The sequence below is a fragment of the Cydia splendana genome, chromosome Z (genome assembly GCF_910591565.1).
Source record: "Cydia splendana chromosome Z, ilCydSple1.2, whole genome shotgun sequence".
Taxonomy (NCBI): Eukaryota; Metazoa; Arthropoda; class Insecta; order Lepidoptera; family Tortricidae; genus Cydia; species Cydia splendana.
In genome coordinates this window covers 27,532,978-28,674,218 of record NC_085987.1, presented here as the reverse complement: position 1 = coordinate 28,674,218, position 1,141,241 = coordinate 27,532,978, and the positions used below count along the sequence as shown (strand labels likewise).

At 37.1% G+C, this 1,141,241-nt stretch overlaps 24 protein-coding genes, 2 long non-coding RNA genes and 1 other non-coding gene across 37 annotated transcripts; 13 read left to right on the top strand and 14 right to left on the bottom strand.

The window, feature by feature from the left end:
- Nucleotides 1-4,592: 4,592 nt before the first annotated feature.
- LOC134804910 (otoferlin-like) lies at nucleotides 4,593-86,992 on the bottom strand. Its single transcript, XM_063778230.1, has 26 exons — nucleotides 86,439-86,992; nucleotides 75,453-75,511; nucleotides 58,428-58,616; nucleotides 42,073-42,377; nucleotides 41,532-41,798; nucleotides 41,032-41,218; nucleotides 37,433-37,495; nucleotides 31,709-31,793; nucleotides 23,569-23,725; nucleotides 21,907-22,093; nucleotides 19,636-19,822; nucleotides 19,194-19,317; nucleotides 18,750-19,027; nucleotides 14,497-14,690; nucleotides 14,150-14,347; nucleotides 13,792-13,908; nucleotides 11,510-11,662; nucleotides 11,216-11,416; nucleotides 9,595-10,977; nucleotides 8,466-8,600; nucleotides 7,870-8,312; nucleotides 7,500-7,789; nucleotides 7,166-7,364; nucleotides 6,200-6,438; nucleotides 5,221-5,500; nucleotides 4,593-5,072 (listed from the first exon to the last, which is right to left on the bottom strand). Exons 1-26 carry the CDS (start codon nucleotides 86,515-86,517, stop codon nucleotides 4,892-4,894), a joined length of 6,180 nt encoding a protein of 2,059 aa, XP_063634300.1. The 5' UTR covers nucleotides 86,518-86,992; the 3' UTR covers nucleotides 4,593-4,891.
- A 3,315-nt stretch (nucleotides 86,993-90,307) lies between these two features.
- Nucleotides 90,308-121,451, top strand: LOC134804923 (phytanoyl-CoA dioxygenase domain-containing protein 1-like). The gene is made up of 6 exons (XM_063778244.1): nucleotides 90,308-90,443; nucleotides 114,339-114,476; nucleotides 114,829-114,945; nucleotides 115,498-115,648; nucleotides 117,190-117,429; nucleotides 118,512-121,451. Exons 1-6 carry the CDS (start codon nucleotides 90,420-90,422, stop codon nucleotides 118,697-118,699), a joined length of 858 nt encoding a protein of 285 aa, XP_063634314.1. The 5' UTR covers nucleotides 90,308-90,419; the 3' UTR covers nucleotides 118,700-121,451.
- Nucleotides 121,452-123,568: 2,117 nt separating this feature from the next.
- Nucleotides 123,569-130,282, top strand: LOC134804904 (protocadherin-like wing polarity protein stan). The gene is made up of 4 exons (XM_063778221.1): nucleotides 123,569-123,712; nucleotides 127,827-127,970; nucleotides 128,387-128,512; nucleotides 130,148-130,282. Exons 1-4 carry the CDS (start codon nucleotides 123,661-123,663, stop codon nucleotides 130,207-130,209), a joined length of 384 nt encoding a protein of 127 aa, XP_063634291.1. The 5' UTR covers nucleotides 123,569-123,660; the 3' UTR covers nucleotides 130,210-130,282.
- Nucleotides 130,283-137,451: 7,169 nt separating this feature from the next.
- LOC134805221 (solute carrier family 35 member F6) lies at nucleotides 137,452-148,938 on the top strand. The gene is made up of 8 exons (XM_063778530.1): nucleotides 137,452-137,610; nucleotides 137,964-138,111; nucleotides 138,566-138,715; nucleotides 139,538-139,685; nucleotides 144,244-144,408; nucleotides 145,435-145,599; nucleotides 146,213-146,339; nucleotides 146,940-148,938. The coding sequence occupies exons 2-8, from the start codon at nucleotides 137,965-137,967 to the stop codon at nucleotides 147,139-147,141; spliced, it is 1,104 nt and encodes a 367-aa protein (XP_063634600.1). The 5' UTR covers nucleotides 137,452-137,610; nucleotide 137,964; the 3' UTR covers nucleotides 147,142-148,938.
- A 17,227-nt stretch (nucleotides 148,939-166,165) lies between these two features.
- LOC134804844 (L-lactate dehydrogenase) lies at nucleotides 166,166-197,991 on the top strand. 2 transcript variants are annotated; one of them, XM_063778124.1, is made up of 7 exons: nucleotides 166,166-166,442; nucleotides 181,657-181,784; nucleotides 190,963-191,080; nucleotides 191,466-191,590; nucleotides 191,695-191,917; nucleotides 192,182-192,423; nucleotides 196,281-197,991. In XM_063778124.1, the coding sequence occupies exons 2-7, from the start codon at nucleotides 181,662-181,664 to the stop codon at nucleotides 196,443-196,445; spliced, it is 996 nt and encodes a 331-aa protein (XP_063634194.1). In that variant the 5' UTR covers nucleotides 166,166-166,442; nucleotides 181,657-181,661; the 3' UTR covers nucleotides 196,446-197,991. The 2 variants fall into 2 exon arrangements, with proteins under 2 accessions (XP_063634194.1, XP_063634193.1); XM_063778123.1 differs by lacking the exon at nucleotides 166,166-166,442 and adding an exon at nucleotides 175,280-175,436.
- Nucleotides 197,992-207,917: 9,926 nt separating this feature from the next.
- On the bottom strand, nucleotides 207,918-378,031 carry LOC134804909 (triple functional domain protein). Its single transcript, XM_063778229.1, has 45 exons — nucleotides 377,836-378,031; nucleotides 374,030-374,231; nucleotides 371,020-371,212; nucleotides 370,821-370,934; nucleotides 370,249-370,429; nucleotides 368,917-369,247; nucleotides 368,649-368,800; nucleotides 367,898-368,121; nucleotides 367,421-367,501; nucleotides 366,991-367,311; nucleotides 366,386-366,577; nucleotides 364,995-365,164; nucleotides 335,244-335,403; nucleotides 334,450-334,581; nucleotides 331,669-331,876; nucleotides 330,808-331,036; nucleotides 330,294-330,525; nucleotides 329,267-329,467; nucleotides 327,302-327,567; nucleotides 326,744-326,911; nucleotides 325,388-325,514; nucleotides 323,468-323,679; nucleotides 321,314-321,446; nucleotides 315,798-316,058; nucleotides 315,452-315,613; nucleotides 314,225-314,307; nucleotides 312,085-312,172; nucleotides 292,109-292,370; nucleotides 261,296-261,368; nucleotides 241,724-241,847; nucleotides 240,897-241,025; nucleotides 240,310-240,372; nucleotides 240,086-240,169; nucleotides 238,559-238,762; nucleotides 237,090-237,187; nucleotides 236,274-236,466; nucleotides 235,155-235,352; nucleotides 234,448-234,627; nucleotides 233,700-233,941; nucleotides 224,460-224,643; nucleotides 212,909-213,682; nucleotides 212,448-212,726; nucleotides 211,963-212,199; nucleotides 211,596-211,787; nucleotides 207,918-209,504 (listed from the first exon to the last, which is right to left on the bottom strand). The coding sequence occupies exons 2-45, from the start codon at nucleotides 374,209-374,211 to the stop codon at nucleotides 209,397-209,399; spliced, it is 8,427 nt and encodes a 2,808-aa protein (XP_063634299.1). The 5' UTR covers nucleotides 374,212-374,231; nucleotides 377,836-378,031; the 3' UTR covers nucleotides 207,918-209,396.
- A 7,323-nt stretch (nucleotides 378,032-385,354) lies between these two features.
- LOC134804967 (E3 ubiquitin-protein ligase MYCBP2) lies at nucleotides 385,355-514,062 on the top strand. The gene is made up of 74 exons (XM_063778259.1): nucleotides 385,355-385,475; nucleotides 386,238-386,390; nucleotides 386,706-386,958; nucleotides 387,459-387,605; nucleotides 387,690-387,896; nucleotides 388,105-388,431; nucleotides 388,508-388,684; nucleotides 388,763-389,041; nucleotides 389,332-389,466; nucleotides 393,730-393,879; nucleotides 394,500-394,652; nucleotides 397,127-397,238; nucleotides 397,324-397,480; nucleotides 398,539-398,678; nucleotides 399,320-399,496; nucleotides 405,606-405,781; nucleotides 406,054-406,279; nucleotides 406,568-407,066; nucleotides 407,270-407,436; nucleotides 407,553-407,737; nucleotides 407,861-408,616; nucleotides 408,792-408,944; nucleotides 409,131-409,235; nucleotides 411,385-411,618; nucleotides 412,111-412,320; nucleotides 412,667-412,804; nucleotides 413,410-413,588; nucleotides 414,181-414,424; nucleotides 414,666-414,832; nucleotides 427,980-428,145; nucleotides 428,538-428,659; nucleotides 429,083-429,187; nucleotides 429,403-429,575; nucleotides 429,938-430,103; nucleotides 467,107-467,335; nucleotides 472,218-472,370; nucleotides 472,522-472,755; nucleotides 473,148-473,351; nucleotides 474,328-474,480; nucleotides 475,489-475,582; nucleotides 475,693-475,754; nucleotides 476,054-476,148; nucleotides 476,277-476,376; nucleotides 477,354-477,482; nucleotides 477,621-477,816; nucleotides 478,013-478,162; nucleotides 478,516-478,653; nucleotides 479,402-479,513; nucleotides 479,705-479,820; nucleotides 480,250-480,432; nucleotides 480,683-480,880; nucleotides 481,288-481,481; nucleotides 482,340-482,490; nucleotides 483,015-483,253; nucleotides 485,612-485,743; nucleotides 486,779-487,008; nucleotides 487,835-487,946; nucleotides 492,512-492,748; nucleotides 493,118-493,232; nucleotides 493,928-494,115; nucleotides 495,356-495,511; nucleotides 496,195-496,350; nucleotides 496,821-496,934; nucleotides 497,032-497,120; nucleotides 497,455-497,677; nucleotides 504,601-504,773; nucleotides 505,301-505,481; nucleotides 505,615-505,872; nucleotides 506,040-506,249; nucleotides 508,110-508,217; nucleotides 509,503-509,721; nucleotides 510,460-510,618; nucleotides 511,029-511,137; nucleotides 511,786-514,062. Exons 2-74 carry the CDS (start codon nucleotides 386,299-386,301, stop codon nucleotides 511,905-511,907), a joined length of 13,098 nt encoding a protein of 4,365 aa, XP_063634329.1. The 5' UTR covers nucleotides 385,355-385,475; nucleotides 386,238-386,298; the 3' UTR covers nucleotides 511,908-514,062.
- On the bottom strand, nucleotides 430,504-437,984 carry LOC134804969 (uncharacterized). 2 transcript variants are annotated; one of them, XM_063778262.1, is made up of 3 exons: nucleotides 437,642-437,984; nucleotides 432,003-432,190; nucleotides 430,504-431,925 (listed from the first exon to the last, which is right to left on the bottom strand). In XM_063778262.1, exons 2-3 carry the CDS (start codon nucleotides 432,147-432,149, stop codon nucleotides 430,750-430,752), a joined length of 1,323 nt encoding a protein of 440 aa, XP_063634332.1. In that variant the 5' UTR covers nucleotides 432,150-432,190; nucleotides 437,642-437,984; the 3' UTR covers nucleotides 430,504-430,749. The 2 variants fall into 2 exon arrangements, with proteins under 2 accessions (XP_063634332.1, XP_063634333.1); XM_063778263.1 differs by lacking the exon at nucleotides 437,642-437,984 and adding an exon at nucleotides 432,546-432,642.
- On the bottom strand, nucleotides 447,083-465,475 carry LOC134804968 (uncharacterized). The gene is made up of 5 exons (XM_063778260.1): nucleotides 465,241-465,475; nucleotides 456,079-456,331; nucleotides 451,313-451,485; nucleotides 450,573-450,865; nucleotides 447,083-449,906 (listed from the first exon to the last, which is right to left on the bottom strand). Exons 1-5 carry the CDS (start codon nucleotides 465,400-465,402, stop codon nucleotides 448,316-448,318), a joined length of 2,472 nt encoding a protein of 823 aa, XP_063634330.1. The 5' UTR covers nucleotides 465,403-465,475; the 3' UTR covers nucleotides 447,083-448,315.
- Nucleotides 514,063-515,833: 1,771 nt separating the features above from the next.
- Nucleotides 515,834-522,039, top strand: LOC134805295 (sodium-dependent nutrient amino acid transporter 1-like). The gene is made up of 8 exons (XM_063778612.1): nucleotides 515,834-516,089; nucleotides 516,855-517,014; nucleotides 517,245-517,337; nucleotides 517,725-517,985; nucleotides 518,428-518,638; nucleotides 518,954-519,170; nucleotides 520,910-521,175; nucleotides 521,810-522,039. Exons 1-8 carry the CDS (start codon nucleotides 515,855-515,857, stop codon nucleotides 522,020-522,022), a joined length of 1,656 nt encoding a protein of 551 aa, XP_063634682.1. The 5' UTR covers nucleotides 515,834-515,854; the 3' UTR covers nucleotides 522,023-522,039.
- Nucleotides 522,040-532,902: 10,863 nt separating this feature from the next.
- LOC134804800 (tyrosine-protein phosphatase non-receptor type 11-like) lies at nucleotides 532,903-570,886 on the top strand. 2 transcript variants are annotated; one of them, XM_063778050.1, is made up of 12 exons: nucleotides 532,907-533,208; nucleotides 549,849-550,011; nucleotides 565,631-565,807; nucleotides 566,030-566,183; nucleotides 566,527-566,661; nucleotides 567,283-567,411; nucleotides 567,827-567,954; nucleotides 568,750-568,914; nucleotides 569,265-569,375; nucleotides 569,960-570,050; nucleotides 570,185-570,330; nucleotides 570,759-570,886. In XM_063778050.1, exons 1-12 carry the CDS (start codon nucleotides 533,054-533,056, stop codon nucleotides 570,777-570,779), a joined length of 1,575 nt encoding a protein of 524 aa, XP_063634120.1. In that variant the 5' UTR covers nucleotides 532,907-533,053; the 3' UTR covers nucleotides 570,780-570,886. The 2 variants fall into 2 exon arrangements, with proteins under 2 accessions (XP_063634121.1, XP_063634120.1); XM_063778051.1 differs by lacking the exon at nucleotides 568,750-568,914 and having other exon boundaries at nucleotides 532,903-533,208.
- A 320-nt stretch (nucleotides 570,887-571,206) lies between these two features.
- On the top strand, nucleotides 571,207-942,986 carry LOC134804946 (uncharacterized). The gene is made up of 2 exons (XR_010146206.1): nucleotides 571,207-577,855; nucleotides 942,888-942,986. It is a non-coding gene; the product is annotated as an uncharacterized LOC134804946 (long non-coding RNA).
- LOC134804707 (coiled-coil domain-containing protein AGAP005037) lies at nucleotides 577,859-703,298 on the bottom strand. Of its 6 annotated transcripts, none has more exons than XM_063777859.1 (23): nucleotides 703,095-703,109; nucleotides 698,272-699,978; nucleotides 685,083-685,118; nucleotides 682,926-683,071; nucleotides 682,083-682,190; nucleotides 680,855-681,026; nucleotides 677,006-677,204; nucleotides 666,963-667,116; nucleotides 665,091-665,159; nucleotides 610,276-610,408; nucleotides 606,680-606,818; nucleotides 606,467-606,562; nucleotides 605,874-606,067; nucleotides 605,623-605,679; nucleotides 600,748-600,837; nucleotides 599,835-599,897; nucleotides 598,956-599,116; nucleotides 598,703-598,822; nucleotides 598,463-598,572; nucleotides 598,116-598,257; nucleotides 597,918-598,018; nucleotides 596,544-596,685; nucleotides 577,859-579,637 (listed from the first exon to the last, which is right to left on the bottom strand). In XM_063777859.1, exons 2-23 carry the CDS (start codon nucleotides 699,947-699,949, stop codon nucleotides 578,882-578,884), a joined length of 4,866 nt encoding a protein of 1,621 aa, XP_063633929.1. In that variant the 5' UTR covers nucleotides 699,950-699,978; nucleotides 703,095-703,109; the 3' UTR covers nucleotides 577,859-578,881. The 6 variants fall into 6 exon arrangements, with proteins under 6 accessions (XP_063633929.1, XP_063633934.1, XP_063633930.1 ...); XM_063777866.1 differs by lacking the exon at nucleotides 577,859-579,637 and adding an exon at nucleotides 582,184-583,005 and having other exon boundaries at nucleotides 703,095-703,298; XM_063777864.1 differs by lacking the exon at nucleotides 599,835-599,897.
- On the top strand, nucleotides 610,690-622,249 carry LOC134804757 (uncharacterized). The gene is made up of 6 exons (XM_063777972.1): nucleotides 610,690-610,921; nucleotides 612,371-612,491; nucleotides 615,529-615,634; nucleotides 616,234-616,445; nucleotides 619,612-619,675; nucleotides 620,337-622,249. Coding segments are annotated over exons 1-6 (2,415 nt in total). The 5' UTR covers nucleotides 610,690-610,919; the 3' UTR covers nucleotides 622,247-622,249.
- Nucleotides 635,554-664,023, top strand: LOC134804791 (uncharacterized). The gene is made up of 9 exons (XM_063778031.1): nucleotides 635,554-635,740; nucleotides 655,622-655,758; nucleotides 656,356-656,606; nucleotides 658,231-658,351; nucleotides 659,246-659,339; nucleotides 659,790-659,883; nucleotides 662,223-662,867; nucleotides 662,966-663,138; nucleotides 663,818-664,023. Exons 2-9 carry the CDS (start codon nucleotides 655,622-655,624, stop codon nucleotides 663,989-663,991), a joined length of 1,689 nt encoding a protein of 562 aa, XP_063634101.1. The 5' UTR covers nucleotides 635,554-635,740; the 3' UTR covers nucleotides 663,992-664,023.
- On the top strand, nucleotides 706,998-721,521 carry LOC134805136 (solute carrier family 35 member B1 homolog). Its single transcript, XM_063778436.1, has 7 exons — nucleotides 706,998-707,399; nucleotides 707,719-707,841; nucleotides 709,431-709,664; nucleotides 712,689-712,750; nucleotides 713,284-713,431; nucleotides 718,265-718,400; nucleotides 721,130-721,521. Exons 1-7 carry the CDS (start codon nucleotides 707,208-707,210, stop codon nucleotides 721,195-721,197), a joined length of 963 nt encoding a protein of 320 aa, XP_063634506.1. The 5' UTR covers nucleotides 706,998-707,207; the 3' UTR covers nucleotides 721,198-721,521.
- On the bottom strand, nucleotides 727,286-727,357 carry Trnaa-ggc (transfer RNA alanine (anticodon GGC)). The gene has a single exon. It is a non-coding gene; the product is annotated as a tRNA-Ala (tRNA).
- Nucleotides 732,581-751,821, bottom strand: LOC134804845 (PDF receptor-like). Its single transcript, XM_063778125.1, has 10 exons — nucleotides 751,699-751,821; nucleotides 750,750-750,853; nucleotides 749,963-750,119; nucleotides 744,168-744,397; nucleotides 743,905-743,974; nucleotides 740,156-740,241; nucleotides 737,205-737,388; nucleotides 734,607-734,731; nucleotides 732,996-733,091; nucleotides 732,581-732,867 (listed from the first exon to the last, which is right to left on the bottom strand). Exons 2-10 carry the CDS (start codon nucleotides 750,818-750,820, stop codon nucleotides 732,855-732,857), a joined length of 1,032 nt encoding a protein of 343 aa, XP_063634195.1. The 5' UTR covers nucleotides 750,821-750,853; nucleotides 751,699-751,821; the 3' UTR covers nucleotides 732,581-732,854.
- On the bottom strand, nucleotides 763,859-764,584 carry LOC134804906 (tubulin polymerization-promoting protein homolog). Its single transcript, XM_063778223.1, has 2 exons — nucleotides 764,400-764,584; nucleotides 763,859-764,054 (listed from the first exon to the last, which is right to left on the bottom strand). The coding sequence occupies exons 1-2, from the start codon at nucleotides 764,582-764,584 to the stop codon at nucleotides 763,865-763,867; spliced, it is 375 nt and encodes a 124-aa protein (XP_063634293.1). The 3' UTR covers nucleotides 763,859-763,864.
- Nucleotides 791,717-977,481, bottom strand: LOC134804691 (basement membrane-specific heparan sulfate proteoglycan core protein-like). Its single transcript, XM_063777814.1, has 77 exons — nucleotides 977,317-977,481; nucleotides 920,043-920,178; nucleotides 918,219-918,297; nucleotides 916,981-917,048; nucleotides 916,036-916,216; nucleotides 914,375-914,547; nucleotides 913,683-913,808; nucleotides 913,488-913,592; nucleotides 910,270-910,386; nucleotides 848,020-848,130; nucleotides 847,821-847,937; nucleotides 846,307-846,432; nucleotides 845,251-845,364; nucleotides 844,037-844,261; nucleotides 843,510-843,635; nucleotides 842,827-842,953; nucleotides 842,033-842,139; nucleotides 836,547-836,657; nucleotides 832,718-833,074; nucleotides 832,235-832,354; nucleotides 829,274-829,327; nucleotides 827,924-827,938; nucleotides 824,844-824,977; nucleotides 824,201-824,294; nucleotides 823,982-824,116; nucleotides 823,419-823,664; nucleotides 823,080-823,276; nucleotides 822,644-822,765; nucleotides 822,043-822,259; nucleotides 821,248-821,433; nucleotides 820,258-820,400; nucleotides 820,007-820,175; nucleotides 819,418-819,635; nucleotides 818,993-819,208; nucleotides 818,477-818,749; nucleotides 818,126-818,234; nucleotides 817,436-817,533; nucleotides 816,770-817,006; nucleotides 816,571-816,658; nucleotides 816,351-816,475; nucleotides 816,073-816,256; nucleotides 815,759-815,954; nucleotides 815,349-815,515; nucleotides 814,953-815,177; nucleotides 814,387-814,570; nucleotides 813,813-814,136; nucleotides 812,819-813,035; nucleotides 812,397-812,588; nucleotides 812,026-812,311; nucleotides 811,789-811,939; nucleotides 811,421-811,601; nucleotides 810,748-810,959; nucleotides 810,205-810,390; nucleotides 809,887-809,992; nucleotides 809,571-809,679; nucleotides 809,024-809,253; nucleotides 808,565-808,692; nucleotides 806,953-807,231; nucleotides 805,884-806,051; nucleotides 804,084-804,238; nucleotides 803,474-803,603; nucleotides 802,469-802,626; nucleotides 801,817-802,024; nucleotides 801,073-801,255; nucleotides 800,827-800,968; nucleotides 800,276-800,408; nucleotides 799,771-799,940; nucleotides 798,488-798,720; nucleotides 797,828-797,976; nucleotides 797,318-797,425; nucleotides 796,979-797,095; nucleotides 796,546-796,777; nucleotides 796,087-796,275; nucleotides 795,803-795,900; nucleotides 795,558-795,675; nucleotides 795,136-795,286; nucleotides 791,717-793,530 (listed from the first exon to the last, which is right to left on the bottom strand). Exons 1-77 carry the CDS (start codon nucleotides 977,377-977,379, stop codon nucleotides 793,518-793,520), a joined length of 12,177 nt encoding a protein of 4,058 aa, XP_063633884.1. The 5' UTR covers nucleotides 977,380-977,481; the 3' UTR covers nucleotides 791,717-793,517.
- A 3,041-nt stretch (nucleotides 977,482-980,522) lies between these two features.
- LOC134805330 (galactose mutarotase-like) lies at nucleotides 980,523-993,081 on the bottom strand. Of its 2 annotated transcripts, XM_063778658.1 has the most exons (10): nucleotides 992,671-993,081; nucleotides 992,384-992,477; nucleotides 991,900-992,063; nucleotides 990,396-990,605; nucleotides 989,856-989,943; nucleotides 989,156-989,303; nucleotides 985,932-986,037; nucleotides 983,477-983,578; nucleotides 982,834-982,944; nucleotides 980,523-980,671 (listed from the first exon to the last, which is right to left on the bottom strand). In XM_063778658.1, exons 1-10 carry the CDS (start codon nucleotides 992,944-992,946, stop codon nucleotides 980,579-980,581), a joined length of 1,392 nt encoding a protein of 463 aa, XP_063634728.1. In that variant the 5' UTR covers nucleotides 992,947-993,081; the 3' UTR covers nucleotides 980,523-980,578. The 2 variants fall into 2 exon arrangements, with proteins under 2 accessions (XP_063634728.1, XP_063634729.1); XM_063778659.1 differs by lacking the exon at nucleotides 983,477-983,578.
- A 2,493-nt stretch (nucleotides 993,082-995,574) lies between these two features.
- On the bottom strand, nucleotides 995,575-1,014,824 carry LOC134804813 (uncharacterized). Its single transcript, XM_063778070.1, has 4 exons — nucleotides 1,014,439-1,014,824; nucleotides 996,935-997,114; nucleotides 996,368-996,675; nucleotides 995,575-996,278 (listed from the first exon to the last, which is right to left on the bottom strand). The coding sequence occupies exons 1-4, from the start codon at nucleotides 1,014,655-1,014,657 to the stop codon at nucleotides 995,582-995,584; spliced, it is 1,404 nt and encodes a 467-aa protein (XP_063634140.1). The 5' UTR covers nucleotides 1,014,658-1,014,824; the 3' UTR covers nucleotides 995,575-995,581.
- Nucleotides 1,014,825-1,034,824: 20,000 nt separating this feature from the next.
- LOC134804847 (retinaldehyde-binding protein 1-like) lies at nucleotides 1,034,825-1,050,137 on the top strand. Its single transcript, XM_063778128.1, has 7 exons — nucleotides 1,034,825-1,034,956; nucleotides 1,044,482-1,044,677; nucleotides 1,046,105-1,046,264; nucleotides 1,046,794-1,046,855; nucleotides 1,048,666-1,048,859; nucleotides 1,049,269-1,049,473; nucleotides 1,049,575-1,050,137. The coding sequence occupies exons 2-7, from the start codon at nucleotides 1,044,494-1,044,496 to the stop codon at nucleotides 1,049,781-1,049,783; spliced, it is 1,014 nt and encodes a 337-aa protein (XP_063634198.1). The 5' UTR covers nucleotides 1,034,825-1,034,956; nucleotides 1,044,482-1,044,493; the 3' UTR covers nucleotides 1,049,784-1,050,137.
- A 357-nt stretch (nucleotides 1,050,138-1,050,494) lies between these two features.
- On the bottom strand, nucleotides 1,050,495-1,082,020 carry LOC134804698 (chondroitin sulfate proteoglycan 4). The gene is made up of 24 exons (XM_063777839.1): nucleotides 1,081,670-1,082,020; nucleotides 1,081,349-1,081,485; nucleotides 1,080,996-1,081,142; nucleotides 1,080,724-1,080,867; nucleotides 1,080,295-1,080,476; nucleotides 1,079,936-1,080,149; nucleotides 1,078,493-1,078,648; nucleotides 1,078,111-1,078,338; nucleotides 1,076,850-1,077,140; nucleotides 1,076,068-1,076,265; nucleotides 1,073,950-1,074,056; nucleotides 1,073,263-1,073,398; nucleotides 1,072,896-1,073,071; nucleotides 1,072,542-1,072,701; nucleotides 1,071,053-1,072,440; nucleotides 1,070,646-1,070,799; nucleotides 1,070,080-1,070,574; nucleotides 1,069,283-1,069,478; nucleotides 1,067,720-1,067,875; nucleotides 1,065,704-1,067,562; nucleotides 1,062,848-1,063,086; nucleotides 1,057,701-1,057,851; nucleotides 1,057,253-1,057,400; nucleotides 1,050,495-1,056,746 (listed from the first exon to the last, which is right to left on the bottom strand). Exons 1-23 carry the CDS (start codon nucleotides 1,081,734-1,081,736, stop codon nucleotides 1,057,293-1,057,295), a joined length of 7,089 nt encoding a protein of 2,362 aa, XP_063633909.1. The 5' UTR covers nucleotides 1,081,737-1,082,020; the 3' UTR covers nucleotides 1,050,495-1,056,746; nucleotides 1,057,253-1,057,292.
- Nucleotides 1,082,021-1,083,609: 1,589 nt separating this feature from the next.
- Nucleotides 1,083,610-1,084,590, bottom strand: LOC134805047 (uncharacterized). Its single transcript, XR_010146240.1, has 2 exons — nucleotides 1,084,217-1,084,590; nucleotides 1,083,610-1,083,983 (listed from the first exon to the last, which is right to left on the bottom strand). It is a non-coding gene; the product is annotated as an uncharacterized LOC134805047 (long non-coding RNA).
- A 4,783-nt stretch (nucleotides 1,084,591-1,089,373) lies between these two features.
- On the top strand, nucleotides 1,089,374-1,096,468 carry LOC134805317 (chromatin complexes subunit BAP18-like). Of its 2 annotated transcripts, none has more exons than XM_063778636.1 (5): nucleotides 1,089,374-1,089,500; nucleotides 1,089,582-1,089,673; nucleotides 1,090,876-1,090,977; nucleotides 1,091,590-1,091,701; nucleotides 1,096,242-1,096,463. In XM_063778636.1, exons 1-5 carry the CDS (start codon nucleotides 1,089,480-1,089,482, stop codon nucleotides 1,096,347-1,096,349), a joined length of 435 nt encoding a protein of 144 aa, XP_063634706.1. In that variant the 5' UTR covers nucleotides 1,089,374-1,089,479; the 3' UTR covers nucleotides 1,096,350-1,096,463. The 2 variants fall into 2 exon arrangements, with proteins under 2 accessions (XP_063634706.1, XP_063634707.1); XM_063778637.1 differs by having other exon boundaries at nucleotides 1,089,466-1,089,500; nucleotides 1,091,590-1,091,764; nucleotides 1,096,242-1,096,468.
- A 17,829-nt stretch (nucleotides 1,096,469-1,114,297) lies between these two features.
- On the bottom strand, nucleotides 1,114,298-1,126,328 carry LOC134804484 (LIM homeobox transcription factor 1-beta). The gene is made up of 4 exons (XM_063777532.1): nucleotides 1,125,942-1,126,328; nucleotides 1,116,880-1,117,081; nucleotides 1,115,901-1,116,517; nucleotides 1,114,298-1,114,801 (listed from the first exon to the last, which is right to left on the bottom strand). The coding sequence occupies exons 1-4, from the start codon at nucleotides 1,126,030-1,126,032 to the stop codon at nucleotides 1,114,554-1,114,556; spliced, it is 1,158 nt and encodes a 385-aa protein (XP_063633602.1). The 5' UTR covers nucleotides 1,126,033-1,126,328; the 3' UTR covers nucleotides 1,114,298-1,114,553.
- Between the last annotated feature and the right edge of the window lie 14,913 nt (nucleotides 1,126,329-1,141,241).

Here is a 1,141,241-nt window from a genome sequence, read left to right as displayed (position 1 = left end):
TTTTATTTCCCCAATATCTCAAAAAGTATTAATATTTAAGAAACCAAAATTAATATTATAAAAGAGGAGGATATTTCCAATAAAACATTCCATACTTGCAGAACTGTATCTCCATTATTTATACTTTTTATTCAACGCTGAACACAGCCCTCCGCGCCTCATTTTCGGGAAACGCGCGTGGCGTGAATAAGCGATTACGTAGGTAACATTAAATATAATTTTAAAGGTATTAAATATTCATTGAAAAAATTTAAAAAACTATGGTGTATTTAAAACATGTCAACAAATGTACTACTTGTAGAAATTTATCTTAAAGTTATTTTTTCTACAAGTTAGGCAATTGTTAAGTAACAAAATTTTCTCAAACTTCCTTCTTTATTGAAAACGAAAAAAATTTATAAATAACTATTGTAAATTTTTGTCACATTCTAGACCTCTTCTCATATACATGCTACAATAAGATCACGATATAAAAGTTCTGAAAAAAAATAATAGTTTGGTTATAATATTGTTTTATATTTTACAATTTTACCTTGATTTTTCGGTTTTTGTCAATTTTCTATGTTATTCTAAAACTTATTTTAAGTAAAGTATTAACTTTATTAAAGCTTTTATAATACGATCTTATTAAGCATGTACATGGTGTGTCTGACCATGGGGCTTTAAATCCAGGGCTTGATTTTACTCGCTAAACTGAGCTACTTTTACTATGGGACCAACCCTAAAATCGGGGAAATGTTTTTGGCTTTTCCATAGAAAACGTCGACATCTGATCAGCCAAAATGTATGAAAAAGTAAAAAATAAAATTCGGGTTTTCGGGGTTGGTGCCATAGTAAAAGTAGCTCAGTTTAGCGAGTAGAATCGAGCCCTGGATTTAAAGCCCCATGGTCAGACACACACTGTATATGAGAAGGGCTCTAAAGAGCGACATAATTTTACGATAGTCATTTATAATTTTTTTTTTCGTTTTCAATAAAGAAGGAACTTCGAGATAATTTAGTTAATTAATAATTGCCTAACTTGTTGAAAAAATAACTTTAAGATAAATTTCTACAAGTAGTACATTTGTTGACATGTTTTAAATACACCATTATTTTTTTTTAATTTTTCAATGAATATTTAATACCTTTAAAATTATATTTAATGTTACGTAATCGCTTTTTCACGCCACGCGCGTTTCCCGAAAATGAGGCGCGGAGGGCTGTGTTCAGGGGGCCGATTTTTGAAATTCGATCGCTCGATTTCGTGTATTTCATAACATAATATCTCCACTACTATGCATTTAAATTATACTAACAGAATTGAAAACGAGTGGTCAATACCACTCGATTCCAAATTTCTATCGCTCTTATTTCTAAAATTAGCATTTCGCCGTTTTCCACCGATTTTCGAGTGACGAAATCGATCGATCCAATTTCAAAAATCGGCTCCCAGCGTTGAATAAAATGTATAAATAATGGAGATACAGTTCTGCAAGTATGGAATGTTTAATTGGAAATATCCTGCTCTTTTATAACATTAATTTTGGTTTCTTAAATATTAATACTTTTTGAGATATTGGGAAAAAAAAAACTACTTTTCCCCCCTTTTTTTGTTTATACCTTTTGCTATTTTTTGTGTGCGAATACACGCTTCGAATACATTTTTCTAGGCATCATGACGAATCTAATGAGGTAATAACACGTATTTTTAGGAGTAGTATCTCTATTTTTCACCGTTTTCAGGATCTCGAACAGACTATTTAGTACCCATTTCTATTTTTTTAAACTGCACAAATTCGAGTAATTAGACTAATTAGTTGACCGGCTAAATACGTGCCTTTCATTTTTGGCATTAACTGTTAAAGTCACGTGACCTGATAAATAGGAATCCAAGGAGGATAGGCAATTAGGTGTTTTTCACACCGGGCTAGAAACTTGAGTCCCCCTAAGCTAATTCTGCACCCACAAACCCTTTTCACCACGCCCCAATAGAACTTTAGCATTCCGATTTAAGATTCAGATTAGGTAGATTACAGGATTGCACTTTCGGGAAAAATTTAATCCTAATTGGAATATATTTGGATTTTTTGGGAAAACCTTGTAGATTCAACTTCGTTCCAATAAATTCTTTTGGTGAATCGATTTTAAGACGAGTCAAAATTTACAAAAGATGTAGAAATCTTAGTGTAAAAGTAACTTAAATCACGCACCTAATGTGGCTAAAAGCCTAAACAACTTCAACAAATAAATTAAGTTATAGTAAACCTTAAATCAGAGTGTAGAAAAATTGCAACAAATTCTATTTACATGTATGAGCTCGTTAAATACCTGAAAAGGGTTTAATTGTTCACTCATTAATGATAATATGTAATGTAGGTAGGTCGACTTTTTAATATTTACAGTCAACTAGATACTAGCAACATCGACACGTACAAAGTGCCAAATATACAGGGTGTCCCATAAGTGACACGTCACAGTGACACTGGAGGTAGACCAGGCCAAAAGGAACCAAACCAACTTAACATGACCCCAGTAAAAGTGGCACGGTTTTTGAGTTATTGCCAAATTAAGGTTTTTCATGAATTTTGACCGTTTTTCACATTGTTATTGCCAGTGTGCACTCGGAAAGGTCTCGAAGTTAGTTTTTTTATGTGTACGGCATCATGAATAGTTAATTAAGATAACAGAATAGGTATTTTATCGATAAACAATGTAAAATGCAAAAAAGTAGTGGTTTAATCTTGAATTAAATTCACAGCGAAACATTAATTTCCACTTTGACCACCTGTCGTGAAAAAAAAATACTAGAAAAGTAATGAGCAAATAACGTCAAAATATTGAGCATTATATGCAGATTCAAAAATTGTATAACTCATGTCCCTTCCTGCAATAAAATAGGAATTATTATCATCTTTCGAAAGCCTCATAAAAAATAAGTGAAAACTAGGAACTCTGCAATCCGTTGCTACTTTTAGTAAAAATTTATGTTGAGATATCTAATTCTGTATTCAGAAATAAAACGAAACGCCTATTCAGTATTTGCCAAATGCTTAAAAAAAGAGATGGAAAATGGTTATGTCCCTTTTTAAGGATATCATTGAGTTGATAAAGGTTCAAAGAAAATAAAATACTGCAGGTTGAAGTTTAATCGATTTTTTAAAGTAATTTTATTTTAGAATAGGTGCTCGAATTGTTTTTCCCCGGCTCGCACGCACGCTTGGCTCCGTCTTGTAAAACTTCAAGTTAATTTCCTTAAATTAATTTCGGATATGTTTCGTGCTGCCTCGAACATGCGCCGCCGTAGTTCCTCTTGGGACCTTATTGGCACGGAGTAAACTTTATTTTTTAAGCATTTTAAGCATCCCCAATGAAAAAAATCTAATGGGTTTAGGTCCGGGGAACGCGGCGGCCATGCCACTGGTCCCAAACGGCTGATCCATCTGGGAATTTCTGTGTGAGGTGATCGCGGACATCGCGAGCGTCATGTTCTGGGCAGCCATCTTGCTGTGGTTCCAGCTCAAGAAGATGGATCGGCCGACTGGTACCAGTGGCATGGCCTACGTTCCCCGGACCTAAATCCATTAGATTTTTTATAGGGGATACTTAAAAGTTAAATTTTACTCCACCCCAATAAGGTCCCAAGAGGAACTACGACGGCATGTTCGAGGCAGCACGAAACATATCCGAAATTAATTTAAGAAAATTAACTTGAAGTTTTACAAGACGGTGCCAAGCGTGCATGCGAGCCGGAGAAAAGCAATTCGAGCACCTATTGTAAAATTATTTCAACCTACCAGTATTTTTTTCTTTGAACATTTATCAACTCAATGATATCCTTAAAAAGGGACATAACCATTTTCCATCTCTTTCTTTTAGGCATTCGGCAAATACTGAATAGGCGTTTTTTTATTTCTGTATCCAGAATTAGATATCTTAACATAAATCGTTATTTTTACTAAGTAGCAACGGATTGCAGATTTCCTAGTTTTAACTTATTTTTTATGAGGCTTTCGAAAGATGATAATAATTCCTATTTTATTGCAGGAAGGTACATGTGTTATACCATTTTTGAATCTGTATAACATGCTAAATATTTTGACGTTATTTGCTCATTACTTTTCTAGTAATTTTATTTCACGACAGGTGGTCAAAGTCGAAATTAATGTTTCGCTGTGAATTTAATTCAAGATTAAACCAGTATTTTTTTGCATTTTACATTGTTTATCGATAAAATACCTATTGTGTTATCTTAATTAACTATTCATGATGCCGTACACATAAAAAAACTAACTTCGAGACCTTTCCGAGTGCACACTGGCACTAACAATGTTAAAAACGGTCAATATTCATGAAAAACCTTAAATTGGCAATAACTCGAAAACCGTGCCACTTTTACTGGGGTCATGTTAAGTTGGTTTGGGTCCTCTTGGCTTGGTCTACCTCCAGTGTCACTGTGACGTGTCACTTATGGGACACCCTGTATGTACCTACTGTACTGTACTTACTGCTATATCTTATCTCAAGGAGTGTTTCTGACGGAAATAAAACAACGATTTTAAGTAGTAATTCATAAATCTAATTATAATTTATATACATTACTTGAATGTAGGTATTAATTATTGTTTATAAGTATAGATATGCGAAATGTAATTAATGATAATAATTTCAAGACAAAAAATTACGATATACTTATATTTACTAATAATTATTAGGTCCCTATCCCTATAACTCTGAGAGCTAGTTGGAACAGCCACGCCAACGGCGTGATAAAAATAATACTTTTAAAACATAGGAAACTGTCAGTTACATTTAAAATGCACCTTTTCCAACTTGTTGAGTTTTGCAGTTAGTAATTAAGTTTGTTATTTAATTATTTATACATAGTGTATTCTGTATTACAAAAGACTGACTAGGCACCGAGTAATTTCTTGACTGAATAGCCTGGTACTGCGTAGATTAAGAGTAGGAACATCATGGCCACCAGAAGTATCACGGTCGCTTTCAAAATCGTCCATTTGTAGTTGTGCCATACGATGTATCTGATCGATTTCAGTGGATTTAAAAACCACATGAATGAAGCGTCAGGTCGGCTAAAAACATAGTAAGTAGGTCTAAGCATATAATTATTAAAAAAAAAACTTAAATCACGCACCTAATGTGGCGTTTAAACTTGAAAAAATAAATGAAGTTATAATATATTATAAGGTTGTTTCCTACATAAATCGTGTAGGTACTCACTTTGGTTTGTCCAAAGGGTCAGGCTCATTGCGCCCGACGCCAGCTGGAACTTTGTCGGCTTCTTCACGAGTAAGGAGATGTATTTCAGCCTCTACTTTTCCGGTAAGTTCCATTTCTTCTGTATCACGTTTGATATAGAAGGGCCACCAACCCTTCACTCGTTTTTGTTTGAAAATATTGACCATCGGTACCGTGCCATCGTTACTTAGCATGCCAAGTGTACATAACTTCGATGACTTGGCTCCACGAGGAAATCTGTTCAAGTCCAACGTTATCGCTCCTGCGAATAAAATTAGGAATTAAACGAACTTACCTGTAAGTGAAGTTCGGCTCTAATTATATTAGCCGCACAAATTTCTTCAATGATGTATAACAGGGGTCTCCAAACCCCGGCCCGCGACGCGTTCCAATCCGGCCCGCCGACACCCAAAGCGAGTGCCCACTGCTCCAGGGGGTCAGCATTCATTGAGAGTGGAAAACTGTTCCTAATAGCAAAAACCGACGGTGGCCCGCGCGAAGGTTTCTGAGGCGCAATTTGGCCCTCAGGTAAAAAAGTTTGGAGACCCCTGATGTATAATAATAACTACAATATGTAGTAGGCCTTACCATGACACCTTCGACCATGAACACTCAGGGTAAAAGTTAAAATTTATCGATGAGAATTTTAAAATTTTGTTTAGGTAGGTACCTACTTATCATTTTTGTTACACATTATTATAATTTTAATTATTAATACACAGTACATAACTTAAATCTAGACAGATCCCTGCAAAACTGTCTTTACAGTTTGCCTTAATATTATAAATAGGTACTAAATTTTAATAATTGGAAGATATTCAATCATATTTCTGTAAACTAGAAAGTACCTACTCATACTGTGAATTTGAAGGAGGAGGAAGTTTATTCAACATGAACACAATTGAGTTGAGTTAACCTAATTAGAAGACTTATCATCATTATTAAAATCAACGGGACCTACCCAAGAAATCGTCAGCCGAAAAATGGTCAGCGTCCCAAACTTGTAATTCTAATCTCGCTGGAATCTTGCATTCTGTTTCATCCCAAGAGAAGACTGACTCTTTCCGTGAGATAACGATACGCTCTTCGGCCTCCAAATAGTCGAAGGGATATATGAAACGCCAATTGAAATTTCCTTCGCCGGTAAGAGATCGGTAGTGGATATCCGTGGCTTGACAGTCGTCGGGGCCTTTCACCCACCTGGTAGCATACAGAACAATTTTGTTAAGTAAGTACATTAATATCCATTATTATAGAGCTTCGTAACGTGAACTGCATAACCTTGGTATAGTTGTCGGTAAGGTGTATTCGGGTAATTCCGAATGTCGGATAATTCCGAAATTCAGACGAAAATCACCCAAAATTCCATCATAATAAAAGTCTCTTTTCGGAATTATCCGACAGTTTTCGACATTCGGAATTACCCGAATACACCTTACAATAATATTTTTTCGACTATACTAGTAAATATTTATATATAGTCTGTCAAGCCATTTCCGTGCGTAGAAAAAAGCGGCAAATTTAAAAAATATAGGCGCGAAGGGTTATCGTCCCATAGAAAATATGAATTTCGCGCCTTTTTCTACTGACAAAGTTGTTTGACAGACTATATTAGGTACGTCGATGGAACTGTCAAGTATCTACAAACATTGGTATACTATGCCGTATAATATACATACCGCCATCGAACAAGTTCAGTCAAATCCCGAACGAGAATTTTGTTTATTGGATTGGACATCACGCTCCCTTGTTGTTGTCTGACTTAGATATCGCAAACAGAAATGTACCTACCTACACCTACATAAATCTCTTTATAATCTGCATAGAAATACCAAGAGCTACATGTTGTTGTTGTTATGTGTTGTGTACATGAGAGCTCATAGTCCTAATTGTCCTAAACGGTCAGTTTAAAAATGTTCAACTATACCCTTTGACATAAATATCCGACATTTTTTCCCCGGTAAAGAAAGCGTCATCTTCCAGCACCACATCATCCGTGTTCCATATGATGACGCGCATCTCGTAAGACTTCGGTTTTCGGGCGGAGATGTCCATCGGCGGCCCCGGTAGGGGCATGTCCATGGGAAACATATCCACCCACATTTCTAGTCGGCCTTGCTCTATGCCTGCAAATATTACAGAACGGATTCATAGACTCGAATATTTTTTGATATCCATTCGTCACAGCGGGGTTGTTAAGGCGGATAAGAAGTTAACAAATAGCAGAATACTTTGCAACCTTGTATCGTGGTTATAGGTACCAGGTTTATTTGGATTGTAGAGTGGCCTTGTCTCGACGTGCTCGAGCACGAGGCGCGCGCCGACGCGCGGCACCTCGTGCCAGCGGCGCAGCACTAGCAGCGCCATCTGCTCCTCCACGGTGTCGGGGTTGGAGAACAGCTCGACGTCGTGCATGGGCATGTTGAACACAGTGCGCCCGACCTTCACCCGCCCGTACTCGTACACAGGCGGCTCAAGCTTTCCGTCCTTGCAAAGCTTCGCTAATATCTGAGAAGGTTTCATTGCGTCGCGCCAGCGGTTGTAACCTTGCCTGATAATAATGTTAGTTTTGGGGATTAGTTATAGTTAGGACTAGAAAATCTTGAAGGTGTTCCGGCCATTAGTACTTACTCTTCATATTTCATTGGTAATCCACAAGTAGCTCGGTGACGACTATAAAATCGATTTTCAAGATCAATCTTCGTCTCTCCTATTAGGTCGTCAGATCCAAGTAGATCCCAGTCTAGCACCTGAATGGTTAGCATAGAGTCCTGAGGAAAGGTCGCTTCGATCTCGAAACATTTGCCAAACACGGGGTTTAACTGCTTTGACACATAGTTTTCTTTGTCACTTATTCTTTTTGATCCTAGATGTAGAACTATGTACGGATCGGCTTTCCCATTTAAATCCATTGGATGAAGATCTGTAGCCTTTACAATGTAAACTCTTACTAGAACATGTATAGGGTCATTACTGGGCACGCCTTGGAAGAATCCGTAGTTTGGATCGAACCCCATTACGGTGTGATCATCTATTCCTTTCGGCAGTGGCCATTTGTATACCTTGATAGCACCCTGAGAAGTTAGAAGAAATAAGTATTGTAAAGAGAGAGACCGAGAGAGAGATGACAATAATTATGGTAGAGGTAAGTAGTAAAGCTTAAAAACTAAATTAAACTGATACATACTGATACGAACTGATATTTATTATTCATTAAATTTGATTACCTTAAAGACACCCACTACTCTGTTTTCGTCTTCTGTATCGTCACCCGTCTTCTTTCCTCTATATAACTCAAACGAATGAAGCCATTCCTTAAATTCATCGAATTCGGGGACTGCTTCAAGTTCATGCGGATATATCTAGAAATAAATATGCAACATCTATGTTAATAACGGATACCTTATTTGCCATAATAATTTCAAGTTACCTATAGGTTACACGGTGTGTTTATTGAATTCCGTTAACTTCGGCGGCGTGGCTAAGTTCATTTAATGAAACTAAAAGGCATAGTTAATTTTCGTAAACTTGGATTGTTTTGCATACCTATTAAGTAGGAGATAATTATGTTATAAGGAATAACTACCCTCATCTGTTATCTATTTGTGATAAGAAATAAATGATAGATAATATATATTCACATTGACTCATTGCAAATAGGTTGCCTAGTTATAAGTGCGTACGGACAGATTTTTCTTTAAATATTTTTTGTTATTTAATCGTAGGTATATTATAATCAAATGAAAGCTTATTTTATGTATCTAACTGTAATAAAGTTGGTGGTAACAAAAAAGTAAACAAAATGTTTTTTCTGTCCGTCACTTCTGTGCAAAATGTATTTGCAACGTGTCAATGCGAATAATTATGTATCATTTATTTCTTATCACAAATAAGTAATAGATGACGCTAGATATTCCTTATAATGTATCTTAGACCAAAATAGCGCTGATGTAACGAAAACTATAACATAACATTGACATTTCGAACATCGATAGTCCGAGATAGTAGAGTTAAACCGAGAAAAGTCTGCAGCGATTTTGATAACACTTCCACTGCGTGCTATTAAAATCGCTGCAGACTTTTCTTGGTCTGACCATAGGTACTTGCGTAGGTATAGCAGCAAATGTATGAACTTGTATGTACTAAACACTAAGCAATAATGTAAACAGGCCCTAAGGCAAGTGGACATGCTCGTAAGTGCATTATCACATACTTACAAATAAATTATTGTTTATCTTCAAAATGGAGTTGTGTAAGAGAATACCGGTGTGTACGAGAAACTAATTTAAGCTCAGGAATGCACCCTTGAATATTAACGGAGTTAAAAAAAATATGGTGTGCTGATTCGTGAATTACCTTTGACAATGCAGAATTTGGTATTTCATTTTTCTTTAAGATTGTGGGACTGAGTTTAGGACGTGGTGAGACCGGCCGAGGGCGCTTGTTACGCTCTCGCTCCGAGCGCGGCGAGGGCACCTCTTCCCGGGGCGACCGAGTCTCGTCCACGAACATTACCTGTGGAGTTTGCAAATACCCTTGTCTTTCCTTCTTAGCTTCTTTTTCTTCTTCAATCATGGATTCCACAGATGCGAAATATTTAGTCCACCAATCTTTGCTCCCTTCGTCATCATCTAATACTGAATCGGTACTTGCTTTTCTTTTTTTCATAGTCTCGCGCTTAGTATCTCTCTTGCGTGTAGATTGCCTCACCCCTGAACCATAGGATACTGTGGACCTGCCTTCACGAGTGAGCAGAGGACAATTTTCTTTTTCATTTTCTATGTAGAACATATCATCTTGAACAATACAATTTGCCCTCAAATCTACATTTTGTAATTGTATTAGAGATTTTTTTCGTTCTTCAATTTCTCTTTCCCTTTTACTCATCGGGGTGTAAATATATTTGTGTATTGAATTAATTGTATGTGTACCAACGAGAGTTATTCTGCCAAAACTTCGGCAGTCGACGACACGAATAGTTAAAGGTGGTCTATACAGATCTTGGTCGGGAAGTTCTACGTCAACAAACTTGACCGGATTGGTAAAGTTAGGATTTCGTTTTGCGTTTTGTATCACAGATGAGTACAAAATATTTCCAGCGCATTCAATGTCTACTCGTGGTTTGTCTACTGCCAGTAAATGAACTCTCTTCAAGTCACGCAGACCCCAAAATAGTACTTCAATACGATATTTAGAGAGAGTGGGTCGAATGCCTCTTGGTACTGGGAGAATAGGGCCCTTATTGGCATCAAGAGGCGCTTTTCCGTTGGCTTCTCTGGGTGTCGGCAGCTCAGGAAGCACGGAGGAATCTAACTTAGCCGGAACCTCTAAAAGTTCAAAGGTTGCCAATAGTTCCCCTGCCTTATCGTCCCCGCGACTAATTTCATGCCATTCTAAAGAGGGCGGAAACTGTGGTCTCTCATATGGATCTTCAAAAGCCTTCACATGGGGTTTGGCAAGAGTTCGGCCGATGAATTCAGATTTCCCTACTTTGTCTTGATCAAATATTTCAATTACAATAGTCGGCGGGTCAGCTTTGATTTGTTCTAAAGTGCTATAAAGAAGTATATCTTCAAAAAGTAACAACTCGTCCCATGTTGGGCTCAACGTCTCGTCGATCACCTGGGTCGTCGCAGTGCTTTCACCTATTATTACCTTTGCAAAAGGGTCCGACAATCCGGAAGAGTCGGAACCAATAAGAGATCTTGCTTGATAAACATATGCTCGCATCTGGAAAGTCTAAAATATAGGTACAATTTTACAAAATATTTTTTTTCCTAGTATGAAGAACACAATTCATAAAAATGAGGTGTTCAATTCACTCTGGGGCAGCGCGGGGACTTATAACCTCAATCGCTGTCGTGCATGAAAGGGAGCCTGTACAGTGTGCCTATCAGTGGGACATGTATATTGAAAAAATTCGCGTTAGACCCGTCAATAAATGTTAGTTATTAATTTATGTTTAAGGATATCTTACGTGTTTTTCAGCGTAGAATATTGCTGATGGAGCATTTGATCGCAGTTTATCTGCGTTTTTTATTTCCGAACTCAGCTCATAGCCTTGCGGCAGGCCATTTATGTAATGTTTTTTATCATGAAGAATACCGAGCCAAAGATATACACTGATCTTTGCAGGTATGGTCCAACCGCTTGGAGACGAAGCTTTTTTGCCGGGCCACTATAATAATTAATAAAATGTACATAATTATAAAATTGTTTTCATTCGTTTTATAACACAGTTTACTACGACTAGGTACTTGAAACCACTAACCTTCAAGAATAAAGTCTGTTTTTTCCCACAGTGCTTGCCACACTCGTTCTCATAATCAGAGTATATTATGTCTCGTGCTGGGATTCGTTGATACGCCAGGCGCTTCCCATTACTGATCATCCAGATAAATATGTCAGGCATCGCTTGTTGAGGCTATTACAATAAAATACTTATTTTAATAACTACCCAAAAGGCGCGCACAGAAGGTAACTTTCAAATTTACTTACTTTGATTGAATTAACTTTCATATACAGATGGGCAAGTTGAGGAAAGTTTCCATAAACTTCCTTTATATCTTGTGAAATTTTCCAAAAGTCCGAGTACTTTTCCAAGATTATGGAAACTTTCTGCAACTTGCACATTTGTACTTATAAATATATATAGGTACATATGTACTCGATAAATGCCTAAAATAAATCTAAATGTTTCATGCATGAATGAATAGTTAGTGCTATTTGTAAACCTTAGGTATTGCAAACATAGGCGGACCTTACAGTTAAGGGTCAAACAGAAAACTGTGTTCGCGTCTTTCCTGTAGACATACACAAAAGTTAAGGGCTATAAAGGCTAATTTTCTTAGAAAAATGTACAGTTCGCGCGAACACACTAGTTTTCTCTCATGTGGACAATAGTTAACAGCTTGTGGGCATGTAGGTAATGATTTTATCATACTTCTCTAAATAAAAGGAGTATATTTTCACGTGGATGAGGGATACATAAGAAAATTAACCTTAATAGCCCTTAACTTTTGTGTATGTCTACAGGAAAGACGCGAACACAGTTTTGTGTTTGACCCTTAAGTATTACCGTTTTCACGTTAGTAATTATAGGGAGCGTGCATGAACTGTAGACGGCAGTAGCACTGAAGTCCCCTATTCATTGGCGCGATGCATTATGTCATGTTTCTATTTTTAATAAGCCCTAGATGGCAGACCCTACTATAATCACAGAATAAATAATAGTACTGCCGTACAGAAAGGAAACTTCCTACAAAACCGAAGTATGACAGCTGTTCAGGGTCGAATCATGCTGTCCCTTTCTAATATATGGCACTATCCCTTTCGGCTATTTAGGGTTGTCAAAATTCAAGCCATTATCTTATCTGTGGTCGTGCACGCAAAGGGACATCAAGTTGTGTCAACCCTAATAATTGCTCGGAGCAATGCTGAGCCGAGCGGAGCCGAGTTTGGCCGAAGTCAGGAGTTTTGCACCCCTGCTATTATGCGAAACCGAGCCAGCGTTTAGTGTAGGGGGCAGCACCTGTTAGAAGCGTGAATTTTATTGTTTTCGCTTTCGATTCACTTCACCAGGTGGCAGACCCTCCAACATGCGCTCTCTATTAGAGACCGCGGCCGCGCGTGTTGGAGCGTATAGAGACTCTCTTTAGACTCTGATGTAGCGGTTATTTATAGGTACTTAATTATTTATATAGATTATCATTACGTGTCAAAATTTGAGCGATAAACGGTATAATAGTAGTGGTTACTGAAAGTTCCTGCGACATTCAGAGTAGAGTAGAGTATACTTAGTTACGCAGGTACGCGAAATATTAATTTTACAATTAGTGATGCCGCATTGCCGCATAATATCAGCTTTTTTAGGATTATTTGTATTCGCCGAATATTAACATTTTTAAGCAAAATTAAAATAAAATGTAAACATTACACACATAATTTTGGACTTTTGGAGAGTTTATTTTCAAAAGAATATTCATTTAAACACAAAACTTTTTAACTAGGAATCGGATGACGAGTCCCTGAGAGTCTCCCCTATTATTTTTGTTTAAATTTGTTTTACGTAGCAGCTCACAACTAAACTAGGTACAACTATTTTATAAATTTAAGTGCACCTTATCCATTACGTAGTTTTCGAGTAAAATGGCTTTGGCATACGGAGACGGACGGATAAACCTTATAGGGTTGTTCCTTGGTCCTTCCCGGTGACTTAAACACGAAAATAGATAAGAAGGCATTCCTTCTTATCTATTTTCGTACAACACAAGCACTTATTTTATTTTCGTAGCACAAGTGTAAAAAAAACCTATAACTGTAATAACGTGTATACTTCTTTTATGGCAAACTTACATTAGCCATGAAGGAGTAACTATAGGGATAATTGCAAAGTTAAGTGTGCAGCTTAATCATAGCCACTATTCATACTCGTATTTGTATACGTGAAAATCTAAAAGTGCTATTCGCATTCAAAAAGTGGGTAGGTAATACCTACTAATCGCTGCGTCACTGTTGACAACAGAACATTAAAAGGGAAAATGTGGGACTTACGTCTTCGCATAAGCGTTTTATCTTATTCAGATAAGTGTGTGCAGTACGTAATCGGTCTTTGATGGAATGTTTGGTTATCAAAGCTTTCAAACTTCTCGTCATGGTGCTCATCTGCTCCTAAAATTTTAAATCACACGAGAAATAAAGTATACCAGACAAAACGAAATAATAACCTTATTTAAATTTTAAGTATAGTAAAATACCGATCTAATTCAAAAGAAAATGCCTAGGAGCAGTAGCTAATTTAGTAGGTAGATACAGCTGCTGCACATGAATGAACCGTTGGCACGTAAGCAGCAAGCAACAGGACGTAAAAAGAAAAATTGTTTAACCACAGACCAAAATAGATTAAGCTTACAATTTCAAAAAGACACATTTTTTGTCTCTCGCGGTCCAGTTTGGTGTTACCGATGGGCGGGCCGTTGGACATGTGGCGCGCGTACTGCGCGCACGCCGCGCTCGCCGCTTCCAGCGCCGCTTTCAGCGCCGTCACGCCTCTGTTGTCAGCGCCGGCGTCGTTCTCTATAGCGGTCTGGGCTTCTAGTAGCCCTTCTTCCTGCAACAACAACTCGCTGATCCATCTTATCGGTATATACAGCAAACGACGCAATTGCAATCAATTACTTGGCCGGGCCGTGAAACAGACTGGTATGTATATTTAATTATTATTATAGGTTTTAAAATTGTAACGCAAAGTATACTTACAAACTTTTCAACGATATTACATATCATGTTGGAATTATACATGCGTCGGCGATGATCAGGCCATATGGTGCGTACATGCATGCACTGTTTGTGGTCCCAATACGGGAGGTAGTAGTAATTCTTATCGTTCGACGCTGAGGCCTTGGTCGGTGGTGTTGTACTTTGCCAGTAGCCTGTATCAGCACTCATTTCATCTACAAAATTAATACGAAGTTAGTATGTCAAATCATGTGACACTTTCTTAAGCGTCTCTTTTATAAAGTAGCAAGTCTTTTAAATCAGTGGTTCCCAAAGTTGACTAGCCTCCGACCCACTTAAAAAAATTGCCAAATTCGGGATCCTCCCTCTTGGCCGTCTTAAAAAGGGGGCATAAAATATTTTGATAGCGCTCAGATTCCCTAGTAGTTTCAGGGCCCAGGCAGTTAATATTCGCTCGCGAGTCGCGACCCGCCACGACCCACAGTATTAACAAAGTCGTTGTTTAGCCCCTCGTGCTAATACAGCGCCGAAAGCAAGCGAATGGTTCCGAAAAGTAGAATTTTGAGCAAGGCACGAGAATTACACAAACTTGCTAGGTACCGAACGAAACGCAATTTTTTTTACCACACCAACGCTAGAAACTTGATAATTTTAAAACATTACAAATAAAATCAAAATGAACTAACTCTATTAAATATTTATCGTTCAAAATCATCACTTGAATTCTACCAGCCAACTGAGCCAACATGCATGAACCTCATCAGTATTTGAAAAATAAAGAGATTAAATAAGAGAGCCTTCATAAGTTGGTTTGGTGAAAATTATATTTCGTCAGCTTGTGTAAGAAAATCAAGGTTTTGAAAAAGTTTTTAATCAATATATATAATAAAAGAAAGTGTACAATGTGCGTGCCGCTAAAACTCAGAAATGAGTTCCGATACGATCAAGGAAGCTATATGGATGGGGTGGTAGCCCTCTATCTCCCGTCCATGAAGAAGTTTTCCGTTTTTACCTGAAGGGTGTGCCTTTGAAGATATGTATAAGGGCTGAAAGTTTCGCCCTCTGAGACCCAGAAGCAGTTGTTTATGTTTTTAAATTTTGAACCTTAACTTAATGAAGGAAAGTTCAGAATAGATCGTGAAATATATACCTACAAAAATTTGTAGGTACCTGGTGAGGTGTCTCGGGTCTCGGAGGCTAGATATTTCTAGAACATTCGAGAGTATTCGAGAGCATTCCACAGCATATCAGAACATTCTGGAATGTTGGCGAATATTCGAGAACATTCTAGATCATTGTGAACATTCCAGAACACTTTCGAATATTCTGGAACATTCGATACCGTCTCGGAGGCTAGACATTTCTGGAACAGTCCAAACCATTTGAGAGTATTCGAGAGCATTCCACAGCATATCAGAACATTCTGGAATGTTGGCGAATATTCGAGAACATTCTAGAGAGAACATTCCAGAACACTTTCGAATGTTGTGGAATATTCTGAAACATTCGATGCCGTCTCGGAGGCTAGACATTTCTGGAACAGTCCAGACCATTCGAGAGTATTCGAGAGCATTCCACAGCATATCAGAACATTCTGGAATGTTGGCGAATATTCGAGAACATTCTAGATCAATGTGAACATTCCAGAACACTTTCGAATGTTGTGGCATATTCTGAAACATTCGAAGCCGTCTCGGAGGCTAGGCTAGACATTTCTGGAACATTCCAGACCATTCGAGAGTATAAAAGATAAAGATAAGATAAAGATAAAGATCATTTATTTGCATTAAACATTACCAGTTACAAAGATGTTCATAATACTTATGGTAGGTTTACATGTTTAACCTCATTTGGTATGCAAAATGATACCTAAAAACTAAAATTTTACAAATTAATTTAACCTGTGTCATAAAATTCACTCATATTATAAAAGTTTTTGTTGTTAAGCCATTCATGTAATTTCTTTTTAAATAAAATAATATTCATAGTGCGGAACTCGACAGGTATTTTGTTATAAACTTTTACACTATTAACCAGACAACTTTTTTCATGTTTTGCCAATCGAGAATGGGCATCAGGTAGTAGTCTGTCTGGGTCTCGACAAGAACGAGGATGACTGTCACATGATTTTTTAAACATGGACTTGTACTTATGGACAAATATGCACATTTCATAGACGTAGAGCGCTGGAAGAGGCAAAAGACCGAGTTTCTTAAATAGTGGTCGGCAGGATTCGTCAGGCCGCATTCCATGTATTGCTCTTAAACATCTTTTTTGTGCGACGAAAGCTCGGCTTATGTCAGTGCTATAGCCCCATAATATTAACCCATAGCGTAAGGTTGATTCGACATAGGCATGGTAACAAGAAATTGCAGTTTTAATATTTGTGATTTTACTGATCTGCTTAAGAACATATACATATTTATTTAATCTATTGGTTACACTATCGATTTGTGATTTCCAATTGAGTTTTTCATCAATGAGTACTCCTAAAAATTTGGTTTGTGGTACATTTTCGATGCTTGTGATATTGAGATTATAATTGTTAAATTGGATATATTTTGATTTGTCTAGGTTAATTTTTAGATTATTAGAATCAAGCCAATGCTTTATTACTTCTATTGTGTTAATTATATCAAGTTCGTGATCTTTAACAGAACTAATTTCTTTATTTGATGTCACTATGATGGAAATATCATCGGCGTATAAGATGCAACGGTGTCTTGTTATCTCAGTTATGTCGTTTATGTACAACAAAAATAAAATCGGTCCCAGAACACTTCCTTGGGGAACTCCATAATTGTTGTGCCTAAAATCAGATGAGTAATTAACTAATTCATTATTTTCCTTTAATTTACTCATTTGTACACATTGTAGTCTATTGCTTAAGTATGACGATATCCACTGAAGTGCCGGCCCTCTGATGCCAAGTCTGTCAAGCTTGGATAATAGTAGGTGATGAGAAACGAAGTCTTCGAGAGCATACCACAGCATTCTGGAATGTTGTCGAATATTCGAGAACATGCTACATCATGTGGAATATTCCAGAACACTTTCGAATGTTGTGGAATATTCTGGAACATTCGAAGCCGTCTCGGGTCTCGGAGGCTAGACATTTCTAAAACAGTCCAGAACATTCGAAAATATTCTAGAATGTAGTCGAATATTCGAGAACATTCTATATCATTGTGAAATATTCCAGAATACTTTCGAATGTTATGGAATATTCTGGACCATTCGAAGGTTTTTTGTAGGGTCATAGCTACCTATTGTGGTAACGTCGTGAGGTTTGAATGTTCAAGAACATTCCGGAATGATGTCGAATATTCGGAAATAGTCTAGCATCCATTGTGGAACGTTCCAGAACACAATCAAATTTTGTGGAATGTTCTAGAACATTGTGGCCTATTTGAAGCCTTTTTTGTCTTTCCACGCAGAAGATTCCCGTTTTTACCTGAAAGGCGTGCTTTTGAAGATAATTTTACCCTCTAGACATTTCTAAAACAGTCAAGAGCACAGCATTCGAGAGTAATCGAGATCATTCTACAACATTTCAGAACTTTCTGGAATGTTGTCGAATGCTTGAGAGCATGTCAGATCATTGTGGAATATTCCAGAACACTCTCGAATGTTGTGGAATATTCGGGAACATTGTGGCCCATTCGAAGCCTTTTTTGTATGGGTGGAGCTACAGAACATTCTGGAATGTTGTCGAGTATTCAAGAACATTCTAGATCATTGTGGAACATTCCGGAACACTTTCAAATGTGGAATATTCTGGACCATTCGTAGCCTTTTTTATAGGGTTGGAGCTACCTATTGGTAGGGGTATATATTTAAAGCAAGACAGTTGTGAGGTTCGAATGTTCGAGAACATTCCGGAATATTCAGAATGTTATCAAATATTCGTAAATATAGCCTAGAATCCAGTATCCCAGATCATTGTGGAGTGTTCCAGAACACACTCAAATGTTGTGGAATATTCTAGAACATTGTGGACTATTCGAAGCCTTCATACTCTCAGGAGATTTTCGACAAAAACACTTCCAGTTATTATATATTCCCTATGCTTTTCTCACGGTCAACTATGCGTAGGTTGCTCTCGAGTTGGAAATAAAAAAAATGTTCATAGGAGTAGGTATAGGTATTGTAGTTAGAAAAAAAAACCTAAGTATATTTTAAAGTTTATCCTTTTATTACAACCACCACACAATTCTCATGTCAGCTCCCTGAGCGAAGCCGGGTACCTCAGCTAGTAATACAAATGAACTTACCTAGTTCATCGGATTCCAAATCTTGAGGACGTCTGACTGATTCGCTGTGGCCATCCAGGGAATTGCCAGAATTGCCTATACTTAATTCAAACTGGATAGGTTTGTCAGTTAGTCGCTTGTCGATCATGTTTGCGTCGAAAACACTGGCGAAGAGAAAGAATTCTTCGTTCTTGCCAAACGTGGCATCATTGATCGGGGGCATAATCTCAACCTCCACGTCGGAGGCCGGGGGACATTCGATACTGTCTGTTATTTCAGTTCGAATCGATACAAGAATCCTGAGAAATATATACAATACTTTAGTTTAGGGGAAGTAAATTTGTCATGACTAAGGTAAATATTTACCTAAGCTGTACGATTATGGATTTTATAATTTGTTATGTTGTGGTTGGTTAATGACCGGGAGTTATTCGCAATGATACATAGTTAGTGTTAAATCCTTACCTGGCTCTGTAGGACACCCCTTCTCCCATGCCCATGTTGAGGCTGGCGTGCTGGTCCAGCAGGCTGTAGTCGCGCGTCGAGCCGTACAGGTGGATGTATGCGGGCCCAAAAGTTGGTAAGAATCCTAGTAATTAATTACAATGACATACAATATAAATTATATACGTAAATAGGGTAACTAGGGTTTCTGGTTTCTCGACCTTTTTAATTTCTCGAGGCACGGGAATTCTCGAGCAGAAACCCTAAGGGAAACAGATATTTGTAGGAATGAGATGATTAAAAGCTATCTAATTTAAACAATTGGGTGTCTACCTACGGTACATAAAGATTTTATATATACACTTGTCTACGTCTGGCCTGTTAATTTAATTGTTTATTTAGTACATATTTTGTATATTATTAATAAACCAAATTAAAAAGAAAATATGGAAAGGCCACTGACCTTTCTCTCCGTCATTAGATATCGACTTGAGGTCAATAAAGTGCGTGCCAATAATGTTAGGATGCACCGGGTCGTTGTCTCGCAGCTGGATCTTGATGCGCTGGCACAGCGGCGGGAACATCTCTGTGAAAACGATCTGCTCGTTCCACACGGGAGTGTAACAGTTTTTTTTCACTGAGGTGCAACCCTATATTAAGAAAACAAACAATTAATCATAACCACCTATCCTTGTTTGTACCAAAACGAATCAGTTTTCCGTACAAAGCGATAAAAATTCTCATCAGCGATCATGACAGAAAAAAGTTATATAAAAATGATGAATGATGTTATAAATACAGGGTGATCAATCCAAATGGGTCAGTATGGAGAACTCAGAAACTATGAGAGATAGCGAAATCTGTTCTTAGGAACCATGGCTTCGATTTTAGATTTAATAATAATGGCATTCAATTTTTTTTTTAATCTATCATACATAACAGGATTTCGAACCTGGTCAATTATTTGTTTGTATGGCAACTTTTAAACGATGCGTGATAGGTGGGGGGTGCTCGACCAAATATCATAGAGCGTCCCGAGACAAAACAAACTACATTAAAAAAAAATTCAAAATGGCCGATTTTTTTTTTAATTTTTTAAGTTGGTCCGAGCGCGCTGAGATTGGCATGCGGCGAGCCTGGGGGCCCAAGATTACCATGTCAAAAATTTTTTTTGAAAAAATCCAAAATGGCGGCGGACACGGGCAAAGTCAAATTTCCAAGTAGGTTAAGCGAGCCCAAAGGGCGAGCTTCAGGCCGGGAGGCCGAAGGCCGACCCCGGCGGCGGGCCGAAGGCCCGGAGCCTTCACCCCGACTCCCAAAACGCGACTCCCAATAGGAAAAGTGTTGGGTCGTCTTTAAGATCCAACTTCCCCCTCTAGTGTGACGCTTCAGGCCTTCAGCCCTACGCGGAGCTCGGCCTTCGGCCTTCGCAAGCCTCGACGCTTCGCTGTCGGGCATTCGGCCCGCCGGCTTCGCTCATCAAGACAGTTGACTTGGTAGAAAGCACCGCATTCACACATTCCGTGTCCGCCGTCATTTAAGATTTCCCAAAAAAATTTTTGACATGGTAATCTTGGGCCTCCAGGCTCGCCGCATGCCAAATCTCAGCGCGCTCGGACCAACTTAAAAAATAAAAAAAAGTCGGCAATTTTGAATTTTTTTTAATGTAGTTTGTTTTGTCTCGGGACCCTCTATGATATTTGGTCGAGCACCCCCCACCTATAACGCATCGTTTAAAAGTTCCCATACCAACAAATAATTGACCAGGTTCGAATCCCGGTTAGGTATGATAGATTAAAAAAAAATTGAATGCCATTACTATTAAATCTAAAATCGACGCCATGGTTCCTAAGAACAGATTCCGCTATCTCTTATAGTTTCTGACTTCTCCATACTGACCCATTTGGATTGATAACCCTGTATAGTGGTATATATCAGACATATTTAATGTACCTATATGCTAATATTGGGTCCTTACCTATGAAATTGGCGTTTTTGTTCATAGATATAAGTCTGATCCTAGTTTTTTTTTTTTTTACAAAAGTACATACACAATTACAATAAAACTACAATATGATTTTGCCAAACTGCTTGACAGCAATTAATTGTTATTTTTTATTGTTAAGTGTTCAGAATTAAGCCTTGAAAATAGGTCTTTTCATGTGCTGTCGGTTCGAGTATTAAAATTACTTATATTTTTCTAATGGTACCAATTTTCAAGAAATGGAGATATTGAAAACATACCTTAAAGGTGTCAAAAATTACTGGAAAAATTTTGTTTGGTTTGAATTAGCCATCAAAAAAATATCCGCAAAATTAATTGTATGGAAATTCGTGTTTCGTTGAAATTCTCCGAACAAAACGCCAATTTCATAGGTAATGACCTAATAAAATATCAATATGGATAACTACGAGTCTTCCTCGTCACTTTAAACCTAGAGAAACGTTCAGGAGGCCGATTTTTGAATTTCAATCGCTCGATTTCGTCACTTGAAAATCGGTGGAAAACGGCGAAATGCTAATTTTTGAAATACGAGTAATCGAAATTGGGAATCTAGTGGTATTGACCACTCGATTTCAATTCTATTAGTAGAATTTAAACGCCTAGTAGTGGAGATATCATTTAACGAAATACACGAAATCGAGTGGTCGAATTTCAAAAATCGGCCCCCAGAACGACAAAAATACACATACAGTTAGGGCAAGGCATGGGTAGGAATTGGTATGTACTCACCGTCATTCCCGCAAAACACACTTGCACGTAGGGATCGACCAAATCCTGCGTCTCGCCGGTGAAGGCCCGCTTCACGTTGGCAAGGATGGAGTAGTTCATCTTTGGCAACCCGTCCGCTTTGTAAATCTTCACGATGAATTTCGCTCTTTGGCGCTCTATGGGGACTCCGTCGGGTAGGAGTAAGTTTCTATAGGGCATAAATGCAGTGTTTTCTACTAATCATAATGAGGGATTATTACAGACGGACTGCAACCCGACAGACCTTTTTTTTTTACAAAAAATATGTATGAGTATGTCGGTACTTTGAAGTGATCGTGACCAGAATATAGAATGAATGGGTTAAATTGCCGAATTTTTTATTTAGTGCAAATCGTCACATTGATTGTGAAGGGCAAAATAGCGACAACATTATGGAATATGAAGGTTTTCCAAAATACGTTAACAAAAAAAATATGTAGGTATAGGAATATTTTCTTTCTTACACGTATCTTACAAAATGTCATTAAAATTAAAACTATACTTAATCATTTAACTGACACAACACAACTCATATTAAATGCATATCTTCGAAATAATCTCATTTGGCTTTGATACACAAAAGCAAACGTTTACTAAAATTATTCAACTATATGCACAAGTAGGTAATTAAGTAAAATATCTTTTCACCTCAGCAGCTCGAACAAGGGTAATTTGCTTCTTAAAAACAGTGAGCAAAATGCGATTTTGCTCACTGAGACATTTTGTCTCACTCAGTGAGCAAAATCGCATTTTGCTCACTGAGTGTGACTCACTCAGTGAGCAAAATGCGATTTTGTTCACTGAGTGAGACAAAATTACATTCAAGTGACCTTTATAGTCAAATGTAATTTCAACATGCGGGGTCTAATACAAGTTCGATATACTTGGGTTATATTATCTCTGTCCCTCTAGGTATGTTCTCACTGCTTAGGGTGAAAAATTTTGTGTACTACACGAGATCAAAGTTATTTACATCTCGTGCGCTTTTGAATCCCTTACTACGCTCAAGATTCTAAATTAGATTCACTCGCTACGCTCGTGAATCTATTATAGAATCTTTCGCTTGCACGGGACTCAAAATAAGCACTCGAAGAAATATCAAACTTTGATCTCTTGTTGTACAAATAACTATTGTCATCACGTATTTTTGGGTCCCGCAGTAATTTTCATTTTTCTTGCATTAACCCATTTTTTGTATGAAACAGAAAATTAAGTCTTTCATAAATGGATACTTCGTCTCTAATTTAAACGAAAATGATACCAAACTTGACGTGATAGCTACCTATAAGTACATACCTCTCCCTTTTTAGGGGGTAATTAATCTCGTGGCTAGGGCATCTTGCTTGCCAGGAAGCATCAATGAAAAATCGTGCAAAGCAGTATCGCCTGACATAAAAGTGCTTACCTACTCACTGCACTTACTTCCCACACTATGGTACCTATGGTATATTGGTAGTAGGGTAGAATGTTTACAAACTTAGTATTATCAATACTACCTATCCATGTTGACTGTTCAAGGATTAAGTACCAGTAGATATGATGACAGGGCTATGACAACTTTTGGGCTCTATTTTTGGACCTGCTGAATAACACCACAGTTGCCGAGTCTTTGTACATAGGTATATCTACGAGTAGGTAACTCACGCTTCAATATCATCTTCATCCTTTTCACTTTTCGGTGGTATTTTAATGGTATCTCCTTTGCCGATGACGCTGATGTCGCACTTTAGGTAGCCCTTGGCGCCCGCGGCGATGTCGTCCGGGTCGGTGAGCAGAGCCCACTTGTGGTAAAATTGCCGATCTGCGAACAACAAAATAACCCAACTTCTTGATTCTTCAATTATAATATAATAATGAAATGTAACTATGTTTATAACAAACAAAACGTGCATCGGTTTCGTATGAAATGATTTGATTACTGTTTAGGAATACTTCTTCATCTTCATGTATTGTGTCTAAATCGGGGACAATCAGGAACGATGTGAGTACCCACGTATTAATTTAAATCAGAGTACGAGTATTATTGAGATAATATTGCAGGATTTAGTACTAAATTTCTCAATCGTAATTTTTTCTATCTTCTTTAATAAAATTAAAAGATCCCACTCGAACCAAACAAATCACACCATCAATGTGTATAAAAAACCGGGCAAGTGCGAGTCGGACTCGCGCACGAAGGGTTACGTACCATAATGCAAAAAAAAAAAAAACAAAAAAAAAGCAAAAAAGAAAACGGTCACCCATCCAAATACTGACCACTCCCGACGTTGCTTAACTTTGGTCAAAAATCACGTTTGTTGTATGGGAGCCCCATTTAAATCTTTATTTTATTCTGTTTTTAGTATTTGTTGTTATAGCGGCAACAGAAATACATCATCTGTGAATATTTCAACTGTCTAGCTATCACGGTTCGTGAGATACAGCCTGGTGACAGACGGACGGACGGACGGACGGACGGACGGACGGACGGACGGACGGACGGACAGCGAAGTCTTAGTAATAGGGTCCCGTTTTACCCTTTGGGTACGGAACCCTAAAAATGAGTAGGTAAGTATGACGCGTATCGCATGCCCTGAGGCAGGCATGCACCGACTTTTATTCTCATTTATTTTATTGTGTATAGTGTAGCGTTGATTAGTATGTACTTACCTATAGTTAGAATTATTAAGATGTCAGAAATTCTGACTCTTCGCCATCCGAATGTTATGTTATGAACGACTATTAAGTTAGTTTCGCTATAATAATGTTAAAAACTATGACGGTTTAAATTATATGTATAATGCAATTGGCGATAGTACCTATGTTTGATAAACGGAGTAGGGTAGACCGAGGCGAATCGGGTCATTTTTTGTTTGACGGTCAATTAATACAATTTTTAAGGTGATACTGTTTTCATTAATATTCAGTTGGATAAATTATTTATTAATGAACAGAATCCAAGGTTCAGACATAAAATCAAACTTAAATATGATTTATGAAAAATAAAATACAAAACCTCATAAAAAATCCGATTCGCCCCATTTTAAGGGGTAAAACGGATCAAAAAAACTCTGTCATAAAATCTTAATTAATAATGGTTAACAATGTTAATCATATGATTAAGAATCACAAAGGTCAAATAATTGAGATCAACTATCATTGGTATCTTTAATATTGCATTTGAGCATTATTTTTATTCCTCCATTCTAGTTCAATTCTTTATCACGCCACCTACAGAAAGCGCAAAATAATATCACTCCTATATATATTTTAACAGTAAATCCAAAATGTGCTAATCGCCATTTAGCAACAAAATCGAATAACTTAAATGAAAATAAACAAAAACTGTAAACTTTTGCAAACTAAAACATGAAAAATCACACATATCCGATTACCCCATATGAGAAAATTAGTTGTTGGTAACAAAAGACTCTACGTAGGGACAGCGGTTTCGTTAAAACCTTATTAGCAGCTGCATGTAGTCATATTTTCTCCCGACCATTCCCCCTGATACCTCTTCTTTTTATACGTACGCACCATCTAAAATATGCGAACATAAAATAAGCCAAAAAAAACGTCCAAAAACCTTGCTTTATAATGTGATCCTCATCGCCCCCAATCAGATGATCCGAATAACCCCACATATGTTTGAATTATTTTCGCGTAACGGAAATATACCTTTAAATACAATAAAAACAAAATCAAATCAGGAAACACTATGCGCCATTAACAATAAGTAACAACAATAACAAACCTTTAGCCTTTTGCGTTTACTTTTATCACGGACTGTATTTGCACATTTTTTACATCGGCGGTTAAATCACAATACACCTGTACGAGCGACTCATCGGGAAGTGTCACCGTGACCGACGCGTGAGTCTTTTCCAATGGCAGTAACTGTGGCGACATGCGTTAGGAACAGAGCGAACGCGGGACGCTGATTGACTGGCTGTAACTAACAGCGATCTTTCAAATTTTACAGAAATGCTTATTTTGATTCGATTTCCCCAGTGATCCGAATCGCCTCGGTCTACCCTACTAAGACTACTAAGAGTGATTTGGTCCAAAACGTTAAGCACCTAATGTGATTAATTTCAGAATGTTTAATGTCATCCATCTATGATTAACGACTTTGTGTCAGGCCCGCTGTAGCGGTAGCAAAGGGTAAAGTAAGTAAGTATCTATAATATTTGTATGTAGGTACAACGTAGGAACAACTAGCCATTTATTTTCGAGATTTCGGCTCATTGGCATTCGCTGAGTACCGTATAGCTGTATACAGGGTACCTATATTCCTATCTATAAGCAATAAGCATAGGAAATAATTAGGAACAATTATTTTACTAATTTGGGTCACGGATCCAAACAAAAGGTTTATGTGATGACTAAATTCGTTTTAAAATAAGCTGTAGGTATGCACGGCTCAAACTATAATAAATACTATGAACAACCATGAGACAAAACATTGATAGGTAGGTACCTAATTTTGTTGTGACAAGCGCTATAATAGTAGTTTATGTGACTGCTACATAAAGAAAGGCATCCAAATAGAAGTGTGGGTTTTGGACAACACGAGTGTTTTAATGCCTAATTATGTCCTACACTGTTTTATCTACACACATATTAGGACCTCTCTATGTTACGTTCACGAACCGCGTGTTACAACCTGGGGCATCGTTTCACTAACGCGGAACTCGTGCATATGAGGTGGAGGTGGCGTCTCCGAAATATCTTTATCGCTCATATTACACGAAAGTTTTGCTATAGTTAGTTTATAAATCTCGTGACCTGAATCGAAACCGAACTCAATTTGCGCTTCTAAGAAGGTGCTGCCCACTACCACTAGCTGTGCCCCTACACTTCCAAAATATAACCTTCAACAATTTACGACTTTTTCTAACTCCTTAATAGCCGGAGCGAGAACGTTCTGAGGGCTTCGTGGAATGACTTATTTTAATTTATTGCTTAACAGCGTTATGTAGGAATGAGCGTAAATCATAAAATTACGCATGATTAAAAAAATGGGACCATTATAAAATTATAACTAAATGAAATAATAGTAAGGTTTAGTCAAAAAGCGCTGAATCAAGTTACAAGCAAATCTACCTAAAATAGGTTATGTACCTCATCACCTAAAAAACAAACGACGGTAGAAAGGCGCGACACTCATTCCGCTGCCAGGACATTCTGAAAAAGCGTGAAGAAATTCAAAGTAGGTGCGTCAAAACAAGTAGGGTAAGACCTCCAGTGAATGAACACTTAAGCAAATATCCAAGTTTGAAAAATCATTTCTCAGCATTCATTAATAATTGGAATAATTAACTGCAATTTTATCAATCCTCATTTAATAAACAAGAAAGTAATTTCTGCAATTTTTTATTATTTTCATAGTTTTTGAGTTATAGCAGAATTTATCAAAAAGTACCCAAAAACCTAATGAATGAACATAAAAACTAGTGAATGAACACCGCAAAACCCAGTGAATGAACATTATTTACATCTTTTTAATCTGAATTAAAAAACATTTTTAACATAAAAACCGTTTGTAGCTCTATTTTAGTAGGTATAGCTAAAGCGTTCATATCTTTTTATCCCTTCATATTGATTTAAATTCAATAAAATGATGGTTATTCACCAATAACACAGCAACCTGTTACATATTAATAAGAAAAAGAGAATCAATTTTTTAAAACAAGAAATAACGTGCAAATTTTGATGAAAATAGGTCAGGCTCAGCAAGTAATGCTTAAAATAATAAACTTGTCATTGCATTATTCGTGGTTATATTGTTCATACATAGAATTAGTAGAAATCTAGTAAATGAACAAGCCAAATTTTGTATTGTTCATACATAGGCATGAAAAATCTAGTAAATGGACTATAGAAATTTGGTTTGTTCCAATACTGGCTGAATGAATCAGAATCGTTTTCTATGCAGAATCACAAAAAACAAGCTTAATACCATTTCGTTTACATATAAATTTTGAAAAAAAATGTAAATCTAGACTACACCAGTAAATGAACACACCGTTCATTTACTGGTTTCAGAACATTTGATAAGCCAGTAATGGAACTATAAAAAATAAAGACTTAATAGCATAATACGCCGACAAAGTGTACATTTATAGAAGGTTTAATTCTTAATCAAACCAAATAACTCAACTTTGTACAGGTAAACATTAAATAAGCACTTCATATGTTGCTCCAAACGTACACTGTACTTACCTGGGATCTAATTTTTCCTTACAAAACTTCAAAACCAGAAACCTGTAAACTTCAAATGCCAGTCACATTCAAACTGGTCGAAAATAAATTTATCACGGGTTGCCATTGCATAGAAAATAGAGTTGTTAATAAGAAAAAAAATACGAAAAGTGGTGGAAGTTGCTGTATTTCTTATTTTAGACAAAAAACGTGATTTTGTTCATTCACTGGGGGGTGTTCATTCACTGGAGGGTTTACCCTAGCCGAAGGAAATAAAAAAGCATGCACAATGAGTCAATGACATTTAACAAGTTGGATGCGGATGTACTTAGTTGTACCTCATTTACATTACATAACGAATAAAGATTTTAAATAGTAGGTAGCACTATGTACACAACGATTGTAATGAATAGGTGTAGAAACGGCCTCCTAGCCTAGTCGGTAGTGACCCTGCCTACGAAGCAGAGAGCCTACCGCGAACCACGTTCGACGTGTTACCTCTCTGTCGGACTTGTTAATTCGTACGTAAGTGTGACAGGAAGGCAACACGTCGAACGTGGTTCGCGGTAGGCTCTCTGGAGGTCCCGGGTTCGAATCCTGGTAAGGACATTTATTTGTGTGTTTATCACAAATATTTGTTCCTGAGTTATGGATGTTTTCTATGTATATAAGTATTTATATAGATACCTATATGTTTATAAGTATATATTTATATATAACGTCGTCTAGTATCCACAACACAAGCCTTATTGAGCTTACTGTGGGACTAGGTCGATCTGTGTAAAATTGTCCTATAATATTTACTTATTTATATAAATAAATAAGTAAATATTATAGGACAATTTACTAGCTGTGCCCGCGGCTCCGCCCGCGTGGAATTCGGTGTGTGGGGTCTGTGTCAGTAAGCGGCTAAATATATAAAAAAATTGAAAATTATATTACACTGTATTTTTTTATCAAACAAAATAATAATTATAACATTAATATTTCCTGCATGATAATTTCAGATAAGAATTCTATCTTGTTTCATACTTTTTAGAGCGCGATTTGTAGTAGTCGGGTTTTAGTTTTTGAACTTATTTTATATTTAATTAATTTTGGGTTGATGATTTCGTTACTAATTATTTTAAGTCACATTATATTACTTTTGCAAGGGCGTCGTCAGTACAGAATCCACACAGATAGACGCATATGTATATCGGGCTACGCCCAACTCCTTTGGAACACGTATAGCGCGCCACGAACGTCGCGCTACGCCCGACGCTTTGAGTATGAGGGCACTGAAGGCGTCTTGGTAAGCGTACAGCGTGTCATGTACGACACTTTTAGTATGAGAGAGTCGAAGGCGCCTGGCTTTGGACCGCGGGCAGCGCGCCACGTACGTCGGGATACGCCCGACTCATTAAATATGAGGCGCCGCAGGCGCCCTGCTTTGGAACGCGTACAGCGCGCCACGTACGCCGGGTTACGCCCAACGCTTTGAGTATGAGGGCGCCCGGCTTTGGTAAGCGTACAGCGTGTCACGTACGTCGGGCTACGCCCGACATTTTAGTATGAGAAAGTCGAAGTCGCCTGGCTTTGGACCGCGTGTAGCGCGCCACATACGTCGAGCTATGCCTGACTCTTTTAGTATGAGGGCGCCGAAGGCGCTCGGCTTTGGAACGCGTACAGCGCGCCACATACGTCGGGCTACGCCCGACGCTTTGAGTATGGGGGGGCCGAAGGCGCCCGGCTTTGGCAAGCGTACAGCGCGCCACGTACGTCGGGCTACGCCCGACGCTTTGAGTATCAGGGCGCCGAAGGCGCCCGGCTTTGGTAAGCTTACAGCGTGTCACATACGTTGAGTATGAGGGCGCCGAAGGCGCCCGGCTTTGTTAAGCGTACAGCCCGACGCTTTGAGTTTTGGTAAGCGTACAGCGTGTCATGTACGTCGGGCTACGCCTGACATTTTTAGTATGAGGGCACCGAGGGCGCCCGTCTTTGGAACGCGTACAGCGTGTCACGTATGTCGGGCTCGCTTTGAGTATGAAGGCGACGAAGGCTTCTCTTAACATTTTTGTCAATTCCTACTTTCTCAAACTCAAACTCAAACGCACATGTTGCATATATATTATTAATCGGCTTTCACAGCCCTTCATTTTGATACCCTACTCGATAGGTTTGAACGATATTTTTTTCTAAAAGTTGCGTATGGCGTATTAAGTCCGCCATATTGTTTTTATAATAACGTCACCTTATTCACCCGGGATGACGTAAGGATTCTAATGATCTATCATACGTCTAAATCGGTTGAGGCATTCTATGTTTTTGGGCAGTCGTGTAAAAAGTTTGCCCCTGCTTCTTAAGTAGCGCCATAAGATTCAGGGGCAAACTTAACTCAATCGACTGTTCTGGCTACCCCCCCTTTTAGGGGTTGAATTTTTATAGCCTATAACCTGGCCGAGGATTTTCTCTTCAGATTAGTAAAGTTTGCATCAAAATCCGTTCAGCCGTTTTCACGTGATGCGCGTTCAAATAAACAGACAAACAGATAAACAGATAAACAGACAAACAGACAAAAATTCTAAAAACTGTTGGAACGTGTTCTGTTATCGATTTTAAGTATCCCCGGCCAACTTTTTTTCGAATATCTTCCATGTACAGACTTTCGCTTTCGACCTTCTTCAGCTTTATTATACCTACTAGTATAGATATCTTCCATGTACAGACTTTCGACCCTCTTCAGCTTGGTTCAACGTAATTACTTACTATAATTTATAGTTGTCGTTATATCTATAATATTATTTTATTTTTCAAGACGCGCTTATGAGTAAGGTAATTGTTTATTTTAACTGGAATGCAGAGCACAGGCAAGAAGACGGCGTGTCCACTTGCTAGATAAGTCTTCAGTTTCACACTTAAATCTAAAATCAAATAAAATGTATAATTGAAGAGAAGGCGATGACATAACAAAATTTCAGGGGGGCGATTTTTGAATTTCGGTCGCTCGATTTTGTCACTCGAAAATCGGTGGAAAACGGCGAAATACTTATTTTTCAAATACGAGCGATAGACCTTGGGAATCTAAGTGGTATTGACTACTCGTTTTCAATTCTATTAGTAGAATTTAAATGACTAGTAGAGGAGATATTATTGAACGAAATACGAGAAATCGAGCGGTCGAAATTCAAAAATCGGCCCCCTGTCTGAGAACCAAAATCAGTATTAAATTTTTTTTAGTGTACTTTGAGTAGGTGCTCGTAATTGTGATATAAAAAAATTACTGGTGGATACATAGCGACTCTTTGTCTTGTCTTGATTAATTCTGAATCAAATAACCAACATCGCGTTTTAAGGATGACTCACGTTAGACCGGGCCGTGTCCGGGCCGGAGCTTCCGGCGCTTACTTTTCTATGATATGACAGGTGATCACTTGATGTTTTCCATAGAAAACGATGCGCCCGAAGCTCCGGCCCGGACACGGTCCGGTCTAACGTGAGTCATCCTTTAGTCGTGTGTTGTGTTCCTGAAACCTACGATTATATCTCTACAAAAAGTCGTCATGCAGAACCGGCTTAAGTAGCAAGTGAGTAAAAAATAAGTGTGTGAGTGAATGGTTACCGGGCTGGCTCCAGACGGTCGCCACGTCGAGCTTGAAGCTGCCCAGCAGCTTGTTGGCGCGCAAAATGTTGCGCGACTGCAGCACCTGCCACATCCAACCAAACTTCACTTAAGTAAACTGTAAACGCCTAACTCACAAATGACTTTAATTGTCTTATCCAGATGCACTAAAAGTTTGGTAAATAAGTACATTATATTTAGTAAAGTAGGTATGGTGATGACTCCTGACTGATTTCGATCGTAGCACAAGCACTGCGATTGTATTCAATAAGCTTGACTTCAAACATTAGAAATACTAACAAGTTTCAAGCTCCTAGTAAAGTATACAGCTACGTAAATTAAACACGAGTACCAGCAATTAGATGAGTAAGTACCTAGCTTGTAGATTTGCATTCTAATTATTTTATTTGGCTAGTAGGTACATAGAGTCTGTGCGGAAAGAGAAGAGTCGTGGAATGTATTGGTTCCCATACATTTGACGACTCTTCTCTTTCCGAACAGACTATATATCTATGATAATGAAAGTAGGTAGGTATGTATGTATTCTACCAAACAAAACTTGGTTGAATTTTCTTACTAGATATTCTAGAGATCTGTTATAGCTAGATTAAATAATTAACAGCACTTTAGTTATAACTCCATGTTTTAAAGAGTTTTAATAAAAATGCATATTAATTACATGGGTGTTATGTACAAAATGTGATCATTTGGCTCATACAATGATTATATAACTATTGGCGGTATATAGGTACCTACCATATAAAAAGATTAGTTGATAAGAAATACCCTTACATTTATATACTCATTATAATCAATACATAAAGCTCTGTTAATATCATTATTCACTCTTTTTGCTTTGCCGAAGACCGGAAAAACTAGGTTACGTACGTGTCGCGTAAATGTATAGTTAAAAAAAGCAGCGGTGAATGTGTCGTGATTACATGAAGTGTGATCGCACGTGTGTATTCAGTAGGTACACAATACACAGCACACCGGCCACTCGCGCCGGTGCCTGGCAGCTCGCATGTGAGCTGACACGCCAACATGCCACTTCACCAGTTTGTGTTGCCTATAGTGTCCCATCCATACAAGAATCCATTTTCATTATCGGGGGGAAAGCCTACTTGTGTTATTTGTTTTTAGGTAGGTAACTATGTTGAAAACTAAAAACTATACGTACAATATTTTTACTCTATCATTTTAACGTTTGTACAGTAATGATAATATTCAGTGCGTATTTGGTATGTTTTTTGATTCTGAGGTGTCACCGAAAAAATGTCTGCATTATATACGTACTTGAATAATTATGATATGAAGGAATTAGTATGACCATAGTATCAAATAGTAAAGTGCTTCAATGTAAATTTTAAATATAAACTTAGGAGTAATAGCGGTTTATAAAGAACAAGTGTAACATTACAATTTACGATATTTAATATTATGTTAATGTTATTATATCGAGCATGTTGTGTTCATATTTTTAGTTTATAGTTATTTTTAGTTATAACATTAACCGCTAGGCTCAACTGGGCCGGTCACGTCTACCGCCATGCATCCGGAGAGATGGGCTAGCTTAATAGCCACCAAGTGGATGCCGATGCCGGTAGAGGGATGTGGACGCGGCGCGGTAGGCGCAAACGGAGATGGCGGGATGACCTGGGGGCTATGATCTTTTATACAAAGATGTGTTATACACGTTCCAAAATTGAAGCACTCACCTCGTGTCATGTGTACGAGTTTGTCTCAGTCTGCCTGACGCAAGCGCGAAGGTGTACACCGGTTAATACTTTTCCACAAATAACGTGTATTAAGCAACAAAATGCCGACCTGCGTTATGTTGAAATGCTCAAATTATCCGCGGAAGTGCAAAAAAATTGACGGCATCACATATCATTGGTAAGTAAAAGCTGAAATAATCCGTTTTTCTTCGGTTTAATCTTGAATTAAATAAACCCAGCCGCCATTTTCGCCGGCTGACAGAAAGAGATAAGTTTATGTTCTTATCAGCGAGAATGACAAAGACGCACTAACTGCGTACATAGATTATCATAGCAGACGCGTCATGGTAAGTTGCATTCATTGTTTGGTGCTTGTCGTACAAATAAGAGAAATATAAATTTCAACTTTAATATTAAGTTTTTTACTTGAACGCATTTTTTCTTGTAATTAAGTACAACAATTGGCAAAATAACATTATTATTCGCCATATTATTGTCCGGGTCGCGTCAATTAAATAAATAGGTATATTGCTGTTTATACAAAGATTACTACAAAATTAGTATTTATTGTCAGGCATTTCATTTACTCACACAATAACAATTATTATAACATAAAATTGTTAGTAAAATAAAGGATTTTGTTGTTATTGAGTTTGCTTTTTGTCATAATGTTTCTTACTTTACTATTGAAGAAATTGATTTGACTAGTAGTAAACTTTAATTTAAAAATTCATTCTATATAATTTTATGTAAATTTGGGAAAAAAGGTGTTTGAGAACGTTTCATTACCATTAACCAATTAAACTTAATTGGGTATTTCATACCCCACCTAAGTAACCCACAGTGTCTCGGGTAAAGAAAAAAGTCTCAATGTGTACAATTATTATTCTATTAAAAAAATATACCTAACAAAAGTAACAATGATAAGTATAATATAATATCTTTTATTTACATAACTAAATGTGAAAATATTTTATTTCGGTAGCGAGTACATTACCACATAGAACAGTTCACTGAAATGATTTGCACCTTCTGTCAAACATCTTATTCTTTGATATTTCTTTTTCTTAAAAGTTTTACGCTTCGCGCCATATTCACCGTTTGCCGTCGTGTTATGGTGGTATCACTGATTTACCAAATTCACGCGCAAGTGACAAACACTACCCGTCTCTTTTTTACTTAGGTATTCTTTTAATTGTGCCGTCTCTTTTACGCATTTGCGTATGAAGTTGTAAACAAATTGTAACTAATGCTGCCGTGACGTTGGTAGCATTGGTTGGCATCATTTTTTTCGCTTGATATGTTAGTGTATGGCATATCTAGTATAAAAGATCATAGCCTGGGGGCCGATTTTTGAAATTCGACCGCTCGATTTCGTGTATTTCTTTCAATAATATCTCCACTACTAGGCATTTAAATTCTACTAATAGAATTAAAAACGAGTGGTCAATACCACTAGATTACAAATTTCTATCGCTCGTATTTCAAAAATTAGTATATCGCTATTTTCCACCGATTTCCGAGTGACGAAATCGAGCGATCGAATTTCAAAAATCGCCCCGCCCTGGACCGCTTCCTGAATAACTAACCGGAGGAAACACCAAATCGGGAGTCATGGAAATTAAGGGGAGAGACCTTTGCCCGGCAGTGGGACACTCAAATAGGCTAGAAAAAAAAATGTTAAGCTTGTTTGTGTAGATAACGTCGAGGGGGCCGATTTTTTAATTTCGATCGTTCGATTTCGTCACTCGAAAATCGGTGGAAAACGGCCAAATGTTAATTTTAGAAATACGAGCGATAGAAATTGGGAATTTGGTGGTATTGACCACTCGTTTTCAATTCTATTAGTAGAATTTAAATGCCTAGCAGTCGAGATATTATTGAACGAAATACACGAAATCGAGCGGTCGAATTTCAAAAATCGGCCCCCAGCAGTTTTATAAACCCAATAATAAAAACAAATAGGTACGTTCTAGGACCAAGGACGAAACGGTATTCGTGAATCATCAGATAAATATATATGTATACTATTATGAACACTTGTTACACTTTTCACAATTTATAATTGGCATTTATGGCAAACAAAAAAAAAAAATGTTTAATTATTTTATGTGAAATTTATTATTACATGACTGTGTTTTGATATGAGTACGTTTACAATAAACCTCTCTCCCTGAGTAGTGAATGTAACGTGAGCTGTGAATAATACATGCGTAATAACCTGTATTAAAAAACTTTAGATTTAGTTCGGATTGAAACAGGTCTTCCTTAGCAACTACGAAGAACAAAATATAGTAAAACGAACTAACAGAACTTCGTATCTTGGAACAGAAGAGAGCTTTCTGACAATATCTGCACTTGACGGCTTCAGCTTATTGCGTGTTGTGCTAGCAGTGGTTTATCATATTGTACCTAAACGCTATAAATAATGTACCTACACCTACTCTACTGGGTTGGCTCATAGTAATAAGAATTTTTATGTTCGATAACATTAAAATAAAGACAATAGCTGTCGGTTTATGGATTTTATAATAATTACAATGACAAACGGTATATCCAACAAAAAGAGCAAATGACAAGACCCCTAATCTCGTGCAGTCACTATCACTATACTGCAAAACGTAACTCAAGACCAAAAAAAGTAAGACAATGTTGCCACTTTTTACTAGCGCGTCTTGTACTCGTATTTATGTAAAAATAAGTAAATAAAGGTACTTTTTTAAATCGTAGGAGTAAATTTACTAATAAATAAATTATCTTAGCGTGATTATTTATCAAAAGGAATTTACTATTTTACTAACAAATTATTGCAGTAACAACTTTGTCATATTTTTTTTGGTCTTGAATTACGTTTTGCAGTTACACCTTATAAAACAAAGTCCCCCGCCGCGTCTGTCTGTTTTTGTGTTTGTTCGTAATAAACTCAAAAACTACTGAACGGATTTTCATGCGGTTTTCACCTATCAATAGAGGGATTCTTGAGCAAGTTGGGTGCATAATTTGTTAACCCGTGCGAAGGCGGGCCGGGTTGCTAGTATATATATACTAGCGATAATAATATTATTATAAGGGGTCATCCATTAATTACGTCACACGAATTTCAAGGTTTTTTTACCCCTCCCCTCCTCCTTGTCACACTTGGTCACATTTGGCAAACCCCTCCCCCCCTGGTGTGACGTCACATTTTTTCAACGAAATCGGCAAATCGAATTCAGTATTATTAATTTTTTGTCAAAATATTAGTAAATTTATTACCCAAAACTGATTATGAAAAAAATTAAACTAATAAAAACGATTATCGTTCCAAAAACTTGTTTTTGAACTGTACAGTAAATAAAATGATTAAAATAAAATTTTGGTTACTGATGAAGTTAAAGTGACGTCACAAAGTTTGTGACTCCCCTCTCCCCCTTGTCACAACATGTCACATTTTCTTGACCTCCTCCCCCCCCTAGGGTTGTCAACTTTTTTTTGGTGGAATATAGTATTTTCCAGAATAAGGCATCAAAAATATAGTACATTTCAAGACTGTATAGTACATGTCAGACTAGTCAATTTTTCGCCAATCTGATTAAATTGCCCGATCGAATCAGGACGTGCGGACGCAAACGCCAATTTGGCTCGCCGAATTCAACCGCCGATAATGACCGATATTACCGATAAAATGAGGTGCGGACGCAAGAATTTGTGACGCCAGTATTTTCGTTCTGGGGCATTTTTTCACGTTAGAGGGCTCTAATATCACCATAAATCTAAAATTGGTGATTAGATTGAAGATTGACGCGAGTTTCATTTCTGATCAAATCATTTCTGGTCGATTTGATCATCCAGTTTCATTAAGGATCAAATCGGTCGATTTACAATGCGAGTATTGTAATATAGTAAAGTTAGGTGAAACTAAAGAATGTTTTTGCGTCAAAATAATTTCTCTTCTACTTTTTCTAATCAGAACACGATACCGAATATGCCCGTATTAGTATTGAAAATTAAATTCAATAAAACTTACCGACAGAGTAATGATCTTGTCGAACAGCATTATTGGAGGCATGTGGAAATCGAACACGAAATACTGAAATAAAAGTAAAATGTTAGTGTTGGATAGATTAATTAAACTTAGATATGACTCCGTACAGTCAAGGTAGGTATTCATGCATTGTCCGTTTCAATTACACTTGTTATTGTTGTGAGAACTGCAATTCACATACGTTATGACTAGACGAAAACTATTAAACAAGCATGCAAACGAACTAACTTGCCGGGAGTTAACTATGTAGGTACGTGTACTGACACGCCAAGTAACTAAGTTTATCCCGTTTAGGTACATCAGGTTTTACAGCATATAACATAGGTATAGGGTTACCAGATGACAGGAATTTTCCTGACATGTCAGGAATCTTGGCCTTTTGCCAGGAATGGGGACGGAACAGGAAAATGTGTGGAAGTTTTTGATTCGATAGACTTTTTTATAATTTTTATTTAATTAAATTAATACAAATCATAAATTTAATAAAACGCGGCTATCGGCTCAATCGGGTGGCCATCGCTAATGGCTTCGTCGTTTCGTCGTCGTCGTCAAAAATATGAATGTTAGGAAAAATATTCGAAAATCAGGAATTTTAACCCTACATAGGTACACGTGTAGCAGCATACAATAAAAAAACCGGACAAGTGCGAGTCGGACTCGCCCACCGAGGGTTCCGTACTTTTTAGTATTTGTTGTTGTAGCGGCATCAGAAATACATCAACTGTGAAAATTTCAACTGCCTAGCTATCACGGTTCATGAGATAAAGCCTGGTGACAGACGGACGGACGGACGGACGGACAGCGGAGTCTTAGTAATACGGTCCCGTTTTTACCCTTTGGGTACGGAACCCTAAAAAACCGGGCAAGTGCGAGTCGGACTCGCGCACGAAGGGTTCCGTACCATAATGCAAAAAACGGCAAAAAAAAAAAACGGTCATCCATCCAAGTACTGACCCCGCCCGACGTTGCTTAACGTCGGTCAAAAATCACGTTTGTTGTATGGGAGCCCCACTTTTTATTCTGTTTTTAGCATTTGTTGTTATAGCGGCAACAGAAATACATCATCTGTGAAAATTTCAACTATCTAGCTATCACGGTTCGTGAGATACAGCCTGGTGACAGACGGACGGACGGACGGACGGACAGCGGAGTCTTAGTAATAGGGTCCCGTTTTACCCTTTGGGTGCGGAACCCTAAAAAGTAATTACTTACAGGTTTAAATAATGACATATACGTTTAAATACGAGGGCTGTCTTTTAAGTTCTGTCGTTTGCAAACCTCCCGAGATTTTATAAAAAAAAACTAGTATCATCGTAAAATATTTGAATTTAGAACTCGAAAACAAAAGAATGACTCGAGATCGGCCGAATCGTTTCAGAACAGCGTCGGTTCAAAGTTGACAAGTCAGTTGTGAAAATGGAAATTACGAAGGAAAATTTACGTGCGATAATTTTTTACAACTTCAAAAGAGGTTTAACGCGTCTTCAGCGCTTTGAAGAGTTGACTACTGTTTTTAATAATGAAGCACCATGCCTCCGCACTGTGGAACATTGGTATTTAGAATTTCAACGTGGTTGCTCTAGTTTTAGTGATAGGCATCGTGAAGGTCGACCAAAAACAGCCGTGACTCAGACTCAGGAGAACATTGATGCTGTACGGCAACTGATCGTCGAAGATCGCCATGCGACTTACCGTGAGATAGAAGCTTCATTGGGTATTTCAGGGACCAGTGTTCAAAATATTTTGCATGACCACTTAGGCGTAAAAAAAATTGATCTCACGCTGGATACCACATCTGCTTAGTGAAGACCAAAAAACGGCTTGCGTTAGATGGTGTCGCAAAACTCTACGAAAATTCAACCGAGGAAACTCTAAACACGTTTACGACATTATCAGTGGTGACGAGTCTTGGATATATGCTTACGATCCGGATTCTAAACAGCAGTCGACTGTTTGGGTGTTCCAAGATGAGCCAAACCCGACCAAAGTAATACGCTCACGGAGCACTTCGAAAAAAATGGTCGCCACGTTTGTAGCGAAAAGTGGCCACGTTGCCACCACCGTGCCAGAGGATAGTAAAACGGTCAATGCTGACTGGTATACCAATGTATGTTTACCAGAAGTTATCAGCGAGTTCCGAAAAAACAACCCCCGACGTCGTATAGTACTGCACCACGATAATGCGAGCTCGCACACCGCTAGGCAGACAATTGAGTTTTTAAAAGAGCAAAACGTCGAAGATCTGGAACACCCGCCGTACAGTCCAGACTTAAGCCCCAATGACTTCTTCACTTTTCCAAAAATTAAGTAACGACTTCGTGGTCAACGGTACCGAACGCCTGAAGAAGCGGTTGAGGCATACAAAACGGCCATTTTGGAGACCCCGACTTCGGACTTTAATAAGTGTTTCGAAAACTGGTTCGATCGAATGGAAAAGTGTATTACGTATCACGGTGACTACTTTGAAAAACAATAAATACCAATTAACACTTATATTGTCTTTAGTTTTACCAAACGACAGAACTTAAAAGGCCGTACAGGCTTTCGTGGCGGCAGGTATCATAAATACCTAAATTCACCTGGGCAAATATTAACTTAGGATTAAGCATTATGTCAGAGCGAGTATCATAAATTACGCGGAGTTGAGAGTGAATTTAAAACGAGCCTCGGGTTGTTACTGCGTGCGAGCTGTTTTCACACAAGGTAACTAAATGGCTTCACAAAAGGGCTTTTCACAAAGGGTGCGCAATTCCGTTTCCGCAGTGCTGAAATAGGTTTGGTTGTTCGACATTATCGATGCCAATCTATTTTTAGGAACGTGGAAAAAGGAGCCAGAACGTAGGCATGAACAACACTGACTGTCGGTTCGTACCAGAACGACGTCATCATACTCATCATGTAAGGACGTCGTTGTCTTTTTTTTACCCCTGTAGCTCCAGGTTCGGACTTCTGAGATTTCTGAGTCTCTTATCTTATTTTTATGTTACATAGATGCTACAAAGTCATGACGGAATGCTGAAAAAATAATTAGTTATAGGTACCTACTTTTTTTATAAAGGAAATGAATAGGTAATCAACACTCATCATACATACATAAATAAGTAAGTTTATGAGTGCTCACTCTATGCATTATCAATCACATCATTATCTTACTTATTAATATTAAGTTGTATGGGAGGTATGGTGGAACTTACTATTAATAACTTGCTTAAAACTTAACACTTATTAATAAGCTTAAATCTTACTAAAAATAAGTTTTTTTGCAAAGCTCGCTTAAGACTTATTATACATAAATGGGTTTTTATCATATATTGAGTGAACATTCTAAGCTTACAAATTTATTTATGCTTTCATATATTATTGGATCTCGTCGTTATCGCATTCTGACGTGCCAAATAATACATAAGACAGACAGGTAGGTATACCTTCCCTGCGCCTAGGACATATAGGTGTTTTTGAAACCCTCTTTCCTCTCGGGAGCTCGGGACCCTTATAAAGGCAATAAAGTAGGTAATATAACCTCTGCGGTAGCGGTGCGGTGCTAATGTCCTACGTGAATCCTGAATTTTAGGCAACCTCACCTCGTTGTAATAAGGGCAGTTGGTGCTCTCCTTGACGCTGGTGTACTTGCGGCTGTCGCCGACCTGCACGCACACGACCGGGTCCATGTTGAGGCCGGCCAGCTGCCGCGCCTCGATCACCGTCACGCACACCTGGAAGTCGGCCGCCTTCAGCGCCGAGGCTCCCGCCGTGTCCAGAGCGCTGCGACTACATTCAAACCAAACAAACTTACAAGTTGATGATAATTTCATCTCATTCGCCCGGGTACATTTTGGAGCAGAGGAGGTACGCGGCGTGTAAAATAGGTCTAACTTTTTAAGGTTTGATGTGATTATTTGTCAAAATGTATTGAATACATTTTGGTAGAATTAAGTTACAATATGTACTGAACATAAAAATAAATTATCCAGTTACGTATCTTTTTTCATAGTGAGGTAGGTAGATTACTTTTCAGCCACCCCTCCTCGTAGCTTATTCAAACGTAGTGCAAGGTCCTCAAGCATGATTAATGAGTACGTACATTTTCTTGAGCTTTGGGGTGTCGGTGGGCGAGCGCGTGTCAACTAGGAGCTCATCGGAGGACACGGAGGTCTGGCTGGGCGGGCGCTCGGGCTCGGGCGCGGGTTCGAGCAGTCCGCGCTCCTCATCGGCGCAGGCGCCAGCGCCGCGAGACCGGCCGCGCGCGCCCAGCCGCATCAGGCTGCGTACGCTCTTGAACGTCGACGTCCTTTTACGATCGCACTCCGCTATACTCACTACCTTCTCTGAACCCATGGAGAACCCCCGCCTGTAAAAGACCTAGACATAAGTGGAATTGTAAAACCGAAATGGGTACTAAATACTTAGATAGTTGGTACTTACTACAAAAGAACTTACTTAGAAAAGTAGTGTTGGACATGACATGGACCATGGACTTGGAAAATTAAAATTGAATTTCTTTTTATGGTTCTGGAAGACAACCTACTTATCACGTCTTAGTTTTTCATTCATGGACGGCCGACTACTCTTTAGGTAAACAATATTTTTGTTACAATATTAGCTATGTATATGGATGGACTCACCTGAGTATACGTTTGCCAACAGTCTTCAATTTACGGGCTCGAGATTCGTCGCCCGAGTCTATATCGAGAATGGTTTCCTTCTTCTGTAAAGAGCGTTCCAACATGTCTATGTGACGCTGGATATCTCCCAAGGCGTTTTCCTCGTCTAGGTCGGAATTGGCAGAGCTGTGCGCGGAGCCGGCTAGCGAATCGTGCGTGGACGCGCGCATGGAGCCGACGTCGCTGGTGCGGCTGACGGCGTCATCACTGAGCCCCGCCGTCGGCTCCACAGGCGCCGAATAGAATACGTCCATATCCACGAACACCTATTCATAGATATTAAATTATTTTAATGTTTGAAAACAAGTAGGTAAGATTACCTATCATACTGTTTGTAGCTGAATATAAAATCTTTTGTATCTGTTTGAATGTATAAACATTATAAGTTTAAATTAATAAACCCTAATAATTTGTTTACCTATTGCATATCAAACGGCTGATCTTCATAGTTATTTGTCATCTAACGCAAACAGAAATGGAAGAGGAGATAGGTACCAAGTTAAAAGTCTAGCGTAAAACAACAGAAAATGTTAAAGAGATAGACAAATACCTAAAGTACCTTGTGCCTACCCAAATCTTTGTCGCTGCGTCAGGTGAAATACGACTCTGAATTAGCGATATTTTTTGATAAAGGCGAGTATCCTCTTGCATCCAATTTACCCGTGATGTTATTCAATCCCCAGCCAGAAAAAAATCTTAAATAACAACTTTATAGGTAAAGCCTGTATTTGTAACCATAAACATAAGAAAAAAAAACAACGGGTTGCACTCCGGGAGTGCCGACAGAAGTGAAAACTCAATGACTAGTCCAAAATGTCTGCAGCACTATGTATAATTGACCCATCCTCCTTTCTATTGAAAAACTTTAGTTCCGAAATAGCTGGTCAGTGAGCTTGTTTAAAATTCGAAATTCAAATTTGTAGCGTTAATTGTTAAAAATTCGATTAGATATTGTAAAGTTACCTTGCAGACCTGGCATCTAAATATATTTGGTCATGATATTTTGAGTTTTATTCACCAGTACTAGAGTTCACTTTTATTAGCGATTTCATCAAGATGTAGCTTTATTTAATTATATTTGAGTGATATAAAGTTAGAATGTAACTGTGAGATCCTCGTATTTCAACCCGTACAAGATTATAACCTTTTTCATGTAATGTCATTGAGTTTTTCTTTATTGATTTAAATGCCATCTAAATGAGTGGCCCTCTAAACCTTACGGTCACGTGATCGCCTTACGCTGTCTCGAGTTTATAATTTTTCCCCCACCTCAAAAAGTGCCTAGCGCCGCTAAAGAAGTTTTCACTTCAAAAACCAGTTGTATATTGACCTGGGTTTAAGTATATTTAGAGCAGTTAGTTCTGATCCCTGTTGTCCCTGTTAAAACTCGTCTGGCTCGCTGGAAGTAAGGGAACATACATCGCTCACTTTTTGTTTTTGTTGTTTAGAGCGCGATATTGCGAGCTAGAACCAGTGCTAAGGCCCATTTACACGGAGGGTAAGTAGTCCATAGCAGCAAGAATAAAACAGCATACTTTTCCTGAGAGACATGCACATTTTGTAGTCAAACTGAAAAACTAGCGAAACTTCTTCAATTACATATTAGAAGAAAAGAAGAGAAGATAATTAATCTGAAGAAATAATAATCTACAAAAAATGGTGTAATTACCAAAGACTGATGAGTTAATCCGAAACTTGACAGTCGTAAGGAGTCTATAGTAGAGATGCACCGGATATTCGGTTACTATCCGGTATCCGGCCTATCCGGCCAATATTTTAATATCCGGCCGTATACCGGATAGTAACATTGCTTGATTTCGGAGTAAACAAATTGGATTTAAGAAACAGTCACGGTCATAATCGTACTTGTTTATTATTTTAAAACAATTTATACATTCCACTGACTTGCACGCGCACTCATTTCTAACCTAGAAATGTGTCCGCGCGAACGTTCACTAGGAAACGTCTGACGTGCGAAATGCACACCTGAAAACCGAAATGTAGGTATAGTTCCGCTGGCCGAATATTCGGCGGCCGGTATCCGGTCAAACAACTATCCGTTGCATCTCTAGTTTATAGGTAGGTACATATTACCCGTTTAATACGATTGTCGTATGCGATTTTATTAGCGCGCAGATATTTCACTATCTATTTGTTTTGTTTGAGGTGAAAATCTCGTACCTACGAGTACCTACCGCGTACATATTAGTCAAATTACCCTTAGAGAGACTTAGGCCTTCGATTACAACTAGACAGACCATGCAGACCATACCCGAGCTATCCCCAAGCCAAATATCGGATATAATTTTGACGAAATATGATTTGCACCGATACTCCATACAAAATATTCCAGATATCGGTTTAAGTTATTTAGAGTTAGACCAAGCTAACTTGGCAGTGATTTTGATAGCACAACTGTGCAAGTGTCATTTTAAACGTCATAATTTCATAGAACTTTGGCTATTGAAGTAACACTTGCACAGTATGTGCTGTCAAAATCGCTGCCAACTTAGTTCTTGGTCTAATTCTAGTCAACTTTAAATTGACAAACGGTTAATAAAGATGCATTAAAATAGTAAGTACTTATGTATGTACTTTATTTTACGACTTAGTTATATATTATACTATAATAAGTGAGCGGGGGTCGATATTGCACCACGTCCGTAGGAAGTTACCCACCGCTACCCTACACGTGACCCCTGGGTGGTGCTAAAAGTGCAATAAACTTGGCAGCTGTACTGTTCTCTCTGAATCTCACAGCTGATCGTCACTGCGAATAAAATGCTCAGAAAACAATCTCAAATAGGCGCTCCCCAGCGCCCTCAGACTAAAGACATCGGACCTTCTGTCCGTGTCTGTTCATTTAATATAGAAGGTATAAGCCAAGCAAAATCCGAATGCTTAAGCAGAATAGTTAACGACAACAAAGTAGATATAATCCTTTTGCAAGAGACCCACGCCGCGGACCCCACACAGCTCTCACGACGGGGGGCTATCCCGGGATATCAATTAATTGGAGCTACTTACCACGGAAAATATGGAACTGCCACTTATGTCAGAACACCGCTATTGCCAACATCTGAATTGATAAGCTCTTATAGCAACCCCGACAACATAGAGATCACAATCATACAACTTGGCGAAACGAAAGTGTGCAACGTGTACAAACCTCCGAATAGCCCCTGGCCAGACCCGGCCCTCCCAAACCTTGGCCACCCGGCACTCTACACAGGCGACTACAACAGCCACCACACTTCCTGGGGTTACAGGACATCCCATGACAATGGTGAAAAACTTTGCCACTGGGCTGATTCCATCAACGCCTTGCTAGTACTTGACCTAAAGAGCAAAGGCACGTTCAAGTCTGCTCGTTGGGGAAAAGAATATAACCCCGATCTGGTATTTAGCTCCCTGGACGAAGAAGGCGAGCCTTTGCCCGTAAAACGTACTGTGCTCGGAGACTTCCCAAACAGCCAACACAGACCAGTGCTCGTCGAGATTGGACTGAAAATCCCAGTCATCGAATCATACCCAGTCCCCCGTTGGAACTTTAAAAAGGCAGACTGGAAAGCATTTGCTAACAAACTCGATGATAGCATCCGCTGGATCCCACCGCTGCCAGAAAACTGTGAGCGCTTTCAGAAACTCATCTTAGCAACAGCCAAGAAATGTATCCCCCGTGGCTTTAGAAAGCAATACATACCGGGCTGGAACAACGAATGTGAATCCGCTTGGCACGAATATAATAAAACTGGAGACCGGACCTGCGGACACAACCTCATTAAATCACTGAACGAAGCCCGACTCCGGAAATGGGAAGATACGGTTGGAGGCTTGAATTTTACGCACTCCAGTAGGAAAGCATGGCACGTCCTGAGACTGCTAACCACCGGGATCAACAACCAACCCAGCCTACCGAAGGTTAGCGCCAACGCTATAGCTACAAGAATTGTCAGCCTGTCTAAAGCACCGAGCAACAAATTACATACGAAGAAAATCCGCAAGGAGCTTCAAGATCTTAAGTCAACGATAACACCAAACAATGCCTACAGTGGCCCAGTCACAGTAAACGAGATCATAGCTGGTATTAAACAAGTTAACACAAACAAGGCCTGTGGTGCTGACGGCATTTTTCCGGAATTCCTCAAATACTGCGGGAGCAAAACCCAGAAATGGCTTGCCAACTTCTACAGCCATATCATCAACACCGGTCAAATACCATGCATCCTGAAACGAGCCAAAATTATAGCGATACTCAAACCGGGAAAGCTGGAAGACAGTGCGGACAGCTACAGGCCTATAGCTTTGCTAAGTGTCATCTACAAGCTACTGGAAAGGGTTATCTATAACCGCATAGCTGATACTATTAATAGGGCTATACCAAAAGAACAAGCTGGCTTCCGACCGAATCGTAATTGTTGTGATCAGGTTCTGGCACTCACCTCGTTCATAGAAAGAGGCTACGAAGAGAACCAGAAAACATCGGTAGCGTTCATCGATCTATCAGCCGCGTATGACACTGTATGGCGACAAGGACTCCTATATAAGCTCATCAAGCTGGTTCCGTGCCTTAAAATATGTAAACTTGTGGAAAACTCACTCACGAACAGAGTCTTTCAAGTCCACCTCGGTAATAGTGTCAGTAACATCAAAACTTTAAATAACGGTCTCCCCCAAGGATCGGTGCTTGCCCCGCTGCTATTTAATGTGTACACCCACGACCTCCCTGCAACCGACTCAAGGAAATTCGCATACGCTGACGACATTGCAGTAGGTGCACAAAACCGGGACATTAAGACAACCGAAGTAGCGTTAGAACAAGATCTACTGACCATGAATGATTATTTCTCCCGATGGCGACTATGCCCTAACGCAAATAAAACCGAGGTATGCTGTTTCCATCTAAACAACAAGCTAGCGAGCACCGAGCTGAACGTGGAGTTTATGGGAAAGGCTCTGAAACACAACCCAAACCCAAAATACCTTGGTGTCACTCTAGACCGAAGTTTAACCTACAAGAGCCACCTGAACAAAACTGCTGGGAAACTGAGGACCCGTAATAACATAGTGCAGAAGCTTACCGGAACAACCTGGGGAGCCAATGCTGCGTGCCTCCGAACAACCGCTCTCGCACTGGTCTACTCTTCGGCAGAGTATTGCTCGCCTGTGTGGATTAACAGCACCCACGTTTCAGCTGTTGACACGCAGCTCAATCAAACCATGCGCCTCATCACAGGCTGTATACGCCCTACACCTACCTACTGGCTACCTGCCCTCAGTAACATCGCCCCACCCCACCTACGCCGGGAACAGTGTCTCTACCGCGAGCTCGATAAGATACGGAGAGACCCAACTCTACCCATTCACGACGATGTGCTCGCCAGGACTGATCGCAGGCTTAAGTCCCGTAATCCACCATTAGCTAGGTTAAACGCCATGGACCCCCTGTGGAAGGTAGAGAATGCCTGGCTTAACGAGTGGCAATCCAATAAGGCGCCAACTGACTTATTTGAACTAAGCCCCCGTACAAGACCTCCAGGTTTCACTACCCAACGACGTGTCTGGTGTCTGCTGAACCGCTTCAGAACTGACGTGGGCAACTCCGCATACCACAGAAATAAATGGGGATGGAGTGAATCGGCGGCATGCGGATGTGGAAAACCCGAACAAACAATCCGCCACATGGTGCTAGAATGCCCCAACACCAAATTCGGTGGCAACATTGAAGAGCTCAAGACCTTGACTGGGAAAGCCGTGGATTATTTTAAGAATTCTAGTTTTAAATTTTAATTTTATACTGCAGTGACGTGTAAAGTATGCCATACGATAAATAAATAAGTGAAAGTTTCAGACGTTATTAGGTGAGTTGAGATGATGTTGGATTTTTTTTTCTCAGCTTGTGGATAGGGTACCGGACATAATTCAAGTACAAAATTGATAATAATGAAATGCTCTAAATAATTAAATTTTATTATCTTTCTAGACGTCATAGTGAGCGTGTAATGACTGTTTAAATATAGGAAACAAAATAAATTGACAGCATTATTTTTTTAAGAACGGACGGGCCTATAAGTTCGGCCCTATTGCCGGTACCAAAGAGTTTACTATTGCAACATAACCGGTTTTACCCACTGATTATTATATAGAAGAATTTGCCTAGCAGCAGCAGTAATTCGGGCTATCATATCCGACCCTTGTATACCAACAGTGAGTGAGTGAGTCAGTGATTTTTTAGATATGAATAAAATCTAAAGTATAAGAGCTATGCAACTGAAAATTTTTATGCTTAATAAATCCACTATTGACATCATATCCCGAAATTTTTGTTTATCTGGTATAATCCAAACCCAAGTTATGAGGGTTCAAAAAAACGACGAAGCGCTTCGAGAAAAGGTAGGTTCGCTTTGCTCGTCTTGGCACTACCGTGCCCCCAGATATGAAAGTGGAGGAATGAATGCGACCTTTTTTAATCAGTCTGCGTTTTTATTTCGTTGCGTTTTTATATTTTATATACTATTAATCACATTTACCTAATACCTAATTTAATCAGAAATAGTGGTGACACGAATAAAGTTTGAGCATCCCTGAGAATTTAAGATCGGATGATTAGCATCCGATCTTTTACCATTTCGGGTAAGACCGGATCTCGGCCTACAGGCATCGTATCAAAATTCCAAATATACAGATTTGTAACAAATTTAATAAAAATAACATGCAATCTGACAAAGAAACAAATAACGTTTCAACTTACCATTTATTAAAACAGCACAAAAAATTAAATTAAATTTTTTGGACGTTTGCACTTAACCGCATATATCTCGCGACTTGTTAGTCGGAGCGACAAGTGCGGCCTGAAGGAGGGTGCGGGACAAAATAGCGCATTCCATCACCTTGCTAGCATTAACAAAGAGCCCAGTAAAAGGCGGAAATTTGAATCATACGATCTTATCCGGTGTCCGATCTTAGTCGAACTCACCTTAATTGTCAGTCTTAAAAAATTTTTTACAGTTTGTCGTTGCGTTATCCAACTTTGTACCTTCAATTATTTTAAAAATAATATAGAAGTCAGTAAAACCAAGAGTCTAATAATGCCATTTGTTTTTGTTTTCCTCCAGGTTCACATTCTCATTTAATTAAACAGGAAGTCGTTATTTTGTTATACATATAAAATGTTGATAGCCTCGGTTGAAACTGGGCGATGTAACACAAGTGGGTCAGCGGGCCCCAGGCGCCATCCCAGAACACAGGGGGTTATCATCATTAAAATTCAGAGCAACTCGAGCGGCCGAACGCGCGGCCTGTATCTCGGGTAATATTCGGAGATAACAATCACTGCTCTCATTCCAAGGATAACAGAACTAACCCTCTCTCTACCGCTTGTACCAGGAGCTCGCAATACCTAGGTACTTTTGGGAATGTCAAGCTTAACTTACTATTGTGGGTTCACTTTAGTAATATAATGAATCTTTCTTACTTCATAACATTAACATTTAGGCTATTAAATGAAACGAAGTAAAAAGTTCGCAGTGTAAATATTATTATGTATTACGACCTACCTACGTACTGTGCGCAGCGGAAGCACGATCCCGAAAGCCGCCCCTGCTTCGAGTTGGCAGCTGCCGGTTAACACGACATCTTTTATAACTCATTTTAAAAAACCGGCCAAGAGCATGTCGAGCCACGCTCAGTGTAAGCTTTATACCCGTCCGCCAAAATAGGCTGCCTTGAACGGGGGCTATTAGTGGATATCGCGGGTGGACATCCAGGCCTGTACATAACAAACAAGCAAAAGCGAGCACCTTTTGTAGCACTTTTACTAAGAAGGGAAGACTTTTTGCAAACAGTCAAAAACGGCTTAACCGATCATGTTCGCTATAGTTCTCCTTGAAAGTCTTTATTCAGATTTACTTTTACGTTTTTTTATAATTATGAATTATAATTCTTCGTGTTGGCTGTTAAAATTACTTTTGGATTAGATTTTTAATGTTATACAGTTAGTATTTTCCTCGCGTTGTTGGGGTGAAAACTTGTGTGCTGTTTCACTCGGTAGCAAAGTTTGTTTAACCCTTGTGCCTTGAAACCCTCGCAACGCTCAAAATTCCACTTTAGATACCACTCACTACGCTCGTGATTCAATTTTTCAATCTTTCTCTTGCTCGGGTATGAATTAAACAACAACTTTTCTACCTTGTTATATAATTATAAATAACTATTTATTTATTTAATCTTTATTGCACATAAGAAAACAGACTGTACAGAAGGCGAACTTAATACCATAAGGCATTCTCTACCAGTCGACCTTTAGGCAAAGCAGATAAGTTGTAGGCGGTGCAAAAACATGTGGTACGTATATAACTACTATTGTTTAATAGCTGCTTCATATTTAGAAATCCATCCCTACGCGAGGAACAACAAAAACTGCCACGCGGAAAGAACCGCCGGCATAGCTAGCTAGGCTATAGGCTATAGGTAATTTATCCTCACTTTAAATAAGACTTAGGTTAAGGTACATAAGCTTAGTTTAGAAAAATAATCATTCAAAATACCCGTTGATAGTAGCAATCGAATGACGTAGAATATGAATATACTAAGTAAGTATAGGTAGTGTGTGGAAAGGTTCTGGAATGTCTTTATCGAACGTAGGAATGACAATATTAGTAATATAATTCTGTTTCGCATAATCCAAACGAAAGAGATTCTGACATACAACAGACTTCAACTGCGTAACCAATATTGCCGGGTATTGAATAAAATATAGAACAATAGTTATTTTACACTGTCTTATATGAAGAAGGAACTGGCGTTATATGCATTTTACTGAAACGCTATTTCATAGAATACCGGATTATACATATTGCCGCTATATCCCCGATCAAGCGTATGAGGAGCTATTCTTTTAAATCGTTTCCGATGTTTGTAAATATATTGGTACAGAGGATTTCCAATTTTGTAGAAGGAATTTATCGTGCATGTGATTCGCTTTGAGGTAATATATTCCACGTGTGCGCATTATCCGCTCCGCTGCGAGCTAAGATAAATATCACAGGTACGCAGTTAGGTTTTTCGCACTATCCTTATTGTTTAGGGAAAAATAAATACATCATACAACCTATATAGAACCTACCACGACGTAAACTTAAACGACTACAAACTTAAACCGTAAAGGGCGTAAAGTGTGTAGGCATAATAGTACTATAGAGGCTAACTAGATTAATGAAAATATTTATATTTTTTGTAAAATACATACTTACCTACATATGATACCTACACCCACTGAACTTTTCAAAATTGTTACAATTTTCATTGTAACATATAATACGATTTGGATATGTGATATATGATTGTGTGTCACTCGGTAGCAAAGTTTGTTTAACCCTCGTGCCTTGAAACCCTCGCAACGCTCAAGATTCCATTTTACAAACTGGAAGAAACGAATCGAAACTACGATAAAAGTGACATAACGGAATGATGTAAGTACCTGTTTAAATTTTAACACCTTAGAATAGTTTCTACGGTGTTCAAATTGATACGTGCACATCAGTACCTGAGTACTCACAAGTTTATCTTAAATAGCGGGCTCAGCACGGTTCCATTTTTATCGACTATCACTATGCGCGTCCCTTTCGCACTTACATACTTGTTAGAACGTGACAGGCATGGTGACAAGGGATAAAAACGCGACCGTGCTAAGCCGCTAGAACTCGGAAATAAATAGGAACAAAAGCGATTTTCCCATTCCATGAAAACAGATAATGGCTACAGAATGCCCCACGCCTGTTTGAAGCTGCCGCACTCAAAAGTGCTCGTAAGCAAACCGCTCCGGGCGACGCTTTTAAGTATTAGGGGTCTTTATCTACCTTTACGGAAAAACACGCACGAGCCTTAGCCTCAAGTGCAGAATATTTGAAGATTTTGATTAACGGTAAAATAAGTTTGTTTATTTAAAGATTCAAAATCTAGATCAAGTCATATTACGAATACAGCACAGTTTGTGGCAGTTTTCGAGGCTGTATCTGAGTGATGTAGTTAATAACGGGCGCGACATAAAAGTGTGCACAGTGTTCGGGACGTGGCTTGCGGACGCGCAACAACGCTTAGTCCACAAAGAACTGTTAGAACTGGAAGCATTTTTGTAATCCTTTAATTTGAGATTATACAGTAATTCCTTGTTGCGAACACACTCGATAATTCTTTCCTCCATTTTTACCGTACGCACGTCCAAGCTCTCGCGTAGTCCGCGTCCTTCTGGCGCAGTGACGCGTCCCGCACCCCGTGCATACTACTGTATACCGTCCGCGGACGTTTTCGGCTGACAGCCACATCCAGCGCGCCAGATTTCTGTCGGATGTCCGAAGGCTCAAGGTCAGCACAAGCTTACGTCCACGGCTTACCTCCGATAGTTTGCACAGTTCAGTGTATATTCATTATCTACATACCTATAAGTCGCGGCTGTGAGCCGCGTCCGTCAGCCGCGTCCGATAATTTGTTTCCAGCTACGAGTTGCGACACCGAGTAAGGCGCTCTACGTGTCTCGCCTGCATTACTCCGCCGGGGCCGACGAGGTGGTGGAGTACGTCCGCCGGAAGACTGGCTTCACGCTGAGGGTGCACCAGCTACAGTCGCGTCACTATGAGCACTTCAGTTCATTTGTAGTGCGCGTGCCGCGGCCTCTGCAGGACACCATCGCAAGCGCGGACTTCTGGCCGAAGGGTGTGGTGTTTCGGCGGGCAACCTGCCGAATCCTACGCCGAGTCAGACGACGCTACGGAGCCACGCGGTTAGTTACGTCGTCGCCCAAATCCAATGTTTAATTTGTATGTAATTTTTGTGTCTATTGTTTTCTTTGTCTCCTTGTTTTTTTAATTTGTACTTTCTCAGTGCCTTGTTTTTACTGTAATGCTGTGTTACTTGTTTGATCAATAAAATAAAATAAATAAATAAATCAATATATAAATAAATAAATATTATTATATCAATTCCTTGCTAACTTAAAAAAATGGTCGCGTTCTAACTATTTTGCAGTGCTCTATATTTTATAGAGCTGTATTTATATCGGCTACCTTTCCTTATATAAGCTCATCTCTAACCGCCTTAACCCAATTATTTTTAAGCTTTTACTTGGTATGACTCCGAATTTTTTGAATAAATACCGTAAATATGGATAATTTCCTTAACTTAGTATGGATTATGTAACTGGACAAAAAAGTCTTCAACTGTCTGAATATATATTAGACAGACCGGAGCGGAGTTCTATGGGCGCTCCTTCACTGATACTTAACCTACCTACTTCATATGCTAACATGAAAGAGTTCTGATGGTGCACAGTCTGGGTGCCGGTTTTTGAATTTCGAGCGTTCGATTTTGTCACTCGAAAATCGGTGGAAAAAAGCGAAATGCTAATTTTTGAAGTACGAGCGATAGAAATTGGGAATCGAGTGGTATTGACCACTCGTTTTCAATTCTATTAGTAGAATTTAAATGCCGGGTACTGGAGACATTATTGAACGAAATACACGAAATCGAGCGGTCGAAATTCAAAAATCGGCCCCCTGGTGGCATAACAAACTCCTCGTCAAAAAACCGTAACGACATATTGAGTTTTGGCTAATTAAGAGGATAGTGGACGATCGCTCTGCATACTATCTGGTTATTGACACTATGGAAAAAATTCACAATTTGATGAATATATAGTATTAAGTATAGCTATGTTTGAATATTTTCGTTTTTTTTTATAAGATCAAAGAATAAATTCCATAAGTATCTACATACTTATTTTTAAAAGATTTTAACTCTTATAGTAATGAAATAGATCGAAAAAATGTTTTGTTCTTTATGAAGAATGGAGAAACGTTTTTAAGCGGTCGTTCTGCGTTAACTTTCATCTTAAGTACCTATATCAAGTGTTAAAGTTGAATCGATAGACGAGAAAAGGACAACACGTACAGTGTTAGATAAAGAAGTTATAATTAAGTAGGTATGACTAATCGTCTCTTCTGTGGCTGAGGTAGACCGGGTACAAAAATGAAAATAAGTAGGTATTTATAATCTAATAGATACCTAAGTAACCTACCTACGTGTGGAATTATCTTACCTGATAGAAAGCTTATTTATTTACAATAAATATTGTTGGTTATAGGTAGCTAACCTCACCTATCCAGGGGCGTATTTACCCTAGGGCCATCCGGGCCATGGCCCGGGGCGCCAACCTCCAGGGGCGGCATATGCCAACCCCCAGGGGCGGCATGCCGGATTGCATTTTGTTTTTCTTCCTTGACTTCTGGGGCGGCAAAACGTATTGGCCCGGGGCGCCAAATTTCAAAATACGCCCCTGCACCTATCGTCTACAAGCAAAAATAAAAGCTTAGCAGGAAATCTCACATTCGTTTGAAGTCGGGTAATGAAATGGAAGAGCAGAAACTCGAAGACAAACTATGAAGCGCTACGTGAATTATTCATCCAAATGTCTGGTTATTACTGTTAAGGATTACTCACGCAGTCACTCACGCTAGATCAGGCCGGGACGTCCCACCTGTCATTTTCTATGACGCTTGATCGGTGACCACGTGGTGCACGTTGGTGAAGCTCCGGCCTGAGGGTCTACCGCTAACCACGTTCGACGTGTTGCCTCTCTGACGCACTTGTAAATTCGTACGTAAGTGTGACAGGAAGGCAACACATCGAACGTGGTTCGCGGTAGACCCTCTGGCCCCGGACTGGTCTAACGTGAGTCATCCTTTATTAGGTATTAACACCTACCTAACGAGTCTTGCTTATATTGTACCTGTATATGTATTTGATATTGATTTAGTAGCTGTAAAAGTATCCACATAGTTAAGTGATCTCTACTCTACAGCCCTCGCGTATAATAGGAGAAGGCCTCTGTGTCCGGCAGCTGGACGGGTCTCAGTATAATTATATACATGTATGTAAATACTTACATAATACATTGGACATGATGTAATATTATAAATAAACCGAACAACTAATTATATGATTTTTACGTGACATTTGGGTATTCTTAATTTGTATTACATAATATATTATTAAAACTTAACTCTAAGAAATAAACAATAGAATAAATGTCATATTATATTTATAATCATAATCATTATATTTATTTATTATTTATAGCATAGCAGAATTACTTAAGTACTTAGGGGCTATTCATAAATTACGTCATTTCAAATTAGGGGGGGGGGGGGTCTGGACATCGGATGATGGTAGCATGACGTAGGAGGAAACGGGGTCATTCGAAGCATGATTTTTGGATGATTTTAGAGAGGGGGGGTCAAAAATCGTCAAAAATCGATGACGTAATTTATGGACAGCCCCTTAATAAAATGTCACTCTTAACTACCTACTTATATAGGTAGGTACATGTTGGCACTAAAATACGTTGAAAATTGTTTTTAGGTGAATATTGTTGATAATTTTAACAAAGGTTTGTGTCTGTGTACCAAAGCCAAAGGAGAATATTTGAAAGATAATACGTTTGTTTCCGCTAAGTTATTGCAGTTTTAATTTTTAATGACATTTTGAAAAACATTTGTAAGTAAGAAAATAATGCTAATAACTTTAATATCAACGTATTTTTAGGCCATCCTGCATATTACTTGATTAAAATGTAATTCTGAAAAGTATATTAAAAAAGCTATAAAGCATATGATTCTATGCCGTCAGAAATAGATATCACCATCAGAGGCTTGCTCAATCACGCGTTATGTTTACCTTTGAGAGAGCGATACACAGAAAAATAAATCGAGCACATCTGATATTCAGGCGGAACGCCACGTGGACCTAAACCAGTCGCGTTTTTATCCCTTGTCACTATGCCTGTCACGTTCTAACAAGTATGTAAGTGCGAAAGGGACGCGCATAGTGATAGTCGATAAAAATGGAACCGTGCTGAGCCCGGTCCTAAACCTAATCAAAAGACTGACGATTCAAATGAGACGCGGTAAAATGGTATAAATTAGACATTTTCATAAGTTTCATATACTTTACTTAGGTTTCATATACCTCATTGATGGAAGGATATCCCTAATTTGTTGTTCTGGCTTGCTGACAATAAATTCAAACTTGGGCTCCAGTATAGAAAAGTACTATATTTCACTTTACTAAGGTACCTTACCTTTGTCTTTTTGTATGTACTGCTCTAGTCTGTTCGCCCTTCCCCAGAGGGTAAATACAGTATGCCTTTACACCGAGCGCGAGTTAATTTACTCGCTACCATCCCGCGTGACAATCGCATGAATTAAGTAAAATTCCTATTTACTCGCGTAATAACCTTCATTATAACCCTCCTACTCTCCCTACTACATTCGGGTAAAAAGAGACAATGACTTGAAAATGTGTTTTAATATAAAATAATTGGTTAACTAATGTCAAATGTAATTACTTAGTACCTATAAGTGCTATGCCAGGCCCTTGCTGCTGCCATGTTGTAACCTTCGAATAATTAGAGGAGACGGCCTTGTTGGGATATGTCCTTCACCGAGAAGCGGTTAGTAAATATCAATAGTTATTTGTTTTACAAGGGGGCAAAGTTGTTGTTTAACCGCTCGTGCTAATATTGATACCCGAGCAAGCGAAAGATTCCAAAATTGAACCACGAGCGTAGCGAGTGGTCCGAAAAATGGAATCTTGAGCGTTGCGAGGGATTCAAAGCACGAGGGTTAAACAAAATTTGGTCCCGAGTAAAACACAAAATTTTTCACCACACCAACCCGAAGCAATTACTAAATGTAAAATATCAAACAAAATCAAACCAAATCAAATTCAAATGAATGTTCTTAAATATTTATCATCCAAAATCATCATTTGCAACTGCAACTGAAAAGTGCAACTTTGCTATCCGTTTTTGAAGTGCAAAGTAAGATTTTCCGAGCTTGTGTGGTGAAAATTATATGTTGTGCATAAGCATAGATAAATAAGTAGGTAAGCTTACAGTGCTCGCTCCATACATCGTTTTCCTTAGGTACTTGATAAATAATAAGTTGTATGAAAGGTATTGTATGGGAGACTTGGTCCCCGGGTCCTCTAACTTGTCCCGGAGTTATTCTGTCATGTCAAGATTCACAGCGTCGCCGTAGTCGAGTAAAGGCAGTAACAGAGAGCAGTATGAAGTTAAAAGCAACCAAGACTAAGTAGGTAAGGTCATGTGGCTAATTCCGTCATTTTCAATCGTAGGAAAAAAAAACATTTGCTTTTGATTGCTGAAACTTAAAACAATCGCTGCTTTGTCGACGAAATTATCAATGTTGTTCGTTATTCGAGAAAAACGCTAGTGGACGGAATAGTCCCCATGACGGAATTAGCCACATTGACCTTACTTACCTTTTTAATAAATCTGTGTAGCAGAAAAGAAGTAGGTATGTATAGCAAGCGCTGAAAGTCGTATTGTACGAGTAATCTAATTCCCTTTTAATTACCGCGCAGCACGCTCGGACAGCTTTCACGCAAAACAACACTCAAGGTTAAAGTATTTCAATTCTTTGAAAAATGTGCACATTTACACACATAGGTGAGGTACCTACGTATGTACGAGCATAATTCGCCTCGCCATAGTTAAAGTGGATGCATGGATATGTAAATATGTATAACAATAATATTAAGGTGATTGAATTAGTAAAATTAGAAAGAAATATAATTATGTTGTTTACACAGATTAAAACTAAATATTTCAAATATAGGTAGGTATCGCGAGCAACGAAGCTGAATCATTTCACATGTTTGGGTTCTCTCCTAAATATATTTTCCAATTTTCATGCAATCTTGAAGAAATTAGCATCAAATCAAAGCTAATAATATTATAACCTACTGAAATTCAGGTGCCAAATTGACAAAATTGGTAGTTTCTAAGAATAGACAAAAACGCTTGGAAAAAAATTACATCAATTTTTATTCTTATATATCATTTCCACTACCACCAACGTCAGACCTTTATGATTGGACAGAGATAACCCCCCCCCCCCCCCCCCCCCCATCCAGGCACCAAAAGGACCTCGTTCCCGCGGTCTAAGGAAATGCTTGTTACCCATATAATTAAGGAAACTTCATCATACCACAGAATTATCTTAGGAAACTAATAAAATCGATGAAAATCCTATTAATAAGTTTAAAAACACCGGTAGTAGGCAACTACTGATTATGCAAAATTAATTTATTTTTTGTCAAAGATTTTTCAAACTGTAATTTTCCAAAGCGTTTCTTGTATATTCTTAGAAAACAGCGTAGGTATTTAAAGCAGAGCATTGATTGTCACAGAGGAGTCTAATAAGCGGTGACGGTAGTGTGAGGATATTTTAAGTAGTTACCGGCACGGGCTTGTTGCGCTCGTCGACCAGCGTGTCGGTGATGGCGAGTTGGCCGTCAGCGACGAGGATCTGCAGGCCCAGGCGGTACACGCCGAGCAGGCGCGGCGCACCCCATCGCGCGCGCCCCAGCAGCTGCAGCGTCAGCACCTCGCCCGGGCCCACCGCTCCACTCACGCTCCACTCGAACCGCTGGATACAAAACACTTTTTAATATATTTGATCAAAAGTCATACTTTACGTACCTACGCTAAAATGTGCCTACTTTGCTCGCCACCGGGTAATTGTGTTCCGGCTCCAGCAGTTTTTATTTATTTAACACAACCTCATTTAAGTGTTACAACATTATAGTAGTGACGGTCTACTTTGAATCGGCATATAAGTATATCAACATATATACCTACAAGTATAATAATTTAATAGTTATTTGTACAACAAGAGATCAAAGTTTGATATTTCTTCGAGTGCTTATTTTGAGTCCCGTGCAAGCGAAAGATTCTATAATAGATTCACGAGCGTAGCGAGTGAATCTAATTTAGAATCTTGAGCGTAGGAAGGGATTCAAAAGCGCACGAGATGTAAATAACTTTGATCTCGTGTAGTACACAAAATTTTTCACCCTAAGCAGTGAGAACATACCTAGAGGGACAGAGATAATAGAACCCAAGTATATCGAACTTGTATTAGACCCCTCATGTTGAAATGACATTTGACTATAAAGGTCACTTGAATGTCATTTTGTCTCACTCAGTGAGCAAAATGCGATTTTGCTCACTGAGTGAAACACGCTCAGTGAGCAAAATGCGATTTTGCTCACTGAGTGAGACAAAATGACTCGGTGAGCAAAATCGCATTTTGCTCACTGTTTTTAAGAAGCAAAGTACCCTTGTTCGAGCTGCTGAGGTGAAAATTAAATTTCTAGTTTTTGAGCAAATTTTGAAGCAACGTAGGCAGATTTTACGGTAGTTTGTTTCGCGTGAGCGACGTTAGTTTGTGATATCTTTCTACGTTGCGATTTAAGGTGACAGTCCATTTCCAACGACAGCAGCACTACCATTCATTTTACTATGGAAATTGTCAATAACACCGACGCGTTCGTACTAGCAGTGCAGCTGCGGTCAGAAGTTACCCTTAGGGTTATTCTTTAGGGTTATGATTTAGGGTTACCACCAAGTCATTATGATTTAGGGTTACCACCATGTTAACTACCAACCCAAATACAATACTAAGTGGGAATAACACGATTTTTTTAACCTTATTCCATATGTCAAAAGTTAATTACCAAAGATTTTAGTATGTTGAATAACTTTATTTAATTTTTTATTTGTAATTTCTAAAGTAAGCACAGAAAACAAATCTGTAGGTACCTATCTATATATATAAAATTGAAAAACCAGAACGGGTTAAAAAACGAGGGAAGAAGCGAGATGGCACCTTACAAATTTCTAAGAAAGTTTTAGACACGTTTCTCGAATACGACGCACGTATGATAAGAAAAAACTGTTTAAATCTATTATCTAAATATGAGAATAGAACTAGAGCATAAAAACTATCGCTTTCGCTGCGTATTTAATTTACAATAAGCAAAAGAAATTTTCATAACAATCTTCATTTTACGACGATCGGCCATTTCTCAGCAACTCTCGGTTGGTTTCGTTTCGGTGGTGCTACAGACTAGACCAAATTATTCGTAAGTTAAAGTAACCTAAATTATGTTTGTCATGTTGGTATACAGTTATTTCGGCGTTTTTTTACACGAAGTAAAATAAAAAGTACTGTCAACTTTAACCTTAGTGTATGCCCATACGAGTGAGTTATGCCATATATGACTTAGCAATGAAATTAATATTATCATATTATTAAATTTTTATTAATTTTTATTTTGTTGTTTTAAATTTGTTTTTGAGTTATATTATTCAGATTGACTTTCACGGCTACGGCAAAAATTGCTATTCGTCCGGGGAACGGGCTGCCGAGATTGGCCAAAAATACAAAGTTAATAGGTACGAAGCCCAATCAGTTCAAGGGATTATACTTTTCTCGCGTAATACGATACGACTCGACCAGGTAGGATTTTTCATTCTTGCTGAACAGTCACCATCAGATATATATCGGAGCGGCCGAGGTATTCACAAATATCTGAACAATAAGAATCATGCATAATGTAGGTAGATAAAGTGCATGTTCAGATATTTTTGAGCGACCTAATGAAAATAAGCAAATGTTCAGTCAGCAGTCAGCCAAATATCGTAATATAACTTTGTTGCCATATAAATAAGGATGTGTTCCGATATAGTGGCGAAATATTGAGAGACCAAAGCGGCTAAGCTTCAGTGGCTCGGACACTTAGAGAGAATGGGAGAGGATCGTGCCGTGAAGAGAGCGTACTTGGGACAACGAAATGGGAGACGCCCGAATGGACGTATTAGGTACCGCTGAAACGACGTAGTGCTCAAAACCTGCTCAACCTCGGCCATGGCAGCTGGCGAGAGCTATCGTAAGACCAGGAAACAGGGCGTGATCTGGTGTCGAGGGCCAGGACTCACTTTGGGTCGTTGCGTCACCGTAATAAGTAATGTTAATATCCAGAAAGGGAAATGGGGACTACCTACGTTTGTATGAAAAGGCGATTTATGGGCGGTGGTCGTCCATATTCGTCTTAAGGCGGAAATTAATCTAATGAACGTTTTTGCAACTAGGCTTATAAGAGTAATTCTCAAAAAAGTGGCATCTTAACCTGTCATCGAGTTTTTGAATTGAATGTATGTTTATTTGCTCTTTTTCATATGAAACAAAAATGTATGTAGATAAACTAAAACAATGTTTATCGAGGCCAAGTCATTATTTTTATTTAAATTTAATACTTAAATTTATAAAAAATAAAGAGTAGCACTTTTCACTGTAACCTGTCTTGTCGAGAAGCATCGCTCTTCCAGTTTTAGTTCTTTAGATTTTATAAGCACTAATTAATGTAAATAATATATCATGCTATATAATAACATAAACAATACCTTTTAAAATGTACCTTGCACGGGCGTTATATATATATTTTTTTACAACAATATTTACGCACGAAGTTTGTCCAAGGATATTTTCACTGTAACCTGTACATCCGCGGTATTGCATCTGACTCATACACAGAAATTTTTATTTAGATCATAACTATGGCAAAATATTAGGTAAGTATCAAGCTAACCACCGTAGGGTACCATCATGACCCAAGTGTCGTAGTTTCGTAGAGACAAGTGGTTAAAGGCAGGAATTTGGGGTTTGTAACGGAATGTTAACTTTAACTTGTCTCGATTATTTTACGAATTTGGTATGGGGCCTAATGTAATAATATCATTTTAATATTGTATGAAGGTTTATTCATCTATGCTAAAAGTGAGATATTCGTATTATTATCCGTTCAAGAATGAATAGTAAAAAAGAATGTATTTTTCACTGTAACCTGCTTAACTTTAACCTGTGTTCAATGTATAGGTTATTGTAAGTCTTGAAAATAACTTCTTCATTTTCCGTTCCCTTTTGAAAATTTGGGGTACTTGAAGTAGGTAGTAAAACATATGTTTCATCAATCTTAAAAGTAAAAACAAACAAAAATAAAATTTTCATTAACCTGTCGATGCCACTTTCTTGAGAATCACTCATAAAAATAAATAATAATTTTATGTTGAAACAAGTTTTAAATAAATACCTGCGTAGATGACAAAATACAATCTTGTCTTTTATCAAATCACATCGTTTTTTGAGAAATTTGCGAATTAAGTTATCCAAATAACGGTTACAATTTTAAGAAATCCCTATCACAGTTATAAACCCTGGCAGGGTTGAATACATAATAATGTCGGTATTTAACTGAACATAAGACAAACTCTTTATTTCATTTACGCGAGCGGAGCTGCGGGCCCGTCTAATATATTATGAAACCGTAAAGATTGTGCATTAGTTTATAATCTAACGTAGGTTAGGTATTAGGTTAGTTTCAAATCTTCCTACCGTCAGTTTATAATTTAACTATCGAGACCAGTTGATGTGTTTTTTTTTCGTAGGTACCAATCTAATCTTAGTTAAACATACATTTTATATGTATGTTCAGGGAGATCCCTGAAACAGTTTTTGATTATAGGCTGAATGGGATTATAATTGCCAGGTTGAATGTAGTAGGGCGAAAAAATCGGCCAAGAGCATGTCGAGCTTTACCCTTGTCACAATAGGCTTCCTTGAACCCTTATTAGTAAGTAGGTAATGAGTACTAAAAAACAATCATATTCGCTAAAAGTTTTCATTGAAAGTTAAGTTAAGTTTGTATTAAGTTTTATTTTCACTATTTTTTTCATATTTTTTGGACCTATGATTCAAAAGTTAATAGGGGGCAGGGGCAGAGGGGGCGCATATTTTTTTTCTTTCTGAGAGATTTTTTCCGAAAATATTCACTATTATCAAAAAATGTTTAGTGAACCCCTACGTATTTGTTTTAAAAAAACTATCCAACGAACCTCACTTTACATGTAGGAGTGCTGCTTTAACGTACAAAATGTAACTTTTATCTGATCAAGTTGTTAATTTTAAAGTGTTAATTAAATACTTATGGATCTAATAATGCCCGTGTAAACAAAAATGTAAATAAATCGACATGGTTATTGAGAAATCAGTTTTTCTTTGCTAGGGAGTCTTGGCACACGAAACCAGTGTTCTAAAAGTTGATTCACCCTTTAAAGATTTGAGAGTTATTGACATAAAAGGCAAAAAAAAAACCCACCGGACAGCCATATTTTCCGTCGTAAGTTTCGCGCGGCACGTCATATATTTAGTTTTTTTTTCTACTTTCCGCCCCTATGAAGCAAGTTCTCAAGCGCTCGAGGCTCGAGCGGAACGCGTATCTTCGGCATTTTGACGTAGGTAGACAAATGTAGTTTCCCGTTTGTGACTAAAAGATTGGAGAAATGGCTTATTAATATCGCGTTGAGCCGTTCATGTTTCATGTTAGCTTACTTTTTATAGGGTTCCGTAGTCAACTAGTACATTTATGTTTGTCTGTTCTTCCGTCCGCTCGTCCGCAATTATTAGGTACCAATTAGACCACTGCAATTCGGCATAGGTATTACCATCGTCTGCGTGATTAACATGGTATGCCATGTTAATCACGCAGACGATGGTAATAAATTCTCAACGCATTAAAATGTAAGTAATTATCTTTTTTACAGATAGTGTCATGAGTCTTGTCATGACGCACCACAGATTTCACCCATAATGTTTTGTGTACTGTTTTGAACTCCACTTAACACCGCCGTAAAGCCATCTACGTGTAGGTACTGTGTAAGTATATCTACCTGCAAGCTATTTGTATGCCAAGGATGGCAAGGAGCTAATGTAGTAAAGTGGCCTGTCACTGCTTTTCCCCTAGACACTTCAAAAGTTTCTGTAATGTAAGTACTTTCTGGCATATGTCTATCTTATTCCAGTAAGTTTTTGGGAAAATAACATTGTCACGCTTATAGGGTTAGGTTAGTTATATCCATAAAACAGTGCAATCCGACAACTCGTAAATATTCAGGAGACTCTGTATTTTTATACTAGCACAAATCCTATTTGTTAACGTTCAGTACGGCTACCACCAGTTTGATACTGAAATATTCGCTAACGTGTGCTTTTACTGTCTATGCATCACGCTCGTAGCATATTAGGGTGATCCATTAATTACATCACACAAAATTTTGATTTTTTAGAACCCCTCTCCCTCTTTGTCACACTTTTTCATAGGTAAGAGATAGGTATTTAATACGTACCTACTGTCACACTTGGCATGACCCCCCCCCCCCCCCTGTTGCTGTGACGAAATATGTGGATGAATCCTTAGTGCGAGCGAGATGTATAAAAAATAAGTTACGCAGACGTTAGCGAATATGTCCGTTTGACACTGCTAAGGCAGTTGTGGTAAGGCTAATAGGTAGGTACAGGTAAACAAACTTAGACTCGATGAATAAAAATAAACAATCACGTACAATATTTTTCATTCCTTTTGCGTGCGTTTTGCGATCCTAGTCACACCTCCTAGTCCTCGTTAAGTTACACAAGATTCCTCGTGGAAACCCTTGTAACGCATTAGTATTATATTCAGGAAACTTTTAAAAAGCATAACAAAAAATATGAAAATATCGTGAAACAAAAGCTTAATAAATACTTTCAATGAAAACTATAGCGATCCAGTAGTTTTTCTTAGTAAAATGACGTACACGTTACTAATAGCCCCCGTTTGGCCTATTTCAACAGAATGGTAACTACGAAACCCTACACTGAGCATGGCCCGACATGCTCTTGGCCGATTATTTTAGCTTAGTTCAGCTGATGCGGTCATTGCGGTCTTAGCGGGACCGCTAAGCTTAAGTGGGACTGGGCTGGACATGTCTGCCGCATGCACCCAGAAAGGTGGGCCAAAATGGTTACCCACGCAACACAATAGACGGTGCAGGTCGGGGTTTAGGCAGACCGAAAAGGAGATGGCGGGACGACTTGGACGCATTCTACCCCAAATGGTGGGAAAATGCCGATGACAGGGTCGAGTGGATAAAACGAGGGGAGGCCTTTGCCCAGCAGTGAGACACCAAAGTAGGCTAAAAAAAAAAAGCTCAGCTGATGACTGTTGAAACTACTAGGACTAGTGGCTCTGTGAACTGTAGGTACCTCGCGAGCATAGCTTAAAGCTGAATAAATGTATGGCTTCGCCGCTTAGAATAATTTAGAAAATCAAATTGACACAAAATCATATTTTTTTAGGACTAGTTACCTACTTACCTAAATAAAACCTTGTAAAAATGAAACGATTACGCTTAGCCCGCGCTTGATCAATCAACAATACAACATTTTTTCAATAAAATAAAAATAAAATAAACAATACGCAATTTAAGTGTAATAATGTTTAATAGAAAAAAACCGACTTCTAAATACCGTTTGTAATGCCAAAGACATATGTAACTTCGTATAAGACGGATAAAGTCTAAGGAAAAAACGTGCCTCAAAATTCAAGTAAAAGTCATTCTCGAATAGATACCGCACACACCTTTAGCCTATCCTCGGCTAGATGGCGTGACGACACCGTTTCATATTTAACAATTTTAACACATAGATATCAGTGAATGAACATGGATCAAAATAATATAAAATTAATAAAATCATTTATCCATATATATACATTTTTTGATAACTATATACGTTTTCATTTTGAGTTTTAGTCGTGTGTCGATAGATGTCAGTAAATTTACAGTGACTACAAAATTTACAATGACAGGACTATACTATCTATTCTTTTTGGTAATGCCATATAAATTATTGGCTGGTATTTAACTGATCACAAGATATAGTATATGTATAATGAATCCACTTCGTCACCTTTTTCTGGTAGTACAGTACTTCGTTTCTGTAAGGGTCACGGTTCTAACCTAACCTAACTTTTCTGATAGCAGTTCAATAAAGTTCTAAGGATGATGTTCCGCTCCCATACAAGTTTGGCCCAACACTCGCTAAACATGGGTGGTATATTGTTAGGCTCCAAACATGAAATGAAAGTCCCGATAGTTATTAGAAATTCACGGACACTTCACAGAACATTATAAAAGCGGAATTTCTCTACGATTTTGAGGTTATAATAGGAATTCTGCCTTGTATCTGGCCATTTTTAATATTATTATGCCTTATTATAAGGAAATAAGGTGCCGTAAATAGTGTAAACATATCGATGATATTGGGCGTTTAAAGGCTGTCAAGGAACAAAAATCGAATGAGTTGGTATTAGTTTAATACATTTTTTTTTAAATATGATAACATATTTAATACGACTTCCATAAATTAATAAGACACAGCATGCGAACCGGAATAGACTATAACAGCTAGAGCTGTTTTATAGTAAAAATTGTTATAGCGTCAAATAGAAAGACACACCCAACTAACATTAGGCGCTAAATTTAAGGGTTACAAGAGATTTATATAAGCGCCTATTTACTCTTTAGGTGTTGTTAGTACTCTAAAAATAGGAGTTATAGCCGGCTATAACCCCGTTTTAACCCCGGATTGGGCACAAATTTTATCACCGTAAGATTTATAACAGTGCTACAGTAGGGTTAGGGGATAAAAAAAGAGACATAAGAGCGGTATAGTGGAGCTACAATAGTGTTAATTAATTCTTTAGGAGCTATATGGGTTGCATATAGGTGACTACAAACTGTTGTAGTAGAAGAGCGCTAAAGTAGTGCTGTAATAGCGTTGATTAACAACTTAGGATTTAAAAGGGTGCCAAATAAGCGACTACTAACTGTTTGAGTAGTAGTGTAGAGCTATATAGTTGATACTTTCAGCTTTAGATGGTATATTAGCATTTAAAGTCAATATTTGTAACACTCAAGAAGGTAATTGCACATTTTTTCCTTAGCCCTGACTGCTTTGGTTGCAGATGTTTCCATTTTGTATTATTATTTGTAAGCTTGCACTGTGACAGCTTGAAGTGAAATGTAATGGCGGATAAATAAAAGCAAATAATTATTTTAGTTCACCGATGCCGGTGTTATCTGCGGATTTATGATGGCGAAATTAATTACACTGTCAATAACTATATGTATTACTAACAAAATTTTAAAGGGCCTCTGATCCTTTGCATATTTATCTGAATATATTATTTTTTAAATTGTGGTCCACCGTATTTAATTTTCGCAAAATTACACAATATACGTGAAGTCCGGTTTTAAATACAACAATACTAACATTATGTCTATAGTGAGTAAAATTATCGATTTTTATTAAGTATTTACGTTCTAATTAACAATTTTTGTTTTGCTTATTGATTCATCGGTCATATTAACATGGCGCTATAGGCTTAGGTTGTAAGTAAGACTCTAATAACACTATAAGATGTACTAAGGTATTGAATAACGCCCGTCTGCGACTACATGATATATAAAAGTGACTCATAACTTCTCTTTTCGACTGTAAGTGAGACAAGAGAGTTAAGAAGCGATTGCGAGTAACGGAGCTATAAAAGAGTTTTTATCGCCTGTTTAGAACCTTAAGTGAAAATTGCAGCTGCTTATTACTCATATAGATGTTAAGGTGGTAGAATTCACTTTGAGCTATAACACTAGCTGCTTAAGATCCATTATAGCGGCCAAAACGGCTATTGTGGATCTTAGCTATACATGGACTTCTTAAAGACCTTGATGTTACCAGAGCCTGTAAGCTTAGAGTATATAGCTATTCTCCAGCCGTTATATGTCTTTAGGTGATAAAATAAGTGCTAAGTGTCGCCTAATTGTTTGTTGGGCAATCACTTAAGTAAACATATTATTTACTTCAATTCCAGAGAGAGAAGGAATACAGTAACAATCACAGGTTTGTTAGGTATAATAAATTCGATAACTCATTCCAAAAAATAATATTTCACAAACAAATGTTTGCCTAAAAGGCAGTTAATAATAAACTTCAAATAATAAACTTAATTTATTTCAAAGAAGTTAGGATTCCTAGGTTGTAGGTTTATCACATAGGTAATAAAAAAAAAAGTTAGATAAGTATATATTTATACCTTTACTTAAGATTTAGTTCATATTTAATTTTAACGTATTTTTAAGTGTACATAGTTTAAATATTTGTGTTTTAGTTTAGTTACTTTAAACCCTATTTTTGTGTTATTCATACCCTGATATCAAAAAAGTTAATCAATTTTAAAGAAGAAAAAAACGACTTCTGTGGGGAAAGCTGGTGAAAGCTAATTGTAAATTGGTGCTCTTCTAGATTTCATACAATACTATCAAATAAATATGTAATAATTAATATGAAAACACAATCCATAGTGACTCTATTCGTTCCATATTCGTTCGCTATTCACTTTTGACGTAAGTTATTTGCGTATGTTACAATTAAAGTCATTCGAATAAAAAGTTTTTACTGTATCGCAGTTCTTTTTGCAATTTTGATACTTAGTGCTTAAAACAGTATGTCGTTTGTGGTATGAATGTTTTTCTTTGAAGTGAGCGTTATCTAGCATCAACAGAAACATCGTAGAAACTTATTTTGCTGCCATACTTTTTTGTTTGGCTCTAGATGTCCATTTATAAAATGTCATTGATTCTATGTAATGGCGTGGGATGTGTTGATTTGGTTTAATTACTCTTTAACTTATTTTCGTTCCTAAGAAGTGTCCGTTGGCATCTAATATATGTATGAGATTGTAACAAATATGATTAAATTTATCGTATATATAGCATGCTTATCGAATCGTAGGCCAAATTCGGCATGATCCTTTCTACTCGAACATAACAAACACCAAATACTATCTAAAATTAAAACTAAAATTAAAAACTAAACTAATCTAAATTAAAATAATTCTAAAAAAGGCCCCCGCGGCATTGTACCCAAGATGCTGGCAGCATTCCCACGCTGAATGGCTATACTAATAGCAGTTCGGTTCTGTGAGGATCGCCGTTTAAACCTAATCTAACCCACTTTTCTGATAGCAGTTCGATTCTGTGAGGATCGCAGTTTAAACCTAACCTAACACATGCACTTTTCTAGTAGCTAATCATAGTGGTTTCTTTAGTTCAGGTATCTGTCCCAGCCCCAGTCTTAGTCGAAATCTAAATCGCCAAACGTGTACTATGTATCGTTGAAGAGTTCTGTTCTGATCACCGTCAGCAGTTCCACTTCATCATATGCGTCAGTTTTTAATGTAAATGCTTGATTTCCTAATGAAAATACAAAAATCTCTATATGCATGCCTTTAAGATTTGAGGAGTTCCCTCGATTCCTCATGGATCCCATCATCAGAACTAGAGCTTGACAAAAATGTGGCTTAAAAACTTAACTTGCTTAACAAACATAACGAAGAGGACAAATCGCCAAACGTGAACTATGCATCGTTGAAGAGTTCCCTTCTGATCATCATCAGCAGTTCCACTTCATCAAATGTCACTTTTTTTAAAGTATATGCTTGATTTGTTGATAAAAACACAAAAATCACTATATGTATGCCTTTAAGATTTGAGGAGTTGTCTCGATTCCTCATGGATCCCATCATCTGAACTGGGTTTTGACAAAAACGGGACTAATCTGTATTTTTTTAAATCGGTCCAGTAATGACGGAGATATGGAGTAACAAACATTTAAAAAAACATACAACCGAATTGAGAACCTCCTCCTTTTGAGATTTGGAAGTCGGTTAAAAAACTATAGAAAATGTGGCCCAACATACAATTACTGGGGATCAAACCAGGGACCTCCCTACTTCAAAACGAATGTTTGTAAACTGCGCCATGATAGCTCTTAGCCAAGTTGACGAAATTTGGCTACTTATTCTCGAGTAAAAAGTTAGAAACTAAATATCTAAATGCCTAAACCAGCAATACAAATTTTCTGCATCTTTTGCCATTTACTCTGAAAACATGTCTCAAAAAGAAAAAAATCTTATGATGTCGATACGACTATTTGTTTAGGCGCGCTATCACGACACCGCCATTTGGAAAAAAATCCAAAAACCGGATCGACAAAAAATTCTATTTGATCATAGAATCTGCACGGACATGATGGTCGTTTTTGTCTACGTGACAGCGTGATAAAACGGTATCCGTCACTTTCTATCCCGCGGTGTTAAAAAGTGACAGCTATTTTATCACGTGGATAAACGTGGATAAAGCCATCCATAATACGCCTGCTGGTCACAATATTTCACAAGAATCTGTTAGAATTGCGAACTGTAGAGAGCGCCAGTGTGAGGGGGCAGCTGGAGGAGCCTCACGGGATTATGGGAATGAAAAGGCAGGATCCAGGACGACGATGGTATTTAATTATTTAAATAAAAAGGCACCTGTACAGGTTACGTGTTAACTATGTATAAAAACACTCTCGTAATTTACATAGAAGGTTAAAAGTTACTATAACTTACAATATGTGCCTTGATGATGATGTAGATATCTGGAAGGTGTGCAGGGCCACTAGACGAGCACTATAGTACCGCACAGCACTTATGTATTTCACTTAATAAAATAGCACAATTTAGAAACTTAAAAAGTACAGTCGGTTAGAATACAATTATGATGATTATTGATCGACGTATTGGAACGAACTGAAAATAAAAATGATAGAATGGAATTTGAAGAAGGATTTGAATTTAAAAGGGAATTTAGAATTTGGATGTGCCAGTAGCAATAGGAAAGGTGGTAGTGTAACGTTCCGTTACACGCACCGGTACACTACCGGGGTCGCCCTGGAAGGGAAAATCCTGGGGCTCATGGCCATAGGATTTTTCCGTAATGTAAAATAATGTAATGAATATGGGTATGAGTGATAAATTTAGAAGGTGGGGATGTTATACCGGGTGTGGCCTGTAACATGAGCAAAGAATTAAAACATAGATTGTACTCCTCAAACCGTGACACTTTTGTTCAACAACTTTTAAAAATTATGAAGTATTTAGACTCCCTATTTTTCATACAAAATAAATATTATCTTCAATGGACGCCATCGCCACGCCATATCATTGTGATTGACGTTGCTTGTCACGCCTTAAACATAACAAAATTCGCAATACATTGCGTCTTAGAATAAACTTTAAAGTGTATTAAAAATCAAACCACAAGTTATTTTTAAAAGTCGCTGAACAAATGTTGGTCAGTATGAGGAGTACAGCCTACAGTTTAATTTTTTGCTCTTGTTATAGGCCACACCCGGTATACAATGTTTATCATACAAGAGAGACGATTTAAACATGCATACCAAATCATTCATGCATATCATGCATATCATTCATACATCATCTTATAAAATTTTGGTTAATAATGTTTAACCAAAATAAGTTTCAATAGAGTACTCCTTTAAGTAGAGGACGTACTCATTAAAGCGCTCTCTATTGGTATTAAGGCTTATTAATCAGTAACCACCCGCTGAATATTCATGACTGTAAATATATTTACAATAATGTGTACAAATAAAGTAATTCATACATCATCTTATAAAATTTTGGTTAATAATGTTTAACCGAATACGTTTCAATAGAGTACTCCTTTAAGTAGAGGACGTACTCATTAAATCGCTCTCTATTGGTATTAAGGCTTATTAATCAGTAACCACCCGCTGAATATTCATGACTGTAAATATATTTACAATAATGTGTACAAATAAGGTCATTCATACACCATCTTATAAAATTTTGGTTAATAATGTTTAACCAAAATACGTTTCAATAGAGTACTCCTTTAAGTAGAGGACGTACTCATTAAATCGCTCTCTATTGGTATTAAGGCTTATTAATCAGTAACCACCCGCTGAATATTCATGACTGTAAATATATTTACAATAATGTGTACAAATAACGTCATTCATACATCATCTTATAAAAATTTTGGTTAATAATGTTTAACCAAAATACGTTTCAATAGAGTACTCCTTTAAGTAGAGGACGTACTCATTAAATCGCTCTCTATTGGTATTAAGGCTTATTAATCAGTAACCACCCGCTGAATATTCATGACTGTAAATATATTTACAATAATGTATACAAATAAGTGCATACTCAAGAGTACGTTTGTTGAAATTTATTCAACAAAATAATGTCATTTGAAATGTAGGATTACTACAAAATGTTATTAATTCCTTAATGAAATTAATATGTACTGTACGGTACGTGTGTACCTAAGTACTTAAATATGCACGTAGTGGAAAAAGGAATATAAATATATAATTAAGTATTGTTCTAACTCTGGCAGAGTTAGCTTTGAATAACTATAAATGAACGTATGGTCATGCCCGAGTCAAAACGTAGACCTTCATTACGCTTCGGTCAATTAGGCAATTAAATTAGCAGTTCGATTAGAGTCAGTCCATGAAAAGTCTGCAGCGGATTTGATAGCCCACGCAGTGCACGTGTTATTTTAAACGTCAAACTTCTATGAAATTATGACGTATAAATGACACTTGCACTGCGTGGGCTATCAAATCCGCTGCAGACGTTTCTTGGTCTAACTCTACAACGCCATGACGTTTCCGTTGAGGTTTACGGTAAATGAGATTTGTACAGTTTTACAGTAAACATTTATTTAAATCTTGGTTTTTTCGTAAAAATAAAATAGGTATTATGAATAATAAAAGAAAAAAACTGTATTGGAAGTAAAACCAACCCTTTCTGTTCCCGTGTGCGTAGAACAACACATTTTATGTGCGCAGAACAACACCTTTTATGAGCCAATGTGATAAAAAATTAACTTATTAAAAATTAGTTATACTGTATTGCGTAACCAAATTAATTAGGCTGTAGACATTGCGTAGGGTCGAAGTCATTACGATAATTTTCATCAATAGGTAGTTTGTAGAACCTAAATTACGATTGTACCTATACATAGGCGTTCATTGTCTCATCCCGCCAGCTTGATTAAATCCTTAAATAGCGGAGCTGAATTCCAAAAACCACAGAATTTCATCATGGAATCCGTTAATGACAACGAAATACATACAACGCAATTACATAATATTTCAGGTAGGTAGATTGAATATCATGTCGCCTGTCGACCGTCTGGCTCGGAACCCACACTGCTTTAGGGTAAATATGAATACGCATTGCTTACAATGTGTAGGTACCTATGTATTTATTGTACACCTACATAAGACAGGTTAAGACACAATAAAACAAAAAATGTACAATGTACAAAGGCGAACTTATTCCTATAGGGGATCTCTTCCAGTCAACCTTTGAGCAATTGAGAGTGAAAAAAATAAAAAATGATAGACAAACTTCGTTTGTACATAGAGTTGTACAAAAAAGTAAACTATGGTCCAATTATAAGCTTTAATGTGCTTATTCAAATGGCTAGTATCCACAGTACAGGTGCTTGGAAATCTATGTAAGTATAGAAAATGTAAATCAATGATCTGACGAGTATCGTGCTCTCAACTTTAATAGCACCTAGATTTGCTAGTTGGGTATGTTATTTCTACAACATCCGTGGCAAACAAGCAAACGTGGCCTAACTCCTTTTTTTTAACCGCCTATACTGTAGACCCTAGAGGGAGAACCTTGGTAGGGAGTTAATTCTACCATTCGGAGCATTCGCAAAGAAAGCAAATTTCTCTAGAACCACCACATTGTGCGACAATTAAGGTTACAGGAAAGGTAAGGAATAAGGATAAGCGGCTAGCGTTAGTAGAAAGCAGTTAGTGGGCGCACATCAAGCAGTTATTTTGAGCATTACCTACCATTATGATTACGTATAAGCGGTAGAAATTGGTCTGATTTCATTATACACTTTGCGAATATTTTAGGTCACCTAAGCTAAGTAGGTAAATTTGTGTACTTAAGCCTTATTTTGCGAAAGTACCGTGGGACATGTAAGTATACTTACCTATGTCTACATAAGCTCAACGGGGTCCCTTTGTTTGACATAATTATTTAAAGTAATAATGTAATGATTGTCTGATTATCATAGTCATAATTCTGAAACCGTTAACTTTTCAGGATCTTCGTAGGGTTATCCTATAGATAGGTTGGGTTAGGTTAGGTTTGTTTTATGGCAATCCTGAAAAGTTACGCGTTTCTGAGAAAACCCCAAAGTATGACTAACAAAAATGTGAACAAACAATACTGTATTATGACTTAAAACTTTATGGGAAACAATAGAGACCCAAGCTCAACTTTTTCCAACTCTCTCAAACTTTTAAGGCTGTAAAATTAACATAACTGTTTTTTTTTGGAATTTATACTTAGGTAAGTACCTATGTACCTAGGCACACAAAATACGACTTGTATAAGTAAGTACCGTAAAATGAGGTAACTAGGGTTCGCGGAGAGAGTTGGGTTATGAATGGGGAGAGAAGGGATGAAAGGGGGGTGAGATGGGATCTTAAGGCTACTGCTGCAAAAATAATGTATTCCAATTTAAAATGAAGCTATAGTAATACTCATAAAAAAAATCGATCCAACAATCTTCCAAAATCATCTTTGTATGAAAACCCATTTCACCCCAATTACGAGGGACTACGGGGTGAGGTGGGATTTCCTGTTTATCGTCAAAGTTATGAAATGGAACTACCCAAAATAAAATAAAAACTAAAATACTAACGTCCGGAACACTTATTATATACACCATTCAGTTTGCATATGTAAAATAAGTTTTTGGCAAAAATTTCATTTTTGGTACAAGCTTTTATCGCTGACTGTACTTTTCTTACGACAGACAACTAATACTCATCGAGACAATTCTAAAAACCCCAAACACAATTAGGTTGCGTTGTTTCATCACAGAGTTCCTTTGGCCACCTCCTGTCTCCATCATCAGATCAGCTCGATGGTACCATAATATTGCATTGTCATCCAATTTATCCACGCATGCAAAATTTCAGCTCAATCGGACACCGGGAAGTGGATCAAATTTAACTTGCAAGATTTGATTACAGACAGACAGACAGTTATCGGTCAGGTGAAAGTAAATAAAAGCTTGTAAAAAAAAATTTTATCGAGGTTTGAATGTCAGTTTTGCGCCTACTCACCCCATTTTACGGTAACTAGAGAAGGTAAAATAAGACTAGTTAACGTTGTAAGAAATATGGGAGAATGAGAGTTATAAACAACCTTGACCTCCGCTCATGGAAGTAGGCCGCGGGCACAGCCGTCGCGTCCCTCGGGAGCTCGGGACTCCGGCGAGCTAATCACACGGCATTAATACCAGCACCCTCCAACAAATATAAATTGCATAATTGACCCATGCAGCATCCCGGACTTAAACTTAGGGTAACATTCCATTTCTGACCGCACCTGCACTACTATAAGATAGTCAAGCAAATCTTGTCAGTAAAAAAAGGCACGAAATTCATATTTTCTATGAGACGATATCACTTCGCGCCTACATTTTTCAAATTTGCCGCCTTTTTTGCTGACAAGATCTGCTTGACCAACGAACGCTTCGGTGTAATTGACAATTTCCATAGTAAAATGTATGGTAATGCTGCTGTCGTTGGAAATTACTGTCACCTTTAGGATGAGAGAGCGCACTGCCTTACCTCATTTACAAAGATGATTTCCTCATTGTCCACCAGAACCGAGGAGTGTTTGGTGGAGCCTGGAACAAGAATATTTGTTTTTATTTCGATTAAGTATACTGGCAATATAGGTACCTAGTATCCTAAAGAAGGTATACCTTGAGTGTACAGTCTACATCAAAAGTAGCGGATCAGACTAGGCGCCAAAAGTATCTGTAGCATAGCATTCTCCAACTGCTTAAGAGCCCATCAACGTGCTCACTATCGCCACTGGTAAATAATTGTGATTATTCATTTTTTAACGATAGATATTTTAAAAAGGGTTGGGCTATGTATTGTATTTTGTATTGAAGTACCTTTTGAATAGGTACATCAAACTAGTTTTTATGTTGCTGAATTCGACAATCTATATAGATTGTCCAAAGTTAAAACGGCCGTTTTTGTTCTGATCGACGAATGCCACAACATAAAAACTACTTTGATGTATTCAAAAGGTACTTAAATACAGTACGTAGCGGCCGCCTTTTTAAAATACATATCATAGTTAAATTTAAATAATTACAATTATTTAGCAGTGGCGCTAGTGAGCACGTTGATGGGCTCTTAACAAAAAGGGACATGGGTGTGTACCTCTACATATTTATGTAAACAATTAAATCGTAGCAAATACTTTTGAACGCGAACTGTACAAATGTACCTTCTATTTGGAAAATGATTAAACGGTGGCAGATACTTTTAGCACGTTGTTTCATCCTCTACTGTTGCTCACTGTACTAATCTAACTTATTTTAGAGTTAGACCAAGAGTCTGCAACGATTTTGACAGCACACGCAGTGCAAGTATTATTTTAAACGTCAAACTTGTATGAAACTATGACGTATAAATAAAACTTGCACTGCATGTGTTATCAAAATCGTTGCAGACTTGTCTTGGTCTAACTAGTCCTATCCAAGTCCTATCCTTTCAGCGTTTAGATTTAAACGATTTAGGACCTACCTAAGTGAATTTTCACATTGTTCTATATCGGATGACGGATACCTACAACCACAAAGAAATAAATATCAAAAGTGCTTTTTAAATATGTATTTATTCATTTACTTAATAATTATTTGTTTTTTAACAGAAAGGACACTTTAGCAGCTTTATTTCTACAAGGTTTCGGATAATGTGAAAGTGTTCTAAAGTAGTGTTAGTCATACCTACAAACCTTTAAAGTGGGGTAGGTGTAGGTAAGTAGTATTTAACGTAACCCGACAAACTCATACTTATTGCGACTTTGCGAGTAAACTCACTCACTAGCTACTTTAATTTATCGAATTTTCTAAAACTATCAGCTTTTATTTTTTTTCTCTATTTCGAAAGCTTTTATCATTTGTTCCTATGTGCCATATAGTTTACACTTTCAGCTAAAATTGTGGTAGCTGCTAAGGACGATTCTCCGAGACAAATTATTACATTATAAATAGGTATAGCGTGACTTTGGTGTCCAAATTAATTTTTAACTTTTTTGATATGGAACCGTATTCCACTAATGCTGTAACATGTTCACATATTTAATCAGCAAAAACCATAATACTTACATATTTATAGCGGTGAGGACATTACATTTAAAATGGTAGTCGGTTCGTACTACTGCTGAGTAATCGGGCATGGCCGCGGCCAGGGCTGATCTTTACTAAGTCTTTATTCAATGGGTATGATTTACCTACCAATTTATAAGTGGTAACTTAAAACAGTTTCATTTTTGCGAAAACTACTAACTTGTTCTTTACAGAAGGATTATTTTTTCGCGCATGGTAAGATAAGGATTGTTTGATTCGATCAGGAGTAAGGACAATACAAGAAAATTACAAACACACACACACACACACACACACACACACACATCACATTCACACATTCCGCCTTTATTATGTCTAGTAGCCAGCGAGACATCGATTGAATTTGGGCACCGCGAATTGTCTCTACCGAAATATCAATTGCCTGATTCGTACTTGTATTACGCTCGACTGGTTATATCAAACGCAGTTAGCTGATTGATCCCTTATTTACGGACCGTGCAGTGTGTGACGGGAATGCATTTTACAAATGAAAATATGTAAAAACTTGTAAAAAGAATCTATCATATGAAAACTCACTTAGTTTTGGATTGACGCGGTGAAGTGCGGATTTTTAACTAAGTATTACCAACAACCTGTCGCTAAACTTTGTGCTATATTATTTTTTACATTTATTTATTCATTCAATCATGGAATTATAATTAGTAATTCTCGTTCAAAGTCGACGTAAACAAGAAACTATATATGTAGTGTGCACTTTGTGGGGTAACCAAACAATTAGGTACAGTCACCTGCAATAATATGTTACTCTTCGAAGGCCGCAAAAATATGTGACACGCTCTTATGGCTCTACAAATAAGATCGTGTCACATATTTTTGCGGCCTTCGTATTGTACCATATTAATGCAGGTGACTGTACCTACCTATGTACTAAAATGTTACGCGTGTTGACACAAAGAGTATACCTACACTGTTACGGACGGTTTTCTTTTATAATGGTTGGCTGGGAAAGTTTTTAGAAATTAGGTAGGTACTGCGTATTGCGACTTGGCGTTGTCGCGTGGGTTGTTCTTTCTTTAAAACTTCTTTCGTAACTCCAAATACAAACAATTAATTACGTAAAACAAAATTTAACAAGCTTTTAGGTATAAATTAGCAATACGAATATAAAGAATACGAAAACTGAATCCGGTCCATTACCTAATACATAAACCCGTGTCGGTATTATGGTTGACTACGGTCATGCAGATAAATACAAACATTAGGATGATCCATTTAGGTAGATCATTATTTTACAATGCATACTGCGCTAAGTAACTGTATTGCATTAAAAATAAACAATATCACGTTGGTAATTTGCATGTCGGTACCATTAATCAACTACACTAAATAATACTATAGGTACAAAAAAAGATGACGTTATAACTCCATTCCGTTTTTTTGTTTTTGGTGCTATGGGTCAATTTGATTCAAATAGCCTAAAGATTAATCGTGCCGATTTTCATACCTTTAACACCATTTGCAGCTGATTTTGGTCAACCGCTAGCACTATAAATATATTTATATACACTCGGTTTGACATCCTCGGTTTTTAAAGTCAGTTATTATAACGAATCCCTACTCTACTCTACAGCAGTGGATCTATATGTATAATTACCTATAGTGGAGCCGGCTCTATGTTATACATATATGTACGAATAGGTAGGTAGGTAGTTCATCCGACTTGGTAATTTTCCAGGTAGGTAAGTACACGAAAAATGCATTTCGTCTCTCTGCGATACCGTGCGAGTTGGCGATAGCTAATACTGCTAATAGGTATTAAAGCAAGCTCAAACCCTACCTATTTGTTAGGGTTCGGTAGCCTAAGCGTCAGAATCGGAACCTTTATACTTAGTTTCGTCAGTTTTAATAAACATATCTACGCTTGTAGTCAGGTAGTCACTATGTTTGATACTTAGTAGGTAGGTAGTAGGTAGTTGAGTAGTTCTCTGTTTTCTTCTAAGATATTCTTTATATATTATGTAGTAGGAGATACGTTATATATGGTCGACCTTCACCGATACGTCTGACGGATGAAACTTATATTTTATGAAAGAAAATAATTATGTTCCTGAACATAAATAAATAGGGGTGCCTAAAGAAATATGGTCAAAGCTATTTTTAATTTATTTTTGAAAAACATTTTTTTTGTTTCAACTTTCACCGACTTGTCTGACGAACGAAATAAGTTCCAATAGAAAGTATACAACTTGTACAACATGAATCAATTAGGTTGTCAACATCTAAAATACGACAGAGCAACAGAGAACCTAAGAGCCTATTTTACACCAAGTCATTTCATGCGACGGAGCCCTGGGGACTGAATACAATAGTTTCTTAAAGAAAACAGCATCAAAATTGAATGATAAATGGGGAAAGGCATATTCTCAAATAATTTTCTGGCTGTACACAAATGAACAAATAAGTTATCTCCATAAGAGTCAGAGGTACGAGACGACGTATCAAAGCTTTTGAATGCGAAGACGGAGCAGGAATCCTCTACTGAACCACAGAAGAAATAATAGAACTAGGTACAGAGGACTCACTCTCTAACAAAACGCGTCTGTTACGATCAGCACAGATATGGCCACTAGGTGGCGACAGCGCCACGCGCGGCTTATGGCTTTCCCCAAAATTGGGGCAGAACGGATGTACTTTTAGCTACCTGTAGCAAAGCGACGAAATCGCGGAGTGAGCCACGCCTGACTGAACATTATACTGAAGAGTGAAGATCCCTCAAGAAATATATCGATATACTTGGTGAAGCAGATCTTGTCAGTAGAAAATGGCGGCAAATTTGAAAAATGTAGGCGCGAAGAGATATCGTCTCATAGAAAATTTGAATTTCGCGCATTTTTCTACTGACAAGATTTGCTTGACCGTCTATATACAGGGTGTCCCTAGCCATTGGACAAAGCCGAAATGTATATGTGCATTAGGGTATTTAGAACCATCAGTATACACAGTATCATAACAATCGGTGTAGCGGTTACGAAGAAATTAACAAATTACGAGTTTTTTACTTTGGAGCAACCTGTATGTGTAAGTAGCTCCTGAGGTAATAAATAGTATGAAACCTTCGACCGTTTTGATTATCTTTTTTATTTATGACATTAATAAGATTCTGACTTTTGACAAATGGGATCATTGCCGCACATTTTCAAACAAATTGTCAAAAGCACTGCCAATGATTAATACAGTATGTTTCTTTTTGTTGTCGATTATTGGAAATAACTTTTGTTTGAAAATTTATTTTTTTATCTTTTGTTCTAATTAAAAAAATATTACCGTTAGAGCATTTCTGAGAAGTAACCCTACGTGGGATTTCAGAGTTTGTCCAATGGCTAAGGTCACCTGTATATATATATTTTTTTATGTAATTCCCTACTGTCTCCTCCGTAAATTTTATATTGTTTACGTCGAAATAAATCTTGTTCTTTATTAGGTTGCCTACCCTAGAGCCGTTTATGAGATACCTATTGCTAGTATTCTCTTCTTATTTTATTTAAAAGCCTGGCAACCCTTATTTGTGACCGGATTTTCGCAGGCAATCCTATACCATTGTATTTGCAATAAAATTACCATCATTTTGATGTATAATTCAAGCGTCAGACAGATGAGTGCAATTATCGATATAATATAATATACCTAACCGTCGGCAACCACATAATAGTGACCGGAAAAAGATAGGCAACCTAATTGATTCATGTTGGACAAGTTGTATACTTTCCATTGGAACTTATTTCGTTTGCCAGACAAGTCGGTGAAATTTTAAGAAAAAAAGTTTTTTCAAAATTTATTAAAATTAGCTTTGACCATATATTATTTCTTTAGCCAACCCTATATATTTATGTTCAGGAACATATTTTCTTTCATAAAATATAAGTTTCATCCGTCAGACGTATCGGTGAAGGTCGACCAAATACAGGGTGGCCAAAAAATAAGTGCATTCCCGTTGCCAGGGACGTTTTGGGATTATACTAAGCAACTTTTACTATGGGACCAACCCCCAATTTGCGATAAAAAAAAATTACCTTCCCATAGAAAATGGACCAGTCAAAATGTATGAAATAGCCAAATTTTTATTTCGCGATTTCGGGGATGGTCCCATAGTAAAAGTTGCTCAATATAATCCCAAAACCTCCCTGGCAACGGAATGCACTTATTTTTTGGCCCTGTATAACGTATCTTAGACCATTAAATTTGATAAAATTCTAGCTAGTACTCGTATATTCGCTCAGCGTAACTACACATAGTCTTTTATGAACCTTCCAAAGGAAGAAGATCAGTCAAAAGCACGTGTGGCCACGTTCATTGTAGGGTTCCGAATTTTTCCGCCCGTCACAAGCGATATGGGCGTAAACGTAACATGCAAAAGCGAATATATTCGCAGCACTTGCGTTTTGGGACGACTCAAAAACGGCTAAAGCGATCATATTAAAAATAGTATTCTTTGAAAGTCTTCTTTAAGCTTTATTATAATGTATTCTTATTGTTTTTGTCCCGCCATTCAAAAGTTAGAACGGGGAGAGTAAATTATCGATTATATCCGATGTTTTTATATCGCTTTTATAGACCCCTATACTGCCCTGCTAAGCCAAAGAGCGCTATCTCAAAAGAAAATTCATTGCTAACTTATACTTTAGTTTCTATTACTGAGAATTCCATTTTCAAAATCATTTGTTTTTGAGATATCGCTATTCGGCTTAGGAGGGCAGTATATTATATTAAAAAAAATATTTTATTTATTTAATCACCATCCCTTATTTAATCCTTATTTTTTAAAAGATGCTACCCCACTTCACGCTAACCTACACTACCACTGCCTTAACAATACTGCTTTTTATTTTACTTTCTCGGCGTGATTGAGATTATGTATACCATGTATACCTTTCCACCACCATTAGGTATGTATACCAAATTAGGTACAGCTTTCTAATACTAACGAGCACTAAAGCTAAGCCGCGCTAAGTAAGAAACTAGACAACTACGGAGCCTTAACGTCCGTCGAACTAAATGTAACTATTTACATACTTACTATGTAAAACTAAAAAAGTTGTTGATGTGATTTTACTCATTGAGTAACGAACTATCGAAGTCAGTCTCAGATTTCTGTATTAGGGAATATTATGTCAATTTATGTCTACGGCTTATGTTGTGTTAATTATTATGTCAAGTAAAGAGTTTATTAAAAGTCAGTTTACTGCCGTCACAAAACAAAACATGATCGGGCCGTCGCCGATTCAGGCAATTAACGAGCAGCATCTATGCCGTGCCTCTAGCAGGATGCTTGAGATAGTTTAGATAGACTCCAAAACGTTTTTAGGGTTCCGTACCCAAAAGGTATAACGGGACCCTATTACTAAAACTTCGCTGTCCGTCCGTCCGTCCGTCCGTCCGACCGTCTGTCTGTCACCAGGCTGTATCTCACGAACCGTGATAGCTAGACAGTTGAAATTTTCACAGATTATGTATTTTCACAGATGATGGAGACTCAAACAGCATCTTTTAAAAAAATCATATTATTCTATAGCAGATTTTGTATCAGACGAGCAATATTAGTGTTTACTCTTAGAAACTTGTCTCCAATGTTGAAATTAAATTTTTAATGTCTAGGGATTTATTTAGTTATTTTTAAGTTGCATGACATTTGACTGTGGAGACTGGCATTTGTAATTATTTTCTAGTAAGTGACTAATTTTTAATTTGGATGTGTGCTATGAATTTTCATTCTAATAATATTGTAATAACTGTTGACATTTGTAATTGTAATTCTGTAATTTTATATACTCCAGTATTTATTTTATTTATTGATAACAATGTACATAATTTTAATTAGGAATTAAGCAATTCAATGTTCGACACAATAATTATTGTTCAGAATAAAGAAGAAGAAGAAAAAAAAAATTTTCTGTTGCCGCTATAACAAACAAATACTAAAAACAGAATAAAATAAAGATTTAAATGGGGCTCCCATACAACAAACGTGATTTTTGAACAAAGTTAAGCAACGTCGGGCGTGGTCAGTACTTGGATGGGTGACCGTTTTTTTTGCATTTTTTTCCGTTTTTGTTTTTCATTATGGTACGGAACCCTTCGTGCGCGAGTCCGACTCGCACTTGCCCGGTTTTTTTAACATGTTGTGCCGGCCCCGGAACAGGCTACCGTCAGCCATCCTTAATCAAGCAAAATACATGACTATTTGCAAACAACGGAACAACAATTAACCTACACTGAACGACTTCACCTTGTACCTTTTGAATTTGTTTTTTATCTTTTGAAACTGCGCAGACCGCGCAGTCGACGATTTCAGTATGTACTTAGGTATGCTGAGAGCAAATGGCTTGTTTACTTATCGGTCTACTCAATTCATAAAGGTGGCTGAAGTTGGGCACGAGTAGGTATTGTGAAAGTGTTTCTGTATCCTCTTTCACCTACCTACTCGTACTTATAGTGTAATAAATAAAGGTAGTGGACCCCGCAGTGATTCCTCAGCCAGAAAAAACTTTACAATATGATAAAGTATCAATAAATAAAAAGTATTGTATAAATATCCAAAGAATAATAATAATAGAATTTAAGTAAATACCTAAAGTCTTAAATCGTTAATATCTTTTTACGGAAAAATGCTCCGTTCCTACTTTCGTCTTCACCGGACATATTCATGTAACGTACTGCAACAATATATGAAATATCAAAAAAAAATATCCCAACAGAAATACCAATTTGGTAAAAAAAATTTGGACGGAGGAATTACTCGGTTAAATATATAGACAGATTTGTATTTTTACGTATACATACCTAACTTAGGAGTGTTTTTAGGGTTCCGTAACTCAAAAAGAAAAAACGGCACCCTTATAGGATCACTCGTGCGTCTGTCTGTCTGTCTGTTTGTCACAGCCTATTTTCTCGGAAACTACTAGACCAATTGGTTAAAATTTGGTACACATATGTAAATTAGTAACCCAAAGATAGACATTTTTTTTTTAATAATTTTACAGCACATAGGTACAAAGTTATTTAAGAAAATACAAATAGCCAAAAAATTACCATTCCCCCCTGTATCTCCGAAACTACGGGGTCTACAATTTTGAAAAAAATACACAAAATAGTTCTTTACCTATAGATGACAGGAAAACCTATTAGAAATGTGCAGTCAAGCGTGAGTCGGAATTATGTACGGAACCCTAGAAACGCGAGTCAGACTCGCACTTGGCCGGTTTTTTTTTTGATATATATATGTTTCGGCTCATACTATACAATAACCAAGCAAAATTTCATCGACTGAGAAATTAATGCATGGATCTCCATACAACAACTTGCTTCGTTTCCTACACTATTAGGTCCGTACCGCACCTATGCGCGCATTTGCACTTCCTATAGTCAGGTGTAAAAATATGGGTGTATACTACTTACTCAAAAATATGTCCCATACTTCTTAATTCGCTGACATAAGAGCTATGGGACATATTTTTGAGTATGATGAGTGCACCGATATTTTTGCACGACTGTATGTATGTACCTACCTACATCATATAAAAATGCCGCATTAGTTGGGCGGCAGACACAATCGCTCACTCTTTTCAAGCAATTCTATAAGTTACCTCCTATTTAAGATATTTTTTGAACATATTTCCATAAACAATTTGTTTATGGAAATATTTGAAAACAAAAGTTACCTGTGTTGTGTACAATAAAGTGATTACTACTACTACTACTACTACAAATTGTTTTAACGGAAATGAACCACTGTGTGTCTTCTAAGGAATGCTTCACTTATAAATACTTACTTAAATAGTGGATTAGAAGTACAAACTAAGTATTGGTTTTTTTAACTGTACCTAACTATAATTTTCTTTTGAAACAAGAATAACGCAACAAAAATCTATATCCACTTGGCGTGGTAAGTATTTACACTATTTACTGGCAAGAAGTATATTTTGGAGGTAGTATGCGGGTAGGTAGGTACCAAAAGGTACCTACTTAGTTCAACAACAAAGAGTCGCGCTCCCGCCGCGGCAACGGCATTGACGTCACGCCGCGCCGCAACAAGTAGGTACTTACGCTGCCGACCGCTACGAGTGCTGTCGACCACCGCGGCCCTCTACTCACCTACTTGTTGCTACACGACAATGGACAACACGCCACCTCACCCCATCACCCATACTTTAAATGCTTTAATAATTATTTCAATCGTTAAGTAAAATTGAGCGGTAAGATTGCAATAAATCCCACATTCATATTTGACTCTCGGCGTGGCAATAAAGAGACAATGCTAAATAATGGAATTCGCTCCCATCGTCTGTATTCTTAGTTCTGTATTTATAGTCTGTCAAGCCATTTTGGTCAGTAGAAAATAGCGGAACATTTAAAAAAAAGTAGCGAAGGGTTATTATGGTCCCATAGAAAAAGCTTTCAGAAATCTGTTATAAAAAGTCACACAACTATAACTTTATGTGATAATAGTTATTTGTTGCAAAGTTGTTGTTTAACCTCTCGTGCTAATATTGATACCCGAGCAAGCGAAACATTCCAAAATTAAACCACGAGAGTACTAGCGAGTGGTTCGAAAAATGGAATCTTGAGCGTTGCAAGGGTTTCATGGCACGAGGGTAGGGTTTGCAATCCGGATCCGAAATGTATGAAATTATCCGGATCTAGATCCGGATCCACGGATCTTCCCATACATTTCGGATCCGTCGTACAAACCCTACACGAGGGTTAAACAAATTTAACTACTGAGTGTAACACAAAATTTTTCACCACACCACAACACAAGGAAAATACTAAATGTGAAATATCAAACAAAATCAAAGAAAATAGATTCAAAATGAATGTTATTAAATATTTATCATTTAAAAGTCAATTCTACCAGCAAACATAAGAAAACAACTCAAAATTTGCATTTGATTACTTTGTTTCACATGTGAATAAAATGCAACTCTCTTAGCAGTTTTTGAACAATCAAGAGAGCCTTTACCAGCTGGTGTGGTGAAAAACATTTTAAACAACATTCGCGCAGATAAGTAGGTAGGTACATTGTGATTTATTGTGTTTAATTTCTAAAGCATTGTCCTTCCGAAATAACATTCGCAAAGTTTGCTGTGAGCAAGTAGGTTAAACAGATTCAAAAAAAAATTATGTCGAAAGGGACTTAAACTAGAGTTTAAAGAAATCCAGCCTTTCAGTTGACGCGAAACACGGTTCCTTTGAAAACTTTAATCAAAATTACATAATTATTTAATAGAGCAAGATTGCCTACTAAAGCTTACGCAGCATTTATTAAATTTAATTACACTTACCTACCTTAAAAGACCACATTATAGTTATATTTAAATTAATTTTGATTAAGTATTTGATTTTGAATCACAACAAAACATTTCAAGTTGATATTAGTATGAAAACTTACCTCTGAACTGCAACCTCGCATATTTCTCAGATTTGCATTTCAGGACCTTGAACCGGTTTAGTTTTACAACGAGTGACATTTTTGTTATAAGTAGCGTTGATTTTTATTATTATTATACGGTCAACCGTTCAGAGTTGCACATTTCATCTATAACGAACGACTGAGAATCAAATTTGGTCCCTGACTACTTTTGTCTTATGTCACCGAAAAAAAGTAGTGAGGTTTTGTTTTCTTCATTGTTGTAGTCATAGAAGTTTTTCGCTCGAGCACAACGGGTAGGGCTGGCGGCGGACAGCGAGCGAGCGTCGAACCACGCGCGCGGGTTCGGCGGAGTGAGGGCGGACGGCCCCGGACGCGGCAGGGCGGGCGCCGCCCGCGCCCGCGCCCTCCGCACGCGCCCTGCACATCAACCCCGGCGCCCGCAGCATCCCCAGTTCCTACTCAGTTCCACATTAAAGATTCCACAGGCCGCGACCAGCGACCGGCCTTTACACATTTACAAATAACACAGTACATATTTGGCAAAACTCATTAATCTTGCGGCCCAAGACAAAACAAAGAGGCTCACGCGTAACAAATAGGTATATTCGGGTTATTCTAATGGGTATTTCAGCGATGCTCTTTTAATATTTAGTAGGTTGGACCTGTCAATGACAAGCCACTAAATTATTCATCGACAATACGGCCAATGTTTTTTTTTCCGTCATTACGTAGAAATGAGTGGGAATATTCACTTACCCCGATCGTTGTACAATGTACTATGTAATCACTGAGTGTACGTATATGTAGCGCTAATTATTTTCCTTCGTATTTTCACGGAAACGTAAGAAAGTGTCTTGCTATTTCAGTCAGTCACGGTACCAAAAGGACCTACTGAGATTGACTGAAGTAGCATGACATTTACGAACGCTTCCGAGAAACAACGATGGAAAACTGTAACTCGTTGTCTGGGCCACAATTTGGCCACAATATTCATTGAGAAATTGCCATAAAAAAAAACAAATATCAAAAAACCTGAATCCATAATAACCAAGCGTAATATGTACAACAATAGACTACTTACGCCTTCTTCCGCCTAAGGGCGTGCGACTTTCTATCCGGAGGTCGCAGGTTCCAACTCTAGCTAACTAGCTTGTATCAATGAGTTTGTCGGAACTTAATGTACGATATATCATTTCATATTTACCAATCGCTATTCGGACGATTCGGTAAATGAGAACATCGTGAGGAAACCGGACTCATCCCGATAACGCCTAGTTTGCCAGATGGCAAACTCCAACCTAGATGGGTTGGAATGTCAGATGGCAGTTGCTTTCGTATAAAGTATGAAAATTAAATATATAATTATATAGGCGCTGCACATGTCCCTTAGTTCTAATAATCTTAAAAATGTAAGATTAGTTCTAAGTTGACGGTATATTTATTCTTTTTTATTTAAAATAAACAGTTTAAATTTAAAAAATTTTTTTTTTTTTTTTTTTTTTGACATCAAAACTATAAATGTTGCCTCGCGAAACAACATCCTGCACAAACTCTGCGGAACTACTTGGGGCGCATCCGCTGACTGCCTAAGTACGTCGGCTACGGCTTTGGTCTTCTCAGCTGCCGAATATTGTGCTCCAGTCTGGCTAGAGAGCGCACATGTTCAAAAAGTGGACACCAAAGTGAATTAAGCAATGCGATGTGTATCAGGCACAATTAAATCAACGCCACTTCATTGGCTCCCGGTGCTCAGCCATATTGCTCCGCCGAATCTGCGTAGACTGCAAGCGCTAAAGAGAGAAGCGGCAAAAATACAAGCGCAACAGTCTCTACCTTGCCACCAGCCTTTCTGCCACCCCCCACCCCAACGTCTTAAGTCTCGCCACCCTGCATGCGTTACAGCCCAAAAACTGAAGGATTTTGACGTCAAACAAAGCTGGAAGAACGAGTGGAGCGAAGTTACCGCTAGAACTACTCTACAAGCCATAGATCCCACAGCGAAACCAGACGGCTTTGGCCTCCCACGAAAACTCTGGTGTCGTGTAAACAGGTTGAGGACAGGTCACGGACGCTGTAACTATTTCCGCCATAAATGGGGCTGGCGGGACTCTGCGCTCTGCGACTGCGGTGAAGAGGCTCAAACTGTTGAGCATATTATACAGCGCTGCCCTCTGCACTCTTTTCCAGGCCCCCCGGAAGATCTGTATAGATTATTAACACCTGACGTAATCTCGTTGCTCGAGACCCTGAATGTGGATTTATAATTAATTTATTTAGCTAGGTACTTACATATTGTTTGAGAATGTTTATGTATACTACGCCATACGATTAAATAAATCAAAACTATGAAAAACGCTGGGGTGTCCATCAAATCTGGCGTTCTTGGATGGTCCCATCGCACTGTTTCTTTTAAAAAAACATTTCCTTCACAACTTAACTAGACTATTTCTGGTGCTCTTCGGGACCTATTGATTTAGTGCGACGTACGTGAAAACAATACACTTTGGAGAAAAAAGCGTTGGTAGGTAGGTAATTAGATTAGGTTCGTTAGGTAGCTTCAGATGCCCGAAGGGCAAACCGCCCAGAATTAGGAGGCCCGCGAACAACTTAACTAGATGGAGCCCCGGCTCCGTCTAGTTAAGTTGTACAGTAAAGGAAATGTTTTTGGAAAAGAAACACTTAGTGCGGTGGGACCATGGTAAAAATAAATTATAAAACAGCAGACCATGGTTACCCTCAGACAACTATCACGTTTACGTTGACACTATTGAGCGCACTAACAATTTACCTTCGGCAATTAGCAATTTGCCTTCGGCAATTTACAAACGTGAAGCCGTTTGTACATAACTTGACGACGCTGTTTGTAAACGGCGGATTCGTACAATTTGCCTGCGACATAGTTGAAATTTGCTACAGAGATAGTTTGAGTCCCGGGGAAGGACAAAGGGTAGTTTTCATTCAAGAAATTACCCTTTAAGGGGGTCTAAAGTTTGTATGGGGAATCAACAAAACACAGATTGAATAAAATAATAGCTACCTACCTAAATTAATAATTCCACGCAGCGTAGTAAATTACCCTTAAAGGGTAATTTCTTGAATGAAAACTACCCTTTGTCCTTCCCCGGGACTCAAACTATCTCTATACCAAATTTCAACTAAATCGTGCACCAGCGCCGGACCTACACCGCGCGGGCGGGACAGTACCTATTGACAAAGTTTGTTGTGCAGTTGTTGTTAAGTCCCCATACAAAATTCCACCCCTTTAAGGGATGATTTCTGGAATAAAAACTATCCTATGTCCTTCCTCGAGACTCAAACAATCTCTATACCAAATTTCATCTAAATCGGTTCAGCGGTTTAAGCGTGAAGAGGTAACAGACAGACAGACTTCCTTTTATAATATTAGTATGGATGTGCAACTTTTTATTTAGAGTATGTTTAACAGATATACAAAATGAGCTTTGCCAAGTAAAGTAAGTAAAACTGAAGAATTAAAGTAGACGTTATCGTACAGAAAGTTTCTTACAAATCTTACAATGCACGGATCCTATAAGTAAGAAGCTTTTATCCCTATATGAAGTTGTAGCTTTTAGTCAAAATAAATGATATTTTAATGGGTACAAATATACGATTGTAACTACATAATAATAAATAAGAATATTTTTAAAAACATGAGTGGTGTGCAGATGGCGCAGCAAATCCCCCGCCCGCGGTGCGTCACCTGCAGTCGCGGGCGCACGCCTCTCCATAACCCAACTTTTCAAATCGTGCTATCTTACATCACTCGCCCAAAACACGACACATGCATGTATCAAGAAGCTACAAGTCAATGTAGATGATTTTCCCGCTGATCGCGCCGCCATCGGACGGAGAAACGGGCTTTGGTGTCGAGCCCCATTCCAAGAGAAACAACTCATCTCGAGCCAGTTGTGCGTTGTTTGTTAACACGGCGAGTCGTCCATATTATAGTTCATTATTGTTAGTACATGCAGCGGCACCATGCACGATACTATATCTAATCAGGTACGAACTAATTTAAGAAGCGATAACAATATGCGAATGTGTCTATACCGTACTTAATAAATAAATATACATAAATAAACCTACATATTTATAAGTCAAATTATGGGAATAGGTAAATTATTAATAATCGAAGATAAGTTTGTTTATTTTTTAGGTAGGTACTACAGTGATATTTATATATTCATATTGTTCTAATCATGGTTTATGCGGTTATTTTAGAAAATACTATTGTACGTTTTACCACACAAATATTACGTGGGGCTCAGTATTTAAAGTTATAAATGAATAAAACGGCACACATTTGACTTTGTCCTTAAGAATTAATTAATTATAACGACGTAATCAAATCGTTGCCATCATTAAGTATTACCTAATTAGTGAACAGTAAACGCTTAGTAAGGCAAAGCCGACTGCAAGGTTTTTAATAACATTTAGACCCCGCCGCAAAATTGCATGGCCACTTTATGATTAATTCGTTCATTATGTGGCATGCACACAGCAGCTCGCTGTAGGTACAGTTAACATAAAATGCCTAGATAGTGACTGCCATATATCGGAACACATCCTTATTACTATGGTAACAAAAGTGTGTTAGGATTATTGGAGTGAGTGCTGATTTTATGAGAATATGAGAGCGAAATTACTCTTATAATAGTGTTCCACATAATAATAATGTTCACCTCACTGGCGAGAAAATTAATTAGAATTATAAAACAATGAAAGAGAACGAATTAAATCCAAGTAGGTACTTAGATAAATCTAAGTTGTGTGTGAGCCAAAGTGAGATGTGTATTGTGTAAGTCGCTGCGAGCATTATTCAGCTGCAAACATTAAGAGTCAATGCGAGTGTACGTAATAACTAAATCAAATTAATATGTTTATAATTGTCTACTTTAACTACATATTATAAAGTCATGTAATGTACCTACTCTTCCAATTCACTAACCAGTTGTTGTTATTAAGGCCCATCCTTATCTTAATCACCTTGACAAAGGCACACAATAATTTATACCTATTTATAAGTGAATATTTTAGGAAATAATCGCTTCGAAAGAAACAAGATGTATGTGAGGATTTTTTTTTCCGTTGCAACCCTATGGTGTGGGATGTCGTTGGATAGGTCTTTCAAAATGAATAGGGGTTTTAAAAGAACATTTTTTAATAAAGTGAATATTTTCGGCAATAATCGCTTTGAAAGAAACAAAATGTGTGTGACAATTTTTTTATCGTTTCAGCCTTATAGTGTGGGGTGTCGTTGGATAGGCCTTTCAAAATAAATAGGAGTCTACAAACAACATTTTTTGATAAAGTGACTCATTTCGGAAATAATAGTTTAGAAAAAAAACAGGGTTTTCCTTCTAACTTTTGAACCATCGGTCCAAAAAATATGAAAATATCATGAAAATAGTGCTTAAAAAACTCATTCAAATAAAATTAAAACAAACTTGATCAGTTTAGCCGTTTATGAGTTATTGCTAAAAGTATTCCCTTCTTATTTTATTTAAAAGCCTGGCAACCCTTATTTTTGACCGGATTTTCGCAGGCAACCCTATACCATGCATTTGCAATAAAATACCATCATTTTGATGTATAATTCAAGCGTCCGACAGATGAGTGCAATTATCGATATAAAATCACCTCTTTAAACACGGCAACCACATAATAGTGACCGGAAAAAGATTGTTGATTTATGTTGTACAAGTTGTATACTTTCCATTGAAACTTTTTTCGTTCGTCAGACAAATCGGTGAAATTTGACGAAAAAAAATTTTTTTTTAATTAGTATAAATAGCCTTGACCATATTTCTTTAGGCAACCCTATTTATTTATGTTCTGGAAAATATTTTCTTTCATAAAATATAAGCTTCATCCGTCAGAGGTATTGGTGAAGGTCGACCACATATCCGGGATCTTAGACTATCTCTAGTAGGTATCGAGTAATTAGCAAGCCATAAGTACGATAAATAAATACCAACCACACTGTGATGGGATTTAGGTAATAATAATGAAGCATCGACGACATAATAAACACTAAAATCAATTTGATTGAAATATTATTCAGAGCTTAGCAGTAGTTAAATCTAGATGCACACTTCTGCTTACTGATAGTGTTTATTAGTTATTACTCGTAAATTAAATACCACTTAACGTAAGTTACGACGGCGACGGAGAAGCCGCGATAAGTCCGTCGACGTCTCCCACAGTAACTTCATCCACGCTATCGATGTTAGATAACTAACTACTGATCGTTTATTTAAACGTGGTTGAAACAGTTACTCATTATGTTTGCGTTGCCTATTTTCTGAATTGTAGTAACTAGTTATGATTATAAACATACCTAATTAGTTAACTTGAATATCATCGGTGGAATTTTCAACAAGATTTATCGAAATATTACTGGACATAATATTATTTTTAAGGAATAGCCGTGAATGTGCCGTATGGACTAATAATTTAAATAGGTATTTACCAATAGTTAGATACCTACCAATAGGTACTAACTAGAACATAAACAGAGACATGCTTATTGTTGCAAAATCTGGTATCCCTACTCAAACTTTGACAAATAATACGTAGGTACTTACATCGTTTGATTATATATTGGCCGCTTGAATTGGCCAAAAATAAGTAGGTAAATCCTGTAGTAGAGTAAGTTCTTTTTGTAAGTAGGTATATAAATTGTATAAGTAAGTAAATATACTTATTTTAGTAAGTAGAACTTTTATTTTGGGTCATATATATAGCAGCTTAGTTTTTAGGGTTCCGTACCCAAAGGGTAAAAACGGGACCCATTACTAAGACTCCGCTGTCCGTCTGTCTGTCACCAGGCTGTATCTCATGAACCGTGATAGCTAGGCAGTTAAAATTTTCATAGATGATGTAGGTATTTCAGTTGCCGCTATAACAACAAATACTAATATATATAAAAACAGAATATATGTAATAATTTATATTTAAGTGAGGCTCCCATACAACAAACGACTCCGACTCTCACTTGGCCGGTTTGTTTAATGATGTTATATTTTCTAAAAATTACCTTCTTTAACTGCATCTGAATAATTATTAAAGATTTTGAATGCTTCATTGAAACAAAAAAAAAACTGGTTGATATTTTACTAGGTGATCTCTGAAATATTGACAGGATAAATACCTACACGTTACACCAGATTTTTATACGCATCGCCTATGTTGTGAGTTGTTTTAAAATTGGCTGTGACATATTTTTCTACTCTAAATGACACAACAAGTGTGACGCCGACGCCAAAAGTGTTAATTATTACCTATATTTAAACGTCGGCATATTGATGATTTTTCGTTGAGTATCCAGATTAATCTCGCTTTTGATTTTCCAGCAGTGATTAAATTCCTAAACCTCGTCTAGAAGGATGGAAGATGCCTATCTACTTAGTATAAAGCACTTCCGTGTTATATATGCGGGGATACTTATTTAAATCTACATATATATTGGCTAACGCAAAGTTATGGTAATACTGTAATTTGCGCGTAACACCCCGTCGGTGGACCAAACAGCTTGTCATGAGAAAAATATAGGTATTCTATAACATAACACGTTCTAGGAGCCAACTATGCAAGTAAACATAGAAAATATGATTATTTTTATTACGAATTACGAACGCCGAAACTTTTTCATTACTTAGCATTTAAAACCGGTAATCAAATACATACCTAGTACAATTGACGTATCGTGTTATGTTGTACGTACCTACCTACTTATATTGTTGTCACCTTTGTTAGACATTCCACAATAAAACGACTTCAGTTTTTTAAGAGTAGGTAGGTTAAAATTTTACCCGGACCCGGGTATGTCCTTAAACTACATCCAAGACCACCGGTGGACGGGCAGCAGTGTCCCTCAAATTCGGTGTACTCGACTGCGATCGCCAACCCGCCTGCCAAGCGTGGCGATTATGGCATTCACCCCCATCATGCGGAGCACAATAAAACCACAGCCCCGAGGTTCCGGCGACCCCCGGTGCTCTGGCTATGGTAGCGGTCAGGGCATTAGCGGGGTCAGGGGTGCTAAGAATGACGACGACTGGCCCTGATAACACACAACATACGCACTATGAGGACTGACGAAAAGATCTGCGAGCTGGAAGAGGAACTGAGCAGGTTACACTTGGACATTGTAGGGTTATGCGAAGTCCGTAGAGAGGGGGAGGACACGACAACCCTGAAGTCTGGTAACTTGCTCTACCACCGGGAGGGCGACCAACAGTCCCAAGGTGGTGTCGGGTTTCTCGTTCACAAGTCCTTCGTAAACAACATAATAACCATCGACAGTGTGTCGAGCAGGGTTGTATACCTAATACTCAGAATATACAAAAGATATTCGCTGAAGGTCATTCAGGTATACGCACCGACCTCGTCACACTCCGATGATGAAGTAGAGGCTATGTATGAGGACGTAAGTAGGGCCATACATACTTCTAAAACCTACTTTACTGTTGTTATGGGGGACTTCAACGCAAAGTTGGGCAAGAGAAGCGGTGATGAGTTGAGAGTGGGGCAATTTGGGTATGGGCAACGGAACCCTAGGGGTCAGAGGCGGGCCGACTTTCTGGAGAGAGAGGAACTCTTCATGATGAACTCTTTCTTCCAGAAGCCGCCTCACAGGAAATGGACCTGGATGAGTTCTGACGGTTCCACGAGAAACGAGATAGACTTCATCATGACCGACAAGAAACGGATATTCAGTGATGTCTCTGTGATCAACAGGGTAAAGACCGGTAGTCATCACCGAATCGTAAGAGGCTCACTAAATATCAATATTAAACTTGAAAGATCCAGCCTGATGAAGTCTACGCTCCGACCTACTCGAGCCCATGTTCAAAACCCCGAAAGCTTTCAACTCGAGCTCTCTAACCGCTTTGCTTGCCTAGAGAACTTGGCTTCAGTGGACGAAATCAACGACGGGCTAGTGGAAACTGTCCACACAGTAGGGTCTAAGTTTTTTAGACCCCGCCGTGAAGATAGACCTCAGAAATTGACCGAGCAAACCTTAAACTTCATGGCTGAACGACGCTCGCTACAGTTGCAGTCTCCCGATGACGCGAAGTCATATAGGCAGCTCAATAGACGTATATCTAAGTCCTTGCGACATGATCTGCGTCTCTTTAATACTAACCGTATTAAAGAGACTATTGAGCGAAACCAAGGCTCCAAAGTGTTCGCAAAGGACAAGACTATTGGACAAAGCCAGCTGACGAAGCTGAAACGGAAAGATGGCAGCATAGCGTCGATCAAAGCGGAGGTTTTAGGCGAGATCGAGAGGTTCTATGGACAGGTATACACTTCGATCGCAAAGCCCGTTGACAGCTTGGTAGAAGATCCAAGAGCCAAGCTGTCCCGACATTATACCGAAGATATCCCGGACATCAGTCTGTACGAGATTAGGATGGCCATGAAGCAGCTTAAGAACAACAAGGCGCCGGGCAAAGACGGAATCACTTCAGAGCTTCTGAGAGCGGGTGGAACACCGGTACTTAAAGTCCTCCAGAAGCTCTTTAATTCCGTCTTGTCCGAGGGCAAAACGCCTGAAACATGGAATAGAGGCGAGGTGGTGCTGTTTTTCAAAAAAGGTGATAACAGCCTATTGAAGAACTACAGACGCATCAGGCTTCTGAGCCATGTCTATAAGCTGTTTTCAAGGGTCATCACGAACCGTCTCGAACACAGACTTGATGACTTCCAGCCTCCCGAACAAGCCGGTTTCCGAAAAGGCTATAGTACCATAGACCACATCCATACGCTGCGGCAAGTTATACAGAAGACCGAAGAGTATAACTTGCCATTATGCTTAGCGTTTGTGGACTATGAGAAAGCCTTCGATTCGGTGGAAACATGGGCGGTGCTTGAGTCTTCAGCGATGCCATATTGACTATAGGTACATCGAAGTGTTGAAGTGTTTGTATAGTAACGCCACCATGTCGGTCCGAGTACAGGAGCAGAGCACGAAGGCGATTCCATTGCAAAGAGGCGTAAGGCAGGGAGATGTTATCTCTCCCAAACTGTTTACTGCCGTAATGGAAGACCCCTTCATCCCTTCAAGCTCCTGGAATGGCAAGGACTTGGCGAATACATCACTCACCTTCGGTTTGCCGACGATATCGTAGTCATGGCAAAGTCGATGGAGGAACTCAGCATGATGCTCGATGACCTCAACCGAGTTTCACAACGGGTGGGCTTGAAAATGAACATGGACAAGACGAAACTTATGTCAAATGCCAATGTTGTGCCCATCCCAGTCTCTGCTAGGGAACTCGGTACTCGAAGTTGTTGACTCGTACATCTACCTAGGACAAGTAGTCCAATTAGGTAGGTCCAACTTCGAGAAGGAGGTCAACCGCCGAATCCAACTCGGTTGGGCAGCGTTCGGGAAACTACGTAATGTCTTTTCGTCCGACATACCTGAGTGGCTCAGGACGAAAGTATTTAATCAATGTGTGTTACCAGTGATGACTTACGGCTGGCCTCATCTCAAAATTCAAAGTCGCTCAACAAGCTATGGAGAGGGCTATGCTCGGAGTTTCTCTGCGTGATCGAATCAGAAATGAGGAGATCCGTAGACGAACTAAAGTCACCGACATAGCCCACCGGATTAGCAAGCTGAAGTGGCAATGGGCAGTCCACATTGCGCGCAGAGAAGATGGTCGAAAAGTGCTCGAGTGGAGACCACGGACTAGCAAGCGCAGCGTAGGACGTCCACAAGATGGACAGACGACCTTGTTAAGGTCGCCGGAGGACGATGGATGCGGGTCGCTTCCAACCGGTACGAATGGAGGTCCAAGGGGGAGGCCTATGTTCAGCAGTGGACGTCTTATGGCTGAGATGATGATGATGATGAGGTTAAAATATTATAAAATCTTTGAATGCAGTTTTCCTTTCCTAAAATCGCCCCATTTGTTTAAAACCGCCGGTATGTTTGAAGTCCAGTGAAACCTCTGTGCTACCCCCCAGCCTCTGCACCGGTATCGCCCTCGAGCCATCTTTGATGTCGATTTTAATACGAGCCCTCTTGCGGAGGGCGAGTCTGTAGCTAGAGATAAAAGTTAATAACGTTTCATAGGCAGGCGCACGGTAGTCCAAACTTTGCCATCAATTACACAGAAATGAAACTTATTTTTTTGTATATTGAATACTTACTATTTGGCACTAGTGAAAATACATTAATAATATTAGTATCCATTTCACTCCGAATGAGCCCGAAATTCTAAATGCACGAATTCACCCCTCATTGACCACACCTCACAAAATCAAATAAAATAATTATTTGTCTATTTTGAAATCATACCTACGGCGTTATTGGCGTTCAGAATCCTCAAATTACGTCACATGCAGCAACAGGGGAAGGGGTTTCATGCCAAGTGTGACAGTAAAGACCTATATTTTTCCTATGAAAAGTGTGACAAGGGGTGACGGGGGGGTCTAAAAACATCGAAATTTAGGTTAATAATGGACGATCCTTTGGTTCTAAAGGCGCGCGCCACTGATATCTGCAATATCCAATAAGCAATAAAGTACTGCACTTTAATAGAAATAGGTTAACAGATATTTCCTTTGGCGCAGATTGTCGCTTCATTTCTTTTCTATCCTATTTGTGACACATAAACATACAAGTTTATCAAAAATGTAACCTCTATAATCTATTAACATTATTAGGTTCCCTTCGATCAATGACCATTAAACGATGAACTTATTATTATTATTATTATGTTTATGTGGGCCTTTGACTGTCGCTTCGACCAAGCTGTGATCTATTGTGACGGCCCTTTAAAGTTCATTACTAATGCCCGTTGAATCCAGGAAATTCCAGATTCTTTGGGCCGTAATGCTCTGTACCTCATAGGGTTCCAGTATATGTCGCCCTAGGTAGGTACTTCTTTTGGACATTAGTGGTCCGCAGGAGCAGAGGATGTGCATAGCAGTCTCCTCTGACTCTTGGCAGAACCTGCATGTCGCATCTTGTTTTTTCCCTATTTGAAACATGTGTTTGTTCAACTTGCAGTGTCCAGTCAAAATTCTAGTCACCGCACAAGTTTTGTGTCTTTTGAGCCCTAGAAGCTCCTTAGCAGTTTTGCTGTTGAACCCTTTGATTAGAGCTTTCGAGTGTTCTTGTCCTTTTACGAACTTCCACCAATCGATTGCTCTCGTTTTTTCTATGTTGTTGAGCAGAGAATATGCATCCCGTTTTGTGGTTCCACAAAACGGTTCTGGGCCGACCAGGGGTGTGTCCGCGCCCTTTCTAGCAAGTTCATCCGCTTCTTCGTTTCCGTTAATGTCGGAGTGCCCTGGTACCCATCTAAGTATGACTTTGTTGGAATAAGCCAGTGCATTTAGGTTTGATTTACAGTTCTGGACTAGTTTTGAGTTTGACTCAAGAGATTCTAGTGCCAGCAGAGCAGCCTGGCTGTCTGAGTTGATGTAGATATGCTGGTGTCTTAGGTTTCTATCCAGGTTGATCTCCGCACATTTGTTGATGGCGAAGACTTCTGCCTGGAAGATTGAGGCCTGTGTGCCCATGCTGACGCTAGCTCTGAGCTTAGGTCTCTCACCATAGATCCCACATCCTACATCATTGCCTTTCTTGGAACCATCCGTATACCAAATAAGGCTTCCCTCTTCGACGAACATTTGGTCGTTAGTCCATTTGTCTCTAGGAGGTATTTCTACTGTGTACAGTTTAGTAAAGTGACATTGAGTGTGCGTGTCATCTGTGGGCATGCTAAGGGTTCTATTTGCAAAAACCCAGGCCTTTAGTTTGGTTAATGCTTGAGAGCGCCATTTTGGCCTGTTTAGCGTGCAGATTCTGTAGACGCACTGCTTGGCCTCCTTTTGCACCTGCAAGTGGAGTGGTATAATATCCAGCAGTGCATCTAGGGCCGCTCCCGGTGTCGAGGAGAAGGCGCCTGTTGCTGTTAAACAAGCCGTGCGTTGCAGGCTGTTTAATGTGTCTATTGCCGTCTTTTGGTTGGTTTTGTTACACCAGACTGCGGAGGCGTAGGTGATAATTGGCCTCACTACAGCTGTGTATAACCACATAGCAATTTTGGGTCTTATGCCCCATCTCGCTCCTGCCATGCGACAGCATGACCACATGGCCATTTTTGCTTTTTGTATGATGTTCCTCAGGTGAGGGTTCCAAGTTAACTTTTGGTCGAAGGTGACCCCCAGGTACTTGACCTCGTCTGAGAATGATATTATTTGTCCATTAAGTCTTGGTTCTGTGAGCTTTTCGAGCTTGCGTTTTCGTGTGAATGGTACTATCACGGTCTTGCTCGGATTAATGGACAAGTCATTTTCTCGACACCATTTGAATATGGTGTTTAGAGCTCCTTGCATTAGGTTGGATATCGTGTGGAGGCATGGGCCTTTGATGATGACTACAAGGTCGTCGGCATATCCTTGTGTGTCATAGTCTTGGCCTGACATAATTGCAAGAAGTTGGTCCACTGCTAGGGTCCATAAGAGTGGGGATAGAACGCCTCCTTGTGGGCACCCTTTTGTGGTATAAAATTCATGCTCTACAGTGTTGAGGGTTAGAGTGGCTACTCTATTCGAGAGCATGCTATGTACCCATCTGGTGGTGGTTTCGTCTACTCCCTTTGATTTCATACCATTGAGTATGGTCTCTGTGGGCGTATTGTCGAAAGCACCCTCGACATCAAGGAACGCACATAGAGCGGTTTGCTTATCCTCTAGGGTTTTCTGCACCTTGTCAATCAGGTCAAGTAGGGCAGTCTCCGTAGATTTTCCCTTTTGGTAAGCATGTTGGTTTACACTTAGTGGTCTTTCCACAAGGTAATTGGCTCTAATGTGCTGATCAATGATTCTTTCCATCGTTTTAAGTAAGAACGATGTTAGACTAATTGGTCTGAAGGATTTAGGCTGTGAGTAGTCCTTTTTCCCTGCCTTTGGTATAAAGCGTACCTTGACCCGAGTCCATTTATCTGGTATAATTCCCCACGCGAAGCTTGCTCGGAATATTCTGGCCAGATGCGGGAGGAGGAGGTCTTGTCCCTGCTGTAAGAGCGCCGGAAACACTCCATCTTCTCCCGCTGATTTAAATGGTTTGAATTTTCCTAATGCCCATTTAATTTTGTTTGGTCTAAAGATGTTAGTTGCCAAATTCCAGTCGGTATTGCGTACCCTATGGATTCGAGGGTTCCTTTGGGCGCATAGTTGTGTATTACTGGTTGAGTACGAACCGGGGAAGTGGGTGCCTCTGAGCAAGTCCAGAGTTTCCTCTTCTGTGTTCGTAAATGAGCCATCTGGTCTTTTGAGAAGACCAAGATAGTTGGTTGGTGTCTTGGAGAGTATTTTGTGAATTCTCGCACCTTTATGAGTTTGGGCAATCTCTTCACAGAACCTTCTCCATGACCTTCTTTTTGCTTTCCTGATTTGTTTATTATATTCAGTCAACGCTTTACCATACCTTTCCCACCCATTCGGAGTGGTCGAGTGATTGAATATGCGACGTGTGGACCTGCGAAGGTTTTCTAGCTTTTTATTCCACCACGTCGTTGTGTTAGTAGTTTTTGCCTCTTTCAGCGGGCAGGCTTGTTCGTAGGCCCTACGTATGCCTTCTGATATTAAGTTAACTGCCATGTTGAGAGAGTCTTGTGTTTTTACATATTTTGGGACATCCTTTAGACGGTTTTCGAGGTCTGCCTTATAGGCTTCCCATGACGTTTCTTTTGGATTTCTGCGTGTAAGTGGTTCCCTACCTAGAGAGCCTTTAACACTGAACAAAATATGTCTGTGGTCCGACATTGAGTTTTCGCTACTGACCCGCCAGTCGGCTAGGCAGTTTGCCGCCTTTTCAGTCGCGAAGGTTATATCTAATACTTCTTGCCTAGCCCTAGTTACGAAGGTGGGCGTGTTGCCCTTATTCAACAAGTGCAGACAATTAGTAAAGATGAATTGGGATAGTAACTCACCCCTTTTGTTAATTCCAGTGCTCCCCCAGATGGTGTGGTGGGCGTTGGCGTCACATCCCACAATAAGTTCTGCCTTTTGTGCCTGAGCGTACTCTAGCACTTTAGTCAGTTCTTCTGTGGGATCTTGCTTCTCTCCGGGCAGGTAGGCGGAGCAGACTATTACCTTGAGTGCTCCTCTCCCTTTGAGATCGACGTAGGCAGCTACTTGATCTTCACTGCATAGTTCTGTAACAGGCAAGAAGTTAATATTTTTGTTAAATACGATGCAGGCTCTCGGTTTTGTTCCTTTTTCGTAGATTAGTACCTTTCCTGCTCTGTTCAGTCCTGATGCCATGGACTTGGTGTTGATCCATGGTTCTTGTATGAGGGCGATGTCCAGGCCATTTTCGCCAAAAAGTTTTTCTATGACCGCTGTGGCCGCTATGGCGTGGTGGAGATTGGCCTGGAGGAACATCACCCCCCTGCCCCCGAATGCGTCGTTGTTATTTGCCACCGCGGTGGGCACTGGTGCGCCCTTGGTGGCCCCCTCTGTCCCCTTTACCCCTTGGGCGGTTGTTGCCCCTGGATCCTCCCCGGTTGGCGAGAAACCGCTGCAAGCCCGATGGTCCTGGTTTGGGATTGGATGTTTGGGAAGCCGCCCGTTTTGGACCTGAAGGCACCTTTCGGGCGGGCTTTTGGGATAAGGTGGTAGGAGTGGTAGGGATTGCATCCTGCGGTGGTGGGTCTTGGGAAGGTTGAGTTTCTGGCTGATGGGTCTTTGGTTGGCCCTTTAGCCGAAACTGGACCTCCCGGAAACCTAAGTTTGCCTTTAGGCCCTTTTTTTGTAGATTCTCCACCGACACGTCGTCTAGAGATAGGGTTACCATAACCCCACTCTTCTCGACTTTGGTGTGGAGAATCTTCCAATACTCTGTGTACAGCCCCTGGTTCTGTGCATAGAGTAGAGATAGCGACTGTCTTACCTTGGAGTCGTCTATCTCTGGGATAAACACCATCCCTATATTAGGCTTGGGAAGCTCATTTTCAGGGATGACCCCGAGGTTGGCTTCCGGCCATGGTTTTAGGGACGGTGTTATTTGTTCAAGCCAGGCTTTTGATCTTTGGTCACTACAGGTGATGAGTAACCAGCCTGGCTTGTATGCGTAACCCTTGAACTTTGGTCCCTCGTCCATCTCCAGAGTCGCAATCTTTTGCAAGATGGTGTTGCAGAGGGTCTCCAATTGCGCGACACTCATCGGCTTGGAGTCCTTGATTCCGACTCGGACTTGGCTGAGGACCTCGTTGTAGGGTTGTGAGGGTTGGGGTTGGGTTGGGGGGGTCACCGTCACCCTTGGGTTCTTGCAGATGTTACCCTGCGGTGACTTCTCCTCCGAGCGCGGCCGTTTGGCCGATTTTGGCTCGGGTCTGGAGTGTGTGGACCCGAACTTGTGCCCCATTTTTTTGAGTTCCGCGAAGCTCTTTGCGGACAGTTGTAGCGCCTCCTCATGCGCAACTCCCAGTCCTCTAAGAGCTTTGTAGCGGCCCTTCGCAGAGCCCGTCAATTTCTTGACGGACTTACGTGTTTCAGGGTTGGGAGCCTCCGTTGGGTTGTTTGGGCAATGAGTATCGCTCCTTTCAACCGTGTCGGCGCTCTCCACTCCCTCCATGGCTTGCTCCGATGTATGGGCAGAATCTTCCGCACCTACCATCAGGGGCATTAGTTCCTGGCATAGGTCTTCCAGGGTACCTTCAGTTTTTTTGTTTTTTTGCGTTCTCCATACAAATCCCACGAGAAGCTAGGGAAAAATGTTGTCAGTTTCCAGCAGAGCCCCGCTTGCCGGAACAAGGCAAAATACACCTCGAGGTTGCCCGGTATCGAGGGTCATCGTTAGCGACTGAGCTCCCCCTCAGCCACGCATCTCTCGGCACGATTGGTCCACCTTAGATTGGGGTTTTTTAATAGAGGTTGTCTCCTCTTGGAGTGGAGTAGGATTGTTGGTGTGGAAGGGAAGTCTGGGGTTTGCATTCCGGAGCCCAAATGTGCGGAAAAGTTATTCCGCACATTCAAGCTCCGGACTGCAAACCCCAGGAGAAGGAAGGTTGAGACGGGAATAAAGACAGGAAGTGATGTTTTGGATCATAGGATTAAAGACGGGATTTTAGGGTGAGGAAAGGAACACCTGGCGGGTGGGGATGCCACATCACTTGGCGTGGCCCACGTCAGGCGGTGCCCCCATACTTTGCTACTAGTGGTCCGGGGTAAGTTGGTAAATATAGCGACGCCCGATCCGACCACTAGCATTGCCCAGGAGGGACGACCCACCCACCAATGAGACCCTGGGTGGGTTCGGCCCTGATCCGCGGCGGCAGATACAGGGACGACGGGGACGTGTATGGTGGACTTGAGGTGTCGGCCAATAGCCCAGCGTCGCATACCTGAGCGTACCTACTCCCTCCAACCCCCCCTAACGATGAACTTACTAAAATTCAATATTTCATGTAGACCAAATTTATAGTAGGTAACTTTTGATTTCTTTAGTATAGTGAGCGAGATGTCACGTAGGTATCGTTAAATACAAACATAAAATGAGTTCAGTATAACTCGATTATTCCAATTAAAGTAGGTACAGTCAGCGTCGTATAGTAGGTAGCATCCAAAGTATTCAAATAGTTCGGTACGCCATACAAATAATATGCTGGTGTACCGAACTATTTGAATACTGTGGATGCTATCTACTATACGACGCTGACTGTACTAGAGGTACCTACCTATATGTATAAAACAAGCACCGCCACGTTAAATAATATCGTGTACCTACTTGTATATATATATATATATATATATATATATATATATATATATATACTTAACGAAAATATTTCAGGCGCACATAAATAATTGGCAAAATCTTATTTGTAGAGCCATAACGTGCCATATATTTGCGCAAGTTTTTTTGCGCAAGTCAAACATTTTCATTTTTTTTTTATTATCAATTCAGGACACTACATACAGATTACAAAATAAGACTTTGCGAAGAGTTCAGAATAGGTACCGATACCGATGTGATGTGACTGTTCTAGATTTGTTCGTGACGCACAAACTTGACTCACATCTACAACTCATAGGAGTTATTCGCTGCACACCAACCATCACGTATGTTTTAAATTTAGCGTAATCCTTTTTCAAAATACTGCTAATATTATTAATTTCAAATAAATATTTGGACCTGCAGTTTTACATCTTATCTATTGGTGACTGTATACAATATGTATACACGAACTTATTGCCCATAGTATAGGTACCTACTACATATTTTTGGCACTGACTGTATCGATATTTTTAGACGTGACTGTACGATTGTACCAAAAACATTTCCCGCTATTTTTTTTCTAAGCCGTGTACATATGTATAATTATCTACTATAATTAGCTGCGGGCTAGCGTTGCTCATTGACATTTATCCAAAAAACAAGTGCTCTCCTAAATAAACGTTAAACCATAAACATATATAAACATAAAATAGGAACAACCATAAACATGACATACTTACCTACTTTATACCAATGAACTGAATAATGTATTGAGACGAATGTGCACTAAAACCTTACAGCATCATCACCTCATAGCAGGCGTGGCTCACTCCGCGATTTCATCGCTTTGCAACAGGTAGCTAAAAGTACATCCGTTCCACACCAATTTTGGTGACTAGCCATAAGCCGCGCGTGGCGCTGTCGCCACCTAGCGGCCATATCTGTCCTATTCGTAACAGACGCGTTTTGTTAGAGAGTGAGTCTTCTGTACCTAGTACTATTATTTATTCTGTGCTCATAGTGACTGAGTGGTAAATATCAGGTATGAATTATTTAAGACCGCGTCGACCGTCCAGTGGCGCCCTCATTAGGGGAACCGTGTTTTCTAATAAATCAATTAATTTCATTATAAAACTTTATTAATATTGTTGTCCTACTTATTCCCCGCTTTTTTGGGTTCCGTAGTCAACTAGGAACCCTTATAGTTTCGCCACGTCCTTCTGTCTGTCTGTCCGTCCGCATAATTGAATATTAGCATTAGTATTCAAAAAGCTATTACATAAAGTGGAACTGCTGATAAAGATTCCCCAATGACACGTAGGTATTTCACGTTTGGGGATTGGTGTTTTTATTAAGTTTGTTATTTGAGGTTTCTAGGTACACATATGTACGTACTTATATGCATGTTTATAGAGATTTTTGTATTTTCACTTTCAAATCAAGCATTTGCATATTATAAATTATAATATACATAACTCTTAACTACTAATTTCTCGACAACAAGTAGGTATTTCATCAAATTGATCTAGGGGTTGCGTTTCCAAAAAATAATTTCCAAGTGGAACAACATTTGAAGAATACCTATCTATGTACATATATAATTTCTACCAAAAGGTACATACACATACATAAGACTTATGATATAGGTATCCCTATACTTTAACTGTATGATTATCCAATGCCATTCTGTATGATTATGTATTATATATCCGGCTGCTATTACGAGCTTTAGCCTCGGACACTCAGTGGATTTAGAATGACGCACTTTTCTTAGATTTCTCTTGATATTTACAGTGTGTTTACATTTATTGCATTTTAAGAAAATTCAATATAACGGCCGTTGAAAAATCTGAAATTGAAACTTTTCTTCCGGATCACAATAGTTTAATATTGAGATTATTGAGCGGAAAAGCTGTGGGGAAAAGTAGGTACTGTCAGCGATAAAAGCTTGTATCAAAAATGAAATTTTTGACAAAAAGCTTATTACTTATGAATATTTGTGATCCTATGCTAACTCACAAATAGTACAGTTACTGTAGTTGCAATTTATGTAGTCTCTGCCTTTATATTATACCTAATAATAATAAGTTAAATTTGCCCCTCAGTTTTAAACATAGAGCCAAATGATAAGCTGATCCATAATCGCCTGTTAATCTAACTAAGCGATACATTCTAATCGAATATTTAAGCTAAATAGTGTGGTATCTCGATAACGACCCTCTTAATCGACCTGCTGACCTACGGCCTGCCGAGGCACCTGTCCTTGGTGTTATGGTTGACACTGGATATGGCGCTACAGACACTTTAAATACAACGAACGGTAAACCTAAATATTGGGATGGGCTGATTTAAAGCTACGTATTACGGAACTAGGTAGCTAAGTATGTACCTAATATAATATACATATATACTAAGTATAATTATAATTGAATATAAAGATAACACGAAACCATGATACATCAATAATTTGTAGATCAAGAGTTGATTTGGACGGACGGATTATAAAATCAGAATCCGGTCATAGGCACCCGATACAATACCTACATTTAAAGAATATTAATTAGGATGAGTGCGTACGTAATAAAATCCAATGACAATTTTTATTACTATGTATATCAACGTGTACCCACACATTTGTAAACTCTGCTCTGCGAATTTATTTAGCTATAAACATATTTTATGTTAAGGGTCAGACGTTTATCTTTTTACGTAATAATATTGATATATATTATATATCGGCCCATTCGGTCCCACTTACCTAAAATGTGTACTATCTATAGGTATTACATTATAAAGAATATTTAAATAAGAATTAATGCGATCAAAAATGTATTGAGATAAAGTTGGTACCTATAGATTGTGAGTGTATTAGTAGTAGTGTAGGCATATCAAACGATAGTTTAATTGTTTACATGAAAATTCATTTGGCCACAGGCGACGATAAAATGAATATAATAACCAGATTTAAAAATATGCTGACTGTGTAAAGCCCTCCGCATCGCGTAACATTGAAATAAGCTCCAGAAATAGCTAACGAATGCCAAAATAGACTCGCCACGTGGGGGCGGGAGAGACGCCGAGAGACGCGCTCGCGCACCCGCCGCGCCGCGCCGGAGCGCTGTTTACACCGTCTCTATGCAACATTACCGACTGTGCAATGGAGCTTTTATAAATCAACAATAGATAAATCAAAATTGGCAGGCGTCTAATCTTTTCCAAGTAGTCCGACGAGTGCCGTGCCTTGGGTGGCCCTTTATATTATTTGACTGAAAATTTATTGTTCATAGAGGTAGAGTCGATAATCCGTTAGACCTTCAAGAGAGTTTTAACAACTTTTTACTACCGTGTTGCGATCAACCTTTTTTCCTTAAGTCAGTCGATCAGATCAAACTAATAACGGGACATTATAATAACTGGATAATCAAGGATTACCCGTTCCCTAGAAGGCATCAAGGAGCCTTTTCAAGAAAGCTTTTAAATCTTTCTCTATTCCAAATACGTATTAGCAGTTAAAAAGAAGCTTCCATTTTTAATTTGTGAAATAAGCGGAAGTCCCCTTCCAACACCAAAGGTCACATTGCTACATAAGTAGAATTTAAAGTGTTAAAGTTTTTTTATGGATTTGTAATAATTATTCAAATATCATTACATTACTATTTTTTTCCAATAACTCTCGAATAAGACTATTATAATTGAAGATTATACTGCCCAGAAGTTATTTACTTACCTACGTAAAAACACATTTTTCCCCAAATCAACAAAATGAAATCCAAATCTTAATGACAATAGACTGGAATAATAATAAATGTAATATGCTTAATGTTTATTAATAACTCTGCGCCCATGCTTTCATATTTAAAATACTTGCAGCTCAGCCGGTGGTTGCCACAACACAGTCATGCCTGAGTTAAAATTCTATAGCGAAAATGTGTCACACATCGCTTACGCTTTGTGCTGGAATTTCTTGCAACACAAACAAGAGATAAAAATACATGTAGTAAACATAACATAACCCCACATAGGTACAGAGATATTTGCTTCTGTGTCAAAGGGTACAACAATCCGGTAGGCTTTCAATACGCATACCTATTATATTCGCCTTATATATAAGTATGTACCTACTTAGCGAAAAATAAGGAGAATAGAACACAAAACGGTTATTAAAAAAATAATTAAAGGAATTAAACAAACCGAGGGCAAAGACGATCAGTTAAGCCGTTTATGAGTTATCGCTACCCTTCTTATTTTATTTAAAAGCCTGGCAACCCTTATTTGTGGCCGGATTTTAGCAGGCAACCCTATACCACTGTATTCGCAATAAAATTACCATTTATTTTTTTATGACTCAAATAAGTAACACAGCATTACAATAAAACCAACCCAAGTAACATTTTAGTCCTATAATTTTAGTTTTTATCGCTAAAAGCTTGTATAGACGTCGTATTAAGGTTTCAGAGGTGACCACCTGTCGTATAAAAGTGCTTGGCAACACCTTTTTGCTCTATAGGCTTATACAGCTAATATATTCTATAAGCAATTGATGTAAAGGTTTATTTCATCACTTTATAGAGCCGTTATAGGCGTGTACTATTACAGGTTCAAATATAACCACTATAGAGCAATATTACTGTATAATAGTATTTGGAATCACTTTCATGCAACTAATTTGCGCTATTAAGGTTCCCTGCCAAGCCGCTATAGTTTTGTGTTCTAACAGTGACAAAAACCCAGCTATACAACGATTTCAGGATATAGTGGCTTTAGAGATCACTGCTATATAGTACATAATACTTTAGTAGTCATATGAACACTATTATAGAACTGTTTTGCTCTATAGTAGCGTTTTTGGGACATATTTATAGCGTTAAAAAGCGCTTTAGTAGTTTTTAAATCCCTATTATATCTCATCGCTGTAAACGTCACAATGACTCTTTTATATCACAAAACTGTTGTATAGTGGTTTTGTTTTTTCTTTTAAAAGACAACAGCGTTATAGTTGAGTTTTTATGTCTTATATAAACCGAGTTAGATACATAAAGGTAGAAAACGACTACTTGTAAATGATAAATTTGATCTGTAATGGCTACTTATATCTTGCTTATATAAGTTCAGGCCTAAGCCACATAATGTGGTTCCGTACAAAATATTTTTATATTTTAATGAATTGATAAAAAAGACCCCAGTGATATTAGTGACTGTAGGTGAGATTTATCATCAATGATTTAATACAAGCATAAAATCGTAACGTTTAGATATTTATCGACATCCATTATTAGCACATTTTTTTACCAATCACACTGAAAAAGGAAACAACAGTAATGACTACATCTAAATAAAAAAAAATCCTATATCTTTCTAAAGAGTTTGTAGGTGTAACTGGGTCACAGCAAAATTCTTTTGGAACCCTAATTTTAATCATGATGGCGGTGAATATTTCGTCGTAAGTTCTATAGTTAGCCTATAGAAGCGTCGGATTTACTTCTTGGCTGTATAGTAGTAACGATGGTGAATATCATAATATTTTATTAAATTATTTTATTAGAAACATAAATAAATCGAGGGGGCATTTAAAATTCCTCATTAAACTAATACTATTCTAACGGTAAAACTTCCGTCCCATATACTTTTTGCACTAAGGACCGAATTATTCGACATCTAAATGGCGCATATTAATATAAAGTCTTTACTTATCACCATTTTACTTAGTACCGTTTTTGTGAAGTAAACACACAACAAAACCACTCACAACAGTTGATGGAAAACTTGATAGCAAATTTCGTAGTAAAGGAACTATGAATTCTACAATAGTATAAAAAAGCACTATAATACAATTTCAAATACTACTATAGTATAAAACAAGCACTATAATGGAATCTCAAATGCCACTATAGTATAAATCAACACTATAATGGCGTTACTGACAACAAATTAGCACAAAAGTGATCATCACATCACTGTTATGGACCTAAAACGTCACGACTGACACTGCTACAGGTCTACTATATCACTGAATGGCACATAAGATGCGCCATTTCGGCTTTATACAATCTTCTTTGGTCTTTTATAGGACCTTAGGTGGTATTTGGGAAACGTTCTATCGACTACTATAGAACCACAAATTGTTACTTGGGAAGGCACCATCATTTTGATGTATAATTTTATTCAAGAGTCAGACAGAGGAGTGTAATTATCGATATAAACTCACCTGTTTAAACACGGCAACCACATAAAATAATAGTGACCGGAAAAACATAGGCAACCTAGTTGATTTATGTTGTTCAAGTTGTATAATTTCCATTGAAACTTATTTCGTTCGTCAGAAGTAAGTCGGTGAAATTTGAAGAAAAAAATTTTTTTTTCCTAAAATTAATTAGAGTTAGACCAAAGAATATAATACTCACTAGAGTCAGACCGTGAAAAGTCTGCAGCCATTTTGATTGCCCACGCAGTGCAAGTGTCATTTTAAACGTCAAACTTCTATGAAATTATGACGTATAAATAACACTTACACTGCGTGGGCTATCAAATCCGCTGCAGACTTTTCTTGGTGCGACTCTAGGAGAAGAACGGTAACTCCATACAAAAAATGTCCCCTTCCGTTTATACGTTTATACTAGTGGCGCCGTCGTTGTGTACCAATAGAATTAAAGTTGACAATCGGTTTAGGCCCCGTTCGCACGGCAGCTTTTTCAACGCGCGTTAAAAAAGCGTTTGAATGACACAAATGGATAACCATGTATGTATTCACACGAAGGCGGTTTTTAAGCGCAGCGCTTTTTTATCGAGCACTGTTCGATTTTCGGCGTTGAGCGTTGGCGTCAAATTGAATAGAGCATACGGAACTCCGTGTATCTGTTCTCACAAGCGTTAAAAAAGCGCCGGCGCTGCTGTCAGTTGGCTGTCAAGTGTCCATTTTTGGTGTCAATCGTCAAGATTATTATTGGACTTCCGGTTCGAGCGCCATCTTGATGGCACGCGGCGAGATTAATTGATTCTTTTTTTGCTCATTAATATTGTTTAAAGTGTAATATCGATTGCCTATTATACAGTAAACTAATGTGGTAGTGTGCAGTGAATGGAGAATTTATCTTGAAGCACGTTTAACCATCATTTTGGAGTCGACGGCCGGTTGTCCACGTGTTTCTTGTAAAGCCCGCTATCGCTTTACAAGAGCTAAATCACCGTACACTGTCTTGTACTAACCGTACAATTTCAATCGTTTTACCCTGCTACTACGACCTTGACACTGGCGAAATAGCCCCAATGGGCTGAAGCCATAATTTTAAAAGAATGAAGATTATTATTAGTTTCACCTTAAAAATGTCAACTTATGCTTACAAATTCCTGAAATATTCAAGCTATATTCAAATAATACGTCGTAATAGCAAATAAAGTATGGCTTTGCTGAGATGCGTACGTAGCAGTACGACTCACAAGTGATTTTTAAGCGTTCATATGAACACAAATATTGGAAACGGTAAAAAAGCGCCAAACCGGGTTTTAACGCAACGCTTTTTAAGCTGTCGTGCGAATGGGGCCTTAGCCTGGCGGGTATTGGTAGGTAGTAATTCTGTTGATAAACAATGGATAAAACATATTTGTTATCTTCATATCACGAAATATATGAAAGATGCAAATATTACGCCTTGTTTGTGGTATTATCAATTGATTTAAATAAAAGGCATATTTATGTTTATAACATTGTATTATTTATTAAAAAATGTTTTACATATAGAAATATACACTGAAAATTAAACTCTGACAACTTAATAAAAAAATAGACAGTAATAAAGCGCATTCACAAAGTTTTCAGTATAATACAAATAAAATAAGTTTAGGCATGCCTACCTATTACACTTTACACACACAGATACACTAAACTTTACACACGGCATTTTACACATATTTCCAACTTGTATTCATACATTTCTTCACGGTTAATTAATACGCTTTCCAGATGCGTTATGACTCGGTTCCTTCTGAACCCACTAAAGCTGTGAATTTCACTCAAATATGTATCTTCAACAGCCGTTGCTCCGCATTTAGCACATTTTCTATGTGCATTGCTGTAATCCATGTAGGTACAGACTACTACAGACTTACAGAGTCTTCAGAGTGAGTACCGCTACGTTGTATTTATTATTTAAAGATTTAATAAATAAAATTTTCGTTATGAACTTTAACCACAGCAGTTGGACAGAGTCATTGACAAATATATTTTATTATTATGGTGGGTAGACGTACTTCTACCCTCCATATATTTCATGAACATTGATAAAGACAGTTGGAAGCATGGTCTAATAAAACATGGTCTTCTCTTCCCAGAGTGACACAGGCCTACGTCACAATAACATTGCCACTTTATTTCAACATAACATGTTACATGGGTACATTATATATATGGTTAATAAGTTAAAATATTTCTTTATAATTTTATAATATTCTTTTATATGTATTTTATCTTAAATTTTACAATAACACGTCATTTTTAATTATTCGTTAGTAATTTCTTCCGATTCACGAAAGAAATTTCAGACGTTCGGGTAATTCTGTTTACACAACTGGCAACACAGGATAGCGCTGTCACATTTGACAATCCGCCAATTTGTCCCTGACCGTCATCCTTGTCGAACGCGTGTTAATTGTTATTTCCTTCTCGCTCAGTGTCAGCAGTCGCAGTGTTTTCCAAACTTTTCACGTCGTAAGCTTGGTAATTAATGTTTTGTTACGAAAATGGTTGGCTGTTCTATTCGGAACTGTAAGAGTAAGAGTGAAAAGGGCAGTATAATTTTACTATGTTTCTACATGAATAACTTAAAATTAATGCCGTTAAAATAATTTTCACCGTTGGTTAAAATTCTCCCACATTTTAAAGTTTGAGAACCTGTAAACAGCATGATGACGTAGGCCTGTGTCAGTTAAGGCCCCAGTACACAATGGGCCATTGCCGGCCACTCCAAGGGACGCAGCCATGCGGTAGAATGAGATAGCTCTAACGCATAAATGCGTCCCTTGGAATGGCCGGCGATGGCCCATTGTGTACTGGGGCCTTTAGGTCATTCGCGAATCTCGGAAGCAAAGAGTATTAAATCACTACGTTCGGAAGAGAGTACCAGGCGGAGTATAAATTATTATTATTATACCATGGTTGGAAGCAAATATTCATTATAAAACTTAATCACGTGTAATTAAGTTTTAAGTGTTTTAAGTCCTGTTTTATGATTAATAATGTATAATTTCGTGAAAATTTAAATCAGAGTTGGGAGCAATGTTGCTGTAGAAAAATGTTTTTATTTTTATTACTGGCAACATTTTCTAGGAGACATAGAAGCTTCAGGCGCTCACATGCGCAATTATAAGAGGACATAACTTTCTTAGGAAGTGAACAGGCCTTGAGGTAGACCAAAAAAAGTCTGCAACGATTTTGATAGCATACGCAGTGCAAGTGTTATTTATACGTCATAACTTCATAAAAGTTTGACATTTAAAATAACACTTTCACCATATTGACAATACATTAAAATTAAAATCGATAAAAAATTCAATAATAAATTAAAATTAATAACATAAAACTTACAAATAACAATCTAAACTATATATTATTTTATTATTACAACTAAAATTAAATACAATATCAAAACTATCAAAATCGTTGCAGACTTTTCTTGGTCTAACTCTAAAAATAGCCTTGACCATATTTCCTTAGGCAACCCTCTTTATTTATGTTCAGGAATATATTTTATTTCATAAAATATAAGTTTCATCCGTCAGACGTATCGGTGAAGATCAGGTGAAGATCGACCATATATGTATACCGGATCTTAAACCATTCAGAGATTATGGTATAGTGTACATACATGAAAACTGTTGACATTACAAAACTACAAGAATTTGGAATTTTGCCTTTTTAGCTACGGCACCCTAAACATAGGTAACTCAATTTTGGGTTTAAATCATCAAAATTTTAAACATCCGGGCGCCTAGCCATACAATTTTTACTTTGTAATAGGCATTTTTGTCGATACACGGATATCATCTTGGCTAGGGCCCCACGTGTCGGTTTCGGCAGTTGAGCCGTAGCTGTTTGAAACAGCTTTTGATCAAAAGTGAGCCACCGCGACGATACTGAGGTTGAACGTTTGCAGCTGGAGCGCGACGGGTTCGCGGTGGTGGAGGGGTTCCTGCGGGACGCCGAGTGCGCGGAGCTGGTCGCCGCCGGCCTGGAGCTCACGCGCCACCTGCCTGATGCGCCGCCCACGGTCTTCACCACCACTGAACACCAGGTACTCAACCAACTATACTTGATTACTTTATTTAATGTAAAGAAATGGGTCAAACACACAGAGAAAAATACTTAAATTACCGTTCAGATTCTTACAATAAAAGACGAATTAAAACTTAACTCTATCAATGTATAAACCTATGCTAAAAAAACTTTCTACTTAAATACTACCCTACTACCTTATCATAGAAATATGTTAAGTTTTAAATAGGTCTGGTAGGCTGATAGGTGTGAACAGCGGTATGAACGAGTATATACAAATTCTTCCTCAGGAACACATTCTAAATTGTAACGCGATACACGATGGTGTTAGGTAATGAGAATTACCCTTTTGTGTTTATTTATGTTTACAGCAATTAAAGGACAAGTACTTTATGGAAAGCAACGATAAAATCAGCTATTTCTACGAGAAAGATGCGCTCGATGCCGATGGAAAGCTTCAAGTTGACCCAAGCATTTCATTAAATAAGGTAGGTGAAGGTGTGAAATAACAAGGATAATTAATATACTTAGTGAAGCAGTTCTTGTCAGTAGAAAAAGGCGGCAAATTTGAAAATTGTAGGCGCGAAGCTGCGCGAAGGGATATCGTCCCATAGAAAATTTGAATTTCGCGCCTTTTTTTTTACTGACAAGATTTGCTTGACCAGCTATAGTATGCATGCCTTTAATTTTTTTATTCTTTAAATTAGTTTATCCTAGGACGAGCGAGTAAGTGAGTGGAGTGAGTTCGCCCTTGTACTGCCTATATCCTGTGCCATAAATTTGTGTTTTGTGTTGTGTACTATAAAGACTTTATACATACATACGATTGTACCCTGCAAGCTAACCTATGGTTTTTATCTAACAGGGTACGTAACTTGTTGAATAGGGGCAACACTTAGGTAACTGTAAAGATCCTTGGACTTGGACCTATGCCCGGCAACACAACAACAATCTAGAGCAACACAGAATCACTTGTTTCGGTGGGATCTAGCAGTAGTAGTAGCCCTTTGAGTAATTTGATGACATATGGCTGATTGCAGGTGGGGCACGCTCTGCACCTGCTGCACCCCATCTTCAGGTGCTACACGTACAGCGAGCGCGTGAAGGCGCTGTGCCGCGCGCTACGCCTGGCCGAGCCGGCCGTCGTGCAAAGCATGTACATCTACAAGAACCCGGGAGTCGGAGGCGAGGGTAGCTTGTTTATTTTACTATGTTTATACCACGTTAGTGGCAAACAACCATTATAACCTGACCACCTACTACTCCTAGGTCAGATAGTAAGCAGTTAGCGTTTAAGGTGGAAATCTACTGCTAAAATTTGTCTGCATACTGGGGTATGTCCATTACCCACTTGCCCTGGTCAATTTGTATTTTTTTCATTGTATAATTTCGAACTAGCGACAGAACCAGGCAACGGCAAACGAAATATTACTCTCCCATTTAAAAAAACTACGATATATTCTGCCAGTTTATTAACATAACTATACATCAGTTACACATAAATTTGTTATAGTCACATTATCTTACAGTACTAACTATAGTATGTAGGCGTGTAACTATGTATGTACATAATTTATCTAAAAGAAAAATAAATATTATACTGAGTAAAGAAACTGATAACAAATTATCTATATTGTCGATGGTAGTATGTCACTAACTGTTGAATTGAACCCAACCAAATGTGCTAACATAATTTCAATTAAACAATTTATCTCCTGCCAACAAAACACTACAAATGGGTCATTCTCTGAATATGTCTGCGTTTGCGTCTAATTGCCACGACTCTTTTTAACTATACGTTTTGTATGAGTCGCGGCATATCAATAATCTGTGCCGATATCCTCTAGTCTGGTTCACGTATCTAATATTCACGTTCAATGGCCTCAATATCTACCTATATAGAAACCTGAGTATAGATCGAAACACATAATAGTGCAATAGTAGGTACCTACTCTGAAATTGTTGCAGCGTTATCACATATAGATACATGTTTCATTTCATTCATTGTTTAATTTGTGGGTTATTAGTATCTAGTTAAATCAAATTAAGTAGCATTTATGTACGGCATTTTTTGCACTCCTTACTTGATTAATACCTACTATAATATTTTTTTTAGTTTAGCCTATTAGTGTGTCCCACTGCTGGGCAAAGGCCTCCCCTCTTTCCCGCCACTTGTCTCTGTCTAATGCACACTCCCGCCTCTCCACACAGAATGTATCGAGGTTGTCCCGCCATCTCCGTTTGGGTCTTCCTTTGCCCCGAGATCCATCCTGTGGGATCCAGTCCGTGGCTACTTTGGCCCAGCGTTCTGGGTGCATTCGGCAGATATGCCCTGCCCAGTCCCATTTCAGCTTAGCGGCCTTCATGCCCACATCCACAATGCCAGTTTTGGAACGCAGTTTGGTGTTTCTAATATGGTCGGTTCTATGAACACCCAGAATGCTGCGTTCCATTGCTCTTTGGCAAACCTTGAGTCTGGACTTTTCAGTTTCAGTTTGAGACCACGTTTGGGCGCCGCAGGTGAGGATAGGCAGGATACACATGTCGAAGAGTTTGCGCTTTAAAGAGAGTGGAAGGTTGCCCTTCATTAGCGCCTTCATGGACTAGCGCAGAAGCTACTGTAATAGAATTGACAAATTAATTATCGTGATATGTTTTCTATTTCAATGCTCCATGCTCAACATTTTTTTTATATAATATATATATAGGTGTGTACTTTCTCTGAATTTCAGTGGTTCCGCATCAAGATATATCATATTTACACACAGAGCCAATTCCACCAATAGGGTTTTGGATAGCTCTAGAAGACGCAACGATTCAAAACGGTTGCCTTTGGATGGCTCGCGGGTCCCACAAGTCGGGTGTCCACAGACGGATGATCCGCAGTCCTGAAGATAGAAACAAGTGTATCTACGACAAGCCCGCGCCCGTGTACCCGGACTCGAGCTTCACTCCCGTCCCAGTCAGTAAAGGTAAATCCAACCAGTTATTTTTACCTATACAGTCAGGTTTGTCAGATTTGTTAAAATTGTTTGCGATTGATATTTCATATTAGATTCGAATAAAACGTCATCTCGACTAATATTAGATTCGAGGTATAGGTAATAACATTTCTAACAAAGCAGTTCATCTTATAGGCCAGTCAAATTAGATCCAAAAAAAGCGTTTTGAGGAATTAATTCCCAGCAAGCTGGAAACCATTTTAATACCTTCATTTAGGACCAATGCGTATAATCCGAGTTTGCTCCATCCCAGGAGGTGTGGTTATTTTTGGGAGCCTGGGAAATTCAAAGTGGCGGCCATTTTTTACAATCTTTGACTACGAATTCATATTAAGGTACCTTTCGGATTCTCAGGTGTCAATTTTTATCATGATTAGAGCAAATTTTCCGTCGGACGTACCGTTTTAGAACTACAAGCAAAAAACTGAAAAAGAGCAAAATTTTTTCCACAACTCCAGGATTAGAGCAAACCCGGATTACACTAATTTAGTACCAAATGAAGGTATTGAATTGAGATGATTTCCAGCTTGCTGGGAATTAATTCCTGGAAACAATCTAATTAGACTGGCCCATTAATAATGCTGATGCTGGCCTGTTAATATGACTGTGTGTGGATAAATAATTTTATAAAATTATTAATGGCACAGATGCCATGTTTAATGGATAGAATATTTACAATGTAAAATGAGATTTAAGCGGTCCATTTCGTGATTGACATCGAAATAGTATAGTATAGTATAATAATATCCGAAGGTAACGTCACAATGTCACGCGGGCTTGTGGGAACGTTTGATTTTCATACAAATCGCGGTTCTGAAAAGTAAAACACATTCTGACCAAATGTGCAATAGGTAGGGTACGAATTATAGGTCTATTCATAGACCAGGTAGTAAAAAGTTACTTCGGGCAAAGATGCCCGTGGTGCTAATGGTGATAATGATTAGTAGAGTCTGTGCGGAAAGAGAAGAGTAGTGGAATGTATGGGGCCCAATACATTCCACGACCCTTCTCTTTCCGAACAGACTCTATACTCTAAATTGGATATTTTACAGGGACGTGCATATTGATCCATGGGAACGTGGTACACCGCAGCGCGCCGAATCGCAGCGCGGCGAGCCGGCCCGCGTACACCTTCCATGTGGTCGAGAGGAAGGGCAACAACTACTCCGAGGACAACTGGCTACAAGAAGGAGAGAATGCCCCCTTTTTAAATATTTACACGACATCTCAGATGCTATAATGTTATATATATGCAGGTATTGCTATGACCGTTAAAGCGAAAGGGAACGACGTCACGTGATAGCTTGCCATACCAATTTAGTACCCAGTTTCATCTCTGGACAATTGGACATTCACATTAGGTACAGAGAATATGTTAAAAAAAATTGATGCATTCGAGTATTAACCCTTTCATTTGAATTTATCGTAAATAAAAGATAATTCGACACTCAGAAAAAAACGGAGGTATATTTCGACACTCTCAAGGGAATCAAAATTGATAGATACTCGTAGGGTACTTCCCGTTGACCTAGAACCTAGAACTACGAAATTTGGCAAGTAATATCGTCTTACACTACAAATACAGGGAAAACCAGAAAACTGAAATTTATAAACAAAAATGGATTATTTTTCTACGGAACCCTCGGTGGGCGAGTCCGCGACCTGGTTTAATCAGATAATTAAAAAAAAGTCAAACGATAAATTGTGTAGGTATATTATCCATAATCTCAATATCCGACGAGGAAAATGGGGACTACGTTTGTATGGAGAAGCGGTGGCCCACTATCCTGTTAAGGCGGGATTTCACCAGGGTGCGGCACTGTGCGGCACAAGCATATTCAGTACAAAAATGCTTGTGCCGCTCAGTGCCGCACACTGGTGGAATCCCGCCTAAGACACATATTTACTTACTTATTTAGGTGAATCAACTTTTGTCACTCGTTGCCAAGGGTACGTTTCCCTGGGCCGCTCTTACTAGTAAAAACCTGAATTTTTTGATATAAAAAATACCAAATTGAGCATTTTGGTGGTCGTCAGGTATAAGCCATTTCAATACTAACATCATAAGATAAACTTGTGCCCTAGTAAAACGGGACAGAAAAACAAAAAGAAAGAGTTGATCCACCCGTAGGAAATTTAGTTATTACCTATATACCTATTAAGTCTATGTCTTGCGTAGGTAAGTAGACCAGGTATTAAGATTAAGTGAAGTTCAGGATATTGTAAGACCGATTTCCCATAAAACTAAATACGAGTTTGTACTGTAGATATACTTACATATATTTTTTTCTTTTTTCTGTAACCTTACTCTAGATTAGGTCTGAATTCATTAATTAAATTGCATATCTACCTGCCGGACTATTATATAGTAAGAGATTCTAATATTTCATACCTGCTTTCATTTTAAACAATATTAAAACCGAACCAAGACATCGGACGTATACTATGTCCGTGACAGAGCGTGCGTTTTTAAAGGGTCTGCCATCTCGTGACGTTAATCGAAAGCTAAAACGATTCACGCTTCTAAGCAGGGACCCAATACCGGTATATTTTTCATACAAATAAACCGGTATTCAATTTCGGTATCTCGGTTGTTTATGTATATTTATGCACTTAATTTAGCTAATTAATGTGATCAATCATTTTGTTCCTGCTTCTTAGCCGGTTCTGCCCCCTACACTTCACGCTGGCTTTTGCATAGCAGGAATTTGCCATCTAGTGGCTTAAATCTAAAAATAGAAACTTGACATCATATCCTTCGCGCCAATGAATAGTAGCGGATGGTGCTGGGCCTAACGTACTGTGTTGCATGAACAAGAGATTTCCTTTGGCAGGATTAGTCCTTAGGACCCAAGGATGGATTCTAGAAGTGGAGCCACCCAGATTTTTGATGTAAATTTTTAGGGTGGGGGCTCTCAATTTGGTCTTGATATCTATATCATTTAAGCTACTAGGCCAAGTTTGGTATCGTTTTCGTATAAATCGGGGGTGCCGAATATATTTCTGATATCATAATGACACCATTCCGAAGTAAAAACACATAAAATATGAAAAAAATACTTTTTTTTTAATTCCTCTTCTCGCTTAAACTGCTGAACCACAATTTAGTTAAAATTTGAAACAGAGATAGCTTGAGTCCCAGGAAATAACATAGCATACTTTTAATCTCAAAAATCACCCCTTAAGGGTGTGAAAAGGGAGGAGGAAATTTGTATGGGGATTCAATAACCGCTGAACCGATTTAGATAAAATTTGGTATAGAGATAGTTTGAGTCCCGGGGAAGAACATAGGATAGTTTTTATTTCAAAAAAAATACCTTAAAAATGAAAGGTAAGGTGTAGGATTGTATGGGAATTTCCATGAAATCTATGTCTACATCTTTGATTTAGTTGAAAATGATACTAAACTTGACTTAGAACCTAAACTTAAAGAATTATTAACCTCAGACGCTTAAAAACCCCCCACCCCCACCTGCATCAAAAATCTGGGTGGCTCCACTTCTTAAATCCATCCTTGGGTCCTAAGGACCAATCCTGCCAAAGGAAATCTCTTGTTCATGCAACGCCGTGGTTGACCTTTTTATGCTCTGAGCACACTCAACTATAGGGGGCTTCTGTGCTGCCGTCTACAGTTCATGCACGGACTGCACGGTGCACGGTCCCTCAATATCAATATCAATTGACCTAATTCGTGCTGAAATAGTACGAACACTTGGATAATAGATGGGGCTGACTGAATGTCTAGCGAATGCATGTATAACGCATTGCTTTTTTTTTATCCCTGAAGATATGGCTCATTTCATCAAACACCAAAATTATCAATGGTGCAAAATTTTATTCATCTATACTCTATCAATGATACCTATACTTATTACACTAACTAATTATTAGTTCCATGGTGAATGTACCAAAACTTTATAATTATTACGTCGAGTAATAATACATGGTGATGTCATTGTGATAATATCGATAATAAACATCTAATAACGAAACTATGTTTTTAATTACATATCCTTTTATGAACGAGATACGAACTGACATAACAGTTCGAAGTGTAAGTAATGTTGGAACAGTAGGTATCTTTTGCTGCATAATGTTCTATGCTCATGTAAAATATTATAACCACCAACATACAAATCCACGCGTACGAAGTCGCGGTCAACAGCTAGTAACTGTAAAGGGGCCAAGAGGTCAATTAGAACACAATTTTGACAGTTCCGAACAACTGACAGGCCGATACCGTCCGACGGACTGTTAATCAGTGGGCCCCTTAAGGATGTTTCGTTTGGTTATAATAACAGTTGACACTGACAACCTGAACTCTAATTCGCAACCAATTCGATTCAATTGGGAAATTTGAATCTGAAGTTGTTATTAGGTCTGACCTCAGCGAGAGAATAAAACTTAGGTATAGATGAATTATGTTAATAAATGACGCCTTTAGGGCTAACAACCCGAACCGAAAGCAACCGCTAGTGCCGGCGGATTCATAAATAACTTTAATTTAACTTTTATTTGTCAACTTCGCAACATCAATTTGGAGTTGGTATTAATTAGTAGGTTGGAAGGATTTTTTTTGAAGTGTAAATTTCTTTACCGGCGCTGAGCACTTTTTGTGATGGGGAAAAATGTTAAACTCGCGAGAGCGTAAGACGTAAGACGTGACGTCACGTGTGACGGACACTGTTACAATGTCATTATGTACTCACAGTGATGTGCTTAGGGGTTTCAAGTAATGCGACAAAATAACGCTAGATGGCGTTAACCTCAATTATCTATAATAAATAAATTATATAATCCTCGATGACATTGGCGATATTATCGCTACTCTGCACCATATCATTACTTAACTCAAACTAGATAACATACACTACTTACATATATTACGTATACGTAAGTACGTAATAAAAATAGAAATAAAATATTGGTGAAACAGCGGCAAGGCGTCCGACTTTCAAACCAAAGGTCTCGGGTTCGAACCCCGACTTCCTGAAACTTATCTAATTCGGTAGGTACATAAATAATTAGCATTCATTAGGTAGATATTTACCAATCGCTTTTTGATGTACGAAAACATTGTCAGAAACCGAACTATCTAGTCCGAAAATTACCTAGTTTCCGCTGGCCTTAGTTTAAAAGAGAAATAGTAAGAGGGTCGTTAGAGAAATACTTGTGTAGGTACGTACAGCAGTACAGCTGTACTAAATTAATTAGGCTCAAGTGAAAAAAAAAAAACATCGGCGCTCATTTGTGCATAAAATGTCCTATGAAGTGCCTTTCGGACAAAATATTGGTAGAATTCTTGCATCTTCTTCTTCTTCGCGTTATCTCTGCATTTTGCCTCGGCTCACGGGAGCCTGGGGTCCGGTTGACAACTAATCCCAAGAATTGACGTAGGCACTAGTTTTTACGAAAGCGACTGCCACCTGATCTTCCAACCCAGAGGGTAAACTAGGCCTTATTGGGATTAGTCCGGTTTCCTCACGATGTTTTCCTTCACCGAAAAGCGGCTAGCAAATATCAAATGATATTTCGTAGGTACATAAGTTCTGAAAAGCTCATTGGTACGAGCCGGGGTTCGAACCCGCGACCTTCAAACCGCAAAACCAATCAAGATTAAATTTGGTATGGAGATAGTTTGAGGCCCGAGGAAGGACATAGGATTGTTTTCACGGATTGTTTATGATAATCATCATCATGCCACGCAGACGAAGTAGGGAGAAGAAGCTAGTTTTCTAATAAATACAAATTGATTTTATAATGGATACTTCAAAATAATCAAATAAATAGTGGGACTGCCAGACTGTTGTCGTGGAAAACAATTTTGATATGTTTTACCTAGATAACATAGTAGTAGATACATAAGACAATCTAATACTGAAAGTCACATTTTCGTAACCACCATTGCTTTGGTACTTGAATACATTTTATATTAGGACTCTTACTGGTGCATAATTACCAAAAACTCACATGATCGTCGCATCGCCGCAACCATTCGTTAATTTGAACAACATATGTACATTATAAACAAAATAAAGATTGAATAAATAGAGTAAAGCAAAAGAAGAGTGGCATTCACATAAAGAGGTCGTAGTTTACGCGGGCCCCTAGATATGCTGATAGGGGGCCGTTCACATTGGGGAGGAAGTTGCGTATCGCCGCGCCGCCGGCGGCAGTCGCGGCCCGTATACTCCAGCGAACATGCGCCTGACTACCACTGCCCTATTCGGGCTCCTCCTGGCCTGCTTTTGCCGTAAGTACTTAGTAGACTATACTTACTGGCCATGCTAACTAATTATTAAGAATATACGTAACAAAACTGGTATTCGCCTTTAAAATATTAGTTGTTAAAGTAATTTAGTTTACCTACACATTTATCGATAATTTGTAAACACATAATATATGTTTTACTAAGCAGAGGGCCTACCGCTAACCACGTTCGACGTGTTGCCTTCCTATCACACTTACGTACGAATTTACAAGTGCGAGACAGGCAACACGTCGAACGTGGTTAGCGGTAGGCCCTCAGTTTTGTTCCCTAAGCATAGAAGTAACGTAAATGTAATAATTTTCCTTCCTATTTTTGTGCGTTTCTTATTATTTATGGATCATAAACATATTAAGGTTCTCATTCGTATTTCTTATTCACGATGAAAACAAACCCCCCCCCCCCCCCCACACACAAAACCAGGCCAAAACTACATCGAGAATGGTTGTAAGTAGTTGGCAAGGTAATAAGAGAAATCCGGAGGAACTAAGTAATACTGATTGACAAATACCAGCGTCCTAATAACGCTCTGTTAATGCGACTGTCCTTAAAGTTTATTTATGCAACGCGATTTTACTAAATTCTAATAATAACTATAAAAATTATTCTTATCTGGGTTTTTTATCCGAATATGTTCACACATTAAGTTCTTCTTCTTCTTCTTCTTGTGATCGCCACCTACTACAACTCTCGATCCAAACCTGCAACTTCAAACAGCTGCAGGATCTTTTTGGTCTCGAGAAACTTTACCTCCTCCGGGCGCAATATGTGTCCGCCCAGGATTAGGTCCCGAGTACGCATTAGGCAAGGGCACTCTGTGAGGATGTGCAAGGGCGTCTCCTCTGCCTCCATACAGAGTCTGCACCGCCCCATGTCACGTTTCCCCATAGTGTGCATGTGCTTATTTAGGCCGCAATGCCCAGTAAGCACCCTTACCAAGTTGCGCAGTTGGTTCCTAGACAGCGCTAAGGCGTTCGAGGACGCCTTTTTGCTGAAGGCCTTGATAAGCGCTTTGGAATGGTTCAAGCCTGTTGTTTCTCTCCAGAGTTGAATGGTTTTGTAGTGCCAGTAGGTCTTTAGGGTGTTAGGCTTTTGGGAATACCACAAAAAGGCTCAGGACTGTAGTTCTTCCCCTTAGCCCCTGCTCGCGCGAGTTCGTCGGCCTTCTCGTTTCCTACGATACTCGCATGCCCCGGGACCCAACGTAGAACAACCTTGTTCCTGGCTCCAAGGTTGTTCAATAGTTGCCTGCAGTTCTCAACCAGCCTCGATATGGTTACATCAGAGGTTAGGGCTAAGAGTGCCGCCTGTCTATCCGAATGGATATAGATAGTGTGGTTGCCGTAGTTGCTTTGCAGATTGATTGACGCACATTCTGCCTGGAATAAAGAGCAAAAACGTCCTAGGTTTAAGCTGATGCTTTTCCTAGGCGCTTCACCATATACTCCGCAGCCTACTTCAGATCCGGATTTGGAGCCATCAGTGTACCACCTCAGGCTTCCTTCTTTCCACTTAATTTGACTGTTTGGCCAGTCCTCCCTTTTGGGGAGTTCCACTGAGTAAAGTTTGAGTGGACAAAATTTGGGTGACATAGTGTCGGATGGCATCCCAAGAACAGGAATATCGTACACTGATTCCTTAAACAGTCTCAGAGTTTGCGAATACCAATTACCTCTCCTCGCGCCCGCTATTCTAAGCATACTAGATCTCGCCTCCAATTCCAGATGCAAGTGAAGGGGCGGTAGATTTAGTATGGCCTCTATTAGGGCTGCCGTCGGGGAGGATGACATGGCCCTAGTAACAGATAAACACATTAATATACCTGATACCTGAGGGTTTAGAGGTAACTATTCTAAAGCGGGATAATTTTGAAAATCTCTAATATCTACAAAACTTGAAGTATTTTCTTCTGTAGCAACCGTTAGCAACATGCCTTGGTACGAGTAAGCGTTGCCGTAGCGTAAGTGTTACCAAAGTATATAAAGTGCTTCAGTTTGGTAAATATTAGCGACTTGCTAAATTATCCCGCTGTCGAAATTACCCGAATCACCCAATGTACCTTACAGTTTTTCACATTACTAACTAGCAATATTAGTTGAATTTCAAAATGTGGTTGATTTTTAACCTATTTACATAAACATACCTACACATTCTTAATAACAAACCAATACCATAATATAAATAATTACAGCTTTTAAATACAAAGATCGAAGTGAATGATATTATCTTGACCTAATAAGATTGGATCTGATTGCCTGTCCCGAGCGAGATTGCTTTTTTAATTAATAAACTTTTTATCCAATTACGCCAAGTATATAGGTAGGTGCCATCCCTCGATTTAAGTTGAAAACAGAACTGTTGTTGAAAATGTATTGTTTGTATTTGAAATTACTAAATTAGAGGGAGGCCATATTAATAGACTAACCCCCTTATTCATAAACGTTTACCGAAGTTGACAAGCCGATAATAATCGTTTGTCCCTTTCCGACGTATTGAAATTATGGAAAGGGACGATTATTATCAGCTTGTCAACTTTAGTAAACGTTTATGAATAAGGGGGTTAGTATCCACCCCGGATTTAGCAATCGCTCGGAAGCTATTTTATAAATGTAGGTGTATCTACGTACTAACTCTTGACTAAATACCATTGGTGGACCTTGTGTCATTATAACAAGGTTTACGATTTTTCAGTTAACAGTGAGGACGATTGTATTGGTATTATGCTGGTATTATGATTATCGAGATCAGAATTAAACAGCAGATGAGGATAACAATTCCTTGTAACGGATCGTAGACCACGGGTCATTGTTTATTAACCTCTCTTCACAAACAAGGTGATCTTGTTCAATCTGATCCCGACGATCACCTATTCCGATAAGGAAAGATACTTACTGTTCAATAAGAAGGATTATAGTTCTGTCAGTAACTTTATAATTATGTATAACGCTCATTAAATTTCCGATAGTTAACTTAACATTAGGTTTATAATATTGGACTTATTCAACTGTTTCATGAAAACGGTGTCATCTATTGTACCAACGCTATTTAATTTGTGATTTTGGAATGATATAGATTGCCCTAAAAGGAACTCAGATTACTCAGATAAAACTCATAGTTTCCTTCGATATGTACGTTTTATATTTTATGAATTTTAGGATGGTTGATTTTATATTCTTATAGGTAGGTTATTGTATAGGAAGATGAACTTCAGTATGATGTAGGTAGGTGTGGCGTGCTTGTTACGAAGCCCGGCCTGTATTAGACACTTTTGATTCACAAAACATGCATTATGTGCAGACAATAGATTTCCAAACCAATTCCGCGCAACTGGTGCCCTGTAGCCTTACCACGACTGCCTTATATAGTATATCGAAATTCAACGAATTGATAGTCCAGTAGAGTTCATTTACCTACGACAGAAAAAACACTGGTCAATTGATCTCTTTATAAGTTCTTATCATCCGCCCTTGGCATTTCAGATAATATTACGTCCCACTTTTATTCTAATGTAAATGAACTCCATATCCCTTCTTACCTACTTCTCGAAAAACTTTACTGTATTTTCTATGTTATTAGACTAATTCGTGTTAGGTACCTATCTTCGGCCTTTTATAAACCTGAAATAAATTGGGTCAATCAGATTGAAGCGTTTATGTGATTATGAAAATGGAAACCTATTACATACTTACATATTTTATTTTTTACCTAATTCAATTTTAACAATATTTTTGGCGTAGGTATGTATATTGTATATTGTATTGTACGCCATCAGATATATCAGAGCGGCCAAGGTGCTCACAAATATCTGAACACACCTCTATTGTCAAGGCGTTAGAGTGCGTGTTCAGATATTTTTGAGCACCTCGGCTGCTCTGATGGCGATTGTACTTACGTTATTGCATCGAATTTGCTTGTTTGCAGTAACAAAACAAATCCATTTTGATTTCCATTTCTTTTTAGATAATACATTTACTTATGTAGGTAGGTATAGTCAGCCAAAAACGTGGTCTACCACTTTTCGACTCTTGATAGAGTCGAAAAGTGGTAAATCACTTTCTTGGCTGACCGTACAGTACGGTGATCATTTTTGTTCGACTAGTTTCAGCGTATGCAATGACATGTGATCCGAGTCAGAGAAAATATGGATGCACAATCAGCGTGGAGAATAAGTGCCGGTGCTACTACGGCTGCAAGAGGGAGCTCCCGTACGACTCACTGACCGATTGTAATAAAGACCTCAATGGTAAGAAACCATAATACATATATAGCAAAATGCAAATCTAATTCAACAGTAGCAGATCCGACAAATAGTAGGTAATTATCCGAGCCAAAAGTGTGACTACAAATATGCCGACGGATAGCATAGGTATATTTTCAACATTTAATAAGATCGCAAAAAAATCTTACAATTTCCTATGGAGAATAAAATTTGCTAGGTACCTCTGAATTTACGATTTTTTGGAAACTTTGTTGAATTCTCAGTCTTGTCAACTTGTCATGCCCATCTGTCCACGGCATATTTATTTTGGCATGAATATAAGTAAATCATGTTATTTCAAACCTCCATTCAATGAGCATAACTCTAGAGAGCTTAGGTCTGATCACCGTTTGAAGAATCAATCTCTTCTCCCTGCCCACTTATGGTGTTTGTGTAAACAGAGCGGGGCTCGAACGCGTGCAACCGCCGGCCTTGCCGCCGCGGCATCTGCACGCAGACTGTGCTGGCGCCGGGCTTCGCCTGCAAGTGCGAAGGCACCGGCTTCTACGGAAACTACTGCGAAAAACGTATGTTGACTTCGGATGCATTACTGAAACCGTCCAACAGCAAATTCACCATCGTCTTCACTGTTTTGCTGGCGGCAGGAGTTCCAGGATTGTTAATTACATTTCGTTATGTTAGTTAGTTAGTACCACTGATGTATTACGGACGGTCTGAGGTCTGAGTACAAAACCTAACCCCTGACAAAACTGCAGGAGTGTGTCACCGAGCAGTAATCGGGCTCGGGCTACTTTAACGTTGCGTCACACAGGCGCGTTTTCCGGGCGGGGCGTGAGCGCGGCGTGAGCGTTGTATATGTAAAAGCGGCGCGCCCCGCTCACGCGCCGCCCGCAAAACGCGCCTGTGTGACGGAGCCTTAAGTCTTCTTCTTCTTCCTCGCGTTATCCCGGCATTTTGCCACGGCTCATGGAAGCCTGGGGTCCGCTTGACAACTATATAATCCCGAGAATTGGCGTAGGCACTAGTTTTTACTAAAGCGACTGCAATCTGACCTTCCAACCCAGAAGGGAAATTAAGCCTTGTTGGGATTAGTCCGGTTTCCTCACGATGGTTTCCTTCACCGAAAAGCGACTGGTAATATCAAATGATATTTCGTACCTACATATTAAGTTTCGAAAAACTCGTTGGTACGAGCCGGGGTTTGAACCCGCAACCTCCGGATTGGCTCGGGCTCATCTCGGGCTATATAGTTTAATTAGTATTACATTATTATATAATAACCTGGTTTTAAAAACTTGAGAAGATATTTTAAAAATAATAAGTTCGAGAATATTTAATCATAAGGTTACAGAGCAGGTAAAGATCAGAAAACCAATGGTCGCTTTATAAAGCTTGTAAAATATTGTAATCGATATTTGCCTCTTTTTTTCTAACAAATACCTACTTAGGTATTTTATAAAAAGATACAGGTTTCAAGCCTTTTATGCAGAATGTACCTACCACATTTTAAAAATATATATTTTGTATGGGGACAGTGAACGTGTTAAAAATTGAGGGGGGTTTCCCCATGCAATGAAGGTGAAACGAGTCAATTACGCGGGTATCACACGCCTGCGTATCGATCGTGTATCCGCATCCAATTTGAAGACCGCCTTACCCGTTTCGTACCTATGATGCCTACTTCATTCAGAAGCCCCCTCCAGACTATACGCGTGAATCGCGGGCGAAGCCGCGAACGCGAGTGTGGCGTCGATTTCGCAGATTGTTCACGCCTTCGCGCCTTGTTCTCCGTTTTTTGTCGGTATTTCGGCCCGCGTCAAAGGAGACGCGAAGCGCGAACTTGCAAGACTCCACATTACACACTATTTTGGCTCTTCTGTGGCAAGATAAATATTAATTATATTATGATTATATTAATTTAAGCAGCTATATTTTACGGTTTCACAAGAAAACAAAATGGAAAAACAGCTAAATCACGTACGATGCCATAGATAACTAACAGTTAAACTCGATCAGCTGGTGCTTTTCCGCCATCTTGCCGCAAACCAAACTGCGAAATCGCCGTGAAGTGTGCGAGTGTGGAGTCATACGTCAACTTCGCGATATGTTCGCTCCGCGACGTCGCGTCGCGATTCACGCACGTAGTCTGGAGGGGGCTAGAGAAATCATGCACTAATTCATCTAATTGCGTTTTGTTCCAGCATGCCCCACTGCGCGCTTGCATTACGGGCAAGTCTTCCCCCACGAGTGTGTCGTCATATAAAATAAACTCACAATTAAATTCTTTATATTTATAGTGTAGTACTTAAAATAAATAAAAAATTTGTAACTGTAGGTACACTGTGTTTTTATTATTATTATGCTCATAACAAATATTACAGTGACCATACCTCAATTATGGATGTTGTAATACAAATACCTAGGTATCTAAATTAACTAGTAGTTCGCCCCGAACTGAGAACTCGCGGTTCGCCAAAAAGGTCAATTGAATGCAGTGCTACTTAGTCTTAGAGATGGGCATTTCGTAATTGATTCCTAATTCCACAATTACTTGAAACTACTTTGCATTCTGATACCGATTCCCAGATTACTTTGTAATCTAACAATACCGAATTACTAAGTACAATTCCATTTGAGGAATCAGGAATAAATTATTCAAATATTACAATTACTAGTAATTGGAATCAATGTCGATTCCTCATTACAGGAATGCATTACTTGATTCCTTTCAGATTACATTTCGTACTACTACTATCAAAAGTACACTTCGATAGTAGATATACCGGGTGTAGCCTGTAACATGAGCAAAAAATTAAACTGTAGGCTGTACTCATCATACTGACCAACATTTGTTCAGCGACTTTTAAAAATAACGTGTGGTTTGATTTTTAATACACTTTAAAGTTTATTCTAAGACGCAATGTATTGCGAATTTTGTTATGTTTAAGGCGTGACAAGCAACGTCAATCACAATGATATGGCGTGGCGATGGCGTCCATTGAAGATAATATTTATTTTGTATGAAAAATAGGGAGTCTAAATACTTCATAATTTTTAAAAGTTGTTGAACAAAAGTGTAACGGTTTGAGGAGTACAATCTATGTTTTAATTCTTTGCTCGTGTTACAGGCCACACCTGGTAGATGTTGTTGACTTACTAGGATGCATCTATACCTTATTTGAAACAGGTGTGCAGATTTCGAAAACGATGACGATGACCTATAAAACGATATTTGAACGATATGCATGACGAATTTTATGACATACAGCATGGCCGCCATTTTGGATTCCAAAATTTTCATCATTTAAAAAAACTCTTCAAAAAAAAAATAGTATTTCATACAATCGCGATACAATAGAGAGCTCTTCAGTCGAGCACCGTGTTCAGGCAACGACGCTTGCTGAGTTGCCCAAGTAGTAACGAGACTGGAAAGCTTATCACTATTGGATACAATACTTTTTCTACAAGTCAACAAAAATAATACTTTAAAGTCTTTAAACTAGTAGAATCATACAAACAAACCAAACCAAAAGTATACAGCTAAGATACGCGAGTATATAGCCGCGATACCTTCATACTTGTACGCGCCCCGGCCGCCGCGCCCCGCGCCCCACGGCGGACTGGTCAACGACACCTTCTCGTAACTCATGAGGCCCTGGTACTTGCTCCTTGCTAAATTCAATTTTTAAACAGTATTTTTCTCGATTTTAGCCACCGTAGCCTATGGAGACTAACAAGTAACGCTAAGCGGTTTTCATAGTCTATGGATGTTTATATATTAAGGGTGTCACATGCGCGTTTCTGACTTATGACGCAATTGTTCCTACAATACAACCTAAAATAATAAATGTGTAAACCGAGCACTTTCATTTGATACCAAACTCGATCATACTTTCTTGCAATAAAAATGACCAGAATAGCAAGACCCCTCACAAATAGCTTTTTAGCACTTTCAGCTCTTCTAGCTCAATAACCTCTTGTTCGAGCCAGCTCATAATTTAATGACTAAAATATAACGCCCTCAACTATACGTTCACCTAATTTCATTTAAATTAGAACATTTTTACTTAAGTTATCGAGTATCAAACTATCCTCTGATAGTTCAGCTTAAAAACATCGAAATGCCGGGACGTGCCCCTAGCCAGCCGTGTGTTCAAAGTCGAATGTAAGAACTTCACTTCGCTTCGCTCGCTCGTTCGAAGAACTTCACTTCGCTTCGCTCGCTCGTTCGATAATGATTAGATTACACAACGCTTTACTCGTACTCGTATGTGTATTGCTCTGTATATCATTAGGACAAGCGCTATGTTCAATTAGGATTATTTTAAACTAGCTTTTGCCCGCGACTTCGTCTGCGTGGAATCAGTAACAGCAGCTAGTGTAAACATAGCGCCTGAATAAAGTGTAATAGCAATCATTCAATTTGAGCATAAGTTTCAATCAGTGATAAGGCAATTCATTAACTCTCTCAATTCCAACCCCCCCTCCCCCTTTTTCACTCTCTTTAGGGATGATTCCCGACATAAAAACTATCCTATGTCCTTCCCCGCGACTCAAAATATCTCTATGCCAAATTTCAACTAAATCGGTTCAGCGGTTTAAACGTGAAGAGGTAACAGACAGACAGACACACTTTCGCATTTATAATATTAATATAGTATGGATGTAGGTACCCATGCGATGGCCAATAAGCCATTATAAATACCTACCTATGTATTTTTTGCTCATACCTATACCATACATCCATACCATTACCATACTATACTCGTACTCATACCTACCTATATTATACTCGCACTCGTACCTAACTACATACCTATACTAATTATACCGTACTCGTATTATAACCTAACGGTTCTTTAGGATATGTCTATGTTGTCGAGTATTAGAATGGGTAAGGTCACTGTGGGGAAGACCGGCATACTTTTTTTTTTCACTTTGGAGTGATCTAGTTCCGTTAATTATTCACCTACGTTACCGCTTGTAATCGCATACAATGAAGAATTTAATAATTAATAGTTTAGCTTTAGTGACAGATCATTTCAAACACAAATTAAGGAAAAACAATAGCATTTTTTTAAATTCGGCGTGTAGACGGACTTCCCGTGCAGTTTAAGGGATGTCCGTCTAGTTATGATATCAGCCAATCTATGGGTGCGTATTATGTTCGTAGTCAAATTCCTAAAAAGAACGAATCCAGACAATCAAAAGTGTACTTTAAATTTGTTAATATAGGGTTTAGATTCGAAATATTTAGATTTAGCTTAGTATAAGTAAAATACATTGCTTTCTGTACCAATTCGCGCCTATGTATTTGTAACTCGGATGTAAGCTGGTTTCCTACAGGACAGGCATCGCCTAGTGTAGGAATCAGGCCAACTACAGGAAAGGCACTCCTTATTCTTTCAAATTCTATACCTGTACAGTGCATTAACATAAGTTTTGTGTATAACTAACCTGAATTTGTAAAGATGAATAAATATGTTTTATGTTTTTATGTTTTTATGTTTTTATGTTTTAAATAAACACCATTTTTCTAATACAAAGGCAAGTCAAAAGTGTGTGTGTGTAAGAATTTGTCGCTTTTTTTCAAATTTAATTTCCAAAATATCAATCCTGAAGAAAAATTGTGAGGACCAAACTTGTAGAGAATCAAATTTCCTACAATTTTTGTCCTCACGGTTTTACTGTAAAATCAAAAATGGCCGAGTTATTCAAGAAAAACCGTATTTAGAATATACACAGGAGCCTGATTCAGTCTACTTTTTGAATTTACACTCCCAGTGACCCCCCCGAGGGACCTACGAAAAAAAATCCAAGAACTGGTTATTCACAGGACAAAATCTATAATGACTGAACTACTTGTTTAGGTGGATTGCTCTGAAGTTGGTTGTCACAGCGCCATCTGTTTTACAGTGATGGAACTATGGCGAACAACTGGTTAATCGACTGTACTCCAAAGCGGCATACGCCTTCAAATTCAAAAGTTATAACGTGTTGACGGACTTGCCTTGTAAATGGACTTGCCCACAGTGACCTTACTTAGGGTATAGGTTAGGGCCTAAGACCTAACCTTAATAATACTAAGACACATACGCATATACATACCCATAATCATAATATACACATCATCGTACTCACCTAGTACATCGTCAATCGTGAGGTTATAATTATAAACCGACGTGTTGCCTCCCTGTCACACTTACGTACGAATTTACAAGTGCGACAGAGAGGCAACACGTCGGACGTGGTTCGCGGTAGGCCCTCTGTTCACTTCCTAAGAAAGTTATGTCCCCTTATAATTGCGCATGTGTGCGCCTGAAGCTTCTATGTGTGCTTTGGCCTCCTAGAAAAAGTTGCCAGTAATCAAAATAAAAACATTTTTCTACAGCAACATTGCTCCCAACTAAGATTTAAATTATCACGAATATTTTACATTATTAATCATAAAACGGGACTTATTACCTTTGAGCAACACGGAAGGGAGGCGGCATTCGCACTATTTCCCCTCTGCCGAGGTACAAGATTAGCGCGTCAATCTAATCTAGCGCGGGTAATAAAACTAGTTGCACTTGGATTTTTCACTAGACCGAGTCCAGACGCGCGCGTGAACACTGCTGCACAAAAATGCCTGTTTGCTCGGTTTTTTGTTATAAAAAGAGGTCGGGACATCAAATTTACAAAAAGAAAGTGTTACATTTCACATGTAATATTTTTTTTTAATATCATACACAATACATAATTACATTCAAACACAATTATTATATTTTAGTCTCATGTAATTGTTGGATTTATCGATTTAGCTCGCTCAGTACAAATTGCGGATCGGTCGAGCGACAAATCCGACTTCTCATCTCTCAGAATACAATAACATACTTCAACGAAAATGTGTTAGTGTGCGTGTTGTGACACTTGTCACTCGTCCGTTCACAAAAAGAGATCGAGGTTTGCAAGATTTGTCTTTGACGTGTGTCATTTTCTATGTATTTGTGTCGTCATTACAGATTGGATTTTGTATGTAAGTGTGTAAGAAGTGCGACTGTGTGCACCTTTCCCCCCGCGAAAAATGGCAGAAAGATTTGTACGGTGAGATATCGCTTGGGCCCCTCCCTTCCGATGTGTCGGAAGCCGGTGTTGCTCGAAGCTTATTACACTTAAAACTTAATTACACGCGATTGAGTTTTATAATGAATATTTGCTTCCGTCTTTATCAATGTTCATAAAAAATATGGAGGGTAGGTACGTCTACCCACCATAATAAAAAAATATATTTGTCAATGACTCTGTCCAACTGCTGTGGTTAAAGTTCATAACGATAATTTTATTTATTAGATCTTTAAATAATAAATACAACGTAGCGGTACTACCACTTAAGAATCTGTAAGTCTGTACCTACATGGATTACAGGGGGGCGATTTTTGAATTTCGAGCGCTCGATTTCGTGTATTTCGTTCAATAATATCTCCACTACTAGGCATTTAAATTCTACTAATAGAATTGATAACGAGTGGTCAATACCAATTGATTCCAAATTTATATCGCTCGTATTTCAAAAATTAACATTTCACCGTTTTCCACCGATTTTCGAGTGACGAAATCGAGCAATCGAAATTCAAAAATCGCCCCCCTGCAATGCACATAGAAAATGTGCTAAATGCGGAGCAACGGCTGTTGATGATACAAATTTGAGTGAAATTCACAGCTTTAGTGGGTTCAGAAGGAACCGCGTCATAACGCATCTGGAAAGCGTATTAATTAACCGTGAAGAAATGTATGAATACAAGTTGGAAATCTGTGTAAAATGCCGTGTGTAAAGTTTAGTGTATCTGTGTGTGTAAAGTGTAATAGGTAGGCATGCCTAAAGTTATTTGTATTATACGGAAAACTTAGAAGCACACCATTTATACCTTTTTAGGCAATAATACCAGTACAGCGAAAAGACAGTATGATTTCTATTACTAATATAACTATACTGCAAAACGTAATTCAAGACCAAATAAAGTAAGACAATGTTGCCACTGCAATAATTTGTTTGTAAAATAGTAAATTCATTTTGATAAATAATCACGCTAAGATAATTTATTTATTAGTAATTTTACTCCTGTAGTTTAAAAAAGTACTTCTATTTATTTATTTTTACATAAATACAAGATGCGCTAGTAAAAAAGTGGCAACAAATCTTACTTTTTTTGGTCTTGAATTACGTTTTGCAGTTTAGAATATGCACGAATAAGTAAATATCTAGTCCAAACCAGAGGGGCTACCGCGAAAACCGAAATTCGCAAATTGCGGGGATCTTTCTCTTTTACTCCAATGAAGGCGTAATAAGAGTGACAGAGAAAAATGCCCGCAATTGACGATTTTCGGTATTGGCGGTAGCCCTACAGGCCTCCGTCACACGCTCAAGGCCACGCGCTGTATGCCTACCGCTCGGCGTATCGTCGACGATACAACCGACAGAGGGCCGCCGGACGCCCGCCTCAGCGGCCGCATCGCATTGCACCGCGCGTTTCCCGCGCTTATTATTCAGTACCACCACGAAAATTCAGAAACCACGTAATTATTGTGCAGTAGATGGGTGAATAAGTCAAAAAAACAAAGGAAAAAGCCTATAATAAAAATTCATCTTTTTATGGCGGGCTAAAGGTCCCACCTGAAAGTTTAATAATTATATTGAAGGGTTAGAAAAAGTATTTTTAAATAATTTTGACGACGTAATAATTAATCGGCCTGGTAGCACCGTATTACAACTTTTAAAAACCGTTGATTGTCCGTTGCTTTGCTCCTGAATATTTATTAAAATTATTTACGCGATTTAGGATATTTTCAACTACTTATAAAATTTTAATAACAGAGAATTCCGAGAAGTGAAAAAATTATAAATCATTATATTAAAACTAAAACATATTTGATTCGCAACATTCGTTTTATTACAATAATCATCATAGGTAAGGTAGCTACAACCCTAGGGCATTCTTACGATGACGCGTTGGCACGTGACTCGAACGGCGGGCAACACAGTCTCGACTCTTTGTGCGCGTAATTATGGTACATTTCTTCTTGTCCTGAGCAGCAGGTATTATTAAGGTTCTGTAGGCTATTATAGCGTAGGTATTTTTGGTTTTGTTTGGGAATGAGGTATCTGTTACATAGTAACTATTTATTAATCTGTGTCCAAACTATTATATTCAACGTTATCCTAATATCCTACATACATATGACGTATGGTCACCCTAATTAGAAAGAGATACAACGGCCCACCTTGACTTCTCATGTGGACACACTTTTTGGCCAATGTACTCCATCCAGTTTACTCTCTACGTCCGTGCGCGAAACACGTTTGAAGTGTTGCCTCTCTGTCGCACTTACGTACGAATTTACAAGTGCGACAGAGAGGCAACACGACGAACGTGGTTCGCGGTAGGCCCTCTGTCACTGTCAAATGCGTCAACGTCATCGAAGACGAAATCTTGGGGCATATTTTGCGACTTGCGTTGCATTTCATTATTTTTATGTCGCAAAGAACGGTGCGATCGCGAGTTAACCTTATCGTGTATAGAAACACACATGATACCTTTCCTTTGTATAGAAATGCTGAGTAAAGTTATCTAATTTTTTTAGTGTTTACGGTTACCTACAGCACAGCGTGTTTATTAATTTAAAAGTAAGTATATTGTTCGTTCAAATTTTGTCTATACGTACCTAAAACAAAATTCTGCAATCTGCAGACACAAACAAAACAGAAGTTAATTTACTCTCATTCCTTTGTTTTTTTTACCAATACTTAGTTTGTCTTACTGGATAGTATTTTATTAACTGAAGGCTTATTATATTTGTGAATGTGATATGTAAGTATGTAATAATAAGGACTATCTGTGTTATTTGTACCTATTGAGGCGTTGTCTGAATAAATGCTTTATATTTTATTCAATTTAATTAGTGGACAGATGCCTTGAATATATTTAATATAACAATGGACTGTCAGGGTATGCACATAATGTGACAGTTGGTTTACAGCATGGCCTGGACGGGATACCAGAAGTTCCTTGCCCTGATGATGGTAGTCACAGGGTCCATCAACACTTTGAGCACTAAGTGGGCTGACAAAGTTGAATCAAAGGGATCAGATGGTGTAGTTAGAGTTTTTGAGCATCCTTTCTTGCAGGTAAGAAATAATTCTTGAATAGAAAAAAAAAATGTTTCTTTTTTACAAGCTTTTATTTTTTAGTTGCACCTGTCCCGTTGTCTGTTGGTCTGTAATCAAATCTTGCAAGTTAAATTTGATCCACTTCCCGGTTTCCGATTGGCCTGAAATTTTGCATGCATGTATAAATCGGATGACAATGCAATATTATGGTACCATTGCGCTGATCTGATGATGGAGACAGGAGGTGGCCATAGGAACTCTGTGATGAAACAATGCAATGCTGTGATGAAACAGTGTTAGGGGTTTTTAGAATTGTCTCAATGAGTATTAGTTGTCTGTCGTAAGAAAAGTACAGTCAGCGATAAAAGCTTGTACCGAAAATGAAATTTTTGCCAAAAACTTATTTAAATAACAATGACTAATGTTTAATATTTTAATCAATCATACAAAAGTATCTGTTTTCTGTTTTTAGGCAGCAGCTATGTTTCTAGGTGAAATGCTGTGCTTACTTGTATTCAAACTGATATATTTTAAGACCCGGAATACAGGAGGCCACCAACTGACACAGGGCAACCAGAGTTTTAATCCTTTCATCTTGATGCCAGCTGCTATGTTTGATTTAGTGAGTTTTACTTTTAGATTTATGTAATTTTATTAATGAGTGTTACTTGAAGTGGCTTTCTACATATTTACAAAGTGGGTACTGTTCTTAGATTGTATTTATGCATGTTTCCAGATTTATCAATACTTTAGTAGGTATGTTTGTATAAAGTATTGAATAGTGGATAAATATGTATTACTTTTTAACAACTTTTTGAATGTGGGGTGAATTAAGTTTCTAGTGTAAGTCTAAGGGAAAAATAACTCTAAAATCCTGATTTCATAGGTTATTTAAATGGTAGTTAATAAGCCAATTTTATAAGGGACCATCTACTAAGCATGTTTGTAGAATGTGATACAGTATCTCTTCAAATAAACTAATATGGACAATATTGGACAGTGGGACCAAATAACAATACAAAAAAGTTAATATGCCCATTTATCAATCAATCTTCTACTATACTTACTCTATTTTATACTTCTGTTGTCGTATATTGTGCCTCCTGCCCTGTTATTTAAGAATGTAAACAAGAGATCAGTTATATATTTTGCAATTTGAATTGAAATTGATATTATAGAAACTTATCAGTTACATTACAAAATAACCTTTACAGTAAAGTCCATTTTAATTAAAGGTCAATGTGTTGGGATTGAAAGTATTCAAGCATTTAGTAATAAAAGAAATAATGCAACATAACATCAACATTTGTATCTCATTACAGGTAAAAAAAAAGAAAAAAGCTTTGAGTGTAACTGTAAAAGAACCTAGTAAATATGGCATAAAATTTCACAATTACCATAATAACATATAATTTTTAAACCTGAAAATCTTTAAATTTTCCAGGTGGGGACCTCGATCATGTATGTGGGCTTGACACTTACATATGCTAGCAGTTTTCAAATGTTTCGAGGGTCGGTTATAATATTTGTGGCAGCATTCTCCACTATCTTCCTTGACAAACAAATCATCAAGAGAGAGTGGGCGGGCATAGGTATGTTTAAAAATGTATTCTGCCAACCTCCAACTAAAAGACTGCTTAGTCTTTTTGACTTTACAGTTTTTGATTTTGATGACTGAAGTACATATACTAAAAATATGGTTTTACCAGAGATGTGACTTATTTGAAATACTTGTATTTAAAATGCAAAATACCTATTTTGTATTTTGTATTTAAATACCTTTTGAAGAAAACTATTTTGTATTTAAATACCTTTTGAAGAAAACTATTTTGTATTTTATTTGAAATAGTTTTTGGAACCTATTTTCTATTTTCAAAATACAAAATGATTTTTAGTAGGTACGTAAACCATCGACACGAGAAGAAGAAGAGTAGGTAATTAAATGTAGGTAGGAGTAACAATCTCTTCTCATGTTACAATCCTGGCAACTCTCTCATTCTTTTTACATGGAACTGTTGAATCTGTTCAGTAACGTCGCACATGTTCACAAGAGTAGCGAGTGGTTCAAAAAGTGGAATCTTAAGTGGTGCGTGGATTTTAAGGCATGAGAGGAGGAAAAACTTTTCTGCCCTGGTGAAACACAAACGAGACGTTTTCATCACACTAACGAGAGGCATTATACTAGCTGTAAAACATTATAAATCTAAATTAATGCTTTTAAAAATTGGCTGTTAAAAACCATCATCCATTCATCCTACCGGTTAATATGAGCAAACAACTAGAAATTTGCACTTTAGATAGAGGACTGATTGACACACTGTTTTCAAAAAATAAAGAGAGTCTTTTCAACTCGGATATTCCGAGTAATACTTTTTAATTCAGACTAGGTATTCACTATTCACAGTACGTTTTATCGCAAAGTATTTGTATTTTTAAAAAGTATTTTGAAAATACTTATTTCGTATTTTGTATTTTAAATACAAATCCAAAAACTATTTTGTATTTGAAATAGTATATCAAGGAAGTATTTGTATTTTGTATTTAAATACTTTTATAAAGTATTTTTTACATCTCTGGATTTTACCTATTCTGGTAAGTGTAGTAAATGGGATTTATCTATCTATCAGTATTTAATTTAATTACATAGGTACATAGGTACATAGTTCAATTAGAATCATAATTCATAATTTAAAGCTCTGGTATGTACTAATTTAAATTCTTAAGTTCTCTAACTTAAAATTTTTGCTATATTTTAATTACCTACTTTATACTTGGTTTAATTACAAAATAGTAACTTCATTTGATAGAGTGTCTAGAGTGGAACACAAAACACTTCCCAGAAACGTAATTTGGTGTTTTAATGTTAAAGCTTTTGCGAAAAGTACATATGGTGCTACTTTACCGCACTAGTGCGATAATTAGCACAGTAACTATGTCGAAAATTGAAGGATACACATGTACTGTAAAACGTTGTACCATACATGTGCGAATAGGTAATTTGCAACTCGTGTCGATTCAAAACACTCCCTTCCGTCGTATTTTATTTGTATTTTGGTCATATATTATTCGTTTGAGTTTTATATTTTTCGCACTTGTATCGTAATGTACTATTACAGTATACACACAGGTCACTAGATAAGTTTTGCAATAGACAAATATGAAATACAGAGGAGGCCTATCACATATACCTACTTTTACTTTTTAAAACTATATTTCCATAGAAAATTTTTGGCAGGAAAACATGAACATTCTTTTTAAATCTACTTATTAAGTTAAATAGATTTAAACTTGGTATGGAATGAAAAATAATCGGAAATGAAATATTCGTAAGTCGTTTCCATCCCATGCCGACATTTTCAAAGTTTAAATATGCCTATGTATGCCTACTTTCCCGCACTAGTGCGGGAATGAGCACTTTCCGTACCTATGTCGAAAAATTAAAGGGCCATATGTACTGTAAAACGTTGTACGATACACGTGCGAATAGGCAATCGTTCCGCACTTTTATGGTAAATGGGCGTTTTCAGAAATAAATATTGTAAACCCGATTCTCACAGATCCCGGTGTTTTTGGGTTCTTTCAACTCAGAATCACTAGCATATTCAATTCTGATGATAAAATAAAATGTCCCAAAAATTTGTATAAAAATTGTACATTCCACTACGTCACGCACATACAAGTGAAACATTTTTTCATACTAAAACGTGACGTAATGGAATGGACATTTTGGGACATCTTTTTTTAATGGTAGGATGGAGAATGCTGTCGATTCTGAGTAGAATGAGCCCAAGAACGTCCAGATGTGAAAGAATCAGGTTTACAATATTTATTTCTGAAAACGCCCAAATAACTATTGTCGCTGTCGTACATCGATATTGGTTTTAATTTGTCTATTCTGCTTAAGAAAAAATAGACACAGAAGAAATACATTCCTACAATTTTTGTACAAATGAGCGTTTTCCAAAAAAAGTGTATATTTCATTCGTGTCTTCAAAATATTGACTTCTTGGGCTCATTTTACTCAGAATCATTTGTACATTCACGCCTCATACTTGAAAAAATGTGTGGATTGGAAAACAGAAAATACAACTTTCCTCCTTCAAAATAATCCTTCTAATTCAAAATAAAACGCCTGTGTATCAGACATAACCACCCTGTGTAAAGTTATTAATATAGGTAGTCAGTGTAACTACCTACATACAATAAGCATTATTATTTTTTCTACGTTTGAATTGTAGTTATATGAATCATTTCTAGAAACCCGAGTTGCTTTTTTAATAGTAATCATAAAGGCATACAGATGGTAATGTTTCTCTCAGACTCGTCACACATGGCACAGATAATATACTTACGTAATATAGTGATTAATATATTTGTATAATATTATATTATAATTATGTCAGTGTGCGTGATATCATACGTCCTCTCTTAATGTCTATGACCTAACTCATAATGATGAAAAATCATACCAGTTTAGTCTAAGATTTATATAAGGTATTTCTACCCTCACCTGTCTTTAAATTCATATGTAACATACGTCTCACTATAGACGCCCAGTTGAAAAACAAAATTACAAAAAGAAACGATTTCTCCTAAATTAAACCAAATGCAGAATTTTATGAAGCCAATAGCAAGTCATTGAATGCATAGCCCAGGTGTTTGTTTATGTTATCCACACGTATTGAAAACTACGTTGATGGTCCAAATGTAAAATGCTTTATAAATGTGAGCACTCTGGGAATGTTTAGACTTGACAAGGCAACGCTGCCGGCAACATTCAAAACAAGCATCGATACTTTGAACAGCACGACAACGGTCCGTTTTCAAAACAAATATGATGGAAGTCTTGTTCCTACTTAGGCTCTCACGCAATATTAATAAGATATATTTTTTATACATGTATTGAAAAAATATCTTACATTCCCGAAAAATGCACTGTGGCTATGACGGGCTAGTTGTATAAACACGTACTTATGATTTATGCAGTGATAAATATACCTACTCCATTTAAATACATACATGTAAGAAATGTAACCGGAAACATATTCGTGTCAAAATGTAGTCGCACGTAAACATTGCAGAAGTATTGAATGAGTCAATAAACAATATTATGAATATCTACTGTCCTTATTAATAAATTGTTAATCACCTACGTCAATAATTCAATACCTAGGTATTAAATACTTTGGCAACACCGTACTCCTTTTATCAGTAGGTGTTTTAGCAAATTAACAAATTAAATGTAATTTATTTATTTAAGATACTTTCTTAATCGGCTTCCTCTAGTTTAATACTTATTGTTGAGTATTGTGAGTACCTAGCTAGGTAATACTATCCGCTGTGTAGCAGATTAAAATCACTTATTAACCTCACATGTTCTCGTGATAGGCATCTATTGTGTTCAGACAATGTGTATTTCGTTCCACAAGTAAACACATAAATTGCAAATACGCAGCTTCAGATATTCAGTTATCAATAAATATTAGTAGAATGTAAAACCATGAAATAGTACATACCTATTACCTATTACAGTCTCATTTTAGACAGCAAGTAATAAAAGGAGACTGAAGTACTAATTAAGTGCAAAAATAAGTAACAAATCATGCTAGTGTAGATGAAATGATCTGAAAATCCTTAGGTAGTACTTAAGGACAGTATCGTTTATTATAAATAGGTGCAGATAAAACCTGGTCTAACTGTTTGTATTACTTTGTTCTAAGGGTTTGAACTGAAGGTATTTATAATAAACGATACAGTCCTTACTTAGGCGGACCCCGGGTCCTCGCGCCCCGCGCGGGGGCACAGCCGGGATTGACGCCAGGATGATGATGATGATGATACAGTCCTTACTTATGGTGGATATTTTATTCATGGTCTATCCCTACATAATAATTTAAACGGCCGGTTAGCTTTAAAAATAAGCAATACTTTCGTGTTATCTTTCTAATCAGTGAATATTTATCAGAAATGCGCAAGGTAGCTGAGCCGTGCGGGAATGCATTCACATTGATGTGCGCGTCTTCTACTGGTCGTTATGTCTATCGTACAACGCTCGGTTATCTTTTTTATCTCTGGTGGATGCTCATCCTTATTCGAGCTTTAAAGCAAGTACTAGTTTACCATCAAATGTGATATTAACGTACTTGTTAGGTGGCGTGATCCTGGGGCTGGTGATCGTGGGGTCGACGGACGCCATCTTCCGCGAGCCCGGCGAGACCAAGGGGCCCAACAGCCTCATCACCGGCGACCTGCTCATCATCGTGGCGCAGGTCATCACCTCCTGCCAGATGGTCTACGAAGAGAAATACGTTAGAGGTATGCTGATGATAATGTGCCGACACTTTTCTTAAATGTTATGTTCAAACACGGCCCTTCACGAGCAGACACTTTACTAACCGTCTCACTTCAGTTGAAAGTGATTGTGAATAGGATCACATCTTAGGAAAAACTGATAGTGTTCAGTGTAAAGTGACCTTCCATAATCCCAAAAATACGTTAACATTTTTTTACTGGCATATTACATATTGATAATTGACAAACGTTTGCGTATCAAAGCTAAAAGTGAATATTTTAAAGATAATAAGTTTTGTTTTAGTTTAGTTAATGATTGTAGCTCTAATTTTAAGGACATTTTGTTTATACGTGGAAGTAAGAAAAATATTCCAAAAAATCTTTGGCAATGTATCGTTGCTAAAGAAAACATGGCCGATCTATGGTATTATGACGTTAGTTACTTACGTCATAGATCGGCCATGTTTTCTTTGATAACTACTTATCTTTAACATAGTTTCTGCACATACACTTAGCTCGACGTATTCATTATTATATGTTATTTAGCCGTAACCATATCCACATATCGTTATGTTGCTGCGTGTCAAACAATGTACAACACTAACTTTAGAACTCGATAAAACTACCTTACCCAATAACTCCCTCCAGGGGGTCGCGACCCACAGTTTGAAAAACACTGGCCTAGTTAGACAGAATGTAATAAAAATGCAACTTGTATGGTTAATGTACAACAACCGGGCACTTGGTATGTATTCAGTTCCATCAGCAGCATGACTGCAGTCAGTCTGCTGCGCCTCTTAGCGAACTTACAGTCAATGTCTAAAACTGTAACGTGGTAAAATTCTGCTACCTGTCTATACGATGAATGCTTAAGTTTTCTGTATGGCTTTCGTACATATTCATTACATAGTCTGGCAAAGTATCATTAGGTTAGTAACAGTCTAATAAAGTAGGTATCATTGCAAAACTACCTATATTAGTAACACATATACTGTCATGTAGTGAAAAGTGTTTGATGGAAGATTAGTAATAAAATGATATTGTGAACAGGGTTGAACATCCCGCCGCTGCAGGCGGTGGGGTGGGAGGGGGTGTTCGGGTTCTCGGTGCTGTCGGCGCTGCTGGTGGTGTTCTACTGGACGCCGGCGCCGCCGCACTTCGGCCACAACGCGCGCGGCACCGTCGAGGACGCCATCGACGGCCTGGTGCAGATAGGTGGCCACCTTTACACTATATACCGACTAGTGATCTATCGGTAGTGACGCAGATCTTTAACGATGGCATTTCCCGAATAAATCTTAAGTGGTTATACTTATACAACCTCATCGAATCTGCTGAATTAAGATTTGTAGTATAGTTATTAAAATATAATTTTTTAAGTAAAGTTAAAATCGAAGTAATAAGTTCAAAATATTTTTCATCACACCATCAGCTTGTTCTCGATGAGAAAGTTGTCATGTTGAGTGATTTTGAAAGTTAAACATTGAATAACGTTCACTTGGATTACCTACAGTTAGTATTTTATTCGTGTTGGCATGGTGAAAATTTTTGTGCTTCACTCGGGAGAAAAGTTTTAACCCTCGTGCTTTGAAATCCTCAAAACGCTTAAACTTCCATTTTTCAAACCACTAGCTACGCTCGTGGTTTAATTTTGGAATCTTCCGATTGCTCGGGTTTCAATATTAGCACGAGGGGTTAAACAACAACTTTGCCCCCTAATAAAACAAAAAGTAACTATTATTCTCGTATATTTTTTACAGAAAATTTTACACTAAATTTGTCAAATTTTAAAAGAAAATATTTTAATATCTGTAACTGCATATTTCAGGAAATAATCCAGTACTACTAGTGGCGATTCTCGGCACGATAGTTTCGATTGCTTTCTTCAACTTCGCCGGCATCAGCGTGACGAAAGAAATGTCTGCCACCACGAGGATGGTGCTTGATTCCGTTAGGTATGTACGTGGCTAAGTACATTACAGTAATATTAACACTATTAATTATTGTAATATAATATAATACGCTATATTTATGGTGTGTTCAGGACCCGCATACTTATTACGAGTAATTAGGAGTCGTTATTAGGAGGGGAGCCGGCGATGCTAAATATGTCTCGAGCGCCGTAGAGACCTATGGGATTCGAAAGAGATAGGAAGAAAAATACGTGATTAAGTTATTATACTTAATGTTTTTTTTTTCGAGCGGAAAGCTGCTACTATCTATTTGATTTGTCTCGTCTATTTGATTGTCATTATAAAATCGAATTCGAAATTAGATGTTATTATTACCCAATAATAATATTATCCCAGATAAGAAATCTGTTCTAACAAAACAGTTTATCTTTATGCTGGCGTAATTTATGTGTGTAAGATAGAAGAAATAAACTGTTTTTGTATGAACAAAAAATACTAAATTGTGAGTATAAAAGCAGCATTAACGCATAGTGATCGCGAGTCATCTTATACTTATATCATATCATATTATTTATGATTATTTTATTTATCTTAAAAAGGCATGTCTCTTCGAAGTGTTAGTGCAGTTGTGTCGTCTTGCAGGACACTGGTGATCTGGATGGTGTCGCTGGCGGTGCGCTGGCAGGTGTTCCACTGGCCGCACCTGCTCGGGTTCGCCGTGCTCATCTACGGCATGGCGGAGTACAACGCGCTGGTGCCGCGGTGCCGACGCGCGCCCGCCGCCGCGCCGCCCGCGCCCGCCAGCGCCGCCGCCGACCACGAGGACGACCAAGAGGAGGCCTAGCCCCGCCCCACCGAACATAACACACTAACGCATACATATTAAGTATATCTATATTTTTCATAGCCCTAAGTTCACAAAAGCGTTGTAATGTTAGTAGGTTGACTTATTTTAGTGTTCCCAATCAGTCACATCTTCGGGAACAAACGAACACGGAACTAAACATTTAAATGAAAAATTAAATATTATTATATTTTTTCAGCAAATACCTTACCTATACCCATTTTTAAGTTAACTGTGCGCGTGAAAGAGTCTTATTCAACGCGTATTCCTCGAACCAATACGAATATTCTGGTGTCAGTCTGGAGTCTGGTGGTGGTGCTGCCTAGTATCGGAACAGTAGTCAGAGAAATAAGATAGTCTTAGACTCTGACATTTTAATTTTAAATTATGGGACCAAAGACGCGTGTTCTAAAGCAAAAGAGTTCTCGGTGACGGAACGAGAAGTCGTATACGTTGTATAATAGTGTGTTAAAAAATTACAATGCAATCACTAGTAACAGGAATGATTAAGAAATTATTATTTTAGGCTACAAAATCAGTTCTCAGTGCCATGTGTGAGAGCGAAATCGCAGACCTCCATTATAGTTCAGTTGGAGTTGTGTTATAATAACAACGTGTTCGCATATTCCAGTTTCTAATCTTTCTAGTGTAAATGTCTTGTTAATATGATTGCAAACATCACTTATTTATATACAGGATGTTCGGGAGAAGTACTATTGATATTACCAAACATTAAGTCACAATGAAATAATACTATAGAAAAAAATCTCTGAAGGTAATCATGAGTCAGTGAACACTATACCTCATGACTCTCAACATGACGCGCAAACACCGTTACAATCCGTGGAGCTCTTTCCGAGCACCTATGTAGTATAATAAGATTAAGTGGATGTACGTTACCTATCATTCGCATCATTCGCCCTCTCGATATTCTACATACATACCTCCTCGCTTAATCGCAATATATACAGGCTGATTTTTAAAACCCGAATCACAATGTCAATTGTCAAAAAAAAATATTTTTTTTTCATCCACAATTTAATTTTCACCTGTATATTTACACATTGTATTATATTTTCACGTATATTGGATATTATTTACTTTGTAGTATTATCGTCATATGAATTGGTTGGTTGAGCATATCTTGACCCACTATTTTGCATTCAATCAAGTTTATAATATGGATTATATTGTTTTTAAGTTGTCACTTGAAGCTATAAATATAACTTGAGGGTGGTATTTCACCTGTCCAATTTCTTTGTCCAATGTGTATTTTGTCTCATAAATATTTTGCTTAATGAACTCTTACTCGAGGCGCAATTATATTGGACGGATGGTATAGTTATGTACCACCCTAAAGTATGTTGTAATAATATAATCACGTCTGATCTGTCAGTTCGGTGACGAAATGAATAGTCGTTAACCGGGGTTTTTAAACTTATATTATCTCATATGTCTATTTTGTAAAATAAGTAACGAATACGGTGTGGATTCTCCTTAGAAAGTTAAAATACTATGTATTTAGTTATGTATACAAAGACTGAGATTCTCAAGAGAATTCACATAATTATATGGTACCTACCTAATAATATATTGTTGTTAGGTAAATCTCATAAAACAACATGATATTGCAACTATTGTCACGCAATGAAAATCGACAAGGTTTTTGTTGCTATTTTGGCTACCCGCGAACCCTAAAATCTACGAATTGTATAAATCGATATAAATATTGTAAGTTATAATTATTACGAATAAAATGTTATTGGCTGGCGATAGCAAAGTATTGGATTGTAAACACTTTTTCCTTAATTTCGCACACCCCCCCTGCTTGCTAAGGATGCATTACAAGACCCAGCCAAACAAGACATCCGCACGTGGCCTATCCCACAAAACTTACAATTACAATTTTACAAGTGTCAAGTTACAAGTTTGTAATAATACAAATGTGCGTACCACAAAATATACAAGTAACAAATTTGTAGTGGAAAATTCTTACAAATATGTAAATTGTATCGACAAGTCTACAATTTATTGTATCACAAAACTTTACATACGCTACATATCTTTTCCGGAAAATGTACAAATATGTAGCTGACAATTGTTTTGTGCTACATTAAATTGTAGTAATAATTATACATATATGTAGAATTGTACCTACAATTTAACAATTCTCTAAACGTGTGTCGCATCCTCTTGCTACAATTGCTACTGTACGAATACTAGTGATTGCAGTATATTGTATCATATTTAGCGATTCCAACCCTTTGTATATATACCTACCTGCCACGTAATATTTAGTTCAAGTAGCAGTGATAGTGATCCTAGGTGTCATGAATTTCAAATACAATACATATATATATATATTTAATTACACAAACGGGTCTACCGCGATATAATTTCACAGACATGATATATGTCTTTCCGTGACCACAGCTGGTGCAACTGAGCTGAAACGTCGGAATTAAAGGTAAAAACAATGAAATTAGGTATATCGCGGTAGACCCGTTTGTGTAATTAAATATGTGTACAAAACGTGAGAGTTTAAAGTGTTATACATATATAACCCCAATTTTACTTAGCTTTAATTTAATTTACGAAATACTCATAGGTACCTACTGGATAAAAAAATGCATATACTCCAATTGAGCTTACCATCGTACGCCTTTTCCAATTTTGCCACATAGTGTCCCTTAAGGGGCCGGTATATGATGTTTTCGATTTAGACCTCACTTTGTAACCATAATTTGTTCAATAAATGTTTAATAATTGCATTAAATTACACGTAATTTTTTTCACGAAGAAACCGTGTACCGACTCTTCATGCCATTATATTTTTAATTTGCTGTTATTCTCTACAAATCGACACTAAAAGTATCAAAAAATCAAAATATGGAGTTCCGTTTGAGACAGAAGCAAAACAATTTTGTCTTTGACAGTAATTGAATTATTGTATGATTTTGAAAGCTAGATAATTCAGCTACCAATTTATTATCGATTTATATTTTTACTCACAAAGACAACACAGAAATACAATCTCAAATGTAAACTTTCGAACAATTTCCATACATTGACGACATCACTCAAAATCCTTCGTCAAATCAGATGCCCGTTGGGGCTACACCGGAGCCCACGTGTACGTCTTTAAATGAAAATGACAGCTTGATTTTCTTGCTTTTGACAATTATATTGACATTAAATCATATACGCACACGAGAAAGCATACCAGTAGATAAATTGTATTTCAAAAAATAGGGTACATAAATATCAGCTCGCGTCTCATTTAAATTTGATTTGCTGTTATTTACGGGTCATAATGGTTGAAAACCGCAGTAAACTATCTTAAAACAATACGATTACAGTCGAATTTAAGTATTATGTTCCTTCAAAACTCGCTTAAAATGAAAAAAGTTTAAAGACTCATCTTTACTGATTGGGATCAATTTTTATTATGCTGGTATCATTTTGCGTCATTTTAAAAACGTATTTGACTTCTGTACGTCAATGAGTTTTGATGACAACTGTAATCTTGTATTATATTATAGAACTTTTATCTTAAAATATTGCCTATTAACAGGAAGAGTTATGTAATTCGTATAAGTAATACCTGAAAGTCTTGTACCTAGATCTGTAATACCATGGATTGCGACGAATAAATTATTATGATTATGCCGTTCGTTCCGTCTATATGTATAATGCGTGTACGTGCTGTTCTCTGAAAATCTTCAAGAAAAAATAACGGCTAGACCAGCACTAAGTACTAGCAAGTTTTCGGGGCTTTGGAGACCGAGATGAAGCTTACAGGCCAATTAGCGCTGTGGCCTGGTTATTGTTATGTATACCTATGTATCAAATGTTTTATAAATTTACTATAAAAAGCAATGTTTTATTTCGATTAGGTCTACATTTTGTGCATATTGCATATCTGAAGTATTTTCGTACTAAACTTGAAACTTTCGTTGAAACTAAATAAAATAATTATTCCAAATGTACAGTCACCTGCAATTTATGTTACACAACGAAAACCGCAAAAATATCTGACACGATCTTATTTGTAGAACCATAAGAGCATGTCACATATTTTTGCGGCCTTCGAAGAGTAGGTACCGTCATTACTCATTATCACCAACTTTGGCCGCTTTTTTTTTAAACACGAATTTCTCAAAAAAAAACACATCATATGACTTTTTTTTGCTCAGCACGTCCATTGTGATCAAACGCATCAGTTTAAGTGAAGAAAAAAATTTTTTATCGTGTTTTTACCCATTTTTTTGCGTTTTAGAGGGCGGGCAAAGATATCCGGGGTTTTCGCCAACGTTGCCTACGTCAATTTGGTATTCAAATACAGCTCGTATGATGATGATGTCTAAGGATCACTTAAAGGTTTTGGGCAATCCTACCATTCCCTGTTAATAACTTAGCGATAAGTGTAAAAACTTTTAAATAAATTTGCTGGGCAATGTTGCCTACCCGTTTTTGCCCATTTCCAAATAAGGCTCGCCTAAGCACTTTACAAAGGCTAGGGTTGTCACTTTTGAGAAAATCTGTTACAATAGTTTAATGGCCAACAATATGATTTTTGTTGTGTTTTTCATTCGTTAACGGGATAAAACATCTAAATAAAGGATAATAAGACAAATTAAATACAGTATATATTTATAAACTTATTTTAGTGTACAAACATAACCTTCTTTTACTTGCGAAGTTGGGTAAATTAGATGAAAGTGACAACCCTAATCTGTTTTTGGTGGTGGGCAATGTTGGTATGGATGCCAAATTACCGGATTACTTTGCCCACCGCTATAACTTTTGTGTATTTAGGCCTTTTTAGTTTAAATCTCAATAGACATAATCTATGCTTCATGTGTCATAACTCAAACCCGGAAATATTTGTCAAAGGGTTCTCAATTTTTTTTACTTGCATTCATTATTTATCAATTTTTTGCCCGCCGAAATTTACCCTATATTAGACAACTCGCTTAAAATTCCTAAATCAAGTTAGGGGCTGTCCATAAATTACGTCATCGTATTTTGACACCCCCCCCCCCCCCCTATAATCATCCAAAAATCATGCTTCAAATGACCCCATTTCCTCCTACTTCATGCTACCGTCATCCGATGTCCAGACCTGCCCAAAGTTGGCGCTAATGACGTAACATATTATTGCAGGTGACTGTACATAAATGTTTCGGTGATTTTGAGATTATTTTCCAGGTTAGTTTACTAACAATCAAGTTATGCAGATACCGAGTTCGTGAACGTATAAGTAGTAAGGTACCGCTATTGTTTAGCGATACCGATTATTTTTGAAGGTAAAGCTATAAATAAATAATAAATATTATAGGGACATTCTTACACAAATTGACTAAGCCCCACGGTAAGCTCAAGAAGGCTTGTGTTGTGGGTACTCAGACAACGATATATATAATATATAAATACTTAAATACATAGAAAACAACCATGACTCAGGAACAAATAACTGTATCATCATACAAATAAATGCCCTTACCAGGATTCGAACCCGGGACCATCGGGGCTATACCGGTTGAAATATAAAGATATTAAAATTACAGCAGGGCAACCATTTTTTATAGGTGTACCTAAACCATCATTGGCCGAGCGTTAGCAAAGGTTTCCGTTTCAGCTTGGGCAAAAATGTTTTTGTATGTTCTCCTTTGCAGATCACATTTCTCAACTGAGTCTCGTGAAAATTTGTAAGCAGGTTCAATAGAACTACTCTGTTTCGCTTTATCCGCCAAAATGGAATTGCCACCCTGCTGAAACTTTATTTAATTTAATTCCTATTGAATGGATTTTCACCTTATGAAAAACCGTATAGAGTAGTAAATAACATTTTGCATCCGGCTTAATGACATCTTGTTTTATTCGCTTTAATTGTACAAAACGCGTATCTCGACAAAGCAATATTAGGTAGTAAAACAGTCAACAATCAAATGAATTAAATAGGTACGTCACGTGTGACATGAACAGACAAGGAAAGCAAGATTAAATGCATTGTTTCTATTTCATCTTTAAATGGAACGCTTTTACCCTCAAAGGAGGCTAGTGGTCAATACTAAACTAAAAGTCCAATCTTAAAAAAACATGATGGGTCACTGACCTGTCCCAGTAAAGTGAGGTAGTGTGCGTGAAGTGCGCTTGTGTGTGAAATGGGGTAAATTGACAGAATCTGAAATTTTACCCACCGCTACCGTCGCCTTAAGTATTTCCAATATATCTTTCTCCATTATTCCTAAATCATTTAAATTTTGCGTTATCTCCTTCCATTTGTATAAATATAATTAATGTAATACTTGCGTATTGCGTATAAAGTGAAACTACCTTCAACATTAAAGAAGCAAAATAAATTGTTACATATTTGTAGTTGTAATGTAACATTACAATTTTTCGCTTGTATATTTACAAATCAACAATTCTACAATTATGTAGCTGTCGTGACATACCTTTATTCTTTGTGATACGCTTTCACAAAAATGACATATTTGTATGCTGCAGACTTGTAACGAATACATATTTGTAATTATTGTGGTACATTTTTTTGTTTACAATTTAACAATTTTGTCGAATTGTACACTTGTAAAGTTTTGTGGGATAGGGCACAGGCCACAACAATTTCGTCATATAAAGCAGTAGTAGCACGATCCCGACTATCGGGTCGCCGGCGTGGGAACGAAATCATAAAATACCTCGGGTTTTCGGTACTGAATGTGTTAATTTGATTTGCCTCAATTGTAACTTTTCCACTAATAAAGTGGATTTTTATGATTGAGATAATGTTGGACAGAGAAATATGGAAAATCTATTGATTTGGTTACAACCATACCTAGGTAAACATTCTGCATCACGTTATAACAAAAACACGAAGTAAGTTGTAAATCAATGTGTATTATCCATATTCCATAATCTATTTATTAACATTACTACGGCTCCTCAAATATTATATTATTTTAATGTCATACAGAAAGACTAGCACAAAGTTGCCCACGGCTTCACTTCTGAGTAGGTAGGTACTTGCCGCTCCCAGTCCCACAGACCACTTGTGAGTGTTGTTTCGCACTGGGTAAAAAAGGAACGCTGCTGTTCATTGAAATCAATACAGTATTTACACGACGCGACACGACGTCATAGAGAAAACTTGTCAAAAAACTGTTTAAGGCGTAGTATGTATAAGTTACTCTATGGTTTACTAAACAAATTAGTGCTGCACTCTGGCGGCAGAACATAACAGTAATACTACTCCCTATTACCGAGGAAATTCACTAAAGCCAATCTATATGTCCATTTAAATATAAAACTGTTACAATTTTATCTAGGTATATTTTCCTGTGTAAAAAGGACATTATGATGGGCCGATGGAGACTACGAGCAAAAGTCGAAAAATCGCGACTTGAGAAGATGGGCTTATTGATGTCAACCTCTCCAAGTCTGCCTGGGCACGCTTTAGTATTTAGTAGAACCGCTACCTGTTGCGAGGGCTTACCATCTGGGAGCAGCCAAGGATCGTCGGGCAGTTGTGATAGTCCTTGTGAAGCCTTAGGTTTTTGGTTTTTCTGCGGCAGCCTTCGGTTTCTCTCCTTCGGCTATAACAAAAAAAAATCTGTCATGTTATCTATCGACTGGATTCTAGGCGACTTTATAATTTACAAAATAAAAATAACCCCATATTGATGAATTCTACTAATCTGTCCCAGTGGCCAAAGGAGTCATGAGATACAACCCGCTGACACACAAATGGACGGGCGGAAAAGGTCAAGTTGGCAACATCGTAATAAGATTTGAAGTAAAAAAGATAGGTATAGGCCGGTCAAACAAGTTTGTCAGTAGAAAATGGCGCGATTTTCCAATTTTCTATGGGAAGGTGACCATTCGCGCCTACATATTTTAAAGGAGGATGGGCAGATTTGTATGGACTCTGGCCTAGGAACCTATAATGACAAGCCATATATCATTGGAAAGGTTTTTTTATATTCTACAACCTTTTGTATGGCGGGAAATCTCGAATCGCTAGGTGAAGAAGTTATGGCAAGATAAAAAAAAACATTCCATCACTAAGATTATGTTTATTGTTATAGGGTTTTAGTTCTGTACAACGGTTTTAAACGTTTTATAACAAAATACACATAAGATAATAACTAAATATCGATATACCAATTACACAATCATTGCTATTTTTCAAACATAAGGTGTGTCAATTATGAGTTGTGTTAAGTGCCCAGCTGGAGGATAAAACCTACATAGTAACGTTTCAGCTCAAACTACTTTTATGCCTCGATAACTTTTTTCACACAAAGATTTGGTACTACCTGTCATAGTAAAAGTTTTAGAACTTAGAATAAGCTATCCAGTGATATATCGCTTGGCCTTATTGGTCATATAGGCCAATTAGCCCACCCTCCTTTGCCACTTTTTCCTACTGACGGAAATGGCTTGACAGACTATACATAATATTTATTATTTTCTTCACTATTTTGACACGCAATACATCGTGAGGTGACAACCAAAACTCACTAATTTATAATAATAAAACCGAATAACTTTTTGTATTTTACTTTTACGAGTAGGATATCCATATTATGAAAACCTAGCCTAAGATGAAAGATAAATAAAGATAATAATAAAACCGTTCTACATGACATTAAAGCTCTCCAAGGGGCCTCTACGTGTTGGATCTATATCCCCACGCAAGCCTATCAAAAGACCGGGATTTATAGGCCCGTGAATTCCAAAATGGAGAAACAAACCGTAATAAACCAAAACAAGGTTGATCTTTGTTTTTTAGGGTTCCGTATTTTTAATTTGGTTGTCACCTGAGGAAATGTTATTAGGCGGTTACATATCAGAATACCGAAAACTGATTTACCTAATGTTGAATCACCTATGCTTGATTCACCTATTTTTAAATTACCTATCGATCACTAAACATTGACTGACCTAAGTTTATAGTACCGAAGCTCAAATAACCTAATGGACGAAACACCTAATGCACGATATACCTAATGCACGTTTTACCTACTGCACGTTTCAAAAGCTAAAGCTATTATACCTAATGCACGAATCACCTATAGCTGATATACCTAATGGACGATACACCTAAAGCTGATATACCTAATGAACGATGTACCTAAACTTGATTTACCTAATGGACGAAATACCTAAAACTGTTAAACCTATCGCACGAAATACCTAAAGTTGATATACTTCCTGAACGAATTACCTAATGTCGATATGCCTAATGCACGGAATACCTAAAGTCTATATTATCTATATACCTACTACAAAATTCATATCATTTTGCCGAATGATCAAGTGGCAACTCCACCCAATAAATCGTATGAGATCCCAACCTTACAGTAGAAACTGTTTGTTTGGATAACAACTTAAAAATACACTTTTTGAAACGCTACTTTTTCGTAAGTCTAATACAAAATTAGTTATCTAGTTATCTTATCAAAAACTTAATTTTTGTAAGTTAAAATCATGACGATGAAATAAAAGTCGGTTTTGGCACTGGTTGGTCGCAGTTAGCCTAACACGCTCCTCCTCGCTTTGCTCGTCGTCGCACCTATCTCTCGACTCTGGCAATTTACTAGACCTGATATTATAATAAAAAATAGTAAGCCAATTGAATGATTTGGCTAAAAAAATTATACCAAATATTGTATGTCCTAATAATATACTACTAAACAATAATTATATTTTTGATTTTAGGTATTTCGTTCATTAAGTGCATCGACTTCTGGTATTTCGTGCATTAGGTGTATCGAATTTAGGTATTTCGTTCATTAGGTATGTTACGTAAATGTTAACTTTAGGTAATTCGATCATTAGGTATACCGACTTTAGGTAATTCGTGCAGTAGGTATGTTAAATTAACTTTAGGCAATTCGATCATTAGGTATACCGAGTTTAGGTATTTCGTGCATTAGGTATATCAACATTAGGTGTTTCGTGTATTAGCTATTTCAACTTTAGGTAAATCGAGCATAGGTATTCTGAGCTTATATAGGTAAACCAATTGTAGGTGAAACGTGCAATAGGTAATTCGTTCATTAGGTGTTATGAGCTTAGGTTAATTGATCATTAGGTATTTAAAAAAATAGGTGAAACGAGCATAGGTGATTCAACATTAGGTAAATCGATTTTCGGTATTCTGATATGTAACCTATTAGGCAGGTACGAAGGACCTGCACACATCGAACTTACTTAACATATTCCCTTCCTCCCAGAAGTAGATTTTAATTGTGGACGCATCGCGCTTGGCTGCATCTTCCTTTAGGTTGGACTTAAGGGACTTCCTTAAGGTTCTCGCAGCTATGTTGGAGTAGTTTACGTAGCTGTAACGTTTCAAACTCTAGTTACCACGAGGTTTCTTAACCCTAATATCTCTTGACGCATCGGTAGGTAGGTACTTGCTTCCCACATAAAAAAAATCATATTTTATTCGTAATTAAAACCAAACATTGTTTTAGCAGGAAAAGTTGAAGGTTTAATTTTTAGTGTTCCGTAGTCAACTAGGAACCCTTATAGTTTCGCCATGGCCGGCTGATGTCTGTCGAGCCTTGGCTCCGTGATCGTTAGTGCTAGAGAAAGCTGTAGGTAATTTGGCACATGGATATATAAATCAATCAATCTGACAAAGTCGTAAAATAAAAACGAAATAATTTTTTTTTAGAGTATTAGGTACCTCCTCTACACGTAAAGTGAGGATGTAATTTTTTTTTTCGCTTCAACCCTATGTGTATCTTGAGATAGGTCTTTCAAAAGGAACATTTTACAACAAATTTTTGATAACGTGATTAATCGCTCCGAAAAAAATAAATGTGTAACCTTCCTGATCTTTTGAAATAGTTCACCCATATTTTATGGGTATAAAAAAATATGTAAAAAATCGTGGAAATAGAGCTTAAGAAAGACATTAAATGAAAACTAAAGCGAACATGATATGTTAAGCCGTTTTTGAGTTATCGCAAGCAGGGGAGACCCCCTTCATAGTAAAAAGACGTACAGTCAGCGTCATATCATATACATAGTAGATATAGCTGGTCAAGCAAATCTTGTCAGTAGAAAAAGGCGCGAAATTCGAATTTTCTATGGGACGATAACCCTTAGCGCCTACATTTTTTAAATTTGCCACCTTTTTCTACTGACAAGATTTGCTTGACCAACTATAGCATCCAAAGTATTCAAATAGTTCGGTACACCATTTATTAATGTATGGTACAATACGACGCTGACTGTACAGCCACATTTAAACATTATTACGACATTGAATAAGCTATTTGGCATTATTAATGTATAAATAAAGTATGAGATAAAAATTGCTTTATATATTACCTACTCATTTCTTGGTCGAGCAGATCTTGTCAGTAGAAAAAGGAGGCAATTTGAAAAATGTAGGCGCGAAGGGATATTCGTCTTATAGAAAATTTGAATTTCGCGCCTTTTTCTACTGACAAGATTTGCTTGACCATCTATATTATTTAAATTCTCTACAACAGTTATGTTGGCTGTATGAATATAAAATAATATAAGAACCTATTAAGATCCCCCTGATTTTACATTAATGAACAAATCAGTTTAAAATTACTACAGTTTATTAAAATACGTGATTTTTCATCAATATTGGCAATCCACGTAAATATTTTTCGCTATATTTACTACTATAGGGTTATATTTATCTCTAGAAATGTACGAGGGGCGTTCAATACATAATGAGAATGAGATGCAAACTCTTTAAATATTAGGAAAGTAAATACTGGCCAGTAAAGCTAATCTACCTATATAGCTGATTGCCATGAAAAAAAAAACTGTTTTTTGTTTAAAAAAAAATACGGCGATTTGCGATGCTATCAAATACTTAGCACGTTAGCGTTTATACGTTAGCAAAAATGGAGAAAATTGAACTGCGCGCCGTTATCAAATATAATCCAGTAACTTTGTCGAATTTTGTAACCTGGCTCTTTTGCGTCAAATCCGGTAGTTCTGATTTTTTGCAGACTTGTTTATGATGTTGGCCCAATGAATAATCCAAGTTGGATTATCCAAGTTTGTGACTTCGAGCGCCGAACGCAACTTTGTCAAAAATCGATTAAACCGCATTTTTTTAGATTTGGGCGATTATAACCCTAAAGTACTAGTTTTTGGTAGTAACTTCCTAGGGCGTTTTTAAAGTAGACTAAATTTGCTACAATAAGACACTAGAATTGTCTCTGTACATCTAATATTTTCCGAGATAAAGCCTTTCAAAATTTTATAATTTTACGCCAGTTCTTAGCTATAATATAGTAATTTATATGGAATTCATCATCGGCACGTTCTACAAAATATTTATTTTCCATAAAAAAATGTATGAGTGCTTATTTTGAAAAAATATTTATTTAGGTATCAGCGCGTTGGGTACCCAGAATGCTTACTGACACGCAAAAACAAACTAGAGTCGAGATCTGTCAAGAAGCTTTGGACCTGATAAAGCAAGACCGGGAACTTTTTTTGGCGCGATTTATAACAATGGACGAAACATGGTTCCATCATTACGACCCTGAAACGAGACTGCAGTCTATGACATGGAAAAGGCCATCATCTCCAACTCCGAAGAAATTCAAGGTGGGCCCATCTGCCGGTAAGGTTCTGCCGGCTCTGTTTTTGGGATGGTAAAGGGGTCGTAATGATTGAGTATCTCGAGCATGGAGCCACTATTACGGGCACTTTATATGCCAAACAAATAGCAACATTGCGCAATGAGATCCGTGAAAAACGGCGAGGTAAACTCTCGAAAATTGTGTTGTTCCATCAGGACAATGCACCGGCACACAAGTCCGCCGTTGCAATGGCTGCAATACGTGATGCTGGGTTCGATATCCTTAAGCATCCTCCGTATTCACCAGACCTCACCCCTATTGATTTCTACCTATTTCCGAGATTGAAGGAATACCTAAGAGGCAAGAAATTTGAAGACGACGACGCGGCAGTCGCTGCAGTACAAGATTTTTTAAGTACACAAGATAAAACCTTTTTTAGAAATGGAATTTTAAGTTTAGAAAAAAGATATACTAAGTGTATTATGCTTAAAGGTGACTATGTCGAAAAATAAAATAACATTTAATATAAAACTTGTATATAACATACTCATTCTCACTTTTTATTGAACGCCCCTCGTATAATCTCCGATAGCAAGTAGGTAATTCCTGTCCTAAGGAATACCTAATTATTTGTTTTACAAGGGGTAAAGTTGTGTTTAACCTCTCGTTCTAATATTGATACCCGAGCACTCGAAAGATTCCAAAATTGTATTAACATTATATTTTATTATTAAAATACATCAAATCAAACGCAAAGTGTTGCACCTGCGCGCGCTGCACCAAGTAGGAAGCTTGCCGTCTAGCTCGGCTAACTGCTGCACCGCAGGCAGCGCTGCATGAGCATTGGGTAAAGTGTGAACCCTCGCTGCTCTGAATAATGCACGGAAGGATTTACGGCAACATTGCCTAACTGCTGCTGCAGCAGTCAGGGTTAAACGCCCGGTTAAGCCCTGTTACTCTCTGCGGCCCTGACCACCGGCATCTTAGGCTCTACACCCTTGCCGTCGACTACCTACCTAGGTTTGGATTTATCTAGGTTTGGATATGATATCTTTGTATTTTATTAATTATTAATTATTTAAATTGACCTCTAACATAAGGAGAAAAGTAAATAAAGAAGATAATGATTACTTTAGGCCCGCCATCCTCCATGTGCTCATTTTCCGAGTCCTCGCCCCTTCAAATGAAAAAATACGTGTAATTTCAATTTGTTGCTGCTTTCAAACATCAGGTGTCATTATTGACAATTGTCAAATGTATATGTGGTCTATGTAACGCAAAGGCAACTTTAGAAATAAAAGACTAAATCCTTTAGATAACTAAAATGTTTGAACGTTTTCTAATAATTTGTTAGACCCAGTATTGAAATTGTTACAGTATGTTATATATTTGTTTATCTACTCACAAAGCCCTTTAATTTGGTACCCCACATGGTATGTTTAAACGAAAATAAAAAAAAGTTTGCACTGCCGACTTTATGACCTCACAGCAACTACCCCCACCACTTTCGCGCTTGTCATCTCATATATTTGTGTTCAGGGCATTACACTTGCATAACACTGAATGCATCGATACCATATTCACCCATATCCGAGACGACATGAGCGAAAATCGATTTCTAGAAGACTTTTATTTCGCTGGCCGGGCCACTAGAGTGCTTATTAAGAAATCTGAGCGAGCAAGAAATTCTAAAAGATAACCACAAACCATAAGGGCGAGCGTATCCAGTATTACCTATTATTATTTAAAACTCCTCTGTCCGTCTGCCTGTCTGTCCGTCTGTCTGTCACCAGACTATATCTCATGAACCGTGATAGCAAGACAGTTGAAATTTTCACAGATGATGTATTTATTAATGTTGCCGCTATAACAACAAATACTAAAAACAAAATAAAATAAATATTTAAGTGGGGCTCCCATACAACAAACGTGATTTTTTTTTGCCGATTTTTGACTTGGCCGGTTTTTAATTCGACCACGGTAATAAATTATACTGATCCACGCTACTGTGTAGAGTGCATGAGATGACATGACGCAAGGTGGCATCACCCTGTTGACTCACCGCTGAACCGGTTTCCATGTGTAGGTAGACGTACGAGAAATATGTAGATACGTGATGTCTAGGGCGTCTGCACTTTGGATTAGGTACCTACCATAATTATGTAAGTAGCTATCAAACAATGAACAATACATCTGGTTTTCCTATACTATATAGAGAGTTAGGTACTTATGTTTGACCTCACGCGCTGCCACCTACTCGTTGGTATAGGACTTATGCTTCAGGTCGTAGGACTATGTCAAATCTATACTAATGTCTGTCTATTACCTCTTCACGCTTAAACTGCTAAAAGGATTTAGTTTAAATTTGACATAGAGATAGTTTGAGTCCCGGGGAAGGACATAGGATAGTTTTTATGCCGGAAGTCATCCCTAAAGAGGGTGAAAATGGGAATGGAAATGAGAAAATTAATGCACGTATTTAACCGGTCAACTAATTAATCGAATTTGGGTAGTTTAAAATAATAGAAATGGGTACCAAAATTAATAGTTTGGCAACTAAAACGGAGCCTTAAAATATATCAATTTGAATTGTATTTTAATAGTACCAAATATTTATTTGGCAACTGAATTCATAAATAGTCTCCAATATAATAATATTGGAGACTATTTATGAAGCACATATTAAAAAGAAAACGGCTATCTAATAATTTAAAAAAGAAGTTCTTTTAAAATATTTTGTTTGGTCACTACACGGTCAACCTAACACGCACCTCCTCGCTTCGCTCGTCGTCGCACCTATCTTTTGACTCTGGCAGAACAAAGTGGTAACTATTGAAATTAGTAATTAAACATTTAAAGACCTAATGGTATAATGGCCATTAGGTGTTTCATGATTAGGAATTTCGACTATAAGTATAGTAAGTAGTTACTTATAGTAGGGTACATTATATGTAAATAAAGTGTTTTTATGTGAATTAAGAAATTTGTCAATTTAAAGTACTAGGTATGCATATGTTTAAATTTAAATCATTTAAAGCTTATGTACTTAGGTATGTATGTAATATATAAACAACCAAATTTTATGATCGCTTTACAATCTTAGTTGCCAACTTATTATTTTAGACGCCAACCTATCAATTCAAGCTCCCTTTAATTTTTTTGGGTGGCTTGATTTAGCTGCCAGTTTTTTAATAGAGTCTGTTCGGAAAGAGAAGAGTCGTGGAATGTATTGGGCCCCATACATTCCACGACTCTTCTCTTTCCGCACAGACTCTAATATGATGATGAAGTGCTTTGGTGTCATACTGTTAATTTATGTGTAAAGTTTAATAAATAAATAAATAAAATAAATGATGTTTAAATTTGAGGCTAATATAAATTTATTGGTGCTAAAATATGAATGCACAGCCAAATTATATTATTATATGCCCAGTGAAAGTTCCTGTTTAATATTTTAGTTGCCCGGTTAATAATAAGCCGAAAATTAATGATATGCCTGGCCCTTCGATTTTATCCAGGCGCTGTACTTACTCTAACTGCTGGAACTAATTCCACGCAGACGAAATCGCGGGCAAAAGCTAGTATAATATAAAAGTAAACCCCTAGTTTAATCCTTTTTTTATTTTTAGGTCTGGGCCCATATCCTCTTGGTTTGGAGTGCAATTCTACCAGGATTGAATAGAGTAAAACATTATTTGTGCAAACAGAAAAATGACGATAATATACAATTACATAATTATTTTTTTCACATCAGCTATTCGGAAAAGGGCTTTTTCACACCACCTATTCGGAAAAGAGCTTTTTCTTCCCGGTTAGGAGGGATCAAAGTGGCACTTTTCTTCCCTGCTAGGAGGGATCAAAGTAACACTTTTCTGTTCTAGCACACTATTTTTACATTTTTTTGCACATTATTTGTTAGCTTAAATAATCTGTGTATGCATTCGATTATGTCAACACTAAGATTTTCTTATTTTCGTCATAGTTGATGTGAAAAGCAGTATGTGTCACAAAATTTTCAAATTAGAATTATTTCGGCTTGGGGGTTAACGGGTCAATTTTCAAATAGGCATTTTTTGCTGTCCCGCGGCTGTAACTCGAATTCCATAGGACTAAAAGAATGGGTATGTATATATTTTCATCCAATGTATTGTGAACTTTAAATATAATGTACAACTGTACCTTAAATATTATTTGTTTCTAACAAAATCGCATTTGAAGTTCCAAAATCGGCGAAATTTGCCTTTTTTTGCGTGTCGCAGTGGCGGAACACACCCAATAAAAAAATCATAACTTTGGATGTAGGCAACGTATTATGAATAACTTTATATTTTTATAAAGAGCATTTTCTAGAGAATACATATAATATTTTTTTATTTAATGCGTTATTTAATAAAACAAGAGAAGCCTTTTTATCGTTGTCCCGCGCGGCACTTGTTTTGTTATGGCTTAAAGATACCCCCCGAAATTTTCTTTTTCTATTGAATAACGGTTAAATTAAATTTACGACGCAATAGTGCGGTTAGTTGGGCGTCGATTAACGTCGAATGTGGACGTGGAAGCAGTTTTATTTATATAAAAACAGGCAAGAATCTCTTTCGATATATTTTGGTACAACTACAACGACATTTGTATGGACGCTTAATATGTTGGTATACAGTCGAAATAAAAATGTGTATTTTACAATAATAGTTACAAATACAGTGTTAAAATATATAGTAAAATAAATAAGTGAATCGGTTATATTGTGTACGAAATTTCGCAAAAAAATATTATTGGCAACATTTGTATGGCGACATTTGTACGGCTATTTTGACCATAAAAAAGGACGATTGTGGTATACAAATGTCGATATACTGCCATACAAATGTCGAAAAGGTGTCATACAAATGTTGTCAGGGTCTTAAAAATGCCACTAAAACAATAAATAGTGCCATAAAAATGTTGATACTGCCACACAATGTCGAAAAAATGCCATATACATGTCAAAAGCGCCTTATAAATGGCTAAATAGTGCCATACAAATGTCGATATTTAAACGTCCATAGCTAACTATAAAAAGTAGAGTGGTGCCTCGTACAGTATATTTTTTGTTGTTAAAACCCCTTTCAAAAACTATGATTATAAATCAGATTTTCCAAAAATAAAAAATTGCCATACAAATGTCGAAAAAACACCCTCTTCAAAAATTGACCCAACACTTGAATCCCTCATTACGCTTAGGATTCAATGTACGCCCTTGACGGAAATATATCATTTTGATCCCTTGTAACACAAACTACTATTTCTTCCCTGCTAGGAGGGATAAAAGTAACACTTATCTGTTCTAGCACATTATTTTTACATTTTTTTGCACATTATTTTTTTAGCTTAAATAATCTGTTTAAGAATCATATTCCCTCATAGGAGATGTGAAAAACAGTATGTGTCACACGGTATCAAAATTATTTCGTCTTTGGCGTTAACACTTGAATCCCTCACTACGTTCGGGATTCTACTGTAGAATCCATCGCTTCATTCAGGATTCAATGTACGCCCTTGACGGAAATATATCATTTTAATCCCTTGTAACACAAACTACTATTTCAAGTACCTAGGTAGGTAGGTACTAGGTAGGTACTTACACTGACAAAATAGAAAACCACAGACAAAACAAAATATTAGTCGCCATCAGCATCAGCTCATGGCATAAGGTTTACAACCTATTTGGTGTATAATTATATGTTCTAACAATGATTATGAGTGCATTATAGGGTCATTGCGCTAGTTCTCGTCTAGCTCTAGTTTTCGACCACTGACGAAATTGAATAATTACATATAAACCTTCATTGCTGCACAAATTTGGACTTATTGCAATCCTTAATGTCTAAACAATATATCTATCTACATAAAAATGATATATCGCAACTAGCAAATTCAAAATGAATAATGAATTGATTTACTATTTGATAATCCGTCAAGTGGACGAAAACCAGAGCATGGACGGAAACAAGCGCAACGATCCTATGCCTTATCGAGGATCATACATTTTATCAAATCTGATTGATAGCATTACTATCACATGCATCATTTTACGATAATACCGGCAATGTACTGTAAGAATACTTATCTGTGAAATAGTATACATAGCTTCGTAGGTATGTAGGTAGGTACCTACAACACTCATGTTGACTTAATAGTCTTGTCCGTCTGTTTGTACGCTATTTCATAGGTATTGCACCGATTATTTTGTAGGTACTATAAACACATTATTTAGGCACCTAGTCGTCACAGTAGTCATCTGTTTAATGAGTTTACTCCATGTTACATCCTGATAAAGCAATAATGTATCTAGCGTCATTAGCGCCCTACAGGCTACAGGCCGATAGGTATGTTGAGTCCTCGTGACAAAATAAGTATTGGCACAATGACCCTCCGTACCTAAAGGCGCGACGAGTGCGTAGTGAAGCCGCTAGTAAATTGAATGACTCCTGTTTCAGATTAACCATACATTCTATTATGTACTGCATGCATCGGAGATACGGGTTATTTTCGAAAATTGCCAGGTTTTAATTTGGTCATGCGCAATGGCGGGGCTTCCAAACTGAATGTTGAAGGTCACCTTGAGTTTCGAGACGCGAGCCGGCTGCCACGGACGGGGCTCCCAGACCGCCGCCAACACACACGCTACGTGACTTTTTCCACGAGCCACAACAAATCTGCCGACCGGTAAGTTTACCTTAACACATATTTTATGCACTTCCCTACATTGTGTTGCAACTTCGACAACTTTCAAACTTCTTTCAAAAGTACAAGTCTACCATCGGACACAAAGTTGACTTGTTCTAAAGAATATATTCCATATACTGATTTAGGTTCTGATTTATTAAAACGTCGGCGAAACAGTTTTAATATATGCCAAAATTACATTCAGACAATTTTGACGGAAATAATAAGTCTCAATAAATAATTAGGCACCCAACCCACCACCATCCTTAACTTTCAGAAACAAAAGCGACAACTTTTGTTTTTCAGTGTGTTTAAAGGCCAAATGAGTGAAAGTGTACGTAGAGTCTGTCTAAGCAAGCGAACTCTACACCGACTTTGGTAGAACAGAGTGTGGAAGTGTCTTTAAAAATATCATATTTTGATAAATAATAGTCATTTAGTTATGACTTTCCATTCTTCGTTATTGCAAAGTCCGTGCAGAGTTAGCTTTATCCGACTCTAGCAGTTTCATGATTATCAATGGATAATCGCGATTAATCGCCTCGGGGATGGCCCGGCATCGGCCCGGTCTAGTGTGACTCATCCTTAAAAGATTATGTAGTTGTATCTTGTGCAGGGGCTTGAGGAACGAGAATGCAGGACTTACAAATGCAAGCTAACCGGAACAATTTGACTGGAAATCTGAAACTATAATAAACTATAACTATAAGAGATTAAGTACCTAGAGAAACTTCTAAGAAACCACGGGACTTAGAATAGATACACTATGTTTTATCTACCCTTAGCCATGCCTAATACTCTACGTGGATGAGTAGTAAGTAGAGATTAAAGTTTTGCCACAAACTATGAATTTATTCAGAAATTCTTTTTGATTTTGTGTCCAGTAAAATAAGAAATTATCAACAGAGGAGTACTAAATGATGAACGTATGATTAAATAATAACAAGGAATTAAGTAAGTATATGTTTAAGTATTGGTTCCGTACCTCAAAAGAAACAAAACGGAAACTTTTATAGGATCACTCGTATGTCTGTCTGTCTAGTAGACAGTGTCTACCCGTCTGTCACACACAGCCATATCCTAGTTGAAAACTCTTCAACTAAAAGATCATGAAAGTAAGTCTGGGAAATGACAACATGTTGCCATGTTGTAATCTCAATTACGTTTTGCACCCTCTGGCGCCGCACTCGTTTTTTTGCTAAATAATTAGTTTTTCGTCACATACGAGTATGTCGACAATTTGTATGACGACATATAATTCCTCAATGTACTTATTGCTGAGTTATTATCATTAAATAAACACAGCACCCAATGGGAAATTTGTACTGATGGCGTCATTGGTAGCGCAAATACAGCGTCACCCATGGAGCATAGCAGTTTCTTTGTTCTTCACAACCTTATCAAAATAATTCAGCCGGGCTAGCACAGGAGCGGTGCGAGTGGTGCGAAAGTATCTCGCCCACGAGATAGACTACCCGTCCCTCTTTAAACGATTAGAAAAAGGCGGGTAGGCACCTAGTCTATCTCGCGGGCGAGAACTGTCGCGTCCAGCGCGCCCCCTCCTTTGCCTTCTAAAAAGTGTGTAATTATTAAGCGATCGCGGCACTACATTTCAGTACTAAGTTTTGCAAGTGACTAGATTTAATTTAGGTGTTGATTATCCGTTGATATCGTACGATGCTTACCTACAGCCCCTACAGGGTCATAATATAGGTATGTACCTTTAGGAAGATAACAGTGTTTCAATAGAGCGTGACGTGACGTGACGAATAGAACATGGCATAAAATTGCCGTTTTTGGAAATATTTCATGTCAAAATAATAATATAAATGGAATAAATATCTTATTTAATTCTGACAAGGACATTAGAGAATACACCACTTTACGCGTACCTATCGTTTTCAATCCTACCATACATACATACCGTTAAAATAAGAGTACCGCAAAATGGGGTGAGTACTGAGTAGGGTTCGCGGGGAGAGTTGGGTTATGAATGGGGAGAGAAGGGATGAAAGGGGGGTGAGATGGGATTTTAAGGCTACTGCTACAAAAATAATGTATTCCAATTTAAAATGGAGCTATAGTAATACTCATAATAAAAAATATCCGATCCAACAATCTTCCAAAATCACCTTTGTATGAAAACCCAACTCACCTCAAATACGAGGGACTACGGGGTGAGGTGGGATTTCCTGTTTATCGTCAAATTTATGAAATGGAACTACCCAAAATAAAATAAAAACTAAAATACAAACGTCCGGAACACTTATTATATACCTACACCATTCAGTTTGCATAAGTAAAAATGAAATGTTATCGAGGTTTGAATGTCAGTTTTGCACCTACTCAACCCATTTTACGGTACCAATGAAAATCAAACGGTAGATTGCTGAAAAGCAAAATGCAATATTTCATCGGAGCCAAGTAGGTCTTGCAATATCGGACGGTTTCCAATTCCGGAGCTGATTTTCGATATTCGGTCCCAATTCCGGAATTCCGGGACTGGTTCCGGAATTAGGGTTAATCATATTTCTATTCGATTTTTTAATAAAAAACAACAAAAAATGTGAAATTCTGATACTTTACGTTTATTAAAGATAGTATTGTTTTAGTGGAATATAATTTGCACTATTTGCAGTATTATTAATTGAAAAAATGTTAATAAATTGAGTAGTGCCTTTGCACCTCTTATTTTAGCACCGTATTACTATGGTCCCTTTTATTCACTTCAATGATACGGCGTATTTATTTGGGGAAACTACGAAAGCTGGCAAACCATTTGATGCCTAATTTTATATAATGTCTAAATATAACGGCTTCGCAGACACTACCTAGTGGGTCTGTTTACGAAGATGAAGGTCCCGATGGGGTTCCGATCTCGGTATGGGCATTTATTGTGTTAAGGTATAACGATTATTTGTTCCTGGATTAAGGTTGTTTTTTATGTCCATATTAAAGTACGTATTCGGCTATACCTATTACCTTTATACATTGCCGACTAGTGTCCAAAACGGAAGCCTTATTGAGATTAAACCAAATGGGCTAAATGATTTCACTAGCGCTTCATTACAGCCTGGTGAGAAAACAAGTAAATTTCCGGATTGCTTTTTGTGAATTGAGAATAAAATATCCAAATATTTATAAATTTTTATTCAAAGGTTTCGCGTAGGTAGGATTCTGGGCAAGTAAATGTATGGCTTTACTAAAGTAAAAAATTCGATGGTTAAGTTAATGAGGCATGTTAATGCATGCTGCTAGACATCAGACTTTTGTCAGCCACGGCTAATACCACCAGTATAGTGTAGTTTCTTGGCAATTTTCAATAGTAAACGTACTAAAATCTAATAAAAGTACTTAATTCCAATATTCGATATTCAGTGGTCTGAATTCCGGAATTGTAATATCGGAAAATTAGTCCGAGATTCCGGTATTTCGAAATTCCGGAATTCCGGAATGCAAGTCCTAGAGCCAAGCGAATCAAGTGCCTCAGCGATAGGTCCAATGACCGCGATGGTCCGATGCGGACCAAACATATCTGTTAATTATTTTATATTATACTGCTCTAAAAATATCTTCTACTTATAAATTTATCTTTAATTGAATTTCGACATGTCAGGGTGTGTCAACTGTCACTACGAAAAATATTTTGAGAATTATTGTTTTCGATACGTTTTGAATCATTCTTTTACGTTAAATAATACAAATTTATATACCAAAACAAATTAACTGTGAATAAAAAGCCAGAAGCAGTGATATTAACAAAATTACCAGAAACAATGAACAACATTTCCCCAGGCACCATTGAAAATAGCCAAGATGATACACTGCTGCCCTGCCCTATATGCTCCAAGCTATTCAAAAGACGTGGCCTAAACATACATATAGGTAAGTCACACGCACAGACCTACATGAGCAACCAAGAGAATGAAAACCCTATTAGCAGTAGGTACTAGTACTTCATCAAACCAAAACAACAACAATCCAATAGATAACCTATTCAAAGAAGGTTTTGGTGCAAAAATGGTAAACAATGAAGGCGGCCAAGACTCTACATGGAGTCTCCGCTGGAAGAAAAGCATAAAACTGACGGGAAAACAATACAACCTTCCACAAGGTAACGTCGGTCGTCATTTCATTGACCTCCTAGCTAACGAAATCAATAATCTAGTTAATGAATTACCGACGAATGGATTCTCTGAACGAGTATTCTTCTACTGCAGCACAATCCTCCAAAGGGGTAGTTTAATAACTAAAGGTTCAGACATCAGACGCCTAATAAACAGAAGACTAGAAATGTGGCGAAAAAATCAATTTGACGAATTAATACAGGAAGCAGAGAGATATAACAAAAAGAATAGCCGCTATAAAAAACAACAAGATTGCGATCATATGTCACGCGTGTTTAACAGACTGATGCTACAACGAAAAATAAGACAAGCTAAGAGATTTATCACAGAACGTAATGGTGGTGGAATATTAAAGCCTGACGACAAAATTGGAGACAAAAATGTATTTCAGATCCTGAAAGAAAAACATCCAAACCAAGCAACACCGATTATATCAGATTTCGACCAAACAACACAACTTCCAAACCTTGTCGATGTTGACGTAACATCCAGCCATATTGAAAAAGTAGCAAGAAGCATCTCGGGAGGTGCAGGCCCAAGCGGGACCGATGCTGATCAGTGGAAAACGATGCTTTTAAGATTTGGCCCACACAGCTTCAAATTAAGAGAATCAATAGCAGCTTTAACAAGAAAACTAGCAAACGAAATAGTAGAATGGTATGCAATAAGGGAGTGCCCTTATTTAGCAGTGGCTAGCCAGAAGAGGCATCGCCCTTGACAAATCACCTGGTGTCCGCCCAATTGGTATAGGGGAGGTACTTCAACGTGTCATAGCAAAAGCTATGGCTCTGACGACTGGCACTGACGTACAAGAAGCTTGCGGAGCAAACCAACTATGTAATGGAATAAAAGCCGGTATAGAAGGTGCAGCACACGCAATGTCAGAAAGCTTCCACGAAGAAAACACCGAAGGTATACTACTCGTTGACGCTACCAATGCATTTAATGCCCTCAATCGTCCATTAGCACTATGGAATGCAAGACTTCTATGGCCCAGATGCTCGAGATTCCTCTTTAATACCTATAGAGGTCATATCGTTTAGAAATACCAATAAATACATATTAAGTAAAGAGGGAACGACCCAAGGAGATCCACTGGCAATGCAAATGTACGCGATTGGAATATTACCACTAATAAAAACATGCAAAAACAAGAATAAATACATTCAGAACTGGTATGCGGATGTCTCTGCATGCTTAGGCAAATTTGATGAAATACTAAAATGGTTTAACCTGCTAATGAAAGAAGGACCCAGATATGGCTACTACCCTGAGCCAACAAAGAGCTGGGTCAAACAGATCACTGTGTTATGTCTTTCCTGTAGACATACACAAGAGTTAAGGGCTATAAAGGTTAATTTTCTTATTTAACCCTTATCCACGCGAAAAGGTCCTCCTTTTATTTAGAGAACTATGATAAAATCATTACTTACATGCCCACAAGCTGTTAACTATTGCCCACAGGAGAGAAAACTAGTGTGTTTGCGCGAACTGTACATTTTTCTCTCCTGTGGGCAATAGTTAACAGCTTGTGGGCATGTAAGTAATTATTTTATCATAGTTCTGTAAATAAAAGGAGGACATTTTCACGTGGATAAGGGTTAAATAAGAAAATTAACCTTTATAGCCCTTAACTCTTGTGTATGTCTACAGGAAAGACATAACACAGAGATCTGTTTGACCCAGCTATCTAATAGTCAAAGAAGGCCTTACAGATATTGCTAAACAAAAATTCGATAAATTAGGAATCAAAATTGTAAAAGCAGAACGATTTTTAGGAAGTTTTATTGGAGACATAAGCGATAAAACCGACTATATACGACAAAAAACAAAAAATTGGATTGATGCATCCTTAGAATAACAAAAGCTTGTGAAAAATATCCTCAAGCTGTACATACCGCATTTACTAAATCACTACAATGCGAGTGGCAATACCTACAAAGAGTGACTACTGGAACAGACGAAGACTACAATGACCTAAAGAACGCAATCATGACTCATTTAACACCCTCCATACTAGACAGAGAAATAACATCTATAGAACATGAACTCTTTGCTCTTCCAGCGAGGCTCGGAGGCCTTGCAATTAATGATCCCACAAAGCAAGCTAAAACCTCACATGCAATATCATTAAATGCCAACAAAATACTAATAGATGCAATTCGAACCGGCGAAGAAATTAACATAGAAGACCATCAAAAACATATATATGAAACTTTAAAAGAAGAAAGAAAAAAAGCGAGAAAATAATGAACAACATGAATTAGAATCAATCATGGATAAGCTAACAATAAAAACAAAGAATTGCATCCAAAGGATAATTAACAAAAAATCATCACAGTGGCTAACAGTACTACCGACCAAAGCTGATGATACCGACCTAACAGCAACGCAGTTTCGTGACGGCTTTGCGATCAGATACGGGCATGAACCTTCTAGCCTGCGATAGCTGTGGCGAAAATAACTTAAACCTAAACCATGCACTTAATTGCAAGAAGGGAGGGCTCATAAAAAGAGGCCACGACCAACACAGACACGATATCAAGAGTTGGGCTGAACCAGCATGGGGTTCGGCTACTACTGAGCCAATAATGCGTGCCGCTACCTTAGATCAACCAGGGCTAATAAGCGACTTACTACTGGAAAGTGTATGGGAGCCAGCGAGGAAGGCGTTCTTTGACGTTCGCATTGTAAATGCCGACGCCGCCTCGTATGGTCTACTCACATGGCCCACGATTGCCCAAATACACGCTCGCGAAAAACATCGCAAATACGACCTGGCTGCAGAAGATCTCAGAGCCTCATTCACTCCTCTTGTGGTCTCCTGTGATGGCGCTGTCGGAACGGAATATGAATCCTTCATAAAAAAAACATCCCTTAAGCTCCATGAAAAATGGTCCAAACCATACTCACAAATAATCAACTGGATCAAAGTCAAAATACAAATATCAATCATCAGAGCTGTCTCTCTAAGAATTAGAGGAACGAGAAGAAGGATAGAAAGATTTGGATCTGAAGACGGCCGTGGAATACCCATCCTTGAAGATTAGATTTCTCTTCTTTCTACCGCATCACAACTGTATTGAAATAATAACTGAAATAAGCTTAAAATTGTATTATTTAACGTAATAAATGTGTTATCATACATCTTTAACTGGATGCTACTTTTAACTTACATATAAGGTCATATCATAATTATGGAGTAAAGAGAAAAATAGTATTATTGCTCGGTGCAAGAACAACAGTATCAGGATTCCTTATAAGTGTTTCTCTCGCCCCAGTGTTTCACTTACCTTAGCATTATTAAAAAAAACCTATAACTTAAAATAACGTACACTATTAAAAATACCCGAGTGCGAGTTGAAATCGCAGACACCCAGCTCTGCACAACTAACTATACATAAAATACAAATATAATAGGTACTCCGCATACTCATATAAATAAATGACGACCGGTCTGGCCTAGTGGGTAGTGACCCTGCCTATGAAGCCGATGGTCCCGGGTTCGAATCCTGGTAAGGGCATTTATTTGTATGATGATACAGATATTTGGATGGTTGTTTTCTATGTATTTAAGTAATTATATATTATATATATCGTTGTCTGAGTACCCACAACACAAGCCTTCTTGAGCTTACCGTGGGGCTTAGTCAATTTGTGTAAGAAATGTCCTATAATATTTATTTATTTTATTTATTTTAAATAGGTATACCTGTATCAGCCCACAAAAACAATTATGGTATTACTGTTTACAGTCAAAAATTATCTGATACGTTCTAATTGATCTAACATAACGTGTAGGGTCCTCTATTGCTGTTGATGCTGAGTGTACCTAAAAATACGTTGTACAGTTTAATTTATAAAGACATCAAGTATTTTCTAAATTCAGTCACTTCTATTTGTTTCTACTAGCTTCCGCCCGCGAATTCGTATGCGTGGAATTATGATGATGATGATTAATAATTAAAAACTACTCTTTCCCAGGCCTCAAATTATCTCCATACCAAATTTAACTACTTAAATAGGTTCTGCGTGAAGAGGTTATAGACAGACAGACAGACAGAGTTACTTTCAGATTTATAGTATTACTAGCTTTTGCCCGCGACTACGTTTGGTTAGTAATTTAGGTACCTAGCTTATTTTTATCCAATCTGCTATTAGAATAGTTATCCATACACTTCCTTATTTGATAGACAAGTATAGCGCCTACATAAAGTGTAAAGGCAATCATTTAATTTGAGCATAATAATTATCAGGGGAAGTAGCATTTATCTCAGTTCCACCCTGCATTTCACCCTCTTAAGGGATGATTTCCGAGATAAAAAAAATCTCTATACAACTAAATCAGTTCAGCGGTTTAAACATGAAGAAGTAACAGACAGACACACTTTCGCATTTATAATATTAGTAGGGATGTCTTCTAGAATTTGGTTATAATTTTTTAATTTTTATAGCTAATTCTTCTTACTTATATTTAAAAAAAGGATGACGGCGTCCTCGGGTTTTGCAACGTTTCACGGAAAATGTGAAATGTTAGATTACACCATGTATGAGAGGTGGCACGTCATCCTGTCAGAGTCGTCAGCGTCACCGTTAACCGCGCAGACACAGGCACGCCTCCGTGTATATGCACGAGCACCGCTAGCCGTGTCGCGGTTCAGAGAGGTATCCGTTCATTCTCAGACATTCGGTCGGTTCGTGTACACGTCGCCGGGGTACTCGTAACGTGAATATATCGCGATCGCGACGCTTTCGGGGTGATCGAATCGAAACATCGTTTCTGCTAGAGCTAATTCAAATAAAAATATTTTCATTCGAGGATAAAAAATGTCACACAACAATCACACCACCAACGGCACAGGAAGATGTAAGTACCTAGAGTCTTCACTACACCTTATAAAACAAAGTCCCCCGTCGCGTCTATCCGTTTGTGTGTTTGTTTGTATGTTCGCGATAAACTCAAAAACTACTGAACGGATTTTCATGCGGTTTTCACCTATCGATAGAGTGATTCCCGAGGAAGGTTTAGGTGTATAATTTGTTAACCCGTACGAAGCCAGGGCGGGTCGCTAGTGTTTAATATTGTTGACTTTACAATTTTGCATAATTTATTATTTGATATATACTCTACTATTGACAGGCACAGCTAGTTTTAAATAGTACCTACATATAAACACAAATATTTTAAGTCTTCATAATTTGCGATCTGTATCATGATTTCCTACTTGAAATACGAGTAGGTATTGCAAGTACATAATTACAATTACCAAATAGTCGTCCAATTTGTTTAGCGCATACCATAAAATAATTAATTTAAGAAATGGTTATATTTACGGAATGCTAAATTTAAGTTATGATATGCAATTATGCATCTTAATATTTAAAAACACAGTGTATACTTAATGCCATACGATAAATAAATAATGTAATTACTAAATATAGGTCAGTACAATAGAGACTTTAAACATTTGCAAATCGTAGGTAATGTAGGTATAACTGCCATTGGAATAAATCAGCTATTACTTAAATGTAAATATATTTTTATTGTGGGACATACCACATTATTACAAATTTACAATCTATAAATTGTAAATACAGATGTCAATCACAATGAATAAATCAACGATGATCAACTCTGGCCAACGTGGGACTCGAACCCACATCCTTGGATTGCCGGTCCAATGCCTTGTTTGATTCAGGTTTTTTTTTTGTGAGTACCTCTTATGGTGAAGGATATTTTTGCTGAGTATCAACATCCTACTAGTGACAGTTTTTGACTTATGATTTTATTATTTTTTTTCTTTAATGTATTGTTTTTCGGGATGTATTCAAGCGATATGCTTAATTTTTTTAAATAGTGTTCTTTATTTAGGTATGCACCGATACTCAAAAAACGAATACCAGTTGTCATATAAAAAAAAAAGAAAAATGAAGTAAAAAAAATAAAACATTTTTTTAATGTCGTTGTGAAGTAGCGACACCACTAATTTTTTTTCTAGTTGTAGGCCAGACATTGGCCTACTACTTGCCTAAATATCAATATTTTCCAAACGGTACTTCCTGTCAAAAATTTGCAATATGTGTGGTCAAGTCCCTGTACTTAATCGGTGTTTTTCAATGTAGTATACAAACTCTTCGATTATGTTTGCGTTTTCTTATCAGGTTGTCGTATTTAAGAGTAAAATGCCAATGACAACTTAATGTTTGTATACTACATTGAAAAACACCGATTGATTACAGGACTTGGCCACACATATTGCAAATTTTTGACAGGAAGTACCGTTTGGAAAATTTTGATATTTAGGCAAGTAGTAGGTCAATGTCTGGCCTACAACTAGAAAAAAAATTAGAGGTGTCGCTACTTCACAACGACATTAAAAAAATGTTTTATTTATTTTTTTACTTCATTTTTTTTTTATATGACAACTGGTATTCGTTTTTTGAGTTTAAAGAACACTATTTAAAAAAAAATAAGCAAATCGCTTGAATACATCCCGAAAAACAATACAATAAAGAAAAAAAATAATAAAATCATAAGTCAAAAACTGTCACTAGTAGGATGTTGATACTCAGCAAAAATATCCTTCACCATAAGAGGTACTCATAAAAAAATCCCGAATCGAATTGATTTAAGGACCAACTTACTATGGAAAACCGACTATGGCCTTTTTCATTAAAATCAAGCGGCATTAAAATAATGTTAAAAGTCACACTCTTTATTTCCAATTTCATGCTGTGCGAAAACTATTTTTATAGTAGCCCTATATATAATAGCGATGGGTTAAGGTCCGGCGAATAGGAAAATCGTTAAGACTATTGTTAATATTATTTGATATGAAGGTGGTTTATAGAAACTGGCATTACAAGTAAACTCTCATTCCTAATCAGTAAGGTCGCTATTTGACCGAATTACTTACTTTGTCAATTGGCTTAAGACGAAACAGGAGCTGAGTTTTAAATATTTTAGGTAAATATACCCGTCTCGCTAACGGAAGCGGCACCTAAAAGTAGTGCGATAAGGACAAGCCGAAAACTCCAAAACTTAACCAATCGTAACCAAATTTGGAAATCTAAATGATTATGAAATTATCTGTGTCGGACCGTTTTGCTTTTTTGGCTAATAGATATCAGTTTTGAATGCCACGTCTCTCATTGCGGCATAGTCAATTAGGCCATTTTGGCCATTTTTGAAGGGCTCTAGCGCCTTAAAAAACAAAAATATCAGAAAAAGCAAAACGGTCCGACACAGATATTGACAATATTAATCTGTGTTGAAAAAATCATTGCTCTAGCTTCAAAAACCACGGAGGAAAACGAGGAGTACGTTTGTATGGAGAAATGACCACTCCTGTTGGCTCTTAATTAAGGCGACGGTAGCGGTGGGTAAAATTTCAGATTCTGTCAATTTACCCCATTTCACACACAAGCGCACTTCACGCACACTACCTCACTTTACTGGGACAGGTCAGTGGCCCATCATGTTTTTTTTAAAGATTGGACTTTTAGTTTAGTATTGACCACTAGCCTCCTTTGAGGGTAAAAGCGTTCCATTGAAAGATGAAAGAGAAACAATGCATTTAATCTTGCTTTCCTTGTCTGTTCATGTCACACGTGACGTACTTACATATTTAATTAATTTGATTGTTGACTGTTTTACTACCTAATATTGCTTTGTCGAGATACGCGTTTTGTACAATTAAAGCGAATAAAACAAGATGTCATTAAGTCAGATGTAAAATGTTATTTACTACTCTATACGGTTTTTCATAAGGTGCAAAATCCATTCAATAGGAATTTAAATAAATAAAGTTTCAGCAGGGTGGCAATTCCATTTTGGCGGATAAAGCGAAACAGAATAGTTCTATCGAACCTGCTTACAAATTTTCACGAGAATCAGTTGAGAAATGTGATCTGCAAAGGAGAACATACAAAAGCATTTTTGCCCAAGCTGAAACGGAGACCTTTGCTAACGCTCGGCCAATGATGGTTTAGGTACACCTATAAAAAATGGTTGTCCCTGCTGTAATTTTAATATCTTTATATTTCAACGGTATAGTTTTGCCTTCAAAAATAATCGGTATCGCTAAACAATAGCGGTACCTTACTACTTATACGTTCACGAAATCGGTATCTGCATAACTTGATTGTTAGTAAACTAACCTGAAAAATAATCTCAAAACGACCGAAACATTTATTTACAGTCACCTGCAATAATAATTATGTTACGTCATTAGCGCCAACTTTGCCTCCAGGGAAACTTTGCCCAAAACGACAATTTTAAACAAATTCGTTAATGTAGAAAAAATTATAATAGTTATGGCCACCCTGCTATTTTTAGTAGAAAATAGGTTATATTTCTGACAAAACTATATACCAAACTTGTGCATAACTTGACTTGGGAATTTAGAGTTTGAGCGAGTTGTCTAATATAGGGTATATTTCGGCGGGCAAAAAATTGATAAATAATGAATGCAAGTAGAAAAAATTGAGAACCCTTTGACAAATATTTCCGGGTTTGAGTTATAACACATGAAGCATAGATTATGTCTATTGAGATTTAAACTAAAAAGGCCTAAATACACAAAAGTTTTAGCGGTGGGCAAAGTAATCCGGTAATTTGGCATCTATACCAACATTGCCCACCACCAAAAACGGATTAGGGTTGTCACTTTCATCTAATTTACCCAACTTCGCAAGTAAAAGAAGGTTATGTTTGTACACTAAAATAAATTTATAAATATATACTGTATTTAATTTGTCTTATTATCCTTTATTTAGATGTTTTATCCCGTTAACGAATGAAAAACACAACAAAAATCATATTTTTGGCCATTAAACTATTGTAACAGATTTTCTCAAAAGTGACAATCCTAGCCTTTGTAAAATGCTTAGGCGAGCCTTATTTGGAAATGGGCAAAAACGGGTAGGCAACATTGCCCAGCAAATTTATTTTAAAGTTTTTACACTTATCGCTAAGTTATTAACATGGAATGGTAGGATTGCCCAAAACCTTTAAGTGATCCTTAGACATCATCATCATACGAGCTGTATTTGAATACCAAATTGACGTGGGCAATGTTGGCGAAAACCCCGGATATCTTTGCCCGCCCTCTAAAACGCAAAAAAATGAGTAAAAACACGATAAAAAATATTTTTATTTCAAATAAACTGATGCGTTTGATCACAATGGACGTGCTGAGCAAAAAAAGTCATATGATGTGATGTTTTTTGAGAAATTCGTTTTAAAAAATAAGCGGGCAAAGTTGGTGATAATGACGGTACCTACTTTTCGAAGGCCGCAAAAATATGTGACATGGTCTTATGGTTCTACAAATAAGATCGTGTCAGATATTTTTGCGGCCTTCATTGTGTAACATAAATTGCAGGCGACTGTACATTTGGAATAATTATTTTATTTAGTTTCAACGAAAGTTTCAAGTTTAGTACGAAAATACTTCAGATATGCAATATGCACAAAATGTAGACCTAATAGAAATAAAACATTGCTTTTTATAGGTAATTTATAAAACATTCGATACATAGGTATACATAACAATAACTAGAGCGCTATTGGCCTGTAAGCTTCATCTCGGTCTCCAAAGCCGCAAAAACTCGCTAGTACTTAGTGCTGGTCTAGCCGTTATTTTTTCTTGAAGATTTTCAGAGAACAGCACGTACACAGCAACGAACCGCATAATCATTATCATTTATTCGTCGCAATCCATGGTATTACAGATCTAGGTACAAGACTTTCAGGTATTACTTATACGAATTACATAACTCTTCCTGTTAATAGGCATTATTTTAAGATAAAAGTTCTATAATATAATACAAGATTACAATTGTCATCAACAGAAGTCAAATACGTTTTTAAACTGACGCAAAATGATACCAGCATAATAAAAATTGATCCCAATCAGTAAAGATGAGTCTTTAAACTTTTTTCATTTTAAGCGAGTTTTGAAGGAACATAATACTTAAATTCGACTGTAATCGTATTGTTTTAAGATAGTTTACTGCGGTTTTCAACCATTATAACAGCAAATCAAATTTAAATGAGACGCGAGCTGATATTTATGTACCCTATTTTTTGAAATACAATTTATCTACTGGTATACTTTCTCGTGTGCGTATATGATTTAATGTCAATATAATTGTCAAAAGCAAGAAAATCAAGCTGTCATTTTCATTTGAAGAAGTACACGTGTGCTCCGGTGTAGCCCCAACGGGCATCTGACTTGAAGAAGAATTTTGAGTGATGTCGTCAATGTATGGAAATTGTTCGAAAGTTTACATTTGAGATTGAATTTCTGTGTTGTCTTTGTGAGTAAAAATATAAATCGATAATAAATTGGTAGCTGGATTATCTAGCTTTCAGAATCATACAATAATTCAATTACTGTCAAAGACAAAATTGTTTTGCTTCCGTCTCAAACGGAACTCCATATTTTGATTTTTTGATACTTTTAGTGTCGATTTGTAGAGAATAACAGCAAATTAAAAATACAATGGCATGAAGAGTCGGTACACGGTTTCTTCGTGAACAAATTTACGTGTAATTTAATGCAATTATTAAACATTTATTGAACAAATTATGGTTACAAAGTGAGGTCTAAATCGAAAACGTCATATACCGGCCCCTTAAGTCTCGTCAAGGGGCACTACCCTAAAATGAAGAGTGCGATAACTGGTTTTAATATTATGATTTGTCCAAGAATGTTCAACCATGCAATTGTTCTTACCTACTTATATAGTAAGGGCCGGTTGCCCCGATCAGTTTGTCACCGTTAAATCGTTTGTTTTTAAATTATTTTGGTATGTAAAGTTTCATAGTAATTGTTGAGTGACGTTGATCCGTCTTTCAAGTCACAAGTGTGGTTGGTGTTGGTGCAACATAGTTCCACCAGTTCCAGTTTAGTGCCGAAGTTCAATTACGGACATTTTTATCTTTTACTCCAATTAAAGCGTAATCAGAGTGAAAGAGAAAGATGCCCGCAATTTGCGGTAGGCCCTCAGGCACTAAAACACGCAGTCTATAAGAGCCGTATATATCTAGGTACTGAAGGAGTTATATGTTGTTTGTCCAGGTAAGATGGCCACGATCGACAAGCTGTTCACGACGGTGCAGCCGAAGAGCGACGACACCGGCAACAAGGTGACGGTGGTGGGCGTGGGCCAGGTCGGCATGGCTGCCGTCTTCTCCATGCTCACGCAGGTATGTGTCTCACGCATCACGTGGTGCCGATACACTAGTACTGCCACACGTATACTGATGTGACCTTCTACCTACCAACAGAGACCACACAACATAAAATAACAAGTATTACGGATGTATTCAGTTAATATTTCCTCTGTAGACTACGTACTCTGTAGAAAAAATATACATTTTAACAATAATTGATCAATTGGCAAATGTGCCTGTACGAACTTTGTAAACATCAAAAAGTTCACGTTGAGGCACGGGTAGGGTTACCAGATACAAATTTAGAATTTCCTGTCAAAATTCCTGATTTCCGAATATTTTTCCTGACATTCATATATTTTTCTTAACAATGTTTTTGGATTAATTTAAGTAAATAAAAAGGTACTTTATAAAAAAGTCTATCAATTCAAAAAAAATCTGACATTTTCGTGTTCCGTCCCCATTCCTGACAAAAGGCCAAAATTCCTGACATGTCAGGAAAATTCCTGTCATCTGGTAACCCTAGGCACGGGAACGTTTTAACCCTTTATAAGGCATATGGGTTCAGAAATTATGCAAAATTGAACCCTATCGCTTTAAAATAAAGTTCAAAATCAGGTGGGAAATATATCCCCTCTGCCTTACAAAGGGCCTGCCTTATCGAATAATACTAATAAAGAAAATAAGTTTTTGGCAAAAAAATCATTTTTGGTACAAGCTTTTATCGCTGACTGTACTTTTCTTACGACAGACAACTAATACTCATCGAGACAATTCTAAAAACCCCTAACACAATCAGGTTGCGTTGTTTCATCACAGAGTTCCTATGGCCACCTCCTGTCTCCATCATCAGATCAGTTCGACAGTACCATATTATTGTATTGTCATCGGAACTACATACAGCTGCCAATTTTCATGACGCTACGATCCTTGGAAGATGGTTAAATTAGTTACCTTAGATTCCATTACATAGTTAGTTAACTACATACAGGGGGCCGATTTTTGAATGTCGATCGCTCGATTTCGTCACTCGAAAATCGGTGGAAAACGGCGAAATGCTAATTTTTGAAATACGAGCAATCGAAATTTGAAATCTAGTGGTATTTACCACTCGACTTCAATTCTATTAGTAGAATATTAATGCCTAGTAGTGGAGATATTATTGATTGAAATACTCGAAATCGAGCGGTCGAAATTCAAAAATCGGCCCCCAGGTCGAGAGTTCGTATGGCCACCTCCTGTCTCCATCATCAGATCAGTTCGACAATACCATATTATTGTATTGTCATCAGAACTACATACAGCTGCCAATTTTCATGACGCTACGATCCTTGGCAGATGGTTAAATTAGTTACCTTAGATTCCATTACATAGTTAGTTACATACAGGTCGACCTAATAAAAGCTTGTTAAAAACGCTGGGTCACATCTTTAACATACCTATACATTTTAATCGAATAATACCAATAGAAAAAACGCTGTACCTACATCTGTATATGTAAGTACCTGTAGTTAATCACAACATTTAGTACTTAATAGATTTTGTTTATTAAGTACCTACTAAGTTTACAGCATTTAATCAAACTTCTTAAGTGCTTAATGTCACAGTCCACCAGGCGTAAATGCTTCCTTACTTTTTTAACTAGAATGGTCGGTATCGAGACTATCTCTATCGAGTAAAAAATGTTTCCTATTCAGTCTCTGAGCTAACCTCCCACCAAATGCAAATCTCTGACCTCAGAGGTCAGAGATTTGCATTGCAAAATAACAGAGTTGAATTTTTTGAAGCAATGATATGACCCCTAAAACATTCAGAGGTCAAGTTGTGCTGCTACCCTAACGTGGCGTTCTGTACACTCCCCAGTGAAATCAATGTTTGCGTGCATGACCTTCAAGCTTCACGGTCAAAGGTGAATAACTTACTTACTTAAAATATGAGTAGATAGGTAATCCAGCAGGTAACTTTGAAATTATAAAATTGATATTTATGAACGTTACTAATATAAACCTTTCATTTAAATACCTATTTTCTTATTATTTTCTACAATCTATTATCCTTGTCGGGAAACAATACTATAGGTACACGGTACTTACACATAACTATGTATACCTATGCACTTTTAAATGCTCTCGTCCACGTGGGCGGTGACTGGTGTATTAACCTCCGGTTTGTGGTTTTAAAAACAATATAGGTACCTACTGAATAGATTCTTCGGAGCAGTTCAGTTTAAAAAACTACTAGCGACCCGCCCTGGCTTCGCACGGGTTAACAAATTAAATACACCTAAACCTTCCTCAAGAACCACACCTATAGGTAGGTAGGTGATAGGTGAAAACCGCATGAAAATCCGTTCAGTAGTTTTTGAGTTTATCGCGAACAAACAGGCAATACAAACAGGCAAACATACAGACGCGGCGGGGGGCGGGGGACTTTGTTTTATTAGGTGTGATAAATAGACTATACCTATACCAATGGACTAAATATGAGAATATGAAGACCTCTTGAAGTCTTGAGACATGAGAACTATGAGAAGGCTTTCAAGTAGTCCCTGGTGTTCATTTAATTATACGGCAAATGATGATGATGGAATTTCCTTTTGCAGAGTTGCTCCTTTTGACTCACAGATTGATTTGAGAGGGGGCCCATCGATTTTTTGATGTAAAATTTTGACTTAAGGGGGGGTGCCCCCCGAAATTTATAAAAAATAAAGTTTTGCTATGTGGTCAAGTTTGGTATCATTTTCGTCTAACTCAAGGATGCTAAATTCGTTTTTGATATTTAATTTATACGGTTTCATATAAATAATTTGAAAATTATGAAAAATAAAAAAAATCTATTTTATTTTTTTCCGAATAAAAGCCTGAAATTATTTTAATATGCACATAAAAAATAAAAATTCATGAAAAAGCCCTACTATATCTCGTTATAAAAAGTATACATATGGCATATTTATTTTACATTAATGTGAACAAAAAAAATGAATGTAGACCTACTTTCGACTACTACTCATAGAACAAGATACAACGATGTGAGCTACAGCTAAGCAATTTACGGCGCTTGATGATGATGAGATCCCTTTTTATTATATAGTGAGTCCTTAGAGCCCTTAGATCATTTTAGGAAGGAGATCCACCTTGATTTTTGATACAGTCGGGATGAAAAGTGGGGTGATTTGTCCTATACAATCATAAATTTATGCAAGCACCTGTTTAGGTTTCTGCAATAAGTTTGGTGACATTTTCGAGTAAAGGGTATCTCATCATCATCAAACGCCGTAATTTTCATAGCTGTAACTCATATCTTTGTATGCTAATGGTCGAAAGTAGGTCTACATTTCATTTTTTTTCTCTATATTTTTAGACATAAATATGCAATGTGTATACTTTTTATAACGAGGAGTAGTAGGGCTTGTTCATGAAATTTTTTTTTTTTATATATAAAAATAAGAAAAATTTTGGCATTTATTCGGAAAAAATACGATAGAAAAATTAAATTTTTATTTTTTTTTCAAATTATTTATATGAAACCGTATAAATAAGATATTAGAAATGAATTTAATTTAGCATCCTTGATTTACCCGAAAATGATACCAATCTTGCGCACATAGCCAAACAATTTTTTTTACAAATTTCGGGGGGCACCCCTTCCTAAATCAATATGTGAGTCAAAAGGAGCAACTCTGCAAAAGGAAATTCCATCATCATCATTTGCCGTATATCACACTTTTTTGTCATGAGCGCCACGGACTAAAGGTGCTAAGATAGTTATAGGGGAAGCCCGGATAAAACGCATATGTTAAGGAAAAGTGACAAAATAAAATAAAAGTATGTAATAATTTTAACTCTTTTTACTTTTAATTTGTACGTTGTTTCATAAACTTTGGAAACAGCTGTTAAAAAAATAAAAACTTACACAATTTCTTCTATTAACACCACTAAAATCAAAAAGTGTCTATTATCCTTTTTGCCCGCAGGGGTCGGGCAAAACGGATATGCCACTAGGGCAAAAAGGTTAATTTAAAAATATCAGTCAGTCTTGGTATTCGTCACAAAGTAGCTGCCTACAACTGCTTATGATGTGCAATTTTCATACACCCAATTTTGGCATTCGAGAGACTTCCTGATTTTAAGTGTCGTTGCAAGGTAATAAGTGGAATCCGAAACATTTTTGGGGCAGAATTTATAGACTTTCCTCCTTTTTTTACTGATCTTACAGCTCGCTCTAACGATTTTTCTGATCACGATGCCCTATCATGCTTTCTTTTGTAATTTAAAACCACCAGAAAAACATCGGTAATAAAACGGTCTGTAATAATTATCCGTCTTGCCCATATTCGTTTTGCCCATAATGCCAATATTAGATCGATGAACAAAATTTTAATATTATTTTTAGATAATGAAAAAACTACTATCACAAATTATACTTAAATAAATATGCCATTGAACAAATAAAACTTATAATTATACACTACATGTATAGTAAAAAAGTTGTTGCACAAACCTTTGCGAAAATCGTAACGAAACCGCACAAATTCTTTTTTTTTTCTCTTCACAACAAACCAGCGCTTACATTGTTTTGGTCAAACTGCCATGGCGTCACCGACCGCATGCCAAATCATGGTGGCGAGTGTCAAAGCGCCATCAATTACCCATTTTTAGAAAAATCTATTATTCTTCTTACCCGCATTATGCGTATTTTCCGGGCTTCCCCTACGCATGGGGGGTTCCATCCGTCCGTCTGTCACCAGGCTGTATCTCATGAACCGTGATAGCTAGGCAGTTGAAATTTTCACAGATGGTGTATTTCTGTTGCCGCTATAACAACAAATACTAAAAACAGAAGAAAATAAAGATTTAAGTGGGGCTCCCATACAACAAACGTGATTTTTGACCGAAGTTAAGCAACGTCGGGCGGGGTCCGTACTTGGATGGGTGACCGTTTTTATAGATAATGGTACGGAACCCTTCGTGTGTGTGCGAGTCCGACTCGCACTTGGCCGGTTTTTTTAAACGATGTGGTAATGCTGTTACGCATACTTACCCCCTGTAACGTAGGAGGCGGTTATGTGGGACTCCAAGACTATGTGGCGTCGGGGGTTACTCTTACTAGTATATTCCAACTTTTCAATTTGGATAATATTGGTTAAAAAATAAAAGCTATAAGTAAAGAAACATTAATTTCTAAGTAGGTAATGACTATTTGTGTCGAAAAAAAGTTTAATTGACCTAACGTGTCGATATTATCCCAGAAACTCAAAGTAGGTACCTATCATAACTAGTTATTCCCGCTATATGGACGATACGAGACGTGCGGCAAACCACTTCACACCTCTTTTCTTCTCTTTGTATTCCTTCGTAAAGATAAAGGTTTATGACCAACCGGCTCGCTTTAGTTTTCGCCTACTATACCTATACCGAACCGACCAGCTACCTGCTTGGGTATACACTCAAGATCAAAAAAATCGACTCAAGCAACATTTTTTTACTTTTGGTCGTTTTTCCGGAAAGCCGGAAATATTTTAGTAAAACTTTGAATGCAATGTTATTACGAATTTATTCAGCTACAAAAAACAGTAGAAGACAACGATCTCGCTTGCGTAGTTTTTAGGTTATTGCAGTTTTTGTACAAAATGGCATTTTGCATGGTTATGATATGCACGAGTTGTGCTTCCTTGAGACGAATAAAAACCGGTGTAACCGGTTATTTCTTATCAGTCGCTTATCAGAAGTTGACCAGTGCACATCTCCTCGCAATCTTTCACCGGAATCACCTTGGAAAAATGGATACCACCGAAGCTGAAGCCGCCGAAGTCGTCGCCTTGGTGAATCGAGGATTCTCGCAGCGTTCTGTTGCTGAGCAGCTGAATTTAAGCCAGTCTGCTGTCTCCAGTGTTTACCGTCGGTTTCGTCGATTTGGAACCTTGAAACGGAAACAAGGATGTGGCCGTCAGCGGTGCACAACGGAGAGGGAAGACCGCTTCATCGTCACCTCCAGTCTTCGTAATCGCCACCGTACCGCTGTTGTCATCCAGCGATACCTGATGCGGAACCGGGTTGTGCCTGTTAGCACTCCAACAGTTCGGCGAAGACTCAAGGACGCCAACATTACCCCAAGAAGACCTGCTACTGGGCCCAAACTGACTCAGACACATCGGGACGCTCGGAACCGTCGCCTCCATGGAAATCCCCGCCCACATCATGACGGAACCTCCACCGTAGGCGACTGTTTAAGCGAAGCAGCACTGGGCGAACCTCTCTCCAGGTCTTCAGTACACCCGTCCTCTTCTGTCGCTGCCATGGAGACACACTCTGCACTCATCGCTGAAGAGTACGCGGCTCCATTGGTCGTAGGTCCAATTTTCGTAGGTCGCCACGAATTCCTTCCGAGCGTCCCGATGTCTCTGAGTCAGTTTGGGCCCAGTAGCAGGTCTTCTTGGGGTAAGGTTGACTTCCTTGAGTCTTCGCCGAACTGTTGGAGTACTAACAGGCACAACCCGGTTCCGCATCAGGTCTCGCTGGATGGCAACAGCGGTACGGTGGCGATTGCGAAGACTGGAGGTGACGATGAAGCGGTCTTCCCTCTCCGTTGTGCACCGCTGACGACCAGATCCTTGTTTCCGTTTTAAGGTTCCACGAATCGACGAAACCGACGGTAAACTCTGGAGACAGCAGACTGCCTTAAATTCAGCTGCTCAGCAACAGAACGCTGCGAGAATCCTCGATTCACCAAGGCGACGACTTCGGCGGCTTCAGCTTCGGTGGTATCCATTTTTCCAAGGTGATTCCGGTGAAAGATTGCTAGGAGATGTGCACTGGTCAACTTCTGATAAGCGACTGATAAGAAATAACCGGTTACACCGGTTTTTATTGGTCTCAAGGGGGCACAACTCGTGCATATCATAACCATGCAAAATGCCATTTTGTACAAAAACTGCAATAACCTAAAAACTACGCAAGCGAGATCGTTGTCTTCTACTGTTTTTTGTAGCTGAATAAATTCGTAATAAAATTGCATTCACTTAAATATTTCCCGCTTTCCGGAAAAACGACCAAAAGTAAAAAATGTTGCTAGAGTCGATTTTTTTGATCGCGAGTGTAGTATGGATTATCTCAGGTGATTTTCTCGGGCTCGGACCCTAATCTGTTGAGCCGGTCATTAGGCGTAAACAATACGAGTAGTGACAACAAAAGAGATACCCGGCATACTTTTTTTGTCATCACATGCTGAGTTGCTGGCTTTGATTAGCAGAGCTCGTAAAACAATTGTTAAACAATAAGTAGGTCAACATTATGGTTCTCTTTGTGCAGTTTCAAGTGGAATCCCGCCATGGTAAATGAAATGGGGTATACAGTCGAGTCCGTTTATTATGACTACGCTTATACTGACCAACCGCTTACTATGACGAAATTACAGTGCGAAGTTTGGCTTTCATGTAAAACTCTTTGTGACAAATTCGGATAAGATGACTTCCCTTCTAGTGACAAACCGCTTATAGTGTGTAGCTTTGTAATAGAGCCCGACGGCTAATCCTATTGTATATTGTTAAGTAAACCCGCTCGTGCCACGTGCCACAACCACCTGCATAAACTGGTTACTGAGTGCCGGCGAGTCGAACGCTACAGAACCAGTCTAAAATGTGTCATCGAGATGCGTAACAAAGGCGCGTTATCGGAGAGCGCACCTACACTGTTTTTTTGAGCGTTGGACTAGCCCGCGCTCAGGTGCCAAATAGAATAATTAAGACCCTTTTTTGAGGGAGTAGCACGTGCGGTTTTACTTAATAATAGACAATAGGATTAGCCGTCAGGCTCTATTAGAAACCTACAAACTATACCTACTATGACCTATAAAACCTATATTTATGAAATTATGTCCGGTTATACTGACACATTAGCTGGTTTTCGTGGCCGTCCCCACGTCTTTCCCTGCGAGGACGTTGGTGCGTGCGTGACGTGTAAATTGTTTTAGTTTTGATTCTCGGTAACAAGTTAATAATTGGTACAGGGTTAATAAAACTCATCTCTCACAAAGGAATTTAAGATTAATTTGGAAAAATTAACAAAAAGAAGAAGTTAATAAACTATGCTTTATATGTAATTATATGACATCCACTTAGTATGACGTATTTGTCACTTCCCTTCGATGTCATTATAAGCGGATTCTACTGTACAATACATTACATTGTATTTTATTTGCGTAGGTATATAACCTCTATTATACCTACCTAATTAACTTATACTCAATAGGTACCTATTTATATTACTCAATGAGGAATTACCTAGGTATACATTTTATACTAGCTGTTTCCTTAAACTGAGATCTCGCGCAAAAATATGTGCAATACTTAGTTACACCTAGTTTTTCATGAAAAAAAAAATGGTTGGTACTTAATATGGAGAGTACAAAAAACTAGTTGTATTACTTAACATGTACTTACCTATTGTTTTATCCATTTCATTCTACCGCAAAGGATGGCATAGGTGTATTAATTATAATATACCTACCGTGTGCGTCATGTGTTCAGTTATTTGTAATGGCTTGCCTGTAACTTTACACGACGCAATCTGAGTCAGTGTCAGTTCTGCTCCGACAAAAACATTACCGTTCATATTTTTATTTACTCACACTTTACCTGTTTTAGTATAGGTAAACCTACTTACTAGTTGTATTATACAATATAATAATACGAAAGTCCGTCTGTTACGTCTTCACGTTCAACGACACATAAACGGAGCTCTCCGAAGTATCGCAAGCTGGCGCGCCCGCTCGCTCCCTGCAGGCTGTCTATTTTATTGTGACGTCTGGGAATCTCGGGCAAACGCTTCTTTTATTTCTTCACTTTCTTTTTGCGATGAATGTGTATTTAGAAAACAATAAAACATGTAAAACTGTATATTTAAGATGAAATAATAACAGTTTTTCTCTCAATCCTACCTACTGTAAGAAACACCATTTAATTCTATCTACACATGCAGTTGCAGTTTTCAAGCTTAAGCTAATTTATTGTCACAATGTTTGAAATAAAGGAAAACACTACCTACCGAACTAGTGGCTCTGTGAGCTGTAGACCTCGCGAGTACCTATAGTTTAAAAGTCTTAAAACTCAATAAATGTATGGCTCCGCCATTATGTAAAAAAATGAATCGACAAAAAAAAACTTGTTAATCATCGAATTTCCTCACAAAATTGATGACTAAGTTTAATTGTACAGGGCGTGACCAACAATGTGGCGCTCGTGGACGTCATGGAAGACAAGCTGAAGGGGGAGATGATGGACTTGCAGCACGGCTCCGCCTTCATGAGGAACGCCAAGATACAGGCCAGCAAGGGTGAGATACACACACACTTGCTCATGTTCCATATTAACTGCGTGCTTCTGACTTGGTCCGATTTGGGTTGGTTCAAATTAGATCAATTTAAACAATTGCCTGATCCACAAAAGTGTATTAAGGCTTGTGATTGTGATGATACCTAAATATGTTGGCAACTAGGTTCTAGTCGGTAACTCAGTTTATTGCTGACGTGGGCGAACATCATATCATCTTTATTATAGACACTTACAAAGTACTAACTTCATTCCGTAACTACATATGTACTTATTTACTTGTAACAATATTTATACATATAGGTATATATAACATAACATCGTTTGGAACTTAACTGTAGGTAGTTATTCATGTGTGTATAAGGACATTATTATGATTTATGATACAGATTATTCGATATCGGCGGGTTCGAAGATCTGCATCGTGACGGCGGGCGTGCGGCAGCGCGAGGGCGAGACCCGCCTCGACCTGGTGCAGCGCAACACCGACGTACTCAAGCACATCATTCCTCCGGTTCGATACACATTTATCTACAATATATTTAGTGTTAATGAACCAGTTATTTTAAATTACGTTTAGGTAGTTCCTATCCAATGACCTGTTTACTTGTGATGCAGCTAGTGAAGTACAGCCCGGACGCGATCTTCCTGATCGCCAGTAACCCGGTGGACATCCTGACGTACGTGACCTGGAAGCTGAGCGGGCTGCCCAAGCACCGCGTCATCGGCTCCGGCACCAATCTGGACTCGGCGCGCTTCCGCTACCTGCTCTCCGAGAAACTTGGCGTCGCCACCACCTCCTGCCACGGGTACATCATCGGCGAACACGGGGATTCCAGCGGTTACAATTTTTAAATATATGTTCTATTTAAAAAAAACATGTGGAATTATTGAGAAGATGTTCTGAAATTACACTCACGTTTTTATTGACTACTACATGTTAAAAAAAAGTTATAACCATAAGTAGGTACTTACATTGTAATTTTTTTTTATCATTTTAAAACGATAGCACGCAGCACTAAAAAGTTTTCCTGAATGTTGTATATAACATACAAGTCATACAACCCAAGCAATAAAGTTGTGAACCGTACCTACTTATTTACAGTTCCGGTATGGTCCGGCGTGAACATCGCCGGCGTCCGGCTCAGCGACCTGAACCCGAAGATCGGTACCGACGCCGACCCCGAGAACTGGAAGGACACACACGGCGCGGTGGTGAAGAGCGCCTACGAGGTCATCAAGCTGAAGGGCTACACGTCGTGGGCTATCGGCCTCTCGCTCTCGCAGCTGGCTCGCGCTATCCTCACCAACGCCATGAGCATCCATGCCGTTTCTACTTACATCAAGGTAAATTAATAACAGTCAAAGAATTTAATTTCCATACCGTTTCGTACCTTGTTTCAGTGACAATCAATATGTAAGTCGCTATGGACCTCTTATAGTTGAGTGTGCTCAGAGCATAAAAAGGTCAACCACGGCGTTGCATGAACAAGAGAATTCCTTTGGCAGGATTGGTCCTTAGGCCCCAAGGATGGATTTAAGAAGTGGAGCCACCCAAATTTTTGATGCAGGTGGGGGGTGGGGGGGGGTTTTAAGCGTCTGCGACGTCTGAGGTTAATAATTCTTTAAGTTTAGGTTCTAAGTCAAGTTTAGTATAATTTTCAACTAAATCAAAGATGTAGACATAGATTTCATCGAAATCGGTTCAGCGTTTATTGATTTCCCATTCAATCCTACACCCTTACCTTTCATTTTTAAGGTATTTTTTTAGGAATAAAAACTATCCTATGTTCTTCCCCGGCACTCAAACTATCTCTATACCAAATTTTATCTGAATCGGTTCAGCGGTTATTGATTCCCCATACAAATTTCCTCCTCCCTTTTCACACCCTTAAAGGATGATTTTTGAGATTAAAAGTTCGCTATGTTATTCTTTGGGACTCAAACTATCTATGTACCAAATTTTAACTAAATTGGTTCAGCAGTTTAAGCGTGAAGAGGAATTAAAAAAAAGTATTTTTTTCATATTTTATGTGTTTTTACTTCGGGATGGTGTCATTATGATATCAGAAATGAATTCGGCACCCCCGATTTATAAGAAAACGTTACTAAACTTGGCCTAGTAGCTTAAATGATACAGATATCAAGATCAAGTTGAGAGCCTCCCCCCTAAAAATTTACATCAAAAATCTCGGTGGCTCCACTTCTTGAATCCATCCTTGGGTCCTAAGGACCAATCCTGCCAAAGGAAATCTCTTGTTCATGCAACACCGTATGTTAGGCCCAGCACCACCCCCTATTACTATTGTCACTGTGACAAGTTACAAAATGGTACCTACTGAAATTAAATTCCTTGACCGTACGAGTATCTGATCCACTAGCAGCGCCTATTTCAAAGCACGAGTAAGGTAAACGTACTAGTGCTCGACATGCTAATGCCCAATAGATGACACCCTGCTGTCACCTCTATTGAGAATGAGTTAAGTTTCAAGATGACATGTACTGGGACCGCGTCGAGCGGGTCTATATTAATTCGCATAACGTAATACTCCTAGTTCAAATTGGCATAACTTCTACATCGCATAAAATTATTCCGCATAACTGAGTACGCATAATGTCAATGCGCATAACGTAAATTGCCATAACGATGACTTGGGATAAATATATAAAGTGACTTTGCATAATTATTAAATGGTATAAATATAAAAGGCAAATTAATAAAAATGTAGACAGCGAGCGGCTCGAATTAAGGTTCAGTAGGTTCAGAGAAAAAAGTAGCGCTTTTTCAGATCACAAATATCACAATACGGTTGCCAAAAATTTAATTAACAATCTTGCAGCCTTTCTCTAGGGACTTCAGCGAATCGAATCCTGAGTTTTTAACTTTTTATCTATAAAAAAAAATCACTAAAATAGGTCTAAAATGCACTTTAAAAAATTTGCACAAAAAAATCAAAATATGAAAATTATTTCTAAAACCTAATTAAATTATGCTAATTCATATTGTGCCAAATAAAGTTATAGTGTATAATGTTATGCATATTTAAATTATGCGTATTCATTACTATGCGCAATAAGAGTTATGCTTTTTTAATATTATGCCTGTTCAATGTTATGCACAATTATGTTATGCCAAATCTGTTATGCGAATTCATATTATGACAATTAATGTTAGGCGTATTAAGGGGCACCCCGTCGAGCACCAGTACGTTTACCTTAGGTACAATAACCTCTAATTCTATTAATATTATCTTGGCAAAGTTTTTCGTGAAAAGAGCAATAAAATTGTTGACATTGACGCAGCTAATCTTATTTTGTGATCAAAGTTTAATATAAGTACCTACGCACACTACGCGTACGCGCTTCGACTAGCACACACTGCGATTCGCGCTTCAACTACCTAAAACAACGACATAAATGCCAAGTTTACAATGTTTATTCCGGGAACACTATAGGTACCTACTTAGGTAGTTGCTTCTTCATTGTCTCTACATTGTTTGTGATCCAGTTGCGTTAAATATGTTAGCAGCAGTCGCGTTAAGTGTTCACATTGTTAAATTTTATGGACAGAAAAAATGGAAACTCTCACAATAAATAAATAAATAAATACTAGAAAATGTTGGTGGGTCTACATACCATATTATATTCAGTTCAATGGTTCCTACAATTCAATGAATGTTTTAGGTACTTAGGTATTTATTTCAAGGTCCATAAAGCATTTTTTTTGTACCTAAATATTTCCTTACATAGATATATACTTAAGGGGGCCGATTTTTGAAATTCGACCGCTCGATTTAGTGCATTTCGTTCAATAATATCTCCACTACTAGGCATTAAAATTCTACTAATAGAATTGAAAACGAGTGGTCAATACTACTCGATTCTAAATTTAGAATAGAATAGAATAGAAATCATTTATACAGACAACACATCAATACAAATAACACATCTATATACAAGCACAGGGCAAAGATAAACAAAACAGTGGAAATAGAGATGTGAAGCCGAAATGGTCTCCACTCAGCAATGCAGCTGGCACGACTAGCGTGGTCAATGGCGCTGGTTTTCTGTGGAGCCAGCGGAGTGTGCGGGACAGCATAGTGCGGGACACGTGGACGACGTGAATAAATAATATTTAATACTATTATAAATATATACATCAAATATATATTATATATAAATATACATAACTTACTTAACTGGTGAATAACTAAGGTGCAAAATAGGTAATAATGACGGGATCGAGTTTTTAAATATATTTAGCTTCAGGCAGCAAAACTTTGTAGGTCCATTAGGTACGCTTTTAGTTTTGATTTAAAGGAACCAATAGTACTGCTCTGTCGGATTGGTGGCGGAATATTATTTCAGCACTTCGTGGCGGCGTAACGAAAGCTGCCACGGAATGCAGCGGTTCTGTGCCTTGGGCATAGTAGTCTGGGGCCACGTCTGATGTGATGATAAATGGTCAATTTCTCAAATAAGTACACCGGCTTTTTACTGTTACAAATACCAAACAGGAGCGTCGCAAAATGTAGAATGCGTCTACTATTCATGTTTAAGAGTTTATTAGTACTCAGGTATGGACTTATGTGTGACCGAGGTGGTATCGGGAAGCAAAAACGTGCGCAGGCATTTTGCAGTCGTTGAATAACTCTTTTGGTGCGAGCTAGTAAACTAAAATTTCTATTTCTAAATTTCTATCGCTCGTATTTCAAAAATTAGCATTTCGCCGTTTTCCACCGATTTTCGAGTGACGAAATCGAGCGATCGAATTTCAAAAATCGCCCCCCAGGTCTTTCGAGCTTCGAGCACGAATATCAGGTTTTGACTCTTGTACTCTTGTCTGTTAACTGTACATCACTGGACCTTATGCCATTTGGAATAAGGACCACCGATGTACAGTTAGAAGTGTTGCTGTTTGTACCTTCCTACTCTTACTTAACTTTCTAATTCTATAGTCGCTGTAGGTAAGTTAAGAAGTCAATTTTGACAGTTATGAATTGACCCTTATATGTACGAAGCTATTAAGACCTACCGTTTAACTAAAGCTTAGATGCGTTGCCTGCGTTAGACTACGAGTAGGTACTCGTATAACTTTTATATTGTTTGAATGTATTTTGTCCCGTATAGGCTTTGATCCTCGCAAAAAAAAGATAGATCAATTGTCACATTTTTTTTAACAAGCCCAATTTTGTTGAGTTTAGGGCGAGCATGGTGTGGAGGAGGAGGTGTTCCTGTCACTGCCGTGCGTGCTGGGCAGCGGCGGCGTGTGCGACGTGGTCCGCCAGCCGCTCACCGACGAGGAGGCGGCCGAGCTGCGCAATTCCGCCGCGCTCATGGCCAAGGTCCAGGCCGGCATCAACTTCTAAACTTACTGCCAACAATCCTCAGTGCGGAGTAACGCACTTTATAAACTAGACTAGAGCAATGCAAAATACCTACTAATTATTTTACGTATTCTTACTTGTCTTACTAATGCATTATATAAGTGTCCTACCTTGCCTAGTTCAAATGAATTGCACTGCTAGCTGAGACGCTTAGGTTCTAGATAGATTAGTAGGCGCTAAGACACCTAATGCTAACGTATTGCCTTACTTAACAAACTGCTGTACGCGAAATAAATGTCTAGTTAGATAGAATATAGTAAAAATATACAGCATTACATTTAGGTATTCTACCGATATATTTTTGGACTGCTCTTATAAGTGGACAGGGAATTTAAAAATCGATACCAAAGATATTTTCAAACTTACTAGGGGTTGTAATACATACCTATTGGACGCATTTTGTTTATTTTGGTAAGTACAGTCAAAACTTAACACCAGGCGCAGGTAGTTGAGGCGGATGCATCCTTTAGCCGCTAAAGTTTAGCGCCTATTGGGAGACAAAGTCCCACCTGGGAAAAGGGGACAACTGGGAAGGAAACATTCCCAGCCAGTTGTTATCACGGGGACAACTAACTGTAGGTAGTAATGTGTAACTGAGAGTTAAAGGGCGATGAGAGTGATATCACTAAATTACTATAGGTACATATATCTATTTTACCATGCGTATAGGTTTGTATTTATTTAATCTAAAGTGATCGTATTGTGCTTTATTACGCATATTTTGAAATCATTATTTTTATTTAGTGGTGTAGGTACCTTTTAATTTGATCAGTATTATAAAGTGGTGGCATAATAAATTATCTTAGTAGGTATGCTATTCAACCTGTAAATTACTAAGATTACTACTACAGGAAAATTGAGCTCCTATTGCCGCGTCATTGTTTGACAAAATTGTAAGTACATATTTTACTTTTTGATCGCCACAGTCTGTCATGTCATGGCACACATAGGTTACAGTATACAATGAACCGTAATACGCTATAATAAAGTGTACTAGTGTGTTATATAAAATGTCGTGGGGATCAAAGGATTAAATATTTTTTACATCCTTACATACCTACACATAAGGTTTTTTCAGGGGCAGGGCTTGTTAAGTATCAACCGATTTATAATTTGGTAATGGCTCTCTAAATTCCTAAATGTATTTATATTAAATTTGTTTTAAGATCAGATGTATGAACAAGTAAAGATATTTGTTTTTAATATAATATTATTACACCTAAATATTCAATTGTTACCAATATATCCTATAATAAACAGATCGTTAACACACAACAAGTCGTAAGTATACAAAAATCGCTATATATTTGTATGAAATTATTACAATTAATCCTTTGAATTATAAAACTATCCTACCTATATACATAAATAAGTACTTACCTATATATTTTTAACAAGCTTTTATTTCACAATTTAAATATGTAGGTACATGAAGTCGGTTGACTGATTTTTTTATCTTAGATAGGTACTTGTATTTGCTTGTATTGTGTAACCATGTATTTATAGTAAATCATTTTTGCCACAAGTTGATGTCCAGTTAATTAAAACTAACTACTAATGCTATGCTAACTGATACTATAAGCATGATCTATTATTTTATCAGTATTTTTGTACATTTTTCAAATCTAGTACTAGTACGTTTGGTAAAACCTAAGTAGTCAAGGTGACAAGTGTGAAAAACGTGTATTGATTGCAGTATTTATATCATTAAGTTTGTATTATAATTTTAAGTTCCAAATCTGTCCAAGGCATTTTAATAAATGTAGGTAAATCTTAAACAACTTTTTATTTTACATGTGCACGTGCATGCTAAATTTACATCGATCAACCGCTAACGTAATTTTGGACTAAACTATGCCTATCCTCCTAAAATTATGATCGAACGAGTGAGCGAAGCGAACGAAGTTCTTACATTCAACTTTGAACACGCGGCTGGCTAGCGGCACGTCCCGGCACTTCGATGTTTTTAAGCTGAACTGTCAGAAGATAGTTTGATACTCAATAACTAAAGTAAATTTGTTCTAATTTTAATGAAATTGGGTAAACATGTAGTCGAGGGCATTATATTTATAGTCATTAAATTATGAGCAGGCTCGATCAAGAGGTTATTGAGCTAGAAGAGCTTAGAAGGCCAAAAACTGTTTGTGAGGGGGCTTGCTATTCTGGTCATTTTATTTGCAAGAAAGTATGGTCGAGTTTGGTATCAAATGAAAGTGCTCAGCTTACACTTTTATAATATCGTTTATAATTTACCATTTTGAAATAATTAGCAAGATAAAAATAAACATAATATAGGTATTTGACATTTGACAGGAAATATTTCGGCTTACCACAGATTTTAATCTATATGGTGACTTAAATCCACTTAAATCTATCAGTTAAGGGCTCCACAGACCTTGCAATAAATCCACGCGATTTTGGATCCAATGCCGCCTATGGTGCGATATAAAATAGTAGAAATTAAATAAAATGGAATTCAAAAATGTCCATACAAAATTGTTGCCATGTGTAAGCATTTTACGACAGTTACGTAGAAAGTAGCGCGCTTATTAACCGACATCCAAATCTCAAAAGGAGGAGGTTATCAATTCGATTGTGTGTTTTTAGGGTTCCGTGCCTCAAAAGGAAAAAAAACGGAACCCTTATAGGATCACTCGTGCGTTTGTCTCTCTGTCTGTCTGTCCGTCTGTCACAGCCCATTTTCTCCAAAACGACTGAACCAATTAAGTTAAAATTTAGTACACATATGTAAATTCGTGACCCAAAGACTTAAAGAATATGAATTTTAATCATGGCGGCCACTTTTGGGGGGTAAATGAGTAAATTAAAAAATGTTTTTTAAACTATCTTATCGTGTTACATATCAAATGAAATAGCTCATTTTAAGAAAGTCAAATATATATTTTTTTGTAATTTTAAAATAAATAGTTTAGAAGTTATTTAAGAAAATAGCCAAAAAATTACCATCCCCCCCCCTTAATCTCCGAAACTACTGGGTCCAAAATTTTGAAAAAATATGCAAAATAGTTCTCAGGAAAACCTATTAGAAATGTGCAGTCAAGGCGTGAGTACTAATTACTTAGTTTTTGATCTGACCAGGGATATTGCGGATATTCGCATCCGCATCCGCATCCGCGGAACATCCGCATCCGCATCTGCATCCGCATCCGCTACAAAAACGTTTCGTTTTTTTAAATCAAAATGATAAAAATGTAATACCTATTTGACGTTTTTTAAGTACCAAATCTTGACATCCGCATCCGCGGATGTGAGGCTTTAAATATCCGCATCCGCGGATGTCAAAAAATCTGCATCCGCAACATCCCTGGATCTGGATCCTACGGGTTTTTTTAAAAGCAATTCACTTGCGTTTTTTTCATAAAAAAATACATTGTTAAAAATTGGGTAATGTACGGAACCCTTGGAACGCGAGTCCGACTCGCACTTGACCGGTTTTTTTTTAATGTTAGTTACTCCGTATCTCCGTCATTTGATTGTATGTATATACATACAGATTGGTCCCGTTTTTGTCATAACCCAGTTCTGATGATGGGATCCATGAGGAATCGAGGGTACTCCTCAAATCTTAAAGGCATGCGTATAGATATTTTTGTATTTTCATCAGATAATCAAGCATTTTCATTAAAAACTGTCGCATTTGATGAAGTGGAGCTGCTAATGATGATCAGAACGGAATTCTTCAACGACGTATAGTACACGTTTGGCGATTTCGAATTTCGATTTTGACGGAGCTGGCCCTGGACCCAGACCTGGACCTGGATCCGGGCTCTTATCTGGACCTGAACCCGGACCTAGACCTGGACTTGGACCTGGACCAAGACCTAGACCTGGATCTCGACCTGGACCTGGTCCTGGACCCGGAACTGGACCCGGACTCGGACCTTGACCCGGAAAACCACTGATACCTAAATTAAATAAACCACTATGATTACCTACCATAAAATGTAGGTACTTATAAAGCATAATGATGCCAAACTTACTAGCCCCTCCCGCTCAAACCCCCGTACACCGCCCCGTTAAGTGGGTTAGGTTAGGTTTGAACTGCGATCCTCACAGAACCGACTGCTATCACAGAAGTGGGTTCGTTAGGCTAAAACTACGACCCTTACAGAAACGAAATGCTACCTACTAGAAAAGTGGGTGGTTTTACCACCTTAGAAGCCGGTTTATTTTTCTTAAAAATTATTTTCTACTATTTTATGTCGCACTATACGAGTAAGTAGGTGCAACAAAATCGCTCTATATAATTTTTGCCAAACCGCGAGTTCTCAGTTCGGGGCGAACTACTAGTATTTGTCCAATTATAGTCCCAAGGGAAATTATGGATCTAGGAAGCACATGCGGTTTACCCAACATTTGAACGTATCTTCAGTCGCCAGCCTAAATAATAGGTAAGTACACCAACCATGCAAAAAGAGAAATCAAAGTAAGAGAGAGACCGGCTTTTAGTTGTTATACATTTTCAGATTTTATGTTGTTACTTCTCGAGTTAGGGATATTGACAATTTATCCCTTAAATCCGTTTGTAGGCGGCAGAATGTAGGGTAGGTACTAGGTATCTTATGTGAGCTAGAGACAATAGGTACCAGTATGCGTAAGAATAAATGATTTAGATTTAGATTTATTTATTTCATAATATGAAATTACAATATAAATTATTTTACACTAATCTATACGAATTTATATTATGATCGTCAAGTAGGAAAATAACAATTGATTATAATTATACAAATGTCAAGCAATACACAATTTAAAAACCATTATAAGCAATCAATTAATAAACTATTTTTTTTAACAATGTCAAACAATACAGTATGCATGGATATCCCATAATGATCGTCAAATAAAAATAAAAATGAATTACAGGTCAATAGAAAAATTAATTACATTCAATTTATTGTATTACATGTCATTTCCATATATTCATTTACAGAATATAATGGATTGTCCAATAAAAAGAGTCTCAATTGGCGTTCAAATGTTTCGTCAGATGGTTCGGTTCGCAATTTTGCAGGTAGACGTTCATAGTAGGTACGTTGGTCCAATCACCCTCGGATTTTTGACTGAAAGTGCCATGCGACGCGGCACTGTGCGTAGTCTACCCGTGGATCGGAGCTGTTTGCCCGCAACCTCGACACGTTTGAACATTGGCAAATTATTTCTTACAAACGTTAATACTTGAAATATGTAAAGTGAGTAGTATGTCATTATGCCAATTTGCTTGAATAGCTCCTTACACGAATGTCTGGCTTGGACTACGGCTAGCAATCGAACCGCCCGTTTTTGAAGTATCAAGACTCGCTTTGAATCTGTGAAATTTCCCCATATTAACGTCCCGTAAGATATTAATGTATGAAAATGGGAAAAATACACACTACACAGCCTTCAGTGCTTTTCGTGATATAAGTGGCTGTAGTTTCTTGATGGCGAAGACCAACTTATTGCATAATTGGTCAACATGACATTTCCAGCCAAGGTTCGAGTAAAAAAAAAACCAGGAATTTGCTCTCAGAACACAATGGCATTGGGCCGTTTGCAATACACGAAGGTACTGCAGTGCCACGAGCTGAAAAAATCATCACGTTTGACTTCGCGACATTCAAGAGCAACCCATTCGACGAAAACCACAACTGGGGGCCGATTTTTGAATTTCGACCGGTCGATTTCGTGTATTTCGTTCAATAATATCTCCAGTACCCGGCATTAAAATTCTACTAATAGAATTGAAAACGAGTGGTCAATACCACTCGATTCCCAATTTCTATCGCTCGTATTTCAAAAATTTGCATTTCTCTGTTTTCCACCGATTTTCGAGTGACGAAATCGTGCGCTCGAAATTCAAAAATCGGCCCCCTGTAGCTGATCACATGCCTCACGGATTTTCTCAGCAAGCAGTTCATGGGTTTGGGCCCTCACGACTACCGTTGTGTCATCCGCGAAGAGTACTGGTATGCCGCTCGTTATTGCTGACGGAAGATCGTTTATAAATAACAGAAATAAGGTATTGCCGATCGCTGACCCTTGAGGGATGCCCAAGTTGACGTGGCCTGTGTCTGAGATTTGTGATTTTCCATTCGTGGACATTTTCACCACCTGCCTACGGTCCGACAGGAATGACGTGAACAATTTGTGTGCATAACCCTCAATACCGTAAAGACTTAGCTTGGCTAATTGCAATTTGTGGTTTTTAACGTCAAACGCCTTTGATAAGTCGCACAGAATGCCTGCCATCTTGTGCTTCTCATCAAGGCCCGTAATAATAGAGTCAATTATTTTGTGTGCTGCCATTTTAGTTGACCGTTTTTGCCTATACGCATACTGGTTATCAGTGAGCAGGTCGTGTTTTTCCAAGTATGCCATCAGGCTAGAAGATAAAATGGACTCCACTATCTTTGAGATCGTGGGTACTATGGTTATTGGTCGGTAGTTGTTCACGTCATCCAATGTTGACGTGTACGTAACTCTAATTTAGCGAAGCGAGCCCTATCACTATTCGACAAACTATGCATTCTTGTGGTACACTTTACGGAAAAACTATCGCACTGTGAGGTTTGAAATTTAACATAGCAATATAAATTCATGTCTAGATGTGTTATCAAACATAAAAATATCATTTTATAAACCTAAAAAAATAATAATAGAGGAATAACACTTTGTATTACTACTAGCGCCAACTGTTAGAAAAAATATGAATTAAAATTCGTGCTAATGTACTACAGTGCGTGAGATCTTAGAAGAACCTTCGTAATTTAGAAAAAGACTGCGGTTATCGGCGGTAACGTACGAAGGTGATACTGCTGTTCTGCTTTCTTAATAACTGATAAAACTTTTTGAAGTTATCGTAATAAGTTAAGTGGACAATTAGCCTCAACATAAAATAAACCCTAATTTAAAGGCACTTAAATTAAATTTCGCTAGATAACTATATTGCGATTAGACTTATTGTCATAATTTAAATAAAATGGAATCAGAATTTGAATTTCGACCGGAGGTAAATTTGAAAACAGAATGTCATCTCACCATGTATGGCTTCTGGAAGAAATTATATAGGTAGAGCTGAGAATACCTATCGCATATTGGATTTTCTTCGATCATACAATCAGACGTGGCACGCACACGCATTAAAAGACGTATTATTACTGGGAGTGTCGATGGACGAATGAGTAGAGGGCGTGCACCCAGAAGATGGACAGATGTGGTCCAAGACGTTACCAGGACTTCACTCCAGGCAACTATACAAATGGCTGAAGATCGAACGGCCTGGAGAGCAGTGACAGAAACAATAGCCCAATAAAGTCATGTCCCTCAGTCATGAGGTCACGACCAAGAAGAAGGAGAAGTAGATTTGAATTTATAATATAAAAGTAAAACTTCAAGATTAGAAAATTGCGTTAATATTACCATTTTTAATGCTATGGTGTGAGCCTATCATCATCACTATCGGAGTCATGTGTATCAATTATAAATTGGTCACTGTAGTTATCAATTCTATTTTCGTATTTACGGAAATTTTCTTCACATTTAACTGCGTGCTGACAAACTTTTCGCCAGTCTTCCGGACCGATCATATTAAACTTTTTTTTTGGAGAAGATTCCTGATGCTTGTCATGTTCATATCAACATTACGCTGGGCTACATATTGTTTTATTTGAGCCCATATATTTTCGATAGGGTTAAAATCTGGGTGATACGGAGGTAACCGCAGAACAGAATGACCATGTTCAGCCATTATTTTATCTATTGAATATTGAATATGTTCTGATTTGTGTTTTGAGATAATTTCGTAAATATCGGGTTTGTTTAGTCGGGTGTTTACTGGAATGTTGCGAGTTTTCAACCAATCTATCACATCTTGTTTCCGGGTATTCGAATTTGGCATCTTTTCGGTATGTTTGTTGTGATATGGGGCATTATCAACTACTAGCACGGAGTTTTGCGGCAAATTTGGAATGAGCTGATTTTTAAGCCATTTCTCGTAGTTTTCGCTGTTCATCTCCTTATGATAATCTCCCGTTGTGTCCGTAGATTTGTACATAAGCAACGCACCAGGTATAAAACCATTTTCACTGCCGGCATGAGCTATAATAAGACGTTACCCTTTGGAAATTGGTTTTTTAATCCCTGCGTTGCTAGAGTCTGACCAGCCTTTGCCATTAACGTGCGAGGTGTGTATGTACGATTCATCCATATACACTATTTCTTTTCCTTCTTCTCTACATTTTTTTATTTTAGATAAAAATTGTGTCCTTTTAAGTCGCACATCATGTTTTTCCATTAAAGTTTTTCGGTTATCTTTGGTTTTGCAATACCGAAATCCCAATTTTCGTAAAATTTTTCGTAAACTTATCGCTTCTAATAATTTCAATCGCAAATTTTGTCAAATTAGGGAGTTCTTTGAATCTATAATGAAAGTCATATACCATTTCTGCTGATTACGTCGTAATCAAAACTATCTAAATTTAATAAATAATCTTTTTTCGGTCTCTTTCTCTGTGGCGTTTCAAAAGGCATAGATGGAGATTGTTGGTTGGCTTCGTTTAAAATTCTTTTTAAAGTACTTTTTGAAATGCCTGTTGCTTGTATCACCCGGTCTTGAAGTTTATTAAAATATTTACAATTATCGCTCTTTTTAAAAGTTGCTGCTTCCTTCGCAAAATATTTATATACATTATATACAATTTCCCGCGATTGACTATTTACAGATATACCCTTTTTGAAACGTGTCTCCATTAAAATCATTTTTTTTAAATATCTAATGAAATAATAACGAATATATTATGGTGGTATTAACTGCTCTATATAGTTCAAGACGAGAAAAACGACTGCACTCTTTGGGTGTTGGACTGCCACTAATTCGTCAACCAAAGTAATTGAAACTGTCATTTTCTATTACACGATTACGTCCGATTATAGCCGAGACCCGAAGGTTCTTCTAAGATCTCACGGACGTAGACAGAAGTTATTTTTAGACACGATTTTCACAGATTTCGTGCCTCACACGACTATCGAGCACATTGGAAATGAATCTACGGAATTCGAAAAAATATTGTCGCTGAGCGACGAGAAAGACTGGATAAGGAAAAAGTTACAAAATAAAACTACAACGTTGAATGATAATTATTTTATTCTTAGATTAACACAAGTATCCTGGACATAACGCATGTGAACAAACAAATTGCAAAATTTCCACACGCGTATCGAAGTTTGAATAATTGTCGCCGTGGCGCATAAGTATATTTCATTTTTCGATTAATAAGCAGGATATATTAATGTTCAAAGTACAAGAAAATTATTACACGGCAAATCCGTAGTCAACTCGAGAAGTGGTAGCCACATCGCCGTTATCGTCACTCGAGTCTTGATCGGCAGCGGCCCATTTGCTGCAAGATATGAAATTTTCTTGACAGCAGTTTGACGCAACGAGAGGTGACCATAACAGCGTTCCAATAGGTACTACCAGGGTTCAGCATCAGCTATCTTGGGTAATGCTCTACCATGTGATCATCATGACGAATCGTATGTCCAAAACAGCGCGTGCCTATGTTGCACCAAACCTGAGTTCCGCTAGGTACAACCAGGGTTCAGCATCAGCTCTATCTTGGGTACTACTCTCCTAAGTGCTCATTGAGACGAGTCCGATGACCAAAACAGCGTGTGCTTATGTTGTATTAAACCCGAGCTCCACTAGGTACTACCAGGGTTCAGCATCAGCTATCTGCTAGCAGCCGCCAGCAACATGCTGAGGTGAGACCATTTCGTGGCACTTTTTCTATTTTATGTTTATCTGTATAACTTTTTATTTTGTGTTTGTGCTCACGAATAAAATTATTTCTACCTCTACCTCTACCTCTACCTCTACCTCTACCTCTACCTCTATCTCTATCTCTATCTCTATTTCTATTTCCACCACCACAAGAATGCATAGATTGTCGAATAGTGCGTTCTGACTTTTTGACTATTTTAAGGTTAGGCTACAGGGCAAACCCTTAACCCGATCGTCTTTGTTTTAGACTCAAATTGGAGCTGACTAAATTGTCCAGAGCCGTTTTTCTCAAATTTTTGATATCATTCTTCGTTTCCAAATTATCGAGCACCAAATTCAAAAATTCGGAAAAAAGAATAATTTTATTTTCACTATTTCCACCATAACTTTTTTCGTTTTTGACTTTCTCGAATAATTATTTTTGCACCTTACAGCTCTCGTGAGTATGCGTTTTTGAGCCTATTTTTTAATATCATATCTTCACAACTTTCCGAGATATAAGGGGATCGCACTTTTTCGTGAAATCGGACCCTATACTGGAGCGAACGAAAAGACATTTCCAATGTCAAAAACATACCACATGAGTAGCTACTTTTTCTCGGTTTCGTTAAACATAAATCTTCACTCTGCAATTCAAAATAGCGAGTCTTTTTAACAAAAATAGAAAAAGAAACATGATTTTCTATATACAATACTATTTGTCTTAAAATTAGGTCGAAAGAAAAAATTTCAAAAAAATACACGTGAGGTAGTGTGGGGGGAGGGGGGGAGCCAGAAACCAGAAAGGGGGGGTCAAAAAGTAGCCGAAAAAACCTCGCGTGATTTGTGCACAACCCCTTACATACATAGGGGGTCACTTAGGGGTGGGTCTATATGGCCAATAAAACACTTTTCCATTGTCATATTACTGTATTATGAGTTACGAGCTTTATAAAATTTACAATAGGTACAAATACAACTCGATACCTAGAGGTGATCTTGGATTTTGATGAAGTTTTAAAACATACGTATTTAATGGTATCTTTGTAGATACCTACCTACCTAAGCATTTTCAGTAAAAAGAATATTATCTTGGTTACCTACTCATACTTTGACAAAGTTATCCTATTAGCGCGGTAAAAAAATAACCGATTGCGGCACTGCTATGCAGGAAATCAGCCGTTAACAACGCAGAATCGCCGAGTACCTGCCCTCCGGCGATCAAAAATAACTACTCGCGTAATATAACTTAAGCCTACACAAATGGAGGATTTCCACAAATGTTTTTTCGTGTCCTGACCAAAATACATTCCAGAACTTTACGGAACATTTCTTTGCGCAAAAGTGTGTCAATACTTTTAGATGACTAGGAATCTGAGAACACAGTTAGTCTCAGTCCGAGAACGGGTGAATACTATTGCTTCGGTATGCTATTGCATTGCCACACTATTAAACATGCTAAGGCGGAGTTTTCAGTCCTAGAACAGTAATAGTACATTGTGCAACGAGGGGGGTTAGTGAATTATTGGAAACGAGGTCTGTAGATTCACAACAGCCGCAGGCTGGAGTGAATTAAAAACTCGAGTTTGCAATATTCTTACCCCTGGAGTTATACACAATGTTTTTCATCACACTTGCGAGGAAAAAATGAAATACGGTGACATTTTAAACATTTGTCCGCCATATTGTCATTTTTAGACAGGTTAGGCATTATAGGCACAGACCCTTCCGGCATGCAGCCACGATTGAAAATTGTGTAAAAATATTTTAAACGGCTATTAAATTAATCAAATTAAATATTTTTTAACATAATAAACAAAACATAATAATTATAAACGTCAGTATTTTAAAAGTAAACTCATTTATATGTACCTACTTGGTTCGTATGAATTAGTGACATAATTTAGGGGAGTTACTTATAGCTTTTTTCACAATCCTTTAACTGCCGCGGGAACAATTTAATATAGGCCTTTGTTCTTCATTACACCTGCATGAAATAAGATCTTTTTCGAGCAAGTGTGATGAAAATATTATAACATTTATAATATAATTACATAATGTCTTTGACTAAATTTGAGTATTTGATTTTGTTACATTAGTTGTATGCTTATTATGTTACTTTCAATATTATAAGTTCCAAAACAAATATTTAATATTAAACACCTCACATCCTCACAAGCATAGTGGCCGTAACTGGTACATTAACATCAAAGATGTACTCTTGGAATCAGGATAATTGTGGTTTTGTTTTATTTGTATGAACTCTGGTTGACAGTATACAAGTATGAATCTATCTATTAATTAAATGAGTGGGGTATCTATCTTGCGTATCTTACAGTATCCTAGTGAAAAAAATTAGGCTTAGTTCTAGGACAGTTATGTGTATTCACTATGCACTCACCAATCATATCCATTCAGTTTTTAAATGGCTTTGCGCTACATTTTTTATTTAAGTGATAAATACACCACTTTAATAATATACATTATACATAATATAAATTGCATTTGGTCACATCAACAGGACAATTTTAATATTATAAATCTAAATCTTAATGTCTATATACAATTGGAAAAAAGTTTAAAAGTACATGTTAGAAATAAGCATCATTTATATTAAGCATAAATCACAGTCACTTCCTTACAATCGGCCACTTACGTAAACCACACAAACTAAATAGATACGAAATTAATACTATAAACAAGACATTATATATTGTTGTATACTACGAGTTACACGAGGAATTTCAAACCATAATCTCGTTATAGATGAACTTGTAACTCGTTAACTTAATTATTGACAATGAGAGAAATCTCGTTGCAAATAAGCCAAGTAATTAAAATAGCAAAGACGACAGGTGGGCACATTGACTACAGAACGATTACAGTCTTCTCGAGCATGCAGCCTGCGCCGAGCGCAGGACTTTTGGTTACAGCCTGGTGCACACTACTCTCAAGCCGACATTTTATCTTTTAAAACTCACAAACATTTACTTCCGAAATACAAGACGCACGCATTTTTCAAATGAATAATAACATTGGCGCGTTTATGTAACGATCATTTTTCGGATAAAATCTATGGTGTTCTTCCGCGAATATAATGATAGTGTCGAAACCTAACAAATAATGTTTGTTTCGTTGTCGTTTCCGTCGGGCGAGTGTCGGCGAGCGTGTCAGGTGTCGGGCGAGCGCAGCGCGTGCAGCGCGGACGCTAGCCCCGCCGGCCGCCGCCGCTCCAGGAACGTCTTCAGCTGGCTGGCCGACAGCGCCAGACCAGGCGCCTGGTACACAATTACTCTTTATTATACTCCGCTTGCACATTTTACTACTCCACAAACTATCCATGCAGTTACGTGCTTCATATACTATTAACATTCTAATCCATGCCATTCCAAAAAAAAACCCCAAAATTTGAGACTCAAATACAAATTTGATCAAATATTGGACAGGTGGAATACCACCCTAAGTAACTGCATACTTAATTTTTAAAGGTAAGGAAATGGACTATTCATAAAGATTGAAATCTTGTGTTTTTGTCTTCATATTTAACCTTATCTTGGCAAGGCTAAAATATCTTAAATATAAACATTTTTTTAGTTTTTCGCCACCTATTGAGCATACTAGACTATTAAAAAATAAGGAAAAAATCCAGAATTTTCCAGATTCGGAAAATCATATGTATCATATTTGATACAATGCCAATCCCTCGACAAAATAGTTACCTACTTTTTAGAAGAAAAATGTGCAATTGAATAAAAATAAAACATGTAATGCAAAAAATATCATTTATTGTTAATTAAACGCAATCTAAAGCAACAGATGACTATTACACTTAAATTGTATCTACGAATACCTGATCACATGGGCGGAAAATTTGATCCCGTATAGTTTAAAAAAAGTCGTCAGCAAAAAGTTGAGTAAAATATGAAATGTAAACAAATAATTAAAAGTCAAAAAAAAAATATTTTTTTTTTGACTTTTAACCACCGACCGACCGACCGGTCTGGCCTAGTGGGTAGTGACCCTGCCTATGAAGCCGATGTTCCCGGGTTCGAATCCTGGTAAGGGCATTTATTTGTATGATGATACAGATATTTGTTCCTGAGTCATGGTTGTTTTCTATGTATTTAAGTATTTATATATTATATATATCGTTGTCTGAGTACCCACAAGACAAGCTTTCTTGAGCTTACCGTGGGGCTTAGTCAATTTGTGTAAAAAATGTCCTTAATATTTATTTATTTATTTTCTTTGGGGGCAGTTTTTGCCATACACGTATTTTTTCGTGCTACGGGCTACGGCGTAGCAATAATGCTACAGCGTACGAATATACAGTTAAATAACATCTAGTGCTTAAAAAAAATCAGTAACAAGTTCAGTAACTAAATAATATGACAACTAATATTTAATACTTGAAACATGTTTTGTAACCCCACAAATATAAAAAAAAATTAAAAACCCGTAAAACTATTTTGACGACAACTTGGCAATGTATTAAATGTAATACAATCCTTTCGATATGTACATTTCTGAGTTCTTGGCAATGTATCAAACATAACAGTTTCATGTAAGGTTCTGTGTATTAAATGTTTTTAAATTCGAACGCATTGTAAATATGTATGCACTAACAGATAGTAAATGCATCAAAATGTAGATTATGGAAAAAATATACTAATTTAAGAAATAAATGCAAACCTTCCAGTGCGAACCGAAATCTGTTGTTTCCGTGGCACCAAGTGGATTATTACTAATTAATTTACAATGACACTTGTGTCCATTATTTTTTTCTATAACAAAGGAGGGTAGCTCGACATATTGATGGCAGAATTATTTTGTTAGGTAATAAAGTGAACCTGCTACATTTTTTAAAGTTCCATGTATCACGGGTGTTACAATGCCAAGATAAGGGTTAAACACAGTAAACTTTTCCCTTAACCAAATTAAACATTTTGGAGGGCAAAGGCATTACTGTAAAAACGCAAATCCTAAAAATGTGAGATGTACCTTCAATTGCTCCTACATCCTGTCACCAGATCATGAACAAATCTTGATGTGATCTTTATGGAGTTATTCGTTCAAATCAAAAATAATTATTCGAATAGCACAAGGCACAGAATAATGGTGACAAGACCGTAGTGAATTTAAATGTTAGTATATTTTTCCTTTTTTATTGTGGGACGTACCACATTATTACAATTTATAAATTGTAAATACAATGGAAATAGGACCGGCAATCCAAGGATGCGGGTTCGAGTCCCACGTTGGCCAGAGTTGATCATCGTTGATTTTTTCATTGTGATTGACATCTGTATTTACAATTTATAGACCGTAGTGAATTGTTGAAAAGTCGGAAATGAATGAATAGGTTATACCTCATCAAACCAGGGATCGGCGAGAGCGGTGCGAGGCTGCAGGCGGCGCGCGGGCGCGGCGTCGAGCAGGCCCCGGATGAGCCGCTGCGCGCCCTCCGCAATGCTGGCCCAGTGCTCCGGCGGGAAACAGTAGTCACATTTGATTATGTTCGCCGTCGTCTCCTCTATCGATTCATCCAGGAAAGGCGACAACTGAAATAAACGCAATCACAACGTTACCAAATATTCCGGCGGTAGGCTTGTTGGATTTTCAAAAGTCTTTTGATTAATTGCATACTTTGAAAATAATCGGTTTTACTGTTATTTATTTTACCGGAAGCAATCACATGAAAGCATCACTATAAAATGTTGTATAAAAGCCACGTACCCCAGTCAAGAAAACGTATAGGAATACTCCGGCCGCCCAGGCGTCCCAGGCTGGCGCGGGCGGGCGGCCCAGCACGCATTCGGGCGGCGCGAACTCCAGCTGCGCGGGCGCGGGCGGCAGAACCTCGCGGCCCGCCGGCGCGCTGGCCTCGCCGTCCGTCAGCTCCACCGCCGAGCCCAGGTCCACTAGCTTCAGCTGCGGGTGTGCGCCCGACAACTCAACCAGAATGTTCTCCGGCTACATATAACATACATATTAATTCATTAGTCTGTTCGGAAACAGAGTCGCGGAATGTAATGGGCCCCATTCAATCCACGACTCTTCTCTTTCCGGGACAAGCTGCGCCGACCCCAATACATAGGTATAGATGGTATATATACATAATATACGGGCAGTCTAACTACTAAAGGGATTTACACTTTCCGTATTTTATTTCAAAATTTAAGTTATTTCCCTTGACAATAGAATGAACTGAGAGAACTAACCCTGATGTCGAGATGCGCGACGTTGTTGGTGTGCAGCCAGTCGAGCGCGGAGAGCAGCTGGCGCGTGTGATCGGCGACGAGGCGCTGCGTGTAGAGCGCGGGCGTGGCCGCCGCCCACTCCAGCAGCGCGCCGCCGCCCACCAGCTCCAGCACCAGCGTGTGCGCGCCCGGCGCCGGTACGTCGCCAAACAGCGCCAGCGCGCGCACCACCGCGCCGTGCGCGCCGCGGGACAACAGCCGGTACTCGCGCCGTGCGTCGCATCCGCGCCCTACCACCACCTACAACCGTACCGTTCATAACATCATTATCAATGTATATATTTCGGTAAAAATGTACGACATAATTTTCATGCTGAGATCTTTGAGGTTGTATAGCGAAAAAAGCTAAGGAGAAGTCAGGAATGATGATCCGCCAGTAGGAATAAAATCAAATATGGTGTTAAGATAACATGAGAAATTACCTGTTTAAGGGCAACTCGTTGCCCCGTCCCAGTGTCTCTCGCCGCCAGAACGCGCGCCGTGCGACCGCGGCCGATTTCTTCTTCGACTGCGAACCGACGCGCAAACTGTTCGCGCTGCCACGTGCTGCCGCCACCGCAGGCCGCCGGCGGCGATACACCGCCCGGCGCGCCGCTTCGCGCGCACACCAGCCGGAAACTATATTGCCCCGCCGGTAGCTCTTCTAGTGCCAGTGTATGTACCGCCGCGGGCGTTTCGGTTGCGCGTCGCCATTCCCCTTCGCCAACTCTGCAGTATTCGAGATGTGCGGGCGCAGACTCGTCCCACTGAACGACTAGGCCGCCACCGGGATGCGCTCGCACGGCGGGTACGCCGGGCGCGCCACCTGATCCCACGGTCAGCCTCGCCGAACTCTGAACGCCGCCCAATTCGTTACTGACCAAACAGCAGTAAACACCCGCATCGGACGCCCGGCACGCATGAATAGTCAGAGTGGCCAAGCCATCGGGAGCGAAAGTAATGGCAAACCGGCCGCCGTGTCGCAGCGCGCGAGTTTCCGGCGCGGTCTTGCGCCAGGAGGCCTGGGCGCGCGTGGCCGAGGCGCGGCAAGAGATGGTGGCGGAGGCGCCGGGCGGCACGGTCACATCGGCGGCGGGCTCAGCGAGCTCGGGCGCGCGCAGTTCTGTGACGACGCCCTCAGCGCCTGGCTCGGCACTTGCGCTACCGCCGGCGCCGCCGCGCCGCAGCTTCAGGCCCCACGCCCTTTTCGACAGGCCCTGTTATGACGCACACGGTCATTTTATTTCTCCGAGCATGCGAAAATCTACATCACAAGCGACACATGCATGCTCACCCTGTTTTCCAACACCGGTTTAAGCGTCGATTCTTAATCACTGTACATTTATGATTTCTATGCTATTTATTTACAATCAATACATAACTTATAAATAGTCTTTGGCGGGTAGATAATTTTAAATCACTTTTAATGCAGTCTTTCATGTTGATCAATTGGCCCGCTATCACAGTCTATATATAAAATGCATTCCCTGGTATATCATACCTATAACAAAAAAATACATAAAAGCGTTAAAAAGAAGTCATGCATAAAGAAGAAAAGTGCAAAATATATGTTGAAATGAAGGTGGCATTTAGTTCGTAATGTTTGTATTTCTCGGCAAAAGCCAACGGCTATCGGAGAGCAACTGTAATGCCCTCATTACAGCAGTCAAGTGCTGGAAACCAAGGCCCATATTTCTCGTAACTTGTAAGGTTGATCATACCTTAAGGTGCCGTAGATTCATGGGCGGAGTTTTTGAAAAATCCTACCCCTTTTAGATCACAATACGGTTGCCAAAAATTTAACTAGCAATTTTGAGGATTTTCTCTAGTGACCTCATCAATTCTAATCCTGATTTTACGACTTTCGCTCTATTGAAAAAAATCACGAACATACGTCTAAAACGCACTTTAAAAACTTGTAAGTAAAAATGTATGCACTATACAAAAAGTACAAAATAGTTTATTCGGTTTAACTTACAATACACAAAACATAAAAGGCTGGAATCTTCCATTAAGTAAAACAATACTTGTGTCGGGAGACCCCGCTCTTCCATTTGGAAATAGGGAAACCAACAAACTGTACCTAACTTTATTAATATAGGTACAATTTACAATTAGCACTAAAACTAAAAACATGAAAATTGCATTAAAAACAATATTTTTTGAGGGAATCGATTAGGTGCTTTTTAGGGTTCCGTACATCAAAAGGAAAAAACGGAACCCTTATAGGATCACTCGTGCGTCTGTCAGTCCGTCTGTCACAGACTATTTTCTCTGAAACTACTGGACCAATTAAGTTGAAATTTGGTACACATATGTAAGTTTGTGACCCAAAGACGGACATGTAACGTAAACGGAGGCCACTTTTGGGGGGTTAATAAGAAAATTAAAAAAAGAAATTTTTCAAACTATATCGTGTTACATATCAAATGAAAGAGCTCATTATGAACATCTCAAATATTTTTTTTTTTATAATTTTAGGGTAAACAGTTTAGGAGTAATTCAAGAAAGTAGACAAAAAATGACCATTCCCCCCCATTTATCTCCGAAACCACTGGGTCTAAAATTAAAAAAAAATAAGCAAAATAGTTATTTGCCTATAGATGACAGGAAAATCTATTAGAAATGTGCAGTCAAGCGTGAGTCGGACTAATTACTTAGTTTTTGATCTGACCCCTACGGGTTTTTTAAAGGCAATTCACTCGCGTTTCACATATAAAAAATACATTGTTAAAAATTGGGTAATGTACGGAACCCTTGAAACGCGAGTCCGACTCGCACTTGGCCGGTTTTTTAGTTATAACTTCCAAAGATATCCGCGGTCCAGAGCACGCGTACGCTCAATGAGAGTGAGAGAAGAACACGAACCTACGGGGTCTTAAGATTAACCTCAATGTCACAATTTTATTTAAACGCAGGTAGTTAACACGGACTCCTGTTATGCTTTTATACGAGAACGTATATACATAATTATTATAACTAAGCGTAGTGTATGAATATTCATATGGTAGTTGTATAACTACCATATATTTTTGTATCCGACGTGAGGGGTCAAAACGACTTTTGGGCTTCGGAAATGGCATGTCTGTCAGTGCAAAAAGCAACTATGGACTACTAAAGTAACATCTTTTTATTTTAAGTTGAGCTTGGCCTAGGAATTATAAGAAATTTAAAAAACACTCGCAATATAGAATAAGCGTCAATGAAACTAACACATTAAATTAGTTTTTATGAAAAAGCTTAGCATTTCAGCACTAAAATGTTTGTTAAAAAATCCAATATCAACTTTATGAATGACTTAATGTTACCTACTTTACTTTAGTCATCTACTACTCATGAAGACGATCTTAAGAGGCCAAACTCGATGGGGTTGCAAGTTTATTAGTTTAAGTTGCCCTACACCCCAGCAGGGCGTAACAGGATGAAGAAGAGTATTACATTGTCAAAGAAGTAACATAGTCATATTCAGCTCAATCAGAAGACGTGAAGAAGATCAAATATAACATGCAAGATTGGGGCACAGATAGACAGACCTCAGACAGGTGAAAGAAAAGATTGACAATAAGATTGACCTGTAGCTAATGACGTAGTTAGGCTCGGCGCCCACTATCGGCATGGCAAGGCAAGGGATCAGCCGTCCTCAGGCATACCAAGGTGTCTTAGACATTCCGACGAGTTCTTAGCATTTCTGGAAGCCGAAGTAGCTCAAGGACTGCAGAAGTTTTCCGAAGACTGCCTCGGCGTCTTTACGTACGCCTTAGGCTGCCAAAGAGCCGTGCCGTGCCTTGCCCATAGTGGGAGCCAAGCCTTGTAAAACGTCATACATATCATATTGCCGAATCTTAGGCCCGGCGTCCACTATCGGCATGGCACGGCAAGGGATTCTTCGGCAGTACCGATAATATTCCTAGAACTAGCTTTCATCGCAACAATTTTGTCAAATTTCGCATGTTACTTGATATCTTTGAGCTTCCTCGGCAGAGTAAGCCATACCTAAAGACACCGAGGCAAAACTGGGAATGGTCGGCACCCCGCAGGCGCATTTGCTTGAAAACTCTATCACAGATCGCAAAGGTCTTTTGTTCTTCTTCGGCAAGAATGGCAATGAGCACTAGGTCCCAATCTAACATCATGAATACACACGACTATTCGCTTGCTACGTTTTACGCCAGGCTGAATAAAAACATACTAATTTTAAAAGTATGATCCCAATCAGCACAAATCATGAAACTTGACATGCATTTAGTTTTTCCCAAAAATCCTAACAACAGTCACTACATCACCTTAGGGGCAACATATTCCTATGAATTTAACGTGACCCTACCTACGACATACATTATGAATAAACCGTATTAAACCTTTCTAGGGCGCAGTAAATTAGAAGATTTTCCTAAAGAATCTGAAATATATCCCAATTAGGTAGTTAAGTTTTGGTGATTAATTTGACGATGAGTCACATTTTGCGAAAATTCAATTTAATTTGAACCTTAAATTGGAACTCTGAGGTTGGAATTCTATTAACACATATGTACTTAGTCAGTCCATAAGTTCTGTTTGGCAACTTAACAAAGGTTTGGCTAATAAAATGTAGGACGAAGCTTTTAATAAAAAAAACAACGGGTTGCACTCCGGGAGTGCCGGCAGAAGTGAAAACTCAACGACATTGTAACTCAAAATATTAATAACAGGGCCATATAGTGCAAAATGTCTGCAGCACTATGTATAATTGAGGTTAACGCCATCTAGCGTTGTATCGTCGCATTACTTGAAACCCACACTGAAACACATCACTGTGAGTACTACTGGTACTACAGTTATATTAATACCAGTTTGAGGGAAACTCACTAGATGGCATTTAAATAAAAAAACAATGACATTGTCCGTCACACATAACATAACGTCACGCAAACGCCCTCCGCCGCCTACATGAAACAGCAGGCTCAGGCATACATTTTCGCCGTGCGGTAGAAAGAGAGGAGAGACGCCTTACGCTGTCTCGAGTTTATCATTTTTTCCCCACCTCAAAAAGTGCACAGCGCCGCTAAAGAAGTTTTCACTTCAAAAACGTAGTCATGTTTTGAAAGATTGTTTAATAGTCATCAAAACGTGATATAATTAATTTTCTCAAACATGCAATGAAATATTGATGTTATGTTCCTTATAATAGGCTGCGAAGTATGACGTTTCAGGTGCGGCTAGGACAAAAGGTCGTTAATGGAATATTAATTCATACACATCTTGCAGGCCTAGGCCGGCAAAGTCCTCTTTTTTAATTTTCATTTCACAGATATTTGTGACACAGCATCGTGGCATTCATCCATTAAAAAAAACTAGAGGCAGTATTTGCTTTATGGTTCGTAATGACACTCTGCCACTACGCTTATAAAAAAAAAAACAAAAAACAATGTTTGCTATAATTTGCAGTTTTATTTGTATAAAATCAACATGAACTTAATAAATAATACATTCTATAATTATATAATTTTAAATTATAAATTTAACTACATAAATAAAAACATTTAAAATATTTCATCTAAACGTTAGCGGTAAAAAGGTCTACTCAAACACGCATAGTTATATTTTTTAAATTGTTATGGAGGTCAAGTTGAAAAATATTCATTCTGTTTTATTGGATTTATGGTGTGTTGTTGATTTTTTGACTTTAATATGAGTTCCGACGAAATAATGAAATTAATATTAATTGTAATCGTAGGTGTTGGAATTGGCAGTGTAAGCAGAATTGATTTTAATAACTTGCTGCCTTTGCCGCCAAGTCAAAGACGAAGTATGTATATGGTTGCTTATGGCAATTTTATTATTTGAGAAACTAAGAAAAATGGCTTACAGTTTATTAGAAACAGTTTTGAGGCATATTTTAAATGAATGTAACTACAAATTCGTCAACACTGTGTAAATTATACTTATTTACTCCATGCATAACGATGTATGTGAAACATGATATCAACATGAAAGACTATGTAAACTTATGTGACGAAAACGACAGTCTAGACCGATACAAGGCGAAAAAATCAAAGATACATGAAAATATACGGGTAGTAAAAATACACGACTCGTGTAAAACATACGCGTGATAATGATATAGGTACATGTTGGTTATATTTTGGGTGTAGTTTACTTTTAGTTTTTTCTATAAATAAAACTTGGGTTTCGTGGATTTTTTATTTTATTTATTTCATTGCATGTTTGAGAAAAGCACTATACATACCTCGGCGGGAAATGGGGTTGCCCGCGCTCAGACCTATCCGACCTCGCTACTACATATTTAATATATCATTAATTCTGAGACAAATTTGTTTGTGGTGGCTGAAAAAACTTTCAACAACATATGTAAATGTGGAATTCGGAATATTACTAAAAACATTATCAATCAAAGTTCTGTCTCTAGTCGTATACATGTTACAGTCGAGTCCGTTTATTATGACTCCGCTTATACTGACCAACCGCTTACTATGACGAAATTACTGTGCGATGTTTGGCTTTCATATAAAACTCTTTGTGACAAATTCGGATAAGATGACTTCGCTTCTAGTGACAAACCGCTTATAGTGTGTAGCTTTCTAATAGAGCCCGACGGCTATTCCTATTGTCTATTGTTAAGTAAAACCGCTCGTGCCACAACCACCTGCATAAACTGGTTACTGAGTGCCGGCGAGTCGACCGCTACAGAACCAGTCTAAAATGTGTCATCGAGATGCGTAACAAAGGCGCGTTATCGGAGAGCGCACCTACACTGTTTTTTTGAGCGTTGGACTAGCCCGCGCTCAGGTGCCAAATAGAATAATTAAGACCCTTTTTTGCAGGTAAGTAGCACGTGCGGTTTTACTTAACAATAGACAATAGGATTAGCCGTCAGGCTGTATTAGAAACCTACAAGCTATACCTACTATGACCTATAAATCCTATATTTATGAAATTATGTCCGGTTATACTGACACATTAGCTGGTTTTCGTGGCCGTCCCCACGTCTTTCCCTGCGAGGACGTTGGTGCGTGCGTGACGTGTAAATTGTTTTAGTTTTGATTCTCGGTAACAAGTTGATAATTGGTACAAGGTTAATAAAACTCATCTCTCACAAAGGAATTTGAGATTAATTTGGAAAAATTAACAAAAAGAAGAAGTTAATAAACTATGCTCTATATGACATCCGCTTAGTATGACGTATTTGTCACTTCCCTTCGGTGTCATTATAAGCGGATTCTACTGTATTTATCATTTGAGTAAAACCAATCTTATTAAAATAATTTGTTAGGTTACTATTCTTGTTTTAGTTTATATTCAAGTCACCTACAACAATTATTCGTGATCCAGTCTCTACGTCATTATTAGTTCTATCTACAATAGTTCTATCAATGCACTGAATAAATAGTTCCATTGGGCACAGTGGAGATTTATATACTAATATAATATATGAAACTCAGTGACACATTCATCCTCGATGTAATCATTCGCAAGTGTATACGAAAAGCAAGCCATTGTATTCGACAACAACCTAAGAGATAATTTATAGGAATTATAGGAGTCGTGCAGTCAAAATAGCAAGGGCAACGTGACATCCAAGCGCTCAGACTCGATAGGTCCTTAACCCCTTAGTATTTTACGGTTCACCATTATAGCTCGGTATTCTATACTCCTTCAATTTGAATTTAGAACTCATAATTTTTTTTTGATTTGATTTTGTTTCTAGTTCCATGCCATATATATAGACAGTGAGTATTATATTCTTTGATATAGACTTTGATAATATTTAGAACTGCTAAAAAATGTAGAGTTCGTCTAAGGCGTCTAAGCTAACAAAATGAGAGAGTGTAAGAGTGAGATAAACGTCATATTTTCATAGAAATTTGACATTAATGATGACACAGTCACACTTTGTCATTGCAAATTCCATGCAGAGTTAGCTTGGTCCGACTCTATCAATAATTGGACGTAGTTTAGGGAAAAGGATATAATCCACGATAATCTGTTAAAAAAAATTCAAAAACAAAAGCCATTAATTTAAATAGCATAGTTTATGGATGCATCCTTTTCGCTAAACTACGTTCAATTGATACTGAACTCAGTCCGAGTTTATATAATTAGAGTTAGACCAAGAAAAGTCTGCAGCGATTTTGATAGCACACGCAGTGCAAGCGTTATTTTAAACATCACACTTCTATGAAATTATGACGTATAAATAACACTTGCACTGCGTGGGCTATCAAAATCGAATCGCTGCAGACTTTTCTTGGTCTTACTCTAAGTTTTTATAATGTAAGTACTTCTAATGCAATATAAACCGCATTAATAGGTTATTAGTGTTATTACTCTACTTAAGCTGACAAAAAAATATAAGTTATGAGTCAGTTATTAATATTTTCTGCACGTCTTGAATTTGGGCCGAGGAAACGTGTTTTTCAAAGAATTTAAAAAAGAAAATCTTTTCCATTACTGCATTTAAAAGAAAAAATATTTTAGTAGAACTGGGATTCATGAGTACCAAATCTTAACTGACATTTTTGTCTCTGCGCTGGCTGTAAGGTTGACGAAATATAAAGTTAGCTGATCTCTCAAACAAGTTTGAACAAGATCGGCTTACTTTATATTTCGTCAACTTTACCTTTGTTTCCAAAAACTGTGAATTTTAACTGTCATATACTATAAACGTCTTCCAAAATTATTTTCTCGTAACAGGACGGGATCTGGTTGCTCACCGATATACGAAAATATACATAAGTACTGTATACAAATAATACATATTATATACAATTAATGTAATGGTACTTAATGAAAAGGAATATTGTGTATATTGTTTCGACGAATCAGATACTCTCAATAAAGTCTATAGACGAGGCCATAGCTGTTAATAAATATTAAATGACTTTTAGTTGAGTGTGCTCAGAGCATAAAAAGGTCAACCACGGCGTTGCATGAACAAGAGATTTCCTTTGGCAGGATTGGTCCTTAGGACCCAAGGATGGATTGAAGAAGTGGAGCCACCCAGATTTTTGATGCAGGTGGGGGGGGGGTTTTAAGCGTCGGCGACGTCTGATGTTAATAATTGTTTAAGTTTAGGTTCTATGTCAAGTTTAGTATCATTTTCAAGTAAATCAAAGATGTAGACATAGATTTCATCTAAATAGGTTCAGCGTTTATTGATTTCCCATACAATCCTACACCTTACCTTTCATTTTTAAGGTATTTTTTTTTGGAATAAAAACTATCCGATGTTCTTCCCCGGGACTCAAAATATCTCTATACCAAATTGTATCTAAATCGGTTCAGCGGTTATTGAAACCCCATACAAATTTCCACCTCCCTTTTCACACCCTTAAAGGATGATTTTTGAGATTTAAAGTACCTGGAACTCAAACTATCTCTGTACCAAATTTTAACTAAATTGGTTTAGCGGTTTAAGCGTGAAGAGGAATTAAAAAAAAGTATTTTGTTCATATTTTATGTGTTTTTACTTCTGAATGGAGTCATTATGATATCAGAAATGAATTCGGCATCCCCGATTTATACGAAACCGATACCAAACTTGGCCTAGTAGCTTAAATGATATAGATATCAAGATCAAGTTGAGAGCCCCCCCTTAAAAATTTACATCAAAAATCTCGGTGGCTCCACTTCTTAAATCCATCCTTGGGTCCTAAGGACCAATCCTGCCAAAGGAAATCTCTTGTTCACGCAACGCCGTATTTTAGGCCCACCACCATCCGCTATTTTAAATGAAATGAAATGAAAATTCTTTATTTGCATAAAATATAGTATAACAAGGTGTTATTTGAAAAATATTCCCGTACAGAAACATATTTTGCTGGTTAAAAATTCGCCGGTTATCTCTATTCGCCTTACTAACTCTATGTGCTCTATTGTGAATAAAAAATACAACGACAGTGAAGAACGGAATTCTTAATTTGATTTTTTTTTTCAGATAAACTGCAATAATAGACTAGACATAAAAATTCAAAATCGCTCTCCTTCTTGATTCGACTGGCAAATCATATTACTTTTTGGCAACCTGAATCCGATTTTTTCGGTTGCTTGATCGAATTCTTGACCGGAAGTGAGATATTTGATATTAAAGGTCCCTTTTTTTAGTTTTTCGTAAATAACTCCTAAACGGTGGCGCATAGCAAAAAATGTTCTTACACATAAGTAATCTGCATAAAATTGTCTACAAGAAAGATTCCGTACAATTATTTGCTAGGATCAATATTCAAAGAGATATTAACGCGGGAAATTTAATTATAATCACTTTTAAGGCCCCTTTTTTTAGTTTTTCGTAAATAACTCGTAAACGGTGGCTAATATCAAAAAATCTTGTTAAACGTTAATAATCTACATAAAATTTTCAAAAAAAAAGATTGTGTACACTTTTCGCAGGGATCAATATTTAAAAAGATAATAAAGTGGGAAAGTTAATTATAATAAATTCTAAGATTCCTTGTTTTTACTTTTTCGTTAATAATTTTAAAACTATGACTCAAATAAAAAAAAAATCTTGCACATAAATAATAAACATAAAATTTCCTACAAGAAACATATTATTATAGAACACTAGCTAACCCTAAGCAACCAAAGATCAGGGGCCGATTGCATAACAAACTACAACTAATATTACAAGCGGAACTCCTTTTCTAATTTCACTTATTAAATAAGGAGTTCCGCTTGTAATATTAGTTGTAGTTTGTTATGCAATCGGCCCCAGGCTGCAGTTGAAAAACTAATAAAGATAAAGTTAAGCTGATAATTTTCCCGCCGTCTCCATACTTGTTTAAGTTGGGTATTGACTGGTCAGCTGCCTGTTAGCTATAGTTTTCGCGAAAATCGCCAGGACAGAGGTGAAAATTTTTGTATGAAAACTTGCAACTTTAAATGCATTTTTTATCGAAACTATTGCACTCTAAAATTAAGTCAAAATCAGTCCATCGACTCAATTTTTTGCAAGCTTTCTAATGGTACCCCACACGATTCTTGCAAATAAAAAAAAATTCAGCCTACCCCTCTCAACCCCCTAAATTTCCCCCTTAAATAAGAAATAAGTAGTATTGACTTATTTACAATATGAGTAGTGGTAATTGCTATAACTGTTCCAAATTTTAGGTATCTACGTCAAACGGTCTCTGAGAAAAACGCATTTAACTGATTTGCAAGACCGAAGTGATCCCATAAGTGTTCCGTGAACAAAGTTTTGTACGGAACACTAAAAAGACAAAAGACCCAGCTCTTGCATTATGCAAGATTCAAGCATTTTAAATAAGCAAATAAATCAATAGGGTCAAAATCACCATAAACAAGCAGCATGATTTTTGACGTTTTTTATATTCATTCCCAATATTACACAGAATTCTGTAGAAGTGCGACAGCCAATTGCGTCGAGTACGACGTGGTGTACTATTACACCATAAGCATGAATAATAGAGGATCTGTACCTATAACTTTTTTTATCAGAAAAAACGTTTGTGACAGAGTTTATGGACAGACTAAGTATGTGGTCGATAAACCGTACTATGTATGGAAAAGGGTTAATTTAGTTAATTAATTAAGTAAGACTTGATGTTATTTCATTTAAAGTTTAATAGGGTATAGAGGTATTTTTTTACAAAAAACAGTGTTTTGCTTGATTGCTGTACTCTCAATTTCTTTCTGCCATAAAGGGGTTCCAGAAAGCGAGACAGACTAGTCTTAGAAGTCCTCGTATTTAGAACTCGAGTTAAGTTTTTGACTGTTACAACCCTGAGTCCTCTTTACTGATACTTTTACCTAAATAAGAAGACTCAATTGGTTTTTAACAAGTTTTAACATGCGCTGTCTTCATATACAATTAAAAAAAACGCACGCCTTTAAAAGGCTCAGATATTTTGAGCGCAGTCTCGTAGAATGAAGTCTAGTTCTTATGAAATCTACAAGTGTTAGTATAGGTTTGTGGGTCCCTTTGTAACGGTGTCCAGCACAGGTTTGGTGGTAACCGAGCGGCAGTACGGTACTCACGTTGGGCTGCGTGGGCGAGGTGGGGCTGGCGGGCGAGGAGCGCGCGGAGGCAGCGCTGGGCGGCAGGTTGATGGTGTTCGCCTTGGCGTGCGCACGCTGCGTGCGCCCGCGCACCTCAAACCGCGACCCCATTGACGGCGGCACGCTCTCCGTTTTACGCAGGCCGCACCGACCCTCACCCGCGCTATCGGGACGGGAATAGGTACAATTAAACTAAAAGTAACAAATAAATCAATCGGGCGTACCAGCTTTGTCTCTACAACTATAATCGGGTAAACCATAAACAACAAAAGGTGTCTATGAACGGCGTATGTGTAATTAGTAGTCTGAAAATATTTGTTAGGATTTTGGATAAAGTGCTAAAGTTAAAAATTCGTGCTGTAGTTGTGGCAATTCATTAGAAGGCTTTCAATTTCTGAGCAATAAATGGACAGTCCGATGTCAATCGTTTAGATACTTTTTTTGACTTTAGCTCTCTATTTCAACTCAACTAGTTAGTAAAGATGAAATATAAATCAAGGGCCAATATTAAGTACAAGACTTATTAATGTACAGTCAGCTGCAGAGAAAAGGTACCCCCCCTGCATAGAAGTTTGTATGCAAAGGTGCTAAGCGAATAGTGTTGCTGACTGTACCTATTTATTCATGATAGGCGTAAACGCGGAGATAATGTTTTGAACAACAAGACCATATTAAACAATTAAAGCAATTTTGTAGTATTTTCAATTCCATTTCCTATCAAACGTTCTTTAGCAAAAGGCTTAACACCTTAGTAATGTCACTATTGAAGCTCTGAACTGTTCAAATAATTAAATAACTATATGATATTGGAAACTTATTAAAATCGGAAATACTGCAAATCTGCCTGGTATAAATATCTACCCTTAAACAAAATATTTTGTTCTCTCTGATGGCCAAGTAATAATATACGGTGACCAATGAGTTCCTTTTAAAGCAGTTAGCAGTAAGCTGGCCCCCAAACTAAAAATAAAACCAAAATTAAAGAAGCATGCAGGACTAAAAGCAGTAAACCACAAGCACTTTTTATTCACATTTATTGGTTACTCCAGTAACATTTAAACTTCAGTAGGTAATACAATGACAGTTGTTAGTGATATATACATACACTAGGATGTAATAGGCAAATATATACATACGACTGTTACAAAACTATATTATGAGACAAGTGTCACATGACGATTTTATGAATAACCATATATTTTGGTCGTGATGTATGTCTTTAAATAACTAAACTATACACTTCCATCGATCGATAGGTAATCAAAATATATGTATAATAATACTAGCACAATTTCACGTAAATCTCAGCGTATTTCAATGAAATTGTTATTAAATAGGTATCGTACTGACTCTTCCTTAAACATTATGTAGAAGATAAAGGAATTGTATACCGCCAGGAGTGCGGACTCAAAGCTGCAGCGTCCGCCGGAGAGCGGTGGCGGCGGCGGCCGTCTCCGGCGCCCGCGCGCTCTCTCTACAGCCACTATATTCACTCGCTAGTGTGAAGCATTTTTTTTTTTTCAAACAAAACGATTAAATTGTAACAAATTGAAAGCCATTGCAAAGCACAACAGCACGATATCTTTGACGTTAAAAACATATCACACTGTTACTTAAGTTGCTACTAAATATGGTTTAGTTTACAAGTTCTTTGGTTACATATTGTTATTGAATAACTATTAACATCAAAAGCTGAGATCCATTAGCATTTCATGATTTGATTAAGTACTTAAACGATAACAATATACATTATACCTACTTAATATTAACTGCAGCTCATTCGACAAGAGTAGCCCTCTTGCAGAAGTAATTAATTTAGATTAATCGTATGAAACCTATCTATTGTAGGAGGTAACGCAAACTAATTTGGCCCCTAAACCTGACAAAAGTGTAATTTATCCAGCAAATACAATCAATGATTCATTTTTAACTATGTTCATATCTAAATAATAAATTAAAAGAGCATAACGGTCAAAGAGCCTTTAGCAACATGGGGCCTACTGGTCTTAGCCTCGTAAGGTCCACCATACAAAGTTTCCCTATTTTTTATTTGAACCTTGTTGTATATGAGATTAGGGTGATTTTCGTTTGTTTTAGAAAACAATGAATCAAAAGAAATGCTACCTTATGTGCTGTTGAAAGGTTCAAATTAGATTGAAACAGAGTGTACATTATAATGCACATTGGGCCTTACGAGGTTAGTAATAAAAGCAAGCAATCAAGAATATACAACAATATTTTCATATAATCTATGGATATGTTTATAGTAATATGTAAGATGTGGAGTATTAATAGTATAAGGTCCCGCTAGTTTGTTATAAACTGTTAACTGCAGCTTATTTAGACCCCATTGTTGGTTAGAAAAGGTAAAAAAAATATTAATTGTCGCCCAAACTGTACTCACGAATATCGCGGCGCAAGCGACTCGTACTCGTCGTCGTCACCGTAAATTCGTCGCTAATTCGCGAAACTCATTCTACGCCAGCCATACTCAACCTTTTTCTACGAGGGCCACAAATCGCCGTTGAGAATACCAAATCCGATTGCGATATGGCGATTTTATCAATTATCAAGGTATTAATTAGTATTCTCAACGACAAAATACAGTTTTGCATTTAGTCCCGGGCCGCAAGATGAATTTGCGGATGGCAAGGATCTATACCGAGATCACCTTGCGTGTCACCTAAAAATCTAAATTGAGTATCACTGTTCTACGAACATTTGGTAGAAAATGGACATACAATTAATATTAATATCCCCCATAGTCTATTGCATATGGATCTTAAAACAATTTTATCAAATAACCACTTAACTCAGCCGTTTTGCCAATGACATGGTTCCATAAATACAAAATGATATGAACTCATTGGCCGAATGACCAAGTCACGCAGTTTTATGTTAGTTTAAATCAGTATAAATAAATATAAAATTTCATCAATCATGCAGTTATGCGATTGCAACCCCCAGTGTAGTGATGAACTCTTATTAATGAATAATTAGCACTACTAGTTAGACCTAATTCGCACTATGGAAGTAAAGTAGGATATTAATTAAGTAAGGGGTTGTGCACAAATCACGCGAGGTGTTTTCGGCTACTTTTTGACCCCCTCCTCCCCCTTGGTGATATTTGGTGAGGTTTTTGGCTAGCCCCCCTCCCCCCACACAACCTCACGTGTATTTTTTGAATTTTTTTCATTCGACCTAATTTTAAGATAAATAGTATTGTATATAGAAAATCTTGTTTATTTTCGTTAAATAGACTCGCTATTTTGAAGTGCAGAGTGAAGATTTATGTTTAACGAAACCGAGAAAAAGTATCTACTCATGTGGTAGGTTCTTTTTTCTTAGTTTCGTTCAATGTAGAAAAATACACGTGAGGTTTCCTTATACCCCGCTCCCCCAACGTGATCTATCGTGATTTTTTCGTGACCCCCCCTCCCCCTATCGAACCTCGCGTGATTTGTGCACAACCCCTAAAATGTTATTCTAGACTACCGTTAGTCCCATTCCCTCATATATTTATTAAATATGTATCATTCCGTACGTCCACGCCCTTATTTCCAGTCTTCTTCAATTCCTACTTAAGCTAAAAATCAAGTATGTTACATGCTGCATTTTCGATACTTGAACATAATTTATTATTGCATTAAGTACACGCGATACCGCATAGTATCTTTACAAGATCACAACTCTATTTACTTTTAAACTGCCTAAAACTCACCGTATTTGTTGTAACTAATTACACACTACTATATATTTTGTACCTACAGCTTGATTTTTGTGAAGTATACAGTGTGGAAAAAATTTATGGGCCCTGAAGCGAAAGTACCTTAAAGCCTTAAGTTAGCTCATCTTATACCTTTAAACGAGCATAATATATCTTCTTCTTTCTATCTGTTACCCCCTGCTGGAGTGGAGGGCACGAGCAATACTTGTATATAATATAATTCTTGTAATATTTATATATTTCGGGGATCTCGGAAACGGCTCTAAAGATTTCGATGAAATTTGCTATGGGGGTTTTCGGGGGCGAAAAATCGTACTAGGTCTTATCTCTGGGAAAACGTGCATTACTGGGTGTTTTTATATGTTTTCCGAGCAAAGCTACTAGATATAAGCTAAGGTCCCAGATATTTTTACTTAGAGGAAACATTCTTTTATTGTTAAAAAGAAACAAAACTGCATTGCAAGATTTTTTTAAATTCCCTTGTCTGATTTTAAAATTAAAAAAATACTAAAAATTCTTTTTTATGCATATTTTGTACCATAGACGAGTGTAAGACCTAATGTTTCTTGGAGAAATTTCAACATTAACATGAACTGTATCGACTAGTGGAATAAAATATCGAATGTTTATTTTTTATTTTTAGTCGGTTCGTATCCCGGGCGAGACTAAACTTTACAAAATAAAAAAAAGAATGTTTCCTTTAAGTAAAATAAGCTAACTTAAGGTTTTAAGGCACTATCCCTCCAGGGCCCATTGATTTTGTCGACACTGTATATCAATCTATTACCATGTTATCACTTTTTGTGATAAATTGATAATACACTTTTAGTGATAAAGTATTTTAGGTACAGAAATAAATTGCATAACAGATTTTGACATTGTGTTTTGGATTGAACAATGGGATTGAAAGGAACAATGATTAGCTACAAAATAAGACTATTTCAAAAGAACTCATTGAACACGTGATAGAAGATCGAGCTTGACTGTTAAACTAAAACTAATCCGATGAGAAGGAAGAAAATTAATTACTAGCTCTAAAATAAGGCAAATAAAAACCTAATCGACAGCGTAAAAAAACTTACGAGGCAAGTCAAATTATTTGTGGGATTGCAGAGTGAACTACGTAAATATTTGATTATTATTTGCTCCCATTAAGTGCAGGCAGCCGTGTGTTTGTTCTTTTTGATTCCGTTTGAATATAGCGTTTGACGCAACATATTCACCGCCAGCTCGAGCTACGCGCTACGCCACGTCATGGAGAGCCCGCCTAGCGGATCACTGGCAGTGTAAACATGCGAAACGGTGTGTTGAAATGCAACTAGCTGACAAAGCAATGGGAACACCCGCGTGACATTGAGTTCTCGTACCCTGCTTCTCTGAACGCTTTATATTCCAATCGGATCGAAAGAATGGAAGTCGATTGCCTTTTTTTATTTTATATTTAGTTATTCTGGCAAAATTGGCAAAAGTGCTTAATGATAATTAAATTATTGCTTTTGTTATCAATTAAAAGTATTCATCATCACTTGAATATCCATTTCGAATCTAAGACAATGTCAAAATCAGTTACGTTGGTTATTTTGTCAGTGACTAGTGTATGTAGTATGTTAGTAGATTACAGACGAACTAACGGATGGTGTGCTCGATTTACAGGTACCGCTTATAAAAATACACGCTATTAAGTAAAAACCTAATTTCGTAAAACTAACCTACCTGCGACGTTGTCATTAGTAATTATAAAGGCGATAGGAAATACCATTTAAACGTCTGTGTTGCTTTCCATTCACGTGGACTAAGATTTGATTTAATTAATTAATCTGGTTATCAAAACGTCTCGGTTGTACAGTGATTCGAAAGTCGTTTGTACTAACGCTTAGAGAATGTTGCATAGCTCTTGCAAGGTTCTTATACCTTAATTGAAGTAAAATACTGTATTTACGTATACAAGTACATATATAAATCAGAAAATGAAACCCATTTTACAATCAACTAAACATCGACCCACGCCTGTGGCTCAAATAGATAAAATTTCTGCGTAAAATGATCAATTAGTTAGTTATAGTACCAATCTTCGAAAAGTTCTAAATCAGGTGTGCGGGGCTAGAACTTTACAATCGAGGCGTGTTGCCCATCAGATATATCTATATCTAGGCTTTTCATTTTGCAATTATCTTTATGTTATGTTATGATCATCAACTCAAATACTTTTTTTCCTAATGCACCTGATCTGAAATAAAAAAAGATTAAATGTCTGAATGGCACGGCTTTATTTTATTTATATAAACACGCATCTCGATGACGTGTCAAGTATTTAAATATCATCTAGCCCGTCGCTACTACCTAATTAATATTATATAGTTCAACTAAGCAAACGCCGAATTAAGGTTTAATTATCGACGTAGCACTATAATATTTAACTAAAGCTGTCTGTATTATTACTTATTTTCAAATTCAATTCCAAATGCGCCATCATCTGGCGCCGTGATATTTAATATTAGGTACCTATAACTCCTAAGTTAACGAATATTTCAAATTAAATACATTGGCAACAATGCCTGGTGTTTGTTGTTCGTCAATGGCAGTACTTTGGGGCTATTCATAAATTACGTCATTTCAAATTAGGGGGGGGGGGGTCTGGACATCTGATGACGGTAGCATGAAGTAGGAGGAAATGGGGTCATTTGAAGCATGATTTTTGGATGATTATAGGGGGGGGGGGGGGGGGGGGTCAAAAATCGATGACGTAATTTATGGACAGCCCTTTTCGAAATATGTTCAAATACCTATTTATCATTACGACACGAAAACAAGCCAAAATTGTATTGCAAATTATATATGAACTTACGTGTAAAGATGTACAATAATGTCGGTTGCAATGACTTAAAGATTTTGAATCTGAATGGTGACACAAATGTTCGTTTTATAGACATGAGCTATAGGAATGTATTTACAGTAAGCATTTATTCGGTACTGCAGTTACCTGTTCTTGGCAGTGTACACTACAGTTGCGCCCACACAACAACTATGTAGTAGTATCATAAATCATAGCATGATTTCCTTGGTAGACAATGTTTTATAACTGATTTGTAAGTATTTCTAAGTGTTCGTCTTTGGTTAATCAACTTTTTCTTGTCACTAATACGATACACGATAAACCGTGTTACTGTTGTTTCCTGGCTGACAGGTAGGTACAGAATAAAGACATGAAATAGTCGATCGACCCTTTGACTAAATGACTCTATTTAGTAATAGTTACTCTATGTAGCAGTTATCTGTAATCAATGTCTAATAAAATTAAATGCAGCATGATAAAAGCCACGTTTGCAAGTTCACAAACCGAATTGCTCAACATTTTCAATGTAATTATGAACTGTAGTGTATAAAGCAATATATCACCTACTTCACCAACCTGGCAAATGTCAACTAACAATGACACCATAGTATAAGTATTCAAAAAAAAAATAGGACACAGCGGGGGTATGATGGAGGCGGTATCGACGTGTTAACAGTATAGAGTAAAAGTCACTTTACCGACACTGGTCGATACAAGTAGGCGGACACGTTTTCCCGTCGTCGATACCGCGTCTATCAAACGCCTTTAAATCTTTGGTATTATCTGATCAAACACTTTTATAACGTTTGGAAGTAATATTATACTGTTATTTTTTTATAAGAAATAACATACGGTATATTATATGACATAGTAGAGATTCTATGCAAACCTTAAAATTACAAATAATACACATCTAAATATCAATTCCAATGTGGTAATTAACCTAATGTGGACAGTTATTTATTATTAATTAATATTATTCTAACGATGTGTAGATGTATTAAACCAACCATGTCGATATTTCAGTTAACAATCATTAGTTAATTGCGTACTTGGAAGATATTGTGCTAAGCCTATGTAACACGCTTTGCCAAAATCATGAACATTTTATGCTTGCTATTAAACTACTGTTATCATATTGACCAAAACTTCCCATATTTTAAATATTGTAATTCAGATGTAGTGTATAATTATTTTCTATCGTATTTTCACGGAAACGTACGAACGTGTCTTGCTATTTCAGTCAGTCTCGGTACAAATAGTACTGAGATTGACTGAAAGTAGCATGACAAACACGAACGTTTCCGAGAAAATACGATGGAAAACAATTATGTACTACATCTGTACAATATATTTGCTTAATTTCGTTTTATCTGTGTAAACGGAATTATAAAAAATATTAAAACCTGCCAGCTAACATGATTATATTTACATTAAATGTTTCTGCTGGCAGGGTACAACCATTGTCTGTCATAGATATAATTGATATAAATATATAAGCGACAGTAGCGTACTCTTAAACATGTCAGTGAACTTTTTTGGGCATTATAAGGCATTTCAAATTCATATAATGCTCGAATCAACGCCAAAGCAACGGTTATTTATTGAAACGCATATTCAGTTCGATAACGTTTATATGTATAAGTATATACACAAATGTTTATGCATGTAGGTACTTCATGCGGGCATATTTTAGTTACCGTCACCACCAAGAACAAACAGACAAGTGTAAAGGCCTGTTAACACTTTACATAATAATTAGCGCGTGTGATTAATGCCGAGGTATTTAGTTATACACAAGTACTAAAACCTTAGGACCGCAACTGATTAGTAATTATAGTAATTAGCGAAGTGAGAAGATATACAGGGTGGCCAAAACATAAGTGCTTTCCCGTTGCCAGGGAGGTTTTGGGATTATACTGAGCAACTTTTACTATGGGACCAACCTCGAAATCGCGAAAAAAACGAAACCTCGAAATCGCGATTTCGGGGTTGGTCCCATAGGAAAAGTTGCTCAGTATAATCACAAAACCTCCCTGGCAACGGGAATGCACTTATTTTTTGGCCACCGTGTATGTGCGTCCTATTTTCTTACGAGTCAAGTAGCCTCGACTCGCAGTCCATCTGCCATTAATCAGTATAAGTGTCGCAATAAGAGATGAAATTTATGATCATATTCGATCCGATAGCAACAAAGTTATGTTTCTTTGTGCAATATTATTTATATGCCGAAAATACTTCTGTGGATCAATTATTACTTTAAATTATCGTGTTTTCTTCTGCTAGTAGTAGGTACATAGCCGTTTACCACATCTCTCTTATTGCGATGCCTATAATAACATTAAGCGTAACATTTAGGTGTTAGCAACTACTTGTACTATGGTCTATACTAAATGTATGCACAAAATACTCTTAGTAATCACCTGCATAAATCTCAATCAAAGTGTAAGCAGACTCTAACTTTGAAAGTTAACATGAATGCAATCAACGACCGACGACACCTGCCATGGCAGCATCGCCCACAATAGTAAGTTTGCATGCCGGTCACACTATATCGTCCATTATCACGTTAAACTCTGCACGTGAAGTGGTTGTTGGCGACATATGGCAAAAAGAGGAAGTGATGCGGCGGTAGGTCGGTCTGTCGAACGGTACTTACGCGGCGGGGTCGCGCGCGTCGTCGCGGTGCAGGTCGCGCGTGCGCAGGTACGCGCCGGGGTTCTCCAGCGCCTCGCCGAACTCGCGCTGCGAGTGCAGGATGCGCGACAGCGTCGCCATCCACTGCTGCCGGCGAGCTTCTGGCGCACGGCACACGAATGATTGTCGAGGTTTGTTCGGGTCCACAGAGAGGATCACGAAGCCGTTGTTTCCTTCAGATTCCTCCAGTTCCATTTTATTCACCTGTCAACAAAAAACGCGAGTCAACTCTATACCTACGTGTAATGGTGTTTTATATTTCATTAACAGTTTCTTAAAAAGATAGGCATGTCAATAAGGGCTTATTTAGACGATGCGAGAACTCACATGCGAGTTTCATTACATTGAAGGTTTTGATCGGTCGGTTGAATTGAACGTCACCCACAGGCCGCAATGTAACTAAAATAGCATGAGAGTTCGCACGCCGTCTTAATCAGACCTAATAGCCTTTAGCCTTCGGGTGGAATGTCTTATGGAATTTATAGAACTTGAATAGCAAGACAATCCACTTCGACCAGGAGCTCAAGAAAAAGCAGGCTACATTATAAATCGTTGGGTGACAAGCAAAAGTCACTAAGTACTATCAAAAAATTAAAGTAACTATGCACTTTATTACACTTGTAACACGGTTTATTGTCCAATAATTTCAATGGTGTTAGTTCGTGACTTTTGCTTGTCACCCGACGAAATGTGAGTGAACGGTGTGGTACCTGGACATGAGCCTTGTAGTTGTAGGTGGGGCTGGTGAAGTGCGTCTTCTTGCCGACGGGCTCGCTGAAGATGACGCATTGCTCGAACAGGAACACGTGCAGCTCCTTGGCCTTGTCGCCGCCCTCCGCCACCAGCAACTCCTCCTGCAGCAGCAGCTTGCCCTGCGCGGTGATGTTGCCCTGCACCGAACACGCACGCACTACGTCAGCTACTCACTTGTCTCACCTATTTTATTCCATCTACTTGCACATTGTTTACTAGAGTATACCTTATCTAATATAGATCATTCGTTACCATTATTAATATTAAGAAGAAGAAGATGTCAGTCGATTATCTTCAATTGCTATCAATCTTCCCAATTATTGTAAATAATACAAATCATAAATTAAATTTATGCATAAGCAAATGACTATATTTTAATTTCAATTCAGTCTCAGCTAGCGATGCGGTGATTTAAGAGATACTCGCCTTGCATTTTAGAAAAAAACAAATAAACAAATTTCGGCTAAAATAACAAAAGATATTACATTACATTAGAAGATTTTACAGCATTTAAATGGAAGAATAAAGTTGATTTAGAAATCGTTCTATTCTGTGAACATTCATGGGCATCCGCTTAGCTTTTTAAAAATGCATGAAAATTGCCGAGGGATTAGCCTTATTCGCTAAGCGGTAGGTATATCAGAGAGAGGTAAGTGGTGATTACCGTGAAACCCTGCAGGCGGCCGACATCCATCATGTCGTTGGCGTTCTTGGGAATGATGGAGGTGCAGAGCACGGCGTCCCGCAGCGACTTGATGGCGGCGGGCGAGGCGCCCGCGGCCTCCGAGTACGCCAGCACCTTCTTCACCAGTAGGTGGTACTTCTGGATGCGCTGGATTGGCTTAATCAACAGGTCTCCAAGCTGAAATGTTTACCACTCTAATTTTTATTCTGTTACAAGTTATCCAAGCATAATAATGGGTTAATCCCATATTTTGAAGTGTCCTAAAAGCTATAAACTAATTCTATCTGTTGGAAATGTGTATCTTATAGTAGATAGAAAAGTGGTTGTCTGTGGCCATATTCGGCAGTTTAATTGGGTTTTAAACGAAGGTCATAATAGTACTAATCTCTCTAATTTACAAATGGACACTAGTTTAAATGCTAATGCTCTAAAAATCACGGGTAACTAATTAATTAAAGGAACTTATCCCTGCTAGCAAAATACCCAATGATATTATTTTACATTAATTCAGGACGACTGAGTTCGCGTTACCAGTAATAAGCGTTACCAGCGTTAGACCCGTCTATAAATGTGAGTTAATATGTGTTCCAAACGCGAAAGTTTAAAATATTATATGAGAAAAAGTGTTTGATAGCAAGCCAAATATTATGCAGAACAACTTTACTTGTTCAAGATCAACGTTTACTTGTGCAAACAAATTGAACCAGTTTAACGAGTCTGTATAACTTTCCAAATCGGAGTTCCGTATAGGAAAGATTTCATTTTAGACAAGGTTTGTCTTACCTACTATGAACTGATACCTAATGTTTTACGTTAGGACCGTTTACCCCCTCCTTATTCATAAACGCGATCCAAGCCTCAATTAGCTAATAGTCTTTATCTGTCATTTTGACTTATAAGAAAGGGATAAAACATAATTTAACTAAATCAAAGTTTAATGAATAAGCACCACTTGCACCATCCCACTAACCCGGGGTTAACCGGTTAAAACGTTAACCCAGTGTAAAAATGTACTGGTATACATGGTAACTCCAGGTTTAACCAGTTAACCCCGGGTTAGAGAACGGTGCAAGTGGCCCTAAGGGGGTTAATATTCACCTGTAATTTGTGTCCTAGTTTTTGCCTCAATTCTTGAAAGTAGTGGTCATGTTCGGAGACGATGTACTCGGAGACGGGTTTGTTGCGGCAGTAGGTCTCGTAGAGGAACATGCGCTTCTCGAGGAAGCGGCGGAACAGCGGGCCCAGCAGCTCGGGCTCCTCCAGGCACTCGCGCAGCTCCCCCACGAACTTACTGTACACAAATCGTTCACATGTCTTATACATGGCGCTCTCACTCTTAACTAACTGAAGCTCGCTGACGCGGTCAATATTTACATCAAATAAATGCAATGCAATCAACATAAAACAAACAATTATATAACAAAATGTAACAGTGCAAAACAAATCGAACCAAAAAACCATTTGCATATCACAAGTACAGTAGCAGATATCCTTATATGACAATCGCCGAGCACGCAGTATAAATCTGCTAAATTCGCACAGGCATACGAAAACGTCAACGTAATGAGCTGAGCCGCTTTTTTATTAACTACTTTTCATTATCGAATATAGACTCGATTACTAAAATATCCGTTGTATGGAGTCAGGCAACATGTACAGCAAGCTGCAAAAGCGCATACCCACTCTATGAACGAATTCCATAATGCACAGTGTGTACATTTCGTTGGTCACTTCTTCAAACACCATTTCACTCTACTGATCTGCAATATTCTGAACAATGGCTCCTTTTCTTTTACTAAATAGGTATAATTTGATACTAATTAAATAAAAAAGCATACCAGATTACGAAAAAAATAACGTAACAGTATTATACCATCTTAGTATTACTGGTACATAACAAGTAATGTTACTTACTCTCTATGCCAGTCGTAGATAGCCCCAATGTTGCCAAATATCATTCGGAGTCTGCTGTCTCTGAGGCCTTCGGGTAGCGGCGGATCAGCGTTGGGGTCCTGTTCGAAACATGTGTATACTCTTTATAGGTACAGTGGCTACACATCATGATGACCACTCAGTGGTCTGGTCGCGAAAACACAAAGTGCTCATGATGAATCCGGAAAATGTGTACAGCGTCCTGATCATATTTACTAAACTAAAATGTCCTATAAACTTTTTCTACAATTCGCCTAGTTTCAGGGTTAATACCAATTTTTAAAAAAATCACCTTGTTATTGCTACTTAGTGCAAAACGCCTTTTTGATGGCGATGTTGCCACTATGGGACCTAGTCTAAATATCCTTATTGACAGATGTCATAAAGTGACAAGTAGCACTTTGCAAAAACAGGGTTTTACTAAATTAAAGTACCAAATCATTTAAACTGATTACAGTTACAGAAAAAAAGATTACAATTGCATTTTAAGCGACATTGACGTCATCTCATGTTACATTATTTCTTTGTTTTGGCGTCAGAAATGCATGGTTAAAATCTTTCGGGTTCGTCGTGAGCACCTCATAGGTACTTGTGAGCAAACTGGACTTTTCATCATTTAACGTAAATTGTTCGATTGACTAACCAATATGTAAATTCGGTTTTGCAAATAAATGTATTAAGGAAGGTTTATTTAATCTGTAAGTTTAGTAATCAATACTGGGTACCTACTGAGATGGTATTAGACACACACATCTGTCTGTAAGTAGGTTAAACCGCAAACGCGAGCGAGGTTCACAGTTTTATTATACTTATGCATGGGCCTTATTCATAAAAAAGCTGGTTGGCAAACCTTTCAATAATGTTTCTTTTCTATATAAGTGGACTTAACTTATTTACAACACTACAGTAGGTATTACAATTAATTATTTATCAGATAAACACCTACGGACTATGGAAATGTACGGCCCTAATCCTAAGGCACTTCTAATGTTGAAATGAATTCTGTCAATGAATATAGACATACAAACATACAAACATTCCTACATACAAACAAACCTTTTATAAACGATAACCTTCCAAAGACATTCCAGTAAAAAAAAAATGGTATACAGCGCGGAATTTTTAAATGGAGCACCTAATCCAGGGTGACACGCAGAAATAGTCTTAGGAGACTGTCTAATTTTTTTAATTAATTACGATACACATTTACACATTTCGAAATCAAATGCACAGTCAGCGACAAATTTTGACATTTTTTTACGACTAGCTATTTTATTTTTATTCGAATCAAATGTTTCCAAAATCTGTAATTGTCAATATTTTTTTCTTTTCAAACGTTAGGGTATGTCTACTAAGACCTTTTTAGTCTAGGTAGCTGATGTGCCATTTAAAAAATCCGGAGTGTATAATAATAAATCGTATCAGTAGAGTGGTAATGTGTAGTGTGTGACCTGCATGTGTCGGATGTAGCCCTCGCAGACGAGGCGCAGGTCCTGCACGTAGATCTCCTCGGTGTCGACGAGCTCGCGCAGCACGTACTCGCGCTTCTTGAGCACGGCCACGCTGGAGTCGGGCCCCGGCGTGCGCGGCTCCTCGTCATCCGCCGAGCCCTCGTCGGCGCGCGCGCCGCCACATGCCGCGCCGCCGTGCTGCTCCTGCACCATAACCGCACACTTTACTTGCAACCTCTCACTTTTCCTGGATCACAAATAGCGGAGAACCTTACCTTTCAGGTGTTTTTTTATTAGACTTAGAACTTCCCAAAATTAGGAGAGAACACTCTACCTACCAAACAACATGCTAGAAAAATAAACATAACACGACTTGATCAACAATGTTAATGTTATTTGTATGAAGAGTTCGTCATCGGAATCGAAATCGAGTAGTGGAAATGTAAAAAAAAAAAAGAAATCCAAAGGTAAAATGGCAAATGAAAGTGCAGCGTGCATACTGGAATATTAAAACGTCACTGACAACAAATAAACACCAAATTTAAAGACAATACTTATTACAAAAAATATGTAAATAGGAAATATACAAATTTGCGAGCACCCTTATAAAGCGAATATCGGCTATTTATACTAAGTTAATAAACGCCACAAAGCAAATGTAAGACAAAACAGACTATTTAATACACCAAAAGTAAACACATAAAATACCTCATGGTATATTCGGGGATGTTCTGCCAACAAACTCTAGAGGATGGTGTGGAAAACCACTATTGATCAATCAGTAGCAATAAAGTTAATCTTTTGGGCGTGACGACTTGAATAATTCGCAATGCTCATTAACAGTTTTAGTAGCAATAGTGGCATAGTTGTGATTCAATTAAGGGCTTTCCTTCAACATGAGGATGTTAATTTTTATTTTTATTTATTTTATGGGAAATATAAATAGGAATAACGAGTTTCATAATCATAAATTAATAAAGCTGGCATTGACGCAGCCTTTGTTGTTGTAACAAATGCTGACTACTTGTAAAAAAATGTCTTCCATATACGAAAGAAACCGTTATCTTTCTTAATCAATCATTACACTGTTTTATGTATTTAATATAATATGCGAAATCAATCAATCATATTATGTAAACGTCTATTTCCATCATTTTCAGAATCCGTTTTCGGAACAACCCAACAATTGGGTGATTCAGAATTTCCCGATCACTTTAAACTAATAGGTAACTAATTAGTGAAGCCCCATTAACTGCATATAATTAGTCAACGCAATTTATTGGTGGATATATCGTTGGAAATCCCGAAGTAAAAGATAAGCATGCGATTGAAACTCTGTGACGGCTCATTAATCTATGGTGTACCCTTCGCTTACCATTCAAACTTTTATACCGCCCCAGCCTTAAAAACCTAAATAATTTTGCTTCCTAGTGACACCAACTACTATTTAGTTAAGCACACTCGCTAACAATCAAACTAAACAAATACCAACAAAACCATCATGCAACATATATCAAGTAACCTAACCATTTTTTCCTTGACTATTTGTTCAATTTCTGCAATGTCTGCCGGACCACCGTTAGTTTCCAAAGCTTCCATGGTCAACGAATTCTGAAAATATTACCAACATGATACCTCTTAAAAACCTACACGGACCCTTAAGAGTTAGTTACGTTGTTAGATTTGGAAATGAAGGTTACTTAATGGTTAAAAGAACATATATTATTGGTTGAAGTCAAATAGTAACTTACGCGAGCTGGTGCATCTGTGGACACTGTGGGGGTGGGCGACTGCTGCAGAACCGCCTGAGGGTCCTGTACACATCAAACTTTTAATGAAACTTCCATCTAACGGTGTGTGTGTGGGCCGCGACGGTGCATATTTATTTATAACAATTCATTAGCTTATGCTTATACATTTCCCGCGCAATTAAACTGGAGTAACATAGTCAAAAGTGTCTTTAAAATGTAAAGCAACAACAAAAGCACCTGCCCTTTAATGTTTCGACTGCGCTCTCCATCGAACTGATATCCATTTTATTCCTAAAACAGCTAAAACGCCGTCTTTTAGGAAAACGGTTCTCTCTTTGTATTTAATATATGTGTTATCTTTATCACACAACCTCAACTCTTTACAGCAACACAAATTTAATATACTCCATTTTCAGCATTCTCAGGCCTTTCATTCCTTCATTCAGGAAAGCAATAGCGAGTAAAACGAGCATATTTTACCTCTATGTTACAGAATTATATTTCCGAAAACGGTTATGGTACAACGGAGTGGATGTTGTGTTTGTATGTATGGTGAGTACTGGTATGTGTGTGTGTGTGTTGGTCACCTGTATGGGTTTCATGGGCGGCGGCAGCTCCACGTCGGGCGCGTCGTCCTCGGCCTCGTCGAGCGCGCTGGACGCGCCGTGCGCGCCCTCGGCGTCCTCCAGGCGGCCGTTGTCGCCCGTGTATGGCAACTGATACAACATTCACAATTAATCACGTGCAGTTTCCTAGTGCAGCTACAGGTACCGACAACTAAGACTATGGTATTTTTAGGGGTTCCGCACCCAAAGGGTAAAAACGGGACCCTATTACTAAGACTCCACTGTCCGTCTGTCGGTCACCAGGCTGTATCTCATGACCCGTGATAGCTAGACAGTTCAAATTTTCACAGATGATGTATTTCTGTTGCCGCTATAACAACAAATACTAAAAAGTACGGAACCCTCGGTGGGCGTATCCGACTCGCACTTGGCCGGTATTGTTTTTTGTATTACGGGTATTATTTTAGTTGCTGTTAAAATAAAACCTTTTTAGAGTCGGTTGTCCTAAACCACTTGTATTTATTTAACCTTTATTGCATAAAAGGAAACCTTACAGTACAAAAGGCGGACATAATGCCATGAGGCATTCTCTACCACTCAACCTTTATTCTAATCTTGTAATCATAATCCTAGTCAGATAAAATTTGCATCTAAGAAAGGTCTAACATGCAGTTAGCTCTATGAAGGCTGTTGAACTCGCCCTTCGTCAGCTCGTTTTAGCCATTTCTCAATTTGATCAAACAGAACTTCATCAGTTTTCACATGTATAAGTTCTACGAGTACGTAAACATGAAGGCGCGAAGCCGGTTAAACTCAAAAGTTGAAAATACTAAACATTTATCACGCACCTTCAGTTTCTTCTCGGAAGGAACCTTCTTCAGCGGAGCTGGCTTATCCGCTGGGGACTGCGCCCCGCTCGAGGCCTTCTCGGTCTTGCCCTGTGACGGTTTGCGCAGCCCTCCCAGCCATCGCCTTCTTTAACATATCAAAAAAAATCCTATAGATCATGTTCATAGCTTCATTGTACCTATATTTATCTAAATTCTAAATTGTATTAAGTATTTCTTCGAATTTGCATCTTTACTCAGTCGGATTCACATCAACTATTTATTGTTGTTATTCTGTCCCGTCAGCCTGACGACTACAGTAATACAGTTTTTTAGAAGAACTGTTGAATCACGTTCTAGTAACGTGCTCAGTAAATGACCCATTATGAAAAGCTTTGTCCACCACACCACCACCCCAAAAAATCATGAAACTAGGATTTTAAGAGTGACCCAGGAGACCGTAAACGTGGCAACGAGTGACAAGAAAAAGTTGATTCACCCAGGTACAACATGAAATATCTTATTCAAAGCACATGTGCAGCGGTACGTACTCGTAGTCGGGGCCACGCCAATCGCCTAGCCGCCGCCGCCCGACCACGAGCCATAGTGGACTTCAGTTACACTCGTATGTAACTGGATACTCCTAACCACGCAAGTCACATTCATACATACATATATATTTGGCACAGAGCGATGTCTAAACGGACGTATTGAAATACTATTTGTATAGAAATAAAGGTATTAACGACAAAGTAATCACAAAATATATTTTTCACTTCTCATGCTCAAAAAGTGCACCTTTATGTCGTGCGTAGACGACATAAAATCGCATTTTATGCTCTAGAGCATAAAAGTAAAATTTTCTTCTAGACTAAGGTCTCAACAGCCAAACAGTTAAAACATATTGCACAAATTTACTGAGCAATAAAATTGTGTAAATGACAAAACTTGTTATATTATTTTATTCTACAATTTATTAGAAATCCGTATTTTCTGTCATTAAATTTAGTAAATCACATAAAATAGGAGTCGATTATCGTTCAAAAATGCTCCGAAATGTTTGACGTGGCAGAAAACCAAGAGTCTGAAACTCTGATCACATGTTGAAAATTAAAAAAAAAAAAAGTTAGTTGGCGGGAATTGGTTATGTATTATGTTCTTTCGCTTTATGACAATTTCGTGGTGTAAATTGCCGTGAAAAATATAATTTTATTTTCCTCGCAATCGAAGTGAAAAGCAGAGTGTACAACAAGGGCATAAATGTCCATTTTTACCCTCGTCTACTATTTTGGTCTTCGCTTCGCTCAGACCAAAAAATTGCCTCGGGTAAAAATGGGTCACTTTATGCCCTTGTTGTAAAATCTACTATTACAGTACATATGGTCCTATTTTCCCGCACTAGTGCGTAAAATAGCACTTTTCGTGCGATGTCAAAAGTTTAAAGGGCCATATGTAAAACGTTGTACGATACACGTGCGAATAGGTAAAATTTCCTCTTTTCCGCACTTGTATCGTAAAGAACTATTTTATTATTATTCGTTGAAATCAGCGGTTTGAAAAGACTATCTTTATTCTTTGATATCAGCGCAAATAAAGTCCAAATTGTACCTACTATACGCGGGCTAAGACTAATTCAATGCACATATTGAGTTGTTTTTCTACGCGCGTTGTATATTGAATGATAAATATTTGAAAACCTAGTTTTACATCAACATAGCAATTTTCCTCGCGGTGGAATAGTCTTTTCAGCTAACTTGTGCAAAACACGGAGACACAAATGTTTTGTGAGAGAAGAGAGACAGACAATAAGTATTTTAACCAGAAGGATGTACATATATGTCAATTATTATCTCTTTAAACAAGACACGCGGTAGCGTGTCCATCAAGTTCAAAGAAAAAGGAACTGGCGACGCAGCAACCGTGTGTAATAGTTACACGAACCATTAGGGTATTATACTGTATTTAAAATAAATTATTTTACACTATGTATGAAATAAAGCGCCAGATAATTATTAGAAAAACACAGATAGGAGTTATTTTTTAACACAAGTTCTATTTAATAAATCGGATAGAAATATAAAAAGTAGGTGAGTTGACCGTGACGTCACGATGTAATGTTTCATATTAATTCCATATTAGCAAATCGTTTTGACAGTTCTAAAAAAGTAACTGATTTGACTAGTAGGAAAATACCCTATATTTCGAGCTACTCTTGACCCCTTCACAACATGAAACCTATTTAGCCTGCCTGCACATATGATGACACATTTATTCAAGCCTTTTAGCTTGTTTAGAATACAAAATTTCGTAAACGTAGCTCAAACAGTTATTGATAAATTAACTTATCATATTTACAATGCATTTATTTTACTTGGAATGTAATTCAAATTCAAGATTTGACTTGGCTGGTTTTTGCGTACAGGTTTTATTATATTGGCTCATGTTATTTTTCATAATTTTGGTTTGTTGGTAAAAAATAGCAAAGTCACATCTTGAACACGGTTTACATCCCAAGTGAAATAAATGCATTGTAAAAATGACTTTCTACACAGAACATGGCACCCATGATAAAATATCTTTTTTTGTATGCGAATTCGACAACGCATACGTGAATACTCGTACTTCATATTGAACTTGGCTCTCATTTCACATTTATGTTTTCGATGGGATAAATATATTTCAATCTAAGAACATACCCCCAAACCTGAAAAATTAATTTTGAGATTTAAGGAATTAAATTGTTTGAAGTCCTTGCGTGTCATATATCAATTTAACGCAATTACGTGTAAGTAGGCCGATTTGCTGTAGTTGTTGGCCACCCTATAGTAATTGGCCACTTTTAACGAGACTGGGCTATAATGGGATATGGTATGGCAGCAATGACATGAATGAAAAATAAAAATCATGCAATTTTCATACCTACTTTGGTTTCGTCCACAAAATTTTATTTAAATTTTGTCATTGAATTGTAATTTTAAGCGAAGGTACACAAGATTTCAAGAAATCTTACTTTTATATCTACGCTACTCTTCTGATGCTAGTACTTGCTATTATGTTGTTAATACTGTGTAATTTAGGAGTTCTCCTTTATATCTACGCTACTCTTCTGATGCTAGTACTTGCTATTATGTTGTTAATACTGTGTAATTTAGGAGTTCTCCAACTAATAGAAACCTTACAAGTTACACATTTTGTTCACCAACTAATACATATAAGCCTTTGGTAAGATTGGAAATAACAATATAAAAATTAATCAGAAAGCTTGAAAACTTTTCAATGAAAAGTCTATCGTTTAATTTTATTTCTAGTTCAATATTATTATTCATCGATAGTTGATAATTTTCACTACGGCTTTCCGTTATTTTATTACCTCTAAAGGCACTTCATTCTCTAAGACGGCTTAGGCTATGATTGGCGCTCAAAAATGTAAGGTACAGTCAGCATAAAAGTAACGTATCAGACTATGCGCCAAAACTCTATAAAACGTAACAAAGAGAGATCTACATGTGGAACGATTGGACTGTGGCAGATGCTTTTGGCGGGTTGTTTTATCGTCTACTATTGATGCTGACTATATCTACATTATGTTAATAGGTACTTACTTAGCATAAACAACCTGAGTCCACATAATAACACACAGAACATCAAATCACAAAATCTTATTTTCAGGGTTGAATAGTCACTTATTCACATTTTTTTCCGTATCAACAGAATACACCGTATATGGAAGAACGGCATACTGATTATGAACTACACAAATAACACTATCGTACAATATATGGATATCCAAAGGAGCAATCAAGTGGGGGACCGAGCGACAAGAATCATCCATATCAAAGGTAGATTACGTGATAAGTTTGTAGTGTATCGCGGCGGACGCGACAGGAAGCGCAAATCTAAATACTAGCGGAACATGGACGAACTGCGTACAAACAGACTATTGGCCGCATCAAACAACCGCTCTCAATGTTATACTCTAAACCAACTGACATCTACTTAATCGTTTCAAGTTTACCTGATACCTGCAAGTATTTAGCGTTTAATCACATCCCGTTTAACAATTACCTTATTTAGTTAATGTACTTGAATTTGACTATTTAAATAATTATAATAATCTGATGCCAAGGCGAGGATGCCGGCGATAAGATAAAGGTATAACGTAGTGATAAATTTACATGGATAGAATACTTAATATATTTTGAATCGTATTCTATTTAAATACATATATAACTGAAGTGTAAATATAAAGTGAACATAATCATATTATTTTTTATAATTTCTTTTCATATATTATAGTTTGATATATCTTCATTTTGAATAACGTAATACAAAGCATATACTACTATATTACCTAATCAACGACATAAATAATGTTATTATTGATATAATGGTTATAGGGTATATTAATTGTTATAAGTACACTGCCATAATTATTACATACTCTAATAGTACATTACTACAGAGGCCGGGACTAAAGGGGTTGCCGGCCGAAGAAATATAGACGGACGAGCGAAGCTAGGCCGGATAGGTCTGAGCGCGGGCAACCCCATTTCCCGCCGAGGTATGTATAGTGCTTTTCTCAAACATGCAATGAAATAAATAAAATAAAAAATCCACGAAACCCAAGTTTTATTTATCTTAGAAAAAACTAAAAGTAAACTACACCCAAAATATAACCAATACCTATATCATTATCACGCGTATGTTTTACACGAGTCGTGTATTTTTACTACCCGTATATTTTCATGTATCTTTGATTTTTTCGCCTTGTATCCGTCTGACTGTCGTTTTCGTCACATAAGTTTACATAGTCTTTCATGTTGATATCATGTTTCACATACATCGTTGATTTATGCATGGAGTAAATAAGTATAATTTCCACAGTGTTGACGAATTTGTAGTTACATTCATTTAAAATATGCCACAAAACTGTTTCTAATAAACTGTAAGCCATTTTTCTTAGTTTCTCAAATAATAAAATTGCCATAAGCATACAACCATATACATACTTCGTCTTTGACTTGGCGGCAGAGGCAGCAAGTTATTAAAATCAATTCTGCTTACGCTGCCAATTCCAACACCTACGATTACAATTCATATTAATTTCATTATTTCGTCGGAACTCATATTAAAGTAAAAAAATCAACAACGCACCATAAATCCAATAAAACAGAATGAATATTTTTCAACTTTACCTCCATAACAATTTAAAAAATATAACTACGCGTGTTTGAGTAGACCTTTTTACCGCTAACGTTTAGATGAAATATTTTAAATGTTTTTATTTGTGTAGTTAAATTTATAATTTAAAATTATAAAATTATAGAATGTATTATTTATTAAGTTCATGTTGATTTTATACAAATAAAACTGCAAATTATAGCAAACATTGTTTTTTGTATTTTTTTATAGGCGTAGTGGCAGAGTGTCATTACGAACCATAAAGCAAATACTGCCTCTAGTTTTTTTTTATGGATGAATGCCACGATGCTGTGTCACAAATATCTGTAAAATGAAAATTAAAAAAGAGGACTTTGCCGGCCTAGGCCTGCAAGTTGTGTATGAAATTCCTTTAACGACCTTTTGTCCTAGCCGCACCTGAAACGTCATACTTCGCAGCCTATTATAAGGAACATAACATCAATATTTCATTGCATGTTAAAGAAAAACATATTTGTTCTAACTAGTGACATTATATAATTATTATATGTAGGTCTCAACAGAAACAAAAGGCTCACAGAAAAATGGGTTAGGTTAGGTTAAAACTGGGATCCCACAAAAAGAATATCTAGCAAATAGTGGGTTAGGTTAGAACCCCGTAACCGTAACCGTAACCCCGTATAAAAATAATAGTTTTGTATTGTATAAAGTATTACGTTATAATAAAATTGTATAACATAACAAAAGCCATTATACAATACCTATTACGTTCTTATACTAGGTAGTTAAAAATTATATACAAATAGGCATTATATCAACTACAATTTAGATATATCATAATATAACAAAATCGACGTATGTTAATAATTACATTATAACAATTATGAATATATGAAATGGAATTATAGCAAGTGTGCACGCTGCTCGCACGTTTTTAAGTGGTCCGGATTTCGAATTTTTTGTAAAAATAGATGTAAAAAACGCTTTTAATTCGGTCGATCGCGGTGCTCTGCTAGCAGCGGTGAAAAAGAACTGCCAGACCTCTACAAATACATTTGGCAATGTTACGGAGCACCGTCAAGTGGAGAAAACATCATTTCATCGAGCATGGGCTGCCAACAAGGGGACCCGCTTGGGCCAGCCATCTTTAGTCTAGTCATCCACCCAATCATATCAGATTTAAAGTCCAAATTCAACATATGGTATTTAGACGACGGATCCCTTGGAGGAGACGCTGTAACTGTTTTAGAAGATTTAATATGTATCGAAGAAAAGATCTCATAAATAGGACTCTCACTAAATTATACCAAATGTGATTTTTTTTTCCCTGAACGCCTTCCTTCGGGGGTACCTAATGATTCTCCGATAAACTTTTAGCAGATCATCGATTCGCCGACAACGATTCGCCGAACATCGTTTCGCAGAGTCATTTATTTGTCAATGTAACTTCTGGTCAACTAACGTTACGTAGACTCTTGGTTCACATACCGTTCAGTTTGCTTCTGTGTAAATTCGCAGAACTATTATTGGACGATTTCCATTTGGCAGAGTAATCGTTTCGTTTAAGCAATGTTTAGTCGAATAACGTTTCACATTTTACATATAAGTCGTTATTTTCGAAACAAAAGAATGAAATAAAATATTATCATTTTTTAAGTAAATGCGTTAAGTATAATTACTTATGTATATAAAGTTACGAAGAAGTTAGCGAATATGTGTGTCAAACTCGTGGTAAGGCTACAGTTGCACTTCATGAAATTGGTGGATTTCAGGAGGAAATGCTTGAGTTACTTTAGAAAATACCGAAATCATAATACACATGCCTTTAAAAATTGAGGGGTTCCGTCAATTCCTCATGGATTACAACATCAGATCAGAACTAAAATTATTATGGGAATACCTCGCAGGTAACTTTTTTCAAACAAAAAAAGAATAACTCAAATCGGACCATGGGTGCTGGAATAATCGCTAAACATACTACTTAAAAAAAATCATCATCATTATCATCAATTCATCAACAATCATCATCATCGGGTGCACTTCATCAATAATTGAAATCTCACCTTATTTTATAATTTTTTTTAGCATTAGAAAGAAGGTAACCGACGTTGACATGTCTTTTAATTGAAAAACGCTTTTTAAAAATCAGTAACTAAGTATTACTTATGAAAGCAGAAGAATATAAATGATCGTATTAGATTCGTGAATGTTACATATTTGCCATGACTTATTTTTAAAAAGAGTTTTTCATTTAAAAGACACGTCAAGATTGTTTACCGTTTTTCTAATGCTAAAAAAACGAACATTCAATATTAATGCCAAATGAACATTCGACCTATTGTGTTTCGACCAATGGTTTCTCGGGTAATTATGACAGTTACTAAATGCTAATTCTACGAATAGTAAATATGCGTATCAATGTTCTGCTTATTGACTACTCTCGCAAATGACTATTATGCGTAACGAGATTCGGCGAATCGTTACTCTGCCAAACAACCCGTCTGCGAATCGTTGTCGGCGAAACAAAAATCGGCGTATTTTTTTTCGGAATATCAATAGGGCAACTTCCTGGGTACCTAATGATTCTCCGATAAACTTTTAGCAGATCATCGATTCGCCGACAACGATTCGCCGAACATCGTTTCGCAGAGTCATTTATTTGTCAATGTAACTTCTGGTCAACTAACGTTACGTAGACTCTTGGTTCACATACCGTTCAGTTTGCTTCTGTGTAAATTCGCAGAACTATTATTGGACGATTTCCATTTGGCAGAGTAATCGTTTCGTTTAAGCAATGTTTAGTCGAATAACGTTTCACATTTTACATATAAGTCGTTATTTTCGAAACAAAAGAATGAAATAAAATATTATCATTTTTTAAGTAAATGCGTTAAGTATAATTACTTATGTATATAAAGTTACGAAGAAGTTAGCGAATATGTAGTGTCAAACTCGTGGTAAGGCTACAGTTGCACTTCATGAAATTGGTGGATTTCAGGAGGAAATGCTTGAGTTACTTTAGAAAATACCGAAATCATAATACACATGCCTTTAAAAATTGACGGGTTCCGTCAATTCCTCATGGATTACAACATCAGATCAGAACTAAAATTATTATGGGAATACCTCGCAGGTAACTTTTTTCAAACAAAAAAAGAATAACTCAAATCGGACCATGGGTGCTGGAATAATCGCTAAACATACTACTTAAAAAAAATCATCATCATTATCATCAATTCATCAACAATCATCATCATCGGGTGCACTTCATCAATAATTGAAATCTCACCTTATTTTATAATTTTTTTTAGCATTAGAAAGAAGGTAACCGACGTTGACATGTCTTTTAATTGAAAAACGCTTTTTAAAAATCAGTAACTAAGTATTACTTATGAAAGCAGAAGAATATAAATGATCGTATTAGATTCGTGAATGTTACATATTTGCCATGACTTATTTTTAAAAAGAGTTTTTCATTTAAAAGACACGTCAAGATTGTTTACCGTTTTTCTAATGCTAAAAAAACGAACATTCAATATTAATGCCAAATGAACATTCGACCTATTGTGTTTCGACCAATGGTTTCTCGGGTAATTATGACAGTTACTAAATGCTAATTCTACGAATAGTAAATATGCGTATCAATGTTCTGCTTATTGACTACTCTCGCAAATGACTATTATGCGTAACGAGATTCGGCGAATCGTTACTCTGCCAAACAACCCGTCTGCGAATCGTTGTCGGCGAAACAAAAATCGGCGTATTTTTTTTTCGGAATATCAATAGGGCACCTTCCTTCGGACATAAAAAATGACTTTTTGACAAATTTTAACGAAGTTTTACCAAATATTTCAGTTCACTCAAAATCATCCCTCACTCTTTTGGGCTGACCAATCTTTGGCGAAGCTATCGCACCTGTTATCAACTGTAAACTAAATCTATTTAACAGTACATCAGAGTTACTTTTCAAATGAAACCCGCATATAGCTCTCTTCATCATCCGTTTCTGTCTATTCACCCCAAGATTCATGTATCTGCTACGCACCTGCCCAATTTGGAAGTTTCCCTCTATTTTTTCTTCCATAGATACCTCCCTTCAGGCCACGCTATCCAAAATTTTAAATATACAGTTTGATACTACGTCATGGACCCAGGCGGTTCTCCCAATTAGGTTTGGGGGGCTCGGAATTTGCACTTCGGCCAGCTCGGCTTTACCTGCTTTTCTGTCTTCCGTGTACGGCTCGCTGTCTCTCATCCTCCACAAACCTTCCACAGATACTCGATGACGAGGTAGCGAGCCTCAGAGAGGCCAGAGAAGCATGGTGTCAGTCATGCCCGAGTGCGGACATCCCAGACGCCAGGCACATTGAACGGGCTTGGGACTCCCCACGCCTAGAGGTAGTCCATGCCACACTTATAGAAAACAGCCCGGACGACTTTGATCACGCTCGAATTCTGGCAGTTTCGGCCCTCGAGTCGGGCCACTGGTTACGGGCTCTCCCTTCTACAATACGCACGTTTCTGGACCCAAGTAGCCTAAGAATAGCAATAGGCTTAAAGCTTGGGTCCAGAATATGTGTTTCCCACACATGTGCCTGCGGCAAAAGCGTGGACCAGCTGGGCCGGCTTGGCCTCTCTTGCGCAAAAAGCGGCGGCCGCATATATCGCCACGGCACTGTAAACGATTTGGTCCGTCGCGCGCATGCCACCTTCTCTGTGCCTGCAGTTTTAGAACCAGTGGACATGGCTAGAGACGACGGCAGGCGTCCCGACGGAGCCACGTTGGTGCCGTGGAAATTAGGAAGAGCCCTGGTGTGGGACGTGACGTGCGTTGACACCCTTGCACAGTCGCACATCGAGCCGACCCGCATCCAGGCTGGCGCTGCGGCTGACCATGCCCAGATTCTCAAGCGCCGCAAATACTCGACCTTAGTTAACGACTATGAGTTTGCGGCGCTTGCAGTTGAGACTCTGGGACCTTGGTCTGGTCATCCGACATGAAGGCATTTATGAAAGCTTTGTCGGCGCGGCTGGTCGATTCCACAGGGGACCGTAGGGCTGGCGCGTACCTCTCTCAGCGTATCGCCCTAGCGGTACAGAGAGGTAACGCCGCCAGTGTAATGGGGTCCATGCCGCAGGCCGAACTGTTTGACGGGGCATTTCTTTTATGACTGGGCCCTTTATAGGTTTTTTTTTTATATTTTATTTATAGGTAGGTACTAATTTATTTACAATTAGTTTAATTTTTAAGTAGTTATACTTATTTAATGCTAGTTTAGTTTTTATTTAGTTTTTCTTGTTTCATTTTATTTCTCCTATTGTATCGTGTCAAGTGTATGATAGTTTTTCTATAATTATATTAAGGTGGTTCTACTTGCTCGAATTTCATACAAACTTTCTTGTTAACTCACTACTATTCTGTAGGGTGTCTTCACTTGAATACGTAATGTTTGGGTAGTATATATATTTCTTACTGCGCCAAAGTACCAAAATACTAGACATTGATTAATATTTTTAAGAAAAAAGCCTTTGAAAATTAGTAAAATTTTGCCCCATTGCTTGTTTGTGTGAGTGATGCTTATAGTATAGGTGTAATTCTAACATGGCGACTTCTTTGACAAGCAATCATTTTTAATTTATCAAAGGTGTAAGAGATGGCATTCTAAAACCTGAACACAGGTTACCTGTGTATTTTGTTTTATCTTCACTCAATAGAGGCAGATAAATTTAATGCACAAAGCATGTTATGAGTATACTCATTTAAGTCTCCTTTTTCTGATATAATTTCATTCCCAGATGTAATATAACTTATATTATATATTAAAATACATTTATATAACTATACATTTAATAGAATTAAAGGTCAGTCCAAACAATCATTCGCGTAACGGTCGTCCACCGAAAAGCCTTGTGAATTCTGTTTTCGTTTCGGCAGAAATATAAATAAATGTTCTCTGGAAGCCTATATTTATTCTTACAATGATTTTTAAACTAAAGTAGCTATATTTTACTCGAAAATATTTATTGGGAGCAAAATGTCATCTTCTTGTAAATAAACAAGATTCTATATGTTCTGCTTGCGCATAACAATAGTACATTAAACCAAGGGATCATTTCTGCCGAAATCATCAATGATCACCTCGGCAGAAATGATGCCTTTCACCCGAGTTAAACACTTCGCATACAAGGAAAGTAAAATGCATGTGCTTTTTTTTTTTAAAACATGACTAAGTATAAATAGTTTTTATAGTATTTTTGTAGGATACTTTCAATTAACAATTTAGCCAAAAGTATCGTTATTTATGGAATGGGGAGTCAAATATCAGAATGGAAATTATATGAAAAATCCATTTATACCCAAATTTCAATTGCTTATCGTAAAAAAATCGTACTTGGAATTGGAACCAAAAATGCTCTAGTGCAGAAACGTATCATTTTCTGCACAACTTTAAGAATAACAATGACCCTCTTTCAAATCATGAGAAATGAAAACGGATATTTCTTGTTTTCTTTGCAAGCATTTTTCTCTCAATAATTTAATCAATTTGCAGCATAGAAAATCGTCATAAATTTATAATCATAAATATCAAAATATAAAAGGACATACATTTTTAGAAGAATTCTAGTTATTCCCCGGGCGACGTTGCCAAATGGTTTGAAAAGGCAACATGCTCGCAACGTTCGGATGTCGGTAAGTCGACAATGAAAAATTCTATTTCAAACTTGATATTTTTGACAGTAATGGGTTACTTAAATATAATAAGAAGGCATGTTTCGCCCGGATCTACTATGGTCAAATGGTCTAGTGGCTTCTAGCTATTGAGTATAAGTCTATGTCTAAGTTGAACAGCGTTGCCGAGTTCAAATCACGAACAAAGACTGAATTATTTTTGTTTTTATTTATTTATTTTATTTCTTTTTTTTTTGCTTTTTATTACCTTATGCGACTGGCAAATATCAATGGATATTTCAAAAAAAAAAAATTTTTTAATTGAAGAACAGATGATAATGATACGAAAAGTTTAGTAGGAAATACAATATGTAATATAAACAAAAAAAAATATAAACTAAAATTAAAAACTACATAAAGCTAAAACTAACTACAACATAAACTAAAATTCAAAAAATTCTAAATATGTATATTTATTTGACAACTTAAATTACAGAGGGGCAGTACCTACAGTGATCCCCACACTAGGTTTAGCCTGTAATGTGGGGATCTAAGCGAAATACAAATTATTATTTCGTACATAAGTTCCGAAAAACTCATTGGTACGAGCCGGGGATTGAACCCGCGACCTCCGGATTGAAAGTCGCACGCTCTTACCGCTAGGCCACCAGCGCTTATATGTGCAACCATATATAGGCAAATAAACGAGTTCGCATCCCATCATAATCACAATATTATATTATGTTTAAAGAACACTATTCTGTTTTTTCTGTTTCTCATTACTTCCTCAGAAATGTGACTCACACGCCAGCTTACTTAGTAGTGTTAGTACAGTCGCCATCAGATATATCGGAGCGTCCGAGGTGCTCACAAATATCTGAACACGCACTCTAACGCCTTGACAATAGAGGCGTGTTCAGACATTTGTGAGCGCCTTATCCGCCCCGATATATCTGATGGCGACTGTACTAAGCTAACATTAAAAGCGTTTTTGTAATTTTAGATAAAATAATTTGCGTCATTTTCAATTGATAATAAGAATAAAAACATATAATCTATAAAACTTTTTATAAAATAATAAAAAAAAAATTAAGCACTGTCGGGATTTGAACCCAGATTCATTGATACTCTAGCTAAAATTTATTCAAAACAGATAGACCGGGAGATAGTGACACATTTTACTGGGTCATTTGTACCAGTATGGCGGTTCGTCAGGGGTCTAAGCATGTAATGAAGGAAAGAAAATGCTATGACCATAGCGCTGGTACCGGCGGCCCAATCGCGTGGGCGTTAGTCGAACGTGTCGGATAAAATACGAGTGTCGAACGATTTGTACCACAAAAATCCTCGTATTATTCGATAGTCCATAAAAAAGAAGTAGGCGGTAGCGTAATGCCATACTTCTCCGGTGTGACTTACAGCCCGCCATACTGAGGCGAACACGTTAATTAAAAAAAAACAATTCAACCATTTGTACCAAGCTAATTTTTGCACAGGTGATCATCGTCGAGCAGCCATTCATGGACATCACCATGCCATACTTTTCGGATGGTTCCAAATGCCCGCCATACCGCCGCAAGGGAGTTAATTTTTTTTTTTATTGCTAAACTATTTGTATCATCTTGAATTTTTTTTTTCAACACTTTCTGTGTGATCATAAATAGAAATCTCATAATGCCATACCTGTAGGAGGTGGCAAATGTGCACAATATTTTTTTTTTATTGTAAGATTTTATTCGTATTTTTGACGATTTGTACCAGTATGGCACTAATTTTTCCTGAAAGTTTAAGTTTTACCGAATATAAATCCAAAATTTCAAAGACGTAGGTGGCGGCAATCTTGTCTTATAACTATATATTATGTTGAATAATATTGTACGGCTACCACCGCTCGAACGATTTCTCGAATCATAGAGATCTCGGCTCATCGTGCTGTAAACCTCCATTCACCATTAAATTACATCAAATCTACCACTGTGTTGCCAGTAAAATGAAACGTTTTATTAATAGTAAATATATTTATCGGCGGAAGAATGCACATAAGTAAATAAATTACTAGTAATTAAAAATACAATATTTAAATGCTTATTTTAAATAATCAGTCTTCTAAAAAGCTGTCCCATGAATTAATATTGAATTATAACTATTTTGAGGTAGAAAAGTTCGTATTGAATTGGTAATACTTCAGGTCCTTAGAGAATATAACCAACGGAGTGGTCATTAACAGGCGTTCCCCTCTGTCGAAAAAAGGCGGCCAATGGTCGACATAGAGCGAATGTGGAAGCTCCAGCCCCCTGGTTACGGTATAGGCTAATTTTTCAACACTAAAAAAACCCTGTAGAAAATAATTTTTTCGAGGGTGGCACCACCTTGGCACTTCACCATAAGTACGGTGTAATTTTCCCAAACGTTTTTTTTCCAACGTTCGTAAATTTAAAATGCCATACTGTAACAATTCGTTCCATTTTTTTAAATTCATATCTTGCTTGAGTGTGACAATCTTCCGCCCCATGGTAACAGTAGATATGGGATATTTTTTTTAGGTAGAATTTTACCCAAACGATCCGGATACAAAGATGCCATACTGTAACAAATGATTTTATGTCTTGTACTTTGAAAACCCGTCGAAATATCAACTTTTTCAAGTATGGTGCCCCTTTTTCCCCCTATTAGAAGTATGGCAAATACAATAATGGTCACATTGCATCATCTAATTTCCAAAAATCCAAATGCCATACTGGTACAAATCGTCAAATTTTTTTTTATTTTTTAAGTCTTGGCTTAAGTCTCACAGTCGTCCGCCCCGTAGTTATAATCCGGAATAATTTATTTTTAGGTATAATTGTATCCAATCAAACAGAATATGATGATGCCATGCTGTAAAAAAATATTTTACGTATTGTATAGTCGTATTTTTGAAACGTGTCGATTAAATAAGTTTTTCAAGTATGGCAGCACTTTTTCCCCCTACTATAAGTATGGCAATTATAATAACGGTCACATTTTATCAAATACTCTCCAAAAATTTAAATGCAATACTGGTACAAATCGTTTAGCAAAAAAAAAAAAATTAACTTCCTTGCGGCGGTATGGCGGGCATTTGGAACCATCCGAAAAGTATGGCATGGTGATGTCCATGAATGGCTGCTCGACGATGATCACCTGTGCAAAAATTAGCTTGGTACAAATGGTTGAATTGTTTTTTTTTAATTAACGTGTTCGCCTCAGTATGGCGGGCTGTAAGTCACACCGGAGAAGTATGGCATTACGCTACCGCCTACTTCTTTTTTATGGACTATCGAATAATACGAGGATTTTTGTGGTACAAATCGTTCGACACTCGTATTTTATCCGACACGTTCGACTAACGCCCACGCGATTGGGCCGCCGGTACCAGCGCTATGGTCATAGCATTTTCTTTCCTTCATTACATGCTTAGACCCCTGACGAACCGCCATACTGGTACAAATGACCCAGTAAAATGTGTCACTATCTCCCGGTCTAAGATGTTGTGGGTGCCACAAGCACATGACAATCAACGTCTGAAAATACGTATCAGTTGGTTCTAAGTTACTTGTCAATGTCTCAAATAAGAATTTAAATTCTAAATTGTTCTTCCTAAAAATATTCATGCGCTGCACTGCGCCCTCTAGGTTACTTTACTGTAACATTACAAATCTACTGACACTAGACACTGACTTTAGGTATGTGAGTGTGCGTGAATGCAAGATATTGCAATATTTTGCAGTTTTATTCTCTGATTATTTAGATTAGACACTGTTGAGTATAACATGTTTCGATTTGGACGTAATATTTTTTATTGTTTTCGCCAATATCAACACATCTTATGAAACTGTTTATATTTTGGGAGAAACGGTGAAAATCCACAATTCGTGCACACTGACGCCATCTTTTGGCTGATAATCGGCATCCCATCCCTAGACATCCACCTTAAACACTACACACCCATTTTGAGAATCAATTATGACAGATGAATGAAAACTAAAAGAAGAGAAATTATGATAAATGATAGTAAAAATGATAATAAATTACCTGTGGAAGAATGTATAACCCTGTACTTTTAAACATGTTAATTCATTGCAATTAATATTTTTTTTTGATATTTAATATTTTAAATATCTGGGAGCTTTGCTAGGAAAACATATGAAAACTCAAAATGCGCGTTTTCCCAGAGATAAGACCTAGCTAGATCCATTTTTCGCCCCCGAACACCCCCATATAGCAAATTTCATCGAAATCTTAGAGCCGTTTCCGAGATCCCCGAAATATTATATATAAATAAATATACAAGAATTGCTCGTTTAAAGGTATAAGATTTACAATTTGCAGGTCCAAGTTAACAAGCAAGAATGGAATTTAAGGAGATAATGGTTTGAATTTGGTATGACGCCGGTTTCTAGGTAATTGCAATGAACAGAGAACCGGAAGCTACGGGAAGCGCCACAAAGAGGGAGGGAAACAGATGATGTGGGCATCACCATTGTTGTCAATTCGGGTCGCGCGGCAAACAATTACGATAATTGACACTTAACAACAATAAGTATCTAATACACCTTAAATATGTAACGTTATATAAGTAACTCTATACGCCAAAGCTTCCAACCCATGAGTATTGATTGTAGAAAAGATGGAAGAAAAGAAAAATGTGCTCTCGAATTTGACAACTGAGGTAGGTGGCGTTGTATGTTTCGTGGTAACTGGATTAACAAAACGTAAACTTATTGGCGTCATATACGTAACCTGTCAAATTTGAAGCAATATTTTCTCTTCAATTTTGTTTGTATATGGCCGACTAAGTTAAGTAGGAACATGTATTCGGCTATATATATATAGACTAGTATTTGCCCTGTGCGCGGGGCCCGAGGGCCCCGCGGTGCGCGTGTTGTTGTTTGTGCTGTTGTTAGTGTTGTTGTTTATGTGTTGTTGTTATTGGTGCTGTTGTTTGTGCTGTTGTAATTGTGTAGTAGTTTGTTTTCCAAAGGGAAAAAGAAATAAAGTTGTACTTTTGCTAGGACGAAACGATCCGCATGCGAGCACTTCATTCCCGCAGCTCGGCCTTCGGCCTCGCGTGCTTGGGAGCTCGTAAGGGACGCTCCGGGCCTTCGGCCCTACGCGGAGCTCGGCTTTCGGCCTTCGCGAGCCTCGACGCTTCGCCGTCGGGCCTTCGGCCCGCCGGCTTCGCTTATCAAGACAGTTGACTTTGTAGACCGCTTGGAGGAACTGCATTTACGCAGCTCGGCCTTCGGCCTCGCGTTTTGGGAGTCGGGGTGGCGGCTCCGGGCCTTCGGCCCTCCGCCGGGGTCAGCCTTCGGCCTCCCGGCCTGAAGCTCGCCCTTCGGGCTCGCTTAACACACTTTTTGTATAGGATTTTGCTTTGTTCGTCATTCCCGCAGCTCGGCCTTCGGCCTCGCCCAAAATTACTGGAGGTGGGGCACGCTTGGACATTCGGGGTGAAGCTCCGGGCCTGACGGCCCTCCGCGGGGTCGGCCTTCGGCCTCCCGGCCTGAAGCTCGCCCTTCGGGCTCGCTTAACCTACTTGGAAATTTGACTATTGCCCGTGCCCGCGCCGTTTTGGACTTTTCCAAAATTTTTTTTTCACATGGTAATCTTGGGCCCCCAGGCTCGCCGCATGCCAAATCTCAGCACGCTCGGACCAACTTGAAAAAAAAAAAAAAAAAATAATCGGCCATTTTGAAAATTTTTAAATGCAGTTTTATTTCTCTCGGGGCCCTCTATGACATTTGGTCGAGCACCCCCCACCTATCACGCACCGTTTAAGAGTTGCCATACAAAATTAAAATGACCATTATTTCCGCCATCCTGCATTTTTTCCAAAAATTTTTTTTTTTCATATGAATCTAGAGGCCTCTATCTCTCGCCGTGCCAAATCTCAGCGCGCTCGGACCAACTTGAAAAAATTAAAAAAAAAAAATCGGCCCGTTTGAAAAATTTTAAATGCAGTTTGTTTTGTCTCGGGGCCCTCTATGACATTCGGTCGAGCACCCCCCACCTATCTCGCACCGTTTAAAAGTTGCCATACAAAATAAAAGTGGCCATTTTTCCGCCATCTTGGATTTTTTCGAAATTTTTTTTTCCCATACGAATCTAGAGGACCCCGAGATTCCGTGACCAAAATTTCAGCGCGCTAGGACAAACTTGAAAAAATTAAAAAAAAAAAGTCGGCCATTTTGAAAAAAAAATGGTGGCTTCAAAAACTGCCAGGGTCCCTCTATGACATTTGGTCGAGCACCCCCCACCTAGGTTTCACCGTTACGCCGGGCCGTTGAACATTTTTCTGACCGGAAGCGGTAGACCAAAAGTCGGAATTTTCTGGAGGTCGTGAGACCACCCTCTATACGACCGTACCATAGTCAAATACCCCACGAACCTCCTTCTGGGAGAACAATCGTGTCAATCAATCAGTCGTGTTGCGGCTTTAAATAAGATTAAAACAGACTTGGACTTTTCGTTTAGAAAACTTAGACTTTTCGTGAAACAAAGTATGATGTTTATTTTTGACGCTTTACAACTAAAAGCAATGACTACACGAAATTCTTAGTGTGCTTACGAACAGAGTAACAACTTGACAATACCGACTTACATTGACAATATACTTATATGTTAATGTACATAAAAAAACATAAACGTGTATAGTTTATTACCGCACACGCTTCTACATTATAAGCACCTGAAAACGTCTCGACAGCAACTTGAGCAACAATATCTTTTGTCCATTCCTCGACGAGCATGTGCAAACACCTCCACGCCACCAAACGACTGATCGCACTATCGTATCCAAGGAATTAGATAACGAATGTCAAAGATAAAAGATGACTAACGATAACAGACGACCAGTAACAACTAGTACTCTACAACACAATTCATAATAAGATAATTACTTCTCCAGATAATATTACACAAAAAACTCACCTTCGTTAAGCTAATGTTTTCTACCGTTTTAATATAGGTATTACATAGGAAAAACTGTACTCCTCCTGGCATAAATTTGACTCGGACAGACAATATCTAAATACTCACAAACTTATTTATTTTGGAATCTATGCCACTTGAAACGTTATTAGATCGAAGTGAATTAGTGATAAAAGTTAAGAGCGAAATATAAAATCTGTTACAAAACCAATGCTTAGTTTTGAACTTTGTGATTAAACTGCATATAGGTATACATTGGGTTAAAGTTAGGTTAAATAGTTACCGAATATTGGAATTGAATAGTTTTAACATAACCTAAAATTCAAGGTTTGTCCGCTACCGACGCTATACTTAATCCTCATGGTATATTAATTACATAACAGAAAAAGAGATGAGCTTAAGGCTCGGCCGCCAACCTCAATTCCCTACAACTTATAGGTGGTGCGCTAACGTGCCCAACATGCGCTCGAGTATTTAGCAAGAAAATAGGAGCCACCGGAGCGTGAGCCACCTAAGGGCGCACCAGAGAGTGGATCAGCTACACTCTAATAACACGAGTTAAAAATTGCCTACTCCAGAGCACACAGTCGCTGTGGCCGAAATCGGTCAGGAGAGCATCATATTAGATACTGTTACAACACACGTCGGAAACCTGGGGTTCCTAAGATAAGCAGTGGTCAAAGATCAGCCCAAATTGTTCACTTGCATTGAGAGTTTATCAGTCACAGTACTCTCTAAGAAGTCTAAGAGGAGGACGTATTATGAAATTTTACATTCGCATGCAATATGGAGAGAATAGACGATAGTCTCACCCGCTAAAACCTCTTCTCTGCTTTCCAGGACTAGCAGCGGTTACACTACCACCTGGGTCCGAGTTGGATGCCTCTGTGAACAAAATATATAAATTTTAAGAAAGGTATGTTAACACACAAAGGTATAATCGGTTGCATATAAGTAAATTTGTGACGATCACAGATATAGATTCTTAATTTTAATTTATGTTTGTAGCATTATCAGTGTTTGAGTTCGTATTCGCCCGATATGGATGTAAAAGTGACGTTCTCTTCGTCACTAAAGAGAGTACGGACAACCGTACTGTAGAATGGGAATAAAGGAAAGGCACGATAAAAGCAACAATAAAGCTGGAAATTCATTGAGCGAATTGCTTGGAGATGAAAGAAGATTACGTCGAAAGCTTAATAAATTGGTTGTTTTATGCATACACGTTCTTCAATTCCAAAGAAAGCCAGGGTATTTAAATAGAAATAAACATAACTCAGAAATCTAACCTAACAAATCAAGATATAGGAGTATTACTCGTAAGTATGAAATTTAGTTAGGAATCTCGCAATTGCACCTGAATAATTTACAGTTCAGCGTACCTAATGGTTAATCAGACGCACATTCCATACATGCCTATGTGAATTAATTACATTGCCGAAATGCTTTGAGTGCCTAACCGGAAACTATGGCTACATGCCTATATTACACACTACAGTACCCTGCACATTTCAGTGGATTGTTAAGTACCTAATTACGTACAGACCAAAGACGGCAAAAGATGCGTGTAAGTGAGCAATAAGATTTGATTACTGAAGGCATTTTTTACCAATGATAAGGAACTATCCTTGGGCTACAGCACTGACAGCACTCCATTGTTATAGTTGACCATATAGAAAGTTTCACCTAGCATCCATAAGTCATCTAGTCTGGCCAAAATAATAAAGAAAGATATAAAAAAAACCTTGTATTTCAAGCGCGAATGTTATTAATTTTAAATAATTGATACCTGACAGCAACAGCAAAGCGCGGAAGCACCACGTACAAAGGAACATCTGGAGCTGGAAGTAAACTAGACCTGCTCGTGAGAAGCGCGGGGACGCTCGACCAACCCGCTGGCAGTAGTGTTGCCCACCGTTTTATTCCAACACATTATTTTCGTTACTATAAAAACATATTCAAGTGGCTACACTAAAACCATTGTGTACAACTCGAAGGGCTACAATAGTACCGCCTACTTTATTATTTATAATTAAAATATGCCTATAACGCAGGGGTCTCCAAACTTTTTTACCTGAGGGCCATATTGCGCCTTAGAATTTTCGCGCGGGCCACGGCACACGGCATTTCGGCGCCGGGGGGGGGGGATCTGGTTACTGCTTGTGAGGGCTGAACACCTGGAGCCTGGCTCCCGCGGGCCGGATTGGACCGCTGTCGGCGGGCCGGATTGGAACGCTTCGCGGGCCGGATTTGGCCCGCGGGCCGGGGTTTGGAGAGCCCTGCTATAACGCATAGTTTTTGTTTTGTCAATGACTTCTATATTGGTGTAATAAATACTTTAAAAATATTAACATGAGCCGTATGTTTAGTTTTACACTATATCAATAATCGGTTCCCTTTCAACTGTAGGTACCTATGTTAAAGTGAGCACTTTTAGGCTCGGTTTAATGTGAAGAATTGACATAATAAAGACTGACAGTCGTAATGGAATAATCTGGGTCTCTGTGCGGCTTGATGGTCGCCTGTCACAGGTGGTGTCAAACAAAACGTGTCGAATCATGGGTCAGTGCGCTTATATAAATATAAAAAAATATATATCAGACGTATAATAATTTAAGTTTGTATTAAGGGGAAACGTCTGCAAACATAATAGTTTTCTGTAATACGTAGATTATCAGCGTATAGTCGTATACTATACGATCACCGGGCCAGAATATCTAACACAATGCAATAAATAATATTATTAAAATGACTTTGAATGGGTTTGGTCATGTGTGCAAGTATAAAGTGGATGATGGTGGCAGCGCTGAGGTAAAGTGTTTACCAAAATCAGTGTTCCGTAAGATCGGCTCGGCTATCGGGCGGCGGCGGCCTCAGACGCGGCCGGGTATTGATTGATGCCCGCCCGGTTGAACTTAGTTAACAACTTAATTAAATAGATTTTTTACAAAAGCTAAAAATAACAAAACATTTTAGTATTCAATCGAAGTCAACAAAGGATAGGTTATACAATGTATTTAAAACGGCTGCTATTTAACTGATCACCAGATTTAGTAAAATTTAATACCAAAAAAATCTATTTTACCACCCTAAAATCATGAATGATCACCAAAATTATAACACCATTTTAATGTGAAATGATTACCAATTTTATTACATTTTACTATCCTTTTAAAGGAAATGACACCAAACTAATCATTATTAACCCAAAAATAGTCAATGATTACCAAATTTCAAACCCCATTTTAATGTGAAATGATAACCAATTTTTACATCTTGCTATCCTATTAAAGAAAATGACACCAAAATAATCATTGTAAACCCAAAAATAGTAAATGACCACCAAAATTAGAACTCCATTTTAATGTAAAATGATAACCAAATTTTTAAATCTTGCTATCCTATTAAAGCAAATGGCTCCAAAATAATCATTGTAAACGCAAAAATAGTAAATGATCACAAAAATTGTAACCACATTTTAATTAAAAATGTGCAAACATTTAATATATCGTTATCCTATTAAATTAATTAATCCACTTCGTCATCTTTTTCTAGTAGCATTTTATTTCTGTAACAGTCGCAGTTCTAACCTAACCTAACCCACTTTTCTAGTAGCATTTTGTTTCTGTAAGGGTCGCAGTTCAAACCTAACCTAACCCACTTTTCTAGTAGCATTTCTTTTCTGCAAGGGTCGCAGTTCAAACCTAACCTAACCCACTTTTCTAGTAGCATTTCGTTTCTGTATGGGTCGCAGTTCAAACCTAACCTAACCCACTTTTCTAGTAGTATTTCTTTTCTGTAAGGGTCGCAGTTCAAACCTAACCTAACCCACTTTTCTAGTAGCATTTCGTATCTGTATGGGTAGCAGTTGAAACTTAACCTAACCTACTTTTCTAGTACCATTTCGTTTCTGTAAGGGTCGCAGTGCTAACCTAAGCTAACCCACTTAACTGATAGCAGTTTAACTTACTTTTCTAGTAGCATAACGAAATGCTACTAGAAAAGTAGATTAGGTTAGGTAGGTATGCGGTGCGGGCTACGAGGGGTTGAGCGGGAGGGGCTAGTAATTTTGGCATCAGTTTACTTTATTTGGTAATATGTATACATTTTTTGGTAATCATAGTGGTTTATTTAGGTGAAAATATCGCATTAATTTGGTCTTCAAGATTTGGTGATCATTAATGATTTTTGGTGATCATTCAATATATTTGGTATTTGAATACAATTTGAAGTGCAGTCGTAATTAAAGTGGTGGTACTTTTGTATTTTTAGGCCTTATTTTTTTGGTGTTCAGTAATTTTTTTTGGTAAGCATGATTTTTTTATTTAGGGTACCAAAGTATTTTTTGGTGGTCATTATATTTGTAGCCATTTAAAACTACGACTTTTTTTAAATATTGCTAAGTAATACAATGAGTATTTAAGAGCGCGGAGCTAATGGTTTACTCGTGTGCTCTTATCACGTGAGTTACATTTTAAATTTCTATGGTTACATTTATATTTTGCTGATACTATGTAGAATTGAACTTTTTCACCACACCAGGCCCCTATTTCACCACGATGACAGGTGCGACAATTCGACAAATCTCACTGTTGCTGACGTCACAGGCATCTATGGCCTACGGTTACTGCTTACCATCGGGTGGACCGTATTCCTGTTTGTCACCATCATTGTATTATTAAAAAAAAACTTTTTTATATCGGCAAAAAACAGGTATTTCTCTTGCGATGTTTATGATGATAATTATGACAATTGTCACAAGATTTAATAGAACTTTCGGTAATTCTTGACAGCAAATGAGTTCTGTGTCGGAATTTCGTGACAATTGTCACGTATCTTGTGACAATTGTCATTAGCTTATCAAAATAAGTACTTATTAACTGGCGATATAGTGGAGTATTTTTTTAATTAACATGTTGGTGGCAAACAACCACACCGCCCGTCTGATGGTAAGCGGTTACCGTAGCCTACGGAGGCCTGTGACGTCAGTAACAGTGATGTCGTCAATTGTCGCACCTGTCACGGTGGTGAAATAGGGGCCTGGTAAGTTGCATTTTATTCACATGTAAGGCAAAGTAATGAAATGCAAATTTTGAGTTGTTTTCTTATGTTTGCTGGTAGAGTTGACTTTTAAATGATTATTTTGAATGATATATATTTAATAACGAACAAATATACTTTGAATGCAGTTTTGTTTCTTTTTAAAAATAAAGGAATGTTTCCTTTGAGTAAAATGGGCCAGCTTAAGGATTTAAGGTAGTTTCCCTCCAGGGCCGGACTTATCTTTCCACACTGTATACATGTAGTATACTAGCAACCGTCTGCGATTGGTCTTCGTAGAAAACGTCAATTTTCTTTGTGGTTGTATTTCCAAAAATCCTTTCTAGATGGAACAACATTTTAAGGCAATCGCAGTCCGTTGCGTCGCTTAAGGGGCATTCAAGAAAGCTGCGGCTATCGGACCGGAATAAACTTGTTCGTGACTATAGATATTATATATTTATTATATATAACTTAGGTATTCTATATATTTGTTATATTTTTACTTCTATTTTTTATCTTATTTTATTTATTTTCGCCCTCTTTTATAATTTTATTGACTTTCCTCTAGTCTTGTATTCGGTGCTATATTTGTCTATAGTTCCTCATCAATTCTCATCTACTCAAAGGTTAAATGGAAGAAATCCCTTAATGGGATAAGTTCGCCTTTGTACTGCCTATCCTGTGCCATAAATTTGTGTTATGTACAATAAAGAGTTTATACATACATACATTTGCAGATTATGTAAAATTGTGTATATAATTTCAACCAATATTAAGCATGATTTAGTTCGTCCTAGAGTCAAAACCTCCATTTAAAAAAAAAGTACATATATAAATGCAATAGATATATTTAATAATCTCCCCGATGAACTAAAATGTCTAAAGGGCAATCAGTTTAGATATAAATTAAAACATTGGCTAATACAGAGAGCATTTTACAACATTAAAGAATATTTTGAATATGATAGAGATAATATTGTATAACACCTAGCTTTTAAGTCACGAAATCTAACTATTCGTTCTAGGTAGTACCTAACTAATTAGTTTAAGACATAATTTGCATGTAAAAATAGGTATTAAGTAGATGTAAGTAAACATTGCACGCCCATGTCGGGTAACTGTTGGGACAATGTTCTTGTATAAATGTCATCTTCTGTACACAGTTTGTCAATAAAATGTATTGATATAGGTAAATAAATGAGTTCGCATCCCATCGTAATCACAATATTTGATTGTGCTTAAAGAACACCATTTAGATATTTTCTGTTTCCCATTACTTCCCCGTGAAAAAAAAATGTGACTCACACACCAGTACGGTTACCATCAGTTTGTCACTGACATAAACGCCGTCGAGAACGTAATTTACTTTCTATACATCCCGTTTGCACTAATATGCGAGTGCGAGCGAGATGTATAGAAAGTAAATTACGTTCTCGACGGCGTTTATGTCAGTGACAAACTGATGGTAACCGTACTGCATAGTAAAATTAGTACTAAGCTCACATTAAAAGCGTTTTTGTAATTTTAGGTAATAGTTATTTGTACAACAAGAGATCAAAGTTTGATATTTCTTCGAGTGGTTATTTTGAGTCCCGTGCAAGCGAAAGATTCTATAATACGAGCATAGATCTAATTTAGAATCTTGAGCGTAGTTTTGTTTAGTTAAATTTGTTTATTTGATGCATGGAAGACCATTCACATGCTTTCTCGATTGCAAGGAGCTTCGCCTGAAAGACAGAGCGGGTAGGGTGTAATTTGTATTTATTTGTGGTTGAAATACCATCTGGGCTAAGTGCCACAAAAGCTGCACCCACGGCATCGTCATGTGTACTGCCAGCGGTGTAGATCATCCATGCACCTTCCCTTTCTAGTGCGTCCAAACCATCCAGAGAGGAGACGGATTTGTAAGATATTCCAGTTGTGAGTGAAGGATGCAACAGTTCAGCCAGGGAGGCACGTGTTTCCATTGGAATATCACTTGGGAGGAATCTGGTGCATCGTTTTAACTTAGATGTTTCTACGTCGAAATTTTGTCCGGAAGGGGGGTTAGTTGTACAATTGAGATATGAAGCTATGGTAGGTACTGATGGTGCGGAAGCCCTGAATAATTTAGCTTAGGATAGGTATTTATTGGGGATATATTTGTATTTTAGAGCTCTAGACCAAATGCTGGCAGCGTAACATATAATCACCTGAATGACTTGTAAATGGTTAGAATTACAAACACAAAATGCAAAAACACTTGGCTTAAATTAGCCGGATATTTGCACTAGGGTAGACCGAGGCGAATCGGGTCATTTTTTGTTTGACGGTCAATAAATACAATTTTTAAGGTGATACTGTTTTTATTAATATTCAGTAGGATAAATTATTTATTAATGAACACAATCTAAGGTTCAGACATAAAATCAAACTTAAATATGATTTATGAAAAATAAAATACAAAACCTCTTAAAAAATCGCCCCATTTTAAGGGGTAAAATGGATCAAAAAAACTCTGTCATAAAATCTTAATTAATAATGGTTAACAATGTTAATCATATGATTAAGAATCACAAAGATCAAATAATTGAGATCAACTATCATTGGTATCTTTAATGTTGCATTTGAGCATTATTTTTATTCCTCCTTTCTAGTTCAATTTTTTATCACGCCACCTACAGAAAGCGCAACATAATATCACTCCTGTATGCTACTATATATTTTAACAATAAATCCAAAACATGCTAATGGCCATTTAGCAACAAAATCGAATAACTTAAATGAAAATAAACAAAAACTGTAAACTTTTGCAAACCAAAACATGAAAAATCACACATATCCGATTTCTGCCCATATGAGAAAATTAGTTGTTGGTAACAAAAGACTCTACGTAGGGACAGCGGTTTCGTTAAAACCTTATTAGCAGCTGTAGTCATATTTTCTCCCGACCATTCCCCCTGATACCTCTTCCTTTTATACGTACGCACCATCTAAAACATGCGAACATAAAATAAGCCAAAAAAACGTCCAAAAACCTTGTTTTATAATGTGATCCTAATCGCCCCCAATCAGATGATCCGAATAACCCCATATCATATGTTTGAATTATTTTCGCGTACCGGAAATATACCTTTAAATACAATAAAAACAAAATCAAATCAAGAAACACTATGCGCCATTAACAATATGTAACAACAATTACAAACCTTTAGCCTTTTGCGTTTACTTTTATCACTGACTGTATTTGCACATTTTTTACATCGGCGGTAAAATCACAATACACCTGTACGAGCGACTCATCGGGAAGTGTCACCGTGACCGACGCGTGAGTCTTTTCCAATGGCAGTAACTGTGGTGACATGCGTTAGGAACAGAGCGAACGCGGGACGCTGATTGACTGGCTGTAACTAACCGCGATCTTTCAAATTTTACAGAAATGCTTATTTTGATCCGATTTCCCCAGTGATCCGAATCGCCTCGGTCTACCCTATTTAGATAACATTATTGGTTGAATCTATGTATATTAAAAAAATTATATCAATGTTGTAGTTTGTAACCTCTTTTGTGCAGACAATGTCTAAGTTTTCTATTACTATTATTGATAATTTTTGATTTGCCTAGTTGAAGTTTCGAGAGCTCTCAAGGACCCTGGCTGAATCCCTCTACAGCCTACCCTTTTTTACCTGACTACGGTAACAGTAACAGTACGGGTACAGTATTTTACTCACATGAAAGTAACAGGTTTAAAATACAAATTCTGCAAAATGTTTATATTTATTTGTTAATTGCCAGTTCCTCTCATCCCACGGCTGCCCGAGGCCCTGTTTCTATAGCGCTCGCCGCATTTCCTCTCCGTATTGCACTCTTAACCTTTGAGGATGTTAAATATAAACACATACTACATATTAAATTTCATTTAATAACTTTTGTGTGATAAAAATATTGTTGATACAATTTTTTTTCTCCGACTGTACCTACTTTTTTTTTCAATTGTCTACTACTCGAAACATTTCAAAAAAATTTCAACTCAATTATGTCCTTTTATGATTTATGTATTAAGTTTGTATACTAAGGATCACAGTTCGATGACCACATTTAGCCTCCACCTTCAGAGATCAGCTCGATGCCACCGATCCTTCATAAGTATTCCAAATTTCAGCATTGATTGATACCAAAAAATGTTTGATTGATTGGTTGATACCAAGTGGTTAAAAATGGTTTAGAAATTGTGAATTCAACTTATTTAAGTACTTAGTTACCTACATACGAACATGGCAAGTTTATGTGATTTCAGGAGAACGAGCACAAATGGGTCGAATGAGTGAATGATAATATCCATGTTTGCATAACAATATTAACAAAATGGTTACATACAGGTTGATTCAGTAAGTAATCATCGTGTATTTAGACAGTTGTGTCTTATAATATAACCGCCCTAATGCAATGTAAAAAACGTTATTAAAATTGAGAAAATCGAAACCTTGTAAATGTTTATTAACAGAATATTAGGAGGCCCTGTATAAGAACGTCACTCACACAGTGACAAGTGACTTTACTTACGTTCAATCTATTTGTGCCAGCTGTCCTGCAATTACCATTAAATAAAAGCATATAAAAGCATACAGAATCCGGACTGTACCTACTCATCGAAAATATCAAATAGGATGTTCCAAACGTGCTATGTGGTTCCCCCAGAAAGCTACATACTCGTACATGATCAGTCGACAAGTAAACCAAACCAACATGTGGTAGCATCCTGTTTTGCAAATTACAATACTAGCTTTATCCCGCAAGTCTGTCCACGTTGGACACGCTAATTAGGTACACCCAGATGTAAAGGACATAGCCACTTTATGAATGAATTCCATTGATGTTTCCAAGCAATTTTGCAGCTCGCTGTACATAGAACAAGCTAATTAGGTTAGGTAGCATTCAGTGTAGGTTGAGCCTGGGAGCCGCCGTGAGAGACAAAGTGTATCAGAAACCATCCAACATTTTTAGGGTTCCGTACCCAAAGGGTAAAAGCGGGACCCTATTACTAAGACTCAACTGTCCGTCTAGAGAACTAGAACAAATTAAAATTACCAACTAGAGAACTAGAGTTAAACACCACCTGTTTACAAACAGGTTCTACACGAAAACGGAATAAATTCAATCCAAATAAAATACTTAATTAATAAAACAGAAAAATTGTACCTATGTTTATGTAACATTTATTACTTGTAATAACTGCAGGAATATGTGTTTAATGTCCTTGGGGTTATTCGCGCCCACCCTGTATACCCATCAGCTAGCATGCATATTATGATCGACAATACGAGTATATTGTATGAAACGAGCAAGACCGGTTGGCGGTCGGCCCAATTGTCATTTCACATGGCGATTAAAAAGTGATAGTCTGATAGTTAACGACCATCTGTCAGTCTTACCTTATAATATAAGTAAGTAGGTACAGATGTGTCCATGCAAAAGAGGTGATTGTGAAAAATTCTGAATTGTACCAAAGGTAAATTGTAGGTATTGTACCAAAACCAAACCCACCAACGCCGCACCAAATAGCATATTCCTTTTTAACGGTGGTTGTCGCCGTGGGAAGTATAACAGACATGCCTTATGGAACATAATACATATAATCGAAGATGGCGACGGCGGTCGGCAGATCGCTCTCCGCACGTGCCATCGTCACTGGTCGATCTACTCATAAGCAAAGTTATATTTAAATCAGTGCGTCCACTACGTTTATCTGCAGCAATGTTAAGGTTGAATTCCGATTCGTTTACGTCACGCTTCAAGCGAATAGAATAGATCCGTGACCCTACTTGATCTATCATGTACTACAGACTTATTCATTTTTTATCATTTTTTAGTTTCTGTACCTACCTCATAACGAAATGCAGAACTGTTGCAAGATGTCATATCCACTACTCATCAATCAAATGAAAAGTGTTTTGCGTTAAGTATAATGATTAAGTAAATAAATTAAATAAATTTATATTATTTCATAGGATAACTAATCCCAAGAATTGGCGTAGGCGCTAGTTTTTACGAAAGCGACTGCTATCTGACCTTCTAACCCAGAGGGGAAACTAGGCCTTGTTGGGATTAGTCGTAACGACTGGTAAATATTAAATGATACTTCGTACATAAATTCCGAAAAGCTCATTGGTACGAGCCGGGGTTTGAATCCGCGACCTCCGGAATGATAGTCGCAAATAAATACCTCACATTGAGACTAATTAAACAGCTAAAAATAACTGTTGCATCCAATAAACCATACTATAATTTTATAACCACATAGTTTCCGTCATATAAATGTGTTCGCGGGACACTTGACTCCTGCGTTTTCTCATTTTCTCAAGAGATCTTGTAGGGCGGATATTTAAATGATTTTGAAGGATTAATATATACAGAATTGATTTAATATTTTCGTCGGGTTGGTGTGGTGAAAAAATGTTGTGCTTCAATCGGCTAAAGGTTCCGTCACACAGGCGCGTTTTCCGGCCGAGGCGTGAGCGTTTTATGTAAAAGCGGCGCACCCCGCTCACGCGCAACCCGCAACACGCGCCTGTGTGACGGAGTGAGGCTCTTAAGGCGCTCTTATACTCGAGTTTTACGTTTTCAAGGGGGTGAAGCAGACGCGTGGTAGAACGGGCAGGCGGGCACCCCGCGCGGCGCACCACACCATTCCCGCGCAGCACGTCTACGTCCTTATTCTGACGACATCGGTATTCTGAATTGTCAGTTCCGGGATTTTTTGTTTCGGCAATTAATATTGAATAAGATTTATTAGTAAATACGAATTTTGATGAGTACTTAATGAAATTAAAAACCGGACAAGCGCGAGTCGGACTCGCCCACCGAGCCCACCGAGGGTTCCGTACTTTTTAGTATTTGTTGTTATAGCGGCAACAGAAATACATCATCTGTGAAAATTTCAACTGTCTAGCTATCACGGTTCGTGAGATACAGCCTGGTGACAGACGGACGGACGAACGGACGGACAGCGGAGTCTTACTAATAGGGTTCCGTTTTACCCTTTGGGTAGGGAACCCTAAAAATGGGGGTGTCATTCTGAATCCCTAACAACGTTTGTCCTAAAGTCACTTGCCCTAACTGGTTTGTCCTAATGGGCACATGCCCTAACGATCAATTGTCATAACGATTATTTTCCATAATGTAATGGTTAGCCTAAGACTCATTTGCCCTAAGCATTTGTACCATAACTATCAAGATCCCTAATGTTTTTTACCATATTCTTCGAAATCCCTAACAATGTTTGGCATAAAATAACATGTTCTAACTGTTTTGACCTAATGGCTATTACCCTAATGATCAATCGTCATAACAGTTACTTTTCCTATTAATCAATTATCATAACAATTACTTTCCATAATGAATGGTAACGAACTGTTGCCACAAAAGTGGGTTAGGTTAGGTTAGAACCGTGACCCTCGCAAAATCGAACTGCTGCCACAAAAGTGGGTTAGGTTAGGTTAGAACTGCGACCATTGTAAAAAACGAAATGTTGCCACAAAAGTGGGTTAGGTTAGGTTAGAACTGTGATCCTCGCAAAAACGAACTGCTGTCACAAAAGTGGGTTAGGTTAGGTTAGAACTGCGACCATTGTAAAAACGAAACGCAATAGGGAAATCAAAATTAGGGCATACGAGTGTTAGGTCAAGCAACGATAGGCTAAGTGAAATTAGGTAACATGATGGTTAGGATATATAATTTTTAGCCATTATGCAGCCATTGATTCTGGCTGCATGTTTGAGCCGTTTGGGGTGGAAACCCTTGGGCCGTGGGGACCTGGCGCCCACGGCATATTCTCCGAGCTGGCGAAGCGCCTCGTGGAGGCGACGGGTGACAAGAGGGCTGGCTCCTACCTTGCGCAACGCATTGGTATTGCCGTCCAGCGCGGCAATGCCGCCAGCCTTCTTGGCACCCTGCCCACAGGCACAGAGCTGGAGCCAGTTTTTTATTTATAATTTTAGTTTATGTTTGTAGTTAGTTGTAGCTTTATGTAGTTTTTAATTTTATTTTATATTGATTGATTTATTAAATTTAATTGTACATTAGGATAAATACTCAATATAGAAAGTGTCATTAGGGAAAAAGATATTAGGACAAAAAAAAATCGCCCATTCGATAATAGGGAAACCAAAGTTAGGGAATACGCGCGTTAGGACATCTGATCATTATGACAAACAATATTAGGGAATGCAAAGATAGGAGAAAAGATTTTAGGGATTCAGATATAGATCCTAAAAATGGTAGGTAAGACGGTGAGTGTACCTAAATAATTATTAATTATATACAATATGAGTGTATACTTGACTGATCATGTTTTTGTAAAAATCGATTTCTACTGGCAAAACATATTACTTTTTGGCAACCGGGTTTTTTAACCTAATTAGACCCCGCTGAATCCGAATTTGCCGGTTGCTTGATCGAATTTTTGACTGGAAGTGAGATATTTGATATTAAAGGTCCCTTTTTTTAGTTTTTCGTAAATAACTCGTAAACGGTGTCCCATAGCAAAATAGGTTTTTATGAATAAATAATGTACACAAAATTTTCAATAAAAAAAGATTCAGTACATTTTTAGCAGGGATCAATATTTAAAAAGATAATAAAGAGGGAAAGTTAATTATAATAAATTCTACGGTTCCTTGTTTTTATTTTTTCGTTAATAATTTGAAAAGTATGACTCATAGCAAAAACAAATTTTACACAAATAATAAACATAAAATTTCCTACAAGAAACATGTAGAACACTTTTCGCTAGGATCAATATTTAAAAAGACAAAGCATCCGGTAAGTCAATTATAATCAATTTTAAAGTCCCTTTTTAGTTTTTTGTAAATAACTCGTAAACGGTGTCCCATAGCAAAATAGGTTTTTATAAATAAATAACTCCATAAAATTTTCTGCGAAAAACATCTGAACACTTTTCTCTAGGATCAATATTTAAAACGATATTAAAGGAAGAAAGTTCATTACAATCAATTCACATCTCAATTTTTTTTAAAAACCTATTTTGCTATGGGACACCGTTTACGAGTTATTTACGAAAAACTAAAAAAAGGGACCTTTAATATCAAATATCTCACTTCCAGTCAAGAATTCGATCAAGCAACCGGCAAATTCGGATTCAGCGGGGTCTAATTAGGTTAACAAACCCGGTTGCCAAAAAGTAATATGGTTTGCCAGTAGAAATCGATTTTTACAAAAATGTGACCAGTCTAAATTATACAATTTGATTAATTTTATAGCCTTTTAAAATAGATATGTTTACACAATTTATTCATCGTGACTGAATTCCGGATTGGTTAGATGGGTGTGTGCCTTTGCTGCCCAACTTGTTATAAAATGACAATATGACGGACGAATGTCGGAAATGTCACCGTATTTAAGAATTATTTTGCTTTTCTTCGTAAGTATGTTGAAAAACATTGTGTGTATAACATATTTGCATATTTATACTGTGATTACCCATTTTATGAAACGTCCGCTAAACTAACACAGGTCCGACGCTGACAGTGGTCACGGGCGTACTGGCGTGAGGAATAGGCGCAAGGTATTGCCGCGTAGGGTGTAATTTAGTAGGCAAAATGTTGAATTCATCAAATGATGAATGAAAAAATTAACGTATCGATAAAAGGACAAGCAATAATGAAGATTTACTTAAAAGCTATCGACTGAAGTAAGTTTCATATACATTTTCGTCCTAGTACTTCTAACATAAGGAAATAAAGACAGTGTTAGGCATGTTTTCAACTTAAGATTCTATCGAGAAAATAATGAGCCGTCGTGTTTCTGACAAGCAATAACGTAGTTCAAGGACTGAAGTTATACATACTAGAAAATAATGCATGAAATCCTTGTAAAAGTCTGTAAATATGGTGACAAAAAAGTGCATTTTACTACACACCGCGCCTTAAGAAGACTTAGTTCACCCTTCGTGTCCGGAAAGCCTCGCACCGCTCAAAATTACACTATTTGAATTATCTCTTTAACGGGTCTCAGTATTAGCACGACGTGTAAACAACAACTTTGATTCCTTGTTAATAAATACCTATTTCATCTAGTGAAGTTTTATTAGCATAATAATGGCTACGTTATTATGTGATATTTTATCGTCGGGTAAGCCGGGTTATGATATGACAATGGGGGACGTAGGAGCATATCAACTTGCACAAAGTTTCTAAAATTGATAGGTTTAATATTATAGATAGCTTTATCAGTAGGCAAGTAAACTTGAAATACGTAAGTGTTAAACATGAACTCGAAACTTTCTCGTTTTCCCAAATATTGTTTGTTTTACAAACAACATCACAATAAACTGTCAGTGATATATTAGTATTTTATACAATCGTGATATAATAGAAAGTTTTTCGGTCGAGTATCGTGTTTAGGCAACGAAGCTTGCTGAGTTGCCTAAGTAAGGTACAAGATTGAAAAGCTTGATTATATCACTATTGTATACAATACTTTTTCTACGAATCAACAAAAATAATACTTTAAACTAGTAGAATCATACAAACAAACCAAACCAAAAGTATACAGTATACGCGAGCAGCCGCGATACCTTCATACTGGTACGCGCCCCGGCCGCCGCGTTGGTCAACGACACCTTCTCGTAACTAATGAGGCCCTGGTACTTGCTCCGCGCTAAATTCAATTTTTAGACAGTTGTTTTCTCGCTTTTGGCCACCGTAGCCTATGGAGACTAACAAGAAACACTAAGTGGTTTTCGTAGCCTATGGATGTTGCTATATTAAGGGGTATAATGTGCTATATTAATATCACATGCGCGATTCCGACTTATGAACCAATTGTTTAATACTACAACCTAAAATAAATAATTAATTTGAGCTATGGTTTTGTTTCGTCCTCTTGATCGCGGCGAGCTGTGATTGGTCAATTTCATTATAGTTGACTAAACTGTATCGAAATGAATATTATAGTTGAGCTGGGAGCCCATACATTAAAAATACCCAATTGCAATTTGGTATAAGAAATCTTAATTCAAGAATTACAGTCAACGAGTAGAAAAACAAATAAATGACACACTTCGGGTTGGATTAAAATAATACAAGTCTAAAATAAACCTCCGTGGCAACAAATCGCGACGCAACGCTCTGGCGGCGCGGCGATAGCGGTACATCACGGCAGTGCTGCGCACTGTTAAATGAACAATCCGCCTGTTTTACACTTTTTCACGCCACTGTTCGGAAATGTGGCAAAAGACGGTCTAAAACCAAGCTGGAAAATAAGCAATAGCTGTAGCACCTGAACCACCACTACTACAATGTTTCATTGTTATCATCATCTGTCATTGGTGACGGTTCGCTACAGCAATAAGTATAATTTAAAACATAAAAATCAATAAAAGGTCTTTTATGGCGCAACTTTTTCCTTCAAAAATAAAATTAGGTTAATTATAGGACCAATTTCTTGTTTAAAAAAAAAGAAATGTCAAAACCATTCATTCATTCAGTCAGTTCATTCGATTCACAAGGCGTTTTTTACGTTTGTAACTGTTTGTGGTTTTTTAGCAAAAACGCTTCTAAGTTTAGAGTCGGTTTGAAGCAAACAACAGAAAAACGCCTCTTAATTAAAAGTGATAACAAAAAGTAAAAAAGGCGGGATCGGAAAATACTCACTGAATTGGATAGTGTAAATTGTGTTTGACTAAAAAATACAAGAAACACGTATCTACGCTCGCTATAAAAATGAGTTCTTCTAATGAAGAAAATGATACTCGTATTATCGTATGGACTCGTATTATTTGAGGGCCTCCACTAACGTGTCGGCCCTCAAACTCACTCGCCCATCTTTTAGCGGTTTTCCGTCCTCTCCTACAATGTACTATTGTACATTATTTCAATTAACCAATAAATAAGGAGGACGAAAAATTAAAAAGTTGTTGAAAATTCAGGCAACTGGTAATTACGCATTACGCCTGTTGCTCCCATGGTTGGGTCATAATTATGTAGGTGTTAATTTGTCTTTTTTTTGGACCCGGGTGGTACCAATATTGATTAAGGGGCCAAGTCCACGTTGAACTGAATAGAGGAGTCCGTATACCTATGTATCATAAAAATATCTGCAATTTAGTCTATATTAATATATTGTTGTTTACAACCCGAGGTTAAATTAAGTAATCAAGTAAAATCTTCATGTACATATAACACACAAGCGGGGTGAAACATGAGATATGTATAATGTTATGCGTATTAGTATTAAGCTAAAAGCTATGTAACCGTAAAATCAAGTGATCCTGGAGGCACGTATATTAGCATGTACTATAACACAGTCCGTTGATACATTCCCGATACATTCCGATACAAGCACGCGACTTAATTAAACTTAACTACCTACACTTGATGTTCATTCAATTTGAGAAACATGGATTGTGAGCCAACCGTACCTTTCTAATTGTGTACATTGTCGTGCTACGTGATGCAACAATGAACAGAGGAAGTCATTCATAACGTCTACACAATTTTATTTAGAGCGCCGTCTTAGATCACATAATTGAGAAGATACCATCGAATTAGTACTAAAAGATCTGAAAAATTATAACATATAGTTTACAAAATTAGATTATGAAGTGGTGATATAGGTTAAAAAATTAAGAAATAAAATATAGAGAAATATTAGAAATATGCATTCAAGATCAATGAAAACGGGTCTCTGTTTATGCACATTATAGGGGTGCACATGCAACTAAGAGCTAAAATTTCGCAATCGATCAGGTGGATCATGAGGTTCTTCCAAAAATGCGCGTGCGTATCTAATGATAAATATACCGGTATTCCCCTATGGCGCTTCGAATTATTTATAAAAAAAAATTGTCAAAATTTTTAGTTTTGGTACAGTCTTTTATCGCTCACTGTACTTTTCTGATGGTAAAGTACAGTCAGCGATATGCAAATGTTCAGCTTCATCGGAATCCGGGAATTTAACTTGCAATATTTGACCTGTACACACATAGTTACCTACATATTTACTTACTTACATATGTAGGTGCATTACAAGATTTACAAGTTAATAAAAACCTTGTAATAAAAAGTAAATACAAATGCTACGAATTACTCACAACATCTAGTAATTGCAATACGATTTGGAGCCTATGTAAATTAACTGTAGGTACAAATATAACTATGTAGTAACTAGTTTTGTCTTATGGTGCTTTTATTATTAAACCAACGAGAATTGTCTACTCACGCGTGATTCGTAAGATTGACTTGGTTAAAATGAACTAAAATTCAGTGTATCAATGCATTTTCGTCTGTTTGATTAAAAACCAAAAACATATGACAGATACCTACCGACCATTGAACTACTTCTTAGACCACTTGCACCGCATGACATTTGGCTAATTATCACATATATTCTTTAGAAATAGGGAAACTTATGTCATAACCATAAGACACACTCTTCTAAATTAATTTATTTGTAACGTTTATAATATATTCGGGATCGCCACCGTGTTATATTGACAACTAGTACCAGCACACTTTTTATTTAGCAGGTTAAGCTTCATTTACACAACGCATCAAATCTTACCCGTGTTCTTAGTCATTTATAATGGACAAAAACTAATATAAATCACAGATACACCAAAAAGAGCGGACACAAGTGTGGTGGCAGCAGCAACACTAGGCTGCCCCCGCGCGGTCAGCGAGTCCACTGGTCGACATTATTGTGCAAGACCCGTGCCAGCACCATTCAATTTCATATATGGAAGCAGTCGCGCACGCACGCTACTTTGGACAGTTACAACAAGAGAATAAACTACTCGCAAATCTAATTGTGAATACGGAATGATAAGACGTAGCCACTGCCGAACTACTTCATAATTATGGTCTCAACAACAGAGTTACCTAAACGGGCGACGTGTTCAAGTCTATCTAAACACAACTTTGTTGTTGAGATAATAAGGGCGTATCTACACTATCTACATCATTTAATTGAAAAAAAAATTAGCCCGCCTCATCAATGGCCATCTGGCGTTATGTGAATTTAGGCGTCAACTTCAGCCTGGCGGTTTTCTCCCCTACGTCAGCTATGATGCGTGTTTTGGAGCGCAATTTAGTGTTTCGGATGCGAGCGGCATTGCTCGCTGGCAAACCTTCAATTTCTTTTTTTAATATTTTTTTTTATATTTAGTGTAAAGTAGATGTATATTGTATTTTGTTTATATATAATATGGGTAGGTATGCCAACTAAACGCACTGCTCCAATGAGACAGTTTTCAGTTTTTCAGGTTACGGAGTAAACGAAAATATCATCGATAAATCCAATTTTTAGATTTGTGTTGATTTTTCAAAAACCGCTCGACCGATTTCGATAAAATTTAAATGGGACCACCTGGTATAGGCGTCTGCGAGTAATCGGTGAACATACATAAAAAAGTTTCCGACGAATTGAGAACTTCTAATTTTTATGAAGTCGGTTATATACATAGAAACCGTGTGGTGGAAAACAAGTGCAAAGTAAAAATTCACTAAAACCACGATGTATTAGTGAAACCTTATTCTGGTTGTAAATTATACTGGCCAAATACACCTTAGGTGTAGTACATATTTAAATTGCTACAGCTTCAGCCTCGGGAACAAAAAAGCCAAATTAGAACCTCAAACAGCATATTCAAAGGACTACACAAGATAGAACAGTTAAAATTGAGGAAAATAAACATACAACACCAACTTTTTAGTGGTTTTAGTTATATAGTGGATTTAGTTAATACGTGTTTACACACATGAACAGAGCCGGAGTAACAGACAGACTATGTTGACTACGTATATCTGTTTTGTGTTACTCCTGATTTTTAAATAGAACTACCGCATGATGATCCAGTTCTCTTAATACTCATAAGTTATAGTTATAGTATTATATTGAGTCATAACGAATTGATTGTTGATGTTTTCAGGTCAGGTACAGGAAGAGTTAATAAAATGGATGCTTATAAATTAAATAAGTGTTTGATAAATAGAGAAAGGAATAGGATACTATTAATGTACCTTAGGGTGACTGATATAGTTATTGGCCCCTCCATAGTAATTGGCGAATCTTAAAAATCAGAAAGAAACAAGGCAATTGAAGTCTTACTGTTAAGAGTTGCCAATTATTATGGAGTGGTCAATAATTATAGCAGTCACCCTACTTAATCATACATTTTTCTAAAATATCATAATAATCACATTAATCACATAGACATAAAAAAGTGCGAGCAGTAAGCAATGGGAGAGCAGTACCCAAGATAGAGCAGATGCAGAACCCTGGCTGTACCTAGTAGAACTCAGGTTTGGTGCAAGATAGGCACCTACTGTTTTGGTTAACCGACTTGTCGTCGTGTGCCTATGTTGCAGGTTTCCTCTAGGTGGATCAATTCACTTTTTTCTAATCGCCTTCAAAAACAAAGGAGGTTCTCAGTTTGACCCGTATGTTTGTATGTATGTATGTTTGTTCGCGATTATCTCGCGTTTGGCTAAACTGATTTTGAAGCGGTTTTCAGAAAAGTATTTGTTAAATTCTGGAGAAGGTTTTAGTATACATGGATGGTACCGCTTGGACCCGATAGGTGGCGCTGCTATCGGTATATCGTCAAATTTGATTTGCTGAGACCGATTTAGATGAAATTTCGTGTTTAGATTAGATAGATGAAATGGTGGGAGTGGGAGTGCGAGACAACAGTGCGAGTGCGGGTAGAAGTGATAGTGGGCGTGGGAGTGGGAGTGGGAGTGCGAGTAGGAGTGGGATTGGGAGTAAGGTCTATCATTTAGATGCCTATACTCGTATCTTGTCGAGTCTTTAGGGGCTCACTGATTAACAGTCCGCCGGACGGTATCGGCCTGTCAGAACAAAATTTTGACAGTTCCGAACAACTGACAGGCCGATACCTTCCGGCGGACTGTTAATCAGTGGGCCCCTTAAAGTTAACTTTTTCTTAATAAATCTTAATCTATTTGGGCAGATATACAGGGTGTGGCCTGTAATAAGAGCAAAAAATTAAAGTACATACCCTTTAACTAACCAGGAATTAAGTCCAAATAGTTTCAATTAATTAAAATGAAAAAATATTTTTTTATTATTATCTAACAAAATTAATCGACCCAGCAATGTACTGCAGACATTATGTGTCCAGTCGGATTACTTGACATTGACATTTACGATCGTTATCAATAATATTGAAAAACCTATTAAATACATCAACATTGCTTTTTAAACATATGCAATTCTAATTAAATAGTCACATCTTTCAACATTACTTAACAGTTTTCTTATCAAATAGACCTGATGGGCAAAAGGACGAAATGAGTAAAATGCTATAAAGTAACTTAAGCTATTTATTAAGCAGTTCCAACTAAAATTGTGCACTTTAATAAAAGCACTGATAATAATTATGCCAATCTTACTGCATAACCACCTCACGATTCACGAGAAAACTTGCACTTTTATAATTTTGTAAGAATGTTTCCTTTTCACGACAACGACTACGAACGACAGTATAACCTGTTCTCCGTTTGACTCCGGTCCGACACGACATCGACATGTGCAATACTAGGTGTAGGGCCTTCTCAAAAGTCTCAAAACTAACGAAGAATTTCACAGCTAATTCATCTGGCTGTACACGGCGTACGATCACAATCAGAATCACATTTGGTGCACCCACATTCGTAGCTCTGAGTTGACAATAACGCTCGGTTAACATTTACTCTTGTTTCGTTAATACTATGTTACATAATTTCACATGCATAATTGATTAGTTCATAATTAATTGTATTATTTCTATTTTGCTTTATTTTGATTTAGCAACTTGACGTACAATGTCATGTATGTAGTAATAGAGTAAACAATCCCTGAAAAATTTGCAATGCGTGGTTTATGTCTTGTGACTGTGAAGGTTTCATACAATAATTATGAACTTTTTGAAAGGTGACGCACTCCGGTAGAAAACAGTGTTCTAAACAATCTGTTGTTTACATATGCTGTTTTTATTATTTTGCATGCAGTCTTTGCAAAAGTACTAAATATGTACAGGGTGCTTAGCCAAGATGCCAATCGTTTGCGCCGTAGTGAACGATACGTTAATCTCTCTCTCTCTCTCTCTGTCGCACTAATATCGACGCGTGATAGAGAGAGATAACCGTTTCGTTCGCGACGGCGCAAACTATTGGCATCTTAGCTCAGCCCTCTGTTCTCTTCAGTTATAAAGTACCTTCAATAACACTAAAGAACGCTGTTTTAACGCTTCAGAGCCATGTACAGTACAGATGAGGAAGTTGCGGAAAGTGAAAGTTTCTAAGAAGTTTTTGGAATGGAAAGTTTTATTTCTCATGCAAGGATCACTTTGACCACGTCGTAGCTACGTCTATCTCTCTCTCTCTTCCTAGCTATTTATCCCACATGGTGGTAGGGTCAGCTTTCCTGCTTAACCTTATCCACTTCGCCCTGCCCACGACATCGTGCTCGGATAACTTGCAGTCACTCAATTCCTTTAGCACTACACCCTTCCATCTTGTTCTGGGTCTGCCCTAGATGTTAGACCTGGGATGGAAAGTTGTAGTTCCAAATTTCTTACGTAGTCAGAAAGCCTTCTTTTTACGTGACGTGGCAATGTCGCGCACGCCCAGGCTTCCTCGTACGTACTCGTTACGGATTCTATCAAGCCTGGTAACGCCGCACATCCACCTCAGCATCTTCATCTCGGCGACTTAGATGGTATGCACGTGTCTTTGAGTCGTTGCCGACGTCTCGCTGCCATACATAAAAACCGGCCTTATTATACTTTTGTATACCACTTGAGTTTGACCCCCATTTTCCTGTTACACGTAACACCAGTCACCACTCGCCATTTTAGCCAAGCAGCGGCTATTCGGTGTTGAATGTCGCATTCCACATTCCCAGAATGGTGCATCATACTACCCAGATACTTGTACTGATCACACATAATGACTTAGTTGCCCATCGATGGAAATTGGGCTTAGCTACGTCTAACGCTTCATGTAAATAATTGCATGAAGCGATAGACGTAGCATCAAGAAAAAAAAATAAACAAAAACGTACTGCGTTTATTAATCTTAAACAACTACATAACACAAGTACTTACATAAACACAACTAACAAATAAGAATAACACTTTTCAGTTTCCGTTCATAATCTTGCCCGATAGATTGCTTTTTTGTAATAAGATATCCTTATTTTATCAAATGACTTTATTATGTATGAGGTACTTTTTCTCCTTAAACGACTTCTGGGTCAGATCAATAGAATACACATAGTTCTGATTTTTTTATACTGGTGGTAGTGGTGGTTGTCGAAAATTGCGGAGTATTCTCTGGTATACCGCCAACAATTGACTCGAATATCACCGCCCTCACGCTGGCTGACAGGCTGCACCGCCGTCCCGGGCCCCGGGTACAGGCTCGTTGTCCCTCAAACGTGGCACTACGTTCAACGTTGACGATGACACTGTCAGTCTGCCTCCGATCGGGAAATCGTTTGCGGTGCAACAGCTTGCTTTGAACTTCTTCTAGCTCCACCGTTCAATCATGTAATTCAGTCATCTTGTTTAGATTGAATTACATAAATAATTGTTATGCATTCGCTTGACAGTTGTCAGTATTGACAAAGTTCAAAGCATTTTTCAAATAGGTAGGTAATGAAGTTAAGTGTTTTATGGAGGTTTTTATTACGAGAATAAATTATTTTATAAACTTTTTCCATCACATAGCAAAAAAAGTATTTTCGAGTTTGTCAACAAAACATAACGTGTCATTGCATATTGAATGAGTTCTGATTTCCTAATAATAAGAGCTACTTTTCTCTGTATTAATTTTTAAAATAAATTGTACTAAAAGGCGCGTACCAAGACGTCCCGGTACCATGACATCTTACGACAGATAAGCGACCGTAACGCGATGTGAAAATCCATTGCTTGCTAAACTTGACTTTAAATTAAAATTTCTCCTAAATTAAGAATTCTGAACCATCGGGACCACTTGGTGGTAACTTTGGGTACTCCAAGGAATCTCCAGTTTGATTTTTTGCTCTTATTACGGGCCACACCCTGTATAATATACGCCCCGGACCCGCATGGGTAGTTCAACTAATTTACAAATTATACACGTAAACCTTTCTCAAGAATCACTCTATTGAAAAGTGAAAGCCGCGTAAAAATCCTTTCAGTCGTTTTTGAGTTTATCGCGAAAATACAGACAGACGGGGACTTTGTTTTACTTTATAATATGTATAGAGATGGCGGTGCCAAACCAACAAAAACATTATTTGCTGCCAAACAGAAAAAATAGCAGTGCGAGAACTAAATTAATTAGTAAACTATGTATGTCTTTTTTATGCAAGTACTTAAGTGGAGCGTCCTTCGTTGTCTAAAATTTTGGTTCTCTAACATTTTCGTTTGGCACAGCCTTCAAAAACTAAGTAATTAGCCGGATGGTTATTAATTTGCTTATTATTAGGTATTAATTACTTTTTGGCAGAATTTTGCTTTAGGACGGGATAAGGAATGGATAAGGATAGGGGCGGGGTATATAAAAATTATTTAATGCTTTTCAGTGGGTTGGTTTTTGAAGGCAGTTCCCTTTATTTTAAAAAGAAATATAATTAATTTATTTTGGTTTAGTTTTTGTTTTTTATTTTATACTTTTTTATTTTTTTACGATTTGTTTTATTTTCCAAATAACAGTTATTATTTATACCTAAGCACCTGTCGAATTTGTAATTTTTAGTTTCGAAATCTACTATGATGAATACTAACAATTTCTGTACAAAAAGTAATTATATCAAAAACATAAATGTGAAACGAGAGCCAATTTCAATATTAAGACTAGTTTTTCGTAAATAACTCGTAAACGGTGGCTGTAGCAAAAAATGTTCTTTTACATTCATAATCTACTAAAATTGTCTATAAAAAAGATATTGTACACTTTCTGCTAGGACCCATATTTATAAAGATTTTAAAACGGGAACGTTACTTATAATCAATCATAAGATCGTTCTTTTTAGTTTTTCGTAAATAACTCGTAAACGGTAGCCCATAGCAAAAAATTGTCTTGTACGTAATTTACGTAAATAATCTGTAAACAGTTTCCTACAAAATAGATATACGGGGTGGCTCAAAAATAGCACGTCAAACTGACACTGGAGGTAGGACACCCTTACCTTACCTTCCTGATGTGTCTTCTTACATCTTGGGACACTTTTTTCTTCTATAAGGATAGAAAGAGCTCGTGATTTTTAGTAGAAATAAAATTTAAAATAAAAAAATAACAGACAAAAAAAGTTTAGGGGACAACTTTAAATAAAATGACAAATTTAATCGCTGCAGCCCATTGGAGATATACCTGTACGGTTTAAAAATACACCATATTTGTTCATAAAGCCCTGTAAGTTCGTGTTCTTCTCTCACTCTCTTTGAGCGTAAGCGTGAGCGGATGGGTGTGCGTGCACGGGATCGCGGATGTCATGTTCATGTTTTTGAATTTTAATTTATTGTACGCATAAATAAAACAAAAAAGTAATCTATAAGTTCCCTCAAAAATGACATTTCCAATTTTAGAAGCAATTTTCATAGTTTTAGCTTTTGTGCACAAATTGTTACAAATTTTTAAAGTGCATTTTAGACCTATTTCGTGTTTTTTTTTTCTATAGAGCGAAAGTCAAAAAATCAGGATTCGAATCGATCAAGTCCCACGAGAAAGGGCTCAAGATTGCTAATTAAATTTATGGCAGCATTTTTTAAACTCCGTTTTCTGAACCTACTGCACCTTAAACTGTTCGTGATTGAGGTGGTGACGGTGATAAACCCAACCTGTTCTGATTAGTGGCCAAATTAACTAACCAATATGGTTAAATATAATGACGTTCGCCGGTCGCACCGCTGCTCGAATTTGTAGAGCTGTATAAATTGTGTTCACTTTAGGCATATATTTGTTTAAAAGAGATTCAGGTTTCATAGCAGCTCAAAAATCATAGGCCATGCATATACAAATACAAATATAGATATTTGTCACTCACTATATACAAAAACACAATTAAACTCAATTTGACCGTAGTGGTGGAGTATAATACAATGGCACAGTAAAAGCTACATGCATGAAGTATGGAAGATGTCCATCGATTCTATTTCCCGTCAGTTTCAAATGTTTCTAATAAACCGGATATCTATTGTATAGTCAAATAATTTAATGTCCAACTCGTTTCGTACCTTGTTATAGTGATAATCAATATGAAAGTCGCTAGAGACCTCATACTATTGTCACTGTGACAAAGTACAAAATGGGTAGGAAATTAACTTCTTTGAATGTACCTACTCCAAATTTACAAATTGCGAAATAATAGTGGCGCGCGCACTACGAGTAAAAATGTCCCATACAAAAAGCCCGCGCCTTTTGGCGTCACAACACAACACAGACGCCTGCGGCAGAATGTATGCAATAGAATCATAAAAATATGTTTTTCGTTATTTATGACGTAAAAATGCTGTGAAGTTGCTATATTTTACTTTCTCGGTATAACATAAGAAATCAAATAAAAAAGCGTTTTATATTAGGACAATACCTTCATTTAATTTTACGTTTTTAAACTCTAATATCTTTACAAAAATGTTTTTGGATTATGATTGTGTTGTTGAACGTTTTTATTGAACGAACATTATAAAAGAATTTTCATTTTTCATGCATGTAGCCTTCGATTGTTAATTAAGCCGCACCATTATTTAACACTGACATTGACGGTAACACACAGTAAATGCACAACCGCACAAAACGTGGGAAAAAGTGGGCTATTTCAGTCGCAATTATTTAATTAGGTAGGTACAGTGGTTTATAGTTGTTCAACAATCAATACAAAATAAATATCAATAAATTTAATTAACTTTGGTTGGATTTTATACCTCGTTTTGTGTATTGGTTTATTGTTTTGTTTAATTTCACAAATCAAAGATAATAGTAAACAGTTTAAGATTATGATCTCATACATACATAATCATTAAAACTCATGCTCTTTAAAATTACGAGTATTAAAACTCAGAAAACCAGGCGTACTTGAAGCAAATAAGTGACTTATCTTCAGTATTCCTTTTTTTTAATAATCTACATACCGCGGATTTATGTACACATTTTAAATTATACTCACCAGAGGTACCATTTCCAGTGGAGTGGGACAAATATTTTGACATCTTGTGATAAGCACTTCGAAGGGACATGGTCTTTATACTATTGCAATTACTAGAGGAGAGAGTAGAGGAATCACCACCATCAGTGTCACTGCCATGACCGGAATCCGAGCATGTGGCCATTATTTTATAATTCACTGAGTAGTCCTAATTAATTTGTATTTATTAATAATTATTTTACATCAACTTTTTCTGCTTAGTCTTTAAACATATTGTCATTAACGTCCAAACGGTAATCGCATGAAACAGCGAGCGTGCAAACCGATTGCAGGCGTCCGCACCGGAAGTTAGGTCGCAATGAACGCATCCGCGAGGTCTCAGCAGCTTCCGGGCGGTCCGGGAGGCGTGCCTGCGATGCAGACTGTTGTACGGGGGGGTGCGTGCAGCGTGCAGCGTGCGGCGTCAGGCCGAGAGGCGGGCAACGCGACAGCGGGATGAGCGGGAGCGGGAGCGAGCCGCGGGCGGGCGCGCGCGTCTCGACCGCCCGCCCGACTAAACCGCACGCGGCCAGCGCGAGGCCCGGTCACACCAATAGCACGCCCATTATCGTCGTGATAGAGGCCTAGCGCGTAACGCGCACCTCACTAAGGCTACATGCACATACTCAACAAATTTTCAACGACTACGTAACATTCGCTTATGTTATACTAGACTTGTAGTAAATCAAGACTTTTTCTAACAATATTTAGTTAAAAAAAAAAGAATCTATTCTTTTTGATTTGTGTTTTATCAAATATTTTGCTTTGTGTTTTTAAAGTAATCACACTACTATACATATGTTATAAACTGAAAGAGATGTCATACGCATAGTGGTGAAAGCCGGCTTCGAACCGGCGTCTTTATCCATCGCGGCTAACGCCATGAACTCCTTAGTCCACCCCGCCACGGCGTAACTGTCCTAATTTCTCGGATTTAAGGGCGAGCAGTACGTGCACCTCCTACACGAATCCCTTACAGGATTACGATATAGCATAGCAAGCCTAATCCTTAGTTCAGTAGTTCAGACGAATCAAGGGAATAAAGAGATATCACATAGACAAATACGCTTCAAAACGGGCCGCAGCCTGCTGGTCAAAATCTGAGTTAGAGTAGCAACTACGATCGTATTAATATGAACACGTCTTTAGAACTGTTTATAATGGGAACGGAGCGGGACACGTAATTCACGAGACGCCGACCTAGCCACGCTACGTCGCGACATACGTAATGCATAATCTGATGTTTACTGGGCGAATTCTAAATTAAATAGTGAAAACCTGTTTTTACAGATCCTGGTGTTTTTGGGTTCTTTTTAACAAAATGTCCCATAAATTTGTATGAAAATTGTACTTTCCATTCCACTACGTCACGCACATACTCAAGTGAAAAAGATTGCACACTGAAACGAGTCTTAAGAGCCAACAGGAGTGGTCATTTCTCCATACAAACGTACTCCTCGTTTTCCTCCGTGGTTTTCGAAGCTAGAGCAATAATTTTTTCAACACAGATTAATATTATCAATATCTGTGTCGGACCGTTTTGCTTTTTTTGATATATTTGTTTTTTAAGGCGCTAGAGCCCTTCAAAAATGGCCAAAATGGCCTAATTGACTATGCCGCAATGAGAGGCGTGGCATTCAAAACTGATATCGATTAGCCAAAAAAGCAAAACGGTCCGACACAGATAATTTCATAATCATTTAGATTTCCAAATTTGGTTACGATTGGTTAAGTTTTGGAGGAGGAAACAGAGGAGTACGAAACCTCGATTTTAGAGATTTTTACGCAGGATTTTTCGCCTTGTCCTTATCGCACTACTTTTAGGTGCCGCTTCCGTTAGCGAGACGGGTATATTTACCTAAAATATTTAAAACTCAGCTCCTGTTTCGTCTTAACTAAAACTTTTTTTAATGGTAGGATGGAGAATGCTGTCGATTCTGAGAAGAATGAGCCCAAAAATGTCCAGATTTGAAAGAATCAGATTTTCAATATTTATTTTAGAAAACGCCCTACTATGTCTCCTCTTTGACATCCTGGGGTCGATGAGGCGGCCGTCCATGTGGCACTGTCTATAATATTTACGTTATAGGCTGATTTTCATTTTTATTTTATACTAGCTTAGTCCGAATTGCAAACATTTTACTTTCCATAAATCTAATCTAAACATTTATGTATATTGAACCCTACAAAAAGCCACAACATAAGACGTTAAAAAATTATGCATAAGAAAAAAATAAAAAAAATATATTTAAAAATTGTCAGGTTACATTTTAACAAAAGCATGTATATCTCACTTCTTACCTATTAATTTCACTGCCGCCAGACATTGTCACAAAATTAATACGAGGTCCTCAATAAAGATAGCTTCTTCTAAAGATAGCTCCGAAGAGCAATAAAGTTAGCTTCATTTAAAGTAACAATACCGTTATTAAACGTTTCTCTTATACCGAGTTAATAGGACTCGGCGTGCGTACACAAAGATGAACGAATTAATTTGTGAACAGTAGAGCATTCCGTTATAAATTTTTCACGCCACTGTTCGGAAATGTGGCAATAGATGGTCTAAAACCAAGCTGGAAAGTAGGCAATAGCTGTAGCACCTGAACCACCACTACTACAATGTTTCATTGTTATCATCATCTGTCATTGGTGACGGTTCGCTACAGCAATGAGTGTCATTTAAAACATAAAAATCAATAAAAGGTCTTTTTTGGCGCAACTTTTTCCTTCAAAAATAAAATTAGGTTATTTATAGGACCAATTTCTTGTTTGAAAAAAAAAACGAAATGTCAAAACCATTCAGTTCATTTTTTTTTTTACAATTATCCATTCAGTTCACGCTTAGGGCGTTTTTTACTTCTGTGGTTATTTGTGGTTTTTTTAGCAAAACCGCTTCTAAGTTTAGAGTCGGTTTGAAGCAAATAACAGAAAAACGCCTCTTAAAAGTGATAAAAAAAGTAAAAGAGGCGGGATTTGAAAATACTTATTGAATTGGATAGTGTAAATTGTGTTTGACTAAAAAATACAAGAAACACGTATCTACGCTCGCTATAAAAATGAGTTCTTCTAGTGAAGAAAATGATATTCTTACACTGACGCCTACCGAAATTCAAGAGACAGCACAGGCAGTGGCTAGTAATTTGCTACCTGAGAAATCGCGGGCAAGTACTTATAGTTATGCAAATGTTTTCTTATTTCCTCGCAGTAGTCGTGAAAAGCACTATGTAATGCCTCGGCCGGAAACGCTAAAGATGAACTCGTATTATTTGAGGGCCTCCACTAACGTGTCGGCCCTCAAACGACTCGTCCATCTTTTAGCGGTTTTCCATCCTCTCCTACAATGTACTATTGTTAAACGTTTTTGTTAAATGGGACAAACACGGTCACATAGCAAGAAAAATAAAGGAAGTAAATAAAATAAAATCAAAAAGCTTGCTTGGCTGACTTGCTTGGCTGGCTGAGCATTCAATACCGTCACATAATAAGAAATCAAAAGCTACTTTAGTAGTAACTGAAGTTTTCAACGGTCTACCTGTTACTACAAGTTTTGAAAAGCAACCCCAGCTGAGAGATTTTCCACAATTCAAGGACCTCCATAAACCACAACCCTTATAATTTGAAAATCAAAAAACATTTGGCCAAAATCATAAATGCACACCAAATCTCAAGTACCATTGTAATACTAGTTATTCTTTGTTACGAGGAAGTCTCGTGTAGCAGTGTTAACTAGTGACCATTATCAACGTGCTGTATTGGTAGCCAAGTATGGTTGACAAAAAAACAAATACGCAAGTATTTTAAACATTATATATTTCACAAATTATGAGATTTATATTCATATTTATAATCACTTATCCAAATTATACTGAATAAACGACTAAAATTTGTTCAACAGATTTGGCTGTCAGTCGTTCACGTCGATTGGAAAAAATCCATTTTAAATAGGTAAATGACCTTTCTATGTTAAAACAGAAGTCACAGGAAGGTTAATTTAAGTCTCTAAAATATTGCACGCAACTATTGTTTAGAGGTGTAATCCTAAGATAAGTATTTATGTAATAGTTAAGAACAAAAGTGAATATTCAAATGTATTTTACGAAAACTGCACGTTGATAACGATCACTAGTGTTAACATCGCAAGATATCTACCTCACCTAACCTACCCTAACTTCCTCACTTGTCTCATCGTCGTACGGCAACTCTAGGACAGCTCAACTTATTGTATACCTATAAATTAATAGCATGTCACCAGTAATTGTGGCCGAAATATACCTAATTAACACTCGGTGTTATAAATACTATGCGTAGACAGCAGATAAAGCATTATGTAATATGTATACAAGTTTAATTATATTCGTAAAGGAGTTACTCTTTATGGAATTGTTAGGACACTCGGTTCAGAAATAACTTACCTAATACTTCTTCACAGGGCTGGCTAAGTGGACGCCTTGATGGCGAGGTTTTCTGCTGTGGATGGTGTTGAGGCTGTGGTTTGAGCACGTGTGCCGGCACGGCGCCCTCCTGCGGCGGCTCGCCAGGCACGCGCACCACCCACCACTCGGCGCGGGCAGGCCAGCTTTCCACCACTTCTACTTGCTGGCCTTTCGTCACCGATATCTCGCCAGCGCCGCCTGCGACATGCTCCGCGACGACCCATGTCATCTCTGGCCCAGCCTATAGACAATTACAAACATGTTAACGATGTTATATATGTCAAATTTCCCTACCGTTTTACTAATTTAGAGAAAAGCGAGTGGAACGAATAATTAATGACATGCATACAGGTAAACATTTAAAAAGGCGCTGAATGTTCTATGACTTCTATGTACACACATTATTAATATTGTAATATTTGTAATGTTATAACTACCATTGAAACCAGTCAAGTGCGAGTCTGGCTCTCCATTTCCGTACAAACTATGAACCGATTTCATTTATTTATTTGATAGAACTTGTTCCCCAACAAATCAAATTATTTTTATTAAAACATTTTGATTGTAAGCTATTCAATATCATTTTAAGCTAGCTAGAGACTGTTTCTGAGTAAAAATAAATTTCATCGAGTTCGCCTTCATTTAAAAAATCATCTCGGAATCCATAAGCGACAATGTGGTACCTTTGGGCTGATTTTTTCAATATTTCCATTCTAATAACTATCGCTCCTCGACAGCTACTGAATGAAATAACATTAATTACATAGCTACAGAAATTCTAACGAAAAGTTGTTGTGCAAACATAGAACAACTATGAACAACGGAGAATTGTCGCCAAAAGATTGAAAGCGTGGGTTATTTGCAGCAGTTTTCCCACTAAAATAAGCACAACTTGAAATAATTCCAATACTCAAAAATGGCTTGATGTTGTACGTAACGTGAATTTCAGCATTCGTGACAGAGCGGTAGTGAATTGGTTTGCTTGCCATACTACTCGTACTTTATCTAAAATGGGACCGGAGAAATAAGTGAAAAGGGGTTATAATACGAGTAGATAGTCGGCCGCCTGTGCTTAGATACCGCATATCAGAGATTGGCATTCTTTGAATAAAATTTTATCTGAATAATTATATTCGTTGACGCCTCATCTGTATAACTATGTACCTAGTCATGTTTATGGCGAGCCATATGAAACAGTTATACAGAGGAGGCGTCAACTTCATATAATTTTGTTGAAGGTCACTTACAGGTAAGTTCCTTTGATCAATCAATTATTCGAATAAACAATAATTCACGATTTTTTTATACACGAATGATTTATTCGCGAGTAATTTATACGTTAATGAATTATTCGCGAATAATTTATCAGCGCTTAAATCAACGACCGCTTTTCAAATGACGAATAATATTTACGTCATTTTATTCGGATATATCAACGAATAATATTTAAGTTTTATTTGGTTATTCCATTCAATTACTTACCTATTCAATTAAAATTGAGGAAGTTACTGCTGAGTACCGTGAAACATTCGTCTTAGTCAGACCAATAAAGAAAATAGAGAAGGATATTTTATTTTATGTAAGGCAATATTAATCTTGGTTGTTTCCGTTAGACAATCAAAACAGTCTTTCACTTACGTTTTATTTGTTTTTTTTTTTTTTTCGAAAAAAGTTCATAAGATATTTCAATAAATAATTATTCATGACTATTTATTCAACGTATAAATTATTAGCAAATGGTTTCATGAATAATTTATTCAAATAAGAATAATCATTCGATCATTTTAATCGTCATTCTCGAATAAGTTTGTTATTCTTATTCGTTATTCGTCATTCGAATAAATTTTGCCCATCTCTGCCGCAGATGAATGTTGCATAAGAATGATGAGACTCGCAAAACGCATTGCGCGTTATTTTAAGCAATCACATCAATCATGTTCTAAAATGAATTACGCTGACTTAACATTATTGATACTGCTACCTTTTTACACGACTTGATAGTTATACGATAGTGTTAGATATTTTTGCAAACCTCATTTTGCAATATAACTATTTTGGTATAGTACCATACAGATTTAACCTATAAGTGATCGAAGACGACATATTCTAAAGGGTACCACAGATTACCAGTTCGCCGGACGATATCAGCCTGTCAGTTGTTCGGAGCTGTAAAGGGGCCCACTACTTAACAGTCCGCCGGATGGTATCTGCCTGTTATAGTTCGTTTTTTTTAGCATTAGAAAGAACTTGAAAGACGGTAAGCGATCTTGACATGTCTTTTAATTGAAAAACGCTTTTTAAAAATCAATAACTATTACTTATGAAAGCAGAAGAATATATAAATGATCGTATTAGATTCATAATTGTTAGATATTTGAAGTAACTTATTTTTAAAATGTGTTTTTCAATTAAAAGACATATCAAGATTGTTTACCTTATTTCTAATGCTAAAAAAAACGAACTAGTTGTTCGGAACTGTCAACTTTTTGTTCTAACTAACAGGCCGATTCCGTCCGGCGGACTGTTAATCAGTAGGCCCCTTAAAATTATGCGTTTAACTGACAGGCGAATATCGTCCGGCGAACTGGTAATCAGTGGGCTCCTTAACTTTAAGACATTTCAAATTATTTAATGTGTCCGTATTTTTATACGGTAATATTGTGTCGAGTTCTCTCAACTACAATAACTAAGAAAACTTATATAACTTTTTATGCGTACTATGGAACCCGTGTATAAAGAAGTACCATTTGATTGTGACAATCTGACAATTCATTTCCGATAAAGACGGTTTATAATCCAACGGTTTTGATTTTTACTTGGAGAAGTGAAGAAAGATGAAAGCCTATTAATAAAGCTAATTATGTATTATATTGACTTAATATCTGTTTACTTGACAATGTATAGGGTAGCTCGATAGTAGTAGATGCATAGGGGCAATACATTTATAGATAAACAGATATGTCAATATTAAAGATAAGATTTGCAGCCAATAGATAGTCGTAGATAATGGATACTCGTATAAAATTTCCATAGTAGAGTTAGACCAAGACAAGTCTGCAACGATTTTATAGCACACGCAGTACAAGTGTTATTTTAAACGTGAAACTTCTATGAAATTATGACGTACGAGTATAAATAACACTTGCACTGCGTGTTCTATCAAAATCAGACTTGTCTTGGTCCTACTCTATTACGCTGGATGATAACTGCGCATTTAACAATAATTTTACCTCTTTACTTTACTCATCGCTGATCGCTGAGCTAATCCACGGACGGACATGATAAAACTATAAGGGTTCCTAGTTGTCCACGGAACCTTACAAGTTTACAACAGACAGGAAATAAAAAATTCCGATCGCTCGCACAAAGGACTACTACTAGAGTAGGGAGGTAGAAATCACTTACAGGTAAAAACATGGATGTGATATATTATTGGCCGGTACTGTACATGTTGTTTATTAAATTTCTTATAAGAAATTTACAATAAAACGGTTCGTTTTTAACTGTTGTACTCGTATAAGTTTATGTGAAAATTAACATGCGTTTCTGGATCAAGCTTTATAACGTAAATACAACTCTTTTATTCGTTCAGGATTCAATGTAATTTTGAAATGTAGTTGAATGATTGTGAAGGTGTGACACAATCTACAGGTATATGTACAGCAACTCGGCAGCGATTCCAGAATGGATCAAACAACACAAGGGTGAACTTTCATGACAGCAATAAAGCAATATTTTAATAAAAAGTGATCGATCGTTGGAGGCGCGCCTTCCATTTGCATTTGCGTATCAGATAATAGGTATCGTATCTATACACACAACACACACAACTGACACAACGTTAAGCCAAGGTTATTCTGATCAACTTTAAACTGTGACACTATTTTTTGCTATGTTCATACCGAAACAGATATTTGTACAACAAGAGATCAAATGTTGATATTTCTTTGAGTGCTTATTTTGAGTCCCGTGTAAGTGAAAGATTGTATAACTCGCTACGCTCGTGAATCTAATTTCGAATCCTGAGCGTAGGAAGGGACTCAAAAGCGCACGAGTCCAAATAACTTTGATCTCGTGTTGTACATACAACTTTTTACCTCAGAAGTGAGAACATTTAGACAATTTAGGTAATTCCATCTTCATCAATTATTCACTCATGTTTTCTTAAGATATTCTATCCTAATCAAACCGAAAACGAAATGAAATAAATTTCAGTAAAATAATATGGAAATAACGAACATCAATTGAAACTTCAATCGACAAATTTTTTTGGAAAAAAACTTTGCAAGATAAGCTCCGAATAGGGTAAGGTAAGGAGTGGTCCATTAAAAAAGTAGCAGTGAATTATATGGTTTTTTTTTGCTAATTATGAAGCAGTTTATTTTTTTTGTAATTTAGTTAATTATAAGTAAAGTAAAAATATAAAATAAAATAATATCGATAAATATGAAATTGTTTGAGTTTTCTCATTTTTATTGCAATGTACTTTGTAACTTTATGAACAGTACAATTTGATAATATTTGTTGACCGTTTTCTACAACGTCACAAATGAAGTTCCAGTTTCATAACTTTTTTTATGCTTTTAAGAACATCATCTAACGAATAAGCTATTCCAATAAACTGGAATTTATCTTGGGTAGTTAGGAAGTCTCTCCAATCTAACCTCTGACAGAGGTTCTATGAAAGTCAAATCTCTGTAAAAATGGCAAATATACAAAAGTAGAAATTCCATGAAACTACCACAAAGTGAAGTCAAATAAAAAAAGTTTTATATAGAACGAAAAATAATTTGATAATGCATTAATTCGATTATCAAACTTTTAGAAAAAACGATGTGTATGAGAAATACCTTATAATTTCCTTCAAAAGACACTGTTCAAAAAGTGTCATGAGGGATGTAATATAAAACGCGAAAACTCTAATTCACCCTTTTGTATTAAATACGAGTGTATTTAATTGTAAAGAATAGTATCTACAGATCACTATAGAAATAAAATAAAAAATCCACATAATGTGCTGCAACTTTTTTTCCGGACCACTTCTTATTATAATGTATTTAAAATAAATTATTTTACACCATGCATGAAATAAAGCACCGGATGATTATTAGAAAAACACAGAAATGAGTATTTTTAAACACAAGTTCTATTTAATAAATCGGATAGATATATAAAAAGTAGGTGAGTTGACCGTGACGTCACGATGTAATGTTTCATATAAATTCCATTATTAGCAAATCGTTTTGACAGTTCTAAAAAAGTAACTGATTTGACTAGTAGGAAAATACCCTATTGCGGATACTACTATTTGTCAACCAGAGTCGAGATTGTTAAAAGTAAAATTATTTTTTTGCGTGATAATCTGTCCATTTTTTTGAGTTCATCATTTTAATAGGGTATTATACTTTATTTAAAATAAATTATTTTACACTATGCATGAAATAAAGCACCAGATAATTATTAGAAAAACACAGATAGGAATTATTTTTAAACACAAGTTCTATTTAACAAATCGGATAGTAATATAAAGTGTAGGTGAGTTGACCGTGACGTCACGATGTAATGTTTCATATAAATTCCATATTAGCAAATCGTTTTGACAGTTCTAAAAAGTAACTGATTTGACTAGTAGTAAAATACCCTATCGTACAATAAAATACGTAAAATATAGTCTTTTTATCAAATTTTAAAGTTGATTTTCATTAATTAATTATTAAGAATTCATATTCATACGTGATTTGGAACAATACGTTCTGACATTTTCGGAAGTCTATTATAAACCGGCAATATACCGTTGAATATCGTTTGAACTTTTTTTGTCTCTTTCTTTTTGTTAACGACGTGAACGCGACAGAGAGAATCCAAGTATTTCGAACTTGTATTAGGCCCCGCATGTTGAAATGACATATGAATATGAAGGTCACTTCAATGTTATTTTGTCTCACTAAGTGAGCAAAATCGCATTTTGCTCGCTGTCCTTAAGTAGCAAAGTACCTTTGTTCGAGCTGCTGAGGTAAAAACATATTATATTTTTAAAAACCGGTGGAGAGTAGTTCGGGCCATGCCCAATGTAGCAGGGTTCCGTAGTTACCCGACCGTCACAATAGACCGACTTTTAAGGATAGGTTCTATGGATATAATTACCTACTCCAGTACACGCGACTTTTACATGAGAAATGAGTTCATATACGTTTGTGCAAAAACATTGTTTTGTACTTATTTATATTAAATGCTTTTTGTTGGCAAAACGGAGAAACAAAAATTACTTAACCTTGTTTTTTGCGGTACGGAGATTGCATATGTTTCTTATATCTAGATTCTACGAGCTATACATTTTTAGGGTTCCGTACCAAAAAGGTACAAAAGAAACCCTTATGGTGCGACTCTGTCCGTCCGTCTGTCTATCTGTCTGTCACATCGCTTAATATCTAGAGAACTACTTAAGCTCTCTATTTGAAATTTGGAATAGTCATGAACAACGCTAACCCAAACACATTGAAAGTGTAATTTTTTATTTTATTTTATTATATATGAATAACTAACATATATGACTGTATACCATTGGTTGCGCAAATTAGTTAGCCGATTTGACGATAGATGGCACAGTACATAATTATACATACTTCTAGTCAAAAGTCTTTTGTGTTTATAGTTACACTAGCGTCCCGCCCCGGCTTCGCACGGGTTAACAACTTATACACCTAAACCTTCCTCAAGAATCACTTTATTGATTGGTAAAAACCGCATGAAAATCCGTTCAGTAGTTTATGACTTTATCGCGAACATACAAACAGACAGACGCGGCGGGGAAATTTGTTTTATAAGGTGTAGTGATGAGATAATAGAAAGTTTGTACGGAACCCTCTGTGCGCGAGTTAAACGAACTCGCACTTGACCGGTTTTTATTAATATTTAGAACGGCATAACATTTCTTGCGATATGGCATTGACAACTTTAACCCAAATTGTATATTTACAAAATGTTCGCTAAAAAATCAAATAAAAATTGGCCAAGTGCGAATCGGACTCGCGCACTAGCATTAGTAGGATTAATAGTCACCCTAAAATTTTTACAATACCGATTAAAGTCGGTAGTTTGTGAGAGAGAACTGATAGAAAAATATATATTAATACGAATAATTGTGCCAATTACATAGGAAAAAGTCTTCGTATTACAAAAGATATACTAATTTTGGTCACTAAAGCGAAGTCAGAACCTACACTTAGGTACAATGAAATACATTAATCGCATCGTACGTTAATAAAATAAAGACACAATTTTTCGTAGTCACGTATTTATTAAGCAGATGATGTGCATTATGTTTAATGAGAATGAACAGTGATCTTATACAAATAAACAGATAAATACAAAAATAATGATGAATACAAAAAGTCGGTACGCTTTAATTAATCATTACAATGATAGCGTTACAACAAAATGTAATCGGACAAACAGCGGTTTAACAAATTGTAATGTATAGTAAAATATTAAGACAACAAATGATGGTTAATGCAACAGCTGCCAAGAGATTAGGCTTACTAAGAAGCTACCGTTCTACATGAAATGTTCAGTGAACGTGTGATTTCAATGCACCGAAAGTAAATAAGTGCAGACGCAGACGCAGGCGTTTGACTGCAGGCGGCAATGTGCACGCATCGCGTTGCTTTCACCTGTCGATGGCGGTTGCCTTTGAGTAGGCGCGCATGAAAGGACCCCGGCGTGTCGATAGTATGCTGTCGCGATAGAGCTGCATGGGGAACGCTGACCGAGCTTTGCCGAAACCATGGTAAAGATATCTTTCGTCGACTTTTATGTTGTTTAGAATGTGCCAGCCCCGCCGGTGGCGGGGTGGTTCCCATCGCGGGTCACGTGCGCGGCGCGCGGCGGCGCGAACGGCCGGCCGCGGGCGCGCGGGCTAAAAGCGGATGGGACGCCGCCTCCGTCCGATGCGGTGCGCGGCGCTTTCGCCACTGGCGCCGCGCGCCGCCCGCTCCCGCCTTACTCGCTGAACACCGCGGGCTCGCTCACTACGCAGCCTCCGTATCGAGCTACACTTCCCGAATTTGTTTCACGCTCGCGATGAAGTCTCTGTGGTGTGAAGGACGCGCGCAATCAACTTGCAGGAATACGCTAACGCCGCATTTGCTAACGCCTCTGTTGCGGCGGGCGGCCACGGACCGTTACGAGATAAATTACTTTCAAGGACACGAGGTCATGAAAGTGCGATGCTGTTATATTATGCGTTTCATTTAAACTAGTTACATCCAATGCAGTAACGGTATTAGACGAAAAGTCACGTTAACACGATAACGATAAAAAATCCAAATCGGTTAAAAATGACGGAGATCTGAATATTACAAAAATTAAAAAAAAAACAGCCGAATTGAGAACCTCCTTTTAGAATTGTAAAGTCTGTTAACATTCTAAAATTGTAATTGTAAAAATGTTCTTAATAGTTAATATGTTGCCCTGTCGGATTTTCCATTATTTAATTACATACCTACTTCTCTTCTTAACCCTTTACCAGGCTGACATTTCAAAAATGACAATCCAATGTCAGTCTTAGTCATCGAAAATAAAACACATGTTTGAAGTCCCGTATGTGGGAAATATATATCCCTTAGCCTGGTAAAGGGTTAAAAGAAAATAAAGAGAAGCTGGCATATTCTTTACAGTACATATGGTCCTATTTTCTCGGACTAGTGCGTAAAATAGCACTTTTCGTGCGTATGTCAAAAGTTTAAAGGGCCATATGTACTGTAAAACGTTGTACGATACACGTGCGAATAGGTAATTCGCAACTCGTGTCGATTTAAAACACTCCCTTCGGTCGTGTTTTAATTTATCGCCACTCGTTTCGAATTTCCTCTGTTCCGCACTTGTATCGTAAATAACTATTATCTTATACCTTTAAACGAGCAATTCTTGTATATTTATTCTTGATCTCGGAAACGGCTCTAACGATTTCGATGAAATTTGCTATATGGGGGTTTTCGGCGGCGAAAAATCGATCTAGCTAGATCTTATCTCTGGGAAAACGCGCATTTTTGAGTTTTTATACGTTTTCCGAGCAAAGCTCGGTCTCCCAGATGTTTTGTATTGAATCATACATTGTCATAAACGCTAATACATTATCACTACACCTTATAAAACAAAGTTCCCCGCCGCGTCTGTCTGTATGTGTGTTTGTTTGTTTGTTTGTTCGCGATAAACTCAAAAACTAGGTACTATACGGATTTGGGGTTGTGCACAAATCACGCGACGTGTTTTCGGCTACTTTTTGACCCCCCCCTTGGTGATATTTGGTGAGGTTTTTGGCTACCTCCCCTCCCCCCACACAACCTCACGTGTATTTTATTGATTTTTTTTAATTTGACCTAATTTTAAGATAAATAGTATTGTATATAGAAAATCTTGTTTATTTTTCTATTTTCGTCAAATAGTTGTCAAGCGGACCCCAGGCTCCCATGAGCCGTGGCAAAAATGCCGGGATAACGCGAGGAAGAAGAAGAAGAAGAAGAGACTCGCTATTTTGAAGTGCAGAGTGAAGATTTATGTTTAACGAAACCGAGAAATAGTACATTATTGTCGAGGCTCGGAAGTAGCTACTTGCAGGCTGAGGATTCGTTTTAAACGGACGACCTTGGGAGTCCGTTTAATTGATCCGAAGCCAGCAAGTAGCCTTCCAGCCGAGTCATATATAGTGCTTTTCTCAAAAATGGTGCAAGAAATATAAATATCATATAAATATTTTACAAAAGCAACGTTCTTAGGTATATATTTTCACAGAAAAAAGTAGAAACAATTGAAAAAATTAGCTTTGCCGCCTTTTATTTTTTTAATAAAAAAGTAGAAGTGTATTTTTCTGCCGAAAATACGCCAACCTATTTGAGACAGGTAAATAGTCGCGGTACTAATCATCTGTTTGGCTGTTTAATGGGCCTGTGCCTTCATTTGATATGGCCATTTCAACTTTTAAAAAGTTTGGAACTCGACAAATAATGGAATTTGTATGCAACATTGCAGTCCCAAAATCGAGACTGCATGTTTTTAACTTTTTAATTTTTGACTGACCATAAACTACGCGCTTCGCGACCTATTTTTTAAACGGCAAAGTCGACTTTGCCGTCAATTTTTGAGAAAAAGTATCTATTCATGTGGTAGGTTTTTTTTTTAGTTTTGTTCACTGTAGAAAAATACACGTGAGGTTTCCTTATACCCCCCTCCCCCAACTTGATTTATTGTGATTTTTTCGTGACCCCCCCTCCCCGTATCGAACCTCGCGTGATTTGTGCACAAGCCCTTTTCATGCGGTTTTCCCTATGTATCAATATAGTGATTCTTGAGGAAGGTTTAGGTTAGGCTCAGAATGCCTAATAGGCAAATAGTTCTGAATAGTTTTTCTAATTTAATAAAGTATAGACTCAAACAAACATAAAAAGACTAGGAAACAACTCTCTGTGTAGCAAGGGAACGAACTCTGCACGGGAGCGCAGTTTTCTGCAAACGCGGAGCGGACTACACTCGGGTGCAAAGAAATCGGACCACCCCAGCATTTTTATCATTTTTTCAATTTCTGTAAAAACTGTATGTGCTACTGTGACATATTATATACCTAATGAAAGGTTGGCTTTTCCTCTATAAATTGATGTGCTTTTCACAGGTTTACTTCCAATATTTTCAGGCTTTCAGGGCTAAGAACTTTGTCACCCTAAAAATGCATACTGGAGTGAAACTTATGCATAATGGGAAAACTGCGATTCTAAAGATATCAAGTAAAAATTAAAACAATTTTCAGCATTTTAATACCGTATATTGAAAGAATGAATGAAAATCTTTATTTCAGGCAACTAATGGCCCATACATAAATACCTTAAAACTAGCATACATATTATATAAAAATATATTTTATAACTAAACTTTAAAAAAAACTAAACACTACATATCACATTATGGCTGCGATGCATTACGCAACCCCGCAGTGTCAGGGAGCCGGCCGCGGAACCGCCGAAACTTGACACCCTTCGGCCAAAACTCCTCTTTGGTGAAGGTCGCTAGATGGTCAGTCGGAACGCTCACCACAAACGAATTAAAATTCGCATTGTGTCGAGATTCCAACTTCGCGACCCTCAGGATGAATCCGGTCTTCGTTTTCACATACTTTACGATGTCATCGACCTTCGTAAGGTAATGTAGACGGGACACATACAGCAGCGTCGACGGTGTTGCAGGACGCAGCAAATGGTTCGGTCCAGTCGGTGCGGTACCACACTGATTCTGACGAGCCGGTTTTCTTCTCTTCTCCACCTTCTTGAAACCGTCCTCGTCACATCGCGACTCCCTTAGAGTCGGCTGTGATTGGTCCTTGTGAACAGGATCACGAAGGCTCTGCACCCCTTTCTTCGGCCGCTGCTTAGGCTTGGACACAGCAGGCGGCTTAGCGGCAGTACTAGCGTAGGAACGTTTCGGGGTTAACGTACTCTCGCGTGACGTGCGCGTCTCCGGTGACGTAGACGGGCGGGCGGCGGGGCGCGGGTCGGCGGTCGCCTGCTCAGCAATTGCCGACGCATCCAAATTCGCGGGTTCAAAACCGCCGATGGACACATTCTGCGCAACGTGACACACGGCTATGTTAGAGGTATCTGACCTACATTCCGAATGTGCGCTACGTAATAACGCCAATTCGGAACGTAGCTCACTGATGGTATTATTAGATACCTCTAACTTAGCCTGTACTTCTGCCAGACTCGTCTTCAGGAATGTTATGTCCTTCAGCAGCCTGGTGACGTCGACATGATCAAAGGTAACCGGCGGTAACCGGTCTAGCCGCTTCGCAACGAAGGTAGGCACGTCGTCTGGATCGGTCTCCTTGAACAGTTTTATTATATCCTGGAGACTCTTCACGCCGCCATCCCTCCTACGGGATGGCATCTGGTCACTTTTGCCGAGCGTCTGGAAGAGCAGCGCCTTGCCACTGCAAATGTCGTCTTCACTGAAACTTGATTTGCAGATCTGCCTGATGCTGACTTCATCCATGGTGTCTACGGCGTTCTGTACAAACGCCAGTAATTCATTCACTATGAGTTGTTGCGAACTCATCGCGAAAAGTACGGGGCAGCGACCTAAGTCACGCCGATCGCGAATAAATATTTTATTCGATATTATGCAGTGAAGCGCGTCCGATTCCAAGCGCGCATCACATTGCATCGCATCATATTGCCTCCTCTAGCCCTACGACATGCAGTCATTCGGTTTTTCATTGATTTTATGAATTTTTTTACAGTGTCTTGAGGGATGCCCGCCCATTCTTCTTCGATCGCAGTCTTTAGCTCCAGTAAGGATTCAGGGGCGGGATTTCTGGCCCGGATTCTTCTTTTCAGCTCGTCCCAAATGTGCTCGATCGGGTTTAGGTCAGGACTGCGGGCTGGCCACTCCATGACTCTGATGCCGACCTCCTCCAAGTACTCCTTAGTGATCCGGGCTGTATGCGGCCGAGCGTTATCTTGCATGAGGATGAACTCATCGCCGATATAACCCGCAAATGGGACCACATGATCAGCCAGGATTTCCTCCACGTACCGACGTGCAGTCAAACCGCCTGAATTCGGTCTGGTACCTGGCCCTGTGATGAACACAATGTCCGTCTTCGCTTCCAAAGAAATACCAGCCCAGACCATGATTGACCCCCCACCATAAGCAACACGTTCCTCGATGCAGCATTGAGAGAACCGCTCCCCAGGTCTTCGGTAGACTCGTACCCGTCCGTCATTGCCAGACAAAGTTATCCTGCACTCGTCGGAAAAAAGTACGGAACTCCATTGCTGAAGGGTCCATTCTTCATGTTCGCGAGCGAAGACGCGTCGTTGTCCACGATGTATTGGGGTGAGTTTTGGGCCATTTACAGCTCTGTGAGCTGTCAATTCCTTCTCCTTCAGTCGTCTTCTAACTGTCCATCGGCTGATAGACACATTCCTGGTCTCTAGGAGCTTCTGCTGAAGCTGAACGGCATTCAGTCGACGATTTCGTAGCGAGGTAAGAACGATGAAACGGTCATCTCTCTCAGAAGTGATGCGAGTTCTGCCAGTTCCGGGTCTTCTGGATAACGTCTGATCTACGCGGAATCTCTGGAAGACACGTTGAACCGATGACTTCGATAGGTTGAGTTGTCGAGCCACTGCACGTTGACTAAGCCCTCCCTGCAATAGGGCAACTGCTTGGCCGGCTTCAGTCGAGGTAGTATCCATTTTTCTCCAGTTTTTCCAGGTTCAGACGATGAGAGTAGTGTTCAGGAAGACGTACCAATCACGAATGATGCATAAACAATGATAATGACTGTTTTTATACCTAATGATAAGTGGTCAATTAGTGCATGCGCTAATGAGGCAGTTGGAGGGGGGTGATTTCCAGGCCCATATTTTGCACAATATCCATCCCCACCCCTGAATATTGATGTCATTTGATAGGGCAGAAAATTATCTACCACGTGGTATTTAAATTATCATGATCGAGGTTACAGTTTTTACACAAATTGAAAAAATGTTGAAAATGCTGGGGTGGTCCGATTTCTTTGCACCCGAGTGTAGATTGCGGGCGCTCGTTAATTAACACTTGAGTCTGCAGTGTATAATCAGCCGGCGACCAACTATCCTTTGATCGATCTAGTTAGCAAGAAGGAATTATGCTGATATATTCCTAAGCTTTAAATTATAATGAAGATCTATTTAGAAATGTTTTGCTCGGGTTTTGCGTACTTACTTAATGTATGGAAAATTGGAAATTAAAAAAAAAACACTAAGCCCTTACAGGATGAGTCGCGAGTCTGTTCATTAGTTTATGTCAGCTATTTACTTCGAAACTACTACTTATACCAATCGAGTTGAATCGTGATATACCTATCTATATAATTTATGTTAGTGTCCTAAGGACAGCTGCATAAGATGATACGAAAAAATTTAAACATTGTAAAAAATCTGGCATAGTGCGTGTCAGACCACGCGTAATGGAGGGTTCCTTCGTCACGCATAATCGAGGGGTCGTACCTTCATACGCCAACCAAAAACCAAAGTACAAAAAGCCAAATAAGCAAAAGGGCGTACCTTCGTCGCACTTACGTCGTTATAATAAGAGTACCTGGGAGACCGAGCTTTGCTCGGAAAACATATCAAACTCAAAAATGCGCGTTTTTCAGAGATAAGGCCTATTTAGATCGATTTTTCGCCTCCGAAAATCCCCATACCTAAACCCCAAATACACATGATTCGTAAAGCGAAACATCTTGTCATAGTCTAATCATTTGTTTTAAATATGTAGTTTAAAAAGCAGTCTTGTATCTGTGCACAGTGGCCTTTTATAAAATATGGCTTGTAACTTACAAGAACTCCGACTTTGGTATCCAAAACATCTACATATTATGGAGAGTTTCCATCTATAGTTCAACGCCATGAATGTCCGTTAGGCTTTGGTTTGATTCTTTTAGCTGTTTCCCTCATTCCGCTTGCGTCAGATACTGATGGGAATCCAAAATGTTGCGATAAAGGTCGTTTTTATGTCAAAATAAAAATATATACTACATTTATTCAAAGTCAAAGTCAAAATATACTTTATTCATGTAGGCCTAGGAACAAGCACTTACGAATAGTTATTAGGTACATATTATCTTAATGTAATTATCAGACCAATTTATTGATGTTAATATTATTCAAATATTAATATTATTCTACGGGTGCTATTCTATTGAGCAATCGAGATTAAGAATTGAGAAGACACTTAGATAACATGTTTTGGCAGCATATTGACCTTTTGTTTCTTTAAATCTTACCAAGGAGTCGGTGAAATAGTAGATAGGATTGTCCAAATTATATTTGCTAGACGATATTGAAAGTATCATAATTCGTTTCGTACTTTTTAGTATTTGCTATTATAGCGGCAACAAAAATACATCATCTGTGAAGATTTCAACTGCCTAGCTTTCACGGTTCATGAGATACAACCTGGTGACAGACAGACGGACGAACGGACAGACGGACAGTGGAGTCTTAGTAATAAATAGGGTCCCGTTTTTACCCTTTGGTTACGGAACCCTAATGATGTACAACCTTCTTATATTATCAGATATGGCTTAAAAATACCCTCAGATCATACCGTAAGAACATAGCAATACAAAATAATACACATGTCAACAGTTAGACCAGGTTTTATCTGGATCCCCTGTATCCATCCTTAATTAACGATACAGTCCTTATCTGTAGGCAAAGATAGAGGATATTCGCGGAACAGTATAAAAGGGTACAGTATAAAGGGGTAGGTAAACTGTATTGTCAGGGGGCAAGGATTTCGATGCGACCACATACCAAAAAATGTATACTTATTTAAAGCAAGGCTAGGTGGGGTAAGAGGAACTATAGGGGAAGGTGGACACTTGTAGGGACAATAAAAAGTTACTTAAAGATTAAAAACTAAATTAAATGATAATACTAAAAATAAAGCTAATTCATAAATAAAATTAATTTAAAAATATGTATTTACGTAGAAGAACTTTTCTTATACGGTTTCTCTTAACCCGAGAAAAATAAAGAATTTTTCCCTTACCCCACCTGACCTTACACGACGTTATTGTCGTAAAATAATATTAGGGTTGTGTATTTATTTAAGAACTCCGGCCCTATCTATTTATAATCTTCGCCCCAACCTGTACCGTACCGCAAATATTGCGGCGATCTGATAAATAAATGTTGCTACTTGTAGAAAATATATTAACATGTTCGCTATCCCCAAACAATGAAAAATCCACCCTAAGTAAAAAATAATATGAGATCAATGTCCGTTAGTAAACATATGTTAGTTACGCTCGTGCGTGGAACATACACTCCATTTGAGCGGCTTCCAGAGAGGAGAAAGGTTTTAATAGGGTATTTGACTGTATTTAAAATAAATTATTTTACACCATGCATTAAATAAAATATCAGAAGATTAATAGACAAACGTAAACAGCAGTTATTTTTAAACACAGTTTCTATTTTAAAACCCGTATAAAACTATAAAGAGTTGGTAATGAGGAGGAGGCAAACTGACATTTTATCACGCCAGGTGGCGCCTTCATAATGGAGTTGCTGTCACTGTCAAATCACATACATTTTTTCAAATAAATTGTAAACATTCTCCTTTTTCTCCAAAATACTCCAATATGGTGCGACAAATTGTGGAAATATAGGATCTCCCTTTTTTCCAGGACCCGATATGCATAAATCGGTGAGAAAAAGCTTTGAGTATCAAAAGAGTAAATACACAGGTAAGCTAAGTTTTAATGAAGTAGTACATAATTTAGTTTAGGGCATAGTGGCTTGGCCACACATGCTGTACTCCATACGCATCACGACTTTGTGTACCTATCTGATGTGTCGTAGGGCGGGCGTATATGAAACGCCTTCTTGTACATCCAGGTGATCCAGGTATACACCAAAGCTTTCTTTTCGATCGAACACTTGTAATAAAAGGGGAAAAACTGCACGTGAGCCTTCGAAAATTTTAATAAACGGTAAAATACACAAGACAACCTCAAATATATTAAGTGATTATCTTTGTATCAAGTCAGCCTTTTTTTCACCAACTGTAGCATTTCTCCTTCGAAGCTCGGTTTGCAGTTCCCGTACAGTCATAAATGAATACATTTTACTTTAATAATCGCAAGTATTACTGAAAAATTCGCACTTGTCACTTGTGCTAACCTTTCAGTGTGCCTCCTCATTTGATCGTGACGTCACATGCTAGTGTTTCATATAAATTCCATAGGTAGTAGCAAAATCGTTTTGACAGTTAGAAAAAAGAAACTGATTTGACTAGTAGCCAAATACCCTATTTCATCACTTTCACTGTCTCATTATTTAACATGTTTTACATTTTTTTAAACAATATTTATATTTTTATCCTTTTCTGAGACTATCTTTTATTGAAATGTGCAATAAAGAGTATTTTATCTATCTATTACATATTAATATTCAGTGATATGATATGTGCAAGCCTATATTAGGCAGAGGTCATAAAAATAATTCGGGATCACAAGAGACAACTATTGTTTTTCTGTGTCACGAGACCCCTGAACACCCTAATGATTGCAAATTGTTAATGTTGTTAACTTGTTAATTCTAATGTGTGTGCCGCACGGTGTCCTATATTGTTTAGCAGATATTAATTACGTCGATGGTCGATACTCAGAAAACGGTTCGCAGGTAATTTTCCTTTCAATTTGATTAGTTAAAGTACTAATTTACTAAAACAGGTGGTCAGTAGGCAGTGAATTAAGCGTATACGTACATTGGGTATTCGAAGAATGATCGGTATGTAGTATCACTATGAACCGAATAACAACACAAAATGAACAAGGTATAATAATTGGATTATCTCGCTGAACCAGGGTCACACTAGATTCGGTTAGGTCAGTGGTTCCCAAAGTTAACTGAGCTCCGAACTACCTAACAAAAACTGCCAAATCTGGGGCCCATCAACTCTTGGCCGCTTAAAAAGGGGGCATAAAACATTATTGGTAACCCTCAGATTTCCTAGTAAGTAGTTTCAGGGCCCACTCAATAATCGCTCGCGACCCATAGTTTGGGAAATGCTGGGTTAGGTAATAACTGCTACCGCATTCAGGTTCTTGGCAACCTGACTGGATTGATACGGGTTATGCTCAGTGTTAACATGAAGGGGGTTATCCATTAATTACGTCAGACATTTAGGGTGAGGGAGGTCAAGTAAATGTGATATGGTGTGACAAGGGTAAGGGGGAGACACAAATTAAGTGACATCACTTTAACTTCATCTGTACTGTAACTGAATAGTTGTGATTTTTTTTAATTCGCTGCAAGGTTATATAACTAATTTTTGCAATGAACGAGGTACTTATACATATTCGATTAACAGTTCACAAACATTTTTTAATATGGAGTCGGTAACCACTTTCCATTGAGGTGTTGCATAGCGACATCTTAAGCTCTGTTAAGCAAACGGTAGGGGAGCCCACGATCCTAAATCGGGATTTACTCGAGCGTCATAGAGACCTATTGGGTTGCAAAGCTTAGATGATAAAAAGAAAAAAATGTCATATAATGTATATCTTTTCATCGGTGGGGGGAGCGCCTATAGATTTTCAAAAATGTAAAAAAAACTGTTGCATGGAATTTTCTATTGATAAGATTTGCTTACTGGACTTTTCCCTTTCTTAAAACTGCACACATACACGTTTATGGAATGGGGAGTCAAATATCAGAATGGAAATTGTCAAGTCCATTTATACCTAAATTCCAATTGCTTCTCGTAAAAAAAATCGTACTTGGAACCTAAAATACTCTAGTGCAGAAACGTATCATTTTCTGCACACCTTTTAGAACAACAATGACCCTCTAGTGTCATTGTTGTTCTAAAAGGTGTGTAAAATGTGCTAATATTGATACCCGAGCAAGCGAAAGATTCCAAAATTGAACCACGAGCGTAGCGAGTGGTTCGAAAAATGGAATCTCGAGCGTTGCGAGGGTTTCAAAGCACGAGGATTAAACAAAATTTGCCCCCGAGTGAAACACAAAATTTTTCCCCACACCAACCCGAAGCAAATATTAAATGTAAAATATCAAACAAAATCAAACCAAATCAAATCCAAATGAATGTTATTAAATATTTATCATCCAAAATCATCATTTAAAAGTCAATTCTAGCAGCAAACATAAAAAAACAACTCAAAATTTGCATTTGATTACTTTGCCTCACATGTGAATAAAATGCAACTTTGCTATCCGTTCTTGAAGTGCAAAGTAAGCCTTTCCGAGCTGGTGTAGTAAAAATATTTATTATTTTCAAGTGGAGTAACAGGCTGTCAGATGATAAAATATAAAAATAGTACGCAAATCGCCGGATGAGTACGCGAGTACGCAAGACCATAAAATAGTACGCAACGCGTACTATTGCGTACCCATCTGGCAACTCTGGTCCAGAGTACATTATATATGTACATATTTTTCGGATTCCTTAAATTATTCCCTTCAAAATAAAAAAAAATGTAGCTACGCTCGAGAATGTCGAGATGACTTTTTTTTACAACTTTGTAGCGCCCCCCCCCCCCCCCCCTTCTTTACGTCACTCTCAAATTGTCAGATTAGTGGAATATACACGTTTTAGCATGTAACTAACTCACCCTACCTTAATCTGACGCGCTCGAGAATTTCAGATGATCAATTTTTTTGTACTAATCTGATCCTAATCCTTGATGGGCGGCCATATACAGGGTGATTTCGGGGTCGTGATCCAGAACCACTTTTACTGACTCTGTAAATGATCCACATTATCATATGGTAGTATTTGATTAAAAGATAATTACTTGAATTATTCTTATTTTTCAAGTAAAATTAATGTTATACTAAGTAATTATGGTCACCCTATGACTTTTGACATACGCTGTATGGAAAGCGACAAGACGTCACATTGAGTAGGGTCACCAAATTGTATGCAAAAATGTTTTTTCCTACTTGTCATCTGGAAAATAATCATCATTATTGGTGATAAACAATAATTAACAACATCATTAGGCTCATCTTTGGATTCTGTATGATGTCTGGCTCTCTTGCTCCACGACCCCGAAATCAGCCTGTATATGGGGCTCATATTTGGTGGACCCGGTTAAGTAACCGGGTACAAGGTATCCCCCTGTATATTAATCTGCCGCGCTCGAGTAAATCCCGAAATCCCCTCTTGGGCTCCCCTACTCGGTTGAATGTAGGGAGGCTGCTCGTCTTCTCTATTTACTTCTCTCAGGTTTCAATAGGATTGCTCCATTCGATAACGAGGATCCATATATTAAGGTAGAACTATGTATAAGAAAAAGCATTGCAAATTTCCTAGAGTGAAGGTACCAAACAATCAAATACATAACATCAAGATTTAGAGCCGTGAGCAATACTTGAACAGCTTACCTTGTCCGAGTCCGTGGTGTTACCACTGCCAAATGATGCCAGAGAATTACGGTCTAAGGTCTCATCCAGTAATGTGTCTTCCAGGTCTCTGAAAAAATACCACTCATTTAAAAAAGTTAGAAACTAGTTACAAAAAATGCAACTAAAGTGAAATGTAGTAGTGTGTGTATTTTAAGGTTTCAATAACTGGCCAGCTTTCAATAACTGGCCACCTTATACTAAAATGAATTATATTTATAGGTGAATGGAATTCATTTTTAGTTCAGGGCGGCCAGTTACTAAAAGTGGCCTGTTACTGGCGAATTACCCTATATCGTTATCACGTATAAAAATATATGTACATATAATCTCGGGGCGGGCGGGTTCTAGGAAATTGATATGTTGTAAGAGAAGCGTTATAACCTGTCTAATTAATGGAGTTAAAATGGGACTTCCGTTCTGATTTTCCCTCACTGTTCCATTTGGATTCAATACCCTGCTAGGTATGTCATAATTAATATATAATGAATACAGCACCGAAGGAAAAAAACATGGAAGACTAACTTCAAACAAAATATCAGCCCACAAGAAGCTACTAAATTAATATACTCATACTCACCAGCGGACTAATTGCAAAGTCAAAATTTAGGTATGGGTTTTCTTTGACAAAAATTATGATTGGTCAATTTCACCGACCCGAAATATTATTGGTCTATTATAAAATTAGTCGCTCTGATTGGCCGTAATCATGCCGTAACGCTGTCACTTGAAAATACATGACAATGAAAACTGTCTATTATTAGACGGTTTCATGCAATATAGAACATGTTTTATATGTAATATTTTTGTATCATAATTTATTATTATATTGTACCGTGGTATAAATACATTATTGTTGACTATGTTCGTTTGTCGCACGTATTTAAGGGCAATTAAGCCTCCGACCTAATTAATAGGTAGGTACATTGTATCGTTCATCATATAAAGCAGTATGCACCTGCGATTTTAAGTTAGGTGTCTTAAAAATTATGCCAGATAGAAATAAATGTAAATTCGAGATTTCGACCTCAGTGTTCATAAATAAAGGTCGGGACTCTCAGATCCTCACATATCGATTTTCACCTTGATCAAAGTAAATATGCAGAAATTCATATTTGTCACGTCGTAGGAACAGTTTGTGTGGGAAAATAACATTATAGTTTTTACTATTTTCCTCGCAATTTTTCCATATATGTTCTCTCCATTCTAACCGTCCTTGATGGTCTTCCTCAAATATTCCTATATCAAAATTAGCCAAATAAGTCTAGCCGTTTTCAAAGTTATAAATATAAATAGCAGCTAGATGTCAGGGACATAGTTAAAATACGGGCATTTTCATTTAACTTGAACTTTAAAGCGCGACTTAAGTCGTGTTTCAGTAACGTCTAACCGTTACATTCCTGACAAAATGTATGGAATTTGACATTGACCGTCAGTTTTGTAACGATTGCTAACCGGCCGTTAAAGGTGCACAGTTAAGTGAAAATGCCCATACACACATAAAAAAAAGCGCCAACTACAACGGTGATTAGTATTTTTCACTACCACTAATTTAAATTAAACGGACTATATTAAAACAACTACTTTAACAAATTTAAAATAATAGGATCTTAATATCAATGGCTGTTTAAAAAATTACATAACATCATCCCCATATAAAATCTGTTATGATCAAAATAATATTATCCTGGCTAAATTATACGTGAAAGGTAATCCCATAATATTTTCAATGTTTGTTGGAACGGCTAGCACATCATTTAACCTTACATTAAGGTATATTTTTTCCTTAAAGAAATAACCTAAATACTTCTTACTACGACTGTCACAACGGGCCGCCATTTGCGAACTAAATAGCTCCGTGGCACAATATTTACGCCCCACCCACCGTGGCACAATATGTGTGGGGTCATTTTACAGGGCTAGTTCGTCATCTATGTTTATTATCAATCGCTGGAATACGGACTGCGAAACATAATTTCAAGCGGTTTATTACAATGCGTCGGAAGTGGATTACGTCTAATAATACTAGTATTATGTACTACTACACGAACTAATAATTAAGATGAAGCATGTTATAAAGTAATGTATTGTAATTAAGATAACAAATAGTGAGTGAACTAACCTGCTAGATCGCTGCGAGCTGGTGGGGCGCACTCGCGCGGGACTGCGGGGCGGCTGCTGCAGCACTCCACTGAAGTAAGTTTCCTGCAACAAACTCACAATGTCTTCATACTAACCAAACATTCAATCATTCTTATAATTCAACCACGACTTTTAACCAGATACCGCATAATCTACCGAGTCGTACAGGCCGCGTAGCCAAGATGCCAATCGCTTACGCTCCGTAGCGATCGAAACGCAACTGTCACTGTCGCACTAATAAGGAAGAGTGATAGAGAGACATAAAGCTTTTCGTTGTCGAAGCGATAGCGATTAGAGATGCACCGGATATTCGGTTACCATCCGGTATCCGGGTTATCCGGCCCATATTTTAATATCCGGCCGGATACCGGATAGTGCCCTACTATCCGGCCAGATACCGGATAGTAACTTTGCTTGATTTCGGAGTAAACAAATTGGATTTAAGAAACAGTTACGGTCATAATCGTACTCGTTTATTTTAAAACAATTTAAAAATTCCACTCACTTGTACGCGCACTCATTTCGAACAAGTCGAACCTAGAAATGAGTCCGCGCGAAAGATCAAAACAGACAGGTCAAAACCTGCACAATGCGCACCTGAAAAACCGAATTGTAGGTATAATTCCGCCGGCCGAATATTCGGCGGCCGGATACCGAATTTTCGGCCGATGTACAGGCCGAATATCCGGTATCCGGCCAAACAACTATCCGTTTCATCTCTAATAGCGATTGTAACCTTGGCTAGGCCGGCAGCTTCGACTAGATTAGCTATCAATCAAACTCGAATTCGTCTTTAGTCTTTACACACAGTCAATGAATTTTCGATTTTATAAATATCTAATGAAATGTAACATCTCCCAACTACCTACATCGTTTGTTTATTTTAATTAAGGACAAAATATACAACATTGAAACAATACTTGAAACAAGTGCTTTAGATAAGTTATACAAACCTGTTAATTGGCATGCTCATAAGCGTCACTCGATAATTTTGTACGTACATATTTGTTAAACCATTAGTACAATATCGGAGTAAAGAGCATAATTATGCAATCTTTTATACATAAATAGTTACAGACTTATGGAACAATTTATTTTGTACTATGCCTGCTAAGATTAGCTTTCGTTTTTGGAATTTCTTATTTTACACAATTTTGTATATATATTTTGGCAAACTTATAAATAAATTATTCATCATTAGCATTACCTGTATAACCTCCCTAAGACGGCGCACCCACGTCTGCTTTACTTCTAGTGAAGTAGCTTTGAGAACAATGCGACAGTCGCTGGCCATGGGCTCCCGCCCGGTCCATACGGAGAACTTGCACTCGTCGCCTTCAATGTGTTCCGTCACTCCCAGTTCAGACGTCTACAATGAGAAAACGCATTGCAATATTGAACATATTCCCATATCTAAATTGAACCCATTTCCAGGCCGCATCAAACTGTAAGGTTTTACACAATTAGGTTGATATTCCCCTGATACAATATGTGGCCAGTACATAGCACTATGCCTGGAAAGGGATTAATGTTTCTCAACAAATATAACTTACCATAAATTTAGTTTTATAAATATATTTGGCTTTGCCATGAGAGTCCTTGACTTCCTTAGCCAGTAGGAGATGAAGATCGAAGAGAAATACCCTCCTCTCGCGACCTTTTTTGATGATTTGGCGTAGATCCCACACATGGAAGGAGTCCTGGAGTACAACTTCGCCTAGGCTATCTGTCGGCACGTCGCATCCTTCTAATAATGAAAGGTGCATCGCGTCATTAGCCTTTTTAGGCACGGACAGCATTACTTCCAAACCGTCCTGTGAACAACAACATCACGTAAATCACCAATTAATCACTTTTAACTTTCTACAAAATATATAGACAAAACTTAAGTGGCTACTGCTAAATAATTTATTTATTTAAACTTTATTGCACACAAATAATTCAGGTTTTTACAATAAAATGACTCTATTATAATTTATTTATTTACGTGGAACGACTGTGCGTTTTATGTTTTGTGGTATTTTAGATACATATATCAAATGCCTTTGGCCTACTTTCAGAATAGCTGCATTTTAGTCGTGGATTGAATTGCGAATATTGGATAAACATATTGAAAAGTTGGCAAATCAGTTTGAAGTGCCATTTCACCATGACATTCTTTTTTTCGTGAGAATTAGATTAAAAGGCACAAATAGAATTAAGAAAAAAAAACAAAACTAGGCTGCAATTAACTTTACAAGCAGTTTTAATATACCTTAAGATGACACTCCTTATAAATATGCTCGAAAAAGATTACCCGCAGGCAGTCGGGTAAAAACTTTACAACTAACAGTTTACATTCATGTCATGATTACTTGATTAGCATGCATACTACGTCAGTACTGTCAGTAGGTATAATGTCATTTGACCCGGAATATTTTGAAATAATAAATATTGTGCATTTAGGCGGGCTACACACTGGCCGCATCCAGTAGCAGCGCCAGTGTGATAACCGCATTAAGCATCTTGGAATTCTTCAACAACCTTGCACATCCCATTTTAAACGGTAAGAATAAGAAATACGTAAAAACCCCATTCAATCTTATGAAATTCTTAATTTTAGAAGACTAAGGGCCGACGAGTTAGTAAATCTCGGTGTTGGTCCCATTAAAAATATCGTTTGAGATGACATACATATTCATTACATTAAACTCGCAAAATACTGCCAGATCTTGAAGAAAAACACTGTAGGTTTAAAATAAGGAAGAAGTTCTGTAACACCAAAAGTGGTTTTCTACCGACTAAGGACTAAGTCATTGTCATCTCTTAAAGTACCTATTTGCTAGTAAATCCCTCGCCTACTCCCTATAACCCATATATACGAGTATACGGCAGCGAAATGCTATACATGGAAGTATTCTGTCCGCTCAATTATGACCCAACGCAAACTACCCCGCGATAGGCGGTACTTACAAACTGCTCGATTGGCAATCTCAGTACCACCGAGATGACAGTCAGTGACAAATGGCTACATTGATTTATAAAAACAACGTTTTTTTTGTAATTAAAAATATATTCATGTGTCGTGAAGTGGTGCAGAAGTTATTTTAGTTCCTACCAAGGACAGTGGAATCACTTTTCACTTGTAGTAAACAGATAACTTCAGTAGAATTTGGAAAAAACACGACGATTTGTTTTCAATACTACCGTGCTAAGCTAAAACGTAACAACTGCATACGACTTTCATAACAACATACGACTTTTCAAATTGCGAGGATAATAGGGATGGTGTTATGCTAAATGAAGTAGACTATTTTATTAACTTGGGTTTGGTTTACGTATTTTCTATATAATTATAAATGTAGTAATAAATTCCTTCTTACAGATTTGTATTTTCCTTTTTTATTTCATGAGATGGAGCTATAAAAAAAGTACCTAGTTATTTCAAATTAATAATCAAATTTGGAAATTTGGTATTGTCATTTTACATTACTTTCCATTCAGATTCCCACAAGATGCTATTCGCAGAGAACTATGGAAAAAAGCTGTCCGATTTGAGAGACATGAAATTGAGTGGATGCCTGGCAAGATATCTAGAATATGTTCTATTCATGAGAATCATGAGATATAACCCGTGAGATAATCATACCCGGTCTCCTATATGTAGATACTTTATTTTATTTTTCCTATCATGCTTTCACTGAATTAATTTAACAAATACACACATTATCTGAAAATGTTGATCATTTGAATCCACCCTCTACTGTCACATATATGTAGGTTCTCTCTCAAGCCATTTCCGTCAGTAGAAAAGAGCGGCAAACATATTAACTCACATTATAGACGGGTCTAACGCGAATTATATTCAATTACCTTGATTTACCGACGTAAATCAGTTTCGTTTCGTATAATGTGAGTTAATATGTGTTCAAAACGCGAAAGTTTAAAATATTATAAGAGCGGCAAATTTAGAAAATGTAAGCGCGCGAACGGCTTTGGTCCTATACAAAATTTTAATTTTGCACCTTTCTCTACTGACAAACTTGCTTGACCGGCTATATACATATAAAATATTCTGGACTGAAAGTGGGGATTTATTGTGACTCCGCCTGTTCAAATATTTTTGACCCGATTCGTGTACCCATGTAAATTTTGCAGACTGTATAGCCAGTCCGATTTCTAAGATCAATTTCGCCATACATTTACTATGGCGTACTTGATCTTAGAAAAACGGACAGACTATACCTGAACGTGACTTCGCACTGCCATGCAGATTGATAATAAAATATACAAAATACTTATTATAGCGGAATACATTTATACAACAATGATATATTTACTTACTTATGTTGAGTTAGTCTGTCATGTCATAACAACATTTTAACTAGTTATCTTTTAATCTGCATTAAATTATTATACGTGAATTATTTGACTGGTTCTTCACTGTATGGCATAAACCTATCCCTGTCCAAGTCATATTCTAATCAAATATGAACCGCGAACTCTCAGCGGCCAGTACGCACAGCAAGAAGGTTATTAGCGGATTAATGTCGCTGATTGGTAGTTATTGACATTATATGCATTTCATCTACACTTAGCTATGTACCATTAGTGTAATAAAGATGACTCTTATTTTGTTTACCAGCTTTGATTACACGCTCTGTAAACGCGTCGTCTTATTTGAATGTAGGCGTAATTGTGTATGTGTGCTAATTTGGCCCGAGAATTTGAACGGTAATGTTCCTAAAGGCGGTATCCATGGTTATATATGATCGCAGGTATACGGTAACAGGAAAATACTTGGTTGGATCGGTTAAATAGATTAATGTTCTTATGTTATGACTAATTCAAATTTTCACAATGATTTTGTCCTAGAGTTCTTTCTTTTTGTATCGAACGTACTATAGTTATTTAAGCAAAGTTACAAAATTTAGATATGTAAAAACAACTCAATTGATTGCTGAACACAGCTATGCATATATGCACCCATGTCAGTATTAAATTTTCAATAGGCAATACGTACATTTTCCTTGTTATTCAACGGCATAGGCCCGATACGCACACCGCGGACTATGTGTTTTAACATCATTAGATATATATGTTCCACACTTATGAACAGCATTACATTGTAATTGAAATTAAACCAATATTATTTATAGAGACCGTCCGGACGGAACACACCATTACTCATCCCGAGTCCTGAGCAACTGTACAGCAAATGTTCATACCACGTATGTGTGAGTCAGGAGGAAAAATGTTACACAAATTTGTCTACGCCGTTAATGACTTCGGACCAGCTATTTAATCTGCCACGGATTCAACTACTTACTTGCTATGGCATCTATTTAAGTAGAAACTTAAAACAAGTACCTCAGACTGATAATGTATAATGACATTATGATACTCAAGAGCTCATTAGAAGTAGCACATCAGTAAATACTAGTAAGAATAATAATAGTTTTAAGATTGACAACAGCATTGATCATAATTAAATCTCGTCTTGATGTAATCTGTGTAATATAATATCAGTTTTCTGTAAATTAAATTTGTTAACACAAGCCTTTGTTGAAATTCAATCGTTGTGCCTAGTTTGAGATTTATTCATTTATATATATAATTTGTAAATTACAAGGGAAAGGCTTTAAGGACTAGAAAAACACGAGATAACTCAGAAATTAACAAACCTTTTATAACGTAACCTCAACTCAAAACAACACAGGCTAATGTAGTTGTAGTAACACAACTTTATTAGAACATCGCTGTCAAGTCAGATGCTAACTAAAGTAATCTTAATCTTATCGCAGAATGAGCGTCTTGTACTGATAATGATAAGGAAATACCTAGCAGCGTATGAAATAGCGATACGAGTACGTCCAGGTAAAACATACTTCATATATTTTAAACGGATACGACGGGGTTTTTTTGAAGTCGCGATAAGCGAGGTATTACGTGACGATAATGAATTAGGGAATAAGGAATAGTTTAGCGTACTCTAAATTTTATTGTACGGATAGTTTCATAGTTCACTAGTATTTGCTTCATGCGTTTTATCCTATGCCCTTAGGATCCGAGAGTAGTAAATTAATACAGTGTTAACCTCCGTACAATATTGTCCTCAGCGACCTGCATGTTAATGAATATTGAGTCCCACTGTTGATTAGTGTGATTTGTAACATTCGAAGGTACATTTCGGCTGTTTGACTTACAATGTAATCCTAATTAGGTATTTTGATAAATCACGTGTTATAAAATTTAAGAAACAATGCCATTTGGATACGTGTAGATTACGGGAAACGCTTGTATTTTTTTTTTTTGCTCAATAGATACAATAGTTCATAATAATTTTAGAATAATTTGTTAACTTCCCTTGTTATTTTAAAAGTAATACCGTTTTGTTTACCGATACGGCATTTCTGCTCCTTTTAACAAGCTTTTATTAGGTCGACCTGTATGTAACTAACTATGAAATGGACTCTAAGGTAACTAATTTAACCATCTGCCAAGGATCATAGCGTCATGAAAATTGGCAGCTGTATGTAGTTCTAATGACAATACAATAATATGGTACTGTCGAACTGATCTGATGATGGAGACAGGAGGTGGCCATATGAACTCTCGACCTGTATGTAACTAACTGTAATGGAATCTAAGGTAACTAATTTAACCATCTTCCAAGGATCGTAGCGTCATGAAAATTGGCAGCTGTATGTAGTTCTGATGACAATACAATAATATGGTACTGTCGTACTGATCTGATGATGGAGAGAGGAGGTGGCCATAGGAACTCTGTGATGAAACAACGCAACCTAATTGTGTTAGGGGTTTTTAGAATTGTCTCGATGAGTATTAGTTGTCTGTCGTAAGAAAAGTACAGTCAGCGAAAAAAGCTTGTACTAAAAATGAAATTTTTGGCAAAAACTTATTCTCGATCAACCTCGCCTTATTCAACATATATCACATATATGTAATTAAATCATAAATGCATTCCAAACATTGGTCAGTGACGTTGTGTAACGTGCATGAAAATAAAACTACAGTGACAAACGGATTCAGAGAGACCTTGGTTGCAAATAAGTAAAACAATATTTACCTTAATTTCTCCTTGTCCTTCTGCGCAGCAAGCTTGAAGATCCTTGAGTAGCAGTTGGTATTTTGTTATTCTTTGCACTGGTTTTATTAGGTACGCAGCTAAAGGATGTTCCAATTTCTTCTTGCGCTGCACCCTGAAGAACAAAAAAATAGTTTTCACGCCCTTGTTCGGAAATGTGGCAATAGATGGTCTAAAACCAAGCTGGAAAGTAGGCAATAGCTGTAGCACCTGAACCACCACTACTAAAATGTTTCATTGTTATCATCATCTCTCATTGGTGACGGTTCGCTACAGCAATGAGTATCATCACAGACAAGACATCCTACAGACTGAGCATAGTAGCTCTACTCCTTCTGCCACAAATACGGTAGTTTTACTCCATTTTCGAGTCGAAAGTGTCTTTGTGTGACGTCCGTGTCTTTGAACGGATCAATCACGGCACGGGACCTCGCTCACCTCGTCCCCCACACCCCCGTATTTTTGGCAGCATCGGTTTCATGAAATAATTGGTCTAAACTCCGTCTAGAGGATTCCTAGTCTATGAGTATCATTTAAAACATAAAAATCAATAAAAGGTCTTTTTTGGCGCAACTTTTTACTTCAAAAATAAAATTAGGTTATTTATAGGACCAGTTTCTTGTTAAAAAAAAAAATAACAAAACCATTCAGTTAATTTTTTTTAACAATAATCCATTCAGTTCACGCTTGAGGCGTTTTTTACTTTTGTAGCTGTTTGTGTTTTTTTTTAGCAAAAACGCTTCTAAGTTTAGAGTCGGTTTGAAGCAAATAACAGAAAAACGTCTCTTAAAAGTGATAAAAAAGTAAAAAAGGCGGGATCTGAAAATACTTGCTGAAATGGATAGTGTAAATTGTGTTTGACTAAAAAATACAAGAAACAAGTATCTACGCTCGCTATAAAAATTAATTCTTCTAGTGAAGAAAATGATATTCTTACGCTGACGCCTACCGAAATTCAAGAGACAGAACAGGCAGTGGCTAGTAATTTGCTACCAGGGAAATCGCGGGCTAAGTACTTATAGTTATGCAAATGTTTTCTTATTTCCTCGCAGTAGTCGTGAAAAGCACTATGTAATGCCTCGGCCGGAAACGCTGAAGATGGACTCGTATTATTTGAGGGCCTCCACTAACGTGTCGGCCCTCAAACACACTCGTCCATCTTTTAGCGGTTTTCCGTCCTCTCCTACAATGTACTATACTTTCCAAATAATCTTCCTACATTGAAACCATATAGTAGAATCAGTGTATCCACAAATGTCTGTCTCAGGTATTCCACTTGTTCAATTTCTTTGCCCAATGTGCATTGCGTCTCTCTCTCTTATTAAACAAAAGGTGAGACGCAAATACAATTTGAACCAATATATTGGACAGATGGAATACCATCCTAAGACAAATTGGTGCCTCAAATTTAATAGGCAATGTAGATGCCGCTCATCATGGCGCAATACAGTATTCGTACATTATGCGATAACTGGTTCTCAATAGTTGACGTTTGACAATTTAGTGACCACAAAATATATGACCTAGTACAGTGCGATTTCGAGTAGCAAAAGAATTTTGTCAGTAGAAAAAGGCGGCGAATTTGAATCGATCGATCTCCTTCCTTACTAATATATTGTGTTATTGAGACTGTTTATACATAAAAGGAGTGTACTAGTAGATTGTTAACCAAGGGTGCAAAGTGAACCATATCACCCGAGATATTTTATAATATAATATAATATTAATAGTTCGAGGGTGAGATGGCTACTTTACACACGGAAATATTTTGACAGTTAAGAGAATTAAGGACTGGAATTGGCGCCATTTACATTTTGTGCGGAAAAACATCTATAACCATAGACAAACCAATCTTAAATTGGGATGAGTCCAAAATGGCTTTAATGTATAAGCGCCTTAAAAAAAAGAATCTAAATGAATGAATGTAATGTAAGGATTGTATATTAAACATTCATCATCATTTAAATCAATATTTATTTGAATAATATGGTCGTTACTCGTTAGTCGTTACTCGAAGTTCCTATAAATTTAAAAAAAAAAATACTTTCCACCCTAGGGTGGGAAATGCAATTTTCCACCCGGCTATCAGCCTATGAAAGGTGAACTTTCCGAACAGGAGATATGAAAAGTAAGTACCTCTCAAAGTAGTCCCCGGCGTGCTGCACGACGGCGGCGTTGCTGTCGGGCTTGTTGCGGCAGTAGGACACGTACATGTCGAACTCGCGCGCCCACGTCACGAAGCAGTGCCCGACGTCCTCCGGCATCGTCTCGTACTTGTCCAGTTCGCGCAGGAACACTCGCTCATGGAAACGATGGATCTCCTCGATGTTACCAAATATTATTTCCTCCTACAAAATTATAACTTAATTACTATCCATACACAATAGGCAACACATTAAATTCTAGCGGGTTCATCGAAAACCGGTCTGGAAGGTATTGATTAAATAGTATTTTATACAATCGTGATGTAATAGAGAGTTTTTCAGTCGAGTACCGTGTTTAGGCAACGAAGCTTGCTGAGTTGCCTAAGTAAGGTACGAGATTGAAAAGCTTGATTATATCACTATTGTATACAATACTATTTAATCAATACCTTCCAGACCGGTTTTCGATGAACCCGCTAGAATTTAATGTGTTGCCTATTGTGTATGGATAGAAATCGAATACCTCTACGAATCAACAATAAAAACAAAAACAAACAAACGAAAATGTATTCGCAGAAAAAGATTACATGTGTTAGTGTAAATATAAATATGTTTCACCTTTTCCAACTGTTTTAAACAGGATGCAAATGTTACAGAGGATATTAATTAGCATTTAAATTCTACATACAAAATAGATTAATGCGACAATTGATAACATTAAACATCAGTAAAATTGAAGAATATTTTTTTTTAGAAATATTATACATCACTCCGTATGATTCATAAAATCATTTACACTATAAAAACAGCGATCATTGAGCCAATATCTCAGTTTTTGTGTAAATTTCTTGCCCTCGAGTGTTTTTATTAGGACAGGTAATTTATTGTATATCACAATACTCGCATTGTAAGCGTTCCTTCTGTAAATGTCCGTCATGCAGCGCGGTTGATTTAGAATATTTTTGTATTGAGGTCTAGGGTTACTTGAGCAATATATATCAGAACGTTTAACATAGTATTTAGGAAATTGTTTAACAAAATTAAAAAATTTTTAGAATGTACATACATGGTAAAGGTAAGAGGTTAAGCTTCTTAAATAATGGTCTACAGGTACTGCCAATTTGAGCGTTAGATATTGCACGAACACATTTTTTTTGTAATTTGAACGCTCTTTCCACATCAACAGAGTTACCCCATATGATGAGACCATAGTTGAGAATAGATGAGACGTGACCGTGGTAAGCTGTTAGGGCCGCTTCGTAGGACACCGACTGACGTAGTTTTCTTAGGGCGTAAATGAAACGGTCTAGTTTTTTACATACTGAATTAATATGTTCTCTCCAGTTTAGTAATAATACTTTTAATAATAATACTTTAAACTAGTAGAATCATACAAACAAACCAAGCAAACAAAGTATACAGCTAAGATACGCGAGCAGCCGGGATACCTTCATTCTGGTACGCGCCCCGGCCGCCGCGTTGGTCAACGACACCTCGTAACTCATGAGGCCCCGGTACTTGCTCCGCACTAAATTCAATTTTTAGACAGTTGTTTTCTCGATTTTGGCCACCGTAGCCTATGGAGACTAACAAGCAACACTAAGTGGTTTTCGTAGTCTATGGATGTTGCTATATTAAGAGTGTCACATGCGCGTTTCTGACTTAGGAACCAATTGTTTCTACTATACAACCTAAAATAAATAATTAATTAGAGCAATGGTTTTGTTTCGTCCTCTTGATCACGGCGAGCTGTGATTGGTCAATTTCATTATAGTTGACTAAACTGTATCGAAATGAATATTATAGTTGAGTTGGGAGCCAATGCATTAAAAATACGCAATTGCAGTTTGGTGTAAGAAATCTTAATTCAAGAATTACAGTCGACGAGTAGAAAAATTATGTTTATATTTACCTTTCCTTGCAAAGCCTGAGGCACGGAATTTGGGTCGGTGCGCATTTCTCGCAGGTAGCAAGTAATACATGTTTCCAAATCTTTGACATAAGCACGTTCAGTCTGGAGTAACTCGGCCATGATAAACCTGTAAGCAAAAGTATGAGAGTTACGCCCATTGTCAAGTTATATCATGTACTGAAGTTTTTACACCACAATGGTATTGCCAATTGATAAGATTATTGCCATATTTAAAACGTGCAGTCGCATCATTGCCACAGACCCATACAATACCGTTAAGGAATGTCAAGTATTAATAAAATCCAACAATCGTAATAATACTATCAATTGAATGAAATCATCGTTTGACATTTGTGGATGTTACAGACGACAATTGCGTAAACGATAAACTATTCCTAATAGGCCTGTCGACAGTAATAAATAATCATGCAAATAATGATTTCAAAGAAACATATATGTTGATATGATTCTAAAAATGGCTCATTCTCAGTATAAACTGAAGGATTATTAATATATTCAATAAAATAAAAGTGCAAAATTCTCCAATCGGCCATTATTACTGAAACGCCAATCAGAAGCGTTCTAAGCAGTGACGTCATCAATCCATAACATATTTCTTAGAGCAACATAGACAACCTCATTGACCGAAATCCATACGTCCTCACCAAAGAGTTCGAAGGTGCAAAAAAAATATTATTTCGCCACTAAACATTTATTACGTCCAAAAAATATTATTACACGATATAAAGTAGATATCTATTTGTTATTGCCATGTTTATCTAAATAAAATGCAAAATAATACGATAGTTCACCAACAAACTTTTTTAATTATTTGGCTGAATGGATTCCTATCATTGAACATGGCAATGGCTGTCGTAACTAGAAAAAATGAAAAATTAAAAAGTAAAACCGGCGCTCGGTGATTTTCACTCAAAATTTACATGTATCTAAATAATTCATCTTAAATTGCAACCGTGTGAGAGTTTTTGTGTAAAATGGGTTATTGTGATAAATTCGTAACTGTAAGTATGTAAACAATGTTTACCACCCTACCACCAACTAATTGATGACGTCACAAATGGCGTGCGAGGCGTTTTCGCGCGAGGTTTAAACTAGCTATAATAAAATTCAATTATTTATATTAAATCTTAAGAGTATAGCTGAATTATTGTGTTTTTCGGAACCAATACAAGTGTACCGACAATAATAAAAGGGATTTCAAAATTTGTCATCAGGCCTATTGATATGTACAGTTCGCAGTAGAAGTAGCTAATAATACACAATAAATTATCCTCGAACATCCCGTCAGCATATGTTGCATGTTGTGTGTCATGAGTAATATAGAGGTGCACTTACTCTTTCCGGCGGGCGCTGCGGCGCTTGTCGTCGGCGGCGCTGGCGGGCGGCGGCGCGGCGCGCGCCTCGCTCTCCGCCGACTGAGAGGACGCCAACGACGCCGCCACGCCGGAGTCGCTCTCCGCTTCGCTTTCGCCGCCTTCCATACTTCCACTAAATTCTGCATATCTGTAATGAGTTATTTCATTTTAATTTTTTGTCAACTAAACAAGTTAATGGGCATAGTCTGCTACGCAATCTTTAAACTTTATAGGATTTCACTTCATATTATTTACGTTAAGAACAAATATAATAATTTTGTTAGTATTAGTTCCGTACTAGGTATATTTCTGAGCATGGCACATAGTAACTACTTGGAATTGGTATTTTAGTTAGAATCTAGAGTAGCATGAAAGTCGTATTACTTTTCGACTATAACGATATACATTTTTAAATTTTATAGAAGAATGCTAAGCTGTGCGATCATTTTATGTACATACTAAGAGCAATGGCAATACCGTTAATGTTCGTAAATATGCTGAATTCACGAATTTGAGGGATATGACGAAAATAGGATACCTGGCATCGACTGCGGCCACCCACTCCTTGATCTGCACGGCATGCGGGTGGCCCTTCTCGACGAGGCCGTCGGCGAGCTGCGCCAGCAGGCGCACCCGCTCGCGCGACTCCCGCGCCACGCCGGCCGCCGCCGCAGCCGCCGCCGCGCCGCAGCGTTCCTGCGTCTCCCGGATCCATTCCACGGCAGCGCGCGCTGACCGCTCGAACAGCGCAAATTGCTGGCACTGCTCGAGCCTCTTCTTCCGGACCGTCCAGTGTTCTAATACCTGCATCAACGCCACATTTCAATACAAATGCATTAGCAAAATGAAACATAAATTGATCTCTGTTTATTACCGGTTGAACGAGCAACATCAGATAAGTCCTGAGCATCACATCGCACGGAGCTCCAGAATAAACATGAAGTTTGTTCCGACGATACACACGACATGTGCGAGCACTGTAACGGCCTGATACCATCACAAACTCCGAACAAAAGCTTTATTGTCTTTGTGCGGACTCGCCGATGACACTGACAATGACAATAGCTAACATCGACTGCCAGTAGCCAGCCAGACCTTGTACAACGGTCACATTTAGATATAAATATTTTCATACTTGGAATGATATTTTCATTTTCTGAACAACAACGTAACTGACAATTTCAGTAACAATTTTTATATTTTTATTTGGTTTCTGTAAACAATCCGTCCAAAGCATCGTTCAGGGTTTCGATAATCCAATAGGATTGCGGACATATGACATATCATCTCTTATAGTAGTCTATCTACACACATCATAAACCCTGTGTGGTGTGTGACCGAGCCGCCTTGTTAAGTAGCAGCAACATCTGTTGGTATTTGAACGTTTTCCAAACAAAGTGTACATTTCATTCATGTCTTCAAAATATTGACTTCTTGGGCTCATTTTACTCAGAATCATTTCTACATTCACGCCTCATACATGAAAAAATGTGTCCCAAAATTTTTTTTCCAGTGCGTCACGCTCGACAAATAAAAAAAAATTCATACAAGAATGTGACGATCTGGAAAGGAAATCTTTGGACACATTTTTTCATGTATGAGGCGTAAATGTACAAATAATTCTGAGTAAAATGAGCCCTAGAAGTCAATATTTTGAAGACATGAATGAAATGTACACTTTTTTTGGAAAACGCTCATTTATAATTGATATTTAACTACTTAGCTTACAAGGTTATAAAACTGATATAGAATAAAAACGGCCTCCTAGCCTAGTCGGTAGTGACCCTGCCTACGAAGCAGGAGGTCCCGGGTTCGAATCCTGGGCATTTATTTGTGTGTTTATCACAAATATTTGTTCCTGAGTCATGGATGTTTTCTATGTATATAAGTATTTATATATAATTATATATTATGTTTATCGTCGTCTAGTACCCACAACACGCGCCTTATTGAGTTTACCGTGGGACTAGATTGGTCTGTGTAAAATTGTCCTAAAAAAAGTCTATAACTTTGCTATTAACCTATTATTGTAAATGTCACCTAGATATTAAAGGTTACATCACTCGTGTCCACTAGTATAAAAACCCAGAAGTTTTTCCAATAAACAGTAATTACCCCAGCTTCGTGTTATTATTACGCCCTCCAACTCCGCACGTCCGCACACTTCATATGATGCGTTCAAAAACCGCAATTTACGACCAGCATAATTTTGTTAGAACAAATTTCTTATTTGTGAAAATGTTATTATTGCATAATTATAACATTAATAACGATTTTATAATGTAAGTAAGAACGCATCTCTTTGCTGTCTGTGTTTCACTATTAGAGCTGCAACTTACAATTATAAACCACTTACAAGCCTTGAGGAACGTCTCGGTGGTGCGCCGCGCCAGTGTGCACGCCTTCAGGAACGCCTCCTTCTGTTCGCCGTGCTACACTATAAGAGCTGCCACCTACAAGTATAGTACCGTAACGCTAACAATCTGTGGTACAGACGCCGCACCTTGTTCTCCTGCGAGAGTAACGTGTCGAGAATAGCCCTGGTCTGCTCGTGGTGCGCCTTGCTGGCGGCGGCGGTCTGGCCGTGCACCTGCGCGGAGCGCGCCGCGTATTTGAGAAACGTCTCGGCGGTACGCCGCGCCAGCGTGCACGCCTTTAAGAACGCCTCCTTCTGCTCGCCGTGCTTCACTATTAGGGCTGCCACCTACAAGCAAAATTACACAGTTGTAATTAAAGCTAGTACTCCAAAACACTAGTGGAGCTAAGTTGTAATCACAGTACAGGCAATAAATATTAGTATCATGATCACAGTTTTTCTAAACTCTGAATATATATTTCGACCATTACTAACATACGTAACTTCTATGCGTTACAACTTGAAATAAAAAGTTCACTATAACACTATCCTGCAAATACTTGGAGCAAAGACATATGTAACTCCGTATAAGATGAATAAAGTCTAAGAAAAAAACGTGCCTCGGAAATCAAGAAAAAGTCATTCTCGGATAGATGGCGCACACACCTTTGGCCTATGGTCGGCTAGATGGCGTTGACGACACCGTTTCATATTTAACAATTTTATCACATAGGTATCAGTGAATGAACATGGGTCAAAATGATATAAAAATAATAAAATCATTTATCCATATATATAATTTTTTTCGATAGTTTTATACGTTTTCATTTTGAGTTTTAGTCGTATGTCGATAGATGGCAGTAAATTTACTGTGACTACAAAATTTACTATGACAGGACCCCTCTATACTATCTATTCTCTTTGCTTGGAGTATCGTAAATACTTAGACATATCTAAGTATTAAATATTGCTAGATTAGTGTCTACAGAGTGCTTAAATTGTATTAGGATAAAAGTTTTCACGTATAAGTTTGTTGAAGTAGGTACCTACGTAAACACTTTATTATACGAATAAGAAATATTTTACAGTAGATAGAACGTAGTATTTTGGGTACTACAAAGCTTTTTAAGTTACTTAAAATTGACAACCCCGGATTTCTGACGTTAGTTCTAACCTGTGCCGCCTTGTCAACAGCCTGCGACTGGGTGAGCTCGTCAGTGGAAGGAGCGGCGGCGGACCCGCACCAGTCTTCATCCCTGCGGTACTCTCGTTCCAGCGAGTCCAATACCGAGCACACTTGTTCAGCGGTTTTGTAGAAATTGAGCGACGCCGTGACAAGCTTGTGTCTTTCCTCCGCACACGTGACCAGGCGCTGCCAGCGCTCAGTTACTTCTTCGGAAATCTCTCTATAACAAGGATATAATTATTATTATAATATTAATCACATTGCGATGTTTTTGCGTAGCGTTGTAATGTTTCAATTGTTATGACAAAGAATACAGACAGCACGATTTCCGCCCAGTTCTCAATGCCAACGAATTTATAGAAATTCCAGAAACGATAAAGCCGCTTAACCGCGTTCAACCGCTTCCAGTGAGTATGTAACTTTAAATTAAACAAAAGCATATTTTAACCGCTCCCGTTTCTAATATAATAAGATGGATAGTAAGCAAGTGAGATGAAATTACCTGATAGTATGTGGGTCATAATGGTTGGCAGCGCGCAAAGCATCAGCCCTGTATTTAACTTGCACCGCGCTCGCGTGCGTCTTCTCCACGGCCACTTGGAACTGGTCGTGCTCCCGCTTGAGCTGCTCCGCCTCCGCCAGCGTCCCAGGGATCGAGAACGAAGCCGCCAGCATCGCCTCCCCGTTGCGGATCCAACTCACCACCTGCGTGGCATCTTTTTGGAACTGACCTGTGTGACAGGATGTTGTGATTACTAATTGATATAAACTGTATATAAACAATGACTACCGCTATTATGCAACGACAACGTTTAAATGAAACAAAACATTACCAATAAAATGTAGCTAGTAAGAATTTTCCTTGTATGTTCTATTCTAGTAAATTGTAGACATATAATGTTACATTTATAGTACCTATTGATGAACTATCGATTGTCCTTCACTGAGACTAATATGTTGCTTTTAATTTTTCTGATGATTCGTATTTTATAATACCTACACCATACAGGTATGAGTGTGTACAGTCAGCATTAATATTAACGTATAGAACAACGCCCCAAAAGCATCTGCCACCCTCTAAAAATTTCACAAAGAGAAAATATACCTCTTCCATTTACATTCATATCCTTATTACTTTTCAATAATTCCCTAATCATTTTCTAATTAGAGAACGGTAGAAACTTTTAACGCGTAGTGTCTTACTATTGATACTGGCTGTCAGTATCAAATAGATGGTCACGGCCAAAGTGGCCAAATATATCGGAACACATCCATATCTCTTTGGTAAAAAAAGTGTGTTACAATACATTTGGCCAATTTAGGCCATTTGTGGTAGTATGAGAAAAGGGTACGGAAGAGTGACCTAGCTGGACGCACTGCTCGAAGCGCGCGCGGCGCTCCTCGGCGAGCTCCTCCAGGTCAAGCTGGCGGTCGTGCAGGAATTCAAGCAGCAGCTGCACGCGCGCCTGCGCATCTAGTGGAGCAGGCTCCGAGCCCTCCGCGCCGCTCGCGGCCATCGCGTCCGCCGCCTCCGCGATGCCGCCCGCCAACTCCTGCCCTTGCTGCACCACCTAATGAACAACACGCACATGTATAGTTGGATTTATAAGAAGTTCGAATATTACTTAAAACTCTAACTATATTTTAACCGAGCGCGTGGTTACAGAGGGATAAGTTAGTGGCATAGTTTCATGCCTGCAATTAAAGTTTAGGTCGAATAACATAGAAGACCGTACATATGAGTGAATGATAAAATACACAATTATTAATTCACTTCAGTCAAGAGCCAGATCTCAATCCATGTTTAAAATATTTAAAGAAAATGTAAGTACCCAGGAATAAACGTTTACTAATCGTAAGACACTTTAAATGTCATCGACATCGTTAGAGCCGTTTTTACAGAACCGATTTACGATTTTAAGTACTTTTAATTTATATATAACAGGAATATTGTTATTTCCAAGCAGCATTGTCAAATACTTAATCCATACATAATTATGTATTATGCAAGTATAAGAATTAAACAGTGATGTCATAATAACTAGGTACGACTGCATTTATGCTTATTCACGCTCATCTATCACTGTACCCAACGTATAGAAAGAGACCAATACATAAAGCCGCGTTTAAAGAAATTATACAGGTAATGGAAACTTTTAATAAGGCCAATGACTCAAGAAAGATACTTTAATGAAACCTTGATCCAAGTCGTTGCATTAATGAAAAACACGTCGGTATCCGTCAATGGACAGGAAACAGTTTAAAGTTATGGAAAGTCAAGATAGTTCCGCGAAAATTACAGGAATCGCTGTAATTACGCGAATGTAAGTATCGATTTAAATAAGGAAACACCTGATTATGGATTAGAACACCAGGAGCAATTAAGTTGCAAAATGCAATGTATCTGAGAAAATATGAGAAGATTATTTGCCGCTACTGTAAGTTTCTTTACCTCTCCGAGCATAACAACAAATAGCCATTAAGGTAGATTGTTCAGAAAAGTATGTAAATTCTAAAACAGTAACAATTATCCTCAGTATAGTAGAAAGTGGCGCTGGCCTCAACTGGAAGAAACTCGAAGAGACAGCGCAGGATCGACAACAGTGGAGAACCCTTCTGAGAGCCTGATGATGAGGGATAACAGGATACCACCACCATCATCATCATCATCATAGTAGAAAGTATCATTAATTCGGCGCAATATCGAATGGACTCTTAAATACATAGAATACAGTAGCGATCAAAAGTATTTTGACAAACGAACTTCTTTCAATATGTTTATGAATAGGGTATATATTTAAACATTACGTTACGATTATATCTTATTCACCCTTCATTTGTTACGTTTCTTAGATTACTAAAACTAAACAACAGACTTAGAATTTAAACTGATAATTTGCGCTACAGGTAGATCAAAAGTATTTTGACACTTTAATGAAATGACTGGCAACTGATCTGAACTGAACTGGCTGAACTGGCAAGACGGTTAAAAAAAAAACATTTCATTAATATTTAATGGCATATCCTCTGGCCTTCCTCACAACAGTAAATCGAGACAGCTAGAGTCCCCTAACTTCTGTATATGATCAAATAGTATGTTATGAACAATCGGAACTTGTCCACAATTTGTCACGAATCGCGAATGCTAATTGGGATACCTTATTCTTTGCTGAAATATGTATATTTTTTTAATGGGCGTCGACCATGTAATCCATGCTCTATTAAGAGTAGTTTAATAGTAAAAACAACAACCTTTACGTTATAGTTTTTTTTTAGTTAATTTTTAATTGTTACGGTACGCTTCCATGGGTGTTCAACTGAAATCTTTTTTATTAGACGATCAGTTGTAGAAGTGGTTTTTCGAGGACAACCGCTTCTAGGCTTATTTGTGATGCAGTTTCGAGCCTTGAACTGCTTATTCCATAGCAACCGAATACAGAAAACAGATGCAGTGATACACCAAAAGTCCGCGAAACCTCAGCTTGCTACTTATCTTTCTAAAGTGCAGCCGAGCTTGCTTGAAATCGTTCGAATATGCTTTATGTTTGGCATATTAAGAGAAGTATTCAGATGTAATTACTTCCAAAATATCTAATTCTGCAGCTCTGTTCTCAAAAAAATTGTATAAAAGAACCGTGTCAAAATACTTTTGAACCAGTAAATTGTCATTTTTTGTTGCCAAGTTTATATTTTCATTCGATGAAACTAAGCTTTTTACGTGTTTCAAGGAGCTTTTAAGCCATTGATTAAACTATCATAAATTCATTTGAAAAAACTAATATGTTTCATACAATACCAAAGTTATTATCATTGTCAAAATACTTTTGGTCGCTACTGTATGCATTAAGTCATGACTGAATAAGAAAAACTATTTGAAGATTAGAACATATCTCTTATAATAAAATGGAGCTTGTAAGCAAGCAATAAAGGTCTGCCCTAAAAAGTTGTGTCAAATTACATCTTAGCTAATCACCAATTTCTGAAATTTTATTATTTTATAACTAGAAAAATTAAACGAGTAGAGTGAGTATCGAGTGAATTTGGACGGAAATTATACCTACATTCAAGTGCAATAATGTGTACTTTCGTATTGATATTATGAAGGAGCTTTACCCGATATGATTGAGGTTGATATATAGATTACCTGGAAGGTGGCGTGTTGCATCCTGGCGACGCTCTCGTTGTGCGCCGCCAGCGCCTGCTCGGCCTGCTGCGGGTCCCGCGGGGGCTCCGTGCGCTGCAACTCGTCGCCCCACAGTTCCAGCCGGGAAGACACCTGGAAAACGCCATCGATTAACACTATACCAATGTTCTGCAAATTTTGGATGAAGGGAAAGAAGATGGAATTTATTCTTAGTGGCCATGTACTTTTGCAACTAGGTGTGTGTACACATCGTCATTTGTTTAGACGGAAGCTACAGCAATATAGGAAAGGAAATCATACCTTTAACCAATTTATGAAAATATTTGATTAATATAAGCGCCGGCCGCACATTGCAAAAGTTGTCGTACAACTTTAACTCTCCGTGTGAACATTTACCATCTCACATATATACCTATATATGATGCATAGCTACATCATGAGCTCAATGCCGCCGCTTGCGGTCGGACCAGACTGACAGCGCGCCCTGTTGCCCCGCCGCTGCTGGCCGGCGTTGGCGTTGGTAGCGCCCTAGTCGCCTGTCAACCTCATCAACCTCGATCCTCTAGTTCAGCGGACGGCAACCTTTTTTTGCGTAGTTTTAGTAGCGTAGTTAACGATGAGTAAGTTGACGCGGGCCGCACTTTGTTAATATTTATGACTTTATCAGACATTATCGTTTCTCAATATTACATAGCCAGAGAGGCTCGCAGGCCGCAAGTGACAGTTTCACGAGCCGCATGCGGCCCGCGGGCCGCAGGTTGCCGACCGCCGCTCTAGTTAATACAGGTACAAACCTCTAGCGCGTCCCGCTCGAAGTGCCGGAGCTGCAGCGTGAGTTCAAGCCGCCGTTCGCGGTCTGACCAGAGCTCCTCGAGCGCGCCCCGCGTACCCCGCAGTCGCTCTAGCGTCGTCTCCACGGCGGTGGTACTCGCCGCGTCCGAGTCGCCCGAAGACCTGACATCAAATCTTTATTAATTCATTTGGATAAACTAGTCATAAAATTGAGAGTCTAGGAGTGGATATACATTTTTATTTTAACAAACTTATCCAGGCCTACAGGTCAGAATTTAGTCACAGCCGAAAAAGCCTAATTTTATTTCTGATATACTTAATTATGATTTTAATAGTTATTTATTTGTCCACCTGATCAGTCTAGTAAGAATATTGAAATGACCAAGCGCCGCCATTGCCACAAACAAGAAATGTATGAAAGACGAGTATAGCCTACCTGTAATTTCCAGTTGAATAGGTTGAAGAATCCTATTTTTTTAGTAAACTCAATAAATCATTGCTGTTGACGGAATTGTGCTGGACCATGCTAGAGCAGTAAGGCCGCCGGTGGCTAGATCGAAATCTTCTAGCGGTACGTTATAGTAATATCGTGCACATTTAGTAGTACTTTAGTAGTACTGTCTAATTTTCGTCATATACATAATTAAGAATCGTATGATGGTAAACACAAATTCTCTATAAACTCACCTCCATCGTAAACACCGTACCGGTGACTTGTGTCTATGAGACCGCCGGTGATATTTGAGCATTTTACACAAAAATGTCCATTTCACCGGTAATTTAAACTACTGAAGTTCGTCACTTATGCACCAAAACCTAATTTATTGCATATAATAAGTAAGGTAATGCAGTATTCCCGATACTGACTTCACAAGTGACCTACAATTGCACGGCGCGCACTGTTATGTTACGGTTGGATAGTAAATCTCTTACGCCAATTTCCTCTCTTTATTGTATACGACGCCGACGTTCTGTCAATACCGTGCCTTGTTTAATTGTATACATTGCTGGACTTTCGTAAGTTATAAAATAAACACCACATTCCGATTGATTTACTTTTCAGTAATGTTACATGGTATGTCGACTCGTATTCCATAACGTCGGATGTGGACATCCGTCCAAATTGACATTTTAACATATCGGTAATAAACAACGCATTGCCGTCCTAATAATCTAACACTGGTATTTCTATAATTTTAGTTTCCGAACAACAGAAACATAAGGTCAGCTTAGACGATGTTATATTTTTCCGTGGAGCATAAAACATTGTGGCATCCGTCTTTATCCATAATGTTAGTGGGAAAAAAAATCCCACTAGTTACCACCAACTCGGCTTGGTGGTAACTACTGGGAATTTTTATTCCCAGTAGTTACCAGTGGTAAAAGGTGGGAAAAAAAATCCCAGTAGTTACCACTGGTAAGAACTTGGTGGTAACTAGTGGGAATAACCAGATCCCTTTAATATAATGGAATGAATGGAGCTCGAGCGCAGATGGTAACCAGGGTTCCACTAGGTCGTAGTATGAGCCCGGTTTTCTTTGGCGGACAAAACGATTGAGCTAGTTCCTATACTTTTTGATTTTCCCTCACTGCTCATTTGGATTTACATCAAGTAGATTTTATTCTTTAATAATAGTGATTATTCATTAATAAGAAACTATAAAATGATCAATTGATCATCACTTGATTATTATAATGATACCAATTTATCACTGTCATTAGTCATTTCCACGCTTGCTGAATTGAACTCTTAGACCGGGAGATAGTGACACATTTTACTGGGTCATTTGTACCAGTATGGCGGTTCGTCAGGGGTCTAAGTACGTAATGAAGGAAAGAAAAATGATGGTCATAGCGCTGGTACCGGCGGCCCAATCGCGTGGGCGTTAGTCGAACGTGTCGGATAAAATACGAGTGTCGAACGATTTGTTCCACAAAAATCCTCGTATTTTCCGATAGTCCATAAAAAAGAAGTAGGCGGTAGCGTAATGCCATACTTCTCCGGTGTGACTTACAGCCCGCCATACTGAGGCGAACACATTAATTTAAAAGAAAACAATTCAATCATTTGTGCCAAGCTAATTTTTGCACAGGTGATCATCGTCGAGCAGCCATTCATGGACATCACCATGCCATACTCTTCGGACGGTTCCAAATGGCCGCCATACCGCCGCAAGGGAGTAAATTTTTTTTTTTTGATAAACGATTTGTACCAGTATTGCATTTAAATTTTTGGAGAGTATTTGATAAAATGTGACCGTTATTATAATTGCCATACTTATAGTAGGAGGAAAAAGTGCTGCCATACTTGAAAAACTTATTTAATCGCTACGTTTCAAAAATACGACTATACAATACGTAAAATAATGTTTTACAGCATGGCATCATCATATTCTGTTTGTTTGGATACAATTATACCTAAATAAAAATATTCCAGATTATAACTACGGGGCGGACGACTGTGAGACTTAAGCCAAGACCTAAAATAAAAAATAAAAATTTGATGATTTGTACCAGTATGGCATTTGGATTTTTGGAAATTATATGATGCAATGTGACCATTATTATATTTGCCATACTTCTAATAGGGGGAAAAAGGGGCACCATACTTGAAATAAAAAATAAAAATTGTACATATTTGCCACCTCCTACAGGTATGGCATTATGAGATTTCCATTTATGATCACACAGAAAGTGTTGAAAAAAAATTTCAAGATGGTACAAATCGTTTAGCAATATAAAAAAAATTAACTCCCTTGCGGCGGTATGGCGGCCATTTGGAACCATCCGAAAAGTATGGCATGGTGATGTCCACGAATGGCTGCTCGACGATGATCACCTGTGCAAAAATTAGCTTGGCACAAATGATTGAATTGTTTTTTTTTAATTAATGTGATCGCCTCAGTATGGTGGGCTGTAAGTCACACCGGAGAAGTATGGCATTACGCTACCGCCTACTTCTTTTAATGGACTATCGGAAAATACGAGGATTTTTGTGGAACAAATCGTTCGACACTCGTATTTTATCCGACACGTTCGACTAACGCCCACGCGATTGGGCCGCCGGTACCAGCGCTATGACCATAATTTTTATTTCCTTCATTACGCACTTAGACCCCTGACGAACCGCCATACTGGTACAAATGACCCAGTAAAATGTGTCACTATCTCCCGGTCTATCTCGTGTCTCGGAAGTTTGGGTGGCTGCTGATTGTCTTACCTAGTTAGGTCATATCTAGCCAGGATCGCAAGTACCGGTGCCACCGTTCGAAGCTTCAAAGGCATAGACAAGGTCTCAAAGATTGTTTTAGTAATATTTGGTTTAAAGATTACTTCAAGGATTCAAGGATTTTGGGGATAAAGTATTTCGATCGCTGGGTAATTTCTATCCAATTGGCGGATAGCCTGCTTCAAGTTATCTACTTTATTAGGTTTTTGATACTAATAGACAGCTTTTAATACTAGCTATTTGAATTAAAACTCAACAAACTCGTTGCAAATCCAACCTAATATTAAGGTAAGATTATGAGTTTCCATTTTAAAGTAGGTAAAAAAAATGAGTTTTTGGAATAAAAATAGTTTTTGGTACAAGCTTTTATCGCTGAGTGCACTTTTCTTCCACAGGTAAGTAATAGTACATCGAGACAATTATAACAACCTAAAACACAATTCGTTTCCATTGTTTTATCACAGAGTTGAAAGTTCCCATAGCCACCACCTGTCTCCATCATCAGATCAACACCATGTCATCATAATATTGCATTGTCAACCGATTACAAATGTATGCAAACTCGATCAAATTTAGCTTCCAAGATCAAAGACCCACACGAACAAAATAACATACATACATATTAACAGGGCAAGTTAAATAAAAGCTTGTAAAAAGATCAACTTTCTCGCTAGGCTATCAGAACAGTAAAACTTGTAAATATGTAGATTGAATATGATTGCGGCGCATCGTGATCGGCTAATTAATGTAACGTGTACATGAAGCGCCGATGGAAATGCGAACATTCCATAATACGCGTCGTTTTCTACTGTCGCCGGAGCGAGGCGCATTCCTTGCGCGTCAGCGCCCAGTCGGAACAGAACGGTTTTCAACCATCCACTCTCGCACAATAATCTATAATACATAATACCTTCGATCACTTTATTGTCGTCGACGACGCTCACCAAAAATTTCAATCAAGTCAAAATGATTATCTCAATTTCAATGTTATTTTTTATAATTTTCTTTTAAATAATGAATACTTAAACTCTTTATCGTAAATTTTTTGTAACTTATTATATAGTGGAAAAGCTTTCAAATTATATTTAGAAACTTATATCCTCCTACGGCCTACAGTCCTACTAATTATTTGATGTAACTAAATCATTTTTAATCGGGATAGAGTCACAATTTTTGTGATATAATTTTTTGTTTTAACAGTTTTCGGAGGATATACTACATATTGTTACGAAACATGACAGAACACAACTTGAGAAGTTTTAAACTTTACAAGTGTTACTATTACAAAATTCAAATATTATAGTTAGTAATTTCATAGTTATTTCTCCCAAATAAAGTTACGACCATTATTAGCTGGCAATAATTATAAGAAAACAACGCATGCGATAGAGAGTAAGTGCGGTTTAAACTAAACAGTTAACTTTATTACCGACACATAAAATTCTGCTCACGGCTCCAACAGAAACCCTTAAACGCTACGAGTATAGTCTAGCTGTCCAACAATTAGGGCTCAGTGGTAGTTTTATTGGTAGTTAAAGCTCATCCATCACCGGCAATTTTATATCCGATTTTATGGATATGGGCAGCCCAGAAGCTTTAAAATATATCACCAGTGGCGCCTTGTATAGATGTTATTGGCTTCTTTCTTTTTCTTTTATGTATTAACAGCGCAGTGAACATAGCAAATCACTTTGAAAATCGTGTTTAAATAACACACCACTAGTAACTATTACTGTGTGAATAATTAACAGTAAGATAAGATGAGAAATTCCCATCCTCATGCTAGTATTGCAGTTCACTATGGCAATATTTATTATGCAGACTAAATTGTTCACATAACAGGAGTAAATTTACAAAGGGCAATTGTTAAATGGAACGATTATATTATAAATATTATCTAGACGCACACCATACGCGTCCCCATTGTATTCAGCCTGAACTACCATCCCTGTCATTTTTATAAACACATTCGGTATGAAGGTAGTTTAGCATTCCAGATGCACTGTCCGTTACGTCAATGCCGCGCAAGGGCATCAGTATTTAATTAAAAATGGCACGGTGCCAAATTCATTACAAATAATAAAGACACTTGTGACTTGAAATAAAATAGCCTAAGGATCTAAGGAACAAGGAATAAACAATACGACTACTATTAAACTAAGTGCAAATTTTGTTTAACTGGATAACATTTTTCAATAGTTTTTATATAGTTTTAGACACCAGGAATATAACAAAAGTTTTTACATTTATGCTCACAAAATTCTTCGTTCCAGTTGCATAGCTACTAAAAATGAATTCCTGTTTAAAAAAAAGAGATTGATGCTCTGGATCTGCGGTCGGCAACCTGCGGCCCGCGGGCCGCATGCGGCTCGCGAAACTGTCACTTGCGGCCCGAGAGGCGCCTTGGCTATTTTGTATGTAATAGTGACAAACGACAATGTCTCATAAAGTCATAAATATTAACAAAGTACGGCCCGCGTCTCCTCCGTTAACTACTATTGGCCCTTGGCTGCTAAAAGGTTGCCGACCGCTGCTCTAACTGATTAAGTAGAGGACCAAAGCAATTTTAAAAGCAATGACGGCGCGCATCACACTTGCGGTTTGCGAATGAGTTGTATATGCTAATAAACACTCAGAAAACAGAAATTATAAAAAAATCTTATTATTTTATTTATTTATATTTAATTGTATGTGCTTACAAGTTACAGCTGTGTGCAATACTTTCAATCAATGCTCTACATCTATTTATACCCATCTCATTTGGAAAATATGAAACTTTTCTATAAGACGATATTCCTCGCAGAGTGTAGCCCACGAGAAACCACGACTATCTATAATTTATTTTTAGAAATTATTTACTCAAGTTACTTTAGTATAATAAACTGCTATTATACTTATTGCACACTGGTGCTGTATACCACAATTAACATGTGCCCTTTGCTGGTCGGTGAGCTAGGATTAAATCGGACATGCACAGAATAGAAGTCATAACTTTAACTAGAAATCTGGCATCTCACACGGTCACGAACAAGTCCCGGTTAACATTTCCAAAAGCAAGTTAGCAGGACTTTATGCCTTTCGGACAAGGTAGTTTAATTAGTGTTGGAGACGAGACTGATAGTTATCGTTATACTATACAATACACATGAGTGTGCGAATAGAACGGTATTCGTTGACATTAGGCACGACGCTCGCCGCTCACGTACAACGCGTGGAAGCGTTGCGAGCTCAGATGGAACTGTCCACTTTCTACGAAACAACGAATGCATTATTTACATGACACCCTATCTTCTTTAATGAAAACCTTAATAGACATGTTGTACAGGACACAAAGCTCCCGACGCTCAGAAAAAAAATTCTGGCGGATTAGTTTGGAACTTTCAGTCAAGTTTGGTGTCGTTATCAGGTAACTAGATGATGCCCAATTCATTCTCCATACCAGTTTTTTAGGGTTCCGTAGCAAAATGTAGCTTAAATAAAATAGCTTTCATAATATCTATAAATTAAAGTGCTTACAATAATATCATAACTATTCTCTTATTATTATTTATTATTCTCTTTATTTATTCTTCTTCTTAAGTTAGGCATTTTATAATATGAATATAAAAGTAAAATATGAAACACTTAGGTAGAGCAATAAACAATGCATATAATTACTCGTAATCACATTATAAAAAACCTAACCTAGGGTGCCGCGGGCAGGGCCCAAGTTCAGGTTCAGGTCAGGTCTAGTGTTCAGGGCCGCAGAGTGAGGAACCGACGTACAATACGCGCCGTATCCAAAATTACCACCTTCTGCATCTGATCTACCGTGAAATGCGATATACCCAGCGAGAGTCTTGCTAGGTGTTGGTCGAGACTCTTCGCTTCGCTATAAGACCGTTCGCTGACATGACTATCGGAACAATGATTCGACACAATTATTGCCCAGTCTACATCCCACATGGCGGTTATCTCGTGAGCCAAGTCTAGGTACTTGCTGGATTTGTCCTTCTCGGCTTTCACGAGATTCTCATCATGGGGGATGGTGACGAGCGCGGTCTGGCGCTGCGATCGGTCTATCAGATGATGTCAGGCTTATTGGCAACATTAGCCCTGTCAGGGATGATAGACCGATCCCAATAGAGCATGGCACGACCATTTTCGAGAACTGGCGCAGATGAGTACTTGTAGTAGGTACGGCACTTCGCGGTCCACAAGGCCGTATAGGAGAGCAAGATGCTGGTGAATAATTCTGGCTACGAGATTATGTCTGTGCAAGTAAGTACTCGCCACACTTAGCAAGATGAGAGCAACCGGAGATAATATGCCTGAGTGACTCTCCGGGACGGCGGCATGCCCGACAAATGTCGGCCGTACCATCCTTCAAGATATATCTCCGGTAGTTATTCGTCATGATAACTTCATCCGCAATTGCACAGGCAAAACCTCGGTTTCTCCGAAGTGGTCGTATCGTCTAGGGTCGTCCCATTCGTTTTTCGTCATGTTCTTAAATTAGTCCGATTCTGCTTTCGTCACTCATTCTACATTCGTCACAATCGTCGGTGGCTTTCAATGTAGAATGAGTGACGAAAGCAGAAAAGGACTAATTTAAGAGCTTGACGAAAAACGACGAATGGGACGACCCAAGACGATACCCCCGAATCGTAGCCACTTCACCGACGCGGGCAGTTATACATTGGGTCCCATGAGGGTCTTATAGAACCGCCCTTGTAGCTGCTTATCCTTCCATACCGCCTTGTGGTCCTCGGTGCTTAGTACTACAGGTTTGTGCCAGTTCTCGTTTGCCAAAGAGAGCGGCGTGAGGCCCCTGTCTGCTGCCACCACATCACGATGCAGCCCAGAATCGTTCTTGAGGAAATCATGCCTGAGATTGTACACCTCACGGTTGTGGAGATTTTTGGCGTTTAGAAAGCCGCGACCTCCACATTTCCGTGGGATGTACAATCTCATAACCAGAGATCGGACAAATTTGCGTCATTACTCGCAATAATGTGGACATGACTCCAAAATTGATTAAATAATTAATCATTTAATTAATTTCTTATCTGAGGCTTAATTTTGATTCCTAATCAATAAATAACACAAAGATTTCTTATAATGTAAATTTATTAAAGAAAATAATCAGTACGTTTTCCAAACTTTCTGTAGGTACTTTTTTTATATCAAAAATATATTTAAGTCCTATTTATTGAGTATAGGGAACAAAATTAAATCTCAGGAAAAAAATAATAAAATAATTAAATGGTTAATTATTTAATCAAATTTGGAGTCATGTCCACATTATTGCGAGCAATGACGCCAATCTGTCCGATCTCTGCTCATAACAGAAGAGCGTGGGTGTAGCATACGGTGTGTGATGAGCAGCTGTCGGACCCTACGATCCAGTGCATCCAGCTCGGTCTGAGTCCACCTTAGTATGCCAAAGGAGTTTGTGAGTAGGGGCATTACCCAGGCGCAGAAGCCGCGCACTTTGTTGCCTTCTGATAAAGACTGTTAAGGACTTTTGTGAGCCAACTGAAAAAGCGCTCATTCACCGACCGTCTAATACCCTCGTCCTCATCAATACCCAACGACTGTGACATGCCAAGGTATAAATATAGGTTTCTGATTCAGACATAGATCTGAAAGACATTGTCTCAGAAAGTTGTAAATTTGTTGAATTTATCACCTTTACCCGCTGTACATGTATAACCGCACGTTTATCGACACCAAACTCCATGTTGATGGCACTACTGTAGACTTCGATGGTTTTCAGCAGCTCCAACAAGTCTTGGCTATTTGGTGCAAATAATTTGAGGTCATCCATGTACAGAAGTTGAGAAATGACTTCACCCTCTCTCCGAAGCAGCACCGCAGGGTCTTGAGGGGATTTAGAGCTAGGCATAACCACAGGGGAGACAGACTGTCGCCCTGAGAGATTCCACAACAAAGTCTTGCGGGCCTGAGCGGTCATCGTTCTTTTATTTATTATTAAGTAAAACAAATGTATTTTTCTCTCCTTACCTATGTCTTTCTTCTTTTCAATATTATACTAGCTGCGCCCCGCGGAGTTACCCGTGGTTCAGAATAAGCCTATATGTTAATCCAGGCTGAATTGGTCCAGCCACTTGAGCGTGAAGAAGTAACAAACACACACAGTCACAAACTTTCGCCTTTATAATATTAGTGTGATTTTTAATCATCTTCAATTTATAAACGAAGGCCGGTAACATTGTTAAAAATAATGATAAATACTAATAAAAGATAAGATAATATAATATAAGATAAGATGAGATTTATTGTATAAGTTGTGTACAAAGGTGTTGACAATATACATTTAAGAACCAACAGTTAATCCATCACGGACGTACAATATACGTTTGTGAATTAATTTTATTCAAAACCACCTCCACAAACTCAGTACATTTTGAGCTGGTGTTTGAAATGCAATTGTTTCAACCTGGTACTGCAAAATTTCACGCATCGACATCTTATTAATTGCTAGGTATGCTTGAGCAGCCTTAGGACTTTGGGTCCACAGTAGACACTCGCACCCAAGCTTCTTGACGCCCGCGCGCCGCCCGCAAAAATCAAGTAGCTACGTTCAATAATTATTTTATTTTACATTGAAAATAGTTAAATATATATGAACTATTAATGTTTTTATAATCTACATTAAATGGGCTATCGAACAGTATTTTTATAACCCAAGTTTAATACAAAAATATCAAACTATACAGCTTTTTTTGCATTGTGTCACTACTAAAAGTTCATTATTTTAAGGATTGCGTCATATTTTGCTACAGAACCCTAAAAAAACTTGCATGGAGAACGAATTGAGCATCATCTAGTTATTTGATAACGACACCAAACTTGACTGAAAGGTCCAAACTTATCCGCCAGAATTTTTTTCTGAGCGCCGGGAGCTCTGAACTTTGACCCGGCAAACTGGCTACCGGGCGTTTTGGGCTCAGATGGACGTGTACCCGTACCAAATGGCATTGCTGTAGCCCAAAATGTATACCTCTCCATACAAGCATGCCTAATAGAAAACGGACTTTAAGCAACATCTTGCCGGACAGTTTTAGTAAGACCTTTTGCCCTGAAAATATATCAGTACTTATACAAAGTACTCAAAAATATATAATTAAGCACCCATAGCCAAGGCAACAAGGAGAGTATCAAGACATTAAAGTCGCGTCAATATATTTGTGTCATTATTTTAAAAGCTGAACGTGAATAAATCGTATTATACTGATAATAACAAAATTAGGAAGAGTAAACTGACATAACGACCGGTCTGGCCTAGTGGGTAGGGAAGGGACCCTGCCTATGAAGCCGATGGTCCTGGGTTCGAATCCCGGTAAGGGCATTCATTTGTGTGATGATCACAGATATTTATTCCTGAGTCATGGATGTTTTCTATGTATTTAAGAATTTGTACAGGGTGGGCCAAAAGGGTGTTGGTAGTTTTAATCTTGAATTTTTCGAAACCGCTTGGCGGGGTGCAGCGGGGGGGTATGTTGCTATACGCCTCGTTTCGTGGAAATTTACTCGGCATAGAGCAGTACACAGGAGCGGAGCCTGCATTTTGTGTATGAGCTTTTTACCAAAACCCTAAATCGGTGATAACTGCACGACGGGTGTATCGACAGGAATACCATTTACGAGATTAACGTGAGGTTCCAAGTTTTAATGTTATACGCAAATTGATCATAATGGTTTAAACAACCGGCTCGACCATAGCAATAATGCCTGGCGGACGCCCAGCCTCTGAGAGAACGGCCGACATTCTGGAGCAAGTTCGACGTTCAGTTCGGCAACATCCGCAACAATCAATGCGTAAGAGAGTTTGGGCTATGGACAATAAAAAATCCAACATTGCGACAAGTTTTGAAGCATAATTTGCATCTTAAGGTTTAAAAGATTCAGATTGTTTATGAATTAAAACCAAATGATGCGAATAACCGACTTCATTTTGCCAATCAGATGCTCTAATCCAATTTCCGAAAGGAATGATAACAAATGGCCACCCCCCAACCCCGATATCGGTCCGTATGATTTTTTTTCTGTAGGATTACCTCGAATCTGTAGTCTTTGAGAAAAATTCGAAAGATTTTGAGCAGCTCAAAAGGAAAAATTTTAGGAAAATCGCCAATATCCCCGAGGGGAATATTTCGAAAAAAAAATCCAGAATTTGTGACTTTGCCTTCAAGAGTGCCTAGAAACTCACGTGGACCACTAATCTACACATTATTTTGTGTCATAAAATTTCCATAGCTTGTGTTTTCAAAAGTAGTATTAAAAATGTTTTACGATTTGAAGTTTATATTTAATTCAATTTTCAAACTGTCAACACCCTTTTGGCCCACCCTGTATATTATATATATCGCCACAACACAAGCCTTCTTGAGCTTACCGTGGAACTTCGTCAATTTGTGTAAGAATGTCCTTATAATATTTATTTATTTATAAGTTTGGTTTTTTTATATCCTGGGGATATTTTTGACAGTTTTTCATACATATTAACCTTCGCAATTGCAAGCGCACAACATACAAAACATGCATGAAAATATAATAATTAGATGGGTCGTAATAATACATCATCAGTTTATATATTCCGATAAAATGAAAATATTGCATCTCCGATTTCCCCAGCAATGACAATAGACATTATCAAGCTTGCTTTCTCCACGCTAAGAACCGGTAAATACGATAATTACGAACGAGACAGTAGTTCCGCATTGGTAATCATCAATTAAATAAAGCATGCTCTGCATTTACATGTTGCCTTACGCGGTGTACAAGATAAATTCCAATAAAATCCACATTATTTTTCACTAGGGTAATATCATACACCTAAGCGTTTATGATATGGCAATTAATGTGTGTTCAGTACGCTGGGGTATAAAGTCCACGTCCAGGATAATATGGTAGGGACGGGACAAAGGGCACATACTTATTTGTACAATGTGCGCGAAAATTGGTTAGTTAATTCGTAAATATTAGCCTAAACATCAATAATATAATTAAGAAAAGGTTAATTAATAGAAGACACTGTCTCCTTAAATTTATCCCATTAATATTTATAAATAAATAAAAAAATCATAACGGACAAACTAACCTTAATAAATGTAGAAAATATATTTATTTGCAAAATAAGAAAAATCTTTGAAAAAGCGCTGGTGGCCTAGCGGTAAGAGCGTGCGACTTGCAATCCGGAGGTCGCGGGTTCAAACCCCGGCTCGTACCAATGAGTTTTTCGGAACTTATGTACGAAATATCATCTAAATTTACTAGTCGTTTTTCGGTGAAGGAAAACACCGTGAGGAAACCGGATTAATCCCAATAAGGCCTAGTTTCCCCTCTGGGTTGGAAGGTCAGATGGCAGTCGCTTTCGTAAAAACTAGTGCCTACGTCAATTCTTGGGATTAATTGTCAAGCGGACCCCAGGCTCCCATGAGCCGTGGCAAAATGCCGGGAGAACGCGAGGAAGAACAACATATTTATTTGCAAAATAAGGTTATTCTCTCCCTTTTTAGTCTATGCTATATGTATGTAGAATGTAACGAACAAGAGAATAAACTGTCTCAAGTACATATCAATCGAGTTGGCCAAGAGGATACTTATGATTGTAACAACCCGAGTGGGGGCGAGAACGGAACCCGGGCTCTTTTCGCGTCCTCCGTCGCCGGGGCACGACGGAAGCGGCGATTGTGAGACAATTTAAATCGTTCGCCGGACCCATCAGCCATTGTTGGCAGCTTCCCGACATCAATTCACGAGCTATCGTCTAATATTTATTTAGATATAAAAACCAAAGCTGTCAAGACCGCTGACATTTCTGTCTGTGGAATCATATTTCCGAAGAAGATTACTATGATTTATATATTTTTTTGGTGCAAAGAAGAGTATTCTTAATGTTCTCATTTAATTTCTACTCAAGCTATGAACATTTATTATTAATTTATTTATTTCATTGTTTCTGCTTTTTCCATTTAGGTATTCTTTTCATTTCTACATATTTGGTTACATAATACCAAGGAACTTACTAAGCAATTAATTTATATTTTTACTTCCTTTCTTCAAAACTGCTCAGTTCTCCACGCAAAACAATTGAGCATTAATCTATGATCGGCGTCGCGGCACTTTCGCGTATAAAAACAACTTTAGAGCAGAAAAACAGCGTCTCGGCTTTAGATTCACATGAAAATACAATACCGTTTACTGTATGTATTTATTTTGAATTGAACCAAGCAGAAAAAATATAGCACCGGAATCCTTTCTGGGCACAGTACAGCAACATACCAGGAAAGTATTGACGTCACGTTGCAAGTGGTTTCGTGCGGACAGGATGATGTAAGAACAAAACCTAATTATCCTTTAGCAACACCAGCCTTTTAATTTCACGATAACACCGTTAATGCTGACAAATGACAAGAGTTAAAGATAAAGATTATCAATAATATTAAAACACTTGAAATTTATTTTAACAGACACCTAAAAGAGTATTGTTACTACCTCGAAAGTTACCAGCACAAACATTTATACATATTCAAGTTGTTCTCAATAAAATAAAGCGAAAAAATGACTATTCACTGACTGACTGTTATGCCACATCTCGATTGATTGATTAAAAAAATACCTATTATAAGTAAACATGGTAATCATGTGCGTTATAATATATTTGTTATGCGTTAAAATCAAATTATTAAATTAAATGGACAATAATAATATTAAAAAAAAATAGATTATAATTCGCATTAAAAGTATTAAAGTATAATGTAAGTTGAAATAATTTGACCTAAAATAATAATGAAATTCTGTGTAAGTAATTTTTTCATGTATAAAATAATAATAATGTGTGCTGTAATAGAAATAATGTGTTAACATGTAACATACTTCTATTTTATCAATAAAAGTTTGATTGATTGATTGATAAATAATGTCCGTTAAAAATATAAATGTTGTTGCAAAAATTGATAGCATTTCTAATAATCGCAATATTAAAAATATAAATATAGTTTCCGAAGACGTAAAACTTTTATGACATTGATGTAAAATGTAACGGAACATAGGATCGTAAAAAAATATTAATCCACCTTATTCTACGAGTAACAGTACACAAGTTATATCATATCCTGCTAATAAAAAATATACCGTGCAATGTTATTATTAATCATTATATCGCTGAAATATAAAGCACATTCGTGTATAAAATGGTAGCGACAGCAATGTACTTCTACTAGATGTGAAAACCCACGAAAAAAAACTAAGGTAGGTATTATATTGTGAATCTTAACTTGATCGAATTAGGTTTGGCGCCAAATCACGAATGATAAGTTGGCCACTTGGACCGGTTTGCGTTCGCGGAATGCGCGTCTCACCGCTGTGTTCGCCGCGCGCGGACTGGGAACGAGTCGGGAGGCAAGCACGCTACGCTCGGACCTACTCAACCAAAACACTATCTTACGCGTGCAAGGAAAACTATATAAAAATGTGAAAAAAGAATAATTTAAGAGCGTTTTAACGTTTGTAAAGTCACATTTGCAGTAGATAATAATAAATAGTAGGCAATATATACATATGTAATTGTAGGTATAATATGTTTAATTAATGGAAACAAGTCATTGGATGAATTAAATAAAACACCTGCATCAGAGATAGACAGAAGTTGTAGCATTTTCGTGGCAGTGTATTTGCGAGTCAGGAATAGTAAATTGCAGTTGAAATGATTCACTAAAGTTAATAACACCACGATTAATACGGATCTTAATACCATATCTATACCTGAACATCCACCCAAGACACTATTACGCTCCTTTCTTTGACAGTCGGGTAACGGTTTATAATAGAACGGACTAGCTTCTGCCCGTGACTTCGTCTGCTTGGGATGATGATGATGATAGATAAAAACCTAAATCCTATGTCCTTTCTCGGGCCTCAAACTATCTCCATACCAAATTTCATCTAAATCCGGTTCAGCGGATTAAGCGGGAAGAGGTAACAGACAAAGTTATATTCGCATTTAGAATGTTTTTTCACGCCACTGTTCGGAAATGTGGCAATAGATGGTCTAAAACCAAGCTGGAAAGTAGGCAATAGCTGTAAAGCACCACGACCCTGGTGCGGTGTGGTAGTATGTAACGGCTTTTAAAAAAACATAACCATAGACATTACTAGTTTGTTTTTACGTTTCCCGCCTTTCCCGATAATTTCTTGTTCTTTGAGTACTTCATAAAAAGTGTTGAAAATGGACGAAGAGGACAACATTGTTTCTACACCTGAAGAAATATCCGCTGCAGCACAAGCAGCGACCAAAAATGTGTTGCCTAAGAAGTACTAAATCGCAGCACCTATATGACAAACCTTATGAGAAGTTCATGGCGTGGAGATTGGAGCACAAAACTTCGTCATTCTCTGAAAACGTCTTATTGGCGTATTTTCAAAGACTAATTGGAAGCACCGGATCAAATTTATCTTTTAAGCAATGTTGGTATATGTTATTAAAATTTTTGATTTTAGAGTATACAGTACAACGAGCTATATTTATGTAGGTACATTTTATATTTTTGCATTGAAACTGAATATTATTTAATTCTCCTTTTTCTTGTTACAGGTTGCAGTAATATTTGGTATTATGGGTGCTTGTAAATGACACTGTTAAACTTCGCGTAGACTCGAAATCGTCGCCAATATGGTATACGGGGGTTGTTTAGGGGATGAAGTAACGGAACACGGTGTTGTTCATACGGCGTTTATTACAGAACTGATTTTTGGATTACCTACCCACATAACATTTACATACCTAGTTGCGTCTACCCCCAAGTACATATATCCCAATATAGTAATACCTACTATCCAAAATTTACATTTACATTTTCATAAATAAAATTTTGTTTAAAATTTTTGTATTTTATTTAATATTGCCTACTCTTAAAAAAAAGCATTGTATGCAACGTTGTATAAGTAGTCAAAAAATGCTCATGGCGTATTTATGGTGTACCCTTATTTTATCGCCAAATTTTTTGCAGAATTTTGTTATACAGAAAATTATTCATAGAATAATCGAATCGCACATTTTTGTTACAATTAATTCTGTTTCTTCGATTATTCATTTCAAAGAAACATATTTTGTAACTTGATTAAAATTCAGAATATTTATTCAAAGATTTTTAAATAAAATAAAAGACTGACTGTAGAATTATTATTCATTGAATATTATTTGTGCGACACTACAGTTCACAGAATATTAATTTCAACAATTATTATTTTACAAAATTACCTTTCACATGTATAGTATTCATTGAAATTGCTAAAAAAGGAGTTTAGGTTACTTTAGAGCTGCAACCTCTAAGAAAACGAACCCTTGCTGGAAAAGTGGGTTAGATTAGGTTAGAACTGCGACCCCCAAGAAAACGAACGGTTGTCAGAAAAGTGGGTTAGGTTAGGTTAGAACTGCGACCCCCAAGAAAACGAACTTTTGCCAGAAAAGTGGGGTAGGTTAGGTTAGAACTGCGACCCCCATAAAAACCAACTTTATCCATAAAAGTGGGTTAGGTTAGGTTAGAACTGCGACCCCTAAGAAAACGAAATGTTGCCAGAAAAGTGGGTTAGGTTAGAACGGCAACCCCTAAAAACGAATTCCTTCCAGAGAAGCAGATTGCGTTAAATTAACGACTAAATAAATAAAATTCGACTAAATGACTATTCTGTATATTAAATTTTGGTGAACCGTATTTATAAGAAGTGACTTTTCTACAGATCGATGATTCTGGGAAATGAAATTACTTGAACAAATTGTTCTTGAAACAAAACTAATGTTTTAAATTGTTGGTGAAACAAAACTAATATGAACTAAAATTATTTGAAGTAATATTCTATGTAAAGATTATTTTGCGATTTGAAATTACTTGAAAAATTTTCTGTGAAACGAAAATCTGCAGAAAAATTGACGGCAAAATAAAGGTAAACCCGTATTTATTAACAATGTTCGTCTTCGGCTCACATTGTTACCCTCGCCACTCATATTTTTTGACCCCTCTTATAAAACTAAATAAATAAATAAATATTATAGGACAATTTTACACAGATCGACCTTCTCCCACAGTAAGCTCAATAAGGCTTGTGTTGTGGGTACTAGACGACGATATAATGAATATACACACATATACAAATACTTATATACATAGAAAACATCCATAACTTAGGAACAAATATTTGTGATGAACACACAAATGAATGCCCTTACCGGGATTCGAACCCGGGACCTCCTGCTTCGTAGGCAGGGTCACTACCGAATATGCTAGGAGGCCGTCAAAACTGTTGCATAAAATACTATAGTAGGGAGGGATTGAAGTAGAACTTACGAAAATTGTACTTAAATACTAGCTAGTACATAAAATATATAACTACAAGTAATATGTGCAAGCCACAGCCGAACATTCTGACCATACACAAACAAGACGATGCTCCCGCAGGAGCTCACTTGTCGACTTCTTTTCCTGTTACGGAGAACAAGTTCAAACGGGTTAATTACAGGACGCTTATAGATCGGCGTCGTTTCATAAAATTGGAACTAGTACAAAAATAATCTGGCCCATAGAGACTGTTAATAATAACAAGAAGGGCTAAGTAGTCTAAGTCCAGTTTAAAGGTGAATCGAATTCGCGTGACAAAGCCTGCTCCGCTAAAGATAATCTTTTAGGATAATTTAGAAGCCCCGTGGTGGAGGTAGAGTAAAGGACTACAGTGTGAATAGTTGCAGGAATAAAAAACAATTTTGAGCAAGCTGACTGTCAATGTCAAAATTGCTTTATCAAGGTTTTTGCGTATTTAATATTAATAGTTGTAATTGTTCAACTATTCCATCCTAATAGGACCCAGTTAGATTTACACTTACACGTTAATGTACACATAAATATCGCTAATTTTGCTTGGCCGCCCGGCTCGCGGTCCGAGCCGAGTTAGACCAGCGCCAGGGCAAGTTTTTCTCGCATTGAGCAAGAGACTGCGACAGCGAGTACGCGGCGGAAACCTGACGAGTTCTCCGACCTTTTAAGGAATCTTTTTTACGTTAATTGAGGCTTAGACGAAACTGCAATACTCAAGGAAAAATGCACTCTCATGAGTCACAAGGACCATGAAGATTTATCGAACGAGCGAGCGAAGCGAAGCGAAGCGAAGCGAAGCGAAGCGAAGCGAAGCGAAGTTCTTCGAACGAGCGAGCGAAGCGAAGCGAAGTTCTTACATTCGACTTGGATCACGCGGCTGGCTAGCGGCACGTCCCGGCATTTCGATGTTTTTAAGCTGAACTGTCAGAAGATAGTTTGATACTCAAGAACTAAAGTAAATTTGTTCTAATTTAAATGAAATTGGATAAACGTGTAGTCGAGGGCATTATATTTTAGTCATTAAATTATGAGCACGCTCGATCAAGGGATTATTGAGGTAGAAGAGCTTAGAAGGCCAAAAAGCTGTTTGTGAGAGGTCTTGCTATTCTGGTCATTTTATTTGCTAAAAACATGGTCGAATTTGGTATCAAATGAAAGTGCTCGGTTTGCACTTTTATAATATCGTTTTTAAATTTACCATTTTGAAATAATTAGTAAGATAAAAATAAAATAATGTAAACATAATATAAGTATGTGACATTTGACAGGAAATATTTCAGCTTAGCACAGATACAGTTTATTTTAATCTCTATGATTTCTATACGCTATACTTAAATCCAGGGGAGGGACAGTCGTATATAAAACACTTTATTCGAAAAAATAGCGACATCTATATTACTTAACGCTAAACTTTTTTTTTAAATATGGCTCCACTTTATTTCGTCAGAACGTCTTAAAACTCTTGTATCCAGGGCATGGATCAAACAAAAAACATCTGTTAGAACAGATTATTTATGGCCATCGTTGCCATCGAGGCGATTGTCACAAAAAAACAACTTTGTCAAATAAAACTCAAAATATTATAACACCCCATTTATTGTCTGTAGGTACTATGACATAATTCAGATAAATAAAAATACTTTCAGTTTTACAATGTTAAAAGAAACAAAGTTTTCATACGCCACAGTTGCTGAGAACTATATTACCAAAAAAATTTGAAAAATTATGGCGGGTAGATTCACAACCTGCTGCGTGTAATTGTGTTTCGTGGTCAGTTGTGTGTTATTCCAGCCGTGTATGATAGGTAATTTATTTACACCAACAGTCAAGTTAAATGTACCTGAATCTGTTTTCGTGTATTAATAAATATCCTGAAGCCTTTTTTCAGTCAAAGTTTTTTACGTTCGCAACATACTTAGACGCTATTTATGCCCCTCCCCCCTGATATTGACGTTGATATTTCTGGTTAAGAATTACAGATGGCACTTCAAAATGGATGCAATAAAGTTCCACGAGAGGGATCTCTTTGTCCTAACTCTTTGCTTAAATCTTTCAGTCAAGGGCTCCACAGACCTTGCAATAAATCCAGGCGATTTTTGATCCATTTGCCGCCTATAGGTAGTTAGTGCGACATAAAATAGTAGAAATTAACTGAAATGGAACTCAAAAATGTCCATACTAAATTGTTGCCACGTGTAAGCATTTTACGTCAAAAATGTGACAGTTACGTAGAAATTGGTGCCCACATTTACTTTCTACTATTTTATGTCGCACTATACGAGTACCTAAGTAGGTGCAACAAAGTCAATCGCTCTATAATATTTTTTGGTTAACTGCGAGTTCTCAGTTCGGGGCGAACTACTAGTTTTATTTTAATAAGTCACTACTACGCAGTGTTGGCCGAACGTTAATGCAATTGACCATTAAAAATTAACCATTGATAAAGTTAATTGCCATTAACCATTGAAGGAAAATTAATTATCAATTGCATTGAACATCAATTTGCATTAATATTAATTTATTTCGAACCACTAACAATTAAAAAGAATTAATGGTTATTGCTTTACAAACCATTAAAAATTAAATAAATGTTTAATGATAATTAAAAATGTGATTGATAATTAACAATTAACAAGAATAAATATCGTAATTTTATAAAGGCGTCCTAGGGATCCAAGGTCTAGTGGAACTCAGGTTTGGTGCGACATAGGCAAATGCTGTTTTGGTCACCCGACTCGTCTTGATGAGCACTTGGAAGAGCAGTAACCAAAATAGAGCTCATGTTGAACCCTGGCAATACCTAATGGAACTCAGGTTGGGTGCAACATAGGCACACGCTGTTTTGGTCATCTGACTCGTCTTGATGAGCACTTGGAACAGCAGTACCCAAGATAGAGCTGATGTTGAACAATTGACAAATCCACTTCCACGAATAATCTTTCCCATTGGTCCTCACTTCATTGGAGCGGGGACAAATGGGACATCAATAACGGGTGTATTCTTATTCTTCCCCGCCGGGAATAGATGGGAATAGGCGCTGCATATAAAACATTTATATAAATGTTTATATGCAGCAATTTATAATATATTTATATATATATAACCTATATATGAACCATAGAGACTCACTTAGAGAAAAATTCAAGGAAATTGACATAATGACAGTGCACTATCAATATATTTATGAGAATGTTCTGTATGTACAAAAAAAATATTGTTAATTTTAGGAAAAATTGTGACATTCATAATATTAATACTACAAATAAATATAAGCTCGCAGTGCCCTTCACACGGCTCCATAAAATTAAAAAATCATTCATGGGTAATTGTGTAAGATTTTATAATAAACCTTCAAACCATATTACTGAATTATCAATTAATAAATTTAAGAATTACGTAAAGCGTAAACTTATTTCTAAAGCTTATTATACCACACAAGACTACATGAGTGATAAAACAACGTGGGATTAATTGTAAATAGATAATTCAATGTATGTACTTCTTTGTTATGTTTTATTGACATTTAGATTTTATTCTAGAAACATTCTAGACTAGTATTTTTTATACATTTTTTTATGTTTGACGATCTTTTTGTGAAATACTTAGTATTAAATTTGATCTGTATAATAATCCAATATTACTATGGAATAATATTAACTTCAATAAATTGCTCTGATAATTAGCTTAAGATAATATATTATTATGTAAAACGTTTATAAGTGCTTGTTAGTTACTAGGCCTACATGAATAAAGTATTTTTGACTTTGACTTTTTCATTTGTCCCTCTCATGTATGGCGTAGGACACGTGGATAGGGGACAAATGGGAATACACCAATAATGCACCCATTATAACCAATAATGGGTGTATTCCCATTTGCCCCCGCGGGGAGCATATAGGAAAAGACTGCATATACATATTCCCCACCTTATTGGTGGGGAGACAAATGGGAACACATCATTTTCCTATGTTTTCCCATTTGTTTCCGCCTGGAACAGATGGAATAGGCGCTGCATATAAATTCCATTTGTCACCGTTTCCCATTTGTCTCCAACTCACATTTGGCAGGTACAAATAGGAATACACCAATATTGAGTGTATTCCCATTTGTCCCCGCGAGGAACATATGGGAAAAGACGCTGCATAGAAATATTTTCCATTTTTCCCACCTCATTGGAGCGGGGACAAATGAGAACACTAATATCGGGTGTGTCCCTATTGTTCTCCGCCGTTAATATTGTCTGCGCCGCTGCTTACAACGTCATCAGACGACCGTGGGGGGAGGAACCCCCGCCACCAGCCGCCGGCGCGCCCGCTACTCATTCTATTTGCCTCAGGTCGCCGGACCGAGCACACGCGGCCGCGACCCATATTTTCCATACATTTTTTTAGATTTGTAATACCTAGCTATTAAAGGCTAAGTCCTATATTAATCTTCGTTCTTCATTTATTAACCTTATGTGCTCTCGCACAATATTCTTCATACAAAAATTCGTATTATCGCATGGCGTAGGTCACGCGAATCGGGGACAATGGGAATACACTAATAATGCACCCATTATTACCAATAATTACCAATAATGGGTGGATTCCCATTTGTCTCCGCATGGAACATATGGGAAGACCCTGCATAAAAATATTGTCCATTTGTACCCACCTTATTGGGGTGGGTAAAAATGGGAACATCAATATAGGGCGTATTCCCACTTGTCTTCACCGGGAACAGATGGGAATAGGCGCTGCATAATTATAAATAATTCCCATTTGTCCCCACCTCATGAATGGCGACGGTCAGTTGGGGCCTTTCCCTAAATTTTCCTTGGCCCTAAAATACGCGGGAGTTGCTTACCTATTCCGATTTGCCATCTGAGTGTGTATTAAAAAATCATTCGTGTGATTTATTCGAATAAAATAACGAATAATTCATTTAATATTCGAAATTCTAAACGAATGGTTTATTCGCGAAAATATTATTCGCGAACAATCTCACCACGAATAATTGTTTATTCGAATAATTATTTAGATGAAAAATGATTCGAATAATGCCCAACTCTACTGTGTACTGCCAGGGTTCAGCATAAGCCCTATCTTGGGTATTGCTCTCCCAAGTGCTCATCAAGATGAGTCAGATAACCAAAACAGCATTTGCCTATGTTGCACCAAACCTGAGTTCCACTAGGTACTGCTAGGGTTCAGCATCAGCTCTATCGTGGATACTGCTCTCCCAAGTGTTCATCAAGACGAGTCGGATGACCAAAACGGCGTGTGTCTATGTTGCACCAAACTGGAGTTCCACTAGGAACCTACTGCCAGGGTTCAGGGTCATTTTGTTGAGTCTCATTTTAAAATATCACGATCTGAGTGAATTATCAGAATGAAGCTTGTATTAATATGGTTATTTTTATTTATAATTTTAATAGTTCCAAGCAAAAGTAACATTAATTATTAGTTTATGAAAAAAAAATATTTAATTCCATTAAACGTTAATGCAATTGAGAGTTATTCTAATTACTTTCTGAAACTTTAATGCCATTAAATAGGCAATTAGATTGACCATCAATGTAATTAAACGTCTCAAAATTCAATTCTAACTAACTTTAATTAAATTGATGCGTAATGCAATTGATTAATTGCGGAATTAATGATTAATGCAATTGATTAATTTTTAATTAGAATTAACCATTACGGCCAACACTGCTACTACGTTTCCAATCATTTATTGAATACAGCAAAACGTGATGCATTTCTGTATTCTTTGTCTCTTTTACTAATTGCAAGGGAGGTCTCGAACTTTAACAAATATGTTTTATTTGCTCTCTCTCTCTCTCTCATTTTTTTATGAGCTAAGGGTCGTAACAGATACATATTAAGTAAAACACATACAATACATTAAAAAAATCATATTATAAAAATAGAATTTAAGAAAATGCTGTATTAATATTAATATGGCTCCGGCAACGCTAAAATCCAACTAAACAGATACGCGACGTGAGCATTTGTTGAATGGGTTCAAGGCTTAGTCAAAGCGACGGGCGCTACTTTATCTCCCACAACATTATATTCTCAATAAAAATTAAAAGTTGTATGCCAGCCACCCGATCTGCAATAAATACCCTTTTCGCATAGGTACACGTAACGAATATAGAATAGAATTCCGTTACCGGCAACAAACTTCTTTTGTAACATTACTACAGGTAGTAGGTATACAGTATACATAAAAGCTGACAACAGAACTAAATAGGACACTCGAATGTAAGACAACTTATCAGCAGTCCCCGCTTTCCTACGCGAGACTGTTAGCACAATACGCGCAACGTTGCGGAGAAGTGATCTATTGTGATAGTTTTCTGCGGAAAATCGCACTGTCCATGCACTACCCCGTCTCTACAGTATCTCCGAGAAAGTAGGACACGCGGCAATAGCCCGTCGGCACTAACTCTGTTGTATCTCACTCGAAACTGCTGCATTAAATACTTTGCAGACATGGAAATAAAGTTTTATAACAGAGGAATGTATTTAAAGCGACTAATCGTGCACACTAAACGCATTGAAAACAAGCTCATCTAAATTACAAATTATGACACGGAATGCATGTTTATTACCAACGAATTACTAAGCTTTTTACCAGAGGTAATTCACGATAAGTCTGTATGGGCATCTTAAATAGGTTTCGAATAATAGGCCTGTTGCAAGTAACAAAGAATCATGGAAATAATGGTTTCAACGAAACATATATGTTAATATGATTCTAAAAAATGGCCCAATCTCAGTATAAACTAAAGGATTATTAATATATTCAATAAAATAAAAGTGCAAAATTCTCCAATCGGCCATTTTTACTGAAACGCCAATCAGAAACGTTCCAAACAGTGACGTCATCAATCCATAACATATTTCTTAGAGCAACATAGACAACCTCATTGACCGAAATCTATACGTGGGCACCAAAGAGTTCGAAAGGTGCAAAAAAAATGTTATTTCGCCACTAAACATTTATTACGTCCAAAAAATATTATTACACGATATAAAGTAGATATCTATTTGTTATTATTTAAATAAAATGCTAAATAATACGATATTTCAACAACAAACTTTTTTAATTATTTGGCTGAATGGAACTATCATTGCCATGTTGGCTGTCGTAACTAGAAAAAATGAAAAATTAAAAAGTAAAAGCGGCGTTCGGTGATTTTCACTCAAAATTTACATGTATCTAAATAATTCATCTTAAACTGTAACCGTGTGAGAGTTTTTGTGTAAAATGAGTTATTGTGATAAATTTTTGTGGTTACATATCAGAATACCGAAAATTTATTTACCTAATGTCGAATCACCTATGCTCGATTCACCTATTTTTAAATTACCTAACGATCATTTTACCTAAACATTGAATGACCTAAGTTTATAATACCTAAACTCAATTAACCTAATGGATGAAACACCTAATGAACGTTTTACCTAAAGCTATTATACCTAATGCATGAAACACCTAAAGCTGACATACGTAATGGACGATATACCTAAAGTTGATTTACCTAATGGATAAAATACCTAAAACTGTTATACCTAACGCACGAAATACCTAATGTCGATATACCTAAAGGACGGAATACCTAAAATCGATATACCTAATGCATGTTATACCGAAAGTCGATATACCTAATGGACGATATGCCTAAAGTTGATTTACCTATTGAACGAAATACCTAGAGCTAATATACCTAACGCACGTAACACCTAAAGTCGATATACTTAATGCACGAAATACCTAAGGCTGGTATATGTTTTAACGAACGAAGTACCTATAGCTAATTTTATCTAAGATTATGACTAACTACCTTCAAACAGGAAGGGTACCTACATTATTGTAGGTACCATAAATCTAGGTACCTACATTCCAAAATAAACTCGGATATCTTCAATCAGGTGTGACTATTATTGAATGCTGGAGTTTTAAGGAAAATGTTTTCATAAAGTGATGAAAAAACTCTGACAACATCAGCAAAAAGAAAATAGGTATTAATATGTAGTTTATTTCTTTATTAAGGGTTTGAACTTGTGACCATAAATGTTGTAGTTAGAGTAATTTTAGGATAGTAGGCCATAATTTTTTTAGAACGCGATAAAAAAAATAAGTTTACATGTAATTAAATAAATCTTTTTAATACAGTTGTAGCACTTGTAGCCAACTTATTCAAAAATATGTCCCATAGTTCTTAATTCGCTGACATAAGAGCTATGGGACATATGTTTGAGACGATTTGTGCACCCACATTTTTACAGATTACTGTACCTAATAGGTATATCAACTTTATGTGTTACGTGCATTAGGTATATTAACTTTCGGTATTTCGTTCAATAGGTAAATCAACTTTAGGGATATCGTACATTAGGTATATCGACTTTCGGTATTACGTGGATTAGGTATATCGACTTTAGGTATTCCGTCCTTTAGGTATATCGACTTTAGGTATTTCGTTCGTTAGGTATAACAGTTTTTGGTATTTTATCCATTAGGTAAATCAACTTTAGGTATATCGTTCATTAGGTATATCAGTTTTAGGTGGATCGTCCATTAGGTATGTCAACTTTAGGTGTTTCATGTATTATGTAAATCGGTTTTAGATATTTCAAGCATTAGGTGTATCAAGTTTAGGTAGATCGACCATAGGTATTCTGAGCTTAGGTAAAACAATTATAGGTGAAACGTGCATTAGGTAATTCGTTCATTAGGTGATATGAGTTTAGGTTAATAAACCATTAGGTGTTTAAAAAAATAGGTGAATCGAGCATAGGTGATTCGACATTAGGTAACTCAACTTTCGGTATTCTGATATGTAACCATTTTTGTAATGTATTTATCATCCCTAATCGTAATATATGGTGCTGAATTAACAATATCATTTGGATTCAAGGGAAATTCGTAACTGTAAGTATGTAAACAATATCTACCACCCTACCACCAACTAAATGATGACGTCACAAATGGCATGCGAGGCGTTTTCGCGCGAAGTTTAAACTAGCTATAATAAAATGCAATTATCTATGTTAAATCTTATGAGTATAACTGAAATATAGTGTTTTTCGGAACTAATACAAGTGTACCGACGATATTAAAAGGGTTTTCAAAATTTGTCATCAGGCCTATTGCGAAGTGGGGTCCGCCCGTTACGGCGAGAACAGAATGAGATCGGGAAACATAGTTATTTTCCCACTGCCGCTGCGAAACAAAAGGTTCACGAATACGCGCGGGTGGGTGGCGTTGGCTGCAGACAATAACTCTGCGGTTCATTAAAAGCATATAATTTCAACGGACTGAATCTCTTTTTCCGTACCGTTTCTATAATATAGAAAAATGAGAAATGAAGCCTGAAGTTCATTAAAACTACGAAAGACAGGGCGCATTCAACGTTCCCTGTTCTAGCATACAGACAAATGAATCACGCTTATAAAAAGGGTGAATAAAAATGTTTAAGTATTGAGAATACGAGTATGTATTTAGTTCCATAGTTCGTCATTTTACGAGGCGGCTGCGTCGATCTGATAATGATGAGGCCCCAATTACGATGAGATTCTTTCTATAGATATGTATGCACTTGACTATGCTTTGCTTGTCCTGCGTCCTTTACTCCAAATCAAGGAGTTATTAATACTCGTAGTAGAAAATATATAAATTCTAATGGCGTTTTAGAGTCCGTCTAAGCTCCGACATTGCTCCGACTTGAACAGAACAAATTGTGGTGTGTCATTATAAACGTCATATTTTCATACAAATTTGACATTAATGACGACATTGCCTCACTTTGTCATTATAAATGCCGCGCAGAGTTAGTTTGGTGTGACTGTAACTATTCATAAACGCGCTACAAGTCTCAATTAGATTTTAATTTTTTGTCTTAATCTATTAGTAAGAAAGTGATAAAACTTTAATCAACTAATTGAGGCTTAACGTTTTATGAATAAGGGGGAAACAAAATACTGTAAACTTGGGTAATTATAAAAAGTAACAGTACTTTACTAGTATAATAGGTCTTTTCATCTGTGTCACATGTTTTTTAGCAGCATCCCAGTAACGACACTTGCGTTCGTGGCTGTACATCCCTATGCGGGAGAGGATCCCTCGTCCACACACGCGGCAGGTGTATGCTCCCTTAGGTGAGCGGGGGTTGGAGGCCTGCTCGTGGCGCCTCAAGCGTTTCTTTTGAGCCAGGTAAACCAGGCATCGTCGTGCTTGGATTGGCCATCATGAACAACACGTTGCCACATGGGTCGAGCTTCGGCCAGTTTCTGTCATTGGTTGCATTGCATGGGATATTAAAGGCAACCATATCACGCTTGACACAATGTTTAAAGTTACTTCACTATTATTGTATTACATAACAGATCCCGACATTCAAGTCCAATATCTTTGTCCAATGTGCATTTGATATACGAAATTGGGTGACTTCATCAAATTTACTAGAAACATCGACTCCCCAGGTCCGCTCAGAACCACCAGAAATAACTCAGAACCACCACAAGAAAAGTCGCTTTTACCACAGAATAAATAATAGTACTAGGTACAGAAGACTCACTCTCTAACAAAACGCGTCTGTTACGATCAGCACAGATATGGCCGCCAGGCGGCGACAGCGCCACGCGCAGCTTATGGCTTTCCCCAAAATTGGGGCGGTACGGATGTACTTTTAGCTACCTGTAGCAAAGCGACGAAATCGCGGAGTGAGCCACGCCTGCTTTTACGTAAATAAAACCGCATCGAAATCAACCCTTCCGTTGAAGAGCTACGATGCCACAGACAGACAGACTTTTGCCCGGAAAATGTCAAGTGAAAAATCAATTTGGCATCCTGCTGCGGTATCGTCTTGAATCGTCCCATTCGTTTTTCGTCAAGTTCTTAAATTAGTCCTATTCTGCTTTCGTCACTCATTCTACATTCATCACAATCGTCGGTGGCTTTCATTGTAGAATGAGTGACGAAAGCAGAATAGGACTAATTTAAGAACTTGACGAAAAACGAATGGGACGACCCAAGACGATACCCCTGCTGCGAATATTACGTTTTTGCTAAACTGACATTCTGCGTTTCTGGCGTAACGCGTCAAAATCAAATAAATGTTTTTTGCCTGAACCCTAGTGGCGCAAATCCGGTTCACAATTTGGATTTATATTTTCATTTTTTATTTCTTTTTTAAATGGTTTTTATAAAGCAGTGGTGGGCAAAGTACGGCCCGCGGGCCAACTCCGGCCCGTGAAACCATTTTATCCGGCCCGCCGCGGATACATTGAAATAATTTGTATATTGCGATGATTATATTTTGAGGATTCACCCTTTATGAAGTAAAATATTTGAATACATATAGATAGATAGATAAATAAGTATAAGAATCATTTATATTTATATTTTTGTTTATTTTGCTGTAAAAAAAAAGCTGAGAAGTTTCAAGAGGAAGGCCGGAATTGCAGCATAATTATTGCACTTTTATATAAAACCGTAAAATTTTTAAATTTCCAGTTTTGCTGCAATTCTGGCCCTCCTCCGAAATTTCTCAAGCTTTCTGGCCCCCCATGAAAAAAGTTTGCCCACCACTGTTATAAAGGAAGGTATAATCCTAGAAATTTCTCCTGTACACTATTTTTAACACAGCATGAAAGCTGATATATAAGTTCTTGAAATTCCTCCCCCGCTAGGGTTTAAGAAGTATTGAAAGTGAGTATGGAAAATAAACATTTTTTTCAATGAGAGATTTAAAACTTTGTAAACTATTTAAATAACAACGCGCCTATAGAAGTTGAACAGCAGATATAAAATGCCACACATACTAAGTCGTAGGAAGCAGCTATTCACATTAATATAATATTAACCCCCTGAGTCCCACGGAGGCGATATCGCGTCCGAAATGTCAAACATAATTGAAATCCTCAAGGTCCATTTTTGGCTGGCAAAATTACATTCTTGGGACTCCAGAGGTTAATTGATTGTTACCTGAAAACCTGTAGCAACGCCTCGCCCTGTGCGATGGTGGCGGCGCGGTACTGCGTGCATGGCACTTCGCGCGCCGCGCCGCCTCAGGGCTGGCATCCGGTGCGCACATGCTGCAGCTATTGCAAATCGTCTCCAGACATTGTACGAGCTGCATTAACAAATGTTACCTGAGATCCTGCAGCAATGCCTCGCCCTGCGCGATGGTGGCGGCGCAGGCGTCGAGGCTGGCGGCGCGGTGCTGCGCGCACTGCTCGAGCGCGCGCCGCGCCGCCTCAGGGCTATCGTCCGCCGCGCACATGCCGCCTCCGCTTCGGACCGTCTCCAGCCATTGGACGAGCTGCATTAAAATCAGCGTTTAACATAAATACAAAACAACGTACCATCAGTGCCGGATTAAGTCAGTTCAATGCCCTAAGCTTTTTTACACCATAGTACCCTCTCTCTCCGGGACCATCGGCGGGCTCTCAGTGCCGGTGTCATTTCGGTGGTCATTTATTTATTCATTGGTTATCCGGTTCCATTTACATTTTGAACACTTAGGGCCAGTTGCACCAACCACATTTACTGATCAACGTCACTCAGCAGTGAACTATGGAACTTCCCATACAATAAAATTTTGCAAACAATGACTCGATGACAGACGGTTTAGTGCAACCGACCCTTAGCCCGCTGAGCAATTTATGCTGCTGTACCATAATTCACGACATATCGTAAAACATATTGTCGAGTGTCTAAGTAAGGTACGAGATTGAAAAGCTTGATTATATCACTATTGTATACAATACATTTTCTACGCGTCAACAAAAGTTATTTTTAGACAGTTTTTCTCGATTTTGGCCACCGTAGCCTATGGAGACTAACAAGCAACGCTAAGTGGTTTTCGTAGTCTATGGATGTTGCTATATTAAGGGAGTCACATGCGCGTTTCTGACTTATGAAGCAATTGTTTCTACTATACAACCTAAAATAAATAATTAATTTGAGCTATGGTTTTGTTTCGTCCTCTTGATCGCGGCGAGCTGTGATTGGTCAATTTCATTATAGTTGACTAAACTGTATCCAAATGAATATTATAGTTGAGTTGGGATCCCATACATTAAAAATACGCAATTGCAGTTTGGTATAAGAAATCTTAATTCAAGAATTACATTCGACGAGTAGAAAAAATAAGTAAGGTAATTTTTACAACTATTGCGATGCAGTATCAGACCCACGAATACCAAATAGCCACATGGCATGACAGGTGGTATGACAGGTGCGCAGCTTACGTCACGGCGTCAGCCGGAGACTACAGGCCTTTTTCGTCGGACCTCCAGCCCCCAGCTCGCGCGCTACACACACAGCGTGATGTTTGTATGTACAATTGTAGTCGCCATCGATGTATCGGACCGACCAAGGCGCTCTCAAATATCTGAACACGTCTCTATTGTCAAAGTATTAGAGTACGTGTTCAGATATTTTTGAGCACCTCGGCCGCTCCAGACTCAAAATTGTATAGCCAATTTATGAATCAATTTGTTCCCAGTGGGTCCATGCATTTGCAGCTCAGTGTACATGCCTCCTTCTCGTGTGTGTAGAGCAGCACGGCGAGGTCGAGCCGGCGGCGGCGGCGGTCGACGCGCGCCGCGAACGCGGCCACGTGCGCCTCCAGCTCGCGCGCCACGCCCAACACCTCCTCGGGGTCGCACTCGCCGGACCGCGCCAGCTCCTCCGCCGCTGCCAGAAGCTTGTCCGCGTTCGTGTACGTGTTCTGCACGTACAGATTACATGTTAATACAACTTTAGTTGATCTCTTTTATTACAGCACATAATGTTAAGTAACTTTTGAACTTCTAATATAAGTGACCACTCGAAGATTGATCACTACACCTTATAAAACAAAGTCCCCCGCCGCGTCTGTCTGTTTGTGTGTTAGTATTTTCGCGATAACTCAAAAACTACTAACGGATTTTCATGTGGTTTTCACCTATCAATAGACTGATTCTTGAGGAAGGTTTAGGTGTATAATTTGTCAACCCGTGCGAAGCCGGGGCGGGTCGCTAGTATATGATTAAGTTCGTTATCCACAGATTGAAAGTCAAATGAGTTTATTTATGTCTTATTTTTAATGGTAAGACTACACAACTTTAGTTATTAATAAAATAAAAACCAATGATTACTTACTTGTGCAACATTTTCAAAATGTTCGTGAGATTTTTGATATACTCTAGCTTTGTGGAGATTCCTTCCTATACCCGTGTTCTTCTGTAAGAATACTTCGCCATGATTCGCTAGCCAATCTAATACTTGTCGGCAGTCTTCCTTGTATAGCAAGAGAGCTAATCTCTGGTGGAGCTTGAGCCTGGCCTGGTGGTATCTCGCTTCGAGGGCTCTGTGGTGGCCCAGGATTTGGTGTATGACTGCTAGGACGTGGTTGGCGCCGGAACTGTAGTCGGCCGCCGGGTCGCCGCTACTACTTCCCGCAGTGCTCACGGTACCGTCGCTCTGTGTTAAACACAACTTAATTTAATAACTAAAATACATTTTTAATTAATTAAAGGAAAAAGTATCCTGGTTTAATATATCTATAGCATAACAAAAAGCCTATGTTTACCATATCAGCGGGATCTGTTTGATGGCACACTTGAACTAAGTGATCCAACTGATAAAGCAGTTTCTTGCTTGTTGAATGAACCTGTAGGAAATAAAAATCATATTAATTTGGAATTATTACTATCATTAATTTGCTGGCATTGCCATATATTAGAATTAGATAAGATAACATCATATTTAAATATAAAATATTTTTTGAGCTAGTCGCTGTAGTAATCAATGTATGGTCAAACACAACAATATAGTCTAATAGCCTCCCTAATATGTGCTACCGCCACTACCGGCCTTTATGCTGTTATCGCACTAATGCGATTTGCTCGCCGCCCCGATGTGAGCGAGAGAACGCTATGCTTGCACAATATGAAGACCACCTTGACACTTTCAGTGCCAAGCGCCCCATTTCCAATTCAAAACGGGCCCACGTATATAGCGGGTTCTTAGCAGTGAATGTGTTAAGCGGCAGTATGTACTTGAATACCTCAGTATAAGCCTGGCACATGTGCTCATACAGCTGCCTATGCCGCTGGGCGTGCTGCTCGAGCGCGCGCGGGTCGGCGCAGGGCGCGCCGCCCGCCTGCCCCGTGGCCAGCTGCAGCGCCACCGCGCACTGCGCGCCCCACCCCCCAACCGCCGACGCGTAGGCCTCCGCCTTGTGGTGGAACACCACCGACAGTGACAGCACTGCTGATCGCTCTTCCAGACCTGTACAAATATAAACTTGCTTGACTATATAAAGAAACGTGACGGCTGACGGCCACTAAAAAAGACGTATAATTGTTACAAAATCCGTATTATTCTTAGTTATTTGTGAAGAGTATGAAAAGTTAAAAAGAAATGCAATTTTTGTGATGTTAAATAAAATAGTAGTTTGTGTTACAAGGGATCAAAATGATATATTTCCGTCAAGGGCGTACATTCCTGAATGAAGCGATGGATTCTACAATAGAATCCCGAACGTAATGAGGTCAGTTAGCTTAGCAGAGAGTCAGTTAGCTTAGCTTTACGTATATTAGATCTGTGCTAAGTGAATTCATCTGATACCAAAATTTGCACCTTATGACACTACTTCCCGTACTAAAACTAGTGTGTTATGTACATATATGGGTAGGTAGTTGGTACACTATTAGTAAAATTCACGTCAGTGAATTCCTGATCGTCTTATTTCATTGACGCTGATACCTCGATGGGATGGTGTTCTTTGTATATTAAGTAATGAATCTAGATATTACCAGCTGAAAGTTGTTTGTAGGCGCGCTCCAAGCGGTGCGCCAGCCCCGTGATCTGAGCCTCGGCGTAATGGCGCTTGTCCGCGAGCCGCCGCGCCGCCGTCGTGACGCGCGCCACGCTCGGCCGCCCGCCGCCCGTGCAAGCCGCAGCGAATCTAAACAAATCACGATCAATATCAATCACACGCTTTTTCCACTGGCTCCATTTATCTAAGACACTTTTTTTACAATTTAATGTATGAGTAATGCTGATGCGCTACTTTTTAAATACCTTGCATGTTCTTCTTGAAGTCTCTTCGCGGCCGCGCATGACCGACCGATTTCAACATACGTAGCGAGAAAAGCGGTTCTGTGGTTGACTATCCATTCGAGCATCTTTTCGCAATCTTGTTCAAATAATCTCAATTGGAAGCATTGATCGAGCTGCATTTTCTTGTGCTGCCACAGCTTGTGCGCGTGCGCGTGTGCGGAGCGCACGGCGGTGAGCTGCGCGCGCACGGCGCCGGGGGAGCCGCAGTGGAAGGCAGCCGCCTCACCGCCGCTGCCGCTTGCCTCGGAGCACGCCGCGTCGGCTGCCTCCAGGCGTTGCAGAACTCGTTCGCCTGTTCAATTATAAAACCAACTTACAGTAACATACAAAATTACAAGTATGTTGATAAAATGGATTTCCATGCGTTAGACATAACTCCAAATCTCTTTCCCCTTTTCATCCCAAAGTACTCCGAAATTCACTCAAAATAACGCGAGAATTAGCACATTTCTTTTAGGCACAACTGGCACAAGTTTTTGTATAATTATGTGAATGCCTTTTGTCCATCTTGAAATCCACAATTAATTGTCTTGCACTTTCACATAAAAACCTAGTAAATTATTGTTTTACCGTCATTGCTACCGTCATCCTCGAAAAACCACAGACAGTCAAAACACATGTTTTCGGTGCCATCACGCGACACTACACTGATAAATACGATGTCTTACTGAAGTTATGAAATGAAATACAAATGACCGACGATGGTACGCGAACTGAAACCCAAGTTATATAAACAACCACGATTTATTCGCCTACTTAATCAACTCGTTTTTGAAGCAATCGACCGTTACAGACAATTGATTACGCAGGTAGACCCTTGTTTGTAGTTCTGCCGTAGTGTTTCCAGATACACCAGATAAAAAATCGACTATTTAAAACCAACCTATGAACAAGCAACAACATTAAATTGTAATCAATGTAATGTTTAACGTTTAGACAATCCAGTACCTATCTCGTGTTATGAATGATTAACACATTCAATACCACTAAGTGCTACGGGTTACGCTCGTAGCGCGTAGCCACGGTTTCGTCGTATGTAGCGCGTAGTCGCTACGAACAGTGTACCCGACAGTCGGGTTCTTGGTGTTGAATGTGTTAATAAGTATTCAAAACTAAATCATACGTAATACCTATGTCTATCGCAACCAAACATTATGATTCAGTATTCTTATATTCTACTTTTGGAATCAGGCATGGCATGGCATATTCATCATGTAGTCGCGCGTGATCTTCATAAATAAATCCTGTAAAAATATATCAATTGTCCGTCTAGTCTGTCACTGAATAACTGACCTTGTGCTTCGAGTTCGTCCACAGGAACCTTGGCCAACCGTTTATTAATGTCTGCATGTGCGTCTATGGCTCGGCGAGCGCCCGTGACGTCATCCGCAAAGTCTGCCCTAGCGACATCCTCCTGCAAGTCGTCAAGTCGGTCGAGGAGCTCGCCAGCCTGCCACATCAGCTCTTCTAATGCCTACAAATAGAGTTTAGCAAACTTAAGAATGTTACAACTAAAATACATATACTACTTAGCTAGCCAAGAAAACTACCGAGTGGACACCAAACATAGTGCGGCGGCACGGCAGACCTAGAAGGAGGTGGCGGCACGATCTCGACGTCTTTCGGAAAGATTGGCCTAATATTGCCATAGAACGAGACGCGTGGAAGAAAGAGAGGGAGGCCTTTGCCCAGCAGTGGGACACAACAGGCTAACAAATAAAATAAAAATAAAAATACTTAGCTAAGCCTTATATGATGTTGAAAATTGGATTTTCACATAAAGAATTTACAGTATATGTTTGCATATTATGCATTCAATTTTCTTTTGAGATATACATGAAACATATGACTAAATTTATACTTACTAATCTCAGATCTATCCACTGCGCGTGGTCGTATTGAAGCGTACCATCTAAATCAGTTGTTAATTGTGAGCTATCTACGACTTTAGGAAGTGCTTCTAAACTAATAACAGCTGCCTGTAAACAGAAAAACATATATTAAATACACACTAAATATCACAGTTAAAAATTTTATAAACACTAACAAATTCTGACACTTTACCTCAAATTTATACTTGTGAGCTCCTATGGTAGTACGTTGTTTTTGCCAAAAATTATCAGGTTTAACTACTAGTGCTTGATGGACGGATGATGAGAAGTGCTCTTGGAGAACTTTTAGAATGGGTTTGATTGCAGCCCACGCAGAACCTCTCATATCAATAAGGATTGTGAAGCCATGTGACCGCACTGCATCACTAAAAATAAAATAGACATACAATAACTTTTTTCATATATTTTTTTTTCATACCAATGTTTATGTTATGATGATTTTTATATGACAAGAATAAGTTGTAAGTTCCCAACTATTTACATATATTAATCTACTAGAGTAAGGGCCACTTGCACCATTCACTAGCCCGGGGTTAACTGGTTAAACCTGGAGTTACCATGTTTACCAGTACAATTTGTCATTGGGTTAACGATTTAACCAGTTAACCCCGGGTTAGTGGGATGGTGCAAGTGGCGCTAACACTGCTACATTAATAGGGTATTCTTCTACTATAATACAGTAAAATTATACATTTTGCGTTTGCGTCAAATCCGGTAGTTCTGATTTTTTGCAGACTTGTTTATGATGTTGGCCCAATGAATAATCCAAGTTTGTGACCTCTGGCGCCGAACGCAACTTTGTCAAAAATCGAATAAACCTTTTTTTTTAGATTTGGGCGATTATAACCCTAAAGTACTAGTTTTTTATAGTAACTTCCTAGGGCGTTTTTAAAGTAGACTAAATTTGCTACAATAAGATACTAGAATTGTCTCTGACATCTAATATTTTCCGAGATAAAGCCTTTCAAAGTGTATAATTTTTTCGAACTTGTATTCGTAGGCTAAGTAAGTGCAGTGAGTATACACCTTTGTCTCAGGCGATGCCGGTTGGCACAATTGTTTCTAAGGTCAATCAAAGCTGATTTGGCCCGGTAGCCACAAGTTGCGTTCGGCGCTCGCAGTCACAAACTTGGATTATTAATTGGGCCAACATCATAAACAAGTCTGCAAAAAATCAGAACTACCGGATTTGACGCAAAAGAGCCAGGTTACAAAATTCGACAAAGTTCCTGGATTACTAGTCAAATCAGTTTCCTTTTTAGAACTGTCAAAACAATTTGTTAATATGGAATTTTTATGAAACATTACACAATGACGTCACAGTCAACTCACTTACTTTTTATATCTCTATCCGATTTATTAAAAAGAACTTGTGTTTAAAAATAACTGCTATCTAAGTTTTTCTAATAATTATCTGGTGCTTTATTTCATGCATGGTGTGAAATAATTTATTTTAAACAGAGTCACATACCCTATTACTACGAGCCCTGATGCACATGTTTTCGCCTAGTGAGACCATTTTTTGAGGTTCTCGCGTTTGTTCAAAAATAATGTTTTTGTTTAAAAATTACTAATTAATATTTAATGCTTATACTAATGTAATTTAATTTTATATGGTAATACTCTGCAATAACTAAATCCAAATACAAGAAATACCGTTTGTACTGAAAGAAAAAAAATAATGATTTTTCATTTTTTTATTGACGGGTAGGATTACAACATATGTGAAAAGGGCTATTACTAGGGAAAGCAATAGGGCTCTGCCAATATACTGAGAATTTTGTTTCGAGCCCATGCGTGCAGCAGTGCTGTAGGAGAGGACAATATGATTTGGACAACGTTTTTGAAAAGTCCTTTTTTTCAGCAATAAAAGTCTCATGCAATTTTATTATACGATCAAAATAAACTACATTAAACATTGCTATTATGGTTCCCATTACTAGGTCATTTTATGTTCATGTGTAAAATTTATTAAAATAAACAAAATTGTTGCGTGGAACTAGACGAAATAATTTGCATCGGGGCTCGTAATTACACAATGAAGGAGTTCTTGTTTCACAATAATGTAACAATTATTTTATAATTTTTAAAAGGCAGTCTTAATTGTGACAGGAGCTTTATTACTTTTCCTACTAATTAATTTCTCAAAGAATTTCACTTACTTATTACAAATACGTTAGTCTCGTAATACGTTTCGACGGGTCCTTGTATAAAGAGAAGTCAGTTATTAAAGCTGTACTACATGATGCAACAAACATTTTCTACAGGAAAGCCTTTAACAATGAAGTATCGAATTACGACCAAAGCAGTCTCAGAATGCAACAAGCCATTGTTCAACGCCAGTAGCTGAGGATATGACCAATTAGACATCAGCTTGTTATTGAAAGTACCTACTTCGTTTATAGGGGCTATGGATTCATCTGTGAGCATTAAAACAATTAAGTCTATTGACAGTATGAAAAAGCTGATGCATATGGTTTTGCTGAACAATAACTCAATGTAACCATTTAAAGCGTTTAAAGCTCAGTTAAAACAGGTTTTGAATACTAAATACAAAGTTAAACTTTAATATGAATCCCTCTGTGCCTGTCTGAAGCATTGGTTGTATCTGTATCATGATTGCAGGTTTTTTAAAAGGATGTGTGATACACTGAAAACGATGTTTAGATGAGTTTTAACTATGTAGTGCTGTTATAGTTTTGTTATAATCACAAACCATAGCGATATTCCGTGACGAGAAGAGGTTGCCGAAAGTTCCTAAAAATTTCATAAAGTTCCGAAGATTTACTATTTTAAAAGTGGAAACTTTCTTGCGGCACATTAGAACTCATATGGAACCAAAATTGACTATGTCGTCATCGCGGAAATCGAGAAAAAAAGTTCGTCCCATAGAAAACATCAACATCTGGTCTGGCGAACCTGTGTGTCATATTGTAATCTGATGATAAAGCATTTTTTGGCTATGGGTTGGATAACAACCTGTATTTAACGTCATATTTATTATCACGGTTCATAAGATTACAAAGGTCGTATCGAAATTACGCGATATCTTGGACATTGCAGACCAATTATTAGCATTTGTTTTGAAATATACCCACGAGGGAAGGGAAATAACACAGACTGCATACTGCGGGGGTCGTCGCGTGACTAAGCTAGTTATAAATAAATAAAATAAAACATACCTAGGTATGCTGATCAAGTAATGCAAAAGTCGGCGGTAGTCATCAGGCGCGATACGGTCGCGGCGCGGATTGGCCGGCAACCATATGATGGGCCCCCCGCGGCGATCGCGCCCGCCGGACAGCGCCGCCACGCGCTCGTGCAGGAGCGGAAGCACGTCGAGTGCACGAGCACCTGCCTCCATTTCTGCCCCTCACTGATTGCCTTGCAGAATCAGAACAATATTATTTTTTATACTTAGTTACTCTGGTATCTGAATTAGTCAATTTGTGAAAGAATGTCCTATATTATTTATTAATCAAATTAATTTATAGTTAAGACAATAAATCATATTTAACATAGAAATAATAGACTTCAAAAAATTGTTGAGTCATAAGTTTGTGATCTACATCTGCAGTTTCATTTCACCAAGCTTTCAATAAGCCTTTTAATATATGTCTTCTTCTTCCTCGCGTTACCCAGGCATTTTGCCACGGCTCATGGGAGCCTAGGGTCCGCTGGACAACTAATCCCAGGAATTGACGTAGGCACTAGTTTTTACGAAAGCGACTGCCATTTGACCTTCCAACCCAGAGGGTAAACTAAGCCTTATTGGTATTAGTCCGGTTTCCTCACAATGTTATCCTTCACCGAAAAGCAACTGGTAAATATCAAATGATATTTCGTACATAACTTCCGAAAAACTTATTGGTACGAACCGGGGTTTGAACCCGCAACCTCCAAATTGAAAGTTGCATGCTCTTACCACTAGGCCCCCAGCGCTTGATACAGCGAGACAAATATATTATATATTATAAATGTATATGTATAAAGGCTGGCTACAGAGCAACCTAGTCCCAAATAAAAGGTTCCATTATAAACCTCAGTATAATGTAAAACAAAGTCTTCTAATGGGATCTTTTGTTGATGACTTCCAGATTGACAAACAGAATGGCTACATAACAGCATCCGCTTTGAAGTAATTAAATATTCAAATTTTAATAAAAACGTAATTATTAATATATAATTTCATACTTCTTGCTGTATTTCTTAATCACCTAGTTTAACATACTATGTTGATATACATATATTGTTACAATATAAACAATTGAAGGTGTGAAGATACATTTCATAAGAGATAATTATGAACTAATTAAAATTACAATTTACCACAATTTCTGTAAGACAAGGTGACGAAGATGACATTACACAAAATCATTGCAGGGGAAAATATGTTTGTTACTTAACCCGTGGAGCGCCCCAGAATTACCGTAGTATGGAACTCCTATACTAATTACCATCACATGTGTGACAGTAGGGCGCTCCATGGGTTAATGAGTATGAGGATGAGTGTGACTTTAATTTTAATTTTGACATTCTGAGGATTGTTTTTTTTGTTAGCCCGGTTTAGTGTCCCACTGCGGGGCAAAGGCCTTATTTATAGTGTTTGTTAAATAAAGTTTGTTTTTTATATTATAAAATATCATAATATTAGTCACATGTGAAATCGGGGTAAATAAGGACTAAAATCAAAAATAATAGACAACATTAGGAAATAGGATGATGTCACAGAATGTAGACTGTTTAGCAAGTATTAGTTTTAGAGAATTAAGTTTTTTTTTAAATATTTAGTAGTTAATAAATATCTGATTATGATATTAAGGCATTCTCTTTCCTATAAATCTCAAGTGATCTAATTTAATGAGCTAATGCTACCAAAATAAATTATGTTATAGTGTGACGTTTAGACTCTACTTTAGGTTTCCGCTTGCAATTTTCACTACATTGGGGTATCTGATCAAACTTGTAAATGCAGTTTACCTTAGTAGTTAGAAATGCAACATAAATCACTTGTAAATACTTGCTAGTCAAAGCCTTGCTTAAGAAGCTGTTAGCATGTGTCCTTCACATACTTATATCTCCACTTTTATTCTGTATTGTTTTTAAAGAGAATGGTTTATAATATAATACCACATATATAATATAATACCCTATTTATAAATTTTATAAGTTTCCATGATATCATGAAATTACAAGTAAATGAAAAGATGTGAAATCTAGGTAAACAAGTCTGATTAAAATATATGGTTTATTTTTTTTGGAATAAGTATTTTATATTATATTTGTAGGTACTTTTGGCTAAAGTGTCATAACATCGGGTGACAAGCAAAATTCACTTACTAACACCATTGAAATTATTGGACAATAAACTGTGTTACAAGTGTAATAAAGTGCATTGTTACTTTAATTTTTTGATAGTACTTAGTGACTGTTGCTTGTCACCCGACGATAATTACTACCATAAACAATATTTAAGATTTATACTTATCAATTAGCAGAGCAAATCAACTACGATAAACTATCCATTATTATTGAGTTTCGATTTGAACTAATTACAGAGTTTGTTATAAGCAGGCATCGGAGTTTTTGTCGCATGGTAAGACTAATAGCAAGCTATGGAGTCGACATTTGCCATAAATGTAAACTCTTATTCATACTCATACTCATTTATTTAATTTTTCTTAAAATGCCTTTAGAGCGGCCGGTCGTGTATATTATCTTAGTCGAATTATATAAAAAAATATTTTTCTATTACACTATGAATTCATAACTTCAACTATTTTAACATACAACTATACAAACTACATCGCTACGAAAGACCTAATGTCATGTACCAATGAATTGATTAGTATTTGTCAGGTGTCAATCACTGGTAATTGCAAACGTAGTAGTTATTTATATCTGTAAGTGGTAAATACGTTGTGGAATATTCCATAAGTAATTATTATGCCTAACCCAGAAATAGCTGCAATTTTGGCATGGATAGAGCCATACAACGATTTACAATATGACTATGAAAAATCTGCTATAGTGTGCTTGAGTTGTGAAGTACAACTCACCCAATTGAAACATACATTTATTTTAAAATATATCAACAGTATTCTTCATCAAACGAAATCCACTGGAACTTCAAGCTTTATACAGAACTGGATAGAAAACCATGAGGAACTAAAATATGATCCCGACCGGTCCGTTATACAATGTACTGTTTGTGATTTTTCTATCACTCAGCTCAAAAAAGACAATGTCACAAATTATTGCAACAAATGAGGTTTAATAAATTAAACTGATATATGTAGTAACTATTTAGTAATCTGTTCTCATATTAAATAAAATTAATCATGAGTATGAGTATGAATAAGAGTTTACATTTATGGCAAATGTTGACACCATAGCTTGCTATTAGTCTTACCATGTGACAAAAACTCCGATGCCTGGTTATAAGTAGTATACCTGTCTTAATGTTACAGGTTCACATAAATCTAGACTGTTATAATTTTAAGAAAATATAAGTTTGTAACCATTACTTCTCTTATTATTATTTTTATGATTAGATGATTTTATAATTAGACTGTTTTATTTAGAATGCACTACTGGGTTGATATTAAAGGTCCTGAAGTATATAGGTAGACTATAATTATTACCATGGTTGTAAGCTAAATATATGTATGTAAAGAAGATAATTCAAGTATTTTAGGCACAAGTTATAATATTCAAAAATCCCAAGTTTCTTTGTCATACACGATCAACGCTAAAAAACGACATTGCTATGGCTATTTTGTATAAGCAATAAACGATGTTTATGGCAGATCGGTATACAATTAATATAATTGAATTTGAAGCCTATTGAAAATACTACTCGCAGTACACATAATCTTTAGAATTTAAGTTAATTTTATCGTCGTTGATGACAAATTATTACACATATTATACGTTATAACTACCTCTATGTCACAACAAATAACCTCAGCCATTAATTTCAACTTACCGTGGTGACTCAAAGATGTATATTAGTCTGGTATAAAAGGATCGGCACGCATTATTGTCACTGTTATTATTTTCCACTAAAACATTTGAAGTAAAAATATTCATGAATACCCTTAAAATTAATAAAATACACACAAGCAGGGCATAATGACAAACCGAATGAACACCAACCACCACCACAATGGCGCGGCGATAGGGATGTAAAACCGGTGAATTTACCGCAAAAAACCGATTTCAAGTTCAGAGGGGCTACCGCAAAAATCGAAGTTCGCAAATTGCGGGCATTTTTCTCTGTCACTCTAATTACGCCTTCAATGAAGTAAAAGAGACAGATCCCCGCAATTTGCGAATTTCGGTTTTCACGGTAGCGCCTCAGGTTTACAGTCTATTACTACTAGAGGACGCTGCTCTCTTAGGCCTAATTTACACATTGATTAGTTTTAAGTGCGGTTGATCAATCCATTTCCGTCAGTAGAAAAAAGCAGCAAATTTAAAAAATGTAAGCGCGAAAGCAGTGGGGAGACACTCCTCACTTCGGTCGAACTCGGCTCCGTGCTCCGTTCGGCTTGCAGCATTGCCACATTGACACTTCCTACAAACCCGAAGTTTGACAGCGATTCAGGGTCGAATCATACTATCTCGTTCTAATTAGGGCGAGCGAAGCGAGCCCTATCACTATTCGACAAACTATGCATTCTTGTGGTACACTTTACGGAAAAACTACTGCACTGTTAGGTTTGAGATTTAACATAGTAATTTAAGTTCATGTCTAGATGTGTTATCAAACATAAAAATATCATTTCATAACTTAAAAAAATAAAATTATGTAATATCACTTTGTATTACTACTAGCGCCATCTGTTGGCAAAATAATGAATTTCGAATTCGTGCTAATGTTAATTATTTATTGCTCTAATTGCTCTAACAGATGGCGTTAGTAGTAAATAAATAAATAAATAAATATTGGACATTGTTATACAAATTGACTAAGCCCCAGAAAAGCTCAAGAAGGCTTATGTTGTGGGTAATACCCAGACAACGATACCCATGTGGTGTTTTCAATTTCAATAATGTCGATGGCGCTTACGCCATTAGCAACGATGAATACAAAAGTGGGTTAAATTTTTGGATTCAGATCCACCTCGCTTCGCTTGGTTTTGATTCCCAATTTAGCAATTAAGTTTCTGTGAATATCTACTAGAACAATCAATCTTGCTGTATATTCACTGCGGATGTCAATTTACTCGTATGTTTTGTGACGCTGATGAACTGATCAGTCATGTTGTGTTAGCAAACTTAAGGCCGGAGTCCCACTGCTGCGCACGCTACATCCACGGCCCACGTTTTAATACAAACCGTCGGCAAGCCCACGAAATTTTGTATAGGAACGTGGGTCGTGTACATAGCGTGCGCAGCAGTGGGGCTCCGGTCTAAATCGGGTATTTTCAGTTCGAGAAACAGTTTTGGCGCCATTCATTTATTACGTATGACGATTTTAGGGTAGAGGGGGATCGAACATATCTTATTTTTTCCATTTTTTTCTTACCAGGGGGAGGGAGGGGGTTTTCATAGTTCTTACGTAAGTAAGATCACAAATATGCGATTTTTTTTTTATTTCTATGAAATTATGATTTTTAAAATAATAATAATACTTCCACACTCTATGCTATCAAACACGGTGTAGAGTTAGCTTAAACGAGCTCATTGAGTACCTTTTTCCTGTACAAACGTACGTACAAATAAACATTCATAAAATATTTTTTTTAAATAAACACTAAAACAAACCAAACGTGTACCTACTCATTTTTTCCTTTAGATTCTTACGTAATATATGGTAATATAGGGGGCGGGAGGGGTGGGAGTCAGTATATTCTTATTATTACTTACATAGGGGAGGGAGGGGGTCATAAACTGGCAAAAATTGTCTTACGTAATTAATGAATGGCGCCTTTAGTGTTACTATTGCTTGGACCTGCTAAAATTATAAATAAAGATCATATTAATACAAACTTCAGTTCAGTGACTTAGGGCCGATACACGACTGCAACTTGTATGGGAACTGCACGCCGACTGCACGCCAATTGCAACGTCGGCGTGCAGTTCAACAAAATAACCCAGAACCCTGGCAGTTCCTAGTGGAACTCAGGTTTGGTGCAACACAGGCACACGCTGTCTTAGTCAATCGACACGTCTTTATGAGCACTTGGAAGAGCAGTACCCAAGATAGAGCTGATGCTGAACCTTGGCTGTACCTAGTGGAACTCAGGTTTGATGCAACATAGACACACGCTGTGTTGGACATCCGACTCGTCATGATGAGCACTTGGGAGAGCAGTACCCAAGATAGAGCTGATACTGAACCCTGGTAGTACCTAGTGGAACTCAGGTTTGTTGCAACATAGGCACACGCTGTTTTGGTCATTCGACTCGTCTCGATGAGCACTTAGGAGAGTAGTATCCAAGATAAAGCTGATGCTGAACCCTGGCTGTGCTTATTGGAACTCAGGTTTGGTGCAACATAGGCACACGCTGTTTTGGTCATCTGATTCGTCTTGATGAGCACTTAGGAGATTAGTACCCAAGATAGAGCTGATGCTGAACCCTGGCTGTACCTAGTGGAACTCAGGTTTGGTGCAACATAGGCACACGCTGTTTTGGTCATCTGACACGTCTTAATGAGCACTTAGAAGAGCAGTACCCAAGATAGAGCTGATGCTGAACCCTGGCTGTACCTAGTGGAACTGTGTGTGTGTATGTATGTGTGTTTATGTGCCAGTAGGTATCCAGACGGGATAGTTTTTCGCTCATTTGTGTGGAGTGGACGCCAAAATTAAATTCAAGAACATTGGCTCGCTGACCCAACATTATGTAGGAAAGCCAGTTCTTCCTCACAAAAAGTACTGGGCGACCGTGTAGGATGTAATAAAAGCGGTTATGAAATTGTATATTACGTGTGTATGATATTGGCAATTTGATTTTGTCGTCTGGACACGTTTTTAATGGACAAAGTAAAAGCTGTAACAGACAGGCGTACCGGACAGCAACCGCGGTCCGGTTACTATATTTCTTTCTTGCTCTCACTTATAGTTGCGTTCTTAACGGACTTATTACGTACCCACTCGATCGAACATGAAACACGCCTTGGATTGGATCAAAGTCGCGGTCCGGTACGTTTAGGTAGAAAAACTCCGCGAGCCCTTACAAAGCTCTGCTTTTTGCTAGTATATAGCACTATCCCTTTCGGCTATTTAGGGTTGTCAAAATTCAAGTGATTATCTTATCTGTGGTCGTGCACGCACAAGCAAGTTAAGTGGTGCCAACCCTAATAATTGCTCGGAGCAATGCTGAGCCGAGCGGAGCCGAGTTCGACCGAAGTCAGGAGTGTCTCCCCACCAAGGGCCCAACGTTTTCTGTTCTCTTTCACGGCGCAGCAACTAGTATCATTTCTCTCTCCTCGCTCTTTTAAAAATGCCGTTTGTCAAAAAAGGACAACCATACTGTTGACAAGATAGACTTCAAATCAAGTGTTGCCTTTTTTGATGCGCCCAGGCTGTATATGTGTGCGTAAAAGCGTATATGTGTGCTCTTTTAGGGAGGTGAAAAGTCGATTTTAATCATGTTATATATCGATAAACGCTACACAGCGGAACGAAATAGCGATTAATTGAAGCTTCAATATCTTCGTTAAACATGAACATAATTGAAATGCTAATGGATAATGAATATATTATAATATAATTCAATTATTACGGAACACCTATTTTAGGAGGTATTTATGTATTTTAATTAAATATCTGAACTTTCCCTTGGTTCCCTGCTGGGGCGTGACTATAAAATTGTGATCTGATAACCACAATAAAGAATAAAAGCGTTTTTGTTCATTTTAGGTACCGTTAAACCTTTGAAGTAAAATTAAAATTGCAAGAAATGTCGATAGTTTATCGATATGACTTTATCGACATGGCTACAGCAAGGTGGGCCTCATTGTTAATCGTACACTAAACAAAAGTGGCAACAGTGACAGCTCGCTGAGACACCGTCTCTATATATTATCAGTCTATGCTCCCCACTGTCAGAGATGACATTTAAAATAAGGTTGTCAACACTGTATTTCATTCAATATTTTTTAAGTTGTCATACACGAAGTATCGTAAAATCGTCAAAAAGATACTGTGCAAAGAATATAATACTCACTAGGAGAAGAACGATAACTCCATACAAAAAAATGTCCCTTTCAAAAGTTCGTTTATACTACTAGCGCTCTGGTAGGATACCATTGTAATTAGAATTGACAACCCGTTTAGCCTAGCGGGTATTGGCAGTAATCCAGTTCAGGAAGCTAATGGTCCTGGGTTCGAATCCCAGAGAGGGAATTTCTTTTTGTATTTTTTTCTTTTTTGTTGGGGTCAGGTTTTTAAGAGCCCATCAACGTGCACACTAGCGCCACTGCTGAATACATTAAACTAGTTTTTATGTTATTGGATTCGTCAATCTACCCGTCCAAAGTTAAAACGGCCGTTTTTGTTTTGAGCTCATAGATCGACGAATCCAGCAACATAAAATCTAGTTTGATGTATTCAAAAGGTACCTAAATACACAATACAGTCCGTAGCGGCCCCTTTTTTTAAATACATGTCGTTAAATTTAAATAATCACGATTATTTAGCAGTGGCGCTAGTGTGCACGTTGTTGGGCTCTTAAATTAGCATTTCACAAATAAGTAAAAAAATACGTTAAAAGATAATGATTAGGTACTATATTCAGAAATTCGTGAAATATAAAAGGTAACAAAAAGTTACGTATTATTAAGATATAAATATTTTCATAATACATATGAATACATACACTGATATGGCAAATGGTTACAAGTTGTTATTACATCTATCCGGTTATCGGACATTTTCTGCTTCACAGCTCCGCGCAGCGTTCTTGGTCACCGGGAAACTAGTTTGGATATGCGGCAGATACGTGCCCTTCTGAGCTTTTTCCAAGAAATCATATGACGGCCCAGGATTATATTATTATCTCACGCTCAAGCCATCTGCTGATTCACTTTCTAAAACAAAATAGTCAAAAAATTAAACAATATAATCTATCTTCCTAATTACTAACGTCGCTAATTCCTAGGGTTACCAGCTTAAACAATGTGGGGTTTTACATGTATGTTGAATTTTGATTATAATTTCGGACGCGATATAGCGTCCGCGAGACTTACGGGGATAGTAAGATGAAATAAATAAATTTAGACCCGTAGCAATTAGCGACGTTAGTAATTAGGAAATAGGAAGTTAGATTATATTGTTTAATTTGTGACTGTTTTGTTTTAGAGAGTGAATCAGCAGATGGCTTGAGCGTGAGATAATAATATAATCCTGGGCCGTCATATGATTTAAGCTCAAAGGGCACGTATCTGCCGCATATCCAGACTAGTTTCCCGGTGACCAAGAACACTGCGCTGAGCTGTGAAGCAGAAAATGTCCGATAACCGGATAGATGTAATTTAACAACTTGTAACCATTTGCCATATCAATGTATGTATTCATATGTATTGCTCCTAACATATGTACAGTAATATTAATAGGAATGAAAATATTTATATCTTAATAATACGTAACTTTTTTGTTACCTTTTATATTTGGCGAATTTTTAAATATAGTACCTAATCATTGTCATTTAACGTATTTATTTATTTATTTGTGATATGCTAATTTAAGAGCCCATCAACGTGCACACTAGCGCCACTGCTAAATAATCGTGATTATTTAAATTTAATGACAGATATTTAAAAAAGGGGGCCGCTACGGACTGTATTGTGTATTTAAGTACCTTTTGAATACATCAAACTAGATTTTATGTTGCTGGATTCGTCGATCTATGAGCTCAAAACAAAAACGGCCGTTTTAACTTTGGACGCGTAGATTGACGAATCCAGTAACATAAAAACTAGTTTAATGTATTCAAAAGGTACTTAAATACACAATACAGTCCGTAGCAGCCCCCTTTTTTAAATATCTGTCATTAAATTTAAATAATCACGATTATTTAGCAGTGGCACTAGTATGCTCGTTGATGGGCTCTTAAAAACCTGACCCCAACAAAAAAGAAAAAAATACAAAAAGAAATTCCCTCTCCGGGGTTCGAACCCAGGACCATTAGCTTCCTAAACTGGATTACTGCCAATACCCGCTAGGCTAAACGGGTTGTCAATTCTAATTACAATGGTATCCTACCAGGGCCCAGTTTTATAAAGTTACAAGTTACAAGTTTACAGGCGTTTACTGGCAACACTTGCTCCGTTTTTTACAATTTGCGTTTTATAAAAGTACTGTGTTACAATTTTACAGGTTACTGGTACAAGTGCCTGTAGCTCAACCATAGACAAAAATATGGGAGTTTAATAGTTTTAAACTCATAATCGAACAAGCGTTTTATAAAAATATTGTAAATTACAAGTGTAGATTGGTACACTTGTAACAAAAACTTACATACGTCTTGAGTCCTGTAACAGCTACTTGTAGTGTCTCAGTGATTCGCTTTTTCGCTCGTAATTCTTAATTTTAACTACAATTATTCGTTTTCTGAGAGATTTTAAACTTTACTTTTCACCAACGCCAACGATTGTGCCAGGGCATGCATACTTTTCCATGCACTGACCTTATCAGTTTTTGTTAATGTATCTGCAATATATACCTAGTAAATAGGAAATAAAGTGACAATATGTTTGATATTGATTTTATTGATTCGTTTTATTTTATCTACTAGGAAACGGAAAGGTATTGGTGCCGATATTTGTCGTTGATTTATTAGCATTCGTCTCTTTATTTAAGTATAGTGCATTCACATTATGGTAAAGTGTACTATTCATAATTTCCGATACACAGCGTACTTATCTTTGAGCCGCTACCGAAACGATACATTTTAATGTAATGTGAAACAGTATTTATTTACTTATTAGGTAAATATTTCATTAAATCTAACTTAATCTGAATCTGAAAACGGCCCAAAAAGTATATCCTTGGCATCGAACACCGCTCTCAACCACTCGATTTTTCCTTCATTTCTGGCCATTTTTTCAGTAATTAATATTTTACAGCAAACAATAACACAGCATTTAGTAGAGCACCGAGTATCTATGACAGACGTTTTTTTTTTAATAGTGATGTCCTTCACACCTGTAGATTTCAAATGTAATCGAGATTGACCGTGGTTCTTTACAACTGTAATTATCTATGTGTATTTATAAAACACCTGTAGCCGTTCACAGTGCTTTACAGGTGCCTGTAGCCTGTACTCTTGTAACCTGTAACTTGTAACTTTATAAAACTGGGCCCAGAGCGCTAGTAGTATAAACGAACTTTTGAAAGGGACATTTTTTTGTATGGAGTTATCGTTCTTCTCCTAGTGAGTATTATATTCTTTGCTAGCCAGACTCTATACTCTTTGGGTAGTACTATTATTTATTCTATGACAGCAGTGTCAGTTGCCAAATTTACCGGTTTTTTTAAGTGTCTCGCTACACTAGCGCCGTGTGTTTATTGATTTTTTGACATTATTACAAACTTTACTAAGCTAAGCTCACAGAGTTTGAAATACTAAGTAAACTATAATGAAACAAAAATAATGCGGCAAAAGCAATACCAGGTACCAATTATTCTTTTATATTTAAATTGGGTATATTAGAGACTGATACCGAGTTTATTTATATTCACATTTTATATTATATCTGCAGGTTAAATTGCCGTGTTGAAATACCAATACAATACTTTATAAAATATGTTTCTTTAAGCGATTTAGCGTAGGTTTACACTCTTTACTATATAGGCTTTGCGTTTGCGATTGCGACTGCTGTATTTTCAATCATATAAAATAAAATTGATATGTTTAATTTTATTCATAATGCTGCGGCGATTTATTAAAACGTAGTCGGTGCCTCATTGTGTTTCTTATTTGATTAATTAACATCACTTTATTTATTTAACGGAACTAGTTCTACCAAGCGTTTGTTATTTAAAGGCTTCCTTTTTCTGTTTATAGCAAAGTGGTATGCTAAATATTAATTAATTGAGACAAATTGGATAAAAAAGATTATATTCCCACAGTATCTTTAACGCCTTTAACATTCAGAGCCTGTAATAGTGGAAACTAGTGTAAACAAGTAATATAGTGAATAAAATTCTGGGATAAAGAGAAAAACGTCCCCAACCCGCATTGGGCCAGTGTGGGGACTATAGCCTAAACCCTCTTGTGCTTGTGCTTAAGAGGCTGCAGTGGCTGCCCAGCAGTGGGATATAGATTAAATTAATTATTTTAAGAGAAAAATTAAGCTAAAAGAAAACAATATAACCAAATTTGAGCAATGCCTATTTAATACCTGTTTTGTTTAATATAATGGTGTATTTTCAGTTCCTGCCATCAATACTTTAGCAGAAGCATGTAGTAGCCAAAATAAGCAACATAAGTCACAATGGCTGCTCGGATCCAAGTGCCAGAGCTCTCATGTATGATACCGGAAAACTATAAAAAATACTTCCGGACACTATGCTGGAGTGGCACTAGGTTAGTAAAGATATATTTAAGACTAGTGGTTTTATGATCTGTAGACCTTGCAAACCCCCATTTGACAAAAAACCTAAATGAGAACCAACAACACAATTCATATAATTATCCCACCTACTTACAAAACTTTACATACAAGAATCATTTGAGAAATGTGACCTATAAAGAAAAAGCTAGACAGCCAAACAGATACCTATATGAAAGCTAGTATTTTTGCTCAAGCTGAAATAGACACTTCACTTCCACTTTGCGCTCACCTGGTCAATATTATGTATATTAATGGCTGTATAAACTATGTTGTTCTATAATTTGCAGGAAACCAGAAAAGAAAGGCCAAAAAAAGTTTGGAAAAAAAGAAAAGTTAAAAAGACTGAAGGCTGCTAATGCACTTGCTGTCTGTTTTGCACCTGCACTGTTGGGAAACCCTTCTCAGTTTGCAGTGTATGCAACTGTCCGTAGGTCGGTGCTTACTCGCTGGAAGAGTCTTCATGGTTTGGTATCAGATTTTTCTGATGACAGTGACAATGATGACCTTTCATCCCAACTTCCAATGGCCAAGTTACCAAAGGTTGGTATTTAAATGGCGTCTTTCTAAAGAATAACATGAGATAACTTGCTCATTTCTTTCCCAGATAGCTAGAAAAAAAAAGGATACTTTATCTTGTGTGAAAATTTTTGGTAGGGGTGCTGATATTGCTTTTATAGGCATTGCATGAAATATCTTTCCATGAAAACTATTTCAAGTTGAGTGGTCTTCATATTTTGCAAAAAAAAACTCACCTGTTCTTAGTAAAAGGATGTAGTTAAGTGTTGCAATGATACTCCCTTTAGTTTCTTATGACCATATTGTCAAAAAGCATCCTTTTAAGTCCTACTGCAACTTTGTAACTGAGCATTGCCTGACATGTTCTTGGCCGGTTTTATTTTGTTAAATTTTCTAACATTACATCTTCTGTAAAGGTTTATTAATTAACGTAAAAGCAAATCAAATGAAGTTATATTAAAAACGAATATTCATTTTCCCGTCGTTTACTTGATGCCAAATGCAGTTTACAAATATTGTTACAGATCACAGGTATTGGCTTGCGCACAGTGTTTTCATTGATATCACAAGCTCGATTTACAGATGCGCACTTTTGTGAGCATGCCTTGCGAGCATTACTTGATGTTCTGCAAGGCCATGCGCCTGAAGAGCTGGCGCAAGAACCTACCGAGGTACTACTTTCAATTTAATTTAATTTGATAATATTGGATATGTGGACTGTTCGAATATTTTATTTGTCATTTATTTTGTTACAGATAATATCAAATTTACACGCTATGCTAGTTGATGTCGCCAGTGATACTGGTCCACTAGGACGCACAGATACCCCAACAACTCTGACAGCCCTAAGTAGTTCCTGTCTCATAGCCTTGTCAGTAGCTAGAGGTGAAGCCGAATTAATATTGAATGCAGTAGCTTCTCTTATAATGTCCTCTCCTTTACTTTCGGAACAATATCTACAGGTAACTCAAAGCATTATTAAAGTTAGTTATAAGTTAGGTCCCCGTCGAAAGTAATCGCTGCCGCTTGCAGGGGCATTACGTTGAGTGGGGGTCCTTTCTTTTGTCTGTCACTTTTATACCCATGTGTAATTAACTGGTGTGACGTAAAAAATGTATTTTCTATCTTTATTTCTTCCGTGAACACTACAGCATCAATTTATACTTGCAGGTGCCAGCAAATTTGATAACACTTCAGCGCAGCGTCCATTCTATAATCTTAGGTCCTCCGTCCCGTAACCAGTGGTTAAACTATGGTGTTCCTCACCAATCTCTAGTCACCAGTTTCCCAGTAGACATCCCTCCTCAGTTGACAGCGGGCTCAGGAGAGCTAGTAGTTCGCGCTCTCGTTTCCGACGGATGTTTTCTTTACGTCTTTACTTCCAAAGGACTCCTAAAGATTGGCTCGGGCTATGGCAGTTCCATAAGGCAACATGTGTATTTGTACAAATCAGATTTCTTCGCTAGTGATAGACACGGCTGGCTAGGTTATTGTAAAGTAAGTACACTTCAATGTTCATGATATTGACCTTGCGCTCTGCGTACAGGATTAACATGAATATTTATTATTACAGAATAAGCTCTATGTAAGAATTGGAAGGAAAAAGACTGAAGTTTTTGAAATTGATAAAGATACCTTTGAAGTTAATAATGTGATAAGATTAGAGCCCGGCCAACCCGCTCCCGTCGAACCTAAATCGGCTGTCTTTACTGACGGCAATCAACTAGGATTGATTATACTAACAAATTTCGTAAGTGGTTTTTACCTTTGGATCCATATTTAAGTTTATTGCAAAGATTAGTTTTCTAATTATATTTTTTACCTACAGGATAATCTAACAATTAGAATGTACGACGTAAACACCCCGACGGACCGAGAAGAAGGCGCAGCGCCCGTCGTGCTGACGTCACGCAAGGAGCTTAACGTGCCCCTGCTGCGGCGTCGCACGCTGGCCCTGGGCCGGGCTCCGTTCGAAGATGGTCTGTCGCGTAGGCCGCTGGAGTTGGACGCGCCCGTCGCAATGCAACTAGATGACGATGATGATGATCCTCTTGTAGGAATATGCTCGGGACAGGACTTTGGGCTGCTGATTACTAATTCGGGAAAGGTGAGTTTCTACGGCTGCGTTTCGACCAGAGATGTACGAGGATGTTTGTGTTAGTAAGAACCAATAGAATCACTGCACGTTGAGCGAGGAAAACAAATGAAGCGATTCTATTGGTTCTTAACACATCTCACGCTACGCATCCTCGCACATCTCTGGTCGAAACGCAGCCTAAGGACCTGGACTCACAGGATATTGGGCTTTGAGGAGTCACTGCGTACGTAACAATTTAAATTAGTAAAAACTAAACATTGCAAGTTAAATTAAAGATTATAATCAATTATTAATTTCAGGTATATTACACCGGCAAAAGCACTAGTTTGGGATACAAAGCCGCATCTCCACACATAGGACGGTGGACGTTAATGAAAGAGACCCTGTTCTCAAGGAACGACGCTCCTAACGTGAAGAAATGTAAAGTGGTTCAGGTTTGTTTAATACTTCAATAAAGATGATTTAATAAAACAAGGCAATTACACTTGATGGCCGGAAATTTATTTTGGAAATTTCAAACCGGCAGCGCTGACCAACAATGGGCGATTATTTCCCTTTTTCTAAGGGAGTCAGTACGAACAGCTAGCGATCAACGATTAATGTACGCTCTTTTATTTACTTGGCATCTGTATCTACACGTGTAAGTTATTTGCACGAGAGAAGAGTCGATCGCTACTCGCTGCATTGTCAGTGAGCGGACCGCTAAAACTCTTATTTGCCCCTTTGACCGCCAGAGATGTCAACTGTCGCGCACGGCTACAGCCCAATATCAACCTTGCTGCATTCTGGCAAGGTTCACGATAACGCGCCGCGCACGATAGGCGTGCTGTTCAAAGGGTTAAGATGAACCCATTTTACGTAGTTCCCATTTTCCTCTATGGGTATTAACATTATACAAAATATTTTTTAGCAATTTGAAGTTTACTAATAACAGCTCCTTCGTTTGATTTGTTTCGATTTTTTTTTATTAAATTATACATGGAGGTATAAGACAGGAGCTTTTAAAAATGTGCATGGAATTTGTTATTAGCTCCTAATTATAATAATCAAAAAACCGAAAAAAGTCATAGCTATGGCAAAAAGAATAGATAGTATAGAGGGGTCCTGTCATTGTAAATTTTGTAGTCACTGTAAATTTACTGCCATCTATCGACACACGACTAAAATTCAAAATGAAAACGTATAAAGTTATCAAAAATGTATATATATGGATAAATGATTTTATTATTTTTATATCATTTTGATCCATGTTCATTCACTGATATCTATGTGTTAAAATTGTTAAATATGAAACGGTGTCGTCACGTCATCTAGCCGAGGATAGGCTAAAGGTGTGTGCGGCATCTATTCGAGAATGACTTTTACTTGAATTCCGAGGCACGTTTTTTCCTTAGACTTTATTCGTCTTATACGAAGTTACATATGTTTTTGGCTATGGTTAATACCTAAATATAAAATAACTTGTGTAATAATAATAATATTTTGCATAACGTCAATATCCAGGGAGGAAAACGGGACTACATTTGTATGGAGAAGAGGTCGTGCACGCCAGGAAATTAGAAAGGAACCAAAGATACGGCGTGCCACGCGAATCTTGCGACGGAAGATTTGACCATAGCGCGCGGGTTTTGACGTCTTACCTCAATAACTCTAAAAGTATACTTCTGATTAAAATTTCGCTGGTCAAATCCTTCGTCTATATCAGTATATCACTAGCTATTTTATACTAAAATCATACTACTATGGAATGCAGGGTAACGGGTAACGATATACAATTGAAAATAAATGAACATTAGACATGTTTTCGTGATTTTTTTCTATCTAGCCAACTTTAACCTTCTCAGGTTTTTCTTGGAGCCTGCCCTCGGAAATATATTTAGTCTAGATTCCGTAAGAATTTTTGCATTGCATTTGCTCTTAAATCTGTACAAATTCAAAATAAAAACTAAATTTTCGTGGGATCCCCCTCTTAAGTTAATGAAAGAAATCGTATCTTTTAGCAGGGGTGCGAAACGCCTCCCTTCGGGCAAACTCGGCTCCGTTCGGCTCAGCATTGCTCCGAGCAATTATTAGGGTTGACACAACTTGACGTCCCTTTGCGTGCACGACCACAGATAAGATAATGACTTGAAATAGCAGAAAGGGATTGCCATACAGGGTGGTCCAAACCTTGATGTCCAAAGTTTTTTTTAAATAATAATAAGTAATTCCGAAGTGAAGCAATGAATATATTATATTAATTGCTTCACCTCGGAATTACTTAACAACAGCGAAATGCTATACATGGAAGTATTCTGTCCGCTCAATTATGACCCAACGCAAACTACCCCGCGATAGGCGGTACTTACAAACTGCTCGATTGGCAATCTCAGTACCACCGAGATGACAGTCAGTGACAAATGGCTAAATTGATTTATAAAAACAACGTTTTTTTGTAATTAAAAATATATTCATGTGTCGTGAAGTGGTGCAGAAGTTATTTTAGTTCATACCAAGGACAGTGGAATCACTTTTCACTTGTAGTAAACAGATAACTTCAGTAGAATTTGGAAAAAACATGACGATTTGTTTTCAATACTACCGTGCTAAGCTAAAACGTAACAACTGCATACGACTTTCATAACAACATACGACTTTTTAAATTGCGAGGATAATAGGGATGGTGTTATGCTAAATGAAGTAGACTATTTTATTAAAGTGTGTTTGGTTTAGGTATTTTCTATATAATTATAAATGTAGTAATAAATTCCTTCTTACAGATTTGTATTTTCCTTTTTTATTTCATGAGATGGAGCTATAAAAAAACTACCTAGTTATTTCAAATTAATAATCAAATTTGGTATTGCCATTTTACATTACTTTCCATTCAGATTCCCACAAGATGCTATTCGCAGAGAACTATGGAAAAAAGCTGTCCAATTAGAGAGACATGAAATTGAGTGGATGCCTGGCAAAGATATCTAGAATATGTTCTATTCATGAGATATAACCCGTGAGATAATCATACCCGGTCTCCTATATGTTGTAGTGTGTGCTACGCCTTACCCTCAAACGTAACATAGCCTAGACTATATAAGCTCGTACCCATGTTATTCTAGACATTATAGACCTATACTCCAACCAAATAGTTTCATTTAACGTCCAACACTACAATGTAGATACATTTTTCCTATCATGCTTTCACTGAATTAATTTAAAAAATACACACATTATCTGAAAATGTTGATCATTTGAATCCACCCTCTACTGTCACATATATGTAGGTTCTCTCTCAAGCCATTTCCGTCATTAGAAAAGAGCGGCAAACATTTAACTCACATTATAGACGGGTCTAACGCGAATTATATTAAATTACCTTGATTTACCGACGTAAATCAGTTTCGTTTCGTATAATGTGAGTTAATATGTGTTCAAAACGCGAAATTTTAAATTATTATAAGAGCGGCAAATTTAGAAAATGTAAGCGCGCGAACGGCTGTGGTCCTATACAAAATTTTAATTTACCTTTTTCTACTGACAAACTTGCTTGCCCGGCTATATACGTATAAAATATTCTGAACTGAAAGTATTTCAAATATTTTTGACCCGATTCGTGTACCCATGTAAATTTTGCAGACTGTATAGCCACTTAGCCAGTCCGATTTCTAAGATCAAGTTGGCCATACATTTACTATGGCGTACTTGATCTTAGAAAAACGGACAGACTATACCTGAACGTGACTTCGCACTGCCATGCAGATTGATAATAAAATATACAATATATTTATTATAGCGGAATACATTTATACAACAATGATATATTTACTTATGTTGAGTTAGTATGTCATGTCATAACAACATTTTAACTAGTTATCTTTTAATCTGCATTAAATTATTATACGTGAATTATTTGACTGGTTCTTCACTGTATGGCATAAACCTATCCCTGTCCAAGTCATATTCTAATCAAATAATTGAACCGCGAACTCTCAGCGGCCAGTACGTACAGCAAGAAGGTTATTAGCGGATTAATGTCGCTGATTGGTACACTGTTAAAAATTATGTAATTTTACATGCAAAAAAATTACATAATCCTTTAAAATTCCCGAAAAATCTGGGAAATTTACTTTAGTAAATTTTTACGAGAATTACGTAAAATGTCATATTTTTCCGTAAATTTCCCAGATTTTTCGGGAATTTTAAAGGATTATGTAATTTTTTTGCATGTAAAATTACATAATTTTTAACAGTGTAGTTATTGACATTATATGCATTTCATCTACACTTAGCTATGTACCATTAGTGTAATAAAGATGACTCTTATTTTACCAGCTTTGATTACAGGCTCTGTAAACGCGTCGTCTTATTTGAATGTAGGCGTAATTGTGTATGTGTGCTAATTTGGCCCGAGAATTTGAACGGTAATGTTCCTAAAGGCGGTATCCATGGTTATATATGATCGCAGCTTAACAAAAGTTAAAAGTGAATAAATTTATAACTCGAAAGCTACGACAAATCGGCTTACATACATGGGGTATATTTTGTGAGCACACTATGTGAGCTTAGGAACCTAAAAAAATTTTTGGACGTCTAGGTTTGGACCACTCTGTATATTAGAAAGGGACAGCATGATTCGACCCTGAACCGCAGTCAAACTTCGATTTTGTAGGAAGTTTCCTTTCTGTACGGTAGTACTATTATTTATTCTGTGCTTTTAGGTTGCAGTCGGTCACGAAGGTGTGCACGCGATTCTCGTTCTGGACAACGGCACTGCTCTTTTCACGGGCGTGGCGCGGCGCGGCGAGGACGGCGATGCTAGCAAACACCGCCGAACGCCTAAACCCACGAGGCCTAAGAAAATTATCAAGGTTTGGCCACTGGATCTTCTTTGGAACTTCACTCGGTCTTCAAGGACCTTTGTCGTCAAGTCTCTTCTTTTAATCTAACCATTTTCGAATCTTGACATCATTTAAACTTTCAATTATTACAGCCTTTTTAAATCCACGAAGAACTCTCTCTAATATAGTCACAAACTTGTATTATTCATTGGGCCAACATTATAAACACGTCTGCAAAAAATCAGAACTACCGGATTTAACGCAAACGCGAAATGTATAAAATTACTGTATTAGTAGTAACGTTCTGAAATATTAGTGCAAAGTATCTCCAAACTGAGTCGACGGTTTTGCAGTTTCGAATCACAATAGTAATTATATAACAATTGAATAAATATTAACCTTTTGAACGCCACAGACGGCAATTGACGTCAGCGCAAAATCGTGACAACGACGCCAAAGACGGCATTTGACGTCGATCGTTTTTTGATGAAAATTTACTGAAAAACACCCCACTTTTAGGTTGGCATTATTTATTCACAAAACTAAAGTTTACCCCCGTGGCGTCAGTGGCACGGCAAATGGATGCGCCGTTTGGCGTTCAAAAGGTTAACAAATGTTTCAATATGTTCCTTTTTCTGGTTTCTCGTCAGGCCGAAGGTCATTTCATAGTGTACGCGGCGTGTAACTATGGATCGACGGCACTCGTCACTCGGCAAGGATTGCTACTCATGTTCGGCAAAGACACGCAACAGTGCGACTCTACAGGGCTCGTCACCGGAATGAAAAACGAGAGGGTCGTTCAGGTAACTGGTAAATCGTTACAAAACATGTGCGAATATATAACTACTAGGATATAAGCATACTTCACTATTTATGATTGCTTGCTTTTTCAATGGGGTTGGCCGGTCGAAGTATTTGATAGATCATCATCATCATCCTGGCGTCAATCCCGGCTGTGCCCCCGCGCGGGGCGCGAGGACCCGGGGTCCGCCTTCCGACTCCTTCGTGACCACTTTGCCCGATCTTCGGCATCCCTGGAAGTGAGTCCGTTGGCACGCATGTCCTCCTTGACGACATCAAGCCATCGCTTCTTGGGCCGGCCTCTTCTTCCCGTACCGGGAGGAGGCGGCATGGCCAGGCATTTGTTACCCACGTAACTTGCCGGTCTGCGCGAGACGTGGCCATACCAACGAAGGCGACACTCTTGCAGTTTGTCTGCAATGTCACGGACGCCAAGACTACCCCGAATGTGGGCGTTTCGGACGCGATCCTTGCGTGAAACTCCGCACATCCACCGTAGCATCTTCATTTCCGTGACACGCAGTTCCTGCTTGTGCCGCTCTAGTAAAGGCCAAGTCTCGCTGCCGTACAGAAGGGCAGGTCTAATGATGGTCTTATAGACCTGTCCCTTCAACTTAATCGGCATTTTGGGCTCACAAATAACCCCAGTCATCTCCCGCCATTTGATTATTTATTGATTATGATTGCTTGCTTTTTCAATGGGGTTGGTATTTGATAGATGGCGCCAGAATAGGTTTTTCCTGTCAGTCCTGACTGTCCAATTTTTTTAATGGTATATGGGTTAAGCGTTCGTTTCTGACACATATGTCGGTCGGTAGAGCGACATCAGGTTTACGTATCTTTGCCCTTATAAGTATAGGTACAATAACTTCACAGGTTTCAATTAATATGTATAATCCTTTTTGACGTCTAGTGTTACTTGAATGACTGAATTTGCCCATTTATTGTACTCTGGCAATTTGCTCTAGTAATAAATTATGGTTGATTTCTTTTTTTTTTGCAATTAGTGAGCTCTGATTGTTAACATTCGTCAATAACTGGCCACAGTTTAATAACTGGTCACCTTTTATTAAAACAGAATTCATTTTAGTTTAAGGTGGCTAGTTATTGAATGGTGGCCAGTTATTGAAACATAATACTTACCTACTAAAATGAATTCTGTTTCTAGGGGAATAGAATTCATTTTTAGTATAAGGTGGCGTTTAGGGAATGCAATCACGATCTCGCAATTTCAAGATCTCGCGAGATCTCGCACGAATTTTCGAGATTCAATCTCGATGACAGGAAATCTCGATTTTAGCAATCTCGGTCGAGATCTTGATTAATATTTTCGAGATCTTGAACGAGATTAAAAGATTGATCCGTGTTAATTGCTTTGTTTTGAGTAATCTTTTTGACCTTATATTCATGTTGTTCGAGCAGTGCTATTGTATGCGGCCGGCTTGAGCTGACGTTAAAAGCGCTGTGGCGCGCTCTGTGCGAAAAAAATCAGACGAATTAACGTACCCTGTCACAATTATTTATTTACAAGTTTTGCTCGCTTACCCTAAATTTTTTTGTAAGTTGCTGACTGCTTGTCAAAAATATCAACTGAGCATGTTACTGCCTCTGCTTACAATTTTGAAAGATTAAAAATAATTAATACCACTTTTTAGGGTTCCGTACCCAAAGGGTAAAACGGGACCCTATTACTAAGACTTCGCTGTCCGTCCGTCCGTCCGTCCGTCCGTCCGTCCGTCCGTCCGTCCGTCCGTCCGTCCGTCTGTCACCAGGCTGTATCTCACGAACCGTGATAGCTAGACAGTTGAAATTTTCACAGATGATGTATTTCTGTTGCCGCTATAACAACAAATACTAAAAACAGAATAAAATAAAGATTTAAATGGGGCTCCCATACAACAAACGTGATTTTTGACCAAAGTTAAGCAACGTCGGGAGTGGTCAGTACTTGGATGGGTGACCGATTTTTTTTTTGCATTTTTTTTTTGTTTTTTTTTTTTTATATGGTACGGAACCCTTCGTGCGCGAGTCCGACTCGCACTTGCCCGATTTTTCATAATTACATGCAAATTAGAGCAACATATATATTATTTGTTTTTTTTTAATAAAAGTAGTTTTTTTATTAAATGTTGATTAATTTGTTGATCTTGAAAATAAAACATGACGTACTCTAAATAAGTAGTAAGTATACACGGAATTCTTAGAGATATTTGCTCAAAATAACTTATTTTTAATTACTTTGTCAAATCTCGATCTCGTCGAGATTAATCTCGATCTCGAAAGTGTAACGGTCGAGATCTCGAAAGACCATATCTCGATTCAGATTTTTCGTGCGAGATCTCGAATCGCCAATCTTGGTGCGAGATTGCATTCCCTAGTGGCGTTATTAACCAGTGGCCAGCAGTTATTGACGATTTACCCTATGTTGTGTTAGTTTATTAGTGAAATATAAAAAAAATACGATTTTCTTTTGCAGGTCGCCCTAGGAAAAGCTCATGCTGTAGCGTTGACTACCTTCGGCCAAGTTTACACGTTTGGTATCAACAACAAAGGACAGTGCGGACGAGAATTTGGTTTCACAAAGGAAAGTGAGTACAATGGATCATTACTATTACGTAATTACGTTAGTTGTCTTGTGTACTATGTTTTTTTTTATTTTTTTTTATTCACCAGAGACGTTCACGATGCGCCGGCAGAGTAAAGAGCCGCCGTTGTGCGTGACGCACACGTTTGCGACGGACTACTGCAGAGTGTGTCCCCTCTGCAGAGAATGTACGGGCTTCTCGAGCGCATGCCATTGCGCTCGGCTTCCAAACAGAGTGCCTGGCGAGTGAGTCATTGACTGAATACTTGTACTATAGCTACGGTAGGCAGATTAACCCTGTAGGTTCAAACTTAGCGAAATAAAAATACATAGAATAGGCCTGATGACAAATTTTGAAATCCCTTTTATTATTGTCGGTACACTTGTATTGGTTCCGAAAAACACAATATTTCAGCTATACTCATAAGATTTAACATAGATAATTGCATTTTATTATAGCTAGTTTAAACTTCGCGCGAAAACGCCTCGCATGCCATTTGTGACGTCATTATTTAGTTGGTGGTAGGGTGGTAGACATTGTTTACATACTTACAGTTACGAATTTCCCTTGAATCCGAATGATATTGTTAATTCAGCACCATATATTACGATTAGGGATGATAAATACATTACAACAATTTATCACAATAACTCATTTTACACAAAAACTCTCACACGGTTGCAGTTTAAGATGAATTATTTAGATACATGTAAATTTTGAGTGAAAATCACCGAGCGCCGGTTTTGGCGAAATAATATTTTTTTTGCACCTTTCGAACTCTTTGGTGAGGACGTATAGATTTCGGTCAATGAGGTTGTCTATGTTGCTCTAAGAAATATGTTATGGATTGATGACGTCACTGTTTGGAACGCTTCTGATTGGCGTTTCAGTAATAATGGCCGATTGGAGAATTTTGCACTTTTATTTTATTGAATATCTTAATAATCCTTCAGTTTATACTGAGATTAGGCCATTTTTTAGAATCATATTAACATATATGTTTCTTTGAAACCATTATTTCCATGATTCTTTGTTACTTGCAACAGGCCTATTGGAGCTTGTCTTTGCTGACCCGATAAAGCATCCGTGGGACTTGGAATTAATTTGCATTGCGTAGATTTTTCACACATGTCGAAAAACACAAAGCCACAATTTTGCTTATGGATCAGCTGCTACAGGATATAATTGATGATACAATTGATGAGTTAGAATTAGTAACACCATCATAATCATAAGCTTTGAAATATTTTTTCTGACTGTAAAAATGATATGAATGTATTGTGTAAGTACTCGATGTTCGAAGGAAATGTGGGTGCGGTGAAGGTGACAGCGGTTGTAGTTCCTGCGGCGTGTGTCGGCGCTGCGCGGACGCGTACAAGAGCGTGTGCGCCGAGCGGCCGCCGGACGACGACGAGGACGCCTCCCGCTCCGACACTAGAAGCGGTCAGTGTTCCATCTTGTGCATTCACTTCACTTATGTTAATAAGTGAACTGAACTTACGTTAATAAGTGAACTGAACTTATGTTAATAAGTGAACTGAACTTATGTTAATAAGTGAACTGAACTTATGTTAATAAGTGAACTGAATGCACAAGAAATACGCCAAACCATACTAGTATCCTGCCCAGGAGTTAGCATAATTTTAAGAAGAGCAGCCGCAGTAGAAATCAACAGTTTTGCAACACTTAAAGAACCGCAAATGATGTTTTCAGTGGTCATCGAAATCAAATTTTATGGCGTTATTCATAAACGCGCTACACGCCTCAATTAGCTGTTGATCGTTAGTCTTAATCTGTCATTTGGACTTATGTATTTGTAAAAAAGAGATAAAGCATAAATTAACTATGTAAATGAGGCTTGTAAAAATTGTTTGGTGTTTTGGTTGACTTGAAGAGCCGAATACAGCTCGCGAGCCGCGGTTTACCACCTGCGAGAAGTCCGAGAAAACGACAGTAAAGCAGGAATATACAAAAGATGGGGTTGGGCATAAGTTCCATTTATTACTTGTTTTACTGTCGTTTTCTAAATTTCTATCGATCAACGTAATAAGTTTACAGAATTGATTTTGAGTATATGATTGTAGAGAAAGACAATGGCCGGTACGGGCAGTACGAGGGGCACAGCACGGCGTCGGAGGCGGAGCGCGACGGCAGCCTGAAGGTGAGCTGCCTGCCGCCGGCGCGCGTCACCGTGCCGGGCGGCCACCGCGTCGTCGCCGTCGCCACGGGGCTGCACCACTCCGTGCTGCTCACCGAGCATGGTAAAATCATTTTGAAGAGCGACTAAAGAACTCTTCATTCACATTGCCATTCATTTTTGGTACTGACCAAAACTAGGTTGCAAGCGGTTCACAAGAAAATTTTTGGTTTCAAAATTACTTTAAGCTTATGAGGACAGAAAATAATAACTACTGTCCCGTGACTCTACGTCTACGTCTCATCTTATTGCTTATTATGTGTTCCGTACTCTACGTCAGAGATGTTCATTGAGAGAGTAACGCGATCGGTGACCGATAGATGCCGCTAGCGTCTATGTAGTCGCTCCGCCCCACGCCGTGACGTTGTTCCGCTTCCCCTCACTGCAATCCGTTGCTCGCTTCCCGCGACTCGCCGCCACCATGTCATTGTTTCGTCGACCGTCTGACCGATGGTCCGCAAATATTTTTTTGCGTATATTTTTGCAGCATGGTGTTTTAACATTTCCGATCCAAAGCTCGGTCGATTAAATAGTGAGATATAGCAGAGATCGCTACTACATATTAGTCTTTTGGCGGTCTCGCGACCGAAGTCATCGAACGGTGCTTTTCGATTCTACCCACTTTTTTCTTGCTAAATTAATTTTCACATTCCATGCTGCTAAAATCGTTACCGTTAACTCGCATTTTCGAGATCGAAGTAGGAAGTGCGTCAGTAGTTTTCGTTAACAAGTGGTAACGCAAGTCGCTCCGCATCGGAGAGGGAACGTGCGGTCATCGTGCCGGCGGCGGCGGGGGCGGCGCCCGGGCGGCGCGGAGGCGGGCAGCCTGCGCGCGCCGCTGCCGGGTGCCGCGCTTCGCCGATAAGGAGGTTTGGATTGTCACGAACCATCCGGTGAGCCAGTTTAATGATATTCTAGTTTTATTGGCGTTCAGAAGTTACTTCGACACTAACGGACGGTTCTCGGGCAGGTCGTATTAACCTGGGAGTACCTCGTGTCGTTAGCTGCGACGCGACCGGGGCTCCCCTGTCACGCCCGGGCCCCGGCCCCCGCGCGCCGTCGACTTTCTTCTGCTGTCGTCCAAGGTGACCCCGAGACGCCGCGACGCTGCGGGCCGGAGCCCGAGGTGTCGCGGTGCGGGGTCCGCGGGACGCCCACTACTGTTGCTGCAGTCGCGATGCGGACGCTTCCAGTCCGCGAGAGCAGTCGCGGTGCGAGCGCTTTCAGTCTTCCAGCCCGCGAGGGCCGCGCCCGCTCCTGTTGCTGCAATCGCGGTGCAGACGCTTCCAGCCCGCGAGAGCAGTCGCGGTGCGGACGCTTCCAGGCCGCGCCCGCTCCTGTTGCTGCAATCGCGGTGCAGACGCTTCCAGCCCGCGAGAGCAGTCGCGGTGCGGACGCTTCCAGGCCGCGCCCGCTCCTGTTGCTGCAGTCGCGGTGCGGACGCTTCCAGTCCGCGGGAATCCGAGAGACGTCACACGCCCGCTCCTGTGGCTGCGGGCGCTTCCAGTCCGCGGGACTCCGAGAGACGTCTCACGCCCGCTCCTGTGGCTGCGGGCGCTTCCAGTCCGCGGGACTCCGAGAGACGTCACACGCCCGCTCCTGTGGCTGCGGGCGCTTCCAGTCCGCGGGACTCCGAGAGACGTCACACGCCCGCTTCTGTGGCTGCGGGCGCTTCCAGTCCGCGGGACTCTGAGAGGCACACGCCCGCTCCTATTGCTGCGGTCGCGGCGCGGGTGGATCGCGGACCTCTCGATCCCGTCCTGGCGCCAAGGTGAAGGCGGATCGCTTCTGCTTCCCGACTGCTCGAATGGAAGGAAGGTAAGTTACGTGGAAGCAGTGGAAACGCTACGAGTACAGCGACGATCGCCGCGTTGGTTGCCGTCCGTCATGACGTCGCTGGTTACCTACGCGCCGGTGGTGGCCACCACGATGGCGCCGCCGAGGGCAGCAGTGTCACCGTGATGATGCGTGCAATTACGAGCCAGCCATCGGCGCCTCCCGTGCGGGTAACGTCCGTCACGTGCACCGGCGCCTGTCGAGCTGGCCGCCACGACGGCGCCTCTCGCCTCACGCACCTGAGCCTGGCGACGGTGGCCGCCACGATGGCGCCGCCCGCTCGATGACTCTGCCCGCCACGATGGCACCGGCCGCCTCACGACGCACCAGTGCCTAACGAGCTGGCCGCCACGATGACGCCTCTCGCATCACGCACCGATGCCTCCCAAGCCGGCGGCAGCGGCCGCCACAACGGCGCCGCCCGCCACGATGGCACCACCGCCTCGCGCACTGGCGCTTCTCGAGCTGGCCGCCACGATGGCGCCTCTCGCCTCACACCAGTGCCTCCCAAGCCAGGCGGCGGCCGCCTCACGCACCGGTGCCTCCCGAGCTGGCCGCCACGATGGCGCGTCTCGCCTCACGCACCGGCACCTCCCGAGCCGGCGGCGGCGGCCGCCACGATGGAGCCGCCCACCTTACGCGACAGCGCCTCTAGAGCGGGCCGCCACGATGGGTCCTCGCCTCACGCACCAGCGCCTCCCGAACCAGTGGCGGCCGCCATGATAGCGCCGCCTGGCCTCACGCACCGGTGCCTCCCGAGCCGGCCGCCACGATGACGCCTCTAGCTTCACGCACCGGCGCCTCCTGAGCGGCGGCGGTTGCCATGATGGCACCGACAATCACGTCGAACCTGTCCACCGATGCTGCAACCACGACGATGTCGTCCCTTGCAATGGCGCCCATGTTCTGTTCGCAAGAATACCACCGCGAACTTACCTGCCGCCGATGCTGCCTACCAAGCTGCGCTGGGCGCCACAGTATCAGTTTTGTCCTGTCCACATGGTCCCATTGAGGTACACAGGCGCCTATAGCTATGGTGCCATAGCACGAACAGACCGCTAAGCTTTTGGTTTCGGTTAAGGAGTCCTCCGGCGACGGCAGACAAGGTCGTAAGGAGCCTCGTCCTAGCGTGGCTCGACTGCCCGGAGTTGAAAGCGGTAAGATATGTCGATACTCAGAGGAAAATACGTCGTGTTCCCGGGTTTCATAAAGGTGCTGATCGACGTAGGGCCGTGCCGCTTCGAGGTTCCTGTGACTTCTCGAGGCCATGGAGTGATCCAACCGAAGAACAGCTAGCGACAAGGCCCTGTGCGACCGCTCAAAACCGAGGTGAAAGGCATCGAAAAGGTCTGCAGACTTCACATAATTATCTCTGCTTGCCCGCGCTCTCCAGCTTAAGTTCCGTCTTACAAAGACGAACTCGTGCGCCAAGCCCATAATAAACAAAATGGGACAAATAAACCCGCTGCGCCTGAACAAGCTTGAGTTTCCGGTGCTAAGAGAAAGGGGCCAGGAGGACTCCAGCAGTTTCCATCTGTCTGTCTTTGACTTTATCGAAACAGTTTTGTTACGCAAGCGCTAAAATCGATTTTAGACTTGATTTCATTAGTTCGATTTCCTTAAAAGCATGCTACCATACCCCTATACTAGCTATAGGGTATATAGGGTGTTTCTTCGGGTAAAGCGAATTAAACTATCACGCTCCTAGACATCACGTGGGACACGCGGCACAACACCCCGATTGAAAGTTTTCTTTTTCGCGACATACAGGCCTGCCTTGCTGCCGAGTTTCTCGCAGAAATGAGACTCAATGCCTCCTGTTCAGTCTCAAACTCGCAAACTTTAGTTCATGGAGGAAGGTGACACCTTCGCAGTCCCCAGCAACACGAAGCTGCCGAATGCCTCGCGCCACTTTCTTCCTCATCTTATGCAAGCAGTCCGTTACAACCTCCAATATTGGTAGACAATGTACGAGGTAAGGCCCTTACAGTGAAGAGTAACCGTTAACGGGCCACATCTGCAGCGCTGACGACAGAAGTGTAAACATATATACAACCGCACCACTACAGTATACATAAAACGACGGCGACACTACATCCCCTCCGTTACCACGGCTGTCGCAAAAACTGCTGATGCCAGCAGATCGCCTACAGGTCGCGCTGGTTCCTTGCTACTTACCAGGTCGGTACAACCCCCGAGGGCGACGGTTTATCAAGAATTCACTGCGCGCCCGAGTGGCAGCTACGCCCAGAAGCCGCCGAGACTATCTGCGCCTGATAGGCGCCTTGTTGGCCAGCCTCCGATTTCGAGAGCCTTCGCACTGTGTCACGGTATTTCTTAACAGACTCTTTGAACTGCTACCACGTCTCTTCTGGCAGCTGCCGGTGATACGACTTGGTATAGATGTCTCCACCTCCCAGCCTAGTCTGCTACCTGTGACGGCGTGATAAGGAGAGCCTTCACGCAGCTGTGGTAAGCTTGCAATTTACTGGCGGTCCTAGTGAACACAGCGTCAGACCGCCCTCCCGCCCGCCCGACCGCCCTCCTGTCAGATAGGACGCTCCAACACCGAGCTGGCGTGACTGGCGCATGCATGCAACATGCCAAGGGCTAACGCTACATAGCGAACGAGACGCAACTCTCTAGGCCGCCTGTACGCCCACAATGTAGAAATGGTCTTCATGGTGCATCAAAAATAAGATCGACTGCCAGGTACCTCTAATATCCAGTGAAGTAGCGAGCTATCTCAGACATATATTTCTATTGCCCATGTTAGCTTTCAGAACGAGACTTGTTCATAAGCCTGTAACAAGCGCTGTATGTGAACCACTATCGGACACTATGCCTTCTTCCAACGCCATTAATAGCGAGACCAGCGCCTCCCAAACCACCAGCTTGGGACGCGAGAAATCTACTTGCCCTAATTTGAATAGCCCTACAACGTACCTATATAGAAGAGCTGCCGCATTTTTACTGTTAGCATCAGGCCGCAGGGTCAATGACCTTACTCTACTATACTGTAGCCCGGGCAATTACATAGATAACGTTCACGCTATTATTTTGTGTCCGAAATTCGGCTCTAAACCAGATAACGTGTCTTACCGATTGGACTCTTAGAAGCTCCGGAATAAAGTATAGACCCAGTAAGTAGGTAGTCTGGGTACGTCAACTTGTGAGAATTACACAAAATGTTAGGGGACACTGCGCTTTCAGCCACAGTCTCATCCAAGCCGGCCTCGCTTAAGATTGCTTTCGATCCACGATGTACTTAATCACTAAATTGGCTGGAAATCTATCCAATTAGCGATATTTTGGCTTAAGTTAATTGGGAACATGACTCTTCTTTAGACGATTCTATCGCCGAGATTCTGCGGATTGGATGCGATTTCGAATGAGAAATCTCTCAAACCAGTTTAACGTCAGATTCGAACCTGGGATTACAATTTAAATTCACAATTTCCTGTAATGCATCATTATAACGAGTCACTGTGATTTCATGGGTTGCAATAAGGCGTATATATTTATTCTTTCTCTGAGTTCTATGACAGTAGGTGTAGCCCTAACGCTTGCACGCCCGCTGACTCGCCACCAGGAGATAATAAACAGGTCTCAATGAACATCTCTGACGTAGAGTACGGAACACATAATATAAAAATTTTACCTTCCAATAAAATTGATATTATGTTTCCTTCTACGTCAGAGATGTGAGTAATGCCTTCCTGGCAGGCTACTAGGCTACTTTTATGCCGACGGTACTTCTCCTCAACAATGACATGGTGGCGGCGAGTCGCGGGAAGCGAGCAACGGATTGCAGTGAGGGGAAGCGGAACAACGTCACGGCGTGGGGCGGAGCGACTACATAGACGCTAGCGGCATCTATCGGTCACCGATCGCGTTACTCTCTCAATGAACATCTCTGACGTAGAAGGAAACATAATATCAATTTTATTGGAAGGTAAAATTTTTATATTTTTCTTTTTACATGTCGATAGTATTATAAAGGTTTCTTCTTGATCTTGCTTGCTTTCTGTACTTGTTTACACTAGTCATTAGTGTGACATTAGTAAGTTACAATGCCTTTTTGCTACAGTACAATCCAACTATAGTTTCCCGACTATGACTCGATTGTCTTTGTTTAGGTGTGACTTAGTTGAATGACAGCTCTGAGGGGAAATATTTCATAAATGGGAAAAAAGTCTGACAGATCTAAAAAGGACATTTGGTTGGTTTGGTTGGTTGGTATTGATATGAAAGTACGTAAGAGGCTTGTGGACCACACTATTGGATTATAGTTGAGTACGGTAATGAAAAATGAGAATCCGCCATCTGTTGAACAGGCGAAGTGCTAACGTTCGGCTCGAACCAGTACGGGCAGCTGGGCGCGGGCGACGTGTCGGCACACCACCGTGTGGTGCGCGTGCGAGCGCCGCGTGCCAGCGCCATCGCCGCCGGCAGCAACCACACCGCCGTGCTCACCCGGGACGGCGAGCTGTACACCTTCGGGAGCTACCAGGTATCACAACACACTTTGTTATGGTGCTAAGTTTCCGTTCGTGTATTGTGCGAGCGTCCTCAGAGCCTCAGAGCCGTTTAAAGTTGTACGTTATTTGGATTCAAGAACTTCCCCTTAAACGCCACGAACCCGTATACTACGTGTGCTGTCATGCTCGCAGTTTTGCCGTATGATGTCGAGATAACCTTCATAGACGAGACAAACTAAAGATTTTACGGGGTGGAGGTATTTATTATTATTCAACAATGCTGATTTTGTATATGTTCCAACAGAAAGGCGCACTAGGACGACCACGCATCGACGAGCCAGCGCGCACGGACCGGTGTCCAGTGTGGTATGCCACTCCAGGGCGTGTCCCTCGCTTGGGACCGAGGCACTCTTGCAAGGCCGTGTGGCTCAGCGCTTCGGGTGATCAGACATTCGTGCAAGTGTCGCAGGCTCTTATCAAAACTGATACGCTCTTCAGCTCGACAATAACAGCAAATAGTAATACCATAGGTGAGAAATTAGTTACCTAGCTAATATGTTACCTACGTCGTTTGTACGGAATCACTCTTATCAACGTGAAATCGCTAATCTTGTCGTTGAAATCGAATGTGTAATTGGGCCAAAGGCCAGCCATAACGCAGTATATACTGCTGGCCTGGTTATTTCTATTACATGTTGCCCGAGTTCATACACTTAGTCATAATAGAATGCTCATTTTTCGTGTATTTCCTAAATTCCGCGTCAATAAGTGATGTGACGCACTTGAAAGTTATCACTACATGATATTGTACTTTTTAGTTATTCTGCCGAATAGACCCGAACACACATTCAAATGTATAACCATAAACAAGAATGACGGCTCATGCAACGCGTGGACGGGCTCGGAGCAAGTCGACTTTGTGAACACCCTGGCCTGTCTGGATCCGCTGTACGACGTTCTCTGGTGCTACCAACCGCAAATGAGGGTTATGAAGTGCTACAACATATTGGCATTCGATTCCCACAAACTCCAGAGGTGCTGTAACAATGACTCTGAACTTTATCCTAATGATGGGGATATCGAATACCCCAACCATGGCAGCATGAAAAGATTGGAAGACTTTAAGAATTTGGAAAACTTTGAAGTGATTTGCAATAACGACGACCGGCCGGTGGACAATGTGGCGTTGTCGAACATGTCGGTGCTGAACCAGGAGTTGGCGATCCCTTCCGCGCTCTCCTGCTCCGTTACGAGAATACATGCGGCTTTGCATCTGTTGGGCTGTTTGGATTCTTTAACATATGCACATGATTCTAAGTAAGTATTATATCAATTTACTCTTCTTGTTTTTCATCAATTCTTTTTCGCTATTGTCGCTGTGTCCATAGCCTCAAAAGAGAGTAGTGGCGAACAACACCTTCGCGTCAGATGATTTATATAACTACCCGAGTTACCATGTGTTTAAATAATTTGTAATACTTGAAAATGTAATAGGTAACAACACAATTATTTGTTTTTAGACCGTGCATAGTGGAATGTAAAAGAGATAGCGAGTCTTCTCCCGTGGCCCCTGCGAAGGATGACTTTCTAACGGTTAATCGTTTCGAAAGCCACGGCGGCGGCTGGGGCTACTCGGGCCATTCAGTCGAAGCGATACGGTTCATGTGTGATACTGACGTTCTTTTAGGTACGTATATCAATATTAATGAGTATGATTATTTAGGGAATGAGCTGGCCTCGCTCTTGTCTGCTCTATATGTACAACATAGACGCACTTCTATTTCTGTTGTTATTTACTTGCAGGCGGTTTCGGCCTGTTCGGTGGTCGGGGCGACTACACGGCGCGGATCAAGCTGTTCGACATCGGGCCCGAGGGCGGCGACCAGGAGGGCGACGGCGAGCTGGCGGCCGAGAGCGAAGAGGTCGTGTACGAGTGCGCGCCGAGGGACCGATTCCCTGTGCTCTTCGATGCGCCCGTGCCGATCGTGGTACCTAACCTAGTTATTGTTATACTTGCACAACCCTTTTTAGGTGTTTCCGGGTAGTTCCTTCTTTTGCATACTTTGTGTGACTAAATTACGAACGCTTAAACTTTTTCTGTTGCTTCACAGGCTAATAGGTGGTACGTTGCGTGGGCGTGTATTAACGGTCCTTCCTCCGACTGCGGCTCGTCCGGCCAAGCCATGGTCATCAACGACGAGATCGGATTCCATTTTAAAACCTCTAAGAAGTCTAACAACGGGACTGACGTGAACGCAGGCCAGATCCCCTGCCTGCTGTACAACACCGTGAGCCTCGACCACTCCATGCCCGTCAGGCACGTCGACTCCGGAGACCCGGTCATAGTTCTAACCAAAAACATATCAAGAAAAGTTACTGTGTCGTGCTTCCGTTCGCTTATAACTCTTTTACAGTGGAGCTGGAATACTTTTAAAGAAATTGTTCTAGAAACAAATGGTCAAATACCCATCAATTATCAAAAACTAACGGTTATGAAACATCAAAAGAGACTAGTCTACATAATTCGCGCATGTTTAAGATTAGTTAGGTCTTACGTAAATGAAATTTATCCACAAAACAATAAGAAGAGAAATTCACACGAGTACATGTCATATTTTGACGCGATCGCTGACGTGAGAAATTTAATACAAGCAATAATGACCGATCAAACCCCGACCTGTGCCATGCTGCCGCGCAAGCCTGGCAAGAACAAGACGCATAGAATATGCTTTGTACAATTTGCCCTAGAGATGACTCATTCTATACTACAAGAGTGCCACGAGACAATCACTGCGTGCTTCCATGCTTTCTTCCCGACGCCCAGTTTGAAATGGAATCATCTTTGCTCACTTTTATTTTATGTGAAGGTAAGCCTATTATTATATTTAAGATTATTTGATTTAATTTCGAAAATATCCAATATCGATTATCGGAATTAATAAAATAATCAATCGTAAATATCCCAAGGCACCTTTCTTCAATTATATGAGAAGTAAATTGAGCATTTACTAGTTTTTTTTTAAATTAAATGTATCATTGTAGGAAGGCGTGGTCCCCCCTGCCCAAATTCGAGAATTGACGGCGACTTGCGCGGCGTTATGTGGCTCTCGGAGTTTGCGTGACGTGCTGCAATACATAGTGCCCGTGACGCAGAGCTGCGTCAGCCTGAATGAACCGCGCCGGCCAGAGACCAAGGTTAGTTACTATGATTGAATGCTGGGTCTGATCCCATATCTCCCAAATGTTTTAAACTAATTTAAATGTTTATTATTGATTATATCTGGGACTGTATTAGGTACACTTGTGTAGTAAAGAGTGCCATATAATAATTATGCGGAAATAGCTATCATTCATTTATGATAAATTATCTTTGGTGCACAGGTGGTAAAAGAAGTCCCGTCCAAGTCAGCGACGGTCCCTCGATCGTCTCATGCGCAGAAACCGCCTCCCGTCCCACCTAGGACAAATAACAGCCACGCAAACAAAGTAAGTATTTAATTTAGTTTTTTTTCCTAAACTTTATTTGGAAAATAGTAAGTAATAAAAAGTTCTCAGTCCCCTCACGCTTATTCTGTCACACCAATGTTTCATATGCCTTTCGTTAATATAGGTACCTAATTACAGAAAAAAATCCTTTCTTCTATAATTGTTTTTTTTTTAGTGATGTACCGACTATTGATTTGGCCGACTAGCCGACTAATCGGCGCTCGAATGGCCGATTAGTCGGCCGCCTAGTCGGCTAGTCGGCCAGATCAATAGTTTCGTATAAGTTCAGGTGAAAAACAATAGTTTTACTCCTTTGGTCGCGCTATTCATCATATTAGCTTGGCTAAAAGGTATTCTCTACAGCTTCAAAGACCTATCACAAGAATCCTCGTTCAATTTCTGTCTTTCTTTTATTTTGCGATCCTGAACAGACCGTCCGTACAGCTTGTAGGAGGTATTTCCAAGGCTCTATTTCCCGTACGTAGTCGCCAGTTAAGGATCTATCCCCTGTGGTCAGCGTCTTTACAATCAACGTGCCCCGTCTTTAGACAGACTTTTCTCTAAATTTTGCAATAACATTAATAGTTCGCCATGGCTCCACCATTAAAAAAAACAACAAATCCATACTATATAATATAAAGGCGAAAGTGTGTCGGTCTGTCTGTTACTTCTTCACGCTTAAGCCGCTGAACCGATTTAGTTGAAATTTGCTATAGAGATAGTTTGAGTCCCGGGGAAGGACATAGGATAGTTTTTATGTCGGAAATCATCCCTGTAGAGAGTGCAAAGGGAGATGGAATTGAAAGAGTTAATGAATTGCCTAATAATTGAAGTAAGCAATGCGCGAATTGAATGATTACTATTAGCATTATCCAGGCGCTATACCTACTTTAGCTGCTGTCACTAATTCCACGCAGATAAAGTCGCGGGCAAAAGCTAGTACTGAATAATAATAAAATTATTTAACTATCGAACTTGCCCATGAAATTACACGAGAATCAGTTGAGGTCGACCTGTAGAGGAAAACACCATCCCACCAACATACGATAACGATCAAACGGTCAATTATATGAACAAAAGTTTTCGTATGCACTCTGAATAGGTATTTTAGTAAAATAGACATAAAACATATGGTAAATATTGACTGTTGATTTAATTTTTTTTTGTTTTTATTGCACTAATAAAGTGCCGACTAATCGGCCATTTTTGCCGACTAGTCGCCGACTAATCGCCGACTACAAATGTGGCCGGATAGTCGGCTTTCCCGACTAGTCGGCGACTAGTCGGTACATCCCTAGTTTTTTTAGCAATAGAAAAAGACTGCGACTTGACGTGTCTTTTAATTGAAAAACGCTTTTTAAAAATCAGTAACTATTATTTATGAATCAAAAGAATGTAAATAATCGTATATGATTCCTAATTGTTACATAGTTTTCAAAAGTGATTTTCATTATCAATAAAAAGACACGTCAAGATTGTTTACCTTATTTTAATGCAAAAAAAAAATAAGTATTAGAGTTGCTCGGTCTTTTAATCTGTTTAGCAAATATCACGATCTCATCGATCTGTTCTGTGATAGCTTTAGTTCAATCTGTTCAATACGCAAACTAATGAGCCAAGACTTATCTCCGGTGACACTGTTGTTATTCTACCTGGTTTCTTTCTTTTGTTCTTCTCGTTCCCTGAGGTATTAAAGTATTAATTTATGTAGTTTTCGTACTTTCGCACGCTAATGTATTTTATGAGTTTCTACCTGTGGATACTTTTAATTGGCTCACTGTTTCTATGTTCCTGTTAACCTACCTGTATGTTTCCATATGAAATACAATAAAATAAAATAGGTTCAAAACCATAGCTTTTTTATATATAATCAATGAATTTTGGTATCGAATAAATTGACATTCTACACAGTGTAGACAGCGTATGTGACATTGTAACATTTTCGGCTTCGTCTCTTATTTTCAATTCATGGACTATGGACCTTTATTTAAACTTGGTTTGAACCTAAACTACTGTATATCAATTACGCTGATTGTAGAGTCTGTTCGGAAAGAGAAGAGTCGTGGAATGTATTCGACCACATACATTCCACGACTCTTCTCTTTCCGAACAGACTATTGCTTTTGCATTGTGTTCTTGATTTCTGTAGCAAGCAGACGCCACCGACGCCAAGGCCAACCACACCGAATGGCACCTCCTCGACGTAGTCCCCCGCCTGCTGGACATAGTGACGATCCCCATCAAGCAGCAGATGATGACGCGCCAGTGCGGCCAGCCGCACGACCATGGCGAGATCAAGCAGAACGAGCGATTGGCTGATTTCTGCTGCAAGTTCGCCGCCAGAATCATCGCGGAGCTGTCTCATAGTGCCACTAATATTAGGGTAAGTTACCAGTGAAAAATAGTTATTCAGGCGGCGCTACACCGAGTCCTGGTCATATTGTGCCCCGCCTGCCGTATATAGGGGCGAATCCCATCAAGCAGCAGAAGAAACACGCCAATGCGGCTAGCCCCACGACGACGACGAGATCAAACAGAACGAGCGAGTACACATTACATTGTGTAATCTTGCTAGCAAAAAAAATGTGCTCTTTAAAGTTAAACAGTTTGCAGATAATGTATTCGATTTTATAACCAGCAGATTTTTATGATTAATTAAGCACTATCCTCGACTCAGTTATCTGACCATTCGTAAACCTTTTAACGACATAAAGTCCTGCCTCTGATAGTTGATAAGTTTGACCTTAAATGTAACCTTACTCATTTGTCATGACATGATACACTGTTTAGATAAGTTCAGTCACAACCGGCGCGTTACAAATAACTGTGACCCTAAAATAAGAACAAAAATGAAATATGCCCTTTTGTGGCTCAGGAGGACCTAGACACAAATGCAGTAAAGCACCTGACCACCCCGTCGCGCTTCATGCGCGTGAACCAGTCGCGCGCGTGGAACACGGGCAACGGCAGCCCCGACGCCATCTGCTTCACCGTGGACCGGCCCGGCGTTATCCTCGTCGGCGTCGGAGTCTTCGGCGGCGTCGGCAACTACGAGTACTCCATTGAGCTGTTGCACGATGTTCGGGTAACTATGGTCCAGCGTTATTCTAGTCTTTACTTGATACGTCAGTCATGTATCTTCCCATTGTTTTACATAAGTTCGATTCTAAAAAAAAATGTAAGTATGGAGTTTTTTGAACATCCGAAATTTAATCAGATAAAGAACCGACTAGTGACGTGAAGGACACTTTGTATTGCAACACAAATGTTGCGTTTTAATTTATAAATCTGGTTGCGTAAGCGATGCTTCAATATCTGTTGAGCAGCGGTGTGGCTTATACTTAATTAAATTCATTAAATTTTTTTCTTCATTAAGAATCTAAAATCCAAAAAAGAAATCCCCGACACATTTATTAGCGGCGTATTTACAGCAGTTGCGGGCGTCAGGCGAAGACTCGAACCCGGCGCACTGCTGGGTTAGCGTCGAGGTGGCGCACGGGGCCTTCTCCGCCTCCGACTGCCAGCACGACATGGTGCAGCTCAAGTTCGACCGGCCCGTGCCTCTGAAGGTTGGTGCCAGTTTACAACGGGTGTCCGCCGGGCGAGGCGCCGCCGAGCATTTGTGTCCAAGTGGACGCACGCTAAGGTGCAGCTTTCGTTTGAAGAGGTTTCGGGCGAGGCTACAGCAGCCGCGCATATCGTGCAAGCCCAGATCCATAAATTAAAGTCTCAGTAATTCCTAATTAATACCTAACAAATAATCTCAATAGGGTATTTGACAACTAGTCAAATCAGTTTCTTTTTTCAAACTGTCAAAACGATTTTGCTACTATGGAATTTATATGAAACACTAGCATGTGACGTCACAGTCAAATTACCTACTCTTTATAGTATTGTACGGGTTTTCAAATAGAAATTGTGTCTAAAAATAACTTGTGTCTACGTTTCTCTATTACACGAAATTGTGTCTACGTTTCTCTATTAATATTTGGTGCTTTATTTCATGCACGGTGTAGATATATTTATTTTAAATGCAGGCAAATACCCTATTAAGAGTACTGTTATAATTATAAAATAGTAACGGCAGATTAGCTAGTCAGTTTTGGTTGTATACTATTCATAAACCAATTTCAACAAGAAATAAATCCCATGTTAACAAGTACAATAATTGCAGGAGGACCTACGCTACGCCGTCAGACTATGTAATCACGGCGGGCGAACAGCCAACGGTGACTGCGGTTTGCCCTCGGTCAAGGGTCCCGACGGCACCACGTTCCGGTTCGCCTCCTGCTCATTAAGCTTCAATGGGACGACGTTAGCTAGGGGACAAATTCCTTGCCTTATCTATTACAGGTAATTGTCTATCCACCCATTCTAATATAAGGCTTAATTGCTGCATAAGAATACGTTAATCATCAAAGTATGGGCGTATGCTGTAACCCGTGCGCATAGAGGCGTGTCATAATCGTGACATAAGCTAGAGTTAGACGTTTTACGCCACGTAAGAAGCTTATAAGCATACTAGCGACCCGCCGTGGCTTCGCACGGGTTACACAAAACCTTAACAAATTATACATCTAAACCTTCCTCAAGAATCACTCTATCGATGGGTGAAAACTGCATGAAAATTCGTTCAGTAGTTTTCGAGTTTATCGCGAACATACATACACACAAACAGACAGACGCGGCGGGGACTTTGTTTTATAAGGTGTAGTGATATTATGTATGCTTTCTTACTGCCAAGTTTGTGCAAAGTTAGCTTGGTCAGAGTCTACATTTCTCACATTAGCTATTGCTAATTGGTTTTATGATTCAGAAAGAAAAGGTGACGTTGAAGATGAATCCATGGTAGCGTAAAAAAATGTGTGTGCGCTTTCTCTCCTTGGACAGTAAAATTAAATATGACGTGTTCAAAAATGAACTGTCTGTAATGGTTTATTTTCAGTACGTCAAAGTCGGTAGCAAACAGTTCGGAAAGCGCGGACACGCTGATATCGGCGCTACGCGCTATCACTCTACGCGTGGCGGCGGTGGTGATGGACCGCGGCGCGGAGCTGTTCAGCACGCTGCGCAACGAGCTCACGGCCGAGGACCTCCGCCGGAACGCGGCCGTGCTGCAGCACTCGCCCGCCGTTAACACGCTCATTCCCTACACGTTGGCGCACCTCGAGGGGCTGGACGACTCCAAGGTGGGTAATACTACGAACATGGCGTTATTCATAAACGAGTTACAATCTTCCATTACCTCGTAAGCGTTTGTCTTAATCTGTTATTTTGACTTATGTATTTGTAAGAAAGGGATATAACATAAATTAACTAATTGAGGCTTTTAAAGTCTTACGAACAAGGGGTTTAGTGTGTATAATTTCCTTCGTTTTTTTAGCTTTGCCATGATATGTTTTTTGAATAATATGTTTGTTTTTGTTACAGAGCGTCATTCAATTGTTAGAAATGATTCACAAGCTGCTGCCCCACGTGGCAGCCATGAATCTACTGGTACCGTCTTCGGAGGAGGGTCCCACTACGACCACCACGCATTATTACACGTGGTTAGAAAGCGACCACCCATACAAGCAGGCCACTGTCACTAATATGAGGTAAATCTGTTTGTCTGGTGGCTCTTTGATTTGTAGGCGTCACGAATCCCCATGGATCCTCCATATTGAAAAATTTCCAAAAACCAATCGGCCAAAAAATCTATATACAGAGTGTCCCATAAGTGACACGTCACATTGACACTGGAGGTAGACCAGGCCAAGAGGACACAAACCAACTTAACATGACCCCATTTGACCCCAGTAAAAGTGGCACGGTTTTCGAGTTATTGCCAAATTAAGGTTTTTCATGAATTTTGACCGTTTTAGACATTGTTAGTGCTAGTGTGCACTCGGAAAGGTCTTGAAGTTTTTTTTTATGTGTACGGTATCATGAATAGTTATTTAAGATAACACAATAGGTATTTTATCGATAAACAATGTAAAATGCAAAAAAGTACGGGTTTAATCTTGAATTAAATTCACGGCGAAACATTTATTTCGACTTTGACCACCGGTCGTGAAAAAAAAATTACTAGAAAAGTAATGAGCAAATAACGTCAAGCTATTGAGCATGTCATGCAGATTCAAAAATGGTACCTTCCTGTAATAAAATAGGAATTATTATCATCTTTTGAAAACCTCATAAAAAATAAGTTAAAACTAGGAAATCAGCAATCCGTTGCTACTTAGTTAAAAATAACGATTTATGTTAAGATATCTAATTCTGGATACAGAAATAAAAAAACGCCTATTCAGTATTTGCCGAATGCCTAAAAGAAAGAGATGGAAAATTGTTATCTCCCTTTTTAGGGTTCCGTACCCAAAGGGTAAAACGGGACCCTATTACTAAGACTTCGCTGTCCGTCCGTCCGTCCGTCCGTCTGTCTGTCACCAGGCTGTATCTCACGAACCGTGATAGCTAGACAGTTGAAATTTTCACAGATGATGTATTTCTATTGCCGCTATAACAACAAATACTAAAAACAATAAAATAAAGATTTAAATGGGGCTCCCATACAACAAAGGTGATTTTTGACCAAAGTTAAGCAACGTCGGGCGTGATCAGTACTTGGATGGGTGACCGTTTTTTTTTGCTTTTTTTCCGTTTTTTTTTTTGCATTATGGTACGGAACCCTTCGTGCGCGAGTCCGACTCGCACTTGCCCGGTTTTATTAAGGATATACGTATATATATACTCTCCCGGCCGATTTCGACCACGGCGACTGTTTCAGCTCCGCTGCTGAAGACGTTCGTGTGCCCGCCTGTGGCTTGCGTAGCCGATCTTATTAACAAAGACCCGTGCACTTTTTAAGGATATCATTGAGTTGATAAAGGTTCAAAGAAAATAAAACACTGCAGGTTGAAGTTTGATCAATTTATTAAAGTAATTTTATTTTACAATAGGTGCTCGAATTGTTTTTCCCGGCTCGTATGCACCAAAGAGAATATAATCACTACGTTTTAAGAGACGGGACTTCCATACTTGCGACTTGATCAGTCTGTGTATGTTTGGTTCTCCAATCATTACCAACATGTCACGCAACACGACAAAGAACTGTCAAAGAACAATAGTACCAACATAACAGACTTAAATAGTGTAGTATGCTACACGCTTGCGTATTTTATCGATATCGATGAATTGGAGAGGGTTGAAACATGGGCCCCTGTCAACAAATTTCGTACTCGAAATCAGGTTAGAATCGAGTCCATATTTAAATCGTATGTTATATATAGTGTTCTTTGAGTGATATTTATTTGTTAAAATAAAAATATGTAAAATGATTTTTTTTTAATTCGGGCGATCGAAGCGAGCCCTATCACTATTCGACAAACTATGCATTCTTGTGGTACACTTTACGGAAAAACTATCGCACTGTGAGGTTTGAAATTTAACATAGTAATATAAATTCATGTCTAGATGTGTTATCAAATACAAAAATAACATTTTATAAACTGAAAAAACATTAATAATGGAATAACACTTTGTATTACTACTAGCGCCATCTGTTAGAAAACTTTTGAATTTAAATTCGTGCTAATGTACTATGTGCTAACAACGATGAATACAAAAGTGGGCTAAAATTTTGGATTCCGACCCATCTCGCTTCGCTCGGTTTGATTTAGCAATAGGGAATATTAGGCAAAGCTCTGCGTAGGTGGCACCTTTGTGGCACATACAGTAAACAAACCACATTGACACATCACACGTCACGTCAATCACATGGCCTACCGCGAAACAAGAAAATCGAAATTTCGTTATCTAATCTCTCTATCACTCTTGCATATTCGAGCGATAAAGAGGCAGATAGCTAAATTTCGATTTTCGCGTTTACCGGTAGGCCCTCGTTTACAAACCGCCTTGATGCATCAATGTCATATTTTATTGTCTGTGAAAACTTGTCAAAAAACAGTTTAAGGCACAGTATGTATAAGTTAGTCTATGAATTTACTGAGTCGGTAGTGCTGCACTCTGGCGGCAGAACGTTGCAGTAATATCCCCTATTAATAAGGGCGTATTATTAACCGGGCAACTAAAATATTAAACAGGAACTTTCACTGGGCATATAATAATATAATTTGGCTGTGCATTAATATTTTAGCACCTATAAATTTATATTAGCCTTAAATTTAAGCATCATATTATTAAAAAACTGGCAGCAAAATCAAGCCACCCAAAAAAATTATAGGGAACTTGAATTGATAGGTTGGCGTCTAAAATAATAAGTTGGCAACTAATATTGTAAAGCGATCATAACATTTGGATGTTTATATATTTTGTACATATACAGAATACCTAAGATACCTATATACATAAGCTTTAAATACTCCATTTTTTTAAGCTTTAAATTTAAACATATGCATACCTAGTACTTTAAATTGACAAATTTCCTAATCCACAAAACACCACAAATTTATTTACCAATAATACCCTATTATACTTGCTATACTTATAGTCGAAATTCCTAATCATTCCCTAATCATGGCCATTATACCATTAAGTCTTTATATTTTTAATTACTAATTTCAATAGTTACCACTGTGTTCTGCTAGAGTCAAAAGATAGGTGCGACGACGAGCGAAGCGAGGAGGAGCGTGTTAGGTTGACCGTGTAGTGACCAAACAAAATATTTTAAAAGAACTTCATCTTTAAATTAATAGATAGCCGTTTTCTTTTTAAAATGTGCTTCATAAATAGTCGCCAATATAATAATTCAGTTGCCAAATAAATATTTGGTACCTGCCTAAAAATAAACAAAAGCTGTAACGGCATTAAAATACAACTCATATTGATATATTTTAAGGCTCCGTTTTTGTTGCCAAACTATTAATTTTAGTACCCATTTCTATTATTTTAAACTACCCAAATTCAATTAATTAGTTGACCGGTTAAATACGTGCCATTAATAAGTTTCTGTGAATTGAATACTGGAACATTAAATCTTGCTGTATATTCTCTGCCGAGATCAATTTACTCGTATGTTCTGTTCTGTGACGCCGATGAACTGATCAGTCATGTTGTTTTAGCAAACTTAAATTTTCAGTTCGAGAAACAGTTTTAGTGTTACTATTGCTTGGAACCGCCAAAATTATAAATAAACAAAAGCCTATAAGGTAATACAAACTTCAGTGACTTAGGGCCGATAAAGACGGACTACAACCCGACTGCAACTTGTATGGAAACTGCACGCCGACTGCACGCCAATTGCAACGTCGGCGTGCAGTTCAACAAAATGACCTAGAACCCTGGCAGTACCTAGTGGAACTCTGGTTTGGTGCAACATAGGCACACGCTGTTTTAGTAATTCAACACGTCTTAATGAGCACTTGGGAGAGCAGTACCCAAGATAGAGCTGTAGCTGAACCCTGGCAGTATTTAATGGAACTCAGGTTTGTTGCAATATAGGCACACGATTTTTTGGTCATCTCACTCGTCTTGATGAGCACTTAGGAGAGTAGTATTCAAGATAGAGCTGATGCTGAACCTCGGGTTTGGTGCAACATAGACACACGCTGTTTTGGACATCCGACTCGTCATGACCCAAGTAGCATGGAAGTGTCGGCAACATCAATATAGCAGCCAATTAAGAACTTAGAGTGATTTAAGGGACGTATAAGAGTGTCAGAAAAGATTTAAGCTGTATAAAAGGTACTTTACAGACATTATACAGCTCAAGCTGTATAAAATCATTATAAAGGATTCTGCGGAAGCATGGGGTGCTTTATCAGAATATAAAAAATCTACTATAAAACTAAAAGTGTTGTGAGAGACTACAAGCTAATTCTATCGTAAAAGCTGTATACAGGCTGTATTGTAGTAACACTTGGCACTTTTAGCTGTACAAAAGTATCTGTCAACTCCGTTTTAAAACATTAAGTGTTGTGAAACACTACAAGCTCATTTTATCGTAAAAGCTGTATACAGGCTGTATTGTAGTATCACTTGGCACTTGTAGCTGTACATATGTATCTGTCAAGCCCGTTTTAAAGCTATTTCTTATGGCGTAATCTTACTCTCCTATAAGAATAGTAGTTGTATAACTTCTGTCTGTAAGGGTATTATAAAACCAAATGAATAAATGGCAGCTATAGTACAGCTTTTTTCTGTATTACTGATAGAGTCGCTTATAACAATCTTTTGGCGTAATTTTACACTCGTATAAGTATAGTAGTGTAATGATTTCTGAAAATAAGTGTATTATAAAACTAAAGGAATATATGACAGTTACACTACAGGTTTTTTATTTGTTATACGGATTTATTATAACTTATTATGGAGAACCGAAATACAGCCAAACGAATACAAATATTCTATTATAAAGCTGTTTTAATCACAAAAGCTGTAAAAGACACTCCATTTATTATACAGCACAGCTACTAAGATTATAATGCTCTCCAACTATCCTGTAGGCTGTTTAAAAATTGTCGCCATTTTACAATAAAAAAAAACGTATTTGTAAATATAATTAAAGAAATACTTGCAAATATTTAGCAGACTAACGCCGTGTTATGATTACCAGCTAAAATAAATTGTTTAGCCTTAGAATTAATATTTATAAATATTTTTGATACTCTAACCTTAAAAACAAACAGTAACTTTACCGATTTTTGATATTTTCCTTATGGTTTCTCTTTGTTATTTTGCAGGCGCGTAAATATTTTGCCAGAAAAGATACACAGGTTCACAATAAATAATAATCCGCACTTACCAATAATGTAATATTCCATTCAAGTCCTGTATAATATTTACTTTTACCATCCACTATAACACTTTATTGTCGCCATTACTATATTACGAATGAACAAGATTAAGACATTTTAGTTTCTTAAATGATTATTATTCTCTTGTAATTCTTTCTTATAACTCATTTAAAACTTATATTCTTATATCGTACTTTATAAGAGATTATATGTAGTGTTAAGGTTTCCTGTTACACCGAAATATAGCTGTAATGCAGCTATTATGCAGCTTATGTATTGCTTATACAGCTACTCTACAGCTCTAATAACGCCAAAGGCTGTATAATTTGGGCCCTTTTTTTACTTATAAGGGCTGTATAAGCGCTTATATAGCCTTTGTACAGCCTAACTGTACAGCTTATAGTATACAAATAAACTTTAATACAGCTTATATACAGCTTGCAATGCTACTTGGGGATGATCACTTGGTAGAGTAGTACCCAAGATAGTTGATGCTGAACCTTGGCAATACCTAGTGGAGCTCGGGCTTTATACAACATAGGCACACGCTGTTTTGGTCATCCGACTCGTCTTTTTGAGCATTTGGGAGATACTCAAGATAGAGCTGTAGCTGAACCCTGGCATTATTTAGTGGAACTCACGTTTGTTGCAACATAGGCACACGCTGTTTTGGTCATCTCACTCGTCTTGATGAGCACTTAAGAGAGCAAATTATAGCGGCATGATTACCGCCAGTAGGTGTCCAGACGCGATAGTTTTACGCTCAATGGTGTGGTGTGGACGCATAAATAAATTCAAGGAAATTGGCTTGCTGACCCAACATTATGTAGGAAAGCCAGATGGCTTCCTTACAAAAAGTACTGGGCGACCGTGTAGGATGTAATGAGCGCTTATGAAATTGTATATTACGTGTGGATGATATTAAATGATATTAATGATGACAAAGTAAAAGCTGTAACAGACAGGCGTACCGGACAGCGACCGGGGTCCGGTTGGTATATTTCTTTCTTGCTCTCACTTATAGCTGCGTCCTTAACGGACTTATTACGTACCCACTCGATCGAACATGGAACAAGCCTCGGACTGGATCAAAGTCGCGGTCCGGTACGTTTAGGTAGAAAAACTCCGCGAGCCCTTACAAAGCTCTGCTTTTTGCTAGTAATGTAATATAATTAATTTAAAATACATCTCGAAGGTTCGACGGTCCACAGGTAACAGAGGAAAATGTGTGTTCACCTGATTAAACGTTTTTTTTCTATGTATTATATTGTTGAATAATAAAATTAAGTCTTCATTTACAACTTAAGTATTTGACCCACTGCCTTCATCTGAAAACATTTAATAATTAAAACAGACACACATACATTTTCTTATATTTTAGGTTAATATCTTAAATAATAGGGAATATTACGCAAAAACTCTGCGTAGCGCCACTACCACTATCTGAGGAGCTACCGCGAAAACCGAAATTCGCAAATTGCGGGGATCTTTCTCTTTTACTCCAATGAAGGCGTAATTAGAGTGACAGAGAAAAATGCCCGCAATTTGTGAACTTCGATTTTCGCGGTTATAGCACTGTCACAATCTGGGGGTATACCGCGAAACAAGAAAATCGAAATTTCGTTATCTAACCTCTCTATCACTCTTGCATATTCGAGCGATAAAGAGGTAGATAACTAAATTTCGATTTTCGCGTTTACCGGTAGGCCCTGGTTAACAAACCGCCTTGATGCATCAATGTCATAATTTATTGTCTGTGAAAACTTGTCAAAAAACAGTTTAAGGCAGAGTATGTATAAGTTAGTCTATGAATTTACTAGAGTCGGTAGTGCTGCACTCTGGCGGCAGAACATTGCAGTAATATCCCCTATTACTAGATTCTAAAAATATATAATATAATGTCCATTCCATTAATGCACGGATGATAGATAATTTACCACTAAAAATATTTGGAGAAATAATTATAGTCATGTTGTATGCAAGTTACCAGGAAATTCACTCATTTTATTTACTTTTTACATTGATAAAAAATTAGGCTGCAGTCGATATCGTACATCCCTCGTTCACAATGAAAGTGGACATGAAATATCTAATTTTCGATGTGTTTATACTTAGCCTGCTACACCAAAATAAGGCTCAAAGTATCTAAAGCAATACTTACCGGTCTTCATCTAATGGAAATTTCGCCATAAACTTCCTTTTTTTCGATTTTCGCGAGCGTATCAATTGCCACATATTTCGCACTGAAACAACTTAGTTTTCGGTGGCATTTAAACAAAATCTATTGACTCACTGTATGTTCTTATCACGTTTGACTGTTTTGGAAGATAACGAAAGTTTTTAAAAAAGTAATTGCAAGAAATACGTAAGTAAAACCTACGAACCGCCATGACAAGCAACAAAGCAATGTGGCTGACAGTTGACTTGACAGATAAACAGCACTGACGTTTTATTATGTTTTTTTGGCTATGGCTAGGTCACTAAAGTCCATACAAAACCTTTTTTGTTCCTAGTTGCGTTAGCCTGGTATGCACGCTTGGCATCGTCTTCTAAAACTTCAAGTTAATTTTCTTAAGAGCGCTATTACATTTCGGCGTTGAGCGAGTTTAGGTATTTTACGCGCTGCGGCAGGCCGTGCGAGCTCAGTATGCCGATCCCTTCTACCACACTCGCACTACAATGATGGATTAAACATTCTTGATCCTTCGCGAAGCATATTGAAATCAACCATAACAACACTAACTGTGCTTAACTTTTAAAGTCCTAAAACTGTTATTTGGTAAGTACGAAAATACTAAATGCAGTGCAAATGTAAGTGTGTGCAGTGTTCATAAATTAATTTTTCATCTATTTTTGACGATTTTTGACCCCCCCACCCCTCAAATCATCCAAAAATCATGCTTCGGATGACTCTGTTTCCTCCTACGTCATACTACCATCATCCGATGTCCAGACCCCCCCCCCCCCTCCTTCCATTTGAAACGACGTAATTTATGAATAGCCCCATACTCGTACTTATGAAGGTATAAGTATTACTCGAAATAAATTATAGGTACTCGCTTATTTACATGTTTCGTCATAGCATTTGGTACCTATAGGTTGTAAAGTTTGTATCAACGAGGGTTTAAAAACGAACTAGTATTGAGGATCTGATGATAATGATGATGATTAAGGTGGTCACGGATACCAATCAACCATGTAGTAACATGATTAGGCTCGTTTGATTCGTCTCCACAAGATCTTTGACACTGAAGATACACAGGGTCTGATGATGGAGCTGGAAGGTGGCCACGGGTACCAGTCTATCATGTAACTAAACCACTTCGTGTTTGGGCTCGTTTGATTCGTCTCAACAAGATCTTTGACACTGAAGATACACAGGGTCTGATGATGGAGCTGGAAGGTGGCCACGGGTACCAGTCTATCGTGTAACTAAACAACTTCGTGTTTGGGCTCGTTTGATTCGTCTCAACAAGATCTTTGACACAAGACAGTACTCAGGGTCTGATGATGGAGCTGGAAGGTGGTCACCATTACCAATCAACCATGCAACTAAACCACATCGTGTTTAGGCTCGTTTGATTCGTCTCAACAAGATCTTTGACACTAGGTGATACACCAAACACGAAGCCCAAACACGTAGCCCAAACACGAAGTGGTTCAGTTACGTGATAGACTGGTACCCGTCGCCACCTTCGAGCTCCATCATCAGACCCTGAGTAGTATCTTGTGTCAAAGATCTTGTTGCGACGAATCAAACGAGCCCAAACACGAAGTGGTTCAGTTACATGGTAGACTGGTACCCGTGGCCACAGTCCAGCTCCATCATCAGACCCTGAGTACTATCTTGTGTCAAAGATCTTGTTGAGACGAATCAAACGAGCCCAAACACGAAGTGGTTTAGTTGCATGGTTGATTGGTACCGGTGACCACATTCCGGCTCCATCATTAGACCTTGAGTACTATCTTGTGTCAAAGATCTTGTTGAGACGAATCAAACGAGCCCAAACACGAAGTGGTTTAGTTGCATGGTTGATTGGTACCGGTGACCACCTTCCGGCTCCATCATCAGACCCTGAGTACTATCTTGTGTCAAAGATCTTGTTGAGATGAATAAAACAAGCCTAAACACGAAGTGGTTTAGTTGCATGGTTGATTGGTACCGGTGACCACCTTCCGGCTCCATCATCAGACCCTGAGTACTATCTTGTGTCAAAGATCTTGTTGAGACGAATCAAACGAGCCCAAACACGAAGTGGTTTAGTTGCATGGTTGATTGGTACCGGTGACCACCTTCCGGCTCCATCATCAGACCATGAGTACTATCTTGTGTCAAAGATCTTGTTGAGATGAATAAAACGAGCCTAAACACGAAGTGGTTTAGTTGCATGGTTGATTGGTACCGGTGACCACCTTCCGGCTCCATCATCAGACCCTGAGTACTATCTTCAGTCAAATAAATACATATAGAATGTCAGGTCGTTTCAAATATTTTTAATCCTGTCCGGTAGTTTATTAAACTGTACCATTATAAATTATAATACAATAAAAACAGTGCTAGGATCAAAGTCTCTCGTTGCGGTTTACACGCACACAGTATAGCGTTTTACACGGCGCCCGCCGCACACAATGATAAAAAATCTCGTTGTCGCCGTTGAAAATGTGCGGAGCCGACCGACACACGTCCTGCCTCTACAAGCTCTGCCGCGGCACTGAGCTGGCGCAGCGCGCGTCATCGGTAATATAGAGTAGTTTTCAAAAAATTGCCAAAAAATTATAGTAGAATTTCATAAACACTAATGTATACCAACAGTATAAGCAAACGTTGCAGATTGCTTGAGTATGAAAATGACTTCGATATTAAGTAGATTTTCGTAGGAATTGACACTTGTTTCGGAGAGAAAATTGAGTTCGTTTTACTTTGATTTTCTCTTTCTCAAAGGTGTGTAGGAAAAATATCGTTTGATATGCCTAAAGTACAGGGTATTAGTAATAGAAAATAGCCAGGTTTAGCAGAGTAAACTTCTCAACATTTCCAAATAAGAGCTTGCCATTCAGTGCTTCACGGGGTTTTTCGGAAACGACCATCAGAAAAAAAATCATTACTAATTTAATAAGTCCTTTTTCTAATATTTACAACGATATTTAAAAAGATAAGAAGACGCTTTTACTGGGACAAGTACTCATTGTTTCTAATAATGAGCACAAAGTCCTGAATTTCGTCGACTAGTATCATCAATTTTGCGTTATTTCGACTTTTCTTGTAAGAGCGCTCTTAAATAAAATTTGGATATGCTTCGTGAAGCCAATAATGTCCCAAGAGGAACTACGGCGGCATGTTCGAAGCAGCAAGAAACAAATCCGAAATTTATTTAAGAAAATTAACTTGAAGTTTAGAAGACGGTGCCAAGAGTGCATACGAGCCAGGGAAAAACAATTTGAGCACCTATTGTAAAATAAAATTACTTTAATAAATTGATTAATTTTCATTTATTTGATAATATAAATACGTAGGTACATACAAAACTTAAGAACTAAAACCCGTTCTGAGCCATGCCGGGTCCAAAGGTCCCCATCACACTTGCAGCGTTACCCCGCTGTATGGCGATGGAGACCTGTTGGACAAGCCATGATTCTCAGAACGGGGGTCATTCCCCTTTTCCCTTAGGCGCTTGCCGAGCTCTCTAAATAGCTCACGTGCCTCCCGTCCCCAGGGCCCGGCTGTCTCGAAGGCAGCGGGCACGAAGTCGTAGTTGGCTCCCAAGGCAAAGTATTTTTGGTGCTTGTTTTTGGCGGCAGTTTCTGCCGCTGAGCCTGCCGACTTAGCGGTGTGTCCTACATGGGACGCAGCAAATGTACTCACACAAGTTGCGTCCCATATAAGACACCGCCCTCTCTGCCAGGGAACCAACGTCAGCCCGTCGGGTCGTTTGCCGTCTGTTCGAGACAGCCCTGGTGGTTCAAGGAGGCACGGGACACCCACCGACAGCATGGCTCGACGTACGATTTCATTTAAAGAATGGTGCCTGGGGAAACGACCGGCGCATCTCTGGCAGCTGAGCCCATGGTGGCCGTTCTCTTCCACCATCACTCCGCAGATACAGCGGTGCGGGTTGCACACCTTGCACCCCAACCTTAAGGCCACTGCGATCCTATCTGCGATTGTCCAGCAGTGTGCCTAATTGAGGGGATGGCAAGGCGTGCAGCCACGCACCCGACTCAGGCTTGGAGGCGGCCTTGAGACGCGCCAGATCAGTTCCCGAGGCACCAGCCTGTAAATTTGCGTGGCGTAGCCTACAGAGGATGTCATCCCAGCCCCTCTGAACGGCCGGGCTATCCGGATGTTCGTTGGATGGACATAATGTGGCCCATTTTGCTAAGGCATCGGATGCGAAAGGTATGCAGATATTTGTGCTCTCTATTGCAAGTATGCGACCAACTAGATCAGCTGAACCGTGCATCGAGGCCAAAAACGCCACTAAGCCGATATCCTGGACTCGACGGATACCGAGGCCGCCATAGCGAACAGGTAAGGACGCCTGACGCCACTGATCTAGGCTCAAACTTACGTTCAGTACTGTTTCTAGGATGAGTTTTAATGTGTCGTCAAGGGTTTGTAGGTCCTGTTCGAAAAGCCAAGTCGGAGATGTTCGTAGGGTGTACACGGTACGAGGTAGTGCGAAACAGTTCCGCAGAAGAATGAGGGAGACGTGCCCAGGCAGATTTACCAGGTTTAAATTGATTAAACTTCAACCTGCAGTATTTTATTTTCTTTGAACCTTTATCAACTCAATGATATCCTCAAAACGGGAGATAACAATTTTCCATCTCTTTCTTTTAGGCATTCGGCAAATAGTGAATAGGCGTTTTTTTATTTCTGTATCCAGAATTAGATATCTTAACATAAATCGTTATTTTTATTAAGTAGCAACGGATTGCTGATTTCCTAGTTTTAACTTATTTTTTTATGAGGCTTTCGAAAGATGATAATAATTCCTATTTTATTACAGGAAGGTACATGTGTCATACCATTTTTGAATCTGCATAACATGCTCAATAGCTTATAGTTATTTGCTCATTACTTTTCTAGTAATTTTTTTTCACGACAGGTGGTCAAAGTCGAAATTAATGTTTCGCCGTGAATTTAATTCAAGATTAAACCCGTACTGTTTTTGCATTTTACATCGTTTATCGATAAAATACCTATTCTGTTATCTTAAATAACTATTCATGATGCCGTACACATAAAAAAATTGCAAGTGCACACTGGCACTAAAAATGTTAAAAACGATCAAAATTCATGAAAAACCTTAATTTAGGAATAACTCGAAAACCGTGCCACTTTTACTGGGGTCATGTTAAGTTGGTTTGGGTCCTCTTGGCCTGGTCTACCTCCAGTGTCACTGTGACGTGTCACTTATGGGACATCCTGTATTTATCGAGCATGCTCACCAAATTTCACGAGAATTGCAATCTGTAGAGGAGAACAACCGGACGCAAGCATTTTGCACTAGCTGAAATGGAAAACTTCGCCCTTGCTCGGATAATAACATATCAAAAAACTATCATGAATGTAACTAATGAACTACAAGCTAGATATATTACCGTCAGATAAGTATAGCGTCAAAACTCACATAATGAAAAATATCATATTGGCGCAAAGTGCATATATCATGTTTAAGTTTCCGATCTAGACCACAAGATGGCAGAACCTACAACGCGCAAGAGAGCGTGCGTGCATTGTAAGGGGCAGCACCTGCTATGGCGTGAACTGTCAATGTCAAGTTTAAGTTTCCCATTTAGGCCACATGATGGCAGACCCTCCAACGTGCTCAGTCTCTATTCGCGCTAGTGAAAGTTTACGCTGAATCGCCTTTCGACTCTGTATAAACATTTCTTCTTTTTTTAAACGGTCAAAATCATGACCCAGTCGACCACCAAAGGCTACAGAACACAAAGTAAGCAGATTGAATGTTGTATTCCTAATATGTATGTTTTACTTATATAGGGTGCTATTTCCCCCAAACGTATCCTGGGTGGTGCTGGAGATGGACCCGCGCAGCGTGACGGCGCAGCCCGAGGACACGCTCACCATCTACGCCGTGGCGGGCGCGCCCAAGAACCGCTGCCACTGCTCGCACGACACGCGCGCCCAAGACCCGCCGTTCCGTAAGGTATATAAGGTAGCGCATCGTTCATTCATTAATTCACTCCATTTTGATAACACTAGAATTACACGAAACTGCTTTGTTCACTGCACTTTTTTCTCACTACCTTAGTTTTAAATCGCTTCTGCATTGGAAAACGCACGCAGCATATTGACATTGCTTTGTAAGGCACTTGCAAGTGGGTGTGAGGCGGTTGACCTTATATGCAAGCCATAATTGATATACTTAATTGTCATCAATTCAACTGATGCGTCGATATAGTAAGATATTTCACTATTTACCTATTTGTTTAGAAAACTAAGAAGAGTATTGTAAGTACACTTTATTCTGACATTAGTGCACAGGGTTTTTTTTTAAATTTCAGTCCATATAGATTAATAGTGTATCTGATTTAGCAGCGCCTGGTGCAGCTGACTTCGGAGTCCGGCGAGGCGGAGGAGCTGGGCGACGACGCGGACGACGCGCCCTGCATGCACTACAACTGCACCTACGTCAGCGTCACGCCCAAGCTTGCCAACGTGTAAGTGTCCACTTTTATCATCACACCAAGTAAAAGCTGGCATAAAGTCCTATTACCCGGATATTGTTTGTAAATTCATTTTGCAGCGTTCACACCCTCGCATCACTTTACTACTCCGCTCGCTTCTGTTATGCCGGCTACACACGTAACTATATATCGTAGCGATTAATCAGTGCGAACCGATTTGCGCAGATGTATCGATCGTGAGTATGACAAATCGTTGTAGATTAACGTTCATCGGTGGCAGTTTCAATTTATATCAAACCTTCGATTCATCTGCACATTCTAACATCATCACGATAGTTCCGTGTGTAGCCGGCATTAGTGCTCACTTCTACAGTGGGTGACCAACTATCATGCAACTTGCTCCCTTCTTCTTACCTAACTGTGACAATACTTTAACACATTTTTTGTTTGTTGCAGTGTTTCTGAATGGCCGCAAAAAGCTTTACTAGTACCCGGAAACGAAGTAATATTCTCTTTGGAGACAGCGTCGGATTACCTCACCGAATATAACAAGACCAACCAGTAAGTAACTAGAATTGTTTTTTTTGTTCTACTTACCCAGAATTGTTAATTTTAGATAAACTATAGGACGATTATTCATTATTTATGAGAGCCGTAAATCGTAAAGAAGCTCCAGAATACTACAAATTATGTACTATAAAATGTGTAGGTCACTCTTTACAATTTTCGAGATTCACTTTCCTTACGTAGGTATTCATCCGACTTGTTTAATCTAGTAGCGAGGATAACCGCTTCGGGTTCCGCTGCCTGTGCGTGGGCTACGAGGACGCCCCGTTCACGACGCAGCGGCAAGGGCTGGTCGCGCTGGAGATGGAGCTGGTGTACTCGGGCGCGTCTTGCGCCTCGCGGCTGCTGGCGCCCGATCTGGACATACCGCCGCTGACCTTCTGTGAGTACCGGCCTACAATACAGTAGCGAGGACCGCTGCCCGTGTGTGGGCTACGAGTACGAGGCTGAGGAAATGCCCTCCCATAAAATATTTCCAACATACTCTCTAATTTCAAAGTCGTGTCGGTGTATAAAATACCCTATGTTTAACACATTCACTGCCAACACTACGCTCGTAGCCGATCCCAGCGTTTGCCCGCTGTGTTAAGAAAGCCACTACGAACAGAGAGCCCACTCGAGTCATAAAATTAAATATACGCAATATGTATCTAATCATAGCAAGTACTGCAAGTAGCCTTTATTCTTGATCCTGAATCGTAAGCACGTCCTTACATGAATGTTAATGAGGGTAATGTTCTACAGCAACAATAGTGGAAGTCCAAGTACTGGCCATGATGGGAGCGAGTCCCACGGGGGCGGAGTCGGAGTCGGCGCAAGACGGAAGCGAAGCGCTGCTCTTGGCACGCGGGCTGGAGCTCTCTTCGCCCCCCACTATTCACCACGTACTGGACGGCCAGCCGCTGTTAAGGTAAGGATTTACCTTATCATTTACATACTTCAATACTGCCTTACCCCTCATATCATCAGCTCATATTAGCTTTAACCACCACGGCACTCACTACAGTTTGTATCACTACCTATGATAAGCTAAATGCGCACCTGGTAAAACTGCATGTAACATCTAGAATTAGGTAGGTATGAGAAAATGAAAGAAAATTAATAAAAGTTCTATACAAAATACAAAGTGTTATTAGTGACATTTTTAAATAAAACAAAAGACAAAAAACAAGGTTTTTCGCAATGCGTGAAAAAGTTTATAGCTTGGCACTTATATTGCTACTTCGCATATTTGTTTTGTAAAAAAAAAGAAGAATACACATGGTCTGGTAGCTTTTTATTGCATTCCACTTATCAAATTCTTAACACAAAAAAATATATAATGTAATTCGTTGGATAATACTTATAACTATTGGTATATATCCTAAATTGGCACAATGTTTACCTTACGCTTTGAGGTAGAGCGTTAACATGCTAAATTAGTAAATAAATAAATGTCGTCAGAATATGTTATCTATGCAAATTATTTGTTGAAATGTCCATTTATCATTAATCACTAGACTCACTAGAGTAGAGGAGCTAGCGGCAGATCAATTGACCTCAATACATGCTCCGGTTCACAAGTCGGTGGTGAGGAGTTCGGCTCGTTCCACTACTATATGGAACTCAGTTTCTCGATAAGTTTTTCCGTCTGGCATTACCATTTGCATTTTCTTCTTTTTATCATTTTCCTTTTTAACTATACAAAACGTAATAATCGCCGCGAGAAGTACAACTAAAATGACTCCCACCAGTATAAATATCCAGTATATTTGCTTATACGTTCCACATCGACTGTTTACGTAAGTCGGTATCGAGGTAAAATGTTCTTCCAGGGAATACCAGCAGGATAGCGTACCTCCTTGTTCTCGCAGCACGGCACCCCATTCTTTTTGTAATTCACAGCTACAAGTTGTATTCAAGTTGAGGCCATCGATACGCAAGGTCAGAGATGTCTGATTGTATGTCAGCGAAGACGGCGTCAACTCAGTAAACGTATTGTTGTCAATAAGCAATTCTTGTAGACCCATAACTGAAACGATGTCTATGTCAGCGGTGAACCCAAAAAAAGCGCCCTTACGGAGGGTCCTTACGCTATTATTTCTAAAAGTAATGGGTCCCCTGGTATTCATATGAAAACTATCCCCTTCTAAAGTATCAATAATGTTATTTTCTATAATGACTTTCTTTGGTGAATTTACAATAAATGTTAAACTATAAACATATCTTATGCTTACGCCGTCTATTCTAAAAAGATCGATCACTTCTACGTCCGACATAAATCTGCTCGGTAAGGTGCCAATAGAGCCTCCACGAAGTAGAAAATTGACTGTACTGAATTTTTTGAAAGCTTGAGTTTCAATATTTTCGTATAAGTTATCTATTAATTGAATACTTTTTACACCGGTGAGACTAGAAAACGCGTACGGCTTGATCACATTTATTTTACTCTTACTAATTATTATATCATTCACTCTTCCTTGTATGGCATGCGAAGATATTTCGTTAATGGTACTGTTATGTATAAAAATCCGGATTCCGGGGTTCATATCACTTTCACTTGAAAATGGCGACCACGCTAACGCTCTGTCGTGAATGTACACATGACGCACGTTTCGAAGCTCAATGTTTCGAAGCTGGATGAGATTACGTGCCATGTCCGGCAGGAAGTAAACGCGGGCACATCCCTCGATGATGATTCCAGTCGTTGTAGACGGGACCCTGTAGGCTCCGTCCGGTCGCAATGTTACCTCCTGGTATACAAAAAAGCCTTTAAAAGGTGTAACGTTTTTAAGAAAGCCAAGCGATTAGGTACTAATATGAAACTTACATCGTAGTCCCTGGTACAGTTGCATATAACTCTAGTGAAGGCATCACATCGGCAAGACTCGTCTTCGCAGGCGGTGGGCGTGGCGACCTGAGCGAGGCTGCGCGCCGCCAGAACCGCCAGGATTAACCACAACGTCGCCCAACGCATGCTCCTTGTTTCACGTCACCATCTCACACCTCATCCATCCCCTGAAAACCACAATACGCCTGTTGTTATTTTATCATCATAAAGGGGAAATATCTAACCCGGCTACAGTTCAAACAAAGTTCAACCTTTTATTTCTTATCCCAGTATGTTAAAATCGAGCCCAAGATAGAGTATGTGCGGAAAAAGAAGAGTCGTAGAATGTATGTGCTCCCTTACATTGCACGACTCTTCTCTTTCCGCACAGACTAGGTAGGACCATTGTAAAGGCGTCAAATGCGACAATAAAAGTAGACCTATCAAAGGACTTGTGAATTGGATGATACATCACCACGAAATATGTATATTACAATTATGAGTATCTGGCATAATCAATAGCTAGGTATAATAAAGACTTACACTATTATTGCAATATTTGCAATACTAGTAGATTGTAGGTAGGTATCACGTTGTTTAAAGTAATGTGTTCGTTTTTGTTATTAAAGAGATGACTTCATGAGCGATTCAAGTCGAACTGAGTCACGTATAGCATCGTTATCGCAGTGGCGTTATCAGATATGCACACTCACCTACACGCTGGTCTGATTTTTATACATATAGGTATCGAGCCACAAAGGCTAGTCAAGGTGTACAGTTAGCAATTTGAGATAAGCACTAAGATAGTATGCAGTATGCTGCCATACCGATACTTCAGACAGATTTTTGTTTACTTCATATGCACGTTCAGTTCATTCTTAATACTCTTAGATAGTTAAGCTGCTTAAACATTGTTAATTTGTTCCCGAAATAATACACTATTTATTCGTCTGGAATTAGGTTAATTAAGTAGGTTGGTATTCCACCTGTCCAATTTCTTGGTGTAACGTGTTTTGCGTTTCACATTTTGTTTAATGAGAGAGTGCGACGCAATGCACATTGGACAAAGAAATTGGACAGGTGCGATACACCCTTAGGTAGGTAAATGATTTTCCAGGTTTGAAAATGAAATAAACAATTACAAAACTGAAGTTGAAAATGCCGGAAATCATTCTAGTGAAATACAAAGCAATTCAACCACTGCCATTCGCAATACAATTAGAAATGAATGTTAGAAAAGGCAATAAAAATAAAGCTATTGTTCTGAGGCAGGCTTTGTAAACTTTGTAAAATCTTGCGGATTGCCATGAACTGGAACGAATCTTATTCATTTTCATCACACTCGCTCAGTAAATGTGGAATTGCACGCAGGTTTAGCGGGAGTTATAGAAAAAGCGTTTTCCCTAGGGAGTTATGAAGTTTCTAGTGCCATAATTAACAGTTTTTTGTCTTTATACTTATTTTTTTAATCGCTAGTGTGATGAAAAACATTGTGTGTAACTCGGGGCGTAATAATATTGCAAACTCGAGTCTATAAATCGCTCCGGCAAGCCGTCGCGATTTAATTTACTCTCGTTTGCAATATTTAACTTACGCCCCATGTTGCCCAATGTACTATTTTGCTCTCTGAATAACAAGTCCCTTAGGATTTATATGGTTTCAATTACGGCTTCGACTACCATGATTGGTTTCAACTGGTATTCTTGTGTTTTGGTCTTGACAAAATACTTTTATTACCAACATTGCTTTCATTACATTGATACGTCCGATACTACACCTTTTACAACTTATTTATGCATACATAAATAAAGTAACATAGATTTGTATTATGATCTATTCCTAGAGATAAAAGTTATATACCTACATGACTGTAATTTCAATAAAATAGAGTTTGAGTTACTCGCACGTCATCCTATCAATCATATGTTTTTATTTTAAGGTAAACAAATGTAGTTTGACGCGACCGGTTCCAGGTAAGTCCAGAAATTCTTTAAGATTCCAGTTCCAGTTGTCTCTATTTCTCGGAAAAATCTTTCTGCAATTACTTACTACTTTTTTTATCCAACACTAATAATTAGAGAAAGGTCTGTTTTTCTTGTACCTTCTAATAAATTCTTCATTATTAAAACGCTTATGCAAGTAATGATTCTTCAGTAAGTTTTAAACGCTTACTGTGAACACGGGTCTTCGAAATCGCAGAGATGCGATTCGGAGAATAATTGAATCCTCTGGCATAGATCAAAAACTGAAATGTCGCGAGCGTGGCGTTCACATCAATTTAACACACCAATCGATCGATGCGAATGACGCTGGATAATTTTGTACTGACCGAGCAATGAACACGAGGTGTACCAAAGGCCATAGTCGGTTTTCCATAGTAAGTTGGCCCTTTAGTCAATTTGATTCGGGTTTTTTTTGTGAGTACCTCTTATGGTGAAGGATATTTTTGCTGAGTATCAACATCCTACTGGTGACAGTTTTTGACTTATGATTTTACTAATTTTTTTTCTTTAATGTATTGTTTTTCGGGATGTATTCAAGCGATTGGCTTCAATTTTTTAAATAGTGTCTTTATTTAGGTATGCATCGATACTCAAAAAACGAATACCAGTTGTCATATAAAAAAAAAGGAAAAAAAAGTAAAACAAAAATAAAACATTTTTTTTATGTCGTGGTGAAGTAGTGACACCTCTAATTTTTTTTTCTAGTTGTAGGCCTGACATTGGCCTACTACTTGCCTAAATATCAAAATTTTCCAAACGGTACTTCCTGTCAAAAATTAGCAATGTGTGTGGTCAAGTTCTGTTCTCAATCGGTGTTTTTCAATGTAGTATACAAACTCTTCGATTCTGTTTGCGATTTCTTATCAGGTTGTGAGTAAAATGCCAATGACAACTTAATGTTTGTTAAGAGGTACTCACAAAAAAAAAAACCCGAATCAAATTGACTTAAGGGCCAACTTACTATGGAAAACCGACTATGGCCTTTGGCTATGGACGTTAGAACACTGGAAAGTTGCCATGGAAACTGTTAACATCCGTGGGGGAGGATGATTCTTTATCGATGTGGGCTGTGTTAGTGTGCTTTATATGTCATTATCATTATATTTTTATGAGTTTAGTCTCTTGTCGGTGGAGCGATTTCTATGTATGCGGTACTCTGCCTTCTCCTTGACAGCCTGATACGACACGACCTTGAGTTTTTCCTGTACTTGATCTATCTCTCCGTCTCCGCTTCTTTGCTTTAACTCTCCTTTCAATGATGTACTTTATGTATTGTACCATTTGTACCTATTTACCGTCTAATTACCTACTATGTCTTATTACAATAACGGCGAAAAAAATAATGGTATCTGAAACTTACAGTTGTCATATAGGGTTTACTCGGGTAATTCCGAATGTCGAAAACTGTCGGATAATTCCGAAAAGAGAATTTTATTATGATGGAATTAAGGGTGATTTTCATCTGAATTTCGGAATTATCCGACATTCGGTATTACCCGAATACACCTTACCTACCCGTCCTTAAGATACGTACAATTATAAGTATTATAACAGAGTACACGCATGACGTGATGAATGTACTGTTCAGTTCATAAATATGTACACATTTCTTTTCCTTAATCCATTGCAATAAGGTGAAAAATTGTATACATATTTATGAACTCGACTGAAATGTCCATGTGAAATGTGTAATTCAAGAGGTTAAATGTTGAACTTTGTTTCTGCATTAAAGCAGGTGTCCAGTGGCAGGTTGACCTCTTGTGACCCATTTAATCTATGGTGTAGGTTGCAAATTACCGGATCCTATTGTCGTAAGCAGAGTATTACGCGTTACTTCAATTTAGATAGAGGGTCATCACTGAGCGAGTGATAATAAAGTTAAGAACGCTTACTCTAATTATATTTAATTATATTTAATAGACAATTTCACCTTCTTACTTGTGATTAACCTTTTTACCACAGTTTGATTGAGTGGATCCTAAAGTTTCATCACTGAACGGTCGAATCATCGATATAAATAAATTATTTTAACATTGAACGTAATTTTATTGGTTGACGTCTATAGTTTAGTAATGCTGGAGTCGGTGATTATAATAGGTAACTTTCAATTTAGCAGCGTTTACAGTAGGCATTAGTGAGACAGTGGGTATAATGCTAATAGCATGGTCATATTCCTATGCTCGCTGAAATTTAAGAGAGCACATATTACTTTATTAGAGTTGGTTCAATCTTAAAGTGCACATAACGCTTATCCGACGTTTTTACGTTTACCTGACTCAGACAATATAAATGTACTAAGCACATACGTAACGTAACGAATGACAAAACCAATGAGTAATATAGGAAGAGCTTTAACTCACCACGAAATAAATCAATCTTGCTACTTTATTTTCAACATAGTTCCTTACAGTCAGTTAATTTTTGGCACCATTTGACTCAGTTCATCAGCTATACCTACAATAAAAAGCCTTGAAAAGTGTAAAAACTAGTAGCAGTATAATTAATTAATTCGGCTAAATGGCGTGTTGCTCCTTCCAGAAATCTTTGTACGATATGCATGAATCTCCGTTATCTGGAACATTAGCAGCACTTTGGTGCTTGATCGTATGACGTATGCGTACTACTAACATCAACAACATAAAGAACCACTAGTAGACCTAATCTCGTTGCAATAAGATCTACGAATGGTCATTTAGTTGTGTGGACGGTGGTACCGGACCGTGTTATTGAATTAACTCATAACTGTCGGCTTCCCGATTCAGTCTTCATTGTAAGTATATACTTAAACGCTCATATATTTTCTCTTCTTTATTCTGGTATATGTTCATTTGCATATTTACCCATGTATGTATATTATGGTATTGTGTACTAACATACTTATAATGTCTTGTGTTATGATCTTATTTGTTAAACTAGTAAAATACCCTGCACCAATTCTATTTAGCCCATAAATGCCAATTGTACTCAAAATAGTTAAATTAGTAAAAAAACGAGAGCACCTCATTACATGTACATGCATTTGGTCATTATTATTTTATTTATAATGCTGAAAGGCGGTTAAGTGACGGTTCTTAAAAGTGGACTCAACGAATTCTTTGTTTATATACTTGGGTACTATTAGTTAGAGTACCTACTTTGCTTTGTCAAAGGTGCTTACTATGCTGACTGCTATATTTATTTAGTTAATTATGAAATAGCTGTGACAAACAATTGTATTATTTTATTAGCTGAGTTTGCGGCTCCGCCCGCGTGTGATTCTGTCTGTGCCATTTCGCCTCCCTCACCTTTGGGGGTGAATAAAAAAACCTTTGTGGGCTTAAACTTCAAGTATTAGGTATGCAATATTTCATCACAATCCGTTCAGTAATTTTGCCGTGAAATGGTACCTAATAGACACAGATACTTTCGCGTTTATTGCTCTTAATGCTTTCTAGGTACGTAATCACAACAGGTAATGTCTAAATGTACCAAATATAATTCCTATAATACCTGAACCCTATATTCCCTGAACTAATACATTGTTGCAGATATTGTTTACTTTCAACTTTATTGATACTAGCCTAAACAAAAGCTTTCGGACATTCATAAATAATTATTGTTTTATGTTTCAGACTAAAGGTATTTTATGGTACTTACCATATCAAATGTAATTCCTCAGTTAACTCAATATTACACCTGGAACATAAACTTCAAATATGTCAATAAAAGTTCCGCGCAAGTCACGATGCACTATTAGATTTGCCAAGTCGTTTAAGTTGTGTCCTTACGGCGTCTTTGATGCACTATTAGATTGTTCAAGAGTATTGTTTTGCCGGTAAATAGCGTAGTAAATGTGGATGATGACGGAGGAAGGACGGTAACAATTCATACGTCGAGTGGTTTCGATTCCCGCGCATGCGACTGGCGCGGCCGGCAGCGCCTCGCGCCGCGCTCGGTGCGCGCGACCTTCAAACGCGCCGACTCTACCTCTACCGCTTCACTATGCTAACACAAGGAGCCGTTCGCGGCGTAAAGGTTTCGTGACATTAGCCTATCCAATATAGAAATTATAGTTGCAGAAACTATAAACTAGTTATGGTGTAACATATACATAGTTATACTTAATATACCAGTGAATTCGCGCTTAGTGAATTCTCACAGCTTTTATTATAGCGTGACCATCTATCAAGATGTTAAAGGCCTCATGTTTAACTCTCTTATTTATAAACGACATGAGCTCATGCACATAAACTAAAATACGTTAAAATGTTGTTAATATTGCATAGTTACTTAATGAGAGACTAAGGGTTAGAGACTAATTACGTATTATATATTGGCCACAGAAGAACTGAGCGTTACCTGCCTGATCAGGGGTAGCCGATGGTGATGATTTGTATTGTACGCTACCCTTTGATACTGTCTTTTGTCCTGCCGATGTTTACAAGGTGCAATCGCTGTTGCAGATGGTTTACCTTTATTTTACCGTCAATTTTTCTGCAGATTTTCGTTTCACAGAAAATTCTTCAAGTAATTTCAAATCGCAAAATAATCTCTACATAGAATATTTACTTCAAATAATTTTAGTTCGGATTAGTTATGTTTCACCAAAAAATTAAAATATTAGTTTTGTTTCAAGAACAATTTGTTCATGTTATTTCATTTCACAGAATCATCGTTCTGTAGGAAGTCACTTCCTCACTTCTTATAAATACGGTTCACCAAAATTTAATATACAGAATAGTCATTTAGTCGAATTTTATTTATTTAGTCGTTGATTTAAAGCAATCTGCTTCTCTGGAAGGAATTCGTTTTTAGGGGTTGCCGTTCTAACCTAACCCACTTTTCTGGCAACAGTTCGTTTTCTTGGGGGTCGCAGTTCTAACCTAACCTAACCCACTTTTCTGGCAACATTTCGTTTTTTTAGGGGTCGCAGTTCTAACCTAACCTAACCCAATTTTGATGGATAAAGTTCGTTTTTATGGGGGTCGCAGTTCTAACCTAACCTAACCCTCCTAACCTTACCTCAATTTTATTGTACACTAAGCTCTTAGTTATTAAGCATTTAATAAACTTTATGTATGCGTCAGTGTAACAGTTACTGGTAAACCAATAAAATAAAATAAAATAAAATAAATAAAATAACCCACTTTTCTGGCAACAGTTCTTTTTCTTGGGGGTCGCAGTTCTAACCTAACCTAACCCACTTTTCTGGCAACCATTCGTTTTCTTGGAGGTCGCAGTTCTAACCTAACCTAACCCACTTTTCCAGCAAGGGTTCGTTTTCTTAGAAGTTGCAGCTCTAAAGTAACCTAAACTCCTTTTTTAGCAATTTCAATGAATACTCCGAGTATGTGAAAGGTAATTTTGTAAAATAATAATTGTTAAAATTAATATTCTGTGAACTGTAGTGTCGCACAAATAATATTCAATGAATAATAATTCTACAGTCAGTCTTTTACTTTATTTAAAAATCTTTGAATAAATATTCTGAATTTTAATCATGTTACAAAATATGTTTCTTTGAAATGAATAATCGAAGAAACAGAATTAATTGTAACAAAAATGTGCGATTCGATTATTCTATGAATAATTTTCTGTATAACAAAATTCTGCAAAAAATTTGGCGATAAAATAAGGGTACACCGTTGCAGATTTTACCGGATTCGATAACCAAATGTTATGATATGAGTCGTGTAAAAACAACTTAGGATGCAGTTATTCTTATCTCTGACCTCTGTTTTTTACCTTTGTTATTGTCATGACATAATAATAAGTTATGCCATAATAATAAAAAAAAACAACGGGTTGCACTACGGGAGTGCCGGCAGAAGTGAAAACTCAACGACATTGTAACTCAAAATATTAATAACAGCGCCATCTAGTGCAAAATGTCTGCAGCACTATGTATAATTGAGGTTAACGCCATCTAGTCCTATCTACTTGAAACCCCTAAGCACATCACTGTGAGTACTACAGTTATATCAAATACATATGTAACTTCGTACAAGACGAATAAAGTCTAAGGAAAAAACGTGCCTCGGAATTCAAGTAAAAGTCATTCTCGAATAGATGCCGTACACACCTTTAGCCTATTCTCGGCTAGATGGCGTGATGACACCGTTTCATATTTAACAATTTTAACACATAGATATCAGTGAATGAACATGGATCAAAATGATATAAAAAAAAAATCATTTATCCATATATATACATTTTTTGATAACTTTATACGTTTTAATTTTGAGTTTTAGTCGTGTGTCGATAGATGGCAGTAAATTTACAGTGACTACAAAATTTACAATGACAGGACCCCTCTATACTATCTATTCTTTTTGGTTATATTAATACCAGTTTGAGGGAAACTCACTAGATGGCATTTAAATAAAAAAACAATGACATTGTCCGTCACACATGACGTCACGCAAGCGCCCTGCGCCGCCTAAACGAAACAGCAGGCTCAGGCATACATTTTCGCCGCGCGGTAGAAAGGGAGGGTTACGCCTTATGCTGTCTCGAGTTCGAGTTTAACATTTTTTCCCCACCACAAAGAGTGCACAGCGCCGCTAAAGAAGTTTTCACTTCAAAAAAGTTATGCCAAAGGTTATCATTATCAGTGTTATCTGAGGAGTAGATAACTTTTAGTGACTTCATTGTTCATTTAAATAACGATATTTTTTCATGAAAACGATTTATATGGTTTATCGTTTTAGCTCTATAAATTATTTACGATTTAAGATAACAAAATATTATCGAATATCGGCATACTTTTAGGGTTCCGTAACCTAAGTGTGACAATCGGACGTTTAACTTCTTCTTAGAGCTCCGTATAAATCTTTGTTGACGTAGCTCTTATGGGATCATTTCGGTCTTGCAAGCCGGCGTTTTTCCCAGAGACTGTATGAGGTAGTTACATAGAGAATTTGGAACACTTACAGCAATTACCACCACTAACACTGAATATCTAAATCATAACCGCTTATTTTATTATTATAAGAGATGGAGCAAAAAAAAGAATTCCTTACAATTTTTTAATAGGTCCTGACATTGATAATATTAATTATAGCTGCAACAGAAATACATCATCTGTAAAATGTCAAATGTCTAGCTCTATCAGCCTAGTAACAGTAACAGACAGACAGACGGACAGACAGACGGACGGACAGCGGAGTCTTAGTAATAGGGTACCGTTTTTACCCTTTGGGCACGGAACCCTAAAAACGAAGAAAATAAAATCAAAATAATGGGCATAGCAGTGGTTAATATATACACGGATACCTACATCGAATTATATAAACATATTTTCTATAAAGTAAATATCCAGAGAAAAAAAATTGCGGTCTGCGGTCGTCCCCTTTCCTCTTAATTATATGCAGTAATGCAGCATTAATCGTATATCCATGTTTGAATCGATACATCATTGAGGCTATCCTTTATTATTGTGGCTCTGCCCTCGATGGTGAAGCTGCCTGGCAAGACAGTCTAGTTAAACCAACTATCTTCAAGCTTCAGTCATAGTTGTTATAGGTAAACTAAGTACCTACTACGTTTTAAGTTAAAATCTCAAACTGTTTCAAACATCCCAGGTAAGTATCAGTCACGGTGAGTCTGCGTAGTCACAGATCTTAAAATACATAAATATTTATTATTTGTATCCTCAGACGGTCCTAGTTTAATCTCAATCGACGCCGAGTGCATAGTTGTGTTGCGTTTATGAGTGCACCGGACGTTGTATTTTTGACTTCGCTCTATCCGAGGTGCGGTTAGCCACTTCAGTGACCGAATCCAAAATCTGTAGCTATATTTGATCCTACGTAAATGTGTAAACGTATTTAGCCTTCACCGAGTTTGTATCATGATGTGCTCTGTCATAATCATAATAACTACAAGGTTTGCGCAATTGTTTACTTAATCATACAATATTGACATTTAATCCAATGACGTTTTTATTCGCGAACATATAAAGTAATACTTATTTCACTGATCATTAACAATTTCCATGATTTTACATCTATTAGGTCACTAAAATAAATATTCCTTTTTCATTATTTTGAAGGTCGCCGGTCCGAAATCTGGCTCGTACCAGTGAGTTTATTTGGGTTATTCCCACTAGTTACCTCCAAGTTCTTACCTGTGGTAACTACTGGGAATTTTTTTCCCACCTTTTACCACTGGTAACTACTGGAAAAAAAAAATCCCACTAGTTACCACCAACTCGGCAAAATATTGTTAGAATTCAATACTAATAAAATGGTAAGTCATGTAAGTCATTTAATAAGAACAACTCAAAGGATATTCAGGAACTAAACAATTGTTTAGCAATTACAAGGCATAGTACCGATATTATTCATACTTATATTGCGATAAACCATTCAAGGTTGTAACCTATCAAATATGCATAAGGTATTACCATAACTCTTATTTCATAAATTTTGATGGTCCTGCATTGTTTCTTACTTTACCGTGATAAATATTAAGAAAACTTAAAAACATCTATACCAAATTTAATTGCAAGATCACATTCACATTCCCAACTCTACCAGGTTTTATAGCAGTTCGCATTCGCACGCCATCGCCATCAGAATCAGATAAAGTACATAATTATTATTTTTCTTTTTTTCTGATTTTTGCTCTTAGCCTGACGCCCTCTTGCTCCTTCGTCGTACTCAATTTAAGGTTGTTTTATGTGATTTTAATTACACGTTCTTCCAATAAACATATTTTCCAAAAGAACCAAAAGAATAAAAGTTAAATACAAAAAAAGAAGTGTACGAATAGTACCTGATGCCCCTCTGGTAGAGTGTTATTTATTACCATCCCGCTAGCGTGGGTGTTTAAGCAATCGAGCCAACCTGCTTAACATGACCGAGCGATGTACTACCCGAGCGTAATTGGAATGCGAGCCTATGCTGGTTAGTCCGAGCAGTCAGCCCATCAGAAGCGCGCCCTAAGCGGTTTTAATAACCATGCCCTTATGTAGCCTGACTACAAAGTATGAATACCTACATATTCCAGCTCTGCGTCGTGTTATAATAGAATAGAACGAAATTAAGTACCTGTAAATAATAAAACGAAATCAGTTCTGTCGGTTTATGACTGATTTGTTTGTTCGTTTGTATAAATATGTAATTCAATTTACAGTTAATAATAATACGATAAATTTAATCCGGATAATAAATTAATTTCGACTTAACTAGAATGAGACTATTCTATTTTAGTTTTTACACTTAAACCGGTAAAACTGTTTTAATATTTTTGATCACTTTTAAAGCAGTTTACTGAATCACTAACTGACACATAATTATTTATTACAGCACGCTATATTTATACTATACTATTTATACTGTTTTTATTAGTATTGAATTCTAACAATATTTTGGTGGGAAAAAAAATTCCCACCTTTTACCAGTGGTAACTACTGGGAATAAAATTCCCAGTAGTTACCACCAAGCCGAGTTGGTGGTAACTAGTGGGAATTTTTTTTCCCAGTAGTTACCAGTGGTAAAAGGTGGGAAAAAAATTCCCAGTAGTTACCACTGGTAAGAACTTGGTGGTAACTAGTGGGAATAACCCGTTTATTTTCACGTATGTTCGAAATATAATTGGATATTTTACGGTGAAGTGAAACGTTAGGAAATCGGAGTACAAATTAGGTCTAGTACGAGTATTCTCTCTGGTTTGAAACTGTTGGAGGAATACATGCATGGATTCGCTTGTTGTTTATCTCTTTCCGAGTTGTTGTATTAATTGTATTTTCTGTAAGTAAGTGTGCAATAAAGAGTATTCGTATTGTATTGTATTCGCTTTCGTTAAAACTAGTGTTTATTCTTGGGATTAGGTTGCCGAGTTGACCCAGGCTCTCACTGACATGTCATGCGATAAATAATATATACGAGGGGTGATCCAAAAGTAATGATAACTGAATACTTATTGAATCGGATTAAAATAAATAGGTATGCCGTTACTGGCCATAAAGACTCCTTAGTAAAAAAAAAAATAAAAAAAAAAAAAATATGTATCTGTCAGAGAGTTGCAGCTGTTTTTTCACGAGCAGTCGGAACAATGACGCAAAAATGGAGAAAACTGAGGTGAGAGCGGTTATTAAATACTTCTGTTTGAAAAAAATGTGTACTAAAGATATATACGCTGAATTAGTGGGAACACTGGGCGAGTCCGCTCCGCCGTATTCCACAGTGGCACGGTGGTCAAAGGAGTTTAACTTGGGAAGAACATCCACTCAAGATGAACGTCGCGAAGGCCGTCCATCTGTCGCCATTACTGGAGAAAACGTCAAAAAAATTCATGATCTCGTTTTAACAGATAGAAGGATGACTATTAGGCATCTAGTTGAGCTCACAGGCATCTCGTATGGCAGCATTCAAAGAATCTTAACTGATGAACTACACATGAAAAAAGTCTCCGCTCGTTGGGTGCCTAGAATGTTAACGGCTGAACAAAAGAAGATACGATGTGAGATTTCGAAGTCTAATCTTGACAAATATCAAACTGATCCCGAAACATTTTTGCGTCGGTTTGTAACCATGGACGAGTCTTGGATCCACCATTTCGATCCTGAGACCAAACAGCAATCCATGACCTGGAAGCGAGCTTCTTCACCTACAGCGAAGAAATTCAAGGTAGCAAGCTCCGCTGGTAAGGTCATGGCTTCAGTGTTTTGGGATGCTGAGGGAGTCATAATGATCGAATACCTGGAAAAGGGAACCACTATTACGGGCTCCTACTACGCTGACCAAATACGCAGATTGAGAGAGGCAATCAAAGAAAAGCGGCGGGGTAAACTTCGAGCTGGCATCCTGTTCCACCAGGACAACGCACCACCCCACAAGGCCGGCGTTGCGATGGCTGCCATCCGTGATTCAGGGTTCGAATTACTGGAACACCCCCCATATTCGCCAGACCTAGCCCCCAGCGACTTTTATCTTTTTCCACGGCTGAAGGAAGATCTTAGAGGCAACAAATTTTTGAATGATGGCGAGGTAATGGCCGCTGTGGAGGCATTTTTGGAGGGTCAAGAAAAAGATTATTTTTTTTAATGGAATTCGTGGTCTGGAGAAACGATGGTCTAAGTGTGTAGACTTGGAAGGAGATTACGTAGAAAAATAAATTATTTTATTTAACATTTTATGTGTCTTTCATACTGATTATCATTACTTTTGGATCACCCCTCGTATATGCATTTGTGATTTTCTAAAAGTTATGATTGTTATGAATTATGAAGGAACAAAAAAAATATACCGGTTTGAAAAGTCCTCTAAAGCTAAAAGGATTCTCGATGCAATCGACGCACGTCGTTTGAATTCCGACATTACTGCCGATAGCGCATGTTTGTCCCCTTTACGTCCCGAGTTATCAATAAACAATAGTGGAGTGCTGGTATTATTACTTAGTAGAGTATATACAGCTAGGTTTGAGCCGATAGCTATAATACTTACATTGCCGTGCAATAACAGAATCAATAGGCGACCTTTTTTTCTCCAAATGTTTGTCGTAGATACCAGTAAGAGTTATAACAGCAGTATTTATTTAATTACGTGATAAAAATATTATATAAAGTAACAACACTTATCATAACAGACGGAATTTTCATCCTTTTTAATCATTAATCACTACATCTTAATAATGTCCCCCGCCGCGTCTGTGTGTCCGTATGTTCGTGATGAACTCCAAAACTACTAAACGGATTTTCATGTGGTTTTTGCCTATCAATAGAGTGATTCTTGAGGAAGGTTTAGGTGTATAATTTGTTAAGGTTTTGTGTAACCCGTGCCAAGCCGAGGCGGAGGCTAGCTACTTGATGAAAGCGGCTATGATATGTCCTAAGTCCAAATATCATAGATGAAAATATTTATGTATATTCAAATTCCTAAAACTTTTTTTTAGTTTTATTAAAGTTTTATAAAATAATAATCACACCTGCACATTCAACATTTATTTCATAATAACATCCATAATATTATTTAAGCTCCATATATTTCACAAAATTCACAGTAATTATTCTAATGATTATTATAATGTGGAAGTAGGCGTGTTTGGCGTTTTCTAAATTACATCGAATATACATGACGTGTGTCGTAATAAGTAATAGGTAATATTTGTATTTTACATATATATTTTGGTCTAATTATTATATTATATAAATTTTATCGAGAGTATATACTCGTTGTATAATAGTAATATTATTTAACTTAAGTGAATCCGCACAGGTCAATTCTCATTCAATGTTTTTGCAGATCGGTGGCGCATATGCAAAATATAGTAGTTTGTGTTACAAGGGATCAAAATGATATATTTCCGTTAAGGGCGTACATTGAATCCTGAGGGATTCAAGTGTTAACGCCCAAGACGAAATAATTTTGATACCGAGTGACACATACTGCTTTTCACATCAACTATGGGGCTGTCCATAAATTACGTCATCGATTTTTGACGATTTTCGACCCCCCCCCCCCCCCCCTAACATCATCCAAAAATCATGCTTCGAATGACCCCGTTTCCTCCTACGTCATGCTACCATCATCCGATGTCCAGACCCCCCCCCCTAATTTGAAATGACGTAATTTATGAATAGCCCCTATGAGGAAAATAAAAAAAAATTAGTGTTGACACTACGGTGTTGACACTACAGTGTTGCCACTTTTTAATTTCTACTCTTTTTTCCCAGGCTGTACATACGATGTTCATAGTTAATTATATTAATATTTTATACTGGCAATGAAATGTCGTTGAACAGAAAAGTGCCACTTTGATCCCTCCTAGCAGGGAAGAAAAACCCATTTTCTGATTAGGTGATGTGAAAAATTATTTTGTAAACTAAGTTCATTTTGTAAATATAAAAAAAAACTGGTACTAGTACATTTATATTGAAGATTTTTGTGTTAATAGAAATTTGTGCTAAATCAGTTATACAAAATGTATAATACGAATTTAAATAACGTCATTAACAAAACAAAATAATTATAAAATATAAGATAAATATTTTAAACTATTTTATGGAAAACAGACCGTCAGGATCCACTTTAATTCTAAGGGATTCTTCAACATGATAATATGATTGTAGGTATACTATTCTGAAACTATTGATAAACTGAATGTACGGTCTTTATTTACGTATGTACACAATCCGACTAACGATATGATATTAATCGACTTTTCAGTATATCTTTTCACATAATTAATTACTTGTTACATTTACTTAAGTTACAATCATGGAAATGCAATTTAGCCTACATAGGGTATTGTAGGTGCTTCATGTATAATGGACCACTTATGGAATCACCTCGGTGTATGTCTACATACATCAAAGCAAGTCACTAACCTTAGGGACGAAACAAGTAGGCCTCTTAAACGTAATTCAATAATTTATAAAATATTTTGTTTATGGCAACAGTGTATATGTATCACGTCTACAATTAAAAATAGTAAGCATTATTTAGTTACTGTGAGTGATAAATAGACATATTATTAAAATAAAATTTACAAGCAATTTTATCACTTCGTTTTGGACCAGAATAGGTGTCCAGAATAAGACATTTTAGAATACGTATCTACACGTATCAATGTACATATTTTCACAGCTTTTTTAAGGGTTAATACTGCTGACCTAGTGCTTCCTTGTTACTCGGCAATGGCTGACATTATCTACCCACTATTTAGTACGCAGTGAAAGTATTTTATTGGTTTTCTTTAAAAAGGTAACCCATTTTCGATTATTGACAAGGGGCATATATAATTTATTACTTATGGCAGTAATGTCTTATTAGTAACTGACAATGGGTTACCTCTTGTATGATAACGTCACATATGGTATGGTGGTTAGTTGTAGTAGCCCACTGAGCCGGTATTATGGCCGCTACATTGAACACTTATTTCATTGGCTTATAAACATTAGCATAGTCATTATATAGCTAGGGTAGCATCCACACTATACAGTGATGGTAGCTATAATAAATCCTTATAACATAACCAACTTCAGAACATAGATTCGTGACAGCCTTATCTAAATAATTGATTAGTCTTAATATAATTATATACAAATAAACATACGACCATGTCTGGCACGACTTATTTGCATGGCCTTGAAATAATTACAATTAAACAAAATTAATATCACAGGCAAAGAATCGCATAAGCTTTGGCGCGCACGTACTTTTAGTCGTAAGTGTTCCACGCTTAACTCGTCACGCACGGATCCAGACTCCAGTAGAAGTCTATATGTTCGGGAGCAAATTGGAGCTGCTGCTGCAGCGCAACAGAGCGGCGCTCTGTGCGGGCCGCGTCCGTGTTCACCAGCATCGACAGCTCCTCGCCCTACCCTCACCCATGTTTGAAAGAGGTACCCTCGCCGGAGTCTAAACTTATTGGCTTTTCGGGCAATGGTCGATTGATCATCTTCCCGGATGAGTTGGATGCTGTCGACTTGTTTGATTTTATAGTGGAAGAGTGTTGTGGACTACTTGCCGAGTTGCTTAAGGATTTACTCGGAGACGCAGCCGTTGAATGTATTTTTTCGCGAACAGCTCGTAGATACGGTCCGCGAGGTACTGCTTGCTCACCGACAACATCAGGCATGACACCCAATAATGACTTTTTATCCTTGTCGCAATTGGCTATTTCGGCATATAAATGAACCGCAAAATCTTTAGGTTCGAAGTATTCGTGAGCTAGGGCTGTCTGCCTGTTATATGGAGAAAGAGGTGTTAATTTATCTAGTGAAGGTGTCCTTGTACCGACACTGATCATCTGTTTCTTGTTTTTGCCAATCCTTGGTGTAGTATTTTGGAACGGCAGTTCGTATATGTTTTCATCAACAGGCATCGAGGTTGGCGTGTTAGTATTGCAACTCTCTTCCACTTTGATTAATTCATATAAATGCTCTATCATTTCACGAGCTTCAACATAGTTTTCAGGATCTTCTAATTTCTCTTTTAAAGTTTCTAAAAGCTCCTTCGTCAGTTCTTCTGGTAATGTTTGCGTGGTCTTGTCTTCTACAGGTACCACTTGTTCTGTGTACATGTCGGGAAGAGTTGTCTCCTGAATTAAGTCTTGCGCTCGAGGTTCGTTGAGTCGATGGCGTTCGGAATATTCGTTTACTGATAATTGAGAAATAGAACCCGCGTTGTCAAGTCCAGAGTTCATACCGCAGGCACAGAATCTATCGCAAAACGTTCCACATGACGAGTTTGAAGATATCAAAAAATTTTTCACTGTAACACAGTACCCTTTTCGTCTCATCCACCTTATAAAGCTTACAAACATTGCAATTATTGCACATCCCAAAGCGGTAACTATAACTATGCCGATCACTTTTTTATCTCTATCACTCAAACCACTTTGACTGTTACTTTTGTGAGGGAATCTGGGATTTTTAATTTCAACAGCATTTCCTTCTTTTTTACTCCTATATTGCTCACATTTAATGCTAGGGTCTTTATTACAAACACTATCCAAAAATTTCTTGAATAACATATTTTGTTCCGGCTCGTTGAAACATCGAGCAAAAAATTCATCAACGGTACAGTAACTCTGCGAAATAAACGCATCTTCCGTGCTCACATCCAACACTTTCACAAGCCATGGAGTTATGTTACAATGGCATGGTGTACCGAAGTAATTGTTTTTATAGACTACATTTTGGGCAGAATTAGCGTAAGCATGGCCGATAAACATCAGACTCTCGGCGTTTGCTGTCTCTATTTCATTTTCAGAAAACACCAGTTCTTTAACAGATGCGCTTGTAGCCACTACAGCATGTGTGGGTAGTTCGTCGAAACTGTTGCGTTCCATTTGAATTTTGTTCCAGGAAGAAATAACGAAGCCTTTTTCCATGAATTTGTAAAACTTGCTGTCCTGAATGACGACCGCAACAATAGTAGCGTTTATGGCCCCCGTGTCGATAATGTCAAATCTGAAATATAAGCAGACTATGGTAAGAAATGAGACACATTTAAGACAAATTTCAGTAAGATCGATAAATATTGTAAGATCTAATACTTGGTAATGAAATTTACTAACATATCGTAAGAATCATAAGTTAAAATTCAAGCTACATAACTATACAACGTGTCCCAAAATTCAACGATAACCTGGCACTAGAAGATGGACCTGCTCATGACTACTCGAGGAAAAAAAATATATCTCACTTTATTATGGAGTTACAAAAAAAAAAAAAAAGAAAATCGTAATTACATGTATTCTGGTATTTTTAAGGGTTGTGGTGGATAGCAGTGCTAATTAGGTTGCCGATACAAAAATAAAAAAACAGAAATATTTGAAAAATTGTAGACATGGTCGTTAAAAATACCATTAGGGGTGTCGATTTTAATTTTTTTGTAATTCCATCATAAATTGAGATACATATATTTTATTTCCTCGAGTAGTCATGAGCAGGTCCATCTTCTGGTGCCAGCTTATCGTTGAATTTTGGGACACGTGGTATACAAACGTGTTTGTTTTTCCTCTTCTCAATCTTTTGAATATTTATAAAATCGAGGATGTTTTGGCGAATAGGTCAACTATGTATATGAACAACCGTTATCGCATCTATATTAGAACAATGATCCCAAAGCCTTACCTAGTATGAGAAATATTCAGGCTAGCGACAGCTGATAGGAGAGCTTTTGTTGATATTTGATGTACTTTGCACCCGTAGAAGTGAAGGTTGTTGATAAGGGAGTTTTGGGCAAAGGCATCCCTTTCTATAAGAGCAAATGAGCAATTGACCGCCATAACAGTGTTATAAGTGTTTGCTGAAAATGATCTGGTCTTCAACGCACGAACTTCAATGCCCTCCATAGTAATCCCAGCAGCAGAGGACCCGAATGCCTCTTCAGGAAATTCTGGTATCGTCAGGTTTTTTAACTCGATCTGGAAAACAAAAAATTGGTTTTCTTATTCAGGCTGGTCCAAACCTTAACGTCCAAATTTTTTTTTTTAGATTTCTCACGTCGTGGTCTAGCAGAATATACTCCACGTATGTTAGCCGATTTTTCGTAGTTTTCGATTCATGATTTTTTTTAACTTTTAACTTAAGTCTAATAATAAAAGCCGGCGGTTACAATTACATAGATCGGTACATACAAATGCTAGCGTTTTACATATTTTAAGAGACTTTATAGAGTAGTGTATTTACCAAGAGTTTTAGTAATAGAAGTTTATATGATGTTTGACTCAGTAACATTCTGAATATCAAGAGTAGATAAACACTAGAGATACTTGTAAACATTACCTACCGACTCGCTAAACTCGCTTTGCGTGTCATAACATTCGCAGTAAGACGCTTAGGTACTGATTACATTTAATAAGCATACTAACCGTCATTCCTGGCCCGTGCTCTCCGACGTTGGCCGCTGAGCGGTCGAGCTTAAATGCTCTAGAGTCCAGTTGTAGTTGTCGAACGTTAGAAATACTCATGGTCAGTAGCCAGGAAAATGCTGTTCCTTCCACTTTAACGTAGTCGCAATCTCTGATGGATACCGAAAGAGGCCCTGCAATGAAAAATTACATATTATATTAAATATCATTAAGTCCTAATTATCTGTGACCAATGTTTCTTTAAATGGGGTATACTTTAATAAGTATAAGTGGGGTATAAGTGGACGACAGAAATAATCTCGATAGTCTCGACGAAGCACGATAGAAAGTTATTCCATTCCTACCATCATGATTTATAGGTACGGTCAGCCAAGAAAGTGGTCTACCACTTTTCGACTCTATCAATTAGATGATAGAGTCGAAAATTGGTACACCACTTTCTTGGCTGACTGTACCTCTTCGTATTAAATTTTATCTCTTTATTTATTGCTCTTAAAGCATATTATAAATATATTCGAGTACCTATATACCTATATGTAGTTGTTAAAAAAATACTACATAATATAGATTTACATATATGTACGTCACATGTTAGTTTAAATGCCTAGAAATGTCAATGCATTGTTTCTATTGTCTTTGACACATTCTCACTTTTGTATTTGGTTCCGTTCGCCCTATGAGTCATTATCCTGTAAAACACGAATGCCGAGTCGGGGAAACGTATATTTTTAGACAGCAATCCGCGGACGGACGCGGCTGCTGGCTACCTAGCCGCTCAAACATGTCCCCGATTTGGAATTAAAGTCAATTCAGATCACGGCTGCACATCACTTCTTGAAACGTGATATATTACTTTTCTGCGTTGAAGATTTGGCAAGTGATATATGTACTTGCAATACTTCTATGTTTGCGCTAGATGCTAAATCACTATTTTTGATACTTATGCCGCTAATGTAATACAAGGGTTCTAATTAACTATAAGTACTAAAACAATCACTAACTTGCATTGCACAGTCCTTTAAACAAGAATAGTTGAATTAGTCAATGATAATATTGATGCCCAGAATAGATTTTTTTCTAAATAAACGCGACGCGCCAGGATTGCTTGGCCTCAATTATCGCCATTTCTTTAGTTTTTTTGTGAGGTCAGCTTTTGTTGTATGTAGCATACAGTTTCATGCTTCAAAAACAAATGATAGCTCTATCTGTATATTGACATTATAAGAGCCAACAACGGCGCCAAAGGTAAGAAACAAAAGGTACTTTCATGTCTACATGAAATATAGAAATACTGTACATATGTAAGTATTATTAACGCAAAAGACGCATTTTACCAACAGCAGGTAAAGGGTAGGGTCGTGTTTTCCGCCGCGGCCTTAAAGCTGTAGAGGCGATTTTAATAAATGAGGTGTCAAACGATACGTTATTGCAGTCCTTTGAGTTGCATAAAAGAAGCTGCTCAATACGGAAATAGTACATTATGATACAAGTGTGAAAAGTAGGAAATTCGCAACGAGTGGCGATAAATTGAAACACGACCAAAGGGAGTCTTTTAAATCGACACGAGATGAGAATTACCTTTTCGCATGTGTATTGTTAAAGTAGCACCATATGTACCGTAAATAACAATGTAGGGTCGTTCGTTACCTAACCCTAATGTAAATTTCATTCGATGGCGTGAGGCGACGTACGCGATTTTTGGCTTTTACCTATTTAATTTAACGCATTAAATACAATACAAGTTTTGTTCTTAAAATAAGTTTATTTAATTTTTATATTATTGACCATCAATTGCATTGTTTGTAACTCTTTCGGACCGGAGCAGACTATCGTATCGGCATTGGCTGAGAGCTTCGATTGACCGAGGTCATTGGCTATTGACTGCGTCCTAATTTTCTACACCAATGATAGCAGAGAAAGATATCAGAAAGTAAAATAAAACTGGAATCCATTCATGAATTTAACTTGACATGGAATATAATTTAGATGACATGTCAGCGCAATCGATAGACAGCTTACCGTATTTAGATAAAATTCTTGAACTAGAAAATTAACTCATGCCGATTATTTTTATTTGTTTGAGTATGCTATAGAAGGGTTTGTATTAGTAAACGAATAGCTACACCCAGCTGCAAAAGTGCTCCAGCTACGAATGAATTACTTATAATATGTTCATGCAATAATGTACCTATTTACTATTTCCAACAGAGCTTCATGTCAGACATGTTATGATAGTATGTAAGGGTCATAGACATTTTAGAAAAAGGTCACTTCTGTGGACTATATCATAAAAGTTAACGACTGTGGTACATATTCATACCGTTTTTCTTATTTGAGTCTGAAGTGGTGGAATGGTGTAGCGTAAAAATCAGCTATAGATTCACTTAACTTTGCTATGTCTACAGGAAAGACGCGAACGTGTTAGTTACCCTGATGGTCACTGTTTTCGAGAGAATAAAAATTTCGCACATATTTTATTAATGAATAAGTACTCTATACCCAAAAACCTAATTGAAGACCAAAAAAACTACGACAGATACGTCACTGTCAAAACTGTCAATGTCACTTATGTCACTGTCAAGTAAACATTCCAGGTTTCGCCAACCTTTTTCTAATATCCTTATTTATATTGGCATTGATAAAAAAGGTTTTTGTCAAAACTATACAACTTTTGTCACCGACTGCACTTTATTTCCAACAATCAACTAACATTGATGAATACAATTCTAACGAGCTAAGTATAAATACTATAAGTAAGTTTCTTCAATCACAGAGTAGTACCTACTCGACTATATAGAGGACGAGTCATTTTTATAGTGACAAAAGATATAAAAAGTAAAACGCTTATCGTCTCTAACACTTAAATTTGTATCGTTACGATGTCTCACGTTACTTCTTACTGTGGAATTAACCAGTCTCCTCGTGAGAGTCGTGAGCCTTTTAACATGGTTTTTACTAGTACCAAAAAGGCACTTTTCCATCATAATCTAAATAAAAGAGTTTGTGCGGAAAGAGAAGAGTCGTGAAATCTATGGAATCCAATACATTCTACGACTCTTCTCTTTCCGCACAGACTATTGTTCGAGTAGCATTTGTTGTCCCTCTAGCACAATGTTTTTCAACTATTTTCATGATTATTCTGCGATCTCGTTGATTTTGCTAAAATATGTATGTAAGAAAAAACACATCAGAGTTTGTTCGTAATTATTTGTAAATGAATGCACCAAATGTTATGAATACCTGAAGTGATACAAGCACAATACCAGCTTTGCAACCAAAAATCACGGATATTTAAGTTTTTATTCGGTCGTCTTGTATTTATGTAAAAATAAGTAAATAAAAGTACTTTTTTAAATCGTAGGAGTAAAATTACCAATAAATAATTTATTTTAGCGTGTTTATTTATAAAAAAAGAATTTACTATTTTACAAATAATTTATTGCAGTGGCAACATTGTCGTAGTTTTTTTGGTCTTCAATTAGGTTTTAGGGTTTAGCTAAGGCTTTTCTTAAAATTAAATCAACAGAACAGCTTTTAATGTACCCACTGATGTTAGATAATAATTTTAAAAACTTTATTATCGACTATTGTAATGGTTATATTATTGTTTTAATTTGTAAGGAAAGTACGTGTTGTGCTTTTATTGTTTGTCGGGATGTGGAGTGCGTCACAACGTAGCATCTGCCATCACAACGCACATGTCGACTCCGAATCGGCGACAATATTCACTTTATCGAATATGTCACGTCGGTGAAACGTAATGCATTCTACGTATTGTCAGAGATAGACCAGAGGCATACCTACGCAGACTAAGCTCGTTATGAGGAATAATGGAATTCACGCGTTATCAACCTGTCAGCTGCTCTCATGTTAAATCTAACTAAGGTTTAGTGTGTTTCCTTCTGGGGGTGAAAACACATTATTGTGATCACGATTACTAGTCGTAGATTATAAATAGATAAATACATAGTTCAAATAACTCATTATTAGCACATAGTTCAAATAACTCATTATTAGGTACTTTTCCATCCTGAGAAATAATAGGAGTATTAAACAAATTTTATTTTGTTATTTATTCACGGATATTTTATCCTTGCCACATTAGTGTATCTTAAATTATATAGTAAATGCGATATATTAATAAAGGCGGTTAATTAGGAATCAGAAACGGAAACACGTAATCTAATAGTGCAATCCTGTCACGCATACGCTTGTTACACAGCTGCAGAGCCAACGTCCTGGTAGCGGCTACCTTTCAATTGGAACCTTTTGGATACCATATCACACACCCAAATCACAATAGCGTAGCTAGCATACTAAACAGCCGTACCCCTAGAACTCTGTGTATCATTTGAACTTAGCTATAGCACATGTGAAGATATCCTCGCTGGGCAATTATTCAGATAAGGGGTCGCGAGAGCAAAACTCGCTTTAGCAAATGTATCGCTATACTAAATTTTGTTATAATTAGGTACAGTAAGCATCAAATAGATAGTGACCGCCACAGTGGCCAAATATATCGTAACACACTTTTTTACCATATAAATAAGGATGTGTGCCGATATATTTGGCCACTTTTACCGACACTAATTCTTTTTTATTATTATAAGTACTTTGTGTGTTATAACTACCTACTTTTATATAGGTAGGTACTTAGGTTAAGTTTAATCTTACATTGTTAAATTTTTGATGCTGACTATATAGTGAAATTACTATCACAGAAATTTCGCTTTGCATAGTTTAGTTACGTGAACCATGTTAGTTACCTTTGATGTTACTGAAGGTGCTTTCCTCTATACGCAGGATGTCGCTCTTCTCAATTTCAAGGTACACGCTGATGACGTTGAGATTAATGGCTGCGAACTTCCTCATCAGCACGACTCTATTACCAGATAGGTAAATATGCCTCGCATCTTGTAGTTTTGCCAAGGAGTTCGCGCCAAAAAGGACACTTTCTGCTCCCGTCACTATGAGGTCAGTCGTGGATTCGGGCAAATCTCCTTCCAAAATATCTATTGTCTGAAAAAAAAAGAGATGCTGTTATTCATTACGTACTTCAGAATTTTTCGCGTCATACATAAATATATAGAATTTGATAAAGTGCATTTGAGATCTTCTAAAGTGATTTAATCAATTTGTCAACAATATGACACTATGATTATATCCTTCTCTCGACTACATCCCGACTAGCGCTATCTTCTAGTTGGGAGTTAAGAGGATGTTGAATATTTCCGTCAAATATTTATAATCTTATGAACATAATATGGTATCCATCGAGTGTATTCCCATTTGTCCCCGCTCCACGAGATCGCCGCCGTACATGAGGCGGGGACAAATGATAATACACCGTCCATCGTCGGAAGTGCAATCCATTTTACTGAACATGAAATCTTAAAATGTATAATAGATTTTGTTTATAAAACACTTTAGTCACGTTATGGTATGAGTAACTTTATGTATAATAACGCCTGTTCTACTACATACGCCTAGCCCTTCTAACCATAGCCATGTTTATGTTTAGCATGAACCTGTGAATGTAGGGGGTGTTAGCCAACGCTGTCTGCTTCACAAAAGGTCCTTTGTGTGATGTTGATAATAAAAATATGGTAGGTACATGTAGAGGTTTATAAAGTCCATTAGCTTTCTGTATAACACTGAAATTATTGCGATTCTTCATCTTATACCTTATTAAATAAAATCAAATAATTTTAAAGCATGGGTATTCTTATTTGGTCGAATCTACACTTAATAGCAGAGCAGCGTGAGCTAGTCGTAAATAAGGGCTACAAACGGATACGGGCAAGTGATTGAATTAATGGTACTCCTATAAGCACGCTTAGAGGGGATACGACCAAACCAAAGACACGGAAACTCTTCAATTCAACTTGTTATTACCTATAGGTTATAACAAATTTTTAGTTGTATTATTTTTTAGAATTGATGAGGATGTGGTGTTATACCCCTAGGAGGCATACTGTCTCTCTTAGCATGTACCGTCAGTGTGTTTGATATTTTAAAACACTTTTTGTATTAAGTATTTAATCGTATTAGTATACCAAGTGAAATTCTGTGTCGTACCTCTTTAGGGAGCAAAACATGACTTTATCATGACTCTTGCTTTACGGTTTTCGCCACCAAATCCGATTTCTGTTCCCGTACGACGTATGTTTTAGTTCATTCTTGTGGATTTTAATACAGAATTGAGACCCACAGGCGAATAATAGACATACTCACACTACAGATGCCGGGAAAATAGGCCTTATGACTTTTAACTGCGACACTGCGACCTAATTTTATAGGTAATCATATAAACTACCAGAAAATACGTATTAATTTTCAGTTAAGAAAAATAAAACTGGCCAAGAGAATGTCCAGCTTCGCTCTGTGTAAGGTTCTATAGCCTATTACAAAGCATTTCACTATTCAATAGTTATTTGTGCAACAAGAGAGCAAATTTAGTATCTAATGCGACTGCTTATTATGAGTCCCGAGGAAGTGAAAGATTCTATAATATAGCGTAGCGTAGCGAGGGACACAAAGACACGAAGTGCTAAAAACTTTCGTCTCGTGTGGCACATACAATTAACTTTTCACCTCAGTCGCAAGAACATATACTTAGGTAAGAAAAACAATAACCCATTCACCCATCACCCAATTTTTAAGCATCAAAGCACCCTTGTTCGAGCTGCTGAGGTGAAAACAAAATTATCTACCTAATATTATAAAAATTACACAGATTAGTCTATTATTAAAAATACGTAAAACATCCTTTACTTCGACGGCGCATCGACTTGCCTCGCCCGAAACGTGATGTTTCACAGCCTGTTATCGTTATCGGATAATAATAAGGTCAATAGTTCCTTGCACATTACAGACAAGCTCATTTTGTTACGTCAATTGCTAGAAAGGACATTGCCAATGATGAATTATACAGTATTGTATTGTACTTACATCGCTGTTATGTTGTCGTCTGAGTTCACTTTTGTGTAAATGATATCAAAACCAGAGCGGATACGTTTAGCTTCTTAAAAAGTATTGTATTTTGTAGAAATTAACGTAACATTCAAAATGTAAAATGTTAATAAAAATACTACGAGTGTAAGAGCGTTATTACCTATATAATTAAGATAGCATTAATTAGCGCAAAAATGGATAAGTATAAGTGAATGCCTAACTACAAATTAATCATTTCACTTTCTGGATGCAAGTTCATGTATCTTCGTTCATGTATCAGTAATATCGGTATCATTGATATCCGAATAACCGTGTAACTATTCAAAAACATGGTGTAATGTAAGATATAACTTACTTTTAAGGTACATGCCGATACATAACAACTTAGTGAGTATGATGCAACAGTTTCATTCACAGAATGCCGACTAACTTCAGATTGCCAACTTTTTGGTAACTACTCGGCGAATACTGACTCAGAATCTGGTTTGAGCACTTACGCTTTGCAAATATAGGCCAGCCGAGTTGTGTTACCCTTTTACGGTATCGGAAGGACATGATGTTGATGAAGGCAACACACGCCGTAACGTTTATTGCTGAATTTGGAACATAACTGTAGGTACCTACTTATTAAAAAAAAACAACTGTTTGATCGCATTTGGAACTAGCAAATAAGTGTGGCACCATCAGTTTGGCACTGACATAAACGCTATCGAGAACGTAACTTTACTATCTATGCATGTACCTATAGAAAGTAAATTATGTAGACGTTAGCGTATGTCTGTTTCGACAAGTGAGTCATGGTACGGGTACTGAACATTAACCAATTTTATCATCGAATAAACAGATTATGGCGAAATATCAGATCAGATCAGATTTTAAAACAGCTATCAACAAAATCACGGGTTTTGAATATTTTAGATGCGGCTGGCGAATCGAAGGCTTTTAGGCGAATCAGTTTTAAAATAAGTATCACCTGAACACGAAAAACAACTTATATTTCACGTCATCTAACTTAATTTAATTTAATTCGGCTAATTAAAACGAAAACCACTAACTAATAATATTGTTAATACTTTAACGTGTTATGCACAAATTAGTATACTTAGCGCCACTTGCACCACTAACCCGGGGTTAACCGGTTAAACGGTTACTCTAGTGTCAAATTGTACTGGTAACTATGATAACTCTAGGTTTAACCGGTTAACCCCGGGTTAGTGAATGGTGCAAGTGGCCCCTATAAGTTAAGTCGTTCAAATAGTTTTGCAAATTATACGGAAATATTTAACGAGACATTTCTTTAACCGAAACTAATGACAGCTGCCAGCAAACAATGGGTCGTGATCTACTTTGTACGTACCTAGTAGTTGAACATTTTGAAAACTAGGTGTACCAGGCGGATGTACAGCACAATACCCACTGATTTCGATTGCCTGTGATAGGGCATAAGTCAATTGAAACAATGGCTGGGTGCGTTCGAGACATTGCTAACTGCAAAATATTTAAAAGATACCTATTCGTACATACAGTATAGGCACTTTGTTTAATATACATTTAATCCATACCTGAATCTAATCTATAGGCATATGTTTATTATTATCCTTTACATAAGTAAATTAAGTGTGTAAGTTACAGTTAGTAGAATATAGGTACACGGTCAAATCAGATAGTAAACTACTTAAACATCATCTAGTCCATACTTAATTAACTTAATAAAATAAATTGTGAAAAATTATTAATTAAGTACCAGAGATAAAACAATACGATGCAGCAGTAGGCACCACATAGTAAAATGAAATACTTCGCATTTTGTATGTTTTACTTAGCTGAAATGATGATGACGATATGATTTAAACAGTTTTGCGTGAACCAAAATAACAAATTTACAAAACTTAATTCTCTTATAGGCGGAACTATTCTTTTCGATCTATTATGTCTGTTAAGACAAACTATAAGTTAAAACAATATCAGGATTTGTCGATAATATACATAATTAAGTATAATATACCTATGTATACCACTGTAATCTATATTACAGCGGTATAATGTTACCTACAGTCTTTTTTGCTTCTTCAGGGTTGTTAGTCCCCAACGTCCCCATAGTCAAAATTTACCTTGAATAAAAATCTGTATAAATTATTAAGGCTCAGTATATCCGAATTTATTATTAGAAAACAACTTTACATTCCACCGCGATTCGTCATTGTCATTATACCGACAGTACGATATCAGCAACAAGTTTGTATAATAAGACACAAGAACGAGGCCTGTCCACGGCCGGTGTATGTTAAACACGTGACATCTATTCAACATCTGACCGTAGTAGGCTGTATTACGCTGTCATAAAGGCTGCAAACGAAACAAGACGGTTTCAACAACATATTCCTATAACTACCGAGAGCCGGTGTGCTACTTCCATTATGTCCGCAGTAATGTTCGTCTCGACTAGTCTGATGTGAACGAGATAATTGCTGTCGTATTACTTATAGGAAATAACTGTAATAGAACATTATATCGACCTAGCCTTACTAAATTATTGTGACGTGCGTTCTGTAAACCAAAATCCAGACCAACAATAACCCGCCTAGTGGGTTGTTTGACATCTGCGCAAAAGTTACGAGCGCCCACTAGGAGGGTCCCTGGCAGTGACAGTGTTATTATAAAATAAACCATATACCTACAGTTTTAATAACAAAACTTCCGTGAGACACATATATACGTGTTACCCTCCTCCTCCTCGGTAAGGAGTGAAACATGTCGAGCGTTTTTAGACTTAAAATACGTGAGTGACCCGTTCTTAACATATACCTACACTACCTACAGACCTATAAACCAGCAATAGGCTTAATAGGAATTTATGCAATGCCTACTTGACCACAAACTAATTAGCGTTTTGGACTTGAACGTGACGTAACACATTTATGACGTGCAGTTGCAGACACCTAGTCACCATAGAATGCACAAACTATATAACTAAGTCGTTATTACCGTAGTAATTGTTCTCAGTATATGCTTTTCCTATAATAGGTAATAGGGTTTCCTTCAAGTAATAGTTACATGATATTAGCTTCCCATATATCGAAGTAAACAAGGTGCTTACTTCAATCTGACTCAACTATATAGGCAAAGTCGTTAATAGTACATTATTGTCGAGGCTCGGAAGTAGCTACTTGCAGGCTGAGGATTCGTTTTAAACGGACGACCTTGGGAGTCCGTTTAATTGAATCCGAAGCCAGCAAGTAGCCTTCCAGCCGAGTCATATATAGTGCTTTTCTCAAAAATGGTGCAAAAAAATATAAATATCATAGAAATATTTTACAAAAGCAACGTTCTTACGTATATATTTTCACAGAAAAAAGTAGAAACAATTGAAAAAATTAGCTTTGCCGCCTTTTTATTTTTTTAATAAAAAAATAGAAGTGTATTTTTCTGCCGAAAATACGCCAACCTATTTGAGACAGCTAAATAGTCGCGGTACTAATCATCTGTTTGGCTGTTTAATGGGCCTGTGCCTTCATTTGATATGGCCATTTCAACTTTTAAAAAGTTTGGAACTCGACAAATAATGGAATTTGTATGCAACATTGCAGTCCCAAAATCGAGACTGCAATGTTTTTAATTTTTGACTGACCATAAACTACGCGCTTCGCGACCTATTTTTTAAACGGCAAAGTCGACTTTGCCGTCCATTTTTGAGAAAAGTATGTTTAATGTACAAGTAGCTGCGAAAACTATAGAAATATATCAAATTGTTAAAATTTGTATTACTTATACTGTAAGTAAACTAGTGTAAACTAACAATACATTGTTATCCTTAGGGCCTAGTTCTAGCCTCGTACCCTGATACCATTAAACTACAAAACGAATACGAGTATGTTACTCAGTTGGTTTTAGTATGAAAACAGTAAAACTATAAAAAATGTGTAAGTAAATACCTAACAAATGGGTACAAAGTCAACCAATATCGTAGATAGATACATACAAGTAGTACTTGTTTACCTAAACAATATAAACTCTAAGCACAAATTCGTGATGTGTGTTTATCGGTTCTAGTGAGATAGAATTTTAGGAGTATCGTGGTAGAGGGTGCGCTCGTCGCAGGAAGCGATCTCTCATTACGTTTTTTTATGGAGTGTTCGTTGATCTCGCGCAGCTCGGCTCCTACATGTTGTTCTTTCTCGAAACGGGCCGAGACTGATCATTTCTTATGATTGGGATTTTATTCAAGCTATATACTGTTACTTTTTCAACGCATTACGTCATTTGAGCGTCTGATTTCGTAATTATGGCGATTCTAAGAACAATAAAATGTGATTTGTTTTAGCCCCTACAAATGAATCATCAAATTTAGCATTTGTTTTGTTTAATTTGATACTAACGTACATAAAGACGCGGTCTCATTATTATTATGTCTATAATGTGAGTCAGTTGCCTCGTTCTTTGAACATCTCAGATCTCGGTATAAACAACAAGTAACCTTACTCCGTCCCACCTACCCGATGTTTTGTCCGAGCGACAGGTGCATCTAAATGCTGCGTCTTGACTCGCAGCGATATCTAACTTAATTATAACTATATATTTACATATTATTGTAGAAATTTGGACGAGACTGAATTACCCTTCAATATGTCGCACACGTAGGCCGTGTGGTCCATGGCATATCTAGCACACAGTAACTCGACCAGGACAATAATAACGATAGTAATTAACTTCCGGCTTTGTGATCGGGGGACTTATCTGCAGTGAGTGCCCAACAAACGTGCTTAACTTTACTGTGACCGAATGATTACCAACCTAATACCTATACCAAAATTGCACAAAAAATGTAAGATTGGATAATTTAAGGTAGTCGCTAGGGTCTTAAAATCTTAAAATGTTTTTCATGATGTCGAGCCTAGAAGTTAGTAACACTTAGGTTCTTTACTTTACCAAAACTTTGAGTCGTACTGTTTAAACTATTGTCTTTAGGAGTATCATTTAAATTTAATGTTGTTTATTTAATTATCCTTTATTTGTGGTATTTACTATATTTCGTGGCTAACACGTATATTGTTTTAGTTCTTTAGATTTTATAAGCATCAATTTATGTAAATAAAATATCATGCTATATAATAACATAAACGATACCTTTTAAAATGTACTTTGCACAGGGCTTATATATATATTTTTACAACAATATTCACGCACGAAGTTTGTCCAAGGATATTTTCTCTGTTAACCTGTACCAACCTGTGCATGCGCGGTATTGCATCTGACTCATACACAGAAAAAAATATTTAGATCATAACTATGGCATAATATTAGGTAAGTATCAAGCTAACCGCCGTAGGGTACCATCATGACATTCATGACCCAAGTGTCGTAGTTTCGTAGAGACAAGTGGTTAAAGGCAGACAGCTGGGGTTTTGTAACGGAATGTTAACTTTAACTTGTCTCGATTATTTTACGAATTTGGTACTGGGCCTAATGTAATAATATCATTTTAATATTGTATGAAGGTTTATTCATCTATGCTAAAAGTGAGACATTCGTATTATTATCCGTTCAAGGGAAAAAATAAAAATGAATGTATTTTTCACTGTAACCTGCTTAACTTTAACCTGTGTTCAATGTATAGGTTATTGTAAGTCTTGAAATTTTCCGTTCCCTTTTGATAATTTGGGGTACTTAAAGTAGTAAAACATATTTTTCATTCTTAAAAGTAAAAAAAATACAAAAAAATTTTTTTCATTAACTTTAACCTGTCGATGCCACTTTCTTGAGAATCACTCACGTATATTTCTGTTTTCCACTTTACAACTGGAATCAACACCAGTGAATAATTAATTAATTAGGTATTATTATATTTATTGTACGTATAGGCCCGATTAATGAATGGTCAGATTATGAGTCAGCATAAAATAAATGCCATAGTTTTTGTTTCATTGCCGGTGATGGCTTAACGTTAACACGGTGACTGATACCACTATCGGTGCCCTATATCTACTCCAGTAAAATGTGCCAAGTGCAACGGTATTTGGAACGGCACGCGTATATATTTATCTCTAATGCCAACTAAATTTACTCATTTGAACCTCATTAGCTAATGTCAATCGATAATAATTGACCACAATAATTACTAAAATGTATTTTCAACGATGTTTCTAAATTGACGAAACAGACAGTATAGTCTCCGTGGCTCACCACAAATAGCACGTTTGCGATTCTAAATCGGACGCTGTGTATGTTGAGTAGATGCTTGTAGTGCGATTCATTCTGCTTTTTCTTATCTGCACATGCCATGAGTATAGTCTATTTTAAATTTGTCAAAACGTGACCGCTGTGACGTAGGGAAGACAAAACACGACTTAAATTAATACTAATCGTTACGAGATTTACTATGTATTTAGGTAAATCTTATTATCATGTCAGTCTACACAGTGGAAGTATGCATTCGTTGATATTCTCGTAGAAACGGTTGCAGTCATGTCGGGGCAGGTAGTCACCATTGTTTACGACGGTTTTTTGTTTAGTTTTGTGGCCTTCACTGGAATGGATTGGTGTTTATGTCCTTGTTTGGTACATATTTGTACAATGCAATTCATCAAATTATAAATTGATTTCATGTAAATAGTACCACCTTTTATTCAGCCATACCTCTGCCTTTTAAAAACAGTTTTCCTTTCAAAATATATCATATATGATATATCACCAACCGCTTTACGTGCTAAGTTATTTTTACATGTTGGGGTTTTAACACAGTACAGTGAAGAGAAAACAAGTACATAATATATATCCTCCCAATACCTGATAGAAGCGGATGATAAGAATTAAATTGAAGCTTTGGCAAGTAATTGACGAAAGCTTCCTATTCCTAAGTATACCCATACTGTGCTCAACAGTAAATGTATTAAGAGCTCTTTAATAAGTATTAAACTCACTGATAGGTACATTTGTCACTAGTTTTATAACTAGATCATAAGAGATATAGTATGTACCTGATCACGGGGCACCGTGCAGTTGACAATAGTCCATGACGGGTGAGCAGCTGGGACACACTCGCAGAAAGTTTTGTACCGGTTACACAGTCCGAGTGAAGTGTCCGCACACACGAGTGAGTCAAACGCCACGAGCACCAACAACGCGTACAGTCGCGACATGGTGCCGCGGCGAGCGCGACCGACCGCGCTTGACGACCGACATGCACAGACTGTGATCCGCACCGCCGACCGGCTGGCTGTCTCTCCGCTCTAGTGATGCCACTTGTTAACAACACCCCACATTTATCGACATCGATCATGTGTTTTACCTATTACTAATTATACACTAACTCACGTTAAATGAAAGCTAACTATGCCGAATCGACGTGATCGCGAACAAGTGTTAATTGGTTAATTTGGTTGACGCCAATTCAAACTAATGATAAAGGTTTACTGACTTGTCTGAATAGGAAACATTTTTTGTTAGTATGATAAAAAAATGAAGCAATGTTAATATTTTATTGCGTGCAAAGCATTAACAGTACATTACTACAGAGGCTGGGAAGTAAGGGGTTGCCGGCCGAATACATATAGACGGCCGAACGTAGTTAGGCCGGATAGTTATGAGGCCGACAACCCCCTTTCACGCCGATGTTGCTTTTCTCAAACATGCAACGAAATAAAATATTAAAACTCTATTTTATATCTAGGGAAGTTTAAAGTAAACTAGACACAAAATATCATTATCACGTACCTTAATGTCAACATTAATTTGTGCAATGTGCAAAAATAAGCTACCCCAATCAAGCACTATAGTTCGATTTTTTTAGCATTAGAAATAAGGTAAACAATCTTGATGTGTCTTTGAATTGAAAAACACATTTTAAAAATAAGTTACGGCAAATATGTAACAATTATGAATCTCATACGATCATTTATATTCTTCTGCTTTCATAAGTAATAGTTACTGATTTTTAAAAAGCGTTTTTCAATTAAAAGACATGTCAAGATCGCTTACCTTCTTTCAAGTTCTTTCTAATGCTAAAAAAACCGAACTATACATACATATATTATACGTTTTTTAAGTTTGTTACTCTTAACTTTGGAATTGGACTAAAAGTTTTCCCTAATAACTGGGTCCGCTGAGCCACTATATATGTGGGTGGAGATACGAGTATGTAGTAGTTATTGTAAAACATAAAACAGTGACGAAGTTGTGATGGGAACCTTGTTAAAGGTACCTATTAATTGTTATGAACGTTTGTTCCGCTCAGGCTAATTGGATTCATTATTAATAGTACTGAACTGACCCTAAAGCATAATAACAAAGAAATCGTAAGGGCCTATCGTAATGAGTACCTGACTCATCATAGTGTAACAGAAAATTATAGAAGGTTATACAAAAGGTTAGAGCCAATGGCTTATCGATAAAAAGCTAGCCGTTACGTTCACAGCACATTAGTTGAAGTTGAAACACAAAGTAGAGGTCGACGTGTGTTGCGTTCACACTGGCAGCCCTGATGCACTTTAAAACTTTGCTCCTGCTGCCTGCTGCGTAATTAGCACTTAACAGAAGACGGGGTCACTGTCTATACTGCTATCTATTCCATCAACTCGATTATTGTCTTCATTTCAAGGACGTTTTTAAGATTGATGTTCAAAAGCGAGCTTTTATTTAAGTTTTTGTTATTTAAGTTAAGCTTATGTTTGTAGGCAAAGCCTTATTATGTACGATGTAACTAAGTTCAATTTATCACGGTTAGAAGTTAAAAGGTAACCTTAAGATTTTTGTGCATTTATCTACTAGCCAAGTGAGAACTATTAATTATGTTACGTATAAAGGAACGCCCAATAAAGTCTTTGTTTACTATTTGTTACCGCCAGATGCATCTCTACTGAACGTCAATTCCTTTCTGACTTCGTGGCGGGAGCCGAGAGCACGGCCGGCGGGCGCCTGGCGCGCTGGCTGGCGCCCACCCCGCGGGTGGAGCCCGCCAAGTGCGAGCTGCGGGCACCCGCGACCCCGGTGCGCCCCGCCGCTCGGATCACGCTGCCCATACTTGTGCGAGACCAGTACGGAGAAAGTGTGGCGTCGCCAGCTTTAAAAGTCGAGGTGTGTAATTGGTAACATTACATTCTTACATTTATGTGTAGGTACCTTTTTAACCGCCTTCAAAAAAAAAGGAGGTTCTCAGTTTGACCCGTATGTTTGTATGTATGTTTGTCCGCGATTATCTCGCGTTTGGCTGAACCGATTTTTATGCGGTTTTCAGCAAAGTGTTTGTTATATTCTGGAGAAGGTTTTAGTATACATAGAGCTGACCTGATGCTGAACCCTGACTGCACATAGTGGAACTCTGGTTTGGTGCAACATAGGAACACGCTGTTTTGGTCATCCAAGGTGTCATGATGAGCACTTGGGAGAGCAGTGCCTAAGATAGAGCTGATACTGAACCCTGGCTGTACCTAGTGGAACGCAGGTTTGGTGCAACATAGACACACGCTGTTTTGCTCATCCAACACGTCTTGATGAGCACTTGGGACAGCAGTACCGAAGATAGAGCTGATGCTGAACCCTGGCTGTACCTAGTGGAACTCAGGTTTGGTGCAACATAGACACACGCTGTTTTGGTCATCCGACACGCCTTGATGAGCACTTAGGAGAGCAGCACCAAAGAGAAAGCTGATGCTGAACCCTGGCTGTACCTAGTGGAACTCAGGTTTGGTGCAACATAGGCCCACGCTATTTTGGTCATCCGTCACATCTTGACGAGCGTTTGGGAGAGCAGTACCAAAAAGAATAAATAGTATAGAGGGGTCCTGTGTGTATAATATAATATGTATTCTTATTTCTTTTATTGACTTGTTATTTAATACTAATATTGTTATTTAATACCCATATGTACAACATGAACGCAAATAAAGAACTTGAACTTAAACTTGACTTTATTTTCTTTTACTTTTGTAAGAATTTGATATGATTTCTGAAAGAGCTACGTATTTGTATGATTTCATGTACATATATGTTTTTTTTTATCATATTTATATAAAGTTATATACTTACTGAGTATAATTGCATGAATTCTATAGTACATTAAATTGTATTTTTCTTATTTACTCGTAATGCATGTTAATTATAAGATGTAATAATGTTTTGAAAAGATATGTCCCGCCGAGTTTGTTGCCGGTCCCGTATTGGGATACCCTCCTCCAATTGAGGGAGGATTTAAATCTTCTCGAGGCAGAGGTGTACGGTTGGAGCCGGTATAGTTTTATTTGACGTTCATAAGCGCATTGTAATATGCCTATTTGAATAAACTATTCTTTATTTTATCTTATCTTATCTGTCATTGTAAATTTTGTAGTCACTGTAAATTTACTGCCATCTATCGACACACGTCTAAAACTCAAAATGAAAACGTATAAAGTTATCAAAAAATGTATATATATGGATAAATGATTTTATATTTTTATATCATTTTGATCCATGTTCATTCACTGATATCTATGTGTTAAAATTGTTAAATATGAAACGGTGTCGTCACGCCATCTAGCCGAGGATAGGCTAAAGCGGTGTGCGGCATCTATTCGAGAATGACGATTAACTTGAATTCCGAGGCACGTTTTTTCCTTAGATTTTATTCGTCTTATACGAAGTTACATATGTGTTTGGCAGTACCCATGATAGAGCTGATGCTGAACCCTGGCCGTACCTAGTGGAACTCAGGTTTGGTGCAACATAGGCCCACGCTATTTTGGTCATCCGTCACATCTTGACGAGCGCTTGGGAGAGCAGTACCCATGATAGAGCTGATGCTGAACCCTGGCTGTACCTAGTGGAACTTAGGTTTGGTGCAACATAGGCCCACGCTATTTTGGTCATCAGTCACATCTTGAAGAGCGCTTGGGAGAGCAGTACCCAAGATAGAGCTGATGCTGAACCCTGGCTGTACCTAGTGGAACTCAGGTTTGATGCAAGCTACTGTTTTGGTTAACCGACTCGTCGTCGTGTGGCTATGTAGCAGGGTTCCTCTAGGTGGATCAATTCACTTTTTTCTAATCGCCTTCAAAAACAAAGGGGGTTCTCAGTTTGACCCGTATGTTTGTATGTATGTCTGTATGTTTGTTCGCGATTATGTCGCGTTTGGCTAAACTGATTTTGAAGCGGTTTCAGAAAAGTTTTTGTTAAATTCTGGAGAAGGTTTTAGTATACATGGATGGTACCACTTGGACCCGATAGGTGGCGCTGCTATCGGTATATCGTCAAATTTGATTTGCTGAGACCGATTTAGATGGAATTTCGTGATTAGATTAGATAGATGAAATAGTGGGAGTGGGAGTGCGAGACAACAGTGCGAGTGCGGGTGGGAGTAGTACTGGGCGTGAGAGTGGGAGTGGGAGTGCGAGTAGGAGTGGGAGTGGGAGTAAGTTATATTATTTACATGCCTATACTCGTATCTTGTCGAGTCTTTTGAGAGTTAACTTTTTCTTATAAATCTTAATCTATTTGGGCAGATATATAATATACGCCCCGGACCCGCATGGGTAGTTCAACTAATTTACAAATTATACACGTAAACCTTTCTCAAGAATCACTCTATGTAAAAGTGAAAGCCGCGTAAAAATTCTTTCAGTCGTTTTTGAGTTTATCGCGAACATACAGACGACGAGGTGGGGGACTTTGTTTTATTTTATAATATGTATTGAGATGTATTGATTTTAACCCTAGGCAAACTAAGTTACAGGCAAACATATTACCTATACCTAACTATTTACATATCGTTTAACACCGAAACGTCAAAGTTTCGTCTCGATTATCCGATAGGATAACCATCGCCAACACTAGTACACTAGGTCAAAACTAAATGGAGAGCCCATCTATGTATAAACAAACTAATATTTTAGCTCAAAACCTAAAATAAATAAAGTACCTGTCACTAAAAAGTAAAAAATAAAAATAAATAAAAAACAAGACCAAAATAACTTAATTTTATTTCTTTTTTAAAAAAAGGGAACCGCCTTCAAAAACCAACCCACTGAAAAGCATTAAATAATTTTTATATACCCCACCCCTAAATTCCTTATCCCGTCCTAAAGCAAAATTCTGCCAAAAAGTAATTAATACCTAATAATAAGCAAATTAATAACCATCGGGGTAATTATTTTGTTTTTGAAGGCGGTGCCAAACCAACAAAAACATTCTTTGCTGCCAAACAGAAAAAATTGGAGTAGTTAGTAGTGCAAGAACTAAATTAATGAGTAAACTATGTATGTATGTCTTTTTTATGCAAGTACTTAAGTCGAGCGTTCTTCGTTGTCTATAATTTTGGTTCTCTAACATTTTGGTTTGGCACCGCCTTCAAAAACTAAATAATTACCCGGATGGTTATTAATTTGCTTATTATTAGGTATTAATTACTTTTTGGCAGAATTTTGCTTTAGGACGGGATAAGGAATGGATAAGGATAGGGGTGGGGTATATAAAAATAATTTAATGCTTTTCAGTGGGTTGGTTTTTGAAGGCGGTTCCCTCTTTTTAAAAAAGAAATAAAATTAAGTTATTTTGGTTTTGTTTTTGTTTTTTATTTTATTTTTTACTTTTTGTTTTATTTTTTTATATCACGTTATGTTATTATTTTCCTCGTTCTATGTAGGCATTTTAGTAAGACGGTTTCAGAATCCTCAGTATTTTTTGTTTTAAACCAGTTTGGAAAATATCATTCCTCGTTTAGAAGTTGGGATTACTTAAAATATTCTTGAAACTTGTACTTAGAGCTCCACAAAGAAAAGGGTTTTGAAGTTCAACCCCAAGGTAATGGGTTTGAAACTTTTACGCGGGGAAAGTCCTGGGTACTTAGCCAACATGACAATCGTTAACGCTCCGTAGCGTTAGTGCGACAGTGACAGTTGCATTTCGTTCGCTACGGAGCGTAAACGATTGGCATGTTGGCTACGGACCCTGGGCGGGAGCTAGTTTTAGGTATATGTACTTATATGATATATCGAATAGTTAACAAAACCCGTTTAAGTATTTTGTTAATGATCGTAATGTTTCGCTAAATGATTGTACACGGACCAATAATAATTGGACTTTAGTGCGAAATTAGTAATTGTTGGCAATATCGAGATCACACATTTATTACCTTCACCAGTGCGAATCAATTTAACGTGCTTGTTACTTACGGATTCTTAATCAATCCATCACGAAATTCACAAGTGTCTGGTTTGTTTCCTACACTACAAGTTCCGCAGTCTAATAAAAGCATAAGTATCAACCTATATCTATATATACAGGGTGTAATAAGATAAGTATGTAAGTAATAATCCGTTTAAGATCATAATCGGCACCATATTCTGATTAGAAAAAAGTAAAAAAAAACATTAGGAACAGGTCGCCCAAACTTTTTCTGTTTCACATCAAAAATATTTACCACTTTTTATGTTTTAGGTACTTTTATGTACCTATTTTTATTTGACTACTTACTCGTTTCTGTAGTCAAGATTTTTTTATTTGACTAAGTAATAAATGAGAAACTTGTAAAACACAAGCAGAATAGAATATAATAAAATACTACAAAAATGTACTGAATACCTATTTTAGTGAAATTCATTTGCTGCTGTTGGTTTCGCTATAGGAATTTATTTAGCAGCAGACCTTCAGTCAGTTAAAGTTTAAGTCTTATTATTCAATTGAGTGACAAATGTTCAATGTAGGTTCAAACCAGAATCGTCGTCGTTGTTTGTTAAATCACCCAAGTCACATGCGATTGTTATGATTTAGTGTTAATACGAAGATTACGAAGTTTACTAGCAAACTATCCTTGAATCGTGGTGCGGCGAAGGAACTAACTACATATACTTATAATGTAAAAATTGGGTATTTGATAATGATAAGTTATCTGTTTTGGCAAATTTATTTTCTATGATACAAAACAAAAATTTATCAATCAAATGAACAAGTAGATTTAGAATTATCTGTTTAATTGATTAATCAGGTTGTGGTGCAACGCCTAGAGGATTTGGGGGGTCGTCAAAGTCGAGCGGTCGCATCGGCAGTCGGCGGCGAGGGGCGGCGGGGAGTGCCTGACGTACCCTATCTGCCCACCGTGCGTGACACCATGTGCTTCCACGCCATCACCATGATGAAGGTTAATTCTCCCTTGCCATCTATATTATGAAAAACTAATGCATGCATTCGCATTTCAAGTGGAAACTAAATAATAGTATGACGGCATAACGTTTATGCTTATGTCCATATAGCTTGAGATACAATTTATATCTTTTGATGTCAACACCCAGGCATACCAGAACTACTCTTTTGAGGAGCTACGCGTAGCCAGTGGAGCGTGGGGTGGCGGCGGCGACGGCAGCGGCGGCTGGAGCGCGTGGGGCTCGGCGGGCGGTGCGCGCGTGCCGGCCGAGCGGCTGCCGGTGCGCGCGCAGCCCGACGGCTCGTACGCCGCCGCCTGGACGCCGCGTGCTCCCGGGGCCTACCAGCTACGGTGCACCCTCGACGAACTACCCGCACCGCAGGTTACTTTCATGCACTAACTGTGAACCTTATACATAAGGTGCTGGTCTAAATATTATTGGATTGTGTACCTTATCTTACTAGGCCTAACTATAAGAAAAAGGAATTCGAATGGATGGGAGTATGACATTAACCCTGGGTCTTTTCTTTTTATATAACATTACACCTTTCTTTTCGTTAGTTTTGGCTCCTTTTGTACTTATTGCTTTTTTCTCCGTTATTATTAACTCTTCGCATGTCTAAGCATTGATCAGAGCGAACAAATTTAAACCTATTGTATTAAACAATGGATTTTTAAATTCATGCGCACTGCGCACTGATCAATGCTTAGAAATACGAAGGGTTGAATTGAAACTATATCACAGGCCCAAATTTGTATAAGAGTGTTTAACAGGAGTTGACCATAGAAGTGGTGGAGAGCATCATGGAAGGGCGGGGCGAGCGCGGGCCGGGCGACGAGGCTGCGTCTCCGCCGGCGCGGCTGCGGCGCTTCGCGGCGCGGTTTAGCGCGGGCCTGCGCGTGCGCGCCAGCCCCAGCCTGCAGGCCGAGGAGCTGGGCCGCGTACCGCCTGGAACCACCGTCGCCTGCGTCGAAGAGGTCCATACTTAGTGCTAAATATTGCCTTCCAAATATATCTTTAGGCTGTGTTCTCAACGTTCAATTTAAACCATATTACAAAAAAGAACTACTTATTAGCGGTCAAGCGTTCACTTTTATCAAAAGCTACACGAATTCTGAATCCTACTCGTAGAATGGAAATACTTCCTGCCTCCTTTTACAAGCGCAGTCGTTTTGAGGCGTTAAATGTACTGTAATTTCCTTATTAAAATCTTATGCTAATTAAAAATATATAATTCAGATAGATTGCTCCCATTTTCATCAAAATTAGTTCTGATGATGGGATCCATGTGATCCATTCCATGATCCATTTATCAACAAATCAAGCATTTACCTACATGCAAAAACGCGACATGTGATGAAATGGAACTGTTGATGAAGTCCAGAACGGAACTCCTCAACGACACGTGTTTCACGTGTGGCGATATTGTCTTCTTCGTTAAATTTGTTCAGCAAGTTATGTTTTTAAAAAACATTTTTATCAAGGTCGAGTTCTGATGATGGATTCCATGAGGAATTGCATCTTTATAGCGATTTTTATTTTCATCTAAAAACCAAGAATTTACTTTTAAATAGTACTCTTTGGTGAAATGGAAATGGAATTGCCATGACGACCAGAATGGAACTCCTGCACCACAAGTATTCTAGGTCTCGGGGCAAATTGTAATTGTTAAGACATGAAATATGGTAGGAAATAATTTAAATGGCACTTCCAACTGTTTTGTAAAGTCGTTTTTTTCCTTCTAAATATTATGTTTCAGACGTTGCATGTGTCCCGAGAAGACTTCTTGAATCGTAGTACGTACCTAGTAAATAGAAAAGAGTTCGATTAGAGGTAAAATACGATAACACATGGATTATCTAGGCGTACGATAAGATTGGGTATATGTACTATCTAGTCGTACGTTACGATTGTATCTGTGTAAGGAGATGTGAATGAACAATGTCGGTGCAGGTGGTGAACAAGGACGGCACTTGGGTGCGGCTGGGGGTCGAGTCGGTGCGCGCCCACGCGGACGGCGGCGCCGGCGTGGCGTGGTGTCTGCAGCACCACCGCCACCTCGACCGCGCGCTGCTGCTGCCCGTCGACGCCACCTCGCCGCCGCAGGTAACGATCCCTCTACTAAAGCCTGCTATTCTACACAGCAAAATGACTGCGAGCCGTATGATTCCGTAGACGCATTAAATTAAATGCACACATACAAGCGTATTAACAATTATTGAGGCTCTAAAAATAATTACGAGTATTTTTCGGAACTCTGGTGTCACTCGGATCCGTCACCTTTAGTGTGTTAATTAATAGACGGAAAATGCGTTTTAAGTCTTATTGTCTAATTTGTATGATTCATTATCTACCACTTATAATGTAGTACAAGTAATCATTTTACTGCCGGGAATTTCGTGGAATTTTAGCTATAATAATAACTTAGACCTAAAGTTATTATTATAGCTAAACTTCCACGAATATATTGATATATTTGTTGCGAATGCACGCAGCCCGACGGCTCGGCTAGTATTCGGAGGCTTTTTTAAAGCATCAATTTCTATTGGTAGCGCTTCTGCGCTCCACATATGTTTTATCGCGGCCAATCAGAGGCACCTAAATTTACCACCTTTTTTACTGTTCAATTTTGCTAAATCACTCTTTCATCATGCTTCATACAATCAACAAGCACTTTCTACATTTAACCGTATTGTCAAAGAACCCTTGTAAACCAGTACCTGTTGGATGAATATACTAGTTCACTACATAGGTATCGAAGCTTTTTATTTGAGTCGTCGTGATTCTGACCTGCACGGCGGCTACCATATTTTAGATTATAATTTTGGCATTACGCAATGAGCAACTGCATTACTGATAGCCTGATATAGGAACAGTTCTTAGTTACATAGGTACATATTTTGTGAAGCACTTCCATTACAGCGAGATTAAGCCTCAGAATGCCGATCCCGATATAACCAAGTAAATCAGCTGTTTACTCAACGTACATTTAAACAAAGAAACCATTTGTCTCGATTTTAATGAAAGTGAATCATAGTTTACATACCTTGGCGTTGGGATAATAATAAACAAAATCGGGGTACTTGTAAGTGTACGTGAACTGTTTGTTTTTAGTCGGAGTACACGGGCATATGGAGCGGCTACGGCGACGCGCAGGGCGACATGCAATCGTGGACGCACGAGGACGACATTGACATTGGACTTAACGGTAATACCCGTTGCTCACTCGCATGCCCCTTTTATGACTCTACTCGGCAGCTAACTTTTAAATGTCATCGAATATTTACTTACTAATACTCATTATGTTAATATTTACAGATATTAATAGCATTGATGAGCGGAGGTTTCCGTTTTCCGTTCAATGTGATATGGCCAATGATGTAAGTGGATTTGAGTTTTATATACCCCATACACTTTTCTAATACCTATTATAATACAATAATATCTAGGCACACATAAATACATTACTTCATTTTATTACCTATCACATAATATTTATTAATTGCGAGGCTCGTTACAATCATTACCATTCGTAAATAAATTGTCCATTATAAAATTCATCTGCGACTACTGTACGACTTCCCTTGAAAAGTTTAATTCATACTTACTTGTAATATTAGTTCTATGATCAATTATCATATTGATCATAGTAATCAAATGTTAATGTTATTATTCGCAGAGTGATAGCAGTACTAGTCATTTTGTATTTGGGCTGGAACCCAGCAAACGCGGGAGAATTTATCGCAACGAATCCATCGCTATCCCAACGCCAAGGTAAGTAAACTATGCCATAGAGCTAAAAATGACACTAAGTGTTGCATACGATCACGATCAATAAACATTTTTCTATATAATCAACTATTCATAATGAATATTGAAATAAGTGTGATGTTTGTTGGTAGAAGAACGCAGCGGCGCAGTAATGGCAACAGCGACGAGTGGTGGTCGCCCGTGAGACAGCGCTCCAGCGACAATATTCGGGACGTCAACCCAATTCAGGAGGTTGGTTGGCATATGCCATACCATAATTTCTGCCTGCACTTCGGTTTTTCTACTGTTGGGGTACCCTTTTGTTAGCACTCCGCCAAGAAGTTCCTTTGGTCGCTTTTCGACGCCTTCCTCTGATCAGCTTTATGTTAGTATACACGAATACTAATAAGTGGATAAATTTAAGTTACAACTACAAGCATATACGGAGCGAAGCTAAGTAAAAGCGTGTACAAACAAAATCGATAAGATTACTCTCAATCTAAACTTCTTTGTTAGGTAAAATGAGTTTTAAAAATCCAATTACATAGGCTTTTATACCTACACTTATAATTGGCGACTCTCCGAAAACCACAATTAGCATATTATACTTTAACGTGGATTGTTTTCCCTGTGGGTTCTAATATTTAGGAAATACAGTTATGTTGCAACATTATCTGTGGTCTATTCGGCGAAGATTGCCACCATGTGGCGGCCTATGTGAGTCAGCGATAGCGCCGTAAATAGGTCTCCAATGATTCACCATGAATGCACTTAAATAGAGTTCTTCGTTTGTTGTTACATGTTCTTTAACTGTATCACTGAATGGTCATTCCTCGGATTATGAAATACTTGGCAAGATAAAACTGCTTAATAATATCGATAGATCAATTTTATGTAATTGGCGGAAATGGCGACGAAGAGTATGTATGCAGAACTGTTTCAAATCTGAATATTTATTTAAAATAGACATTCAAGATTACAGGGAGGGCCTTTTTGCCATTTAAGTACAATATATTTTTATACTTTTTTCCCATTGTATGACTTTGTCCTCAAGTCAATCACCACTTGCGGCAACCGTAGGTATACCTATGGCAATCTATTCTTGCGCAATGAAGTACAAGTTGGAACTAGTTTTCTTATGTAATGGAGTATACCTATGGTTGTTATACGTGGTGGGGTGGAATGGATACCGAATCTCGTTTTTCATAGACGGTATTTTATTATTGTAGACGGAGATAGGAATGGAGCCAGACACGCGCGCCGGCGGCGGCCGGCTGGCGCAGACGGGCACGCAGACGTCGCCCGAGAGCGTCGGCGACACCGTCGCCACGCTGCACCTCTACATCGGGCCCAAGCCGGTATGATTATTGCAGCTTATTGACGTCCTTGCAGACGAAGCCCAGAGATATAAATGATAATTACCCGTATTTTTTCCTATTCATAATTACACTATGTGCGTATAATTTGACTTTATAATGAAGTATATTTTATCTTAGGACGAGAACATAAGTCCTAAAAGTGTAGCCCGTGAACGCATAGCGTCGCGGTCGCGGGCCTACAAGCGGAGTTCGTCGCCGCCGCCGCTCCCCGCGCGCGCCGCTCCCGCGCCACCGCCGCCGCGCAAGCATGCCCTCAGCCCTGCGCAGGCCGAGTGTCTACGAGCGATATTCGCTGCACTGCTGTGGCATGAAGGTACGTGGGCTATCCTTGCCCTCTATGAAACAATAGCATCTGTGGAAGTGACTAAAATATTAGTTATATGGTACTCGTTCCATATGACTATTTACTTGGTGCAAAAAAGATAATGGAAACAATAGTGACCTATCCTAGCATGTCTATGTATTTATACACTAGTAATGATGTTGACGTATCATAATGTGTTCACCAGGCATAGTCCACGACGCGATCGCGTGCGCGGCGTTCCTGAAGTTCCACCCGCAGCTGCCGAAGCAGGGCGCGCGCGTCGTCACTCGCGCGCCGCATGACCTCTCCGTGTCGCGCCCTCAACGGCATTCCGTCGAAGTCTCCACTAACGCTGGTACATTTTAGAAAACCTCACAGTTAGTGCTAAGGGTACGGTGAGCAAGCACGGAGAATTTACCTTTACGGCCGGCTTCAGACCAACAATCCTCCCAAAGATGCTGCTGGCTGAACCGCGGCTTTGCTTGCTGCTTACCGACTTAAAACGGTTGAGCAGATTTTGATTTTTTATTGGCTTCTAAAGGAGCAGGTAATAAATAAATATCGATATATAAATCGTGGTCAAAAATCAAATCAAAAATTAGTACTTGTAAACTAAAGGGGCTTTGAACTTCCGCGCGGGCGAAAATAGATAGCGATCTAGAATTATTTTCTGTTTAGTTTGTATTTAAAATGTATCGCTTATTACAGGCCAGTATTTGCGAATGAACCCCGCAACGTTGGAAACCCTAACGCGGTCCGGCGTGGAGGCGAGCGCTAGCCGAGCTCGGCGGAGCGATGTCGACTTCACGATACGCGAGGAGGACTCGCAGGCTCAAGGCGATACAAGTTAGTATAATATATACGTATCATTATTATGTTAATGTTTCGTAAGTTGTTGTAGATTTGAAATAAATGACAAACCAAACGTCTTTAGTATTGATGTATAGTTCATAATTTTTTTTTAGTCGAAACAGTTTATTAGACGTACTCCACACTCATATTCCTTTATTAGGTAATTCAAGATAACAAGGATTTCATTTTTGTTAGTACATACAATAAAATATACTTATGAACTATGTATATTAGAACTTAAATGTATTATTAGATTTTAAAGTGTTAATTAAATTCATCGTTATGGGACATGCGGGATTGCTCTTTGGGCTCTGCAGTGAACCAGACAATCGTTTAGTGGTTAGCCACTCATGTCACTCACTCACTCATGTTGTGTGTCACTGTTAGGCAATCAGGGCAGAAGCGCTGCAAACCCTAGGTAACCCAACCGGCATCCTAAAAGCGTTATATTATAAGTACTACAAAGAGCGTTGTATGAATGTTTAGTGTCGCGGACCCACAAACTACGTGTAAAATTATGAAAAAGCTGTAAGAGGGGGCTAAACAAATTGTAGTTTTAATATTACATTTTTATACGTTTAAATCAGGGGGAAGTGCCATAAAAAAATTGTCTCATTACAAACGTCATGTTTTTCTAGAAAGTTGACATTTCTTCCGCCGCAAGTTCAAGGCGGCGCGCCATATCTTTTGTCCCCTTGTAATTTCCTAGCTTTACGCTCTTATAACAGTGAATGCATTACAGACAGCAGCAACTCGCCGTCCGTAGTGAACGTGCTGCCGCCGGCGCTGCGGGCGCTGGTCGCCCTGTGGGACGCTCTCTACGACGCCGACCAACTCTCTGCTGCCACTGACAAGTAACTTGAACGCATTTCCATTCAAACATTTACTTTTGGTTTCGATATTGATACATACAGATACGGTATCGATTTTTATTACGTATATTCATTGCATGTTGTAATGTAGGAGGTATTTTATTGTGTCATTTGCACTATGAGACAGGACTGCACGCTTAACTAAATAATTAACTATGTTTTATTTGTTTTAGACATCAGAAAGAAACTGCTGAAAATAATGAGAACGAGCTGATTTCAAGAACGGTCACTTCACTTCGCAAAAAAAGGGATTGGAAGTCGGCGCCTGCTTATAAAACTCCTTATTCAGGTATGTGTGTTCATATTGCAAATTCCAAATAGCTATCACATATTAAGGTTAATAGCTGGCGCCTCTATTGTCATAGACCTAAATCTACAGACGACTTGTAATAATTTGACAGTATCGAGCATTTGGACGTCTAGGTAGACGTCCAAATGCTACACTAAGGTTAGTGTAGAGTAAGTTAGAAATTAAGCATGCTCGACCTTTAAATGTTACTACATACAGTTGGTTTGATTAAGTAGGTATTTAAAGAAAAGGCTCTCGTGCTTAGCCTACACTTAGCACGAGAGCGTCGCGCCAGTATCTGGCCCACATGATAGACTAATCCATCCCTTTTTAATTAATACAGTTAGAAAAATACCAGACATTGTCGCGGCGCTCTCACGCTGAGGCCACTGTACCCTTATTAGACGAATCACGAAAGTGTTGTTGCAGTGAAGTGCGAGTTGTGCGGCGGGGTGAGCGTGCCGCCGCCGCTGGCCGCGCACATGCGGCACGCGCACCCCGGCTGCCGCGCCGCCAGCGCGCGCGGCTACGACAGCGCAGGCGTCTACCGCCGCGCTGACCCGCCCGCGCCCAACGACGCGCCGCCCGCGCTCTGCGGGCAGCTCGCGCAAGGTACGTACTCTACGGTTGCAGTATTATACAGTACTCAATATTGACACAACTTGAATTCGTAATGATACCGTATTAAGGGATGGTAGCTCCTTTTCATTAAATAATTGATTTCTCTCTTTAGTCTATCCGTTCAGAGTGTGTCGAAAGCGCCTCTGTGCATTAGCTACGGCTTCTGGCACAACGTTAAAATATCGCGAACTTCACTGTTCCGCGTATAGAAAAAAGGTAATTATTTCATTTGTTATTACAGCTTACCAACTTTGGTACATATATTGCGAGAAATGTCGCGACAAAGCGCTAAAAGCAGTCTCGTCGGTGAAGCAATCGAAGAGCAAGTCGGTGTCGGACGTGTGCTACGAGCGCGGCAGCGACGCCCCGGAGGTCGACCACCAGATCATGAAGGACAACGCCATGTTCCTGCTGGATTTAGCACCCTTGACTAACTCGGGTATGTATTTATAAAAGAAAAAATAATCTGGTAAATATTTGAGCCACTTGAACGATATTTGAACAAGATTTTTAGTATGTAGTTAGTTTCATTGTAAAACTCCTCGTAAGTGTTCGCGTAGTTGTAAACGTTTAATTTCTTGTCTTTGTATGATAATGATCTTGACCGAATTCTTAGCCGTTTTTTTTTGCATTTTTAGCGAGAAATTTTTTTTAGCACTATACGGATACAGCACAACAAAGGTTTTATTTAACCCACGATTGTTGACCAACACACATATATCATAGCATGTTTGTGAACATGAAACCGAGTTTTGCCTTGCACGTAGTCTGATGTTTGTTTATTACCGGTTAAAATCGATTATTGTATTGTGTAATGTGTGTATGAGACAATCAGATTGTTTTTAGAGTCCCTGTCGGCGTCGCCCTGGCACGAGTCGGCGGGGCGCAGCCCCCCGACGCCGCCCAGCAGCATGTGGCAGCCGGCGCCCCCGTTCCAGTGCCTGGCCGCGCTGGGCGTCGCGCCCAAGACCAACGCCACCGTAGACACCGCCAAGTATCACTCGCTGGGACGCCCTCCACCGCCCACGATCGCCCCAACGGTCAGCTGATTTATACTATTTGTATAAGTCTTAAATTAATTACTTACTGCATCGAGTCTCACGATCTTGGCACGAGTAGACGGGGGCTGTACTGCGCATAATCTTACCCTTATTCGCAAAACATTATCTTAACTCCGTTTTAGACTTCACATTCGTGAATTACCTAGAGAATCATTCAAACTGCGTCATTTCAGAAACTATAATAGATAGCTAAATTTGATTTTAAGAAGTATAAGGCCTATTAGATATGAATGAAATTGCATTCAAAGTTTATTTTATTCGTTTTATACTCGTATACGATTGATTTGATTAATTCCGGAATAAGTTTTTGGCAAAATTTGGTACAAGCTTTTATCGCCGCCTATACTTTTCTTTCCATAGGCAACTAATACTCATCGAGACAATTCTAACAACCCAAACACAATTAGGTTGCGGTATTTTATCACAGTGTTCCTATGGCCACCTCCTGTCTCCATCATCAGATCAGCTCGATGGTACCATAATATTGCATTGTCGACTTACATATCTGTACGCACATTTTCAGCTCATCAGAAACTGGGAAGTAGAGCAAATTTAACTTGCAAGATTGGATAACAGTCCCACAGACAGATAACGGGACAGGGGAAACTAAATAAAAGCTTGTAAAAAACTGTACAAATTATTTCCCTTTATGTATTATTATTTACCTTAAAAAAAATTATATGCTGAATTCGCTATACTAATATATTTACTAAGTGTATGTCTCTTCAGATTAACTATACGTAGCTACTTCTCAATCATTATACCTATATAGATTTCTAGAAACTTCACGCACATAACTATGGAGTTAATTTGGTAATGTAATCTTTCGAATTGCAGAATGGTCCATACGGCGGCGAGGGTCTGGCGGGCGGGCAGTGGCCGCGCGTGCACCGCTCCGTCTCGATGGGGCAGGCCAGCGGGCGCGACCTGGCGCACGCCGCGCCGCTGGCCCGCCACGAGCGCTCCACGCACCATGACAGCCTCTCTGGTAACCTAAAACATATGATGTGCTTTCTCAGTACACATTGACACAGAATAGATAGTAATACTACGCACAGAATTTTCACTGTCCAATAAAACCGATGTTTAACCTTTTGAACGCCAAACGGCGCATCCATTTGCCGTGCCACTGACGCTACGGGGGTAAAATTTAGTTTTGTGAATAAACAATGCCAATCTAAAAGTGGGATGTTTTTCAGTAGATTTTCATCAAAAAACGATCGACGTCAAATGCCGTCTTTGGCGTCGTCACAATTTTGCGTTGACGTCAATTGCCGTCTGTGGCGTTCAAAACGTTAAGAGCGAAAGGTCACGAATAACGTTGTTTCTCTGTAGGTTGTACCTACCTAGTACCTACTTACTTAGTTCTACTTAGTTGAATGAGAGATTTTTTTTATTTGACGCATTTAATGACTTCTCGAAGCGCTCCCGAGCCGAGCTTTATACTGCAATAATGGTATTCATATGCCTATTCACTAATGATCTTGACCATCATTATTACCACACTTCCAGGCGCGGGCTCATCTCTCCTGGCCCAACCAAGCGCTGCCCTACAAAAGTTAGTTGGTTGCGGCGAATGGACTGGCGAAGGCTGCGGCGTGTCGGCTTTTGAACCGCCTCGGATAGACCCCGAGGCGCTCATGCGGAGCCCGGTGCTGTCGTTTGTGCTCGCCAACCGCAACCTGCACTCCTACAGGCAGAAAATGGATGCTGCCGTTAGAATAAACACTGTTAGACAATATGCGTTTGAGGTAAACATCAATCATCAATTGATGTGTGTGTTTTTTTTATTTCAGCAAGGTCAACGGGGGTAATTAATTGTAATTACTTAGTCAGGTCATAAGTTGTGTTACAATAGTACATTGTAGGAGAGGACGGAAAACCGCTAAAAGATGGGACGAGTGAGTTTGAGGGCCGACACGTCAGTGGAGGCCCTCAAATAATACGAGTCCATCTTTAGCGTTTCCGGCCGAGGCATTACATAGTGCTTTTCACGACTACTGCGAGGAAATAAGAAAACATTTGCATAACTATAAGTACTAGCCCGCGTTTTCTCTGGTAGCAAATTACTAGCCACTGCCTGTGCTATCTCTTGAATTTCGGTAGGCGTCAGCGTAAGAATATCATTTTCTTCACTAGAAGAACTCATTTTTATAGCGAGCGTAGATACGTGTTTCTTGTATTTTTTAGTCAAACACAATTTACATTATCCAATTCGGTACGTATTTTCCGATCCCGCCTTTTTTACTTTTTTTATCACTTTTAAGAGGCGTTTTTCTGCTGTTTGCTTCATACCGACTCTAAACTTAGAAGCGTTTTTGCTAAAAAACCACTAACAGCTACAATAGTAAAAAACGCCTTAAGCGTGAACTGAATGAACTGACAAAATGAATGAATGAATGGTTTTGACATTTCATTTTTTTTTTAAACAAGAAATTGGTCCTATTAATAACCTAATGTTATTTTTGAATGAAAAAGTTGCGCCAAAAAAGATCTTTTATTGATTTTTATGTTTTAAATGATACTCATTGCTGTAGCGAACCGTCACCAATGACAGATGATGATAACAATGAAACATTGTAGTAGTGGTGCTTCAGGTGCTACAGCTATTTCCTACTTTCCAGCTTGGTTTTAGACCATCTATTGCCACATTTCCGAACAGTGGCGTGAAAAGATTTTTACTGATAAAAAAGTTATAGGGACAGATCCCTTATTACCTATTCATATACTTATATGGGTGGAAAGCTTATGTAATGCTGAGTTACTTACAATATAATTAAACGAAATTTACTTGCTCAGTTTTGCATAATTCTATGTAATATTCAGAAAAAAGTCAAACATGCAAAAATACGCGGCATGTTCGAGGTGATTTTGAACCCTAATTATTTATATTTCTTTTTTACATGGTTGTATCTTCCATAAAATAAAAGCTTTTCTTCAGATATATAATTCATGTGTATTGAACTTTGAAAATTGCAACGGTACATCATGTTTTACCAAATCTACTCGTTGGATGGTAGTGAAAAATAAGCGTGTTGCTGAAAAGTATCCTAAGTTTGAAGGGTACTTCATTATGAAGTATATACTTGTCGGAAAACTAAAATAAGCAGATGATAAAATAACGTTCTAATAAAGTAGGTTCATATAAATAAATAAACAATTGTACCTATTTTATTAATGTGACACTGAGTTTTACTCCCTTTTGTGAAGTTCATATAAATTTTTTCTCAAAAATGGAAGGCAAAGTCGACTTTGCCGTTTAAAAAATAGGTCGCGAAGCGCGTAGTTTATGGTCAGTCAAAAATTAAAAAGTTAAAAACATTGCAGTCTCGATTTTGGGACTGCAATGTCGCATACAAATTCCATTATTTGTCGAGTTCCAAACTTTTTAAAAGTTGAAATGGCCATATCAAATGAAGGCACAGGCCCATTAAACAGCCAAACAGATGATTAGTACCGCGACTATTTAGCTGTCTCAAATAGGTTGGCGTATTTTCGGCAGAAAAATACACTTCTATTTTTGTATTAAAAAAATAAAAAGGCGGCAAAGCTAATTTTTTCAATTGTTTCTACTTTTTTCTGTGAAAATATATACGTAAGAACGTTGCTTTTGTAAAATATTTCTATGATATTTATATTTCTTGCACCATTTTTGAGAAAAGCACTATATATGACTCGGCTGGAAGGCTACTTGCTGGCTTCGGATTCAATTAAACGGACTCCCAAGGTCGTCCGTTTAAAACGAATCCTCAGCCTGCAAGTAGCTACTTCCGAGCCTCGACAATAATGTACTATTACTATATATCCAGTCGTGTATTTTCTTCTAACGTCACGTCAATCCCAAAGTAAACCAGTAGTAAAGAATCGCGATCTTACGCGACTCCTAAGGCTGTCCGTTTAAAACGAGTAATTCTCAGCCAGCAAGTAGCTACTTCCGAGCCTCGACAATTATGTACTATTGACTGCCAGTCTATCATGAACGTATTATTCCTACCTGTCTGTCAAACGCCCTTTGCGCAAATGGCGGTACACTTACCAGCTGATGCAATTGCCTGGTTGACCTTAATTAAACATATTTAAAGTAAAATGTAACCTATTAAATTTTACAGGCGTTAAATTGGCTACTGAGGTCTTCGACGCAGCCTACCTGCGTACACGACGTCATGTGGTGGTTTTGTACAGCTCTCGATAAATACGCTAGAATCGTTCCCCCGCCACTGGCGTTAGAAGATAATAAAGAGGTTAGTACTTTCGTTTCATGCGAGTAATCAGTTTTAATGTATACATACTTACATTCAATCTATTATATATTGTCGTAGTTATCATATTAAATTTGAAACTGTGAGTACCACGCTGAAATAAATTAGGTTTATAAATACTTATTATGTATATAGCTTAAACTATTCATGGTTGGTTGATTTGGCTTTATGATACACACATATTTGTTTTCACCACACCAACTGGTAAAGGCTCTCTTGATTGTTAAAAAACCGATAGCAAAGTTGCATTTTATTCACATGTGAGGCAAAGTAATATGAATTGACTGTTATTATTGTAATTAAATATTTATCGTTCGAATTCATCATTTAAAAGTCAATTCTACCAGCAAATATAAGAAAACAACTCAAAATTTGCATTTGTTTACTTTGCCTCACATGTGAATAAAATGCAACTTTGCTATCAGTTTTTGAAGTGTAAAGTAAACCTTTCCGAGCTGGCTCCAATTTCACCACGGTGACAGGTGCGACAATTGTAAAATTATTGTTGCTGACGTCACAGGCATCCATGGGCTACGGTTACCACTTACCATCGGGCGGGTCGTATTCCTGTTTGCCACCATCATTGTATTATTAAAAAAAACTTTATTATATCGGGAAAAAACAGATATTTCTTTTGCGCAGTTTCTGACAATTCTCAAGATTTAGAAGAATTGTAGGTAATTCTTGACAGGTAATGAGTTATATGTCGGAATTTCGTGACAATTGTAGTGTTTCTTGTGACAATTGTCATAAACTTAGCAAGAGAAATATCTGTTTTTTTTTCGATATAATACGTTTTTTTAAATAAAACAATGATGGTGGCAAACAGGAATACGGCCCGCCCGATGGTAAGCGGTAACCGTACCCATGGATGCCTGTGACGTCAGCAACAGTGATGTTTTACAATTGTCGCACCTGTCACCGTGGTGAAATTGGTACCTGGTGTGGTGAAAATAACTATTATTTACTGAGTATGAGGCTGAATGGAATTATCAGTTATAATATTCGTTGCATCAGGCCGGTGGCGCCGAGGTAACACGCACGGCGGCGGCGGCGGCGACGGCGTCGGCGTGCGCGCTGTGCCCGGGCGGGAGGGCGGCGCGCGGCGCGCGCGCTGCGCTCCACGGATTCCTGGGCTCGGTGAGCGCGCTCGCACCCGCGCTGCCGCCGGCCAGCGCCGCCTCTCTGCAGGCTGTGCGATGCTGGGCGCTGCACTACTCGCCGCATGACAGAGCGTTCCTACACAGGTGAAATTACTATTATACTTACTCTGATGTTTAACTGACCTGTTGTAACTTAACATAATCCGTTAACTAGTAATAAAAAAGTCGAATAAAAATTTAAAATTTAAAGAAAAGAAATTGTAGGATAATAACTAGCTTTATGTCCGTTTATTTTTATATGTAGTGTGCAGAAAATTCAATAATAGTACATTATTGTCGAGGCTCGGAAGTAGCTACTTGCAGGCTGAGGATTCGTTTTAAACGGACGACCTTGGGAGTCCGTTTAATTGAATCCGAAGCCAGCAAGTAGCCTTCCAGCCGAGTCATATATAGTGCTTTTCTCAAAAATGGTGCAAAAAATATAAATATCATAGAAATATTTTACAAAAGCAACTTTCTTACGTATATATTTTCACAGAAAAAAGTAGAAACAATTGAAAAAATTAGCTTTGCCGCCCATTTATTTTTTTAATAAAAAAATAGAAGTGTATTTTTCTGCCGAAAATACGCCAACCTATTTGAGACAGCTAAATAGTCGCGGTACTAATTATCTGTTTGGCTGTTTAATGGGCCTGTGCCTTCATTTGATATGGCCATTTCAACTTTTAAAAAGTTTGGAACTCGACAAATAATGGAATTTGTATGCAACATTGCAGTCCCAAAATCGAGACTGCAATGTTTTTAACTTTTTAATTTTTGACTGACCATAAACTACGCGCTTCGCAACCTATTTTTTAAACGGCAAAGTCGACTTTGCCGTCCATTTTTGAGAAAAAGTATCATATGCCCTGTTTATGCGCACATCTGTTAAATGTTTGTCTTGTGATCTCTTAATGCTGCTCGGAATCAGATCGCAAGTTTTTAGTGTGATCAGCAAGATATTGTCGCACTCTGAAGACGGAGTTTACGAAGAAGGCGTCCTCGGCGCTTTACACGAGAGCTTTCATAGCTATCTTCAGAAGGTATGCATCATCCTCAATCGCTCAAGCGATTAATTTTTCTTAACTACTCACGCTAATTGGATAGGTATACAATATTTTTTGAAAACTTCCATTTACTCTATCCGATGTTATATGTAATAACAATAACTATACTAATAAGTGTAATAATTTTGGCGTCAAATGTTTGTCTAATATTAGATGTATTAGAACCTTAAATTTTTACAGAGAAAGTGGGTTGAATATATGACAGCTAAGAGAAGCAGGCTGATATTGGTGTAACTAATGGTTGTTTTCCATCTTAAAAGGTACCTTATGGCAACTACATAGGGTATAGTTTGGTATGAAATACAAGCATAACAGTATAGTGCACCCCTTAAGAGCGCTCTTACAAGAAAAGTCGAAATAATGCAAAATTGATGATACTAGTCGACGAAATTCAGGACTTTGCGCTCATTATTAGAAACAATGAGTGCTTGTTCCAGTAAAAGCGTCTTCTTATCTTTATAAATATCGTTGTAAATATTAGAAAAAGGACTTATTAAATTAGTAATGATTTTTTTTCTGATGGTCGTTTCCGAAAAACCCCGTGAAGCACTGAATGGCGAGCTCTTATTTGGAAATGTTGAGAATTTTACTCTGCTAAACCTGGCTATTTTGTATTACTAATACCCTGTACTTTAGGCATATCAAACTATATTTTTCCTACATACCTTTGAGAAAGAGAAAATCAAAGTAAAACGAACTCGATTTTCTCTCCGAAACAAGTGTCAATTCCTACGAAAATCTACTTAATATCGAAGTCATTTTCATACTCAAGCAATCTGCAACGTTTGCTTATACTGTTGGTATACATTAGTGTTTATGAAATTCTACTATAATTTTTTGGCAATTTTTTGAAAACTACTCTATATTACCGATGACGCGCGCTGCGCCAGCTCAGTGCCGCGGCAGAGCTTGTAGAGGCAGGACGTGTGTCGGTCGGCTCCGCACATTTTCAACGGCGACGACGAGGTTTTTTATCATTGTGTGCGGCGGGCGCCGTGTAAAACGCTATACTGTGTGCGTGTAAACCGCAACGAGAGACTTTGATCCTAGCACTGTTTTTATAGTATTATAATTTATAATGGTACAGTTTAATAAACTACCGGACAGGATTAATAGTACATTATTGTCGAGGCTCGGAAGTAGCTACTTGCAGGCTGAGGATTCGTTTTAAACGGACGACCTTGGGAGTCCGTTTAATTGAATCCGAAGCCAGCAAGTAGCCTTCCAGCCGAGTCATATATAGTGCTTTTCTCAAAAATGGTGGAAGAAATATAAATATCATAGAAATATTTTACAAAAGCAACGTTGTTACGTATATATTTTCACAGAAGAAAGCCCTTGCCGCCTTTTTATTTTTTTAATAAAAAAATAGAAGTGTATTTTTCTGCCGAAAATACGCCAACCTATTTGAGACAACTAAATAGTCGCGGCACTAATCATCTGTTTGGCTGTTCAAAGGGCCTGTGCCTTCAATTGATATGGCCATTTCAACTTTTAAAAAGTTTGGATCTCGACAAATAATGGAATTTGTATGCGACATTGCAGTCCCAAAATCGAGACTGCAATGTTTTTAACTTTTTAATTTTTGACTGACCATAAACTAAGCGCTTCGCAACCTATTTTTTAGACGGCAAAGTCGACTTTGCCGTCCATTTTTGAGAAAAAATATTTGAAACGACCTGACATTCTATATGTATTTATTTGACTCAAGATAGTACTCAGGGTCTGATGATGGAGCCGGAAGGTGGTCACCGGTACCAATCAACCATGCAACTAAACCACTTCGTGTTTAGGCTCGTTTTATTCATCTCAACAAGATCTTTGACACAAGATAGTACTCAGGGTCTGATGATGGAGCCGGAAGGTGGTCACCGGTACCAATCAACCATGCAACTAAACCACTTCGTGTTTGGGCTCGTTTGATTCGGCTCAACAAGATCTTTGACTTAAGATAGTACTCAGGGTCTGATGATGGAGCCGGAAGGTGGTCACCAGTACCAATCAACAATGCAACTAAACCACTTCGTGTTTAGGCTCGTTTTATTCGTCTCAACAAGATCTTTGACTTAAGATAGTACTCAGGGTCTGATGATGGAGCCGGAAGGTGGTCACCGGTACCAATCAACCATGCAACTAAACCACTTCGTGTTTGGGCTCGTTTGATTCGTCTCAACAAGATCTTTGGCACAAGATAATACTCAGGGTCTGATGATGGAGCCGGAAGGTGGTCACCGGTACCAATCAACCATGCAACTAAACCACTTCGTGTTTAGGCTCGTTTGATTCATCTCAACAAGATCTTTGACACAAGATAGTACTCAGGGTCTGATGATGGAGCCGGAAGGTGGTCACCGGTACCAATCAACCATGCAACTAAACCACTTCGTGTTTGGGCTCGTTTGATTCGGCTCAACAAGATCTTTGACTTAAGATAGTACTCAGGGTCTGATGATGGAGCCGGAAGGTGGTCACCGGTACCAATCAACCATGCAACTAAACCACTTCGTGTTTGGGCTCGTTTGATTCGTCTCAACAAGATCTTTGGCACAAGATAATACTCAGGGTCTGATGATGGAGCCGGAAGGTGGTCACCGGTACCAATCAACCATGCAACTAAACCACTTCGTGTTTAGGCTCGTTTGATTCGTCTCAACAAGATCTTTGACACAAGATAGTGCTCAGGGTCTGATGATGGAGCCGGCAGGTGGTCACCGGTACCAATCAACCATGCCACTAAACCACTTCGTGTTTAGGCTCGTTTTATTCGTTTCTATAAGATCTTTGACACAAGATAGTACTCAGGGTCTGATGTTGGAGCCGGAAGGTGGTCACCGGTACCAATCAACCATGCAACTAAACCACTTCGTGTTTAGGCTCGTTTGATTCGTCTCAACAAGACCTTGGACACAAGATAGTACTCAGGATCTGATGATGGAGCTGGAAGGTGGCCACGGGTACCAGTCTACCATGTAACTGAACCACTTCGTGTTTGGGCTCGTTTGATTTGTCGCAACAAGATCTTTGACCCAAGGTAGTACTGAGGGTCTGATGATGGATCCGGAAGGTGGTGACCGGTACCAATCAACCATGCAACTAAACCACTTCGTGTTTGGCTTCGTTCGATTTGTCGCAACAAGATCTTTGACACAAGTTAGTACTCAGGGTCTGATGATGGAGCTGGACTGTGGCCACGGGTACCAGTCTACCATGTAACTGAACCACTTCGTGTTTGGGCTCGTTTGATTCGTCGCAATAAGATGTTTGACATAAGATACTACTCAGGGTCTGATGATGGAGCTGATGATGATAGACAGGTACCCGTCGCCACCTTCGCGCTCCATCGTCAGACCCTGAGTACTACCTTGTGTCAAAGATCTTGTTGAGATGAATAAAACGTGCCTAAACACGAAGTGGTTTAGTTGAATGGTTGATTGGTACCGGTGACCACCTTCCGGCTCCAACATCAGACCCTGAGTACTATCTTGTGTCAAAGATCTTGTTGAAACGAATAAAACGAGCCTAAACACGAAGTGGTTTAGTTGCATGGTTGATTGGTACCGGTGACCACCTTCCAGCTCCATCATCAGACTCTGAGTATCACCTAGTGTCAAAGATCTTGTTGAGACGAATCAAACGATCCTAAACACGATGTGGTTTAGTTGCATGGTTGATTGGTAATGGTACCTTCCAGCTCCATTATCAGACCCTGAGTACTGTCTTGTGTCAAAGATCTTGTTGAGACGAATCAAACGAGCCCAAACACGAAGTTGTTTAGTTACATGATAGACTGGTACCCGCGGCCACCTTCCAGCTCCATCATCAGACCCTGTGTATCTTCAGTGTCAAAGATCTTGTTGAGACGAATCAAACGAGCCTAATCATGTTACTACATGGTTGATTGGTATCCGTGACCACCTTAATCATCATCAGATCCTCAGTACCAGTTCGTTTTTAAACCCTCGTTGATACAAACTTTACAACCTATAGGTACCAAATGCAATGACGAAACATGTAAATAAGCGAGTAGGTACCTATAATTTCTTTCGAATATTACTCGATGGCGATTACCTTCATAAGTACGAGTATGGGGCTATTCATAAATTACGTCGTTTCAAATGGGAGGAGTGGGGGGGGGGGGGGGTCTGGACATCGGATGATGGTAACATGACGTAGGAGGAAACAGATTCATCCGAAGCTTGATTTTTGGATGATTTGAGGGGTGGGGGGGGGGGGGGGGGTCAAAAATCGTCAAAAATAGATGACGTAATTTATGAACAGCCCCTATGTACATTTGCACTGCATTTAGTATTTTCGTACTTACCAAATAACAGTTTTAGAACTTTAAAAGTTAAGTACAGTTAGTGTTGTTATGGTTGATTTCAATATGCTTCGCGAAGGATCAAGAATGTTTAATCCATCATTGTAGTGCGAGTGTGGTAGAAGGGATCGGCATACTGAGCTCGCACGGCCTGCCGCAGCGCGTAAAATACCTAAACTCGCTCAACGCCGAAATGTAATAGCGCTCTTAATAATCCTTGCAGGATAACTTTGTATGGAGTTGCGGCGACGTGACAGGCTGGTGTGACGTGAGCGTGTCGTCGCGGCAGGGCATGGCGGGCGCGCTCACCGACGGCAGCACCGAGACCTTCTGGGAGTCGGGCGACGAGGACCGCAACAAGGCCAAGTGGGTGCAGGTGGCGCTGCCCGCGCCCGCGCCCGCGCCGCCCGACCGCCCCTACATCGTCTGCCTGCATGTTGACAATACCAGGGACACCGTGGTATGATCACGACACATTATACATATTTATTTATTTATATGAGCCTAGAGTGTCCCACTGCTGGGCAAAGGCCTCCCTCCTCCCTTTCCACGTATCCGGGTTTTACCCGTCTCCCACCAGTTCCTATCAAAGGCGTCAAGGTTTTTGGTTTTTAGAAGTTTACATTTTTGGAAGTAATTGAGTCTATGGAAGTTATAATATTTTCTTTGGCGTTCGTCGATATACGATTGATTGATTGATTGTCATCTTGGTTTGGCCCCCAGAACGTAAGCGCTAGTGTTTAACTGCGATTATGTATAATTACAATTGGATAAAATGAAAATGTACGAAACTGTCATTTGGTTAATAGTTATGCATTTTTGTTCGCAGAATAAAACCTTGTTAGTATCGTTCCTGTATAGCGGTGGATCTAGCGAACTGTTTCACATGCAAGATATGGAAATGGATTCCAAGTCGGCTGCATGGCTTTGTTATACGTTGCCGCGTAAGTAAAGAGCAACTCCTTTACATAATCCTAACACTATCTTGTGTAATATCGATATGTATGTATCTTCTTCTTCTTCCTCGCGTTATCCCGGCATTTTGCCACGGCTCATGGGAGCCTGGGGTCCGCTTGACAACTAATCCCATGATTTGACGTAGGCACTAGTTTTTACGAAAGCGACTGCCAGCTGACCTTCCAACCTAGAGGGGAAACTAGGCCTTATTGGGATTAGTCCGGTTTCCTCACGATGTTTGCCTTCACCGAAAAGCAACTGGTAAATATCAAATCATAATTCGTACATAAATTCCGAAAAATTCATTGGTACGAGCCGGGGTTTGAACTCGCGACCTCCGGATTGAAAGTCGCACGCTCTAACCGCTAGGCCAAGGCCACCAGCGCTTTTTAGGGTTCCGTACCCAAAGGGTAAAACGGGACCCTATTACTAAGACTCCGCTGTCCGTCCGTCCGTCTGTCACCAGGCTGTATCTCGTGATCTGTGATAGCTAGACAGCTGAAATTTTCACAGATGATGTATTTCTGTTGCCGCGATAACAACAAATACTAAAAAGTACGGAACCCTCGGTGGGCGAGTCCAACTCGCACTTGTCCGGTTTTTTTTATTTACAGTGTTTAACATTATAACTTTGCCGTGCTTTTTAAATTACAAGTTTTAATGCAGTCATGCATGTTGTCAGGCGCGTCCAGCGGCGGCGTGCGTGTGCGCTGCGAGCTGCGCGGGCCGGAGGCGGCGGTACGCGTGCGGCAGCTGCGCGTGCTGGGTGCGCCTGCCCCCGCGCCCGCGCCGCCTGCATCGCCCGCCGCGGTCCTGCACGCGCTCGCAGAGGCCGACACGCTGCGCGTCTTCAGACTTCTTACCTCACAGGTTCACTATACCTATCGCAATGCAACTGTATAACATTAGTACATTATTGTCGAGGCTCGGAAGTAGCTACTTGCAGGCTGAGGATTCGTTTTAAACGGACGACCTTGGGAGTCCGTTTAATTGAATCCGAAGCCAGCAAGTAGCCTTCCAGCCGAGTCATATATAGTGCTTTTCTCAAAAATGGTGCAAGAAATATAAATATCATAGAAATATTTTACAAAAGCAACGTTCTTACGTATATATTTTCACAGAAAAAAGTAGAAACAATTGAAAAAATTAGCTTTGCCGCCTTTTTATTTTTTTTATAAAAAAATAGAAGCGTATTTTTCTGCCGAAAATACGCCAACCTATTTGAGACAGCTAAATAGTCGCGGTACTAATTATCTGTTTGGCTGTTTAATGGGCCTGTGCCTTCATTTGATATGGCCATTTCAACTTTTAAAAAGTTTGGAACTCGACAAATAATGGAATTTGTATGCAACATTGCAGTCCCAAAATCGAGACTGCAATGTTTTTAACTTTTTAATTTTTGGCTGACCATAAACTACGCGCTTCGCGACCTATTTTTTAAACGGCAAAGTCGACTTTGCCGTCCATTTTTGAGAAAAGTAAATTACTGTCTCAAGGCAGCTAATGTTGATGGCGCTGAACGGCTCTGTACATATGCGATAACTATGGTTGTCAAAAAATTACGTTTGGCACAGATAGACGATAGACGATAGACCAGTTTCTTTGACTAGTTGACTGTCATAATTGGGATCACGATATTTTATTAGCAGTTATTTAAGCTGGATTCCAGTAACATTAGCGATCCCTTACTATGCGCCAGTTGGACCAACCCCAATTGTCGGACTGATCAACGTCACTCAGCAGTGAACTGTGAACCTTGCATTTGAGAATCTCACCTGATGATAAGTGTCGATGCAGTCTAAGATAGAACATGCTTACCTTAAAGATTATACACGCTCGTTTTAAAAAGATCAAGTTATAGTGGATTGGTAATCGATTTGCAGCAAGTGAGTTCCGCTTCTTAGGCGTTCGCATAATAAAGCTGGATGCGTAGCGTTTAGTGCGAATCAGTGGCAGAGTAACGTAAGTCCGCGTCTAGTCCCACCGTGGCAGAACGGAGATGGGGGGATTAGAACATGGGGAACTTCCCATGCAATAAAATTTTGGAAAAGTTTTAACGGTGACAGATGGTTTGGAGCAATCTACCTTTACTGAGCGCCGTTTTGTACAGGTGTTCGGTAAACTACTGGAGTGGGAGCAGAGCAGCAGCGAGGCGGGCGGCGAGGCGCCGGCGGCCGAGGAGGCGCTCGCCGACGACAGCGACCTGCGCGAGCACGTCGTCGGCATCCTCTTCGCCGGACACAAGCTCACCTCACTACAGCGTCAGGTGAACCATGCCCACCTACCATCCTCGACACTCTTCCTCTATAACACTTATTATTCTGTATACCTACATTTCAGTAGGAAGATATGAGTTTATGATATTATTTACGAATGGGTTGTCTACAGGTTGTCCCCTGATATTATTAATTTGGATATAAATAGGCAATAATAAGAGGTTTTACTTCTCATGCTTGTTAAGTTCTTCTTTGTGTCGTATGAAGGCAGTATAAAGTAGCTAGTGCATTTAGTAAAATTATAGTATTATCAATAGAGTCCAAAACCTGCCATATAACAATTGGACACGGTGGTGCGACTCGAAATTAAATATAAGTCATATGCTTAAATGTGTAATATTTCAGTATACTTACCTCACAATAGAAATGAAAATGCTCGACCAAATTCATGAAACTTTTGTCAGTTTTGTTATCTCCAATAGAATTTACCTGCATGCGGCCGGGTGATCGAATGCGCTGTTACATAAATTTTAACCTTAATATTATCACGATAGTTGCTTTTTAAACGACATTGTTGCTTCAGAGTCTTCAGACACGTGCCGAAGATGGGAGCTCACCACTCTGCATTAAAGAAACAAAGGCTTTGTTTAACAGATTAAGGTTTAAGTCCAAAAAATCACCTCAGAAAATGTCAACCAGGTATACATTACTATGATTGTTTGTGTGTACGCAGGTGATGGCGCACATAGTGTGCGCCATCGGGTGCGAGGCAGCCCGCGCGCGCGACGACTGGGAGACGGCTCTGCTGTGCGCCGAGGCGGAGAGCGCGGGGGACGCGCCCCAGCCGCACCACCACCAGGACAACTACTGCTTCGAGATGCTCTCTCTGGTCTGCCTCCATACCATATAGTCGGCTATTCTTGCATGAACGATATTCCGTGTGTTATAACATCAGAAAGAGAAATCATAAGTGAACACGTTGCGCATACACGTTTAGCGCTTGAGAAGTATCGATGTCTGCGTCTGTCTATTTGCACTAGGCAGTCATAAGCGCAGGACTTTTAGGTGCACTATATTCGCCTACTCGAAATAGTTACTTCAACACTGAGCCGAACGCTTATCACAACACGTTATCAAAGTGAGCCGCGGCAAAATGCCGGGACAACGCTAGGAGGATGTTGATTACAGTTACTTCAAGAGCGTACTGGCCTAAGTACGTGCGTGACTTTATTTGTTGGGAACTATATGTGTTTATGACGTGTGTGTAGGGTTCGAGGATCTAGCATTGAATCACGGACTCAATCAATAACAACAATAATGATATCAGTGAAGAATATTAACAGTGTTATTTGATTGCAGCTTCTTGCTTTGAGCGGAAGTGCCGTTGGGCGTGCTCATCTCGCTCAACGAACGGAGCTGCTTTCGGACTTGCTTTCGCTTCTACACACCGGCAGTGAAAGAGTTCAAAGACAAGTAAGCACTTACATTAATTATACAAATATTTACTATTTTTAGCATATAACGTCAATATATGACGAGTCGTATAATAAACTGTACATCTCTGTTTCAGGTTATATCTTTATTAAGGAGAATTATTATAGAAATACCGCCACAGAAAATGTTAGCAGCTGTAAACTACGGCAACGATTTAACAGCAAGGTATTTAATATTCTCAGTTTCTGTATCTACTAGACTTAATCTGTGTAGTTTATTACATTGTATTTATATCACTCGTATCTAATATATTTCGTACTCTAGCGGCCCACCATGCAATATAAAATATCAGTGTAGTATGAATCAGAATTGAAATAGGACTAAATTGGTTTTGTTTTAAAATCAAATGAAACAAAACAAATACAAGTCTGTTCCAGTGAAGAATGCTTTCATTGAGTTAAGTAGTACTGTAAGATAAAAACAGTTTTTCAAATTTTGCATGAGCGACCGTAGTGTATAGATGTAGACATTTTATTTATAGGTCATGATTTTATTGTAGGGTGACACTGGTAGAGCACCTGGTGTGCTACCTGGGCAAGGCGATCACGCTGCAGGTGAAGGTGAAGGGTGCGGCGGGTGCGGCGGGCGCGGCGGGCGCGGCGGGCGCGGCCACGCTGGGCGGCAGCGTGGCGCCCGCGCCGCAGGTGCCGTGGTTCATGCGCGGCGACACCACCAAGAAGCACGCGCACCTAGTCGCTAAGCTGCTAACTGACATGGCTGAGGTTTATACTTTTACTAATTGGACCTTTCCTTTGCAATGTTTAGTACAACCACCAATAATTAATGAGGCATAGTATATTTAGCCATTAATAAATCAGAAACTCAAACGTACTAATCATATTTTAGGTTTAGGTCTTTCATGGCGTGCCCCGTACGTTAGAGCCACGTTTATCTGCGTAATTACACTAATTACTATTGGACAGAGCGAGGTGATTTTACATGTTGGGTTTTTATTTAAATTTCCTTTGAATTGAAGAGCAACTGTCCAAGCAGTTAAATCAGTCTTAGAGTCTCGACTAAGCCCGCCGTCAAACACACCTAAATTAAGTTAATAAACGGTCTCTTGCTTCGTTTGAGGGCATCATAGATCGGTCAAATCTTACAATAAAAAAACAATGCGTGATGTAGTTCTGTATTTTTTGCATATTGTTTGGAGTCCTTGGAGGAATGTGGGACTATGTTTTGCAAGCAAAAACAAGTTGTGCTGTCTGCGTAATTTTCGAAAACCTGCAAAAAATTCGGACTTCTTTCTATAGTTTTATTATAAAACTATGGATTTTTGGTCCAAACTTGCGATACAATGTTGAAAGTATATTCAATTTGGAACAATTTAAGTCCATAAACAGCGCCGTATGTCAAATAGTTCTTGAGATATGGGGCTTAAAAAAAGGGTATTTTTTTCCTTGAATGAATTTTTTCGTTTTTCCTATATTTTAAGACAAATATCGGCACAAACGCTCATGCTATGAGGTAAATTGCAATAAACAAAGTTGTAGCTAATTTAATTACCTTTCATTTAAGTGTAAGAAAGGGTCAGTAAGTCTTACAGTTCTCTAGGTATCGTAAAAAAAAAGAAATTGTTATAATGAGGAAGGCAACTAATGTATTGTTTAAGGCTGCGGTCGGCAACCTTCGGCCCGCGGGCCGCATGCGGCTCGCGAAACTGTCACTTGCGGCCCGAGAGGCGCCTTGGCTATTTTGTATGTAATAGTGACAAACGACAATGTCTCATAAAGTCATAAATATTAACAAAGTACGGCCCGCGTCACCTCCGTTAACTAAACTAAACTAAACTAACGTTGGCTGCTAAAAGGTTGCCGACCGCTGGTTTAAGGCATAGTCGAAATCCCTACAAAAGGCAGTACCATCGACGAGAACGCAATCTACGATTAGCTTTTACCGGTTTTCCCTGATAGCAGCAGCGCGATGGCGGAGATCAACCATTTTTAAAATGCAGCCCCCCCTTAAGGACTTCATTCATTCAGTAATGAAATCAAGATACCATCTGTAGTTTTGCTTGTTTCTCGGCCCCACTTTTTGGTTGTAGCCATAGATCCCACGATGCCCATTCTGATTTAAGAATTTGTTATGGTTACCACGCCAATTACCGTGAACTATCGTCAAAGTCGTATCAAAACAATTTCAAAACAATAACAAATTGTTAAATCGGAATCGGCATCGTGGGATCTATGGCTACAACCAATTATATTTCCTAGCTTCATTCTTAGCGATTTGTTTACATATTGTAGCTGAGCTCCACATCACAGCCTTGCACGGATATTTAAAGTAGGGAGATTTTAAAATCCCCTACTGGCAACACTCAACAACACCCTGCACCGTACCCCTGGTCCGATCTTCACATTCTGTGCTTCCGTGCTCATAGCCTTCGCACGTCGCAAGATTTTAAATAAATTATTTCAAGAACTGTTATTAACCATGTCGAAACGAAAAAGTTGTGAAAGCAATGACAGTATCAAAAGGAAGATTGCATTACTGGAATTACAATTACTGCGAAATTCCAAGCGAAAAAGAATAGTTTATTCTGATCATGAAAATGAAGGTGAGTTTATTTCTTTTATTGTTCCTTATTTGATAAAACGCCAGACATTTCAAGCATTAACAAAAATAAATCGGTTTAAAATACAACGCAATCTTGTGTCAACCTACCCTCAAAAAATATTTTTTTCTTTTTATATTCTAGAAGTATTAGGTGACGCACCAAAATCAGAAATCAAAATGGGAAAACCGACACATAAAGATTTAGCATCGAGATGGCAAGAAATCCTAGATAAAGGATTAGTCAAAGAGACGAAAGATAAATTAACCGAAGCCTATCTTATTCCTGAAAATTGTGATTTACTAGTTGCGCCATTGTTGAATCCTGAGGTAAAGGCAGCATTAGCGGATAATTTGGTGAAACGAGACAACGCTATTATGGCAAAACCAAATCAGGTTGCATAGCAATTGCGGCTCTGAATCAAGCAGCCGAGTTGATAATTGCTAAAGAACAACACACCAAGATTTTGAAGCCAATTAGCGACGCGTGCAGGCTTTTATGTGACAGCCATTGTTCGGATACGAAAACAAGGCGTGGATTCGTCATTTCAGCGATTAATCCTGATATGAAGGATGTGCTTAGCGAAACCAAGCGCAACAAGTTTTTGTTTGGAGACAATGTATCAGAAAAATTAAAATCTGCAAAAACAATAAAACTGTCTGGAGCCGACCTTAAACAAGCAAAAAATTATCCTTCTAACAAATTTCATATAAACAACTTCGTAAAAGCGAATCGCAACAACGGAAATAATCGTTTAAACTGGAAGACGATGCCTCGGAAGATAATACCGAAAGCAGGCTACTACTACGGGAGGAGTCGCCAGTCACAACGCAGCGAACCGCGTCACGGCTCTCAACGAAGGGGGACAGCGGAGCGACCAGCGGCCTGGAGGAGCAGGAGACGATAGATGTAGAGGTAGCCTATGCCGGTCGTCTTAAATATTTTTTGCCACAGTGGGAACAAATTACTGACGATGAGACCGTTTTGTCGTGGTTGCAAGGATATAAGATTCCTTTTACTTGTACACCTTCTCGTCCTGATGCTCCAAGCGTGTACCCGAAGTCAGAGATTGAGCATACTGAATTTTCAAATGCAATAACTTCGTTGTTAAATATGCAAGCTATCTCAGAATGTAATCACGTAGATAACGAATTTTTATCAAACATATTTCTCGTGCCTAAACCAAATGGCGACAAAAGGTTTATATTAAATTTAAAACGTTTGAATAAATTTATAAAACCTCAACATTTTAAAATGGGGGATTATAGGACAGCCTCAAAACTAATAACCAAAAATTGTTTCATGGCATCAATTGATTTGAAAGACGCTTATTTTTTAATCCCAGTCCATGAAGATCATAACGGTTTCTTCGGTTTAAATATAATAACACATTATATAAATTTAATGTATTGCCTTTTGGTTTATGCACAGCACCATATGTTTTCACAAAACTGCTTAAACCTGTAATTGAAAACTTGAGATCAAATGGTTATATGTTGGTAATTTACCTGGACGATATACTTTGTTTTGGTAGAACTTATTTAGAATGTCAGCAAAATATCACATTTACTAAAAATTTGCTTCAAAAACTTGGGTTCATAATTAATGTAGATAAAAGTTGTTTAATACCGAAACAGCAATGCAAATTCTTAGGTTTTATATTTGATTCGGTCAATATGACACTTAGTCTCCCTGAGAATAAAAAATCTAAAATATTTGATCAATTAATTAAATTTAAATCACTTACGAAATGCAAATTACGCGACTTTGCCGCATTTATCGGACTTTTAACATCTGCCTGTCCAGCCGTCCAATATGGATGGCTGTACACTAAACAATTTGAAAGGCATAAATATCTTTGTCTTTTAGAAAACCCTAATTATGATCAAATAATTTCATTGCCTAGTAAATTTAAGAATTATTTTAATTGGTGGATTGACAACATAGGCTCCAACAATCCTTTTAAATTTAATAAATTTAGATTAGAGATATTTTCAGATGCTTCTTCAAGCGGGTTTGGGGCATTTTGTAATGGTCAGGAAGTTCACGGTTTTTGGAAAGAAAATGAAAAAGATATGCATATAAATAGCTTAGAATGAATAGCAGCATTTTTAGGTTTGAAAACCTTTGCAAAACATGTGTTAAATTGTGAATTGTTACTAAGGATTGATAATGTTACTGCTATTTCTTGTATCAATCGTATGGGGAGCATCAATACCCACACTTAAATCGCATATCTCGTGACATATGGCAATGGTGCGAAGACAGAAAAATAATACTGTTTGCGTCATACATAAATACTCATGATAATATAGAGGCAGACCATCTTTCGCGTAAACAGTTTACTGATACCGAATGGGAGTTGTGTGATGAGGCTTTTCAAGTGATTGTAAATACTTATGGCAATCCTACAATAGATTTGTTTGCAAGTCGTAGTAACGCTAAGTGCTCCAGGTACGTGTCATGGAAGAATGACCCGGAAGCCTGGGCAGTAGATGCATTTACAATCACATGGAAAAATACGTTCTTTTACGCATTTCCACCTTTTTCCATCATATTAAAAACCTTACAAAAATTATATTAGATAAAGCCGTAGGAATTTTAGTTGTGCCATATTGGCCTACTCAGCCGTGGTTCCCAGTGTTGCGAAAAATTGCCATTTCCAATTTTATACAATTTGAACCAAATTCTAACTTTTTAAAATCTCCTTTCAGATTGTCCCACAACTTGAACAAGACCCTTACATTGGTTGCCGTGAAATTGTCCGGAAATCGTTATCACAAAAATCATTAAATGATAAATCTATAGAGATTATAATGTCATCACTTTCAGAAAAAACTTACAAGCAATATGATAGTTGCTTAAGAAATTGGTTAAATTACTGTAAAAATCATGGTATTGATTATCTTAAACCAACTATTCCCGATATAATACATTTTTTAGCATTTATTTATGAAAATGGTGCTCAATATGGCACAATAAATTCGCATAAGTCCGCAGTCTCTTTATTGATAGGTACGTCAGATCTTAGAAACGAGCGAATTAAAAGATTCATGAAAGGAGTATTTCGTCTTAGACCAACGGCCCCAAAATATGATTTATCGTGGTATTGTTTTACGTTATTTGTCTAATAAATGGCCCAATGATTCACTTGATTTAGAAAGCTTATCAAAAAAGTTGTCAACATTATTGGCACTCGTAACAGCACATAGAGTGCAAACTTTAACTTTGATTAAATTAAATAATATTAATATTGTAGAGAATGCAGAGGTCTTAATTAAGATACCAGATCCAATAAAAACATCTCGGTTAAATTCAACACAACCTTTATTAAAATTGCCATTTTTTGATCAAAATCCGAGTATATGTCCAGCGAGATGTTTGATTTCTTATATTAATAAAACAGGTCTTTGCGATCAGGCGATCATAATAACTTATTCATAAGTTATAGGAAACCTTACTCAAAATTATCGTCCCAGCGTTTAAGCCATTGGATTAAAGATACACTAAAACAAAGTGGTTTAGATACTGCCATATTTGGTACACATAGTACCAGGCATGCGGCTACATCCAAAGCCAATTCTCTCGGCGTACGTTTAGATGGGTTACGTTAAACCGCGGGTTGGAGTGCGTCATCCTCCGTGTTTGCCAGATTCTATAATCGGGAAATTGTAATCGATCACAAAAATCAATTTGCTCAAGCAATTCTTTCCTGCACCAACATACCACTTTACATTGATTAATAAATTTAATAATGTTAAATGTGAATAAGTTAGACCCTTTTCGTTTCGTAATAAAATTTTAAAATAATTTTCTTGTTTTTTAGTCTTAATATTTTTCTCTCAACATCCTACAATATGTAAACAAATCGCTAACAATGAAGCTAGGAAATATAATTAATGATCAAACGAACTTACCTGTACGTGAAGTTCGATCATAATTATATGAGTAGCTTCATTCGACGCGATTAATAATAACCCTCCCAAATATCCCTTCCCTACAAAAAAAAAAAATGAAGATCGGACCAGGGGTACGGTGCAGGGTGTTGTTGAGTGTTGCCAGTAGGGGATTTTAAAATCTCCCTACTTTAAATATCCGTGCAAGGCTGTGATGTGGAGCTCAGCTACAATATGTAAACAAATCGCGTCGAATGAAGCTACTCATATAATTATGATCGAACTTCACGTACAGGTAAATTCGTTTGATCATTAAAAAGTGGGGCCGAGAAACAAGCCAAACTACAGATGGTATCTTGATTGCATTACTGAATGAATGAAGTGCTTCAGAGGTGAGTGCATTTTAAAAATGGTTGATCTCTGACATTGCTCTGCTGCTATCGGGGAATACCGGTAAAAATAATCGTAGATTGCATTCTCGACGATGATACTCCCTTTTGAAGGGATTTTGACAATGCCTTATACAATACATTAGTTGCCTTCCCCATTATAGCAATTTCATTTTTTACGATAACTAGAGATCTGTAAGACTTACTGACCCTTTCTTACACTTAAATGAAAGGTAATTAAATTTGCTACAACTTTGTTCATTGCAATATACCTCATAGCATGAGCGTTTGTGCCGATATTTGTCTTAAAATATAGCAAATCCGAAAAAAATCATTCAAGGAAAAACATACCCTTTTTTTAAGGCCCATATCTCAAGAACTATTTGACATACGGCGCTGTTTATGGACTTAAATTGTTCCAAATTGAATATACTTTCAACATTGTATCGCAAGTTTGGACCAAAAGCCCATAGTTTTATAATAAAACTGTAAAATCTGAAAAAAGTCCAACACTTTTGCAGTTTTTCACAAATTACGCAGAGAGCACAACTTTTTTTGCTTGCAAAACATAGTTTCACATTCCTCCAAGGACTCCAAACACCATACAAAAAATGCAGAACTACATCACGCATTGTTTTTTTAGGAGATTTTTTTTGTAAGATTTGACTGATGTATCAAACATATTTTAAGAAGTGTACCGACACCGACGTCCCGCCACGGTCCAAAATACTAGATTATAAAACGTTCGGCGAGTGAAACCTGGTCACTTGTAGTGTTATAATAATGTACATTGCTTGGTACAGGGCAAGCTGTCGGCAGCGTGGGGCACGGAGACGCGCAGCGCACTGGCGGCGCTGGCGGGCGCCGTGGCGCAAGTGACAGAGCCCGAGCGCCACCCGTCACGCTGCGTGCTGGCGCCCACGCTCTGGATGGCGCTCGCGGCGCTCTGTGTCTGTGACCAGTCGCATCTCGACATGTATGTGCTATATCTATTCCTCAAATTACAATGCTTTTATCAAAATTACCACACGCCGTCAATTATATCGGGTACCAGTGTTTCTAGTTCCAAGAAACCAGTGGCACTTTTACTTTAATAATGGTTAGTTAAGCAGAGACGCTTTCCATTTAGATTTTCGTACATTGACCCCTTGATTGATTGCGTTTTGCTATCTCCATTGCACGCGCAAAATTATATGTATTGCTGTCCCGTCCATGATGCCGGTTGTTAATGTCACTGTGCGAACTTGGCAGCAATATAATTATGCACGTGCAATAGAGATAGCAACAGGCGGGTCAATGTACGAATGAAAAACGTCTCCTCTTTACTTAAAACATCTGACGCCGATAAAAAGGCCTATTATTTAGTGTACATTTTGTTAATTGAAAATAAGATCCTCTTAGTTGGCTTCAACTTCGCTGTCGCTGTTAGATAAATATCTATTCAAATATTAGTATTTGGTTAGTGAGATATAACACGGGGTAATATTATTTTTAATCGTTCAGCAGTGGGGAGTCGCGTGAGTCCCGCGGGCGTGACTCGGCAGGGGAGACGCGGCCGTACTGCGCGAACCACGACGACGGCGCCACCGTCGCAGTGGTGGAGTGCCGCGTCTGCGGCCCGCTGTGCGCCGAGTGCGACCGATTCTTGCACCTCAACCGCGCCGCTCGCACGCATCACAGACAGGTATACAACGTGCATTCTAATAACTCTTGAAATATTTGTCTGCTGACAATAGAATTTGTAAGATTCACTTGTATTTCTACCATTTTAGTTTATGAAAAGAGGTACCATTTATCCCTTATGTTTTGTTATCAAGATTTGTAAAGAGGAAGAGAGTGCAATCCGTATTGACATCCACGAGGGGTGCGGGCGCGCGAAGCTGTTCTGGCTGTTGTTGCTGGTGGACCGACGCACGCTGAAGGCATTGGCCGAGTTCCGCGGCGTGGAGACTTGCGCGCGCGCTGAGCCTGCGGGCGGCGCGCCTCCGCTGGCCGGGACGTGCCGCTTCTGCGGCGCGCAAGGCAACTCCGGCCTGCTCGCTATCGGGAACGTGTGTGCAGATCATCAGTGCCAGGTAACTAGCGCTTTTCGGTTGACGTTCTTCGTAAATTCGTCAATCAAACTTCATAACTCACGAAATATCGTTCGATTCCTACAGTTCTATTATAATAAGCAATGATCTATTCATATTTGCACTCATTTTAAAACGAGTAAAGTTAAAAGTGTAAATTTGCATATTAGGAGCACGGGCGGGAGGCGTGCGTGCGCGTGCTGGCGTGCGGGCACGCGTGCGGCGGCGTGCGCGGCGAGCGTGCGTGCCTGCCGTGCCTGTTTAACTGCGGCGCGGGCGCGGGTGCCGCGGCCGGCGCGCCGGCGCCGCTGCGCCAGGACGCCGACGACATGTGCATGATCTGCTTCACCGACCCGCTGCAAGCTGCGCCCGCTATACAGGTACATACATCATCACTAAGGCCCCATTTAGGCGGTTCAAGAACTTGCATGCAATTTTCGTTACATTGCAGTATTTGGTCGACTGAATTCATTGTAGTTGGCAATGTATCGAATATTGCATGCAAGTTCTTGAACTGTCTACCTATAGTGAATTGGAAATGGACTCCATAGACTTACGGCTGCCGAGCAAAAGTATATTTTTATGCTTCAAAAGAGTCTCTTCTTGTTATTTTTGTTATAAAAAAGTATTTATGTATATATTGAAAAGTCTTGAAATTATAATTAAGTATATTGCAATCTTGAAAATATATTATGGACAAAAAATGTTTAGTACTTAATGTAATATTCTATTATTAGGGTGGAGCGAAATCCAAAATTCTTGAATATAGCAATGGAACCCCTCTAAAAGGATGTCTAATTTTTTATTATTTAAGGGAAAAATAATTAAAAAAATATTGGTATATACTTTTAGCCCTCTACTATTCGATTATATATAGCAATATATGTATATTTGTAATAAATTTAATTTATGCTTATTTTTTTTAAAACAAGTTTTATTCATTAAATAACATCATTTTCATACAAATATACTCGATTCCTATACTTATTTTTGTTTATAACGTATATTTTTATGACACGGTAAAACCACGTAAATAGGGGTTTTATGGAAAATGCCCTTTAACCCGGATATTGTGCACAAATTGGAGTTTACAACCCATAACAGAATCGTGAAAACTATTTTGAATATGATAAGATAATAAAAAGAATACTGATATAAGTATATATATGCCTAACATACGTGTGAACATGACCCAAAAAGGGCGTAAGCGACGCCGAAGGGCGAAATTTAACGCTTATTTAAACACATAAGTAACCCTTTTTTTGCAGTAAAATTATACTTTTCGTAATCAATAACAGCGTTACTTGGACAAAAGAATGTCTAAAAAAAATAACTCATATATTTTTTTGACACTGTAGCATTTTCCTTGTTTTGCATGAAACTGCTGTTTAATATGAAATTTTGAAATTATATTATTGCATAAATATTGAATAATGCACAAAAATTTTGGTAATAACTTATTATACGCTTATTATGTATTATATAATTTCAATAAAATGTACACATATTAGTGAAATAGTATATTTTAATAATTGATGAAAATTTATCCTTATTAATTTCTTTAGCGGCCGAGTAGAGGGCTAAAAGTAGTGTTTATTTTGAATCATGATATAATCACTATAATCTACATGACAAACTGCAACTTTTGGTACCGGTTCCACATTGATAATTATTTTTTTATTTTTTTCCATACAATGACGCTGCACCCTAACATACATACACCACCTACATACGTACACCACCTACATACATACACCACCTACATACATACACCACCTACATACATACACCACCTACATACATACACCACCTACATACATACACCACCTACATACATACACCACCCACATACATACACCACCTACATACATACACCACCTACATACATACACCACCCACATACATACACCACCTACATAATTATATGATATATTTTTGATTATTTATTCCTTTTTTAGGGTTCCGTACCCAAAGGGTAAAAACGGGACCCTATTACTAAGACTCCGCTGTCCGTCCGTCCGTCCGTCTGTCTGTCACCAGGCTGTATCTCATGAACCGTGATAGCTAGGCAGTTAAAATTTTCACAGATGATGTATTTCTGTTGCCGCTATAACAACAAATACTAAAAAGTACGGAACCCTCGGTGGGCGAGTCCGACTCGCACTTGTCCGGTTTTTCACCTGTTCGTCTCCTATTTTATTTGTATAAATCACAATATGAACTATATCCATTGTCAACAGTTGAAATGTGGACACGTGTTCCACCTGCACTGCTGTAAGAAAGTGTTAGCCAATAAATGGATAGGGCCCAGGATCACATTCTCGTTCTCCATGTGCCCCATATGTAAGGTAAGTCATGTTATCTTTAGTATAGTTGAATTATCGAGAAGATGGAATTGCATTTGTAGTGGTTGTATGCTGATAGTACAAGAAAATAGAAAATTCAAATATAAAATGCCTGTAAATAAACAATACTACTACATATGCAATTCCACGCTCTCGATGATTCAACTATATCATTTTGTAGTTCTATGTATAGTGTGAGCTATATAAGAGTTATTGTTTTTAATTACGTTTCCCGGGTTTCCTCCTCATATTGTCCTGATATTCGAATAATAAGAAGGTTCCACGAGTACCGTAAAACGGGGTCTATAGAAATCGCGGGGTGAATAGAGACATTTTGAACTTATTCTTTCAAGTTGTTATATTTAAAAACGTACATCTCTAAAATTGGATGTTTTGGAATCCCTATATAGTAGACTATTTATTCTCGACATTGATACCAAAAGAACTTAATCAAACTGCCTAAAAGTTAGATTTTTTTGACTCTAAAGTAAGGTCTCGCCGAGTTAAGAAATGAAGCCTGTCTGAACTTTGTTCTAGCTGTAAATGTTTTAACATTAACTAAGTAAAAGTTAGCTAACCTGGTAATTTAGTATCTGTAGTACCTAAATAATAAATAATATCACTAAATTTATTTGTAATAAAGCACTTTTTTGCAAAAAACCAATAACAAGCAAATTTACGTGATAAAGGGGTTAGTGGACACGCATATGGGGTGAACAGTTACGCCATAGGGGGTGATTAGATACAACAAAGGGGTGTAAAGACACGCCTTGGAGGTTAAAAGACACGAAAAAATAATTTTGAGTCAAATAGCTATTTAACAGATATACCATTTGCCAATAGAGTATCCACATAATAATGACCAAATTCGATGCCTATGATAACTGAAACTTAAGAAACTTAATATTTCTATTCACCCCTTTCTTGTGTCTATCGACCCCGTTTTAAAGATATGGAGAAAACAAGTAGTTTTCTTTGATTTTCTCTGAATTGGGTTGGTAAAAATTTATTTCACAGATGCAAAATTGAAGAACTAACCAAGACTCAAAAAATGATATCAAAATTATTACTTTTATCATTTGGAATATTGGCGAAAATCGTCCTTGAAGTTGAAAATCGTGTCTTTTTACCCCGTTTTACGGTACGCACTTCTCTCATCTGATTGGAGGAAATTCAGGTTCATTTGGTTCAGTGATTAACTTGTTTTAGTTTTGCTCGTTTTAGTATGTGTTTTGATTATTAACAATATTTATATTAAACAGTAAAAATAAGTTTTAAAATATACTAGGAGGATATGTGCCACTGGACACTGGAGGAGTTGCTAGCGCCGATCAGAAGGCTGCGCGAGGAGGTGCGGCGCAAGGCGCTGATGCGGCTGGAGTACGAGGGGCTGGCGACGGCGACGGCGGCCGGCAGCGCGGGCGCCGGCCGCGCGCGCACCCCCCTAGACCCCGCCCTATACGCCATGGAACGATACGCCTACTACGTCTGCCATAAATGTGGCAAGGTATAGTGTCTTGAACAAATACCAGGCATTGACAATACAATAAAAGATAACGACCCGGAAACATATATATCACGAATTTCTTACTTGAATCTCTACTCAAAAAATGTATTTCGCCTGTAAAGGTGCAGCGTAAAAATTTGCGTTTTATTCTATTAAACTTTATGTCTATTATTAACAGAGTATTTAGATTTTTTTAAATGAAAAATTGCCTTCATATAGTTATGTCTAGTAATCTTTATTAAAGAGTAATTGATTGTATAAGATGGGTTCAGTCTAATACAAATTGGTTTTTACTTCGAATGACAGCTGACTCTGTACAGCTCCGTACATTATGCGGTAACTATCAAAAGATGACGCTTGATAATCCAGTGACCACAAAACATGGCGCTGTACAACGCCATCTCTTTCAGCTATTCTAATTCTAACAGGGCATTTCTATTTGAAGTTGTACACCGCAACTTTGTGTTATAATTGGGAATTTTCAGAATCACGAGCACTTTCCAATTTTCCATCCTTACCGAGAATAAAAATGCCCCCAATTAGATATTTTGGTCCATTTGGTTACATTACGTGGTTAAGTAACAAAACTGACGAACAAAATACAGTATGAAATTATGAAGACTCTCGTATTATGATCGAAAGAGCTCGTGATTTATAGAGAAAATAATGTAAAATTCCAAAACCTAACTCGGGGGTACCATTTTGAATAGAAATACTCAATAACGAATCGTCGTACAGGCGTACTTTGGAGGGCTGGCGCGGTGCGAGGCGGAGACGAGCGGCTGGTGGGAGCCGGCCGAGCTGGTGTGCGGCGCCTGCAGCGACGTGGCCGGTGCGCGCACCTGCCCCAAGCACGGCGCCGACTTCCTCGAGTACAAGTGCCGCTACTGCTGCTCGGTATACACTCTCATTCATATTGATCAACACTTTCTTTTTATATATGTTGATATTGACGACTTAAGCACGAGTGGGTTACAAGTTAGGGAAACCCATATCAAGGCTAGTTCAGTACACCACTAAACTTTTCGAATGGACACCTTTCGTGTGAACGAACAAGCATACTATATGCGGTCGGATATCTTGCTTTATAGTACCTGTGCCTTGCCCTACCCTGCCTGCGGTTAGGTATCTGGTAGGGTAAGTAGTCGCTTCCTTGGACCTCGTGTTCAAACTGGTTGTCGACCTTTAAATTTTACCAAAATGATTACCTAAAAAATTGCATAGCTGTCATCCTTCCGATTCTCCAAAGATAGAAAAAATCTTTACTGCTTCTATAGCCTACCTGCCGCAATGTTGTGTATTTGCAGGTGGCCGTTTTCTTCTGTTTCGGCACATCGCACTTCTGCAACGCCTGCCATGATGATTTCCAACGAGTCACCAACATACCAAAGCATCAATTACCCCAGTGCCCAGCAGGTACGGAAAAGATTAAAGCATCAACTACCCCAGTGCACGGCAGGCATTGAACATACCAAACCATTTGTTGATAAATTGAATATTTTCGGAAATAATCGCTCCGAAAGAACAACAATTGTGACCACCCTCCAACTTTTGAACCATGGGCCCAAAAATATGAAAAATCGTGCAAATAGAGTTAAGCTAGACATTATTAAATGAAAACTGTAGCGAACATTATCAGTTTAGCCGTTTTTGAGTTATCGCAATAAGTCTTCCCTTCATTCTTAGTATAAAGATGTGCAGTCACAGTTATACGTTATTACGACATTAAATGGGTTTTTAAAGTTATTTGGCATTATTCATGTAAATAAAGTAAAATGTAAGACAAAAATTGCTTATTTTGCTCAATAGTTCTTTAATATTTCATCTCTTTTTTAACAATCTTCTATAACGGAACCCGCCTACACTGCGCTTGACCGTTTTTTTCTTGTGTATGTTCAACATTCGATGACAGTCGACGTCTGTTGTCAATGAGTACTCCCCGCCAGTAAAATAAATTAATACCACTGAAAATCCGCAAAATGGCGAAGGCCAAATACGAATGTAGAATGATGTCAGGCTGTAAAGTATAAACGTGTGTTCTATATGTATATTGTATATACGTAGGTCCGAAAGGCGAGCAGCTGCCGGGCTCGCCGGAGGAGTGCCCGCTGCACGTGCAGCACCCGCCCACCGGCGAGGAATTCGCGCTCGGCTGCGGCGTCTGCCGCCACGCGCACGCCTTCTAGTACTTACCCATCGCCATCACACACACCCTACACTGTATTACACTTCCCGACCACCTCTGTACTTACTATTTTGAGTTTCGTTTACAAAACGTAATGTATAAGTTTCCGATGTAGGCCACGAGGTCTACCCTCCAAAGTGTTAAATGCAAGTTTTGTATTAATAAGTAACCACTGACAGATACAAAAACATCGTGGGGCCACACAAAGTCGTTAATTTGTAACACCAATAGAAAAGTAAGAAAATATGTAGAAATTACAGGTTCAAACGAATACTTGCGGTATTTTACTTACATTTGCATTTATTATTCCGTTTTCTACTGTCATTGACGTTAAATGCATAGAGGCTACTAGGAATTGAATATTAAAATGAATATCATTATATTAGAAAGTGGTCAGTTATGAAAGGTCTTTTTTTCTTGAATAGCTTTTAAATTTCATATTATAAGTATACTAGTTCCGCCTCAACGGTACCCAGTAATCGTAATGTTTTCTTCATTACGTGTTTAGTTGCATAACTTGCTCGTAGCTTATGCCATAATCATTAATCACAACACCCAGATATGCTGAGGCTACAACAATCACTGATAAATAAGTACAAGTAGAGTCAGCACACCTACACCTGGCTGTAAATTAATTTAAATTTTAAACATTTTTTAACGTTTACATTGCTGCATGTTTGAAACATCACATTTTCATTAGGTATGGTTTTTTATTATTATTATTTGTAGGTGTTTCCATATCTCGGGACCCGGACCGGTCCCGGACCTTTAGGAGGCGTGTGTGGGGCCAAAGCCAACATCGCAGAGGCCCTTTAAGACAAGTTTGATGTTATGTAGAACGCCTGCTGGAATCTATTCACGTGTGCAGCAGCCGTGAACTGGTCTCGGCGGGCATTGGGGCTATTGTAACAAACATTATAGTTAAATGTTTCCTTTTTTTTGCATTTAGACTCTAAAATAAACTATCAAACTATCAAAAATGAAAATGGCAAATGGTTACAATTTTCGTTTTATCGTAAATACATACATCAATAGTTATCTGCTGACATTGACATTTTGGCGTTTGTCGTTGTTTCTTACAAAAACAACTATAGGTATATAGGTACAGTAGAGTCTGTGCGGAAAGAGGAGAAGTGAAATGTAGGGGGCCCATACAATCTACGACTCTTCTATTTCCGCACAGATTAGCAATGAAATAACGCTGCTGGTAGAAACTTTACTTGCATATTTAGGTACATTTATTTCTTTATCTGATATTTTTTAATTTTTCTATTAAATCCGTTAAGGATATTGTAATCCCTACAATATTAATTTTAATATTTACATTATATGTGTATAAATGATTAAATATTATTGAAGATTGGAGTTGTAAAATACGAGCATATTTCTATTAAATGTTACTTTTACTTTACATCATGTAAATCAATGTTGTTAAAATATAACCCACTAGGCAAGTCTGTTGAGAGGTAACATTTATGTTACATATAACTTGTTTGAAACTAGTGTAGGAGCCGGCATGCACTTATATGATTCAGGCGCCTTTTGCAGAGGTACCGTTTAATTAAACAAGTACTTATGTATACTATACATATAATGGCCGGCAGACGGGAATCGTATAAATTCATAAAGTCTTAATCAATTACCAGATATTTTCCGGTGAAGAAGATCTAAACGTGCATGTAACTGTTTATAATGGCGACATTTTGACTGAATTAAAGTGGTATGTAGTTGTATCTAGTTAAATATTGTTACACCTTTAGTCTATTTTATTTAATATGGTAATCTCCTAATGTAGTGGTAGAGTAAATTAACTTTTTATAAAGGGGATGCGCAATGTTTTAAGGATATTACTTCTAGCTGTACTAATTGCACCGTTACGATATATGTATAACTGAAACACCAAAATGGTGATTTATTTTGTGTAAAACGATATAGATAAATATACTTATCGTCGTTTATAAGCCTTTTACACTAAAAACATGAACACTTAATCCTGACGAAGGAGTGTAAACATTATAAATAACACTGTGTCTTATTTTACTTATTAACGCAACGCAATGCACCTAGGCTCTATATCTGTAATTAAATTGTGAAATATAAATTAGTTGTAAACCTATTTTATCTACAATATAAATTAAAGCTTACGGTGAAACTCATCATATTTATTTTATTTCAATCCAACTCAACTTTTCAACTGGAAATACGCATCAATTTTTATTTAATTTGCATTAAAGTTTCACCAGTCAGTGTCAAAAAGTCTAGTTAATCTTCATTATAGCCGAGACTAGTAAATATACAAGATAGACAACCTTCAGACAGCACCGCGTTACTCGCTATTTTGTCACCTTTGCTATTTATGGCTTTCAAACGTAAAATCCGACTTTCCTGGCCGCTGTCATATGCACTAAAGCACAATTAAAGCATCATAAAAGCATTGTAGATAAATTCTTATTAGATGGCACATTTTAAAACCTATTAGGCTTTAAATGTTTTATTGATGCTTGATACTTTTGTGACTATAACTGCGGTCAGTCAAGCCCAATTTTTAGCAGTATTAGTTTTAGCCTATATTCGTCTCACTCCTGGGCAAAGGCCTCTCGTGCACGAGATACGAGTAGATACCCGACCTTATTATTATGTAGATAAGATCGTGTACACATATTCATGTTAAATATGCCGCATCTATATCTCAGAACTGGATGGTCGGCCGATATTTCTAGAGCAAATAGAGCTCCACTTGAACGTCCCCAGTGCGTCGATTCAACGATCGATATATTTTAGAAACGTAACTGATTATTATCTGTTTATCTCTAGTTTATCTGCAAAATGTTGCCCAATACGATCTCGAACGGCTTTGTGGTGCACTTACAATTTTACCTGCTTCAGTATACTATGAGTATGAGTTTTAAAGAGTGTAGAGTAAAATAGAAATCAATGAATTTTTTAAATTTAAAGGTAAATATATAATTTGAAGTGTATATTATGCTAGTGCTCCCATTTTGGATTACAGTGTACTATGATAGATATACCTACTCGTATTAAAACGACCAAGTAATTGTTTGTCAATAAAGATGTTTACTATCACGCAAGTATTTAGTAAAATCAGAAATCGTTTATTGCGAACCATGGCAAACAGTTGTTACAATTAATTTATAGAAACACATGGCAACCTGAAAAGGGTATTGATTGAATTGTTTCACCCAAAAGTACCTTAGCCCCCCCCCCCCCCCCCTCTTACAACTAGAGATGCCCCGAATAGTGAATTTGGCCGAATACCGAATATTCGGCTCCTCGCTCGGCCGAATACGGAATATTCGGCGACCGAATATTCGGCATGACATGCGAATATTTTGAGTCACAATTATTATGAAAACTGTTCGCCAACTAAGCATAACGTTTGCTAAGATATATTTTTATGTTGAACAGAATTTATTACATAATGTAGTTTAGGGTCAAACAAATCAGATCTATGTTAATAATAAAATATTTTGTAATCAACAAATGCCCAAAAACGTGTCTTCGTATTTAACTACTTTCCAAGAATACATTTTAAATATTATACCTAAAGTCTATTTTTTTATTCGGTGGACTAAAATGACATTTCATACTATGAAATGTTATTTTATGTTTGTGCTAGGAAATGTCATTTTAGTCTACCGAATAAAAAAATAGACTTAGTCATTGGTTATTTTTTGTGTAACTATTCTTTTTATGTAGGTGCAATAGATATTCGGCCGAATAGTAGGCAACTTTCGGCCGAATACCGAATATTCGGCAAACTGGCCGAATAGGCCGAATACCGAATAGTTGCCGAATATTCGTGGCATATATCTCTACTCACAACTCTCCTGTCACCAACGAATAATTTCCAGTTAGCTTTGTTTTAGTGGTGCCGAGATGTAGATTTTGAATAACTAGTTTGTCTGATGTTATCTTTCGTAGGGCCGGATGAATTGGGAGGCCGTACGAGCGCACTTGTGCACGTTGGCAGTGGCAGTCAGCTTTAACAGTACGTGGAGGGTTCCCCGCGAGGCGTACCGATACGGTGGGGTGTCTTACTTATTGGTGTTGAGCATTGCCATGGTCATTTTTGCTCTCCCGGCTACGCTACTGCAGCTGACTATAGGACAACTTAGTCAACAAGACGCAGTTGGCGTTTGGAGAGCTGTGCCTTTCTTTAAAGGTATGTCACCCTTTTATCCATATACTTTTTGTAACTTAGCTTAACTTAGTAAAAACAAAACATTTATTTACTTTGAACTTCGTTCGAGCTGTTTATATCATAGACATAGACGAAACAAAATCCTTACACAGATTCGTAAAGAAGTGCAAAATGTATGCCCTCTAATTTGGCAGCTTAAGTAAATGGCGCTCGATGGCACTACACCTGCTATTACATTCTGCGGTAACTGTCTATAGGTAGGTAGGTACCCAGAGTTAGACCAAGAAAAGTCTGCAGAAATTTTGACACACACATATACGCAGTGCCAGTGTTGTTTACAGGTACGTGATAATTTCATAGAAGTTTTGACGTTCAAGATTTAAGATAACACCTGCACTGCGTGTGCTATCAAAATCTCTGCAGACTTTTCCTGGTGTAACTCTACTTGTTGTCTACTATTTATGTTTTCACAAAACGTATGGCGGCGGTTACATCGATGAGGGCCGTAAGGGTTAAAAAAGCGTTAAATTAAAAAGATCCCTATCGATATTAAAATGTATTCTGTAGCACTTGTTGGCTTCTAAAAGGTTCTCACTGCACCCACCTTGACATTTTTCTGTTTCGCCCTATGGTTGACTGGTAGAGAATGCCATGAGGCATAAAGTCCGACATTTGTACCTTTGTTTGATGTGCAATCAAGTTTAAGTAAAATAAATAAATAAAATGTTACTATTTATCTAAGTTCATGTTACTATTTATTTGATTTCTTTGAGGTTTTTGTTTCAGGTGTTGGCTACATAAGATTACTCATTTCATACATTGCAAGCTTATACTCAATAATATATGTTGCTCTTTCGGTACTGTTCTATCTTCTCTTTACCGTAAATAGATCTATTCCCATATGGGAATGCACGGAGCCTATTGTGATATCAGTAAGTTCCAATCCAATAAAAATAATCAAATAAGTACCTACCTACTTTGCGTGAATAATTTTAACAGTCTTTTTTTCATCGACAGGAAGAAGACAAATATGAATCCACTGAAATAACATGCTTGAAGTAAGCTCATTGTTTTTATCACGCATACTCGTAAATGTATCGAAACTTTATCTAATGTAGGCATGTATTATTTGAATAGGTAGTTAATATAGTATCCTTACTAACTATTCTGTTACAGTTCCACTTTTTTAGCGCCGCTAGCGGAGCAGCCTGAATATTACTTGGCTTTGTCTATGTTGACCATAGTTTTATGGATTATTTTTCCTTTTATGTAAGTAAGTAAAATTTAACACATTCTTGCGCGGTGTACCTACCTTACCTACTATACCAATCGTCCCCTCGTCTTGTTGGAATGTTTACTAAATTAAGTTGAATCTCGGGGCCTAGCCAAGATGACATAGTTGATATAATGTATGGAAATAGTCACGTGACTTTTCGTAGCATCTGTCATATCCCGATACATTTTCACTTTTCGTTTGGCGTTTTGTGTCGATTGTCATCTTGGCTAGACCCCCAGGTCAGAAAGCGTTCTAACATAGTATGAGTGTCTTAGTTTTATTCAGTAACGGTTTTTCAGTTTCTGAATTAATAAGTGTTACCTGATGCGATCACCGACAAACCGAAAAAATCTATTTAAAATACTTGTTTCGATTTCCAGATTTTACAACCCCATAAAATTGATGAAACGGATATTATATGCTTTGGGACCATTAGTATTGATACTAATGGTTGTAATTGCTAGTTGTATTGGGAGCAGGAGCAATTTGGCAATGTTTCAAAGGCAACATGACTGGCTTCATTATTTGGAGTCGAAAATATGGCATAGCGCCGTTATTCAAGCTGTTTTGTCATCGCAAACGGCTGGCGGCTTCCTAATATCGTCCGGCACCGCGATATATTCAAATGCCGACGTTCAGCGGTGAGGAAAAACGTACTCAATGTGTATTTTAAGTTAATGACAAAATGCACTATAATGCCTGCCTATGAAGCCGATGGTCCTGGGTTCGAATCCCGGTAAGGGCATTTATTTGTGTGATGAGCACAGATATTTGTTACGGTATCATGGGTGTTTTCTATGTATTTGTATATTATATATATTATATCGTTGTCTGAGTACCCGCAACACAAGCCTTCTTCAGCTTACTGTGAGACTTATTAGTCAATATATTATGTGTAAGACTAATATTTACTACATATATATATTAGATCGATATATATTTAGAAAATCTATTTCAATTATTATAATAATATATTATAAATGTATACAAATTCGTCCTCTACGAATGTATCTACCCTGCAAAGCCCTGTATAATGATTGACGTTAAGTAAACATTGAGTCGCACTGATTTTTGGTTTCGTAGAACGTCGTGGTTACTGGTCACAGCGAATGTGGTATGTAGCTGGCTCGGCGCAGTGTTCTGGTTGAGCGTAGCGGGCGGCGGCGAGGACCGCGACGAGACCGCCCTGGCCGTGCTCGTGCAGATGTACAGAGCAGCGGAGTATCACAGCTTTCACAACATTTGGCCAATACTTGTATACGCCTTGTTATTCTTTTCGGGAATAATTTCAATGGTAAGTAAATAATACTGTCTTTTACTTTTTTATTACCGCCCCTTGCCTACTTAGAAATAGGTAACTGTGTGTGTTTCTTAACCTCCCACGACCTAACAGTTTATCGTATTTTGACCTTAACGTACCTATACGTATTTACTCTCATGAATATAATATGTTGTTAAATTTATAAGTATCATTAGAGATAAAATTACATATGTGAACAGCCGGTTTTTGCATGGTGAAATGCGAATGTGTATTGCATGAATTGTGGTCAATAAACAGTGCGACATTATATAAATGTGGTTGATCCGTTGCTTGTTTATTATGTTTTAGCTAGTACAATTATTTCCACTGTACGACAACTGCCGGCGAGTGGGCGGGCAAGGGTGGCGGTTGATATCGTTCACGGGGTCGTTTTTCGGCGCGGCGGCAGCGCTGGGAGTGTTGGTCGGAGGGCTACCCGCTTTATCTGTGCTAGAAGACACTGCGGTCCCTCTTCTCATCTGCATAGCAACTGTTTTAGAGTTTCTAGCTTTCATATTCATTTACGGTAAGTTTCATCTGCCGTATTTCGCTTTTATACTTTGTTGTGAACATTTACGGCGACGACACGTTTTACAGCCACTTGTATAAAATTGTATGCTGTTGCTTTTTACTTTTGATGGACGGTAACGGCATGCAATGGATGTTAACGTCCACGGTAAATAATAAAAAGCGACCAATAGGATTCACTTTGGCTCAAAAAAGTGACTGTAGGAGAGGGGCGTATTTACCCTAGGGCCATCCGGGCCATGGCCCGGGGCGCCAACCCACCAGGGGCGGCAGGGGCGGCGATCGCCGCCCCTGGCCGATTGCATTTTGTATTGGTTTTGGCGCCATTCAACCAATTTTTACTTCTTACATTTTTTTTTCTCGTTAATATCAAATTAAAATTAACATAAATAATAGGGATAGGCTGTATCAGGGACACAGCCGCAGTGGTTTACGTGGAAAAGTTATTGCACAATGTAAACTTGTAAGGTGTCCTGTATCATGGTATAATAATATACTCCGCCTGGTACTCTCTTCCCGTCTTTTCGTGGTCACGTGACTGACACAAGGCTACGTCATCATGCGACAGCGCTACATATAGCCCTGGTATTATCATAATGCGATAGCGTTATATAAAGTGGCAATGTTAGTGTGACGTAGGCTTGTGTCACTCTGGTAAGAGAAGACCATGTTTTATTAGACTATGCCCTGTATGAAAGAGCGCGCTTCGCGCGACCTTACAATGTCGAGTTTGCCGCAGGCGCCCTGTAAATCAGAGTGAGCAAACCTTATAGTGTAAAAGGGGGCCTATGAATGTAAGAAGCCTGACTCTACAGTTCAAAAGACCCCGCAGACGCCCTGTAGGTAAGAGCTTTGCCCGACCTTACAGTGTAAAGGGCGCCGCATGCGCCCCGTATGCAAGAGCATTCTAAGATTACAGTCTCAGGCGCCCTGTACCCGCTATAGCGCCGCCGCGGCCATAAATTATGATGCATTATTGTAGGAGATGAACATGTTCTACTAGGGTTAAAAGGGATCGTAAAGAACTGTTTTTGCTTCATACGAGGTATTTTGCGTCAGTTTTGTGCATCAACTTTCGCACACGGCAGTCGTACAATTTCTGTAAAATAGGCCACTTTTTTAGTTTTTTACAGCTTATTAAGGTATTAAAATAACATAGTTACAGAGATACATGCCACCACGCCATAACACTTCATTACGTCTGGTTTTTTGTCCGACCCCCCTTCTATGGTTTTTTAAAGACGTTTACCTAACGTTTCACGTCAAAAATAATTAAACTTTCTGTATTTTTTTTGTTTAAATTGTTTTTTTCTTTAACTTCTGGGGCGGCAAAACTTATTGGCCCGGGCGCCAAATTTCAAAATATGCCCCTGGGTGACATGGGTGGGTGGGTTTAGGTGATAATTTCAAATTGGTTGAACTAACAAATATATTAAAAGACCTAAACCGACTTAAAATTTGACATCACCGAAGCCACTTTCTCAAGTCAAATAAGACTTCTGATTTTTCTACTATATGTGGATTCGACTTGTTTTAATAATAACAACTCGTGTCATATAGTTACATAGGCCCGATTTAGTAAAGCGAGAACTGTGTTTAATATTAAACAATAACGGCGCACCAGTTGCACACGAGCACGAACCCTAATTGTAAATTCTACCCTAGACGTTTTAAATATCAGAATGTAAAATAAATAAATAAACTAAAATTAAGATAATTATCTCATTTCAACTACAGGCTGGAAGTTATTGGTGGAGGACGTGGAGTTTTTAACAGGGCGGGCATTAGCGAAACCGTGGGTGTTTGGCTGGTTCGCCACGCCTGTTGCCATGTTGGCGGTCACTGTGTGGTGGCTGGTGGCCATATTCCTCGGTGACGAACAATGGACGGAAGCCCCGTGGGATGCTATCACTATTCTGGCTACAGCATCAGTGGCTGCTACAGTTTTCTTTGCATTAGCTGCGGCGTCTGTCGCTAAACAAGTTCAATTCGATTTATTTGGGGTAAGTCATTAAAGTGTAATGAGCAAACATCGGAATCTAGGGGGCAAATTGTATGACGGGATCCCTATCCGTCATACAATTTGCCCCCTAGAATCCGATGTTTGGTAATGAGGATTACGAATCTTATAAAATCTATCAAATTAGTTTTAATGTTTTGATTTCCTGTTATTTGCAAGCTGCTTTGCAATGCTTATCACGAAATGCTCGTACTTTTCCTGAAGTAAGTTCCGTCTTGTTGAGGATAAAACCTTGTCTATCTTGTGACATAGGCCTGAGGACCACGGAAATATTAGGTATATAAGTACCTACTTATGACTCTTATGACCCATCTCAGCTTGGTTGTCCTAAACTGAATCCAAACAATTATGTACCTACATATATTTCATTTCTCGTTTAGGCACATTTTTTTATTCAGAAAATTAAAAGCGATAAATCCTAATTAAAGCCTTTTATGATTCAATTGTCTTTTAATACCGCCTAATTATAGGTAAACCTACGCTAAAATATATAAAAAAAAAAATTATGTGTCTGCTCCACTCTCTCCTAAATATCTTTAGTAGATATAAGTATAAGATTATTATTTATAAATTAAAATGTAAAAAGGAGACACTCAAGTGGAAATGTATATTTTCAGAAAATTAAGTCCTCCTTCAATCCCACAAGACACTGGGGTCCTCGTGATCCAATAACATATTATTATTGGATGGCTCGACGCCAACAGAGCCAAACTGGAGCAAGAGACACCTTCACGCCCACATATACTAGGCGACAATTGGGACAGTTCACGGGAGGAGCCAGTATTTTCGACATTTCTCCGCCAAAGAAGAACCTCGAGGAAAATAATTAGCTGAAACTGAAAAGTGGTACTTAATGAACGACGATGAAAAAGGAACGTAACTAGTCAGGTATCTACATAGTTCCTAGTCCTATGCTTGCATCCTGCGGTTCGTCGGAACTAGGTATGATACGAAGTCAGTCAATCGCATTATCGCAGTAATACGATAATAATTCGTGTAAATAGTTTGTTCTTATAGCAACGTATCATAGTCAAGGACCGGAAAACCCCTCTTTACGCTTAATCCTATCAATTCGGTAACCCAATCGATTCGGTTACCTTATCATTCGGTAACCCTATCATACTGTTACCTGATTGTAATGGTAACCTTATTGAAACGGTAACCCTAACCTTTAACCGAGTTAATCTCAAAACCCCATCGCGATAGGGTTTTTGTTAAGGGTTTTTAACAGGTTTTCATTCAGTTATGGTAACCTTTATTATCGGTTGCTTACTGGTTTGCTACATTAAAGTAGTTTTAGAAAGTGCCGTCAGAACTAAAAAAAATACTAAAAAAATTGTTTATTTTATTTACTTTATTCATATTTTGTTGATTTTATTGACTTTATTTATTAAAATTATTAAATTTATTTAATTCATTAAATTTATTTAATTTATTTAATTTATTTAATTTATTTAATTTATTTAATTTATTTAATTTATTTAATTTATTTAATTTATTTAATTTATTTAATTTTTTAATTTATTTAATTTATTTAATTTATTTAATTTATTTAATTTATTTAATTTATTTAATTTATTTAATTTATTTAATTTATTTAATTTATTTAATTTATTTAATTTATTTAATTTATTTAATTTATTTAATTTATTTAATTTATTTAATTTATTTAATTTATTTAATTTATTTAATTTATTTAATTTATTTAATTTATTTAATTTATTTAATTTATTTAATTTATTTAATTTATTTAATTTATTTAATTTATTTAATTTATTTAATTTATTTAATTTATTTAATTTATTTAATTTATTTAATTTATTTAATTTATTTAATTTATTTAATTTATTTAATTTATTTAATTTATTTAATTTATTTAATTTATTTAATTTATTTAATTTATTTAATTTATTTAATTTATTTAATTTATTTAATTTATTTAATTTATTTAATTTATTTAATTTATTTAATTTATTTAATTTATTTAATTTATTTAATTTATTTAATTTATTTAATTTATTTAATTTATTTAATTTATTTAATTTATTTAATTTATTTAATTTATTTAATTTATTTAATTTATTTAATTTATTTAATTTATTTAATTTATTTAATTTATTTAATTTATTTAATTTATTTAATTTATTTAATTTATTTAATTTATTTAATTTATTTAATTTATTTAATTTATTAAACTTATTTAATTTATTTATTTTAATTATTTTAGTTATAATATAATAATTAATAATATTTATAATAAGAACACACCACACAGGTAGGTATAAAGATAAACAAAGGAAAGGCAAAAAAACTTGTTTGTGCTGGAGGCTTCATAGACCGCCCATGCCAACCTCGGTTATTCAATAATAAGTTGAATTTAAGTGTGCGTAAAGATTACAATCGTTTGAACTGGTCAAAAACCTCATAATGAGGTAACTGAATAGACTGGGTTTTTATTTCGGTTACCGGTAACAGAGGTTAACTCGATCTGATACGGTTACCGAATCAAAGTGTTACCTTATTAAGCGGTTACCGTTATGGTAGGGGTTTTTATAAACACCTCTAAAATAACCCTATGAAAAACCCTGGTTAAGGTAACCGGTTCCTGTCCCTGATCATAGTCGGTTGGAGTATGAAATTTAGTCATATAAATGTAAACAATGTCATGTAAAACGTTCTTAATATCTAAACATTATATTTTAATTTGAAAAATATTTGATGTATAAAATTTTCAGGAAGTGTATGAACGTTAAGTCGTGTCTTAAGTTACTTAATGTAGTAAGGTAAAGTTAGGGTTAGGTATAATGAGTGACTACGTGACTTAAGCTTGTTCAGTGACCTTCCTTTGGACAAGTAGATGAGTCCGAGCCGTTTGCGATGACTGTCCTTTCTGGGCGTGTGATGAGTCCATTACTTATTCCCGTCACGCTGGCATGGCGTCACATTATAAGAGTTCATAAGGAAAAATATATCTTGGTTTACGTGTAGATAAGTATGTAGGTACATATTGTTATTTTCCACATACGTACATACCTATCTTTAAAGAATGTACCTAATTATTTTGTCGCTGCCGATTCTTTAAACAAGTAATATTATAAAAGCATATAATAAAGAAAGGTTTTAAACTTCGTGTTTGTGTTAAAGTGTTTGATTCATAATCATAAGTGAATAGCATACTTAGCTAAAAATGTACGGAGAATACGCTTTTGCATCCTCATATTCCGAGAGAATTCCCGGTTCTATTACTGTTTTTTTTTTATCGAAAATCCGAACCATATCCGTGAGCAATTTGATGAAGCTCTGTGTACGTCTTGCCACCCGCCTAAAACCTTACGTTAAAACTTAATTTTGTCAGGTGATAACCTATACTACCACTAGTTATGAGCCCTAGTGAACTAGTACCAACTAGTACCAAATTACGGTACATTTTTATTTAATTATTTTTTTGCAATACGGTAGTTTTGGATGTCAACAGACAATTTTGTTCAATTAAATGCTATGGACCTTATGAAAAACAAATGGTTTGACTATAATAATATTAACTAATTATTTTTCTAGGCTAGTTTTAAAACTAAATAAATACCTACTTACAAGTGGGTCTGTAAGCTGTGTAGATGTCGGCGGCCGATCGTAAGATCAGGCATATTGTGAAATTCCTACCAAGTAACAATTTGTGGTACTATAGTAGTCGATAGAACGTTTCCTAAATACCACCTAAGGTCCTATAAAAGACCTAAGAAGGTTGTATAAAGCCGAAATGGCGCATCTTATGTGCCATTCAGTGATATAGTAGACCTGTAGCAGTGTCAGTCGTGACGTTTTAGGTCTATAAAAGTGATGTAATGCATGACTCTTGTGCTAATTTGTTGTCAGTAACGCCATTATAGTGTTAATTTATACTATAGTAGCATTTGAGATTCCATTATAGTGCTTGTTTTATACTATAGTAGTATTTAAAATTCTATTATAGTGCATTTTTATACTATAGTAGAATTCATAGTTCTTTTACTACGCAATTTGCTATCAAGTTTTCCATCAACTGTTGTGAGTGGTTTTGTTGTGTGTTTACTTCACAAAAACGGTACTAAGTAATATGGTGATAAATAAAGACTTTATATTAATATGCGTCATTTAGATGTCGAATAATTCGGTCCTTAGTGCAAAAAGTATATTTGACGGAAGTTTTACCGTTAGAATAGTATTAGGTTAATGAGGAATATTAAATGCCCCCTCTATTTATTTATGTTTTTAATAAAATATTTTAATAAAATATTATGATATTCACCATAGTTACTACTATAAAGCCAAGAAGTAAATCCGACGCTTTTATAGGCTAACTATAGAACTTACGACGAAATATTCACCGCCATCATGATTAAAATTAGGGTTTCAAAAGAATTTTGCTGTGACCCAGTTGCACATACAAACTCTTTAGAAAAACATAGGATTTTTTTAAATTTGGATGTAGTCATTACTGTTGTTTTCTTTTTCAGTGTGATTGGTAAAAAAATGTGCTAATAATGGATGTCGATAAATATCTAAACCATCTAGATTTTATGCTTGTATTAAATCATTGATGATAAACTGAACTACAATCACTAATATCACTGGGGTCTTTTTTATCAATTCATTAATATAAAAATATTTTGTACGGAACCACATTATGTGGCTTAGACCTGAACTTATATAAGCAAGATATAAGTAGCCATTACAGATCAAATTTATCATTTACAAGTAGTCGTTTTCTACCTTTATGTATCTAACTCGGTTTATAAAAGACATAAAAACTCAACTATAACGCTGTTGTCTTTTAAAAGAAAAAACAAAACCACTATACAACAGTTTTGTAATATAAAAGAGTCATTGTGACGTTTACAGCTATGAGATATAATAGGGATTTAAAAACTACTAAAGCGCTTATTAAATCTATAAATATATGTCCCAAAAACGCTACTATAGAGCAAAACAGTTCTATAATAGTGTTCATATGACTACTAAAGTATTATGTACTGTAGCTGTGATCTCTAAAGCCACTATATCCTGAAATCGTTGTATAGTTGGGTTTTTGTCACTGTAAAAACACAAAACTATAGCGGCTTGCAGAGAACCTTAATAGCGCACACTACTAAAGTATTATATACTATAGCAGTGATCTCTAAAGCCACTATATCCTAAAATCGTTGTATAGTTGGGTTTATGTCACTATTAAAACACAAAACTATAGCGGCTTGCAGGGAACCTTAATAGTGCAAACTACTAAAGTATATGTACTATAGCAGTGATCTTTAAAGCCACTATATCCTAAAATCGTTGTATAGTTGGGTTTTTGTCACTGTTAAAACACAAAACTATAGTGGCTTGCAGGGAACCTTAATAGCGCAAACTACTAAAGTATTATGTACTATAGCAGTGTTCTCTAAAGCCACTATATCCTAAAATCGTTGTATAGTTAGGTTTTTGTCACTGTTAAAACACAAAACTATAGCGGCTTGCAGGGAACCTTAATAGCGCAAACTACTAAAGTATTATGTACTATAGCAGTGATCTTTAAAGCCACTATATCCTAAAATCGTTGTATAGTTGGGTTTTTTGTCACTGTTAAAACACAAAACTATAGTGGCTTGCAGGGAATCTTAATAGCGCAAATTAGTTGCATAAAAGTGATTCCAAATACTATTATACAGTAATATTGCTCTATAGTGGTTATATTTGAACCTGTTATAGTACACGCCTATAACGGCCCTATAAAATGATTATGTAAACCTTTACATCAATTGCTTATAGAATATATTAGCTGTTTAAGCCTATAGAGCAAAAATGTGTTGCCAAACGCTTTTATACGACAGGTGGTCACCTCTGAAACCTTAATACAACGTCTATACAAGCTTTTAGCGATAAAAACTAAAATTATAGGACTAAAATATTACTTGGGTAGGCATATCGTGAAACGTGAAAATCTTTGACTCGTTCCCTGAGTCGACGGAGCCCCGCTACGCGGGGCTCCTATTTCTGGGCAGTTTGCCCTTCGGGCATCTGAAGCAACCTAACGAACCTATCCTACCTAATATGTATTGGTTTAATGTGACTATCGTCAAAAACATTACAGAGGAACATTACGATCTGCCTGATCTTACGATCGGCCAACGACATAGACATCACGTACTCCTCATTGCGTCCGCCAATTTCACAAAGTTGAGAAATACGACTTGTGGCAAAAACCAAAAAGCATTTTTGTTCAAGCTGAAACAGACGCTTCGCTTCGCTTGGTTAATAAAGTACGTCTTAACATGCGCGGAAATATTGTCTTTATGTTCGTGATAATAGGCTGCGAAACATCATGTTGTAGAGGTCTTTATAAAACGCGCCGGCTAGGGATTTTCATACCTTAATTGGCGGCCTGGGAACGCAAAGTAGATCCTTACCGCATGTCATGCAGGTGTGCCGTAGTCGCAGAGCAGCTTCTTCTTTATTTCGGCTGAATTGTTCAAATTTACTGGTTAATACATATAAGTCACCTAAGTTATTTATGACATCAGCCGTGAATAATATCTTGAATACATTTCCAAGACTTTTTATGTGCACGCGCGTCGCTATTGGTTAAGGTTTCGTAATTTTGATATTTATTCCGTGTGCAATGAAATTTATTTTGGTATAATAAAAATACCCTTCAATTATTTTGTCGTTAATTTGTACCATCTACAATTCTACGTACGCGGCCGATTAAAAGACTATTGATTTCCTGTCAGTTTAGGTACCTGGGTCGTTCTCTCATTTCGTGCAAATCGGTGATGTTCTCTCGATTTGTAAATTTTCTTTTAAATGGTAAATTTTTGGGTTTTCATGCATTGTGGATTCATTTATTGACACTTTTACGCTAAAGGCACCTTCGTAACCTTATTCCTTTTCATTTAATAAGACTGGTGGTAATGAACTGCGCGCTGGTAATGAAATGGGCATGGATGGTAATTTTATCAGTGGAGGGTAATGAAACAAACTTATGAAATCGCAATAAAAAAACTTTAGTTAACGAAAATTAACACCATTAATATAATGAACAACATTAAAATCACGTGTCTTAAGCGCTGTGCAGACGATCAAGCCGACTTAACAAATACTCCGGCTTGACAATCTCGACTTATGATTTACCACCTAGCTTGAAGCGATTGTCAAGCACAATTTACGTGATTGAAGACGTATTTCGTATTGTTGATTTATTTAATGATCACACAGCACTACATCAGTCTTGTCACCAACACACTGAGAAACTACATACTTTAATTTAAAATTAACATCCAAATACACTCGACTGCCAATCCATCCACCGTAGCTCCATAAACTCGCTAAATCTCAAGCACTCATGAGTCAACAGGAGATGCACCAGGAGAAGCCTAAGGGTTATATTTCTAATGTCCGGTACAAAAAGTCTTACAAGCCTCTACTAGTTCAAGGCAGCCAGAGTCTCCACGAAAAGCCCAACAAGCTAAAAGTAGTAGGCTTAAGTTGTGCCTCACCTCCAAAGAAATGAAGCCCAGGGTTCCTAAAATAAATATTTTTTGGTAATACACCCTAAGGAAATTCCTTTGGACCTTTTCCAATAGTAGAATGTACGTTGACTCGTAAGGGATCCAGGCTAATGCTGACGCCTCCGACTTGCTTCTGACCAGAACATTGTAAAAAACTTTTATGGGGCAAGGGTCACGGAATTCTCTGACGTTGCGAGTGACAAAGCCTAATCTACTGAAGCTACAGTACCAAGTGCTTTGATATGGTCGTGAAATGTTAGCCGCGTATCGAATATGATCGCAAGATCCTTTACTGAGACGACTCTTGTTATTACAAGAGTCTATTGATCTAAGAGTCTATTGGCTCAGGTCCAAGAAAAAATTGAGCATGTGTAGGAAATAGGGCTTGATTAAAACTACACACTTGACACTTAGCCGCATTGAAAGTCAGTTTGTTATCCCGACTCCATTGGAACAGAGATGAAACATCCTCCTGCAGCAACTTACAATCCTCCTCCTTCTCAACTCAATATACCAATTTAAGATCGTTGGCGTAGAGTAGACAACGAGTGTTATGGATAACCGAGGGCAGGTCATTGACCATTATTCCAAATAGGAAAGGCCCCAAGATTGAACCTTGGAATTAGCGTATCGCCGGTCAGTTTCCTAATTCGTCAATTTTGCTGATTCAACAGTTTACCTTCTGGTAATTTTCACTAGGTTGACAATTTCGCTAGTGGGTCATTTTCCTAAACCTTCAGTTTACTCTTTCGCCAGTTTTGCTAGGCTTTAGTTTCGTAAATTTGCTAGTTTCCTTATGTGCTAATTTAATTATTCGTCAGTTTGGTCAAATGGTCATTTCCCCTAGATAATCGGTTTCTATATTCGCCAGTTTCACTAGTTGCCAGGGTCTTATAGTCGTGTTTCGGTGTATCAAATACACCTTGGGATTATTGTGTCCCGCGTACCGTAGTGCATTGTATCACCAGATAATCTCAACACAAGCCTTATTGAGCTTACCGTGGGACTAGGTTGATTTGTGTAAAGATTGTCCTATAATATTTAATATTTATTTATTATTCCATCAGTTTTAGTGTAAAATAAGACATGACTATGTTTTTTTAAAAAGAATACGGCAATGTGGTTTAAAAATATTAAACTTACATTTCGTGACTTCTAGCTGAGTACAAAAATATGTCTTGTATCGCCTTAAGATCGCCTTAAAAACAGCTGGGTTCCTAGTTTACTACGGAACCCCAAAAAAGTAGCAAATCATAAACATGACGAGATGGGAAAACTGACAAACTAAACTATCAGATGAACAAGGAAAGTAACGGATTAGGAAAATGACGAAATAGCAAAACTGACAACTTAAGATAATTGAGGAATAAGGAAGTTTGCGACTCAAGAAACTGGCTTAATAGGGGCTCTGACAATTTAGTGAAACTGGCAAAAAAGGAAATTGGCGAATTAAGAAACAGTCTAATCATTAAACTGTTGAATCAGCAAAATTGACGAATTAGGAAACTGACCGGCGATACGCTAATTCAACCTTGGCTGTCACCAGAACGAGTATGGTACGGATCTGGTACGAAGTGGCCATGCTGGTCGTTGCGTACTGCGGTTGATCACGCAGATAACTGGCAAAAATGTTAAGCAAATGTGGATTGAACCCAATAGCGTCTAGTTTGTGTAGGAATACATCGTTACCCACACGATTGAAGGCTTTTCGGAAATCATAATACAGGACGTCTATCAGGATACCCATATCCAGATGCTCTGAGATGGTGTCAACCAAGGTCAGGTTAGTTTTCACAGACCGTTTCGCTCTGAAACCATGCTGAGTGTTGCACAGGAATACTGGTTTCACTTGTTTCGACAACGTGCCATGGAGTATGGACTCAAACAGCTTTGCTGAAACTGAAAGAAAAGAATACCTTGACTTTGGGATCGGTCTTATCCGTGAAATCTTCCAATGGTGAGGATATGTACTTGTGGAGAGTAGGTACCAGATTAAGCATGGAGTGTATTGGACCATTCAAATGCTCTAAATACCCCTTTAAGATATATGCAGGTACCTAAGTAGTCTGGACCAACAGCATAGAAGCACGAAAAACTTACTTTGGTGTTAAGACCCCTTACATTTTGGTAAATTAGATCCAGTGAAGGTTTCAAATCAGGATTCCGAACTAAGTATTACTGGTTGGTTTTTGTCTGACTCCCATTGACGTTGGATTTACGAAATGACCACGATTATCGGGCTACATAGTTGGAAATAAACAGGATTCATACATTGTCGAGGGTACTCCTATTTTGAAAGTCTTGGAGTCCCCTTTGAGCTTAAGTTCATCGACAGTGCACCATGAATAGACAGTCCTCCGATCCTCAAGCTATATTCCACAGATGGATGAACTTGCGATGGTCCACCGCCCTGAGAAGGATTTTACACCGCTTTTTACTGCTGGTATCAGTTTTCTGAGATTTATCACGCACGGATTGGGAATTGTCGCTTTTGACGGCGGAGGCACTATTATTGCTTATCGGCCTGTGTTTATATTTCTGTAGTTTCTGCCCTTTATTCCAAACATGTGCCCCGTTCTCTACCTTATCGTCGACAGGTATCAGATGATTCCAACTCACTTAGTCTCTTAGTAACGTGTCAAATTTCTCAGCACAGTCCTTGAGTGCGGTCTGGTATTATATGTAGAGCGCCAGATTATGTTAATCTACTGCGCTCTAGTTAAATCCAAAAAATCACCAGTTGGGCTCCCCTATATATTATTACAGTTTACAGTTTTAAATGCTTATACCAACATTCTATTTATAATAACTTAACCCTCTTTCCATTAAATGCACTGCCTCAAATACATTATCATTACCTTCTAAATTCGTTCATTACCTTCCCTGGCAAAATTGGAAGGAAAAGAAATGAATGAAACAGATATGAATGAAGTTTTGGAAGTTTTCGTCGCCTAGGTCGGTTGATATCAGACCTTGATTTCGCAGAATAAGCCACACGAAAGGCAACCCTAAAACACATCAATTAGGTATAATTTTAATAATGTACAATTGGTACTTACTGTATATATCACTAGATGGCGATGACGATTTATCTGAACCACACTCCTTCCCGACACGAGAGAACGTAGGTATTTTCGTCAAAAGCAACATACGGACGACCGCTGTGGTAGCACGCGGCCAACTGACTGACGAACAATGTGTTGTATCCGCGGGAATTGCTATATACCCTTGCTATATAGCAAAATATAGCTAATCCATTTCTCGCGGCGGTAATGAAGAAATTGCTTGGACCATCACTTATAAAGCTGTATAGTTTTATTGTTAATTTCTTAGCGTATAATATTATAGGATATAAAACATAACTAAATTACTTGTTTACTGAACCAACAACAAGTTTTCTATTTTTAGTATCTTAAGGTTCAAATGGAGGTCAAAGTTTAACTTCACGCGTTACATGCAGAGAGGAATGAAAATAGTGGGGGTTAATTGTAAATATAAAGAAAATAACCACCTTTTTAGAATTGTTCATGGCGGGCCAATATACTTTAGGTCCTATGTTACAACCTTGCATTAACAGATATTCGAAAACACCATCACATTTTTGGTTAATTGCAAATAATACCGATTTGCACGAAATGCGAGAATGACCCACCTACAACAACAATAGTTATTTACGGTACAAGTGCGGAAAAGAGGAAATTCGAAACGAGTGGCGATAAATTAAAACACGACCGAAGGGAGTGTTTTAAATCGACCCGAGTTGCGAATTACCTATTCGCACGTGTATCGTACAACGTTTTACAGTACATATGGCCCTTTAAACTTTTGACATCCGCACGAAAAGTGCTATTTTACGCACTAGTGCGGGAAAATAGGACCATATGTACTGTAAATTTAATTTCAGTACCATCTCGTACCTTGTCACAGTGACAACCAATATGAAAGTCGCTAGGGACCTCATACTATTGTCACTGTGACAAGGTACGAAGTGGTACTGAAATTAAAATCCTTGACCGTACACTACATCCCTTTGTACCTTCTTACTTAAAAGGGTAAACATATCTCCGAACCCACAAGAAACTTGTGCGCTGAACTTTACTAGTATACTACCTACATTGAACTCAGGCAACCAGCGGGATCCTCATGAACTGCTTGTAAACATGAAAACAAATTAATGTCACGTCAACAATGTCGTTAAAACGCCCCGCTCGAGTCATGCTTGCGCACAGAGGTCACTTGAGTTCCAAACAGCGTGCGAAGCGGATCGCTCCGCGGTTACGGTCGCCCGCACGAATCTCGGAATCGCTGTATTAAACTAGTAGATATCAATCTAGAGTAATGTCAAAGGATCCGCCCAGATTGAGCAGGCTCGGAGTGCTGGCGCCAGCGGCGCTGGCGGTGTGTATGGACGCCTCGGTGTTGGCCGTGCCGGCGGCTGGAGCCATCGTCTCCACAGTGCTCAAGGAGCTTAGCAAAGCTTTCATGCTTAAAAAGTAAGTCGGATTTGCAATTTTTATTGCGAACTATTTTATTGTACATGCTTGTTATACATATACGTATACGTATTATAGCAATATCAATCAGAAGAAGCACCTACACGAATTTTGTCCAACTCGTATTTTTAAACATTAGACAAATTTTAGGTAAGTACTGTTACTGTTAGATATACCTATGATCTATGGGTATATTTAATAGTAATCTACTACTAAATGGTTGTACGTTCTACACATAAATATATAGTTGTTTACATTATAACGGAATTTCTTACGTGGGTAAACACGTACTTACCTATTTAATGGTAGTATAGTATATATATCATTAGGTATCTGTGTTTAACTGCTAACTATTATCACGCTGCTGTGCGAATACACTTGTTAGATTTAAGTGTCTGTCCTCTATAGTCTGTGCGGAAAGAGAAGAGTCGTGAAATGTATGGGACTCAATACATTCTACGACTCTTCTGTTTCCGCACACTCTATACAGGTTGGAACATTTCTACTATACTCTGTATTTTTAGGTATTTAAATAAAAGTAAACAAATAATTTGTACATTTTCGGGTACTTAGTTATTACATTTATACAAAACCGGCCTGGATCTGTCACTGAACGACCTGACTTTAACCTACATTATTTGATCGTATATAATGTTATCTACCCTCAACAGGCTTAAGGAGCCATTTGATGGTAGATTTTGTTTACTTTTATTTAAATACCTAAAGATACAGACTATAGAGACTGAGATAAAAGGATAGTGTTATCTAAGGCCCACTTGCACCATTCACTAACCCGGCGGGGTTAACCGGTGAAACCTGGAGTTACCATGGTTACCTGTAAAATTTGGCGCTGGGTTAACGGTTTAACCGCTTAACCCCGGGTTAGTGGGATGGTGAAAGTGGGCCTAAGTGATCTACAATCGAGTTAATATAATCGTAAAGCTGGATTTAAAAGTAAAGCAAAATCATTAAAATGAAATATTTTTATATCAGTGACAACCTTATAGTACTATGCCTTATGGGAAACGGTCGAAGAGATAGTTCAGATCCGGAAACCGCTACCAACTTTTAGTATGTTGTTGGGCATGGCATTGGGTCTCCAAAACAGCGGCGCCGGCCATCTACTTCAGCGGAATGACGTCATCAAAATGACTCCCGCCTCGTTGCGAATATTGCATATTGCACCCAAACTATGCATGGCACATAATCGTGTGGAGTATTGAATGAAAGCCAATTAAATATGCTATATTTCATTTATACAGTGTGTACCAAAATATACAGCAGTTTAAGAACCATTTACAAAAAATCAAAATGGTGTAAAAAATATTCGATTATTTGGGTTATACAACCAAACCAAAAGTCGGACGTTAAAGCAATGTACTACAAAATTAAAGATGACGTCTGAAGCCATACACTTATTACAACAAAATCAAAATTGGACCAAATATGTGGAAATTATGCATCAAAATGTAGGTATTTGCCAGTACAAATGCATTCAAGTTAAAAAAATCCAAATTGGTCATTTTCAGGATAATCCGCGTAAGGTCTAGTATGTTATTAGCTATATGACCTGGGTTCTAAAACTGCTGGGTTCATCTCTATTGTCCCCCAGTGAGGAATAATGATGTCATACAAATAATCACTGCCGAATTTCGTAAAATGTAAATTATAGCTATACTATGAGTCACACATACATGTTTATTACAATTATTGGTTATTAAATTTATTATAATTCACCTATCCATTGTTTGTAAAAAAACCGGGCAAGTGCGAGTCGGACTCGCGCACGAAGGGTTCCGTACCATAATGCAAAAAAAAACGAAAAAAAAAATGCAAAAAGAAAACGGTCACCCATCCAAGTACTGACCACGCCCGACGTTGCTTAACTTTGGTCAAAAATCACGTTTGCTGTATGGGAGCCCCCCTTAAATCTTTATTTCATTCTATTTTTAGTATTTGTTGTTATAGCGGCAACAGAAATACATCATCTGTGAAAATTTCAACTGTCTAGCTATCACGGTTCGTGAGATACAGCCTGGTGACAGACAGACGGACGGACGGACGGACAGCGAAGTCTTAGTAATAGGGTCCCGTTTTACCCTTTGGGTACGGAACCCTAAAAAATGTATGGTTTAAGGGCTAGAAACAAAGAAATATGTACCACTTTTTATGGAAAAAGTAGATGTATATTAATTTTATAGCTAAACTAAAATCGTCAATAAAATGTTGCGTATAATATTTAAAAAACCAGTTATTCAACTATATATCACAATTTACATTTTAAATTTCCGCTGAATACTGTGGAAGTTGTGAAAAAAAAAAATAAAGCGCGCCAACAATTCTACCTTAATGCGCTCATATTATGCAAAGAATAGTTCTAATTATCGAGTATTAAATGAATGAACATTACATAAAATACATGAAACGGCATTTTCGAATGGAACCTTAATTAAAAAAAAATAATAATTTGCTTGATAAGTAAGCAAAATACTGTTTCTTTAAGTACCTAATCTCCTCCTTTGAAAGTCGGTTAAAATGTGGCTTTTGTGACCTGGGCTACAAAGACAAATAAATTGACACCTCATTTATCAAAATCAGTTCAGTAGTTTCATGCAAACAGTACCTACACATGCACGCATAGATAGCAAATTCTGCCGTAGTCGGGCAAAAAATTAAAATTCAATAATTAGACCTTTACTATTATGGCCTGGCGTGGCTTGGCATCTAACGTTGAAACCCTCAGGCCGTATATGTTAGCAGGCCTAGCGGGCGTCGCCTCGATGAGTTAGCAAGATGCCTTATGGAGGCTTCGAATGACCAGAGGGCTGACCTGTATTTCGGAGGATCAGAGGGAAAATTCTTCTAGCCTTCTCAGCTCAGCCTTGAAACCCTTGCACCACTCAAGATTCCACTTTTCGAATTACTCGCTACGCTCGTTATTAAATTTTGCTTCTATATAAGGCTAAGCCCTCGGAATACCCAACTGGCGCGAAGTGGCGCAGAATAGGACGAGTGGCGCTCTCTTGTGTCAGAGGCCAAGATCCTCTTTGGGTCACTGAGCCAGTGATGTATGTATGTATACGGCTAATCGAGGCTTAAATATATAATTATGTATCGCATAAGTAAACTGCATAAGCCTCGATAAGGCATTTTGTATTAGGAATGTACCTACTTACTGGCATCTAACTTAATATTTCTCTAATAATATAGCGTTAGGCCATGATAATAAGTCTTTTTCATATTAATATTTACCTCGACTACGGCAGGAACTGCTATCTACGTATGTAATTACGTATTGTTTACATGAAACTACTAAACTGATTTTGATAAATGAGGTGTCAATTTATTTGTCTTTGTAGCCGAGGTCACAAAAGCCACATTTTAACCGACTTTCAGTTGAGGAGATTAGGTACTTAAAGAAACAGTATTTTGCTTACTTATCAAGCATATTTTTTTTAAATTAAGGTTTCTTTCGAAAATGTCGTTTTCATGTATTTTATGTAATGTTCATTCATTTAATACTCGATAATTAAGACTATTCTTTGCATAATATGAGCGCATTAAGGTAGAATTGTTGGCGCGCTTTAGTTTTTTTCCACAGCTTCAACAGTTTTTATCGGATATTTAAAATTTTAATTGTGATGTAAGTTGAATAACTGGTTTTTTTAAACATTATACGCAACATTTTATTGACGATTTTAGTTTAGCTATAAAATTGATATACATCTACTTTTTCCATAAAAAGTGGTATTTCTTTGTTTCTAGTTCTTAAACCATAATTTTTTTTACAAACAATGTTTAAGTGAATTATAATAAATTTAATAACCTTTCATTACATGTAACACACATGTATGTGTGACTCATAGTATAGCTATAATTTACATTTTACGAAATTCGGCAGTGATTATTTGTATGACGTCATTATTCGTCACTGGGGGACAATAGACATGGTCTCCCGGCAGTTTTAGAACCCAGGTCATATTGCTAATAACATACTAGAAGCTTACGCGGATTATCCTGAAAATGACTAATTTGGATTTTTTTTAACTTTAATGCATTTGTACTGGCAAATACCTACATTTTGATGCATAATTTCCACATATTTGGTCCAATTTTGATTTTATTGATATCAGTGTATGGCTTCAGACGTCGTCTTTAATTTTGTAGTACATTGCTTTAACGTCTGACTTTTGGTTTGGTTGTAAAACCCAAATAATCGAATATTTTTTTACATCATTTTGATTTTTTTGTAAATGGCTCTTAAACTGCTGTATGTTTTGGTACACACTGTATAAATGAAATATATCATATTTAATTGGCTTTCATTCAATACCCCACACGATTATGTGCCATGCATAGTTTGGGTACAATATGCAATATTCGCAACAAGGCGGGAGTCATTTTAATGACGTCATTTCGCTGAAGTAGATGGCCGGCGCCGCTGTCTCCCGGCAGTTTTGGAGACCCAATGCCATGCCCAACAACATACTAAAAGTTGGTTGCGGTTTCCGAATCTGAACTATATTCCCATAAGGCAGTGCACTACAAGTTATTTAAGTACATTTACAGTACATATGGTGCTACTTTACCGCCCTAGGGCGGGATTAAGGACAATACATGCCTATGTCAAACATTTAATTAAAGGGCCATATGTACTGTAAAACGTTGTACAATACACGTGCGAAAAGGTAATTCGCAACTCGTGTCGCACTTGTATTGTAATGTACTAATTTAAATTGACATATGTCATTAACTTGAGTTTACATTCGATGCTCGGATCTACTTGCTAGGGTTGAAACATGCAGATTTTTGCACTAATGTTTAACAAACTGTATCTCACAAACGGTTAGAAATGCTGACGTGCTTATCAAAGTGAAAAATAAAGTAGGTACGCAGCCTACACAATCCCCGTTTGCATAAAAGTCCCTCATTCTGTTCCACCCGATATATACTTATAAAGAGTTATAAAATACTAGTATAAGCTTTATAATATACTCTGGCAAAACAAATTTGTCAGTAGTAAAAACGCGATTTTAATTTTCTATGGGTAAACAATCCTTCTCATAGGTATACAATATTTATCAAATTTTCCGCCTTTTTGTTATTAACATACTAACAAACTAATAATGCAAGCAATATAATTTTGTAAGTAGAGTTTCAAATCGCTAAGTAAAAATAGCCTTACCGATTTGAAACTTTGCAAGTACATAGGTTGGGTACCTACTTGCAAAGTTTATATAAATACATAACTAACATAACAATTATAATGCAGACGACAATAAAATAAGCTGGACACATCGCGCTGATCTGATGACGGAGCCAGAAGATGGATAGAGGAACTCTGGTGATTTTGATTAATTCATCAGAATAACCTATGGCACATGGAACTTATTCTTCTGACGGAAATGGCTTGCCAGACTATACGATGTATACAATGTTCTGGAGTTCCTGATAACTATTGAACTACGTTTGTTTTATTGCTTTTAGTGCTCCTAAATTAAGCTCCTTTTACACTGGTTTGTAATTATGATGCGTATTCTAGTAGGTATACCTACTTATTATATAATAGGATCATTATTTTGGAAAAAAGAGCCTATTGTATAAATAGAATAGAGCCTAGAATAGTCATATAAAAAATAGTAAAAAAACGGAAGTATACAATGATCAGTTCCTAATAGGGCAGAGGTGGGCAGCGCCGAAAACATCTCGAGCATTGAGACCGAGGCCGCTGCAGTCACGGTCACGGAGTCTCCCACTTCCATTGCCATCACTCGATATTGAAAACAAATCGTTTTTATGGCGTAAAAAAACGATTTCTAGTCTATTTTGTTCATCGAGTATATTTAATCGTCTCCAATAGAGTCTGTGCGGAAAGAGAAGAGTCGTAGAATGTATTGGTCCCCATACATTTCACGACTCTTCACGTTCCGCACAGACTCTACCAACTTAGTCATCCTAATTTCTCCGAATAAGGATAACAAACAATTCGTTCAGTCATTAACAGAAATAATTCAAATGAAAATTACAATACGAGTAGGTACTGACATCTTAACAATACAATGGGTATTTCCGCGAGTCTACATGGGTACAAATGTATGAAATTTCACTTGGTGACTGTAGTTCAGTTAACACCTAGGTACCTACATAGGGGCTGTTCAAGTATTACGTAAGCACTATGGGGGGGCGGGGGGGTCTTTGTTTTGCTTATTTTGGATGACATGGGGGGTAGGGGAGTCTAGATGATGATTACGTCATCGGTAGTTATTTACTTTTTTACACGAATGGCAACCCTCATATTGTCTATGCTTGAAAACGAAACGCATTTTCGGGGATTCCCGCAAATAATGCATACGTTCAGGCACTCGCTTTAGAACCGAGTAGGAGAATTACCGCGCGCTATTCACCTGTCTACATTTCCTCTGTCAGTGTATTGTTTCGTTTGGATACTATAGCGAGTAGACGTATTGTAAGCATAGCAAAGCAGGTTAACATTTGTGTTACCGTTGATTCCATTAGCCAAAGTTTAATGTTTAAATAAGATGTCGTTTCAAATAGACAAATCCAAGTTATACTAGACAACAGGTTTCTTCCACCACCTGTAAAAGTGAAACAAACAGTTGATGACTTGGTTTTGGATGAAGGAGGGCAATTTCTTGATCTTCCAGTCAATTTAGTTTAGCTCTGCGCTTAAGTGCTTCACTCAAAGATTTCCTGCAAATGCCCTACGATTATTTTTGTCCGACGGTAAAATTGAGGCTACCAAGTCGAACATGCAAAACGTGTGGTCTTTATCATGCTTCCGTCAAGTCACTAAATCGTCACATCGAGAAGATCCATAAAAAAGTAAACACGCACACTGATAAGAAAGTTAGACCTGTAAGAGTCGCTGCTCGTCGTGCTAATGAACTGATGTGCATTATTCAAAATTTAGAGCACCATGATGTTGAATGGCTCGATGAGAACGACGTAGACATTCCAAAATCAGATGAAAGTGAGCAGACTCACAACACTGAGCAGCAATCCAAGCAATCCAATGTCATCGAAAACTTAGAATCTTGGATTCGGGTTTCCTGGACTGAAGACTGTTAATTTGAATTTAATATGTGTACTAAAAATTTAAAATAAGTTTGTTATGTTCGTAAGATTATAATATTTTTGTCCCTTACTCTATGTTGAATACTGTATCAGTAAAATCTAATCTCTATCCTAAATCTATTTTATTATTTTTAAAATTAAAATTATAACATTATAATTATAATATAAAAAAAATACATTTATAATTGAAAAACGTTTACGTAAGCATGGGGGGAGGGGGTAAGAGCTTTGCTTACTTTTGCTGACAAGGGGGCTGGGGGGTAAATAATTGTAATAAATCTGCTTACGTAATATTTGAACGGCCCCATAACGGACAGACCTACACGGAACCCTATTGAAGTGACATAATGCGTAAGCCTAAACGACCGGTCTCCGCAAACAGCACCCGTTCACGAGTATGACGCGTATCTCACCCATCGCCTCCCTCAACCTTCATTCGAGAAAGTGGCGACCCGATCAACGACGCTACCGAGCAAAGACCTTTAAAGCGAGCATGACATATTCAAGCTGCCGGGCTGTATTATATAATTCAGTGAGATACAACATTTTGTGCTTGTATGTTACATAAAAGACGACGATATATCTCCACATAAAACGACAACAATGGTACTGTTTGCAAGGTACGGAACCCTCCATTATGCTTGGCCCGACATTTTCCGAGTCTAGTTCTAAGCAAAGATTTCAGTGAAAATAAGTACCTACTTACCTACTTTTTATAATTGCACAGTGTTCTGTTCTTATTACAAATCAAATCCATAACTTGGCACCCATATAGATCTCAATTCTTTTGCTGGCTATCTGCCTCCCCTGCCCTGCCCTTGCATACTTAGAGCGATACAGAGGCAAATGTTGACTTTCGTTTTCGCGGTAGGGCCAGAGGTGGTCCCGAAGATCTAAATATGTAGAGGCAGGTACATCTCTCAAACATCTGCTATGTTCTCTATAACTGTATGTATGTAGTCTGGTTGCAACCCGTGATAAATCGCTCAACAGCCGTTTCGCAGTTTTTGACAGTGCTTAATAGCATAAATTAGCCCAAAAGTTTATTTTAGATATTTTAAGTAAGTGGTTGTATCTCGAAACATGGAAAATTGTGGACCTACGTTGAACATTTAATGAGCTTTATTATATAACCGTAAATACAATACAACCTTCATTGCTAGAACATAACTAATTTATAGTTTAACAACATTAGACAAATAATTTATACAGTACCATAATATACTTGTTTAAACATAATTGATTTTCTAACAGTCTAACTCATGTCCGTCAACATGTGTATTTAATAGGCCTGTTGCAAGTAACAAAGAATCATGGAAATAATGGTTTCAAAGAAACTTATTGGTTAATATGTTTCTAAAAAATGGCCCAATCTCAGTATAAACTGAAGGATTATTAAGATATTCAATAAAATAAAAGTGCAAAATTCTCCAATCGGCCATTATTACTGAAACGCCAATCAGAAGCGTTCCAAACAGTGACGTCATCAATCCATAACATATTTCTTAGAGCAACATAGACAACCTCATTGACCGAAATCTATACGTCCTCACCAAAGAGTTCGAAAGGTGCAAAACATATATTATTTCGCCACTAAACATTTATTACGTCCAATAAATATTATTACACGATATAAAATAAATATCTATTTGTTATTATTTAAATATAATACTAAATAATACGATATTTCAACAACAAACTTTTTTAATTATTTGGCTGAATGGAACTATCATTGCCATGTTGGCTGTCGTAACTAGAAAAACTTAAAAATTAAAAAGTAAAACCGGCGCTCGGTGATTTTCACTCAAAATTTACATGTATCTAAATAATTCATGTTAAACTGCAACCGTGTGAGAGTTTTTGTGTAAAATGAGTTATTGTGATAAATTTTTGTAATGTATTTATCATCCCTAATCGTAATATATGGTGCTAAATTAACAATATCATTCGGATTCAAGGGAAATTCGTAACTGTAAGTATGTAAACAATGTTTACCACCCTACTACCAACTAAATGGTGACGTCACAAATGGCAAGCGAGGCGTTTTCGCGCGAAGTTTAAACTAGCTATAATAAAATGCAATTATCTATGTTAAATCTTATGAGTATAGCTGAAATATTGTGTTTTTCGGAACCAATACAAGTGTACCGACAATAATAAAAGGGATTTCAAAATTTGTCATCAGGCCAGGCCTATTGTAAAGAAATTAGTAATACAATATGTTGCATGCAGCCCTAGTCGCAAATACAAATAAATAAATCAGAACTATTGATATGGTTTTTGCATTTTAGAACCATAATTATTTGGTTTAAAAAAGTTCTAAAATGCAAAACAATATCTCCAGAAACACCGTTTAATTATTTCTTAAATAATTCATAAAATTCATAAATGGCCAAGCGGACCACGGATAGGTAAGTGCTTGTGCTCTTTTTAGTTGTTATAAAATTGTAATGTTGTCCTTATGTATTATTAATATGTATGTATATGCAATCCTACGTAGAAGGTGACCCTAATTATTCGTATTTTATTGCAGCATTGTTAGGACGCAAGGCATTCAATAACGATTTTGTTCGACGCTTTTAATATGTTGCTACAGTCACCTGCAATAATATGTTACACAACGAAGGCCGCAAAAATATCTGACACGATCTTATTTTTGACAGCATATCGCACCATGCCATCTTCACAGCTTTACATCATCAAGAAATAGCCCCTAATTACATCCAACTTCTAAGCACTGTATATAAACATAGTACAGCCGCCATAAAATTACAGTCTTCTGGCCCGTCCTTCGAAGTACAAAGGGGAGTTAAACAAGGAGATCCGCTATCGCCGAAACTTTTCACCAGCACATTGGAACATGTCTTCCGGAAGCTTGCGCCGCGTTGGGGAGACAAGGGCCTGGTTGTCGGCGAAAAAAGGTTAACTAACCTTCGCTTCGCCGATGATATAGTCCTTTTTTCCTCAACGGCATCCGAGCTACATCTTATGCTAGAAGACCTTAGCAACGCAAGCCTCGAGGTCGGACTGAAGATGAATATGTCAAAGACCAAAGTCATGTCCAACAGCACAAAACGTAAGATTGAGGTAAACGGAGAACACATTGCATATGTCCATGAATACCTTTATTTGGGCCAAATAGTCTCTTTCCAGGCGCGACAAGACAAAGAGGTCAATAGACGGACCGAGAACGCCTGGAAGAGCTATTGGTCCATGAAACACCTCATGAAGGGAGACCTACCTCTGTCTCTCAAACGTAGGCTCATGGACATGTGCATACTTCCAGTCCTCACTTACGGTGCTCAGACTTGGTCTTTGACGGAAGCTCAGAAGTCCAAACTCCGGGTTTGCCAGAGAGCTATGGAGCGCAGCATATTAGGTGTGAAACTAAGGGATCGCATCCGGAACACCACGCTGCGCTCAAAAACTCAGATAATAGATGTAGCTCAAAAAGCGGCCAAGCTAAAGTGGGACTGGGCTGGTCATGTCTGCCGCATGCCGAACGACTTGTGGGCCAAGTTAACCACAGAGTGGGTGCCCCACGAGTCACACCGGGGATCCGGCAGACCTCGTCGGCGATGGCGGGATAACTTGGACTCCTTTTTGAGAGACTGGCCAGATGTAGCTCAAAACCGGGACGAGTGGAAGAAGAGGGGGGAGGCCTTTGCCCAGCACTGGGACACAACAGGCTCATAATAATAATAAGTGTTTTTATATTTTACTTTTATATTCATATTATAAAAACCCTAACTTAAGACGAAAAATAAATAAATAGAATATAATAATAATAATCTTATTTGTAGAGCCATAAGAGCGTGCCACATATTTTTGCGGCCTTCGAAGAGTAAAATATTCTTGCAGGTGACTGTACCTACTTCCATGGCGCTTTGTATTTCATGCGAGTCAGATTCATTTGGAAGTAGCTCATCAGTTTTCAAGTCATAAAGCCAAGGTCTAAAGTATTATGAGCTGATATTTTATGGAGTTTTTCTTAGAGTCTGTGTGGAAAGAGAAGAGTCGTGCAATGTATGGGGTCCAATACATTCCACGACTCTTCTCTTTTCGAACAGACTCTACTTGCACGTTTGTCAAATCTAACAAACCGTTGAATATCGTTTGTCCGTATCCGTACCGAATATGACGTTATATTCACATTCCTGTTTGTTAGAAAGAGTCAAAATGTAATAGAGGTTTGTAAGAAGTTGCTAAGATATATGAAAAAGGTTAAGATAACGTAAGGTTAATCAGATAACGTCTATTTCTTCTTATATTATACCTACCTAAGAACAGCTGTAAAAAAGTAATGAAATAAATGCATTTGTATTTAGAATAGATCATTCTCATCAAAGTCAAACGGTGGGCTGTAGGCCGTGTATGCATACACTGTATGCCTTGCATAAGGTAAAGGCGCCAATTACCGTAGTTTATTGAATTATTTGGAATTCAAGCTTCTTAACGACCGATTTTTTTTATTGCAGACTGTTTATTAAACTATCACCTTCGTAACTTTTATACCCCTTTAAGTTTATTATATAAAATAAATTAATTATTTAAACCAAAATGCGCGAGACTTCTATTCCCGTGGTAACGACAAGCTGTGATTATATTACCGCGAATTGATATTCTATTACCGCAGGTATAAAAAGCAGCCATTTCTACCATCGGTAATAGGAATCCGACTCAAGATTTGGCTTTTAATGCCGAAGGTTAAAAAATATTCTAAATAGGTCGTTGACCCTATCAGCTGATGAATTATTATAGGTCTTTCGTAATTAGGTAGGTACCCTGTATGTGTAGGTTCCAAATGTTATAAGTAAATCTGAATTTAAATAACAGATTTTGCTGTACACCTTGATAAATGCGCTGAAGACTTCCAACCGATGAGTAAGACTCGATGATGTAAAATATCTGTATTTACGGTACCTTAAATGTGATTTATACGAGTATTAAAGGAATATTAAAATATCACTCGGTAATAGATACTTGTTTAAGAACCTATCACCGACCCAAACAAATATTGAACGGGTCGATAATAGATTCCCATGCGTCCTATTACCGAGGGTTATGTGATCGATCGTACCATCGGTAATAGGCTTAACATGGAGTATTGTTTAATACACTTAACATAAATAACATTAGGTACCTACCTTAGCAAAAACATTGCAGTAATTTACTTTGTGCAATGGGCTGCAAAATTATTTGTACAAAGTAAGTTTACAGTAGACTAACTACAATTCTAAGACAGCAGTATTTTTTAGATAACTACCTACGAGTAGGTAAGTACATACATACATTTCAGTGCGTTCGTTATTGTGTGTACAATTGTACATAAAACGAACTCACTTTGAAATAATGTAAAGATCCTAACAGGCCAATTCGAATTTCGAACGTACACTGACATCAGAATGATATATGAATTATGTTATTTAGTTATCGTGCGTCTCGCCCGCGCCAATACATGTACGGACAAGTACGAGCGAAATGCACGATAAGTAGATAACTATAACATGATTCAAATATCAATCTGATGCCCAAACTAACGCGAAGTTCATGCAAAAGTCCAGTAAGGTAAACGTACTGGTGCTCGACGCGGTCCCAGTACGGTGTCATCTATTGGGCATTAGCATCTCGAGCACTAGTACGTTTACCTTACAGTATGAAAAAAAAAACAAAATATACTTTATTCATATAGGCCTAGCAACAAGCTCTTATGAATCGTAATTAATCTTAATCTAATTATCAGAGCCATTTATTGATGTTAATATTATTCCATAATAAAATTGGATTATTATACATATCAAATTTAACACTAAGAATTTTACAATCGTCAAACATTAAAAAGATTGTATAAAAAAATACTAGTCTAGAATTTCTAGAATAAAATCTAAATGTCAAAAAAAAGCATAAGTAACAAAAGAAGTAGATAGTATTACATCGGAATATCCATTTCCTCATCAATAATGAAATATACCTAATAAATAAATAATCATTTCGAATAACAATTAATCCCACGTTGTAATATCATTCATGTAGTCTTGTTTGGTATAATAAGCTTTAGAAATAAGTTTACGCTTTACATAATTCTTAAATTTATTAATAGATAATTCAGTAATATGGTTTGGAAGTTTATTATAAAATCTTACACAATTACCCATGAATGATTTTTTAATTTTATGGAGCCGAGTGAAGGGCACTGCGAGCTTATGCTAGTATTAATATTATGAATTTCACATTTTTTCCTAAAATTTACAATATTTTTATGTACATACAGAATATTCTCATAAATGTATTGACAGTGCACTGTCATTATGTCAATTTCCTTAAATTTATCTCTAAGTGAGTCTCTATGGTTCATTTTGTATATTGCTCGAATAGCCCTCTTCTGCAGAACAAAAATGGTATTTATCTCTGAAGCACCGCCCCGCAGTAAAATACCATATGCCATAATGCTATGGAAGTAACTAAAATATACTAATCGAGCTGTTTTCACATCAGTTAACTGACGGATTTTGCTCACTGCAAAAGCTGCAGAGCTCAGTCTATTCGAAAGAGTAGCAATATGGGGACCCCACTGGAGTTTAGAATCTAAAGTTATACCAAGAAAAACTGTACTATCAACTAATTCCAATTCCTCATCCTTCACAATGACACTTGTTTGCACATGCCTTACGTTACTACTAGTGACAAACTTAATACATTTAGTCTTTTTCTCATTTAACAATAAATTATTAACATTGAACCAATTTACTACTTTTGAAATGGCATTGTTTACATCATTGTAAGCTTGTTGCTGTCGTTTGACTTTGAAAATAAGTGAGGTGTCGTCTGCAAACAATACTATATCATGATGGGTCTTAACAAGGAATGGCAAGTCATTTATGTAGATAAGGAACAGGAAAGGCACCAATATTGATCCCTGTGGTACACCCATAGAGACCAATGACCCAGGTGATCGCTGTCCATTCACATCGACCCTTTGTATTGTACCATTTAAGTAGGACTTAAGTAAATTCAGTGCGGATCCTCTAACTCCGTAATAATGAAGTTTCCTGATTAATGTTTCATGGCAAACACAGTCGAAGGCCTTTGATAAATCACAGAAGACACCTAAAGCATCTCGTGATTCCTCCCAGGCATCGAAAATATGCTTAATTAGCTCAACACCTGCATCGGTTGTTGAGCGACCCCGTGTAAAACCAAACTGCTTATTATGCATCAAATTATTAACGTTAAAATGTCGTACTAATTGAGAAAGAACTAATTTTTCAAAAATCTTGCTAAATGTTGGTAGCACAGATATCGGTCTAAAGTTAGTGGGGTCAGAGCTGCTACCAGATTTAAATAAAGGAATTACTTTACTATGTTTCATTAGATCAGGAAACTCGCCGCAATCAACACTGTTGTTAAATATAACTACCAAGTCAGGCGCTACAATTCCTACTAAGGATTTGACAGCATGGACAGAGACTCCCCAGAGGTCATTAGTTTTTTTGAGATTAATTGATTTAAACGCCTTTATTACATCTGAGGTACAAACATGTTCAAAATGAAGGTCTCCACAACACTCTGGAGCGTTATGTTTTAATAATGTAACAGCAGATGAGGGTGATGAATTTAAATCCTTAGTTGTGGATACTGGTACCTCGGTGAAAAATTTTCAAATTCTGTAGCTACTTCTAAATTGGAATCTATAATTTTGTTATCAATGTTTAGTTAAAGTTCTTTAATTGGGTGTTTCGAGCGACCAGTCTCCACATTTATAACTTTCCAGGTTGCTTTAACAATGTCGGAACTACTTTTTATTTTCTGACTAAGATAATTTCGCTTAGCTATATGACAATCTACTTTAAACTTCTTCGAATACTCCTTCACATGTTCTTTAAATTCATCACTCTGATTAAACCGCCGTTCCTCATATAAGGCATACAGTTCACGTCTTCTTTGATGTAAGTCCGCAGTAGCCCACTCACTAAAAACTGATGCACCACTAACTACGACCGATTTTGAGGTGAATATCGCATTATAATGATCCATAAAAGTGTGAAAGAATGAATTATACATACTATTAGGACTCATATCGGAAGACAAAAAGGGTAGCGCCTGAACTAAACTTAGCTTCATTCTTTCCACGCGGTCCGAGGTTACTGGTACAAAAGTTATTTGTTTTCTAATGGTATTTTTCCTTAATGCCTCAAATACCATTAATTGACCTAAGTGGTCTGATTCTAAATTGCTGATAACTTTTTTAGCAATAGGAAAAATATCTGTGAAAATATTATCTATACAGGTTGCACTAGTAGCAGTCACTCTAGTGGGCTCCATAAACATGTGGTTGAGATTACAAGATTTAAAAAGATTCAATAATCTACAAGACATTGTTGAATTTTCCATAATATTTACATTAAAGTCGCCGCACATAAGCAATTTATTACTAGAAGATGATATTTTAAGTAGGGCAGATTCCATTATGTTTTCAAATAATTCAAAATTACTTAATGGCGGCCTATACACACAGACAACAATAAATTGCTCTAATTCTACTGCACTTAGTTCTATAGTCCGTTCAACAGACATGGATACAATGTCCTTACGTTCCTTAAATTTTAACTGACTATTTAATATAATTAATGACCCACCATGTATGGAACTAAGTCTGGTGAACGAACTTCCCGCCTGGTGATTATTAATTTGGGGCATTAATTCATTATTATTTAACCAATGTTCAGTAAGACATAAAATATCAATATTAAAATCATTCAAAAAAAGTTCTATCTGTAATTTTTTTCCTCTAATACATTGAATATTTTGATGCACCAGGTGGATATACTTTCCATGTTTGCAGTATTTTTCATTATATTTATTTAAAACTAAATTGCCAGAGACAGAATCTTTTGTCTTAACAGCTAGTTTAAATCTATTAAATCATTGGTTATGACTGGAACCAATTCCATGTTCATACTGGGCTGCTCAATAGGAGCAGAATTGTCTGCCAAATTCTTGGCAGAAATGTCATGTAAATATGATAGCGATAAAGCTATTTGTCTTTTGTAATAATTTGAAAGGCAACACTTGCCTTTAGTCAAAAACACCATAGGCATATGGTATTTACTAACAAAATTGTTAGTGTCAATTATGCTAAACTTACTACTATATGTACAAAGATTATATAGAGATATATTTAACTTATGTCTAGTGGTATTTTCTGCCTCTGACATTTGCTCACAATAGGGGAATGTGAAAAAAATAATTTCATGCACTGCAAGCGAGTTTAACTGTTCAAAGTATTTAATTAAATTATTTTTGTTCACATTACCCCTATTCCCCATAAGAATAAGCAGTGTTGTCTTAGAATTAATATTACTGTCATTTAAAATTTGTTTTAAGATATTTTCAAAGCTACTGTGAGGCAGACAATTGCTGATTGTACTAAGTCCCTTTAGGTAAAAGCTTAAAAATGAGCTCAAATTGCTTCCAATTTCATCAGAATACATAATAACATTAGGTTTAGGTGTTCTTGCTAATATGTTACATGAATGTAATTACAGGTGGTTTCACGGAGTGATGTCGGCAAAGGAAGCGGAGCAATTGATAATGGAAAAAGGCAAGAACGGGTCATATCTGGTGCGCGAGTCGCAGGCGCACCCCGGCGAGTTCGTGCTGTCGGTGCGCGCGCGCGGCCGCGTCTCGCACGTCATGATCCGCCGGCAGGTGAGCTTCGATCAACAATGGCTGATGTACTTACAGTATTAGGTTCAGCTCGCAGCTAAGTCAGGGTCTGTTTTCGGCGATACACTTACCTTAGTCCGTGGCGGTCACGACAAAAAAGTGTGATATACGGGAAATGATGATGATGGAATTTCCTTTTGCAGAGTTGCTCCTTTTGACTCACAGATTGATTTAGGAAGGGGAGCCAACCGGATTTATGATGCAAAATTTTGACTTCAGGAGGGGTGCCCCCCGAAATTTGTAAAAAAAAATATTTCGCTATGTGCGCAAGTTTGGTATCATTTTCGGCTATATCAAGGATGCTAAATTCATTTCTGATATTTAATTTATACGGTTTCATATAAATAAGTTAAAAAAAATGAAAAATAAATAATTTCTATTTTATTATTTTTCGAATAAATGCCAAAATTTTTCTTATTTAAATATATACAGAAAAAATAAAAATTTCATGAAAAAGCCCTACTATTCCTCGTCATAAAAAGTATACACATGGCATATTTATGTCTAAAATTATAGAGAAAAAAAAATTAAATGGGTCTACATTCGACCACCAGCTCACTGAATATATAGTATACAAAGATATGAGTTACAGCTATGAGAATTACGGCGTTTGATGATGATGAGATACCCTTTAGCATAGTGAGTCCTTAGAACCCTTAGATCATTTTAGGAACGGGAGCCACCTTGATTTTTGGTGCGGTGTGCTTGAAAGGGTGGGGATGATTTGTCCTATACAATCATAAATTTATGAAAGCATCTGTTTAGGTTTCTGCATTAAGTTTGGTGTCATTATCGAGTAAATTAAAAGAAAAAAAAAGAGAAATAGACTAATAGTTACATTATTTCGTATTTAAAAGATTTTACTGCCTAATATATTTGTAAACACTCTTTAACATTGCTTATGCTCGGTGCACAACGTAATCCGATTTAAGGGACGTAGCTATACGGAGGAAAATAACTTAAATATTAGTCAATATTTACATTATTAATTTGTATTTTGAATATTTAATTACCTAAATGATTTCTGTTTTTTGATTTACTCACCAAACTTATAGCAGAAACCGAAACAGGTGCTTGCGTAAATTTATGATTGTATGGGACAAATCACCCCACCTTTCATCTCGACTGTATCAAAAATCAAGGTGGATCTCCTTTCTAAAATAATCTAAGGGTTCAAAGGACTCACTATGTATAACAAAAAGGGATCTCATCATCATCATCAAACGCCATAAATTGCTTAGCTGTAGCTCACATCGTTGTATCTTGTTCAATGAGTAGTCGAAAGTCGGTCTACATTATTTTTTTTTTGTTCACATTAATGTAAAATAAATATGCCATATGTATACTTTTTATAACGAGAAATAGTAGGGATTCATGTAATTTTTATATTTTGTGTGCATATTAAAATAAGAAAAATATAGGCTTTTGTTCGGAAAAAAATAAAACAGATTTTTTTTATTTTTCATTATTTCCATATTATTTATATGAAACCGTATAAGTTAAATATCAGAAACGAATTTAGCATCCTTGAGTTACACGAAAATGATACCAAACTTGACCACATAGCAAAACTTTATTTTTTATAAATTTCGGGGGGCACCCCCCTTAAGTCAAAATTTTACATCTAAAAATCGATTGGCTCCCCTTCTTAAATCAATCTGTGAGTCAAAAGGAGCAACTCTGCAAAAGGAAATTCCATCATCATCATTTGCCGTATAATTAAGTGAACACCAGGGACGAAGATACAACTTACTTATATGTTTTCATCGTTGTTACAGCGATAGGTATTAGAAATAGTTACATAGTAAGTAAACGTTGAACATTAGAGTTTATATCATCGGAGGCTTTTGTAGATAGTCTTTATATGCATGTTGCAATATTTGGGTAGTATTTGTAGGAAATTTGTAAGTTAGAAGAGGGACAATTGAAACACGATATGATTGAAACAAATCTTACACTAGGGTTGAATAGCTATACTATGTACGTGTATGATGCCCCCAAACTCACGACAGGCGGTAGGTAGGCCATGTTTGAGTTCTGGGCCACCGGCGCCCGAGCCATCGAGTGACGAGAAATTATCAATGTTTTTCGTGTATAGGTAATAATACAATAATAGCTATATTATAAAATAACTATGGACGATAGACCTGCCAGGGTGCCACCACGTGCTATCTATTATTTTTGGAACTAATCAATCAACCTTAAAATAATATGCTTGTTATTTAAGGCGCTCTTATACTCGAGTTTTACGTTTTCAAGGGGGTGAAGCAGACGCGTGGTAGAACGGGCAGGCGGGCGCCCCGCGCGGCGCACCGCACCATGCCCGCACAGCACGTCTACGTCCTTATTCTGACGACATCGGTATTCTGAATTGTCAGTTCCGGGATTTTTTCCGGCAATTAATATTGAATAAGATTTATTAGCAAATTCGAATTTTGATGAGTACTTAATGAAATTAAAAATGGTAGGTAAGACGGTGAGTGTAAATAATTATTAATTATATACAATATAAGTGTATACCGCGACAAACTGAGAATCTAATCAAATGATACCAAATTATTATGAGACAAATAGTACTTATACTAATAGACATTAAAAATGTAATAGAGCTAGACCAAGAAAAATCTGCAACGATTTTGATTGCACACGCAGTGCAAGTGTTATTTTAAACGTCAATCTTCTATAAAATTATGAATAACACTTGCACTGCCTATGCTATCAAAATCGTTGCAGACTTGGTCTAACTCTAGCAGTCAATTTCGGGCAAGTAGGTAGTGAAAATAAGGAAGAATACTAGCAAAGCTAAGATAATTTGTGGGACTATTGAGTTATGCATAGCTCCAATAAGTACATAAAATTAGCTGTCTTCACAAGAAACAATTATAACAATTTATAACTCTAACTGTAATACTTTAATATTTTTCTAATTTTGAATTGACGAGTAAAAGTCAAGCATTTAAAGATTGTAATGACAAAAAACACTTCTACTTCGACATTCGAGTTAGTTAATAGCTCAAGAAAATAAAAAAAATCTGCGGAAATAATTCGTATAATTTTGAAAATTGGCACAGTTATACCTTGTGGTGTCCAGATAACCATACTTAATGTCCTCGAGCTTAGCGAGTGTGCTGAGGGTGTAGGGGTCCCTTTTTTAGTTTTTCGTAAATAACTCGTAAATGGTGGCCAATATAAAAAAATCTTGTTAAACGTTAATAATCTACACAAAATTTTGTACAAAAAAGATTCAGTACACTTTTAGCAGGGATCAATATTTAAAAAGATAATAAAGAGAGAAAGTTAATTATATTGAATTCTAAGGTTCCTTGTTTTTATTTTTTCGTTAATAATTTGAAAAGTATGACTCATAGCAAAAAAAATCTTATACATAAATAATGAACATAAAATTTCCTACAAGAAACATGTAGGACACTTTTCGTTAGGATCAATATTAAAAAAAAAACCGGGCAAGTGCGAGTCGGACTCGCGCACGAAGGGTTCCGTACCATAATGCAAAAAAAAACGAAAAAAAAAATGCAAAAAGAAAACGGTCACCCATCCAAGTACTGACCACGCCCGACGTTGCTTAACTTTGGTCAAAAATCACGTTTGCGGTATGGGAGCCCCACTTAAATCTTTATTTTATTCTGTTTTTAGTATTTGTTGTTATAGCGGCAACAGAAATACATCATCTGTGAAAATTTCAACTGTCTAGCTATCACGGTTCGTGAGATACAGCCTGGTGACAGACGGACGGACGGACGGACGGACGGACGGACGGACAGCGAAGTCTTAGTAATAGGGTCCCGTTTTACCCTTTGGGTACGGAACCCTAAAAAGACAAAGCAGCGGGTAAGTTGTTATTTATGTATAAGATTTTTTTTGCAATGAGTCATACTTTTCAAATTATTAACGAAAAAATACAAACAAGGAACCTTAGAATTTATTATAATTAACTTTCCTTCTTTATTATCTTTTTAAATATTGATCCCTGCGAAAAGTGTACTAAATCTTTTTTGTACAAAATTTTGTGTAGATTATTAACGTTTTACAACATTTTTTGATATTGGCCACCGTTTACGAGTTATTTACGAAAAACTAAAAAAACGGGCAAGTGCGAGTCGGACTCGCGCACGAAGGGTTCCGTACCATATAAAAAAAAAAAAACAAAAAAAAAAAAAACGGTCACCCATCCAAGAACTGACCACTCCCGACGTTGCTTAACTTTGGTCAAAAATCACGTTTGTTGTATGGGAGCCCCATTTAAATCTTTATTTTATTCTGTTTTTAGTATTTGTTGTTATAGCGGCAACAGAAATACATCATCTGTGAAAATTTCAACTGTCTAGCTATCAGGGTTCGTGAGATACAGCCTGGTGACAGACGGACGGACGGACGGACGGACGGACGGACGGACGGACGGACGGACGGACGGACGGACGGACAGCGAAGTCTTAGTAATAGGGTCCCGTTTTACCCTTTGGGTACGGAACCCTAAAAAAGGGACCTTAGAAGTGATTATAATTGAATTTCCCGCGTTAATATCTCTTTGAATATTGATCCTAGCAAAAAATTGTACTAAATCTTTCTTGTAGGCAATTTTATGCAGATTACTTATGTAATAGAATATGTTTTGCTATGCGCCACCGTTTAAGAGTTATTTACGAAAAACTAAAAAAAGGGTCCTTTAATATCAAATATCTCACTTCCGGTCAAGAATTCGATCAAGCAACCGGCAAATTCGGATTCAGCGGGGTCTAATTAGGTTAAAAAACCCGGTTGCCAAAAAGTAATACGATTTGCCAGTCGAAATTGATATTATGAAAAATATGACCAGTCTAAAATATTTGAATCCTGTATATCTATGTTTAAAAATTATTCAATTTGATTAATTTTATAGCCTTTTAAAATATGTTTACACAATTTATCAATCGTGACTGAATTCCGGATTGGTTAGATGGGTGTGTGCCTTTGCTGCCCAACTTGTTATAAAATGGCAATATGACGGACGAATGTCTGAAATGTCACCGTATTTAAGAATTATTTTGCTTTTCTTCGTAAGCATGTTGATAAACATTGTGTGTATAACATATTTGCATATTTATACTGTGATTACCCATTTTATGAAACGTCCGCTAAACTAGCATAGGTCCGACGCCGACAGTGGTCACGGGCGTACTGGCGTGAGGAATGGGCGCAAGTTATTGCCGCGTAGGGTGTAATTTAGTAAGCAAAATGTTGAATTCATCAAATGATGAATGAAAACATTAACGTTTCGATAAAAGGACAAGCAATAATGAAGATTTACTTAAAAGCTATCGACTGAAGTAAGTTTCATATACATTTTCGTCGTAGTACTTCTAACATAAGGAAATAAAGACAGTGTTAGGCATGATTTCAACTTAAGATTATATCGAGAAAATTATGAGCCGTCGTGTTTCTGACAAGCAATAACGTAGTTCAAGGACTGAAGTTATACATACTAGAAAATAATGCATGAAATCCTTGTAAAAGTCTGTAAATATGGTGACAAAAAAGCGCATTTTACTACACACCGCGCCTTAAACATAATAATATGGATATCCAAGCCGGACTAGTTATTTTCTTAATTTTCACCCTCAATTTGAAAGCGATTACAATTCTGACGGTTGGGATTCCCGCGCTCTCGGGCTTCCCGTTGCAGCTAAGATGTAATTTTGATCAAGTTTCGTAACTGTAGATTGCAAAACACTTCGTCTCCGAAACCCCCATGACTCAGAAAAGCCAACGCATATAAAATGCACGTTGAATTTTAATTCACTTGCATTTTTTTCACTAATTCGCGATTTTGTTACCTAACATAAACATATTATTTCAATAAAAATCTAATTATTAACTTAAATGAAACAATTGAATTGAAATGGTATTGCTTACTTGTTTTCTTTGTTATAACTTAACATAATTCTTTTCACCACACCCGCTCGGAAAGGCTTACTTTGCACTTCAAAAACGGATAGCAAAGTTGCACTTTGCTATCAGTAATTCACATGTGAGGCAAAGTAATCAAATGCAAATTTTGAGTTGTTTCCTTATGTTTGCTGGTAGAATTGACTTTTAAATGATGATTTAGGATGATAAATATTTAATAACATTCATTTGAATTTGATTTGGTTTGATTTTGTTTGATATTTTACATTTAATATTTGCTTCGGGTTGGTGTGTTTCACTAGGGGGCAAATTTTGTTCAACCCTCGTGCTTCAAAACCCTCGCAACGCTCAAGATTCCATTTTTCGAACCACTCGCTACGCTCGTGGTTCAATTTTGGAATCTTTCGCTTGCTCGGGTATCAATATTAGCACGAGCGGTTAAACAACAACTTTGCCCCTTTGTAAAACAAATAACTATTGTGTAGTTTGACAGCCTTACACACATATAACTTACCTATCGTTTGTTCACTATTGTTTTTGCTTCATAATCCTCAATGCCCCTGGCTTTGACTTGATGACACATTGTTCTGAGAGGAACTATTGGGAGATGAAGCCTTATGTGGGATCAGTTATTTATTACGTTTTGTGTATTACACATTTTATTGTTGCTTATGAACAAAAACTCAATAGTTATTATAATTAGTAACAATGAATTTGCCGTTGTTTACCGATGACAAGAATTTTTTGCTCGTCATTTGATTAATGAGATGAGTGCTCGAGAAACCCTCCCACACTTGAGCGGAGTAAAACGTAATAAATATCTGCCTCCGCGGTCGCTGTCATTTTTTAGGTCGGGTCATTGAATGCCTTTGGTTGATATCATATTAAGAACGTAGGTAGGAATTAATAATCTTAAATCTTTATTCTTCCTCCTCCTCCCCCTTCCTTACCTCCTCCTTCAGGTTCCTTTGAACCTGGCGATAAATCTGCGTTCTAAACCAGGACTAGGTAATAATGTATATTTTCTGTAATAATCTTTAATTTGTTACAGTGTTCTCAAACTACTTATACATTAAGAATAATCAAATGCAGGTACCTACTTTTTAACGCTGCACACGTACCTAAGATGAATCTCAATATTTTTTGTATTCTTGTCACGAAGAAATTGACGCAAGTTGGAAACTTGAATTCATTAGGGGCAGTTCTACCATCATTGCAATATAGGCGGGCTTATTAGACAATGTACTGTTAAGTAAGTAAAATTTGCTGCAAATCAAATCAAGGCGTATACAATAAAATTTTGACAAAAATTCCGATTTTAATAAAAATTTACTGACTGTACGTTTATTGAGGCGGTCATCTCATTACATCAATAAATAGGTATAAACTGAGTCCAACAAAGGTTGTGTCGACTTATAACAGTTGTCATAGCCTTGTTCGGGCTCCAGCAACAGTGCCACCCACGACAGTGGTTACACTTAATTTTGAGGCGTTTGGGGTGGTCATAACGCTGGAGCCGTGGGGGTCAAGCGCGCGGGAGTTTAGCGACGCGCCTTTTAGATATCACAGGTGACTGGTCAGTATTTCGCCCACCGTACCTATGATAAACATCGCCATTCAACGTGACAATTCGTTTTTATGATTATTTATAATTTATTTTTACGAATTTTTATCGTTGTCGTATGTTATTATTGTAACTACCTACGTGAAATAAATATGAAATTTGATTTTTAAATTACTAATCTTATATTGCAGTCGTCTGAAAACGTTGTGAAATGCAGCATTCAAATCAAGTCGGTCGGTAGTCATAACTTGGCTTATCGGATTTATCAGCGGTAACTAGTTGGACCACTTTCTTGTGATGGTCATAAGTTGAACATAAAGGAATCAAGTGGATAGTGATAGTGCAGCGCCATACTTATCGATATAATATCATTCGCATACTATTATACCCGTGACTGCTATTTTTGCTATCGTTTTGGAACGAAGTTCCTTATCGCACGGTACGAACATGGCGGATGGGCTAGGCGGAAAAAGTGTAAGAATTTTACGTCACGAGTTTCCGTCACGACCCTTTCTTAACTTAGTTCCAACCGAGAGTGTTCCACGACACTCACGCATTTTTGTTATCTGTCAATCTAGTCCAAGGACTATCACAGATTTATGTCATACATTTAGTATACAATAATAGGTGACATAAATTAGGTCACCTGCAATAATATGTTACTCTTCGAAGGGCGCAAAAATATGTGCCACGCTCTTATAGCTCTACAAAAAAACCGTGTCAGATATTTTTGCGGCCTTCGTTGTGTAACATATTATTGCAGGTGACTGTAATTTAATAACACGTCTTGAACGTCTTTAGAATTGTCTTTATGGTTTTTTTTACATAAATAAAAATTCAGCTTTTATAAAAGCGACTAATAATGAGATTTCGACGCTTATAGTTCGTTTTTTTTAGCATTAGGAATAAGGTAAACAATCTTGATGTGTCTTTTAATTGAAAAACACATTTTAAAAATAAGTTACGGCTAATATGTAACAATTATGAATCTCATACGATCATTTATATTCTTCTGCTTTCATAAGTAATAGTTACTGATTTTTAAAAAACGTTTTTCAATTAAAAGACATGTCAAGATCGCTTACCTTCTTTCAAGTTCTTTCTAATACTAAAAAAACCGAACTATAGATACAGGATAGTTGTCTACTTCTACCGAACTCGTAACAAATAGAGCAACAATCTTTGTATTAGTATTTACTTATACGTTATCTGGCAATCCTAAATAATCGGTCGTGTATACGTGGGTGGGTTTGAGGCGTGTTCATGTTTACTACCTACTGCTTACATATGCTAATGTTATTTATACTGCGCAAAATCATAATTATTTTTACCATTTACCTAATGATCTGAGTCCGATTTGTTTTTATATCTCTATAACTTACCTTCTCTTTTAACGAAACTGGATTTGGACGACATAATAAACTAAGTCGTCGTCAGACTAGTAACTCACAGCAATCGGTAGCTAGCCGATTCATAATTGATTCATACACGAATGAATGATAGTTAGGTACGAGTGTAACGAACGTGTAACTGCCCGTGAAACCTGTTGCCGAACATTTAGCATTCGGCGTCTTGTATCTCGCAGAAGGCCACAAACTGCCGCAGGTAAGGTCAGAATCATTTAAGAACCTTGTGCATGCTGCTCCAATTCATACCATCGTTCGAAAAATCGGACACTGACAGAAAATTAAAATATCACGTTTTTTATATCAACTATATATAGCAGTAGGTAAGCGAACACCATATAAATATTTAAATACCTACTTGAAACACAATATGGATACAAGTACTTATGTAAAGTATACATTAATTAGGTATAATAAAAATCCCGTACGCTTGACCAATCGTATGAATATCATTTTCATCACTTTGCATGTAGCTGTAGATTGGCCGAGGCCGGGTCAGAGCTTCCGGCGCTTCGTTTTACGCTTTAATATTAAACGTCAAACTTCTAAGAAATTATGACGTATTAAATAACACTTGCACTTTACCCGAGCAAGAGAAAGATTCCAAAATTGAAACACGAGTGTAGCGAGTGGTTCGAAAAGGGGTATCTTGAGCTTTGCAAGGGTTGCAAGGCACGAGGGTTAAACTAATTTTGCTACCGAGTGAAATACAACATTTTTAATCACACCAACGCAAGGAAAATTAACATCAATATGTGGATTAAATTAACAACCAAGAGAGCCTTTACGATTTTTGAGGGTGTATGAGATGACATTCCACTCACTACTCGTGGTATGAATAGTGCGATGAATGCAGGCGAGTGCATTCGTCTGTTTCACTCGCACCATCGATCTGTAGATTAATTCCCGCAGACTGCACCTGACATGCTCGGCCCGGACTCTACAAACATCGAGTTAACATCGCAATGACATGAAAGAAGTTACAATAAATATAGATCAGTTCTAAAAGTGAAGTTAAGTGATAAATTGTTTTTTGCACGACTACACATAAAATGAGTGTTAGTTTTTATATGTTTGTAGGTATGTCACTATATTTGTTTCACCTGCACTTAGCCCGTAAGTATTTAACTTGGTTGCTTCCCATCCTCGTGCAGTTAGTCTTTATGAAGAGAAAAGCTGTATAAAATATTTTTTTCATATCCATGATCGGAAAATTTACTTACGTAAGGTAAGCGAGGCATATTTTAAAATAAACCACCTTTATTTAAAATAATCAGGATGTTATGTAAAACTCACTCATTATAGGTATATAACTTGTTTAATTTTCTTAATATTATTCCAGAATAGTCATTAAAATATTACGGCACACTTGAATATTCATTTTAGCAGAGTAAGCTAGTAGCTCTGCTAGAGTTCAATAAGGCCCAAAACAGTACTTTTATAAAACTTGTATTTTTCAAGAGGGCCTAAATAGGAACTATTTTAACAGTAATAACAGGTTTTAATCGTTTTTATTAACTTTAATCTTCTACGAAAAACAATATTTAGGAGTGATTCTCAAAATAGTGGCATATTAACCTGTCATCGAATTTTTGAATTGAATGTATGCTCATTTGCTTTTTTTCATATGAAACAAAAATGTATATAGATAAACAAAAACAATGTTTATCGAGGCCAAGTCATTATTTTAATTTTTATTTAATACTTACGTTGAAAAAAATAAAGAGTACCACTTTTAACTGTAACCTGTCTTGTCCAAATGCATCGCTCTTCCAGTTTTAGTTCTTTAGATTTTATAAGCACCAATTAATGTTAATAAAATAACATGTTATATAATAACATAGACAATATCTTTTAAAATGTACGTTGCACGGGTCTTATATATAATTTTTGTACAACAATATGCACGCACGAAGTTTGTCCAAGGATATTTTCACTGTAATCTGTACATCCGCGGTATCGCATCACACTCACGCACACAAAATTATATTTAGATCATAACTGTGACAAAATTAATATCATACTAACCACCGTAGGGAACCATTATGATCCAAGTTGTTTCGGAGAGACAAGTGATTAAAGGCAGGAATCTGGAGTTTGTAACAAAATGTTAACTTTAACTTGTCTCGATTATTTTACGAAATTGGTATAGGGCAAAATGTAATAATATTATTTTAATTTTGTATGAAGGTATATTCATCTATGCTAAAAGTGAGACATTCGTATTATTATCCGTTTAAGAGATAAAATATAAAAGAATGTATTTTTCACTGTAACCTGCTTAACTTTAACCTGTGATCAATGTACAGGTTAATGTAAATCTTGACAGGTGATTGTGACTTCTGACTCGATACATATATGTACAAGAATATATGTCCGCTTTCACTAGCTTAATAAAGTCAGCTCGTGCTGGCCGTATGGATGTTCACACAGGAAATGCAGGACGTGATTTTAGACTCTTTCAATTTGATTATATATTATTTTATATTAAAACTCACTTTAACCAGACATTTCCCTCCTAACCTGTGTAGTGTAACTTTAAGGATGACTCTCGTTAGACCGGGCCGGACCTTCCGGGGCTTACTTTTCTATGACATGACAGGCGATCAAGTGATGCTTTCCATAGAAAACGATGCGCTGGCAGCTCCGGCCCGGACACGGCCCGGTCTAACGTGAGTCAGCCTTTAACCTGTATCTCAAAACTTCAACTTGCCATAACTTCGTTCCCTTTTGAAATTTGGGTTACTTGAAGTTTTAAAATATTTATCATTCTTAAAACTGAAAAAAAAAACACAAAATTTTTTTTTCGTTAACTTTAAGCTGTAGATGCCACTATTTTGAGAATCACTCTTAGTATCTTCACAACAGGAAGATATTTTAAATTATTGGAAATACTTCGCTTTGGGCCTTATTATGCTAAAGACAGTGCCGGATTTACCACTAGGCTGAGTAGGCTGAAGCCTAGGGCGGCAGATTTTAGGGGGCGGCAAATTTGGGTCAAAAAAATATTTTGCTTGCTGTTCAGACAGGGTCGACCAGAATTATGCCGCTGCCCTATTTATTTGTAAAATTTAAATAACAAGCATTACTTGTCGATTTTGCCGCTCATTCATAGTGTTTTTGACCAATTTAAAAGGACATTAACTTCTTTCGTATTTAATTTATAGATATGATCGCTGATTTACGTTAAAGATACTAACATTTTGAGTACTTTTCTAATACACATCAAAAATATAGCTCGATAAACAAAAAAAATATATCTACATTAAACAAAAAATCGCAGTTTTTCGCGTCTCCTGAAAAGTGGCATTTTGTCCTTTACGCCAATTGAACCCAAAGGTATCGATACGAATATCACTGAAAAAACCACGCTAAAAGTTCTAATTACAATACTTATCGATATAGCATGTAACCTTTTATAATTTTATTAATCTTAAGTGGCAAATGATACACTTTCCTGACACTACAAACAACGTAGTGCAGGGATCCGGTCACTTACGGCCACATTCATTCTAAGGCCAAGTATTATGAACGGCCACTTCCCCGATGGGCTGCTTCCTTTAAGGGCCACTTACAAACAACATTCCCCGAAAGGCCACAATCCTCTAACGGCCTCTTCCCCTGATGGTCACTTCCCCAAACGGCCATTTCCCCTTATGGCTACTTCTCCAAACGGTATTTTCCTCTTATGGCCACTTCCCCAAACGGCTTTTTACTCTTATGGCCACTTCCTCAAACGGGAACTTCTCTATATGACAACCTTCCTCGTAAAGGCATCCTTTTCACCACAATATCAATGATGATGGTCATTCACATTCTTCTAGGGGTTGTCCCGGCTTCTGTAAGGGTCGCAGTTCAAACCTAACATAACCCACTTATCTGATAGCAGTTCGATTCTGTGATGATCGCAGTTCTAACCTAACCTAACCCACTTTTATAGTAGCATTTCGTTTCTGTAAAGGTCGCAGTTCAAACCTAACCTAACCTACTTATCTAGTAGCATTTTGTTTCTGTAAGGGTCGCAATGCTAACCTAACCTAACCCACTTAACTGATAGCAGTTCAAACCTATCCTAACCTACTTTTCTAGTAGCATTTCGTTATGCTACTAGAAAAGTAGGTTAGGTTAGGGGTTCCGTCTATTTGGCATAACTTCCGTGACCCGAAACGCATCTGGCATAACTAAACCTATTTGGCAGGAATGTTTTTCGACGAATGTTAAATTTGCAGAAAGCTTCAGTTTGTATAATATGCAATAGCCCGAATGTTTGCGAGTCCGAATCTTAAATATATCACTATTATCATGGCCGACTTTTGATACGAATAATTTTATTTTGCGTTTGTTCAATTGTCCGAAACGTGATTGACATAATCTGTTTAGCATAATAGGTTTTAGGCGAATGTTTACATTGCAGAAAATGTATTTCGATTCCCTCTATTTGGCATAAATTCTATGACCTAAAACGCATCTGTCGTAAGCTACATTTGGTAGAATTGTTTTTCGACGAATGTTAAAATTAAAGAAAGTGTCGGTTTGTATAGTCGAATTATATACTTACTTGAAAACTCGAAATGGGGTGTGCTGCGTGTTGTTAGATTTTGATGAAAAAAATGATGGATGATTATATAGATGATTTTGCAAAATTATATTCAACTGTCCGAAACGCACAAGTGAATTTAGTTGTGGCTGCTTAGTTAACTATTTAAGGGTAATAAAACAACAAAAAACTTTTTCTTAACTAACTAGTAGGTACTTAAATTAGTACCAAAATCTAAAACTGTTGCCAGAAAAGTGGGTTAGGTTAGGTTAGAACTGCGACCCCACGAAAACAAAACTATGGCCAGAAAAGTGGCCTAGGTTAGAACTGCGACCCACACGAAAACAAACTGTTGCCTGAAAAGTAGGTTAGGTTAGAACTGCGACCCCCACAAAAACAAACTGTTGCCACAAAAGTGGATTAGGTTAGGTTAGAACTGCGACCCCACGAAATAAACTGTTGCCAGAAAAGTGGGTCAGGTTAGGTTAGAACTGAGAACCCACGAAAACAAACTGTTGCCAGAAAAGTGGGTTAGGTTAGGTTAGAACTGTGACCCCCACGAAAACAAACTGTTGCCAGAAATGGGGGTAAGGTTAGGTTAGAACTATGACCCCACGAAAATAAACAGTAATTTTCGCCAAAAAATTTCGGCCTACTTATACATATTATATGTATGATTCTTGCAAGTATGCAAAACTTCTCTATGCCACAAGATTTTATGCTTGTAGTATTTTATTTATTTAAAAATGTATTTTTGCATAATTCGCTATTAAGCATAAAGTGCTTAATAGCGAATTATGCAAAAATAAATTATTATAAATAAAATTATGCGAAATGTAACAGATACACCAGGTCTCGATTCGGACATTAATTTTATGCCAAAAGATACTTCGATTAATAAAAATTAGGCGTAGAGTACGTATGCGCAACAATCCAGTACCAACCAAGTGAGTTTATGCTAACAGTATAATTATGCATAAAGTTATTATGCACAATAGAATTATTAAAAAAAAATATGCCAAAGATAGGGGAACCATTTGGTAATATGTATACATTTTAAGGTAATCATAGTGGTTTATTTAGGTGAAAATATCGCATTAATTTTCTCTTCAAGATGATGATCATTCATGATATTTAGTGATCATTCATTAAATTTGGTATTTGAATACAATTTGAAGTGCAGTCGTAATTAAAACGGTGGTACTTTTGTAATTTTAGATCTTATTTTTTTGGTGTTCAGTATTTTTTTTTAGTAAAAGAGATTTCTTTATTTAGGGCCTCTACTAACGTATTTTTTGGTGGTCATTATATTTGTAGCCAATTTGATTTTCGAAATTATGCTACCGGACCCAACTATGGTGTAATGTAGCCCAGGCAATCACTCTGTAAATATAACAGATATCAGAAAACCTTAAATTGATATCGAAAGATTCGAAAGTACTAGGATTTAGTAGTGTAGTAGTAGTGGCCAATCGGGGAATAGGACAAACTAGTAAATTTTGTAGTGGCCGTTCGGGGAATTGGACAAACTAGTTATTTTAACAATGGCCGTTCAGGGAATCGGACAAACAAGGAATTTTACAGCGGCCGTTCGGGGAACTGGACATGGAAGGAATTTCAACAGTGGTCAATCGGGGAAATGGCCGGATAAGGAAACGGACGAACTAGGAAATGGACCATAAAGGAATTTGGAAGGTGGATGTTCAGGGAAGTGGCTGTAGGTGACCGGATCCTAGTGCAGTTATTGCAATCCACGACGGAGAGTGGATTTATCAAAATTAGACCTTGTCATCATACCAATAAGACTCTCGCCACTCGCCATCGTGAATTGCAAGAGCTATAATTCAAATTATTAGATACAGCGACGTGTATATTTTTAATAGTATAATGGAAACAATGACGATAGTTTGCTTCCCTTGACAGGCATAGTGCATAAATTGACCACATAATATAGATTAATTAATTACACTAAAATTAAATACTGACCGAAAAAGTATGAATGAGGAAAGAAAGCCTGATATATTCGCTATATAATACCATTATAGTTAAATAAAAAAGAGGATGTTCTTCTCCGTAAATGGTTATTAACTAAGTGGTTTCCAAATCGTCTCTGCCTTTTAAGGGTTAAGTTTCAGAATCATTAAAATTGTACACTTATTGATTGATTTTTATTTATTATGATGTGTGCAGCACAAGAAGTACGACGTGGGAAGCGGCGAGCAGTTCTCGGAGCTGGCGGGCCTGATCGAGCACCTGCGTGCGTTCCCCATGGTGACGGGCGCGGGCGAGGAGCTGCGCCTGCTGCAGCCCGTCTCCGGCACGAGGCTGCGCGCGCACCGCATTCAGAGGAAGCTCTCTCAGATGCAGGTACACATGGACACTCTAGCGCGCTCGACTGCTCTAAGCAAATACTCGTGTCGTGTGGCAGATGCTAAATTGCCGGCATCTTTCTTTTTTACTCCAATTAAGGTTTCGATTATTTCATTATATAGCAGACATAAACTACTATCAAGGTGTAACAATTATTCGTAAAACGATAGGTAGTGATCCTAAGGCTTTATTTCTGATAATTACTTTTCTTTGTTTAAGGACATTGAAGATTCGCAAAAACTCGATAAGAAAAATGGATTTGACGGAGAATTCCAGTCGATAAAGATGTTAGAAGACAGGCACGTGTTTACTACAATCGAGGGAAATAAACCAGAAAATATTTCGAAAAACAGATACAGGAACATACTTCCATGTAAGTTGATAACATGATAACTATGACAATGTGGGATACCTACATTGTCATAGTTAATAATCCCTACAATATGTATATTATTTTAGTATGGGTATAGTTTGAGGCCCGAGAAAGGACGCTGGATAAAGTCGCAGACAGAAGCTAGTATATTATATACATATTTATTAAGTCATCCTATACTATTAAATTTTACGACAATCCGTATTTAGTTTCATTTTTCGTCACAGTGACGCAATAAAATATCCCTATAGTTTAGATAATATACTGTACGAAACAAGGATAGGCAACAGCAAATATAGTTTCTTTTTGGTTATGCAAAATAATGGTATTTACTCGTATTTAGATGACCAAACACGGGTAGCGTTGCGGCGAAGCGGCGAGCGTACTACGGATTACATCAACGCGAGCTACGTGCGCGCCGGCGCAGGCCTGTTTGCATCCCTGCACTCCTCCACAGAGAGCCTGGACAGTTTGCAATGTAAACTCTCACTATTTCTCTTCTAAATAGCAACTCTAGGATTCTGGTCAACACAAAAAAAGTTATCTTTATCTGCCGTTACATTGCAATTTCTGGTTATACATACAGTTATACATACCATTAAATATATGTCTTTACAAATACCTGGGGGCCTATTTTTAAATTTCGATCGCTGGATTTCGTGTGGCTCCCTTCATCTACTAGGCATTTAAAGTCTCCTAATAGAATTGAAATCGAGTGGTCAATACCAATAGATTCCCAATTTCTATCGCTCATATTTCATAAAATAGTCGATTTTCGAAATCGAGCGTTCGAAATTCTAAAATCGCCCCCTGAACCACCTCCTGTTCGGATCTTAGAAAAAATGCGAAATATACATAAATGCGAAAGTAACTCTATCTGACTGTCTGTCTGTTACCTCTTCACGCTTAAACTGCTGAATCTATCCGAAATTTAGTTCGGAGATAGTTTTTGAGGACTGGGATGGACATACTAAGGATAGTTTTTATCAATCATCATCGTTCTTCACCATTCCACGTTGACGAAGTTCGGGCAGGAGCTAGACTCTCTATAATACATACATATTATGAAACAACATTAAATTTATTTTTCTTACTTTAGCTATAATTGCTGCCGAGGATCTTACAAAGACCACCTCGGTTTCAAAATCCCTGTCAGACGATGCGCTTATGGTGGTCCAGCGTAATATGAACATGGATAAGATCAATGGAAATCTATATCCAGATGCAGGTATTGCACTAAAATATTTATAACCTTATTCAACATCATTAATATCATTATACTTATTATGTAGCGTGCGCGCTACGCGTCACTTACACTGTTACACCTAGCGCTAAAGGGGACTGTTAATCAGTATTAACAGTCCGCCGGACGGTATCGGCCTGTCAGTTGTTCGGAACTGTTAAAATTTTGTTCTAACTGACAGGCCGATACCGTCCGGCGGACTGTTAATCAGTGGGCCCCTTAAGGAAGTACAGACTACAGTAGTAGGTACATAATGTAATAAGTAAGAAGCATACTTTGTTGCTTTAAGCAGAATACATCCGTATTTATATGATATCGTCGGTCTCAATTAACGTCTCACCTTCAATGGCAATCCTGCCATGTATTTTTTCTCTTTTCCTAATGTCTACATATGTTTCAGTCAAAGAAAAGTTATATATCGTCACGCAAGGTTGTCTGCCAACTACAAAGGATGATTTCTGGCGAATGGTGTGGCAAGAAGATGTTAGAGTTATAGCTATGATTACAAATGAAATTGAACGAGGCAAGGTAAGGCCGATGATACTATTCTTCAAGTATTGTTTATCTAGAGCCTGACCAGTAATATATTATGATCATTGTCAAGAGGGCGCTGTTATTCTCATGTATGGGCTTTTTTACTTAATTGAACACCTTTAACGGCCGGTTAGCAATCGTTACAAAACTGACGGTCAATGTCAAATCCCATACATTTTGTCAGGAATGTAACGGTTAACGTTACTGAAACACGACTTAAGTCGCGCTTTAAAGTACAAGTTAAATGAAAATGCCCGTATGTATAGGGTGACAGTTCAGTATAGTACCTATGAAAAAATTAGTTACAGTGAAATTCCGCAACATGGCGCGTGATCACTGTGATTAGGTCAGGCTTTAAATGAATCGGTTTCTATTAGTGTTATCAAAATTATTTAGACTTATATTAATTGAAACAGCATATCGTCGTTGAGAATGCCAAAACCCTTATGTGCTCGATTTTTGATTGAGAAATAGTTACCTAGGCAACAAAATACATAAGGTATTAATTAATTTGATTAAAATCGCGCACATACCGGATTTGGCGTTTTCAACGACGATATTCGGTTCGGAATTGACAAATGGATACTGGGCGAAATAGTCCCATTGGACTGAAGCCATAATTTTAAAAGAATGAATGAATGAAAAAATGAAAATTTCATCTATGCACTACATCTATAAGGCTTTATGACAAATTAAATTTATATTAATTCCTAATTGAAATACCACAGTGAGAGGAAATAAAAAGTGTTACTGACATTTTCATTAATATTTTCACTTTTATTATTACAGAAAAAATGTGAACGATATTGGCCACTGTCAGGTCTTCAGGAATACCACGGGGATCTACTCGTGAAATCGATCTCGGAAACGTGTTATGAAAACTACATTCTAAGAGAATTTGACGTTTCCGACGGTAAAGATCAGTGTAAAATTATCTACCAGTACCAGTTTACGGTATGTATTTTACCCCTACGCGTTGTAACACCTGTTAACTGTTTTACAAGGGGGCAAAGTTGTTGTATAAACCCATCGTGCTAATATTAATAACCAAGTACGTAAGCGAAGAATTCCGAACTGACGAGCGGAGCTAGTGGTTCAAAAAGTGGAATCTCAGTGTTGCGAAGGTTTCAATTCAAGAGGTCTAAACAAACTTTGCTTCCGACTGAAACACAATTTATTACCACACCACGCGAAGAAAAAAGTTGCCGTAACACATTACAAATAAGTAGAATCCAAATGAATGCTATTTGCCAGTCTACAGTTTATGATACATTTACCTAACTTATTTGTTGTTTCAATTGAAGACGTGGCCCGACCACGGGACTCCCGAGGAGCCGGACGGCGTGCTGGCGTTCGTCGCAGAGGTCAACAGGCGGGTGGCGCAGCTCATGCACGAGGCTAATCCGCCAGAACAGGTCATTTACTCACCCACTATCTAAATAACTGAAATAATCTAATTATAACGTAGAAATGGATATTTATAAGATATTTTTTTATCAGTAGTATGATGGACAAATAATAATAATGCGTTGCTTTATCTGAAACGAAAGTTTTATTTACTATGTGGTTTTATCTTTATTACATTCGTAAGAGAATAACTAAAAGTAAACCTACATACCTAATAAAGTAAATAAAAAAAAACCGGACAAGTGCGAGTCGGCACGCCCACCGAGGGTTCCGTACTTTTTAGTACCTATTTGTTGTTATAGCGGCAACAGAAATACATCATCTGTGAACATTTCAACTGCCTAGCTATCACGGTTCATGAGATACAGCCTGGTGACAGACGGACGGACGGACGGACAGCGGAGTCTTAGTAATAGGGTCCCGTTTTTACCTTTTGGGTACGGAACCCTAAAAAGGTCACGCGCGTGTTTTAAAAACGTAATGTAAAATACGCGAGTGACCTGTTTTAATATAGGTATAAGTATGATGAATTTAGTTACGAGTACAATACGGGAACTGATAATACCTAATGTAAGTATTGACTACATTTCAGAATGTCCTCTGCGTACACTGCTCAGCGGGAGTGGGGCGGTCCGGCACCATGGTGGTCCTTGACATACTTATTGATAAAATTAACACGTCTGGTGAGCATAACTCTATCATCATTTCCGTACCTCCGTCGGTGTCATAGCCACCTAGGTACTAATTGTTATTGAGCAACTTATTTTTACTTATTACTCATTAGTTATTTGTGGGATGACCAAAAACCGTGTTACAGGATTAAATTGCACGATCGACGTGTACAACACGGTGAGGTTGGTGCGCGCACAGCGCGGCGGCATGGTGCAGAACAGCTTGCAGTACCGCTTCATATACCTTGCATTGCAGGCGTACATGGACACTAACATTAAGTTAAAACGAAAGGCAGGTACCATCCTTTTAAAACTTAAATAAGTAACTGTTTTCGTGCTTCCGTAGTGGACTAGGAAGTCTTATAGCCATGTATGTCTGTCCGTCCGGGGGTTATTACTACAAAGCTAGCAAAGCAATTTGCACTGAAACCAAAAAAATCTACTCGCCCCCCTCGAGCTTTTGAACTGTGGGTCCAAAATTACGAAAAATACATTAAATTCAATCATGATCATCGGTTAAGCCGTTTCTGAATTATCGTAAATAGTTAAATTGCTGCAAAGATTGTTTTGTTAATGTTATGTCCATAGTATCTACATTAAGCTACGGAACCCTAATACACTAAGCATGTCCGACATGCGTTGGCCGATTTATTATTTTCATTTTGTTACTCCATTTTATGTTTTTGGACTTGTTTATTACCCATGCATTTAATTTTTCAGGTATACACCGCAGAAGCTTAAGTAAAATAGGCTCCATGACTACTCCACAAACCAAAGTTTAAGAACAAAAGATCACTGATACTGATACAAAATAAAACAAAGCTGTATTATAAGTGTAATGAATGAACTGATGAAAATTTTGTTTGTTTCATTATAATTTTACCTCGCAGTCAGCTTTAGAGTATTATTTGTTACAGAATTTCCCCGAGGGCCACGGAACGCACGCTCAGTGGCGGAGGCATTACCGGATTTTGTTTTCTCGGCGGTTCTGGTTTTTCACGGCGCTCGGCGCGGGCGCGGCGGCAGCGTCAAGCGTGTGTTCCTCGCTTCTGTGGCCCTCGGGTTCAAAATCGAACAAGGCGCACTTTTCTTAGTTCGCCTTTTAATAAGATTTAATAAGAAACTGTCGATGAAATGAAAGTCTTTATTCTTAACTTGACATGTATATTTATTTTATACCACAATAAAAAAAACATACTATGCTCCTATTTCTTAACATATATAAAAAGAATTGTAGTTACAAGATAAAATTAATCAATTATTATAAACAAAACGTAATACTTAGCAAGCTTTAAGCTACAAAATTATTACAAGCAAAGTTCGTATGTCAGACAAAATTATCATTTTATAATAATTTCATCATAATATACTTAAAAAGTCTTATTTAAGTACATAAAGCTTACAAAATCAACACAGAAATATAGCTATTTGGCACAACTTTACTTTCACATAGTTATGTTTTAGTGAGCTGCTGAAAGTGAAAAGCGATTAATGATTTCTGTGAAATTAAAATGTTTAATAACATTAGTTGAACAGATGTCCTTAAACAATTCAAATAAATAAATAAAAAGTTGTACCTACACATACCTATACTGCAAAAGAAGAGTGCAACATTGAATCATAATAGGTAGTTACTAATTGTACGCTACAGTCTGTACCTTTAGGTATTTAAATAAAAGTAAACAAACAATGTTTATATTTTCGGGTAGTTATAAAATTTATTGGTTAACCAACCAAATACAAACCTACATTACCTGACTTTAACCTACATTATTTGATCATGTAATGTTTTTTTTATCTACCCTCAACTGGCTTAAGGAGCCATTTAAGGGTAGATTTTGTTTACTTTTATTTAAATACTTGAAGATACAGAGTATAGCAAACCAATCGCAGCGGTTTGTAACCTAACTCAACCTACCGTTCGAAGCTGCACTATCTTATTAAGGGAACGTTGCAGATTTTAAAGTTTCTTACAATTGAGAATGGCGTTGTTTTTGTCGAGATACTCCGGCAAATTTTAAACATGTGTTAGAAATAATAATAGTAATGTATTTCGTAAACATACAAAAACCCTATCATTATAGGTATTTAAGACTATCACAAGAGCTAGTTTTCAGTATTCAAATGTGCGATTTCTCAAGGAAAACGGTCACGCAACGTTTCACGATCATCCTTTCCATTATTCTTTTTTAGGTTCTGTAACTAAAATAGAATAGAGGATTTCCCTACAGTGTCGTCATGTTGTTCTGTCCATATTTACCTCAGTCTGCCCCTGGGTCTTTGTACGAGTACGTCGCAGAATTTTTATTAAAAAACTGTAAACGATGCGTCTTACGTTGGTAGCAACCACTTTGTGTAGTTCAACTAATAGGAAGTTCAAATATAGGTCATTAAAATTAACTACTAAATGGTAATTATTTTCGGTAACGATCACTCTCAAATCGATAATATGGTTGTTGTACAAAGAGCAATGTTGGTTTTTGGTGCAAGCGTTGATTTTGAATCCCAGCCAGTGATTCTACAATAGAATAACTAGCGTAAGCGAGAAAATTTTCGGAAGATTTTGCTTTCAATATTTTAACCGACTTCCAAAAAGGAGGAGGTTATCCATTAGACCGTTTTTTTGTATGTTTAATGTTTTGTGTTCACTCAGTTCAAATTTGTGTCGTGTTCCCTGACAGCTGTCGAATGATTAAGACGTCGCTCATCATCCCATCGATGTCCACATTTTTAACTTCAACGTTTGGCTACATGCGAGTGTCGCATGTAGCCAAACGTTTGACGGAATTTGTGCATGATCTGATGTGCGATTTTTTATTTATTTATCCATGATACATTAATTTAATTTCTCTTTAGTTAAAATTCTAGGAATTACAATCATAGTCTTGATGGGGCGTGACTAGAGCAGGCGTTATCATTTACAGCTGTGTTGTAGGTGGCTAACTGAAAAGGATACTATGTTCATATAATGTCAATCGAATATCTGAGCGTACTCAGTATTAGTACAGCCTACCGATCCAATATTTCATTATTAATCGTTACAAATAGGTGATATAGAAATAAATAACTGTTCTGTGTTACTTTAAGTGAACCCTTTACTTTAGGTTTCGCTAATTCACACGATTTAAAAAAACCTAGATCAATACGTTAATTAAAATTAAGCGTTAAATCATAGTGTTAAATGTTGTCGATAAAGAGTTCCTTCTATACAAAAAAGGGTTAAGTTATTTGCTTATAAAAAGTATCAAGTTAAAGTTGTATCTACTGTGCGTACTAGTATGCACTATCCGTTAGGAAGAGCTGATAAAGAAGGAACACTCTCTTTGAAACTTGTAACTTTCACCAGTGTCCAAGTCAAAATAGGCAAGGCGGTGCGAATCGAGTTTTGACACGCCATTCCATTCATTAAAAGAATTAGTGATAAAAAAAATAGCTGATGTTGTAATTAGAAGAAAACGAAAACATACAACATGGTAGAACCTTTGTATACTCGGCGCTGAATACATTTTCACTCTAAGAAAAAGTTACGAATGGGTGAAGTACGTATTTAAGTAAGTAAGTATTTAGAATGATGTAACTGTAAATGTATTCGTAATAAAAACAGAAAATTATTATATATATTTATACGTACAATTCCTTTGAATACTTAGTTATTATATTTAGACAAAAGAGTTTGTGTTTTCGTGTAATATTAGGTAAATCACCAAATATAGGTAGTGGTTGTTAATGTCAGCCAGCCATGCATGACTTCAAAACGCAACTATGGAGAAAGTATGTTAATTTTGCATGATGAAGATTTTATTATACTTACATGAAATAATAGGGTAATTTCTTGTCGAAATATATACATTTATCATGTAGCAATTTCGCTGACTGTTATGCACGGCTCTGAACCTATGATTGAAATAGGCTCTATTGAGCCATACCTGACTTAAAAGTAGGTGTCATCAGTATCAATTACCAAGCAAGTCATAAACGCGTGCATGTGTAAATTAAGTTATGTGTGCTCAAACATTTTGTGCAGAGGTAGAATATAATAATAACATTTATTATTTTATTTTATTACGTAGCAACACAATAATGACAAGCATTTTTATTTCTAGTTACATAGTATAAGTATTATTTCTAAAAATCTAGACCAGGGTTCCCCAACGTGTTCTCATTAACAACCTCTATCCGTTATCCCAACGCCGCCGCGGCCCTAATGAGCCCTGCTCGGTGCTCGTCTGCATGGTTGAGAAGATCTGATCTAAGCTATATTTTACTAATGCAGATATATTTAGAGTCTAAAAATAAGGATATATGAATTCATACTTTTTATTTTATAACTATATCACGTATATTTTTTCATAATGAATTTGACATCATTTCATAATATGCTGTTATTGAAAAATGTGGCACATAATCTATACTAATATTTATGACGGTTATAGTATGTTATAGTAGTGACTGTGACAAAATTTAGTGGAAGACTTCCTCCAGGACTTAACACTTATCGCGCGGTAGGCACACAATGATTACCAATGTAATGGAATTGCGAATGCAATAGCATAATTACAAGATTCACGTAAACATAATAAATAACGAATAAACGTACACCGATAAGCAGAAATATAAAACTGGATTATTAACCTTCTTATCACAGTCTAATTGTATAAAATATGCGTAAGTATACCTCTACAGCCATCAAAAATATTAATTAGTTACGTCTGGCGTTACAATCCTTTTGGAAGTAGGTATTCAAAACAAAATCAGTCACATTCATAAAATTTTACATCAATATAAAAATGTATGCGACAATTATTTCGTTGTCCTAGAAAACAATTTAAATTAAAATAATATTTTCGAATAAACTTGGGCGTGGAACTAGTCTTCTGATTGCAATTAAATTATATATTTCATCACGTATATTATAATACTTAAAACGATGCACGGATATTCAATGATATATTTTTATCCTAGGAGGCACGATATTCTAGTACATAATAAAAAATTTGGTGTTTATCATAGCTATATGTAAATACTTACTGGTAGGTACGGTAGGTAGATATTAAAGGTATGATTTCAAAGTGTATTGAAATTGTGGTTCCAAGGGCAAAAAAAGAGGTTGGGAACGTAGTTAAATTGCAGAATATATGTTTGACCTATATAAGATTAGGTATCCGTTTGTCTGTCTTAGTCAATAGTAAAAAAAATTAAGACACATAACATATTATATTACGTGTTGGTAGCTACACTTAAGGATCTATATGACTTATTCTAAAGTAGGTAGGTCTGTACAATAATATTAGCCAATCAGAGAAGATCTTACATCATTCATTAAAAAACTAACTACACCCCGCAAAACATTAAAATTATATGCCGAGGTTAAGTATTATTAATAAATAACCTTGATTTTGTAAATAAACAATAGGTATTGATTATACTATAGCTGAATATAACCTTTCATTAAAAATAAATAAGGTTTATCTTTATTTTAATTAAAACAGTGTATATGTATATTAATTAAAGTAAAGGTAATTTTGTCACCCCAAAAATCGCGACGCATTATGTACCTAATGCAGGTAATGGAATGTGAAAATTCGGCAAAACATGAAACATTAGCATCATGGTCGTAACTCTATTATCGGTTCTAGCTAAAGATAGGTAGGTACCTGTCTAAAATCGTGAAAACATATCAGTAATAATACTAATAATGTCTTTAAGTATGTGACAGATAACATTAGGATACACACATTAACATTTTTCATAGAATTTAATTTTCGACCCATTTCGTGCCTTTTGTCACAGCAAAGAGAATAGATAGTATAAAGGGGTCCTGTCATAGTAAATTTCGTAGTCACAGTAAATTTACTGCCATCTATCGACACACGACTAAAACTCAAAATGAAAACGTATAAAACTATCGAAAAAAAATATATATATGGATAAATGATTTTATTATTTTTATATCATTTTGACCCATGTTCATTCACTGATACCTATGTGTTAAAATTGTTAAATATGAAACGGTGTCGTCAACGCCATCTAGCCGACCATAGGCCAAAGGTATGTGCGCCATCTATCCGAGAATGACTTTTGCTTGATTTCCGAGGCACGTTTTTTTCCTAGAATTTATTCATCTTATACGGAGTTACATATGTCTTTGGTCACAGTGACAATCAATATGAAAATCTTATTTTTAAATTTTCTTAGTGGCTAGGGACTGACGTTTATTATACACATGAATATGACAATATTAGGGTACAAATTTATCAATATGTTTTTTTATAGCCTTACGAGGTGTTACGTTATGTGTGATTTTAACCCAAACAAATTAGCGATTTCAGCAAAAATAACGAACAATAATAAAATTTAGGTACTCAAAAATTTGGTAATGAGACTAATGAGACAAGGGACTAGGGACTGACATTTGAGACATGGGATAATTATTTTCTACAATTAATAACGTAGTGATCAATACCAAAACCAGTGATCTGATTAAACGGCTTTTATATTTAATCCCTATTAAAAAAATGTGTACCTAATAATTTAATATGAAACTGTTAAAATTTCTGAAACACGAAGTTAACCGATTGTCACGTAATCACCCAACAACAAGACAAACATAATTTGTGCAAATGGAGACGTGTAAATTTCACCGTTACTATTGTTTATTAAATTATTCAATACCCAAAGTTTAAAAACGTTGATCGAATTAATTTAGAGTTAGTAGCACTTTTGAAACTTACAATGTCGTAGATTGCCTACAGTAAAAAAAATGTCAAGCGGGGTCCACAATAGATTATAAGTTAGGAGTGCTCATTTTATATTTACATGACTGTGTCATACAAAATGATGGCGACGGTTATCAATATGGTCACAAAATTATCTATACTTACATTATATTTTCACTATGCGGCTGAACACAATGTTAAAAAACTTAAACATTTAGCCACAGTGTCCGAATCGATCTGAGTTTAAAAAGCTTAAAATGTTTAGTTTAGTTGGAATGTTTAATTGGTCTCTCTAATTTAATAAAATCTAGCATAGAGCATTATGCTTCCTGTTATGCTTTTATTTATTTTTATTACTCATATTATTGTTTCGGACACTGTGTCAAATTGCTTGTAATACATTAATTCGCAACACTTTTTTTATATACAGTGCGACATCTTGACAATTTTTTATAATTATACCACGTGCTCACGAGGAACACGTGCTTACTTATTCCTGATCATATTTAAAGACTAAAATGTCCTATTAACTTTTTTTCTACTCGTCGACTGTAATTCTTGAATTAAGATTTCGTATACCAAACGGCTTTGGGCACTTTTAATGTATGGGCTCCTAACTCAACTGTAATATTCATTTCGATACAGTTTAGTCAACTATAATGAAATTGACCAATCACAGCTCGCCGCGGTCAAGAGGACGAAACAAAACCATAGCTCAATTTAATTATTTATTTTAGGGTGTATTGTAGGAACAATTGCTTCATAAGTCAGAAACGCGCATGTGACGCCCTTAATATAGGAACATCCATAGACTATGAAAACCGCTTAGCGTTACGTGTTAGTCTCCATAGGCTACGGTGGCTAAAGTCGAGAAAAAAACTGTTTAAAAATTGAATTTAGCAAGGAGCAAGTACCAGGGCCTCATGAGTTACGAGAAGGTGTCGTTGACCAACCCGCCGGGCCGCGGCGGCCGGGGCGGGGGACCGTACGAGTATGAAATGGTATCGCGGCTGCTCGCGTATCTTAGCTGTATACTTTTGGTTTGTTTACCTATATGATTCTACTAGTTCAAAGTATTATTTTTGTTCACTCGTAGAAAAAGTATTGTACACAATAGTGATATAATCAAGCTTTTCAATCTCGTACCTTACTTAGGCAACTCAGCAAGCTTCGTTGCCTAAACACGGTACTCGACTGAAAAGCTCTCTATTATATCACGATTGTATAAAATACTATTGGAATTCGCCTATGTAACTATGAAAAACTAGGTTTAAAAAAAAAAAGCTTTTTTTTCGAGTGACGGTTACATACAAAAAAAGAAGAGAAAACCAAATAAAAAAATATTTTTGGTGTAAATGACCTAAACAAATAACTATTTTTCCTTCTCTTGGCCTCAGAAATGCGTGGTTGAAATCTCTCGGGTTCCTCGTAGGCACCATGTATGTGACAGTTCGTCTATAAATCAAATACATAATTATTCTGATTTACGTGACTTTAGATATTAATTTGTAAAGGTGCTTTAGTTATTTAGCGCCGTTCATTTTTGAATCCATGACCTGTTAACATAAGAAGGCATGTGGAACACCTTATACCTATGTAAGACGCACTAGAATTTCGTTTAAAGTAACAATTAATAAATAGTTATAGTATAGCTAAACTCAGACGATTTTTCGGTCTTTGACTCTAGTCTGTTAAACAAAGGCATGATTATCCTCTTAAGCATTGCAATGGGCTATCCAAAGGACCTGAGGTTAGCTGTACTATAATGTCAAATTATTTAATTCTGTATTTTAATATAAAATAACAGTGCTTTATTAATTCACCTATAAAGCTCTCATAATATTTTATATTTCTTTAAATACAAACGTAAATGTATATATGTAACTGATGATTATATACAGGCGTGCTTACCGCCAGCGCGCCATAAACCGAGCCGGTCGCTGTTCTGTCCCTTGCTATCAAATAAATTTGTGTAAATGTATGTGTGAACGCAAGCTCGCAGATCACGCTGGCGGTAAGTGTGACTGTGAGGCCACACTAAATAAAAGTAGGTATCTTCTTCGTATATTCCGGAAGTACTATCCTGAAGTAGATACACTATACAGATATAAAATAACTGCTGCAAGGTCACAGAATGTCAGTCTCATAAACTTTATTGGTTGTTGCTATAGAGTCAGACGCAGGTGGCCTCTCCAAGTCCGATGGCGCGGGCGTGTTCTGCGTCGGCTTTTGATGCTCAGCGTCACACGCCAAGTGTGTCATGCTACCGGAAATGTTTGTTGCAGTAAGATTCAGATTCATTTTAGTAAGTAGGTTCGATTCACTACCGGTTTTTTTTAAGTCAGGCTGCGCTGTTGGTGGAAGCGACGGTCCGCTACGTTGAATCATCTGTAGTCGCGCATACTGTTCTTGGAGCGCTTTTTGTTTCTTTAGTAGCTCCTGGTGCCGTTGTTCGAGGAGAGACTGCCGTAAAGCTGTCTTATCCTCGCTAAGGTTGGAATCAGGAGGTGAGGAATCTGCATTCGGTGGTGATGAAGGAGAGGTAGGTGAAGCTAAAGGCGAGCGAGATGTGGTGCGCGGTGGAGGAGGGGGTGGAGCCCGGCGCGCGGCAAGCGCGAGCAGCTCGGGGTGGCGCTCGGGCACGGGCGGCTTGGGCGGGTGCTGGCCTCGTGCGCGCACCGGCGGCGACGCGTCTGTGTCGCTGCCGCTGGGGTATGAGTGCAGCCGGCGCAAGGGGCCCTCGCCGCCGGGCGCAGTTCCCCTACTGCTGCGCTCCGCGGGCTTGGCGAACGTCTGCAGCTCGTCTAGTAGCGCGTCGAGGGCGTTCTCTGGCCGCAGCTCCGCTGCTCCCCGGGACGCAGTACCTCGCCCGCTGCCGGTGCCCTGCGCACCATTCCACGCACTTCTAGCTGTGTCCCGCAATCTCCAACAGACATTATAAAAGCGAGGTTGCAAATAACGTAGTGTTAAAAATCTATGTATGTTTGATCTGCAGGCTTCAATCCACAGACACGCATCGGCAGTTAAATACACGTAAAACACGTACTACTTAATGCTTTTACGCCTCCACATGGATTGAAGCCCAAAATATATCTTTACTGCAACCACACTTTTAAAATAATATTTCAAACATCGATTCCATCAAGACATTCACAATAAAGAAATATAAAAATTATCTCAGAAAAACACTTATTAGCTAAATAAAATTGTTTTATATAATCATACCCGGGTAGAACAATTAGAAAGAAAATTAGCTTTTTGTTGCTCAATAATATTAGTCTACAAAGAAGATTGTAAGTTATTAAGGTGTATGTCAATGGTGGTCAAGCCGATTAGCGACCAATACATGGCGTAATTTTATAAAACTTGCGGGTTTTCACCATTTTTCCCAATAATAAGATGTAAAAATATTACGTCTGCATATATCTGGATATCCGGTTACTATCCAGTATTCGTCCTATTCGGCTTTTCCGGCTGAATACCGAATAGTTGCGTCGAATCCCACCGGATACCTTATAGGAATGAAGTACAATATTAATGAATAAAATATGCACTAAACATTTTATAATTTTTTACCATAACATTCATAACAAAGTTAGCTAAGAACTCGCAATGAAAACATTTAAACATCTACAAATATTCTTTTTTGTAGATATGTAGATGTTTGGTTTTAAATTTTGTATCTCTTCTGATATTTTAGATGATTAGAAAGTGACATCTTTTAAAATGTTGAATAAACTAACAATCAGTGACTGCCATTTGCTGTAGCCATTTATTTTCACACTGCTACTGTTATTTTATTTAAACTATTAAGCATCCATACATCGGTGACTTGTGCCAATTAGGTAGCACTAGACTAGTGCTCACTAAGCGAGTAGCACATTTTTCAAGTGTCTTCTTAGGTACGAATAAATAACAAATTAATACCTCTAACTTACGTACATCGTTTTAACATACCTGTAGGTATGATCGCTATTTAAACAACATCAATGTCAATAGTACGACATCGTCATTGATTCAGTAATTATTACGAGACGTGTCGCGATTGTCGCGAACTTCTCGCGAATTCCGAAGTGGAAATCAAAGAGAACACCAATAAATAACGCTGCAAAATTATAAAAGAATGCTTGTTTTACTTATCAGCTCACCACATCAGTCGAAGTCGAAATATTATTTTCTTACACCAAGTGGATTTTCTTATAAAGAAGACGCAGGATAACTTCTAAACATTTAGAAAAAAATATTGATTATCTATCACGAATTGTTATATAGGTACATACCTATTAAATTATTCCTTTGCACGATTCGTACAGCACTGGTCACATCACTAGTCTGTCAGAAACGTTAAATCGTTAAATGCTGCCTAAATGCCACGAGCCACTGATGTTTGAGCACCACTAACATCATCAAGCGCTCAAGCTAAAGTTTATCACATTTCAAATGACAAATTTTGTAATATTAGTGTTTGTTTGTTGCCTTTTTTTACATTTGCGAAGACAGAAAGGAACATTTACCCAAATATTAAGGATTTTAAGGCATATAATTGATATAAAATATGCCGAGAAAGTTGTATGAAATTTGTACGAGCACATCCTCCTTAATAAGTTAATAACATCCTCGACAATAAGAAAACAATAGGTACGAGTAATGTAACTGTCCTTTTACCATCATCAACATCCCTTCTAGCAAAAAGCTATTTACGACAGAGGGATGTTACGCATTTACTGTGTGCTTTCAACACTTTGCACTTTGTATCTACATACCTATTTGTTGTGTCTGTATCTGTGCGTAATCGGACGATCACGATATACACAACCATCATCCGTTTTTAAATTGATTTCCTATATTAGTATCCGAGTAGCACCGTGCAGATTTAAAGACAGGCTTACGTTAAAATATACAAAGGCAACCCTGATCATTTTTAGTACTAAAACGTAGTATGTATTAGGCTGTTAATCTTTTTTAATGCTTGTCTAGGCTCTTTCTGATCACACATCTAAACTTTTGTTTAGAAAGGTATCATTAAGCACACGGTTTATTCTACACAATCCATTTTGTATGGCGAACGTCCTCGGGTCTTTTATAAAACTCGTTGCCAACGAGATTAAATGGTTTTCATTTAAACAGTTCGAACAACTCACCACTTTAAAACAGTGAGCACTTAAAGCAATACGAACTTTGCTCTCTTGTGGCACAAATCAATTTTTACTGCGGTAAGATGGATATCTGGAGACGTCAGAAGCTGCTGATATACAGGTTTTTTGTCAATCTTTTATATTTACCGTAAAACTTCGATGCTAATTGTTCTTGGAACATCGATGTTGAACGAGACCGTACGTATAGACAGATATGTTATCTTCAAATTCATGTCATAAGTTACATTACCGACTTCAATTATTACATTCTTTTTATTTGTATTTTAAAGATGTTAGGTTACTTTGTTAATGTACTTGAATGTATTATTCAGCAACAAAAAGACTAAAGGTTGAATAGTCCAAAGGGTAGAACGTGATAATAAGAACCAAAACGTGGTGGTTAGCATCGGACAGGGCTGGTAGGCAAACACGGTTTAATTCATAACTTCCAATACTTATATAATGTGACATGAAAGATATAAAATTAATATACATACGTTAAATTTTGTGAATTATAAGATGCATAAAAAGTGATATTTCAATGTAAAAGGAAATGTTGTCACTCTTAACAATTGTGATGATTTTGCCATTAGTCAAAAAAGTGTTCTTAAGTACTTTTTTTCTAAATACTCAACAAAGCTAATGTCTAATGACATTGCTACAAAACAAAACTAATCTAAGGCTAAGCTCAAAAGACTGCTTTAACTAGTTGCTCTAAAATACAATTAATATTGAGAGAAGTGCATGTACGTGGTAAGGTTTAGAGTTAGGTATAATAAAAAGTGTTAAGCGAATAAAACTGTGTAAAAGAATTACCTGTGCTCCTGTATCCTGTGATTGTACAATATCACTTTTTGAGATAGCATTCAACATAATAGCCAATCGGAAATCATTTATAGGATTATGTAAAAGAGATTATATCTTTCTAGTTCAAACAAAGGAGGGCAAAGGTTGTGAAGGAATGCAAAATATTGGTGGGATTGACAAATTACGCAGTTAGAACGTAAGTTGTTAATGAAAACTTAGTATGTTACGAAAAAGACAGTGGTCGAAAAGCTTTCATTCTACTCCTGAAGAACTAGGTTGCGAGCTGCAGCCCCTGGTATCGAGAGCACGCTGCAACAAACAAACGGCGGTGCACTAAGGTCGCCAAGCGGCTAACGTCGCATGCGGTTACTCTACAAGTCAACATTCAAAACAAATTATATCGTGTAAATGCCACGTCCACGATGTCGTTTCTCATTACAAATTAAGCATGAATTAAAAAAAAATTAGTATTTAGGTAAAAACTTTTCGATTACCATTTAATTATTTTCATTGCGTAACGTAAGTAATCCCTTACTTATAAATTTACAGTTATATTGCGTTACACAATGAAATCAATTATATTAATAAAATTAAAGCGTAACTAACGCTCGTAAACCGTGTACATATGTATTGAAATTTATATTTGACTCAATTGAGGGCAGAAAACGTAAAAGTGGCATAATGTTGACTTAACTGGTAATTTATAAAAAATCAAAGCCGACTTAAAGATAAAATAGGCAACATACATTTGAGAGAGTTAATAAATGTGACTTAAAAAAAAAATACTTTTTATGAACAGAACAACATTATTTCTAATGCCTTGGATGCATAACTAAACTTTTTTAATACAACTGTCACGGCATTTGAAGGACTGCATTTGATTTACATGTACATACTTAACATACATATATCTCTATTGACTTTAGCATTAAATATGCAAATAAATTTCCGATGTAGTTCTTGTCATATAAATAATTGTATGTTTAAATCGGCCTTAGAAGTCCGAATTAGTAATAACAGGTAAATAACGTATATCACAATACCGTATAATAAAACACGAGTTTATTAATTTTACATGCATGATGTAAACGTGGAGAAAACAACTAAACTCATTTCAATTTATAAACAATGTTGTCATGGTTTACATCTCACTTTCATACACAATAGGTAGTGACGTAAAATATGCATGATGACAGAGACACACTATGTCTGCCAAGAAATAAATATATTTACCCAATTAAGTTATAAACTCATATACAGCGGATCTTCCACTAAGTAGTTATGTATACTGAACGCGAAAGTCACGAATATGTTTTTAATTCATGTTTGGCCATTATGTTATTATTTAGTGTTTTATGACATTATAGGTGTAAATCTCACCCCGAGATACCGAACGGGCCTGTAACAGAAGCAAATATTTAAACGGATGATTACTGAGTTTTATCATTTAACCTCTGCTGCCAGCGTATTATGGCTGGCTTTATCCATATTTATCCACGTGATAAAATAACTGCTACTTTTTAACACCGAATTAAAACATACTTTTTTGATGTAAAGTATAATAGTACTGTAGACCAAGTATGATGTTAAGATATTGAATTTGATATTGCCTAAACTCTTTTTAACATGTAACTGAATAATACCCTCCCTAATCAGCTTATATCTCCCGTTAAAATGTTTGCTTAGCTCCTGAGGCCTACATACGCCGTATATGAATATACGGCGTATATATATGTATATATATACAATTGAAATGAAATGATATTTCGATGAAAGTGAAAAGTGCCCATGATTATCATTGCCCAGTCGAAATGAGCTTCTTGATTTCTTTTCAGCTGGCTGGTGGGTACTGACAGAAGCTTGGAATTAAAAACTATTTGATAAGTTAAACATTTTTAATTAGTAACTACTATGTATTCTTCTGTCAATACAGGTTAGTCGTTAAAAATGCTTTCATGAAAACGAGCATGTCGAGCTAACGGAAAAGGATTGCGCCGTGTCACGCGCATCTCATGTAACTTTAAAAGTTGAGTTTCGAGATAATTACGTTTAAAGTTTTAAAGATTCAAATGCTGTTATCGTTGACGGTTTGTCGTATTTTTTTTATTTTTTCTAATCTACATGTAGGAAATATGGTCACAGATTCGGCCCTTTAATTTTTTTTTCGCATTATTGAATAGTTTTCATTTTATTCGAATTAAATGATTTCGCATGATCAACTCTTCCATACTATAGTGGTCACACGAAGTCATGTAAGTCAAGTTACATGACATACGCGTGATCAAACGTGACACGTTTTACTATACCAATATTGTTGTCGTATAAATCAAGCGCTCGGCCAGTCATGCCTAACTCCGGTAACTTAAGAAACAATGTTGATATTTTGGTTGTGTCAGTCATACAACTCAAGTTAACTGAGTTGTGCCTGACGCCATCGGCAAAAAAATGAAGTTACATGAGTTAGCCATATGCTTTTCTCAGTAAATAATGAAGATTTTCAAAATTTTCTTTTAGAAGATATATATTTAATAGTTTTTAAGACGATTTAGACTGGTTATCCGTAACTCATGTAACTCGAGTTAACGGATTTTGGCGTGACACGGCAGTGCAAGCATTTCGTAATAGAAACATCTTATGACAACTACGTTTTCAAAAAAACATTGTGAATATATTATGCTAAAATTTAAGAGAGTAGTGTTTCACAAATAAAAAGCAAAGTATTAAATCTCCATGCATACCGCTTCATGTAATACTGTCTGAACTGTAAAAAGATGCGAATCATTATGTTAAAGGGAACTCGTATTGCTATCTTGAAGCGATTTTAGGACAGAGGTAGCTAAAGCGCTGTGCTATCTTCGAGTGCACCAACATGCCTACATAACAATAGCAAAATGGGTATTACGTTACATAACCAAGGTAGATGAAAGATTAAAACAATAATGTGGAATAAAAAATTAAAAAGATAAATATAGAAAATGAATAATAGTATGGATATAATTATTACGAAGATTTTCATTACTCGTTAATAACTATCGCTTCTCTGAAGTATCGGCTGTCTTTCCACGCGAACTGAAGAGTACCATCACAGAAAAAACCACGAAATCCTTTGTTAAAATAACTTGTTCAATTTGTGTGACGTAAAATATTATCGGGCATATTATTGAGGTATTTCGAAATAGGGGTTGGTCATACTTATACAATTGGTGCCATTTGGTAAATTATGGAACTGATAGTCATAAAAATACTAATTACACATAATTTACACTAGACATTCATTTTCCCTCAAATACTTGTAGTGAGATTTTAGATGAAATACTAAAGGGGTTTAGACTTCGCTGCTCAATACCTTTTAAAAATGTCATGCTATCCTAAATAATTTTTTGTGAAGTATTAGTATATCAACCATCCAATCATTTGTAGTGAAATGTATACCGGGTGTGGCCTGTAACACGAGCAAATAAATAAAACATAGATTGTACTCCTCAAACGGTGACACTTTTGTTCAACAACTTTTAAAAATTATGAAGTATTTAGACTCCCTATTTTTCATACAAAATAAATATTATCTTCAATGGACGCCATCACCACGCCATATCATCGTGATTGACGTTGCTTGTCACGCCTTAAACATAACAAAATTCGCAATACATTGCGTCTTAGAATAAACTTTAAAGTGTATTAAAAATCAAACCCCAAGTTATTTTTAAAAGTCGCTGAACAAATGTTGGTCAGTATGAAGTGTGCAGCCTACAGTTTAATTTTTTGCTCATGTTACAGGCCACACCCGGTATAAGTAGGTACTAAATTGCGTGTAAGATCTATTTTTTCTAACATTACAATGTACACATATTCATAATAAAAGATTATTTAAATTGTTCAGTGTCCTCATTCTACTTCTTCGACTCGGGAAGACACGACATTTCAGTTTCCGCAGTTCCGCTTGTGCCTGTCTACTTGAGAAATAATCTGCTTTCTATCGACTTCCCGGCTTATTGACACGGCTCATGGGAGCCTGGGGTGCGCTTGGCAACTAATCTTGAGGATTGGCATAGCCACTAGTTTTTACTTTCAACTCAGAGGGGAAACTAGGACTTATTGGGATTTCAACTTTCACGGTTTTTGCACATTATTGTAACGAAATGGGACTTTAATTTTGTTAGGATCGCATAATATTTTTAATAGGTATTGGGTAAGGAAGCCAATAAACTAGTTCAGGCGCGCATGCTGTGTGGGTGTCACTATAAGTATTTAATGGAACGCAGGATTGTAATGTCATTAAATTCGGTTATAGTTAAATAAATTTCATCAAATTTGACTCATACCTGCTTGGAATGACGTAATATTTTAAGTCGGCATGACTACAACTTGTGGTATTGGTAATGCATTTTTAATGCCGGAAAACTGGGACAGTTGGAAATACTTATTACTAGATTATTACTCGTATTAAACGGTTTCTGTCAAAAGTTAGCCAGCTGCTAATCCCGCGGGCTTAAAAATATGGTGCCGATGGTACAACACAAGAAGCAGGATTATCTAAAACTTTACTTTAAGGGAAGAAAATACATCACTTGGAGGGAGAAGACAAGTATCTCACCCTAGATAGAGTTAATCTTGCCAGATGTTCACGCTATACAAGCGAGTAAGTAATCTTCATCTTGGGTTTGAGTTTGAGTCCGAGTATTTAATAGACGAAACCAAAGTAAAACAGGCTAATTGATATACAGTTGTAATTGTGCTGAGTAGACATGTAGAATTTATTGGTCGTATAGATGAGAAAAAAAGAAAGAAACCGAGCGTTCTACAATCATTTGCTCAGAATTTGACAGTTAATATTGGTGGCGTTACTTATAGTACAAACATATCGTCAACCATCAATAACTCTTGATTTAATTATTTGGGACTCGCGCGACAATGACCATGGTGGACCATGGTCCCGAAGGGGAGCAAAAAGTGTGTGTGGAAGTCATTAATTGACAAAGTTTAATCAACCTGTTTAATCATTTCAGACATGTACGAGCCCGATGCCTATGTTTTCGTCTAGTCAGACCATTTTTTGAGGTTCTGGCGTTTTTACAAAAATGTTTTAGTTTTAAAATCACTAATATTTAATGTTTATACTAATGTAGTTTAATCTTATATGGTAATATTCTACAATAACTAAATCCAAATACAAGAAATACCGTTCGTACTGAAAGTAAAAATATATCGATTTTTTATTGTTTAGCCCATGCATGCAACAGTGCTGTAGAAGGGGACAATATAATTTAGACAACGTTTTTGAAAAGTACATTTTTTCAGTAATAAAATAAAAGTCTCATGCAATTCGTGCATTGATGTGCACGTATCAGCTTTAAGCTGCCTGTGCATTTACATATAATAATATAATAATAATAATAATAATTTTGGCGTAGGGATGTGACGACCCCATCGCCCGCTGGTTTTACCAGTGCAATCAGTCAACGCAGGGCAGCTTGTGGCGAGCTGTTGGGGATTAGCGACCTCACGTACCCGAGTGCTCCTGGAGAGTTCTGTTACCCGCAAGGAGGGTGGGTGGGACAGGATTCTCTGCCTCTGGCTTGCCTTAGCCGGCCGGCCAGAGTGGAGTCGTTAGAGCTATAAGCTCCAGGGGTGGAAGTGAAATATGCATAAGACGCGAGTTGGCACAGTGGCTGTTAACAGCCACTGGGTAGAAAGCGGCGCACACCTCTCGACACCCCTGAGCCGCTCACACCGGTGTTGCCCTTGAGCCATCCTAGATGTCGCTTTTTGTGGGGGCCCATCTTGTGAGGGCGAGTCACCGTCTGCCGGAAATAAAATTGCATACCGTTTTATTAGGCAGGCGTCCGGTTTTTTACCCCATAGCTCAATTCTTAGTCCATCGCTTTCACCCAATAACCTAGTTCATTTTAGATTCCATCAACTCTCAATAGTCCTTACACCCTGGCGGGTGCTGCCTCTGCGTGCGTCCCATGACACGGGCAAGGGCAGCCTCCGCTCGGTGTACCCCTTACATTTCATTAAAGTGTCAAAAGGGCCTCTACGTGTTGGCTTCGGCTCCGCGCACGCCTCCCAAAGGTCCGGAACACCATTGTTCCGTGATGGGAAAGACATACAAATAATAATTTTATTATACGATCAAAATAAACTACTTAGATTAAACATTACTATTATGGTTCCCATTACTGGGTCATTTTAGGTTCATGTGTAAAAAATATTAGAATAAACAAAATTGTTGTGAGGAACTAGACGAACTAATTTGCATCGGGGCTCGTAGAACACCTGCGTGGTAACAAAAAAAGGGAAACAGCTTAATGAGCTATGGAAACACTTACACAATTGACCGTATTTGTGATGTAACACGTTAGGCGAATAAATGCAGAGCTATTTGATTTACTTGCCAGGAATGATGTTGAGAGAACTGACAACATTAGATACCTACTGCCAACAAGAAGCTAACCTAATGTTCTCTAAGCCCACATCGATAGACGATGGTCCTCTTCCTGTGCTAGAGTCGGTAATCGATCTGTATTGTTTACACATAACTTCTTATGAAATCGGAATGTTTTACCTCTCAATATTGACTCTATAGACTGACTGTAACTATATTATAGTTGTTTCATAACAATCTGAAAAACTAAAGTAACTTTAGATGAAAGAGAGTTACCTCTTTCTGTTTTAGTAAGAAAACCGTTGAAAATGATTCGATAATATTTATTTAATAGTATCATTCTATTTATCCCTCCATACTTCAATGTTGGCCCTAATCTATTTGTCTATGTGGTTGGTAGGCAGATATATTATATTGATTATGTTGTGCTCATATTTTTGCTCTCGTGCCTATAAGTAAATTCATGCCACATATATTTATTTAGTCAACTGCGCGTAACGTTGGGCTCAGTTAAGTTACTTCACTTTAAATTGACTTTAAATATATAATAATAATAAAAAGTAATCATTATCTTCAAAACCCTTACTGTGGGTATATAAATATAGCCATAATTCCATTGATTTATTTCCCAAGGAAATTAAAATTCAAGTTATTAACTAAATACCCCTCAGACCGCTAATTTTCCTCGGTTAAAGGGAATGTGATAATCTGGTTATGTTCGTGTATTTTGCGCTGGATTGGTGTAGTCAGCAATGTGATTATAACCAATAAATACAAGATAACCGAAACCGCATTTGAAATCTAGGTTCAACGCACTAAAGGTTTGCCATGTCTGTCGTGGTTTAAATATTCTCTTGTATTTTTAAATATTCCACTAACGATTGTAATTGTTTGGGAACTGTGTCATCGGCATGCCACAGTACCCGAACACGTAAGATAAACGTACTGGTGCTCGACGCGGTCCCAGTACATGTCATCTTGAAACTTAAGTCATTGTTGTCATCTATTGGGCATTAGCATGTCGAACACTAGTACGTTTACCTCAAATATTGAAGTGTAAAAGTTTCGAGATATATTATTTTTGAAATGTGCTATGCTAACACTGAGATGATTTATTTGTTATAATAACACAATATAAGTGTTTGGCATTCATTCAACTGGTCATCTTAAAACTTTTACCGATGATCAACGCTTAAAACAAATGGGATAGCAAACTGATCGGATGCGGCAGTGATTTAATGGCAGGTCAACTAGAAGTACTTTTTATTAACTATCAAATGATCGAAATTGTATTAAAATTGGCATTATTTTCCTGAAGCAAGAATTAAAGAATGCAACGATTACGGAATGTGCATTGGTTGCAGGACAAGTGCAAAACCTTATACAGTGCGAGTAATTCAAACGAAGCGGTGAGGGAAATTTAAAACAATAAGAGATACAGAAACGCAATCTTAGGAGTCATAAGGTCGATTTTAGTATTAAGAAAAATTTAACATTAAAAAAATATATAGGTACCTACGGCAGGGAATACAATCTTTCTCGAGAATCACAGATATCCTAAACCTTTTCTGTGAAGTTGTAGGGGCAGCACACAACTCCATGTGGATGCAACATGACATTAAACGAATGCTAAATCAAAGTGCTAAACACAGTGCCTGTATGACACCTAGCACTGATCGTGGTTGACCTCTTCCTATTTAGGTATCTTATATGGATTATTTTCTGTTTATTGTAAACAATTGAAATATTTCAGAATACATGCATATAAATATATATCGTATTTTTTTACAGATTAGGATGTGAAACTCGCTAATTAATATGATTAGGGGATAAATTAGGAGGAAATATTTTGTTCTTCGATATTTTATTTGGTTTGAATCGTAAAAGTGAGGAATGTTACTTACTGAATGACATCCTACAAATTTCACTATAAAGAACCATTTTTTCTTCTGTCTAATCCTATCTGGAGTGGAGTATAAGGGTTTCACATTTCCGTTATTCACTGATCTTTGAATTGCTCACCCTGTATTGTATTCTGTCATATCAGGCTCGTCGCACTCTGTCATTGATACAAGAGAAAATAACTAACAATAATATGTATTTTTCACTAAATAAGTAAATATTAAACTTCGATATATGTACTTAACGTCAGTACCTAGCGAATACTCATATTTGTAATCTTCATGGGTAAATCCTCTGTAATTTATGTTACATTGGAAGCTACATCGTATAGGTATACAACGTGCTCACGACGAACCCGAAATATTTTAACAGTGTATTCCTGATAATATTTAAACCCTAAAATGTTCTATAAACTTTTCTGGAATTCGCCTAGTTTCAGAGTTATTACAAAGACTACGGGTGATCCTAGGGCTGGCACATTCCTAGGCCAAAGAAAAGGCATAGGCTATTCAGCGTGGGAATGTAGCCACCCTTCCGCAGGGGACAGATCTAGGGGACTTAAAATAGGTGGGTATAAGTTTTATTTATTTATTTTATTAGTTTTAATTTATTTAGTTTATACTGAATCTTAATAATAGTTTATAAGTTTTGTTATTGTTCCTATCATTTTTGATCCTAAATAAATTACTTTTAAAGTAAGTTACTCTTGCCTTTGCCCAGCAGTGGGACACTCAAATAGGCTAGTAAAAAAAAAATACTCTAGTGAGGGCCTAGTTTAAAAAGTGACAAGTTACACTCGACGAAAAAAATGTACCAATTCAATTTAAGTGATAGTTTTACCAATATTTATATGTTCAAATACATTAAAAAATCTAAAAAATACAAAACATAAATACCTTAGTGTAGTAAATAAAGGTAGTGGACCCCGCAGTAATTCCTCAGCCAGAAAAAACTTTACAGTATGATAAAGTATCAATAAATAAAAAGTATTGTATAAATTTCCAAAGAATAATAATAATAGAATTAAAGTAAATACCTAAAGTCTTAAATCGTTAATATCTTTTTACGGAAAAATGCTCCGTTCAAACTTTCTTCGCCAGACATATTCATGTAACTTATTGCAACAATATATGAAATATCAAAAAAATATCCCAGCAGAAATACCAGTATTAATAAAATAAAATTTTTTGGCGTGTTTTGGACCGGAAAATTGCTCAGTCTAATTTTTTCACTGGAATGCCATTTTATTGCCGTTTTATACCTACAAAATGAAAATCTAAAAATTTTCCACTCTCAGTTTTTAATAGTTCTATACATACATACATTTCGATACGCATTTTTTTTGGATTTTTTTACCCACTACGCCAAATTATATTCTAAGATCATATAAGAAGAAAAAAATGACAGAGCAATTTTCCCATGAAAATGAGCGTCAAAAAAAGGAAGTATCATAAAAAAATATTCTCATGTTTGACAAAACTTTTAGATTTTTTTCTAGTATCACATACTGATACAAATAACTTATTTTGTAAAATAATTTTGGACTGAGGAATTACTCGGTTCAATATATAATCAGATTTGTGTTTTTACCTAACTTAGGAGTTTTTTTTTTTGGATATTTATAATGTTAGTCTCGGCTCATACTATACAATAACCAAGCTAAATTTCATCGACTGAGAAATTAATGCATGGGTCTCCATACAACAACTTGCTTCATTTACTACCCTACCTGGCGATATTGATCTAAACTCATATTATCATATTACGTTTTTTTCTTGTTTTGGCCTCAGAAATGCTTGATTAAAATCTTTCAGGTTCATTGTGAGCACCTTGTTCACAAATATATTACCATTTAGGATATAATGTATATAATAAACTGTACGCAACATGACGTATTAAAATAACACTTTTATCCGAACACCCAGAATTGCATGTTGTGTTAATTATTGATCCTTTCTGATTGTATAAAGCCTTTTGAAAGTGATTTTTTTCTCTAATTATATTTATGCTAAAAGAAAATCTATGATACTTACCTACATAAAATAAAAAATATAAAAATATATTTACTTTTTGTTTTTGCCACAATAATAACACAAGAGAAAACTTTTATACTCGTATATTATTGCTTTAAAGATATTGTAAGCCAGTTATGCTTGGAAATAAAGCTTACTACAAGATTTGAGTAGGTCGTGATTCCTGATACCTTCCATAAGTACGTATTTCGGATATTCGGATACCGCCATACGTTGCGTAGGTACGCGAAGACCAAACTTTTGAGAAATTTTCTCTTTTATTATGACAGAGAATGACGTTAAATTTTCGTTTTCAGGGAAAAGTTAGGTACAATAATTTAGTCATGCCAATTTCATACATCACTAGTGATGTATAAGTGTAAACAACTTTATTTACGGTATTTGACACATTATGACTGACGTATATAGAGATGTAACTAACGCAAATCGATTGTCACAGCAAGCGATTACGATTGGATGGCACATAGACTGAGGTATCGAATTGTGACGTATAATGATTTTTTATTTGAGATTTAAATAAAGCTAAAATTATATGTTTTTCCCGCAAGGTAAATGCATTTAATACATCGACCTAGTACCGCACCTATCGTCAAAATTGAAACTATCGGAATATCCATTTCCTCATCAATAATCAAATATACCTAATAAATAAATAATCATTTCGAATAACAATTAATCCCACGTTGTATTATTATGTAATCTTGTGTGGTATAATAAGCTTTAGTCGGGCCTGTCAGTTAGAACAAAATTTTGACAGTTCCTAACAACTGACAGGCGGGCCGATACCGTCCTGCGGACTGTTAATCAGTGGGCCCCTGAAATAAGTTTGCGCTTTACATAATTCTTAAATTTATTAATAGATAATTCGGATAAGGGAGAGAGGAGGCTTTTGCCCAGTAGTGGGACAGACACATATGAAATGAAATGAAATGAAATATTTTTATTTCGAACAAAACAAACAAACAGAACAAAACATTTATAGCTTTCTATAATATAACTATCAACTAATTTAGTCTGTATCACTGTCTTCCGATGCAGAAGAGTCATCCGATGCAGAGCTTTCCGAATCGAACACATGGATGACAAATTCCTTATCAATAATTGTGTCGACTACAAAGAGAAATTAGAAAAGCGCACAGTAAGACGGAGAAACTACGACGAACTGCACCAATACAAAAACTTTACTTTCAAACGTCAATACCTGATCGTTCAGAAATCGATACACTATCTATTCGAAAGTAAATATAATAAATTTAATAATGCTTTGTTGCGACCTAAAATGAAATATTCATATCGATTTACTTAGACGACTACCGATTCATAACGGTGGTGTCCGGACAACACTAAAATTAAAAAAAAAAAGACGTAGAACGTAAACGTTCGCAGTGCAGTTGTTTTCCTTTGTGATTTCAATGTGCAAGACATTTTACGTAGTGTTGCTGTAGTGAGTGACAGACGTCAAATACCGTAAATAACGTTGTTTACACTAGTGTGATTCCATTGATACAGTCGAGTACATAAATATCTATACATTTCTTCACCTTAATCCGTTGCAATAAGGGAAAAAATTAAATACATATTTGTGAACTAGACTGTATCTTATGTCTGCAATGTTAAAATTTGGAAACCAATTATTATGATGGTATTCAGAATACACAAGAGCGTATACCGGTCTACAAATCAGACATTTTACACATGCGCAACTATCATCTTTGCGACACCAAATTCGAGTCCTCGAGATATAAGCAGTTAATAATTGGTATTGAAAAGTAACAAAAGCTCAGAATAGCAACCGCTCTGCCAGGCTAGCACAGACGGGCGCGCGACAGTATCTCACCCTCGTATATACTACCCGGCCCTCTCTAATCAATACAATGAGAATAAGACGGGTAGTCTATTTCGCGGGCGAGATACTATAGTGCCCCCTGTGCTAGGCCTACTGAGGGCGCCTACTACAAAAAAGCATTGCGTTTTGAGCAGAGACAAGAGTTGTTTTTTACCACAGATACATGCATAATTATATGCATGAGGAATAAACTGTACTAAAGTAGGGTAATCCAATTACAAGCAAAGGTTAACACAATACTCTAAATAAAATACAGAAGACTCTAACAACCTTCTGTTATATTTGGCGCTATTTACTAATAATTGCAATTTAGTTTTGTACTAAATAAACCTCACCGGAATGCTATTCATAAAATTACTTAGACTTGTCTGATTAGTATCACAGGCCTAAAAGTAACGTAAAAGCATTTTAACCTTGAAAAGTAACTTACTTATTAAAAGTAACTTACTTATTAGCGTTCTAAAACTTAAAAGCAGGTGTCGCTATTGAACTTTCTAGGGTTCCGTAGTCAACTAGGAACCCTATTATAGTTTCGCCATATCCGTCTGTCTGTCCGTCCGTGGCTTTGCTCCGTGATCGGTAGCACAGCTAGAAAGCTACAATTTGGCATGGATGCATAAATTAAACATGGCGACAGAACGGTAAAATAAAAACTACTAAATCATTTGTTTAGGATACCCCTCATACGAAATGTTTTTTTTTTTATAAAAATGTATGCTTTAACCCAGCGGTCGGCAACCTTTTAGCAGCCAAGGGTCACATTGTACTTAATGAAGTTGACGCGGGCCGCACTTTGATAGTATTTAATGACTTTATCAGACATTGTCGTTTGTCAATATTTCATACAAAAAAGCCAGGGAGGCTCGCGGGCCGCAAGTGAGAGGTACGCGGGCTGCCTGTTGCCGACTACTGCTTTAACCCAATGGTGTGGTGTATCATTGGATTGGTCTTTCAAAACGAATAAGGGTCTCCAACAACAATTATTTGAAAATTTTTAAGAGTTATTGCTAAAAGTCTTCTCTTCTTAGTAAAAACACGTACAAAGTGCTACGAAGGTACCTTAAGCTTGTAATGCACAGGAAATACACGATAGTATCATGAAGGGAGGGGGGGTTCAGAATAGGTTGACAGAATGGTATCTACGGAACCCTACACTGAGCATGGCCCGATATTCATGGATAGATGAGGGGGCATGCAAGAGGGGCTTATTAGAGGTAAATTTAGAGGCTGAACATCTACTCGTATGACCCAAAAAGCTCATGCACGTGACATGGGGAGCAAATAAAAATAAAACACTCAACATAAGATTAAGTGTTGGAAAAAAATGCAAATTTTAACTTTTGGCAAACCTGCAATTGTTAAGCGAACTTTTAATAAAGATATCATCTGTAAATATGAATATTCCTATACAACTAAGTAGTCCGCTTAATCAGCCTGTAAACAAGATTGTAAGTATATGATTTTTGAGTAATATATAATCGCTTTATTTATTATTATTTATATATTCATATTGATTCGGAACACCGTGGCAAGAAATAAGTTTCCAAATAACATATTTAATACCCATTTACTACAAATTTGTCTTTGTAATTGTAATATTAAATAGGGCGAAACTTGTTTTTGCCAAATAAATGATGAAGTTTATAGTGGGCAGTGCTGAATACAGGATATTAGTTACCTTATTGGTGGGCTGTATAATGTGCTGGGTGGTGTCGAACTCCTCGGAGGAGGGTCCGGCGGTGAAGCTGGAGCCCTGCGAGGAGCCCGGCGACACGCGGCCGTCCGCCGCGGGCAGACGCTGCTCCTGCACGCACGCCAGCCTGCGGACATTCATTCTACCGCTATACTAGGTACCTACACTACATATAAACCTTCACCACACCAAATATATAGGCAGGTACTATCAACATCGTGTGTGAGAACTAGTGTTGTCCTTTATAAAGCTACAAGCTACAAGTCTAAAGCGGCAACACTAAATTAAACTCAAAGTCGTCGTTCTGGGGGCCGATTTTTGAATTTCGACCGGTCGATTTCGTGTATTTCGTTCAATAATTTCTCCAGTACCCGGCATTAAAATTCTACTAATAGAATTGAAAACGAGTGGTCAATACCACTCAATTCCCAATTTATATCGCTCGTATTTCAAAAATTAGCATTTCTCTGTTTTCCACCGATTTTCGAGTGACGAAATCGTGCGCTCGAAATTCAAAAATCGGCCCCCTGAGAGATTTAAGTCCTTCACCATTTTTTGAGATTCGCTTAACCTCATTATAAATATACCTATTTATTCAAATTATAATGTTTTACATAGTATAGCTAATAAAAATGTTACGTGTAAATAAATTTTGCCAAATTACGGACTATTTTAAATTTATTGTAATTTGTGTTGTGGATTCGTAGAAAGTTACATAGAGTCAGACCAAGAATAGTCTGCAGCGGATTTGATAGCCCACGCAGTGAAAGTGTTATTTTAAACGTCAAACTTCTATGAAATTATGACGTATAAATGACACTTGCACTGCGTGGGCTATCAAATCCGCTGCAGACTTTTTTTGGTCCGACTCTATAAATATACTCTCGAGTGCCGCGATAGTTTTTTCAAAGTTTCCTACGCATTCCGCATACGAGCGCGTATAGCCCGAACGTCGCCCCAACCAAAAAATAAAAAAAATGATTATCCAACATACCTACCCACTAACTTTAAATATCACTCATTTGATCACAAGGAGTTCGTAACAAGATTAATAAGAAATACCTATATTTTACTTAATATCGTCAGGCGCCCAGCGACCGTCAAGTTCACGCTTGTCGTACCTACACGAAATGAATTAATGACGCCAAGGGAATGATTAATCAACCGAAATACTCACAATCAGTTAAAAAAGTATGCAAATTAAGCATTAATTTATTAAAACGGCGCTGTCTCCGCTATATACGTGTTTATTATACATTACGCGGTGTCAGAAAGTGATGTATACTCGGTTATGCACTCCCAAAATTATTATTGCTCGATAAACTCTGCTATGTATTATTGACCTGTAATACAATTTACCTTTTTAGAGTCACTAATGTCCCAGTAAGTTTTTTACATCGACGTAAAGCTAGTTCGAGACGTTCCGGTTCCTCTTCTAGCATTTTTTCTTTGCGCACCACCTGCAATTAACGTGGTGTATCGTGAGTAATAACATAATTTATATCAAGTTTTGAGTACTTTATTACTCTACTCCTACTTCTGCTATTTCACTCCTACCTTTTCCATCTCCGAAGCCAATTTAACTTTCATCGTATCCTGTAGAATCGGAAACTTGAGTTTCCAGTCGGCAACGGTTTTGCTGCTCTTCGAGAGCACCATGGCGATACGTTCGATGTCTGCCATATTGACACGGGTCTCCCTGTAACACCAACATTATTATATTATTAATGTTATCTATTTATTATATTTTGGCTCAGATGGATAGTTTATGCACATTATTTTTTTCATTTCACAACGTAATTTTGAAATAAAATAAGGGATATATATACATGTTTGCTTTATATCTATTGTAAATCACATAAACCGTGTTGGTTTTTGTGAAAATACTTGTATTATATTTGTACCTGTTAGCAGCTTGGCCGCGAAGACGTTCAACAGTAGCCTCCAGTTCATATAAGTCGTTCTCCAATAGTAGCATATCTTGCCGGTAGATTTCCTCTTCACGCGTGAGTTGCTAAATAATATTAAGATTAATTTGAGTACGATTGTCAGGTAGGTATGATGCCTACCTGACGTAATTCATTAGAGAAAAATAATAAATGATCGGAGTAGTAGTAGGAAAGTATCTAAAAGCGTTGGTGTACCGATTCCGGGTCCCGTTCATAGAAGCTCGCGGCGAGGGCGCCTATTTTCACGATGGTGTCGGCCATGAGCTGCCTCATCTGTATGGCGTGCGACAGTGTCGAACGTCGTAAATTTCGAGTCTGCAAAGTAAATAAGAGGGCATACTGTTGACACTATACATGAATTTGAAATTCGCATATGCAATATACAACTACAAAGGCAATAGTATTACATACACTTTAAAAATATAAATAACATGATTTTTTAAGAGACCTCAATCCGCAAATCACGGCTCTGCTTCTGCAAGACGCGCATGTCATTGAAAAAGTCTGGCGTGACGTTGATGGTGTATATCTTCTGCGACACCAGCGCCAGCTGCTGGCCGACCAGACCGGCGGGCTTGGGCGGCGGCGCCGGCTTGAGGCGGTCGCGCTCTGCAATATTTTCTTAGCTAAATATAACAACCTTAATACTGATTAATATAATTGAAAGCCTGTTCGAGTACTGGTGTAAGTAAAGCGAAGAATCATATTCTGCATCAGGCAATTCAGTTATTTATATTGTAAGTTCATTAGATAAATATCTTTAAGTTTTGCTCTCTAAGTATATATATATAGTACCTACAGTCGCCATCAGGTATATCAGAGCGGTCAAGGCGCTCACAAATATCTGAACACGCCTCTATTGTCAAGGCGTTAGAGTGCATGTTCAGATTTTGTTAACACCTTGGCCGCTTCGATATATCCGATGGCGACTGTACCTTTACCATGAGTTTACCGCGGCAGTATTTGCCAGCGACTGCGTAAACTCACTCGCAATTCACATTGCTCCCACGAGTATAGTCAGCTGCAGAGAAAAGGAACCCCCTTGCATAGAATTTTTTATGCAAAAGTGCTAAGCTGACTGTTGCTGACTGTACATATCAGTACGAGGGAGATACACTGCGGGGTTCTAATTTTTACTGTATATATGGAGTGAGCTTACAAAGTTGTTGACTATGGGCGCGATAAAATCATGCTGGTACTGAACCTAAGTTTTTCTACTTCCTTATCTCTGATTTTATGTAATATTGACTAGTACACTTTTAGTATATCGTGAATCTAGAAACCTACATGGAAGGCCTCTTAAGTAAAATTAATTTTATAAAATTACCTTGTGACGAGGTCCTTGGCAATGTCGACGACTTGATTGCCGGTTTTGTTGGCTTTGTATCAGCTTGTTATGGCAAAGAAGTAAGCGGAAAGAAATCAAATACAAGAATTATGAACATGGTTATGATCTTATCTATGAGTGACTAGAGAGATAGATTAACAGCAAAGGAGATCGGACCTGCAAGAACTCAATAATGTGGACAACGTTCCTTAACGTGAATACAAATATGTACATATTCACAAACGTTAGGATATGTAACTTAGGTATTTAAATAAAAAAATCATGACAGCGAACTACTGAAATAAATGCACAATGACAATGACAAAGTTGTTTATCAAATTGTTATCAGTCGGACTTTAAATACGTAATGAATGTACAATGAAACTTATTTTTTGTTGTTTTTTTTTTTACACTGTGTACATAATTTGTACAACAGTTGATAGCTTTTCATGAAAAGGGCTGACTGGAGCATTCAAACTAGTTTGTTAAAATTGAAGTAATTATTTTGTTATTAAGTGTATTAGTTACTATAGGGCAGAGTAACTGCAATACAAGAAATGGATGTTGGCGGAAAATTTAGAGGCACCAGTTCACCAAGCTTCAAGTCGCAGCGGCGGTGCGAGCCGCGACCGCGAGCGTGGGCGTGCGTGTGCGCCGCTACCACTACTTACTCTCAACTGAACTGTTCTATAGCTACTAACTAAGTAATTATGCTTATTACCATCGTCGAGGATTTAAGGTGACACACAATCCTATTGGGTTTAGTGAAGTTAGAAGACCATTATTAAATGTACCGAGCTGCATGATTTACATACAATCAGTATCATTCTTTAAAGCTACAGACAACCCGAATCTATGAATATATTATTATATAACTTGGGTAATACGTTAATATTACGATTTGTATGCATACCTGAATGTTGGGGCGAATGTTGAATGGGTGAGTTCATATCTGGCGGGTCATCGCTAAAGGATACCGATTTCTCAAATGACACTGATTTTTCTGAAATCACAAATGAGGAAGTACTCAGTATACTCAGTCAGCACACAGGTGAGACGAGAACAATGTACCTACGGGCGCGCTCATCGACCATCTCTCTAGTGTGGAGCCAACTCAACCAATAGCAATAAACTACGGAGACATCGCTTTATCTTTGCAACAAATATGGAATATTACAATGTTGATCAATTAACGTTCGCGTTTATTTTTAGCGTGTGTACTAACTAATGCAAACGTGTTATTAGTACTAGCGGTTGACCAAAATCAGCTGCAAATGGTGTTAAAGGTATGAAAATCGGCACGATTAATCTTTAGGCCATTTGAATCAATTTGACCCGTAGCACCAAAAAAAAACAACAAACGGAAAGGAGTTATGACATCATCATTTTTTGTATGGAAAATAAAAAAAAATATTCAGAAACCTATTGTGTGTGGTATTAAATGAAAGGGCAGTTTGAGCCGGTTCTAAAAATATATCACATTATTATATTTCCGTCACTGGCATATGTGTTGTGGGTACTAGACGACGATATATATAATATACACATATATACAAGCCCTGGTAAGGGCATTTATTTGTGTGATGATGATGATGAACACACAAATAAATGCCCTTACCAGGATTCGAACCTGGGACCTCCTGCTTCGTAGGCAGGATCACTATCGACTAGGCTAGGAGGCCGTTTCATTGATAGATCACAATTTGTAATAATAAAAAAATTACAAAAAATACTAAAACTAAATATTTTCGAAATTAATTTCTTGGGGTTAGATATGAGGATATTGGATATTACTTGAGGTATATTTTAGAAAAAATAATTCAACGGTTTCGTATCTGGAGGAGCCCAAACTTGGTATGTTTTGAAAATTATTTTTATTTTAATTGAATGCAAGTGACGAAAACATAATAATGTGATATATTTTTAGAACCAGCTCAAAATGCCTTTTCATTTAATACCACACACGATAGGTTTCTGAACAATTTTTTACTTATTTTCCATACAAAAAAAAGATGACGTCATAACTCCTTTCCGTTTGTTGTTTTTTTTTGGTGCTACGTGTCAAATTGATTCAAATGGCCTAAAGATTAATCGTGCCGATTTTCATACCTTTAACACCATTTGCAGCTGATTTTCGAATTTCAGGGTGTACCGCTATCACTATAGTATGTTGCTCAAACTACTAAATAAAACTATACCGGATGAAATATGCCAAGGAATCTCATCGAGAATTTGAGGTTCAGTAGATCATAAAGCACATTAATCACATAAAATTAAATGTATTTTATTATTTTCAATTTATACGACGGCTTGTTAAACCTTACTGGAAACTACAAGTAGTTCCTAATAGACAAAAAGTTACTGACCCTGATGATGCCCACTTTAATTATAATCGTAAAAAGTTGATGATGTACCTAACTAGCTAGTATCCACGGCTTTAGTACCTACATGTTTGTACATAATTATGTTATGTACATATTGTCATTGTCAAATTTGTCTCGGCGTATTATTTTTTATTTAAGTTATATATAAAAATTTATTGTAAGTTATAAACGAGCCGACAAAATGTAGAAAATTTTCACACTAAATTTTGGGGACGAGAACACATTAATTGTACCTAAGAAGCTCCTACCTATTTACTTTGCGATGTTTTATGCAAGATTCCTCTTTCAATTTCACCCGGTAGGTATAAAGTGCCTTCAGAATGTTGTTTATTGACAAGAAAGAGAAAGACAATGCGTTGCATTTACGATAAAGTGATAAATAAAAAGAATGCACTTACAAATAAAATAATTAGGTGATCATAAGGTATCCCTATAAAAAGTAACCAACATTAGGTATAATAGTAGAAGTATTTGTAAGTATGTACCATTCGCCGTGACATATTAATTATTAACCTGCCTAACCAATCTTGGTTTCATACTACATTTTTATTTTTACCCAAATGTGCTAAAGCTGAAATAGGAGGGTTATGAATTTTACCTAAATATATATCCGTCCCTATGTCTCTCCTTACCAAAACTTTTAATGAATGATAATTCGTGAGATTGCTCTTCGTTGCACGAGTGTCACCGCCGTCACCAATATTAAAAATAAATTACAAATTTTCGGGGAAAATAAATTAAGTTTCTTAGTCATCTGTTGAGGCGACGTCACTTATTGTAAGTGAATTGTCTCTGTTTCAAAAGTAAGTAGAGTCAGACCGTCAAAAGTCAGCAGCGATTTTGATAGCCCACGCAGTGCAAGTGTCATTTTAAACGTCAAACTTCTATGAAATTATGACGTATAAATAACACTTACACTGTGTGGGCTATCAAATCCGCTGCAGACTTTTCTTGGTGCGACTCTAAATATAATTACGGCGGGTGTTGTAGGTAAGGTAATACAAGGGCATCAAGGTGTCTAAGTAGGTTACAGACTTGTTGTGCCATCATTGTCATCCTTGCATTATTCAACAACTCCCTCTAACCTAATACAAGCAGCATTCGAGATAAATGCAGCGACTGGTACACTAGCTTATAAAGCTCTTTACACTTTATAAGACTGCACTTACGTATATTGGAACTTTATTAAGTAGGAATGGTTTTATTACAAACTTGGGTGAGAAGACTCGAAGTTTACGAAATTACTTAGCGTTTTATTAAATTAGAGCCGAAAAGGCATGCAAAGGCATCATGGCCCGTTAGAGTTCCATAATTTTTAGGGCGGTTTGGTACGAGCGTTGCCGCGCTAATTAACTTAGTATAAGCTCGTGCCGTGCGAGCTGACACGCAACGGTTCGAGCTCACACGCCGGTGTAATCTCGTATACTACGAGTGTCCGGATTTTTGAAGCGCGAAATTCAGAGGGCGTAGACGGTCATTTCCGTAAAAATACACTGAGAGAAAAATCATTAGTAAACTAAACCAGGAATTAAAAAACAGTTCTGTACTCGGGGAAAAAATGAAGTTTAGTAATAATTATAGACGTTTCACTATTTCTGTAAAGTTTATTTATTTCTACAAACAGCTCAGTAATCCTAAATCTAATTTCAACAAACAGATAATAGAAATTGCAAGAACTAATAGAAATTGCAAAAGTCAATTTGTTCCTATTAGTTGACTCTCCTTGTCCCCGGATTAAGTTTATTTTTGTAATTCTAAGTGTGTTTTTGTTATCCTATTCTCTCAGTGTACGCTTGTTTGAAACCACCCTACGGTTCGGCCAAACTGACGCGGATCCGCGCACCTCGCCGGTGTGCAAAAAGGACATCGCTATAAAATGTGCATAGAGCTGTCTCGCTCACACAGCATACCCGCGTGCGGATTCACGTCAGTGTGACCGAAGCCTTAGGATCCGCAATAAATTTATTATAATGTAAAGTGTCTATGAATCTAGGTACTATTTATAGGTAGCATTTTCTTTTTATTCAGTGATAATAATAGCACGTAGGTAAATGTTCACTTTTGTATTAAAAAGGTTAGTTTAGAATTAAAAGACTGTGTGACTTGTGTACCTATAGTTAGTATGCACTTTAGGCTTTCATTTCGTCTTTATCACCTATGCTACAGTCCTGAGAGGCAACACCAAGGTCGATTCCTATTTATGATTTACTGGAAGTTTTCATGAAACGATTGTATTAGACGATAAATGAAGGGGTACGAGTATATTTGAATTGAGTGCAAGTGAAAATTGTTGAGAGGGATGATGAATTACAAACCTAATACAATTGTTTATCAAAAGTAAGCTGAAAATAAGAAAACCACACGACTGAGCAAGCAAGCGTTCGGCGTGATAATGAATGATAAATGCGAAATGCATTGCTAATGTTCTTGTTATTGTATTCTCATTCAAGTAGCTTCCAAATATTACCCGAGGTAAATGAGGTTACCGAGAAAGTGTCCCTTCCCGGGCCGTTGAACTGCTGCGCGCGGAATTCATCACAACACTCGTCTCATTAATTTTCTCACCAGGAAATGCGCGGGTGCACAATTTTGCGGTTACGTTTATTCTCGTCAGATAAGTAGGAATAAGGTTATATTACAAACCCAGGTGGGAAGCCTCGTACAGTCATCATGTCATCAGTCATCACCGAATGGATAGTGCATACTAAGGTTAACAAATATGTAGTAATCGTAATACGAAAGTGCCCCTGTAGTAGGTGTACGAACCGACCCCAAAGGTAAATAATACATTAAGATTAGTAGTACCTGCCCATAAATCATATAGAAAACCTACAAAATATGTACATTATTATCCTCGTGATCGTAGTTCTTACCATTGAGCAATAGTTCCATAGAATTTAACACTATTTCAGCATGAAACATCTGAGAATATGGTACAGATATTTACTTTGAGAGTTCAAAAACACATTAGGTAAGTACTTTCATCTCATGTCGCTAGCGACTGCTGCCTTGGCAGCTAATTTCGTGGCCATCAGACTTTCGCCAACGGCCACTTACATTACACACGCAATGGTGTAATAATACGCCGTAAGGGTGACTGTATCAAACTACCCCGTGTACGAATGGTGCCAAGCTACCCCTACATGCTGTAAGTAAGATGCTGAATTTTAAAATAGGAAAAAAATCATAGGTACTATTTCGCCTATAAAAACTTGTCGGATTATTTATATGTATCATTTCCTCGGTATACCTACTTAGGTTTAGGATTAAAGAAAAGTTTCAAGTGTTTTTAGTTGAACGAAATGGCGTTAATCCTGTAAAAAGCTATTGGGTATTGAGAGAAAACATTGGCAATACATTAGCATTTAAAGTTTGTTGATTGGGGCCGCGGAGGTTACACTTACGAAATTTGTCCCTCCCTAATTTAGGAGGTCGGTCGTTGCCGGGAAATCGTGCGGCATCTGAGTGCAGGAAAACGCAAGCCACATTAACCAACGAAGCCCTGAACGGCAACAACATTGTTGATCGCTTAACTGAATTAAACACATGGGATGTTTAATTGTTATGTAAATATCTCGGAGATTTTACAAAACTTAGTTACAAATAATACATGACAGACTTAACATGTCGTCAGTTAGCCACGGGGGCGATTTACCTTGAGCGTTAGACCGGGACTGGTAGGACTGGCACTGCTGGCGCGGCGCGGCGGCGGGCGCGGCGGCCGCGACAGTGGCGGGCGCGGCGCCTGGCACCTGGAGCGCTTTCTGAACGAGGCCAGTCAAATTAGCTAGCTGCCTCTCCATTTTCTCAACTCGAAGGCGTTGTATATCTTCGACTTGGGGATTAAGCCTGGAAAGCCACGGTACACGCATAGTCATCTTCTATCAATAACGTTTTCTAATAACATAGCTACTCGTATTATTTTTTATTTTTACATCAATTCGCTGGAGCTTTTGAACATCGCCATGCTTTACTTATTAACTTAGAAACTTGAATGTATTATTTTTTAGCTATTGTGGCCACAATATCGCATAGCACTTTTTGCGAACTATGTTCTGAATATTTAAGAATGTATCTAGGGAATGGAAGAATTGATAATGTACAAAAAAATAAGCTTGATGACAACGAGACTAACAATTTGTATTCAGATCATAGTTCGAAATTTGGAAGGTATGTATCTGTTTAGATTGTATAAATATGGTTATTAGACTTAAGTATTAGAAAGGTCGGTATCGTAGAGGTAGTTACCTGGCGTCGTAAGGCGGACGCGGCATGGGCCGCGGCGCGCCGCCGACGGCGTTCACGCCATACATCTGGTACGCGTCATCGATCACCACGCCCTCGCTACACAAGTGCGACCAAGTTTAGGTAAACACAAGTTGAATACAGCTGGATATCAGCGAAATAATGGAAAGAGCAAAAAATTGCTAGTGGCATTAGAAAAATCCGATGGAGGTGTACCTGGTTTCTTCATCGATGACCGGGGTAATGTTGGGGCGGCCAGCCGCCGGGCCCAGAAACTGCGTGTAGTAGGGGTCCTCATAGGGCGCCCGCGCTGAGCCCCGTTCTGGCGACGACATGTACCCCTCGCTGCCGTGTCCTGTCGTCACAACTTCTTTGCTATAGACTATTAAACATTCAGCATTCGGTACTTGTGATTATTTGGGCAAATGCCAGTACGGCTACCACCAGTTAGATACTGACGTATTCGCTAACGTCTGCGTAACTTGCTTTCTATGCATCTCGTTCGTACTGGTATATTAGTGCGAGCGATATGTAGGTATAATATATAATAATAATATATAAATGTTACAGTAAATAAGAATCGTTTTGAATTCACCAACGATAACCATTATATATAATATATATTTCTTTTCATAATATTGTATGGCATTATTAATTATAAACAAGAAAAATAATATTTGGCAGCTAAAGCTACTTATGGCACAACCAGCTATCGAATATCTATTGTTCATGCATCTTATACTTAGTAAGTTTATCTATAACCTTGGTTGTTCTGCCTGTTGGTACATGGAGATCTCGTTACAGTAGCGATACCTTCCGCAGGTAAATATACCTGCGGTCATCAATTACAATTTTATCGGAGGGAGCACCCCTCAGCACGACCTGCAGTGAATGTGGCCGTACATTTACTGCTAAAATCGGTTACGTCAGCCACCGGAGAGCTTACGAACGTCGCTCTCAATAATCAGTGCTATACAGTCGCCGTGGTCGAAACCGGCCAGGCCCCAATTTCACCACGGTGACAGGTGCGACAATTGTAATACATCACTGTTGCTGACGTCACAGGCATCCATGGGCTACGGTTACCGCTTACCATCGGGTGGGCCGTATTCCTGTTTGCCACCATCATTGTATTATTAAAAAAAACTTTATTATATCCAAAAAAAACAGATATTTCTCTTGCTAAGTTTATGACAATTGTCACAAGAAACACTACAATTGTCACGAAATTCCGACATATAACTCATTTCCTGTCAAGATTCACCAACAATTCTACAAATATGTCGACTAGAAAAAATAATTCTTGTTTCACAACATAATTGTAATATTAGGTCATTACCTATGAAATTGGCGTTTTGTTCGGAGAATTTCAACGAAACACGAATTTCCATACAATTAATTTTGCGGATATTTTTTTGATGGCTAATTCAAACCAAACAATTTTTTTTCAGTAATTTTTGACACCTTTAAGGTATGTTTTCAATATCTCCATTTCTTGAAAATTGGTACCATTAGAAAAATATAAGTAATTTTAATACTCGAACCGACAGCACATGAAAAGACCTATTTTCAAGGCTTAATTCTGAACACTTAACAATAAAAAATAACAATTAATTGCTGTCAAGCAGTTTGGCGAAATCATATTGTAGTTTTATTGTAATTGTGTATGTACTTTTGTAAAAAAAAAAAAAACTAGGATCAGACTTATATCTATGAACAAAAACGCCAATTTCATAGGTAAGGACCTAATATATACAATTGTAGCAAAATGCCTGTCATGTTTGTAAGTATTTCTATAGAAAATATTATATAAAATTGTAATATGTCACCTGTCGCTTGACAATTGTCGCTCGACATAAGTCATTGACAATTGTAGCCGTGGTGAAATTGGGGCCAGATGATGAAACAAGTATTTATTGTAGTGTAGGTATTTATTTCAATTTGGAAATAATAATGTAAATTCTCGTCGGTACTTTACAATTTGGTAGGTAAGTAAGCTAAAATAACCTAAATACGTTTTATTGGTGATTTAAGATCGCGCAGTGCAAGAAAATCTAAGTACCTACTATCTCGCTCCTATCACCCTATCAATGAAGTTTAAGCAAGGCTTGTCTCGTCTACTCTACGCTGATTGTAAGTTAGGGTTGTCACACAGCACAGCCTCTAAGATCCTAAATTAATCGTGACGAATACACCGGCTATTGCTGCCCGGTGATAAAATGTGTGGTGCGTGTCCTCCCTCAGTGAAAGGCCAGTCTAATACCTATTACGCTTTGTTATGTTATAGCCAGCGGGCCTACAGCGAACACCGAAGTTCGCAAATTGCGGGCATATTTCTCTTTTTCTCCAATTGAGCCGTAATTAGAGTGACCGAGAAAGATGCCCGCAACCGCGAACTTCGGTGTTCGCGGTAGGCCCTCTGCTGTCATACGGACAGAGGTACAGCGAAGGCTTTCTAGGGTAAAAATATGGTAAAAATCGTATATTTATCAGTTTTTTTACATTTAGAAAATTTTATGGAAATTCTACTCAGAATCACGAGAATATTTGTCATAATAAGAGATAATTAATGCCTGAAATATTTTTTCACCACACCAACTGATAAAGGCTCTCTTGATTGTTCAAAAATCGATAGCAAAGTTGCATTTTATTCACATGTGAGGCAAAGTAATAAAATGCAAATTTTGAGTTGTTTTCTTAAGCTTGCTGGTTGAATTGACTTTTAAATGATGATTTATAGTGATACATATTTAATAACATTCTTAAGGATTTGATTGGGTTTGTTTTTGTTTGATATCTTACAGTTAAAATTTTCTTCGCGTTGGTGTGGTGAAAAATTTTGTGTTTCAATCGGGGGCAAATTTAGTTTATCCCTCGTGCTTTGAAACCCTCGCAACGCTCAAGATACCATTTTGGAATCTTTCGCTTGCTCGGGTATCAACATTAGCACGAGCGGTTAAACAACAACTTTGCCCCCTTGCAAAACAAATAACAATTTTTCCATGTCGCAATTGTTTTGTCTTTAAGTAGCTTATAAGACGGTAACGGAAATGTGAATTTGCTACATGTTTCACTGTTATTGGAAACTAAAAGGTTCATGGTATTTCGCAAGTGTTTTGTAAGGTAGGATATGGAGAAAATCAATATTTTGTACCACCTTTGTGATTCCCACTCATAACCATACAATAAATACATATTTTTATATTATTTAAAAAAAGTGTTTAAAACCGGCAAGTGACTAACAATAATAGGTATATTTTGTAAAATCAGCCGTTATAATTTAACTATAATAATCAAATATTTTTAGGATAAGAATGCGGGCACCTAAAATTGAGCTAAGTATTATTATTATTAAATTGAATATACACAGTATAGCGTCCGACTTCGTACAAACAGCAAGCGGCAAGCAAATGAAGTTACGAAAGCGAACATAAGTTACGAATACGGCTGGCACGAGTTACCCGGGATGTAGAGCTGTTCCCCTCCCCGCGGGCAGAGCGGGGCCAACGGGAAGCTGCGCTCGGACCCGCTGCCCATCGTGTATGTGCGCAAGGGCTTGGCGGCCGTTGGACCTACACACACACCACTCTGTACCTACTTTGACGCACTCCTTGGCATACAATTAGCTTGTTATTACACTTGTAAGCTATCACTTTCCTAATTTCACAACCCTGCCAGTAGTAAGTCATTTCAAAACTCCTTTTTATGTTACAAAAAAGGTGTTTCGCTGAGTCTTAATATAAAAATACGTAATACATAACGGCCGAATAATAAACCTGGTACGGATTAAAATATTTGTGTTGATAGCGTACCGGTGCCTGGAAGTGTATTGGCACGGTCGGCGGGCACGGGGGGCGCGGCGGGCGAAAAGGCGCGTAGCAGCGAGCCTCCACGAGGCAGCGTACTCGGCGCCGCCGTCCCCATGTAGTACGCTGGAGCCTTCACCTGGAAACAAATTTTCATATTGTTAACCGACTTCCAAAAAAGGAGGAGGTTCCTAATTGGATACTTAATTAACAACTTAATTATTTATTAATTTCAAGATGTACACTTTAGTACCTGAACCTGTGGGTTGGCCGATCGCGTTCAATCATGTAACAATACTCGACAATTGTTTCAATCGGGGTCGTAAATGGTCAATTGCGATTGTCGATCTTACGTGCTTGATATGTGCGCTTGGTCGCTTGGTATCCACAAAATATGTAGATTCTGTCTGTATGGTTATCTTCGACTTGCCGGAGAGAGCGGTAAATTATGTTTTATAATGGTTATGTAGAAAAAGACAGGGCAACTACCTAAGTATCAAAGAAGATTGTTTCGTGGTTTACAAACACTCAAAGTAATAATAACATTGTTGTGACAGTCGTCAGTTCATGTTTTATTTTTCTACGGTGAGGACATCAGTCACATTTTTCCCTGCGACATTGGAAAGTTTATTAAACATCATATCCTGTTGATGTAAGTATCTCTTACTTTCAACTATTAAAATGGTGGAACTCGATTATATAATCAATCATTCACTAAGGCTCGGTATTATAAAGGTCCGTTAGATCTTGTATCAGATCAAAAATAAAATTAGTGATATGTCATAATTACGGTTATTATTCGACTTTCATTAATCTCCATTCCGTAGCTGCAGTGTTTCTGAATTCATCACTGCACCTTATAAAACAAAGTCCCCCGCCGCGTCTGTCGGTTTGTGTGTTTATATGTTCGCGATAAACTCAAAATCTACTAGACGAATTTTCATGCGGTTTTCACCTATTAATAGAGTGATTCTTGAGGAAGGTTTAGGTGTATAATTCGTTAACGCGTGCGAAGCCGGGGCGGGTCGCTAGTAATAAAATTAAATACTTTGCTTTATAGATACAACATGTATAAAGAAGCCGTTGCGAATTTCTATAAAATACCCAAAAATGCTTGTTGAGTCCATAAAATAAATGTCTACCTTAAGGTCACGTTCGTTCGTAAAATGTCCGTTAAAAGAAATAGGTATTTTTAATTTTTAGTTTTACCTAGTTATTTTAATGTACTTAGTTAGTTTAAATTGTATATTCCTGCTTTTTTTATGTATTTTTATATATTAATGCGTTAAAAGAAATAAGAATTACGAGTACCTATAAACAGAATAAATGGTAACTACATATTTCCTATTTATTTTGGTCGTTATTCCTCTCCCCTGTCAAGCAGCATACCTACGAGTATGTAGTACATATTTATGTAATATACGATATAAATAGCTCTATTTGTTTCTTAGGCTAGTTTCAAGATTTTACGGATAAGCATTACATACCAGTGGGTAGTTAGTTTTGCAGTTTGTTACTTAGAGGTAAGTAGTAGATAAGATGTAACTTTTAAAGGCATCTCTTTAAGTAATATACAACGTGTCCCAAAATTCAACGATAAGCTGGCACTAGAAGATAGACCTGCTCATGACTACTCGAGGAAAAACAAAAAAAAATTGAAAAAAAAAAATTGTAGACATGGTCGTTAAAAATACCACTCACTAAAAAGGGGTGTCGATTTTAATTTTTTTTGTAATTCCATAATAAATTGAGATATATTTTATTTATTATTTTTCCTCGAGTAGTCATGAGCAGGTCCATCTTCTGGTGCCAGCTTATCGTTGAATTTTGGGACACGTGGTATAGTAAACAGGTAAAAAGGCGCATCAATTAATATGCTATAACTAGGCGCCCGCATCAACGCTACAACGCTAATGCTGCAACGGCAACGCTGCTGCACTTGCCATTCCAATGTATTGTTATTTTTTCTTGCCATTCCAGTCCCCTGTTGTGCCATTGACTGATAAGTGGTCGACGAGTGATTGGGTGATATATATATCCCTAACCTAGACAACCTAATGATTAAGGTCTTATTATTAATAATCCCACATTTATATTGCAGGTCAATGATGTTCGGGTTTTGGTGGCGTAATTTGTTAACGTTATTCAGCATATCGGTCATTAGCCTTGCAATCAACAGACCAGTTTACAAGATTGTCCTAAACTCAAAAGGATATGCACAGGTATATACTTCAGTGACTATATATAATATGCAGGTACATAGACATACATAGTATTGTGCCCAATTATTTTCCTCAAAATCAAAAGCTTATAGAAGCTTATAGACATAAAGTATAATGTACTACGAAACATGTAATCTAAACAAACGGCAGCGTGTTAAGCCTAGTTCAAAAGAAGAGAACTGGCGACGCACGGCCGTATGTTATTATATTACACGAACTATTTAGGGGTCTAAATAGTAAAAGTGTAATTAATAAAAGTGGCTACTTTTGACCCCTACGTTACTCAAAATTTATTAATATATGTATACATATTAAATTTGGTTAATTTGCTCAAGCCTTACTAGAACCTCAAATTTCTTGCATATAGCTCAACCAGTTATTAAGATACAAACATATAAAAATCGGGAGTTTTTTTTTCACTGGCTGACTGACTGACCTAAAAAATGACATTAAAAACCTAACACACTTCCAGATGACCTAGCAAATTGAAATTTGGCATCCAGCTGGGCAATTATGTGGTTACGAATCTAGGATAAAGATACAATGTGTTTTTTACGAATTGTAATATTTAACAATTAATAGGTGTAATATTTAAATAATAATTGTTACACCCTAAGCGCCTGTCGATTTTGTAATAGCAAAAATGAACTTTAGTTTCAAAGTCAACTTTGATAAATACTAATAACTTCTGTACAAAAAGTAATGATTACCCATCAAAAACATAAACGTGAAATGAGAGCCAAGTTCAATATTAGGAATATGCGCCGTTGTTGACTTTGCCGGCAAAAGAATTGAGATCTATATGGGTGCCAAGTTCTAGTTCACTTGGGAATCTTGGGATCTAATTAAAGTTCAGGATTTATCTTAGCTAGTTTTATACCAACAAACTGAAATTAAGAAAATTTATATAGACAAATATAATAAAAAAAGTGAAATTATGATTTTTACTAACGTGTTAAAAAAAACTGACGAAAATAACTTTGTAGCATGTAAAGCTTAATATAATAAGTAACAATCAAAATAAACCTATATATATTAATTTTACAGTACGTAATAAGGTACTTTACCGCCCTAGGGCGGGATTAAGGACAATACGTGCCTATGTCAAAAATTTAAAGGGCCATATGTACTGTAAAACGTTGTACAATACACGTGCGAAAAGGTAATTTGCAACTCGTGTCGATTTAAAACACTCCCTTCGGTCGTGTTTCAATTTTCGTTGCGAATTTCTTACTTTTCGCACTTGAATCGTAATGTACTATTTCCGTTTCAAAATGAAAGCTAAAATTTAGTAGTTAAATTACCAAACTGGTGGCTTTTCGCCACACCAAAGTTATAGTTAGGTAGTTTATAACTTTAGATATTATTTATTTGTATTGCCAGGAAAGTGGACATAATATTTATTACACATCTCACCTTTTCTGTCGAGTTTAAAACGCCCTTTAAAACTTTGTCCGTCATGAGTGTTCTGGGTTGAGTGGGTTGGATTTATTAACTATCAGCTTTAAGCTTATCCGTTATTAATACAAACAACATGTCGGGTATGCAGAGCATTGAGTTAATGTCGCTTGCAAGTGTTCATCAATAAGATATTCCTATCTAAATTAATGAGGTCAGTTGCACAGGTGCCTTCTCACATTTCCCCACCCAGTTCTGATAACCTACAAAAGCTTAAGCTTAGGCCAGGGTGGTTAGGGCTCCGCCATATTTGTCGCCCATTTAATCTAACATTAATATTTAAATAAACAGTTGGTAAACAAAGTAGTATGCTATTAAATTATAGCAGGTGATTCGAGGGCCACAACCAGGCATGTGCCCTTTCGCGAGCTGGATTCTATGAAATTAGGCACTTTTTGTTGGCCGAATTTGCAGGATCCGGATGCTACTAACTATTTCTAAAGCTTTATGCCACATAATGAGATATATTAACTATTAATTGTAAAACAGGTTTATTACTTCGACATCCATATCTTTTGCGGAACTCTAAGTGCGAAAGTAGTTGTCGGTTTCTCTGTCCAGTTTTTTTTTTGCATTGAAAGAGGTAAGACTTGGAATGGCATTCAGATTGAAACAAAAAAAAAACGTTAACGACTTGATATTGGTATGATATTATTCTCAGTGCTTCTCGCACACGCTTAATGCGATAAAGGAGCTGCAGTGATGTCCAAAATTAGAAATCGCCGAAAAAAAAATTGCAATCCAAGTAATTTTAATTTAAAGAAGGGTTGGTCCAAAGTCTTTAGCTGCTTCGGCTATACTCATGCTATTTCAATATTATTTATACAATTGTGAGGGATATTTCAATGCTAAGTATGGCCATGAAAAATATTTATGTGAGCTAATGCGAATATTTAATTTGTTATATATTTTTTACTGAAAACTGTTTTGCATGGAGTTAAAATATACCTACTTTGAACAATCAGTAATTTATACTTATAACTAAACGAATTTCGTATGTAAATATTTGAACACTTAACTGAAATTTATTTACCCGGGATTAATTTATTCAGTTTTTTTTGCTTTTCACACTTATAAGAAGCCTTATTCTGAATTATCTGATTAGGCCTCCTTATTCCAGCAAACGCGGATCAATCCTGTTCATGTTAGAGCTTAAAAAAATCTATCTATCCAAATTTCATAAACATTAGAGTAAGTAATAAACTTCGAACGATATATACACGGTAGTGCCCCTAGCTGACAAACGCGTCCCATAAGTTGAATGTAACAGTTTTGCGCGCTTCGTTCTATCGCTCGATTACTATGTAATTAGTATAAAACTTATATATTAGCTAAAAATATAAACATCGTCATGAAATGGAATATGTAGACTATATGAAAGATTTATTACAACACTATTAAATAAATATAAAACATTAAATTAGCTTAAAAATAATAATACAAACTATCTCTAAACTAAATAAACTTAAAATAAAGAGCCTATAAATAAAAAGCGTCCCCCAAGTCACTGCCGATGGGCAGTGTGCCCAGAAGGCTGTAGAGATATATTGATCAATACACAAGATTTATTTGATTTCAGTTCATTCAATATGATATCGACGTTCCGCCGTTGAGCGAGTTCACGCTGTGCGTGTGGGTGCGCGTGACCAGCGTCGAGAACGACCAAAGCATTTTCACCTACGTTGGTGAGAGCATCTGCGCAACTTGAATCCTTAAGCGATAAAAACTTTTAAGTATTTGTTTATTTGTACAGCGTCGCTAAGTTACTTAGAGATTAAAATTTAAAAAATAAAAGTGCACCGAGAAAACTGAAGCCGCACGTGAAGTGTTAAGCAAGCGAAATTGCGCCATAAGCGCTAATTTGACCCCCTTTCTCTGTTCTTGTTTCGAGTAAGTTCAATGTTGTCCAGTGGGTAATCAGAGGGTCAGAACCTATAGCAAATCATTCAATCAAATTAGGATGGAATTTCTAATGAAATTAAAACTGTGAACGTAAATTATTCATCATTCGCACATTACATCATCTTGTATCATGAATGTACCTATTCTATTCATGCGTCTCTTTAGATGTACATATTATAAAATGCATTTTTGTGGTACAAGTAATTATCACAGTAGCGTTTAACGCTTGATACACGCGATTACTGTCTACCTGTTTATGATAAACGAGGTTGTATTAATAATTAATGAATTACTTAAGCAACTTCGCGGTCCAATTATAATTTTTTCCCTGAATTAATCATTTGTTGCACGCATTGCACTGCTTATACTCGTACATTTTCAGGTACCAACGATAAACGTATTATGCGCTTATGGCTGGACTCGGGAGGTCGGCAGTTGAGGATCTCATTAGAACATGGCCGAGTGACGTCGAGTGCGGGCGTCGAGTTCACGGCTGGCGCGTGGCGGGACGTGTGCGTGACCTATCAGTCAGACCTTGGTGCATGGGCTTTGTATGTCGACGCCAAACTCTTATTGTGCGAAGGTTCACGAAATGTAAGTATCAGTATTTATAAACGGAGTAAGTAAGCGTTGCGAAGACGTGCGTCACATCAACACTTACTTCAAGTGTAGGTGGTATATCTGTGATAAGAATTCGTATGTGGACAGATAGGTACCTACCTACGCTTTGGGTAAGTATGCCGTTTATCGGACCGATTTTGTAAATTACAAAAAAGTTTTAACTCAGATCTTTGAAACCATTCCGACCTATCTTCAATAGTAATGAATACCTAAGTAGACCTATGAGAGTGCATGCTTTGCAACCTTGTTGAAACTGTTTTTGTTCTTGGGAAAAAGGGTAGAGAACACGTTGACTGTACCTGTTGAAATTTAAATTGAAATCTTTATTGTCATATTGTGAATTACAATGATTTTAAAATTATGTTAAGGTAGAATCATCACAATCAACCGCGATGCGGAGTACAATGTTAATACTAAAACTAATCTTACAGCTAAATACTTATACAAATATCATGCCATTACATGTAAAATGATTGGTACTATGTCAATGAGTAAATTAATAAATATTAGTATTCGTACTAATTATTGTTCGATGGTCACTTATCTTATAGTAAGATTTTTCTAGGCACTATTTATAAAGTTTACGTCCGAAGTCAGGTTGTTCAAGTATTTTAATTTCATTAGGCAAGTGGCTAAATGTGTGAACAGACCCTTTCTAAAGTACACACACACTCTTTCTAAAGTAAGCTGTTATGTAATCAATGGGATAGCATAAGTTAAAGCCATGAAGTTTGGACGTTATTCTCGGATTGCTCTTTTGTATATTAAACTTGTGTAGATTTTTTTTCACATAAAGACATGTACATAAATTCTGCGAATTAAACTTGCAATTGTCTGCAGACGCAGTGCGGTTGATGAAACGTTCTTTCCTTAATTGAAATAGCCACAGACATTGTTACTTAGAAATATCTCCCCTTACTTTATTAATAAATTATTAGCTAATGCGACTTAATGAAAGAAGGTGAATCTATATCTTAACGAAGCAAAGTATGTATTTATACAGCTTTTCAAATAAAATTGGAAGATGAAATAAAATCGTATATGCATATACTTATGTACGTGATGCTTCGATGTCAACATTTTCGACTTGTATAGGGTGTATAGGTACATCTACTCATTTCTTCATTTTAAAAACAGCTAAATGCGAGTCGAAATCACGTCCCGAGGGTGTTCCGTAATCACACATTTTTTTTCCTTAAGTTGACTTGTATGACCTTGTGATTATAGATTTTTCTGTAATCTATTGGCAAGGAAATTTCTGTATTATTTGTTTAAATCTAAGGCTACGATAAATATTCGCTTATTTTCATAAATTAATTCAATATTTACTACCTATAAATTAGTAAAAATCTATATTTGAAATCCTTTCCCTAATGTTAAACCTCAAACCTGTTCATAGTGTTCATGTTGCAAGATATAGTATTTTTAATTAAAACTTAATTTAAATGAATACTTTATTTAAACTTTTTTATTTAATTATCTAATTTATCTCCCAAAAATGGCCGCGAAGTTAATACACTTATTTACGTTACGCGTCCGTCTTTGCGTCACCGGTTTACATAATTATGTGTGAGTACCAAATTTCAATTCAATCGGTCCAGTAGTTTCGGAGCAAATCGGCTGTGACAGATGCCCGGCGGACAGATGGACAGACAGACCGAAACCCGAGTGATCCTATAAAGGGTGCCGTAATTCAAAAGAAAAAAAAAAACGAAATCCTAAAAAGTACAAAGGTGTCACAAGATGTGATTAGGTACTCTTATAATATAGAATTTTTAATTTCAGAGAGAGTACGTGTACCTATATGTGAATCCATATTTAATTTAGTTACACACAAGTCATACAACAGTACTCCGGAGTCATGCAGTCTAATGAGATCGTCACGATCATGATCCATGAAAATTACTGGATGATTAATAGTTTATGATTATTAATACAAAACAAAGCAAGGTTAAGACATAGTTTACTACAAGGAGAGTCCAGGCAATAATTTTATTCATAGGTTACTGTATTAAGACAGCGTCGATCGTCCAGTGGCGCGCTCATTGAGGGAATTGTGCTTTCTAATAAACCAATTAATTTGACTGTATCACCTAAACGGGAAAATGTGGCCACCTTTTGCCGTTTAGTTGATAAAGCAAAAAATAAGCAAAATAAAACTATGTGACAAAGACCAAAAGTTGGGGTAGGTACTCGTATCAGTAGGACAACAATAGTAGGTATGTAATATACTGATTTATACAGAAATTTATTGGGGTATTAGGTTAGCTGGAAGAGATCCCTCTGAGGGATACGTTTGCCTTTGTACTACACATTTATGTTTTATCTGATGTAACCAATATTCCTTTCTATTCGTACAATAAAGTGTTTACTTACTTACACAATTCCCCAATGAGGGCGCCACTGGATGGTTGATGCAGTCTTAAAATGTAGGTACGAGTATGTGCGAGTTCTGCTACCGTACCTACCTACCCCGCGGCGCAGACATTAACTTTGAATGTCTGACCTGAGGTCACGGATGACCTCTATGGCACCTAAAATAGGCTACGGTCGTATTTTTAACTCGTTAGGGGCGCCGTCTCTCTTACTGTTATTCAGTGTGTTTGGCGTTTTATGCGACAAAAGTTGCTGGACATTACGACTATAGTCTATCTAAACTTGTCTAAATCTAAAGTACATAGTTTCTGTAAAACTGTAATGTAATGTTATTTATTTCACTAACAAAACTAATGTAAGTACTTTAATTCATCATGTTCTCCTCTATTATTCCAACTGTCACTCATGACATACAAATGCATACTTTGGTGTCCCGTGGTACAGGCCTAGCCTAGTGCCCCTGGATATTTCTGTATTATTTAACCCATGCTATGCACCCACCCGATGTTACATCAATTTCTGTATTGTACTGTTTGTTTTGTGCGCAATAAACTTATTTTTATCTTTTATCAATAGATAAAACGTTTTAAAAAACCTACCTAAATAATTATTTAATATAAACTGTCAACTCCTCTTTAATAAAACAATATAAAATAATAATATGCTTGATACTCGTATCTGTTAAATACTCATCGCTTCACTCACTTCATCACTTTACAATCAATTTGTAGAAGTATTTAATTTTGAACAATTTTTTTCACAGCTTCGAGGTTTTGAATTTCCAGGAAAGGGAAGTTTGATAATTGGATATGGGACGTCCGAAAGAGGTAATTAATTTTATAGTAAATTTTATAAGTCATCAATAGTCATCATCACGCTCATAGGCGTATACTTATTGAATACAAAAACACGGCAATGCATAATTTGCTGCTTTCGGAACAAATACAATAGGTATTTGTTCCGAAAGCAGGCATAACACATTAAAGGAGTTTCGCATTATGTCAAAGAACTATCGAATGATGTGCCCTTTAGCTATTTTTAATTAAGTAGATACTTACATGTAGGTAGATGGATAGATATATTATGGCGGACACCATTATGGCGGAACGATTATTGTAAGTTGACAGTCTTAATAATTTTAGATTGATTGGATATAACGGTTATTAATCTAGAAAATCATTGAAGACCAAATTGGTCAATGTACCTTTTTACTGCCTTACTGATATTCTTATATGATCTTAGTGGATAAGATGAAAACTATCTATCTGCTGTAATACACCAATATGGTCATTCTGCGACCATTTTCGCTTTTCTTTCCAAAACTATAAAAATAGTTTGATAAGTTTTAAATATTCTTAACTTAATTTAACTAAATTTTTGAATACGCTTGTTGAGTCTATTTACTTACAGGAAATTAGTCTTAGACACGGTAACTGTAATCTGGTGGCCAAGATTTTTTGTATAATGATCATCGCCTGCTTTCTTCAGGTTTTCCTACTGGGCTGTCTGGAGAAATATACGGTGCGTCTATGATATTATTATCAACAATTGAACGGAACATCACCATGGGCATACATAATTGGAATAGACCAAAAACCACGAGGAAAAACAAGTTTCCAGCTATAAGTGAGCAAGGAGATCAATATATTGTTCTGGGTGATTTACAAAAGGATGACATACAGACTGCGATTCCGCATACCATAAGCAAGGAATATGAATTTTCCTCTTCCGATGTACTTAGTCAACAGCTCGAAGATAACATGAAGGTATTTTCTAAACATTCTTCACATATTAGTGCACCGAAAAATGAACCAAAACATGAAATATCAGTTGATGAAAACATTACATCTAAGAAAAAAAGTAGCGCAAAAGATTTTAACAGAATATTCAAAAATAATGAATTCAAAGCACACCGCGGCATAAAAGAGTTAACCGGTAGCGGTACACAAGATTTACCAATAGTGCTTGAATATGAAACACCGCCGACCATCAGTGCGTTAACTTCCGATTATTCTATCAAAAACTCAGACAGAGGAAAGACTGTGAGTGAGAACAAGCATGACGACATAATTATATCGGATGTCGAGAAACCTCCACCACCTGAACGTGACACTAAGGTTTATGGACAGTGGGCGAGTTCGAAATTTGCGAGCAATGTTTTAAGTTATTTGAAAAATATGAACTTTAACACAAACAAAAAACAGAAGAAAGTAATGTCAACTTTTTTTGATGGAAAATTTAGTGATTTGTACCCATATCCATCTGAATTGTCACACACTATAATACGGCCACCAATAAATTACAAAAGAAGAATACATAGTACAAATAAGCGTCATTATATCGTAAGAAGAGATATTAAGGAGCATCAAATTAATGTGAAAATTATTAACCCAGATGAAAGTGACATTATTTTTCCTTTGAAAAATGTTGACCCTAAGCTTATAGAAGTAACGAATAGGGGAGAAGCAAAAATAAATTTAAAAACAACATTACAGAAAAGCGAGGAGAATAACACACCCTTTGTTTCAGAGGAAGCGAGTAATTCACAGAACTTGTTACACAAACGTCAGTTTGATGGCATATTAAACACATCTGAAAGGCATAGAGGCAGTAACTTGATGAAGATTCTACCGTTTCTACAATCAAAAGAATATTTTGAGAACAACCGTAATACTCAGTCAAAAAATACTAAAACTAAACAACCTTTTACCATTGGCCTATCAAACGATGACCAATGGAGAGAGTTTTATCAAAAAATACCAGATAAAGCCACGCACAAACATATGCAAGGTAGTAACGGTGATAGCCTAACAGCTGGCCGCGCTCTGGCCAAGGAAGTGTCCAATCAGGCTAAACAAAATATTTACAACGTTCCCCTTTTAAAATATAAACAGGATCCAATTACGCCAACAAGTAATAACATTGCGGTTACAGTGGTAAATGACTATGATGCCAAACAGGCAAGTAATCAAATAAATTTTAACAAACAAGTTAAGCTAGGAAATGCATTAAACGAACGATTCATTGGTTTGGATGTGCACCAAATTAAAAATACTTTCTTAGGTGGAGACGATTCCATTCCAGATATTAATAGATACCGATCTAAATCGAATTCGAGGATAGAAAATATTCCGGCATCGCTTGAGACGAGGGTCTGCAAAAACGTTGAATTGTACGTACACGAAGATGAAAGCATAGCCAAAAGCAAATATGAATCGCCAGTTCAGAGGAGAAACATTGGCTTTGAGTTTGTTGTGCAAAGTTACAAAAGATGTTCAACTAACGAATCACCTCTAAAAGATAGTTCCTTTATACTCATTGACTGGATAAGAACTCCAGTCAAACTGTTTGGGGGTGCGTATGCCAAGAAAACCAAAGATTTATGTGGATTTTTTTGATTACTGTTTTATTAGTTTGCGTAGTCTAATACTTTATTTATAAAACTGTACCTTGCGCGTCCAGTAAAACAGCTAATGTGCTAAAAATATTGTTTAACAAACATTTGAGTGTTTCATTTGTGCACACCTAAATTGGCTACAAACTCACGAAACAATCAACAATCCATCTTTCGAAAAAATCTAACTAGGTATTTTTTTGTATGGCTTTCCCGTCTCGGAAAAATGTTGTTCCGGACCTTTAGAAGGCGTACGCGGAGCCGAAACCAACACGTAGAGGCCCTTTTGACACTTTAATGAAATGTAAGGCCGAGCGGACGCTGCCCTTGTCCGTGTGGGACGCACGCAAAGGCAGCACCTGCCAGGGTGTAAGGACAAGGAGCTTATAAGAACACTCACTAAAACTCCGAATTAGTGTTTACAATAGTTATTTATTTTTGAGTTTTCTATAATTAAAACAATACAAATCTTTTTTTCCACAGCCTTAGTTTATCCTCTGAGTCGTAATCTAATAAGTAGGTATCAATGTCACATTTTTTCAAAACCGCGGCATAAATATCTGTCACACAACTAAACACACTTAACAAGACTTAACATCTAGATTTTCTTTTAATCTACAGTAGCGGAAAAAAATCTATCATATCTGTGTTTTTATTAAATATTTCTATATGTGATCGACTAAACTTACCTTAACTATTATCATATGAAAGCTCTTAAAATGGAGAGTATAATCATATATTACATTCATATGATATTATAAAAGACACTCGTTTTGCACAAATTTATTTAAAAGTACCTAAAATAACTAAAACGCAAAGTATAGGTAAAAGTGGTTTATTAACAAAAAAAAACAACAAAAATAACAGATTCTTGACTGAAAATCAAAATATATGATTAGTACTTGGTACTGAAACCCTTTGCATCAAGAACAACTTGGCATCTTCGGGGCAGTGATGCAATCAGCTTTGCGAGGAAAGAATTTGGAATGCGTTCCCATTCTTCCTTTAATTGCTCAAATGTTTCATTGATATTTCTTGCTTTTCTTGCACTCACACGACGTCCTAGCTCCTTCCATAGATTTTCTATCGGATTCAAGTCCGGACTTTGACTGGGCCATTCCAAATTCCTCACTCTACTTTTTTGAACCACTGCTTAACAAGATTCGATGAATGTTTCGGGTCATTATCTTGTTGAAATATAAACGCCCTGCCGAAATTTTGGCGTGCCCAGGGAAGAAAAACATCTTGTAATATTTCTTCATATACTTCCTTAGTCATAATCCCGTTTATTCGATGTAACGGACCAACGCCACTTACACTGAAACATCCCCATACCATAAGGGAGCCGCCGCCGTGCTTGACTGTAGGGAGCTGGTACTTGGGGTCATAGCGAGCATTGTCGGGGCATCGTACGTACGTAATTCCATCTGTTACAAACAGTAAAAACTTGGATTCGTCGCTCCAAGTTACCTTTTCCCACATTTCGGCAGTCCAAGAAAGATGTTCTTTCGCATATTTTTTTCTAGCTGTCCGATTCTTCTTGGAAATAAGTGGTTTCTTAGCAGGGCGACGAGCACGAAGTCCACCATCAATCAGACGATTTCTTATAGTACGTACGGTCACAGAAACTGAATCTCCAGCCGATATTTCTCGCATAATGTCGCTCGCCGTGAATCGTGGATTGTCTCTGGCTAATCTCAAAATGTTGCGGTCAACCAAATGTGATGTGCAGCGTGGGCGACCAGGTTTGTTGGGCTTTTTTACACATCCGTGAAGCTTTTCGCGTTTTAAAACCTTCGATATAGTCGACTGATGAAGTTGAAATTGCTTAACCAGCGTCGATTGCGTTAAGCCATTTTTGTACCCCATTACAATTGCTTCTTTTATAGCTACTGATAAGTATTTATTTCCACGAGGTCTCCCCATGACGGAACTGATAATTCTTACAAATATTGTTACGAATTAATACGATATTCTGTTTTTTATCGACTTATATAGTACAAGTGACGGACGTCATGTTCCAGAAATACGAATTCAAATAGATTTTTGAAATATGTACCGGCCTGTTAGCATATATTGGGCCTAGAATAAATCAATGCAACCTTTTTTGATTAGTTATCAACAAATTCAGTCCCTGGTTTCATATATTTTGATATATTTTACAGAAAAATCACGATATGATAGATTTTTTTTCCGCTACTGTATGTGGTGCTTGTATGTAGATGGTTTTTGCAATAAATGTTTTTCTATTCTAGTCTTCTATCTAATAAGATGATTTTTAATTATTATTATTTTATTTTATTAAATACAGCAACTATTTAAAGGTATAACCTAATACAATAGTTCCTTAAATTAACTAGGCGTAATGTAACAATACTTTCCACAACACATATTCAAAAAGAAATATAATTTATCTTTATTTTAATAGAATATTAAAGTGAAAATAAGTACGTAATCATGTCACAGTTTATAGTATAAAAAATATGACCTACCTCAACTGGTTTCGTACCCAAAGGGTAAAAACGGGACTGTCAGACGGACAGTGGAGTCTTACCCCCTTATTCATAAACGTCTACTAAAGTTGACAAGCCGATAATAATCGTTTGTCCCTTTCCGACGTATTGGTATGATGGGTTAGTAAATACTTAAATAGTAGGTACTAAGACTCCACTGTCCGTCTGACAGTTGAAATTTTCACAGATGATGTATTTCTGTTGCCGCTATAAATAACAACAAATACTAAAAACAGAATATAATAAATATTTAAGTGGGGCTCCCATACAACAAACGTGATTTTATTGCCGTCTTTTGCGTAATGGTACGGAACCTTTCGTGGCCGAGTCCGACTCGCACTTGGCGGTTTTTTTTTTACAAAATATTAATAATTATTATATATTTAAACTATTTAATAATGGATTTATACAACGTGTCCCAAAATTCAACGATAAGCTGGCACCAGAAGATGGACCTGCTCATGACTACTCGAGAAAAAAAAAAATATATCTCAATCTATTATGGAGTCTCAAAAAAAAAAGAAAATTGTACTTACATGTATTCTGGTATTTTTAAGGGTTGTGGTGGATAGCAGGGGTGCCCCTTAATACGCCTAACATTAACTGTCATAATTGGCATAAAATAATTGTTCATAACATTGAACAGGCATAATAATAAAAAAGCATAACACTTATTGCGCATAATAATGACTCCGCATAATTTAAATATGCATAACATTATTAACTATAACTTTAACCACCATAAAATGATTTAGCATAATTTTCTAAAGCGCGCGTATTAGATGGATCAGGGCAAAACCAACTTAACCAACTCGGTTAGGTTAGGTTCAGAAGGCCTTAGCCTTCGATGTTAGGTTTGTTTTTATAACAGCCCGATAATAGATATATTCACATCCTGATTAACTTCTCAGATCTATTAAATAAATAAAATAATATATACAATCAAAATTACATTTGTCAGTACCTCTAACTGCTAAATAGAACCTATACCTATAAATCGGTAGGATGGAAAAAAACATCCAAATTAATTTATATTTAATTTGGCTGCAATTTCTTCCAAATACCGTTATTTGGTGACGTAACAATCTGTTTTCTTCCTTTTATATTTATACCATTTAATAATTATGCAAAGTAACGTTATGCTTATTACATTTATCCTAAGTCATCGTTATGACAATATACGTTATGCGCATTAACATTATGCGTACTCAGTTATGCGATTTAAAAGTTATGCGTAATCTATGTTATGCCAATTTGAATTAGGAGTATTAAGTTATATAGACCCGGATAGCAGTGCTAATTAGGTTGCCGATACAAAAAAAAACAGAAATATTTGAAAAATTGTAGACATGGTCGTTAAAAATACCATTAGGGATGTCGAGTTTCATTTTTTTGTAATTCCATAATAAATTGAGATATATTTTTTTTATTTTTTTTCCTCGAGTAGTCATGAGCAGGTCCATCTTCTGGTGCCAGCTTATCGTTGAATTTTGGGACACGTGGTATATACTTAGAGGTATTTATTTGAGTATATAAAATGTTACAGTAAATATAATAATTGTCATTAAAAGAAGCGAGTACACCCACTATTTTCCACTGATTAACTTTTGATTTAACGCATTCACTGCCAGGGGGCGTGGCCTAGGAACAAACTTGCATGACGGTGGACGCACATGTGCGTCGGGGGCAGTGAATGTGTTAACATTTTAGTCTGTATTTTTACATAAAGAAAAACTAAATACTTATGTAGATGCAGAGCCCCTACCTGTGCAAATAAGGTGAAATTAATCTCCATTATTCCGTCTAAGTATAAGATGATTATAATTAAATTGATTTAGATAAAGCCCTTGTAGGTATAACCGGAATGTATAAAACCCGTTGAAGTCTAAAAGTTTACAACGGTAACGCGAAAGAATCGCATAGGTACACGTACGGAATACGATCGTTTTAGATTAAAATAATAACCGGTAAAGTGATTAATACAAAAAACGGAATACGGAAATGATTCAAAAAATAGTCATATAAGATGGTACTAAAAGCCGTAATTTGCTATGTACCTATACACATATGAAATATATAAAATAAATGCCATTCTAAATTGATCTAGATCTGATGATAAGGCTGAGACGAAACGGTTCACGGCCAACCACCTATTAACATGCGGTATTGGGCATTACTAAACAACCGCTTCTACTCGAGAGAAAGAGCGCCGAAGTCATTGAGTAACATGAAGGCATAGGTACAACACTATCAGAAATTCAGGAATAAGTACCGTAAACCGGGGATACTTTGATCAATTTTAGAGTTTGGCACCATTTTTTGACGATCCTAATATACGTAAAAATATGAAATAAAAATATAATAATCGGTTTTTTCTCTTCCTTCCGTCTGCCAAATAAAAAAAAATTAGGACTTATAATTTTTTCAGAAATAAATAAAAACAACGCGATCAAAGTTATATTCAGAATGGGGTTACTTTGAAACCACTAATTTTTTTGCTGACAATTTAAAGTAGACCCGCTAAAAAGGCTGTAAAAAATAAAAATAATAAAATCGGTTAAGTACTTTTTAAGTTATTTATATCTTTAACGTGTGGGGTTACTTTGATACCATACCAACAGATACAAATTAAAAAATTTAAGCGCTTATTAGATTATTTACTATAAATAACGTAGGGATTTAACTTATCATTGCACTTAGCAACAGATTTTTGAATTGCAAGCCTTTCCGTTTCAGTAAATTTGGTCTGTACACCCGGGTTTTTGATATGTTGCCTATATAGGTAGGTACTTATTGTATGAAGTTCTATAAAAATATTGTATGCTTTCGATGCGGCATGAATAGATTTTGTGCCCATGTTTGCGAGTGTTGTTCTTCTTGGTATTTTTTGTAGTCTCGTTACCCGATATTATTTGTAATCTCTGGCATTATTTCTATAAAAAAAAAAACAATGCATATTTATTTATTGTAGAATTAATACCCTGGGCTGGTGGCCTTACGCACGTATAATAAAATACCTAAAGCAAAGCCGCAGGATACAATATAGCCAATTTCCACCCAGAAAGTTAATTCCATACAATAGAAACTGGTAAAAGAATGTTTAAAATCAGATGAGCAGTTCCGGAGATCAACTCCTACAATACCTACAAACTTATAATTCTACAACCTCTACCTCTTTCACTGACTCAAACGATACCTATTTGTTATATAACTACTGAAAAAAAATACATAAAAAAATCGTAAGCTGCCAAAATAATTCATGGTGTTACTTTAATCTTTTGATCAATTTCACCACGTATAAGTGATCAAAGACACCCCGACCCATGGATTCCCCGGTTACGTGCGCATGTGGAGGTTGTCGAATTCAGGTATTTTTTTATAAACTCGCGAATAAACACTGATTGACCTAAGACACTATAAAATTTACATGTATTAATTATTGACACGAATACAGTCAAAGTTTTTCAACCAATTAAACCAGGACGAAAAGCGTACTCGCCATTAATATTTTTTTTCTAGACGAAATAATAATATTACACTCGCATCCGCTTACTGCGCGGTGAAACAACTATCAGTGTTGCCAATAAAGAAAAACAACTGCGAAATTATTTTTCAACTCGTTAAAACAAGGACTTTAGTAGCGGAGAGAAGTTGCTATCAAAGTCGACCCGCAAATCAAAGTAACCCCGGTTTACGGTAGTTAAATAAATAATACCCAACTCGAATGTAGCATATTTACTCGTAAGCAGGCATTTGTAACATACATACATACGTACTTTACCTTTACATAAATATGAAATTGAATGCTTTAAAATACTATAAGTCCGCTATTCATTGTACTATGCAATAGAGTTTAAATAAATATTCAGAAGTAAGAAATTATAAATTATACGGTAGGTATATTTAGATGATGTAGGAACTAATTAGGCTCGCAAGATAAGCTAGTATTTTCGCAATTCACTCTTCAGTCTGATTGGCGTCTGTGGCAACATTAAACCATACAAAATCTAGTTACGCAGCCTACTAAGCCGAGGACCGCAAGCACGAAGTTCTGTTATTTTGCAGCGTAAACGCCAGTAGTTTACTGTAATTTAGTAGAGTTCGAGGTATTTAGGACGCAATTAAGTATGTTAAACTTCTTGAGGACTTCTTTCCGATCTACGACAGCTACACGGCCCATATCGTTACATAAAACTAAGTACCTATGTGCTGTCCTTCTCGGAAAGTATTTTTGAGATACTTACATTAAATGTGCGTGCGGATGACAAATTGAATAAAAAACTGGCCAGGTGTGTATTATTATATATTGTGTATTGTAAAGCATTATTTTCTGTAGGTACCTTGTTCAAAATTTGCATACGAATCCACGGTTAGTGAGTTCTATCTACCGGTTTCGGGTAGGATCGGATGTCGTGCGACAATGTCTTTGATTTAGTTGGAGTCCAACATGCATATACATATAGGTAAGTCGTATGATGTTTAGTTTGGATAATTACCTTTATCGAGCAATTAAAACATTTTATTACTTTGATTATTTTGTGCAATTGATTTTCATGGGAATGACGTTTCAAAAATGTTTTGTAAATTACATATAATTTTACAGTGATTACAAATAACTCTGACGTGGAATAAGAACTAACTAGAGCCTCTACCATCAGTTTTAACATTGACATAACGCTCACGTCTACGTAATTTACTTTCTGTACATCTCGCTTCCACTATTGCTCGCATATGCGAGTACGAGCGAGATGCATAGAAAGTAAGTTACGTAAACGTGAGCGTTATGTCAATGTCAAAACTGGTGGTAGCCGTATAGGTATCAAAGAATATATAAGGTATATAGTATTAAGGGCAACGTGTTACAGCTCTCTGAATTTCTGACAGAGGTAGTAGATGAAGGTGTGATTCTCTATATTTATCGCCGGAGAAATTACAATATCCACATATCTACCTAGTCAAGTTTAAAAAAAACTGTCAATCAAATATTGAGCATAATAAAATTATTTTTTTTACATATTTTTTACGATATGTTAAGTTTTGTGCGTCATTACGAAAGCAAACCCGACGTATCGTTTTACAACCCGAATGTCACGGGCTGCAGTGAATAACTCTGAAAGTACTTTAAATGTCACATAGCTCATTTTTGTACTTATTATCTTTTACTGATTCGCAATGTATGATGATGAAATTGAACCAGTTTGTTTTCTCTTGAAGAAGGTCATACTTACATACATATACCTACTGCCCATGTTATATAATTAAGGGAAATGTTCGATGTGTCCAACTCCAAAGTTGTAGATTACATAATTAATTGACTTTTTAACTGCCTACTTTGAAGGTACTTACGGTGATTATTAATAGCGAGGTTGGTTGGTTTAGCATCAACAGTCAATCTACTGGACTTAAGAATGGCGCTTATAAAGATGTTGCCCGTTTCTTGGAATGCTACATGTCATAAACCATATCTACATTAAGTGTGTATTAGTGAGATTATCGGTAGTTGTTTTTAGTGTTGAAAACAAATAGTTTTAACTTATATTCGACTATGGAACCTTAATAACTAATAAAAATACTGTAGTATAATATGTATGTATTAATTTAATTATTTCTCAACGTGTAAGTAGCCAAAGATTACATTCTTCACCACGAGAGCGAAAGTGAAAGTTGCACCATTATTCGGTCAACTATACTGTTAAAATTATTAAAAAATTTTATATTAATTTAACCATAGTTGTAGTTTATATACAACAAATTGTGTCAAAATATTTTCTATACCTAATGTTAATATCCAGAGAGGAAAATAAGGACTACGTTTGTATAAGAGGCGATATTGCACGGGTCCTCCACTTTCGTCTTAACATTTACTGAGTGTGTAGGGTTGGTCCTGCTCACGTCCCGTAAATCACCATGTATTATGAATATCGATTCTTGAGAACGAACTCCAAAAATGGACTTTAAATTAACCACAATTATTCGACCAACTAATATTAGATTAATTGTAATCTATATGAGTTGACGAGGGATACCTATTGAGATATCCTCGTATAATAAGGAGAGCGGATCATACAAGAACGTTAATCTTTTTGATTAGTTTTCTTTTAATACTGTGTGTGTTCTATGAGGGCTAGCACACATACCCACGATACGACGTCGTATCGTGGGACGACGCGACGCCGTGTCGTGGGCACTATACGATGTTGTGACGTTGCGACGTCGTGTCGTAGAAACCTACGACGTCGTATCGTGAGCACTATACGATGCCGTATAACGTTGCGACGTCGTCTCGTAAAAACCTACGACGCAAACTGTAAGTAAATTTTCTGCGACTTCTTAGAGGTAATAGCAGTAAAACAAGAAATTGTCTGTTGCAATCCTTATATCTTGATTAACTGCGATAGTTTTTTACATTTTCAACGTCATGGTAGTAACATGCCATAAATGTTACCATGGTTACCAGTATAATTTGATACTGGGTTAACGGATTAACCGCCTAAACCCGGGTTAGTGGGATGGTTCAAGTGGCCCTTAATGGTAGAGTGTGCAGATAAATGAAAATAGGTAGGTACTTACTTCTGTATGAAGAAGATTTAAAGCTTTGAAAACAAAAAAATACTGTTGTCTATTAAACAAATATTGAATTACTTGTATTAAACGGTTTTATACAAATAATTCAATATATGTGAAAAATTCTTAATCAATAATTTTCCACGATTCATATTTTATTGACAGATATGGCAATTCATAAGTTATGAAAGACGTGACAGATAGACGGACGGACAGTCATAAGGGTTTTTTGTACGGAACCACCTTTTTGGTACGAAAGCCTAAAAAGCATAATATGTATTAAGAATAGCACTAAAATAAATGCATGTAGTGACTGTTAACCGTCATCGCCATTATCTACTAGAGCCGTTGCGAGCTGTCTTGCGAGGCCAATGGTCACGCCATTATGAAAAAAAGTGCCTGGACTTGTAGTATGAAGGCATATGACATATGAGTATAATTATTAATTTGTTGTGCTAACGGTACTTTCGAATCGTAGTCTGATTGTGGTTGACTAATACTACGATACGATATCGTGTCGTGAATCAATCAATTTACATCGTGGATTTCCACGTTGCGGCCCCGTAACGTGGAAATCTAGATAATGGCAATGACGGTAAACAGTCACTACATGCATATATTTAGCGCTATTCTTAATACATATTATGCTTTTTAGGGTTTCGTACCAAAAAGGTGGTTCCGTACTAAAAACCCTTATGTCTCTGTCCGTCCGTCTATCTGTCACGTCTTTCATAACATATGAATCGCCATATCTGTCAATAAAATATGAATCGTGGAAAGTTATTAATTAAGAATTTTCCACAAATATTGAATTATTTGTATAAAACCGTTTAATACAAGTAATTCAATATTTGTGTAATAGACAACTGTATTTTTTGTTTTCAAATCTTTAAATCTTCTTCATACAGAAGTGCCTACCTATTTTCATTTATCTGCACACTCTACCATTAAGGGCCTCTTGCACCATCCCACTAACGCGAGGTTAAGCGGTTAAACCGTTAATCTAGTGTCTAATTATACTGGTAACCATGGTAACATTTACGGCATATTACTACCATGACGTTGAAAATGTAAAAAATCATCGCAGTTAATCAAGATATAAGGATTGCAACAGACCTGTTCTTGTTTTGCTGCTATTACCTCTAAGAAGTCGCAGAAAGTTTACTTACTGTTTACGCCGTAGGTTTTTACGACACGACGTCGTGTAACGTTACGACGTCGTATCGTGGCGCGATACGACGTCGTGTCGTGGCACAATACGACGTCGTGTCTGGACATTTTACGACGTCGTGTCACGTTGCGGCGCAGTAACGTGGAAATCTACGATGTGCATTGATTGATTAACGACACGATATCGTATCGTAGTTGTAGTCGACCACAATCAGACGACGATTCGAAAGTACCGTTAGCACAAAAAAATAATAATTATATTCATATGTCATATGCCTTCATACTACAAGTCCATGCACTTTTTTTTCATAATGGCGTAACCATGGTAACATTCACGGCATGTTACTACCATGACGTTGAAAATGTAAAAAATCATCGCAGTTAATCAAGATATAAGGATTGCAACAGACGTGTTCTTGTTTTGCTGCCATTACCTCTAAGAAATCGCAGAAAGTTTACTTACTGTTTACGTCGTAGGTTTTTACGACACGACGCCGCATCGTTATACGGCGTCGTATAGTGCCCACGATACGATGTCGTAGATTTCTACGACACGACGTCGCAACGTTACACGATGTCGCAACGTGAGACGACGCCGCGTCGTCCCACGATACGACGTCGCATCGTGGGTATGTGTGCCGGCCCTTAGGCATTAATAAGCCTGAAGTACCATATCGCTGGCCCAATATTACAGAGTTCTAGGTTACATTTTCAAGATAGTTGAAATTCGACTTAATGTCACTGTGACAATGTTCAAATTTCAGTTCGATAAAAGTTAAACATAGAACCCTGTAATATTGGGCTAGCGATATGTGCTGTTGCGTTACAAAACTCGCGTTCGAGGTCCGTAAAATGACTAGGCGCTATTTGCAGTCTATAATAATTATCATCGTGGCAAAAGTAGAGTACTGCGAGAAACGCAACAGTTGACACTGATATAGTAGGTATGTATTCACTTTCACGTTAAAACATTTTAGTCAAGTGCGGGTAGGACTTAATTGCTTAAGGTCTCGTACCAGGCGATATTTAAAATATTTTTAGGTCGCATGGGACTATTTGGATATTATGGAACTACGAGTAAGAGTATGTAGTAATTCGAAAAGCTTTTGGAGTGCATTAAACTATTACTATTGTATGTAGACGTTACATAATTTCTGGTTCCTACGATTCATTCGATTACTTCGTTTTGTAATTATTCTATGTTCTTATAGACCTATACCTATGTGTTTAGTCTTCGTAGCTGCGCGTTTAGGCTTACCATGCTTGATGTTAATAGGAATTAGTTTAAGTAACTACACATACTATCTTTAAAAAAAATCTTACATGCAGTTTTTATTCTTTTTAATAATAGATAAAAGAATGTCCCCTTTAAAAAATAAACTAACTTAAGGTTTTGACGTACTTTCCCTCCAGAGCCCATTATTTTTTTCCGCACTGTATATAACAATTACATGCATTTTTTGTTTGATACTGTGGTAACTGTATTGCTGTACATACATATTGCACTTACTTATTGCAAACTCAGAAATGTATTGGATGTTACATTTCGTCAGGTGACAAGCAAAACTCACTAATTACCACCACAAGTTCATAGCCATAGTGAACCATAATTATTATATTAGTTCTAAAAGAAGGTCGATTTTTGTTTAATTTTTTTTAGTAATTAGTGACTTTTGCTTGTTACCTGACGATTTATTATCTGCTCCGACAAAAAATATTTACTTGTAATTTTTTTTCTTGTGTCTCGAGTTACAATGTTAAAATATATCAACTTAGTCTAGTTTTTTACGAGTTTAAGGTGGTTTATGTAAAACCGAACTACCTAATATGTTCAATATGTACAGAATCCTAATAGTTCTTTGAACTATTTTATTGCACTAGTACGCAATGAATGGGTATCACAACATTTCACTTGTATCATGATTAGAATATTGCTTGTTACTTATTTCTCACACGTTCTATCGCAGTACTTTCTAAAATCTTTTTATTCGTAAAATTTACTTAACTGAGACTGTAGCCTTGAGAAAGTTCAACGGATATGGCGTACACGACATTTGACATGACAATTACTGTGTCACGGCACGCACTAAACAAGTTTTCAGTAAGAACCTAATCGACATCGTATTAGTTGGACAGTAATGAATATCAGAATCTCGATCGATCCACCCTCATGACCACGATGGTTATGTGACGTAGAGTCAAATGTGCCCTGCTTATGTGTATGCAATGCCGGATGTGTGATTTTAAGTTATCTTATGAGGACTAGGTATTGTAAAAGTAATCAAATTTTTAGACACCGTCCAATTGATAGTAACATATTTTTATACACTTACTTAGTTGCCTACAAGTGTTAGGATATTTGATTCTAAAATTACTTAATAATTCTTTAAATACAAGTTCAAATTGAATGTTCTTGGGAATATATCTATGCCCTATATGTCACTGAAAATTCAGGGTTCCAGCTTTAGCCAGCACGTAAATTAACAAAACTTTGAAAATGGCGTAAATGGCTTCGAGAAAAGGATGGTACGGCCGTGCCTCTTTGTTTCGCTCGACTTGGCGTTGGCGACCAGGGGGCCGATTTTTGAATTTCGACCGCTCGTGTATTTCGTTCAGTAATATCTCCACTACTAGCATTTAAATTCTACGAATAGAATTGAAAACGAGTGGTCAATACCAGTCGATTCCGAATTTCTATCGCTCGTATTTCAAAAATTAGCATTTTCCGTTTTCCACGGATTTTCGAGTGCCGAAATCGAGCGATCGGAATTCAAAAATCGGCCCCCAGATCACGTTTCTTGCCTCAACTGTATAATCTGTAGCGGTGTAATTTAGATCCACCAAAGTACTGAAGTGACTGCCTACATATTAGCACCTAACGCCCGCAAGCCAGAGCGGAGTAGAGCTGCAAGTTGCGTTGACATTATATCCATAGGGACTTATTGTTTTATAAATGTTACATGCCATAGAAAATCGAATATCCAAATAAAGCAGAAAACAATTGCTCGTTTTTAATTGAAAGGAGATTTGTCTAATGCATGTTAATACTGAATAATTAAATATGTAGGAGGTGGGGAATATTGTCGCTGTCGAGTGTTGTGTCACGAGATCGCGAATGTCAATTGGGTTTGGAAGAAAGCTTGCAAGGAGGGGCGCGACGTAGTCTCCAGTGAGACTCTTTTGACCAGTATGTGAATAACTCGTGCTAGTGAACACGCGCGCCTTTGGATATTCCTTTTTGGGATTACGGCGTAAGTGATTTAATTGGCTTAACATATTTTAACTTAAACACTGATGTGCAATCTTAAGTGATATTGGTTTTACTTACTATTGTGCCTGGCGATATTTTTCCTTTCTTTGAGCTTTGCGAATCGGCCATTGTTTTAGTATTGAAAGGTACGTTTAAATCGTAAACACTGTGCACAAGTGTTTTATTAATAAACATACTTATTTAAGCGGTTTTCTGGCATCCTTGGTTAACCAGGCACTGTTTGTAAAGATGTGGCAATAACTTGTAATGATCTTGAACTGGGTAATAAAACCAAATGATAATATGTATTATGTAACTAATAATTGGGCAGATTTTATTGCGAAACCTGTTTATTAGGTGTCGTTACACAATTCGCGTTGCATAGTGATGTAGCGCAGTCGGTGGTTCATAATTATAGCCATATAGAGAAAACAATACAAAGCACATATACCTAAGTAAGTGGAACTCGGAGATGAAAAGCGCAGGTCTGGAGCGCTGCGGAGCGCCGGCGCCGCCGCGCTAGTAGGAAACGGGCCTGCTCGCGCCTGCCGGGCCGGAAGCATTACATAAGTGCCGCGGACACAGCCGGAGACATTTCACTGGAATTGATTCTCCTGAGCTGCTCACGACTGCGCTTCACAATATATCGGTAAAGGATTCCGTACCTACTTACTACAAGCTTTTTTACTTTTTGTTATCACTTGTTTACTGAGGATAATATATAAGTAATTATTTTTTGGTTTTTATCAGCAGTTTCACTTTATCGAATGATACTTTTAGAAAATGCACGAGTTAACATTAGAACATACCGAAATCTTTTATCTGGGTTAGCCGATAATACTTGAAGATGTCTCGATTTCTCCAGTATCCATTTTTAGATCCTGAGTTGAAGACGATGGAACCACTGATGTGAAGACTCATGTTTCATAAACAAAAATAATTTTGCAAATCGGTCCAGCCGTTTTAGGGAACATAGTAGGTTTCTACTTAAGTATTATTTTAGAGAACCGTCATTTCTTAACCGTCTTCAAATAGTATGAAGTCGGTTAATATGTCTATAATAACAGGTCACGTCATGTTTAATCTGACCATAAATTAAAACGGTGTACCTATACGTACACAGATACTAGAATATAATAGAATAGCATTTATTCGTAAGCACAAACAAACGAGACAATACATAATATAAAAGAAAACACAAAATAAGATTAAAGTGCCACGAAATGGCCCCATCTCAGCATGTTGATGGTGGCTTCCAGCGCTGATCTACCATTAGGTACTTATCCATACTAAACGCAAGAGCGTCGTCCTCTCCGGTCTATGCAATTATAAGTTAGGCTTCAACAGTTTATTCATATCCCGGACGTTTTTTATAGGACTGGTCAAATGAAACATTATCATCCACATATGGCGTTAAATTAGTAATTACCTAATATGTACGAATAAGAACCACTAGGCTACACCGCATGAAACGGACGTTGCATGGTTAGCTAATAGTTCATTGTTATTCTGGATGGAAGCACGAGTCTTGCAATAGACGGTACCTAAAATAATTAATGGTTGAATTTAGTTTTATTATTCACAACCAGTTATCTAGAGTAGGTATTCATAGCTGTCGATCTCCTTGACAACTAGTCGTCATTAATCTTGCACTGTTACTAAAGCATTCGTTGTCATTCTTTCTTGGCATTAGTACGGCATGTATTAGGTATATAGTACACATTTTTACCATATGTGGCTGTCGGAGTGTTGATCTACCACCAGATTCGAAGTTTAACAAATGCCAACTTTTAAAAATGGTGCACAGCTTACAGGTGCGCACAAATTTACTTGTTTTGTTTAATGAGGCCATACCCTATTTTTTATGAATGCCCAATAAAGTAATAACTTAGCATTATAATTTCACTTCTCAAATAACCAGCAATTAAAAGTTTTTGCAGGAATTTACAAAAAAGTGTACCTAATCTTTTTATATCGATCTTGACAAAAAAAATAATATTTAATATATGCTTCATACATAGTTAATTATTGTGTAACAACATACATACAGTGTAGTAAACAATTATGTTTGCGATAAAGTAGCACAGGTCATATTCAATGGAGCGGGCGATCTAACAGTAGGTCGTGATAAGCATAACTAATCTGACACACTACCTGCCCGATTCGAACTTTAAGATACGTCAATTAATAGATCTAGAAACGATATGGATTATGAAATGAATGATGATGAAAGATGTGTCAGTGTCGAAAGTTACGTTTTTGTTTGAAGAAATGTCACATTTGACAGTGACATATCTAATCCATATCGTTTCTGATCTATTAACTGACGTATCTTAAAGATCGAATCGGGCCGTAACGCTATGTCGGTAAAATCAATGCAGCGGTCGGGGCGGCAGTGGCCAAACAATTCATTCTTAAACTTATAATTTCCTAACCTTTTGATTGAGACCATCACATACATATGTCTAGGACAAAATTTAGGTACGAAAATAAAATAGGTAACAAGATAGACTTAATGCCTCCGCGGATAATATGTTTAGAACTTGTAACCGTCATATATTAAGAAAATGCTTACAAATAATTGTCATATTGAGTATTAGCACAATAAGAGCATTAATGTGGACCAAACTAAACAAATCCAAAATATCACTTAATCTGACAAGCTAGAGTAACTACAAAAATCCGGGTCTTTGGGCCTACCCTACCCTACAAATCCTACCATAATGATATACGGTATTTTTAACACAATAAAACGATTACTTTCTTGTTATAATTTTAAATCTGCAAAACGTGCAAAACATCTTCTATGTTAACTGGTAAAAAGATGGAATTCTATAATATAACATCTGAGGAATATAATATTTTTCAAAATACAAGGCGTGGGGGTTTCATTGATTTCTTAGGCTGTGTGTTGTCACTATTGTAAGTCTCGAACGATCAAGTTCATCATAAATAACGTATTAAACACCCATCAACCCACTTTTATTGCTCTTGAGCTTATTCATCCATCCAATTTTTCATAAAATAATATCGAGTGAGTAGATAACCGGTATAATAGAATTCAGCGCACATATCAGTAAAGTTGCATTCTTGATAGATTATGCGGAGGCCTATAAGGCAGTTTCTCTTGTTCCGCATTCATAGGAATATTGAATCAGTTTGGTATGCATTAATAGCGTATTATGAACTAACGTTTATTAGGTAATATCAATATACTAAAGTTTGTCATTAAATAAATAGAAGTGAAGAAAATCTATACTAGCTAACAGGTAGGTATTCGGGGTAGTCTGTGAGAGCAAAGTCTTTTAATGTATTAGGTACTGGTAATTCACCTTGGCGTCTACTTTCCGAAGTGTGTCCCTATCTACCACCGACGATCTAATAGTTTTTGTGCTGAGTCTAAAATCAAAATCATTGTCTGCTTTTTCTTCTGATTGTGAAAGATGATAAGTACTGGACTTTATTTAGGTTTTGAATTACATTTATTAGTTGACGTGGTTTCAAAACAAACGTTTTTTTTTCAGTATAAGTACTCCAACTTTCGGGAACTGATAAGACCATTCACAACCAAATAAAAATAATAATATCTGTATGATCCATGTACAAAAAACCGGACATGTGCGAGTGGGACTCGCCCACCGAGGGTTCCGTACTTTTTAGTATTTGTTGTTATAGCGGCACGGTACATGAGATGCAGCCTGGTGACAGACGGACGGACGGACGGACGGACAGCGGAGTCTTAGTAATAGTGTCCCGTTTTTACCCTTTGGGTACGGAACCCTAAAAAAACAACACATTCTTACAAATTTCAATTAAAGGCACAAAGCGGTTCATTTATATACATAGTTAATTAGGTACACGGGAAAATTTTTTATATCGATCTTGACAAAGAAAATAATATTTAATATATAAGGGCTTCATACATAGTTAATTATTATGTAACAACATACATACACTGTAGTAAACAATTATGTTTGCGATAAAGTAGCACTGGTCATATTCAATGGAGGGGGCGATCTAACAGTAGGTCGTGATAAGCATAACTATCTGAGACACTAACTGCTCGATTCGAACTTTAAGATACGTCCGTAATAGATCTAGAAACGATATGGATTAGATGTGTCAGTGTCAAAAGTGACGTTAGTGTTTGAAGAAGTTTCACATTTGATACTGACATATCTAATCCACATCGTGTCTAGATCTATTAAATGACGTATCTTAAAGTTCGAATCAATGCAGCGGTCGGGGCGGCAGTGGCCAAACAATTCATTCTTAACCTTATAATTTCCTATCGTTACATCAACTATTTGTTAGAGCTAACCAGTTTACCACTACTAACTACCTACTTTACTGCTACTTTCCAATTAGCTTCAAATTACGGACAAGTTGGTGTTAGAGCACGCTAGTACGAGTATATAATTCAATATGAATGCTCGAGAAACTATCGTTAGATCAGTCTGTAAGTCAGTACAGGGTAATTTTTGTTACGTAAGATAAGAAAGTATACTGGAGTTAATCTAATAGGTACCTTCCACTTAGTTATGGAACAGATAACATAAATACTTACCTACACGTGGGTTACATCAGAGGATTTTTTTATTTAACTAATAAAACGTAACGAAGCCAGCCACGGAATAAATCATTTAAACAATATGTTAGTATTTTGATATGCATAGACGGTCGATGTCACATCAGTTTGCTTGCACTGAAAAAGACACTCCTGTAGGTATTTACTATTAGAAGTATTAGAACAAATTAAATTATTTTCAGAAAACAAAACAAAACAAAATCAACACAACACTAACACAACAACAAAATCATTGTTTGTTTCATTAACAAAATGTGTGTTGTCAATGCTAGGCACGATTGATCCTGATTATAACACTAATTCATAGTTCCATAGGTGAAAAAGCTGCAGTGTCTAACTATAAATAGAGTAATATAAAGTTTTTATACTTTTGAAGTTGAAAAAACTGTCAACAAGTTTCGTTTACATTTCGGGTTCTCTGAGCCGGCACCATTTTTTTAAATTATGCCGTCTCGTAACTAGTTAATGTTTCAGAATGTTGCATTTTAAAATTTATAAATGAAGACGTCTGAAAGATGTAGTTAAGAGATTTTCAGTAATTATAGTAATTAATAAAATTATCATGTGGAAAAGCTTTTGGGAAGTATATTCTCAATTACAAATTCCACTAACCGGCACAGCGAAAGTGATTGTTCGTATACCAAATTAGTCAAATGCGGTTCAGACACTGTCAGTACTAATATTGATCACACCTAAGTACATAATATTGGCGGTGTAGTGATTCTTATTGATAATGTCGGGACCATACAAAACGCAACTGAATTTCACCACACTTAATGTAAATTGTTCGATAGTATTTAACTCAAATTAGCAAAATATTCAAAATAAAAATTAGTCAAATGCATTGACATATATCTAAAGCCGGGTCTTAAAGGCACTAAGAACAACGCGATTGATTGATGACTTCGCATCGCGCGATTAGACGATTTGGACGCAACTAGTTGCATTAGACTGCACGAATGGCTCGAATTCGTGTGCGTGACACCACTGCACTGGCCCCATTCCTGTTGTTCGTAAGGCCCTCGTCTTTAGATACATATCTATGGCCAAATTTAGGTACAAACATAAAATAACAAGATAGACTTAATGCCTCCGCGGATAATGTGTTTAAAACTTGTAACCGTCAGATTAAGAAAATGCTTACAAATAAATGTCATATTGAGTATTAGCACAATTATAGCATCAAATCAACGTAATCCAAACTAACCAAATCCACAATATTTAAACTTTTAAAATATGTGTGTGTGTTTATGTGTGAGTATAAAATACACGTTCTAACGATTTGATATGTCACAGTGAAATGAAGCTTAAAAAACAAAACACGTCGCTCGCTATCAAAGATTGCATCGCATAATCTATCAAGAATGCATATTTATTAATGTGTGCGCTGAATTGGCCTGATGACAGTAACAAAGAATCATGGAAATAATGGTTTCAAAGATACATATATGTTAATACGATTAAAAAAAATGGCCCAATCTCAGTTTAAACATTAGGATTATTAATATATTCAATAAAATTAAAGTGCAAAATTCTCCAATCAGCCATTTTGACTGAAACGCCAATCAGAAGCGAGCTAAGGATTGACGTCATCAATCCACGACGTATTTCTTAGAGCAGCATAGACAACCTCATTGACCGTAATCCATACGTCCTCACCAAAGAGTTTGGAGGTTCAAACATAATATTATTTCGCCACTAAACATTTATTACGTCCAAATAATAATATTACACGATGTAAAGTAAATATTTATTTGATATTACATAAATAAAATGCAAAATAATACGATATTTCACCAAAAAACTTTTTTAATTATTTGGCTGAATGGAACTATCATTGCCATGTTGGCTATCGTACCAGAAAAAATTAAAAATTAAAAAGTAAAACCAGCGCTCAGTGATTTTCACTCAGAATTTACATGTATCTAAATATTCATCTTAAATTGCAACCGTGTGAGAGTTTTTGTATAAAATGAGTTATTGTGATTAATGTTTGTAATGTATTTATCATCTCTAATCGTAATATATTGTGCTGAATTAACAATCCCAACAAAAACATAAATGTGAAATGAGAGCCAAGTTCAATATTAAGAATATGTGTCGTTGTTGACTCGCCGACAAAAGAATTGAGATCTATATGGGTGCCAAGTTCTGTGCTGTCACGTTGTCACGTTACTCTAGCATGTCATTCATTTACACTACTTCAAAGTCATAATAACAAAAATGTAGTCTTTTAAAGGTGGAGTACAGGATATGTGTAATAATACAAAATTACCATTTTTAGCAGTCCAAACCTTACGAAATTTACAAATAAGATCGACAAAATCAGTGCTTTACGCGCGTTTACCTAAACGTCCATCATAAAAAAAAAAACAATCCTAATTTAGTGAGTCTGTTTTAAAAAAAAATCTATTAAACGGCAAGATGAGAAGACGTGCTAATAGAAACCAGTAATTGTTATTACGTAACAAAAGGTGTACAATTTCATCAACTAAATCTATCAATTTTACGTTTTTGCGACTAAAATCGATACCGGCCTCTTAAACTTAAGTTTACCCGGGTAGGTATAACTAGTATTACCCAAGCTTTTTGGGTAAGGTACGAAAATTTAAAGAACATGAATTTGTATTTGGGGTTTACCCGTACACACCTAGGTCTACCCAATACTGGCTGGGTAATGGTGTAAAAGTTGATTTAATTTTCGGGCTTTACCCAAAAGGCTTGGGTAAAACTAGGTGTACCCAGGTAAACTTAAGTTTACTTAAATTAAGTATACCCATGTACGGGTAATGCCAGAATATTAAGTAAACATAGGTTTACACGGGGTTCCTTAGTATTACTTACCTAAGCTTTTTGGGTAAAGTTCGAATATGAAATAAAAAATTATATGTGTTCGGCCTTTACCCGTACACACCTAGGTCTACCCAACCCTGGTTGGGTAATGTTAGAATAATTAGTGAAATTAAAGACCAAATGCATTATACATTTCATTTAAATTTAAAAATAACAAAAAACAACAGAACATCTTTCCTAAGCATTCCACAAGAAACATAATTGAGTACTTTAACCAGATATGATTATTATAATAATATGTAGTAATATAAGAAATGAAGTAAATATTGAAATTGTTTACAACAATAGTTCACAAAAAGCAGCTCAATCATAAAACTTTCCAAATTAATTAAAATATAACAAAGAATAACAGAACAGCTTTTTTAAGCATTCCACAATGAACATAATTGAGTATTTTTACCAACACTTAACATTAGCCAGCCAGCGTTGGGTAGACCTAGGTATGTACGGGTAAACGCCGAACACATATCATATTTAATTTCATATTCGGACTTTACCCAAAAAGCTTGGATAATACTAAGTAACCCCGGGTAAACCTAAGTTTACTCAATATTCTAGCATTACCCGTAACATGGGTATACTTAATTTAAGTAAACTTAACTTTACCTGGGTATACCTATTACCTAGAATTACCCAAACCTTTTGGGTAAAGCCCGATAATTAAATCAAGTTTTACACCATTACACAGCCAGTGTTGGGTAGACCTAGGTGTGTACGGGTAAACCCCGTACAGATTAATGTTGATTAAATTTTCGGACTTTACCCACAAGGCTTGGGTACTAGTTATACCCGGGTAAACTTAAGTTTAATCAACCTTCTAACTTTACCCGTAACATATCTATTAATTAAAATATTGTAGGAAAAACTTATGTACAGTACCGGCTAATAATATACTTAATTATGTATCACTGCATGTTTTTACGTTAGAATTTTTTTTTATATTGGTTGTTAAGTGATTTCCACCTCACTACTTTTAGGTAGTCTAGTAGTAGTCCTTTCTGCGAGCGATGAGAAAAAGTGGTTTCATGTAATGGTTTTTTCATTGAGTTTTTTTTAATAAATAGTCTGCTTCGTTTTTTAATTATTGCTTTTTTAGTAATATGCCGAGTCTCCTATTGTAATTGTGCTATTGTATTTGTATTTCAATGCATTCATCATAATATTTGTATAAAATTATAGTAAAATATGTAATCTACAAACTAACCTATATTGTTTACTTACTCTATAGATGCTCAAGAAAAAAACACAAAGGTGATATATTATTGGCCCGTACTGTATGGTCCATATAGACTGCTCATATTTTTCATAAATCGATTTCGACTGGCAAATCATATTACTTTTTGGCAAGCAGATTTTTTAACCTAATTAGACCCCGCTGAATCCGAATTTGCCAGTCGCTTGATCGAATTCTTGACCGGAAGTGAGATATTTGATATTAATGGTCCCTTTTTTTTAGTTTCTCGTAAATAACTCTTCAACGGTGGCGCATAGCAAAAAAATTTCTATTACATAAGTAATCTGCATAAATTTGCCTACAAGAAAGATTCAGTACAATTTTTCGCTAGGATCAATATTCAAAGAGATATTAAGGTGGTTCTACTTGCTCGAATTTTATACAAACTTTCTTGTTAACTCACTACTATTCTGTAGGGTGTCTTCACTTGAATACGTAATGTTTGGGTAGTATATAATTATATTTCTTACTGCGCCAAAGTAATAAAATACTAGAAATTGATTAATATTTTTAAGAAAAAAGCCTTAGAAAATTAGTAAAATTTTGCCCCATTGCTTGTTTGTGTGAGTGATGCTTATAGTACCGTAAACCGGGGTTACTTTGATTTGCGGGTCGACTTTGATAGCAACTTCTCTCCGCTACTAAAGTCCTTGTTTTAACGAGTTGAAAAATAATTTCGCAGTTGTTTTTCTTTATTGGCAACACTGATAGTTGTTTCACCGCGCAGTAAGCGGATGCGAGTGTAATATTATTATTTCGTCTAGAAAAAAAATATTAATGGCGAGTACGCTTTTCGTCCTGGTTTAATTGGTTGAAAAACTTTGACTGTATTCGTGTCAATAATTAATACATGTAAATTTTATAGTGTCTTAGGTCAATCAGTGTTTATTCGCGAGTTTATAAAAAAATACCTGAATTCGACAACCTCCACATGCGCACGTAACCGGGGAATCCATGGGTCGGGGTGTCTTTGATCACTTATACGTGGTGAAATTGATCAAAAGATTAAAGTAACACCATGAATTATTTTGGCAGCTTACGATTTTTTTATGTATTTTTTTTCAGTAGTTATATAACAAATAGGTATCGTTTGAGTCAGTGAAAGAGGTAGAGGTTGTAGAATTATAAGTTTGTAGGTATTGTAGGAGTTGATCTCCGGAACTGCTCATCTGATTTTAAACATTCTTTTACCAGTTTCTATTGTATGGAATTAACTTTCTGGGTGGAAATTGGCTATATTGTATCCTGCGGCTTTGCTTTAGGTATTTTATTATACGTGCGTAAGGCCACCAGCCCAGGGTATTAATTCTACAATAAATAAATATGCATTGTTTTTTTTTTTATAGAAATAATGCCAGAGATTACAAATAATATCGGGTAACGAGACTACAAAAAATACCAAGAAGAACAACACTCGCAAACATGGGCACAAAATCTATTCATGCCGCATCGAAAGCATACAATATTTTTATAGAACTTCATACAATAAGTACCTACCTATATAGGCAACATATCAAAAACCCGGGTGTACAGACCAAATTTACTGAAACGGAAAGGCTTGCAATTCAAAAATCTGTTGCTAAGTGCAATGATAAGTTAAATCCCTACGTTATTTATAGTAAATAATCTAATAAGCGCTTAAATTTTTTAATTTGTATCTGTTGGTATGGTATCAAAGTAACCCCACACGTTAAAGATATAAATAACTTAAAAAGTACTTAACCGATTTTATTATTTTTATTTTTTACAGCCTTTTTAGCGGGTCTACTTTAAATTGTCAGCAAAAAAATTAGTGGTTTCAAAGTAACCCCATTCTGAATATAACTTTGATCGCGTTGTTTTTATTTATTTCTGAAAAAATTATAAGTCCTAATTTTTTTTTATTTGGCAGACGGAAGGAAGAGAAAAAACCGATTATTATATTTTTATTTCATATTTTTACGTATATTAGGATCGTCAAAAAATGGTGCCAAACTCTAAAATTGATCAAAGTATCCCCGGTTTACGGTATAGGTGTAATTCTAACATGGCGACTTCTTTGACAAGCAATCATCTTTAATTTATCAAAGGTGCAACAGATGGCATTTTAGAACCTGAACACAGGTTACCCGTGTATTTTGTTTTAACTTCACTCAATAGAGGGAGATAAATTTAATGCACAAAGCATGTTATGAGTATACTTATTTAAGAGTCTCCTTTTTCTGATATAATTTCATTCCCAGATGTAATATAACTTATATTATATATTAAAATACATTTATATAACTATACATTTAATAGAATTAAAGGTCAGTCCAAACAATCATTCGCGTAACGGTCGTCCACCGAATAGCCTTGTGAATTCTGTTTTCGTCTCGGCAGAAATATAAATAAATGTTCTCTGGAAGCCTATATTTATTCTTACAATGATTTTTAAACTAAAGTAGCTATATTTTTCTCGAAAATATATATTGGGAGCAAAATGTCATCTTCTTGTAAATAAACAAGATTCTATATGTTCTGCTTGCGCATAACAATAGTACAAGGGATCATTTCTGCCGAAATCATCAATGATCACCTCGGCAGAAATGATGCCTTTCACCCGAGTTAAACACTTCGCATACAAGGAAAGTAAAATGCATGTGCTTTTTTTAAAACATGACTAAGTATAAATAGTTTTTATAGTATTTTTTTTAGGATACTTTCAATTAACAATTTAGCCAAAAGTATCGTTATTTATGGAATGGGGAGTCAAATATCAGAATGTAAATTATATGAAAAATCCATTTATACCCAAATTTCAATTGCTTATCGTAAAAAAAAAATCGTACTTGGAATTGGAACCAAAAATGCTCTAGTGCAGAAACGTATCATTTTCTGCACAACTTTTAGAATAACAATGACCCTCTTTCAAAGCATGAGAAATGAAAACGGATATTTCTTGTTTTCTTTGCAAGCATTTTTCTCTCAATAATTTAATCAATAAAATTTGCAGCATAGAAAAGCGTCATAAATTTATAATCATAAATATCAAAATATAAAAGGACATACATTTTTAGAAGATTTCTAGTTATTCCCCGGGCGACGTTGCCAAATGGTTTGAAAAGGCAACATGCTCGCAACGTTCGGATGTCGGTAAGTCGACAATGAAAAATTCTATTTCAAACTTGATATTTTTGACAGTAATGGTTACTTAAATATAATAAGAAGGCATGTTTCGCCCGGATCTACTATGGTCAAATGGTCTAGTGGCTTCTAGCTATTGAGTATAAGTCTAAGTTGAACAGCGTTGCCGAGTTCAAATCACGAACAAAGACTGAATTATTTTTGTTTTTATTTATTTATTTTATTTCTTTTTTTTTGCTTTTTATTTATTACCTTATGCGACTGGCAAATATCAATGGATATTTAAAAAAAAAATTTTTTTCATTGAAGAACAGGTGATAATGATGAGTGTATATCATAGTTTCGGACATGTACTCTCGGAGTATCCTGCTGTCGAATGTTCGTTGATTCGACTGTCGCTGGATCGAATGTTCGCTGGGTCGAAAAGCGTAGATATAATCAATTGTAGAATCGAATTTGAGGTTTCGATTGTCATCCCATAGAAGATCTCGGGTACGAATGTTCGTTGATTCGACTGTCGCTGGGTCGAAAAGCGTAGAAATAATAAATTGTAGAATCGAAATTAAATGTAATGTTTAGATATGGGACATTATGGCGGTATGACTTATCTGACAAAAAATAAGCTGTCAAACACATGTTGGGCCATGCCAGACGAGACGATGAGCTTTACAACAATACATACATACAATTCTAGATTACGATTTTTCGATTATGCATAATTCGGCCACAAGTATTTCGACCCAGCGAACATTCGATCCAGCAACATTCGAATCAACGAACATTCGACAGCAGGATACCCCGAGAGTACGTGTCCGAAACTATGATATACACTCGATAATGATACGAAAAGTTTAGTAGGAAATACAATATGTAATATAAACAAAAAAATATATAAACTAAAATTAAAAACTACATAAAGCTAAAACTAACTACAACATAAACTAAAATTCAAAAAATTCTAAATATGTATATTTATTTGACAACTTGAATTACAGAGGGGCAGTACCTACAGTGATCCCCACGCTAGGTTTAGCCTGTAACATGGGGATCTAAGCGAAATACAAATTATTATTTCGTATATAAGTTCCGAAAAACTCATTGGTACGAGCCGGGGATTGAACCCGCGACCTCCGGATTGAAAGTCGCACGCTCTTACCGCTAGGCCATCAGCGCTTCTATGTGCAACCATATATAGGCAAATAAATGAGTTCGCATCCCATCATAATCACAATATTATATTGTGTTTAAAGAACACTATTCTGTTTTTTTCTGTTTCTCATTACTTCCCCAGAAATGTGACTCACACGCCAGCTTACTTAGTAGTGTTAGTACAGTCGCCATCAGATATATCGGAGCGTCCGAGGTGCTCACAAATATCTGAACACGCACTCTAACGCCTTGACAATAGAGGCGTGTTCAGACATTTGTGAGCGCCTTATCCGCCCCGATATATCTGATGGCGACTGTACTAAGCTAACATTAAAAGCGTTTTTGAAATTTTAGGTAAAATAATTTGCGTCATTTTCAATTGATAATAAGAATAAAAACATATAATCTATAAAACTTTTTATACAATAAAAAAAAATTAAGCACTGTCGGGATTTGAACCCAGATTCATTGATACTCTAGCTAAAATGTATTCAAAACAGATGTTGTGTGTGCCACAAGCACATGACAATCGACGTCTGAAAATACGTATCAGTTGGTTCTAAGTTACTTGTCAATGTCTCAAATAAGAATTTAAATTCTAAATTGTTCTTCCTAAAAATATTCATGCGCTGCACTGCGCCCTCTAGGTTACTTTACTGTAACATTACAAATCTACTGACATTAGACACTGACTTTAGGTATGTGAGTGTGCGTGAATGCAAGATATTGCAATATTTTGCAGTTTTATTCTCTGATTATTTAGATTAGACACTGTAGAGTATAACATGTTTCGATTTGGACGTAATATTTTTTATTGTTTTCGCCAATATCAACACATCTTATGAAACTGTTTATATTTTGGGAGAAACGGTGAAAATCCACAATTAGTGCACACTGACGCCATCTTTTGGCTCATAATCGGCATCCCATCCCTAGACATCCACCTTAACGCGGGAAATTTAATTATAATCACTTCTAAGGTACCTTTTTTTAGTTTTACGTAAATAACTCGTAAACGGTGGTCAATATAAAAAAAAATTGTTAAACGTTAATAATCTACACAAAATTTTGTATAAAAAAGATAATTTATTCTTAAAAACCTATTTTGCTATGGGACACCGTTTACGAGTTATTTACGTAAAACTAAAAAGGGACTTTAAAATTGATTATAATTAACTTACCCGCTGCTTTGTCTTTTGAAATGTTGATCCTAGCGAAAAGTGTTCTACGTGTTTTTTGTAGGAAATTTTATGTTTATTATTTATTTATAAGATTTTTTTGCCGTGAGTCATACTTTTCAAATTATTAACGAAAAAATAAAAACAAGGAACCTTAGAATTTATTATAATTAACATTCCCTCTTTATTATCTTTTTAAATATTGATCCCTACGAAAAGTGTATTGAATCTTTTTCGTATAAAATTTTGTGTAAATTATTAAGGTTTAACATCACATTTTGATATTGGCCACCGTTTACGAGTTATTTATAAAAAACTAACTAACTAAATATTTATAAAAGAAGTGGTTATAATTAAATTTCCCGCGTTAATATCTCTTTGAATATTGATCCTAGCGAAAAATTGTACGGAATCTTTCTTCTAGGCAATTTTATGCAGATTACTTATGTCATAGAACATCTTTTGCTATGCGCCGTCGTTTAAGAGTTATTTACGAAAAACTAAAAAAAGGGACCTTTAATATCAAATATCTCACTTCCGGTCAAGATTTCGATCAAGCAACCGACAAATTCGGATTCAGCGGGGTTTAATTAGGTTAAAAAACCCGGTTGCCAAAAAGTAATATGATTTTCCAGTCGCATCAAGAAGGAGAGCGATATTGAATTTTTTTGTCTAGTCTAATATTGCACATAAACAAGTTGACACAAAACATAGGGGACATAGGATACATAGGGGAGTATCCCTAAAGTCCATCCCACACTTGCGTCTTTTGAGCGTCGGCGCGTCTAGTCAGCGCTATGGAAAATGGCGTTGCTGCGCAGCTGCGCCAGTGGGGCGACACTCCACCTTTCGGGCATTCTCGGCTCCGTTCGGCTCAGCATTGCTCTGAACACTTATTAGGGTTGGCACAATTTGACGTCCCTTTGCGTGTACGACCACAGATAAGATAATGACTTGAATTGTGACAACCCTAAATAACCGAAAGGGTTAGTACTATACATAAAAAAGGGACAGCATGATTCGTCTTTGAATCGCTTGTTTTGTAGGAAGTTTCTTATCTGCACGGTGTTACGGTTGGTTTTCCTACTTATTCCGTGACTATATGCACGCAGGGCGTTAGTTCGTCTCTTGTACCATCGCCCACACTGTTTACTGTGTCGGTAAACCTTATTAGAAAAGGCACGAGGTCCACCGATGGACAAATTAAGAGAGAGTGTTGCTGTTTGTACGTATGAAGAGGTTAGGGTTCGTCTATAGTACATTGTAGGAGAGGATGGAAAACCGCTAAAAGATGGACGAGTCGTTTGAGGGCCGACACGTTAGTGGAGGCCCTCAAATAATACGAGTCCATCTTTAGCGTTTCCGGCCGAGGCATTACATAGTGCTTTTCACGACTACTGCGAGGAAATAAGAAAACATTTGCATAACTGTAAGTACTTGCCCGCGATTTCTCAGGTAGCAAATTACTAGCCACTGCCTGTGCTGTCTCTTGAATTTCGATAGGCGTCAGTGTAAGAATATCATTTTCTTCACTAGAAGAACTCATTTTTATAGCGAGCGTAGATATACGCGTTTCTTGTATTTTTTAGTCAAACACAATTTACACTATCCAATTCAGTAAGTATTTTCAAATCCCGCCTTTTTTACTTTTTTTATCACTTTTAAGAGGCGTTTTTGCTAAAAAAACCCAGAAGCAGCTACAAAAGTAAAAAACGCCTTAAGCGTGAACTGAATGGATAATTGTTAAAAAAAAATGAACTGAATGGTTTTGACATTTCTTTTTTTTTTTCAAACAAGAAATTGGTCCTATAAATAACCTTATCTTATTTTTGAAGGAAAAAGTTGCGCCAAAAAAGACCTTTTATTGATTTTTATGTTTTAAATGATACTCATTGCTGTAGCGAACCGTCACCAATGACAGATGATGATAACAATGAAACATTGTAGTAGTGGTGGTTCAGGTGCTACAGCTATTGCCTACTTTCCAGCTTGGTTTTAGACCATCTATTGCCACATTTCCGAACAGTGGCGTGAAAAAATAATATCAAGTTATACCTAGAGGCAAAACCAATGGAAATTTCGTGTTTGCGTTACAGACGTGCCTATAACAGTTTGATTGTTTTCTTCGAGTTACATTAAGTTTAAATAATTTCACGTAGCGTAGGTATTTCGATAATGTTGTGTAACGTGATGTTGTGCACCAGTTCACACAATACCTGACGTAAAGGCTTTGTGCTTGTTATTGTTCTTCCAGTTGTCTGTCTGTAATCTTGATAATCTGCTCGGTTATGTATATCTCCTGCCCCTCCGTGGTAATCATCTTTATGATCTGGTGGGTTATGTTTATCTTCTGCCCCTCCGTGGTAATCATCTTTATAATCTGGCGAATCGCCTCCGCCTCCGCCGACTCCGTCTCCGTCACCTCCTCCTCCGTCGCCACTGCCTCCGTCGCCTCCGTTTACGTCGCCTCCGCCTCCACCTCCGTCGCCTCCGCCTCCGCCTCCATCGCCTCCGCCTCCCTCGCCTCCGCTTCCGTCGCCTCCGCCTCCCTCGCCTCCGCCTCCCTCGCCTCCGCTTCTGTCGCCTCCGCCTCCGTCACCTCCGCCTCCATCGCCTCCGTCGTCATCAATGTCATAAACTTGTGTTCTTGCTGATTCTATTTTAACATCAGCTACCACATCACTTTGTTGTTCGTCTTGATTCCTGCTTTCGTCGTATTGCTCCTTATCTCCTGGTTTTGATGGCTGTGTTGTAAACATAATCTTATTTTTAATGTAATTTGGAGTAACTGTATTTTTTTTTAAATATGAGTAATGCTTACGTTTTTTTTTAGGTTGCTGTGGTTTGGTTACTTGTACATGTTGAGTAGCGTTGTTTTTTTTGCGATTTTTTAATAATGTTCTCGTTCTCAGTGTTGCAAGTGTTCTCGAAAGTGCTCCTCTCGTCCCATTATGTTTAGATGAGCTCGCTGAAGAGAGAACTCTTACTCTTGTTCCATTAATGATTGTAGTGACAGAACTGGATCGATGCCTCGGTCCCTTACGCTCTCGTGTTACAGGCACCTGTCTAGCATTTGAAACTATTTTAGTTGCATTCCGTTTTTTACTCGTTACCTTTAACTCTACACTTAAAATAAAAAGTACCAACAATAATGTAAATACGAGTAATATGTTAATTACTTTACTTTTAAATAATCGTTCCATACTGCTTAGCATGGCGAATACAAATGAACAATATCTCGAATATCCGTTTATTTATATCAATGTGTTACTTGTGTAAACGTATACAGGATGCGATTTTTTGTTTAATTGTTGTAACGTAATCATAATCACTGTTTCTCGGTTATGATTATGCAAACATATTGTTAATAAAAAAATGAAGATGAGAATTCTAAATACGAGTAAATGTCCTAGTCCTATAGACAATAGTCAATAGATACTGCGCATACGAGTGATACGAGTACCTACTTATCACTCAGATTAATAAAATAGGGTGCGTAGCCAACGTGCCAATCGTTAACGCTTCGCAGCGAACGAAACGCAACCGTCCCTGCCGCACTAATATAGAGTGATAGAGAGAGAAGACTACGCTACGGAGCGTAAACGATTGGCACGTTGGCTACGCACACTGGAATGCAACTTAATCACATACCGCATGTAATAAAAAGTATTTGTTTTGGAACATTATTAGTTGTCAATAGAGTTGAATACCATATCCGCCATATATGGCTCTGTATGCGGTAAGGGATTAAAGCGGGTAAGGCTCTATATAGGTATTCCACGAGAGAAATCGGAAAATTTAAGACTTATGAGCATACCCTGGCCTGACGGGAACAATTTCGGTTTCCTCGTTTACATAGTACGAGGGTAATTTTTTCTATCTAATATGCCGATATCGATAAAATTATGACGTATCAGACTCTGTTAGAGTTAGACTAAGGTAAGTCTGCACTGATTTTGATAGCACACGCAGTGCATGTATTATTTATATGTACATTTCATAGAAGTTTGATATTATATAACTCTATAGGTATATCCAATTTCCGATGTTTGACATTTGGCATTGCAAGAAGGATACCTAAATAAAACATGATCAGTTAATATGTAATGAAATGAGTTAAGGACAAAGCTAACGCTCTTAATGTACCTATATTGTTTATCCACATATTCGTTTATTATAATTTAGAAATTGCTTGATATCGATACCTAACCTTTGAATCAATATTTAATTAATTACTAGTACTGGTGCATTTTTGCCCCAATCAAACCGGGGTAGGTATATTTATGAGTTTGACCGGCGTCGAACTCGATTTAAGGATGACTCACGCTAGACTGGACCGGGGCCGGTCCGGAGCTTCCGGCGCTTAGTTCTCTAGGGAAAGCACCACTTGATCACCGATCAGCCGTCATAGAAAATGCCGTGTCGGACGCACGGGCCCGGGCCGTTCTACCGAGAGTCATCCTATAATCGGCGCACGAATCGGGATAATTGGTATCGCCAATAAACAATCACGTTTTTGTGCAAATGAGGCTATTAATTAAAAACATTTTTCTGAATTGCGTAAATAACATATTTTACATTTAGGTAGGTACTAACAAGATATATACAGTGGTATTACTAAAATAAATTAATAACTAGATTGCCGCCAGCATCCTTGGTACAATGCTTCAAGGGCCTATTTTAGATTTAAGCTAGTTATTAATTTCTTTTAGGTACTTATAATTCCAAAATATTCCGTTCTGACCTCAGAGTGTTCTGACCGTTGGAAGAACACCTTGTATACGGCGAGTACCTACACAATATCTTGTTAATTGTGTTGTATGTTTTGAGACTGAGATTATAATGAAAGAATTGTTATAGGTACAATTTATTATGAGATACATTCTGCGACATTTAGTTATGTGAGAGTATGTTATTTTTAGCCTCCATGGGATTTAGGTATTGTCATTAGGGGTCCATTTAGATTTAAGATTTACTAAAAATACAGGGTGGCTAAAAATAACTGCATTCCCGTTGCCAGGGAGGTTTTGGGATTATACTGAACAACTTTTACTATGGGATCAACCCCGAAATCAAGAAAAGAATTTACCCTCCCATAGAAAATGGACCAGACAAAATGTATGAAACAGCCAAATTATTTTCGCGATTCCAGGGTTGATCCCATAGTAAAAGTTGCTCAATATAGTCCCAAAACCTCCCTGGCAATGGGAATGTAGTTATTTTTAGCCACCGTGTATCTTCTTTCTCGCGTTGTCCCGGCATTTTGCTACAGCTCATGGAGCCTGGGGATCCGCTTGGCAACTAATCCCAAGAATTGGCGTAGGCACTAGTTTTTACGTTGAATGCATTCTTAACGAACTGTCTATATAAAACTTCTGTGAGACCTGAACATGTTGAAATTTGTTCACGTATTAGGGCCACTTGCACCATCCCACTAACCCGGGGTTAAGCGGTTAAACCTGGAGTTACCATGGTTCCCAGTACAATTTGACACTGGGTTGACGGTTTAACCGGTTAGCCCCAAATTAGTGGGATGGTGCAAGTGGCGCTTATTATCGAATAAACGCTTGAAATATTTCGATCAGTTTTTGAGGATCTTCGACTGGAGCACCAACGTCACCGTCTCTATCTATAGAGCGCGCGACGTGTACAAATTTTTATTCGACAGTGAAGAACCTGTATAAAATGATTTTTAAATATTGTCATTATTAACTATGAATTGTTAAGTATAATTTACGATTGCTACATGGTACGGTTTTTTGAATTGATGGGCAGATGATGCGGCTTCTATTGGTGTGCGTCCTGGCGGGCGCCGTGTGCGCGCGGGATGAGGGTTGGCAGCCCATCGTACCGGAGTCCTCCCTTACCTACACCACCTACGTCAAGTCGCCGGAACGATCTCTGGATACCAGGTAATTCGAGTTTTGTTTTCATAGTTTCATCTTCCCTAGATGTCAATTTCTACACCCGAAGCAACAATAGGTACGAGAAATTAATTATGTATATTAATATTTTATATCTATTAATACCTCCTTAGATAGGCAATTATATATTTAAGGTTTTAGTTATAAAACTCTATAAACGCTGTTTAATGTTTTGTAGTTTCTGAATAAAAAAAAAAATAACAATTTTAATAACAAAAAATCAATGGTTCCTTAAATAAATTATTTTGTATATAAGCAGAAACGTCTACAAACTATCCCACAAATATGCTTAGAAATAAAGGAATATGGAAAACCTCATTGTCACGAGCGACACTCGTACCCGCGACTCCGGGCTTTACCGACTAAGCTACGAGACTAAACCCATTGATAATATTTCCATCGTATTATTATCTTTCATATGCGCCTAGGTAACAGTGAGTTTTTTTACTTTTCTTTTATTTCTAAGGAAACATTTTTGTTTTGTTTACCTACTTATATTCACAATATAAATATTTGAATCGTAAAATTGCCAAAAGGTGCTCTGGTTATTATTACTAATAAATCGTAATCGTAAACTTTTTACAGTTCGGCGTTAAAAATAATCAATCGTAGGCCGCCAAGCCTTGCGTACCCAAGCAAACTGTCCGGCGCCTACAGCGCTGGGCCTCAGGGAGATTCCGACGCCTGCAGCGTCTACAAAGTATCCATGAACCAAGAACTGTTCTACCAGTACGTTGAGTATGAGAAGGATCTGCCAGATCTAAAGGAGTTTACTCTGTGCATGTGGGCGAAGTTCCATAATCATTCTGAAGACCATCCCTTGTTCTCTTATTCAGGTAAGATACTTAAATGTTCACATAGTGTATCTTGAAAGTTAAATAATCTAATTACTAATAGCGTAATTATACAAATATAAGTAAAATAAGAAAAAAAAACAACCTACTATAATTTCTTGTAGGTAAGTATTAGATGAGATCGCATCATATACTAAGGTTGTTTTTACTGAAATAACTACGAGTATGAGTTATTTAATAGTAAGTTTAACTAAACATTACTGTACCTAAACACATTACCCTTTAGAGATTTTGAACACAAACTAACTAACCAGTTTTCATTGGTTGTGAGGGTATAGTCTCTGATTCATGTCCTAGTCCTGTGTTATTTTGTCAGTTATTTATACGCGTAGGTAATAATAGGTATTTATCTCACGTTTATATTTCATAATATCCAAGAAGTAAGTTTACCTTAAACTTTTAGCATTAGGTAGGTATTTATTTACTTGTCACGATACTCGGTCATCATACTCTTAAATATTATGCAATAACATCCTACATCCCACAAATTACATTCAAGTGATTGAAATTTCGATGTGTTTGACGAGACGTATCGATAATGGGCATTGGCTGCCCGCGGAGAGCGTCGGCTGCTGGTGCGATTAGCTGCAAATACGGGACACGCACGCTTGCGAAACCTCAGCATTCCACGCACGCAACGCAACTGTATTATGACCAGACAGAATATCAGACTAGCAAGTCAACACGTATTATAATACAGCCTTTCTTTTTTATTTCAATTAATATCTTAATACCTATATAATTTCCTCGCTAAATCTCAAAAACATAAATCACACAGGTTAATAGAAAACGAGTACCCTCTTAATGCTAAACCGGGTTCAACCAAAAATAAGGCTTTATAGCCCTTATCTTTAATTAGTAATGTACAAGTTGCAGAAGATTCGCAAAATTTCCAATATGTCTGGAAAGTTTCATGAGAAAAATCTTATGCAAGTTTCCACTTAAAAAGTTCTCGTTCAGATTGGGGATTATTATTACCTACTCAAAGTTCTTAACTGTTAGGTAACGACTGTTTCATTTAACACTTTCGTCACTCATTGGCTTCCATTTCAAGTGTAATTGAATCAAAACAGTATAAAGTTTTGACAATAAACGTGCAGAAAAAATACCGAGAACATTTCATGGGAACTTTGCAGTTTAAGAAAATTCTCTTTAGTACATTGCTAGGTGTATGTCCATAGAAGAGACGTGAATCTAGTTATCTTATATGACTCAGATGACTTGGCTTGGGTAATTAATTAAGTGTGATGTGGATTTGATGTGTGATGTGATGAAGCGGTGGTGACCGAGTGGATATGACGTCCGACTTTCAATCCGGAGGTTGCGGGTTCAAATCCTGGCTCGTACCAATGAATTTTTCGGAACTTATGTACGAAATATCATTTGATATTTACTACTTGCTTTTCGGTGAAGGAAAACATCGTGAGGAAACCTGCATACATCCGCGAAGAAATGCAAAGGTGTGTGTGAAGTCCCCAATCCGCATTGGGCCAGCGTGGGGACTATAGCCCAAGCCCTCTTGCGAGTGAGAGGAGGCCTGTGCCCAGCAGAGGTACGTATATAGGCTGAATGATGATGATGATGATGATGTTGATTTATTTTATAGTTGGAGATAGCCCTAAAGAGATTTCGGCTTGGATATCGAACACCGTCGAAGCTAGCTACTTCAGTATGGCCGTCCACGGACAGACGTTCTTCCGACTCAATTATCCTCTGAAACTTAACACGTGAGTTTAATTATATCCACACTTTACTAAACGGGATGTGAGTAGTTATGATGACTCGTAAGATTAATGCAACAACACTTCACGCTGCTTGATTTGATTAGTATTAACAAATGCAAAGTGAAGCAATTTACTAATGTAATTCAACAATTAAATGTTACACATAGGACGTTTTACATTTTCTTATCAGGATGGAATTTAAAGCTGTCACGTCTTACACGCGAATAGCAACTTTAATGTAGGTTCAAAGGAACAGTCGGATTAAATTATTATGCTAGATTAGAAATGTGTAATATGTTACATTGGCCAACTTTGTGATCAATTTTATCATTTGAATTATCATAATGATATCATTTCAACGACCAGCCACATCAAACAGTTGATAACGGTTTAGGGTCCGCAAGTTCCGCCCTTTCACGTTGTCGAGTTATATGCGCAACGGTGAATCATCATGTAATATTTTCTTTCTCGTCTTGTTAGGTAAGTTTGCGAAATTACGTAATATGTACGTCGAAATTTGTCACAGCTGGCAAGGTAATGCGCTTTTGCAAGTTTGCCTATATATACATGACTGTACTTGTACTACTTGCACAAGGTACAGTGTTTTAGTTCTATTTAACACTTTACTACTTTTTCGTCGGTGCATTTGACCTTCGGTGCATTAGACTCTTTTTAACATTAGTATACCAACATCGAATACTTTCCTTTTATAACCAAATATTTGATCCTAAAAAATATCTTTAAATACGGTCAATCATGATATGAACATCTCTCTCTCTCTCACACACACACAATTGATCGTACTAGACCGCATAAATGATATTGTCTTTTCTGTCAAGCTGTTTATTTTAAAACTTGTTAGAATAAAAGACAATTATGTGTTTGTCGTTTTTATAGGTGGTATCATTCTTGTCAATCTTGGAATGGAAAAACTGGTGAATGGCAAATTTGGGTGAACGCGGAGCGAGTGGGCAGAGGATTCCACAACAGGGTATGTTATATGATATCATTCAACGTCATTGTAATTGTATAACTACGGGTACATTATGTTTGCTTCAACCTCATAGTGCGTGGTGTCGTTAAATAGATCAGTCAAACCGAATATGGGGTTTAATGAAATGAAATGAAAATATTTATTTAAAATACACGGGGCCAATTTAATTTGATTAACTTTTAGGTAAAATATATTATTGTAGAAAATTAATAACTCTACATAAAAATAATAATTTACAAAAAAATATTTAGAATCTAGAGTAGTTATAATGTCACCTGTAATGGAGCACCTATAGTGGAACTTCGGTCTTGTTGGGTCTTGTATAGTGGAAATAGTGTTAAAGATAATAGATAATATTCCGCTAGCGCAATAAATAATCGAAAAAGTGAAGATAGCCCGGTGTACGAAATAAGCTTACATTGTCTAACTAAAAGTGATAAATTTCAGTTGGTGGGTCATATAATAAAAGGAGGCGGCATAGCTGTAACTGGGCAAGAACAGAGTCTTTTATACAGCAAAGATGGTCTCGAGCCCACTATAAGTAAGTATTTTGAGCACCAGTTTACCGTTTATCTAACTCTCACGGTTTGGTTTTTATTAATGATCAGTCGATCCAAAAACAAACCTGGTTTTGAGGATCAAATGTCTATATGAGACCCATTGCATTAAAGCAATAAAAAAGTCACAAATGACAATCGCACTTTAATGACGAAACGCTCCTAAGAAAATGGCAAGTAATCGTGACGTCATTATTGCTTAGAAGCCGTTTTGATGTACCTATGGCAAACAAGGAAATTGCGATTTTGTCGGTGAAATATTGCGTAGGTATATGTATACACCGTGTTTTTATTGAATTCCGTTAACTTCGGGCTATGGTTAAGAACGTTTAAGAGAACTAAATGGCATAGTTAATTAAAAAAAATTTTTTGCGTTTTATCATAAAAAAAAAATTAAGTTAAAAAAGTAATTAAATGTAGCATATAGCGTTGTTGTAACACGGGCATTACATTTAACTCAACCAAACAATTGAAATCTGTGACATATCAATGTCAATTCGACCATCGATCGACCGAGATTGTACTCAAGTTTACTAGCAAATGTATGAACTCATTCTAAACACTAATCAATATGGCAACCGGCCTTAAGGCAAGTGTACACGCTTGTATACTCTATCCACATTAACGAGCTAGTACAAGAAAACTCAGACTGCACGGGATTGGTCAGCGATAAGGGTGATGCATGTGCAACGGGTGAGTTTACATGACAGTCAACTCTGTCTATTGTACGGTGCGGACGCGTTTAATTGCTCTCCTTTGTATTGTTTCCCGTAATCTGTTACTCGGCTCGTTTACTGGATTATCTTCTGCCTACTTTGCGACTCGGCTTGTTTACTGGACTTCCCTGCTTACTGTGTGACTCGGCTTGTGTTTTATTGGACAGTCTACTGTGTGACTCGGCTAGTGTTTTGTACTATTTATATTAACAAACACCTTGTTTTTTAATTGTTATTATATAGGTACCCAAACACCTATATAGTTACCTAAATCAATCTTTTGACTATCCCTTAACTATTTTTGAACTGCATATCTATAATCAATAAACAGTTGTTTAAAGCATTTAGTCCACCGATTTGTCATTTCAGTATTGATCATAAACATACAGTTGGTTATTAAAACTTAACTAAATAGAGTATAAAATAAATATTAAACCATAAGAAATGTATAAAAATAAATAATCGAAGCAACGGCATGTAAGCCGTGCCGGACATCGAGGTGCCATTGTTTTCGCTCACTGCCCTTTTTTTGTCCCTCTCATCTGCATACAAAAGTGCAAAAGAGAGAACGCTATACTAGCTCGTTAACATGGATAGAGTATAGAGGCCTTATAGGAAAAAATAAATTATTGATTATCTCCGAAATGGAGTTTATTAGAATACCGATAGTCTTTGAGAAAGTTACTTGATTGTAGCTCAGGAATGCACCCTTGAAATTAACGGAAATCAAAAAAGACACGGTGTATAGTTGCGATACAATTTTTTTTAATGTAAGGAACCGAATAGTACCATGTATTGTTTCCTTTTCGGATGTTAAAAAAAACTTAAAATTTTAATCTTTGAGGACTTGTATTTCTTTATTATTTCCATATGTTATTTAAGTTTCTAGTTTATTGTAATAAATTGCTCATTTTCTATCTATTTAACTAGATTTAGTTATAAAATTCAACTTGAGTGTGTCAACATCTCTATTGTTCCACTTTTAAGCTTTAATTTGCATAGCACACTCAGCGGCAAAAGTAAACGGGCGAGGTTTTCCGAATAATATAAAAAACAAATTAATTTTTAAGAGAATAAGGGAGTATGCAAATAACTTTTGGGTGGATTAATTGTTTTTTGCTGTTAATCTGTCTCATCATGCAGAGGACAATAGTATCACAGTTTGTTACACGAATGTTTATACTTTTGACAGGTATATAATATTTATACACGAATTTAGCCTTTAGGCGTTTAGCCTTGAAACCAAGCTTTTAACATCAGATCCACTACTTCCTCCACCGTTCTACTGCTGACTGTATACGTGAAACACAAATACTAACTAAAAGCATATCACGCAAATATCTTATTAATCGGCTCCATTAAGGGCTCACTCAACAGAACTATGAAATTCTCCATAAGTACAATAAATTTAGCCAACACTTTAACCGTTACAATCGGTTTGGTGCATCGTGCATCCGACCCTTAGTGGTAGAGCTGTAATAAAAATATGTACCTACGAGATTTATGGCAGATAATGGAAAAAATAATATTATTTCTAGCTGTACTGCAATGGCTGACATTTAAGCATTTCATGATATGTGTCAAAATAACATTTTAAATAATTTTAGAGCAATCTGGACTTATGGGAGAAGTAACTATGCTCCAACTGTATCATGTTGCCTTGACGGCGGGTAAAGCTCACAAAGACCACAAGCACCACCATGCTCATCACTTCAAGCACGACGGTACCCCGCTGGAGGCCTCCACGGAAGCGGCCACGGAGCCGCCGCCGCCAGAAGCTACTCCGCTGGGCAACGGGAACTTCCTCATCGGTGGGCAGCTGCAACGCGCTCCCGACCTCAACCTTGCCGGCCCCCAGCCGCAGCAGCAGATGATTCCCGTTCAGCTGCCCAACGGTTTGCAACTTCAGCAGGGATATATCAATGGACAACTGAGCAACAGAATTGTCTCTGAACAGCTTCTCAACAGTGCTCATCAAATTCCATCAGGACAGCCTTCATCCAACTCCATACATCAAATTTCTTTAGTAGATGTACCAGTGTCCTCCTCTATTGGCCACAGCCAGAGATTTTCACTAAGGCAGCCTTTGGGACCATCGAAGTCATCAACAGTCATGTTATCTGGCTCGTTACTTAACCCAGCAAATGTGCAATACATTGATGATACATCGTCGCATAGTTTGTACAAACGAGATTCTAAGAAACGAGATAAAAGGGATAATCCAGAGAAAGAATTGGAGCAACCCGCTACAGGTACAAAATTTTATTCTCTTAATGTCGTGTGTCCCATGCAAGTATCCGTTTAGTAATATCCGTTTGGAAACTGCGTAACTACATTGGAAATATTACAGGGAAAAAAGAAAAACGTGGGCTGGTCGCATTGTCGGACGGGTCTATCGTAGACGATGCGCTGCTTAGTCCGAACATAGCCGACGACGATGATGCCACGTTTCAGCAGTCGTTGCTGAGCGGACTAGCTGGCGTCGTCGGGAACCTCCCAGTTCAAAATGTTCAAAAGGAGACGGTTAGTGTTCGAAATGTTTTGTAAGTAAAATAACTCAAAAGCTAGAAAGATCCTCTCAGAATATATTTACGGCCGTAGTAATAAATAAATCGTGACGATCGCGAGCTCTCAGGTGGCTGACGTAGTCTAGTTTGCAGTTACGGTCACACTCATTGCAGGTCAGCACCCCTCCGATAGAATTGTACTTTAACTACCCTCTGCTCTTCGAAGGCTAGCACTTTTGTACTCACTATATGCTTCTACTTGGTCGATCTTATGTCGATGTACAACATATCTTTGGAACAAATATTTTATATATTTTTGATAACCATACAACTAATTGTCCTTACCATGCAGAATTACCAGTATTACCACTCACTACCGACAAGGCGCGGAGGCATTTTGTAATGCAAGAGTACCTACATTATCGAATGCCTTTATTATTTTGTAAATCACCCATTATAGAATAATGATTCTAACTTTTGTACGTAATTTATCCCAAAGCATTCCTGGAATTCTCAAGGTTTCATCTAGAAGGTGGCAAAAATATACCGAGCGATACAGTATTCGACTAAAGGTCTGTTGGTACTGGATAAGAAAAAATACTGAACATACATATTTAGGTAAAATGGTGTATGAACACCACATTGTGATCCTGATCACATTGGAAATCATTTAATATCATGAGTATTGTTTGTAGGTTGACGAGCGAGAACCCGCGGAGGCCGAGGTGAAGGCGGTGATGCAGGTGTGCAGCGGCTGCGCGGCCGAGCCCTTCAAGAAAGCGCTGGTACTCTCCTGGAGGTCCACGCCCAAGAAACTACACAGCGGTGCGCACTATTACAAAGGTCTGCCTATATGCAGAGCCTTTTAAACAAAGTTCACAAGTACATGATCCTGACGAAGTAACAAGTAACAACAATCAGTACCCATCTACCTAGTACTGTACTGACAGCCTGACTGTACGAACCGCCATAAAATATGAATATTACTTATATAGATACCTAAATACAATTATAAAATAAAAATGGGGCAACCGATAATGATCAGTTAAGCCGTTTTTGACTTATCGCAAAAAGTCTTCCCTTCAAAGCAAAAAGACGTACCTACCTACAAAGCGCTGTGAAGGTACCTACTTCCATTTGCTTGTTATGTAATGATACTAGGAGTAGTAGCACCCGTTGTGACGGACGGGTAACTACGGAACCCGACACTGAGCATGGCTCGACATGCTCTTGGCCGGTTTTTTAAAGCTTTCTCTGCTGACGACTGCTAAAATAGCTACACATTAGTATCAATTTAATTTGAAACAGACACTATCGCGATAATCTACCCAATATTTATAGGATTTCTACTAAAAATGTACCTATTGTTACGTGTCCACACAAAAGCACGTAGCATTTAACTTCTTTTTATTTTATTAATGACCCCGACACCCCAACACGAAACAACCTACAATATTACATTCAGATGTTACTTCAGTCAACCAAAACTTGCCATTAGCAAGTCATTTAATTTAATTTATTTTAGTAATAAGCGTTTAGAGATAAGACAAGTACCTACTTTTATGTAATTAGTCTAAAACGTGTACTTACCTTGTTACTTATTATTTTACAGTAAATAATAACATTAAAACGTAGTTTTTATTATACCCCGTTATTTCCTGTAAATAGGTGGAGCCTAAACAGGAGTGGGGCTCCGGATTTTATATCAGTTTAGTTTTTGGTAGGTATACCTAATCTCATAATTTACCTCGGTACCTACCAACTTAGTTTTAGGGTAAGAGTAGGTAAGTTTACTTACGATGAAAGTAAAAGAAAATCTGTTTTTTAGTAGGTACCTACAAATATCAAAATCTTCTAAATATGTATATTAAAATTTTGTTTGATTGTGGTTAAAATTGATTACCAAATATACAGAAAACAATGATTGACTGGCTGACAGAATAGACAAGAGAAAACAGGTCCACTTACCTTAGTCTTGTGCACGTGTTGGTGGTGGTACTCCGAGTCTATCTCGGGCTCGCTGAAGTAACTTTGGTCCTAAAGACAAAAATAACATTAGTATTATGTAAACTAATTAATAACAAGATTAAGGTGGATCTGCTTGTGTGAATCTCATACAACTTTGTGTCAAACATTTTCTCCTATCCTCGTAAGGTTGGCGAGACGACTTTGACACCTTCCTATACACTGGCCAGAGGAAGCACGAAATCGGGAGCTTTGGAGAGCCAGGGGAGAAGCCTTTGCCCAGCAGTGGGACACTCAAATACGCTATTAATATACAGGGTGGAACGTCACGAGGGACCTTCCCGGAAATATAGCGTCGTTTTAGTGATATAGAATAGATTAGTAAGGGCCAGAATCATGAATTAAATAAAAATTAAAAATAACAAATTCACTTCTTTTTAACTGTGGTGATAACCCTATACCATAGTGTGGTTAGATTAAAGCATGATTAAAGGAATCGCTGTCGGGAAAACTCGGCGATTATCAACGTTTATTTCCGAGCGTTGACGTAATCACACTAATGCATGGATGACGCATAAATATGTCAAATACTTAAATTCATGAAATAAGTGCGAAAATATTAATATCAATTAAGATCTTTATTAGTTTTAACCATATTAACAGTATGTTCACATTCACATACGGCGTTCAAATGTTCTTCCGCCTCTTACAATGCATGATGCAGCCCGCGTGACCGTGTATGAGACAGTGTACGCATTAACGTTTGGATTCCGTTCAAAATAGGTACCTACCGCATTCGTTCTTCTAGTCTAGCCGCCAGTTGATCAACACATCATCCACGTTTGTTGGTCATTCCGAGCTGGTTCGTGCTACATTGGGCTGATTGTCAGCAATCGAAATGTCGACCAAAAGCACGTAAAATCGTTCTACGCCCAGTCTGATGCGTCCTACGCCTAGATATGTTTCTCTATGTATAAGAATCAGCCGCATTATAGTTGCATGTCGCGTATGATAAAAGCAAATTTAAACAATCAACAAAGGCATTTTTATCGAATACGACATGAGGTAAGGTTAATGACAATTACATTCTAACCATAGTGTTGATTTTCAACAACGCAAAGAGGTTCGTTAATTATAGGAAATGCAATTAATTAAGTATTTCATATTTCTCATGCACGTTTTAAACCAAAATAATAATCAAACACAATTATTACATGAAAAAACATCCTGTTCAACCTGGGCACGCTTAGAGGATATAACCAATTGTTGTTGTTAATTACTCCGAGTGGGCACGGTTTCAATTTTATGAAACATGTCAAACCTTTTTATTACTCCAGGTAAACATAGGGGTTCATGGTAAAAGAGGTTACGATATAATTTTTTATTGTTTATGACGATTGAGTACTTTTGAGTGATTGTCAATGTCACCATTTGCACTGTTGATTGTCGTTAGTAGTCTTTAATATTGAGAAATTACATACATACTACACCCAAAAACTAAACAAGGGGAGCCACACGCTTAGAATCGCTTACATAAATCCTGCGACGATTCTTACCGAGTAGCCAGAAGACCTATGAAAACCTACCTAAGGCGCAAAACTTAACATACCTGTCGTCTAATGATTGTTTACAAGTAAGTTCATTGACCCTGTCACCTGTTAGGGTTAGAACAAAGTAGTTTTTTACATGGATGTTTAAAAGGCCATAATTTAGAAACGGTTGCCCATATTAATATAGTTTCTATGGAGAAAATATAGAGCTAAGACTAAACTATCTCCCATTTCCGGAAAGGTCCGTCGTCAAATTCCACGCTGTATATATAATACCTATCATATAAGTTAAAGATTTTCGTGTAGGAAGAAGGAAAGTGGTTACCTGCTCCCAACTAGGAGGGCCGGAGCAGGTGGCGGCGCCTGGCGGCATGGCTAGCGACCCGACGCCGACGGCGCCCGGGAACACGCCGCCGCCCATGTCGGTCGCCTCGAACAACCGCAGCACCGAGCGGTCACGAATGTCCCGTAGGTGAGCTCTATAATATTATGACAAAGATCACTTTCAGGCCATATTTTATATCACTAGCACCGATCAGAAACGTATTGAAAATTCACAAAGGTGCTCCCCATTCCGAACGTAAAAACAGCTGGAATCGTCTAATAATAACCTACACTTCTTTAGAACGAGGTATATTTCACCACATATAACATATTTTGAAGTACGAAAGTAGAGTCAGAACAAGCTAACTCGGCAGCGACTTTGATAACACAGACTCTGCAAGTGTTATTTTGAACGTCATAATTTAATAGAAGTTTGAAATTTAAATGTTACGGGTAGTATTAGAAGGTTAATGAATTGTAATAAGTTTACCCTGGTATAACTAGTATTTACCCGAACCTTTAGGGTAAAATCCGAAAATTTAAACAATAATAATCTGTATTCGGCGTTTACCCGTACAAATCTAGGTCTACCCTACACTGGCTGGGTAATGTTAGGTGTTGCATCATCACTTCTGACATTACCCTCTCCGTGTTGGATAGACCTAGATTAGCTAAGTATAATGCCTGATAATGCTAATATAGCTATTTATGTTAAAACCTATGAGTATAGCTGAAATATTGTGTTTTCCGGAATCAATACAAGTGTACTGACAATATGAAAAGGCATTTTTGTCATCATGCCTATTGACTTTTGAGACCAAACAAAAGTGCAGCTACCTTATTATTTTGCATTAATAAAACTGCAAGCGTTCCATCAATCTCTGGGCCTATATTGTAGTTGCGTTGATTGCTGCGACCGGCATGTACAATGAATGTGTCGGTACCTACAGCTTGGCAAAAAAGAGTAGAAGTTAAAAAGTGGCAACACTGTAGTGTCGTCCCGTTTTCTTATATAAATTGGTTTGAAAGGGACGACACTAAAGTGTTCCCACGTTTTAATTTCTACTCTTTTTTGCCAAGCTGTACATGTACAAAGGGTGAGACAACAAACAACCTGACGATAATAGGCCTGATGACAAATTTTGAAAACCCTTTTAATATCGTCGGTACACTTGTATTAGTTCCGAAAAACACTATATTTCAGTTATACTCATAAGATTTAACATAGATAATTGCATTTTATTATAGCTAGTTTAAACTTCGCGCGAAAACGCCTCGCATGCCATTTGTGACGTCATCATTTAGTTGGTGGTAGGGTGGTAGATATTGTTTACATACTTACAGTTACGAATTTCCCTTGAATCCGAATGATATTGTTAATTCAGCACCATATATTACGATTAGGGATGATAAATACATTACAAAAATGTATCACAATAACTCATTTTACACAAAAACTCTCACACGGTTGCAGTTTAAGGTGAATTATTTAGATACATGTAAATTTTGAGTGAAAATCACCGAACGCCGCTTTTACTTTTTAATTTTTCATTTTTTCTAGTTACGACAGCCAACATGGCAATGATAGTTCCATTCAGCCAAATAATTAAAAAAGTTTGTTGTTGAAATATCGTATTATTTAGCATTTTATTTAAATAATAACAAATAGATATCTACTTTATATCGTGTAATAATATTTTTTGGACGTAATAAATGTTTAGTGGCGAAATAACATTTTTTTTGCACCTTTCGAACTCTTTGGTGCCCACGTATAGATTTCGGTCAATGAGGTTGTCTATGTTGCTCTAAGAAATATGTTATGGATTGATGACGTCACTGTTTGGAACGTTTCTGATTGGCGTTTCAGTAAAAATGGCCGATTGGAGAATTTTGCACTTTTATTTTATTGAATATATTAATAATCCTTCAGTTTATACTGAGATTGGGCCATTTTTTAGAATCATATTAACATATATGTTTCGTTGAAACCATTATTTCCATGATTCTTTGTTACTTGCAACAGGCCTATTATGGTACCTATATGACGTATTATACTAAACAATCGTTGTACATTACAAATTGTTAAGCTTCATTGGTCTGAGAGTTTTAATTGAACCTATTGAAGACAAAAAGCGCGTGCAAAGAATTTTCGCTTTTAAAGAGCTTCTCTCTAATTAGCAGTTGTCCACTTGTTCGTTTAGCTTTCATTTTATTATATTGTGTTAAGAAATTGTTAAACATTTGTCATCGTTATGAGCTACAAAATTCTTACAAACCTACAATCTAGTTAACTCATCCATAGCACTTACCGGCAGCGATAGTCCGACGCTCATGAATTGTTCTGAATCTCGGTTTCATTGTAAAGCAATAATTTAAAATAAACAACACAACAGGAGAGGGGTCGTTTGGATACGAGAGCCGCGAGAGCGTCAGGGAAAATACTGATGTTTGCCGGTGTCGGGTCACTCGACTATCCTCCTATAAGGCCCAAGGTCCTACCTATAGTACTTATTCAGTTCGATGAAATTTAAATCATATTCAATTGGAATAGAGTCGTATTTGTTTTGTTACGTTCAATTTTCAAACAAAACCAAAATCAATTATATACCCACCACTATAGGTTCAAATTTCAGTGACAAATTCTGGATTTTTCATTTGTATGGCTGGGCCTTAGGAGGCTATCTATCTGTCGTAGGCCGATCGTACGTTCAGGCAGATCGTAATGTTCCTGTGTAATGTTTTGACGATAGTCACATCAAACCAATATATAGGTAGGATAGGTTCGTTAGGTTGCTTCAGATGCCCGAAGGGCAAACTGCCCAGAAATAGGAGTCAAAGATTTTCACGTTTCACGATATGCCTAGGAATTTCACGATATGCCTGATCTTACGATCGGCCGCCGACATATCTACTGAAATCCTCGACTCGGGCGTTCGGGCGCAGACCATCCTTGTATGTTTCTATGGAAAAAGAGCCAAATTAACAGTAAACTTTATCAAGTTGCCTATAAAAGAAACGAAACGAGATCGAATATGAAAGCCCTCAGAAAGTTTTACTTTCAAAACAAAGGATTAATTATCTTAATTACTTTATGTAATTAGTCTTAAAACGTCGTTATTTTGTTTTTATGTATGCTATATTTCTGTTGCGATTTTTTTTATTTTAATGTGTTTTACTTTGACAGTTTTCTTCAAATCAATCAATTAAATAAAAATAAAAAGCTAATATTTTATGTCAACATCCAATATTTGTTATTCTATTTATAAAATTTTTTTTAGGTAAGTAATACATATTTACATAAGTAAATGTATCAGTATCATTTATTAAATATGATGCTACAGCAACGGTCTTATTATGTATGTTTATAGTAGATACGTGAAAGATTATCATTATCAATTATTATTCCGTCTCGTTTTTATCTTTTTTATTCAGCTGTAATCTTTTTCTGTTTGAAGTTAAGAGTTATACAGTTAGGTACACGTGGGAAAAAATAGCATTCATATTAAAAAAAATATATACGAACATTCACCAACAAGTATAATAGTATATATTTAGATCAAATTATGGCTTAGGTCGTTCTAAGGCAAATGTGTTGAAACATAGAAAGTGCATATATGATTGAAGCCATTCAAATGCTTGTGTAGATTAATCAGTAGATAAGTTAAAAACTGGACAAGTGCGAGTCGGACTCGCCCACCGAGGGTTCCGTACTTTTAGTATTTGTTGTTATAGCGGCAACAGAAATACATCATCTGTGAAAATTTCAACTGTCTAACTATCACGGTTCGTGAGATACAGCCTGGTGACAGACGGACGGACGGACGAACAGCGGAGTCTTAGTAATAGGGTCCCGTTTTACCCTTTGGGTACGGAACCCTAAAAATAGACCTTTATGGGGTTTCCCTTACTCGTATAATTGGAACCATAAAACCTCACAAATATTGTCCAAAAGCTCCAAACTATGGTTAAAAATTCACTCAGACAAAACTAAAAATAACATTGTTATTTAGACTTAATTACTATTGAAGTTGTGGAGCATTTATTTAGTTGCAGTACTTGACTAGGTAAGTATAATATGTAGTTGGGTGGTTTTAGGAAACATTAAAATGTTACCCAACTTTTAACTTGTAGTTACCTATGCGTTCAAACAAAACAATAAGGGACACAATCAAATTAAATGTGGCTTTCCGGAGAAGGGTACTTATGCTTCATCTGCAATAAGGACGTTTCTATCAGAATTTCTGTTGGAAAAACCCACAAATTGTCAAATTTGGTGGATACTCGTTCCCAGTGCTTTATGAAAGTTACGCTGGATTAACTAATTGTAATCAAAATCACATAGGCAACCTTGATGACCCTTTTATTAGACATAACAACTAGTTTAAATATGAGCCGTGGTACTTACATTATGTAGGTACTAGGTATAAAATAGTAGTTTATGTGATTGCTACATAATGAAAGGCATTAAAATGTGTGTGGTTTTATGAAACGAATGAAATATATATATATAGGTATGTGTAGATATATGATGTGAAGTCACCCGTAGCAAAACGTGGGTGGCTATTTGAATAGGTACACTGTAATCTTATTCGATGCGAGTCGACATAAATTAATCATGCATTCAGAGCAATAATATCTTCATAAATGTTATAATCAATTATGTTTTGCCTTCAGGAGGCACCAGTTTAAAGAAATAACATTCACACAAGCATAAGAATACCGTAAAACCAACCATCTAACTTAGCCGTAGATGCCAAAATATTTTTTAGACTTTAAGGTTTTTATTAACTATTGTATGTAAATATGTTAGTTTGTTCTATGGGCCTTATTAGTTGCCCGATAATAAATTAGGTATATTTAATTATTTTAATTTAATTTAATGTCGCCGCACATCAAACATATTATATCAAGGTAGGTATAACAACGGTCCGCGTGGACCTTTCGTAAATAGAAATAAATCCACGAATTAAGTATCCTTAAACTCATTTCTTTAAATCCGTTTCATATTTTACCATGATTACGCAGAGGGAAAATTTACTTTGCACATCATAAATGGACGGCTGTCTGATAGGCAAAAAGCGGGATTTCCATTACGAAATTGGTGGCGAGAAATTGATTTCATGACATTAGTTTTATTTTATCAATATTTTCGTAATGCATGTATTAATTTCATGAAAGCAAATCAATTTCGTTCCCTGCGCGATTTTTTGGTGAATTTAGTGTCATGCAACTAATTTCGTAGTGTAATGCGACGTGAAAACTTACGGCGCGATTCGGGAAATCGTCGGTGCGAATAAAAAAATCGCTGTGTTTTTTTTACGTTTTTTGATTTTGGCATAATTTAATTCCTTTTTCAATTTCCCGTCGACCCACATAAATATTTTTGTTATATCTTTATTAGTTTTGAAAGTAACAATTCCGTAATGTGAACACAGAACAACATTTTTACAAAAAAAAACAGAACAGAAACAAAAAAAATTGCTATGTGATTTTTTAGCACATAACGAAATTAAATGCCTTGTTTTCCGTCGAGGGTGATGGCGATAATCGTCGGTGCGAATAAATAAATCGCTATGTGTTTTTTTTTTTTACGTTATTTGATTTTGACATATTTGAATTCCTTTTTCAATTTCCCGTCGACCCACATACATATTTTTGTTATATCTTTATTAGTTTTGAAAATAACAATTCCGCTATGTGAACACAGAACAACATTTGTACAAAAAAAACAGAACAGACACAAAAAAAAAATTGCTTTGTGATTTTTTAGCACATAACGAAATTAAATGCCTTGTTTTCCATCGAGGGTGATGGCGATAATGTTGCACATGGCGATTTATTGTACAATGGATTATCCGACATAGACCCTAAAATCCGCTATGTATCATCTCTGGTACTATGTTACTTTGGCAACAAATCGCTATGTGTACAAACTTCACACATGACGATTTTAAGTGAACCAAATTTAAGTCGCTATGTAGCAAAATTTTGATAAAAATAATAATATTGTAAAAAATTACGAAAATAACTGTTTATTTTCTTCATGAGTATCATGTAAAAACCATTGATCTATTAGAAAAAAAATACAGGTGCAACAAATATACCTATTACAAACAGGAAAATAAACAGTTATTTTTGTCTCCTGAAAAGTAGCTTAAAAATACATGGCGATTTTTTTATTCGCACCGACGTAATGTTGCACATGGCGATTTATTGTAGAATGGATTACCCGACATAGACCCTAAAATCCGCTATGTATCATCTCTGGTACTATGTTATTTTGGCAACAAATCGCTATGTGTACAAACTTCACACATGACGATTTTAAGTGAACCAAATTTAAGTCGCTATGTAGCAAAATTTTGGTTAAAATAATAATATTGTAAAAAATGACGAAAATAACTGTTTATTTTCTTCATTACTATCATGTAAAAACCATTGCTCTATTAGAAAAAAAATACAGGTGCAACAAATATATTACAAACAGGAAAATAAAAAGTTATTTTTGTCTCCTGTAAAGTAGCTTAAAAATACATGGCGATTTTTTTATTCGCACCAACGAAATGAATTAGATATGAAATAGTAACGATATGTGACGTTCCGCGGCAAAAGGTACCCTATGGCGGTTGGCGCTTACGCTATTATTAACGCCGCTCCAATATTATTGCGGCCATAAGGTACCTTTTGCCGTGGAACGTCACATATCGTTACTATTTCATACCTAGTGAATGTCTAATTCATTTCCCGAATCGCGCCGTTAGTGTCGTGAAAGTGTCTGCGGTGTGCGGACATGTAGCTTCGATGCTAATAGGGCTGACGTGACTTTGTTAGAAATACCTGGGCCATTTTATACAAAGTTGTACACCCCGAAAAAAGGTGTCTTGAAAATAAATCACATAGGAAATGGATGAAAGCTATTTTTATGGATACTTTTATGAGTAAATTTATGTAAAATGTAAATAATTTACTTGATTATTAAGTAATTAATAAAGAAAATAGGTTATCTTGAGTAGGGTCGAAGCGAGCGTTCCATTCCGAAACCAACGTGTATGAACGTATATAATAAAAAAAAAGGATTGAATGTTTGCAATGTGTTTAATATTATTTCTAAAAGAGTAAATTATGATATTGCACTTTCATTTTAACATAAATGTAGCCAACTTTTGTTAGAGACACTCGCATAATTCCACTCCATGACTCGCAGGATAAAACGAATCAAACTTTGTCCCATAACTACATATATGGTTTTACGGGTTTATTCGATTGAATCACATGTAATTAAAATGATAAATGTTTATTATTTTATATAAAATAATGAACACGTAACTTAATAAACAAAGTATACAATATTTTAGCAAATGAAAATATTTCTAGCACGGGACAGTAACGAAACAATTTCTAAAGACGCGTCCAGAAGTAATAGCACAAGTCTAATTTTTAGGGTTCCGTACCCAAAGGGTAAAACGGGACCCTATTACTAAGACTCCGCTGTCCGTCCGTCCGTCCGTCCGTCTGTCACCAGACAGACAGACAGACACATGAAATTTTCACAGATGATGTATTTCTGTTGCCGCTATAACATCAAATACTAAAAAAAGAATAAAATAAAGATTTAAGTGGGGCTCCCATACAACAAACGTGATTTTTGACCGAAGTTAAGCAAAGTCGGGCGGTGTCAGTACTTGTATGGGTGACCGTTTTTATAGATAATGTACGGAACCCTTCGTGTGCGAGTCCGACTCGCACTTGACCGGTTTTTAACACAATGTACCACCTCTGGAGTTGCAGGCGTCCATAAGTTACGGTGACTACTTACCATCAGTCGCATATTTTTCACCGATATAAAAAAAAATTAAAGCCTTTGTTTTAAAAATCACAACGTAATTAAACCTTCGTCTAAAAACCGGACAAGCGCGAGTCGGATTCGCTCACCGAGGGTTCCGTACAAATTTAACTTATATATTTTTTTCATTTTTGGGATTTTTCCCTGTACCTACTTGTAGTGTAAGACGACATAACTTGAGAATTTCGAAGTTCTAGGTCAACAGGAAGTTATAAATTTTGATTCCCTTGAGAGTATCGATATATACGTTTTTTGCGGCATAATTGGCCGGATATTTTTTTACGTTAACTTAGAAGTTTGATTTTTTCACAGTCACAGCTTCAAGTCTTTAGATGTAGTGAGATTTGGCTTAATACCCTTTATTTTTCGTATATAACCGAAAGTTAAACCAGGTCTGGTTTAACTTACTCCTCATATAAGTACCTAAACTAAAACAGCAGCACATTAAAACAATATGTATGCCGCTTTATACTTCCATACCGTAGACTTTCTTCGTTCCGCTTATACGAAACCGACGATCGGGTTTCGGAATGGAAGTTTCGGAATACTACCTACCTCCGGCGACATTTAACTAAATATTTCATTAAATAATCTTAAATATCGCTTTAAATAAGATATTTTGGATTCTGTATACGTTATTCGTATAAGTAATCAATGTAAAAAATATATACATTACGTAATTACCAGCAAATTTGGTTTCGGATGGTGGAACGAAAAAATGTTACTTTCGATGAGTGTTTTTCGGGCAACTATTCCATGAAAAATTGCGGATATAATTATGAAGTTTTAGATTAATTTTACCAGGCAGAGTAAAATGATACCAAATAGTAGCAATAATATCTTAAATTACACAATCAAATAGCGGTTTCGGAACGGAAAATTCCGCAATGTTCAGATTCCGTCTCAACAAATTTTAATAATTTTCTAATAGTGTGTTAGTTTTTAACATAATTTGTTTTAATAACATAATAGCGCATATATCAGTCTATATATATTTTGGCGTCGTTAAGTTTTTATACGAATAGTTTTTGAAAAAAAATCCTTTAGAAGTTTAACAATCGAGTTGGCACAGCAAAAAACATGCCGTTTTTTACCACACAATATTTTTTATTTAATGTATTATTATACTACATGACTAAATGAATACGCTAAATAACTAAAAACTAGAGACGCAACGGATAGTTGTTTGGCCGGATACCGGATACCGGATATTCGGCCTGATCATCGGCCGGATATCCGGTATCCGGCCGCCGAATATTCGGCCGGCGAAATTATACCTACATTTCGGTATTTTAGTTGCGCATTGTGCAGGCTTTGATCTGTTTCGTAGTGAAAGTTCGCGTGGACTCATTTCTAGGTTCGAAAATGAGTGCGCGTGCAATAGTGGAATGTTTAAAATGTTTTAAAATAATAAACGAGTACGATTATGACCTTCACTGTTTCTTAAATCCAATTTGTTGACTCCAAAATCAAGCAAAATTATCATCCGGTATCCGGCCGGATAGGCCGAATACTGGATAGTAACCGGATATCCGGTGCATCACTACTAAAAACTAAATGTGGATTTGATTTAAAAAAAAATCTTCATTAAATTAAGCCCTATAAATATGCAAAACATTATATCAAAAGTATGGGACAACCCGAAAACACTGTGTACAACTTTGAATAAAATTGCCCACCTATACATATAATGACATAAAGTATATTTAATAAATACATAAGAATATGTGTTTATTAAAGATACTATATATATAAAAACACGTATTGTTATGTATTTACAGTGTGTAAATTAAATACGGGTAAGCATAGCACCTAAGAAGTATATTGAGATAAATTTTGCTTAGAAATACAATGAAAATGTTAACCATACAAAGTAACACACAAGTTACGAGATACGAGCTTTTTATATTAACTGTCAAAATTAATTACGGGGTCATAATTAAGTGTAATTGTAATTGTAATTTAGAAAAACTTTTTAATTAATGATTACACGGAGAAATCCTATGTCTGTATTGGATTGACTCACCGTAGGTATATTATATTTACCTGTCGTTACAACTTACATTGACACATAGTTGGACTACCTACTACAGGTAGGTGATCTACGCCTTGACAGAATTTTGAAAATCTTTATTACTGCAAAGTAGTAAATAACCTGCAAGAGAGGGTAAAACATACATACACATGGATTTCTTACTTACCTCACATCTTCCAGTTCATAAAACATGTCCTTCGAAGAGTCATGAATGTAGATCTTCACCATGGGACTGTCCATGTACTGCATCGTGAGCTGTTTGGGGAAGCTCCTCACGAAGAGCGCTTTTACAGTGTCGATAGAAGTAATCTCGTTAGGAAGCAGCGCCCGCTTAGTCTCACTTCGATATTGCAGAAACACCAACCCTAAAATAAAATGTTAATTACTCCTCTTTAATAAATACGAGTAGTAGACGGAACCTAGAAATAACGGCATGGCAGACTGATAATTGCCAAAAATTACTACTGACATTTTGAACGCTCTCTAAAACGCGGGTATTGGGTAGGCATAAGAGTAGGTAGGTACTTTTTATACATTAGCAGGAAACACTTTAATATCTAAGAAAATAAATTTATGTAAGTATATAATATGAAATCGATTTGTTTTATATTTATTTACCTATTATTCACATTTATATTATTTTTATAAATGTGATGCCAATTATCCTCACTGCGTAATCTCGTAGGCACTCGAGCAATGCTAACTCGATCATTTCATTAGTGCAATAAGCGTGAAAATAGGAAACAAACTCGAAGCTTTTTGCACCGTATAACCTGCGTACTACAAATACAAATGCAGTTGTAGAGTTTCATTTATTATGTTGTCCAATAAATATCAAACAATATAATCCTTTTAGATAATAAAAGTAAGAAGTAGGTATTTTTGTAATGAATTCCAGTTAAGCCCAGAGTTGCACTGGTACTGTTGTCATCGGTTTGTCGAGGGACACGGAACTACTGGTATACCTACTAGATGAAATTAAATTGGAGATGAAATAATAACGTATTTAATTGTTGTCATGCTTATATTTCTTGTTGTATTTTTTGAAACCTACTACATGTATTTTAACGATAAAAATATGTAATAGGTACATTAGTTCACAGCGCCATTACACGATAAGCCTGTAAGGTTTTCCATCTGCAGAGATCAGAGATGAATTTGCATTTCATTAATCTCCTCGAGTATTGCATCACTTGCATCACAACGTTGATATGAAACGTTCCTCGTGCGTTTGTGATTCGACAATGATAACCGGAGTGCATCAAACTACCTATCTATGCAAAGAGCATGACAAATGAGAAAATGATGACACCGGGCCGGGGCCGGGCTGAGGCGTGGGACATGTCATTTTCTATGACGGCTGATCGGTGATCACGTGGTGCTTTCCATAGAATACGAAGCGCCGGAAGCTCCGGCCCGGCCCCGGCCCGGTCTAGCGTGAGTTATCCTAAAGGCGGATTTACGTTCTACGTGTTATTTCTAACGAGAATCTATCTCTGCAAATTTAACTTTTAAATTTACAGGTTTACATAGGTAGGTATATCAATTCACTAACTACTATATCCCTAATAATCTATACTACCTATTAGATAAATACGAAAGTAATTCTGTCTGTTACCTCTTTACGCTTAGACCGTTAAACAGATTTAAATGAAATTTGACAATCTCCATATCCTTATATATATTACGCGAAGCCGATTTTTGTACATCCCATCAGATCTACAGTTATGATCCGATTTTGATAAATGATATGTCATTAGATTCGTCTCATGCTGGAGAGTTGCATAAAACTTGTACTTTTTTAATTTTTGCACGAAAAAGTGCTAAAAATGAATTTTAAACAACTACTGTGCACTAACCGACCAAACCAAATCAACGTGACCTGTGAATCGTGTTTTGACTCAAGGTGTCAAAAAAAAAAAAAAAAACCTAAAGATCATGAATAGAACTCAAACCTGTAGAAAGCTGTTAAGCATGATTAAATATTACGTTTTGAGTCGGCAACATATAATTCGCAACACTTTAACATGAACGAAAATACAAAAATAATTCTGCTTTTTGTTTATAATGATTGACAATCATAATATTATTGTGTCAACGTGACAACTTCTAATTTCTTTTTTATTCGTGACTATTATGTCAGTAGTATTTTGTTAGGTTATATTCTATTATCTTATAAAAATTGATATGAAAACTTTTTCGTGCATATTAAATTTTGCGGAAAAAAGGCGATGAGGTGCGATTTGGATTTGTACAAGGAAGGTTCCGTGCCACTACAACGTCATATGCATATTAACTAAATTGCATAAAAATAACACAATCACAATGTCTTTTTAAGGTTCCGTAACCAAAATGGCAAAAACGGAGCGGAACTGTAGTTTCGTTATGTCCGTCCGTCCGTCCGTATGTCACAGTCGATTTACTCGGAAACTATAAGCACTACAATAATACAATTTGGTAGAGAGGTGTAATCTATACTGAGCATGGTCTGACATGCTCTTGGCCGGTTTTTATTAGACTAGAAGATGTCGAAGGTCTTGCGGGCAAAATAGTCATAACCATAATAGTAAAAAGTATTTGTGGGTTCCCATGCTAATACCCGTGTATTGGAATCTGTCCAGCCGTTTTGGCATCGCAGACACGCATATACTTATGTATAAATACCTACAGTGACCTCTAAATCACCCATTTCAGGTTGGATTTGGATTTCTTATTTTATTTTAAGACTTTGTTGCTTCTTTGCATAACTTTATGATTCCAAGTCAACCTTCCGTGTAGGTTTTTTAAGTAAGTAAGTATTAAAATATAAGTGTGTCACTTTTTTCGTGACCTAACAAGAATTTGACAGTGTAGAATTCCAAGATTTTTTGTACAACTGGAATTACCTGGAAGTTTAATATTTTAATACCTTATCCGCATTGTAATGAACACTCAGTATATAAACTTCAAGTCGATCCCCCAATCCATTCCTGAGAAAAAGCGCGCTTTGTGCTCTATCTCTGGCGATAAATTGATCTTATATTAGCTTCCGTTATTACCGTCTGAGATAAGGAACCCCAAAATTAGGTTCAAATAGCAAACTGGATACACGGATTGTTTCTCTCTCATTCTGTTGTCCAACTCCATTTGAATGAAAGGGAAGCCACAAAAGTTTGTATTTTGAGTTCGGGTATAGACTTTCGGTTCCAAATTCAAATTATGATTCTTCAATTATTTTACGCTTCTTTAATTATTTTATTTTTGACATTTTTAGAACGATAGTGATTATATGGTCTTTGATTTTATTTTACATTTATTTGTAGTTATTTATTATATAGTATTAAATAAGAAGAAGTATTAAACAATGCAACGCAAGTGATATCTTCAACAAATATCCCAAAATTAAAAAATGAAGCTCAATTTGGAAGACATTTTGCCATCATTGCAATGCTTGGATGCCTCGGCGAGCTCTACGAAAGGAATGTAAGTAATTTTGGTTCCTATGATTGTAATGTAAATGTGTTTGGTCGCGCAGAACCCCGTTGTTTATGAATCGATTTCAAAAATTCCAAATCGGTTCAGTAATTTTTAAGAAAATTAACAAACAAGTGGTTTTTACCGAGGCTTGCGTTTTAATCTGTATTGAAGTCGGTTTTTATTTCAAAAGTCAAAAGGTTTCAAAAGTTTTCTAAGTACTTATTTCACTATTGGAATTCCTGTATTCTAGCGGCGTTACGACGCCGCAACGGGTCTCTAGTATATTATATTCGGGGAAGGAATATTTGACAGTTTTATCAAAGAAGTCATCATTAATTTCAGACGAAATAACAATAAAATATAGGTATTTAAAAAAATATTGGCTGCCGTGCGTGGCGTGAAGATTAAAAGTATTTATTTTCGTTTCGTTCGTCTAAAGATTTGAGTATTAAATTATTACAATAAGCGACTCTCGCTCGCGCTCATTAAAGAAAAATGGAACTTCTTAAATAATGAGTCCTTCTAATTAATACTTTGCGTAGCTACTGTACAAACTTACCCAGCGGGCGCTCCAATGTTTTGCTGGGTGTTCGCACAACAGGTAGCGAGGAGCGCTGCTTGCCGCCGCGCCTGAACCCGGTGGAGGCCGTCTCCACTTCCGACATGATGCCTGGGTCGTCGTCGAACAGCATAGCGTTGTTTGGCGGCGGGTAACCCCTAGGCAGCGGTGGCTGGACATAAATAGTAGTCATTCAGTTCGCCTAATGTTAATAACAACGAAAGTCACAGATAAAAAAAAACATGCAGTCAAATTTTTAAGGCATAGGTATACATATGTTTACGTTGATTACTAGAACACTCTTTTAGAATGGAACAACTCCTTCGGTCGTGATTTAATTAGTCGCCACTCGTTGCGAATTCCCTTTTTTTCGCACGTGTATCGTAATGTATTATTTTATGAAATGTAGTTAATTAATGCTACAATTAAACTTGAAAAATAGCATGGTTGTCAAGCAACACGCGTGAAAAGAATGGTTGATATTCCTAAATACTAAGGCACACAGATTTTGATGAATATAAATAATAACAGGTAGTTACATGTAACAGTATCAAAAATATTATTATACGGCATCAGTCTAAGTCCTTAATTGATCGCAGTGACTGAATGACAGTTTCTTAAGAGGCCTATTTACCTTTCATTTTGTTTAAAGTACCTACTATGAATGAATTGCGTGCTGAGTGATGAGTTGATGAAACACTGTTAGGATAAGGCATGATTCGTAGTAAAAGATAAATACACAGAATATCGAAAGTTTTTAGAAACTGTTTTAGAACATCATGAACTGTTTTAGAACATTATCAACATAAATTAATTAAAAAAAAAATGTGTGTTACCATTATGTAGGCTTATTCGCGGGTTACGAGCTTGTTAATTAATATTCGTGTTTAAGTATCTACGTGTAAATAGAATCAGATAAAAGAGCCATAATGATTTATAAAACGTTAGTTATAGAAATACTTAATAAAATAAAATGAACAGTAAGTGATTGTATTAGCTTTTAGCAAATTACTTCATTCTTGCCCGTCAGTGTAAAAGCAACACATGGCGCTGGCGCGGTAAAAATATCTAAATGTGTTGTAATAATGAGAGCAAAAAATTATCGAAAGCTAGGCATGTTATAATTGTTATGTTTATAAAATAGTGTTAATAAAACGTTCGGAATGTTAATTTAAATTAGTCAAAAATTCCAAAGCCAAGAGAAGTATTTTCGAGTAATACGGTCTACCTTCAGAGCCCTTGCGTCAACAATTCGATTCTGCCTGTTATCGCGACATTTGTTGACCGTCGCGTATTCAGGCGTGTAAAGAGGGACCTGCCCAGCAGACGTCCAGTGCTAAACATAATAATACTTATTTCAAAAACTGCCTTATCTACCAACTATGCGTCATGTTAATGTTAAATCATTACATCATCATCAGTAATGAAATTAGTTGCAAAGAACGTATCTAAAGCTTTTTCTGATGTAAGTACTTACTTCTTAAACTTCAAAGATAGGTCTAATCAATAACATCTTTCATCAAACTGTGTGGGTCGACAAAATATTCACTTAATTTATAACGTTGCTATAGCGACTAAATAGGTATTAGCCCTTCGTACTTTGTTAGCACATATTTTACAAACGTTGTTTCTCGAAGATTTTTATCATACCTACTTATTTAATATTGTGTTTAGGTCAAAGCACTACCTAGGTACCTACTACTTTTTAACTGTAGCAAGTTAACACGTGTATCACAAGCGTGCAGCGCCATACCTTTGGAGATTTAGTGACTTTGTATGTAAGTAGGTACATACATATATTTTTTTATTTAAATTTTTACTGTTTCTAGACAAATTATATCAGTAGGTAGGTATGCTTTCAAATAAAAACAATAGTATTTTTTCTTGTAAGTAAAAAAGTGTATAAAAAAGGTAGGTCACCTTCCGGGTGGAATGTCTGTAGGATTCCTGCATATTCTTGTAAGTAATTTAAATATATTGCGCTATCAGCCTATCATATAATTATATTTCTTGCGCAACCGTATCTTTCCTAGGTATGTTTAAGTATGATAGTTTGAATGAATATACGTACATCCATTTCGTGAGAGTTAAGCTGCGAAGGGTGGTGCGGATGCACATAGAGGTGGTTCCCGGCGAGCGTGTGACGGCGTGGGTCGTCACGGCGCGAGGAGCGCCCGCGCGTCGGCCCGCGGCTCGCCTCGCCGTCCGACAGACCGCCTGAAACACGCAATGTATCTTGCAGGACAGCCAATCACTAAATGACCCAGAAATCTAATGCATGCAAAAACGTATAAAATCTATATCAAATACATATACAGACTGTAACAAAAATTGTGATAATTCGTTTAAAGGCATTTTCGGTATTGTATTCTGATAAGGAAAAGGTAGAAGAAATAAATTAAGTCAATTCTACACGCCAACATAAGGTAATCAAATACTCAAAATTTGTATTTGATTACTTTGCCACACATGTGGATAAAATACAATTTTCTCATCAGTTTTTGAACAATCAAGAGGGCCTTTACCAGCTGGTGTGGTGCATACCTAATTTTTAACGATTTCTACTGGGTCGAAGTTGCGGGCGGAGGCTAGTAATAAATAGATTATGGATAAATATCACGATGTACACGAAAATTAATAAATAGCGACTACTCATAGTAAATGCTGTATTTAAGCAAAGTGGTGGAGGGAGATGTCCTGGCAAAAACAAAGCGCCAATAGAACTTTAGATAAGTAAGTAATGGATGGATCTACATAACTATTGCATTCTACTTTCGTGTTTTACTTCATGATAATCACGGGTTATGCATTTCAATTTAACAGTTTGTCATATTATTCCAAGTAGCATTTTTTGAGTTTGTTTTTGTGTGCACTTACTGTGTAGCTGATAAGAGTGTAAAGGCCAGGGTAAGTGCGATAGTGTGCGCGTGGTACGACCTGGAGCAGAGTGAAGAGGGCAGAAGCGGCTGCCGGGGCCCGGCCCTGCCTCGCCCACCTCTAATCTAGTTATGCCACTTCTTTGACGTACACTATTTCGAGTAACACCTTCACAACATATCAACCGTACATTTTTTGTCCAACAAGGACTGTCAAAAGAACACGCACATTTCCACATGTAGCACTAAACTAAATTTACGCCTCTAATATTTTAATTTCTTCAGATGTTGATTAGAAAAAAGTATAGCTACGAGCGAATAAGAAATGAGTTCACTTCAATTTATTTCAATGTATGTATTGGTTGATTTAGAATCCACGAAATATATGGCCATGGCATACTACACAGTCGTCGCTCCGAGAGAAGTACGAATAAGTACCTAAACATGAGACGCGACCGGGCGCGAACAGGTGCCGGGAGTGTATTGGAGAACAACTCCAATCGGTGCTGTAAACTTTATTTATAGTTTCTAACGCTACCCGTCTCATTCTCAAACTCCTGAAACTGGCACGCAAAAACGAAACAGTAGATTTCTATTCGTGTGTAATTAATTTGACTGGAGCATCAACGGGTGATTCGGCGTAGGTACTCTGCACAAACATCACACTGTTTTTCTATTGAGATTTAGGCAACTTGGCGGAAAAAGCATTGTAAGTATCTGAAAGGCGTTAAACTAAAACTAAATCAAATAATGAGGGTTTTTAGTTTGCCTTTCTTTGTTCTCGTAACACGCCTATGTGAAGTACCTATGTAAAATATTATCTGTTTGTTAATTAGGGTTAACACATCTATTCTGTTAGGTGAAGGTATTGTAATTAAATCACGTAGGATGTGAGTAGTAGGGTAGGATGACAACTACCTATCAAAGTAACATCAGCATCACAAACCATGGATCCTAAACTATCCTCAAACAAGCTATATTATTATTGACGGGAAGTGGTTTCAATTATTTTGACGAAAATGACTCAATGTTTCCACCCGGCTTGCTCTGAGGTGGTAATCCATAATTTTACTAAAAACGTCAAATAGCCAAAAATTTAATTACTTTGTTATGGAAACATAATCCATATTTTTATCTATTTCTTATCGTCTAGAATCTAGAAGAGCACGTGCTAAATAAGAATTGCTAATTTTGTATTACGTTTTCTAAATGTCACCTAGTAAATATTGTACACTTTTGACGCAGACAGATCTTATCCAGATTGAATTCATAACCTGTTACTGAAATCAGAATACGTCTGTAAGTATTAGGCGTTAAAGCGAACTAAAATCTTGCAGCATTCAGACACTCACCATCCATCCGTGATCCGTCTCCACGCCAATCATTTTCTGAAACAAATTACGGCCTCTCAATATCTTATTTATTTAGAGCGACCAAATATTAGTCTTTATTATTTATGAGAGGTATATACCTATGTGAGTGAGAGGTCACAAGCTCTGTTGTAGTGTAGAGTTAAATTATATCTACGGGTGATCTCACTATTCTGCTCGGCTAGCCCATTTATATTATACAATAAATGCTTTTGAGATTTACTAAAGACTTCACAGAGATACATGGATGACAGGATAGGTACAAAATAGGCAAAGGTAAAATGTATAGTTTCATTAAAAATATGTTAAGGTTTCGGGAGTTCTCGAGAGTTGTGAATAATTATAAAGAACTCATAAGAGTCATGACTTCATGAGTAATAGAGTTAGACCAAGATAAGTCTGCAATGATTATGATAGCACGTTATTTTAAACGTCAAACTTTTATGGAATTACGACGTGTAAATAACACTTGCACTGTGTATGCTATCAAAATCGTTGCAGACTTTTCTTGGTTAAAACTGAGATGGTCGATGATTAAAGATTGTGATAAACTGATGATAATGGACACTTTATGTAGTGTAAACAAATCTACATAAGTGCTTGTACTTTTAGTTTTGCAATTATTGACATGGTGACCTAACAATAAAAAGGAAAATATCAAACCTAAGTAGGTATATTTTTATGATAGGAAAAAAAAAACCGCTCCGAGCGAGAATCCAACTCTATGGCAGTTGAAATTCTCACAGATGATGTTTTTCTGTTGCCGCTATAACAACAAATACTAAAAATATTATATAATAAATATTTAAGTAGGGCTCCCGTAAGGTAAACGTACTGGTGCTCGACACATGTACCCAGTACATGTCATCTTGAAACTTAAGTAATTGTCAATAGAGGTGACAGCAAGGTGTCATCTATTATTGAGCATTAGCATGTCGAGCACTAGTACGTTTACCTTACAACAAACGTGATTTTTTGCTGTTTTTTTGCGTGATGGTACGGAACCCTTTGTGCGCGAGTCCGACTCGCACTTGGCCGGTCTTTTTTCCCTGAAGGCGTAAACATAAGTCTTCTACGCGCATAAAATTGCGATCGAAGGCATGTCCAACATAAGTACTTAGGGCATACTGAAAATACCTGGACTGGCTACCTAGAAAAAATAAATCGTCTAATATATCAGAATCCAGAAACTTTCAGTATGGCCCACGTACATAAATTATTCGAATTATTAAATATGGCCCAGTAGACTCTGTCAAATAAATAAATAAAGATTACGTCCAGAGCAGTGAAACGCTACATCCAGTCCTCGTGCATTTTTTGTTATAAAAAAAATGCACGAGGCCTGGCCTGGTGGCCCAAAAGTATATACATATGTAGTACGTACCAATATGTTCCTACTTTTAAAATTATGTTGATGAATGTCGTATCTAAATATCTACTTTAAATACGCGACACCACGAATTAATTTGAAAAGTACACGTTATACAAGGTATGTGGGCATGCATGCCTCAAAGGAGAACATCACCGTACCTACCGTAAACTTCTCGAAACCTTCCGAACATTGCCGGACATAAAGCAATTATCTGCTAATGTTCCGTCCATTGGTGTCCACTAGGTACTATGAATTAGACATATGTACCTAGACAGCTGTGTACCTAGTACTAGAGAATCAATGTTTTTTAAGCCAGGCAGTGTTTGGCATGGTAGGTTATGTTGAGGAAGTTTAGCATACGCGACTATCTACTTATAGAATGCATGTGTCTGCAGTGCAGACACATGCATCCGCACTCTGCAGCTCTACTCACCATTGTCTCTTCCTTTCCGTTTCTTCTTTCCGCTAGAGCTTGAGGATTTGCTCTTCTCAGACTTGTCTTTACTCTTCCACCGACTTAACATTTTCAATCCCACTTCAAGGCGCTAAGTTCATTTGGAAGTCTGTCAAGTCAACTAGATTTTACTTTCCTTCATAGCTAAGTAAGTATATGGAAACGGGACGAATTCATATTGCAATGACCGTTCACTGCGCAGGAACATTGATTCATTGTACTGGTTATTGAAGTGAGGATTGTTGCAAGTACGTATTATAATAGTATCTAATGGATATGTTGTTCACTGTTTTAATCAATTCCGGAAAATATTTTTATTGCTGGTTTAGTGCTACTGTAAATATTTTGCTTATTACCAATAGCGTGGATCGCTGGTAGCTAGTAGTATGGGACGTCCAGAGCCAGAGCTCACTATCCAAATTTACTTAAAGCTCTTAGCCATAGCTCCGATATAATTAATATACTAAGTACTCTTGGCTCAGGTTGATAAAGATATTTTAATAGGTATTGCAACAAAAAAGCATACGGATAATGTATTAGTTTATTTTGTTTGACATTATTCCGAAATCCTTAATTTACATTTTTACTAGTATTTTTAAGATTTTTAACATAATTTCAGAAAGCATAAGTAGACATGTAATATCACAATGTGAGGGGTGTGTAATGTTTTTAATAACAACTATTTTCGAATTTTCATTTTGCATAATTCGAATTGCATAATTTTGAAATGCAGAAATGATTATTTAGTATAAAAACAAAATTAAGAAGAACAAGTTGCATAATTTCAGTAATAATAATAATTCGGTTGCATAGTAATGTATTTGCAGAACAGGCAATCAGTATAATGATAACTTTGTATACTATTTAATGATCATAACGTTATTCCACATAAAAACCAAGTTCATAGCGTTCAAAGAATGAAGCGTTATTTCTTTCCACATATTAAAATTAAAGGTTACTCTTTATTTATTCTTAAAAAGTATAGCATCGTCATCATCAGCCTAATACATATCCCACTGCTGGGCAGTGGGCACAGGCCTCTCATGATCGAGAGGGAAATAAAATGTGTACTATTATAAAATAAGTCGGTTCTGGCGCTTCGCCGGCCGCTCCCGCGGCACGCTGTAGGGTCGCAGTTCTACCTAACACTCCTCCTCGCTTCGCTCGTCATCGTACCTAACGGCGACCTGCCTTAAGGTAGAATATGTAAGTTGTTTTATAATTTATGTCATATTATATTATGTCACCCGATCATTCGTTAAAATATAGTTCTACATTTTAATCATAATACTAACTGTATGTTATTACAAGTAAAATTATTCCTAATGATCGTTATAAACAACGTTTTTATGATTATAGAACATTCTGTAATTTAATTATTATAACGAATAATATTAAGGATTATGTTTCTATACATTATGTTTATTATGAGTTTTAAAAGTAGTTAAATGTAATTATGCAAAATGTTTGTATTAAAATTGAACGTCAACCCAATGTGAGGGATCAATTGGCGATCCTGAATTTACCTTGCAGCTTAGAACTCAATCTTTTTGTAGGTAGGTAGGTAATTAACTTTATTTTTTTTAGAAGTGGATGAGCATTATATGCGTTAGCTTTTTTTGTCTGTTCGTTTTCGTGTATTTTAACCTTTATCAGACTACGATTTTCTAATACATATTACCTAAATATTGAATTTCAAGCTCTGGCGATTGCAATCTTAGTTCTAAGCTACTTATTCAACTTTAGGGCCGGTACAGACGGACTGCAACTTGTATGGGATCAGCACGCCGACGTTGCAGTTGGCGTGCTGTTCGCGTGCAGTTCCCAATGTTCTCATACAAATTGCAGGGTCGCAGTCCGTCTGTATCGGCCCTTATACTCTTCTAATATCTTTTCAGCACAATTTTTCATAATATAGCAGGCTTCTGTTATGAAGACTCGGTTCCTTTTTAATATATTACCTAATTTCAGGTTGATTTCATTTTTATTAATTTTAGTGAGATTGAGATAGCAAGTGCAGATCTATATGTTGCCGAGCGAGAGCGGCGTTACCTAGGCCGCTCGTTTCCGTGACTACTTAGCGCTTAAAGGGGCCCACTGATTAACAGTCCGCCGGACGGTATCGACCTGTCAGATGTTCGGAACTGTCAAAATTTTGTTCTAACTGACAGGCTGATACCGACCGGCGGACTGTTAATCAGTGGGCCCCTTGGAATCACACTAACTGGTAACTTTAAATAATATTTATAAAATACCTATATTACTAACATTTAATTTATAATGCAGGTTTCCATTAATGAATTTATTGATTACTTTTAAAGAGGCACTCGAGAGTCAATGTAATCCGTGCAAAGTGCCCTTAGACTGTTATTACGAAATTATTAGAATAAGTGTGGGTGGATAATCTTTTTATAATAGGTACCTACAATTGAATTTTGTATTTCTAGGACACTTGAATAATATATTAAGGATCTAAATGTGTTGCGATATAGGTACATACTCGTATTTGACTACTTTAGCTATCAATGTATATTTGATGCTGACTGGACAACTTGCTTCAACAATGTCATTATTTTGTAAAAAAAAAAAACGCTCAAGTACTTAACTGTCTCTATATTATAACTAAAGATTTAGAGCCCATCAACGTGCACACTAGCGCCACTGCTAATTAATCGTGATAATTTAAATTTAACGACAGGTATTTAAAAAAGGGGGCCGCTACGTACTGTATTGTGTATTTAAGTTACTTTTGAATACATCAAACTAGTTTTTATGTTGCTGGATTTTTCGAACTAGGACCTCAAAACAAAAACGCCCGTTTTAACTTTGGACGCAAAGATTGACGAATCCAGCAACATATAATATAGTTTTATGTATTCAAAAGGTACTGAAATACACAATACAGTACGTAGCGGCCCCCTTTTTTAAATACCTGTCGTAAAATTTAAATAATCACGATTAATTAGCAGTGGCGCTAGTGTGCACGTTGATGGGCTGTTAAAGAATCAAGAGCGGTTCGAGAATTGACTGTAAAGAAAATGTATATAAATAGTGTCTTTATGAGCATGCTAATATACATTCCAACGCTAAACACATATGCCTGAGAGGTACCTATAATTAATACGCTATACCACGGTCAGTATGAGTTAAGTAGTGCCCGGACGCAGTTTCACTATACGTATGTAGGTACTTGTATTCAATATGTATAAGTAATATAATAATTAAGTATAATGACATAAGTATAAGCACTAGTGGCACTATCCCAGTCGAATATATGTATGTTAGTTTAACTTAAATAGTTACTGTTATTGCAAAACATAAAGCATTAAATAAATTGTGCTCATAATTAAAAAAATATCCATTTTTGTCTAAAATATTTAACGTTGTTTTGAGTTACACTGTACATACGTAAGTACTGTACGCAAAATATTATTGGAAGTACACTGAACGGGAGAAAAGGTCCAGCGATATCACTTAGGTAGTAAGCAATACCTACATATTGAGTTATTTATAGTTTTGTAGTCACTTGGGGTGGAGTGTAAACAGGACCGTATATTTGCTCAGCATTGCCTACCACGCCAAACATTGCCTTTGAAAAGCAGTAACGTAAAGAATACCGAACCAGTAACTATACGAGTAGGTATATAGGTAACTATTAATTCCTAATAATGGGCGAAAATCCGACCATTTTTAGAAATTGTGCATAGCTACTTGGTAGAAAATTACCATTTTTTCAAGTCAGTCAATGTTTGGCGTGGTAGAGCAACTTTACGGCACTCGTGCTCGTGAGTATCCTTTCCTATAAATGTTTTGTAAGTGGAGTATATTTAACACAAATTTATAGATACCCGAACGGCACTGCACAAAATTATATTGCACTAAAATTATAGTATAACTACTGTGCTTCCGGAATAATAAAATTTATAGATAGGGTAATTCGCCAGTAACTGGCCGCCCTAAACTAAAAATTAATTCTATTCACCTATAAATATAATTCATTTTGGCATAAGGTGGCCAGTTATTATTAAACCTTATACTAAAATGAATTCTGTTTATAGGTGAATAGAATTAAATTTTTTGTTTAGGGCGGCCAGTTACTAAAAGTGGCCAGTTACTGGCGAATTACCCTACAATACTTAGATATCATCACAACATACGTGTTGCAGTGAATGAATAAATAATGAAATACAAGATATGGACACGCATTTAATTTTCCATACTATGTAGTAAATCGAGTAAGGTCAAGTTTTAGCCAAACGTTTTATAAATCATGAATCACCCCGCTACCCCCGGAATACAGAGTAAGTATATGTTTGATGCAACGCGCAGAAGCGGGCCGATGCACCGCTGTATCCAGGGGAGCGGGCGGTTGACTTGCTACATACATAATCACGTGGGCACCCACCCATCCTAACGTCCGGCGCGAGGGATAGTGCCACTGACCACCCCCATGGCCATCGACCGCAAACAAAACAATCCGAAACTTCACCCTGGACCCTGGACACCTATACTTTATCACACGCTACCACCGAGCCAACCTACTGAGAGTTATTTGGTGTTTATTATCACAGTTAGAGGTGTTTGGAGAGCCGGCGAAACGCGTGGCGTTGTTTGGTATGGCACTTGCTACACGTGGCGACTGCCCCGGCGCAGTCTGCGCCGTCCGACGCCCACTTTAATACTAAAGCCGGCTTGTATTTTTACTATAGACAGAGAAGTTAGGTATGGCCTGTTGCGCGGTAGATGCGGTGCCGCACAGGCGCGAGGGTAGTCCGCGATCGATGCGGCCGTCGACCTTGCGCGACGGATATACCGCGAAGCCGACGCCTCCCGGCACTAGGGTTGACTCTTCGACGCGCTACTACACACTAATACTAATAAAAACTTCTTTTATTGTCAAACTGATTTTTATTCATTACCAATATAGTAATTATTATTTCGATAGATAATGAAACCTACCTAATTAGAGTTGTACCTACTGTTTTAAAGATATATATTTATCAAAATTTTATTTTGATAAGGCTTTAACAAGACTTTCAAGTTTTTAGCAAGAGAAAAGGCAATCTTGAATTCTATAAAACTCTTCAGAGTAAGTAGGTAGATACCACAAGTCCAACCCCAGTTCAAACATTAATTTAACAGAGAGGCTGCAAAGTTGCAAACAGCAAGAAATAATACACCCACCTCATTTTGCCGCATAAGTTGCGTCCTGACCTGAAGGTATGTTGGGTGCTTGGTGCCTACTATGTACCTAATCAATATTTGTTTGTATGGACACACATTTGAAAATAAATTTGGTGTAGCGTATTTCAGTTCCTGTTTATTTAGATAAGTAATTTCTACTCTTTATTCTCGGACAGTGTAGAGGAACGAATTAGGCACTTGGTTAGTGGCAACCCTACACGTTGAGCCTCGGTCGCTGTTGCCAAAATGTTCGCAAGAGATGTAGAAAACCTACTCAAGCCCTTTTTCACTCCTGTGAGGCTGAAGATTTACAAATGACCCATTAAATTAAAAAAAAGGTCATTCAAGCAAGCGATAGGACTATTTAGAGGTATATCAGCATTTAGGTAGGTGTAAGTAGTCAATTAAACGCGAAGTCCTTAAATATCTACTCATGCGTAGGTACGCATATACACCTATAACTACATGTATACGTATCTATATGTATGTTGGAAGCTTGGCTTGCGCACAGCGCAATGCACGTACGATGAGCTAATATAACAGGATCTAGGCCCTTTTCGAGTAAGCATTTTATTTAAGTCGTAGTTAAACTTTTGTGTGGTTTTTACTCAATTGTCCGCGGCCCCCTCATTAAGACTAAAGTATAAGTTTAACTTACGGACAACGAGTACTTAAACAGTTTTACATACTTACTCGACTACAGGTTTTTTTCCAAATAGAACCTTTTTCTTTTTTTTATCGAGGTTTAAAATATTACAAATAGAGAAATATAAGTATTATAACTAGCTGTTGCCCACGACTTCGCTCGTGTGGATTTTTATATAGGTTGCTGTAATCCTAAACTTTGTGCAGCTAAAAAAACGAAGACACATGTCATTTTATTGTAACAATGTCTTCTTCCAATGTTTCAACTCCCTTAATCGAAAAAAAATATTTGTTCTGAACACAAACTGTCAATATCTTGTCAACCCCCGTACAGGAAGAATTTTCCTAAACTCAATCAAAAATTAATAAATTAAGTCCAAACCAAACTTACCAAACCTACCGAAATCGTTCCCGTTACAAACTTTCAACACCCCTTTTAACCCCCTTAAGGAAACTTTTTTTTTTTCAAAACACTGAAATTGCTTTTCGTGTAGGTATTGTAGAGTTAGACTAAGAAAAGTCTGCAGCGATTTTGATAGCCCTCGCAGGGCAAGTGTTTTTATACGTCATAATTTCATAGAGGTTTGACGTTTAAAATGAGACTTGCACTGCGTGGGCTATCAAAATCGCTGCAGACTTTTCTTGGTCTAACTCTAACATTGTGTCATCCTACGAAGTGTCAAGTCCCTCACTCACAAAAACATAAGCGTTCCCGTTACAAGCTATCAACCCTTTTTTTACTACATTAGGGGATAAATTTTCAAAAACGCTGAAAGCTTTTTTTTTGTATTTTATTAAAACGTCTTGCCGAAGTTTCAGTTCCTACATCCCCTTCTTAATCCCCTTATAGGGTAGTAAATGAAGCAAGTATGGAGACCCATGCATTAATTTCTCAGTCGATGAAATTTAGCTTGGTTATTGTATAGTATGAGCCGAGACTAACATTATAAATATCCAAAAAAAAAAAAACTCCTAAGTTAGGTAAAAACACAAATCTGATTATATATTGAACCGAGTAATTCCTCAGTCCAAAATTATTTTACAAAATAAGTTATTTGTATCAGTATGTGATACTAGAAAAAAATCTAAAAGTTTTGTCAAACATGAGAATATTTTTTTATGATACTTCCTTTTTTTGACGCTCATCTTCATGGGAAAATTGCTCTGTCATTTTTTTCTTCTTATATGATCTTAGAATATAATTTGGCGTAGTGGGTAAAAAAATCCAAAAAAAATGCGTATCGAAATGTATGTATTATAGAACTATTAAAAACTGAGAGTGGAAAATTTTTAGATTTTCATTTTGTAGGTACGGCACGGCAATAAAATGGCATTCCAGTGAAAAAATTAGACTGAGGAATTTTCCGGTCCAAGACACGCCAAAAAAATTTATTTTATTAATACTGGTATTTCTGCTGGGATATTTTTTTGATATTTCATATATTGTTGCAATAAGTTACATGAATATGTCTGGCGAAGAAAGTTTGAACGGAGCATTTTTCCGTAAAAAGATATTAACGATTTAAGACTTTAGGTATTTACTTTAATTCTATTATTATTATTCTTTGGAAATTTATACAATACTTTTTATTTATTGATACTTTATCATACTGTAAAGTTTTTTCAAACTGAGGAATTACTGCGGGGTCCACTACCTTTATTTACTACACTATTATAGCAAAGAGAACCATACCCACATATACCATAATATACCTACTATACCTAGATGGACTATGTGCTTACTCGTATAGATAACTACTTAGTGCAGTGACTAAAGAGTGCAGTTTCGATATCATTAGAGTTTTCTTTACTAATATTTAAAAAAAAAATCACCTAATTAGCTACCTATTAGTGAGGCCCTGGGTTCGATCGCGTGATATACTTACTGTCTGTTCAAACTTAGTTAAGTTTTATTTTAATACACGTGTAAGTAACTTTACATAATTAGGTACCTTAATAAATTATTATTTTTCGTAATGAAATTAAGAGTGTTTAAAATTCGGGTGATAGACCAGGGGGCCGATTTTTGAATTTCGACCGGTCGATTTCGTGTATTTCGTTCAATAATATCTCCAGTACCCGGCATTAAAATTCTACTAATAGAATTGAAAACGAGTGGTCAATACCACTCGATTCCCAATTTCTATCGCTCGTATTTCAAAAATTAGCATCTCTTTGTTTTCCACCGATTTTCGAGTGACGAATTCGTGCGCTCGAAATTCAGAAATCGGCCCCTTGACTCGAACTATTGACTCCATTGGCTCCGATCGAGCGCCAAAAAATCTTGTCAGAATTGGGTCCCTTTTATCCCTTGTTTCACAAACTCGATAACATTTTATTTTTACATATGTAAACTGAATGGTATGTATAATAAATGTTCCGGACGTTTGTATTTTAGTTTGTTCATGATTTTGGGTAGTTCCATTGGGTGTCCTTCTGAATCCCTAACAACGTTTGTCCTAAAGTCACTTGCCCTAACTGGTTTGTCCTAATGGGCACATGCCCTAACGATCAATTGTCATAACGATTATTTTCCATAATGTAATGGTTAGCCTAAGACTCATTTGTCCTAAGCATTTGTACCATGACTATCAAGATCCCTAATGTTTTTTACCGCATTCTTCGAAATCCGTAACAATGTTTGGCATAAAATAATATGCTCTAACTGTTTTGACCTAATGGCTATTGCCATAATTATCAATTGTCATAACAGTTACTTTTCCTATTGATCAATTATCATAACAATTACTTTCCATAATGAATGGTAACGAACTGTTGCCACAAAAGTGGGTTAGGTTAGGTTGGAACTGTGACCCTCGTAAAAACGAACTGCTGGCACAAAAGTGGGTTAGGTTAGGTTAGAACTGCGACCATTGTAAAAACGAACTGCTGTTAAAACTAGGTTAGGTTAGAAATACGATCGTTGCAAAAACGAACTGCTGCCACAAAAGTGGGTTAGGTTAGCTTAGAACTGCGATCCTTGCAAAACCGAACTGTTGCCACAAAAGTGGGTTAGGTTAGGTTAGAACTGTGATCAAGGTTGCCCAGTGGGAACCGACACCGGAGTGTCACTAATGCGGAGCCGGCGTAGACTCGGCCCAACACACATTGGCTGAGTGCCCAGTTTTTGGCGAGGAACGGGAGGAGTTGGTCGCCCAAGTAGGGCAAGACCTTTCGCTGCCAGCCGTAGTTCAGGCCATGCTGGGCAGTGAAAGTGCGTGGGAGACTGTGCTCACGTTCTGCGAGCACGTCATGGGAGACAAGGAGGCGGCTGAGCGCGAACGGGAAGCCCGGGCCGAGGCTGACCCAATGCGCCGCCGCCGCAAAGGCCGCAGACGTGCCGCTCATGAGCGGAACCTGCCGCCCTGATGAGAGCCAGCGGGCGGCGGACATGGGGGCGTCCCCGTCCATGACGCTGGCTCCCGAAATGGTAAGCGCGACCTCGTGTTCCGGAAGCGCTTCCACTGGGACGATCAATAAAAAAATAGCGGTATGGATCCTAGTCAGGATAGCCGCTGCGGGGTCGCGGACGCATTGCGCAAGCTTCCCCGTAACCCCGCAACCATAGCGGCGAGAGGACACCATGGGGTTTAGTGGGTAGTGGGGCCTCTTTACAGCCCTGAGTCCCACATAACCGTCCGGGTTTCTCCCCGGCCCGGCGGTATGCGTAGAAGCATTCCCCATGTAAAAAAAAAAGGTTAGAACTGTGATCCTCGCAAAAACGAACTGCTGCCACAAAAGTGGGTTAGGTTAGGTTAGAACTGTGATCCTCGCAAAAATGAACTGATGCCACAAAAGTGGGTTAGGTTAGGTTAGAACTGCGACCATTGTAAAAACGAAACGAAGTAGGGAAATCAAAATTAGGGCATACGAGTGTTAGGTCAAGCAACGATAGGCTAAGTAAAATTAGGTAACATGATGGTTAGGATATATAATTTTTAGGCCTAACAATAATTAGGCAAAAAAAGAATTATGCTACATAACATTAGGATAAATACTCAATATGGAAAGTGCCATTAGGGAAAAACATATTAGGACAAAAAAAATCGGCCATTCGATAATAGGGAAACCAAAATTAGGGTATACGAGTGTTAGGACAACTGATCATTATAACAAACAATATTAGGGAATGCAAAAATAGGAGAAAAGACTTTAGGGATTCAGATATAGATCCGTTCCATTTCATAACTTTACCGATAAACACAAAATCCCTCCTCACCCCGTAGTAGTTGGGGTGAGATGGGATTTCATAAAAAGGTGATTTTGGAAGATTGTTGGATCGATTTTTTTTCTTATGAATATCACTATAGCTCCATTTGTAGCATACATTATTTAGGTAGCAGTAGCCTTTAAAAACCATCTCACCCCCTGGCATTCCTACTCTCCCCATTCATAACCCAACTCTCCACGCAATCCCTACTCACCCCATTTTACGGTATGTACTGTTAAAGATATGTAAGGAGCAAAAGTGTAAATACATATTTGACGTCCACTATACCTACCTACATACTCGTATTGGGTATTTTTCCGGTTCGCATTTAATAAACTATGTACCTATCCATCAGGTGGTGTCAGAACTCTAGCAGCTAGGTTCTGCAGCTCGGCCGTCGGCCTCGCACTGAGATCAGAGTCAGTCGTCCAGGGCCAGAATCTGAATCTTCAAATCTAATTGAGGAAGACCTTGTACTGTCCGAACTATGTCACCCCAGTTATGTAATACCTACCTATTGTTATTAACTAGATCCGATAACCATCACCAACCTTTAGAATTATAGAACTTATGGTTCTACTGACCTGTATACAAATTTTCTCAAAAGAAACAATATGGCCGCTAAAGGATGACTCACATTAGACCGGGCCGTGGCCGGTCCGGAGCTTCCGGAGCTTCGTTTTCTATGGAAAGCACCACGTGATCACCGATCAGCCGTCATAGAAAATGACATGTCCGACGCCTCGGTCCAGGCACGGTCCGGTCTAGCGTGAGTCAACCTTAACCCTGACGGGTCAGCCCCCAAACCAACTCGTTTTTCTATTGCTAATTCCAGTCATTTCCTCCATAATTTCAACAATACAATGGATGCTTTTACTCGTAGTGTCAAATTCTCACAAAGTTTAGATGTTTAGACCAATTCAACCACAATTAGATGAAATGATTTAAGGTCAATTTGGCGACGACCGTCTATCAGGTAAGACCGTCTCCGAGCTTTTTCGTCGCTACTAACTCTTGCGTTTGTTCACATACTCCACTTACAGACGATCGGTAGAGCAGAGCGAGCGAATCTCTTTCTTCCTGTCTGTGTCTGAGCGATGTGCCTACGTATTAAAATAAGTTTTCTTGCCCTATACCTAACGGTCTTCCCAATCAAAAATTTAATATTCCAGCGTCTCCACATTTACCTTAACTGAGAATTCTCAGTTAAATAGGTTTTTAATGTCTAATAAACTGTATTGTTTTCTATTATGTAGGTAGTAATAAAATTATTTAAGTTAAACTAGCTCACGTAAGATTTACTTACCTTTTTGGGTGTCGCTTTGTAAAATCCTTTGTATTTCACTAGCTTCTGACCCGCTTTCAGATTCGGAGTGCAATGAATAATGTGCACTGGCTGGATGATTTATTCTGTGATTATTCACAATCTTGTTAGTGCCAACACTCGTCGTCCGAATGGGAGGGCGTGGCGGTCTGGTCAACATTTCTTTCGATCTGGCTTCGACTCCTGGAGCCTCATTTTGGGAGCAAATATATTTTGGATAAGTGTCGTAAATCTTTTCTTCAAAGCTTACTCGCTTTGGTTGCAAACTGAAGGAACGAAAGTCATTGTTTAAAGACTTTCGTGGATATCCATGTGCATCAACCGTGTCTTGTGGGCATAACAAATTCCTATTTTGAGTAGTATGAATTTTTTCAGGGTATCTATACACAATATCGACGTCTTTAGGAGTGGACTGATAGCGTAAAAATGTATCGGTTCGCCTTTCCGGAACTCCTCTTATGAATGGGTTACATGTATAGGTTTTGGCCGTAGTGTCGACTCTAAGATCACCATCACGTGGTAAGCTGTTAGTTTTGTAGGCCCGCGGCAAACTACCATTACTTGAATTTGGTGCATATTTGAGAGAAGCCCTCTTTAAGGTAGAGTTCAAAGACTGTTCGAGTAAAAACTCATCTTCCTTTTGCTTTAATTCCTTCAATTTCTGCCAGTAAAAAGCTTCAAGTTTTTGTCGTGCTTTTGCTTTCTGCTCTATATTTTCAGATTTACTGTCCACTGGCAGCTTGTAAACTGGATACAATGGGTTTCGTAAACTAGAACGATTAAGAGAATTTCGTCTTTCTTCTGCTTCATTCATAGATTTTTTCACGTGTCCATATGGCGAAACAGTTTTTGGCATATTAGGGATTTTGTGACTTGTGGGTATAGGTGAAGTTGGAGCAGAGTAATTATAAGATTTTGTGATATTTTCTTCGCACATACTTGAATTATTATGAATATTTTGGGCCAGTGTATATGTCTTTTTATTATTGTTATCAAAAGAAAAACTTCTAGCTCTCTTTGGCTGTATTGTTCGAACTTCCGCTTCTTTTTTCGGAGATATTAAAAATTTTGTGCTAACTCTTTTAATTTCTGCGCCCACTGAGGCTGGTTTAGCAAACGATTGGGCCTGGAACACTTCAATTTCTTGTAATGGTGTTACAGTTTCTGTTAATTTTTCCACAGAATGATAGTATACATCTGGGAATCTGATGTTATCTTGATGAGAAGATGTAACTAAAACATTATTTAGTTCGTTATAGGGTTTCGGTGGGACTTGAGGTCTAGCTTTATAGTATTCTTTGGACAAATCAGATTTGTCTCCATTATGGGACAACTGGGTTTTCACGCTTTCTGATACTAACGTGCTGCTGGATGAATTATCGCTTGAGGCAATGTTACATGACGAATCCATATCTTTATAGTATTTTTCAATGGCTAGATTCTCGTAAATTCGCCCAATATCGTTATTTGTATTCAGAACGTTTTGTTTTACTATTCTAGGATTCTCATATTGGTTACTGTTAGAAGAATTATCAAGATTAGACTTTTTACATCCCATTTGGGTTACCTTTTTTGGCTTTTCCTTAGGCTTATTGGAAAAAAATAAGCTAGGAAATATCTTACGAAAACTGTTAATACGCTTTTTACCACTATCGGACATTTTCGGCTACTGCATGCACAGCTATATATCTGAAATGAAATACAATTAAAATTAATTGAGTTATTTTCTAAAGGGTCGAGGCATGTTGATTCTCGGTTTTTTCCAAGCTTTATTCAGTGGACTGAATTATATTGCAATTATAAGCACGAGGATTAGGTAAACAAACTTTTCCCCCGAGCGAAACACAAAATTTTTCAAGAGAGGCTTTACCAGCTGGTGTTGTGAAAATTAATTTGGCGCTGTGTTGTATGTAGGTACATTATGTAAGTATATAAGATTGTGGGAGTGGCCTTTTGTTAACTTTCATCGGATTTTACTGTAAATACCCTACTACATATTTAGGTATAGCAAATTCGTAGGTACCTTTGTGATTTTTGACCTGCTGGTGGCAAAAATTCCTAACTAATTCCAGCTCTATAGGCAGCGTCAAGCTTGCATGCCTTTTAAGGATCCTTTACGGGGATCTCTCCATTCAAGACGACAAAACATATTTTATTTATTACATCTTACTTGAGGGTCCCCAGAGGGTGTCTTTTCAACCCATATCCGTATCATGCCTCGGCGCCTCGGCCCTTGACATGTACAGCGAGTTGCAAAGGACACATTAAAATTCATACTCAAAGTGGAGCGAGCAGCAAATTATGAATGAATTTATAAAGTGGCCATGCAATTTTGCGTCTGTGTGTACCTCAATAACATAAATCTAGATAACTACAAGTATGTATAGTAGGGTGTTTCATTCTTCCGAATTTTCGATTTTCATCTGACTTTGCTCGAATTCTTGTTCTAACTGATAAAAAAATATTATACGTTAAAAAAAAAAAAAATCGGTCAAGATTTAGAGGTTGCACAACATCAACAAAGATTTTTCAAATAACCAACGACTCTACATCGGAGGGTAGAAAATGGTTTAAGCGGCTACCATCAAAGCGGAGAGTAGTGTGATACTGAACCTTCTACATATAAATAAATTTTAAAATTAGTAGTAAACTTGGATTTTGGTTACTCGATAAATGTTCTAATTAAGATTTTTCAGTTTTTCCACCTGTTTCCAAAGGAAAAGTGCTTTTATCGTGTTTTAGTCGCAAAATTCAGTTTTCTCATTCGATTTTAGTATCAGTTCATTATATTTTGTCATTTTAGAACATACTTCATTTTCACGCAATGTATGGGGTTCTCACTCTACCTTTTCAACTTGTGCAACCTCTAAACCTTATTCGATTCTTTTGAAAATTGAAATAGATAGTTTTTAGTGTGGGGAGACTCCATTGGTGAGAAAAGTCAGGAAAAATATTACAACTTTTTTTTCTTCATACAAAAGTGAATCACCCTAATGTATAGGTATTTGTTAAGTTAAACAGATATGAAACAAAAAGGTTTAACATATCTATATATGTACATTTTAAACTAAAATATTTGTTTTTTTTATAACTAGAAAAATAATTAACTAAAATAGGCATCTTCATTCAGCGGGGGACGCTAGCCAGCCTTTTAAGGGCTACCTTCTGCAGCGTGCAGGGGCTGGGGGGCCCTTGGGGACATGTAGGACAAAGTTTTTATTTATTTTGAACACAAGAGTACCATCAAAATGATCAAGATTTCAGTAGCGTGTATTACGAGAAGATTATCATAATCTAGAGATTCTAAGCCTTTTTAAGGCGGCCTCTATGAACGCGTCCTAACCGAATAGATAATTTAGTAGCTCCAAACCGAGCAGCGATAAGAACTGAGTAGGACGGTACAAGCTATCGTTATTATCATGACCGAGGTGCGGCTGATAAAGTTCCTTTCTTCACTGAATTTGAGGTCAAAAACTATATTAGGTACCTACATATCGCATCGCACTATCTTTACATAACTTTATAACAGTCACACTCAGAATTATCTATGCACTCAGTATCCAACTACAAAATCGGTCCAATTTGTAAGGTTCAATACAGTTTAAGTACCTAACGGTTCCTATTAAATAGGTAAATTATTACGGTTGTGATCTATAAAGTATAGATCCTAATAGACGTTATTCGTCAAAAATAAACCCATATTCCATAATTATGTGTTAAGTGGTCCGCTAATTCCCGTAAATTACCCAAAAGTAAATCTCGTCTATTACAATTACCGCAAGCATTACAATTATTCCTCCAATGTTATACCATTGACCCTGAGAGTTTCTAAAGTAAACTAAGTTGCGCATGGTAGCTATTAGAAGGTAGGGTACGTATACGAGTACCTACGTAAGTAGATACTTGGTAATGAAACTGAAACGACGTAATCATTGTCCTTTTCGATTGCCATGATAAGAGTTGTGAATTATAGATAGAGCCTATGCTAATTAGTTCAGTTAATGTCATGATATGAACGCGCGAGCGTGTGCGTACGGGTGTGACCAGCGTGAGTCACCGACACTAATACTTAATAGCTGGCCGCTAGCTAAAGCCGCACTCAATATTTTACCAGGACGGTCAGCTCAATCGAATTATTTCTGGCGTACATATCCTTAGCTTTTCCATCGTACGATCGTGCTCAACGCTCATATACAGAAATCACAGAAAGGATTTTGTTCCTGCAAGTGTACCTACCTACATTGTATAAAATTTTACTTAACTAATACTTACCTACTATAATTAAAATAAAACTATTCAAGGTATTTTATTTTGTTCAGGTTCAGGACCTAATCTTCGTAATTCTACATAGGTAGGTACCTACCTACTACAATTTTCGTTAAAGCTTTAATTTTTTTTTTCTTAATACACCCATACGAACTTACCAAGGAAATGTAGATAGGTCCTACCTACATATTTTACTAAGCGAATAAATATTCCTTCTCTATAAATTCATAATAAAATAATATACAGTACAAAGAAAACAACCCGAAAGGCTTACCAATTAGGTACCTACTGATGTAAACATTCACGAAAATATTGTACTGTTCACATCCTTATTCTTAATTGAAACTTAAGTGGTCACTCTGCACTCGTTAACAATGTCATTTATTCACTCCTAATGAAACTGAACGCAATGTTTTCTAAGCTTTAATACTTAATAATAAAATGTATACTCTAACACTTTACAATGAGTTTAAGTTAAGAGGTTAACATTTGAATCTTATTAGAATTTTAGTTAAGTAACAAACAGAGTAAAGCCTTACCTTATTCTGATTTAACTTAAAACGGAAATGTCCCGTCAGACGCTGTGAAGTAACAACAACAACATAAAAATAACCTTTTACGTGCATATCTGCATCACTGCTCTAGCATTTTTTATAAATTCGAAGGCCATACACGGCCTGCCTTTTCAACCGTTATTAAAATTAACTTTGTGAGGCAAGCGATAGAGTCGAATTCAGTTATACTGACAAGCAGGTAGAGCGGCTTTGAACGTTCCGTTACACGTTAAAGTTCCATTCAGTACAACGCGGTAGAGTCTTGGTAGAGTATATAGGTTTAATAGAGAGTACTTACCTTTTAGAATTAATCATGAAATCTAGTATATTTTCATACAAAGTAAAATAGTTATGCTTGATGGTGACAGTGACAGCTGTCATCTTTTATACAATTTATGCGTTTTAAAGTTATAAACTGTTGTTGTTAAATATAACTACCAAGTCAGGCGCTACAATTTCTACTAAGGATTTGACAGCATGGACAGAGGCTCCCCAGAGGTCATTAGTTTTTTTGACATTAATTGATTTAAACGCCTTTATTACATCTGAGGTACAAACATGTTCAAAATGAAGGTCTCCACAACACTCTGGAGCGTTATGTTTTAATAATGTAACAGCAGATGAGGGTGATGAATTTAAATCCTTAGTTGTGGATACTGGTACCTCGGTGAAAATTTTTCAAATTCTGTAGCTACTTCTAAATTGGAATCTATAATTTTGTTATCAATGTTTAGTTTAAGCTCTTTAATTGTGTGTTTAGAGCGACCAGTCTCCACATTTATAACTTTCCAGGTTGCTTTAACAATGTCGGAACTACTTTTTATTTTCTGACTTAGATAATTTCGCTTAGCTATATGACAATCTACTTTAAACTTCTTCGAATACTCCTTCACATGTTCTTTAAATTCATCACTCTGATTAAACCGCCGTTCCTCATATAAGGCATACAGTTCACGTCTTCTTTGATGTAAGTCCGCAGTAGCCCACTCACTAAAAACTGATGCACCACTAACTACGACCGATTTTGAGGTGAATATCGCATTATAATGATCCACAAAAGTGTGAAAGAATGAATTATACATACTATTAGGACTCATATCGGAAGACAAAAAGGGTAGCGCCTGAACTAAACTTAGCTTCATTCTTTCCACGCGGTCCGAGGTTACTGGTACAAAAGTTATTTGTTTTCTCATGGTATTTTTCCTTAATGCCTCAAATACCATTAATTGACCTAAGTGGTCTGATTCTAAATTGCTGATAACTTTTTTAGCAATAGGAAAAATATCTGTGAAAATATTATCTATACAGGTTGCACTAGTAGCAGTCACTCTAGTGGGCTCCATAAACATGTGGTTGAGATTACAAGATTTAAAAAGATTCAATAATCTACAAGACATTGTTGAATTTTCCATAATATTTACATTAAAGTCGCCGCATATAAGCAATTTCTTACTAGAAGATGATAATTTAAGTAGGGCAGATTCCATTATGTTTTCAAATAATTCAAAATTACTTAATGGCGGCCTATACACACAGACAACAATAAATTGCTCTAATTCTACTGCACTTAGTTCTATAGTCCGTTCAACAGACATGGATACAATGTCCTTACGTTCCTTAAATTTTAACTGACTATTTAATATAATTAATGACCCACCATGTATGGAACTAAGTCTGGTGAACGAACTTCCCGCCTGGTGACTGGTGATTATTAAATTGGGGCATTAATTCATTATTATTTAACCAATGTTCAGTAAGACATAAAATATCAATATTAAAATCATTCAAAAAAAGTTCTATCTGTAAATTTTTTCCTCTAATACATTGAATATTTTGATGCACCAGGTGGATATACTTTCCATGTTTGCAGTATTTTTCATTATATTTATTTAAAACTAAATTGCCAGAGACAGAATCTTTTGTCTTAACACCTAGTTTAAATCTATTAAATCATTGGTTATGACTGGAACCAATTCCATGTTCATACTGGGCTGCTCAATAGGAGCAGAATTGTCTGCCAAATTCTTGGCAGAAATGTCAAGTAAATATGATAGCGATAAAGCTATTTGTCTTTTGTAAATTAAATTGTCTTTTAGCAAATAAAGATTTTGTTGGCCATTTAGGGGCTACTGCGTGACTTCGCCTACGATTTAATAGGGATGGATTAAAATTTAATGTCTTATGCAGTTTTAGTACAGTGAGAAGCACATATAATTTCCTCATGCTCAGGATATCACTCTTTTTATATAAATCACTAGTTGGATATTTTCTAGGGAGTTTATGCATGACCTTAAGCAACGACCTCTGTCCTCTCTCAACCTGCAAGAATTTTGTTTTTGTAGCTCCACCATAGATAAATAAAGTTTAACTTAATACATTAGATTTGTTTTATTTTACTTTGTTTCTACATGAATAACTTAAAATTAATGCCATTAAAACAATTTTCACCGTTGGTTAAAATTCTCCCACATTTTAAAGTTTGAGAACCTGTAAACAGCATGATGACGTAGGCCCGTGTCAGTTAGGTCATACGCGAATCTCGGAAGAGAGTACCAGGCGGAGTATATTATTATACCATGATCCCAAGTGTATAAAACGTTCAAGTTGGTAAACAACACCAAGTGGGGGTAGTTCGTAAAATGTTGATGTCAACTTTAGCCAGTCTCCTCCGACACCACGGGGTCAACGCCGTCCTCAAAACCTCGGGGGTAAAATGTATACGCCATTAAATCCCGTTTTAGTAAACAATAATGAGACAGTCAGAATAAACCTTGAAAGTTTAAATTTGTTGGGTCGTACTTTCGTGCCATGATTTCCTAAAGAAAAGAAAAGAATTATGATAGCTCTATGAATCATATTGTAAATTGATTACAACGTAGATAATTATCCCTTTGGGGGTGACATGAATCCCGGAATCATATCTCCCCCAAAGAAAAATACTAAATCTCCCCATACATAGTAAGATTATCAAACGTGCCGAACTTTAAACTTGTGATCGCGTATTTCAATGTAATCAAAGTTAATCATCACTCCAATAAACAACAAATCAAATAGGCCTACTAACTAACTGCATTTCCATCTCATTCTATTAAATAAATCCAGTTAAAACTTACCGAAAATGAAATATAATACGAATCATAACTTTCACCGTCCGCCATTTTCAAACCACTGACTTTTTCGAAACAGCGCTTTGACAGGACGTGAAGTTAGGAACGAATGAATGAATGTTGCTAGCGTAAAAAAATGTATCCCGTTTGGTTAAAAAGAAAAACCCTTCTATGTATATTGCACATACTAGTAGTAGGTATTCTAGGTAGGTTGGTAGGTAGTAGTAGTAGGTACATACTTATATTATTAATTATTGTGTGTCACCGAATATGAAGTGACCCGGTAAAGGGTTAAGTTTTCGATCTCACGGCCCTAGGCCCTAAACCTATATACCTACTCAATAACACTGTAAAATATAAGTCTATTTACTTGAATCGAAAAAGTTCCGACTTCATCGACATCTGTGACAAGATTGGTGTATTATTATGCTTTATGTTGAATTGGCTGAGTCGTATAACGAACCGTAAATGTCGACAAATGGCGGAACCGAAATTCATGAAGTTCTTAAACTTGTCAACAGATGGCTCTTAACCAGTATAAGTCTAAACACAGTACATAATTTTTATAATTCTTAAAAATATTAGACCTCTGAAGCCACACTACTCGTTATTTAGGATTTGGTGCATTGTCAATATAAATGTATTATAATTGTTATGTTAATTGAATGCACTTCGATTCGGACCAGTCACGGGTACAAACTGTCAACTGTCATTGCCAAGAAATCCAATGTGACAGTGACATGTTAAGACGTCATGATGTACTCGCGTCATACAGTGACAGTGTTGTTAGTACGTGTAGTTTTCGTATTTGGTGCCGCATTTCAAAACTTTTACTTGATAACTAACTTAATTTGACATAACGTGGCTCATTCAGTAGTTTCTTTTCAAGTACACTAGTCAAGGATACCGAGCAAGATTGTTTTTACTTGCCCTCCTGACAGAAATAGTTTAGTTTTAGAGTTGATAAATAGCAGTGCTAACGTAAACAATAATGGCTAAACCCAGAAGTGAATTTAGGTTTATTTTCTTCGCTGGCGGTATATTTATTTGCTATTTCATATTTGGAATGCTTCAAGAGAAAATTACTCGTGGGTTATACGGAGACAATGAACAGTTCACTTGCACATTGTCACTGGTTTTGGTACAGTGCGTGGTAAACTATACTTTTGCCCAGATTTTGATGGTAAGTGACTCCTTGAATTCGCAACAAATGTTAATAGATTGCAATCTAAGGAGCAGGGGGGCAATTTAGACTGCTATGTATAGTTGATAATGTAAAACATGGAAGATATTTCGATTAGTTTAAATTATCCCGCAGTCTAAATTGCCCCCCTGCACCTTACCCTTGTTTATTTTATGGAGAGTCGATCCTTATTATGCAAGTAGTTTTAATGATACCTGCAGACAAACTGTTCAAACACTTTTGCAGGGTTTCTGTCTGCAATATAATTTTGTTGTTTATTTAATAAAAAAACAAACTATTAAATGGCATTAATTTTTAGCTTTCTTGGATACACGAGAAGGACACAACTAGAAAGATTTACTATTTTTCGTCTGCATTAACTTATCTGCTGGGTATGGTGAGCTCTAACATGGCCTTGCAATGGATCAACTATCCAACTCAGGTGAGTGATAATGAAAGGATTCTTACATTTATTATTGATGATTGATAAAAATGATCTTATGTCCTATCTCGAGCCTCAAACTGTCTCCATACCAAATTTCATCTAAATTGGTTCAGTGCTTTATACTGTACTGAGGGAAGTAGTGTCATAAGGTGCAAATTTTGGTATCGGATGAATTCACTTAGCACAGATGTAATTTACGTAAAGCTAAGCTATTTGAGCCCGGTAGACATCCGCCACCCCCTGGCAGGTAGGCAGGGGGGGCAGTCAATGTAATTTGTAATGGATTCAAGCTTTCAACTCCTTTTTAACCACGTTAGAGGGTGAATTTTTAAAAACGCTGAAATTACTTTTCTTGTATTCTAATAATATGCACATATAAAAAGTTTCAAGCCCCACACTAGAAAAAAAATTTTGATCTGCATACAAATTTTCAACCCCTATTTCGCCACCTTAGGGGATGAATTTTCAAAAAATGCTGAAATTAGTTTTCTTGTATTTTAATAGTATATCTTTTAACAACGTTTGAAATTCCTAGCTTAAAATAAAACATGAACCCCATACAAACTTTCAACCCCATTTTAACCCCCTTAGGGGTTGAATTTTTCAAAATCGCTTCTTATCTCGTGTACACATTATAAATGTAACCTGGTGTGCAAATTTCAACTTTATAGCATTTCTAGTTTCGGCTGATAATAGTAATAGTTGAATAAAAGAATAGCACACCGATTTCGATTTATTCGTCAATATTTTTATTTTTTTCTATTAAACTGTACATCAAAGGTCTCAAAAATGAATTCCTCATGCCCGATTTATCTGGAAATGATACCAAACTCGAGGTGGTAGGTAAATAGAAGCCGATATGCGGCGTGTAACTTTGGATGCCCCCCTGCCTACCCACCAGGGGGTGGCGGATGGCTACCGGGCTGGATTGGTTTAGCTTTACGTATACTACATCTGTGCCAAGTGAATTCATCCGATACCAAAATTTGCACGTCCCATACATTTGGTGACACTACTTCCGTCACTATTAAGCGTGAAGAGGTAACAGACTGAGTTACTGACTGTGGATTTATTAAATATATTACTAGCTTTTGATTGCAACTTCATAATTATGGATATTAGGCCAATTAGATTTAAAAAAACGTTTTGAGAAATTAATACCCAGCAAGCTGGAAATCGTTTTAATACCTTCATCTGGTTCTAAATACACACCTCCTGTGATTGCACAAACTCTGACCTAGGACTCAAATTTAGGACCAATAAATGAAGGTATAAAATGATTTCCAGCTTGCTGGGATTTAATTCTTCAAAAAAACCTAAATCAATTAGCACATATATATATGTATGTAGATTTGTAGGGATTATTATAGTAGGAATGTGGCAATCTACTTCTGTAGCTGAACTAGAACGCACAAGGGCTGATATAAATGTTCTTAGTACTTACTGATTTTGTATTCTATTTGTTGGTTATTGAACTCCTAGTTATGGTATAATTTTTATATAGAAATCCAGTACTGGGTATACACCTTAGCCCACAGTTAAAATCTGGCAAATTTTTTTATGCATCAATTTTTTTATATTTATAGGTTGTCGGGAAAGCAGCGAAGCCCATACCTGTAATGATCCTAGGGGTACTAATTGGTCGCAAAGTGTACCCTCTTAGAAAGTACCTTTTTGTATTTCTCATAGTTTTGGGTGTAGTTCTCTTCATGTTAAAGGATCAGAGTAAAAAGGTAGCTCATGAGAGCCAGGGCCTTGGCATTGGTGAGCTGATGCTGTTCCTGTCATTGACCATGGATGGACTCACTGGAGCTGTGCAGGTAAGATTGTTGGAGCTTCCATCAAGTAAATAATCATACAAATTATCTCAAAAGTCATTCCATGTTTCTAAACCTACTTACTTGAACACTGATTGTACCTCCAATTTAAAACAATTTCATACAAGCAAATAAATATTAAATACGTACCTACCTACCTACGTACATATAGAAATTCAGAAGAAAGAAATGTTTTTAAGAAAGACTTATTTAACTTATGATGAACAAACGCTAGCAAACTAAAACTTAAAAAAATTAACATCAAAGGGTCATAAAGATGTTTTTCAGGAGTCCATGTTTCCACTATGGATTCACAACTTTAACGTGAAAGCACACTAGGATGTGTGACTTTGTCATATCTTTTTTTATGGGGACAGTTGAATGTGTTAAAAATCACTTGGGATCTGCATTATGCATATAACAAGTTCCTTGACAGGAAAAACGCTTGCTCAAATAATGTGTTAACAAGGAAATATTGTATGGTGCAAAAATATTTAATATATTACCCACTATAAAATTATCTACTCTAGCAAGAGGTGACAAAAAAATGCCAGGCATCACAGTACAATCTAATCATCATGTCTGGATCGAAAACTGGATAAAATGTAATCAGGTCTGCGGGCACAGCATGGTTCCATTTTTATCACCTGTTCCTATGCCCGTCACTTTCGCACTTACATACTTGTTAGAACGTGAGAGGCATGGTGACAAGCGCCAAAAATGCGACCGTGCTACCGCCCCTGGTTGAATTCATAGTCTAATAAAACATGGTCTTCCATTCCCAGAGTGACACGGGCCTACGTCACAACAACATGGCCGCTATATATAGCGCTATCGCATATTATCATATAGCGCTGTCGCATGATGACGTAGGCCCGTGTCAGTTAGGTGACCTAGAAAAGACGGGAATGGAGTACCAGGCGGAGTATATTATTATACCATGGTTGAATTAAGATATTTATGGAGATATATATGGATTTATTCATGGACTCTTATCTGTTTATGCACAGCTTATAAAATGCCAGTTAAAGCCTATGACAAGTTGGTTTGACTAGAAAGCATTTAGTTTTATTAAGCACTCAAAAGCAGTTATTAATATTCTTGTTTGAGTGACATTTTTGTTATAATTTCTGTACAAATTCTATATACAGTAGAATCTGTTTATTATGACTCCGCTTGTACTGACCAACCGCTTACTATGACGTAATTACATACTGTGCGAAGTTTGGTTTTCATATAAAATTCTTTGTGACAAATTCGGATAAGATGACTTCGCTTATAGTGACAAATCGCTTACTATGACCTAAAAATCCTATTTCCATGAAATGATGTCCGGTTATATTGACACATTCGCTGGTTTCCGTGGCCGTCACCACATCTTTCCTTCCCTGCGAGGACGTTTGGTGTGTTCGTGGCGTGTAAGGTATTTTAGTTTTGATTCTCAGTGACAAGTTGATATTTGTTACAAGTATAATAAAACTCATTTCTCACTAAAGAATTTGAGATTAATTTGGAAAACAACAAAAATAAGAAGTTGTACAACTATGTTTTATATGACATCCGCTTAGTATGACGTGTTTGTCACTTCCCTTCGATGTCATTATAAGCGGATTCTACTGTAGTTTTTCATTGCCTATAACAATAATAATATGATAATAGTCGCTGTCATTGCCATTGCGCTGCATTCGTTCAGGGAAAAATTGAACATGCAATGTTATGTTACTTTAAAAGAAGTGGTTTGTACCCCTCCGTCCACTAAAATCTATTTGGTAGGATCCATTATGGATCCGAGTGGACCCTTTGTGCGTTCAGATCTATCGGATACGGATCTAACGGATTTATTGGACACTAGAATCCACAACGTGCTGAAGTGGCCTTTTTGTACATTTGAATCCATCAATGGATTTTGAGAAACTCCAATATTGACGCTGATTCATCAATGGATTTTATTGAACACTTGTTATACCCAGATCCACATCAATGTAGTATAATAGACTTCAAAACCTACCTGTACCTAACCTACGAAGATCAATTAACGGTTCCTAACTATTTTTAACCCCCGACGGAAAAAATGGGTGTTATAAGTTTGACCGCTAAGTGTGTCTGTCTGTGAGTCTATCTGTGTGTCTGTCCGTGGTACCGTAGCTCCTAAATGGGTGAACCGATTTGGATGCGGTTTTTTTTTTATTGAAAGCTAGTTTCAAGCGGTGGTTCTTAGACATGTTTCATCAAAATCGGTTCAGCCGTTTTGAAGTTATCAGCTATTTTGTCATGTGCGTATGGGGGTTTAATAGCTTACAGCCTGTTTATTAAAAGTTCACATGACTCAATTGATGGATTATATTCGACATCAAAGTTAACTAAAATCCCCTTAGGGATCGCTGGCTATAAATAGATTACATGAATCCATTGATGGATTCTAGGAGACTTGTTAGTTCAACATAATCTATTTGGATCCTAGTGCTCAATAAAGTCTGCTCAAATCCATTGATAGATCTGAACGCACAAAAGGTCCACTCGGATAAATAATGGATTCTACCAAATAGATTTTAGTGGAAGGAGGGGTTTGTACTTTATAGGTTTATGATGTTGTCATGGAATTCTATGATAAAAGCTCAAATCCAACACTTAAGCTTCAAACTTGTAAGAAACATGTGACGTACGGTCGAATGTATTAATTTATGACCCATTTCGTACCTTGTCACAGTGACAATCAATATGAAAGTCGCTAGAGACGTCATACTAAGATTGAAGAAACTAATCCCATTTTTATAAGATTTTAATTTATTTATCAGGGAGTTGGGAAATAATAATTATTACTTTGTGCAATTTTCTTGTATGTATATGCAATTGACGATGATGCCCGCCATGCAATATCTTATTGAGGTACTAATTCTTTTTAAATGTTTTCATTTTTCTTATAATAACTTACTTAGTCTAATTATTTAATGCATTGTATGTAGGGTTAAATTGTCTAAACAGAGGATGGTATAGTGATCTATTTAATTGAATATGTGTATATTTCAGGAACGGATTAAAAGTGAGTCCTCGCCATCTGCCTATTCAATGATGGTCAATACAAATGGATGGTAATTGATTTTCTTTACTTCACGAGCGGGCAAAGCGAAGTTCTTACATTCTACCGGTAGCACATCCAGGCATTTCAAACTTTTTACATTTTACTGCTCATAATACGCCAGTTTTAGCAAAATCGCGAGTTCACAGTTCGAGGCGAACTACATATGTAGTGTATGATTGTTTTCCTTCGTATTTTCTCGGAAACGTTCGTATTTGTCATGCTAATTCAGTCAACCTCGGTACTTTTTGTACCGAGACTGACTGAAATAGCAAGACGCGTTCGTGCGTTTCCGAGAAAATACGAATATAAATAATTATGCACTACATCTGTAATAACAAACTTGGAAACTGCTGGAGCCATTTATACAGTTTTTGTTGATGTTGAAGCAGAGCTAACTATCAGTTATCCTCCGAATCACGTGCGAAGGTTATGCTTTTAATATTAGTACGACTTCCATGTAGGTACTAGGTACCTATGTGTACTGTAAAAAATGGAGGGTTTGGCAGTAAGTTATAAATGTTTTTTTCCTTCATATGCTTCCAGGTCATCACTAATCTTATCAATTGGCGTCTTATTGACCGGTGAGATCTTCCGATTCATCGCTTTTGTGTCCAAGTATCCTGAAGTACTGGTGCACCTTGCGGGCCTGGCTTTCATGGGAGCCTTAGGGCAACTGTTCATATTTTTCATGGTAAGGGCCACTCAATTTGTTCTAATAAGCCTCTAAATTTCAAAATGTACAATTATGGTAAATTGTATAAAAATTACTAGGAATGTTGGGACTGTATTATGAAGCGATATATTATGCTTATTGATCTTATTATATTAGTTAATAGTCACTCACGACACCTTTTCAGATTTTTGACGCTCAAAAAGTTAAAGGATCAGAGTTAAGAGCCCATCAACGTGCACGCTACTAAACGCGCCACTGCTAAATAATCGTGATTATTTAAATTTACTATGAACTCAAAACAAAAACGGCCGTTTTAACTTTGGACGCATAGATTGACGAATCCAGCAACATAAAAACTAGTTTGATGTATTAAAAAGGTACTTAAATACAAAATACAGTACGTAGCGACCCCTTGTTTAAATATCTTTCGTTAAATTTAAATAATCACGATTATTTAGCAGTGGCGCGTTTAGTAGTGTGCACGTTGATGGACTCTTAAGAGGAAAGGGGACGACCCTTTTTCCATACAAACGTAGTCTCCATTTTCCTCTTTGGATATTGACATCAGATCGCGGTAGACCCGTTTGTGTAATTAAATATGTGTACAAAACGCGAGAGTTTAAAGTGTTATTATGGAAAATATTTGTAGTACCTATATTTAACCATAGCTATGCCCCTACATTTGACTTTTTAGGGTTCCGTACCCAAAGAGTAAAACGGGACCCTATTACTAAGACTCCGCTGTCCGTCCGTCCGTCCGTCCGTCCGTCTGTCACCAGGCTGTATCTCGTGATCTGTGATACCTAGCTGGACAGCTGAAATGTTCACTGATGATGTATTTCTGTTGCCGCTATAACAACAAATACTAAAAACAGAATAAAATAAAGATTTAAGTGGGGCTCCCATACAATAAATGTGATTTTTGACCGAAGTTCAGCAACGTCGGGCGGGGTCAGTACTTGGATGGGTGACTGTTTTTATAGATAATGGTACGGAACCCTTCGTTTGCGAGTCCGACTCGCACTTGGCCGGTTTTTCGATCTTTTGATTATTGTAAAAATTAGGAGCGAAAACCAAATTTCATACTTACAGATTTTTAAATGCTCCTAGAACTCTTATAATAATTAAAAAAAAAAATCTAACGGGGCATAGCATTGCTATACAACAAATTGTGTCAAAGTTATTTTCAATAATGTTAAGAGCGCTCTTACAAGAAAAGTCGAAATAATGCAAAATTGATGATACTAGTCGACGAAATTCAGGACTTTGCGCTCATTATTAGAAACAATGAGTACTTGTTCCAGTAAAAGCGTCTTCTTATCTTTATAAATATCGTTGTAAATATTAGAAAAAGGACTTATTAAATTAGTAATGATTTTTTTTCTGATGGTCGTTTCCGAAAAACCCCGTGAAGCACTGAATGGCGAGCTCTTATTTGGAAATGTTGAGAATTTTACTCTGCTAAACCTGGCTATTTTGTATTACTAATACCCTGTACTTTAGGCATATCAAACTATATTTTTCCTACATACCTTTGAGAAAGAGAAAATCAAAGTAAAACGAACTCGATTTTCTCTCCGAAACAAGTGTCAATTCCTACGAAAATCTACTTAATATCGAAGTCATTTTCATACTCAAGCAATCTGCAACGTTTGCTTATACTGTTGGTATACATTAGTGTTTATGAAATTCTACTATAATTTTTTGGCAATTTTTTGAAAACTACTCTATATTACCGATGACGCGCGCTGCGCCAGCTCAGTGCCGCGGCAGAGCTTGTAGAGGCAGGACGTGTGTCGGTCGGCTCCGCACATTTTCAACGGCGACGACGAGGTTTTTTATCATTGTGTGCGGCGGGCGCCGTGTAAAACGCTATACTGTGTGCGTGTAAACCGCAACGAGAGACTTTGATCCTAGCACTGTTTTTATAGTATTATAATTTATAATGGTACAGTTTAATAAACTACCGGACAGGATTAAAAATATTTGAAACGACCTGACATTCTATATGTATTTATTTGACTCAAGATATTACTCAGGGTCTGATGATGGAGCCGGAAGGTGGTCACCGGTACCAATCAACCATGCAACTAAACCACTTCGTGTTTAGGCTCGTTTTATTCATCTCAACAAGATCTTTGACACAAGATAGTACTCAGGGTCTGATGATGGAGCCGGAAGGTGGTCACCGGTACCAATCAACCATGCAACTAAACCACTTCGTGTTTGGACTCGTTTGATTCGGCTCAACAAGATCTTTGACTTAAGATAGTACTCAGGGTCTGATGATGGAGCCGGGAGGTGGTCACCAGTACCAATCAACAATGCAACTAAACCACTTCGTGTTTAGGCTCGTTTTATTCGTCTCAACAAGATCTTTGACTTAAGATAGTACTCAGGGTCTGATGATGGAGCCGGAAGGTGGTCACCGGTACCAATCAACCATGCAACTAAACCACTTCGTGTTTGGGCTCGTTTGATTCGTCTCAACAAGATCTTTGGCACAAGATAATACTCAGGGTCTGATGATGGAGCCGGAAGGTGGTCACCGGTACCAATCAACCATGCAACTAAACCACTTCGTGTTTAGGCTCGTTTGATTCGTCTCAACAAGATCTTTGACACAAGATAGTACTCAGGGTCTGATGATGGAGCCGGCAGGTGGTCACCGGTACCAATCAACCATGCCACTAAACCACTTCGTGTTTAGGCTCGTTTTATTCGTTTCTATAAGATCTTTGACACAAGATAGTACTCAGGGTCTGATGTTGGAGCCGGAAGGTGGTCACCGGTACCAATCAACCATGCAACTAAACCACTTCGTGTTTAGGCTCGTTTGATTCGTCTCAACAAGACCTTAGACACAAGATATTACTCAGGATCTGATGATGGAGCTGGAAGGTGGCCACGGGTACCAGTCTACCATGTAACTGAACCACTTCGTGTTTGGGCTCGTTTGATTTGTCGCAACAAGATCTTTGACACAAGGTAGTACTGAGGGTCTGATGATGGATCCGGAAGGTGGTGACCGGTACCAATCAACCATGCAACTAAACCACTTCGTGTTTGGCTTCGTTCGATTCGTCGCAACAAAATCTTTGACACAAGTTAGTACTCAGGGTCTGATGATGGAGCTGGACTGTGGCCACGGGTACCAGTCTACCATGTAACTGAACCACTTCGTGTTTGGGCTCGTTTGATTTGTCGCAACAAGATCTTTGACACAAGGTAGTACTGAGGGTCTGATGATGGATCCGGAAGGTGGTCACCGGTACCAATCAACCATGCAACTAAACCACTTCGTGTTTGGCTTCGTTCGATTCGTCGCAACAAGATCTTTGACACAAGTTAGTACTCAGGGTCTGATGATGGAGCTGGACTGTGGCCACGGGTACCAGTCTACCATGTAACTGAACCACTTCGTGTTTGGGCTCGTTTGATTCCTCGCAATAAGATGTTTGAGACAAGATACTACTCAGGGTCTGATGATGGAGCTGATGATGATTGACAGGTACCCGTCGCCACCTTCGCGCTCCATCATCAGACCCTGAGTACTACCTTGTGTCAAAGATCTTGTTGAGATGAATAAAACGTGCCTAAACACGAAATGGTTTAGTTGCATGGTTGATTGGTACCGGTGACCACCTTCCGGCTTCAACATCAGACCCTGAGTACTATCTTGTGTCAAAGATCTTGTTGAAACGAATAAAACGAGCCTAAACACGAAGTGGTTTAGTTGCATGGTTGATTGGTACCGGTGACCACCTTCCAGCTCCATCATCAGACTCTGAGTATCACCTAGTGTCAAAGATCTTGTTGAGACGAATCAAACGATCCTAAACACGATGTGGTTTAGTTGCATGGTTGATTGGTAATGGTACCTTCCAGCTCCATCATCAGACCCTGAGTACTGTCTTGTCTCAAAGATCTTGTTGAGACGAATCAAACGAGCCCAAACACGAAGTTGTTTAGTTACATGATAGACTGGTACCCGTGGCCACCTTCCAGCTCCATCATCAGACCCTGTCTATCTTCAGTGTCAAAGATCTTGTTGAGACGAATCAAACGAGCCTAATCATGTTACTACATGGTTGATTGGTATCCGTGACCACCTTAATCATCATCAGATCCTCAGTACCAGTTCGTTTTTAAACCCTTGTTGATACAAACTTTACAACCTATAGGTACCAAATGCAATGACGAAACATGTAAATAAGCGAGTAGGTACCTATAATTTCTTTCGAGTAATATACCTTCATAAGTACGAGTATGGGGCTATTCATAAATTACGTCGTTTCAAATGGGAGGAGTGGGGGGGGGGGGGGTCTGGACATCGGATGATGGTAACATGACGTAGGAGGAAACAGATTCATCCGAAGCTTGATTTTTGGATGATTTGAGGAGGGGGGGGGGGGGGGGGGGGTCAAAAATCGTCAAAAATAGATGGCGTAATTTATGAACAGCCCCTATGTACATTTGCACTGCATTTAGTATTTTCGTACTTACCAAATAACAGTTTTAGAACTTTAAAAGTTAAGTACAGTTAGTGTTGTTATGGTTGATTTCAATATGCTTCGCGAAGGATCAAGAATGTTTAATCCATCATTGTAGTGCGAGTGTGGTAGAAGGGATCGGCGTACTGAGCTCGCACGGCCTGCCGCAGCGCGTAAAATACCTAAACTCGCTCAACGCCGAAATGTAATAGCGCTCTTAATATCCAGAGAGGAAAATGAGGACTACGTTTGTATGAAAAGGCGAATTCACGCGGGTCCTCACTTTCGTCAAAGAGAATATGTCTTTGCTTTCGTCTTAATCAATTCAGTCACTAAGTAGCAGTTTTTGTGTTTGTAGGTATCAGAATTTGGGCCGCTCCCGTGCTCGGTGGTCACCACGACGAGGAAGTTCTTCACAGTGCTGGCGTCGGTGCTCATATTCGGCAACGTGCTGCTCGGACGGCAGTGGATAGGCGCCACTATAGTATTCACTGGTATGTTTCGATTACATAAATATCAAAATATTGGATTTCTGAATTAGTCTGTGTTGTTGGCGTAATCTATTACAAAATTCACTCCGCTGTCTCGAACTCGTAACTTTTATGGTCAATGCGATACTGTTACGGTAAACGCCGCTAGGACACTAAGAAGTGTATAAAAATTAAGGTTCTAGTGGAAATATTCGCTCCTGTCGGGTGAGGGGTCCCTTTGTTTTACATAAAGTTTTAAGTCATAATGTATTGTTTGTCATATTATCATTAGTCATCAGTCACTGAAACCGTTAACTTTTCAGGATTATCGTTAGGTTATTCTATAGATAGGTTAGGTTAGGATTGTTTTATGGCAATCCTGAAAAGTTACGCATTTCATCATCATCATCATCATCTCAGCCATAAGACGTCCACTGCTGAACATAGGCCTCCCCCTTGGACCTCCATACGTGCCGGTTGGAAGCGACCCGCATCCAGCGTCTTCCGGCGACCTTAACAAGATCGTCTGTCCATCTTGTGGGTGGACGTCCTACGCTGCGCTTGCTAGTCCGTGGTCTCCACTCGAGCACTTTTCGACCCCATCGGCCATCTTCTCTGCGTGCAATGTGGCCTGCCCATTGCCACTTCAGCTTGCTAATCCGGTGGGCTATGTCGGTGACTTTAGTTCGTCTACGGATCTCCTCATTTCTGATTCGATCACGTAGAGAAACTCCGAGCATAGCCCTCTCCATAGCTCGTTGAGCGACTTTGAGTTTTGAGATGAGGCCGATAGTGAAAGACCACGTTTCGGATCCGTAAGTCATCACTGGTAACACACATTGATTAAAGACTTTCGTCTTGAGGCACTGAGGTATGTCGGACGAAAAGACATTACGTAGTTTCCCGAACGCTGCCCAACCGAGTTGGATTCGGCGGTTGACCTCTTTCTCGAAGTTGGACCTACCTAATTGGACTACTTGTCCTAGGTAGATGTACGAGTCAACAACTTCGAGTACCGAGTTCCCAACAGAGACTGGGATGGGCACAACATTGGCATTTGACATAAGTTTCGTCTTGTCCATGTTCATTTTCAAGCCCACCCGTTGTGAAACTCGGTTGAGGTCACGCATTTCTGAACGAAACAAATAACGAGTAACGAAAATTCGGACAAACAATACATTATGACTTAAATCTTTTTGGGAAACAATAGAGACCCGTCGGGTGAGCCTCCCGTAGCTCTGTTGATAGAGCGGCACGTTGGCGCGAGTGTGAGTCTCGTCTGAGGCAATGGTTTAAGGGTCGGTTGCACCAAACCGTCTCTCACCGTTAAAGCGTTCGCTAAATTCATTTGTATGGCAAATTTCATGGGTCTATATTAATTCGCATAACGTAATACTCCTAATTCAAATTGGCATAACATAGATTACGCATAACTTTTAAATCGCATAACATTATTTCGCATAACTGTGTACGCATAATATTCATGCGCATAACGTATATTATCATAACGATGACTTGGGATAAATGTAATAAGCATAACGTTACTTTGCATAATTATTAAATGGTATAAATATAAAAGGAAGAAAACAGATTGTTAGGTACGTCACCAAAAAGCGGTATTTGGAAGCAATTACAGCCAATTTCGATTTAAATTTAGTTTGGATGGTTTTTTCCATCCTACCGATTTATAGGTATAGGTTCTATTTACCAGTTAGAGGTACTGAGAAAAGTAATTTTGATTGTATATATTATTTTATTTATTTAATAGATCTGAGGAGTTGATCAGGATGTGAATATATCTATTATCGAGCTGTGATAAAAAAAAACTAACATCGAAGGCTAAGGCCTTCTGAACCTAACCTAACTGAGTTGGTTAAGTTGGTTTATACGCTCGCTTTATAAAATTATGCTAATTCATTTTATGACAGTTAAAGTTATAGTTAATAATGTTATACCTATTTAAATTATGCGGAGTCATTATTATGCGCAATAAGTGTTATGCTTTTTTATTATTATGCCTGTTCAATGTTATAAACAATTATTTTATGCCAAATCTGTTATGCGAATTCATATTATGCCAATTCATGTTAGGCGTATTAAGGGGCACCCAAATTTCATACTTCACTGCTGTTTGATGTTAATCAGTCTGTTAAATGTGGTTGGTGCAACTGGGCCTAAGTATTTCATTTTTCCTTTAGCAAGGCTGGCTGCCTATTCTCAGCTCTGTAAGCCTTCCTAAAGTAAATATGATCTTTAAAATATGTACTGAATTATGTTCTATGGACACCAAGTAAAATATGATAGGTATTCATAAAAACCGGGCAAGTGCGAGTCGGACTTGCGCACGAAGGGTTCCGTACCATAATGCAAAAAAAAAAAAACAAAAAAAAAGCAAAAAAAAAACGGTCACCCATCCAAGTACTGACCACTCCCGACGTTGCTTAACTTTGGTCAAAAATCACGTTTGTTGTATGGGAGCCCCATTTAAATCTTTATTTTATTCTGTTTTTAGTATTTGTTGTTATAGCGGCAACAGAAATACATCATCTGTGAAAATTTCAACTGTCTAGCTATCACGGTTCGTGAGATACAGCCTGGTGACAGACGGACGGACGGACGGACGGACAGCGAAGTCTTAGTAATAGGGTCCCGTTTTACCCTTTGGGTACGGAACCCTAAAAATGTATAATTCGTATTTTATTATGAGTTTGATAACCACTAATTTAAAAATATATATGATGTAAATATTTCAGGTTTGTTCCTGGACATTTTCTACAGCAAAGGAAAAGGTCAGGCGCCGAAAAAGGTAACAGAAAAATAACTTTTGTAATGAATTTAGAACAATTTATTAAGTAAACTTAGTTTAAATTTGCTGTTTAAACCCACAGAAAAAAAAGGAAACAGATTTACATCACTGAATTAAAAGGTAACAAGAATAAAATAATGTAACCAAAATAGCTCGAACGAATTTGTGAAGTGTAATAGAAAACCGTGATACTAAGTGCAATGGATAATTTATGCATATAGAGAAACGATATTGTATTTTTATATATTAGGATAAAAATAAACTGTACTTACTCTTACCTATATAAAATAAATATTAGGAGTCAAATGTACTGTTATTTTAAGTATATTAAATTAAAATATACACAATCATTCCAAAGCTGTAAACGATTTTGTGTTTTAATTTAATATGATAAAAAAAAACTGTATATATTAACAATACCCAGGAGTCAACTGCACTGTTATTTTATATGAAATTAATAAAAAAAACCCTCGATCGAAAGCTGTAAAAGTGTTTTGTTTAATGTTCATAGTTCATCTTTGTTTACATTTTTTCTTTGAGAATCAGAATAAGATCTTAACCCAATATAATGCTAAATTGCACCCTATCACTTTGAAACAAAGTTCAAAATCACGTGAGAAATATATTCCCTATGCCCTATAAAGGCTTAATGCTGTTTTCAATGTGCCTACTTGAGACTTGAACAGATGTATTTTTATAAATATTATAGGACATTCTTACACAGATTGACTAAGCCCCACGGTAAACCCAAGGAGGCTTGTGTTATGGGTACTCAGACAACGATATACAGTGTCCCTAGCCATTGGACAAAGCCGAAATGTACATATGCATTAGGGTATTTAGAACCAGTATACAAAGTATCATAACAATCGGTGTAGCTGTTGCGAAGAAATTAACAAATTACGATTTTTTTACTTTGGAGCAACCTGTATGTGTTATTAGTAGCTCCTGAGGTAATAAATAGTATGAAACCTTCTTCGACCGTTTTGATTATCTGACTTTTGACAAATGTCATCATTGCCGCACATTTTCAAACAAATTGTCAAAAGCACTGCCAATGATTAATACAGAATGTTTCTTTTTGTTGTCGATTATTGGAAATAACTTGTTTGATTTTTTTTTTATCTTTTGTTCTAATTAAAAAAATATTACCGTTAGAGCATTTCTGAGAAGTAACCTTACGTGGGATATCAGGGTTTGTCTAATCGCTATACTTAAATACATAGAAAACACTCAGGAACAAATATCTGTGTCATCACACAAATAAATGCCCTTACCGGGATTCGAACCCGGGACCATCGGCTGCATAGGCAGGACCACTACCCACTAGGCCAGACCGGTCGTCAATTTCAAGTATAAATTATTAATTCTAACCTTTCTACATTTAAATTACTACTAATTTATAGTGGACATAATGTGTTTACGCATTTGAATGTATATTTTGCCGTAATACAAATATTAAAGTCAATATTTAAAACATGTCGCCCAATCAATGATATTAGCAGTAATACATTGTACTAGATATTAATTATAAAGATAAAATGAATGTATAAAAACTATCTGGCATCTGGAAGATACATATCTATTTCATTTAATTCTAGCAAATAGTTTTATATCTACTTGCACACCATACACAATCTTGATGCCACAATATGCTACATTTATGTTATAATTACAGCTCCAGTAGTTTTACGGATCGCTACTATTAGTGATAAATACCCACTAATTACCTGTTTGTAGATAAATATATATTATTACTTTATTGGGTAATGAGACCATTCCATAATATGGTATATAGTACCTAAATCCAGTACCTCTTTAAATAAGGATGTAGGTAAATTAAAATATTCTAGCTACTGGGTAATTCTTATTCTTATGCATTTAGTGTAACACGTAAGAATAGCATGTATTTTTGTGAAAATAAGTAAACTCTATATCAATATACTTAGCAATTTACCTCTAGTTTTAGGTCAACCTAAATGTATTGTCCTAAGAGTATTAGAAACATATAACAAAAATTACAAGTGTGAAATGTCACGGACCGTGTAGTGTGATTTCCCCAGATTTTGTGAAATTTGATTTTTTTTTGAAAAAATATGAAGTGATTTTGCAATAATTTATATCAAATATAAAACACTAATCCTTGTTCTACAACACTGTTTAAAAAATGTATGTATGTATGTATGGATTTATAACGATTTTATATAATTTTAAACAACATACATTTTGTGAATAGGTATCGCGTCACCACCGCGCGTGGTAATATAAACATGCGGTACTCGGTAGGAAATTATCTTTACTACTGGCAGCCCTATTAAAGTTTTTTTAGTACAGCAACACTGTGTTGTTGTCAGGTTTACAAATGGCTGGAGGGAGAAGTTTTGTCGAAAATTATTTATTTGTGTTCATTTGAAAAAACGGTCAACCTTAACGCATCACCGCCGTGTTAGAGTTTTAAAAGTAAGTTGCAGTTTCAAGTTATTGTTGGTAACATAAGATATACCTCATACATTGCAGATTAAGCTAATTATTTAACATTTGCACAATCAAAGGAAATTATTATGTAATATCGAACATGTTCCAAATTATCACAACCGTGGCCTCATAAATCTGTCACCACCACGGACTTGTGAGTCCACGTTCGTGACATATAGACACGTGGTCGTGTCATTCTTAATTCGTTTGATTAATTTAGAGGCACATGCACTTTTCAGTAATGCATTTTTATTAGCTACAGATCATTTGCTATTATTGCCCGACTGCCAAAGCAAAAAAAAATTTTTTCACTTGTATGTATGTATGATGTGTATCCAATTCTTTGTCACGCTCTGCAGCCTTTATAATGTGACGGATTTTAACGTCTGAGCTGTCATTAGGTTTGTCGTAGTCATAGGAGTGACTTAGGCTATGTTAAAATAACTATATAAATCAAAATAGCCGCGTTGGCCACCAAAATGCCGAAATGTCACGACTGAGGGACACTTAGTCACAACCGTGTTTATGTACTCATTTTATTTACCTTTCCAGAGGGTATTAAGCTTGACCATATTAATCAAAAAATTGCTTTTTGGTATATGTATGTATATTGACTTTTGATATATGTAATAATATGTTAAAAATAAAAACGTTTATAAAAAAAAAATTTTTTGGACACTATTTAAGAATCACCCTACTACCAAAAGCGTTTGACAGTGCTATGGGGGGTTATGTTCGATGTGCTGGCTAAGATGGGTGTGCCAGATCACCTCACTTACCTAATACAGAATCCGTACCTTGATGGCTCGAGCTTCGTAAAAGTAGTGAATATTTACATACATAAACATACATAAGTCAAGGGAATTCCATACAGAACGGGGCGTCCGTTAGGGCTGTATTCTGTGACCAATATTGTTTCACCTGTTCGGCGAATACACCATGAAAAAGGCACTTGACGGCATAGATTAGTATATGTTATTAACTGTAACTTGACGGTTGAGAAGGTGTTAAAAAATAATTTCCAGTACTATGCCTCGTTTGCCGGGTTTGACCAGGTTTATTTAGAAGTCCCCAGCAAGCTCGGTTCTCCGTACAAGTGTAGTTACGCTCTCATTTTAAAAGGACAAGCTAGATTGTTCTGAAAATTTGTACTTACAATAGGCTATATCTAGTCCTGTAAACAGCGAATTTAAATTGTTCATACCAAACTTGTTTTTGCTATATTTCGTTTGTTTTATAAACTGGAGCTATATAAACCAATTAACTACAGGACTACATACAATGAGGACATGAGGTATATGTCATTGTATGTATAAAGTTTCATTACAATCCAACACGTAGTTTTAAAATGAGAACGAAACTCCGTTTGTATGGGACGGTGAAATTCGACCGACGTTGCTCCATTCTTAAATGTATTTCAGCCAAGACATGGGACTATGAACATATCTAAGTACCTATTTTAGGTACCATTAATTATAATAATTTAATATGCCAAAAAAATGCTACTCAGCCAGCTTTAAAATCCTTTTCTCAAAATTTGCACAATGGTTAAAAGTGTTAAAACACAACTTTCTTACCCCTAAAGAAACGAAGTAGGTTTATGTAACAAGAAGGTATAATGAAAGTTACCGGGCAGATTTCCTTCTCAAATAGGTATATTAATTTATAAATAGTGTGGATAAGTTCATTTAGGGAGATGTTTGTAAGAACGTTTATATAAGTCAAACAATAGTTATTTGTTTAACAAGGGGGCAAAGTTGTTGTGTAACAGCTCGTGCTAATATTGATACCCGAGGGTTAAACAAACTTTGACTCCGAGTGAAACACAAATTTTCACCATCACATCAACACAAGGAAAATAGTGAAAATACTAACTGTAAAATATCAAACAAAATCAAAGCAAATCAATTCAAAATAAATGTTTTTAAATATTTGTCATTCCAAATCATCATTTAAAAGTCAATTCTACCAGCAAACATAAGGAAACAACTCAAAATTTGCACCTGATTACTTTGCCCCACATGTGGATAAAATGCAACTTTCTCATTAGTTTTTGAACAATCAAGAGGGCTTTTACCAGTTGGTGTGGTGAAAATGTTTTTTCACCACACCAGCTCGGAAAGGCTTACTTTGCACTTCAAAAACTGATAGCAAAGTTGTATTTTATTCACATGTGAGGCAAAGTAATCAAATGCTAATTTTGAGTTGTTTTCTTGTGTTTGCTGGTAGAATTGACTTTTAAATGATGATTTTGGATGATAAATATTTAATAACATTCATTTGGGTTTGATTTTATTTGATATTTTACATTTAATATTTGCTTCGGGTTGGTGTGGTGAAAAATGTTGTGTTTCACTCGGGGGCAAATTTTGTTTAACCCTCGTGCTTTGAAACCCTCGCAACGCTCAAGATTCCATTTTTCGAACCACTCGCTACGCTCGTGGTTCAATTTTGGAATCTTTCGCTTGCTCGGGTATCAATATTAGCACGAGCGGTTAAACAACAACTTTACCCCCGTGTAAAACAAATAACTATTATTGAAGCTGCAACATTTTTATGTATGACGTTTGTGGCAATGAGATATATTTTATTAAGATTATCAGCGGAATAACTCGTAAAATCTTTACTTTATTTTATTTTAGTATTATGTAAGATTGTTCCATAAATTAATACTAAATAAACTCCTGCATTTGAAGTAGGGCTCCCGATATCCGTGCTACACGCCAACCCGCGCATCCGTGTTCTTAGCCCCGGCGGTGCTAAGCCTCCGAATTACACGAACCCGTCAAAATCCGTGCCCGTGTAGTGCGTTCGGATCTGGATTTGAGTTCGGCTCCGGATCTAGTTGTTGTTGATGTTCTGTTTTTTTTCTGTTTTGCTTGTTATTGGTAATGTATTATTGTTCGTTATAAACTTTTCATTCTTCGCTCTTATAAAGAACGCGTCCGATCGTCACTATACATCAAGAACGGACCGGACCCTTGTATCCGTGGATCCGGACACACGGGTAACACGGGTACACGGATCTTAACTACACGGATCCTAATTACCCGTTCCGAACGGGCCACAAATCCGGTTTCGTGTAGCACGAGAACGGGGCCCCGGCAACGGGTACCCGAAACCCGGACCCGACCGCGAGCCCTAATTTGAAGGTAATATTTACTATTTTTGGTATCAATCGATTGACAAAGGTATTATATTGATTCAATCGCGTTTGACCATCAACCGTGATTGATTCAGTTAATTACTTCGGTTGGTCGGTGTAACAAATTACAGCAAATAATGATTAGGTACATAAGTTAGTGAAATTTGGCATTCTTTGGAATTCACAATGGATGCTATGCACATCCGAAAGAAGGTGCATTCTAGTATTTCTAGTCGAAATGTTGGATACTTGTCACCCTAGACTGGAAGAAATCGTCACTACGTAAAAAAAACTCGTATCTTTTTCTGTAAATCAAAAGAAAAATGTGGCAACTATGTATGGATTGCATACAGAGTTACTGCGATTCAACATTGAGTAGCAATGTGAAATACGAGATTTTTTCAAAGTAGTGACGAAATATATAATCTATAAATTGTAAATACAGATGTCAATCACAATGAAAAAATCAACGATGATCAACTCTGGCCAAAGTGGGACTCGAACCCACATCCTTGGATTGCCGGTCCAATGCGTTACCAATTCCGCCAGCTGACCATCCGTCAATCAACGCGAAATTGAAATTGGCGGAATTGGTAACGCATTGGACCGGCAATCCAAGGATGTGGGTTCGAGTTAGTGATCCAAAGGACTCGAGCCTTTTAGCTCTTTTTTTAGGGCTCGCCTCATCTCTTGACGCCTAAAAGGCTAAAAGGCTATTTAGCTCTTTAGCCCCCGAGCCTAATTCTATTTAAGAGCCTAGACTCTTGGGGCTTAATAAGGTTATTAGCCCCAAGAGTTTAGGATCTTAAATAGAACTAGGCTCGGGGGCTAAAGAGCTAAATAGGCTTTTTTTTAGAGGCTTAATAAGGTTATTAGCCCCAAGAGTCTAGGCTCTTAAATAGAACTAGGCTCGGGGGCTAAAGAGCTAAATAGGCTTTTAGCCTTTTAGGCTTCAAGAGATGAGGCGAGCCCTAAAAAAAAATCTCCAAAGGCTCGAGTCTTTTGGATCACTAGTTCGAGTGCCACGTTGGCCAGAGTTGACCATCGTTGATTTTTTCATTGTGATTTACATCTGTATTTACAATTTATAGATTGTAATAATGTGACGTCCCACAATAAGAAAGGAAATATATATATATATCAACATTGAAATATATAATGTTTAAAAATAAAGTGCGCTTTGCAATTTTACAGTACTTTATTATAAAATCTGTTTGTTTTGTTACATTATATTGCTATATTTATAATAGTCCGATGTATATGGTGTGACCTGCAACAGGGGCATATAATGTAACGGTGAATTTTCCACCAATATATTGCAGCAGGTATACCTATTTATTCAATAGTGCCCGTCTTATTTGTCGATCTCCGATTTTTTTTACCCGAATGTGGGCGATCGATCGACGAATGAGCTGTTATTTACATGAATTTGAACCATATAAGTAGAACTGTAAAATTGTTATTTTAACGGGATCGTTCGTTTCACTCGTAGGGGAGTCGGTAAGTAGCTATTAACCTTTTGGACGCCAATGACCGATATATCAGCACCGCAGGTCCAACGCCAAAGACGGATTAATCGGTCACAGACCACAGAGCAACATAGACCTACGTGCATATGCATAAAGTTCAATTTCAGTTTTGACACTTCGGTGACGTGGCGTCCGAGTGACAGTTTTTGTGTTTGACGCGGCGTCGAAAAGGTTAAATAGCAGCACTGCATAAAGGCGGCAATGCCCTTTGTTTAACAGATTAATGGTTGAGCCGAAAATCACCTCAGAAAATTTCTACTAACTATACATCCACCAAATTATATTTTACAATTTATTATTACATAGTCGAGCAAGTTCCAAAAATACCATTTGTTCAAAAAATTATATATGTATGTACCTATATACAAATACATACCTACTAATTAACAATTACTAACACATACAGAATTTGGAAAAAAAATGTACAGTTACTGACAAATTCGACAATTTTGACATAAAAACAATTTGATGCCAATAAAAGCTTATAATATACAAATACATGTATATATGTAGTCTCTTACGACGGCTGCGTTTGATGGAATGTCAAGTATTGAAATAATCTATGCTTGAGTGTGTTTGGCTGATGTCTACCTACTTTCCATCTACATAAATCACCTTCCATCTCGGATGAGGACGAATGGAGGCTTTTTGCAATCGTCATTGCCATCCGAGGAAGTATCTGTGAGAGAGTCAGAAATAACAAATGTGAAAGGAAGAACGAGTGGTATTACTAATCTCCGCATAGGATTTTTGCTACTTCGGCTTGTGCAAATCAACAGAATAATTTTTTTCGTTAATATTACATTATTCCCTTCAAAATAATAACAAAAATAGACCGCGCTCTAGAGTGTTAAGGTAGGTAACAATTTTTGCAACTCCCTTACGTTTAGTTGCAATTTTCATGTTGTTGATATGGACTCTTTCAACAAGTAATGAATCCACTTTACCTATATCTGATACGCTCGAATATTTCTGACGATCAATTTATTTACTACTTATTCTGGGCTGTCCTAGACGCACGATGCTGTATAAAGGACTCATAAATGGTACTCAACAGAATGCAAATATGTTAATCTGCCGGGTTTGAGTAAATCCTAAAATCCGCACTTGGGCTCACCTACTATACAGCTTAAAACATACCACATTGTAATTTGTATACTTCGATTTACGCCAACGATGTTCCACAAAGATAGCTCCTAAAGGTATACTCCGGTCCCGTTAAAATCACACCCGTTAAAATAATGTGTAAAATGTATCAAATTAGAAATTAAATAATAAATGTAGATACTTATAAAAAAAATGTTGTGATTTTTATATGGCAAACATTGATTATTTTTTTAATTAGAACTTAGATAAGTAAACGTTATCTTTTAATACCTACTTACTCAAATAGATAATACTGACAAAAATATAGTATTTTCAAAAATCTATTTGGAACATTAGGTTGATTCAATCACACATAGAGTCATTATACTAAACTTATGATAATGTAGGTACCTTCGTGCAATTTGTTGCTTAGCGTTGATGACAATATTACTCCATTGACATGACGGCGAAATAGTACATTACGATACAAGTGCGATAAGTAGGAAAATCGCAACTAGTGGCGATAAATTGAAACACGACCGAAGGGATTGTTTTAAATCGACACGAGTTGCGAATTACCTTTTCGCACGTGTATTGTACGTTTTACAGTACATATGGCCCATTAATTTTTCGGCACGTATTGTGCCAATTACCGCACTAGGGCGGTAAAGTAGCACCATATGTACTGAAAATACTAATTACACCACAACTATCTTGTGTTTGATAACATGCCGCTCTAAATGCAACGCCAGTTATCGTAGTACCCCTGTAGGTGCCCCTGGCGCTATGAGTACGAATACTGGCTCCAGTGGCGACAACTTTTGACGTTCTTGGCTTCCAAAGGCTTAATTATGTACCGGTGGTTATGAATATCACCAGACCATAGATAATATACCTATGGTTTGGTACTTATGGTACTTAAGTACATATGTACTTAAGAAGAATCTCAGTAGGATACTCACATAGGCAATTATAATTGTTATGGTTATTTACATAGGTATCAAATATTACCTACACGATAGACATAAATACTACACATTTTGACACGGTAAAACGATTTAATTTAAGTAATGCTAGGATAAATCATAGTACAAAGTAAATTCCAATCCAATAATTAAATTTGAATTCCAAATAACTCAAGAAACTATACTATACTATATTTATTACCTGTACCTACCTGTACCTACCTACCTGTACCTACCTACTTCCCTCATTTGGAATGAAAGTAAAGTTATGGAACTGAGTCGGTACTCGTCTTTTCTAAAAATGATGTTATTTTTTCTTAATATAGGACAACTTAAGTCTGGCAGTCAAAATTCAGGTTCTATGGCAGCAAGAGAGCCGTTGACGTGATTAAGGTTTTCAAATGTTTTACATACATATATCATTACATTAATTACGACTAACATCTTAATAATGTATTAGTTACCTACACAATTTTTAGCTATCTAAATTTAGACCTTCTTAAAGCACCGTACATATATTACTATAATAAGGTACTGCCCCTTTCCAAATAGGTAGAATATAACTTATCCTATTTACGCTTCTCAATCAATTAGCATTTCTAATTTAATTTAATGTATATTGAATGTTTTAATTCTTAATTCATTTTGTATACTTAGTTTAATGTAGTTAAGTATTAGGTCTACTAATTACAATGTATTTTTAGCCGTAAGTACCTAGGGTGACTGCTATAGTTATTGGCCACTACATAGTAATTGGCCGCTGTTAACAATAAGGTTTCAATTGGCTTGTTTTATTTCTGATCTGTTAGGAAAGGCCAATTACTATGTAGTGGCCAATAACTGTAGCAGTCACCCTACCTATATTATGCTGAATGTCTGTAGTAGGTATCCAAAAGTAGCGGAGCAGACAGAAGTAGGTATCTACTATTCTCTAATAACTTAAAAAATAATTATACTTACTGTGAAATATTCTTTTGAACGCGATTTGTAGAGATAATATCCCAATTTATTTAGAAAAGTATGCCAAGGTGGCAGATTCTTTGGCGTGTTGTTTCATACGCTACGCTACTGTACTCAAATGCAAAAAAAAACTATCTGACAGTTTCCTTTTGGGGCTTAGATTTAGTCTAAAATTATTTCCCTTTGGCCTAGTGTGTGCGTGTGCACCCCAAAAATTTCGTACAATGCTACACTAATTATTTATATACGAACATAGTATTTAATTTTTAATCTTTCAGTGATAAGAGTCCACTCGGCCAAAACTTTTTTTTGTGAAAGACCACCAACTTTTAATTAGTAAATTTTCCTATAACTATGACGAACAAAGTCAATAATTATAATGGTTGATCTATTTATAAAGTCTCGGGCCATTTAGGTGTATCGAGTGTTGACATAGTTCAGGTATTCAGTAGGTAGGTAGTGTTTTAATTATACACAGACCGCCTCAACTAATAGACGGAGTACATAAGACACCACACATAAGCGCTCACGTAAGTATGGGAGCGCGACCGCTCATCTCAGTTGCGCCTATTTGCGACCGGTAGGTAGACCGGTAGGTACACCTACTCGTATAATTTAAAAATATTTACAAAAATTAACCTGGGCTGTTGGGCTGCTTGAGTCGTAGCATTTTACAAGTAAATATTGCACCTATAATGTGGTGACCTCGTGCTCTTGTAAACGCTTCATAATGCGGTGTCTGTGTAGTCCGTGTAAGTTGAATTACATGTCATAATTAAGATATTCTTAAATATAAAATGTAGTAAATTCAGGTCATAGATTCCTTAATGTGCGAAGAAATATTAATACATTTCTGGATTTAGTATATTAAGTATATACCTAGGCACATTAAAGCTGACGACTGTTAGATAATAACTGTAGACGTGACTCTTATTTTAACATCATTAAAATACTCCTAAGTAGGTACATACCAAACTCGACAACCTATAAGTTACAGGATGTTTAGTTCAATCGACAAAGGAAACTTATCTATTGAAGACTTATTAATAATATGACTAGATAAGTTTTGTATATAAATCTGGTCGTGTTTATATATTGTATTTGTAACTAAAATATATTAAAATTAAATGTATAAAAGTAACGCGTATATTTTATAGGTACAAACTCACTTACGAAATGATTATTTTTAGAAAACATTACTAACAATAATAAACGAAACTACATACCTACTTAAACAACAAACAAATACGTACCCTTACACTTGCAATACCTACCTAATCGGTTTCTTTTAGAAGTAAAATATCGGCTAAATTGAATCGATATACTTAGACACTTTTAACTTTACCACAAGTATAAGTGTTCACTTTTACACTTTCTCTTTGACTTTTACTTAAGTGTGTTTGAACTGCCGCCTAAACGTTCTTGTATGTCGTAGATAAAGTAGATTATTTCTTCAAATCAATTAATTTCAGTTTCAACGGTAACGACAACCGCTACCATTTCCGCTTCAGATCATACTGTCTCCCTGCAATGAAATAATAAATCATGTTAGGCAAGCCCTTCTTCTTTGTTTATCCTATGTCTCGTAAGTAAGAACATATTGTCTTGTTTGGATCCAGATAGCTTTGTGTTTATGAAATGACTTAAACTCACGTTGCATATTCCGCGTTTGCGTTGGTTTCCATAATGTTTATTTCACCGTGGGGCTGCAATGCCTCCGCGAATTCCATCTCATCGCTCTTTTTGTTTCTGAAACACAAGTATATCCAACATCAAAAGTGTAATATATATTCTTTTGCAGCTCGTTGTATGTTTAGCCCCTACAGACGAGCAAGAAGGTTTGCCGAGAATTTTAGTGAACTTAGTAAATACGAGGGCTGATCCGAAAGTTGTTAGCTGCTCTGGCTCTACTCATGCGATTGCAATATGATTTATACCATCGTGAGGGATATTTCAGTACGTAAAGAGGTGACGTCGATTCATTTTTAGAAAACGCATAGTTTTTATTTTTTTACTTCGACGTGCCGAAGACTAACCATCAGTGTCAGTAATTACTGAAGTTCGAATGAAATGAGTAATTACTCATTTCATCAAAAGTAGTAATTTCAGATACTAATTCAAAAATGTGCTTTATCATGTAAAATTATTTATCAATTATACCGGGTGTGGCCTGTAACATGAGCAAATAATTAAAACATAGATTTTACTCTTCAAACGGTGACACTTTTGTTCAACAACTTTTAAAAATTATGAAATTTAGACTCCCTATTTTTCATACAATATAAATATTATCTTCAATGGACGCCATCGCCACGCCATATCATTGTGATTAACGTTGCTTGTCACGCCTTAAACATAACAAAATTCGCAATACATTGCGTCTTAGAATAAACTTTAAAGTGTATTAAAAATCAAACCCCAAGTTATTTTTAAAAGTCGCTGAACAAATGTTGGTCAGTATGAGGAAATACAGCATACTGTTTAATGTTTTGCTCATATTACAGGCCACACCCGGTATATCGAAAATGGCAGAAGGAACCGAATAATTAGACCCGGGTAAATATAAGTCCGATTTTTAAAGATTTCAATACCTACGAAAATCATTTAATTGTGAAAAAAAATACGTCATTTTTTTTCTTAGTAATTTATAACTCCCTACAAAACAGCTTTCAGTAAAAAATATATTAAATAAAAAAAAATGCATCAGTTTAAAAAAAAACATGGACATAAGTAGCATTGAAATATCCCTCACAATGGGATAAATCATATTGCAATCGCATGAGTAGAGCCGGAGCAACTAATAACTTTCGGATCAGTCCTCGTATGTACCTTAGTGCTTAATTGTTTTTCATCGTATTTTCTCGGAAATGTTCGTATTTGTCATGCTACTTCAGTCAATCTCAGTACTTTTTGTACCGACACTGACTGAAATAGCAATACACGTTCGTAAAGGAAGGTAAAGTTGTTTTGCATTATTCAATGATTGCTGAATCATGCTTTATTTCCTTTACTAAGTCATTTTAAATCAGGAATCGGAACCGGTTTCTTGCAAAAACTTCGAAATAACCATATATTTCGAATAATTTTATACTTCAAATGTAGGACTTAGTTGTGTTTTTAGGTAACGAATTCGTATTATTAGATTGCATAATTAGAAATGAAATAATTAACAAAGAACGAAAAAATACCGGTTTCGTTCCCATACAAAAAATACCGGTATCCGATCCCTGTTTTAAATATTAAAACATAATTATTTGAACTCACTTGTCCCTGCTGGGTTTCTGTTCACCACTGCTGGACATAAAGTTGAAGAAAGAATCCCGGTGACGTCGTACGTTGCCGCGCATAGCCATGTAGTTGCTGTAGTGCTTTTGTAACACCTGCTTTACCTGCGGAATAGGTGCAATATACCTTTCACCACACCATCAGCTCGTAAAGATTCTCTTTGTTACTTATTCAAAAACTAATGAGAATGTTGCATTTCATCCACAAGGGTGGTATGAGTTGGTACCTCATGTTGCCTGGGGGCCGATTTTTGAATTTCCGATTGCTCGATTTCGGCACTCGAAAATTGGTGGAAAACGGAGAAATGCTCATTTTTCAAAACCGATCGATAGAAATTGGGAATCGAGTGGTATTGACCACTCGTTTTCAATTCTATTAGTAGAATTTAAATGCCTAGTAGTGGAGATATTATTGTAATACGAAATACACGAAATCGAACGGTCGAAATTAAAAAATCGGGCCCCTGGCACACTTTTAAGTGATGATTTTGAATGATAAATATTTAAAAACGTTCATTTGGATTTAATTTGTAATGTTTTACAGTTAGTACTTTCCTCACGTTGGTGTGTAAAAAATTAAACCATGGGTCCAAGAAATATAAAATTAAAATCATGAATACGTTCCTCAGAAAAAAGACCCCCGAGTGCAAATGTATTTAAATTTAATTCGTATGTAAGTGTGTCATAATAAAATATACTTATTTACCTAATTTTGAGCTTCAGTTTTACTTTTTTAGCGCTAACATCTGTCATTTTGAATTGTTATACCTAAATTTAATATAGGTACCCGATATCACTTCCATAACTAAGACTAAGATACAAAACAGGCTGAAGAGCTTGTCAAAGAAGTAAGGTACCTTCACCAAAGGTGGCCCATCGTGATTTATATTTTTCTTATGTCAAAATAAAAATTGCAGTTTTGTCTATGCAGGTACCTACTAGCGAACTTATAAAAGTATAAAATTCTGGAAGTATAGATGGTCAAGCAAATATTGTCAGTAGAAAAAGGCACGAAATTCAAATTTTCTATGAGACGATATCCTTTCGCGCCTACATTTTTCAAATTTGGCGCCTTTTTCTACTGACAAGATCTGCTTGACCAACTATAGTTATGAAACGCCTTCTTTGTCGCAGGTAGGTTAGACACGCACAGCCAAAAACAAGCCTTCTTAGGCAATCTGGTAAAAAAGACAACAACATGATAAACAGAGAGAGATACCGCCTCACATTTTCTATAGGTACCTACAGGTATTAAAATTGCTGCAGATAAATGTAGATAACAAACATTTGTTACAGAAAACCTGTAAATAAGGTACGCCCACTACGCCCATATACGTTGCACGCGCTGTCACCCAATTGATACGTGTCGCATACACGCCTGGACTACATAAATCGAAGTATGCTAGCCTTTCTAGGTACCTAGTTAATGTAGAATAGTTATTTGTTTTACAAATTACAAATAGTTATTGATACCCGAACAAGCGAAAAATTTTGCAAACGACGTCTATAGATTCACGACATCCGCAGGCTGGAGTGAATTAAAGACTCGAGTTTGTAATATTTTTACCCTCGGAGTTACACACAATGTTTTTCAACACACTTGCAAAAAAAAACCGCGCAATAATTCTTAAATACAGTGACATTTCAGTCATTCGTCCGCTATATTGTCATTTTTTGACTGGTAAAATTTAAACGATTGAAAAATTGTGTAAAATATTTTAAACGGGCTATTAAATAAATCAAATTAAGAAAATATTTTTAAACATAAACCAAACAATTAAATTATGTATAAACATTAGTATTTTACCTAATTAAAAAAAAAAGCGCTAACGCCCGTGGGAGTAAAATGGACAGCACTTGCGTGAAATTGCACGCTTACTGCGCAATTGTGATGAAATATGTAGTTATTTGGAAGGGGTCGGTAAAGCAGAAACGATGCACAGCTCTACAGATACAATACAGACTAGTTGGTGTTTCAAGTTGGAAAAGTTGACACACGACGTTAAATTTCAGCTTTACAAAAGAATGCTATGCACGCATTCTTGAATAGATTAGTGACGGCGACACCGAGTATTCGACAATGACCCTCACAGGTACCTGCTGGCACTCGTTAGGACGCTCAAGTGCCTTGGTTCCAGCCTTATTTCAAACATAATGGAGGGAGGCCGCGACTGAGGGTGCACAGAAAAGGCGTGCGAAGGTCAATGTTTACAATGGCAAAAATACTCAATTGGATGTAATTACTGCTATGAATAGGTATCCGACTTTTGTTACATTTTCTATATTTTCTTCGTGGAAGTAAATTTAAGATGTGTGCAATACCGCTCGTTACAGAGTTTTTAAATTTACTTAAAATATACAAGTTGTACTATAAGCAATATGAGCATATAATACAATACTCGCCTCTGTACAAGGTACAATTTTCATAGCCTCGTAAGGTCCACCATACAAAATTTCCCTATTTTAAACGTAAAGCAATTAAACAAAAGAAATTGTACTTTATTTGGGTTATGTAAGGTTCTAATAGATTAAAATAAAATGTACATTATAATGCACATTGATTGGACGTTTTGTTTACCTCTCCATTTAGGAAACAATAGATGAGTGCGATGAAGAATCCTTGGAAGGACCTGAGGAAGTGGGTAGTGTAGCTCCACAGGGCGAACTTCCACACGCTGCCGCCTAGCGGCGCCTCCGTCATGTTGATAATGTTGGTGATGCCCAGCAGCGGCAGCAGCACTAGCGCGGCTCGGACCGCTTTCCTAAACACATTAAGAATATTTTAATTTCTATTTAAAGTTGTACCCCAATTTTAGACTATGGAATTTTTATATCATTTCCACTCAGAAAAATGCGGGTGGCCTAGCGGTAAGAGCGTGCGCCTTGCAATCCGGACGTAGCGGGTTCAAATCCGGCTCATACCACGAAAGAGTTAGGTTTTCAAAAAATATAAGTACATCACTACTCTTGTTTACACACGAAATTAACGAACATTTAGAAAAAAAAAACACCATGTAGGTACCTACTTGTCGTAATGATTGATTTTAGCAAAGCTTTTGATACTTTGGACCACATTACACTTTATAAAAAAATAGAACAAAATGGTATACAGGGACCTATGCTTGAACTTATAAAAAATTACCATGTTAATAGATACAGCGCCGTTAACATAGCGGGCGAACAGAGTGACCTAATTCCGACCTTATGCGGCAGAGCACAAGGCTCAAGTTTAGCTCCCACGGAATACTTGCTATACGTAAATGATATGTGTATTTTTTTCCGGCATGGTTCTGTATACGAGTGTGCAGGCGATACATGTATAATCACAGCCCATGAGAATCTAGAAACTGCCCAGACCATGATGCAGTATGACTTCGATATATTGTGCAAATGGGCTCACGACCTTAGGTCTGTCACTAAACTCTAAATCATAATTAGATTCCAAAAAAGTAAGTCAATGATGCCACTGCAATAATTTGTTTGTAAAATAGTAAATTCCTTTTTATAAATAAATACGCTAAGATAAAACTTCTACAATTAAAAAAAGTACTTTTAATTACTTATTTTTACATAAATACAAGACGCGCTACTAAAAAGTGGCAACATAGTCTTACTTTTTTTTGGAATCTAATTATGATTTAAAGTATAAACTACGCTAAAACTAAAATGATGCACATTCACGCGCCGTATAAAATAATCAACTTCACACCAAAGATCGTGGCCCACGAGCACAAATGTCTACACGTGCCTATCACAACTTGTAAATGTAAATGTAATTCATTCATAAGACTCCTTTACATGTCTATTGTGGATTCTGTTATAAACCATGGCCTAGAAAGCTATGGAAGATCATACAAAACCTACTTAAATGATATCTATAACCTCCAATTACGTAGGTATACTTAAGACTATTGTCCCTACGAAAATTAAATATAAATATATAAGTAATTATGAAAATCTATTCAATTACTGCAGAGTGCAATTACTTTACTGTATTTGAAAAATAGACTTATCCATTGTACCCAATACTACAATAACACAAAGTACTTACACAAAAAATGCGACCCTCACGGTTACGTAACTTAGATAACATTCCAACGTTTGAGATCGTAAAAACAGACAATGAATACGGTCGAAGAGTATGGAAATGAATTGTACCGCGTATATTGAATAGATTTCCAAATGAATTAATAAGCTCATTAGAAGATCGAACACGTGGGCAAGCTAGCTTGTGTATCTATACATTATAAAGTAACACATGCTTAAAATGAGAGAATAATCGAATCCCTATCTTGAAACAATATAATAAAACTGTAATAGTACTGTATAATTAATTCTATATGACTATCTAGACTCCTTAACTCAAATCTTTTTAATTTAAGATTAGTAGTTAAGTTTGTAAATATGCATGCTTTTTTATGATATAAACAGATTAAATTTAAAAAATAAAAAAAATACCAATGAGTATTTCGATACTTATGTACGATGCCCACCGCACAAATGTGTCCATCCTACAAGAAGTGGGTGTTACTGTCAGGCTGTCAACCATCTGAGGGGCTAACGCGAAAACCGAAATTCGCAAATTGCGGGGATCTTACTCTTTTACTCCAATGAAGGCGTAATTAGAGTGACAGAGAAAAATGCCCGCAATTGACGATTTTCGGTATTGGCGGTAGCCCTACTGTTCTCGCAGAATTTTGGAATTCTTTGGAAACATAGCCAGAAAGAAAAATGACAACCTGGAAATGCTTCTGGTAACTGGGAAAGTCCAAGGAAGGCGACCACGTGGTAGAAGCCCAATGCGATGGACAGATCAGATCCGCGAAGGCACTAAATCTAAAATCCACGATGCACTGCACACTGCTGAAGATCGCAACAAGTGGAAGGAGTTAGTCCACAAAATAATTCGTGGAGGCCACGACCCTCAGCAATGAGGAAGGATAAGGATAAATACGACACAAGGACGAGTGAGGAAACCGGACTAATCCCAATAAGGCCTAATTTACCCTCTTGGTTGGTTGGAAGGTCAGATGGCAGTCGCTTTCGTAAAAACTAGTGCCCACGCCAATCTCGAGGAAGATTGCAAGAGATGCATTGCTATTGTAATTTTAACTCTATTCTTCAATCGGTAAAGTTGTTATCTGTGTGGAATCTTTTGTTGTTCTTGATTTCATTTTGCACAGGTAATTAGCGGTTTGGTTTAACAAAAGGTAACAATGCCATTCATCGGCAGTTCTGTTAGTCTCTCAAGTGGATCCCGACATTTTAAAACCATACGACCTTACACGTGACCCTCTATGACCCACTCTCCCCTAGGTACAAACTTTTTATGTGAGTATACATCATGGCAAATTGGCTGTGACAGATGGACAGGTGGACAAATTAACACACGAGTGAATCTATAAGGTTATTTTTTTTTTTTTTGAGGCAGAATTATAAATTAATATGCTAAAAATCCTTTTATCATATCTACAAAACTTTAAATTAAACTAAGTACTTACCTAAACCATAAAATCTATAAATGCTTACCTGATTTTTTCTAATTCAGAACTCTCGCTGCTTCTTAATTTAACAATGAGCACCTTCATTATATTCAATAAAAATACCAGATTTATCTGAAAAGAAATACGAATATGTAGTAATATAAAGTACCTATAACAATGCCATGGCATATCCGTAATCTATTTTATCTACAACTTATACGTACCTACATATACGAGTATGATATACATATAGAGATGGGTAGCGGTGAGTAAATACTGAGTATTTACTCGGTATTTACTCAAAGCACCCGATAAATACCCGTATTTACTCATTTAGGTGGGTAAAAACGATTGCTTATAAAATATTCAAAAAGTGAGATTTAAGAACAAAATTGTCTTTTATTGAAGAGTGCTAACGTGTATTAACAATATCTATAAAATAAAAAGCACATAGGACGCTTAATTTAGGAAAAAAAGGTAATTATTAGTGAGAGGCAAATTGTGATAATGCATAGTTAACAATTTACAATTGTTAAATTTAAAGTAAATACTATTTACTTTAAAAATATGGTACTTAAATTCTATCGATGTTCTAGATAACTGCATGTCGCGCAAAAGTGCGTGTTTACGCGGCACTTACAACCTTTTATTAAGGGTTTTTTTAAAGAAAACTCAAGAATGGCACAACCGATGATGTTCAAAATATTGTTTTTTGTACTCTATTATACGGCTAATCTCCAGATATATTTTCATATTTTTTCTGAACTTTGGTTCTAAAGTTATAGAGAGATAAACATTATTTTGGCCTTTCGAAACGGTTTTTTTCCAAAAATATTCAATTTATCCAAAAAATGTTCTTAGAAACATTCCAGTTATTTTTAAAGACCCATTTAATGATGTGCAACACGTTGGTGGTTTCTGATTTTTTTTGTGACAATTAGTTACATGTATGGAGTGCCCCTCTTAAAAATACATTTCTTACAATTTTGAGTACTTAATCCAGTAGCGGCTTACAAAATACACCTATATTTCAAATTTATATGCCCCATTCAGCACTCTAAATAGTTTATACCCACCAATTTGGGTATAAACGAGTAAATACGGGTATATTGAGTAAATACTGAATATTTACTCGGTATTTATCCGTGAGTATTTACTCACTACCCATCTCTATATACATATATGTATAAGTCAAATTAGTTGCACCGTTTATACAATTCAAGAACGGCATGATCAATCAAATATCGGATAAATCACAAATTAGTGGTAAATAAAAATTACGGCTGACATGTCGGTATGTACTTTTTCGTAAAAGTCATTATGATATACCGTTTTGGGAGGTGCGAATTTCGAAACTTATGACATTCATTGGATGGAGTTACGAAGATCGCCGGGACCGCTAGTATTAAATATTTGTTATGAATTTTGTTTTTACGTAAATATCAATCATTGTAATATCTTCGCTGGTCTCAGGTGTTGTTAAGGTGGTGAAATAATAAGTGGACTGTAGTTTAACGCTGGTTTACTTCCAAAAATACGAGAAATACAAAAAGTGGCAAAGTGGATTGTCGTTGGGATTCAAGATGACAAAGTAAGTTTTTTTGAAAGCTCTATAACTGTCAAAGCTTTGAATACAAAATTGCCATAGTTAAATTTGAAACATAGAGATTTGAATGATGATTGAATTTATACATTTAATTGAATATTTTAATTAAAAAATATGCAATTTGAATTAAGTTAATTATAAGAACATATTATACATATTATACTGATACATAAAATTAGATTATCTTAAAAGTTGTGAAGTTGATTTTTATTGCCGACATTAAAATTGAGCTTAAGAAAAAGGATCAAAATTTTATCCATTTTGAACGTTTCTGAACAATAATCAATAGATATTTCATCTTCCAGATACGATGTTGTACCAGTTTGCGACCTTTTAACAGTGTAGTATTTAATAGTTAGTTCTGTCTATACACAAATTACCACACATAGCTAATTAATGTGTAGGTATACAAAGAACTACTACACTGCTAAAAGGTTGCCCACTTGTAGGTTCCTACTATGAAAATACAACAAGGATTGCTCGTAAAATAATTATGTAGACACGAGGATGTAGGTATAGGTACCTACCGACTAAAATTATAAGCGGATGTTTATAGTAGGTGCTTAAGCTCTGAAATTGTTGAATCTTGTATCATACAAAGCTGCAGGTTACCTTTACTAATACTAGGCACGAACCATGTTATACTTTTTTATCGATGCGAATTATGGCGGCTAAAGTTGACAATATCTTAGAAATGCGGACTAATCATATAAAATTAGCTCATTTAACTACCAACGACGTGACTGATTTTTAATACTGTACGTATATAATTTTTATGCGATGAGAACATCGGTCCGGAAATTATATGTAGTTGCATTTAAAATTTGCATAGCAATACAAGCGTGTAACATTTTAACACAATATTTCTCGTAGTTAAGGTAGGTACTTATATGACGTTGCATTAATATGTTTCCGACCCGAATAATGTCCAGTTGACCTACTTAAATAAGTTTCACTCGATCGAGCCAGGAAATCCAGGAAGGAAGGCACTTTAGAGAATTCAGTAATTATAAGTAGGTATTATGAGTATATAGATGGGAATGAAAGCACTTGTGCGGTTAGTGAAGGTCTATGCGGTAAACGTAAAGTCGTGAAACGCGTGGCAGGCGTGTCAGGCACAGAAACCCCCGTTGTGCTCCGTTCTGCGGGAACCGTAATGTAGGTACCGTTGTATGTTTACCCCTCGTGCCACAACTGTATGTTTTGTGTTATATAAATGCAAGGCAGTAAAAATGATCTATGATAATAAATGAATGAACTCGGCGATATTAATAATATTTATTTAGCTTACTAAGCATCAAACAGCATATAAATAGTCTGCAGTGTAGTGTTGCGGACAGAGTTCAGTATTCAGTATTCATTTATTTCTTGCTTCCATGGTACATTTTTAGGTTTTACATATTTCTCATGGTAGGTATCACATGGACCCTGAATAGGGTGTAGCAAATACAAATAATTTAATTAAGTTACAGTTACATAACATAATATATCTAATAGTGGCTTTCACAAACTTATAACTAACATATATAACCTGTGTATATAACACAAATTTATCACTAATAACAATAATCATTGTATAGGTATTGTATAGTTACGGTGAACGAGTTACACGGAAAGGGTGTCGTAGTACGTAACCATATTTTATCGCATTTAAAATACCCAACCTACGTTGCCCGCGCTGCTTGGAAACACCTTTTCTTTCAATTATGTATTTATGGCTTTCTGACACAAAATTATATGAAGCGCTAAAAGGTTAGTTGGCCATAATAGAGATGTTGGCAAATTATAGGGAAAACGTAAAAATTCACGGCTATTTTAGGACTATAAAAAGTAGGTACGTGACTTCAGCGTGACGTCACATGTCTTGATGTCTGTGTCTCATTACATGTAACTCTATAGTGGCTAACCGTTTTGAGAGTTAAAATAAAGAAGCTTATTTTACTTTCTAGTCAAATACTACCCTATTACCAATATACACCTTATAAAACAAAGTCCCCTGCCGCGTCTGTCTGTCTGTATGTTCGCGATAAATTTAAAAACTACCGAATGAACTTTCATGCGGTTAATTTTCACCTAGCAATAGAGATCACTCAAGAATCATCTTGAGGAAGGTTTAAGTGTATAATTTGTTAACTTGTCTCGTGTTCGTTCTCGGGGGTTACTTGTTTAGAAATAAACAGTAAACATACCAGTATAACTCCCAACCGCGGTCCTTGCATAATCCAATAGAGGGGAGAGAAATTATATCCATACCAACAACTGGAACAAAACAAAGGATTTTGTAAGTAATAGCGGAAGATATTTGATTTAGATATTTTCCACTATTTATTCTAGTACAATTTTGTAATTTTTGTAATTCCAATACGTGAACATAGGAGTTGAAATTGCAATGCAAACAAAAAGTTAACAATATTAACTTTAGATACCTACTTGATAGATACTAGGTACTCACGTATTGACTCTTTCGCCCCTATAGTGCAGTGAAGTCATCGCAGCCCAAACTGCCGTCAGAATAACGGGCAAGCCCCATCCGGTGGCGTAGTACACTACGTGAGAAATGCCTTCCCGTAAAGCATTCGCCGTAACAACATTGTGCAAGTACAGACCCTCGATGAACATCCACATGAACATCACTGTGATGGCATATTCCAGGAGAATGTACGAGCTTTCACATAGGTAGGGCTGAAACCAAGAGAGTTCAATTAAATTGTTGTATGTACATTTAATATCGGCTTTAAAATGCGTAAATAGACTGGTTTTATTTTTCATAAAATCGATTTCTACTGGCAAATCATATTACTTTTAGGCAACCGGGTTTTTTAACCTAACTAGACCCCGCTGAATCCGAATTTGCCGGTTGCTTGATCGAAATCTTGACCGGAAGTGAGATATTTGACATTAAAGGTCCCTTTTTTTAGTTTTTCATAAATAACTCTTAAAAGGTGGCGCATAGCAAAAAATGTTCTACTAGATAAGTAATCTGCATAAAATTGTCTACAAGAAAGATTTAGTACAATTTTTCGCTAGGATCAATATTCAAAGAGATATTAATGCGGGAAATTTAATTATAATTACTTCTAAGGTTCCTTTTTTTAGTTTTTCGTAAATAACTCATAAACGGTGGCTAATATCAAAAAATGTTGTTAAACGATAATAATCTACACAAAATTTTGAACAAAAAAGATTCAGTACCCTTTTCGCAGGGATCAATACTTAAAAAGATAATAAAGAGGGAAAGTTCTAGTACAATAAATTCTAAGTTTCCTTGTTTTTATTTATTCGTTAATAATTTGAGAAGTATGACTCATAGCAAAAAAAAATCTTATACATAAATAATAAACATAAAATTTCCTACAAGAAACATGTAGAACACTTTTCGCTAGGATCAATATTTAAAAAGACAAAGCAGCGGGTAAGTTATAAATAATCAATTTTAAAGTCCCTGTGTAGTTTTTTGTAAATAACTCGTAAACGGTGTCCCATAGCAAAATAGGTTTTTAAGAATAAATGATCTACATAAAATTTTCTCCAAAAAATATCTGGAACACTTTTCTCTAGGATCAATATTTAAAGCGATATTAAAGGAAGAAAGTTAATTACAATCAGTTCACAGGTCACTTTTTTTTAGTTTTTCGTAAATAACTCGTAAACGGTGGCCCGTTGCAAAACAATATTATACTTAAACATTAAACATAAAATTGTCCACAAAAAAGGTTCTGTACACTTTTTCGCTACGATCAATATTTAAAGAGGTATTAAAGGGGGTAAGTTAATTGTAATCAATTTCCAGGTCCCTATTTTTAGGTTTTCGTAAATGACTCGTAAAATAAGGCTCATAGCAAAATAAGTTCTTAATGTTCTTGTAAATAAATAATCAGCATTAAATTTTCTACGAAAAACATATTGAACACTTTTCTTTGGGATCAATATTTGAAACGATATTAAAGAAACAAAGTTCATTACAATCAATTCACATGTCACTTCTTTTTAGTTTTTAGGGTTCCGTACGTCAAAAGGAAAAAAACAGCCAAGCGCGAGTCGGACTCGCGTTGCAAGGGTTCCGTACACTACCCAATTTTTAACAATGTATTTTTTATATGTGAAACGCGAGTGGATTGCCTTTATGGCAATGTAGGGGTCGGATCATAAACTAAGTAATGTCCGACTCGCGCTTGACTGCATATTTCTAATAGGTTTTCCTGTTATCTATAGGTAAAGAACTATTTTGTATGTTTTTTTCAAAATTGTAGACCCAGTAGCTTCAGAGATAAAGCCCCCCCCCCCCCCCCCCAATAGCCAAAAAATTACCATTCCCTCCCTCCCCCTTTATCTCCGAAACTACTGGGTCTACAATTTTGAAAAAAGAAACATACAAAATAGTTCTTTACCTATAGATGACAGGAAAACCTATTAGAAATATGCAGTCAAACGTGAGTCGGACCAATTACTTAGTTTATGATCCGACCCCTACGGGTTTTTTAAAGGCAATTCACTCGCGTTTCACATATAAAAAGTACAATGTTAAAAATTGCAACGCGAGTCCGACTCGCGCTTGGCCGGTTTTTTTCCTTTTGAGGTACGGAACCCTAAAAACTAAAAAGAAGTGACATGTGAATTGATTGTAATGAACTTTATTTCTTTAATATCGTTTCAAATATTGATCCCAGAGAAAAGTGTTCAATACGTTTTTCGTAGAAAATTTTATGGCGATTATTTATTTACAAGAACATTAAGAACTTATTTTGCTATGAGCCTTATTTTACGAGTCATTTACGAAAACCTAAAAATAGGGACCTGGAAATTGATTACAATTAATTTACCCCCTTTAATACCTCTTTAAATATTGATCGTAGCGAAAAAGTGTACAGAACCTTTTTTGTGGGGGTGCCGTTCAATTTTAATACAAACATTCTGCATAACATTTAACTACTTTTAAAACTCATAATAAACATAATGTATAGAAACAAAATCCATAACATTATTCGATATAATAATTAAATTACAGAATGTTCTATAATCATAAAAACGTTCTTTATAACGATCATTAGGAATAATTTTACTTGTTATAACATACAGTTAGTATTATGATTAAAATGTAGAACTATATTTTAACGAATGATCGGGTGGCATAATATAATATGACATAAACTATAAAACAACTTACATATTCTACCTTAAGGCAGGTCGCCGTTAGGTACGACGACGAGCGAAGCGAGGAGGAGTGTTAGGTAGAACTGCGACCCTACAGCGCGCGAGCCGAGCGAGCGAAACGAGCGTACCGCGGCAGCGGCCGGCGAAGCGCCAGAACCGACTTATTTTATAATAGTACACATTTTATTACCCTCTCGATCGTGAGAGGAGGCCTGTGCCCAGCAGTGGGGCGTGTATAGGCTGAATTATTATTATTATTTTGTCTGTCCCTTACAAATTCTCGGGACCATGAGGTCCTGGACATTTGGAAAGCGTGCGTGGTTTTTATAGAAAAAGAACGTTATGAGCATTAAATAGTATACAAAGTGATCATTATACTGATTGCCTGTTATGCAGATACATTACTATGCAACTGAGTTATGATTATTTCTGAAATTATGCAATTTGTTCTTATTCATTTTGTTTTTATACTAAATAATCATTTCTGCATTTCAAAATTATGCAATTCGAACAATGCAAAATGAAAATTCGAAAATAGTTGTTATTAAAAACCTTACACACCCTTTTTGTGGACAATTTTATGTTTAATGTTTATGTATAATATTGTTTTGCAACGGGCCACCGTTTACGAGTTATTTACGAAAAACTAAAAACAAGTGACCTGTGAACTGATTGTAATTAACTTTCTTCCTTTAATATCGCTTTAAATATTGATCCTAGAGAAAAGAGTTCCAGATATTTTTTGGAGAAAATTTTATGTCGATAATTTATTCTTAAAAACCTATTTTGCTATGGGACACCGTTTACGAGTTATTTACAAAAAACTAAACAGAGACTTTAAAATTGATTGTTTATAACTTACTCGCTGCTTTGTCTTTTTAAATATTGATCCTAGCGATAAGTGTTCTACATGTTTCTTGTAGGAAATTTTATGTTTATTATTTATGTATAATATTTTTTTTTGCTTTGAGTCATACTTTTCAAATATTAACGAATAAATAAAAACAAGGAAACTTAGAATTTATTATACTAGAACTTTCCCTCTTTATTATCTTTTTAAATATTGATCCCTGCAAAAAGGGTACTGAATCTTTTTTGTTCAAAATTTTGTGTAGATTATTATCGTTTAACAACATTTTTTGATATTGGCCATCGTTTATGAGTTATTTACGAAAAACTAAAAAAGGGACCTTAGAAGTGATTATAATTAAATTTCCCGCGTTAATATCTCTTTGAATATTGATCCTAGCGAAAAATTGTACCGAATCTTTCTTGTAGGCAATTTTATGCAGATTACTTATGTAATAGAACATTTTTTGCTATGCGCCACCGTTTAAGGGTTATTTACGAAAAACTAAAAAAAGGGACCTTTAATGTCAAATATCTCACTTCCGGTCAAGATTTCGATCGACCAACCGGCAAATTCGGATTCAGCGGGGTCTAATTAGGTTAAAAAACCCGGTTGCCAAAAAGTAATATGATTTGCCAGTCGAATCAAGAAGGAGAGCGATTTTGAATTTTTATGTCTAGTCTAAAAGACAACATATATAAAAGGTATCTAAATACAGTATAGCTTATTTAGATAAATTCGCCACACTAAAATTTTATAAACCTCAAAAGCGCTCGCAAAGCAAATTGTTTGAAATTTGGCACAGATACGAAAATTCAGCACCTATTGTTATCGAAAAAGCAGTCGAATCTATCTAGTCCCACGTAATCGTGCGGTACTTTTGATATTGGTACTGCAGAACACTCAAGTGTCCACTCTGAGTTGTGTGCTAGCCTCGAAACTTGCCCAAGCTCTTGTGGATGGAAACGAGTAAATTGAACTTAGTAACATCTCAAGCATACTTGAAACTTTTTCAATAGCAGGTATATTAAATTAATGTGTGTTTGATGAGCAGTCATCCTGCTTCAATTTCAAATTATACTTCACAACCGCTTCACAACATATTGTAGAAATCTAACGATTTGATTCTATTACGAGTAGATACTCTCGATACAGCTACATGGGTACTACGAAAATAAGAAACTTTTCTGAAACAAGACGCTAAAGCAATACTTGAACGCTTTCTGTTGTTATTATCTATGTTCAATAGGCAGTTTAGTATCTACCTACCGCCCTCCAGTTAGATTTATAAAGAGATTATGATTTACTACCCATTCGCTTCAAGTTGGCCGGCGACCGTTAGGTGTACATGATAACGTCACAGGTACAATTATTATTAGTACTGTCGACAAAAAATAATTTAATATTTTATTTTTAAATGGTCTTTTTATTTAATACAATATTTGTGATCGTATTAAATGTACATACTAACATTTAATAATAGGTATTATACAATCACAAAAATTGTATTAAATAAATAGAACGTAAAATAAAAGTATGTAATACATAGGGTACCTACATCAGCCTACATGGTTGTAAAGCTGTGCCAGCTGAGTGGATAGTTAAGGCGAAGGCGTCATATGCGGGGAAGCAGACCGGGAGGTAACGGCCAACCTGTAGCGGACGGGTAGTACCTACTATATCCAGTTGTTGTTTTATCTGAAGTGGATCTGTGTCCATCGGTCATCGTATATCTGATGACTATCCCTAAATTTTTATTAATTTAATTGATACCGTTCTTTTGTTGTAACTATTTACTTACAATAATACCTTACCTACCCTCAAGTTACACAAATCTTGAGAACCCGGCCAATACACCTACCTAAACAGTCAATTATGTAGGTACCTGCATAACGAGTCACGTTTTAACAAGTGTCTTTTTAAGTGTGAGAGTGTGGTACATATATTTTTTAAACTATATAAATGTTAAGTTACATATTAGACCCATCAGGTTTCACTTACTTATTATGTATAATTAATTTGTAGGTAAGCGTTTCGTACTTTCTGTTGAGCAAAATGAAAAAGAAGACCTTTTGATTGTTTATTTTGTTTTTACGATATCAAGCAATAATGTGAGATATTATTTTAATAAAAGCATAGACAATGCTGACTATTCCCAAGTTTAAGGAACATAAAATGGTGAGTACCTAACTGGTTTTCTGTACCTATATTTTAAAAACTTCCGCCTAGAGCGGGGATTCTTTTACCATATTGTCGATGCCCTTGAGAGCGGCGGTGTCGTTGGCGGCGCGCCAGCTCCGCACTAGCGCCTGGTCGATGTACACGGTCAGCCTGATCAACACCTGCAGCACCATGGCAATGAACAGGCTCTTGTGGATCCGGGTGCGGTTGTTGCGCAAACATCTGTGCAGCAAGGGGAATGGAAATACTGGTGGATTCATTAAAAAATAACTAAGTAGCTAATAAATATTAGCAAGGTAGGTAATTTTATTAGGTAATCCAGGGTCATCAAAGAATTTTCATATCAAGACGTATGTATGGATATCACCGCAACCGTACCTAATTATTTAGGTTAAATACGTTCAGGTAAATCGTCGTTATTTTATATCGATTTAGATACATTTTTCTAAGACTTTGTTCATACCAATTTAAAAAAGTAGAAGTTTTTAACATGCAGATAAGAATAACTTACGAAAATTAGGCTTATACCTACTTGAATCCATTTATTTTATAATTTTCATAGGAAAGTCGTATATAGGTACTCAACAAGTTTTTGACCCATGTAGGTACGTGTCCCGGGCCGGGAGCTGGCACTTTTGTAAAAATTATAAGTACTTATTTGTACGTGTATTTACCTACATCAAGTTACATTATGGTTCGGCTTATAGGTTACAAATTACAAATGCCTTAGTTGCAATGTCACGCTGTCACGATCCGGCCCTCAGGCAGCTTTAGTATTAAAATGTTTTACTGATATCACTTTATCCGACCATGACAGTGAAATGAGTAGGTACTAGTGACTACGCTACTAACCTGTAGTATGAAAAAATAAAAAGAGACACCGCCAACGCGACGAGAGATATACTGAAGCCAGCGATTTCCATGTATCTAGTGCGCAGCGCTATTTCGAATTTAAGCTGGAAAAAGATAATTTCATTAGCGCTTTGTGTATCGTAGACGTGTTCTTGAAATGTTTGATTAAAATTTCCTAGTTTTGCTCTAGTAGAGGAGATAAAATATGTTTAAAATGATCCTCTTAAGGAATATTTACCTTAAACCATGGTATATATTCCCATGAATAGAGAAATAAGTAGGTAGGTAAGCTTATAGGAACAAACTAAATTTTAGAAAAGTAACATAGACAAATATAATGTAGCGTGTACGTAAAAACTAGATAAGTCAAATCCTGAACTTCACATAATTACATCCCAAGCAAACTAGGCACCCATATAAATCTCAATTCTTTTTCCGGCGAAGTCAACAACGACGAATATTCTTAATATTGAACTTGACTCTCATTTCACATTTATGTTTTTGATGGGATTTATCATTACGGCTCCTGAAAACTCTCTACCAAGTTAACGACTTTTTAAACACATACCTACATAAAAAGAAAGTTATCGTTCTTGCTCAAATACTTAAGGTATGTACCTACTTAAGTATTTTATGATTGGTGAATATTATTTTATAACTTACAAAAATAGCTATAACATTTGTCAATAAAACCAATAATAATCTCATGGAACTGAAAACATAGTATATGTTAGAACTACGTATTTAAATTTAATTTGCACATAATCCATACTACTACTACTGGTTACTAATAATATAATGATACTTTCACAAGAAACGGTCGGATCCACGAGAAGGACGATATGGTTAGAATGTATGTGTATACAACGAGGGGTCATTTTACCTCAAGAGATATAGTTTCAGATACATCTTCACTACCTTAGTGAATCTATGAAATAAGATAAGTAACCTGTGCAACGTGTTCATTGTCGTAGACTTTGACGAAGAGATTCTGAACTTCTGGCGGGAAGCAGGGCGTGTAGTTAGTCCACCCCACCGCGCTCGACTCGTTAGGCCGGCGGCCCTGCCACAGTCCGCTCGGTTCGCACTGGCGGTACGCGAAACCTACCGATATAAGCAAAAATAAATAAATATACTTACATATTTTTACTACTTACAATTTACCTACTTTTTTTTTATTCGTAGTTACCCTATCTTACTTTAAATAGTTAACTACTAAGTTATCATTGAAAACAACTACAGTAGGACCTCACTAATCTGGACGGGCGATAAATCCTTTACTAATAACAAATAAATAAAAAATTGAATGTATGTATGTAATTTATTTATATAGAGATAGGAATGCGCAATTATATCCCGAATCCCGGCCATCAATTTAATCTTTATTTAAAATTTCAGTGCATCTCATTTGCGCGAATGTAAGTAATGTCAGATCAAGATCAGGTTCTTATAGTATATGCATATTGTACATTGAAAACAGTAAACGTACGTGAGGTGTCACTTAGGCGAGCCGGCGGGCAGTGCTGGCTGGCCACCTCGCCCGCCGGCGTGGGCGGCCAGCACAAATATGAATCGAAAGTCGCGTTGCAATACACTGTCTCTGAAAATATAACAAACCCGACGATGATATTAAAAACCGGACAAGTACGAGCCAACCCACGCCCTAGCGCTTTCGCATACCATCACAATTTCAGTTTGAGGTTTGTACCTACATACGAGTATGTACCAAGTATGTACCCACAGTTGCAGCCTGAATCAGCCATTCGTTTTTCGGAGTTTCATCCAGTTAGGTACTGGTACTTTAGGTTTAACCATATGTATACAGAGATAAAAAAAACAATATACCTACTTAATAAGTTTATTGTATGGAGCCACCACTTATTTTTATATTTTCTTATCATAGAGGCAATAGCAATCACAGTCACACTCTGAGATTTAAGACGAAACAGGAGCTGAGTTTTAAATATTTTAGGTAAATATACCCGTCTCGCTAACGGAAGCGGCACCTAAAAGTAGTGCGATAAGGACAAGGCGAAAAATCCTGCGTAAAAATCTCAAAAATCGAGGTTTTGTACTCCTCTGTTTCCTCCTCCAAAACTTAACCAATCGTAACCAAATTTGGAAATCTAAATGATTATGAAATTATCTGTGTCGGATCGTTTTGCTTTTTTGGCTAATTGATATCAGTTTTGAATGCCACGCCTCTCATTGCGGCATAGTCAATTAGGCCATTTTGGCCATTTTTGAAGGGCTCTAGCGCCTTAAAAAACAAAAATATCAAAAAAAGCAAAACGGCCCAACACAGATATTGACAATATTAATCTGTGTTGAAAAAATCATTGCTCTAGCTTCAAAAACCGCGGAGGAAAACGAGGAGTACGTTTGTGTGGAGAAATGACCACTCCCGTTGGCTCTTAAGCTGTCTACCTATAACGGTTTTTGAGATTGAGCCCGCTGACAGACAGACGAACGGATAGCGTACCTACCTACCTAAGTTTAGTAATAGGGTTCCGATTGTCACCCTTCTGGTACGGAACACTGAAAGGCAGGTTATTTAATAATTTGCAAAGGTACGTAAATATAAACCAGTTACTGCCCGATTCGAACTTTAAGATACGTCAGTCACTTTTGACACTGACACATCTAATCCATATCGTACTCTTCGTAGCTCTATTAACTGACGTATCTTAAAGTTCGAATCGAGCCGTTAGTTTAATCAAATCATCCAACAGGAGCACAAATGGCTTCGCAACTTAAATTACCTTACTTAAAGAAATGCTTCAAAGCAGATTCTAAGAAATTAAAATAAGATACTACATAGGTCACTAGACATGTTTTGCAATAGACAGATATGAAACAAAGTGGTGCTCGGCTATCACATATACTTTTAACAACTACATTTCCATAGACAATGTTTGGCGGGAAAACATATACTTTCTTTTTAAGTTATTTAAGTCTGTCAGCAATTCACAGTCGCAATTGAATATAACTAGCAAAAAGCAGAGCTTTGTAAGGGCTCGCGGAGTTTTTCTACCTAAACGTACCAGACCGCGACTTTGATCCAGTCCGAGGCTTGTTCCATGTTCGATCGAATGGGTACGTAATAAGTCCGTTAAGGACGCAGCTATAAGTGAGAGCAAGAAAGAAATATACCTACTAATTGAACCCCGGTCGCTGTCCGGTACGCCTATCTGTTACAGCTTTTACTTTGTCCATTAAAAACGTGTCCAGACGACAAAATCAAATTGCCAATATCATCCACAGGTAATATACAATTTCATAAGCGCTTATTGCATCCTACACGGTCGCCCAGTACTTTTTGTAAGGAAGCCAACTGACTTTCCTACATAATCTTGGGTCAGCGAGTCAATGTCCTTGAATTTATTTATGCGTCCACACCACACAATTGAGCGTAAAACTATCCCGTCTGGACACCTACTGGCGGTAATCATGCTGCTCCGCACATAAACTTACGTATAATTTGCTCTCTTAAAGTGCTCATCAAGACGAATGAGATGACCAAAACTGCGTGTGCCTATGTTGCAACAAACGTGAGTTCCACTAAATACTGCCAGGGTTCAGCTACAGCTCTATCGGGAGTATCTCCTAAGTGCTCAAAAAGACGAGTCGGATGACCAAAACAGCGTGTGCCTATATTGTATAAAACCCGAGCTCCACTAGGTACTGCCAGAGTTCAGCATCAGCTACCTTGGGTACTATATATACTCTACCAAGTGATCATCATGAGTCGGATGTCCAAAACAGCGTGCGTCTATGTTGCACCAAACCCGAGCTCCACTAGGTACTGCCAGGGTTCAGCATCAGCTCTATCTTGGGTAGTACTCTCCTAAGTGCTCATCAAGACGATTGAGATGACCAAAACATCGTGTGCGTATATTGCAACAAACCTGAGTTCCACTAAATACTGCCAGGGTTCAGCAACAGCTCTATTTTGGGTATCTCCCAAGTGCTCATAAAAACGAGTCGGATGACCAAAACAGCGTTTGCCTATGTTGCACCAAACCTGAGTTCCGCTAGGTATTGCCAGGGTTCTGGGTCATTTTGTTGAACTGCACGCCGACGTTGCAATTGGCGTGCAGTCGGCGTGCAGCTTCCATACAAGTTACAGTCGGGTTGTATTAACAAACTCCAGTGATTTAGGGCCGATACAGACGGCCTAATATGCTTATCTTTACTTATAATTTTGGCAGTTTCAAGCAATAGTAACACTAAAACTGTTTCTCGAACTGAAAATGCCCGATTTAAGTTTGCTAACACAACATGACCGATCAGTTCATCGGCGTTACAGAACAGAACATACGAGTAAATTGACCTCCGCAGTGAATATACAGCAAGTATGAATGTTCCAGTATTCACAGAAACTTAATTGCTAAATTGGGAATCAAACCGACCGAAGCGAGATGGGTCAGAATCCAAACTTTTAACCCTTTTTAGGGTTCCGTACCTCAAAAGGAAAAAACGGAACCCTTATAGGATCACTCGTGCGTCTGTCTGTCCGTCCGTCTGTCCGTCTGTCACAGCCTATTTGCTCCGAAACTACTGGACCAATTAAGTTGAAATTGAGTACACATATGTAAGTCTGTGACCCAAAGACGGACATGTAACGTCAACAAATATTTTAAATATAGGGACTACTTTTGGGGGGTAAATGAGAAAATTAAAAAACAAATTTTTGCAAACTATATCGTGTTACATATCAAACGAAAGGGCTCATTGTGAGAATCTCAAATATATTATAAATTTAGTATAAAAAGTATAGAAGTTATTCAAGAAAATAGATAAAAAATAAACATTAATCATTAAATAACCAAATAACCCCCTCTATCTCCGAAACTACAGGGTCTAAAATGTTGAAAAGAATACACAAAACAGTTTTTTTACCTAAAGATGACAGGAAAACCTATTAAATATCTAGAGTCAAGCGTGAGTCGGATTTAAGAACAAAAATGCGATTAGGCTTTTTAGGGACACAGCCGCAATGGCCCACGTGAAACGTGGTGTAGACAGCTATTACGAAGGCACTAGGCCGATAGTCGCATAAGAACGAAACCCCGAAGCGTTCCGATGAGGCGTGCCTTTATGATCAAGCGTGAGTCGGACTGAAGACAAAAAATGCGACTAGGCTGTATCTGGCACACAGCCGTAATGGTACTTGTACTACTGATTGATTAGGTTACTATTGTTACGTGTTTAAAAAAGCACTATAGGTATTACCTCTCTTCGGCCTTCGCTTTTAAAACACTTGCGGAAGTTGTGGGAAGCGCGAACCCGTCGGACGCTCCGAGCTTTCAGCTCTACGCGGAGCTCGGCCTTCAGTCTTCGCATTTGGACAGTTGTAGGTACTATTGTTCGGGATGTAATCTTCCTATCCAAGCTACTTTGCATAGTTGCAGAGATATAAGCCACCGTTCCGTAACACTTCATGTTACATCTGGTTTTTGATCTGACCAATTCGGGTTTTTCAAGACGTAATATAATAACTCACGGGTTTCACGTACAAAAAAATTGTTAAAAATTGTGTGATGTACGGAACCCTTAAAACGCGAGTCCGACTCGCACTTGACCAGTTTTTTGTATTCATCTTTGTTAGCACATAGTACATTAGCACGAATTTTAATTCATATTTTTTCTAACAGATGACGCTAGTAGTAATACAAAGTGTTATTCCTTTATTTTTTTTTTTTAGGTTTATAAAATGATATTTTTATGTTTGATAACACATCTAGACATGAATTTAAATTACTATGTTAAATTTCAAACCTATAAGTGCGATAGTTTTTCCGTAATGTGTACCACAAGAATGCATAGTTTGTCGAATAGTGATAGGGCTCGCTTCGCTCGCCCTAATAAAATATAATTCATTTGTTTATATAACACAATAATACAAATAACGTACATAACAAATTTAAAGAAAAAGTAAATAAAACAGTCGAAATAGAGATGTGAAGCCGAAAATAGTCTTTACTCACCAATGCAATTGATAGTACATATCTACTTTCTCTGTGTCAGCTAAATGACTCTTTAATGGTTAGTGAGGTCGTCGGTACTTCCAATTTCGTCCATTTAAAATGAATACTGAGTCGGTAATTGCCTTTTTCACCTTCTCTTCTCGTCAATAATGCACTAAGTATTTATATGACCTACGCTACAAAATGTTTCCATGTTTCTCCATCCCCGGCCGACAAGTGAAGCGTCAAACAATATTTTGTTTTATGCTACTAGGATTAGTTATAAAGTTATAATACATTGTGTCAGCATCAATTGGGATCCATCAGCCACCATTCATGTTCTCGTTAGCACGCTGTACACGTATCACGTGTGATTTTGTCATGAATACCTACTTCAATTTCATAATGTATGTTAAATATAACAAACCCACAATATTTATTCAATTGGTATATCAATTTATCTTTGCTATTTGCATAATGACATATAGCTGGTTTGTTAATGCACACTGTTGTATGGGGACCTTGCACTTTGTGACTATGCGCTGAAACTTGGCACAGTTGGTTCTTAGCTGGTCTTGAGCAAATACAGACCGGGAGCCGTCGAGAGCCACCTCTCATTTAGTGGGGGGGAGGGGGGAAGTTAGACGCTACCGCGCTTCACTTGGAGCAACATTTTTCTAAAACTATACCTATTAGGGCATGTGATATATCATTTTCGGATAAATTAGGGATGAGGAATCTATTTTTAGAACAAAAACATAGCACTTTTAACAAAAAATAATAATAAAGTAGAAAAGACTAAACACGTTTTTTTGTTTTTTTTATAATTACCAATTTTAATAAAAAAAATGTAGCAGAAATCTGAATATAAAAAATAAAGTCGTAAAGCTACACTTATTAAGTTTAAAAAAATATATAGTTTATTATACAAATCTGTTGATAAATGGGAGATAAAAAATAATATGTTAGAGGCTTAAGCAAAATTTTAGTTTTTATATCAATTTAATTAGGTACTACCGTAAAATGGGGTGAGTAGGGATTACGAGGGTAGTTGGGTTATGAATGGAGTGAGGAGGTATGGTAGGGGGGTGAGATGGTATTTTTAGATCAGAGTTATCACATTGATACGTAAATACTTTATGCTCTCGAGAATTGAAGCTATTGTAATGTTGTGTCAATTCTAACAATCGTCCCGTCTCACTCAATTCCTATCTCCCAACCCCGACTACGGGGTAAGCTGAGATTTCCTACTATTTTGTGTTTATCGTTGAATCTATGAAATGAAACGACAGATTATCATTGAAAAAGTAAAGTTCATACTACCGGAACACTTTTCAAGTGTATAAATCAACGTGCCACATACTTACCCACAAAAATAAGCTTTTATTGAGGTTTGAACTTCGGATTTGTCCCAACTCACCCCATTTTACGGTACACGTTTTAATGAAGAGAAAATGTCATGAAACTTTCACACGGATACTAGATTATAAGTATTTCCTATGGTAGACTCCAATCAAAATCTTAACTTAAAAGGTTAAAGGTGGCACGATATGATCACGAAAACATGTCTAATTTTCATTTATTTTCAATTGTATATCGTTACTCTGCATAACATTATTATAAAATAGCTAATGAGCAGTGATCGTACATTTTCCAGCATTTTTGGTGCAGCAGAGTGGTGTTAACGGAATTGGTAAAGATAATTTCAACTGAAAGGGTAAATTAAGGTTAATATCAACGTAATAAATGCTAATTAATCATTAGGGTTGATATTATTTATACCAATTCCGTTAACAACACTTCGTGCACCATAAATGCTGGAAAATGTACGATCCCTGCTAATGAGTAATGACATAGCCGTGGGATATGACGAGTATATTTTCAGAGTAGTTGAGATAAAAGGGTGAAACCCCCCCTTGCGATGCCTTTCGTATATAAATATATCTATCGTTTCCTTCTCCTTTTCTGGCCCCTCTTAATCAGTTATTGTTGATTTAAAAAATAACTCAAAACCCAACAATCTGGTTTTGTCTGTGTAATAAGTTTTTCTCAAACATGCAATATTTGTAATATTGATATTATGATTGATATTATGTTATTCATATTGGGCTGGGAAGCATCACGACTCAGGCGCGGCCAGACGAGAGGTCTTTAATGAAATTTCATACAAAGTTGCAGGTCTAGGCCGGGAAGTGGCTCTTTTTTAATTTCCATTTCACAGATATTTGTGACACAGCATCATGGCATTCAGCCATTAAAAAAAAACTATAGGCAGTATTTGCTTTATGGCTCGTTTTTTTTTTCATCTTTATAGTGCTCTCCTAAATCGTGCGTCGTAGCGCAAAATTAATCAAATTTTCGTTCCCCTTTAGGAAACCTCTAGGTAATATAACTAATATTTAAAAAACGCAAAAAAAAAGAAAAGTCTTTATAGGGCTGCATCTCCTAAACCGTAAAAAATAATCAAAGGAGATCGTCGATTTTGGGCCCAGAGGAAAAACCATCGCGTGTATGGTACAGACTATTACAGTAATTATCTGTATTTATTATTCTTCATAAGTTAGGTTCTTTATAACATGAATATGAAAGTAAAATACAAAAACACATAAAAACAATAAAAAATACATATAAACACATTATAAAAAACCAAACCTAGGGTGCCGCCAGCAGCGGGGCAGGGCGCAGGCTAATTATATTATTACGGATTTTATAGTACGCATTTTATTACGGAAAAAGATATAATATTGGGTTTGAATGAAACGGGAATTATAAATATATAATAAAAATACATTATATTATTCATTTCCGTAAATCACTGAATAACCTAGAACATTAGGACATGAAACAATCATCATCATCATCATATTTTTATTATATTTCATTACAGTTTGAGAAAAGCACTATACAAATCTCGGCGTGAAAAGGGGTTGTCGGCCTCATAACTATCCGTCTATTCTATTCGGCCGGCAATCCCTTACTTCCCGGCCTCTATAGTAATGTACTATTAATGTCCGCTGTAAAAAAAAATATTCACAAGTTCAGAAATAACCCTATTATCTGTATTGTGACATTTTATATGGAGATATATAATAATGCTCCACGGGTAACAGGTAGACGCAGATGGGGCCCTGCCGGGATAGCCGTTTCTCGTCAACTATTCAATGGCATCCTATCGGGTTGATTTTCAATTACCCGCCGATAACGTGGCTCAGATCGTGACAGTTTTATGAGAAAAGCAGGCAGATAAAAATAAAAATATGAGAGGTCAATACCAACGTTATAGCTAGGCGAACAACAGTTATACATATACATTCATGAACAAATTAAATTTAGAGGAACGCAATAAAATGTTTAATTCGACTCTTCTCTTTACGCACAGGGTCTAATTTTGAAATTATTCTAGGTGCTGTAATCCAGTAATAAAAAAGCCTTTTTTTTTGCGTTGCCTTAAATGTATCCATGAGTAAGTATCTATATTTATTTGGGTACCTACCTACTCATATTTTTCTCGGTGGGATTATGGGAACATTAGTTGCATGCAAAAATACGAAAGTATCAGTACAGAAAGTAAGTAAAGTATACGAAGGTACCTATAACGGGTCAGCACTAACACGTTTTATATCGATAATTGGCAAAGAAATCTTATTGTTTCCATTAATATGGATTTCACAGTAACGCCTGATTCGATGATAGAGAATGAGATGAGATATCCATACGACTCCATGCGCGCTACAACGCAAGTCATGCTAAGCGGTCAGAAATCTTATAATTAGACAATATAACAGTCTGGCGACCTGGCTACTTAAATTAGGCTGTCAATTTTACTTACACCTTTCCTACTTTTTAAGAACATTAATATGAGGTAGGGACCGGAGTTGTCAAGTTGCCTGTGACATATTTATACATTACAGACACTATATAACATAATGGTGCTCTACACTAGCTGTTACATAATATAACACTGTCAATACTATCATGGTGTCCCTATCACACGATGTTTTATCAAGTTATATAAAACTGCCCTGTGGGAGCACCATAATGTAAATAAGTCAAAATTCAGGTTAAGCCATTTAAGCAGCAATCCAATCGGATTGCTTTGTAGGTACAGTCAAGTGTAAAAATATGGGTGCACTCATAAGCTTGCTATCAGAAAGTTTAGTGTCCGTAACATACAAAAGTCACTGCATTAATTTTTATTACAAGTTACCTGACGATGCTTTAAGATTACCCTTTCCAGCTCTTAAGAATTACTTAAAAAGGGTATTGATGTTGAAGGCTTATTACAGAGTCGAGGACTACTTGACAAACATGCATGGTCCAAACCAGAAACTGTAATAAAAATAAGTACTTAGCAATTAAAATCATTGTATTATGTGTAAAGTTATAGGTGACACAGCCCAGGTAAGAAAGCATATCAAATATTTGATGTAGGTATTCACAACAATCAGTCTCAGATTTATATGTTTAATATATATATTCTCATTTCTTTTATTAATTTTATTTTCTTTTGCTTTTGTAAGAATTTGATATGTTTTCTGAAAGAGCTACGTATTTGTATGATTCGATACCTACACATATATATTTTTAAATCATATTTCTATAAAGAAAAATACCCACTGTATGTAATTGCATGAATTCTATAGTAATTTAAATTGTATTTTTTCTCATTTACTCGTTAATGATAATTATAAGATGCATGTTAATTATAAGATGTAGGTAATGTTTTGAAAAGATATGTCCCGCCGAGTTTGTTGCCGGTCGCATATTGGAATATACAGGGTATCCCATAAGTGACACGTCACAGTGACACTGGAGGTAGACCAGGCCAAGAGGCCCCAAACCAACTTAACATGACCCCAGTAAAAGTGGCACGGTTTTCACGTTATTGCCTCATTAAGGTTTTTCGTGAATTTTTACCGTTTTTAACATTTTTAGTGCCAGTGTGCTCTCGGAAAGGTCTCGAAGTTGCTTTTTTTGTATGTACGGCATCATGAATAGTTAATTAAGATAACAAAATAGGTATTACTAGAAAAGTAATGATCAAATAACGTCAAGTTATTGAACATGTTATGCAGATTCAAAAATGGTATGACACATGTACCTTCTTGCAATAAAATAGAAATTATTATCATCTTTCGAAAGCCTCATAAAAAAAAAGTTAAAACTAGGAAATCTGCAACCCGTTGCTACTTAGTAAAAATATCGATTTATGTTAAGATATCTTATTCTGGATACAGAAATAAAAAAAACGCCCATTCAATATTTTCCAAATGCCTAAAAAAAAGAGCCGGAAAATGGTTATCTCCCTTTTTGAGGATATCATTGAGTTGAGAAAGGTTCAAAGAAAATAAAAGACAGGTTGAAGTTTAATCAATTTATTAAAATAATTTTATTTTACAATAGGTGCTCGAATTGTTTTTCCCGGCTCGTATGCACGTTTGGGACCGTCTTGTAAACCTTCAAGTTAAGTTCCTTAAATTAAGGATATGTTTCGTGCTGCCTCGAACATACGCCGCCGTAGTTCCTCTTGGGAACTTATTGGCTTGGAGTAAACTTTATCTTTTAAGCATCCCCAAATGAAAAAAATCCAATGGGTTTAGGTCTGGGGAACGCGGCGGCCATGCCACTGGTCCCAATCGTCCAATCTATCTGGGAATATCTGTGTGAGGTGGACGCGGACATCGCGAGCGTAGTGTTCTGGTCAGCCATCTTGCTGTGGTTCCCGCTCCAAGAAGATGGATCGGCCGACTGGGACCACGTTGGGCATGGTCTTACGTTCCCCGGACCAAAATCCATTAGATTTATTATATGCTTAAAAGATAAAATTTACTCCAAGCCAATAAGGTCCCAAGAGGAACTACGGCGGCATGTTCGAGGCAGCACGAAACATATCCGAAATTAATTTAAGAAAATTAACTTGAAGTTTTAGAAAACGGTGCCAAGCGTGCATACGAGCCGGAGAAAAGCAATTCGAGCACCTATTGTAAAATTGTTTTAATAATTTGATTAAACTTCAACCTGTATTTTTTTCTTTGAATCTTTATCAACTCAATGATATCCTTAAAAAGGGAGATAAGCATTTTCCATCTCTTTCGTTTAGGCATTCGGCAAATACTGAATAAGCTTTTTTTTATTTCTGTATCCAGAATAAGATACCTATCTAAACATAAATCGTTATTTTTACTAATACTTTTAGCAACGGATTGAAGATTTCCTAGTTTTAACTTATTTTTTATGAGACTTTCGAAAGATGATAATAATTCCTATTTTATTGCAGGGAGGTACATGTGTCATTAGTGTCATACCATTTTTGAATCTGCATAACATGCTCAATAACTTGACGTTATTTGCTCATTTCTTTTCTAGTAATTTTTTTTCACGACAGGTGGTCAAATTAAAAATTAATGTTTCACTCTGAATTTAATTTAAGATAAAAATGCCAAAAAAATGACCAAAGATGCGAAAAAAATTGTAGTGAATGCAATCAAATACTTACAGCTTAAAAAGACGAAGGATTACATAGCATTCCAATAAGCAATGTTTTAAAGTTGGTTGTTGACATGACCGGTATTGACATTTTATAGTGCGGTTTTATTGAACTGGTTAGTTGTTTGGTTTAAAGTTTAATATTTCATTTAAGGTTTATGTAGATCGACGATAAAAATCCTATAATCGAATTGGAGACTGAACGTTTTATTCGAGGTTGGTGGTCCTGAAAGCGACACAACAAGAATATATAAATATTGAATATTTAGAATCAGATTTTGACGAATAGGTAAATTGAAAGAACCGAATTTTCTGTAAGCAATATGTTTTGACATTATACGAGTATCAACATGAAGCCAATGCCCACTACCCCGACTATACATGACGTACGCACATTATTGCCATACGTAAGCTGTTTGCAGCGACACTATCTCAGGGTTAAATAAACTGTTGTCAGGCTTTACTATATTAGATTCTATAGGACCTCCGGATTGCCTTGGTAACATAACATAACTATATGGCAATCGCTTACCTACCCCAGCGGACGAAATTGCTTCGGTTGACCTATACAGAAAAAATACATGTAGAGGTCTGATATGTATTTGTTTTCAATTTTTCATTTAATCTAAACAAGACACCTCGTGAATTAAATAAACATATTCAAAAAAGCATTTTCTCTTTGGGTTTGTAAGTGAGGAAAAAGTCTCTGTATTGTGGTACAACGACGTTACCCTGGCCTGGTAATCCGCAGTTTGTCAACGTTTCTTGTACTAGTTCTTCATCCAATTCCTTCAAAGCACATAGGTCGCTCAGAAACTGCAACCATTCGTCCCAGTCCAACTCTGATTTGCTAAAATAAACACAATCCGTTATTATCCCACAATTTCTCACAAACCCTATCTTATGATCATATTAGTCATGACATGATACGAGTAAAGTGGGTCTGTCCGAATAGGTTCAATTAATAAACCTATAAATTAGTCAAGTATTCACAAAACGACCCGCCCTGGCTTCGCACGGGTAATCCTTAACAAATTATACACTTAAACCTTCCTCAAGAATCACTCTATTGATAAGTAGGTGAAAACCGCATAAACCTCCGTTAAGTATATTTTTTGAGTTTAGCGCGAACATACAGACATACGCGGCGGGGGACTTTGTTTTAGAAGCTGTAGTGATTGTGAGCTCTAATCACTTGTATGTATTCCACAGCACACCAGTGTCAGTCATAGTCAGTTTCCTGTCGTCGAGGAGTTTGGCCTGGCGCATCCAGAAGTCAGATCGGAACAGAGTGATCGTTAAGCCACTTCGTTTGTGATCGTATAGCTTAGCGAAATCACGGAACTGTCCGTCAAGAGTAGCTTGTTCCTCATCTCCCATTAGCTGTCAAAACATAAATCATATTTGAATTATATTATATCTTGAATAAATTCTTATTCAGAATTATATCTCAAGAATACTTGTGAAGTTGTAACTTTCCGATAATTTCAAACTTTACATACCTGTAGTTAGAGAGAATCAACAAATATTATACAATCTAAAATATTACTATGCTGAATATACTGCTCAATGTACAGACGTCGCTATGGAAACGTACAAGGGGATTGACAAGGGGATGTCAAAAGCAGAGCATAGCAAAATATCAAACTATACATAAAGCTCGTGACCATGACGACTACTCTGACAGATTTTACCGGATTTTACCCGCCTGTACGGATATTATGGTCGTCTTTGTCAACGTGGCCTCTACCTTCCATAGATAAAACGGTGTCCGTGACTTTCTATCCCGCGGAGTTAAAAAATGACAGTTATTTTATCACGCGGATAAAGCGATCCATAATACGCCGGCTGGTTTTTCTTAGAAAAACCGCCGAAAGATTACTTTTGTCTTTCATTCATTACAAGATCAAGTCTCAATGTTGCGTTTTCATGTTAGCGTATTAAATACGAAAACATGTTAAATTTACATTTATTTTCAGATGTACTTATATCGATACCTACCCAGCGTACCATATAGCAAATTGCAAATGCCGTGCAGAGTTAGCTTGGTCCGACTCTAGTGGAACCTATAGCCCAGGAATGCCACGAGCGAAATGTTATTACAGTTTTATTTTTATATCAGTTACTCTGAAAATATGCTTCATATTTTATCTGAATACTCTGAAAAATATTATACTTCATATTTACAGAGTATAATTGAGATGTTTACTTTAACTAAGTAAAATAACCAAAGGTTTTAAGGCACTTTCCCTCCAGGGTCCATTTTTTTCCACAGTGTATAATATAAATAAAATGAAAATCTATTACACATTACCTAAATTTTACTGTAAGCTATGGTGACGGTGCGGAAAGAGAAGTGTCGTGGAATGTATGGGGCCCTATACATTAAATTCCACGAGTTCCACGGCTCTTCTCTTTCCGAACAGACTCTATTAATGTACGTATTCAAATGTATAGTTCGTTTTTTTTAGCATTAGAAAGAACTCCACAGAAGCAAGCGTGCAGTTTTTATCAGGCTCTTTAATTGTTAATAATTATTGAATTATCTAATGTAGCATGGTCAATACATATAATTTACTTCAAATGATTACCGCTAAAAGTGCCGGATTTGGAACCCCAAGCTTACTTCTGCGAAGATCTTTCTAATGCTAAAACGAACATAAGTGATTTCTCCGAGACCATAATTTTTTGCTTAATATACATACAGTGAGGTCAGTAGCTCAAGGTCCCCATCATTGCCCTTAGTTGGATCCGTATTGAAAGAATGAACGCTACACCGTTTATTTGCATTGTAGATGAATAACAAACTTATCGATTTAATGTTTAACCCTAGCTTCCACATGCAAAGAGTCATATTAAGTTTAAACTTCCAACTTAGGTACAGTCGGGTAATTTCAGGAGCTCTCGACAAACCGCTAAAGTTTTTATATCGTCTGTTTGAATTATACCTATAATTTATATATTTTACTCGGGTTCAGAGTTTATGATGTGATGTGATTATTTTGCAGGATGTGGATCATTGATATAGGAGTATATGAGTCGACGCCTCTACTTACAGGTTTTACAAGACATATTTTATGACGTGTCATGTAGGTATAATATTTTGTTTTATTTCAAAACTAGATAATTAGCAAATCTATGAACCTCCGATGTTTTGATATCTCCTCTCCCATTCCAAGTTGTGACAAAATTGGAAACGCTATTGGACAAACATTTCTTCTTCGAGTGATTGTAAAGGTATTTATGAATTTTGGATTGTAACAGTTAATACGGGAAATTGGTAGTTTGTCAATGAATTACTATGTTTGTTTGCCTACTTACTGTTTTACTAGGTACTTGCTATTTGATTTTATGAGGTCAAGGCTAATATTTTTATGATAAAGAAGAGTATGAAGAGTCACTCGATTCAAGACCACAGCTTACGTACAAGCGTCTATTTATACTGACTATGAGAACGCTGAACCTCCGGTTGAAAAACTTGCAAAGTTTGAGATGCCTATATAATATATATGATTATGGTTACCTAACTAATTTAGGATAGGTAGGTAGGTAGAAGGGGCAAGATGGTTGGCCACCTGATACGGTTGGACAGATTCTTTTTAAACATCTTGGAGGGCAAGATTGAGGGGAAAAGACGCAGAGGAAGGCCCACGCTCACATATCTCAGCCAAATAAAAGATAGAGTTTCTGTCGTGTCGTACGAGGGAGTTAAAAAGATGGCCCAGCAGAAAGAAGAGTGGCGATTACTCCACCGACAAGAGCATAGCTCTTAAATGTTGATGATGAGTTAACTTAGCGCACGTCAGCTGTATATAGTGCGTAGCTTTCAAACAGAGCCCGATGGCTAATCCTATTGTCTATTGTTAAGTAAAACCGCACGTGCTACTTACCTGCAAAAAAGGGTCTTCATTATTCTATTTGGCTCCTGACCGCGGGCTAGTCCAACGCTCAAAAACCAGTGTAGGTGCGCTCTCCGATAACGCGCCTTTGTTACGCATCTCGAAGACACATTTTAGACTGGTTATGTAGCGTTCGACTCACTGGCACTCAGTAACCGATGTACTGGGTTGCCGGCGAGTTGAACGGACCACATACATCGTACCAAAATTAGTTTATTTTGAATCTTATTGCAATTCCATAGGAGCTGTTATTCAATACCCAGGTAAAGTGAACGAACGATTTTTTATGCAGGTGGTTGTGGCACGTGGCACGAGCGGTTTTACTTAACAATAGACAATAGGATTAGCCATCGGGCTCTGTTTGAAAGCTACGCACTATACCAGGTACCTATAAGTAATATGTAGCCCGAAAAAAACAAAAATATGGTATAAAGCGCCGATTGAAATTTTTATGAAAATAGAAATGGTTTTTCCAGGATTACGAATCCATTCGCGGAAAAATATTTGAGCTTACCTATTTTTTCTGTTAAAAAACCAATATAGTTTTGTAAAAAAATAGTGAATATACGTAAATAAAATCTGCTAGATTTCAGCTATACAGTATAGTTTTCACATTAAAGTGTATTTGAAGCATGAGACAACAACATACTCACGTTAAATTTCTACTGGGTAAATGGACACAAGTTTTCAGATTCTGTTAATTACATAATATCAAACTAAAAAAGTCAACGCACCCGTTTCACATAGTACAGATTTAATATGAAATTTTAAATAGTTTAACTTTAAGTACATTTCAGATTAGCACATATTGGTAATGGAGGATACGGAAGAATTAAACATTGCTACGCTTGAAGGACAATTTGCCTCATTCGCCAAGATGGTCGACTGGTCCTGTCCTAGAGATACCATCACGCTGTACTGCTCCGACTACTGGATGCGCCAGAGCCATATTATAGACGATAGACGTGTCACTATGACTGACACGGGAATCATATGGAATAAATTCAGGTGTATAAAACATTTTGACTTAAAATTATCACTAAATATTTATAATTATAATTTCAAAGTGGAGTATCTAGGAAAACCGGGAAACAAAAGCATCTCAATCAATGCATCCAACACGATAGGACTCAGATACAAAAAAAAATATTTACATCGTATTTACAGTCGCTGATAGCTTTCAGGTTCTTATATAAAAATCCTTGATATAAATATTACTTGTTTGTTTCAGTAAAGCTGAATTGAATTGGGACGAATGGTATGAATATCTATCAGAGTTGTGCGTTGCCAAGGAGTTGAATAAACTGGAAGTCGAGGAGGCGTTAACTAACTGTGGTCTGCCTGGAACGAGCCGTGTGTACGTGCCGCAGTACAGGGACTTTTTTGATACCTTCAAGTCTAAAAAGGGACTTGTCGTATGTGAATCTCTTGATTCTTGCGGAAAACCAAAAAAAAAAAGGTAAATAGAATAATATTTATTTGAAAAAACCTTGTTAACAATAAATATCAATATCCTGTGACGTGGCAGCCGGATTCACAAATTTACAAACCTTACCTTGCTAATTGTTACAGGTGATTTATTTTTTGACTCACATTATGGCCATATAAAGCCTAAATAAAGGCTTTATTTATAACCCTATTGTGTTATTTGTATGGACTTAGAGGCCTATTCTGATTTGAATACAGGTTAAGAATTAGATATGGTTCTGATCTGTCAGTGTCAAAAGTCACATTTCTTCGACTAAAATGTCACTTGACACATAATATTCCAAGTCTAATTTTTAATCTATTAGGTACCTATTAAAATCAGAATAAGCTTGTTATAATATGAAATTACACAAGTTGACTAAAAGCTTTTAATCTTAGGTATGTAAGTACTTTTAGAGGTTTTACATGTAGGTACCTATGTACTTACCTAACTAACATTAGGCGCTAAATATAAGAGGTACTTAAAAGAGATCTACCTATACATTACCCCTGACTCCTGAGGTTCTACCGATGTTCTATAAAAGGAGTAATATCCGGTTGTAACCATATAATACCCCCGGATTAGGCACAAATTTTTGTTACCTTAGTTTGCAAAACGGCGCTACAATAGGGTTAGAGGATAAAATAAGAGTTAGAAGCGCACTATATTAGTGATATAATAGCGTTTATTATGTAGATACTTAGCTGTTAAACGGGTGCCAAATAAGTGACTGCTAACTACTTGAGTAGAAGTATAGGTCCATATAAATGATACTTTCAGCTTTAGATGTTATATTAGCATTTCTGTTAACATTTGTAACACTCAATAAGGTAATTGTACATTTATTAACAAAATTTTAAGGGTCTCTTATCCATATCTTAGCATATTAAATCTAGGTCTAAGTAAATATAGTAATACTAACATTAGGACAAGATTTAGTAAAGCTATGCGTTTATATTAAGTATTTACGTTTTGATAAACAGATTACCCTCCTTTGCGTTACACTGTCGGGTAAAAATTGGGCTACAGAGTTACGAATGTGCCTACTTAGGAAGTAGGTAAGGAAGGTTAAACGCTGTCACGGCGATTGTGCGGAAGGAGGTCAAGTGCAATGGTGATCGATGGCTTTTGCAAGTCGATACTTATCCCAAGTGAAAAATGCTGATAGCATAGGTAGGTAAGTAATATTATATTAAGAGTCAAACATACTCATAGCTTGCAGTAGGTAGGTACATACAGTACCCTAAAAGGTAAACGTTCCAGTGAACACCCGACTGTCGTCACCTCTATTGCTAATGACGTGAATTTAATTATGACATGTACGGGGACAGTGACGGTGACGTGCACTCGGACGTCTACCTTAGGTGTAACAATCTTTATTAATAAATGTGGTAAAAAAGGTTTTTTTTACTTATGTGCATAAAATGTAAAAAACAAATAAAACTTAAAATCATATATTAACATATATAAAAATAAAAATAATTGTAATCTTAAATAAAGGACAGGGTGGAGTGATGTCTGCTCTATATAATTTATAACTTATAAATGTCAAATCTCGTTAAATTGTATTGAAGTGACACCTGTCAGCGTACCCATCGAGTTTTAATAATAGGTACTACTGTAAAATAAGGTATTCCCCGCGGTATGGTACCGTACTTGGATGCTGGCAGCTTATGTAAATGCTTCAGCACGTGGCGCATTTATAATCAGCATATTTTTTTCTCATAGCTTGGGTACGGTGATAGCTGTCATCTCAATCTAATTTATAACTTTAAAACAAAAAATTGTATTGAGATGATAGCAGTCACCGTACCCAAACTATGTGAAAAACACTATACCTAGTAGTGGGCTACGTCTGGCATGTCTCGATATGTAATGTACCTACAACAATTAGAGTGCGGAAGATACTTTGATGGCAAACAGTATCTCGGTATATCTCTATCCCATCAAAAACATAAATGTGAAATGAGAGCCAAGTTTAATATGAATAATATTCGTCGTTGTTGAGAAAGAGAATTGAGATCTATATGGGTGCAAAGTTCTAGTTTGCTTGGGGTGTAGGTAATTAAAGTTCAGGATTTGACTTGTCTGGTTTTTACTTTTTACGTACACGCTATATTATTTCTTCTATGTTACTTTTCTAAAATTTAGTTTTTTGGTATAAAAACTAGCCAAGGCAAATCCTGAACTTTAATTACACCCCAAGCAAACTAGAACTTGGCACCCAAACATCTCAATTCTTTTTCCGGCGAAGTCAACAACGACGAATATTCTTAATATTGAACTTGGCTCTCATTTCACATTTATGTTTTTGATGGGATATCATTACTTTTTGTACGGAAATTATTAGTATTCTACATAGTTGATTTCGAAACTAAAATTTATTTTTGCTATTACAAAATCGTTAGGCGCTTAGTATGTAATCAAACTGTTTTTTGGAAAATTTTACAAATCGTAGAAAATACACTGTTTCTTTATCTCAGTTTCGCACCACACAATTAACAAGCTGGATGCCAAATTGCAACTTGCTAGGTCATCTGGAAGTGGGTTAGGTTTTTGATGATAGGGCAGTCAGTAAGTGAGTCAGTGAGAAAATAATGTTTGTATCTTAACAACCGGTTGAGCTATATTCATGAAATATGAGGTTCTAGTTAGCCCTATAAGGATCTTAATAAATTAACCAAATTTCATGTTTATGTTAGATTATGAGCTACGCAGGGGTTAAAAGTGGCTCCAAATGGTTCGTGTAATATTAACACACGGCCGCTGCGTCGCCAGTTCATTTTTCTTTTGAACTTGGCTGGACACGCTGCCGCGTGTCTAGATCTAGGGGGTGGCACGTTGTTCCGCTGCTCTTAATGCTGACAGTATTTGTAGTACCTATAAGATGAAATGCGCTGCGATCCTGTCGTCGTCTATTATTAACCGCCGATATACGTAGAGCACGTGGCAAGCTCGTGGCGCACTTTTGTGGATGCTTCGTGCAGGTTGGACCCAGAATTACGGACAGTTACAACGAGTCTCGGGGTCAAGTTATACCAGGAAATTCAGTTAAGCGAACCAACTGTTTTGTAAATACATATATATATATTTCTTAAGTCGTAGCTGAGCGTACACGTGTTGTACCTACTCCTGAAAGTTATCCCGTCAAACTGAACGTTGAGATTACGAGAGGATATAATTAACCGTAGTAAGTTTCAATTGAGTAGGTATTTATAACAAATTGAATTGCAAACAAGGTACCTATGGAATTTTCTTTTTTTTTCTATACTATCCCTGGCTGGCACTTCATCCTATTGGCTCTGGCTCGCACTTCATCACTAGGCCAACCAAATTAGATCCAAAAATAGCGTGTCGAGAAACGAGTTCCCAGCAAGCTGGAAATAATTTGAATACCTTCATTTGGTCCTAAAAGCGTGTACCTAATCAGAGTTTGCGCAGTCCCAGGAGGTGTGCATAGATTTTATAGCAGGAGCAGGAGGTGTGCATACGACACTGGTAAAAAGGCGTTTTCGGATTTTTAACATGATTTTACAAAAAATAAATAAATTCATAATGGTGGCCATTTTTTACAACTTAGACTATGAATTCATGTTAAGGTAATTTACATCAAGATTAGAACAAATTTTGCGCACCGTTTTCGATCTACAAGCAAAAAACTGAAAAAGGGCAAAAATGTATGCACACCTCCTGGGATTGAGCAAAATCGGATTACACGCATTAAGGATGACTCACGCTAGATCGGGCCGTGCCCGGGCCGAGTCGTCCGGCATGTCATTTTCTATGACGGCTGATCAGTGATCACGTGGAGCTTCCCATAGAAAACGAAGCTCCGGAAGCCCGGTCTAACGTCCTTTAAGGACCAAAACTTAAAATCAAAATCTAATTTGATTGACCTATGTACAAATGAAATACCTAGATATTTTTGTGCAAAAAATACTTAGGTTAAGTCATTTATGTACCTATTAACTTTAAAATCTACTTAAATTAAGGAGGACACTTCAATGCACATGCAAGAGGAGCAAATATCAATATTGTTACCTGGGTGATAGAGAAAGTGTGCGTACTTGAGCAAGCACTGCTGGAACAGGTGCAGCAGACCATCGCGGGCCTCGGGCGCCGACAGCGTCGAGCTACTCCTGTGCCCGCTGCCTAAAACTGGTGCCCAAGCTACGCTGTAAAGCGCACTGAGCTACTGAAACAATAACATTTCCTGAATAACTTTATTTTTCTACGAGTTACGTGTCCGTTCAGATCAAAGAAAGCGCTAGCGCGCCATATGGCACTGCCAGCGGGCATATTAAGTATGTACCTATATAGTTCAATCAGCAGCTTCACTTAAGGAAATTAGCACAGCCAGGCCGTGAGCTCCGTTCCTCCCGTAAACTAACGCTTTTAGTCTCCTTTCATCGCTCCGAGAACATCAAACTCCTACTCCATACATGTGATTCCTCTTTGGAATACCCTTCTCCGTAAAATACGACAATCTTCATTTAAGAGCAAGTTGCGCAGGCTTCTTCTAGAAAAGTCTCATGAATAAGACTCATTAGTAGATTGTCTCACAAGGGAGCAAAATGACTTATTTACGGCGTGGACGTACATTGAATCCTGAACGAAGGGAAGGATTCTATAACTGAATCTCTACCCGTAATGGCCGTACCTAATACACACAAAGTTTTTCATCATATTGGCGAAGAAAAAAATAAAGTTTTAAGCGAAATAAGTGTTAAGTTAAGTTTTACTTCAATGTATAAACCAGTTAAATGTACGTACCTACTAAACTTTCAGTAGGTAAATAACTTGGCTAGAAACACGAGGCACTTTATTCATTTACAAATATCATTATTTGTTCAATCTAAAATTGAATAGGCAGCCTAGTGGGGCTGCGGCGGGCAGCAGCGACCACCGCGACAAAGGGCTACCTGGCGAAGCCCTATTGCCTCGAAAAAGACCATGCATTTGAGATTGGTCATTTTGTAACAAATTAACTGACAAAAGAAACATGATTGTACTTTTGGTTTGCGTAATTAAATCACGGGCTCTCAGCTGGGTAACAATTTTACCACGGTCACGTGCTTTCACTTCAGCTATTCTTATTACGTTTGCTTCAGGAAATGTTTGTTCAAGACCCCTACTTATTTTGAAATACCTACCTATCCAACGAACCCCACACCAAAGCAATGAAGCGAAAAAAATCATCCACACCCCCTTCCCGTCCCTTACCTACCCAAAAAATATTTACCTATTTACGATACAAGTGCGGAAAAGAGGACCATATGTAATGTAAAAATTATTTTCTACTTTTTATTTTACCACTTTTACGGCGTGTATCGTGATGGATATGTATTATCCGTGCCAAACTGCATTGCAGGCCACGGCACGGCCAGTGTTGGGCATTCAAGAATAAAATCATTATTTGAATAAGAATTCGTAGGAATAAAATCATATCGATTTTATTCCCGTCAAAAATATTCAAATAATTTTGGTCGGGAATAATTCGTATGAGAAAAAATTGAATGAGAATAACTTATTCTTAATCATATAAATATAATCATGATTTTTAATTGAAATAATATTCCACGAATAAAAATGTAGTTCGGGTACCGTATAGGTACTAATTACGTATAGTTAGGTAGATGTAATAGTAGTTAGTCTGTTGTCTAATTTATACCTATTTTATGGAATAAAATCTTACAAATTGACTGTCGCATAACGCATAGTTTCAGTAACCGTATTATTTTTAATTTACTAATCAAATCATTAGGTTCAATTTAACTGGTCTAGGGGCCTAGCCAAGATGCCAATCGTTTGCGCTCCGACAACGAAGCGCTTTGTCTCTATCACTCTTACATATTAGTGCGATAGAGAGACAGAGACAGCGTTTAGTTGTCGTAGCGCAAACGATTGGCATACTGGCTACGAACCCAAAGTGCCTAGCCAAGATGACAATTATTGTTTTTAATTTAATAACCAAATCTTTGGATAAAATTTAGCTGTTCTGGGGGCCTAGCCATTATGCCAATAGTTTGCACTCCGACAACGAAGCGATCTCTCTGTCTCTCTATCGCACTTATATATAAGAGTGATAGAGACAGAAAGCGCTTCGTTGTTGGAGCGCAAGCGATTGGCATGTTGGCTAGGCCCCCAGAACAGCTAAATTTACCTAATTTGGCTATTAAATTAAAAACAAAAATTGGCATCTTGGCAAGGCACATGGAAGCGTAGCCAACATGCCAAACGTTTGCGCCACGACAACAAAACGCTATGTCTCTCTATCGCACTAATATGTAAGAGTGATAGAGACAGAAAGCGCTTCGTTGGCGGAGCGCAAGCGATTGGCATATTGGCTAGGCCCCCTGAACAGCTAAATTGTACCCAAAGAATTGGTTATTAAATTAAAAACAAAAATTGACATCTTGGCTAGGCACCTTGGGTGCGTAGCCAATATGCCAATCGTTTGCGCTACGAGAACGAAACGGTATCTCTGTCCCTCTATCGCACTAATATGTAAGAGTGATAGAGACAGAAAGTGCTTCGTTGTCGGAGCACAAGCGATTGGCATCTTGGCTAGGCCCCCAGAAAAGCTAAATTTACTTAATGATTTGGTTATGAAATTAAAAACAAAAATTGTCATCTTTGCTTAGCACCTTGGGTGCGTAGCCAACATGCCAATCGTTTGCGCTACGACAACGAAACGCTATCTCTGTCTCTCTATTGCACTAATATGTAAGAGTGATAGAGACAGAAAGCGCTAAAAACAGCTAAATTGTACCTTATGATTTGGTTATTAAATTAAAAACAAAAATTGGCATCTTAGCTAGGCACCCAATCGTTTGCGCTACGAGTACTGCGACAACGAAACGCTATCTGTCTCTGTATCGCACTAATATGTAAGAGTGATAGAGAGAGACTATGCGCAACTCTACGGAGCGTCAACGTTTGGCATGTTGGCTAAGCACCCTGATCAGATGATAGAACTAGATAGCGTATAGCGGAACTCTTCAATGTGTACCTATACCTAAACTAAAGTAACAAATATCAAATCAATCCGACTTTTAAATAGAAGGGTGAAAATCAACTTACAAAATTTAACCAATTGTACTACAAAAATTAACTTAATTCTAAATAACATTTTAATTGAATAAAACCTTAGTTAGAATAGCCTCACTTCTAGAATAATTATTCTGTTTTTTATTCCGCATTTAAAATAAAAGTCACATGATTTATTCACCTTAATTTTATTCTAAAATAACTAGTGTAAGAATTATTCTAATTCAAATTGATTTGAATAAGAAATAAATTTCTGTTTTTATTCTTATTCTTATTCAAGTTAATTTTTGCCCAACTCTGGGCACGGCCACGGTCTGTCTACGCACAGACAGACGGACAGTCGGATACGGCGAAACTATTTTTGACTATGGAACCCTAAAATAGGACTGTCGACCATTACACCGTTTCTCAATTAGAATCTTCCTGAAATACTCGAGGTCAAAAAGTTTAGTGCTTTGTTAACGGTCACTTAATTTCTGTGTTCGATTTTTTAAAGTAATATATGTTCCGCTAAACAGGACCTGCTTAGGAACATTGCCTAAACTTCGTAAATGTTATTTCACTACACGCCTATATTAGAGGGTTTCTATAAGCTTTGATATAGTTGATAATAAATGATTTATAAACATTTTTTTTTAATACTGGGCACTAACATGTCGACTGTTCGAGTGTCAACAATCTTAGTTTCACGTTTTTTTTCTTGTTAGGCAGACGTTGAACAGACATTCGTCTATTAAATCGAAAGGTTTACAGAAGTACAAGAAATCGCTTGAAAATAAACACCTGAACGTCATGTTTCTTGTAAGACGACGAGTACTTGTTAAAATAAGATCAAACCCGCGAGAATGATCGCCCGTCGAATGTTTGAAGAACGCTAGGCGTTTATTTAAAAACAAGCGAATGACTAAGACGCGGGATACGTACCCATCTGCCCCACAACCCATAACCACCGTAACGGTAATAAGAAAACCAGTTTCAATTTGTAATTTTTTGAAGGAGAATACGGTACCTAAATAATGGCATGAGTATTTTCAGAGGGTTTCAATAGGTAGCTGATAATCATCACTACACCTTATAAAACAAAGACCCCGCGCCGCGTCTGTCTGTTTGTGAGTTTGTATGTTTGTTCGCGATAAACTCAAAAACTACTGAACGGATTTTCATGCGGTTTCCACGTATCAATAGAGTGATTCTTGAGGAAGGTTTCAGTGTATAATTTGTTAACCCGTGCGAAGCCGGGCCGGGTCGCTAGTATATGTATAAGTATGGATGTCATGCTTGGCGGGGCAGACCTAAATCTCTTACCGTTAACAAGTACACTAATAACTTCCCATGTAAGTAGCCGGTTTTGATAGCTAAGGATTGTAGTTAATTAAAAACCCGGCCAGGAGCATACCGGGCCATGCTCTGTCGGGCTAGCACAGGAGTGGCGCGACAGTATCTCTCCCGCGAGATACGAGTAAACTATCCGTCCCTCTTTAATTAATACAGTTAGAAAAAAAGGCGGGTAATCTATCTCGCGGGCGAAATACTGTCACGACCCTCCTGTGCTAGGTCTACTGTATAGGGTTCCGTAGTTACCCGTCCGTCACAATAGGCTATCTTGAACGGGGGCATTATTGTATCATGTACAATTGTACATAATAAGCAAAAGGGAGAACCTTCGCAGCACTTGTATATTTTATTTACTTACTCAGAAGGGAAGATTTTGCGAAAATACAAAAACTGCTAATCGATTACGTCCGCTATAGTTTTCATTGGAAGCCGTTACTAAGCTTTCATGATTTTTTAATACTAAAGTTTTTCCTTTCGCAGCGATTGCATCTGAAAATATTCACTTTATCACAAAATGCTTCTTAAAGACCCCTATTCATTTTAAAAGACCTAAGATCCAAAGACGTCGCCACTTTTCGTGTCGTGTAAAGTATTAGAATTCTAGCAGTCTATGCCAGTGTGTACCTACTTGTGGGTGTGTTAAGTACATGTGTAGTGTGTTCAACCGTGGCGTCAAAACTTTCAAACGATTCATTGCACTAGTTTGATATAAATGATAAAAAAAAACTCAGGGTTGTGAAATTTTTTCTAATAATTTGTTGGACTAAGTAGTAAAAATGTTATATATTTATCTATCTACTCACAAAGCCCTTTCATTTGGTAGCCCACATGGTATGTTTAAAAGAAAAAAGTAAAACACGTTGTACTGCCGACTTTATGACGTCACAGCAACTACCCCCACCACTTTCGCGCTTGTCAACTCATATATTAGTGTTCAGGACATCATGCTGAATGCACTGATACCAAATATACCCATATCCGAGACGACATGAGCGAAAATCGATTTCTAGAAGACTTTTCGTTCGCTGGCTGGACCTCTATTGTCACATTGTTGTGTGTTTGTAGTAGGTATGATAATGTTGCAGCTTGTTCATCTTATATTTTAATGACTATGGAAAAGGTAAATTACTGCAATATTGATATGCAAATAACATAAATAAGTAGGAACCTAAATTATTCATTAATTTGCAAGGTGCAGAACTTCTCTCTCTATTTATAGCGCCAACTTTCCTCAACAAGTTGATGATTATGACACAAGCAGCATTAACTGAATGCGAGTCTTTCAAATAAACTGAGAGCGCACAACACTCGATGGTTTGAAATAAATACGATTGTAGGTTGGGGCTCGCCCACTTCCGTCTTTCCGTCGCGAGCCTTCAGCACGAATCCTGTTTAACATTACAAACCTACTTACATTCTTTGAAGTAGTACGAAAATCCGCGTCTATATTTTTTGTAAAGAGAAAAAACGTAATAACAGGATTGGCCTTTGTTTGTTAATAGAGATTCGCGGGCAGCTACACTTACAATAGGTACGAGAAGGTGGTTCGTTAATTTTGTATTAGGTATGTATGTGCATTCGAAGTAAGTATAATTAAACATAATAATATTACACCTAATCGATTGATTAGGTAGAGGATTCTCTACTTTGATTAAACAGCCATAAAGATAAATTATTTGATTATAATATTCGTACCTATCGTATGCAGGGATATTTTAATGCATATTAATATTATTGTAACAAACTATAGTTATATCTATTATTTTAGGAAGGTGGTGGTACAGGCACCTGTAATAATTATGTTACTCTTCGAAGGCCTCAAAAATATGTGACGAGCTCTTATGGCTCTACAAATAAGATCGTGTCAGATATTTTTGCGGCCTTCGTTGTGTACCTAACATGTTATTGCAGGTGACTGTACTAGTGCTCGACATGCTAATGCCCAATAGATGACACCCTACTGTCACCTCTATTGGCAATGACTTAGGTTTCAAGATGATATGTACTGGGACCGCGTCGAGCACCAGTACGTTTACCTACCTTACTTAAGGCTGAGGTAAGGTTAAGGTGGGAGGCGAGCGGGCTTCGAGCGGGGCATCCAGGGGGCATCTCACATTTAGCATTTCGTCGTTTGGGGACGACATCCAACCGTGAACATCAAAAAAATGCAACGGTAATTTTCTAAGCAAAAATTAACTTCTGAAATTATATTCGGATTTCATAGCGTATAGCCCTTTAATTGAATGCTATATGTATTTTGTATCGTAAAGTTGTCACCTAACCTGGTATAGGGTATTAGGTGCGATGTTGACTGGCAAATGAACCTCCCCATTTACGTGTAATCCCGAAAATCCTTAAAAAATCACTCTTATATCGTTGAAGAGGAGAGCGGGACTGGAAGTTCCGATTTTTTATTTGTATGTGTTTACATTACAAAACGCAAGAGTTGAAATTGTTTTGAAGATAAAAACCCAAAATTGTTTTTATTTTATGGATTTGGCAGTTCTAACTTTACTGACCATTCCATAACCCTTGCACACTGTGCACTGTTAGCAAACGTAAAATATATAAAATAGGTACCATTAAGAATCTTACGTTAAGTAATTATGTATACGAGTTTGGTTAGAAGTTAAAAACTACCAAAGATTACACTAAAAACTATCCGAATAACTTGAAACCTAACTTTGTATTATTTTCGCCAATTATTAAGTTATGTCGATTCCACATTATTTAGTTATTTTGACGAAACCTGAGGTGGATGAGCTTTCTATATATGATGACGAAGCATGCGCTGTGGATCTGAAGGTACGCTGTCTTTCCCACCACGGAACGCTGGTGTTCCGGACCTTTGAGAGGCGTGCGCGGAGCCGAAGCCAACACGTAGAGGCCCTTTTGACTCTTTAATTAAATGTAAGGGGTACACCGAGCGGATGCTGCCCTTGCCCGTGTCATGGGACGCACGCAGAGGCGGCACCCGCCAGGGTGTAAGGACTATTGAGAGTTGATGAAATTTAAAATGAACTAGGTTATTGGGTGAAAGCGATGGACTAAGTACTGAGCTATGGGGTAAAAAACCGGACGCCTGCCTAATAAAACGGTATGCAATTTTATTTCCGGCAGACGGCGACTCGCCCTCACAAGATGGGCTCCCACGAAAAGGTTTTGTTGTTATTATTATGTTCTTTTTGTTTGTTGTTCAATATTTTATAATTTAGTTAGTTTATTGCAACATTAGGCCATAATGTTTAAAACACTACTTTTTAAAATAATAGGATTATGGCATTATATCGTTTAGTCGTTAAATTAAACAATATTTCATGATGTAAAATTCAGGGAAGTAGAATTATTTAGGTTTCGAAAAAGTAATATTATTAAAATATTTTATCAATAATATTATAATTTTGCTTTCTTAATATCTATGTAATCTAAATTACAGTCCCAAATCGGGTGTGGCATACCACATCAACTTGGCATAGGCAATTTTATACCTATGTACATATATACCTTCTAGACAATTCGCATTGCACACTATAGCTGTCGCGTAAAGTTCTCGTAAAATATCACAAAGTACAAAATACATTCCATATTTTTATAGTGTTGAATAACATACCTGCAATAATGCGTATAATGTATATTACTCCAAGAAGACACTTTCAACAATTAGATTTAAAAATGTTACGAAGCGAACGATTAAATATGCCTACTTGAACAAAAGGCGCGAGGCGCGTCCGGCGAGCGCAGAAGCGAGTTCCCGAGTGCGGTGCTTTTCCTCTGGACTGGGGCCCGATTTTTGAATTTCGACCGCTCGATTTCGTGTATTTCGTTCAATAATATCTCCACTACTAGGCATTTAAATTCTACTAATAGAATTGAAAACGAGTGATCAATACCACTCTATTCCCAATTTCTATCGCTAGTATTTCAAAACATAGCATTTCGCCGTTTTCCACCGATTTTCGAGTGCCGAAATCGAGCGATCGGAATTCAAAAACCGGCCCTCTGGACATATTCGTGAATACGAATATGCACAATGAAAAACTGCTTACCTATGCATTTTTTAAGTTTTAGTACTTACTCTAAAAGTAGTTGGTTTCAAAAAAGACACGAGATAAAGGAAGAGTAAAATATTTACATAATAATTTAAAAATAAATCAAAAGAAATTAGTAATAATAATATAAATATATATCTGCATTACAAACAAATGTAAAGCAACCTGGATTGTTATAGCCTCGCAGGTATCAAACGCATACCATTCAACTGATATAAAATATGACAGTGCTCATGATATTTTCACTATACTTAACAAACATTTCATTGAATTAAGTATCGTAGATAAATTAATATTATAAAGCCAACAAAAAAAATATCGAAAATTGTCCATGTTCCTGATGCCAACGGTTTTTATTCATATTATTTATTAACAATGTCATTTTTAAATAATAATATTACACTTATTAGTGTACAGCCTGTACATTCCAATGAGCTTATAAAATTATTAACTACTAACTACCTAAAATCATAAAAAAAAAACTAAAATACAAACGGCCGGAACATTTATTAATAAAATTAAGTTTGCATATAATGTAAAAATAAAATGTTATCGAGGTTTGAATGTTAGTTTTGTCCCTACTCACCCCATTTTACGGTATCTCTAAGATTTACAAATTTTGTTTCAGGCGATTGACATTTATTAGGTAGGTATTAATTGCATTCTGATTGTTGACACATCAATGAGCGGCTTGAACTCCCAAATACTCGTGCAAGAGTTAAGGTTAGCTTGGTTTATGTTTATATTGACAATGTTAAGGGCACATTCTCATATGGTTCATAGATTGCGGCTTATGATAAGCTGTGTCTTATCGTCCAACTTCCAATACTATGTATTAGGGATAAGTTTAGTGTAGGGCACATACCTAACAAATATAATAATATTTAGGTAGTATAAAACATATTGTGAGCCGAGATTTGCGAGTAAACTAAACACCACACTTGGAATAGTTAATTGTTAAAACGAATAGAAATAATTTGCTCATCGCTGCAACTGCGTCTTGGAGTGGGCGTTATAAATATACCTACCTACAATACATATTTCACTGGTATATTCTGTAGGTATAATTAATACTTAGAGGGTTTGAAGTTGTTACCCGACTACGGCAACGCAAAAGGAGGGTTATGATTTTGACCGGTATGTACAGTCGCCATCAGATATATCGGAGCGGCCAAGGTGTTAACAATATCTGAACACGCGCTCTAACGCCCTGACAATAGAGGCGTGTTCCGATATTTGTGAGCACCTTGGCCGCTCCGATATATCTGATGGCGACTGTATGTGGGTATGTATGTATGTTCATTTGTTCCCTCATAACTTCTAAAGCACACATTATAATTTGACAAACGATATGTCATTCGAATCGTCTTAATCGTCCGCTGGTTATAGGCTACATAACGTCACAAAAAAATGAACACGGCGCCCTCTAGAGGTCATAAAGTCACGAACCAAAAAAATAAAAATAAGTAATGATTACGTGTTGTATATCATTTGAAAGAGCTCAATTAGCACATTTCAAAAATATACATATTGTTAGCTTTTGCACCCGGCTTTGCTTGCATGCACCTGATAAAATATTAATTTGTCGGGTAGGTAATTCGAACTACGAATCTACAAGCGCTCTGGATGCTATCCGCATATTACCCGACTACGGCGATACAAGAAGGTATTAGCAAAAGATATTTGTTTGGCCGCTATATACATGGTGTTTTTTTAATGACCTGCAATATTTTATAACGTGAATAGGTATAGAATTCCAGATCAGCTAAAATGTATGAAACAGCCGTACAAGAGACGTACGCGGCACGCTGTACGCGTTCCAAAGCTGGGCGCCGAAGGCGCCCTCATACTAGAAGAGTCGGACGTAAAAATGTTGATGTGGAACTCAGGTTTGGTGCAAATAGGCATACTCTGTTTTGGTCATCGGACACGCCTTGATGAGCACTTGGGAGAGCAGTACCCAAGATAGAGCTGATGATGAACCCTGACTGTACCTAGTGGAACTCAGGTTTGGTAAAACATAGGCACCTACTGTTTTGGTTAACCGACTCGTCATCCATGCCTATGCCTATGTTGCAGAGTTCCACTAGGTGGGTCGATCAAGTTTTTTCTAACTGCCTTAAAAAAAGGAGGTTCTCAGTTTCACCCGTATGTTTGTATGTTTTTGTTTGAAGTACCTATCACTAAAAAGTAAAAATAAAATAGAATAAATAAAAAAAATTAAAAAATTAAAAATAGGGATAGGGACTGGACAAGTATACGTGGGGTATATAAAAATTATTTTGTGCTTTTCAGTGGGTTGGTTTTTTTTAGACGGTTCCCTTTTTTTTTAAGAAATTATATTAAGTTATTTTGGTTTTCTATGCCTATACGAGCCCTATTCAAAACGGGAAGTTATGAATTCTATGGCAGTAAAACAAAACGGTTGATTTATCTACTAAGATGATATTAAATAACAATTCTATTGTGTCGCTCCACTGATTAGGTTTAGAAATCAGAAAACTTTCCTATTAACATTTTATTGCTGTTCTTCCAATTTCATGGTTGAGTTAAGCATTATTTTGGTTAGATTATGTAGATGTGATGAGGGCGGAAACTACCATTTGGTCAGTATAGTATTTGAAGTGCGGTAACAAAATGCATATGAAAGTAAGTTAATTGTTATAAAAAAATAATACGAAAATTTATAATAGGTAGGTAGGTAGGTACGTACCGTCAAAACTGGCAACGCGCCGCGTTACAAAACTTGAACGCCAACAATAGACGTACCTATATGAACCACCAACCAATATAAATAAATTCCTTAGTAGGGTAATTCGCCAGTAACTGGCCACCGGCCAATAACTGGCCACCCTAAATTAAACATGAATTCTATTCACCTATAAACAGAATTCATTTTAGTATAAGGTTTCAATAACTGGCCAGTCTTCAATAACTAGCCACCTTATACTAAAATGAATTATGTTTATAGGTGAATAGAATTCATTTTTAGTTTAGGGTGGCCAGTTACTGACGAATTACCCTATGTAAAAAAATAACACCAAACTTTTTTTGTACTTTGGATAATATTATATTAAAAATTTTACTTAATTAAAAATCTTCATAGAGACGTTAAAAAGGTTATTTCTGCAGATCTATCGAATGATGAGCCACACATTGATTTTGAAAAATAGTTATGTGTATTACAAGGAGCATAGGTGTTGTTTAACGGGTGTGTAATGATCGCTATAACAATAAATGATATATTTTCATTCGATATAACAACATATGGTATAATTTTTAAAGATATATCACTAAGGTAATATAATCAATAATGTATAAACCAACATGAGGAATAATTTTATATTTTATAGTTAAGGGTAGGTATAAAATAAATTTAATCTAACGATTACCCAATATAAGTTATAAATGACATAATGTCTAGCTGTATAATATATGATATTACATACATATGCAATACAGAGAGGTAATGCAGCCAGCGTTATGGGCTCAATGCCGCAGGCGGAGGTTCTAGAAGGGGTATTCTCTTTATAACTTCTTTTTATTTTTATATATTTTATTAGTATAATTTAGTTTTTATATAATATTATAAGTATTAGTTAAATTTTTAAGTAGGTTTATTTTAATTTTAGTTTAGTTTTTAAATCTTTAATTCATAGTTAGTTTTAATGTTTTTTTTTTTATTACTTAAGACTTCATTTAAGCAGTATTATTTTATGGTAGAGTTTTTAACATTTATATAAGAAATTACATACATTAAATATTTCGTCTATAAAATTGAATTACCCAACATTTATAAATTACTGAAAAAAATTACTTCATTATTTTATCGTGTGTGAAATTATATTAGGTTCAATCCATAAAATAAAATTTATGCGGAGAGCTTACATTTAGACATCATACTAATATAGGTTTTAACATAGCAAATATGACTTGGTGACAAATCGAAGAAGCCCCGCTTTGCGGGGCTTCTATTTTCTGCTCTGAGGGGCAAAAGATAACTAACGAACCTAACCTAACCCAACCTAAAACAGCGGTTGTACATGCTTTTCATTGTTATGCGAGCCCCCCGAGCCGCCTTCCTCTTTAGATATGGGGATTCCAGTGTCTATTTTTTTAACCTATACCATACTTGATTCGACTCTCCAATATCAAATAATATTTCTATAATACATAATAGCTAATTAATGTTATACCGAACATTATTATAAAGTATGTGCGTTATACTACCTTAGCATTAGGTTGAAAGATATTATAGCAAATACCTTTTATACTGTATGAGAGATATATCTGATAAAAATATGTCATTCGTATGTATGTATCTAATAAATTATATCTGTTGATCGTTATATCGACCAATAATATATCCATAGTTGTTATATACAGTGAACCGCACCCATTGTTTAACATCTAGTTGATACCCGAGGAAGCGAACGATCCTTAAATCGAAAAGTGTAAGTGAGCGTTGCGAGGATTTCGATGCTCGGAGGGTTAAACAAACTTTGCTCCAGAATGACTCACAATTTTTTCACCGCACACAATGAAATGAAATGTTTTTTTTTTAATATCTTCGATAAAAATACTAAATGTAAAACATTACAAACTAAAACCCAATGAACGTTATTAAATATTTGTCATTCAAAGTCATTCAATTATTGCTGTATCAAATTTCAGGTGTGGATTTTAAAAAGTATTGTAGTGGTGCAATTAGCAACCGCTCTCAGAATTCTGCCTCTGCCCCATAAGTTGAATGTAAACTCTCAAGCACTAACTATGCGTAGAACTAGTTTAATTGAAAAAATGTTGGAATCAGTTAAAATAGATAAAAAGTCGTTACAGCCATCTAGGCCAAAGAGCAACCATGGCAATCGACCAGCAATCAGACAGCTACAAAAGCCCGTGGAGTCGCCCGTGGTCTCGCCGCAAAAGTTGGCAAAAGAGAAGGTTGAAGAAAAGGAACTAGATAAATTGGCACGGAGCAGCCAATCTGAACTATTGGGAAAACCGTACGTTGAAACGAGAGGAAGAAATGACTTTCTCGTGATTCAAAGTCACAGCGTGGATTCTTTCGTTACGGTGATACCAAACAGCATATATTATGACGTAGAAAAAAAATGTGTCAACTGGTTGGATGCTTGTAGTCTACAAGGTATCAGAGCACACTTATTACAAAGAGTTCAAGACCCAATGAAATAAATGATATTAATATAATAAGCGCAACACATCGTTCCTATGGAGAAATTAACTCACTAGTCTGGGTGCGGCTATTGTTACATTGTGATCAATAAAAAGAGACAGTTTGAGAAGACACGAGTCCTTCTTATTGCAGTACCATATCCATCCATAATCACCATCACACACATATCACATCATTCATCTGTTGTATTAGAGTCTGCGAATGTAAGGGAACCCATACATTCTATGACTCTTCTCTTTCTGCACAGACTTCTATCTACTTTATTTCTACACATACTACTTAGTTTAATTACAAACGTCTATTTTTGTAAATACCGACGCGTGCGTGCATATTCAGGACTCAGATATTCAATAGATATAAAACCTTCTCTTTCTCCGGCCTCCACTTCCTCACGGAAACCGTCGTCAGGTATTACTTCGCGGGTGCTCTCTCGTTCTAGCTCTTTATATGGTTCAAGCCGCTGCTTCTTTCCTTCTGGCTCTTTCTTTATGTAGAACGCTACTTGAACCAATTTAGTTGCAAAAATATTAGGCCCCTCCCAGGAAGTCTTTGATGAGCATTGCTACGGAAACGGGGGCACACAAAAAACACGTGCTCTTGCGTGCGTCTTCAACAACTCCAGGACAAATCGGGCACTCCGGGGAGTAATCGTGTTTGAAATGACAAAGATACGTTTGAAAGTAGCCATGACGACAGCATTTGTATCCAAGAGTAGTTGACTTCACAATTTTATTATTAAAATAATTAATAATTTTATTATTTTACATTAAAATTTTAAACTACTCTGAAAATCAAATACATTTGATTGAACCTCTTTTTAGGGTACCTAGAAACCTTTATAGTTTCGCACTGTCTGTCTGTTTGTCCGTCTGTTCGAGGCTTTGCTCCGTGATCGTTACTGCTAGAAAGCTGCAATTGGCAGGGATACATAAATCATGCATTGCGACAGAATGGTAAAATAAAAACTATAAAATATATTTTAGGGTTTGATCCATACATTTTTTTTTGCTATATACCTATAGCTATATTATATATGTATATCAAAACGAATAAGAGTCTCCAAAAAACATGTTTTGATATAGTTAATATTTTCGGAAATAATCACTCCGAAAGAAAAAAAAATATGTGCCCACCCCCCTCTAACTTTTGAACCATGGGTCCAAAAAATATTATAGTTTAAGTAGTTCCCACCAAACGGAGTTGGTGGTAACCAAACGGATTTTTCTTCAGTAGTTATACGACTACAATATTGTTATATTGAATACTGATAAAAATACATTATATATAAAATATGAAATGGAAATGTTTTACGTCGATAGTTGATTCAGTAAACAACGTGAGTGTAAAAATAGCTCTTCATTGTTTTGCTGATCGTGGCTACTGTGTAGAATTATTTCATACACTTGTATCGATAAAATTAGTTATTTAAAAACATTTGTTCAGATTGAGAGTAATTTACTGAATTGGCGGTCGATGAAAAAAATAACCCCTTCTATATTTATTACAAGGTAATTTTGTGTTTGCTAAAATACTTGACAACAGCTCAGATGAAGATTTAAACAATAGTGACTAAAAGCAAAATAAACCGGACAAGTGCGAGTCGGACTCGTCCACCTGTTCTGTGCTTTTTAGTATTTGTTGTTATACCTATCGGCAATAGAAAAACATCATCTGTGAAAATTTAACTGTCTAGACTCTAGCTAGCTAGCTATCACGGTTCATGAGATACAGCCTGGTGACAGACAGACAGACGGACCGTGGAGTCTTAGTAATAGTGTCCCGTTTTTACCCTTTGGGTACGGAGCCGTAAAAATGATATACCTAGGTATATATTCAGGTACTTATTCCACTTAGTAAGGGTATGTAATCTAATTTAAAAAAAAAGGAAACTTATATTATGTTCGTTTTCATGCGAACGGCACAACCACTACAAATGCAATTCGGAGCTCTGAGCAATTTATCAATAGGTACTATTCTTTCATAGATTTAAAAATCCGTTATCTTCCGTTAAGCTTTTACTTATTTTTTAAATTATGAAAAGATAAATAAAATGTTTGGGAATAATAAATTAATCGCACCATGCATGAAATGAAGCACTATAAAACGTCGGTAGTAGTTATATTTTGACCCAATTCCTATTTAATAAAACGGGAAGAACTATAAAGAATTGGTGTAGGTAGGTACCAACTGTAAAAATATGGGTGCAGAAATCATCTCAAAAATATATCCCATAGTTCTTATGTCAGCGAATTAAGAACTATGGGACATATTTTTATGGGAATAAGTTGGCTACATCCATATTTTTGGTCCTGAGGGTCACATTTAAAAGGTACCGGAATGTCACGTTTAATTTGATAAAAAAGCTTAAACGTACTTATGACCGCAATCTGCTGGAAAACACAAAGAAAAACTCAAAAGCTCTTTGGACATCGATTAAAACCATCACCAATTACAAGGCTATAAAAACAGACAATACTGAGTTACTCAAACCTTCGAGCAACACCGGCTTCCGACACATCGGAAGGGAGGGGCCCAAGCGATATCTCACCGTACAAATCTTTCTGCCATTTTTCGCGGGGGGAGAGGTGCACACAGTCGCACTTCTCACACACTTACATACAAAATCCAATCTGTAATGACGACACAAATACATAGAAAATGACACACGTCAAAGACAAAATCTTGCAAACCTCGATCTCTTTTTGTGTACGGACGAGTGACAAGCGTCACAACACGCACACTAACACATTTTCGTTGAAGTATGATATTGTATTCTGAGAGATGAGAAGTCGGATTTGTCGCTCGACCGATCCGCAATTTGTACTGTGCGAGCAAAATCGATAAATCCAACAATTACATGAGACTAAAATATAATAATTGTGTTTGAATGTAATTAAACGTATGATATGTAAAAAAAAATATTACATTTGAAATGTAACACTTTCTTTTTGTAAATTTGATGTCCCCGACCTCTTTTTATAACAAAAAACCGAGCAAACAGGCATTTTTGTGCAGCAGTGTTCACGCGCGCGTCTGGACTCGGTCTAGTGAAAAATCCAAGTGCAACTAGTTTTATTACCCGCGCTAGATTAGATTGACGCGCTAATCTTGTACCTCGGCAGAGGGGAAATAGTGCGAATGCCGCCTCCCTTCCGTGTTGCTCGAAGACTCAAACACAAATCGGATCCCCTAGACGCCGTCAACCAAGTTAACTACTTCTTTACTAACATTGGGAAAAAGTTAGCTTCAGAAATCCCTACCAATGATAATGTTGCTCATATACTCACTGAAAATAGTGCTAGATGTAACAACAACTCCAATTCGTTTGTCTTAATGGAAACGGATCCCTTGGAAGTTGAAAATACCTTAATGACCTTAAAATCTGATAGCGCACCTGGCATTGATGGGATACCCACAAAATTCCTAAAGACATGTAAAACTATAATATCCCCTGTGGTTAGTCATCTAGTAAATTTATGCTTCGTTCAAGGTGTCTTCCCCAAACTATTAAAGAATCACTTGTTACACCGGTTTACAAGAGTGGGGAGAAAACAGAGCCGAATAACTACAGGCCAATATCGGTGCTTACAGCAATGTCAAAAATTATAGAAAAAATATTAAATAAAAGGCTCATTAACTACTTTAATGAATATAACCTACTTTCAAAATTTCAATTCGGGTTCCGTCAAGAAAAATCAACTGAAGATGCCATTTTAAACCTAACATCCACAGTCTGTAAAGTAACTGAAAATGGAAGAAAATTTCTTGCTGTTTTCCTAGATTTAAAAAAGGTATTTGATACGGTATCTCTTCCCACTCTTGTAAACAAGCTTGAACGTTATGGCATCAGGGGCAAGCCGCTGGATGTTCTGGATGACTACCTCCGGGACCGTACCCAAAGCGTCAAAATAGGAAACTACACTAGCACGGACGCAGAAGTGACGTTTGGTGTCCCTCAGGGCAGCGTCCTGGGCCCGACCCTGTTTCTTGTCTACATAAACGACTTGGCTGACAAGTTACTCCAAGATGGACACATAATTTTGTATGCGGACGATACTGTAGTTTTGTTTGATGGACCGAACTGGGAATCGGCCTTTGACGCTGCCGAGAGGGGCCTTTACAGGATCAGCTTGTGGCTCAAAGATAATCTACTTACGCTAAATAAAGAGAAATGTAACTATATCTGCTTCTCAAAAAATTCTAGAACTCAACCTCATAAAAATCTTAACCTAAGAATTCACGGATGTAACTATTTAAATAACACAACTTGCCACTGTACACCTCTAATTAAAGTAGCATCTACGAAATACCTAGGTATCATCATTGACCAACGACTATCCTGGCACGAACATATAGAATACATAACTGCTCGCGTAAGAAAACTAGTATGGTTATTTAAAATCTTAAGACATGTAGCGAATACAATTCTTTTACAACAACTATATACAACGCTAGCGCAATCGATAATGTCATACTGCATACCAGTCTGGGGAGCCGCAGACAAAACTAAATACCTGGAAGTAGAGAGAGGGCAAAGGTACCTACTAAAAACTATGTATTTTAAGCCACGAAGTTACCCCACTTCAGAACTGTATGCACAATGTAAGGCACTTAGTATGCGTAAGCTGTACATAACCTCTGTAACTTTAAAACTTTACAGCTCTATACCGCTTAATCTTAATCTAGTAACCCAAAGAAGGAATCACAGAGTTGTACCTGAGCCCAGATGTAAATCTGCCTTTGCAAGGAGGCAATACGAGGTACAATCTGCAATTATATATAACATGATAAATAAGGATTTTAATATACACCCGCTAAATAATTATGAATGTAAAAAAAACAATAATGAAATGGATAAGTGCGCTCGACTATAAAGCCACCGAGGATATAATTCGTAAATAAAAACACACACCCACACCCACACACCCACACACACACACACACGCGCACACACACACACACACATACACACACACACACACGCACACACACACACACACACACACACACACACACACACACACACACACACACACACACACTCATATACATGCTGCCTAAATAGATATATGTAAAATAATTGTAAGAATAAGTAGCTTTAAGAATATTATGTAATATTAATAAACATAATTAAAATAAAATAATGTAAAATTTGTCAACTTTGTACAATTTACCAATTTGTTAATTCATTATAGAATTTATAATGTTAACTTCATTAACTTTTCTTAGATTAGATTTTAAAAAATGTAATCAGGAAGAGCGAGGTCTCCTGATACAGGTACTTTATACCTAATAGGAGGACTCGACCACTATGTATTTACCAACTAAGATTGAAATGAAATAAATTATTATCTTATTATCTTATCTTATATTTTTACAGTTGACGGTACCTATTAGGTAACTTAACCGTAATTTGACTTGCTTGACAAACATCCTTTTAAGCCGTCTCAAGGGTTGAGGTTGGGTCATGATCGCGTCCAATTAGTGGGTCAAGTTAATTAAAAAACTGTAACATACACTGTATTATTTATTCGTTAGTTGCAATCGTTATCTTAACATCCAGAAACAAAAGACCATCTGCATCAGAATTTGGTTCATTAACATGTGTATGTTATTAATATAGCTTATTTAAATATGTTCAGTGCTCATATTTATTTTATACACATAATATGTAAATTTATTGTTAATTATCTTTAACACAACAACTCATCGATTTCAACAGTTTAATATTCTGTTGATATCCACTCGTAATATTAAGCTTATTTATTAGTGCAACCATCACTGGTGAAGTAAAATTAAGTTAAATGCCATCACAATTATTATTAACATAAGATATTTTCAGTAAATCCAAGAAAATAGTTACAAAACAGCTTAAACTTAGAATATTCGTTGTTCTAGACAGCGAAGGACAAATATGTCTTACTCGTACTTTACCTATTACCTATTGAATTAAAATGCAACATAAAATGGCAGTGACAAATAATAATGAGGGAATAAACTATCACTTTTGGCACAATATTTTCTTTACATCGTAAGTTGCTGCTAAAATAATATAATTATTAAAAAAAATGATTTAGTTGTACTACAAAAAGATATTAAGTGTGATAGTTAATAGTAAATTAGAAACAGCGGAATTGGGCACCGAGATGCGAACGTCCAAGGCCAACTGATGACTGGATTCACTTTTGATAATTATACTTCTATCAGTAATAGTTAGATTAGACAGCTAAACTAACACATACAATTTGAGAATATTGAATAATTTTCCTATCTACATATCAATATATAATGATTTATTAAAATCTTATGGCACCAAAATCGTCGTGCTTCTACAAGCACCCATAACATGATGACAGGATCGACCATCATAAACATTAAGCAATAAGTATTTAATTAATAGTTCACATACATTTTCAATAACCATTAACATTTTGTTTAACTAGATAACTAAGCTAGCAGTATTGTCCTGAATAGTTCAATATAATTACTTACTATACAAGTTTAACTATTTACAATACTACCTGTTTTAACAGCTATCGGTTGTCTATAGGTACCAATCACACTCACATACTCATCTCAATTCGGTCGATTATTTTCTTCGTTCGTGTTCCCTACAAAAACTAAGAATACCGATAGCCTCTCGTAGTACTGTATTTCTGTTCAGAATTTCCGTTGACATTGACTTAAAAATATTACAAAATTACTTAGGAGAAGCATCGTTTATCATTTTTACAATCTTTGCATAGCTTATAATGCATTGTGTCTAGCAGGGCTAGCTTATTTCACGAATAAAAGGATTAACATTAAAATGTTGTTCAATTGACAATTGTTTGCGTGTACGAGTATATAACATATACTAAGTACCTAGTTTTGATGCCGTATTTTCTTATTTACGTTAACATACATTACTGACATTTGCTACTTAAGTTAGATGTGTAATAGAAATTACGCCAGGGTTTACACATTTTTTTTCTTTGTATTTTAACTAACTTCAGTTAGGTTAGGTTATATATTGTAAAGGAGCCTTTAATTTTACAAATATGTATAGCTAATTTCAATACCTCGTAGGCAATATATCTGAATGAAAAGGGAGATGTACAATTATGAATACAATATAATCAGCGGTAAAATCCAAAACTAAGTTCTAAAACTAATCATTATCCTCCTTTGCTAACGAAAATACGAAAGATACGGCATAGTTCTTGTTAGTTACATGTAACAATTAAAAAATAAGTCTATATCATTATATCTATCAGTATCCGTAAAATTCGTGAAATTTCGTGGCGAATCTGTCAACGCCGCTCACTCATGTCTCCTAATTGCGCCTGCTGTAAATAACAAATCTTTGGTTATTAATCCATCAATGTAGGTCATAATTACAAAGAATATAGTAAGCAAACATCGTTCAACTACTTGATAAACCATTTCAAATTTAGTACTGTAGGTATTTAAGTATCACTGACCCTAGTTTCGTACAAAAACAAAATATATTTTACAAGTTTCGTACAAGACCGAAAAGGTTTTCGATCGAATTCTGGTTACGAAAACTCCGGTTACGTACGCGGGGGGGGGGGGGGGGGGGGGGGGGGTTATAAAAAACGTTAAATTAAACTTACTTACAATAACTAGGAGGAGTAGTAAGCAGGAAACGTGTAAAAAATAATATATGAATTGCTAGATTAGCAGCTTTTACTGCCCATTATGATATACACTACTTTATTATTAAAAAGTATAACAAAAGACTCAAAAGAGTAAGTGACAGTGAAAGTGCGCTAACTGATCCCCTTGTTGACCAGCCCCAGGATAACATTTTCCAAATCAACCAGTTGACAACAAGACGGCACATTGTGGTAGTGAACTGTCAATGTCAACCTTAAGTTTTCGATTTTGTACCTATAGCAGCCTATAGTAATGAATGGTGATCGTCACACATTAGCGCTTGGCAACCTACTTGCAGCATCTACTTCAGCCCTCCATGGGGGCGAATTGTCTTTCGATCACTCGATTTCGTCACTCGAATATCGGCGGAAAACGGCGAAATGCTAATTTTTGAAATACGAGCGATAGAAATTTGGAATCGAGTGGTATTGACCACTCGTTTTCAATTCTATTAGTAGAATTTAAATGCCTAGTAGTGGAGATATTGTTGAACGAAATACACGAAATTGAGCGGTCGAAATTCAAAAATCGGCCCCCACGACGCACGACGCACGTGACGTGCGTATGTGCCACGGATTATTATACTGCAAGACTTTACAACGCTGATACTGTAAATAACTCTTTGTTAACAACAATGGATAAACCCACCTGCTTCAGTCGTAGCATGAGTACCTAGAGCTCAGCTTATAAGTGGTACAGGAAGGATGGGATGGTGATCAATTGAAGGAAAAGGTTCGGACTAAGTGCTAATTTCGCATTAAAATAGAATCGAGGTGGAGGAGATTCGAATACATCAATCTCTTCGAAGTAAGGATACACATCGGGGAAGATGGAGCTGTTTATCCAAGCCGCGTGAAAAATATTAGAATGAAAAAAATGTATTAGAACCAAGAGGATTTTTTTAAGTACACATTAGTAAATATAAGTAGCACCTTCTTTTTGAATAAAAAGTTTTAATACATCAAATACTTGTAGTAGAGAAATGGTATGAAAGAGCCGAAATATGAAGAGTCAATGCGGAATACCCTAATCGATTTAGGAAAATTCGTTGGTATTGCTCGTTATGAATAAGAAACATGCATAATTTGTTTCAATACATCCGAATAAATTAAATACAAGTGACTCGTTCATAAACCGACTATTTTATAGTATTTATTTACGAGATAAGTATAATGAAGTATTTTTATGCATTATGCCTGGTATTTTAACGACACGCTTCATTCTCAATCAAAAATTAGTATATATAAATATAGTTATAAAACTGATGTACTTACTCCTTGCATCGTTGGGTGTTCCGGCCGGCAACGGCGGCTGTATCGAGGTTGACGGTGTATCTTTGCTGGTAGTTCTTGGTGAGCTCAATCGACTCGAAGCAGCCCGTCATACCGGGGTAATGCCACTTGTTCAGCGAGTCGGGTATACCGCCTATAATATACGTCAGATTTAAAAACTAGGCGAATGCAACAAATATCATAATAATAGTTTAAGTGGCTACTGTATTATGAAAGCAATTAAATAATGAGTGTTGGTTTATGACGAGTGAAGCACGTTTAATAATAAGATCACACGAGTGCTTGAATACCAAAAAAATTATTCGTAAACGTCTAAATATATCGATTATCGTTTTGTTACAAGTCTATTTACCATTAATTTTTGTTAGATAGAGACTTAATTTTATGAATAGTGTTCAACTCACCAATGTATATGTTGGAGTCGGCACTCATGACGCCCGTCAATCCCGGATATATTTGGCTTTGTTTTCTTTCTTCGACGTTCAGTTCTATTTGTTTATTTTGATATATTCTAACTGCGATCTATGGAGGAAAATAGATTTATGTAATACTTATGCGTCTCGAAATTAATGTTTAACATATTACTTAGGTATATTATCTAATATTTTTTATATAATGAACGTCATGATATAATATTTCGGGTACGTACCACATGGCGTTCGCCATCGCTCACATCCACCAAGTCTTCTCTCATAGTGATGGGTCCATCCCCAAGGTCCAATTCCAATACCGCACGCGCGTTCTCCACTGCAAGGATATACATTGACTTTTGTACACCAATTAAACAACTTTTAAATGAAATAAATGATTATAGGTAGGTACTATTCGTCATCTAAAGTGCACGCAGCAGCAGCATACATATAAAAGAACTATATGACTATGTTAATAAGATAATTGAAAGTACATAGGTATATATTTAATAATGGATCTTACATCGCAAAAGAACATAGTCTCCTCTTTCGCCGGCATTGGTCTCCCTCTGATAGAGCAGAACGCCGTCCGAGCTGGTGGTAACGACAGCGACTCCGAACTCCACGGGATACCTGTCGTAGCGGAGGTTATCTGCCGCCAGTTCGATGTAGCCATTGCCATCGAATCCAACGCTGTGGTGAAGTTGTAGTTCTGCGGATTTTAAATCACACATGAAACATTACGCACACGTGACATGTGAATCCTCTTAAGAACCTTAAGAAGAATACAACGTGTGTATAGATAGGACCACTAACTATACTGTTACGCGATGAATGCGCGCATGCTAAACACAGTATCTGCTATCGCGTTTACACCGCTATTAACAAATTACAATAAGTGTTAGTACATTTATAAAATAATCTCAAACGACATTCTATGAATAGGTACTTCTAGTTTATGTATATGTTAGCTGTTACTTACTAATATGACAGTTTTGGCCACCGAATCCAAGCGGGCAATCGCAAGTGTAGTTGAACCTGTCTTGCCGGGTGGCGGGCCGGCAGGTGCCGTGTATGCACGGGTTAGGGCTGCAGGGCGAGCGCGCGGCGCGTGTCTCGCAGTATCTTCCCGAGTACCCGGGCGGACATTGGCACGAGGTCGCACCAGGAGGGCAGCGGCCGCCGTTCATGCAGCGCGAGCAAACGCCCAAGTCCTGTAGAAGTGTAGATATTAATGTGATAATGTTAGGAATATCTAACCGTTGGTTAGTAATAAAATATATTAGTTATGTTATTTTAACTCTCAGATTTTTTTTGGACGGTTTTATTTAATTCTACCCCGCGTAGAGGGAAGCAAGGTAACTGGTAAAGCCGGTTGTTTACGTAATTAATGTAAAATAAGTGCGGCATGTTACCTCTGAGTTTTCAGGCTCGTCGGGGATGTCTCCGCGGTCGTAGCTGCTGCACTCCTGAACGTTCGCGGAGATTATCGACGCGTTCACGATGTTCACTGCGTTATCTTGCACCAGCACCTGAAATATGATACCGTGTACATTTTGAGTACGTGTACTCAAATATTCCGAGCTGTAGGTACAGTGTGAAAGTTTGGTTTCGTTGCGGATTTTATGCTTTTATTATAATTTCATTCCCTAGATCTATTTAAACTGGAGGAGTGTACATTTAAATTTTAGAGAAAACGTTTTTTGAAGTTTTAGTGAATATGTTTAAACGTAAGAAACTGAAAAGCGACATACGTCCTTGATGCATCCGCTGAATCCACCCGTCACTTCCACATTCCTGTTCAATACAATGTTCGAGTCGTCCACGCCACCCACGTACATGGGCGTTTTCAAATGAAGCTCCTGTAAATATAGTTTCAATACTTATAATGTTTTATATAAGGAAAAATATTTCAAACATGAAGATAGCTAAAGTAACGATTTTATTAATAATGTAGCTAAGTTGTAATAGCATACGAAAAATAGTACAAAACAGTACGCTGCCAGGAACGTTCAGTTTCTTATGCAAATTTATAACTATCATAGAATAGTTTGATCTATGTTAATTCTGTATGACATTTGATATCACAAAAGTGCGGTAATGACATCATCAATGTCGAATTTCTATGAAAATATAACGTTTATAATTACACTACCAGTGTTCTTTTCAAATCAGTGCCAACTTAGCTTCTTAGACGGACCTTATTAGACGCCTTCAGGAAAGGACGTTTGATTTCTATAATGTTCCATAATGAGCAAGCTTACCCCACGTTGGTTGGGTTGAGGAAGGATATTGGAGACAGTTTCGCTGTTGATGGTCAAGCGCACTGTGGGGCCGGAGCGCGTGAGGGTCACGTCGGTCCACTCGTTGGGACGGAGCAGCCGCTGGCTGGCCAAGACGGCGGGTTGATATGCTACAAAAAGTGTACCAAAGTCACTTACACGTCGCGGTCTATAAAGTACTTACAACTAAATAGGAACTTCAAAAACTGTTATTTTTACAATGATTCCCAATACGTTAAATCAATAGTTATTTGTTTTATAAGGGGGGAAAGTTGTTGTTTGACCCCTCGTGCTAATATTGCAGGCCAGGCACATTCCTATCGAGTGAAAAAATTTCATCACACCAACGCAAGGGAAATACTATCAGTAAAACATTAGAAAACAAAACCAAATGAACGGTATTAAATATTCGTTCAAAATTGTCACTTAGGTAAAAGTAAATTCTACCAGAAGACATGAGGAGATTAGGTACATAGGTAATTCAAAATTTGCATCATATTACTTTGCCCCATTCGTGGATAAAATGCAACTTAGGTACTCATCAGTTTTTGAAGAATAAAGAGAACCTTGACGAGCTTGAGTGGTGAAAATTTTATTACAATGCATGTACTTATTGTTTATATGTATACTTGTAATACGCACAGTCTCCCGTTTGATAGCGGAATTCCAGACGTTGATCTTTAACGGCGAGTGATGTAAAGCCTCCGTGCCCCTGCTCAGACTCCGCGCAGTACATGATGATGCCGTCGGTGACCGGGCTCATGGCCTTGATCTTTAGGGACATGTACAGCGAGCGACTGGACGGCGGCGCTGGGATCGCTAGGTATGCGCTGCCGGTGAACGCGGGGTATTCGATGGACTGTTGGCGTTCACAGCTGAAAAACATTGACACCTTTACGTACAGGGCACAAGGTACCTACGGGTTCACTGTCGAAATTATGTTGTAGATAAGCAGGTTAATTTTACAATTGGCCTGATGACAGTAACAAAGAATCATGGAAATAATTCAAAGAAACATATATTTTAATACGATTCTAAAAAATGGCCCAATCTCAGATTAAACATTAGGATTATTAATATATTCAATAAAATAAAAGTGCAAAATTCTCCAATCGGCCATTTTGACTGAAACGCGAATAAGAAGCGAGCTAAGGATTGACGTCATCAATCCATGACATATTTCTTAGAGCAACATAGACAACCTCATTGACTGTAATCCATTACGTCCTCACCAAAGAGTTTGGAGGTTCAAAAATTTATTATTTCGCCACTAAATATTTATTATGTCCAAAAAAACTGGATTACCTACACGATATAAAGTAAATATTTATTTGTTATTATATAAATAAAATTCTAAATAATACTATATTTCACCAAAAAACTTTTTTCATTATTTGGCAGAATGGAACTATCATTGCCATGTTGGCTGTCGTAATTAGAAAAAATTAAAAAGTAAAACCGGCGCTCGGTGATTTTCACTCAAAATTTACATGTATCTAAATAATTCATCTTAAATTGCAACCGTGTGAGAGTTTTTGTATAAAATGAGTTATTATGAAATTTTTTTGTAATGTATTTATCATCCCTAATCGTAATATAATATGGTGCTGAATTAACAATATCATTCGGATTCAAGGGAAATTCGTAACTATAAGTATGTAAACAATGTCTACCACCTTACCACCAACTAATTTATGACGTCACAAATGGCGTGCGAGGCGTTTTCGCGCGAGGTTTAAACTAGCTATTATAAAATGGAATTATTTATGTTAAATCTTATGAGTATAGCTGAAATATTGTGTTTTTCGGAACCAATACAAATGTACCGACAATATTAAAAGGGATTTCAAAATTTGTCATCAGGCCAATTACACATAGAAGATTACAAATCAATCGGTTGTGTATAAGAAATACTGGATGTTTACTTATGGCCAGCGTGTGTGATCGGACAGGAGCACTTGTAGGTGCCGCCGACCTCGGTGCACTTGCCGGGGCCGCAGATGTGCGGACGGCAGCCTTCTCCGGTGTGGTCGCAGTTCTGACCCGCGTACCCAGCCGGGCACAGGCACACGTAGCCACGCTCGTTGCGAGCCTCCTGAACATCAAATACAGTTGCCTTTAATACCTTTAAAACGGACTGAACATTGATTGTAGAATAAACTTTGAAGTTGCTAGATTCTCTTGAAATTATTCATAATTTTTCCTGAAATTGAAGACTAACACACACTAGGAGAAACACCTTGAAGAAATAGATTCTTGTAGGGACCTATGGTCCAACAATTTTAATTTTAAACCATTCATAAAAATAAATATACAATTTAAGAGGAATTTTAAACTATTGTTACTCCCAACGTGTACTGTGTACTGCCTGTACCTACACAGTATAGTTATGACTGTCGACGGATCGTTACCTGGTAGACATATTGTTACCTGGCACACGCCTCCGTGCAAGCAAAGGTTAGGCGAGCATGAATCGCATTCCGTGACCTCGTACTTGTAGCTGTTCGCCATTATGTCCTGCTCTTGTTTACCCAAAATGAGCATTCCCACACAGCCGGTGAACCTAGAACAAGACAATCGTCACAAAATCGATGAATTTAAGGATTATTTATATTTATAGTACAATTGAAATATAATTTCAAGGAAAGGACTTCAAGCAATAGGACTCAAAGGGTTTCGGTTCTACATAAATTTGAATTCACTTTGCAGTGACGCTCGTGCGGGATTGGGTAGTATAAGTACCTAAATAAGTATCCCCGACGATTTGCGAATGTTAAGTTGAAAATATTGTGACGTAGGTATGTAATTGACAATTTATGATGGTTATGATGAACTAACCTACATTATACATATAAAAAAGAATCGAAGTCTAAGAAAAAAACATGTCCCGTGTTTGACAGCTGAAGTACCTATATGGAGCTGTGTTGCGCCATATTTTTCACGGCAACCGGAGGATGGTCAAATCACATTTGTTTGCTTACCCTGGTGTATTTGCCAGTGCGGCTGGCAGCTGCAAGTTGTCTGGTACTCCTCCGATGTACAGCGGGTTGTTGAGATCCATTACAGCGAGCTGTGTCGGGATCACGGCGGTAAATGGTCCAGCGTCGTCTACGTTCATTGATACTGAAAAAAAAGTAAGTTTTTACATCAATTTTTGTTTCGATGCCAATTTTGTTTTGCTAACCAAAACTTGGGTTATGCAGGTCTACGATATAATAAAAATTTACCTTTAGTGTCCATTCGGCTCAGACGAACTGTATGCCATGTGTTAAGTTGCAGAGGTCGGTCTCCCATGACTGTGATTGGCCCGGAGCCAGCATCGAGCACCATCTCTGGCTGGCCGCTGTACAGCCTTAAGGCTACGAATGTGCCAGTTCGTCCATTGTCGAAGAGAATTAGACCGTCGGAATCTGCGAAAATTTGTGCATGTTTACAGCTATTCCATTGATCACAACATAGGTACAGCTTGCGCACGATATAGAGTAAGTGGAATGAGCCCCCACACTCTCCCCACGCCAGAACGCTAGGTTGCTGCGCGAGCCCTCCCGCTTCCTAAGGCCTATGGACCCCATACACTAAGTGTATATCTTCAATCCACCGGTATCTACAATATTTTCGGTCATCGATGATTTAAGTACTTATAGTAAATATTATTGTTATAGTTTATAGTATCTGTGGTTGCTTTATCTGTGGTCACTTACTTAGAATAAAAGATGTCGTCATGTTAACGTGACTGTTGTTTTGTTAAAACATTATAAAACTATTATATGGCGCAGCCGGTAGGATACATAAGGTGGGCTGAAAATGTTACCGGTGAACTGCTGTCATGTGTTGTCATACTTATCGAAATCCATCAAATCACACAAAGTTATTAAATAATCAAGCAATATAAGTTATTAAATAAGCAAGCATATGTATAAATAAATTAATCTAAATATTCTGAGCGAACAAATAAGTCAGATGTATTTTACCAGTAGGTTTGAAAGAGATCTCGATGTCAAACTGCGTGTAGGCATCCGGCAAGTTGGGAAGAGCCAGATAGCTGAAGCGGTTGAACTGCGGCACCACGCCCGTCACCTTCAGCACCACGCGCCCCTCCGTGACGGTGCGCCCGTTGTTCACGCGGCATATGTACGTGCCCGCGTCCGCTTCGCTCACTGGATTTATGTACAAGTTGGCCTGGAACGATGTCACTTTTTATTTAAGCACAACAGTTGACAAACAAATGAAATCTAAAAGATTTATGATAGTATATTGGAGAGACAAGTCATTAATTAATTATCATCTGTATCTATGTCAGTATACATCTCATAGCTATCAACGTATAGGAAGTTAATCTAATTAAAGCCATCAGACATATTGGAGCGGCGAAAGTGCTCACAAATATCTGAACACGCCTCTATTGTCAAGACGCTAGAGTGCGTGTTCAGATTTTTATTTATTTATTAACCATCTACAGTTTTTTTCATAATGTTTTCTTTCAGGAAAATGCTAATACTGTGCTAGGTTATGGAAGTGTCTCTGACATATGGTCGCACGATCTACGGACAGCGTGATAATATCAGTTGCCACCTCTTTCGGTAAGGTGTCAAAAAGTGTCGTTTGCTTTATCACGTGGCCTACCTCATTGGCCCTGGCACCCGGAGCGAGAGGAGCATATTCACGTCTCCATTCGACTGTCGCGCCCGGCTCGAGATTAGGGCAAGGAAGGTAAGTCGGTTGCCCAACGCGAGCAGTGAACGTAGTGTCCCGGATGGCCGGATACTGTGGGCCAACTGGCGCTGGAAACAACCGCATATGTTAAATGTAATATAAAATATAAATAAATTATACAAAGAAACTTAGGTTTTAATAAGTCTCTTGATATTATATTTCTATCAATAGCATAAATATATAATAGTACATTATTGTCGAGGCTCGGAAGTAGCTACTTGCAGGCGGAGGATTCGTTTTAAACGGACGACCTTGGGAGTCCGTTTAATTGAATCCGAAGCCAGCAAGTAGCCTTCCAGCCGAGTCATATATAGTGCTTTTCTCAAAAATGGTGCAAGAAATATAAATATCATAGAAATATTTTACAAAAGCAACTTTCTTACGTATATATTTTCACAGAAAAAAGTAGAAATAATTGAAAAAATTAGCTTTGCCGCCTTTTTATTTTTTTAATACAAAAATAGAAGTGTATTTTTCTGCCGAAAATACGCCAACCTATTTGAGACAGCTAAATAGTCGCGGTACTAATCATCTGTTTGGCTGTTTAATGGGCCTGTGCCTTCATTTGATATGGCCATTTCAACTTTTAAAAAGTTTGGAACTCGACAAATAATGGAATTTGTATGCAACATTGCAGTCCCAAAATCGAGACTGCAATGTTTTTAACTTTTTAATTTTTGACTGACCATAAACTACGCGCTTCGCAACCTATTTTTTAAACGGCAAAGTCGACTTTGCCGTCCATTTTTGAGAAAAAATATATGACTAAACTAAAAGAATATTCGTAGGTTCAACTGAGTTGGACAAATCTAGCCTAATACCAAACGACTTGTGGGCCACCAAAACTATACAGTGTACACCAAACATAGTCTAAGAAGGTTTTACGATAAACATAGTAATAAATTAAGTACCTACCTGGTTGTATTTCTAAATTGAAGTCATCAGAAGAGGTTCGTTGGTACTGGTCGCTCCCGGTGCATCTATATGTGCCAGCGTCAGACTCCGCAACACTGTTCAGAATCAGAGACGAGCCTTCGCCAAAGCGCTATTAAACAAATAAAATATGTTTTAAGTTTATTACCAAAATATAATTTCTACTGTCCTGAAAAAGTAGGTACATACCTATATTTACAGTCATTCCTGACATACTTCAAATAAATAAAAAAACTTATAATAAAAAAATAGAACCTAATGTGTACTGTAACGTACCTACCTGGCGTAGGATGGTATGGTATATTCTAGTATTGTTACACAGCACGAGTATACATGTAGAGCAGACTTTTTAGTAGTTGTATGTTTAGAATAAGTTTATATTTAATTGTTTATTTTAAGTTTAGTTTTAATTGAGCTCACTGTAAGATTTAGTCAATTTGTGTAATAATATCCTATCATATTTATTTATTTATGCATTTTGACGTACATATCATTCACATATAACTGGCGCACTCGGTAGGATCCGAGCGAAGGTTTAAATTAACGAAATGTAAATCAGATTCCCTCAAGTAGGTTTAATAAAGTGGTTTACCTGCTGGTCAACGTGCTGGCGCGTGCCGAGTCGCTCCCACGTGGCGACTACGTCCGGCCCGGCAGTTCGGCACAACACTTCAACGTTGTCGCCGACGCGGAACCGCCGGTTTGGCTGGCTGATCGTAACTAACGCCTGCTCTTCTACAGCGGGCCCTAAAATATATCAATGTGTTACTGATATTTACTTTATTAGTAAAAAAAACAGACAGTAAACTTTTTTTAAATACCAAATATTGTTGAGTGATTGACTTAGATTTTTTTTTGAAAATTTAAATAATGCATTTAGAAACAAAAATATCAGGAAACCTTGTCACAATTGTATTCAGCGTCTATTAAATTGACGCCTGTGTGAACTGTCACCTAAGTACTTACCTTTTTATTACCTATCATAAAAATTGAAATGAGATGATACACGCATAAAGTAACGGTGAGAATATGGCAAGTTAATATAAGTACATATATTATTAGTACTCTTTATAGTGATAGAAAATCGTACCGGATTAAGAGACACTTATATTTTCGCAAAAAATGGACAACACGTCACATGTAACATGTAGGTAAGCATACGTGTAGGTGCCAAAAGCAGTCATGCGCGTAAAAGCTTGGTAAATAGCTGCAGTGCGTGAAATATTGAACAGACTCACACTCATACATATTGCGCAAGCGAAGCGATAGCAATAATAATCTGCACAAATGAGTACGGTTAATAAACTTAGTACCTACTCCTGTAATGATTTTCTTACTTTAATTAGCAGTTTATTACAAAGTTAAATAGAATACATTACAGACATTTCATTACTATCACCCATATATCAAAAAACTGACAAACGTTCAATATGAAATTAAGTTATTATTAAAACGGATAAAGGTATTGAACATTTGGCACTTAGCTTGTTTCGCCTCAGGGTCTCTCTATTCAAATGCATTAACTTAAACAGTCCCATTTCAATTATATTAAAACGCATTACTAATTGTGCATAAATGGAAAGGTACTTACTTAACCTACGGTATTTTAAATCCCATATAATTCTACTTAATAGCATTATTCTTACGTTAAATAATGTTCGAAGTAGTGCTATTTATTTTAGTAAACGAAGAATTAAGAATGGTGGTCGGGACCAAAATAATAAATGACAAAGTTAAAGGGAAATTTAAGGGCTTTTCTCTTGTAAATTTAATTTGCACTAAGTGGTGGACACATTCAGATTATTGTAATACCCCTGCCATTACAACAATGAAGTTTCAAGGTGTCATAGGTAGGTACATGCATGTAGCAATAATTTGTGAAGTTAGTAGTTACTTAATCGAAGAAAAGATGAAAACTACAAAATTAATACGAGTAGGTATATTAAGTTGAACATGCACAAATGGAACACATTGGTTACGGATTTTCAGACGAGGCAGACATTTACATCTTCGGTTATAATTGTAACACATACTCGTAGGTTAAAATATTCAATAAACAATAAAATAAAGTTTTATCTTATGTTTACATCTTACTTAATTGATCTGTTTAATATTAAGCTAGGTTTACCTACTGCCGCGCCTTGACAGATCGATGTATCTATAAATATTTGGTGTTTTACATCTGAATAAAATGATTTATCACAGCACGACAGCGTGTACCCATGTACAACACAAGGCGGATTTATATAAACAAGTACCAACGTACACTCTTGCTTACATTTTAGTCAATACCCATACAAGGTAACAATATAAAACTGTCGTACTTAAATTCCCACATAGCAAACTGGACACACACCCACAAAAAACCCGAACACACCTGCACCTGTATTACCGGTATATGGCGGATAATCCGAAAGAGTGTTCGACATCTGCGTGTTCGTTAAACATATTTCGTCGCTATGATCCTCGCAATCGTTGCGTCCGTCGCATATGAGCTCATTGTCTACGCAACTAGACCCGTCAGTACAACGGAATTGCGTTTCCGAACACTTTTCGAAACCTTCGTGCGCGAGGAGCAAAATCATAAGACATAATTAGAAATAATAAGTCTACAAGTAGTATTAGATTGTTAACTGCATTGAATAAATTCAAGTACTTAAATAAATAAATTATTCTACCTACTGAAGATATTCAAATAGTTTTACACGGGACGTCATGCACTAACAAGTTAAGCCTTCCATATAGGTAAGTATGGGCTCGAGATTTGAAGTCACGCATACAACAACAAAATCATGTAATGACAGCGAGATTTAGAAATTAGTATTATTCTTTTCGTACCGATAGTAAGTTAATCGCCAACTGCAAAATGGATCAAAAAATTTCTTCAGCGTATTTTATTTTGTTAGCTTAATATCTTGCACTTAATAAAGTCACATTCAGTCATTCATTAAAAAGATAAAAGGAAAGTTAAGGGCTTTTCCCATGCAAATTTAATTTGCACAAAGTGGTGGACACATTCAGATCATTGTAATAGAACTGCCATTACATGAATGAAGTTTCAAGGTGTCATAGGTAGGTACATGCATGTAGCAATAATTTCAATACTGCTTTTGAGATTATAAGTAGGTACTTTATGTTGCTGTATGAGTACAATCAAATCATTCACCTCAACTCTCCTGGCGATATCTAGTAGGATATAGGTACCTTGTGTAGCTAATAATATCTATGACACTAATTTTGTACATAATTATGTGACGTGACTGCATATAGTAAGATTAACTTTTTAGTGCACGACCCCCCTTAACATGCCAAGGTTATTAAAAACTATTTAGCACGGCGTTGGAAGCATGATGGACACTTTTATTAAAGATTTTATTATTAGGAACGTTAGCTTGAACTACATATATACGGGTAATTTAAAAGAACACAAATATGGTAAGAACATTTGTATTATAACTGACCCTCGATTTGGAGGTTGATGTAATTTCTAATAATATTTCTTCCGTATTCATCCTTAATAGTGCAGTCGTAGCGGCCGGTGTCGGATATCTTAGCCGGATTAATATAGATGGAGCCATCGTTGAGCACGCGCGTGGAGCGCGGCAGCGGGCGGCCGTCCTTGGTCCAGGAGGCGCGGGGGCGCTGCGCCTGCACGGACGAGTCGCAGCGGAACCCCACTCGTTGGCCCACGCGCGCCACCTGTTCGTTATCGTGCGACACCGATGCCACGCCCTCCGACTCTATGAACGTCATGGTGCCATGCAATCATGTCAGTTTGGCGTACGAGCATAATGGTGATGTGAGAGTCATACAAAATGAATTATCGGTATGAGCAGGTCATGAAAATGGTGGCAACCATTTGATGATTTAATGGAGTTAGTGCCGACGGTGAATAATACAGAGCTTGTAACCAATGATGTACCTATATAGTATCTAAACTTTAATGTTCGCTAATAAAACTTTTTTTAATGGATTCGATTAGCAAGATGAATTTAATCGTATTGTTCAGCTCAACTTATTTTGTGTGTTTCTCTTTTGTAGGAATGTATATGAATGATAAATACTGGCTAAACCACGTTACTCTATTATTAATTAAATAGGTACAAATAATTAATCAGAAATGTAAATTTTATTACCTAACAGTTGACCTCCTCGTAAGTTCTGGAGGATTCATAAATTTATATTACTTTAGGTCTAAAGTACTGATTGATCTAATCTATTGTATGGTTATTAAGGAATCATCTGTTATAAATAATATTTGCAATAATTTATTAGCACAATACAAACGTTTGTTAACTAGAGTGAACTTAGGTAATATTCTAAATATTATATTAACTGTGGGTGAGAAACTTCCAGAATTTGCCGTAGGTATAAAATTATAAGTGTGTGCAATATTCAAGTGCGCTTCTGTGTCAACTTTTGTGTTTAAAGCTTTAACTATGCGTGAAGGTATATTGTTGCTAATATTATACATTAAGGTGCCTATGCCCAAATAGGTAGGGAATGCAATCTCGATCTCGCGAGATCTCGGACGAATTTTGGTAGTAAATCTCGATTTTTGCAATCTTCGTCGAGATCATGATTAATATTTTCGAGTTCTCAAACGATATTGCCAGATTGATGCTTGTGAATACATACTTTGTTTTGAGTAATATTTTTGAGCTTAGATTCATGTTATTCAGGCTCTGATATTAAAAAGGACCGGCTTTAACTGACGATAAGAGCGATGTATCGCGTGTGCGGAAGAATTTCGCGTATGTACCTACAGTTATTTTTATACCTATGCTTTGCAAATATAACCGCAAATAGTCTGAATTGGTAGTATATACTGAATTATTAGGCATTTTTAATCAAAATTAGTCATTTCATTCTTACTTTGTCAAATCTCGATTTTTAAAGTTTGACGGCTGAGATCTCGAATAACTCAATCTCGATTCAGATTTTTCTTGGTTCGAGATAGCATTTCCTACAAATAGGGGCTTTTTCTTATATAATGTATTTGTATGCACTACTATTATATAATTATGTACACGTACAGCTCGGACGAGTAGGTAGTATGAAGTGTTTACGTACCGCTGACAATAACTTGAGCAACACCGGAAGCTTCAGCGACCACGTTTTTGGCAGTGCACTTGTAGAACCCTTCGTCCTCTACCTCGATGCGTCGGAATATGAGCGTCGAGCCTCTCTTCTCTACACGCCTGTAATTATTTAATTATATCACTACAATTTAGTTCATATAGTTATGCATTCAATAAATAAAAAGAAGTAACAGTCCTTAAAATCTTGAATTAAAATACTTAGGTACCTATGTTAGAAATAACACCTAAATTGAATGCAAAGTTTAACCCTCTGCCAGGGTAGTCTCGAGAATGAGGTCAAAAATAAGAAGCACTGTTAGGTCCAGAATACCTGCCTAACTTACCTTGAGTTTGAATTAACATATACCTAATACCTACCGCTATCTCACGTATGCGCAAGAATTTAGGTTCTTAAAATGCAGTTTCATAGTTATTCGAGTACTGTAGGTACCTGGAGAAAGGCTTATCGACCGGATCCCAAGAGACTTCGCGGATATCGTCACCCTCAACGATGCATTCGACGGTGGGCGACTGGCCGGGCGAAACGGTTTGCGAGGCCGGGTGCAGCGTGACGCGCGGCGGTCTCACCACCTCGAGGGTGAAGTATGCACTGCGCAGCACGTACTGCGTGCGTCGGTCTACCTCACTGCATTCGTACTCGCCAGAGTCGTCCTTCGTTGCCTGCTCAAAATTTTAGGTTGTCAAATGATTTTGGTAAATAACTAAGTATAAAATAAACTGTGTAGATGTGTTGGTTGCCGTTATCGACGTGACAGCGTGATAATGACAGTGTCTGTCCTCTTCCAATGGTTCGGTGATGAAAAGAGACATTTGCTTTATCACGTGGTTAATAGCATACACCATACGCTCGCTAGACTAGATGTACAGATCGATTCATCAAAACCAGAGTGAATGGATCGAGTAAATGTAGAAAGGAAATATGAAGGAAAATATGAAGAATCATTAGTTATACATATTTATATAAGTGAACAACTCACATTACGGATTAGTAGTTGGTTGTTGTTGAGTTGGGCATTTCGCTGTAATGGACGGCGATCGCGTCTAGACCACTTGAGATCGTGGTCGTAGTCACCAGTGTAATTGCACCTGTGAACAATCAAATTATATCAAATTATTTAGAAACATTATATTATTCAATGATCTTTTAACCAAATTTGAAATGTGTATGTACCAATATGATCCTTATTCATCACGTCGATTTTCAAATAAGATCTACTCTTATCTAGGTAGATAAAGGTTTATAGTAGGAACAGGCGAAACCGAATTTAATCTGTAGCTGAATAAAAATATTACCAGAGGTTGGTGTCCTGGCCTTCCGCGGCATACTGAGGCTCTGAGGTTAGCTGTTGGTCGGGATTGTACGTTTCCTGATCCTCGAATCCTGATCCATCGTCATCCTCTGAATATGAATATCATATTAAAGTAGTTATACACATTATACGTATTGTGCATTCATATTGATTTACAATTTTGTCATGGTGCTGTTTAGGTACTCTAGCTATAAATAATAATAAGTATACAATGTTACGATCTTAAATTCACAACCGTTAATAACAGAGATAATGAATAAAATATTTAGTAGCAGGATGCTTTGAAGATTTATAAACCCACCGTTGCCGAAGCCGGCATCACCCCGATAGACTTCGACGGTGAACGGTTCGTCGACGGACTGATCGAGCGACGTGGCCGTGCAGATGTAGTCCTTGTTATCAGCGTCGCTCGCCGCCGCCAGCCGCAGCGACGCCACAAGCGGAGTTGGCGGCACGATCACGCGCCCTCGCCCAGATTGGTCTCGCACTGTAGGTATGCAGATAAAAATTGTTGTGTCCGAGGTATTTAACTCTTTTAAAAACTAGTGACAGAGGGTCAGCCAATGTGCTGCGGGGGTTTTACATTTAATTAATTTAAGGTTTATTTTTACCTTGAGCCAATAAAATTTTTGTAAATCAAAATATCTCACACCTTACGCAAGTAGTACCTAAGATAGGTACATTATTTAAGACTCGACTCAGACTAGTTAGTGCTCAAAAGGATTAGGTATAACACGAATTCACTTACTTAGTGCTAAGAGAAAATAGCTTGTGCAAATCATTGAACGCTTTGACTATCTGTCGCTTCTTCTGCAGGTAATAAAACACTAGATAGGTCACTTACGATGAATTGACACCATAGGTTCCGGGTAGCCGTTGGCTCTGCATTTAATTTCCACGGGTTCACCCAAGCTGACTCTGATTAAGCGGTCTGGTGTTATAGTTATCTCTGGCGGGGACCACACTTTTAGCGTGGCTGTAGCTGTGTCGTTTCCGGCTTTGTTTACAGCGTTACAAATATACTCTCCATCGTCGTTAACGTCGATTTTCGAGAACCTAAATACCACAAACATAAATATCATATAAGTGGGTGTATCCTTTAAACGTTACCAACACATCATGGAATGGTTATACCTAAGTTAAATAAAATCGGGCAAGTGCGAGTCGGACTCGCGCACGAAGGGTTCCGTACCATATAAAAAAAAAACAAAAAAAAAGCAAAAAAAAAACGGTCACCCATCCAAGTACTGACCACTCCCGACGTTGCTTAACTTTGGTCAAAAATCACGTTTGTTGTATGGGAGCCCCATTTAAATCTTTATTTTATTCTGTTTTTAGTATTTGTTGTTATAGCGGCAACAGAAATACATCATCTGTGAAAATTTCAACTGTCTAGCTATCACGGTTCGTGAGATACAGCCTGGTGACAGACGGACGGACGGACGGACGGACGGACAGCGAAGTCTTAGTAATAGGGTCCCGTTTTACCCTTTGGGTACGGAACCCTAAAAACACACCTGATAACTTCCGCAGGGCCAACTTGAGCGTCGGCCGACAGTGCACGTCCTTTACTTCTGGACCATAATATGTCAGGACGTGGCTCGCCTTCTAAGACTTGACAACGGAGCTCAAACTGACTTCCGATCCGAGCGCGCACATCTTGTTGTGGCCAAATTTGTACTCTAGGGCGAATACGGGCTAAACACACATACATATATTAAAATGAATGCAGAATCCAATGTTAATATAATACGGACACCTTTCTTTTCGATTGACTACAATCGGGAAAAAAGCACGCCTTTACAAAGTAATACCAATTATTACGTTAATTATAAATAAGTACTTAATAAAACGTAAAAATCAAATATATTGTTATAATTCATACTTTCTATATCCACAGTGACGTATTGGGATGCGACTGGATTTCCGTCCACGATGGCACTGCATACATAGAATCCTCGGTCACTCTCCTGGGCATTAGCTATTGTCAGCGTGTTTCCTCTTTGGCTGGTGCTTGGGCCGAACTGACCTTCGTGCTGAATGTGAAATTAAATACAGTAAGTAAAATGTTATCTTTGTCATTAATATGATATTATTCATTAGATAATATTACAAAGTTTACCTTTGCCCATACAATTCGCGGTAGTGGGTTTCCTGTGGCAGTGCAGTGAACCACCCCACTTTCCCCAGTTGGAATTCTCAGTTCATTTACATCAAGTTCCACGCCAGGACTCTCTACTGGCGCTTGCGTACCAACAGGGATAACCGAAACGACTACAGCTATCGATTCTGCTTGTCCAGAAGCTGTCTTGCACATATACACTCCTTGATTTTCAAGGCGAGCTACATCAATATACAAGACACCGTTTAGTGATTGCACATTAGTTTCAAATTCATTGCCGTCTTGCCTGAAATAATACAGTAAAACTGTAAACATCTACATCGTGTTTTCTTTATTCCAATGCAGGAACGTATAAAATTTGCGGTGATTACCTGACCCATTTAATGGAACCGGGCGGTATATTAGCTGACCCAGTACATACGACGTTAGTGCTTTGGCCTTCGATGACGTTAGATGCAGATGGTTTTATTGTGAGTCTCTCGCGAGGCGGCCTGGACGGCAAAGGTCGTACGATAATACTCGCTATGCGATCGTCGGTTCCAACGTTGTTGCTGGCGACGCATCTGTTAAAAACACAAATATACTTAAATGTATAGAAACACGTAGTTATTTTACTTTAGAGCAGATTTAATCTTTTCGCTGCCATTGACTTGATATAAAGTCAGTACATTTCGTGCCCCACACGCTACGACTTGATATGTTATAAATACGGGTTGGTGACGTGCAATTTTTGATATGGCGTTCATGACACTTTATTACTTCATTAACGTCGTTGCGAAAAGGTTATCGTTACCTGTAATCTCCAGAATCTTCTTCTCTGGCACTATCGATTATCAAAAGTGATTCTATAAGCTGTACCGTCGCGGGCAGAGGTTGTCCATTACCTCTCTGCCATTCGATTGTAGGAGCGGGGTTTCCGTCAGTGAGACAATTCAACTCGACTCTTTCCCCTTCGTACAATTCTTGCACTGATGGCTGTATAGATACGGTAGGACTTGTCATCGGATTTGCTGGAAATGCATTATTTTGAGAAACAATTAAGGAATAAAACAACGTCCTATAATTGGAATCAAGATCAAGTAGGTTTAAAGTATAGAAAAAAGCTTATAATAGGTACTTATACACAGGTACGCGTTAAAACACAGCTTTTGTTGTTGTATTGTCGGTTAATTAAATACTAGGTACTACAATAAGTATTATAATTATACCTATGATGGCTATGATATAAACGTTACCTTTGGCGAAATATATCCAGTTTGGTATAGCTAATCCATGATGTAGCGTGAAAATAACAAAGTAAATAAATACCTACAATTTATTTTTCACCACACCTCACACTTCAAAAACGGATAGCAAAGATGCACTTTGCTATCAGTAATTCACATGTAATCAAATGCAAATTTTGAGTTGTTTTCTTATGTTTGCTGGTAGAATTGACTTTTGATGATTTTGGATGATACATATTTAATAACATGCATTTGAATTTGATTTGGTTTGATTTTGTTTCATATTTTACATTTAATATTTGCTTCGGGGTGGGGTGGTGAAAAATTTTGTGTTTCACTCGGGGGCAAATTTTGTTTAACCGCTCGTGCTTTGAAACCCTCGCAACGCTCAAGATTCCACTTTTCGAACCACTCGCTACGCTCGTGGTTCAATTTTGGAATTTTTCGCTTGCTCGGGTATCAATATTAGCACGAGCGGTTAAACAACAACTTTGCCCCCTTGTAAAACAAATAACTATTATCTTGACACCTAGAAATAAATAAACAAGAAATTTAACTTACTTCCCACAGTAAGTGTCGCTGTTGCTTGACCCGCAGTGACGCCGTCATGCGTCTGGCAGATGTATGTGCCACTGTCGGACACTTGTACCCGTGTGATAGTGAGTGTTCCTGTTTGGTCGTCAATCGTGTATCGTCCTTGAGGCAAGTATCCGTTCTTCTTACTCCAGCTAACGGGAAGTCGACCTGGTCTGTAAAAGCTCCTAGCCTGACAAGTGAAGTTAACGTAGCTACCGACGTTTTGAATCTTTATGGTGGGGCTGGAAATAGTGACCGTCACGCTAGACTGAGGAGGCGGCGGTCGACTAGTTGTTACGACAGATTCACCTAAAACAATACGTCAATAATATAACATTTTTATAGCATTGCGAAACATAAAATTGATTTATCATATTTGTTTAAAGACGCAAAACAAACTTCTTGCGTGTTAAGTTGCTGACTACTACAGTTTTCAGGTAAATAGCTAATTGATGTCAAAATTGTACGAATACAGTTGGAAAACAGCGTGATGATAAGATTTTATCGCATTGGTTTTAAAATAATATTGTAAACAAACAATATTGTAACTCGTACTTACCAAGGGGTGAGCAGTCAGAAGCTGAGTTAGGGTCGGGGCAGTCGCACACGACCTGGTCGTAGCTGTCGACGTGGCAGCCGTAGCCGCTGCAGCTGCATTGCTGGCAGCGCCCGTTCAGCTGGTAGTAACCGGGGGAACATGACTCGCAGCTCCTGCCGCTGTAACCCGCTGGGCATCTGCAACTCTAAAATGTAACAATATTAGTCAATTATACTCTGTATCTTTAGGTACTTAAATAAAAGTCAAGAAATAATTTGAACGTTTTAGGGTAGTTAAACATTTATTGATAAACCAATCAAATACAAAACCACCTGGATCAGTCACTGAACGACCTGACTTTAACCTACATTATTTGATCATGTACTTAATGTTTTCATCTAAGCCAGTTGAGGGTTCAACTGGCTTAAGAAGCCATTTGAGGGTAGATTTTGTTTACTCTTTTTTAAATACCTAAAGATACAGACTATAGGTAGGCACATGTGTTTTCAGATAAACTGATAAAATACGGCTCTGAAATAATAAATAACCTTTAAAAGGTTTTGAATATATTGCACAGTAGTGTTTACCTCAATTCCCTTGGCAACATTTGAACGCCGTTCTTCTGAAGCCTTATCCATGGCCACAATTGCAATAGAGGTGGAGGTCAATTTTTCTGTTTGCAAGTCAGCGAGGGTTGCCCTGACGAGCACCCGCTTCAGGTTCTTTAACACCGACATGAAGACATTGCGGCTTGCCGGTACACGAGTGTTAAGAACATACCAGTTCTTCTCTACTAACGGCACCTGATTAAACTGTAATAAAAAAGGAAAGTTTTAAGGGAAATAATATACCTACAATATAATATATAATATATTAACACACTTTATGATACATAAACTAAACAAAAGATAAGTAGGTTTTCACAATTTATTCTAGTAGGTATATATGAAAGTTAATCGTAAAATCATCAGTTCTGAACTTACCAATACCCCTCCAGACTGGAAAGATCGTGGATTCGTCCAGTACACAGAATCTTCATCTCCTACTAGGACGACGTCAGTGCCTGGGTTGTTATACACTGGATACGGGTTATCCACTTCGAACCTCTGACTAAAGCTCAAGTTTCCTCCGTATGATAGCAACATGTTTCCTGGCGAAAACAAAAATACATTAAACCATTTTTTTTATCAAGCAGTTACGTCTGCGAGCGATACTACAAGAGAGGTCAGGGGTTCAAGTCCTACCGGAAGCGTATTTTTTCCTTTTATATAAAATTTACGGAAACATATTGTCTAAAACGTACCCATAAAATATTTTAAGACTTAAAAATATATACAATCATATCAAAATGTTATATTATTACAAGGTAAATAATACATGTGAGAGCATTTACCTGGTAGAGTTAACAGGGGCAGGGACCAAAATAGTTCTTCGTCTGGTGGGAAGCTAAACGAGTATGTCAATTCACTTTCCGCGGGATTAGGGACGAAGTGGTCGTTCAAAACTTTTTGCGCTGCCAAGTCCATTATACGATAGTTGTTTTCGCCGACCATAGGTGCGGGAACCTGGTCCCAATACAAATTAGAGACCTGAAAATAAATGTTTTTTTAATGTGGTCAAGGGCTAGATTCACTCCTAAAGCTTAATGGTGAGTTATTGTGGTTGATCGCCAGAGTGATTAGTTTGGAGCAAAGCGCACACGAGTACCTCAGAGCAGTCCGTAGTAACTCCAGAACAGTAGCATTTAATACATCCTTCAGGATTTTCGTAGCTAAGTCCGAATGAACCTGGTCTGCACCGGTTACAAGACTCGCCGGTCACTGATGACTTGCAATTGCAATTGCCACTGTCATCACATCCTGGATGCCCAACTGTACCGCGGGCATCACAGCTGAAATAAAATTAATCATTTCAATCGTTAGTTTATGAAGGAACCATTGCAATAAAAGTTACCTGTCGGTTTTGATATCAGTTACTAAACGCACTTGCAATTGTCAGGCCTCGGTGTAGGGTAGCGGGTATTATCGGGCACGCAATTATTTCTATAATCTCTTACATATCCAGGTACACAGTCTTCACAATTGCGTCCAGTTGTATATTCTGGGCAATTCTGCAATGAAAATAACAATATGTTTACATTGTTGTCAATTATAATATAGATATACATGAAATATCCCTTGAATTTCATCTGTATTGATTACTTACCAAGCATTCGCCAGTTTTTGGATCACAAATAGATCCTCCTTGACAATTGCACCGTACACAACTTCTCAAGTACAACGCTTCTTGACTCCTGCAAGAACATGATCATTTAGCGGCATTACCTATATGTAAGATTAAGATAATGCTAAGTGTCAATTAAATATCAATGTGGTATTCTAGTAAGTGGTAAGTTTTTTTTTACCTGGTGTAGCCAGGAGCGCAATCCTCGCAGGAGGTGCCCAAGTATCCCTCGGGGCATACGCACTGCTCGACCTCCGCCGCGATCGGCCCGTCACCGTTCTCATCTGCCATGTCTATGCTCGAACTAACCAGGCTAGCTATTTGATAGCTTGTCGAATACGTCGCCTTGACTAAAATTGCCTTAACGTCTGCTAAAGCCAGCAAGAATTGTTGACGGGGTAGCGTTGTACCATCAGCTCTGAAAAAAGAAAATAAATACATGCGTACATACCTACTGCTTCGTAATATTAAGTGCTCATTAATTTAAAACGCTATAATCGATTAATCTTCAACTACAAGCTTTTGAAAAAAAAATGATTAAAGTTTTTATTGCTGACTACTTTCTATCGAGACAATTCTAACAAACCCAAACACAATGCGGATGCGCTGTTTTATCACATAGTTCCTATGGCCACATTGGCTACCTCTAGTCTCCATCATCAGACCAGTTCATTGGTACCAATAAATTCCTTGGTCACCCAACTTACATAAATATGTAAAGTTTCAGTTCAATCGAGTAATGGGAAGTGGGTCTAATTTACTTTGCAATGTTTGATTGATTACATACAGACAGACAGGTGAAACTAAATAAAAGCTTGTAAAATAAGGGGTCGTCAACTAAACTAACCTTTGCCATCCTTTTTCTAGGAACGGCACGGAAGCGTCCAAGACACCGTCGCTGTTTGGTTTGAAGTTGCCAAAGTAGTGGAAAGTTTGTCGGTTTTGCTGTAAAAAAAATATATATACGACGAATAGTTCGCAATATTAGGTATGAATATTAATAATTATGTATAGGATCCACGACAGTTACGTCGCTCACTAGTAGGTACCTACATTAAAAAAAATTACCTACAACAGCAAATCTGTGTAACACAAGACTCTCAGCATATGGCATACGAATATACAAAATCTTTGATCATTTTAAATAATTAAGAACTTAATTTAATGGTCTACTTACAAAACAATTAAATAACGTTGGTTATTAGAGTTATTGATTTCAATTACACTCATAATAGTGATTTGTTTTACAAGGGGGCAAAGTTTGATACTCGGGCAAGCGAAAGATTCCAAAATTAGTTGCGAGGGTTAAACAAACTTTGCTACCGAGATAAAACACATTTTTTTCCTACCACACTAATGAGGAAAATACTAACTAAAAAACGTTTGTAAAGATTTATCATTCAAAACCATCACTTAAAAGTCAAATCCATCAGACAACAGGAGGAAACAACTCAAAATTTGCATCAAATTAAAAGTAATTGGCAAAGGCCTCTTGTGGATAAAATGCTACTTTGTTATGAAAAAAAAAATATCTTACGCTAATTAGCTGAACATCAGGAGCATTGTTGTCGTCCGCGGAGACGGGCACGTTGCGCAGTACGTAGCGCAGGTAACCGCCATATGACGTCACTTTATCGAGGGTAAAGCTGAAAAATAATTTAAATACATATTTGGTATAGTTGTTCCAATACTATAATTTTGATTTTTAAATATCTAAACCCAGATAACCAGTAAGAAGTTGAATTATGTAAATTGGCTGAAGTGTTAATTAAGAGCCAGTTATACCGACCATAAATTGACGGTTTACCTCTGTAACTCACCAGTAAACCAATAAAACATTTCATACGAGAGTATTCAGAGTTTCATATTCAACCGGCCTTAAAAATACCTTCGAGGTAAGCTCCAGTAGTAAATGTTGTTGCGCGATCTGTCGACGTCATTGAGGAGCAGTTCCCCGCTGACGATCTGAGGGCGCGCGGAGGCCTCGACCGGCGCGTCGTAGCGACCGGCGCCGTCCGAGCCCAGCGGCACGCTCTGGTACACGCTCACTTCATCCACGACCTCCGGCGTGTTGAATGTGACGCTGGTAGTGTTGCGGCGGAGATTGCTGCTCGTGCACTGCTTCGTTAGGCCGGAACAGAAGCATTTTGCGCAGCCGTGCCTGATATCAAATAACACTATGAACACTGTCCTAGCTGCAACCAAATCTATAATCCGTTGACTTCATAAAACTTTACGGGCCTGATTTAGTTAAATTATGTTTTATCCCTTTCTTATAAAAACAAGTCAAAATGACAGATAAAGACAAACGATTATTAGCTAATTGAGGTTTGTAGGACATTTTAGGAATAAGGGGGTCAATATAGGCTTTGAGTAAGTTGTACAGAACCAAGAAAATGCTTACTTGTAGCTTGCTGACAGGTGGAATGAGCCTTCTTTGCACTGGTCGCAGAACCGGCCTTCCACGTTTTGTTTACATTCGCACTCGTCAGGCAAACGAGACTGGAGGGTGCCGAGGGCGTTGCAGCTGGACGTGACCTTGCGTCGACAGTAGTCACCAGGGACTAGTGGGTTGCCTTCGTATCCCTCCGAGCAATATTCACATCGTTCACCCTCGTAACTGTAAATAACAAATAGGTTAAGTGCTTTCCGAAACTTTATAAAACTCATACTTATTCTTGGAATATTTGGGGTGAAATTTGTACATTAAGTATTTTGGAATTACCGACAAATGTTTTTACCTATTTTCTTGATAGTGATGCATTGCTATTCATTTCAAGCAAGGAACTGTATAATTTAATTATGCAAATATGCAAGTATGTTAGTTACCCAGGAGCGCAATCACAGATGACTTGTCCTCTCGGTCCCAGGGAGCAGGTGCGAGCGAACTGGTTGCCGCGGTCGGTCAGAGGGCACGGGCAGGGTTGACAGCCTGCGCCGCTGGACGGGTTGCCGTACATGCCCGCCGGGCACGGGCGAGGAGCTTCGCGCACGCAGTTGCCAAGCCACAAGCCGGAACTCTCACGAACGTAGCCCGATGAACATTTCTGAATTAGATTTTATTTAACATTACCTATTTATTCGTAAATATTCGTATTAAAACCAAAAACAAATCAATTACCGCTTTCACGTTCTTGATCCTACGTATAGCATCAGTGAAAAAAAATACGATGGCTAATATCTTGTAATTGAATCGAGCCCCATCACTTACCATTGGGCCTTAATAGATCATCGGTATTTTTATTCTTTTTCTCAAATTGATTTCGTAAGCTTAAATTCTGAACTAATACATCACCAAATGAGGTATAATACTATGTATTACATAAATTTATCTCCATAGAAAATCCAATCCAAAATATCATAAGGCATTACGCGCCTTTAATTAGCTTTCCTATTTTAAGATTTTGTATGTAGGTACCTCACAAGAAAGTCCGTCATAACCAGGAGGGCAAGAGCATTCTTCAACGAGATTGGCAGCGCCCAAGCCCGAATTAATGGTTTGAGCTGATTCCATAGAGAACTCGGTAATGTTGACCCCCACACCGTTCACGCTCGCTCGCAATAATATCATCTCTACGTTGTCCAATCTAAAATAAAAATATAAAACATTTGTTTAGATATTCGTATCAATTAGTTTTTGAGAACTCTTCAAGTTGAGATGTGACTTACGCCATCATGACATCTTCTCTGGTGGCTAGCTCGAGTCCGTTCGGAGTAGCCTTCTGCCACCCACCTTGCGCTAAGCGAACTTCGACCCTGGTGGCCCTCGGGTCGCTGCGGCCGCGGTGATAAATTAGAGTTTCGTATTTGCCCTGGAATATTATAATTCTAGTTTGTATTATTTACTCAATTGTCATATTTTTTACCCTCGTCTATTTTTTCTTAATATTTTAAGTTCTAAAAATGTCATAAGCACGTTCGGTGTCAGATACAAAGCCCCGATATATTTTTTGATATTATTTCTCAGCTTTAGGAAGTTTTGATAATTACTACTCATCATGTCACAATCACGAATCCTCTATACCTTAAATTTTTAAAAATATTTTTAAAATATTATAGGACAATTTTACACAGATCGACCTAGTCCCACAGTAAGCTCAATAAGGCTTGTGTAGTGGGTACTAGACGACGATATTATTATATATAATATACATATATATATCGGGTGGAACAGAACGAAGGACTTTTACGCAAACGGGGAATTTTTTAGGCTACGTACTTTATTTTTCACTTATTAATCACGTTAATATTTCTTACCGTTTTAGAGATACAGTTTGTTAAACATTAGTGCATAAATCTGTATGTTACAACCCTAGCAAGTAGATCCTATTGTATGACATGACATGTGTCAATATAAATGTAAATATCTTTGTAGGGTTGTCACTGATATAAAAATATTTCATTTTAGTGATTTTATTTTACTTGTTACTTCAGCTTTACGATTATAATAACTCGATTGTAGATCACTTAGATAACATTATCCTTTCAGCTCAGTCTCTAGAAATTTGTGATGAACAGACAAATAAATGCCTTTACCAGGATTCGAACCCTGGACCTCCTGCTTCGTAGGCAGGGTCACTACCGACTAGGCTAGGAGGCCGTTAAAAAAAATCTTAAAAATCGTATTAAGTGTAATCGTTAATTTTAAACAAATTTTACCTGAATAATGACGTCTGGCATTCTGCTGTCATAGCCTGTGTTTGGTCTCGCAGATTGAGGCGTTAGTGTATATCTGATGTAGCCTCCGTAGGAGGTGAGCTGGTTGCCGTTGTAGGACTCCGGTAGAGTCAAGTACGGGAAGGAGTCCGTCGATGTGGGGTAGCCCTGCACTTGCAGTTTGGTGATCTGTAGAATAGAAAGACATAGTAAACAAAATTAGTTGATAGAAATAATTTATACGTTTTTCTGCTGCTTTGATTTATAACTTTTATAAGGAAAGTTATTAACGGATATTATAATAAAAACAAGAGTATAATGCTAATCAGCTAGTTTTCGTTTGAAATAATAAACTAAAGGTCGAACAATCACATGGTCGAACCTTCATGCATAGACATTTGCATCGTTTCTCTCAGTGTAGGTATATAGTATATATTAATATTTGTTTTTCCCTTTAGATATAGATTTTTAGTTTTTAAGTAGTTTAAGTTTCGACTGTACAGACTGTACAGTGGACGTCAAAGATATGTTTACACATTTGCACCTTACTCCCTTGTAATAAGGCGAAAAATGTAAACATATCTGTGACGTCGACTGTACCTATATTTACATTTTATTTAGTTTTATGTTAGATTATTCAGTAAGGTTGTTCAGTTTCCTTAAATTTTCTAATGTTTTTCCCATGCGCAAAAGTCACTAATAGGACACGTCGTTTACTTTTACAGGTACACCTATTTTGTTTACTTTACAATTAACCACTACACGACGAATGACTTAATTTGCTAGACTTTATCTTACCGTAGCGCCGTTCCTAAGAGGTTGGAAGTAGTACTGGTCAACGGGATTGTTGGTGCGGCGTACCCCACCGTTGGGCTCCTGCTGAACGCCGACCAACCGCGTGCCGCCCTCGCCCAGCGGCGTGGGCATGTTGTAGATGAACAGATCCGCGCTCTTGCACTGAGTGGACTCCCCGAAACAGAAGCAGCGGATGCATTCACTTGGCGAACGCGCTTCGCTGAAAACCGACATAATTTTAAATAATAAGTAATAAGGTATAATCTACTTAATCTTTCCACTGTCTCCATTGCATCCTAAAATAGCCCGCAGATAAATTTTGGTAAGCTAATTCGAAGAATAGGTAGATAGGCACTTTACAAAAGCAACTGCCATCCAACACTTTAAACGAAATAATACTCGGCAAATCTTTATAAACTATACCCCTAGTGAGAAGGGGTAACAAGGCTTGCGCAGCGCAGGTGAAAAAAGGTGTACGTTCAATATAACAAATAGGTACCCTGTTTTACCTAAGTTGCGCGAGACTTGTTGTTGTTGGAATAATGTACTTTGTATTTACATGTCGTCATTTGCATGTTTGCTGTATTATCCAGTAAGTGCTAACCTGTTGAAATATCCACTAGGGCAAATAGAGGTGCGGTCGACGTTGACTATAGCGTCAAGAGCGCCGAAAGCCGTCGCCCTGTTGTTAACTGCCTCGCAGGAGTAGGCCCCACTGTCTTCCGGCTGAATATATGACATAAATGATGCATTATACAATACATTACAATTTAAATCTGCCAACAATAATTTTCACCACTGCTGCTTATGTAATCTATAACTTAGAGCCTCTAGGTAAGGTAAATATATCTAAACAGTGGAATGTTTTACCTATGGTGAGGTGGAACTTTCATACAAAATCGACACAACGCTGGCGAGAAATGTCGACGGGTTGCCATTATGTTCGAAATTATGATGTACATTGGATTATAAAAAGTAGTAGAGTAGCTGTATGTCAGCTACTATAATATTATGTGTAGGTATAAATAGATAACAGTTACCTGCATGTTAGGACAAGACAGGACGCCGGTACCATTGATGCTGGTAGATGTGCACTTGGCAGGGACATGTCCCCAGTTGAGACGCCAGTTTATGAAGGGGACTGGTATACCGACGGCTTCGCACTCGAGCCTCAGCGACTCTCCTGGATTTAACTGCACGTGTGACGGCTGAGGCAGTTTTCGTATGGTGATATTAACTGAGTAAATAAATAAAAAATACATGACTTCTTCAGTTTCGGTAAAGGGCAGATATAATATAAATATTATGCGAGTATAAATAATGAAACGAGCAGTAATTAAGGAGAAATAAGCGTTTTATCGTAATTAAGGTTTACTAACTGCATATCTCATCGCCTCCGTCGGAACAGTCGGGATGGTTGTCACAGTGGAAACTTTTCGGTATGCACTGGTTGTCACTGCAACGGAACTCAGATTGCGAGCAGGTTTCGCCAGGCCGCGCCGCGCCGCAACCGCGCTCATCCGACCCGTCACCGCAGTCGTCTTCAGAGTCACAGATCCACGACTTAAGGACGCATCGCCGGTTATCGCAACGGAATTGATTAGGCTCGCATAAACCGTTTTCGTCTAAAAATAACATAGTCAATAAAGGTACGATCAGATCCAGATTCGGCAGATCTTTCTAACAAATTGCGTGCATTTATAAACTTTACCTATATGCAGTGGCGCGTCATGGCGGATTTGCCCTATGGCCAAGTAGGCCCGGGCCCGGGCAGCAGGTTTATTGGGGGCGGCAAATTGTGACAAAAAATTCGCTGATGATAACAACAAATAACTCAAAATTTTGTCAATATGATGGGTGCTGAGAAAGGGGCGGCTACCAGGGCCTGGGGACTGCAAATCCGCCACTGCCTATATGTATTGTAAGAACGAATAATACTTACGACAAGTTTCTTCATCGGATTGGTCAGAACAATCAAATTTGCCGTCACAAACCGCAGATTTTGGAATACATTGTCCGCTAGCACAAGTAGCTTCGTTGGGTTGGCAACCCACGAACTGCGGCCTAACCGTTGTTGCTGAAAAATAAGAATAAGAATAAAGAACACATAAGAAAAACTGAATGATATGTAAAATCGAGAGAGTAAATAATATATACTTACTTGGATTTTCTACAGTCAATGTGACTCTTATTTCTGATCCGGGTGAACCATCGTAACTATAAGCTCGGCAAACATATACACCGCTATCCGAAGGCTGTATAAAATAAATAACATAAATTATTTATAGGTACCTAATTGGAACGAGCAACCATGGTATAAAGACACATAAATAAAATATCTGGTGCCTTTTCATGAGTCAAAATAAAATGAGGTAAAAAGATATAGGTACCAACACATTATATTGCTGTCCGGCCGATGATGACTACACATCGGTAACTCGTGACATTTAGGTAGCACTTAAAAGATTAGTTTAATTAATTCCTTTTTTTATTTAGTGGTTTCTTTTTCTCGACTCGTATAGGAAGAACATTGTCACATCACTAGTCTGTTAGAAACTGCAGTCAAGTGCCACGAGTTACCGATGTGTGCTCATCACTAATATTTTAAGTGCTACCTAAATGCCACGAGTTACCGATGTGTAATGATGACGGTCAATGCTACTGTGCGAGCGGGACAGCAATATCATAAGATAGGAACATGTACGAATTTCTTCGTACTTAGAGTAGTTTATCACAAGTTACAAGCTTCCACGAAACGAATCCCAGCACTTGACAAAACATAGGTAAATACGAACTGTACTCACAGACACTTTAATCATTTCGAGCCTTCCATTAACATCGGTAGAGCCTGGCTTCAGTGGCCTGCCGCCTTCTCGTGTCCACCTGACTGGTGCGCGCAGGGGGCCTTCGTCACGGCATTGGAACACCACGTCGCCACCTGCAGAGAGCTTCCGTCAAATCTGCTACACTTGCACCGTGTCCAACCCGATGATATACCCAAGATCACAAGCATTAACGGGCTGTATAAGCGCATATATTAGGTATATAAAATACTATGACCTAACTTAACACAATTTTATCGTGGTTTTATTTAAATATATATTAAAATTCAAATAGATAATCTTGTTTTAAATCATTTTTATACTTTTACATGAACTCGAGCGTATCCCATTCAATTATAATACGTCATTAGCACATGCAAAATAAACACCCTAGTCTAATGATGACATGAGAATTAACAGACTGAGGCAGGCCCACAAACAATACCTACTCCAAACGAACGAATTCGGTCGACGCTACAAGCGTCAGCGCCAAGCGAATTGGTTCCAGTATAGTTTTCGTGAGTATGAGGTCATTTTAGAGTACCTACCTAAGAGAATAAACAGTATTTTTTTTTGTATTTTCTTACTATTGTAATTTAAAAATGTTAAAAATATAAGTCCTGAAAATAATTAATAATAATTAAGAGCAAACATATATAATGTAAAGTGTGTTCTGTTGTGTGGACGAACTATTATGAATTGACTTGTTTTTAACTGTTAATAAAATTGTGTGTGAATAATATAATATACAATTATAACTTACCTTAATCTGGGTAATGTCGAAGTGAATTAAGTAGGTGTACTACGTGTAGTTACTATTAATATATTTCATTGTTTTGCATACCTTCTGTCCGCATATTATTTGTATTTGCGATACTTAATAACAAATTAGTATATTAAAACATTATTACTATAATACGAAATGGTGATAATTATCTACAATACTTTTCCGCCACCTTAAAATACATGTATTTTAAATCTTATAAAATCTGGAAAAATAAGGACGAGTATGTGGATAGATTAATAAAGCTTGCAAATGAGTTTCACAAACGACTACATGTATTATATTAGTATACAACCTTGAAATTTCTAATATTATTATTTAATTAAAATAATAAGATCAAATGCTTCGAGTACTTATATAATTGAAAACCTTATATTAAAAATCAAAGGTGAAATGTTTATGTCCTTGGGGACATGGATGGCGTACACCATCTGCGATTACAACCTTGTAAACCCCCACTGAAAATATAAGTACCCAAATAAATTTACCTTACTAATCTTCCGATTTCATTCGACACGTATTTATTGAACTAGTGATTAGTAAATGAACTCACTCTCACATTTTACAGTTAGGTAAAAACCAATCTTGTTAAAGCCTGACAACAGTTTATTTGACCCTCGCCATTTTGCGGATTTTCAATGGTACTAATTTCTTTTACTGGCAACAAGTCCTCTTTGACAACGAACGTTGGATGTCATCGAATGTCACCGATGTAAACAAACGGAAAATATCTACGAATATATTCAAATATAAACGCTTTTATAACAAAAATGCCAAAAAAAATTACCAAAGATGCGAAAAAAATTGTAGTGAATGCAATCAAATACTTACAGCTTAAAAAAAGACGAAGGATTACATAGCATTCCAATAAACAATGTTTTAAAGTTGGTTGTTGACATGACCGGTATTGACATTTTATAGTGCGGTTTTATTGAACTGGTTAGTTGTTAGGTTTGAACTTTAATATTTCATTTAAGGTAGATCGACGATAAAAATCCTATAATCGATTTGGAGACTGAATGTTTTATAATCGAGGTTGGTGGTCCTGAAAGCGACACAACATCTGATGAAAATCAGACTTCGTCAGAGTAAGAAAACGAAGAATATAATAATATTGAATATTCAAAATCAGATTTTGACGAATAGGTAAATTGAAAGAACCGAATTCTCTGTAAGCAATGTTTCTGACATTATACGAGTATCAACATGAAGCCAATGCCCACTACCCCGACTATACATGACGTACGCACATTATTGCCATACGTAAGCTGTTTGCAGCGACACTACCTCAGGGTTAAATAAACTGTTGTCAGGCTATAATTGTTGTAGTTTTATTGTTATTGTTAAAAAAGTAAAATCCTGTTGGTCAGCAATTACATGTATTTAGGTACCTAGTGGCGTGTTGAGTAAATATTCGTACCATGCAATTAGAACCCATTTAGTTATTTTATAATATTTCTATCATCTCAATGCGGTAAAAATGGAATCCCAATGGAGTGTTTGTTATTTTCCGATGACAAAATATGACTTGAAACTGATTTTTAAATTGTTCTCATATACATTAATCCATAATCTGAAGTATTTAAAGAGGAAATAACAATAAAATATTTTTCTAGACTATATATGTATATCTAGAACGATTTCACATAATTTAATTAGATTAGACTGTAAATCAAACTCAATTATATTTTTGTATAAATCCCTTGTTCCTTAAAGTGCTACGAGAAGATAACTATCAATGGAATATGAGAACAATAAAATGATTGGCATACAATAAGTGCTTCTAGCCTCGTTCAATGTTTTCATCATAGCATGATCCAGAGGATGAGTTTTCTGTAAAATAGTAAGTAGGTAATATGGTAAGCCTCATCCCCTAGCGACCTCTTTTAACGAACAGAGTAAGTTAATGTCTTCATTAATGAAACCCTTAACAAAGATGCACTTCCATTCCTTTGAAATCAAATTGATGAATGGCATGGAAATATATTTTTCTCTTCTCCGGCCGGAAAGCGTCAACTTTCGGCCCGCTGCGCTAAACGAAGTTGCCGCTTTCCGCCTACGTCGAAAAGAAAAATAGTATAGACACCCCGGCCAGTAAATAAGAAAGCTTCAGATCACATGTTTGCCGTCCTCGGCATCGCCTCAGACGACAATTACATGTGACCTCAGACATTTCTTACTTTGCTGGTTTAGGTATGTAATATTGAAGTTGCGTCAAGTTCAGTAAAACCCACAAAGCACGCTTTAGTACCCAAAGTTATTAGGCACACTGACTCACCACTTTGATATTTGGCTGTTCCACCACCATGAAATAAAATAACAGACAAAATTATTACAGTTCAAGTCCACGTCCAATTTCCTGAGCATTGTCATTAACACCAGAAAAAGTCATCATAGTTATTATAAGTAGGTACATATATTGTAATACCTGGAGTAGTATCTAACCGGGAAAAGCTCTTTGTTCGGTAAAATATTATCGCAGGTAACTGCAAAATAGTTAGGTACCATTGTTAAATAAGTAGTTATGCAAAATGGTAAGAGCAGAACTTCATTTCTGAAATTCCAAGCTATTGAGGTATGTTAAAACTTAACGTCTATCTAAAGACGTAAAAAATTAAGCTTTTATCGTTGTCATTAAAAAAATGAATTGTTAATCCCATTATCTTTTGACGGTTATTAATTATCTAAAGTAGGGCCCAAGTAGATAAAAATCCTTTTATTATTCGTGCTTAAATGTTCTTCCCGTTGGATCCTAAAGGATTCGCTACATCAAAATAATATATAGGTAGGTTATGTATTTTCCTATAAGTAAAAAAATATGAATTAATACTCGTACCTTTTTTCAAATATTGCGCTGTTTTGTTTGATGCGTTATCTTTTGATGCACATAAATATATTTAATTCAAGTACAGCAAAATCTAGTACTAACTAACACAACAAAATGTAAATATCACGTAAATATAAGTATAAGTGATTTATAAAAATATGGAAGTTGGGCACCAGATAATATGACTAGGTAACTACACTGTTTATTTTATTTCTTTGGCCATATAATAGACAACACAATAATTGATATAATACAAAAATATATTAATACTTACGCTCTACATTATTGGCACTGGCAATATCAGTCTACATGTTAAATAAACGTCACTATTAGGGAATACTGGCAGTACAGAACTAGATATTGCCAAAGCACATACTGTACATATATTTATTATATATTAGATAACCCATCACCATCGGGGACTTAATTAGACTAAGTACTTAACCATTACCGTAAGTGGACATTGATATTTGCAACTGAAGCTGGTTTTAAGTTTTAACCAGTTTTAAACCCAAAACTGCAAGAAATATTTCTAGAGGATCAAATTCATATATTTTTTGAGTGACTATATGTAAGTCACTAAGTATATTTATAGTAATTCATATTTTAGAGTACCTTTTGCCTCCACCTACACATGGCTCACCTGATGTCCTGGTCTTAGTGTACGAAAAAGATATCAAGAATTTACTTCAAAACACAAACATCATATATATCTAAGTCTACATTTTTGTATACCCTACATATTTAATTTAATTTCATATTACTCTAATAAAAGAAAGTTTCCACTTGAAATTGTCTTACCGTAGCGTACAGCCTGTGCAGTAGGATACGTTTTTAGGTCTAAAGCAGCGGGACCTGAAATAAAACAACAAAACGACATATTTAACACAAATACACATAATGAACCAATTAGAAAGTATCAATGGTCGTGATTTTTTATTATTATTATATCGACCTAGGCCATGTTGCATAATAAACTACAACTAAGATTACAAGCGGAACTCCTTTTCTAATAGGTGAAGTTAGAAAAGGAGTTCCGCTTGTAATATCAGTTGTAGTTTATTATGCAACACGGCCCTGTTCGATGATTCGGTGATCACTGAGTGTACCAGTGACAAAATAAAAATAAAACTTTGACGTGCAATAATTCTTAAATCTCAATAACTGGTAACATAAAATGAAATTAAGAATAATCTTTAAAGGTATTATGTCATCTGTGACTGAAAATTTAGACTTCAGAATATTATCCACAACCAAGTTAAAGTGTGATGTTACGCATGGGTGTATTTTTATTATTAACTTCCTTTTTGGTACGAGCTTTTATCGCTGACTGAACTTATCTTTCCACGGGCAACTCATAGAGACAATCCTAACAACTCCAAACAGAATTAGTTTGCGTTAGTTTATCACAGGGTTCCCATGGCTACCTCCTTTCTCCATCATCAGATCAGCTCCATGACATCGTAATATTGCAATGTCATACGATTAAATGTATAGGTATGCAAAATAGCGACACACTAACTCATATACTAACAGAGCAAGTTAAATAAAAGCTTGTAAAAATATACTCTTGTTCCTTGTTAAACTACCTGCATGTAAGTAGTAGGTAATACAGAGAATATGAAGCAAAGTCTACTACTGATCTCGTAAATTATAGCAGAGGAAAAGAGTGGGAACGTCATTCATACACTATCAAAATCACATTACATACGTGGGTTCGCAGCACCACCAACATTCCTACTGCAGTTTTCTTATAGCAATCCTTCTTATAAATAACTACGTGGTTGTCATTCCACTGTGCACAGAGTTTGCATATTACGAGTAGGTACCTATACTTAAAATGAGTATGGAAGTTTCACCATAACACGTCAAAGTCCGCGTAGGCTTAGACGTACCTTAATATTTATCACTCTTACAGGGTAATTATGATGTCCATACAGGTAGAATAAATGTCGATAAATGAATTTATAATATACACGGGTGGGAGATTATTGATGATTATTCATCATCAGTTTAAAGCATGTAGTTACGAGGCATTTAATATTACAATTAGTAGGTGTAATATTAAGATAGATTAAAACAGAAATACAGTTAGGTAGTGTTTGGGTTTAGTTATACCAAATGTGTGCAAACGCAAAACATACACAAGGTTTAGGTTTAGGTAGTCTATTTTACGTGTCATTAACCAAAATCAATTGTTATTTGTTAAGAAATGTTCTTGCGATTCAAAGGCCATAGTCGGTTTTCCATAGTAAGTTGGCCCTTAAGTCAATTTGATTCGGGGTTTTTTTTGTGAGTACCTCTTATGGTGAAGGATATTTTTGCTGAGTATCAACATCCTACTAGTGACAGTTTTTGACTTATGATTTTATTATTTTTTTTCTTTAATGTATTGTTTTTCGGGATGTATTCGAGCGATTTGCTTAAATTTTTTAAATAGTGTTATTTATTTAGGTATGCATCGATACTCATAAAACGAATACCAGTTGTCATATAAAAAAAAAGGAAAAATAAATAAAACAAAAATAAAAATTTTTTTTAATATCGTTGTGAAGTAGTGACACCTCTAATTTTTTTTTTCTAGTTGTAGGCCGTCTGGCCACATTGACTACATTGAAAAACACCGATGGAGTACAGAACTTGACCACACACATTGCTAATTTTTGACAGGAAGTACCGTTTGGAAAATGTTGATATTTAGGCAAGTAGTAGCCCAATGTCTGGCCTACAACTAGAAAACAATATTAGAGGTGTCACTACTTCACAACGACATAAAAAAAATGTTTTATTTTTGTTTTATTTATTTTTCCTTTTTTTATATGACAACTGGTATTCGTTTTTTGAGTATCGATGCATACTTAAATAAAGAACACTATTTTAAAAATTGAAGCACACTGCTTGAATACATCCCGAAAAACAATACATTAAAGAAAAAAAATAATAAAATCATAAGTCAAAAACTGTCACTAGTAGGATGTTGATACTCAGCAAAAATATCCTTCACCATAAGAGGTACTCACAAAAAAAACCCCGAATCAAATTGACTTAAGGGCCAACTTACTATGGAAAACCGACTATGGCCTTTTGTTTTTATTACAAGAATCATTTTTTTACAAAATGTACTATTTGAAAGTATAATTTTAGCTAAGTAGCTCTATGACGAAATATTAATTTATTATTAACCCCTTGTAAGACGCCAACCCAAGTAAGACTTTTATGTTACTTTTTATTGACTAGTTGTTTTGCCCCACCAACCACGCATAACAGTCATAACTCATTTTAAAAAAATTCGTTTATATTGTGTAAATTTAGATGTTTTGTTACGGCTACGGTTGTCGTGCGTGATGAGGCACTGCTTAGGTAAGTACTGTAAGTTTATAATTATTTAGGTTGATAAATCACTTAGGGCCGATACAGACGGACTGCAGCCCGACTGCAATTTGTATAGGAACTGCACGCTTACTGCAACGTCAACGCGCAGTTCCCATACAAGTTGCAGTCGGGTTGCACCGGCCCTTAGCGCTTGGTTCGTCTGTACCGTCTGTAACGCTAGAGAATTTCCTTCCAGCTAAATGTAGTACATTATTTTGTCAGTATTGTGGCAGTCCGAAGCCCTAGTTCAGTAGCTCACATTCAGTAATTATTAATTGTAAGACAGCTGTTATGGTTTTATTAATGGTTAATAGAAGTAATGCAGGTTATGGTACTTGTCAAGTGTTAATAGAATCGCAACACTAAGTGCTATTTATTCCTGCTTCTTACTGTTGGGTGGACAATCAAGTTCATCGCTGTCGTCTCGCGGACAGTCTCGGTGACCATCACATCGTCGATATGCGTCTATGCATGGGCCGTTCTCGCAACGAAATTGATTTCTATCGCAACCTAAAGTGAGGCACATAGGTTAACAACTAAGATGATTGATTATCGCATGGCACAGGTAATATAGGTAATTTTTTTTTCCTCCCTGTATTTTGTTATTAATTTAGTACAGGGAATGGAAATACCTCAAAAATATATGAGAGAGATGTAAATGTTTGTATACACATATATGTAACTGTAATACGAATCACGCAGCATAAGTGCAGCCCGTCTAGTTGTAGCATTGGTTTGGGTATTTAACTACGAGTATTGTTACATTTTCACTTTCAGTGATAGATTACTTAGAAATGCAACGTAATACGCATTTACTTATTTGGGATATTTTGCACTTATAATTATTATTGTGTAGACGCTAAAACCACATACCTCCAGAATTGTCAACATTCGTCGCAGGCTCATACGGGCGCCGGGGATATTCCGGTCGCGGGGTGTAGCTCGGGTACTGGGGATAGCTCGGGCGCTGGGTGTAATCGGGGCGTGGGGGATAAGCTGGTTGCGGGTTGTAGTCCGGGCGCGGCGGGTATTCCGGTGCCGGCCGGAAGGTGGTGGTGTACTCGGGTGGTGGCCTCCATGTACTCGTAGTAGCAAACTGGTCAAACGAAGGAGCGGGAGTGATACAGTTTTCTTCGTCTGAGTTGTCCGTACAGTCACGGACTCCGTTGCAAAATTGGTTTTCTAGGATGCATTGACCCGAGCGGCACTGTCTTTCGTTGTCCTTGCAGCCTAGAAAGGATAATGTTTGTTAAAATCTGATCTTATGTTAAATAACGTTTTTTGAGTAATTAATTGTTTATAAAGTACATATTTACAAAAACTAAGTAAACTAAATAGTATTTCTAAGTGCCATGCATTCTATACCATGCATTTGATTGTATAAATAAATGTAGGTACATGAAATATTTGTATACCAGTCTGTTGGGATTCTGAAATAGGTACACGTTTATTAAATTTATTTTGTATTATTCTGAAAATTCTACCCAATTAATATTATCTAAGTTTCAACTTTTCAAAGTATGAAGTGCGGCACAGCATGCATTTATGTTACCTAGCCGTAACTAGCCTGTACTTCTCTAAGTAAATAACTATGATAGGTACCCTGTTATTAGTGTCGGTGTTAATCCAGTCAGGGATTTTTTAATGCATAGGTATGTGATGAATTCAAAATATTTTATTATGTTTTATCTCTACTCCTGTAATTTTTTAAGTTTTCATGCACGCTTAAACACGTAGGTATATATATGATTATAAAGGCATTAAATAGGTACAGTAGACATAATAATTAAAATCGTACGTTTCGGTGCTACAGACGATGGCGCGTTCAAGTGAATCTTACAAATAAGACATTACTACTGTGTAAATAACAATGAAATTGTAATTTAATTATTTTGTTGCACTAATTCAAGCTTTTTTTTATTAATCAGGCTTAATAGGTATAGGTAAAGTCTTCGAGTCCTTAGCACAAAGTATATTCCCATCCAGTAAAAAAAAATGTTAGTATTTTGAAATAAGTCGTCAGGTAGTGGTTGATGTCCCTACTCCCCAAAGTTTTTATTTACTTACCTACTTCTCACAAGTCGTGCAAGAAATCATGCAAAGTAATTACTAAATACAGATATATACTAGAAACTATTATACTTAACTCATATCAAAAATAGTTTTAATGTATTTAAATAAACAAAAGCTAACTATTTCACAGTCAAGTGAATGGCAAACCAAGTATTTAGTTCAAGATTAAATACTTAATACTTTTCATTTCTCATGCTCTGAAAGTGGGTCGTTGTTGTTTTATGAAGTGTGCAGAAAGTAATACGTTTCTGCTCTAGGGTATTGTTGTACTCATACACATAAACGGACCGAAAAAATCTAATATTTTGCTCCTATTTATTTGTGAAACCCGAGACAGAATCCTCAGCTTACTTAGGCCATTAATTAGGGCTTTGCAGAAAAAAATCATCTTGACTGTCAAATGGTTAAAAGAGATAAGCTGCTAAGTGCACCATGTAATCATACCTACTGGTAGATCTCGCTACAAAGGCCCATTTTCATTGCGAAAATACTTAATAAATACATCAAGGCTAAAAAAATATTGTCTTCTAAGAAACCAATCATCAGTCACTACTCTAGGTAGGGTCGAAAAAAATAGGTATTATGGGAGTACCGAAACACTTGGGAAGTTGGGATGTTTGAACACGCATTCAGCATTCCATTATATGTTGTTAATACCGGAATTGTAACAGTTTTGTTCGTCGGAGAAGTCCGAACAGTCATAGACATTGTCACACCGCTGCATGTGGGGTATGCAGCGCCCATTGTAACATGTGAATTGTGATTCGTGGCACGCAGAGTCGGGCGCCGGGGAGCGCGAGGGCCGCGCCGCCGCCCAGTCTGCGCATTACCGGGTTACGTACCACCGACACTTACACCACTACCAACTCGACACCTAACTGTCAAACCGCGAGCGTTCTCACCACTAACAACGTCTCTTTGCCAATGTACAAACCTATTATAGATACCATTATAGGCTACAACAGGTAACGCCTATCCCATGTATCATAAACTAATGAAGTTAAATTAAACTCACAATAATCTGACAAGTTGTAAAACAGTAGTTATGTAAACTGAAAGTTGATGTTGAAAAGGAAACTAATCCGTATTTATTTTAAATTATTATTAAGTAAATGATAGTAAAAGGTGGACCCAAACCTACAACTGTAGCAAGGCATCGCTTATTTCCGACTTAAAGCAATCATCCTCCCCTCCGTTAGATGCAAATTTAGAGAGACGACTATTTCACGACATCAGTTGTAACAGTATCATGCTATAGGGAGAACATTAGTTAACTGGTACATAAATAGATACGTAGTCTAATAAATTTGTGCAATGTGCATCTTCGTCAGTGGTGCCATTTATAGCCAATATGTGCGTTAGTTATTCAAATATTAGTGCTAAATTGCTTTACAAGCGTCGACTGTGCATTTGTGCATCTATGTGTTTAAAATTTGGTTCTGATATTGTTAGCAACAGTAAATAACATAAGTATAACAGTATTGACCAAGGCAAGTGACATGACATGAGCGATAATTGTTCAGAAAAAAACTGCATTTGTTCAAATAATTATACAATAACAATACCTACCCATAGTATACATCAAAACTGTTTCTGTCTTGTGTAACGGTTAAGTGGTAAAAGTAGTCCTACGTAATATGTGTATAATTAGTCCCCAAGGTCAATTATTAAAGATTTTTTTGAAATGTTTATTTGGTGACGTTCTAACATTCGATCATCATATTGATTATATTGATTATATTTTTCTTAATAGCATATGAAAATTATTATATTTACTATCCATATTATATCTTTAAAAAATTTAGTTTGTAAGCAAAAAAACCCGAGTACATAGGTACCTTATAATTTTAATTTCTATCGATCTCAATGATTAATAGTCTTTTTTAGTTGAAAATCGAGTAGATAGGTACACTAGGTACCTACGCTCAAGATTCATTGTTGATGTCGTTCGCTTTGCTTTGATTAACACACCTCTCCCTCGTAGATACATTTACAAAAGTTTAAGTACCTACTTTACTCTTATGTTGGCCTTCAATCAATACTGTTATAAAAGGAGCGAAAGTTGTTCCCCCTCATAAATGTCAGAAATCTAAATTTTCGCGGTATGTAACATAAGACTGTCGGAATTTCAATAGTAGTAATAAGTAATTAATAAAACTTATACAGTAATAGTCATTTTATTTGTTTTGTAATAAATAAGGTAAACGTACTAGTGCTCGACATGCTAATGCCCAATAGATGACACCCTGCTGTCACGTCTATTGACAATGAGTTAAGTTTCAAGATGACATGTACTGAGACCGCGTCGAGCACCAGTAAGTTTACCTTATAGTGTAAGAAAATAACCATATCAACATTTTCTAGATTTGATCTATTTGTTTACGAGTAGGAAGAGGTTTATTTTTCACTAGATGTGACGATTTATAAAATAATTATCTACAATTTATGTTAAAATATTTGCTAAGAATACAGCACAAGTGTAAAATACCTACTCGTACTCGATAAAAAAATTGTTTAGTACCATTGAAATTGCGAGTGTCTTATATTTTTCCACAAAAAACTTGATCTCGGATAATTATAGGACACTTTTCCTATCTTAACATATTAAATACAATAAAAAGTTACTTACGGCAGTTTTCTTCGTCGGAACCATCGGCGCAGTCCGAGTTGCCGTCGCAATAGAAGTCGATGTCAATGCAAAAGCCATTATTACACTGGAACTGGGTTTCGGTACATTTCTCTGTAAAATAATAAGTTTCAACATTAAAACGAGAAAATAATAAAGACCTACCCCCTAATTCATAGAACTTTATGAGCCTGAATTAGTTAAATTATGTTTTATCCCTTTCTTACAAATATATACATACCAAGTCAACATGACAGATAAAGACAAACGACTCATAGCTAATTGAGGCTTATAATGATGTTATGAATTACGCCGTTATACTTTAAACAAAAGCGAAAAGTAGAATACATTGGGAAAGTTAAGCTTAAGAGTTATGATATACCTACTATAGCTCCTGCCCGCAATCTTGTGTGCCCGAAATGATGATGATGATTGACAAAAACGACCCTTATCTTTCCCTAGGCTTCAAACTATCTCCATACCAAATTTCATCTGAATCTGTTCAGCGGTAGAGTGAAGACGTAACAGACAGACAGAGTTACTTTCGCATTTATAATATTAAGGCGACGGTAGCGGTGGGTAAAATTTCAGATTCTGTCAATTTACCCCATTTCACACACAAGCGCACTTCACGCACACTACCTCACTTTACTGGGACAGGTCAGTGACCCATCATGTTTTTTTTAAGATTGGACTTTTAGTTTAGTATTGACCACTAGCCTCCTTTGAGGGTAAAAGCGTTCCATTGAAAGATGAAAGAGAAACAATGCATTTAATCTTGCTTTCCTTGTCTGTTCATGTCACACGTGACGTACTTACCTATTTAATTAATTTGATTGTTGACTGTTTTACTACCTAATATTGCTTTGTCGAGATACGCGTTTTGTACAATTAAAGCGAATAAAACAAGATGTCATTAAGTCAGATGTAAAATGTTATTTACTACTCTATACGGTTTTTCATAAGGTGCAACATTCAATAGGAATTTAAATAAATAGAGTTTCAGCAGTACGGCTACCACCAGTTTTGACATTGACATAACGCTCACGTTTAAGTAACTTACTTTCTATGCATCTCGCTCGTACTCGCATATGCGAGCAATAGTGGAAGCGAGATGTACAGAAAGTAAATTACGTAGACGTGAGCGTTATGTCAATGTTAAAACTGATGGTAGAGGCTCAGGGTGGCAATTCCATTTTGGCGGATAAAGCGAAACAGAATAGTTCTATCGAACCTGCTTACAAATTTTCACGAGAATCAGTTGAGAAATGTGATCTGCAAAGGAGAACATACAAAAGCATTTTTGCCCAAGCTGAAACGGAGACCTTTGCTAACGCTCGGCCAATGATGGTTTAGGTACACCTATAAAAAATGGTTGTCCCTGCTGTAATTTTAATATCTTTATATTTCAACGGTATAGTTTTGCCTTCAAAAATAATCGGTATCGCTAAACAATAGCGGTACCTTACTACTTATACGTTCACGAAATCGGTATCTGCATAACTTGATTGTTAGTAAACTAACCTGAAAAAGAATCTCAAAATCACCGAAACATTTATGTACAGTCACCTGCAATAATATGTTACGTCATTAGCGCCAACTTTGCTTCCAGGGAAACTTTGCCCAAAACGACAATTTTAAACAAATTCGTTAATGTAGAAAAAATTATAATAGTTATGGCCACCCTGCTATTTTTAGTAGAAAATAGGTTATATTTCTGACAAAACTATATACCAAACTTGTGCATAACTTGACTTGGGAATTTAGAGTTTGAGCGAGTTGTCTAATATAGGGTATATTTCGGCGGGCAAAAAATTGATAAATAATGAATGCAAGTAGAAAAAATTGAGAACCCTTTGACAAATATTTCCGGGTTTGAGTTATAACACATGAAGCATAGATTATGTCTATTGAGATTTAAACTAAAAAGGCCTAAATACACAAAAGTTTTAGCGGTGGGCAAAGTAATCCGGTAATTTGGCATCTGTACCAACATTGCCCACAACCAAAAACGGATTAGGGTTGTCACTTTCATCTAATTTACCCAACTTCGCAAGTAAAATTAGGTTATGTTTGTACACTAAAATAAGTATATAAATATATACTGTATTTAATTTGTCTTATTATCCTTTATTTAGATGTTTTATCCCGTTAACGAATGAAAAACACAACAAAAATCATATTTTTTGCCATTAAACTATTGTAACAGATTTTCTCAAAAGTGACAACCCTAGCCTTTGTAAAATGCTTAGGCGAGCCTTATTTGGAAATGGGCAAAAACGGGTAGGCAACATTGCCCAGCAAATTTATTTTAAAGTTTTTACACTTATCGCTAAGTTATTAACAGGGAATGGTAGGATTGCGTCTTTAAACCTTTAAGTGATCCTTAGACATCATCATCATACGAGCTGTATTTGAATACCAAATTGACGTGGGCAATGTTGGCGAAAACCCCGGATATCTTTGCCCGCCCTCTAAAACGCAAAAAAATGAGTAAAAACACGATAAAAAATATATATTTTTTTCAAATAAACTGATGCGTTTGATCACAATGGACGTGCTGAGCAAAAAAAGTCATATGATGTGATGTTTTTTGAGAAATTCGTTTAAAAAAATAAGCGGGCAAAGTTGGTGATAATGACGGTACCTACTCTTCGAAGGCCGCAAAAATATGTGACATGGTCTTATGGTTCTACAAATAAGATCGTGTCAGATATTTTTGCGGCCTTCGTTGTGTAACATAAATTGCAGGCGACTGTACATTTGGAATAATTATTTTATTTAGTTTCAACGAAAGTTTCAAGTTTAGTACGAAAATACTTCAGATATGCAATATGCACAAAATGTAGACCTAATCGAAATAAAAAATTGCTTTTTATAGGTAATTTATAAAACATTCGATACATAGGTATACATAACAATAACTAGAGCGCTATTGGCCTGTAAGCTTCATCTCGGTCTCCAAAGCCGCAAAAACTCGCTAGTACTTAGTGCTGGTCTAGCCGTTATTTTTTCTTGAAGATTTTCAGAGAACAGCACGTACACGCATTATACATATAGACGGAACGAACCGCATAATCATTATCATTTATTCGTCGCAATCCATGGTATTACAGATCTAGGTACAAGACTTTCGTATTACTTATACGAATTACATAACTCTTCCTGTTAATAGGCATTATTTTAAGATAAAAGTTCTATAATATAATACAAGATTACAATTGTCATCAAAATTCATTGACGTACATAAGTCAAATACGTTTTTAAACTGACGCAAAATGATACCAGCATAATAAAAATTGATCCCAGTCAGTAAATATGAGTCTTTAAACTTTTTTCATTTTAAGCGAGTTTTGAAGGAACATAATACTTAAATTCGACTGTAATCGTATTGTTTTAAGATAGTTTACTGCGGTTTTCAACCATTATAACAGCAAATCAAATTTAAATGAGACGCGAGCTGATATTTATGTACCCTATTTTTTGAAATACAATTTATCTACTGGTATACTTTCTCGTGTGCGTATATGATTTAATGTCAATATAATTGTCAAAAGCAAGAAAATCAAGCTGTCATTTTCATTTGAAGAAGTACACGTGTGCTCCGGTGTAGCCCCAACGGGCATCTGACTTGAAGAAGAATTTTGAGTGATGTCGTCAATGTATGGAAATTGTTCGAAAGTTTACATTTGAGATTGAATTTCTGTGTTGTCTTTGTGAGTAAAAATATAAATCGATAATAAATTGGTAGCTGGATTATCTAGCTTTCAGAATCATACAATAATTCAATTACTGTCAAAGACAAAATTGTTTTGCTTCCGTCTCAAACGGAACTCCATATTTTGATTTTTTGATACTTTTAGTGTCGATTTGTAGAGAATAACAGCAAATTAAAAATACAACGGCATGAAGAGTCGGTACACGGTTTCTTCGTGAACAAATTTACGTGTAATTTAATGCAATTATTAAACATTTATTGAACAAATTATGGTTACAAAGTGAGGTCTAAATCGAAAACGTCATATACCGGCCCCTTAAGTAGAGATTCAAGAGAGCTGGCACGTGCTAAATTATTATACCAGTACCGCTTCAGTTTGTAATGTTCCTTATTTAATTGTTTTCATTTAAACTTAAGAGTATAGTTCCGGCCCTGAGGATATCCGAGTGGAGAAAACGGCGGGCATATAGGATGTGCTCTGTTAGTATTTATATGTGGGTAGGTCGGATCGGCTGCAAGAAAAATAAAAAACCGGACAAGTGCGAGTCGGACTCACGTTCCAAGGGTTCCGTACATTACACAATTTTTAACAATGTATTTTTTGATGTGTAACGTGAGTGAAATGTCTTTAAAAAACCCGTAAGGGTCGGATCAAAAACTAAGTAATTAAGTCCGACTCACGCTTGACTGCACATTTCTAATAGGTTTTCCTGTGATCTATAGGTAAAGACCTATTTTGTGTATTTTTTTTTTAATTTTAGACCCAGTAGTTATGGAGATAAAGGGGGGGGGGGGGAGAGTGGTAATTTTTTGCCTATTTCCTTAAATTACTTCTGAACTATTTATTTTAAAATAATATAAAATATATTTAAGATTTTCAGAATAAGCTCTTCCATTTGATACAGAACACGATATCGTTTGCAAAACTTTGTTTTTTAACTGTCTCATTTACCCCCCAAAAGTGCCCCTATGTTTAAAATTCATTTATTTACGTTACATGTCCGTCTTTGGGTCACAGACTTACATATGTGTACCAAATTTGAACTTAATTGGTTTAGTAGTTTCGGAGAATATAGGCTGTGACAGACGGACAGCCAGACACACGAGTGATCCTATAAGGGTTCCGTTTTTTTCCTTTTGAGGTACGGAACCCTAAAAAACAGTCTATAATCAGCTGAGGTGGTTTCATTGTACAATTCCTAATACTTTACATGGCGCAGTCGGTAGAATGCAGCACTGACTGGTTTTTTTGGAGTGCAGGCGCCCGCAATGTATGGGCGTTTTCACATTGTCCGATCGATATCGGATGTCGGAAGAAAGTAAAATGTAAGATATAAGTATGTGTTTTTCTGTATTTATTTATGCATATATTATAATAAATCATTATTACTAAAAACGATATATAACGCAAAAAGGCGGACTTAATGCCAGCGGCAAAACAGCTACAGGACTGTTTTTGTCATTTCCTCCTTCCGACATCCGATATCGGAAAGGCACTTCCGATAATTTTAGCCATGTCGGACGGACCCCGTCCGCCGTCGGCCGATAATTTTTGTTTGTGTGCCTATGTGTATGCATAATGTTTGTTGTAGTGTGCGTGACCGTTAAAGCCGCGTCCCCGCGGCCTGACTACCTGCGTGGATGTAGGATCCTACATCTGATATCGGATCGGACAGTGTGAAAACGCTCTAAGGGGGCACCCAAATTCTCGGAGTACGTCCGCATACTGTACGGGTGAGTACCGTCAAGTGACGTTTGTCGTACGACTTACCCGATGGTATCATGATTTTGTCGCAGCCCTCTTCGTCACTCTCATCCTCACAGTCCGGCAGGCCGTTGCAGCGCACATTTTTGTGCACACATTCTCCACTCTTACATCTAAACACAAAATAAACAATTTCGTTGTAATACTTATAACTAAATAATTGTGTATTCATTATTTAAAAAAAATATCTATTAAGATAATATTATTGCCTCTAATTAGATCTTTGGCGGGAACAAAAACTGTTTTTTATGATAGAATAAATTAATAGGTAGATTGGCCATTCGCGCAGTCATACGTTTAACATAAATATTTAGAAAACATTCGCTAAAGCCACATTGCACTCGCTAATAAGTTAATGATAAACTAAAAAGTCATTTGCATATACGTGTAGTTCTGAGATATAATCCGAGCATTATTAGATAAGCGTAGGTACTTATACATAAAATGTATTTGTGGCTTTCCATGAGAGAAGGGTCCTTATGCCCCATGTGCAATTAGGACCTTTCTAACAGAATGTCTGTTGTTATTTTAGATAAAAAGAACCTTATCGCACTGGAAGCATAAGGACCCTTTTCTCTGATGGAAAGCCACATTTTAATAATACTTGACCAAAACATTTTTATCCGAGCACTACGCGGTTTACTTTTTTCTAAGGCATTTGTTGTTGACTAAAAGGCCAGCTGAAAATTACTAATGCAAGGTGATCTAAATAGTAATTTAATTGGTTAGTTATTTGGTCAAGAAATAGGTAATAATAGTAATAGTTATGCAAAAGCTTTTTTATTAGCAAATAAACTGACCTAAAGTTGTCAGGTCCTTCGCAGTTGTTGCAAAAGTACTCGTCGCTGCCGTCCGAGCAGTCCTGCTCGCCGTTGCAGATCTGCGACGGCACCAGGCAGTTCCCGTCGCACTCGTGCTCGCACGGCTCTTTAACAAAACACACAATTCAAAACCGTTATCCTAATAGCCTTCATCATAGATTCAATTTTGATAGTAAGTAATCGTAAATATACCATATACCAAATCCAGTACTATCAATAACATATTTGTAACACTTGGGCACCGCGTACATTAAATATCACACTTAGCATGGCAACGCACACAGTGTTGAATATGTACATTAACAATTTACAATATTTACTTTCGCAGTGGCGGCAGAAATATTTGCGCTGTATATATTTATCACAATAAATGTAAAAAATGAAGTATATTTTAGATCAAAGTGTAATAAAGGCAACAATAACCATTTTTACAGCCTAATATATAACTATAAGTAATTCTATACATATGTCTATACATATACATTAAACCTTACGTGGACGGTAGGTTTTTCCACAAAAATATGGTAGAATAAATAAAAAAAATATGGGTAAAATTAGACGGTTTCGATGGGAGGGGATATTTATACTGCAGCTGACTATTCAGTAGTACAAAATGCTGATAGAATGTTGCATAGCCAGTGGAGGAAAGAATTGAAAAGTACCGGGTGGGGGACAGTCGAGCTCGTCTTCGCCCGAGTCGCACTCGGCCACCTCGTCGCAGTGCACGGCGCATCGCACCTGCGACTGCGGCGCGCACGTGAACTGATCCACCGGGCATTGTTGCGGCCCTGCAATACGACAGTATCTTCATTATATCTTACAATGTCACTTTTTTATACCACATCAATTAGCTTATCGCTTGTGCCAAATCTATTGACTTCAAATGGCAAAACGTGGACGAAGCATTTAACGGGCATTAACAACTTTTAGATTTCATAATTGCTTTAAAAAATATATATATGTAAAGCGAACCGACATACAGTAACGTCATTTCACAAAATGCGAACAACAATTTTTCCTTCAAAACGAATAACTTAACTTACCTAACGGTATTTATTCTAATGAAGTGATTTTTTAAGAGTAACATGCCGTGCAGTAATATAATTAAATGGTGTAGGTACATGCACATGCCTATCATTGAGGGAAACAATTTGTAACTTTTTGCCTACGGAAATCTTCCAATACTTACCGCAGTTTAACTCGTCCTCACCGCCAGGGCAATCTCTTTTAGCGTTACATCGTAGTGCGATGTTGAGACAGGAACCGTCCCTGCACTGGAACTGGTCTCTTTTGCAACCAGGACAGTTCCTCTCGTCGGAGCCGTCTGCGCACTCCGCCGTCCCGTTGCATTGCGCGTCGGCGAGCACGCACTGCCCGCTCGAGCATTTATATTCATAAGCCATGCATATTGTGCCTGTCATAATTTATTGCTTAAACCACAACCCCTCACGTGCCAGAAATATGTACAAAACATACATTCTAAAGTATATGTCGGTCTGCAATATTTCTGACCAATGGGACTTATTATATTATTAAAAGTATATGGGCATTATGTTCCCTGGACATATCAAATTATCAATATCCACGATAGTATACATGAATGAGATTCCGTATGTTTACATAATACGTATGTTATCTAAGGTCAAAATATATATCACTAAAACAAAAAAATACAATCCACATTTGATTAAAAGACTCTCTGTTTTTTAGTCCAAGCAACATAAGACATCGTATGTAATTAATTTAAAAAAATGTTTAAAAAAACTTGTTAGAGGTAAAAGTTAATCGAATTAGTAGGCAAAGCTTTTGCAACGGGGACTGGTGTAAAAGGGAACTCATACGGCAATTTCTCTGACAGTTTACCATGCTTTGCTTATATGGGAGCTTTTTATTCATGAACTAACACATAACATACAATTCGAATAACAGTGCGTCATGTTTCCACGTACGATGATGTGATCTAGTGCGCGTACGCGTCCTCAACCAATAACCAATAAGAATTATTATGATCACAGAACTAGTAATATTATGATATAATTTTGAATTTTCTAGACAAAACCCGTTCACAAAATTATTGTACAGTCGACGTCAAACATATGTTTACATTTTTCGCCTTATTACAAAGGCGTAGGTACTTAGATAAGTCAAACAATTGTTTGTCAGAAAGTTTGCCGAACTGATTTCACCTTTTCATATACAACGGAAGATAAGATATAAATGAAGTAAATAAAACGTTCACAAAAAAAGACGAACAAAACTAAGTCAATTAAATTTCAAATTGGGCTACAAATTCGAAATCTACAATTTTAGAGTTGTCAAACGTTACTGCCCAACCATCACCTCTTGAATTTTACGAATAATTTAAACATATTTTGAAAAATCATGAATGTTAAAAAGTCAAACCATATTTGCAACCGCGTTCGTCTGAACGGTCCTGACAGTCATGCGTTCTGTCACAATGCTTAGATGCCGGGATGCAGTAGCCATTGTCACATTTGAAGTCGCCTTCACCACATGCTGACGGGTAAAAGAAATCTCGTCTTATACACGTTGACACGTAACGGTACAACAAAGAGGACTGGACCAGTGGACACAGACACCTGCGTCCAGGACGCGACGTCCACTTTGCTTTATCGTTGGGTTACGGGACAACCTGTTTTTTTTCATCACAAGCTCAATGTGCTATTGTTAAGTTTTCTTAGTCTAAGATACCTATCCACTATCAAAATGTTTAATTTGATTAAATTGTAGGTTAATTAAAAAAATATATATTTAAAGAAATATAACTACAAGACTTATAATGTATATGTAGGTATAGTAGGTTAATAAAATAACATTTCTCAACAAAATTGAGTAGCAGGGTGAGAAAAGCGAATTTTATACTTAAGATAATGAAAATATGTATATTGAACGTTAATTACTTAAAAACAGGAAAAGAAATGGTTATTTATCATTAAAATACAATTATTTATAATTAAAATACAAGCGTGTATTTTTACAGTAGTTTACTTATTAGATTTAAAGCAAAAGCTAAAATATTCTGGCTTTGGTGAGTTGCACTGAAATTTGGCTTATTGCTCCTTTAATTTTACGCACAGCGGTTAGGACACAGCCGGTAAGTGGCCACAGGCACTTCGCGTGGAAAATAGTACGTAGCGTAGTAGCTTTAGTTAGTACCTACCTAAATAGAGTTTATTAGAAATGTCTCTAGGAGTTATTGAATAAAGAAATCAAACGATCCATTAGTGGGTAATGAATGTAAGACTATCATAATTATTAATGGAAGCTCATCAGAGCAATATTTACGATTAAAAGAAATAATAGTAAGTATATAGACTATAGAAATTGCAACAAGGAGAAACAGAAACAGAAGAAGGAAAAGAAAGAATAGAAGAAAAAGGACGAAAAAGAAAGAATACTACAAAACAAAACCGAAAACTTTAGACTGAAAGAACTTACGACAATTCACTTCGTCGGAATAGTCTCCTGCAGGGCAATCGTAATTTCTGTTGCATCTTTGACTTTGCAGAATATACGATCCGTCTTTGCACATAAAGTACTCGTGGGATGTCAGCGGCGGCAAAGCTAATATTAAAATAAACATGCAAAATATTAAAAAAAAGTGAGGTGATTGAAAAGCACACACATTAAATAAGGTAAGGGCCCTATTAAAAGTCACGTGTCCATTTAAATCGTCACTGGGATCCACTTCACAAGAAACAATTACAAAGAAATAAATTTAAATCAATCTAAGTGAATACGAGTAAGTGGCACTAGTGAGAACATACAAATACCTACGAGTGAACAAATCAAAAACCTTAAGCTCATAATATTAAGTCGTTGGTTAAGCTACTGGACGCGACCCCTCTGGCGCTATTGACCCGAATGAATTTGGAAATGTTAGCTTAATCATCGCATCAGACGGTGCCCATTGCTCTACATAATAGTCTCAGATAGATCGCGACCTGACTGCCATAGCCGTAACTTGTATGCATTATCCTCGTCCTCGACTTCGTGCTACGAAACTGGGAGCATATTTGACTCGTCTGAGTGGAAGGTCATGATTGGCTACCATAGTTGTCCTTGTTTGTCCACTTTCCTCAAATATGATTTTCAAGTAATACATATATTGCAGCCAGATACCTGTGATTCTGACGACTCGAATCATCTCCCATAATGTTCATTATTTAATGTGCGTGCTAACTGAATTCATTTTTGCTTAGCATGCTATAGGTATTAACTATACAATGGTATAATGAGATTATTAATTTAATGATATATGGCTTTTATTTCTATGAGGTAAATGATATGATTGAGTTATAATAATGGGAGTATTCTTTTAATGACTATGAAAACAGTAATCAGTAAAAAATAAAATCAAATAAAAGGAACACTATACAACATTCAGATCCGAACCAAAGTCCTGCGAAGCTCGGAAGAGAGATACCTATTGGCGGAAGTTACTAAGTAACTTTAGTATAACTTTAGGTAGGCAAGCATTTAGTTCGGTCGGATGGTTACCGAGACAGTTGCGTTCGTCGGATCGGTCGGTGGGGCAGTCCACGCGACCGTCGCAGCGTTGGCTTCGCTTGATGCAGGTTCCATAATCGCACTGCCATTGGTTTGCCGTGCATGCTTTTTAAATAAACATAATATATCAGTCTCCCCGCATTTGGTACACCCATTTACATACCTATTAAATAGGTGAACACTTACGACAACCCATCTCGTCGCTGTCGTCGCCTGCACAGTCTCTGAAGCCATCACAGCGCAGAAGCATTGATATGCAAGTGCCATCTCGGCATCGAAACTTTCCGCTATTCGGGCATACGTGGTGACCAGACCATGCAAATATACGAGATACTTACCGTTCCAATCCAAGTTGAAGCATAAGGAAACGAACATACATTTAGTTACAGTCAGGTACTGAAATATTTATATATCATAAAAATTACGATCGGCATTTTTCTTACCTGCGGGACAATTTATTTCGTCAGACCCATCATTGCAGTGATCTACACCGTCGCATCGTTTTCTTTCTTCGATGCATACATTGCTGTCCCGGCATTGGAAGTCACCGTGTTTGCAGTCTGTACGATATCAATCGAATAGACGTAATATGGCATGGAAGGCACTATATTTAAACCAACTTGTGTTTAAAAGCCAACTCACCGCAACCGACTTCGTCCTCATGGTCTGGGCAGTCGACGACGCTGTTGCACCGACTCGACCCCGATATACACTTGCCGTTGTTGCAGCGGAAGTCGTTGGCACCGCACGTTTCTGTCAACAAATATACAAGAATCATCAATGCTTGGAATAATAATTAAACAATGTTCTGTACGATCCGTTCCTTTCTCAAAGGAATATAACCCTTTCAAGTCACTATTTGTCCCAAAAATGTAAGTACACTGCTAATCTTAATGCCCAATAATACCAATAACCAACTATTTAATAATAATCATAATCAATTTGAAATCAAACATATGAAGGGATACAGCTTGCATACATAATTATGTAAATATTTTGTTTCTATTTAGTCCTTTTATTGCCAAAGATAACAATAAAGCGCCATCTATACACAATACTGTAAATCAATAAGCCGAGGCACTAGTTAGTAAAAGGAATCCGTATTCCTTTCTCTCTCTGCACCACCAGTAGACCTATCGCAAGTATACTCGGGGTATCAACTATAGATGGCGCTACGTATGAAAGAAATCTTGTGATCTGAGAGTGTCTTGTATTTAAATCGGTTGACTATAATTTAATTTACCATGTTACACTCGTATAAGTTAGGTACAGTCAACATCAAATATGTAGATATGACGGCCAAAGTGGCCAAATATGTCAATACTTTTCAACTCTTTTATTAAAACCTACATACACTTTAACTGGAATAATAATTTGAATTTATATCACCTACTTACAATGTATTAGGTACGGTCCGATTACATTCCGTTTGGTTAGTTAGGCATTTCTCGCTCTTTGTCATAAAAGCTCCATTTTATCCGACAGCACGACGCATAGGAGGGTAATGTGTTTATCAGTCTATGTTATGCATGTTTATTCCTTTGTGGCGCCCTTGAGATCAAACGCGTGGCCCGATATTGATATTTTTTCTTACGTTAATCGATTTTTCTTAATTATCCGAGTGTCACTTAAGACATAAAAATAAAATAAAAATAACAACATGGCGACAACCATAACCGTAATAATTACTGTACAAAAAAATTAAACATGTAAATCGATGTACTGTTTGATGTGCTTTTAATATAAGTAGTGGTTGATTTAAGTATTTTAAGGTTTTTTTAATAACACGTATTTTTTGTTAGTGAGTACCTTCCCACTATATATTTAAACCAACAAACATACCCATGTATAACACAAGGTGTTGTTCCTACATGTTGTTCCAAACTACATTGAAATTGTTTTGAAATAGATAACGTGCCTATTTACAACACATCAAAATATACAAATAAAGTTAAGCTAAAATTAAAACAATAATTTGATCAATAATGATTTGATCTTAATAAAAATCATTAAATCTAAAAATTATTCATATTTGAAAAATAATAAACATATGGTTTTATTACATATACCTAACTAATATTAGTCACAAGTCGCTGCCCCAATATTACAGGGTTCTATGTTTCACTTTTATCGAACTGAAATTTGAGCATTGTCATAGTGACATTAAGTCGAATTTCAACTATCTTGAAAATGTAACATAGAACCCTGTAATATTGGGCCAGCGACGTGTCACTACAGTATGAAAGTAAATCAGTTTTTCAGAAAATTACTGTTTCGATTTTCAATGCAATTTACTTGTCACTACATAGGTACCTCTCACTCCGCACGCTGGCTCATCAAATTTTATAACGAAACAAGTACTTTCAGTCAAACGGTTAAAGTGTGATCACGTTTTCACAGTCAGTGCATGTGCTTTAACATAAATCGACAATAAAAAAGAATGCTCTCGTTCCAAGGCAAAATCTACATTTTTTCCAAGTAAGTATAAACATTTTCAGAAACACCTTTTCGTATTTAAAATTCCACAGCCCACCGCGTAGACGAGCCTAGTACGTGATATACTTAGCACAGCGCGCTAAACAAGACAATGTTCTCCACTTCACCTAGCGGCTTTTGGGCTTTAACATATACAGGGTGATTCAGGAGACGTGAGCAGGACTAACACTGCGCATATCGTTAATTATAAGCAACTGTTTCGTATCAGTATTAGTGAGGTTAACGTTAATTTTCTAGTCATGTTGCAAAAAAAAAGTTATTAATTTTTTTACGACATGCATGGTCACCCTAAAATTAGAATACTAAACTACCGATATTCTGTCTCAAATTGAATGTCATTACTGTCATCACGGTCTGGTTACTTTTGAAAACTCGTATCTCACTCAAGTTTGACAGTTTATTTTCTTCATAATCAAAATGCCATTAAGGTTAAAGAGGTTTTATGTTTATTAATTAGGTCCTGTAGGGTGACCATGATTCTTGAAAATTAAATTTGCCCTCACCAAAAAGTTAAAAAATAGGAAGAAGTGTGGTTGTTTCTCCTAAATACGACGGTGATCGATCAATTATCAGTTACTGAGTGTGCAGGATTAGTCCTGCTCACGTCTCATGAATCAACCTGTATATAGCCGAATATTATATGGAGATCAGTGAATTTCGCATCATATGTACCTACTTATCATTTAATTTAGTACGTTACATGCAATTTGGAACCTATAAGTGTTCTTTAGCTTAGAACTCCTTGGTCTAGGTTTAAAATCTAATTACTAGAACTTCGAGAACCTCATAGTTGCAGACGACGACGTGTATCTAATCAGTTTCTTTCCCATGGCTGCATGCAACCCAAGGATTGTTTGTGCTGTTAGCGTCGTTGGATTCAATAGAGCTGTAGGTGACGATCTAGTTCTTGCACACCACCGTCGAGTCTCTCATCTATCAAAGTTCTATCCGAGACATATCATACTCGTACTCTTGGTACTCGATGGTTAGGAAATACACGAGTTAATTCCACCTTCCCGCTACAAGAGTATGTATGTAGAATAACGCAACTGGACGCATAAATCGTTATTATACATACCTACTTTCATTGTAGTGGTTTGCCTGTAACCGTGGACAGGCAAGAAAAATAAAAAGCAGTAAAATGACAGACCTGCATGAATGTTGCCGTTTAAAACGATGATAAGACGGAAAAATAGAGGAGATAAATATGTAGTTATTATCTTATCCCTCCTTTTACTAAACATGATTGGGCTTTTTAATCCCACGTTTTTAAGATGCAAAGTTCCTCTTAGCCTTCTGACGGGAGGTCGAGTATCTGTGAAGTGTTTAATAGTCCACCTCCGCGCAGCGACTGCTCATCTTTTTGGACAACTTCTTTAAACACCTTGTGTATTCATCGCACGTCATTACACAGACTATGTTCGGGATTCGTAACTTTAAACATAAAATTGAGAAATGGTTTAGTGTTTAACTGATTTCGAGAGCTTGTATCTGATCCATCCCCGCATCCAAAACCCCGGGGTAACATACTACAGCAAAATTTTCAAGAATCTGTATTAGAATCTTCTTATCTACATAAGGGTCGAAAATAATGTGTCCACCCCACCCAGTCTGCATACCTACTGGGTTTTGTTTTAAGTGAATATCAGAGTACAGTCTTATTGAAATAGGTTTATGTTTTTAACCCCCGACACAACAAGAGGGTTGTTATAAGTTGTGTTGACCACTATGTGCGCGTATTCGTGTATCTATTTGTGTATGGCACCGTGGTATTAAAACAGTACTTAGATTCGAATGCTTTGAAAAGGTGATCCTAGTGTAAAACAATGCATCTTTGAATAATTATCTACATACCATAGTTTTATTTATAAAGTGGTTATTAACCATTCTGCGTAAATGACGTAAACGTGTAGCGATTTAGGGCGCACGCGCAGGGCTCGGCCAGAATGCATTTCAATGAACTCATAATAGTATTTATTGTTATCGCCAGTAAAGTTACAACACGATCTGTGCTAAGACAAAATTCTAAAGAGAAAGCTTTTATAAGCTTAATTTTTTCTTCAAGAACCTTATAAATTATCTCTTTGGAATGGCAAAAACGGAACCTTATAGTTTCGTTATATCCGTCTGTCCGTCCCAGCCAGAGCTGTCCTATACAGCCATTTATCTCAAACACTAAGCTTTCTTAATGCTTGGAACATAGGTATGTATATATATATATGTTTTTAGTGAGCCGCTATTAATTGTTGAAGGTACCTAAAATGTATATAAAAGTGAAAAAAAGGTAAATATCAACGTATGACACATCATTTGATAGGTGTTTAAAATAGTTATTTGTACAACAAGAGATCAAAATTTGATATTTCTTCGAGTGCTTATTTTGATGAGCGTAGTAAGGGACTCAAAAGCGCACGAGATGTAAATAACTTTGATCTCGTGTAGTACACAAAATTTTTCATCTTAGCAGTGAGAACATACCTATTAGACAACTTGAAAAATGTAATCCTTCTTCGTCACTTAATACCTATGCACTCATGTTTTCTTAAGATATACAAACAATTAAGTTTAATTACAGCAATCGAACACAAAAACAAAACGTAATAAATTTCAGTAAAATAATATGGAAATAACGAACATCAAATGATACTTCAATCTTTTTCTTTTTTTGTAAAAAAAAAAATTGTAAGATACGGTCTGAATTGCGGATACGTACTATTCTTCAACTATAGTAGAAATTCTTAAAAGTAAAATAATTAATTTTGCGTGATAATCTGTGTATTTTTTGAGTTCATTTTTTTAATTGTACAATAAAATACCTAAAATATAGAATTTTTGACAGTTTTTATCAAATCTTAAACTTTATTTTAATTAAATAATTATTAAGAATTCATACTCGTACGGAGCTCGCACGTGGTTTGGAACGATGCGTTCTGAAGTTTTTAGGGGGTCTATTATAAACAGTCAGTATACCGTTGAATGTCGTTTGAACTTTTTTTCGTCTGTTTCTTTTTGCTAACAGTGTGAAAGGGACAGAGATAATAGAACCCAAGTATTTCGAACTTGTATTAGACCCCGCATGTTGGAATGACATTTGACTATAAAGGTCACTTGAATGTCATTTTGTCTCACTCAGTGAGCAAAATCGCATTTTGCTCACGGTTTTTAAGAAGCAAAGTACCCTTGTTCGAGCTGCTGAGGTGAAAATAAGGTTTATTTCTAAAAAAGTAATTTTTTCGAGAGCTGGTCTCTGATCCATTCCCGCACCCAAAACCCCGGGGGTATGGTGATCACATCTAAAACAATATTCGACATACATAAGGTCCAAAATAATGGAACCAGGCGTATTAAAGTTAAAAAAAGAAACAAGAAAATATAGCTTATCAAATAATTTCCAAGAAAAATATTTTGGCCAGAAAACTTCCCTTTTGCTCGTGTGGCTTTTTATATCATTTGAGGTACGAAACCCTCCATTATTCGTGGCCCGACACGCATTTGGCCGGCCTTATTTCACTTAATATTTTTTATTATTACGTTTTAGTACAGGTACCTACATACGTATGATAATAGCGAGTTTGAAGTTTGTATGTTTCACCGTTATACATTACGAACAAAATGTAAGGTGGGAGCTCCCTTAATATACTTAATGTAAAAAGGGCCCAAAAGAAAGCACTCTAATGACTGTACAATAATGTATCAATTTTGTTAGAGGTACAATTGTTCTAAAAAGCTGAAAGTAAATATCAATAAAATAGCTCCCTATATTTTTCTAACCACATGTAAATTTTCGTTCTAATTTTGAGGTAATTCCAATATTTACTAAAAATACGTAACGCATTCACTGCCAGGGGGCCTAGGAACAAACTTGTATGAAGGTGAACGCATTGGATGCAGTGAATGTGTTAATGATTGACACACTTATATAGTCATAAGTCATAATATGCCTATAAAACTGGTAATGGATGGTCAATTGCCATTACCGCGTAAGTTTTAAAACACGATAAGTTACTGATAATCTGTTTAGAAGATTCATGTATTGTATGGATACGAAACTACATTGGACGTCGAGATAACAGACACCAATTCGAAAAAGCCACCGGAAATCCTGGGCACTGTTTAATGTGGATATGCAATTATGCATACTGCAATACTTAGGATTACTGTTACGGGTTCGAAAATAAAACGCGAAAATATACGCGATTTTTATGAAATCTGACATGCCTCATTTTTTTACTCTTTTGTACGGGCAAAGGCATTTTAGAATGTAGGTACAGCCTGGGGAAAAAAAAGTAAAGCCCTTTTGACAATCAGACAAAGTTACGAATGCGTTTTGATTAACTGTACTTGGAATACAGATTACCTTGATTACACAGCATTCCAAAAAAGTGTATAGGTACTTAAGCTATTTTTGCCGTTCATTCATACGATCCACAACTTTAACGAAAAAAAGCTATACATATATGCGCTATCACGCTAAATAAAATACACGCGTACCTAGTATCGACATTGAGTACGGTGTTTAAAAAAATGTAGGTATGATATTCCAATACGAATGATTTCAGTATACTGTGTAAAAGTAGGCCTACTAAAAACCTGTAAAATTGAGGAGTAAAGTGAGCTCTAAAACATACTCAACTTTTGCTTGTATGAGGTACCGAAGTACGCCCGTAAATTAGGTTTCCGTTTCCCGAACGTAGATAGAAGGTAACAATATTTATTAAAAGCTTTCTGAGGTGGTTACCCCGCATATTGTACAAAAGACGATTTCATAAAAAGTGGACCGCGGTTGTTTTAGGTGTCATTCGCTCAAACTCCTGCACCGACTACTTATTTAAGATTATGGTTCAATCGACATTGATGCACTGTTAATCCAGAAAGTGGAGAGCAACCACATCAATCCTTGCAACGATGTTGATGCAACGGTTACGAAGCAAAGTATAAAACAAACATACGAGTAAATGCTATTTCAGGTGCAGCCATCGTGGTCAGTTTTTAATAAATATCAATGTCGTCCTATTTAATGCTGTAATGTAATTATACTTTAATTTACAATACATATTTTATACCTTATTTAATCGAATTAATGACCGAAACTGAATGAATGATTATTGATTACTCATCTTTCAATAAATTGCTATCAATTTAAATATTGCATTCCTTCAGAAGTACACTATCATCTAAAAATATGTCATTCATAACTACAGGAAATTAATTTTGGAGTGTTAGTTTTATTGAAATCATGGACCCCTTCGATTAGCGACGTTTGGCGTATCGTGGTGATCTCCCGTTGATGTGGGAAAAATCATAAGTTCTCGAATACGTACCTTGTCAAAATTTGACATTAGCAATCCACAGGTAGTTGATAACCAAGCCAAACCGAACTTCCCCGTGTTTAGAGTTGAGTTTTGGTTGTACCAAATGATATTATCCACAGTAGATCGAATCAACGCTTGATAGAATCAACATGCAATAAAATAAACTGTTGATTTGACGTGGATGCGAAATCTGACAGTTGTACATGTCGAATTGGGCCTCAGATTCACGCACGATTTACTCATAGGTACTTACAATTGCAATACACTGCTTGCCCCCCGTCCTCCCGCGCCTTAGGGCCTACCGCAAACCACGTGTTGTCTCTCTGTCACACTGGTAAATTTGTTTGTAAGTCGTGTTTGTAACACGTCGAACGTGGTTCGCGGTAGCCCCTCTGTACCTATGGCGCTATTGGCGCTATGCTCATCCACGACAAAATTCCTCAGACTCTGTGCGCGAATTGTGCTTGAAGTCAGGGGTGCTATTTCATTACAAGCAGCGATGTAAGAGAGGCGGGTGGAACAGAACCCTTACCGACCCTTAATTATGCCAAACTTTGAGCTATGTTCCTATAATTTACCCACCAATTTGTGAAGTGATTAAACTGCCAATAGATGACAAGTTTGGTGGTAGGTGCTTATCAATTAATTATGTAAACAGCTCAAATTAGTGGTCGTCTGTACCTATATCTATTCAAATATACTCAAGGGCAACGTAATGTTACATTATCGTTATATCCATACAAAATGACCCGTTTTAATTGATTTAGTCTATGTCATATACCTATGTCCTGTTTTTAAAAATGTTATTTGTGTTTGAGAAGTAGGAACTGTTCAAAATGGAGAATCCAACGGTAACAAAAACAGTATTATAGTAATTCTGAATAGCGTTTGTTATTATAACATTGTGTACAGGCTTGCAATCTACACAAACATGCAGTTTATGTATGTTACAACTAGCTACAAGTGACTAGAAAAAGTTTATAACCACATAATAATAAATAAATACCTACATACAAACATGAACGCTGAAAACAATACACTCTTTTTTTTGGGCAGTCGTGTAAAAAGAGGTCCACCGTAAGTTGAATAAAACGTTATTAAAATTGTGTTGAGAAGGGACCCTCGAAGAAAAGTCTGATTCGCCCTTGGCCGGTTTTCTAATAGATGAAGGCATCTGAGAAACTTTCTAACTAACTTAACCTATCCTGCTACACATTCTTACAGCATTCTAATGATTAGTATTGCAGGAATATATGGCAACCTCTCTGATGCTCCAGTGCCACCTAAATAATTAAAATCCAGAATCCTATTCGAAGATTAAAAATCGCATAGAAAATTGGAAATACATCGCGAGATGTACTGCAAGTCGACTAACATGACGAGACTCACAGTAAAAATATTATGATCCTATTACTTACTTACTTGTAATTTATTACTCGGAAACTGGCAAATTAACTTAAAGTGAAATTAACTAGGATTTATAATACATATGCTATGACACAAACAATTTAACCTAAGTTATGCGTAATATGCAGTGGTTTTCATTGGTGTCCAAACTGGATTGTTTTATCGGCAACGAACACCCAGTTGTCGACCCAATTATGCGATACCAAAGGGTATCACCTTCTTCCCACTATATTGTTATTTATATTCTTTCAGATAACTTATTACATCGGCCACTAATCATCACAATATGTATTTACTTATTTAAATGTAGAATATTTAATATCAATGTAGGTGTAACCTATACGCTCAAAATAAGAATAATCTTTAATTAAGTACATATATAATATTATATTTATTTAAATTTTTACCGCTTTATAACATAATTATTACGTGAAATCGGCAAAAGTTTAATCGGCTAACTACAAAAGCACGACAAAGTATCAGCTACGCCAAGGTTAGCTAAGGCAGCACGAACGCGGCCTGCGGCGGCGCGTATTTATCATAAGTGTATTTATTTTAGCTTGGATGCGGCATTTCTTTCAAAGTTACTGATACTTTTCTAGCGCATATTAATAACAAAACCGAGAGTGTAATATGTAATACCACGCACACACACAAGCATATTTCCGAAGAGTGTTCAGTAATTATCAATGCAGTAGATTTTTAACCCATCAATAAGTATCCTTCTCAGAGAATCTTTCAAAATGCGTACAGACTACCGGTTTGTCTGTCCTTTCAAATTTGAAATATACGCAGCAACAGTCAGACAATATTTATTAAAAGGTAGTTTATGTAGCCTAAATTCAATGTTTATTTAAGATAATTAATCATATTAAGGCTACCTGATTTTTTATTTTGGCTGATGACTGAACTATAGACATCCTTATTAAAAAAATTATCACTGTTATTAAACAAGAACGGTTCCATGCCTCATCCATACGTAGCCGTCTATGACATCGCGAGCACTAACGTAATAGGTTTCAGACAAGGTGGATTCGACAAATAAATTAAACAGTGTAATAATAAGTAGAAGAGCTTGCGCCAGGCACCGACTTCCCCTCATTACCAAATTGTCCCCGAACGTGATTCGTGAGCAGGCCACTTTCTTTTACCCGGTCATGAAAAGTGCTTAACCTAACTAGGACAGCAACCTACCGAAGTTGGTTAAATTGATAGCAACATGGACTATATTGCAGCCGCACATGCTCGCATTGGCAGTACAAACAAAGTTCATTTGCTATAAAAAAATATATTTAAAAAAATATAATTACTTTTTTAAGATTTTAATAATACTCGCTAATGAACCGTCAATTTGTCAAACCGTTCAATAGATAGACATAAAGGCCTCCGAGATGGGGATGGTACATAAAGAAAAAGAAGTAGATAAATTAATGTGTAAATAAGAAGCACTACCACCAGTTTTAACATTGACATATTCACTCACGTTTACGTAACTTACTTTCTATGCATCTCGCTCGTACTCGCATATGCGAGCAATAGTGGAAGCGAGATGTACAGAAAGTAAATTACGTAGACGTGAGCGTTATGTCAATGTTAAAACTGATGGTAGAGGCTCTGGAACGTTGCTTGTAAGCGTTATTAAATATGATATAAATATTTAAGTAGATATAACAAGCTGATTCTATGTATAAACACACTATAAAAATACCGATATTTTTACCAAGTGTATGACTTTACGTTATCTCAGTACCTGCGTGGCGCATTTTATTTCCTCCAATATTAAACAAACTGAATAGATTTTAATGAAAGACAAAATCTCCATAATAGCAGAACAATTGGATTATCCGCAACCAAATCAGTGGCCGGTAAACATTCATTCCTGGGGGCCGATTTTTGAATTTCGAGGCTCGATTTCGTGTGGTTCAATACTATCAAGCATTTAATTTTTGCTCTATTAAATTGTATTACTAGTTGCTCGAAAACGGTACGTCCTCCGACGTAAAAAATGCTCTAATCATGATAAAAGTTAATGAGGATCCGGAAGGTACCTTAATATGAATTCGTATTCAAATGGCTGCCATTTAGAATTACATAATTTTTGGTATGATTATGTAAAAAAATCGACACTTTTTTATGGTGCCTGATCCACCAAAGCTTGCTGGTAGTACCATTGAAATTGATGGCGAGTTCCTTCTGCATCGAGTCGTTTGTCGATCCAAGGAAAAATGCATTTCCCTAGGCTCCCAAAATTTATTTAGAACCGGTATTAAGGTGATTTTCAGCTTGCTGGGAATTAATTCCTCAAAACGCTAATTTTGCTTCTTATTTGATTGGTCTATATACTTAGGGCTAGCTAGACCGAAAACTGTTGCAAGTGGCGATCATAATAGAACAGGAAAGGTCGCAGTGCAGGCTTAGGAGCAAAGGTCTGGCAGCCCCTAACAAGAAGAAACAATACAATAATTGGCGTAACAAAAGAGCATGTGAAAAATTTAACTTTTTTAAATGTATTCATCATCACTTTTCTAGGGTTACGTGATCCTGGATAGAAATGAGATCGATTAGCATCAAAACATTCATAACACGTCTTTATTATAAACCTGAAATTTTTTTCACTGGCTATTTTTTTTTATATGTGATATCTTTTGGGTATGCTCATTTCGTAAGTCGCGATATCATACATCATTGAACACAAAGATACCAGTCGTCGGTAATATACTGCTCAAAAAATTGAAAATTGAAATAAGAATATAGAACGTTAGGATATCAGTTATATAAATAAAATTGATGTGAAATATATTCGATTCTTATATTTTTTCTTCGGTTTTCTTAGTATTCTGAGGACGTAGGCGAGCGTGAGGCGCGCTGACGGCCCTCCATGAACGAAAACATGCGACGATCTATTTAAATCCTCCTTGATTTACGTCCGACTTCGCATATTGTCGGCATACCTACTCGATGCAAAGTTGCTGGTGATGTGCTGTGCCATTGGGCTGCTTACACGATTCGGAGGGCTAGTCCCGTAGCTAAAGCAGATGCCAAGACTCATTGAAATTCAAATAATGCTCTACACCTAACAGGTCATATGATAATAAACATAAAGTCACAAGTAAAACTCTTAAATAAGAGCTTGCGTGACAATTAGTAATTTTTAATATTTCCAATAGACAACCTTCAGGATGAGAAATTGATACGATTAAGTTATTTACAAATAGGATATGTGGAAGGGCACAACAGACAATCTGTTCCAACATTCTTTACAATCCCGGTTGCCGTGCATAATAAAAACTTATAAATAGAATTTATTAGTCCTTGTCGTGTTTGGGCGTGATTTAAATTATTAAGCCACGACATAGGATGTCAAAGGAGACAGGGGTCTTCATAAACCCAAGCGGGCATAGCTACTTATTTGTACATCGTTAGTGAAGAGACATGACACAATGGTAATTGATAAAATATGCAAAGCAAGTATGAGTCGGCCGTTTTCGTAATCCTATTAAGTGGATAAATTTAAGAAGAAAGCACATCATAAACATACATATTAAGCTTTTGATACATTAATATTCAACCAGTAGTTACAGGTATAATATATATACTAGTACATACTTATATCTATATATATCATCATGAAAGAAAAATTGATAGTAAGGGTTATATTTAAATAGTTTAGGGGCAGATTTGTTTGGAGTGAAGTTAGGTACTTCAATCCGCAAAGTAACTAAGACTACACGAGCAATAGAAATAACCGTTAGGGACTACACTTAGTAAACGCTTAGGTACTTATGTATCTCATAGCACGAGTTTAAAGTAAACTATTCGAAACCCGTTTATTTGCTATCGTCTGTATTAAAGTATTGAGTATTTTCGATTTCAACTCATTGGAATACTATAGTATAGATAATATCCTTTTTCTCGCTTTTACAGTGAGACCAACTTCTGTTATGTTACTCTACGAAGGCCGCCAAAATAGGTGACACGCTCTTTATGGCTCTACAAATAAAATCGTGTCAGATATTTTTGCTGCCTTCGTTGTGTAACATATTATTGCAGGGACAAGGCAGGACTGTACCTACTAGTCATTTGGTCCGTTTAGAATATGTCGATATGTCATAACGAACTGTAGGTAATGTATTTTTACGTACCTACCTATTCTTTGTTATTAATATTACATTGATTATCAAGAACCAGCAAATTTATATATATGTACTTACATTATAGTTAAGAGAGAAGGAGCAAAGTTCAATGGCATACTGTTAATATGGTAATATCATCGTCAACGTCGGTGGTTAATCTTTCGTGAACTGGCGGGTCGTTTACAAAAATTAGGTTGAGTAAAGATGCACCCGCATTATCATTACAATATGCGCATTAGTGTCGTCAGAGCTTTAAAGGAAAAGCTGTCATTCTTCCAAGGCTCGTAAGAAGTGTAAGTACCTACATGCTGACAATTCTTACACACTGAGAAATATGAATATGTAGATTGTTAACCAAGGGATGAAAGGCAGTAATTTCAGACGAGGTAGTTTGGCGCTCGATTGCAGTTAGAGCGCCAATAGTCCTAGAGTGAATTGGTGTCTTTCACCCAAGTTAAACACTCTACTTTTCATTTCAAATGCGAGGAAAGTAAAATATTTGAGTATTTAAAGAAAACATAGTAAGTCTTGAGGGTACTTTCAAGTAACTATTTAAATAGGTTAAAGGATCGTTATTTATTAAATGGAGAGTTAAATATCATATTGGAAATTTAACCGAATTTTAATTGCTTATCGTAAAAAATACGTATTTGGAATATAAAATAAATAAATAATAAATAATTTATTTATTTATTTTAATTGCAGACCCATACGTCAAAAAAATAAAGACGGAACCGTTTAATGGTGACTTTAAGACCAATCTTTGCAATTATTTTCTATCGAACCGATTTCGTCCAATCATGTATCGAGTTCGGCCACTGTCTTTGAAATATTATGAATTAGCTTACTAAAACAAATAGTTTTTCTTAAAAAATGCTTAAGTAACTTTAAACCAATTTGGGTGTTAACTGCCTCTCAAATGAACGCATAGCTTACTACTAACATTTTAAAGAATTAAAAAGAAAACGTAACATCAATATCATTTGATATTTACCAGTCATTTTACGGTGATCAAAAACATCATGCGGAAATGAGACTAATCGCAATAAATCCTAGTTTACCCTTAGGTAAATGACACGCAACAAACAAAAAATAGGTGACATTTAAGGCTTTGTGTAAAAGGAATCCGTTAAATTTTATCGGATTTATTAACCCGGGTGCGAGAGCATTATCCTGTGTACGTCAGTAGTGTCTGATGACAGCCTCACTCCCGATGCGACTTATTGAAAAATCTGCCTCTTTGTACCGCTCGGGGAGCCTTTGTGTAACGCGGCCATGAATATTAAAATATTCAACTCATAAGATCAATTACCTCGCGACCAACACGTTACACTTTATTGCTTAACTCGCTTAAAGTTTCGGTTAGCAAGATTACTGTCAGTCAACATTTATGTAGACAATGTGAGTATTGTCAGAGGAGTAAAAATATCACATTGATATAATTTTTTCACCACAACAGGGGGCCGATTTTTGAATTTCGATCGCTCGATTTCGTCACTCGAAAATTGGTGGAAAACGGCGAAATGCTAATTTTTGAAATACGAGCGATCGAAATTTGGTATCTAGTGGTATTGACCACTCGATTTCAATTTTATTAGTAGAATTTAAATGCCTAGTAGTGGAGATATCATTTAACGAAATACACGAAATCGAGTGGTCGAATTTCAAAAATCGGCTCCCAGCTCGTAAAGTAAGTTGATGCCAATTTTGAGTTCTTTCCTCAAGTTTGTTGGTAAAATTGACTATTAAATGATGATTTTGAAAGATGAATATTTAATAGCGTACATTTGTAATGTAATGTTTTATAGTTAGTAATTTCCTCGCGTTGGTGTGGTGAAAATCTTGTATTACTTGGTAACAAAGTTGGTTTAACCATCGTGCCTTGAAACCCTTGTAACGCTCAATATTCCACTTTTGGAACTACTCGTGGCATTAGTACGACGGTTAAACAACAACTTTGCCCCCTTGTAAAACATTGCTGGAAATGTGAGTTGAGTAATACTTTCAGGGACATGTAGGTTTGTCATTCAATTTCAAATAGATGGGCTTGTGTAGTACGTACATAGGCAGGTAGTATGTAGGTAGAGTAGAGACGGTTAGATTAAAAGCAAGGCTTCTCGGAACTGGCATCGGATTCGATTTAGAACTCACACGTAAGTAAGACTGATAGAGCGTGAGTGAGGCTAAGTTTAGGTCCTTAACTCCTTAGTATCCAATATTAGGGAAGAAAATAGTGCAATTATAGTTAGGATATATCAGATTAAATTTTATCTTAATCGTACAAGAGGGTGACGATTAGTAATGTGTATTTTGTTCGGTGATGACAACGAAGCAAGGAGAGTCGCCCCGTCCACGAGTAGGGGTGTGACCGCATGCCGCGCGACGGCAGTAACAAAACAATTATGTTTTGTAGCGAGATTGGAGCCTGGACCACAAGCGCCTGATTGTGCCCCTCCCCTAAATATGTCCGTAGAAACAACAACCATCAGAATAGAAAATGTTATTTATGAAATACGTAGAAAAACGAACCGATAGTTTTTCTAATACTGTTTTCCAGTTCAAATAATTTTAAAAATCACGAACGGCAAAAACAAAACAGTAATATTGATCATTCGATATTTTTTTGCAAATACTAAAATAATTTATTATCGTTATTTTTAATAATAGTTAAATATATTATACTACCCAAGTAACTACTTATTCCTTATTATATTGTTGTTGTAAAATTGCATATCCCAAATATCACCATTTCATCCAGTTTGGATGCACCCTAAACAGCCCTTAGGACTGAAAATAATGCTAAAGGATTTGGCAGACTTCTTATGTAGGTACTTGTACTTTTTTTTCCGCTTTATAATTAAAGCAGTTTGCGCGAAACCATTTTGTCTGCTATTTTTGTGGCGATTTTTAGAACGAGTGGTTTCTACCAGAAAATCTTACTCACAATAGTCACAATTAGAAACACGAATTAACAAACTATTAGAAACAACTTCAGGCTCATAAATTGGGTAAAATATAATTTGATATGAAACTCTAAACAATACATAGAGCAATGATGGGAGAGGACAAATTGAAGCAACAGAATGATTAAACACGCCCCTTTGGACGCTGTTCGTAACATAAATAATACAGTTCTTGTCTAAAATTATACAAACCTATTTACCTATTAGCAAACACATTAAAAATGTTCATTTAACATGCGCTAAATAACTTTATATTTACGCTGGTGTCGACTGAAAGCGTAATTCGGTCACATATGCAAGAATTGGTAAATATAATGAGGACGTGATGGTCGCTGCCAGCATCAGGTTTAGGAACGGTCGTAATATTTCGTTTTCGTAAAAGATCATACGTGTTGTATTTTTATAGCTGTGGCCCAAATCTATACACCATTTCTACACACTTAGGTACTCTCGTCATATAATCTCGCTCACTTCATATCATGCTAGATATATTTTAATGAACCAGTCTAATAATTGGTACTAATTATATCAATACATACTTAAAACAAATACTTGCTGACGCTGTGTAAAAATATGTTTATATTTAAATTATCGTTTATCGTTGTCTTATTTTAATGACATGCATGAATCGCAATGTTTGTAACTATTATTAATTGTTTGTAAAATGCATATAATTCTTCTCAAAAATTCTCAAAATTTAACTACTGAATTGAAACGAAAGAAAGGAAAATTAGTCAACTTAGTGGTATCAAGTAAAAGAACTTAAGAGTATGCGACTACAAATGCCAGATTTGAATTATTTCCCACTAATTACAATTACTTGTATGAAATATCACACATTCTCTTTGCAGGAAGGTAACTAGTTAAATAATGCCAGGGAAGTAATGGCTGTCGAAAAATTGTATACAATATGACTTAAGTACAAATATATTATTTTATATCAAATAACTGCTCTAAAAAGTAATTCAACCTCTGGGCTAAACAGATATATGTATATATTTAGTTAGTTTAATTAGGTATGGTCTAAGTAAGATTTCCAATTCAGCTGACATGTTTCGGGCCATAGATGTAAGTATCGGGCGGGGTTTTTACACGACTGCCCAAAAAAATAGTGCATTGTATTTTAACCATATAAAATGTGATAGACGTTTCAGTTTACTATTTGATGACAATATTATTAGGCTAAAACTCCGTGTGTTCGATTATATTGAATATTCATTTAAAACATATTTTATACAGAAGAAATAAATATATTATTCATAATAAATCAGGTACTTACGAGCTATATATTGCGCCCGCGCGATGGATGAGCAAATGAGAAGGGGCAAAACTGCCCCAAGGAGAGCCTTCATATCAGCAGATGCTGGAAAGCTGCATCTATTTCGATTGTTGCGTCAGCTGTGTCTTCAGAACCCTCGGCTCCCGCCTAAACAATGCTAGTTAAGCCAAAACTTCGCGGTTACCAAGAACCTGTTACAACACTTCGCACAAAGCATCCAAACATTATGATATCTGGTAAACATCTATTACAATGTTTCTATTATACCTACGAAACTAAATCTATATATATTTTAACTTGAATGCATGTATGTATTCTATAGTAAGCATACCTATTATACAATTTATACATGTGTATAATATATAAAAAAAACTATTTCCCATTTATCGTTGGTAATATCCTTGGATGGTATTTAAGCACATTGTCATTGAGTGTCTGTTTGCCGGCTGTTCGCGATGAAGTTTCGATACACGCTGACCGGTCATTCGTCTTTGTCAACTGTCATCTATTAAACGAACCCCTGTGACTGCGGCGCTCTGTATGGAGCGCATCTGTCATAATGGCTCTGTCACCGTACAACTAAAGTTTGATTTTGACATCATAAATTCATTATGTGAAGGATTAATTCGTCTTTCAGAATAAAATAAATATTTTTTCTACTTCAGAACTCTGTTTTTGTAGAATAAATGACTGCCAGTGAGATTGAAATTAACTTCATAAGAAATGCGGCGCGCGGAACCCCGGCACAGTGTTCTTAGGATCCTAACAGCCGTGTTCTTAAGAATATTCGTACAATATTATGTAACTGTTGTTTTTATTATTCTGATTTCTAAGCAAAGATCTACTACTATCTACAAATTTTTTTTTACTTTGAAAAATATTGTGTGCCAAAAACGATTAAATACAAATTAAAATAAATAATATTAATTATATGTAACACAATTAATATTAATTATATGTAATTAGGTCTTAAAATTCTCGGGCCTGTCTTTTCAAAACTCAACTTCGTTTCGTTTTGTAACTTCGGCCCTTGAATTTTAAGAACCCTTTTTATGTACCTGTCAATGAGTAGGTATAGTGTAAGTAATTTCATTTTTGATACCTACAAGCTTTTATCGCTATCTGTACTATTTAGCCATTCAATAGGCAACTAATACTCATAGAGACAATTGTAACAAACCCAAACACAGTTAGGTGCGTTATTTTATCACGGTGTTCGTACGGCCACCTCCTGTGTCCGTCATCAGATCAGCTCGATGGTACCATAATATTGCATTGTCGTCCAACTTACATATGTATGTGAAGATCAATCGAATAATGGGACCCTGTCTTTATTTAGCGTGCAAGATTTGACCCAAACAAATACTACAAATAAACATTGGAAGTTAAAAGGGGAACATTTAACTATATTATATGTATTTATGGTGCCTTTTCGTTTAGTTAATGCCTAACAAATCAGTAATATAAAATAGATATAGCATTATGATATTCAATTTCTTACACTATTTACATTAGAATAAAAAAGTTACGAATTCTGGTTACAAAGACACCAATTACTTCAAAATGTACCTACAAACATTTTGTAATCCATCAGTAACTTAAGACTTGTTAAGACTTGCGACATTCAATGTTTGGGGTTATTTTTATATGCGTTTGTTAACAAAGCATTAAATTTTGTAGTGACACCTACGTTGAGCGTCGGCCATACGGCGATATAAATCACAATGATTTAATTTGTGAGCCATTCGTCCGCTGCCATGTGCAGTTGTTTTGTTAGAATATTCATTACTCAATGTAATCAAACTAAATGCAGCCGTATTCTGCAGCTGATAATAAGAAACATTATGAACCTCTGGACGATATCAAGAAATTAAGCATGTAAGGAATATTAGTAATAGCCTTCAACATTGAGGAATAGAAGAGATGGCGGCATTTGTTTTCATTGTGTTTATGATCTTATATTTATTTCATTAACTAAGATGTGTAATGTGTAATAGTTGAGTATATCCCTAATATTATACAAAATTTTAATAAATTTTTATTTATGACTTCATCTCTTATTTTTCTACTTAATCTCGTATTAAATCCATCTGTCATCATTTTACGCTGATTCGTGTTACTGAAAAGGTTAGCCCTTGAAAAAGACAACATCTGCTTTTCACATTGCATTATTTTGCCAAAGAAATGAACGTCATCCTGTTGCGTTCTCACGCCCACAATATTCTCATGAGGATATTATTAACCCCGTGTGGCGGCACCTACTCAAATGTAAAAGGTTTCAAATAAGTACGTAAAAAAAACTAGTTAGGTATGTGAATGAGGAAAATGAGGAGGAATGTCCTTTAAGTGTATGTTTGTCTGTCTGTCACCAAAGAGAATGTCTGTCACCTCTTTACCAATGAGCCCCGTAGCCTAAACATCCCCGAAAGCTTAGTAATTTTATGTTCAGTCTCTAATTTATAAATAATCGCACCAATCTAACAAATTGAAAGCTAATAGACCGGGAGATAGTGACACATTTTACTGGGTCATTTGTACCAGTATGGCGGTTCGTCAGGGGTCTAAGTACGTAAAGAACGAAATAAAAATGATGGTCATAGCGCTGGTACCGGCGGCCCAATCGCGTGGGCGTTAGTCGAACGTGTCGGATAAAATACGAGTGTCGAACGATTTGTTCCACAAAAATCCTCGTATTTTTCAATAGTCCATAAAAAAGAAGTAGACGGTAGCGTAATGCCATACTTCTCCGGTGTGACTTACAGCCCGCCATACTGAGGCGAACACATTAATTAAAAAAAAAAACAATTCAATCATTTGTGCCAAGCTAATTTTTGCACAGGTGATCATCGTCGAGCAGCCATTCATGGACATCACCATGCCATACTTTTCGGATGGTTCCAAATGGCCGCCATACCGCCGCAAAGGAGTTATTTTTTTTTATTGCTAAACGATTTGTACCATCTTGTAATTTTTTTTCAAGACTTTCTGTGTGATCATAAATGAAAATCTCATAATGCCATACCTGTAGGAGGTGGCAAATGTGTACAATATTTTTTTTTTTATTTCAAATATGGTGCCCCTTTTTCCCCCTATTAGAAGTATGGCAAATATAATAATGGTCACATTGCATCATATAATTTCCAAAAATCCAAATGCCATACTGGTACAAATCGTCAAAAAATTGTTTTTTGTTTTAAGTCTTGGCTTAAGTCTCACAGTCGTCCGCCCCGTAGTTATAATCTGAAATATATTTTTTTAGGTACAATTGTATCCAAACAAACAGAATATGATGATGCCATGCTGTAAAAAATTATTTTACGTATACATAGTCGTATTTTTGAAACGTGTCGATTAAATAAGTTTTTCAAGTATGGCAGCACTTTATCCCCCTACTATAAGTATGGCAATTATAATAACGGTCACATTTTATCAAATACTTTCCAAAAATTTAAATGCAATACTGGTACAAATCGTTTAACAAAAAAAAAAATAACTCCCTTGCGGCGGTATGGCGGCCATTTGGAACCGTCCGAAGAGTATGGCATGGTGATGTCCATGAATGGCTGCTCGACGATGATCACCTGTGCAAAAATTAGCTTGGCACAAATGGTTGAATTGTTTTTTTTTAATTAATGTGTTCGCCTCAGTATGGCGGGCTGTAAGTCACACCGGAGAAGTATGGCATTACGCTACCGCCTACTTCTTTTTTATGGACTATCGGAAAATACGAGGATTTTTGTGGAACAAATCGTTCGACACTCGTATTTTATCCGACACGTTCGACTAACGCCCACGCGATTGGGCCGCCGGTACCAGCGCTATGACCATCATTTTTCTTTCCTTCATTACATGCTTAGACCCCTGACGAACCGCCATACTGGTACAAATGACCCAGTAAAATGTGTCACTATCTCCCGGTCTATAACTAACTATACTAGAACAGTTGTGGTTGTTTTTATTACTTAGGTACCTCAAAATGTTGGCGTAATATAATTACCTATACCCGTTCCTGGATGACGTAGGTAAGAGTATAGGTAATAAATAATAAAAAATCAATAATTATTGGTACATACACACATGGAGCCCGATAGGTAACTCTGCACAGAATTTCCAGTGACCAAGTGTGGCAGTGTTTTTACAAACGTAACGAACTGTAAACGTCATTATGGATAGAAATGAGACGCTTATTTTAGCACGCCCACGCTCTGTCGCTTAATTGCCAAGTCCGTGCAGAGTTAGTTTGGTCTAACTCTGCATGCATTTATTTTCCAGCCAGTAAAACATATAATCATTAAGAATAATAAATGAAAGTAAAATATTCTTTGCCAACAAGTAAACATGGAGACGTCAACGTATAAAAGAAATTTCAGTTTTGTTCAATCTGATTACAGTCCTGATAAGAAGGTTGAATCAATTCATGTTAAACCAAATACATATTTACTGTCCCAATAACCTAATGCATATTGAGTTATTGACTCACTATAATTTATTTAATTAGAACTTAGCTGCAGCACCTTTACAGATATCTTGTTTCTGGTGTAGTTATATAAACAGACGTAAGAATGAAGATAGAAGAGTACCTATGCGTCAGGCGAAAGTATGTCATCCCTTTTCATCGCGACTATGGCTTAACAAGAAAGCTCGCAGTAATCATTGCCAGGAGAGAGCGGCACTTTGTATCACCTAACATTTTTTCGAGAATTACTTGGAAGCCATTTTATACTGACGTATGCTAAAAGATTTTTATAAAAACACTAGCGTCCCGCCCCGGCTTCGAACGAATTAACAAATTATACACTTAAATCTTTCTCGAGAATCACTCTATTGATAAGTGAAAACCGCATGAAAATCCGTTCAGTAGTTTTTTGAGATTATCGCGAACATACAAACAAACACACATACAGACCGACGCGGCAGGGGACTTTGTTTTATATGGTGTAGTGATTAAACCGCGCAAATATTTAAATTTTGCTAATACATATTCTAAAATCAGCTCAGCTACATTAATTAATATCGAAAACAAAATAATTGAAAAAATAAATAGTAGGTACTTAAATACATCTATCTCATAAATGTCATCAATCTCAATATACTCGTATCATAATTATTACAAGAAAATATAAAAACAATCAATAATCAACAATCCTCATAAATAGGACATGAAAATATACATATAATAGTTTTCTGTTTTATTAATGTCGCAAATTAAAGTTTGTAAACCAAGTACATAATGTAAGTAATAGCAGGTAGTAAAAACTGGTGGTTATGTCGTTATTGCTCTGAATGCGCTTACTCAACAATGGTTCCTGGTTTTGGAATAAGATAAGTAGTTAAATAGTATTTTATCATTGAGTATCTACTTTTTGAGATTATCTTATATAAGTACCTCTACAATATGTGTAATCTTGCCAGGGAATGAAACCACATGGTGATGCTTGAATGGTCTTTGCCAATTTAACTATAGAACTACACAAGGTAAAACGCGCAGTGAGTCGCGCTTGATAAACTAAAATTCCGCGGAAACTGGCAAAAAAATCAACAACAATGCTAAACTTGGCAGCGTTTGAAGTCTAGCCTGTATTTGACACTGCCTGATTTTCCAATTCAATTATACTAGTAGTTCGCTCCGAACTGAGAACTCGCGGTTTGCCAAAAATTATATAGAGCGATTGAGTTTGTTGCACCTACTTACTCGTATAGTTCGACATAAAATAGAAGAAAATAATTTTCAAGAAAAAAAAAACCTATGGGGGCCGGTGAAAGATTATTGTACATACATGGTGCACTATGTAGAAAAGGAGGTAAAACCACCCACTTTCCTAGTAGGTAGCATTTCGTTTCTGTAAGGGTCGCAGTTTTAGCCTCACGAACCCACTTCTCTGATAGCAGTTCGGTTCTGTGAGGATTGCAGTTCAAACCTAACCAGAACCACTTTTCTAGTAGCATTTCGTTTCTGTAAGGCTCGCAGTTCTAACCTAACCTAACCCACTTTTTTTTCGGTTTTGTGAGGATCGCAGTTCAAACCTAACCTAACCCACTTAACGGCGCGTGCGGTGCGGTGTACGGGGGTTTGAGCGGGAGGGGCTAAGTTTGGCGTCATTATACTTTGTACCTACATTTTATGTTAGGTAATCATAGTGGTTTATTTAGGTTAGGTATCAGTGGTTTTCCGGGTCAAGGTCCGAGTCCGGGTCTGGGTCCAGTTCCGGGTCCAGGACCAGGTCCAGGTCGAGGTCCAGGTTTAGGTCTTGGTCCAGGTCCAAGTCCAGGTCCAAGTCCGGGTCCAGATCCGGATTCAGTTCCAGATAAGAGCCCGGATCCGGGTCAGGTCTGGCTCCAAGGCCAGCTCCGTCAAAATCGAAATTCGAAATCGCCAAACGTGTAGTCATTAAAGAGTTCTGTTCTGATCATCATCAGCAGATCCACTTCATCAAATGCGACAGTTTTTAATATAAATTCTTGATTTTCTGATGAAAATACACAAATCTCCATACGCATGCCTTAAAGATTTGAGGAGTTCCCTCGATTCCTCATGGATACCATCATCAGACCTTGAGCTTGGCAAAAATGTGGCTTAAAAACTTAACTTGCTTAACAAACATAACGAAGAGGACAAAACGCCAAACGTGAACTATGCGTCGTTGAAGAGTTCCGTTCTGATCATCATCAGCAGTTCCACTTCATCAAATGCGACAGTTGTAATTAAAATGCTTGATTTTATGATGAAAATACTAAAATCTCTATACGCATGCCTTTAAGATTTGAGGAGTTCCCTCGATTCCTCGTGGATCCCATCATCAGAACTCGAGCTTGACAAAAATGTGACTTAAAAACTTAACTTGCTTAGCAAACATAATGAAGAGGACAAATCGCCAAACGTGAACTATGCTTCATTGAAGAGTCCCGTTCTGATCATCATCAGCAGTTTCACTTCATCAAATGTCACTTTTTTGAATGTATATGCTTGATTTGTTGATAAAACACATAAATCACTATATGTATGCCTTTAAGATTTTAGGAGTTCCCTTGATTCCTCATGGATCCCATCATCAGAACTGGGTTGTGACAAAAACGGGTCCAATCTGTATGCATATACATACAATCAAAAAAATAATTTTCAAAATCGGTCCGGTAATGACGGAGATATGGAGTAACAAGCATAAAAAACATCACAATCGAATCTCCTCCTTTTGAGATTTGGAAGTCGGTTAATAAATGAGGGCGTCACTTTCTACGTAGCTGTCACATTTTTGACGTAAAATGCTTACACATGGCAACAATTTATAGTCTGTCAAGCCATTTCCGTCAGTAGAAAAAAGCGGCTTAAAAATGTAGGCGCGAAGGGTTATCGTCCCACTATAGGCGGCAATGGATCAAAAATCGCGTGGATATATTACAAGGTCTGTGGAGCCCTTAACTGATACTGTATCTGTCTGTGGCCGAAATATTTCCTGTCAAATGTCAAATACCTATATTATGTTTATTTTTATCTTGCTAATTATTTCAAAATGGTAAATTTAAAAACGATATTATAAAAGTGCAAGCCGAGCACTTTCATTTGATACCAAACTCGACCATACTTTCTTGCAAAAAGATGACCAGAATAGCAAGACCCCTCACAAATAGCTTTTTAGCCTTCTAAGCTCTTCTAGCTCAATAACCCATTGATCGAGCCTGCTCATAATTTAATGACTAAAATATAATGCCCTCAACTACACGTTTACCCAATTTCATTTAAATTAGAACAAATTTACTTAAGTTCTTGAGTATCAAACTATCCTCTGATAGTTCAGCTTAAAAACATCGAAATGCCGGGACGTGCCCCTAGCCAGCCGCGTGTCCCAAGTCGAATGTAAGAACTTCGTTCGCTTCGCTCGCTCGTTCGATTAGAGTCTGACCGTTCGATCCAGCCAGCTGAAAATGCGTACCAAGGCATTTTGATGCCTATTTCTTGGTTATGCCCTCTGTTGTTATTGTCAGGTGTATAAATAAACTTAAATATTTTAAAAGGTGTTTAAATTCTCGAGTCTAATTCGATGTGAACATCCAACCAAAATGACATTTCACCTTAACGGTAATAAATAGTGCATTCACTTTGTAGGTATACACTGACTCTGGTATATATCATGTTTATTTTCTGAGATGTGATGTGATGTGATGTGACGATTTTCTATATTTCCGTGAAGCATAAAGCATTTTCACATCCGTCTCTTTCCATAGTTTTACGAGGTACTCAAATGTTTCGTTTTTGAGGATGGCGGTAAGTGACTTGTGACTTTATGCATCTAAAATGCAGACATTTTGGGAGGTAAGTATGTATTGTATACGTAGGTATCTACGTTTTGCCTTTGTATTGGATTTTAATTTGAGGCCTTATGTCTATATTATTTGAAGTTTAGAGTATTATCAATTTATCAAGACTATAGGTATGTGCTTCTCCGGTAGGTACCTACTGTTCAATTAGAAGGATTTAAGAAGTCTGATCTGATAAAATTTGTACAAATTCAGACTTTTTAGATAGTATAAAAATACTAAAATACTTTCACTTATCCAGAATAGAAGGTATAAAGGCTTTGCTCAATATAAACAACGGTCTGTATAGCCCTCATACTTGAATTTTTGCAAACAAATGTGTTAAGTGTATATTGGCTCTCCTGAAAAGCAGATTTTTTCAATGCCTAATGGAATTCTCTACCAATCAACCCTTGGGCTAAATGGGTTAATTTCACATCTAGGCGAGAAAAAATATAACCAACACGCTACCCTACTAGTAGCCCTCACTCGTAATTTTAATACCTTTTCAGACATCAACATTTTTGGCAAATGTGTCGTATGTAAGAACTGTGTGTATAATTAAACACAATGAAAAAATACAGACGACAATATTAATTACGATTTATTTCAGGGTTTAAAGAAAGTCGCTGCATGGTCGCTGCTCTGTTTTTTTCACGTATACGAAATATCGTGTGTGGTTGTAGAAAAGTACCTAGTTTTAAACATTCGGTTTTTTTTAAAGAATTGCTATATAAAATAATTCGCCAGGAAATATGACAAAACAAGCTTCTTCGTTACCAGAGTTAGTTCAGATGTTGTCAGTCAATGCTTTACTCTTAGAAATACTTTTACTGTGTTAAACCATACAATGAACTTGTATTCGTACTATTCTGGTTTCACAAACCAGTTCCATTAATCATATTGACAATCGCTACATTTATTTTAGAAAACATCAGTTACAAAACGTTGATTGATCCTATTTCTGTCAGCTGACAACAAAGCCTATTGGTAACGCTCCTTCTTGGTAAATTATCTAAAATAATAACATGATCTCAATTAAAAGTAATTTAAAAGTTCTCTTATATATACATAATTTATACGCCATCAAATCATATATTTATTCAAAATATACGGAACAGAATGTTATTTTAGCAGCGTATTTTATGTTAAAAAAAGTTATTTAATTACAATCTCTATTCTGTGAAATTATACAAAATGCTTAATGTATCATAAATATAGTGATTTTTCTTCGGAGTTATATGTGAGTAAATTAATCCAAAATGTAGTTTATTTTTGTTAAGGCTAGGTACTTTCCTGTATAAGCTTAGTATAATCTACGCAATGTAATGATCGTACCAAGGACCATCAGTAAAGCCTAAAGCTAACAAGGAGGTTTCCGCCGCGCTCCTTTGGTAAAACATTCGGCAACTACTCGCTAACTTTGGCAAGCATCTCTGCAAATAAGTTAATTGATTACAAATAGTAGTTTAAGTTTCATTTCCAAAATAAATGTGAGAACTTAAATATGCGTTAATAAACCGTTTTTGATATACGATGAACCGACTTACACAAGTTTTAGCAGCACAACTAAGCATTTTGGGGATTAAAAATTTTTTGCAGCAGCAATTTGCTTATTTACTACAGAAGAGGTTGCCTTGTTTTACGAAGTAGATAAGTGTTTAAACATAACTTTTACTATTCGGAAAAGGAACATTTATATATTCATATTCATACTCATTTTATTTGCATTAATCATACGTAAACTTTAAACATAATTTAAACTTTATTACACAAAATACAAAAATAATGTACAAATGGCGGACTTAATGCTTCGCATTCTCTTAATATAAAAGTTTAAAAATAGTAGTATTTAGGTACCTTGCTCTGGCTTTATTAAATGAACATAACTTTGTGTTCGACGATTTCTCATCTAGCTCGGCAATGTAAGTTAGTTAGAGTAGCAAAGGCATGGTTGCCATTCACGGTTCCCGCGATGCGTCGAAGCATCGAAACTTTAATACCCACTTATTAAACAAAGCTCTGCTGCAACTTGCGTGAGGAAGTATGCTTTATTTGCTGCTTACAAGACTAACAGTAAAATCAAATGAAACAATAAATTAAAACCGATAACTAAAGATTTAATAACCATGGAAATTAATTTCAACATTTATAGCGCAGCGGTAAGGCGTGCCGTTTCCAAATCAGAGGTCATAGGTTCTAACATCAGCTCGTGATAATGAGGTTCTATGGAGGAACGTTTATGAGTCCGTCTAAGCTAATTTGGCACCGACTTGAACACAACAAAGTGTGGGAGTATCATTAATTGTTGACGCAACTTTTTCGTATACATTTTGCATTAGTGATGCCATTGCCATACCTCGTTGCAAATGCATACAGAGTTAGCTTGGTCCGGAGTCTACATATATGTATATAGGTACTACCTATACAAAATAGGTATATACAGGTTGTCCCTAGCCATTGGACAAAGCCGAAATGTACATATGCATTAGGGTATTTAGAACTAGTATACAAAGTATCATAACAATCGGTGTAGCGGTTACGAAGAAATTAACAAATTACGATTTTTTTACTTTGGAGCAACCTGTATGTGTTAGTAGCTCCTGAGGTAATAAATAGTATGAAACCTTCTTCGACCGTTTTAATTATCTTTTTTATTTATGACATTACTAAGATTCTGACTTGTGACAAACGTCATCATTGCCGCACATTTTGAAACAAAGTGTCAAAAGCACTGCCAATGATTAATACAGTATGTTTCTTTTTGTTGTCGATTATTGGAAATAACTTTTGTTTGCTAATTTATTTTTTTATCTTTTGTTCTAATTAAAAAAATATTACCGTTAGAGCATTTCTGAGAAGTAACCCTAAGTGGGATTTCAGGGTTTGTCCAATGGCTAAGGTCACGTTGTATAATTGTATTCTTCAAAGTTACTAAGGCAATCCATGAGAGGGAACCTGCACACAACTGTGAAGAAATGTGAGGTCCTCATTAGGCATTCGCAAATCCTGTTGTAGAGGTACATACAATTTACCACACAAGATTTTATAAATACAAATGTCAATAAATTATTAGTTACAGACTTTGTTATCGGTTCCAGGGTAAGGGCCACGTGTTGCACTGATAACTTAAGTGTGTCAGGGAGCTTGTAATGGGACCAAGACAACAATAAACATAATAATATGCCTAAATCTTTGCTACAAGTAATCACTTACTTGGGTTGGGTATTTTGTAATATTTTTAGCTTGCGGTTTAAGAAGAGTTTAGTTTCATCTTGGGATTAATACTGTCAAACCACTCCCAACATACCGGTTTTATTGGCTTGTGCGATAACGCCCAAAATTTGAGACCTATTTTTACCATGAATAAAATTACAATACTTTTTGTTACTAAATTAGTAAACCTTAAATATTCTATCACCCTACACATAAATACAAGCGAGCAGGTACCCTAATATCATTTAGACGCATAGCTAAAAGATAACAAACAGAAATTTACATTTCAAGTGTTCTTTAGTAGATGGATCGTATCCATTACAAACACCTTGTTCACACATCAAAGTTTATTTTAATTTGGGTGGTATCAAAATAACAGTTTATGGTTTTCTCCACGCGTAAGACAATGTCTCGTTCAAATAAACTCTTTAGTCCCTTTGTGCCGTAACGAGTGTCTTCACATCTCGCGACACTTGTACTAACACGAATTTCAATATCAATGACCAAAACAAATATCAATGAAGCGCAAACTAACTAGTTTTTAGGGTTCCATACCCAAAGGGTAAAAATGGGACCCTATTACTAAGACTCCGCTGTCCGTCCGTCCGTCCGTCCTTCCGTCCGTCCGTCCTTCCGTCCGTCCGTCCTTCCGTCCGTCCGTCCGTCTGTCCGTCTGTCACCAGGCTGTAGCTCATGAACCGTGATAGCTAGGCAGTTGAAATTTTCACAGCTGATGTATTTCTGTTGCCGCTATAACAACAAATACTAAAAAGTACGGAACCCTCGGTGGGCGAGTCCGACTCGCACTTGTCCGGTTTTTTTTAGTTTATATCTTTGTGTTTGCAATTGCATAGCGTTTATACGAGTACATATTATTACATTTATATTAATTTATATTTGAATTGGATACGTCATTACTTCATTACATACCTATACACTTATTTTCCTCGACATGTTATGGTGAAACACTTTTGTTTCGCTTGGCAGGAAATCTTTAGTGCCTTATAACCCTCTCAACACTCCAGATTCCAATATATAGAAATAACTTGAATAATCGGCGATAAAGACCTCATTTAGCAGGAAGTTAACAAAACTACACCACAACGAACGACCACTACAACATAAGGCTTTTCGGGTTGGAGACTAATATTTTGGTGCTTTTTAACAACATATTAGAATAAATAGAAAATTTGATCCTATTTAATAAGAATAATTTGTTTTTTTTGTGTGTTAATTGTCTCTCCTGGACGATAGCATAAATAATAAGAACCGGTCGTGTGTGAGTAGGACTCGAGCCCTTAGGGTTCACTAGCATCGCAATTTTTATATCAAAGTTCATTATTTTCCTCGGTAAGTTGTTACGTTGTCGTGTTGTGTAACCTATTTTATTATCAGTAGGTATAAATATTATTATATATTTAATTATCGTTATTTTCTGTTACAACAGCAAATAAAACCTGAATATAAAAACGGAAAAATTTTCAACTGTCTACCTATAATGGTTTTTAATATATGTAGAGCCCGCTGACGGGCGGACAGCGTAAGCTCAAAAACCAGTAAAGTTTAATTCGGCCTAAATTCACTCGAATTATTAGACCCTAATTAGGTATAGACCTGGTATAGACAAAGTCTTATAAAATATTATTGAATTACCTTTGTATGGAAATAGTTAATGTCATTATTGTTGTATCGTTTATAGAGATTACGTAATATTGTGGAAGCATTGGGTATCAATGTGGTGGGTATGGAGTCGAATAGGGTTGTTAACCCGGCCGGAATACCGTTAGGCACCCGCTGGCCAGCTCAAACGCACGCAGTACAAACGTTTCATTGAGACTTGCCCTTCTTAGAACATTTGATTAGGAACAGCACTGGGAATGCATGCCGGTTCAGTACCATTGATTGAATCCATTAATATTAACGAGAGGTACATTATTCACTGTGGGCATATTATGTAAGAACATCGTGCAGTACAGTCACCTGCAATAATATGTTACTCTTCGAAGGCCGCAAAAATATGTGATAAACTCGGGTCTCTATTGGTTCCCATAAATGTTTTGTTCCGATTTTTTCAGTCCATAACGTTTTCCATCATAATTTTTATTAGTCATATTGTCAATACTCATAAATTTTAACCATTTAAATCGCAGTTCCGATTTTTGCAGGTCATTATTATTGTTAGTCATAAAATCTGTTACTCATAATATTCAAAGTCCAGAAGGTATACCATTACATAATGTTGAAGGCAATAAATTTGCTTACAATAATCGTTGTAAGGTCTTTTATCGCAGGTTATAATGATAAGTAGGGGCTCTATTGCATTCCCTAAATTTCAAGTTCCGATTTTTTTAGACCATAACGTTTTCCATCATAATTTTTATTAGTCATATTGTCAATAGTTATAAAGTTAAACAATACAAATTGCATGCTCGCCTACCTACCTGGGGATTATTTTAAATTTGGCTTACTGATTTCCCCTCCATTTCTTATTTTTACACGACTGCCCAAAACAAGAGTGTATTGTTTTTCATGTAGTTTATTAAGCCATTTCGTCCCGCCAACGAATCGACGGAGCCCCGCTTCGCGGGGCTCCTATTTCCGCTCTGAGGGACACAAGGTAACTAACGAACCTACTTGAGGAAACAAATTTTTTATTGTTTGGCTTACTAATTTCCCGCCATTTCTTATTTTTCATGTAGCTTATTAAGCCATTTCATCCCGCCAACAATTCGACGGAGCCCCGCTTAGCGGGGCTCCTATTTCCGCTCTGAGGGACACAAGCTAACTAACGAACCTACCTGAGGAAACAGATTTCTTATGTTTGGCTTACTGATTTCCCCGTCATTTCTTATTTTTCATGTAGCTTATTAAGCTAATTTGTCCCACCAACGAGCCGACGGAGCCCCGCTTCGCGGGGCTCTTATTTCCACCCTGGGGGACTCAAGGTAATTAACGAACATACCTGAGGAAACAGATTTTTTATTGTTTGGCTTACTGCTTTCCCCGCCATATCTTATTTTTCATGTAGCTTATTAAGCCATTTCGTCCCGCCAACGAGTCGACGGCCTATTTCCGCTCTGAGGGATACAAGGTAACTAACAAACCTATCTGAGGAAACAGATTTCTTTTTTCTTTATATGAAGGATGTTATTGATTTGGTTTCTTCGACGTAATTCACTTTAATCATTAAATATGGGGGTCCCTTTGTTTGACATAATTATTGAAAGTCATAATGTTTAATATTATAGCTCCTAAATATTAGAATATTAGAGGATATCATTTTCTGACTATCGAAATTCGAAACAGTAAGTTTATGGGAAACAAAGGGATGACATTAAAACGATATGATTAACGACCATTAGTCCGATAAAATATCTTCTTCTTCTTCCTTGCCTTATCCCTTCATTTGGGGTCGGCTCTCCTCGTCCTTAGGCGCCAGGACCACCTGTCCTGGGTTGTCTCTGTGTTCAGCTGTGCCCGTTCCAGATCTTTGGCTACGGTTGTCCACCACGTAGCTAGCGGGCGCCCTCTTCCTCTTCTCTCTTCCGGGATAGCCAAGGCCTTTTTGACTGGGTACTCTTCCTCCCTTCTCATAACATGGCCAAACCAACGCATTCGTCTCTCCACCAGCTTATCCCCTATGGGTGCTACTTTGAAGGAGCCTCTGACGTATTCGTTGCGTATCCTATCGAGCCTTGTTACGCCGGCCGACCATCGCAACATTTTCATTTTCAGTTCACGTGCAGTTTATTTTCGTGAGTCTTTTTCGCAGCCCAACACTCGGAACCATATAGCATGGCTGGTCTAACCGCTGTTTTGTAGACTTTACCCTTAAGTTTGATTGGCATACTGTTGTCGCAGAGTACTCCTGACAGAGTTCTCCATCTTAGCCATGCTGCATTGACTCTATGGGTTACGTCCGAGTCTATTTTGGCGTCTTCCGACAGTATTGATCCCAGATATTTAAATTGATTTACTTTGGGCAAGGGCTGGCCATCTATGAATATCTTGGTATTGGGTGTGGTCTGATTACTGAAACTGCATCTCATGTACTCGGTCTTACTGCGACTGATCCGGAGCCCATTGTTCTCGAGTGCTTGCTTCCATTGTTGGAGCGTGGCCTGTAGTTTGTTTGCACACTTATCTGCCAGAACAACATCATCCGCGTACAGCATGCACCATGGTACTGGGGATTGAATGTCCTTTGTGAGATAGTCCATTGATAGGTTAAACAGGTACGGGCTGAGGGCCGATCCCTGATGCACTCCAACCCCAACTTGGAACGGTTTACTTAGTCCTGCTGCGCTTTTCACCTGTGCGCTGATACCTTCATACATATCCTGCACTAGTTCGATATAGTGTTCCGGTATTCTTTGTGCTCTCATCGCCTGCCAGACAAGTTTTCGCGGTACTCTATCGAACGCTTTTTCCAGATCGATAAACACAAGATGGAGGTCTTCTCTATTGGTTCGGTGTTTTTCTAAAAGTATTGTTAATGTTTGTATTGCATCTGTTGTGGATTTTCCCGGCGAGAATCCGCATTGATTTTCCGATATGGTTGTCAGTTCGGCCAGACGATTATTGAGTATGCGTTCCCAAATTTTAAGCGTATGGGATGTAAGCTTGACCCCTCTGTAATTTGTGCAACTACTTACATCCCCCTTATTCTTAAAAAAGGGTATCAGGTAGCTGTGGCGCCAAGCACTGGGGATTTTTCCGGACTCAAGTATGGCGTTAAATAGCTTTGTAGCTAAATAGCTATATATAGCTAGTCCGATAAAATATATGCCTTAAAATATTTCTGAATAATTATTGATATACCTTTGAATGTTATACTCATCAATTTTATAAGTTTTGTGATTATAGCGTTTAATATTATAGATGTCTAAAATTAGAACTATGAAACGTTATACTTAACAAAAATTATGGCTTTTGATGTTTATGCCCATAAATGATATGGATATCAATTTCTGACTATCGAAATTCGAAACAATAAGTTTATGGGAAACAAAGGGATCCCGATAAACTCTTATGGCTCTACAATTAAGACCGTGTCCGATATTATTGCGGCCTTCGTTGTGTAGCATATTGATGCAAGTGACTGTATATTTTACCTAATAAAAATTAAACGTTTAATTCAAACGAAATACTGGAACAAAGTCAGAAACGACAGAAACGAACTAAAATAAAAAATCTCTCCCTATGCTAAACGCGAATGTACTTAAGTATTTACATTTGAATATGACGACTAAATGTTTAATGATGTATGCTAACTTAGTAAGGTAACGGTATATGTACCTATTTAAAAACGAATAGTACATTAACAACATAATGTATCTAAACATATACGTGGGAAAAATTGGTCCTGCGTTGACCACTAAAAAAACTGAAACAGAATAACAAACTTTTTACATTCATGTTTCAACAAAATGGGCTGTAATTTAATTTAGTTCTTGAATTTTAGAGGGGGAAAAGGTGAGATATAATATATGTAAGTAAATATCTCTGCACTACAATGGTTAATAAAAAAAGAGAATATACCTACTTAAGCGCTTTTAACCCATTTTTACTATACCATTGAAGATAAATAAATTAAAAGGTAAATTTTAGCTTATGTAGTTCAGCGACTTATAAAAATAACTTGAGTTAGTACCTACACTTTAAAGTTTATTCTAAGTCGCATTGTACCAATGTACCTACTGCAACTTTTGTTATGTAAAAAATGGCGGACACGCAACGTCGTAATTAATAAATTTGAATTTAAAATATTAAGACTAACTTCGTATTTTTTTGAAGTTGTTAAACAAAAGTTTTATCGTTTGAGGAGTACCTACAATATAACTATATTTAATTATATAATTTTAATTATTTTCTCGTGTTATAGGGCCCACTTGGTATAATTTGGTCTAGCGTAAACTATTCAAAGATATTTGAATATGCATTTTTTCCTTTTTTCCTCACTTGACTCCTCTTATAGCCATGTTACAGCTAGTTATTTTAGCAGTTTGGTTATATGTAACGTAGTGCCCGTGAGATTCTCTTCTTATACCGATTAAAAGACATTCAATAACAAATATAAAATTTCTACATAAAAAAATAAAAACACAATGACTTGTTTTCATTAATCCCGTACAAGTGTATACTTAAACAAATATCTACATTGCTCCGAGTACCTATATTAAGTATCATCGCATAAGCGATCCACTACTTTCGTTTGCATATATGATGATGATTCAAGTAGCCTTAGATCACTATGGCATAGAGTAGAATATGGATTATGTTGTGCCGTTCATTTACAGAGATTCTTACCTCATAACGAGAAAATTTATCAATGTGATACCCATGCTATGAGCAATGTTTGCTCCGATAAGCGCTATCATTTAGGCTCGAAACTATTAGTTCACAAGGTTTTCCGCATATACTTAGAATAAAAACCGACTACCGAGCTATATTTCAGAGAAACAACTGCCAAATCAATTAAAAGATTCTGGTCTTGTATTTTTCTACTTTATTGTTTGTAATACTATTTAATAGGTAGGTAGTACCTATATATTAAAGAATTATGTCAAAATTATTTTTTACGAATAGTAATAGTGTGAAATGAAGTTCGAAGCCGATGGCGAGAGCTTAATTAACACGAGTTCGTGATTCCCGTACCGCCCGTGGTACACACAATGTACCATAAATGTACTTGTGAGAAAAATAAGGGAAAAAAAAACTTGTCGTAATTAAATAAAAATACATTACGGCCCTAGGTTGAAATTTAGGATTTACGGACCGCATCGCCTACGTGTAATAAGACATTTTATAAGCAAGTGCAATGAAAATAGTATTTAGTATTTAAATGTATTTAGTAGTATAAAGTATTTAAGTTTCTGGATGGAAATGTTTTGTAATATTTTACAGCCCAACAACCACATGAATATCGTAGGTACACAACAATATCAATAATTGACGCAAAATGGACTTCTACTCCTAGATCTCGATTAATGATCATACCTATAGGTGTATGTTTCTTGGATAAAAACATAAATTCCCATGGCCGGCCCGAACCATCTAATTTTATCAACTTTATCATACTTGTGTAGGTTTAAGTCTACGAAATTATTGGTAATTCCTAACTGCCTCTCTATCGCTCTTGCATAGTCGTAGGGCCTCTGGCTCCCATGAGCCGTGACAAAAAGCGGGAACAACGCTAGGAAGAAGATATTGGTGATGTCTGTCAAATCATAAATGCCACACAGCCATGTTACGAGTACATAGAAAATTATAGAAAGTATTTAAAATATGTAGGTTTTTTTAAGCCGCTCCACAGGTTTGTAGTAAGTCACAGATAATATATAATATTTAGGAGCGGCGTCCAATACCTACACATTCTATATCTTTTAAAATCTTATAGGTTATTATTTATCTATTTAGTATTTTATTGAGGGAATCATTTTATTAAATAATATTACACAAGTTGTATTCGTTTCCTCTTCTACCATTCAAACCGTAGGTTTCAGAACTAAGTATGGGAAAATAAGCGCAGTTTTCATAATGAAAGTAAAGTTTTAAATTTTATAAGCTATCGCCGAATAACTGCCAAAAAAAACCTGTAAGGTACGAAAAAAGACGTGTAAAGGTACAAAAGCCCTCAATTTGTGGTTGGTCTGAGCGCCTAGCCAAGATGGCAATCGTGCATCGACAAACGCCAAGCGAAAAGAAATAATGTATCGGGATTACAGATGCTATGAAAAGTCCGTGACTATATATTACCATACTTTATTGATTATTCTATTTTCTAACAACGATTGTCATATATGCCAAGAATACGGAAAGGCTTTGTACATTGCATTTGTGGACTATAGCAAAGCATTCGATTCGATCAATCATGGTTCGCTTTGGAAAGCTCTAATCCAGCAAGGAGTGCCAAAAAAATACATACGCTTGATTAAAAACATATATTCGAATAGCACAGCACAAATAAAATTAGAAACACTTGGAGAAGAGTTTCCAATAGCTAGGGGGGTAAGACAAGGAGACCCATTGTCACCTAAACTATTTTCTGCCTTACTGGAGGACATATTCAGAGACCTTCAATGGGATACACTTGGCATAAATATTAACGGCTGGACACTTAACCACTTGAGGTTCGCTGACGATTTAGTCCTGGTAACTGACAACGCTCAGACGCTCCAACACATGCTACAACAGCTGACAGAGGCAAGCAGAATAGTCGGACTTACCATAAATAAAGCAAAAACGAACATAATGACAAACAGAGAAGAAAGGACCATAGTAGTAGATAATGAAAATATTGAATATGTACAGAACTATACTTACCTAAGACAAATTATATCATTCAGAGACCAGACGACTTTAGAAATAGAGAGAAGAGTATCAAGTGCTTGGAAAAGATTCTGGTCGCTTAAGGAGATACTTAAAAGTAAGCACTTTCCAATGTCAGCTAAGGAAAAAGTTTTTAACTTGTGTATCCGCCCATGTATAACCTATGGTTGCCAAACTCGGGCACTGACTCAAAAACATCTCCAAAAGCTTAGAACCTGCCAAAGAGGAATAGAAAGAAGTATGATGAACATCACATTAAAAGATCGTAAAAGAGCAGATGAAATAAGAGCAAAAACAAAAGTAGAAGACGTAATTAATAAAGTAAGAAAGTTAAAATGGCAATGGACAGGCCATATGACACGGGATAGTAAGGAAAAATGGACCAAAATAATTACAGACTGGCAACCACGAGACGGTAACAGAAAAAGAGGTAGACCAATTAAAAGATGGATTGATGACATTAAGTCGATAGGGGGCGCCACCTGGACCAGAAAAGCCATTGATAGAAAGGAATGAAAGCAGCTGGGAGAGGCCTATGTGTCAGAAGACACGCTGAACACTAATCCGGACAATACGATGTGTTAGTTTTTAAGTAAATTTGTTTATAAATATAATGTAATACTGTTTTAGTTTCGGCAATAAAGGCTATTATGATTATGATTGTCATATTGGCTAGACCCCCTGACACGCACTTGGCCGTTTTTAAGAAACGTTTAGTAACTTAACTTGTAACTAAATAACGGAAAAATAAAAAATCTTAACAAATCATGCATCTTAACTTACTTCTAATCGATATGAAACTTTTCAGGTATATAGGTTATGTACCTAATGCATTTGGCAATATAACAATTTAGGACTATGGAGTAAATTGGACGATAGAGTCAGAAGAATAGTGAAACGCTTTAGTAGTTGCTATAAGCTAAACCTCTTGAGTTGGCTCCAATATTTTGTCGTTAGTATATACAATTGGCTACATTTTATATCTACTGTAACAAATACGATAGGTGAATCACTTCAGCGATAGACATGCTATAGTCTGTATAAGAATATGCAAACAGATGACTTCTTCACCTAAATCTTTAGATAAGAGCTGAGTTACACACATAAAATATAGTTCATTTTTTATTGAATGCTTTAATTTTATTATGAACATTGATGTAATTTACATTGTATAACGTTTTGACTGCTCCCAAAAGATATTGATCACTTAAAGATACTTAAATTTCTATTTTTGCCTAACTAATCTATATCGTCGAGTAGTGTGTGGGCCGCATTTTGTTGATTTGTTATAAGTCAAGCGTAATTCTACATCGAAATAACTAAGATAAGTGATTTATTTATAACTAAATTACGCCTACGTACTTGTAAGTAATTTCTCTCTCTATTAAGAGAATACCTTTTATCTATGACCAACACAAATGTGCGGATGCCGTTAAGTGTATTTTCAATTTTACTACTTAATTCAGGAAGTAAGTAATTTACTTAATATTTACTTATGGATATTTTTAGATTTACAAGAAAAAATATTTCTGACTAAAGAATGTTCTGCCTCAAAATTTTATAACCTAAACGTATCGATGAACTTTTAATTGTACGTAATTTCATTAAAAACCTTTGTAAATAAGCTTTACGTACAAATTTATTGAATAATTAATTAATTATTGGTTTACTTATGTTTTTTCATAGCTTAATCAACTGTCTAGGGATTTTTACTGTACATTCATTTTAGCCAGCTTATTTTAACTACGTAAATATATACCTATGTATAACTTATCAAAGAGTCCATTAACTAAGTAATTAGAGGTATAACCTCATTTAAGAAAATGCTTATTTTTTTTATTTTAGTTTGATATCTTTGTTTATGTTTCTAACTGCTTTCCTAACAACAGTAATAAAACATTACCAGATAGCACAACAATTTCATTTCGGCTAATAAAACATAGTTACTGCAAAAAATACGAAACGTTTATGATTATTCAGCAAGTAATATTTGTGCGAAGTGTTGTTAAGTTAGGAAGAGTTGGCACTAAACTTACGGGAGTATAGCGTGAGGTCGCGCGTGGCGTGGGGCGTGCGATCGGCCGCTCGCTCGCGAACGGACTGCCACCACCAAGGCGGGAAGGAACAGTCGCGCTGGCGGCGACTCTTGAGGACAGGCCTCTTTACTCAACTAGGTTCTGGTGTTCAAATGGCCTTAAATTTATCAATACCACGGGAAATTTCATAGGATACTTTCATATTTCGTCTTATAATTGTATATGCAACTCGTATATTTATTATATACTAATAAATAGGTACAGGCAAACTTATAACAGTCAATCATAAGTAGGTAGCTCAGATTTGCTGATTTGACTATACTCTGTATCTTTAGGTACTTAAATAAAAGTAAACAAATAATTTCTACATTTTCGGGTAGTTATAACATTTATTGATTAGCCAACCAAATACTAAACCTGCAGTGGCGGATTTGCCCTAAGGCCCAGTAGGCCCGGGCCTAGGGCGGCAAATTGTGACAAAAAATTCACTGATGATAACAAGAAATAACTTAAAATGTAGCCAATGTGATGGGTGCTGCGAAAAGGGTGGCTATAGGGCCTGGGGCCTAGGGCGGCAAAGACTACAAATCCGGCACTGACCACCTGGATCTGTCACTGAGCGACCTGACTTTAACCTACATTATTTGATCATGTAATGTTTTCATCTACCCTCAACTGGCTTAAGAAGCCATTTGAGGGTAGACTTTGTGTACTCTTTTTTAAACACCTAAAGAAACAGACTATAACTCACTGAAAACTGAACTATATTATATTAAGAATTAAATATTATTGTATTGCGATTTGATGGAGCTGTGTTTATTTACACGCAATAATTTGGGAATGAACATTATGTTTGTCCATTTATTTCACTAAAAGCTGGTTAAGCAATGGCGCCAAGCATATAATTCAATATTTCTCAGTTGAAAACTATGATATTTCCCTTGAATTTACTACCTAAACGTAATTATGTTTACAGATGGTTTGATGTAACTAGGCCTAACATTCGTGAATAGGTAGTATAGGTACTTATTAGATACTTATTTATTACCTACAGATAATTTTTATTGTCACCATAGATCGTCACGCCTTTAATTGATTACCTATATATAGTTTGTCAAAGGACTGTCTCATTTCAAAAATAGACAGTCGAGAGAATCATACTACCTTTGTCTTACACAAGTACTAGCACCCAAAAGAAAAGGATAATAAGAATAAGAATAATAAGAATAATGTTTATTTCTTTAAAACTATCCAAAATTATAACATTCATAATACACTTAAATAGAACATAACTAATGAGTATAGTTTTTTTGTTCTTATTTACTGATAATTTGGTTTGACCAACTATAATTGAGACTTATTAGTGGACTCAAATGCAACGAAAATAAATATAACTACTTATTTACGTAAGTAGGTACATATATTTAAAGTTATTTATTTGGAGGTAGGTACATATATTGCTTAAGTAGCAGCCAAATTTGATAAACTTGCAACAAATGCCTCACATGAACGTAGGTTTAAAGTGTAAGTGCCTGTCGTCCACACGTTTTCGATACCGACAAAGTTTTGTACCGCTCGATTTTACAAGGCACCCGGCATCACCGGCTCGGGCATCGCGGTCGCACTTTCACGAGTTTCTAACGACACTTGGGCAGATTACTTAGACGGTCACCCTTACAAGTGTACGAAAGGTGTAATGAAACTGGACTACAGGTGCTCGACTTTGTTAAGGGGAAGGTGTTTGTTGCAATCAAAACATCCGGGTTTTGTTCAACTTGCAATGGAGACGCCTTATAGTTGTGCTTGGAGTCATAAAACCACATTGAATGAAACTATTAATATTACCAAAGACATATGTAACTTCGTATAAGATGAATAAAGTCTAAGGAAAAAACGTGCCTCGGAAATCAAGAAAAAGTCATTCTCGGATAGATGGCGCACTCACCTTTAGCCTATGCTCGGCTAGATGGTGTGACGACACCGTTTCATATTTAACAATTTTAACACATAGATATCAGTGAATGAACATGGGTCAAAATGATATAAAAATAATAATTTATCCATATATATAAAAAAAATGATAATTTTATACGTTTTCATTTTGAGTTTTAGTCGTGTGTTGATAGATGGCAGTAAATTTACTGTGTTTACAAAATTTACTATGACAGGACCCCTCTATACTATCTACCTATTCTCTTTGATATTACCAAAGCATTTTTTTATTAGACTCTATAATGAAGTATACAGGCATGTAAGATATATTTGGATTTATTCATAAAATAATTCATTAAGTATTTACCTATACTGAGATTGAATAATTATTAGTTATATATTACATACCTAAACCGATGAAGGTAATTAGACGTAAAAAAATAAGAAATATTTTTTTTTATATTGTAGTGCTTTACACAGATTTTTTTATTCTACACTTATGGGGTGAAAGTGGGTTTGAAAGTTTTAACGACTCCTACGCTGATGAACTAGCGGGCAGAGGCTAGATATCCTAAATATCTATATATAAGTTTAAGTGTTTCCGTTAATTTCCGTAATTAAAACAATACTTTAATCTTATTATTTATCGTGATATAGTTCGATATATGGCAAATCAATAATTACCGGAAAATAACTTAACTTTCTGTGTAGCGCGTAAGCCCAGTGTTCATTCATGCGGACAATAGGCTTGAATTACCGTGAGTGACAGTCTCACGGGAGTTCTCTTGTTCAAATAAACTGCATATCTTAACATTAACATTAATTGAAATTATAATATTTTCTCCATAGATTATAATTAAATACTTTTAGGTTTCCCTCTCAGTTATCAGCGTAATGACGATGACTTATTTAGTTTAATAAACTTAACCTTGCTGTTATTTAACTGGATTCTAATTTGATGCATATAATGCTTCTATTATGCATTCAAGAACTTTATTTTAAATGCAGTCAGTCCTATTTAAAACTAAATAGTCTCCTTTTGTCTTATCTCGCCTTATGTTCCATCCGGTGAACGATTAGGTGCCTGAAATAATTAAAAACCTTAAATATTAAAATAAATAAAGTTAGTGGAACCGATTTCACTAGGTACCTATGTATTTCGAACTTTCAACAGTAGAGTAGAGTAGATCCTACAACGTGATTTGATGATGTAATGTACAAATATACATGTAATTTACGCGCACCTCTATAGAGTACCAAAATGAACAAAATAATTAATTATATAACTAAATCATTAAGAAATTATAAGGTAATTAAAGATTTGAACAAAAAGCATTCGCCTGCTGTTAAATACTTACTTTTGGTAGATGAACACATTCTATTATTGTATTTCCAGAGCTTAATAATCCAAAAAGTCTAATAATATAAAATAATTACACTTATATAAATAACTCTGTTAAGTTCCTTATTTAAGGAATGCGTTAAAACGTAAAACGCAAATATCTCTTTACAACGAGATAAATTATGTTTTTGCTTTCCTTCTACTTGAAGCATAGGCATCTAAGTAGCAAAATGTGTACCCTATCTGAGCAAAGACACCTCAAGAATCACTCTAAGTAACATTAATAGGGTTTCGTCGCGCTCTGTCGTCGACTTCTCTTTTGAGAAGAAAGTTTTATCTCTAGAGACGGCTGCAGGTAAAAGTGATCCTTGTAAATATGAGGCGTTAAAAACAAAACCGTATAGTGGTACAAAGTATCTTCACTAGAATTGAGGTGTATATCGAGTTAAAATTCCGACTAAATAAAAATAACTCTTAATATTGAATCGTTTACACGCTTTTAAAAAGTAGGCTGCAACGAAGAGTTCAATAAAAGATCCATAATGTAATCGTGGATATTACGAGGAGCGTTCAATAAAAAGTGAGAATGAGTATGTTATATACAACTTTTATTAAATGTTATTTTATTTTTCGACATAGTCACATTTTGCAGCCATTGCAACGGCGGACTTGTGTGCCGGTGTATTGTCCTGATGGAACAACACAATTTTCGAGAGTTTACCTCGCCGTTTTTCACGGATCTCATTGCGCAATGTTGCTATTTCTTTGGCATATAAAGTGCCCGTAATAGTGGCTCCATGCCCGAGATACTCAATCATTACGACCCCTTTACCATCCCAAAAAACAGAGCCCATGACCTTACCGGCAGATGGGCCCACCTTGAATTTCTTCGGAGTTGGAGATGACGGACTGCAGTTTCGTTTCAGGGTCGTAATGATGGAGCCATGTTTCGTCCATTGTTATAAATCGCGCCAAAATAAGTTCCCGGTCTTGCTGTATCAGGTCCAAAGCTTCTTGACAAATCTGGACTCTAGTTTGTTTTTGCGTGTCAGTAAGCATTCTGGGTACCCAACGCGCTGATACCTTTTTCATACCCAAGCGTTCATGTAAAATATTATGCACACTCCTCGTTGAAATCTTTACATTTTCAGCAACAAAACGAACCGTGACACGACGATCCGCCAAAACTAAGTTTTCGACTTTTTTCACAATTTCTTCAGTTACTGTGTAGTAGGGCGTTAGGAGCGGGGGTCATCCATGGTCGATGTTCTTCCACGTCTCAATTCGGCGCACCAACGTGCGACTGTCGAATACGGAGGAGCATTAGACCTTAAAGTGTCCCGTAAATCTAAATTGACTTGGTCCGTCGAAAAAAATTTCAAACACAGATAACGGAGCGCAGTTCAATTTTCTCCATTTTCGCTAACGTACCCAATAGCATCGCAAAGAAATCGCCGTATTTTTTTTTAAACAAAAGACAGTTAGTTTTTTTTTTTCATGGCAATCAGCTAGGTAGATTAGCTTTACCGGCCAGTATTTACTTTCCTAATATTTAAAGAGTTTGCATCTCATTCTCATTATATATTGAACGCCCCTAGTAAATATCACGTGTAGTTACACATACATTTTATTCTATGGTGCAGTAGGATCAGCCGGCAGAGTTTTTGAAATAATATTATACTATGGAATAATATTAACATCAATAAATTGCTCTGATAATTAGCTTAAGATAATATATTATTATGTAAAACGTTCATAAGTGCTTGTTACTAGGCCTACATGAATAAAGTATATTTGACTTTGACTTTGACTTTGAAAAGTCGTAGAGCTTTTATAGAATTAGACCAACCAAGAAAAGTCTGCAACGATTTTGATAGTATACGCAGTGCAAGTGTGAATTGTACGTCATAATTAATTACATAGAAGCTAGGTACCCTATTGTTCGATACCAAGTACGTTATATGCGAGTTATGACAAAATTGTTTGCAATTGACACTTCATTTCAAATAAAATGTTATTAGAATAGGGGTCAAATCAAATTGTTTTGTTTCTCAGAGTTGTTCGAAATTGGAATGTAATTATGGAATAGATATTGATGTTATAATTATGCAATAATAACATTTTCGCAGATATGAGTTCTAACAAAATAGTTTATCTTTATGCTGGTCGTAATTTGCAGTTTTTGAACGAATTATAAAGGGTTTATGATAAATGAGTAGATAAACAAATAGGTAATATGTATTAGATACGCCTACACTGTTAACTGTACATCGGTGGACCTTATGCCTTTTGTAATAAATATAATTATGTCCACCGATGTACAGTTAGGAGCGTTGCTGTTTGTACCTACATGTCATTGTCATTCAAAATATTATGCTATTATGAAAGCAACAACGTAAGGGCATTTTAATTTCTGAATAATACCTGGTACCGTTGCTGGGCGACTGATTTGTTAGGCCAATGACATCGAGCGACTCGTCCTCGGCCCGACGCATCACACTCCTTGTACAAAATATTGACATTCATAGTAGTTTATGAATCATAAACTACTTATTGAAGCTTTTATTGATAAAGTAAAGATACACTAATGTAAATACACTTCATTGGCTCATTATTCAAATATGGTATACTATTAATCTCAAATTAATGAAGAGCAAATAAAAATAGTTGATTCACTTAGAATTAAATAACGCGTCTAGTTTTGTTTTGTTCAGGACCACATAAAATGCGGTACGAATAGCACAATACAGCATACTATCATGCAGCTAAAGATGATATTTTTCCTGCACCAGTAAGATTTTTTTACTATTATATTAAATAAAAGCTCTTAATATTTGTCTCATAAAATTGTCTTCAAGTTGAAAACTCAGAATCACGTAGTGATTACTATATGCTCTTTGTTTAGCACCGTCACTTAAATTTTAAGAGCAAGCATTACGTGACAGTTAGACAAACTACTTTATGCCAATCCAACTTTATGCTTCTCACTTATTATAATCTACGAATAGTTTACTCACTCATACTCATTTTTGTTATGTATTACCTGACACCAGAGTCTAGTACATATAAGACGGACAACCTCCATTCAACACCGCGTTCCTCGCATGCTTGTTTACTCTTTATCTTATTTATTAAAATCTGCCACCTATTTATGACATATAAACGTAAAATCAAGCTTAAGTGGCCGCTGTCATATGCACAAAAGGACAATGAATGCATAATAAAAGCTGATACCAAAGAAAATGATAAAATGTTTACCTAAAGACTACCTGTAGTTGAAACTAAAGTCACTAAATATTTAAAAATTTTGCGTAACTGACCAACACATTTCACTGGCCCAATATTACAGGGTTCTATGTTACATTTTCAAGATATTTGAAATTCGACTTAATGTCACTATGACAATGTTCAAATTTCAGTTCGATAAAAGTGAAACATAGAACCCTGTAATATTGGGCCAGCGATTTGTAACTTAACGTGTTTGTAAAGTAAATTATTTATTTCACCGTACCAACGAATGATGAGCCGGTTAAATTAAAATGGAGTTTATCGTTAATAACGTAACTTAAATTTTATTACAAACCAAATTTTGTTTGAAGAAATGTAAAAAATAACAATCGGTAGTTTTTTTCCTTGGCATTGTCAACAAGCCGACATCCATTGTGCCTATTTGCGTGAATTACCAAAACAAAACAAAATAACTTTTGTATACAAAGTGCACCAAAACAATTGCACATAAATGAAGTTTCGCCCTATCCAATAAGCATCAACAAGTAGATATGGACTGTTTCGGTTTACGAATACAGTAACAATGGCCAATCAACTCAGTTTGCCATCGAATTTATGATCATCAGGGTCGAAGTGTACAGAGTGTCAAATAATAATACTTAGGTACCTCTAACTAAATGTCACTAATCATAATTATATAAAGTAAACATTGAATTACTTCACTTTGCTCTAAGATATATATGAAATACAGAGATAAGTATTTAAAGAGCCACTTGCATATTTGTAAAGGTTTCTAAACGAATCGAGACGCACCACACGCACTCCGAGATGCCCTGACCATTCGGTCAGGTCAATCACTGAGGCACGCCCTGAATTGGAGTTGCCAAGTAAATTGTTAGTGTACTGCAGTAAGTAAAATTACTAAAATTGTCATTAGCTGCATTTATTAAATAACCTGCTGACGTAAAAAATCGCTAGTAATAATACTATACCATTATCACCCGCACTTAAACATGAATACACTTTGAAATGGCGCTGTAATATAATAACGTTTTCGATAATAACGTATCTGTTATGAATAGAGGTTCATTTCTAAAATAAAGCTCAAAACAAACAGAATGCATACGAACGAGTATGAACATAAATGCGTTGCAATAATTTCCATGTGTTAATTGCTTTCAATATAAATAGGCCTGCTAGGGAACTTAGAAAGCAATCAATGTACAAGCAATGCATCTACAATAAATAGTATTATATACATACGTATTTGAAAAAGTTTCTAACACCCATTTTAATCTGCTTAAATGAAATACGTTGTTTTTTTTTCTTTGATTCGCTCAGAAGACTACCGTTTAGGTTGCAGGGTATGATGATGAACGCACTGCCGGCGTTGAGCGGAACGGTGATAGAAAGCAATTCCTCTGAGCACAACCCATAAATACAAGTGGTTCGATGTCACGTGAGTATTGTGCGCTTCAGGACCGAGTCAAAAAGCTCTACCAGCTTCTTCTCTATAGGGATTGACTTGAGGTAGTGATAAAAGTCATTAACTCGAGGTAAACTATCGCTTCGCTCTAATGAGCACACCGAGCGCTTTTTGTTCTTTGACAATGTTTTTAGCAACAGTTTTGGTGGGATTAAATCGGACTAAATTGTCCCGATCCCACACCGAGGCACTGGATAGCTCTCGATATCTGAAAAAAGTTTTTTACGACTTTCTACTATAAGGGAACATGGTATGTTTGTACGTTGGCACGGCCCGCCGTGTAATAGATATTCAACATTCATTTTAGACCTAGAGTTTTGGTTAACTATATGTACGGATACTTTTTGTTATTTATATTAAACTTTCAAAGAACACATTACCAAATGATACCTATATAAACAATTTAAAAGTCGACAAACATATTTATGAATAAAATTTGTGCACATTAAAGTAATAATAGCCACCTGTCTGATTTGGCCCAGTAACGATTCACCCGGCAGTTTAATCTTAGTCTGATTTACGACGCCGTGGTGCATTTTGTGTGTCGCTTTATTCAGGACGCGTTAAACAAACGCGGTGACCGCCTTTGCTTTACGCCACTTTCTGGAAGCGCAGTAACGAAACTTTAAGAAGCTCGGTAGAGTACCTACGCGATTAATCACACCAATATGGTATTTACAAGTGAATACAGTTAATACTGCCTTTGATGTTTGCTGGCCCACCAGCCCACCACGCAGAACAATGTAAGTGACAGTGGGAAGTCGGTTTGAATGTGGAATGTATTGCCTGAGAATACGGCAAGCGATTGCAAGATTTTTCAAATGTCACGTATGGTTGTTATTTGTGTGGTGGAGCAGTTTGGTATTGGGTAGTTTCCAATCACGCTCGTAGAGTTATGTATAAGTAAGTTAAATTGAAATACAAATGACGTACTAATTTACCGTTCGAAAAATAAAGTTTTACTTCAAAAACTAAACGTCCTGAGAAAGTACTATCAAAAACTAGTCCTTTAGGGATATAATCGCCCAAATCTAAAAAAAAATAATTTCGCCATTTTTTTCGATTATTGAGTTTCGTTCGGCGCTCGAGGCTTCGAACTTGGATTATTCATTGGGCCAACATCATAAACAAGCCTGAAAAAATCAGAATTACCGGATTTGACGCAAACGCTAAATGTATAAAGTTACTGGATTAAATTTAAGTAGATTGGTGTTGATAAGGAAACACCATACGGTTGCGTTGACACCTTGACATTCTCATACAATGTAATCCGAAGTATTCATAATTCATGCCTCCTGAAAGTTTAAGCTAAAACAAACCGAACTATTGGGTAAAGATTGTACACTGTTGGTTGACATCGTCTTGGTGTAAAAAACGAAGGAGCAGATCTAGTTAATTTATTAATTCTACTATGCTTTTAAAATAACTGCACACATCTAATGTACTGCATAATTTAAGCAAAACTAGTTTTATGACTCAAACTATTGGCCGGGCGACACGTCCATGAGCTTTTTGATGAAAGGAAATCTGATTATGTATATCCCAATACAGTTTTTTTTTACTCGCGTGAATTTTGTATTCGTCACAATGTAACCAGTGCGACTGATTTGTATTAAAACTTTTAAAAATAATAATTTAGATTTATAGTGTTAAATAAAACTACCATCTACTCTTAAATCATCGTGCAATCATTTCATAAACATCATTTAAGTTGTAGGGTCATAGAATCCTGATTAAAGAGCTTATGTATGGCAACTTAGTAAATTTTATTCAAGTATACTAAATAATAGGTAATGGGCTTTTTGCATTAAACTGAAAAGAGACATGATTACTGGCACATGCCCTGACAGACATAGTTTAAACAAAAAGTGAAATACTGAGTCGGAACTATGTCATAAAATTGTATTAAACGAGGACGGCACACGCAACGAAATGAAACCGCGACGACGTTAAAAATACTGACGCAAACTTCGCAAAACGCGCCGTGTTTACCATGTTGCAATTTATTGCACAGTATCGAAAAACTTAATAAATAACCACCACCAATAAATATTTTCTGAGGGTAGCTTATTAGTTAAAGTGTCGTACTTACTGAAGGGTAAAATAGTAAACCACAAGTACTTACTCAATTATACCTATTCATGGCTACTGTCTATTTTTGCCATTATCATGACGTAATTCAGTCAACACCTCCATAATGTCGATGATTTCATCTGTGACTCAAGTGCCCTAATCACAGTAAAATGCCAACATTGGATGCAAATTAATAAATTGTCTTACTTCATAGAAGTCAACTGCTGCGGTCACAGCTGTAAATCGTAGTGTAATTAAATTTACACACGTTGAATTGAATCATACGTTTAAATCAACATTATAATTGTTTATGTACAATCCACACTTTTGGTTTAATTCAGTTAAATTTCAAACCAAGGCCTTAGGAGCTTCTTACTAAACTTATGATCATGATAAAATAACGGCTTTACGTTAACTTTTCATCATCTATTGCATGTGTCGATTCCTTACCCCGCCCCGCGATACCAGTTAAATTATTAAGAATCATTTTTTTATGTTGGTAGTCTAAGATAGTTTCATATATCCTACTTTATTTCCGCAAAGAAGCCTAAGCATCTAAAAGCTGATCATTGCTTATCGTTCTTTGTTGTACGCGAATTAAAAAGTGAGTTACAGGAATTCGCTAATCACCAAGCGTAACATGGCATAGGCAGTGCAAAGTTCACGAATGTACTGTCGGCGGCATAAATCAGGTGTGCGGGCGACAAGTTGCTGATAACGTCGGCATCTGAATGTCACAGCGGCGGAAGCGACGTCGCGCTGCGTCCGAGAGCGCGACGTCTCCGAGGCACTCCCGCCATGAATGCGTTCGTTTACCAGGCCGCGTAGCAAACATGCCAATCGCTTACGCTCCGTAGCGATCGAAACGCAACTGTCACTGTCGCACTAATATGGAAGAGTGATAGAGACACAAAGCGTTTCGTTGTCGAAGCGATATCTATTGACACCTTGGCTAGGCCGGCAGCTCCTTCACTTCCACCGAGGAGCATTCCATAAGTTACAGTCAATATAGCCAATACTGAGAAATGACCTTTATTATTTATGTAGGCCTCAAATACTACGATGTAATTATCACGCAGGATAATTACGCAGACAATTCTTGCTCGTATTTTATCTGCTGTATCCAAGGAAGAAGTCACAATAATCATGTGATATTAGACGAAAAAACTCTTACAGTTAATTCTTTAGAAGGTGTAGTTAGATTTTTAAGATGTTCGAATGTTACTTCGAACATATACACATATGCTCTTCCTACAATTCGAACGTATAAGAATTCGGATATAGGCGCATTTAAAGTATTTAAACACAATGTAAGCCGTCAAGTGAACACACGGATCATACCTATAAGCTGCAACGATGAAAGTACTAAGACATGGGATTCGCAATCAGCGCTTTATCTAAGCGCGACGGTCACCCAATATCCCGCAAGTGCGGATTCATACCAAGGAGTTATTAGTTTATATCGTTACGAGATGACGTCGCGGCACTGATAAGTGGACGTTATAGTTTGTCACAAATAATACTAAGCGAGCCTGGTTTAGGCGTTCGAGTTCATATGAGTGCGTTAACCTCAAGACTGACCAATTGACCATATTCGCTTAGCGATCAAAGCAACTAGGTACCAATTAAAGTTTCAAGCATAAAATTAAGAGGAAAATATTTATAAGAGTTATATAATCTAACCGCGTTGACCCATGCGTTGCAATCGTGATATATTATCAAATTTACACAATGTTCGTCCTCCAAACGCGGGTTATCTAGGATCGCCTAAACATTGACCGGTACACTTATCGGCACTTAACCAACCAATACGGCTAATTTATTAGATACCCCATTATTGCTAAGAGAGACATTGGTTGTGGCTAAGTCGGGAAATGAATACCGGCACGCGATGTGCCCTGTATTCAATTTCATGAAGAAACTTATTTTACGTCAACGGGGCTGCTTGCTCACGAAAACCGCAGAAACAATCACTTACTTCATTATAGCTGTTAAGGGAACAGACAGGCTGAAAAGTTAATACTTAACTGACATTTATGTAATGTAACTAATGTATGCATTCATTTCAATTTTGTTTGCTATTAGCTTAAAGGTTTGCAAAAATGTCTAAGGGGATAGTATTGCCCCTGCATACTTCAAATAGGTAAATATGCGTTATAACATTCTCAAGTACATTTAAGGTGACATTCGGATGTCAACTGCAGCTCCATTACTGCAGCTGCCTTGCACCTTTTAAGTCAAACGCGAGCTTCGCGCTACGAGCATTTCTGATAACACGCTTTTTCCGCTTTGAAGCGTAAAGCGCCTACGATCACATAGAACCTTCCTAGCGGATTGCTGGCAGTAAATGTGTTAAATACCTATAATATAGTACTGACATAAGCCGATGCAGCCGTCGTCGTAACTGATTAACAAGCCGCATGTTTCGCATTTAACCTAGCTTTTTGGTGTAGCCTTAAGGTGACATTCGGATGGTAACTGCAGCTGCTTTACTGTTGCGACATTAATACTGCTGCTGCGGGTTCACGCAGCGCCCGCGACATTGTGAATTTCCTTGACAAAAGAGTAGAAAAAATCTCAGAATATAAAGCTTAATAAATATTTTCTTTCCAAGATAATTATTTTAAATTCGATCGCTTGGTTTATTCAGAGATTTTTTTTTTTTCAAATATCTTATCTTCTTATTATAACAACTTAAGTACCGGGAAGATACGGCCTTTTGTTTGTATGGACTTTTAAATTGTATGAACCCTCCATTATGCGTGGTCCGAGACGCATTTGGCCGGATTATTATTACCGTCTGTAAATGATATCCATAACGTATGTCGTCATTAATTTAAGTACCTAAGTACATTGTGTGTTGTGTAGCTATGAATGGCTGAAGTTGAAATAACCAGAGATAACCTTTTTATTTATACATAACTCATAAATAGTGAAACGATTTTATATCAGTGACGAAGTATTATTTTATCACCTATATGTAAGTAGGTACTTTTGTCATTCTTCATTATTACCTACAAACAGTCTATTTTCTCTCGTAACGTGACACGTGACAGTAATGGTTGTTATAATGTTTACTGTAGTACAGTTCTAGTGCTTTAATTTGATTACGCCGTCTACACTATACGTTTTTAAGCAAAATAACAAAATAACGTTATTCGAGACGTTTACGTTAGTTCAATAAAGGAGTACCACTAATTGGTAATAATAAAGCATTGAAAAGCAGTTTCCCATTCATAAAGAAATAAATGAAGTAACTTGTCAATTAGTAGATCGGTAATTAAGCTTACAGGTTACTTTCCGTCCAAGTCGTCTCGGATAGGGGTATATAATATGATTAATATGGTATCAATGCATTCAGTATGATATCCTGTGGTGATGACAAGCACGGAAATGGTGGGGGTAGGAACTGAGACGCCATAAAGTCGGCGGTACATGGATTTATTATAGTTTTTCTTTAAACTTGCCATGTGGGGTATCAAATGAAAGGGCTTTGTGAGTAAATTACAAATTATTATATAACGTACATTTTCACTACTTGGTCTAACAAATTATTAGAAAACTTCGGAAAATGTTGTAAGTTGACTTTGAACTGCTGTAAATTGAAAACGAATGAATGAATTATTCCGAAATACGTACTATGTGACTCAGAATATCCTCGTTATATTGATTAAAAATAATTAACCAGATATATAAAGAAAAGGAAAAGTAGGTACAATTTGAATAACAGTATACCTAAGCTTAGAATAAATTTAAAAGTGGAAAAATTACTGTCTTGGGTGAGACTTGAACTCTGGGTCTGTCTTGACTCGTTAGCAGACGTTTCTGCTTGTTAAAAATTAAAACAGTATACCTACAGAAAACTACTAAAATACTATTTTATTATAGTGGAAACGTAAATAACGCATTCCTTCCTATAAATGCAAGATGAAAAACCAAGACTAATCCTCCTTTACATGATTTTAACAGCTAAACGCTTTTTATTAGAATAAAATCGTAGACTAGTAAGTGACCGCGATGTCACCATGCCGAGATGTACGTGCAGATAAGCACTGGCGCATCGCGCTATAGCGTAGCAAGGAATAATTTTTAAGCACAGTAACGACATGCCATTATAATGAATACAAACTATCGATTGATGACAACACGCAAACCGATGAAACAGTGCTGGAAGGTATACGATAGTCGAAAGCGATACTTAAATAACATTTTTCTTGCAATTTATCGATAGATTTTGCTTAAACCCCGCAAGGGGGAATTTATAGATGAATTAGATTATTTGTAGATAATTTAGACTTAAATTGTAGGTACTTTGACTCTGCTTGTAATTATATTATTATTTTATTTTATATAACAAAATAAATATATACAAATACACTGAATAAAAATAAAAATGAGCCACATTGTATTTACACACTTTGTCGCTGGTTGATACGAGTATCTAATACGGGGAGGTAGAAAGGCCTATGGCCCGATTCGGATTTTGAAATAGACATCTATTAGATATTTTTTAGACATCACCAAGATACGATAAGGATATGTTTAAGATCTAACCTGTCAAATTTGACATTTGCGCGATTCTGGAGATACACTTGAACGATTTCCACAGGATATGACTTAGAGATCCAATTCACATCTAATAGATATCTTACTCTATCTAACATAAAAGTGACATTGCCCGAATTGCGCTGCAAAAGAGAACTAGTTGATATCTAAACTATAACGTTTCTAGAATGGATCTAGTACGTGTCGTCTCTTGTGAATATCTTGAAGTTCGAATACGGCAGTATATGTCTTGACGATATATATATTCGATATGCACCTACTTATACAAGCCAATTAAAATTTTATTTATCTTCAATATACACACACAGACACGTGTGTGTCGGACACACACACACACACACACACACAAAATCATTATCCATCGATATGCTGCTAATAACATACTATACCTCACTAAAAAAACTTGGTCTAAACGATGCATCAAGCTATTCAATTGTCTTATTATGATAATTAGATTCATATCTTTTATAAAACTTTATGTAATTTATCATTTGAATCGAGTGATGATGGCATAATGGCATAGATATTTTGTGTTTTGTAATGATTTGTTTAACGAACAACGCTCCTGCAGTAGCAATTTTAATATCATCTTTATAGTTTCGAGGATTTGGATCACTTTCTTATATAAAAATATGAATCTGAAGGCATAGAACAAGAAAAAATATTTATTTAATAAAAAACTGGAAGTATACGGACAAAACCTCGCATCGAAGGTTCATTCGCGATTTATTTGCGTGTTTTAATATACCTGGGTACGGATAAAAAGTACTTAACACTTACGAGTATCTGGTGGTACGTTTATTTTAGGTTAACAATTAAAGGAATATGCAATATATTCTCGTAAAATAGTGGGAGCGTTAATCTTGACGTGGAATGATAAAAATCCAAATTGATATAAATAGACATCCGTTGCTGTATAATATTTGTAGCTATCAATAAAAATATATTTAATAAAAAACATCTCGGGCGGGCTCAATTTAGTTGAACGAACGACGTTGTGCCAACAGCAACGCTAGTATTTAAAAAATACGGAAAAGTAATAGAGAATAGGGTTTTTGGACTTGTCAGCACTTGTGCAGCGGCACGCAGGCTTCGATGCGAGGCACTTGCCTGCCACTTGACCCCGTTCAGACACTATTCTTAATTTCCCTTTTAATCTAAAGGATTTCTTAGGGGAGGCATAATATGAGATTTTTTTATGCACAGGTACATCTGACAGCATTGCAGGTTTAAATTATTAAACCGCGATTAGAATACGATTGAGCACATAGTTCGGTTTTAAATAAATACCTACATGAAATCAGTCGGACAGACAGAGTCGCACTATAAGGGTTTTTTTTGTACGGAATTACGTTTGGTACGTAACCCTAACAGGAACAATATTTATCAAGAATAGCGCTGTAATATGTGTGCAGTGATTGTTTATTGTCATTACCATTATCTACTAGAACCTCTGCGAGCTGCCTTGTGACCCGGTTATATGTGTTTGGCAGTTTTTCATTAAAATTTATTATTTTCTTCGCAAGTGCGATGAAAAACATTATGTGTAACTCCGCGGGTAAGGATATTGTGAACTGGAGTCTTTAATTCCCTCCAGCCTTGTGGCTATCGGGAATTATAGTCCACGTTTACAAAATCTCGCTTACCCTCGTTGCACAATGTACTTGTATTTTCTTTTATTAAATTAATTTTAATTGTATAGTTTCATGCTCGATATGATAATATTACATATATTAATTATATATTATTTATTATGTATTAATAATGTATTACTCTCGTCTAGTGAGTTATTAGTTATTTTATTACTCTGTTATTCAGAACATGCTGCTTTAATTTGTGCTAATGAAAGGCTTAGTTTATTATATTGCCTGATAATTAGTTATAAATTGCGGCACCTTCATTTAATTAAGATGGATTTTTCAATAATTAATTCTCGATAGAGTAATACGTCATTTGCTTCCTTAGGTAGTTTAGTTTTTTGTTGTTTTTGTTTCTTTTTAAAACTGTTTTGTGTTATAATATTATTTTTAAGCATTTTTCGGATAAGAATGTACAGTCAACAACAGAGCTATGAATACAGGCAAAGTGCCAAAAATATGTATACACGACCTTAATGTACAGGCAATAAAGTACTGTATACATATTTTTGACACTTTGCCTGTATTCATAACTCTGTTGTTGACTGTACGTGTAATATAATATGATATTTGGCATACGCATTCAAGTAACATATTTATATGTCAAATTTATGCCTGTAATTAGTTTTCATTGCTAGAAATTGTAATTCAATGAAAATAGAGCGAGTAGAGGATTTACATAAGATACAAAAATTATAATTGCTATATTTCATTTGTGTTGCGATTTCTAGCAGCGAAAACTAATAACAGGCATATATCGGGTGGAACAGAACGAAGGACTTTTATGCAAAAGGGGAATTGTTTAGGCTACCTACATACTTTATTTTTCACTTATTAATCACGTTAATATTTCTAACCGTTTTTGAGATACTGGGTCGCAAAGGTACGGAACCCCCCAGTATGCGTGATCCGACACGGCTTGGCTGGTTTTTGTAGGTAGGTGTTTAATCGAAAATGTTGGTGTCGAGACGGTTATGTTAAAGATAAATTCATTTTACGATACGAGTAGTTTGGAATTTCAGGTATCGGTATACAATATAGACACGTATTTGAAAAAGAAAATTGAAACTATTTAATGCAATGCTCTATTTTTTTTTACAAAAAACGAGAGTACCGCAATAAGGCAAAGTACAGGCAAGCTACGACGTCAGGAGTGGCCAACTATAAAACTCTTTGCAGTAATTACAGAAGCGCTTTAGCATAAAACGGTCAAGGCTAAGCAGATCTAGCTTAGCTTACGTATTAAATTACATGTATGCACGTACGCTTTTTATGACTTTTTACTGAATACGTACATTAAAATCTCTATATTTACAAATATACCAAACTTTGTACGACTATAAAATATGACTTCATAAAATAATTATAAGTTTCAATTATGGACATTATTGTCTTAAAGCTTTATGATGCACTCCGAGAGCATATATGCGGGAGTAAAATACTACATAAAAAAATTACTATATTAAATGTGTCAGTGATATTTGAAGAGTTCCTTTGTTTTTTTCAGGGCCAATAATCAGATCCTGAATCGAGACTAAGTCAGCATTTCTGATTTAATGACAATGGGATCAACGAAAAGTATTTTGCAAAATCGATTCACTCTGTTTTGAAAAATCTAAGAACATGCATATTAAACAGATCCAGACGAATTGTATTCACTTGCATCAAGCGCTTAATATGTCTGTTTTGAATCACATTAAGTTCCCGACAATTAAAATTAACTCGCAGGAATGTGAGTTGCGTAGCCAACAGACCAATTCATTGTAATCAGTTGCTCCGAGCGAGACTTAACGAGAAGTAATCTTTGATAACCATAACATCGTGGCTATTACTTAACAGGAACACACCGTCATACTCGTAATCATGATGTGATGTATTACGTTACGCATAGTTTAAAGCTATTCATCATTTTACGTAAACAATCATTTTACGTCTGCTAATAGGGAATATTAGGCAAAGCTCTGCGTAGGTGGCACCACTAGCACATACAGTAAACAAACCTCATTGACATCATCAGTGACACATCATGCGTAACTAGGTCAGTCACATGGCCTACCGTGAAACACGACAATCGAAAATTCGGTTTCTGCCTCTATATCACTCTCGCTTATTCAATCGATAGAGAGGCAGATAAATAAATTTCGATTTTCGCGTTTCGCGGTAGGCCACCTGTAAACAAACCGCCTTGGTGCATCAATGTCATAGTAAAACCTTGTCAAAAAACTGTTTTAAGGCCTAGTATGTATAAGTTACTCTATGGTTTACTAAACAAATTAGTGCTGCACTCTGGCGGCAGAACATTGCAGTAATACTCCCTATTGTTGCCCATTAAACGCAGATTTTTTTCCCGCTATGTACCTACAGATAAAAAACATCTGACCCACCTTAGTGATTATTTATATTATATTCTTAGAAGGAATCATAAATAATACTAAGGACATTGGCAATATACCTACGGTACTATTTTAGATAACTACTTATAAGTTATAAGCTTTATGTTATAAGTTATAACATAAAGCTGTAAGACAAAGGGCGAGATGTAACTCGCAAAAAAGCAATGATCGCCGAAGCGTTTAATAATAATCTGGAATTTAGCTTATATAATCCGATCAGATTATATGTATATAAGGTGCTACTTTACTTTAAAACAATTAACTTTAAATAGAAATTAAGAATATTTAATAAAACAAAATTGTTTTCATTTACCGAACAAAAAATTTAATTTCATTATGGTTAAGCGGGCAAACTGTGGCCAGTCAGTTAGGTGTAAAAGAGGTACCAGAATCTGTGCAATGAGATTTAATAATCACATTAACAGGGTGTTTTTACGTAGCAAATTTGTTTTTCAGTTTTCTCCAAAAAAACATCGTATAAGCTATACTGTTTCATACTTAAATATACTCCAGGGACCGAGTACTATCAGCTGTAAAAATATCTGTAACTAATAAGATAGCACAATATCTGATCTAATCTAACTGGTATTTAATAGACCAAGGGGCCGATTTTTGAAATTCGACCGCTCGATTTCGTGTATTTCGTTCAATGATATCTCCACTACTAGGCATTTAAATTCTACTAGTAGAATTGAAAACGAGTGGTCAATTCCACTCGATTCCCAATTTCTATCGCTCGTATTTCAAAAATTAGCATTTCGAACGATCGAAATTCAAAAATCGGCCCCCAAGAAAGAAAGAAAATAAACGTTCATAATGCACTTGGATGTTGATGATACAACTTTATTATATTTTTGTAATGGGTTTCAGATGTAATAAAAACTATTAAAGTAGGTATATACTGTCGTACGAGTACCTACCTACTTATTAAGAATTCCAACCTACAGTCCTACATCCTAACCGTAATACGAAGAATGTTTAAGTCATCATAATAAACACATCATGGTCAAGAGATAATGTCTTTACAACGCGCTATTCGTGGTCATGTAATATTTATACATTTTTGCTGTGTACTATAATTTATATATGACATCAGAAAGTACCAACAGCAGAAAGAAAAGAGGCAGAGAATGTAGTGCGGACTAGGTACCTATTAGTATCGGTATCAATTACCCCATCACCCGCTGGTTTTACCAGTGCAATCAGTCAACGCTCAACGCAGGACGGCTTGGGGCGAGCTGCGAGCTGTTCGGGAATAGCGACCCCGGGTACGTGGGGTGTGCTCCTGGGGGAGCTCTGTCACCCGAAAGGTGGGTGAGTGTTACAGGTTCCTCTGCCTCTGGCTTGGTCTAGCCGACAGTCCAGAGTGAAGTCGCAATAACAATAAGTTAGTAATCGTAGACGTGAAAATGGGACGGGGGGGCGTCCGATTTTTTTCTCCCATAGACCCATAGCCCAATATTTAGTCCATAGCTTTCACCCAATTAGCTAGTTTAGATTCCATCAACTCTTAATATAGGTAGTCATTTCACCCTAGCGGGTGCTGCCTCTGCATGCATCCCATGACACGGACAAGGGCAGCGTCCGCTCGGTGTACCTCTTACATCTCATTAAATTGTCAAAAGGGCTTCTATTACGTATTGACTTCGGCTCCGCACTCGCGCTCCTAAATGTCCAATTTCCATATTATTTCATTTACTTCGAATTTAAACTCTCGTCAGTCATAATTAACATTAAACTCATTTTAATATTTTTTTAGGGACAACCGTTATCTTTGGGAATACAGGAAACGAAAGTAAGTCACATTTTAAGAAAGAAGAGGCAAATTCCAATTAATTTAAATTGCTCGCCACGCCGAAAGCGAACTGTTACACACTAGTGTACCTGTTATTTATAACTCATTAAGAGCTTGCACTACTTGCGAACTGAAGTGCTAGTTATAAGGGTCAACTATCTATACTGCGTGAACGAACAAAAACAAGTAAGCAGTGCGTTCAAAAATGTACCTTCAAGCGGATGCGGTCAACTCACTCGCGCGTGCAAGACACTCGAGTTACGATCTCCCACAGTAATACATACTTACTCTTAAGCATGGACCAAAATTAAGTATAAACAAATATTTAATTCCTAACCATAGCATAATGATGAATCATGAAGCGTCGTTACCAAACATGATGCTAGTATAATGGCGTCAAGTACGCATAAACAGTTAAATATGAGCTCAGAATTGATATGATTAAAACACTTGAGAATCATGCGTCCGCCCACAGACCGCACTCCACATTCCAACACAGCTTTATGTCATACTACACTCGTAACACAGTAGTAAGTAGCGTTGCTTCGTTTCTTAATAGAACTTTATAATGTTCTGTAAAGATTAATTAAACTTATTTAAATATGTTGCGATAATAGATAGATAGGGCTAAAAGTGCCAGCTGCGAAGCTGCAGGACAAAGTCCTTTCCCAAGTGCTTCCCAAGTCACTACGACTGGTCATATGCTGCCCTCATATACCGATCGCATAACTCCAGCCTGCCGCTCTCGTGAATTAACTCCCTCGTTAACAATATGTAATATAACCCCTCCGTTTGCATTAGGTATATAGTGTAAAATATTTTCCATAATGTCACTATTATCAAGGGAGAAAAAGTAGACAATATTAGTCCATTCCATTCCTTACGTGATTTTTTTGAGTTTTTCATAACCATGTAATAATGTTATTCTAATGTTTTTCTTTTTGGTCTATCAGGCACAAATAGTAGATTGTACAACAAGGGCATAAAGGGACCCATTTTTACCCGAGGCATTTTTTTGGTCTGAGCGAAGCGAAGACCAAAATAGTAGACTAGGGTAAAAATGGACATTTATGCCCTTGTTGTACACTCTGCTTTTCACTTCGATTGCGAGGAAAATAAAACCCATTTTTCACAGCAATTTACACCACGAAATTGTCGTAAAGCGAAAGAACATAATACGTAACCAATTCCCGCCAACTCAATTTTTAATTTTTTTTTGTAACTTTCAACATGGGATCAGAGTTTCAGACGCTTGGTTTTCTGCCAAGTCAAACATTTCGGAGCATTTTTGAACGATAATCGACTCCTATTTTATGTGATTTACTAAATTTAATGACAGAAAAAAAGGATTTCTAATAAATTGTAGCAAAAATAAAATAATATAACAAGTTTTGTCATCTACACAATTTTATTGCTCAGTAAAATTGTGCAATATGTTTTAACTGTTTGGCTGTTGAGACCGATTACCTTAGACTTAGAAGAAAATTTTACTTTTATGCTCTAGAGCATAAAATGCGATTTTATGTCGTCTACGCACGACATAAAGGTGCACTTTTTGAGCATGAGAAGTGAAAAGATACTTAAGTATATTGTTCATACTCACCACTACTTTTTTAACTTATTGTTATTGCTCAAACTACTATCAAAATGCGCTACTGGTATAAACTGTTATTTCATAATGCACTTGAATGTCATTGAACTCCACTCAAGATTTAAGTGGTGATTTTAGGTAGACTTTTTATACTGACGAATAAAGATTAATAAACACCTGCCTAGGTGTCCATGGAACTCGATATCTACCGGTTTGCCCGATTCAATATAATGTAATACATTATCAACGAACGTTATAGTCCGTAAGGGACTGCAATGCTAAATGTGTGTTACGGAATTTACTAAGGGTAACATTCCATTTCTGACCGCATTTGCACTACTAGTACGAATGTGTCGTTGTTATTGTCAATTTCCATAGTAAAATGAATGGTAGTGCTGCTGTCGTTGGAAATGGACTGTCACCTTAACGGTAACAGTCTGAAAGGTACGTACAGTCAGCATCAATAGTAATGGATAAAAGCGATGCGCCCAAAGTATCTGCCACCTTGAATACTTTTCCAAATAGGGAAATATCTCTCGCTCGCTAGGGAACAATTGCGTTCAAAAATATCTATCACAGTCTAATATTTTCTCCATAAATACATCCCTTATTGTAAAGTTATAAGAGAATGTAGATACTTTTGACCCGTAGTCTGATCCGCTACTTTTGATGCCGACTGTAGTACATACATATATTTCGTGTTTAAGCTTCTGCTTGCCTATGAATGATTTTGTTGTTCTGCCGCGAAGATATAAATATATTGCACACTTGAGTTTGAATAGCGGTTAAGTAAGTACCGAAGAATATACCTACACTAAATACTTGACGCAGCATAGCATTGCTTAAGGGGCCCACTGATAAACAGTCCGCAGGACGGTATCGGCCTGTCAATTGTTCGGAACTGTCAAAATGTCAACATGTTTTTGTCATCTGTGTTTGTTTGTCATAAATAAATGTATTTCTATTCTATTCTATTCTATTCTAAAATTTTGTTCTAACTGACAGGCCGATACCGTCCAGCGGACTGTTAATCAGTGGGCCCCTTTAGAGGCAGTTTGACTTTGTTGATATCGATCACTTGAGATACAATTTATTAAGGCACTTAAGCTAAAAGCGATGAAAAATTATACTCACTCGGTTTCGTAGATGTTCTTCTCTAAGGTAGGTATACATTTTTAAACCGATTTTCATAGAATTTGGCGAGCAGGTTCGTTAAAAATGTAAAAAATAAAAAAATAAATTTATTGGCGGAGCCATGGGAATTCGCGAGGTGCAGCTCACAAAGTCACTACTTTTAGAAGAATACCGACTATTTGAAGTCTATCCCTTTGGAGATTAAAAAGTATATTTAGGTAATGTTTTTTTATAATCATAAGTGACTTACCTATCGATGGACAATTCTGCTCATCCAATCCGTCATCGCAATCGTTATGGCCATCGCAACGCTTAGTCACCGACACGCAGCGCGTGTTGTCACATGTCAGTTCATCCGTGTGGCACTCTGAAACCAAAAGTGTGGTTACACAGGTTGCTAGTTATTATTTATTATGGAGGGTAGAGGTAAGGAGTAAACTCTCTTATGGGAGAACATGTGAAAAGTGTCAGCTATAAGTAACAGTTCCAAATCTCACCAGAGTGGCGCTAAAGTAACTATAGGACATGAAATAAACTTGGCCGTTATTGACGGCAAAGAGTAAGTATAATTGACGGAGTGAAGTACACTGTCAATGACTTGATTTTTTTTTATCTATTATTGTAGGTATTGTGGCGCCACCTATATTTAAGGCTTTTTGACGGACACTTTCATACACAGAGTGTTCTCCTTGTTTAACTATGTCCACCCAGTAGTTTTGAAGATATGGGGGCCGATTTTTGAATTTCGACCGCTCGGTTTCGTGTATTTCGTTCATTAATATCTCCACTACTAGGCATTTCAATTCTACTAATAGAATTGAAATCGAGTGGTCAATACCACTAGATTCCAAATTTCGATCGCTCGTATTAAAAAAATTAGCATTTCGCCGTTTTCCACCGCTTTTCGAGTGACGAAATCGAGCGATCGAAATTCAAAAATCGGCCCCATGGGGGGAAATGGTAATTTTTCTCCTATTTCCTTAAATAATCTTCTAACTATTTATCTTAAATGTATATAAATAGTACATTACTACAGAGGCCGGGACGAAAGGGGTTGCCGGCCGAAGACATAGATAGGTCTGAGCGCGGGCAACCCCATTTCCCGCCGAGGTATGTATAGTGCTTTTCTCAAACATGCAATGAAATAAATAAAATAAAAAATCCACGAAACCCAAGTTTTATTTATAGAAAAAACTAAAAGTAAACTACACCCAAAATATGACCAACACGTACCTATATCATTATCACGCGTATGTTTTACACGAGTCGTGTATTTTTACTACCCGTATATTTTCATGTATCTTTGATTTTTTCGCCTTGTATCCATCTGACTGTCGTTTTCGTCACATAAGTTTACATAGTCTTTCATGTTGATATCATGTTTCAAATACATCGTTGCTTTATGCATGGAGTAAATAAGTATAATTTCCACAGTGTTGACGAATTTGTAGTTACATTCATTTAAAATATGCCACAAAACTGTTTCTAATAAACTGTAAGCCATTTTTCTTAGTTTCTCAAATAATAAAATTGCCATAAGCAACCATATACATACTTCGTCTTTGACTTGGCGGCAGAGGCAGCAAGTTATTAAAATCAATTCTGCTTACGCTGCCAATTCCAACACCTACGTTTACAATTAATATTAATTTCGTTATTTCGTCGGAACTCATATTAAAGTCAAAAAATCAACAACGCACCATAAATCCAATAAAACAGAATGAATATTTTTCATCTTTACCTCCATGGTATAATAATATACTCCGCCTGGTACTCCATTCCCGTCTTTTCTAGGTCACCTAACTGACACGGGCCTACGTCATCATGCGACAGCGCTATATGATAATATGCGATAGCGCTATATATAGCGGCCATGTTGTTGTGACGTAGGCCCGTGTCACTCTGGGAATGGAAGACCATGTTTTATTAGACTATGTTTACCTCCATAACAATTTAAAAAATATAACTACGCGTGTTTGAGTAGACCTTTTTACCGCTAACGTTTAGATGAAATATTTTAAATGTTTTAATTTGTGTAGTTAAATTTATAATTGAAAATTATAAAATTATAGAATGATTTATTTATTAAGTTCATGTTGATTTTATACAAATAAAACTGCAAATTATAGCAAACATTGTTTTTTGTTTTTTTTTATAGGCGTAGTGGCAGAGTGTCATTACGAACCATAAAGCAAATACTGCCTCTAGTTTTTTTTTTAATGGATGAATGCCACGATGCTGTGTCACAAATATCTGTGAAATGAAAATTAAAAAAAAGGACTTTGCCGGCCTAGGCCTGCAAGATGTGTATGAAATTCCATTAACGACCTTTTGTCCTAGCCGCACCTGAAACGTCATACTTCGCAGCCTATTATAAGGAACATAACATCAATATTTCATTGCATGTTTGAGAAAATTCTTTTATTTTTATTTTTTCATTAGGTACCCCCTAAAAGTGGCCCTTAAGGGGCCCACTGATTAGGTACCAGTCCGCCGTACGATATCGGCCTGTCAGTTAGAAGCAAAATTTGACAGCTCCGAACAACGACAGGCTGATATCGTCCGGCGAACTGGTAATCTGTGGGCCCCTTATGTTTAAAATTCAGTTTTGAAGTGACGTGTTCGTTTTTGGCACGGGTATTTGGTTCACAGACTTTCACAAATGTGTACCAAATTTCAACTTTACTGGTCCAGTAGTTTCGGAGAAATAGGCTATGACAGAAGGACAGACAGACGCACGAGTGGTCCTTTATTGATCGTACAATAAAGTGTTTACTTACTTACTTATAATATAAGGTTTCCGTTACGGAACCCTAATAGTGCCGTTATTAGGCAGTGTGTAACAATTACAATGTACCTAATCCAGAGATCCAAAATGACGCGTACCTATTATTGAATAGACCCGTAATCACGTGTTTTTGGCTTTTATCTGTAATTTCTCTGATGTTGTATCAGTAGTTAAACATTAAATTAAAATTAACATTCCATGAGTGTAATACTTCCTTCACTACTTTGCCAGTATATGGCTAAGACGTAGTCTTAAATAGTTATTGATTGCAGAAGAGATGTAAACTCCAAAACTAGATGATGTTTCTAATTTGACACTGAGTACTACTATCCATACATAATTTATACGGTAACACTAACATTTCGTCAGGTGACAAGCTAAAGTCACTAATTACTAAAAAAAATTAAACAAAAATCGACCTTCTTTAAGTACTAATATGGTTCACTATGGCTATGAACTTGTGGTACTTAGTGACTTTTGCTTGTCACCCGACGATTTGACAATCCAGTTACCACAAAACATAATGGCACCCTACACCGTCTAATTCAGCCTCGGAGATACAATTTTTTCTTATACAGTTTACTATTCTAATACCTCTGTGGTGAAAAGTAATCGTTTTTTCTCAATATTGCTGTTGAATAAAATGTACTTACCTATTTCCTTATTTGCAAATATCTTACCTGAATTTGAAGATGACTCGTCTGGGTCCACTGCAGAACTGGGTCTCTCGGTTTCAGGTAGCGGCAGATTTTCTTCACCTCTAGGTATTTCATTAATGGAATCGTCTTTTTGCGGTAAAAAAAAAAAAGAATATTAAAAAACAAACAAATAAATCAAAAATATATAGAACAAAAATAAATGATAAATAAGTATACCCGACGGACAGCCGGCCTCGTCAGCGCCGTCCGAGCAGTCCTTGACGCCGTTGCAGCGCGTGTATCCGGGGTGGCACGCTCCGCCATCGCACCGGACCCAATCGTCCGGGCACGACTCATTTGATGCTACGTAACATACATTCAAACGTATATGTAAATAACTTATTTATAGTACATATAGTACAATATAATTACGTGTAACAATATAGTTACGATAGGCCTTATATTGTACCGGCGAGAGTTATGTTATAAAAACCCTCGTCTCCATAATTTCACTTAGCCCCCCTACGTTGCATAATGTACTATAAGATTTTCTCAAAGTAATTGAATACTCACATACGTTAAGAAATAAAAAACATAATAATGTTGTTACGTAATAAAAACAAAACATGAAAACTAAAACCATAAAAAAACACGAATGAACCTGCATATTTCAAATACTTTACCTGTTTACTAGTACATTAATAAATTTTGATTCTGATAACCAATTCCACTCTTCAATTTTCTGCTGTACTCGGTGTGCCGCTTAGTGTAAGTACCTAACATTGGACGCAGATCTGCACGTAGCTCCGGTGTGCGAGCAAGACATCGCTATATACGCGCATAGCGCTGTATCGCTTACGCACTAGAGCGTATCCGCAACAATGTGTTATGCTCGAGCAATGAGGCTATCGCCAGTATTTCATATAGACCTGGGTCGACGTTGGTGGCGCTAAAGTCCGCCTCGCTGACCACCACACCCTCCAGCGAGCGCCGATTGTGAATGTGGTCCTGGAGGATCCTGGCGATCTTATCCATGTCGTAATAACCCGTTGTTACGATGTCCAGCGTCACCTTGCATGAGAAGTCGTCAGTGGCTCGAGATCTGGAACGATAGGTATTCATTTGTTATGCAAATGTACAAAGTATAGGTGTAGTAAAATACTATTGTAAGACAAAAGTGTAATCTTGAGCGTTGCGAGAGTCTCAAGACGCATTTCTCGTCACCGCGAGGAAAGACCGACTGACAAGTGCTCTAGTGTTTTTAAAACACGAAGGATACGGTGAAATTTTCATGCCATTGACGTTTCAGACTAATATTTATTTAACAAAAATAACGTGGATATCAAAAGGACGTAGCTTAGAATATCTCTTAATTATTAGACACAAATCACCAAAATATATATTAAGTATTATCAATGAAGTATTTTGTTATAAAATATTAATTTCCTACTTGTATAGTCCTACTTGTAACTCGTGAAATACGGAGTTGCGTAAACAAAAGATTGCCTTTGACAGGATTGGTTCTTAGGACCCAAGGATGGATTTAAGAAGTGGAGCCACCAAGATTTTTGATGTAAAAGAGGGAGGTAGGGGACTCTCAGTTTTAATTTGATATATATGTACCTATATCATAAACTACTAGGTCAAGTTTAGTGGTGATGTTTAAGTTTTATCTCAAAATCATCCCGTACGGATGTGAAAAGGGAGGTGAAAATTTGTAAGGGAATCAATAACCGGTGAACCGGTTTAGATTAAAGAGATAGTTTGAGTCCCGGGGAAGAGCATAAGATAGTATTTATCCCAAAAATGTTCCTTTAAAAGTGGAAAGGTAGGTGTAGGTTTGTATGGGGAATCAATAACCGCGGAACCGGTTAAGGTGAAATCTACGTCTACATCTTTGATTTAGGTAGTTGACTGGTTGAAAAGAATACCAACATTAACATGGAACCTAAACTTAAACAATTATTAACCTTAGACGTCGCCGACACTGAAAACACCTCCCACCCCTGCGTCTTTGTGGCTCCACTTCTAAAATACATCTTAGGAACACAGAGATTAATTCTGCAAAGAAAATCTTTTGTTCAAAGAACGCTGTATTTGACCTTTATATGGTTTATGCAAGTACCTACAACTAAATTCGTTGAGGTTATTATGTAAAACGGAACTCATGCAATTGCAATAGAGTTTGACTCTACTTATTGTACGAATCGTTCCGTCATCAAGGCAAATCTTTAAGTCGCTTTACATTGTGAAGTTATGTACTTATAATGTTATAATTAAAAATATAAATCATCGTCAAGAGAATCAATTATAGTCCCTTTGCAGATTTATTCGAGAATCGTAAAAACTAGTTTCAAATGTGCACTGTCACAAAACGCAACTAAATAAGTAAACGGGTGCCTTCGGTAATTCTCGGGCAGACAAATAAAGGGATTATGATTATTCTTCATGTAGATCTATGATCGAGAAAAGGTATTTATCATGAGTAGTTAAAAATAAGTACGCTCTCCTGCGCTCATAACGTTTTGAAGTCACGTAGAGGGTTTGATTAAAAACAGATTTTTCTATAGACAATATAATTTCGACTTACTGTATCCTAACGAGGCTTGCTCTTTGAGTGCCGGATATTTCTCTGTTTCTGCCTTGTTCTTCGTAAATCTTGTTTACAGCATTGGCCAAGGACTTGGAAAAGTTCTGGAACTGCGGCGAGTCTCTGTTGGAGTATTCTTCCTGATAGGGTTGCATTGCCACAAAGGTAACGCGGAGCGTCTCTGCGAAACGTTAATAAAAAAAAATATCAGATTTTGTAAGCTCTTATCACTCGATCTGCCTATTCTTTAGCATACCTAATATAAAATAGATGCGAAACTTTTAAATAACAGACTGAGAGCCAATTCTTCTAAATTCTCGTCTATGGAAGGTTTTGAAGGTTGAAAGTTTTTACTTTATACTCCATGTTATCGTCTTAATCTTTTTTGACATTATTATTATCGAAATTATTTGTAAATTTCACTCGCACCAATGTATAAATGGGTCAAAAACATTCTGTGTTCGCGTCTTTCCTGTAGACATACACAAGAGTTAAGGGCTATAAAGGTTAATTTTCTTATTTAACCCTTATCCACGTGAAAAGGTCCTCCTTTTATTCAGAGAACTGTGATAAAATCATTACTTACATGCCCACAAGCTGTTAACTATTGCCCACAGAAGAGAAAAATGTACAGTTCGCGCGAACACGCTAGTTTTCTCTCCTGTGGGCAAAAGTTAACAGCTTGTGGGCATGTAAGTAATGATTTTATCATAGTTCTCTAAATAAAAGGAGGACCTTTTCACGTGGATAAGGGTTACATAAGAAAATTAACCTTTATAGCCCTTAACTCTTGTGTATGTCTAAGGAAAGACGCGAACACAGAATGTTTTTGACCCAAATATACTATATTAATATATGTAGGTATGCCAAATTTCTAAGTGGGATAGATACTCGGCGCAAAGGCCAAAGGTTATGTTTGGAAAAATGGCTTTATTTAATACTCACTTTCTTTCGGCTCCGAGGTGTCCACGGGGACGTGCGCGCCGGAACCATCGCCGTTTTCATCATCGAACCTGAAAACAGAAACATTATGTATGATTTACCTACATGTGTCATAGCGCTGTCATATTTTAAGAAGCTGTTCTTAAGGCTACCTACCTGCAATAGTTAAAGGTTCAATTAGAAATCAAACTTGTCAACAGGTGACAATATTAATGTCTGTTGAATAGGGGGTATTACTGCAAAACTCTGCGAAGAGGGCGGCACTATCCGCACTCAATGTCATAGTGAAAACTTGTCAAAATACTGTTTAAGGCCTATTTTGTATAGGTTACTCTATGGTTTACTTAAGTACTTTACTTAAGTTAAGTGCACTTGTGCTGCACTCTGGCGGCAGAACATTGCAGTAATACTCCCTATTTAATATAACGGATATAATTATATATATGCTCAGTATTCCTCTTTAGATATATACAATTATTAAATTTCATAAAGAAAACCTTTTACAGAAATAGATGGAACCCAAAGGGCCAGTTTTGTCGTGCGAAATCTTGAGATGCAGAGCGGAGTTAAGGCTCGTTAATGATTTAAGATTTATTTATTTAAACTTTATTGTAAGATACAAAAATGTTAAGCAATGGACAAGAGTCACGCATGAAAGTTACGCTTAGTTATCTGTTTTTTATGTTACATATATTTAGCAACGAAAACGAATGCTAGGGCACAGATATATTTTAAACAACTATTCCTAATTTCAAATCGATAGCTTCATTAGTTCTCGAGCTATTTAGCAATGTGACAGACAGACTGACAGAGTCGCACCATAAGGGTTCCTTATGTACCTTTTTGGTACGGAACCCTAAAAAATATCATTAAGAACGTAACTTCGATTGTATGGCTGCGGGCTGCGGCTATGTTCTTGAGACTCTTAATACCTTAAGGCATTCTTTACCAGTCAACTACTCGTATTCATAAGATTAGCGGCGCGATTCGGGAAATGAATTAGAGATTCACTAGATATGATATAGTAAAGATATGTGACGTTCCACGGCAAAAGGTACCTTATGGCGGCTGGCGCTTACGTCGCATAGCGCCGCAATAATATTGGAGCGGCGTTAACAATAGCGTAACCGCCAACCGCCATAATGTACCTTTTGCCGTGTGACGTCACATATCTTTACTATTTTATGTCTAGTGAATCTCTAATTCATTTCCCGAATCGCGCCGTAGGGCTATGCACTTACGGTACGACGCCACCAGCTGGGTCGTCCGTGCTGGTGTCCTCGAGGTCCTCCGGCTCCGGCGTAGTCGACGACGACGATGCTGAAACATTTATTATTTAGAATTACCAACAGATAATATATACATGATCTTAAAATGTAAAAACATGGCTGATGCTTATCCAACGATAGGTAAACATCAACTTAGAACAGTGTTTGTAAATACCTAGAGTCGGACCAAGAATAGTCTGCAGCGGATTTGATAGCCCACGCAGTGCAAGTGTCATTTATACGTCATAATTTCATGGAAATTTGACGTTTAAAATAACACGTGCATTGCGTGGGCTATCAAATCCGCTGCAGATGTTTCATGGACTGATTTTATTAAATAAAATTGAGCCAGTAAATTACTTTAAATGAAATCGTAAGTAATTTACCATTTAAAACAGCTTTTAAACCATTTATGTGAATAATAATGCCACGTGACAAATTTCTCCGTTCTCGACTTTGTACATCAAGTAGGAATTGAGCCAATGAGCAACAGCGACCAAGTGACAATGAGGGTTTCCGCGATCGAGATTTTCACTAGATGGCAGCACCATGACGAGAGGTCTTTTTGACAGCTGCTGTCAAAATCCACCCTTAAAAAAAATTTAAACATGATTGGTGGATTATGACAGCTAGACCTCTCGCCACGGTGCTGTCATCTAGTGAAAAACTCGATCGCGGAAACCCTCATTGGAACAATTTTTACATCACCTTGTATGGATACTAGCTAAGCACAAAAAAGTTATTAAAAAATAAACACTGATAATAAATAACATCGCCATTGCCTTACTTATATAATAATACTCACAACAAGTCAAAATCATCAATGGCTTGACAAAAGCGGATAATTTTGAAAATTGCAAATAGGTTGTAATAAACTAGAAGTAGACGACTTATATCGACCGGGATATGGACCTTGATTTACCTTTTGTATTGTTTTCGAGCTCCCGATATTTCGACGCAGTTACATGCATCTTGTTCACGGGTAAATTAACTAAACTAGAAGTACTTTCTACTGTCAGTAATAGGGCAAACCTTGGCTTATCGGTGATACTTGGTAATTCGTTGATAATGCGTTGTTATCTTTCGCTGAGCTTACAATGCTGAAATGTAAGCAATTAAATCGCTGCCAACCCAATTGCAAGCATCAAAAGTGACAGCTGCCAATGATTTTATAGCTCGCATTTCCTCATGGTGAGAACTGTGTAAGATTATAACGGAGTATCACCGAATTACCAAGTTTGCCCTAGCAAAGACATATGTAACTTCGTATAAGATGAATAAAGTCTAAGGAAAAAACGTGCATCGGAAATCAAGAAAAAGTCATTCTCGGATAGATGGCGCACACACCTTTGGCCTATGCTCAGCTAGATGGCGTGACAACACCGTTTCATATTTAACAATTTTAACACATAGATATCAGTGAATGAACATGGGTCAAAATGATATAAAAATAATAAAATCATTTATCCATATAAATACATTTTTTGATAATTTTATACGTTTTCATTTTGAGTTTTAGTCGTGTGTCGATAGATGGCAGTAAATGTACTGTAACTACAAAATTTACTATGACAGGACCCCTCTATACTATCTATTCTCTTTGGTAATAGTAAGCATGATACCTTGGCAAGCGTTGCAGTACCGTGTTGCCAAATTACGAGTGCTCCTGGTTTACTTAGTAGATATTAGAGATTTTTAAAGCTATCCCGTTTCTGAAGTTACCCCAATGCACTCTTACTCGTATAATTAAAAGTTTCTTAAATTACTAATTATAATAGTAGTTCAATATTTACTTACAGAAAATGTTAAAGAAATCAAACTGCCGTTTTATTCTAGACAGGTGACCGGCGAGACCGCTTTCATGTTCCTTAACCTCAAGGAACTCGTTCGACGCATCTTCCTCACCCTCCCAGTACAGATCCTCGGAGGTCACCTGTAAAGTTATAAAAAAATAGACTAATTAGTAACATAGATTAATGTTATTAAGTTATATTAGGTAATGAGTAAATAAGTGATCATAACAATATGGGTCAACGGGGATTAAGATCGTGCTATATACTGGCGAATATACAGAATGACGACCTTAATAAGAGTTTAGTGATTGGGCAAAGCCGCCGAACACGCCCCGCCCTTAAAACATTTCGGCAGCCCCTTTTGGCGCAGATACTTACACGAAAATAACTTTTTACACTCCTAACGCTGTAGGTATTTATTTTACTTTATACAATTCTTACGTACCTACTATTATGTATTATTATGAGTCCCAGACTAAGCCATATTCAACTAGAAATCCATTGTTAAACTTCATAACGTTCCAGCACAGTTAATTTGTATTTCAATAAATATTATAAAGCTACAAATTACACATATATACATAGCCAATGTATATACATACATAGCTGGTGTTATTATTATTATAATTACATTTAAGAAACAGTGTTATTTTATTAATTACATAAATGTGTCCTTTTCTAAAGTATACGACGCTGATTTACATGAATAGGTACTACAATTGTCATAACATTACGAACTAGCTTACTGATTACTCTGACAATATTTATACAACTTTTCGCACGTGTGTTGTACAACGTTTTACAGTACATATGGCCCTTTAAATTTTCGACATACCTACGCACGTATAGTGCTAATAGTTAGCACTAAGACGGTAAATTAGCACCATATGTAGGGGAGATGTGGGTATAATGAATATAATGATCCCCTTAAGGGAGAAACTTTAGTGTGTTCACAGTTGGAGACAAAAACACAAGATTTAGGTCTTCATGAATAGTCCATTTACTTAACTAAGTAACTAACTGCATACTTATTTCTCGTGTTTTTTATATATTTAAATAATTATGTTATGTTTTCTAAAGGTTTAGTAAAGGATCATTTTATACATAGGTATGTATAAAACGATCCCTAGGGTAGAGTTAAAATAATCACAGATGATTCCTTTGTAATATCAAGATTTCTTCGTCTTAATCATTTAAGTCAGTCGATTCCAGCGTTTCTATATTTTCAGAAGATGAGTGCTATTTTTTTCTATTTTGGCCTTATTTTTAACGCCGTCAGGGGCACAGATTTTGCTTGCTATTTTAAAAGGCAATCCATAATTTAATCGCATTAAGAGCCCTTAGCATTTCTTCCTAAGGTCATTTTTTCGGAAGTAAGTGGTTTTGCACACATAAATTCGCGACATGATATGTTATGGCCTGTACAGGAAATGCTCATAGTAAATTACTTAAGGGATCATTTTACGCCTACGAATAGGGACCATTTTACCTCAAACACCAAATTTGAAAACATCGATAAAAATATAACTTTCAAAAAACTTGCGTCAGTATAAACATCGTTAAAGTATAGCTAAACATCATTAAGATCCGACAGTGAAACACAATTTGAATAAAACGTAACATGCTAAAAGTAATGGGATTCGGAAAATAGGCATACCGTAGATTAGACATATATTTTTTTAATCATTTCCTAATAAAATCTCGCTGCATGCTGGTACCGTCATGACTCATGACACTTTAAGAGGCAACTGGCGGGGTCACGGGGCAAACGTTTATTGCATATTTAGATAGATGGCACCAGTAGTTGCTCAGATACGATGGGGAATCATTTTACTCCGAGGGATCATTATAGCCACATCTCCCCTACTGTACCAGTGCATTACGATACAAAGGCGAAAAGTAGGAAATTTGCAACGAGTGGCGATAAATTGAAACAAGACGGAAGGCAGTGTTTTAAATCGCCACTCGTTGCGAATTAACTTTTCGCATGTGCACTGTACAACGTTTTACAGTACATATGGCCCTTTAATTTTTTTGACATGGCACGTATTGTGCTAATTACCGCTCTAGGGCGGTAAAGTAGCACCATATGTATTGTAAAATACATTAATTTATGTCACTTTGGCTGAGACTATTATATCGACCTATTTAATTGTGTCTATCCGTGCCTGCTTAGGTATGATACAAGTTCATTAGTCTACATATATCGAAAACATTACCAAAATTGCTCTTTCAGATACCTCTTGGTACATTGGTATTCATATGGCAATGTTTACACATATAACACTTCAGCACATGATTCACAAATAAATCGCCACCCAAGCCACAATTAGGCGGAGCGGCCGGCCGGCACCGAGCGGGATTTCTTTGCAATTTTAGCTAGTCCGACATGATCCGCCGACGAGTGTATACGACGCGACTCGCAACTTAATGGTGTCAAACGTTACCACTGTCTTCTTACTAAAATATTGCTTTCAGAAATATGTTTTTTTTTGTCTTTCTCGAAACACATTCGAGGTACTCGTGTATTGACATTAAAAATGAAATAACCTTATTGGTGTAACCCGTCTTCAAACCATTTTACAAGAATACACATACATAAACTACTATGTACCTATACAAGGCTTGAACCATTTTCATTTCATTTATTTATTTCAATATAAACTTACAGTTTAGCACCAAAACGTTTACATGAGACTTACGACTATTATATTACATTATATGTTACCTGTATCTAAGAAAGAAAAATAAATAAAGAAACAAAGAACCATTGATGCCTACTTAGTATTACCAGGTATTACGGAAGTCCTTTGAACAAATCGGACACTAACTTTACCTAGAAACGAATCGAAGTCCCTACTTCGATTCGTTTCTAGGTAAAGTTAGTAAAAAACAAACACTTGGTGGTGTCCCTACACCACCAAGTGTTTAAAAAAAACGTAGCGCTATTTTAGATCACACTACGGTTGACAAAAATATAATCAGCAATCTTGAAGCCTTTCTCCAGTAGCTTCATGATTCGAAACCTGATTTCTTGACTTTTGCTCGATGGAATAAAATCACGAACATAGGTCTAAAATGCAACTTAAAAATTTGTTACAATTTTTGCACAAAAGCTAAAAATATAAACTTTGCTTTAAAAATTGCGTTATTTTATATTTGATCGAACTCATTGAATACCTTTTTACTAAACTTATAAAAATTTAAATTCAAATTCATGATATCCGCGTTCTCGTGCACGCACAGCCATCTCGCTCATGCTTACTCTCAGTGAGAATAAGAGAAGAACCTAAATCCACGGGGCCTTAATACTACTAATCAAACCGGAGCACATTTTTAGTAAATCGCATATTTTTCAATGGTCCTTGACTTTGAATACCGTGCAAATTCCAACATATTTAATATCAAAATTATATCATTGTTCTTTTTATACAGATAAGTAGGTGCCTTAGAAGATTTAGACTAGATGTGTCCCTTGGACACACGTGGACGAAAAGCGTTTATGTAAGTACTGATTCAATTTTCATTAAAGTATGGATGCGTGCAGAGACAGCTACGCTATGATGTCTGCAACGCTCACTGGAGAATGAAGAAAACGTAAACAAATGCAACATGACTTTATTCAATTGGATTTCCCGTCTCGCAGACAAGCTGCCCCTGTGACAGCTCCCCCTACTCTTGCACTTTATGAAAATGTGCGATGTAGGTACAGTTAGCATCAATGGTAGCGGATGAAACAATGTACCAAAAGAATTTGCCATCCTGGAATACTTTTCCAAATAGAGATATATCTCTACAGTTTGAATTCAAAAGTATCTGTTACAATCTTATGTACACCGTGGGCTCGAATAATAATAATAATTGCGCTCTCATGCGCGAGGGGACTTGGGCTATAGTCCAATACGGATTGGGGACTTCACATACATCTTTGAATTTCTTCGCAGATGTATGCAGGTTTCCTCACGATGTTTCCTTCACCGAAAAACCAGTGGTAAATATCAAATGATATTTCCGAAAAAACTCATTGGTACGAGCCAGGATTTGAACCCGCGACCTCCGGATTGAAAGTCGGACGTCATATCCACTCGGCCACCACCGCTCGAATAACTCGACATATTTTATTTAACCACGCATTCCTGAGATAATAAAGAGCAAAAAATGTTATACATATATATTTATGACTTTTGGTCAAATTTGGCAAAACGAAAATACACAATTTTCTTGTGTGTGACACTTTTGACGCGTAGTGTGGATCAGCTACTTTTGATGCTGAATGTACATAATATATATGCTTAAGTTACACAATAAAATATCAGAAAACTTTGTTATTACAATTACACATGTTAAACTTATTTAGTATGTACTTGTGAACCTCTGCAATGCTTTGCCTATCATTATTATTAATTAGTACTAGTAGGTAGATACTCACAATATAAAACTACGTGCGAATATTTTTTACTGGAAGTAGGTCCATATGTCTGTCTAAAAAAATAAACATTCGTCTTGTTAATGGATATGATGTGCAAAGGCGATGAAGGATAGGAACCATACACTGTTTAAAATAATGAGTTCCAGATAAATTCAGGTCAAGAACTTAGTACCTATATATAAATTACAGAAAATATATATAAATTACAGAAAATAAGTAGGTAACTGTTAAGATAAACACGTTAGTAAACTGTATACTATTTGCATTTTAATCTTCTCCGTAGTCAAAATCGACACAATGGAACGCTGCTTACAGTTTCAACTGTACCTATTATAATTTATAAACTTATCGTTGGCGAAAAATTATATTATATCTGATTGTACTTTCCGCCAGACAGTAAGATTACGATTTCTTTCATACAATTTAGCTTAAACGAGACTGAGTCTGATTTAACCTAAACAGGCCTGACACGCATATTTTTACTTTTGATTACTGAGTCGGGTAGATAATAGTTTTAAAAGAAAAGCGATTTCTTGTTTATTTTATTGTCATTAATTCAATAAAAAAACCGGACAAGTGCGAGTCGGACTCGCCCACCGAGGGTTCCGTACTTTTTATTATTTGTTGTTATAGCGGCAACAGAAATACATCTGTGAATATTTCAACTGTCTAGCTATCACGGCTCGTGAGATACAGCCTGGTGACAGACGGACGGACGGACGGACAGCGGAGTCTTAGTAATAGGGTCCCGTTTTACTCTTAGGGTACGGAACCCTAAAAAACACATACATTATCTAATAATGTACCAAAATATAAAACACAATATACTTGCAGTATTTTTCTTCGACGTAGCGAATTTATATAGTGGGAGAAACGTACAATAACTGCCACTTGTTGTCCATTTGAACTTGATAAAATGATAACTAAAATGTCAAAGAAATTTGTTTTGACACCTCCCATTTTTTTACGTTCGGAAATCACCCACTTTACAGACTTTACGGCAATGACATTTTGTGGTCGTCAAAAAAGGTTAAAGGTTAATAAATTAAAGCGTGTACAGGCGCCACCAAATATATTTAATTACATACCTATATGTATACAGGGTGGAAAGGCACGACGATCCTTCCCGGAAGTATTAGGTCGTTTAAGTGATACAGAGACTATTGGTAATGGTAAGAATCGTTAATTGAGTAAAAAATAAAAATTGCAAAAATACTACTTTTTAACTGTGGTGATAACCCTATAGCATGTGCACATGACGGCTAGATTAAGGATCTCCGTCGGGAAAGCTCGGGACTTTACACTTTTTTCCGATCGTTGACAGTATCGCAATGATGTATGAATGACGCATAAATGTCAAATAAATCAAATGCATGCAAAAATATTACAAACAATTTTATTACTTTCTTAGATAATTACTTTTTTCCAATATTTAATACTATCTTCTTTTCACATACGGTGTTCTAATGTACCTCCGTGTATTACAACGCCGCCGCAGCCCGTACCCGAGTATGTCGATGCACATGCGATATAGTGTATGCTCTTCGTCATTTATCCTCCGCAGAAAGCACCAATTAGCCTTTGTCTCATTTCGTCCGCAGTTTCACATTCCGTTTGGTTTGGTACACCATATCTTTTACACAGCCCCACAAATTTAAATAGCCACGAGCATCTAACATTTTTATTTGAAGAATATGACATTCAATAAGTATAGTTCAATGAAAATTTAATTTCAAACATCAGACGTCTTGTCTATTTCCTACCACGCAAGAAGGTTTGTTAGTTTGGTATTGAAGAAGTAAGTATTTATTCTTGATTTATTCTTAGTATTTAATTTTTGCAAGTTCATTTGGTGCAACTAACACAACCTCCTTGTTATTTTTAATTATTTTAGATAGTTTCCAATTATTCGAAAATAATTTTGTGAAACGTGTTAAGAAACTAAAACCTTTTTATCAGTCAAGGAAACCAGAGATATTTATAAGACGATTGCGTACTTTTGAGTGGTTGTCAATGTCACCATTTGAACTGTCGTTGTAAACAATGTTGTGGTTAGTATTATTAATATTAAGGAATAACATAACTATTTCATTCAAGTATTGAACAAGTGGAACCACTAAGAAAGCGAAAATCCTGCAATGATTCTTACCGTGCTGTAAGCAGACCTAAAAATGGTTAGATGGCAACAAATTAGCATAATTTCCTGTCGAATACTGATTGTTTACAAGTAAGTTCATTGACCCTGTCACCTGTTAGGGTTAGAACAAAGTAGTTTTTTGCGTGGATGTTTAAAAGGTCATAATTTAGAAACGGTTGCCCATATTAACATAGTTTCTATGGAGAAAATATAGAGCTTAGGCTAAACTATCTCCCATTTCCGGAAAGGATCGTCGTGCCTTTCCACCCTGTATATGTATTATATTTATATCGGATATATCGCCATTAGATATATCGGAGCGGCCGAGGTGCTCAAAAATGTCTGAACACGCACTCAAACAACTTGACAATAGAGGCGTGTTCAGATATTTGTGAGCACTGATTGACTAGCACGTTATCTTTTCGCGGATTAGCAAAGTAATATTTTGGTTTTAAATAGCACCTTGGCCGCTCCGATATATCTGATGGAGACTGTAGCTACCATAAAAATAAAAGTTATTACCGGGTAGTGATAACGGTAGCATGAGTTTCCATGTTTTCTATTTTGTGCATTTAGCATTAGTCGTCATGCCGCCATGCCGGATAAGTGCGGTTTAATCTCACAAGCCAAAGGTTCGCTAGAGCTAGACCAAGAAGAGTCTGCAGCGCTTTTGTCTCACTTCTATGAAATGATGTCAAACTTTTATGAAATGATGACGTATAAATAACACTTGCACTGCGTGGGCTATCAAAAGCGCTGCAGACTTTTCTTGGTCTAGCTCTACCAGAGCTCACGTTTTTAAATCAATGCATGGAAAAATAAGTGTTCTTACTACGTTTGCACTATAAGTACCTACCATGCTAAGGTTACGATATTCACGGTCGCCGAATTGTACCGCACTAACCCGGGATATAGCGGTCCAATCGCCATGTTTGTGAAATCGCCATGATTTTTATACCAACACGCCATATTGATTAGACTTTTGACTCTAATTAGACTCTAATTAGCTAATTTTTCAACATTAGCTGAAGAAGTAATAAAATGATAAAGATAGTTTGCCTAAGAGACCCTAAAATGAAGCAGAGCGTGTGCAGCCTCCCTTCCCGACTCCCGTTCAAAACAGTCTCTTAAGGCATTGAGTACAAAGAGGAAAAACTAGGGAAAAGAACGCTTAAATGTACCTGACACCACCGACTCCGCAGATCGTATGCATGTGTTAGATGTTACTAAAACGAATAACAATTATTTACGTAGCTAGTTTTTTTTTTATGTAAGTAGGTACATGACATTTATGTAATATTCATGCCATAGTCACAAAATATATACATTTATTTTATTTTATTTATTTATTTATTTATTAGGTTCGCCATCAGGTGCAATACAAAAAATACTTATAAATAACAAGATATAAAATAATATTGCTACAGTATTCACCCAATTACAGGCAAACACGGCATGCTTGTAACAGATATTGCTTACATATGTTTTTTTTTATCCTAAGTACTAAACTAGTAGGTACTAAATATACAGAAAATAAGCTTAGTAACTAATGACATTGATACTACTATCCATTGTCTAGATTAATATAAGTTTACAATTTTTGAGTTAGGTTCTCTAGGTAGCAAATGATGAATTCTAAATAATTATTGCACATAGGTATATGAAAACATACAAAAAATACTTTCCAAGCTAATTAACTACTATGGGGTTAATTTAACGATTTCTCGTGTCATAATCATAAATAATCTCCAAAAAAAGTGTTGTTTCTTAAATAAAGGAACATGATCACTTTTACTAAAAATGAGATTATGATAGTGCATGGTATATTGCTTTAGTTGTCTAGGCCAACACCAGGTAAAGAAAGGTAAACACTTAAATGCGTTACACGAACCCTGAAAGTTATCGGCGAGATGGTATTTCACCTACTTTAATGAAGGTGGGGCTCGTCTAATTGTCTGCTCAATTAGTGAACGCCACGATACCTCTCTTCGAATTAAAATTAGAACCAACGTGAATAATTATTCTCGACACTGAGCTTAACAACGGTCTAGCTTTGATTTAAGCTTTTAACGAAATCATTCTAGTATCAGATGCCCCCTGTGCCCTGCATGTTAATAATATAGATGGTTAATTATTATTTTCGTATTTCCTTATTATCAGTGAGTTGAGGTTAATTTGTCTAGCCGTTATAAATAGGTACAGTCAAGTGTAAAAATATGGGTGTAGACAACTTATTCAAAAATATGTACCATAGTTCCTAATTCGCTGACATAAGAACTATGGGACATATTTTTGAGATGATTTGTGCAACCATATTTTTACACTGTACTGTACATGTTGTAGATAACTAGCCAAGGCTAATACTAAACTTTAATTACACCCCAAGCAAACTAGAACTTGGCACCCATATAGATCTCAATTCTTTTTCCGGCGAAATCAACAACGACGAATATTATTAATATTGAACTTGGCTCTCATTTCACATTTATGTTTTTGATGGGATATCATTACTTTTTGTACGAAAATTATTAGTATTCATCATATGTTTATGTTTAGAGTCAGACAAAGAATAGTATACAGCGGCTTTGATAGTCCACGCAGTGCAAGTGTTATTTTAAACGTCAAACTTCTATGAAATTATGTCGTATAAATGACACTTGCACTGCGTGGGCTATCAAATCCGCTGCAGACTTTTTTTGGTCCGACTCTAATAGATTCTGGGTTACTCAGGGGTTAAAAGTGGCTCCAAATGGTTCGTGTAATATAACACACGGCGTGCGTCGCCAGTTCTTTTTTCTTTTGAACTTGGCGTGATACGCTGCGCGTGTCCAGATATGACTAAAAGTATAGTTTGTCAAAGGCCTGTCTCATTTTAATCATGGACATAGAGAATCATACTATCTTTGTCTTACACTAGTACTAGCACCCAAAAGAAAAGGATGAGTAAGTATAGTTTTCCTGGTTCTTACTTGTTCTTACTGACTGATAAATTGGTTTGACCAACTATATAATAAATAAAATTACTCTTTGAGCAACCTGAACCAGAAAATCAAAGTAGTAACTAAAACATCCGCATCCCTTATGCCCCCTCAATCCCTACTCACCCCATTTTACGGTACTGAGACAATGTCACACAAATCAAGTTACACTGACCATTTTTTAGACAGCGGGCTACTTTTAAAATTTTATAAATAGAGTCGATCGAAGAGAATTTAAAATGCATTCGTCGTTAGAACCTTCCAACGTCCTATAACCAGTAAAATACTTTCGCATATGTGTTGTAGGTACCTACTCATAAGTTAGTTCAAAGTAATGGTAGGGCAAGGAGTAAAGGATGACTCACGTTAGACCAGGCCGACCGGGCCGTGTCCGGGCCGGAGCTTCCGGCGCTTACTTTTCTATGACAGATGACAGGTGATCACGTGATGCTTTCTATAGAAAACGAACTTCGGACACGGCCCGGTCTACTTATTGTACTGGGAAAGCTAGCGGGCGATGGGGTCGTCACATCCCTACGCGAAATTGGTTATATTATTAGTGGTAGTAATGTATGAAGTTATTATGGATATTGGTGCGTGCTTATTTTATCATTCCTCGGTCGATTATTATGATTAGTATAAAATAATCAGAGTTCATTGATGTAGTATCCACATTTGTATCATAACATTATTTTGATTGACAATATCTTTCTGAAACCATTAAATATGCATTTTATACTGAACAAATAATTACAGAAATTTATAAAAGGGATCTTTTAAGGGATTAGTTAACCGATAAGATAAGTAATTCCATAAAAGTATACCTATAATTTAATTTGGTAGACATAGTAAAGTGTGGTATCAGAACTACACTAGCTGCGCCTAGCCAAGTGAGCCTAGGCAACGTAAATTAAAATATTTGTTATCGCTGAATACCATTTGGGATCTTATTTGAACCCCCCAGAGACTAGATAGTCTTTGGGGGGTTCAAATATTAATAAATTATTATTATAACAAATAATAATAATAAATTTCTACAAACTAAAATGTGCTAGTGCTGATCTCAGCACGTATCAAGCAGAAATGCCCCTAATAGTGACGCCGAAGCGCCAGGTGCACCATTTACGCCAAGTGTGTACTTACATTTTCAGTGACTTTTACATGATAACTAGAAAATAAAATCAAATGTAGTCAATTTATAAGATTTTATTTTTGACACTCAGCCGTACAGTAGTTTATGTAGTTAGAGTCAAAAAATCCTTGCCTATGATAAAAACAAATTTTAGCAATAATGGTGTCATCATTTATAATACCTACCCAATAATACATAAATGTTAAGTACCTACTATTATGTTACACGATACATTTGAATTGTTTTTTTTGACATTGGAAATGTCTTTTCGTTCGCTCCAGTATAGGGTCCGATTTCACGAAAAAGTGCGATCCCCTTATATCTCGGAAAGTTGTGAATGTATGATATTAAAAAATAGGCTCAAAAGACGCATAATTAATAAAGGTGCAAAAATAATTATTCGAGAAAGTCAAAAACGAAAAAAGTTATGGTCGAAATAGTGAAAATAAAATTCTATTTTTTCCGAATTTTTGATTTTGGTGCTCGATAATTTGGAAACGAAGAATGATATCAAAAATTTGAGAAAAACGGCTCTGGACAATTTAGTCAGCTACAATTTGAGCCTAAAACAAAGACGATCGGGTTAAGGGTTTGCCCTGTAGCCTAACCTTAAAATAGTCATAAAGTCAGAACGCACTATTCGACAATCTATGCATTCTTGTGGTGGTGGAAATAGAAATAGAGATAGAGTTAGAGGTAGAGGTAGAGGTAGAGGTAGAGGTAGAGGTAGAGGTAGAGGTAGAGGTAGAGGTAGAGGTAGAGGTAGAGGTAGAGGTAGAGGTAGAGGTAGAGGTAGAGGTAGAGGTAGAGGTAGAGGTAGAGGTAGAGGTAGAGGTAGAGGTAGAGGTAGAGGTAGAGGTAGAGGTAGAGGTAGAGGTAGAGGTAGAGGTAGAGGTAGAGGTAGAGGTAGAGGTAGAGGTAGAGGTAGAGGTAGAGGTAGAGGTAGAGGTAGAGGTAGAGGTAGAGGTAGAGGTAGAGGTAGAGGTAGAGGTAGAGGTAGAGGTAGAGGTAGAGGTAGAGGTAGAGGTAGAGGTAGAGGTAGAGGTAGAGGTAGAGGTAGAGGTAGAGGTAGAGGTAGAGGTAGAGGTAGAGGTAGAGGTAGAGGTAGAGGTAGAGGTAGAGGTAGAGGTAGAGGTAGAGGTAGAGGTAGAGGTAGAGGTAGAGGTAGAGGTAGAGGTAGAGGTAGAGGTAGAGGTAGAGGTAGAGGTAGAGGTAGAGGTAGAGGTAGAGGTAGAGGTAGAGGTAGAGGTAGAGGTAGAGGTAGAGGTAGAGGTAGAGGTAGAGGTAGAGGTAGAGGTAGAGGTAGAGGTAGAGGTAGAGGTAGAGGTAGAGGTAGAGGTAGAGGTAGAGGTAGAGGTAGAGGTAGAGGTAGAGGTAGAGGTAGAGGTAGAGGTAGAGGTAGAGGTAGAGGTAGAGGTAGAGGTAGAGGTAGAGGTAGAGGTAGAGGTAGAGGTAGAGGTAGAGGTAGAGGTAGAGGTAGAGGTAGAGGTAGAGGTAGAGGTAGAGGTAGAGGTAGAGGTAGAGGTAGAGGTAGAGGTAGAGGTAGAGGTAGAGGTAGAGGTAGAGGTAGAGGTAGAGGTAGAGGTAGAGGTAGAGGTAGAGGTAGAGGTAGAGGTAGAGGTAGAGGTAGAGGTAGAGGTAGAGGTAGAGGTAGAGGTAGAGGTAGAGGTAGAGGTAGAGGTAGAGGTAGAGGTAGAGGTAGAGGTAGAGGTAGAGGTAGAGGTAGAGGTAGAGGTAGAGGTAGAGGTAGAGGTAGAGGTAGAGGTAGAGGTAGAGGTAGAGGTAGAGGTAGAGGTAGAGGTAGAGGTAGAGGTAGAGGTAGAGGTAGAGGTAGAGGTAGAGGTAGAGGTAGAGGTAGAGGTAGAGGTAGAGGTAGAGGTAGAGGTAGAGGTAGAGGTAGAGATAGAGATAGAGATAGAGATAGAAATAATTTTATTCGTGAGCACAAACACAAAATAAAAACTTATACAGAGAAACATAAAAAAGAAAAAGTGCCACGAAATGGTCTCACCTCAGCATGTTGCTGGCGGCTGCTAGCAGATAGCTGATGTTGAACCCTGGCAGTACCTAGTGGAGCTCGGGTTTAATACAACATAAGCACACGCTGTTTTGGTCATCGGACTCGTCTCGATGAGCACTTAGGAGAGTAGTACCCAAGATAGAGCTGATGCTGAACCCTGGCTGTACCTAAAGGAACTCAGGTTTGTTGCAACATAGGCACACGCTGTTTTGGTCATCCGACTCGTCTTGATGAGCACTTAGGAGAGTAGTACCCAAGATAGAGCTGATGCTGAACCCTGGTTGTACCTAGCGGAACTCAGGTTTGGTGCAACATAGGCACGCGCTGTTTTGGACATCCGATTCGTCATGATGATCACATGGTAGAGCATTACCCAAGATAGCTGATGCTGAACCCTGGTAGTACCTATTGGGACTCAGGTTTGGTGCAACATAGACAAACGCTGTTATGGGCATCTCTCGTCGCGTCAAACTGCTGTCAAGAAAATTTCATATCTTGCAGCAAATGGGCCGCTGCCGATCAAGACTCCAGTGACGATAACGGCGATTTCATATCTTGCAGCAAATGGGCCGCTGCCGATCAAGACTCCAGTGACGATAACGGCGATGTGGCTACCACTTCTCGAGTTGACTACGGATTTGCCGTGTAATAATTTTCTTGTACTTTGAACATTAATATATCCTGCTTATTAATCGAAAAATGAAATATGTACCTATACTTATGCGCCACGGCGACAATTATTCAAACTTCGATACGCGTGTGGAAATTTTGCAATTTGTTTGTTCACGTGCGTTATGTCCAGGATACTTGTGTTAATCTAAGAATAAAATAATTATCATTCATCGTTGTAGTTTTATTTTGTAACTTTTTCCTTATCCAGACTTTCTCGTCGCTCAGCGACAATATTTTTTCGAATTCCGTAGATTCAATTCCAATGTGCTCGATAGTCGTGTGAGGCACGAAATCTGTGAATTTTTCTTTATAATAATAAGTAATACCGAAAAGTTCGCCGTTAGCCAAATATTCATGGCGTCTCTACATATTTGAATGCTCATTTTAGTAAGATATTTAATATTTTATAAAAAAAAATATTTTTATTTTTATTTAATATTTTTTAAAGTGTTATATTTAATATTTTGTTGGATGATTACGGCCACGAACAAATCTGATAAATATAGTCTAAATGTAATGATATGACGAAATATCTGTAAATTAAATATAAAGTAGGGAAATTCACATTGTTGTAAAACAACGACTCTCGACTACAATGTAGACTCCACTAGTGGCACTAATATCATTTAATATTTAGATAGGTAATAACAACTGTTTGTAATCGGAGTTCACTATCATACTGGTTCAGCTTAAGCTATGCGGTTTAGCATAGTAAGCTTTGTGATTTGAATAAGGCTACAAATAACAAAATATAACGATAACTTTGCAACATCAAAAATAAGTCTGGCATCAAATTACACAAAGTTGATACGAATCAGTGTCAAATTATAGTTTGGATATGTCTAAGTCGAGTAGTAAACGTTTCGTGAATGGATAACCCCCATGAAATCGGCGGCGAGTGTGCGAATGGCGACGAGAGCCCACGGCGCGCTGTAATGGATACGTAATTTAATTACTTAGTTCCGATAGGCAACACATTACAATGTTTCAAATAACATTTTATTTTTAGTTCTATAAAAACGAAAATTGCTCACAGCTTGTTCACTTCCAGCAATTAATAACACGATTTACATAAAAAAAACGACGGGTTGCACTCCGGGAGTGCCGACAGAAGTGAAAACTCAATGACTAGTCCAAATGCTTGCAGCACTATGTACATAGAAGGTAGGATCGTATAGAAGTGGTATACGCGTGCCTCTGTGAGGGACAAAACATACGCAAATGCGACACTGCGATTGGTCGAATTTATTTGTTGCCCACCATTATCCATGCTAAAAAAATGGTGGGGAAAAAAAATATGTGAGACTGTGATAAGGACAAACAATAATAGCGCTTTCTCTGCTACTCCTACTGAAAGATACGTAAGACTATCCCGTTCTGTTAGTTATCCCCACCACTCATGCCCAATCCAGTTTAATACTAGATTCATGACTATGTATAATAGGGGATATTACTGCAATGTTCTGCCGCCAGAGTGCAGCACTACCGACTCAGTAAATTCATAGACTAACTTATACATACTGTGCCTAAACTGTTTTTTGACAAGTTTTCACAGACAATAAAATATGACATTGATGCATCAAGGCGGTTTGTTAACAAGGGCCTACCGGTAAACGCGAAAATCGAAATTTAGTTATCTGCCTCTTTATCTCTCGAATATTCAAGAGTGATAGAGAGATTAGATAACGAAATTTCGATTTTCTTGTTTCTTGTTTCTTTGTTATAAAGTTAGAATGTAACTGTGAGATCCTCGTATTTCAGCCCGTACAAGATTAGAACATTGAGCTTTATTGCTTAATATAAAAGTCCAGTTTTAAATAATTGACCTGATTATGATACGTTATTACTTAAGTTCTTTGGTGAATAACATTGTCCGTCACACATGACGTCAGCGCGTTACGCGTTACGCTGTCTCGAGTTTATCATTTTTTTCCCCACCTCAAAAAGTGCTCAGCGCCGCTAAAGAAGTTTTCACTTCAAAAGTTTTCAATTCAAAAAAGCAAAGTATTTACATGTATTTCACTACTGATTTACCTACATATTATATTCTTTCAAAACCTCCCCTCACTCTTGTCAATATCTTATGTATGGAGTTAGCACTATAACTACTACTCTAACCTTACATAATTATCTATGGCTCCACTCATTAGTCTCATTATCAATATAATTTAATTATATTGTGATTGCTTCAAAATATCAAACTATTTTAATAACTTCATTATTTTTAATTATTCCTTTTCTTTTTTCATACATCATTCCAATCATCTTTCCCTGACGCGAATGTACTTATATTAATGTAATTATATTGACATTATTACATTACTCTTACACTGATCCAAATATTGAAATAACTTCATTATTTACCATCATTCCAATCACGACACTGTACCTAAATTAACCATGACATTATTTAAAAGTTTTCATTTACTAGTGGTATCGTCTGGGGGCCGATTTTTTAATTTCGATCGCTCGATTTCGTCACTCGAAAATCGGTGGAAAACGGCGAAATGCTAATTTTTGAAATACGAGCGATCGAAATTTGGAATCTAGTGGTACTGACCACTCGATTTCAATTCTATTAGTAGAATTTAAACGCCCAGTAGTGGAGATATCATTTAACGAAATACACGAAATCGAGTGATCGAATTTCAAAAATCGCCCCCTGGTCCGTAAAATAGTGCGATTTAAAATAGAAATACTTACGGAAAGTAAAGATGAGACACATAAACACAAGACTTCTCACTGACATGCTCTGATAGAATTACCAAATACTCATAAATAACATTGGCTGATCATTGCGTGTTTAGGTTAGCAGGACATCTCATTACCCGAGGTGTCTGCGTGCCTTCTCGAGTAAATAGGTCTGTCCTGGCATCTCAGGAATATAAACAATGCGTCTAGCAATTCCGCATCTCCTGCTATGTTAATGTAATATCTCGAGGTAGATACTACAACTTATTCTACAAAGCAATCGTTGACACTTTCTTGTGCATTTGTATTTCTTCGCCCTATTTACTCCCTTAAGAGGGTAAAGATTTATTCGTTAGATTGAAACAAAGCTCTACTGAACTAAGTTGCCTCCAGAATCTCGCGAACTAAATTGACAAGCCAATGTGCACAAATGATACCACAGTTTGGCCAGTGCTGTTCTTATCGATAATTTCTAAAAAATATTGAATTAGAGTATATCGCGAGAATTCACCGCTAGGGGCGCTACTATTGCGCGGTCAGTTCAAATGTAACTTTAAGTAATTTTGAATAAATGTTACTAGGTATTTCGAAAATTGTGCAATTTTATAGTAATAGAGACAAGAATATTGGAGAAACCTATTGTTTTTAAACAAACTTCGCATCCGAACCTCTTGATTTGATCGATAACGTCAGAATCTTACAATCGAATCAACCACTTTTCTCGTCATATTTATATAAATCGAAATCGTTTGTGACTCCTTTATAATTATCACATGGGTAGTAAGGGCAATATCTTACTTAACGACATCATTTTATCGACACATACTCGTGACTATTCTTTCTTTGCTATTCCTGGTATCATTTTATCTGTCAATCTTATGTCAATTTAGTTCACGAGATTCTGGAGGCGACCTTAATTAGTTTGGTCGTCTATCCACGGGGATAAATTTGTATGCACGTTATGCATGGGTCAAATTGTATCAAGTGAATAAATACCAATACCACAATAAAATATAATATATGCCAAAATTATGATAGTTTTCGTAAAAAAAATTCAACAATGAAGTGCATCCGATTAATACGCGCTCTTTTGTAAACTGATAACACAATACACGCAGAGCGTCAATATTGGGGAAAATTAACACCGGCAAAAATGGATAGGCTGCTTTTTTTTTTATATTTGTTAGCGTATCGTTTTAAGTATAGTCGTTTTAGATATAGTCTGTAATAAATTAAGATCAATCCTAGCCAAATTAAGTATTTTAAAGCACAAGCTACCGTATAAAACTATAAGATTACTGTATTTGGCGTTGGCAGACTCGGTTATTAGCTATGGATTATCAAGTTATGGTAGAACGTACAAAACCTACCTACAAAGAATATATGATATCCAACTAAGACTTATTAAAACCATAGTACCATATAAAATAAAAACTAAGTACAGAGAGAACTATGCCCTATTGTTTAAATACTGCAAAGTAATGAATGTATTTGATAAAGTTGATGCAGCAATCATTAAAGAACAATCTCATCAAATAACTCACCTGCAAAAATTAGAGAGACCTAATAAATTGCGTCAACTCCAGAATTTACCAATGTACACGGTGCCAAAGGCAAATAATGTATATGGCAAAAGAACTTGTTGGTATATTCTCCCAGATACATTAAATAAATTACCTAAGGAATTAGTACATATATTAGAAAATACAAAACCATCGCAAGTCAATAATATTCTAAAAGAATATTTCACAAATGACAATGCTCTGGCAAATATACTGGCAAACAAACTAAAAAAAAACCATTAGCTAAATTAAGGTAAGTAGATATTTGTTTATATTCTGAATTAGTTAGGTAACAACAAAACGCGAGTTTAGTGACCGCGCACATAATCTCATACTAGAGATTTTGCACACATATGTATGTAGATTTAAGTACTTTTTGGGAAATAAATAGATTTAAATTTAAATTTTTTTTTTTTTTTAAGTAATAATTTAAATATTTTTAGCTATTAGACAGAAAAACACTGGTTCGGCTTTTTAATTAAAATAAAAACGACAAATTTTAAAACTTAGATTTGTTATAAAATCGTTATCTGTTTAACTTAAATATACTGACTCAGAATAATTTTATTGCCGCTATTGCAACAAATAAATAATAAAAATATTGTTTATCGTAAAATCTTAATTTTTAAGATCTTGAGGGCCACTTGCACCATTCACTATCCCGGGGTTAACCGGTTAAACCTAGAGTCACCAGTACAATTTGACACTTGGTTAACGGTTTAACCGCTTAGCCCCGGGTTAGTGGGATGGTGCAAGTGGCCCCAATTGTAATATTGTTATGTTTCTATTGTCTGTACAAAAACAAATATTAAGAACCTATCAAGCTTGAGTCTGATATAAATAAAAACATTGTAAACTGTGTGGGAGTCTGTGGCCAAGTATTTTAGAACCTAAACCTAATGTCATAAATAATGTTATTCTGTTTTGTTCAATCAATTATTCATGTTCAGTTACTGTTATACATAAACAATTAGTAATGTAAGAACCTACCTGTAAAAGCTCTCAAACTAGGTCTCACCCCACATAATCGACAAAATTGCGTTCTCGCAGTCGCGTCCTAGTTCGGCCCAAGTTAGTAAAATGTATCTTCAGCTCTCGGAACTACAACATGCTAATGAATATACACGTAGTACATGTTTATATAAAAATATTATTGTATTAATTGATCTACATTAGGTAAAGATGCCTGGGTTCTAGTCACTGACAACACACAGGATTTATTGAATTCCAAGAAGTCTAATTTTATTGTCTATCAAGTGTCGGTATTTCGTATCAGATAACAACGGCGCGATTCGGGAAATGAATTAGAGATTCACTAGATATGAAATAGTAAAGATATGTGACGTTCCACGGCAAAAGGTACCTTATGGCGGCTGGCGCTTACGTCGCATAGCGCCGTCATTTTCATGCGCCTTTTTTTCATTTTCATTTCCCGAATCGTGCCGCAAGTTAATTTTTAATAACAGTATTGGTGATAGTAACTCTAGAGGTGACACGTGCGGGTATGTACGAGGATGCGATCTAGCTGGGTATAGGCAGCTCAAAGGGCAAAGGTAGGTAAAATGGCATCCAATATTTTAACTCTTGCGTTCTAATCAAATCTGTGTAGGTATCTAAGTAAAAAAATAAAGCAAGTTTCAAGTTAAGACTAAGTGATTGTGCCTTACATTTAATAGGATAAAATAAACATGCCTTTATTTCCAAGAAGTGAAACGCACGACCTTATTCATGTTATAAAACTTGCAACGACAAGCGCGATGTACAAGCACACATCATTCTGTGAAATATTCATTAGGTTGCTGAGTAATCATTTAATACCTGTTGTACGTACTATACTTTAGGAAATCTAAGTTAATGGTACATTACAATACAAGTGCGAAAAGTAGGAAATTCGTAACTAGTGGCGATAAATTAAAACACGACCGAAGGGAGTGTTTTAAATCGACACGAGTTGCGAATTACCTTTTGACATTGAAAATGTTTTTCCGATCGCATCAGTATAGCCCTCCAATTTCAGACAGAGTGAGACATCGCCCTGGTCTCGTGAGTTTTAGGGCTACATGAATAGTCCAGGTTTCAAAAGATTCGTCTTAACAAGGGCTACAATATGCTGAATAAATATTTTGAAAAAGTCAAAAACTCTTTTCGGAAATCTCAAGTCTTTTCGCACTAAATCGACAATATATCGAAAAAGAAAAGCGATATCGAATAAATTAAAAAAATCCCTAGGGGTATTGATCTAGGCTACATTTTGAAAAAAACCGGACCTCTCTATCTCTTACGGCCTAGGCTGTGGCTTATCCTTTATATAGCGAAATGTCAGGATACCGCAGGAGGCGTGCGCGGCGCGGGATTCCTATACAAGTAGTATGATTGAAGTTTGTTGATTATTGTATTTAAAGCTTGATATGTTATTGAAATAAATATAATTGGTGATTTTTTTTTAATAATTTCCCAAATTTTTATTTCTTTCCAAAATTATTTAGATGGTTTAATATCTAGGTTTACTCGTGAGTGCAGATAATTACTGACATTGTTTGTTATAGGTAAGTGTGATTTCAACATTTGTTTACTGTGTTGGTGATCAGTGATTAGTGGTGTTGGAGAGTGATTCGATTATGTGTGAGATCTGTCTAGTGTCTAAAACAATTTAGTTTATAGGTACATACGTCGAGAAAATTCGGATAGACGTCAGACGTCAAGAGGGTTCGCCTTGGAAAAGAAGGAAGAAACATTCCCGTTCGCAATTGATGGAAGTATTAAAATGTAGCGATGTTCGAAATCAAAGATAACTAACAACAATTATCTACGAATCTACGATAGCTTCTGTAATTAAGTTGTAAGTTTATTTGACTCAGCATTGTTGGTGTAACACACGGAACACTGATTTTTTGTTGTCGGTCAGGCAAGGGAAAAAAAGCGCAGACCGAGCGCCCCTACACGTTCAAGCAATAACCACTTGACCACACTACGTCGAATCAGTTCGAAAGATCGCTCAAATAATTTTTAAGAAAAGAAACCGACTTCTATGGGGGCCGGTGAAAGATTATTGTAATTGGTGGAATATGTAGAAACGGAGGTAATACCACCCACTTTTCTAGTATCATTTCGTTTCTGTAAGGCTCGCAGTTCTAACCTAACCTAACCCATTTAACGGCGCGTGCGGTGCGGTGTACGGGGGTTTCAGCGGGAGGGGCTATTAAGTTTGCCATCATTATACAGTACATTTTATAGTAGGTAATCATAGTGGTTTTTTTAGTTTACCCTAGTAGCATTTTCGTTGGGGCCCACGGTGCCAACGGTAGGGAAAACGTTGGGATGAGGTTCGTTCCGTAGCCAACATTAAAATTTGTATTGGCCCACCATCGCATTTACCAACATTCGCTGTGGCACAGATGCCCAACAATGGGCCTTTGTGTATTTTGGTACCGTTGGCTAAACAACGATAATATTCGTTGGCCCAATGATGACATATATCGCATTTACCAACATTGGCAGTGGCAGTGATGCCCAACAATGGACCTTTGTGTATTTTGCTACCGTTCGCTAAACAACGATAACATTCGTTGGCCCAATGGTGACAAATACCGCATTTACCAACATTGGCTATGGCACGGATGCCCAACAATGGGCCTTTGTGTATTTTGGTAACGTTGGCTAATCAACGATATCATCCGATGGCCCAATGATGACAAATATCGCATTTACCAACATTGGCAGTGGCAGTGATGCCCAACAATGGGCCTTTGTGTATTTTGCTACCGTTCGCTAAACAACGATAACATTCGTTGGCCCAATGGTGACAAATACCGCATTTACCAATATTGGCTGTGGCACGGATGCCCAACAATGGGCCTTTGTGTATTTTGGTAACGTTGGCTAATCAACGATATCATCCGATGGCCCAATGATGAAAAATATCGCATTTACCAACATTGGCTGTGGCACTATGTATAATTGAGGTTAACGCCATCTAGCGTTATTTCGTCGCATTACTTGAAACCTCTAAGCACATCACTGTTAGTACTCAAGTTATATAAGTATCATAGTGGGGTTTTCCGGGTCAAGGTCCGGGTCCAAGTTCAGGTCCAGGTCCGAGTTCAGGTCCAGATAAGAGCCCGGATCCAGGTCCAGGTCTGGATCCAGAGCCAGCTCCTTGTCCGGGTCTAGGTCCAGGTCCGAGTTCAGGTCCAGATAAGAGCCCGGATCCAGGTCCAGGTCTGGATCCAGGGCCAGCTCCGGGTCCGAGTCCAGGTCCGCCGGGTCCGGGTCGAACCGGGTGCGGGTCCGAGTCTGGGTCTGGGTCCGAGTCCGGGTCCCAGTCCAAGTCAAAATCGAAATTCGAAATCGCCAAACGTGTACTATGCGTTGTTGAAGAGTTCTGTTTTGATTATCATCAGCAGTTCCACTTCATCAAAAGCGACAGTTTTTAATGTAAAGGCTTGATTTTCTGATGAAAATACAAAAATGTATATACGTATGCCTTTAAGATTTGAGGAGTTCCCTCGATTCCTCATGGATCCCATGTTCAGAACTTGAGCTTGACATAAATGTGGCTTTAAAACCTAACTTGCTTAACAAACATAACGAAGAGGACAAATCGCCAAACGCGAGCTATGCGTCGTTAAAGAGTTCCGTTCTGGTCATCATCAGCAGTTTCACTTCCTCACACTTCATTGAATGTATATTCTTGATTTGTTGATAAAAACACAAAAATCACTATATGTATTTAAGATTTGAGGAGTTCCCTCGATTCCTCTCCTCTTCAAATCTAAAGTCATTCAACCTTATTCAGCCAAATTCAAAAATTACTCGCGTTATTACTTTTCATATTCACGACTCCCATAGGTACCCTTATAAGTGGGAATGAATGAAGCACTTAAAGTTACCTCGAAATACAACAACAGTCATTGATAACTGCAACTTGAAACCCCAGTGATAAGAATTCTTGCCCGACTATAACAACAAAATATTCCCTAATGTAAACAAACGGTAAGACTTGCGTTACTTTACTCTAGTCTGTAAAACTCAGTATGTTCATGCATATTTAATTTTTACAGGATTATTGAAAGAAAAGATAGTTGTATAGTTGAAAGATGTATCTTTCTAATACAACAATATTTTCATCATTAAAGAAAAAAAACGATATTCGATTTAACCCGTGTGGCGTCCTAGGGACCTACGTGGTCCGTAACCTATTTTGCACTCACAATAAAAATGTGAAATAGTTATTTGTACAACAAGAGAGCAAAGTTTGATATTTCTTCGAGTGCTTATTTTGAGTCCCGTGCAAGCAAAAGATTCTATAATAGATTCACGAGCGTAGCGAGTTATTTACATCTCGTGTGCTTTTGAGTCCCTTCCTACGATCAAGATTCTAAATTACACTATAGAATCTTTCGGTTGCACGGGACTCAAAATAAGCACTCGAAGAAATATCAAACTTTGATCTCTTGTTGTACAAATAACTGTTGTAACTCAAATAATTTGTACACTTATAGTGCATAGTATATTTCTTTCCTTTTTTTTTGAGTATCGTATAATTTCAATTTTAAAGATTTTTCAGTAAATAAAAAAGTGATTTCGAATAAAAATATAACTAAGTTTAAGCAAAGACATATGTAACTCCGTATAAGATGAATAAAGTCTAAGGAAAAAACGTGCCTCGGAAATCAAGAAAAAGTTATTCTCGGATAGATGACGCACACACCTTTGGCCTATGGTCGGCTAGATAGCGTGAAGACACCGTTTCGTTTGAGTTTTAGTCGTGTGTCGATAGATAGCAGTAAATTTACTGTGACTCCAAAATTTACTATGACAGGACCCCTCTATACTATATATTCTCTTTGATATATATACAATCTACTATCTAAAATAATTTGTACACTTATAGTGCAACGTATATTTCTTTACTGTTTTTCTTGTGTCATTTAGGAGCGCATGCATGGCAGTTACTTCTTTTTTTTTTTTTTTTTTTCGAGTATCGTATAATTTTTAGTGTTAAGAATTTTTAAGAAATAAAAATGTGTAAAACTGGTTTATTTTAATTCATTTTCAATGTACCCGAAGGTCGTGAGAGGCACGAGATCTGTGGATTTTTGCACGTGTATTGTACAAAGTTTTACAGTACATATGGCCCTTTAACTTTTCGACATACGCACGTATAGTGCTAGTTACCTCACTAGGGCACAGAATAATTACGCGTTAAGGTCCATCACCTCAGTCCTTTTCCAACGACAGCTGCACTACTGTTCATTTTACTATGGATTTTGACAATAACACCGACGCGTTCAATACCAGTAGTGCAGCTGCGGTCAGAAATGTAATTGTTACCCTTAGCATTGACGCGATATGGAAAACTAGGAATAACGCGATTCACTTAAAAAGGGTTTTGACAGTGACAATACTTTGAAGTTTTTTGTGCATGTTGCTGTATTCAATGATGCATGCTGTATAAAAAGAAAAAAAAATATTTAAAATATACTGATAGGTACTGGTGTAATGTTCAGGTATTATTATTTTCATATTATTTTAGTAAAAAATTGTTAAGTAGGTACGTATATTGTTACTGTTTTATTTCAACATGTAGTTATGCATACTTGTACCTACTTAATTAGTTTACTGATTAGGTATAACGAATGAAGTTAGATTTGTTTGTAATGTAGTTATTCGAATGATAAGACTGGTGGTGCATTAGGCAGACGGTGAGATCGTCACCCTGAGGGTCCTTTGTCGCCGCTCCCTCGAGCCTCCTCCCGAACAATTGTTGAACCTCCCGGCGAGCGGCGCGCGGCGCGGCACTCGCACGCGCCAGCCGCGACTGTTGCCGCATCTTGCAATGTTTTACGAACCCTTTTTATGATAAGTACATTGCTAAGACACAACTACACACATTTTTGTTTTCAAAGTGGAAACGTTTTTCATATGCTTTATTCATTTAATTTATTGAGGAGATTATTTTGAAACGTTTATCCAGTTTTCCAGGCAACATCAGAAAACAAAAGACAATCAACTGTCAGCAAACTAGCACTTAGTGCATGTTTGTGTTTTGTATCACGTTCAATTGTATCACGTTTTTAACAAGTTATAACTATAGGTAGTAGGTAGGCCTAAGCGTAATAATAACATGCGATCATTATAAGCTCGTATTCCTTTTACTCTCTGTATAACAGAAGCTATTTAGTCCACTTTCATATATGGGAACTGCTCGAGCATTGTGACCTGAGCATGACTCAATTAAAGCCTTCACTTTGAAGAGATTCAAGACCAAAGGTAAAATAGGAGTCAACTGCTGTACCCTAATATTTTAATTTATGAAATTAAAAACAAATTCAAGGTAATTTTTGACTGTCCTAACGTAAATGACCGCGCCAGTTTACAAAAATGTCTAATAAATCTAGTTTGAATTATTTTTAAACGATTATAATAATTCTATATCCTACGATATTTATTATACGTAACACTTTTCTTGTATAAGAAAGACAGAGAACACGTTAAGTTGTGGGTTGTATAAATATGGGACCACTCGTAGTTAGTTTAAAAATAAGAGTTGTGACACGCAATTTTCTTGAAGACTGTACTTCTTCTCTTGCATGTCTATTAAGTACTTTTTGAGACCTTTTAATTGAGCCTAAATTCGGTGTGTTTGTGTTTTTCCATCGAGGAGTTCCGTTCGCTACCTTCCGACTGCAGCATCAGATCGGCTCCATGTTAGCACATTATTGTATTTTCATCTGAAGTAAGTATTCCAGATTGTAACTGAATCACATAGGTATTAGAAAAGTGGTTTATAATTAAATTACAAAATTATAAAGAAATATGCGCATTACGCAGTGTCGGTAAATAAAAGTGCGTAAACAAATATGTACAGATAGGTAGGTATATCCGATTTAGGTAGTAGCTAAAGTAATTGTGACTCATATCTGGTAAATACTAGGTTAGTACTATAATAATTTCTCCTCAATAAAGTTTAAATTATACATTAAGTATACATTCGTACTTAGGGTGGAATCGTCATTTCCTGAGTAGTACCTACCTACCTACGATTATTAAAGCGTATTGAGGACTGCATTTACCTGATTCCTCGCCATCTAAACGTAGACACTGATTAATGATGTAAAAATGCTTTTGCATATTTCGTCAAAATTAATTTTAAGTGATAAATGAATGAGTGATTTTTCACAGGAGTTCAACAGGAGAGTATAAACTAGAATATTATTCTAGAAATAAAATTCATAGATACCTAAACTAAGTTAAGTGCGTAGATATTGCAACATTCTCATTTAAATTTCTTAATACAAACTACATTAAAAAACTCATAACTTTCCTAACCGAATAAAAATCAGTTTCTCAGCTATCGCTCTGTGCCTAAATCAACGCAGCGCTTGGTGCTCGATTAATTATCCAAATAGATACATAATTAAAAAACCGGGCAAGTGCGAGTCGGACTCGCGCACGAAGGGTTCCGTACCATAATGCAAAAAACGGCAAAAAAAAAAACGGTCACCCATCCAAGTACTGACCCCGCCCGACGTTGCTTAACTTCGGTCAAAAATCACGTTTGTTGTATGGGAGCCCCACTTAAATCTTTATTTTATTCTGTTTTTAGTATTTGTTGTTATAGCGGCAACAGAAATACATCATCTGTGAAAATTTCAACTGTGTAGCTATCACGGTTCGTGAGATACAGCCTGGTGACAGACGGACGGACGGACGGACAGACGGACGGACGGACGGACAGCGGAGTCTTAGTAATAGGGTCCCGTTTTACCCTTTGGGTACGGAACCCTAAAAATGTACTTAATCATATTAACAATACGAGAAAAGCAATTACCCAAAAAACGAACAAGTTTACTACCGACATTAGGTACGTACTCTTGAATTGTTGCTAATTGTGAGATATATTATATGCATTGTACGTATATAATTTGTGTTCAGTGATTTCAAAGCGTCGTGGCCACTATGCGACGGTACCTACTTGTATACATCACACCGAAGGACTAAAGGGTGAGGTGACGAGACGCACAGCGCGGTGACAAATCCCCTGTAAGTGAATCCTTAATGCTTAATACCTCGCAGATCCTTGAAGGACTTATCATTTGACGCCGCGCCTGTCGGCCTGACGCGATACAGTGGAAACGCTGAATCGACACATCAATTGTACATCATACTTATTATTTATTTAAGCTTCATTGAACAGTAAAAAATATACAGTGACCAAATCTAAAACAATCCTATGAATATTTCAATAACATTTATTATTTATATACTTATACGAAATTATTATATCATTTATTATTATTTAAACCATCCTAATTACATAATCGAATGTTCGTTTTCAATTGTTACTGCCGTAGCACGACCTAAGGCGCTGTGTAAAAAGTTGGATAATTATTGGCGTCCAGTCTGTATACTCGTAAGTTCTTTAAAAGTTTCTTATAACAAATACAAATGTAGGTATATCAATTTCTTCCAATTAAAAACCACTTGCTTCTTATTACGGTTGCCTATTATATTAGCAACATTAAATACTCTTAGTGCGCGATTCATCTGTAAATGCACAGCAGCGATGAGCGGCGGGCGGCTAATTTCTCTAGTTCACCGTTAAGGCATGATTTTCCGTAGCAAAGCACATCAAGTCGCGACGGCTGCTCTAAGTGTGACAACGGAAAGTTTAGTGTGACAGTAAATATTATCTCCAGCATATATTATCTACCTATTTCTAGTCTGCCCAGTATACTATTGAACAAGTTTCTACATGACTTATTACATAACTCCGGGGTTTTGGGTGCGGGAATGTTTTACACTAGCCAAAAAATAGGTAAGGTGTGTATCGTAGCAGTGTTGGCCGAAAGTTAATCCAAATTGAAAATGTTGGCCATTAACCATTATAAATTGAATCGTAAACTGTAATCGTCCGTTACGGTTTAAGGTTCAATTTATAATGGTTAATGGCCAACATTTTCAATTTGGATTAACTTTCGGCCAACACTGTATCGTAGAAACTATTTCAACATTTCTAATCACATTTGGAACTTACTACCTATTTTAGCTAGTAAGCTCCAAATGTGCTTAGAATTAGCTTATTTTTAATTCACAGTTTGGTAACTGTGTTACCATAAACAACGTTATAAATATGTAGGTACACAAAATTATTCCCGTACCCACAACCCTGGGGCCCATTTCTCGAACGGTATTAGACTAATATTATTAGTCCATGAACTGTCAAATCGTATGGGTTGCCATAACAACACACTAATTATTAGTGTATTAGCTATTAGACTAATAGCGTTCGAGAAATGGGCCCCTGGTGTGTGCACCTGAGACCTAAGCCAAGCCTGAGACTAATCAAAAATGTCGTTTATCTTATTGATATATATTAAGAACTTTATCATAAATTATTGATTAACAACTAAATAACGTTCTTATTGTTCGAATTCTGATAAGTGTATGGAATCCAAAAATGAATATGTATTATGAAATTTTGTTACAGTAAATAGAGGTGACGTTGTATTTTTGTTATGATAACAAAATTCCATTTTCGATTACTAAGCAAAATAATTTGAAATTACCGAATTCTGAGAAAAATATAGGTATATTTTGTAAGTACATTATTAAAATTGTATTTGGGTTTCACATACTTACGCAGATAGTTAAATCGAGTCAAAACTGACTGAACCAAGAACGTGTCCGGTCCGATCACAACTCGATATTGCAAACAACAATTCGAAAACACACTAAAAGTAAAAAAGTGTAAAGGATACTTAATAATTGCTGAATGCCAATCTTTGATAAATCTTAAATATTTACTAAATCATAAAAACGTTATACATGTTAATAAGTAATGAGCATTATGAGTTTCTTTTGTTTATTTGTTAACTGCGGCAGGAGTTTATTTTATTTTGTGCAGCTGCTTACGATCCTTCTGTATATACTTATGTGTGTGTGATAACTTTATTTTGTTCGTGTACCATTATAATGTTAAAGAATTTTTTTTTATCTATGTGTGTCCGAGTATGTCCGTGTTACGTAAGTATAAGTACAATGAGTAATGAAATATTTTGCAGCAGGTATACTTACTTGTTGTCAGCTCTGTAAAGTTTCTCAGTTAGATCCGTTCAAGCTGGGGTCGGGTTTAATAGCTCATGAAATGTATGTAAGCAAGACGCGGATGTCTGCCTCTCCAGCGAAACCGACAAAAAGTAAATACCTTTAGCTTTGGGGCGCATTGTCAATGCCCGTAATTCCTTTTCGAGTGTTCAAAAATATAAAGCGATAATACAGAGGAAAATATATAATGATACCTACCGAGACCTCATTGTTTGAGACTCAGAATTAGAAGCTACTTATCAATTGGGCGTCTAAAGTCGAATCCCTTTTGACTATGTGAAATTTATTAAGTAAAGATACAATTCACTTTTTTTTTTTAATGTGTTCAATATTATTGTAAACATACTAGAATTCTTGAAGTTTTTGTAAAAAATGGCATAAAAGAAATAAGTAGGTCCTACGCTCCTAATTCATCTTTTTTTAGGTTTATAAAAAACAATAGGTAAGTACTTACTTAGTTAATAACAAAAAGTAAAAATATTAAAAAAACTGAATGCAGTAATTACTTCTACTTTACCCTAATGTTACTATTTAATAGGAAGTATGTGTCGTTTTCAAGCAAAAGGGTCGGTCGTCTATAAGGCACTTCTACTATGATATATCAATAATTTTTTTAAAAGACTCTAAAGACTCCCAACGCAACTAATCAATTATTATAGAACATGTCTAAAAACCACCCAAATAAAACTTAATTTCTAATAAATAAAAAATAACCGCATCCAATTCGGTTTACCCGTTCAAGAGCTACGGTGTCTCAGACAGACATAGCGGTCAAACTTATTAACAACCCTTTTTTGCGTGGGGGGTTAGTTATCATAATCATCATCTGATATCGTCGCATCATTTGGATAGCCTCTGATTTTTTCGTTGTTAATTTTCAAGGTGGTCTATTTCTGATTGTTTACCATCGGCATACTAATTTTGCTGATTACCTACGCGTATAACTGTTTGTCACTTTAGCTTGCTGCTATTATATTGAGTTTGCAGGCAAAACTAGTTATTTTAAAATCTGATTTTATTTTTCACTTTTCAAAAATAAGGCTCTACCTAGATAGACTCTTTGCAGCTGATCAGAAAAACAAGCGCCGTCGAAACGTAATCCTTCAGCAAAAGCGGAACCGGCTAACCGTGCAATAGCCTCTTTGTTTTTAACATTTTCTACTTAAAGTTAATTAGTAGAATAGATAATGTCATCACAAATGTCCAAGGGTAAATTACACTACTTATTGTCACCCAAACCTTCAAACATATTTTCTTCAAAACTTCAAATATGTATAGGGTAAGTTAACAGTACTTAAAGCCCATTTGCTTTCGGTTGTTTTCACTACTTATACTATATCATTTTATACTTATACTATCACTACTATTATAAAAAATCGGCCAAGTGCGAATTGACAACGCATAATGAAGGGTTCCGTCATTTATGCGCACTCTTTCTTTATCGTTTACTTATTTCTTTATGATGCGGTAAGAAAATAGATACCTTCTTATAAAAACCGTAAAAGTAAAAGGGGTTTCTTCCAGGCATTTACGTCTTTTTATTATGAAACAAATTACCCCTATTTCTAAAGTTAAAGGACACAGATGTACTATGTTTTGGACAACTAGCGATTTATTCCAAAAATCTTCGCTTTCAATAAAATATTTGACATTTAGTTACATGAAGTGCCCCCCAAAATATTAAACTAAATAGCGGCTAGTTTCCCAGTACCTAAAATAACTGTGGCATACTGATGGAGTAGGGGTACTTATGGCGATTTTGCCATTTTAGCTACGGAAGCCTGAAAATCGAAGTCCGGTAATGAATATTAAACTTAATATGTATGGACTTTTGGCATTAAATCAAACATTTTTATACTAGTACTTACTACGGTCACGTCTGAAAATATAGATACGGATACGGATAGTGCTTCAAATTATGAATACACCTTAATATATGGGCAATAAGGTCGTGTATACATATTTTTGGGATTGTGTTCGTATCGATATTTTCAGACGTGCCTGTAAAATAATCCAACAAATACGTAGAAAAATGTTGTGGTCGACCGCTACATCCACGTATTCGTGCGGTACTAGAACATACATAAATTCATACGGTAATGGGATAGTCGTGTCTTCTGAAATCATAACCGGGCTTTTTCCATTGTTATTCAACTTATAGATCGCGGGATCAGTGGTCACCGAATTTAAAGAGAACAATAATAAATTTTCTCTCTTTTATATTGATCCAGCAAGGACTTGACATATTTTGTATACCTACTACCAACGACACAAAATAATGCAATAAGTTTTAGGAGGATAATAGTTAAATAACTAAATTGCCTGTACTTATATTGTAGCTATAGGTAAGTACCCCATCGATTTTAATTCAAGACAAAACAAGTTTTTTTTTTTCATTAATATAAATTACATTTACTGGATATTTCTTAATAAAACGAGTATTTTACTGTGGGTGACACTGCATGTCTTAACCCTGTCCATAATATGGATACAATGTGCAATGATCGAGAAGTACTGTTAATTTACTTAACGAACGTAAACTTAATTCGTTCTCACTGCATGCAGACTCCGCCGAATAATAATATCACAGTACTTTACAGTAGTAATAAAACAAATGATTAACGGTATTCACAACTTTACTGTAGAATGGGCCTTGCGTTTTTATGCATATTATTTTCGTTTTTGTATTCATCTGATGCATATTTTTGTTTCATCTAGAGGCCGAATATAATAAAATTTTATTAACCTACGGATTCATAACAAAAAATGTGTACCTATAGTTAAAACGTAACGTAAAGTCAGTGTATAAGGTAGTGCATAGTTTGTACGATAAGATATCAGTTTGCTGGATGTCTGTTTATGACTGATCCATCAATGTATAGTGTTAGTTCGGTGTTAACAAAGCAGCGGTCAAGACGCTAAGAGGGGTTTCTTGTCCGCGGGCGCGCTTTCCGCCGCCCGTCATCCGTCCATATTGAGATTGATGTTAGCGCCGCGCGGCTCGAGCGTCCGCGTCGAGCGGAATACTAAGAGGGCAGACCGACCATTCTTCGCTCAATTAGCCCCCGATCCGACGGGGTTTTGTCTCGACCCCGCGATGACGCCCCAACACTTCGCCGCATACCAAATTAACGTCATATTTTTCATATAAGCCCCCGATTAAACTACCGCAATGAGCCTTAACTTGGTCCTCTTCGAGACTTTTCCACTTGGAAGTAACTGACATCGAATACTTAACGGGTCATTGTAATAATTTCGTGATTTTCAAAATATTTAAAAGAGCAGTGTTTCAAATTTCTGGATATAACCTAGCTACCATAACTCTCAATAGGTATAAATTAATGTTTGTACCTATTTTGATATTTAGATACACTTAAATATATTGAAAATCTTTAATGTAGGTATCTGCTCTTATCTAGCCTGAGTTCTTACGTATGGAAGGATTAGAACCTAATTTAAGAATGCTTGGTGCGTTGCAATTGCGCAACGCGGTTTTAAAACAAAAAAAAATGGTAAATAATTGTGCCTACATGGTAATCCATTACGTAACCAGGCCGCGTAGCCAAGATGCCAATCGCTTACGCTCCGTAGCGATCGAAACGCAACTGTCACTGTCACACTAATATGGAAGAGTGATAGAGAGACATAATGCTTTTCGTTGTCGAAGCGATAGCGATTGTAACCTTGGCTAGGCCGGCTGAATCGAAGCTGTAAGTATCTACGCATATGTACCGGAATCTCCTATTGTGTTGAACGTACGTCATACGTGCTAACAGGAAAGCAACACAAAGTTAAAGGTTCGGAGTACTTCGGAGCTACTATTGATAATTACTAGTCGTTTCATTATTACCATGAAATTAGCATAGCTTTTTATTTAAATGGGCGTTAACAACTCCGTGGCTTTTGTGCCGTAACATCAACTGAAATTATTTAGATGTAAATACGCTCGAAACAAATACAATTCAAAAATATATAGTATTTATTCTTTGACGAATACGGTTCGAACTTATATTTGATATTTGTACATATGTATAGTAAGATTATTGGGTTAAAATCTATAACGAACGAAAAAGTTCAGACAAATAAAATTTGCTGAATAACGTGTATATGCAATGAAATGTGTCAGTTAGCTGATTCGGTCAAATTGTGTTTTTTGAAAACTAATTATAGCCAGCCTTTTATGAATGTAGTATGATACCTTAGGGTATGGTGCTTTACGCACACTAGCGTCCCTTCGCCTCCCCCTGACGCAACCCCCCCTTTTTGCATGAAATATGTCCCGGTTCACAGTTTTTTACATTTTTTGAGGAAAGTATACATTTTAGGAAAAAAGTGTCAATGAAAGAAATAATCCTTAATAAATTCTTAATAAAAAAAGGTCATATTCATTTTTTTTATATGATGCACCATATTCATGTATTAGCTTGTTAAAATTCGAAATAACATAGTTTTTACTTACGATTCGAAACTCATTTATTATACACGGTGTAACACGAGGAAACCGAATAATTTTAACAGCGTATTCCTGATCACATTTAAAGACAAGGTATCATACTACATTCATAAAAGGCTGGCTATAATTAGTTTGTCTTCCCCATACATTAGAACACAATTTAACCGAATCAAGCGTCTGAAATAGCATCTCGCTGAAAAGAACACATTGAGTATTTTTTGTAAAAATATGATGTGGTCTGGAACCACCTAAAAAAATTAACTGTAGGGCATAAAAAGTAATCATTATTATTCGATAATCTTATGAAATATACGCCCTCAACAGTAAGAGCCGGAAGCTCCGGCCCGGACACGGCACGGTCTAACGTGAGTCATCCTTAAACCTACCCGAGCCGCTTAAATAAATAAAAAATATAATAATTATTTGAGGACAATCTTACACAGATCGACCTAGCCCCAAACTAAGCAGTATTGTACTATTTGTAGGCGACGATATACTTACTTAGGGGCAAGTGTCCCTGCGGAGTAAATATACAAAATCTCTATCAACCAAAATATATACCTAAGTTTAATAGAGATATCAAAATATAAATAATATAACCAACTCTAATTTGCTTTCATTAAGACAGAGTGAGATGAAATGCAAATGATTTATTGGTGCAGTCAAACACTTATGTATAATTGTATAAATTAGTTCAATAAAGCACAATGAACGCAGGCCATCGACGTCGCCGGCGCAATTGAATGAGCAGACTGAATGACAGGCCGCGAAATTTGACAATTCGATTTTTAGTATCTACTATGGAAATACTTTCAACTATACATATATCATTTTTAATCTTAGGAAATATATTATATTAAAGAAAAAAAATTAAATTACCGCTCCGGCCAAGTTCCTAACCCGAGTTAAGGATAACTCACGCTAGATAGGGCCGGGGTCGGGCCGGAGTGTCCGGCGCTTCGTTTTCTATGGAAAACACCACGTGATCACTGATCAGCCGTCATAGAAAATGACATGTCGGACGCCTCGGCCCGGGCACGGCCCGGTCTAGCGTGAGTCATCCTCAAGTTCGAGGTTAATGCATATACATACTTATTATTACTTTTATTAGTTAAATTCGTAAAAACGGATACAAGTTATAACGGTGACTAAAATATGTATATCAACAAGAAAAATATGTAGGTATGTAAATATTTTTGTTAAGGCCCCGCGGGTTCAGGTTCAGCGTGGGTTCATCTCTCACTCTCCCTGACGCCCGTTCGGTGGGAAACGTACATAACGTCGGTGCGAATAAAAAAATCCCATGTATTTTTAAGCTACTTTTCACGAGATAAAAAAACTGTTTATTTTCCTGTTTGTAATATATTTGTTGCACCTGATTTTTTTTTCTAATATATCAATGGTTTTTACATGATACACATAGCGATTAGTTGCCGAAGTAACGTACTACGAGAGATGACACACAGCGGATTTTAGGGTAATCCACTCTACATTAAATCGCCATGTGCAACAATCGCCATCACCCTCAACGGAAAACAAGGAATTTAATTTCGTTATGTGTTAAATAAATCACTTAGTTTATTTTTTTGTACAAATTTTGTTCTGTGTTCACATAACGGAATTAGTTATTTATGGTTATTTTCTAAACTAATAAAGATATATAAAAAAAAATTATGTGGGTCGACGGGAAATTGAACAAGGAATTAAAATATGCGAAAATCAAATAAACGTAAAAAAAACACATAGCGATTTTTTTATTCGCACCGACGATAAGCGTAAGCAGGATGTGCGTGCCTGGGCAGGGACCGAATACCGGTATATTTTTCATACAAACTAACCGGTATTGAATTTCGGTATCTCGGTTGTTTATGTATATTTTTGCATTTAATTTAGCTAATCTGATGAATCATTATCCTTACCTAAATACTATTCTAGAATAGCAAAAAAATATTGTGAATGCTGTGATATTTAGATTTTTAGTTATACCGGTAACGGTCCCTGTGCCTGGGTGATCGCGGATACAATATTATTATTTAATTTTTTTGTATGTTTTGACAAAAAAAGAACCTAATCGATGAGATCGATCAAAAATAAAATGGAAGCACTGTATCAGGATGACAGATGGTACGACAAGTCACGTGACTATTTCCATACATTATTTAAGTTTCGATTGGCATTTTTAATTAGCTATAACACCAACTAACTAAACGCAACTATTAAAATAGTTGTAGGTATTTACAGCAGCTTCAAATTCGCTTGATTTGCTTAAAGGGCAGCTGACTTGTGGTAGTGTAGTTCACTAATAAAACAGATAACCCAATTCTAGACTACTATTCATATATACATATATAACTCTGGAATCGGGTTATCTAATTTATTACTGAACTACTAAATACAACGAAATAAAGTTGGTGAAAGTTAAAGGACGGATCAAATAATAATTAATACAGCATGTTGGTGTTGGTGCCTACAAATAAAATAGTAAATATCTCATATACGATATAGTTGATTATTGAGTTAGTTGTCACTATAGAATGATTATTTTCAGTATATTTCTTATAACATCAAATTAGGTCAGTTAGTATATAAGTCTATTTTATTAAAGATGTTGTCGGAAGGTCTCGCGGTCGCGTTCATAAATGGGTCGCGCGTCGCGTCGCGCCGCGCTGCGTCTGCGCAGACTGTCACTGTGACGAAATGGGCCCTCGAACTTGGCCAATTGCATGTGCGATTCTCTTGGGGCAGATGAGCTGTATTGTCTTCTTAATAATTAAAAAAATAATCCTGATTATTTTATTGAATTACTACTTATTCTGTGAATCAAAATAAAAAAAGTAGGTCAGTACTACAGTAGGTCAAGTATTTTAAGGTAAGTACCTACTCAGTGATTATATCCAGTTAATTGAGTACATGTATTGTTATATTTGTTATGTTTATAAAATTGCATGATTTTAATTATTTTATAAAAAAACACTGTTGACTTAAGGAGCTCACACGACTAATAATCATTAAATATTATTTAGTTGTCATACACTAGTGCAGTTAAATAGGTTAGTTATTTTATGATTGCGCTTGAATAGTATATTAAATTTTGCCATCGCATCCTATTTTACCGTTACAAAAGAGCATAATATGCCGCGCTTGACCTGTTCGCACACCGCGTGCTCGCTAAGTCAAGATGATCACCAATCCAGTTTTTCGAGAATCATCTTTGTGACTCAGTTATCCTTCCATTCGGTTTCGACACCGATGAAGAGTGCTGCGCGGCCAGCGCGCGATTTAAGGGTGCATATATTACGAAAATTATAGTTCATATTATTATAACGTCCTTTTATAGTTTATTTTATTCATTTTCATTTGTTTATCTTATAATCCTTGATGCACAAAAGAAGACGCTTGGTAAAAATAACGAACTTAATGCTATAAGACATTATCTACTGGTCAATCTTTGTGCTAAGCAGATAAGTTGTAGTGTAGACAGTGCAATGTCATGTTGTATTGATACTACGATTAGGTAGGTACTTTAAGGACACAAATAACATAGGTACAGATGTAGAGCATAATTGGTTTTCTTTATATTTTCTCGGAAACGTTCGTATTTGTCTTGCTACTTCAGTCAACCTCAGTACTTTTTGTACCGAGACTGACTGAAATAGCAAGACACGTTCGTACGTTTTCGTGAAAATACGAAGGAAAATGCACTACATCTGTACAACCATAAATAATATACGTTAAGACTTTTCAGTACTGCCAGCAAAATACTCAACTTAAAGATTTTTTAAATGCAAACCTTCGGACACTGTATAATTTTAACAGGGAGACTATTCCTAAGACGAGCTGCCTGAATATTTATAGAAAGAGTTGGACATGTAAAGGATGACTCACACTAGACCGGGCCGGGCCCGGACCGAGACGTTCGACATGTCATTTGCGGCTGATCGGTGATCACGTGGTGCTTTCCATAGATAACGAAGCACCGCAAGCTCCAGCCTGGCCCCGGCCCGGTCTAGCGTGAGTGCTATGTTCAGTGATCGTATATTTTCCAGCATTTTTGGTGCAGCGGAGTGGTGTTAACGGAATTGGTTTAAATAATTTGAACCCTATTGATTAATTAGCTTTAATTACGTTAATATTAACCTTAATTTACCATTTCAGTTGAAATTATCTATACCAATTCCGTTAACACCACTCTGCTGCACCAAAAATACAGGAAAATGTACAATCAACTTATGTTATTGGTAGGTACACCTACAGTCAATTTCATAAATATGTATAGATACATTAAATTTCTTCACAATAAAGGTTAAACTATGTAGTGATTTGGATAATTTAGGTACGTGTGCATTTGCTTTCAGATAATAATCCCATTGGATTATGTTTTATATATTTGGTCCTATTTTGTTTAACCTCTAGCCGCCCATAGACCTATAAAAAGGCCTCCTATTTCATTGTATTTTTAACATGCTTTTATTAGGTCGACGTGTATGTAACTAACATGTAATGGAATCTAAGGTAACTAATTTAACCATCTTCCAAGGATCGTAGCGTCATGAAAATTGGCAGCTGTATGTAGTTCTGATGATAATACAATAATATGGTACTGTCGAACTGATCTGATGATGGAGACAGGAGGTGGTACATGGCAAATCCTAGCCGAAGGGTGGACACAAGACCGTAATAATTATAACTGATTTTTTAGATGTCCAGCAATATTGGACCACAATAAAAGAATTCACGCTCCGTCAAAACTCCTAGATTATTTTATTATTGCAAGTAAGAACGATACGCATAGGCTTAAGAAAACCGAGATATTCAACGATCGAATAAAATGAGGAACATGCATGTTGCCGCTAAATATTTATACAAAAATTTTGGAAGAGATTACGTTAAGTTTATCTGCTTACTTCTATGTTCGTCTTTTTATTTGGTAGTACCTTTTAACGCTCGCATCTCATCTCTATTATTTAAACCACCTACTGATGATGATGATGATAAGCCTTGTTATTCTGAACCTCTCTTTTGTGTGAGTGCTAGACATGTTCTTGTTTGTTATAATATGTCACGAAGCTCAGTTTGCCTCTTGGCATAGGCCTCCTCTAACATTTTCCATTGTGACCTGTCACGTAGTGCAACCCTTCTCCAGTGATGTCCAACCGTGAGTTTTAGGTCGTCTTCCCATCTTTGTCTGTTGGTGACCTCTACTTCTCTTGCCATCCCTGGGGTACCAATCCGTGACCGTTTTGCTCCATTTCTCTTGTGGATTGCGTGACATGTGGCCTGCCCATCTCCACTTTTGTTGGCTATTATGTCTACAACTTTGGTTTCTCACTCTGTCCTGTTTTCTTATACCTGTCAAGCTTCTCTCCATGGCTCTTTGGCAGCGTTTCAGCTTTTCAATGTGGCCTTTTGTGAGGGCCCACGTTTCACATCCATAAGTCATGACTGGGAGTACACACGTGTTGAAGGTTTTACTTTTTATTTGCATACTTAGCTCCTTAGATTTGAAGACTTCTTTCAATGACCAGTATTTTTTCCAATCATTTCCTATTCTTCGCTCAATTTCCTTAGTGGTTTGATTTTCGTGAGATATTATCTGTCCTAAGTAGATGTAATCTGTTACATATTCGAGTGGTTTGTTGTCAATTTTTATAGTTACTGGTTTGGAGTTTGTAAGCAATTTTGTTTTGTCTTTGTTCATGCATAGGCCCACTTTCCTACTCTCATTGTTTAGTGATTGTATCATTATATTTAAGTGCCTCGGGTTTTCCTCAAATAAAACTATATCGTCCGCAAATCTTAGGTGGTTGAGTTTTACGCCATGCACGTTGAGCCCATATTCTTTCCATTCAAGTTTGCGGAAGATACTTTCTAGAGTAGCTGAGAACAGTTTTGGTGAAAGAGGATCACCCTGTCTTACTCCCCTTTCGATCTTGAACTTTTTTCCCAAGGTTTCCAGTTGGATTCTTGCTTCACCATACAAGTATATGTTCTTTATAACGTTGATGTAAATTGAAGGTATCCCCTGCTGTTCTAGGCTATCCCATATGGCTGTGTCTTTTATGCTGTCGAAGGCTTTGGAATAATCAATGAATGCCATGTAGAGATTCTTAGTGTACTCGTTATATTTTTCTACTATTTGTTTCACTGTGTGTATGTGGTCCAGGGTGGAGTATTTTTGCCTGAAGCCAGCTTGCTCCCGTGGTTGATTGTCGTCTAGCTTTTTGCTTATTCTTTCTAGGATAACTTTGGAAAATACCTTATAGATATTTGACATCACCTACTAATACTTCCTAAATAATTTTGAACGTATTTAAGATGTTTTGTTCAATACATTCAGTTTGTTTATCATAATACTAGTTTCCTATAGACGTTTCGTTGTCAATCGCGCAGCCCGAGTTTGCGGCGCGCGGCGAACCTAACGACAAATGCTTGCGTACACAACACAAGGTCTTGGACTGTGACTTCACCGGCTCACAGCACATAAAAAATACTTACGTAAGTGTCAAAGTTCTATTAAAGACCAGAATTTTTACTGCAGCATCGATTTAACACGACTACCTAATATAAAACTTATTATTCAAATACGAGGAATTGTTAGAATATTTTAATTAGATACCTACCCGAAGTGCATGATAGTATATGGGCAGCATATAATATGGCCAGGTTCTTGAGAGATTCTCTGCACGTCCACCAAAATGAACCCGCAAATGTGTCACCAGCGCCATTCTGTTCATGCATAACAATTTAAATACAATGAGCTCTTATTCGACTTCAGACCTATTTATAAATGTATACTGATTCACTAATTTCAAGCACAACTGAGAAAATAAACAGTTGACTTTATGACACCATTAGAGTAATTTAAATGTAAAAAATCAAATACTTAACAACTCCTAGGTAAATATCTAAGGTACTTCAATAACTTCGAAAATAATATAAGCGCAAAAAATATTGTAAAGACGTTGTGCCGTGCCATCTTCTTAAGATTCCGTAACCGAAATGGGAAAAACTAAATACTTAGGTACCTACTAAAGATTCAACATGTCTGTCTAACATGATGTTACATCTTAAGTAAAGGTGTCTTTGTATGATCCGCTACTCAGTTTTGTATTCAAACTAATAAATAATAATTGGCGATACATATTATTGAAGATATAAAAACTTTGAAATTCCCAAGCATTAGAAGTTAATTTTTTTATCCCTTTACACGAAGAAGAAGAAGGTATGTTTATAAAAACAATTTTGTGATTTTGGTTCAATTTTAGATTCGTCATAAATTGACATAATCTCTATTTTGGAATGAAGACTATCATTTAGATCGACATTAAATGAAATTTAAAAATACCTACGCGTATTATTTGAATTATTTCTCACTCGCGACGACCTTAATATAATAACGAAAGTATGTAGTAACTTACAAAAGCTAGTAAATAAAATTCACTGAATGGTCAGAATTTCCGCCAAATTTCATATATACATATAAAAACCTAAACGGTCGACGTCTGTGATAGTGATCGTCTGATATAGTAAATATGTAATAAATACCTTGGGGGCTGTTTATATATTACTTAAGACTTTTTTACCAGTTTTTCATCATCTTCCCACATAAAACACCAAAAATTGGTGACCCAATTTAATCTCAAACCTAATAAATAATTTCTCATTGATTTTTAAGTATGGATGAATCATTTTTTTCTGTCGCTCATTGCCATGGTTAAGTTGAGTCAATATTTAAAGCCTGATTTTAATATTTAAAAGCAACAAGCGCTTTTTGGTGATAGTTAAAAGCTCTTAGGGTGACTGCCATATAGTTATTGGCCACTACATAGTCATAATAATTATCCACCCCTAACAATAAGACTTTTATTGGCTTGTTTCTTTCTGATTTGTTACACTTCGCACTTCAACATGTAGAGTATATTCTTACTTTTTGCATATGTAGTAGTAAGCCACATAAGCCAGTTACTATTTATATGACAAACGGTCATCGTAAACCTTATTAAAGTGCCAGCCACTTTAGCATTACATTATGTTTAGACAGTTTGAGGTCAAACAAATTGATGTAAATTAAATTGCTTTGATACGACGTCATCATAACCTATTATTTTCCATATCCAGAGATATAATAATGACACAAATAATTATCCACCTGTTGAATCAAAAATTACCAGCTAAGCTGCTATTGTATCGGATAATTTAGAATATACGTGTGACGTACGTCATCATGTTTAATTTAAATTATTCAATGAGTGACTACTCAGCGTCCTCCAAACAACTCGGAATTCGGGTAGGTTGGTAAGTACCCTGGATTATACCAATTTTGCTAAGGGCCACTTGCACCATCCAGGGTTAGCCACTAAACTCAGAGTTAACCGTTAACACAGGGTTAAAATTGTACTGGTAACTCCGGGTTTAATCTGATAACCCCATTACTGGCTAACCCTGGATGGCGCAAGTGGCCCTAACAATAAAATCTAATATTTCAGTACTTACGTGTAATTTATAACATTCATAAACGTAAATGAGTTAAAAAATAACATCAAATTCAAATTGAATACAGGCTCCACAACGCACCATGCAATCTGATGCTTTTGATTGCATGATGCCTTATAAACAACTGCTTGTACACATCCGCTGCACTATAAGATTAAGCAACTGCAAGATGTAGGTCGTTTGTGTTATCACATTTTTAGATAAGTTTCCGTTCCCTAATCTTACTTAGACTCGATGAACGATGACGAATTTTGCCTAAATTTCTTTTTAATAATGAATAGATTTGAATTTCTCCAACATAGGTTAATAAAATATTTACATAAAAATAATTCTTTTCCTAATAGTAGATACTCGTATTACTTGCTCCGATTATCAGCCATAGTAGGGTACGGAGACCTCAAAAAAATACATACCCAAAAAAACATACCTACCATAAAAGGAGAATGGTAGTCTTTTAAGAAATCATGTTATGTCACCTTTTTGTACTACAGTACAGTATATAAATATTACTAGTGGATCTGTGCATCCACCAAACCCCACCTCCTCCACCACCTCGCAAAACCCCATGCAGGGCATGCATCCGCCAATATAAATTGAATCGACACACAATTTCCCTATAATTATCGAACCATCTCACAAAATTGCGACCTGTAGATGAAAATAGCCAGACAGACGGACAAACACTAGACGAAAGCATTTTTGCCCAATGGCATCGGAGACGTTCGCTTTCGCTCTGCAAGTTATAGGATCTCGTTTTCATGGTGTTATCAAGAAGATCAAGACGCTACCTGTGCTGAGATTTGTGACATATAGACATAGACAGATCACGTTATGGTAATCAATTTTATCAAATAGGTACTCGTACTTAATGACGTCAAGATGTGGTGTGTTCGGAAGAAATGTAATAAAAATCAAATAATAAGAGATAGCCAATTGACCATTATTATACGAACTATTTTTTTACTAGCCAATTAGAGTGTCCCACTGCTCGGCAAAGGCCTTCCCTCTTTCCTGCCATTTGGTCCTATCCAATGCTCACAACCCTTCCACCTTTACAAAACGCCCCGAGATCTATCATGTGAGATCCAGCCTGTGGCTAGTTTGGCATCCCAGGGGCATACGGCAGAATGCTGTCCAGTCCCACTTTAGCTTAGAACTAATTTTTATTCATAGTTTTTTGACAGATTGCGCATTTTTACACTTTGAATTATTTTATCTCTCATAAAGTTATTAAATAACTAACGCACAAGTACACATAGGTACTCGTACGTCTTTTTAATGCAATACAATAAAACAATATTAGCTTCAATTGTTTTACAAGTGATTAAGTCGCAGCCCTAAGCGTTTAATGACTTAATTTGTCTCATGATACAAGCAAATTGGCATCGTTATCGGCAACAAGTATTGTGCAAGGCGCTATTGCTGGGTCACTTTTGATAAACTGCCCAGATAAGTGTACCAAAAATGTACCTATTTTCGTTAATTTATCGCATATATGTACGTGTGTGCTGACTGAAATTGAGGGATTGAGTCTTGGAAGACTGATAACTTCCAGGATAACCCCGGACGAGGCAATCACTTGCATAACACTTTTATATTACTTTAATTTTGTCTTGCTACAGACAACTGGACTAACAGACGTGCGAAAAGAAATAAATTAGTGTTAGAATAGGCATTACTATTTTTACTTAGGCTTTTATTAGCTTAGTTGTCCGTAGTGGTACTTAACTTGAAAAACATAGGTGAACAGACATACGTACTTACTCAAATACAATCTAAAACATTTAAGTTCTAAAGGAAACCCAAATGGTTTAAGAAAATTTAAAATAACGAAATCCACCGACATTCTATAAATAAAGTTATTAGTCATCATCTTCCTCGCGTTATCCCGGCATTTTTCCACGCTCATGGGAGCCTGGGGTCCGCTTGGCAACTAATCCCGAAAATAAGCGTAAGCATAATTTCATACAATTTGACACTTGCACTGACTGTGCTATCAAAATCGTTGCAGGCTTGTCTTAGTCTAACTTTAGGAGTTAAGGAACTTTTCGGAAACCAGAAGTAAGAAATAGATTAAATTATTAATGTATAATTTTATTTTAAAAGTACTATTTTTTGAGTGATACCTACAAACGAGGCTAAATTGATAGCTTATGAGCTGTTTTATCAGTTTTCGTTTTGTTATCGACTGTCCACGGGATATGTATTATGTAGTTATAATAAAATTAGGCTAGGCGCCGAGCTAGCTCCCGGCCATTTTTTATTTGTAATTACATATGTGTATATAAGTAGTTGTTGTGATGACGTGGGAAACTATCTATACATATAATAAAGCTGAAGACGGTCGAAAGTCTGTACATGGAAGATATTTGAAAAAAAGTTGGCTAGGGATACTTAGAATCGATAACAGAACACGTTCCAAAAGTTTTTAGAATTTTTGTCTGTTTGTCTGTTTATCTGTTTATCTGTTTGTCTGTTTATTTGAACGCGCATCACGTGAAAACGGCTGAACGGATTTTGATGAAAACTTTACTAATCTGTCGAGAAAATCCCCGGCCAGGTTATAGGCTATAAAAATTCAACCCTAAAAAGGGGGGGTAGCCACAATACTCGATTGACTTAAGTTTGCCCCTGAATCGTATGGCGCTACTTAGGAAGGAGGGGCAAACTTTTGTCAAATATGTGCTACCACTATTGAGTACCCTGGTAAACTAACAGATGGAGCTGAATTTAATACGTTGTGACATGAATAAGCCACCGAGGAAAGATTTTGCCAAATTAACTCTAAGTTTAGAAGACACGGATATCAACAAAAATAATTGAATAATTATGTTGATTTAATAAATTAATAATATATCGAAAAATGTTCGCGCTCGCTTCGCTCGCGTTTTCAATAACTTTCTAAGATATGGCGACTGCAGCAGCATTACTCTGTTGCAACGTTGCTGCTGCAGCACTGTCAATTTTCGTGATAAAATGATCTGACTGACTTCCATACTAAAAGTAAAAATGTACAACTGTCTAACTGTCTATCAAATTGGGTTTTTATATAGAAAAATTTTCGCGCTCGCTTCGCTCGCATTTTCTATTGCTTTCTAAGATGTGGCGACTGCAGCAGCATTAATCTGTTGCAACGTTACTGCTGTAGCACTGTCAATTTTCGTGATAAAATTATGTGACTGATTTCCATACTAAAAGTAAAAATGTACAACTGTCTATCAAATTGCGTTTTTATATCGAAAAATGTTCGCGCTCGCTTCGCTCGCGTTTTTAATCACTTTCTAATATATGGCGACTGCAGCAGCATTATTCTGTTGCAACGTTACTGCTGCAGCACTGACAATTTTCGTGATAAAATGATGTGACTGATTTCCATACTAAAAGTAAAAATGTGCAACTGTCTATCAAATTGCGTTTTTATATCGAAAAATTTTCGCGCTCGCTTCGCTCGCGTTTCAATAACTTTCTAAGATATGGCGACTGCAGCAGCATTACTCTGTTGCAACGTTGCTGCTGCAGCACTGTCAATTTTCGTGATATAATGATGTGACTGATTTCCATACTAAAAGTAAAAATGTACAACTGTCTATCAAATTGCGTTTTTATATCGAAAAATGTTCGCGCTCGCTTCGCTCGCGTTTTTAATCACTTTCTAATATATGGCGACTGCAGCAGCATTATTCTGTTGCAACGTTACTGCTGCAGCACTGACAATTTTCGTGATAAAATGATGTGACTGATTTCCATACTAAAAGTAAAAATGTACAACTGTCTATCAAATTGCCTATTTATATCGAAAAAGTTTCGCGCTCGCTTCGCTCGCGTTTTCGATCACTTTCTAAGATATGGCGACTGCAGCAGCATTACTCCGTTGCAACGTTACTGCTGTAGCACTGTCAATTTTCGTGATATAATGATGTGACTGATTTCCATACTAAAAGTAAAAATGTACAACTCTGTCTATCGAATTGCGTTTTTATATCGAAAAATTTTCGCGCTCGCTTCGCTCGCGTTTTCAATCACTTTCTAAGCTATGGCGACTGCAGCAGTATTACTCTGTTGCAACGTTATTGCTGCAGCACTGTCAATTTTCGTGATAAAATGATGTGACTGATTTCCATACTAAAAGTAAAAATGTACAACTGTCTATAAAATTGCGTTTTTATATCGAAAAATTTTCGCGCTCGCTTCGCTCGCGTTTTCAATGACATTCTAAGATGTGATAAAGGTGACATTCGGGTGGCGACTGCAGCAGCATTAGGTCCCCTGTTGCAACGTTACTGCTGCGGCACTGTCAATTGTCGTGATAAAATGATGTGATTAATTTCCATTCTCAGCTGTAATGCGGCAATGAACGTCACTCAATTTACCAAAAAAATTCAATGTAATCTTGATGACCCTAGGGAGAGGGGGCACCATGGTCTAGAAATGCTTAGGGCATCAAGATATCTTAATCCGGGACTGGTCGTTTGCGGAGTCAAATGATTTGGGACTCGCATTTTATACGCATTACCATGCATTCCCGAAAACAATCGAATTATTCCCGAAAGTCTCGCAACGCATTGAGGTTACAAGGGGCACGTGTCTTCCTCAGGAGTCTGAAGAAGACCACGGTGAGTGGCGGTCTAGCCACAGGCAGGCCGCTTCGCTTTCGCTCGCGCGCTTACACCTTACGGCTTACTGTATCGTCCGATATACACCTACTACCTACTTTGGAGTGTAGTTTTATTTAGTGGTACCTAATTGTAAAATATTTTATCTGGACTACAGTCCTCTAGCATATCCATCTGTCAACTTTACTTACTTCAAGTTCCGCCTCCAGGGGAGAGGGAGAGAAATTAGGATTATTAGAAATTAGCCGCTTACTGACACAGACCGAATTCCACGCGGGCGGAGCCGCGGGCACAGCTAGTAGGCCAATAAGCCTAATGTCAAATATATATAAAATCTTTGCAAAAATTATCTTAAACCGCATAACTAAAGTGCTTGACGAGAACCAACCACGAGAACAGGCAGGATTCCGAAGCAATTACTCAGTTGTCGACCATGTCCATGTTGTAAGGCAAATATTTGAAAAGTATAAGGAATTCGGCCTACCAGTGTACTGCTGCTTCGTAGACTACTGCAAGGCCTTTGATTCCTTGGACCACAATACAATCTGGAATGCCTTAAAAAAACAAGGAGTGGAAGAAAAGTACATTCGAATAATAAAGAACATATATAATGGAGGTACAGCTAGGGTTAAGCTAGAAAAAGAAGGAGGAATCATCAATCTAGAAAAGGGCGTACGACAAGGAGATCCACTCTCACCGAAACTATTCACCGCAGTGCTTGAGGATGTCTTTAGACGTTTCGAATGGGAAGGCTGTGGCCTAAGAATAAATGGCGAGTACCTTACAAACTTAAGATTCGCTGACGACATCATCTTATTCGCAAAATCCTCTCATGAGCTCCAAAAAATGCTAACAGACCTTGAATGAGACCTTGACACAAAGCAAAGAGGTGGGCTTAAACGTGGGTTATATAAAGCCAAGAATACTGTCAAAGAATCATGGAAAATTATTAAAGAGCAAACAAAACAAAATAAAAAAACACATAATCATATTGAAATGATAACTAATGTAGATGGTAAACGCATAACAAATAATGAAGAAATTGCAAACACATTTAATGTATTTTTTTCTTCTGTAGCTGAAAAGACGGCAGGGCATCTTAATTGCGACAAACAAACATATATGGACTTTTTAGGTAAGGTTGAACGTCCAAATACACAAATCAAATTTGTTCCAATTGACAGAGTTGAATTAGTAAAGACAATAAAAAAATTGAAGGACAAGCGTTCCAAGGATATTTATAATTTAGATTCTTGTTTTATCAAAAAGGTATTTTTAGAAAACAGTTACTTACTAGAAATCCTACTTACTACAGTTAATAGTTGTTTAACGCAGGGAGTTTTTCCACAATGTCTCAAGATAGGGAAGGTGATTCCACTTCACAAAAAAGGGGAAATAGAAGACCCTAACAATTATAGGCCTGTTTGCATACTTCCAGCTTTATCTAAAATATTCGAGTCTATAATCAAAAACAAAATAACTCAATATTTTGAACGTCACAGTTTGTTTAATTCGAACCAATTTGGCTTTCAGAAGGGGAAGTCAACAGGAATGGTATTACGCAAAGTTATCGATTTCGTGCTCACAGCCTTGGACAGATCGCAAAACTGCTCTAGTATTTTTTGCGATCTGTCAAAAGCGTTTGACTGTATCCGCCATGATGTACTCTTATATAAATTAGAGTACTATGGATTCAAACAACAAGAACTAGATTTAATAAAAAGCTATCTTAATAACAGAAGTCAAAAAGTATACATTAATGGAACATGTTCGCGTGAAATCAATGTCAATGTTGGTGTACCGCAAGGGTCTATCTTGGGCCCAATTTTATTCTTAATTTATGTAAATGATCTACCTGAGTGCATACCTAATTACGCTATGGTTACCCTATTTGCAGACGATACACATGTGGGCTTAAAAGATACAGACCTAGTTAATCTGGAACAGAAAATTAAGAGTATCATGATAACGCTTGGAAAATGGTTTAATGCTAACGGAATTATTTTAAACTCTAACAAAACTACAATATTGACATACCAAAATAAAAATAAAATTGACAGCATAAATACTAGTGACATAGGATTAACAAATGTAACTAACACAATATTTCTAGGATATCACATTGACAATAAAATAAACCACTCATTTCACATTGACAAAATTTGTAATAAAATTGCTTCTGGAAATTACGCACTATTAAAACTGAGGCCCTTAATAAATCGTAAGACACTTATATCGGCTTACTACGCACTTGTTCACGCTCATCTAAATTATGCCGTAACTACTTGGGGCAATGCTGTTGGAGTACAAAGAATTCTTATATCACAAAAACGAGCTATAAGAACCATATTTAGTTTACGCAAAGGCACTTCAGCCAGAGAATTCTTTATAACAAGTCGAATTATGACAGTAATTTCATTATTTATATTTAATAGCCTGTTAGAAATCCATAGAAGTAAAAATGATTTTAAATCACGGAAGGACATTCATACATATAACACGCGTAATAAGGATAAGCTGTGCGTTCCTACGACAAAGCTAATAAAAACATTTAAGCAAGGTATCTCCCTAAAAGTTACCCTTTACAACCTATTGCCTTTACAAATAACGAATTTAACATATATAGAATTTAAAAGTAAACTTAAACGTTTCTTTCAATGTAACCCATTTTACTCAATCAATGAATTTACAGATAAAATGAAAAATAATGACTTTATTATATAAAATAATTCTAAGCATGCTTTATTTACACTATGAAATTGACCTTACCTATTTGATCATTTACTATGTTAATAATAAATTTTGATTTGTATAATTTTATCTACCTATTAAGACATTGCATGATTAGTTTTAGCAATGCCCTGTATTTGACTTGCTAGATGTAACGTTCTTTTGTTACTTGGCCAAATAAAGAAACTTGAACTTGAAACATGAACGCATCAAAAACCAAGGCAATGACTAACAGAGAGAAAGAACTAATTACAGTGAACAACATTCCCATTGACTATGTGGATGACTATACATATTTAGGCCAAATAATTAAAATAGACAATATGTCAGGTACAGAAATTGAGACACGTATAGGTCATGCTTGGAAGAGATACTGGTCGTTCAGAGAAATAATGAAAGACAAAACAATGAATATCTCAGTTAAAGGAAAACTATTTAATACCTGCATACTCCCTATTTTAACATACGGATGCCAGACTTGGGCGCTCACCAAATCACAACAAACCAAACTTCGTACTTGCCAACGAAGCATGGAACGAAGCATGATGGGAAAGAGGAAAATAGATAAAATCAACCACAACATAATCAGGAAAGCTACAAAGACCCAAGATGTGGTGCAAAAACTAAGAACACTTAAGTGGAAATGGGCTGGCCATGTAATTAGAGGAGATGACAAATGGAATAAAATAGGAACACTATGGTACCCAAGAGAGGGCAAGAGAAAGAGAGGAAAACCTTTCACAAGATGGGAGGATGACCTGGTAAAAACAGCTGGCAAAACCTGGAACAGACTGGCACAGAAGAGAGAAGATTGGAAAGTGTTGGGGGAGGCCTTTGCCAAAGGGCACACGGAATAATTAGCAATAAAGTAATCAAACCAACGATACGTCACATATTCTGATATAAGGCTATAAAAAAAAAAATATATATATATTTATATATATATATATATAAGTAGTTGTTAGAGTTTAGTTTTAGTTTTAATTTTAATGCTTAGTTTAATTATTTTATTAATACTTTTATTTTTGTTAATAAACATTTACTTTAGTTACATAAAATTAGTACATTGCACAAACTTACAAACGCACAAGCGCCGCTTTGGTAGATAAGATAAACTATATTTTTGGGGTTCCGTACCCGATCACTATTTAGGTAGGTACCTATTAAGTTTGTGCCATACCTTTGACCATGCGACTGTCTGTCTTAACGGACGTGAGCCAGGCGCAAGGCGTGAGCACGTCCGTCAAATTCACAGAATATGTTTTTATTTTACCGCTATAATTACAGATAATAAATAATCCTTAACAAATTATTTTTAAAATTAGGGGATATCATACCTCATGCTAGAGTTTTTTAATTCTTTTATATTGTTATATCTCAATAACAATTAAATATTGCGATACAGTGAGGAAATGCTGTCAGCATCTACGGCACGATGTCGCAGGGGGATAGCTTTTAGTTATTTATTTTAAGATTCGTTTTATTTAGTTTTTAAGTTTTAAAGTTTAGTTATTTAATTCTGTTTTATTTATAGGTATATTAAGTTGTAAGTAATTAGTCCGTTTTTTTATTGTTTGAAAATAAATACTTATTCGAATTAAACATTAAAAACCTGTAACTTGATGTAAATAACTTATGCCGTTTAGAAAAGACTACGTTGGTTAAAAAATGTGCAATGGTACGGAACCCTCAGAGCTGAAACCGGGATTTTTTTCATGGTGATGGCTGTTTTAAGCTTCTTTTGGATACACATAATGACGACCACCGGCATGTCCCTTTCGCGTAGAAACAAGGTCTTATGAACGGTCTAGACTATCAATTTCCGTATTAAAAGGGAAGTCCTTTAAGGTTTCTGGTTTGCTGAAAACCTAATTTTTTTATAATATTTGGATGCAAATAAGTAGTAAAATCTCGAGAAATGTATGTATACTTATTACTTCAGAAAATACTGTATTAGTTCATATTTGTTAACTCAAATAACTTTACAGCAAAAAATGATAAGGTGACTGATAAATAACTACCAAAAAAGTCTTATCACAGTTAAAGTTAGCTAAAAGCGTCCCACAAACGACGTTTTTACCTCATCTTATTGACATTTATGCATACCGTTTTTTAGGGTTCCGTACCTCGAATGATAAAACGGAACCAATTTTAAATAAGAATCAATTTGTTGTCCGTCTGTCTGTCTGACGCGTGGAGTTGAATTTGTTGGAGTTGAAATTTAAACCATATATTTAGGTCTACAGTCTCTATATGAAAAAACAAATTTCTAAGTTAACATAAACAAATCTACGGCCGTTTATGCCGCAAAAAACGTATATTTCGGCACTCTTAAGGGATCAAAATTTACATTTCCGTTGACCTAATAGAACTATGAAATTTGGCAAGTAATGTCATCTTTTACTACGAGTACAAGTACTTACAGGAAGAAATCTGAAAACTATTTAAAACTACCTATATTTTTACCTTAGTAAAAAAATATGTTAAATTTGTACGAAACAATCGGTGGGCTAGTCCGACTCGCACTTGTCGAGTATTGCAGTTTTGTATAGGTTCAGATTTAACAATTATAAAGTTGGGCTGATATTTGAGGCACTCAATAATAAATACAGTAGGGTCTTTTAGGTTGCTAAAACATGTAAAATATAGATAGATAAGATATAATTTTAATAAATGTTCGAGTTAAAGTATCTGTTACTTACGATTTCAATTGACAAATCCGCATAACTAGGTAACACATTCGCTATGCATCTCCTAAAAAATCTACTGTTTACATTCTGTTCTTTTTTCTACTCATTTAGAAATGTAGGCATATCAAAAACGTGACCGTTAACAAAAACACTACGAGTATGACGCTCCATCTATTGTAACTATTGTAAGTCCCACAACTTGATGGTCCCATTATAGTACCTATTAGTGTAGTGCCAATGTCATAAAACCTCCTTTCTTGTGACTTTTGTATAGGTAATAATAATGGTGACCATCCAGAGTCGTCACCAGGATATCACAACATAACCAACACCCTGCATAACTCTTTCTACATCGATAACAATAAAGCGAGATATGCATGTTTACTTATAACGTAAAGCTTTTAAGAAATGTGTTGTTGCCAAGATGCTAAATTGAATTCCATAAGCTAAGCGATGGGACTCAAGCGTATGGGCATAAGCGCTATATGTATTACGTATTCCTGTTCAAAGTGAATACTCATAGTTTTCAACACTAACAAATTTTGTCAGTTTTAAACTTGATTATATTTAAATGCAAGTCCATTACACGCAGTCACTGTAGCCGAAATCCATTATGATTTCTTCATTGTCATCAGTTATAGTTTTTGTTTATATACCTACCTACATTATATGCAGTGATCGGCATTTTGGTTGCTACACCGCGGAATATCAAGTTGAAATGGTACCTAATATGTATACGCCACAAAGGGAGCAATACCCATTAAACAGCTCGAAAATAGTTATTTGTACAACAAGAGATCAAAGTTTGGTATTTCTTCGAGTGCTTATTTTGAGTCCCGTGCAAGCGAAAGATTCTATAATAGATTCACGAGCGTAGCGAGTGAATCTAATTTAGAATCTTGAGCGTAGTAAGGGATTCAAAAGCGCACGAGATGTAAATAACTTTGATCTCGTGTAGTACACAAAATTTTTCACCCTAAGCAGTGAGAACATACCTAGAGGGACAGAGATAATAGAACCCAAGTATATCGAACTTGTATTAGACCCCGCATGTTGAAATGACTATAAAGGTCACTTGAATGTCATTTTGTCTCACTCAGTGAGCAAAATCGCATTTTGCTCACTGAGTGAGACACAATCAGTGAGCAAAATGCGATTTTGCTCACTGAGTGAGACAAAATGACTCAGTGAGCAAAATCGCATTTTGCTCACTGTTTTTAAGATGCAAAGTACCCTTGTTCGAGCTGCTGAGGTGAAAATGCAATTTAACTGCAGGTAACAAATATATTCATAAAATATATGGCATTAAATAAGCAGTTATCGAGGTCATTCATCCCGAGCGGCAACCAAAAAGCCCATCAATGATTATATGTACCTACTTAACCAAAAAACTAAACATCCAAAATAAGTAGAAATCGCTATGCTAATCGGAAATGTAGATGCAAAGTTTCAAACTATTAAATTATGATATAAACGTTTTCTGGACAGCTTGTTCTTCTCTAATACGGTACCTAGTAATACAAGCTCTGCAGCTAAAGGGATTGGAGAAAAATAAGTTTTCCATATATCATGCTCGCTGCTGTCATCCACAGAGAGAACTACATTATCGTATGTACGTCTAAAGACTGAATTCAAATGAATAGAGTAGGTACTGAAAAAAGTTAAATGCGGCTCGGACACATCAGTAAGAGTTCAATTATTAATATTGTCATTACACTTTATCATTCATTACAGTCATTTTATTCCAATCACTACTTACACTGTCCATAATAATGTCAGGTAGGTAATGTCATGTCATGTTTTTAGGACTGGCTTAATTTATATTACGCTAAAATAAACATAATACTGCTCTATTAAATTCTGCGATTATTTTGTTTTTACGTTAATTTTGTTCAATATTCAGGTGCAAGACCTTTAAATAATATATTACACTAAAACATGTATAATAATGTTGTATAGCGTTTAAGATTTCAGTTTAATTTACAGTAGTTGTTGACTTACTGTTTAAAAGTGTTTTAGTTTTCGTTGTAAACACAATTTTCATGTTTTTTAAGCGAGAACGCTTGTTAGGCGGCTGCTTGTGCGGAGGCGGAGAGTGCTTCCCATTAACTTGATAAAGGTTCAGTCGCGAGTGCAAGAGCGAATGAGCTACACGAGGAAACAATAAGCTTTATGACTGACAGACTTCGAGAGACCTACATCGCACTCAATCAATGCCTAGTTACGAACAAGGATTATTGAGTTATCCTTCACTACACTTTAAACGTGTTATTATTTTCAGAGTACACCAATAAATAACTTAGATTAAAATTAGACATACATCTGTTGTATGTGTAGAGTCTTAGCTTTAACAAATATTTTTTGGATGTTTCACATTAAAACTCATTATTTTAAGAGTCACCAAAACCTAACCCCCGCCATACAATCGAACTTACGGTCTCATTTAAAAATAATAATATGAAATTTAGCAAGCATATTCAAGTAACATTTATCTCTCGGGTATAAATAAGTTAGCGTTGCTAGAAATTGTACTGAATACAAAGAAAATAGAGCGAGTACCAAATTTTGCATACAAACATTCTACTACCAGACATACATCCTTGATAAAATTCTACCTTAGGCTTATGCTAGTATTGTATACCAATTTTCAGTTACATAGGTATATATTTTATGAGCCTCCAGGTCTTTTTAGTAGTAAGATTTAAGTGCGTATTATGCACTTCTGACTTATGTATCATGTATGACTGTATGTGTTCTAAATAAATAAAATAATAAAAAAATGGATGACGGATTGAACGTTCTAATCGCTGCGGTATTGCGGCTACGAACGTCACTCATTCTCAGGAGATTGAAAGTGAGAGCGCCCGCGTCATCGTCGCAGCAGTAATGCCGCAACAATAATGCAGCTGCAGTCATCATCCGAACGTTACCTTTAAATGTCGTATAACTTATGAAAGTGTAACAGATGAAGATATTATACAAACTTCATGATGTGAGCTTCAAAAAAATGATATTTACCACATATAAAACGAACGGTAATTGTTTCAAGATTTTCAATAAATTGCTTCGCTCGTCGAATCTAAGGTTGTATTGTTCTTAATCTAATTATTTATTCAATCACAGAACATAAGCTAACAGTAGAACCAAGACACTTAAGTATGAGTGAGATTATGTATTATCGATGGTGATGATTAACTCAGAGTAAGACCAAAACTCACGGCGTAAAGACTAAGTGTCAAGCCAAGTACCCACGACCCATTAAGACTAAATTCTGGCTACGGTTCAGTAAAGTATACATGTCGCAGTCGGATCGTATAATCCGCCGTATTACATTACGGCTAGCCGTTTTCAAAAACAGGGGCGTTTTGAAATGCGGCGGTTTAACGATTAGCCGGATTGAATGCGGCTGAATGAGAATCCGCCGGATTGTATTCGGCGCCATACGTTCTTCAACACGGCTAGCCGTAATGTAATACAGCGAGTCATTAGCCGCCGCTTTGACAGTTTTTAGTTCCCATTTTTAACACTCGTGGCGCTGCCTGACAAACGCTGGGGTGTCCATCAAATCTGGAGTTCGTCGGACTGTTTCTTTTCAAAAAACATTTCCTTCGCAACTTAACTAGACGGAGCCCCGCTTCGCGGGGCTCCTATTTCTGAGCGATTTGCCCTTCGGGCATCTGAAGCTACCTAACGAACCTAACCTACCTACCTATTGATTTAGTGAGACGAGAGAAAAAAGCGTAGGTAGGTAAGTAGGTTAGGTTCGTTAGGTAGCTTCAGATGCCCGAAGGGCAAACCGCTCAGAAATAGGAGCCCCGCTTGCGGGGCTCCGTCTATTTAAGTTGTGAAGGAAATGTTTTGGAAAAGAAACACATGTAGTGCGGTGGGACCATGGCAAAAATAAATTAAATTTCAAACATTGTCAAACTCCGGTTACGTAGGCGACCGAAAGAACTGGTCACTCTACAATCTAAAATAGTAGTACGATGCGGCTAAACGTAGGCCGCCTTATTGAAGAACGTATCGCAATGACAATCCGGCTAATCGTCGAACCGCCGCATTTCAAAACGCCCCTGTTTTTGAAAACGGCTAGCCGTAATGTAATACGGCGGATTATGCGATCTGACTACGACATACATACCTAGTTGTTCAAAAGCTTCTTCAAAACCTTTTTAGATTTCTCGGCAACTTTGCGGCTATAGGAAAAAGTTTCCTTGGTTCGTTCTATAAAAATAACTAAACTTCAGTTTAACAGATTTTAACGGTTTTCTTTAACATTTGACTAACTTTAAAAAGGACGGCTTATTGACTTGCCTAAACATTAATGACAAAAAGGCTTATTTACTATCTCAAAAGATCTACATATCTACATTTGATCACTGGGTAAGTCACAAATATAAAACTAAAATATTTATTTAATTTACTGAACGATGTAATCTACATAATATATGGACTATCTTATAGCGTCACTTAGGCTTGTAAACCAGTAAAGCTTCAAATTATAAAAAATATAGTTGAAATTATAAATAAATTTACTTGGTATAGGTAGGACGTATTGAATATTCAAGACGTACCTATGTACCTATTTTAAAACGAAAAAAGATATACATTTCCAATTATACTTATACAATGGGAAATTAAAAAAGCATACCACCTAGTTTTGTTTTATTAATATGGTACATATTTAATTTCTTATTTTAACATTAATTGAAGTTAATTCTACAAGGAAAGTATATAACAGTTATAAATAATTATTATTTTTGAGAGGCATTTATAAAAATTATAAATGAAAAAAGAAACAGGCAATCTCTTTAATTTTTAACTACCTACATTATGTAGATATTTATATATCTAAGACCCTTAGCTTAGGTCGCGACGTATGTTGCTAAATGATATTGTGTAAGAGTGTTACAGAATACCTATCTACTGAATAATAAATAATAGTATAGTACATAACTATCATTATGTATACCATGATTATATCTTTAAAAAATATAAATCATGAAACCTAAAGTCGGTGAACCATATTTTATCGCTAGTCCTAAATAAAATAAATGTTGGTTTATCAACATTTACCTACCGGTAGGTTATCGTCTAGTCCGATGTCCAGCGTTTCTGCCAAGTTAAATAAAGCCGGCTCTTCGACCATTATCATATGACTCTAACACAAAATCGCAAGCTGTATTGCTGATTTATTATTATAATAATTGTATTGCTCAACTGTTAATTTACAAACTACACAACAATTTTCTACTTAGTCTACTTTATAACACCATTTTCACTATAATAGGCAATATTTATAACGAATATTGAGTCCAACACCGGCGCCGCGCCGGCATCATTTGTAATGTAAGCAACTAGGTAGGTATATACTAGTTGGTGTATAGTTGCAATAATATGAAAGCTACATATTTTATTATTCTAATTTTTGTGGCAACCTTGTGTCTTAATTTATAGGTTAAAGAAAGCAAAAGTATTTCAAAAAAGTTATTGCAAACTTATTTTCATAGCCGGCGAGCGCACGTTGGCTGACAACTTTATAGTTAAAATTCGACCGAAGTTGACTTACCTTTGTTACCAAGGAGGCGAAGATGAGCAGGAGGGCCGCTAAAGGGGCCCTTCCAGCCCTCATGGTATACCGCTGACAGCAAAAGTCGGTTGATATTGAAGTGTGTGTTGCTAGGGCGCGACACCGACTACGCCGCGCCGCTGCCGAGCCGCGAATGACGGGCCCGTCGACTCGCTAACTTTGCGCTCAGCTTTACCACACACATCACCCGACAACATGCATCGTCGGCCTACGCAGCCTCGGAATGCGCTTTGTTCACAATAAGTACCTTAGCATGAAATTCAATAGCTAACATCATAGGTTTGCTTAGGATCCATTAACAACACTAAAGAAGTGCTATTACTGTATGTGATTTAATTTTCGACCGTTGACGTAAACAACGATTACTTGTCGAAAATGTAATATATTTAGTATCGGAAAGGTGCGAATTTGTCTCATTCTCGCGAACAAGTCTGAGCCTCAGTCCTGCAAAGTTCCATGACCTCACTCTCCTGCGCTTATCACATCGGCACATTACCATGGTCAAAACGTCGTAACTGTGATACTATGATTGTTTAGAAATGAGCTCTAAACTGAAAATGCAAAGGGTGCAATTAACTAGTAAAAGCTTAAAATGTGAATCAGTGATTTGTTATCATCGCATTTCGCTTACTTGCCTGTAAATGCCTAGTGTAGGTACTGCAAGCCGGTTCTCTATCTATTTTTACATATAAATACCTATGGTAGATAAAATTTAATGATGTGATGAAATCTTCGTATTCGCTTATTTAATACTGAAAAGGTATTCGTATTAATTTTTCTTTTCAGAAATAAGCATATTTCAAATGTTTTGATACCTGGGTACTTACATGTCCAAAATGGTGTAAGGCATTTTATGTCAAAAATGCCTTTCCTTAAAATAATACAGCGGCAAAATCTGCAACAGGCTTCGTCAACTTACTTACTCTAAAAGTATACTTAAAAAACCCCACAAATAAAAAACACCCTCTAACTTGCCGCCAGCAGGCAGTGTGCCCAGCAGGCTGGCCGCATTTCGCCATTGAATGGCAATGCTAATTCTCTGGGCATAATACTGGCTAGCCCGTTGGTCACCAGTGGCATCCACCAAACACGATGCCAAATCCTTATATAAGCGCCGTGCGCTGGGCCCCCATGGCCCTAACGTTTTCACCCCAAACGGCTCAAATAACTATGTTGCCACTGACGAGCGTGCTGTACTTACTTGCGCCGTTCACTCACTCAATAGAAGAATATCATTGTGTGTCATTCAGTAAGCAGTTTTTAAGCAGCAAAAAACCCTTGTTCGAGTTGCTAAGGTGAAATACAATATACCTACCTATCTATTATTATAGGCAAAGAGTTATGGATTGTGATTGAGAGGTAAAGCCTGAGAAAAAACCGAGTCCCATAGTTTGTCGAACTTTTGTATCCCTGCACCAGTGCATCTAAACAATAATCTTCTTCTTCCTCGCGTTATAAACAATATTTATAGCTAATGAATGACGCTGATGTCTGCACAAACAAATGATTCCCAGTACTTTACGAGTATATCTTTGTGATTTCGGAGAAATATCTTTAACAGAGTGGCATTAATTGCATCTTAAGAGTACCTAATTACTATCACAAATAAATAACAGATGAGGGTAGATATTCCTCATAACGTATCTCCTACTATTAGTGCTATGTTATGTTTATAGTTTAACCCTTTACCAGGCTAAGGGATATATATTTCCCACATACGGCACTTCAAACATGTGTTCTATTTTCGATCAGTAAGACTGACATTCGATTGTCATTTTTAAACTGTCAGCTGGTAAAGGGTTAAGTACTAGTTTTGTAGGTACCCTAATGCGCGACAACATAGTTTCAAATCCTACACCGGAACATGCGACACAACTGAAAACCGCCGTGTCGCCAAAATAATTTTTCGCTTGTAAGATTTTACTAACTATTGTATGTATGTTAGTTTGTAAGGTATGTATCTATGGGCCTTAGTTGCCTGATAATAAATGATATTTGATTTGATTATTTGATTTGATTTGATAGTTTACATAGGTTAAAAATACCATTCTTACATTTTCCTCGTCTTCTTCTTTTCATGTCATAATTTCATAGAAGTTAAACGTTTAAAATATCTATCTTATTAAGCATGTATATGAGAAGAGCCCTAGAAGGGGACAAAATTTTACGATAGTTATTTACACATTTTTTTTAGTTTTCAATAAAGAAGGAAGTTTGAGAAAATTTTGGTAATTAACAATTGCCTAACTTGTTGAAAAAATAATTTTAAGATAATTTTTTTACAAGAAGTACATTTGTTGACATGTTTTAAATACACCATTTATTTTATTTATTTTTTAATGAATATTTAATACCTTTAAAATTATATTTAAAGTTACGTAATCGCTTTTTCTAGCCGCGCGCGTGTCCCGAAAATGAGGCGCGGAGGGCTGTGTTCAGCGTTGAATAAAAAGTATAAATAATGGAGATACAGTTCTGCAAGTATGGAATGTTTGATTGGAAATATCCTCCTCTTTTATAATGTTAACTTTCGTTTCTTAAATATGAATACCTACTTTTAGAGATATTGGGAAAATAAAAAATATCTACTTTATTCCCCCTTTTTTTGCTTATAACTTTTGATATTTTTTGTGTATACACGCTTCGAATACATTTTTCTAGGCATCATGACGAATCTAATGAGGTATCACACGTATTTTTAGGAGTAGTATCTCTATTTTTCACCGTTTTCAGGATCTCGAACAGACTAATAGTGCTGCAGACATGTTGGACTAGTCATCGAGTTTTCACTTCTGTCAGCACTTCCGGAGTGCAACCGTTGTGTTTTACTTAGAACCAACTTGGTTCGTATTTGTTTTATATTGACATAATTATATAATTTAAAAAAAGCTATAACTTCCGTGGGAGTAAAATGGACTGTAGCACTTACGTGAAATAGCACGCTTACTGCACAAGTGTGAGGATAATTATATAGCGTTATACTTTATTTACTCGAACTGTTCGTGTGTAGTCATTTCATAGTAATGTTAAGGCGAGATGCCACCAGTAGCAGTATGCGGCACTATGTGGCACAAGCATGTTAGATTTTTGTACTGAATATGCTTGTGCCGCACACTGGTGGAATCCCGCCTTTATATGTGGCAGTTTCCTTATTCTAAAGGGTCAGAAAAATAAAACACGTAACATATATATCACATCAACTTTTACACTGTTTATTTAAATTATTAAGACTGCACTTTTGCTAAACATATTTACCAAGTAATAAACCAAATTTATATTGTATTCGGTGCACATACACTTCACCTGGATTCAGAACAGGACTGGGGAAGTGTGACTGAAACAAATATAAACATACTTTAGAAATCTTATAATATGAACTAGGAGTCAAAGGTTTCACAAAAAATACTGTAGTAAATAAAGGTAGTGGACCCCGCAGTAATTCCTCTGCCAGAAAAAACTTTACAATATGATAAAGTATCAATAAATAAAAAGTATTGTATATATATCCAAAGAATAATAATAATAATAGTATTTAAGTAAATACCTAAAGTCTTAAATCGTTAATATCTTTTTACGGAAAAATGCTCCGTTCAAACTTTCGTTTTCATCGGACATATTCATGTAACGTATTGCAACAATAAATGAAATATCAAAAAAAAAATACCCAGCAGAAATACCAATAACTTATTTGGTAAAAAAATTTTGGACGGAGAAATTACTCGGTTAAATATATAAACAGATTTGTATTTTTACGTATAAATACCTAACTTAAGAGTGTTTTTAGGGTTCCGTACCTCAAAAGGAAAAAACGGAACCCTTATAGGATCACTCGTGCGTCTGTCTGTCTGTTTGTCACAGCCTATTTTCTCGGAAACTACTGGACCAATTAAGTTGAAATTTGGTACACATATGTAAATTAGTAACTCAAAGATGGGCATATCTTTTTTATAATTTAAAAATACATAGATTGAAGTTATTTAAGAAAATACAAATAGCCAAAAAATTACCATTCCCCCCTGTATCTCCGAAACTACTGTGTCTAAAATTTTGAAAAAAATACACAAAATAGTTCTTTACCTATAAATGACAGAAAAACCTATTAGAAATGTGCAGTCAAGCGTGAGTCGGAATTATGTACGGAACCCTAGAAACGCCAGTCAGACTCGCACTTGGCCGTTTTTTTTATTTGGATATTTATATGTTAGTTTCGGCCCATACTATACAATAACCAAGATAAATTTCATCGACTGAGAAATTAATGCATGGGTCTCCATACAACAACTTGCTTCGTTTCCTACACTAAAAGGTGAAGTTGAGGTAAACTAAGGCGACGATCCCACGTAGTGGTTGGTCGCTGCACCGCGCGGTACAGTCGCCATCAGATATATCGGAGCGGCCGAGGTGCTCAAAAATATCTGAACATGCACTCTAGCGCCTTAACAATAGAGAGATATTTGTGAGCACCTCGTCCTCTCCGATATATCTGATGGCGACTGTACAGCGTTGGCGCGACAACGTCCGGTCTAGACGGATTACAAACCTACACCGTGATACAAAATTTTACGGCGCGCCAACGGCATATAGTCGTTCGATTTGTAGCTGGCCCTGAACGGCTAATACTTTGTCTATTGTTAAGTAAAACCGCGTGTGCTACTTACCTGCATAAAAAAATCATTTAGTCACTTTAACTGGTTATTGAATTACAACTCCTATGGAATTTGCAATAAGATTCAAAATGAACAAATGGAAAAATAATTTGCGAGGTTGTGTGTGGCCCCTCTACGGTTACTGAGTGCCGGCGAGTCGAACGCTACAGAATCAGTCTAAAATGTGTCATCGAGATGCGTAACAAAGGCGCATTATTGGAGAGCGCGAGAGGTTTTTTGAGCGTTGGATTAGCCCGCGCTCAGGTGCCAATTAGAATCATACGACCGTTTTTTTCAGGTAGGTACATAGTAGCACGCGCGGTTTTACTTAACAATAGACAAAGGATTAGTTGGTCGGGGCCAGCTACAAATCAAACAACTATACCGCGCGGTGCAGCGATGCCACACCGCTACCTGGGTTCTTGGCCACGGAGTGACAGATAATCGCAATGTATAAAGCAAAGAGAATAGAGTGTATAGAGAGTTGCTGTCATTCATGGTAAATTATGTAGCCACAGTACTTTTAATCTTCTGTCGAAAGATGGCAGTAAATGTACTGTGGCTACATAATTTACCATGACAGTAACTCCCTATACCCTCTATTCTTTTTGGTATAAAGTAAAGAGATAGGTCGTGACGAGCCCCAAGTTTAACCGCGAAATTAGACGGCACTGTACATTTACTGCATGAAAAATATCTTTTTCGAGCAAGTGCGATGAAAACTAATATGTCGCATACAATATTAAAGTTTTTGCCGTTGTTAAATACTTTTGGTCGCTACTGTACATAGCGCCCGGCGTTAATTATATTATTAATAACATTTATGTAATTTAAGTATGACATATCTTACATGATTGGGTGCGTCGGGTAAATTCTGTGGCATGAGGCAAAACAGGCCGTGCTTCTTGTACATAGTTCCTTGTTTGCCCATCAGGGGCACGTAGCCGTAGCCCACCTTGCCCTGAAAAGTATAAAACATCTTTATCGACTGACAACCCCCATACAACGCCGGGAGTATCGTCATTGTAGTATGGCGATAAATAGCGCATGAAACTTGTCGCCGTAGGTAAGGTGCTATTATAATTTCTGAACGCAAAATTGGATTTGTCTGACCGCTTGCATGGGCAAAAAAGTTGAATCAAAACATAACAAAAGTATTTTACGTGTATTCATATTAAATTTAATGACGCCAAAGAGCTTCGAAGGTATGGAAGTACGGAAATTTTATATACGCGGTAGGCACGTACGACTATGACTATAATATATATGATTGTTTCGAGACAGGAAACAAAATAATATCACTACACTTAGGATCTATATACACTTGTCTCTTACGCTGTTATCAAACCGATCAAACGGAATTCATATACATATATATTCTACTAGTTTCTGCCTGCGACTTCGTCTGCGTAGAATTAGTATTTTTTAAACCACTACTTTCTTCCTATGAAACCATTTCTGCCTATGAAACTATACTTATTATGGCCAGTCACCTGCTCGTGTTCTATAGAATCTTGTTCATCATCCATAGACTCGCTTTCTTCCCCATGCTCGCCTTCTCCCTCGCTCTCCTCCTCTTCTTCACCCGGCAGTGGCTACAGGCAACAAATTGTTTACGTAATAAATAATTAAAAAAAAGCAAATTTATTTCTGCTTAAAGTCTGTGCGGAAAGAGAAGAGTCGTGGCAGAAACGGGAACTAACATTTTAAATTTTATATGGCAATCAAACCTTTGACACCTGTCTTGTAAAAAGTAAACAAACTTCTGTCATTGTATATTTTTATTAACAAAAAGCGCAAGTTTCATGCTTAAAATATTTTCAAAACACGATAAAACCACAAGGAAAATTATATTTAACATTGTTCGGTTTTGTCAGCGGGAAGAAAACGGCTAAAAGCCGACTATCGACTTACAAAAAGTCGCGGAACGTGTTTCCGCTATTCACGGGTATTGATGTTGTATTTAATATTAAATAATTACCTATTTAATAAGCCCCCTAAGTAACTTGTCTCCGGTACATAATCGGTAAGTATATTCATTCAAAATATATAAATTTTCATAAATATGCAGGTCATTCATTATCTTTAAAATAACTGACAAATAGTCTTGATACTTGCCATTTTATGCATATTGATATGTAATATTTTTTTCAGGATTGTGTAAAAGTACCTACGGTATCTCGAATAAAAGACCGCTAAGTAGGTGATATGCAACAGTTCGTAATCTACGTGCCGGATTCAAGCACATCCAGTTCAGATGAAGATAGTTCTATGAGTGTCCCTGGTTGTTCTGAAGCTAGCTCAAACATAAGTGACATTGAATATTTTAATTCAGACTTCGATTACAAATAATAAAACTTTTTCTAATAAAATATTTCTTTATTTGTAAGTTCGTTTACTAGGTTCTGAATAAAACTTTTTCAACTAAAATATTTCTTTATTTGTAAGTTCGTTTACTAGGTTCTATTAGTTACGAAATTATATTTCATTTAGCACTGACTTTTCGGCGAAGTAAAATATCGTGTGATGAGAGAACCGAACATATCCCAATAAGGCGGCCTACCTACTTATGCACTATTTTTATTCATATTCATATTTATTATAATAATGTAGGTACACATACATTACAAGTCAAGTTTACAATGGGTGAAATATATCCCAGATAGTAAAATTACAGTTCTATTGCCCAATTTCTACCCGATCTACCCGGTTTTGTATTAAAATAACTGTTGGGCTGCACAGATTAGGCAGTACATAAATGAGACTATCTTGTTTGGTACTAAAATTACAGTTGTATTGGGCAGATTCTTAACTAGTTTTAGCAGTTTTGTCAATCGCACTGTCACTTTTTAGTATCTGAGACATAAAAACAAGAGTGTGTTTTAAAAAGAAAACTAGTGCCTGCGCTAAATCAGAGGATTGAGTTGACGAGCCGACACCACCCCACCAGGCTCCGTTTAGTAAGCCGTGGTAAAAAACCGGAACAAAAGGGATTCAAGTATCATGACCTTTAGTGTCGTACTATAATCACGTGACCAGTGTTGTCAGCATAGCAAAAACCATAAAATAGCACTGGCGCGCCCTCAAATCCCACGACTCTTCTCTTTCCGCACAGACTCTAAAATGTTTTTTTGTATAAAACTTACGTACTTTGGGCTAATTAATGCTAGCTTAAATATCTATGTACTTTCCATCAATTAGTCGGAGTGTTACTAGCCTGTTAATAGGCAGTGCAACTTTCAACCCCGATTCGTATAGGTAGATTCATAATAGCTTGCACGAGATTTGTACTGAACCACAGAATTAATAATAGTACTACCGTACAGAAAGGACACTTCCTACAAAACAGAAAGAAGTTTGACAGCGATTCAGGGTCGAATCAGGATATCCCTTTCTTAACTTATGGCAGTATCCCTTTCGACTATTTAGGGTTGTCAAAATTCAAGTAATTATCTTATCTGTGGTCGTGCACGCAAAGGGACGTCAAGTGGTGTCAACTCTAATAATTGCTCGGAGCAATGCTGAGCCGAACGGAGCCGAGTTTGCCCGAAGTCAGGAGTTCTAGTCCCCACTGACTGAACTATCAAAAATCTCACGTAAATTCCGCGCAACCTTTCGTGAATCAAGCTATTCCAATGAGTTTTTCAGAACTTTTGTACCTACTAAATATAATTTGACAATGACCACTCGTTTTTCGGTAGGAAAACATCGTGAGGAAATCGAACTTATCCTTATAAGTCCTAGTTTCTCCTTTGGTTTGGAAGGTCAGATCATCTGACCTGACTGACTGCATCTGACTCAGATGCAAAACAGTGTCTGCGCGAATACTTGGGATGTAATAATGAGGCAATTCTGTCATATTTCTTAGGCACCTTTCTTAGGGCCGGTGCCCGTTATACCTACATACGTTTACGTCTTAATGCTCTGTGCCTAAGCAATTATACTGACCTCTACAATTTTATCAGGATCGGGAAGCAAGTTCCCAGTATAGAACTGCATGCCGGGCTTGTTACTGTACACCTCCAGCACTCTACCCGTCAATGGATGGAGAGCTCTGAAAATCACAATTATAAACATGAGGTTATATTCTAAAACATTACTATTAAAAAAAATACTCGGGGGATACACGTATGGGATAGACGTCCTTTCTCGTGAGCGCTTTTCTCGGTAAGGGCAACCCCACACTAGCGTCTTTTGAGCGTCAGCGTCTAGCCAGCGCTATGGAAAATGGCGTCGGTGCGCAGGGTGCGTAGCCAACATGCCAATCGTATGCGTACGTGTGATAGCGAACGAAGCGCAACTGTCACTGTCGCACTAATATGGAAGAGTGAAGGAGAGACACTAAGCTTTCCGTTATCGTAGCGCAAGTGATTGACACCTTGGCTAGGCACACAGTTGCGCCAACGTTGGGTCGAGTAGCAGCCATAGAGTTGATTAGACACCGACGTTCGGTTCGCTAGTGTGGGGTGGTCATAAGTAGAAAAAAGTGCGGGCACGGTGAAAGGTGTCGGATCCTTAATGCCATACTAATTAGTAATTATACTCATCAAAGAGGTTATACTTAAGGGCACACTAAAGCTTGTCCCGTCGCCGGAGCCACTTCAAGCGCGTTTTACCTATTAGGTAGTTACTAAAATATCTGGGGGCCTAACTCGATGACGATCATAATACATCGACAAACGCCAATCTAAATTAATAATTGTATCGGTATGACAGATGCTAAAGAAGGAAGTATCACACGCGCATAATTATATTGCTGTAAAGCGTCCTTTCTTTACAAAAAAGTCACGTGGCTCTTTCTATACTGTGAAATATTGGACTACTTACGGGAATAACGGGATAACATGGAAAATACGTGCTACCCAAACTAGATGTATTTAAGGAATGAACGTCGAAAATATAGACATATGTCAACAGAAGACTTAATCATCCTACATGCAGTATGCATATTGCATATACACTATTCAAGCACACATACATTATTCAAGTTTCGATTGGCATGTTCTATCAACGATCGTCATCTTGGCTAGAGCTAGGGTTGAAAATTCTCGAAAAAATCAAGTCGTTTTTATCAGGACGTTTTGAAATTTTCGTTTTCTTCCGTATTATTCAGTTTTATTGAGAAAGAAACGAAACTTTTTGAAACTATAACGACAGCGTCAAAGTAATTTTCACAAACGATCGCCAGCCAGCATTTAGATAACAAAACACACAACTAAGCAGGTGTAGTTACCTCTATGGATTAAATATAAATGGAAATAGAGTCTGGCTACTGAAATATTACACAAATGTTTGGCGGGAAATTCAAAAAATCTTGGGCTGGTCACACTTTATGTATTAGGAATTATAGTTCTGATACTAGAAAATATTTTTTCATATCTCATGCTCTGAAAGTGGATCGTTGTTGTTCTAAAAGGTGCGCAGAAAGTGATACGTTTATGCTCTAGCGCAGAAAAGTGGTGTACTCCTCTGCGTCCCCGTCCCACGAACAACTGGGTGGAAACAAAATGGAAAAATAGTGTCTTTATTTCCTCGCCTGGAACAATTGGTAAATTGCTTAATTTTACTAATCCCACGTTGATCCTTTTTTTTTATAAAAAATGTTGTAAGTAAATAAATTGTTAAAAACAAATTATTCTTGATTTCTTTCGTTGAATTCTATTTAGTCGATTTCATAAGGCGGGAACCAAAAGGAATACACCATAAATATTTTTTTAAACCTTACACTTGCGTAAATGAGCAAAGGCAGAATGTTATACAGCCACAGTTAAACGTTTGTACGATATTAAATTGGTTTTTAAATTTATTTAGCACTATATTCATGAAAATAAAATAAAATACAAGATAAAAATGTGTTATATTTAAATTAAATTGTAATTTAATATTGAAAATACTTTTATTATATTATTACGTGGTGCGGCGCACCAAGGTCGCGGTGCGGTCCGGTAGTCTGTTGCGGCTTTTAGAACGAAAAAGTATAAAATTAAAAAGTAAGAGGCAATCCCGCTGATTTTCATACTATAATGAACAAATATGTTTAAAATTGCTGCAGTTTGTTAAAAAAATGTGTGTTTTCGTAAATATTGCAGTCTAAATGATTTTCGCTAGGGGTTATTAATCTTTACACATGTAAAGTCTCCGATTGCAAGTAAGTCCTAAGGAAAAAAATCATGCCCGTAGGTCTATTAGGTACTTCAATTACTGATTTTGCGAAATTGCCTTGTCTTGTTTGGTTTCCTCGCATTCGATATGAAAAGTAGAGTTTTTAACTCGGGTGAAAGGCACCATTTCCGTCTCGGACTATTGGCGCTCTCACTGCGTTCGAGCGCCAAACTACCTCAACAGAAATGGGTGCCTTTCAACCCTTGGTTAACAATCTACTATTGATTTTCTGTGCACACGTAAGGTACCTAAGGATATAAGTTAAATATACCTCTCCTAGCTCACATAATTTCTACCACTATGTGAAGTACAGTCAACGATAAACACATATGTTAACACTTTCTCACGAAATACCATTGTAACAAGGCGAAAAAAGAAATGTAGTGTAAATAAAACCTAGCTAATATTAATCCATCACCAAAAAAAAAATACATAAGTACTATGCCAAATAAGCTAAATGCTAAGTATCAAAATATTTATAGAGCACCAACCTCCTAATTTCATAATTTGTTTACATTTGTTTAGGAGTTGTAAACATTGCAGTTTTTCGTTATACAACGCTACACGTCGACTTCGCACATTGTCGTAATTAATTACGAGCTTAAATAATAGTTTGCGAACCTCACTCAGTATAGACATTATTAATATTATTTAAAATAAACCCCTTATAAACCGCAAACAATTTGAATAAATGACATAAATTGAAAACTGACTTTTAGTTTTTTTTTAAATCATAGTCAATTGGTGATACAACAACGAAATATCTGTCAACAATTTTTGGCTAGCCAGACTCTATTCACATGTTCTTTTAAAAGTGCGTTTTTTTCTTTTATATCCGATTTTTTTTGTTTTTTTCTTCGGAAAAATATATAATCTAAGTGACATTGCTTTTTCCGAATAAAACTTAAACAAACATGGCTTTTAGAAAAAAACGGGATTTTTTCCGGGTTTTTTCAACCCTAGCTAGAGCCCGTGGGAGTAGGTAGCACTCAGATATTTAAGATAATTACCTGGCATGGAAGGTCAAGTCCTGTTCCGTGCCTTGCGTGATGCAGAAGTTCATGTCGTAGCCACCGCTAGGTATTTTGGGCAGCACCACGCGTAGTACTCGGGGCACTCTGAAGTCAAACGCTGTCCCGCCGACCACTTTTTTCTCTCCTGAAAGGCAATGGAATGAAACACCATGAGCAAGCCGACTATGAACAGCAAAAATTAAATAAGAATTAAGAAACACATAATAGGAAGGAAATGAAGAGTGCAGCATAATAAATAATATTGTGTAAGTTTTTTGGTTCATTTTATACTTGTTACGACTTAACTTTGACGTGTATAAAAGGGCCCTTGTGGCCTATTCACTAAATAAATGTTTGAGATTTAAGGCGAGATTCCACCAGTGTGTGGCACTGTGCGGCACAAGCATATTCAGTACAATAATGCTTGTGCCGCAAAGTGCCGCACACTGGTGGAATCCCGCCTTTAGAATAGATTTGAAACTAAAGTTTAGTAGTAGTAGTAGTAATAGTAAAATACTTTATTGTACAAAAAGAAACATAAAACATGAAAGAACACACATCATTAGTACAAAGGTGAACTTATCCCTTTCAGGGATCTCTTCCAGTTAACCCTTGAGCAATTGAGGGAGAATTGGAGAACGGTAGACATAAAGTTTAATGGTTCATATAAAAAGTGTAAGTCATTTAGGCGCTTTACCGGTGACTAGGCCTTCCTCGTCCGCAGCAGTGTACTTATCGGCGTTGATCGTGAATATGTGGTCGTACATGTTTTCACACCCGGCATGCTGGAATCACAATACATATAACTGAAACAGTCGCCGTGAGCGAAACCGTCCGGGAGAGAATTTTATATTAGTATATATACAAATAAATGACGTCAAATTCACCAAATAATTATGCATCTTTGTGGTTATTATAAGTAGAGTTCAATGAATGTTACAACAGTCTTATCTTTTAGTTACTTTTATTATATACATACGAGGTGCAATGGTGGTAATAAAATAAAAAAATAAATAATGAAAGGTCAAATACTTTCAAAATTAAAGACGCTTACTACATTTTCAAATTAAATAGATAGGTATATTAGGTATATAGTTGGCGCACGAAGGTAGAAGAAGTGAAATAAACCCCTTTCTGTCCCACACCCGTGCCTTAAGCCTGGCCGAGGCGCACTCCACTCCGTTTCGTCACCCCCGAATCTTCGGACTTCGTGCTCTAACTGTATGTACATACTTACATGTCCGGCTAAATTAAAATAAGGCGAATGGCTGAGATTGATGATGGTAGGCTCGTTGGTTGTACATCTCATTTCTATCTTGATAGAGTTGTCGCAGGTGACTTCGTACGTGATTTGAGTCATCACTGTGCCAGGGTAGCCCTCGCTGAAACGTTCAGATACGTGGCTCATTATCACCTTATTGCCGACCACGTAAGATCGCCAATTAACCTGTAAACCATTAAATATTGCATTATTATCTATGTACATACTGAAGTGGATTATGTATTATGTATGTTGAATTAAACACATATTTCGCACTGGTTCTTTATTTATATAAAATACGTGTTTTTGGTACAAATCTAAATCGAAAAGTCATCTTATTTTTATATGTCATTGTTTAAATGTAGAAAATCAATAAAACTAAATCAAATAAGGTTTTGATACCGAACATTCTCGGCCCTTTTAACAGAAAATTAACTTAAATTATACTAGTTATTCTAGCTAATTAATAGGTAACAAAATAATTTTGTTTATTGGCCTAATGAAAACACCTTTCTGGGTTCTGACTTGGACAGACCGTACTAAATTGTCCGATGTATTTTTATCAATAGATATTATTTTACCCAGCGGCCAACAAGCAGGTGGAGTAGCTTCATCTTTTAACAAAACAATTTGTCCAATATCTAAATTGGTCCTTCTCTGCAGCCACTTGCTTCTTGGTTGCAGCTCACTCAAGTAATTATTATAAAACTGTACCCAAAACTTTTGTTTTATTTGAGTAATTTGTTGATACATATTTAATCTATTTTCCGCTTTATGAACAATACTAGGCTCAGGAATATCTGAAAATAGATTAAATATGTATCAAAAAATTACTCAAATAAAACAAAAGTTTTGGGTACAGTTTTATAATAATTACTTTAGAGTTTCAAGCTAATCCGGCTCGAAGGACCAAAAATGAAGTGGATTATGTATTATGTATGTTGAATTAAACACATATTTCGCACTGGTTCTTTATGTATATAAAATACGTGTTTTTGGTACAAATCTAAATCGAAAAGTCATCTTATTTTTATATGTCATTGTTTAAATGTAGAAAATCAATAAAACTAAATTAAATAAGGTTTTGATACCGAACACATACAAACAAGCAAATTTCAGATTACTCTGTGCATTCTTGACTAGATTTTTAGAGATCAATTCTGATTTATCTTTAAGCCAACAACATATTCGTATAGTCTAGTTGCAGGTGATTTATAGAAATTGGTATTTTGCCCTGGTAGGCTCTTTCTGCTGTTAGCCTCTTTCCTATTGGTGGGTTTTTTCAGCTACCTTGGCCGGAACCGTTCGTTTACGGGCACACACATGCTTAAACTTTGCAAGACGTCCAAATTGCAGATGCTACCATGGTTACGTGCAGGATATTTTTAATCTAAACATCCCTAAGAAGAAATTATGCAATATAATATAATACAGTGCAATATTTACAACCTAAAAAACTATGACACAATTCTTTACTGACCTTATCGAATCCGATGTAGCCGCCATTGTAATGATGGTGACCCCTATTCATGGACAGCATGTACATCCTGCCCGAAGGCCGTACCACACAGGTCGCCTCGCGAATGTAGTTTGCATAGCGTCCTATTGTCGCTCCAAAATACGGATTCCGTTTTTGGAAGTATTCTGTAATTCAATAAATTAGATTTTTAGGCGGATTGACTTGCTGCTGGCAGGAGACACTATTTTTTCCTAAGTTATAAGCATATCCAAAAGTGTCTTATTTTTTCGCTCAAAAAGCGCATTAGACATACAGATCATTTCTCTCGTATTGTACTCAAAACGGCTTTTTAACAAAATATATTATTATTGATTTTTCTTGATCCTGTACACATACAAATCATACAATATATAGAACACCATTGAAGCATGATAAAAATCTTACTTATCAATCAATGTATTTTTTATATATGTATATCTGACATGAATATAAATATTTTACTGACCTTCTAATGTATCGAACCCCGCGATAACATCATCAGGATTTCCTCTTTTGTCTGGAACTTTTATAACCGTTATTGTTGCGCCATAGGTAATCACCTGTAAATATTATTATAAGCAACCGCTTTAGAAATAAAGAAAACATGAATTAATTAGACGCGATCTTGCAGCTCGGGGCTACTAGCCAGCCGCTGTACCAAAACAAGAGACATGCATGACACTGGTTTTGAAATAAATGTCTTAGAAATAAATTAAACAGCTATATTGAATAGCTAATAAGATGCCACCATACCTGAACCATCATTTTATTTTTCGTCTTCCAAGTGTACCTCCGTACGACGTCAATGTTACTGCTGGAACCGCAAGCGCTCCGCAAATGCTCCTCTTCCTCTTTCAGGTCCGCTTTGGAGCGGGTGGCTCCCGATGCTGTCTTGGGCATGAATCCGAAGCCGTCGACGATCAGCTCAACATCAGGGACAGGTTTCGGCGGCTCGGGGGTCTCCGGCTTGGCCTCGGCGTCCCCCGACCCGCTAATCTGCTCGTCCACGACCTCTTTGTTCTCAGACATTTCGCCAAATTTTGATAAACCGTATTTAGTGGGATTTGATAAGAAAAAATACTAGAAATTTATAAAATTTTAGAAAAAACTTACAAAAATATTACATGGTCAGTTTCATTTTGGCTTTTGTGGGTGTAACTGGAAAGTGACAGTTGACAAAATCCATGGCCAATTTCATAATATATAGCATAGCCGAACAAAAAGTTATTATTAGTAATTTACTAACCTTTTTACACAGAAAAATTAAATCCCATAAGTCCCCTAACATATATTTAAATCATCTAAGATTTAAACAAGTAAACTGGGTGGGGCTTGTAACACGAGCAAATAATTAAAACATAAAATAATTATATTGTACTCCTCAAACGATAAAACTTTTGTTCAACAACTGTTAAAAATATGAAGTCTTTAGATTTTCTGTTATTCATATAAATTAAATATTATTTTCAATGTACAGCTATCATCATTGTATTGCGATTGTCACCTTGGCTGGCGCGGAGCCGTGCGACGGATATTAGCTGCATGTCACCCGCATGCTACGTGCGCACGGTCCATCACCCGAGCCAATTCTAGTTACAGGACGCCCTAACTTGTATTAGGTACCTATCGCCGCTGGTCGGACAGCTGCTTAAAAAACTTAAACAAAAATCACGATTACTTAAATGATTTATTAAATTATAACGACATCGTTTTATTGTACATTTATTCACCAATTTGAAACCTTCTTAATATAAAAATTAGTTTAAAAGGTAAATATAGTTCTTTATAAATAACTTACTCACTAAGATCTCAAATATAAACCTCTTACTTACTTATCCAATTCAGTACAGAAATTAAATACAATTGAAAATTGAACGCGTGTCAGAACATAAATTTTATTCATTTCAGATCAGAATTAAATTCTTAGTCAGAATGGTTAGCACATAGCTAGCTAGAGGATAAAATGTCTAGCATTTTTGTATAAAACTGTGCATCAAGTTGAGTTTACTGTGCATCAAGCGCGTACAAGGAATATTAAAGACAAAACCTAGTACCGTCAAATTCACTAGTTCGTCCAATTATTCTCTATTATTATAATGGTTATTACAATAGTAAAGTGAACAATAGATACTGCAATGAATGGCTACTGTGGCAGCGATTGTCAGGTAGTTATTTCTTAGGTTCTTAAGAAAATACACAAATCTCGTTAAGTTACTAAACTATGTAATGAACGGCATTGCATCATGCATCGAAACTGTTAACTTTGAACGTGATATCGTTTACGAGTAAGAACAACTTGAAATCTGAATTAGAAATAAAAGATTTTTGTAAAAAAAAACATTAAAACTGTCCAATAGGGAATATTAGGCAAAGCTCTGCGTAGGTGGCACCTTTGTGGCACATACAGTAAACAAACTACATTGACACATCACACGTCACGTCAATCACATGGCTTACCGCGAAACAAAAAAATCGAAATTTCGTTATCTAATCTCTCTATCACTCTTGCATATTCGAGCGATAAGGAGGCAGATAACTAAATTTCGATTTTCGCGTTTACCGGTAGGCCCTTGTTAACAAAACACCTTGATGCATCAATGTCATACTTTATTGTCTGTGAAAACTTGTTAAAAAACAGTTTAAGGCACAGTATGTATAAGTTAGTCTATGAATTTACTGAGTCGGTAGTGCTGCACTCTGACGGCAGAACATTGCAGTAATATCCCCTATTATTAAATAGGTTTTATTTTTCTCGCGTGTAATTTAAGCCGTGGAATGGAACATCAAGCTTGTCATCCCAGATTTAAAGAAAGTAATTGACTTTATCACAACGCTAACAGCTCGAACAACCTAACAAGGTTTGAAATAACGCCGCGTTCTTAGGTACCCTGATTTATTGGTCTGAGATTACGGCTAATAAATAAAAGATTTGTATAGGTAAACCAGAACTTTGGGAGTATTGTCAAGAGGGCGCTCGTTTTGAATTTTATATAGCAACAATTTGTATAGCGGGGACAATGGAAATTGGCAGATAATTTTTGTTTTATTCCGACAACTTTAATAAGTGCGAAGTTTGATGTTTGGATATTTCTTCGGTTTTTACGCTATAAAATTCGTGAATTTTACGACGTATGATATGACACATAAATCAAAATCATCCAAATCTATTTTCTTTTTTTTAGGTTTGGTCGTTTAATTCCGCCCTTACGCCCTTCGCTAGCAATCCGTGATACCGATGCATGCGATACACCTAATACACAAATCAAATTATTACAAGACATCAACCAAATCGTGACGACCTGACTATAGTGACATTTGTCCATAAGTTTGAAACTTACCCGTCAATTCAGGTGGTAATTTTGTTATGTTTTCTAATGGAAGAAATTTCTCTCCCGCACGTTTTTTTTTTCAATAAATAACTATATACACCGTTTACAACTTTTTCTCTGTAAAATCTAAAACTTTCGGCATGATTATTGCAGTCTAATAATAATTCACACGAAACTAGACAAAGCAATGTTTACATTGTCAATATTGACAACTATCATAGAGGGTAGATGTTGTCTATTATTAAAGTTGTTGCCATTGCTAGAAATTAGTACCAACAAATTTCCGTAACATGGCGCACCCTCAATAGATCCTGGTTCACCTATACGTTCAATCGTTACACCCAAAACACTTTTACAGTTTGTTTATTTAGTTCAATTTCATTTTTCCAATTTCCTGTTTCTTCTACGACTTCGGGGATATCATCAACGTATCCCATTTCCTTGCATGGTGATGGAGGTATTATGCTTATTATTGGAATGCCAATTTCTTGAAATGAACTCATTGATGAAAAACCGCTTTCGTCTTCCGTGAATTTACTGACTGCATGGTTATAATCTAGTTTCTTGCTGCACAAAAAAGATTTACTATTTTTCATTTTAGTTTTTTCTTCCAAAATATGGTCCTGCTTTTCTTTTGAAATTTTTAACTCTGCGAATTCGTTTCCGATGTCGCAATTTAGCGTTGATAGTGGCATTACGAATTCTTTAATATCATCGTCTTCTGCATCTACCAGCGAACTAGGTAAATCTTCATATAGATCCGAATTTTCGCAAATAGATTTTATTAAAAATGAGTTTGTAGATACATTTTGTGTTATTAGATTCATTTTGCTGGTGTTGGAATTCATCGATTCCTTTTTATCATTACTCGCAAATATTTTGTCATTGGAGTTATTTTGAACATCGTTACAGGCGAGATCGGGCAGCTTAGTAGTTAGTACGGTATTGGCAAGAGTAATTAGCCGTGAGATTTCTGCTGTGATTTTTTGGGAATTACCACTCTCTGAAGTCAGTGATAATTTGGATTGGTTCCTGAAAACATTTTCATTATTTATTAATTTATACAAAGTCATTGGTGATATCCTCTAATTTTCATTTTAGTTATCACTATTATAACTTACCACGTGCTGTTGCAGTCTTTATACCCATTAACATTACTTATTGACTTGCTGATCTTCCTTGTTCCAAGTTTCTTAGCGGGACGTAAAGAATACTCCACATGTTTGTTGACGTGTACAACTGACCGAGAGCGCGGTATATTAGCTGCATTAAACGATCTAGGTAGTGCCCTCTCTTTGGAAATATCTTTCATGTTTTCATTGGATTCATTGAAGTCGGTTTTATGACATTCGATGTGGTCTTTCACTCTATTGAGGAAAGTAACTATTTGGTTGAGTAAAGCTATGTGCATTTGTCGATTCGCCTCGGTCTGAAAATAGATTTTTTCTATTCAATCTTATTAACTTTTTGTTGATCAGGCAGATGAAATTTGCATTAAAGAAATAAATTAACGGAAATTCGCCAAGTCAAAATCATAGAAATACTTCGCTTATTAGCTGGATTCATTCGCGTAGCGATAGCATTAGCAAATACAAATGACTTAAATAGTAATTTAAGAGTACATATATGAGTATAACTTGTTATAAATTACTCAGCTAAACGGATGGAAGCCAGGTATCACAGCATACCTGCGCCAGCTGCCACCGCAGGGTGTCCACCTCCATGTGCAGTGCCGTGACCTCGGTGTGCCTCATGGCGGAGTGGCTCGCCGGCGGCGGTGCTTTGTCCCCGGACTCGTTCACATCCAATGTTTGCTCCTTGTCGACATTTTTGGAAAGTTGAGTGCTAGGCTCAATTCTTTCTGGAACCTGTAAATAATAAATATAATAGGTAATAAATATAGTTAACGGCCTTCTAGTCTAGTCGGTAGTGATCCTGCATCCGAAGCAGGACGTCCCGGGTTGGAATCCCAGTAAGGGCATTTATTTGTGTTTTTATCACGAATATTTGTTCCTGAGTTATCTATGTACCTATGTACATAGCTATGAATTTCTTTATATAAGCATTTGCATCGTCGTTGTGCCCATAGTACAAGCTTAGTTTAGTTTTGGGGCTAAGTCGATCTGTGAAAGATTGTCCGAATATTAAAATATATATATATATATATTCAATCCGATTATTCCAAAGAAACCTGAAAGTTTTAGAGAACAAGTAATACACAAACATTGTAACGTATGATGAGCCACTCTTTACGATAATTAAATACAGCCAGCAAAAACAAATAACGGAATGGTTAATTATATCAGTCGCCTTGTGTATGGTTTATAAAAAGTTGGGAATACTAACAACAGTAATACTGATTAAGAGTGTCATGCGCTTCTCACGCTTTTGCTTCAAACATTGTGTCTTTAACCCCTTATCGAAAAGTGCATTCTGCAATCTACATAACTGATATTCACCACTTTAAGGCAGTATTAATAGTGTAACCTAGTTGGATACCGGTTTCAAATAGAGAGAAGCCACAACACTTAAAAAAATTCTCAATTCGCTGAGTATTCAATTTTATAGGTATTTTTGAAATTGTACCCAGATTTAAGTATATCAACAATATCAACATCCATACCTAGCAATATTAAAATTTACGTACTGCTTAAGAAAAGTCTATACATTAGATATATTATGCATCAGTTCTGAGTGCACTCGTCAAATACACACCTCGCAATATCATTTCACTGTCCCCGTAACGGACCTTGTAAAATTAATCCGTATTACCAGATTTAGCTGTCCCGCGCGCGGCATAACATCGGAATTATTATTTCCGTACCTCATACAGTATAATTATTTGACCAATTCGTTGGTACGACTAAAGTCTGCTGCCACTTGAAAGGTTAGGGTTGTCGAACGTTAAAACCTATCTGTATTAAAGATAAAGACAAAGAGTAGTATATATTGGACAAAGATAAAGATAGTTATTTAAGTAGGCATATTGCAATGTGCTTATGAACGTCAAATAAAGCTGCTAAAATTCTCATTACATATGTCACGTATTAGATCCACGGCATTGCGTCACACGACAATTTATCTATATATGTATATACTAGTAGTTCCGATCCGGTCCGCAGTTTGACACATTTTCTTCAAGTTTTATTTTCACTCGTCCCTCATTTTCCTCTCGTAACTAATGCAAAATGTAATTTACTTTATTAACTAATCTATGACTTTAAGATTGATTGATAACAGGTTTATCGATGTTTCATTTTATCAAGCGCTGGTTTTGGTCGGAAAAATTGCACTTGTTCAAAAATGCTATACATATTATGTGTGGTGTGCTATTCACAAAAAAATCGATTGTTCAGAGTAAAGAGCGAAATGTGAACGTGGCAATAATCAATGTAGTATCCTCGAGGTTCCGCTCAAGTGGCGAGCGGGGCTCTCGGGTTGCGCGAGGTGGTGCTGGGTTGCCAGGGTCCCTCGAGTGTGGCGACAGGCGTCCAGCCGCCTGGAACCGAGCACGCGTGATCAAGGCCACTGGACAACTTCTCACGTTACACCACCTACTTTTCAAGTGCATGTGAAGACACTATCTTGTGAAACCACTTTTGTTTGTTGGATGCACTGTATCGTCGTTTTGTGCTGCTATACTGTACAGTCAGCATCAAAAGTAGCGGATCAGGAGACCAAGGCAAGATTTGCAGAAAACGAAACGAAACGCTAATACAATCATAAATTATGTAGGTATGGAAATGATATCGTTTCGTTTCGTGTTCTGCAAACGATTGTCATCTTAACTAGACCCCCAGACTACGCGTCAAAAGTTTATAATACACATCTACTCGTACGATTAAATTACTGCTACTATCTTAATATAAAATGCCTAGTAAGTATTGCGATAAACTTCACAGACTTTTTGCATAGTAGCTAGATAGTCGTCACCGACGTTTACAAATATATAATGAGTACAAGCGCGTGTTACTTAAGTGTCTTATTTATGGTGCCAAAACATTTAAAGACAATTAGAAATTGAAATGGCTGCCTGCCTCGAAGACCATACGGAATAATTTTCACCGAGGTTACGTAAAGTCTGAGTCACAGCCCCAAATATATTAACCGTTTCATTTGTGATGTTCACCGTTGCGTTTCGGCAGTAGAGTAGAGAGATGTTTTAACAACCGGCCGGGTTGCCGGTACGATGAGGCAAGCCCGTCATGCTCAGCCGGCGACGCGTGACGCGGGCATCCGGTTAGGGCCCTCGGAAGTCCTAACGATCGCCCTACCCCTCCCTATATTCCCGGATACACCGACAAGTGCACCTTTGTTTTTCTGCTTTAACCACACAGGTTCCATAATGCCGAATATGTCCTCGGGATAATGTTATGCTCTCTACTCGTAATTGGTGCATTGCATACTTAGTGATCAAACATAATTATCAATTAATTAGGGTTGAAGTTCCTATACCCTAAGCCCTAAGGGAATACGTAAATTAATTGTAATGGAATGTAGCTCATGTGGAATTTAAACCCTCATGTCTGGATAACCGGTTTCTAAATGTTGATAATTACCCTAAGGAACAGTTTATCCATTACAATGATATTTTAAATAGCCCCAGTGTTTTCGCAACCCCTAAGAAGCTGTATCAAAATTCCCCACCGTCGCGTTACTTTGAATGGTTTACAACCTTAACTTTACTCTTCTATAGAGTACTTTCCACACTAGTAGCTTTTATGAGAATTTATAACAACTATTTCCTGTGTGATTATTTTATGTGTTAATCTCACCTAACATTGTAAATATAATTAATTGTTTTTTATATATTTTGTTTAGGTTTGATTTTGTTTAAATCCTCTAGTCAATCAATTTATAAGTATTATTACGCATTCGACAGAACAAGAAAGCGTTGTCTGATAGGTATTTTTAAAAGAATTTCTCTCCAAATTACATTTGGCTACACATTGCTGTTGTTTGTTGACTGGTGAGAATAGTTGTTTATGGTGTACTTCCTCTCACTGATGCTAAACACTATTTGAATACGAATGAACGTTCTACCGCCACGCAATGTCGGTGTGAGTGTCCCGGAGCTATATTTTTTTAAACTATCACTAAACTAACACATTTGTTAGTTACTATTTTATTAATTTGCTTCCAAATTTCACACGCACAGTATACTTAGCGCGGAGCGGTGGTGGCCGAGTGGATATGACGTCCGACTTTCAATCCGGAGGTCGCGGGTTCAAATCCTGGCTCGTACCAATGAGTTTTTCGGAACTTATGTACGAAATATCATTTGATGTTTACCACTAGCTTTTCGGTGAAGGAAAACATCGTGAGGAAACCTGCATACATCTGCGAAGAAATTCAAAGGTGTATGTGAAGTCCCCAATCCGCATTGGGCTAGCGTGGGGACTATAGCCCAAGCCCTCTCGCGCATGAGAGGAGGCCTGTGCCCAGCAGTGGGACGTATATAGGCTGAAATGATGATGATGAGTATACTTACATTGCAATAGGAACTACTCAGCGGGAAGAACTAAAAAACAACGGGTTGCACTCCGGGAGTGCAGGCAGAAATGAAAACTCAATGACATTGTAACAGTTTTTCGATCAGGTCACGTGTCCGTCGTACGAAGCGTCTTACGTCTTACGCTGTCGCGAGTTTAACATTTTTTCCCCATCACAAAAAGTGCACAGCGCCGCTAAAGAAGCTTTCACTTCAAAAATCTTTACCATTTTTAAAGTTAGTTCGAAAAGGTAATCATTAATACTGGTAATACCAGTGCAGGTACGGCTGGCCGTGGCCTACATTATGAATGTACGCAAAATCACGTAGGTATATCAGTTGCTGCGCTAAATAAACTAAAATAACAAACCGACAAGTACCTACCTCTTAAATGAAGTTCTCTTTTTTAATTTGTATAAGAAGCAGAATGATACAGATTAGGTAGAGTGAAGCCAATAATAAAACGCACACCGCTCATACTATATAAGTATATACCCCCCCCCCCCCCCTTGACTTAGCACTATGAACTAGTTGTGGACTAAAGTTAGGTACTTACTTGAGTTTACGTTACCTCAAAAGTCGATCAAGCTGAGCGTTGTTATCCAACATTGTGCTTCAAAATGTGAATGTGACTACCAAGAGGCCATATATGTTCTTTGTAAAAAAACCGATATTAGACATTCTTTTATTGAACCGTGATTGAACCTATTTCTAAGAATATTTTTTTATTACTCCCTCGGTACTTATTTTAAATTCGAGTTGCACTCAATACACTTATTTTTTTCCCTACCCGATTGTTTATAAAGTGTCATTCTATGGAACTTGCTAACTATGTCAACAAACCGCCATATTGAAATTGTCTCTGAATGATGAAATTACTAGTGACTTTGATTTACGGTTTACATAATTAGCAAGTTCCATAGAATGACACTTTACCTAAGCGCGCGGTAAATATAGGTATGATATAGGTATGTATGAGCTTTCAAATCATTATACTGATTCGCTAAAGGATTTTTAATTAGCTCAGTTTCTTTTTATTATTGTATGTATTTTAGTTTGTAAGGTATGTATACATATATGAACCTTAGTTGCCTATTTAATTATAATTAAGAGGAGATACAGCAGGATGGGACAACGAACATAACTTTTTATTACCTACCTATTATTTGGGGACTATCTTACCCAGATCGGCCAAGCCTATGAGTACGAGACTATACGATACCTATACATCATACTTAATATACTTTTCAACATACTTGCTCGCAACGTGGAACTTATTGAACCGATTTTAGGCTCATAATCCTAGATATTACACACGCGTGTTTTTTTCATTACATATATTATCGCACTCGGTAATGTATGATAATCCGATCGACTTACGATTGTAACTAATCGCCAATAATATGTATGGAGACTGAGCCTTCTTAAATTGGTCGAGTAGAATTTACAACGAGGACTGGAGGCGCCGGCCGGGCCGCCAGCGGCAGGGTCGAGGCACCGGCACTAGGCAGTATGTCAGATTTTAAACTTTTACCATAAACTATTTTAAAATTAAATTAATATGAAAGTTTCGGTGTTTTCGTTGCAAGTCTGTTGAAAAACTTCGTACAACACGTGTGCATTGGTCATTACACACATCGGCTTTGTTATTTACAATATCGCCTCGTGTTTAATGCCAACGTAGGACACTTGTATCACAATGTACTATTATATATAAATATAAAGTACATTGATAAAATCCATAACTCAGGAACAATAATTCGTGTTTAACACATAAATAAATGCCCTTACCGGGTTTGGTACCCGGGACCTCCTGCTTCGTTGGCAAGGCCACAACCGACTAGGCTAGAGTTAGTTATATATATCATATTTACTTCACAGGGTCAAATTTCGAGCGAAAGGAGAGGCCCGCCCCTTACCCAGCAGAGGAATGCTCTAAACTCTTCACTCTGCCGTCAGTGAGTGTACCTACTTACCAACAAATAATAATGATAGTGGTATTTATTGAATGTGGGCGTGTTGTTCACGGTTGACGCTAACATACAATGCTTGTCGGCGGCATGGACTGCGCAAGAGCGGTGCGTATACAAATCACATGCGCGTCACGTAGGGGCTTCGTGTCTGTTGCGGGATCCCTACGTGCATCGGGGATCGCGGGGCAAGTAGGTTAACCATACCCTGTTTAAAAATTACATTTCGAAAAAGATATCTTAGGGCCACTTGCACGTTCCAGGGTTAGCCAACCAACTCGGGGGTAACCGTTTAAAGTCGGAGTACCTAGGTAACAGTACATTGTGTAAACGGTTAACTCCTAATTAGTTGGCTAACCCTGGATCGCGCGAGTGGCCCTTATTATCGGTCTATACAGGGTGATCAATCCAAATGGGTCAGTATGGAGAAGTCAGAAACTATAAGAGATAGCGAAATCTGTTCTTAGGAACCATGGCTTCGATTTTAGATTTAATAATAATGGCATTCAATTTTTTTTTTAAATCTATCATACAAAACCGCGATTCGAACCTGGTCAATATTCTTGTTGTTTGTTTGTATGACAACTTTTAAACGATGCGTGATAGGTGGGGGTGCTCGACCAAATATCATAGAGGGCCCCGAGACAAAACAAACTACATTAAAAAAAATTCAAAATGGCCGACTTTTTTTTAATTTTTTCAAGTTAGTCCGAGCGCGCTGAGATTTGGCATGCGGCGAGCCTGGGGGCCCAAAATTACCATGTCAAAAAAAAATTTTGGAAAAATCCAAAATGGCGGCGGACACGGGCAAAGTCAAATTTCCAAGTAGGTTAAGCGAGCCCGAAGGGCGAGTTTCAGGCCGGGAGGCCGAAGACCGACCCCGGCGGAGGGCCGAAGGCCCGGAGCCTCCACCCCGACTCCCAAAACGCGACTCCCAATAGGAAAATTGTTGGGTCGTGTTTAAGCTCCAACTTCTCCCTTTCGTGTGACGCTTCGGGCCTTCGGCCCTATGCGGAACTCGGCCTTCGTTTGCTCGGCCTCGGCCTCACGTTTTGGGAGTCGAGGTGGAGGCTCCGGGCCTTCGGCCCTCCGCCGGGGTCGGCCTTCGGCCTCCCGGCCTGAAGTTCGCCCTTCGGGCTCGCTTAACCTACTTGGAAATTTGACTTTGCCCGTGTCCGCCGCCATTTTGGATTTTTCCAAAAAATTTTTTTGACATGGTAATCTTGGGCCCCCAGGCTCGCCACATGCCAAATCTCAGCGCGCTCGGACCAACTTGAAAAAATTTAAAAAACATCGGCCATTTTGATTTTTTTTTAATGTACTTTGTTTTGTCTCGGGGCCCTCTATGATATTTGGTCGAGCACCCCCCACCTATCACGCATTGTTTAAAAGTTGCCATACAAACAAACAACAAGAATATTAACCAGGTTTGAATCCCGGTTATGTATGATAGATTTAAAAAAAAATTGAATGCCATTATTATTAAATCTAAAATCGAAGCCATGGTTCCTAAGAACAGATTTCGCTATCTCTCATAGTTTCCGACTTCTCCATACTGACCCATTTGGATTGATCACCCTGTATAGTCAACAATCTTGTGGACATAAAAACGAAACCTATACCTACGTTGCTTGATCAATTTCTTCTAAATCATTAGTCGTTGTCGAAAAATTACAAAAACATTGCTCGTATGATACATTAAACACCGCCGACTACCAGCCTCGGTACATTTAACTACTATTTTGTTTGGATGTATCCACTTCCCCTTTCTCCTCTGGTTTCTAAATCCGGTATCGATTTTGCATTTATAATAACATTAATAAGTCGTGATCGTTAAGTGACGGAACTTAACCAACGCAGGAGACTCAACTTAACTTGTACATTTAAAAATTTTACGCGACTGCGTAGATGCCGCTATTACGACTACTGATACTATTTTCACAATGTAAAAAGTATTATTCTATGTATATTTATATAATAGACTGTGCTATTTTTATAAGGTTTATTAATAATTACTCCCTTGTAGGTACTAAATCATAGCAGAATTATATAATTTTTAACATTTGATTGCTGGGAGCTCTCAATATCAAGCATTGGTAGGGCACAGCTAAAGGATGACTCACGGTAGACCGGGCCGTGCCCGGGCCGAGGCATCCAACATTAATATTATATGACGGCTGATCCGTGATGACGTGATGCTTTCCATAGAAATTGAAGCGCCGGATCGATCGATAAGGTGGTCTTAGACATAATAAATAGTAAATATCAAACAATTTATTATATAGTATATATTTAGTGGCGATAATGATTAATTACTCAAAAACCAGGAATTTCAAAGGCTCATTATAATTGTCACGATAGATGCCGTGTTCTAAACTGGTAATGTTAGCGACTTGCTATCGTGACTAATCTCGGTGTGGTGGAACGCTCAAATGCTCATTACAACGAAAATAAGGTAAATCATCTTCATCGGGTCTCTTTGCGGTCACACTCGCAGTTCACACGAGACTAGCGGTCATCATTTACTGTATTTTTAGAGCTCCTTACCAAAAAGGTTCCAACGGAACCCTTATGGTGCAACTCTATCTATTTGTCAGTCCGTCTGCCAAATTGTTAAATATCTCGGGAACTAACTGGAATAGTTATGAATAAGGCTAAACCAGATATATTAAATAAAAGATATATTTTAATGCATTCTTTTCTTTATTCCAAAATTTTTATGGAACCCTCGGTCCCTGAGACAGACTCGCAAATTACCGGTTTTTGAAATATTTTACAGTTATTTGCTTCTTATTGTGACGAGCACCTAACAGTTTTCCAAACATTAGTGAATAGATAGGTGATGGAAACTTTATAGAAAAAATTTAACTGACATAGTTAATACGCAGTTATTAAAAAATCATAAAGTAAAAGTTTTTAATAAACAAATTGAAGCCATTTTCTGGCCCAAATTCTCATTTTAAGTACTATATTGTTACCTATAATTTATAACACCTCTTTTATGTACAAAGCAATGAAGACAACTACTTTCTCAGAATGACGAATCTTTCAAAATAAATGAACATAAATATTTCTCCCACACACGGGTATGTCCATAATTTGTAGTAAAGTAGCGAACCATGTCTATTGTAATGTACAAAAACAGGTGGGCCTGACTCATCCAGCCCGGATCCAGATAATTTAAGTGAACATACATACAGGTGTGTGTGGTGTGCGCAGTCGCTCGGAACGAACATAGTAAGTAGGTGCCAGAGCACGTAAAGAAAAATGTACTAAGATAATACGAATTGGTGATTTATAATATTAATACTTGTCTTTTTGTAATTTTTAGATCATATTATATTATTAAGAGTCAACAAGTATATTAATAGTTTTTATCGATACAAGTGCGAATAATAGGAAATTCGTTATTAATTACCTACTCGCACGTGTGACCGTACATCCAACGTTTTACAGTACATCCCTTGAAATATTCGACGCACTTACGTAATGTTTTTATTACAGCACAGGGTGTAGTAATGGAGCACCAGATGTACTGTTATGGCACATTACGATACAAGTGCGAAAAGTAGGAAATTCGCAACGAGTGGTGGAGTGGACACAATGAGAATTCCATACAAGTGATGGTCTTACCCCGGTGATAGTCTTACCCCGGTGATAGTCTGACCCCACCTTACCTTAACCTCTCGTGATATTAACGAAACTTGTTTTTCTTTTTATTGGTATTTGTTATGTGTTATAATTACAGAGATCGGACAGATTGACGTCATTGCTCGCAAGAATATGGACATGACTCCAAATTTGATTAAATAATTAATCATTTAATTATTTTTTTACCTGAGATTTAATTTTGTGCCCTAGTCAATAAATGGCACTTAAATATATTTTTGATATAAAAAATGAGTACCTACAGAAAATCTGGAAAACATACTGATTATTTTCTATAATAAATTTACATTATAAGACATCTTTGTGTTATTTATTGATTAGGAATCAAAATTAAACCTCGGGTAAGAAGTTAATTGAATGATTAATTATTTAATCTATTTTGGAGGCATGTCCACATTATTGCGAGCAATGACGCAAATTTGTCCGATCTCTGGTTATAAAGTATTTTACTACTACCTACTACTAATACTAAATAACTATAAACGAACACTTAATTTGTACGTTAATAAAATAGTTAATTGCTTCCACTTAATACCTAATAGAGTACCTATGTTTTACGAGTGAAACGATTATGAGTTATTATTGGGTTTCTTGACGGCCTGAATTGGTTCCTGTCGTGCATTATGCATGAGTGCGCCAAACTGATTAACTAATCACATGAACATCGCATTTAAAAGTAGGTGCGTGAGCGACTATTTCCAGGATTGTGCACTTACAAGTTACTAAGTAAGGTAATCTGGGGACTAGATATGACCAAGAAAAGTCTGCAGCGATTTTAATAACATGCGCAGTGAAAGTGTTCTTATACGTCATAATTTCATAGAAGTTTGACGTTTAAAATAACACTTGCTCTGCGCGTGCTATCAAAATCGTTGCAGACTTGTCTTGGTCTAACACTACGGTTTTAGCTAATTTTCATTTGATCTTCATTATCATCAATTCATCATCATCCTCGTTTTTTGTTTACATTATTTTAAATGCGAATCGATGCTTTATTAATCGATTATCCGCTTGTCCATATTTAGGAATTCTTCAATTAAAGTTAGACCAAGAAAAGTCTGCAACGATTTTGACAGCATACACAGTGCAAGTGTCATTTATACGTCATAATTAGGTATTTGTAGTTTCACAGTGCCTTGGTTTTACTGTAATACTGTGTTACTTATTTGATCAATAAAATAAAATAAATAAATAAAATAAATAATTTCATAGAAGTTTGACGTTTAAAATAACACTTGCACTGCGTATGCTATCAGAATCGTTGCAGACTTATCTTAGTCTAACTGTAGTTGATTTTGATTTCTGTTCGCTTCGAATATTTGATTGATACCGTACATCCCTAATCTGATAAACCTTATGTTACTAAATCCAGGTAAATTTAAGTGAGGTAGTTATTTTACTTTTTAGGGGTTTTTTAATTATATTCGACTATAGATATAAATACATTATTATTATTATTTTATTTATAATATATCTGTAGTTTATTGAATGTGGAGGTCATGTCTTGACTGTGCTACATTATTACTCGATAAAGCTAGAAAGGAGTGGTGCAGTCACTTCAGATGTGGATGATAAGTTGATAAGGTGTTTATCTGACTGAGGCATTTCGACAGTTAGATTTGTAGTATATGATACTTATAATACTTGTATGTGAAGTAGAGAGTTTAAAACGAATAAGTACCTATCGTTGAATGTTAATCAGTCTTCTAGAATCTATAGTGTTCAGTACGATAAATAAAATCCAACTACTTTTTTGATATTTATAACTAAGGAGTTAATTAACCCCTTATATTCGTATAACTAAAATGATATTTATGTTTTTTTATGTTTTTGGCTCTAATGTACAAAAACGCTAACGCTCACAAAAAGGATATATACATATTTTAAAAAGTTGATATACTCTGCAATAATATATTACACAAAGAAGGTCGTAAAAATATCTGACACGATCGTATTTGTAGAGCCATAAGAGCGTGTCACATATTTTTGCGGCCTTCGAAGAGTAAAACATATTATTGCAGGTGACTGTTCAGCAAGATAAGCATGCGTGGCAATACAGCCTCTAGTACAGTACAGTAAACAGTTACACGCTTGTTGCGAACTTACAAATTTACAAGGATTTATGGATTTTCCGTTATTCAGCCAAAGATGTAATTCTATAGATATATAATGTTAATAGCTTTATATTTTTTAATTAATAAAATAGGATCGAGGATTTTTTGTGAGGCTAGTGAGAACAAACACCGAGCAGAGACGAGTGGAAAAAGAGGGGCGAGGCCTTTGCCCAGCAGCCCGGGGGACACAGTAGGATGTTATAATAATAAATAAATAATACCTAAAAATGATGTAATCAAAAATAGGATCGATTGCATTCGCTTGATGCTTTTGATTATATTATGTCGTGTACCTATTAAATTTTAAATATATTATGTAAATAAATAACCCACTAGCTGCTTGTCAGTATAGGTACAGGATAGGAAATGTTTTCTGTAAAATGTGTTTTTTATGAAATCCCGCTCGAGCGTTAGATGTAGACATAGGAACGTTGTACATACACGCTCATATCATAAGTGAACTCATTTTCGATCACACACCCACTGCGAAACGGGATCGTTCGCTATTGTTTATTGTCTTACCGGTAGTAACTTAGATGCTTGATAATTATCAATCAAGCGGTGACAAATACCGTTACGGACTTACTTACTTATAAATAATTATGAAGATCTCATCTCAAGTGATATTGTACCTGACTGGATGAAATTTAAGTTAGAGTATGAGCCTGGAGGTTATTTAACCCACCAATTTTTTTTATTAATATTACTATATGTACCTACATAATAAATTATTTGTAGACATTAAAGAATTCTTATAGAACATATATCTTCCATAGTTAATAAAAAAAATACTTTCATTTCAAATTTCAAATCGATAGCTTAAGTACTTCTCGATATTTAGCGATGTGACAGACGGACAGACGGACAGAGTCGCACCATAAGGGTTCCTTTTATACTTTTTTGGTACGGAACCTTAAAAACTAGAGGTTAGAAAGAAAAACAACATTTTAAGTATGTCATGAATATTATAGTACGTACAGTTGTATGTAGTAGTTATTTTTGCAATAACCGTTGAAATGTCAAGAACGTCAATTACCGCCGGCTCAAAGGTCTCTCTAGAGCCCCTGTTTTCCCTTTAGGAGGCAACCTTTTAAGTGGCCGTATAATAAGGTGGAATCCTTAATAACTGGGATTGTTACAAAACTCTTTTTTTATTTAAAGGTAATAATATTTAAAAGGGACCATTTTTGGCATATACCTACTTGTAATCTTCTACCAATGCTTAAATAAAAAAAATAAGTCAAGTGTGCATTTTATTGATTTATACAAATTTATAGACTTCAGTTTTTTTCCTGTACCTACTTGTAGTGTATAACGATATTACTAGCCAAATTTCGTAGTTCTAAGATATTCATAATCTGCCGTATCTTTTTTTGTACTTAGAAGTTTGATTTTTTCACAGCTCCAAGGGACTGTAGACCTGAGTAAGTATATGGTTTTAATTTCAACTCGATACCTCCACCCGTTCCCGAGATAAAGGGTCTTGACAGACAGACAGACAGACGGGCGGACGGACAATAAAGTGATACTATATATAAGGGTTCATTTTTGTCCTTTTGAGGTCGGAACCCTAAAAATACTACCAAAGACCTGTGTGCCTCATAATTTACTTCAAACCCATCATTTTATGAAAACTACTCTACTCCTGTCCGGATATATTCCTTACATACTCGTACCTGTATGCAAATAACACCGTTTCTCTTTAGCCACTTACTATGATTATCTATAACTTCGATACGTTCGATGCTCAAGGCAATAAGTACAATATCCTTACCTTAACAATAAACAGTTGAAGCTCTTGAAACGTCAACAGCCGTGAAATAAATTTCAGTCATCTTGTCCAAAACTAAGAGACTAGGAACTTGCAAGTTGCACGGAACTTAAAATAATATTTACGAATCATATTTATTTCCACGTAAATAACTAAACTGAGTTCAACTACAGGTATTACTAGGTAATATTCTAAGGATATTTAGGTCTTGCGCGCATGCCCTGTAACTGCATTGATCTCCTGGCAAATATGACATCCTGGTAGCAGTGCAGCGATGTTTGCATTATCGATCAGTGATACTAGCGCTAGTGCACTTGTAGTGCAAGATACAAATCGAACTTAAATTATAGTTTTAAAAGATAATTTTAGGCTTTTAGCGAACAATCATTATTCAAAAATTACAACAATAAGTATAATTAAGTAGAAAGATTAACAAACTCACACTGGTACCTATAAAATTTCGTCATTTACGCGAAATCGAGTGACCTGTCTATGCCTAATTTATCTCCGGGTCAAGGTAATATTAAAACCCGTCAAACTTAGCAAAAGCCAGATATGATCAATATTTGTAGTATATTTACCCATAAGATGCTTCATCCCGTTTATAGAACATTTTCGACTACTTGTAACAGATGGAATACAAGTTAGTTTAGACTTTAGAGCAAGAAGTGATACTTACTGCTCTCGCTAGGGAACCAAGTGCTAGAGTTAAGGATAAAACTGAACACAGGCCTGTGTAACTCGGGTAGACAGACCTCAGTCATTTCATTAATAATACATATTTTGTGTGCATTACTTATACTACACTAGCGACCCGCCCCGGCTTCGCACGGGTTAACAAAATATACACCTAAACCTTCCTCAAGAATTACTTTATTGATAGGTGAAAACCGCATGAAAATCCGTTCAGTAGTTTTTGAGTTTATCGCGAACATGAGGTATGTATATCGTCACCTAGGATGTCCCTTAATATTTATTGTTATGAATGAAAGACCTAAAATTGTTTTTTGGTAAAGTTTTTATAAGAAATCCAGTGAGTCATTGTTGCAGGAAGAGCTGCGTTACGTTTCCTCCCATGCTAGGGTCTGATCATACTCGTAAATCTGTTTTCTCACATTCAAAGCAGCAGGCTCCAAGGCGATAAACAATGGTTTTTCGCTATCTCCCTTTCATATCACGAGAACGTTTGGAAGCACAATAGTATTGCTGTGCCACTTCCGCCGTAGAATTAACATTATACAGTATTCTCAAACTGTTTGCTGAGCGGTTATTTTACAGACATGCCTTTATTTGAAGTGTTTCAAGATAACTATATATATCGTTTGCCCTGGAAAGTAAATATCGGCGACTTCTATCTTAAAGCAGTCCTTATATATATTACAAGTTTTTATTTAACTTGCAATGTACCTATGTAAGATTGTACTTATGTAACTATGTTTGTACGGGTCAAATCTTGCAAGTTAAATGTCCCGACTTCCAATGAAACTGAATATATTGCATACACATGTAAGTCGAAACTGCTGAAAATTTTGTTAAATATGTGTCTAATTTAATTAGAAAATATACTGCTGCCCGAATTCTGTTCGAGTAGGTATAAGGTTACTTAGGTTAATTGCGGATCCGAGCTAAATGCGGATAATTCAGTTATCTATAAAACTATTTTTATTTTCAACTGGAAGCCACACAGATTTAAACTCAATTTTCATGGCTTCCATATCACACAAAGACGTGTTTTATATTTGCTATAGATTTGGATACATATTTATCCGCACTTTTCCGTCCGGGGACGTAACGTCCCAATTTTAAATAAAAACGCCAAATAAAACTTTAGACAACTATTAATGAGCTAAGAAGCTCATAAAAACTTTAATTATATGTAAAGAGGTGAACTATGTGTGCAACACTGTCACGGAATGCCATGTTTATATAAAAAATAACGTAATTAAATAATTAGGTATATGGACGAGGCCAGGCGGATGCATTGTTCAGTCGGCTTCAGAAATTCTACTCTATACTTTAGTAACTAAGGTCGGTATTGCCAAAGGCACAAACGTGAACGTATTAGATACCTTGCTCGGTAGTTTTATTTATTGTTATAGGTAGTCTTTTTTAAGTGAGTATATTCCATAATAAATGTTTAATTATAGGATTGAAAATGTTACCATTACCGTAGGTATATTGCTTGAGTCTGAATTTTGAATGAAGGATCATTCAAAATTGAAAATAAGTAATTCTAAAAGATCTAGTGAATTTCGTCTAGAAAACCAAATTTAAATTGCTCTGTCACATGCCTAAAAAAGTCAATATTTGTTACAGTAGAGATTGACAAGAACTATTAGCTCTTATGAATAAATTTAATAAACCTTCGCACACATGACATAAGACACAAACAATGATGATTTTTCTACTCTAACTAATACCTAACTAAGAATTGAAACTTAAAATATGTTTGTTAAAAAATATAATCGCATCAGCGGACGTTTCCGCTTACTAAACAATTTATTTAATATGATGTGATACTTAATTACTAAAATTTGCAAGTAAAGTTAACCTTGCTCACTACATATTTTTGTAATGCCTACCTAATCATCAAGTTTTGTAGATACATCGATTTCTAATTACATTACCTTTGTTGTAAACAACTCACGCATAGGTGTATTTCTGGTTAAATAACCGATAATAATTAACCGTAATTTGATTTTTACTACTCGCTTGAGGAGGTAATAGGTATAATAAGTACAACTACCAATATTATTTTATGTACCTACCGTGATGCATGTCATCATATTTCCTAGTTAGCATCAGGAACTTATATACTACTTAGGATATATCAAAATATTTATACCAATGGATAGAGGTATCCAATTGTCTTTATTTGATTCTGTACATTTATTGTAAACTGTGTGAAGTATGCAATATAGAGAGTATTAGAGTCGGACCGACATAAGTCTGTAACGATTTTGATAGCACACGCAGTGCAAGTGTTATTTTAATCGTTGCAGACTTACCTCGGTTTAAATTTATCTTGTACCTATTATGCAAAATAAATATTATTTAGTGAGCAATATAAGTAGGTAAGTAAGTAACAATCTTGTGTCAGATAAATAATACCGCAAAAAATGCACTTTCACTTATTGTTGTCCACCCACTTTATCAGAACGATTAAAAAACATAAAAATTTACTTCGTAAATGCCGTTGCCTACATTTATCTTCATTGATAGACATTCTTAGATCGTATAATGTTTGAATGTAGAACCGTTGCAAGAGTCGTTATTATAACAATGCATAACTGAATTGCTTTATAAATACGTGCCTATATAGGTAACGCTTACAGTCGTAGGTACAGTCAGCAACAATAGAAGCGTATGAAACAACACGCCAACAGTAATTGCCACCCTAGAATACTTTTCTAAATTGGGATATATTTCTCTCTAGAGTTCGTGTTCAAAAGTATCCGCTACAGTCCAATTGTTCTACATATAGAAAGATATCTCTTATAGTTAAGCTGTTAGAGAATGGTAGATACTTTTGACGCTGACTGTACCCCAATTTAATATAAAATTCGATTGTAAATGGAAAATACTTATACAGGTATTGTTATCATTTTTCAGTTTTAGAATCATTATACTGTTAGTTACGAAAGATCTCATCTCATAAAATCGCATTGCATTACATGGTAAATATAGTATTCAAAGGCTAACCATAACCCAGAAACATTTAGATTAGGTCTGTAATGTAGACCGTTATACAATACTGAGTAGATACGTATCATTGTCATAGAAACGCCACCCCCTGTTTGTAAACAAGAGAAGAATAAAATTTTCATTGAGTGAAATTCAATGATGTTCAATTAAAGAAGTGGCCAAAAAGGTAAACAAAAAAAAAATGTCAGGCATCACGAATGCCTAAGTTTTTTTAAATATTAGAGTACCTAACTATATGTCTACTCGTATGAAGTATTTACACACATATATTAGTGTATTTAGAGTCGATGTGCGGAAAGAGAAGTTTCGTAGAATGTATTGGATCCCATACATTTCACGACTCTTTTTCCGCACAGACTCTATAAGTACGATTGTGTGACAAATAGAATAAATCCCAAGTTAAATTTCAAATAATCAGTAGGTACTTTGTTTATGTTTTGTACTTCCATTCTACATCATGACAAATACTTACATTATCGGGGTTTGCTTCTGTATTTTTTGTCTGGGGTGGTCGCAGCTTTAACACACTGTCTTGCCTTGAGCTCGAGCTGGGTGATCTGGAGATGAAACGATTGGAAAGTCTTCTGGCAAAATTGCTTTTGAAGTCCTCACATCGCATTACGGACTCGACTGGTCTGCTGAACTCTTCTTCCTGCTTTACAGTGAAGGTGTCTTGGTCTTGCATGTACATTGTATTAGTAATTTACGGTCATTATTTTAATTAAAGGCCCGTGCTCATTAAAGTATTCGTGTTACAGATAATGAATGAAACGGGCAGGCCAGCGTACGCCCAGCTCATGATGTGACGCGCCCGACGCCGGTTAGGTTACATGTGACACTGGCAGACTGGAGCGCGGAGCCCTCGCGCTTCGTTGCCTCGGCTTACTCGCGCTACACCTGCCCGACACCGCCTTTCCGACAACAGGCGGTCGGAACTTGTCAACATACTAACACCAACTTAACTACCAAACTGTTTATAATTTTAAACACGACAATTTTGTTCGCGCCGTTTTGATTGTAGTAAACCTATACCTATATATGTATTATATAGGTACCTAATTAATCAAAATAAAATTACTCTGATGATAATAGCTACTACAATCTTGCGCAGCCTTAATACAGAGCCATCTAGTGGCATATTGATACACGCATTACCCCACCAGTTGACGTTGTAACAGTATCGAACTATTTGATTTGATGATTTCGTTGTTCATCGAAAGAAGTGCTTTTACACATTGAGCAGAGATGGCAGCGTAAGCTGTTAGTTTAATATTATGCTGTTTCATCTGCATTTTAATAATGTTAGTAGGTACTAAAAATGTCTAACTAAACTTAAATAAGTCCAATTTAATATACAGTGTGTTACCAGGACCCAGGCTTTTTTAAGGGAGGTTAAAATATCGTATATCTATAATGTAACCATGACATTAATTTAATTAATAAACTAAATTTCAGACTTCGTTAACTTTCTAACAAAATTTTAATTGCCCGCAATGTACAGCACAGAAAATTGACAAGTAAGTGCTAATGACAGCTCTTCATACTTTGTTTATTACGAAGTTTATTTCAAGATGCACTTAAGATAACTACCCCAAATTAAAGCCACTCTGGTCTCATTGATAAAGACTTTACTACCAACTAAATTAAACTTAAATACAAACCCCACATTTTACTAAAATAATACATTAACCCCACATAATACGAGTACTTGACGTTAGTTTGGTACCTGTCTGAAGTGCTCGAGCATCCTTTCCTCAACTTACACTGGCATGATCCCGTGCATGGCCCTTTCAGGCTGACCAGGGGCGATTGGCCTATTCTCACGAACTCGCTGAAAAGCCGCTGTTATCAATCGAGCATTGTGTGGATGTCGTCAATTTGGGAAGTGTTTCCTATAAAGCCTTAAGCCTTGAGCTGCAGTTCCACGTGTATCAACAACTCTCGAGCATTGTAACCCATTTTAAAGAAAAGCTAATACCAGTTTTTCTAATATTTTTTGGTTTGTTTTGACAACCCGACGTGTTGACGACTTTTGAAATTGTCATGTCAAAGTTGATAAAAAACTCTCTAACTCTTAGGGTCGGTTGCACCAAACTGTTCGTATCGTTAAAGAGTTCGCTAAATTTTTATGTATGGAAAGTTTCATAATAAAGCGCCGGGGCGCGCCGGCTGATGTTGATCAGTCTGTCAAATGTGGTTGGTGCAACTGGCACTTAATGTATTAAAACCTCCATACATGAACCCAATGATAAGGACGACAATAATTTTACGATAGATGTCTCGGTTTTTTACCCTCGTACCACGACATGCCTTGTACCACGTGCGTTAGCGATATGAGTAACGACAATTACGCAGTACACCCACTACATTGCGTGTGCGAATTTTGGAAATTTAATTGAGCAGTTAATTTGCATAGTTATGATTTGCTAATACACGCAAACAACTGCTAATGGATCATATTATTACCAGTTTTAATAAAAGCCCGATGGCCGGTAACACACTGTATACAATACGGGCAATAAGTTATACCACATAATTTTTTTTTCTAGTACATATTAGTCACTATATAGTATGGTGGTTGGGTATAGATGGCTCTATGGTTTTAATGTGACTTAGGTATCAAATGTCTGTCAAATGCGTATAAAATGTTAAATTGTCGTCGTGGTACGTCGTTTACTTCAAAAGAGGGAAGTGTAAATAAAATTACGTTTGCAGAATGTTATTGAAAGGTACGAGTACGGTATTTTAAGAAATTTTAAGTCATAACTTCGAAGGAAAAAAGTTAATATAAACTGTGGTACTGCTTTACGTACAATGTACATCTCACATTTTTACATGCGTACTTTTACCCAAAAGCTTGCGGAATTTTACCCGCACGGTGGGGTAGTGGACGATGAGTACTTATAGTCTTTTTCAAACGGGAAGAGTAGAATGACACATGTCAAAGAGTGATTATAGAGTTGTGACAATAAAAATTAGAAATATTTTTTTACGATTCTCGATTAAATCTGCAAAGGCCATAATAGTTAATCGATTCTATTGGCGATGATTAATATTTTTAAGTAAACATACTCCCAATAATCCCACCCGCCAGAGTGCAGCACTAACCTAGTTAGTAAACCATAGAGTAACTTATACATACTGTGCCTTAAACTGTTTTTTAACTAGTTTTCACAGACAATAAAATATGACATTGATGCACCAAGGCGGTTTGTTAACAAGGGAAACGCGAAAATCGAAATATAGATATCTGCCTCTTTATCGCTCAAATATGCAAGAGTGATAGAGAGGTTAGATAACGAAAATTCGTTTTTCTTGTTTCGCGGTAGACCCCCAGATTGTGATGGATAATGGCAGTGGCGCCCCCTACGCAGAGTTTTGCTTAATATTCCCTATTGAACGTAACGTATTGTAACGTAGACTGTAGACGAGCGGAATCGATTCGGTCGATAAGTAGTCACTAGAGTCAAAATCTATTTCAATTGAGTTCCGTTAATATTATATTTTTTCTAATGTCACCCTACCCAGACCCTACCTTTCCTGTTTTAAAAACACTGTAACAAGGTCATCATGTAAGGTGCACAGTTTGATCTCGTAAATATTTTATTAAATTAATTAACATTTACATTTCAGATACCTGTCTTCTTAATTGAATGATCCAAGTTTGTCATATTTTAAAAAATGGACAAAAACACTAGTAAGGCCATCACGTTAGAGTCGATATTATACTGTTTTATATGCGCTAGCAAATTGATACGTTTAAAGTCGATGCCAAGTTAAATAGTTACAATACTGGTTCCTTTGTTCTTACGAACAAACCAGGGTTGGCATGCGGTTTGAGGGCGTCTGGACGCTTTTAAGATTTGGCTTGGCACCGACTTCAAACGTTTGCTAGCGCATATAAAACGTGATAATAGGTACTTTACTTTATCCATTTTTAAATCGTTTTTGTTTATTAATTATTATTTGCAATAGCCATTTTTTTAATTTACAGATGACCCACCTTGCACCCCTACTGAACCGACACATCATCATCATCAGTGTAAAAATTTTGATCTTTCTTTTCAATTTTGGATGGGCAAGGTCGGCAAGCATTAGGTGCACCCCGGGATTGCTGCTGAAAATTATCGTAAAGAATCTTAGCAATTCGGACGTTGAAAAGTTTTGATCGTATTTAATTTATACCGGTTATTATGAATTAAAAACCATTTAAAACATAATATGCTATAATATGTACGTCTAACTACATATATGTATCGTTTGGCAGCGGAAATATAAGGTAATAACCACCTATTAACACCAATTAAGTTTTCTGAAGATAGCTGCGACTAAAACTACTTCTGAATAAACTAGTGGCTCCGAGAGCTGTAGACCTCGCATACCCCCATATGATTTTCACACAACACACAAGCTGCTCACAAAATTTCACGAGAATCGGTTGAAAAATGCGACCTGTGGAGGAGAACATCCGGACATACGACAGCATTTTAGGCCAAGCTGAAACGGAGACCTTCTCTAACGGTCGGTCAACTAATTGTCGGTGTACTTAGGGCGATTGTGCACTACAATGAATTTTACTGTCCGGCAGTCCGGGTTTTTACGGTCCGATTTGGCACGCCATTAAATGTATATAGTAGCTTGTGCACTACACGTAATTTTACCGTCCGACATTTTACTTTTCCCCGTTCCGGACCGTTTTTTTCCGGTCCGAGATGACAGCTATTAAAAACGTGTTTATGCTTGTGCACTGCGTCAGGAATTAGTATTATTCATGACTTGGCCGGGCGGGGTGGCGGGCTAGGGGGGGTGTGTGTTTCATGCCACTGCGCCGCACCTGCAAGTAAAAAGACGGACAAGTGCACAAGCCAATCATCCGTTTTTTTCATGCCACTGCGCCGCACCTGCGAGTAAAAAGACGGATAAGTGCACAAGCCAATCATCCGTTTTTTTCATGCCATATCGGACCATGAAAACTCAGACTGCCGGACAGTAAAATTCATTGTAGTGCACAATCGCCCTTACAGTGTTTCTCCGGTGTTACACCATAAATCGTCGGTCTAGAGTAAAACCAAGAAAAGTCTGCAGCGATTTTGATAGCCCACGCAGTGCAAGTGTTATTTATACGTCATAATTTCATAGAAGTTTGACGTTTAAAATTACACTTTTGAATCTGTTTAGTAACGTCGCACATGACCACAAGCGTAGTGAGTGGTTAAAAAGTGGAATCTTGAGTGTTGCGAGGGTTTCAAGGCAGAGAGGAGAACAAACTTTTCTGCCCTGGTAAAACACAAACCAGACGTTTTCATCACACTAACGAGAGGCATTATACCAGCTGTAAAACATTACAAAACTAAATTAATGCTTTAAAAATTGGCCGTTAAAAACCATCATTCGTCCATCCTACCGGTTATTATGAGCAAAAAACTAGAAATTTGCACTTTAGATAGAGGACTGATTGACACACTGTTTTCAAAGAATAATGAGAGTCTTTTCAACTCGGAAATTCCGAGTAATACTTTTTAATTCAGACTAAGTATTCACTATTCAGAGTACCTTTTATCGCAAAGGATTTGTATTTTTATTAAGTATTTTAAAAATACCTATTTGGTATTTTGTATTTTAAATACAAATTCAAAAACTATTTTGTATTTTGCATTTAAAATAGTATATCAAGGAAGTATTTGTATTTTGTATTTAAATACTTTTTATAAAGTATTTTTCACATCTCTGCATGCTAGACGGTCAGCTAGATGCAGCTAAGCTTTCAATCAGTCTGTAATATATTTTTAACAACCGTCATAGTTAAACGATAGACCTATGATAATCCTTCCGTCTGCAGCGACATTTAAACACAGAATGACCTTGCATTGCACTGAGGATAACCTGGTTATCGTTTTGTCTCTTTCCGCCTAGCGAGTATTGAATCATAAAGTGAGATGCACTTTACTATCGACATTTCACTTCTAACCCCTTCCTAGACTTAACAACCCCCACATTGCATCGACATGCACCCCACGCGAGCTAGGGTACTAAGAGTACTCAATCAACACGTAAAAAAATTGTCATTGCATCCCGATTGAAAATGTATTAGATGATGGTTAGATACTATTGTGAATAAAAAAAATGTCAGCGGGTTGTATTTTATTGCGGTGGAAAGACCGTCAGCTGGTCAAATTAAAAAGTAAAAAATGTTTTTATAGTCATCACATCCCAATTGAAACTGTCAGATAGTTTATATGCTATTGTGAATAAATAATATCGTCAGCCGTCAGCCAGATGTATCGGTGGAAAGACCGTCAACTGATGCCCTGAAAACCGTAAGGCAGAAGCCAGACAGGAGCATATATCGCTTATTTAAATGCACCAGGTCCCTATTTCATTACCAAAGTGGTTAAGGAAGATGTATAATGAAGCTCTTTGAATGTCAGCTGCCGCTCCGTTGGTGGGTTGAGGAACAACAGCCACTTTAACAACCTTACAGTAGCGGCGGCTTCATACAACCCGATTCCCACCGTCTTGCCTAAAATTTATTGCTACATATATATCCATAATGAAAACACTACGTATTACCTTGGAATCGATAACACGATTTACTAAAGCTTCACTATTGATTAAATCAACTAATCATAGCGGGCGCGCGGGCGACTAAGTTTAAGCTTGAGTATTCATTCATGAGCCACCACACACATACGAAAACTCACGCACACGCTCATAAAGTTCGCTAAAGAAAGTCCGCGTATTTACGCATCAAAATAACACGGTTTTGTATCGAGTTATTCATTTAAATAAAAACCTTAAACGTAACAAGGTAAGGTTTATATTGGAAAAATGAACGCACACAGTCAATGTCCGCGAGTGGCGTAAGTGCTGCTTCATTTGAATTTAAACCTTAAATACAAATAGGTAAGATTTATATTGGAGTGTAATGTTTCACAATTTTGAATCGAGTCGCGTTTGCCGCTCGTGTGGTTAATGTTGCCGTACCAAAACATTGAATTGAATTAATGGGTAACATTTTTTTGTATTTTGCTATCATTAATACCAAATTTTCAAAAAACCTTTAAAAAAAGAAATTTTATTACAAAATCCAAGAATATTATGGAGTCGCAAGTTTAGTTAAGGTAATTTGATAACGAGGGTTTCTTCAAAGAAACTTCTGTTTATAAATTTGTAGTAATAGATTTTGGAAGTCGTGGGTCGTGGGTGAAAATGGAATAATATTATGTTATGACAACACTTCCGTTCCGGTTGTTGCCAAGATTTGTTGTTATTGTTGTTTTTATTAGAGTTTTATAGGTTTTAATGAGATTTTACGTAGTTTTGTGCATATATTTATATATAAAGACTAAAGCAGTGAATTTTTGAGTGTTATTAGTGTTGCGTATTGTTTGTGCAGGTGTTTCAAGGTCAGTCCTTGTTTTTAACAAGCTTTTATTAGGTTGATCTGTATGTAACTATGTAATGGAATCTAAGGTAACTAATTTAACCATCTTCCAAGGATCGTAGCGTCATGAAAATTGGCACCTGTATGTAGTTCTGATGACAATACAATAATATCATACTGTCGAACTGATCTGATGATGGAGACAGGAGGTCGCCATAAGAACTCTGTGATGAAACAACGCAACCTAATTGTGTTAGGGGTTTTTAGAATTGTCTCGATGAGTATTAGTTTTCTGTCGTAAGAAAAGTATAGTCAGCGATAAAATCTTGTACCAAAAATGAAATTTTTGCAAAAAACTTATTAGTTAGGATTGTTAGGAATTTAGGAGTAGGAATCCGCTTTTGTCATACTCGACATACACTGTTTATGTGACGTCAGTGATGACAAGTATGGCAAAGGTGGTTTATACACTAACTGCAAAAGAACGCACCCAAGGACACACCAAGCGCTTTACTTTACCTTCGCTTATCATGAAAAAATAAGTACATAATGTAGGTGTTTTTTTTTGCTCCGAGTTGTCTAGCGAAAAATTCCACGCGCCGCCATTGGTTGCCACCTTACCCTATGTTGGTACACATTTCTAATTATGAAACTTTGTTATCGCCCGTGTTTGGTCATCAACTCATCATCAAAGAAATTTGCATGACCGTGCAATTATTTGCAATGATTTTACTTATAGTATGTATAGTGGTTGGTAATTTAAAAAATCACGCTGACTAACTTTATGGATAGGTACCTCCAATCAGAAACACTAGCTTATTTTTCGGGTCCTTACAAAAAAGTGAGCAACATTTTTGTATGGGTATAGTCGTACCAAGAAAAGTCTGCAGCGGATTTGATAGCCCACGCAGTGTAAGTGTTATTTATACGTCATAACTTCATAGAAGTTTGACGTTTAAAATGACACTTGCACTGCGTGAGCTATCAAAATCGCACAGACCTTTCACGGTCTGACTTTATTTAAATTTTCAATAAGTTACAACTTCACGCGTGTACACGAATCCGACCAAGTGCGAGTCGAGCTCGTGACGATTCCGTATAAACTCACAAATTTACAAACTTTTTTTTCCTTAACCTCCTGGGGCCCAATGGCGTCTTTGTGTGTCAGACAAATTTACATACTTAACTTAAACTCTTTATACAGGGTGTCCCATAAGTGACACGTCAGAGTGACACTGGAGGTAGACCAGGCCAAGAGGACCCAAACCAACTTAACATGACCCCAGTAAAAGTGGCACGGTTTACGAGTTATTGCCAAATTAAGGTTTTTCATGAATTTTGACCGTTTTTAACATTTTTAGTGCCAGTGTGCACTCGGAAAGGTCTCGAAGTTAGTTTTTTTTATGTGTACGGCATCATGAATAGTTAATTAAGATAACAGAATAGGTATTTTATCGATAAAGTACTGGTTTAATCTTGAATTAAATTCACAGCGAAACATTAATTTCGACTTTGACCACCTGTCGTGAAAAAAAATTACTAGTAAAGTAATGAGAAAACGTCAAGCTATGGAGCATGTTATACAGATTCAAAAATGGTATGATACATGTACCTTCCTGCAATAAAATAAGAATTATTATCATCTTTCGAAAGCCTCATAAAAAATAAGTTAAAACTAGGAAATTTGCAATCCGTTGCTACTTAGTAAAAATAAGGATTTATGTTAAGATTTATGTAACTAGTATATATGTAGCTAGTGATATATAAATAAATTGCGTGGGCTGTCATATTCGCTGAATACTTTTCTTGGTCTAACTCTATCTTACTAAACGTATCAGTAAGTAACCAATTTTAAAAATGTAACCCCGTTAAGTGTATGCTCACTTACTTAGGGCGTCCGCAAGTACTTAGGCGCGACGCGGGTGCACGGAGCGGGGCGCACGCGCGTGGCTGTAATTTGTAGGCATTTCAATTTGACTATATAGAAGTAGGATATGAAATGTAATTAATTAGTTTAATTACTAATACCAAAGAGAATAGATACTATAGAGGGGTCCTGTCATAGTAAATTTTGTAGCCACAGTAAATTTACTGCCATCTATCGACACACGACTAAAACTCAAAATGAAAACGTATAAAATTATCAAAAAATATTATATATATGGATAAATGATTTTATTATTTTTATATCATTTTGACCCATGTTCATTCACTGATATCTATGTGTTAAAATTGTTAAATATGAAACGGTGTCGTCACGCCATCTAGCCGAGAATAGGCTAAAGGTGTGTGCGCCATCTATCCGAGAATGACTTTTTCTTGATTTCCGAGGCACGTTTTTTCCTTAGACTTTATTCATCTTATACGAAGTGAGTTCTCGTAGTTGTCCATGTAGATGTGTATAACATTCTAGCATTTATGTTATCCTGGTAGGAAGAAGCAAAAGCTTGCGCTTATTACCTTACCTCAGGTTTCACGACTATTACTCGATCACTTCATACATACAAAAACAGATACGGTAGGAGTGATACTAAGGTAAGGTGTCGTATCAGGCTGTCAAGGAGAAGGCAGAGGACCGACATGCATGGAAATCGCTCCACCGACAAGAGTCTAACTCTTAAATAGATGATGATGATGATACTAAGTGAGTTTTCGTGGTGTCCCAGTAACATTACTCTGTGATAGAGTGACATATGATTGGCTTCTATTGAAGTTATTTTCAAACCTATACACAAACAAATTAAGGTTTTGACTCCTTTACTGCATATATCTTTTTTCACCTCAGCAGCTCGAACAAGGGTACTTTGCTTCTTAAAAACAGTGAGCAAAATGCGATTTTGCTCACTGAGTCATTTTGTCTCACTCAGTGAGCAAAATCGCATTTTGCTCACTGATTGTGTCTCACTCAGTGAGCAAAATGCGATTTTGCTCACTGAGTGAGACAAAATGACATTCAAGTGACCTTTATAGTCATTTCAACATGCGGGGTCTAATACAAGTTCGATATACTTGGGTTCTATTATCTCTGTCCCTCTAAGTATGTTCTCACTGCTTAGGGTGAAAAATTTTGTGTACTACACGAGATCAAAGTTATTTACATCTCGTGCGCTTTTGAATCCCTTACTACGCTCAAGATTCTAAATTAGATTCACTCGCTACGCTCGTGAATCTATTATAGACTCTTTCGCTTGCACGGGACTCAAAATAAGCACTCGAAGAAATATCAAACTTTGATCTCTTGTTGTACAAATAACTATAGTATTTCTGTGTTCCTAGTAGGAAGTGCGCAAAATGTTGAGTTTCCCATGGATTTGCTCTCAGCTTTTACTAGGGCGTCATAATGCAATAGGAGAGTCGAGCCAATGAGCAAAATGCATAAAGAACCCTATACGGAAATAATAAAGTTGAGATTGCAGTGGTCAACGCATTTTTACGGTTCTACCATATATCCTAGACTCATACATAGTGGAATCATCTCGATCGTATCCCGAAGTTGTGTTTAATGTAGGCGTGGTCTCTGAATTGATGGGCGTGTACTAGCAGCTTGACTGAAACAGAGGATGTTCTTATTGAATTTAACTTTGAATGAAGTACAACCAAGAAGCGCTATAATAGGAAGAACATTAAAGACGAAAAATCATAACATTAAAAATAAATAATATTAGGTATACATAAAGTAATAAGTATTAAGACTATTATCATTGTTTTTATTTAACCTCTTTAAACACCTAATAAAACTTCATTAGGGTTCCGTACCCAAAGGAAAAGACGGGACCCTATCCCTATTACTAAGACTCCGCTGTCCGTCTGTCTGTCTGTCTGTCTATCTGTCTGTCACCAGGATGTATCTCTTGAACCGTGATAGCTAGGCAGTTGAAATTTTCACAGATGATGTGTTTCTGTGGTCGCTATAACAACAAATACTAAAATCAGAATATAATAAATATTTAAGTGGGCCTCCCATAAAACGGATTATGCGATCGATAACACAAACGCAATTCTTGCTATTCGCGATTCCCATACAATATGGATTCCACGCAACTGCAGTTTACTACATTCGTGATTCTTCCCATTCATGATTCTACCCAATATAGGTTCAACGCGACTGCAGTTTACTACATTCGTAATTGCACTCAGTTGTTATTTTTACACAGTAATATAGCGTTTCATCTTAATCAATAAATTCATACTTTTAACTCGGCGCAATCAAGAGGCGCTGGTAGGTGGGTAGTCTAGCGGTGGGAGCGGGCGACTTTCAACCCGGAGTCGCGGGTTCAAACCCCCGGCTCGTACCAATGAGTTCTTAGGAACTTATGTCCGATATATTATTTTTTGATATTTACCAGTCGCTTTTCGGCGAAGGAAAACATCGTGAGGAAACCGGACTACTCATCCTACCCATCGAGTTTGAAAAATACTATAGTCGCCTGTGCTGTGCTCAAGTCATAAAAAGGTCAAATACATTTTACGTTTGTGTTATCGATCGCATAATCCCATAAAACAAACGTACGTATTTTGCCGTTTTATGCGTAATCAATAATCATGCGTAATGGTACGGAACCCTTCGTGCTCGAGTCTGACTCGCACTTGGTCGGTTTTTTTACAGATTTAAGTTATTTTAACAAAAATAACGAAACATTAAACGGAAATTTTTGTTTGAAGTCCCGTAATGCCCCTTGACTGGTCTAATTGACCATTTTCACAATAAGCCTTGTGTATGTCGACTACCAGTCTGCATTCCTACCAGGATGTCAGAACAAACCGGAAACCTGCAACTCCGACTTGCATTCAGGGAAAAATAGAATGCCAACAAAAACTAAAATTAGAAACTAAACTCTGTCTAAGCTAACTTTGCACTGATTTCAAGATCAGATCAAAGTTAAAGACTGTCGTTGTATACGTCATATTGTCATAGAAATTTGACATGAATGATGACTTGTCGTTGCAAGTGCCATTATGCTGAGTTAGCTTGGTCCGAGTCTAAATTATAATTATTTATTTTGTTTGCACAATATACATACTACTCGAGATGAAAAACACATCAAATTTATACTGAGTCACATAAAATTATAAAATAAGTACTTAAAATAAATAAAATAATAAAAATAAAAATCATTTATTTCAGAAGACAGGTTCCGTAATATGGTTAGTAACTCTTAACTTAACAACTATGTTAGTTTATTTGTAAAAAGACAGGAGAAAAAAACCTTAAAATGTTTTGAAAGTTGTAAGATAAGTCTGCAACGATTTTGGTAGCGCACGGAGTGCAAGTGTTATTTTAAACGTCACACTTCTATTAAATTATGACGTAAGTATAGGTAAATAACACTTGCACTGTGTATGCTATCAAAATCGTTATAGGCTTATCTTGGTCTTAATCTATACTCAGGATGATTTGACTCTAGGCCAACATGAACTGTTGATCACTATTGGTTCATGTGGTTCTCCGTTCTCCTTAGTAGGCCTGCGCAACATATACTTAGGTACAGTCAGCAGTATAAGTTGCTAAGCGGGCGAGGTGTTTAAAATGATCTGGACGCGACTTTATTGTTAAGAGAATAAGAACGTGTCAAGGTAATTTTGAACACCTCGCCCGCTTAGCAACTTCTGCTGCTGACTGTACACGAGTATTATTATTATTTAAGAAAAGAAAATGTTACTTAAAAGTGTTACATAGTTATTGGCATGAATAACCTTGGTCCATTCCTATAGCCGCCTTTCATCCGCGTTGAGTCATTGATTGCTCATTAATGTTGCCCGCGAGACCGACGCGCACCGCGCACGCAGCAGCACAGAATAATTAATAGTACTACCGTACAGAAAGGAAACTTCCTACAAAAACGAAGTTTGACAGCGGTTCAGGGTCGAATCATGCTGTCCCTTTCTAATATATGGCACTATCCCTTTCGGCTATTTAGGGTTGTCAAAAATCAAGTGATTATGATTATCCTACCTGTGGTCGTGCACGCAAAAGGAAGTCAAGTGGTGCCAACCCTAATAATTGCTCGGAGCAATGCTGAGCCGAGCGGAGCCGAGTTTGACCGAAGTCAGGAGTTTCGCACCCCTGGCAGCAGTCGAGAGTCGAGGGGCAGCGACCGGCGCGGCACACGTGCAACTTTGCTTGAAGTAGGTTAGAGATGCGGTAAACGCTTCACTGAGTTGAAAAGATTGATTCATAATATTCATATCTTTCGCTCGCGGTGATATATATCACTCATTTCGCTCACTTCGCTCAGTAGATCTGTAGACTATATATTGTTTAAGATATGTGGGAAAGAGCGCGCAAGGAACACTGAGATAGATCAGCGACTGAGCGAGTTAAATCATCAGTGAGTTGAAGAGTGAGTGAGTTCAATCAAAAGATATATACATAGTTATCACTCACTCGTGAACGACACATATCTAAAGTAGGTAAACCTCTCAAGTTGAATTCGCATGTCTGACCTTTTTTATGATGGCAGTCGAGCCATATTGTAGGTACCTAAAGGTCAAACGTTTACATGGGACCAACGAAGTCAGGAATGAAGGCACGTTGTGTTGGTACAAACAGCAACACTCCTAACTGTACATCGGTGGACCATATTATAAAAGGCATAAGGTCCACCGATGTACAGTAAACAGTGTGTTCGATGGTACCCAGTGCTAAAATCTCTTCGCAATTAGGTATAATGACGTCACGTCAGAGCTGTGAGAGTGTATGAAAAAAAAAGATCACGCTGAAACTTTATGTTACGTTACGTTTAGTTGTTGTTTGTGATTGTATAATGTAATGAATGAATCTAATAGTATAATTTTAATCTCTGATTCTCTCTCATCGACTTAAATTTTAACTGGAGGTCCCTAATATAAGGCTTAAATTCGCTTTTCAAAATATTTAAATAGGTATATGGTTTGTTTACTTTTTCTATTAATTTTCCATCTATCCTAGATAGTAAAAAAAAAATAGTAAGTAATAAAACCTACCCCTATTGGGGACGGCAGTTTCAGCGTAATATTACTCGTAGCTGTGAGTATGATCATTTGATCAAGTATGATTTTCATTCTTATTCGGATCTGTATTCATATTTGTGTCTAATAAAATCAGTGACTATAGACAATATTCATTAGTTCATTACATTCAGATTTTTTTTAAAAACCTAGAGTTTTATACTTGATGGGTTTTTAATATTGTAGGTAGAACTATGGTTCATTCGGCCGAATGAGGTTAACATTTTGCATCGATAGAATTATTAACATGGGTCAAACAACCGAGTCACGTGTTCTTTGTTTATATTTTCTTAAGATCCGAACGAATGGCATAATATTTTTTTATTAGGCTGGTGATATAATATAAAGCACCATCAGATAATTATCGCAACCAGCATTGAGAATACTAGTGGCTATAAAAAGAACGCCTATTTCATTTCTTTTCAAGGTTTAGTAGGTCAGTGGCTTGGGTCGACCGCGCACCGCTTATGACAGTCATGACATAATATAATTATTACGCAACACCCTGAGGTTTCGCTATCTCACTCCTCCTTATCTGTTCCGTGCTTCACCGTCTCAGGTCTTGTAATACGTTTTGTAAGTTACATTGTTTTCAAGCAATAGGTCCATAATTGCCGTAGAAAATGAAGAATATGTAGGTTTCTGTGCTATTGTTATTATGGTCGTAACGTACAATGGCAGTATTTAGTCGAGTTCAAAGTTCGCCTCACTGCAATGCGTTGCGAAGATGCTTGACCTAGGCCTTAATAACCATTTCGAAAATAAGCATAATGATTTCTTAATAATGTCGCTTGTCCTTATATTCGAATACACTGACGGCCTTTTGATAGCAAAGTCTAATTTCCATTATTGATACCATCAAGCTGATTTGATGATGGTGACAAGAGGTGGCCATAGGAACTCTGTGAAAAAACAACGCAACCTAATTGTGTTTGGGGTTGTTAGAATTGTCTCAATGAGTAGGTATTAGTTGCGTCTGGAAAGATAAGTACAGTCAGTGATAAAAGCTGAGGTATACCAAACATGAAATTATTGCCAATAACTTAAATATTAAACAGAAAAAAATTACGTGCTAAGAAAGATACGCCCGTTTTGCTCGTAGGTTTTTTTTTGTAGGTTGCTGTTTTCGTACCAATCATTCCACTATATGTGGCTCGATACGCACATATAATACCTAGGTAGGTACTCGGTTTCTAGTTAGGTACCTAATATAGTATTTTATACAATCGTGATATAATAGAGAGTTTTTCAGTCGAGTACCGTGTTTAGGCAACGAAGCTTGCTGAGTTGCCTAAGTAAGGTACGAGATTGAAAAGCTTGATTATATCACTATTGTAGACAATACTTTTTCTACTAGTCACCAAAAATAATACTTTAAACTAGTAAAATCATACAAACAAACCAAACCAAAAGTATACTGAGCTAAGATTAGCGAGCAGCCGCGATACCTTCATACTGGTACGCGACCTGGCCGCCGCGCCCCACGCCCTACGGCGGGCTGGTCAACGACACCTTCTCGTAACTCATGAGGCCCTGGTACTTGCTCCGCGCTAAATTAAATTTTTAGACAGTTGTTTTCTCGATTTTGGCCACCGTAGCCTATGGAGACTAACAAGCAACACTAAGTGGTTTTCGTAGTCTATGGATGTTGCTATATTAAGGGTGACACATGCGCGTTTCTGACTTATGAACCAATTGTTTCTACTATACAACCTAATATAATTAATTTAAGCTATGGTTTTGTTTCGTCCTCTTGATCGCGGCGAGCTGTGATAGGTCAATTTCATTATAGTTGACTAAACTGTATCGAAATGAATATTATAGTTGAGTTGGGAGCCCATACATTAAAAATACCCAATTGCAGTTTGGTATAAGAAATCTTAATTCAAGAATTACAGTCGACTAGTAGAAAAATATTCATATTAGTTGAAATGACTATATCATTCCGAGAATTGCCAATAACTTGCAATATTGAGATTGCGTATGAGTATCACTGCATTTGCGAATCCGTTTACCGTCAGGCCTGTGAGCTACGTATGTAAATACTTAAAAATAATTTTATGTATTGCATAAAATTAGGCAAAACATAAAATTATGTCAACATAATAAATTGAATATGGTTTTAGACGACTATAGGATTATTAAATACACGTTTACATTGGTTTTTAAAACAATTTCTCAACTATAAAGTAGCAAAGAGAATATGATTTCTGTTACAACCGCACCCCACCCCCTGGTTTGCCAATAAAAAGGAACTACGAACTACTCTTAAACAAAACTGCCTACACTAAAACTAATAACTGATAAATCTTCGTGAAACTATGACGAATACCTATACAAGTTTTTGAATCGGTATACGTACTATTAAAATCAACACTCCGACTAAAATATTAAGTAATGTACTAATTACTAAATCAACAAGAAATCTACAAATTTATTAAGCCAGCAAGAACGATAATGACATATAGTTAGTAGATGTAGGCGAATCATCTGTAAGTGGTAGAGGATGCGGCAATCAGGTAAGGTAAGGTAAACGTACTGGTGCTCGACGCGGTACTAGTACATCTCATCTTGAAACTTAAGTCATTGACAATAGAGGTGTCGATGAAGATGTCATGTCGAGCACTAGTACGTTTACCTTACAATAAGTGCACATCAGTCCATCCGAACGGTTACCGAATTTGCTAAATGAGCTACGTGGTTAAAAATTGTAAATTTATTATATTTTAGAATGAGACTGACATTTAATAATTTCCAAACTAAAAACTTTCTTTATTTTTGTGCGCAGTGGAAGCAAGAATATCTAAACATTTAAAGTAAATAATAAAAAACATCTTGATAACAGAGCTTTTGTTCAGATATATTTGAAAACCTTGGGCGCTCTAATATCTGATGGCGAATGTACCCAATTTCCCAGAGTTTACTGAGAACTCCTAAGTTTTTGCGAACTTTCTTTGCTTGCACATGGGTATGTGGAGTCACTAACTCACTACTGCTCGCCAAGTTTAATTTAACTCTTACCATACTAAGCGCCACTTGCACCATCCCACTAACCCGGGGTTAAGCGGCTAAACCATTAACCCAGTGTCAAATTATAACTCCAGGTTTAACCGGTTACAGATGTAGTGCATAATTATTTTCCTTCGTATTTTCACGGAAACACACGAATTTGTTTTGCTATTTCAGTCAGTCTCAGTACAAAAAGTACTGAGGTTGACTGAAGTAGCATGACATATACGAACGTTTCCGAGAAAATACGAAGGAAAACAATTATGCACAACCTACATATATTATATGTAACCCCGGGTTAGTGGGAAGGTGCAAGTGGCGCTTAGTGTAAAAAGATCAGAAAATAATAGGAATATCTCCAGTCTCCACGATCGCGTCGATCCTAGATGGGGCTGAGGCGGGATAAACAAACATTCTTAATCGGATCTTCGATCACTCAATGGCTGTTGTTGCTATGAATATTTATGGGGCAAAATACACTAACTACAACGAGCGCTCAATCTATCGCAATTTAATTTGTGAGTACCTATTTGTGTAATGTTTCGCAAAGGGCTCCAATTGGACGAAACGTACACTTAGGTCTGTTACAATTTCCCAGCAATTTTCGTCCACCAAGTCATGGTCGACCTTAATCGTCTGCGCAATGTCTCGACTATTATCTAACGCGTGTAATAGATTTACCAGAGGCTAACAACCATCCATTTTGTTATTCGAACTATGCTCATAACTCATAAAACATTACTGGAGCTGAAATTCCGTGATAACTACAATTAGTGATGCACTAGAAACTTGTTACTTGGCGAGTTTGGTTATTTAGATGTGGTGGTTAGGTACTCGTAGATGTGATAAAGGCAATTCATACAACAAAACCAAAATTCAATAATCTATGCCCGACTATACTACGTCATACATGCCAACCGTTTTAGATCCCTAGGACACCTTAGAAACGAAAATTGAAAATTAAGATTTTAATTCCGTTACGTGCTTATTTTATCCAAAATTTATTTCATTTTTTTAGGGTTCTGTACTACTAAAGAAAAAAAAATTAATCCTTATAAAAACACTAGTTTGTGTCGTCTGTCAAAGCCACAATTTTCTCCGAAACTATCGGTCGGTAGTTGAAATTTGGTACACATCTGAAATTCGGTGACCCAAAGACGGATGTGTAACGTAAATAAGTGAAATGGGGCCACTTTTGAGGGGTACTTAATATAAAAATAATGTATTGCAAACTATATATCGTTTCCAAGCACATAGGCGTTCATACCTATCACAAATAATTTTAAGATAAACAGGTACTCTGTGTTAACTATTAGTAGGTATCTGGGATGATATTAAAAAAAGGTGGTTGGTTCCATTGCCCAATCCCCAACCCAACCTAGCTGATTTTGTAGTATAATGACAGTTGGATTTGTACTAAAATGACTTGTTAGATAGGACAGATTTGACATTAAATTGGGCAGTCGAACTGGGTCATCTGGGATATTAGCACTAGTAGTTCGCCCCGAAGTGAGAACTCGCGGTTTGCGACTGAGAACTTTTCTAGTAGGTAGCATTTCGTTTCTGTAAGGGTCGCAGTTTTAGCCTCACGAACCCACTTCTCTGATAGCAGTTCGGTTCTGTGAGGATTGCAGTTCGAACCTAACCAAAACCACTTTTCTAGTAGCATTTCGTTTCTGTATGGCTCGCAGTTCTAACCTAACCTAACACACTTTTTTCGGTTCTGTGAGGATCGCAGTTCAAACCTAACCTAACCCACTTAACGGCGCGTGCGGTGCGGTGTACGGGGGTTTGAGCGGGAGGGGCTAGTAAGTTTGGCATCATTATTATTATACCTACATTTTATGGTAGGTAATCATAGTGGTTTATTTAGCTTAGGTATCAGTGGTTTTCCGGGTCAAGGTCCGAGTCCGGGTCCGAGTCCGGGTCCAGGTCCAGGTTCAGGTCCAGATAAGAGTCCGGATCCGGGTCAGGTCTGGCTCCAAGGCCAGCTCCGTCAAAATCGAAATTCGAAATCGCCAAACGTGTAGTCATTGAAGAGTTCTCTTCTGATCATCATCAGCAGTTCCACTTCATCAAATGCGGCACTTTTTAATGTAAATTCTTGATTTTCTGATGAAAATACACAAATCTCTATACGTATGCCTTTAAGATTTGAGGAGTTCCCTCGATTCCTCATGGATCCCATCATCAGAACTGGGTTTTGACAAAAACGGGACCAATCTGTATGCATATTCATACAATCAAAAAAATAATTTTCAAATCGGTCCAGTTATGACGGAGATATGGAGTAACAAACATAAAAAAAATCACAATTGAATCTCCTCCTTTTGAGATTTGGAAGTCGGTTAATAAATGAGGGCGCCACTTTCTACGTAGCTGTCACATTTTTGACGTAAAATGCTTACACATGGCAACAATTTATTATCTGTCAAGCCATTTCCGTCAGTAGAAAAAAAGCGGCTAAAAAATGTAGGCGCGAAGGATTATCGTCGCATAGAAAATTTGAATACCGCGCCTTTTTCTACTGACAAACTTGTTTAACCGACTATAGTATGGAAATTTTAGAGTTCCATTTTATTTAATTTCTACTATTTTATGTCCCACTATAGGCGTCGGCAAGGGATCAAAAATCGCGTGGATATATTACAAGGTCTGTGGAGCCCTTAACTGATACTGTATCTGTCTGTGGCCGAAATATTTCCTGTCAAATGTCAAATACCTATATTATGTTTATTTTTATCTTACTAATTATTTCAAAATGGTAAATTTAAAAATGATATTATAAAAGTGCAAGCCGAGCACTTTCATTTGATACCAAACTCGACCATACTTTCTTGCAAAAAGATGACCAGAATAGCAAGACCCCTCACAAATAGCTTTTTAGCCTTCTAAGCTCTTCTAGCTCAATAACCCCTTGATCGAGCCTTCTCATAATTTAATGACTAAAATATAATGCCCTCAACTACACGTTTACCCAATTTCATCTAAATTAGAACAAATTTACTTAAGTTCTTGAGTATCAACTATCCTCTGATAGTTCAGCTTAAAAACATCGAAATGCCGGGACGTGCCCCTAGACAGCCGCGTGTCCCAAGTCGAATGTAAGAACTTCGTTCGCTTCGCTCGCTCGTTCGATAAAGTTTTAAATGCAATGCAAATATACTATTAAATGGATAAATATCTGGGAAATCAAGCTTTGCTCGGAAAACATAATAAAAACTCAAAAATGCACGTTTCCCCAGAGGTAAGACCTAGCTAGATCGATTTTTCGCCCCGAAAACCCCCACTTACAGCAAATTTCATCGAAATCGGTAGAGCCGTTTCCGAGATCCCCGAAATATATAAATATATATACAATAATTGCTCGTTGAAAGGTATAAGATATGTTTAATATATATACTGACTTAACAAAAATGTAACAAATAATGTTAATAAAAATGTTTCGTACCCCTGTGACATTCACTACAATATCATCACCATCACAAATCCATAACGCAACTTTAGCAAAATACAGTGGAACTGTGGTTCCAAGTCAGTGTCTGCCAGAGCGCAGTGGTGATAGCGCGCGCTCCTGTCGAGCTCTCACACTTGAAGGAATACCCCACATGTGAGTACGACTGTACATAAAGTGAATATTGTATTAGGTAGTGAAGTTCCATGTAAACATTTATTTAAAACGCAAAAAATACACGCTGTGCGAATAAGTGCGTTGCGATAGTGTATAATAATAAGTTTCCAAACTTTAACAAAAGTAAGTTTTATAGGTACTTCCAATCTTAAAAATACATATAAACAAACGTGATCGTCCTTTTAATATTTTTTGTTGTTTGATAGGTATCTATATAGAATAATTTTATAAATTAAAATAAAAATTTTCTAGACGTTACTCTTTTTATCGGAAATCATCACATTTGAATCGGAAGAGATGTACGAAGCTTAAAATACACTTAAAATGACTAAAAGTAAAACTTTAACCCTCCATAAGGCAGAGGGAATATATTTACCACAATTATTCTGAACTACATACCGAAGGTACCTATAGGCAAAATTAAAGAAGGATGAAATAGGCGCAAGTCGTCGAGTTGCGGAAAATCGCCCGAACTACAATACAATAAAGAAGGATAAAATTATGTTGTTAGGATTTTCTCCTTTTTTTATATACGCTAGCAACTGACATATTTGAAGTCGGTGCCAAACTAAATAATTACCATACCAGTCAATAATATTCATACCCCTTAGTAGGATAATAATGGACAGCTTTCTTACTTTTTCCGAGTCCGACAGTGTGTTGACGCTTTTATGATTTGGCTTGGAAACTTGGAACCGACTTCAAACATGTCAGTTGCTAACGCATATAAATATTTCAATTTATCCATTTTGAAGTCAGTTTTTTAAATTAATTATCTGTCTCCTTATATAATACTCATGAAAGCTTCATAATATATGAAGTGAAATATCTCTCTAAAATATAGTTTTCTTTTCAGCACACCAGCTGGTAAAGGTTCTCTAGATACCTTCAAAACTGATGAGAAAGTTGCATTTAATCCACAAGAGTGGCAAAATAGTAAGAAAATATTCTGAAAATATTCACCCTTTGTTTGACATAATTAATGAAAGTCATAATGTAATGATTGTCAGATTATCATTAGTCATAATTCTGAAATCGTTAACTTTTCAGGATTTTTGTATGGTTATCCTATAGATAGGTTAGGTTAGGTTTGTTTTATGGCAATCCTGAAAAGTTACGTGTTTCTGAGATAAACCAAATTATGACTAAGGAAAATGTGGACAAACAATACATTATGACTTAAAACTTTATGGGAAACAATAGAGACCCATTTTGAAATGACAAATATTTAATGACGTTTATTTGGATTTGATTCGTAATGTTTTACAAATTTTTTCGGTATGCACCTCCACTTTGCCTATCAGTACGTACTACATATTAGAAAAGCTCAAAGGTAAAAGTCAAAACGCAGTGACCGTCCCCATTCTTCGCTGGATGCGAGTAGTAGGTAACATTATTTAAAATATGTTGACACTATTTAACTTTCGAAAATTTCCCTCTGTCTTGTAGGATCCACCATCTCATCCACCAGTGGATTTAACAGCATGCTAAAGTTCACTGTGATCCAACCTTGGTATGTGTGGATGCTGTGATACTTGCATCTCTTAATACCTATGCTCCACCAGTAGAAAGAACACAATTAACCGCAGTAAGTGTTTCTTTTCCAAACACATTTCCTTCACAACTTAACTAGACGGAGCCCCGCATAGGTTAGGTTCGTTAGGTAGCTTCAGATGCCCGAAGGGCAAACCGCCCAGAAATAGGAGCCCGTGTCTAGTTAAGTTGTGAAGGAAATGTTTAAATTGTTCGATCCACTGGTGGAGCATATTCAAAGATGCAAGTATCACAGGATCCACCTACCTAGACTAATAGTGGATCACACTGAAATTTAGCGTGCTATTAAATCCACGAGACGATGGATCCTACAGGACAGTGGGGAATATTTCGTCGGGTAACAAGCAAAAGTCACTAAGTACTATCAAACAATTAAAGTAACAATGCATTTATTACACTTGTAACACGGTTTATTGTCCAATAATTTCAATGGTGTTAGTTAGTGACTTTTGCTTATCACCCGACGATTTATCAAGCAGCAATGTACCTACTGCATACATTACGAGACATAACTTTACATGACATTACGAGATACGAGATTTTTATAGTAACTGCCAAATAGCGTTCACAGTTACTTTGAAAAGCTGGTATCACCTAACTTTTATGTTACTTTACATTGCGGGCCGAATTATTTTGTATGGTAAATATTTTCAATGTAATTCTAAGCAAAATTAATCTCAATATACTTCTTAGGTCATAAATTATGCTAACCACTATTGAAATTACACACTGTAGATAGGCATCTACTCATCTAATACTTGGCATTTAAATGATTAACAAGGGAGCACGTGGGTTTATCTTGGATTATTCATGTCTTTTTCGAATTTTGAAGATGCCATAAATTTCGTTAACTTTCCTATATTACGATGTCATGGCATGTTATGTCTCGTAATGTTTTCAGTGCATTGCTAATCGGTAAAATTTTAAAAATGAATTATGGGGTCATTATTAAACGTAACTCAAAACTCGTATTGGATTTACACACTGTATATCAGTCGCTATTGTAAACGGTTTTTATAATTAAATCAGCCGAACAATTGAAAACTGTGACAATTCAATGTCATGTCGAATATTGTTATATTTTATTCCGTTGTTTCAATCATGTACCAAATATCAATAATAACATGATAACAATCAGTGATCGTTAATTTTCCAGCAATTTTGGTGCAGCATTGTTGGTTAAAAGCATCTGTGTGCCGTACTCTAGATGGAATAGATAATTAGGGTTAATAACAGTAATATTAACCTTAACCAATCCTCTCCCCAGAAAAAAATTGAAGAAAATCCTTAATTTTTACTATGCTGCATTAATATTTCACAACTACTCATTAAGTATGTCACAAAATTCAAAATTTGACAACATCCCTTTTGCAAGACAATATGCAATTATGCAGAACCGTTAAAGTTCGTTAACAACCAGATACGTACTTCATTAATTTCGTACGTAATTTATATATTAACATCCGACTACGAACAACGGGCCAATTTGTGACCAGGAGAATCGAAGGCGTGTGGCCTAAAATAATAGCACACAACAAATTTTCACGTCTAGGTATTTTCGCATTAAACTTTATAAATACCTACCGGTAGGTGGGTGTTTGATTTCACTTGAAAGACAGTACTATCTGAGCACCCTAACCTTTATCAAGATCAGTAATACAAAACAAACATTCTATTGTCGCGAAACTAAGTACTTACTTTTGGTACTTGTGTATCCGGAAATTGGGGACGTTACTAAAATGTCAAAGTGCCTAAGTATTTAAGTATTACTATTTAAGTATTACTTTATTAGGATGACCTTTCTTGTTTAAACATATTTGTACAAGTCTTCATGGTCGTTGTTTCCTGTGAACGCATATTATTTAAGCATGTTCGTAAAACATAGGCAGTACCAACATCGACACGGGAAATTTGCGCAATTACAATTGTACATCTTTTGATTTTTCATTTATAATAGAGGTACGAGTACGGAAACAATATAGGTATAATATTTCACAGGATTACGGAGAGATAGTAGAGCACTCAATAGTAAATGAGTAGTTTGAACAGACTTCAAAATTACTCAATTCCGTTAGTTTCCAATAAATTTGTTACCTACTTTATTTCTTAACACCAAAAATCGTCCACAATTTTATTTCGATGTAGGAATAATCACCCATAACATTTATACAAATAGAGCCACATATGTACATATGTATATATGTAGTTATTAAACTATTAATTTTTTCAAAACTTTTATAACGTGATCTTATTAAGCATGTATATGAGAAGGGCTCTAGAAAGCGACAAAATTTTACGATAGTTATTTATACAATTTTTTTTCGTTTTCAATAAAGAAAGGACTTCGAGAAAATTTTCTTAATTAACAATTGCCTGACTTGTTGAAAAAATAACTTTAAGATAAATTTCTACAAGTAGTACACTTGTTGCAAAATTACATTGGCCCTAATTCAGAGTCTATTTTCAAATTGATGTTTAATAATTATTTACTGATCATGGAGGCGACAGCCTGGCTGAACAAGTAAGGAACACTGCTAACACTTAAAACACTAAGTCAGATGTCAAAACAGTGCCGCAAATAACAAAAACCGGCCAAGTGCGAGTCGGACTCGCACACGAAGGGTTCCGTACCATTATCTATAAAAACGGTCACCCATCCAAGTGCTGACCCCGCCCGACGTTGCTTAACTTCGGTCAAAAATCACGTTTGTTGTATGGGAGCCCCACTTAAATCTTTATTTTATTCTGTTTTTAATATTTGTTGTTATAGCGGCAACAGAAATACATCATCTGTGAAAATTTCGACTGTCTAGCTATCATGGTTATCGTGAGATACAGCCTGGTGACAGACGGACGGACGGACGGACAGCGGAGTCTTAGTAATAGGGTCCCGTTTTACCCTTTGGGTACGGAAACCTAAAAACAGGGCCGGGGCCGAGTCGGAGCTTCAGGCTCTTCGTTTTCTATGGAAAGCACCACGTGATCACCGATCATTGGATCATCAATCAATTTTGATACAACATTTTTTTCTTTTCAATTAATATTTAATATCTTTAAAATTATATTTAATGTTACGTAATCGCTTTGCCACGACGCGCGCGAAAATGAGGCGTTCTAACGGGGCTGTGTTCAGCGTTGAATATAATGTATGAATAATGGAGATACAGTTCTGCAAGTATGGAATGTTTTATTCAAAATATCCTCCTCTTTTATAATATTAATTTTGGTTTTTTAAATAATAATACTTCTTGAGATATTGGGGAAATAAAAAATATCTACTCTTTTCCCCCTTTTTTGTTTATAACTTTTGATATTTTGTGTGTGCTAATACACGCTTCGAATACATTTTTCTAGGCATCATGACGAATTTAATGAGGTATCACACGTATTTTTAGGAGTAGTATCTCTATTTTTCACCGTTTTCAGTTTCTCGAGTAGGCTATATGTACATATCATCTGGAAACTGTTACATAAGATCCCTCCATTATTTCCTAATATAGAACAACATAAAAACATTTTACAAAAAAAAGAAAACCGACTTCAAAAAGGATGAAATAAAATATTATCCTTTTTAGGGTTCCGTACCCAAAGGGTAAAACGGGACCCTATTACTAAGACTCCGCTGTCCGTCCGTCCGTCCGTCTGTCACCAGGCTGTATCTCACGAACCGTGATAGCTAGAAAGTTGAAATTTTCACAGATGATGTATTTCTGTTGCCGCTATAACAACAAATACTAAAAACAGAATAAAATAAAGATTTAAGTGGGGTTCCCATACAACAAACGTGATTTTTGACCGAAGTTAAGCAACGTCGGGCGGGGTCAATACTTGGATGGGTGACCGTTTTTTTTTTGCTTTTTTTTGCATTATGGTACGGAACCCTTCGTGCGCGAGTCCGATTCGCACTTGCCCGGTTTTTATTTTTAAGTCTATGCGTTATCAACTGATATGTTTGAAGTCGGTGCCAAGTCAAATTTAGAAGCATACCATGATTTTTTGGTGCGTTTCGATAAGGATGTACCTACGTTGGATTGCCTTACACGACGACAATGAACGTACTTTCTGTAGGTACAGTCGACGTTAAAAATATGTTTACACTTTTCGCCTTATTACAAAGGAGTAAGGTCATCATCATCATCATCATCATATCAGCCAGAGGACATCCACTGCTGGAGATAGGCCTCCCCCAAATAGTGCCACAATGACAGGTCTTGCGCCACTCGCATCCAGCGGAAAGGAGTAAGGTGCAAAAGTGTAAACTTATCATTGACAACGACTGTACCAAAGTACACACCTCAGAACACACGATCAATCCTTCTTGGCGCAGTCCGTACCATGTTTGTCGGCACATTAGTGTAAATCCAATGCATTTTTTTGCCGTCGTATTTTTAAAAAAGCATTTCTTACTAATGCTCGAACAGTCTATAGCACGCAAGTGTGGGATTGGGACTGAGTTATTTCCGGTTCCTTATCCAGAGGACTACATTTCAAAATATACCTACAACAATTCAAGGATGTTACCTTCTTGCCAAATTTCACCTAAAGCGGTTCAGTTGTTTAGCCATGAAAAGGCGACAAAGAGGCAGACAGAATTACTTAGGTACACATTTATAATAGTTATAGTACAGTTCTAATGGGATTTATAGCCATAAAGCTGATTATTTTTGACTGGTATTGTTACTACTTGGCTTGGCGCCGACTTCAAACATATCAGTTGGTAACGCATAGACTTAAAAAAGGATAATATTTTATTTCATCCTTTTTGTAGTCGGTTTTCTTTTTTTTGTATAATGTTTTTATTTTTCCATTTTTAGTTTTAACGCATTGTTAAGAGCGCGTCGCATGAGTGAAAAACAAGATCATGTTTAACACTAAATTCGTGTAGCTATTACTTTAATAAATAATTAAATATGTAATCAGGAATTTTCTCTAGTCCGTCTGGGAAATTATAATTCCTGTCACTACACTAAATCCATCCTCCGCCCCGCCACTGACCCAATCCCTCAACCCCCCGATCACTCAACCTCACAGCGCATCAACCTCTGATCCAGGAACCCCTCGACCCTGAACCAGCAACCCTTCAACCACCATTCCCCGACCCCTTAAGAGCCAACGGGAGTGGTCATTTCTCCATACAAACGTACTCCTCGTTTTCCCCCGTGGTTTTTGAAGCTAGAGCAATGATTTTTTCAACACAGATTAATATTGTCAATATCTGTGTCGGACCGTTTTGCTTTTTTTGATATTTTTGTTTTTTAAGGCGCTAGAGCCCATCAAAAATGGCCAAAAAGGACTAATTGACTATGCCGCAATGAGAGGCGTGGCATTCAAAACTGATATCAATTAGCCAAAAAAGCAAAACGGTCCGACACAGATAATTTCATAATCATTTAGATTTCCAAATTTGGTTACGATTGGTTAAGTTTTGGAGGAGGAAACAGAGGAGTATGAAACCTCGATTTTTGAGATTTTTACGCAGGATTTTTCGCCTTGTCCTTATCGCACTACTTTTAGGTGCCGCTTCCGTTAGCGAGACGGGTATATTTACCTAAAATATTTAAAACTCAGCTCCTGTTTCGTCTTAATCCCTGACCCCTTAACTCCTAACCTTAACCCCCGATCAGTAGCCTTACCAGCTTACCACGAGTTTGACATTGATATATTCGCTAGCGTGTGTGTAACTTACTTTCTATGCATCTCGCTCGTACTAACATATTAGTGCGAGCGAGATGCATAAAAAGTAAGTTACGAAGACGTTAGCGAATATGTCAATGTCAAACTCGTGGTAAAGCTACTGATCGGGGGTAGTGACAAACTCATGGTAAGGCTACAGTTGCACTGCATCCAAAATTAAAATTGGTGGTTTTCGGAAGCAAATGCTCGAGTTACTTTAGAAAACACCGAAATCACTTTACACGTGCCTTTAAAAATTGAGGAGTATTCCATCATCAGACCAGAACCAAAAATAATACGGAAACACCTTGGAGGTAACCTCTTCCAAACAAAAAAAGAATTACTCTAATCGGACTACGGATGTCGGAGTAATCGGTGAACGTACATATAGAATTAAAAAAAAAAGATAGTCACAACCGAATACAGAACCTCCTCCTTCTATGAAATTGAAGTCGGTTAAAACTATCAATCAAGCGCGAATATAGGTACTCGAACAATAGCCGTTACACTGTAATCAACTGTAAAACGTATTTCGTAAAATAGCGCGAGGTCCCAATGTTAAAACTTACATAACATAAAAAAATTATAACGTTGCAAAAGCTACTCGACCCAGTATCTTGTTACTCAACGTCAGGCGAGACGACACGAGTGGGAGAGCAGCTTGGCTACTCGGATATCGCTCGCCTAAGGGACGAGCGGGCCGTACTTCATAAACTTGCTTAGGTGCCGACATTTTGATAAACCAGTTTAAATTTCATTTAAGTATAATAATTCTTGTCTTGGCGTCTTTCAAGTTTCAAGACTCAAACAAGTAGTTTTGGTAGGCTGGAGTGACTGCTAGATTCGTAGCGACAGTAAAGATTTGCGGATTTCTTAACATGCGGTTGCGTACCATGATATTATCTTACGCCGACGGGCGTGTTGAGAAACGCAGTTGCCGTCGGGAACTCGACGGATGACTGATGTTTTTGTTGCAACTTTTCGATAACTCAGGTATTCACAATAGGTAGTGTGACATGTCTGGTCCTCAGTAACATTTTATATTATGCTAAGGTTATTGCATTAATTTATTGATTATGAATTTACGATCTATACTTTATTAATAAAAGTAGGTACTCTTCACTGACCTAGTTCGGTACTTATTTAGTCTGACTCTGTGTAGTGTCACTCCTTGAGAATCAAAATGTCACTATAAAAATTCAAGATCCCACCCACACGACATTTATTTATTGATTTTTTATTCTCTCTTTAGCGATAAGAACGCCTGTTGTCTGCCTCTATCTTTAATCAATCGTCTTTAATAAGTGGTATTTTTTACTGAGGTATTCCAATAAAAAATATTTTATCTATGGCTTATTATTAACCGGGCAACTAAAATATGAAACAGGAACTTTCACTGGGCTTATAATAATATAATTTGGCTGTGCATTAATATTTTCGCACCAATAGATTTATATTAGCCTCAAATTTAAGCATCATATTATTAAAAAACTGGCAGCAAAATCAAGCCACCCAAAAAAATATAGGGAACTTGAATTGATAGGTTGGCATCTAATAATAAGTTGGCAACTAATATTGTAAAGCGATCATAAAATTTGGTTGTTTATATATTTTGTACATAATCAGAATACCTAAGATACCTATAAACATAAGCTTTAAATACTCCATTTTTAAATAATTTAAATTTAAACATTTAATTTGACAAACTTTAAATTGTCAAATTTCTTAATCCACAAAACACCACAAATTTATTTACGTATAATATACTTATAGTTGAAATTCCTAATCATGAAACACCTAATGACCATTATACCATTAGGTCTTTAAATTTTTAATTACTAATTTCAATAGTTACCACGTTCTGCCAGAGTCAAAAGATAGGTGCGACGACGAGCGAAGCGAGGAGGAGCGTGTTAGGTTGACCGTGTAGTGACAAAACAAAATATTTTAAAAGAACTTCATTTTTAAATTAATAGATAGCCGTTTTCTTTTTAAAATGTGCTTCATAAATAGTCTCCAATATAATAATTCAGTTGCCAAATAAATATTAGGTACCTGCCTAAAAATAAACAAAAGCTGTAACGGCATTAAAATACAACTCACATTGATATATTTTAAGGCTCCGTTTTAGTTGCCAAACTATTAATTTTAGTACCCATATCTATTATTTTAAACTACCCAAATTCGATTAATTAGTTGACCGGTTAAATACGTGCCTTTATCTATCTATCTCTATAAAAAAAATGCAAGGTAATATATTTTTTTCTTCTTTTCCAGAAAAACATCAAGATGTCACGGAGACTGACGAAACGCTATTTGTTACCCGCCGACGACTACCAGTGTAAGCTGTCGGCCGAGACGCAAGCCATCGCGGCGGAGCAGCTGCGGGAAACCGAGAGCTCCCGCTCGCAAGCGCTCGCCTCGCTGCGGAGCTGGATCGAGCAGAATCCCAAGTTCATGGCCATCCGGCTCGGTAAGTTCCACATAGCAACGAGGACCTGCACATTTATTGGCGGGGCGTGGCGTACATAGAATAAAATATGTATAAATTAACGATTGAGTTGGTACTTAAATTCCAAGCTTGCCATAATAACTAGCCGCTAAGACAGAATTGGCGTCCTTGCATAGGCAACTCACTGTGGTTAAAAAGATGCATGTACCTACTGATATTTAATAAACACTCGTTTTAAACATCCTCCGGCTTACGCCGGTAAGCGTACATATTTCAACTGGACTTTCATTTATAAAATAAACATTATAAAATAGCAAAAATCATGAGTGTCATGACCCGTTGTTAATAACCATAATCGCCTAACACTGTCTTTATTTCCTTATGTTAGAAGTACTAGGACGAAAATGTATATGAAACTTACTTCAGTCGATAGCTTTTAAGTAAATCTTCATTATTGCTTGTCCTTTTATCGATACGTTAATTTTTTCATTCATCATTTGATGAATTCAACATTTTGCCTACTAAATTACACCCTACGCGGCAATACCTTGCGCCTATTCCTCAGCGATTAGGGTCAAAATATATGTGTATATTAGATACGTTCGCCGCCTTTTACAAGCTTTTATTTAGTTTCACCTGACCGTTGTCTGTCGGTCTGTAATCAAATCTCGCAAGTTAAATTTGATCCACTTCCTGGTTTCCGATTGAGCTGAAATTTTGCATGCATGTATAAATCGGATGACAATGCAATATTATGGTACCATCGAGCTGATCTGATGATGGAGACAGGAGGTGGCCATAGGAACTCTGTGATGAAACAACGCAACCTAATTGTGTTAGGGGTTTTTAGAATTGTCTCGATGAGTATTAGTTGTCTGTCGTAAAAAAAGTACAGTCAGCGATAAAAGCTTGTACCAAAAATGAAATTTTTGCCAAAAACTTATTTATTACAAGCTTTTATTTAGTTTCACCTGACCGTTGTCTGTCTGTAATCAAATCTTGCAAGTTCAATTTGATCCACTTCCCGGTTTCCGATTGAGCTGAAATTTTGCATGCATGTATAAATCGGATGACAATGCATATTAAGGTACCATCGAGCTGATCTGATGATGGAGACAGGAGGTGGCCATAGGAACTCAGTGATGAAACAGCGCAACCTAATTGTGTTAGGGGTTTTTAGAATTGTCTCGATGAGTATTAGTTGTCTGTCGTAAGAAAAGTACAGTCAGCGATAAAATCTTGTACCAAAAATGAAATTTTGGCCTAAAACTTATTTTTACAATATATAACTGGGAACAATAATAGGCCTTTACCTTCAGTACACCTGCATGAAATAAGATCTTTTTCGACCAAGTGTGATGAAGTAAGTAATGGGTGTACTTAGGTTAGGTAAGTTGTTTATTACCTCAAGTTAACATGTCATACTCATTTGGTTTCGATATTTTTAGATGCAAACTATCTTCTCCGCTTTCTACGCACGAAAAAGTTCAGCGTACCTATGGCCCAGGAGGCCATCGAGCGGTACATTCTGCTGCGTCAGTCTTGGGGTATTGCCTTCAACCAGCTCGACTACAAGCTGCCCGTCATGATGGAACTTATAGACTTGGGGTATGAGTTTACTTTTTTAGCTTGTGATTTTGTATCGACAGGTGACTGGAAGAGAATAAATACACAAGCACTACAAAGCCGTCTATAAACAGACGCCTTAAGGCCTGTCCAGACGCGAACAATTTTTCGCCAATCTGATTAAATTGTCCGATCAAATCAGGTGGTGCGGATGCAAACGCCAATTTGGCTACTTTCACAAATTTTAAATTTATGGTGATATGAGCGATCTAAATTTAAAAAATGCCCCGATACGCGAATAGTAGCGTCACAAATTGGTGTTCTTGCGTCCGCAACCCATTTTATCGGTAATACTCGTATCGGCCATAATCGGCCTCTCATCGGCGGTTGAATTCGGCGAGCCAAATTGGCGTTTGCGTCCGCACGGCCTGATCTGGATACTACTCTTTGCCGTCTGGACCAGCCTTTATTCGTGTTTAACATGAGAATTCATTTTTTTCTTGAGAAGTGCCAGAATTTACTATTTAAAACAATTCCTTATCAACAATTTTAAAATGTCTTTATGTTTCAGGTACATATTTGTGAGCCCTTTCAAAGATAAGAGTGGTCGTCGTGTTATCATATACAGGCCTGGTAGATATTACCTAAGACTATCCTAATATCACCAGTTATGTTATTCACGTAGTTTATCTTCATCACATAATATTAATAATTATTTTTGTATTCACTATATCATATCGATATTTAAGTACCTACTGTGGCAGATAGTTTATTTATTATTACTTATTCATAAGTAATGAAGTGTTCGTATATGTATTGTTCAGTTCAGGAGTTTTATGAAACTGCCTGAGTCGGATTTCATAAAAGGCTTGTTACCTCTAATAGCTGTCTGCGTGTATTTATAACCAGTGATCGTTAATTTTCCAGCAATTTTGGTGCAGCATAGTAAAAATAAAGGATTTTCTTAAAATTTTTTCTAGGGAGAAGATTGGTTAAGGTTAATATTACTGTCATTAACCCTAATTATGTATTCCACCTAGAGTAAGGCATACAGATGCTTTTAACCAACAATGCTGCACCAAAATTGCTGGAAAATTAACGATCACTGTTTATAACAAATGTGGATGTTAATAGGGATAAGCAAATAGGCGTTACAGGTAACAGGCCTTTATAAAATACTACCTACCCTTACAGGTTTTTACGTTTTTCATATTTAAACAAATCATACACCTTACCGGACCAACATCTGCTTCTGGTATTTATGGAATTCGTAAGCAGTTTTACTAGAGGATACCCTATATCGGCACGGCTACGTACCGATTGACCGGACAGGTTATACAGACTATACAGTTATGAAAGATATATATTATACCTAATATATAGCCCAATATGAAATAGAATCATTCAGCTTTGCTCGGAAAACATATAAAAACTCAAAAATGCGCGTTTTCCCAGAGATAAGACCTAGCTAGATCGATTTTCCGCCCCTGAAAACCCCTATATAGCAAATTTCATCGAAATCGTTAGAGCCGTTTCCGAGATCCCCGAAATATATATATATACATACAAGAATTGCTCGTTTAAAGGTATAAGATAAGATACAAAAAACGATTAATATAATATGTATATAAATTACACACTTCATGTAGAGTCGGTTCACGCTTATATTACATGCCAAGTGCTACGACAAGCATGGAGCTTATAGGGATCCTTTATATATGCATTATTGCTCAAGTTTGTGCAAAGTTAGCATGGTCAGAGTCTAGATACATATTGTACATTGACGTGGTTCGACACTCGAAATAACGAGCAGATTAAGTATTTAAACAAATCTAAACTAAACATCTATAGCATGCGGCCCGATTCGAACTTTAAGATACGTCAGTTAGGTAATAGATCTAGGAACGATATGGATCAGATATGTCAGTGTCAAATGTGACGTCTCTTCAAACAAAAACGTCACATTTGTCACTGACACATCTAATCCATATCGTTTATAGATCTATTAACTGACGTATCTTAAACTTCGAATCGGGCAGTTACTGTCATTTGTTACTATTATTTCGAGCGTTCGAAACCGGTTAATTGCTTCCTGTGGTTTGTAGTCGTTTCCATAAGAAAACGACTACAACATTTTTCGCTTGCACCTTAAAATGTAATGCAAAATAGGTGCAAATAATAGCTTTACGTCCATTTGTCTTTAGATTAATATGTATTTAAATGACTTAATTTACTCTCACTGCTTTTCACCCCATTAATAGAGTCTGTTCAGAAAGAGAAGAGTCGTGGAATGTATTGGGCCCCGTACATTCCACGACTCTTCTCTTTCCGCACAGATTCTACCCATTAAATTGCAGCACAAGTGGATTATATTGACTAAAACATGGAATAGTTCGTACCGATAATGATTTCTTCCAATCTTGATATGGTGATGTGTTCGTAGGTGTATTCGATCCTTATAAGTACACAAACCAGGACATGTGTCGAGTGATGGCGATCTGCTACGAGACCCTGATGGAGGACGAAGAGGTGCAGGTGCGCGGGCTGGTGCACTACGCGGACGGCGGCGGCGTCAGCTTCCCACACCTCACCCTCTTCACGCCCAAAGAAGCAGTTCGAATTGTCAAAAATGGAGAGGTAACGACATCGACATGTCCTGCTATCATACCATCCTTAAATATATTCTGGGGTCATAAAATACTACGCCTACTGGCTACTGCAATGCATCTATAAGCTAGTGAAATCACTCATAATGAAATCATTATGATTTTTGGAATCCTTTCGATATAGCAATGAGTTATTGATTATAATAGAGTATTGAGAATCCGAGTTGACTCGTCATTTATGGAGGCGTACAGCGCCATCTAATTTAGGTATCAAATTCGAAGCACGAAAGTGTTTTAGACTCAATTTAACACATCTTATTCAATCAATGTATCTTTGGATGCTATATGTATATGTATAAATGCGCTAGTAAAATTAATTTACTGTAGGTACTTATTAAATACAAGTCAAACGGCTAGTTAAAACAGAAATGTAATTTCAGAGAACTATCCCGATGCGACACAAAGAGATCTATGGAGTCAATGTACAATCAACAATCAAATTCGCATTGGACTTTGGAATGGGATTAATATCTGAAAAAATAAGAAAACGAGTAAAGTTGTATACATCACCCGAAGAAGTAGAAATCGATAAGAAGCTGCTACCACAGGAGTACGGTGGAGAAATGCCTATGAAACAGATGATAGGTAAGTTTATTACAGCGACGAACAAACCGTAATTCGTTAATGAATTTATAATATTAACATACATTTAAACAACAATCTAAACAGTGCTATTTCATTTGCAGAATTATGGAAGGAGGAGCTAGCAAAGCAACGCAACACATTATTGATGAACGACAAAATGGCGGTTCGGCTCGAGCTTTATAGCGAAGCGGCGCGCGAGGGCGCCATCTCCGCGCTGCGCGCCGGCGCCAGCACCTGCGCCGGCGCGGACGCCGTCGGCGACGCCATGCGCGGCCTCACCGGCAACTTCAGGAAACTCGAGGTCGACTGACACCACTCCTACCTTACTGATACCTACTTCAGACTGAACTTAGTGAATCTTGAACAATCTCATTGTTTAGTTTTGTATATAACGAAATTATTGATGAGTACAATTCGTAAGCATGCTTTTTTTCTATGAAAACTATTGAATTTATTGTTAAGGGCAGTTTTACTGTGTTTTGATTATTAGTATTATTACCATAATAGTTGATTTAATTAGTTGTTAAGTTTTGCCTATTAGGTACGTTTATTTTAGAATACATTAGTTTAATTGTATTGTACAATTTAATTACCTTACATGTGTGGGATGTGAAGGATAAAATATGGTGAGAATTACTTACAAGATGTAAAATAAAAACTTTACCAGTTATTTTGTTATTATTTATTAAAAAAAACTGTTAACTACCTATATGGTATAAATCAATACAAGATACGGATTATCGCATCGTCACTTTTATGCATAACAATGGTCAAACATAAATGCAACTATTTACATGGGTAAAGATAGATACCCACTGTCTTCTTTTAAAAACTTATCAGAATCCTGGAGGTAATTTTTATTAAATCGATTTACTTTCACTAACTTGCTATCACTATTACTAAACACTGCAGGCCACACCGATATTTAAAACGACTGACAAAAATCTTCAGCAGAATTCAACAAGTAATAAAATATAATACTTATATATATTCTTAATTCTTTGTTGTTAATTTTAATTAAAAAAGCAAATCTATACAATCGTATCTAGTCATAAAACCTATTACATTAATAGATGTGCCTACATTATAGACCGTAAAAACTGCACCTATCTACAACTTCAGAATTCATTCATAAGCGAGGTTTAGACTAGCAACAACTTGCATGCAATTTTCATTAAGTACATTGTGATATCTGATCAAACTTTTGAATTCAGTTTACATGTCGTCGGCAATGGAACGTAAATTGCATGCAAAGTCTAATCCTTGCTATAAAGTACATACTAATATCGGTTCACTTACAATTTGAGCTTTATAAGTATCATACTTCATTAATAATTTGTAATAATACTATGTTCTTGTAACGAGAGCTGTAAATATTACAAACCAACACATGCATGCAACATGACATTGTATATCGACCAACACCAATCGGGGAGATTCGTGAAGACAGATGCGAACGAAGTCACGTGATCATTTCTTTACAATTTTAAATTTCGATTGTCACTTTGGGAAGGCTCCCTGGTGATTTTCACTAATTTACCTACAATTTAAGAGACTAAGCGACACTTGCACCATCCCACTAACCCGGGGTTAACCAGTTAACCTCGGGTTAGTGGGAAGGTGCAAGTGGCTTTAATAAGTGTACAGGTAGTGCCCCAACTTAAGTACCTATCCACGTCGCCATACTTTAACTGTATAGAAAAGTGGATACTTATTTGTGTTAGGGCACCGACTGTTCATATTCTCAAAACCAAATTTTAAAAGTGCCGTCTTCCGACTGTAGTCGTGTTGCCACAGGACTCTCGAAATTTTGCTGTTTTGGTTTTTTCTTGATTTGGTTTATTAGTTGGTTCCACACAATCTACAAAATCAGTATTAAAACTGCTGGGATAGTTCAAATATACCGGCCGTAAAGCACAATAAATAATGCGGACAGTTAACATTCCGAAACTTTGCATTTGGCACTTGGGCATTTTTTAGAACTATACATTTTGCAACATATATTATACCTACTGAAAATACTGTACCTACTTTTTCTAGAGGTCTAATGTTGCCGAGGACTGAGGCTATCATTTGGCACAAATGTTTTTTTTTCTATACCTACTGTCTTACTTGATACTACCTATTTCGTACGCGGTGTCCCGGACAACAAGGCACAATCACACACTAACTTATCTTTATGAGGATTAAGTACTATAGAATTTAAATTCACTCGACATATTGTTTGAAATTATAGAGCAAATTGGTTGCAATGCAAATTGATCTGGTGGCAGCAGCTTCCTTATGAGACGAAAAATTGTGTTTACTTCTGCGGACATAGATTACGAAAAAGGAGTACTTCCAAAAATCGTGTTCGTTTTTAGGGTTCCGCGTAGCTCAAAAGGAAAAACGAAACCCTTATAGCATGACACAAAGTCGTCAGGCCGACACATATTCGTCCGTCTGTCTGTCAAGACCCTTTATTCCGGGAACGTGTAAAGGTATCGAGTTAAAATTAAAACCATGTACCTACTCAGGTCTACAGCCCCTTGTAACTGTAAAAAAATCAAACTTCTAAGTTGACGTAAAAAAAAAGATACGACCGTAAATGCCGCAAAAAAGTCCTCGACTGTAGAGGGAAAAATCTGAAAAATATAATTTTGTAGAAAACAATAAGTTAAATTTGTACGGAATCCTCGGTGGGCGAGCCCGACTCGGTTTTTCATTTATTTTGTAGATACATTAAAATGTCAAATGTCGTGCACTTATTCCGGGACACCATGTATATAAATCTACCGGGCTTAGAATACGTAATACGCACGCCACTGACGTTTAAGACCAATCCTTTTTTAACAAAAACAATTTTCCAAATCGGTTAAGGCGTCTTGGAGTAATCGGGGAACATACATAAAAAAAGATTCCGACGAATTGAGAACCTCCTCATTTTTGAAGTCTGTTAAAAATATAAATCAATGATCATCACCTATAAAATCGATTATATATATGTCCTTTGCAGACTTCATCGAGAATCGTAAAAAATGCGTTTCTAATTTGCATTTTAACAACCCTATATTTTTTTTTATGTACCACCCTGGCCTTCGAGTTTGGAATAGTTATTTACGATACAAGTACGGAAAAGAGGAAGTGAGTGTTTTAAATCGATACGAGTTGTGAATTACCTATTCGCACGTGTATCGTACAACATTTTACAGTACATATGGCCCTTTAAACTTTTGACATACGCACGAAAAGTGCTATTTTACGCACTAGTGCGGGAAAATAGGACCGTATGTACTGTAAAATACTTTTTCTACTCGTCGACTATAATCTGTGTATTACAACTTCATATACAACTCTATAACCTTTCTCTTTTTAACGTTGGGTAGTCTATGGCACTTCCGACTCAACTATAATATTTGTATCGATACGGTATAGTCAATTATAAAAAAATTGAAATTAGAACTTCATACATATTGATAAAATATTGCTTGTTTAAGGAGACTCGACTCAATACAAATTAGCCAACGATGGCGTTTCGGAACTAATACCGTCGCGGCATCTGTCATACTTTCGTCTACTTAAACACGCTGCTGCGTCGCCTCTGCTTTGTGATTGGTTGGCTAACACAAACATTTTTTCACAATGGACGCCCACGAGATTTTCTCTGCATTGAAATTTGAAAACTTGTAAAAGTGTTCAAGTTTTTGTTTTGTGAGTGAAACTGTGAAAAATACTAAATGAAAATGAGTGACAGCGATGAAAATACGTTGCCCGCTACTCAGGAAACGTGATTAGATTGAGTGTTGCATTATTCATTATTCAGTAGTAGAACTAAGTATTGCATTGGGTTAATTTTGGTGATTACTATATTATATATTTTAGATTTTTTTCCGTAATTACCCCAATGCACCTTAAAAAATGTACGTAGTAGTTTTTCATATTAACTGTTTTACTAATATTTCAGTTAACTTGAGTAAAATAAGTCAGTTAGTAGAAGTAGAAAGTGTGGTATTATTGAGTACTTATTTTAGTTATTTTAGTTAACTCATAGAAAAAGTATTGTATACAATAGTGATATAATCAAGCTTTTCAATCTCATACCTTACTTAGGCAACTCAGCGAGCTACGTTGCCTAAACACAGTACTCGACTGAAAAGCTCTCTATTATATCACGATTGTATAAAATACTATTAAAGTTCATGGCTATCATTTTGTTACCCACGCTCGTTACGCATCGTATGTTCATAAATTCGTTTAACAAAAATGTCAATAATTGACACGTGACTACGTTCCAGAAATGTTAAAAAGTGCTTCGAGATTGAAAAAAAAGGAGTTTTTGTCAAGTCAAGTTTTGTTGTGCAGTCATCAACGATTTCTCGAGACGACTCTAACGAGCCCAAACTCTTAAAAGGTATGGCCAGTTTCTATGTCCATCATGAAATTAGCTTGTTGGCACCGACATAATTTAGGCCAAGTTGAATTTACAAAATTTTATTTACAGACTAAACAGAGACAGGAAAAGCTCCAAATAACGAATATTAATACGAAGAACTTTTTAACAGCTCACAAACTGATACCATTTGCTAAATAAGTAGATGAAATATATTTGCTACAGTTAACTTCCATATTACTTCAACATCATTATATATAATGTGACTTAAATTATTAAATTAATACGTAATATTAGTTTTAATAGTAATTAACTTAAACTATATAGTTACTAAAATATACTAATCAATAAAACTTATAACTTGTGTATAAAGGTGTCCTTAGTAGAACTTTGGCACTGTCCTTGGCGTGATTAGGGTAAGCACTTAACAAAATACCGTGAAGTAAATAAAATTATTTACTCACACGCGTTACATATATGTATACACCGTCGAGTACTAGAGATGCCCCGAAAAGTGAATTTGGCCGAATACCGAATACCTAATATTCGGCCCCTCTCTTGGCCGAATACCGAATATTCGGCATTACATGCGAACATTTTGAGCCTCAATTATTATGAAAACTATTCGCCAACAAAGCATAACGATTGCTAAGATATATTTTTATTTATATGTTGAACAGAATTAATGAATGCAGTTAGAGTCAATCAAATCAGACCCATGATAAAAATAAAATATTTTGTAATCAACAATTGCTCAAAAACGCGCCTTTGTATTCAACTACTTTCCAAGAATACATTTTAAATATGAAATATACCTAGTTTTTGGTAATTTTGTTTTTTGTGTAGGTATTTTTCTTTTTAGGTAGGTGGGACAGATATTCGGTATTCGGCCGAATAGTAGGCAACATTCGGGCGAATACCGAATATTCGGCAAAGTGGCCGAATAGGCCGAATACCGAATAGTTGCCGAATATTCGTGGCATCTCTATCGAGTACTCTGTTCACAGACCTTGGCACAACAAATGTATTAAGTGTCGCTTTACATTAATAGTTTGTCTCAGGCTAATGTTTCATTAGATGTGCAAATTTAGCAACGACAAAGAGCCTGTGCTTGTGCAGGAAAAATTCAGTCCTTTCAATGCAGTTTAATCATAGATAGGTACATTAATGGTCAATGGACATATGATCTCGACGACAGTTTTATATAAGAACAAATTATAAGTACAGAAAACTCAAAATACCCGATGCTGATAACCATAAATAGGTTCTAATGATTAAAAATACATTAATTAATTAAGGGGGAGGCCTATGTTCAGCAGTGGACGTCTTATGGCTGAGATGATGATGATGATGATGATGATTAAAAATACATGATAAAGTTCCACCCAATAGTTATAAACATTCGAGCGAATACGCGGATAGATATACGTCAAAAACATACCCCGGTATTTGTTTCCCTTCAGCCGAATAATTTTCGTATTTTAGAGCCATCAAAATCACTAATTTTTTTCTATAATTTAGACATAAATCATAATAATTTCGTACAAATAGCGTAAAAGATAAAACGTACATATAATAGGTATCGAACAATCCATCTCCAGCAAATATCGATTCCCTCCCAGATATGACGATAAAGATAAGGACGGTATCATTCGTGCAAGAGTCGAAGCCACAATAAGTTTTTTTTCTAAACAAAAAGTTCATTGTCTTCATTGTAAATTTGTAACTTACGTGCCAATTCGAACGTACAATACACTGCCATCGGAATAATATGTATTTGAATCATGTTATTTAGTTATCGTGCGTCTGGCCCGCGCCAATACATGTATGGACAAGTATGAGCGAAATGCAAGATAACAGAATGACATCAGTTAGATTTCAGTGTACGTTCGAATTGGCCTAATCACCAATAAAGTGTGTTAATTTATTGCTGTTATTTTCCTACTAACAATTGTTTGAGTAAAATTCTAATGCGAAAAGTTCGATTGTTTTGTTAAGATACCTATTCTACTATTTATGAAATATTCTTATGGATAAGGGTGTGTCACCAAATCTGTTCTTCTAATATTCACCTACAGTGCTCAGTCTTGGTATTTGACCAAAAATCAAATCTAGATTCTACATTTATTGTGTACTTTAGAACATACAACTCGAATAATAAAATCAAAACCGTACCTACTTACTTCATTTATGTAACACGAGCCTCAAACTAGGTCTGTCTTTAAACATTACAAGGATAAAAAAGATCACTTTACTTATTAGTTTTGTATTCGTCTTTCCTATTAAAATAAAAATTACAGGCACTTTTATGTTAATAATCGCAAACGAAAAGTTATTCATTAGTAGTGTATTGTTACTAATAGTGTATAACAGCATTGATTGCCAACTGCCCTCTCAGAAAGTTAGCGGCTCTCTATAGCTGCCTGGAGCCGTCGATTACCCTTCATATTATTTAAACTATACATTCATACGCCGACCCGCACAGAAATGAGCTTAACAACCTTAATCTTTCACACTATAATTAAACAATTTGGCACCACAATAGTAAAAAACAGCGAAACGCTAACTTACATTACACTTAGGCCACACCCATTTTCAACTGCGACCGTCTCCGTGGCGCAACAGATGCCCGTAAACATATTTTAATCGGTTAAATTGCTTATTGTTATGAATGTAGAATTCCTAGGAACATGATTATTAAAGTATTTTTTATTCAATAGTTTTTGGTTTAAACTTTAAACTATAGGGCTCAGACGGCTCAGAGTGTTACCTCACAGTTTTCGTGCTTCTTCGTAACTCCGTAGTTGCTTAGCAGAAAAGGCGTAGGAACTAGATCGACGTAGCGCCGCTGCTGCAGCCGCCGGTTCAACGTCACGCAACCTTCTTCGTGCGTGGTGAGGATTACTGTAACGCATAACACAATTGAGATATAGAAGCATAATTTAATTCGCTTATATAAATTAGGAAAGTGGAGGCTTAACCCTAGTTATTCAGGCGTGCTACTTTCAAACTGAAAATAGTGAGTCAGAGTCCAGTCCAGACCAATTCGACGAATGAGCTTTTGCGGTACCTGCCTTAATTAACCTAGCATACAAAAATCTAATTGTTTTGGTGTTGGAATAGTTTCATTTCCTTAATGTGATAAATGAGATATGTGGGAGCTTCAACCGAGGCCACATTTTGTTTGGTTGTAGAGCAAATTCCAGACTTCTTTATGATGCGATCGGAAGCACTAAGGGTGGTATTCCACCTTTCAATTTCTTTGTCCAATCTCAGTGCGTCTCACTCTCTCATTAAAGCAAAATGTGAGACGCAATACACATTGGTCAAAGAAATTGGATAGATGGAATACCACCCTAAGATGTACGGGAAATACTGTAATATGGTTGACAGATTATTTTTAGGGTTACCTGGTCGAGGTTGCCTGGGCAGTGTGAAGGTGTGCGTGGGTCAGACCCAGTACTGGTTGCGGCGCAGCATGGGGTTCGCCGGGGCTACCCCTGGTGCCCTGATCGGGTACGCGGTTTCACTGGCTTCGTAGCTGCTCCAGTCTTCCGCCTGTGAAACGAAAACACATTTATACCTAAAGTGAAGTGAAGTGAAATTTATTATGCATATTAATTTTTAGTTACAATATAATTATAATAATTATTAATACTTCAGTGAAAGCAACATTCGTAAAAATGTTATGTTAAAATTATATGTTTCTTACATTACGAGTATTTGCAATTTATATTGAACTCAACCTTACGAGAGTTACGAGTAATTTACATTCAGCCAAACCAAAACTCATATAAAGGAGATAAAATAATTGTGACGTAATTCATGGTAAGATTGGCGTCACAGCAGATCACTTACGTCTGTGTGGTCTTCGGTGCCGTAGGGGTACCTCGCGTTGAGGTCGGGGAGCGCCGCGTCGGCCAGCGGCGTCACTTTGCAGGCGACACTGCCGCCCGACGGCAGCGGCGTGCTGGCGCCTGTGTGCACCGACTGCTCCGATGACACGTATCTGTAAATAATACATTTTAGGACCAACCAACTAATTATGTTAGCTTTGTATTAACCCTTTGACCATTATTTTTTTATAGCAGTTAATCGAGAACTTTAACGATACGCACAGCATGAATTATTTTTTTTATGATTTCGTTGAGAAAGAGAAATATATATATTATTTCGGGGTTTCCGAATTATAAGACGGCAATATGTTTGCCGCTATCAGCCAAGGGCAGTAAGTGAGAAGACCGTCATGTCAGTTTGCCGGGGGAACTACGGGTGGCATGAAGTATCTAAAATGAATAAATTAAAAACCAATAGAATGATAAGAAATAATTAAAACCTTTATTTAACTTAAAAAGATTTGTTTATTCTATTTATAATATTTTTAATATATACTATTATATGTAGGTACCTATTGTATATTATTTCCAAGTAGGTATTGTAATCCCAGCAAAACTGTGGATAGGTTGCTAGCATGTTATAATTTGAAGTATTGAATTAAGCTATTGCTCCATATATAAATCAATAACAATAGTATTCTAACCTACCCTTTCCTTTAATAAACACCAGACACTTAACGGATAGTGGCAAATATATTACCGTCTTCATTTCTTTAAATTATCAAATAACAGATTTTTTTTCTTTAAACTTTATATCGCCAAACTTGTCTCTGAAACTAGAGAATTGTGACTATCGGATAAATCCAGTAAAGAAAATTTTATTTACAAACATTTTTGTTCAAATGTAGGCAATAGTTAAAAATCTAAGTTCAGGTCTAAGAATCATCATTTAACAAGGGATCATAATAACGTTTATCAGCTCTCCTTTTTTTCGTAGATTGGTACGAGCATATTCTCTTATGGGAACCAAATATTATATTAACTAACAACACGTTCATTGAGAAAAAAAAATTTCTGAGTGGTATGACGGCAAATATCTTGCCGTTGCCCACTAAAGGGTTAATTATTTGTATAAAATCAACATGAACTTAATAAATAATACATTCAATAATTTTAAATTATAAATTTAACTACACAAATAAAAACATTTAAAATATTTCATCTAAACGTTAGCGGTAAAAAGGTCTACTCAAACACGCGTAGTTATATTTTTTAAATTGTTATGGAGGTAAAGTTGAAAAATATTCATTCTGTTTTATTGGATTTATGGTGCGTTGTTGATTTTTTGACTTTAATATGAGTTCCGACGAAATAATGAAATTAATATTAATTGTAATCGTAGGTGTTGGAATTGGCAGCGTAGGTAAGCAGAATTGATTTTAATAACTTGCTGCCTCTGCCGCCAAGTCAAAGACGAAGTATGTATATGGTTGCTTATGGCAATTTTATTATTTGAGAAACTAAGAAAAATGGCTTACAGTTTATTAGAAACAGTTTTGTGGCATATTTTAAATGAATGTAACTACAAACTCGTCAACACTGTGGAAATTATACTTATTTACTCCATGCATAAAGCAACGATGTATGTGAAACATGATATCAACATGAAAGACTATGTAAACTTATGTGACGAAAACGACAGTCAGACGGATACAAGGCGAAAAAATCAAAGATACATGAAAATATTACGGGTAGTAAAAATACACGACTCGTGTAAAACATACGCGTGATAATGATATAGGTACGTGTTGGTTATATTTTGGGTGTAGTTTACTTTTAGTTTTTTCTATAAATAAAACTTGGGTTTCGTGAATTTTTTTTTTTTTTATTTCATTGCATGTTCGAGAACAGCACTATACATACCTCGGCGGGAAATGGGGTTGCCCGCGCTCAGAGTAGTAATGTACTATTTTTCCTTTTTTTTAATATTAATTAGGGCTTTCATAAAGAGAAACGAAAATTTTATTATTTTTGCGCTACGACCACGCTACGACGCACGGTTTAGGAGATACAACCCTATAATGTGTTGATGATGCCACGATGATGTGTTGTGTCTAGTGATCGTTATCAACGTGCTGTATTGGTAGCAAAGTATGGTTGGCAAAAAAACAAATACGCAAGTATTTTAAACATTATATATTTCACAAATTATGAGATTTATATACATATTTATAATCACTTATCCAAATTATACTGAATAAACGCCTAATTTTGCTCAACAGATTTGGCTGTCAGTCGTTCACGTCGATTAGAAAAAAAACCATTTTAAATAGCTAACCTTTCTGCGTTAACAGAAGTCACAGGAAGGTTAATTTAAGTCTCTAAAATATTGCACGCAACTATAGTTGTATTTTTATGACATTTAATGTCATTTGACGTACATTGTTTTAAAAATATATTAGGGCGGAAAAGGTTTTGTACCGTAAAGAGTTATATCTAGAGGTGTAATCCTAAGATGAGTATTTATTTTATAGTTAAGAACAAAAGTGAATATTCAAATGTATTTGTTTTTACTGCCAACCATAACCTCTGCTACGAAAACTGCACGTTGATAACGATCACTAGTTGTGTCACAAATATCTGTGAAATGGAAATTAAAAAAAAATATTTCCCGGCCTAGAGGCCTTCAGTTATGTATGAAATTACTTTACAGTTCTCTTGAGTTGCTCCGCCCGAAACGTGATACTTCGAAGTAGGCGTCACAAACCCGGTTTCACCGATATCGAAAAAACCGGCTAAACCGGGTTTACAGCCAATTGCAAAAACCGGGTTTTCACTTTGACAAAACCGGCTTTTTCGAGTTTTTCGATTTTACAGTTTTATATAAGTTCATTATTTTGAAGAGCAAATAAAAAAAACAATACATTATACGCACTAATTGTATAAATAAAGAGCTTTTTAGTCTCCAACGTTATATCTATTTGCGCAGTTTTGCAAATAGGCTGCTTAGGTGCTCCTTGAAGTTGAGGCTTCAATCCAGGATGCTGTGAACATATTTAGGAAGGAAGTTGCGTCGGAGAAGATTGCCCCTGAATTTTACTCTCAGCTCCTTGTTGGCCAGTTTGTTACACAGGTGAAAGCAGGACACCTCGGTCTTGGAAGTACTGGGGCACAAACGCCACCGAGAGAAATAATCATCTAATAGATCCAGGCCGCGTAGCCAAGACGCCAATCGCTTACGCTTCGTAGCGATCGAAACGCAACTGTCACTGTCACACTAATATGTAAGAGTGATAGAGAGACATAATGCTTTTCGTTGTCGAAGCGATAGCGATTGTAACCTTGGCTAGGCCGGCTGGTCCTTTTCTAGGGTATTTTGTCCCATTTCCAAGCTGTCTTCTTGTGTCACATACAAGGGCCAGGTCATCAGCATTAGCAAACTTCCGCGATGTGGTGTTATAGGACTTATAGGCAGGATACGACTCAACCATCGCTATTTTCAGACATATGACAACTAATACTAGGCGATATTGAGAGTGTCGAAAATCTGCTAGCATGTACCGCTCGGAGGCTCTGAGGTACCATCTATTCCTCTCGTTGTGAAGACTAGGTCCGGGTTGTGGTCACTTCTCTATCGAGCTGATTTGAACGTACCTTTGCCTTTGTTAGAAACAGTGTTGTTCCTATCTGCCCAGTCCATGATCGCCTCCCCGTTGGCGTCAGATTTCCTATATCCCCAGCTGGTATTGTGTATATGTTGTGGAAGAATTAATATTAAAGCATTGATCTTAAAAATACTTGCTTATTTTACAAATTATACGTAAAATCGAAATCACCGAAAAAACCGGAAACCCGGTTTTGCTGTTTCACAAAAACCGAAAAACCGGTTTTCTAAAACACGCACGGTTTTGTGACCCCTACTTCGAAGCCTGTAACGACGACATTTCATTGCATGTTTGAGAAAAACTTAATAATCATTCCTTTCTTTTCTGAAGCAGTCGGGAGAACTGAATAAACAGGAGAACACATCCACGGTGTATAATGTAAGTAACACGCACTATTTTTCATCACAATTGCTAGGCAACAAATATTTGTAAGCCAAAATAAATGTGAAGTCACAGCGAATATGACAAACATTAATGAGCTAATTTAATTTTTGGCGTGAAGCATTATGGCGGAGTCCCATTCGGCTTCGCCATACAGCAATAATAAATACTTCAATTGACTACGAAATTACTCAAATTTAATTTTTATACCAGTGCCCTGTTTATCAAAAGCTTGTAACTTGTAATACAAGTGGAAGTCCACTAATACAAGTGAAATAAACAGGGCACAGGACTCGAACTTTTACCGTCATTTTTATCAACAGTTTATAAATTTTATAATTATTATATACTAAAATCTTTAATTTATATCAATTACTAGTTAAAATATATGTTAATTATTAATATTTCAATGAAAACAACCATCGTACATCAACTTTTAGGATATAACTGCAGAGATCGGACAAATTGGCGTCATTGCTCGCAATAATGTGGACATGACTCCAAAATTGATTAAATAATTAATCATTTAATTAATTTCTTACCTGACGTTTAATTTTGATTCCTAATCAATAAATAACACAAAGATTTCTTATAATGTAAATTTATTAAAGAAAATAATCAGTATGTTTTCCAAATTTTCTGTAGATACTCATTTTTTATATCAAAAATATATTTAAGTGCTATTTATTGACTGGGGAACAAAATTAAATTTCAGGTAAAAAATGAATTAAATGATTAATTATTTAATCAAATTTGGAGTCATGTCCACATTATTGCAAGCAATGACGCTAATTTGTCCGATCTCTGGTTATAAGTCAAATGCTAACAATATCTATCATATATGTTTACCTACGTTATTGACCATTGACCTCCACTTTATGACGTCATCGGCACTAAAAGTTCGAGTCTTTTTTATGACCATAAGTAAATAAGTCAGATATTATAATAAATATGTACACTGGTATTTTCACCGTGACTATTTCAGCTGTAAAAAAATGTAACATAATATTTTCTTCGCATGAAAAAAAGCGTTGAGAGAGTCTTAAGATCCAAACATAGACTCAGCCACGGCACACATTGCTCCAGCAGTGTGCTGGGTATTATTAAACTTCAAAACACCTACCTCTTTATGGGTGGCGTGGGGTGTGCCGGAGAAGGCATGAGATGGTCGGGCGGGCGCGGCAGTGGGATTGGGGCCACGGCGCCCTGGCTCTGGCCGTGCGCCTTGGCTCGCGCGCGGCGGTCGCTGGCCATGCAGCGGCGGCACCGCACCAGCGCCAGCAGCACAAGCATGGCCAGCACCACGCCCGAGATGGCCATCAAGATAGTGAGGTAGTACGACGCCGAGTCGCCGTGCGCTACCTGGATTTCAGCTCGAATAAGACCATCAAAATGATAAAAACAGCAAATTACGTATATACAAACTATAGCTTGACAAATTCGAACTATAACACAACAGCAATAACAGACTCGAATAACAAGCATTTCGATTTTTTGATTTCCTCACTTGAAAACGCACTGACACATAGACGAATTAAGGTGTCATCATCAATTAACGAAAGTTTATTTTGTATGAAAGCTAATAACTCGTCAATCACAATATTACAAACGTTACACTTTACAATATTAGACATTTTCACGACGCCTCGTATCGGCATAATTTTAGCCGTTATCGTTCGCGCATCTGTTCGCGACCGCTGCGCGCATGCGACTTAATAAGGTAAGTACCCCTATTAACGAGGGGGTTAAGCAAGTTTTTCAAAAAAAGCCAAAAATTAAGCATAAACCGGCGGTGTATGGACCAATACATATTTTTTTATGTTAGTTTGTTAATTAAAGTTTATATTATTTTAGTTTCTGGCCTTGTTTTAGAAAATTATAAAGGAAAAAATAATTATTAAAACCAAAATGTCGAAATCGCCTATTACCGTGGTATTGGAACACTGTTACCCAAATACCGCGGATATGGGTTCCTTTTTACGAGGGTGGATAACCCGTCGCATTTTTAGTTCCATAATTATGATAAATATTATTTATTTGACAATAATGGATAAAAAAATGTATATTTAATACCTACGCTTTTCATATTATAAGACTTAATTAATGAATTTAAAGTGAAAATAGTTGGTTCCTTTAACGCTAAAAACATCGTGGGTTACCCTTTACGAGCAAGTGTAATGGTGTCGAAATTCTTGTTTAATTTATTACCTACCTACGTTAAATAAATAGATACTTAATTATTTCAACCGGACGTGGAGCGCAAATTGCGCCAAAACGTTCAAGCTATCAGAATTATATTCTACACAATACATATACAAGATCTGTGTAAGTTAATGTTAATGTTGTATGTTTGTGTGTCTATTTTATTATTAAAATAACATAAAATATATTTTTCTACTCCAGCACTTCTATTTGTCGATTAAATGACTGCCAGTGATATCCAAATCAACTACATTTGAAGCGCGGTGCGTAGGGTAGAGTAGGGTATTTATGAAAACAAATATCACAATAGCCATGTGTTGTATTTAAAAAAAATGCTATCGTCTAGGCAAAGATCTAAAAACCAATATTTACTTTGTCTTTATATATCATTTTATGTTTGCTGCCTTAGAAAAAATATTGTGTGCAACGGTACATAATTAGGTCTGAAAATTCTCGGGCCTGTCTTCGGCCCTTGAATTTTAAGAATCCTTATTATGTACCTGGTATACAAAAGACTATCAAAAGTATTAGGTATTTTAAGAATCTATTAATATCAAAGCCATGAAAGTTTTGGGTGGGTCTGTATTAGGTTCTCATACAGCTTATTACCGAGTGATGTCTTTTCTAACCATCGTTAAACGGTTCAATTCAAATAATTTTAAAACTCATTTACGACTAGTAAAAATAAATAGTTATCTTGTATTTTTTTAATACGATCAATATGGATGATTCCAAATATTACAAAACAATGGTTAAAATAAACTTTATAACCATACTTTTGTTTTTATATCAATACTTAAACAAGTTTCTCATATAAGGGTTTCTAAGAAAACGTCTGAGAAGGTGTCTAAAATTGTAATAAATATTAAGAGTTCTTGCATAGATTTCATACCTCGTTAATAGCTCTTTAGCTTTATAGGTGGCTAAATATTTCAATAAAATTTAAAGTCAAGGAAATGTGCATTTATATATGAATATAACATCGCTCGAATCTAAAATACCGTTTCCGTTATTACCGAGGTATACCTCGAAATTAGGTGTCACACAAAGAAAATGGAACCTAACACCGATGTTTTTAATTTCCTATTTTTTTCCTATTGGCGAGCAAATATCGCAAATAACGTATTTGGGAATCATAAAGATAATAACTAAGAATCAATCTCAAGTCTTAATCTTTTCAGAATATTTACCATTATTACGCTAATCACTAAATATAATACGCGTTTGCTTACTTGAGGTGTTGCGTGTTAGTATGGAGCAACCAAATCTTGCGCTCCTGATGCGCTAGTTTACGATTTTCGACTGTTTTGCGTGATGTTTTCGTACTAGTGTTATACTTATTCGACAGTCAAAAGATAAAGCTTTATTTCTGTGTTCTTAGATTCAAAGAAAGTTAATAAGCTTTTTTATTAAACGCTATTTTATACATACCGCGGTAATGAATGCCAATTTTAATGGGGTCGTTAATAGGGGTACTTACCTTATAAGATATTAAGACTATAAGATACTGAGATATTAAGAAGCATTTATAGCATACACTGTGTGTTACTGACTATGGGGCTTTAAATCCAGGGCTCGATTCTACTCGCTAAACTGAGCTACTTTTACTATGGCACCAACCCCGAAATCCCGAAAAAAATTTTTACTTTTTCATACATTTTGGCTCAGTTTAGCGAGTAAAATCAAGCCCTGGATTTAAAGCCCCATGGTCAGACACACCATGTACATGCATAAGCATAGCAAGCAAAAATATTAAGAAGCAGTATTATTAACTTACAGGTACTCCCTCGTGACTCTCAGGATCATTAGGCCCTGGCAAGTTCTTTTTCGATTTGCTCCCAATGAATATTTTAATTTCGCCTGTGGCCGGCTGGAATATCGTCGCCGCCAGTAGGAATCTGAAACTGTCCTCCATACCGACAAGCTCGTGTGACCTCTTCTTGGTCACGTAGTAGATGACACCCGCTTTGATATCTTCGTGCGTAAAGTACGGAACTTCTCTTTCCCTCGCACTTGTATTTCCTCCAGAACTTCTAATTATGTTCTTGACAGTACCATGTCTAGGTTTACTTAAGATGGTATATATTGGATTACTTCCAGTCAACTTGGCTAGACCGGTCGCGTCCATGTTGCTAAGAGTTATTCTCGACTTGTCACCTTCGACTTTTATATCTTTTAAAACCATGAGAGGCTGAACCAGAACGTTTATTGTGAAAGGGCTTGTGGAATTACTGTTGTGGATGTATGCGATAAGGTCGAAGCTGTCACTAGCTGCGGTCATATCGTTCTGCATGTAAATTACCACTTTGTCCATCAAATCCCTATGGGAAAAGTAAGTGACTGGATTCCTGCCCACGTATATCATGCCGTGCAGAGGTTGTCTAGTGATATTGTACCACACTTTGTACTTTTTAGCGTTTGTTTCGATATATATTTGCTCTGTGGTCACCGTAGCAACATTAGAGCCTTGTTGTAATAATACTGGATGCAATTTAGACGCATTTAGTGATACCGGCAGCACGTCAATCGTGAATATCTTATACATAGGCTTGAACTGTCCGTCCCATACCCTAAAGTAGAAAGTAGCCGTTTGAAGCATGCCAGAATGCTCATAGATTACGCGTCCATTGTTAATATCATCTTGAGTAAATTTATTTATTGATTGTGCATCATCAATGCTCAAATTCTTGTCCATCATGACGATTCTTCCTTGAGTGGGACCGCTTATAATATCGTAAAGTATGCCGGTGGGACTAGTGTCAGCGTCCTCTGTGATCAAATCTTTTTTAGTGATGGTATAATTCTCACCCTGTACCACCTGTATCTGCGGCGTTTCCGTCAAAAGTCTAAAAGGTTGGTCGTTGATTGGAATAATATGAATAGGAATAGTGACGTTACAGAGGAGAACATACTCCGGTAGAAGAAAGAGGGACATTTCTATCTTGTCTTGTGTAGTGTCGGAATCGTCGTGTTGGTAAAGGACGGCGCCGGACTCAAGCTGCGGCTGCGTGAGCGATGACACGGCTGGCTGCAGCGTGCCGTGCGCCGGCTGCGACCACTGCGCCTCCACCTGAGGCTGCCTCAGCCCCGCTTGACTCTCCAGGTATACTATTACGTTCGTAACGTTCACTTTAATGGGAACTTTATCACCCTCGTTTACCTTTATCTGAGGTATATGCACATATTTAGCCAAACCTCCGGAAGATACCGATATATCGATGTTGAAAACTTGATCTGTTATAGGTTTAGCTAGAGCGGCTTCAACCGTGAATATAAAAGAGTCGTTCGTATGCAAATCGGAAAAGGGATGTGTATGTTCGTAGTAGACGAGGGTGTTATTGACGTCTTCCTGTGTAAACTGTTTGATGGATCTGTGGTGGCTGTCTTCACTGAGCATAATCAGTCTGCCGAGAGACGGGGTCCTGTCTATTTTATAGACAATTGTTCTGGTGTAATCTGAGCATTTAGCCATTAGCAAATAATTGTTTAATGGTTCTCTCATTAGAGGGAAAACTCGAAGATTATGCTTTCTGATTAGTTTCAAAGATACCGATTTTGTTGTTATAAGAAAAGTTATTTTAGACAGTTCGTGTAGCCCGTCAGTAACGTTGAAGATCATTTTGCCTTTTGAGCCATCTGCAACATATTACAACAACCTTATAAATAGAAAGGTAACCCTTCGAGAATTGCATTTTTTTCATGTAAAATTTTGATGAAATATATCAGTCCAACAACTCAAACAAGACGAGTGCCACCTGAAGGGATAATAATGATAAAAATGTAATGCACTTACTTTTGTGTACAAAAACCACATTTCCGTTGTCAATGTCAGCCTGAGTGAAGCGTGTGACGGGCTCGCGGATGTTCCCCTTCATAGCAATATGCCCAGAAACTATATCAACCACGACTATTGTCACATTTTCTAGTGGCGTATCGATGTCGTTAACATCTGTAAATGAAACAAAGAATTAGAGTTTAGATTCGATTAGTTGCAAGCTAGTACATTGTTGAAGAAGCTAGGAAATGACCAATAAATGGATGAGTTAGTTTGAGGGCCGACCCAACAGGGGAGGCCCTCGATGATAGGAGTCCATCTATTGCACTTTCGGCCGAATGATTACAAAGTTGCAATAATAGTACATCGTTGAAGAGGCCTCTAGAGGCCAGAAAGTGACCCATAGATGGAGGAGTTAGTTTGAGGGCCGACCCAACAGGGGAGGCCCTCGATGATAGGAGTCCATCTATTGCACTTTCGGTCGAATAATTACAAAGTTGCAATAATAGTACATCGTTGAAGAGGCCTCTAGAGGCCAGAAAGTGACCCATAGATGGAGGAGTTAGTTTGAGGGCCGACCCAACAGGGGAAGCCCTCGATGATAGGAGTCCATCTATTGCACTTTCTGCCGAATAATTACAAAGTTACAATAATAGTACACCGTTGAAGAGGCCTCTAGAGGCCAGAAAGTGACCCATAGATGGAGGAGTTAGTTTGAGGGCCGACCCAACAGGGGAGGCCCTCGATGATACGAGTCCATCTATTACACTTTCGGTCGAGACATTACAATCACGACTACTGCGAGGAAATTTATTTATAATATATTTCATTATCGTGTTACGGGAGACGACAAATTTAGTCTGTAAACACTTAATGATGGTCCCAATGACAGATCATTCAAGTCTCATTTGGTTGGGATAAATTAACCCCTGGAACGCCGAACCGACAAACGTACTTGTACCCGTCAGATGCCTAGTGCCGGATCCGTCCCATCCCCCTCAAATGCCGGATAGGCTCGCATACGTGCACCCGTCAACTGCCGCGATAAAAAAAAAGTGCTATAGTGCAAATGATATAAAACTCTATTTGTAAGTGTTTAGATCTCAAAATTGTAAAAATATAATACAATAAATTTGGTGACTGATAAGGCACAAGGCAGTTGAGACACTTTGTACAGATCTGGGACTAGGCAGTTGACGGGTACAAAAATTGAAGACCCTCCGGCAGTTGACAGGACTGGTACGGATATGGCACTAGGCGTCCCAAGGGTTAAAAACAAAGTAAGAAAAAAAACATGTTGTTACCATGTTTGTATGTTACAAATGTTACAATGTTACATTCCTAAATAAATTAATGTCCTTAACTCTAAAAAATCTTTACAAACATTTTACGTGAAAGCTACTCCATATAAAAATTAACTACCTTAGGGACCATCCCTCGAGGCGAGACGTATAATGAAAATGAAAAATGATTCAGTATCACTATTAAGTCCGACGTCCGCGCAGTACGAGTATACCGAAGCCTTCGAACGCGATTAGAATGCATGTGAACGAGTATATGTATACGATGCAATCCACTTACACAGCTCGTTCCTAGTGAACGTGAAGGTACCGCCCTCCCAGACGCAGAGGCCGGTGTTGGCGGCCACGATGGGCGTCTCGTCGTTGACCGGCGCGATGCTGACGCGCACCACGAACGGCTCGCTCTCCTTGTTGCTCTCCGTAGCTGCCACCAGCTTGAACGAGTCCGACGACTCCTCCGAACCGTCGTTTACATACTGTCAATAACGTATTACTGATCAATTTTATATTTTTTAATGTACAAAAAGATACATTGAAGTGAAGGTTTATCTCCACTTCCTTTTAACAAAGAGCCTGTAAGGGTCCATTGCAAAAACAAGGCCCATTTTCTAGACTTGTCAAAAACACATTTTTTTGATTTTAATCAAAGCGTCTCTTTGCCTTTAGCAAAAATACCCTTTTGGAAAATAAATTTATTTCGGGATACAAAATTAAGAATATTAAAAGTTAGATTTAGGGCTCATTTAGACGATGTGAGAACTCGCATGCGAGTTTCATTACATTGCGGGTTTTTATCGGTCGGTTGAATTGGACCTAACCAACAGTCCGCAATGTAACTAAAATCGCATGCGAGTTCGCGCGCCGTCTAAATCAGCCCTTAGTCACACGCCTGTAGAGAGTAAAGTAAAAAATTGTAGACGGACATAACGTTTTGCGACAGCTAAAAACGTGTTTATTATGCGAAAGGTACAAAGGGATGTTTCTAAAAGGGTCAATATGGCCCCTAGTCAAAAGAGTAATGAAAGATTAGTGGGAATCAGAAAAATAAAACCACATAAAAAGTATTGTAAAGCATACCTGGATATTTCCAGAATTAAGTTTAAGAACGGGCAGTAAACTCAATTCCTGGTCGCCCATCAAAATTTTTCCATATTTGGGCTTTTCAAGTACCTTATAGGCCACCACTTTTCCTCTATAGAACTCTGTTATCGTGCGGAACATTTCTGGTTTAATACTGATGGCTTCTCCTTCGACAACCGTCAAATTAGACACCGTCACGTAAAAATGTTCTGGAATAATTATTATGTTCAACTCGACATTCCTCAACCATACGATGCCATTAGTGACGTCCATTACGATCTTGTCTCTCGTACGGTTGACGCCAGACTGCATGTACACCAGGCGGTTGCCATTGATGATCGACTGGTCGAACACGGTCGTGTGTGCCGGCTCCTCGTTCAAGGCCTCCACTTCAATCACACCGGGGGTGGCGGTGACTTCTAGCCAGCCATGATACGGACCTTGAGTTATTTGGAAAATTATGTTCGACGGTTCGATTTGTGGATGCATTACCTGTTGACATTTTATCGCATTAGTAACATAAGTTTTTCCCAACATGACCGTTTAACGAATATTTACTTTACCTCCAAGACATCTCTGGTGATGTTGACACTTGTAGATTCTTCGACAACTAGAGGTCGGTTAGTTGTTACTTTCAGCGGCTCCCAGTAACTTGATGGAAATATTTTGATTGGATATGTCCCTTCACCCCACGCTTCCAGACACTTGACTTTAAACCTTAAACACCAGCAATTAATTTTATTTAAAAATATACCTCAGCTATACCGACTACAAATAAAGTATGGAACAACTCGAAACCGTTAAAATTTTTACTGGCGTATATTTAATAAAATGTATACATAAGCCCTTCCTTCACGCAATTTTATTGGATTGTAATCCCAGTGGAAATGTAATGGTTACAATACGTATTAGGTATTATTTTAAGCAAAATGTATCAGATTGCAAGTCAGGTAAGTGTGTATGTATGTACCTGAACTGGTCGGCAGGAGTCCTGGGCTCGCGGTGGCGGTAGGCCACGCGCCCGGCCGCCACGTCCAGCTGCGAGAACGTCACGGCGCCCTGGCCCTCCCCAACCTCGATGGCGCCGTGTTTCGGCTCCAGCGTCACCTCGTACCGGATGTCTTCTTCCAGACAATTCATGTTTGTATCCACTTGCATATCCCTCGTCGTAATCACAACCGCTTTACCGTTTTCAACTATTGATCCGTTTGTGGGGTACATTCGAATAAACGGTGGCGATGCTTGAATCTCAAGATTTCCATTCACGTCAAATAAACCGTCCGATATCCAGAACGCCATCTTACCATACTCTTTACCTTGATGTTTGAATAGAACCAGGTTTTTATTAATATCATCCTGGGAGAATTGAGCGAGCATTTCGGCGGGGTTATCGGCTCTGTATATACCTCCGTTTGGAGGGTCTTTAGTGAATCTTTGAATTGTGTAGATGATATCAGCCGGCTTCGTGTCTAGGTCGGCGTCAGTGTAGCTCAGGTCCCTGGCCGTGATGAGGCGGGCGCCTCCGTGTACAATGTGAAACACTTTATCGTTCGCTCTCACCGGGCTGTTGTCGTTCTTTAGTATTATATCGATGTGAAATACCCCTACATACTGAAAATCTTCGGGTTCAGGACTAAGCGCCATAAAGTGAAAAGAATCGTGTCTACTTTCGGAATCATCGTGTGAATAGTAAACCCTATCTGAATTCAGTTCCTTTAAAGTGAAATAAGTGGTGTTATCTCTTAATATTTTTAAGCTTTCGCTTATTACTTCGATTTTTCCGTGTCGCGGCAAATGGGTTATATTGAAAACAAGATTTGTAACAGACTCCGTTCGGAAATTAAGATGAGTAGCAGGTATGACCATTCTAGAGCCTTCCATAACCTGCAGTCGTTCTAAGGTCGTATGTACACGCCCCAACGAATGTTCCGAGGTCGAGTAGGCTGGTGTGTGTCGGATCGTCATTACTCCAGTAATGTTTTCACACTCGGTGGCTCCAACTACAAACGAGAATTCGTCTTGGATGTGAGAGTATGCACGCCTATGCAGGCGGTACCACAGCTGGTCCGTGTCGATATGTTGCTGAGTAAACGTGCTGTGTGTTTGCAGATGATACTTCCCAGAAGACAGGTGCAGTATGCCATACTTAGGCGACTTGAGTATCGTATAAAGAATTCGATCGCTTGGTAGGCCAATTGGCTTCGTCTTGAATTTCAAATGCTGCGCCGAAATGAACGCTTCTCTGGTATTGTTTAACACCAGTTCTTCATTAACCGATTGGTAAAGGTCAAGTTTGATGAAAGTAAGTCGAAAGTCGTACAAAGTGTTCGTTCGAATCGTGCCCACCGAAGCTTTAAACTGTCAACATCAGAAATATGGCGTTAGTGCGTAAGTTTCTACGGCAGGGGAACGAAAAGATACATTAAAATTTATACTCAACGGAAAATACGGTTAGGTACCTTGAATTCGTCGTGGGATGGGTTTCCGAGCAGGTGCATGTACCGAACGCGGCGGAAGGTGACCATCTCACTCGTGAACGAGTCCACTGTCTGCCACGTGCCGTCCATTACCCGCAGCCTCTCTATCACTCCAAATTGAGGCGGTTTCACTATGTCATACCTATAAAATTAAATATCAATACCTAAACGTCAACATCATAGCTTACATATACTACATATTATATTTGATTTCGGACTTTGTTTTTAACTAGACATTTTTGGAGGCCGATTACGGACGATTTACAAAATATTTCGCAGAAAGGACGTACCTTACCTTTAAAAAATCGTCTGTTAGATAATTAGGCAATAACTTACTTTACTTGCACGTTGCTCTCGTCAGCGTTAGTGGTGAATGTCAGATTATCAGCCGTGATAATAGCGTATGAGTTGTGCACCAGTTGCAGTCCTGTGTTGTTTATTAAGCGGACTTGTAGGGGCACTATTGATATGCGCAGAATCGCTGGACCACTAGTTTCTATGCCGTCTGAGACCTGTCAATGAGTACAAAACTTTAGTAAAGCATTTTAATAATTTAAATTTAAATTATCTTGGTTCATACTAACACTGCTTTGACAAGACGGTTCAAGTTAGGGTTTTGAAACCTGTTACCCAATTTTTTTTCTTTGTGATTGCTGCTTGTACAAAGTTATAAATTCAATAATGTAGACACGTATAAACTTACCTGTAAAGTGACTTTCAAAGATGTTTTGTTCAGTTGTTTCTCATTGTTTGAGCCGTGGACGTACGAGATGACTCCGGAGTCAATATCTTGTTGTGTGAAGGAGTCAACTGGTTGTCCGGACATCTCAATGTGGCCACTGAAAAATCGATGTTTCCTATAGTTAATCATTAAACTAAATGTTTTTTGTGCATTTTAGTATGTAATTCAATAAATAGTTTCGCGTGTAAATGATTTCGGGGGCGTAATTAGTTTAGCAATATTTTTTTCGAAATTAAACTTTCGTGAGGCATATTTTAAACTGTTTAGACGACAACGGTGGAATTCAAGTGAGTGAAACCGTTGTCGTCTAAACAGTTCAATATTTTTTTCAGTTTTGGTAACACAACGTATCAAATAAAAACAAATTGATCGTATATTTTCGGAGAAGCCTGGACACCACAATTCAAGTTTGAGTGAGGGTTTTTTAAAATGACCCATTACCCGTTGGTATATCATTATATTCATTATACATATTATTACTACGTGTACAATGTACCAGGCCGCCTAGCCAAGGTGACAATCGCTTGCGCTTCGCCATCGAATCGCTTGTCTCTCTATCACTCTTCCATATTAGTGTGACAGCGACAGTTGCGTTTCGTTCGCTACGTAGCGTTAGCGATTGGCATGTTGTATATCCTGCATGTTTACCTCTGCAATTCATTTTTTCCGTGCAACACAGTGTATAGCAGATCCTCCGGCAGTGTGTCGGGGTCTTCCGCTTTTAGAATATCTGAAGTTATTACTTTACGCGTTCCCTGAAATTGAAAACCTAATAAGTACAATTGTTAATAATTCGTTATTTATCGCAGACTATTGTTAATAGCCGTGTTTATTTTAAGATTGCGTCATAAGCATACCGTCGCTGCGCTTGTGATGTGCTGTTTGTAAAATTTTGAGAAAAGAAAACCTTGTGTATAGTATAGAGTCTGTTCGGAAAGAGAAGAGTCGTGGAATGTATTGGGCCCCATACATTCCACGTCTCTTCTCTTTCCGCACAGACTCTAGCAGGCTTGTCATGTCGACTTTTAAAAACATACAGCACATGTATTACATATTTTAAAAACCGAAAAATACGCTTCTAATATTTGTGTTAATGTTGCTATGTTGACATTTATCAAAAACGATAATTGTAGCATTGTGACCTCTTAGTATACACTTGTATTTTGTAGATTGGTACTATGTCGAACCGTGTAAGATTACCCCCTTCATTTTATTTAGTATATTCAATATTGATAATATGCATTTAATGTTCATTGTAGCTATCGTAGATATTGTAATTATTCTGCTATGAATGTTGTTTTTCCAATTATAATCCAAGTACCTATTATATATTATATATGGGCTAAACACGAAAAATTAATATATTGGCTAGTTATTTATTAAAAGCATGCATTGTGAATAGTCAACATTTGTCTACGTCATTCTTGTACTTACACTGAACTATTATTGCGGCGTGCTGTTTCACAGTAGCTCAAAACTCATGCAACTACGCAAAGCAAAATTAATCCAACTAAAAGACAATTTCAAATTAGATTTGTGGGTTAAGTTACACTTCTGGGATTAAAAATGTATGCGAATGCTATACAGTTTAAAAAACACAGAACACTGAAGCAGCAGGAGTACTCTGAAAAAAACAAAACTCAAAGTAACATCCATTTACAAATAGTGTAATAAACAGACAGAGTGTTTGAGAAAATGAAACTACGATAAATCTGTTATCAATCTACTTGCTGTAAATTACCGACAAATTTTAAGAACGCAAATCAATTACAAACTGGTACATAATTTCTTTATTACTATATTTAATGTATTTAAAAATAAAATCGTAAACTGTAGTATACAGTGCCAAAAGAATAGAAAACTAACAAACTATCAAAGAAGATATCGAACGTGTTGTGTACTTCGCGATAGCTATGTTATTATACAATGTTATAAATATCTATGATAAGTTAAGGTAACATCGATAACAGACATGTCGATATTTCATTTTGTCAATCACTTTATTTTGCCACAATAACTTCTATGTCTGGTAATAAAGTAAAAAAAATATGAGTACCACACAAAACGCATGTGTCACAATAATATACACCAATTACATCATACATAGAGTTAGACCAAGCTAAGTTGGCAGTGATTTTGATAGCCTAGACTGTGCAAGTGTTATTTAAACGTCATAATTTCATAGAAGTTTGACGTTTAAAATAACACTTGCACAGTCAGGGCTATCAAAATCGCTCCCAACTTATATTGTACTGTTTTTTTTAATGAGTAAGATTCTACAACTCTCTTTGCGATCCATAATTCTAGATCAAAAAGGAATCCCGGCCTTTTTTTTAAATACATTTTTTGTGGTAAAATTCGCTCTACTTGTGTTTACGTTTTATTTTTTAATCAATAGATAAGAGCAACAGTTGTGACATTTTTAACCTCAGCTATGTGTCATTTCTTTAGACACTGATATAATAATGCTTAATTGAGAGATATAACATTTATTATATGCTCACATTCCTTCGCGAGAAATCGCGTGTGTTTGAAGAACTGCGTATCAATCAGTTACAAAAGGGGAACTATTGATGAATTTAACAAACTACTAATAAACATACTCGTACTGATTAGATATTTAAACGTTATTCTTTCAAGAAATAAACATGCATGGGTTATGGTTATTGAGCTAAAAATAAACTAAACGTTCTGCAAAAGAAAATGTTATCTACTGTAATGTAATAATTTTGACTTTTCGTGTACATAATTATATTTTTAGCCCACCTGTGTCAGTCTCAATACTTTAGCCGGAAGCAAATTGAGGACCGGAGGGTCGTTGACCGGAGTGACGTTGACATGTAAAACGAAAGTATTCCGTCCTTGTAAATAGCTTGGTAGAGTAAATTTAGTTTCTGGAATAAGTTCCATGTCAAGTACAATTGAATCTTGATGATTTTCCGAACCGTCATGAACGTATCTCACCTGGAAATACGTAAGCAGACAATGAAAAATCTCGACTTTACTTTTCAAACTTACATAAAATAAATAATAGTAGGAATACACAATTCTCACTGCGTTAGGAGAATTGTGTATTCAAACTGATGTTTGATAGCGGAAGTTTAAGTATCGCGAGCCGGGCGATCGAGAATAGGATAGATGACAAATTTTCATTTACGGTATCAATCGATCAAGTTCGTTTTTAGAATCAAATGTCTATATGGGACCCATTGCATTAAAGCAATACAAAAGTCAGAAATTATAGTCAAAGTCCGACAGTCGTACTTCAGTCGCGAAACGCTCCTAACAAAACGATAAGTGAACGTGACGTCAACGTCACTGAGAGTCCATATTGTATTGAAGTATGGACAAAACTTTACTTGTTTACTTATTTCCTTTTTGGAAGTATAAAAAAGATTTAAATTATGAAACTTTCAGGTTCTGTTTTTTTTTTTATTTCCATATATTATTTTAATATCCACATTATTGTGATAAAATTCAACATGTGTCATCATCTCTATTACGGGTGATATATCACTGTTTGTGGTATAACACAGAACGATACGCACCTTGTCTCTTGACAAATTCATGAGTGTAAAGTATTGCTTCATTTTGCCGTCACCATCGAGATAGTTAGAATACTGCGGAGAGTTCCTCTGCGGAGATAAGTCGATAGCTATCCTCCCGTGTTGCGGGGACTGGGTTAGATGGAACACGACCCCTGACGGGCGCACGCCGTACTTGTGGTGGTCCAACACCACATCGATGTTCTGCGTAGTGATCACTGCGACTCCGCCTTCCAACACTGTCAGGGGATACAGTGCTACCAGCTCCAGTTCACTGCTGGACTTTGAGAATACCTAATGAAAAAAAAAATGACACATACACAATTTACATTTTTTTAAGTTTGAATTATTTTCCTGAAGACCGACTCACACATGACCGGATTTTATAAATAGTTGTAAAGCAGCTGATTTATTTAACTAATAATTTATGAGGGTCATTATTTTTTGTGCCATTGATTACGAATGTTGAGTTCCTATGACAGCCGCTAACACGAGCTAGATCAGTTAGATCAGAATAAAGACAAGCTAGATCAGAATAAAGTCTAGTTTCCTTACTGAATTAATAGTTAAAGTGATTTATAAACTAGTATCTAGGAGCTCCGCCACATCTGCGTAGGAGGCAAGCGCTATCGAGAGAGGCTGAGAAAATCACATCAAATAGCTCTACCAATCCACCGAGAGTTCTGCTGCCCACCACACCAGCGCTGGAAGTCCCGACGCCCTCCTTATGCTCAGAATGTGCAAGGATTTGACGTCTGTGAAGCCTGGGAAAAAGGATGGAGCGCCGCAAATGTAGACTCGAGAGTTGTTAACCCAACACATTGACTTGCCGGTTTTGATCTTCCTAGACAGCAATGGTGTCGCTTGAACAGACTTAGAACGGGACACGGCCGATGCAACTACCTCTTGCACAGGTGAGGATGGAAGGACTCAGCCTTGTGTGAATGTGGTGAAGAGGCCCAAACCATGGAACACATAATCCAGCGCTGCCCTCTGCATTCATACTCTGGACCACCGGAAGACCTCCTTCATCTCACAACCCATGCAGCCGCATGGCTGAACACACTGAATGTTGACATCTGATTTTATAATTGTTTTGTTGTAATTTTAATTGTTAATTTATTGCCTATATTTTATGTACTTGTGCCATACGCCTAAATAAATAAACTAGTATCTAACTTAGTCTAGGGATTAGGAAGCGAATCGTAAGTTCTTCTGAGACCCAACTGAAAAGGCAAGAAGACAACCGCCAGGGTCTTGTTACCTTGTACTTCTCGGCATAGTCAGGGTTAATGCAGAGGTCAGAGTCGCATTTACACGTGAAGTGGTCGACGCCGTGCTGGTCGCACACCGCCTGCGGCACGCAGGGAGGGTTAGCGGGGCTGGCGTGGCACGGGTACCACCAAATGCATTTAGGACTCACGCCGTAGGTGACCACGGAGTTCGGCAGTCCGTATATTTTATCATCTACCTCAATCGGTTTTATGCAACCCTGTAAGCCAAAAAGAATAAATTAAAACAACACATTTGTCGTTTGCGTTTAATTAATATTTCCAAGGAATATTGGTAAGAATGACACAGAAAATGTTTCCCAAAATAGGAAATTGGAGGCGTTGAAGCAAATGTTTATACTATTAACAGTTTACCATTATACTGGAGTCTGCTGCTTTGATTCCTTTAGCGAACGCCCGCTGTCGCTTTTCAGTTTCGATTCCACCAAGATAGAATGAGTCAGACAGGTCTAAATATCGGGTACCTCCACTTTCGATTCTTGTACTCATTGCTATATTGTCCACGGAGAGCTGTAATTTATAAGTTGGGTTAAACGATTTCATAAGAACATGAAATGTTAATCCATCAAACATATCTTAGTCTTAGGTAATCAGTATGTTTTCCCAAAGGAGTTGTGCAACATCCATTTTAATTCAAACCATTTATAAGCGAGAAGAATTAAGTACCTTAATACTAGTAATGTAACGAATTCGCAATGCATTACCTACGCTGTGCTTTTAACGGTTACTGTTAAAGTAAATTATGTAGTCAATACATTTACTGCCATCTTTCGACACAAATGATTAACACTTTTAGAACGCCATTTGACTTTGATCCTTATTTTTTCACTGATATATTTTTAATTTGTTCAATGTCAAAAAGTGTCGCCATCTATTCGAGAGTAGGCCAAAGGTATAGCGCCATTGCTCGAAAAGCTGGCACAATACCTTTAGCCTATCGTCGTAGCCTTGGATCTTCAATCGGGTATACGACAGAAATCCTAAATTTTAACAAGAAAATACTTTCGCATTGCAGCAGAGCGCAAAAGCGATATCTTTTATTTTACTTTTACTCTTAATTTCGGGCTACTAAGGCCAAGAAATACATACACAGACTAACATACATACAATAATATGCCCCAGGGAAGCTTGTGGCGGCGAGTTGTATGGGATTCTACGGCTTGCCTTCATTGGCTGGCTATTTACGTAAAACTAAAGAGAATGATCTTAGGATTGATTATAAACAACATTCCCGCTTTAAAATCTTTTTAAAGATGGGTTCTAGCATAAAGTGTACATGATCTTTTTTGTAGACAGTTTTATGTAGATTATGTAAGTAAAAGAACATTTTTTACTATGGGCCACCGTTTACGAGTTATATATGAAAAAATATAAAAAGGGACACCCAAAAACCCCCCATCCCCAACCCGTTAGCTTCACCCCCAACCTCCGGTACTTTTAGTATGTTGTATAATACACCGTTCCCTACAACTGTGCCAAAATTCGCGTATACACGAATAATTTCCCCTGATTATTAGCAAACATGAATAATAAAAAGAAAAGGGCAATAAATTGAGACATTTAATTGCATGTAGCATCTAATCTAAGGTATTAAGCCCAGGCAGTTCTATTATAATCCTCCTTGGATCCAATCCACAAATTAATACAATTTACAAACAACTAGGTTTTTTTAATATATAATTTTTCATTGCATTAATACTCATTACAGCACTTGAAGCAGAACTAAATAATTGTACTTTCAGTCACAGTCTTATAGTTATTTAAAGTCAAAAAAAAAAGTATTTTAAAAACAGGTACCTCTATTAGTGAAGGATTGAACAACAAATGTATTTTATGCCACTGTCCATCGCTGACTCTCACAGTGTGTACAATTTGTCCACGCGCCATTTTAACTCTGACCACTCCATCTAGTATTTCAACACCAAGAAAATCAGACACTGAGCCTCTCCCACCTCCAGGATTGTAAAGAATTATAGCATTAGGTGTTATTGTCTTGAATTCAATCTGCCATCTGAAAAAAGTATATATTGGGATACATGAATGGAATCTATGCTGGCATGTGCCTGAATCCACTAGATGATTCAAAATAAAGAAAATTTCATTTAAGTCTCCATTTCAAATTAAATACTCCAAGTTAAAAGTTAAAATATACAAACCTTCCTCCAGCCCTAGAGTTGATCTTGGGTAGTATAAGATAGGCGCCTTCATCAATGAAGCTGATGTCTGAGTTAATGTCTGCATCAAATTCAGGTGCACAGTTCCATGTGACACCCTCTACGTGCACTGAAGCACTGCGACTTCTAGCTTTTTCTATTATTTTAACTCCATTATAAAACACCTGTTGAAATTATATAAAAATTAAAGGCTAATGAAGAAGACAGATCCATACCTGTCACCATGTGTTAACACTTTCAGTGCCAAGAATCCATAGTCGGGTTCATTTTGTATTGGTATTGGGGGTCTTGGCACTGAAAGCATTAATACAGTAACCTGAATATTAAAATAATAATAATTCATACATCTATAAAATTATAAAGATTATTTAGAAATGTAATAAAGCCATACAACATAATAATAATACTCACATCCTCCATACACCCTCGGAAGTTTTCCATGTGGCCCAGGAACAGTTCAGAGAAATCACCTTGACCTCCCAGAAATACTCCAAAGTGTATGTTCAATTCAAAGAATCTTCCGGGTAGTCTTTTTCTAACAGTAGTATCATCAACCTTTAAATTTTTTTAATAATAATTAATGAAATATTGCAATGCAACTAATTTACTATATTAAAAATTGTTTTATATTTACCTAATTGTCTATATTATTCTGATATTAAATAATAAGTGAACAAAGTTACCTTCATAGTTAAATTAGCTTCCCTCCTGATGATGCTAACATGGTGCCATTGAGTGTCATTGAGGAATATTCCTTTAGGTGAAGACAGTTCACTTTCACCAGCACCTAGGTTTATGTGCAATTTTATTCTCCCAGTCTCTAGCTTGATCTAAAAAAAATATTTAAATCAGGTTGGCAACCCTTGTAAAGTTTAATTCCAAAACCATGTAGTCCATAAATTTAATTAATTATTTTAGGACCATTCCCCTTATGGATGAAGATATTCAAAAAGACAGAAGCTGCGACATTTATGATTGATGCAAATAAACATACAATAATGTCATATTATACATAAAAAAGGTGTTGGGTACCCACCATGCAATAGTCAGTTTTTCCTGCAGCCAGGAGCAACAACGCATCTGACAGATGTGTTCGAAACCGAAAACTAATGTCTGTGACACCCTTTGCTTCTTGAAGTGGGTATGTTATAAAGCTAGCTCCATAGAAAGATGCTGAAACATTAATGAGCAAATTGTTATTCAACATAATAAAAAAGGAATGATACATTATAGGTACAAATGACAATGAAACAGCTGCAATATTTTTTATGATTAGGATCAAGTACTCCAACATTTTCAACGTGTGTAAATTCGCTTTCAGTAGATTTGGGTTTAAACCTACGCCAGTTTTGCTTACCTTTGTCGTAAGCCAATCCCAGAGGGATAAAAGACAAAATAAGAATAAGTTCCATTTTAATAAACATAGAGACACGATAAAAGTTGATCTGTTCTTCTTAGCGCATCTTGTGTATCCCAGTTATAGTAGAGAAGTAAAAGTTAAATTTGTTACTCGATAATTCAAATGTGGTTTCACAAAGTACAAATACATTTCCGACACCCGAAAGTCAACACTGTAGCCACCGAGGCGTGGCGTCAAACAAAGGCTCAACCGTCCAACAATTCACAATTATCATGTCTAACACTGATAACAATATTACACTGGCAAGATAGGACACGACCTTTCAACTTTTGTTGTAATTATAAATAAAATTATTGAATAAACACATCATTCATCTCAAGCATACTACTCTGCTTTATAATATTTTTTAATCATAAATCTTGCTTTCGTTTTTCTTGAGGAGTTTTGCCTCGGAATCTAGGTTTTTCGCATTCTTTTAGAGAAAACCGTAAAGCGATCTTTGGACGAACAATTTAACTGTGCAATATATTTAGCGCCAGCAACGTACTTATTAGCCGCTTTTATGCCTGGTTTACAAGACCACCGTCGTATAGAGGAACCCCCTTCTGGGAGAACAAGCATGTCAATGAGTCAGTCGGGTTGCGGTTTTATATAATAATCATAGCACAGTGCAAGTGCAAGTGTTAATTTACTTGACTCGTGGCTCGTCTGGCGGCTCTGCGCGCGCTCGCCTGGCTCACTAGGAGGAGCGGTTTTTTGGGCACGAGTCAATAGGGCTTGCGATGGGCTCGCGTAAAACGTCGTGGTTATATCCTCTTTGGGTTCGCGCGGGACGCGCGCTTGCTGTTTACATTCCCGTTTAAAATCGATTAGCTCGACGAGCTCACGAGCTCGAAGCGAGACACGAGATGAGCCGCGCGCGAGCCGTGCCACGAGCCGCGAATGTAAATCTAGTATAGTAACTCAAAGAGAATTATAGTGATTATATTCTCTTTGGAGTATATAACCAGCCGCGCTGTCGCCGTCGCCACGCGCGAGTGTGGAGTCGAATTCGCGGATGTGCGAAATCGTTCGCGCTGCGATTCGTGCATGAGTGTGGAGCGGGCTTTAAACGCTTAAACTGTTTTCATAGACAATGAAATATGACATTGATACATCAGTAGGGCTACCGCCAATACCGAAAATCGTCAATTGCGGGCATTTTTCTCTGTCACTCTAATTACGCCTTCATTGGAGTAAAAGAGTAAGATCCCCGCAATTTGCGAATTTCGGTTTTCGCGGTAGCCCCTCAGGGCGGTTTGTTTACAAAGGGTCTACAGGGAAACGCAAAATTCGAAACTCAGCTATCTGCCTCTTTATCGCTCGAATGTGCAAGATCGATAGAGAGGTTAGTTAGATAACAAAATTTCGACTCTCTAGTTTGCTGTAGACCAAAGAATATAATACTCACTAGGAGAAGAACGATAACTCCATACAAAAAAATGTCCCTTTCAAAAGTTCGTTTATACTACTAGCGCTCTGGTAGGATACCATTGTAATTAGAATTGACAACCCGTTTAGCCTAGCGGGTATTGGCAGTAATCCAGTTCAGGAAGCTAATGGTCCTGGGTTCGAATCCCAGAGAGGGAATTTCTTTTTGTATTTTTTTCTTTTTTGTTGGGGTCAGGTTTTTAAGAGCCCATCAACGTGCACACTAGCGCCACTGCTGAATACATTAAACTAGTTTTTATGTTATTGGATTCGTCAATCTACCCGTCCAAAGTTAAAACGGCCGTTTTTGTTTTGAGCTCATAGATCGACGAATCCAGCAACATAAAATCTAGTTTGATGTATTCAAAAGGTACCTAAATACACAATACAGTCCGTAGCGGCCCCTTTTTTAAATACATGTCGTTAAATTTAAATAATCACGATTATTTAGCAGTGGCGCTAGTGTGCACGTTGTTGGGCTCTGAAATTAGCATTTCACAAATAAGTAAAAAAATACGTTAAAAGATAATGATTAGGTACTATATTCAGAAATTCGTGAAATATAAAAGGTAACAAAAAGTTACGTATTATTAAGATATAAATATTTTCATAATACATATGAATACATACACTGATATGGCAAATGGTTACAAGTTGTTATTACATCTATCCGGTTATCGGACATTTTCTGCTTCACAGCTCCGCGCAGCGTTCTTGGTCACCGGGATACTAGTTTGGATATGCGGCAGATACGTGCCCTTCTGAGCTTTTTCCAAGAAATCATATGACGGCCCAGGATTATATTATTATCTCACGCTCAAGCCATCTGCTGATTCACTTTCTAAAACAAAATAGTCAAAAAATTAAACAATATAATCTATCTCCCTAATTACTAACGTCGCTAATTCCTAGGGTTACCAGCTTAAACAATGTGGGGTTTTACATCTATGTTGAATTTTGATTATAATTTCGGACGCGTCCGCGGGACTTACGGGGATAGTAAGATTAAATTATTATATTTGAATTTGGTAATTAGCACGCTCATTTTTATTTAAAGATTAATATATATCTTACCTTGAAATTATCGCTGTTTCTGATTTACTACAACGGTTTCCACACACACATTAGGGCTTTCCATAATCCGGATAAGAATTGTTGATAAAGTCGCCATTGCCGGATACATACAGCAAGGAAGGAAGAGAGACAACGGTTTAAATTTAACTAAGTCTGTGCGAAGACGCATTTAGATATGTTGCTCGTACATATGAATAGATTTTATTTTTAAAATTAATAGGTAAATAAATATATTTCAAGTGAATAAATCGTTTTATATGAAAATTGATATTTTTGCATTAAATGACTTAAATGACAGCATTGACATTACAGACTTTTATCTTGTCTATGTTCTTACCGGCCAGACCCAAATCAAGGCCTATCAAAGAGGCCAATTGACAAAGAATTTTTTTTATTTTATCAAGGAGGGTAGAGGCACGTCTACCCTTCGTAGATTTTATGAACATAGACAAAGAAAAACTAAAATATAATAGATAATAATATACATATATCAAAAAATAAATAATAATTTACATATGACTACTTCATAAAATACAAATCAAAATAATTTGATTTGTTCCTAGAAATCGCATCTATAGACAAAGCCAGTTCTAGCAATGTTGCTGTAGTAAAATATTTTGATGTTAATTACTGGCAATCTCGTCTGGGAACGGACAACACATGCACAATTTTGAAGGGTCACATCGTTTCAAGGAAGTCAATAGGCCTTGCTGTAGACCCTCACATTATGAGTAATTGTGGTAGTGGCGCCCCCTACGCAGTGTTTCGCGTAATATTCCTTATTATGACGTAAAAATAACACTTGCACTGCGTATGCTATCAAAAAAATCAAAATCGTTGTAGACTTTTCTTTTGATCTAATTAAATTGTTTAATATTTTTTTGTTTAATTTGTCGATTTGATCATCTCGTCCAGGGATGTTGCGAATATTCGCATCCGCATCCGCAACCGCGGAACTTCCGCATTATTTTCAAAATCCGCATCAGCATAAAATCGATGTGGAGCTTAATGTGGATGCGGATGTCGAAAAAGTCGGTACAGGAACGTCCTAGCGGCGGCTTAAGTGCTAGGTAATTTCGTCATTACCTATATCGAAATCGTCTAGATTCTGAAAAGTCGGCCAAGTTACTGTTTATTAAATATGACGCACCTATATTCTTGCTCAAATACTAAAAGCTTCCTTCTTTTTTAAATAAAAATTACTAAAATGTAATATTAGTAGTTTTTTAAATACTTAATCTTTACATCTGCATCCGCGGATGTGAGCCTTTAAATATCCGGATCCGCATTCGCATCCGTGGATGTCAAAAAATCTGCATCCGCAACATCCCTGAATTCTAGTCTATACGGGCCTTTACATGCTTTGGCCCATTAAACCTACCCTACACGATCAATGAAATACAAAGAAATCTCGTCTGCACTTTAGGTGGAAATATTCGAACGCATCGCTCAGAACTCTCAAGCCCCCTCCAGACTATGCGCGTGAATCGCGGGCGAAGCCGCGAACGCACGTGTGTAGTCGATTTTCGCAGACAGCGAAATCGACTCCACACTCGCGTTCGCGGCTTCGCCCGCGATTCACGCGCATAGTCTGGAGGGGGCTTCAGAAGAGCGCAAAACGCAGCTTTGGCACTTTTGGCAGTGTTGCCAACTTGGCATAAGTGATGCCAAATCACTCACTTTGGCACCGAAATTTTCCATTTAGCATCTGGCATATTTATTAGCATAATTTAGTCTAAGCCAAGTTTGCACCAACTTGGCAGCAACAATATGCGCCATCGCCTTATGTGGTTTATATTTTCATATGAATTTTGACTTATGTGGGCGGATGGACGTCGACGGACTATATATCGTCACTTGTAATATGAATTAACGTAACCGCCAAATGACGATTTTTGGTAGAAGCCAAAGACTAATATGCAAATTAGAAAAAGTGGTGTAACTTTTTATGTACAAATGTTATTGAAATCGTATTTATAGCAATTATTTTGATATTATGAGATCTTTAAACTAAATAAGGTATCAAAAAGGCTGCTACTATAGTTTTGAAAATAGCATGGCGTTTGCGTTATTTATTTTTTTATTAATAGGAGTTACATTAGGGTTTAGTAAAAAAAAATAAGAATAGTTTATGGTACGTCACGGAAAGGTACGAATAATTGACGTAAGTGACACAGTTTTCAAAATTTGGAGTTACGTTACAATAAACAAATTATAGCATTTTCAAACTTATTCTCTAGTCATAAGGTCTAAAGTATAATAATTTCTTCGGTTTGGTAAGTCATGAATAAAACTGGTTTTTAAGTACGAAACAGTTTTAATAATTGAAACCTCTGTCTTAAAACAAACTTACTTTCTACTTTTCTTTACTCCTTTTCCTTGCTTTGCTTTTCTTTTCCCCTTTTTTACAGCATCTGAAGCTTTTGCTGCACCTTCAGCTTCCCCTTTCTTCGCCTTCTTATCCCTTCCCTTTTTTATGTTTCCCTTCGTCTTTTTTTTCCGTCACATTCATCAATTTCCCCCCTTTGGTCTGTCTTTTCAACATCATTAGTTGGATTTTCATCTTGTATTATGTCGTCCAAATAATCAATTTTGTCGACATAAAGGCAGCTGTACCTAAATAATCTTGTACACATTGTTTCGGTATGGTATGACCTCGTCGTCACAGAGTTTTTTTAGGTCCTTGTATTTTCTTGTGGAAATTGGCAATCCCTGTTCATAAAGGTTTTGCAGAGCACCACTCGATGCATTAGTCGTTACGACCCGTGCATCGAATTGACCTTTTCCCTTCCCCTTTCCCTTTCCTTTTCCTTTTCCTATTTTTGCTGTCCCTAGACCCAATGTTATTTTGAAAGTAAGTATCACCGTCGTCCTTCATTGTGTACTTAATTAGCAATTCATTAAAGTTTTTTTTATTGTTGCGATTCTGATGTCTTTGAGTCTAAAATTTGGATTTGAAGTCGTTTTTGAAGTAAATACTTGATCGGCTATAATCTCCCAGTTTATGAGGTCTGTGTGGTCCAAGGTATTTACAACATAAGGCCGTGGTGTCTTGCGTGCTGGAAGCATGAAAGTAGGCCATCATTGTACTGGGCTCCACACACTGAGTTTTGGAACCTCACGTTCTATAACACTATGCATCGAATCCACCGGCATATAAGTGTGCCCCGGTAGGAGATAGTTTACTTGCACTGATTGTACATTTTTTGCGTTCTCTAGAAAGTATTTCAATATGGTCAGTATTACTTGGTTTTTATTTTGACCCCAGCAAGAATCGCAATAAAGAATTAAGTACATATTTTGTTCCTTTTTTGTCAACGTCAAGGAGATATTGATATAAACAGGTCCCAATTTCGCAACTGAATCCATTCTGTGTATTGGATCCAAACACAGTTAAATTGTAAACAGCATACTTATTTCTGCTGTAGTATAGCAGCATACTCTGGCCATGTGGGGTATTCAGAACTTTCTGAAAATCGAAACTAGCCATCACTGTCGAGTTATCGTTGTATAACATAATATATTACGATGTATTTCAGCTCGTTTGTAGCATGTTTTTTTTCCTCGAGGTGATTTATGTACTCATTGGTCTCTTAAATTAATAATTAAAGTTAATATAAACTATAATTTTAGTTTATGACTATGTCACATTTTTGTTTCAATCAAAAACTTGCTGAAGCTACATTGAAATATAAATGTTCTCCGCCGTAGCCTTTTGTCATTAGTAAGGTACACTTGTAGCTTGGGTTTTTTTTATAATAGAAGTGTTTGTAATCTCGGTTTAAAGTTTGAAACTTGTCTGATCTAGGTAAATCAATTTAGCGTAAGAGTCAATCGGTTGTAATGTGCAACAAAATGAGTAGGTAACGTAAGAGTCATATCTATAAACAGATGACTCTTACATTAATTAAATTTTTCAACTTTGGACAGTACCTCATACTAGTCAATGCGAAACTAAAAAAGCTTGTCGTTACGTTACCCTATAGTAAGTTATTTATAAAAAATGTGTCTTACATTAATTCAAAGTCGCTAAAATGAAAAAAATGGTCTGATTTTGGTTAACGTATTCGACTTTTTTTTTTCAAGGTATCGAAATTTTAATAGCAGTAATCGACAGATAATCAAATTTGCAGTCGAACTGTATACTTAACTCAATTTCGTAATTTTGGCGGTTACATTAATTCATATTACAAGTGACGATATGTCCTTATATTTTTTTTGAATGGCACATAAATTCAGTTAAATTAACCTCTGATGTTTTCGTGGATAGACATATTCCGTTTTGCAGATTTGATCAGACAACCAAGGTCAACCAGGTTGGGCGAAAATTGTCCCATCTGGACTGGCCTTCACTGATCTTGTAGGTATTTACCTACATACATTTACAGAGGGCATACCACGAACGCACGAACGTCTATAATGAAAATTTCGAGCAACTATGTACCTCTTTTACTCCAACTAAGGCGTAATTAGATTGACAGAGATAGTAGCTGGAAATTTTCAATTTTCGATGTTCGCGGTTGTACCTACGCCTGAAACGGAGAAGCTTTGCTCGCATTTTGAGCTCACTTGGTCAATAATAAGGCTGGCCACAGACGCACGGAATTTTCCGTACGGAATGACAGGTGCAAACGAGACATGTATAGTTATATGTATAGCGACGTCCCGTTCACACCTGACCGTCCGGAAACCGAATGAAAATTCAGTGCGTCTGCGGCCAGCCTATATTGCCAAACAACAGCAGGCTCGTAACCGGCGTAACTATAGTGTTTCAAGCCATTTCCGTTAGTAAACAAAAACGACAAATTAAAAAAAAAAGTAAGCGCGCAGGATTATCATCCCATAGAAACATAGAAAATTTGAATTTCGCGCCTTTTTCTACTGACAAAGTACGGTGTTTTTAGTGAATATTTTTAGACACCATATTATTTTAAGTGTCTATTTTCAAGTGACATTTTAGCATTTTTTTTAGCATATTTCAAAAAACTTTGGCATACTTATTTCAAAAAATTTTGCATAATCTAGACATTAGTCTAGCATTTTTTCAAAATCCGAGTTGGCAACACTGACTTTTGGCAGGTGTTGTATTTGATAAATTTGATTGGCTCAAATAATTGTACCGAATGTACTGTACGCCCGGTTTTGCAGTTTCTTAATGCTTCTACATCAGAACATTCAGAACTGAAACCAATAATTATTGTATCTGCTGCGTGACAGTGTTTTTAAGTAACTTCTGGGACACACATAAATATCCATTCTAAAAATGAATAACTCTGCTGCAAAGGTTGGTGTTCCACAGTACCTATCTGCCGCGGAGGTGCCAATTTTCTTTCCTATTACCTACTTTATTGGTTTATTTTGGCAGGTTGGAGAGATATTTCGGGAGGCAGGTACAGCTTTTAACAAGCTTTCTGAAATGACTATGCTGTTACATCCTGTTGGTGACTCGCAGCCCGGGTATGTCGTTTCTGTACTAACGACTAGAGAAATATCGTCAGGCTAATGAAGTAGACTTAGACCAAGAAAAGTCTGCAGCGATTTTAATAGTCCACGCAGTGCAAGTGTTATTTATATGTCATGATTTCATAGAAGTTTGACGTTTAAAATAACACTTGCACTGCTTGGGCTCTCAAAATCGCTGCAGACTTTTCTTGATCTAACTCTATCAGTCTTTAGGTCTTTCAATGTAGATTTTGTTGCTTAGATACCTATTCCATATAAAAGTTGTAATCACAACTATATGTAGGTATATGTATTTTTTATTACATGTGCTTTTTATAATACTAATAATACAGTATAAACTCCTTATAACGTAGCTTGATATAGCAAATAACTCTTTATAGTGTTTAAGTTAACTGACTTCGGTTACTTTTCATAGTATATAATACCTATGCTGCACAATAATGAGCTCAGTCCTTTGAAATTCATTATAAAGAGCTTATACTACAGTAGTCATCTTCATCGGGTTAAACTTAATTCAGCAGGTTGCTATGAAATATCAAACCTCAAGGAGTTTTGTTTTACTAATCACAATAAATGGTAAAGCAATTGTTACTGATAAAAATATTTAATAAACCGGGTTACTGGTTATTCCATTTATTTCTAATACCTAGTTTTATCTAGGCTATATATCACTGTGGCCATAACCTAATTGTGCATGTGTTGTTGTGCAATTCTAAACTAAATTTTAGTAAACATGAAGGTCACTATTTAAATAGCACATTTTTGATAAACCACTGAGGAGCGGATAGAGGAGCAGTAAAAATGAGTTAAAAATAGAAACTTGATGGTATACCATTAGGCTTAATATTCCAATATGTGGTACTAGATGCATCAGGCGGTCTAGCATGAGTTGCGTTCTCGCACGCGGCTCCATACATCAAGCACGACTTCAAGTATGGACTCGCGCGCGAGAACGCAACTTATGCTAGACCGCCAGAAGTCACACTGACAACAAAAAGGCCTAACATTTCATATGCAACTGTCAAAATTTGCTATTGAATCAGTTATCCTGATGTTTTAGTTAAAGTTCAAAAACAAATGTTTGAGATGCACATGACCATATATGAAAGGTTACCTAACTTTAAACTCAAATCATACATTAATCTGCAGGTCAAATAGGAATGTTCTAATTTAATTTATGTCCTTCAATTTATCAGAGGCAAGTGGACAGATGAGGAGATAGAAATGCTCAGGTCTTGTGTACACCGGTTTGCTGTGGACCTCAATAAGCTTAGCCAGCATATCAAGAATCGGACTGTGTAAGTATATTACAATAATATTTTTGTAATATTACTACATATGTGTTGTTTTGAGGCAAAAACCAACCTCAGCTCCTGTAAACAAACCTTAAAATACTGTTAAATTTCATAGAACAATATTTTCAGTGTTTTTGACAACCTCGAGCACAACCACTAGGTTGATGATTAGTTTCTATGGTGAGCCTTGCCCACTGTGGCCAGTGTAATAAAACCTTACGCTGTGGTTTTCCATTTACATATTTCATAACGTTATTATAATTGTTAATAAATAATAATGTAATAAAAAATATTGCTGCCCTGTTACAGAAAAAAGCGTATCTTATTGCATACTTCCTATCTAGATAAGCTGGTTTGCCGTAACAGGGTAGAGTGATACCTTTTGAATGGTATTTCAAACACAAACAAAATACGTATAACGTTATAATATCGATTTTTTTTTCATAATGTATAGGTCTGCCTTTAAATTCTATTGAGAATTAGCCAACGTGGTATTGTATATAGCTTTTGCCTGACAATATTTGATAAATCTGTAATATTACATAAATTTAAATATTATTTATTATTTAAACATGAAACATTAATATATTTAGCCATCCCGATAACCTGTTTCAGAACACAAATCCGTACTACTCTAAAGAAGAAGGCTTTTGAAGATGCAGGTATACCTGTCAGGCAGGTAAGCAGTACAGTGACCAGCCACAGCCAGCCTCCCCAACCGCCTCAGGTAGCCACTCAGTCTCCACTCAGAGCCCTCAACCAACAGACGGTGTTAGGAAAAAACGCAGAGGTTCAAATCTTCACTAACTACTTAGTGCAAAATCTTTGTCACTTGTTATCAGTTGTTGTGTTTGTCTTTTGAGTTTCGGTTAGTGAAGTTTGAATATTTTTTAAATGTTTTTATTTTATTTTTTTAATCTTTGTTTCCCACTGGGCTGTTGATTGCATGTGCTGATATTTTAAAAATATTTCTACTTAGTGATTGTGTTATTTTTAAGATATATTCTGTCTCTTCAATTTATTTAAGGGGTGGCCTTGAATAACTGGACGAATTTCAACCATAAATTCTGATGCCAGACTAGTTGTTTTTAGGGTTCCGTACCCAAAGGGTAAAACGTATTACTAAGACTCCGCTGTCCGTCCTTCCGTTCGTCCGTCCGTCCGTCTGTCACCAGGCTGTATCTCACAAACCGTGATAGCTAGACAGTTGAAATTTTCACAGATGATGTATTTCTGTTGCCGCTATAACAACAAATACTAAAAAGTACGGAACCCTCGGCGGGCGAGTCCGACTCGCACTTGTCCGGTTTTTTATCATCAAGGCGAAGTAGTCGCCGTTTTTGTAACATTATTTATTTCCCAAAATAGTTATAAAATCTGTAAAAAACACATTCTATAGGTAAAGTCAAACTACACGACCGGCAATTTGTTATTACGACCTAAGCCCCTAAGGTGTTTAGTCGTATACACACCTAGAGCCATACCTTAAACGAACATTTAGACAGATAATATAATGTTATGTGGTTAAAGTTTATCCTGTTATTGGGGTCCACAGTGCAGTATGTAACGGAACTTGAAAAAAAAAAACAATCCATGAATTCAGATTAGAAAAACTGGCTCCTCCAGCACCTACATTAAGATATTAATACAGACAGTATTTAGTTACATATACAGGGTGAAATTTAAATCACTGGCCATATTCATTCCCGGCACTAGGTTACACTTAAGGAATCTATTTAGCAAAAAAAAGAGTACACTTTTTTTTAATTTTCATTTTTCAATTTTTAAATATTTTCCACGAGTCGTGGTCACCCTATTACCACAAATGTAAACAAACCTAATAGTAGGTTTTAACAACAACATCAGCAAAACCCTTATCTGACCATCACTAAACCTTATAATCGTTGCAATAGGGTCCACCCAGTTAGTATTGGCGATGGTAGGCAGGTTTATCAATTTCGAGGGTAGTCCAAACCATTCCGCGCTAGCGGTAAACATAACGGTAAGCATAAATGATTAGTCACTCGTCACTCGCCAACCTTAAAATAATAATCGCGCGCGTACTAAGGTTTAAAAAAATGTTTTCGAACCGGGAATATTACGAAATGGTACGGTGTTATTTATTAAGTGGTGAGTGTTTACGTGGTGCACAATGATTATACGAAATGGAATCAGTTCCGCGCCTTCGCAGACAAGGATTGAATCCAAGAGTACCATCTCGTGGGACAATTTTGGCAGCAAATCAAAATTTGTTAGACTTTTTTCTGTGGGGTGAAATAAAAAGACGCGTCTACGTGAACGAAGCCGAAAGCCTGTGGACGATTTAAAACGTAAAATTGTGCGTGCATTTGACCAAGTGCGAAACAACGTTGTAGTGCTTAGAAAACTAAAGAACAATGTGCATAAACGTGCCGCACTTTGTTTGGAGCAGCACGGATTACAGTTCGAACATTTATTGCAGTACAACTAAAGTGCAATTACTTGCTTCAGTAAGTACCGAGGGTGATATGTAAATAGTTTAATTGCGTCGATTTTGAATCAAATGTACATAAGTTGATTCAATTTTTTAAATACGCCTGACCTGAACAGAAATAACATTTTAGATTAAAAATGGGTTGCCTTTGCATTTTGACGGTCCTAAGCCCGTTAAAGTATGAATGAAGGAAAAATTAGCAACTTATGTAGGTAAGCGTCTTATCTCGCTGCAATAGGGTTCATAATTGGTGACGCGATTGCAAACAGCGGGAGGGGCGGGGTGTCAATGACCTTAACTGATAAGAGAGAAGCGGGTGTAGTGGGTAGTTGACGGTTCACCATAACGTACGAGGTTTTTAGGACAACTTGATGATGATTTATTTCGAAAAAAATGTACTGAGCGGAATTAAAAGAAAAAACACGTGTTTAATATTTTTTCGAGTTCTTTCGGGTGTTTCAATTTGGCCAGTGAATTAAATTTCACCCTGTATAGGTAGGTCCAAAAAATAAATATTTGGTTAGAGGCTTTAATGTTAGCATGGTCTCAGTGTAAATATCCATACAGTTTTGATGTTACCTATCATAATGCAGGATATATTTACTGCAAAATATGTACCTAGTTATTGAAATGTGTTATGCAAATTAGTCAATATTTTTAAAACAAAAAACAAAGAACACATTACGCCAATAATTATTAACATAACGAGTTCGCTGTAACTGTATGGACATGTTAAACTGTGGCATGATAGTGTAAGTAAGATAAAAAGGGGAGGGAGAAGACAAACTGGTCTGGAAACTATCTTATACCTAGACATTTTGAAGACAGACTATTTTGAATAAGAGTATTTTAATTTCGTCCTTATTTCATTAGTCAAGATTTTACCATAAGATGGTTCCCCGACTTAATGGAAAATGGTGCACGAAACTTAATACAGCGTAGAAATGAATGTTAACCTTTGAGTTGGCAACGGGACACAGTGTGCCATCTTTATGCATTTTTTCCTAAACATAATTATTAGGTAGCCCTCTCTCTGGAGCCACAATGAGGATTGAACTCACGACCTTGCACGTTATTATGCGTCAAATTAAGGTTTATTTTTATAACAGTATTACTATGATACAAAGTAAAAAGCGACATAATAATAAATATAATTGCATTGATAAAATAATATCAAACCTATTTTTAAAATGTATTTTTTTAAAGATTTAATTAGAATGATTTTTGAAAACATGAGTAAGGTTAATTAATTAGAACCCTGGCTAGGTAGGCATAGAGATGGGTAGGGGTAAGTAAATACTGAGTATTTACTCAAAGCACCCGATAAAAACCCGTATTTACACATTTAGGTGGGTAAAAACGATTGCTTATAAAATATTAAAAAAGTGAAAGTAAAAAAGTTTTTGAAAAAGGCCAATTTTGTTTTAAATAAGAAGGTATTTACTTTAAAAATATGGTACTTAAATTCTATCTATGTTCTAGATAACTGCATGACCCGCAAAAGTGCGTGTTTCCGCGGCACTTACGACCTTTTATTAAGGGTTTTTTAAAGAAAACTCAAAAATGACTCAACCGATCATGTTCAAAATATTTTTTTTGGTACTCATGTGCTAATTTCCCGATGTGTTTTCATATTTTTTCTGACCTTTGGTTCGAGAGTTAACTATAGAGAGATAAACATTTATTTTGACCTTTCGAAACAATTTTTTTCCAAAAATATTCAATTTATCCAAAAATGTTCTTAGAAACATTCCAGTTATTTTACAAGACCCATTTAATGATGTGCAACACGTTGGTGACTTAAGAAAAAAAAAATTGTGACTATTAGTTACATGTATGGACGTGCCCCTCTTAAAATACATTTCTTACAATTTTGAGTACTTAATCCAGTACCGGCTTACAAAATACACCTATATTTTAAAATTTATATGCCCCTTTCAGCTCTCTAAATAGTTTATACCCACCAATTTGGGTATAAACGAGTAAATACGGGTATGTTGAGTAAATACTGAGTATTTACTCGGTATTTACCCGTGAGTATTTACTCACTACCCATCTCTAGGTAGGCATAGTGGGATTTTTCAACATGTCCGAATTGGAAGAGCTCTTAGGTAACGTTTGGACGCCTCTCTAACTATTCTAAATAATTAGTTAATTGCAACGTATAAGCGTAGTGAAAAAAATAGATGTAGACATTTAATAAAGGTCCCTATTTCGGACCTGGGTATAATAGTAGTTAAGCTACTTTGTTGTTGTGGAGTGACCTAGAGTATTATCGGCTTTAGTGGATAATATTGTTAGATTAAAAATATTTTGCATGTCAATAAATATATTAAGCTATTTTTATTTTGTTACATCGATTGACGCAACTTTAGCACATTTTACAAAAAAAAGTGACTGGTAACAATATTATTTTATTAAACGGTGAAATGTGCTTGGGTTGTATTCGTAGATCCACCGTGTAGGCTTGGTGTCTAGATTTGTGCCAGTAGGACTTTCTTGATACTCGGCAATTTCCGGAAAATTACACAGAAAATAAAAGGAAGTTCCCATTTACTAGAAATTTCGTTCGTTTCGTAGTGAGAATTTTCCGAAAATTTCCATATAGAAGTTTTCAATTTTACATACTTTTTGACGGTAGCTACACTAGTAGCTCGATGTAACTACATTACTTAGAAAGTAAGTTAAGCAATAAAAGCGTACTATTAAGTTATTGTTTTTCAATAGTAACATGGAATAGTCCCGTAATATTTGTCGACTATCTGTACGATTAAAACATGTTGTGCGTGTACAGGTGACGCTGAACATGCTTAACGCCTCGGAGAACGAGGTGGACGTGGAGGGGCTCGGCGGCGACGTCAAGCTGGAGTTCGAGGCCAGCACCGAGGAGGTGGCCACCTGAAACATGTTTGGCTTTTCCTTCTATTAAGCAGGAAGGCTTCAAAACGCACCCCAATATAGACTGAGTGTGACAAGACAACCTTTAGTGCCAATCGCGTGAGTCCGCCTCCGTCCTAACTTCCACCTTATCAGATATTGTCTATTTACTGGCGGCTCCGTAACTCATAACTTGTCATATTCTTTATTCATAGCATATAATGACTGTTAAAATTGTTATTCAAACTGCAGCAGCATTGTTAGTACCTAAACAACCGTATTTCATCATCGTAAGTGGCTCAGTTATTTTCTGTTTTTAATATCCTATTTCCTAGGAGTGATGTACTAAATATAGTTGGGCATGCATTGCTAGTGAATACTATGCTGGAAGCCAGTACCATGTTGCATTACGCGTGAGATTTGGCCGTATATATAAAGCACAATCGAACTAAGACAAAGGTCGAAATCTCTAGAACAGCACTGAATTTTGTTATGTAGGTGGGTCATTCTTTGATTTGGTGTAAATGCATGTCGCCCGGGTTTTTCGGTACTAAACGAAGTTGGATCTTTACCGTGTCTTATACTTATAAGTAGTAAATAAAAAAATAGTAGTACAGGCCGTTTTCCATTTCACGATATCTTAAGAAGATCTATGTTTTTTAAGGCTCCAAAGGGTCAAAATGTCACTACCAAGGCGTGTCGCCTGACCAGATTTCATCAAAACATGAGCTAAAAGTCAATTTAAATGTAACTTTATGGCTAGTATTTACTAAGTGCCTAAAACTATATTAGTTAGTATATTCATTATTGATTGCACAAATTAAATTGTGTCGTACAGAACTACATGGCAGCATCGAACTTTTGCGGCATCGCGGTACCGTCATTTCCGTGTATGCTACTTGCACATCATATAGCTGTCCAATAGCAGGCTGTGCTGAGATCCTGCCACTGCCACCGCGCGCCTTTCGTCGCATATTAATCGACAGTGGGAACACACTTCAACATTTGTGCCCGTATAAATTTTATTTTTAAATAATAACTCGATTACCGTGGTTTCGTCCAAAAAAATGTGTCAGTTCCGTGTGTCTTATTTCTCGGTAAGTGGAAATCATATTAATACGAATCCTATTTGATATGATAACTTATTCGAATTGTTATGATGTAATTGGAAGAATGTTCTGGAACATTAACTATGTTTAGGGTTATGAGACAAAATTATAGTTTTTATCATTACCGTGGTAGTCATTACCACGGAACCACGGTAATTACTATTCTTCCACGGTAAGAACATGAAACGCTTTTTTTATTGTTTATAGTCTCTTAACAAAATTTGCCGAAGGAAAGTTATTTTTTCTTTGTTGTATTTTATTCATATACTATAATATTTCACTTAAAGTGAGAAAAATATATAATTATTTATATGGTGAAAATGATAATCTGTCATTACCATGTATTATCGCCATACAAAGTCATCACCATGACACTTTTAAAATTGCGAGGTCCATATCTTCGCAGATAAGTTTCACAGAAAGGGACCAAAACGTTTTTCAACATTCTTGCATCCTAAACATTTGATTATGGTCAAACAAATACCCAAAATAAAGATTTTTTATTTTTTTACCGTGGACCCGCCGATTTACACCAAATCAAAGAATGACCCAGGTATGTTAATAATTCGTGTCCAGACCATCGGACATTTTGGGATCTTGCGGAACCGCCGCCATCTTGGAAAATTTGTTTCATCCTTTAGAAATTCGATTGTGCTGTCGATAACATAGACCAGGGGCCTATTGCATAATAAAATACAATTTTTTGTATGTAAAATCACTATTAGCTTGTATTTTTTATGCCATAGGGCCCTGATGTCCAATGTCGGATAGTTAAACCCCCCTATTCATAAAACTTTACGGGCCTGATTTAGTTAAATTATGTTTTATCTCTCAAATACATAAGTCAAAATGAAATATAAGGACAAACGATTATTAGCTAATTGAGGTTTGTAGCGCGTTTATGAATAAGGGGGTTAGTAGGTAGTACCTAGTAGGTTTGCCATTGCCTTTTTAAAAGATTATGAGAAAGTATATGGACGCTACAATTCAGAAGTCCACCTTGTCGGGGTTGTCTTTATTGCGCACTGAACTCATTGTAAATAATATGAAGCGTATCTAAGGGGCGTGCGTTAGAAACCAAAAGACTGCTTCAGTGTAGTGTATAGGTAATTAAATAATATGGTGTGCGTTGGTGTCCAGTTAATATTGGGTGACGTGAAATTCTAAGCCACAAAAAAGTGAAAGTGCACCATGAAAATATAAGTAACGTGAAAGAGTGAGCTGTGAGAGAATCAGGATCTCTGCAGGCTTCAAAGAAACGGAACTGGTTTATGGACTTCCTGAAGAACCGGTAATTGTGTGTAGGTACAGTCAGCGTCAAATAAATAGTGACGGCTGAGCGGCCCAAATGTATCGGAACCCATTCTTATTTCTCTAGTACCTATAACACACCTTATGTTATAGGTACTATTTGGCCACTTCGGTCTTCACTGTTTATTTGAGGCTGACTGTACTAATTTTACGTACAGTTAGTGTTAACGATGAAAATGCATGTAACTAGTTACTTAGCGTTTTCTGAAAAAGAAACATGGCATTATGTACCTTTGAAGTGCATGAAACAAAATGTTATTACTTATTGTGCTCATTTATAGTTCGTTTTTTTTAGCATTAGAAAGAACTTCAAAGAAGGTAAGCGATCTTGACATGTGTTTTAATTGAAAAACGCTTTTTAAAAATCAATAACTATTACTTATGAAAGCAGAAGAACATAAATGATCGTGTTAGATTCATAATTATTACATATTTGCCGTAACTTATTTTTGAAACGTGTTTTTCAATTAAAAGACACATCAAGATTGTTTACCTTATTTCTAATGCTAAAAAAAACGAACTATAAGTCCTCATAATTCTGAAAAATGATTAGTACCTATCACGTTTAATAATGCATTCAATTATCTATTCTTAGATTAATGCCATAGAATTAAGTTAATTGTAGTTGTCATACACAGCATTTGCCATAATACTATCACATGATCTGTAAATGGTGGTAAACGAAATGGCCTGACTTATTCATATGATATGTTGGTGTATCCCGAATTTTGAGGCACCGCTGGGTTTGGCTACTCAATAAAAGATACAAAACTAGTAGGTAACCTAGTGTGGTGTGACCTTTGACTATACTGCATTCCAGATAACATTAAACTGTAGAAGATGACAAAGATCAGGGTTTCTAAATCTTTTCCGTTAAGTTGTAGGTAATATTATTTTTATACAGAGGATCTTGCTCATTACAATAATGATACATTTAATTAAATGTTAATCAAATAAAACAAAAAGAATATGCAGTCATGACAATATAGTTTTATAGTTTCTATTTTATAAATGTAACCTATCTAACTAACCATTATGGACTTTCGGCACCATTATTTCCGATAATAATTACTAAACAACATATTTGTTTTGAAAAGCGTATGCAACGTCACCACACACCATAAGATTGAAGCGAAAAAAACCTTATTGTAAAATATTATTTTTACCACTTCGATTGCGCGGACGGACAGACAGACACGGCGGTTTTATAGGATATGATAGTTGGCTATGGAGTCCTAAAAAATTTTTGTAAAAATGTATTTATGAATCATGGCGTTCAATTTATTGCAACTAGGTAGTTTGTTTACCTCTGCCTCTTTGGATGTGCATTATACGGGAACTTTCTTTATTTAGTTATAATACAAAAAAGTAGCTACAATTACGTTTGTAACAAGTATTTATAAATTATTATGTGAAATAATTGGTGAAAGTATTTTCAACTTCGATATTTAATGTTACGTATTAAATGACATTGCTTATTGATTGACTTCAGACATGAAGAACTAAAAGAATGTTATGTAAAGAACCATTTTTCCTCCCGTCTAATCCTATCTGGAATGGAGTATACCTAGTAAATTCTCTAAGTTACCAACTTGCACAGTCAAGCCTAGTAGAAACGCAAAACGGTCGCATATGTTTTAACAGCCATTTTATGTTTAAGACTTATGTAAGCGTTTTTTCCGGTCTTAGTTAGTTACACATGGAAACTAACGAAGCTACCGCGGCACCTAGAGTAAGAAAACCCATGAAGCTACACGTTCAATGCCTAAGACCCAATAATAATTTTATTCTACTGGACTTAGTATAAATTATTTTATCATGAGCTTATTGTACCGATATTGTATGAGGAAGTAAATGTATTTGAATATAGATTCTTAAGATGTATAGGTATGTAATTGTATTATAGTTTGGCTAAGGATGTCATACTAACTATTTGTTATTATGTAGTTGTAGTCTTAGAGCATTTAGTAACTGGATACCTTCTGTCATTTTCTGTACAAAACAGTCTGCCGATTTTTGCGGGGGAGGGGCACGTCAAGTGTTTGGTTATTTCTACGTAACGTGCAAATAGCCATGTCAGATAAACGTCAGTCCACACAATACTTTTGTCCGGGTAAATATACCGGAGTTTCCCTGGACCTGCTCTGCCCTGATGTGAACGCAGCCCAATGGGTGAAGAAACTAGATATTAAACTATAGTACCTATTCAATAAGGAATTGATTATTAAGCGACCAGCTTGTAGCCATACGATTAAATAAATAAATACTTTTGTATTGTGCAAGGTTTTCGGCAGAGGGGTAAGCTCTTAAAGGCGACTCCGGTTATTAAATGCTCTAAGTATGTAAGTAGTCCATTATCATAGCTATTACATAAAACGTATACCCGGCGTGGAGAAACATAGTGGTGAGGCAATACGAGTATACGCGGTGGCCAAAAAATGATATGAAACAGCCAGTTTTTGGGTTGGTCCCATAGTAAAAGTCGCTCAGTATAATACCAAAACCTCCCTGCCAACGGGAATGCACTTATTTTTTGGCCACCCTGTATACAGATATAGTGCATACCTAATCCTTCACGGAAACGTACGAACGTGACGTGTCATGCCATTTGAGTCAGTGCAGAAAGTACTGAGGTTGACTGAAGTAGCATATAACTCATTACTTATATATAAGTTACTCTATGGCATGTAACGTTTCCAAGAAAATACGATGGTAAAGGATTATTCACTACATATTCTGTAATCGATGACTAGCAATACTACTAACAAATAAGAATTAAAAAAAATCGTGTATAACAATTACAATGGTCGTGGTCGGTTCAGAATTTTAGCCTTCTGTAATTGTGACGTCCCACGGGTAAAGGTACCTTATGTCGCTTACGCTATTATTAACGCCGATATTATGCTATGATACGTAAGCGCCAGCCGCCATAAGGTACCTTTTGCCGTGGAACGTCACAATTTATTCTACGTTTGAATTTAATAAGTAGCATTTCAGATTAAAATCGGTCATTTTAAAACAAGATATGAAGTTACGACACTGTAATCTTTCTTGATCAAACATAAATTTAATAAGGCCGAAACAAAATGACTGAATACCAGCTGCAACTTGCGCGTGTGTGCAGCCCCAATGCAAATGGTTTATAGTACTGTACCCGCCGTAAACCATAATTGACCGGAGCGTAGCGAAGGTCTACGTTTCGACTGGAGCATTTTGCTTTTGTATGTCCGGATGTTCTCATCTACAGGTCGCAATTCTTAACTGAATCTCGTGAAATTTTGTGACTGGATTCTGTCTAAATAAAATTTTTTTGTCCGTCCGGTTTTTTGAATTTTTTTAAAATGGCGGAGTCGTGATAGCTCGCGCCTAAACAAATAGTGGTATCGGTACCATACGAGTGTTTTCTTTTTGAGATATGTTTATAAATTAAATGGCCAAAAATTCAGAAAATTTATTTCGCTGGTTTCGGAGGTATTGAGATATTTAATTTTAACTAATTTTAATTTGAGAACGAGTAGCTAAATTTCGTCAACCCATCTAAGAACTATTTGGCTCAGTTTGTAAACGTTCGCTTTTTCTGTTTGCACAGAGGGTCTGGGTTCGATCCCCAGTAAATGTATGCTGGGATATTATAACTTTTTGTATTTTTTTACACATAAATTTTGTATTGTTTTTTTTTAATTTACTATATTTAAAGCCCTTAGCACCATGTTATTTAAAGCTCTGCTCGCGAGGTCTACAGCTCACAGAGCCACTAGTAGTAGGTTTAGTAAGGAACACAAATGTATGGAACAGCATGCACTTTAAAGTCTCAGGCGATGCCGCTTGGAACGATTGTTCCTTAGGTCAAACAAAGTTGATCTGGCCCGGTAGCCGGGAGATCGTACCATGCAGACCCCCCAAAAAGGGGGGGTGAAAGGGTCTCCCCAGGTCCAATCTATGCTATATTCCTTTCTAGTCTTAGCAACTAGGGCAAGTTATATATCATTTTCGTATAATTTAGGGACGGGGAATTCATTTTCGAAATAATTATTATACCTTTCCATACAAAAAATTTATTTTTGTACAATAAATGAAAATGTTATGTATTTTTTGTGACAATTTTGGATGTTACAATCACAGTGTGGCGATTAGCACTAAATAAAAAATTGGACGATGTAGCCCATCTATTCTTTATTCAGAAAATATCACTTTATAGTAGGCAATCATACATTTTTCGTAATAAAAAAATAATTTATAGCGCGGGGCGGTAACGATTTCCATACAAATGGAACTATGCCCAAAGTCTAATATTAAAAATGTTTACTGAAACACTGAATTTGGCATTTTAAAAGTTTAAATATAATGTTTTAATGATTTTTCCATGCGTTTTTTCCCTTTTTTGGTACAAATTTGTTGTTTTTGTTTTTATTCTATACAAACTTTCTCCCCCCCCCCATTTCCCCCCTGAAGGGTTGATTTTATAAAATTTTATTTTATCTTAAACTTAAACCTTTTGTAATTAATCGATGTTCAAACTTTCAGGTTAAAATGTTCAGTAGTTTAGGATCTACATGTGTTTGAGCTAAAGACATTATATTTCATAATATCCCATACATTATAATATCTAACAAAACTCTGCTTACTTCCAGACATCATACAATCTAAACCCCTGAAGATATGAAGCTGAAATTTTCAACATCAATTAAATGCGACAGGTTTAAGTTTAAGATAAAATAAAATTTTATAAAATCAACCCTTAAGGGGGGGAAATGGGGGGGGGGAGAAAGTTTGTATGGAAGAAAAATAAAAACAACAAATTTGTACCAAAAAAGGGCAAAAAACGCATAGAAAAATTATTATAACATTATACATAGTTATTTAAACTTTAAAATGCCAAATCCAGTGTTTTAGTAAACATTTTTAATCTTTGACTTTGGGCATAGTTCCATTTGTATGGAAATCGTTACCGCCACGCGCTATTAATTATTAATGCCATTTGTGCCAGTGCTATTTGTCTGAATAAAGAATACATGGGCTACATCGTCCAATTTTTTATTTAGTGCAAATCGCCACACTGTGATTGTAACATCCCTAATTGTCACAAAAAATTACATAACATTTTCATTTTTTGTACAAAAATATATTTTTTTGTATGGAAAGCATACCTTTCAGTATCGAAATAATTATCATAATAATTATTTCGAAAATGAATTCCCCGTCCCTAAATTATACGAAAATGATATATAACTTTCCCTAGTTGTTAAGACTAGGAAGGAATATATATAGCATAGATTGGACCTGGGGAGCCGACCCTTTCACCCCCCCTTTTTGGGGGGTCTGCATGGTACGATCTCCCGGCTACCGGGCCAGATCAACTTTGTTTGACCTAAGGAACAATCGTGCCAAGCGGCATCGCCTGAGACTAAAGTGCATGATAAATGACCTTACTCAACCTACTAATAAAGGATCATTTAGACGGCGCGCGAACTCGCATGGGATTTTAGTTACATTGCGGAACCATTAAGGTAACATCAATTCTGCTGACCGATCAAATAACCCATAATAGTAAGAATGACGTAGACCTGAATCTGTATTTACTTATTGGGGAACTATATAGTTAGTGATGATGATGATGCTCTCCTGACCGATTTCGGCCACAGCGACTTAGTACGTAGGGCATGAAGTGTGAATATTATGAATACCTACCTACATGATTGAAAGAACCGTAACGAAAATAATGTTATTTTATGTAGATATAGACACAATAATGTGTTTCCTTAGCAAAGTTTTCTAAACCTGTATGCTTCCTGTAAAGTTCCTCAGGCCTAGTTCTAGCTACTATTATCAATGACAATGTGGGAATTGGTGTATAACTTAACTTTACAGCCCCCAATCCCATAGCAACATTTTTTTAAAGACCGTTTCGCCTGTTTATAGGCATACATTTTTTTAAATGACAATTGAGAAGTGTCTTTTTCAAAAGGGCTTATTTCTCTGTGAAAACCATACAAAGAAAGCTAATTTGAAGAGAAACTACTCATATACTCGTAGTAAGATACAGTCTGTCTTGTTGAATTAAAGACGAGAGTAATCACTTATAAAAGACTAACCGCCGCGCGCCTTTTCACTGTTGTAGGTTATTCTCAGGTATTACCACCAAGTTGTTAGCAATGGCATAGAGAAATATAGTAAGAATAGAGTGCTCACTCCGTACATTAGTTTTGGTACCTAAACGACTATTATTTTCGTAGTCGACATCTAGCATCGAGTACCTAGCGGAATTATCAGTACCGCTATGAGAAAAAAATACAACACACAGTACCTTACAACATGGTGGTAAAGGTAACAAGTAGGAATAATCCTTGTAGTAAATGTCGCTATTTAGTATTTATGTGCGGGATTATTAAGCTGATCCAAAAATATTAAGTTATGAATATTTCTTCTCGAACTTAGAGGATATTCCGAGGCCCTACAGGATAGGTACGTATAAATTATCCATAGGTACCAAATTTTAGAGCAATTATCTAAACGTCATTTAGAGGTCGCTATAAGTAAATGAAACAATTTTGCAGTACAAATATGTTTGTTGTATTGTGATACAAGTGTGCTACGTTGTTGTATATGTCACCGTAAAATTGTAAACACTGGTCAGTTTATAATATCGCTAGTTAAATTATAAACTGACGGTAGGGAGATTACAATCTAACCTAACCTAACCTACGTTCAATTATAAAGTAACGGGTTCACAATCTTACGGTGTCATATATAGAGCAGGGTTTCATAATTCATAACACTTAAGTATATGACTATTTTTTCTGCCTCGTTTCTCGTGTTTCGTTTGTTTATGTAAATGTAATCAAATAAGAAGGCTAAACGTTTGAACTCTACGTCCTTAAAATATTGTATTGAGGTGTTTTATTGTAATATATCTTAAAAAATAAACTACTAAAGCATGGATAACTCGATTATTATTTATTGATGCAAATCTAGAGACCCTTCATAATCATTCCCTCTTGGTGGACCAGAAACATCATTTATTAAAATTATGAATCGCTCTTAGAACCGTTTTCGAGAACATGGTCGTGTGTTTTTTTAGACCTACATAAGTCTCTTTCTAACAAATTTTACTGTTAGAAAGAAAGACAGATTAAGATTAAGAGGTACTTACAGGCAATTATAAAACGCGACGTAATAACCTGATGTTTATTCATCCAACCAATTTTATTGGGACTGCATCGACCATCCAGTGGTGACCTCATTGACGGAATTGTTTTCTTAAAGCGCAAAAGAAGCAACATAAAACTATGTAACAAAGAACAAAGTTTTGGGAATCGGTAGGACAACAATAGTAAAATACCTACTGATAGTAGGGCCCAAGAGGGGATTTTTGTGTTTACTCGAGCACGTCAGATTAAGATATGAGTGATATCTTGCTACCCCGTGTAGTCTATCTTTACCCCTTTTAGCCATCTATGTTGAGCCCTTGGTTAGTGGGGGGTTCAACAAATTGTTAAGCAGATTGTGGATTTGGTCATATTAGACCAAATTAACGCTATAATTGTACTATTACTAAATCTCATAATTATTAGCACGCATTTCCTTAATCTGACGGTTACCTACAATGTAAAAATTAGGCGTCAAACTTGTGTTCGTCAGATTAAGAAAATGCCTACAAATAAATGTTATGTCTCCTCTTCACGTTGGGCCAACGCCAACGCCAACGAGGGACGCAGCCATGCGGTAGAATGAGATAGCTATATCACTTGCTCCCTCTAACGCATAAATGCGTCCCTCGTTGGCGTTGGCGTTGGCCCAACGTGACTCTCTCTCGCACTTCTTTGAAGTTTATCATCAGGTCCATCTCGTGACATGAGACCCAACTGCTCACCTAAAGGATTCTAAAAAACCTACACAACATATATATGTCTATCACAACCAACACCGAGTTCCCTCGCACTTCTTTGAAGTTCATCATCAGGTCCATCTCGCGACATGAGACCTAACTGCTCACCTAGAGGATTCTAAAATACCCATACAACATATGTTTATCACAAACCAACACCGAGTTCCCTCGCACTTCTTTGAAGTTCATCATCAGGTCCATCTCGCGACATAATACCTAACTGCTCACCTAGAGGATTCTAAAAAACCCATACAACATATGTCTATCACAAACCAACACCGAGTTCCATCGCACTTCTTTGAAGTTCATCATCAGGTCCATCTTATAACATGCGGCCTAACTGCTCCGCTGGGCTAGAGGATTCTAAAAAACTAACACAACATATTACCTATGTATTACGAGGGTACATCAAAAAGTCTTTAGAATTGATATCAGCTAAACACATAATGATACATTTTGATTATTGGTCATGATACATCACTTTTCGGTAATAAATTGCATAAGTAAAGACATAAATAAATTAATTACTTTTTATGTTATCGATAAACAATGACAGTAGGGTAGGTGATGTCTTAATATCAGTAAATTCAGGCAAGTTTTTGTGATCATTCAGGAACGATTTTCTCAAAATTTTTGGTGAAGAAGTCATAAAAATTGGTACTTAAATTAAAACTTGGGTTTTTAAGAATGAATTATTAGTATTTAATAATATGCTTGTAAATTTTAATTTTCAGGCTAGGATGTCCTTTCAATGTTAAAGGTAGTAATTTTAGGTCTTCACGCATTTATTTGTTCAATTCAGAAAAAATAATGGAAACATACCACAAAAATAAATATGAAAATACAAAATAAGGCCTATCAAACATTGTTCAATAAAAATCAGAAGGATCTTTTTAAGAAAAACGCAATTAAATAAAATACCTAATTTTAAGATGATTTTGGGCCTCAGACCATGCAGTTTCCCAAGAATGCTGCGCAGAATCTTGTGCTTGAATTAAAGAGTTGCGTATTGCGTAATCAAGAGTATGTCTCTTGCAATTACTTCACATTCTTTGATTCTTAAAAATCTCCTATAAATTGGCTGTACTAGCGATAAACTAAAAAAAAAAGGAAAATTAGTACTAAAATTGTGATTCTTTTTTTTTAGGGACGAAGATGCCAGATTTTTTAATACTGAATATGCAGATAAACTAATAAAGAGGTTGCCTAAAAGTAAAAAATAACAGGATACCTGCAGATACCTGTAATTCCATGATATCATAGCGTTTCTAATTTCTTTTTGATTCCCCCTCGTATGTCTAAAATGGTACAATACGGTAGGAACCAAAGCACGAACTTGCCGCAACTGACGAAACCATCATCGTCACATCACTAGTCGTAAAGGGAAGGGCATTGCATTTTCAAGTTGACGAAAAGGGACGGACATATTTCGCCTCAATTCAATGTAAAAAAGAAATTGCTTTCCTTGGGATGTTATTCCATCTGTTTTGTAAGTAGAAGTCTTAGATGACTTGCCACACCATTTTACGCTGCAATATTCCATTATTTCCCAATGAATTCAATAGTTTACGATTTATTTTCTTAGAAGACTCGTGCACACTGCTAACAGGTCGTAACCTTGGGCGCAACTGATCAGAACCATGGTATAATAATATACTCCGCCTGGTACTCTATTCCGAGATTCGCGTATGACCTAACTGACACGGGCCTACGTCATCATGCTGTTTACAGGTTCTCAAACTTTAAAATGTGGGAGAATTTTAACCAACGGTGAAAATTATTTTAACGGCATTAATTTTAAGTTATTCATGTAGAAACATAGGAAAATAAAACAAATCTAATGTATTAAATTAAACTTTATTTATCTATACAAGACAAACGTTCGAAAAACTAATTCACAGTTACACGTTAATTACCAAGCTTACGACGTGAAAAGTTTGGAAAACACTGCGACTGCTGACACTGAGCGAGAAGGAAATAACAATTAACACGCGTTCGACAAGGATGACGGTCAGGGCATGAAGTTATCTAGATCCGAATTGTCAAATGTGACAACGCTATCCTGTGATGCCAGTAATGTAAATAGAATTACCCGAACGTCTGAAATTTCTTTCGTGAATCGGAAGATATTGCTAACGAATAATTAATAAAAATGACGTGTTATTGTAAAATTTAAGATAAAATACATATAAATGAAAATTATAAAATTATAAAGAAATATTTTAACTTATTAACCATAGGTATAATGTACCCATGTAACAAGTTATGTTGAAATAAAGTGGCAATGTTATTGTGACGTAGGCCCGTGTCACTCTGGGAATAGAAGACCATGTTTTATTAGACCATGATCAGAACGGCGCGCGGGCAATCTTATATTTGACCTATACACCATACGGGGGTGACCGCGAGTCGTCCTATAAGCTCTGTCCATAGGGGTTGGTCTGTATTAAGTTATAGAAAAAATATAACATTAATGTGGACAAAAACGACCAAACCCTCAATCTGCTTAACGATTTTTTTAACCCTCCACCAACCTCACGAAATTTAAAAAAAATTGTAGACGCTTTCCGGCTCGCTGGAAAAAAACTTTATATAACTATTCTTTCTTCTTATCATATATCTAATATTTCGTTTCCAATAGGTCTGTACGACGCTCGAGTAACTACACATTTTTTCTACTCATCGGCTATAATCTGTGTATTACAACTTCATATACAACTCTACAACCTCACTCTTTTTAACGTTGGATAGTCTATGGCACTTCCGACTCAACTAATATAGTTGGTCAAGCAAATCTTGTCAGTAAAAAAAGGCGCGAAATTCAAATTTTCTATGGGACGATATCCCTTCGCGCCTACATTTTTCAAATTTGCCGCCTTTTTCTACTGACAAGATCTGCTTGACCAAGTATAATACCGTCGCGGCATCTGTCATACTTCCGTCTACTTAAACACGCTGCTGCGTCGCGTCTGCTTTGCGATTGGTTGGCCAACTCGAACTTTTTTTCACAATGGACGCCCAGGAGATTTTCTCTGCATTGATATTTGAAAACTTGTAAAAGTGTTAAAGTTTTTGTTTTGTGAGTGAAACTGCGAAAAATACTAAATGAAAATGAGTGACAGCGATGAAAATATGTTGCCCACTACTCAGGAAACGTGATTAGATTGAGTGTTGCACTATTCATTATTCAGTAGGTAGTAGAACTAAGTATTGCATTGGGTTAATTTTGGTAACACTATATTTTAATTTTTTTTCCCGTAACTACCCCAATGCACCTTAAAAAATTTACGTAGTAGTTTTTCATATTAACTAGCTGTTTTACTATTTCTGTTAACTTGAGTAAAATAAGTCAGGTAGTAGAAGTAGAAAGTATGGTATTATTGATTATTTATTTTAGTTAACTCGTAGAAAAAGCACCTATTGTATACAATAGTGATATAATCAAGTTTTTCAATCTCGTACCTTACTTAGGCAGCTCAGCAAGCTTCGTTGCCTAAACACGGTACTCGACTGAAAAACTATCTACATATACTATAGCATCGTCGGCTCCCCAACTATGACTTACTGAATATCTTATAGGACTACGTTTGTAAGGAGAATCTCCCTCTAGCGGAAAAGCGACTTAAGTGTATTTATAATGTACATATTATTATACTTACCTAACTACCACAAATGCTTGCTACATAGGTACATGGTCCGTCGTAGCCGAACCACACGCTTGCCCCCGATAACTTCAAACAGTAAAATAAAACAATGGCGTATATTTATATTTTAATTTACATCCATTTATAAAATTACCACATGTTTCTAATATAGGTACAAGTAAAATTATTGTACAAGTCTCAATATAATATATTATGTCTCAGTTACAATACGATTCGATATTTCCAGTTTGATATACGGAATTTCTTCATTAGGTATTTATCGATAGGGATCGTTTGTCATACAGTGTGTCTAAGTTATTAAATCGTATAACCCCATATAAATGAGATTAAATAGGTAATAATATAATCTTTACTTAAATTAAAAAAACTTTTGAAATCACTGCTTATGTTCTTAGGCTTGAGAAATTTAAGTATGTATACACTTTCAGAAACATTTATAAATGATATGGTGGAATTTAAACTGTTGTGAGACATACTAAACATGTCACGCAAGTGACTAAAAACAAGTGATTCTAAACCGTAAAATTATTAAAAGATATGGTGATATTGATCGAGATACTTATGACATGATGATGTGGTTGTGATTTTGGTATAAGTAATCGATAAATGCTGAATAACAAACTAGAAGTTATCGTATTGTATATCGATATATAAGTACATAAATACTTAAATAGATGGAAAACCAACATTTTGACTAGAATATTTCTTTCTCCTTAAAGGATGACTCACGCGAGACCGGACCGAGGCGTCCGACATGCCATTTTCTATGACGGCTGATCGGTGATCAGTAATCACGTGGTGCTTTCCATAGAAAACGAAGCGCCGCAAGCTCCGGCCCGATCTAGTGTGAGTCATCCTTAACTCTTAAACAATAAATACTTAATAAATATAAAGAATGAGATGACTGACATTCCTACACGATCAACGATCTGATAGTTTAAAATTATTAATTACGCATAATTATCGGGATGTTTTATGTAAATAATTAGTTGAACTCATGCACTGATTAATTTTATTAACTTTGGCATTGGGAACGTTGTTCGGAAAAACTATAATTTTGTAGAGTCATTCGATGGCCATTATGGTAGGTGTCCTACATTTAGAAGCTAGGTGAAAAAAAACGTTTACATACAAGAGTTCCCTGTGCTAGCTTTAAAATAACCAAAGAAGGTTAATCGCTGGGCAATATTCAAATAAACTTCTATCGATATTCATGTGATATTGTACAAAATACTGAATTACCTAAATATTTTCCAAATAAGAATCGAATGCCAGTTATTTGCAGAAACATGCTAAGTACCTATCTACCTACTTGATATCTCGTCTACAATGATAAAGGTTCTATAAGTTTTTGCGATAAGGAAGGCATGCTGTTCTTGAGGAAATGATATTAGGTAGGTACCTAGTCTTAATTCTTACGTTCGTTTTACAACAACGATACAAACCAATTATTAGGTAGGTAATGATCATAAGGGGAAATATACAATTTTCACTGCAAAAGCCGACTCATGTGGCATTAGATAAATATTACCTATTAAATCTATTGGACGCATGCTATGTATTTCATATTTTATATTTATTTTAACACCATCAAAACGATCCACGTAAAAAGCCCATGAAAATGCCAGCCCAAAAGTCTTGCGGAACCAATTCCGAGTAAATAGGCGTATCTAACTAGAGTAAATACTTTGGTACCTACTTACACTACGAACTGAATAATTTTTGGTGCCTACGATTTAGGGTCTCCCCAGATATATCGACGCGCATTCGGCAAAAGCCGATAGGAAAAAGCTTTATGTCCACGCAATAAGAGCGAAAAAGTCGTCGTTCGGCTCGGCTCGCATCGGCCGGCGCCTGTCGACGCGTCGACGGCTTTTTCGCTCTTATTGCGTGGACATAAAGCTTTTTCCTATCGGCTTTTGCCGAATGCGCGTCGATATATCTGGGGAGACCCTTACCTAATATCTAGCAACCATAGCATTTTTATTTTAAATAGGTAGTTGCCATTAGATATTTGTGAGCACCTTAGCCGCTCCGATATATCTGATGGCGACTGTACATGAAATGAAATCTCATAAATTACCTATTATTACACAGTTACAGATGTAGTGCATTATTATTTTCCATCGTATTTTTACGGAAACGTACGAACGTGTCTTGCTATTTCAGTTAGTCTCGGTACAAAAAGTACAAATACTGAGGTTGACTGCAGTAGCATGACAGATACGAACGTTTCCGAGAAAATACGATGGAAAACAATTGTGCACTACATCTGTTAAGTACATTTTTTGAATTAGCCTGCTGTTATATTATCTCCTGCTTTCTCTTTAAAGGGGCCCACTGATTAACAGTCCACCGGACGGTATCGGCCTGTCAGTTTGAAAATTTTGACAGTTCCGAACAACTAACAGGCCGATACCGTCCGGCGGACTTTTAATCAGTGGGCCCCTAATAATCAGTAAAATAGGTAGGTACCTATTGCATAATAGTAGGTATAATACAACTACAGTAGGTATTACTGCGACATACTCGCTAATATCTACGCCTGATTTCATAGTTTTGTACACTATATACAAATTCGAGATAATTATATTACTACATTTTGGCGCCTACAATACTATAATCCAGTAACTTTGTCTAATTTTGTAACCTGGCTCTTTTGTGTCAAATCTGGTAGTTCTGATTTTTTTGCAGACTTATTTGTGATGTTGGCCCAATGAATAATACGAATAATACAAGTTTGTGACTTCGAGCGCCGAACGCAACTTTGTATAATATCGAAAAACCCGCGAAAATTTCGGTTTTCTTTTAGATTTGGGCGCTTATAACCCTAAAGGACTAGTTTTTTATAGTGCGCTCTCAGGGCGTTTTTAAAGTGGACTAGATTGGCTACAGTACGAGACTAGAATTGTGTCTGTACATTTAATAGTTTCCGAGATAAAGCCTTTCAAAGTTTATAATTTTTATCGAACTTGTATTCGTAGGCTAAGTAAGTGCAGTGAGTATGCACTTTTGTCTCAGGCGATGCCGCTGGGCTCAATTGTTTCTAAGGTCAAACAAAGCTGATTTGAGCCGGTAGACACGAGACCGTACCGTGCCTACCCCCTAAAAAAGGGGGGGAAATGGTCGGCTCCCCAGGTGCAATCTATGCTATATTTCTTCCTCCTCTTAGCAACTAGGGCAAGTTATATATCATTTTCATATAATTTAAGGACGAGCACATTATATTCATACTTTTAAAACGCCAAGTTAAGTGTTTTTTTTTTACATTTTTAACCTTTGACTTTGGCCATAATTACATTTCTATGGAAATCGTCACTCAATCCGCTATATATTTTTCCAAAATATGTATGACTTCCTGCTTAGAAGTGATACTTTATAGAATAAGGAATCCCTAAATTATATGAAAATGATATATTACCTGCCCTAGTTGCTAAGAGCAGGAAGAAATATAGCATAAGATTGGTCCTGGTGATCCGACCCTTGCGCCTCCCTTTTTGGTGGGTAGGCACGGTACGATCTCAAGCTACCTGGCCAAAAAGAGACAATTCTAGTCTCGTATTGTAGCAAATTTAGTCCACTTTAAAAACGTCCTGAGAAGGCACTATCAAAAACTAGTCCTTTAGGGTTATAATCGCCCAAATCTTAAAGAAAACCGTAATTTCCGTGGGTTTTTCGATATTTGACAAAGTTGCGTTCGGCGCTCGAAGTCACAAACTTGTATTATTCATTGGGCCAACACGTCTGCAAAAAAATCAGAACTACTGGATTTAACGCAAACGCGAAATGTATAAAATTACTGTATTACTAATAAGGTTTAGCATTTTCTTATAAATTATCATATGAAGTATATTTCACATTGAATAATCAACAAATTCGGCACTGAAAAAGAAAGTATATGTAGGTACTATATTCTTACTATATTAGTATCTTTTTTTACATTTGGTACCTAGGTACTAAATTTTATACAAATATACAGGTATTGAAATACCGCCATTGATTAGCATTTTCTTTTTTGGTGACATTGGCTCGGACAGATTCACTTGAAAAGTTTACATCCTGTTATGAACAGGCACTTCACCAACCTATGCCATAAAATATTTATCCGAGTAATAGTTATTCAAGTCCACAAGTGAGTTCCATAAAGAATTGGTAGTTGCATTGAACATATTTTGGGGTTGTCCATTGGGGGCCGTGGCTGACGCGGATGGGCCGCGGAGCCGCCTGCGGTGCCGCCGGGCCGCGCCTCCTTTCCCGAATCAGTGATCAGTACTAAAATACGAATTCTGCATAAGGTATAATTTGTCTATGGGATTCACCACCGCGCCCGTGCCTAAGTTCAGGGGTTCGTGAGCAGTGTGTCCGCCGTGCTGGTGAGAGTGATGCTGGACTTCTAAGTTTTGTAAACTCATGGTGTCGGAAGCACCTTCGTCGAGTTGATCGAAGTTGCTACCGTCTAGTGATATGTCTGAACTGCAAAAACTGTCTCCAGAATGTGCAGGATAGTCTGAAACACACAAAAAAATGAGTATAAGAATGACAAATTGGTTAAAAGTTAAGACGATAGTGGACGACCGCTTCTCAATACAAACGTAGTCTCCATTTTCCTCCCCGGGATATTGACATTATAGAAAATATTTTTACACAATTTAATGTAGGTAGGTACCTATATTGACCATAGCTATACCACTTCGTTTAATATTTTTCAATTATAAGAATTCATCATCATCATCATCATCTCAGCCATAAGACGTCCACTGCTGAACATAGGCCTCCCCCTTGGACTTCCATTCGTACCGGTTGGAAGCGACCCGCATCCAGCGTCCTCCGGTGGCCTTAACAAGGTCGTCTGTCCATCTTGTGGGTGGACGTCCTACGCTGCGCTTGCTAGTCCGTGGTCTCCACTCGAGCACTTTTCGGCCCCATCGGCCATCTTCTCTGCGTGCTATGTGGCCTGCCCATTGCCACTTCAGCTTGCTAATCCGGAAGGGCTATGTCGGTGACTTTAGTTCGTCTACGGATCTCCTCATTTCTGATTCGATCACGCAGAGAAACTCCGAGCATAGCCCTCTCCATAGCTCGTTGAGCGACTTTGAATTTTGAGATGAGGCCGATAGTGAAAGACCACGTTTCGGAGCCGTAAGTTATAACTAAGAATTAGCTTTTAAAAATTTGTACGGAATTTGTTTTTCGCTCATAACTTTTATTATAAGGAATCAAAAAATCGAAAAAAATTAAACGCATAGCTATATAGTTATTAAACATCTAACTTTATAAGAATATTTTTCATAATGTCAATATCCAGAGAGGAAAATGGAGACTTAAGTTTCTATGGAGAACCAGTCGTCCCCTTTCTTCTTAAGGTTTTATGGGGCCTTCATTTATTTAACATATCTTTCAAATGCTTGGAGCAGGAGAAGCAGTTTTGGGGTACACCCGATTTTATGCTGAATTTCGATTTTATTTGAAATTGTGTTCCGAAGTTTCAACTACTTCCGCGGAATTAATAATCGGAAATGTTTTGAGTCGGTAGACTCTCGGCCCACGAGTCCCATGCTTGCTCGACCGATTCAATCATATTCATTTTATTTTTTTGTTAGACTTACCATCGGGTGAGTACGGCAGGTTTGGATTAAGGGGTTGGCTAGACGCTGAGTAGGATCCGTCAAGCCCTAAGTAGTTCCCATGCTCACTCGACGGAGATTCCTGTTTGATACTTTTCTCATCCTTATCTTTATCTTTGTCATTATTTTTATCTCCCTCTTGCTTTGCTTTTCTTTGGATTTTTTTCATTTTAGCTCTCTGGTTTTGAAACCATACTTGTACTACTCGCACACTCAAGCCAGTGTCTTTTGCGAGAGCTTCTCTAACTTTGCGGCACGGTTTAGGACTAACTTCGAAGGACGCTTTGAACTGCCTCCTTTGGGCAGATGTTAAAATAGTGCGAGGGCGCTTCGGTCCTCGGCGTCCGTCCCGCGGCCGCTCCGAGTCGTCTATAATCATGTCATCTTCTGCGTGCTGCATCAGGTACATTTCTTTTTCAAAGTCTTGTCGACAAAATATTTGGCCAGCCCTTATCACGTACTGTTCGCCTTTTTGAAGAGGTTGGCAGCACATGACGCACACGAAGCACTGAATGTGGAAAACGTACTGTTGAGCTCGCATGACCATTTCTTGTGGAAGGAGGCGATCACCGCATCTCGTGCATTTTACTCCAAACAATCTAAAGGACAAACATGAATTGATACTAATGAAATTCCACTCAGAAAATACAAAAATAATTATGACATAAAATAATATAAAATTACTGAAACAGTCGCATAGTTCGCATTGCATTGAAATTCGCGGGCACTACGCAATAATGCTTACGCTTAAAGGTAACAAACGTAAATCTATGTTAATGATTAGAGTTAGACCAAGAAAAGTCTGCAGCGATTTTGATAGCCCACGCAGTGCAAGTGTTATTTTAAACCTCAAACTTCTATGAAATCATGACCTATAAATAACAGTTGCACTGCGTGGGCTATCAAAATCGCTGCACACTTTTCTTGGTCTAATGATATTTTCCAAGTAGTCAGTGTTTACCTGTCGTAGTCGGGTTTACAGTAGAGCTTGGCGTTGCGCGTGAAGCAGGTGTGCGCGAGCGGGCAGCCACACACGCAGCAGCTGAGGCAGTGCTCGTGCCACGACAGCTCTCCGACCCGCATTAGGTATCTGTCTTGTATCTTTTGTCCGCATCCTTCGCAGATTTCCACTATTTTTTCCCGTTTGATACTTGCGCTGAGTTCTGTGAAAAGGAAGCCTAAGTTAATAGCTTCTTGAAGGTTTCAGGTAAGTAATCAAAATGACCAGCATGTGATATAAATGTTGCGTTAGAATGAACTAATCTTGATTATTATCTATCATAAATCACAATGCATATAACAATATTTGTACAATTTATTAACAAGTTTTCATGAATGTAACAAGAAAGTATAACTTAAATATTAGAATTCGCTAAAGCAACACTAGGAATATGATCTACATAACATAACTAAATAATTTGATTATTTGTTGATATAAAAATCCATACAATTAATTGCACATCCAAAATTAATGATACCGAAGTCATAACATAACTGTATTAGACTTTTTCTGCGTCTGGAATTGTCTTAGCCGGCCAGCCGTCCAAATGAGTATCAATAGTGCTGCGATCTCGAGGGTACATGTGGAAACATAAGGGGCATGTTTGCTATTAGTACCTAGTTATGTTTAAATTCCAGTAACACCTCTAGAACATGAAATAGTAAAAATTTAATAAAATGTAACTATAGCCGAAACATGATGGAACCAGTTGACTTCTTCCACAAGAATAGATAAACATGATGAAATATTTCTTTAAGCTAGTTCTTTTTCTATAAAAAGAACTAGCTTTGAAGATTTAAAGATTTGATTTAAATATATGTTTATGATTTATAAATGATCTGCTGACATGACGTACATAGAGTTAGACCAATAAAAGTCTGCAGCGATTTTGATAGCCCACGCAGTGCAAGTGTAATTTATACGTCATAATTTCATAGACGTTTGACGTTTAAAATGACACTTGCACTGCGTGGGCTATCAAAATCGCTGTAGACTTTTCTTGGTCTAACTCTAACATTATGTTGATAAATCATGGCATCGATGAAATACGTTGTAGTGCTTTGAGTTTACGTGAAAATATCCGTTATACAGGGTGGGCGAATAAGAAGTATACTTTTTTAGGGTTCCGTACCTCAAAAGGAAAAAACGGAACCCTTATAGTATCACTCATGCGTCTGACTGTCCGTCCGTCTGTCACAGCCTAATATTTGCTCCGAAACTACTGGACCAATTAACTTGAAATTTGGTACACATATGTAAGCCTGTGACCCAACGACGGACATGTAACGTCAACAAATGAATTTTAAACATTGGGGCTACTTTTGGGGGGTACATGAGAAAATTAAAAAAACAAAGTTTTGCGAACTATATCGTGTTATATATCTAACAAAAGGGCTCATTGAAAGAATCTCAAATATATTTTTTTATATCAATTAAGTATAAAAAGTTTAGAAGTTATTCAATAAAATAGACAATAAATGACCTTTCCCCCCCCTCTATCTCCGAAACTACTGGGTCTAATTTTAATTTTTAAGAAGCAGAAACGTCTGCTAACGATGCTACTAAGCTTATAAAAAATTTAAAGTGGAAAAATTATAAATGGAAATATAGTGGAATTATTGTCGTAATATGGTGAAAAGATTTGCTGGCTATGGATGAGGTCTTGGTGGCTCAGATGGCAGAGCGCTGGAGTATCTATCCAGAGGCCATGAGTTCAAGTCTCACCCAAGACAGTAATTTTTCCACTTTTAAATTTATTATAAGCTTACTGGGTCTACAATTTTGAAATAAATACACAAAATAGTTCTTTACCTAAAGATAACAGGAAAACCTATTAGAAATCGAGAGTCAAGCGTGAGTCGGATTTAAGAACAAAAATACGGTTAGGCTTTTTTAGGGACACAGCCGCAATGATTTAAGCGAAACGTGGTGTAGACAGCTATTGCGAAGGCCCTAGGCCGATAAGGCCGAAGGCCCGAAGCGTCCCGAAGAGGCGTGCCTTTAGGTTCAAGCGTGAGTCTAACTGAAGACAAAAAATGCGACTAGGCTGTATCTGGCACACAGCCGCAATGGTACTTGTACTAGGTACTGATTGATTAGGTTACTATTGTTACGTGTTTAAAAAAGTACTATAGGTATTATCTCCCTTCGGACGCTCCGAGCGTTCAGCTCTACGCTACGCGGAGCTCGGCCTTCAGTTTTCGCATTTGGACACTTGTACTTTTGTTCGGCATTTAATCTTCCTATCCAAGCTACTTTGCATAGTTGCAGAGATATAAGCCACCGCGTCATAACACCTTATGTTATATCTGGTTTTTGATCTGACCCATTCGGGTTTTTCAAGACGTTTCACTCACATCACGTTTCACGTACAAAAAAATTGTTAAAAATTGTGTGACGTACGGAACCCTTGACACGCGAGTCCAACTCTCACTTGACCAGTTTTTATTTTTAATGTTTACTTTGTATAGGTATTAAGTTCAATAAATTTGAAGTCGGTTGCACCCGGACAGATGGGGGCCAAAATAGCGACCGAATGGGCACCACAGATCACCCGAGGCAGAGGCAGACCAAAAATGAGATGGCGAAACGACCTGGACTCATTCTGTAGCGACTGGCGGGAGCATGCACAAAGCCGTGACTAGTGGCGAAAGACAGGGCAGGCCTATGCCCAGCAGTGGGACACAATATAGGCTAATATTAAAAAAAAATATATTGAAGTAAGTATTTTTATTTTAATACTTTATTCGGGGTTGGCAAATATATACGGAACATAATATCTGACAAATTCGACCTCTAACAGCAGGCAAATGTGAGCCCTTTTCATCGCAATTTTCAGCATATTTTCGCACATTTTCGGCGTTGTCTTAGTAACTCTGAAACGGACTGTCTGTTTTAACTGTTTAAATTTAATCAGCTTGTTAGCATAGCCTCACAGAAATATGTATGAATTATTTGGGGAATTTGGGCGCCAATCACTGTCACTGTTTCTCGAATTAATCGAGCAAACAAAGTGTTTTAAACAACACAAACATTTGAGTAAAATTTGCTTGCTGTTAGAGGCAGACATTTTGCAGAAATTATCTTCTTATATTATGTATAATAGCCAACCCTGAATAACATATTTATGAAAAAATATTTACAAACATTTGTACTTAATAAAGTTAAAATTTAATAACAAAGTGTATACCTCTTATTTGCCCATCCTGTAGGTATATATCAACGTCAAACAACAAACGTAAAAGACGCATTTATGCGGCAGAAGCACAGACTCTCTGGCTGGTTTTGATACCATTAAAAATATTAATTACATTTTAAAAATAAATACTGTTTGTCGCCGTTTTTTATTGTTTTTCTGTCCGCCTAAATATACATAGATGACATAGATAGGTACATATTTGGTATGGAGATAGTTTGAGTTGAGGGAAAGGATACAGAATAATTTTTATCCCCGAGATAATCCCGTAAGCGTGTAATAACCTCTTTTTAACCTGTTTAAAGTATAATTAGTCCGTTAAAAAAAATTATTCCGTTTACAGACTTCCACCCCTCGGTGGAAGTCTGTAAACGGAATATTTTTTTAAATTATACTTTTAGAATTTAAATTTTCGTAAGAGTCAAAGCATGTTTATGCATTTTTGATCAATAAGCATCCATTTAGCCTCCTGAGTCCCAGAGGCCTTTATAAAGGCTTTATTACAACATTTAATTTTAACTTTTATTCAATAAGACAAGGTTCCAAATTCAAAAATAAAACTTAAGCTTCTAGGATTTAGGTGGTTAGGGGGTGAAAAAGGGATGGAAACTTGTATGGAAAATAAATAAAAATCATATTGGTTAATAAAACCTACCCAAATTATTAAATCCACGTAGACGAAGTCGCGAGCAAAAGCTAGTACAATAATAATGTTGAAATTACACATTTTCATTTTATAATTATCTGCGACGGTGAATAAAACTGGCTCCTGCAAGGCTCTTTCTAACACGCTGAATACTGTGCAAGTGTGCATCTCTCTCTGGCTCGCCAGCGCGAAGGGGAAGGCTGGTTGCCAGACTGGCGAGTTGCGCCTTTATGGATGTAAGTTATCAGTGTTATCACGTTAAAATGAATATTTTGGCAGGAAATATTTTTTAAATTAAAAATCTATGGTTCGTTTTTTTTTTAGCATTAGAAAGAACTCCACAGAAGCAAGCGTGCAGTTTTTATCAGGCTCTTTAATTGTTAATAATTATTGAATTATCTAATGTAGCATGGTCAATACATATAATTTACTTCAAATTATTACCGCTAAAAGTGCCGGATTTGGAACCACAAGCTTACTTCTGCGAAGTTCTTTCTAATGCTAAAAAAACGAACTATAGGGTTATATTTATGATGCGTAAAATCTGTTTATGTATACTATGTCGATTAATTTATTGATTACTCTCAAAACGACTAAATACAATTAACGTACATATAAACTGAGGGGTCTATCGAGTCGAGTTCGAACGTCTAGTCTGGTTATTGTTGTAGACTAGGCTTTATAGCAATCAATTATTAGGTATTGTATTAGCTCTTTAAATAACAAAATTAATTAATACTTTTCCACAGCCCACAGCTTTTCACAGAAACATTGGGATTGTCGGGGAGCAAGTTAATACAGAAAAGATCTGTACATTTTAACTAAGATAGATTCTAAAAAACGTAAGTCAAAGGAGAAATAGCATAGCGTTGGGAGCGAAATATAAAGCAGAGGCGCCTCAAAACCCTCCTTGGAATGGTGGGGATGCAGGGGGGCCCGCCCAGAGGGAGGGGCGTGTCCCGGTCACCCGGGTCACGGCACCGTACTCGAACAAAATGCCGGCGTGAGCTGCTTTTTCGAGGTTACCATTTTCTATAATTATTATCCACAACTCAGTTTTCTCGCAATTTAATCAGGACTTCTTAATAATTAGTTTACTCGGATAGATTTAACTTCTGTTTATTTTAATAGCCGGATGAACATTTTAAGGTCCTAAAAAATATTATCTTTACTTCATTCCAGATAACAGATAGGGTCTTTAACCCTGTGAGATTCTAAACCTTTTCTGTGAAGTTTTACAGCAAACAACTTCGATTTCGATACAACGTGAACCAATACAGCAGCAAATTGTAGACACCTGACATCGAGAGTGTTGTTGACCTCTGCCTCTTTAGGTGTTTGTACGAAAAATCTCTTTATTTATTGTTAACTACAATTATGTAGAATATATTATTTACAAATTATGACACTAGCTATCTGCTATTCTGCTTACAAGGCAGTAAGTTAAAATCTTCACAAAATACATTTTCAACTAACCTAACAAAAATCATAGTTATTTATGGCAATATTTCATAGCGGAAATACAAGCTACTTCATATAACAATTTTATTGATATGCGCAATATAATAAATTTATACAATACCATCTATTGTATAAATTTATTATATTTGCGTTGGTGCATAAATGCTAAATAGTTGTTTTTCAAGTCCTTATTTTTGTCTGTTTATTCAAAATCTAAATTTTGAATTTGGTAATCTTAGGTCTGAGGGCCTACTGCGAACCACGATAGACGTGTTGCCTCCCTGTCACACTTACGTACGAATTTACAAGTGCGACAGAGAAGCAACACTTTAAAAGTGGTTCTCAGTAGGCCCTCTGATAATAAGGCAGCAACGATAACCAAAACTACCCTTCGATCTGGGTGCGTAGGCAAGATGCCAATCGTTCACGCGTAACGTAGTAATCTCTCTCTATCCCTCTTCCATATTAGTGCGACAGAGACTGTTGCGTTTCGTTCGCTACGGAGCACGCTACGCACCCTGTCCTCTAACATCATAGAATAGAGAAACGAAGACCCGTAGAAGTTCGCTATAGTTACACAGGTATCTGCCTGAGTCTGAGTCAATAGTCCTTAATTACGACTAAAGTAAGGACGCAAATCATGAAGAATTATGTACATTGATTTAGGCTTATAGGGTATTTGACTGTATTTTAAAATAAATTATTTTACACCATGCATGAAATAAAGAATCAGAAGATTAATAGAGAAACGTAGACATCAGTTATTTTTAGACACAATTTCTATTTTAAAACCCGTATAAAACTATAAAGAGTAGGTAGTTTGATTGTGACATCACATGCTAGTGTTTCATATAAATTCCATAGTAGCAAAATCGTTTTGACAGTTCGAAAAAAGCACGGAAGAAAGAATGAGCGCGCCGCGCTTGATTTGACTCGTAGTCAAATACCTTATTTCCAATGTTCAATAACATTTTTATGTAAAGTTCGAATTTATAAAATATTGTGAAAGGTTCTACTCACCGATAAAATAAAATAATGTCTCTTACCTAAAATAATATTATTTTTTTATGAATGCTGGGTCATTAAGAATGAGTCATTGCGTTATATTTAGTAATTCTTTGATTTATTTATTATCTTTATGTTTAATTCGTATATTAACTTGACTTATAATGCAACTTAACGTAATTTGGAAATACGAAATCAATATTCTAATCTCATGTTTATTAAATAAAAATCTAATGTAGAAACATTGATATTGTAGAAAGTTTACATTAGGGGTATGTTAAGAAAATATTGATAAAATATATGATTAGTCTTATAAATAATTAATTAAGTTTAATTAGTCAAACCACTATTTTCATTCGGTATCATATTCGTATATAGCACACGATTAAAACCGAACAACATTACATTACAAACAAAAAATAACGGCCCGATTCGAACTTTAAGATACGTCAATTAATAGCAACTATATGGATTAGATATGTCAGTGTCAAATGTGACGTTTCTTCAAATAAAAACGTCACTTTTGACACTGACCATCTAATCCATGTCGTTTCTACATAGATCTATTAATTGACGTATCTTACAGGCCTATTCGGATTTCGAGATAATCACAAGATTTTGAGACGATTTAGAGATCAACTAGATCTACATTAGATATCGACTAGATGTGACTTGGATATCTAAGTCATAACTTGTCGAAATCGTTCAAGAGGACCTCCAGAATCGCGGAAACGTCAAATTTGACATATCTATCTTACAAATATCTTTAAATTATCCTTATCGTAACTTGTTGAAGTCTAGTAGAACTAAATCTAATTCATTTTCCGAATCGAGCCGTTAATGTTCGGATCGGGCAGTAAGCTGATAAGATTATAAAACAATTTTAGAGAACCTTAATTCAATACGTAGCGATGCTGCGCCACGATATGCTACGCGCTGTACAAGCGACGGCGGCCGTAGAGGCTCTACGCGCAGGCTACCTTGTTTATTTCTGCATTCTGCTACAAAAAAATAGGAAATTCGATATGAAGAATTTATGTTGAGTATTTTTTTTTTCTTGAGTAGTTATTATTTATTACTGCATTCTGCTACAAAAAATAGGAAATTCGATTCGAAGAATTTATGTGGAGTATTTTACTTTTTTTAAATCTTGAGAAGTTATTATTTATTTACAGTTAATTCGTCAATAGGTACACCATAGTTATTAATTATTCTCAAAATAAATAACTTGACATATTGATTATAATTATAATATAATTGTCAGATTCGTTTAAATTTTTCTGCCTATTCATATCTTCTTACAAATCTTTTTACAACTAATAAATCACCCATTTAAGGATTATTGTTATCTATTTTAACATAAATAATAATTAGATAGGTATTCCTACCTACGATGTCTATAAATTATTATTACTCATTCACGTTAACTAGGTTTAACCGCGGTTGCGTCTAATTGCCAAGACTTTCTTCATACATTCTGTATGGATCGCGGAAATTAACCAGCAGACATATTTTTTGAGAATGCCCACCCTCCTAAATAGGAATTTAAATCATTATTAAATGAAGCAGAGTTGCTTTTGTTTTTATTCTTCCGATTTATAAATAAAACAAATTCAATTATATTATCTAATAACAATTATTAAAATTAGACTCCCAATTAAACTAGTGGGCCGATAGAGGTTATATCGAGAATTCTAAAAAAATGGATTGGAAAATTACTAGTGTTACAATAGTTTTAATAAGTACAACATTGAAATACTGGATGGAAACTCACCTATACCTACATGAAATAACTGACCTTATCTCAATCAATCAATAATACAATACCTGCAACCTATACCTTCAGGTATTGTATTATATTGCCTACCAGGTGGTATTCCACCTGTCTAATGTATATTTTGTCACATGTTGCTTACTGAGAGAGTGAGACGCAATGATATTGAAACAAGATATTGGACAGATATATATATCATACCACCCTAAGGTACAATTACTTTTGAAATAGATAGTTGATTTATTTATGTACCTATAAATATTTATCTGACTACAAATCGCAGTTTATATACCTACTACCAATAATTAGATAGAGTTCAACTAAACTTGAAATACCTTCGCCAATGTTTTACGTTTTACTTACATCGAAATGTATCGACTAATGCAGGGTTATGATTTGTGCTTAACGGCCATTGAACCTATACAATTACATATTTAGTTGCAGATCTGACAGGTCTTCCGTACGTTACAATGGGCCGTGTCCGAGCCGGAGCTTCAGGCGCGTACTTTTCTATAACATGACAGGCGATCACGTGATGCTTTCCATAGAAAACGATGCGCCGGAAGCTCCGGCCCGGACACGGTTCGGTCTAACGTGAGTCATCCTATACTTACAAGCCCGACTAATAAGGCGCGTGTATTTTGTTCAAGAATAGTTTTATGCTACATACTTATACTTCTGTGGAATATATAGGTATTATTTAAAGGTTTTGGATGTGCAATACTTGGATAAATACTTATTGGATTACAAATAGTTAGGAATTACGTTAACAACAATCAATCAAATCATTTTAGCAGGCAACATAATGATATTCAGGTATATCCAAAATCAGATTATGTATATTATGATAAGTTCAATATATTTAACATCATAGTCGCATATAAAATGTTTAGGTTGCAAGCTATGCTAGGATACAGTGGTAGTGAGGTGTCGGTACTGACCTGTCCTGCCCGAGCACGACAGCGGCGGCTGCATCCCGTCCTGCATCAATCCCGCGTTCATATTTGTGTAAAATTCCAACATTTTGTCCATACAGTCCACGTCACTGCACCCCGAGACACTCGCGCCGCGCCGGCCGGACTCACAATGGCGAGTCTGACAATCTTCGACCCACGTCGCGGCGCCTCTCTCTGTCCCCCTTGATCCCACCCGACCAATCACGAGGCCCCCATTACGAATAACTCCGCCTTTATCATCCGTAACCCAACCTACCCAATACAGATCAAAGCTATGATATTTGCCGCTTGGCTGAAACGGCACCAACAAATCGTATTTATTCGTTTGAAAAAAAGCCTATGTGTTTCGCACCAGACAGCTAATAGTGATAACGGTGACGTCACTGAATTTACTTTACTTTTACAATGGAATGGCTATCGTTACTGTGAGTCTTATTTTAGACACTATTCGAACTATTATCGGAAATTTTCATACCAGTACCTATAATAAAATTGAAAATTAGAAGAATAGAATGGAGAGAGAAGGATATCGAATGGGCTGTGTTAGGTATTGTAGTCTTTAACATAGTTACCTATATTTAATGAGTAACTAACCAGGATAAGTTCCCAAATAAAGCATTCTTCTTAAGGCGTACCTAAGTAAAGCATACCGTATCTTAGGACTTATCAATAACATCAATCAATAACAATGTCATCGTTCCATCCCTCTTCTATCCCAATTTTCAAACACTATCAATATTACGAGATAAGTTGACGTAAATCTGATTAAAGTTTCCTCTCTACATATATAAGTAAGTACAGGGTGGCCCAAACATTTTTGGCCCAACCTGTATAAGCTAAGTTTTATAGTAAGTATAGAAAATGTATCGTTTATGTAATATTTTTAACATTACTATTAAAACTAAATTAGGCAGTGTAAATATGATTTTTGTATTAGCATTTTTACGTATTTTTAGATGTCAGTGAAAAGAGTGAAAATTAAACCTAATTGTATGTCAATGTCAAATATATCTTTGACTTTTATGCGCAGAAACAGGTATTAGGAAAACAGAACCAGTATTATTCGCCTTACATCCATCCCCGTCCCTCCCCCGCGCCCTATGCCAATTTTCATTAAATTCATTCAGCCGTGTGCTACAAGGATGCGGCATATTTGTTATCTATGTTATATTATAGCTCGTAGTCCGTTAATTTATAATATACCTAGCAATGCTACATATACACGACGGCTAAAACATAACTGCGTTCCCGTTGCTAGGGAGGTTTTGGGAATACTCGTATACTGAGCAACATTTACTATGGCACAACCCCGAAATCGCGAAAAAAAAAATTACCCTCCTATAGAAAATGAATCAGCCCAAATGTACGAAACAGCCAAATCTTTTTTATTTTTTTATGGGTAAAAACAGGACCCTTTTACTCCGCTGTCCGTCCTGATGGTGGAAAGCAGTGACGAAATAATATGAATATATTGATGCAATATTAGTTCGTTTTATTCACAGAGAAAATTACGTACATGTTACACGATCGATATATGAGCATCAAAATAGAAAACCTGTCACAGAAACAAATTCAAATATTCCCGCGATCATAGACAATGTGAACAGCCAGCACTTTCCAACACCTTCTCCTGATGGATGATCATGTGGCTGTAGTATGGCACTATCCACACATTAGCGTCTCGCAGCGTCCAGCGAACTTCACTTTACCTAAAGGCTTTGTCATTATATCCGCTAGCTGTACTTCGGTTGGGCAGTAGTTTATGTTGATCAGCCCTTGCACAAAGTGTTCGTGTATGAAATGGTATCGCACGTCTATATATGCTTAGATCTTTAGTTGCAGGAGCCAGATTTTACTAGCTGTATTGAGCTTTGATTGTCAACATGCAGATTGACTTTTGCTTCTATATCTGTTATTTCCTTTAAGAACGATTTTAGGTATAACGCTTCTTTACAGCATTCTGCTGCAGCAATGAATTCAGCTTCTGTAGATGAAAGGGACACCATGGGTTATCTCTTGGATGCCCATGAAACAGGTCCATTTGCTATCATAAGTACTGAGCCAGATGTGCTTCGTCTCGTCTTCGGATCTCCGGCATAGTCAGAGTCCGAGTAGTCATTTATATATAATTTCTAACGGGCTATTTCTTTTAAACAGTATGCCCTTCTCTTTAGTTCCAACTAGATATCTGAATATCCTCTTCACTTTTACGAAATCTTGTTTAGTCGGATTTTCAACATTTCTACTAACTAAATTTACAGCCTGTGCAATGTCAGGTCTCGTTCTGGTCGATAGATACAGTAGACTCCCCACTGCCTCTCTATAGGGGTATTCCTTCTCCTGAGGAGTTTCCTGTGTCGACTTGGCATCGTTGCTTCCAGGTGTGTCACAAGATTTAGCATTTTTCATATTATATTTTTCCAAAATATCGTTAATATAGGTCTTCTGCGTCATCCTTATTCCTTCTTTGGAGTTATGAATTTCCATACCCAGGTAAGTATTTGGATTTTCATTTCTTTTCATCTCGAATTTGGTTTCAAGTTTTTTCAATATGCAGTCAATCTTTTTTCGGTCTTTTCCTATGACCAGTCCATCGTCAACAAACAATCCGATTATTATTGACTTGTCTTCGTTTACAAATACGCATCTTTCGGTTTTGATTGTCTTGAAACCTAAATCAAACATCGCTCGGGTAAAGGTTTTATTCCATGTGAACGGAGCTTGTTTTAATCCGTATAGTGATTTTCGTAATCGACAAACTTTTTCCGTTCCATTACGGCCAATGTCATAGGCGTCATAGCCAACAGGTAGTTTCATGTAAACTTCATCTGTCAGTTCGCCGTATAAGAAAGCGGTCTTGACATCAAAAGTCATGAAGTAGTAATTTTTAGATGCGGCAACGGCTAATAATGTCTTTAGAGCAGATTGACTTACAACTGGGCTATACATTTCTTCAAAATCCAGGTTACCTTTCTGCTCGCAGCCACGTCCGACTAATCTCGCCTTGTACGTACCGTCATCTTTTATTCTAAATACCCATTTGTTGGACAGATGGCAGTAGCTTTCGTAAAAACTAGTGCCTACGACAATTCTTGGGGTTAGTTGTAAAGCGGACCCCAGGCTCCCGTGAGGCGTGGCAAAATGCCGGGATAACGCGAGGAAGAAGAAGAATGTATTTCTGTTGCCGCTATAATAACAAATACTAAAAACAAAATAAAATAAATATTTAAGCGGAGCTCCCATACAACAAACGTGATTATTTTGCGTAATGGTACGGAACCCTTCGTGCGCGAGTCCGATTCGCACTTGTTTCATACCCACAAGGTACAACTGGTACAGTCAAGGTTGAATACTAATCGAGTAATCGCAATATAACCTTAAGTTTGCATCTCAATCCATCCAGTTTATCTGTTTCGTTCTTTCCATAGTTCATGAACTTCAAAAGTGCTAACTAGTTAAATGAATTCAATCAATCTAAGATCACAAGTGGCCGATTATTTGCTGCTCAATGAATTGGGTTGGGTGAAACACACAAATTATTAGGTATACTAAAATCAGACTAGATATTTTTTATCCCTTAATTGATCCCCAGAGGGAAATGCTGATTGTAGTACTTGTAGTATACATTGTAAGGGAACACTAATTTAAATTTTTATTTAATAATGTAATATAGGTACATTTTAATGAAAATATTTTATAATTATTAATTAGCCTTTATGCAGATAACTACAACAGTTTCATTGAACTAAAACGAACTACTTTCGGTAAAATAAATCCCAAGCGTCGACAAACTATGTAGAATTAACTAAACTCTTTCCAATTGTTCCTAGCAGGCTTTCCAAATTTTTTTAACTGTTTTCTACTCGAATTCATGAGACGGAGACAAACGGTCACTTTTTTGGCGAAGCTTACCTTGTCCAACGTGCCTAACTTTCCAAGCATAGATGACTCATAACCTTCTATGAACAATGAAGCGTTACCTAACTATGCACATCGCACTAGTTGCTTACGTATATAAAGCAGAGATCTGCACCAGGGCCTAGCAGGAGCCAGGAGCTATCTCAGTTGGAGCTTGGAGGAGCTTTTGTGCTTCGAGTGGGCCAATTCTCCCATTGAACCCGTACTTGCGCCTTCCGCCGTGTAAACAGACGAGCACGCTTCATTTGTGGATGCGGCACTTTGGGACAACAATTTAGGTAGCTTTAAAATAAATATTTAGGGGACCATCTTACACAGATCGACCTAGCCCCAAACTAAGCAAAGATTGTACTATACTATGGGTACTAGGCGACGATAAATATACTCGTATAGATAAATACATACTTAAATACATGTATAACATCCATAACTCACGAACAAATAAATTCCCTTACCGGGTTTCGAACTCGGGACCTCCTGCTTCGTAGGCAGGGTCGACTACCGACTCGCACCTATCCTTGTACATATTTCTTTTTTTTATAGTTTGTAACACACGCATTACCCTCGGAAAGCGATATTTGATATAATGAACTGCTGATGGAGACCTCAACATAGGCGTATTCTTTCGTTAAGTCGGTTAATATTTTTTCTTTGCGTTAAGTACCTAGATGTTTTTTACCCCCGATGGAACGGTGACGTTATACCTAACTATAAAATTACCGCGTCCAATACGCTCAGTGGGCATGTGATACCGTGGAATTATTATTGTGTTTTCGTTGCTCAAGCGCAATGAATAGCCCCGCGTGTGTTTCTTGCCCCATTGTACCGGCCTGGCCACTTGAAGTCGAACGCTGTGGTGATCACGAAAAATGCCAAACGTTGACGGGTTACCATTCGGGGTTTTGTCCGCAGAGGAAATATGCTTGAATCAGCTCAATGCAGTTATAATAGTGTTGGTTATACAATCGTAATTTCTATTAGAGCTTCTAGGGCCGTAACATTTTAAGTTTTTTAATAAGCCAAACATATTCTGGCACTGACAACTATTGTGGGAGCTAGCTGTGATTTGCTGAATTGGGCTTTTTTCTACATGTAAAAAAGATTTTTTATTACTATTTTATGTAAACAACATAACTGTAAGAAAGTTTCCTATATTTTAAGACCTCAAGTTATTTTTAACTTAATTAAAAAATGCTTAACAAAAACCTATTTATTAGTAGGTACCTACCTATCTACAATTCTACATACTTAGGTATAGCAACTTTTGCTATGTAGTTCGAAACATAATATGTATGTACATATAAACATATATTATTTAACAATACGTAGGTACCTACTGTCACACTACCTAAATAAATTACGAAATAATCTGCAATTAATTTATTATATATATTGATAATCGATTATCTATACAATTCGGATAGGCATTAATTAATACATAGTTTATGTGACTGCTACATTTTTAAAGGCAATAATAACATTTTCACAGGTAAAAATGTGTTGTAACCAAACAGTTTATCTTAATGCTGGCCGTTATTTGCGGATTTTGATAGCATCATAGAGGGTTTATGATATGTGTGTAGACAAAAACAGTGAAAATATTAGGTATTTTTAATACATACCGTTCGGCTGACAGACAGCGTTTTTGCATACCAATAAAGAGGGGTACGTATTTAGAGCAGGTGGAATTTCATTTGCCCCCTTCGAGGGAGGGGCAAGTTCGCCGTCAATAAAGGCCGTGCACCACACGTGCCGCCGATACGGAAAATTCCGGTCGTTTCTTACCCGCCGCTCAGATGTGAAACTACCCTCATTGTAAGAAGGTTTGATTTAGTCTACTCACCCTGGAATCTTATGCGAGCACGGACCCGCTTTCCCCAACGTAAACATAGGGTCGTATTTTCTTGTAGATCAGTTACCGAACAGAGGAACTGCTTTCAGTGGAAAACGTTTTAACGTTTTTGTCAGATCGAACTCACTTGATTATGATTATGCATGCATAACTCTATTTACATTATTTATTTAGTATATAGACAGTAACAATGTATCTTACTGTATTTATTGTTGTTGTTGTGAGAAAATTATGAGCAAGTACTCAGATAGGTTTGTATACGATATCTAATAAAATCGTGTTGTGGTTTATTTTACTTTTACTGACATTTAATTTTCTCAATGTCTTTATAATTAGATTTGTATTGGTTGTCCTAAGTCAGTATGGGCTGGACATCTTGTATTAACTGTAATTTTTATATTTTATACTGTATTGCGATCCGTATTGGGATATGTAACTGATAGATAATATATAAATTATTATATAAATATATATAATTTTTTATTAAGACACCCATTGTCTTCATTCTTATAATTTAGACTAAAACAAATTTATATTGATATTTATATCGGGAATAAATGTAGGTCAAAGTTTTTATTTATAAGTGTTTTATTATGTTATAAAAATGTTATGAATAAATAAATTAATCAAATAAAAAAAAATACCAGAACGAATGTCAGCACTTTTCACTTCAATTGCTTTAGGTATTCTAGGCGCGGGAAAGGAATCAGTTCAAAAGTATCGTTATTTGTAAACAAATTGTATATTAGTAACTAAGTATAGGTATCATTTAAATAATAAAAAATCAAATTATTTACCTACTTCTTTTCGCCGATGAACGAAATTCCGACGACTGGAAGAAATGAAAAGTTATACCATGAAAAAAAAACAAGACAGAATCTATCATTAACGGAAATAAATTCAAAAGTTAAATTATGCGAGGTACCTAAATGTTTGAAATTCTATACTTAGGTACAGATATGCAGGTAAGATTTTTGTCAAAATCAAGTTCTGATTATGGGATCCATGAGGAATTGAGGGATCTCTTCAAATTTAATAGGCATAAGTACATATAAGTACAATATTAACTTTTGTATTTTCATCAAAATCTCAAGCATTTACATTTTAAAAGAGTGACATTTGATGAACTACAGATGAACACCATAACGGAACAGCTCCACAACACGTATTTCATGTTTGACGAAACCTAATGTCGTCTTCGTTAATTTTATTCAGTAAGTTATTTAGGTTTTTAAGCAACATTTTTGTCAAGATCGAGTAAAACTCCTTAACACTTACTAGCATTTAAGTATAGCGATTTTTTATTATTAATTTAAAACCAAGCATTTGCATTTAAATGTTTATTTAAATATTTTCTATTTAAAAAAATATTAGGGTTTTAAATATCATAGAGAAATAATTTAAATAATCGTAATCGTCTTTAACCCTTATATCGACAAGGGAAAAATATCTCAAAAAAAACAGGGTAGCATCGTTTTGTTGGTTTTATTATGAAACTTTAGTACAGCCACTAAAGACATCTTGAAGAATAGATTGTGTATAAATTCGTAACACGATTGACGGTGTCCTATTCTCAGCCAGGCTGTAAGTACATTGTACAACACATACCTACACAAATTTAGACAAGTAGGTTGTACTTACATAAGAGCCAATTTGTACCTTCAGTTATAGCAAAAACTTCCTTAAAGGTTTTCATAAGTATTTGGTTTGGATAAACATACTTGCCATTTAACATTGCAATCAAGTTATAAACAAATTAGGTTTGACAAATTCAATGTAGGTAAGATGTAACATAAATACCTATTTATGAACAAGGTGCTTCTTGCAAAATACTTAGTCATATTGGCAGTCTACCATCGCACCCATCTTAACGTTAACTCACGCTAGACCGGGCCGGGGCCGGATCGAAGTTTCCGGCGCGTCGTTTTCTATGGAAAGCAGCACGTGATCACCGATCAGCCGTCATAGAAAATGACATGTCGGACGCCTCGGCCCGGGCACGTCCCGGTCTAGCGTGAGTCATTAAGATCTTATAAAGGGTCATTGATTGATTGATTGAAGGGTCATTTAAATGGGTTTAACCCTTAATCAAACGGAACACTTTTTATGAGATTTTTAAAACTAAGAATGGTTTTTAGGTCATTTGGGTGCGTAGATTACGAAAAAATTTTTATAAAAAATTTAAGTGGGGGGAAAGGGGGTTTTGCGGTGGGAAATAATTTCCCGTTATCCGTTACGGAATAGCAAAATTTTGAATGAAGTGGGAAGTAGATACGGTTACGAACTTTTTACTAGTTAGTAGCTCTCCCCGGCTTTGCTTGGAATTCAAGTATGATTTTTAGTAACAGTAAATAAATTTAACATACAGGCCTAAAATGGAAGATTGTTATTATCTATTTATTATCTTATTACAAGAACTTTGGAAGAACATCTTTGGAATAGTATTAATTAAACAATGCGGAATCATCAATGCAATCAGCTTATCATCTAAAAATATAACAGTGCTCCTTCAGATGAAACAGTATGAAAAGTTTTAAATATATTTTGATATATGGAAACAAATTAAAATTTAGATGGGAAATAATTTCCCACTTGATAAAACCTACCAATTTTTTGTAAATCGTAAGTTCAGGAACAAATTTTCCACTTATTAAAACCTTAAAATCTTGGCTAAACCATATCGTTATTACAATTCTTTTCAAGCAAAACAGAGGTAAAATAAGTCTAGTTTATGATAGTATCCAGTGTGTGCACTTAACAGATTTTTTTTTGCACTTAACCTCAAAACACTAAAAAACTGTTGTTATTGCAAAAAAAATCACGACAACTGACATTGACTTTGACGCATGGTCACAAATGGCAGCCATTAGAAAAGTGTTGCCATTTTACAAATTCAAAATGTTACTAAGATTTTAAATCTGTATGTTTGGCTGCCATTAAAAAGATAAAAAATATTTCGTAAATAGAATGAAGTGGGAAATAATTTCCCGTTATTTTATTATGGGTTAAAACAGCATTCGAATGAATAAATCCTAATTTATATTTTCTACATCTTCAAAGCGTTTTGTTATGAGAAACAATAGGTACACGAAAGGAGCACAGGGTCTCGTATATTACACACGACGCCGCGGGGTGATCGCCGGATGGTCACGGTCTCCCCTACAAACGATCTAAGCCGAATATTTACCTTTTATGCTTACTATCATTTATTCCATTACATTGAAATTGAACTTTATACTGTACTGGACAAGGTTGCTTTACCAAGTGGATGGTTGGATGTGATACGAGTTTCAGAAAATAAGTGTGTAATTCTGAGGGACGCGCACCATATTTGCAGCATCCTCGCCTATTACTTTATTGCTGTCGCTGGCTATCGGTGTCGGTCGCAAACGCTTCCGTCTATGAACGACCGTCATTTTATTTTCTATTAGCTCATTAAGCAATAAATCACTTAACAAATGCCTTATCAATTCGTGTAGTTTTGTTTTTAACTGGTACCTTACCTCTTCTATAAATATCGCATTTTAGATCAAGTTGCCTTTTTATAGGTAATGTTATTAATTATTATTTGATTTAATGAGTTACATGACGACACACATTTGTGTTAACCGTAGGATGTGTTGTTTCTCTACCTACTTAAGTAGAGCTCTATACGAGTATGTCCGAAGTTAAGCTCTAATAAGTAGGTATACGTAGGTTTTATGTACCTACATAGGTAGGTACATACTATCTACTGGTATACTGTGGGTATAAATACTTACAAAGCATGAGGAAACAAATAAAACAGTGGGTTGATTTTATAGATGTAGGTATTTATATTTGTATTTGTCGCCCGCAATTTGCGGGCCTCGGGTTAAACTCCTATTCCGGGGCGCAACAGAGCGCGTTTATTAAAACGGTTAAAGGGAAATGTTTTATTCTTCTCGACAATATCGGAAAGTCAACCGGTATAGCCTGACAGCCAATATTGAGGTTGTCGGGAGCAATTTGCAGGTGTTTTTTTCGGACGATCGTTTTTATAGCGTCATAGGTTTTTATGTTTGCGTTTCGACAAACGCAGTTTGTGTTTTTTTTATAGGTTTACTTTACTTTTCTGTTTGAGCCTGTTTCGTGTTGAAGTGTAAAAAGATTATCGAATGCTGCTGTGAATGGTAATTTTTATTCTTGCTCATAATTTTTTGACATTGGAAATGTCTTTTCGTTCGCTCCAGTATACGGTCCGATTTCACGAAAAAGTGCGATCCCCTTATATCTCGGAAAGTTGTGAAGATATGATATTAAAAAATAGGCTCAAAAGACGCATAATCACGAGAGCTGTAAGGTGCAAAAATAATTATTCGAGAAAGTCAAAAACAAAAAAAGTTATGGTCGAAATAGTGAAAATAAAATTCAATTTTTTCCGAATTTTTGATTTTGGTGCTCGATAATTTGGAAACGAAGAATGATATCAAAAATTTGAGAAAAACGGCTCTGGACAATTTAGTCAGCTACAATTTGAGCCTAAAACAAAGACGATTGGGTTAAGGGTTTGCCCTGTAGCCTAACCTTAAAATAGTCAAAAAGTTCTGACTTTCTGACGCACTATTCGACAATCTATGCAGTCTTGTGGTGGTGGAAATAGAGGTAGAGGTAGAGGTAGAGGTAGAGGTAGAGGGAGAGGGAGAGGGAGAGGGAGAGGGAGAGGGAGAGGGAGAGGGAGAGGGAGAGGGAGAGGGAGAGGGAGAGGGAGAGGGAGAGGGAGAGGGAGAGGGAGAGGGAGAGGGAGAGGGAGAGGGAGAGGGAGAGGGAGAGGGAGAGGGGAGAGGGAGAGGGAGAGGGAGAGGGAGAGGGAGAGGGAGAGGGAGAGGGAGAGGGAGAGGGAGAGGGAGAGGGAGAGGGAGAGGGAGAGGGAGAGGGAGAGGGAGAGGGAGAGGGAGAGGGAGAGGGAGAGGGAGAGGGAGAGGGAGAGGGAGAGGGAGAGGGAGAGGGAGAGGGAGAGGGAGAGGGAGAGGGAGAGGGAGAGGGAGAGGGAGAGGGAGAGGGAGAGGGAGAGGGAGAGGGAGAGGGAGAGGGAGAGGGAGAGGGAGAGGGAGAGGGAGAGGGAGAGGGAGAGGGAGAGGGAGAGGGAGAGGGAGAGGGAGAGGGAGAGGGAGAGGGAGAGGGAGAGGGAGAGGGAGAGGGAGAGGGAGAGGGAGAGGGAGAGGGAGAGGGAGAGGGAGAGGGAGAGGGAGAGGGAGAGGGAGAGGGAGAGGGAGAGGGAGAGGGAGAGGGAGAGGGAGAGGGAGAGGGAGAGGGAGAGGGAGAGGGAGAGGGACAAATGGGCCGCTGCCGATCAAGACTCGAGTGACGATAACGCCGATGTGGCTACCACTTCTCGAGTTGACTACGGATTTGCCGTGTAATAATTTTCTTGTACTTTGAACATTAATATATCCTGCTTATTAATCGAAAAATGAAATATCTACCTATACTTATGCGCCACGGCGACAATTATTCAAACTTCGATACGCGTGTGGAATTTTTGCAATTTGTTTGTTCACATGCGTTATGTCCAGGATACTTGTGTTAATCTAAGAATAAAATAATTATCATTCAACGTTGTAGTTTTATTTTGTAACTTTTTCCTGATCCAGACTTTCTCGTCGCTCAGCGACAATATGTTTTCGAATTCCGTAGATTCATTTCCAATGTGCTCGATAGTCGTGTGAGGCACGAAATCTGTGAATTTTTTTTTTATAATATTCATGTCTTTTCGACACTTCTCAGGCATAATTAGAATTAAGTAACTACTAGTTTATAATACATGTAAAACATGTTTAATTTCTATTAGATAAATTATGACATTTTGATGACTATGGCCATATATTTTTGACCGGTATTGTTATTATTTGGCTTGGCATCGACTTTAATCAGTTGGTAACGCGTACTTACCATTTTGTCCTTTTTTAAGTCGGTTGCCTTTTTTAGCAATAAGTTTTTTATGTTCTGTTCAAATCGGTGCAAAGTTAATTTAAACGGACTCTAGTTTTATACCCATTATTATTTTCTCTATATGTACACATATTATGTAAAATCCCTAATATGAAAAGATCAAGGTACTTACTTTTAAAAAATGACAGTTTAATTTAGTACAATTTATCAACAAAAAAAACATTTCTTGTCTATGCGCGTCTAATATTATGAACGCAAGCGGAGGGTGGCAGCGCTCGCCGCGGGGGTTATCCTTTAATGCCCTAATAATAAAATCCCCCGGACCGTACCTGTTTGAGCAAACTTATAGATGTGTGTGCCTACTCGCTAAGCTGTGATAATGCCGATATGTTTACGCTGCAGATACTTTTGCACTTTTCTAAATGCATACATACGTTTACTACGAAAAAGAGCATTAAGTATCTACTGTAGGTAGAAAAATCTGACTTAGGACTCTTGAACACTCCTAGATAGTATCACACAACAAAGACTAAAACCTGTGACTAAAACATTTTTCTATCTCCGGAAGAATTTGTACATATTCCACAATCTATTTTGAACTTTTATGAATAACAATACGTTTTAAATTCAAAAAGAAATCAACCGTTTCTAGGTCTCAGAAGGTTATAGAGGGTTGAAATTTGTCCGAAAAAGTTGATACAATGACCATTACAGTCACGCGTCAAAAGTACTACCTATAAATACTCATACTCATACTCATATTTTATTGATAATATAAATTACAGGTCAGGCTTACATGACTAAACTACATTAAAGGTAGATTTATAAATACACAAGATTCATATCGAAGATTCATACATTTGAGAAAAAATAAAATAAAGTACATTAACAAGTCAATTATTGCGACATTATTTACTGCTATTATCATTTTACTATTAACATTATTTGGTATTCGTTATAAATATTTTGAGGTCAAATATTCTTCGACACTATAAAACGGCCGCTCAATAAGCCAATTTTTGTTCAAAGTTATGGATGCTGGTAGGTTATTGTATACAGCGGGACCCATAACATGTATAGATTTAGCCGTTTTGGCTAGACTAACATGGCACTGCCGCTAATTTGTGTCCATAGCGAGTTACACGGTCGCTTTTTTCACCCCGTCTGGGATATTTATCCAGGTTCTCCCGTGTGTTGTGTGCATTGTGACGATACCTAAGGCGGTGAAGTGTGGCTTAGCCGACTCATGCCATGGTACTCGAGCCATAGATCTTACGGCTCGTTTTTGAAGCCGGAAAACACGCTGCCAGTCGGCCGCGCGTCCCCATAGCTCAAGCCCATATTGTACTATAGACTGTATGCTGGCATAGTAGCAGCTGCGGACTGCCTGCCGCGGAAGAACAGTCGTCAGCCTACCCAAGGCAAAACAAGCTGTTACCATTTTTCCGCACAGGGATTCAATGTGGTTCTCCCACGTTAGGGTTTGGTCAATATGAAAACCCAAGAAAGAATAAATAACTTTTCATCTTCCTAAATTTTATTGTTGTTGTTGTGTTTATTAACTAAGTATTTTAAGTGGATTGGGCATGATAAAAAGTGATTTAAAAAAAGAAACAATTTACATTAAACTCTAGTGTTCATGAGACTTTATTGAGACAAAAATATTGTTATCAACTCTACGTACAAAGTCGATTCACAAGATGGATTTTATCTTTAGGTAGGCTCTGTAACGATAGGGTGCTTCGGACAGTACGGTAAGAGAGACGTCCATCCACTGATATCTATATGTATATGATCCATTGCATCAAGTACACCGCCCCCGTTGCGTCAAAATTGACCAGCTGGCTTGATTGACAACCACGAGAGGTCAATATCAATCGGCCGGACTTGACAGCTTTGCAAACAATCTCTCCTTACATATGACCTCCGACTGCGCGCAAAAAAGACTATTGTCCTAAAAATCGTAGACCAATCTGGGTTCTAACCGACTAAAAAGAAGTTTGTGTTTGTTGAATGTTTTTCCGGTAGGTAAGCTGGAAAGTTTATTTCTTTGACACGCCCTGCATCCTAACGAATGACACTTATAAAATAATAAATAAAAAATAAATAAAAAGCTTTTATTTCAGGCAGTACCCATATACAAATTGCATTAAAACTAATTTAAAAACTAAAACTATACTGACACTGTAGAGGGGTGCCACTCATGTTAAAATAAATCAAGATCGCACATTTTAAGTGCAAGTCATTTTCTATTCTGGTCCATGTGCACAGAAATCCAGCGCTTAAACACCGGACTCCTTATATCGTCAGAAACAGCCACAAGTATTTTGTTGTCGGAAAGGCGCAGTCTCCTCCAGAACGTGGCAACGCGGGATCTCGTTACCGCGAAAAAGTCGGGGACCCCCGCGTCCGCGAACATGCCCGACGCGCTGCAGCACCGCGGCAGCCGCATAAGAGCCCGGAACGCGTCATTGTACTGAACTCTTATTCTGCTTATTGCCTTCTGCGTGAACGTTATCCACAACTGGGAGGTGTACATGCCTAAGCAGTATGCCTTGAAGAGTGTGGTTTTTACATCCTTGCTGCATTTAGAAAACCGCCGAGCGAGCATGTTGCCTCTGACGGCGAGGGCCCTCCGCTCGCGCTCAATGTCAGCATCGTCATGCAGCCGTTCCGTCAACAAGTGCCCCAAATACTTGAACCGCCTAACAACATTGATTTCCGACCCATTTAAATACACCGGAGGTACGCTGTCCGGCCCAGAACCCGACGCGAACACCATCATCTCGGTTTTGGAAACATTATATTTCAGTCCATGTGCATTACCATAATGCTCACAGACCGAAAGTAGCCTCCTCAATCCCTTGATTGAAGGGCTGAGCAGCACCATATCGTCCGCGTAACTAAGGTTATTTACACAAACATTTCCTACATGACAGCCGATTTTGGTGCTCCTCAGCTCTTCAATCAGGCCATTCACGTACAGGTTAAAAAGGACCGGAGAGGTAACCCCCCCTTGACGGACCCCACACTCTAGCCTATACTTGCTAGAGGTTGCGTCGACCCATTTCACAACGTTTGTTTGGTTTCCGTACCAGAATTTCAGCAGATTAACCACTCTATTAGGCACTAGGGATGCACGTAACTTTGCCCACAAGATGTCATAGTTGACGAGGTCAAATGCGCGACTAACATCTAAAAAACACGCATAGATCGATGTTTTGCGCGACGTGTAGTGACTGACGGTGCTTTTTAAGCTAAATATGGCGGCATCTGTCGAAAGACCGGGACGGAAACCAAACTGTGCATCATCAATTTCAATATTCTTAAGCAGCTCAGGATGAAGGAGGCGCTCTAATATTTTACCTAGTATAGTACCTTATGACAATGTGGGATTGCACAGTTCTATGAAAATTAAAAACACCTTTCATTTCATAAATATGTATGTCGCGAATGATGACGTAAACCGCCGTGAGAATTTTAGAAATCCCTTGCTCGCATTGTCAGCCTAGTTTGCAATAGTGAGTCTGGACAGGTAGGGTGCACCCTCGCGCCACGCGTGGGAACGCGCGCCGGCGCATCCCATGGCGCGGGGTATATCGCCA

Coding starts and splice junctions, on each gene's coding strand:
- LOC134805317 (XM_063778637.1), top strand. CDS start 1,089,480: ATGAATAACTCTGCTGCAAAG. Junction 1,089,501..1,089,581: donor TGAATAACTCTGCTGCAAAG/GTTGGTGTTCCA, acceptor TTATTTTGGCAG/GTTGGAGAGATATTTCGGGA. Junction 1,090,978..1,091,589: donor CATATCAAGAATCGGACTGT/GTAAGTATATTA, acceptor AACCTGTTTCAG/AACACAAATCCGTACTACTC.
- LOC134804484 (XM_063777532.1), bottom strand. CDS start 1,126,032: ATGGACAAAATGTTGGAATTTTACACAAATATGAACGCGGGATTGATG. Junction 1,117,082..1,125,941: donor GTCGTGCTCGGGCAGGACAG/GTCAGTACCGAC, acceptor TCCTTTTCACAG/AACTCAGCGCAAGTATCAAA. Junction 1,116,518..1,116,879: donor TGTAAACCCGACTACGACAG/GTAAACACTGAC, acceptor TTTGTCCTTTAG/ATTGTTTGGAGTAAAATGCA.
- LOC134805136 (XM_063778436.1), top strand. CDS start 707,208: ATGGCTAAACCCAGAAGTGAATTTAGGTTTATTTTCTTCGCTGGCGGT. Junction 709,665..712,688: donor GACTCACTGGAGCTGTGCAG/GTAAGATTGTTG, acceptor TGTATATTTCAG/GAACGGATTAAAAGTGAGTC. Junction 718,401..721,129: donor CGCCACTATAGTATTCACTG/GTATGTTTCGAT, acceptor TAAATATTTCAG/GTTTGTTCCTGGACATTTTC.
- LOC134804813 (XM_063778070.1), bottom strand. CDS start 1,014,657: ATGTACATGCAAGACCAAGACACCTTCACTGTAAAGCAGGAAGAAGAG. Junction 997,115..1,014,438: donor CAGAAGCAAACCCCGATAAT/GTAAGTATTTGT, acceptor TATTATTTACAG/GTTCCAGAAAGAATTGAGCC. Junction 996,676..996,934: donor TGCGGTGGCAGCTGGCGCAG/GTATGCTGTGAT, acceptor ATCTATTTTCAG/ACCGAGGCGAATCGACAAAT.
- LOC134804800 (XM_063778050.1), top strand. CDS start 533,054: ATGTCAAAGGATCCGCCCAGATTGAGCAGGCTCGGAGTGCTGGCGCCA. Junction 569,376..569,959: donor AGGCTAATCCGCCAGAACAG/GTCATTTACTCA, acceptor ACTACATTTCAG/AATGTCCTCTGCGTACACTG. Junction 570,331..570,758: donor ACATTAAGTTAAAACGAAAG/GCAGGTACCATC, acceptor TTAATTTTTCAG/GTATACACCGCAGAAGCTTA.
- LOC134804967 (XM_063778259.1), top strand. CDS start 386,299: ATGGCTGCTCGGATCCAAGTGCCAGAGCTCTCATGTATGATACCGGAA. Junction 407,437..407,552: donor TGATACTGACGTTCTTTTAG/GTACGTATATCA, acceptor ATTTACTTGCAG/GCGGTTTCGGCCTGTTCGGT. Junction 408,617..408,791: donor CACTTTTATTTTATGTGAAG/GTAAGCCTATTA, acceptor GTATCATTGTAG/GAAGGCGTGGTCCCCCCTGC.
- LOC134805330 (XM_063778658.1), bottom strand. CDS start 992,946: ATGTCTGAGAACAAAGAGGTCGTGGACGAGCAGATTAGCGGGTCGGGG. Junction 982,945..983,476: donor ATTCTATAGAACACGAGCAG/GTGACTGGCCAT, acceptor TATACTTTTCAG/GGCAAGGTGGGCTACGGCTA. Junction 980,672..982,833: donor TACCCGACGCACCCAATCAT/GTAAGATATGTC, acceptor TATTTGTTTCAG/TCACACTTCCCCAGTCCTGT.
- LOC134804707 (XM_063777859.1), bottom strand. CDS start 699,949: ATGTCCGATAGTGGTAAAAAGCGTATTAACAGTTTTCGTAAGATATTT. Junction 606,819..610,275: donor CAATACACTTCCAGGCACCG/GTACGCTATCAA, acceptor TTGTGACGACAG/GACACGGCAGCGAGGGGTAC. Junction 600,838..605,622: donor ATTAGGGAGGGACAAATTTC/GTAAGTGTAACC, acceptor TTGTGATTTCAG/AAAAATCAGTGTCATTTGAG.
- LOC134805295 (XM_063778612.1), top strand. CDS start 515,855: ATGAATTGGGAGGCCGTACGAGCGCACTTGTGCACGTTGGCAGTGGCA. Junction 517,338..517,724: donor TGGATTATTTTTCCTTTTAT/GTAAGTAAGTAA, acceptor TTCGATTTCCAG/ATTTTACAACCCCATAAAAT. Junction 521,176..521,809: donor TTCAATTCGATTTATTTGGG/GTAAGTCATTAA, acceptor GTATATTTTCAG/AAAATTAAGTCCTCCTTCAA.
- LOC134804909 (XM_063778229.1), bottom strand. CDS start 374,211: ATGGAGGCAGGTGCTCGTGCACTCGACGTGCTTCCGCTCCTGCACGAG. Junction 365,165..366,385: donor TCTACACACACGAGAAGGAG/GCATGTACACTG, acceptor ATTTTAATGCAG/CTCGTCCAATGGCTGGAGAC. Junction 211,788..211,962: donor TATACGTTTTCTTGACTGGG/GTACGTGGCTTT, acceptor CGTTTATTTCAG/TTGTCGCCTTTCCTGGATGA.
- LOC134804904 (XM_063778221.1), top strand. CDS start 123,661: ATGCGCCTGACTACCACTGCCCTATTCGGGCTCCTCCTGGCCTGCTTT. Junction 123,713..127,826: donor CCTCCTGGCCTGCTTTTGCC/GTAAGTACTTAG, acceptor TTGTTCGACTAG/TTTCAGCGTATGCAATGACA. Junction 127,971..128,386: donor TTGTAATAAAGACCTCAATG/GTAAGAAACCAT, acceptor TTGTGTAAACAG/AGCGGGGCTCGAACGCGTGC.
- LOC134804969 (XM_063778262.1), bottom strand. CDS start 432,149: ATGCGTTGGGCGACGTTGTGGTTAATCCTGGCGGTTCTGGCGGCGCGC. Junction 431,926..432,002: donor ACTGTACCAGGGACTACGAT/GTAAGTTTCATA, acceptor TTTGTATACCAG/GAGGTAACATTGCGACCGGA.
- LOC134804968 (XM_063778260.1), bottom strand. CDS start 465,402: ATGTCGCGACTGTACGCGTTGTTGGTGCTCGTGGCGTTTGACTCACTC. Junction 456,332..465,240: donor GCACGGTGCCCCGTGATCAG/GTACATACTATA, acceptor TTTTTTTTTCAG/ACAATAGATATTTTGGAAGG. Junction 450,866..451,312: donor AGCACGGGCCAGGAATGACG/GTTAGTATGCTT, acceptor TTTGTTTTCCAG/ATCGAGTTAAAAAACCTGAC.
- LOC134804906 (XM_063778223.1), bottom strand. CDS start 764,584: ATGGGAGATGAGGAACAAGCTACTCTTGACGGACAGTTCCGTGATTTC. Junction 764,055..764,399: donor GTGCTGTGGAATACATACAA/GTGATTAGAGCT, acceptor TGTTTATTTTAG/CAAATCAGAGTTGGACTGGG.
- LOC134805221 (XM_063778530.1), top strand. CDS start 137,965: ATGGCCTGGACGGGATACCAGAAGTTCCTTGCCCTGATGATGGTAGTC. Junction 138,716..139,537: donor CAGCTGCTATGTTTGATTTA/GTGAGTTTTACT, acceptor TAAATTTTCCAG/GTGGGGACCTCGATCATGTA. Junction 139,686..144,243: donor GAGAGAGTGGGCGGGCATAG/GTATGTTTAAAA, acceptor CGTACTTGTTAG/GTGGCGTGATCCTGGGGCTG.
- LOC134804757 (XM_063777972.1), top strand. Junction 612,492..615,528: donor ACTCAAAAGGATATGCACAG/GTATATACTTCA, acceptor ATTTGATTTCAG/TTCATTCAATATGATATCGA. Junction 616,446..619,611: donor TGTGCGAAGGTTCACGAAAT/GTAAGTATCAGT, acceptor TTTTTTTCACAG/CTTCGAGGTTTTGAATTTCC.
- LOC134804923 (XM_063778244.1), top strand. CDS start 90,420: ATGCACGATACTATATCTAATCAG. Junction 114,946..115,497: donor CAAGCATTTCATTAAATAAG/GTAGGTGAAGGT, acceptor GGCTGATTGCAG/GTGGGGCACGCTCTGCACCT. Junction 115,649..117,189: donor CCCGGGAGTCGGAGGCGAGG/GTAGCTTGTTTA, acceptor TCTGAATTTCAG/TGGTTCCGCATCAAGATATA.
- LOC134804691 (XM_063777814.1), bottom strand. CDS start 977,379: ATGAGGGCTGGAAGGGCCCCTTTAGCGGCCCTCCTGCTCATCTTCGCC. Junction 822,766..823,079: donor TGTCTTGTCCTAACATGCAG/GTAACTGTTATC, acceptor TCATATATTCAG/CCGGAAGACAGTGGGGCCTA. Junction 809,680..809,886: donor GGCCAGGACACCAACCTCTG/GTAATATTTTTA, acceptor GATTGTTCACAG/GTGCAATTACACTGGTGACT.
- LOC134804910 (XM_063778230.1), bottom strand. CDS start 86,517: ATGTCACTCGTTGTAAAACTAAACCGGTTCAAGGTCCTGAAATGCAAA. Junction 19,318..19,635: donor ATCTAATGACGGAGAGAAAG/GTCAGTGGCCTT, acceptor ATTAATTACTAG/GATTCTTACCAACTTTTGGG. Junction 19,028..19,193: donor GGGGTGTCCTACAGAGCCAG/GTAAGGATTTAA, acceptor TATATTTCTCAG/GATTCTTGTATCGATTCGAA.
- LOC134804847 (XM_063778128.1), top strand. CDS start 1,044,494: ATGTCACGGAGACTGACGAAACGCTATTTGTTACCCGCCGACGACTAC. Junction 1,046,856..1,048,665: donor TGTTATCATATACAGGCCTG/GTAGATATTACC, acceptor ATGTGTTCGTAG/GTGTATTCGATCCTTATAAG. Junction 1,048,860..1,049,268: donor GAATTGTCAAAAATGGAGAG/GTAACGACATCG, acceptor ATGTAATTTCAG/AGAACTATCCCGATGCGACA.
- LOC134804791 (XM_063778031.1), top strand. CDS start 655,622: ATGATGCGGCTTCTATTGGTGTGCGTCCTGGCGGGCGCCGTGTGCGCG. Junction 656,607..658,230: donor TCCCTTGTTCTCTTATTCAG/GTAAGATACTTA, acceptor TTTATTTTATAG/TTGGAGATAGCCCTAAAGAG. Junction 663,139..663,817: donor AAAATGTTCAAAAGGAGACG/GTTAGTGTTCGA, acceptor TATTGTTTGTAG/GTTGACGAGCGAGAACCCGC.
- LOC134804698 (XM_063777839.1), bottom strand. CDS start 1,081,736: ATGTTTATTAAAATGGAACTTATTCTTATTTTGTCTTTTATCCCTCTG. Junction 1,070,575..1,070,645: donor TCACCAGAGATGTCTTGGAG/GTAAAGTAAATA, acceptor AAATGTCAACAG/GTAATGCATCCACAAATCGA. Junction 1,057,401..1,057,700: donor GCACCGAAGACCACACAGAC/GTAAGTGATCTG, acceptor TTCGTTTCACAG/GCGGAAGACTGGAGCAGCTA.
- LOC134804844 (XM_063778123.1), top strand. CDS start 175,397: ATGTCACACAACAATCACACCACCAACGGCACAGGAAGAT. Junction 181,785..190,962: donor TCTTCTCCATGCTCACGCAG/GTATGTGTCTCA, acceptor TTAATTGTACAG/GGCGTGACCAACAATGTGGC. Junction 191,591..191,694: donor TCAAGCACATCATTCCTCCG/GTTCGATACACA, acceptor CTTGTGATGCAG/CTAGTGAAGTACAGCCCGGA.
- LOC134804845 (XM_063778125.1), bottom strand. CDS start 750,820: ATGGAAATCGCTGGCTTCAGTATATCTCTCGTCGCGTTGGCGGTGTCT. Junction 750,120..750,749: donor TTTATTTTTTCATACTACAG/GTTAGTAGCGTA, acceptor CTTGCTGCACAG/ATGTTTGCGCAACAACCGCA. Junction 734,732..737,204: donor ATTGTTTCCTAAATGGAGAG/GTAAACAAAACG, acceptor CCTATTCCGCAG/GTAAAGCAGGTGTTACAAAA.